At 37.0% G+C, this 1,021,254-nt stretch overlaps 2 protein-coding genes, 1 long non-coding RNA gene, 1 other non-coding gene and 1 pseudogene across 4 annotated transcripts; 3 read left to right on the top strand and 2 right to left on the bottom strand.

Moving 5' to 3' along the window:
• The first annotated feature begins 2,030 nt into the window (after positions 1-2,030).
• On the top strand, positions 2,031-29,627 carry ARL5B (ADP ribosylation factor like GTPase 5B). Its single transcript, XM_004285694.3, has 6 exons — positions 2,031-2,354; positions 14,322-14,382; positions 15,966-16,113; positions 18,995-19,078; positions 20,416-20,567; positions 23,176-29,627. Exons 1-6 carry the CDS (start codon positions 2,306-2,308, stop codon positions 23,222-23,224), a joined length of 543 nt encoding a protein of 180 aa, XP_004285742.1. The 5' UTR covers positions 2,031-2,305; the 3' UTR covers positions 23,225-29,627.
• A 240,508-nt stretch (positions 29,628-270,135) lies between these two features.
• Positions 270,136-270,265, bottom strand: LOC125963742 (small nucleolar RNA SNORA11). Its single transcript, XR_007476137.1, has one exon. It is a non-coding gene; the product is annotated as a small nucleolar RNA SNORA11 (small nucleolar RNA).
• Positions 270,266-293,241: 22,976 nt separating this feature from the next.
• On the top strand, positions 293,242-293,988 carry LOC117198736 (cytochrome c oxidase subunit 2-like; annotated as a pseudogene).
• A 34,369-nt stretch (positions 293,989-328,357) lies between these two features.
• On the top strand, positions 328,358-917,378 carry MALRD1 (MAM and LDL receptor class A domain containing 1). Its single transcript, XM_049705518.1, has 39 exons — positions 328,358-328,491; positions 337,326-337,466; positions 354,894-354,988; positions 355,077-355,238; positions 374,046-374,142; positions 386,847-386,993; positions 390,551-390,717; positions 395,820-395,912; positions 396,678-396,885; positions 405,487-405,636; positions 418,036-418,133; positions 425,978-426,151; positions 434,527-434,647; positions 473,445-473,597; positions 474,484-474,589; positions 475,065-475,432; positions 478,961-479,386; positions 516,302-516,376; positions 531,062-531,238; positions 533,741-533,903; positions 560,949-561,105; positions 564,563-564,673; positions 568,394-568,607; positions 581,525-581,772; positions 585,011-585,302; positions 643,552-643,797; positions 645,379-645,536; positions 702,137-702,320; positions 734,226-734,354; positions 742,805-742,966; positions 765,363-765,520; positions 791,926-792,127; positions 807,410-807,673; positions 816,531-816,656; positions 823,076-823,142; positions 885,720-885,799; positions 885,892-885,988; positions 913,492-913,567; positions 916,166-917,378. Exons 1-39 carry the CDS (start codon positions 328,395-328,397, stop codon positions 916,244-916,246), a joined length of 6,270 nt encoding a protein of 2,089 aa, XP_049561475.1. The 5' UTR covers positions 328,358-328,394; the 3' UTR covers positions 916,247-917,378.
• On the bottom strand, positions 915,773-926,194 carry LOC117198735 (uncharacterized). The gene is made up of 4 exons (XR_004479967.2): positions 926,075-926,194; positions 922,130-922,237; positions 920,890-921,050; positions 915,773-916,058 (listed from the first exon to the last, which is right to left on the bottom strand). It is a non-coding gene; the product is annotated as an uncharacterized LOC117198735 (long non-coding RNA).
• Between the last annotated feature and the right edge of the window lie 95,060 nt (positions 926,195-1,021,254).

Below are 1,021,254 nucleotides of genomic sequence, written 5' to 3'. Positions count from 1 at the left end.
TTTGTGCTGGTTCCCGAAGCCCTGACTCCTGTAGAGCAAAGCAACAGTGGCCAGCTGATGCCTGTAGACTCAGTGAGCTGGGTTCCTTGAGAGGAGCCCTGTTTAGCAAACTCTGATCTTCCCCCCCCCCTCTGGGAACTCACCTCCCTGAAGCTCAAGGAGGGCCCTGTTGGGGCCGATTTTGGCCCTAGTCTCACACCTTCCCATGAGCCATGGGGTAGAGTGACTAAACCCACTCAGCTCACGGCCCCACCCACGAGCTTCCCTCTACCCTATCCTTAATCTTTTCTGAAAATGCTGCTAGCAAACCTTCTCATCCTTTTTCCGGTGGGAGACATTGTCTTTATTATCATTATCAGCCAATAAATCCGTCCTCTGCCCCAGAGAGAGATGCTAAATTTCTCAAAACTATTTGCTATACAAATATCCTTGAAAAGATAGTCCAGAACAAAAAGGTATCAGAAGATAATCAGAAACATGAAAAGACTCATGGAGAATTCTAAAGACACAGTGAACATTCCATGCGTGCACGCAATGTTCTTAGTTAATTGAGTAATAAATTGAATTCAATTCCAGCTGTAGCCAGTTCTTCGAAGTTTTATCTATAGTTTGTAATAGTTCCTTCTGAGGAATATTAGATATACGTAGTTTTTTAAATTTTTTCATTCCCTAGTTGTTTGACTTTTTTTTTCTTGAAACTAGGACTAGAAATGTCCCTTTGAGCCTCTATTTACACAAACACAAAATCATTAAATATAAACTTATATATATAATACATATAATTGGCCCATAAATATACGGGCCAATTCATGGCCGTGAATGTTAATTTTCATAGGCTTAGTACATACTTGCCTTTAGTATCAGAATGTTTAGTATCAGAATGTTGAAGCACACTGCCTTGCCTATAAGTCTTAAAGGGTCTTTGAACCGTAACACTGGGAGGACATCATAAGTCATACACTTTTACTTGTACAGGTAACGATATTGGGGTGTTAAAAGGCCACGCTGCCAGGGTTCAAATCTACCACTTGACTTACGTCCATAGTCTTTTCAATTAATATCTCTCCTTCAACTGGTTTCAGGGGAATTTGTTAGGTTCCATCCTAGTCTGTGAAGCTTTTAAGTTTGTTAAACCCTAACCACGGAAAAGAAAATGGAAAGGAAACTATTACGTAGCAAATTGTCTTATATATATGCAGACTTCTTAGTTAACTGAGTAATAAATTGAATTCAGTTCCAGGTGCAGCCAGTTATTCCAAGAATTTTCTGAAATTAGTTTACAATAGTTCTTACTAAAGAATATTATATATATGCATTTTTAAATTCCCTAGTTGTTCAAATTTTTTCGTTGAAATTTCAGTTTGTTTTGCACTTTGTAGCTTTTTCTTCTATTTTGTTGAACTGGAAAGAGCGATTCCTAGGACTCCATTTTAATTAAAGGAAGTTATTTCCAATCAACACTTCACAAAATACGTTTTCTTATTTTGTGGACTGAGGAATCCAAGAAAATACCGAAAACAGCAAAATTGGGGGACCTTAAGTTAATCACATAGCTGAACTGTGGCTACTGGCATTCCATGGATGGTCTCGCAATCAATTCTATCCAGAACTAAGAATCACGGCAGAACCCCAAGCCTGCTCGCCAGCCTGAACTGGGTGAGAGTTGAGAAAAAACACCCCCCACTTCCGTGCACCAAACGGCGGCTACTCAGAGTAACTGCAGTCTGTCTCCAGGTTTACGGGCCAGGGATGCACCTGCTAGACAGCAGAAACTCAAGAATGGGAACCAGCAACCGCTTCTAAACAGGAGGACGAGATGCTCACCCTGGGAAACTCCGCGATTCCCACGCACACCCCCACCTTCCACCCCTCTGGCAGCTCGGAACTCACCCACCGGAAGTAAAACTGAGGAAACGCCATTTCGAAGAACTGGGCTGACGTAAGCGCGCCGACTTCCGGCCCCGTCCTTCCGGAGATGGGTGGTCCTGGGATCCGGAGGGGAGGCGGAGCGGAGGCGGGGCTTGAGGCTGGTTGAGGCTCTGGTGGGTAGGTGGGTTCAGACCGAAGGGACTACGGGTCGGCGTTGGGCTCAGTGGACTCGAACAAAGGACTCTCGGGCAGGGACTTGGCACGGCGTTTTCTGACGGGCAGCTGAGCGGCCGATCGCGGCTTCTCCGCCAACCAGTGCTGTCGCCGCGTGGTCCCAGTCTGCTTCTCCTTGGTTCCCCACGGCCAGCGCCGCGGTGGGGGGCCCGGCGCAGCGGCACCTGCTGCTGAGGGAACCCCGTGGCCCGCCCAGGTGCTCATGATGGGGCTGATCTTCGCTAAACTGTGGAGCCTCTTCTGTAACCAAGGTGAGAAGGATGGAGCTGCGCAACGGCTCGAATCCGAGGCAGAGGTCTAGCCGCCGAAGGGGACAGCCGAGGGGAGACAGGTTTCTAGGTGGACACAAACGTTCTGAGACTCAGAGAAGTGACTTAATCGAGGAGGTGGGTAGAAACTCACTATTTTAGGCTGGAAGAAGGTGCAACGTGATGGTTGGGAGAAATGGAATGTCAGAAGAGGGGGCATTTGGTGTCCCTGGATCCAAACCAAGAATTTGGGGATTTTAGAGAAGGAAAGCGGAAAGCACCTAATGATACCCGGAGGCACTTGGAGGGCCTTTTCCATCTCTATTAAGCATCCTAAGTCTTGCCCCAGGATAAGTGTCCACCCAGAAAGCAATCAACTTTTTTTTTTTTTTAATTACTAATGATGCTTTGTTTTGCGCCCTGCTCTTTAAGCCAGTGCGCCTTCACGTTCTCTCTGATTTCGCCTGCTTTCCAGGACTCGGGAATGAGTTGTCCTATTGAGATACACCAGTTTCTGGAAATCTTCGTCTTAAACCCTTCATTCCTTTCTTCGATGTTGGAAAACGAAATGCTTTTGGTTCTATGTAGGCTATTGCGTATCCGTAATTAGTCTAGAACTGGTTCTGAGACGTCTAAAAGTTGCAAGTCCAAAGGGCCAAGAAGTTGTAAAACCTGTTCTGAGTCAGAGTGAATGAGATGTGATGGCTTCTGAAGAGAGAAAATACCCAGATAAAAAGGGCCGGGAATAGGTAAAGTTTTAGGCATTCTTTTAACGGAGTGTTTTCTCAGTAACTGAAACCAGTTTTAAAACTCAAATAGTTTCATTTTGCATTTAATACCCGGGCGTAATAAAAGCCAGTGTTTTATGATGATACCAATTTGTTACTGCTAATGCGGTATTTTTTCTTTGGATTTAAGAAGTTATGAACAGAATGAAATGGTTTTAGTCACTTGTTCCGTAGGTCGATAAGAATACTAAAATAGCCTTTTTCAAGGTTACAAGTTAATAAAGATAGATATATGCATACGCATATACACGTATACGCATATACATGTGTGTGTATAAACGAAATTACTGCAGATAGCACTTATCAAGTGATTTCAAAGTGGCCAGAATTTAACTCCATACATTTTTTTCCGTATAGATATTATCCATAAATTTAATACATTTTTTTCAGTAGTTTATATTTTCTAATCCTTGTTACATGAATTTACTATGTAAAGCAGCTTTTTAAGACATGTTTAAAAGTATAAAGATTAATAATCACCTGCTTATCTTTTCCCATAGTTTAAGAAATAAAACATTACCAAAGTCGTTGGTTCTCCCTGTGTAACTTGTCCCATTCCCTTTTCTCTCCTCTCTGTTTTATTACTGTTGTGTATCTTTTTGTTTTTGGTGTTTTTTTTAGGCTTTCTTAATCAGACTAGAAGGGAATGAAGGATGTAGAGGGAAAATTCGGCAGATGATGAAAGACATTCATGGGCTACTTTTGTAGTCACAATTGTTTAGTCCTCTTAAATCCCCAATACTGTTTAGAATTTTTCTTTCCCTTTAACTTCCTTATTGAAAATTTAGAACTACATAGTGGTTATTCTGTCATTTTATTCCCATTTATTCATGCAACTAACATTTAGTCATAGGCCATAACCCAGTCATCAGAGTTAGGCCTAAGAGACGCAAAGGTTAAAATACAGAAAAGTTACATATAACTTGCTCTCAAAGTACTCAAGAATCAGTAAATGATACAGATTGGGGAAAAAAAAGATGTAGCGTGGTAAATTATTTCACAGGTATGTATAAAAGCATGGTGATGGTCAACAAGAAGGAAGTGATTAATTTTTTCTCAGGTGATTCCTGGAAGACTTTACAAAAAAAGGTATACTTGGACTTTAGCGATAAGTAGGTGTTTACAAGGCATGCTATGTTATTCTAGGCAGAAGGACTAATACGCAAATGGGAGAGGAATGAAATAGTTTGGTGCATTGAGGGAAGCTGAAAATAGTTTGGCTGTATTTTAGTTTGCCTGTGGGGGAGTTAGAGGAGATGAGGTTGGAGAGGTAGCTAGGAGAACCAGATCACAGAGGGCCTTGTGTGTAGACTAAGATGTTGAACTGCAAGCCATGGGAGCCGAGCCATTAGAGTTTGGTCATGTATGTTGTTTTAAAGCAGGGGAATAATGTGATCAGATTGATACTAGTCCTGTATTTTTACTTTCTATATGTATCACCTGACAATCTCAGCATTTTCCATTTTTACCACTGTGACACATCTAATCCAGTGATTAGAGTGACACATCTAATCACTCAGTCTTGGTCGCATAGTATGCCCAATGCCCCACCTCAGAGCAGTCAAATCAGAATGGGGTGGAGCGCCGTGGGCATCAATGCTAAGATGACTCAAATGTACAGGCAGAGTTGACTACGGCTTATATTACCTTAAATACTCCTTTCCCTTATCTTTCTTCCAACATTTTTCCCTGTAGTATTTTAGAGCACCAAACATCTTCTTATAAATTTGATACCTTTCTGGGAATAAGTATACTAAAAGCATGTATCCTCTAAATAAAGCTGTTACAAACTACGTTCTTAGTCTCTGTGATTTTGTATTGCTTGATTTTAAGCTAGAAGACTGATTACTTCAATGCACTTATCAATTGAAGGAAATAATTTCAAATCTGATTATCTTTTTAGACATTATTGTATATATCTTTGTGTTTGTTTATGTGTGTTGTACAGGCATACCTCAGAGATATTGTGGGTTCGGTTCCAGACTACCAAAATAAAGCAAATATTGCAATAAAACAAGTCACACAATTTCTTTTGGTTTCCCAGTGTATATAAACGTTATGTTTAGGCTATACTGCAGTCTATTAAATGTGCAATAGCATTATGTCTAAAAAACAATGTACATATCTTAATTTAAAAATACTTTATTGCTAAAAATTGCTAACTATCATCTGATAGCGCAGGGTTGCCACAAACCTTCAATTTGTATAAAACGAAATATCTGCGAAGTGCAATAAAATGAGGTTATGCCTATATAAAATACATACGTGTATATCTATCTTTAGATTCACCTCAGAAGTTGAGCGTTCCTTTTTTTTAAACTTCTTTTTAAACTTTCATAGACCTTGTATTTTTCTGTCAGTTATTTCTTGTTTTATCCAGACTTAAGAATGAATGGAATATGATTTTAATTGTAGTTCATTTTCAGAACCAAAAACAATGACATTTTAACTTAATTTCATTATCTCATCATTTCTTTCTCATTGGTGAATTTCATGGTATCATTTTGAGCACTGATATCCAATTTGTATGTCATCGTTATTGTTCTTCACTTCTGATGGCTTACATCTGATGTCTCCTGTTAGTATTCTGCTCTTAATTCTGTTCTTTTTGCTAGTTTCAAACACACCAAACTTAAACTTACCACTGTCTGCTCCCTGTTTTCCAGAACCCACTTTATTCATACCTTCAAATGGTTCAGACTTCTGATCAAATGTCACTCCTCAGAGAGCCCTTTCCTCGCCTGACCACTCTTACCTCCCCAACATTCAGTCGCTATGTTTTAACCCTTTGTTTTTCTGAGTAACGTTTATCACTACCTGTAATCATATGATAAGTTTATTTGTTTACTTGTTGTCTGTTTCAATAGAAATAAACTTCTTGAGGCATGAACTTTGTCTTATTCGCTGTTGTATCCTCATTACAAAAGCTTTTGTTCAATTTTTTGTTTTGTTTTTCAAACATAAAAAGTTTATATTGAAGTAACACATACATATTCTTTTTTAAAAGTTACATAATGCTAAAGTCTGAAAATGATGTGTGTTCGTCAGATCTCTTTAATCTCTTAACTTTTTTCCCAGCATATACTTCCACATTTCTGGATAATATACGTATGTGGAAATTTTAAACACTGTAATTTTTTTTTTTAAGAATTGAGATATAAATCAACATATAACATTATATTTGTTATCCCAGTATAATATTTTGGCTTAATCCACACTCTATCTTTTCATTTTTGTGACTATAAAGTTTTGTTACTACTGAGCCACAATGTGCTGTAATTATGTTTCCCTTTTTTCTACAGCTTTTTCCCCACTAGAGTAAATAATCATATCTCATTGCCTTAGTTTTCTTTGTACATTTGGCTAAGTCATTTCGTGCCATCCAAAAGCTCTCTGTACAGTTTACACACATCACAACTATCAGATGATTTATCCTTCCTACCCACCCTCTCAGTATTCCATCCTGCTCCAAATTGGACCTGTTTTTCCTCTGTGCCCGCCACACAGCTGTTCTGGACTTGTCCTTGCTATCTATCATTCTAGGAATTTCCTTTGCTTTTCTGTCTTATTAGAACTTAACGTTTTTCTTGCTTTACTCTTACTTTGATGAAGTACATCCTTCAGAAGTTTCCTGAAAAGTTGCCCAAAGTGGTCATTTTTTTGTGTGATTCCAAATATCTGAAGATATATTGGTCTGTCCTCACTTTTGATTTATAATTGGGCTGGATATAGTTAAGTTGAAAACGTTTCTTTCAGAATTTTGAAGGTACTGTCATTGTCCTCCAGCTTCCAGTGTTGTTGTTAAGACCAGTATCATTCTTTTCTGATTTTTTTCCCTCTCTTTGTAGTACATATTAGAATTTTCCATTTATCCCTGGTATTTTTAAATTTGAAAGAGGTGTGCCTTGTTGTGTCTTCATTCATTGGACCTTTTCAACACAAAGTTGCACCTTTTTCCATTGTAGGAATTCTTTCCTTCCTTCATCCCTCCCTCCCTCCCTTCCTTTCTTAAATTTAGGATTTCTTCCTCTACTTTTCTGGAAATATTATTGGTCATATGGCACTAAATTGATTATCAATTATCCTTTTCCATTTTTCTGGCTCTTTTTTTTGGAGTCCTGGGATATTTCCTTTGTCTTCCAATCCTATTGACTATTTTCAGCTATCATAATTCTAATTTATAAAAACTTTTTATTTGCTACATTTTTTTATTCTTGTGGCGTTGCTTCATAATGCTATGTCTTCTAAGTGTCTTAGTTTTTTTGTTTGTTTGTTTCTATTTATTTTTATATTAGCCCTTCACACTGGAAGCTTTCCCCATAGATCTGTTATAAGTAATTCCATGCATGAATATACCACAGTTGTCTATTCATTTGCATCATGATGAGTTATAATATTGTGAAACTGTTAGATTGTTTTCTAAAGTGGTTATACCATTTTTATACTTTCACCAGCAACATTTGAGGCTTCGTTGCCAGTATTTTAATTTTAGCTATTCTGTTGGATGTGTACTGTTATTATCTCATTTTGGTTTTAATTTGCATTTCTGTGATGATTTTTGGGTGTTAAACACTTCTTCATGTGCTAATTGGCCATTTGTGTATCTTCCTTTGCAAAATGTTCAAATCCTTTGCCAGTGTTTTTTTTGGGGGGGGTCAAAAAAGTTATTCTTTATAATTATTTCTATATCCCGGAATTGAGTCTTTTGTCAGATATGTTTTGTGAATATACCCCCATCCCCACCCCCAGCCTGTGGCTTCCCTATTCATTTTATTAATAGCGATTTTTGCTGAGTGGAAGTTTCTGGTTTTGGTGAAGTCTCAATTTCTCTCTATATTATTTTTCTTTAATGGCTGTTACTTTCTGTGTCCTGTTCCTTTCATCTAGAAGCTTTAGCTTTTATGCTTAGGTCTGTGAGCCATCTCAGATTATTTTGAGGTTATGATGTGAATAGGGGTTGGGCTTCATTATTTTTTTACGTGGATATCTGCTTGTCCCAGTATAATTTACTGAAGACTTTTCTTTACCAGTGAATTACTTTGGAGTCTCTGTTGAAACTCAGATGATTCTTATCTCTAGACTTTCTCTTCTCTTGCAGTGACTTCATGGTAAATTTTAAAGGTGGTGTCAGTCCCATTTTTGTTTTGTTAATCTTTTCAGAGAAAAGATTTTAATTTTCTCTGTTTTCTAATTTACTAATTCTTGTTGTTTATTTCCTTCCATCTGCTTACTTTGAGTTTGCTTTACTCCCCTCCCCCCACCTTCTTAAGGGTTAGCTGGGTGTCATTGTTTCTGTTTCTTTTTCCTTTCATATATAAACATCATTGTTTTTGTTTCTTTTTCCTTTCATATATAAACAGCTGGCTGTAAATGTTCCTCTTAAGTACTGCCTTAGCTTTATTCCATAGATTTTAATATATTGTATTTCATTCAGTTGGAAACATTTTAAAAATTGTTTCTTTTTAATTTCTTCTTTGAACTATGGCTTATTTATGAGTGTTGTTATAGTTTCCACATACTTGTTTTTCTTGATAGATTATTTTTGGTTCCAAATTTAATTCCATTGTGGTCAGAAACATGCTCTGTAAGCTTTCCTTTTTTTCTTCCCCCCAAATTTATTGAGACTTTCTATAGTTCATCTAAATGGTCTGTTTTGGTGCATATACCATTTGCGCTTGAAAAGAATGTGCATTCTGCATTTGTCTGCAATGTTCTATAAATGTTTATTAGCTTAAGGTGGTTGTTAATTTTGTTTAGATATTTTATATCTTTATGTGCATCTCTTATAGAGAGCATATGTTGGGATCTTGTTTGTCTAGTGTGAAATTCTCTCCCTTTTAATTGGAATGTTTATCCGATTTATTAGTGTGCTTAGATTTATGGCATGGTGAAATATTAAGGTATACTGTTTTACCATTTGTTTTCTGTTTGTCCCATCTGTGTTTGTTTTGTTATTACTCTATTCTTCCTTTCCCACTTTCTTTTGGGTTGACTGTTAAATTTTTTTAAGAATTCTATTTTAATTTATTTATTGACTTTTTAAGCAATTCCTTTTCACATTATTTTTATGGTTCTTCTAGGGATCACAACATGCGTTCTTACCTTTTTGCAGTCTACTTAGAGTTAATAATGTAACACTTGTAAAGTGTAAGAACCTTGAAACTGTATATGTAATTGCATACTCTCCTCCCTTGTCGTTTATAACCATACAGCTTACATGTTATTTGTATTGTATCTACATATGTTATAAACTGCACAATACAGTGTTATAATTTTTGCCATAGACAATCACATGTTCTTTAAAGTTTTAAGAGAGGGTAAAATTTTCTCTTATATTTACCCACATTACTATTTTTCATGTTTTGAATTTCCATCTTGTGAATTTCCTTTCAAGCGGAAGAACTCTACCATTTTTGTAGTGTGGTTTTGCAGGTAAATGAATTCTCTTAGTTTTCTTTTATCTGAAAATGTCTTTTTTCCCCTTCATTCCTGAAGTGTATTTTTGCTGAAAATAGCATCTTGGGTTGATTTTTTTTTTTTTTTTAACTTCATAGGCCTGTAATTTCTTTATCTGTAAAATATGCAAGGTGGCCCAGGTCAGTAGTTTTGTGCATTTTTGGAGACCTGGGTTCCTCAAAGTTGCCATATAGGTAACACATTTGTTGATGAAGAAGTGGGAGAGAAGGAGTAGATCTCACGTTCTGCAGTCTCTTCTAAGCTATGGTATTTTATGATTCTATAATAAGTATAATATAAGACAGAGTTTTTTATAGCTCTCCTTTTTCTTTCTTTTTGTTCTCTCCAAGAGGCAGACTGCTCCTCGTTGCTGTCCAGGACTTCAGGTCTCAGGTTGTGACATCACATCCTCTGACATTTTACTACCTACCTATTGCAATAATGCAAACTTATTTTCTGTAAATGCAGTATTTCAAATTTTAAGTCACCAGATTTGGCATAGGGCATTTTTATTTGTTTAGTTATATAGTTGTTTACATACTCTGTGTTCACATAGGGCTTGTCCTCATTATATAACAATTTTAGTGCAGGTATTATGTATCTAGAAGGTAGCAATCCCTATTTTATGATATTTGGGTGGCTATCTTATATCTCAAAATTAAAAGTTAGTCATTTTATCATATATTTTAACAATATCCAATTTTAACATGATAAAATAAATGTTAACATATTATTTCACAGTTTATTAACACTGCCAATATTTAGTGCTTCTCTAATGCTTTTCTCATGTGAGTCTGTTTTCATTGTTTGGTATTCTGTACTAAAACTACAAATTCTATTTGTTTGGTATCTGTACTAAAACTACAAACTGAGTTTATAAAAAAAATTTTTTTAATTGGGTAAAGGGAGAAACTTTTTTTTCTTGTTGTTTTTCTTTTACTTATTTTTTTTCAAGTTCCTTTTTCATCATTTTTCTTGTTAGCCATTTAACCTGTATTTGTCTACAAGCAAGTGAGCTTACTAATTTGCTTTGAAGCTTCATCCTGTAAAGGCATGTCTTTATGCCTTCCCTAAAAAAAAAAAAAGAAAAGAAAAGAAAAGTAAAGCCGGCTTTTAAGGAAATCCAAGAGAATAAACACCAAAGCCAAGCCAATAGAGAAACTTATGTGTAAACACTTGGTCAAAATTAAACAAAAGCTCTGTGATGAGCATTCCTTCATTTGATGTAAATAAACTTGCTTTGTGTTGGGCTCTGGAGATGCATCATTAGTAACACTGGAAATACTCTTCTCACACCTTTGTTATGAGGAGAGGTGCAGCTTGGTCTCCTGGAAGAGATTTCTCGTGAAATAAGATGCCCAAAGTGACCATCTCGTGGTGTGCAGACACTTTTAAAACATTTGGATTCCTTATAACTCTGATTCTTATGGTAATGCTTAACCCAAAATTAGTTAGCTATCCACAAATCATCTTAAATTGTACACACCCCATCCCCAACACACACATTCCTACCCCTAAGCATGGTCAGCCTATTACTCTAACATCATATATTTTTTAGTAATGCTGTTGGTAAACATTGGGAAAAAATTAATTTTCTATAATTACATTTGTGAAGTCCATTCTAAATAAAGAATTTAGTATTATCCATGTTATAGTTTGCCCTCTTTAAGGTTAACTGAGAAATAACTGTTTCAGTCCGTCAACTAAATATTTTGTTTTCATGGAGAGTAATTTGAAGAGTTGGAAGTTAAGAATATATGGCTTAGATATACATATTGAGGAGCAGTTGAAGTTGTAAAAGTATACAATTGTATAATTTTCTCCTCATAACTTTAGAAATTTCAATTTTAGTGAAATGGAAATCTCTGCTTCCTGCTCTGTAAATAAATATGATGTTAAAACGTTTCATGTTTTTCTCAGTGGCAGCAATTCACAATTTGACCTTTGGCATAAAGCCTTTCTCACCTTAATTTGAGACTGACTTGAACCATAACTGATATATTTTGAAAGTTTTTTTTAACCTATTAGATAAATACATAATAAAACCATCTTTCCACATCTGCTTTAGTTAATTATGACAGGCAAAGGAAATTGTTTTTATCAAAGCTACTCTATAGGAAATCACTCTGACAGTTACATAGCTTAGTTGATCTTTTGTGTTTCAGTACATAAGATAAGATTTGTATATGGCCTGTTGATTATGCCCAACCAGAAAGACAGCAGTACAGAACAAGCACCCCTGTGTCATGTTTTTCAAGCATGAGGGCCCCCTTTTAAAATCAAGTAATATGCACTACTGTGTGATCATAGTTATGCTTTTGGTATGTATTGATGTGAACATTTGATAGAGCACTGTGATTCAATAATACCTTCAAGAAACTTTATACTTGATTAATCTAGATACCACTTGGGGACATTTAAAACAACATTAATTTTATTTTCAATAACAGGAGAATATGTGTCACTTTCCATATTTTTCTCATTGTTCCTTGAATAGGTAAAACCTTTACTAACATTTGTGAACTGAATGAAGTCTTTGGTCACTGACATACTCAAGTAGCAGCTAAGTACAACAGAGGCATTTGAAAAAAGAAGGAAGAATTACAGTTGTGCATAGAGTACAAATAGCTTTTATTTTGTACTTGGTTTTTTAGTAAATGCTCTTTGAACTTGACTTTACTCTTATTGTATAGATAATGTTAAAGACAATTTTCAAAGAAAAGATTTAAAATAAACTTCTGTTTATTTCATGCTTTTAAGCACTTAGCTGTTCCTTTACTGTTACTTTTTTATATAAACTCAATTTTAACATCAGAAGATAGGTCTCAGTTTACCTGAAGGATAGATATACATACTTCATCATAAGACAGAGTTGAAATTTTGTGTTTTGTCTTAATTCCTAGACTTGCCTATCAATGAGGAGGAAAAGTCACCTTAAAAAACCTGAAGTTAATCAAACATTTGAAACTTTAATGAAATTCATACTCTATCTACATTCAGGGTTTGTCATTCCTGACTTAGTTTAAACGGGGGACCAATCTTTCAAAATGATGCATTATTTATGAGTTTTACCATCACAGGCCTTCAGTACTGTGATCATCATTATAATACAAATGTGAAGCCAGGGGCAGGCACGTTTGAAAATGGCCCTGGTGTTCACTTGAGTTCAACAATGATGGTACTACCTGGTACTATCTTTCCATTCCCTCCTCCCAGCAGGAGTATCTGCACCCAGGTTGAGATTACCTTTATACTAGTGGCTTCCTTCTCAAACCACTGGGACCACATGGTCTCCAGATCGTGGGTGGGTGGAGTTTCCAGCTGTCACCAAAATTTCACCAAAATTTAGAATGTTTGTTCCTCCACTGGTAGGACTGCTCTCATTCTCACACTGTAAGGGACAGAAACAGGGCAACACTTCGATTGGCTCCATTAGAAATTAGGGGATACAAATCAAAAGAGTCAGAAAGAGAGAATGATACTGAGTTATAATAAGCAAACAAGTTTTATTTATTTTTTTACAAAGTAGCTCCTGCCATAGTGAAAACAGCCCTTCCAGAGGACCATGTCATTTGTCCTGCATTAATATAGACAGTGCCTAGAGCATGCAGGTCATGAGAAGATAGAAAGATGGTTTGTCATATAAGAACTTGTCTGTGAACTATGGCTCCTCTTTTTGACTGATGTAATATTGATACTTTAGGAATATCAGCTGATATTTGATTAGATGTATAATCAGAATTTTGATATTCATCAGAGGTTAACAAGAGCAGCAGGGATCTGGTATGAAATGTGTCAGATTCACTACAAATCAGCTGATCATGTGCAGAGGTTCTTATGGTGACTTCCTTGCATACCCTGCCGAGTTTCACTAGTAACTTTTTAAGCATTCTGTCCTGGGGAAAAGGAATCTTCAATATATTCTGTATAGTTTAAAATCTAGAAAAGATGACCTGTGAGTTCTAAGGATGTTTCAAAATATCTACCAAGTAACAGAATAATTAGATGGGCCTTAAAAATCCTTATGAAAGAAATGATACTTTTAGCCGATGGCACCAGAGGAGGGAACTGAAGAGGTTTTTGTTCTATACAAAGAGTGAAAACAGTATCTGCTCAAAAGAGTTATAAAACCCAGATTGAAAAAGTCTTGAAGACTAAGTAATTGCTTATTTGTCTGTAAATTAATGGAAGGAATGAAAACTGGTTGAAATTATGTGTCTTATTATTGACAGGGAAAACTCTTTAGTTTTATGTTTTCAATTGTATTTTAAAGTGAAAAGAAAAAATCTTGGTACATTTAGGTAGGAAAACGTCTGGCTGTAAAAACAACTTGATAAAAAGCTAATGTGATTGGTAGAGAGGGCAAGCAGGTGTGTAAAACACTTTTATTTTTACTTACATTTTAAGTCATAATGTCTCATCAAGTTTAGTATTTGGGTTTTTACCCCCAAATTCAGCAAAAGTGACAAAGTTCTCTTGTGCCTCCCTCTTAGCCATCTCCCTCATTCTTTTATAAGAGATGGATAGAGAACGTCCTAATAGATTGCCTCACTGAAGGCAAGTAGCCTTGACATCATGAAGTTCTCTTTATTTCTGGTATCTTATTCCAGGAGTAAATATCCAGTGAATGATTCTCATTAGAGGGCTAACTAATAATCATTGTTGAAAGCATGTAATTGAAGTGTGCAGCAGTGTTAAATGCTTATGGTTTGCTTTCTTTTTGTAGAACACAAAGTAATTATAGTGGGACTGGATAACGCAGGGAAAACCACCATTCTTTATCAATTGTAAGTATGGGTGTTTATTTAAACAGTTTTTATTATTTTTGTTATTGGAGCTAATTTTGTATCATTAATAAGAATGAGATACCATTATAATATAATGGGAAAACTTAAACACATGGTTTTGTGTTTTACCAAACACAAAATTTATTAAAAAGTGAGTAAGGTAAACTGCCGTATGTTTGCTACAGTCAAAAACACTCATCTTTTTCCAGCCTTGAAAGAAAGAATTAATATTAAACTAAAAATAAATGAAGCACACATTCTAGTGCTGGAAGGAAGGAATAAAGTACATTGTGCTTAGTTCTTCCCCCTCTGAAGTCCATGTAAAATAGACTGATATCGATCTAGGAAGCTATTGCTACTCTCCTGACTAATAGTTCTGGAATTCTTTAACATACCCAGACTTGTCAAATCAAAAGAAATGAAGATCGCCCCTGAAAATACTGCTTTGGTAGCTTGCAACAGGGAGAGGCTTGAGACTTTCAGAGAAATACATTAATACTTTAAGGAAATTTTTTAGCAGCCACTTGTCAGACAACCTCCCATTATCCTTTCAGTGCCAATGAAATGATCCTTGTTAAACAGTGGAAATGGATCTGTGTCCCAGGCATTTAACAAATAATTATGAAATACAGTGCTCCATTGTGTGCTTCTCATCTCTTCCTACCTCATCTTAAGTACATCAGCTGGCAGCTCTCCAGAAGTACTTCACTTAAGCAGTGCTTAATGTTTTTTTCAGCTACTCTGCTAAAAAGCCACAAACTTATGGCTTGTTGTTTCAGAGTTGAATAACTACTCGTTTTTCTTTAAAACATTCATTCATTGGCCATTATGTAATTTAATATGACACAGCCTTTGGACATTAGAAATGAACATTTCAGAAACCTGTCATCATTGTTGAAATAATTTTGCACACAGCTTCAAAAATACATATATTAAACCCAAGGGAGAGTTGCAGACTTCTTCCAACATAGTACTGACATGTTATGGGCAAATATGTATTTGTTGAATTAATTAATGTAGCTTAACCAATGAGTATGATAATACATGTGATATAAGCATCAGTGTTCTAAATAACTTTTCATTTGCCCATAGACTGTAGTTTTCGTTAATAGGCATGCACTGATTTTTATGGTTGAGCTAAGTGTCTTTTCTCACATAGACAGTCTTTAAAATGATAGCCTACTATTCAGTGGTTACTACTTTGCAAGTGTTGATGACACAGTCCCCTGGAAACTTGCTCTTTCAGGATGGGGGATTGGTTCTGCTCTAACCGATAACAGGGCATGGGGTTATTGGCATTTTGGCCACAAAAATGCAAACTCACACCACACAGTTCCTTTCTGTCCAGATCAAGCCTGTAGTTTATTCCATTAAAAGAACAAAAAACTGCCTTTCTTCAGGAGTTGTTCTTTGTCTAGGTATTTGTCTGCACAAATGTTCTCCAAGGTTCTAGTTTTGTTGCTAGTGATTACCATCATTGGTGCAGGTAAGGAAGGTTGATTCGTATAAAAATACAGAGATAAAACTTGCTTCAGGTTCTTAAGATTTACAAAAGAGTTTTTATGGTGTCTGTCTTTTAACAGCTTAATGAATGAAGTGGTTCATACATCTCCAACCATAGGAAGCAATGTTGAAGAAATAGTTGTGAAGAACACTCATTTTCTTATGTGGGATATTGGTGGTCAAGAGTCACTGCGATCATCCTGGAACACGTATTACTCAAACACAGAGGTATACTAAAGTTACTTCCGAATTTGAATGAAAAGAACTAAGGGGTAAACCCAGAAGACAGATAGGCTGTACATAAGGCATAGTGACAGTTCCTTTTTAATAAGATCGTTTTTTGTAAGGAATTTGAGGTTTTCAAATAAAAGAAAAAAGGCAAGTCAGAAGAGTAATGGGAGCTATTATTAGTGGAGTGCTTACTGTTGTCAGGCTCTCTCAATTCATCCTCAGGGCAATACTATAATATCTCCATTGTTGGAGAAAGCAGACACTAAGATAAATTATATAACCTTTCCCAACTTTATAAGAGGCCCTAGTTAGTTAGAGGAGGAATAAAATATTTTAAGCATAATTTAATATAGGATTTTCAAATAACATGAATTGCACATTCAAATTTTTGGTGAGATTATAATTAAAAAGCAGATGATTTGCAAGCCATCCCCCTAGCATTCTTTGTCACTTATTTTCATCATTGGAGTCGACCCGGGGAACAAATCTGGAATATCTTCTATATCTGTTTTTATTTCTTCTCAGATTTTTTTTTTTAAACCATGCAGTGCTATTGAGAGAGGTTTATCTTCAGGAATACTAATGCACAATTGCATCCATAATTTTTCTTTACAAAGAGGTACCAAACCAATTACTTTTTCTATAATGAAACCTCTTAAAATTTGAGGTTTTTTTTTTTTTTTTTTTTGAGGGGGATTGCGGAGGAGGTGGAAGTGTTGACGCAAGGAATTTTTGGTGAATAAGTTGCCTTTTAAAATAAAAAACATGTACTCCTCTAGATTTACATTGTAATAGCCTATGTGTATGTGTGTATATATTCCAGTGCAGTGTATGACTGGTCAAACCAGATGGCATATCATAGATAAGCAGCAGCTGTGGCAGCACTTAATTTTTTTTCTATTTGCGGGGGAGGATAGGTTGGTAAGCTAATATTTATGGTTATAGGTTAGTTTAATATATATTCCTACAGTAAAATAACGTTCTGAAACTAAAATGTGTTAGAGAGTGAGGGAAGAACAACATTTTAGCATAACTGTTGTTATTTTTTCAGAGCTCAGAATTAACCCCAAGTGTGAAAAGACCAGTTATCTTTGGTGAATAGGTCAAAGTTGGTTCTAATTGATCCCTGTATATTGATAGCATTACTAAATGGTAGTTTTTTGAAATTGTCAACACTCTAGAAGATTTCACATGGGTCCAGAAAGACATACATTGTTAGTGATGCCATTTATATGAAATGTTCTTATAAACTATTTCTACAAGAATATCAAAATTACTACAAAGATCCTTTGACCTTTCATGTAGCACACCAGCATGGCACATAGCATTTGCAGTCTTAGATTCCAGGTAGGGATCTTATCTATGTGGTGTTTCTCCAACCACTTTGTTCACCCTACTTATCTCGCTTCTTAAATTCTTTGCATGGAGGCATCATCCAAAAGCTGAAATGTCTCCCTTTTAATACAGCAAGTTACAGTTGTTGACTAATTTCTGACATCTTCCTCTCATTAACTTACAGAGTTACTTCCCCATATTCTGTCTATTCTGACTTTGCCATGTTTCTTATATTTATCCCCTCTATTTTCTTTCCTTGTATCTCTTTCTAAGCCCTTGTTAGTTTATATTCAGGTTACTCTAGTTGTCTCTTTCCCTAATTGTAGTCATTTGAACAGTCTGATTCTACCCTTCCTGTCTGTTTACTCCTCTTCTATAACCCTCAAAACCATTTAATCTCATTTCTTAACTTTTTCTTCTGCATAAAATGTTCAATTTAGGGGCCCTTTCTCATTGTATCTTCTTATTTTTCTTATCAAAGATGCCTTTTTTTTTTTTTTGCGGTACCCGGGCCTCTCACTGTTGTGGCCTCTCCCGTTGCAGAGCAACAGGCTCTGGACACGCAGGCTCAGCAGCCATGGCTCACGGGCCCAGCTGCTTCGTGGCATGTGGGATCTTCCTGGACCGGGGCACGAACCCGTGTCCCCTGCATCGGCAGGCGGACTCTCAACCACTGTGCCATCAGGGAACCCACAAAGATGCTTTATTTTGAATGTGTAACACACCTTTTTTCATTTACACCATTACCAATAGCTTTCTCCTGTTCTCTTTGCGCTCTTCTTTAATTTCACCTGCATCTTCTTTAGAGTATTATTAACACCCAAGTACATATATATATTTCTATTTAGCACATTTTTCTTGCCTTTTTATTGTTGATATTTTATGTAAAAATGTCTTATTCATTAGTTGTTTTAAAAATGTGTCTCTTTTTCTTTGAAATTAACTTCTTTCTAATAGGCAAGAGACTGTCTTAAATAATTATTGTTTGCTTGAATGACTACAGAGTACTTTTTTTTTTTTTTTTTGCGGTATGCGGGGCTCTCACTGTTGTGGCCTCTCCCGTTGTGGAGCACAGGCTCCGGACGCACAGCGCGGCATGTGGGACCCTCCTGGACCGGGGCACGAACCCGCGTCCCCTGCATCGGCAGGAGGACTCCCAACCACTGCGCCACCAGGGAAGCCCACTACAGAGTACTTTTAAGTTTTAGTGAAAGAATAAATTACTGTGACTTTCTTTTTAAAAATTACTTTTTTTACCTGCATTTTAAAATAAATCTTCGTACATATTAGGGCATATTGTATATTCAAACATCACCTTTTCCAGCATGGTTTTTATTTGTTGAAGTTGTGAGTTATTTTTCTTATTAACATTTGGATTTTACTGCTTGATGTGATTCAGTATAATATAAACTTTATGATGAAAAAGCAGTGGACCATTTTATAGTGATGATGTCATAATAGAAAGTACTTCTAGCACTTAGAGTAGTTTTGCAGAAAACTTCAACATCCCATTTAATTTCCTTTCTTTTTACTTGTCTTCTAGTTCATCATTCTTGTGGTTGACAGCATTGACAGGGAACGACTAGCTATTACGAAAGAAGAATTATATAGAATGTTGGCTCACGAGGTAAATTTTGAAAAGCAAACGTAAAACAAATGGAGTAAGGTATCTGTACACTGGTTTAGCTTTTTCACAAAGATTAATGTCCTCTGCTGTTGATTATTTCATCATTAACAAAGTTTTATATATCAAATTGATGAAAGTCATGAGGTCAAAAATTTTTAATACTTTTTCAAACTTAAGAAAACCGAACACATTAATTTGGAGACTAATACCATTACTGAAAATATTTTTCTAGGTTAAAACTACTTAGTCATGCCTTTAAAAGTCTGATAAATTGAGGCAAGAGAAAGGAAAATTTAAGGTCTTTTTCCTCCCTACAGTTTATAATAACTGAAAATTCTTTAGTGAATAATTTGGGATCACTTAATTCTAAATAGTTCATATATATGAAAGACTTAGATAATAAAACACATTCATGCACCCACTAATCAACATAAGATATTAATTATCTTATGAGACCTCTTCAATCTGATATCCTTCCCTTGTTTCTCAGAGAATCCTAAAAGAATTCCACCATCCTAAAAGTAGTGATTATTATTCCTGTGCGTACCTTGATCTTTTTGCTACATTTTTATGTATTTGTCAGTTCTACAGAATATTATATTTCATGTTCATAGAACTTTATATGATGGTATTGTGTCTGTGTGTCTGTGTGTGTGTGTGTGTGTGTGTGTAATCTTTTTGTAACTTGGTTTTGGAGGGTTTTGCACAACACTGTGATTTATCCACGGTAGTATGTACAACTTTAGTTCATTCCTTTTAACAACTACATAGTATTTCACTGTAAGAAGATACCACACTTGATCTGTTCTTCTATTAATGAACATTTAAGTTACTTCTAATGTTTTGATAGTATAAACAATTCTGCAGTGAACATTAATCACTGAACTTAGGTTGTACAAAGACTTTAAGTAGTAAGTATTGCCCAGCCCTTACCTTCAGTACTCTCCTTTAAATTTTGGAGAAATTCTGTAGTATTTGGCAGTGTATACTATACTTGACTATTAGAATAGTGCTCGTATAGTTTTAAGTCATTATTTCAGATTCAGGTTTATTTTACTTTTAGTTTGACCCATTTGGCCCAATAGTAGAAAAATAATTTTTAATATCTAGTTTATATTAATCTGTCTTTGTTAGAGTAAATCATTAAATCATGGTTATTTGAGGTCATTTATTTTTATTTCAACAAAATTTTTATATTACATAGTAGTGCCTGATTATTTTAAAGTAGAAAGATTTCATTATAATTGTTCAGTAGGGCATATTTTATCCTCCTGCTTCATTACTTTAATTTGAATTGTGATATTTCACATATTAGAAATATTTCATGTTGATTGCAGGATTTACGGAAAGCTGCAGTCCTTATCTTCGCCAATAAACAGGATATGAAAGGGTGTATGACAGCAGCTGAAATCTCTAAATACCTCACCCTCAGTTCAATTAAGGATCATCCATGGCACATTCAGTCCTGCTGTGCTTTAACAGGAGAAGGGTAAGTACTCATCAGTGTGAGCGGACGTATGACTTCTTTCAAATTTCTTGCAACTTTTTTAGGCCAACTTTCTTCTTTGAATCCTGTTCCATTTTTGTTTTTAAAGATAGTTTTTATATTGTGTCTCAGGCTTACAAGGTTGGAATAATTTTAGTCAATTACTATTGTTAAATTACAATTTAGCAAAGTTACTGACAAATTTTTTGTAACGTTTCGTGTAAATGGAATGTTTCACCAAAAAAGAGCAAGAACAAACGTTTGAATTAAGTTTTCACAGTCTAGATTTTCAGTTGTTGTTCATTTCTTGCTTTTATCATTCACTAACTGGGAAAAAACTGTAATGTCACCTGAATGAAAGGGAAGCTTCAAAAAAATTTCACGTTTTCTGCAAGGGCTTAATTAAGCCTAAACTCCCAGCTTTCCACAAGAATGCGTCTTCTTTATTATCAGGAGTCATTTTTGGAGGCATGCTTCTAAACAACAAACATTTAAGATAAACGCCATTCTAATGTATTCTTCCTTTCCTAAGAATTTGAGTTTGGACATAGTAGGCCAAGGAGAACCCAGTGTGTTATATATGGTTTACCCAGTTTATTTCTAGGAACTTTTTTTTTTTTCTTTTGCGGTACACGTGCCTCTCACTGTTGTGGCCTCTCCCGTTGCGGAGCACAGGCTCCGGACGCGCAGGCCCAGCGGCCATGGCTCACGGGCCCAGCCGCTCCGTGGCATGTGGGATCTTCCCGGACCGGGACACGAACCCGTGTCCCCTGCATCGGCAGGCGGACTCTCAACCACTGCGCCACCAGGGAAGCCCTCTAGGAACTTATTTATCTTCAAATCAAACTGAGCTTCTTATTATTTCTCATACTAGAAATAGCTTGTAATATAATAGCTGTATGTTGACTTTTTTGATCTGTACTTTTAAGACTAGGCCATAAGCAGTCCATTCTTTAGCATTTAGGAGAGTAGGGTGAAATTCCTGCCGTCTTTCTATAGTGGTTTCAATTTAGTTAATTTTTTTTTCATAAATAAGCATTTATTTATTAATAAATCTTAATATTAAACATAAATACTCAGTGCTAGCTCTGGGTTCTGGATCATCAAAATGAATAAGATATCATCTGTATTCACAGTCTGATGAATTCACAGTCAGATGGTTCAAAAAAGGGAAACATTACAATAGCCAAGACATGGAAACAACCTAAATGTCCATCGACAGATGCATGGACAAAAAGATGTGGTACATAGTACTCAGCCATTAAAAAGAATGGAATAGTACTCAGCCATTAAAAAGAATGAAATAATGCCCTTTGTAGCAACATGGATGGACCTAGAGATTATCATACTAAGAGAAGTAAGTCAGACAGAGAAAGACAAATATCATATGATATCACTAATATGTGGAATCTAAAATACAATACAAATCAACATATCTACAAAACAAAAATAGACTCACAGATATAGAGAACAGACTTATGGCTGCCAAGGTTGGGGGGAGGGAGGGAATGAGAGTTTGGGGTTAGCAGAGGCAAACTAATATATATAGGATGGATATATATAGGATGGATAAACGACAAGGTCCTACTGTATATAGCACAGGGAACTATTATATATTCAATATTCTGTGACAGACCATGGTGGAAAAGAATATGAAAAAATTTATATATATGTATATATCTGGGTCACTTTGCTGTATGGAAGAAAGTAACACAACATTGTAAATCAACTATACTTCAGTAAAATTAAAATTTTAAAAAAAGGGGAGGGGCTTCCCTGGTGGCGCAGTGGTTGAGAGTCTGCCTGCCGATGCAGGGGACACAGGTTCGTGCCCCGGTCCAGGAAGATCCCACGTGCCGCGGAGCATTTAGGCCCGTGAGCCATGGCCGCTGAGCCTGCACGTCTGGAGCCTGTGCTCTGCAACGGGAGAGGCCACAACAGTGAGAGGCCCACATACCGCAAAAAAAAAAAAAAAAGAGGGAATCAAGCCAGACAGAGAATGTCAGTGTAAAAATGTATACTGCGTGCAAATCTTGATGCCTCCATCTTCTGGCCATGGAATGGCTGTAGCTCTTTGCACAAGTTTCCAAGGAGGAGGAACAGGGAGGCGGCATCACATCAGGATCAGCAGAGGCCTGATCTGGGCAAGCTGGCTGCAGCGTGGGAGACCTCCGGCTGGTCATTCAGCCACGCAGCCACCATTTTCTCCCGCATCCATTCACCAAGCCACCAAGCACGCAGTTCGACATCCACCATTCCAGGCACACCTCACCAGTGGGAGCAGAAATCCCCGAACCCCGTGCCCCCAGTTTAGTTAATCTTAAGGGGGTGGGATAGTTATAGTCTTAATGGCAAAACCCCCAAAGCTGTATCTTCAAGATGAGACTAAAGCAGTTTCCCACAATTCTCAACTGATTAGTATCATTTTGTTTAGATAATCTTACACTTAGAAAGTCTACTTATTATAGTGTTACCTGAATGTTGGCAGTTAAACGTATGAATAATTATTGTAGTACCGACTTTTGCGTTAAGACTTAAAAATAATAAGTATACTTTCAATTTTTAAGTATAAAGTTTTTCATTTTGAAAATACTTTTGTCTTTTGTTTCAGGTTATGCCAAGGTCTAGAGTGGATGACCTCCCGGATTGGTGTGAGATAACTTTTTGCTCGAAAGAGACTCTCTATTTATTCTGTGACATGAACATTTTTCCTAGTACCTTTGGCTGCTAAGGCAGCAGCATGTTTAATTTATAACAACACAAACCTCTATGAGCAACACTTGAATCAAGTGCAGCTGAACTGGAACATAAAAGATTTTTTCTTAACTTTTTTTTTTAATGCACTAGTCTTCAGTTGGATGAACATAATGTGTAACTATTTTCAGCAACAGAATTCTTCTGACTGCTTATTCTAATTATTCAACGACTGCCTTGTAAGAAATGTTTATCATATGTTTAATGTTTTCTGAAGTATTGTAATAACTTTAATGACCAGTTCCTTTCATTTCTTGACTGCCCCCTCCCCCCACCAGATAATTACTGGCTTGACAGAGCAGTAGTGGAAATTATCACGTACTGTTTGCAAACTTACCCAGCACTAAATATTTGCTCCCTCTGTAAACTACTTATCTTTTGGGCAGAACTTATTGTAAATGAGAAAGAAATATGCCTAGAAGATATATATTTAAGGGGGAGGATGAAACATCATGAGAACTGCCTTTAAATGAGTTAATTTCCCCCACATTATTGCAAGTCATGGAATAATTTTAAGTTTCTATTAGCATGGAAATTAAGTAGGCTATTTATCTAAAAGAATTAAGTTCACTTTTCTGCCTGCAGCACAGGATTAGTTTTGGTTAAAAACGAATCAAAATAAAATATTTATTTCAAAGCCCAACTTTGATAGTAAATATTTTGAATAAATCTGGTATTTTTAAGAATGTCACATTATTCAATGCATATATAACAATTGGAAGTTACTAAAGCATACCAGCACTAAAATTAAACCAAGACACTTAGAATATATTTTACTATCAATTACAAACAACTTTATTATCAGCAAAAATTTCAACTATTCCATTTGCAAGGGGCACCGCATCTGCTTTGGGCAATAGCTAAAGCAGGAATACAAACAGTTCATTTTATTTCTTAGAATTTGAAATTGTGTCTATTACAGCATTTCTATCACCAGCAGTATATTACTTAAAAAACCATATGGCTTTCCTTGAATTTGTTAGAGGTTGTAGTGTAATAGGCTTGAAACAACTGACATTTGTATAATTATGCCTCATGTTCTAAGATCTTTTGCTGGATAATAGGAAACTGCTGAATTTAATCATGGCTTTTAGAATATTACTATGAGACTCAAGTTTAATACACTAACAACTTAAAAAATTTTTAAATAGTTAAAAACTCATAATCTAGCAAAAGTATACTTATTGGATAGCATTAAAACATTTTCAAGGCAGTCGTCTAATATGAACAATAATCTAAATAGTGCATACCTTAAGAGGGAGGACAGGTATTGTAATTTTGATCCTCTTTATTTCAAATGTGTGATTTTGCTATTATGAAAGGGATAAAACACACGTAGAGAATAATACTTTATTTTTGCAGTATTTTTCTTTCATCTGGGTCAAAAATAGGATTCAGTGTTCATAAGAACATCAGTACCTGTTCAAAAGTGATACTTTAATATTTTTTATCGTAAGTTGGTTTAAATTTTGCTGTTTTCAGTTATACTTGATTTATTCTATTTAGTCTAATTAATTTAGTTGAATGTGGTAGCATTTTTCTGATTTCTGTTTAGTGGTAGCACACCCTGGAACTGGAAATGACCAGAGGAAAGCTTTCTGGGCTTTGGGAAGCAGTTGTTCATTAACCTTGTTCTGAACCTTTTTCTTAGTGATTCTATACCAGGTAGAGGATAAATTTTGTTTTTAATACAATGCATAATCAAGAACATGAGAGAAAAGCAGACATGAATCAATATGGATGCTTTGTGTTGTGTATGTGGTGGTGGGGCAGGAGAAATTATGATAGCACACTTTGCCAGAATTTCTATCTTGGTTGTATAGTTTAGCCATGAATACTGAGGATAATTCTCTGAATTCTGTCCTGAGAAAAATCATATTTAATATTCCTATATTTGTTGTTATTATGAAATCTTTCTTGTATCTAATAAGATTGGCTGGCTCCATTTTCTTCTGTCAAATTATATGGTTATTTTTTTATATTACCGCATCAGCATTATATTGAAAGTGTTAATAGTTGATTGTATTTTGTCAAACTACTAGTATAAACTCAAGTTTTCAATTTGATTTTTAAAATACAATTTATTATTTTATTTTCTAAATCCTTTTTGAAAAACAGTTTGTTGTTTTTGGATTAGATTTATGTTAGCTGTGTGTTGAAGATGAAATCAACATCCAACTAGGTTTTGTGCCAATGATTGGGAAAAATTCAATTAGGAAATTCATGTAAGACTTTTAAAAAGTATTTTATAGGTTCTCATTAGATATTTCCTCTTACAGCAATATGAAAACTGATTACCCTTTACTCCAAGAGAATGTTTTGACTCAAGCACGTATCTAACGCTAAAGCATTGATTCTGACATTTATTGAAAATCAACCAGCTATAAGATATTGTCTGATGAAAAATGTAAATTTGTGATTAGTGCCTTTATTCATATTTTGAGATAAGTTCTCAATTTTGTATTATACCTGTTCTTTAGAAGTCATATTAGCAGGTAATTAATTTAACAATGAAATAGTTCAGCTTTCACCCTCCCTAATCAATCCCTCAATTGCCTAGCGAAGTTTCTAAGTGGTGGAAAGCAGGAGATCCACCCATGTTACTTTCGGGAGGTTATTCTACATTTTGTTTTTAATGTGAAGATGAAGAAACTAAATTTTAACAAACATTTTGTTATAACTAAAATGTAACTGCTACCCTTGTAAGTTCAAGGCATTTTTCTTAATTTTGAACATGTTGCATTCTTCATATTTAAACTCATCTTTCTTATTGAAGCCCATCTGAGAACTCTTTTAGAATTAATAAGCCCTTTTATATGGGAACATACTGCATATTTTGTATTGTTAGTGTAATTTAATTCCTTAAAATTTGAAATAATATATCTATAATCTATTGAATAACACGATTAAATACAAAGTTTTGCTTTTAGGTTCTTTGGTAGTATGCTTAAAGGTATAATTTTATTCTATATTCATTAGAGGAATGATAATAAATTGAAATTTCATTGTTAAAAATCATTTTTGAAATGGATGCTACTTCTGTAGCTGTAGTCATTTTGATTAAGCATAAATTAACTTTCATTACCTATAGCATAAAGAGAAAATAATTATTTTCCTATGGAAACAGTGAGTGATATAGGCAGTGCTGTAAACATTATTCTCTGAAGAGTTATGGGGAGTCACAAGGCAAAGAAAATTTTAAAACAATAAAAGCTTTATTTTTAAAAAAATATTTTTGATGTAGTATCCTAGGACAAATTATAAATGGAATTGTCTCTGACTAGCACTCATTTAATTATTAACTATGTAAAACAATACCAGTAGAAAAAATGTACTGGTATTATACCTAGAATAGATGAATTCCATTGACATTTATCTTTGAAGACCAACTTAATGAGCCTAACTTTTCATCTATGGCTTTGGATCCAAAACATTTCATATCTAGTTCCCTTCTAAAGGATCTTTTATATTTTGTCAGAGTAGAGTCACTTCGAGATACAGCATGATGACTTGTATCCAGTAGAATATTGTGCTGGCTATCTAAAGAAGTAGGTTTGAATCTTAATTTGGCCGTGACCTGTTTTACCTTAGACAATTACTATCGTTCATGGCCTTCCTACTATTTTTCCCATACTGAGGAACTTAAACTAGAGCACCAACACATCTTTTGGCTTTAAAATCCTGAACCTTTATACACTACTACTAAAAACTAAAAAACAAACACAAGAAAACCAAACCAAATGAGGGGAAGACATGTAATATGAAATTACGTTTATTTTTATCTATTATTTGATTCCCACCTCATTATTATTTCATTTAGTATATGAATACAAATAAGAAAACAAAGCATCAACTAGTAACTGCTACTCCACTTACATTGAGCTAATAGTTAATGACAATGCAAATAAGAAAATAAGCCATATTGCTAAGAAGATGATATTTAATCTACTTATAAAACACCAGTGTATATTGGAAATACTCTCTTCTGGAAACTATCTTGCTTGTTTTCCTGGCTTTTACTAACTGGATGCAAGTGGTTAGTTTGTTCAGAGTTTATTGGCTTTAGAGGCTGCCCCAAGCTCCAGTTCTGTTTGACTTTCCAGTAGTGAAAAGGATAGTGCAGTGAGGATGTCAATATTTTACAAATGTCTGTATAAATCTGGAAGTACTTTATATTCAAGGTTAGTTTTTTTCAGTAATGTCTCATCCTTATTCATTTAGCATTATTGTGAAGACTGAAATCTAAAAGCCAGTTTCCCAAAAAGTATTTTTTAAGAGTTTCAGGTAACCAGAGATAAATAGAGGCCAATAAAAATAATCTTTTTTCAGCTACTTTGTTTTAAATTTAAAGTAGAAAAAATATTGTGTTCCACAGACCTAAAATCAGCTTTAAATGTATAAGGTCTAGTGAAATGTTTGGGAAATGTTAATTGGAGATTTAGAGGCATACCTAGAAACAAAAGTCAAAGAACTTGACAGTAAAGATTAATATAAGATAAAAAATCTCCAATAGGAAATTTGAATGAAAACACTGAATTGCCCCCATTCAAGGACTTAAAATTACTAGAAAATTCAGTCTTTTACTATAAAACTGGATGGCCTATATTATTTTTAATGTGACCAAAGGACTGAAGACTGATCAGGTTTCTAGAATTTGGGAGTGTAGTCAGAGAGTGGCACCTTTTGCATTTTTATAAACCAGTAATCTACCTTCTTCCCTAGAAATGGAGAAATAATAAAATGTGCTGTGCATATCTTTTGGAATAGAAAACAAAATTCTAGAAGAATGGAAATGTTCTCTTGCACAAACTTTTAAAATTTTAATTAAAAAATTACCTCAGTTTTCAGTCCATACATAAGGTGCTTTGCTCTAGTCTGTGGGATGTTGTACAATCCCATAAAAATCCCCTTCACCCAACCTGTATTTGAAATATGCAAAATTCACAACTAAGAGAGAGCATTCCTTGGAGATTTTGTTTTCTTTTACTCTTGTTTACCACTAGCAGGGCTAACATGGTGTAGCAAATCCACATACTGTCTTCATTAAAGCACATGGGCAAGTGCATAGTCAATATTTAATCAGTTTAATTAAAATCAAGTAAGGGAAAGGAAAAACTCTAAAATTTGATTGATTTTATTATACTGTGAATATATTTCCATCAGTGTTGGTAAGATATCAAATGACTATCAGTTGGTGTTGGTTATGTTTATAATTTATTTGCATATTTTAGCCCTTTTCATAAGAGACTATAATCATTTTAATCTTCTTACATTTTCCTTCAGGAAATGCAGGGATTCTACAGCCCCTGTTTTGTTCTCTTGGAGTAAACTGTTCAGTGTAGTTAGGAAAACTTTTCATTTTGACTTTTTAAAAGAGTTGAGCTGCTATTTCATTAAAAGTGTGAAATAAAATGACGGTTATGATATTTCCAATTATGTAATAGTTACAAATTTTACCCTATTCATCTATTGTACAGAGCATGGTTAAAAAACTAAAACTAAAAGCAGTTACAGCCTTGCTCTTGCGATTGTTCTATCAGAATATAATGATTATAATTACACATTGCCATCTTAACATAAATTGGTGCTTTAGAGCATTAAAGAGGAAACAGCAGGCCCTATATACTTCTTGCCTCAGAATGTAAAACTACATTAAAGTGTCTATTTATATTTATGTTCATTTCTTAAGGTTTAAATACAAATTATTGTTATCCATCAAGCTTCAGGCTTTCTGCAAACACTGTAACAATATCTTAGCTAATCAGCTTGGTCAAGTGAAGATGGTGTTAATAAGGCCAAAATTATGAATTGGATCTCTCTGGGGGCCCCCTGGTATCGTACAGAGGAAAAAAATGTCTTTCAGAGCCACAAACTGTGCTTCTTAAACCCAACCAAACAACTGAGATGTGTGCTGTTGGTTCAATATATAAGCATTAATAAAATTAAAAGAACAAACAAATTAATGCATTCACATCATCACTTCTTGAAAGTGGTTCAAAGCACGTTCTTCTAATGGTGGGTTGTTGAAAAGACATGTGTTAAATTTTTAATAACTTTATTACTGTCATAAAATGCTTCTATATGTTAAGTTTAGGTTACTGGTACTCATAATTTTTTATTTCTGCAATTATGCTGTAATGAGTTGCTTGCATGCCTACTTACACAAGTGAAAGGATGCTGTTTGCTCTGGAATGTTCATCTTTTAGACAGGTTTTGGCTCATTTGCAGTCATGGTGCAATACAGTGTAACATTCATTTGTTTTCAGTCAACAGTTTTATTTTTGTCATAATAAATAATTACTTTTCCAATATGACGTGAACTGTGTTTTTTTTTTTTAAGATAAAATTTGTTTTAACAATCTTGCTGCAAGTGCTAGAAACTCACCTAGGCAAACAAAGAGAGGAATTTTTATGATTAAGAATGAGATGGGGCTTCCATGATGGCGCAGCGGTTAAGAATCCGCCTGCCAGTGCAGGGGACATGGGTTCGAGCCCTGGTCTGGGAAGAGCCACATGCCATGGAGCAACTAAGCCCATGCGCCACCACTACTGAGCCTGTGCTCTAGAGCCCACGAGCCACAACTACTGAGCCCACGTGCTGCAACTACTGAAGCCCGTGTGCCTAGAGCCCATGCTCCTCAACAAGAGAAGCCACCACAACGAGAAGCCCGTGCACTGCAATGAAGAGTAGCCCCTATGTTCGGTTGGAAGCACAGGTAGCAATCTGAACTCTGTATCAGCATGTGAGGGGGAGTGGGTGTTGAAGGTTTTTGGTACAGCCTGTAAGCTGTGGGATCTGATGCTATATCCAAGTAAATAGTGTCAGAATTGAGTTACATTATAGGACATCAAATCAGTGTCTGCTGAGAAGTGGAGAATTGCTTGGTGGTGTTGGAAAAAAACACAATGGGGTATGTACTCCATTGACTGACAGGTAATTGGGATAATCTACACATTGTACTTAAGTTGTGCTCTTCTTTAAAAAGTTGAGAGGTACTCTAATTTGTGTGGGATAAGCAATTTTCATTATATTCTTTATCTAGATTCCTCTAAAGTAGTGATTTTTAACTCCTTTTTTCAAAAACCTCTTTGAGAATGTGATGAATGATACCTACGTTGAAGAATTACACATATGTACAAAGTTCAAATTTTGTATGGAAGTTTAGGAATTTAAGGTACTTCAACTTACGAGTTATGCTATGCTCTAGGACTTCAGTGGCTGAACATTCCGATTTCTTCTGAGAAACATACCCAAATAAGGTTTCATCCTGCCTGTTTTTTAACAGCTTTATGTCGCTATAGCTAACACATATTAAACTGTACATGTTTAAAGTGTACAATTTTTTTTTTTTGGCTGAGCCACATGGCATGTGGGATGTTATTTCCCCGACCAAGGATTGAACCCGTGCCCTCTGCAGTGGAAGCTTGTAGTCCTAACCATTGCACCGCCAGGGAATTCCTAAAGTGAACAAACTGAAAAGCTTTGGTGTGTATACACCTGTGAAACAATCACCACAATCAAGATAGTAAACATATCCATCATTCCAATTTTCCTAGTGCCCTTTGTAATCCCTCCCTTCAATTCCACTATCTACCTCCAGATAACCATTGAGTTGCTTTCTGTTGCTTTACTTTCATAGAATTGTATATAATCTCTCAGCACCATTATTTTGAGATTTATTCATTTCATTGTATCAATGGTTCATTCCTTTTTATTTCTGAGTAGTATTCCATAGTATAGATGTATCACAATTTGTTTATGTACTCCCTGTTAGTGCACATTTGGGTGGTTTCCAGTTTCTAGCTATTACAAATGAAGCGGCTGGATTGCTAGAATGTTTACATGTGTCTTTGTATAAACATTTACTTTCACTTTTCTTGGGTAAACTAAGAAAATTAGTAGTGGAATGGCTGGGACATATGGTAAGTGTACATTGAACTTTTTAGGAAACTGGCAAACTTTTTCAAAGTGTACTATTTCACATTTCCCACTGTTGGTGCGTAAGGGTCCTAGTTGCTCTACATTTTTACCAACATTTGATCTGGTCACTCTTTGATTTTAGACGTTCTAATTGGTGTCTCGTGGGTTTAATTTGCATTTCTGTAATGACTAATGATGATGAACATCTTTTCAAGTGCTTTTTTGCCATCTTTAGATCTTGGCAAAGTGTTCAAATATTTTGCTCATTTTTTAATTGGATTTTCTTATGATTGAGTTTCAAGAGTTGTTTATTCTGCACAGAAGCCATTATCAGATATATTATTTGCAACCTTCTCCCAGTCTGTGGCTTGCCTTTTCATTCTCTTAATATCTTTTTTTTAACATTCTGCCTATTTTTAACACTACTTCTTAATTTACAGATGACCAAATATAAAAGCATCAATATGTGGATTATGGCTAATCACATGGTTAAATTTACCTAACAGATACCTATATCGCCTCCACATGTAATTTTTATATAGTTCTCTTAATATCCATGCGGTTTTCTAATAGTTAACCCAAGCTGGCTTCGAACATACTTCATAGGAGCAAAATTTTTTGTTTTTCCTTAGCAGGGAAGCCTGATGTCAAAGTATAATTTTAAAAAGTTAAAAACAACGTATGTAATTATATCGTGATCACTTAAAGATTTATTTAAGTCAGGATTAAGGAACCAGAAGGCTCCAAAGCTGATTCAAAGGAGTATAAATCTGAAAAACTTGCAAACTAATTTTCTACACATTACCATCGAACTTTATGGAGTCTGGGGCCTAAGTGATAGTAAGCAGAAGTCAGTTACATCTTCCTCTAGAAAAATCAGATGATCTTTCAGTGGACTTGGTGGACAGTGCCCTAGTATGACTTTGAAAGAGTATGGTAATCTTTTTGCCTTATTTCTAAGTTTTGGATTAATTAAAAAAATTTTTTTTTTCATTTTATTAAAACTCTGGTCCATCAAAATATGGAATACAAAGTGGGTTGCAAAGAAGGGAATCAACCAACCAGAGACAGATCTTTTTTGGCTCCTGAAATCCAATGTAAATACTAACTAGTGCAGAACAGGTTCTCTGACTTACCATTTCAAAGTGCAGGATGGTTCAAACTAGGATGATTATGCAGAGAATCTCCTGCAACCAATAGCTGCTGGGAAATGAAACTAGAGAACTCTGGTCAGTGGTTTGGTTACTAACCTACACTCTCCCAAATTACAATTGAGTCAGAAAGTGGCCAAGTACCAGCACGATAGATTGTTTTGATTCTGGACGTTCCTTTAGCTCACATGAAGTACTGATTCACTCCCCAGAACCTGTGACTATGCTACCTTACATGGTAAAAGGATCTTGAGATGGGGAGATTATCCTGGATGGTTTAGGTAAACCTAAATGTAATTGCCAGGGCCCTTAAAAAAAGGGCCCGGGAGGATCAGGATCAAGAGTAGGAGAGGTAGGGCTTCCCTGGTGGCGCAGTGGTTGAGAGTCCGCCTGCCGATGCAGGGGACACGGGTTCGTGCCCCGGTCCGGGAAGATCCCACATGCCGCGGAAAGGCTGAGCCCGTGAGCCATAGCCACTGAGCCTGCGCGTCCGGAGCCTGTGCTCCGCAACGGGAGAGGCCACAACAGTGAGAGGCCCGGGTACCGCAAAAAAAAAAAAAAAAAAAAAAGAGTAGGAGAGGTGGTGAAGAAAGAAGCAAGATTTTGGAGTGAGGTGAGGAAGGGGCTGGGAGCCCAGGAATGCAGGAGGCCTCTGAGAAAGGCAAGGAAAGCTTGTCCCCTGAAGTCTGCAGAAGGAATGCAGCCCTGCTGGCACCTTGATTTTAGAATACAGTTCTGGAACAAATTTTTCCTGTTTTTAATCACTAAATCTGTGGTGATCAGTTACATCAGCAGGAGGAAACTAAGAGGACCACATCTGCTTTCCCAAACGATTTGAGATCTGTGAACTAGAAGGTCTAGCAGAGGTTTTACTTGGGTGAAGCAGTCAATTTGTGGTTTCCATAGCTCTTACTCACAGAAAAAGCTGTGTAGGTATTACATTGAGGTTTATAAATTTTAAAACCTAATTGCTCCTTACATCTTTAAGTTCAACTGTTTTTTTCTTTCAGTTTTATTGAGATATAATTCACACACAGCACTGTATGTTTAAGGTGTACAGCATAATGACTTACATGTATTGTGGTAATTATTTAATTACCACAGAAAGTTTAGTTAACATTATCTCATACAGATACAAAAAAAAAAAAAAGAAATACCAGTACCCATTTATCTTATAACTGAAAGTTTGTACCTTTTGTCCACTTTTATAAGTTCCACTTATAAATCTTAAGTTCATCTTCTAAATGACTGTTAAAATGGACTAAATTATTTACCTATTAACAGTTATTTTCAAGATTATTATTTATCCCATTATTAAACATAGTTGAATTGTCTTAAATAATTTTAAAATGTACTCTTAAATTATTTGAATATTGTAAATACTTCAAATCTTACTAAACCTCACATATTTAGATAATTCTAGTAAATCTAACATGTATTTAATGTAATAGATCCTCCTTTTCTTAAATATTCACTCAGCAAATTTTCTAATAACTTTTACCTTAAAATCAACAAATCTAACATCAATCATCCATTTATGTATTTTAAGTTAGAATCATAAATTAGTATGTTAGCGTCTCTAATGTAACAAATCTTAAATATTACATCTGTTTTACATACTAAATAGGCATGGAATATTCTTAAACCTAACACGAAAGCATTATACTATGGGTTTGATTTACTTAATCCTTCATATATTCAGTCTTGGTTTAAAAGACCCTTCTCACTGAGAAGACAATTATATAATCCTAAGCAAAGCTGATTTATCATTTCAGTGGGCTGAGATCTCTGACCTGAGATTTTTGTGGGGATTTGGAGACTTGGTGCTGTAGTCATCTAGGAGGATTCTTCTGAAACAGTAGCAAAGGCAACATGAGTTCTACGACAGAGAATCAATGCCCTCCGAATGGGGCTGGTTATTTCATCATTTCTTTCAAATTAATCACTTTATTTTGGTAGATGAGGTATAACTCAAAGTCAGGGTACATCTTAACTCGATAGGAATCATCTAATCTATCTATTGCTTGATTCTATGCTGAATTATTTTCACATGCCATTTAAATTAGAGCCTATTGAATTCTGCCTAACTAGAAAATGAGATTATTTCTGGCACTGGATCCAGTTGCTGAGCCAACAGGAGATGGGAAGTCAAATATAGCCAGTTACTGTGGAACTGGTGGAGAGATGAGATGCAAGCCACAGTATGTAAGAATGTGTTGAGAGGATCCGATAACTGTCATACGTTAACAATGACATCTACTATTTTGAGCATTCCACACACCAGGCCGTATGCTAACCACTCTATTACATTAACTCATTTTTCCACAATAATTTTATGAAGGTAAATGTATTTATTCCTAGTCTGTAATAAGGAAACTGACTCAGAGAGGGAAAGTGACCTGCCCAAAGTCACAAGTTTAGTAAGTGGCAGAGCCAGGATTCAAAAGAGGTATATGCCATTTTAAAGCTGTTAACTATCAATGGAGAAGGTTCTAGAAACTTTAGCTCTGGATTCATTTTCTCCTATCAACAGAATGAAGGGGAAATGAAAGAATTCCCTGTGGATATGCTTTGTCCAGAAAGAAGGTTCAGGAGATGCATAGGCATGATGGAAATCCCTTGTCTAGCCAAGAGAGTTTGGATTCCTGTGGTCAGAAGAGGCTTGGAGAAGGATTTCATGTTCTGTGGATAAATCAGTTGTATGCCTGACTGAGCTAAATAGGGACTCTGGATTCTTCTGCTTCATAACAAAACAAAAAGCAAATGTAAATCAGGTCTTTTCTGTTCCTTCCTCATTAGTGTTATAATTTCCTTTTTTGTGAATTCTTAACTTTAATAAAGTTCATAAAACAATGTGCACAACTTAATAGAATGAACATATGTACCTACATCCTGTCATTGTCCTCTTGATCCATGCAGAATTCCTCCCTGGAAACAAACACCTTCATATGGTCATGGCTACCACTCTCATTCAATGTGTTTAAGACCATCTTCTACCTCCAAAGTTTTCCCAGTGTGGGCTTAGGGCTGTGACTGATCCTCCCCCCAAAGAACCCACAGAGCTCCCCAGTGATTGGTATAAGATATAGGGATAAGGAGAAATCTAACAGGGGAAAGACTTTGATCTCCTATTCGCCCCTTTTATTTCCTGGAGCTTGTGACATGGAGATAACTCAGATCTGAGCTAACGGAGAAAAACAAAGAATCAAAACAATTGACACTGATAAATGTTACTTAATGGGGAAATCCTCAGTAGCAGTGGTTGCCAATGAGTTATGACTTCCAAAGACCCCCACTGGATTCCATCCGCACGTAGACCCCTGCATTTCTAATGAGAGTCCCTTCGTGATATCTTCTGCTAAGAGACAACTTTCGATGCACATCTTTTTGGGAGAAACCAGACACCCCTGCTTTTGAAAGCGGAGGAACAATCTGCGTATATACCCATGAAGGTGAGAATAAAAAGGTTTTATGCTCCAGATTCAAGAAAAGAAGTCTGTCCTTTTGCTACAGTGCCACAGTGCAGGGATGTGCTGCCCGATCCAGGAGCCACTGCTAATGTAGAGCACAATCCCATGGTGCCTCTCTAGCGCCAGGCCCTGCCGTAGTGCAAGCTATTGTCATATTTGTCCCCTAATTGGGCGTGTGCACAGTCTATTCTTGCTTTCTTTCTCTCTGCACTCACTGGATCCAGTGCAATCTTTCAAAAGCACAAATCCGATTATCTAAATCCTCTTCTTGAAACTCTCCAAAGCTTGCTCGTTGTCTGTGATTGGCCTCCTCCTCTCCAGATTATTAGACCCCATGCAGCCTAGGCAGACTCATCTCACACCTGTTTCTCACTGATATTTTACTTCCACCAGAGCATCAAGCTTCCCTCCTACCTCAAGGCCTTTGCAAGTGATGTTTACTCTGCCAGGAATGCACTTTTCTTCCTGCTTTGCTTAGATAACAACTATTTATCTTTTGGATCTCTATTTGAAAGTAACTTCTAGGGCTTCCCTGGTGGCGCAGTGGTTGAGAGTCCTCCTGACGAAGCAGGGGACACGGGTTCGTGCCCCGGTCCAGGAAGATCCCACATGCCGCGGAGCAGCTGGGCCTGTGAGCCATGGCCTCTGAGCCTGCGCGTCCAGAGCCTGTGCTCCGCAACGGGAGAGGCCACAGCAGTGAGAGGCCCGCGTACCGCAAAAAAAAAAAAAAAAAAAGAAAGAAACTTCTATACAGAAATCATACCTGCTCTTCTTCTGGACCAGACCAAGTTCTGTTCCCACTAAATTCTTTCTTTGTCCCCTGTACTTTCATAATTTCATATGGCTCTGATTAATGTTTCATCCCCAGCAGACTGTTAGATTCTAGAGAGCAGGGGCTGTGTTTTTTTTTCACGCGGCATTTCCTGCTCAGTGTCTATCACAATGCTTAGCTTAGTAGGTAAGCGCTAAGTATTTGTTGGATGAATGGATACACGAAATGAAAAACATTGGTTTTAAGAGTAGGCAATGTGCGTTATCATGAAAACTCCACTAATAACTACTGTGTGATCTTAGAGTTATAGAATCTCTTGATCTCAGTTTCTTCTACTGAAAAATGAAGAAATTAAAGTAGATCATGTTTACTGTTGTTTCAGTTATAAAGTTCTCTGAGTACAGGCACACCTTGTTTTCTTGCACTTAGCAATATGAGAAATTGCTGCAGAATTCTGGGATGAATCATTTGGAGAGAGTCAAGTTAGAATATTATCAGAAATATTTGAGATTGCTGATTGAGTCTGATGAGGTCAAACCTGGATGCCCCAGATAACTCTGGTAACCCCCTGGCAGGCACAACGAAGGCTGTGCTCTTTTCCTTATGGTGGCCAGGAATGTGTTCTTAGGGGATGTAGCTGTGGCCTGGGTGCTGCATTTGCAAGTGGCCAACGCCTTGGAGGCCAGATGGGGCCAAGCAAATTTGGTAAAGTGTAAAACCTCAAATTGGTGCATATCTAATCCACAGCGGGTTTTTTAATTGCTTTTAAAAATGTTATTTTCTTCTCTATGGTGAAATCTGATATAATGTCGTAGAGCAAAATACTCCCCTCCACCCTTTTTTAAAACAGAATATCTTTTTTTATTTTAAGCTTTAGGGGCCGTTAAAGACATATTTTCTATGCCATTAGTGTGTGTCCTCTAGATGGCAGAACAGGATTTCATTTTGCACTGTTGAATCCTCTTGGCTATTTAATTGAAGTTTCCTATTGCAGAAAGTTCTTAGTTATTTGGTAACTGAAAGACTCAATATGAGTTTAAAAATTTCTTTTCTTACAGATAACATCTCATCTATCCAAAGTCACAGGAATGAGAGGCAAGGTACATTAATGGAAAATCTGAACAATACATTTTTATTTTTATTACTTAAAAAAAAAATTTATTTATTTAATTAATTTTTGGCTGCATTGGGTCTTCATTGCTGCACAAGGGCTTTCTCTAGTTGTAGCTAGTGGGGGCTACTGTTCCTTGCGGTGCGCGGGCTTTTCATTGCGGTGGCTTCTCTTGTTGCAGAGCACAGCCTCCAGGCGCACAGGCTTCAGTAGTTGTGGCTCATGGACTTAGTTGCTCCAAGGCATGTGGGATCTTCCTGGACCAGGGCTTGAACCTATGTCCCCTGCATTGGCAGGCGGATTCTTAACCACTGCGCCACCAGGGAAGCCCTGAACAATACATTTTTTAAAAGTCCAAAATATTTGATGTTCTCAAGTTGCATGTTATCTTGAATAAATTGCTAATTATCTTGCCAAAATGTAGATCCTGCTCTACCAGCTTTAAAGGATAGATAAGACCTGTTGTTAATCGACATTTATTATTTCGACTTAATGAACATCACTGGAGTCCTTGAAAATTATTCTCTTACTCTCTAGGTTAAAAATGTTGTTACAAATGTAAGGCCAGAAACTATCAAATTCTTAGAGGAAAACATAGGCAGAACACTCTATGACATAAATCACAGCAAGATCCTTTTTGACCCAACTCCTAGAGAAATGGAAATAAAAACAAAAATAAACAAATGGGACCTAATGAAACTTCAAAGCTTTTGCATAGCAAAGGAAACCATAAACAAGACCAAAAGACAACCCTCAGAATGGGAGAGAATATTTGCAAACGAAGCAACTGACAAAGGATTAATCTCCAAAATTTACAAGCAGCTCATGCAGCTCAATAACAGAAAAACAAACAACCCAATCCGAAAATGGGCAGAAGACCTAAATCGACATTTCTCCAAAGAAGATATACAGACTGCCAACAAACACATGAAAGAATGCTCAACTTCATTAATCATTAGAGAAATGCAAATCAAAACTACAATGAGATATCATCTCATACCAGTCAGAATGGCCATCATCAAAAAATCTAGAAACAATAAATGCTGGAGAGGGTGTGGAGAAAAGGGAACCCTCTTGCACTGCTGGTGGGAATGTGAATTGGTACAGCCACTATGGAGAACAGGATGGAGGTTCCTTAAAAAACTACAAATAGCACTACCATATGACCCAGCAATCCCACTACTGGGCATATACCCTGAGAAAACCATAATTCAAAAAGAGTCATGTACCACAGTGTTCATTGCAGCTCTATTTACAATCGCCAGGACAAGGAAGCAACCTAAGTGTCCATTGACAAGTGAATGGATAAAGAAGACGTGGCATATATATGCAATGGAATATTACTCAGCCATAAAAAGAAGCGAATTTGAGTTATTTGTAGTGAGGCAGAGGGACCTAGAGTCTGTCATACAGAGTGAAGTAAGTCAGAAAGAGAAAAAGAAATACCATATGCTAACACATATATATGGAATCTAAAAAAAAAAAGTGGTCATGAAGAACCTAGGGGCAGTATGGGAATAAAGGTGCAGACCTACTAGAGAATGGACTTCAGGACACGGGGAGGGGGAAGGGTAAGCTGGGACAAAGTGAAAGAGAGGCATGGACATATATACACTACCAAACGTAAAATAGATAGCTAGTGGGAAGCAGCCGCATAGCACAGGGAGATCAGCTTGGTGGTTTGTGACCACCTAGAGGGGTGGGATAGGGAGGGTGGGAGGGAGGGAGACGCAAGAGGGAAGAGATATGGGAACATATGTATATGTATAACTGATTCACTTTGTTATAAAGCAGAAACTAGCACACCATTGTAAAGCAACTATACTCCAATAAAGATGTAAAAAAAAAAATGTTGTTACATTTCCCTTTATGTTGCAAATTTGCTCACTGACACATTTTTTCCCCCAAAGAAATTTCAAAACTAAACTTTAGAATAGACCTGGCTTAGTTATTAGGAATTTTGGATGTCACATCCAAAAGATGGAATTTACATAAGGCTCCTTAAGCAATCATCATTTATAAGAGTTTATGATATTATGAAATGTCATCTCTGAGTACAGTTGCCATCAGGGACTATTAGCTTTCCCATCTCTTAATAACCTAGTCCTACCAGGGAATATATCTTCCACAGCAGACACAATAAATACTTATACATATGAGCAGACTTAAATACAAGTCACATTCACAGCTTTGATCTGAAATATCCAAGGTGATGTACTTGAGAGTTCGAGTTTAATCTTTCTTTTACAGAGGATCATCTTTCTGCCACAGAAAGCTTGGATCTCATGTTTCCCAAATGAATATCATTCTTTCTCCACTAATAGGGAGGTAAAGTAATAAAGGCTAATTTCTGGATTTTAGTTTTACATATATTGAGGTCTGCGTTCTATATTTTTTGTTTTAGGTAGTAAAACAGTGCTTTCTCAGTCTCTGATAATTTTGCCCAAGACTGACTAAAATAGGCAAAAATGACACATAAATGTCGTCTAGAGTAATGACAGCTATGGCGTTTAAGAGAGTGTTGCTGAGGATTCTGGGGCCGAGTCTGGCTTTGGGAGGAAAGGACACTATGATTGATGAGCATTTTCTGTCATGTGAAAGAGTAGGGAGGAGGGACAGGAACACAAATTTGCCTTCTCGTCTGGGTTCTGGCTGCATTATCAGAGGGATTTCAAGTTCATTTCTTCAAAGGAATTCAACAATGTGACTGCATGATTAGACTAGCTCCACTAAGAGGTCTTTTTGAGTCCACTCTGCTTATAGTTTAGGCTAGAGATGAACAATTCCAAATTTCTAATCTCCTTATGCTTTTCTGAAGGCTTTGTCAGGCTTCTCACCAATTGCTCGTTTTTGTTTTTTTGTTCTTCCCTGGTTAGCATGCAGGTAGAAGGTATTAGCTGGGAAAAATATCTCATTACACATTTTAAAGACCAGTAGCACTGATTCTTTTCAATTGAGGAATTTGGTCATTCATCTCAGCCACAGATACTTGTTTAAAAACTATTATGCAGCATGGCGCTTTGTCAGGTGAGAGATCCACAGTGCTGGGAAAAAACACCCTTGCCCTTCTGGAGTTTCCTTTTCGATTTGAGTTCCTCTAATATTACTTCACTGAATGGCTCTTCTGTGTCCACTTACTCCACCTATGTGCCAACAGTTATTCTAGGTGCTGTGAACACAGCAGTGACTAAAACAGACAAAGTTTCTGCTTTCCTAAGTCTTTCATTTTAGGGGAAAGAATAAATGAATATACATATGGTATAATATCAGTGATACATGCTATAAAGAAAAACAGGAGAAGGTAACAGGAGTGGAAAACTGGTCAGGGAAGGGCTCTCTGTGGATTTTTTAAATTTAAGCAGAGATATGAATGAAGTGAAGGAGACACCTATGTGAAGATCTATGGGAAGAGTGCAGAGGGGCAGTAAGTACAAGCTGAGGTTCTCTCTGGGTGAGTGCAATGATCACGGAGGGAGCCACATGATCCAATTCTGTTGAGCCCCTAAGGGGAAGCGGTAAGATAACAAATTAGACATGAAGCCAGATATGAACCATGGTAAGGACTTTGGCTTTTATTCCAAGCCTTTTGGGGCATATTGGAGGGTTGTGAACAGGGGAATGGTACATTCTGAATGCTTGGCTCTGAACGGAGACCAATGCTTGGGGTAGTGTTTCCCAATCAGCTTGAGTCTCATAGCAGCAACAACGAGCAAATCCTACCCCCCTGCCCAACCTCATTCCCTCCATCTCAGCTCTGGAGGACATATAGTAGGAACAGGAAATGAATCTTGGTAGTTTTATGCCACTTAAAATTTAAGATTACTTGTTAGTCCATATAACCTACATCCTGATAGGGGCAACAAAGTTCTCTATGAGTGGAAATACCATTTAAGTGTCATTGCTAATAAATTGTCACACTTTCATTCAATTTGGCTAATAGGCCATTTCACTTATCCAAAGATACTGTTACTGACAGAGTCGTTATCAGGTGGGATTTTAAAAACCATCAAGTCCCGTAAGAGAGTTATTAGGAAAGTATAACATAGCACTAGATAGCTGAAGAAAAGCCCTACTTCTTACTTTTTAGATGACTTACAACTTGGATCTACTGCAGTTTTCAAAGATTAAGTCTTCACTATTTCCGTCCTCTTTGGGCCACGTTCAACATCATGACCAGAAAAGAAAGTCACACCCAAGGTTCCAAAACTTAACTGATTCATAGCACTAAAGTGACCCTACTGGCCTAAACTTGAAAAGAAAATATGAAACAAAATATAAGAGCTGAAAAAGGATAACCCCAAATAAGATGGCCTGGAAGAACAGCTGTGGTAAGCAGCCTCCAAGATGGCCCCCCAGTGACCACTGCCTCCTGGCGTTCATGCCTTTGTGTAATGCTCACCCCTGGATCTGGGTTGGACTTAGGGATTCACTTCTAATGAATAGAAAGTGACATATGTGACTGCCCCTTCTGAGACTGGGTTACAAAAGACTGTGGCTTCCATCTTTGGTTGCTCTCACTTGCTCTGCGGGAAAAGCCAGCGCCCGTGTTGTGAGCTGTCCTATGGTGACACAATTAGCAAGGAACTGAGGGAGGCTTCCAGCCCACAGCCAGTGAGGAACTTGGATCCTCAGCCCAACAACCTGAGAGGAACTGAATCCTGCCATTCACCATGTAAGTGACCTGAGAAGCAGACCCTCCTCTAATCAGACCTTCCCAATGTGTCCTCACCCCAGGCGCCAGTGTGACGGCAAGCTCAAGAAAGGTCTTAAGCCAGAGGCACACAGCTAAGCCACATCCAAATTCCTGATCCACAGAAACTGTGAGATAATGAATGTTCGCTGTTTCAAGCTGCTAGGTTTTAAGGTCATTTGTTACGTAGAAATAAACAATACAATACTTTAAGTATATCCTAGCACACAATGCCAAAGAATAAAAATGCAAAGCTGTGGGTTTCTGAGCATATATTTAAAAAGAGTCTGGACTAAATCCAATTATCATAAAGGAAATAGTCCTTTTAGCTGAACCATCAAGACCATGTGTCAAAAAGCAGAATTGCTTGATAAGACCAAACTGTACTGTGGTAGAAACAGTTAACACTCATATCCACATGTTCCCTCTTCATTTCTCATCTTTTCTTACAGTTGGATTCACCATGTTATGAGTTCTGTCCCATGGAATGTAAGTAGAAGTAAACTGTTTTACTTCTGGGTTTATTCCTTCGCCCAGTATTTCAACTAATCTTTAAGCCAGGAGATGGCAAGACTCCAGGATAGAAGAGGCATGTGGCAAGAGGGAGAAATAAACTTGAATTAAGCCACTAAGATTTCAGGTTTTATTTGTTATAGTGTAGCCTATTGCAGATCCTGGTTACTATACCCAGGAATGGCCACAATACAGTTTCTAAGTATTCTGACTGATCTATATGTGGATACAGTTATCACTAGTCCAATTTGTAGGACAGATTGTGTATTTTCGTTTTTCTCCAATTGAGAAGGCTCTTCTCATCCTCCACAATGATCTGGTTACATAGTCCAGAGGGGACTGAGATGCAATCTGTGCCATGGAAATTGATGTCACTTGCATTTCCTGCTCATTTCCATCTAAACTTGACAACTGGTTTACTTGTATATGAAACTTCTGTATTTTTAATATTATTCTGTGTGCTTCTTTGCTTTCCCTTTAGGATATAGTTAAATTCTTGGATCGCTTCAGCTCTTTAGAAGCTGACAAATGGTCAAAGTATCTGCTTTAATAAAGAATTATGTGCTTTAGGGAATTCCCTGGTGGCCTAGTGGTTAGGACTCTGCACTTTCACTGCCAAAGGCACGGGAACTATGTGCTTTAACAAAGAACATTCCTTCCTAGCCTTGATTGGTGTGGAAACAACCCCGTATAAAAGGTTGGGCTTTTGGTTTCACTTTTATCTTTTAGGCCACATTTATACACCTGGGTGTCTAGACGTGGAATGTTCTATGGAGAAAGCCCTATGATATCATGTTTCTAAAAGCAACTGTCTCCTGGTGCCAATTCACAACCACCTGTAAAAGTGCATCAACATGCTTGAATTCATCCATTCATGTTTCATCAACGAATTCAACAAATATTTATCAAGTGCCTAAAATGTGACGGGCCCTATGTGAAGGGTTAGGGATGAAAAGATAAAGAAGACTGGGTCTCAGCCATCATGGACCATATAGGTCACGGGAAAGAGCCACGCTGAAAAACCATTACAAGTATGAAGAGCATTACAGAGGAGGCCTGGGGGCAATAGTGAAAGTGTAAGGGTGTGAGGGAAGGAAACCTGGGTAAGGGGGCGCTGTCTGAGATAATCACTGTGAGGGAGTGATGTTTAAATTGAAATTAAAGGAGAAGTGGAGTTAGCTTTTGGGGGGAGAGCATGGAGTATGTTCCAGGTTGAGAGGAGGACCAGTGTGATGGCTCTGAGGTGAGGAAAAACTGAATTGAGTTAGAGAAACTGAAATAAGACCGGGATGGAGGTAGGCGGATCTTCCAGGGCCTAATACTGCCAACAGCATCTTATCATGGTCAGAGAAGCTTTGCAGAAGAAATAGACTCCTGACTAGAAGTTTCCAAATTCAACAGAGAAAATGAAAGGATTTTTTCCTTTCTGATTCTGACTGCTCTCTTCAATATTGTCCGTGTTCTCGAAAATGAAGTTGATCAAATGCATTCTTTTCTTTTTTGTCGTTTTCAAGTTTCGCTGATTGTATCAATACTTGGCTCAAGCTCCCCATTCCTGGACATTTTATTTACTTAGAAGCATCAGTGACATATTAACACGCTGGGGAAGTTGAGAGGTTAAATGGTCAAGCTTTAAACAGCTGTAGAATAAATTCTGTGGTAAAGATGATGCTTACTTTTCACTGTGAAGGTTAATCAGAGGATTCAAAGTCCTTGTAAAATTCTCACTCTAAAGCCATGTTTGTGTCTCTTCTCTGACCCTCTTTGGAAACTCTCATCCTCAAACTTTAGTCAAAACACAGTCTTTTCCTTTTTCCTGATTTCATTCTGGAAAACAGGAGAGCTACCAAAATGTTCTATTATTCTGTCTGCACTATGTGACTATGTTTGCTAGTGGCCTGGAAATGAATCAACTGGACTGTTTTAGAAAGGATCTCTTTGCAAAAGCAAACCGCAGAATAATACGAGAGTATTTTGTTTGATGACAGTCAGTGATTGGCAAGGCCATGTGGCCTGAAACATAGAGACTGCCAGGTGCCATCCACCAAACCCTGGGTGCCAAGAGTGATTTGCAGAATGACACTGCCTCTCCCTGGGCTCCTCTACATGTCGTGGCGGACACCCTGCGCCGGCAGCTCATTTATCAGGACGCAGTGCCATTCGCATCGATAATGTCTGCAATTAGAGCAGATTAGTCCTGATTGAAAGTGAGCTGTCAAAGGTATCATGTAATCTGAGGAAGAGAAATAACATCTGGAGTCCTGTCATCTCAGTGGAACAGAGTAACGAAAACCTGGGGGAGAGTAAATGTGAGCTTTTGTAAACAAGAAGTTGTGGGGCATTTTCTTTAGAGATCAAATTCCGAATAACTTCGTAGATCTTTAACAATACTGGTTAGCATTTATGGAGTGCCACAGGGATGGTGCTAAATGTTTACAGGTGTGAATTCCAAAACTCACCACAGCCCCGTGAGAGTCATTCTTATTCTCATTTTACATTTGGAGCTTTAGAAACAGGGGATGAATCAATGAATCAACCACCCATACAGGGCCTAAGGATGTGGGGAGGCTGAGGCTGGAGTGACTGACAGTGACACTGGACCCAGGTCTTTTGGTTCTCCACCCATACCTCTTTACCCTGCACCATATTTCCAGTTCACCAACAGAAACCAAGGGGACAGGGACTTTCCTGGCGGCGATCCAGGGGTTAAGACTCTGCGCTTCCACTGCAGGGGGCACGGGTTTGATCCCTGGTCAGGGAACTAAGATCCGGCATGCTGCACAGTGCAGCCAAAAATAAAATAAATAAAAAAATAAAGTCTCTAAAAGAACTGTTCTCAGTATGAAAGAAAGAAAAGGAAGAAAGGAAGGAAGGAAGAAACCAAGGGGAGGAGGACCCTGAAGTTTCATGAAAAATAGCAAGCAAAAGGCTGGCTAAATATAAGAGGACTAGGTGCTCATCTGTATGAGTTTTGACCAAGGATACGTTGGGGAGGAAGAAATTTTCCTCTTATGCTTTTAGCTTCCTCTAGCTGGTCTAAGAATTAAACTGAACTGAGACAGATTAACAGGAGAAAATCAAAGTTTAATAGCTTCTATACATGGGAGAGACCCAGGAAAACTGATTAACTCACCAAAATGGCTGAAACCTTCACCCTTAAGTACCATCTTCAGCTAAAGACAAAGAGGACATTGAGGTAGAGATTTGGGACTTTAATGGGGACGAAGGCAATTGACATGGAAAAGCAAATGTTTGGTAAACAAATGTTTGCTGGGCCTTGCAGAGACAGTGGGACACACAGAGGAATTTTAACAAACAGACTTTGCTAGGTTCCTTTCTGTCTACCACACCTAGTTTATGCTATAGTTATCTATGGTGATAGCTCTAGTCCTGTAATAGGCCCTTAATCTAAATTCTGTAGGCAGCTAAGGGGGAAGGTCAAAGTTTCTTTCTGAGTCTTTTGGGCCTTGTTTGTTTTCAGCTCAAAATAATCCACATGCCAGAGACATTTTGGGGTGGCAAGTTTTGCTTCCCTACAGATGAGATGCTTGGACATCCCCAGATATTTTCTTCTACCTGCTAACTGATGCTTGAAATTCCAAAGCCTTCAGCCTCAGGCTCTAATCTTGTCAAAGTATTTTTTTTCTCCTGTTATAATGCAGGAAGGGTAGATCTTTAAGCTCTAAATCTGTCATGGTATTTGTATAATATGAACAAAAGGCAAGAGATCTAGTTTTCCCAGGAAAAGGGGGCACTGGGAAAGAGTGGAAGAGGCTATAAACAAGAAAGAAAAGGAGGAACACAAAGTAGGAGCATTTATTTAGACTACAATGTGAGTGGTGTGCCCAGAAGTGCCCAACATGGTGGTGGGCAGGGAGTTGGGGCAAAGTGTGTGTGTGTGTGTGTGTGTGTGTGTGTGTGTGTCTGTGTTTGTGTTCAATTGAAGATGACCTGAGGACATATTTTGCTTCCTTGTCAAATACTTCTTATTGCAGTTTTTGAGGCATTTCCATGCTCAACTTTAAAATTTGCCCTACTATTAACACTGGGCTGAATTTAAGAAGTTTCTGAAACCTGAGCTGACCTACATATTCCCTACCGTCAAATAGTCTTAACAACTTCTCCATGTCGTGACCACAGAGAACGTACGTGACATCAATACTCAGCATTATTCCATTTGGTTAAAAAAGGAAAAATATAAACTATCAGCCTCAATAGTTTATGAATATTTTATTGAGATTTGATTAGAATGTGAAAATTTTAAAAATTAGCTTAGCATCAAAGTTATAAAAAAAAATTAATCTTTTAAAAATTGTTCCTACAAGCAACATGCTTTGAATTATTACAAAGCAGAAAAAAACAAGGGCTATGTTAGGGCCAGATGATAGAAAATGAAAGCTACATGTGGTTTTTCTAGGAAGTATTCCCGAAGGGGCCTTGATGGCTGGGTACATGCTTTTGATTAAATTCACTGAGTTTCCTCTGTTGTGGCTACAATTCTGAGCTGGTTACTAAATGTGTCGCTTTCATGGAGATTTGTGTATTAAAAACCACAGAAAGGTGTTCTCTGAATATGTCATATTATATGAATATTTTATAACGTTATGTGAATGTTGACCATTTTGGATATGGATTTTAACGTCAAGATAATTACACCCATTGTACCTAGTGTGGGCATCCAAAGGTTAGCAAGATGGAAACTACATTTCATTCACCAGTTCCTGAAGGTTCCTTCTCCTTGCAGCACGTGTGAAAAGCCCCTTTACTGAACTGTATTTTACTGACAAGTATAGACATTAGAGTCAAACTGCCTGGATTTGAATTCTGGCTCCATCATTCATTAACTGCTCAACTTTGGGCAAATTATTTAACCTCTTTGTGCCATGGTTTGCTTCTCTGTTAGAATGAGAACGATAACAGTGCCTACCTTGTTGAATTGTGACAATTAAATGAGATAATATACACTAATTGCATGGCACATAGTAAGTTTTTAATAAATATTTATTATTACTATTGCCCTTTCTAGTTTTCTTTTCCTAACCCTTCTCCTCAATCTGCTCTCCATCACTCTTGCATCAAACATTTCTTAAAATACCTTATAACATTTACTGTTTGATCTTTAAGTTTCCCTCCAACTATGAGCTTAAGGTTCTAGGATTCTTTTACATGTCAGGCATTGCAATAGGTATGCTGGGAAGTACAAGATGAGTAGTAAGATGTGTTCTCTACTCTCCGATTACAGCCCTGCAAAGGAGGTAGGACAGTCTTAGCTAACTGCTGCATTAGGCAGAATGTGATGTGTTCTTACAAAAGTATAAAATGCATTGGTAATACTGGAAGAGGGAGGAAAGATAAATTTCAATAGGAGAATGAAATAGGATCCAGGAAAGCTTTTCAGCCAGAGTGGACTTTGCAATTAGAACTTGAATGAGGACGTTTTAAGATGACGAAACACGTGAGCAAAGGCATTGAGGCCGGAAAGCAAAGAATGAGTCTGGAGAATTTGAGTAATTCTTTGAAACTGGAACCTATGTAATGATGGTTGGCAATGCAGCCTAGGAATTAGTGATTCCTAGAGAATTAGCATGGCATGCTAAGGACTTTGAAATTTATTTTACTCTTAATGAGAAGCCATCAAAAGTTAAGAACAAGAAGGGGCAAAATAGCTCATTGTTTTTTCTTTCTTTCCGTTCTATTCCCTCTCCTGTTCCTTCTTCATCTTCACCACTGATTAAAGGGTTGCTTTTCGTTAAAGCACTAGGTCAGTCCCACCTAGTCCTTCTCTTTGCCTCACTAGACTTGCCATAACTCTCTGCACAGGGAGCACTGTATCCTCTGTTAAGGTTGTTTACTCTCCTTGGGGATATTAACTTAAATCTACATATTCTCAGTGACAGATGCAAAAAGAACATTCTCGATAATATATATTCTAATGACTTGAGCTTCTTCAATGATTAGTTTTTGAATAAAAACATTGTAGATCAAATTGGCCTTGGGTCAAATGTTGATAATGTAAACTAATTAGTGGATTTTGGTTTATATTAGCATAAAATAGGCATTCTTTTGAAATAGTGCTCCCTTTTTGAGTACTCGCATTACAACTCTATAACAAGCACAAGTTTAAGGTCACTATGTATGGAAAGAAAATTGCATTCTGAATCTACAAAAAACAATGAGATTTTCTGTTTTACAGTTGACCCTTGAACAACACAGGGGTTAGGGGTGCTGACCCCTGCACAGTCAAAAATCCACATATAACTTTTGACTCCCCCTAAACTTAACTACTAACAGCTTACTGTTGACCAGAAGCCTTACCGATAACATTAACAGTCAATTAACACATGTTTTGTATGTTATATGTATAATATACTGTATTCTTACAATAAAATAAGCTAGGAAAAAGAAAATGTTATTAAGAAAATCATATGGAAGATAAATACATTTACAGGACTGTACTGTGTTTATTGATACTGTAAGTTTACCAAGCCTCTTTAAAAGATGAATTCTGTCTGTACCTACATCAATATTGTCTTATATGATACAAAACACTGTAGATGTTGTACATATTACAACACTAGACAAAAAAATTGAAAAGATAATGTGAAAAAGAAATTCATATTTATTTACAGGTATAACGATTCATGCATTGATAACAAAAAGGCAGCAATATGTTTGCTTTATGGTCACCTGGTGTCATTGGTAGGATTGCTTCACTGTAGCTTATACACTAAAGAATGGTTATAAAACTTTTATGGCAGACAGCATTACAGTCATATCATAATACAGTATTGGAAATATCGTTACATTAAAAAAAATCACTTACCTGTGATGATCGGTTGATAAGCAGTTTCTCTAATTATGAGACAGAAGGCATATTGTCTGGTAATGTAATTCTCTGGAGGCATAGTTACAAAACAGTAAAAAACAGACGCATTATTAATTTTATATTAAATATCACTTACTTTATGCCTGTATAAAGATAGACTAGTGTATACCTATATTTTATGCATTCATGACAAACCTTTTTCTTAATGTTTTTGATATTTCTAGGCTACACGGTTAGTCTGCAAACTTTTTCAAATTGTCACAAATCTCCAAAACGTTTTCTAATACATTTATTGAAAAAAATCCGCGTATATGTGGACTCACAATTCAAACCCTTATTTTTCAAGGGTCAACTGTATTTCCATGTAAATTGATTCTTTGGTCAGTATTACAGTTTAGTATAAAAATATAAAATTTCCAAACTCTTGCTTGAGTAGGACTCTATTTAATGCCCCCAAATTTAGCTGTATTCTATTAAAGTAATCAAATAAGGAGACCATTAGACTGAGGTGGCTCTAATACCTTGGGAACCTATGTAAGCAAACAGAAACCTGAGCCAGAGGCAATGCACTCGAATCTAAGGAAAGGAAACTTAGGAACAACCGGTCACAAACAGCCAATTAGGTTTTCCCAAATAAAGCAGCCAAGTACGCTACAGCCAATCAGATAATTTCCTTGCTCTACTTCTGCTCTGTCCTAGAAAAGCCTTTTTCCTAGATTCTATCCATGGAGTGCTCCTAACCGCTTTCTACTTGGCACTGCCTGATTCAAAGGGTTGTTTGCTCAAATAATCTCTTGTAAATTTAATGTACCTCAGTTCTGTCTTCTTGTTTCCTTAGAAAGTATGAACCAGACTTCACCTGCTTCCGTATTTTTCTGCCTCCTCAGCAACTCTCTTAACCTCCCTGGTCTGTTTCCTTGTCTGTACCGGAGTAATTATAAAAGTAGCTACCTCATCGAAATGTGATGATTAAGTAAATTTGATTATTAAGTAAGTTATGTATACTAAGCTTTTTGAATATGCCTGATATAGCAAGCTCTGTGTGCCAGTAAATCTACTACTTTATCAATAAAGATGAAGTTGTTTTCTTTACTTGGTAAATTTTATTCATTCATTACCCCACTTCAATCTTTTTTTAAAAAATATACTTTTTTTTTTAGAGCAGTTTTAGATTTATAGGAATGTTGACCAGAAGCATAGGGAGTTCTCCCAAAACCACCTTCCCACACATGCACAGCCTTCCTGACTACCAGCATACACCACCAATATGATACATACGTTATAATCGATGAACCTACATTGACAGGATTTTTTACGGCAGTGAAACTAGTCTGTATGATACTGTAATAGTGAATACATGTCATTATACACTTGTCTGAACCCTTAGAATATACAACACCAAGAGCTAACCGTAACGCAAGCTATGGACTTTGGGTGATGATGTGTTCATGTAGCTTTATTTTTTTATTTTATTTTTTTGAATTTTATTTTTTTATACAGCAGGTTATTAGTTATCTATTTTATACATATTAGTGTATATATGTCAATCCCAATCTCCCAATTCATCCACCCCCCCTGCTGCACCCCACTTTCCCCGCTTGGTGTCCATATGTTTGTTCTCTACATCTGTGTCTCTATTTCTGCCTTGCAAATTGGTTCATCTGTACCATTTTTCTAGATTCCACATATATGCGTTAATATACAATATTTGCTTTTCTGATTATGACTTACTTCACTCTGTATGACAGCCTCTAGGTCCACACACATCTCTACAAATGACCCAATTTCATTCCTTTTTATGGCTGAGTAATATTCCATTGTATATATGTACCATATCTTCTTTATCCATTCATCTGTCAATGGGCATTTAGGTTGCTTCCCTGTTCTGGCTATTGTAAATAGTGCTGCAATGAACATTGGGGTGCATGTGTCTTTCTGAATTATGGTTTTCTCTGGGTATATGTCCAGTAGTGGAATTGCTGGGTCATATACTAATTCTTTTTTTTTTTTTAACATCTTTATTGGAGTATAATTGCTTTACAATGGTATGTTAGTTTCTGCTGTATAACAAAGTGAATCAGCTATACATATACATATATCCCCGTATCTCCTCCCTCTTGAGCCTCCCTCCCACCCTCCCTATCCCACTCCTCTAGGTGGTCACAAACCACCGAGCTGATCTTGCTGTGCTATGCGGCTGCTTCCCATTAGCTATCTATTTACATTTGGTAGTGTATATATATCCATGCCACTCTCTCACTTCGTCCCAGCTTACCCTTACCCCTCCCCGTGTCCTCAAGTCCATTCTCTACGTCTGCATCTTTATTCCTGTCCTGCCCCTAGGTTCTTCAGAACGATTTTTTTTTTTTTTTAGATTCCATATATATGTGTTAGCATATGGTATTTGTTTTTCTCTTTCTGACATTTCACTCTGTATGACAGTCTCTAGGTCCATCCACCTCACTACAAATAACTCAATTTCATTTCTTTTTATGGCTGAGTAATATTCCATTGTATATATGTGTCACATCTTCTTTATCCATTCATCTGCCGATGGACACTTAGGTTGCTTCCATGTCCTGGCTATTGTAAATAGAGCTGTAATGAACATTGTGGTACATGACTCTTTTTGAATTATGGTTTTCTCAGGGTATGTGCCCAGTAATGGGATTGCTGGGTCGTATGGTAGTTCTATTTTTAGTTTTTTAAGGAACCTCCATACAGTTCTCCATAGTGGCTGTATCAATTTACATTCCCACCAACAGTGCAAGAGGGTTCCCTTTTCTCCACACCCGCTCCAACATTTGTTGTTTGTAGATTTTCTGATGATGCCCATTCTAACTGGTGTGAGGTGATACCTCACTGTAGTTTTGATTTGCATTTCTCTAATGATTAGTGATGTTCAAATTGCCTACATTGGAAATACACTATTTCTTTTATTTTTTCTCTTTTAACATCTTTATTGGAGTAAAGATGCCAGTGTCCTTGTCCCCGAGGTGAGCCACATCCACCCCCTGCCTCTGCAGGAGACCCTCCAACACTAGCAGGCAGGTCTGGTTCAGTCTCCTGTGGCGTCACTGCTCCTTCCCCTGGGTCCTGATGCGCACACTACTTTGTGTGTGCCCTCCAGGAGTGGAGCCTCTGTTTCACCCAGTCCTGTCGAAGTCCTGCAATCAAATCCTGCTAGTCTTCAAAGTCTGATTCTCTGGGAATTCCTCCTCCTGTTGCCGGACCCCCAGGTTGGGAAGCCTGACATGGGGCTCGGAAACTTCACTCCAGTGGGTGGAGTTCTGTGGTATAAGTGTTCTCCAGTTTGTGAGTCATCCACCCAGCGGTTATGGGATTTGATTTTATTGTGATTGTGCCCCTTGTTCCGTCTCATTGCCGCTTCTCCGTTTTCTTTGGATGTGGGGTATCTTTTTGGGTGAGTTCCAGTGTCTTCCTGTCGATGATTGTTCAGCAGTTAGTTGTGATTCCATCGCTCTCTCAAGAAGAAGTGAGTGCACATCCTATTACTCCGCCATCTTGAACCAACCTCCCATGTGGGTTTATTGATTGAAACAGATGTGGGGGATGTTGGCAGCAAGAGAAGCTGGCATGAGTGGGGCAGGGTGTATATGGGAAATCTCTGTACCTTCCTCTCAGTTTTGCTATGAACCTCAAACTGCTCTAAAAATTACAGTCCATTTTTTAAAAATCCTGTATGCCTGACCTATTCATCCTTTCCCTCCCCCTAATCTCTGTCAAGCACTGATCTTTTTACTGTCTTCATAGTTTTGCCTTTTCCTGAATGTCATATAGTTGGAATCATACAGTCTTTTTAGATTGCCTTCTTTCACTTAGTACATCATATACATTTAAGTTTCCTCCATATCTTCTCATGGCTTGACAGCTCATTTCTTTTTAGCACTGAATAACATAGTTAATTGTATGGATGCCCACAGTTTACTAAATCCTTAACCACTTACTGAAGAACACTTGGTTGCTTCCAAGTTTTGGCAATTATGAATAAAGCTGCTATAAACATCTGTGGACTTCCCTGGTGGCACAGCGGTTAAGAATCCACCTGCCAATGCAGGGGACATGGGTTTGAACCCTGGTCCAGGAAGATCCCACATGTCACGGAGCAACTAAGCCCATGCACCGCAACTACTGAGCCTGAGCTCTAGAGCCCATGTGCCACACTACTGAAGCCCGCGCACCTAGAGCCTGTGCTCTGCAAAAAGAGAAACTACCACAACGAGAAGCCCATGCATCACAGTGAAGACCCAATGCAGCCAAAAAATCTAAATAAATGAATAAATAAAAATAAAAACTGCTATAAACATCTGTGTGCAGACTTTTGTGTGGACATAAGTTTTAAACTCATTTGGATAAATACTAAGGGGCACAATTGCTAGACTGTACTGTAAGAGTACGTTCAGTTTTATAAAAACTGTTAAACAGTCTTCCAAAGTGTCTGTGCCACTTTACATTCTCACCAGCAGTGAATAAGAGTTCTTGTTGTCCCATATCCTTGTTAGCATTTAGTGTTGTCAGTGTTTTGGATTTTGGCCATTCTAATAGATCTGTAGTGGTATCTCATTGCTGTTTAATTTGCAATTCCCTAATGATGTAAGATGTTGAGCACCTTTTCATATGATTACTTGTCATCTGCATATCTTCTCTGGTTAGGTGTCTATTCTTTTGCTCATTGTTTAATTAGTTTATTTGCCTTATTGTTGAATTTTAAGGGTTTGTTGTATATTTTGGATAACAGTCCTTTATCAAGTATATCTTATGCAAATATTTCTCTCAGTCTGTGGCTTGTTTTCTCATTCTCCTGACCTAAGTCAATCTTTTAAATTAAAAAAAAAATTTTTAATTAGAAAAACATTAAATTAGAAACTTAAAACAGAGTGACAAGAAACAACATTTGAACAACCAAAGAAGGGTGTGGTGTTTTGGTTTATATTTTTAAATTTTTTGCTGAAAAATACTAAGTGGCTTGATTGCTTTTCTAGTCCTTTTTTTCCTAATTAAAAAATAATTTTTGGCTGCGCTAGCATGTGGTATCTTAGTTCCCCAACCAGGTCCAGGATCGAACCTGCACTCCCTGCCTTGGATGTGTGGAGTCTTAACCACTGGACCCCCAGGGAAGTCCCTGCTTTTCTAGTCTTTTAAAGAACATTTGTATTTTGAAATAATTTTAGATGTGCAGAATTGCAAACTTAGTAGAGTCCAGGTTTACCCTTCCCCCCAGCCTCCCTTAATGTTAACATCTTACATAACATTGATACATAACCACAGCTAAGAAATTAACATCAGAACAACACTTAGCTAAACTGCAGACTGTTAGGATTTGATCAGCTTTTCCACTAATGTCCTTCTTCCATTCCAGGATCCCACAGAGGACATCACATTGCATTATTTGTTACATCTCCTCAGTGTCCAATCTTTTATGGTTTCTCTGTCCCTCCTTGTACTTCATGATTTTAACACTTTTACCTGAGTACCAGTCAGGTGTTTTATAGAATATGTCTCAATTTCTCATGATTAATTGGACTGGGGTTATGGAGTTTTGGGAAGAATACCACAGAGGTAAGGTGACCTTCTGATCTTGACATATTAATGGGGACACGACATCAACATGACTCATACTGTTGATATTAACCTTGATCATTTGGTTAAGGTGGTGTCTGCCAGGTTTCTCTCCTGTAAAGGTACAAAATTTCCCACTCCATGTTCTGTTCATTAGAGGCTAGTCACTAAATCTGGACCCCATTCCACCTCCTGGAACCGTAGTAATTAACAGGCACCACAATAATTAATAAATACTGTGGGGTGATACTTTGAGGCTATGCTAATATCCTGTTTCTCCTTAAAGTTTTGCCTACTAATTTTAGTATCCATCAGTGGAATTTTCCTGCAGCAATAACAACTGTGGCATTCTAATGATGGTTTTCTATTTCTGTCATTTCTGCTACATTTATTTTTGGAATCCTTTTGTAAAAAAAGTTTTGTTCCCATTTATTTATGTATTCAATCATTTACTCATGTCATAGATATTTATTTTATTCTTTGTGTTATCATCTACTACTACTGTTTATTGCTTTGCTCAAATTTTCCCAGCTCTGGGCACTGGGAGATCTTTAAGGTTGTCTCCTGTATCCCGTTCACATGTCCCCATCCTGCCGCATTTTTTTTTTTTTCTAAACTCATCTCGAGTACTTTCTTACACTCTAGCCTCAAAAGATGCCCGTTTTATATTTTCCCTGCCCCACATTCGGAGGACTGGCTAGAAAAAATGTGTATACATATATATGTGTATACATACATACGCACACTCATACACACAAATACAGCAGTGTCTATTTCTACATCTCTTCTCATGTATGTACATATTAAAAGTCATGAGTTGATACCAATAACCCTTATTCCAATTCAACATCTGGGTTCTTTATGGCTTTCCAACTTTCTGTATCTGTAAATTCCTTGTCCGATAGTGAGAAACCTGGCTTCCATTAACCCCGATAGGTTGACTTGTTTGCTCAACCCTCTTCTATGATCCCAATTTCCTGACTGCACTGCTGTCACCCCAGTCCACCACTTCTGCACCTCTTCCCTCAAAGGCCTCAGTGCTGCTAATTCCCCACAGGAAAGGGGAAGGAGGAGAGGAGCCTGCTATTTTGAAGAACCGTGTTTCAACAGACAAGACTCCAGAGAGACCCACACAGCCATCTTGGGATTTAGCCCTGGGGACTGAAAACCACCCAGGCAATGTGTTTTTCCCATGAAGGCTCTGAGGAAAATGTTCGTTATATTTTTTATCTGGAGCCTCAGGTTTTCGCCTGTCAACCTGCCCTAAGACACTTTCACTTATCAAGGCAGGTGCTTCTTCAGAGATCCTGGGAAGAATTTCCTTCAGATCACAATGTAATTCTCACTTGACCCATGGTTCCTAAAGTCATCTCAACGTGGGTAGAAGAAAACCTTTCATCCCCAAGCAGCATCTGAAATGGACACAACCTGCCTCACATTGACCCCTTTATTTGTTTCACCAACTAGCCCAGACCTGCACTTTGACATCCTGATTAGGACCAACTCTGGCATCTGCCTGTTATGCCTTCTCAGCTGCTCCCATCTGCTTGTTATGTCTTCTCAGCTGTAGGTGACATTCCCCCCTACCCCCAAGTAGGAGCCCTGTTGGGGTTGACCATGAGAACAGCCCCTATTGAGCCAGGCCTGGCTTTCCTGCCCAGATGCTCTTCTCTGTCATCAACCCCATGCCAATCCTGGCTCTGAAGGGTGGAGCCTGTGACAGTCTATAGTCACGAATGTAATTTAAAAGTCAAAAGTTAGCTTAGATGAAACAGCCACGGAAGTCTGTTCTCAAGCAAATCAGATCCTGGTAGGGTCAGTAAATTAGCATTTTTCTCTGAGTCAGTTTCGCTTGAACTAATTTAGTGTTCCTTTGCTCACCACCCTTTGTTGGATTTTCTCAAGCTTTTTGTGACTCATTGAAAACACATACTTGTGCCTCTCCTCATACATTACTTAAAGATCAGCATGTCAGCAAATAACTTATTAGCAGAGAGCTAGTGAAATGTAGGGATGACTGACAATTGCTCAATGTCTAGGAAAAACACATTACCAAATAGAGCACGTTGGGAAATGAGTATAGAGGCTTGAAAGCCTTAATGTGCAATTCTAGGTCTGAATGCAGAGTGAATTAATATAAAAATGGAGAGTGTGCCTACTGATTGATGGAAAAAAAATCAGGATATTCCTTTCGTGCAGTATTCATTAAGCACTGACAAAGCCACCGTTTCACCATATTTTGGCTTTTCTTATATGTCATCAGAGACAGAAATTAAATTTTTTTATTTGGGCCTGTTGGATCTGAATGATGAAAATACTAGCAAATTAGCTAAAAAAATTACAGTGCTGTTTGGCATTGTGAGAGCTGAGATTTTAGAAAGGGGATGTGTGGAAAAGGACTGGGTAAGAGGAAGAAGTCATTAAAGTTACAAAGGTAGCACTTTGGGGGAAGATTGAACTGTAAGGAAGAAAAATATGGCAGTGCTTGTTGCACGGTGATTCTCCTCTAGCTGATCCACATTCAAATACTGAGCCTCTTCCATGTGTGGCAATGACAGTGATGGCCATGGCAAGTGACAGAGGTAACCTTCCATGCAGGACATGAGGAGGGCTTTAGAGGTAGGATCTGTGCAGAGTGTGGGGGGCCTCTTCCATCACTATGCTTCTGGAATATTCAGTGATGTCTGCAGTTTCTGTTATTAAAATGACACATATCTTTGCATCATAATTTGCGTTGCTGAATGCTCTTGTTATCAGGACAGAGGAATATCTTAAACATTAATAACCACCAAAATTCTAGTTTACCGGTTTTCCTCCCAGCAGTGAGAAAAACTCACTAAAATAGGATGAGGATGCACTGGGCAGTAGGCAATGATGAAAAAGGTGGGACTACTTCTGCTGAAAGTGGAAGGATGGACAAAAATAAATATACTAAACCTTCCAGAGCAAGAGCTCAACTGTGGCTCTGGAAGATTCTGATATTCAGGGGTGTTGAATGAAAAATAGGTCTTTTATCATATCAGCACATTCTTGCATTTTCTTTTCTTTTCTTTTCACTACTTGCTGTGCCTGCAGTTTCTTCTATTCAAAATGCAATTAATATGACTGAAACAGTAATAGCAGTAGAAACCATTTTACCCAGACTTAGATCCCTGTTCTGCATAAAATTTTGAAATTCCTAAAAGTTTGTATCCAATTATGTAATATTATAAGCAATCTACTGTTATTAAAAGCTTAAAATCTATAGTCAAAACACAACTAAAATATATTATGTATGCTTTATTTCAAATAAGCCAGCTGATAAAAACCTGCAAAGCAGCTATTAACATTAGGTAATTGTCTGCATCTGAAAGTTAAATGCTCCAAGGACCCACAAGGAACACTTGGCTGACAAGGTCATGCAAAAGGTCTTCCTTTTGATTTGATATTCAAAAATATTTCATTAGACAGTAGTGACAATTGAAGTTTTCATCATTATAATGTTTTGATTTGGTGGTGATTTTTGTTGTATGGATCTGTATTGTTACGAGGCCAAGCAAATTCACTTTTCAAAAATTGGGTGAGGAATAATAGTTTCTCCTTAGTACAGAGTAGTTGTGTTTCGTTTTCTCTAATTTCTTGTTTCTACTCTTACCCCAGTAGAGTCTATTTGCATATAACAACTAGAGTAATCTTCTCAATGTAAACAGGATTATGTCACCCTCTGCTTTGACTTTCCATCGGTTTGTATTTAAAATGAGAACTCCCTTACCCTTGCTCTGAAGCTGAAAAGAATGAACCCTTTCCCTCCAAGCTCATCTCATGACAGTTTCCCACTGGCTCTTTCTGATCTCTGTTCTAATCATACAGACCATCTTTCTAGATAAACTGTCTGCTTCAGTCCTGTCTTAGATCTTTGTCATTGCTGTTCACACCGCCTTGAAAGCCCCGCTCCCTGATTTTTGCATGAATGGCTGTTTAGTCAGTCTGCACTCAAATGTCATCTCCCCAGCACGGTCTTCCTTGCTTCCCAAACCTAAGGGTAACTTCGATCCCAGTTAACGGCACGTCACCTGGCCTTTATTTTTATTATTTTTTTTTTTGCGGACGCGGGCCTCTCACTGTTGTGGCCCCTCCCGATGCGGAGCACACGCTCCGGACGCGCAGGCTCAGAGGCCATGGTTCACGGGCCCAGCCGCTCTGCAGCATGTGGGATCTTCCCGGACCGGGGCACGAACCCGTGTCCGCTGCATCGGCAGGTGGACTCTGAACCACTGCGCCACCAGGGAAGCCCTGGCCTTTATTTTTAAATATTATTTTTCATTATCTGAAATTATCCTGTTCAATCCTCTGTTTAACTTTTGTTCTCCCTCCACAAGAAGGTAACCTCCACAGAGAAGGGCCATTGTCTCTCTCCCCACCCTCTACTCCCATACTTCCAGTCTGATAACAGTCTGGAGCTACATAAATATTTCTTGAATGAGTAAATGAATAAATTCTTTCTTCTTTTCTTGGATGGTTAATTGATAAGCCACAGATACTGCACAGTAGTAAAGAAGAGAGTTTGACAATTAGTGTCATCAACTCCTAGGAGATCAGGTTTCTCTGGCTTTTGACCTAAGAGTAGACCTTTGTGTATAGAAAAAACAAATGCTGCTGGTTTATTCAGAGTATAGTCTCTTCAGATTAGTCAATCAGACAATACGAATCACTAATTAAATACAATATAATACAGTACAAATTAAAAAGAAGGCTATGAGGGGAGTTCAAGAGAGGTTGCAGGGTAGACCTGATATATAGATTAACCAAGAGAATCCTTATTCTCAATGTCAAGGTCTCAAGATAGAATGGGAAAGGACACTGACAGAGGGCTTGGCAGTGACTCTTTGATGCTTTCTAGATGTACCAGGAAAACTGCGTTATGTGGGACACATAGCAAGAAAGCCAATCTCTGTGTTCAACCAGCACTTAATCTAGAGTAAGGGAAATTTTTCCACAAAAGAACGCTGGGGAAGCAGTGGCAGAGCAATTCACAGAGGGTTAGAGAGTGAGTCTCTGTGTGTGCAGCCTAGGGGGTAAAACACAGCTAAAATAGATACTAAGGGCCTCCTGAAAGGGTGAAAAAGTTTCTAAAAATAAAGGTGTGTGTAGAGGGAGAAAGAGGCTATCTCAAACTTCCTTAATGATAATTATGGGTGAGAAATGGAATGCTGTGTTCGGGACTGGTTGTAGGGAAATGAAACTCCAGCCACTTTGAACAGTAGTTCATAGTCAAATGTTTTCTGTCCACTGGTCACCTTCTTAAGCCACTAAGCAGACATGGGGAGCATAAAACAGATGCACAATAACCTCCCTGGGCAACTGAACCCATTTCAAAAGCTGTGGGCAAGAGTTTTAACCAGGCGTCCACAGGTGAACTTCAGGAATATGTGAAGTCCTGAAACCACATACACATTTGCAATTATCCCCTTTGTGTCTTTATTTCTAGGGAATTATTTGTAAGTTTTTCTTGCATTCTCAAAGGGATCTGAGATTTTTTAAAAAGCAAGATCCTCTGCTGGATGGCTTTGCCAATGCTACACTTTTTATGAGAAAAATCGCTCAGGTAGTAACAAGCAAGGCGATCCAAGGGGGCAAAATTGGCACTAAAAGCCTTTCTACAGTTTGGTAAAGGTAAAAAAGCCTTTCTACAGTCTAGGAGGGAGCAATCCTGCTACGCAGAAAATAACTATGGCTATCAGCAACTCTGAAAAGCAAGTTCCTGTTGCAGTGTGAATAAGACTGTATATAGACTTTGGCTGATAGACAAGACTCATTGGCTTTGAAAATACTATGGAAAAAGCTATGCTTTGCATCTTCCTGGGGTGTAAAATTTGCTTTTGATTGACACTGTGATGGCAAACAATTTAAAGTAGAGAAGCAAAGACAAAAATGTCATCTTCGTGGGCAGATGCTACTATTAGAAGCTCAAAGTGTGACGGAAGTGCTTTTGAAAATGTGTTATTTCCCTGTGTTCTTTTATGCTACTGTAAGCCCAGGAAAAACAATTTTTTAAATTCTTACCCTTGTTTAAAAAAAGTCATGGATGCTGACACTCACTGTAAGCATAAAAACATTGTGAATATGTATTTTGTGGTAGATAGACAATGGTGTGCTAACAAAAGATGTGGGGGGCCTGTAACTACAATTACTGTTGCAGTTTAGAATGATGGAACAACTACTTTTTGTTAAATACTATTGTCTGAAAACTCACAAGTGTTTATTGGAAATTCTTTCTAAAACGTCCGATGCTTTTTGTCCTGGAGCTTTGGGCTCAACATCTTTGAGTTATTGGGTAGAATGCATTGTTCTAGCTCAACATCACAAGTACCAAGACATTTTTGTGGCTCCTCAAATTCAGTTAGTGAGTTTGGTATTTGCAGATGATGTGTTAATTTTAAAAAATCATTAGGGAGACTTTTATATAAGCACTGACACCTGGGCCTGAACAAGTTCACGTCTCTTAACCCAGGGAGTTGCCTATATCCTGGGAAAATCAGATTTCACAAATATAATGATGTTATCCTTTACTTACCCTGGAAAGATAAGATGGGAAACTAGCACACCCTATTCAATAATAGATAAGAAACACGTACTCTTTTCTTTTCTGAGAGCTATGTAACCTTTGGGTCAATTTGTGTGTTTAGAGAATTTTTCTTTTTGTACTTTGTGGGAATTTAAAAGATATATATATATACACACACCAATGAGTTTATATCAAACAAAATGACCTATTTAAAATAGAAAAAAGAGAACTGGTTCCATTCATCTGACCCAGCAGAAGCTGAAAATCCTCGACCCTGTTCTTTCCTACCAACTATCTCACTCCAGTTGAGTTTCTTTCAATTTCCCTGACACTCCTCCTCGAAGGGGGGCTGAAACCTATCAGCCCCAACACACCTTCAAATGTGCACCCCAGAGGGAGACCTCTTGGGCTATTCACTCCAAGTTACTATCTGATAAGACAGGACTTACATCCAGAAGCCAACTGTCACTCAAACTCTGTCCACTCTGGCCAGCCTTCAGAGTGTCCTAACAAAGGCAGATCTGTCCCCCCTTCCCTGGGGCATGCCACTCCCTGGCTCAGTGCATCTACAGCAAGCCTTTCCTGTGCTCTGATGCTCAATGGCCACTTGGCTTTTGCTGATCTCTAGGTGTCAAGATCTTGTCACCTTCTAGTCCCAAGTGTCTGCATCACCACGTCATTCTCGGCTTCACTTCAGCTACTGATGCCTCCCAGAACCCAGGGAGCATGCAGAATGTGAAAAGTTCAGAAAGGTCGTCATAGAGCCGAATAATCTGATTTCCAAGGACTTTACTTTCTTACTTTCCAGTATTAATTTCTTTGAGGATTTTTGCTATTTTTCTCAAGATCATGTACGGCCAGTGGTGAGACTAATCTGCATCACTCACTTTCCAACAGACTGTAAACGTGAGCAGACATCAAACCTATTGCTTATCAGGGCCAAGGAGAGAAAGAGAGCTGTAGGTATGCATTTACCCGCATGCATACACCACCCATGAGAAATTGGTATCCAGAATTCTAGAATTTTCTAAAAATTGACATATAACATTAGCTACATGCATGCAACATAATGATTTGATATTTGTACATAGTGAAATGATCACCATAATAAGTCTAGGTAACATCCACCGGCACACATAGTTACAATTTTTTTTTATGATGAGAACTTTTAAGATCTACTCTCTTAACAGCCTCAAATATACGATACAATATTACTGACTACAGTCACTATGCTGCACGTTACATCCTCATGACTTATCTAACTGGAAGTTTGTACCTTTTGACCACCTTCACCCATTTCACTCACCCCTCATTCCAGAATTCTAGAATTTAAAGGCCCATTTTGCTTATGCCAAATAATTACTGTATCAGAAAGGTCTAGTTCCTTATTTATTATTATTATTATTATTATTTTTTTTTTGGTACGCGGGCCTCTCACTGTCGTGGCCTCTCCCGTTGCGGAGCACAGGCTCCGGACGCGCAGGCTCAGCAGCCATGGCTCACGGGCCCAGCCGCTCCGCGGCATGTGGGATCTTCCCGGACCGGGGCACGAACCCGTGTCCCCTGCATTGGCAGGCGGACTCTCAACCACTGCGCCACCAGGGAAGCCCTATTATTATTTTTTAATTAAAAAAATTTTTGGCCACGCCACACAGCTTGCAGCATCTTATCTCCCAGACCAGGGATCGAACCTGGGTCACGGCAATGGAAGTGCTGAGTCCTAACCACTGGACCTCCAGGGAATTCCCCCTTTATGTATTTTTTAAAATGAAAATTTCAGTTTAAACCATAATATCTTTAGTCATAACCTTACCTTCTTAGAACATTTTACTCTTAGAAAGCCATTCATTTATACATTACAAATTCAAAAATCCCATGAAATTATGTTGTTAGTTATGACGTTTTGGATAGATTTAGGGGAACTTTGTCAAACCAGAGGTTGCTTTTCTAATACCATTCTCAAGGTGACTAAATTTATATACAGTTTTATATAGGAACTGTTTACCTCATATAGGGACAATGTGGGACAGAAGCCAGCTATCTAGTGACTTGGGTATCTATTTGAATCTGTCTAAATTTAATGTAGCGAATTCAAGAAAAGAAATATTAAGTGATTCAGAATCCATTCAGATATTAAAATTCTAAAATAAAAATAAAAACCTTTACTTAAAAGATCTCAAGACATGAAATCCTATCAGTTATAATTTTCCCAGTGTTGTTAGTGGGAGTAATTTAATCATATTTGGAAGCTGAAGTGACTCTTTCAGGCCAGTAGGGAGTGAATTTTTTTGTAAACTAGAGTTTTGGTGTGTATCTGATCAAGATTTGCTTTCTCTGTGAGGGAACCCTCTGAAAAGTATCTGAACAAACTTCATGGATTTATTGGCTCCCCAAATCTGAAACTTTAATGATGATATTTGGAATCAGTCAGACAAAATTCTCAAAAATAACTGGACTCTCCTTCCATGGTGAGAATGTTGACCTGGAGTTTTGAGTAAACCACGTGGGACAGTGGTCTGGTTGGAGCGCTTCCCTCTCTCTAAGAATTTGCAGGGTATGACGTGTCCTGAGGAACCAGAGAATAGTAATCAGGCTAATATTTATCAATTGTTGTCATTCTGAAGGTTTTTAAGTGAAAAACTCACTAATCTTACAAAGTGATTTATTATTAAGCCATTATAATTTTGTATTTCATAAATGTATAAGCATGCATACTGAAATTCTTTTTAATAGAAAATTAGTGTCTTTTGTCAACTAAGAAATGCAGAAGGCTGCAAACAAGAAAAGAGTTTATATGGGGTCTAATAATCACAGTTTGGGAGACACAGATTTGGGTAAAACCAGAAGACTGTTCTGCGGAAGAGAAAGTCAGGGGCTTATAGGAGCAGAAGTCGCAAGGTTGTTAGAGCTGTCTGGCAAGAATTATGACTGACCTTGATTCAAGAAAGGAAATATTTGTCCTTAGGGTACAGGCTATCACGAGTTATTTTAGGGTAAGCGTTCAATAAATTTCTGGAACATTGGGCACATGTTCTGGATGCCTGCATTAAGACAATAAGTGGTCAAAGTTCAGATTCCATCCAGGCTGAGACGTGTGTAAGCTACACTCTCTCAATGCCTCCTGGCTCCACTTTGGACAGCTCTCTTAGCAATACCGACTCCACTTTTACTTTCCTTTCACACTTTTTAATCAGAAAATTGATGTCATTTATTATACCCAAGTGTCATTCTATTATTCCTTTCTGAGAAGCCCAGAAGTAACCTAATCAAAGAAAAGAGCATCACATTATAAAACGATAAATTTTATGTCTGTTTGATATGAAAGAAACTATGCCGTAAGCAGTAGGAAAAAATAATGCCTTTGTCTTTGAAGCAAAAATTTTAGAAATGATTCCCTTACCCCTAGTAAATTGAAAGATAACATCCCTTGATCAGAAAGAATCACTTCTGGGGGCCACTTTCCCTTTCTTTATCTCAGAGGATTTTTGTGAGGATAAAGTGTGCAAATGTAAAACCGTGTTTTCATTTTTTCAAAAAACTTTTACTGAATACTCATTTTATGAAAGCGTCAAATGGCTAGTCTAATTTATATAATATCTAATCTGTAAAAGCGGTTTACATAACAATGTATTGTGTCTATTTTCTCCCACCTGACATGGTGCCTTTTTTTTTTTTTTTTTTTTTTGCGGTATGCGGGCCTCTCACTGTTGTGGCCTCTCCCGTTGCGGAGCGCAGGCTCCGGACGCGCAGGCTCAATGGCCATGGCTCACGGGGCCAGCCGCTCCGCGACATGTGGGATCTTCCCAGACCGGGGAACGAACCCGTGTCCCCTGCATCGGCAGGCGGACTCTCAACCACTGCGCCACCAGGGAAGCCCATGGTGCCTTTTTAAGTAGTACATACAACCATAGAGAGAAAAAAAGGAGCTAAGGAAGTGCTGACTCTCTTTTTGTCTGTTAACTATGACCCCAGTGTTTTCCATTCCCTTTGCTACCTGTTCCATTCAGTCTTGTCATTAGCCAAGCCCATTAAAAATTCCTGGGAGGAACTTCCCTGGTGGTCCAGTGGTTAAGAATCCGCCTTCCAATGCAGGGGACGCAGGTTCCATCCTGGTCAGTGAACTAAGATCCCACAGGCCGAGGGGCAACTAAGCCCGTGCGCCACAACTACAGAGCCCATGCACTCTGGAGCCCGCGAGCCACAACTGGAGAGAAGCCCTCGAGCCACAACTAGAGAGAAGCCCGCACACCGCAATGAAAGATCCAGTGTGCCGCAACTAAGACCCGAAGCAGCCGAAAAAAAAAAAAAACAATTCCTGGGAAATAAAAATAGAATCTGGGTAATACAACAAAGTCTAACCTTTTTTTCTTTTCCTTTGTGCTTAGTTTCACTTGCTCATAGGGTGCTGTGTGCAGATGCTTTGCATCTAGCACTTCAGACCAGAGTTTATAACATGAAATGGCTGCGCCCAACACTTCAACTTGGCGGGCTGCGTGCCGAAGTGCTTCGCACGACACTCATTTCAAGATGGTGATGATGTGTGTGCAGAGATACTGCACCTGGCACTTCGATCTGGGGTGCCTCTCCCTAATGGACCAAGGTGGTCAGGAGCCAACATGTCTAAGCTTCCCTAGGCCAGAGGCAAGTCCTCTCTAACCTCCTGTGGGTTATTCTGACCGAGGAGGGACTACCTATCTTAAGCACAGGCTGTTTGCAAACTCAAGGGGGACCCCAAGTTATATCAGAGTTCATGCCATTTGGATGCCTCCTATTTTGGATTTTTGAGGAATCCATTAAGAGTTTGGTGCTGGTCCCCAATTTCCCAAACCAGAAATCCTGTATAATACAGCCTAGCCCAATACCTGCTGGGAGATGGAGAAAGCTGGCCCATCAGTAGGTGTCTAAATTACAACACCATTTTATAATTGGGCCTACTATGCCAGAGACAAAATAAATGGATGAAATTCCCCATGTTCAGAGTTTTGTGTCCTTACATCAGAACAAAGGCTTTTAGAAGGGGTGTGGGATCTCCCCCACTGCGGTAATAGTAACACCAGTCCTTGCCGTCCCCTGAGGACTTTCTTGATCTCCTCCCTAACCCTCCTCCTACTGCTCCCTCCCTCCCTCCCTCCTCCCTTTATATAACCCGATTTGGGCCACAGGTCCGAGGCCCCCCCCTCCATACCAGCTCCCTTCCCCAGAGCCCAGACCAGCAAGTATAAGAAATAGGATTAATTACCAGCCAGCGTCCAACAACCTGCCAGGAAAAGCATTCCCCTTGAGGCAGGTCCCCAGTGGAGAAGGATGCCTCATCCAGGTACACATCCCATTTACCACTTCTGATCTATGTAACTGGAAAAGTCATCGTAAGGGGCTGAGGGAAGATCCAGAGGGGTTCCTGTATCTGATTAGGGGCACCTCTCAGACCCATGACCCCGCCTGGGCTGACATGCAGAGCCTCCTCAATGTACGCCTAATAGAGGAAGAAAAGCCACCAAGAGGAAGCCGACAAAGAGAACAGAAACAATGCAGGTCATCCTGTTTTCAGACCAGGAGATCAAGCGGTTTCAGATTAACGAACCCAAACTGGGACCACCAAGACAATGGAGAAGGGGTGGAGACAGGCTGATCAAAATATGATCCCAAAGGGAATCCAGGCAGCTGGAAAGAAACCAGTTGGAATAAGATAAGGGAAGTCAATCGGGAGCCAATAGCAAACCCTTGGGCATTCCTGGAGCACCTCCGGGGGTGCCTCTGAATCTATTCTACTGCTGACCCCGAGTCATTGGAAGGGAATGCAATCCTGAGGTCGTATTTCATTTCCTAAAGCACTTCTGACATTAGGCATAAACTTCAGAAACTAGAAATGGAACCAGATACCACTACCTTTTGCCTGTTGGGTGTTTAATAACCGAGATATAGAGGAGGAAAGGTCAGGGGATCAAAAGGCCTGGAGGCAAACCCACCTCCAAGCTGTTGTCCTCCAGTTTCAACCGGTCAGCATGGGAATCTGGACTAACTGCCCACGGAGATTCTCAACTGTGCTGAGTGACCCCCGGCCCCCACTGAGGGACAGCAAGCCAAGGAAGCTAGGACCCAATCATTACATCATGTGTAAGCAAGAGGGACACTGGAAGGGAGATTGTCCTTGCCACCCCCGAAGGGGGACAGAAACAACAGATCCCGGCCACTACCCTCAAAGGCAGGTGGTCCAAATAGATGAAGAATGGCTGGGCCAGGGACTCCTAAGCAGGCACTCTGAATGACCCCAGAAGAGCCCTGGCTGACACTGGACATAGCGGGAGAGCCTGTCAAATTCTTAGTCTACACTGGTGCCATTACTCCATTCTGAACACCAGATCCTGGCAAACTCGGTCACAAGAGTTGTAAAATTATGCAGCTAACAAGGAAGGCCCAAGAACGGACGTTCATAGAGTCATTAGAATGCAAATTAGATGAATACACACTACCCACCCATCCCTTCCTGTATGTCCCTGAATGCCTTCTACCCCTGATAAGAAGAGATATCACATAAATTGGGGGCTACTATCCACATAATGGGAGACAAGTTGGAGACTGGCATCCCTTTAGATAAAGGGCACAAATGATAATGTTAATGACTGAGGACAAACCTCCCCAGACAGAATAAGTCGATCTCCCCAGAGTAAATCCTGGGGTCTGGGCCCAGGGATGGGTGTGACAAGCTGGAAGAGCCAGTCCCTTGATAGTCCAACTAAAACCCAGACATACATGGCCCAATAGAAAACAGTACCCTATCTGGAGGCCTTGTTGGACATCGCCCCTGTTATACAGGACCTAATTGAGCAGGGCCTTATTAGACCAGGCCAATCAGCCTGTAATACCCCCATTCTCCCCATAAAGATACCCACTGGGGAATACTGGATGGTACAGGACCTCAGGGCAGTAATGAAGCCACCAGGGATATACATCCAGTGGTCCCTAATCCCTACACCCTGCTGGCCACTCTACCATCCACCAGGACCTGATATTCTGTATTAGATTTAAAAGATGCCTTCCTCTGTATTCCATTAGCTTCAGAAATTTTGCTTTTGAGTGGCAGGACTCAAAAGTGCAACAAAAACAACAATGTGGCTGGACAGTCCTGCCCCAAGGGTGGGACAACTCATGGGAACCTCTCTCTGACCTGAAGCTTCTCTTCTGAAAAGCAACAAAAGTGTGACCAGGGAGATTCAGGTCCCGGCAGAGCATGTTCGCCTACAGGCAGAAAACTGAGATACATGCTGTGTTAGGAAAAATTTGACATGTGACCATTAGGCTCTTGCTAATATTTGGGCCACGGATCTTAAATTGCTTGGGGTCCTTTGTCTCTAAATGGTTAGACATCTCTCTTTTCACTGTTCTCTTTAATTCCATTATAGCCTCCCTGGCCTTCTAGCTGTCTCCAACCTTACTAAGCTCATTCCTGGGACAGGGATTTTGCTTTTTCACTTGCTATTTCTTTTAAGATGAAATAAGATGGCTTGTTCCTTCACTTCATATAAATCTCTGTTTCAATGTCATCAGTTTAGAATGACCCAGCTTGACACCTTTTCCAAAATAGCATCTTCTTTCTCCAACCACTTTCTATCCCTCCAGTCTGCTTGAATTTTCTTCAGAGCACATACCAAAAACTAAAATTACTGTAACACACTACCTGGTTACATGTTTGTTGTTTGTCATGTCCACAATTGTATAAGGTCTGGGAGAGCTGTCTGAATCCCCAGCATCTAACACAGAGCCTGGCATGTAATACTGCCAGGAAATATTTGTTGGATAAGTAAGTGATAATTGTTTCCCTTATAGCATTCATCAAATATTACTTTTCTTTTATAATTTTTCTTTGGCCTGGCCTTGTGACCTATTCTCATCTGAAGGCATTGGATCAATCAGTTGGTGTGGTCCATTATAACTTTAATATTAAGATTTCTAGGGGAATTCCCTGGTGGTCCAGTGGTTAGGACTCTGGGCTTTCGTTGCCGAGGCCCGTGTTCAATCCCTGGTTGGGGAACTAGGGTCCCACAAGCCCCGCGGCACAGCCAAAATTAAAAAGAGATTTCTAGAGAACGTACCTGTGATAATTTAGAGTTAATAAGCTGCCAGTTAAGTTCTGCATGCATGAAAATCAGTGCTTCCAATGGCCCAGAGTATAGTAGCTGTTGAAAAGAAATATGAACTTTTTGCAAATTGATAAGAAAATTCTAAAATTCTAATAAAGAACAGTCAAAAATGAGAGACCAATAGACAATCTGAATAGGCCTATATCTATGAAACAAATTACATCAATAATTAATAACCCTCCAAAACAGAAAGTACCAGGGCAACATGGGCCCGCTGGTGAATTCTACCAAACATTTAACAAAGCAATCATACCAGTTATCTGCAAACTCTTTCAGAGGATAGAAGTAGAGGCACGACTTTATAACTTATCCCATAAGGTCAGCATTATCCCAATACTACAATTAGAATAATTTCTGGACCCCTAATGTATACCATGGTGACTATAATTAATAATGAGGTATTATATCCTTGAAATTCACTAGGAGAGTAGACCTCAAGTGTTTTTACCAAACACACAAAAAGGTAACTATGTGAGGTGATAGATGTATTAATTGTCTTGATTGTGGTAATCATTTCACAAAGCATATGTGTACCAAATTATCATATTGTACACCTTAAACATAGCTGGGGAAAATAAAGCTGGGGAAATATAATTGCCTTTAAGAAATATATTTTCCTGTAAATTTTGTTTTATCTTGTGAGTAATTTTCCCTCTCTTTCAACATTTTCTGCATATCATTTATAATATTAAAATTGGATTTAAATATAAAATGTAAAATTACTTTAGAAAGTGGCACCTTTTAGATATTAGTTTTGATATTATATTCTTTTTCCATGGGTATTTCAAGTGTTTTTCAATGATAAGTTATTCATAACACAACCTTTTAAATATAAATACAACAGTTTATAAAATTCAGAGGTTTTGTTGAGGAGGGAGGGATATGTAATTGATACATGAAATGGACAAAGAGGAAAATTTTAAAATATTGATATTATTTTTAAAGTAGAGTGGTGGTGGGATAGATAAATTAGAAGTTTGCGCTTAACAGATACACACTGCTATATATAAAATAGGTAACCAACAAGGAACACTGTATAGCATGGGGAGCTCTACTCAATATGTAGTAATAACCTGCAATGGAAAAGAATGTAAAAAAGAATATATATATATATATATATATATATATATATATATAAACAAAATCACTTTTCTGTACACCTGAAACTAACATAACATTGTAAATCAACTATATTTCAATAAAAACTAAAAAAAAAAAAAAAGGTACGGTGGTGGCTATATTGTGCCTATTTTAGTATTATTCTTTACACTGTATATATAGTACATTTGTATGTATTAAATATTTTATTAAAAAAATTAAAAATATTCTGCCTTTATGTATGCTATTACACCTGCCTTATACAAGTCCCAAAGATGACAACATGCTCCGGCAGAGGCTCATAAAAATACTTAACTATCAGGAATTTGTCAGTTCCTGAACACAATGAAGTCTAAGGTCTATAGTAATATAGTACCTTAAAGTAATATATAGTAATATAGTAGTATCTATATATATAATATAGATATATATAATATATAGTAATATAGTCCCTTAAAGTCCCATTTAAGAATAACATCCCATCCTTAACAACTGTAATAAAAATGAGAGTAGTGAATGCTATCACATGGCGGTATTAAAAATGAAGATTTAAGGGATATTATAAGTGTATTAAAATTTTCTACATGACTGTGAAATATTTTTTAAAAGTTTAAATAAAGTGACCCTCGAGTTTAGCATTGATGTCTGAAGGAGAAATATACTTAAAGAACATGTCAGAACAACAGAAGTCTGAGACATTTTTTTTGTGTGGGAAAAATCCTCATTGCTGTGCAGAAATCTCTAGAAATGTTATACTCTAGGGTTTGGGAAGCAGAGATGAAGCAATAAAAAATAAACTTTCTTTTGGGAGAAACGTGAGGTGAAAACTGATGAAGTAGGACTAGTGAATGCCAAGGTTCAGCTGCATTTTTATCTCACATGCCCACCTGCATTCATATTTGACCAGTTCAGGAGGTAAAATGTGTTTGTCTGTTCATGCCTGGTAGACATTTATCTCCATGGCAAACCCACTCAATGATGAAAGGACAAGAATAGTGCAAACAAGCCATTTCCAAATGTAAATCAGCTTTTCTATTTTGCATAAGGCCCTGTCTGACAACTGACTAGATAATTCTGCTAATTATGTTAATAATTATATGTATTGTCAAAACTCCAGAAGTAGCAAAATTAAAACTACCAGATCAATAAAATAGTATTTAGTAAAACTTTATTGTGCATGTAAGAACAGTTTTCGAACTGGGAGCTTTGAAATTCAAAACTGATATGAAGTTCAGGGGCATGGAGTTACAGAATGGCTTATAAAGTGAAAATGAGGAAGTCCATTAAACTGTACAATGATTGGTTATCACAGTAGGGGTCTCCATATGGCAGGAGACTGGTTAAAAGTGATTATTTTATACCATTTTTAGGATGATGATTTAAGTTTCTTTCATGATTATCAGAGGTATTTGCAAGAAATAATCTAAGTTAAGTTTCACTTATGTTGAAATAAACTAGATTTAGTTTTGCTTATATGGCTTAAATGATTTTGTCTGGTGATTGTCAGAGGCGGGGGTTTGGGGGGGGTGAAATGGGTGAAGGGGCTCAAAAGGTAGAAACTTCCAGTTATAAAATAAATGTCATGAGGTTGTAATATACAGCATGGTGACTATAGTTAATATTGTCTTGCATATTTGAAAGTTGCTAAGAAAGTAGATTGTAAAAGTTGTCATCACAAAGCAAAAAAATTTTTGTAACTACCTATGGTGATGGATGTTAATTAGATTTATTGTGGTGATAATTTTACAATATATACAAATTTTGAATCATTATGTTGTAAACCTGAAACTAATACAATGTTATATGTCAATTATATCTCAGTAAAAATTTTAAAAATATAACTTATCTCTCAAAAAATCAGTAAACCTATTGTGATATCTTAAAAAATCAACCAGGTTTACATATATTACAAATTAATTTCAAGTTAATGAATTATAGGACTGATAAAAAATTTTTGAAAATCACCACTTGGTAACCACCACATTAATAATAATTTCAGGTGGGACTTCCCTGGTGGTCCAGTGGTTAGGACCTCTGTGCTTTCACTGCCATAGCCCTGGAATCAATCCCTGGTGAGGGAACCAAGATCCCGCAAGCCATGTGGTGCGGCAAAAAAAAAAAAAAGGAAAAATAATTTCAGGTAATACTCATCAATGGGTGTTAAAACTAGTGGGTAAAAGTTTAATTAGAAATAGGATTTTACACTGTCTCAAGGTATTCCCTACTCCCCCTCCACTCTCCCATTCCCCCCAAATATTTGTCTGCTCAGAGAATTTCCAAGTCTGATATCTATTTTATATTTAAATGGTATTTAATTACTTACTAATTTATATAACACCATGTTCCACAAATCATAGGAAGCAACTCAATTATGATATTTATATAGTTCTTTATATTGTGTTTTAACCGGTTTCATTCAGTTCTAACAATAAGTCTCTGAGACCAGCATTAACAGCCTATTTTTATAGCTAGAGGAACTGCAGATCACAAAGATTAACGGACCTGCTCAGTTGAGAGGTAGGTATTAACACTGTCTTCTTGTTGGTGGGAAAGTGAAGCTTAGAGCAAAGAAGGAAATTGCTAAAGAAGACATACTTAGTTTGAGGTGTTATTAGGAGGTGGGATTTCAACTCAGATTTACTGACCTTAAAGACTGTCATTAACTGTTGTGGTATATTACCTCCTCAAAATGTTACTTTTCTGATGGTTTTATCCAAAGAAAAGAGTCATTCAGTTGACTCCTATTTCCAAATACCATTTTATTTTAGAACATGGATGCAATTTAGAATTAATTTCAAATTCTTCTGACAATATGAGACAATCCATTTTTATTTCTAAAAGATTGTCCATCCAGGGAATTCTCCTTCTGTTTTCTCCTATAATTTTTACCTAGTAAATTCTAAGAGAAAGTTAACCTTGGTAGGAAAACATTTGTTGTGTAATCTGTGGAGAAACCTAAGTCAGTGTAGTTGATTTTTAAGAAAGATCAAAATAGTGTGTTAACCTTTCCTGTTCATCTTGTGCCCTCAGGAAATATGTTTTCAACCTGACAAAATAGAATCGATTGCCTGTGACTCAATTTCTTTCACCATTAAAGTGCAATTAGTTTACAATTATATTATAGAGGTTAAAATAAGAATATAAGAGTGACAAGGGAAAATTAACACTGGATACTATCTCTTTTTAAATCTGGACTTCATTTACTTGTGAGGATAAGCCCAAGGTTGCTTTGGGAGACATGTTCTGAGAGCTCTTTACCATGCATATAGATTAAGTAAATACTTTAATGAACTGTCTGCTCTTTGCTGAATACTAAAAAGCTATCATATATTACTCTTCTGATGGCTGTCTGTCCTGGTTGCAGGATTTTGAGACTCCAGGGATCAGGTATGAACCTGGTACCATGCAGGTCAGTTTGTCTCCTCCAGGGGTCGCTGGAACCTAGCCTCTCTATACAGTTCTTTCTATGTCTGGGGGTGAGACGTTACACAAACTGCTATGTACCTTCCGTGTTCCAACTGATGTCAGGGATGTCACACTCCTGAAGTGCTTACCTAAGGAGCCCCGTAAGAACCTGAAGCCTGGAGCTTGTGCCAGTCAAGCATTTCTCCACAGCTCAGCTGCCCATGTTATCTATGCAAGAGGCTTCCACGTGGTTACCTGAGACCAGCCGCCGAGATGGCTTGACTTCTCTCTCCTGCAGTAGGTGATGCCGGCTTTATGTTTTCGCATTCTCATTGTGCTGTGGGAACTCCTTTTAGGATGTAAAACTGATCCCCCGCCACCAGCGTGTGTCCTTGAACCATTCTGATGATCCCTAGATGTGGTTGAGAACCTTCTATCTTGCATCAACCCCTCTTCCCTGAAATCTGGTCCTTTTTTTCCTTATATTTCTGGCCAACCACCTCCCTAGGATTCTGTCACCAGATGAGACATAGGTCTTGTCAAAGCTTTTACAACACATAGGTGACAAGCTTTGCACTTACTAATGTATAACATAGACTTCTATAAGTAGTTGTGGAGAATTAAATTGGGAATTTCTATAATAATTAGAGAAAATTAAAAATTAATTATAAAAAATGAAGCATTAAATAATTAAAAATTGGAAATGAACAAAAAATATAGCAGTTAAACTTAAGGGTGACATACAAACTTCCAGTTATAAGATAAATAAGTCCTGGGGAGGTAGTGTACAGCATGGTGACTGTAGCTAAAAATACTGTATTACATATTGAAAGCATACAGTATTGAAATACTGTATTACATATTTGAAAGAGAGTAGATCTTAAAATTTCTCATTACAGGTAAAAAAAAATTGGAACTATATATGGTGATGGATGTTAACCAGACTTATTGCAGTGATCATTTCATAATATACACAAATATTGAATCATTATGTTATACACCTGAAATTAATGTTATATGTCAAATGTAACTCAAAAAAAATAAACTTAAGGGTGACAAAGATAGCATTCAATAAGTATTTCTTTAAAACCAAGTAGTTTAGGTTTATGCCTAGGTACATCGAAACTCTGAATGGCTCACATATAATATTGTCTTGAACTAAGAACGCATTAATAGCATGCAACTTTGGCCTAATGATTGGGAAATGGATACACACTGTGAGAGCCCAGGTGTCAATAAGACCTTCATGAACTTTTGAAGAAGTGTTGTGCTCAGTATTGACTTTGGTTTTGGAATCTAGGGTACAGCTGAATTGCTTAGTGCCCGTGGCTGACTGTCTCATCTGGAGTAATCTGTCTCACAATCTTTGTTAGCCCAACAGATATTTCAATCTCACACATTCGCACCAGATATCTACTCTCTTCTCTTCTTTCTACTGTTTCCTTGAAGAGAAGGGATAGTTCAACAAAATGAGAAATTGAAAACAAAACAGCAAACTTTACTTTCTAAAACAGCCGTGTAGAACTAAGGTTACAGTTTCCTATGAGATAACTTGTCCATATACCAAACTTTGGAACCCTTGTTATATACCCATAAATGGCCTAATTTAGCATTGAAAAATAATAGTTTTTATCTATTCCTCAGTAGAAGGACATGTGAGTTGTTTCCAGTTTTTGGTGATTATGAATAAAGCTGCTATAAACATTTTTATACTGCTTTTAATGTGAATCTAAGTTTTTGTTTCACTTGGATAAATATTGCTGGGTTGTACAGTAAATGTGTATTTAAGTTTAATGGAACTGCCACACTGTTTTCTAAATTGGGTGGGTGTAAATTTTGTATTCCCACTAGGAATTGAGGAGAGTTACATTTGTTCTGCATATTTCTGATCACTTGTTATTGTTAATTTAAAAAATCATAGCCATTCTATAGGTGTTTAGTGGTATTTCCTTATGGTTTTAATTTTCATTTCCCTGATAACTAATGATGTTGAGAATCTTTTCATGTGCTTATTGCCAACCATATATCTTATGTGGTGCAGTAGTTGTTCAAGTCTTTTGCCCATTAAATAATTTTAAAATATTATTGTGTTTTACGAGCCCTTTATATATTCTGCATACAAGTCCTTTGTCAGATATGTTATTTGCAAATATTTCTTCTTACTCCATGCCTTGTCTTTTAAATATCTTAAAAGTGTCTTTCAAGGAGTGGAAGTTCTTTTTTATGTGGTTATAAGTTTTTTAATTGAGGTGTAATTGACATGCAGTATTATATTAGTTTCATGTGTACAATGTGGTGATTCGACATTTATATACATTGTGAAATGATCACCACAGTAAGTCTAGATACCATCTGTCACTATAGAAAGTTAAAACAATATTATTTACTGTGTTCTCCATGCTGTACATTACATCCTGGCTTACCTATCTTAAAACTGGAAGTTTGTACCTCTTGATCCCCTTAGATAGTAGAAGTTCTTAATTTTGAAGTCTAATTCATCAAATTTTTTCCTTTATGAATTGGAATTTTGGTTTCACATATAATGGAGTATAATTCAACAATAAAGGAAACAAACTAACAGATATACATAAAAATGTGGCTGAATCTCCTATACATTAAATTAAGTGAAAGAAGTCAAATTCGAAAGGCTACATACTGTTTGATTCCATTTACTTGATGTTTTGAGAAAGACAAAACTCAAAAGACAAAAAATAGATTAGTAGTTACCAGGGGCTGGGGGTGCAGGGAGAATTCACTACAAAGAGGGAAGGGGAATTTGGGGGTGGTGGTAATGGAACTGTTCTATATCTGACTGTGGTGCAAATTGTGTAACTATATGTGCTTGTCAAAACTCATAGAGCTGTTCACTAAAAAGGGTGGTTTTACTGTGTGTAGATTATGCCTTAATTATTTAAAAAGCAATAGTTTTACTTAGTTGTCCCCTTACTGCAACTCACTTCCTTTAGAAGCCTTCATTATAACAATGGTCAAAAAGTGGAAACAACATAAGTGTCTATCAATGAATAAAAAATATATGGTATATCTATACAACTGAATATTACTCAGACATAAAAAAGAATGAACCACTGATTCACAATACAACATGGATCAACCTCAAAATCATTATGGTAAGTTAAAGCATCCAGATATGAAAATACGTGTTGTATGATTCCATTCATGTAAAAAAGAATAGAAAATGCTATATTAGAAAAAATATATATCAGTAGTTATCAGGTGCTACTGGTGGAGGGTGGGATATACTGCAAAAGGGCTTGAGGAAACTTCTGGGGTGATAGAAATGTTCTGTAGTTTGGTTGTGGCAGTCGTTTTACAGTTGTGCTAATCTATAAAAACCCACTGAGTTGGGTTTTTATTAAATGTATACAGTTCATTTTAAATACATTCTACATCAATAAATGTGATTAATTTTTTAAATTGGGTTTCAAATTCTAACAGCTAATTTTTCTTAGCAGACAGATCTTCCTCGACTTATGATGGGGTTACAACCTGAGAAGCCCATGATAAGTTGAAAATATCCTAAATTGAAGTTCATTTAATATGCCTAATTTACCAAACATCATAGTTTAACCTAGCATCCCTTAATCATGCTCAAACACTTACATTAGCCAAGAGTTGGGCAAAATCATCTAACACAAAACTTACTGAATATCTCATGTAATTTACTGAAAACTCTACTGAAAGTGAAAAAAAGAATGATTGCACAGGTACAGAATGGTTGTCAGTGTATTGCTTGTTCACCCTTGTGACCTCATGACTGAGAGTTGCTGCTCACTGCCACTGCCCAGCATCACAAGGGAGTGTCGTATCACATATCGCTAGCCCAGGGAAAGATTAAAATTCAAAGTATGGTTTCTACTGAATGTGGATTGCTTTCACACCATTGTAAATTCAAAGAATCATAAATCAAATCATCATCGATTGGGAACTCTCTATACATGTAATTCTACTGTCTTTTGGGTTCCATTGTCATAGATGATAATCAGCTGTCAATGTAATTATTAGTAATTATGATTCTCTTTAGGGTAATCTGTCTTTTCTTCCCCCTCTGGTTGTATTAAAGGCTCCCTTTTTCTCTTTGATTTTTGGTAGTTTCACTGTGATGTGGATTTCTCTTTATTCTGCTTGACAGTTGTGAGGCTTTTTGATTCTGTGGTGAGGGGTCTTCCATAAATTTTAGAAAGCTGAAGTCATTATTTCTTCATATATCGTCTTTACTTCATTCTCTTTCTCCTCTCCTTCTATTGAACTCTTTTATTTGGGCATTACTTTTTATTCCTGCACCTTTAAAACCATGGAAACCAAAGCTTAAAATTCCTAAGCTCAGAAACAGGCTTCCTTCAAGGAATAACCTGTTTTAAATTCTTAGTACCTAGCTGGGTTTCTGCCCTCACTTAATTTTTGGCATCTGAATATTCCTTACTTTCCTGCTGGACTTAGGCACTTGAAAAGATTTTAAAATATATTTTACTTATCATTTTAACTTGTTTTGAATTAGACGATCAGTTATGGAACCCAGTCTCTACTGTCAGAAGATGGAACGGCATGGTACAGATGATGCCATTGGAAAAATTTATCATGATATATCCATTAATATTTAAATTCTTGTTTAACAATTATCCCTTAATCACTACATAGCTCAGGGTCTAAAGATGTTTTCACAAGCTGAAAGAGACTTTATAAACACAAAACACATCAGAAAATCATGAAGAAATTTTGCTTTAGTGGTATTGAATAATCTGAGGCCTGCTTCCAATGAGATTGCAATAAAACCAAAGAAGTAAATTGAACAAGAGCTTATATCGCAAAGGGTGCACTGTTTCTTAACAGTTCACATTAGAAATTGTATCTATATTTCAAAATGATCTCAAAATTACACGAAGCAAAATTTGTTAGCTGTGAAGAAGATCTTTTGAGACAGGGCAATATTAAAAGAAAAAGGAACAATTCATTTCTTTTCTCTAGGTTGGTGAAATAATATTTCAGAAATGACAGAACTTATTGATAGAAAGTTTTAACTTTATTATTATTCAACTATGCCAATTTAAACCTGTATTCAATAGAGAAGTTATTCTCAGTATTTTGGAATTTTATACCTAGTCATTTCATAGTCACTTTACTTTATTTTATAGAACCTTTGAATTTCAGATATTGTGGTGGTGTTAATCGTTTGGGCTTCAGTATTCCTAATGTGCATTGGCCACCATGCTACCTTCTGCTTATGTAAGACAATTTTAGCTGTTTCTCAAATCTCCCAGGGGAATAACTGTACTTATAGGTTGTCAAATTGATCACGCACACACATACATAAACATATATATCAATGAAATATGCATTGTTGATTTTTAGCTCTGAAAGATTTATTTAAGCATTTTAATGAACTTATTTAGATGTCTGTGTTATTTTGTTACTGTTATCAATGTCCTAAATATGTTTGTTTGATATATTTTAATGAAGAAAGAGATTTTGAAATTATACCTTATTGTGTATCATTCTGGAGGAGATTCTTATTTTTTTTTTTTTTTTTTTAAATTTCATTTATTTATTTATTTTTGGCTGTGCTGGGTCTTCTTTTCTGTGCGTGGGCTTTCTCTAGTTGCGGCGAGCGGGGGCCACTCTTCATCGCGGTGCGCGGGCCTCTCACTGCCGCGGCCTCTCTTGTTGCGGAGCACAAGCTCCAGACGCGCAGGCTCAGTAGTTGTGGCTCACGGGCCCAGCCGCTCCACAGCATGTGGGATCTTCCCGGACCGGGGCACGAACCCGTGTCCCCTGCATTGGCAGGCAGATGCTCAACCACTGCGCCACCAGGGAAACCCCTTACTTTTTTTGAATAAAACTTTTCTAAGTTGTCACTTCTTGCAATGCACATTAAAGTCTGTTAGTTGTGCATTTATATTTCAGATGCATGATAATTTTATATAAGGCTCTATTTCTGAAAAAAAAGTATTATTTTAATAAGTATTCCTTTATATCTCTAAACAGAAAATAGTATGGAAGACTGAGAGCAGTATTTGATATCATAGAAGGAGGGTAAATTTTGAGATCTGAGTCAAGCTCTGCTGTTCACCAGATATGTAGCCCCAGAAAAACATTGCATCTCTACAAATTTCAAATAGCTCAAATGTAAAATGAGTTGAATATTACCCAGGGTTGTTATTTATATTGATTAAGTAAAATATGTGTGATGACTGCAACACAGGTACTCAAAAAATTAGCTTTTCTATTTTTGGGTCAATTCTGCTCATTAGCTCAAGTTTATTTAATTTGTGGGGCAAGAACTAATGGAGTCTACAACTTATGCTTAAAGCTGTGAAAAAGACTTTATGGTTAGAGCCTTAGTGGCAGTTTTCTAGAGGTTCATGGTAGGAATGGTAATTTGAGTATCTCTCTCCATTCCATTTACTCTCATTGTGTGACAATCAAGGACCAGTTGTGAACAATGAGGAACGCAACCACCTTAGCTGAGAGGAGGCACTCTATCACTTTTTGTCAGAGAAAGTTTTTAGATGAAGGAATGCATCTATTTTTGTATTTTGAAAACCTCTGCCCCTGCAAGATGTCATGTTAGGCACTTACACAATTATGTTAAAATGACAGTTCTTATCTCCAAGAAATTTGGAGACACACAATTGGGACAGATGTTAAACTGAAGGATTCTCAAGAACTTATTATTTTTAGTATTTCTTAAGCCCCACTGAGATAAATGATTTCTATGGAGGATTGTTTGAAGCAACTCATTCTTCTCTGTGAACCAAGCCAGAGCATCAAAGAGCTATGGAGTGGTCCATATTATTTTGGTTTCCTTACAAAATTCCTTTTAAATTTCTCTTGCATATGCCCTCCCATAAATTACATTATAGGATGCATATATTTTTTCATTTATTGTAAGCAGTTGGGAAAGCAGCTGAAGATATCATCTACTGCATCACTGAGTGGCCCTTGTAAGGAAGATCCAAGGCACATATAGGGAATTATAGACTTATTATTCCTTTGTTGGCCATCAGGAAGTTCTAGAATTAATATGTGCCCCAATTTTTATAACTCGAGAACCTATAACATCCATAACTATATACTAATGCTTAGTCTTATAGTTCAGGTTTATCTTATAGTTTTCTGACCTTGTTTTATATTCACTTGTTTATATTGGGTTGGCCAGAAAGTTCAACTGGTTAATGAATATGTTTTTCAATAAAGTTCCTGGTGAAGATGAAAAATGTGTCTTTTATTTTTATTTAAAACCGAATGAAATTTTTGGCCAACCCAATATTTTATTGTATGAAATTAAGCTGTCAGTTTGTCAGTACTCGTCAGTGCTTCATATCCTTTGTGTCTTGGTATATAGGTAAGTAGATAATTCCTCTAAATAATATTTCTCTTATTATCAACTTTCTGGAAATGCTAGTTCACTTTTGTATTAATTCCCTAGGAATATTTTAGTTTAAAATTCAGTGTTGTATTTTCAACATATTGAGGAGAATTAAGGAGAAAGAAAATGGGAAGTGTGCAAAGATTGGAAAGCTTAATAATGGTAGTTATCACAGAAGACAGAGCTATGCATGAAATAATTACTCACGTAAAATTCAAACTATTCTTTATATAATAGTTTCAAATAGCCAGGCTTTTAAGGAAAAAACAGCCTTTTTTTCCTAAATAAAAATACTATACGTCACAAAAAAGACTGTTTATGAGGTTATACGTCATAATGCTTAAAACTGAGTCCTTTGTGCATTCTCAAGCTTCTCTCCCCACCAGAAAGTAACCCCTCCTACCATTTAGATAATAAAAATATGTCTTGCTGCTGGGGATTGGTGAAAGTACCATTAAATTTAAGGATAGCTTTTTAGGTGAATTTCATTTTATCAATTCCCTTAGCATAATTCTGGACTCTTGTGTCCCTCATGCCATTCTTTCATCTTTCCCATTGCTTGAAGCAAATTTACAGTTATTATTTAGAGTTATCCAAAATTTATTAATATTTATTCATTTTTATTGTGTATCAGGTACTGTGCTAAACAGTAAAAAGATGACAAAAATATTCTTAAGTGATGCAGTTAATTACTCTGCCATCTTTGAAACACTTTGTTTTTCATTCTGTCTTGGATCCCTCCTACCTCACTCTCTTTCTTTTCCAATTTACTCCCTGGGATTTCTTATTTCCCTGAGGTTTGAAACTGGAATGTCCCAGAGCTCTGTCCTTAGCCCTTTTCTCCATCTACACAAACAAACTTGGAGATCTATATGGTCTTGTGGTTTAAATATCATATAATAATAATAGTTTTATCTTGTGGTTTAAATATGTGCTATATATTATATGGTTTAAACATCTCAGCCCAGACTTTGCCCCTAAACTTCAGTCTTATGTGTCTAACTGTCTAGACGACATTTGTACTTGGATCTCAAACCTTACATTTCCTCAACTGAGCTCTTGATTCTCCCCCACAGCCTGGTCCTTTCTGTCTTCTCCAGCTCAGAGAGATGTAACTCCACCCTTCTAGTTGCTCAGGCCAAAAATCTTGGGAGTCATCTTTGACTAGTGTTTTAAGCTCCCATCCCCAATACAACCTCTCAGTATTGTATGAAAAAATGGGGTTCATTTTCAAGATATATTAAGGTTCTGACTGCTTCTATCACTGTTACCACTCGATCCAAGCCATCATCATATTTTACTTGGATTATTGCAATAGCCTCCTGTGTTAGTCATGGCATTAACTGCTGTTAACAACTCCCAAATCTCAGTGGCTTAGTGCAACAAATGTTGATTACTTGCTCACATGACAGTGAGTGGGTGAAGGGGTGCTGACCTGCATGGTCATTCAGGGACCCAGGATTTCTCCATCTTTCTCTAGGACACGAAATTCTCCACTGGATTCTCTGCACATGGCAGAGAATGTGGACAATGTGTGAGTTTTCTTGCCAGGCCTGGATGCTGCATCCATCACTTCTGACTGCTTCCTATGGCTGGAAGTCAGTCACATGGTCTTATCTAACTGCAAGAGAAGCTAAGAAATTGCCTTGAATGTGAATACAGGGAGGAAATAAAATTATTTGGTGAGCACACAGCAGTCACAGTGAGCTCGTTAAAATGTAAGAATCAAATTGCTTTATTGCTGTAAATTTTCCAATGGCTTAACTTCTCACTCGGAAAAACAGCTGACTCTGTACAATGGGTTAAGGGGTCCTACATGATCTGGCTACCATTACCTCTTTCACTTTATTTCTATTACTCTTTATTTTCACTCCTCTCCAGTCACTCTGACTTCTTTGATCTACCTCAGGGCTTTTGTACTTGCTATTTCTTCTGCCTCCAGTAAGCTTCCTCTAAATATCTGCGTGGCATTCTGCCTTATCATCTTTGTATCTTGGTTCACATGTTGCTTTCTCAGGGAGTCCGTTCCTGCTCACCCAAATTAAAATTGCAACCATCAACACCAGTACTCCTTACCTTGCTTCTTTGCTTGATTTTCTTTTCATAGCTCTTACCACTTTCTATTGTACTATTTATTTTGTTTCTTCTCTCTCTCTTCAGACTACAATATAAGCTCCATTAGGGTAGGGGTCTCGCTTGCTGTGTTCACTGCTATAACCTCATCTCCAGGAGTAGTGCCTGGCATTTAGTAGGTTCTGAATAATAATTATAATAAATATAATTATGTTAAAAATAATTATGATGATAATAATAATGGTTTGTTGAATGAATGAATTCTCCATTTCCAAGCACTTTAAAATCAAGCTAGGAAGACAGACAGATAACTATATTATCTCACTACAAGACACAGATACCAAGAGTTATGGAAACAAAGAAAACTGATTTATTCTGCCTGGAAGTCTGGAGGCTTCACAATGAGGACAATGTTAGACCTGGGTATTGAAGAATGAATAGGCGTTTTCAGGTTTTAAGGGGCATTCTAGGAAAAAAAATAGCACAAACAAAGGCTTGGAAGCAGGAGTATTGTGACACTTGGAAACAACTGAGGAATCGGAGGGGTCTGGAGTTGGATATGCGTGTGTGTATTTAAAACAGGGATATTAGACTAAAATGTTAGGTTTGTCTAAAAGTGTTTAGTACTGTAACACATTTGGATTTTACTCTGTTGGCAGGGGAGAAACTTGGCAGTCTTTAGTAGAAGTATGATGAATCCAGGTGTGCATGTACGAAAGATAAACTTGGTGAACTGTGTAGGAGACTGAGGGTAAGTGGCAGGGAACTTAGTGAGAGGCTATTCATGACAGAGCAGATGAATAGCTGATCTAAAACATTCATCAAGGGCTCATATGGACAAATCTACTCAGTCACAAGGACAACATCTAAATTGTTTGCCTATCTCTAAATGGCAAGGGAGAGAGGTCTGCGTAAATGTGGTTAACCCTTTAGACCAGAGAGATTGTTAGGAACATTGGCTTTGTTAAACCTAAGCATTCTATACCTCCATCAATGTGAAAACTGCTTCTAATGTTTTTCATGGCCATTACAGCAAGGGTCTCAAAGCCTGAATCTCAAGCATCTTCTTGTGAATGTATTTTGTGAGCGAGAGCAGACGTGGGCGTTTACATTACTAAATGTTGACAAGTTATTTGGTTTTGAATTTGATCCTTGATTCATCAGGCCTACTTGGCCTCTCTCAAGTGAACACCATGATCTGGGAATGATTTATGCTACACTGATTTTATTCCATGCAATAATGTAAAAATTATTATTGAATGCCCACAACATTCACTTTATAAAGTACTACAAGGCATAAAAATACGATTAATACTGAGAGAAAAGCATTCGAGTCACAGAGCCTGTTTATCATTGCCTCAGCCCCATTACAAGTATCCCCATAATAGAGTGCTAGTAAAAACCTGAGGGCCTTGCAAATAACACTTGGAATAGGATTGCTTCTCCGGCACTAAAGCATCTGTGCTTAACTTTTTTTTTTTTTTTTTGCCACGCTGTGTGGCATGTGGGATCTTAGTTTCCCAACCAGGGAATGAACCTGCACCCCCTGCGGTGGAAACGTGGAGTCTTAACCACTGGACCTCCAGGGAAGTCCTATATTAACTTTCTAAATCTGAGCTGAATCATTTCCAAAAGACACTCTTTTTGTTTTTGTTGTCTCTGAATGCTCTAAAATTTAGCAAGTGAAGTTGGATATAATAAGTTGTGTGTGTGTACTTATGTCCTGGCTAAGGCCCAGGACTGATAAGAAGCTAGGCTGCAACTAAGTGAGTACTAAGACCAAGATCATCCATGAGTTTTTAACTGACATAATACATTTATCCCTTTAGAGAGCACAAAATCTGGAAACAACCTTGTTTTGTTTTATAATGATAGATGCTATTTCTTAGTAATGATTTTTCTCTATTCAACATATGTATACATTAATAGTGAAGAAATGTAAAAACCCAGGCTTACTAGGAAACTGCATATATGAAAAATCCTCTAAAGTAAACATCATGATGAATGTTTCAAGTCCTAGCACTTGGAAAATTGGTGATCTAAAGCATCTGAGCCTGGATTGTAATCCCTCTGTGAGTTCATTTCACACTGAGTGGTAGAACTCAATAAAATATACTTGACTAAATTCTGGACGCTGATGGTATTTCATTTTTGTGGGTGTTTTTAGCTTCACTGGACTTAGCCTTGTTCTAGGAGTGTAAATAAGTCTTCTCATATCCTTTTCATTCTTTATATTTCAGCTGCAGCATCCCTTCTCAGCTTCAGTGTCAGCTTCTCATTTTTCCTCCATCTTTCCCAGCACAGGCTAGGTACTCTGAACTAAGACATTTCTTCTGGAATCCTGAACTTAGCTCTTTTCATCATTGCATAATACATGGCTGCAGATATTTCTCTTTTAGATTCATTTTCCTATAATCATTAAATTGAAAAGGCTCTGTATCCTATTGGGTACTTACTTTTGGTTTTATCTGGAAGAAAGCAATATGGTTCTAAAAAGTTAAGCAAAACATGTTTTCAGTTGTTATAAGTGTTCTGAAGAAACAGGAGGGTAGAGGAGACATATCTGCATTATTTTAGTCTAAACAGATAAAAAATGCTCTCCATAGAAAAGTGAACGTGCTTATTCATTTTCTTGTTCATTTGAGGAAAATGCTACAGTTTTATATTTTGCTTTGGGAGGACTTTTGATACTTCCAACGAAATAAGTGGTCATTGGTGTGAGTAGATGATCATTGAGGAGGCTGCTAAATCCCAGTGGGGACGACCCAAGAATCAGCCTGTTTTTTTTTAAATTTCAGATATGTGGAGGTATAACTGACACATAAAATTTTAAGATATTTAAAGTGGTGATTTGATACATGTATACATTGTGAAAGAATTCCCCTATTGAGTTAATGAACACATCCATCATCTTATATATTTCTCTCTCTCGGTGAGAACGTTTAAGTTCTATTTTCTCAGGAGATTTTGATTATACAATACAGTATTATCAACTATTGTCATCATGTTTTATATTAGATCCTCAGATCTTATCCATCTTATAGCTGAAAGTTCATACCCTTTTACCAATCTGTCCCTATTTCCCACCCCCTCTCCCCACCCAGTCCCTGGCAAATACTTTCCTATTCTGTTTCTATGAGTATGACAATTTTTAAGGCTGTTATGTCGAATGAAGAAGGTTGAAGCAAATGAACTGAAAGAGCTCTTTAAAAAAGCAAGTGATTCTGTAGACTAAGTCTTCCCCAGTAGTATTTCAATATCTAACTCTGGCCAAAAAATGTTTTGGTAGAATTTATCAGTATCAGATTTCCATTATCCATAGCTCATCCCAAGTGTTCTAGTCATGAACTGCTATATTAGAACCGTGCCTCGTGTGTTGTAAGTGCTCAATAAAATATTCATTGAATGAATAATTTTGGAAGTGACATTTATTACTTACTGTAAGCTAGGCATCATTCTAAGCATGGGAAATACGGTGGTATATAGCAGTACATGAATAAAACAGTTGGAGTACAGTGGGAATTCTTGTACTTTCCCCAGTGGAATTCATAAGCCATTAAACCATAGTCATCTCCCCCAAAGTGGATGTACTGGACTCTGACACTCCTCACAAAAGTGACATTTTAGAGTGCCTACACTGAGATTATTTTCAGTCAGTGTGGTTTGTAAACTTTTATGGAAACAATCCAACTTAGTCCCTGGCATACTAAGGTACTTAAAGCAAATGAGATCTTTATTTTGTGTCTTAGGTGCTTGTCAGAGAGTCTGGTCTGGATTATACTATTCTTTTCTCTCAAAAGACAGATGAAGACACTTCATGTCTGAGAGTCATCATCTAAGGTTCTTCTCAACTAGTATTTCCACAGGTGGGTTGAGGGTATGCAGAGATACCAAGTCCTTGGTCTCCTGCAGTTGTAGATAGGCTTGTTCAAGGCCATTTGGAGGAACACGTGTGGGTCTGAAAAAGTCTCCAACAATCTGGTCCAACGGATAAGTGTATCATGAATTTTCTGGATTTTCTAATGTAATACCACCAGAAAGTTCGATTGATCCTTTATATGACATTAATTTTCTGTAGAAATTCCCACAAAAAATTACAAAATATGTCCTAAGGTTTTGTTTTTAGAAGATTGTTATTAAAAAAAAAGCCACATGGACTAAATATTTAGCAATATTCATTATGTTGTTAAATATTCTTAATGAAGTTACTGGCAGGAGACTTTCTCTCTCCTGAAAATAAGAAACAAATTGGTAGCACTCATTTTCTTTCTTTTCCATTTCATGAATAATTTTATTATTTTTTGTGGGAAGCCAAATGTTAAGTTTTGTGCTTAACTGATGTATATCAAGAATTTAAAACTGATGTATATCAAGAATTTTAAAATATATTTTCTTCAAATGGCTAGCATTTTTTTTTTTTTTTTTTTGTGGTACGCGGGCTTCTCACTATTGTGGTCTCTCCCGTTGCGTAGCACAGGCTCCGGACGCGCAGGCTCAGCGGCCATGGCTCACGGGTCCAGCCGCTCCGCGGCATGTGGGATCTTCCCGGACCGGGGCACAAACCCGTGTCCCCTGCATCGGCAGGCGGACTCTCAACCACTGAGCCACCAGAGAAGCCCTGGCTAGCATTTTTATAACGGGAGTGTACCCTAAAGATTCCTTTAAAAATATGCTTTAAAGATTGCCATGGAAATGATAGGATTGAGAAAAATACCTATTTGGCTTTTTTTCCCCCTTGGACCTTATAATGAAGCTACAAAACTCTGATATTTGCCAAGGGATAATATAAGAATGGATCTTTTCACATCTTTGAAAATATAAAAGCTGCTTGAAATATTTTCTATCCAAAAACCTTCTCGACTCCACATTTCCTACCAGGTCTTGTCCAATTTCTCTATGTCCTTCACGAGCAAACTTCTTTAAAATGGCAACGAGCACTTTCTGTTTTCTCATTCTCTACAAAACCCCCTCCAGCAGGGCCTTCTTCCTACATCATCCTACAGCTGTTTCTTATCCATGTCCTCCATGTTCCTAAATCCAGGGGTCAACTCCCAGTCCTCACCTTACTGATGCAGCAGCAGCATTTGACATCATCTGTTGGCCCTTCCTCTTTGAAACTGTGTCTGCCCTTGGTCACCAGAATATCATTCCCTTTTTATTTGTACCTACCTTACTGGACTACTGCTTCTCTGTTGTCTTTGTTGGATCCTACTCAGCTCTAAGACCTCAAATACTGGAGTCTCTCAGGGTATTGTTGTTGGATCTTTCCTCTTCTCTGTCTATATTCACTTAACTGACTTATCTCATCTTGACCCAGAGATCTGACTCTCAAATGTTATGTTTTTCCCTTAAGCCCCATATTTCAAATTATCATAAAATCTTGTCAGCTCTACTTTCAAAATATATTCTAATTTTGAGCTATCAATTAAATAATTTTAGTCCAAGCCTCTATCATCTCTCACCTGGACTGTTGCATCAGGTTTGTAATGTGTCTTCCAGCTTCTCCTCTTGCTCTGTGCTCATCCACCCCAGTAACAGCTTACAAATGAACTACCAAGTGCTTACCATGGCAAGTAACATTCTCTATGAAACGGGCTTCACCTGCTTCTCTATCTGCATCTCTGGCCAATCTTGGCCTCACTCACTCGCCTTCAGCCACTCTTGTGGCCCTGCGGCATCTCGATCATGCTAAGTGCCCTCGGCCTTAGCACACAGGGACGCTTCCGCCAGAAGCATTTATGCACTCGCCTCATAGCTCACTCTCACTTCATTCAGGTTTTCTACATATAATGACCCCTGATCCAAGAGTCCTTCCCTGAACCTTTATCAAACATATGAGCCCTGCCAGCATTTTAACTACTATCTTTCCTCTTACCTGCCTTTATTTTCCTTAGAGTACCTATCAACATTAATTACCTATTGATTCAGTTGATTGATCATTGCCTTTCTCCAGTAGAATGTAGGCTCCCTAAAAGTAGGGTTCACCGCTCCCCCCGCCTTATTTTGCATTTATAGTCTCAGTGTTAGAAGAGTACCTGACCTGCAGCAGGTGCTCAATAAATTTTTTTTTCAATGAACGAAGAAATAGTAGATGGTTTTCAGCGTATCGGTATGGAAGTATTTGATTTTATTTAAAATGTATAAAATGCTCGTTGTGGCTCTACAATTGATCAACTCTGACTCTTTACCTCTTTGCTCCTTTACTGAGCTCATACAGGGTAATGGAAGATTCATTCTAAATGGGCTTTGCTAGAAGACTCTCTTCCTGCTTGGAGTTCTACTGGAAAACTGATCCACCGCTATCGAGAAACATGATTTTTGTGAAATTTCCTCTGCAACACCACTGAAGATCTCTCCCACTCCAACAGTGATAGATCAGGGATTGAACAAGATCAGCACCCTTTGGTCACTTCTTCACAAGAGCAGGATTTATTTTCAACTCCATCTAATTATTTTCTGGAACCTTCTTTTGTAGAATCATTACTGTGTTATTTTATGGGAAGATGCTGGGGGTAAACTGCTCTAAAGCAACGATATATTGAAAATGTTTCCTCTGTGGCCAGATTGCCCAAATTTGACTTTGGAGTCAATATTTTTATTGGATATTTAGTGCTTATTAAAATCACTTGCAGCCAAAATAAAATGTCAATCAGAGGCATACATTATACTGCTAGAAATTCAAGATTTCATAGGATTTTTGTGATGTATGGCATGATATGACAGAAATTAAATTGAATATGCCATTTCAAATAAATCCTGAGGATGGAAAAATATAGATAATTTTTAATATTTGCTAAAAATATATTATTCTCTAGCAGTGAACGCCACAGTCAAAATACATAACTAATTTTAAGCTAGACCCCAAACGAGTAAATACATATAAAATTTCAAATGGTGGTATGCACAGTAAAAAACAAACAAATAAAAACTAAAAGAACACTGTAAGCAGACCTGTTTTATATAAGGTGGTCATAGACAATATTCCAAGTCTGAGATATTAGGATCAAGACCTGAAGGGGAGGAGGGAACAGCCTGCAGGTCTGTGGAAGAAGAACTTGCAGGTGAAATAATAGCAAGTGCCAAGGTGCAGAGGTGGAGACATTCTGGGTATTGTCCAGGGAAGCAATGAAGCAGATGTGTTAGGGAAGAGTGAATGGGGTCAGGAGTGGTGTTAGATGAGTTAAGGAGGGTGGTGGGGGTGTAGGTGGTGTAGGACTTTTAGACCACTCTTAGTGTGAGATTAGAATCCAAGACAGGGTTTCCACTGGAGGAGAAATGGGGTCAGGTTTCCTTTAAGGGAATGACTCTGCAGTGAGGAAAACTGACTGTACAAAGAGACAATATAAAATGAGAAGGAAAAAAGGAAAACCAGTTAGCAATCTCTGTACAAAAGAGAGGCAACTTTAGCTTGGAGACAGTAGAGGTGGTCAGATTCAGGATCTATTTAGAAGCTGATAGGTCTTCTGATGGACTGAATGATGTTAAGTGAGAAGACAACCATGACTGAGACTTCTTGCTTGAGCAACTGGTCAGAGGGGATTGCCATTTATTGAGATACAAAACTGTGTGGGAGGAGCCACCTTCTGGTTCATTTTGAGTTCATTTTTGAATATGGTATAAGGTAAGGGACCAATCTTATTCTTTTGTGGATATCCAGTTTTCTCAGCACCATTTGCGGGAAAGACTGTCCTTTCTCCATTGAATGGTCTTGGAAGTCTTGTCGACGCCATTTGACCACATTTATTTCTGGGCTATCTTCTGTGCCACTGGAGTACATGTCTGTCTTTATGCCAGTACCACACTGTTTTGATTACTGTCCCTTTACAGTAAGTTTTGAAATCAGGAAGTGTGAGAACTCCAATTTTGTTCTTCTTTTTCAAAATTGTTGTTTATATGTGCACAACACTGTGTTAAGTTTTATATATATATCTGTATATATAACATTATATCTAACACTGTGTACGTTTAAGGTGTACACTATGATGATCTGATACATGTATATACTGTGAAATGATTACTTCAGTATGGTTAGTTCATATAATTTGATGCTATTTTATTTATTTATTTTTGGTATTATTTATTTTGATCCTTTCAGGATCTTAGTTCCCTGACCAGGGATCAAACCCAGGCCCTGGCAGTGGAAGCTCAGAGTCCTAACCACTAGACCACCTGGGAATTCCCAATGTTATTTTAAATATGAATTGTTTTCTTAATTTCCTTTTGAGGTTGTTCCTTGTTATTAAATAGAAATAAACTAATTTTTGGTGAATCCTTCCCCCCCCGCCATATAGTATCTCCTAATATCCAGTGAAAGTAGTGTTCTGAAGAGCACAGTTTGAAAAATACTGCCCAAAGGGATATCCTAATTTTTATTGTTGTTGCAGAGTCTTTCTTTGAACCTATTTGCTTTTTCACATTATTTGGAGAACTTTCCTTATGTAATTTTTAACATTTATGATGAATCATATTCTTATTTATTTTGAAGGAAAAAACCCTACAGAATTTGAATAATGCCCATAGTCCAATGAAAGTTAATTTATCCATCTGCCAGAACTCCCTATTTCTTTACATTTCACTAATTCAAGGGATGAAGTTCAAATTTAAATTCTGTTGCATGTGAACTATATGACTTTGGACATCCTTCATGATTCTGAGCTTAAGCTTTCTAAACCTGTAAGACAGAGTAACAGCATCAGGCTTATTTTTGTTATAATCAAAAAGTATACATATGTGTATGTCACTTTAGAGAGTGTTTCCGGTTGGGGAATGAAGAATGTGGATTGTATTTAGACTTTGATCTTTATGTTCTAAGTTATGGTATTAAACTTTAAAAAACTTGCTTTATACCCTAAAAAATGAAGACGTATATGCAGATCATATGGTCTAATAATACCATTCATTCATTTCTATTATTTAGGCTTGAGAGTGTTACTACACTTATTAATTTCTCTGATACGGTCTGACAAACTGATGTTTGAAAGCACAAAAGTGAGTGGTACTTTCTGAGGTGGGGGAGTTAGATGAGACATTTCTAAATATGATTTCTAGGAAACAATGTTTGAACAAACTAGTAAGTGAAAAGGAGTCAGGTCCTTGCTTTGTGGTAGCAATATTCCCTTCTCTTCATTATAAAATGCAATCATTTAATTTTATTTATTTATTTTGGCTGCACCACATGGCTTGCAGGATCTTAGTACAGTACCCTGACCGGGGACTGAGCCCGGGACCCCTTCAGCTCAAGTGCAGAGTCCTAACCACTGGACCACCAGGGAATTCCCCACAATCATTTTAATACAGCCCAACATACTGTGTAAGAATAAACTCATTAATAAGGATAAAACACCATTGAAATCATTGACTGAAGAGGCTTTACCTGAGATCTTTTATTTCCCTTATTCAGAATTGTGGAACAGATTTGCCCCCAAAGATTGTAATTATTCTTGTCTCTAATCTCAGTTCTCTGGAGAATTTTAAACTAACTTCTTATCACTAGCCTCAGAGGTGGCACTGCTGTTATCTCCATGGTGATAACGTGCTTTCTGCTACACAGATAGTTGCTGTTATTTCTCAAAGGGCTTACTTCCCAGGCAGGAAAGTCCATTCTAGTGTAAAAGGTTCTAAAGGAGAAATGTCAGCAGTATGTGGTTTCTTATTTCTTAACTCTGGTTGGAGGTAGGAAGAAGAGGAAAGAGATTCTGGTTCCCTGAGAAGTCACTGTTATCAGAGGTGGTGCATGTGTCCAGGTGCCGTCCCTGTGTTTCTGAGGTGCCTGGTGTCCTGCAGGCAGCTCTGTCCCTTGCTCAGGCTCAGTGAGATGGCAGGATTCCATATCATCGCTTCATCCCACCCGCCAAAACCCTCAGTCCCGTAAGGGTCCCCACAGTCGCTTGTCTCTCTGTCAAAACCACAAATGCTCAAGGATCCATTCATCCTTTCCTTCTTTTATTTGTTGACTTACTCACTTGCTCATCAACATGTATGTACTGAGCACAACGTGTAAGGCATTTCTGGGGATACAGAGATGAAAAAAAATTTATGTCTTCAAGGGAATCTCAGTCTATTGAGCTGATACAAAAACAGGTAATTCAACTCCAATATGATTATTGTCAGAGCACAGAGGAAGGATACCTTATCCGTGAGGTGGAGGGAGAAGGTTACACTTGAGATTAAAAGATAAATGCACTTTTTCCAATTTAAGGAGTAAAGTTTGAAATTCCAGGCACAGGGGACATCGCACACGAAAGCACAGGGCCATGGCACCAGGCAGTTCGCTACTGTTGCTGGAGGATGGACGATGCTCCGGCTGTTTACACTGAGTCTCTGCTGCGGGTTGCCAGGCTGCTGGGAATTGAGCCTGATGTCTTAGCAGATGGCAGGGCTGGGCGGTTCCTGTCCAGCTCCACTTTCAGAAAGTGGCCATTATCCTGCCCTTGATTACCTTACATGCATCTCCTGGAGTGATCAGACTTTTTACTATGACTTTCTTGGCCTCTGCCTCACTTGATGATCTGCATGTCTCTTTCAACAACTCACTGAGATAAAATCTTTACCGCTGATGGGGCTAGCTAAGCCTTCTCCCCACATTTGCAGCTGTGCGATTACTCCCTGCAGGCCTCCTGTGAGGCTGCATGTCCTCCTTATCTTCCCATAATGGCCAGTTGGTGGAGAGTCCCCTCTTTCAACTTCCATCTGGGTCTTCACAGGGACAGAAAAAGAGATTGTTCCAGAAATAAGTTATAGTTCAACACTTTTAAGAGAGTAGAGGACATAAAGGAGTATACATGGCCAAGAGGAAAATAAAACAGTAAACAGTAGTAAAGAAGAGAAAATAAACACTAAAAATAGTAGAGTGGTAAAGTCTTTATATTATTGAAATGCATATAATTAAAGTGGTGGCTCCAAAGCCTTCTAGGAAGGGATGTGGCTACATTGGTTGTCTGGACAGAGGGTTAGCAGTTATGGCTTAGAACATGTATTTTACGATAATGGTTTTAAAAACATTCCGTATCTATTAATTCTTTACACAAACCCTCCACCATAAGAGTCCTCAAGTATAAGAATAATTTTGGCTTTATCTGTCATTTACCTTTATGGTACAATCTGATACCCTAGCAAATTAGGGATGTCCTGAAAAGAGCTGCTAAGGGTATGATGTGGGAAGACACTGGGAGGGGCTTGCTGGGAGGAGGAAGTGTTGTGTCAACATCCCTGAGGCTTCAGATTAGAGAGAATGCAGACATTCTTTAGGTGGCTTGCCGGGACTTGTGGAGGTGGAACTTTTCCCCAGCGTTCTGCAGGGGCCAGGGACAAGGCACTGACGGAACCCCAAGGTGCTGGCTTCACAATACACAAACTTCTAATCCATTTGCTCAAATACAATCCAAGTAATGGAAAGAAAAAAAAAAATCAGACAATCTAGTCATTGGACAGCAATAAGTTAAAGTAGTCACAATGTTGCCACTGGAGTCACAGCCTCACACCTTTGACAGGGATTAGTGTAACATTTCTAGGTGAAATCCAGGCCACTGGGAATTCCCTACAGGACACCAAGACAGCTGCTAGGGTTCATAGTCGCCATGTTTGCTCTAATATATTCCTCTTGCTCCAAAGACAAAACTTGGGTAATCACCTAGTGAATTTTATGCAATTTTTCATGAGCTTCCCAGCAGAGTTTCCCCCTCTTTTTTTTTTTTTTTTTTCAGTTACCAGATGCTAATATGCTAATATGATGATGTTGGCTTAGATGGGGATCATAAATATTCAAATCAGTTCCATGAGTGCTTGTTATGTGCCTGGCTGTTGCTCCGATAAAAGATGAGTAAAACACAGTCCTGATCCTCAGAGAAGCAGGCTAATTGTTTGAGAGGAATGCTAAAAATGAGGTATGACGTTGTCTCACATTTATATCAGAATTATACCCTCAAATACTGAAATTCAGGGCAGTGTATGACAAAGGACCCAAATGAGCATCCCAGATAAGGAATTTTAGTATTTATGTATGGGTAGCAGGTCACATTCGCATGGATTCACAGTAATACAGGAAGTATTGGTGAACTAGTTGTGTCAACAAGAACAGAAATGATCAGGAAAAAAAGAAGCTAACAGGTAGCACTTTTTTTTTCTTCTTTTTCTTTTTCTTTCAACTCTGGTTCTGCTCCTCATCCCGTGTTCCCATCTCAATGACACTGCCTGCAGTCACCCAAGCTAAGAAATGAAATCAGCCCCATCTCTCCTTTCCCCACGTCCACTTTAATTCCTATTAATTCTAGTTCAATAATATGCCATATCCCTCCCTCCCCTCTAATCCCTCAAGGCTTCTTTGTGGCCTTGGAACCTTTAACCTGGCTTCCAGGGTCCTTAGTGGTCTGTCTCCTGCCAACGTCCTTGTTTGTTGTCCCTACCTTCCACCCTACAGGACATCTGCTGCTCTAACAAGTCTGGCATGTGGGTTCAGGGGTTCTCTCCATACGTCCTCAACCCCAACTCTCTTGACCTTAAGACCAGCTTAAAAGCCACTTCTGAGAAGAGCCTCTCTCAACTCCAAGATTGCATTGAAGACCTCTCCTATCCAACAACTCCCCCATTAGAGCTCCAATGATAAGGGACTGCACTTGCCTGTGTACTTGTCCCCACTGTGCCATTCACTGGCTGTCACCTGCAGAAATTGAAGTAAAAGAGTTACCTAACTTTGGGATGCTTTGAGGATGAAAATGAGCTAATAATAATGTAGCACTGAAGTTCTTTAACCTCGTGCTAAAGTTTCCACTATTGCTTCTCTCTACTAGACCGAGTTCCATGAGGTTCATGCCGGCTCACTCAAAGCTCTGCAGAATGCACTGCCTGTTGATCACAAATGCGCTAAATTTATGGACCCTTCTAGGTCTGAGGTCAGGAAGACATAACCAAGGGCCAAGCGTGGAATGACTCCACACACACACAAAACCAGTTCCTGCAACACTTTTGGGCTTATAGCCCCACCTGACTCCATGACAATTCACCTAAATCACCTAAGCCTGGGGAGGCCCCCAACTTTCCGCCTAATTCACACCCCACCCACTTCATTCACAGGCACGGGTGGGATGAGGATATAATACTTCATTCACTCTAACACAGGCCGAGGGGATGTAATGAGGGGGAGGTGGGAGCGTTTCCAGGGACCCCAGTAGGGGATCCTCCCTGTCTCCCAGTTCCAGGGCAGCCAGGGCCGCCGTCCCATCCTATCTGAGACGCAGATGGCAGGGCAGGGAGTTGTCCAGGTTAACGCAGGCCCAGGTCGGGATACCAGCGTGCCCCTCCCCAGTTCGCACCCCGCGGAGACAAGAATGGTGGTTCAACTGCACTCACAATCTGGGTAGCGCTCGGCGGCAGTGCCTCCGGCAGGTAGCTTGAAGTCCCGGCCGCAGCCCGCGCAGATACAGAGACGGCGCCGCATGTGCGTGCTACGGTGGCTGACGAAGTGCGAGCTGAGGCGGAAGTGCCGGCGGCACTCGGCACGTGGGTAGGGCTGCTCGCCGGTGTGCGTGCGCGCATGCTCCTCCAGGTTGGAGTGGTGGCCGAAGCCGAGACCACACACAGCGCAGGAGCGAAGCTTCTCGCCCGTGTGCACGCGCCGGTACTTGGCCAGCGCCGAGCTCTGGGCGAAGGGCGTGCTGCAGTCGGCGCATGCGTACGGCCGCTCACCCGTGTGCGTGCGTCGGTGGCGCGCCAGACACGAACTGCCGCCGAAGGCGCGTCTGCAGTCCGGGCACGAGTACGGCTTCTCGCCCCTGTGCACGCGCAGGTGCTGTGCGTAGTTGGAGCTCTGCGCGAAGTGGCGGCCGCAGCGTACGGCTTCTCGCCCGTGGGGCGACGGCGGTGCTGCCGCAGGTTCGAGGCGGCCGAGAAGCGCTTGTCTCATTCAGGGTGTTCGTAAGGCCCCTCGCCTGTATGGGTGCGGCTGTGTTTGGTCTGGGCCGACTTCTGCGAGAAGGGCCGGCCGCGCTCGGTGCACGCAAAGGGCCGCTCGCCCGTGTGTATGCGGGCGTGCTTGGCCATTGTGGAGCGGCGCGACAAGGCACGGCCTCCCAGCACGCATGTAAGTGCGCCGGGTACGCCGACGGGGCTGGCGCCTCGCTCGGGACCTCCTTGTTGTCCATGGGGATGTTGAGTTTCACCACTTAATACTTTTCTTCACCCTCATCCTCCTCACCCTTCACCAGCAGCACCATCTCTTCTTGAATCCCTTCCTCCTCCTCTGTCCGCTGTTCACCGGGCATCTCGGTGTCCAGCCGCAGCTTCGGGCGCTCGCGCTGCCCCAGGCCAGGGCGCCGGGCCCACGTAGCACTTGTGATGTGGCAGACACTTTTCTAAGTTCTCTACTTTGGGGACTTACCTGGTGATTCAGTGGTTAAGACTCCACTTTCCCAATGCAGGGGGCACAGTTTCAATCCCTGGTCGGGGAATTAAGATCCCGCATGCCACATGAGGCAGCCAAACAATAAATAAGTAAAACAAGTTATTTACTTTATTACATTACTCATTTATTCCTTGCAAAAACTCTCTATGGGGTATGTACTATTATAATAATCCATGACAGTAGTCTGTGCTCTTAACTGCTAAATCGCATTGCCTCTCTCTCCAGTGGGTACAAGGCGTGTTTATGAAGAAATTTAGATAGCATTTAGAAATTCTATATTGTATGTGAAGAGAGACAGTGCCATCTCTATCCCGTGGGTAGCATTTAATTGTTTCTTCAACATAGCATATTGTTTGAGTTAAGGATAGATAATATACTTTCAAAATAGAATGATGACAGATAAATTTTAAAATTTTCTTCCTTGATTTGCTTTTAAAAGAGCAGAGATAACGTCAATCTATTTATTCAAATACCTCTAAAATGATAGTTTATATTTTCTAGATATAAATTTTGTATTTTGAGATGTCGATTTATCAGACTTACTATTTGCAATTGTAAACGTAAGTGATTGATTCATACTATATACAGACTCCAAAGGAGGACTTTTCTACATATTAGATTGATTGTAGGTTTTGTAGCAAAACCCACACATTTTCCTTTATACAGTTGGCAATTTGCCGAACAGCTTTTGGGTAACTTACTAATGTGCCAATAACCTGTTTTCAGCTTCACTGTGATGAGTCCTCAGTCCTTATGTCTGAAGACAGAAAAAGACCCATAGAGAAGAATATATCACTTCTCCAGTTCTTAGTATTTAAGTGGTGAATTATACTTCTAAAGAGAGAACAATCTCATATTTGGCATCTGTTATTAAATATGTGGTTTCCATCTTCTTTGGGGGTAAATTTTTAAGTTGTTTCATAAAAATTTTAACACTTTTGTATTAGTAACTAATCAACACTGATAGAAGTGTAGAGCATTTTAATTAATATCATATCTGACTGCACTTGTTCTGAGTTTAATGATGGGAGAGGTAAAATATTAATGACCTCAAAATGAATGTATGAAAACATTTTATTGGTCTTGTCCCAATTATAATTTCTTTTAACTTGGTTTTTAGTTTGAAGCATATTATTTTTTTTCAAATAAGGAAGATACAGCAAGGATATATTTATTTATTTCAACACGGATTGGTTGATTTTAATTTTTAAAGAAGAACAGAAAATGGTCTTATTAATGTGTAATGGAATATGATAGCTCTTATTTTAAATTTTTATTTGAATTTTTCATTTGTTGCATTGAGATGTTTTGGACACGTTGAATATTCCAGTGCAAAGTTTCAAGTTCTTTCTTTGTGGTTATTTGCAAAGAAGGACAAGGATATTAAAGACTCTTGATGAAAGAGGCTGGTCTTTCTGGAAAAAGCCTCTTCATTCAAGGGCTTTTCAAAATTTGCTTTGGGAGTACTGTTTGTCATTTAACTCTTGCTTGTGTTACCTTACTTATACAATCAAATTATTTCATTTCCTTGCAGGGATATGTGTCTTAATATGCCATTTGTAAAAAGATTTAGAATTTCTGGGTGAAAGATTTTAGTGACTCTGTGACATGTAGACAGAACAGACAAAGTGAACTTCAGAATTGCTGGGACATAAAACACCAGACTGATTATTTGTAGAGTCTAAAGCCACTAGAATTATCTGGAGAAAGGAAAAAAAAAAAAAAAAAAGCAACAAAAAGTATGTTTATCTCCAAATGGTATTCGTTGTATATTTACTCAAACAGTGATTTCTATTATTTTAATAGCAGTATTTTCCAGAATAGATAATTTTGTGACATGCAAATAAAAACCATCCCCGATTTATAATAGCAAAAATATAGTTTGATAAGTTGCTATGCAGATTGCTGACTTTCTAGTGATCATAGACCTTAAGATAAGGAATTTAGTTCTCTATGTGCGTAACATTTAAATGTTAACATAATAGAAAGTGCAAAACTTCAGTTATGTCTTTTTTGTCAAGACTGTGTAGCGTTGCATGAATTGTTGAGAAGAACGTGCATGAGAAGGAAGAGCAATAAATGAACATTCAAATATGTACTATTTCTGATTATAGAAATATTGTATTTACAAAACTATATTGTTGGAGGGAGCTTCAAGATGGCGGAAGAGTAAGACGTGGAGATCACTTTCCTCCCCACAAATACATCAGAAATACATCTACACATGGAACAGCTCCTACAGAACACCTACTGAACGCTGGCAGAAGACCTCAGACCTCCCAAAAGGCTAGAAACTCCATACGTACCTGGGTAGGGAAAAGAAAAAACAGAGACAAAAGAATAGGGACAGGACCTTCACCTCGGGGAGGGAGCTATGAAGGAGGAGAGGTTTCCACACACTAGGAAGCCCCTTCGCGGGCGGAGACTGCGGGTGGCGGAGAGGGGAAGCTTTGGAGCCATGTAGGAGAGTGCAGCCACAGGGGTGCGGAGGGCAAAGCGGAGAGATTCCCGCACAGAGGATCAGGGCCGACCGGCAGTCACCAGCCCGAGAGGCTTGCCTGCTCCCCGCCGGGGCGGGCGGGGCTGGGAGCTGAGGCTCGGGCTTCGGAGGTCAGATCCCAGGGAGAGGACTGGGGTTGGCGGCGTGAACACAGCCCTTCAGGGGTTAGTGCACCACGGCTAGTCAGGAGGGAGTCCGGGAAAAGGTCTGGAGCTGCCGAAGAGGCAAGAGACTTTTTCTTGCCTCTTTGTTTCCTGGTGTGCGAGGAGAGGGGATTAAGAGCGCCGCTTAAAGGAGCTCCAGAGACTGGCGCGAGCCACGGCTATCAGCGCGGACCCCAGAGACGGGCATGAGACGCTAAGGCTGCTACTGCCGCCACCAAGAGGCCTGTGTGCAAGCACAGGTCACTATCTGCACGTCCCCTCCCGGGAGCCTGTGCAGCCAGTCTCTGCCAGGGTCCCGTGATCCAGGGACAACTTCCCCGGGAGAACACACGGCGCGCCTCAGGCTGGTGCAACGTCACGCTGGCCTCTGCCGCCGCAGGCCCGCCCCGCGCTCCATGCCCCTCCCTCCCCCCGGCCTGAGTGAGCCAGAGCCCCCGAGTCAGCTGCTCCTTTAACCCCGTCCTGTCTGGGGGGGAACAGACGCCCTCAGGCGACCTACACGCAGAGGCACATCCAGATCCAAAACTGAGCCCCTGGGAGCTGTGCGAACAAATAAGAGAAAGGGAAATCTCTCCCAGAAGCCTCAGAAGTAGCGGATTAAATCCCCACAATCAACTTGATGTACGCTTCATCTGTGGAATACCTGAATAGACAACGAATCATCCCAAATTGAGGAGGTGGACTTTGGGAGCAACGATATATACATATTTTTCCCTTTTTCTCCTTTTGTGAGTGTGTATGTGTATGCTTCTGTATGTGATTTTGTCTGTATAGTTTTGCTTTTACCATTTGTCCTAGGGTTCTGTCTCTCCTTTTTTTTTTTTTTTTTCTTTTCTACAGTTTTTAGCACTTGTTATCATTGGTGGATTTGTTTTTTGGTTCGGTTGCTCTTTTCTTTCTTTTTTTCTTGTTTTTTTATTACTTAAAATATTTTTAATAATTACTTCTTATTTTAATAACTTTATTTTAATTTATTTTATTTTACCTTCTTTTTCTTTCTTTCTTTTTTTCCCCCCTTTTATTCTGAGCCATGTGGATGACAGGCTCTTGGTGCTCCAGCCAGGCATCAGGGCTGTGCCTCTGAGGTGAGAGAGACAAGTTCAGGACAATGGTCCACAAGAGACCTCCCAGCTCCACGTAATATCAAAAGGCGAAAATCTCCCAGAGATCTCCATCTCAAGGCCAAGACCCAGCTCCACTCAACGACCAGCAAACTACAGTGCTGGACACCCTATGCCAAACAAGACAGGAACACAACCCATCCATTAGCAGAGAGGCTGCCTAAAATCATAATAAAGCCACAGAAACCCCAAAACACACCACCAGACGTGGACCTGCCCACCAGAGAGACAAGATCCAGCCTCATCCCCCAGAACACAGGCACTAGTCCCCTCCACCAGGAAGCCTACACAACCCACTGAACCAACCTTACCCACTGGGGACAGACACCAAAAACAACGGGAACTACGAACCTGCAGCCTGTGAAAAGGAGACCCCAAACACAGTAAGTTAAGCAAAATGAGAAGACAGAGAAACACACAGAAGATGAAGGAACAAGGCAAAAACCTAACAGACCTAACAAATGAAGAGGAAATAAGCAGTCTACCTGAAAAAGAATTCAGAATAATGATAGTAAAGATGATCCAAAATCTTGGAAATACAATGGAGAAAATACAAGAAATGTTTAACAAGGAACTAGAAGAACTAAAGAGCAAACAAACAGTGATGAACAACACAATAAATGAAATGAAAAATTCTCTAGATGGGATCAATAGCAGAAAAACTGAGGCAGAAGAACGGATAAGTGACCTGGAAGATAAAATAGTAGAAATAACTACTGCAAAGCAGAATAAAGAAAAAAGAATGAAAAGAATTGAGGACAGTCTCAGAGACCTCTGGCACAACATTAAATGCACCAACATTCGAATTATAGGGGTCCCAGAGGAAGAAGAGAAAAAGAAAGGGACTGAGAAAATATTTGAAGAGATTGTAGTTGAAATCTTCCCTAATATGGGAATGGAAATAGTTAATCAAGTCCAGAAAACAGAGTCCCATACAGGATAAATCCAAGGAGAAACATGCTAAGACACATATTAATCAAACTATCAAAAATTAAATGCAAAGAAAAAATATTAAAAGCAGCAAAGGAAAACAACAAATGACACACAAGGGAATCCCCATAAGGTTAACAGCTGATCTTTCAGCAGAAACTGCAAGCCAGAAGGGAGTGGCAGGACATATATAAAGTGATGAAGGAGAAAAACCTACAACCAAGATAGCTCTACCCAGCAAAGATCTCATTCAGATTTGACAGAGAAAATAAAACCTTTGAAGACAAGCAAAAGCTAAGAGAATTCAGCACCATCAAACCATCTTTACAACAAATGCTAAAGGAACTTCTCTAGGCAGGAAACACAAGAGGAGGAAAAGACCTACAAAAACAAACCCAAAACAATTAAGAAAATGGTAATAGGAGCAGACATATTGATACTTACCTTTAATGTAAAGGGATTAAATGCTCCAACCAAAACACATAGACTGGCTGAATGAATACAAAAACAAGACCCATATATATGCAGTCTACAAGAAACCCACTTCAGACCTAGGGACACATACAGACTGAAAGTGAGGGGATGGAAAAAGATATTCCATGCAAATGGAAATCAAAAGAAATCTGGAGTAGCAATTCTCATATCAGACAAAATAGACATTAAAACAAAGACTATTACAAGAAACAAAGAAGGACACTACATAATGATCAAGGGATCAATCCAAGAAGAAGAGATAAGCATTGTAAATATTTATGCACCCAACATAGGAGCACCTCAATACATAAGGCAAATACTAACAGCCATAAAAGGGGAAATCGACAGTAACACAATCATAGTAGGGGACTTTAACTCCCCACTTTCACCAATGGACAGATCATCCAATATGAAAATAAATAAGGAAACACAAGCTTTAAATGATACATTAAACAAGATGCACTTAATTGATATTTATAGGACATTTCATCCAAAAACAACAAAATACACATTCTTCGCAAGTGCTCATGGAACATTCTCCAAGATAGATAGTATCTTGGGTCACAAATAAAGCCTTGGTAAATTTAAGAAAATTGAAATTGTATCAAGTATCTTACCAACCACAACGCTGTGAGACTAGATATCAATTACAGGAAAAAGTCTGTAAAAAATACAACCACATGGAGTCTAAACAATACACTACTTAATAACCAAGAGATAACTGAAGAAATCAAAGAGGAAATCAAAAAATACCTAGAAACAAATGACAATGAAAACACAATGACCCAAAACCTATGGGATGTGGCAAAAGCAGTTCTAAGAAGGAAGTTTATAGCTATACAACCCTACCTTAAAAAACAAGAAACATCTCAAATAAACAACCTAACCTTGAACTTAAAGCAATTAGAGAAAGAAGAACATAGAAACCCCAAAGTTAGCAGAAGGAAAGAAATCATGAAGATCAGATCAGAAATAAATGAAAAAGAAATGAAGGAAATGATAACAAAGATCAATAAAACTAAAAGCTGGTTCTTTGAGAAGACAAACAAATTGATAAACATTTAAAAAGACTTATCAAGAAAAAATGGGAGAAGACTCAAATCAATAGAATTAGAAATGAAAAAGGAGAGGTAAAAACTGACACTGCAGAAATACAAAGGATCATGAGAGATAACTACAAACAACTATATGCCAGTAAAATGGACAACCTGGAAGAAATGGACAAATTCTTAGAAATGCACAACCTTCCGAGACTGAACCAGGAAGAAATAGAAAATATGAACAGACCAATCACAAGCACTGGAATTGGAATTGTGATTAAAAATCTTCCAACAAACAAAAGTCCAGGACCAGATGGCTTCACAGGCAAATTCTATCAAATATTTAGAGAAGAGCTAACATCTATCCTTCTCAAAGTCTTCCAAAATATAGCAGAGGGAGGAACACTCCCAAACCCATTCTACAAGGCCACCATCAGCCTGATACCAAAACCAGACAAAGATGTCACAAAGAAAGAAAACTACAGGCCAATATCACTGATGAACATAGATGCAAAAATCCTCAACAAAATACTAGCAAACAGAATCCAACAGCACATTAAAAGGATCATACACTATGATCAAGTGGGGTTTATCCCAGGAATGCACGGATTCTTCAATATATGCAAATCAATCAACAAGATACACCATATTAACAAATTGAAGGAGAAAAACCCTATGATCATCTCAATAGATGCAGAGAAAGCTTTTGAAAAAATTCAACACCCATTTTTGATAAAAACCCTGCAGAAAGTAGGCATAGAGGGAACTTTCCTTAACATAATAAAGGCAATATATGACAAACACACAGCCAACATCGTCCTCAATGTGAAAAACTGAAAGCATTTCCACTAAGATCACGAACAAGACAAGGTTGCCCACTCTCACCACTCTTATTCAATATAGTTTTGGAAGTTTTAGCCACAGCAATCAAAGAAGTAAAGGAAATAAAAGGAATCCAAATCGGAAAAGAAGAAGTAAAGTTGTCACTGTTTGCAGATGACATGATACTATACATAGAGAATCTTAAAGATGCTACCAGAAAACTAGTAGAGCTAATCAATGAATTTGGTACAGTAGCAGGATACAAAATTAATGCACAGAAATCTCTTGCATTCCTATACACTAATGATGAAAAATCTGAAAGTGAAATCAAGAAAACACTCCCATTTACCATTGCAACAAAAAGAATAAAATATCTAGGAATAAACCTACCTAAGGAGACAAAAGACCTGTATGCAGAAAATTATAAGACTGATGAAAGAAATTAAAGATGATACAAATGGATGGAGAGATATACCATGTTCTTGGATTGGAAGAATCAACATTGTGAAAATGTATATACTACCCAAAGCAATCTACAGATTCTGTGCAATCCCTATCAAACTACCACTGGCATTTTTCACAGAAGTAGAACAAAAAATTCCACAATTTGTATGGAAGCACAAAAGACCCCGAAGAGCCAAAGCAATCTTTAGAAAGAAAAATGGAGTGGGAGGAATGAGGCTCCCTGACTTCAGACTATACTACAAAGCAACAGTAATCAAGACAGTATGGTACTGGCACAAAAACAGAAATATAGATCAGTGGAACAAGATAGAAAGTCCAGAGATAAACCCACACACATATGGTCACCTTATCTTTGATAAAGGAGGCAGGAATATACAGTGGAGAAAAGGCAGCCTCTTCCATAAGTGGTGCTGAGAAAGCTGGACAGCTACATGTAGAAAAATGAAATTAGAACAATCCCTAACACCATACATAAAAATAAACTCAAAATGGAATAAAGAACTAAATGTAAGGCCAGACACTGTTGAACTCTTAGAGGAAAACACAGGCAGAACACTCTATGACATACATCACAGCAAGATGACCCACCTCCGAGAGAAATGCAAATAAAAATGAAAAGAAACAAATGGGACCTAATGAAACTTAAAAGCTTTTGCACGGCAAAGGAAACCATAAACAAGACCAACAGACAACCCTCAGAATGGGAGAAAATATTTGCAAATGAAGCAACTGACAAAGGATTAATCTCCAAAATTTATAAGCAGCTCATGCAGCTCAATAACAAAAAAAACAAACAACCCAATCCAAAAATGGGCAGAAGACCTAAATAGACATTTCTCCAAAGAAGATATACAGACTGCCAGAAAACACATGAAAGACTGCTCAACATCATTAATCATTAGGGAAATGCAAATCAAAACTACAATGAGGTATCACCTCACATCAGTCGGAATGGCCATCATCAGAAAATCTACAAACAACAAATGCTGGAGAGGGTGTGGAGAAATGGGAACCCTCTTGCACTTTTGGTGGAAATGTAAATGTATACAGCCACTATGGAGAACAGTATTGAGGTTCCTTAAAAAACTACAAATAGAACGACCATATGACCCAGCAATCCCACTACTGGGCATATACCCTGAGAAAACCATAATTCAAAAAGACACATGCACCCCATTTTTCATTGCAGCACTATTTACTTTTTTTTTATTTTTTTATTTTTATTATTTTCTTTTTGCTGTACGCGGGCCTCTCACTGTTGTGGCCTCTCCCGTTGCAGAGCACAGGCTCTGGATGCACAGGCTCAGCGGCCATGGCTCACAGGCCCAGCTGCTCCGCAGCATGTGGAATCTTCCCGGACCGGGGTACGAACCCGTGTCCCCTGCATTGACAGGTGGACTCTCAACCACTGTGCCACCAGGGAAGCCCTGCAGCACTATTTACAATAGCCAGGTCATGGAAGCAACCTAAATGCCCATCGACAGACAAATGGATGAAGAAGTTGTGGTACATATATACAATGGAATATTACTCAGCTATAAAAAGGAATGAAATTGGGTCATTTTAGAGGCTTGGCTGGATCTAGAGACTGTCATACACAGTGAAGTAGGTCAGAAAGTGAAAAACAACTATCGTATATTAACGCATATATGTGGAACCTAGAAAAATGGTACAGATGAACTGGTTTGCAGGGCAGAAATAGAGGCACAGATGTAGAGAACAAACATCTGGACACCAAGTGGGGAAAATGGTGGGGGTTGTGGTGGTGGTGTGATGAACTGAGAGATTGGGATTGACATGTATACACTAATATGTATAAAATGGATATCTAATAAGAACCTGCTGTATAAAAAAATAAAATAAAATTCAAAAAAGTAAAAAGATACAGTGTGTTATAATTTACTTGATGATTCTGTTATTTGTACATTTAGTTTATTTCTACTTGATCCTGTAACAATTTATGTATAATTAACATCTTGGTATATAATCCATCTTGGTATATAATCCATCTTGGTATATAAATCCATCTCATTATTTCCTTAGAGTGATTCCTAGAATTGAAACTACTGGTTTGTTTATTTATTTAATGGTTCCTTGAACAAACATTCTTTGAAAGCCAACTTTCTGCTGTGAAACATTTTTAAGGCTTTTGATACATATTATAAAATTGCTATCCAGTGTGGTCATACCAATTTATTGGTGATTATGCCAAATAAACCTACCTCCTGTTATTTATGCCCTTGTCTAATTCCTTCTATAATGAATAGGCTTGACCTGTGTAAATCAATATTTTATTATAGAAATTTTTTATGGCTGGTCATAAAAGACACTGTGGCATTTACTTTGCTCTCTCTTAAATCCCATGCTCTAGAGGAAGCCAGGTGCCATATCATAAGAACACTTATGCAAGCCCCAAAGAGTGGTACACGTAGCAAGGAACTAAGGCTTCCTGCCAAGAGCCAGCAAGGACCTGAGGCCTCCATCAGCAGCCATAGGTGTGAGCCATCTTGCAAGCAGACCTTCCAGCCCTGTTTCAGCCTTTAGATGACTGCAGTCCTGGCCAGCACTTCGATGGCCACTCATTAGAGCTCCTGCGCCAGGACCACCCAGCTAAGCTACTGCTAGATTCTTGACCCTCAGAAACCAAGTAAGATAATAAATATTTGTTGTTTTAACTTGCTACATTTTGGAATAATTTGTTACACATCAATAGATAAATAATACCCACTCCTACCAGCAGTTGGGATAGAGTCCTTGCTGACATTGTCATTTGTAGGCTAATTTGGCAGATAAAAATCATCTTATTGTTTTATTTGCACATTTTAGTTAATAATTTTCTCATGTTTATTAACCGTTTTTTCCACTTCTAATTTATAGTTATGTCCATCCATTTTGTTTTAATCAGTGTTTCATTTCTTTCCTGGGATTTGAATTTCCATTAAGAACCAATACAACAGCATAAAGATAACAATAAAAACCATAAAGAAGCCTCAGAAATGCATAATTCAAAGATTTTGTTAGATTAACAAAGGTCTAGGTTTGGACAAAAATTAACTCTTATAGGTGCAGTTTGGTATTTCTTCTGGTACCTTCTTTGGTCATCAAAGCAACTGTGTACATTCCAAAAATGCTATAATATTTCCAATCTACACGCTCTTCCTACAATGTGAATTTCACACTCCTTCCATTAATTGGTAGGGTCTATAAACTCTGTCACCTTGAACCTGGGCGGACTTGGGTGTGTAAGTGAGGCTATGTAACTTTTGAGTTAGATCATAGAAAATGTTTCTTTCCAGTTCTCTTTTGATGCTCACCCTTGGAACTTAGCTTCTCTGATACAAGGAAGTCCAAACTAGTCCACTTGAGAGGACACCAGGAAACACCACTCATAGGCTTTTCTGGCCAACAGCCCAGCTGAGATTCTAGTCAACAGCCACCACCAATTGCCAAATATGTAAGTTGAGATGCCTCCAGATAATTCCAGCTCCCAGCCAAAGAGTCATCTCCAATCTTTGAATCTTCCCAGGTGTGCTGCAAACATCTTGGAGCAGAAACAATAAAGTCCACTCTGCCCTGTTCAAATTCCTGACCGACAGAAACTGTGAGTATCATACAATTATTTTATACCTCTAAGTTTTAAGTGCTTTTGTTATGCAGCAATAGTAGCTGGCACAGCAACCATATAAAGAAAGGTAGGTGATTCAGATGGTTTTAATCCTCATTTTGGTGCTGAAGAAATACAAGCAAAGGCAGAGAAGGAAGTGATATTTTCAGGGTCTCCTAATAAGTTAGTGTCAGTACAATAGTGGACTATTTCCACCACTGGATGCTATTTCAAAGTTATAACTAGTGGTAAAAATATAATGGAAACATTTTACACCCAATCATTGACTCAGAAATATTTACTGAGTAGTACTTCTAGGTTCCAGGCACTAGATGAGGTTTTAGGGTTCAATGGTGAGCAGAAAGCAGGCATGGGCTCCACCTACATGATTATAGTCCAGCACAGGAGATATACATTCATCAAATAATCACACAAAACTTAACGACTTGGCACATCAAATGAAGGAAATTGTAACAGTGCTCTGAGAGGAAGAACAAATTAATAGAGATCAGGAAATTTTGAAGAACTGGCAGTTAACTGAAGATGGGTGATTGTATTTAGCTGTACGTAGGTTTTCTTTTTCTCACATTATTTAGTTTTTTATTTGTTTATTCACTTTCCATTAAATTATATACTACTTTAGGCCAGAAAGTGTTTCATTTGAATAACTCCACAGAGCATACTTATGCTCCTACTTACGCTCAGGCTTCTGCAAATGACTTAATGGAACACAATGGATTTAAAAGTAATTTAACCTAAGTTTCCATTTCTGTAATTGTTTCACAATGCTGCTTTTATGTCACTCACCTCCAGGGTTTAGCTGAGGTCTCTGTATCACTTGCACAAAGCTGTTCTGATGAGTATGAGAGTTTGGACCCTGATCTGCAGTGGGGGATTCAAGTGGCTGATGAGTCATGCATTTCTTTGGCAAAATGATGGGTTTTGTTCACTAGTAACATCAGGGCCTCCTGTGCTATGAAGTATGCAGGGACATTTAGTGGTCATGAATTGGTAAACCAGGAATAGTTTATGAAGATTTTCAGAACTTAATTTGTTCTTACTAATAATGTAAGAATGGAAAGAGATGAGTAAGGTCCAAAATCCCAACATTCTCTAAAACTCATTTTATAACTTACAGCCTTATTAGGATTCTCAATACTATATAGCGAAATTTCTATGAATGAGTTGTAACTTTAAAGGAAGACTCCCAGACTTAGAGGGTCTTGTGGCTCACAGGATGGATAGGCAAGGAGGTGGCAGTGGGAATGGAAGGGAACATGAGGCAAAACCCCTGGGCTTTCCGGTTTAGTCAAACACTGATACTCCATCAGGGCTGTAAAGAACAGATGTTCTGAGATGAATATCACTCCAGAATTGCCTTCTGATTTATAGTCTCCTCTCTTTTGGGAGACCTATCAATTGTGGTACTGTGCCTCTCCTAGACTTGCTGAAATACAGTCCCTTTATCTTCTTGTCAAATGCTTTAGCTCTTGAAGGACTGAGCAGTAGTCGAGGTGGACAGAATAATGGCTGGAGATGTGATATAGCGGGGTTGGGGACCAAGAGATGCCCTGAGAGCATATATCCTCTGGCATAGGTTCTGATTTGCACCAGGGACAAATGGATGGTGCAATAGTCTTTCTAATAGCTTGAGTTAAATTAAAGCTGTTTCTTGCATTTGAAGTTAACTTATCTGCTCTGATCAGTTGTATGGCGGGAAAGAAGTACAGTCATATCTGAGACTGAGAAAAGGTTACCTCAGATGTGAGACAAGATTATTGAGCCTTCAGTCCATGGAGATGTCATCTGGGAAGTCTTGGAGCCAAAAGTCTCATAAAAAGAGCATTTCACATTAGATACACTTACTGAAAGGGCTGATTGTTCTATATTCAAGGAAACTAGTAAACAAACAAAATTTGTTTTCCACCTGTTTAATCAGTCAGTGACAATTCTATAGGCATGGTAACAACAAATAGACCTGGTTTACGTCTCTTTAGTCGACTAATAACAAACCATTTCAGTTAAACACGCATCTAAAAGCCAGCCATGAATGACAGCTTCACATTTTGAAAACTGGACAATTGATGGTGGAATCATTCTGATGATCATGCTTCTAAGGGGCTGATGTTAACCCAGTCCCATCTCTGTAACTGAAATAAAACATGTTCACATCAACTCATTCCTGCTAACATAACCAACAAAGCTCTGAAATGAATGCTTCCTTCAAACCCTGTATAAAATCAGCAATTTATTTTGTCCAGTAGGACTGTGCTTGGTCAGCATAGCTCTCCCTTACTTAGCTAAACAATAAATTCAGTTTTTAGTTTCAGATACCAAGATGCTCTTCCTTTGATAGTTTCAAAAGCCGACATGGGATAGAGCATCCCATAGAAATCCAGAAAGGAGATGAATTGGTCTTTCTTGTGCTCCGTCTTGGAGCACAAGAAAGGGACCAGACCTCTGATGCATGGTTATTGAGAGGATCTAGGCTCTTCTGGACTATTTTCCAGGATGTTTGTAAACACAGTGAACATAGAGTAAACATAGTAGACATAGTGTCTTCTGGAATAAAAGGCAGGGTCGTTTGGTATGCTAGGAGGAAGGAGGCAGATCTTTAGAAGAGAGCAGATCAGGTAAGAGAAAACAGGGTGTTGAATTAATGGAGTAACAAGGGAGACAAAGGGGATGCCAGCTGGGCTGATACCTTCCATTTCTCTCTCCAGTGCCTGGACTACAGAGTGTTAGAATCCAGAAGCTGAACAGTTTGGACTGTATCAATGAGTATTTTTACTTTCTGGCTTCTAATTAAGTTCAGACAATGATGTGCCCTGGCTGGACATCAGAGGAATGAAAGAGGATAAGCTCAGGGTATTTATACCTCCTTCAGCCCCACTCCCCAACACCACCACCAGCTCCTTCTGTCAGGGATTGTCATGGTCTTACTGTGACCCAAGGCCATAGCTCTCGTTAGGTAGCCTTCTCCAAGTAGCTTCCTCTCTCCATTAACAATTTTCTACTCTTGTTCACCTTTTAAACCTAGGTGTAGTAACAGGTTCTGCCCCCTCCTTCCACATTATTGCATCTGTATCTTTATTAACCTCTCTTCAAATTGCCCAATTTGAGTGTGTCATCCTAGTTCCTGACAAGACCTAATCAGTCCACTATCGATGCGATGATGCAAAGGCAGAAATGATAAGATTCGGCAACTGACTATGTTGGAGCAGAGGAGGGGAAGAGGCAAAGTCTGTGTTGTTTAACTAGTAAATAGAGGCTATTACAGAGACCAGAAAACCAGGAGAAAGTTGAGAAGAAACTCTGGCAAATAAAGCTTAAGGAAATTGTGTTTGAGGTGCGGGCAGTTAAAATATAAGATTGGTGCTCAGGGCAGAAAGCAGAACTAGAGTTATAAATATATTAATCTATATAAGGAGAATATAGAAGTTATGGGAATGATTGAAAACAACCAAGGAAGACTCTACAGCTAGAACTCAGATAGCCCAGACATAAAGCACGGTCATAACCCAGCAGCATAAGGTATCACCAAGTCTAAGTCAAAGTAATTAAAATATTTACTTGTGTTAGTCAAATGTTATTAAGGAGACCATAAGTAAATAGTAAATGCTTAAAATTTTTTTTCATGGATTATTTCTCCACTGACAATTTTTTCCCCAAGTACATGCACATCATAAAACTTCCTTTCCTCCCATCCCATTTTCCTGACCTCTTTATCACAAAATTCTGAAAAGGGGGTTATAAATGAAAGTAGTGAGAAGAGGTCAGATTTTAGAGATATTCAGAAGGTAGAGCCAATAGAGCATACTAAGAAACGTGACTAAAGGTGTGAGAGAAAGAGATGACTTAGCAGCTTTGGACTGAGAAAACATTCATAAAAGAGAAAAATGTTAAAGAACCAGTGGAGGAACAAAAGAAAATATACATGTCACTTCCATTACAATTTTGACCAGCCCTGATAACTTCCTATTAACTGTAAACATATGTGCATGCATGTGTATATGTGTGTGTGTGTGTGTGTGTGTGTGTAACTGGTGTTAAAGTAGGGGATGGATTGACATCTGTAACTGATACATTATCTATTGACAGGATGAAACTTAAAGTAGCCCTGGAAGAGCCTCATTGGAAGTCAGTATTTTTATCAATCTGTATTCTATGAGAATTACTTCTCTAAGACCTTGAAAAGCCCTTACAAAACTGCATTTTTATATTTCTGTTCTGTTTTAGCATTGGGTGTTTACAGTTCAATTTTTAAAGCTCTCAATGCATATTTATGTATTTTTATTTTATTTTTAGGTGAGTGTTCAATTGACATTCACCTGAACTGCTTCACAGAGGAAATCTCTAGGTGATGCTAAGCAAGAGTAATGATTCAGGCCCCATTCAAGCCAGACTGCAGCAGGATGCTGGTAGAAGTCAGAATACAAAACGATAAGAATGTGGAACCGAGGTAGACTACAGGCATGAAAGGATAGAAGGACTGAGTTTTGTGAATGCATAAATATTAGCTTTAGGACATAATAGCTGTCATTTGCTGTTCCAAAAACATCCCCATATTTATAGTTTTACATTAAATTCACCATCAAGAGTAAAAGTAAGACAGCCTCAAATTTACCTATGTTCACAGATGTGTTAATTTTATAAATGTAGTCATATTTTTTGTGAAACTAAACAGTTTATCTTATATTACAATCAGATATATAAATACTTCTTACATGTTTCTCATCTTTTTTTATCTTCACTTCCTTTGACCCCCAACACTTATGGGGTAAATTTTTTTAAAAAAGTTATATAGAATACTGAGCATATAAAGCCTTTATAATCTGGCATTTGCCTGCTCTTCTACTCTAATCTCCTTCCATGTTTTACTGAGGCAAACTTGGGTCTACTGGCCCAAGCGCAGTAAAGACAATCTACTGACACTGGGTTGTGGCGAAGGAAAGCACAGCATTTATTGCAGGCGCCAAACAAGGAGCATGGATGGCTAATGCTCAAAAGACCTGAACTTCTCGATGGGTTTCACGGAAGGGTTTTTAAAGACAGGGTAAGGGAGAGGCTTGTGGGGTGTGTGATCAGCTCATGGACATTCTTTTGATTGGTTGGTGGTGAGGTAATTGGGAGTTAACATCATCAACCTTCTGGTTCCAACTGGTCTGGGGTTTATGTGCTTATGGTCAGCAGGCAGTTAACTTCTTCCACCTGGTGGGGGTTTCAGTATCTGCAAAATAAAGGGTATGGCTCAGAACATTATCTATAGCCCTTTAGGAGGAACTAAAGGTGTTTGTCTTTGTTTAATGGCTAAATTATTATTATTTTGTCTTGCTAGATGGTTTTTCTTTGTTTCTGCCTTTTCTCACTTCTCTGATTAAATTTGTTCTTTTAAACTTGGGGAAGGCCTAGGTGGCTAAAATTTTTCTACAAACAAGCATCAGGCAGAGGACATGGTGTGTGTGTGTGGTGTGGGTCTGTCCTGGGAAGTCCCTGTAGGGTCCTGCTTGGTTGTACATTCTTACCATCTCCTTCCTCAACATAGACACACACAACAAAATATTAATCATCTTCTGTACATGCTAAGTCTGTTCGTGACTCTGCCCTTGCACATGTAGTCCTGATTTTTCTCTGTTGGGAAAGCCTTCTAGGATGTGCACATATCCTGATCAACTCCTTATACTATAAATGTCAGTTTGAAGAGGGCTTTGAAATAAATCTCTGTTTTCATCCCAGGAAAGGAGTTGATTGTTTCAAGGACTTACTTAGCATCTGAACATCTTCTAGCACTTACCGCAAGGAATTGTAATTATTTTCTTACGTGTCAACAGACTCTTGACAGGAAGAGCTCAGCTCTTATTCTTCTTTGTATTTCTAGTCCCAGAAGCAAAGAAAACTTACAGGAAATGGTTGTTGAATTACTGTAAAAAATTCTTTCCAATTGGTTTATGGTAACCAGTGCATGGCAGCTAGGAAATAATCAATGAATGATATATTGGGTGAAAACCTTCTATTTTTGACTATATTTCCTGAAGTGTAACTGGATTTTTAAAAATTTAATCATAATGGACCAAAATTAAAAAGAATAAATTCCACCTATCTTACTTGACACTTTTCTCAAGACTACAGAAATCACACCCAATTTCAACATTTTTTGGGCAGTATTTGTTAATTATGATTGTTCCATTTGATAGGTTTTCTTAAATTCCATAAATCTAAACAAAGAATGTCTGCTCACAACATCTTTTTCTTGTGTTTTAGTAGAAATGTCCTTTCCTTGAATAGAATCTCAAGTGAAACAGCATTTCCAGTAGAAGAACTTTTCATCCTCTGTTAAGTGTAGGGACTTGTTTGCTCAGCCTGTTTTTCTGAAATGTGTGTTAATGCCTCTCTTCCTCATAGCTGCCATTAACAGGCTTTTAGGACCACTCCAATCAAACTCTAATGAGGCCTTGCTCAGACAAAGGTAAAAGGAAAAAGAAAAAGTGTATACAGATACACACAAACTCTAAAGTGTCTCAGGAAAATAATTAATGTTTACTTCGAGTTTTTCTCTTTGAAGACATTTCTTAAAAACAGATTTGTAGTTCATTAGGAAGACTAATGGGTAACATGTTTGCAAAGAAAAACTCCAGAGGAAAAGCACATTTCTTCCTGAGTTCTTTGTGAATATAAACTCAGAATGTGTAATACAAGGGTTAGATTTATAGTTGAGTTTTTGGGGACTAAAACTCATTTACAGCCGGGATTAATTTATGTCAAGTAAGTTGGGAGTATCTTTAGAAAATGTCAGGAGGGAACTGTTTTTATGAAGGGGTAAGTTTCTAATTGACCCAGAGCCATTCTGACTTTAAAACATCATAGCACAAAGGTCAAAGCTATACCGAAGATCAACGAGCAGACAGTTGGGGTCAGTTTGTTCAAAAGCCCAGGTTTAACCTGTACTCACAGTGGGAAGTTTATAAACCTGGGTTCTGGGTAAAGAGAGTAGTTAGATCAACCAAAATATTATCTCTCGACCCAGAACAGAACACAGAAAACAGCAAGACAAAACCAAGACCAAAAGAAGATGTTTAGCATCTAAACATCTTCTAGCACTTAGCACAAGGAATTGTAAGTATTTTCTTACATGTCAGCAGACTCTTGACATGTGTTCCCTAAAAGAGAATCAACATTTATGGAGGATAATTTATGAAAAATAGCATATTAAAAGAATTGTCTTCTTGCTTTCATTGCCTCTAAATTAAGCCTTTTTTTAAAATGGTTTGCATTGGCAAGCGTGTAATAGAAAGAATTGGGTTATGGTAGTACCAGGGGCCCAGAGTTTTGAGCTAAATGTGCCAAAATTAGTCATATCACCTTGGACGTGACCTCTAGTCTTCAGCTTTTTCCATTTGCAAATTGAGAGAATTTAATTAGATAAACTGGAAAGTCTCTTCTGGCTGAGTGTTATTTAAGAAGGATTTCAGAGGAAGGATGATTATATTTGGAAGCATAGGTCTGCAATGCCCACTGATGCCATATTAGGACATTTCCTACAGCTAAAAGTTTCTGGAAACTTGAAATTAATTACTTGCCACAGATGGTACAACATTCAGTTGATTTCTGGTTTGAGCATGGGAACAGATCTGAAATTGCTCTCTAGGAAATCTTGGCACAACTTGTAAGAATTCTTCCAGCAGGCTTCCCCTGTGGTCATATTTCAAGTCAGGAACTTTACTTCCTATACTAAAGTATCTTTTTATCCTTTCTCCCCCATTTATATGTCCAATATAAAAAGATTTATACAAAAGCTATAACAAAGTTTTTCAAATTTTATTGTGCAAAGAATCACCTGCAGTATTAGTTAGAATGCAGATTCCTGAATTCTACCACTAACAGAGGGATTCTCCAGCTCTGGGATGAGTTTTAAAAAAATGTATTTTTAGAAGCTACCAAGAGGAATGGGCAAACTTATCTTGGAGACCATGTTTCCTCCTACTTTCAACCAGTGTACCTGCCAAACTTTCACTGGGGTCTTCTACCTTGAATCAGAACAATTCCAGCAGTGACCACTGATGTTTGAAAGTGGCAATTCTAGGAGGTGGTTTTCCACAATCACTTGAGAATCATTTGTTCTATGTGTAGATTTCTGATCCCAACTCCAAAATCTAGGGACCAGTATAGGAATTTACATTTTTAAACTGCTCTTGTGTAATTCTTACATATGATTAACTAGGGGAAACACAGGCTTAATGGACTTGTTAATTTCTCAAGATGTTCTGAGGATAATGTGATACTCATCATTCTTCTGTTAGAAGAAATTACCAGAAGTCTGCATATCTTTACAAGATCATTACCGCTATGTCCTTTGCTTTCACTGAGGCTTTGATTGAAAAATAGCCGTATGTTGAATAACAACATTCTTTATTCTTTACTGCTTTAGCATTCACAGCCCATTACATTCTCAATGTTCCTTATATAAAGACCCTTGGGACCAATTTTTCATAACACTCAGATTTAAGAAAAAGTTTGTTTCTTCTGATGAACTGACGTGCTCTCTCCTACCAGACAAGGAGAGGTATATAACAGATCAAAATTTCCTTGTTACTTAGGCTGCTAGGAAGCTCAGGGCAAAGCTTTGAGTTCAGTTTTTATAGCTTTCATCTGTCAGTTTTATGGATGTTAATTGTTATCTTCCATCTTTATAAACTGGCATTTAAATTTATAATAATTATTAAATGTCCATGTATTTGTATTTTTTTTTGTTGTTTTATTGTATTTTATTGTTTAGCCAGCCCAAGTCGTTTCTTGAATTGGAAAGAATGGGTGGACTCAATGAGAATAAGTTACTTTTAAAAGCTGCATTTATTGACTATTCTATATGCTCTGGTGAAATATCTTCTTCCTTTTTCTTTACATCTAAGGCATGGTTTTAATGATTTACAATCTACATTAGGTACTGTGATCATCAGCTGCCTTTCCTAATCTATTGGATTAAGCACTGATAGTTTCCTACATGTCTTGACTGATTTTAATTTTTCCCCTTATTCAGTGTTTCCAAATCTTGCCTAATCATAGAATTACTTGCAAGTGCTTGTTAAAAAAAACAACCCAGTCCCAGGATATTCTCCCCTGTCCCAAGATTCTGATTTAGTAAGTGGATAATATGATAAGGATGCATACTATTTAAGTAGTTGTTTGTCTTATTGATGCTGGACTTAAGGAATGATCAAGCCACACCTTTTGTTCCAAGATAGCTACTAATGTCAAGATTCTGCTATGCTTTCGTTGAAGAATGAAGTACACCTTTCAGACAGGATTGAGACATGATATTATCTACCACCAGTTGGAGTCCTGGCTTCATGAAGAAAATATCTAAGTCAGATTGGTCTTGTTTTCATCAAGTCTTCCTATGAATTAAGAGACCAGTATCTGTGAAGGAACATCCTGTACCTGAATTGAGAAAGAGGTATAAAAATACTATTATAGGGACTTCCCTGGTGGCACAGTGGTTAAGAATTTGCCTGCCAATGCAGGTTCGATCCCTGTTCCGGGAAGGTCCCACATGCCGTGGAGCAACTAAGCCCATGTGCCACAACTACTGAACCTGCGCTCTAGAGCCCGTGAACCACAGCTACTGAGCCTGCGTGCCGCAACTACTGAAGCCCGTGCGCCTAGAGCCCATGCTCCGCAAGAAGAGAAGCCGCCACAATGGGAACCTGCACACCACAACGAAGAGCAGCCCCCGCTCATCGTAACTAAAGAAAGCCCACGCGCAACAACAAAGATCCAACGCAGCCAAAAAACAAACATACTATTATGAGTCAAAAGCAAGGTGAGTTATAAGATGAAAAGGAGGCAAAAGTCAAAGAGATTTATAGCCAATCATTCTTTGATTTATTCAACAACTATTCATTGAAAATTTATGTTATGCTGGGGGCTCTCGACTTTGGGTGCTTCAGTATTACCTTTAGTGCTTTAAAAAGATACAAATGCTTCAACCCAAACTCTTTGCCTGCTGAATGAGTATCTCTTGGGTTGAGTCTGAATGTGTATATAGTCATCCCTCAGTATACACAAGGGATTGGTTCCAGGACGTGCCCCCACCAAGCCCCACCAGTGCCCAAATCCACAGGTGCTTAAGTCCCTTGCATAATATGGCATAGTATTTGTATATAACCTATGTAGATTCCCCTGTATACTTTAAATCATTCTAGATTACTTCTAAAACCTAAGATAGTGTAAATGCTACGTAAATAGCTGTAAATGCAATGTAAATGCTATGTAAGTAGTTGCCAGGATGAGGCAAAATCAAGTTTTGCTTTTTGGAACTTTCTGGATTTTCTTTTCAAATATTTTTGATCTGCCGTTGGTTGAATCCACACATGCAGAACCTGCAGTTATAGAGGGCCCACAGTATTTTGAACAAGTCTGTTTGAGAACCCCTGAAATGGGCACACTCTTGCTGAAAAAGAGTTTATTATCTCATAATATAGACCGGTAATTCTCAATCCTGACTGTGAAACACCTGGGAAACATTTAATGATATAAATCCTTGAATTTCATTGCAATTTTATCAAATCAGAATCTTTTGGAGGTGGGACAAGAAACCTGTATTTAAAAGAAAAATATGAATCGAATCTGATGATTTGGCTAGCTTTGAGAACCAGTCATCTAAATTTCAAGGGACTTTGGAAGAAAGAATTTATGAGACAATTTAATAAAATGATCTTTTGAATAGGCAGTATATCTCAAGCTAACATCTGGGAAGTGGTAGAATTCTAGAGAAATTTTTTTTCTAATTGTAGGTCTGAAGACAGCAGAAACAATCTTCTCTAGTACCTTCAAGTCTTCTCTTTTCATTTTCCTTCCTAACTCCCTGCCTTCCCTTTTTTCATTCATGCTTGGAATCTCTATTACAGAATTTAGTTTACTGAGTTGTATAATTTATCTCAGTAAACCCTAAGATACAATTGTGATTAGGTTTAGGGCAGAATTTCTCAGATCCAATCTTACATTAGATTTACCTGGGGAGCTTAAAAAAAAAGCCTGGACTCCACCTCAGAATAATTAAATCTGGGGCTAGAGTCCTGCTATGTATATTCTTCTGAAAGCTTTCCAGTTGATTCTAATGGTGTTCAGGTTTAAGAATAACTAGTTAGTTCATTTTGTTTGTCACTGATGCCTTCATGTTTTAAAGTTAGGACTGAGATCTTTTGCATTCTGCCTTTTTTTGTTGTTGCTTCTCATATCTTTTTAATGCAAAAGTTTATATTTTATAGGATAGACTTTAATGAGATGGTAAACTGTTTCATGGAGGTAAAAGAGAAAACAATGTGATAAGACATTACTTTGTACCTTGTAACCTGAGCACTTACCACCAAGCTCTGACGTCATCAATGGGGAATAAGGGTATAGTCCCCCAAAAACCAAGATTTGGGATTGTGTCTTGCTATCCATTTTCTTTGTATAATTTTTAGATTCCACGTATAAGTGGTATCATATGATATTTGTCTTTGTCTGCCTGACTTAACTTCACTCAGTATGATAATCTCTAGGTCCATTCATGTTGCTGCAGGTAGCATTATTTCATTCTTTTTTATGGCTGAGTAATATTCCATGGTGTGTGTGTATGTGTATATCTGTAGTGAACTATGCACCTTCCTTAGAGACTGAAGTATTTAGGCCTTAGGCCTTATAACTTCCAGAACGTGACACAGCATATTTCTTTCTTTATTTAAATAAATTATTTATTTATTTATTATCAAAGTAAGGAAAACCTTAGATTGTAATTATTTTCACAAAATCTTTTAAAAATCCATAAATAAGTGTATTTTGAAATACCTGTATAACTAAAGGAAGTAAAATAATGAGATATTACGTTTCCTTCAGAACATTTGTATTTCTGTTTATCACACATTTAGGGAATCTCTACAGGATGCAATAATGGCCATTGGGAATGAATACACAATAGCTTTCTGCCCTCAGGGAGTTCACACTGAATGAATGGAAAAGACATGTTAAGTGATAACATATGTGCAGTCTAGTTGGGAAAATAAAACCAATACACGTGACACAAATATTAGGAAGTTGTTATTTGACCATGGTTGGAGAATTATTACAGAATAATTAAGGGGAAAAGAGAGTGCTGCTCTTTAAAGGGTAATAAGAATTGAGAAGCAATTGGAATAAGCTTTATGCAGAAGGTGGGTCCTGAAAAAGAATGGGACTTGGATAGAGGGGTTGTGGAATAAAAGGCCATGCACGTGTGAGCCCCAGCAGAGCAAAGAGGCCAATGTGGAATGTGGATTAATGTATGTGTAGAGCGATGGGGTATAGCAGACACAGAATAAGTTCTTATAATTTGGAGGGGTGTCCTGAGTCCTTTTGATAAGCTAGTGAAAGCTATGCAATCTTTTCTCCAGAACAATGTATGTGTATACAAATGCAAAACTTTGTATTTTATTTTAGGGATTTACAACTTCTTTCAAGACTAATGGAGGAAATGAAGCAGAAGTAGTTGATTTCAAAATGACTACTGATTTATGAGCAGGGGAGTGAAGTGGTTACACTGGGTTTAAGGATATTTTCCTGCTTTCGGGAAATTTTCCTGGTAGCAGTATGACAAATCATTGGAGCCGGGAAAGAGTTGGAAATAGAGAAATGTAAATATAAAATGAAGATGCCCTGGACTAAAAGGGCAGCTCTAGGAATGGAGATTAAAGCTATAAAAGGAAGATATTGCTCATTAATTAACTGAAGACACATTTTTAAATGGATGAAATGCAATGAGTCATTTTCTGTGTGTGTTTAAATTTTGATGTTTAACGTTCCAAATATTTTAGGAAGCCTTCTGTGATATCAGCAGTTACGTTGTTAGTTATTTTAGAAGCAAGAAGACTTCAGTTGAAGTTTTTAGAAGTAGCTATTGTAAATGAAGGAAAAATAGTGTTTTTCACAGATTAGTTTGTGGGAGATGTAAGAAAGGAGGGTGAAAATAGGATGGTGTTAGTAAATTCTTCAAAGTTGTTGGAATTTGGCAAGAAGGAAGGTTTTGCTTATAATGAGTTCACTAAAAACCTATGGTTTTAAAAAGTTTTCATTTACTAGTTTGTTCATAGCCTCCTTAGGTAACTTGGTTCTTTATAAGAAAACGTGAAATAGAAAATCTAATATGGAAAGGAAATGCACGTGAGAGGAAAAGATGATGAATTTATGCTTTGAGAAAGACAGCTATTACCAGCAGAGGGAGTATGTTAACTGGATTTTCGATAGTGTTAATATTTCTCACAGTTAGCAGTGGCTGAGTAATATGAAAAGGGTAAAAAAGCAAAGTTATAAAAGTGCCTTAAACCCTGGTAAGTAGGATTAATTACATTCCTTCAGGAGAATCTCTGTATTGTGCTTTTATGAAATTGGACATGAGGCTGAAACTGGCAAACTGAAGAAAATGTGATAATAAATGTTGTTTTAGTCATGTTTGCTGTTGTGAAGTTCATAGCTTTCTTTCCCCGCCTTCTGTTGGGATGCAGGAAGAGACGTCTGATTTTTGAGAACTAAGATGTGGTTGTGCAGATGTTCACGTTTTTGACAAAAATATTCTTGTACAACTTTTTTTTTCCTAAGAAGCTTAATTGTGTTAACTTATCTTCCATTTAAATTTTATATACTAGACTTTTATGTGAAAGTTTTGCTTAACTTTACACAATCCTTTTGTAACAAAAGCAAACTGATTTTAGAGCAGGCTGTGTTCATTTTGTATTACCTGCCAAAACTGAATATGTCATAGAACGAGTAAAAATAGCTGTAGTTTAAGCAATCGATTCTTCAAGTTAGTAGTTGCTTCAAGGTAAAAGTTTTTGGTAGTTCTTTTGGTTATTCTGTTTCAACTGTACAGAATTCCTTGAGATGACACAGACATAACCAGTGTTCTTAAAATATTAGCCACAAAGGGAAAATATTACCCTATAATTAAAGGAAGATGAGATTTTCAAATATGTGAAACTCAGTAAATTACATTTTTGTAGGAATTTTAATTTTGTCTCCTCTAAAAAACTGTAAATCTGGTATACATTGTTACTATAGACTAGGTATGCCCAAACCTGTTGGTTAAAAGAACAAAGTTTAATTAAGTTAATAATAACAGCTTAATTAATGGTGGATAGTGTGATCATTCCAGAGAGAAAATAAGACAGTGTACAAGCTTACCTGGAGACTAAATAGATGCAAAATAAATAAGTGAATAAACCAAGTCTAGAGGGTTGGGGACAGGAGAGATGAAAAGACAAGGGCGAGAAAATGGCAGATAAAGCTGGGGTGAAATTAGTATCTAAAAACATAATCTGTCAAGTTTATACATTTACTGAAGTCGTACACAAGTTTGACTGACTTCTTCATAGTAGGAGATAAAAATATATCATTTTCTTCTTTATTAATTAAAAAATTAACAGTTTTATTGAGATAGAACAATACACTTCACACTTGGAAAATATTCAATTTGGTGGTTTTTATTATATTCACAGATGTGTGCACCCGTCACTCAGTTAACTGTGGAACATTTCCGTCACCTCAAATATGTATACCTTGGCTTTTACCTCTCGGTTCTTCAGCCTACCCCCTATCTTCAGCAATAAGAAACCACTAATCTACTTTCTGTCTCTCTAGATCTCCTTATTCTGGATTTTATATGAATGAAATCACATAGTATGTGTTTTTTTGTGACCGGCTTGCCTCACTTAGCATAATGTTTTCAAGGTTTATCTATGCTGTAGAATATAAGCAATACTTCATTTTTGTAATGGCCAAATACTATTTCATTATATGGATATGCTTCTTTTTAAAAAAGCCTTTCCTCCATTGATGAATGGGATTATTTCCGCCTTTTAGCTATCTTGAAAAATGCTGCCCTAAACACTGTGTACAAGTTTCTGTGTGGCATTTGTTTTCACTTCTCCTGAGTATATACCCAAGTGGAGTTGCTGGATCACATGGTAACTCTGTGTTTGATCATTTGAGGAACTGCCAGACTATGTTCCAGAGTAGCTGCCCCATTTTCCATTCCCATTACCAGTTTTTTCATATACTTGCAAATACTTATTACCCTATTTTTTTTTTTTTGGCTGTGCTGGGTCTTCGTTGCTGCGCGGGCTTTCTCTAGTTGCGGCCAGTGGGGGCCACTCTTCGTTGCGGTGCGCAGGCTTCTCTTGTTGCGGAGCATGGGCTCTAAGTGCGTGGGCTCAGTAGTTGTGGCGCACAGGCTTAGTTCTGCGGCATGTGGGATCTTCCCGGACCAGGGCTCGAACATATTCTTCTGCATTGGCAGGCGGATTCTTAACCACTGCGCCACCAGGGAAGCCCCTATTATCTGATTTTTTTTTTATTCTAACCATCACAGTGGATGTGAAGTGGTATCTCACTGTGATTTTGATTTGCATTTCCCTGATGATTAACGATGGTTACTTGCTCTTTAATGATCATAGAATAAAAAGAAATAACTTGCTAAATGTTATACATCCATATTTCTGCTATGTACATGGGCCCAAGAGAATTTTATTTTATGGATCTTCTTGAAGAGGACTCTCTAGGGAATAATCTCCTCTAGAACATTCCTGCAGTCAACATAATAATATGTCTCACAGGGTAAAGAGCAGTTAATAAATGGCTCCATGTCAGAGTTGGGGGATGTGGAACATACAAGAAAGATTCGAATTTAGAACTGTGTTTTATTATCAGGGCCACCTAATGTTTCCTTTAATGATGTTGACTAAGGAGACAGCTATTGCACAAATATACATTTTCTGTGAAGCACATCTAGTGAACAACTGAGGTTCACCTTTATTTGTCATTACAGGTGTGCTAATCTTGCCAAATATAAGTCCACAATTCTATTTACTCTGTTTGCTCTGCTTGAAATTAAAAGGAAACTATTTAGGGCTGCTTTGAAGAGCTCATTCTAAATAATACAATTCCTATTTTTCTTTTCAGGAATCTTTTGTTAGCAGGTTAGCTCTGCAAAGATTATGAATCCTGTCTCCTGCTGAATGTCTGCCCCGTTAGAAACTCAGTTTCACTATGCTTTTATCCACTGTAGATTCTATGTTGATCTTCCCAGATTTCTACAGTTGGGTTGAAAATAATAATAGACAAAAGCCCTGGGAAGGATTCATCCTCTCATGTGATTTTGCTGCTGGGACTCAAACAGGGCTATTTTCCTGTGTCCTTTTCTTAAAACAGAGCAGCAGAGCAGGCTGAAACTATGATATTAAGAACCAAAAAGTTACTCTCTTATTCCCTCAAATTAAACCCTGTGGTGTTGAATTAGCCCCTGGAGATGATTGAATAGGGATACTGCATCTGTTCAAGAATTAGATACTTTACACTTACTAAGACTGCATTTGATTCTATATTATTCCCTTGTCAGAACCTTATAAATCATTTCATAATTTTGAAAGAACTGTAGGAAGTTGTGATAAAACTTGACTATCTCGTTCGCAGCCCTTTGTTACTGACAGTTTCCTCTAGCTTTGGGGATTTAATCTTTTGATGATTTGGTTAATGTGTTCTAGATTCTCTGAGTTTGGCAAAGAGAAGTTAGAATTTAAAAAAAAATCACTAACTGCCCTCTTTGTGAAATTTATGGGTTTCAATTCCTCTACTGTGAATTTTCACCAAGCAGATGAAAAAAATTCAGCAATATACAAAGATGTTGCTAGGCTGCCCCAGCAGATATACAAAATAACCAGGTAAAATTGTTTTGATCCATTATCATATATCAAGCACATAGTTCTATATTCTTTTATCAGTTAACTTTCAACTAGTGGGAGAATTAAATTCAATCAAAATTTGATTCAAATCTGTGAATTTCCTTGGCACTACAGTGAACAAAAAATATGTGGCTTGAGTAAAGAAGCAGAAAGAGGTAAAAACGAAACAAAAAAAAGATTTACTTCCTTAACATTTTATAGTTATCTGGTAACAGGAACTCTATTAATAATAGTGTCACCAATAATAGTAAAAAAAAATGAGCCAACTCGAAGCGTTTCCCAGAAAGTCTCACCGTCCTCGCAGATTTGGTTAAATCTCCTTTGTTGTTCCCTGGCAGCTCACCAGAGCAGAGAAAGGTAAGGAAAGGAGGATTTTCCTGGGCCAAAGTAGCCATTTCCACTGGCTCCGTCCGCTCTAATTTGTCATCATTTAATTACTCCCTATGCCCTCGGTTTGGACCATTGTGAGTTATCAGTACCTGTGTGTGACCAGTGCAGGCAACTTGCGGTTTAATGCTCTGCAATTGCCACCTTGAAATTCTTAATAATTTAATCTTTGAATTTGTGCTAAATAAGTGAATTCTGATGGAGCAATGGAATATGTGGGGGGTGGGGAGGGGCTTGGAGCCTTGTTTCAGGTGGGGGCCGCCTCCTGCCACCTCGGTGCCTCCCAGGACAGACGCTCAGGCACCTGCTCACCTGTCCCTCCCAGCATCCGCCCTGTGGCCTCCACCGGCAGAGGGGCGGGGGCGTGGGCGCGGGATGGCTGGAGTTGGGAAGCACCCTATGCGAGCAGTTGCGGGGCGGGGCTGTGAGGTCTCGGCTCTCCCAGGAGAGTGCAACATTAAACAGCAAGTAAAAAACACCGTGGCTGGTTGAGAGATGGACGGGGAAATGGAGGAGGAATTTTGCCAGTTTTGTGAACAAGAGGTCCCGCATTTTCGTTTCGCACCGGGCCTTGCAAATTATGCAGATGGCTCTGTCTATTACACAGCGATTCTCCCTTCTCACCCTTGCTATCCGTTCTCTTCTTTTGAAACGCGTGGATAGCATAAAAATAACATCATGTTCTCCTTGTTTTTTTTTTCCCTATGCGTCTGAGTGCTTTTACAGGTTTTTCCACTGGTCAGATACACTCCTAAAGCTCAAGGATTTCAATGACACTTTCCTACAAAGGCCATTGTCCTAAGTATGCCAGGGATTAATATCTGTCTGAATGGATTTTTTTTTTAACCTCGAGGTAATCCAAGAACCATGACATAAATGATTTTTGTAATGTTTGTAATGTCCCCATACTTATTTTTGTTATAGTCTGTATCCATTAGCAACATAATTTTACAGTTACAGAGACTTATCTACTTACCTCTAAGGCATGACATAAAGGCTGGTCATTGGTTTTCCTATAGTTTTTTTTTTAATTAATTAATTAATTTTTGGCTGTGTGGGGTCTTCGTTACTGTGCGTGGGCTTTCTCTAGTTGTGGTGGCTTCTCTTGTTGTGGAGCACGGGCTCTAGGTGCACAGGCTTCAGTAGTTGTGGCATACAGGCTCAGTAGTTGTGGCTCACGGGCTCTAGAGCACAAGCTCAGTAGTTGTGGTGCACAGGCTTAGTTGCTCCACAGCATGTGGGATCTTCCTGGACCAGGGCTCGAACCTGTGTCCCCTGCATTGGAAGGCGGATTCTTAATCACTGTGCCACCAGGGAAGTCCTCTTATAGTTTTTTGATTGGAGTGCTTCCCTCAGTAGGGTGGGCAAGTCCCGGGGTAAATTTTGTTTTCAGATACAGAAAGCCACTGAATACTCCTCTCTGGCCCCTGTAAAGTAAAAAATGGTCATGGACCCTTATAGATCACTCAGAAAATACTTTCAGGTATTATCTAGCCCTACATATTGATATGCCATAGGGCAAATTTTTGTAATTGGTAGAATTTGATAACAAGCAAAAGACAAAAAAATATCATATCTTTTAGCAGGAATTTGTAAGGTATAAAACAAAATATGGACGTATTCAAATATGTGGTGATTAAATGAGCATGCTGCAACGTCTCTACAGTCCTGACCACATGATGATATTTAACTTTTATTTACTTCTAAACTCCCATTCACACCCCAAAGCTTCTGCCTCTTATTTACCCCATCTAGTCAGAGTAAAACCTTCATTTCCAAATTTGAAAGTCTTATGGAGGCTGAAGTAAATGGATGTGTGCATAAAATTGTATTTATTTTGGGAGGTGATACTTCACTAATACTAAAGACTGTCCATGGACGGAATTACCATCAAGGAGGAATCAGTCCACGTGCATTGATGCCGAGGGTGGTCTGTTCTCACGTCTACAGCAAAGCATCATGGCCTGCGAAGCTAATTTGATCACCTCTGAAGTCCAAGAGCCAGGTATCAATCCTGGGTTCTGCTGCACATACAGGACTGGATTCACTGGCCAGTGGTCGGTTTAAATGGAAATGAAAACCCTTCCACACTCCATTGGCTCAAAACTGTCTTTTCTGAGCTGTTCTGACATGCTGGCTGCTCCTGTTCTTACGCCATTCCTCTGCCCTCCCTGTCCTTCCTACAGCTACAGTCTTGTCTTTTACTCTGTGATTTAGAGGCATTCTGTGTATTCTGATTTCTATCTGGGCTGAATCTCCTGGACCAGTTCTTCACCTATCTTTAGCAGGCCCTAATCTCTCCCCATGGCTAGGTTATCATTCTTGATGAGACTCCCCACTGTTATTATTTTTTTCATTTTATTGTGGCACTCAGCTTCAAATCCTGATAATTGGGAGCTCAGCATATTGGGGACTAGAAAGGATCATAATTTTTCTGTCTTTCTCATCAAATATTAAGCTCAATTATCTTTCCCCCATCATCAGCAATTATATAGCCTTGTATAAATTTACCCTGACATGGTAGTCATATTGCCCAGCTGAACTTCTGGCAAGTATGAATGTCATTGTCAGAGGTAATTTATGGCACAAATCAGATAGAGAGCCTCCTCAACTAAACTCTCTTTCCCCTTGACTCTCTGGAAGTGTAATTAGAAAACTGTAGAAAGCTGCATGTGAGGACACATGGAAATGTAGTTGCTATATTAAAGGAAAAGAGAATTAACAAACTAAAATGATTATTGCTGACTTCTTTAAAGTGTGTGTGTGTGTGTGTGTGTGTGTGTGTGTGTGTGAAAGAGGTAAAAATCAAGGAGAGTTGGCAAGACCTTATTTTCCTATATAGTTGGGTCAGCTCACTTAAAATTTCTTTCAATAAACAACAGACATCACACATTTGTTAACGATACAACTCAACTCTCTGCAAGGCATTGTGGATACATTGAAAAATAAGACAAAACCTTGTTTTGTTTTCGGTGAACTTTCTTGGGTGAAGACCACTCTGCAGCTTTGAAAATGAGTTAAAAGAGAAGGGACGATACCTTACTTGGGCCATTTGCTATCATCCTTTATGTCTATGTTGTATGGGAAGTTAAACAGTTTTTCTCCTTTTCAGTGTCCAAGCTTGGCAAGGTAATTTACGTAATGTCACTGAAGCCTGAAATAGGCAATCTACTTATTTTCTGCAATCCAAAATAATTAAAGAAAGGGTGGCCTGATGCTTTTTTATGCCCTGTGCTTGAAATATTTGTAGAGAAAAATGGACAGTGGTTTATCCCTAAGATTTTGTCTATTTATCCTAGGAGATCCTGTGCCTTTTGGTATTCAGTGAGTCTGTAGTGTATAAAGAATATTAGGTGTACGGTAAGATGACACAAATGGTGATTTTCAACTTACTAAGCTTGTTAAAGTTAGATGGCATTTAATGAGACCCTGATTCTGAGAAAAAAAACTTGCCCTATGTGTATTATTTTTCATTATAGTTTGTTCAATCTCTGTGCATGTTTTACTGCTTGAAGTTCTTCCTTTTCTCACATATTTAGTGGTATAAGGGGAAGGAATAATAGTCAAAGTAGAAATAATAATCCGTTCCTGTTTCACACCATTCTTTGCATTTTTTAAAGGGAATAATCATGAGCTGTATTTAAAAGCAAAGTGTTCTTTTGAAGAAAGATTGGGTTGAAAAACCATCAGAATAAAACTACATTTTTCTCAAAGAAAATGACTTACTGTTTTCTGCCTTAAAGTTCCCTGAAAAACATTGTCATAGTTTAAAGAAAATAGTAAGTGCAGTCATTCTAATATCTCCTGCAGGTATCTGACATTTACTCTCCAAGCTGTACCCAAATAAACTTTCATTTTTGGATTTAGAATTTTATAATGTTTTTGAAATTTTACCTTTTTATGAGGATTATTCAGAAAGTAAAAATGACAACACAGATAATTAAATCCATTTCCAGGTGAAATATTAAGTATTTCATTCAGGAGGGATTTTAGTTGAATTAAATTGACTCATAATAAAGACTCAGTGCAAATATTGTATTCCCATAGGGAGTACATTTCTGCTGTTAGGAATCACCCTAATATAGACACTTCACAATTCAGAAAAATTTACCTTTCAGTTTTGTGAGGTACATGTCTTAAACTAAAAGCAGAAATAGTGTGGTTTCTCGCCATCTACGTATTTTTACATCTGCATCATCAAACAATAATTATTTGGTGACTTTATTTTCCATCACTAATTGAAGTAAAAATTTACATTTCATTGGGAAGTGAGCTATTAGGATAATTAAAGGATATTTAAATAATTAAAGGATATTTTAATTTTTTTATTATGCATTAGTAATTTTTTTAAAGAGTGGATTTTAGAAAATTCATGTATGAAATATTGGATTGCATAGAAGCTGAAAGTTCCTGTTACCATTTTAAACACACACAAAATATGGTGGCAGAACTATGTCCACATACATTACTAATAATTATGAATAGATATGGGTTTAAATCCATTAACACAATCTCTGAGATTCATTAAAGAAAATGAAACCAAATACTATGTTTCATTCATTCTAAGATGCATATTATTTTCACACTTGTCAACTCTGAAATTCAAAATACCTTATAACATGTCTAGGCAACACTTACGATGTAGTTGCCACTAAAGCAGTGCAACTTGCTTAGTATTCTTCGTGGCATGATTTGGCTATAGCAACCCTTTGATGTTTCAGTTAACAAATCTTTAAGGATCATTTGAAAGAAATCTGAATCTGTGCTGTTTGAAAACCTTCTGTTGACATCTTTAGATAAGATTAAGAAATCACTGACATGAAACCTTGCAGGGTGAATGTCAGCAGCTTGGTAGGAAATTCTGGAGACAAGTTTGATAATCTTTTAATAAATGATGTCTCACCAATCCTCTTGATGGCATAGAGGACAATATCATATGTGAAGAAATTTTGTTATGAGGATATCTTTACCATTCTATTTCTCTTGTCTTTTCCTTTTTTTAAGGCACGCACACAATTGTTATAAATTAACAACCAATTTCTAAGTATTGTGTTTATGAGTTGTTTCAATTAGTGCAAAATTGTAGTTTTAAGTAATAAACGCATTATTTGTTTTTATATATTTATTTGTTTATGTTCATTTGTAATATACATTGTATTTATTATTGTATAGTTATTTATCCATTAATTGACAGAAGTTTTTCTTTCACAGAGGTGAATAACAAAATGGTATACATATAGCCAGCTTACAATTCCCTGGTGACATATGGTATTGAGAATCTTTTCATATGCTTCTTTGACATTTGTCTATTTTCTTCAGGGTGGTATCTGTTCATGTATTTTACCCGCTTTTAAAAATTGGATTCTTTGTTTTCTTATCATTGAGTTTTAAGAGTTCTTTGTGTATTTTTTTGGGGTTTTTTTTGTTTTTTTTTTTCGGTACGCGAGCCTTTCACCGCTGTGGTCTCTCCCGTTGCGGAGCACAGGCTCCGGACGCGCAGGCTCAGAGGCCATGGCTCACGGGCCTAAATGCTCCACGGCATGTGGGATCTTCCCGGACCGGGGCACGAACCCGTGTCCCCTGCATCGGCAGGCGGACTCTCAACCACTGCGCCACCAGGGAAGCCCATGTATTTTTGATACCAGTCCTTTACCAGATATGTATTTTGCAAATAATTTCTCACAGTCTGTGGTTTATCTTTTTATTCTCTTAGTGCTTTCATAGAGCTGAAGTTTTTAATTTTAATAGAGTCTAATTTTTCAATTTTTTCCCCTGGCTAGTGTTTTTGATGTTCTATCTAAAAAAGTCGTTGCCAGCTCAAAGTCACCTAGGCTTTCTTCTATGTTATCTTCTACATAGAAGATAGTATAGTTTTACATTTTATATTTAGATCTATGATCCATTTTGAGTTCACTGTTACGAAAGATGCAAGGTCTGTGTTTAGATTCATTATTTTACATGTCAGTGTCTAGCGTTCCAGGACCATTTGTTGAAAAGACTATCGTTCCTCCAGTGACTTGTCTTTACTTCTTTGTCAAAGATGAGTGGACTCTATGTGTGAGGGTCAGTTTATGGACTCTTTATATGTTCCATTCATCTGTTCTTTTATTCTTTTGCTGATACCCCACTGTCTCAATCACTGTAGTTTCATAGTAAGTCTTGAAGTCAGGTAATGTCAGTCCTCTGACTTTGTTCTTCAATGTTGATATGTTGGCTACTTTGAGTCTTTTGCCTTCCACATAAACTTTAGAATAAGTTTGTCAATAGCTACAAAATAGCTTGCCAGAGTTTTGATTGGGATTGCATTGAATCTATAGATAAAGTTGGGAAGAACTGTTTGCTTAACAATATCAAGCCTTCCTATCCAAGTACATGAAATATCCCTCCATTTATTTAGGTCTTTCTTCTTTGATTTCTTTCATCTGACTTTGGTAGTTTTCCTTATGTAGATCTTGTACATATTTTGTTAGATTTATACCTAAGTATTTCATTGTTTTGTTGGTAATGTAAATGGTACTGTGTTTTTAATTTCAAATAACAGTTGCTCATTGTGTATATAGGGAAGCAATTGATTTTTATATATCAACTTGTGTCTTTTAACCTTGCTGTAATCACCCATTAGTTCCAGGAGTTTTTTGTTGCTTCTTTGGGATTTCCTGCATGTAATCTGTGAACAAAGATAGTTTTATTTCTTCCTTCCCAGTTTGTATACCTTTAATTTCCTCTTCTTGTTTTATTGCATTAGCTATGACTTTCAGTACAATGTTGATTGAATAGGAGAAGTTAGAGTGGACATATTTGCCTTGTATCTGATCTTAGTGAGCAAATATGCAATTTCTCATAATTAAGTATGATGTCAGTTGTAGGTTTTTTTGTTGATTGTCTTTACCAAGTTGAGGAAGTTAATCTCTACTCCTAGTGTACTAGTTAGGGTTTTCCAGAGAAATAGAACCAACAGGATATATATTTACTGTAAGAAATTGACTTGTGATTGTGAGGGTTGGGAAAACTGAAAATCTGTAGGGTAAGCTGGAGACTCAGGGAAGAGTTAATGTTTCAGTCTTGAGTCTAAAAGCAGTCTGGAAGCAGAATAACTTCCTTTCCAGGGGATCTCAGAGCATCTAGACTGAAGTCTGGACAACCAACTGGGTGCCATAGCCTAGCCAACTTGATGCATAAAACTAACAATCACATCTGGTTTGCTGAGAGTTTTTAAAATCATGACTGGATTTTGGACTTTGCCAAATGATTTTTGAGCATTTATTGATATGATCATATGATTTTTCTTCTTTAACCTTTTGACTTGATGGACCACAATAATTGATTTGCAAATGTTGAAGCAGCCGTTTGTATCTATAATAAATTTCACTTGGTTGTGGTATATAATTCTTTTTATAAATTGTTGGATTTTATTCGTTATTTGTTAATATTTTGTCAAGGATTTTTGCATCTGTGTTCATAGGAGATATTGGCCTGTAGTTTTCCTGTCTTGTAATGTCTGTGTCTGATTTGATATTAGGTTAATGCTGGTCTCCGTTAGGCCATGAGTTAGGAACTATTTCATCTGCTTTAGTTTTCTGGAAGAGGTTGTAGAGAATTGTTTTAATTTCTTCCTTCAGTGTTTGGTAGACTTCATGAGTGAACCTATCTGGGAGAGGTGCTTTCTCTTTTAGAAGAATATTAATCATTTATTCAATTTCTTTTATAGATATAGATATATTAAGATTATCTATTTCTTCTTGTGCAAGTTTTGATAAACTGTCTTTCAAGGAATTTGTCAATGTCATCTATCAAATTTGTAGAGATGGATAATATTTCTTTATTATTCTTTGAATGTACATGGGATAAGTAGCAATAGCTCTTCTTTCATTTCTAATATCAGTAATTTTTGTCATCTCTCTTTTTTCTGGCTGGAGGTTTATCAATTTTATTGATCTTTTCAAAGAACCAACTTTTATTTTTCTTTTTGGCCACGCAGCATGCAGGATCTTAGTTCCCTGACCAGGGATCGAACCCGTGCCCCCTGCAGTGGAAGCACAGAGTCTTAATCACTGGACCGCCAGGGAGGTGACGTCAAAGATTTCATTGATCTTCTCTGTTTTCAGTGTCATTGATATCTAATTTTTATTATTTCTTTTCTTCTGCCTACTCTGCATTTAATTTATCCTTCTTTTTCTAGTTTCCTAAGGTGGAAGTTTATATTATTGATTTTAGATCTTTCTTTTTTTCTGATATATGCATTCAATGACATAAATTTCACTCCATGCACTGCTTTCACTGCATCCTACATAATTTGTATTATCTATTTAGTTTTTATTTTTTTCATTGAAGTATAATTGATGTACAATAATATATAAGTTAGAGTTGTATAATACAGTGATTAACAATTTTTAAAGGTTATACTCCATTTATAGTTGCTATGAAATATTGGCTCTATTACCTGTATGGTACGATTATATCTTTGTAGCTTATTTTATACCTAATAGTTTGTAATTCTTAATCCCCTACCCCTATGTTTCCTCCCTCCACCCTCTCCCCACTGGTAACCACTAATTTACTCTCTATATCTGTGATTCTACTTCTTTTTTGTTACCTTCACTAGTTTGTTGTATTGTTTAGATTTCACATGTGAGATCACACAGTATTTATCTTTTCCTGTCTGACTTATTTCACTTAGCATGATACCCTCAAAACCCATCCATGTTGTTGCAAAAATGACACAATTTTATCCTGTTTTATGGCTGAGTAGTGTTCCATTATATATGTGTATGTATGTATACTGCTTCTTCCTTATCCATTTGTCTGCTGATGGGCTTTGGTTGCTTCCATGTCTTGGCAATTGCAAATAATGCTGCTATGAACATTGATGAATCCTATATAATTTGATCTTTTGGATTTTCATCAACCTCAACATCCCCTTTTTCCTTCCACAAAAAGCCTATGTAACTTAGATTTTATTTGTGGATGCAAATCACAAAAAGACAATAAGGCTGAGCAATTGAGAAAAATTTCATTTTAATAAGTTCAATAAGGCTTATAAGTCATGGATCACATCCATAGATCGAGGTTAAAATCATGTTATGCCTTACAATTTTTAAACAGCTACTACTTAACTAAATAGGAATACTCAGGCAAATGATTTGGATTCTCAGTCTCCGTTTGGTTTTGCGGAAATTGTATTTTTAATGTCTTCACAGTTGGTAGATTATTGTCATTCATGTACAAAGCTTTAAAAATCAGCATATAATTATTTGCAGTAATCTTGTCAAACAATATAATGCATCATGAAGTATCCTGTTTCTCATTAGTGTAAATGTTTTATAGCATCTTTGTTTTTTAAAGATGTAAAAACCAATCATCTTTCATGCAGTATAAAAGAAGAACGTATTATTAGGTCAATTCCTCTAATAATTCTACATAAAATATCATTTCTAAGTTTGAGACTTACTTTGGAAAGAGAAATTTCAGTTTTGAATATTTGAGACCAGCACTAGTTAGTGATGTTTTGCTTTAGGTTTGAGGTAAACTAAGTTAGTAAATGTCTCTCATTCCCACCTTTATTTCAGGAAGCTATACTCCCAGCAACAGTCACCTCTGAAGCTGCCTTGATTAGTTATGGTTCTGGACAACCAACTATATAAAATAGACATACAGAAAAGACCAATTTTTTGCTTTTAAGATGACCTTTTCCCTCATGAGTTTCTATAACCTTGTTGGAAAGGAAAACGTGTTCCATGACTCTCTTAGCATCCCTGGCTGGGTCTGAAAACTTAACTGGTAAGGACAGATTAATAGGAAAAAAGCATGCAAATGTATTTAATATAAAATTTACCTGACATGGGAGCCTTCATAAGGAAATGAAGACCCAAAGAAACAGTCAGACCTGTGTATTTTTATGTGAGGTTTGAAGAATCGGTAGTCAGGTAGAAATTTAATAGGTTAAGGAGTATAAGTGTAATAAACTGGAGAAAACTTAGCAAGGCCTGATGTGTTAAGATTATGCTTGGAGTCCCTCTGTCTTTGGAGATAAGGATGCCCTTTTCCTTTGGGTACAGGAAGGCACCTCTCTTGTGAGGGTTTTATGACCTGTTTCGGGTGAGAAGAGTGACAGGAAGGTCAGAGAGCCCTTTCTGCTTCTGCCATTTTCTCAAACTCCTTCGGCTGAAAATATTCAATATGCCAAGGTGCTATATTTTGGGGTAGTAAGCCCCCATATTTTGGTATCTTGAATCCCATCAACCCCTACATTATTTGGGCTTAAGATTTCCCACAGGCTGGTAAAGGCATTTGGAAATGTCACCCTCATGCTTCATTAGGTAGAGAAGTATTTGGAAAGCGATTACAATTAAGTTACTCATTGTTAGAAAGTCCTATGAGATATGGATTTCTACCAAAACACCATGTTCAAAAATGAGAACAGAATGTAGAATGTAGCTGCAGAGGGAGGGCTGGTTGGAAAAGAACAGATTACCTGTACCTTCAATGTCCTGGCTATTCACAACATCTTCCATGAAGGTAGAAAACAGCAAAACTAAATACAATTGTGAAATCACGGAAGCCCACCACATAGGTGAAAACATTCTGAATTTCTGGAGCTCTTTCCTACTCCATATTATGCCCAGTTTACCCTCCAGCCATCATTTTGTCCTCAATTTTGCTAAGTTGCTTTTTCATCTAGTCTGTTATCTTCCTTTCCATGTCTTTCTAATAATTTCAAGTGTCTGTTTATTTTGAACTTTTTCCTTAAAACAAGAAACATACCACTTGTACTTTCCTGGGTAAGTGAGAAAATCTTTTTTTTTTAATCTATATATGTTGGACTTATATTGTGTGATTTCAATGCTTTAAATAGAATAGCATTTAATGACCCAGAATGACACCTTTCTGTTACTCTTCTTATCATCTAAATTGACCCCCTGGAGTCATAGGAAGTACACACCTCCTGAAACTACAGTGAAACAAGAAATGGAAGTTTACTTAATTTTCATGTCCTAACTTTGTTCATTTAACTAATGCTTCCTTAGCTCCACGGATCCTACCTGACTTGAATAAGAAATGAGTGTAGGCATTCACAGCGTGGTGATTTGCCAATCAAGACTGTTGTCTATAGTTAACTTGTCTTCCTGTAACTAGATTGTCTTCCTGTAACTGATTGAATATATAATTTAAAAAAAAGTGAATAGCCCATGAAGATTGCTGAAAGCAGATAGCTTAAAATCATCAGACATGATTGGCTTCTAGTGGTCCCTCTTAATGTAATAATCAAATTGGGTTATCTTCGAATAATCCAGATTTAATGTGCATCGGAATCAACTGGACGGCTTGTTAAAACAGATTGCTGGGTCCCAGTCCTAGAGGTTCTTGTTTTTTTTTTTTTTTTTTGGTTGCACCTCTTGGCATGTGGGATCTTAGTTCCCTGACCAGGGATTGAACCTGTGACTCCTACAGTGGAAGGGAGGAGTCCTAAGCACTGGACTGCCAGGGAATTCCCTCCTAGAGGTTCTGATTCACTGAGTAGGGTGTGGGGCCAGATAACTTGTATATCTAACACATCCCCAGTTGATGCTGATGCTGTTAGTAAGGGACCACACTTTAAGACCCCTGTTCTTAAGTGAATTCATTCCACTCTCTGACCTCCCCCCAATAGGTAATCTATAAAATAATTTGTGCTGTTCTTTTCACGCTTAAGAATGTTGATTGCGTCTTCTCTGAAAGGGTTACCTGAAAATTTACTTTTCCTTTCCTGAGAGTTAGAAGGTAGGCAAGGGTCAGTTTTCTCACTAAGCTAATCATTGAGAATGTCAAATAAAATCATGCCAAACACAGAAGGCATCACTCATGCACAGGAAACTTGCACTTTTATTTCAAATGCCTCTCTATTTTGTGTATCTTTCTGCTTCTCTGTTGCTGACAAATTGATGATCTACTTTAACATAAATAAAATATTTAAAAAAATAAATGTGTCTTAGGACCAGTTTCAACCATGGCTGCTGTAATAGTCCATCTATTATTTAAAAAGCCATATCAGATAACTGAACATTCTCACTTTTATTTCTATATTTTTGACAAAATGTTCAGGGGAAATTCCACTTTTGGCCTTCTGTGGGTGCTTCTTCATTTTCTTAGACCACTGTCTCAGATACTTTCCTGCTATAAAATAACACCAGTCAATTTCGGAAGTGATCACTGCCTCTATCATTGCAAGCCTCTGTTGCCTAGAGGACAGATATCAAACTGGAGTGAAAATGGTGGAGTGAAGTGTGTATATTTATTCTAAAGTGATAAATGTACTCTTCACTTACTGCTGTAGGCTATAGACATCTCTTTTCATATAAAGATAGGAAAATAAATCCAACTTAAAAAGATTTTATTAATCTACTCTTTTACGGTCTAATCTCCACCACCATATAAATTACAATTTATATTGTCAGAGGAACTCTGGAGTTCCTCAGGTGATAATACTTCTTTCCATGTGGAGAAGCTTGAAATAATCACAAGATTAAACTTATTTTTAGGACAAATAAAGTATTTTTTATGTTATCTCAAAATGTTATCTTTCTAATTGACTTGGGGTTAGTTAAATCTAAATGATTAGAAATTTGGTATCATTGTGGGTATATTTTACATAGTTCCCTGTGGCATATTATGCAAATGGCAACAGATCTCTTCCATCTTTATGTACGCCACTTTATATTTTTGACTTTGCCCATTGGTCCCATCAAGAGTTGGAGTCTATTTCACCATTTCTTGACTCAGAACTTGGCCACATGACTTGCTTTGGCCAATGGGGAAAAAATATCATAAGCAGAAGCTTGAAAAATGTTTTGCAATCTGACTTGCTATCTTGTTGCATCTGGAACTCCAAGTACAGCGTGTGAATGAACATAGGATAGCCTCATGGAGAATGAGAGCTTAATGTAGAAAAGAACCAGAGCATCCCAGCTGATATTAAGCTAACCAGCCAGATGTGTGTTAGACCACGTAGACCAGGGATGGGCAAACTATGATCTGTGGGTCGAATCCAACTCACCATCTGCTTTTGTATAGCAGGTATATTACCTTTCAATAAAGTAGTATTGAAACACAGCCATGCTCATTCACTTATATATTGTCTATGGCTGCTTTTGTGCTACAAAACCAGAGTTGAGTAACTACAACAGAGATCACATGGTCTACCAAGTCTTTTACAGAAAAGGTTTCTTTTTTGTGTGTGTGGTACGCGGGCCTCTCACTGTTGTGGCCTCTCCCATTGCGGAGCACAGGCTCCGGACATGCAGGCTCAGCGGCCATGGCTCATGGGCCCAGCCGCTCCACGGCATGTGGGATCTTCCCGGACCAGGGCACGAACCCGTGTCCCCTGCATCGGCAGGCGGACTCTCAACCACTGCGCCACCAGGGAAGCCCCAGAAAAGGTTTTTTGACTCTTGCCCTAAACCGTCCAATCGCAGGCAAGCTGGCCAAGACCAGAAGAACCATCCAGCCAAACCACAAAATCATAAGGAATAATAAATATTTGTTGTTTCAAACCTTCTAGTTTTGGGTGGTTTGTTATGCAGTATAAACTGATACTAACTGAAATTAACTGGTAATTAATTTTATCCCCATCACCGCAATCCCCGTTTTACTTTTATGTTTGTTAGTGATGCCCCTTCTCTGGAGCTTTTAAGCTTGGAGGCTTGGCCCATAAGCTCAATGAATAAAGAGTTGGATCATGTTAGAGATCATTTTGTCCAATCACTTCATTTTACAGACAAGAAAATAAACTCCAGAGAGAGTATTCAAGGCTACACAGATAGCTCTTTGCCAACTAACTGGCAATGGGCCTCTCACTTGTGAAACTCAAATCTTTCTTCCTTTCCAATGATCCTGTGAAAATGCCGTGATTTGATTGCCCCAGGAGGCAATTTAACATTTGTTCAGTCATCCTTAATGCAATTTGCACTTCTTCCATATTGTTTTTCCTAAGGGGGTACTTTGGAACAGGGAATATGGATGTAACAACTTGAGATCACTGGGAATTCTGTCACAAAAATGTTTGAGAGTGGTGTTTAAGAGAAATGATGGTTCATCTCTTATCACATCTGAATGGGTAGTTTGGTCTCATGAAGCAAAAATGTGTAACTTTTTGACTTGTTCATCAGTTTCCCTGAATAATTCTGATAGGCTTCAGTTGGATAAGTTAAGTTGTTTGTTTTTACCTTCTCATAGACTTCTTTTTGTATTGTATGGCAGACACTTGCAATGCAAATTTTTGAAATGCCTTGAAATATTGGTTAAAATAAATAATTCCGTAAAACTACAGTTATTATTTAAGTTTATCTTGTGGGTCTCTACAGACATAAGAGCAAAATAACGATTTTTAGGATACATATAGGCTGGCTCTTGCAAACCTTTGGCAAGATTAATTTTAGAACTGATATTATAGAATTGATAAGGATGATGATAATTTTAAGCTTGGTTTTATTTCGATTCCATATCTAGCTATATTTATTCATGTAAAAACAACTGTCACATGTATTTCTAAAAGACTGGGAATCTAAATGCAAACTCAAAGAAAGTTTTATTGATTGTACTTTTGTGGATGTACGTTAGTATTGCTTCTCTTCTGTGTTAATAAAAAGTCAACATACAGGACTTCCCTGGTGGCGCAGTGGTTGAGAGTCCACCTGCCGATGCAGGGGACATGGGTTCGTGCCCCGGTCCGGGAAGATCCCACATGCTGCGGAGTGGCTGGGCCCATTAGCCATGGCCGCTGAGCCTGCACGTCCGGAGACTGTGCTCCACAATGGGAGAGGCCACTGCAGTGAGAGGCCTGCGTACCGCAAAAAAAAAAAAAAAAAAAAAGAAAAGTCAATATACAGAATCAGTTACACATGTATTATGTATTGACAGTATAATATTTGTTAGGTACATATTACAATGTTATAAAGTAGGTTGGCTATAAGTTCTTACCACTGGGCTTCCCTGGTGGCGCAGTGGTTAAGAGTCCGCCTGCCGATGCAGGGGACACGGGTTCGTGCCCCGGTCTGGGAAGATCCCACATGCCGCGGAGCGGCTGGGCCCATGAGCCATGGCTGCTGAGCCTGCGCGTCCGGAGCCTGTTCCGCAACGGGAGAGGCCACAACAGTGAGAGGCCCGCATACCGCAAAAAAAAAAAAAAAAAAAAGTTCTTGCCACTTAAAATAGGTTATATTAGTCATTTACCTCTCGCTAAGATGAATCACTGTTAATATTTGGTGTTATATTCCATATAGCTTTCTACTAATTTGCATATTTATGTATATGTCTGTATTTTTTAAACATAAACTGTATTTTAATGTACACATTGTGTATCACCTCAATTATTTTACTGACATTTTGGGAGCATAGGTCTCCCTTTTCTTAACATGTAATTTTGTAAAATGGATTATCATGATATATAAAAATTCTTTAATAGACATTTAAGTTATTTTAATTTTTTGTTATAATCAATGCTTTAAGTAATGCTTTTGTACATATTCACTTGTACACTTATTCAAGTATTTCTGAGGGATAAATTTGAAGAATTGAAGTACCTGGATCTATATCTGTGCCCATTTTACATTTTGACTGATTTTGTCAAATGTCCTTCAAAATGGTTGTAACATTGTGTAGTCTTACCAATAGTATCAGAGCATGCAAACATTGGATTTTATTAGTTTTTTCACTCTATACCAAATTGATGGTAAACCTGAATTCCTAAGGTTCTTACTAATTTGATCATAAATGGTGATTGAGATTTGTATTTATTCTTCTATGATTTGCTTATTCATACATCGTAAAGACATTTCTATTTCTTTAAAAAAAAACAAATGCGTAGAAATCCTTTTGTACACTATAATCCTTATTCTCTCATTCATTTTTACTTTGTTAAAGGGAGTTTTCTTATTAAAATTTTCTTAAATTATACAATTTTTTTTGGCTTCTGGGTTTTAGTTTTAAGAAGACTTTTTCTATAAAAACATAGTAAAATTTCCTATATTTTCTTCTAAATTTTGTAGTTTTTGACAATTATGTTTACTAGTAAGACAGAAATTTATTTTTGTGAATTTGTGATATAGTGATCTATCTTTAGTTTTTCAAATGGGTAGTCACATTTTTAAATGCTATTTTTCTCAATTATCTGAAATGTCAACACTATCATATATTAATTATTCTTGTGTGGATAGGTCTGCTTTGCAGTATTTGGTGCCGTTTATCTACTTTACCATTTCTAAGACAATCAGACTCTCTTAGGTACTGAAACTTTTTGTTATTGTTTTGGTATTGGAGTTGGAAGATGAATCACTCTTTCACTATTCTTTTTTATTTCTTTAAGATTTTTATAACTTATTTTGCACATTTAGTTTTTCAGTTAAATTCTAGAATCACTTTGTAAAGTTCCATAAAATTTCTGTTTTAAAATTTGATTAAGATTGCTTTGATTTTATGTATTTATTTAAGGGAATTTAATAGGCTTACAATATTTTTACCTTCACTCCTGAACATGGTATGATTCTCTATGTTTTCAGGTCTTGTCTGTGTCCATGAATAGAGTTTAAATTTAATAGCTTTCTTGATACATCTCTTGTACATCAATTCTCCTGTTAATTCATAGGTATTTTACAGTTTTTGCTGCTATTATAAACTGGATTTTTCTTAAAGTGAAAAATAGTGCTTCAGTCAAAAATTGTTATTTACTTGAACTATCCAACTTCTATATCATATGATATCGTATCGTGGTCTGCAAGTCTCAGAATACATTTTAATATGTAAGTGGCTTTTTGAAACTGTTTAAAAATCAAGAATCCAATATTTTAATTCCTATCATAAAAAAGTTTTGCTTGATAAAACAAACACCACTTGGGCTTCCCTGGTGGCGCAGTGGTTGAGAGTCCGCCTGCCGATGCAGGGGACACGGGTTTGTGCCCCGGTCCGGGAAGATTCCACATGCCGCGGAGCCGCTGGGCCCGTGAGCCATGGCCGCTGAGCCAGCACGTCCGGAGCCTGTGCTCCGCAACAGGAGAGGCCACAACAGTGAGAGGCCCGCGTACCGCAAAAAAAAAAAAACAAACAAAAACAGACAAAAAAACACCACTTAAAACTGCCCATGTTTGTAACTGTCATTTCCTTTTTATTATATCTCCTTGTTCTTAATTTCAGATCTTGTCTGTTTATTGGTGCTCATCAGAGGTCTTGGACCTTCTTTGCTTCTCTCCATTTTTCTGAATTTATTTTTGCCATCCTTGGGGAAAGAGAAACTCATCATATGGAGTACAAAAGTTTTATTGTACTTAAGGACACCTTACTTCTTGGAATATATTATTGTAGCTAAAGAATAAGCACACCAAGAAAGCTTTGACTCAGGTAATCACAGTTCTTCCCATATAGTGTCCTCTTTCAAGTGTGTCACTACCAATGTAGGGTTTAGGGTATCATGTTTGCTGACAGTTGTTTATTTTGTGAAATAAATGATTGTTTATTTCATGTAACAATTTTTTTTGGACAAGTGATATCATTTTAGTTGTTATTACCACTGGGATGGGCAGGGCAAAGGGGAATGGGGCAGGTTGTGGGTTTATGAACTAAGCGTACAGGTCGTGAAGGTGCAGACCCAGAAACAGCCGTGAGGTGGCGCCAGGCTGCACAGGTCGCTCCAGGATGCACGGTCCAGGATGTGTGATCTGGGGCTGGGAGCTGGAATCTGTTAGCAATTCCGGGAGACTCCAGGGCTGGGCCTCTACAGGGCTGGTGGGCTTGGGAACCCCCCTCCCTCAGGCCTCAGCCTCAGCAGGGTTTCTCTCCAGTCCAGGGAGGCCAGCTTTGGGGCCGGGGCCAGGCCTCGGTGGTGCCCATCTGTTTGAGGTACAGTTTGGCTGTCACAGCGGGGATGGCGTCCAGCCCTGCCAACTGGGCAGAAGGTCGGTGACCATCTTTTTCTCACGCTGCCAGGTCCTTTGCAGCAGGGAGGGCCCAAGACCATTGGGTTACGGTGCAAAAACTCCGCGTAATCCTGCGCCAGAGGTTGCAACTGCGGGTGAAGGCCACCTTGACCACTTCCTGGAAGTTGGCATAGATGTTCTGTGCAGGCAAGCTGAGCACTGGACGGAGGCCCTGTGCCCATGGTCCTTGCCATCTCCTAGCCCCTCTAGTAGGTCACCAGCTCCAAACCCATTCTACCTCAGCTTGTTCACCAGCGACGTGTCCTTGCACAGGTCAGTCTTTCAGCCCACGATGATGGGCACCTCCTTACAGAAGTGATTCAGGTACCACCGACTAAAGATGTTGTTAGCGCTGTCTGGGCTAGTGACCTGGAAGTGGAGGTGCAGGATGCTGGCGCCATGGTAGAACAGGGCCGCAGGCCGTCCTGGTTGACTTGTCCTGTAGTCCCTTGTCCTGCTGTGTTCCTTGCCCTGCTGGGTCCTGTTGGGGCAGCAATGTGGAAGAAGTGGGGTAAGGGGAAGTAGAAAAAAATTTTTAATCTTAATGTTTTTCTTTTTTAATTTTGTCAGTTCAATACACTTCCCACGCTGTGGTATATCTAAAATCTTGGGCACAGTTATTCAAAATAATGCTTAGATATTTGAAATCTAGTTTAAAGTCACCTTAAAAACCTGATGACTTCAAGATGGTGGAGGAGTAAGACGTGGAGATCAACTTCCTCCCCACAAATACATCAGAAATACATCTACATGTGGAACAACTACAGAACACCTACCGAATGCTGGCAGAAGACCTCAGACTTCCCAAAAGGCAGGAAACTCCCCATGTACCCAGGTAGGGCAAAAGAAAAAAGAAAAAACAGAGACAAAAGAATAGGGACAGGACCTGCACCTCTGGGAGGGAGCTGTGAAGGAGGAAAAGTTTCCACACCCTAGAAGCTCCTTCACTTGTGGAAAGGGGGTGTGGGCGTGGGGGGGGGAGCTTCAGAGCCACGGAGGAGAGCGCAGCAACAGGGGTGCAGAGGGCAAAGCGGAGAGATTCCCGCACAGAGGATCGGTGCCGACCAGCACTCACCAGCCCGAGAGGCTTGTCTGCTCACCCGCCGGGGTGGGCGGGGGCTGCGAGCTGAGGCTCGGACTTCTGAGGTCAGATCCCAGGGAGAGGACTGGGGTTGGCTGCATGAACACAGCCTGAAGGGGGCTAGTGCACCACAGCTAACCGGGAGGGAGTCCGGAAAAAACTCTGGACCTGCGTAGGAGGCAAGAGACCATTGTTTTGGGGTGTGCAAGGAAAGGGGATTTCTTCCCTGTCTGCTCACAGAAGGCAGAGCGCTGCCTAAACGAGCTCCAGAGATGGGCGTGAGCCGTCGCTATCAGCTCAGACACCAGAGACGGGCATGAGACACTAACACTGCTGCTGCAGCCCCCACGAATCCTGTGTGCAAGCACTGGGCACTGTCCACACCCCCACACACACCCTCTCTGGGAGCCTGTGCAGTCCGCCGCTGTCAAGGTCCTGTGATCCAGGGACAACTTCCCTGGGAGAACACATGGTGCGCCTCAGGCTGTTGCAATATCATGCTGGCCTCTGCCGCCGCAGGCTCGCCCCGCACTCCGTACCCCTCCCTCCCCCCTGGCCTGAGTGAGCCAGAGACCCCGAATCAGCTGCTGCTTTAACCCCGTCCTGTCTGGGCAGGAACAGATGCCCTCAGGCGACCTACACGCTTAGGCGGGGCCAGATCCAAAGCTGAACCCCAGGAGCTGTGCGAACAAAGAAGAGAAAGGGAAATCTCCCCCAGCAGCCTCAGGAGCAGCAGATTAAATCTCCACAGTCAACTTCATGTACCCTGCATCTGTGGAATACCTGAATAGACAACGAATCAACCCAAAATTGAGGAGCAGCTGTAGACTTGGGATTTGCTCTCTGTGACTGACCTGTTTCTTTTTTTTTTAAATTTAATTTTATTTATTTTTTTATACAGCAGGTCCTTTTTAGTCATCAGTTTTATACACATCAGTGTATACATGTCAATCCCAATCGCCCAATTCATCACACTACCACACCCCTCCCCCCTGCCGCTTTCCCCCCTTGGTGTCCATACGTTTGTTCTCTACATCTGTGTCTCTATTTCTGCCCTGCAAACTGGTTCATCTGTACCATTTTTCTAGGTTCCACATATATGCGTTAATATACGATATTTGTTTTTCTCTTTCTGACTTACTTCACTCTGTATGACAGTCTCTAGACTGATTTTTATGTTTATCTTCATATAGTTTTTACCTCTTGTTATCATTGGTGGATTTATTTATTGGTTTGGTTGCTCTTTTTTTTTGATTATTACCTTTTTAAATATTTTTATTTTAATAATTTTTTTACTATAATTTTATCTTTTTAAAAATTTGGTATTATTTTTTCTTTCCTTTTTTCTCCCTTTTCTTCTGACCTGTGTGGCTGACAGGGTCTTGGTGCTCTGGCCTGGTGTCAGGCCTGAGCCTCTGAGGTGGGAGAGCCGAGTTCAGGACATTAGACCACCAGAGAACTCCTGTCCCCACATAATATCAACTGGTGAGAGCTCTCCAAGAGATCTCCATCTCAAGCTAAGACCCAGCTACACCCAACGCCAGCAAGCTCCAGTGCTGGACGCCCCATGCCAAATGACTAGCAAGACAGGAACACAACCCCACCCATTAGCAGAGAGGCTGCCTCAAATCATACTAAGTTCACAAACACACCGAAACACACCAACAGATGCAACCCTGCCCACCAGAGAGACAAAATCCAGTCCCACCCACCAGAACACAGGCACCAGTCCCCTCCACCAGGAAGCCTACACAAGATACTCAACCAACCTTACCCATTGGGGGCAGACACGAAAAATAATGGGAACTACGAACCTGCAGCCTTTGAAAAGGAGACCCCAAACACAGTAAGTTAAGCAAAATGAGAAGACAGAGAAATATGCAGCAGACAAAGGAGCAAGGTAAAAACCCACCAGACCAAACAAATGAAGAGGAAATAGGCAGTCTACCTGAAAAAGAATTCAGAATAATGATAGTAAAGGTGATCCAAAATCTTGGAAATAGAATGGAGAAAATACAAGAAATGTTTAACAAAGACCTAAAGAAAAACTTAAGAGCAAACAAACAGTGATGAACAATACAATAAATGAAATTAAAAATTCTCTAGAAGGGATCAATAGCAGAATAACTGAGGCAGAAGAATAGATAAGTGACCTGGAAGATAAAATTATTGAATAATTATGCAGAGCAGAATAAAGAAAAAAGAATGAAAGGAATTGAAGACAGTCTTAGAGACCTCTGGGACAACATTAAACACACAAACATTCGAATTATAGGGGTCCCAGAAGAAGAAGAGTAAAAGAAAGGGACTGAGAAAATATTTGAAGAGATTATAGTTGAAAACTTCCCTAATATGGGAATGGAAATAGTTAATCAAGTCCAGGAAGCACAGAGTCCCATACAGGATAAATCCAAGGAGAAACACGCCAAGACACATATTAATCAAACCATCAAAAATTAAATGCAAAGAAAAATTATTAAAAGCAGCAAGGGAAGAACAACAGATAACACACAGGGAATCCCCATAAGGTTAACAGCTGATCTTTCAGCAGAAACTCTGCAAGCCAGAAGGGACTGGCAGGACATATTTAAAGTGATGAAGGAGAAAAACCTACAACAAAGATTACTCTACCCAGCAAGGATCTCATTCAGATTTGATGGAGAAATTAAAACCTTTATATACAAGCAAAAGATAAGAGATTTCAGCAGCACCAAACAAGCTTTATAACAAATGCTAAAGGAACGTCTCTAGGCAAGAAACACAAGAGAAGGAAAAGGCCTACAAAAACAAACCCAAAATAATTAAGAAAATGGTAATAGGAGCATACATATTGATACTTACCTTAAATGTAAATGGATTAAATGCTCCAACCAAAACACATAGACTGGCTGAGTGGATACAAAACCAAGATCCATATATATGTTGTCTACAAGAGACCCACTTCAGACCTAGGGACACAAAGAGACTGGAAGTGAGGGGATGGAAAAACATATTCCATGAAAATGGAAATCAGAACAAAGCTGGAGTAGCAATTCTCATATCAGACAAAATAGACTTTAAAATAAAGACTATTACAAGAGTCAAGGAAGGACACTACATAACGATCAAGGGATCAATCCAAGAAGAAAACATAACAATTGTAAATATTTATGCACATAGGAGCACCTCAATATATAAGGCAAATGCTAATAGCCATAAAAGGGCAAATCGACAGTAACACAATCATAGTAGGGGACTTTAACACCCAACTTTCACCAATGGACAGATCATCCAAAATGAAAATAAAAAAGGAAACACAAGCTTTAAAAACACATTAAGCAAGATGGACTTAATCGATATTTATAGGACATTACATCCAAAAACAACAGAATACAGTTTCGGCTCAAGTGCTCATAGAACATTCTCCAGGATAGATCATATCTTGGGTCACAAATAAATCCTTGGTAAATTTAAGAAAATTGAAATCATATCAAGTATCTTTTCTGACCACAACGCTATGAGACTACATATCAATTACAGGGAAAAAAAAGTGTGAAAAATACAAACACATGGAGGGTAAACCATACACTAGTAAATAACCAATAGATCACTGAAGAAATCAAAGAGGAAATCAAAAAATACCTAGAAACAAATGACAATGAAAACACGATGACCCAAAACCTATGGGATGCAGCAAAAGCAGTTCTAAGAGGGAAGTTTATAGCAATACAATCCTACCTCAAGAAACAAGAAATATCTCAAATAAACAACCTAACCTTACACCTAAAGCAATTAGAGAAAGAAGAACAAAAAACCCTCAAAGTTAGCAGAAGGAAAGAAATCATAAAGATCAGATCAAAAATAAATGAAAAAGAAATGAAGGAAACAATAGCAAAGATCAATAAAACTAAAAGCTGGTTCTTTGAGAAGATAAACAAAATTGATAAACCATTAGCCAGACTCATCAAGAAAAAAGGGAGAAGATGCAAATCAATAGAAATAGAAATGAAAAGGGAGAAGTAACAACTGACACTGTAGAAATACAAAGGATCATGAGAGATAACTACAAGCAACTATATGCCAATAAAATGGACAACATGGAAGAAATGGACAAATTCTTAGAAATGCACAACCTTCCGAGACTGAACAAGGAAGAAATAGAAAATATGAACAGACCAATCACTAGCACTGAAATTGAAACTGTGATTAAAATTCTTCCAACAAACAAAAGCCCGGGACCAGATGGCTTCACAGGTGAATTCTAACAAACATTTAGAGAAACGCTAATAACACCTATCCTTCTCAAACTCTTCCAAAATATAGCAGAGGGAGGAACACCCCCAAACTCATTTTACAAGGCCACCATCAGCCTGATACCAAAACCAGACAAAGATGTCACAAAGAAAGAAAACTACAGGCCAATATCACTGATGAACATAGATGCAAAAATCCTCAACAAAATACTAGCAAACAGAATCCAACAGCACATTAAATGGATCATACACCATGATCAAGTGGGGTTTATCCCAGGAATGCATGGATTCTTCAATATAGGCAAATCAAACAATGTGATATGCCATATTAACAAATTGAAGGAGAAAAACCATATGATCATCTCAATAGATGCAGAGAAAGCTTTTGACAATATTCAACACCCATTTATGATAAAAACCCTCTAGAAAGTAGGCATGGAGGTAACTTACCTCAACATAATAGAGGCCATATATGACAAACCCCAACGTCTTTCTCAGTGGTGAAAAACTGAAAGCATTTCCTCTAAAACAGGAACAAGACAAGGTTGTCCACTCTCACCGCTCTTATTCAACATAATTTTGGAAGTTTTAGCCACAGCAGTCAGAGAAGAAAAAGAAATAAAAGGAATTCAAATTGAAAAAGAAGTAAAACTGTCATTGTTTGCAGATGACATGATACTATACATAGAGCATTCTAAAAATGCTACCAGAATACTAGTAGAGCTAATCAATGAATTTGGTAAAGTAGCAGGATACAAAATTAATGCACAGAAATCTCTTACATTTCTATACACTAATGATGAAAAATCTGAAAGAGAAATTAAGCAAACACTCCCATTTGCCATTGCAACAAAAAAAAGAATAAAATACCTAGGAATAAACCTACCTAAGGAGACAAAAGGCCTGTATGCAGAAAACTATAAGGCACTGATGAAAGAAATTAAGGATGATACAAACAGATGGAGAGATATACCATGTTCTTGGATTGGAAGAATCAACATTGTGAAAATGAATATACTACCCAAAGCAATCTACAGATTCAATGCAATCCTTATCAAACTATCAATGGCATTTTTCGCAGAATAAGAACCAAAAAAACTCACAATTTGTATGGAAACACAAAAGTCCCCGGATAGCCAAGGCAATATTGAGAAAGAAAAATGGAGCTGGAGGAATCAGGCTCCATGACTTCAGACTATACTACAAAGCTACAGTAATCAAGACAGTATGTTACTGGCACTTAAACAGAAATATAGATCAACAGAACAGGATAGAAAGCCCAGAGATAAACCCACGCACTTACGGTCACCTTAACTTTGATAAAGGAGGCAAGAATACCAAATGGAGAAAAGACAGCCCCTTCAGTAAGTGGTGCTGGGATAACTGGACAGCTACATGTAAAAGAATGAAATTAAAACACTTTCTAGCACCATACATAAAAATAAACTCCAAATGGATTAAAGACCTAAGTGTAAGGCCAGACGCTATCAAACTCTTAGAGGAAAACATAGGAGGACACTCTATGACATAAATCACAGGAAGATCCTTTTTGACCTACCTCCTAGAGAAATGGAAGTAGAAAGTAAAATAAACAAATGGGACCTAATGAAGCTTCAAAGCTTTTGCACAGCAAAGGAAACCATAAACAAGATGAAAAGACAACTTTCAGAATGGGAGAAAATATTTGCCAACGAAGGAACTGACAAAGGATTAATCTTCAAAATATACAGGCAGCTCATGCAGTTCAATATCAAAAAAACAAACAAGCCAATCCAAAAATGGGCAGAACACCTAAATAGACATTTCTCCGAAGAAGATATACAGATTGCCAACAAACACATGAAAGAATGCTCAACATCACTAATCATTAGAGAAAAGCAAATTAAAACTACAATGAGGTATCACCTCACACAAGTCTGAATGGCCATCATCAAAAAATCTACAAACAATAAATGCTGGAGAGGGTGTGGCGCAAAGGGAACCCTCTTGCACTGTTGGTGGGAATGTAAGTTGATACAGCCTCTATGGAGAACAGTATGGAGGCGCCTTAAAAAACTAAAAATAGCACTACCATATGACCCAGTAATCCCACTAGTGGGCATATACCTTGATAAAACCATGAATCCTAAAGAGTCATGTACCACAATGTTCATTGCAGCTCTATTTACAATAGCCAGGACATGGGAGCAACCTAAGTGTCCATCGACAGATGAATGGATAAAGAAGATGTGGCACATACATACAATGGAATATTACTCTGCTGTAAAAAGAAATTAAATTGAGTTATTTGTAGTGAGGGGGATGAAACTAGAGTCTGTCATACAGAGTGAAGTAAGTCAGAAAGAGAAAAACAAATACCGTATGGTAACACATATATATATGGAATCTAAAAAAAAAAATGGTTCTGATGAATTTAGGGGCAGGACAGGAATAAAGATGCAGAGGTAGAGAATGGGCTTGATAACATGGGGAGTGGGAAGGGTAAGCTGGGCCAAAGTGAGAGAGTAGAATTGACCTATATACACTACCAAATGTAAAATAGATAGCTAGTGGGAAGCAGCTGCATAGCACATGGAGATCAGCTTGGTGCTTTGTGACCACCTCATGGGTGGGTGCCGCGGACCAGCCGGAGAAAGAGGATTTCACCGCCCAGGGTCAGAAGGGAAGGGGTAAGGAACTGAAATAGCACTGACGAATGGGGTCAGAAGGACCAAGACAACTGATGGTTGCAAGGCAAATTTTATTATGCTACAGTTGCAGATTATATAGACTAGAAAAAGGGAAGTTGGTTGCCAGATGGTGGTTTACATCATCTACAGACTGTCTCGGCTTCAAGGTTAACTTCCCTGGGAGAAAACCCATAAGCCCAGAATCATCCAAAATAACCTGCGTGTGCAGGGGGGAGACAGCTTTGCTCGTTTCCATTCTTTCTGATCCCTGGGCCCTGGTGATTTATCTCCCATGGAATGAAACGAGGGGAACAAGTAGGCACAGTTCCTTCGAGCAGCGGCAGCATGCCTGGCATGTCCGCAGCTTGCTCTCAAGGCAGACCGTTTCCCGCAGGTGGGCTAGGGAAGCTGGGAGGGAGACGTAAGAGGGAGGGGATATGGGCATATATGTATATGTATATCTGATTCAGTTTGTTATAAAGCAGAGACTAACAGACCATTGTAAAGCAATTATACTCCAATAAAGATGTTAAAAAAATGTTTGATTTGCCATTTGGCAAAAGAAAAAGAAAACCTCATGACTAAATGGCACAAGGAAAATTAAAACCATTATTTCATAATTTTACCCCAATTTAATATCACTGGAGCTATTATTGGCATTTAGATTTCCTAGGCCTCATATTTATATGTGTATACATATAAAAACCCAATCCTTACTTAAGGGTATAAAAATAAGAAAACATATGTTTTAAAACACTTTATAAATTTAAAGTGCCTTTAATTCCTAATATCAACAGTACATTCTGATATTCTAAGTGTGACAAATTAGAGGCATTGAAAGCATGGATAATGCATTTCCATTTTCAGCCATTAAAGAACACCCACAGTAAAAGGTAATTATTTTCCCTTGATTATGAAACATTAGGTTGTGATGCTGTATGCAGAAATTTTGTTTAATTATAAACAGAAGAGCCTGGGATGACATGGTGACAATGGCTACAAAAGCCAGGTTTAAGTGCTTTCCAAGCTGTGCTTGTTTCATTAATGTGGAACTGTCATTTTTGCTGACTTCTGTTTACTTGCTGAGGAACTGACAAGGGAAAAGTGTCCATCTCTAGTTTCTAATACTAATGTTAATCTAATCTTAAATCCAGCACATCCTTTTCTCTTATATAACAAAGTTATCAGTCAACCCCCCAGTGTCCCTGGCAGAAGGAATAAAAGCATATTTTTTTTAAAAAACATGACACACTTTATATTTCCTCAGTACCCACTATCAGAGCTATCATTTGTTGACCATTTGTGTGCCAGAACATTTACAGACCTCTTCTACGTGCCTCATAACTACAGCATAGGGTAAATTTTGTTAGCCCATTTTAGAGAAATGACTATTTCTTGTAGTTGTGTGTGAAAAATTGTAGAGTGATTTTGAGGCCCTGCGTGCTATCTTCCTGCCGAGAGAATCTACCTTTGCTCCTGGCATGCAGGAAGTTAGAGGGGGAGTACTTCGGGCTCATGTGGGAATGAGTTGATTTGCAGCTGTATTTAAATTTTTTTGAAAACTATTCTATTTCAAGTTGCTCTTATTCCTATAGAACAGTCCCCTGATGAGTGCTAAGTGAAAGCTAGGAGTGTTTACTAGGATCCTCCCCTTGGTGGGATCTCATCTTTATTTTCTTAGTCCACTGAGACCACTGAACTCTCTGTTGAACTCTACTCAGCTTTTTGGCCTCTGAGTTGCTGCCTCTTGGACTTTTCAGCCTCTTGGCCACCACCTGTAAAAAGCCAATGACTGAAGGGAAAATATAATGATGAATTTGGGCCTTGCCTCTTCGTACTTTCCTTTTCTCCGGGATATTGGCTCCTCCTCAAGTCCTTGCTGCCTTGGTAGCACATTGCCTTCAGGTGTTTTGTTTTTTTAAAAAAAATATCTACCCGGGGCTTCCCTGGTGGCACAGTGGTTGAGAGTCCGCCTGCCGATGCAGGGGACACGGGTTCGTGCCCCGGTCCGGGAAGATCCCACATGCTGCGGAGCGGCTGGGCCCGTGAGCCATGGCCGCTGAGCCTGCACGTCTGGAGCCTGTGCTCCGCAACGGGAGAGGCCACAACAGTGAGAGGCCCGCGTATTGCAAAAAAAAAAAAAACCAAAAAAAAAATCTGCCCAGCTTTTCTAGTTGTTTTCAGTAGAGAATGGTCTGACAGCAGCTAGTCCCCCATAGCTGTAAGTAGAAGTCTTTCATGGAGGCTTTGTCTGGAAGCTCATTGATTTTTTTCCTCAAAACAAACTCCAGCGTTTTTGTGGAATCACATTGATTTTTTTGTTGCCCCTGCTCTACCAAAAACAATTCATGATCCACTAAATCTGAAATAATACATTGCTTTCTACAATATTTCTCTTAAGTGGAAAGCTCTGTCCATCTCACAGTTGGTTGACAGGTACCCCATTCCTAATGCTGCTGTAATTACTGTTGTAATAACTAGAAGAGAGATAAACAATAAAGTTAGGGGATGAGAATTCAGGAGATTTCTTTGACTCATATTCTGATTATAATATAGAATATACTGGATGTTTAGTAAAGCATTATAAAATGCAATATTTCAAGCCTATTGTGTGTATAGTGTAAAGGCCAATTAAAACTTTGGGGAAATTATCTCATCAAAATTTGAATTTCATTTACTTTGCTTGATATTAAGTCAAGCCATGAGGCACTAAATAGTACAGTGATGATCAACCATGGCTGTATTAGAATCACCTGGAGAGTTTGAAGAATTAAACTATACTCCAGGTGCCATCCACAGAAATTCTGATTGAGTTGATCTGGGGTGGGACGCAGGTGTCTTCCTACTTTATAGCCCTGATCTGAATCCTACTTAACTAAGTGTTTTCTTCTCTGTAAAATTTTCATCCATATCTCTGGTCTGTTTTTTTGTCTTAATCTGAACTTCCAAGTTTACTATACCCTTATAGTATTAGAACACTTATTTATATGTTAATTTCTTTTCAAATTATCTTACACAGGTCTTGCCTCACCACTAAATTGTCAACTCTTTGATTAGGGATTGTATCTCAAAATTATTTTGTATAACCATGAACCCAGCCTAGTCCCTGGCAAAGAGAAGGTACCTAAAGGTGAAAAAAAAAAGAAAGAGGCAGGATAAGATACCACTCAGAGAAAGCACTACCTTTGCATGAGAAAATAATTGATAAATCATTCATGATGGAATGTGAGAACCTGAAGTTGTTATTAGTAGAAGGATACACCTGAGGCAACCAATAAGCTTGTTAAATATCCTTGCTTTAGAGATGAAGAGAAATCCAGGGGTGAGGACAAAGAAAAGGCTGGATGAGATAGAACCTCAGAGTGGAGAGGTGAGAAAAAAACAGAGGAAAGCAGAGTGTAGCTGAACATAGTAGGTGGCTGGGGAAATTTCAAAGAAAGAACATTATTATGCAATTTTAAGTTGTTTCTCTTCCTGCAATTAAAAAAAATAATAAACTCTGTCTCACCCAAGAAATCATTAGTTTGCTACATAGTGCCTTATTAAACATATTATGACTTATTTAGCTTAGTTTTTTCTTTTTTAAAATAGTGGGAATTGGCCGATTACCATGTATGGTTGTCTCATGGGCCAAAAAAGAATAAAACATAAGGAAGGGCAAGACCAAGGGCAGGATGGACTAATTCAGTGAAGGTCAGGGCTTGGAGTTAGAACTCACCACTTTAAGACCCTGTGTAGAAATTTGGGGAAGGTAATAAGACTTTCACAGATAATACAATGGACGTTCAAGCCAATCTCATTTAAATTTTAAGGTCTTTAAGCTTTAAGATTATAAGATTTAAGATCTTAAGCCATGACAAGGGCTATAGAAAAAAATTGCTCTTTCTTATTTGATGTAAGGAACATGTATATATATATATACCAGTATCTATCTATCTATCTCTCTGTTGAGGACTGCCTAGGTTTAAATAGCAGCTCCACCATGCATTTCCTCTGTGACCTTGAGAAAGTTATTCCACTTATCTCTGCCTCAGATTTCTTAACTGAAAAATAGAGATAATAATAGTCCCAATATCGGAAGGTTATTATGGAGATCAAGTGTGCTGAGACATGTAAATCCCTCAGTCAAGCACCTGGCACATGGCAAGCATGCAAAAATTGTTAACTACTATCAACCTTTTTTCTGCAGTGGTATAGTTCTCCATCTTGCTATGCACCAGTCACCCATGGAGTTTGGGAAAAAGTGTACTTTCTCGGGTTCTACCCCAAACCCATTAATCAGTATTTCTGTAATTGGAGCCTGGGCATATGTGAAAGAAAACCACAGGGATTCTGAAGTGTAGTCAGCTCTGAGAAGCACTTCTAAGACATGTTCTTTGGTAGAAAAATGTGAGGATATGTGAGAATTTCGATCACCTACAGAAATTTTACCACTAGAGACACATAACTCAAGCTACCAAGCCCTAAACCCATTAGCACCAAAGTGAGTAATGTCCAGGTGTCTTTGGCTGTCAACTGCAGATGTGGAAAAGTAGCTGTTGAACACATTTGAGGGTCTGCCTGGAACACATCCTTGAGGGAAAAATGTTTGCCTGTGTATTACCAGGAGGCTCTTATTGAAAGACAATAGCATTTTTCTGTTTTGTCTTGAGAATGAATTCAAGGACTCAGAGAAACCAGTGGCTCCGTGGTTATGAATGTTCACATTAAAATGCAGAACTGTCTTTTCCCTTCAAAGTGAACCCAACTGTTATTGGCGCATTAGGATTTTTGCATTGCAGAAGGCTAGAATGGGAGTAATGATGTCCTGACCCTTGTGACAGATGAGGTGGACCTTTCCAAATAGTTGTGGTTTCCTGGAATCCCTCTTGCCTACCACTGACTACTACAGGTTTGTTATATTTTTGTTGCTCAAACTTATACCTGACCACATGCACATGTTCTTAACTTGTTTGTCAGGTTCTTTAAAGGTTCTTTATTATTGTGATTGCTGGATAATAAAGACTAAACTAGTTGGCTTGCATTCAAGATTCTCCAGTGTGATTCCTCCAGTGCAATTACTTTATTCTTGGTTTAGCCAATTTAGCCTATTTCTGGTGTACCAAACACTCTAAAGATAGAGGTGATTTTTGATATAGTTGTTATAATTAGCCTGGATATGAACATTTGCCAGAAGACTCAGTTCTTTTCTCCTGACCTTCCCTTTACAACCTGAGGATAGGCCAATGATAATTATAAGGAGGCAAAAACTTGTAATAGGGATTCAGGGCGTGATCATATACTCCCAACATCGATCAAATTTTTAATTTGGAGGGAGGCAGAAGACTGCAATGATTAAAAGAAATACTTCAGAGGTAGATTTTTCTTAGAAAATTTGCTTAGCTTCTACCTGATTCTAGCTAGTCCCCATATTTCACGGGCAAGGTAAAAGCCACTGGGCAGTGTGGACTGAAAGGAGTGTTCAGAGCCGAGGAAGAGATATGAATAAAAAACATTTAGGAGAGTGAGGGTGGGCTACTTGAGGGAATAAAACAATGCTGGTTTAAATCATGCTTTTGTCAGTTGTGTATAAAGAAACACTACTTCATGTAATTCTCATTAGATAGTGAAGTAAATTTTGTTGGGAGGGGGTGTTCAAAGAAGTTGAACAATTTGCGTTAAATAAAACAATGGTAGGTAACAGAGCTGGGATTGGCAGATAGATTTAACTCTGAAGTTAACTTCTTTCTACTGGTTTTGGATAAAAGACTAAGAGAAATGATGTGGATCAAAGACTAACTGACAGGCAACATTCTATTTCTCACATAACTGTTGGAGGGACATTACGTCAGCGTTCATCATGGTCAATCATATCAATGTCAATACTTACTTGTGGAGTAAGTATCTATTTAGGGGTGACCATTATTAGCAATGAAAACACACTGGAGTTCTGAGATGATTTTGCTTAATGGTGAAGCTAGATACTTTTAAATATATTTTCAGAACCATTTGAGCAAGTGAAATGAAAAGCTGAAAAAAAATAGAGCTTTATAAATAATAGAAGTCTTGACCTTCTTTAATATTACAGAGCAAATAGCTCTACATTCTAATTATTGGTGGATAATGCTGAATATCTTTGGTGAAGTTAATTAAAGAGTGGCTCTTGAATATTTTGCCTAAAATATCCAGGCCTCACTTTTATGCTGCTAAGTCCTTTAAAAAACACATACTAATAACTGAGAAGAAACACAGTCTAGACTACATTTCTGTTCAGACTCTGCATCCCGGTTCTTCATATTAAGGGGCTGCAGCAGTGCCTATTATTTATGCTGGGAGAGAAGACAGAGGGGTATCCTAAGAGTCAGTATTAGTGCTTTTTGTTCTTTTACATTCTTGTATTAATCTCTTGGGTGAAGTCAATGAGCTATTCTATTTGGGGGACTTTTCATTCTTTTGCTTGTGGGTTTTTTTTCTTTTGTCTAATGCTGTAGTCTTGCACAATTATGCAGAAGATATCAGACTACTTTTTTTTTTTTTTTTTTTTTTTTTGCAGTATGCAGGCCTCTCACTGCCGTGGCCTCTCCCAATGCGGAGCACAGGCTCCGGACGCGTAGGCTCAGCGGCCATGGCTAACGGGCCCAGCCGCTCCGCGGCATGTGGGATCCCCCCAGACCGGGGCACGAACCCGCGTCCCCTGCATCGGCAGGCGGACTCCCAACCACTGCACCACAAGGGAAGCCCACTTATAATTTTTATGGTGGTTGACATGACAAAAGTGCTGTGAATTTTAAAATACATTCAAATAATTTGTAATGTATTAATCACTAAAATCTATTTGAAATGCAATAAGTACATGTGTTAAATACATTATTTGTTCCACCAAAATTCAATGCTTAGTGCTGTGTGGATCCACCAACTTATTATAATACTGCCTTCTAGAATTCAACAGAAATGATCTAGAAAATGCCTTCACAGAGGAGTCAGAGGGAAGGTAAGCAAAACAGCAAAGGGCAGTAGATCTCTCAGGAGAGGATGCTAAGTGTTGGATGGTTTTCAGAAATTTCTAAAACCCCAAATAAGAGACATCTAGCCTCATAATCTAAATTTTTACATTCAGTATGGTAAAGTAAGTGAGGGATGTTCATAATAGACTCAGGTTACTCTGAAGATAAATTTGCCATTTGAATTTTCTAGTCAGCACTATATTAATTTAGAGAGATTATGAGGGGTTACTCTGAAATGTTTAGCCTATTCTTTTGCCACTGATATAGAAACCTCTAAAAGTCTAAAACCAAGTGAAGCCATTTTTAACGAGAGACCACGTTGTATAGAGGTCGGGATTCAGGTACTGACGCATGTTCTAGCTCAGAGGCTTATTAGCTACCTGCCCTTGGTCATTGCATTTGATCTCATTGGTTCTCAATTTCTTTAACTGCAAAAAGGAAATATTAATAGGATTGCTGTGGGGATTAAATAGATTATATTTAATGCACCTAGTACAAGTTTGGCACATTATAGTGCTTATTAAATGATAGCTATTATTATCACTGTCATTATTAAATTCCATCCTTCCTAGATGTAACAATAATTTCTAAAGCAGAAGCTATGATGCCAGAGTTGCACAAGTAAATACTACTAGAAAAAAAAGTCCTTATATTTTCCTGTATGGAAGTGTTTTGCTAATATTTCCAGTAAAACTCTTTAAACAAATCTTTTGGAATATGAATTTGTATTAGGGAGTGGCTCGACATTTAAAAAAAATCAGTTTGAGGGCAGTAGTCCATGTCAAAAGGGGTTTATGTGGAGGCCTTGATGTTTCTGCTGTGGTCAGTATTTAGAGTGAGGGAGGGACTGGCAAGCCACATTGATATTTCAGTGGTTTACATGATGCTTTCTTTGTCATGGATACCACATCCTTACATGTAAAATTGTTGGAGAGAAAGCAGCCTATGCTGCTTATTTTCTCTCTATTATTCTAAAGCTGTTCTCAGTAGAGGGCCTCGTCAAGAAAATAAAAAATATAAAAGGAAGACTAATGATCTCTATCCAGTGATTTTTTTTTTTTTTTTTTTTTTTTTTTGCGGTACGCGGGCCTCTCACTGTTGTGGCCTCTCCCGTTGCGAAGCACAGGCTCCGGACGCGCAGGCTCAGCGGCCATGGCTCACGGGCCCAGCCGCTCCGCGGCATGTGGGATCTTCCCGGACCATGGCACGAACCCGTGTGCCCTGCATCGGCAGGCGGACTCTCAACCGCTGCGCCACCAGGGAAGCCCTATCCAGTGATTTTTAAAATAACAAATCTAGATATATGAGAAGGCAATGGATTTTTATAGGTAGTTCTGATGGTACTTAAACTGAAAAAGATAAATATTTACTTAAAATGAGAGTTCAAAAGAGAAACAGGAATGGAAGGTAAACTAATTGCCAAATAAACAAAGAATTTTTTAGGTAAAACCATGGAGCAATTAATTTATTAAATGAAGACAGCATCTGGAGTGGTGACATTTGTCTTATTATTGCATATTATTCCATATAATGTATGTAAGTGTTGCTGTGTAAAAATATAAAAGTAACCAAAAACGTGTCATTGAACTGCATCCTATTACCTTGAAAAAAGGAAATACCACAAGCTAGAAAACTAGCTCTGTCTTTTTATTTTTGAAGCTTCAGGGTGAATTTTTGACTTTTCTAAGAATTAACATAAATAATTCAGTGACTAGACGTAACCTCGTTTAAAATATTTAAAGTACAAGATTACAAGAGCAACAGCATAAACCCCCCTGAAAACTCACAAAGGTGCTTAATGTCTCTAATTACATTTAAAGAATACAGTGGCTGGGCCTGGGGAATAGCCACTGTGGAAGTCGTTTTACTCACTGATCGACCCATTTGGATAAATAGAAAAACCTGAACCCTTTCTGTGTAGTTGCTTCAGCTGAGGACCCTTGAGGCAATCTCATTTTGCAAGTATCCTCTGAGACTCCAGAAGTGATTTGAGGAGGGAGTAGGTTGAGTGAAGCAGAAATAAAACTCACTTAAAAATATGGGGTCTGTAAAGATGATTTCCTATCTAAGGGTATTTTTATCATAGCGGCTAATTACTACTGCTGTGGACTGAATATTTGTGTCCCCTCTAAATTCATGGATTGAAACCTAATCCCCAGCGGAATGGTGTTTGGAGGTGGGGCCTTGGGCGGTAATTAAGTCATGAGGCTCGGCCCTCACGTGGACTAATGCCCTTATAAAAAGAGGAAGAGAGGCGGGTTCGCTCTTTCTCCCACCATGCATCCGAGATGTGGGGCAGCGTGAGGACCTACGAGGAAGACAGACCTGCCGGAGACCCAGGCCTCCAGCCTCCAGAACTGTGAGACATGAATGTTTGTTGTTTAAGCCCTCCCGTGTGTGGTATTCTGTTATATCAGCCCATACAGGCTAAGACAACTACCAATTTCAACCTGTCCGTACAGAAATATATAAAAACATTTTCTCTACTACACTTTTAAGGGAAACGCCTGTTAACACTGACTTGTTTAAGGAAGTTTATTTATAGTTCTAAACTATTTTCTTTTGAACTTTAGATTTTTTTTGATACTCTAAATTATTGTAGCTTGAGTTGCCTAATGATTTGGGAGTAATTGATAATATTTTAAGGCAGCTCTACCTCATGCAAGCAATTCCAAATTAAATGGCATTAAGAAATCTGTGTCATGGTAAGCTGTTTTGTATCTCAAAGAAGTATTTGTAAACAAATGAGAACATCTGTGTTGTGGGCGAAAGGTGAAATTAGAAAAGCAGAATGTGAGAAATTGATATTGAGGGACTAATTCCCTTATAAAAAACTTGAAAGGGCTTTCCTGGTGGCGCAGTGGTTGAGAGTCCGCCTGCCGATGCAGGGGACATGGGTTCGTTCCCCGGTCCGGGAAGATCCCACATGCCGCGCAGCGGCTGGGCCCGTGAGCCATGGCCGCTGAGCCTGCGCATCCGGAGCCTGTGCTCCGCAGCGGGAGAGGCCACAGCAGTGAGAGGCCCGCGCAAAAAAAAAAAAAAAAAAAAAAAAGAACTCTAAGAAAACCTCTCAAGAAAATAGTATTTTTGGCTGCGTTGGGTCTTCTTTGCTGTGTATGGGCTTTCTCTAGTTGCGGTGAGTGGGGGCCACTCTTCGTTGCAGTGTGGGCTTCTCATTGTGGTGGCTTTGCTTTGTTGCGGAGCACAGGCTCTAGGCACACGGGCTGCAGTAGTTGTGGCACGTGGGCTTAGTAGTTGTGGCTCGTGGGCTTTAGAGCGCAGGCTCAGTAGTTAACGGCACATGGGCTTAGTTGTTCCTCGGCATGTGGGATCTTCCTGGACCAGGGCTCGAACCCATGCCCCCTGCATTGGCAGGCGGATTCTTAACCACTGCGCCACCAGGGAAGCCCCAGCTGATACTTTTTAATGACATTTACCAAATCAGGGTAATGCAAAGAAAACGATTTACTGAGATTCATTTATTTGGAGAGGCACGTGGCAGGTGGGATTGGAGTCAAGGTTTTCACTGAGTCTTGCATTATGATGATTCTAAGAACCTTGAAATATTTTGGCTTTTGAGGGAAGGGGTGGCATATAAAGAAACATGTAGAGGACTATAATAAAGAGTTTAATGGTCAAGTGTTCGCCACCTCCACTGTGGGTGCAGGCATTACACAAGCAAACAAAACAGATAGGATGGGCTAAGTGGAAGGAAAGCCACTGTTGAACATAAAATTGGCTCATGGGTTGTTTCATTTCCTTTAATACAAATTTCAAAGCAGCCAAGTATTTTTGTTTAGGTAGAGCTCTTTGTTTAGATACAGGTCTGATGAGTTAATCGTCTGTTGTAGGAGTTAGCAAACTTTTCCTATAAAGCGTCAGTAGTAAATATGTTTCGTGTAGGGGACCATGTGACCTCCATTGCAGCTACTCAACTTTGATGTGGTAGGATGACACAGCTTTAAACAATATGTAAATGATGAGCATGGTTGTGTCCAATACATCTTTATTTAACAAAACAGGAGGCAGGTGGGATTTGACCCCTGGGTCATAGTTTGCTAACCCTGTGGGCTGATAACACTTTCCTGTGTAAGACTTGAAAATTTGCTTGGTAGAGTTTAAGAGGAGTGATAACAAGCTCTATCTTTGTGACTTCTAAAAACTTTATTATTTTATACTTTAAAAATTCTGTAATAGCTCATCTTGGATATGACCTTTTATGGAAACAAAGCAAATTTTTATAATTTTGTACTTATTTGCCTATATAACCCTGAGACCCATTCCAGACCACAAGCATCTTAAAGGCAGAATGGATTTATTTCACGTCTATATTCTCAGTGCACTGTATAGTGCCCATCACTAAATAGATACTTAATAGACGTCTTAATTGAAGCATCAAGTGTTTAAACATTTCTAGGCTGCTTCAAGTGCAATAAAAATTCTAAAAATCTTGAAACAAGGAAAGGACTCAAGGGTTCCTTATTATACAATAATGAGCCCACCTGTCAATGTTTTGCTTGCCTTTGGAAGCATTTTTATTGCTGCAGTACAAAAAAGTTCCTGACTGAAAGCTTTTACTTAGGGTTTCCATGGAGTCAAAGACATAGACCCGGGTGGGTTTATGTCAGAGGAATATCAAACAGTGTGTGGGGCAGTAGAATCCCATTTGGCGATATCGTAAAGATTCCTCTATCTGTGACCCTGCATGAACAACTTGCAGGGTGAAGCCTGATTCCATTGTCAAATCCTTTTGTGTGAGCAGTAAATATGACCAGGGTGTAGCAGGTTTCCTTTAAGTTCCAGTGGCAGCTGATGGGCAGGAAATGTTGACTGGTAAACTTTACAAGGACAAAGTAAATGCCTCATTCTATGAGAAAGTTTCACGATTATCATTGAATAGAGGGAGGTTGCAGTTATCCTTAATAGCAGTAAAGGATTGCATGAATGAGTGAATCACATACGTAGAGTCATCAAAGTTTTTCTAGTAGTTGAATAGTACAATGAACAAACAATTTGTGGGATGTAATGAAAGGTAATTCTCTCTTTTTTTTTCTCCAATAGTCCCTCCACGTTTATTTGGTGGGTCTGACTTGTCCTCTGCCCTGATTGAAAACCCTGGGAGCCCTTATCTGATGACTCTTAAGAAAGTCCTACCATCCCTTAAGTCTTAAATTTCTAAAATTAAAAATGTCTTGTGTCTTGGATTTGCTTTAACTCATGAAACAAAACTAGATAAAATATATGAAACAATTTTGAAGGCATTGAGCATCAGGCATGGAGAGACAGTGATGACGGACAGAAAACAAATTAGTGTCCTGAAAAAGAGTTGCAAAAGCTTTGTATGAAGAAAGAATCCTTGATCTGCAAGAAGATTATTGCAAGTGTTTAGCAGAGTACTGATGAGCTCATCATGTGAGAAACCAACAAACCTGAGTTGAGGGAAGAAACCATTTGAAGGGATCAGCTGGGGCAGTTATGTGGCAATCAAGGTCGAAATAGTGCCCGTCCCACCAGCTAGACTGGAAAACTTCACAATTATGGAGCCCTGAGTAGAGTACTCAGAGGGTCTTGCCTTAGTAGTGTGGAATAATTATCACAATAAAAGGCAGGGGTTGTAAGATTGGATAAAACTAAGTATACAGATACATGAAAAGATACTTATAGTTAGTGCTTAGGGCAATGCAAATTGTCTCAATGGGATACCACTGGGTATCTAATAGAATGGATAAAATTAGAAAGACTGACTAGCAAATGTTCGCAGAGTGTGAAGGAACTGGAACTCTCATAAACTGCTGATAGGAATGTAAAATATTACAACTACTTTGGAAAACTGGCAGGTTCTTACAGAATTAAAATATACCTGCCATATAACCTGTACATTCTGCTTCTGGCTATTTGCCCAAGAGAAAAGAAGGCATACATCCATACAAAGACTTGTACGTTCACAGCATAGCAGTTTTTTCTGTAATAACCAAAAACTGGAAACAACCCAAATGTCTATAGCTTATGAATGGATAAACAAATCATGGTATATTCATACAGTGGATTACTCAGTAGGAAAATAGAATGAACTCTTATTACACACGACAACACTGATTTGTCTCAAAATTATGTTGAGTGGATGAAGCCAGGTAAAAAATATTATGCACTATATGATTTAATTTATATAAAATTCTCAAAAAATGCAAACTAATCTATAGTGACAGAAGGTAGATCAGCAGTGGCCTGAGGACACAGTGGGGGATTTGGAGGAATGAGAGGGAACAGGAAGTGATGTGCTGGTCCATTGCTTTTCCTTTGAAAGCCCAGCTCTCTGGTATCCCCTCCCTGTGATCTCTGCTCCAGTTCAGAGATGTTGAGGCTGGATTTCGTAGACAAGTCTGAAGCATTATTGCACCTCAAATATCAATAGTATCTCCACTGAGAAACGCTGTTTTTGAGTGTCAGCTGAAACATCTATTTTAATGTCACATTGCAGTCATCTATACAATTAGAAATCAATGCAGACCACACACGTTAAAAAAAAAATTAAAAATCAAGAGAATCTCTTCACAAAGAATTAGTGTTCAGTGTGACTGAAATGTGAATCAAGTGTTTGCAAGCTTTATTCACATCTAGCCCCTTCTCTACTTCCATATGTTGTTTTAGGGGAGTTAGCTTGGACATCTCAAAATAACAGAATTAAAGACATTTAACTGTAATTAAAATTATTACTTAGTTAAAGCCTTTTATTACAATACTTGGTGATAGTTACACAATGGTACTGCCTTGTGATTAGGACCTGCTAGCCCCATAGTACATGTGTGTTATCTAGTTAGGGTGTCTACCTTTTTATTCCTTAAATATCAGATGACTAGAATTCAAGACAATATTTCTATTGGTATGTGGACAGGAAGGTGTAGAGCAGACTCATAAGTACCTCTCTACTTTCATCTAGTCACTTTTCTACCATAAGCCATCCTTTCTATGACACACCTGCCCACCACCCCTAAAACGTTCTTGGAAACTAGGAGTAAGTAGCAAAACTTACCTGGTTTGAGATCTAACTCGTTTCCAACCTGTTCTCCAAAAACGAGGAGCCAAATAATGGAAAGGGTGGAAAAGTATGACTTCCACTTTTGAAATGCTATTTTTCTCTAAGTTTTATGTTTAAAAATTTAGGAAATATTAAAAAAAAATTTTGAACGATTGATACTGTATCTTCAGTAGCACTTTTAACACCTGACCTCTGAACAGAAACTGCTTTAGTTATTTTTTTCATTTCTATAATCTCTGCAGTTTTCTCGCCCAATACACTTTTTGGGGCTTAAAACAATCTCACAAAGTATCGTTTGCATTTTAAGGCTTTCCTTTCTGTTCAGGCAAGGGCCTCCTGATATCTGGGAAATATCACTCTTGCTGTAATTTGGACATGCTGGCCCACCTCCTTGAAGTATGAGGCTTACAGGCATTATATCAGTTTTGTGACTCTCCTCCAGGTTGCAATATGAGATGTTGAGTTTAAATGAAAAAATGTTGATTGGACTTTAGTTACCTTAGAAAAATGCCTTTTTCCCATGTAGTCTCAAAAATAAGAAAGACCAATCTGTGTGCTCTCCGTGCTGTTTCTGTGATTAAACTTCAAGGGAAGTGGTGGGAAGATACGGTTCTCATATCTTTGGATTTCGAATCTGTTCTTGGTCTGTCAGTTACATTGAAATAAAAAAATTTTAAAGCACTGCAAAACCTGAATTTTGAAGCGTTCATCTGTACAGGTGGAACTTGGCCTGGCATATTTTATTATCCAGGTCTGGCAATTTAAAAGGATAATTCTACTTAAAAGGATATGCTTATAAGGTAACTGAACAGTTCCTTATCTTTAGAAGCATTTCTGTAGACATTTAAAACTGATCATTTTGTCTGCAGGTCATAGGCTTAAATTTTTTATATCATTACTAAGAAATCATATTTATACTGCTGGTTTTGGTAAGTGCTATGCTGAGTAATTTAGACAGTAGTGCTGAATCTCACTCTAATAACACTAATTTAGGGAATTTTGTAAAGTATGAAATCTTAAATGAATTATAGAACTGTATTCATAAGAGAGCTAAATTTACTTTAGAGGTGATCAGGACACATTGTGGTTTTTAAAAATTGTTCTGAAATATTACTGTTCACTGTATACAACAAAACATTTCTAAAATATTCTTTTTTAAAATAAAAGTGTTAATTGCAGTACTTGACCAGAAATCATACAATTATGAGTGGTTGGAATATCTTTACAATCTGCCAGAATGTCTTAGCCAACTTTGTCATAGTTTCTACTACATGATTCGTTCATTTGCCAACTCAGATATTTTTGGTTAAAGAAAAAACATAATGTAAACATAATTGTTTCTGTTGCCTTATGAGAGGCACTAAGTTGCATCTCCCATGCCGTAGCTATTTACTACCAATGCAAATTCTTGCATTTTTTTAACCTTAGATAAGGTGTCATTATTTTACAATGCCATGTATAAGGTATTTTTTTTTAAGTTTTTTCCCCCATATAAATGTATATATGTTATGTATTTATTTTTGGCTGCATTGGATCTTTGTTGCTGCACGCGGGCTTTCTCTAGTTGCTGTGCTTGGGCTTCTCATTGTGGTGGCTTCTCTTGTTGCAGAGCACGGGCTCTAGGCGCATGGGCTCAGTAGTTGCGGCTCTCGGGCTCTGGAGTGCAGGCTCAGTAGTTGTGGCACACGGGCTTTGTTGCTCCATGGCATGTGGGATCTTCCCTGACCAGGGCTCGAACCCGTGTCCCCTGCATTTGCAGGTGGATTCTTAGCCACTGTGCCACCAGAGAAGTCCCCATAAGATATTTCTGCAGAATAAAACATATTGGGGATTATGTTGCTTATCTACATTTACCTTTTAAGCTATTACTACAGGAATACAATTTTTTCAATTTATATTTTTAGATATTTCTCCCAGACTTTTTACATGTGCAGAATTTTACTAATGTGTATATTGTAACTGTTTTCTTGTAATGTTCATTTTCATTTTATTTATTTTTTATGACTCCAGTGAACATTGATATTATCCTCAGTAGATATACTTATTTTTTATTCTAAGAAAAATATTGCTGTAGGTAATTTAGAAATAACTTTGGTCCTGCCCTTAGAAGTAAATATAAAAATTATGTATATTATAATAATCTGGTATTAATATTGGACATTTCCATACATGGTAACATATCCTGGGGTGCTGTGGTAAAAACGAATGAATTTGATTTGGTGATGCCTTTCTCTCTTATCATGGTTAACAGTGACATTAACATATTTCTTCTCATTCCTCAAAACTTGGCCTCTCAAGCCCTCAGTTTTAAGCATTTCATTGATGTTCTCCAACCTGTTCCATTCATTTTCTTTGACTCCATGGAGACCTCTAATCCATTGATTTCACCTCTAATCCATTGATTTCACCATTATTTCTAACAATCCTTATTCCCTTTTGTATTCTCTACTACTCAACATAGATTTTATGATCCAACATTATAGTTACTCTCTTGAAATTCTCCAATCCCTTGCCCTTTTCTTCTTGCATGATACTAATCTTGCAAAGCCTAACCTCCCGTTAAACTCTGTTTGACCTCTGTACCTGCTCTGAGCAGTTTATTGTTTCTAGAGCAAATCACATACTCTGTTGATTGATTTCACTTCAATTACCAAAAACTTCAAATAGGAACTCAACTATCCATCAATGCTCCTAGGAGGCTTTTTCTCTTATGCACGCACATACACATGTGTACAAGTACACACGCATGTATGTGAAATGAAGAAATGAATGAAAAGGAGATGTCAGGGAAACTTTCTTTTTTGGCATGTAGAACTAGGTCTTGTAGGGAACACAGGAGGCAAGTTGGGTTGAGGGCAGGATGATGAATACAGTTTTTTATATATTACAAAATCACTGTGACATCTTAGCGATGTCAAATAGGTGCTTATGTAGTTCTGAAATTCAGAGAAGAGTTCTGGGTGAGAAATGTCAACTGAGGGAATACTGGTGAATCTAGGAAGAGAGCATATAATGGTGAAAGAAAGGGGTAGAACTGAGCCTGGCCAGACTATAACCTCTAAAGGCAATGAGTGGTGGATGAACCTGAAAGGTGAGGCCAGAACATGAAGAAGTAACCAGAATAGTGTGATGTCAGGGAAAAGATGGCTTTAGAAAGGAAAGAGGGGACATCAGTGTAGAATGATGTGGAGATGTGAAATAGGATAGTAAAACTCTAAGATTAAAATGTTGTATTACTAACTAATAGGCAGTGAGGTCATGAGTGACCTGAGGTGGAGAGTAGCATTTATGAGTTGTGGCAGCCAACTTAGAATGAGTGTAAGATCGAAAAGACACATGCAGCCCAATGTTCATAGCAGCACTATTTACAATAACCAAGGCGTGGAAGCAACCTAAGTGTCCATCAACAGCTGAATGGATAAAGATGTGTTATATATACACAATGGAATACTACTCAGCTGTAAAAAGAATGAAATAATGCCATTTGCAGCAACATGGAAGGGCCTAGAGATTCTCATACCAAGTGAAGTAAGTCAGAGAAAGACAAGTATCATATGATACTGCTTATATGTGGAATCTTAAAAAAAAAACAAAAAAACACCCAAATGAACTTATTTCCAAAAGAGAAAGAGACTCACAGACATAGAAAACAAACTTATGGTTACCAAAGGGGAAAGGAGGGTGGAGGGAGGGATAAAAGTTAGGAATTTGGGTTTAACGTATATACACTACTATATATAAAATAGATAACCAACAAGGACAATGTATCATTTTCCAGGTGAAAGAAATGAGGCTCAGATAAAATTTTTTGTTTAGATTTTACTACGGTAATATTCAAAGATACACAAGAATAAGGAAAATAGTGTAAAGGAACCCCATGAAATCCAGATTTAAGAATTACTGATACTTGCCAATCTTGTTTCGTTTGTGCTTTCTCTCCTGCATCTCTTCCATGTTTTCCTTTCCTACGGCTCAGAGAATTTAAATGTCTTACCTAAGGCTACACAATTAGCATGCTTTTCAAGCCTCTCTTATGGGTTAAACGCTGGGTGAGTCTTTGGGAGTATAGACACAAAGATTTGGTCCTTTTCAGCATCACCACCACCACCAAGTATTTGATAGATCTGTAATGAATAACTGAATCAGTTCTTATAGAACAACAATCCCATGAGGTTAGTAAGTATTATGCCCATGTCACAGATGTGGAAACTGAGTTACAGAGAGGACAAGTGACTTGTCCCGAGAGTGGTGAAGCTGGTTTCCAGCCCAGATGGTCTGGCTGCAGAACTGGTGCAGTCTGTTAGGGAGAGCAACTCCTAAGTAACTAGAATGACTGGTGATATGACAAAAGGATATAGAAATTACAGCCTGCTAGTCTCACCGGCCAGCCCACCCCTCTCTATCTTTTGATCTCCATCTCCACAAGGAGAGCAAATATTTGTGTGACGGCACCAACATCATTCAGAGCAGTGGCCCATCTGGGTCTCTCTCTCCTGTAGTCTGAGCTGCTAAGTCGGAAAGAAAGCGGAGAAAATTCAGAAATTAGTGGCGGACTTTAGCCTGCTTGTGTTTAAGAGGCTGCTAATCTAATGATGTGTACGATTGAGAATGGTAGTATAAATTGGCAGGGTCAGCCTCTGAAAAGCCTTTTGGGGGAAATGAAACTAGAGGCTTTGTAACTGCCAGGTAGACCTTGTTTCGGACATGCTGAATTCAGATGTGCCAGGCTCTGCCTGAAGCATATCCACCAGATCATCATGTTACTTTAAACTACATAATATCTCAGTCATTAATAAGCATCGTTCTTTGCTCTGGAGTAGAGCAGAGTAAAAAAAATTGCATAAGGAAGATGTTCCTCTTGATCTTTTTTTTTAGTTCCATATGTATATTCAGGATATTACACGACTTACACTCAGATTAATCGCTTATATGGTTAGTAGTGGTTTTCGTGCCTGCTCTAGGGACTTAAATGGTAACTTTGTTACCCCATAATTCAAAGGCAAATGGATAGGGACGCAAACTTGCATACAGCTGTGGTGCTGGTAGGAAGAGGGGAAGGAGAAAAGGAGGGAAAATTGAGTATGTGGTAGTATAAAATTTGTCTCCTTTGTTAAGAAGTGCGATACTCTGAGTCAGACATTGGGTACAAGGAAATCATCACTTATAAGTGAAATTCTTCTCGGGGGGTCAGTTGATGTCAGAATTCGTATCTTTAGGTTTGAGGTCCAGAATTGCGTAATTGCATCATTTTTATTTTGCCTTGGAACTCCTTTCTTAGAAATTCAAGCAAAACCTTCTCATGCCTGAGAACTGAAGGGCAGTTCCCTGGGTTGATGTTGAGAGTGTGCCAGTGGGAAGTTAGGTTGCTTGTGACTGATGAACTGTTTTGGAGAATCATTGTCCTCTAAATTGCTTCCAAGTGTATTTTGTAAAACACAGTGGAAGGTTCTATTTTCTAGATGCTTGGCAAACGGCTGGATATCTAGTGTTCAGCCAGTGAACCCTTTTAGCTCTTCATCAAAACAAAGGCTTGCAAATCCTCATTGAGCTTTTGATGGAAATAAATTGTGACTCTCACCCAGCTCACATTCCTATTAAAAGAAAAGGGGGTGGGGAGGAAAGAAGCCTCTGTCACAATGATTCATTAGAGGCAACCGCCCATAACCCAGTTCATCTAAAGTTCATTAAGTTCCAATTCCCCCAAATGCCAAGTTCCAATAACATTGTAATCCAAGAAGTCAAGGAAATAATTTATCCCAACGGTTTATATACTTGTAAATGCCTTGCTAGGCTTGTGATGTACACTGTTGTGTCTGGCTCATTACTATATTTGACAAGTTTATACATTAACTTTGGGCAATAGGATTTCACACAGTGGAGAGCATACCCATTGACCATGTGTTAGTTTAGCCACACATTGGAATTCTGTGTTTGTGTAATTTCAAGGTGTGGAATCATTGCTTTGAAGAATATTTTACTCTTTTCAAAAACTTTTAGAATTTAGTTTGAAGAACATCATTGTAAATTCTACTCCCTAACTTATATGCATGTTAAAACTATTTTTGAGGGGTATTATGCATTCTTGTGGGGGTAATGAAAATTAGAAGGAACTGTAAAATATTAGCACAGTTGTTTTAGTTTATGCGTAGTTATTAAGAGCATGAAAGTTAAAAAAGGTAAATTTGACTCTGAGAAAAATGGTGAGGATTAATAAACACACTAGGCATATTAATTACCGTGAATATATACATATGTTTGAGTAAAACATCAAATTTGAAAGAAAGCTACTTGCTAAATTTGCATTCATTTTAGATATTGAAATTGTTTTTTGTGACATTGTGTATAGGATCAATTTTTTTGAAGATGAATTTTTCCATATTTATCACTGAATGGGATTATGAATGAGTGAATTATTAAAAATATTGGTTGTTTTGGGGCTTCCCTGGTGGTGCAGTGGTTGAAAGTCCGCCTGCCGATGCAGGGGACATGGGTTCGTGCCCAGGTCCGGGAAGATCCCACATGCCGCAGAGCGGCTGGGCCCGTGAGCCATGGCTGCTGAGCCTGCGCGTCTGGAGCCTGTGCGCTGCAACAGTGAGAGGCCTGCGTCCTGCCAAAAAAAAAAAAAAAAAAAATATATATATATATATATATATATAGGTTGTTTTGAGAGAGAAAAAGAGTGATATTATAGACTATAGGAAGGGAAACATAAATTATCATTTTGACCTAACTGTTGCTAAAATGTGTGATAATCATAAAACAAAGTTACTTAAACAAATGTATATTAAAAATTGTGAGTCAGAGTAAATAGGACATACATTCTATCTTTTACCATCCCTCTTCTGAGGACTATAGGCTGTATTCCTTCCTTTATTTTTATTTTTTAAGCACAGCACATTTCATCTTACTCGGCCCATGTGGGACATCTGTCCAGACCTCCTAGTTACTCTTACAAAGATAAACACTAGATAGTACACGGAACTGACCTTCACCTACTTAACAACAAATATTTGTTCAACAGGTATTATGTTCCAGGCACTGTCCTAGGCATTGAGGATATAATAATGAACAAAACAGGCAAAGTTCTTGACTTCAAGGGGCTTACAGTCTAGTAGGAGAAACCAGATAATAAACCAATAAAAATATAACAATACACCAGTAAGTCAATATATTTCTAGATATAGACATATAAAGACATATTGAGAAAAATAAAGCAGGGTAAGGAAATGTAGGGAAGAGAGATTTACCATTTTTGAGTGATTAAAGGAGGCAATTTTGATAAAGGATCTTTTGACCAGAGATCTATAGAATGTGAGGGAATAAACCACAAAGTTACCTGTTTGGAGGAAGTGTGTTCCGGGCAGAGGAACACACCAGGAGGCTTGGCATGTTTGAAGGTCATCGAAGAAGCCGGTGTAGGGGAGGAACAGGAGGGAACTTGGAAGAGTAGCAGATGGCTGATGATGTGGGACCCTGTGGTTCTTGTAAGGACTTAGGCTTTTATGCTGAGAAAGATGGAGGCCATTGAAGGATTTTGAGCAGAGTGACATCCGATTTATATTTAATAGGATTGCTCTTTTTGCAACGTAGAGATAGAGTATAAGGACACGAGAGATCAGTTAAAAAGCTGCTGCAAGAATGCAGTTGGGAGATAGTGGAAGTGGGAGAGGTGATTGTGGTGGCGTTGGTGAGGGGTGGAGGGTTCTGAATGTATTTGGATGGCAGGAGGATTTGATGATGGATTGGATGTGAGGAGTGAGAGAGATGAACCTAAGACCTATTTTTCTGATTTGCAGAACAGCACACTTTGTCCTATTCCCTTTCTGTCTTGTTGGGGTGGTGGTAGGATGGAGTGGGTGGGCATCGTAGGTGGGGGACTGTTGAAGTTCAGTTTGGCCTTTATGCGGCTTTGTATATGCTGTGCTCATGGGTGTAGTCCCCAAGGTATAGGGTGTTGTCCCCAAGATACAGGTGGTTCCTCCACTGTGGTCATCACGTCAGTTCCCTAGATTGCCATCGCAAAGTACCACAATCTGAACATGTAAAAAAAAAAAATTATTTTCTCAAAGTTCTGGAGAACAGAAGTCTAAAATGAAGGGTCAGCAGGGTCATGCTTCCTCTGAGACTTTAGGTAGAATCCTTCCTGGACTCTTCCCTAGCTTCTGGTGGTGGCTAATAATCCTTGTGTTCCTAGGCTTGTAGATTCATCTCTCCAATCCCTGCGGCCATTGTCACATGGCTGTCTTCCTGTATGTTTATCTTTTCATAAGGACATCAGTCATATTGGATTAGGAGCCCACTCTGCTCCAGTATGATGTCATTTTAACTAATTACCTCTGAAGCTACCCAATTTCCAAATAAAGTCACATCCTGAAGTACAGGGGGCTAATCCTTTAACACATCTTTTTGGGGAAGACAATCCAACCCATAACAGTCATAGAAATGATGAATCCTGCTGGCGTTCACTGCAAACATGAATATCCTATAGCGATTGTAGTAGTTTTTTCTTGACATTTTGGGGGGTTTCCATCTTTCTCCCATAACAGGTTTCTTTTAAGATTGAGAATAAGAGTTTTTAGTATTCTATTCTTTCACCAATACCCTCTCTAAAGGTTGCTAGTGAGATTAGCAGTCACACAGACCCAGAATTTTCTATTCTCCATCTGACATACCACTCTTTGAGATCTTTTGAGTTTGGGGTATACCTATTGCTGCTTTTTATTAATTTCATTAATTTTATGAGGAGGAAATCTGTGGTCCAGCTTAACTCTGCTATCATTACCTAGAAGTTCAATATCAAAATTTGAGCGTTACATTAAATGTGTATTGTAAGTTGTTGTCAAGAGCTGTGAATAGTCTGAGATTTTACTGTACTTGCAGACTGACAAGTCAGCCTAATAGAGTTTCATGGATGCTGGTAGAACAAACCAGCATCCTGGGTCAGAGATAATGCTATTATTCATAGTAGTAACAGAGTATTAGCATTTTTACACCAGTTTCCCAGCCTCCTGTCCTACCAGGTGCTGTGAAGAGAGTCCGAAGATCCCTGCAAACATAGTGGACTGCACTGCAGGAGAGGAACCCTGCAGGGAATATGAATCTTCTGTTTTGGACAGTTGCTCTGGAGAAAGACACTATTTCTGTCTGCCAAGGGAGCAAACCTACTCTTTTGCTCCTGAGGGGGAAGTTATCTGTCTTCCAAGGCTATTTTTTAATCAAATATCCTTGGAAGTCCAGAACAAAGGAGAGTTAGTACCTTGCTTGCAAGGCATTCAGAGATGTAAAGGCCTTGTGGAGAATTGTCTTCCAACAATTGTTATGAGGGGATGTTTTCTCAGAAGCACTTACAGCAATGTTGCTGTATTTTTGAGAAAATGTGATCATGTGCGTGAAGTTTTGCAATGACAATATATTTAAATGCTGGTTTAAAAAAATTCGTACATAGAATAATAGCTCTGTGCCATGTACTGCAGTGTGCATTTCATACATGTTTTTAGAAATGGTATTGTGCGGTAGATAGAGTGGGGCTTTGGAGACAGACAAGAGTAAGTTTTATTGCTAAGTGGGCTGTTTCTTCATCCATGGGAAAATTTTAAAAATCCTCAAAATTTTTTTCGTACTTAATCCAATTTACTCCTTGTAAAAGGTCAGATTGGAGAGGTTTAGTATCTTGCCCAGTGTCATAGTGCTAATAGAAGATAGAGTTGGGATTCAAACCAAGGTCTCTACAACTCCCAATCCTGAATTGTTAACCACTGTGTTATTACAAATCCATGGAGTATCTGGTATAATCCATAATGGGTGTTTTACATCTAGTAGTTAACATTTAAGGGAGAAGCTTCATCACCATATCCTTGAAGAGTGTTCTGAACTACTCTTAGAAGACACAGTTGTGCTAAGGCCAGAGAAATAAAGCTCAGAACATCCCCAGAAAAAACATATGTCATTGCAGTTATTGAAGTTTTTTTTAGAGGGAAATTTGATATAAAAAAGAAATTGTCTTCCATCCAGGCCTGGACATTGTCTATTGGCTGCTGAGATTTTGGCTAGGAAAGCCAGAAACACAAACAGTGATTTAGATTTATATATTCATCTGATTCATCTGGGCCAAAACATTGGGACAGGAGAAGGAAATATTTATTTCATTTTGCTAGGCAGAAGGACAAAAGGTTTTCTGTTTCATTGGCTTGGTGTGGAAGGGAGTCCTGAGCAGTGCTTCCAGTATTTTCGTTGAGTATATAAACAAGATGGATAGTCTGCTTACATTTTCTCCTTTGTGTGCTTGGCTTTCCCAGGTTTGTCTAACCTGTTCCACGTGGTATTGTATTCTTTGATTTTGTTGTTATATATTTACTGAGTGTTAATGATATGCAAGCACTGTAGGAAATACCAGTTAAATAGGGTCCCTTCTCGGTAAATTAAAAGTGGAAACATCACATGATATTTTCTGGAATGGTAGGTGGATATACGTTTTTAAATTTATTTTTTTACAGATGGATCAGTGGATTCTCGAGTTGCATACAATCAGAGCCTATCATCTGACTTTTTTGCTAACCTTTAACATTTAATTTGGCTGGCTATTTTGTTGTTGTTGTTATTGCTGGAGTTGATGCTGTTCTGTTCTCCTTGCTTAATGGTATAATTGGCTGTACTGCCCAGATGTTTGGGTAGAGTGCTGTTGCCAATTATTCATAAATACTACTCTTAAGGCTTAGAAAAGGAACTTTGATATTAAAATGTTTATGTTTGGGACATGCATTTGACTTTTGCATGATGTTTGTTTCCTTTGCCCTGATTAGTGCTGGAATTATCTTTTGAAGAAGGCCAATTAAGTGCAGACCTGCCCTAGAAAATAAATACCTTTCAAACGTTTGCAAAGGGGCACAACTTATCAGCAAAACATCAAAGTATAAGGCTGGAGGATTGTATTTTAATCTTGATGACTTTCCTCATTACATTCTTAATTTGGGGCAAATTTCTTAACCTTTTGGTGACCGTCTTATTTATAACGAGAACACATGAACATCTCTTAAACTGATATATGTAAATATATCTGACATGGCCATAAAATGTATATGTATTTATTTGTTAATTTTAATTCTTTAAAATTTTGTGCAGCGTTTAAGGGGTTACCCAATCATCCCCAAATTTGGTGGCTTGAAACAACAATGTTGCTGCCCCCTTTTTTCTTAATGGCTCTGCAATTTGGGCAGAACTTGCAAGGGGGCAGCTCATCTTTACTGGATATCAGCTGGGGCTGCTTTTATGGAGGTTAGCAGGTCCATTTTTATCCATTTTGCTAGCTCTTGTCTCGTGGCTAGCAAGTTGGTACAGGCCACTGTCTGGGAACTCGTCAGTCCTGTGGACTGGGGTTCTGGTTCCTGTTTACCTGGACCTTTCCATGGGCTGTTTATAGTTCGTCACAGCATGGTGACTGGGTTCCAAGAGCAAGTATGCCAAGAGACAGGAAGTGAAAGCTGCCAGTTTCATAAAACCTGGGCTCAGAAACAGATGCGGTGCTGCTTTTGCTATATTTTTCAAGTTTTCACAGATCTCCAGTTCAAGGGGAGGGAACACAGGTGCTACCTTTCAATGAGAGGAGTGTAAAACAAAGCAAAACAACCACCACATCCTATAGATGGTTCCTGAATTACTGACAGTATATCATGGACCATCGTACATAGCTTTCCCAGTGTTTAACTCTTTTTCCGTATAAAAACATGAATTATCACTTGATGTCCTACATCTGCCTTCACCATTAGAGTTGTTACTGAACTCAGGTTTGACTCATGTCCCCAAAAACCAACTCCAAAGATGCTCAACCGTGACAGCTTTTAAGGGGAAAAAGGGGGAAAGAATCTGTTAGTCATTGAGGCAGAAGATCAGATTCTTCATTTTTCCATTGTGTGCAGACCTGCTGACTTGTGATTTTCCTTTGGATGCTATCTTGCCTGTGTGGTCTGCCTGCAGATTTTCTAAGGGGGAAGCTGGGTGTAGAGTCAGTCATTCTTTAACTACTTAATTCTTTATTCTTAGCCCTTTTAATCCAGGAAAGGAATCAACAGGTTAGGCAAGGCATTGTGTACATTCAGAAGAGCAGAGTCAGGAGTTAAGTTAAAAGTTACCTAGTGATCTCATTTTTATAATTAATGTTTAAGTGGAACAGAAATAGACAAACAGGAAAAAAAGCTGCTTACAAATCCCCACTTATCAGACATCATTCCATTTCTGTGAAATTAGGGGTGAAGAGCAGTCTTCTGTAACTTCTTCATGCTCGCATGGGCATCACATTCTTAGAGTGGAAGATGTCAACCTGGGTCTGTAGCACCTCTTTGCTGACAATTTCAGTTGCCCACTTACATATGTGGGCAGAGCAAGCTACAATTATTTTGATGCCCACAAAGATACAGATTATTATGAGCAATAGTGTTAATCCCATTCTCTTGAGGCCAGTTCTTGGAATTGTGTTAGCCATAGACTCAGTAGTGCTCAAGATGGAGCAACTTAAGTCATGGCTACAGTCTGGTCATCAGTTAGCTTTTTCCCTTTGGTGGGAATTATAGTATCTGTAAGAAGACTCAGGAATGTGCATCAGACACTGAGTCTGTGACCCTATTGTCCTAATCTTTAACGGCTCGAAACTGCTCTTTCTGACTCAGGGGGGCCTGGGAGATTTCAACTTTTCTACAAACAAGAGGCAGGGGATGTGGAGGGGCCTTTGTACCTGGGGGTCCCTGTAGGTTTTCGCTCGGTTTCAGAGTCGTTTATTTCATACATTCATGTAAGAAATTCTAATGGAGCAAATGGAAAAAAAAGACTATAAAACAAGAACACTGCCACCTATTTGTTGCCCCCTATCTCTAAAAGTATTCAAGGCTCTCATAAAATAGGCAATATGACTTGAATTAAGAAAAATAAAACACGTTACTGAGAAATTCTCATTCAATGTGATATCAGTGCATCGGCACAAGGAAAGCTCAAAGCAGAACTAGTGGCCAGTTTTTGATAAATTGTGCTCATACACGTGTATTTATATGACTTTCTCACCTTCCTAATCAATGTCACTAATAAGCGTCTTCAGCAAGAAAGGGCAGGAGTCACAATCGAGGTAGAGGAAACGCGCCACACGTCGGGGCAGAGCGGCCTTTGGGAACGTCAGCTCGGCGTAGAGTAGCAGGATTGTTCTAAGCAGCTCTGGATAGTGAGAGAGAGTTGGAGTAACTGAGCGAAACGAATGGCCTCAAGTCTTTAAAGATGTTCACCGAAGCACAACTTCAAAAGCTTTAGCACAAATATAGCTTTAGAACAGTTGAGATTGGAAGCTACATAAACCTGATATGAAGTAATCTAAAATGGGAAGAGTTTTTTTGGGGGGGAGAAACTATGAGTCAAATAAGAGGGAATTGAAATGAATATGGGGCACTGAAAATACTAGCCAAAGCTAGATCCTGAAGATTCCTCTAAGAGCAAGGGCGTCTCTTCGGGCCCATCACCTTCCAGTAGTTCTGAGGAAGAAGGAGATGGCCATGTGAGAGTAGCTTGTATTCTGGTCACCATCCGTGAAGGGTTTTCTAATTCCTTGACACTTCTCTCTCTGCTCCTGGCAATCAGCACTCACCTGTGATGGCATTTTTGTGTCAGTTACGGTTCATTTGTTTATGTGTGCATTTCCCTCTCTCCATATATGCCATAATACCATAATTCATTGAATGGATACGGATCTTTCTATTCCATAAAGCGGTCCATTCCATTTTGTATCATTCTACTTGCTTTTCATTATTGGCATAAACTACCTCCTTGCTGTCCATGGTAAATTTAAGCCTGCCTTTTGTACCAACAGAAAAATTGTAGAGAAATAACCATCTGTTGAAAGAGTCTTGTGAATCACAAACACACACAGCCACATCCAATAAGGATTTGGGATTATACTTTAAACTAATTGCTTTTGCCATAATATCATGCACAATTATGTTAAGAGTAAATGCATTGATACTTACACTACTAAAATGAAAGACCAAATGAAACTGGTGGTGCTGGACTCTGGTCAGATTATCATAATGTTTTTAAGATATACTTTTATTTGCTTTTCTTAGTGCCTAGTGAGAGAAGTTATTTTTTTTAAATAGTTCATCTGAAGCTTTATTAAATACAGCATATATTTGAAAATGTAATTAAAATGATGTTTAAAAGGGATAAGAAATCAGCAGTGTTGCTCACCTCTTGTGTCTGCCTCCACTCCCCCCTTGTTTATGTCCTCATGACCTACCTTTTTACTCCAGTTGTTGCTGTGGCAATGGTTGTATGGACGTATAACCTGATACAACTTTGTCTCAGCTGATCTAATGTTTCTGCCTCAGGACTATTCTGCTGTGGTTGTGTTGGATTCCATGGGAGTATACACAGCCCCTTGGACCTATGCATACATCTGCAAGGGTGAGAGAATGAACACTTCATGGGGGTAGCCCTTCACGAATGAGCAGAAACCTATAAATGAATACTTCTCTCTTCTGTTCTTCATGTAAACAATTCTGAAGTGAATTCAGCAAGGATAGCAGGACCACCCACAGTTGTGGTCAGCTCAGTAATGCACATTTAGATGGACTTTTCCTCCTCCTACGTGTTTTTATTCCATCACACTCACACCAGATGTGAGGTTTATTTCCCCACATCACCCGATTCTCCCACACCAATTGGGTGTCCTACAATTCAGTTCAGTTCTGACACTAACTACCTCAAGTTTGCACAGACCCCACAGATGAGGGGCTCCGTTCTACAAAAGTGCACCCACTTTAGATGCCAGTTGTAAGACTGGGCCACCTGTCCACTTTGTTATAAAGTTAGGGGGTTCCCACAATCTGACCATTTTGTTATAAACGTAGGGGGTTCCCACAATCCTCCTCAGGTTTGATGATTTGCTAGAATGGCTCAGGGAAATACTTATGTTTACTGGTATATTGTCAACTTAAAAAAAAAAAGCACAGTGAGAGTTGTGGGTTAAGTTTTATTCGGGGCAAAATGAGGACTATAGCCTGGGAGACAGTAGCTCATCAGATAGCTCTAAGAAACTGCTCCAAAGAGTAGGGGGGAAGGTCAGTATATATGTGATTTTGGTGAAGGGGGAGTGTACTCAAGCAGAAGGTTTCTGCTAGTCTCGTGAAGGTTACTGTTAGTCGCGAGGAGCAGACGTCACCATGAAGGATTTTAGTGCTTTTCTAGATATGAGGAGATACAAGAGTTGGGCCCATAAAGTCGGCTCCTGAAAATATCTACCTGAAGACCTGTTCTGCCAGTTTTTCCTAGAGCACAGAGTGCCTCTTTCTGCTCTCCACCCTGAACTCCTTTCCGGGGGTGTTGAAAGTCAGCAGCTGCAGCAGCAACACGATTTAATCCTTGTAGAGGTAGATGGCAATTGCCAATTTGTAGTTGACATAAAGGATATAACTCAGGGTCAGCCAAATGGAAAAGATGCATAGGGCAAGGGGAGAGGAGTGCACAGAACTTCACGCTCCCTCTGTGTGCACCACCCTCCCAGCACCGCAGTGTGTTCACCAACTGGGAGCCCTCTGAAGCTTATTGTTTAGAGGTTTTTAATGGGAGTTTCTTTATATAGGCACGATTGATTAAATCATTGGCCATATGTGATTGAGGTCTATCTCCATTCTCTCTCCGCTCCCTGGAGGTTCTAAGATATGGTTGGTTCCTCTGGCAACCAGCCCCCATCCTGACACTATCTAGGGGCCCACCAGGAGTCACCTCATTAGCATAAGCTCAGGTATGATTGAAAGGGGCTTGTTATGAATAACAAAAGATGCTCCTATCACCCCTATCACCCAGGAACTTCCAGATGTTTTAGAAGTTCTGTCAGGAACTGGGAACAAAGACCAAATATTCATTTCTTATGATCGTACCTTCTGTTTTTATTTTTCCTAGTCTCCCATTTCTGTTTCTTTTGATTACCTTCCAGACTAAAGTAGCTGCATGTAAATTCTTGTCTCAGATTCTGTCTTTTGGGGGAAACTGAGCCAAGATAGCAGAAAAAAGGGCAAAGGCAGGAAGGATCATGTTCTCAGGTATTCCTAAACACAAGAGAACCTTAGTTGTTCACTGGGCTCTCCATCACTGCCTTTGAGATGCTGCTCTTCTTACTTTGTTTTGCAAAATGTGTGCTGCACAGCACTCTATCCAGTCTCCATGGCAATGACATCATGGAGATATTTACAAGTAAGCATGAGTGTATATGAAAAAAAAAACTCGTCAATGACTTGTGCCCTATGAATGTTTTTCATTTGCTCAATTCTAAATTCAAGTACACAAGTCCACCCATAAAAATGGTACTACTGAATATGTAAAATTCATGTGGAATTCACTCTCCATGCTTACAGAATTGAAAAACTAAAACCACAAAATAGAAGCACCACTGTTATGAAAGAGGAAGAAAATATGGGAAGCAAAGAATTCACTACCCCAGCAATGTTTTTAAAAGGGAGAACACATAATGGTTGGAATCTTCGTTGTAACAGCTTAATTGAATTTATGTATAACACAATTAGGTTCTTGGGTTTTCTTCCTAATTTCTTATTTTTGCCTTTGTCTTTTCCTAATAAGATTTGGCTTCATCTTTAAACATTGCTATGTGATCTTTGTCTAGCTCTGGCCTGGTAATAACCACTTTGATAAGATGAATGTATACCAAACAGTAGCCCATTTCACATTAAACACATGCATATGACGAATTTCTTCCTGAAATTTTGGAAGATTTGGCTGAGTTACTAATCTTTTTGGTGTCCTTGAATAACCTAGGTGTCTGAGTGTATATGTTTTAATGAAGAATAACTTAAGTGTATGAAAGTCACTTGCAGAACCTAATAATCAAAGTGCCACTGAGCCATGCAAAAGCTTAGATAAACAAAATGGAATATTGTCGGGAGCCAAAGCAGTGATTCTTACTATCCCACATAAATGTTCTCTTGTCTCTGGGGCCGCAGGGTCTCTCATCGGTCTTTCCTCTATATGTTTGCTTCATTCTTTATCTTCATTAACAGCTCCAGACCTATATGGTCTCCCACCCAAGTGTACAGGAGACACATACTATATCCCAAATACTTTAAGAGACACCATTACTTTATGTATTACTAAGAAAATATATTGTCTATCAAATATGCACAAGCTTCTGTAAGATGCCTTCTGATTTTGTAAGTTATAAAATGTGCAAAAATGTGCATCTTAGCGTCAGTGAAATGTGATACTAGTGTCTAGTGTCTGGACTCTAAATTACTGGATAGAGTGTCAACTAAAAAAGCACAACCTGGGAATTCCCTGGCGGTCCAGTGGTTAGGACTCCAAGCTTCTACTGCAGGGAGCACGGGTTTGATCCCTGGTCAGGGAAGATCACGCATGCCGCATGGTGTGGCCCCCCTCCCCCCCCCCAAAAAAACAAACCTCACAACCTAAAAGTTGAGAATTCTGTTTAATTCCCTATACTTTCTGAGGACTTCAAGCCCAGGAGGCAGCCTCTGGGATAGCTCTGAGGGACTGCTCTGAAGAGGTAAAGGAAGAGCCAGGATATATAGGGGTTTTTACAACAAAAACCAGGTAGTGGGAGCATCAAAAGATTACTGTTAGTTAAAGAAAACCAGATATCTCAAGTTAATGAATTTAACGCTTTTCTATGTATGGGAAGATTAAGAGTCTGGGCTTACTGAAATCATTCCTTTGATATGTATTTTAATTATGTATGGCCAGTCTCCTATTCTTTCCCATCTTGAGTCCCATCAGGCCTCGCTACTGGGGACGGCTGTAGTGGCTTGACGGCTGTAACATCTTTTGTTTACTGATTTGGCAGGCAACATTTTTCATTCACATGAGAGAATCTGAGTGAATCAGGCCAGTCAGAGGATCCTCTGAGGCTCAGGTGTCTACCCCAGCCTTCATCAGCCATGGCAAGAAGGTGCTAAAGGAAAGTTCTCAGGCAAGAGGTGGGGGGTGGCGGGGGGACAAGAATTACAAACGCTGCCTATTGAATATTGTTCCTTAACATTTTCTCGAATTTTACTTTCAATATTTTGGCAACACAAAACATTTCCATACTTACTCTTAGATTTTCTGTTGGTTTTGAATTGCTGTGAAATGAGTTGAAAAGCCATGAAAACAAAAATGAAAAAGTGCATTTGAGAGTTGAAAATTCCATTATGGGCACAGCTATAAATTAAAAATTTTCCATTTTGTTGAGGTTTTAGGTATGACTTAACTTTTTTTTTTTTTTTTTTTTTTTTTTGCATTACGCGGGCCTCTCACTGTTGTGGCCTCTCCCGTTGCGAAGCACAGGCTCTGGACGCGCAGGCTCAGCGGCCATGGCTCACGGGCCCAGCCGCTCCGCGGCATGTGGGATCTTCCCAGACCGGGGCACGAACCCGTGTCCCCTGCATCGGCAGGCGGACTCTCAACCACTGCGCCACCAGGGAAGCCCATGACTTAACTTTTAATGAACTTTTAACTTTGAGATAATTTAGACTTACAGAAGAGTTGCAGAAAAATAGAGTATTTGGATGCCCTTCATTCAGCCTTTTTTTTTGCGGTACGCGGGCCTCTCACTGTTGTGGCCCCTCCCGTTGCGGAGCACAGGCTCCGGACGCGCAGGCTCAGCGGCCATGGCTCACGGGCCTAGCCGCTCCGCGGCACGTGGAATCTTCCTGGACCGGGGCACGAACCCGTGTCCCCTGCATCAGCAGGCGGACCCTCAACCAACTGCACCACCAGGGAAGCCCTCAGCCTTTTCTTATGTCAGTGTTGGGGAAGAAGAAGCTTTCTTCTACCCTTCTGGGTTCTCCTGGATGGTCTAAGAATTAATTTGACATGAGACAGATTCAGAGGAGAAAATCAAAAGTTTAATAACATGTGTACACAGGAGAGACCCAGGAGAACTGAGTAACTTGCCAAAATGGCTGAAATTCTCACCTTGAATGCCATCTTCAGTTCAAGACAAAAGAGGATGTTGGGGGTAATGGTTTGGGACCTCAACAGGGAGGAAGGCAATTTACATAGAGATGGAAAGCAAATATTTGGTAAACAGGTGTTTGCTAGGCCATGCTGAGACAATGGGCAGAGAGAAATTTTAGCAGACTTTGCTAGATCCTTCCCTGTTTACCACACCTAGTTCATATTATACTTGTCTACGGTGAAAGCGCCCTTCCTGGAACAGGTCCTCTACCTACAGTCTTTAGACAGTGAGGGGCAAGGTCAGAGATTTTTCCTGAGTCTTTTAGGCCTTGTTTTCAGCTGGAAATAAAATTCATGCCAAAAAGATACTTCGGGGTGACAAGTTTTGCTCCCCTATGTCAGAATCTATGTAACCACAGAGCAATGATCAAGAGTAAGAAATTGACCAAGTATAATACTATTAACTAGCATATAGAACATATTTGGATTTCACCAGTTTTCTAGTAAAGCCCTATTTCTATTGCCAGGATCCAATCCTGGATTCTGTATCACATTTAATTCTGTGTGTTTTAAGTTCTTCCAATCTGTGCTGGTTCCTCAGTCTTTTCTTGTGTAACTTTGACCAGTGCTCTTCAAAAGTGTGGGTCATGTAGAATGTCGTTCAATCTGGGTTGAGAAGATGATTCTGCATGACTAGAATGTGGTTATGCATAATTGAGAAGGATACCACTGAGGTATCAGAACATAGTATCAGGGGTCTTTAATGTCTATATATTACTAGTGATATTAACCTTGATCACTCGGTTAAGGTGTTTTGTCAGGATTTTCTAATAGACAAGTAACTGTTTTGCCTTTGAAATTACTGAGTATTTTAGGGGAGATGCTTTGAGTCTAATACCCTTTTTTTTAACATCCAGATTTATTCCTATGCTCTTTGATATGCTATCATCCTTTTTCTTCTTTAGTTTCTGACACCAGAAAATGCTCTAGGCTCAATCTTATAATCCCTACCCTTGAAATCAACCAGTCTTCTGAGGACTTGCTCCTTGTGTTGGAGGATGGTATCGATATTTGGAAACCAGGATTTGAGTACTCAGATGTGTTCATTTTTTACTGGTTTCATTGCTTCTAATACCCCTCAGTAAGTAGAACTAGGAAATACACGTATATGTACTAACCCATGTATACACACAACTGCATTTCCCTCTGTCTCTGTCTCTCTATCTTAAAATCATTATGATAATCTGACTACAGTCCAGCACCACCAGTTTCATTCTAAAGGAATTATTACTACAAAACAATTTTTTGGCATTATGTTTGGAAAAGAGTGTGCACAATATTTTTGCTTTGGAATTCATTGAGTCTCCCTTATATTGGAGCCTAATAGTTTATTTTAGTAAATATACTTCATGTACTGGAAAAGAGTGTGTGTTCACTCTTAGATATAGATTCTATATATATGTAATAACGTATTAGTTTATTTAGATATTCCATGTCTCTGAAGTTTTTTTTTTTCTGTTTGATAGTTTCTGAGTGAAATGTATTACAGTGGTTCTCAAAGTGTGGTCCCTGGACCAACAGCATTAATATCACCTGGGAACTTGTTAGAAATGCATATTCTTGGGCCTCACTCAATGAGTTTTATTCTTTTGTAGATGATCAGCTCTTTCTCTCTGAAAGGCTTTTAGAACTTTCTATTTAATGTTCTTAAAACGTACTGTTGTTTTTTATTTGGGTTTTTTCCCTCTCTCATAGTTGGCACTCTGAGCCCTTTTTGAACTGAGTTCTTTCACCCCTCTTTAATTCTGAAACATTTATCTCTATTTCTTATACTTTGCCCCTTCAATATTTTACTTTTCTTCTCATGACTCTTACATCTGTATCTTATGTATTTCCAAATTCCTTAACTTTGAAAAAAATTTTCCACTCTTTATCCTTTCTAGCTATTTTCTCAGTTTCTCAATTTGCTTCCAGCTCTCTAATTTGTTTTTTAATGGATGACCACAATAAAAGCAACAATGATTGAAATCAAACATGAAACACACTCATACTATGTCATAATATTGACATTCAGTCCAGTAATCCTCCACTGTAACAGCTCCTTTACTTTTCAGTGAGAATTGATTTGTATGTCTTTTGCCTCTGAGTCCTTGTGGGATTTTTTTTTTTTATTCAAACAAAGTCACAAAAATTATAATCATCCTCATCAGTTCACTCAGTCCTATGTAATTAATTTTTTTTCATCTTGATCTTTTGTTAGCATGTCTATAAATTCATCAGTTTTCCATTGGCCATCTGTATGTCTTCTTTGGAGAAATGTCTATTTAGGTCTTCTGCCCATTTTTGGATTGGGTTGTTTGTTTCTTTAACATTGAGCTGTTTATGGAAATTAATCCTTTGTCCGTTGATTCGTTTGTGAATATTTTCTCCCATTCTGAGGGTTGTCTTTTCGTCTTGTTTATGGTTTCCTTTGTTGTGCAAAAGCTTTGAAGTTTCATTAGGTCCCATTTGTTTATTTTTGTTTCTATTTCCATTACTCTAGGATGTGGATCAAAAAAAATCTTGCTGTGATTTATGTCAAAGAGTGTTCTTCTGTTTTCCTCTAAGAGTTTTATAGTGTCCGGTCTTACATTTAGGTCTCGAATCCATTTTGAATTTATTTTTGTGTATGGTGTTAGGGAGTGTTCTAATTTCATTCTTTCACATGTAGCTGTCCAGTTTTCCCAGCACTACTTATTGAAGAGACTGTCTTTTCTCCATTGTATATCTTTGCCTCCTTTGTCATAGATTAGTTGACCATAGGTGCGTGGGTTTACCTCTGGGCTTTCTATCTTGTTCCATTGATCTATGTTTCTGTTTTTGTGCCAGTACCATATTGTCTTGATTACTGTAGCTTTGTAGTATAGCCTGAAGTCAGGGAGTCTGATTCCTCCAGCTCTGTTTTTTTCCCTCAAGACTGCTTTGGCTATTCGGGGTCTTTTGTGTTTCCATACAAATTTTAAGATGATTTGTTCTAGTTCTGTAAAAAAATGCCATTGGTAATTTGATAGGGATTGCATTGAATCTGTAGATTGCTTTGGGTAGTATAGTCATTTTCACAATACTGATTCTTCCAATCCAAGAACATGGTATATCTCTCCATCTGTTGGTATCATCTTTAATTTCTTTCAGTGTCTTATAGTTTTCTGCATACAGGTCTTTTGTTTCCCTAGGTAGGTTTATTGCTAGGTATTTTATTCTTTTTGTTGCAATGGTAAATGGGAGTGTTTCCATAATTTCTCTTTCAGATTTTTCATCATTAGTGTATAGGAATACAAGAGATTTCTGTGCATTAATTTTGAATCCTGCAACTTTACCAAGTTCATTGATTAGCTCCATTAGTTTTCTGGTGGCATTTTTAGGATTCTCTATGTATAGTATCATGTCATCTGCAAACAGTGACAGTTTTACTTCTTCTTTTCCAAATTGGATTCCTTTTATTTCTTTTTCTTCTGTGATTTCCGTGGCTAGGACTTCCAAAACTATGTTGAATAATAGTGGTGAGATACGAGTATAGCTACTCCAGCTTTCTTCTGATTTCCATTTGCATGGAATATCTTTTTCCATCCTCTCACTTTCAGTCTGTATGTGTCCCTGGGTCTGAAGTGGGTCTCCTGTAGACAGCATATATATGGGTCTTGTTTTTGTATCCATTCAGCAAGCCTGTGTCTTTTGGTTGGAGCATTTAATCCATTCACGTTTAAGGTAATTATTGATATGTACGTTTCTATGACCATTTTCTTAATTGTTTTGGGTTTGGTTTTGTAGATCCTTTTCTTCTCTTGTGTTTCCCACTTAGAGAAGTTCCTTTAGCATTTGTTGTAGAGCTGGTTTGGTGGTGCTGAATTCTTTTAACTTTTGCTCGTCTGTAAAGCTTTTGATTTCTCCATCAAATCTGAATGAGATCCTTGCCGGGTAGAGTAATCTTGGTTGTAGGTTCTTCCCTTTCATCGCTTTAAGTATATCATGCCACTCCCTTCTGACTTGTAGAGTTTCTGCTGAGAAATCAGCTGTTAACCTTATGGGAGTTCCCTTGTATGTTACGTGTCATTTTTCCCTTGCTGCTTTCAATAATTTCTTTGTCTATAATTTCTTCCAATTTGATTACTATGTGTCTTGGCATGTTTCTCCTTGGGTTTATCCTGTATGAGACTCCCTGCACTTCCTGGACTTGAGTGGCTTATTTCCTTTCCCATGTTTGGGAAGTTTTCAACTATAATCTCTTCAAATATTTTCTGGGGTCCTTTCTCCTCCTTCTGGGACCCTTATAATGCGAATGTTGTTGCGTTTAATGTTGTCCCAGAGGGCTCTTAGGCTGTCTTCATTTCTTTTCATTCTTTTTTTAGTCTGTTCCACAGCAGTGAATTCCGCCATTCTGTCTTCCAGGTCACTTTTCCGTTCTTCTGCCTCAGTTATTCTGCTCTTCGTTCTTTCTAGTGTAGTTTTCATTTCAGTTATTGTGTTGTTCATCTCTGTTTGTTTATTCTTTAATTCTTCTAGGTCTTTGTTAAACATTTCTTGCATCTTCTCGATCTTTGCCTCCATTGTTTTTCCGAGGTCCTGGATCATCTTCACTATCGTTATTCTGAATTCTTTTTCTGGAAGGTTGCCTATCTCCACTTCATTTAGTTGTTTTTCTTGGGTTTCATCTTGTTCCTTTATCTGGTACATAGCCCTCTGCCTTTTCATCTTGTCTCTCTTTCTGTGAATGTGGTTTTTGTTCCACAGGCTGCAGGATTGTAGTTCTTGCTTCTGCCCTCTGGTGGATGAGGCTATCTAAGAGGCTTGATGGGAGGGACTGGTGGTGGGTAGAGCTGGCTGTTGCTCTGGTGGGCAGAGCTCAGTAAAACTTTAATCCACTTGACTGTTGATGGGTGGAGCTGGGTTCCCTCCCTGTTGGTTGTTTGGCCTGAGGCAACCCAACACTGGAGCCTACCTGGGCTCTTTGGTGGGGCTAGTGACAGACTCTGGGAGGGCTCAGGCCAAGGAGTACTTCCCAGAACTTCTGCCAGTGTCCTTGTCCCCACAGTGAGCCACAGCCCCTCCCCCCACCTCTGCAGGAGACCCTCCAACACTAGCAGGTAGGTCTGGTTCATTCTCACCTGGGGTCACTGCTCCTTCCCCTGGGTCCCGATGCACACACTTCTTTGTGTGTGCCCTTCAAGAGTGGAGTCTGTTTCCCCCAGTTCTGTCGAAGTCCTGCAATCAATTCCCACTAGGCTTCAAGGTCTGATTCTCTAGGAATTCGTCCTCCTGTTGCTGGACCCCTAGGTTGGGAAGCCTGACGTGGGGCTCAGAACCTTCACTCCAGTGGGTGGACTTCTGTGGTGTAAGTGTTCCCCAGTCTGTGAGTCACCCACCCAGCAGTTATGGGATTTGATTTTACTGTGATTGTGTCCCTCCAACCGTCTCATTGTGGCTTCTCCTTTGTCTTTGGATGTGGGGTATCTTTTTTTGGTGAGTTCCAGTGTCTTCTCGATGATTGTGCAGCAGCTAGTTGTGATTCTGGTGTTTTCGCAAGAGGAAGTGAGAGCACGTCCTTTTACTCTGCCATCTTGGTTCTGTTTTTTAAAAATAAAAACATTCATCTTATTGCTTAAATTATGTATTGCTTCATTATTTCAAATATAGTAGTTTTCATAGTTATTACACTTGGCCTTTCTTGTGACTACTTTTTCTACCTTCAAATTGTCAATTTTTTGAATATCACTCAGATTTTTCAACTCAATTTCCTGGTCCTCCTGACAGTAATTCTGCTGTAGATTTTATATGTTGCTAATTCATCGGATTTCATTTGAGGTCATCTTAAGCTTCAGTTGTCTAGTTATTTTTGTCTGTGTGGTTATCTGGGGAACCCTCTGGCAATGTGAATTTGAGGATAGCCAAAAACTCAGGATCTTATCGCTGTTATTCTGGGATACTGTTAGGAGAGGGGAGATGAGAGAACACTGGTTATTATTGAGCTCTACGTGGCATAACCACACCCAGAACCACCTTTATTCCTTGACAGAGAAACAGCATTGGGCCATAGAGTCCCCATGTTTTAATCCTCCAGCCCTGGGAGACTTGAACAGAAAGAAGTGGAGGAGGAATGCAGGAGGTCCTACCTGTTTGCATCGACCCCTAACAGGTGTTGTTTGTGCTGTAGCAGGTGTTGTTTGTGCTATTTAGACAGCCCCCTCCCTAACCGGCACCAGAGGCCTGGGCTTTTGCTGCAAATTCCTGAGTGTAGACATAACAGGTGTCCAGGGCAGCACAAGGGAGAGGAAGGGCCTTCCTCCTACAGCTCTCACTCCCCCCACCAGTGTACCCCAATTCGAGACAGCTTGCATTCTTACTGGGAGTTGGTCACATTTGTTTACTTGATTTGGTTTTTTGTTCTGGAATCTGTTTGCTTCCTAATTCTGTATATTCTCCAGGGTTGAGTTTTGGGAAGAGGTATCAGCAGCTCCATGCTACCTTGCCATTTTGGCAGGTCACTTAATTTGCCATGATCTATGAACTGATCACTGCTGGTGGAAGCCGGAGAGCTGCCAGAGCCTGTCCATTTCAGATTCCCATTGACCAGCTCTTTCTGCCCTGAACCGACCCTTCCTAGGGATGTACACTGCACCTACAATAACTTTCCTTCTCTTTCCTTCAGTTCTCAATTTTCTCCTTGTCACCTTCAATCTCAGTAAATGGCCAGGATCTCTGTTTGAGAAAGACAGATGAAACATGAGCTCCCCTGCCCAAGTTCTTATTTATTTCTTCATATTCTTTTCTCATCCCAACCTTCCATCCATTTCTAGAGCTGAGTAGTTATTCCTGAAATAACCTTTCCACTTGTTCTCTGGATCCCATTTTCCCTGGGACAATTATCCATATTCATCTTTTATATTGTTAGCATTATTTTTGTTTTAAAATAATTTTGTTACCGTTTCCTAAAACTATATAGATTTACATAAAAACTTAAATATATAAGATAATATAAATTTTAATAGTAATAATAAAAAACAGATGTAAAATAATTGTCTTAGTTCTTGTTTGCAGGCAGAATAGAGCCCGAGGCAAGAGCTTTCTGTGCTAAGCTTTATGGGGACCGAACAAAGGCGTGTGAGACAGGGAAGAAGGGTGAGCAAACACGAAGCTGTAGGTCACTGATGCTCACAGCTTTCTCAGGGAGCCTAATGCTCATTTGTGCCCTGATGTTCTCAGAGGGGCTCCATGAAGCTATTGTCCAACAAATAGTTTACTGGGGGCAAGAAAAAATAATTTATCGATTGGGTTCTTCCTCTCATTTGTCAAAGTTTATCTTGTCTGAGTGCCAACTTCCTTGCATTTTCTGTCCTCCATCATTGATCGTGTGCCTCAGCAAAAACAGGACGTCCAGGGTGGAAGTTGAGGTGCACAGGGAGGGGTGTGGAGAGGCAGGGGTGACTTGTGCTGAGACACATGAAGGACTAGGAGTTGTCACCTCAGAGGGTTGCTCTGTCTAGACAGCAAGGCAAGGGTGTCCCATGTACTGAACTCCAGCAACAGTATATAATGGGTACAAAGAATATGAGGTGGAATATCCAGGTACTCACCACCCAGATTAAGGAGGAGAATAAAACCAGTAACACTGTGGCTTCCTAGATATCTTTTCTCCATTCAAACCCTCTTCTTCCCCTTCCCAATGAAATCTATTCTGATTTTTGTATTATAATTCCATTGTCAGTTGCATTTTTAAAATACACAGTACATATTCTTAACAATATATTAATTCTGGATCTTGAACCATCTGTAAATTGCATCCTGCTCCGTATTTTTCTGTGATTTGCTTTTGCAATTGTTGAGGAAATGTAGCTAAAGACAAAGTCTCCTACCAACCCAGGAAACCTGTCCACGAAGGCAGAAGAGAAAGAAAACAGTTTTATTATTGGGTAAGCATTAAAGCAGAGTGTGATGTGGATCGCAGGCAAGTGGTGTTATAATTTGGCAAAATAAGTTTACCAAGATTGTTGACTGAGTTTACCTCACATTTATGGTGTATTGTTTGTTCATTTTATTTATCATTAAGTGTAAAAGTCAGGTTTTTAAGTTTTCACTAATCTGATGTATGTAAAATATTCTCAGTTTTAATTTTCATATCCCTGATTAAAAATGAGATTGGGCATATTTTCATTTATAAGGCATTCATATTTCTTCTCTTGCTCATCTTTCAATTGGTGGTTTATCTTTTTCGTTTTGGTTTACAAGACTTGATTATATATTTTGATTTATGCTCTATGAATTGCAAACATACCTTCTAGGTTTGGAACTTGAATTTACATTTTCTTATAAAATAGTTTCTGGTGAAAGACCCTAGTTCTAATGAGTCACGTTTATTTTTCAATCATGATTTATGCTTTTGTGTCTTGTTTAAGAAAGTCATGCTCACAGGGTCCTGAAGATATTCATTTGTATATTTTTTTCTCATTTCTGAATTTTTTCATCTATATTTCCTTTTTAAATTAAAAAAAGTTTTCATATTTAAGTCTCTGATCTTCTAAAAATGATTTTTCTCTGTGGTGTGAATTCCTATTTCTCTTTTTTTATGGGTTTAATCAGTATTCCAACATTGCTGTTTTGTTAATCCATTTTCCATCATCGTTTAAGCTCCTAGTTCATCTCTACTGATCAGCATTGCCTTCCCTGTAATATATCATGTCTCCTTGTATATAAGGGTCAATTTTAGGGCTTTTTATTCCTGAGGGCCCCACTGGGGAGCCACGTGTTCATTGGTGTGACAGGGATAAATTGAAAATTTTTGCATTTCTATTTTTAGTTTGTTTCATTCTGCTATTGATTCTCTCCTTTATCTTTCTTTGGTTTACTCTTTTGTTTTTTTTCCAAATGACTTTTTAAAGAATCTTTTCTGCACCTTTGGTTTTCTGCATTTTTAATAGGAGTGTGATTTTCTATACTTTTAAATCCTGTTTGTGTGTTTTATGTTTTATCATGTCTAGAAAATTCTTAGACGACATTCTTTTTTTTAAACATCTTTATTGGAGTATAATTGCTTTACAATGGTGTGTTAGTTTCTGCTTTATAACAAAGTGAATCAGCTATACACATACATGTATCCCCATATCTCCTCCCTCTTGCATCTCCCTCCCACCCTCTCTATCCTACCCCTCTAGGTGGACACAAAGCACGGAGCTGATCTCCCTGTGCTATGTGGCTGCTTCCCACTAACTATCTGTTTTACATTTGGTAGTGTATATATGTCCATGCCACTCTCTCACTTTGTCCCAGCTTACCCTTCCCACTCCCTGTGTCCTCAAGTCCATTCTCTATGTGCGTAGTAGACGACATTCTTGAGATGGTTTTTAGTCCAATCTCTGTATTCTTTCTGTCTGGAAGAGTGACTCAATATATTTCAAAGTTTCTCATTCTATTTCCTGTATCTCTTAAATTCTCCTATTTAACTGCACTGCATTTGGGTCATTTCTTCAGATTTATTTTGGTTTATTAATTCTCTTTGGTTTTGTTTCATGTGCTGTTGAACTCTTCCCTTGAGTCTTGAACTTCAATGATTATCTTTTTTAGACCTTTTTCTTGGTTCTTTGTCAAATTGGCTTGGTCATTTTTAATAGGGTCTTGATCCTTGGCTATGGTTTGATTCTTTGTTCTTTAAACATTTTATTGCTTGATTTTATCTTCTACGTATTAGATTAGATTCCTCGGGGATCTAAATCTGCTGTCTTTGTTTCTACTGGCTCTCACCCAAGATGACTTGTTTTCATATGTATTTGTTAATTAGTTTGGACTAATATTTGACTGTGGGGAAAATCCTATGGGAGCTAAGTGGAGGATACTTTCCTCCAGAGAGGATTTGTGTGATCATCCTGGGTCCACCTGAATAAATATTTTGGCTTTTACTTCACAGGTCATATGCGTGATATGAAGTCAAGCCCAAGATGCATGTGGTGGCAGGTCCATGGCTAAACTATTTTTACGAGAGACCATTTGTCTTCTTTATTTCTCCCGTAGAACCAAGACTAGGACAGACAGGTTTAGCTCCCTTTGCTGCAGGGCTGAGTTGTCAGGTCATTCTTTCCCTCTGGTTGTTTCTTTGTTGGGGCTGGGGGGGACTTCAGTCCAGTTTCCATCTGCAAAGGTCCTGTCCTCATATCAGCATGGTGGAGCTCTAGACTTCTGTTGTTGGCATTTGTCACCAGAATTTCCAGCTTCATATTCTCTTTATCACTCTATTTTTAGCTTATCATCATTATTTCTTGCTTCTTGGGGATTTTCCCAGACTTTCTTTTTAGAAGAGCAATGCATTTTAAAAATATGATTTTGTAATTTATTAAATATCAATTTTTTAATGCAGTACGTTGGCCTAGCAAGTTCAGAGTATTAATTCCCAAACGGCCAGAAACAAATGTCTGTGTCTTTCCAGAAATATATATGAAACAACATTTCAGTTACTCTGAGCTTCTGGAGAAGAAGGAAATAAAGGAAATAAATAATTGCCTGGCAATGTGGGAAGGTACTTTGCAAATATCTCAACATTTTGGGAGGTGGTACGGCTAAATATCATTAAGAGAAGACATTTTACTGTAACCACAGCTTCTGAAATGCCTGCAGGATAGAAGAGGTTAATTCATTAATTCTGTTCTCTGTGTTAACTGTGAACTGTTGCCCTAAATTACTTTCTAAGGGCTATAGATTACAGTCAAATCTTCATGGAGAGGACTAGATGTATAGAAAATCTCAATTATAGAATCTGTAATAAAATTTTCTTAGCCAAGTCTCTGTTCTAAGATCCTTCTTTCTGACACTATCTACGACATGAATGTTATCTTAGAACTGATAAAATTCAGTATCTGCTGAATAGCCTCACATTTTGAGTGTCCTGACTTAATTTTAATAATGAACCAAGTGATACCACTCCAATAATGAAATTAAAGTGTTTTTTAAAGTAAATCTTATTAAAGATGTAAAACTCAGGGGAAAAAAAATATGTTGAGTTAAATTTCTTGACACTGGAAAATTTAAATGACCTCCTGCCTTTTCAATTCATCCTGAAGACAACTATCATAGTATTAAAGTGCAGATCTCAGTACATGACCCTTCCTTTACTCAAGGAACTTTAATTTCTGTTTCTAACTTCTTGCCAGAAATTTCTATGTGAGTGCTCAATTTACAGTCAAATGATACCTATCTGAACTGAGCTTACTTACCCCCATTAAATCAAGATTTATTGAAGTCTTCCTTTATGTTTTATTCTGCAAGGCAAAGTGAGTCAAAGATGGATTAGCCGTGGTACTTACGGTCCAGGTGACTTTCAGCCCAATGGGGGTGGGTAGGAGGGACAGAAAACATGTTTAAAAAGAATCACATGGTACGGTAAGGGCTAAAGTGGAAATTCATACAAGTGATCCTTTCTCTTTCTCAATTTTCACAGCATTTTATCTTTATCTCTCATGACTTTATTACTTTCACCTTTTAGTAGTTTTCTCCTCTGACTTCTATGACTTCAAACTTTTTGAGGTGCAAAGTATAGATATTACGTTGTGTGCTTTTTAAGACAATTATTTGGGCAGTTTTAGGATTACAGAAAAATTGACGGGGAGGGACAGAGATACCCCATTTACCCCTTCCCCCCCACCCCCCAATCCCAGCTTCCCTCACCACAGTGGTACATTTGTTACCACTGATGAACCTACATCGAAACATCAAAATTACACCAAGTCCATAGTTTACGTTCGTGTTCTTTCTTGATGTTGTACTTTCTTTGAGTTTGGGCAAATATATAATTACATGTATCTACCATTAGAGTATCAAACAGCATATTTTCACTGCCCCGAAAATCCTCTGTGTTCTGCTTATTCAGCCCTCTCTCCCCCATCATCTCTTTTTAAATTCTCTAAACCCCCATCATCTCTTTTTAAATTGTCTAAACCCCATCATCTCTTTTTAAATTCTCTAAACCTCCATCATCTCTTTTTAAATTGTCTAAACCCCATCATCTCTTTTTAAATTCTCTAAACCTCCATCATCTCTTTTTAAATTCTCTAAACCCCCGTCATCTCTTTTTAAATTCTCTAACACCTTTAGCTGAGTGCCTTGCATGGAAAAGTAACAATAACAGAACAACAGCAGTAACACCAGTAACAATGTAAATCACTTCAATAGTGTTAACTGTGTTAGTCTCTGTTCTAGGGTTTTGTATGTATTAACTCATTTAATCCACACAACAACTCTACTGGGCTCTATCACTATCCCCATGCAACGAATGAGGAGACTAAGGCACAAGTTAAGTGAAATAACTTGCTCAGACTCGCTTAGCTAGTAATGCAGAGCCCAGAGCTGGGCTGTAGATAGTCAGTAAATATATTTTGGAAACATAATTAATATCAGGTAGCTGTTTAAAGAAAAACTTAAACACAAAGTCAGAAATTCTACATCTAATACTAATGCATTTTCCTTCGGTGTTCAGGTTACATAATTTGTGGAGACTATAAAACTATATCTGTATTAGAGATTTTATTTATCTGGTGGGAAGCTCCTTAGTAGTGTTTTTGCCCTAAGACATAAAAGATTGACAGTTTTTACCCCCAGCAATTCAAGTTGGATTGTCCTCAAAGGACAGAAACTTCATCAGCATGCTGGACATTTCTTGTGTTCTACATGGAAGCTTCCCCAATTCTCTGAATATAAATAAGCTTTACCTGCAATACGTAACAGCTGACTTTATAACTTACATATTAATGGAATATGCTAAACTGAGAGTCATTTAGAAACCTGAACTTTCTGCCCTCTTCGTCTTTTACCTTCAGGCCCGAAGGTAATCAGAGCTTGTTAGAGTTAGAAGGGGCTTTGGATCATGTGGTCCAACCAACTCCTTTTATGCAGAAGCAAGCTACAGTTCAGAGCAGCTCTGATTCACGTGAGGCCACGCCGTAAGTTAAGAGAGAACAGAAATGAGGACAGTCCTGTTTAGAGATGAGATGGACATGCACAAAACAATCGGAGGCATGTTTGGAGGATAGCATGAGCTTTTACTGTGGGGAAAAGAAATGTACACCATTCTCTGTATTCAAGTAATTTACAGTAGGGAGAAGATAATGCAGGGTGCCCAAGGTACTACATTACAGAGCAGACTGATAGGGTCCACACAGATGATAGAGGCTGGTTTATATGGAATTACAGAGGAATAAGGGGTGCATCGTGGCTGTTGTATTCAGGAAAACGGCTCATTCATTTATTCATTTGATCATTCATTTTTATTTAGCATATGCTCTAAGTCCCACTCTACATGCTGGAGAATCAGTGATGAGCAAGATAGACATGCTTTGTCCTCACAGAGTTTATAAACTTATTGAGATAGATAGGTCTTCATTTATTTCTGCATTGTTAACAATGAAAATTCAGAATAAGCAAAGGCTGTTTATTCAGAGCTTGCTATAGCAAGCCACTGCCATCACTTGAATTGGACAGAGACCCAAAGACAGGCAGAGGAGTGGGAAAACTATAGGAGAGAAAAAGGGAAGGCTTCATATGTGCCCTGATTGAAGGCTGTTGGCAGGGGAAGCTGTAGGCAGGCTAATAAAAGTGGACACCTTATGGGGTTAGCTAGGGGTACATGTTTGGCTTTGTCCAGTTGACTCTACGTTGGAAGTGGGTCAAAAATTAGGGAAGCAGTTATTAACACTGGTCATTTAGGGGCCAGTTTGTTACAGAGGTTATTGTTTGGCTTCCTGGAATGGCTGTTAGAGATTGTAGTCTGACTTCTGACAAGTCTGATTTGTAGAAAATAGGTTGGCTTCCTGGGCTGGTTGCTACAGAGTGTGGGTCAGAGTTCTATTTTTACATGTGACCTAGACACTATTTATTTACTTAGTCTCCACCAAGAAAACAAATGCTCTGAATCATATAAATAAATGCTACAAAAATAAAAAAAACAGGGAAAGGAATAACGTGTGGTCAAAAGGTGAGAAGGATGTTATTTCAGACAGGGTAGTTGGAGGAGGCTTCTCTGAAAGTAACATTTGAGTAGAAATTTGAATGATGTGAATGACAAAGCCATGAGACTTCGGGAGGTAAGTGGAGAAGAATGTTTCTGCTGGAGGACAAAGCAGGTGTAAAGGGTCAGTGGTGGGAAGAGCCTGGAGAGTGTTGAAGACAGTGAGGATTGTTCAGAGAGCTGGGGCTGGGGGATTGGTGTCCTCTAGATCTTACTCTAAGGTCATCAAAAGGCATTGGCAGTGAGATGACTTAATTGCTAAAGGTCAGTTTGGCCACCATGTGAAGAATCGTAGGTATGCAGTCAAATATAGAAGCAGGGAAAACAGTCAGAAAGCTAATGGTGAGAACAAGTTTGAGCAGGATATTTAAGACTGAGCAGAAAGATGGCAAGGGTGTTTCAATGTGAAGGAGTAGTCTGAGCAAACTTGGAGGCAGTAAAATATGACGGGAATGGAGAGGAATTCAGACTGACGGGAGAGCTTGTGTTCTGGGTAAGGGGGTGGCTGAAAAATTGAGACTGTAGTCTAAGGCAAAATTGCACGGAATACAGGTTTTGTTAATTAGGAAATAAGCATCTGTTATGACAATAATGTAACTAAAACTTTGGTTTAGGACATTTTATTTCTTCGTAGTTGTATGATGGGTGAGGGAGGAGGAGATTGTTAGAAGGAACGCTGGTGCTGAAGTTCTCAATAACCTGGGTATGAGACATTCCTGAAATAGAGGAAACAGAGGGAATCAAGGGAAGCAATGTTTTTTGTTTGAAAAATTCCCAAGGTTGAAGAAATAATTCTACCGCATGGGATAAATACCACTTCATGTGTTACAATGCACTGTTGTAGCAAAAACACAGCTCTTAACATCAGCCATTTGAGCTGGGCCATGCATAATTGCAAATAATAGGGAACAATCATAAAGCAATAAGATTCTGAATAATGTAAGACACTCTTTCAGGCAACATTTGGCCTGGAGGATACAATGCCCATGCCTAAAGCTAGAAAGGTCTAAAAAACACATCACCTTGTGCAGAAGAAAATCTGTGGTGGGAGGGATCATGTAGAAGTTAGAGGTGAGTTTCAAAGCACATTTGTTTCCAGGCAGTCTTTTTCTCTGTGCATTTTTAAATAGCTGAATTTGGACTGCAAATAAAATTCCAAGTCATTTTTCACAGGCAATATTAGAACTTTCCTCTGGCTAAAACTCTGGTAAACATAATTTTTAAGCATATTCCTGTCTGTATGTAAACCTTTGCTAATATTTCAGATTATTCCCTTAGGAAATATTACTAGAAGAGAAATGAATGGGTCATTTCTAGTTAGTTTTGTTCCTAACAGCTCTTGCATTATTCTTGAGAATGTAGGAAATTCAAGAGGTGGAGAGTCTTTTATTATTCCTTTCAAATGCAAATGTGAGAAGTTCAGACATGAATTATAGAAGCACATCAATGGCTGGCACAGAATGAAATAATAGTGATCACTGGAGTGACTACGAATTCGTACAAGGGTTTTTACATATTATCTTCTTTAATCCTCAAAGCCTGTCCTATGAGGCAGGTATTTTTATTCTCACGTTGCAAGTGTGGAAACTGAGGGTTAGCCCAAGGTCTTCAAACCTCTACACTTGCCTCCAGAGTCTGTGGTCTTAATCTGCCGACAAACAAAACTAGACAATAACTTGAGTGGGTAGGTACACCCTAGCCATTCGTGGCTAAGGGCTTCATCCTCATGAAGGAATTATTCTCACCTTAAACACTCCTGCCATCTTCCTCCCAGCCTTAAATATTCTGCTGAAACTCTTTCTGTCACATTTTGTTTCCTAACTGTTCTGTTTGCTTCCACCTTGTCCTGTGTTAACCCTAAAACTATAACCACAAGTTTACGTTCACTTAGTTTATAGCTCATTCTCTAGTGTAAGTGCAGTAGTTGTGAAATAATTATTTTGTTGTCATCATAAAATATGTTGAAAAGACCCTGAACAACTAAACATTTTTGGTACAATCTTTACATAACCTTGGCCCCTAGATGTTTCTCCCCACCCTCTTGCTAAAACCCAAATTGTCCACTAACAGCTGCTAAGCTGCCGTCTTACTTCTGGTGCCCTGCCCCATGGTTAACCCAACCTATTTCCCCAAACCTTCTGAGAATTTAAACAACAAACAGTTCTCAGAATAGGGGTTGGGTTTTCTCCTTTCTGAAGGAACAAAAGATTTTCTTTAGATATTTTAAGGACATACTTGTCAACTCAACTGACACGATTGACTTGTTTTAGCCCTAGTTTGGCTAAAACCATGTGGTTGGTGGTCTTATGCCTCCGTAATAATATTAAAACAGCAGTAAAATCACTTACTGAGCAATTACTCAGTGCCAGGCTCTGAGCAGTCTCTGTACACTATTTCTTAGAAGAAATGCATGCGATACACTGAGGATCTTGTTTTGAAAACAGTGAAACTGAAGCTTAAAGAACTCCTGGAGTCACACACATGGTGAGTGTCAGAGCTCAGTTTCTAAGCCACATGTACTTGACTCCAAAGCCTGGATTCCTAACTTCTGCAGAGCCTGTATTTGTCCAGTCAAGACACCCCTTAAAACAACTACAATTTCAAACCGAAGGCATAATTCAGTTATGCTTAATTGTTTGTTATGTAACCAGATGCTTAAATGTATAGTGAAATTTCCTGTTTGGTCAGCAAATTATATTTCAAATGGGTCTTCTGTTGGCTCTACTTACTCTCAGAATGCTTTCATCTGTGTAAAAACAATTGTGACTATAATATCTTTTCACAACTGAAAGGGAAAGAAAGCACTTTACTGGGCCTAAAAGTCCATTAATTTGCACTTCAATTATATTCATACCTTTGGATGAATCCAAACACATCTCTTTTATAGCTTGAAAGCACGAATTTGTTACTTATTTAAATTTTAAGAAAATCGTCAAGATGACTTGACAATACATTTGTCTAAATGACTTTTGGACATTTTTTGTTAGAAGATCATTTCATTGATACTTTCCATAAATGTCTTTATTAAATAATACATGAGCCACTTTTTTTAGCCATTTGTTCGTGCTTTTACTGAGATTGAGCCAAATGACCAGCAAAACCTTAGCTAGTAAAGACAAAACAAAACCCCTCACACCTGTGGGTCCTTGCTGTCAACCGAGTCCTTAATATCTAAAGGGCAGCTTTAAATAATCTGTTGCTACTTTCCAAAGATGATTTGACAGTTTTGTGCCATCTGCCAAGGATGTTGTTTGCTAAGCTTTAGGTTACAAATCCTCTAACTCTCATTTTGTTCAGTCTTTCTGCGTGTTATATTGTTAATACTAAAGTCCAACAGAATGGCCACAATCCTAATTATCTGCTGTGCTGTCATTGTGGGGATGGGTTTGCATCAAAGCTATTAAAGTATTAGCATTTAAAAAGGGCAGGATTTTTTTTCAAAACTTTTTCTTACTTTTTCTTAAGCTTTTTGTTACTGGAGATACTGAATTATACTCGGGTCATAGATAATTCACAAAATATAAATGTTGATAGCATTTTCATACTTTTTAATAAATCAGTACACGGTGAAACCATTTTCTGCACTTTTATAGGAGAATCAGAATGCTTTGTAACCGTTTACAATTGCTTGGAAAGTTGGAATCAGAATGTGTAAGTGGATTTTTTTTCAAGGAAGAGTATATACTCTTATGTTCCTTAATTTTCTTAATTCTAATGGGGAGGAAGGAGAAAGGAAAAAGAGACTGTTACTTGCTCTATTAATGTGGCTTCTCCTACAGAAAATGCTTTTATATAAGCTTATAATAAGCCTAGAGAAAAGGTAAAGTTAGAAAACATATTTAGAATTTTAGGTCAATAACATATTTATCATATGAGGCTGCACACATTTAAAAATGTACTAAGCTCTTTTAAGAATTTTCCTAAGTCCATTCTCTGTTTTATTAAATGGTAAGTTTTCCAAGAATTAATAATACAGCAACATTTCCTGTCAGTGAGAAGACTGAAGAGAGTGGAAGCATTTAAAGCCACGACTACCTCCTAAAATATTAATTTTAATCTTAAATTCGAATTAACGGCATCTGAGGAATTGACTTTTTTTTTTTTTTTTTTTTTTTTGCTGTACACGGGCCTCTCACTGTTGTGGCCTCTCCCGTTGCAGAGCGCAGGCTCAGTGGCCATGGCTCACGGGCCCAGCCGCTTTGCGGCATGTGGGATCTTCCCGGACCGGGGCACGAACCCGCGTCCCCTGCATTGGCAGGTGGACTCCCAACCACTGCGCCACCAGGGAAGCCCCTGACTTATTTTTTTTTAAACCTCTGTCCATGTTGCTGGGCTGGCCATGGCCTGTTTGCTCTCTGATTCCTTCCCAGCCTTTCTCTTGCTTGGCAGTGTAGGGATCAACATCGTCCGGCTGATTTTTTTTTTTTTTCCCCCCAGGTGATGTTGGCTTCCAGTTGGGCCTGGCAAATGGGAGGCTGGAGGGGCAGTGGGCAGGGATTAGATGGCAGTGGGAAGAAAAAGCCAGGGTATCCCCATACTGCTCTCTCCCCTGTGCCCACAATTCATGTGATTCATCCAAATTTTTGTGACTAGCTATAGTTAATTTATTTCATATATATATATATATATACATGTGTACATGTATAATTTCTTACAATAGTTAAGATTCTTTTGACTGCTGTTTGCATGGTATACATTTTTCCATCTTTTTATTTTTTGGCCTTTATGGACCCTTATATTTAAAGTCAATCTCTTGTAAGCAACATACGATTTTTGTTGATTTTAATTCCAGCTTGACAATATTAGTCTTATCCTTGATAAGTTTAGTCGATTTAAATTTATTTTAATTGGTAGTTAGGTTTGGAGTTGTTTTCTATTTGATTCATATTTTTAATGTTCCTTTTATCTTCTCTTTTTGTAGTAAATATTTTTGTTATTTCCCCTGTACTACAAATTATTATACATTCTTTTAATATTCTTTTACTGATTACCATAGAAATGCTACTGTACATCATTGCCTTATTACTAACTAATAAAGAGTATTAATTTTACCATTTCCCTAATATGGATAGAATCTTAGAATCTCTAGCATTTTTTTACCTACTTTCTACCTTTTATTCTTTTGTATTTTTTCTACATATAATTAAAATTTCACAAAATATCACAATTATAGTCAATTATCTGGGTTCATCCTTATTCATATGTATTATTTGCATAGTATTAACATTTATTTATATGTTCATATATATCTAGTATTCATTTATAGTTATTTTTACTGGTAATCTTCATTTTCTCTTGGTTTACACATTTTCTTCTGGAATAATTTTTCTTCTGCCAGAGAAGCCTCATTACTATTAATTTTTTTCATAACTGAAAGGAAGAAAAACTCAGTCATTGGTTGCACATTTCTTTGTTAACCTTTATTTTAAAAAATTATTTTCAATGGATATGGAATTCTAGGTTGAGGGTTATTTTGTCTTAGGCCTCTGGAATTGTCTTTCCATGTCCTTCTTAGTTTTATCATCACTGTTAAGCATTCTGTCATTATTGTTCCTTTGAAGGTATATTTTCCCACATTGTTTACTTTTAAGTTGTATTTGTCTTTGGTTTATTGTGCTTAGGATCTACAGATCTTCTTGAATCTGTGGATTGAAGTCTTATATTAATAAGTTTTGGAGTTAGCTCATGCATTAACTGTTCAAGTATTTTTTTTTCCTGCTCCATTCTTTCCTCTCGTTTTGGTACACCAATTATACATATGATAGATTTTTTGAGCATTTACCATTTGCCTGTTGTACTCTGTTCTTTTATTTTTTTCCCCCATTTCTTTCTCTTCATCTAGTTATTTTTATTGACTTGCTTTACAATTTACTATTCTCATGTTCTGTGTTCAGTCTGTTATTTAATCTATCAATTGAGTTCTTTATTTTATATATTCTGTTTTGCAATTTTCAGTTCTAGATTGTCCATTTGATTCTGTTTTGTAGATTCCAATTTTCTATTAAATTTCTCCATTTTATCTATTTGATCCATATTTTCTTTCTTTAACATATCAGAGTCTTTACTAAGTCTATCGTTTATCTGTCCATTTCTGTTTACCATTTCTTTTTCAATTTCAGTAACATTTTCTTTGCTGTTCTAGTAATTTTTAAGTTATATGTTCACCATTTACATATGTTGGGCATATAAAGAATGGTAGAGATTCCTGATGTTACAAACTTCCGCTAGAGAGGATTCTTTCTTACGTTGTGCAGATAAGAGTGAGAATGTTGTTATCTCAATCCAGTTAAAAATTGAACTGGGTTGAAGCTGAGTTTGAATTTAAGTTACACAGTCTACCTCTGGCTCATCTTTGTTCAAGGATATGGCTCTCCCAGACATCCGGTTTAGAGCCTGGATGGTCTTATTTTTCTTAGGTGTGAAATATTGTTGTAGTTCCAATTCTGTGCTTCAGAGCCAAATCTCCAGGCTCGCACCCTGCATATTTTCAAAATTTGACAGATATTGAAAGAAAAACTTGACAGTGTGCTTGAAGCAAGTTTTTGTTTGCCTAAGCCCTGAGCAACTAAGAATTTCAGTCTCCTTCTAGATTTTGACCTATGTCGTCTTATACCTTATAAGCCTCAAAATTCAGAAAATCTCCTGTTGAATATATGAACTATTGTTTTAGTTCTCAAGTTTTCAATTTGCCACACTATTTCTTTAATTACTCAAATCTTTTCACTTTTTTCCCCATTAGGGGGCTCTGTTCTTAGGCAGACTTGAAACTTGGACAAATCAGACCTTGAGTCTACAAAAGAAATTATTTCATGTTCCATGGGAAAAGTAATCTGATGTTATTAGCTCCCCTGAGAGAATTTCTTCTCTCAGATACTTCTTAGAATTCTCCTTAGAATTTTATTTCATCTAATTCTTTGCTTCCACAGATTCTGAGTACCTTTTTAAAACATGCTTTGAATAATTAATTTTTTACTAGTTGTTGCTGCAGGAGCATTGGCCTGCTGTGAAATACCGATAAACTAAAGTTTGTCTGGATTGGTTATTTTTATTATCCTTCTTCCCCTCTTTGTTGGATTTTTAGTTATATAGTCATTTCTCTATTTTAGTTTTTACCCTACGTATTACAGCATACACTTTTACCTTATTCTTAATGTCTAGACAATGAAAGGTGTTTTAGCTAATTTTGCACAAAAAACCATCACAAAACTTAATGCCCTAATCCAATAATTGATTATTAGTCTCATGTTTCTGTAGAGACTGGACTTACCTGGAGAATTCTCACTTGGATTCTCTTACAGTTCTAGTCAGATGATTACTAGAGCTAGAATCATTGGAATGCTCAACTGGGCTGAGTGTTTTCGATGGTTCACTCACATGGTCAGCAGTTGATGCTGGTTGGGAACTCAGCTGGGGTTGTCGATCAATTAAGTTCTTTCCTATGACGAAAAGTTCTTCTATAGTAAATAGTCTCCAAAGATGTCCTCCTCGGTGAATCATGTCCCCCAGTATTCACAGCATTGTATATTCCCCTACCTTTGAGTCTAGACTAACACTTTGACTCAATTTTTCCAGTAGACTATGGCAAAAATAATGCCATATTGTTACTGAGGCATAGTTGCAAGAAGCCTTGCAGCTTCCATCTGAGTCTCTTGGCGCGTTATCCATGAAGTGCTTATTCTTGGAATTCACTTAGCATGATATGACAAGCTCAAGTTGGGTGGAAGGACCATGGAAGAGCACTCAGGTTGATATTCCCTTCTTAGTTGATTTTGAACTCCAATTTTTGGTCCACTAGCCTCATGAATCTTTGTAAAGCCCTGCTCAGCTACTCTTCCTCTTTTCTGCCTCTTCGAATTAGAAAATATCCCCAGGGGGGAAATAGCCTCAAATGCTAGCTTCATCTCTTTGGATATTCCTCTTTATCCAGGTCTTGGCCATGCAGGTTTTTTTTTTAATGCCTCATTAGCCACTTGTTGCTGATTATAGATCTTTAAAACATTTTATGCAGCTTTCTGGTTTTTCTCTGCAGGAAAGTTTGCATTGTCACTACAGGAACTAAATAAATATAAATTTCACTTATAAGTGAAATGAACCACAGCAACTGCTAAGTGAACTTATTATTCCAGGTATGCTTAGTGTTATTAAATCTGAGTTTTCTGTGATTTTAAACTGTAATCAATTTTTTTTAAAGAAAGCAATTTAAATTGAACAGTGTGTACTTTGACCTTAGTTTAATTTTTATAACGAAGGTGAAACACTTTTCTCCATACCTCATTTTCTTTTTGCAAAAGCATGAACCATTTAGAAGCTTGGTGTGCTATATTCCTCTTCATCTGCATTTATCCTGTCTCTTGTAGTTCTACATCTAAATACAACTTGTAATGTAGAATTAAAAAAAAAAAGGACTTCCCTGGTGGCGCAGTGGTTAAGAATCCACCTGCCAATGTAGGGGACACAGGTTCGAGCCCTGGTCCAGGAAGATCCCACATGCCGCGGAGCAACTAAGCCTGCGTGCCACAACTACTGAGCCTGCATGCCACAACTACTGAGGCTGTGTGCCACAACTACTGAGCATGCGTGCCTAGAGCCCATATTCTGTAACAAGAAGCCACCACAATGAGAAGCCCGTGCACCACAATGAAGAGTAGCACCTGCTTGCTACAACTAGAGAAAGCCCACGTGCAGCTTTCCTATATATTTCTTTAAACTTATAACATTGAACTTCTAACATCTCATTAGGACAATCAGAAGGCTTTTCCTCTGCCTCATTCCAATATCATTAGCCATTCAACAGAATGTACGGACCTTTTATATTGAGTAGAGATAGGACTCTGAGGATGATGATAAAAGAAAAACTGTTTCGATTTTTTCCCCTTGATTTTGTTCTCAAATTCTCTTTTCTTGTAGTTCATACATTTTGATTTTGGGGCTTATGTTGGCAGGGTGACAGATTTTTAATAGCAAAGTCATGTGGAAATATTTCTGATAAAACCTGGAGAACAAATCTTTCCAACACAGCCACTTGCCTACTATGTAGGTTAATTCCTTGAAGCTGTACCGTCTTGATAACTCATTGTACTTTAATACATTGCATTGGAATCCTCTACTTATGTTTCTAAGTCCACTGTGCAAATAAAATCTCCTCAAGGACAGTGACCATTCCTATTCATCTTCTATCCCCAGTACCTAAACACAACTGTCATATAGTCAGTGCTCAATAGATGTACATTGATCTGACCTGATAGGAAGCACAAGCTGCAGTTTTGAGATGAGTTATTGAAAGATTTTTAACAGTTTAGGTCCTGTGGCTCTTAAGTATGAAGAAATAAATATAAATAGCAGAGAGTTTACTTACTTATCTTTTTTCTTTATTTTAATTGAAATATAGTTGATGTACAATTTTGTTAGTTTCAGGTGAGCTACACAGTGATTCGACATTTACATACATTATGAAATGATCACCACCATAAATCTCATAACTGTCTGTCCCCATACCAAGTTCTTAATATATTACTGACCATATTCCTTACACTGTATACCACATTCTGTGGCTTATTTTATAGCTGGAGGTTTATACCTGTTAATCCCATCTACATATTTTACCTCCACCACCACCTGCCCTCCCCTCTGGCAACCCACCAGTTTGTTCTCCTTATCTATGAGTTTGTTTTCATTTTGTTTTGTTTTTCTGTTTTGTTTTTTAGATTCCACGTAAAAGTGAGATCATGAGAGTTTAAATATTTTGCTCAACAATAAGGACAAATCATCTAGTATTTTCTGGTATAAAACAGGGCTTAATTCAATATCAAATGATTGCAATGGTCATTAAGTAAAAGGAAAAAAATGAACATTAAGTTGGCAGGAAAAAAAGCACTCACTGCATTTCTCCACCAATCCTATTGTTTTCTTTTGCTAGATCTCTCCCTACTTTCTCTAATTTCTCTTCTAATCATAGTCATCAACTGACATTATTTGATCCCCACCTAGCACTAAGTGTTAGAAATACAAAATCAGATTATATTTTCAAAGGCATATATTGATCACTTATTTGCCAGATATTACCTTAGGAACTTATGATACAATAGAGACCAGAAGCAGATATTGTCACTACTTTCTTGGAAGAGTTGATAAGGCAATCACTGTATTTGATTGCACAAGTGATGTGTAAATAGAAAACGCAGCCAAATAAGCTTCATAGATTTGAAATAAGTCATTATTGCTGAAGACTGATGGGATTAAGTCTCAATGTAGAAGTAGAACTTGAATAGTGACATGATTTTTAAAAGTTGAAAGATACACTGGTTAGTTAAAATTCTTGGAACTTTGACCAACTTGAAGTCTAGTTTGAAGCATGATCCCATAAAATGACAAATTGATACATTAGACACCAAAACTTAAAATGTTTACTTTTCGAAAGATATTAAGAGAATGAAAAGATTGAGAGAAAATATTTAAAAATAACATGTCTGATAAAGGACCTGTATCCAGAATATATTAAAGAAGTATCAAAACTCAATAATAGAGCAAACAACCTAATTTTAAAAATGGGCTAGCGATTTAAACAAAAGACATACAGATAGAAAATACACACTTGAAAAGATGTTCATCATTTATCTTTAAGGAAATGCAAGCTAAAACTACAATGGATACAACTTAAACACACCTTTTAAAAAGGTTGAGCATATCAAATGCTGGTGAGGAGGGAGAAGAACTGGAATTCTCATACACTGCTGGTAGGAATATGAAATAGTGAGACCTACCGCATGATCCTATCCATTCCCCTCCTGGGTATTCACCCAAGAAGAATTGAAATGTATACCCATACAGAGACTTGCACATAAACATTCATGGAACCTTTATTTGTAATTACCCCAAAGTAGAAAGAACCCAGGTATCTATTGCGGTGTGTCTATGCGATAGAATACTATTCAGTAGTAAAATGAGGTGACCTATTGATACATCAAACAGCATGGATAAATTTCAAATACATTGAGTAAAAGCTAGACAAAAGGAGTTTGTACTCTGTGTTTCCTTTTATATAAAATTCTAGAAAATTCAAATTAATCCATGGTGATGGAAAGCAAGTCAGTTGTTGCCTGGTGTATCATTATTTACTATATAACAGTATCATTAGCAGCTTAAGACAACATCCATTTATTATCTTATGCTTTCTGTGGGTTAAAAGTCTGGGCACAGCTTAACTGGGTCCTCTACAAGGCTGCAATCAAGGTGTTGGCCAGGAATGGGCTCTCATTTGAGGCCAGACTGGGGGAAGGATCAGATTCCAAGTTCATGTAGTTACTGGTTCATTCAGTTCCTTGCAGGCTGCTGAGCCGAAGACATCACTTTCTCTCTGGTTTTGGACTGGAAGCTGCCCCTCAGTTCCTTGCCTCATGGCCCTCTCCATATGGCAGCTCACAAATTGGCAGGTTGTTTCCTCAAGGCTAGCAAGGGAGACATTAGGTGGACATTACAATCTATGTGCACAATCATGTATATCCTATCACCTTGGCTGTATTCTGTTCGTTAGAAACAAGTCACAGGTCTAGCCCACACTCAAGGGGAGGAGATTATGCAAGGGCATGAACAACAGGAGGCCACCTCAGAGTCTGTCCACCACGTTTGGGGATAGGAGGACTGCTGAAATGGGGCTTATATTTACAGAGGGGCAGAGGGAAACTTCTGGAGGTGATGGATATATCACTTTATTGTGGTGATTGTTTCAGGGGTGTACACATATGTCCAAACATCAAATTATATAGTAAAATAGTTTATTGAATAGCAATATATAAAAATCTGTTAAAAAAATTATATTTGCTTATATATCCAGATTCAAACTGAAGCCAAGTAAGGATAAAAAGGTGAGAAAAAACATAAGCATTTCCTTAGTTGCAGACAAGTGAGCCTATGTAATGACCTTGACTGTTCTCTAGATGAAACTGTACTAATGACATTAATGCAGTCAGCTTTCTGTAAAGAAATGCAAAGTATACAAAACATTAGTGCCACTGATACCAATTCACATGTTACAAAAATTATGAGCACTTGTGGTTTCTGTCTTGTAAGCAATAATGAACAATGCAATTTATATGTAGTTTGACTAGCAAGTAAATTCCCCACATAAAGTATGAACAGAATAAAAAAATAACCTGTCACATTTATGAAGCTGGAATTAGAGCTCTTAGAGAAGGTATATTATTTAAATGTCAGAAAGCAAGTTCTTTTTCATTTTATGATAATGAAATTATGAAAATTTGTTTTACAACATGGAAAGCATGGTATAACTTGATAGAAATGTGGGTATTAAAATTGGGTCACTTTTATGTTTACTGCTAATTTTGAAAGTGTATGGGGGAATACATCATCAAAGAAGGAAAGAATGAAAGCACATAGCAGTGTATTGCTTTCTGATGAGAAGAAATACTCACAGGTCAATATAGCCTATTCATGAAAATAGAATCAAAATGATTTCATTCATGATAGGAAAAGTAATTAACAACTGAGTACTGACCCTCTGTTAGGAAAATATGGTAGGCATTGATACTGTGAATTGAGTATTCAATTTTTATGAAATCCTATGAGTTATTTTTTAAAAGGCAGGAATATGGGCCTGACGTCACATTGAATCATCCACGGTGATACTGGATTTCCAATGATGGTCCACTTCATCCCAAGTATTTTGTTTCTTAATATAAAAGGCAGGGTACCATCGTAGTTAGAAGCACAAATTCTGGAGCCATTGTGCATAGATTCAAATTCTGGTTATATGAGCTCTTCCAAGTTATTCTCCTTCTCTGTGCCTTTGTTTGCTGTAAATATCAATAGTATCTGCTTCATAGGATTGTTTGTAAGGGATGAGGAAATTTTTATAAAGGGCCTAGAACAGTGCTTGCTGTATAGTAAACATTCTGTAATTATTTCTTACTTATTACATGCTCTTGAGCATGTGTATTACTTAGGGTTTTCCACAGAAGCAGAACCAATAGGATTTTTTTTTTTTTTTAAAGGAATTGACTCAAACAATTATGGAGGCTGATAAGTCCCAAAGTGCACAGGGTGAATCAGCAAGGCAGAGATCCAGGAGACCTGATGTTTCAGTTTGAGTCCAAAGGTAGTAAGATGCTGATGTCCCATTCTGAAAGGAGTCAGGTAGGTGGACTTCTCTCTTATTCAGCATAAGAATACGGGCAGGCCTATTACTGTTTGTGTTCAGGCTTTCAGTTGATTGGATGAGGCCTACCCACATTAGGGAGGGCAGTCTGCTGCACTTAGTTTACCAATTTAAATGTTAATCTTATCCCCAACACCTGCATAGAAACACCCAGAGTAATATTTTACCAACTATTTGGGTGCCCCATGGTCCATTCAGGTTGACACACAAAATTAATCCGCACAGCATGGAAACCATCAGACATAACATCAACACTATGCATAACTAGTTTCTAGATTCTGTCATATTTTTGATTGAGATTTATTGATGTTTAAATGTTTTATTAAAACATTTCATAGTTAGGTTCACTCCTCTTCATTACTGAATGCTTGATGGTTCCTTGCCTTGTCACAATCATTATGATTTCTCTCCCTTTTGGAGTGAACAATTGACAAGTTATGTTGACTATCACATGACAAGCTGGCTGGTTGCTGTGAAAACAAGTCGGAATATTTGATGAAGTGCCAAATCTTGTGTTTTTTCGTTGATGAAAGACTCACTTATTTTTTACAATTTTGAAGTAATTCAGAAATGTGGGGCCTTGTTGGATCTTAACTACCATTTCAGCAGCAAATGAGACATGAAACAAAAACTTTAAAATAATTACAGTGATATTGATAATACCTGTAATAACATTTACTGTTTGAGTACCTACTATGTATGAAGCAGTGTAACAAGAACTTCACAGCTGTTACTTCTTTAATTCTTACACACACCATGAGTTTGCAAGCATTATCTTATTCATATTTTACAGTCAAGGAAACTGATGGTCAGATATGTTAGGGCAGCAATGGAGCCCGTCTTGGCTTGTACAACTTGAGTGGTTGGACTCATGATACCCTACTATGTCCTTCTGAAGGAAGAGGTGATGCTTCAAAGCGTGGGGCCACTTGGGAGATGGGGTGCTTGCTGCTGGTCTTCTCTTCCAAATGACAGTTACTGGGGAATAACGTCTTAGCTTTAGTGTCTGGTTTATACATTCCCCATCTAGTCACTGTGATCACTCCTCCATGCTACCTTATAGTGACAACAGCTGTTCTTTTTTGTGATTTTTTTTCATCTTTATTGGAGTATAATTGGTTTACAATGTTGTGTTAGTTTCTGCTGTCCAACAAAGTGAATCAGCTATATGTATACATATATCCCATATGCCCTCCCTCTTGCGTCTCCCTCCCACCCTCCCTATCCCATCCCTCCAGGTCGTCACAAAGCACTGAGCTGATCTCCCTGTGCTATGTAGCAGCTTCCCACTAGCCATCCCTTTTACATTTGGTAGTGTATATATGTCGATGCTACGCTCTCATTTCCTCCCAGCTTCCCCTCCCCCGCCATGTTCTAAAGTCTGCATCTTTATTCCTGCCCTGCCACTAGGTTCATCAGTACCGTTTTGTTAGATTCCATATATATGCGTTAGCATGTGGTGTTTTTCTCTTTCTGGCTTATTTCACTCCGTATGACAGACTGTAGGTCCATCCACCTCATTACAAATAACTCAATTTCATTCCTTTTTATGAGCAGCTGTTCTAAAATGCTCTGGATTAATAGAAAACTTGAGGCATAGTAAGGCTAACATATTGGCACACAATGTTCATTAAAAAGATAGTTTATTACTCACAGTTCCTAAGGGGAGAGGGCATGCCATGACCTGAGGGGCCACCTGGGGAAGCATCGGGGTTGGTCATGAGGCCTGCACTGTAGATCTTTGTCTCATTCTCCATTTTCTCCCAGATTAAAACTATTTTTTATATTATATATTGAAACTAATCTCTCTTCTGAGTTCCTCCGATATTCTTCCTCTTTCACTCACTTTCTGTATTCTTTTGGAGATGGTTGCAACTTTCTAAAGAAAAAAAAGAGTTTGCTGGAGACAAAATGTCTTCACTGACGAGGAAAAGAAACTGAGTGAACAAGTGCTCATAAGACACACAAACATCCTTTTAAAAGAGAATGGAGGAAAGAAATTTTGGGAATATTTACAGTTGAAAGTGAAGGCCTGTTAGGTTTGTAAGAAGCAGATGGATTGAACTGAATAGGGTAATTTATGGATTTTAACGTGGCATGAACCTGTGGTGAAAGATTGCTCTACACATCTGTGCAGGCCCAAATGTTGTAATATGTAGGCTGTCAGAAGAACTTTAGGAGAATTTATGGATGGTATCCTGTTTCCATTCTAATGTTAAGTGCATGGCAAAGGTGCTGTGTTTCTGGGTGACCCTGAGGAACAGGATGGAAGTCTTCCTTGGATTGTCAAGGTTCTAGTGGGACAAGTTGGAAAGCATAGAGAACCCATTCCAGATGGACTCCATGTGGATAATGATGTATGACTTAGCTGAAGGAAAGAATTGTTCTGTGTATCCTTCTAGAATTCATGAGGGATTAATTAATCCATAAGAAATATTAAAAGAAGACTTCCTTTTTTGAGTCAGCCTTACTTTCCTGCCCCTTTGATGGTCAAGGCATAGAAATATATTACAAATGGAGCAGTAACAGAAAAGGTATGAATTTGGTGATGGTCCAAGGATATTTCTCAAAGCTCAGGCCCATCAGACCTTGAACAAATCTTTTTCAAATAGATTATGCAGTTGACTTTGGGTCTTACATGGAAGCTAGAGAGATACTAGAAAGTGAAAATTCCATGTATAATCTAATGCAAAACTCACAAATCCCAGTGCACTGTAGAGTTGCCAGACCGGACGTGGAAAGGCCTTTCATTTACTCCAGTATTCCTTGTACACATGACCATGTTATAGGTATATCATGATGGAAAAATGGTTGGAAAGTGCTGATCTGACTTGACTATGAAGTAACTGTGGTCTAGAAGGATAATACTATTTGTTATAGTCACACCGTACCATCGCCTGTTTAGCACAATGATAGATTTATCTCTTCTTATAAGGGTACTTTCAAGGGCAAAGCGTATGTGTTATTCAAAAGGAAAAACCTGAAGATATGGGGTGAGTACATGCGTTTACATGAGTGCACATGAATGAAGCACTAGAAATGATCTTGGCTTTACCGTCAGATTCATCATTGTTTATTTTGTTAATGGGGGGCTCAAAATTCGTACATCAAGGTGGATTTATGGAAATCATTCTGCAGGTGAGCAGTTGAATAGAAAACTACCATCTTTCCTTCCTTCTAATATAAAATATTCTGTTTAGGGGAGTGCATTTTGTAGCACTACTCTCTATATTTAGGTAACTGTAAGCTGAAGATTAAGCATTCTTTCTGGGTCAAGATATCACACAAGATACGTAAATCAAGAATGCTTTGTGTTTTTCCTTTACAGATGGTGCTGAATTGCTATTATTTTCTTTTGTACATTTAATACAACTTTTGGCAGCATTCTTTTATCCATATTTTCTATTTCAGTGACCGAAGTCACTAAATTCTTAGTCCTGTGAGCCAGAAATGTGTGGGTTATCTTTGACATATGCCTCTCTTCCACCTGCCACATTGAATTAGTCCTCAAGTACTTTCAAGTTTCTCTCTATTATTTCTGCCTTAGTTTGCGATCCTGTGGATTATTGCAACAACTTCTTTATTGATTTCTCAAAATCCAAGCCTCCCCTTCCTCTTCTGTCCCTACTCCACATTGCTACCAGAATGTTCTTCCTAAAATGCAAGCTTGCTTTTGTTATTTGTTGTTGTTGTTGCCTGTAAGATGAAGACCAGGTTCCTTAGCACGGTTGTGAGTAAAGTGTTAACAAAACTCTTTTCTCTTCTACATGAGAAATTTATCTTGAATTAAGTGCTTCCTTCCCCCTGAAAACTGGGTAAAGGTAGAATGTCAGCTGTATTACGAGGCAGTATTTCTAATGGTAAAGTCGCCTGTCACTGGGATACTGCATCTCGTCCAGGAGAGTTTTTTCTCTTTTTTTTTTTTTTTTTGCGGTACGCGGTTTTCTCACTGTTGCAGCCTCTCCCGTTGCGGAGCACAGGCTCCGGACGCGCAGGCTCAGCAGCCATGGCTCACGGGCCCAGCTGCTCCGCGGCATGTGGGATCTTCCCGGACCGGGGCACGAACCCGTGTCCCCTGCGTCGGCAGACGGACTCTCAACCACTGCGCCACAAGGGGAGCCCTCGTCCAGGAGAGTTTTGAGTGGAAAACCGTAGCTTTGGGTTCCTCAAGTGTGCTGGTGCTTGTAACTGGACATGTCTCTGGCTCCCTGAAAGCGTTGTCTATAGAACTGTTACAAGAGATGCTGGCTTCTGTGTGGGTCATGGGGCTGCTAAACTGTTGTGACTCCTACACTCACCAATAAGACCTCACTCTGGCACCAGGGTATTGGTTGGGATGGGGCCAAAGAACACTAAACTCTGTAAGGCCATGAGGGCTTCTTCTGAGGAGATATGCCTGATAACTGCCCTGCTGGCATGTCGATGTCCTTCTAAGTTAATCTTATGCCAAGCATAGATGATTACAGTCCTGTGGGCTTGATGGTTTAGCTGAACTCAAAGATCAACAAGAGGGGACATGGCAATGACTTGCCAGTTCCTCTTCCCGCTTTCCGCATTTATCTCCATCCACTCAAATTCATATATTATACAGCAGTTCTTTCTATTTGTAGTTCTCTGAATGTGTTATACTTCATCCTCATATCTTGTTATGTGTTTCTTCTTCCTCCTCCTCTTCCTCTTTTTTCCCTTCTTTCCCTCTGTCCTTGCTTCCTTTTTCTCCTCCAGAATATTATTATCCTGATGAGTTCTACTTCTTTAGGTTTCAACGAAATAAAACCCCTCTTGGATGCATTCTTGAACATCTAGAGTAGGAATTGGATGGTCTGCAGGACGAGTGAGGCATACTCTGTTTTTTGTATGGTCTGATGCTAGGAATGTTTTTTACATTTTGGAATGGTTGGGGAAAAAAAATCCAAAGGAGAATAATATTGTGGCATGTAAATTATATGCAAATCAAATTTCATTGTCCATAAACAAAGTTGTATTGTACAAATAGTGTAACCACACTTATTTGTTTATGTATCATCTATGGCTTTTGAACTCTAGTGGCAGAGTTGAATAGTTGTGGCGGAGACCACATGACTCACAAAGCCTAAAATATTTATTATCTGGCCTTTTTACAGATAAAATTTTCTAATCCCTAGTCTACAGCACTACTGTTCAATAGAAATTTCTGTCGAGGTGGACATGTTTAAATTTGTCCTCTTCCTTATGGTAGCTTCCAGCCTCGTGGCTATTTAAAATTAATAAAAATAAAAAATCAGCCCTTTAGTCTCACCAAGCCACCTGTAGATAGTAGATAGCACTGGTGTAGAGATGTGGCTTTGTTGTGTTGGCTCATTTCATAACACCCTGGACACACATACAGTTAGGTATGCTCTTGCATTTAATATATTGTTTAATGACATGATTTCTTTTTAAACTTTTTTTGGACCCAGAGAGTGAATTTTGGGGAGAAAGTTACTTTCATTTTATTTGACTTTGGATTTGTAGGGCCTATTACAGTACTTGGGAGATGGCAGCACCTCAGTACAAGTTTATCTAACAGCTCTATCTGGTGGTCATGTTTTAAGTATATATATTATACCTCTGTTAAGCTACTTTTTTCAGACTCATTATAAAGGCTTTAGGAATCTACTATAATATGACTACACTTGTCAGAATGACCAACAGGATGTTTATTGCTCTCTGTCAGCCAGGCTTTGTAATAGGCATTACATATTGAGCATCCTAATTTGATTTCTACAAATTGGCAAAGTAAGTTGTTTACTGTAGTCATCATTATATAGCTAGTACTGATTCACTATTCTCACATTATGGTTTCACTTCCCTACCCCTTGGGGATTTTAGATTTTTAAAGGAACATTCTTTAATCCAATTAAGTGATTCTGTAATGCAAAATTTCAGTAATCCAGAATAACGGAAAAGGGATGGTGTTGAGGAACAGAAACATCATCTCTGGTTTTCTTGAAACCTTATCCCATGGGTGATGGTCTGCTTGTGTGCCTCATTGGTGGATTCCAATGGTGTTTAAATGATATAATTCCATTTATTTATACAGTGGGGAAAGGTATCCGAACGGGGGTCAGGACATGTTACTGCAAAATATGGCACCTTGGCATATTGAATATTTTAAGCTGAAGGAATTTGAGAAGATGGCAGAATCAGACCTTCTCTCCGACCCTTCCCTTTATGACCCTGAAACAGGTCATAAAACACTCATGTGAAAGGTGCCCTCTTTACACCCAGAGGAAAAGGAGCATCCTTCTCTCTGAAAACAAAGGGGCACCGAGAATAATCAGAACAAACTGTCCTTGATAAGTTTCTCTCAGTTTACCCATTTTACCTCACACTGTCCTACCTATTGTATTTCTCCATAACTGTCCACTCTTCATCAAACATGGTATAAAAATACACAGCTCTGTTTCTTTGGGTCTTAATTTTCTTAGGAAGCCTCCCATGTCATGTAGGTCTTACGTTAAATGAATTTGTATACTTTTCTCCTGTTAATCTCTTTGCCAATTTAATTTTCAGACCCAGCCAGGGACTCTAAGAGGGTTGAGGAACACTTTTTCCTCCCCTACGTATTGTATTTAATCTCCACAGTTATCTTGTGAGAGCATAACATTTCACACTTTTGCACCGATAAAAATAGAAGTTCAAAAAAAGACTGAGAAAATGAGCAAATTGGGATGAAAAAACTGGATTCCCTAACTGAAAAGCTGTGACATTTGTCTTTGTCCTTTCACACTGCTCTAACAAAATACCACAGACTGGATAGCTTCTAGACATCAGATATGTATTTTTCATACTTCTGGTGGCTGGAAGTCTGAGATCAGGGTGCCAGCATGGTTGAGTGAGGGCCCATGCAGGTTGCATGCAGACTTCTTGTATCTGCATGTGGTGGACCCCATGAACTAGCTCTTTGGGGTATGTTGTATATGAGCATGAATTCCTTCATGAGGGCTCCACCCTTACAACCTAATCACCTCCCAGTGGCCCCACCTCCTAATATCATCACATTGGGCATTAAGATTTTAACATAAATTTTGGAGGGACACAAACTTTCAGACTGTAACAACTTTCTTAATGGAAACTTCTTTAACAGAGATGTTTAAGAATTAGGTGCCCTAGAATGACACATCTCCAAATATTCGAGACAATTCTGGGCTCAAGGAAATGGTGTTTATATCCAGTACGGTGACGAGGTAGGATTTCCCAGGTAGTTCAATAGGATTCTGAGTGTTGCTCTGTCTTGTTTCTCATCTACCACAATTAAGGCCACCATTAAATAACATCAACAACTCTCTCAACCAGGGATCTACCCTTAGGTCTGTTGTCCACCCATTTATCTATGCCTTCCTTGAAGAGGCTCTTTCAAGTTCCTAGATTTTCGAAGTGTTCTGCAAGTCAGATGAAACTCACTAAAATATTTATCAGCTATAGCCTCATGTTCTTTTAACAAATGGGCTAAGAAGAGAAAATACCTCCTTGTGCAAGTTTGCTAGAGCTATGTTTTATTTTAAAGATGCTCTTGAAATTCTGTCAGTAATATGTGAAAATATACTCACTGAGAAGAAAATTTAAATAAAGATTGTATTGTAGTGTAAGCCCTGACAGTTTGGGGGGGGGGTGTTTTGTTTTTTGTTGTTTGCTTTTATAAAGCAGGTGCCTGGCTTAAGCTATGATTGTGAGGCATCCAGTTCATGACTAGGCAGAGAGCTATGTGGCCTCCCCCAATGGAGGTTCCTTTGTTTTAGAGATCTTGGTTGATTTTAATAGCCGACCAGTTGGGCTATTTTTTGTCTTCCTGCATGTTAAATTCCTGCTCTTATATTTTAAATTTCCATAAAGAAAGCCTGCCTACTATATATATACTATACCATCTTCTTTATCCATTCATCCATTGCTAAGCACTTGAGGGTATTATGCTCAGTGAAATAAGTCAGAAAGACATGGCTTTTCTCCGTGTGTCTCGCACATCTCAAGAGGCTAGCTCGGGCATGTTATAATTGTGGAGGCAGTAATCAGAGTTGAAGAAGCATACAAGAGTTTGTCAAGCTTCTGTTTGCATCACATTTGCTATTGTCCCAAAGCGTATCATAAGGCTAAGTGCAGAATTAGTATGGGAACATACAAATAAAGATGTAAGTACTGGGAGATGTGAAAATTGACGTAATTAATATAGTCTACCACAATACAAATGCAGCATGATTTTATTTTATTTTCTTCATCTTTATTGGAGTATAATTGTTTTACAGTGTTTTGTTAGTTTCTGCGGTGCATCAAAGTGAATCAGCTATATGTATACATATATCGCCATATCCCCTCCCTCTTGAGCCTCCCTCCCACCCCTCTAGGTCATCACAAAGCAGTGAGCTGATCTCCTTGTGCTATGCAGCAGCTTCCCAGTAGCCATCCACTTTACATATGGTAGTATATATATGTCAATGCTACTCTCTCACTTGGTCCCAGCTTCCCCTTCTCCCAAGTCCTCAAGTCCGTTCTTTACATCTGTGTCTTTATTCCTGCCCTGCCACTATGTTCATCAGTACTGTTTTTTTAGATTCCATATATATGCATTAGCATGCGGTATTTGTTTTGCTCTTTGTGGCTTACTTCACTCTGTCAGACTCTAGGTCCATACACCTCATTAAAGTGACTCAATTTCATTCCTTTTATGACTGAGTAATATTCCATTGTATATATGTGCCACATCTTCTTTATCCATTCATCTGTCGATAGACACTTAGGTTGCTTCCATGTCCTGGCTATTGTAAATAGTGCTGCAATGAACATTGTGGTACATGTATCTTTTTGAATTATGGTTTTCTCAGGGTATATGCCCAGTAGTGGGATTGCTGGGTCGTATGGTAGTTCTATTTTTAGCTTTTTAAGGAACCTCCATACTGTTCTCCATAGTGGCTGTATCAATTTACATTCCCACCAACTGTGTAACAGGGTTCCCTTTTCTCCACACCCTCTCCAGCATTTATTGTTTGTAGATTTTTTGATGATGACCATTCTGACTGGTGTGAGGTGATACCTCATTGTAGTTTTGATTTGCATTTCTCTAATGATCAGTGATGTTGAGCATCTTTTCATGTGTTTGTTGGCAATCTGTATGTCTTCTTTGGAGAAATGTCTGTTTAGTTCCACCCATTTTTGGATTGGTTTGTTTTTTTGATATTGAGCTGCATGAGCTGCTTGTATATTTTGGAGATTTATCCTTTGTCAGTCAGTTGCTTCATTTGCGGATATTTCCTCCCATTCTGAGGGTTGTCTTTTCATCTTGTTTATGGTTTCCTTTGCTGTGCAAGAGCTTTTAAATTTCATTAGGTCCCATTTGTTTATTTTTGTTTTTATTTCCATTACTCTAGGAGGTGGGTCAAAAAGGATCTTGCTGTGATGTATGTCAGACTGTTCTTCCTATGTTTTCCTACAAGAGTTTTATAGTGTCTGACCTTACATTTATTTAGATCTTTAATCCATTTTGAGTTTATTTTTGGGTATAGTGTTAGGAAGTGTTCTAATTTCATTCTTTTACATGTAGCTGTCCAGTTATCCAAGCACCACTTATTGCAGATGCTGTCTTTTCTCCATTGTATATTCTTGCCTCCTTTGTCAAAGATAAGTTGACCATGTGTGCGTGGGTTTACCTTTGGGCTTTCTATCTTGTTCCATTGATCTATATTTCTGTTTTTGTGCCAGTACCATACTCTCTTGATTACTATAGCTTTGTACTATAGCCTGAGGTTGGGGAACCTGATTCCTCTAAGTCCGTTTTTCTCAGATTGCTTTGGCTATTCGGGGTCTTTTGTGTTTCCATATAAATTGTGAAATTCTTTGTTCTAGTTCTGTGAAATATTCCCTTGGTAATTTGATAGGGATTGCATTGAATTTGTAGATAGCTTTGGATAGTATAGTCATTTTCACGATGTTGATTCTTCCAATCCAAGAACATGGTATATCTCTCCATCTGTTTGTATCGTCTTTGATTTCTTTCATCAGTGTCTTATAGTTTTCTGCATACAGGCCTTTTGCCTCCTTAGGTAGGTTTATTCCTAGGTATTTTATTCTTTTTGTTACAGTGGTAAATGGGAGTGTTTACTTAATTTCTCTTTCTGATTTTTCATAGTTAGTGTATAGGAATGCAAGAGATTTCTATGCATTAATTTTGTGTCCTGCTACTTTATCAAGTTCATTGATTAGCTCTAATAGTTTTCTGGTGGCATCTTTATGATTTTCTATATATAGTATCACTGTCAGTGACAGTTTTCCTTCCTCTTTTCCAGTTTGGATTCCTTTTATTTATTTTTCTTCTCTGATTGCCGTGGCTAAGACTTCCAAAACTATGTTGAATAATAGTGGTGAGAGTGGGCACCCTTGTCTTGTTCCTGATCTTAGAGGAAATGCTTTCAATTTTTCACAATTGAGAATGATGATGTCTGTGGGTTTTTCATATATGGCTTTTATTATGTTGAGGTAGGTTCTCTCTATGCCCACTTTCTGGAGAGTTTTTATCATAAATCGGTGTTGAATTTTGTCAAAAGCATTTTCTACATCTATTGCTTATCATATGGTTTTTCACCTTCAGTTTGTTAATATGGTGTATCACATTGATTGATTTGCATATACTGAAGTATTCTTGCTTTCCTGGGTTAAAACCCACTTGATCATGGTGTATGATCCTTTTAATATGCTGTTGGATTCTGTTTGCTAGTGTTTTGTTGAAGATTTTTGCATCTGTGTTCATCAGTGATATTTGCCTATAGTTTTCTTTTTCTGTGACATCTTTGTCTGGTTTTAGTATCAGGGTGATGGTGGCCTCATAGAATCAGTTTGGGAGAGTTTATTTTGGAAGAGTTTGAGAAGGATAGGTCTTAGCTCTTCTCTAAACGTTTGGTAGAATTTGCCTGTGGTCCTGGGCTTTTGTTTGTTGGAGGATTTTTAATCACAGTTTCAACTTCAGTGCTTGTGATTGGTCTGTTTATATTTTCTATTTCTTTCTGGTTCAGTCTCAGAAAGTTGTGATTTTCTAGGAATTTGTCCATTTCTTCCAGGTTGTCCATTTTATTGGCATATAGTTGCTTGTAGTAGTCTCTCATGGTCCTTTGTGTTACTGTGGTGTCAGTTGTTACTTCTCCGTTTTCATTTCTAATTCTATTGATTTGAGTCTTATTTTCTTGATGAGTCTGGCTAATGGTTTATCAATTTTGTTTATCTTCTCAAAGAAGTATCTTTTAGTTTTATTGATCTTTGCTGTTGTTTCCTTCATTTCTTATTCATTTATTTCTTTTCTGATCTTTATGATTTCTTTCCTTCTGCTGACTTTGGGTTGTTTGTTCTTTCTCTAATTGCTTTAGGTGTAAGTTTAGGTTAGTTGTTTGAGATTTTTCTTGTTTTTTGAGGTAGGATTGTATTGCTATAAACTTCCCTCTTAGAACTGCTTTTGCTGTATCCCAAAGGTTTTTGTTCGTCATGTTTTCATTGTCATTTTTTTCTAGGTATTTTTAAATTTCCTCTTTGATTTCTTCAGTGATCTCTTGGCTGTTAGTAGTGTATTGTTCAGCCTCCATGTGTTTGTATTTTTTTTTTTTTTTACAGCTTTTCCGTGTAATTGATTTCCAGTCTCACAGAGTTGTGGTCAGAAAAGAAGCTTGATATGATTTCAGTTTTTTTAAATTTACCAAGGCTTGATTTGTGACCCAAGATGTGATCTATCCTGGAGAATATTCCATGTGCACTTGAGCTGAAATTGTATTCTGTTGTTTTTGGATGGAATGTCCTATAAATATCAGTTAAGTCCATTTTGTCTAATGTGTCATTTAAAGCTTGTGTTTCCTTATTTATTTTCATTTTGGATGATCTTTCCATTGGTGAAAGTGGGGTGTTAAAGTCCCCTACTATGATTGTGTTACTGTTTTCCCCTTTTATGGCTGTTAGCATTTGCCTTATGTATTGAGGTGCTCCTCTGTTGGGTGCATAGATATTTGTTATATCTTCTTCTTGGATTGATCCCTTGATCATTATGTAGTGTCCTTCTTTGTCTCTTGTAATAGTCTTTATTTTAAAGTCTGTTTTGTCTGATATGAGAATTGCTACTCCAGCTTTCTTTTGTTTTGCATTTGCATGGAATATCTTTTTCCATCCCCTCACTTTGAGTCTGTATGTGTCCGTAGGTCTGAGGTGGGTCTCTTGTAGACAGCATATATATGGGTCTTGTTTTTGTACCCATTGAGCCAGTCTGTGTCTCTTGGTTGGAGCATTTAATCCATTTACATTTAAGGTAATTATCAATATGTACTTATTACTATTTTCTTAATTGTTTTGGGTTTGTTTTTGTAGGTCTTTTCCTCCTCTTGTGTTTCCTGCCTAGAGAAGTTACTTGAGCATTTGATGTAAAGCTGGTTTGATGGTGCTGAATTCTCTTAGCTTTTGCTTGTCTGTAAAGCTTTTGATTTCTCCATCAAATCTGAATGAGGTCCTTGCTGGGTAGAGTAACCTTGATTGTAGGTTTTTCTCTTTCATCACTTTAAATATGTCCTGCCACTCCCTTCTGCCTTGTAGATTTCTGTTGAAAGATCAGCTGTTAACCTTATAGGGGTGCCATTGTATGTTATTTGTTGCTTTTCCCTTGCTGCTTTTAATATTTTTTCTTTGTGTTTAGTTTTTGATAATTTGATTAATGTGTGTCTTGGCGTGTTTCTCCTTGGGTGTGTCCTGTATGAGGCTCTCTGCACTTCCTGGACTTGATTGACTATTTCCTTTCCAGTGTTGGGGACATTTTCGAGTGTAATCTCTTCAAATATTTTCTCAGACCCTGTCTTTTTTCATTCTTCTTCCGGAACACCTATAATTTGAATGTTAGTGTGCTTAATGTTGTCCCAGAGGTCTCTGAGACTGTCCTCCATTCTTTTCATTCTTTTTTCTTTGTTCTGAAGCAGTTATTTCCATCATTGTATCTTCCAGCTCACTTATCCATTCTTCTGCCTCAGTTATTGTGCTCTCGGTTCCTTCTAGAGTATTTTTAATTTCAGTTATTATGTTGTTCATTACTGTGTTTTTGCTCTTTAGTTCTTCTAGGTCCTTGTTAAACATTTCTTGTATTTTCTCTATTCTATTTCCGAGATTTTGGATCATCTTTACTGTCGTTACTCTGAATTCTTTTTTTCAGGTAGTTTGCCTATTTCCTCTTCATTTATTTTTTCTTGTGGGTTTTTATCTTGCTCCATTGCCTGCAAGATATTTCTGTCTTCTCGTTTTGTGTAATTTACAGTATTTGAGGTCTCCTGTCCCTTGGCTTCAGGGTGTAGTAGTTCTTCTTGCTTCTGTTCTCAGTGGTGAGGTTTGTCCAGTGGCTTCCATAGCCTTCCTGATGGGAGAGAATGGTGCCAGCATTCTGGTGGGTAGAGCTGAATCTTTTCCCTCTGATGAGCAGGGCCATGTCAGGTGGTGTGTTTTGGTGTTTCTGTGAGCTTGGTATGAGTTTAGGTAGTCTGTGCTGATGGGTGAGTTTGTGTTCCTGTCTTGTTTGTTGTTTGGTGTGAGATGTCTAGTGCTGGGAGCTCCTGGCATTTGGGTGGAGGCTGGTCTTGAATTCAGATAGAGGCCTCCGTGAGAGCTCTTGCTGATTAATCTTCCTTGGGGCTGGGAATTCTCTAGTGGTCCAGCATCCTGGACTCAGTACTCCCACCCCAGAGCCTCAGGTCCGACTTCTGGTCAAGGAACCAAGACCCCACGAGTCACTTGTCCCTGCAATAAAGGGAATTAAAAAAAAAGAAAAAAAGACACGACTAACAAAATCCCAGAGAAATAGTAAAAAGTAAAATCAAACAAGCAAAAACAGAGACAAGGAAACACGTACACACAGAGAAGAAACAAAAACAGAACCAAAAAATCAGAAAGCAAGAGGACAACCAGACAAAAGAACCCAAGAATGAAATCAAACACTTAAAAAGAAAACTGACCAAAAAACCACTAAACCAGGGCTTCCCTGGTGGCACAGTGGTTGAGAGTCTGCCTGCCAACACAGGGGACATGGGTTCGTGCCCCAGTCCGGGAAGATCCCACATGCCGCGGAGCGGCTGGGCCCGTGAGCCATGGCCGCTGAGCCTGCACGTCCGGAGCCTGTGCTCCACAACGGGAGAGGCCACAACAGTGAGAGGCCCACGTACCGCAAAAAACAACAACAATAACAACAACAACAAAAAACACTAAACCAAAAAATAAAACCAAAGCAGAGTGCCAACTGAAGAATGAAACAAAGCAAACCAACAAAAATGATGCAAAAAGAAAAGGGGGGGAAGAAGACAGTACAACAGAAAAGCAACATAGAAATAGAAATATAAAAACAATAAAATAGAAAATATATTAAAGAAAAAAACCCCAACAAAACCTCAGGGAAATGGTAAAAACAAAATCAAACAAACAGGGAAACACACACACATGCAAAAGAAACAGAAACAGAACCAAATAAAACAAAAACAAGAGAACAAACAGACAGAAGAACTCAAAAATGAAATCAGACAATTAGGATCAAAACTAACAACACATAAACCTGAAACCAAAACCAAAGCAGTGTGCCAACTGAAGGATAAAGCAAGGAAATATGAGAATCTGATAAAAATGATTAAAAAATAACAAAATAAAATAGGGAAGAAACACAGGACAACAGAAAAACAAAGTAGAAATGGAAATGTATAAGAAAGATTAAAGAATATATTAAAGAAAAAAGGGAAAAGAGTACAGCACAACAGAAGAGCAAAGTAAAAATAGAAATATATAAAATAAATAAAAATTTAAAAATGTTATATAACATGAAGATCCCAAAAGACTAAAATAAAAAAATATTAAAACAACAAACAGAAAAAGAAAGAAAACAAAAACCCAGAACCAACAACAGAATAAATGAAAACATAATGAAATTAATGGTAATAATTGTTTCCCTGGGGGTCTCAGCTGAAAGTGTCCTTGCACATGCTGTGAGCCACAGCCCACCTCTGCCTCCCCAAGAGGCTCTCCTCTGCCTTGGGGCTGGTCTCTGGACCTGCTGTGGGTCCTGTGGGGACCACTCTGATCTGGCCCAGTTCCTGCATGTGCTGCCCCCAAAGTCTACAGCTGCCAGAGCTAGACCATTTTCCTTTGTGGGAATACTCATTGTCTACTCAGATATTCCATAGATGCAAGGTCTACCTAGCTGATCATGGGGATTTCATCTGCAGCTCGTACAGCTGATGGAAAGATTCTCTATCTTCTTCCTTAGTCACCCCGTCCCTGGGGTTCAGCTTTGGTTTTATCCCCACTTCAGGACCCACAGGAATCTGGTGCTGAGGCTGCCTTGGAGCTCGTAGGTCTGCCCCAGTGAGGGCAGTGCGCAGGGTGGTATGACTGCTTGGATTGCGGGAACGCTGGCAGCACCAAATGCACAGGGAAGCTGGTGGCCACAGGCGCAAGAGATATGGCCCTAGTGAGGGTCTTTTCTGGCATTCGGAATAAGGCATGTGAGGGCCAGCCCTGGCCTGGCTTTTTCTGGTGCCTGGCAGCAGGTGTGCGAGGGCCATCCTCAGGGGGATTTTTTATTGCTAGGCAGCTGGTGTGCAAGAGCCAGCCCTGAGAGGGCTTCTTTTATCATTCATTGGCAGCGCCGGCATGTGGGGAGAGAGAGGCTACAATAGTGGTTCCACCCGCTGCGTGTGACTCAGCAGTAGTGCCCTGCTTCCATGACAGCCCGGTCTTTCTCTGTAGGCATTCCCTGCTGTGGATTTCCTCCCTCCCATCCCCTCAGTCTGTCTTCCCACAGCCATCGGCAGTTCTCGCTCTGGGCCTGTTTTCCAATCCCCGCACTCCAGCTTCCACCCCCTTTCACACCTGTGAACATACGTCCCAGTCTGGGGTGCATATGGCTGTGGTACAGACCATCTGTATTTCTCACTCTGTCCTGTCTGCCGCCGATCGCCCATCTCATCCTTTTCCGACAACATCAAATGCTTTCCTTCTGTCCCAATCGATTTCCCTATCAGAGAGGGGGTTTTGCCGAATTCGGGAATCTTGCCTCTGCTTCAGCTCCCCTGCCCCAGGGTACAGGTCCCGTCCTGCTTCCTCTCCTCCTCCGTCTCCCTTCTTTTTCCCGTCCTACCCAGTTATGCAGGAATCTTTAGTCCTTTCCAGTGTCCAAGGTCTTCTGCTAGTTTTCAGCTAGTGTTCTGTGAGAATTGTTGCATCTATAGGTGTATTCCTGCTGCATCTGTGGAGAGAGATGAACTCCAAGTCGTCCTCCTCCTCCGCCATCTTGAATCTCCACATGATTTTAATACACTGTGGTCACACCAACATTTATTAATCTGACGCCCATGATGGACATTGAATGCTTCTCCTTTTCACTGTTACAAACATTGTTGTGAAGAACATGTTACTACATATAAATACATTATGGCCACATTTACATTTTAAATAGGAATACATTCCAAGAAAATCTAGAATTTTATTTTTCAATGAAAGGAAAAGAAAGTGTTTATGGTAAGAGACTTTTAATCTAAGTTCAGGAAAAAGGATGCTTCCCGGTTTACTGTTTTCTGCTTTGGGAAGCAACATTTTGTATCCTCAGCTTGAGCTTTTGACTTACTATTGAATCAGTAAAGAGTGAAGGCCATGCTTCTTTCAATTCTTTTGTCTCTATTCATGGTTTAAAATGGGGTCCAATAAGAAGTAGGAGCTAAGGAACTGAGTAACACTTAATGTCAGGTGAACACTGTACTTTTCTATACTTTTCTTTTTCATGTGTTGTTGGTGCCAGAACAACTGGTACCTTGTCTCATTAAATTTTTTTTAAAATTTGGTGTACGTGGTTATGTTCCTCTTGGATCTGCAGGTAGAATCAATTAAGTTACATTGAGACAAATATAATCACTAACAATTCCATATATCTGTTCATGTTCTAACCCCCTAGATGGATCAGTGCCTAGAATGTCGTAGGTGTTTAATACATTTTTTTTTGAGTAATTGTCAAAAACTTGTGTACAACCCATGCTCTAAGGCCTCTGTAAGGGAGATTATATGGTGCGAGAAGCAGAGCTGATATTTGGCATCTGGAAAATCTTGTATTTTAGCTTCTCAGAGACAGTTTTACATAGCATGAGGATTCTCTTTTGCTTCACTATTCATTCAGTGTCTAAGATGCTGGGAATAATAATTCTCCGCCATGATGCAGTTCTATTCAGTCTGAGATACGAGTCCTTAAGGTACAGCATACAGATCACATTAGAAATGGATTTGTAAGAGTCCAGGGCCTTGTCTGGGGTCATGTAATTGAAGACAATTTTCCTGAATGTAATGAGAGCAGCCAAGGCCTAAAAGCTAAGAGTTTAAAAGGAACAGATTTATGTAAGGATGAGAAATGCCAAGCTATTATATGAAGAAAGTAATTTTTCTGTTCTCAAATTGCACTTTCTAAAAGTCAAGGCTCAATTTATTTTACTTATAAATGAATATACCCTTTTGCCCTGCCTCCTCCCTATTTGATTGCAGGGGTTTTGTTCAGAGTAGGAAAAAAAAAAATACAGTGCTCTTGGTTTCCCTTAGAGGAGAAATGATTATATAATCACCAAATTCAATTAAGAATACGGAAAACATCTTTTTAAAATCTGCTCCATTAAGAAGTATGCTTTCATTGCCACTGACAAGAAAAAAATGTAGGCTAAAAGCAAGATAACATTAGCAATCATTTTTTGTCATCCTGGAAAAATAGCTTTAAGAGGTGAAAGCTGATTCTTTCATTAACTATAATGTTACCACTAGCACTGTGTAAGTCAATCTGCTGTATTTGTGCTTCCAAGTGGACAAATACGCTGAATACGTAGAAGGTCTTTTGTCCTATACATTTAGAAGTCTTTAAGAAATAATGGCTTAACCACATTTAGATTCTGTCTTAGAAGGAAAAACATAGAAATATTGTGTAATGTAACCTGTATTTCTCCAAGTCTCATGAGGGTACATGAGGTAGCAGGAGGGTCCAAATGGGATCACTTCAAAAACAATCATCCTTGATTTGCCGACTGTTAACATCACCTACCCACGCACATCCTCAAGAGCTCCACCCGCATTACTTTAGCAACTCCCTGTAAGTGTTTCCAGAGCAGCACAGCACTCACCCTCTTCTCCGGCTGCTGCTGCAGCCTTGTCTCCCTGATGCTGGATGCCTGTGACATTGATCGTCCTTGAGGTGTAGTAATGTAGAGTTAGAAAAATAGTATATGTTAAGTATTCCATTTTTTTATGAACAAGGTCAAATACAAATTGTGCATGACTAGCATTTCTGAAGGAAGGAATTCAGGCTGCCCTGTATTTAACCTAAAATGTGTGAGGGTAAGTGGTGATGGCAATGGTGGTGGTACTTGTAGGAAAAGCTTACAGTACAATATGGTCTGGTGCCATGTTTATGATTATTTTCGTTTTCCAGTTTGGTGAAATTATTACTTTGGAAGTAAGACTGGGTAATTCTTGTTTAGTGATGGCTTTAGTGACTTACAAATTTCATCCTGACATTTTCATAACTTATGTAATTCCAACCATAACAGTCATGCAGTGCAAATTTTGCAATTTATTAAAATTATATGTACATTATAGAGTTAAACCTTTGTAACAACCTCGTGGAAGTACCTCTGTGGGTCATATTTCTAATTAAATTTTTACAAATGAAGAAACTGAGGGTCTGGGAGGTTATTTAACTTGGTCATAGTGGCAAAGGCAAAATCTGAAGCCAGGTTACTTAATTGAAGTGAATACATTTCTTCCTTTACTGTAGTGATTTAAAGAGTTTATTATTTTCTGATAATTTATTAAAACAGTTCTTTGGGGGCTTACCTGGTGGCGCAGTAGTTGAGAGTCCGCCTGCCGATGCAGGGGACACGGGTTCGTGCCCCGGTCTGGGAAGATCCCACATGCTGCGGAGAGGCTGGGCCCGTGAGCCATGGCCGCTGAGGCTGTGCGTCCGGAGCCTGTGCTCTGCAACGGGAGAGGCCAAAACAGTGAAAGGCCCGCGTACCACAAAAAAACAAAACAACAACAACAGAAAAAACAGTTCTTTGGTTAAATTCTTCACATGTGCATACACACATGGGCATTCCATAAGTTCATGTTATGTTATGCATCCTCCTCTATTTTTTTCTGAGCTTCCCGTCTGCCGTTTTTTCCCTCTCCCATCAAATCACTCTGACCCTCCACCTCTAACACAGGTATCCAATGCTAAAGACATCTTCCTATTTTCTTCATGCTTAAATAACCATTTAAAATATACATATACATGAAGATGAATAATAATTACATAATATACACAGTTGTCTGCATTTTACTTTTCTCAATAATGCAGTCTGGAAATCTCTCCTAATTTAAGCTTTATTTCTCATTCATTCTTTTTACTAACTACAGGTTAGATCATGGTTGGGCATACTATAAGTTGTACAGTATTCCCTCCACAATGGGCATTTCAGTTTGTTTGCAATTTTAGCCACTATCAGCAGTGCTGATTTAACATTATTATAATACAAATGTTCTTGTATGGTTGCTGTGTTGAAGGGGTACAATATTCTTAAGTTTAATTGTTGTTGATAGATTGCTTTCCAAAAGGCTTACAATAAGGTAGTAAGAGGCCCTATTTCCATAAAAAGTGTGTCAGAGTACCCTTTCCTTTTCATTATACCTGTAAGAGATGATAACAAATTTTTTTTAGTTTTTGCCAGTCTTACAGGGATAAGATGATATCTCACAGTAACTTTAATTTGCACTTCCCTTACTGCTACTATAGTTGGGCATCTTTTTCTAATCTATCTTATGTCATTTGGATGAAATCTTTTGTGAATGGCCTTCCTGTATCCTTAGCGCATTTTCTACAGGTAGTTTATCTTTTCCTTGGCTATTGGTAAGAAATTACACTATATTATACATTAATCCTTTGTTTGCATTGTGATATTTTCAGAATCTTATCCATCTGTTAGGCTGTGATATCTTCTATCATACAAAATTGTAAAACTTTTAATGCTCAAATAAGTTTATCTTTCATAGCTATTGGGGTTCTATCCATGGTAAAGAATATTTCCTTAGATTCTATATTGTGCAGGGATTTTATTGTTTTATGTCTTATATTTAAGTTTTTTTGTTCTTCTAAAACTTGTTTGTGAGGAAAGAATGAATCTGCTTTAATTTTCTTCCAGATGGAAAGCCAGTTGTTCAGATAGCATTTGTTAAATGTCAGTTTTTCACTGCAATAAAATTCCTCCTTTGTCAAACAGTAACTTCTCAAATACAGTAGATCTATTTCTGAGTTGGGTTTTACAATTCTCTTCCAACAACTATGAAGGCTCTGAGATTTTACCTTACTTCTAAGTTAACAAGAGGGTCTGCCAGTTTTATAGATTCGGGAAGAAAAGTCACGTGAGTCAGAGGCAAAGGACAGTTTATTACTCACAGTAGCAGTAGCCATAGTTCCATAATTCTCCGCCCCCCATTCAGGTTCTCTGAGCCACAGTTCTACAGATTAATGTGGTCAAATCTGGGTACTTTAGCTGCATTATTTGAAGGTTGATAGATTATGATTTCTTTCACTCAGTTCAAGAAATTTGCTAATTTCCACTGTGAATTCTTTGGCTCATATATTATTTAAAGGTGTTGTTTAATTTTCAAATAGTTGGGGTTTCTCATTTTTCTTTCTGTTACTGATTGCTAATTTATAATAATTCCATTGTGGTCAGATAACATACTCTGTTTTATTTAAATGCTTTAAAAATTAGACTCTTTGTGGTTTGGATGTCTTTTTAATATGTTTTTCTTGCCTAGTTGCTCTGGGTCGGATTTCCAGTACTATGCTGAGTAGAAGTGGCTGAGTAGAAGTGGCAAGAGTGAGCAGCCTTGTCTTATTCCTGATGTTAGAGGAAAAGCTTTCAGCTTCTCACCATTGAGTATGATGATGTTAGCTGTGGGTCATACATGGCATTTACTATATTGAAGTATGTTCCTTCTATACCTAATTTATTGATAGTTTTTATCATAAAAGGATGTTGAGTTTTGTCAGATGCTTTTTCTCCATCTGTTGAGATGATTGAATGATCTCTGTCCTTCATTCTGTTAATGTGGTATATCACACTGATTTGTGTATATTGAATCATCCCTGCAACTCGGGGATGAATCCCACTTGACCATGGTGTGTAATCCTTTTAATGTGCTGTTGAATTGTGCTATTAGCTTGTATTTTGTTGAGGATTTTGGAGAAAAAAAACTTTTTACACTGTTGGTAGAACTGTAAATTGGTATAACCATTGTGGAAAACACTATGGAGTTTCCTCAAAAAATTAAAAAGAGAACTACCATATCATCCAGCAATCCACTTCTGGGTATTTATCCAAACGAGCTAAAACCAGTAGCTCCACCCTCATGTTTATTGCAGCAGTATTTACAATAGCCAAGACACAGAAACAGCCTAAGTCTCCTGTAAAGGATAAATGGCTAAAGAAAATGTGGTATGTATATACAATGGAAAATTATTCAGGCTTAAAAAGAAGGAAGTTCTGCCATTTATGACAGCCTGGATGAACCTAGAGGACATTGTGCTAAGTGAAATAAGCTAGACACAGCTTGCACAAGGGTTCCCTTTTCTCCATATCCTTGCCACAATGTGTTACTTCCTACCTTCTTGATAATAGCCATTCTAACAGGTATGAGGAGATATCTCATTGTGAGTTTGATTTGCATTTTCCTGATGATTAGTGATGCTGAGTACTTTTCATGTATCTGTTAACCTTTATGTCTTCTTTGGAAAAAAACGTAAGGTAGATAGCTAGTGGGAAGCAGCCGCATAGCACAGGGAGATCAGCTCGGTGCTTTGTGATCGCCTGGAGGGGTGGGATAGGGAGGGTGGGAGGGAGGGAGGCGCAAGAGGGAGGAGATATGGGAACATATGTATATATATAACTGATTCATTTTGTTGTAAAGCAGAAACTAACACACCACTGTAAAGCAATTATACTCCAATAAAGATGTTAAAAAAAAGGTCTATTCAAATCCTCTGCCCAGTTATTAATCAGATTTTTTTGGTATTGAGTTGTATGAGTTCTTTATTTAATATTTAATATTTTGAATATTAACCCTTTATCAGATATGATTTGCAAATATTTTCTTCCATTCAGAAGATTACCCTTTCCCTTTGTTGATTGTTTCCTTTGCTGTGGAGAGGCTTTTTGTTTTGTTTGCTTTAGTCCCATTTGTTCAATTTTGCTTTTGTTTTCTTTGCTTTTGGTGTCAAATCCAAAAAATCATTGCCAAGACTGATGTCAAGAGTTGACTGCTTGTTTTCTTCCAGGAGATTTATGGTTTTAGGTCTTAAGTTCAAGTCTTTCATCCATTTTGAGTTGTATTTTGTATACAGTGCAAGATAGTGGTCCAGTTTCATTCTTTTGCATGGGGCTTTTCAGTTTTCTCAGCATCATTTATTGAAGAGACTACCTTTTACCCATTGTATATTCTTAGTTCCTTTGTCATAAATTAATGGATCATATATGTGTGGGTTTATTTCTGGACTCTCTCATCTGCTGCATTGATTGGTGTGCCTGTTTTTATGCCAGGACCATACTATTTTTATTACTGTATATTGGTAATATAGGTTGAGATCAGGAAGTGTGATGCCTCCATCTTTGTTCTTCTTTCTGAAGATTGTGTTGCCTATTCAAGGGTTTTTCATGGTTTTATGCAAAGAATTGTTTGTTCTATTTCTGTGAAAGATGCCATTGAAATTTCGATAGAGATGATTTCAGTGATTTTTAAAATACTTTTTTCTCTTTATTCCTTAGATTGGAATATTAAATTTATCTCTCTTCAAGTTTGTTCTAGTCATTTGGAATCTCAAATACGCTATTAAGACTATCCAGCAAAATTTCAATTTTAAATATTGTGAATTTCAATTCTATAATTGCTATTAGGTTTACTATTATAGTTTCCAAATTTATAACATTTTCATCTGTTCATTTGAAAAAAATTTTCGTTACATTTTTGAACATGTTTATCATAGCTACTCTGAATTAGGTGCTAATTCCAACATCACGGTAATCTTAGAGTTGGTTTCTCTTGACTGGTTTTCCTCTTGACTGTGGGACAATTTTTTGTTCTGAATTTTTTTTTTCCTCCAAAGTATCTTATGAATTCCAGGTTCTCAAAAGTATATTTTGGTTGATGTAAATACTAGTTTTACATTATTATTATTTTTTCTAATTTTTAAGAGTTTAAAAAAAATTGAAGTATAGTTGATGTGCAGTATTTAAGTTACAGGTGTACAATGTGGTGATTCAGTTTTTAAAGGTTATATTCCATTTATAGTTATAAAATATTGGTTAGATTCACTGTGTTGTACAATATATCCTTGTAACTTATTTTATAAATAATAGTTTGTATTTCCTAATCCTCTACCCCTATATTGCCCCTCCCCCCCTAACTTCTCCCCACTGGTAACCACTAGTTCTCTCTGTGAGTCTGTTTCTTTTTTGTTATAGTCACTAGCTTGTTGTATTTTTAAATTACATGTATAAGTGATACTGTACAGTATGTCTTTCTCTGTTTAACTTATTTCACTTAGCATAATACTCTCCAAGCCCATCCATCATTCTTTTCATGGCTGAGTAGTATTCTATTGTATATATTACATACCACATGTTTTTATCCATTCATTTTTCATGAACACTTAGGTTGCTTCCATATCTTGGCAATTGTAGATAGTGCTTCTGTGAACATTGGGGTGGATGTATCTCCTTGAATTAGTGTTTTTGGTTTTTTTCAGCTATATGCTCAGGGTACAATTGCTGGGTCAGATGGTAGTTCTATTTTTAGTTTTTTGAGAAACTGCCACCCAGTTCTCCACAGTGGCTGCACCAAGTTACATTCCCACCTACAGTATACAAGTGTTCCCTTTTTTCACATCCTCGTCAACATTCCTTATTTGTGTTCTTTTTGATGATAGCCATTCTGACAAGTGTGAGGTGATACCTTGTTGGAGTTACGATTTGCATTTCCTTGATGATTAGTGATGTTGAGCATCTTTTCATGTGCTTGTTGGCCATCTGTATGTCTTCTATGGAAAAATGTCTATTCAGGTCTTCTGCCCATTTTTTAATAGGGTTTTTGTTTTTTTGATACTGAGTTTTAGAGCTGTTTATATATTTTGGATATTAACCCCTCATCGGTCATGTCATTTGCAAATATATACTCCCATTCAGTAGGTTGTCTTTTTGTTTGGTCAATGGTTTCCCTTACTGTGCAAAAGCTTTTTAAGTTTAATTAGGTCCTGTTTGTTTGTTTTCACTTTTATTTCCTTTGTTTTAGGCAAGATTTAAAATAATTCTATGATTTATGTCAAAGTGTATTCTGCCTATGTTTTCCTCCAGGAGTTTTATGGTTTCTGGTCTTAGGTTTAGGTCTTTAATCCATTTTGAGTTTCTTTTTTTATATGTGTTAGAGAATGTTCTACTTTTGACTATTTTACATGTAGCTGTCCAGTTTTCCCATCACCATTTGTTGATGAGACTGTCTTTACTGTATATTCTTGCCTCCTTTGTCATAGATTAATTGACCATAAGTGCGTGGCATTATTTTTGGGCTGTCTATCCTGTTCTACTGACCTGTGTCTGTTTTTGTGCTGGTATCATACTGTTTTGATTACTGTAGCTTTGTAGTATAGTCTGAAACTAGGGAGCATGATTCCTCTAGGTCTGGTAAGGTTGTTTTGGCTATTTGGGGTCTTTTGTGTTTCCATACATATTTTAAAATTATTTGCTTTAGTTCTGTGAAAAATGCCATTGGTATTTTGATAGGGATTGCATTGAATCTGTAGATTGTCTTAGGTACTGTGGTTATTTTAACAGTATTAATTCTTCCCGTCTGAGAATACGGTATATCTTTCCATCTGTATCATCTTCAATTTCATTCATCAGTGTCTTATAGTTTTTGGAGTACAGGTCTCTTGCCTCCTTAGATAGGTTTATTCCTAGATATCTTATTATTTTTGATGCAGTGGTAAATGGGATTGTTTAATTTGTTTCATATGTTTTTGCCTTTTTTTAAATGTCAAGTATTTTTTGTTGTTGTTGTTGTTCAATGGGCATTACTCTTGATATATTGTTGGGATTGTGGATTTTGTCTTGCACTGTAGAATCTTGGCTTTTGTCCTAGCAGGCATTTTAACATAATTGAATTGCAGCTCCCAGCTCTGTAACCTTTGTGGTGAGCAAGTTGCCGAAATTCCCTCTCAGTTCTTTAAGCGTCCACCTATTTCTTTTACCTGGTGACCTGAAGTCCATGTAGTTCAGGGATCAGAGAAGGATTGGGTTTAGAGTCTATAAATAGATTTAGTCCCCCTCCTTTATAGCTCTCTTCATAGGCAGTTTTCTCTCAGATCTGAGTTCACATTGTACTGAACTGCTCAGGCTGGCAAGTGTCCTCACAGAAAGAGCTGTCTGAACATAAATTTCACACACTGCAGTTACTCTTTCAAAAGTCTTTTCTCCTTCAATTCTGAAAGTTTTGCTCACTTTCTAGTCCCTTAACTTAGAATGATCTTTTTATTCACATTTTGTCTGGAGTTTATAATTGTTATCTATGGGAGAGTTATCCACTCTGCCATTACTGGAAGAAGAATCTGTACTGATTTTTAGTATGCTAAAGTAACCATAAATTAAGGAATCTGTCTTAAGGTATCTTGGGAAAGAAAAGCCAAAAAGCAATTTTGAAGCCACAGATTCTTATTTTTTAAATAAACAATCAATCAATAAATGTTTTCTATTTGCAACTCATCCAGTTCACACTGTGAAATAAATCAATTATAGATACTCTAGCTTGTTGCCTAATGTAGTTTCTCCTAAACACATAGTAAGTACTGTGTGTTTAGAAAAAAAACAAAGGCTGATCAGCTAATTTGTAGCAAAGCTGAACCTTGGGATGAGTACTTGTTTATAAATGGATAGATTTATATGTGGACTTGAAAGTTCATGGGTCAATAAAAACATGTAAAAAAAAGTCAATGGCAACATGGACTTTGGAGCCTTAGGATTAGTGTATGGAAAAATGTTTTGTGTTTTTGAAACTATTTATATGGAAACTGGAAATGAGTATAGGTAAAAGTTACTCGAAACACCTGGTTAAAATGATGAGCTATTTCCTTTCTCATGTCACTGAAGCCAATTACAGTTTGGTAACATTGGATGAATGAAATGGGTTCAAGGTGACCTTTTGCTCTTTTAAATCACATTTTCTTTTTCTTTGCCTTTTTTGCCAAGAAGGCTGTAATTTTTATGAAACGAGTTTTATAATATGTATTTGTTAAAAACAAACTAACCAGAGTCATTATATACTTTTCCTTACTATGAATATATGCTTTTGTAGGTTGTTGAAGAGAAGCAAAAAGAGCAAATCTCAATGTTTTAGGCATATCTGGTAATGAATTTGTATGGGAAATAATAGTCAATTATTAAGAATATTGCATTCTTCTTTTTGAGGTGTCAAAGTGACTAGTTTTATATGTAAAGATAGATTAGAATGAGTACTTTGGAGATGGAACTGTATCATACTCCTTTGTACTCTGGTGTCTAGCACAGTACCTGACTCACAGTAAAAATCAAAAAATATGTTTTCCCAAGTGTTTTTTACTATAAATATATTTTTCAAGCAATGAAGAATAATTTAGATCATTGGATTTTTATCATTTCTATCACTTTACACATTATTTTCATGCCATATAGTCTTTGTATGAACACTTCAATTCTAGATAAATTTCCTCTTTAAACTATCATAATTTATTGGATAAGAAAAACTTTATTCTTGAAGTAAAATATTAAATTTAAAAACTAAGATCTCCTGCTTTGAAAATGAAACAGTTTCAAATTTTAAAATTCAAACATAGCTAAGGAGACCATTGTTTAAAGGGGAAAATGAGGAGGTTTTGAGAATCTTAAGGTGATGGTTGTTCTTTTCTGGTTTTTCTATTTGAAATTCCTAGCTCATAGTGGGAAATCAATAAACGTTGCATTAAACTGATGGAGAGTGAATGCTAAGGTTATTAAAATGTTATTAATGTTTTAATATTAGCTAATAAACTGTCAATGAGAAAAAGTTCATAGAATAAGAGCAATCCATTTCATGTTTGCACACTTCATCAGAATTTTCAAATATAATAACTTTCAGTGACCTACCTAAATATATTTATCCCTCCCCCTTTTTTGTAGAATTTTATTACATATGTTAACTTGTTTAGATTTGCTGTTTGTTTACTGTTTCTGGCAGCTAGTACACAGTATGATGAAGAGTTGTGTGTTTTGCAGTTATTCTGACTGACAAGGATTTTGTTAGAAGGGCTGTGTGTCCGTGAGTGGATACCAACCCAAGACTTATGTTAGGAAAAGACCACCCCAGTGCTCACTGTTTTCTCTTCACCTAATACGTACTGGGACTGTTGATCATGAATATGAAGATAAATTGTCTGTAATATAGCATATTGTGCAATTGCCCTTTATTCCCAACTTTACTCTTTTTTTGACCTTGTGTTTTTCCATTCCTTTTTATGCAACTTCTACGAAATGACAGAATAATCCATAGTTGTAATATTGTTGATATTTTTCTAGTTTCTTTCACATATACCAACTACCCAGATAAATTGAAAATTAAACAGAAGGATCTGTTTCATATTATCAGTCAGTAGTGTCTAGTCAGAGAAAAGAAACCACTTTGGGTATTTTGAGTAGAGAGGGATGTAATGTAGACGTCATTACAATGATGCTGATCGGGCTGGAAGAAGAAAGAGGATGATAAGTGTTACTGTCCCTTTGCTGGAACCCAATATTCCCCCTTGACACCTGTGGCTGTTGAGAACCTCACAGCTGCTGGGGAACCGCTTTCCTCCTCATTTTGAATTTGGAGATAGATTTTTTTGTTTGTTTTAAAACTTTGAGTATGTAGCTCAATAAAAGTGAACTGTATTTAATATGAGTTATTGAGTATAAAACCAAGTTAATGAAAACACTTCTGTTAGTATCGGCTGGTGTAATGCTATGACGGCCCCGTTAGCTTTTGAATTCCTATGTGCAAGGTCCCTATCTTTATTCAGTGTTTGTTGAATTGAGTGAAGGAATTTGTGTTTTGTGTCTTCATAAAGGGTGTGTGAAAGAGGGAATAGCTAGGTAACTAAATTTTATTACCCTTTTTCCTCAGTCTTGGAAAACTGGATTAATTTTTATGCCTCCTATTTGCTTCTAAGAATTTCAGGGAGAAACTGATAGAGTTGATAGGGTTGGGATGTGTCTGCTAGTTCATACTTAAAAGTATAATATTGTACTAGGCATAATAGACTATGTTACTTGAAATTTATGTTTATATATTTGTATTAAACATTTGAATATGAAGGTATAATCGTAGAATTCTAAGTTTCAGAGATTTTGTTGTGGAATGAAAAATTCTAAAGTATTGAATAAATTCTATATAATGAAGGATTTCGAGAGTACAGAAAAATGTAGAGACTAATAGGATGAATATTATTTGCCTATCACTTATTTAGCTTCAGAATTTGGAAAAGATTTTAAACATAAGAAAGCACAGTAAGTAACAATTACATTTTAATGAAATCTTTAAAAATTTGAGTTGATTCTTAAAAGTTATTTCTACCTCCAAGAACTAAAAATCCTATTTCTAAATGAGATATTCCAGAAATTGTACACTTTAGTTATTTTAAGATTTTAATAGGTGCATTAAATATTGTCAGTTCAATCTCTGTCAGTTTTATATTAAAAACTTTATCATCCTATTTTTGGAAAATTACCTCCTTCTGTTCCTCTAGTTTATAGTATATGGCACATGAAAAACTCCATAAAAATGTCTAGACCAAAATCAAAATATGTGAGAACTTGTGCACATAATAAGAATACAGGAATATCATGTATGTTTTGGGCATGTGGCATTATCAAGCATGATCTTGTTTCACAGAATAGTTTACTTGGAATAAAATTATGGATCTATTATTTAAATGAGATAAAGGATTATATGGTTCTCTATGCAGAAAATATTACCTCGTTTCTCTTTATTACCTCATTTGGTTTTAGGTGAAGGATGTCAGATTGTATAATGGGGAAACCTATTCTCATTTTCACCAAGGCTGCCCAAATTTAATACATGTGCTTCAAGCTTCAGTATCCTTCTAAGTAATAATCTGCTATGTCTCTTACTATTTTGTTTGTCACATGTGGGCAAGGGCATTGTGAGACTTAAAATTTTGCTCTGCTCAACTGCCTGTAACAATATTAATTGAAATTATTATAGTTTTCTATGATATTAAAAGTTTTAATTTTCTCCAATTTCTAATGTTTTTTTCAAAATTTTCAGAGTTATGGGAATCATTTGAGGTAGCACCCAAAGACACTCCCATAAAATATTTCTAACAAATAACATAATGAAATAAATACTTAGGTCTAGGCCCGAAAGAGTTTTTTCTTCCAATAAAATCAATTCAAAGTAAATCATTCATTACCTATATTCTTCATGTCTTTGTACACATTTAGAAAAATAAACGGACCGGCCTTATCTAAATGTCTTTTGTATTTTGCATCTATGTGGAATTTACTCAAAAAAAGATTCCTTAAGGCTAATGTAGGATTATATTTTACTTATCCCCTTCCCAAATAGCGTGTACACACACACACACGCACACACACATCACATCTTGTCAGGTAGTCCACACTTATTTTACCCAAAGGAAAAATAAAGTAATAATAGTGGTGCAGTGCAGGGGAAAAAATAAAAGGGTCAGCTTTAACAGGCGTGCCCTTTCTGGGAATAAAAATAGCAGGAGGGTTTCAAATAATTCTTAAGAGGAGTAGAATGGCAATTTACTTAATACCACGTTAAGATGAAGATTTAAAATTTATACTTCTTAGAAGGACATGATTTGATTCTCCACGTTTAATAAGGCCACCACTTGCCTGGAAATGCATGCGGGAAACAAAATGGCTGCTGTTGAAGAATTACCTTGATCAAATCAACCAAATAGTATTTAAATGTTTACTGCCATACTAGGCACTCAGAAATGCAAAATAAGATGAATAATTTAATTATGAGGATGAGAAATTAAACTACAAAATAATGATTTTTTAGGGAGTATAGGGTAGATATGATTGGGAGCCCTGGTTTTTAACTTGAGGGATAAGCCCTATTAGGTTAGGCAGTGGGTAGAGTTTCAGACACACAGGTGAAGAAGATACATAGGCGTGCAAGTGAGTGTTAGGTGTGTAGGTAGGACCTGGGTAAGAAGGCCTGATGACACTCAAGCCCTTAGCATTACTTTAGACCTGATTTATTTGAAAAGTTCAGCCCTAGAGATAAAGGTTGACTAATGGGGCAGGGTTTGATTTACCTACCGATAAGGAAGACAAGCTGTTGTCCAGAAAACTTTTTTTTTTTAACATCTTCATTGGAGTATAATTGCTTTACAATGGTGTGTTAGTTTCTGCTTTATAACAAAGTGAATCAGTTATACATATACATATGTTCCCATATCTCTTCCCTCTTGTGTCTCCCTCCCTATAAGAAAACTTATAGTGAAAAATTATCAGAACCGTGGTCCTTATAAGGCAAGGGAAAGATGCTGAAACTGCACAGGAGACTGGTGATGTTTATGAGGACATATTTACGCAGTGAGAAAACATTCAAGTATTTGTAAAGGCCCCCTTTTGATTAACTAATCAATCTATATGGTGTAGTAAACTCTGAGACAAAACCATTAAAAGAAAGTTAAACACTTTCAAAGATGTTTCCTGGTTTGTTGTTGTTTGACAAGACATAAGGAAAACCTGCAGCTTTTCTCCTCTGCTAGAAATTTGATAAAGACCTGCTTTTTATTTGCAGTGCTGGGGCATTTCTCCATTTTTTCCTTCTCCTAAGTCTTCTGCCTTGAGCTCAGATTTCCTTTAATGTAAGAGCAGAAGTGCTTCTACGTAATAGAATCCAATTCTTTGGTTTCCTGTGATAAGTCTTTATTTTAAAATGACTGTAATGCAATGGATTTTGTTCCTTCTCTATCTTGCATATTTTTGACCCTTTTCTTTTGAAACCCCAACTAATTATTTTACTTTCTTTTGACTATGCCTGATACAAAGAAAAAAAAATAGGAAGCTAAAACTCAGTGATCTCAAGGTGGGATTTGGGTGGGTGGGGGTAAATTATTTGAAATCAATGGGAAACTTTTCGTTTTTGATGTGAACATTTGGGGACATCTGGTAAATGGGGAATATGTGTTGGGCAAGTCGCTTGATCTCTGAGGGCCTTGTCATTTGAGAAGGTGGGACTACATGACTTGTGACTTAACCTTTCAATCATTCCATAGGGACATAACATGTCCTACTGAAAAGTCATACTGGGTTTTTATCAGCCTTTGCACGTAAATTCCTGGCACCCAGCATAGTACTCTGCAAATAGTTAAGTACTCATTCATACAAGGAATGAATGGCATGGATTTTTCTGGTGTAATTGACTCCAGTTGGAAAGTCATATGGTACATAGTATTATCTGTAAGCATTAGCAGTACCTCTGTTTCTACCTGATATGTTTTCATTATCTTCCTTGTTTATTTCCTTCCTCAAACTATCAATGCCTCGTTATGTTACTGATTCCAAGAAATTTGGAAAAAACTGAGAAAAGTCTCACTTTTAAAATTTGATAGTAAATCTAACAAGTAAAATTAATTATAGCTGAAAGGATTTTCACCACATCTCTCAAATTTACCATTAAACTGTAACCAGGAAAGGTAAAGTGTAAAACCAGCAGAGATTGTTCAGAGGAGTTATATGCTAGTGAAAATAGGAAATTTTAATAGAAATGGTTTTGCACACTTTGGTGATTGTTATAATTGGAGATCCTGAATTTAAAGTGGGATGAAAATGTTCAGTGACAAGACATTTTGATAGCTTTCTGAATGAAAACATCCAGGTACTTTGTAGTTTTAATTCTTTTGAATGCTTCATCTCTGTTAGCTGTCCTGATCTAATTTATTTCTTTATATAGTGTCAATGTAAAAAATCTGATCTAAAAATTTTTTAAGTTAAACATGTGGCTCTTTGTAAAGTTTTCATTTACATTAGTATTTAGCAGCATGGCATTACAATTGTATTTTGAGCAATGAAATAGCTTCACATTTTCATTAATTGAGAAAGAATGGGAAAAATCAGAGCGTGACCATGACATGGCACACTCTTGCCAGATACTAGTAGTGTCTTATGTATGAAAGGCTTTACACATTTCGTTAAAATGTTCATAAAACGTTTTCTAAGTGTGCAGCATAGCCTCTTAAGTAATTCCTTGAATGTTAGCCACACTAATTCTACTTCAATAAATTAATTTTTTTAAAAAGATGAAAAAACCAGGCAAAATTGTGGTCAAAGATTTTTGCCACATCACTGTTTCAAGATACGAATAAATAGGTAGAAACTGTTACCTGAAAACTGCATTCACCTATTGGTGGTCCTTGAACCAGAAAGCACAACCAAGGCAAAGAGCAGGAGAATGAAGGATTTATTACTTGCAGCAAGAGAACACCAGGGATCTTTCCCAAAGCTATGTCTCCCCAGTCTGCAAACTTGGAAGTTTTAAGCTAAGGGTTCATGCATATTCATGAAGGGGCCTGGGTGGTGGACAGATTCCAAGCTTTAGTTGATTGAAGTCAGGAGGGTCAGAAAAAGTCAACATCATCATCCCTTAGGTGCCAGTTGATCTGGTAGTTGAGCCTCAGGCTAATCTTCACCATTGAAACAGAACTGGGGCTCTTTACAACTGATACTTTATCTTTGCTATTGTTACTTCTCTTTCCTGATAACAGTTTGTTTCTGTTAAGATCACTAATTGTTCCCTTAAGATCACTAATTCCTGAGACCTTTTCACGGACAGTCATTGCAGCCAGGCTTAGATTATAAAATGGCTTAGGTCAAAAATGGCTTCTCTTATGTCAGGAAAGTGTGCCTGGTTCTTTCTCTGGGGACCCCCTACCCTATCTGCTTATAATACTACTTATACGTGAAGATACAATTAAATATTCAGCAATAGAAAAAGAATAACCTATTACATTCATAAAATAAAATTTATAAAAACTGACATTTTTGCACAATTTTTACTTGGTGAAACACATCTTACACACATAGTAAAACACGGTGTGATGTTAAATGGAAAAAGCAGAATAGAGGAATGAATATATGGCGTGACCTATTTATAAGTAGAACAGAATATATTAATTGGAAGTAGAAAAAAATCAGAGTAGTTGGCCCTGGGGGATATTATTAAAGGTGATTTTAATGTTACTCTTTATAGCTTACGCAGTTCCTACAATTATTTTGTTTTTACTCCTTTAGTATTTTGTAATATACTTTATTTTTTAGAGCATTTTAAAAAACATTTGTGTTCAGGTTTTTGTGTGGGCATAAGTTTTTAATTCATTTGAGTAAATACCTAGGAGGGCAATTGATTATTTTTATTAAGGAAATCTAATTTATCAGTTTTTTTCTTTCATGAATCATGCTTTTGTTATCCTATCTAAAAAGTCATCACCAAACTCAAGGTCATGCAGATTTTCATACTATGCTATCTTCTAGAAGTTTTATTTTGTATTTTACATTTAGGTCTATGACCCATTTTTGACTTAATTTTCGTGAAAGGTTTAAAATCTCTTTCTAGATACTTTAAAAAAAAACTTTAAGTATACTTGATTTACAATGTTACATTCATTTCAGGTGTACAGCATAATGATTTAATATTTTTATAGATTATACTTCATTTAATGTTATTGTCAAATATTGTTTTATACATAACATCTTTGTCTATTTTATAGTAGCTTAATACCTCTTAATTCTTCGTAGATTTTTTTGGCATGTGGATGTCCAGTTGTTCCAACACTATTTGTTATAAAGACTCCTTTTTCCATCGCATTGTCTTTGCTCCTTTGTCAAAGATCAGTTGACTACATTTGCGTATATCTGTTTCTGGGCTATTCTGATCTGTTGGCCTATTTGTCTGTTTTTCTGGCTCTGCCACACTGTCTTGATTATTGTAGATCTATAGTAAGTCTTGATGTCAGGCAGAGCCTGTCCTCTGACTTTGTTTTCTGCTTCAGTCTTGAACTTCCATTTGCGATCTTAGCACATGAATCGGTGTTCTTTAAATTCCCCATCTGATAATTCCAAAATCTCTGCCATATCTAAGTCTGCTTCTCATGCTTGCTTTATGTCTTCAGTATGTGTTTATTTTTAGCATTATCATAATATTTTGTGAAAAGGTAGACGTGATGAACTGGGTAAAAGATCAGGTAAACAGGCCTTTAGTTTGAGGTTTTATGTTTACCTGGCTAGAAGTTAGGCTGTGTTTACTCTTTGCTGTAGCTGGAGGTCTCAGAGGCTAAAATGTCCTCTGGTGGCCTTGTTATTGTCTCCTCTGTCATCTTTGGGTTTCTCTAGAAAATTCTCAAACAGGGTCTGAGATTTCTAGTTCTTGGAGCTGTAATTACCTGCTATCATACCGGTGTCTGATTGTGTTTCTGGACTGTAAACTTGTCCAAATGCTTCTCAGCCATCCATACCCCTCACACCCTCCTAGGAGAGATAGGAAGGCTAGAGGGGGCTGGAGTTGGTTAGGTTGTGGTGGAACCTACATTAATTAGTATCTGGTAAAATAGTTTTCCTTGAAGGCAGGTCTTTGTCGAGGAGAACAGAACCCTCTGAGAGTATTTCAAAGTGGTTACTTTTTCCCTATCCCTGCTGGAAATTTGTGAGGCTTTTTCACCAGTCTTTACCCTAAGAACCTGATAGGGCTCCTAGAGGTCAACTCATGAAAGTGGTGGAGGTGGGGAATCTCCCTAAGGCTGGGTTCTCAGGAAGTTTTATCTCTCAATCTTGTCCCTGCTCATTTTGCAACAATTCATTAATTACCCTTTAAGTTTTCCTACCAGTTACTGGCTCCTAGGATGGTTCTTGCTCCTGGTATACTGTGATCATCTGTGTTTGCCTCTATCTCCAGTTTTGGGGGTGACCTTCTGTTGTGTAACCTCAATTGATGATTTCACATATATATAAAGTCAGTAGTCAGATAATTTTCAAAGGCTTTTATAAAAGTGTTCCCAGTGTGTATTGATGAGCCAGACTCATCAAGAAAGACAGGGAGAGGACACAAAATCAATAGAATTAGAAATGAAGAAGGAGAAATCACAACTGACTCCACAGAAATACAGAGGATTATAAGAGACTACTACAAACAACTATATGCCAATAAAATGGACAACCACGAAGAAGTGGAAAAATTCTTGGAAAGGTACAATTTTCCAAGACTGAACCAGAAAGAATTAGAAAATATACACAGACCTATCACATATAATGAAATTGAAACCGTAATTAAAAATCTCCCAACAAACAAAAGTCCGGGACCAAATGGCTTCACAGGCGAATTCTATCAAACATTTAGAGAAGAGCCTAACACCCATCCTTCTCAAACTCTTCAAAAAAATTGCACAGGAAGGAACACTCCCAAATTCATTCTACGAAGCCACCATCACCCTGATACCAAAACCAGAAAAAGATATCACAGAAAAAGAAAATTACAGACCAATATCACTGATGAACATAGATGCAAAAATCCTGAAAAAAATACTAACAAACAGAATCCAACAGCACATTAAAAGGATCATACACCATGATCAAGTGGGATTTACCCCAGGGATGCAAGGATTCTTTAATATATGCAAATCAATCAATGTGATACACCACATTAACAAATTAAGGAATAAAAACCATATGATCATCTCAATAGATGCAGAAAAAGCTTTTGACAAAATTCAACACCCATTTATGATAAAAACTCTCCAAAAAATGGGCATAGAGAGAACCTACCTCAACATAATAAAGGCCACATAGGAAAAGCCCACAGCAAGCATCGTACTCAATGGTGAAAAACTGAAAGCATTTCCACTAAGATCAGGAAGAAGACAAGGATATCCACTCTCGACACTATTATTCAACATAGTTTTGAAAGTCTTAGCCATGGCAATCAGAGAAGAAAAAGAAATAAAAAGAATACAAATTGGAAAAGGAGAAGTAAAACTGTCACTGTTTGCCGATGACATGATACTATACATAGAAAATCCTAAAGATGCTACCAGAAAACTACTGGAACTAATCAATGAATTTGGTAAGGTTGCAGGATACAAAATAAATGCACAGGGATCTCTGGCATTCCTATACACCAACAATGAAAAATCAGAAAGAGAAATTAAGGAGACATTCCCATTTATCATTACAACAAAGAGAATAAAATGCCTAGGAATAAACCTGCCTAAGGAGGTGAAAGACTTGTACTCAGCAAACTATAAAACACTGATATAAGAAATCAAAGATGACATAAACAGGTGGAGAAATATACCATGTTCTTGGATTGGAAGAATCAGTATTGTGAAAATGACTACTATCCAAAGCAGTCTACAGGTTCAGTGCAATCCCTATCAAACTACCAGTGGCATTCTTTACAGAATTAGACCAGAAATTTTTATAATTTGTGTGGAAACACAAACGACCCTGAATAGCCAAAGCAATCTTGAGAAAGAAAAACGGAGTTGGAGGGATCAGGCTCTCTGACTTCAAACTATACCACAAAGCTACAGTAATCAAGACAGTATGGTACTGGCACAAAAAGTACAGGATAGAATGCCCAGAGATAAACCCACGCCCATATGGGCACCTAATTTATGATAAAGGAGGCAAGAACATACAATGGAGGAAAAACAGCCTCTTCAATAAGTGGTGCTGGGAAAACTGGACAGCTACATGTAAAAGAATGAAATTAGAACACTATCTAACACCATACACAAAAATAAAATGGATTAAAGACCTAAATGTAAGGCCAGACACTAGAAAACTCTTAAGGAAAACATAGGCAGAACACTCTATGACATAAATCACACCAAGATCCTTTATGACCCACCTCCTAGAGTAATGGAAATAAAAACAAAAATAAACAAATGGGATGTAATTAAACTTAAAAGTTTTGCACAGCAAAGGAAACCATAAACAGGACAAAAAGACAATACTCAGAATGGGAGAAAATACTTGCAAATGAAACAACAGACAAAGGATTAATCTCCAAAGTATACAAACAGCTCATGGAGCGCAATACCAAAAAAAAAATCCAGTTAAAAAATGGGCAGAAGACCTAAATAGACATTTCACCAAGGAAGACATACAGATGGGCAAGAGGCACATGAAAAGATGCTCAACATTGCTAATTATTAGAGAAATGCAAATCAAAACTACAATGAGGTATCACCTCATGCCTGTCAGAATGGCCATCATCAAAAAATCTAGAAATAGTAAATGCTGGAAAGGGTTTGGTGAAAAGGGAATCCTCCTGCACTGTTGGTGGGAATGTAAATTGATACAACCACCATGGAAAACAGTATGGAGATTCCTTAAAAAACTAAAAATAGAACTACCATATGACCCAGCAATCCCACTACTGGACATATACCCTGAGAAATTCAAGAGGAGACACGTACCACAATGTTCATTGCAGCACTATTTACAATAGCCAGGACATGGAAACAACCTAAATGTCCATCGACAGATGAATGGATAAAGAAGATGTGGCACATATATACAATGGAATATTACTCAGACTTAAAAAAAAATGAAATTGAGTTATTTGTACTGAGGTGGATGCACCTAGAGTCTGTCATACAGAGTGAAGTAATTCAGAAAGAGAAAAACAAATACCATATGCTAATGCATATATATGGACTCTAAAAAAAAAAAAAAAAAAATGGTACTGATGGACCCAGTTGCAGGGCAGGAATAAAGAGGTAGACCTAGACAATGGAATTGAGGAAGGGGGTGGGAGGGCGAAGCTGGGTCGAAGTGAGAGTAGCATCGACATATGTACATTACTGAATGCAAAATAGTTGGCTGGTGGGAAGCAGCAGCATAGCACAGGGAGATCAGCTCTGTGCTTTGCTTGCGATGACCTGGAGGGGTGGGATGGGGAGGATGGGAGGAAGGTGCAAGAGGGAGGGGATATGGGGACATCTGTATGCATCTGGCTGATTCGCTTCATTGTGCAACAGAAACTAACACAGTATTGTGAAGCAAGTATCCTCCAATAAAGATCTGTTTAAAAAAAAAAAAACTATCGTGAAGAAATCCCTCCTCTTCACTTAAACAATACATCTTCTAGAATCATCTCATTTTTAATCTAGTATTTTAACCAAATCATTATCTGTGTTCCCTAAGAACAAAGCAGTAATTTTGTTATTCAGAACCCTTGTGATATTATTTTTGAGATTTTTTCACTATGGTAAGATACAACTAACATAAAAATGACTCTCCAACATTTTTCAGCATACAGTTTAGTGGCATTAAGTATATTCACAATGTATGATTTCAACTTTAAGGAGTTTTGGAAAAGGCAAAACTGTGGAGACAGTAAAAAGATCAGTGATTACTAGGGGTTGGGGGTGTGAATAAGGGTTGGGCATGAATAAGCAGAGCACAGGATTTTTGGGGGCTGAGAAAACACTCCATATGATGTTATAAAGATGGATACATGTCATCATACAAATGTCCAAACTCGTAGAATGTACCATACCACGTGTGAACTGTAATGTAAACTGTGGATTCTGGGGGATTATGATGTGTAAATGTAGGCTCATCGATTGTAACAAATGCAGCACCTGGTGGGAAATGGTGTTAGTTGGGGGGAGGCTGCGGATGTGTGGGGGCAGGGAGAGTGTGGGAAATCCCTGTACCTTCCCTTGAATCTTGCTGTGAAGTTAAACTAGTCTGAACAAGTCTTAGAAAGAAACAAAAAATTTAAACATTTTATACTACAGTTACTATTATACTACATAGATGAATATTTCTAAGCAACATGATTTCATAAGCTTTTGTATATATCATCTAGTCGTTTAAACATCATTTAAGATTAATGCTTAATATCCCGTTTGATGTATGGTCTAAGGTATCTAACATATATAAAGCACCTATGTGCCAGGTACATTTCTAAGTACTTTATATTTACTATTTTTATTTTTGACTTAAATAATTATAGTGGGGACTTCCCTGCTGGTCCAGTGGTTAAGACTTCGCCTTCCAATGCAGTGGGTGTGGGTTTGATCCTTGGCTGGGGAGCTGAGGTTCCACTTGCCTCGCGGCCAAAAAACCAAAATATAAAACAGAAGCAGTACTGTAACAAATTCAATAAAGTTTAAAAATGGTCCACAGCAAAAAAATCTTTAAAAAATTACATAGTAAAAGTGCCTTTTTTTGGTATACAGTTCTAGGAGTTTTGACACATGTATAGATTCATGTAACTACCACCACAGTCAGGATATGCAGCAGTTTCATTATTCCCCACCCGCCAAAACAACCTTTTGCTACCCCTCAGTGGTCAGATTTTCCTTCTGCCCTTTATTCCTGGCAACCACTGAACTTAGTTTTGTCTTTTGTAGAGCAACATATGTATAAAATTATATGGTACATAACCTTTTGAGACTGGTTTCTTTCACTCATCTTAATGCCTTTGATAATCATGCAATTTGTTGTATGTATTGATAGTGTACATCTTTTTATTGTTGGGTAGTATTCTGTTGTATGGCTGTACCACAGTTATTTTTTTCCATTCATCAGTTGAAGGACATTTATGTTTCCAGTTTGGAGAGGGATTATAAAAATGTTTTTATAAACATTCACATCTTTTTTTTTTTTTTTTTGCAAAATAGTTTTTCCTTTCTCTAGGAGTGAGATTTCAATTATCATATGACCCAGCAGTTTATATATTGTAAGAAGCTGCCAGAGTTTCCCAGAGTGGCTGCATCATTTTGCATTCCCACCAGCAAAGCATCAGAGTTCTGGTAGTTCTGCATCATTGCCAGAATTTAGTATTAAATGTCATTTTAGTTATTCTCATAGGTGTGGAGTTATTCTAATAGGTGTGGAGTAGTAGCTCATCATGATTTGCGTATACTTAATGACTAATGAGGTTAAAACATCATTTCATGGGCTTATCTGCCATCTTTACATTCTCTTTGCATTTTACACTAATTAGCTCATATAATTCCCACAACAATCTCATGAGGCTATGAGGTAGGTAATATTGTTATCCCCATTTCACAGACAGGGAAACAGACACAGGAGAAGTTAAGTAATTTGCCTGCAGTCTACAGTTACACAGCCAGAAGGTGGCAGAACCAAGATTCATACTCAGGTCTCTATAAATGGACATTTAAGCTGTTTAAGCTATAAATATTTCCAAGAAGTAGGTTTGGGGCATGAAACGTTTTATGTATGAGATTAGTTACTTAGGATTTTTCCTAGAGGTGAATTCAGTGGATCAAAGGGTAAGAAAACATTTTATAAATGTCTGTTGGTAGTATGAAATTGTTTTTCAAAACGGCTATATAAATTTATACCACTCAGCAATCTATAAGTTTACTTGTTCCATTTTTTCTGGCTGTGCAGTGACCCCTGGGCTTGCTTGAAGTCCTCCTAGTCTAGGTAGCTTCTTATTCTGCCTCCTTAATATGCCTGTAAATACAATAACTGTGAAGAAGAGTGAAGGAGCTTCTCTTTTTCTTTTATGCTGTTAATTTAGAATTATTTATGAGATACTAAATAGACTTTACATAAAAGTAAGTCTTTTTATACATAATTAGGTGGGCTAGGCAGTCACATGTAAGTCATCTTTAGAAAGGTACCATGAAAGAGGTCCTGCTTACCCATCAAAACATAGTTTTCCTACTGACGTAACAAAGTGTTCTACCCTGTGTGATCTGTAATTCCAATTAGCGGAGTCCAGAATTGCAGAGATGTAAGACATTATTAAAAAGTTTATTTTGTTGGCTAATTTTTCTTAAATGGGGGGAAGAAAAGAGAACTTTCCCAGAAGGGATGAGATTTAATTGTATTTGACTGCAGATTCTCAGCCACTAATACGGAAACTCTGGGGAGCCAGCTGAGGAGGTGGAACCCCCAGGCTTCAGGCCCAAGGATGACTGTGCAGAGGGCCAGGACTTGGGTCAGAGGACAGCCACCTTCTGAGCAGTATGCCCCAAGCCACACGATACTACATTACCATCGAAAAAACATTGTACGGATCCGATCTTTAGATTTTAAAACTAAATTTCATTTTCCTCATTTTATTAAATTATCCTATATTCTTCCTCCTGGTAATGCAAGCTATTAATTTTATCCAGTGGGTTCAATTGGTAGACTTGTAAGATCCTTACTGTCCCACTCCAGTCTTTCAATGGTTAACTTTCCTGATCCATAGATCTTAATTACTTTCAATGTTTTTCCTTGAGTATTTCCAATTTTGTCTTTTATATTTATTTGTATTGTGTACAAAGCAGTTTCAAACACTTTTGTTGGTTTAGAAGGTGTATTGCACTCCAGAAATGTACCCTATGGATATATTTTTAAAGTAAAATCTATTTGTGTGGAGTGGTTTATTGCAAATTATTTTTAATACAACAATTTTGAAAAGATTAAACTAGGGATAAAGGGAAACAGTTATAGAAATTGTTAAATCAACTTGATGGATTATTTGAAGGCAACATGAAATTCTATGTAAGCCATCATAACTATAAAACTGTGTGAATATGGATGAGAAAACTGTGTGAATATGGATGAGAATATTCAGAGGCAGACAAAAAATGTACAAGTGTTAGTTTGGTTGTACTAAGGGTCATCATTGTGTATTCTTAATTGGTTTAAGGTTGAAATAGTTAAATGGTTTGAAAAAAGGAAAGATATGGTTTGTTGAGATATGACCTTAATCCTCCAGGACCTCAGTTTATAATTTAGTAGCAGGAAGATAATACACGTGTGCATAGAAAGATAACTGAAACTCTAAGATTTCATATGATAAGAGTTCAATGAATACCCTGGACAATAAGAATTTTAGTTCTAGCATTTTTCTTCCTTGCTGACATTTCCATCTCATGAGGTATTGGAGAGGTGGTCAATTCAGATTCCATCAGATGCAGAAAAGTATTCCATAAAGAATAACATCCCTAATGCATGACTCCTTCATTTCCAGCTCATTTATTTCCCATCTACAAATCCATTTGATGCTTCTCTTACACAGTGAATGATTTTCCAATTTAAACCATATTCACTGATATTTTTCTTTTTGTTTTATCGTAAAGAGGAATATTCTTTTGGATAAGACAAGGTTCATTGCTAATTAAATTAAAATATTCCACTTAATTCTTGTGAAGTTTACATTTGCATAGGGAATTGAGGACATTGTAATTCAGTTCATCCTATTTCTGAATAATTGTAAGTAAAATGTTTTTGAGGAAGTATGATTTTAATCACTTTAGAGAGGGCTAATTTTCAAGTCTGCCCTTGATGCAAAGGTTGGTATCTTATGACTGCATATGGTTAGACAAGAGGCTAATGGATCAAGATTGTAGCCGGTTTCCATATGGCCAAGTTAGGTCTGGAAATATGCTGGTAGACTGTGTCCTGTCCTAAGGACCTTACCAATATTATAGGTTGAATTGTGTGCCCCCCAAATCCATATGTTGAACCCATAGTCCCCAATGTATTTGGAGATAAGGCTTTGGGAGATAATTTGGTTTAGATGAGGTCATGAGGGTGGGTCTTCATGATGGGATTAAGGCCCTTATAAGAAGAGATACCAGAGAGCTTGCTGTCTCCCAGACATGTAAGACACATGGGAAGTTGGCCATCTACACGCCAGGAATGAGAAACCAACCATGCTTGCACCTTCATCTTGGACTTCTGGCCTCCAGAACTGTGAGATGATAAATTTCTGTTGTTTCAGCCACCCAATCTATATATTTTGTTGTGGCAGCCTAAGTTAAAGCACCACTTCTTGCCTAAAGGTCAGGTTCAATAACCATCTTCTGCACCTTGTCTGAGAAATTTCTCTGAAGCATCCAAAGGCAGTTCAGTCTGCAGTCTGAGAAGTGCCAAGAAATTAACCAGTGCTCTCTCAACCCTCAAAGCGCTCAACCGCTGGCTGGTGGTGTCTGACTCCCGGCCTCTGGATAATGACTCTGAGGGTGTGTTCTGCATCATTTATCATCCACATTGGTAGCTGGCTTTGTGATGGAGCTGTTTTTGGCTGCCTTCCCTTTGCTGCTATATCCTCACTCCTTTATAGGAATTTCCTGCACCTCTCAAACTACTGGTACTTGAATACTTGCTCAAGGTCTACTTCTGTGGGAACACAAGACATGCTGAAACCTTCTCTTGGCCACTTGATAAAAGGCTGTGGCTGGTTACCATGGGGAAATTGCAGGAGTCTGGAAACAAACACGTGAGCAGCATCATTGTTGGAAAAAGATTTAAACACAGGATTAAGCTCTAATCCTTGGTGGGTTAACAGTATCTTTATTCTTTTTTCTTCTTGCCCAGAACACCTAGGCAACACACGCATGGTTGTATTGAATGTGCCTGTATTTACAGTGAATATTTTATTTTTCTGCTGGGTCATATAACAGCCTCTCCTATATAAGAGATTTCATTCAAGCAGGGGCAGGCCTTATTCAGTCATCGTGCCGTAAGGGATGCTGCTTATTTGGTTGGTTTACTCTGGGTGCTATAATCTTAACTGCACTTGTTCATTGGAGGTGCTTTTAGAGGACATACTGACCCAGTCGGGTAGTTGTTGAAATATTCAAATAATTCCCTGTTCCTCCTAAGTAGCTTTCTTCCCCTGCTTTCTCCCTCCAAGCTGTCGAGACCCTCCTGAATATTCTCACCCTACGGATCTGACAACTGAAGTGTTGATGCCTGCACACCACTTTAAATTTCAGGACTACATTTAGGACAAATTAAGAAAAAAAAATGGTGTTCTTAATGTAAGAATTTAAAAAACATCCTTAGAATGAATCCACTCAATGAAATAAGTGCTATTTATTTTTACTTATCAATTAGCTTATTACCGACTGGCTAAAACATGAATATATATACATATGTATGAATGTATACACAATTATGTATATATATTTTGTGTATGTATATTATATACATATGCATATACATGTAATCACAAATATTTAACACATTCATAACTAGTGAGTATGCAGTATTATTCCCATTTCTGTAGTCTGATCCTGGGCCATCATCCTCTGATCTTCCTATTTATACCATATTGTCCCTTTTTTTGGTCAACTCTTAATACGTGTACAGGAAAGCTTAGATTTAGCTTATCGAGTCTGGGCACCTAGCAGGATAGTGGGGTGGCCCCACTAGGAAACAGTACTAATCTGAGCTCAGGGTCTCTGCAGGTTGCTAAGAATCAGCTAACGGTGTCTCCTCCATTCTGTTGTCTTGTGACTATCTTAGCAAAGATGGTCCATAAGAAGATTCCTCATTAAAGTTCCTGAGAAATACCTGTAGCCTGTTATCCTGGGAATGGGTTTCTATCCACTGTGGAGTTTAGTCTGATCTTTGTGAACTTGCTGATCTGTGCTGTGCCGTGGGAGGAGTTTATAGGATTTGGACAAGAAAAGAGCAACTTCTGGACTTGACAATAACCTGGAAAAAGTCTTGTCTGGCACAAAGAACTTATGACACTTCTTTTGTGTTAATAGAAAATACTTGCTGTAGTGGCCTCTCAGTTTTCACGGTTTAATTGTATCAAGTCCACTGTGTGTATGTTGTACTTTCAAATGCATCATCTTCTTTAATTTCCCCAACATCAGTGTGAATTAGGATGTTGGAAATTCTACATCTTACATTTACAGATGAGGAAATTGAAGTTCAAGTTTTTGTGGTCTGTATTTCGTTCACCAGTATAAATGGCCAGATTAATAATGGCAAGAACAACAGCTTGAATGCTGTGTAAGAGCTTTGCTTTCTCGAGTCTCCTGGCATAAATGCAAACTCCTGAAGTTATGGCCGTACGTAGGCAATTTGTCTGAAAAATGATGCTCAAAGATAAAGATTTTAGAAATGATTGGTAGTTTGTAAATGTGATTTTAAAGATGCTGCTGGTAATTCAGCATCTGTTTCAGTTCTAATTACATGCTTCTGGCTGTCTTCATTTCTCTTTATTTTAACCTCTTCATCGTGCTACTTTTTTTTCTTGGTATTGATTTTCCTCTTTACTTTTGCACTTGTCTTAGGCAGGATCGTATACTTAGAGCTTTTTGTTTTTTGGATTACTAGAAAGCCATTGAATGACCACAGTCCTCTTCCCCACTTGTACTTTGTTTCTGTGAAGTACACTGAAAACATTTTGAATTCATGGGGAAGATTTTTGGAGGTGGTGACCATACCTTACTCAATTTGAACGTCCTGGGGTATCTAACATGGTGTCATATGGGCATTGGGTACCTGCTTGTTGAATGAATGCTTAAAGGAGAGGAGAATAAGACCAATAATAAGAGTTTATATCCTTTTAATAAAAGGAGAAAAAGTACAGGAGTGACAATTTTAAAATGATGGAAAATTCATAAAAATTTGTTTATCATTATTGGGTTGTACATAAAATATTAAGTCAAAATAAATTTAGGTTGATGTGACAAAATATATCAGCTTATATTCTATATAGAAAACGAAATACAATTTTTACGTACTCATGAGTGTAGTTATTGATGCACTCAAAAATGAACTATCTCTATGTGCCAGCCATTGTGATGGGTACTGTGGGTAGAAATAGATATGGCTTCTGTTTTCCTAGCTTATGGACTAGGATATAAAGAGAATAAATACCATCTGTGTGATATATAGGATTCTTTTGATTGTAAGCAGAACAAATGGAAAATCAACATGGTGGCAATAAAAGTGGTAGATGTGGGTAGGAATTTTTGGCACATAACTGAAAAGTGGAGGTTATTTTTCAGACCTTCTAGGACCACTGGACTGCTGCTCTCCATTTCCCAGCTTTGCTCACTTTGGGTAGTTTATCAGACAGGCTTTCTCTATGTCTTAGCTGAGATGACTCTGTACTGCAGGTTTACATGGTCCTTAGCACCAGTGATCTCAGAAGCAGATAAATATTCCTTTCTCTCTTGTCCCAGCTCAGATGGCTTCTTATTGGACTGGCAATTACTATGGCTTGGAAGGATGGGTTATCCATGCCTGTGTTTGGAGCAGGTGATAGTTTATCCCCACACAAAACATTTAAATTTTGTTCTTCGTGATGAAAAGTGTTTATATTTGAGAAGAAGGAAGGAGGGATGATAGGCAGACAAAAATAATATTATAATATATAGTATTTACTATATTATACTATAAATTCTAGTATATAAATACTATATTCACTATAAATACTGGTGAAAATATACAAATTATTTATTTGAAGAAATAGAATACAACTGTATAAAATCAAGTCAATGCACAGGCTGGGCCCGTGAGCCATGTCTGCTGAGCCTGTGCATCCGGAGCCTGTGCTCTGCAACAGGAGAGGCCACAATGGTGAGAGGCCCACATACCCCCCCCCAAAAAAAAAAAAAGCATTAAATAAGCCTCAGAAAATGGGGAGGTCTGCCAAATTCAGGAATGAGAAGACTTAATATCATTAATAATTCAGTTTTTCCCAATCTGCTTATAGAGTCCATGCAGGGCCAATAAATATCGCAACAGAGTTATTCATGGAGCTGGACAAACTAATTTTCTTGTTTATAAGGAAGAACAAAGGGTCAAAAGTCAAAACACTCCAAAAAAAAAATTACTTGCATTACCCTGTATCAAGATTCTTTGGAGCTATAGTTATTATGACCTTGTGGTGTTAGTGCATAGGTAGACACATTGAATAATGAAAAAGGATAGAACGACTAGAAATAGACCATGCGTACTTGGCACTTGATATTTGGCAGAGGTGACAAAACAGATTTATAGTGGAGATACTATTTCATAAATGAGATTGGGAAAATGGGTTAACTGTATGAAAACATAAAATTGGATCCTTCCATTGCACCATACTAAACATTCAACCCCTAATGGATTGAAGACATAAATATGAAAAGTAAAGATTTAAAACTTTTAGGAGAAAATACAAGGAAATGCCCTGTTGTCTTTAGCATTAGAAAGGCTTTCTTAAGACAAACAAGTCAACTAGCAGAGAAATTATAGATATATTTGTTACATTAAAATTAAGAACTTCTTTTTACTAAAAACACCTTGAAGAGCCTGAAAAGGGGAGGCTACCACCTAGGAAGAGATATTTATGTTACAAATACCTGACAAAGTACTAGTAACCAGATTATTTAATTAACTGCTACTAATCATTAAGAACACAAAACAGCACAGCATAAAAATGGGTAAAATTGTTCTCGCCTCAGCAGCCCATATACTAAAAATGGGTAGAATATATGAATAAATATTTGACAGGAGAAACTCATACTGGCAGTAATTGAGAAGGCTGACAATTGCCAGTGTGAGAGAGATGGATTAGCTGAAACCTTTATACATTGCTGGTAGCTTATATGCTGTTAGTAAAACTACTTAAAAACATTGGCCATTCTCTTTTAATCCCTTACCCTATAATGCAGCAATGCCAATCCTAGCTATATATTCAAGAGAAAATTTTACTCACATGCTCCAAGAAAAATAAAAAATAATGTTCCTATTCTTAACAGCAAAAAATTGGGGGGAAAAATCTAATTTTTTATCAAAGAGTGATAAATTATGCAATGTTCCCACTATAGAATACTTCAACTATGAATAACAGCATAGATAATATTTGTTGTATAGTTTTGAAATAAAAAACCAAGTCCCAGAAGACTTGGATATAAAGCTGGATATAAAGTTCAAAAACAGGAAACACTAAGCAACATACTGTTTGGCATCTATAGAGGGATTAGCATTAATTTAGATTAGTTGTTATCTCCAGGAGGGGTTTAAAGGGAGAGAAAGAGAGATGGGATAGAAGAGGAGCTTGTAGGTAGATTTAAGTTATTGTTAATTTACTAGTTCTTAGTTTGAGTTGTAAATTAAAATTGGTCGTTATATTTTTTAAATTGACTAAATGTAAGGCCATGCATAGGTTGATAATGACCAATAACCAAGGATTAATTAAATCCAGTGTTGGATTTTGGTTGCACAGCTGAAAAGATGATAAAGTCATTCACAGGGAAGCCGGAAAGAAGACCAGATTGAAAAATAAAAGACCTGTATTGAATTTTAATGTGTCTAGTTCCTTATCACTAAGGAAATGGTTGTGGTATCGTTTAATCAGAGTGACTAAGATAATTTTTGCAGTGTTCCTTTTCTTTCTGTTTCTTCATGGTACACATTGTCTTATTTCTTTTTTTTCTTTATTATGATGTACACTATTTCATTCAGGACCCATATCACTAACTTTGTTCATACATATTTTATTTGTGAGGTGATCTCTACATATGGAAGAGGGTCCCAGACTGAACTAATGCTAGCCTATAAATGATCCTCAGACGTGTCTGAAAACTAATAGGGAATGTGTGTTAAAATCCTACTTGCCTGAGGGACTGAGATGCTTCCTTACGAACTGTTCAAAAGGCAGAGCAAGTTAGGCAGAAAATCTTGACCTGCCACAAATTAGAGCAGTTGTCATGTGTGGGGTGATACTAAATACATCGTGGTGTCTGTTACTTGAATCTCGCTTCTGTGATTTATATGTGTGTTTTAGGGAATGGGAAATCTGAAAATCTTTTATAAAAGAGGAAGTCTATGTTAAGGAAACAGAATGGTTTGAGTTGATATATAAGTATTCTGGTACAAATTCATAGAAATACTGGATACAATACAGTACAGTACAATATACTTTTTAAATATTATCAAGTTCAAGAAACAAGGTAGGGGAGGCATTTCCAGATGCAAAAGACAAAAATGAAAGGAATAGTTGCAAATTATAGTTGATGTTAAAACGATCCATGAGGCATTAGACCTGGATGTTGACCTTTGGGGAAGGAGGTTCTAATTTTAACCAGAATATGGGGACAGGGCTTATAGCCCTGGTTCTGCACTGAGTGGAGAGCTGCAACAAGTTTTATTTGTGTGAAGTTGGATTCTTGGAAGTGTTTTCTGGTCAGTGAGCTAGAGTAGAAAAACTAAGGACCATGGCTAAGTAGTGATATGTCAGATGCTCAGTAAAAAGAAAGTTAGAAAATTTCCATCAGAGAAGTCAAACATCAAGATACGGAAGTGAGATCTGACTTTACACAATATACTTGCTGTGTGAGATCCAAGCTAAACTGTAAACATAAACATTAGTCCAGAGGTGGAAAAATATCAAAATCTTCAGAAAAATAAGGGGAAAACATTGTATATATGGACATATGCATGAAGTAGAGCACACTGGACTCTCACAATAAAAACCTTGCATTAAAGGTTATCTCACAATTAAAAAATTATAAAACTTACAAGGAAGGGAACCATCAGAAGGTAAAGTCAACAGATAAAATAAGGGGAGAATTGATGCTCTCAAGATTATAAATAAATTTCTAAGAATACAACATGTTTGAAATTCTTCAAGCAGTAAAAAATAAATTGTAACTATAGTGAAGAGCACAACACGATGAAGAAAGAATAGACAGTATTGTTATTGTTATAAGTATCAACCAGAACATCTAGAAATGAAAAATATGTTCATTATAATTAACAACCTGACAAAGTCTGAAATTAACAATCTGATGGTTTTAGAGAATATTAGACAATGCTGTAGAGAGAATTGGTAAATTAGAAGATATAGCTAAGGGATTCAGAATAGACTCCAGAAAGACAAAGAAATGAAAAAATATGAAAGATTTAAAAGTATAAATGTTGTATATAGATCACCAAATACAATCAATTAAAAGTCTACAAGGAGAAAATAGAGACTAAGAGAGAGACAGATTTAGTAAGAGATAATTGGTAGAAATTGTCTCGAATGAACAAGAATCTAAACTGAAGACACTTACTGATTCTTAAATAGAATAAATAAAACATCCTACCTAGATACATTGCAATAGAACACTAGGCATATGAGAAAACTTAAAAGCAATCAGAGAAAAGACAATTATTTTTAAAATGACAAATATATCAAAAACAGACTTTTAACTCTAGAATCTCCCAACAGGAACAATATCTTTGGAAGTTGGAAACTAAAACTCAAAACCTTTTAATTACAGATAATTGCCAGAAGTGCTGATAAAGACTGCACTTCAATAAGCAGGACCTTGAACCCAGAAGTAAGTGGGGTTCAAGAAGCAATCATGTGTAAGGAGAACTGGTATTTACCAGTTCAGTATATCAGTAATTCTATATAACTATTGACTACAACAAAAGGCAGTAAGAATTACCCCAACAATAACAATAAATATAGTGATAACTAATTTTGAGATTAAATATTTTAAAAATAAATCACTGAGATAAATAAAAATATGTATACTAACTTAAATAGTATGCAATCAGGTCAGGATGTTATGAAGGGAAAAACCAGTGGGAAAATAACATTCAATACTGTATGGTTGCAAGCAATAAAATCATTTACGCTAGTAAAACAGAAGATGCCATCAAAAATTATAAAGAAAATGAGAAATTACAGGTAAAGAGTTTTAGGAATGAAAATGACTCACAAACACTCTGAAGATTTCAGAAACAATGAGAAAATATCATGGATAGCTTTTTTTTCTCACAAATTTGAAGACAGATGAAATCGGGCGCCTCATTGCGGTGGCTTCTCTTGTTGCGGAGCATGGGCTCTAGGCGCACGGGCTTCAGTAGTTGTGGCATGTGGGCTCAGTAGTTGTGACTCACGAACTCTAGAGTGCAGGCTCAGTAGTTGTGGCACATGGGCTTAGTTGCTCCATGGCATGTGGCATCTTCCTGGACCAGGGCTCGAACCCGTGTCCCCTGCATTGGCAGGCAGATTTTTAACCACTGCACCACCAGGGAATCCCCCAACATCTTTTTAAAATAAAATTTAAATTGATATTTAGAAATTTACTCGTAAAGAACATGCTGATACAAACTTATGTAAACTTCAATTTAAAAAAACTTACACATTTAAAGGGCTATTACTATCTTGAAAAAATTATGACAAGTTGACTTACAAATTTAATAAGCTAACAGTTACTGTTTTTATGTGCCAGATAGTTTTCTAAATGCTTTACATAGATTAACTCATTACCATCCTCAAATCCTAAATCAAATATTAGTGAACATAATTCAGCAATATATTAGAAGAATACATGATGACCAAATAGAATTATCTCAAAAAATTAAGAATGATTTAACTTTAACATTAGATAATCTATCAGTATGGTGTTCTACATTAATATAAGAAGGGAGAAAATCATGTAATCTATAGATACAGATCATTGATAAAAATTATTTTTCGGCCCCCTCTACAGTTTGGTATGGCCACATTCTGGGTAATAGCTTATAATCATCTGGGATCCTTTCCTGGAAACAGCAGATTCATGTCTTTCTCCTTCTCTTCTTTGGTCCTTCCTCCATCCTACTCTTTGGATGTTGCCATCTTGGACTGTGAGATTGAGACCAGCTATGACAGTCAACAGCATAAAGGAAGCTGGGTCTCCAGACACCCTGGAACAGTGTTTGTCTAATAATTTTTTGATCACAGATGATTAAATAATTGCTCAATAGGTTCTGGGAAATTTGTGATTTTCACATTGTATACACTGAAAGGAAAAATCAGAAGGGTTAACACCTAAGAAATGTACCTACTGAGCCATGGTTTTACTCTGTGCTGAAGCCAGTTACTCTGAGAGACAGATGTTTCTGTCTTTGTGATATTATACCTTCAACTTGGAGGACTTTTATGTAGAGATAATATAGACTAGCATACGTTCTTATTTCAAATTTATTTGACTTCCTTAATGCAACCATTGATATCTAAAATAATAATTTCCATAATAATTCTCAAGATTGAATTTTCAACAGCAAAGAGAGCAATTTGTTTCCCCAAATAGTAAAACATGAAAACAGAACATCCAAGTTTAATAACTGGTAAACTGCAACTTAGATTAAAAACCACCGACAGACTGATTACTGTAAATTGAAAGTCACTATCAGTGTTGTTTTTGATTCTTTTATAACACTAACTCAACCCTTATCCTCATCTTGATCTTCCCTGTGGTTATAATTAGTGCTGTGGATTTATTAGGCCAAGGTTCAGACACAAGAAACAAAGATAAAGCAACATATATTTGAACTTTGATCTGCTGCTGCTTCTTGGTGATAAAATCTTAGTTTTACTAAGTGGTGAGTGAAATGACACCAGGCAAAAAAATAGCATGTGTCAGTGGGAAGGAGAAATGATAAAAGAAAGCTATTAAGAAACAGTCAAGAGCTATCCAGAAAATTCAAGAAATTGTTAACACCATTTCAGCCAAAGAATTCTTTCTTTGCATCTATTAAGGCTAATATTTCAGAGTATAATCCAGACTGTACACAAAGTAACTATTTTAATCTCTTACAAATAAATGGTTTGGTAAAAAGGAATGGTAGTTTGAAATTATAGGTTACTTTTTTTTTTTTTTTTTTTATTGCGGTACGTGGGCCTCTCACTGTTGTGGCCTCTCCCGTTGTGGAGCACAGGCTCCAGATGCGCAGGCTCAGCGGCCATGGCTCACGGGCCTAGCCGCTCCGCAGCATGTAGGATCCTCCTGGACTGGGGCACGAACCCGTGTCCCCTGCATCGGCAGGCGGACTCTCAACCACTGTGCCACCGGGGAAGCCCTATAGGTTACTTTTTACTGAAAATTAAGATATTATTTTCTTCCTTTTCCCCCTGTATCCCTAATTAGCACAGGCAATTGGAAAAGAGTTATAGCAGGTGTTAAGGTGATTTTGGGGACTCAATGTAAAGGTTCTAATAGTTTTGTGACACTTCCTGGTCCTCAAATATAAAGTTAAGGAAAAATATATTTATTATGGAGAGGATTGAAATACCTCAGAGTTTTTACTTGGCCTTATATTTCTAGTTTCAGATATCTATTGATTCTGTTTTCAGTCTAGATTTAGAAGAAAGAAGTAGTATTGCAGAAGCTCCTCCCAAATAAGCTTTCAATTCCAGCTTAGTTTTTAATCTGTAAATGCCATATCATGCAAATCTCATTTTAACCTCAAGCACCCAGAAGCTGCCACTTATAGAACACTAAAAATTTCAACAAATGTCCAGTTTGTAGCATGAAATGAGCTATTAATACAGAAATAGCAAATGGCATGTGAAAAGCTGGAGTAAGATAATGTGTCATGCATTAACAAATAGGGTAATATACATTTTTCTAGTGCCTCAAAATGGAAATGGAATATGAAATAATGAGAAATAAAACATGTTTTGTTCAGCCTTAAAAAATAGAGTGGAATGACTAAAATGACTATGAAACCTTTGAGAGAAATAAGTTTACAACAAATAAAATACTGGCCTAAAAATAAAAATAACTAAAAAAAAAAAAAAGAAAATACTAATCTATATAGCTGAGAATAAAACAAGGACTTTGTAAGATGTTAAAGGACTCAAAAAGTCATGGATAGGAAATAAAATAAATCCTCATTATTCACAGATATCATATTTGCAAATTTTCCTACTTGCCAAAGATTATTTGTAACCCCCAAATTAATACTTACTATGCACTTGTCGTCATTTGTGGAAATGCAGAGTGGTGAAATATTTGAGTTGGCTGAAGCTCATGTTCTCAACTGAAGCTGAACAGGTGATGTTCTTCCTTTTTGGTTCAGCTGTCAAACTGTAAAGAAAACAAAACAATAAAAACACTTTTCATGGTCTATTTAGTACCAAGTCTTAATGTCACTAGTGGTCAGGGAAGTGCAAATGAAAACCACACCTGTTAGGATGACTGGGTGGAAATGCAAAATGGTACCACTGCTATGCAAAATGATATGGAGTTATCATTTTGCACATTTTTGTGCTTTTTTTTCTTTTCTTTAAACATCTTTATTGGAGTATAATTGCTTTACAGTGGTGTGTTACTTTCTGCTGTATAACAAAGTGAATCAGCTATACATATATATACATCCCCATATCTCCTCCCTCTTGTGTCTCCCTCCCACCCTCCCTATCCCCCCCCCCAAATGGACACAAAGCACGAGCTGATCTCCCTGTGCTATGCGGCTGCTTCCCAAGAGCTATCTATTTTACATTTGGTAGTATATATAAGTCCATGCCACTCTCCACTTTGTCCCAGCTTACCCTTCCCCCTCTCTGTGTCCTCAAGTCCATTCTGTACCTCTGTGTCTTTATTCCTGTCCTGCCCGTAGGTTCTTCAGAATGATGTTTTTTTTTTAGATTCCTTATATATGTGTTAGCATACGGTATTTATTTTTCTCTTTCTGACTTACTTCATTCTGTGTGACAGACTCTAGGTCCATCCACATCACTACAAATAACTCAATTTCGTTTCTTTTTATGGCTGAATAATACTCCATTGAATATATGTGCCCCATCTTCATTATCCATTCATCTGTCTATGGGCACTTAGGTTGCTTCCATGGCCTGGTTATTATAAATAGAGCTGCAGTGAACATTGTGGTACATGACCCTTTTTGAATTATGGTTTTCTCGGGGTATACGCCCAGTAGTGGGGTTGCTCGGTCGTATGGTAGTTCTATTTTTAGTTCTTTAAGGAAGCTCCATCCTGTTCTCCATAGTGGTTGTATCAATTTACATTCCCACCAACAGTGCAAGAGGGTTCCCTTTTCTCCACACCCTCTCCAGCATTTATTGTTTGTAGATTATTTGATGATGGCCATTCTGACTGGTGTGAGGTGATACCTCATTGTAGTTTTGATTTGCATTTCTCTAATGATTAGTGATGTTGAGCATTCTTTCATGTATTTGTTGGCAATCTGTATATCTTCTTTGGAGAAATGTGTATTTAGGTCTTCTGCCCATTTTTGGATTGGGTTGTTTGTTTTTTAGATATTGAGCTGCATGAGCTGCTTATATATTTTGGAGATTAATCCTTTGTCAATTGCTTCGTTTGCAAGTATTTTCTCCCATTCTCAGGGTTGTCTTTATGTCTTTTTTATGGTTTCCTTTGCTGTGCAAAAGCTTTGAAGTTTCATTAGGTCCCATTTGTTTGTTTTTGTTTTTATTTCCATTTCTCTAGGAGGTGGATCAAAAAGGATATTGCTGTGATTTATGTCATGGAGTGTTCTGCCTATGTTTTCCTCTAAGAGTTCTATAGTGTCTGGCCTTACATTTAGGTCTTTAATCCATTTTGAGTTTCTTTTTGTGTCTGGTGTTAGGGAGTGTTCTAATTTAATTCTCTTACATGTAGCTGTCCAGTTTTCCCAGCACCACTTACTGAAGAGACTGTCTTTTCTCCATTGTATATCCTTGCCTCCTTTATCAATGATAAGGTGACCATATGTGCGTGGGTTTATCTCTGGGCTTTCTATCCTGTTCCATTGATCTATATTTCTGTTTTTGTGCCAGTACCATACTGGGTTGATGACTGTAGCTTTGCAATATAGTCTGAAGTCAGGGAGCCTGATTTCTCCAGCTCTGTTTTTCTTTCTCAAGATTGCTTTTGCTATTCGGGGTCTTTTGTGTTTCCATACAAATTGTGAAATTTTTTGTTCTAGTTCTGTGAAAAATGCCATTGGTAGTTTGATAGGGATTGCATTGAATCTGTAGATTGCTTTGGGTAGTAGAGTCATTTTCACAATGTTGATTCTTCCAATCCAGCATCATGGTATATCTCTCCATCTGTTTGTATCATCTTTAATTTCTTTCATCAGTGTCTTTTAGTTTTCTGCATAGTGGTCTTTTGTCTCCTTAGGTAGGTTTATTCCTAGGTATTTTATTCTTTTGTTGCAGTGGTAAATGGGAGTGTTTCCTTAATTTCTCTTTCAGATTTTTCATTGTTATTGTATAGGAATGCAAGAGATTTCTGTGTATTAACTTTGTATCCCGCTACTTTACCAAATTCATTGATTAGCTCTAGTAGTTTTCTGGTAGCATCTTTAGGACTCTCTATGTATAGTATCATGTCATCTGCAAACAGTGACAATTTTACTTCCTCTTTTCTGATTTGGATTCCTTTTATTTCTTTTTCTTCTCTGATTGCTGTGGCAAAAACTTCCAAAATTATGTTGAATAATAATGGTGAGAGCGGGCAACCTTGTCTTGTTCCTTATCTTAGAGGAAATGATTTCAGTTTTTCACCATTAAGAATGATGTTGGCTGTGTAGTTGTCATATATGGCCTATATTATGTTGATGTAAGTTCCCTCTATACCTACTTTCTAGAAAGTTTTTATCATAAATAGGTGTTGAATTTTGTAAAAAGCTTTTTCTGCATCTATTGATATGATTATGTGATTTTTCTCCTTCAGTTTGTTAATATGGTTTTTCTCCTTCAATTTGTTAATATGGTGTATCCCATTGACTGATTTGCATATATTGAATAATGCTTACACTCCTTGGATAAACCCCACTTGATCATGGTGTATGATCCTTTTAATGTGCTGTTGGGTTCTGTTTGCTAGTATTTTGTTGAGGTTTTTTGCATCTATATTCATCAATGATATTGGTCTGTAATTTTCTTTTTTTGTAGTATCTTTGGTTTTGGTATCAGGGTGATGGTGGTCTCATAGAATGAGTTTGGGAGTGTTCCTTCCTGTGCCATTTTTGGGAAGAGTTTGAGAAGGATGGGTGTTAGCGCTTCTCTAAATGTTTGGTAGAATTCACCTGTGAAGCCATCTGGTCCTGGGCTTTTGTTAGTTGGAAGATTTTTTTTTTTTTTTTTTTTTTTTAATTTTTAATTTGTGCTTTTATTTGCCAGTATAACTACAGTAACCTGCAAACTTTTTTATTCTAAAAAGCACATTTTACATTACAGTCCAACAGACACATATATAATGTGTATACATATATAAAAGTGAAACAAAGGTTTTGCCAAAAAGTCTACCCTGAGTGTTAATTCTATTTAAGACTTTTTTTTTAAACTAAGGCTGAACTGCACTGACATCATAATCACCAAAGTCCCTAGTTCATCTTAGGGTTCGCTTTATGAAGTGAATAGTGTTGCACGTTCTATGGTGGGTTTCGACGATAGTATGATGACATAAAATCATTATAGTGTCATACACAGTATTTTCACCGCTCATAAAAACTTCTGTATTCTATGTATTCATCTTCCCTCCCCTGCAAACTCCTGGCAACCACTGATCTTTTTATTGTCTCCATTGTTTTGCCTTTTCCAGAATGGCATATACACGGAATCTATTTTTCTTTTTTCCTTGAAGAGAGGGGTTCAAAGTCTTTATGCCTATAACCACTCATGGCCCAGCCACACGTGGACCGCACAGGCTCCAGGTGGCAAACTCCCCCACTGAATACTGTAGCTTTCCTTCCAGTACTGAGGCCTGTCCCACTGGTCCTGCCCAGCAGCCACGTGCAGGTGAAGGGGGGATATGTGTTGGGTATCTGTTCATAGGAAGGCCACAAGTTTTGTGCCCCTTGTCACAATGAACCCTGATTCCTGTCGGGTGTGTTGTAAACAGACGAGCCATTTCTTCAGACTCCCTGCTCTGAGCACACCCCTAGTTGGAAGATTTTTAATCACAGTTTCAATTTCATTACTTGTGATTGGTCTGTTCATATTTTCTGTTTCTTCCTGGTTCAGTCTTGGAAGGTTATACCTTTCTAAGAATTTGTCCATTTCTTCCATGTTGTCCATTTTATTGGCATGTAGTTGCTTGTATTAGTCTCTTAGGATGCTTTGTATTTCTGCAGTGTCAGTTGTTACTCCCCTTTTTCATCTCTAATTCTACTGATTTTAGTCTTCCCGTTTTTTTCTTGATGAGTCTGGCTAATGAATTATCAATTTTGTTTATCTTCTCAGAGAAACAGCTTTTAGGTAATTGATCTTTGCTATTGTTTCCTTCATTTCTTTTTCATTTATTTCTCCTCTGATCTTGATGATTCCTTTCCTTCTGCTAACTCTGGGGTTTTTTTGTTCTTTCTCTAATTGCTTTAGGTGTAAGGTTAAGTTGTTTATTTGAGGTGTTTCTTATTTCTCGAGGTAGGAGTGTATTGCTGTAAACTTCCCTCTTAGAACTGCTTTTGCCGCATCCTATAGGTTTTGGTTGTCGTGTTTTTGCTGTCATTTCTTTCTAATTATTTTTTGATTTCCTCTTTGATTTCTTCAGTGATCTCTTGGTTATTTAGTAGTGTATCCATTAGCCTCCATGTGTTTGTGTTTTTTACAGATATTTCCCTGTAACTGATATCTAGTCTCATAGCATTGTGGTCGGAAAAGTTACTTGATACGCTTTCAATTTTCTTAACTTTACCAAGGCTTGATTTATGATCCAAGATATGATCCATCCTGGAGAATGTTCCATGAACACTTGAGAAGAATGTGTAATCTGTGGTTTTTGGATGGAATGTCCTATAAATACCAATTAAGTCCATCTTGTTTTATGTATCATTTAAGGCTTGTGTTTCCTTATTTACTTTCATTTTGGATGATCTGTCCATTGGTGAATGTGGCGTGTTGAAGTCCCCTACTACGATTGTGTTACTGTCAATTTCCCCTTTTATGGCTGTTAGCATTTTCCTTATGTATGGAGGTGCTCCTGTGTTGGTGCATAAATAGTTACAACTGTTATATCTTCTTCTTGGATTGACCCCTTGATCATTGCATAGTGTCCTTCTTTGTCTCTTGTAATAGTCTTTATTGTAAAGTCTATTTTGTCTGATATGAGAATTGCTACTCCAGCTTTCTTTTGAGTTCCATTTGCATGGAATATCTTTTTCCATCCCCTCACTTTCAGCCTGTATGTGTCTGTAGGTCTGAAGTGGGTGTCTTGTAGACAGCATATATATGGGTCTTGTTTTTGTATCCATTCAGCCAGTCTATGTCTTTTGGTTGGAGCATTTAATCCATTGACATTTAAAGTAGTTATATATGTTCCTATTACCATTTTCTTAATTGTTCTGTGTTTGTTTTTGTAGGTCTTTTTCTCCCCTGTGTTTCCTGCCTAGAGAAGTTCCTTTAGCATTTGTTGTAGAACTGGGTTAGTGGTGCTGAAATCTCTTAGCTTTTGCTTATCTGTAAAGGTTTTACTTTTTCCTTTGAATCTGAATGATATCCTAGCTGCATAGAGTAGTCTTTGTTTTAGGTTTTTCCGTTTCATCACTTTAAATATGTCCTTCCACTCTCTTCTGGCCTGCAGAGTTTCTGCTGAAAGATCAGTTGTTAACCTCATGGGGATTCCCTTGTATGTTAATTGTTGCTTTTCCCTTGCTGCTTTTAATATTTTTTCGTTGTATTTAATTTTTGATAGTTTGTTTAATGTGTGTCTTGTGTGTTTCTCCTTGGATTCGTCCTGTATGGGACTCTCTGTGCTTCCTGTACTTGATTGACTACTTCCTTAACCATATTAGGGAAGTTTTCAGCTATAATCTCTCCAAATATTTTCTCAGTCCCTTTTTTTTCTCTTCTTCTGGGACCCCTATATTTCGAATGTTGGTGCGATTAATGTTCTCCCAGAAGTCTCAAAGCTTGTCCTCAATTCTTTTCATTCTTTTTTATTTATTGTGCTCTGTTGTAGTTATTTCCACTATTTTATCTTCCAGGTCACTTATCCGTTTTTCTGCCTCAGTTATTCTGCATTGATTCCTTCTAGAGAACTTTTAATTTCATTTATTGTGTTGTTCATCATTGTTTGTTTGCTCTTTAGTTCTTCTCAGTTCTTGTTAAACATTTCTTGTATTTTCTCCATTCTGTTTCCAAGATTTTGGATCATCTTTACTATCATTACTGTGAATTATTTTTCAGGTAGACACCTATTTCCTCTTCATTTGTTTGGGTTGTGGGTTTTTACCTTGCTCCTTCATCTGCTATGTATTTCTCTGTCTTCTCATTTTGCTTAACTTACTTTGCTTGGGGTCTCTGTTTCATAGGCTGCAGGTTCATAATTCCCATCATTTGTGGTGTCTGCTCCCAGTGGGTAAGGTTTGTTCAGTGGGTTGTGTAGGCTTCCTGGTGGAGGGGACTGGTGCCTGTGTTCTGGTGGATGAGGCTGGATCTTGTCTTTCTGGTGGACAGGACCATGTCCAGTGGTGTGTTTTGGGGTGTCTGTGAACTTGTTATCATTTTAGGCAGCCTCTCTGCTAATTGGTGGGTTTGTTTTCCTGTCTTCCTAGTTGTTTTGCATGGGGCATCCAGTACTGGAGCTTGCTGGCCGTTGGGTGGAGTTGGGTCTTAGCTTCAGAAAGAGCTCTCTGAGAGAGCTTTTGCTGTTTGATATTACGTGCGGCCAGGATGTCTCTGGTGGACCAGTGTCCTGACCTTGGGTCTCCCACTTCAGAGGCTCAGGCCTGATACCCGGCCAGAGCACCAAGACCCTGTCAGCCACACGGCTCAGAAGAAAAGGGAGAAAAAAGAAAGAAAATAAATAATTAAAATAAAATAATGTTATTAAAATAGAAAAGAATTATTAAAAAATAAAAGATAAAAAAGTAATAATAAAAAGAAAGAGAGAAAGAAAGAAGAGAGCAAGCAGGCCAAAATACCAGTCCTCCAATGATAGCAAGCACTAAAAACTATACTAAAAAAAAAAGAAAAACAACAAATCGCCCCAAATGAACAGTCAGAACACTAGGACAAATGGCAAAAGCAAAGCTTTTTGCAAGTCCGAGGTCTTCTGTCAGCATTCAGTAGGTGTTTTGTAGGAGTTGTTCCACAAGTAGATGTAGTTTTGATGTATTTGTGGGGAGTAAGGTGATCTCCACCTCTTACTCCTCTGCCCTCTTGAAAGCACCCTTCATGATCCGGACCCTCTCCTAGAGGTCTTGGATAGAGTGAGTTCCATTTTTGTGCTTTTTGTTGATGACTTCATTGTTTAAAATTGGCCCCAAGGATAGTGCTGAAGTACTGCCTACTATGCACAAGTGCAAGAAGGCAGTGGTGTGTCTTATGGACAAAACACCTGTGTTAGATAAGTTTCTTTCAGGCATGAGTTCTAGTGTTAATGAATCAACTTTTAGCTGTGAGTTCAGTGTAATGAATCAACAATATATGTAACAACAGTATGTATACATACAGAATTTTTCCTTGACTTATGGAGCGAGTTGGAAGTTATATTTAGGGAGAAAAAGAATGAAGATCCGATGGGGACTTTAATGACTTTTGATTTTGCCATTGGGTATTTATTTTTCTCTGGAGAGAATACACCTGTTATCTTCTGGAGAACCTATGTTCCTCTCTACCTAGAAAAAAAATCGAACTATGCTTTCCGTTACACTCAGTACCTTTACGTCTGGTCACCAAATGTGTGCATTTTTTTCTCACATCAGCCAATTTTTAATACCAGCTGGGTGTCCTACAATTCAATTCATTTCTGATACTACCTACTGGAATTCGTGTCAAATCCCTCAAGGTAAGGGCTTTGAAGTCTCAGGTTGTCACCTGTACTTCTGACCAATTTGCTATAGACTGGAGGTCTTGGGAACCTTGGGTTTGTTAATTTACTAGAGCAGCTCATAGAACTCAAGGAAATACTTATAGTTTACCAGTTTATTATAATAAAGGATACAGATGAAGAGCCATATGAAGAGATGCCTAAGCTAAGGTCTGAAAAGGTCCTGAACATGGGAACTTTGGGAACTTCTGTCCCCAAGAAGTTGGGGTGTGCCACCTCCTGGCAAGTGGATTTGTTTCTTAACCTGACAGCTCTCCGAACTCCATACTTTTAGGATTTTTATGGAGGCTTCATTATATAGGCATCATCAATTTTTAACTCAATTTCTTGCTCCTCTCCCCACTCTAGAAATGGGGGTAGGCCTGAAAGTTCCAAGCTTCAAATCATGGCTTGATCTCTGATGACCAGCCCCTTTCCAAGAATCCACCGAGAGTCACCTCATTGGAACAAAAGATGCTTCTAACACCAAGGAAGTATCAAGAGATTTAGGAGCCCTGTGTCACATACTCCTGTCACTCAGGAAATTTCAAGGGTTTTAGGAGCTCTGTGTTAGGAAATTAGGAAACGGAATCAAAGACAAATATTAATAGGAACCTGGGGCAGAGACTAGGTGCTCAAGTAGTAGACCTTTAACTCAGTCTTGGCCCCTCTGAACACCACATTTCACTGGCCAAAGGGATTGATTTAATGATGGACTTGAAACCACATCAGAGCCAAGAACATGTCTGCTGGGACTGTTGGAGGAGAGACGCGTGTGCTTTCATTGTTCCATTTAGCTCCCTGTAGTCAAGAATGGCTGTCTTAGCCAAGGATAAAATCTGAGAATGAAGCCAATCCAGGGAAAGACGGATCGGAGAGAAGGAAACTGAGTCCTGTGACAGTGCTTCACATTCTGGATTGGACTTTTCAGCCGTCTTAGCAATAGCTTCCTTTTTTAAATGAAAAATACTAATTTTATTCAGATTTTTAAATTTCACAACTGAGAGTACTGATAGCTACAGATACCCAACTATTGACAGTCCCAAATTTCAGAGCTGATGAATGCTTTAGCATCAAATCTCACATGTTGCCTTGCTTAGCATAATATAGATGGAAGTGGGCAGTGATTTATTTTTGAAGGAGGAATGTACTAGGAATCCTTCCTAACCTGCGGAGAGTTTGTGGTTGGCCCTATAAAGGCCCACTAAACATAGAATAGTACCAAGGAGGTGCTCAAATCCTACTTCAGTATTAGCTTATACATTTTTCCCGTTGTTCGAATTTCTGTTTAAGACTGAAAATATTTTAAATACGATACAACACTTTTCACCTTGGCTTAGAATATTTTGACAACAAATATACATCAGAGGCAGTTCCATTGTGTTTTAAAAATGCTTTTCTATTTTGAAAGAAAAAACGCTGACTTCTCCATTCATTAAGTTAAAATAGGTTGAATTAGCCGTAAACAATACGGCAAAAATCAAATGATCATGTCTGTAATACTGCGTTAGTTGTCTCAGTGGGAAGGTTCAGATGCAACGGCTCTTGAGTTCTAAGATGCTTTGTATAAGAAAGTTGAAGCTTGTGTACTGTAAAAGATTTCGTGCGTAACTATACCAAATTGGTTCTGCATTTTTACCTTTAGTTTCTGTTAGCAGAATGTGATATAGCATTCAGTAACCTTCCTAGTAGGGCCTATACTGTATATTTGGGTTACCAATCAAGGTGATTGAATCAATACATCTAGGTCTTATCTGATAAAGTTGACAAGCAGACCTGTGCCTTTGAGAGACATTTTGTAAATTTGACCTTTAATGTGAAAAAGCAAATTGTGCTTCTTTGGTTTTGGAATTTACCTTGTCATAAACCCGTCAGGGCTCTCTCTATCACATTAGTCTTAGCACAAAATTCGTTTTCAAAAATATATAAATTCAAAAAAACCAGGGCTTCCCTGGTGGCTCAGTGGTTGAGAGTCCGCCTGCCGATGCAGGGGACACGGGTGCGTGCCCCGGTCCGGGAGGATCCCACATGCCGCGGAGCGGCTGGGCCCGTGAGCCATGGCCGCTGAGCCTGCGCGTCCGGAGCCTGTGCTCCGCAACGGGAGAGGCCACAACAGTGAGAGGCCCGTGTACAGCAGAAAAAAAAAAAAAAAACCAAAAATGTCTTTAAAGTCATTTGGAAAATATGGGCAAGTGCAGAAAATGGGAACTACTTGGTATCCCAATAAGCCATCCCTTCCTTTAAAGATCATTCTACCGTGAAATTCACATTCATTAGCTTTTAAGGATATGCTGTTTCTTAAAGGTGGGAGTGGAGAGATGAAGATTAGCTACATTACATCAATAATAATCTAAAGGTGATGCCTGGATGAGTCTCGAAAACAATGTATTAACTCAGTAAATGTGAACTCTAGAAAAGAGCTCAAAAAATGAATTCAATGCTCTGTTTCTTTACACATTCATAATTCTTCTCCACCAGTGGAATGGAATAAATTGTCTATGGACACATAGACTCATAGAATAAACAACAGAATTGGGAGAGAACATAGAAATAATTTGGTCCAGCTTCTCATTTTAGAGACAGGAAATTAAGCTCATTTAAAATAAAATGAAAACCTTGGAAAGAATTTTAAGCATTTAAATTGTTTTCCTTATTTTCTTTTATTTAAATTAAAAAATTTAATCAAAGAAATAGCTGGTCGTAATTTAAAAGTCAAGTAGTACCATAAGGATTATAATATTAAAAAGCAGTTCCCTGTCCCAACCCTCTGATAATATTGTTAATATAATAATATTGATAGTATGTAAATATTGTTGACAAGTGAACTACATTGCATCAATAATAATGTTTGCTATGATGTACAGTTTTTTCCTTGGAAGATACTTTTTTTTGGCTTTTGACTTAGTTTTGGACCAAACTGTAAAACTCCTCTCAATATAATCAACCTTTTTGAGAAAGGTTGCTTTGGTAGCAAATCTTTATTCTCCCCATACTTTTAATTGAGTGTTTAGTGTTAACGAAGAATTCTAGGTTAAAAATTTGTACTTCATAATTCCAGAGCACTGATACAATTGTTTTACCTTCTAGGGTTCTGGTTGAAAAGTCTCATGACATTCCGGCTCTCAATCCTTTGTGTATATATATACTTTTTTTTCTTCTGAAGACTTGTGGGACCTTTTAATAGCTATGGTATTCTGAAAATTCATTTTTTCTTTTTTAGTTAAAAATTATCTCTGGAATTACTGTATGTGTGTGTGTGTGTTTTGTGTAATGAGAATTTTTAAGATTTATTCTCTTACCAACTTTCAAGTATAAAATACAAGGTTGTTAACTATTGTCACCATGCTGTACAATAGATCCCCAGAAATTACGCATCTTATAACTGGGAGTTTGTACCTTTTGACCACTTTATCCCATACCCCCACTCTTGGCAAGCAATAATCTAGTGTCTGTTTTTATGTGTTTGGTTTTTTAGATTCCATGTTTAAGTGAGATCACAAATTGAATTGTTCTGTAATCATTCTGTCTGAATTATTTCACTTAGCATAATGCCCTTCAGTTTCATCCATGCTGATGCAAATAGCAGGATTTCCTTTATTCTAATGGCTGAATAATAGTCCATTGTGTGTGTGTGTGTGTGTGTATCTTTATCAATTACCCATCTATGGACACTTAGGTTGTTTCCATGCCTTGGCTATTATAAATAATGCTACATGGGGAATACAGATGTCTCTTAGAGATAGTATTTTCATTTCCTTTTGACAAATACCCAGAGGTGGGATTGCTAAATCATGATATAGTTATATTTTTACCTTTCTGAGGAATATCCACACTGTTTTCTCTAATGGCTGCAACAATTTACATGAAGGACAACTTTTCCAGAAAAATATAATTCTTCATTGAGTTTTTTTTCTTTTATTTTAAATACATCTTCCCACCATCTCCTGGCCTACAAAGTTACTGCTGAGAAACCACTGATCATCTTATGGGGGCCCACCTTGTATGTGACAAGTCAGTTTTCTCTTGCTGCCTTCAGAATTTTGTTTGGTTTTGACTTTTGAATATCTAATTATAATGTGTGTCAGTGTAGATCTCTTCTGGTTCAAACTATTTGTGGTCTTTTGAGCCTCATGGATCTGAGTGTTCATTTTTCTCTACAAGTTTGGGAAATTTTCATCCATTATTTATTTAAATAGATTCTCTGTCCCTTTCTCTTCCTGTTCTTTTTTCCAGGATTCCCATAATAAGTGTATCGTTGTTTCCCATCAATCCCATAGGTTTTTTCACTCTTCTTATCTTTTTCTTTTTTTAAAAAAAAATTTTTTTTTCCTTTGCTCCTGTGGATAATTTCAAATGATCTGTCTTCAAGTTTACTGGCTCTTTCTTCTTTGTTGAGTCTGTTGTTGAAATTCTTCAGTTCAGCCACTGTGTTATTCATCTCTAGGGTTTTTTTTTTTTTTTTTATGGTTTCTATTTCTTTGTCTAAACTGTTATTTTTTTCATGCATTGTTTTTCTAATTTTCTTTAGTTGTCTGTGTGTTCTTGTAGTTCCCTGAACTTCTTTAAGAGAATTATTCTGAATTCTTTTTCAGTTTATAGATCTTTATTTCTTTAGGGTCTGTTATTAGGGCTTTATTAGTTACCTTCAGTGGTGTAATGTTTGCCTGATTTTCATAATACTTATATCTTTGCACTGGTGTTTGCATTTTAGTAAGTGGTCTTTTTTCCCCAGACTTTATGGGTTCATTTCAGCAGGGACGTACTCTCACCATTAACTCAGCTTGGGGTACTGTTGTTTCGTCTGGTAGCATCTGTGGGCAGGTGAGTCTTGCTGTTTGGGTACTTAGTTGGGCAAGGCCACAGCCTGTGATTTGATTTCGGGGGGTGGGGGAGGGAGTGCTGCTCTGTAGTCGGGTGGGCCTGCTGGCTGGGCTGTGTTTTCAAGTAGGTCTACTGGGTGGGCTTCCTGGTTGGGCAGGGCTGCTGGCTATGTTCCGCAGTCAGGCGGGCTCTGCAATCACCTCTGGTCAGACAGGGCTGCAGGCTGTGTTCTCTGGCAAGGTGTTGCCAGTGGTTGGATTCCGCAACTGGGCAGGGCTGTGGGCCATGCTCCACATTTGCTCTTGGGTGGGTGGGGCCTTAGGCTGTGCTCCCTGCATGGATGTTTACACTGGCTGGACTGCACATGCAGGCAGGGTTTTTTGTTTGTTTTGTTTTTTTGTTTGTTTTTTGGCCACACAGCATGTGGGATCTTAGTTCCCCAACCAGGGATTGAACCTGCATCCCCTGCATTGGAAGTGTGGGTTCTTAACCACTAGACTGCCAGGGAGGTCCCTGCAGGCAGGCTTATATGCCAGGCTTCATGGTTAGATGGGACATCAGGCTGTGCCCCAAAGTTGGGCAGGGCTCCAGGCTGGGCTTTACGATCAGACAGGCCATTGGTTGTGTTCTGCCTTTGGTTAAGGTCACTGGTCTGGCTCTCTGGTTGGGGAGGGCCTTCAAGTGGACCCCACAGTTGAGTGGGTCTGGATGTTCAGCAGGCAGGCAGGGCTGTATGCTGGGCTCCACTGCTTGGAGAGATTGTAGGCTGGGTTCTGCGTGTGGGTGGTACCATTGCCACTGTGTGCTCAGAATGAAAACAACATGGGGAAGATCCGCATTGGACATGCAACAGAAGTGAGAAATGATCCTGTATTGTTGTAATCCACGGAGGTCTTGGGGTAGTCTGTTGCCATTGTGTAACTTAATAAAAGCTGAGTGATGCAGAGTTCTGTTTTATTGTCTAGATGTAGTCCGGAAGGATGACCTTTTTTATTTTCATAAATGTTAGTTCCTTTTTAAAAGTAGAAGCTAAATATTTTTGATTGAATAAACACTTTGTAAAGTGAGTATATCATTTTTAATGAATTTGGTTCTAAATGAAAGAAAACTATCTCAAATTGGCCTAGACTGTGGGTGTGGGGAGAGTTCATGGTTCACATACCAGGAAAGTACAAAAGTGAAAGGGCCTTTGACGCTGGTTTGACACAGTGGCTCATTGAGTTCATCTAGGGTCAAGTTCATGTATACCTCTCCAGTCTGACGTTGACAATGTCAGCTTTATTCTCATTTTTTCTCATTTAGGTAATGATGCTGCCTGTCATTGCCAGGGATACATGCTTTCTTGTCAATGCTAGAAAAAGAGAAAGACTCATCTAGAAGGTCTCTCACAGAGTGGCTAAACATCTTTCTTAGAATCCACAGTAAACTTCTTACATGTTAGTGACAGGAAGTGAGTCACTCATCCATTTCTGAACTAATAACTATAACCTGTTAACCCTAACCTCAGATATGGATTGAACATCTTGAACCAGGTATGGAGGTACGGTTAGACCATTCCTAAAAACAACAGGAAGGGAGTTGGCCCAAAGAAAGTTATATATGCAGGACAAAATTACAATGAACACTATTCATGAACACAGCTTTTTCATCAATTCCTCTACGTAAATACGTGATACATTGTGCCAGATGATTTGTGTTTCTGATTTTTTGCTGAATATTCGTGTGCATTTAGTGTCACCCAAGAGAAGTAGTAATTGAAAAGTTGCGATCCGGCAAGCACACAGCCTGTTTCACAGGGCCACTAGATGCATCCAGTCCAGTTTTGCAAATTATCACCTGACCAGGTCCTTAACACACTTAACATAGTCACATGTGCCAAATCTTTGATGTCTTTCCAGATTTTATGCTATTATACTCTCTCCCCCTCTCTCTCTCCCTGCCTGTCTTTGATATGTAGATATAGCTATATAATTTATTTATATCCATATGTGTGTATGTTTGTTTATAGTCTGTTAACCTTTGTGTAACTTCTTCCTTTTTTTTTTCATAAGCACTAATTCATCTTGTTGTTTTCTGAAAATATCTTCAGGCTTATTTAAGATTCATTTCATAGCATATTATAGTCCTGAAAAAGTTGTTTAACATATAACCTCAAAATGAATAATCTTCATAATTTTAGTGGAACATTCTTGATTTTACCTTCTTCCATTAAATATAGCAACAGTAATATAAACATTGGGCTTATTTTAGTAGTATTTTCTAGTAACTCCTAATGGGTGTTTGAAGCATAATACCAATTTAACCATGAAAATCCATTTAAAACCTTGATTTTTTTCTTATTTATCTAATTCTCAGAGATGGTCTAAAGATTTTGCTGAGATGCCATTTCACTTGAATAATTTATAATTAATGTGTTTTTTTCTGGTTGTGCTAGATGATTGATCATTTATTTCATGTTTGGGTGTTTTATATTTCAAAATAGAATTTTAATGGGCATTAAATCAATTAGGATACATTTGGCAATCATTGCAGATTAACCATATGTGAAAGTCTAAACTTTTTTATTTTGATAAATGTGCACTGGTAAATACAATACTGAGAATTGCTGAGATTCTCATTAAAATGAGGGAAAACATTACAGTGAAAAATTTCCTACTCTGTTATATAAAGTAGGCCCTTTAATGCACCCTAGATTTTGAAAACTTCCTGTTTGGTAACAACAAAAGAATTATAAAACATTAGTTTCCTAGTGAAAATGCCTATGCAATACTTAAAGTAAATCAATCTGTAATGAATATTTGCATTTTAAATAAAATGTACTTTTTTTTTTTGTAAGGGAGTTCCATTTAATTTTCTAATCACAACACTATAAACTTCTTCAGTTGACTTTTTTCCTCTTTTCACCTCTTACTTAGTTCACAGTGAATCCATCAGGAAGATGCCTAGGGGAAATCAAAGATAGTGAAACCCTACTACCAAGCTCAATAGCAAAGAGAGGAAGAATAGTGGTTCAAGTGCTTGGCTACAAATGAAGTTTTTGAGTGACGCAGTCATATATTTTTTTGATATTAATTGGGACCAAAGCCAGGGTGACTAAAAAGAGGCATTTGTCTACAGTGGGGAATAGGGGACTTGCCCTGTTGTCTGAAATTCTTTTATTAGAGTTTTATCCCAGGAAGAGAGAGAAGAGAGAGTGTATATATCTTAAAGATATAATGGGAAAAGCAATTACTTTTGATCAGGCAGAACTCAATTTTAATCTCTGTTGCACCTCTGAGTAGTCCTGTAATCTCTGGGAAAATTATCTCACCAATTGAAGACCAAGCTTCACCATTGGAATAGATATTTAATTCACTGGCTAGTGGGGAGAATAATGTTAAATCAGTTAATATGTGCGTAAATGATCAGGCATGATGGCTACCACATGGTAGGGGTTGAGCAAGTGCCTGGGTCCTGGCTTATCTTCCTTCTTTATTCATTCTTTCTCTCCTCTCTTTCCCCCACAGAAGGAAGTGAGAGGTCCTATAAATTAACGTAACCACTATTTTAAAAAAAATTTTATTTTATATTGGAGCATAGTTGATTAGCAATGTTGTGATAGTTTCAGGGGTACAGCAAAGTGATTCAGTTATACATATACGTGTATCTATTCTTTTTCAAATTCTTTTCCCATTTAAAAGTGTAACCACTTACGGCGTAGTTGAGGACTGGCTTACAGTGGAACAGCTCTTTCTAAAATGCACAGTGAAACATGGAAGATGTCTAATTTCTTACACATTAGGCTTCTCCCGTCACAAGATGGTTTTTTTTTTTTTTGTTTTTGTTTTTTTAACATCTTTATTGGGGTATAATTGCTTTACAATGGTGTGTTAGTTTCTGCTTTATAACAAAGTGAATCAGTCATACATAAACATATGTTCCCATATCTCTTCCCTGTTGCGTCTCCCTCCCTCCCACCCTCCCCATCCCACCCCTCCAGGCTGTCACAAAGCACCGAGCCAATATCCCTGTGCCATGCGGCTGCTTCCCACTAGCTATCTACCTTACTGCGTTTGTTAGTGTGTATATGCCCATGACTCTCTCTCGCCCTGTCACAGCTCACCCTTCCCCCTCCCCATAACCTCAAGTCCGTTCTCTAAGAGGTCTGCGTCTTTATTCCTGCTTTACCCCTAGGTTCTTCATGACATTTTTTTCTTAAATTCCATATATATGTGTTAGCATACGGTATTTGTCTTTTTCTTTCTGACTTACTTCACTCTGTATGACAGACTCTAGGTCTATCCACCTCATTACAAATAGCTCAATTTCGTTTCTTTTTATGGCTGAGTAATATTCCATTGTATATATGTGCCACATCTTCTTTATCCATTCATCCGATGACGGGCACTTAGGTTGTTTCCATCTCCGGGCTATTGTAAATAGAGCTGCAATGAACATTTTGGTACATGACTCTTTTTGAATTTTGGTTTTCTCAGGGTATATGCCCAGTAGTGGGATTGCTGGGTCATATGGTAGTTCTATTTGTAGTTTTTTAAGGAACCTCCATACTGTTCTCCATAGTGGCTGAACCAATTCACATTCCCACCAGCAGTGCAAGAGTGTTCCCTTTTCTCCACATCCTCTCCAGCATTTATTGTTTCTAGATTTTTTGGTGATGGCCATTCTGACTGGTGTGAGATGATATCTCATTGTAGTTTTGATTTGCATTTCTCTAATGATTAATGATGTTGAGCATTCTTTCATGTGTTTGTTGGCAGTCTGTATATCTTCTTTGGAGAAATGTCTATTTAGGTCTTCTGCCCATTTTTGGATTGGGTTGTTTGTTTTCTTGTTATTGAGCTGCATGAGCTGCTTGTAAATTTTGGAGATTGATCCTTTGTCGGTTGCTTCATTTGCAAATATTTTCTCCCATTCTGAGGCTTGTCTTTTGGTCTTGTTTATGGTTTCCTTTGCTGTGCAAAAGCTTTGAAGTTTCATTAGGTCCCATTTGTTTATTTTTGTTTTTATTTCCATTACTCTAGGAGGTGGGTCAGAAAGGATCTTGCTTTGATTTATGTCATAGAGTGTTCTGCCTATGTTTTCCTCTAAGAGTTTGATAGTTTCTGGCCTTACATTTAGGTCTTTAATCCATTTTGAGCTTATTTTTGTGTATGGTGTTAGGGAGTGATCTAATCTCATACTTTTACATGTACCTGTCCAGTTTTCCCAGCACCACTTATTGAAGAGGCTGTCCTTTCTCCATTGTACATTACTGCCACCTTTATCAAAGATAAGGTGTCCATATGTGCATGGGTTTATCTCTGGGCTTTCTATCCTGTTCCATTGATCTATCTTTCTGTTTTTGTGCCAGTACCATACCGTCTTGATGACTGTAGCTCTGTAGTATAGTCTGAAGTCAGGGAGCCTGATTCCTCCAGTTCCTTCTTTCGTTCTCAAGATTGCTTTGGCTATTCGGGGTCTTTTGTGTTTCCATACAAATTGTGAAATTTTTTGTTCTAGTTCTGTGAAAAATGCCAGTGGTAGTTTGATAGGGATTGCATTGAATCTATAGATTGCTTTGGGTAGTAGAGTCATTTTCACAATGTTGATTCTTCCAATCCAAGAACATGGTATATCTCTCCATCTATTTATATCATCTTTAATTTCTTTCATCAGTGTCTTATAATTTTCTGCATACAGGTCTTTTGTCTCCTTAGGTAGGTTTATTCCTAGATATTTTATTCTTTTTGTTGCAATGGTAAATGGGAGTGTTTTCTTGATTTCACTTTCAGATTTTTCATCATTAGTATATAGGAATGCCAGAGATTTCTGTGCATTAATTTTGTATCCTGCCACTTTACCAAATTCATTGATTAGCTCTAGTAGTTTTTCTGGTAGCATCTTTAGGGTTCTCTATGTATAGGATCATGTCATCTGCAAACAGTGACAGCTTTACTTCTTCTTTTCCAATTTGGATTCCTTTTATTTCCTTTTCTTCTCTGATTGCTGTGGCTAAAACTTCCAAAACAATGTTGAATAATAGTGGTGAGAGTGGGCAACCTTGTCTTGTTCCTGATCTTAGTGGAAATGCTTTCAGTTTTTCACCATTGAGGATGATGTTTGCTGTGGGCTTGTCATATATGGCCTTTATTATGTTGAGGAAAGTTCCCTCTATGCCTACTTTCTGGAGGGTTTTTATCATAAATGGGTGTTGAATTTTGTCAAAAGCTTTCTCTGCATCTATTGAGATGATCATATGGTTTTTCTCCTTCAATTTGTTAATATGGTTTATCACATTGATAGATTTGCGTATATTGAAGAATCCTTGCATTCCTGGAATAAACCCCACTTGATCATGGTGTATGATCCTTTTAATGTGCTGTTGGATTCTGTTTGCTAGTATTTTGTTGAGGATTTTTGCATCTATGTTCATCAGTGATATTGGCCTGTAGTTTTCTTTCTTTGTGACATCCTTGTCTGGTTTTGGTATCAAGGTGATGGTGGCCTCGTAGAAGGAGTTAGGGAGTGTTCCTCCGTCTGCTATATTTTGGAAGAGTTTGAGAAGGATAGGTGTTAGCTCTTCTCTAAATGTTTGATAGAATTCGCCTGTGAAGCCATCTGGTCCTGGGCTTTTCTTTGTTGGAAGATTTTTAATCACAGTTTCAATTTCAGTGCTTGTGATTGGTCTGTTCATATTTTCTATTTCTTCCTGATTCAGTCTTGGCAGGTTGTGCATTTCTAAGAATTTGTCCATTTCTTCCAGATTGTCCATTTTATTGGCATAGAGTTGCTTGTAGTAATCTCTCATGATCTCTTTTATCTCTGCAGTGTCAGTTGTTACCTCTCCTTTTTCATTTCTAATTCTATTGATTTGAGTCTTCTCCCTTTTTTTCTTGATGAGTCTGGCTAGTGGTTTATCTATTTTGTTTATCTTCTCAAAGAACCAGCTTTTAGTTTTATTGATCTTTGCTATTGTTTCCTTCATTTCTTTTTCATTTATTTCTGATCTGATTTTTATGATTTCTTTCCTTCTGCTAGCTTTGGGGTTTTTTTGTTCTTCTTTCTCTAATTGCTTGAGGTGCAAGGTTAGGTTGTTTATTCGAGATGTTTCCTGCTTCTTAAGGTGGGCTTGTATTGCTATAAGCTTCCCCCTTAGAACTGCTTTTGCTGCATCCCACAGGTTTTGGGTCGTTGTGTCTCCATTGTCATTTGTTTGTAGGTATTTTTTGATTTCCTCTTTGATTTCTTCAGTGATCTCTTCATTATTAAGTAGTGTATTGTTTAGCCTCCATGTGTTTGTATTTTTTACAGATCTTTTCCTGTAATTGATATCTAGTCTCATGGCGTTGTGGTCAGAAAAGATACTTGATACAATTTCAATTTTCTTAAATTTACCAAGGCTTGATTTGTGACCTAAGATATGATCTATCCTGGAGAATGTTCCATGAGCACTTGAGAAAAATGTGTATTCTGTTGTTTTTGGATGGAGTGTCCTATAAATATCAATTAAGTCCATCTTGTTTAATGTATCATTTAAAGCTTGTGTTTCCTTATTTATTTTCATTTTGGATGATCTGTCCATGGGTGAAAGTGGGGTGTTTAAGTCCCCTACTATGAATGTGTTACTGTCGATTTCCCCTTTTATGGCTGTTAGTATTTGCCTTATGTATTGAGGTGCTCCTATGTTGGGGGCATAAATATTTACAATTGTTATATCTTCTTCTTGGATCGATCCCTTGATCATTATGTAGTGTCCTTCTTTGTCTCTTTTAATAGTCCTTATTTTAAAGTCTATTTTGTCTGATATGAGAATTGCTACTCCAGCTTTCTTTTGGCTTCCATTTGCATGGAATATCTTTTTCCATCCCCTTACTTTCAGTCTGTATGTGTCTCTAGGTCTGAAGTGGGTCTCTTGTAGACAGCATATATAAGGGTCTTGTTTTTGTATCCATTCAGCTAATCTGTGTCTTTTGGTGGGAGCATTTAGTCCATTTACATTTAAGGTAATTATCGATATGTATGTTCCTATTCCCATTTTCTAAATTGTTTTGGGTTCGTTATTATAGGTCTTTTCCTTCTCTTGTGTTTCTTGCCTAGAGAAGATCCTTTAGCGTTTGTTGTAAAGCTGGTTTGGTGGTGCTGAACTCTCTCAGCTTTTGCTTATCTGTAAAGGTTTTAATTTCTCCATCAAATCTGAATGAGATCCTTGCTGGGTAGAGTAGTCTTGGCTGCATGTTTTTCTCCTTCATCACTTTCAGTATGTCCTGCCACTCCCTTCTGGCTTGTAGGGTTTCTGCTGAGAGATCAGCTGTTAACCTTATGGGGATTCCCTTATGTGTTATTTGTTGTTTTTCCCTTGCTGCTTTTAATATGCTTTCTTTGTATTTAATTTTTGACAGTTTGATTAATATGTGTCTTGGCGTATTTCTCCTTGTATTTATCTTGTATGGGACTCTCTGTGCTTCCTGGACTTGATCAACTATTTCCTTTCCCATATTAGGGAAGTTTTCAACTATAATCTCTTCAAATATTTTCTCAGTCCCTTTCTTTTTCTCTTCTTCTTCTGGAACCCCTATAATTCGAATGTTGGTGCGTTTAATGTTGTCCCAGAGGTCTCTGAGACTGTCCTCAGTTCTTTTCATTCTTTTTTCTTTATTCTGCTCTGCAGTAGTTATTTCCACTATTTTATCTTCCAGGTCACTTATCCGTTCTTCTGCCTCAGTTATTCTGCTATTGATCCCATCTAGAGTACTTTTAATTTCATTTATTGTGTTGTTCATCATAGCTTGTTTCATCTTTAGTTCTTCTAGGTCCTTGTTAACTGATTCTTGCATTTTGTCCAATCTATTGTCCATTCTATCTCCAAGATTTCGGATCAACCTTACTATCATTATTCTGAATTCTCTTTCAGGTAGACTGCCTATTTCCTCTTCATTTGTTAGGTCTGGTGCATTTTTATCTTGCTCCTTTATCTGCTGTGTGTTTTTCTGTCTTCTCATTTTGCTTATCTTACTGTGTTTGGGGTCTCCTTTTTGCAGGCTGCAGGTTTGTAGTTCCTTCTGTTTTTGATGTCTGTCTCCAGTCGCTAAGGTTGGTTCAGTGGGTTGTGTAGGCTTCCTGGTGGAGGGGGCTAGTGCCTGTGTTGTGGTGGATGAGGCTGGATCTTGTCTCTCTAGTGGGCAGGTTCACGTCTGGTGGTGTGTTTGGGGGTGTCTGTGGCCTTATTATGATTTTAGGAAGCCTCTCTGCTAATGGGTGGGGTTGTGTTCCTGTTTTGCTAGTTGTTTGGCATAGGTTTTCCAGCACTGTGGCTTGCTGGTCGTTGAGTGAAGCTGGGTGCTGGTGTTAAGATGGAGGTCTCTGGGAGATTTTCGCCGTTTGATATTATGTGGAGCTGGGAGGTCTCTTGTTGATCAGTGTCCTGAAGTTGGCTGTCCTACCTCAGAGGCAGAGCCCTGCCTCCTGGCTGGAGCACCAAAAGCTTTTCATCCACAGGCTCAGGATAAAAGGGAGAAAAAGTAGAGGGAATTAGTAGAAGTATGAGGAAAGAAAGAAGGAAAGGAGGGTAGGAAGGAAGGAAGAAAGAAAGAAAGAAGCAAAGAAGGAAAGAAGGCAAGAAGGAAAGAAAGGAGGGAGGGAGGGAGGGAGGAAGGAAGGAAGGAGGGAAAGAAGGAAAAAAGACAGAAAGAAAGAAGATACAGTAAAAATAAAATAAAGTATAATAAAGTTATTGAATTAAAAACTTCTTATTTAGGAAAAAAAAAAAAAAAGGGACGGAAAGAACCTTAGGACAAATGTTGGAAGCAAAGCTATACAGACAAAATCTTACACAGAAGCATACACATACACCCTCACTAAAAGAGGTAAATGGGGAAAAATCCTAAATCTTGCTGTCAGAGACCACCTCCTCAATTTGGGATGATTCGTTGTCTAAAGGAGGGAAGGAAGGACGGAAAGAAAGAAAGAAAGAACGAAGGTAAAGTATAATAAGGTTATTAAAATTAATTATTAAGAAAAAAAATTAAAAAAAAAACATGGACGGATAGAACCCTAGGACAAATGGTGGAAGCAAGGCTATACAGACAAGATCTCACACAGAAGCATACACATACACATTCACAAAAAGAGGAAAGGGGAAAAAATCATAGATCTTGCTCCTAAAGTCCACTTCCTTAATTTGGGATGATTGGTTGTCTATTCAGGTATTCCACAGATGCAGGTACATCAAGTTGATTGTGGAGCTTTAATCCGCTGCTTCTGAGGCTGCTGGGAGAGATTTCCCTTTCTCTTCTTTGTTCTCACAGCTCCCAGGGCTAAGCTTTGGATTTGGCCCTGCCACTGCGTGTAGATCGCTGGAGGGCGTCTGTTTTTTGCTCAGACAGGATGGGGTTAAAAGAGCCGCTGATTGGGGGCTCTGGCGCACTCAGGCCGGCGGGGACGGAGGGGCACAGAGTGCGGGGCGGGCCTGCGGTGGCAAAGGCCGGCGTGACTTTGCACCAGCCTGAGGCGCGCTGTGCGCTCTCCCGGGGAAGCTGTCCCTGGATCGCGGGAACCCGGCAGTGGCGGGCTGCACAGGCTCCGCGGAAGAGGGGTGTGGAGAGTGACCTGTGCTCGCACACAGGCCCCTCGGTGGCGGCAGCGGCAGCCTTAACGTCTCCCGCCCGCCTCTGGGGTCCGCGCTTTTAGCCGCGGCTCGCGCCCGTCTCTGGATTCCGCGCTTTCAGCAGCGGCTCGCGCCCGTCTCTGGATTCCGCGCTTTCAGCCGCGGCTCGCGCCCGTCTCTGGATTCCGCGCTTTCAGCCGCGCCTCGCGCCCGTCTCTGGATTCCGCGCTTTCAGCCGCGGCTCGCGCTCGTCTCTGGGGTCCGCGCTTTCAGCCGCGGCTCGCGCCCGTCTCTGGGGTTCGCGCTTTTAGCCGCGGCTCGCGCCCGTCTCTGGAGTTCCTTCAAGCAGCGTTCTTAAACCCCTCTCCTCACGCCCCAGGAAACAAAGAGGGAAGGAAAAGTCTCCTGCCTCTTCTGCAGGTGCAGGCTTTTCCCCGGACTCCCTCCCGGCTAGCTGTGGTGCACTAACCCCTTCAGGCTATGTTCAAGCCGCCAACCCCAGTCCTCTCCCTGCGCTCCGGCCTCAGCTCGCAGCCCCGCCCGCCCCGGCGGGTGAGCAGACAAGCCTCTCGGGCTGGTGAGTGCCGGTCGGCACCGATCCTCTGTGCGGGAATCTCCCCGCTTTGCCCTCCGCACCCGTTGCTGTGCACTCCTCCGCGGCTTCGAAGCTCCCCCCTCCGCCTCCCACAGTCTCCGCCCGCGAAGGGGCTTCCTAGAGTGTGGAAACTTTTCCTCCTTCACAGCTCCCTCCCACTGGTGCAGGTGCCGTCCCTATTCTTTTGTCTCTGTTTTTTCTTTTGCCCTACCCAGGTACGTGGGGAGTTTCTTGCCTTTTGGGAGGTCTGAGGTCTTCTGCCAGCCTTCAGTAGGTGTTCTGTAGGAGTTGTTCCACGTGTAGATGTATTTCTGGTGTATCTGTGGGGAGGAAGGTGATCTCCGCGTCTTACTCTTCCGCCATCTTCCGCCTTCCACAAGATGGTTTTAAGAATTAGGCAAATGATGACACACAAACCCTAACGTGCTATACAAGGAGAAAGCACTTTGAAGTCAGAAACATCTGAATTCATATGTGACTAGTCCTAGAGTCATGGTAAAACTCTTTATCTTCTCTGGGTTCTGGTTTTCTCTGCTTGAAATTGTAGTAAAAAAACGAGTGTGAGATTATAGGTGTGAATTTGTGCAGCAGAGAGTTTGGCATGTAGGAGGCTCTCGGTATCTTGGGGTCCCAGGATCACCAATAAAGTGGAGCTGGTTGAACTGTGTCAAATATTAATCCAGTAACTGTCAGCTGAAAGAATTAAAAAGCTGGCTGTGTGTAGGTCCCGCTTGGCGTAGCCCTGAGTTACAGTTGTCACTGATAATTGCTTAACAGCTCAGTTAGCGTGGCAGCAAGTTGTTGCTTTCAGACGGCTTGTATATTTGGGAAGAGACTTCAAATCATTCCAGAGAATGTACCTGAATTTCAATTAATTCTAAAAGGAGTCTCAAGCACTTTGATGACCTTGGTTTTAAACTTTTATTCAAGTTATTTGATGTAACCTGCTCTCTGTTAAAATAGTTTATATGGGACCTAATGAATCATCTTGACAGTCAAAACACACAGTGGCAACTGTATTACATGTTCCATCAGTCAGGAGAGCAATAAGAGTTTATTGCTGCACTTAAAAATATCTAATGCTAGACATAACCACTAAATTAGCTTCAAATGTTTTAAATTCAGGGTGTATGAAATACGATTGGCCATGCTTAAAAAACTTAGCTGCTGCCAGCAACTGATACATAAATTTATCAGTGGGAACCAAGCTTGGGGATTATAGGTGAGGTGGTTAAAATATGCATATAGAAAGGATATTAGCAATGGCTGTGAAATCAGCTCTGACCATGATGTGGCCTGTTGAGGGGTAGGGCCTGTCGTAGGAACTACTACCTCCCTCTCCTTCCAGTAGCTAAATTTTCAATATCTCTCTTGAATAGTTATGCTTTGGAGAATGAACTTGTGGCAGAGACCACAATTGCTTCAGACTTTACACGATTATTCCCATAGATGCCTTGTTTGTGGTTTCCAAGATGTAAGGGTGGCTCTTTCAACTGAGGTATATTCTCAGTCCTACCCTGATAGGACCTGCATTTAGGAGTCAGAATCTAGGGGAATGGAATGAAAAAAAAAAATTTTTTTTTAATCCATCTGCTTCTGTTCATTAAAGTACTGAGCAGGGATTCTCAAAATGGAGGTGTATCAGCATCACCTTGTTACAGTGGATTGCTGGACCTCATCTCCAGAGATTAGGCTAGGGCTTGGGAATTTTATTTTCATAAATTTCCAGGTGAGACTAAGAGTGCTAGGATAGGGATCACATTTTGAGAACCCCTGGTACAGAGGAAGTGCTTCAGGTGGGATTACTTTGTGTAACAAATAATAGAACACCTGACTGAAGATGATTTAACAATAGAAAGCATTATCTTGCATAATCAGAAATCCAGAAATAGAGAGTCCCTGAGTGTGTTCAGTGGCACGAAGGTCAGCCACACCCTTTCCATCCTCTGTAACATCCTCGCTGTGTTCGTTATGTCTTCCTCATATCACTGGGCGTGGTTTCCACCTATCCCTGGACAGCTTCGGTAGCTCCAAGCATTAGGAGCCAGTCCAACAGCATTCAGAAGCAAGACAATGGAGGGATAGATATTTTTAGTATCTCCAGTGGGAACCCTCATCCAAAGAGGAGGAAGGGGGGGATTGAAATGACAGCTGATAATTAACTAACAACCATCAGAGGTAAACTTGCAAGATGTTAGGAAAAGGTCCTCTAGCTTTTGTTTTCCACAAGATATTTGAAATGACACAAAAACACTGATTGCTTATATCATCCTGGTGATTCCCTCCCTCCCTGCCTACCTGCCTTTCTTTCTTTTGGGTTTTCTATTTCTCTGAATTCTATCGGGTTCTTGGGCTTTATTGTATGAGCTCATCATATGTTCACAGTGGGTATAGACGTTGACACACGGGCATACTTTCCATCAGCCACTATAATCATTGCTATCCCCACAGGGGTAAAAGTCTTTAGTTGACTAGCAACATTTCACGGGGGCAATATTAAGTGATCCCCCACCCCAATATGAGCTTTAGGCTTCATCTTCCTTTTCACAGTAGGTGGTCTAACTGGCATCGTTCTAGCCAATGCATCACTAGACATTGTTCTTCATGATAGCTACTACGTAGTTGCTCACTTTCACTGTGTACTTTCAATAGGAGCTGTCTTCGCCATCGTAGGAGGGTTTGTCCACTGATTTCCGCTATTCTCGGGATATACACTTAACATGAGCAAAAATCCACTTTATAATCATATTCGTAGGTGTAAACCTAACATTCTTCCCACAAAATTTCTTAGGCTTATCCGGCATACCTTGACGATACTCTGACTACCCAGACGCCTAAACAACATGAAATACTATCTCATCAATAGGCTCATTTATCTCACTGACAGCAGTTATACTAATAGTCTTCATTATCTGAGAAGCATTTACATCTAAACGAGAAGTAGTATCAGTAGACTACACTTCCACAAACCTTGAGTGGCTAAATGGATGTCCTCCACCATATCACACAGTTGAAGAGCCAGCATACGTCAGCCCAAAATGATCAAGAAAGGAAGGAATCGAACCCTCTCCAGTCGGTTTCAAGCCAACATCATAACCACTATGTATTTCTTTATAAACGAGATATTAGTAAAACCTTATATAACTTTGTCAAAGCTAAGTTACAAGTGAAAATCCTGTATATCTCCATGGCATATCCCTTTCAACTAGGCTTCCAAGATGCAACATCACCCATTATAGAAGAACTCCTACACTTCCATGATCATACATTAATGATTGTTTTCCTAATTAGCTCCCTAGTCCTCTACATCATCGCCCTAATACTTACAACTAAACTAACACATACCAGTACAATAGACGCCCAAGAGGTAGAGACCATTTGAACCATCCTTCCAGCATCATTTTAATTCTAATTGCCTTACCCTCCCTACGAATCCTCTACATGATAGATGAAATTAATAACCCTTCTCTCACTGTAAAAACAATGGGTCACCAATGATACTGAAGCTACGAATACACTGACTACGAAGACCTAAATTTCGACTCTTGCATAATCCCAACATCAGACCTAAAACCAGGAGAACTACGGCTACTAGAGGTGGACAACCGAGTAGTCTTACCCATAGAGATAACAGTCTGAATACTAGTCTCCTCCGAAGACGCGCTACACTCATGGGCTGTACCTTCCCTAGGCCTAAAAACAGATGCAGTCCCTAGACGCCTAAACCAAACAACCTTAATATCAACACGACCAGGCTTATTTTATGGGCAGTGTTCAGAAATCTGTGGCTCAAATCATAGTTTTGTACCAATTGTCCTCGAACTAGTACTTTGAAAAATGGTCTGTATCCATACTATAATCTCATTAAGAAGCTAAAGTAGCGTTAACCTTTTAAAATTGAGAGCCAAAGCTCCCCTTAATGACATGCCACAACTAGATACATCAACATGATTCCTTACTGTCCTATCCATATTCCTAACCCTCTTCACAATATTCCAATACACTCTTGTTTCCACCATCTCTTGTTGTTTCCATTTAACTTCCTTCTTCCTATGCACTAGGAATCTAAAATTGTATTTTGGACAATAAATGACTACAGTCTGAAATTTGAGAGTCACGTGGCTTCACATTCCACAGAACAGAGTTGGATTTCCTTTCTCCCTCACGCCATTCTAAATTTGCCACCTTCACCCTCTTTGGAAAGAAGCTTTTGGACAAGACATAAGAAAAATTTGGACTGCCTTGAAGAGTTCCTCTCTTAAGAGCTGAAAAAAACCCTATAACCTGTGAGATCTGATGTTGAGCCTTTAGGGAGAACCATGACAGATGTTTAAAACCCCCAGGATTCCACCTTGACCTCCTAGGATGGAGTGCATCCCCAGATCTACTCTTTCTACAGTCTTCCCCATTTCCATAAAAGGAAGTTCCATCTTTATATTTGGGAGTCGTTCTTGATTTCAGAAATAAAGCTGCACAGCTTGGCAGCTTTCACTGAAGAATGTGCCCGGGATCTGACGCAACTTGCATAACTCAGACACTGTGGTACAAACCAACATCCTCAGATCTAGTTTCTGCCTCATCTGGATGTTCTCCCTGCTCCCACCTTGGCCTTCTTAAATTTATTCCCAACGCAGGAGCCAGAACGTTTCTATTAAAATGTAAATAAAATCACATCACTACTCTGTTTAAAACCCTTCAATGGCTTCTCATCTCATTACAATTAAGAGCCCAAGTTTTGGGACTTCCCTGGTGGCGCAGTGGTTAGGAATCTGCCTGCCAACGCCAGGGACACAGGTTCGAGCCCTGGTCCAGGAAGATCCCACATGCCGTGGAGAAACAAAGTCCATGCACCGCATCTACTGAGCCTGTGCTCTAGAGCCCGCGAGCCACAACTACTGAGCCCACACCCCTAGAGCCCATGCACACAACAAGAGAAGCCACCACAATGAGAAGCTCGAGCACCGCATCAAAGAGTAGCCCCTGCTTGCATCAACTAGAGAAAGCTCACGCGCAGCAACGAAGACCCAACACAGCCAAAGAAAAAAAGAGCCGGTTTTTACACTGGCCTACAAGGTTCCTTAATGACCTGTTCCCCTCCCCACTTTGTTGCCCCTTGAACATGCCAGGTATACTCCCACTTTGGGATATTTGCCTGTTTTGTTCCCTCTCGTGATCGATTTCTTCCTCATATATCACCATTTCAGTGAGTCCTTCATCACTCTATTTATTATGAAATTACATCCCTGGCCCTTGTCACTCATGATTTCCCCTCTCTGTCCACTTTTCCTTTAAAGCACTTATGACCACCTGTTATACTTCATCTTTAACTTATTTATTGTTTATTTACTGTTTTATTTTTTAAATCTTCCTCCACTAGAATGTGACCTCCATGACAGTAGCAATGTTTGTTGTATTAATTGCTCTATCATCAAAACTGAGAACACCTAGCACATAAACACAAAGCAATGTTTGTTGAATGAATGATGGCTATACAATAATTTAAAATTAATATCATAGTAAATATCAGACATATACAAAGTAAAGACTAGTATAATGAACCCCTTGTACCAATCATCCAACTTCAACAGTTGCCATCATTCTACCATTCTTATATCATTTAGCCTATTTATCCCATGCTTGATAATTCAGTGGGGACACAATTCTTTTTTGGGGGGGAGAGGGTAAAATTATATATATTGAAATGCATAAATCTTATCTGTATGATTTTTGACAAATATATATACCTTAGTATACCATGTCTTTATCGTGATATGAAACATTTCATCTGCCCAGAAAGTTCACTCGTGTGCCTTCCAAGGCAATCTACTTTTGCCACCATCCCTGTTCCTCCTAACCCAGGCAATGATTGTTCTCATTTTTTTTCACCTTATTTTGGTTTCGTCTGTTCTAGAACTTCATCTCTAAATTGAACCGTACGTTAGGGATTCTTCATTTTTTCCTGCTTTCACTCAGAACAATGTAAGATTCATTCGTGTTTTTACATGTGTTAATGCTAATTAGTTCCTCATCATGTTGTAGTGTTGCATCGTATGAACATACGGCAATTTGTCATTTCATTCTCCCAGTAACGGATATTTGCCATTGTTTTATGTGGTCTATCTAGCTGAATGTTTCATGTGCAATTGAAATGAGTTGGTTTTGGCTATGGTTCAAAAGCTGCTATATACATTCTTTAAGTCTTTTTTTTTTTTTTTCTGGACATATATTTTCACTTCTCTTGGATAAATGCTTAAGAATGGAGCTTTTAGGCTAAAGTGTTGGTGTATGTTTTTTTGTGTAACAAATGCTAAGCATATCTACAAAGTAGTTGTACCACTTTATGTTTCCATTCGTGATGCTTTATGGGTTTAATTTGCATTTCCCTGATGGTAAATGATATTGAGCATTTTTTGATGTGCTTACTGTTGATTTGTCAAAAAAAATTTCTTACATATTCTGAATACAAGACTGTGGTCAGCTACATGTTTTGTGAATATTTTCTCCCAGTCTGTGATTTGCTGTTAGTTTTCTCAATGATGTCTCTTGATGAGCAATTTTTAAGTTTGAGAAAGCCTAATTTTTCTTTTTTTTTCTCTTGTGATTATTTATTTCTGCTTTCCAAGAAATCTTTGCTTAAATCTGCAAAGATTTTTTTCTATGTTTTCTTTTAAAAGTGTTATAGTTTTATCTTTTACATTTAGGACTCTGCTACATTTCAGAATAATTTTTGTATATGGTGTGAAATAGGGGTGGAGGTTATTTACTCATTTTTCCATTTGGACGTCCAGTTGTCTCAGTACTGTTGGTTGAAAAGATTTTTCTTTCCCACTCAATTGCTTTGACACCTTTGTCAAATATTGATTAACATGTAACTGTGAGTCTGTTTCTGGACTCTATTTTCTACCTGTATTCCAAGCTCAAACTGATTACTGTTGCTTTATGGTAAATCTTTTAGTCAGACAACATACGTTTTACAATTTTGTTTTTCTTTTGCAGGACTGTTTTGTATATTCTAGGTCCTTTGTATTTCCATATGAATTTTAGAAATAGATGATCAATTCCTGTAAAAATACCTTGCTGGGATTATGACTGGAGTTTTATGGCTCAGCATGTGGTCTCTTTAGCTGAATGTTCACGTGCTTTTGAAAAGAAATATATCCTATAGTTTTAGGGTATAGTGTCTATAAATGTCAATAAGATCAAGCTGGTTGATAGCCTAGTAATTCTGTCAGTTGCTGAGAAGGGATACAAGACTATCCAACTCTGATATTGTTAGATTTATCATTTGCCTTTTAATTTTGTTAGTTTTTGCTTCTTGTAGTTTGAAGCTTTGTAGTTAGGTGCACACACATTACAAGTGTTATATCTTCATGATGTATTAACTAACTCTTTTTCATGATGAAAAGTCTTTTATTTTTGATACTGCTTGTCTTGATGTCTGTTTCGTCCAGTGTTAATATAACCCATGATAAATCTTTTTTTCCTCCCTTTCATTTCTATTAAAGTGCATCTTTTAAAGACATATTATAGGGCCCTGATTTTTTTTATCTAGCCTGACAATCTTTGCCTTTTTGGTGAAAAGTTCAGCTCATTTAAAATGAACATAATTGTTATGGTTGGATTTGAATCTACCACTTTATTAACTTTCTTTTTTCTTCCTTTGCTTCCTTTGTCCTACTTTCTTTAGGGCAAACCAAATATTTGAAAAATATTCTATTTTGATAATTATGTTGACATTTTAGGTCTTCCCCTTTGAAAACATTTTAGTGGTACTCTAGAATTTGCAATTTGCATCTTTAATAAAAATCTACTTAGAGTTAATATTGTATTAGTCCATGCAAAGTACAGGAATCTTCCATCAATGTAATACTGCTTGCCTCTCTGTCCCTTGTGCCATTGCACCATATACTTACAATTACATACATTTATAAACTTCATAATACAGTGTTATAATTTTTGTTTTAAACTATTATATAACACAAAGAAATGAGCATTTTGTGATTGATTATATTTTGTGGTGGATTGAACATGGCCACAAATATTTACTTTTGCTACTACTTCTGTTGAAGTGTGGAGTATAATTTCCAATCCTCTTGACTTGGGGCTGACTTTAATGCTACATCAATAAAATACAGTGGAAGTTATGTTATTCTCTCAATGATAGCTCATAAAAAGCCTTGCAGCTTCAGTTTGTGTTTCTTAGAACATTTCCCCTTATAACTCAGCCACCATGCTGTGACTAGCTCAAGCTATATGGAGAAATCTCAGGTAAGCTTCTAGGCAGCAGCCATGGTGTGAGTCATCTAAAGTTGTGTCTTTAGATGACTCTAGCCTCAGCCATCCTCTGGCTGAAACCACATGAGAGATCACAAGTAAGTATTGCCCAACTGATCTCAATTAATATACAGGACCATGGTAGAGAATAATACATTTTTATATTAAGCTACTAACGTCTGGGATGGTTTGTTAGGCTGTTATAGAAAATGTAGTCATATTCTTATCATTTCTTCCACCAATTATCACCTGGTGTCATTTGCTTTCAGCCTGAGGAATTTCTGTTAGTATTTCTAGGGAAGCCTATCTGTTAGTGCTGAATTTTTACATTTTATTAATAATCTGAAATGTGTGTGTTTCACCCTAATTTTTGAATAGTCTTACTGGAGGTAGAATTCTGGGTTGACTGTTTTCTTTTTCCCTCGGTGCTTAAACATTGTTGTTCCATTGTCGTTTAGCCTCTTCTGTTGTTAATGAGAAGTTAGCAGTAATTTTTAAAGTAATTTTTCTCATGCTACTTCAGGAATATTTCTTTTGATTTTAGCATTTGATTATGATGTGTCTAATTGTGCTTTCTATGTATTTATCCTGCTTGGGACTTGGTGAGTTTCTTGGTTTTAGAAGCTGACATTTTTTATCAAATTTATGGAATCGTTCGCCATTATTTTTTGTTTTGGAAGTTTCTATTCACATATCCTCAAGCTCAGAGATTCTTTCCTCAGTCATGTCCTGTTTACTAATAAGCCTATTAAAGGCATTTACAAAGTTTTATTATGGTGTTTTTGATTTCTACCCGTTCATTGTGATTCTTTCTTAGAATCTCTATCACTTTGCTTACATTTTCCATCTTCTCTTGCAGTTTTAGTTTTTCCATTAGAGCTCTTAGCATATTAATCATAGTTGTCTTAAATGTATAATCTGATTATTCTAACATTCATGCTGTATCTGACTCTGGTTTTGATACTTGCTCAGTCTCTTCCAGCTGTGTTTTCTGCCTTGTAGTGTGCCTTGTAATTATTTCCTGATAGCCAGATTTGATGTACTGGATAAGATGAACTGCAGTAAATAAGCTGTTAGTAATGTGGTGGTAAGGTATGGGAGTAGGGGAAGTGTCATAGAGTCCTATGATTAGGGCTTGGTCTTTTAGTGACCCTGTGCCTCTGGAATGAACTTTACAAGTGCCTCTTAGCTTTTTTTTTCCCCCCCATTAAGTGGTATAGGATGGCTAAAGGGGACTGGAGTTGGGTATTTTCCCTTCCCCTCAGGTTGGTTTGGCTCTGATAAACGCCCAATACATTAAAATAGTTTCTAATAAAATAGTTTCTCTTGAGGTCAGACCTTGTTAAGTTCGGAATGCTCTGACATATTTCAAAATTGTCCCTTTTTCCTTCCCACTACCTGAGGCCCAAGGGGATTTTTCTCTCATCTTCACTGTGAGAACTTAGTAGAGCTCCAGGAGGTAAAACTCAAAATAGTGTGAGCCCCTGGCTCCCCTTAACTGTCTCCCCTTGGAGTTTTTAACTCTTAGACTTGTCCATACTGAGCCTTTAGAAATTTCAGAATGAGGGAGGGGGGGGTAGGCCAGGACTAGATTGGTAAGAATTTAGAGTTTATTCCAAGTATGATTGGACACCCTTGGAAGGTTTAAATCAAGGGTGATTGGATCTGATTTACTATTTTAAAAGGTTTTTCTGGCCAACTTATGGAGACAGGAAAGTGGTGTGGTAGGTAGGCCAAATGTAGAAGTTGGGGGACCAGCTAGGGGGCTGTTACAGTCATTCACGTGAGGGCTGATGTGGTCTGAGAGTAAGTTATGCAGCTAGTTTCCAGTCTTGAAAACAGCCTAGATGTTCCCTGAAGCAGAAGGGACAAGATTTAGACTATTCAGTCTAGGCTATTGCCCTCTGAGGGCAATAGATCATTGATTCTCCAATCTAAGCCCCTGAATAAATACTGCATGCCAGAAAGCAATGCCTTTATATTTAGCTTTGTTTTCATCACCTCTCTTGTCCAGCCAGAAGAATTGTCACTTCCTAAACTTCTATCCTATTTCTCAGTTCTGTACTTTTACACATGACATTTCTTCCCGTTTAAAATTTATTTTCTTTATTCATTTAAACATTTGTTCATGAGATCTTATACAAATGCTACTGAGGACACTTTTTTCTTCCTCTCACTTCTAATGCAATTTGATTATATTTTTCAAGGTGTATGCTCTATGGTTGTTTATACCATGATTGCTAGTTCCTATTGTCAAGTATTATGAATAATCTGAGAATTTATCCTAATTGCTTGCTAAAAAGTTAGCAATTCACAATCTCATGGGTTCTGGCAGAAGACATGAGACTTCTGAGTCAAAGGACTTTGATATTTATGGCATAGCAGGCAGCGTGAGCTTTGTTCAGTTGGTTCTTCCTGCTCCCTGAGTCCCATGGGAGTAACACAGAGAAGCCCAGGTGGATGCTTTGTACCACAGTAGAGGAACCCCATACTTAGGGAGTAGTTTACAGTGGGCTCCAAATAAGTCTTGTAGACTCTCTCTCTGAAAGGAGACATATTTTTATACTGGACAGTCAAGAAACTTGCCCTCTGTTCTTTCTGTCTTCCAAGCCTGTTCACTCTACAGACAGCCTTGAAACAAAAAGCAGTTGGTGCCCCTGCTCAGAAGATGTGCAGAATCATGAGAGACCAATAGGGAATTTTCTTTCGATATCATTAGTGTAAGGACGAAGCTTTGTATATGCTATTATGGACTGAATGTTTGTGTCTCCCCTAAAATAGATACACTGAAATTCTAACCCCCAATGTGATACTATTAGGAGGTGGGGTGTTGAGAGGTAACTAGGGCATGAGGGTGGAGCTCTTATGCATGGGGTTTGTGCCTTCTGAAAAGAGACACGATAGAATTTAGAGCTTGCTCCTTCTCTCTGCTCTCTGCCGTGTGAGGACCCAGCAAGCAGACATCCATCTGCAAACCAAGAAGAGGGCCTTTGCCAAGAATGTGAGCATGCTGGCACCCTGATCTCTGACTTCCAGCCTCCCAAACTGTGAAAAGTAAACGTCTGTTGTTTAAGCCACCCAGTCTATGGTATTTTGTTACAGCATCCCAAACTGACTTAGACATGTGCTGATGTCACCTATATCCCTAGCCCAGTGCCTATACACGTAGTGGCTCAAGAAATATGAGTTGAGTAAATAAAAAACCCGATTATACGGCCTCTCGCAGCTGTCTACATCTACCTAAATCCTAGCATTATGGATTCATAACAAATTAGTATATTTATTTTTTTAAAAAAACATTGTCTTTTAAATTTTGTTTAAGAGCTATAATGCTGTCAGTTCAACTCATTTTGAGACCCATAGATTGTGGGGAAACAAATCAACTTTTCAGGTATTTACTAAAATGTTACAGATTTAAAGCTGTGTGATACACAACTGAGAGTTTGACCTTAATCAGAATTGAAGAATTCTTGGAAGAGGCAGCTCAGGAAAAGTTTCTTGGCTAAGGGTAAACATGTCAGCAGAGGGAGAGAATTGTTAAACTAGACAGCAAGCGGGTTCAGTTGTTCAAAAAGAGAAACACCAAATTCTCAGCTACGTAGCCTCAGCAGCGGGGGAAGCTATGAAGCCTTGCCCTGCATTGTCTTTGAGGGGAGCAGTACTAGTGTTTTTTGTTTTTGTTTTTTTCCCCTCAGGGTAATTCTCTGTGGTGAGGCATTGCTCATTGCGTTTCAGGACATCTAGCATCCCTCACTCTCAGGCCTTAGGTGCCAGCAGAACTCTGCAGGTACTGCTCAGTGTGTCCATTCTGCTCATGGTGCACATTCATCAAAAAATACCCCATAGCCGAGAGACAATAAAACAAAAAGATATGCCCCAAGGGGGTGGTTTTTCAAGAGCTACTGGGTGAGATGTAACGATCTCACACTAACATACTGTGTGTCAAGATCAAGATAAATTCTAATGCTCTATGGGGACAGCTACCCAAATTGTGGACACTGGCTTCCTGGATAGAATATTATTTCCCTTGTGGTGACCCCTATAGATACTATTAAGATTCTACATAGATGCCAACTTCCCAAGAAACTGTTGAATTCTCTTTATCTGATATATGCATTCTTAATCCAACAGCGGTCAGTCATTTGTTCAAAAAGTTCATTGAGCCACTACTACGTGCCAGATACTGTTTCTGCATAAGGACATTGGCTAAGAAAATGCCTTTGGTTTTATAAAGTTTACGTTATCTTAGGAGGAGAGAGATAAGAAAAGTATGCAATTAAAGTGGGTGATTTCATGTGGTCACAAGTCCTTGAATCCTGGGCTGAGATAGAGCCATAGGAGGGAGGAAGGAAGGAGAGGCTCTCTTAGGCTCAGGGAAGTTGAGGCAAGTCCTGGGGGTGGGTAATTAAATGGAGATCTGAAAGGTGATAAGAGGTGGGGTGAGATGATAAGAGCTGGTGAGAGTGTGTTCCAGAGGGAGGGAGGAGCAAAAATGCTGAAGAGAGAAATGAGTATGTTTTTTATACTAATTAATCATTTGGCATGTAATTAGGTATTGTCTTGTGAAATCAAATTCATATTTTATGGCAAGACAAGAAAAATTTAAACATAAAATATTGTCTCTGCCCTTTGGCCTCCTCTCTCCCCTCTACTGTGCATTGTGTATCTGCTTTATGCATCAACCAAACCTTCCCCAGTCGGCAGAAATACCTGCTTAACCAGAAAGAGCAACCGCCTCCTAGCAGCAACGAGGCAACTCCTTAAAAGATAACATTGCTTCATGATCTTCTAGGCTGAAGACGGTTAGATCTGGATTGTATGAACTGTCAATAACGCATCATTTAATACACAGCCCTCTACTTCAAAAACCTTCTATAACTATGTCTTGACTTCTAATGAATGGAACAGGTCTTGGAGCTTTCTGAGATGCTCTTCCCAGGTTATAATCCTCAAATTTTTCTTGAATAGAATTTCCCATTTCTCTTCTAGATCAACTGATTAATTTTTCTTCGACAGTCTCATGACATCTTTTGTTATCATAATGGTGATGGTTATCACTTTTTGAACTTTTTACAGGGACTTCACGTTTATTAACTCACTGAATCCTTACAACAGTTCTATTAGGTCAATATGATTATTAATTTAGAGAGGTGACAACTCTGTCTTGGAGAGGTTTAGCCACTTGAAGAATTTAGATTCAAAACCAGGTCGCTTTATTCAGTTCTGCCTGTTTCTGATACTGTTTTGTGGTTTTATTCTGCCTTCCTAGGTAGATTTTGAATTTTATAAAAAATGATGTTTTAGTTGGCTTGGGCTACCATAACAAAATACCTGAGTAGCTTAACCCAGGTATTTTGGGTAGCTTAACCGACAAATGAATTTTCTCACAGTTCTGGAGGCTGGAAGTCCAAGAACAAGATGGTGGCTGATTTGATTCCTGGTGAGAACCCTCCTTCTGGCTGGCAGCCTTCTCAGTGTTCTCCCATGGTGGGAGAGACCTCTTGTCTCTCTCTATTCCTTTTCTTTTCAGGACATTAATCTCATCGTGTGGGCTCTACCTTCATGATCTCATTTAAACCTAATGAACCCCCAAAGACCCCACCTCCACATACCATCACATTGAGATTAGGGCTTCAAAACACAAATTTTGGGGGGACACATTTTATCCATAGCAGATGGGAAGAATGTGTTGTATATATTGGATATGCTCTAAAATTCTCATCAACAAATACTGAGTTAATATTACTTAGAATGAAAATTAGTACGTTTTGCCCAGATAATTCCTACCTGTTTTCCAGGTTTCAGTTTAGCTGCTAGTTTTCCAGGAAGCCTGGGTTAGCTGTCATAGTACCTTACTTATCCATTAGTGTTTTGTCATCTGTCCCCTTTGACTTTGTAAGGTCCCTGAAAACCATCACCATAACGTTCCTAGTGTGTGTGGTGGTGCAGTATCTGGTATACAGTAGCTGTTCAATAATTGTTCAGTTAAACTGATCGATCCTCTGTGATCCTTGGCAAATTGAAAGCTCTCTGAACCTTAGTTTCCTCATCTGTAAGGTGTAATCTACTTCATTCAGTTAAGAGAGTTCGATGAACTGATGGATATGAAAACATTGTTGTCTCTTTTTCCCCCCTTTGCCTCCTTGTCTACCATTTATTTATTCTCTTTTAAAGCTCTTCACTTTACTTGCGACATACCTTATGATTTAGCTATCTGAAAAGGTTAAGCAAATGGTGACAGGTGATTTCAAAATGGATCTATATTTCTAGAATAGTAGCTGTAATTCTTTAAATGCCAAGGCTAAAACAGCACAATGATTGTTTCATCTGAAGGTGATATTTATCACACTGAAGATATAGGCAATAGATTTTTCTGTATCTGGTGTAAAATGTTGACGATAGCACAGCATTAAGTTCTCTGATATGCCTAAGTTCAATTAGTGATAGGTTAAATATATAGTTAGGGTAACAGTAATTTTCAAGCAGAAAATTAGGTCACACTATCTGAAAAGCATAAGCATATTTATCAAAAGAGTGGGATTAAATAGTTGAAATCGTAACTATTCTGGAAAATCTAACGAGGTATGAACAGATGAGCATGCGTCTTGCTGATTTTAAGGTACAGCATTACTTCCATTCCATGGGTTATTTATTTCCCAAAAGCTCCTTGAAGTTAATGACAGTTATCTATAATTATAGATATAAGTGATATAGATATAAATATATTTTACATGAAAGATAGGACATATAAGGAATACATGGTCATTGTATTTTAATTTGTTATTAATTTTATTTTTATCAAAGTAATGTATGCGCTTAATGTTAAAACGCCAAGCTTACCCTCAATAACAAGTCTGCCTCCCTAACCCCATTCAACCCCATTCAACTTAGTCTCTTTCTGCAAAGGCAATAACCTTTAACTCCCTGCTGTTTCTTCTGGCATTTACACCCATGTTTTAAAACAACATGCAAATGTTGTGATTTCTTTATTATTATTATTTATTTATTTAGGCTGTGGCTGGCCTTAGTTGTGACATGCAGGATCTTTAGTTGCAGCATGTGGACTTCTTAGTTGCAAGATGCATGCAGGTTCTAGTTCCCTGACCAGGGATCGAACCCGGGCCCCCTGCAGTGGGAGCACTGAATCTTACCCACTAGACCACCAGGGAAGTCCCGTGATTTCTTCTTCTTTTTTTTTTTTTTAATTTTTATTTATTTATTTATTTATTATTTTTGGCTGTGTTGGGTCTTGGTTTCTGTGCGAGGGCTTTCTCTAGTTGCGGCGAGTGGGGTCCACTCTTCATCACGGTGCACGGGCCTCTCACTGTCGCGGCCTCTCTTGTTGTGGAGCACAGGCTCCAGACACGCAGGCTCAGTAGTTGTGTCTCACAGGTCTAGTTGCTCCATGGCATGTGGGATCTTCCCACACCAGGGCTCGAACCCGTGTCCCCTGCATTGGCAGGCAGATTCTCAACCACTGTGCCACCAAGGAAGCCCCCTGTGATTTCTTAATTATTAATGTTTAGACTTTATTTGCTTCCTTTTATGGTGATTGACAGTATGCCTCTCTTAGACCATCTTACTCATTTACCACCAACACCATCATCTTGATGAGTTGTATTATAGTTTTTATTTATGCCAATAGTCAGTGCATATTATTATTATTCACAGTGCATACCATTATTATTATGATTTGAACACTGTTGATGGTCTTCTTTCTGGCACAGGCTTTTGTCTTTTTTTCCTGGAATTAATGTCGGTCTCTGTCTCTTTGTCTCTCATCTCTCTCTTCCTTTTTCATTCATTTGCTTAGTTTTCTTTTTACATATCTTTTCCCACCAAATACTCAATAGACCAATAATTTTCAAAATATTCAAACACATCAATTAACCCACAACTTCCTTTTTGTTTCCCCTGGAAAATAAATGTCCTGCTCTAGCCGTTCACCCCTGCTCCCACCTCAACCGACGGCTCTAGGTGTGCTGCCAGCTCTCATCCTGGAGCTTTCCACTGTCTAGCCCCAGGGTTAGAAATGCTATTTCTTGAATCCAGTGTCTTCCTCTCTTGGTTTTCTACCTCGTTTTGCTATGACACATTCTACTGTAGCTTCCTAAGGAAAAGAGCATCCATGATAAATTTTCTTCAGTCCTTGTGATTTTTGAAATCTCTTTATTTTAAACTTATAACTTGATGGACAGTTTGACTGGGCTCAAAATTCTAGGTTGAAAGTAATTTTCCCTCAAAATGTTAACATTATAAATTCATTGCTTTCACATCCCCATTGTTGCTGTTGAGAAGTTCAGTGCCATGTTGATCCTTTGTAAGTAACATTTTTTTCTTACTTGAATATGTAGCCAAATAAAATTTTATGTATATATCTATGTACATATATCATGTATATATAAACTTTTCATTTTGAAATAACTTTTAAATCACAGAAAAGTTACAAAAATAACACACATAATTCTTGTATATCGCTCACCCAGATTCCCTGATTTCTTTAATTCTTAATCATTCACTCTTTGTTTTCCCTGCTCTCTTTTTGGATTATTTATTAGTGGGATATTGGATACCCTAGGTCAATGCCCAAACCTTATTTTCTCTCCCATTTTCATGTTCTGGTGTTTATCATTTTCTTTCTGATAGATTTTCTTTTTTACTTTCTATCACCTCTATTATTTTATTTCAGTTAGTTAAATTTTTAAATTCCAAGAGTTTTTCCTTCTGATTTTTTCTATTCTCTAGCATTTTGTTCTTGTTACTAGATGTACTATCTTAATATCTTATTTCTCTGATATTTTTTGTATCTTCTGTCCCTATGTTACTAGCTACTTCTAAAAAGCTAGTTTGAGTTGATCTCTCTCTTTCAAGTCAGAGACTGTATCAGTTAGGATCCTAGTAGATAATAATATTTGGAAGATATTATTACCATACTTAGGAAGATCTGTTTGCAGGGTTTAGGGTAAATAAGAGATGGTGAAAAGCAGAGGTTTACAGCAGCAAAGAGCTGTTAATGTCCCTGGACCTAAAGGGCTATGGAAGGAGAAATTGTTGGGACCTGAAGAGAGCACTAGTTATAGCTGCAGCTCGGGGAGAGGGTTGCCTGAATGAGGCTACTAAAAAAATCATTATTATATTGCTTACTAAATAATATTATATTGTCTAATAAGGGAATGTTGCTACTGATAACCTTTAGCCCCACAGAGAGGGAGATATGACTCTGCCCTGCCATCTCTGGCTGGTGCCTCCCATTCACCTAATCCACATAGGAGGCAGAATTCAGGAGCCTGGGTATAGTCTCTAGGGCTTGGCCTCCTGGGTCACACTGCAGGGTAGAGATGGGAGGGGGTGGCTCTGAGAGACAAAGGGAGAATATCTAGCACTGAGCCTCCTTAAAATATTAGGGATCCTTTGCTATGCACTCATTTGTGAATGATGCTGTATAATTTGAGACTCTAGGATTTCTTAGAGGCTGATCTTTGGTCTTCTCTATGATGAACGGAGGGAGAAAGGACTAGAATTGAGGACAGGACCTGATGGTGCTGGGTTAGGGAGAGATCTGAGAGTCTAAGATTTGTATACCAGCTTTTAATAAAGTCCTAATTTTCATTCCTGCAACTCAGCTCTGCTTTCCAAATCATCAGTGCCTCTAGTGGCTGAAATTCTCAGGATTTCTGTGAGACACACAGCTTTTTAACCCTCCTCTTCTCTGCCAACTCCTTTACAATTTCTCTGTCTACTTTCCATCTTTCAAAATTTGTTGATCTCGTTTCTGCTATCATCTCCTTTCCTAATATCTCTGTATTTATATCTTTTTGTCTTTTGTCCTTATATCAGTTAGCTCAGGGATCAGAGAGACCATCTGCCATGTGTGATGAAAATTCTTAGATATTTTTATAAGTTGACTCATGGAGAATATAAATTTCATAAATGGACTCAGAATTGAATGAAGTAAGCGGTGATTAATAACAATTTCATCTACTAAATGTTTATGTCTAGAAATTCATGGATCTGAACACTATAGTACAATGAAAAATACTGTTTCCTAGTTACCATATAGGTGACTAGTGTTTTGGTCACTTTTTTGTCATTTAAAACAAGGAATGTTATTACTGTTTTTAACGTGGAGTCATATACCTGGCAGGGCTATATGTATATCCATCACTTCTTGTTCTGCTCATTCTATGACAAAAGTGCTCATACCCTGAAATTGCAAAGCATGAGAGGGAAAAAAGCAAAGGGGATGGATTGTCCACCCTTCAATGATCGAGAGTTGGCTGCACCAGATGCTGCCTAAAGAAATCTGCCCAGTGTCTGTTTTATTTATTTATTTTATTTATTTATTTATTTTTTGCGGTACGCGGGCCTCTCACTGTTGTGGCCTCTCCCGTTGCGGAGCACAGGCTCCGGACGCGCAGGCTCCGCGGCCATGGCTCACGGGCCCAGCCGCTCCGCGGCATGTGGGATCTTCCCGGACCGGGGCACGAACCTGTGTCCCCTGCATCGGCAGGCGGACGCTCAACCACTGCGCCACCAGGGAAGCCCCAGTGTCTGTTTTAATCAAACATATTTATAAGTCAGTCCTTTACATTTGTAGTTTAACAATGAATTATTTGCATTTAACTGGCAGCAGATGGTGTGTGATTATTGCCTTCCTAATAAAAAAAAAAGCCTGTCAGTACTTGTTAAATATGGATTAAGCCAAGGGTTACTGAAACTGCTTGGGTTTTCATGAATACAGTTAATTCAACTTGAATTTGGCAATTAAAATGTGTAGAAATCACATAAATTATATATGCGTTATGCATCTTGGCACCTCAGCTTCAAAATGAAGTAGTTGGGTAGTGAATTCCTCTTGGAGATAAAACTTATTTTTGCTATTTTAAGTTAGAAAATAAAATTGTCCCTGTGTAAACATGGGCGGTAGTTTGCATACTTTAAAGTTCATTATGCTTGTGAGATGTTCTCCAGCACGGAGTCCAGGGAGACTGTGCAGCCTGTTCATCTGCCCGGCATTCTCACTGGTTTAAAGGAAGGCAGCTCGGAGGTACTGCAAACAGTCTCACTTACCACCCAAGCAGCAGAGTGAATGTACATGATATTTTCAACTCTTCAGAAATTGTGATCACATTTTTTTAAAAAGGTAAATTATTATCCCGCAGGTGTATAAGCCTGTTCAGAAGAGTTGAGGTTCCTTTAAACAATTGACTCTTTGGGTCGAAACTGGAGTAACTGCAGTATCATATAAAGTTTTCGGGATAGGATGAGTGTTTGATTCAGTGGAACCTATTGCATTATGTATTGATAGAAAACAACGCAAGTCATTTGGTCTCAAGCTTGAGGTTTCTGTGTGTGGTATGTACATACATTTTTTTATGAGAGTTGACTTTTTAGAGGGTTGGTTTGGTTGTTATTGTTTTCAGGGTTTTTGCCTCTCAGGGCTTTGCCTCATCTTTCATCTTCATGATATTTTTCTGGGAAATCTGTTTCAGGCATGGCACAGGGATGGTCCCTACTGAAGCTCCCTTTGCTCCCTCCAGGCCTCAGTTGATCTTTCTGCTCAGTGGATCCAACACTTTCCTTTCAGCTCATGAGAGCTCATCACTCATTTTTCTCCTGACCGGCTTAGATGCCTCTTTCTTCGATTTAGAAAAATACCTTTTCCAGTGATTTTTTTAAAAGAAAGTTTTTAGAAGGGGTGTGTGTGTGTGTGTGTGTGTGTGTGTGTGTGTATGTATGTATGTGTCCTGAGATTCTAGAATAGAATAGGAATAGACATAGAAAAAAGGTATGGGAAGGCTGTGAAGGTAGACGTATGTTGACATCTGAAGGAACTTTCCAATAAAGCAGGACAAAAATTCCACCGTCTGTTAGGGTTTGGGTCCCTCATCTAAAGTCAGTCTGACACAAGTTAGGGAACACAATAGGTTGAACTGTATACAGATCTGTAGAAAATCAGCAATTGAATATCAGTAATTTTATATGACACAACATGATATTTTAAAGTTTTTGTTTTTTCAATTAGAATTAACAGGACTTGGTAACTTGTTGCATTCGGTGGTGAAAGAGGAAGGAGTTAAGTGACTTTGATAAATGTTGATCTTTGGTGTTTATCTTGAATTTAAATTCATGGTCATTAACATCAGGATAGATAATAGCTGTCGTATAAAACTTTGTTTCAGGCACATTTCTATGCTATTTATCTCCATCTGTCTATCCATCTATCCATCCATCCAATCAGTGAATCTTCTATTCTATGAGAAAGTATTATTATTATTTCTGATTTATGGAGCAGGAAAGGGAGGCTTAGAGAGAGAGCTTAGCTAACTTGCCCAGATCACATAGCTGAAAGGTGCTGGAGGCTGGGTTCTCATTCAAGCTCTCTGACTCCAGAATCTTGGCCCAGATGCCGCACGTCATCCCCCAGTGGGCTCTGAATGCTGCCCCCGTCACATACTTGTCCCTGGTGCATTCCTTCTCCCCTCCTCTCCTGTAGGACTATTTTATACATCTCCTTTCTCCTCGAACCTCCAGTATCTCCTCTCCTCCACACATTCTCAGCTCATGACTTTGTTTCTCCACCACTGTTAATTCCCCATCCTCCTAAATCTGCATCCATATATATACTCTGCCTCACCTCTAGAGGATCAACTGTCCCAGCAGCTCCTCTCCTAGGTAGTAGAGCATATCCCCTTTACTCAGCGATATTCCTGTAGCAACTTTCTCCTCTTTTGTATTGTTAATTTGTCCCTTTCTTCTGGGTTAGTCTCATAAGCATACAAACCAGTTTTCATTTCTCTTCTTAAAAAGAGAAACTCTTTTTATCTCACATCTTCTTGTCAGTTACTCTCCCACTCCTATCCCCACTGTGACAAAACTCTTGGAAAGAGTTACCTATAATCAATTCTCCAAATTCCTCTCCTCCCATTCAGTCCTGAGCTCTGAGTAGGCTCTGGTCTGCTGCTCTTGACAGTCACTAACAAGCTTCACATTGTTGCAGTACCCATCTGTCCATCTTTTCTTAGTTGATCTCTCAGCTGCATTTGACATAGATGATCACTCTCTCCTCTTGAATTCCATCTTCAGTTTAGTTTCCGGAATGCCAGACTGTCATGGCTTTCATCCTACATTCCCAACTGTTGCCTCTCTGCCACTTTTGTTCCTTATCTTTCTGACCTCGAATTGCTGGAGTGGAATAGCATTCAGAGTTTTTCTTTTCACTACCTTGGTGCTCTCATCTGCATCATGGTTTTCAATATTGTTTGCATCAGCTTTTCTTGGGCAGCATTTCAGAGACTCTCTTTTGTTTCAGCTCTTCATTGCCTTCAAACTGCACCCCTGTACCTTTTGTTTCTTGCCTCCTGCATGCCATAGATTGTTGGTGTTCTCTGAAAATTCATATGTTGAAACCAAATCTCCAAGATTTGGGACATGATTTGGTCAAAGTGAATGCAATCAGAGACTTCACTTTTTTTATTGTTTTTTTTTTTTTTTTCCGGTATGCGGGCCTCTCACTGTTGTGGCCTCTCCCGTTGCGGAGCACAGGCTCCGGACGCGCAGGCTCAGCAGCCATGGCTCACGGGTGCAGCCGCTCCGTGGCATGTGGGATCTTCCCGGACCGGGGCACGAACCCGTGTCCCCTGCATCGGCAGGCGGCCTCTCAACCACTGCGCCACCAGGGAAGCCCCGAGACCTCACTTTTATAGAGACCTCAGATTGCTTCGTCCCCACTTCCTTCATGTGAAGACATGGAGAAGAAAGGCTGTCTATGAACAAGGAAACGAGTCCTCCCCAGACACTCAGTATGCTGGTGCTTTCATCTTGGACTTCCCGGTCTCCAGAACTATGAGGAATAAAGTCCTATTGTTTATAAGCCACCCAATCTATGGTATTTTGTTACAGAAGTCCAAGCGGACTAAGACACCACAAGAGGCTTTTTGGTTCATGCCACCTGGAGACCTCTGCGCCTGTGCAACCCATCCCTACTTGTGCAGCCCGGAGTTTACACCACTGGGACATGAGATCCAGTGGGTAAATTCTCTCCTCTTTCACACTTTTCGGCTCTCCTGTCATAGTCGGTTTTGCTGTTCCATCCCCTGCTGCTTTAGTTTTCATCACTACTTCACAGCTCTCCAAAGAAAGGCAGTGAGCAATGAATATCATTTACATTTTCCTCTAAGTACTCCAAATATAGCCTTGACAAAAATATATCTTTTCATTAGATTACAGAATTGTCTGCAACAATCATATTCTACAATCTTGTTTCAGGCTGGATGCTCTCTATTCAACGCTAATTTACTGCGTTAAATTACACTTACTATATAACTGTATACCTTTGGATTGTTTCATAAGCAATTTCCCTGCGTTTCTACAACATACCCACACATCATAAATGATCATTTTTCCTTTCCTAATTTTGCTTCCTACTTACTAGTGGAGCAATGATAGTTGTCTTGCCTTCTGTATAGGTACTATTCCAACTTCTTATTGATGGTTTGATGTTATGTTTAGTTTAGTTAGTGAATCTTTCTAATTTCTCTCTTAGTCCTGCTTGCTTTTGTTAATCATCTGCCTTAAACGTACCTTCTACTGTCTTGCAGCAAGTGTCTCTGACTCATGCTTTCTCACTTCAAACCCATACCATCCACATCTTCTATTCTCTGGCTGGATTTTATTCAGCTGTAATTCTAAGAACTCTGAACACAAACAGGCCTTTAAAAGGTTGAAGCAAAAGTAGTTCAAGAGAGAATAGAATGGTGAATAGAATGAGAAATACCAGACGTGTCCTTGTTTACCACTGAAGAGCAAAAAAAGAAAAAAAAATCATTCTCTATTATTCACTTGGACATCTTCCTGTTCTTGCAAGTTTTTTTTTTTAATTTTTTTATTTTATTTTTGGCTGCGTTGGGTCTTCATTGCTCCACGCGGGCTTTCTCTAGTTGCAGGGAGTGGGGGCTACTCTTCGTTGTGGTGCGCAGGCTTCTCATGGTGGTGGCTTCTCTTGTTGCAGAGCCTGGGCTCTAGGCACGCAGGCTCAGTAGTTGTGGCACACGGGCTCTAGTGCACACGGGCTCAGTAGTTGCAGCACATGGGCTTAGTTGCTCCATGGCATGTGGGATCTTCCCGGAGCAGGGCTCGAACCCGTGTCCCCTGCATTGGCAGGCGGATTCTTAACCACTGCGCCACCAGGGAAGCCCTGCAAGTTTTTGAAGGACCCTTCTATGAAGTTTTTTAATAATTACAAGCAGCCTTTCCCATGGCTCCCTCCCTCCCACCCTTACCTCTGCACTCTTGCCAAAGAACAAAGGGTAAAGGGCAAGTACAAAAGCAAACGTCATAGATGTTAAAAATAAAAAAATAAATTTTTTTAAAAAAGCAAATGTCAAGGAACCGTGCATCACTAAGATTTAATCACATTTGGCATATTCCATGTCTGATTTATTTGTGTAGCTTCTGTCTTTAAGCCTTCAATGCCAGGTCTTCTGTATGTCACGTGGAGTGATAAGAGTTTTGGTCACTTGTTAGATAACATAATATGGTCCAAGTTCTACTTCTTTTTCTAAACACAGACACATGAATACCCAGTGAATTTGTTTTCTTTATTTATGATCATGTATTTCCTGAACTGAACTGGTCACCTTAACATCTGAATGTCCATCACTGTTGTGATGTTGTCAAGCTGTTAATGACTTACTACTTTAATCTTCCAATATGTTGGTTTCTAATCCTTCTCTCTGTAATGATTATTATTTGTTGTCACTCTTCTCTAGCTGTCTTTGTCAAGGGTTGGCTTCTCAAACATTACAACAAAAGCTTTTGATAAGACAAATATTCAATAACTGTTCAGTGGAAGGATAGAGTTGTACTAGAGGCCTACATATATGGTTTAAGTACAAAAATTAAATTGTGAGAAGACTGGAGTGAGATTCTTCTAAATCATATAGAATATCTTTGTGAAGATTTGTAAACCTATATGAATTTTATTTTAAATAGAATTCCTTTTCCTAAACAGGGTTTCAGTGTTGCCAAGTTTAGGGATTTCATATACCCATCAGCTTTCTTTGGTATAGATTTTTACCTGGGAATATCTATCATACTAAAACAGTGTTCTTGCCTGTGTACCATTCACAGTCTGATACAGAATTAAATAAATGAGGTAAACTCAGATCAAATAATATTGTGGATGGCTACCTTCTCCAGTTATTCCACCTTACCAAATCCTACCCTTATGCAAATACGCTGTTCCCATTGTGGGAAATACGGCGAGGCTTCCCGTCAAGCTTGCTTGTTGGTTCAGCATGAGATCCTGAAGTTTACACTTGGACCTCAAGCAGTCTAGTTTCTCCTCTTCTGAGATCTATGCGCCAGTGAAGTGCTTGCTGGTTGCTCAGCTCAAGCTGTGTGCTCACCATCCTGCTCATGGAAAGTACCCTTGGTAGAAAGAGGGGCCCCATTTCCTTCATCTTTCATTTACTACTTGATATTTCTTAGATATTCTCTACCATACTGCTCTATCAGAGAATCACTTTTAATTTCCAATAGAAACAGTTTTTTTTTGCAACTGTGCAACTAGAGTTCCTATGAATTTCCAGCAAGACTGTGAGACCACTATTGATATTCTCATTATAGCTTAATGAAAAGTTATCTTACACAAACCATTTTTAAGTACCCTTATGTTAAAATCCGCAAGGTAAGTTTCTGGTTTGGTTATAATTTTTAGAAAATATGTCTTTAATAATAAAGTTTTCTTAAAGCTAGTTGAATAGAGAGTAATCAGAAGAGATTCATTTCAAAATATGCCCTTTCCCTTAAATTTGAAATCAATGTTTTATCTTCTTAAAATCAAAATCAATATTAAATACAATGAAAGAAGAGTCCAGTGGGGCCACAAGGCTATGTTAGACAGCCTGGCTACTACGGCATTGTATTTCAGTAAACTCAACTGCAAGCTGGGGACCTGAACCCACATGCCCCTGAATCTCGCAAGGTCACTTTTCAGTGGGATGGACTTTGAACGTGGGGTTGGTGGTCGATTGAGATCATCACCTGCCTCCACCTGCTGTCAAGACTTTGGCTGAGAAGAAGTTTAACCTTGTGCTCATAGATACCTTGAAAGAGATACTCTAATATTTGTGGGAAATCTAACCTCTTTACACCCTCACTTCTGCACAGTTAGCTCTCTATAGAGTTGTATTTATTTTATGGCAGAAGCCAGTAATAACAAACACCCACCCCACTGTGGAGGAAAGCAATAGAACCCCACAGTCTGAGAGATCATACAGTTTTGATTACGCCAGGGTCTCTGGATGGCTCTTCTTCAACTAAGACTGTAGTCATCACACTATATACCCAAGTCCTGTGGGAACAAAATTGTCGGCAAAACATTCTCAAGTCTTAAAGGCAAAAATTATATGTTTAGTTTCGGGGGGAAAAAGGCCATTATAGCACAAAACTTTCTCTAAGGTGATGTCATTAGCTTTGTTATAATGTCTAAACAGTGAAGGGATGGTTTCTGGAAAATTTTCTGTGCTCTAGACCCAGATTCTTGCTATCCAAGCTCCCTTCTCGTTTCTCTACGAGGTATTAGAAGACTTTTCCTGCTCCTGCATCTCCCAGCCCTTTATTCGTCATGAGGATCGCCCCTCCTACTGCCTCATTAGTATCTTGTCTTCCATTTGAGCATCTGCTCTTAGACCTGCGTAACAAGAATGGTCTAGGAGAGAAGGTGGTAAGATGGGGTTTGGGGACTGGTGCACTCATGACCTTGTGAGTAAAACGGACACCACTCAGAATGGTATGTGGGGCAAAATAATTCCTGACACAAGGTGACAGCCCAACTGCTAATGATTTTACCAGTAGTGACCTGGGAAATAAATGCCCTCGAGGATGCAACGATTAGGTTATTTGAAATCAAAGCTTTCAAAGACAGCAGAGTTGGCTGGTTACTGCTAAGTGGTATTAGTGCCCTGCAGAGGGATGATGAGAAACTGCAGGTCCTTAGGAAGCAGTTCAAGGCTCAGAGTGAGAGCTGGCAGGCCTGCTATTCTCAGGTCAGGCCCTGGCTGGGAAAACCTTAGACCCTGAAATGTGAAACTAAAACATCCACGTGAATGCCCCGAACCCTCAGAACCTATCGGTGGTGCGGTATCGTCAAGCGGTGAGGGAAGGTTGACCTTCTGTTGACCTCTCTCTCCACTCTGGTGTCATGGGGAGTGGGGTGGGATCCTGGTTGTGGGTGTAACGGGCTGGCTGGGAGCCCCTCTCGGTAGGTGTACTGGCTGTCCCCGCCCCAAGCTGGCAGTGCTATGACATTCACGAAAAGAGTGGCTAGCTGCTAGAATTAACATAAATTTCTGCACACACTGAGGATCTGTACTTTAAACACATTTAATGCACTTTCGTCTCTGAAATCCTGAGATGATGCATCCTTTCTCCCAGGATGGGTAGAACAGCTGGAAGGCATGGGGAACGGGTGTTAACCTTCTTACTGATGTGGAAGTAAACAAAGACCACCCAAATGAGAACACACAGAGGCTCTTTATTCCCAGCTTGGTCTAGCAAGAGAGTTAGTCGCCATCATTTGCACAGACTCAAAGGCAGGCAGGGAAGTAGGGAAGTTTTATAATGAAAAAAAGGGCTTCAGGTGTGGCCTCATTGGATGTTGTTGTCATGGGGAAACTGGAGGGGGTCTAATGAATAACACGTGAGGCATGTTATCTGATTGGTTTGGGGACCGTGTTTGACTCTTTGGTTGATCTTGAGTTGGAAGCAGGGGCATAAAAGGAGAGAAGCTGGCAGTTATAGAGCAAGTCCTAACCATTCTGTGCCAGTTGCTGCAGTGGTTGTGGTGTAGTTTCCTGGCCTGGTTGCCACAGAAGTGGTAGGTCAAGTTCTATCATCCCATGTGATCTGGCCACTGTCTATTTTTCTACTCAGTCTCTCACCAGGGCGGCTCCAACAGCTGCATCTTGGCACATTCTCTTGTATTTGGTGCTCCTTTCCCCACATGCTACCCCATTCTCTTTCCCCGCCCTCTCCGAAATCTTTCCTTTGGGGGGCTGGGGGAAAGTAGGAGAGGGTCCTCCAAGGGCCAGCGCTTCCCCCATGCTACAAGATGCTGCAGAGATCTCTCCTCGAAGGCAACAGATGCCCTCCTTAGGAGCTGTCCCTGTCTCCTCTCCTTGGCTGCCAGACCCATAACTAGAGTTAAATCCCAGCATAACCTGGCCTTGGATAGGCTGGGCTTGATAACAAAGGAAAGAAATTATACACTCTAGAAGTTGTAGGAATCAGTCATACATGCCATACCGTGCAGAGCCTAAGGAGAGCCCCAGGACTGGATTTTGAAGGTTCTGGAATGTTGGCCTGAATCAGCAGTACTTCAAGGACTTGGGAGAACTTTTTCACAACACAGGATTTTAAACCCTAGCAAAGAGTCCAGGGGGTGGGGTGAACTCATTTCTCGGGTGATGCTTACAAGCCTGGAGAAAGTGACGGACAAAGGCAACCAAAGTAGATGTGCCCGAGTTTCCGGGGCAGAGAATATTGCTGAGACAGACACGCTAGAGGGGTGGGGGGAGCCCAGAGGGCACATCACTGACCAAGACCATGAGGAATGTGCTGATGAAAGGGTCACCACCAGCACCACGTTCAGTGGTGACTCTCCTTTGCAGTCCAGACCTTTTGATAAGATACGTGGTCACAGAATGTGGCTCATTCTTATCCAAGGGAATGGTGGGGCCCTGAAATAATAGAGACCAGGTAGCAGGATCTAACTGCCAGAAGCCAAGAGTCTGTAACTGAGGTTCCATAATGATCCTCAAGGTCAGAGGGGCAGCTGAACGGCCTTGACCTGCAGGAAGTTGTGGATATGGTTATTAGAGCTTGGCATCGGAAGGGGGAACACAGATGGGCAGCCAATGAGGGCGTTGCTTCACATCTGCCAGCAGAAAAGGGAGAAATGGAGGTGCAGAAGGTTGATGGTTGGCAGCCCAATAAAAATCATGATCTCTTGCTCAGTTCCTGGACTCAGCCTAATTTTTTTATATTAATAGACTTTACTTTATAAAAAAATTTTAGTTTATAGACTTTACTTTTTAGAGCAGTTTTAGGGTTACCAAGAATTGCTCTTTTCACAGGAAGTACAGAGAATTTGGCATAACCCCTCTCCCCTGCTTCACCCCCACAGGTTCTCCTATTATTAGCATCTTGCATTAGTGTGGTATGTTTGTTAGAACTGATGAACCAATATTGCCATTATTATTCACTAAGGTCCATGGTTTACATTAGGGTTCACTCTGTGTTGTGCAGGACTGGGTTTTAACAAATGCATAACGTCAGGTATCCACTTTCACAGTGTCATATAGGATACTTTCAACACCCTAAAAATTCTGTGCCCCATTAATTTCTTCCTTCCTTGGAACCCTAGCAACTACTTATCTTTTCACTTTCTCTATAGTTGTTTTTTTAAATTACTTTGAATCTTTATTTTTTAATTTTTTAAGCATCTTTATTAGAGTATAATTGCCCTACACTGGTGTGTTAGTTTTTGCTTTATAACAAAGTGAATCAGCCATATATATACATATATCCCCATATCTCCTCCCTCTTGCGTCTCCCTCCCACCCTCTCTATCCCACTCCTCTATAGTTTTGCCTTTTCTGAAATGTCATACAGTTGGAATCAAATCTTACTTCTTTTACTTAGAGTATTTAATTTCCTCCATGTCTTTTCATAGCTCATTTCTTCTTATCGCTAAATACTGTTCCATTGTATAGATGTACTACAATTTGTTTATCAGCTCAGCTGTTGAATGACTTCTTCATATTTTCCAGTTTTTGGTGATTATAAATAAAGTGTTATAAATAACTTGTGTGGACCCAGTTTTCAAAAAATTTGGTTAAATACCAAGGAGTGTGATTGCAGAATCGTAAGGTGGAGTGTGTTTAGTTTTGTAAGGAGCTGCCAAACTGTCTTCCACAGTGGCTGCGCCGTTCTGCACTCCCACCAGCAGCGGGTGAGAGTTCCTAGTTTTTTTGGATTTTAGCCATTTTAATAGATGTGTAGTATTATATCATTGTTTTAACTCACAGTGACCTGCACACGTTTTATGTTGAGCATCGTTTCATATGCTTATTTGCCATCTGTATATCTTCTTAGGTGAGGTAACTATTCATACCCTTCCCTCATTAAAATTTTTTCCCCAGATTAATAGAGATACAGTTGATGTATAACACTGTGTAAGTTTAAGGTATCAAACATGTTGATTTGATGCATTTATATATTGAAAAATGATTGCCACCATGGAATTAGCTAACACCTCTGTTATGTCATATAATTACCATTTCTTTTTTTGTGATGAGAACATTTAAGAGCTATCCTCTTAGCAATTTTCAGGTATTATTAATACAGTATTATTAAGTATAATTGCCATTCTGTACATCATATCCCCAGAATTTATTCATCTTTTAAGTCAAACTTTGTATGCTTTGACCAACATCTCCTCATTTCCCCCTTCTCCAGTCCCTGGTAGTCGCCCTTCTATTCTCCATTTCTATGAGTTCAGCATTTTTGGATTCCATATACAAGTGATATACACGATTTGTCTTTCTCTGTCTGGCTCACTGCACGTAATGCCCTCAGGGTCCATCTATGTTGTCCCAAATGGCGCCATTTTCTTCTTTCTCATGGCTGAACAATACTCCATTGTATACGTGCACCACATCTTCTTTATCCACTTATCTGTTGACAGACACTTAGGTTGTTTCCATATCTTGACTGCTGTGAATAACGCTCCAATCACTATGGGTGTGCAGATATGTCTTTGATACCTGGTTTACATTTCCTTTGGATATACATCCAGAAGTGGGATTACTAGATCATATGGTAGTTTTAATTTTTTGAGGAAACTACATACTGCTTTCTAGAGAGGCTGTAACAGTTTACATTTCCAACAGTGCACAAGAGTTCCCTTTTTTCTACATCTTCACCCACAATTTTCTCTTGTCTTTTGATGACAGCCATTCTAACAGGTGTGAGGTGATATCTCATTGTGATTTGGATTTGCATTTCCCAGGTAATGTTGAACACCTTTTCATGTACCTTTTGACCATTTATATGTCTTCTCGGGATAAATGTTTATTTGATTCTTCTGCCCTTTTTTTTTTTTTTTTTTTTTTTTTTTTTGCGGTATGCGGGCCTCTCACTGCTGTGGCCTCTCCCGTTGCGGAGCACAGGCTCCGGACGCGCAGGCCCAGCGGCCATGGCTCACGGGCCCAGCCGCTCCGCGGCATGTCGGATCTTCCCGGACCGGGGCACGAACCCGTGTCCCCTGCATTGGCAGGCGGACTCTCAACCACTGCGCCACCAGGGAAGCCCCTGCCCATTTTTTAAATTGGATTATTTGTGGGGGGTTTTGTTATTGAGCTGTGTGAGTTTTTAAAAAAAATATATTTTGGATATTAGCCTTTTATCTGATATGTGATTTGCAAATATTTTCTCCCACTCCATAGGTTGCCTTTTCATTTTGTTGTTGGTTTCCTTTGCTTTGCAGAAGGTTTTTAGTTTGATATAGTCCCACTTGTTTAGTTTTGCTTTTGCAGCCTTTGTTTTTGGTGTCAAATCCAAAAACAAACAAAAAATTGCCAAGACCAACATCCAGAAGCTTACTCCCTGTGCTTTTTTCTATGAGTTTTATGGTTTCCGGTCTTGGATTAAAGGCTATAATCCATTTTTCTTTTGTCCATTTTTGAATTAGATTTTTTTTAGTTGTTGAGTTTTCAGAGTTCTTTGTTATATTGGATTACAAGTCTTTTATCAGATAAATGTTTTGCAAAGATTTTCTCTCAGTCTGTGGCTTGTCTTTTCATTCACTTAACAGAATTTCAGAGACATATTTTTAATTTTAATAAAATCAAACACCCATTTTTTTTCTTTTATGTATAGTGCTTTGGGTGTTATATCTAAAAAGTCATTGCTAAACCCAAGGTCACCTAGATTTTCCCCAATGTTATTTTCTAGAATTTATAGTTAAACTTCTTACGTTTAGGTTTATAATCTATTTTGAGTTAATTTTCATGAAAGTTCTAAAGTCCATGTTTATATTAATTTTTTTGCATGTGGTTGTCCAGTTTTTCCAACACATTTGTTGTAAAGGTTATTCTTTCTCCATTGAATTGCCTCTGCTCCTTTGTCAGAAACCAACTTACTGTATTTGTGTGGATTTATTTCCAGACTCTCCATTCTGTTCCATTGATTAATTTGTCTATTCTTTTACCAGTACTACATTGTTTTGATTACTGTAGCTTTATACTAACTTGAGAAGTCAGGTGGTGTATTCACACTGTTGTGAAGTCTTCCAATGTTGTTGTTCTTCAGTATTGTGTTGGTTATTGTGGGTCTTTGCCTTTCCATATGAACTTTAGAATTACTTTGCGGATATTCATAAAATAGCTTGGTGGAATTTTGATTAGAATTGTGTTGAATCCATACATCAAGTTGGGAAGAGCTGTTAACAACATTAAGACTTCCTATCCATAAACATGGGATATCTCTCTATATAGATTTTCTATGATTTTTTAATCAAAATTTTATAGGTTTCTTTATACTACTCTTGTACATATGTTTTTAGATTTATATCTATACGTTTCATTTTTTGGGTGCTAATAAAAGTAGTTCTGTGTTTTTAATTTCAAATGCTAATTGTTTTTTTCTGGTATATAGGAAATCAATTAACTTTGTATATTAACCTTGCATCCTGCAACCTTACTTCAACCACTTATTAGTTTCAGGGGTTTTTTATGTGTGATTTTTATAAGATTTTCTACATGTAAAATTATGTCACCTGTGAACAAAGGCAGTTTTATTTCTTCCTTCCCAATCAGTATATCTTTTCTTTTCTTTTTTTGTCTTACTGCATTAGCTAGGTCTTCCAGTGTGATATGGAATAGGAAGAGAGGACATCCTTGCCTTGTTTCTAATCTTAGGGAGAAAACACCTAGTTTCTCACCATTAAGTATGATGTTAGCTATAGGTTTTTGGTAGATGTTCTTTATCAAGTTGATAATTTCTTTATTTTCCTAGTTTTCTGAGAGTTTTTATTATAATTAATGTTGGATTTTGTCCAATGCTTTTACTACATCAGTTGATATGATCATATAACTTCTTTAGACTCTTGATGTGATGGATTCTATTAATTGATTTTTGAATATTGAACTGATTTTACATACCTGGAATAAATTCCACCTGGTAATATATACAGTGACATATAATTATTTTTATACATTTTTGGATTTAATTCTCTAGTAGTTCGTTGAGGATTTTTATATCTATGTTCATGAGAGATTGGTTTGTAACTTTTCTTTCTTTTACTGTCTTTGTCTGATTTTGGTAATAGGGTAATGCTATCCTCACAGAATAAGTTAGGAAGCATTCCCTCTGCTTCTGTTTTCTAGAAGAGATTGTAGAGAATTGGAATAATTGAAAGGACTACTTCTTTTATCAAGGGAAGGTGGAGGGGGGAGGGGTAAGGGATTCAAAGTACTTGCAGTCATTGCAGTCATCTGAATCCTCAGAGTGCAGGACTTTCTTCACTTCTGGAAAAGTTTTATTTCAAATACTGCCTCTCCATTCTTTTTTTAAAATCTCCCCTGTAAGTTTCATTTAGTCATATTTTGGACCCTACCATGCTATGTTCCACAGTCTTAAACTATATTGTAAAATGTGTGCGTACATCTCTATGGTACATTTTGTACATTTAAAAAATACCTGTCTTCCAATTCACTAAATTCTTTATTCATTTGTTTATTTTCTTCCTACTTATACCATCTACTTTTCTTTCATTCTCAGTGATTATATTCTTCCTGGTCACTTTAACAAAAGCATGGCTAGTCTCTTCTTCCTAGAGCTTATTTTAAAAATTTAATCTTTTTAACACTTGATACATAATTATTTTGTATTCACGATGACATACTGCCAATATATGACATTATCAGGTATGTAATTGTACCTTTGCTTATTTTTTGTGCTGGCCCTGAGTCATAGAGTCTTGTTTGTCATTTGCTGGTTAATTTTTCGCTGTGAGCTCTTATTTGGATGGTCATAATCTATGGGAATCCTTATTGAAGGTGCCAGGAATTTTTTTCCTAGCATACTCTTCCTCTGGCTTTCTGTAGTGATAGCACTTCTATTTCCCTATCTTTTGTAAATAGAAATCTTTTAATGACCTTTCTCAGTTCATCTTTCAAGATTAGGGTTCTGGGTCACTTTAATCTGCAATAGAGCTTCAGTATTTACTCACCCCTTCTTCTTGCATCTCATACTTTCTTTCAATGATTATTCCATATTAATTCTGGAATTTTCCTTAAAATATTCTTTAGGACAGTCATTCAATAATAAACTCTGTTGCATTGGCTATGTCTCCTTCTATCTCCCTTTCAACTCCTGGGAATTTGCTCTGCATTTTGTAGGCTCAGGGCTCATTTATATATTTTATTTTATTTTATTTTAATTTTTGTGGTACATGGGCCTCTCACTGTTGTGGCCTCTCCCGTTGCGGAGCACAGGCTCCGGATGCGCAGGCTCAGCGGCCATGGCTCACGGGCCCAGCCGCTCTGCGGCATGTGGGATCTTCCCAGACCAGGGCACGAACCCGTGTCCCCTGCATCGGCAGGCGGACTCTCAACCACTGTGCCACCAGGGAAGCCCCTCATTTATATATTTTAAAGCATTTTATATCTCACTCCATCCAGCATCTACCTTCTTTGTAGCTTGAGAGTTGGCTTATTTTTTTTATAGAAAACATAATCCACTCTTTTTAAGACCAAAGTAGAAGCAGTGTGTGTACATTTTTTATAAATGTCGTATATGCACTTCCCAGGTTGTAAATCCTTGTAAGTTAGGTGTATTGTCTTATCTTTCATTGTATCTCTCCTATCTCCCTACACCCAAAATCTAGTGTAAAGTAGGTGCTCAATCTTCTAAAAAAGATAAAACAGTATGTCATTTCTTTTTAAAATGAATTTGCTCTGTCACTTTGCCTCTTGGAAGTCTCATCCAGAAGCAGTATAATTCAATTAAAATTATATAGTCAAGCTCCATCATTTGTGATCTTGGACAACTGAGTAATATTTTTTTTAAAGTAGAAGTAGGGAACAATGCAATATGTTCTGGACATAATGAGACAATATGTATGATGCCCGCAGCCCAGTGTTACAACACTGGATCTCTCAGACGTGTTAGCTTTCCTCAATAAACTAGATAAAAAAAACTCTGGTTGCTACCAGTTTATTTTTTTGCCCCTTTTGGTATATGTAGAGAAAAAGTGATAGAGAAATTATCAGTTGAATATAATTTTATCTTTTGGCAACAAAATATAAATTTACTTTATAAACTATTATACTACTGGATTGTACTGATTTACCTTAGGTGCCACCATTCCAGTTCATTTCTTGTCTAAATGATGAATGGCACTTGAAACAGTATAATGTTTTTTTTTTTTTTTTGCGGTACGCGGGCCTCTCACTGTTGTGGCCTCTCCCGTTGCGGAGCACAGGCTCAGCGGCCATGGCTCACGGGCGCAGCCGCTCCACGGCATGTGGGATCTTCCCAGACCGGGGCACAAACCCGTGTCCCCTGCATCGGCAGGCGGACTCTCAACCACTGCGCCACCAGGGAAGCCCGAGTAATGTTATTTTTAGTAGGTGGTAACAGTTAATAAAGGAGTTTCCCAGCTGAAACTAGGCAGTAAACAGCTATGACAGCAATGAAATATGTGATTTTTTTTTTTTCTAAATGGAAAATAGTGAACGTATAAAATGTTACGGGACCTAAATTCAGAATCCGGATGTAAAACTGAAATGTTTCTGTGTTTGCGTGCCTTTTTACACTCTTCTGCTTCATCTTTCTCTTCCTTCTTCTTAACTTTTTCTCATTTTTACTCTCTTCCTTCCTTCCTTCCGTCCTTCCTTAAAAAGGAAAACCTGGAATGAGCTTTGATATGATGCATTCCTTATTTATTCAGTGTAGGGGGATGGTGTAGTGCATTGCCAATGAAACACAAATTGCATTTTCAAAATCTAAAGGGCCTTTAAAAATAGCATGAGATTTAGAAATAGAAAAGCCACATTGAACACAAGAAATGTATATCTTATTTTTTCTTTTTGGATAAATATCTCTTATTTCAGTGAGACAGCAAATTTGGGCCCTTTCTCTATATATCTTTTATGTAATGGCATTTAAAAATTTCACATCTTGGGCTTCCCTGGTGGCGCACTGGTTGAGAGTCCACCTGCCGATGCAGGGGACCACGGGTTCGTGCCCCCGTCCGGGAAGATCCCACATGCCACGGAGCGGCTGGGCCCGTGAGCCATGGCCGCTGAGCCTGTGCGTCCGGAACCTGTGCTCCGCAGCGGGAGAGGCCGCAACGGTGAGAGGCCCGCGTACCACAAAAAAAAAAAAAAAAAAAAAAATTCACATCTTGCATTTATTTACATGTGCCTAGCAAAAATTGAAATGATGGTAAGCCCTGATAAAATACATTCAATAAGGAATTACTTATTGAGCAACATCTATCTGCCAGGAACTTTGCTAGTAACTGGGGATACAATAGTGAGAAAGTCACAATCCAGCTCCAATCTTACAGACTAATGGAGGAATCACTGAAGTAAGCCTGCAATGACCACATCAGCCCCAGAAGTGCTAAGATCAGTGAGAACAGAAGGCTGTGAGAGAACCCAGGAATGAAATTTAACTCAGCCTGAGAAAATAAGCCAGGATACTTTAGCAGTAGTCCTTGAAGCTGGAAACTAAAGAATAATTAGTATTCACCTGGTGCTTGGGGTGGGAAAGGGATCTCAGATCAGGAGTCTAGAGGTGGCATGTTCAGAAAACTGCTAGTGTAATAACTGAGTAAGATCTTGACTGAGAACACAGAGGAAGATGTAATCAGCAGTGAACTGCGGAAGGTGAGCTGTGTTTGCAAGCCGTGCTAGGAAATATGGCGCTTCCGGAAATATGTAGGCGTGGCTTTATGCTTCAGAACGATCACTCTGCCTGAAGAATGGGAAACGAGTTTTGGGTAGTGGAAACATCTGGTTCAGGGTATTGCTGAGTTGAGAATTGATGGAGTCTTGACATATACAGAATGTGTGAGACTTGATGATTGATGGATAAAACGGGTAAGGGTAGTCCAGGACCAACATATAGGTTCCTGGCTTGGCGAGATGGACAGAAGAAGGCGCCATTCACTGAAATACAGAATAGGGGAGTAAAGACAGACTGGTTGGTTGGGTGGGGGGAAGGAAGATGAAATTAGTTTTTGATTCAAGTAGACAAGTCAATTAGGCTATGTGTTGTGTGTGTGTGTGCTGGAAGAACACTTAAGATATTGGTTTGAGTAACATGTCATATCAGGACTTCAGATATAGATTGGGGAGATAACAACGTATAGATATTACTTGAAATTATGAGCATGAAGAGAAAACCTAGAAAAATGTATAATCTGAGCAGAGAGGAGGACTAATGTGGAACTATAAGGAGAGTCAACATTTAAGAGATACACAAAGAGAGAAGTAGGCAATGTGTTTCTTAGAATTCATTTACAAAGCAGAGAGGTAAGGAGAATAAATATTTCTGAAATTGGAATGGAGCACAGAGCAATGAAATGCTAAATTGTGTGGAGTGGTCAATTGTAATTGGGCAAATTATGGATTTTCCTCCTAGAATTCTGAATGCTCATATCTTAGAATATTGTTTTTACTGAGTCATTTTTCTTAGAATGTTTGGAAAATCTGCTTTCTTTGTATCTTCTTTAAAAGCACAGAAGCGTTTTCTGTCCCTGATCTATGGTTCTTTCCACCCTGCGTTCTCCAGTCTCTTCTTAAAGTCTTGGTGTCTCCGTCTCTTGCAGTTATAGTGCAGAAATTAAAAGAAGATAGTTGAATAGAACTTCAAGATGCCTCTAAGAAATCAAGTATAAAGGAATATTTTGAATATTTAACTCCATATAATTTCTATAATTATTCACCTTCATAAAATGTTATTATTTATAATATAAAGTTCAGGTGTTCTGAACTTTAGTGTACTGTTCATTCTGAATGTGGATCCTGAAATTGTATGTTTCACTTGTAAAAGCACATGAAGATGAATTGACATGAAAATCCGTGTGCTGCAGAGGAAGAAACACTGCACTCGGTAGCAGGATATTTGAATTCCAGTTTCTAATACCAAATTACTGTGTTTCCTCATAAGTATCCCTTAACTTTCTTGGGTCCAAGTAATGTGATTTGGAAAATAATGATCCCCGATGTCCCTTCAGTTTTTAAAATCCTGTGGTTTTCAGTTTATCTAAGCAAGCAATGCAAAGTTTCCATTCAGTGATAGAGGACAAGCATTTCATTCTCATGAAACAATTCTAATAATTGGGCCTGAAGTATTTGAATGAGTTTTAGTGACAGTAATGTTCTAAATTACATGAACATGATTAAGCATAGGAATTAATATAGAACCTTTTTATGTTACTTATAACTTTATTGTAATTTTCCTCCCATTTGTGTGCCTGCCCTTTAGTAGTTAATGCTATGTCCTGAAAGAAAAATTTATCATAAGGGCTTAAATTGTTTAAACATGGTATACATAGGGCAATAAACATCTGTGCTTAGCTAGATAGAGAAATGGTGCAATTGTTCAAGTTAAATATTTTCTAAAGACACTCCCCTGGAAGAGTAAATGAACTGCCTTGGACTCATTTGTTAAGAGTTGCGGATAGTTACTAGCAGTTTCAGTCATAAGAGGCAAATCTGGAAATCAAAAAATAGAGAAAAGAGAAAGAATGTTTTTAATTATGAACCCACCCGTTACAACGGCCTGATCTCTAAGAAGACCTATCAAACAGTGCTCCTCTGCCTGGCCAGAATGTTAGCTTTCCTGAAGAATGAAGCTTTTGGTATCCTTTGGATTTCCTGCGTTTTCACCTCTGTACTGGTTCAGCACGGAATGGAAGCCTTTCAGTGTGACAATGGGGTCTCCTTGCCTCCTGACAATGTGTGTGACTTCACAGATCAGTGTGGCGACATGAGCGATGAACAACAATGTAAGTTCCCTTCCTCTCCCTCCTCCAAGTCCTGTCCACCTTTAGTCCAGAGGCTGCTGAGCCGCCTGGGAAGGCTAAGACACCTGGCCCTGCACGGATCCCATTTATATGCGCTTAGAGTCAGTCAGAAACTAAAATACTCTTTTTAAGAAAGAGACAGATCCACAAATAAAAATAACTCTAATTAAATGGTATCAAATTGCTAAGATTCTAACTAAATGGGATGTATTTTGAATCAGTTTTACCGATTATAAAGAAGGAGTGAAATGTAGAAAGGTAGCTTTTAATGGTATATCAGTGAAACAAGATTTGAAAGAAGCTTGTGACTGCAGTTTTAAAATGCTGTGATGGAAATTATGAGCTTAAGTTTGAGTTCAGTATGGGAATATTTGAAATGAAGTTTAGGTTGGGTGAGAAGATTTTATTTTTGCTTATAGGACAGTACCACCAAGTGAGTTGGTACCTCTCATACACAGAGCATAAATGACTTATATCCTTTGATTCTAAGGCAGAGGAAAGAGTGCAAGCATCAGAGAGTGCAGGGCCTAGACTTGCATCCTGGGTAAACCATCTACTAATTGTGTGATTTTGAACCTCCAGTTTATTATAAGAGGTCATAAAGTGAGATAAACTGATCTCACTGGCAGGAAAATACTCCAGGTATAACATTAATAAAAGTTCACCAAGGGAAGATATGGGTAGAGACATGCATGTTTCTGTAGTTTCTATTATCAGTATCACATCCCGAAAGAAGACTGCATTTCATCAATGGAACTAGCGCCCTTCCTACAGTCACCTTTCATAAAAAACATTATCATACAATTAAATAAGTTCATTCATGTTGATTTTTAGTAACTATTGAGTCAATAATTTAGAGGTACTAAGTCTAGTATTTTAGAGCAATATGCTCAAATGTATTTTCTACTTTTTATTCAGATACTATATTAATTAGTGTTTACAGAATTCTTCATTTTTTTCTCCTACGTAAGGTTCTACATGTTTGATTTTACCATTGTTGGAATTCTATTCAAATATTCAGTCGTTATTACTTTAAAACAAGAGGAGTGATTACTGAATAATTTCTTCTCTTTAGAAGGAAACAGGTGGAAGATTTTTCTCCCATAGTTTGGGAATTGTGATCGTGCTGTTTGACTGCACTTTGTGTTTAACAATTCCTAAGACGGGGATTCATTTTATATTTGTCCCATTTCCCCAGAGACGCTACATGTGGATGTGCTGTCCTTTCTCTGGCCTGTCTGGGGAAAGCCCTTGCTGTTCTTTGGTGAGCAGCTAAGATGAACCACTCGGTTGGTTTGACAAGAAATGCAAAGTCCCTTCCACCACTAATCCCTCTGAAGCTTCCTTTCTGCGTGGTTGCTGTGATGACATGCGTAGTCCTGCTTCAGGGAAAAGGTTAATGCGAAAGAAGGGGAAGCCGCCCAGTGGGCGAGGTCTCAGCTACATGCAAGATACTAACAAGCCCAGCCTTAGAGGAGAGTGAAGGAACAGATTTGTCGAATAAACAAATTTCATTTTAAATGTTACACTGGGAGGTCACCTTTTGGCTTTTTCACTTTTCATTTCTGAGAAGTTTCCACTTTGGTATTTTATTTAAAATGGGATAACCTGTAGACAAAATTGAGAATCACTTTAAAGCGTGAGTTTCTTTTGTACACCCACTAGGGGGAAAATATTGTGGAGGAATAATGATGGCCAAGCAGTTTTTCTCTTGAAAATTTGTGATGCTAAAATTATAGACAGGATTTTTTGTTCTTACTGAAGCTGACTTTATAATGATGTTTCAGTAGTCACATTTCGGGAAAAAAATTAATCTGTGACCCTCTTTAAAGTACAAATGGTGTGAGCTTTAAAGAAATAGATTAATATGTTGACTTTTAAAATGAAATTGGCATAGTTGAAGTTGAAATTTGGATGCAACTGATAATAGTGTTTTTGAAAATTTTTTTATTTTACATGATGGACCTGTTTTTCAGAATACTTGAACCTATTATTTTAACTCGGTATTTTTTAAAGATATTAGATTTAAAAAGACTAAATCTTCACAATGAAACAAATTCTATTTATACACAATATTGAACACAATAAATCGTGAGCAAGAAAAATAATTTTTAGGTGTAACAACTATTTGGTTCTAATGTTGACAAGAATCTCTCTTTATTAGAATTTATTAATATCCTGAGACAGGGAAGTACATGTTGTGGTACTGATCTGGGTATTTTTAAAAAATTATGTTTCTAGTGTTGCAATGTCTGCTTCTACGCAGAACCCCATTGCCTGGTCTTCCTCATTCTATTAAGCACAGCAATAATTTAGTTTCTCTTCTAGTAATTGTTCAGAATTATTTGATATATAAAGACTTTACTCTGTTTTAGTTTTACTCAACAGTAAAACAGTAATATTACCTATGTTGCTATTCAGATTCGAGTCAACCATAAGACTATAAACTGTACTGTTGATACAGTGTTACAATGTTGAGATATATCCCCTGCAGTGGGTTCCTACCACTGGAATATTACCAGAAAATACTCCAGTATTTTCTCAAATTACTCCAGTAATTAGATAATTACTGTAGCATACCTGAAGTTAGTATTAACATTAACTGTTCTATACATTTACTTTTAGAGCTAAAATTACTGTGACTCAAAATGGAAAAATATATTCAGTTAAATAATTTCTCCCCTACGTACATGTCTTGCTTAAGAACATTTCCATTTGGTCTATTTTTAATACTTTGATGAAATATATCAAAGTTTTGAAGTATTACCTAACTTCTTTTGCAAACTTTTTTGGATTTAGGAATAATAATTTTTTCAAAAGGTCTTTACTTCATATAAATCTAAATTTGTATGTGAAATGTGTGAAAATTACATTAGAGGTGCATTCTGAGGTGCATTAGAGGTGGTAGTGTTTAATCAGATGATAGTAAGTACATTGTTTCTTCAGTAGGATGACATAAATGTCAACTACTTTTAAAAGTAGTTGTAGAAGTTCATTAACATACTTGAAGATAAGCATTAATAGAGTGAAATGTGAGATTTCATGTGCAATATTTATCTTACCACTACATTGGATGCAAAATGTTTTAAACATATTTTTTATTAATCAACTAAAACTCCTATTCATCATAGCAAAATGTCTCAGTTTGGGCTATTATAACAAATTCTGTGAAATTTACTAATCTTGAAACAGTGTTATAGTTAAAATATGGTTTGGAAATCTTTTTCTCATGTGACAATGATGGTATCTATGTCAAATTCTTGCCAAAGATGTGCTCAATGGCTTGAGATTAAAGGCAACTATATGACAAGATTCCAACTTAAGTAATATTAGATAATTCTGGTGTGAGCTATGGAAGTTGTAATTCCATATGCTATCGCATACCTTTCGGATTTACAGTTTTTCCTGTTTTTGTTTCAATGAAACTAATAAAATTAGTTCAGTGTGAAAGATAAACATTTCCCAGATAAAAATTAATTAATGGTTTCACATTGCCAGGCCAAATAATAGCACTCTTTCATGGAAATCTACTTTTGAGAATAAATTTTACTTTCATTTAATTGGACTATTTTGAATTTATTTCATCCTTTGCAGGAACTGGCCATTAATTTTTACATTAAATGAGAGTAAGGGAGGTAATTCTTTGTACAAATGTTATTATATGCTATCTACATGAAGGAAATCATTTTCTAAACAGTAAAATGTATGTAAAATTTTGTAACTATGTAATAAATAGCTTTCCTCAAGAAGGGAAGGAGATAAAAGCACTTAACAATCTTGGAATAGAAAGAAATTACCTTAACACACAAATGGCTGTATATGAAAAACCCACAACTAATGTCGTACTCAATGATGACAGACTGAAAGCCCTCTTTCATCACTTCTGTCAACATAGTACTGGAAGTCTAAGCCAGAGCAATTAGATAAGAAAAAGAAATAAAAGCAATTCAGATTGGAAATGAACAAGTCACATTATCTCTGTTCACAGAAAATGGGATCCTAAATGTAGAAAACTCCGAAAGTCTATGAAAAGAATGTCAGAACAAAGAAACAAATTAAGCAAAGTTGCAGGATTCAAAATCAACGCACAAAAATCAGTTGCATTTCTGTGCACTAACGAACAATCTAAAAAGGAAATAAAACAAAGTCCATTCATAATAGCCTCAAACAATATAAAATACTCAGGACTAAACATAACGAAGGTTATGAAAACAAAAAATTGTTGCTGGAAGAAATTAAAGAAGACGCAAATAAATGGAAAGACACCTCATGTTCATGGATTGGAAGAATTAATATTGTTTAGATGTCAGTAGTACCCAAAGTGATCTATAGATTCAAAGTAATCCCTCTCAAAATCCCAAGAATATTTTCTGCAGAAATAGTAAAATTCATCCTAGAATGCATATGGAATCTTAAGGGACCCTAAATATCCAAAACAATCTTGAAAAAGAACCATCTTATAGCCCTCACACTTAATGATTTCAAAACTTACTACAAAGCTACAGTAATTAAGAATATGGAATTGGCATAAAGACAGACACATAGACCAATGAAATACAATAGAGAGCCTAGAAATTAGCTGTCTCATAGATGGTCAGATGATTTTTGACAAGGGTGCCAAGACCATTCCATGGGGAAAGAATAGTCTTTTCAACAGTGTGGTAAAAACTGGACATCTGTATGCAAAAAGATTAAACTTGGACCCCTACCTTACAGCATATCCAAAATTTACTCAAAATAGGTTAAAGACCTAAATGTAAGAGCTAGAACTATAAAACTCTTAGAATAAAACACAGGGGAAAAGCCTCATAACATTGGATTTGGCAATGATTTTTTGGCAATCACAGGCCACAAAGAAAAACTAAATAAATTACAGCTCATCAAAATGAAAAACTTTTGTGTATCAAAGGACACTATCAGAATGAGAAGTCAATCCATGGAATGGAAGAAAATGTTTTCAAACTATATATCTAAGACATTGACATGAAGAATAAATAAAGAACTCGTACAATTCAACAACAAAAAACAAGCAATGAACAAAGGACCTGAATGGACACTTCTCTAGAGAAGATATCCAGATGTCCAATAAGCACATGAAAAGATGTTCAATATCATTGATCATTTGGAAAATGCAAGTCAAAACCACAATGAGATACCACCTCACATCTATTGGGATGGCTATTATAAACAAACAAACAAAACCCAAGAAAATAACAAGTATTGGCAAAGATGTTGAGAAATTGGAACACTTGTGCATTGGTGGTGGGAATGTAAAGCCTTTTTGCTTCTGTGGAAATGGTATGGCAATTCCATTCAATATTAGAAATAGAATTACTGTATAATACAGCCATTCAAATCTGGAGACATATCAAAAAGAAATGAAAAAAGGGACTCCAACAGATTTTTGTACACCCATGTTGATAACAACCTTATTCCCAAAAGCCAAAAAGTGGAAGCAACCCAAGTATCCTCCAGCAGGTGAATGCATAAATAAAATATGGTAGATACGTAAGTGGAATATTATTCAGCTTTAAAAGGAAGGAGATTCTGACACATGCTACAACATGGCTGAACCTTGAGGACAATTATACTAAGTGAAATAAACCAATCACAAAAGGACAAATATTGCACAATTCCACTTATATGAGGTACCTGGAGTAGTCAAATTTTTAGACAGAAAGTGGAATGGTGGTTCCGAGGGGCTGAGGGGAGGGAGGAATGAAAAGTTTCAGCTGGGGAAAATGAAAGAGTTGTGGACTTGGATGGTAGTGATGGTTGCATATCAATGTGAATTACTGTTTTTATCACAGAACTATATACGTGAAATGGTTAAAATGATGCATTTTATATTTTGGCACAGTTTTCCAAGAAAAGCAGGATTTAACATTAGGAAAGTCTACAACTGTGCCTCATAGAACTTTCAGGAGGAAAAGAAACATGCATTATTAATATAGGCCCAGGCAAAATTGTGAAATAAATGGCTTGCTTTTAATACCTTCTACCTCTCCTTTTTAGAGTTCTCCTAACTCTTACAGTTTCCCTGTCTTCTAAGAACTTTATATTGTGATGATCTACTCATACTAAGTTAATCCCGAGTTCTGCATCAATTTCTTCACCACTACCACTATTAAAATTTTTTTCTATTCCTTACCATTTTCTCAGAAGCATGCCCTATGTTAACTATCACTTGAGGATATAGTTTAATATTTTTCTCCACTTACGGTGTTAATGATTGAATCCATGAATGGCTCTGCAGTAAAATTTTAATGAGAGAATCTGGCATGGTGGAAGCCAATTCAGAAGATAATTGGGTCTTCCAAGCAACCTCAAAGCACAACATGGAGGTACCCTCTCTTTTTCACTGCAGTATGCTGGACCTGTGGGATCACAAAATTAAAAACAAAATGATGAGTTGCTCAAGTTCAAAAAGCCGAGGAACATAGATTCTCCTAAGTTCCTGCCTCCCATTCCTCCCGTTCCGTATGTTGTCCAACTGCAGCATTGCTGTGGTAGCACGAAAATCTCCACGCAGACACACTTTAGTATAGTAAGTACTATCAGATTTGAATGTAGATGTGTGGGATATGAGATTATAAAAGGCAAATCAACCACAATTCAGGAAAAATTGTTCAAATGGTTTAAAATACACAATTCTCTACTGGGAGGAAAATGAATACTTAGAAAATTTTCTGATGCATTTTTGAATAATCTGGCAGTTATGAGAAGTTCATGATTGCTTTTTTAATAACAATTAGTTGAAAAATGTATGCTCATTAGATTCATTTTGTAACAAAAGGAACCCCTGTTGAGACTATTCAGAAATAAAAATGTTTCATTTAGCTATTTTTCTAGTTCTAACACTTCCAGAATACATCATTATTATCCTTGTTTATTAAAGAGAACAAAGAACATTGGAAACAGACATCAACTAAGTAATTGTAATGCAAGGTAATTTCTTGGTATTTAAAAACTGTTTGACACCTATGTGAGTGTGTGTGTACATTTCATACACATAATTGCTGAAATATGGTGATAAAAAATAGTTTAGAATATTTTGTAATCACAAGTAGATCATTGGAAAAAATGCTGGGACTAAAAGAGACTTGAAAACATACATACTTATGAAGATACACATGCATAACTAGTTGAATGACATGCACATTCATATACAAATAACTATAATTTAGTTCATTTTCTGTTTAACCAGCTTCCCTGGACCACTAGGGGTCCATGAGGTAATGATTGGGATATTCTGGATATTCTAAATATTTCAGAGGCCTTAAGGCAATTGTAAATTTAAGCACGGTATGATTCACAGACTAATCAAGTTTCTCAGCTTTTAGATAGAATGACGTGAATTCTGCCTGGAAATACTGGTTTCCTCAGTACTAGAAACTCTGACAGGCCTCTAATTCTAGAGGTAAAAGTAGGTTAGTGGCTTAACAATGAGACCTTGGAACAGAGCTTTAAGAATTCAGGGTCTGGAGTCAAAATAGACCTGGTTCCAATCTTGGCCCCAACGTTCACTGGCTGCCTGCTTCGTAAGGTTTTTTTGCGGAGTAAATAAACTACCGCACTTAGAATGCCTAGCACTGATCTCCCTCAGTAAATCGTGGCCATGAAGATACCTGTTAACATTACAGAATACAGCTGCTTTGTAAAATCTTTCAAAATAAGGAATCTAGGACTGAAAATAATAAAATAGACCATTGGTAATAAAGCAGGTTTAGATAATGTTTAAAAGTGTAGTTTCTAATTCAGCTTTCAGTACTCACATGGATGTTCTCAAGGATATGCACCAGATGTATTATTACTAAGTAATATTCTTCCGAAATGTGACTAAAAATTATGTTTTTGTGACTGGGTTGCCAGGCACTGTCTATCTATTAATCAGAATAACCACTGTGGCTAATGCAACCAGTTAGCACAAGAACAAGCTTGTCAAAGGAACATCTCCAGTTACTAAGAGCTACAACCCAGGGACGGTATAGTTGCCATTGAATTAATCTGTTTTTTTAGAGAGTGACATTTACAGATGGTGGATAATGGAATAAAGCCCTCCTTGGGGGGTTATTGTGAGCAACCAAGTGTCCAGATCTTTCTCCCTCTCCCAAGCCTCTTGGATCACTTATACCAAGAGAAAAAGAAAAGAAAAGGAAAAAGCCAGGAAATGCCTTGTTGTGATTAAAAACACCAGGGATTTCAAGAACACTGAGATTCAACAGGGAGGTGCTATGCTTAATTCCAGGGTTCCGTCGCAGCCACAATGGCTGAATTTGTATCAGAGGGTCCTCTCTGAAATGGTCTGCCCAAACCTGAAATTCTGATATGGCTGGAACATTAAGGTGGATGTGAAGATGTAACCTTAATAATAATGCCTCATATTTTGTGGTGCCTAAGAGTTGTATGTATATATATATTATGTCATAAGATTGTCACAGCAGTCATTTGAGGGAGAAGGGGCAGCATGCCATTATTTCAATTTCATAGGTGAAGAAAATGGCTTGGTGTGGTTAAGTGGTTTAGCAAGGCCCTCAGTTAATAAGAGACAAAATCAAGATTAGGTCCTCAGTCTTCTGACCTCATGAGTGGCATTCTTTCTGTATGACCACACTGGTTTTTAATATGTGGCGATTTATTTGAATGTCATATGCAAAAAAGCTTTGCATTGATGAAGTAGACTTAAATTGTGAGAAATGATCCTGATGTTAATCTCTTTGTAATTTGTTCCTAAGCTTTCTTTTTCACCTATTGTTTTATTTCTTAAAAAGCTACATGTGGGGTTGTGAAAGTGGATTTCTTTTTTCTCCCATTAGGCTCAAACTATGAAAGATGTGATTTTGAGGATGGACTCTGTAGTATGATGCAAGATCAGAGTCTGCGACTTGGCTGGGCAAAGAGGAGTGGGATAACTGGCCCATCACCTCCATTTCATGACCACAACGGTGATATGTCTGGTAAGTGCTTTGAACTTTTTTTTTTTTTTTGTCAAGTGGTTGGTAAGGACGGTAGAATCAGAGCTGATGGTTCGATATTAAGGATGATAATGTCTAATTTTATACATTCTTTAACTATATTCAAGATATTTATGATTCTAAAATGTCATATTAGATACTTATAATTGGGTTCCTGGGACCTCAAAGGTCTATCTAGATAATAATTGGGATTTTCTAGCTATTTTGACTCTGTAAGGAAACTATGAAATTTAAACATAGTACTCCATAGATTAATTTGTCAAATATCTTTGCTTTTGTTTAGACTGATTTTAGCTTTCTCTAGTAATACTTGAATTCTTCGGCTGACTAGAAAGCTCTGATGGGAGTTCTGGAGCCAAACATTTATTCATTTCTTTATTTGTTAACTAATGAAGTTCATTCACTTGCCATTTTATACCAGGTGATTAAGATATTTTAGTAAAGCAAAAACTGACTTCTGTGCCTGCCTTCACCTGATGGCCTTACACATGGTATGAAAAGAGGTAATCTTTTGCCTGGCATAACTAATTGAAGGCTGGTGATTTTTTAATAAAATTTATACTTTTCTCAAATAAATACAACTAAATGTTAAATATGAGTATTCCCTAGAGACAATTTAAAGTGATTAGATGTTAGTGGTTTGGAAATGTTTACATAAATACTATGCATGTGGTTAGAATGCTGGTGCTGTCACTAGCTATATAATCTTGAACAATTTACTTTGTTAAACCTTGGTTTTCTCAACTCTAAAATCTATCATAAGATAGGATTTGAGAGCTAAGTAAGATATTGTAAGTAGAGCTTGTCATAAAATACCTGATAAAAGTTGATGTTTAGTACATTTCTGAATAATTTTGGTGTTCCTAATTTTAACTCTTATGTAAGTAAAATGGAGTTTATTGTCCTTGGCTTTGATGACAAAAATAAGTTTTAAAAAAGAGTGTTTAACAATTGTTAGGAATAAGCCAACTTTATCACTAAAAATAAAAACGGGGGGAGCCAGACTTCACAAACAGGACCGACTCACTGCAATTACATGAAACATTTATTATGGATACAGTTGTGTTAGATGGTGATATTAAATCTGGTTCCCAAATTTTAGCCATTGTAATTCCATTTCCCTTTTAGAACCTCCTCACTGTTTTTTCCTTTTACTTAGAGGAAGATTTTTCACAGTATACAGTTACCTTAGTCTCCATCATGGGCAGCATACTTGATATTTTCTTTTTATGTTATATGTGGCTCTGAATCTCTTCTTCTTGCCACCTCGTCTTGAAGTTAGACAACATCAGGGTCTCCACCTCTCTTCTTTTCTCCTCCATTTCCTCCCTCTTTCTTTCTTCCTTCTCTTTTCTTATTTTGCCATTTGATAGCCTAGTAAAGAGATAAAATGGGATCAGTTCACATCAAAATTGAAATGTTATATAGGCAGACACTATCTTAGCTATATCGCTTGGTTTAATTTAAGATCTCTGGAGTCAGACTGGTTGTGTTTGAACACTGGCCCTGCTAACCTGCTAGCTGTGTGGTCTCAGTTTCCTCATCTGTAAAATGGAAATAATAATAATACTATAAGCCTCATAGGGAAGGAGGGGCAAAATGTTGCCTAGCATAATAATTGAAGGCTAGTGGTTTTAATAATAGTGATGCATCTCTTATAACTACAATTAAATGTTAGAATATGAGTATTTCCCTAGAGACTGCTTTAAATAAGCAAATGTTTTGCCTTCAGATATAAGGTGCTTGAAAATGTATATGGAAAAAGTAGTCATGCTGGAATCTTGTCTCCATTCAACAATCCTTATTTCATGAGTAGTAATAAAATTTTTGATTAACTTACACTTGAAATAATTTGTCAGTGCTCCAGATTAATATCTTTCATCATGTAATCAATGCCTTGAGAAGTTTTCAGAGCTAAGTTTGAAAATCTATTAGAACATTAAAAACATCACTGTGTCAATATTTGAAGTCTACTAAAGCTTGAGGCAAAGTGATTAAGATGTAGTATTGATTTTTAAAAGTGTATAACATTGTAATTAGATAAAATAGTATCATTATACAAATTGAAATATATCTTTGCAATGATAGTAAAACTTTTTTTAAAGAATGGAATATAATAGTTTTTCTTATAAGAATATAAAAGTTTTTCTTATAACATAAAATATGAGTTTTTCTTCATTCTTATAAAATAGTTTTAAATAATTCTAGAATTCAGCTCATGGTAAAGGTGATACGTGAGGTTTTTAAAATATATAGTTCTCTGTAAACCTAAACTGTATAGGTTATCAAAGATAAAAAAACATTATTTGAAAAGTTAATATTTCCTTTTATACCACAGATTATTTTTCTTATTTGGGTATTTAAAATTAGGTTTAAATGGGATTATGAGAACTTTTGTTATTTTAACCAATTGCTAAATTGGGTCTAAAACCCATATATTATATTATGAAACACACACACTATTAAACAGCATCCAGTCTTTTTATTTTGTTCTAGGGAGGTATGATGATCATAGTCTAGGACTGGAGGTCCTTTGCTATCCTCCACAGACACACCTGCAGGACCCATTTCTGCGGCATTTCTTTGGTCACGTGGGATTGTTGGGCAGCACATAATAGCTTTGAAAGTTTCATCTACATTGTGTTTCTTAATTTATGGCCATATTAGCTCTATTTTGCCTAGTAAGCTATGAACAGGATCTATGAACTCACTTATTTTTTTATTTGTATGTTCCCCCAACAAGAGTTTATTATAAAAATTTTCAAGAATGTGAAAAAGTTTGAAAAAACTTACTGTGACTAACCATATACCTACCACTTAGGTTATATAATTAAAATTACTATTCTATGTTTGTTTTATCAATATCTATCCATCCACCCAACCCTTTCTCCATCCATCAATCTGTCATATTTTCTATGCATTCAGAGAAAGTTGCAGGAATAACTTTACCGCAAATACGGCAACATGGTATCATTAACTAGACACAGAGATCAACAAACCATGTCCTGTGGGTCATTTTCCTATTTTTGTAAATACAGTTCTAGTGGAACACAGCCATGCCCATTCATTCACAAATTGTCTGTGGCTGCTTTTGTACTACAGTCTTGGAGTTGAGTGGTTGTGACAGTGACCGTATGTCGACAAAGCCTAAACTATTTGGTCCCTTAAGAAAAAGTTTGTCCTTGTGCTGGAGTTAGGTATTCATTACAGTTCTTTTTTTTTCCCTTTGAAGTAAAACTTACGTTATATGAAAACACCAGTTTAAGTGTATCAATACTATTGGATAAGTTCTGACAAATGCATTCACCTGTGCAACTCAAACCCCTAACAAAATGTGAAACATTACTGTCATACCAGAGAGTCCCCTCAGGTCCCTTCCTAGTCAATCCTTGCTCCCATCCTCTGCTCTCAAAATAATCACTGCTTTAATCCCTTTTCCTCCTCCGTAGATTAGTTTTGCCTATTCTAGAACTTCATTTAAATGAACTTGTGCATTGTATGCCCTTTTGTGTAAGACTTTTCTCACTTTGCTCTCAGATTCATCCAGGTTGTAGCACGTAACATGAGTTCTTTCCTTTTTATTGCTGAGCAGTTTGCAATTGAATAAGTTTATTCGTCAGATCTCCTATTGATGGACACCTGTGTTTTTTTCCTGTTTTGGGCTATTATAAATACAACTGCTATGAATATTTTTGTACAAGTCATTGTGAATATATGTTTTTAACTCTCTTTGGTAAATACCTAGAACTGAAATGCTGCGCCAGTGGATGTTTACTTTTATGAGGACTGCCAGAGCTTTTTCTAGGGTAGCTGTACAATTTCACACTCCTACCAACAATCTATGAGACTTCTTGTTGTTCTGCACCTTTGTTAATATTTTCTATTTAGTGGTTTCATTTTGATCATTCTGCTAGGTATGTGGTGGTATCTCACCGCGGTTTGAATTTGAATTTTCCTGATGACTGTTGATATTGGTCTCTTTTGCATGAGCTTATTGGCTATTAATATATCTTCTTTTGTAAATTTTCTGCTCACATATTTTGCTTAATTTTTATTGGGCTACTTGTTTTTTATGAATGAGTTGTAATTTTTAAAATAGGCTCTAATTTTGGAGTACATTCACGGCAAAATTGAATAGACCTCACAGGTTTCCTGTACACCCCATGCTCCCACATACACACAGCCTCCCCCCACTACAAAACTTCCTCACCAGAGTGGTACATATGTTACAATCAATGAACCTACATGGACACATAATTTTCACGCAACGTCCGTAGTTTATATTAGGGTTCACTCTTGGCGTTGTACACTCTATGGATTTGGACAAATGTATAATGACGTGTATTGATATGCATTTAAGTTTCATCCATGTCTTTTCATGGCTTGATAGATCATTTCTTTTTAGTGGTGAATAATATTCCACTGTCTGGATGTACCGTAGTTTACCCATTCACCTGCTGAAGGGCATCTTGGTTGTTTCCACATTTTGGCAATTATGAATAAAGCTACCATAAACATCCAGCCGCTGGTTTTTGTGTGCACGTAAGTTTTCAACTCCTCTGTATAAATACCAAGGAACATGACTGCTTGATTCTATGGTGAGGGTATGCTTAGTTTTATAAGAAACTGCCGGTCTTCTAAAGTGGCTGTACCATTTTGCATTCCCATCAGCAATGGATGAGAGTTCCTTGTACCAGTTTTTATATATCTTGGCTTCCCATTCTTTCTAAGATTTATGCTTACAAATATTTTCTCCAAGTCTGTGGAATGTATATTAATCTTCTTATTGATATTTTTAATGAGAAGTCTTTAATTTTATGAAATCCATTTTTTCTATTTTTACTGTGTCAAATTTGTTGGCATGAAGTTGTTAAGAGTCAGTTATCCTTTCAGTGTCTGTAGAATGTATAGCAACAACCCCCCTTATTCCTGCTGTTGATTATTTGTGTTTTATCTCCTCTCTTCTTCTCTTCTACCTAGGATTTTCCTTTTATTTATTTTTCTTTTTTTTCTTATTTCCTGAAGTGGAAATTTTGGTTCACCAGTTTTGATATATATTATTCAGTTAAAACATTTTCTAATTTCCTTTGTAACTTATTCTTTGGTCCATGGATTATTTAGAAGTGTGTTGTTGAATTTCCAAATATTATGTTTGTGGGGTTTTGACATATTATTATTGACTTCTAATTTTAATTACCTTTTGGTTAATACATTCTTTTATTTCAATCTTTTAAAATATTTTGAGACTTAGTTTATGATACAGCATATAATCTATCTTGGTGAAAATACCAGGTGAATTAGAAAAGAATGTGTATTCTGCAATTATTGGGTATAGGGGTCTATAACTATCATTTAGGTTAAGGTGATAAAATAGTGTGCAAGTCATCTGTCTTTTCTTATGTTGTTTTTACGATATATTTTTTCCTATTTTGTTTTCAACCTGTCTGTGTCTTTATACTTAAAGTGTGTCTCTGGGAGACAGCATATAGTTGAATCTTGCTTTTGTATCCATTATGATAATTCATTTCATTGGAATGTTTAATCCATTTAATTTAATGTAATAATTGGTATTGTTAGATTTAGCTCAACATTTTATTGTTTGTCTTCTGTTTGAACATTCTGTTTTTGATCCTTCTGGTCTCCTTCTCTGCCTTCTTTGGGATTATTTGAATATTTTTAAAAATCCTTTTTTAATTGGCTTTTTAGATGTATGTCTTAACATTTAATTTTGTAGTAACTCTAGGGATTATGGCATATACTCTTAACTCTTTATAGTATACTTAAAATTGATATTGTAAAATATACTTACTATGTAGAAAATTTAGAAAAGCATAGGTCATTTATCCCTTTCTCATTGTCCTTTACTTTATAGTGATCCCATGTATTACGTCTATAATCTATAATACGTAAGTTATAAATCTTACAAGTCAATGCTATTTTTCTTTAAATATTATTAAAAATAAATTAAGAGAAAAATATTCTTTTATCATATACATTACTTGCAATAATCTCCATTTCTTCTGAGTTTGTCTCTAGTATCATTTCTCTTCAGCATAAAGAATTTCCTTTAGTATTTCTTGTAGTCCAGTCCTGCTGATGATAAATTGTTAGTTTTCCTTTACTGAAAATGTCTTTATTTTCCCTTTATTCTTGAAATATATTCTCATTAGATATAGAATTGTTTCATGCACATGTTTTTCTTTTAGTGCTTTAAAGATATTATTTCCCTGTCTTCTGGCCTCCCTATTCCCTGATGTGACATTCACAGTTATTAAAATGATTGTTTTGCTATATTTAATATAGCTTTGTTTTTCTTAGTGCTATCAAGATATTTTATGTTGGTTTTAATCAATTGGCTATAATGTGCTTAGGCATGAGATTTTTAAAAGTCCTAATCAGGTTAAATAAGCTTCATGAATTTTAAATTACTTTTCCACCAGTTTTGGAAAGTGTTCTCCCCTTATTTATTCAGATATATTTTTCCATCTCATTCTTTCTCTTCTCTCCTTCTTGGACTTCAATCATCATGATGTTAGACAACATCTAACACATTGTTTTTGAGGGTCTTATATAGTTTGATTGTTTTCTCTTTTTTCACATTGAACAATTTCAATTGATTTATTTTCAAGTTCTGTGATTTTTTTCTGTGTCATCTTTAATATGCTTATAAGCCTATCTAATGATCTTTTAAAAATATCAGATATTATATAAAAATTTTCATTTAATTGCTTTTAAATTGTGTTAATTTCTCTACTAAGATCTCTTATCCTTTCATGCATTATGAGTGTATTGTCCTTCACTGAGCATCAGTATAATTGTAATTTAAAAATCCTTGTCTCCTTCAGCTCAGAATTGACCTCTGTTGACTGTCTTTTCCCATGGCATGGTTGTATTTTCCTGGTCCTTTTTCTGTCAAATAATTTTGGATCATATCTATGACATTATAAATTTACTACTGTAGAGTCTCTGTTATATTTATTGAGAGTATTTATGATTGATTTCGTTTAAGTAGATGATTAGCTTGCTTAGACTCAAATTGAGAATTCTGTTTTGTAGTTTAGATATCAATTCAGTAGTTCAAATATCAATTCAGCTCTTTTAGCTTTAGTTACTAGAAGTGTTCCCTGCACATGCATGCTTCAGTTTTAGGTGGAGATTTGGGTAGAGTTTATTCATAGAACATGGGTCACCCCTTTTTAAGGCTCTTTTCTTTCTAGAATTCTGCCCTTTATTTATGGCGGACCTGCATGTCCTTGGCTTCTTTACCTGATTCTTCAGGCTAAGGAAATAGCAACCTTTCTATCAGTGTTTTAGCTGCAGTGGTAGCTTAACCTCAGGCCAAAGCTTTTAGGTTTTTCTTGTTTTTTTAATATAAGCATTATATTCATCACTGGTTTTTCTAACACCAGGATGTCCTAAACTGATCTATGCTGCCCTTTCTGAAGGGCACTAGGAACCATAATCTATTTCTCAATACTTGGCAGGCTGTGTTAATTTAGACAGTGACTTAGATTCTTTTATTAATAAGAAACAGCAAAAGACAAAAAATAGAAAAGAGTCTCATATTCTTACTCTCTAGATCAAGTTTTTATAGCCTTTATAGTCTTAATATCCATTTATTTTGATGTTAGTGAAAAAGTAATGTTTATTTATTTTATATATTTAAAAACTTTTTATTGGGCAAATATATTATTCCACACATTGTGTATGTGTAGCTATAATAGTGAACAAGAACACAGATCTTGTCCCCAGTGAAGCTGCAATTTAGTAATGGAGACATTAACCTGAACATTAATGTTCTATTCCAGGGATCTGCATATTTTTTTTTAAAGGGCCAGATAGTAAATAATTTTGACTTTTTAGGGTATACAGTCTGTGTCCCAAGTACTCAACTCTGCCACTATACTGTGAAAGTTGCCATAAACAATACTTAAAGATAAAGCATGGCTATATTATAATAAAACTTTACTGATGGACACTGGAATTTATAATTCATATAACTTTCACATGTCATAAAATACTATTCTTTTGAATTTTTTTTAACCATTTAAAAGTGTAAAAACCCTTAGCTCTCAGGCCATGCAAAATCAGGTGGAAGGTGAGATTTGTCTGCAGGTCATAGTTTGCTGTCCCTTAGTCTGTTCAATAAACATTAATTGAGCATTTTTGCATCTGACAGTATGCAATGGGGATACATAAGTAAAGGATAAAATTCCTCCACTAACAGATAAGTTATAATCTTAATTTTAGTGGTCAGTATTCAATTCCTTTTTGTAGCAAACATCGGTGAAGCTTACTTTGATCTATACTCTGATTTTGCAAAGAAATCAGCTTCATTACACTGTTATTTAAACATTCATGTGAATTTTCAATTATGGAGGAGATTTTATTACAGTAGTTAACCCTGTTTCTTATAATAAAAATAAAAATAAGAATTATGTTCATTAAGTGGGTATACAGTGTATTTTTCCACTTGTTGCATTTTTAATATTGTAGTTACACTAGTTTAAAAGTAAAAATTAATTAAAGATGAAAAATTTATTATGTTTATGAAATACAATTTTATATGTTGGTATCAATTGTTAATTTCAGTTCAAAAGCTCTTATTAAGCCCAGTGTGTGTAAGGCATCATGATAAAGGCTGTGAATGTTATAAAGATTTTTAAGATACATGTTGCATATTAGAGTGTTTATGATCTCTTTGGAAAGCATTCTCAAGAATAACCCAGTTAATTTTAATACAGGGAGAAATTAGAAAAGTACTATAATATTAGTCTGAGCAGATTGCTCTGTGGCTATAGGCAAATTCTGACACTGGAAAGGAAAAGGGCATTTGAGAAAGGACTTGAAAGATGAATGATATTTCAATGGACAAGGAAGTGAAAGAAATATTTCAAACTGAAAGAACCCCATAAGGACCGTATAGAGTTACTTGGTGTGCCCAGGCAATGATATAGCAGTCTGCTATGGCTAGAGAGTACGGTCTCTGGAAATGAAGATTAGGCCAAAAGTGTATTCGGGAATGTCAGGAATTATGTCACCCAAAGGTTACAGATTTTGCTCATCAGTACCATTTCCTTCCCTCTTTTCCCATCTCTACCCAAACTCCTTCACAGCTGACAGTCCTATTACCAATAATTACCAATACTGTCCAAGCAGGCAGTGGAAATGAGAGGGTTGATGGATAATGCAACTCCTCAGCCACACCACATAATTAATTTCAAAGGCATACACATTTGGTACTTCGTAATTCCTTCTGCCTCAAGTAGTGTTTTGCAGAGAGCTTCCGTTTTTGTTTTTCTTTCCCACAAATTCTTTGATTGCCAAGTTCATGATATCAGGGTTCTTGATGTGTGCCTGCATGTGTGCATTTAAAATAAGCTACATGAGGTTTATATAATTCTTCTATAAACGTGATGCTTATTTTTTATTGGATAATATATTTGTTTATTTCCTCATTCCTTTTATTTCAAATTCAGGTAATATATCAGTCAGGGAAGCATAATTGACAACCCAGATGATTATTTGAATTAACTGATATGACGTCAATGAAATTACTCCACATAAATTAGTAGTAAACCTATCTTAAAGTAAATGATATTATTTCACTAATTAGAGCCACAAAATAATATGTGCTACAATTTCTCTGTAGACATAGAACTTTTTCCTTTATATCATTTGCTTTCCTTTTGGCAGAAATTTTATCTTTACAGGCAGGTGACTTATTTGTTAAATTTATATGAGTATTAATTCAAATTAATTCCGCCTCATACTGAATCCATACTGAACAGAAATACATAAAATAAATGTATATTGAAATAAATATGATACAAATTTCAAAGAATGTACCTTTTGAATCATAGCCAAATGGTCAGTAGACTGAGATTCTGCCAAATGAAAGTGGGCAGGGACTTTTACCAATTAAAGTGGTTGGAAAGGACTCAGAAGATTTTAGTTCTCTGCAAATGAAGTCTCGCAATTCTGATGATTAGTTATGCTGATTCAGTGTCCTACAACCGAATCAGTAAAGGGAGAACTCGTAGGAACATAACTACTTTAGGCCTCATAGATTTTGGTCAGTACCTTATAACATAGCAAATGGAACAAGGGAACCAAATTAGTGGCTACTGATTGTAGTAGGCAGAATTCTAAAGATGTCCCCCCCAAGATTCTCATCCCCTGGTTATTCAAACACTAATCTAGGTACTTCTGTCAAAGGACTTTGCGGTTGTAATTAAAGTTACCAATTAGCTGATCTTAACATGGGAAGATTATCATCGACTGTTCAAATGGGCTGATGTAATTGCATGGTTCCTTAGGACCTTCTATGTACAAGACCATGTCATTTGCAAACAGAGTTTTACTTTGTTTCCTTTCTGGCTGCCTTTTATTTCATTTCCTTGTCTAATTGCCCACCTAGAAACTTCGGTGCAATGTTGAATGGAATTGGTGATAGCAGATATCCTTATTTCCATTAGTGGAAAACTTTTTAAACTTTTACCATCAGGTTTGATGTTAGCTGAGGGTTTTTTGTAGATGTCATTTATCAAGTAAGCATGTTCACGTCTCTAATATATGAAGTGTTTTTTATCCCAGTAAAGTGTTAGACTTTGTCATATGTGTTTTCTGCATCTATTGAGATGATCATGTCATTTTGGGCCTTTATTTATATGGTGGTGGTGTTTTGTTTTTTGGTTTTTTTTTGCGGTACGCGGGCCTCTCACTGCCGCGGCCTCTCCCGTTGCTGAGCACAGGCTCTGCACGCACAGGCTCAGCGGCCATGGCTCACGGGCCCAGCCGCTCCGCGGCATGTGGGATCTTGGCAGACCGGGGCACGAACCCGTGTCCCCTGCATCGGCAGGCGGACTCTCAACCACTGCGCCACCAGGGAAGCCCTATATGGTGTTTTATAGTGATTAGTTTTCATATAGTGATTGGTTTTCATATGTTGAACCAAATTTGCATTCCTGGGGTAAATTCCGCTTGGTCATGGTGAATAATCCTTTTTGTATCTTTATGTCTTGCTTGATGAGGCTTTCCAGTATTTTGTTTAGTATTTTTACATGTATGTTAATCAGGGATATTGATCTATAATTTTCTTTTTTTTTGATATGTTTGTGACATGTTTGCCAGGTTTTGGTATCAAGGAAATAATGGCCGCACAGAATGGATTGGGAAGTCTTTCCTCTTATAATTTGTGCAAGAGTTAGTGAAGTTAGTGTTAATTCTCTAAATGTTTTATAGAATTCACTAGTTCATCCGTCTGTGACTGAGAATTTCTTTGTGGGGAGCTTTTTGGTTACTGATTCATTCTTTTGTTATCTATTCAGATTTTCTATCTCTACTAGAGTCAGTTTAGGTCCTGAATCAGTTTTTGTGTCTTGCTAGGATTTTTTTCATATTATCAAGGTTATCTAATTTGTTAGCCTGCATTTGTTGATAATGTTTCCTTATAATTCTTTTTATTTCTATAAAGTTGGTAGTTCTGACCCTTGTTTCACTATTCATTCAGTAAATTGAGTTGTCTTTTTTTTTTTTAATTGGTCAGGCTAGTGAAAGATTTGTCAATTTTGTTGATCTTTCCAAAAAACAACTTTTGGTTTACTTAATTTTATTCTATTGGTTGTCTATTCTCTATTTGATTTGTTTATGCTCTAATATTTACTATTTTCTTCTACTACTTGCTTTGGGTTTAGTTTGCTCTTCTTCCAGCTTTGTAAGGTGCAAGTTTAGATTGTTGATTTTAAAACTTTTTTTTTAAATTTAGTAATTTATAGCTATAAATTTATTTCTAAGCACAAATTTAACTGCATCTCATGCATTTTGATATATTGTATTTTCACAATGCTTCAAAATGCATGAGAGGCAGTTAAATTAGTTATTCATCTCAAGTATTTTCTAATTTCTCTTCTGATTTTCACCTTTGACCCATTAGGAGTGTGTTATTTAATTTCTACATATTTGCAAATTTCCTTAATTTCTTTCTGTTTCTGTTTTTCTTTCTTTCTTTCTGTTCTTGACTCAAATCACTCCATTGTAGCTGTAGAACATACTTGTATGATTAACATCCTCTTAAATGTATGGAGACTTGTTTTGTGGCCTAAAATAAGGTCTTTCCTGGAGAACATTTTGTGTACATAATAGAAGCATATGCATTTTGCTGCTGTTGGATAGAGGATTCCATATGTGTCTGTTAGGTCTAACTGGTTTATAGTGTTGCTCAAGTCTTCTGTACCCGTACTGATCTTCTGTCTAATTGTTCTATTCATTCTGAAAAATGGGGTGTTGAAGTTTCCAACTATTATTGTTGAATTCTCTGTTTTCACTTTGATTCTATTAGTTTTTGTTTCTTATATTTTGGGGCTCTGTTTTTAGGTGCATATATATTTATAATTGTTATTTGATGGGTTGATTCTTTTTTCATTATAAATTGTTCTTTTATGTCTCTAATAACATTTTTATTGTGCATTAAAATATGTTTTATGAATTTCCAGCTCTCTTTTAGTTGTTTGTATATTTTTTATATTTCTTTATTTTCAACCCTTTAATTTGTAGTTGAATTGTTGGCTTATGTCTTTATACAATATATCAACCTCAGACTTTTGATTGATAAGATAGGATTTACACCTGCTATCTGCTATTTGTTTTGTCTATGTCTTTCTTGTTACTCTGTTCCTCCATTACTGTTTTCTTCTCTGTTACATATATATTTTCTATATGTATTATATATTGTATGTATATATATAATATTTTGAATTAGTTTACTGGATTCTTTATAGTGATTACAATAATCGATGCTGGATTAGTACAATTTAATTGCAATAGTATTTAAGAAATTTGTCCTACCTAGCTCTATTCTCCCCACCTTTATGCTGCTATTGCCACAAATAGCATCTTAATATATTGTGTGCCCATCAACACTGAATTTTGAGTTTTATCAAATATAACAATCAATTATGGTGATTAGTTATTGATTTTATAATTTATATCTCTTTACTGATAGTCTCTACTTTGTAAGATATCATTCTCATGGTTTCTTAGTTCTTTAGACATGGTTTCCTTTAGATCTTTGAAATATTTTAAATATCTGATTTAAAGTCTTTTTTTCGGTAGGTCCAGCATCTGGGCTTTCTCAGAGACACTTTTGTTTGATTGTTTTTTTCCTTTGTATGAGTCACATTTTTTTGTTTCTTTGCATTTCTCACAATTTCTTTTGAAACACGGACATCTACAACAATATAATGTGGCAAGTGTGGAAATCCTTTTCCCTCAATTTTACAGTTTGTTGTGGTTTGTTGTATTTGTTGTTTTTACTTTAGTGACTTTCCTGGAATAATTCTGTAAAGTCTTTATTCCTGTCATGTGTGTCCATTGAATTCTCTGCTTGGTCAGCCAAGTGGTCAGCTGTAAAGAGAGTTTCTTAAATGCCTGGAACCAATAAATTTCCCAGTATTCGTTGAGGGACTCTATTGTGGTGTATCTTCAACACTTACCTAGGCAGTTGATATCTCTGTCTTATTCTTCACTTCCTGCCTTAAGAGAGCTTCAAAGTCAGCCAGAGATGAGAGCTTAGGGCCTTTTCAGGTCTTTCCAGAGCATGTGTACAGCCCTATGCATGCACGTGTCTCTATAGGTTTGCAGGAAGATGTTGGAGCATTTCAAAGCTCCTATGCAACATTTCAGTTTTGCTTTAAGCTTTTGGTTAGTCTATTGTTGACCCCATATGTTATGTACTGCACCAAGCAACAGTAAAGTTAAAACACTTGCCAGTAATTGTTTTCAACACATGCCTACTGTAAAGAGTCTATTTGCACTGGGCAATCTCAGACAGCCTTATAAGTGGTGTCTTTCAGGAAACACCAGACATATCAAATAATGATAATTATTTAATAATTATTTGGTAATGAGGCTTGAAAGAGTGTTAACTCTATTCTGCTCATTTCTGTGGTTGCCATGCTGCCCCAGGAGTGTGGGCTGCCATTTTTTATAGTTGCTGTGGAGCTGGAGAGCGGTAGGAATAGGGCCAAGTGAAAAAGAAAAAGAAAAGAACCCCCCCCCTAAAATTTACTGTTTTTACTGAGATTCAGTTATTTATTGAATAAAAGGTCTCCAGTTTGCTGTAAGCTTTACTGTGGCCATTTTTGCCAATATTTTCATTGTTTTTATTGAGGAGAAAAATTTCAGAGGTCTTTACATTGACATTTTTATTAATATCACTCTCATTTTTATTGCTTATTTTATGATTCCCTAAAGTGATCCACCTAGCCCTTTATCACTGAAGCAGACCTAAAGGTACATGGCAGCATTTATTTACACAGTGCTAGCAATTATAGGGAATTACTATTTGAGGGTATCCTTTGATACAGTTTTAACAAATATTATGTGCTTATGTCAAACTTGTTAGTCTAATGAACAGGAATGAGGCAAACCTTATGATTCAACAGAAATGGAATTTAATAAACAGAAATTACCAACTTGAAGGAGTTTGTATCTGAGACTGTTATTTAACCTCTGTTATCTGAACTGAGCCATATTTCTGTCACAAATGAACACACTTTTCCTGTTCCAAAAGTTTTGACATTTTAACCTTTGCTTCAGGCCTTGGATCTTGTCACAATGATCCATTCCTGCAGCCTGATTTTTTTTTTTTGATGTTATCTTACTGTTAAAATACTCAGTTTTTCGAGTTCCTTTGAGCCCATTGGTTACTCTACAGCATGCAATAGGATTTCTGTTTCTCCTGCTTGCATTCATTCCCATTAATCACTTAGAACTTGGGAAATGGAAGAAAGGCAAGACTGCCTATCAGTAGTTGAAGAAAGTGAGACTGAAAATTCTACCTTATCTTTTCTAAGGATCAAGGTTGGGGTAATTCACTGCCCAAAGTTATTGAATTAGCCCTCAAAACTTGATTCATGGTTTTTTGTTGCTTTCATATTTTATATACTTCTGGGGTTTTACTCCTACATGTACCCAGCTACTAAGAAGAAAAAGCCCTTTAACATAAACATTTAAGATTATAAATGGAGGGCTTCCCTGGTGGTGCAGTGGTTGAGAGTCCGCCTGCCGACGCGGGGGACATGGGTTCGTGCCCCGGTCCGGGAAGATCCCACATGCTGCGGAGCGCCTGGGCCCGTGAGCCGTGGCCGCTGAGCCTGCACGTCCGGAGCCTGTGCTCCGCAATGGGAGAGGCCACAACAGTGAGAGGCCCGCATACCGGGAAAAAAAAAAAAAAAAAAAATTGCAGTCATCCTGTCTTATTTTGTAATTTTAATAATTCTTATTTTGTAGCTTTAATAATTAACGACTTCATCACAAGGTGGTTTTAAATCTGTTTCGAAGATAGGCTATGAAGTTGCTTTTATTGATGCAGGAATAAAATGGGAATTTATGAATCATATGAACAAAGTGAAATGAATATGGTAGAGATTAATAGGAGACATGTGATGAGAATGGTGGTGTGTGGTATGATGTTACTAGGCTCCCTCAAGGACTGAAAGGGGTGTGTGGAGATAATACTGAATACCTTTTTTTTTTTTTATTAGCTTTGTAAGTCTCTTCTTGGTGCTTCGAGCCAGCAGTAGGAGAGGATATCAGATGAGGGAATAGGCATGTGGGAAAAACTTATGCTGCCAAGGATCTGCTTCTTTGTTTTATACTTGTAGACCCGATAACTAAAGTCCTAGGGAAAGCAAGATAACTTTCTATAAGATGATGTTCTCTAAGGAACATCTCCAACTGTGAATTAAAGAACTTCTGTACTCATAGGGAGCAAGGTAAAATTGAGTGTGCATTTGAAAGAACGCTATTGTCACTAAATTGGAATTAAAAAAATAATAAAAAACAAAAAAACAAGTATTGTTATTGGGTGCATTTTGAATACTTTTTTACCCCATGAAAAGAAATCTTATTACTAGAACAAAGGCTAAAGGATCTCAAGTTGTTTCTGAATTTAAAACTTTACTTTTTATGATAACCTGAAGGTTGACCTCATTTAATTTTTGACAAAATACAGAATAATTTACAGTGTCATAAAATGTACCAGATGACATAGTTTGTATTTATAAAACACCTAGCTTAAATATTCATATAATTTATTATTTTATTGAAAATGCTGTTCTATTATTTAATAGCTTAATGTATCAGTCTGAGTTTTAGGACCAAACTTTCAAAAATAAATATGGTTAATTTAAGTGATTTCCTTGACAAATGAAAATAATTTTTACTGTATGTATCACAAGTGCTTTTTAGTAGCTGAATATTTATAAACAGTAATTGAAGGCCTGTTGAATACTATTACCATTTGTATTGCAAATAATTGGATTTAAACTGCAAACAATAAATCCATATGGCTTATTATGCTCGTTTGATTATTCACTTGCTTAGCATTTGATTTCCCTGCCGAATATGAAGCAAGAGCAAAATAATGGTTGTCCACTTGTATCACCATGATACCAGCTCTTCATCGAAATTATGTTTATAAAATTATTCCAGGTAGTACATTCTGAGAACAGTTTTCTGTTATTGCAGGGACTTCAGTTATGCTTATGACTATGTTATATGCAATCATTAATGTTCTTCTTTTCTGCTTCATTAGGGTACAGTTTGGGAATAGCTATAGGGAAGAAGAGGTTTCTTAGGTTTCATAATTTTACTATTGATTCTCTCAATGATGTGACAATTAAATTTGATTTCCAAGACAGCTTTCAAATACCACTGAATAATTTGGGTAGGTATGCCATCATTAACATCATCAACATCATTTTTTCATTCTTTTTGACAAATAGTGGCATACCAAATAGATGAGCAGGAAACAGTGGTTCCCGCATTACACACTATAACCTTGTCAAGCATTGCAAAAAAATCTATGAAAGCCCAGGGAATGTTCCACATTTATTTTATAGGCTTCTAAATAGTAAGTTGACCGGCATGGTCTGTACTGCAGCATACAGAAGAGTATCGGGACTCAGTATCGTTTTCCATAATCCTGGCAAAAGCTGGGACTATTTGATCCAATTCTTTCCGGAGGAAAATGCAACAAAATAGGATCTCTTTTGAATTCTTCATTGAATTACTTATTTTGGTGGGCAGTCCCAGTGTAATGTTTTCCCTGGATATCATCTTTGCTGGGTTATAACTTTCTAAGTTATGAGATGAATTTGGTCATGGACTACAGCCCATAACAGTGTTTTAGGGAGTACACTCACAATTAGTTATTTTACTGGGGAATATATTGAAGTAACAATATCAGCCAGACCATTTGCAAAGATAAATGGTACAGTTAAATATTTCATTCTTTAAAAATATATTGACCCAAAGTGGATATAGGCCTGAATTATTGCCTGGTGTATTAAATAAGTTTACCAGTGGTGGCTCTGCATCTAACACACTGACCCTTGTTTTTAACAGCTCACTTCCTCTCATTGGTCTCGAACGTGGATTCTCCTTCCTCAAACTTACGAAGCAGAGTTTTTCTTTCCACAGATAACCAACAGGGTTGTCAGGTATTTGAAAGCACACAGCATTTGAATTACTTTCCACATTTGGGAACTTCTTTATTATAATTATTTGGACATTCATTATTTTTCACAGATTACATTTTATTACTTCTCCAGCCAGATGAATGGCAAATTAACAGTTGGCTTTCAAACTACCTGTGGTGGTCCTACAAGGCATTTATGGCAAAGCACGGCTGGGCTCCACAATCAGTGGGAGAGGCATGTCCTCAAAATCCAGAGCCCCCAGAGATTTCAGGTATGCACGTTGTATTTTCTGTGTTTGAAGGAAAAATGATAAAGTATAGATGTTTTGCACCAGGTGAATTAAAAGCAGGATGATTAATCATCCCAGTTGTCTGAGGAATTTGCCAGAACTTCAAGTGCTGGAACCAAACAGTCAGAAAATTGGGATGGCCAGTCACCCTAAAAGACAATTTTAAAAAGTTTTAAATTTATGTATCAAAACTAAGGTTGTTATGTATTAACATATATTGATATATAAGTAAAACATGACCTTCTAATACTCTTCCTAATTTCTTGAATCCCTCCACTTTCCTTAAAAGCTCTCACTCGGGCTTCCCTGGTGGCACAGTGGTTGAGAGTCCGCCTGCCGATGCAGGGGACCGCGGGTTCATGCCCCGGTCTGGGAGGATCCCACATGCCGCGGAGCCATGGCTGCTGAGCCTGCGCGTCCGGAGCCTGTGCTCTGCAACGGGAGAGGCCACAACAGTGAGAGGCCCACGTAACGCAAAAAAAAAAAAAAAAAAAAAAAGCTCTCACTCTTCCAATCTTCTCTTTCTTTTCATTTCTTAAGAATCACTTCCCTTCCAAAGTTTTCTCATGCTTTTGATAGAATGGGACTATCTTAGGTAATGAGGAAATAGACAGGTTGATTTAAATACTAATTCCAAATGCTGTTGAAGTGGAATCATTGTCATATTCATTTCATGGTGAAAGTCAAATTATTCAATACAGCCTTCATTTTCCAAAATAAATTTGAGAATTAAAGCCAATGCAAGCCTATAAAAGACAAACTTATTTATGCAGCCTAATAAAACTTATGGATGGTGGAAATTATAATCCAATAATTATTATGGGAGTTCTTGGAAGAGAATTGCCCACTTTAACATTTTGGAGAGCCAAGCGGAATTTTCCAGTAAAAATGGGATCCTACAGCATTTTATTCTGAACGAATTTGCTTTTTTTAAAAATTTTAAATCTTTATTGGAGTGTAATTGCTTTACAATGGTGTGTTAGTTTCTGCTGTATAACAAAGTGAATCAGCTATACATATACATATACCGCCACATACCCTACCTCTTGCGTCTCCCTCCCCACTTCCCTATCCCACCCCTCTAGGTGGTCACAAAGCACCGAGCTGATCTCCCTGTGCTATGTGGATGCTTTCCACTAGCTATCTATTTTACATTTAGTAGTGTATATATGTCCATGCCACTCTCTCACTTTGTCCCAACTTCCCCTTCCCTGTGTCCTCAAGTCCATTGTCTACATCTGCGTCTTTATTCCTGTCCTGCCCTAAGTTCGTCAGAACCATTTTTGTTTTTTTTTTTTAGATGCCATATATATGTGTTAGAATGCGACAATTGTTTTTCTCTTTCTTACTTCACTCTGTATGACAGTCTCTAAGTCCATCTACCTCACTACAAATAACTCAATTTCGTTTCTTTTTATGGCTGAGAATATTCCATTGTATATATATGCCACATCTTCTTTATCCATTCATCTGTTGATGGACACTTAGGTTGCTTCCATGTCCTGGCTGTTATACATAGAGCATTCTGGTACATGACTCTTTTTGAATTATGGTTTTCTCAGGGTATATGCCCAGGAGTGGGATTGCTGGATCATATGGTAGTTCTATTTTTAGGTTTTAAAGGAACCTCCTTAGTATTCTCCATAGTGGCTGTATCAATTTACATACCAACCAGCAGTGCAAGAGGGTTCCCTTTTCTCCAAACCCTCTCCAGCATTTATTGTTTGTAGATTTGTTTATGATGGCCATTCTGACAGGGATGAGGTGATACCTCATTGAGGTTTTGATTTGCATTTCTCTAATGATTAGTGATGTTGAGCATTCTTTCATGTGTTTGTTGCCAATCTGTATATCTTTCTTAGAGAAATGTCTATTTAGGTCTTCTGCCCATTTTTGTATTGGGTTGTTTGTTTCTTTAATATTGAGCTGCATGAGCTGTTTATATATTTTGGAGATTAATCCTTTGTCCGTTGATTCGTTTGCAAATATTTTCTCCCATTCTGAGGGTTGTCTTTTCCTCTTGTTTATGGTTTGCTTTGCTGTGCAAAAGCTTTGAAGTTTCATTATGTCCCATTTTTAAATTTTTGTTTTTATTTCCATTACTCTAAGAGGTGGATCAAAAAAGATCTTGCTGTGAATTATGTCAAATAGCGTTCTTCCTATGCTTTCCTCTAAGAGTTTTATAGTGTCTGGTTTTACATTTAGGTCTCAAATCCATTTTGAGTTTATTTTTGTGTATGGTGTTAGGGAGTGTTCTAATTTCATTCTTTTACATGTAGCTGTCCAGTTTTCTCAGCACCACTTATTGAAGAGACTGTCTTTTCTCCATTGTATATCCTGCCTCCTTTGTCATAGATTAGTTGACCATAGGTGTGTGGGTTTATCTCTGGGCTTTCTATCTTGTTCCATTGATCTATGTTTCTGTTTTTGTACCAGTACCATATTGTCTTGATTACTGCAGCTTTGTAGTATAGTCTGAAGTCAGGGAGTCTGATTCCTCCCACTCCGTTTTTTGCCCTCAAGACTGTTTTGGCTATTCAGGGTTTTTGTGTCTCCATACAAATTTTAAGATGATTTGTTCTAGTTCCATAAAAAGTGCCATTGGTAATTTGATAGGGATTGCATTGAATCTGTAGATTGCTTTGGGTAGTATAGTCATTTTCACAATATTGATTGTTCCAGTCCAAGAACATGGTATATCTCTCCATCTGTTGGTATCATCTTTAATTTCTTTCATCAGTTATAGTTTTCTGCATACAGGTCTTTTGTCTCCCTAGGTAGGTTTATTCCTAGGTATTTTATTCTTTTCGTTGCAGTGGTAAATGGGAGTGTTCCCATGATTTCTCTTTCAGATTTTTCATCATTAGTGTATAGGAATGCAAGAGATTTCTGTGCATTAATTTTGTATCCTGCAACTTTACCAAATTCATTGATTAGCTCTAGTAGTTTTCTGGTGGCATTTTTAGGATTCTCTATGTATGGTATCATGGCATCTACAAACAGTGACTGTTTTACTTCTTCTTTTCCAATTTGTATTTCTTTTATTTCTTCTCTGATTGCCATGGCTAGGACTTCCAAAACTATGTTGAATAATAGTGGTGAGAGTGGACATCCTTGTCTTATTCCTGATCTTAGAGAAAATTCTTTCTGTTATTCACCATTGAGAATGATGTTTGCTGTTGTTTTGTCGTATATGGCCTTTATTATGTTGAGGTAGTTTCCCTCTATGCCCACTTTCTGGAGAGTTTTTATCATAAATGGGTGTTGAATTTTGTCAAAAGATTTTTCTGCATCTATTGAGATGATCATATGGTTTTTATTCTTCAATTTGTTAATATGGTGTATCACATTGATTGATTTGGATATATTGAAGAATCCTTGCATCCCTGTGATAAATCCCATTTGATCGTGGTGTATGATCCTTTTAATGTGTTGTTGGATTCTGTTTGCTAGTATTGTTTTGAGGAATTTTGCATCTATATTCATCAGTGATATTGGTTGGTAATTTTCTTTTTTTGTAGTATCTTTGTCTGGTTTTGGTATCAGGGTGATGGTGGCCTCGTAGAATGAGTTTGGGAGTGTTCCTTCCTCTGCAATTTCTTAGAAGAGTTTGAGAAGGATGGGTGTTAACTCTTCTCTAAATGTTTGATAGAAGTCACCTGTGAAGCCATCTGGTCCTGGATTTTTGTTTGTTGGAAGATTTTTAATTGCAGTTTCAATTTCATTACTTGTGATTGGTCTGTTCATATTTTCTGTTTCTTCCTGGTTCAGTCTTGGAAGGTTATACCTTTCTAAGAAGTTGTCCATTTCTTCCAGGTTGTCCATTCTATTGGCATAGAGTTGCTTGTAGTAGTCTCTTAGGATGCTTTGTATTTCTGTGGTGTCTGTTGTAACTTCTCCTTTTTCATTTCTAATTTTATTGATTTGAGTCCTCTCCCTCTTTTTCTTGATGAGTCTGGCTAATGGTTTATCAATTTTGGTTATCTTCTCAAAGAACCAGCTTTTAGTTTTATTGATCTCTGCTATTGTTTTCTTTGTTTCTATTTCATTTATTTCTGCTCTGATCTTGGTTTCTTCGCTTCTGCTAACTTTGGGTTTTGTTTGTTCTTCTTTCTCTAGTTCCTTTAGGTGTAAGGTTAGATTGTTTATTTGAGATTTTTTTTTGTTTCTTGAGGTAGGCTTGTATAGCTATAAACTTCTCTCTTAGAACTGCTTTTGCTGCATCCCATAGGTTTTGGATCATTGTGTTTTCATTGTCATTTGTCTCTAGGTAGTTTTTGATTTCCTCTTTGATTTCTTCAGTGATCTCTTGGTTATTTAGTAATGTATTGTTGAGCCTCCACGTGTTTGTGTTTTTTACGTTTTTTTCCCTGTAATTCATTTCTAATCTCATAGTGTTGTGGTCAGAAAAGATGCTTGATATGATTTCGGTTTTCTTAAACTTACTGAGGCTTGATTTGTGACCCAAGATGTGATCTATACTGGAGAATGATCCGTGTGCACTTGAGAAGAAAGTGTAATCTGCTTTTTCTGGCTGGAGTGTCCTATAAATACCAATTAAATCTATCTGTTCTATTGTGTCATTTATAGCTTCTCTTTCCTTATTTATTTTCATTTTGGAAGTTCTGTCCATTGGTGTAAATGAGGTGTTAAAGTCCCCTAATACGATTGTGTTACTGTCGATTTCCCCTTTTATGGCTGTTAGCATTTGCCCTATGTATTGAGGTGCTCCTATGTTGGGTGCATAAATATTTACAATTGTTATATCTTCTACTTGGATTGATCCCTTGATCATTATGTTGTGTGCTTGTCTCTTGTAATAGTCTTTATTTTAAAGTCTATTTTATCTGATATGGGAATTGCTACTCCAGCTTTCTTCTGATTTCCATTTGCATGGACTATCTTTCTCCACCCCTCACTTTCAGTCTGTATGTGTCCTAGGTCCGAAGTGGGTCTCTTGTAGACCGCATATATACAGGTTTTGTTTTTGTATCTATTCAGCCAGTCTGTGTCTTTTGGTTGGAGCATTTAATCCATTTAAATTTAAGGTAGTTATCGATATGTATGTTCCTATTACCATTTTCTTAATTATTTTGGGTTAGTTATCGTAGGTCTTGTCCTTCTGTTGTGTTTGCTGCCTTGAGAAGTCCCTTTAGTATTTGTTGTAAAGCTGGTATGGTGGTGCTGAATTCTCTTAGCTTTTGCTTGTCTTTAAGCTTTTGATTTCTCCATCGAATCTGAATGAGATCCTTGCTGGGTAGAGTAATCTTTGTTGTAGATTTTTCTCTTTCATCACTTTAAATATGTCGTGCCACTCGCCTCTGGCTTGCAGAGTTTCTGCTGAAAGATCAGCTGTTACCCTCATGGGATTCCCTTATATGTTATTTGTTGCTTTTAGTTTAGTGCTTTTAATATTTTTTCCTTGTATTTAGTTTTTGATAATTTGATTAATATATGTCTTGGCATGTTTTTCTTTGGATTTATCCTGTATGGGACTCTCTGTGCTTCCTTGACTTGATTGACAATCCTTACCCATGCTAGGGAAGTTTTCAACTATAATCTCTTCAAATATCTTCTCAGTCCCTTCGTTCTTCTTCTGGGACCCCTATAATTCGAATGTTGGTGCATTTAGTGTTGTCCCAGAGGTCTCTGAGGCTGTCCTCAATTCTTTTAATTCTTTTTTCTTTATTCTGCTCTGTGATAGTTATTTCCACTATTTTATCTTCCATGTCACTTATTTGTTCTTCTGCCTCAGTTATTTTGCTATTGATTTCTTCTAGAGAATTTTTAGTTTCATTTATTGTGTTGTTCACCATTGTTTGTTTGCTCTTTGGTTCTTCTAGGTCCTTGTTAAACGTTTCTTTTATTTTCTCCAATCTATTTCCAAGATTTAGATCACCTTTACTATCATTACTCTGAATTGTTTTTCATTTAGACTACCTATTTCCTCTTCATTTATTTTGTCTGGTGGGTTTTTACCTTGCTTCTTCATGTGCTGTGTAGTTCTCTGTCTTCTCATTTTGCTTAACTTACTGTGTTTGGGGTCTTCTTTTTGCAGGCTGCAGGTTCGTTTTTCCTGTTGTTTTTGGTGCCTTCCCCCACTGGGTAATGTTGGTTCAGTGGGTTTTGTAGGCTTCCTGATGGAGGGGACTGGTGCCTGTGTTCTGATGGATGAGGCTGGATCTTGTCTTTCTGGTGGGCAGGTCCACGTCTGGTGGTGTGTTTTGGGGTGTCTGTGAACTTATTATGATTTTAGGCAGCCTCTCTGCTAATCGGTGTGTTTGTGTTCCTGTCTTGCTCGTTATTTGACATAGGTGGTCCAGCACTGTAGCTTGCTGGTTGTTGAGTGGAGCTGGGTTTTCACATTGAGACAGAGATCTCTGAGAGAGCTTTTGTCATTTGATATTACATGTGGCCGGGAGGTCTCTGGTGGACCAGTGTCCTGAAGTTGGCTCTCCCACCTGAGAGGCTCAGGCCTGACCCCCAGCCGGAGCACCAAGGCCCTGTCAGCCACACAGCTCAGAAGAAAAGGGAGAAAAAGAAAGAAAGGAAGAAAGGAAGAAAAATAAAATAAAATACAGTTATTAAAATAAAATATAAAAAATATATTATTAAAAATAAAAATTTAAAAGAAATAAAAAGAAAGAAAGAAGAGAGCAGCCAAACTAAAAACAAATCCACCAATGATAAGAAGCGCTAAAAACTATACTAAAAAAACAAAAAAAACACAAAAAACGGACAGACACATCCCCAGGATAAATGGTAAAAGCAAAGCTATACAGACAAAATCACACAAAGAAGCATCCACATACATACAAAAGGGGAAAAAAGGAAAAATACATATATATGAAAAGAGAGCAACCAAATCAGTAAACATACCAGTGATAATAAACTCTAAATACTAAACTAAGATGAACATAAAACCAGACACAATTAGATGCAGAAAGCAAACCGCAAGTCAGCAGTTGCTCCCAAAGCCCATCAGCTCAATTTTGGGGTGATTCGTTGTCTATTCAGTGATTCCACAGATGCAGGTACTTCAATTTGATTGTGGAGATTTAATCCACTGCTCCTGGGGCTGCACAGAGAGATTTCTCTTTCTCTTCTTTTTTCGCACAGCTCCTGGGGTTCAGCTTTGGATTTGGACCCGCCTCTTTCTGTAGGTCACCTGAGGGCTTCTGTTCCCACCCAGACATTGCGGGGTTAAAATAGCAGCTGATTCGGGGGCTCTGGTTCACTCAGGCCAGGGGCAGGGAGTGTACGGAATGCAGGGCGAGCCTATGGTGGCAGAGGCTGGCGTGATGTTGCAATAGGCTGAGGCATGCTGTGTGTCCTCCTGGGGAAGTTGTACCTGGATCACGGGACCTTGGCAGTGGCAGGTTGCACAGCCTCCCGGGAGGGGAGGTGTGGATAGTGACCTGTGCTTGCACACAGGCTTCTTGGTGGCTGCAGCAGTAGCCTCAGCATTTCATGTCTGTCTCTGGTGTCCGCGCTGATAGCTGTGACTCGTGCCCATCTCTGGAGCTCATTTAGGCGGTGCTCTGAATCCCCTCTCCTCGCACACCCTGGAACAATGGTCTCTTGCCCCTTAGGCAGGTCCAGACTTTTCTTGGACTGCCTCCTGGGTAGGTAGTCTTGGACTACCTCCCGGGTAGCTGTGGCACACTAGCTCCCTTCCGGCTGTGTTCTCGCAGCCAACGCCAGTCCTATTCCTGGAATCTGATCTCCGAAGCCCGAGCCTCAGCTCCCAGCCCCCGCCTGCCCCGGTGGGTGAGCAGAGAAGCCCCTGAGGCTGGTGAGTGCTGGTCAGCAGCGATCCTCTGTGCGAGAATGTCTTCACTTTGCCCTCTGCACACCTGTTGCTGTGCTCTCCTCCATGGCTCCGAAGATTCCCCCCTGCCCAACCCTCATCTCCTCCAGTGAAGGGGCTTCCTAGTGTGTGGAAACTTTTCCTCCTTCCCAGCTCCCTCCCAGAGATGCAGGTCCCATCCCTGTTCTTTTGTCTCTGTTCTTTTCATTTTTCTTTTGCCCTACCCAGCTACGTAGGGAGTTTCTTGCCTTTTGGGAGCCTGAGGTCTTCTGCCAGTGTTCAGTACGTGTTCTGTAGGAGCTGTTCCTCGTGTAGATGTATTTTTGATGTATTTGTGGGGAGGCAGGTGATCTCCATGTCCTACTCCTCTGCCATCTTGAAGCTAACTCTCCAAATTTGCTTTTTAAACCTGGTTTGTGAGCCAAATTAACCCAAGTAGGTTTCTTTTAGCATCTATTATTAGAATAGTATAATATTTTATAATTTTGATACGGAATAGAAAATCATTTGATATTTGATGGATTTAGCGCTTGCCTGAATATAGAGATTGAATCGGATTGAATTTTGAGTGGCGCAGAGGGAAGATGGGAGAATGAGCAGGACCTCTAGTATAAAAATTGAATTATAAACTCTAAGAATGGCACGTTTTCTTAATTGATCTGTCATAAAATCACTGAAGTTTGGAATTTTCAGGGTTTTGTAGAACTAAATGGGGTTCCAAAGAAGATGAAAGAAAATCACTTAGTAGGCAGTTAAGTGACTCCTAGGTGATAGGACTTAAGGAGAACAGAACTGTGTAGTGGGAAACATAATTCTGTCATTTGAGGCATTGTACTCTCTTGAAATCCAGTATTATTGGTGTATATGGGGGTGGGAGGTGGTATTTTAAGCCATCAGGCATTTAAGTCCTCCTGTGAGGGATTGATCAGGCATGGGGCTGAGACACCCTGTGTCCCTGCCTTTAGTGGCGAATGCTGTGCAGAATGAGAACCCCAGCCACCAATAATGCATCCAATTTGTTGTGGATGTTCAGGTGTCATTAATTACTATAGAGAAGTTTCTAGTTTATTTCTTATGATTTTGTTTTACATCCCTGTGTGTCTCTCTTTTTTCAGTAACAACAAGAGCAACAAAACAGAGCCAAGGGTGCCTTTGAAGGGACTGAGTCACACTGACTAGATGATGAAGGAGGAGCTTGCTAAAGTCCCTCTGCATACTTGTCTAAACTTTAAGGACTGAGATGGGACTCTTGTCTGTGTATAAACTTTATCAGTATTTGTACATCTTTTCCAACTTTGAAACAGAGTGGATGGTAAAAGAGTCTTAAGCTGTCTTTGTCACGCATTGTGCCTTCTTATATTTAACGGTCTCTGTCTTTCAGTCAAGGTCTTTGTTAGTAGTACAACGGAGATTTGATGCTGGGCAGAGGAGAAACTTGCTGCTTGTAGGTTAAACCTTTTAAAATAACTCCTTTGCTTTTCTCAGCTGTTCATTCCCAAGTAGCATATACTATGGGTGTTGATGATTAAATATGTGTAGTAGATAAACGTAAAACTTCAAATTCCCAAATATATTATCTCCAGGGCATTTCAGCTTCAGCAGAGGCAGCGAGGTTATCCACCTGCACACTTGAAGATGCAGCAGTATCTTCAACCAAAGCAGATGCACGTGTAGCATATTAATTGGTTTCTCAAAATACTTTATTGCTGACATGAAAACAGTGCTTCTACCTTAAAGGCTTTGTAAAACATTAGGAAACCCTATGACTCTCTTGGAATCCTTTGGCTACACCAGTCTTTAAGATTGCAGGTATGTTTTAGTTCTGTCCTGTCAGCAAGTGAACAGATGTTCATTTGCTTTTGTTGAGCTGGGCCACAGAGATGTGCTGTGCTTGGAATATTGTCTGCCACCATGTAGTAGCTCTTTCCTAAAAAGCTTAAGCAAGAGGCTTATTTGAGGCCATTTTGTAATCAGCGTCTCCAGGCAATATCTGCTGCCTCATCAATTTACAGCCCTCCGAGAATTATTCTGTGTTTTGCAATTTCTCCTCCATTCTGCCTTCTGATAGTTTTAAAGCCGTTTATGCTTCCTTTAGAAGTACCCAAATAGTAGATTTATCCCAGCTGGACCCTGGCTTAGCATGGGTTTCTGAGAAAGCCTCTGGATCTGGCTCCTGTGTGTGGGCTTTGCCACCTTCATCTGTAAAGGACTAGGTCCATTTCTTAATAAACCTGAATCATATGTTAATTTCTGAGAGAATAAACAAGGAATGGTGTTTACACATTTAGTCCACAAAGATGGCAGTATTTCAGAAAGTTTCTGCAGATGTTTAAGGAATAGCACCTAGCATTGATTGATCACTTACTATGTGTAAAGCACTGCATTTGGTCCTTCATGTATATTATCTTACTGACCCTTCACGGCAGTCCTCTGAACTATAATTTACCCCACTGTTCACATTTGTATTATGAGCTTTAGAGAATGAAATAACCTACCAAATACAAAATTAGAACATAGGATAGTTTGATTTCAGATATCATTTGATAGTTTGATTTCAGATCTCAGTCATTTAGTCACTGAGCCGTGATAATTTTGTATCATGTTAAAGCAGTATAAGGATTTATAAAATATAGGAAAAAAATTCCACGCTCTAGATTTGGTCAGATCTAATGTGACTCATTAAATATTCTTTTGTCTGCTGTGTTAGATGAAACATTACTATGCGTTGCGTGGTGCTGATTAACTGCAATCACATTTCTCAAAATTGCAGATATAAGCAATTAATTTTACTATTTTCTTCAAATATTCATAGAAGCAAAGAATATAGGCTAAATGTACAGCAAAAATTCAGTCTCAAATTCAAGTGAAAAATTCCCTCATCCATGTTTTTTTCTGGCTCTTGAAGGGAGCTCACCTATTGGTTTTATGGGTAGGAAGGAATGAATACTATGTTACTAATTATATCACCGACTATGGTTTTCAAATTGAATGTCTGGATCCTTGAGAAGTCAGTGCCTGAATTTTAAAAAGATACTGAAGCATTTTTAATATGCTACTATCTACTTGTTATTTCTTCGATATTCCATTTAGAAATGCCAGAGAGTTCTCACCACTCTCCTATTCAGAAACAATAGGCTTTATTAATATGAACAAAAGATGTTACTACTAATAATAAACTATTAACTTAATGTTACTCTCAAACTTTTCAAAATCATAATATGAGAGACATTTTATCTTTTAATTCAAGAATACTTACGGTGTGAACACATGATGGAGAAAAGATTACTGTCATCTTTTTGTGTTTCACGTGTTTACTTGAGAAATAATATTGAATGTGTACTACTAATTAAGAAAACTTTCACACGGTAAATATTACTACAAGGGTTTCTGTTCGTGTAGTTACTAGTGTAATCCAAGTGAATTTATGTCCATTATTCACCTACCATCAAAGTTTCCTTTGAGATTTAAATCAAGTGTTCTGAACCCTAAGCTTTACTTCAAAAGCCATCTTCTCTTAAAATGTTTGATGTGAAAGGAATTTGTCTCATGTTTGTTGTTTGTTTATTTTATTATTTTTTAAAACATCTTTATTGGAGTATAATTGCTTTACAGTGGTGTGTTAGTTTCTGCTTTATAACAAAGTGAATCAGCTATACATATACATATATCCCTGTATCTCCTCCCTCCCATCCTCCCTATCCCACTGCTGTAGGTGGTCACAAAGCACCGAGCTGATCTCCCTGTGCTATGCAGCTGCTTCGCACTAGCTATCTATCTTACATTTGGTAGTGTATATATGTCCATGCCACTCTCTCACTTCGTCCCAGCTTACCCTTCCCCCTCCCCGTGTCTTCAAGTCCATTCTCTATGTCTGCGTCTTTATTCCTGTCCTGCCCCTAGGCCCTTCAGAACCATTTTTTTTTTTTTAGATTCCAAATATATGTATTAGCATGCAATATTTGTTTTTCTGACTTACTTCACTCTGTAAGATGGACACTAGGTCCATCTACCTCACCACAAATAAATCAATTTTGTTTCTTTAATGGCTGAGTAATATTCCATTGTATGTATGTGCCACATCTTCTTTATCCATTCATCAGTTGATGGACACGTAGTTTGCTTCCATGTCCTGGCTATTGTAAATAGAGCTGCAATGAACATTTTTGGTACATGCCTCTTTTTGAATTATGGTTTTCTCAGGGTATATGCCCAGTAGTGAGATTGCTGGGTCATATGGTATTTCTATTTTTAGTTTTTAAAGGACTTTCCATACAGTTCTCCATAGTGGCTGTATCAATTTACATTCCCACCAGCAGTTCAAGAGGGTTCCCTTTTCTCCACACCCTCTCCAGCATTTATTGTTTCTAGATTTTTTAATGATGCCCATTCTGACTGGTGTGAGGTGATACCTCATTGTAGGTTTGATTTGCATTTCTCTAATGATTAATGATGGTGAGCATCCTTTCATGTGTTTGTTGGCAATCTGTATATCTTCTTTGGAGAAATGTCTATTTAGGTCTGCCCATTTTTGGACTGGATTGTTTTTTAGATATTGAGCTGCATGAGCTGCTTATATATTTTGGAGATTAATCCTTTGTCAGTTGCTTCATTTGCAAATATTTTCTCCCATTCTGAGGGTTGTCTTTTTGTCTTGTTTATGGTTTCCTTTGCTGTGCAAAAGCTTTTACGTTTAATTAGGTCCCATTTGTTTATTTTTGTTTTTATTTCCTTTTCTCTAGGAGGTGGGTCAAGAAGGATCTTGCAGTGATTTATGTCATAGACTGGTCTGTCTATGTTTTCCTCTAAGAGTTTTCTAGTGTCTGGCCTTACATTTAGGTCTTTAATCCATTTTGAATTTATTTTTATGTACGGTGTTAGGGAGTGTTCTAATTTCATTCTTTTACGTGTAGCTGTCCAGTTTTCCCAGCACCAGTTATTAAAAAGGCTGCCTTTTCTCCATTTTATATTCTTGCCTCCTTTATCATGAATAAGGTGATCATATGTGCATGAGTTTACCTGTGGGCTTTCTATCCTGTTCCATTGATCTATATTTCTGTTTTTGTGCCAGTACCATACTGTCTTGATAACTGTAGTTGTGTAGCATAGTCTGAAGTCCAGGAGCCTGATTCCTCCAGCTCTGTTTTTCTTTCTCAAGATTTCTTTGGCTATTTGGGGTCTTTTGTGTTTCCATACAAATTTTAAGATATTTTGTCTTAGTTCCATGAAAAATGCCATTGGTAGTTTGATAGGGATTGCATTGAATCGGTAGATTGCTTTGGGTAGTATAGTCATTTTCACGCTGTTGATTCTTCCAGTCCAAGATCATGGTATATCTCTCCATCTATTTGTATCATCTTTAATTTCTTTCATCAGTGTCTTATAGTTTTCTGAATACTGGTCTTTTGTCTCCTTAGGTAGGTTTATTCCTAAGTATTTTGTTCTTTTTATTGCAATGGTAAATGTGAGTGTTTCCTTAATTTCACTTTCAGATTTTTCATCATTAATGTATAGGAATGCAAGAGATTTCTGTGCATTAATTTTGCATCCTGCTACTTTACCAAATTCATTGAGTAGCTCTAGTAGTTTTCTGGTAGCATCTTTAGGATTTTCTATGTATAGTATCATGTCATTTGCAAACAGTGGCAGATTTACTTCTTCTTTTCCTATTTGTATTCCTTTTATTTCTTTTTCTTCTCTGATTGCTGTGGCTAAAACTTCCAAAACTATTTTGAATAATAGTGGTGAGAGTGGACAACCTTGTCTTGTTCCTTATCTTAGAGGAAATGCTTTGAGTTTTTCACCATTGAGAATGAAGTTGGCTGTGGGCTTTTCATATATGGACTTTATTATGTTGAGGTAAGTTCCCTCTATAACTACTTTGGGTAAGGTTTTTATCATAAATGGTTGTTGAATTTTGTTGAAAGCTTTTTTTTCATCTGTTGAGATGATCATATGGTTTTTCTCCTTCAATTTGTTTATATGGTGTATCACATTGATTGATTTGCATATATTGAAGAATCCTTGCATTCCTGGGATAAATCCCACTTGATCATTGTGTATGATCCTTTTAATGTGTTGTTGGATTCTGTTTCATAGTATTTTGTTGAGGATTTTTGCATCTATGTTCATGAGTGCTATTGGCCTGTAGTTTTCTTTCCTTGTGACATCATTGTCTTTCTTTTTGACATCTTTGTGACATCTTTGTTTTGGTATCAGGGTGATGGTGGCCTCATAGAATGAGTTGGGGCGTGTTCCTCCCTCTGCTGTATTTTGCAAGAGCTTGAGAAGAATAGGTGTAAGCTCTTCTCTAAATGTTTGATAGAATTCACCTGTGAAACCATTTGGTCTTGGGCTTTTGTTTGTTGGAAGATTTTGAATCATAGTTTCAATTTCAGTGTTTGTGATTGGTCTGTTTATATTTTCTGTTTCTTCCTGGTTCAGTCTCGGGAGATTGTGCTTTTCTAAGAATTTGTCCATTTCCTCCAGGTTGTCCATTTTATTGGCATATTGTTGTAGTAATCTCTCATGATCCTTTGTATTTCTGCATTGTCAATTGTTGCTTCTCCTTTTTCATTTCTAATTCTATTGATTTGAGTCTTCTACCTTTTTTTCTTGATGAGTCTGGCTAATGGTTTATCAATTTTGTTTATCTTCTCAAAGAACCATCTTTTAGTTTTACTGATATTTTCTATTGTTTCCTTCATTTCTTTTTCATTTATTTCTGATCTCTTCTTTATGATTTCTTCTGCTACCTTCGAGGTTTTTTTGTTCTTCTTTCTCTAATTGCTTTAGGTGTAAGTTTAGGTTGTTTACTTGAGATGTTTCTTGTTTCTTGAGGTAGGATTGTATTGCTGTAAAATTCGCTCTTAGAATTGCTTTTGCTGCATCCCATAGGTTTTGGATCATCGTGTTTTCATTGTCATTTGTCTGTAGGTATTTTTTGATTTCCTCTTTGATTTTTTCAGTGATCTCTTGGTTATTTAGTAGTGTATTGTTTAGCCTTCATGTGTTTGTATTTTTTTTTTTTTTACAGATTTTTTCCTGTAATTGATATCAAGTCTCATAGTGTTGTGGTCGGAAAAGATACTTGATACGATTTCAATTTTCTTAAATTTACCAAGGCTTGACGTGGGACCTAAGATATGATCTGTACCGGAGAATGTTCCATGAGCGCTTGAGTAGAAAGTGTATTCTGTTGTTTTTGGATGGAATGTCCTATAAATATCAATGAAGTCCATCTTGTTTAATGTATCATTTAAAGTTTGTGTTTCCTTATTTATTTTCATTTTGGATGATCTGTCCATTGGTGAAAGTGTGGTGTTAAAGTCCCCTACTACGATTGTGTTACTGTCAATTTCCCCTTTTATAGCTGTTAGCATTTGCCTTATGTATGGAGGTGCTCCTATGTTGGGTGCATAAATATTTACAATTATTATATCTTCTTCTTGGATTGGTCCCTTGATCATTATGTGTGTGCTTCTTTGTCTCTTGTAATAGTCTCTATTTTAAAGTCTATTTTGTCTAATATGAGAATTGCTACTCCAGCTTTCTTCTGATTTCCATTTGCATGGAATATCTTTCTCCACTCCTCACTTTCAGTCTGTATGTGTCCTAGGTCAGAAGTAGGTTTCTTGTCGACCGCATATATGCAGGTTTTGTTTTTGTATCCATTCAGCCAGTTTATGTCTTTTGGTTGGAGCATTTAATCTATTTACATTTAATGTAGTTATCAATATGTATGTTCCTATTACCATTTTCTTAATTATTTTGGGTTAGTTATTGTAGGTCTTGTCCTTCTGTTGTGTTTCCTGCCTTGAGAAGTTCCTTTAGCATTTGTTGTAAAGCTGGTATGGTGGTGCTGAATTCTCTTAGCTTTTGCTTGTCATTAAGTTTTTGATTTCTCCATCGAATCTGAATGAGATCCTTGCTGGGTAGAGTAATCTTTGTTGTAGTTTTTTCCCTTTCATCACTTTAAATATGTCCTGCCACTCCCTTCTGGCTTGCAGAGTTTCTGCTGAAAGATCAGCTGTTAACCTTATGGAGATTCCCTTGTATGTTATTTGGTGCTTTTTCCTTGCTGCCTTTAATATTTTTTCTTTGTATTATTTTTTTGATAGTTTGATTAATATGTGTCTTGGTGTGTTGCTGCTTGGATTTATTCTGTATGGAACTCTCTGCACTTCCTGGACTTGATTGACTATTTTCTTACCCATATTAGGGAATTTTCAACTATAATCTCTTCAAATTTTTTTTCAGTCCGTTTCTTTTTCTGTTCTTCTTCTTGAACCCCTATAATTCGAATGTTGGTGCCTTTAATGTTGTCCCAGAGGTCTCTGTGTCTCATGTTTATTTTTGCATTGGTGCAGGCCATACCTGACTTTTGTGATGTTGCCAAACTCCTAACTCCATTATCTGTGTTGTGATCTGCTTTTATTTTGCTACTTTGCTATTCTTTGTTTTTTTGGGCCATGCCCCACGGCATGGGGGATCTTAGTTTCCTGACCCAGGGATCAAACCCTTGCCCCCTGCAGTGGAAACACAGAGTCCTAACCACTGGACCACCAGGAAGTTCCCTTTTCTTTTCTTTATTTCACCTAACACAGAAAAGTGAGGTGGGGATGTTTGGAAAACCTTGTTTGCCAAAGTTTTGGAGAAAACAAAGAATGTTAATTGCTTTTCTTAGAAACATAACTACCATATTACAAACATAGCTTCTGAATATAGGGCCTCTCTTTGTAGAAAATTATCATGGGGTTCCACTTTCTTTAACTCATTCAACCTATCCCTCTTTGCAGGATCCCAACCAAAATCCCTGGTAAATCTTTTTGTTAAATACGTTTAACTGGTGTATCTCATTGTGCCTGGTGGGTCTTCTGTTTCATAGCCACACAGGTCCATTAGTAATTTCCCTACAGTTAGAGAAATTGTTCTTTACCTAAGGAAAACGTTTCCTCTTTCTGTACCAGTGGGCTCAAAAGGCAGCCGATTTTCATATTAACATTTCTTCAGTTGAATCGAATAAATACATATTGCAAACTCTGGTGAGGAGAGGGTTGAAGTTAAGAAGGTAATTTAAAATCTACTTCATTAGATCAGGTGTGAAGATATACAAGTGGCAACAGGGATGGAAAGGAGGGGGTGTTAATAAATCCTGACTGATTGGACATGTGACTGGAGGAAAAAGTCATTCCAAAGGCCATTTTAGAGTTTTGAGCACTGAAGTTTTGAGCAGTCTTCTGAAGTTTTGAGTGTCAGGGGAGAGGTCCTAGTTGAGGAGAAAGAACGTTATGAATCAGAAGTGACTTCATGTCATCGGAGTGAAAATATCCAGCAGGCTATGGAGATGTGGGAGGAGCGCTCAAGAGAGAGGTTGACATTCCTGATGTAAATTTGTCATCAGCCTGGGTGACAGTTAAAGCCCTGAGGATGAATGGGTTTTCAGGAAGGGTGTAGAGGAAAAAAGAAGAGACTGGTGATTAGTTAAGACTTATTTCCACTTCTCTCTTTAAATGTGGCTGCTACAGGTATATGCTTAATTTGGCAAGAACTAGGGAATATATCTGTGTGAGAAAGCTTTCAAGAAGAATAAAGTTAATCTGTAGAGAATAGATTTTTTTTAATTGGTAAACACTATTCATCCAATAGCTTAAATATTTTAATAACTATGTTATAATAATAGCTAACACTAATGCCAACTATAGGCCAAGTGCAATTGTACATGTAATAACTCATTAATCCTTACATAAACCTTATCATATAGGTAATAACTTATTATTTTTATCAGTACCTTTTTACAAAGAAAACTGAGGCACAGAGATATTAAGTACCTTCTCCAAGGTCTTCTTGCTATGAAGTGGTGTATCTGGGATCTGAATTCAAGGAGTCTGGTTCCAAATATACACTTTAGTCACTGTGCTATATTCTCATATGAAACTACCCCTATGTAACAAAATTTGATAGACCTTTCCCAGCATGGTCCTGACTTATAATTAGTCACATGGTTATTCTATTTTATGTGAAGAGGAGATGGCTTTCTGAGGGCTATATATTGATGGTTTACTGGACACATTATGGATGTTTCTTATATTTTTAATATAGTAGATAGCGTCTGGTTCAAAAGAAATGTATTAGTACATCTTGTACAGAAACAAAAGAGAATGCAGCACAGAAAAATGCAGACCATCTGTTAAGCTAAGAAGCAGTGTGATGTTTTGGCGTAATAAAATGTTTATATTATGAACAAGGCTGAGCAGTGCACACAAGTTTAATGCATCCATGAATTAAGCCTCACACATCATTGGTATTCATTAGTGAAAGTGGGATAATACTTTCCACCAACACACCAATTTTCTATTGATTTAAGTAATTAGGATTACTTGATCTTTCCAAGTTTCTCAGATTCATTATACCAGAGAATTTCCTGGTGGAGACTGGGCTGGCTTCACATCACAATATAACATTCAGTCATTTTAACAATAAGTCGCTGAACAATGATTTCCAGTCAGTGTCCCAAGCTGCGTCTAGATAATGGCAGAAAATGTGTGGGAGGATACCACAAGGACATCCAAGGCAGGACTGTGAGTAAAATTCAGAGAACCAGAGGTGGAAGTGAAGCACAGATGAAAAATGCCAAGAATCAAGAGTTCAAGATGGAGCATGGGTCCAAGAACTGGTAAATACTAAATAGTATGAATGCATAGGAACCAAACTTAGGAGATGATATGGGGCAGAAACCAGGTGACTGTTGCTTCATTTCACAAACATGTTACCTAACCTAGACATGTGAGATAGAGATGACTGTACATTTTCTTGTTCTTCAAAATGTACGTTTAGATCTCTTTCCACTTGGAATTGGTATGGTCACCCAAGTGCTTCTAGGAAGTGACATGTTTCTTATTTGTAGGCTCTGTGCTATAAGACTGTCAGGTAATCATGTTCCTTGCTCTTTGTTTTTGTTTTATTTCATTTTTCTTATCCAGGTTGTTTTTGAAGGCCAGATGATTTCAACTCATGAACAGGATGAAGTCATAGCTATTGATGATATATCCTTCAGCTCAGGCTGCTTGCCTGCAAATGGTAAGAACTTTTCCTTATTTTGATCCTTATTGTATAATAAATGCAGTGCAGTTTAACTATTGTATAATGACTTTGATCTGCTCTTTATTTTTACTTAATGCTTTAGAGTGAGCTATTTCCCATTGTTCTAATACACTGTGTAACAATGACTAGATTTGTGCTAGAGGTGAAGGCAGGGTATTTTTCACTGCTGAGGCTATGAAGAGCTGAAGGGTGTAATTTAGTCTCAGATTTGGAACCTTGTAGCCATGTTTACACTGTTTAGTTAAATCTTACTCAGCGAACTCTATGCCTTCTAGGAGATCGGGAGAAAACTGGCCTCCATAGACTTGAAATTATCTTCTTGGAGAATCAATTTGACTATGCCACTGAAAGACACAAATAGAGAAATATATTAATTATAATCTATTTTCTATTTAGACTGAAACAACTAGATCAATAAACCACACAGATCTAAAAAGTCATCCATAGCGGTCCCTTGATTATATTAACTGTATAATATTCAATTCACCAGTCACATTGTTCTCAATAGAAATGTTCAATGTTTAAAATATAAATTGGTAATGATAAAATTAACTTAGTCTAATAAGCAATAACTATACATATTCAGATATATATTATAGATATTTGATAGATATTTTTCCTTTTGAAATTTTATTATGATATAGTAGAATAAAGATAGCTATTTTGTAGAGAGGATTCCCAGTTCTAATTTTGTACAAAGATATGGTAGTCGTGGTAAAAAATATTCCAGTAACAGAAGAGATGGATTGGTCTCCCTAAGAGAAATCAAGGAAACTTGATAACGGGTATTGCGCTTTGATGTTTAAAAAGCACTCCTGCTGTTATGATAAGAGCTTACAGGTATGTGTCTTTTGCCTCTCAAACCAAGATAAGGTTTTACAGGAGCTGATGACAGCACCTTCTAAACACTGGAACACATAAAGGTCTCTTTCATCTTTGTACTGTCAGTTCTCAGTATATGTTAGTAAGAAATCATGATAGGATAAATTGAAACATAGGTAAATTGAAATGGAGAACTTTAAAGGAACAGACTATAACCTCCACCCATTCCTAGAAGTAAATAATTTAAGTATAAACATCAGTGCCTTTTCACTAAAAGAAGATAATATTTATTAGATTTATCAGAAGAGAATCAATATGCCAGTGTAGACTACATTGTTAACTCCAGACAAAGTATGATCTGCCATTCAAATGTCCCCTAATAATTCCTCTTCTCTTACTGTGCATGGTGGTTCCTGAGGCCAGAGCACAGCCTGCTTATGCTTGAGTTTTAATGAGACACCTAGTCCCTGACCCTGATCACTTCAGCAGGGTCTTTATATATTCTCAGTTTTATAGTTGCTGCAGAAATTGAGGTCTGCCAAACAAAATGATCCCTAATAGTTCTATTTATTGCCCAGTCTGGCTGATCACCCTCAAAGGAGAATAAAACAGTGAAATCAGCTATTGGCTGGACTTTCTGAACCATCAGGAAGTTAGGAACTGGCTGTTGCCCTTGAAACTTTGTTTACATTACAGATTTACACAGGAGAATGCTTGGGCTGTGCTTGGGACTTGAGATCGCTTGTAATAGGACTCTGCTATCATTTCAGACATGAACTTACTCTTCATCTTTGGCTCTGGGAACCAAAGCCATTTCCCTAATTACCCATGATCCATACACTGGGACAGAGGCTGGTGTAGATGGGCTATAATAATTACTCAGAAGACGAATGCCAGATTTTTAGTAAGCACTTAAAAGAACTCCTTAAAATCACTATAGAATTTTTTTTAAAAAAGCAATAGTAGTGGGAGTGAGAGCATCAGAAAGTTGGACATTCAAGGAAAAGTTGTGGTCACATAGAAAAATATTGGAGTCTACAATTTCTAAGAATAGTTCTAGATAGTGTTATCACCGTATTGTTTTGAGTTGGTGTAGAAATAAAGTTTACTGAAGATGAGACATGAACTTTAAAGCTAAATTATTGGGCAGGCCTTTTACATGGATATTGAAGTTATACAAGGTTACAAGGAAAGGGCCTAGAGAAGACGACTTTGAAATCCAAGACTGAAGTCTTTAGTGAATATGGACATCAGATCTCCTGCATGGATGACACAGGGCTATAAGTTGGATGTCATGGGCCAAGATGTTTTTACAACATGGAAGAATGAATCATTGTATAGAAGCAACATTGGGGATTTAGAAGGATGACAATTTTAATTTTAGGCCTTTTGTTTTATGGGGCGTTGGAAAAGAAGGTCTCCCCTTGGGAAAGCTACAAAGGAAGTGGTCTCTTTTTGGGGAAAGCCAGGACTCAGGTAAGGTCACAGAGTGTTCTTTGACTCTTTGAAGGTGAGAGTGCAGGGGTTTTGTTTTTTGTTTTTCAAATAGAAGGAGGAAAACACAGCAGCGTGAGGATTAATAATGGAGAGAAAGGATAAAGCATTATGGGATAGGACTGGCACTTGGATGGACTTCTATTTTGTAGAATAGAGAGGTGAGAATGTGAGAGGTGGTAAAGTTACGTAGCATTAAACTTTCAAATGAGACTCTGCAGTCAAGTTCAGGCACTATCATGATAGACTGCACCTAGTTAACCATCAGAATCACATAGAAGAGCGATAGATTCTGGGATTCACTCCAGACCTGATAGATGGGAATCACTGAGGATGGAGCCTACATTTAAAGTAATGTTCTCAGGAAATTTTTGTGAAGTCAGGCAATCCTAGGTTTAAGAACAGAACTAACCTTTTGGGATCCACAAGACCTAGTCTCGTGTTGATTAGTGCACTTGGCCGTGACTGCCCTGGAGCAGGGTTCTGGATGACTAGAGTCTGTGGTTTCAGTCCCATGCGGTCCTGGTGGTGACAGTCAAGGTAGGGGAAGCAGGCAGATACAACCTAACATCTTCTGGACATTTCCATCAGAAAATCCTACTCCAATGGACAATAGGGTTGGGTATGCATTTGGAAGCAAGAAAGCAGAAAAGATTGCTTAGATGACTTAATAGAGGATATAGACAGTCATGGCATAGGTTCTTCAACTCTGATACTGCTAAATTCAAGGACTAACAGACTTCCTTTGTATTTCCCTCATGCTTGTCATCTTATGCTCATAGAATAACCTCTCACATTCAGGGCAGGAAGAAGGAAGGAACGGGAAGTGACGTAGTTTCGGACATGTCATTCATCGGCTAGGTGATGTTCAGGCAGACAACCTTAGTTGCTAGGGAGACTAAGAAAACTGAAGGTTTAGATTTGGCCTCTGTAATAAAGGCAGGCAAGGGGAACAGGTTTATAAGTCGAGGGTGCAAATATATTTGCTACAGAAATTCAACATCAGTATGTTTAGAATTAAATTCCAATCTTCTTTCAAATTCTGTTCCTTCTCCTGCGTTCCCTGTTTTAGTTGTTGACATCTGTTTGGTCTCACTCAGGAGCCAAGGAGTTGTCCTTAAATCCTTCTTTCCTTTTCTCACCTCCACATTAATTTGGTTAAAAACGTTATTGAGGGAATGTCCTTATATTTCTCAAATTGTCTCCACTTATTTATTCATTATTATTTATCCAACTCTGATTTTGTTTGCCCCATTTTTTTTCTCTTGGATTGTTAAAAATTCCGGTTTCAGTCTATTTCACTCCCCTGTTCACTACTCCCTGCTATCCACCAGATTGTACTTTCTAACATCCAAATGTGACCAAGCTCTATTTTGTTTAAATCCATCAGTAAGTCTCATTGCCTTCAGAATGGAATTGAAATTTTTTTGTCATGACATAAGCTCACCAGGATCCTGCTCTTAGGCACCAGCCCAACTTCTTCCTTCTTAATTTCCCCAAGAATTCCCATATTCTGGCCAAAAAGAACTACCTGTGAATCCAGCAACACAGTGTTATCTCATTCTTGGGTATCTTTTCAAACCTTGCTCCCTCTTCTTATTTCATGAAAAAAATTTTTGGCCTGTTCTGCTACTAGATATCCTTCCAGACTGAGTCAATGTCTCTTTTCTGAGAAGCCTTCTCTTACAGAAAATCCCCCCCCACTCCCACTCCCTGTACAAACACACACACACACACACACACACACACACACACACACACACACACAGAGTGTATTAATTTATCTCTACAACTAAATGCTGAGTTTCTTGAGGGCAAAGTTAGTAGTGTCTTACTCATTTGTGGATCCCGAGTGCAGAGCAAGTACTTAATAAATAATTGATTGAATAAAGAATATGTGCAATTATCTAAACATCAAGTATTTGGGATTTTGTGTGAATTCTTCTTCTTTCTTTTAAGCTACAGCACCATTCTATAAAAATCAGGTTTAAATAAAATATCATGGGAATATGTTTAAAGCAGTACTTACGCTTATGCTAAGAAATATTATATTATTTTTAGGTTTTTGTTTTAGTATCAAAAATAAAGATATGTCTTCAAACTATATAATGTGATTTTTTATCTAGGATGAATTAATCTGGGCCAAGCATTTGCCATATTTTAGTAGAAACATAGTGTTTTTGTCATTTTATAGCCGAAATATAGTACTTGGAAATGAATACTGCTTGGAAGTGAATGCTGTAATATGTCTTTTGGGGGTTATTGTGGTTATAAAAATGGTTCTAAGATACATAGGTTTTCTGACAAGACTTCTTTATTTTCTTATTTCTTCAAACCAGTGTGCTTTCAAAAATTTGTTCTAATTTTTTTTTTTGTTTTGAGAGTAGGGAGCAATTCTATTACTGTGTTTTTATTTTCTGTGTTCTTATGCTTTGATGTCTGGGGTCTTGCTGACCCTGGAGGGACTGTCTCTTCCAGGGTGAGCCAATTCCTAGAGACGGTAAAACAGCTCACCTTACAGTGTATGTTTCAAATGCAAACCGACCAATCCAGAGCACCCACCCCAGCCACTTTAGGCTTTCACACTCTGGGTCACTATGTACCTGCCCTAATCACCCCAGGGTCAGTGCATGTTTTCTAAGACCACCATAAAAACATACCACAGACTGGGTGGCTTAAGCAACAGAAATTCATTTTCTCATGATTCTGGAGGCTGCAAGTCCAAGATCAAGGTGTCACCAAGTTTGCTTTCTTTGGAGTCTTCTTTCCTTGCCTGGGGATGACTGTCTTCTCTCTGGATCTTCACAGTCTTCTCTCTGTGTGTGTCGATGTCCTAAATGCCTCTTCTTATAAGGACACCGATCATATTGGATTAGAACCCACCAATATGACCTCATTTTACCTTAATTACCTCTGTATACCTCCAAATATGGTCACATTCTGAGGTGCTGAGGGTTTGGACTTCAACATATGAATTGGGAGTGGCGGGTACAGTTCAGCCCATAAGAGCAAGGTACTAAACAACTAGGGACAACCCTGACTGAATAAATGAAATATTGATGGATTTGCAGATCATGGCTCTATGTTTGTCAAATCTCCTGGAAATAAATACCCAAAAGTATAATTTTACTGTATATAATTTTTAAAAAAGAAATAGTAGCTCTTTACAATTGGAAAAGTTCTGATGATGAGTAATCCACCATATAGATTATTAAGTGTAGTATTATCTTTAGGGAAGAAACATAACTGATTCTCTCTACTTACTCTTTTCTATAGAAATACAGCTCTCTTTATAAAAGCGCTAGATATAGGTATTTTCGTGGTTTCTGAATATTTTCAAGATGAAAAATAAAACTAAATTCTTTTTATAATATTAAAGAAATCTTTCAGAGTATTCCCACACTTTCAAACAGTATCTTTCTAATTACTGCCCTTCCCAAGATATGAGTATTCACTGTACATTTATTGAAAGGAAGACCTGTTCAGACTTTATCAAAGTCTAAAAAGACCCAGGTTTGTGACTGTGACTAAATAAGAATGTGCTTAATCACTGATTCTTAAATAACATTGCTTCTTGAGCAAATTACTGTATATTTTTATAAAGATTGCATGTTAGGGCTCATAATCAAATATCATGAATATTCTGTGAATATTTTTAGGTTGGTTTGCCAGGACTTTGCCTTAGTCTCATTTTAAAACATTCCAAATACACAAATTATTCCTTAATGAGAACCTGAATAATGCTTATATATTATCCAGTTAAATAAGCATTATTTAACTAGTTACCTTTTTTATCTTATTAACTTCTAGCTACCTTTTAAGATCTAATGACTATTCACTGAAATTCATTGATGTTTTAAGAAAACTGATAAAGAAATTGTCAAAAGCCCCTGGAGTCAAAAGTGGATGTCAGTTATAACTTTTGCTGCAATGGCCTTGAGGCTTGGACTTCATTCTCTTCCATCTGAGTTATGTGGCCAATTTCACATAACCTGTTTGTACAAGATAAGATTTGAAGGATGGCAGGCTCTACACATGTGTCTTCATTGGTATAGAGACTTTGAAATTGTTGGCAAAGCTTCATCCTGCCGATTGTACATCATTGATGGAGAATTTTAAAATGCCAAACGTAATTTTCTACTGCTGGATTGTGGTGCAATATAAAAATGAAAAAGAGAGGGTGTGGGGAGGGAGAGAAAATGAATATGAATATATTAAATAGCTTTGAGCTATTTAAATAGCTAAATGACATCTTTAAATAGCTTTGAGCTCTGAAATAGAATGCACTAAAATAAAAAGCTGTCCAGGAGATTAGTTGATTGACAACTTATTAACCCCCATCATATCATTGTTTTTGTGCTTGCAAATTCCAATTTGGGGGACTAAAGGTAGTAGAAGTGGTTGATATTGGTGGAAGATATTTAATAGCAACTGATACAAGCTGAATTTTAAATTCCATGCAGTTTATAATTGACTATTTTGCTATTTTTATTTACAGTACTTTTGCGGTTATTGTATAAATAGTGAAAAATTAAAGATAATATACAACATTTAATTGAACAATGGCAAACATTTAATTATGCAGCTCCAGGGGCTGAAGATTTGTAGCTATTATACAAATCTACAAAAATTACAGTTTTAATTGTTTCATGGTAATTGTTATTGTGCAATCTTAGTTTCATTTATTGCCCACACTCCCTTAATTGCATATGCAGTTTTATTTTCAGTGGATCTTATGTTCAAGAAGCTTTGCATATTCATCATTTGTTAGCTTCCATTATGAGAAACCAGATTATGGATGTTATTCGTAAATCATTTTCACAACCAATCGCTTCAATTTTATTTCCAATACAGATGTGAACAATTTATATAGAGTCTGTGCTGTTGTAAAAGATTTCATTGAATTGGTCTTAGGTCACTTATTCATTCATTCATTCAACAAGTATATATTGAACATCTGTGTTATGTCAAGAATTTTTCTAGACATGAGGGAGAGGCAGTGAAAAAACAAATGGTAATCCCTGAGTTTATGGAATTTATATTTTAGTCATAAAGAGAAAGAAGCTAAGCAAGTAAATAGAAAAATGTACTTTATGTCAAGTGGTGTTATGTGCTATGGGTACAATAAACCAGAAAACTGAGATAAGGGTGCCACAGGCAAGGGGGAGATAAGTTTTAAATAGAGTGGTCAGGCATGGTCACGTGAAGAACATATTTTCTGAGCAAAAAAAAAAAAAAAAAAGTTGAGAGATCAAGCCATGTGTATATTGGAAGGAAGCCACATGTCAAGGCGAAGGTTCTGAAGCAAGAGTAAGCCTGGTTTGTAAGAGGAGGCTCATGGAAAGGACTTCTGCATGCATTTCGTGTAGGATAGAAGCCCGTGTGATGATTTTGAGCAGAGGAGACATGATCTGACTTGCTGCTTGATTTAGCTTTAATATGTTCTTCTTGTCCTTCTTTCTGTAAATGGATAGTTAAATTATAGGAGTTGAGGTCAATCATTTTTCATTCCTAAAGGAAACTTTTATAATTACTAATTTCCTTCTAAGTACTGTTTTAGCTGTATGACACAAATTTTAGTAAGTTATATTTTCATTCAGATCAAACAAAATACTTGGTTATCTCAAAGTTTTATTTAAACGTGTGATATTTCATTACCGAATAAATGTGGATTTCCCAGATGTGTAGTTTAATTTTGTTTTAGTTTGAGGATATTGAAAGATAATAGTGGGGCAAGGGCAGTGACAAGGAGGCAAAATAAGAAGTTTTATCTATAATCCAGAAAGAATGATGTTCCCTTAACTGAGAATTGGTAGCAGTAGTGAGTACCTCGATGTAGTGAGATTCCGGATGTGTTTTATAGATCAAGCAAAGATTTGCTGATGGGTGGCATGTCTGATGAAAGTAAGAGACGTATCATACATGACTCTACTCTTTTTACCTGAACTAGAAGGATGGAGTTGTCATGGACTGAGATGAGAAAAATGTGGGAGGAGAAAGTTTGGGCCGAGAAAATCAGAAAATATGCCTAGTTCCAGACATATTTCTTTTGAGATGCATGTTGGTTATCCAGGTGAAGTGGCCAAGTCGGGAACAGGCTATGTCAGAGTCCAGTCAAAGGTCTGGACCTAAGTTATAGTTTTATGAGTTATTGGCATTGGAAATGTTTTAAAGGCATGAGACTAGGTGATATTAACAAGATTGTGAGAAGAGACGAGATCCAAGGCTAATGTCACCTTGTGTAACATCGACGAGATGAGGGAAAACCGGCCAAGGAGACGAGAATAAACGCTAGTCATTCAAGACGAAAACCAGGAGAAAATTATGTACCAGGATCCGGTGAAGAAAACATTTCAAGTAAAAGGGAGTGATCAACTATATCAATATTACTGATATGTCAGGTATGTTGGGAAGGAAAAATTAAATATTGTAGGTTAACAATGGAGAGGTCAACTTTGATATATGTAGTTTTAGTGCAGTGGTTAAGGGTTAAAAAAAAAAAAAAAGAATAGAGTTTTGATATATGTTACACCAACATGAATAAACCTTGACAACATCTGAGAAGTAAAAAGTCAAACACAAGGGCTTCCCTGGTGGCGCAGTGGTTGAGAGTCCACCTGCCGATGCAGGGGACACGGGTTCGTGCCCCGGTCCGGGAAGATCCCACATGCCGCAGAGCAGCTGGGCCCGTGAGCCATGGCCGCTGAGCCTGCGCATCCGGAGCCTGTGCTCCGCAGCGGGAGAGGCCACAACAGTGAGAGGCCTGCATACCGCAAAAAAAAGTGAAACACAAGAAGCTATATAATGTGTGAATCCATTTTATAAAATGTGCGGAATAGGCAGAGTCATCAGAAAGCAGATCAGAGGTTGCCAGAGGCTGAGGAGGGGGAGAGAATGGGAGTGATTGCTCACGGGTACAGGGTTTTATTTTGGAGTGATGGAAGTGTTTTGGAATTAGATAACGGTGATAATTGCATGACACTGAGAATGTATAAAAGCCACCAAATTGTGTACTTTTAAATGGTTAAAGTGGTGAATTTTAGGTTATATGAATTTTAACTTCATTTTTAAAAAATTGAAAAAAAAACCCTCATTGAAACAGATGCAAGAGAGAATGGGGGGAGAAGAAGTGGTGTTGGAATCAGTGAGAATAGGCAGAACTTGGAGAAGTTAGTTGGAGGGAGTTGGAGGTTTAATTTTCTTAAGATGGGTGAAATTGTGGCCTCTTGTATACTGAAGGGAAAGAAAGCATGTGGGATGTAAAAGAGGGGAGGAAATTGCTGGAATGATTGCAGAATAGGGGAGAGGAGATGCATTTCCGGGGTAAATGAAAGGAGTGGACCTAGAGAGGAGAAGGACTGGTTGATCAGAGTTAAGAAGAGGAAAGGCATGTGGGTGGCGGTGCAGGTGGTGGGGCTTGTGAGGTTTTCTTCTGGTTTCTCTTTTTCCCAATGAAACATAAAGCAAGATGATTAGCTCAGGGGGAGGAGGAGTTGGAGATTTAAGGAGTGGGTAGAGGGTTTTGAACAGTTGTCTAGAAATGGAAGAAAAGGAAAGAATTAGGAAGATGTAGCGGGATGGCCCCAGTGCAATGAAGTGAGTAGTCAGGGATATGAAGTCGTTTCAGTCAGCTTGGTGTTGACCCATCACTCCCGTTCATCTGCACGGATGCAGGTGGAGCGCGTCGCGTGGGTCTCAGCCTATTCACAGTGATGCTATCTGCCAGGAATCTCAGGCGCTCACCTGGGCCCAGATTACATGTCGTGAGTCCCCACGGACATTTCCCAGACCAGAGCTAGTGTTGTGATGTTGTGGCTAGTCCAGCCCTTGCGGTTCTTATGATTACGAGACACACCCCTGCAACAACCATCAGGGAACTTTGGAAAAACAAGGTTTGCTTCTTACAGGTTCTGGAGGGTACCCAGCACATCCAGGGGCCATACAGCGAGGTTGTGGGGAGAGAGAGTAAACCTAGGGTTCTGCCTTTGTTGGGGTCGAGGGTGGGGTGCCTAGGGTTTCCCGGTTTTACTTTTTATGGTTGAATTTAAAACATACAAGTGGGAATTAAAGTGCAGTAAGGGAAAAGCTGGGTCACTCGAGTGCTCAGTTATCTAGGTCACCAAGGGCTTTTGAAAAGGGGAACTTCATGGGTGGGACGCACTGGCTCTTTATCCAGTGTGTAGGGGGCAATGTGTTTATTAGAGATGGATGTCTTTGAAATGGATGCCTCAGCAATCAAAAGGTTGATGTCAGGCACTTACATTACAATCAAGAAAGCTAATTGTCAGGCACTTACACTACATGAAGGATTGTACTTGTCAGAGTTTTTGTCCTGAGTTTGTGGAAGCATGAGGAGAGCCAGCAGATGACTATTTTCTAACACCAGTAAGAAAAGAAATGAGGACATGAGAGAGGATGAAAGGAATTGCAAAACTGGAGGACCATTAGCTTTGTAGGTCCTGATGCTGTCAAAAATTTTTTTACAGTAGAGATACTAGAGGGAGTGAGTGGAAAGATAGGGGTGATGGTTGGGGAGTGGGCCCCTCATAATTAAGATAGAGGAAGTGTTATCACCATTAGTTACGATCATATTCAGCCGAGTGCTGGCAGAAGTGGCTTTACATCAGCAGTTCTCCTTCATGAGCATCAGTAAGAAAAATAGAGAAATTGAAGGGCAAGATGAATGTGAACATTGAAGTGACAAAGAGTGACATTGAGCCAACGGGTAAAGTAATCAGGGATTGAGGGGTAGGGCTCCAGTGTCTGTAGATGACTGTAACAAGATGTCAAAAGATTCAAAGCTCAGATATTTAGGAAGGTGAGAAACCTCCATACTGTTCTCCATAGTGGCTGTACCCATTTACATTCCCACCAACACTGCAAGAGGGTTCCCTTTTCTCCACATCCTCGCCAACATTTGGTATTTGTGTTCTTTCTGATGATAGCCATTCTGACTGTATAAGATGATGTCTCATTGCAGTTTTGATTTGCATTTCCCTGATAATTAGTGATATTGAGCATTTTTTCATGTGCCTGTTGGCCATCTGCATTTCTTCTTTAAAAAAAATGTCTATCCGGTTCTTCTGTCCATTTTTTAATCAGGTTGTTTGTTTTTTTGATGTTGAGTTGTATGAGCTTTTTATATATTTTGGATATTAACCCTTTATCAGTCATCATTTGCAAATATTTTTTCCCATTCAGTAGGTTTTCTTTTCATTTTGTCCGTTTCCTTTGCTTTGCAAAAACTTTTAAGTTTAATTAGATCCCATTTGTTTATTTTTGCTTTTATTTCCTTTAAGAGATGGATCCAAAAATATATTGCTGCGATTTATGTCAGAGTGTTCCGCCTATGTTTTCCTCTAAGAGTTTTACAGAGATCTGATTAAAATCCAGAAGCACTGGCATGGCTGTTTTTTTCTCTCTCTCTCCTCTCTCTGAATCGATCTCTCTTTGTCTGTGTAATGAGTCTCCCTAAGGCATGATGCTGCCATAGAGAGGAGTTGGGTTGAGCATGCTCTGTAGAACAAATATTAACATTTTAAGAAATACATGATCCTTTCTAGCGACACCTGCATCTCACTTCTTGCCAATCTTACAGATGAAATTTTACCATGTCAAGAAACATCGAATACTAAGATGGAACAATGCCATCCAGATGCAAGTCTCTGCAGATTTGATTCTACAGATGAAGGATTGAGGTGTAAGTGTTAAGATGAGATGTCTGCCTGCCTTGTCAGTGTGTAGGCTGTCCATGAGTCTCAGAAGTCTAACAGGAATATCAGACCACTAGTAGGGATACTCACTTGACAAACTCTGTTGCCGTCTATGTCTTAGTTTTAGCAGGAGTATCATTGGGGTTTTAGCTGAAGTGTTATTGCAAGTCTGTTGTTTATTCAAAAAGTAAAAGACAGTAAATATGTCAATTTAAGATAATGTTGTTTTGTAAAACAATTACATTAAAGATCTTGGAATTATATACAATGTTTCTTTAAAATTTCAACGTGATTGTGAATAGTAAATTATTTCAGTTAACTGAATTCCATAAAGTAGGTAAGGTCAGATATTATGCCATTTAAAAAACCACAGTGGAAGCAGTGGTACAAGAAAAAGAAATCTCTTCATTTTTTTTTTTTTTTTGGCAGCAGTGGTTCTCATTCGGAGGATGCCCATCTGGATCAAATGAAGAACTTTTAAAAAGTAGAGGGCACTCTAAGACTTACTGAATCAGAATTTCCAGATATGAATTTGTGTGTGTGTGTGTGTGTGTGTGTGTGTTTAAGCCTTGATTGCAACTATACCCATTGTTAAGCAGCCACTCTAGTAGACTGTGATAGTCCACTGACATCTTTTTCTCCTCTCTTTAGTGTGTCAGGCCTGTGGATTTGATTTTGACATGTGTGACTGGGTGTCAGAAACATCTGCTGGGCAAACTTCCTGGATGCGCACAAAAGCAAGAGAAATTTCTGTGTTAGAATCTCCACCTCAGCAGCATCAAAGCAGTGATGATGAAGGTAGCAAATAAAAAATCATATGGATTATGCTTCCTTTTTAACTTTTTTTAGTGGTTTCTCTAGAGTTTGTGAAATACATTTACGACTAATCCAAGTCTACGTTCAAATAACTCTGTACTTCCTCATGGGTAGTGCAAGCCCATTATAATAAATACTCCTAAGTCTTCCCTCCTTTCCCTCGTATTATTGCTGTCATTCATTTCATTTCATTTCATTATCAAATACATTAGGACTATTACTGTTTTGAACAAACTTATTTTTTTCATTAACTAAGCAAGTTGAAAATAAAATGTTTCATTTTACTTTCATTTATTCCTTCTCTGATACTATTCCTTTCTTTATGTAGATCTGAGTTTCTGACCTGTATCATTTTCCTTCTCACTGAAGAATGCCTTTTAGCATTACTTGCAAGTCTACTGGCCACAAAATCCCTCAATTTTTATTTGTCTGAGAAAGTCTTTATTTGTATTTCATTTTTGAAGGATAATTTTTGCTGGACATAGAATGCTAGGTTGAGTTTTTTTCTTCTTCTAATATTTTAAATATTTTACTCCACTCTCTTCTTGCTTACGTGGTTCGCAAGAGAAGTCTGATCCAATTCTTATCTGTGTTCCTCTATAGGTAAGATTTTTTTCTTCCTGGAATATTTCAAGGTTTCCGCTTGTCTTTGATTGCAGTTTTGAATATAGTAATGTGCTTAGGTGTAGTTTCTTGGATATTTATCCTGCTTGGTGTTTCCTGAGCTTCCAGGATCTCTGGTTTGTCTGACATTAATTTGGATGAAAATTCTCAGTCACTGTTACTTCAAATATTGATTCTCTTCCTTTCTGTCTTTCTTCTTCTCATATTTCCATTACGCGTATGTTGCACCTTTTGTAGTTTTCCCAGAGTTCTTAGATAGAATCACTCCTTTCTTCACTGTTATTATTATTTTTTCCTGTTTGCTTTTCAGTTTTGGAAGTTTCTATTGACATATCCTTAAGCTCAGAGATTCATTCCTCAGCTGAGTCAAGTCTGCTAATGAGCCCTTTGAAGGCATTTTTCATTTCTGTTATACTGTTTTTTACCCCTAGCATTTTTTGATTCTTCCCTAGAATTTCCAACTCTCTGCCTACATTATCTTTTTTGCATGTTTTCTACTTTTTCCACTGGAACTCTTAACTTATTTATCCCAGTCTGATAATTCCAGCATCCTTGCCAGGTCTGGGTCTGGTTCTGGTTCTGGTTCTGATGTCTCTTCTTTCTCTTCAAACTATATATTTTTTTGCCTTTTAGTATGCCCTGTAATTTTTGTGTGTGTGAAAGCCAGGCATAATGTACTGCATAAAAGGAATTAAGGTAGATAGGTATTTAATGTGAGCTTTTATGTTTATCCAGCTAGAGTTTAGGCTCTGTTTACTGTTGGCTGTAGCCGTTAATGTCTGAGACTAAAATTTCATGTAGTGTTCTTGTTCTGGTCCCACTGTTGTCTTCGGGTTTCTCTAAAGATATCTTCTGTAATAAGGTCTGAGACCCGCAGTTCTTTTGGTAATATTTCCTTGTTATCATACAGGACCACTTTTGATGTGGTGATAAGTTGTGAGGGGAAGGGAAGCATCCTATAGTCCTATGAATGGATCTCAGTCTTTGATCCAGTGGGGGCTGGATCTGGGTATTCTGCTCCTGTCGTGTGGAAGGTTAGAACCTGCTGGATTTGATATCTCACTTCTCCCAGTTAGGATCTCCAGTCGGTTAGCTGGTCGTAAAGCTTCTCTTGAGTGAAAGCCTTATTAAGGATAACAGGAGAGTCCAGGTATATTTCAAAATGACTACTTTTCCTCTCCCCCAGCTGTAGGCACAAGAGGATTTTTCTCTGATTCTTACTGTGAGAACCTGGTAGGGCTCCTGAAGGTAAAACTCACAAAAGAGTGGGGTCCTCCCTAAGATGGGACTGCCTGGAGTTTTTAACTCGCAAATGTTTTCACACTGAGCCTCCAGCAGTTCATCGATCACAATCTAGTTTTTTCCACCCCTGTACTTTCCCATACAATTTTGGGATTCTGCTCTTGAAAGTTGTGATTCTCTGTATCTGCTTACCTCACCAATTCTTGCACAATGGTTTGTACCATGACCTCAGTTTTCCTAGGGGTCTAAGAAGAGTTGTTGATTTTCAGTTTGTTCATATATTTTCTTGCTAAGTGGACAGGAATAACAACTTCCAAGCTTCTTACATGGTGGTCCAGAAACTGGAAATTTTGCAGGCTTTTTTTCAATTAGATTTGTTCTCTTTCTAAACCCACCTTACTCTTTCCTGCTCTTCTACTTTGTTCCTACCTCCTTGTTCAGCAATTTTATCGTGGTATTACTCAGCAACCCAGAACCTTATCTGAGTAACAATCCTGGTTTAGGGTTTCATACTTGATGGTAATGCTTGGAGTTTTGCACGTACTGTCACTTAGCCATAGCCCACAACAGTGAGGGTAAGTATCTTTCCCACCTCAGTTTACGAGAATGATTTCCAGACCTAATCTTTGACCTCATAGAGAGAATTTGACTCTGTCCATCCAGGATTTTGCAACATTTAAATTAGTCAAAATTCTAGCTACTACAGCCTGCTTCTGGTCCCAACATCCAAGAGTTCTGTGGTTTCAGCCCTGCTCATCACTTGGCATATCTATTTTTCCCTTATCTTTTGAGATGTTTTATCTTGTTTAATCTGTCTCTGCTTTTGTAAAAATGTGTTATTTTATTTATCATTTCCTTACATATAGGTCAGAGGAAAAGTATTAACTTATTATATACTAGTTTGATTAAAGGCTAACATGTCTAGTAAATAAATTTCACTGAATTTAAGTTCAAAGTTTTTAGATGTTGCAGGAATATTTGCTCTCTTACAAAGAAATAAAACATTTGAAAGACTTTATCTTTGAAAATTGAAGTTATGAAACATAGAAATATCTTTGTATCTCTGTATTGTATATATTATTGAGTTCAAAAGCAATCCAAATTGGTTTTAAGAATCAGATGGAAAAAATTGATTGACAGTATTTTTATGTACTATACAATCCATATGTGTAGTTTAGTAGGACTGTAAGTATATGATGCTTCCATGTAGTTTGGTAAGAAAGAGGGCAGTTTAAATTATATTCCCTTAAACGATAAAAGTTTTTCTGTGAAGAATAGAAAAAATAATCAAAAGGGAAAATAATTTTGGGAAGAAAGATGAGGAATTTTTGATTAAAGAAAGATTGCATTGTTATATTCAAAAGAATGATCATTTGGTGGCACAGAGATTTTTATATCAGTAGATTTCTTTTTATAAGAATATTGAATTTTCATATTGAAGGTATTGTCAAACTCTGATTTTAGGAATTAGGAGGCGATTACAATGCATTTTAGAAATCAAATATGGAAACGAAAATCTGTAATTTGTAGTTGATGCAATCTTTTAAAAACATCGTATTTTAAATAAAATATTTGTGTTTCAAGCTTGATTTGGAAAAGTAATACAATAATTTTGTTCAAACAGAAAGCAGCTAATTTTTTCTAAGTTGCGTTTTTTCCCCTTTATTTTTCAGGTTACTATATATGGGTAGGGGCTAAGCATGCTTCTTCTCTTAACCATTTAGGCAGCAGGGCTTATCTAAATAGCTCTGTGTGTCACTGCTTGGGCAAGAGCTGTCATCTTCAATTCTATTACTCTATGGAAAACAGTGTTCTGAGAGTAGGACTGTATAATAAAAAGGTGAGAAGAAACTTGCATTAATTTCAAATTCATTGAATAAATGAAATTTCTATTCTTGGCAACTTTTGTTTCCATTTCTCAGTTGCATGTAGGCTATTCCTTATCTTGACTTTATTTGGGATACCTTTAACTTTTTTTTATTTTTTATTTTTTTGCTTCTGAGGGGGAATTTGTTTTTTTCTTTTCCATTATGGTTTATTGCAGGATATTGAATGTAGTTCCCTGTGCTATACAATAACACAAATGTTGTTTAATTGGTATACGTTTAAAAAGAAGTATTAAGAAGCTGGTTTAGGAGATATTGTCATGTACACTGTGGTAGTTTGCAAAATATTTCATAAAATTGGTAAAATTCATGAAAATATATTAAACACTATGGTGTAATAATATATTTGGGATTCTGTATTATTAACTCTATACTGAAGCTCTGATGTGATCTGTTCTGGATTTTTGATCTCTGTATACTTAAAGCTGTAAATATGATGGAAGCAAATTACTTGTTCTGGTACAGTAGATACAGTTTTAAAAGATTGGTAATTGCTGATTAAATACAGCCAAATGAGTCATATAAATTTAAAAAAAATGGTGTGCTGGGCAGAGTGAAAGTTGTAGTGGTAATGCTAGTGAATAAACAAATCCATGTCTTTTTTTTTTTTTTAAACTAACTAACTGAAAACAATTCTCTACAATTGGGAAAACACTTGAGACACTTTAAGAACTTCTATTGTGAAGAAGAATTTATTTATAGGTAGGAGTAAAAAAACCATAGGGGTATACAGCAGTTATTCTACAAATGGGAAGCATTTGACAATAATTGCAGGAATTCTGACATTGGAAAAGAAAGACAGTAAAAGTATCCAAGCAAGTTATTTCCTTGGGCTCAGTATGCTTTGGATAAATCCAGCTGAAACTTCTGCATGACATCAGCCAGATTGATTATTCAACAAAAGTTTGTCATCTGTACTTAACAAGTGCCACTAACCATCTGTCAACAGCGTTTTCTTCTATTCTTTTCTGAAGTTTGCAGTGACTTCATAATTAATCCTCAAGTATCAGACTGCTTATTACCAAGATACTTGAACATTCAAGAGACATTCCCCTTTTCTTCTGAGTTCTATCATATCATCTCTCCCTTTTCCTTTTGTGTTGTTTTCGTCATATCCAGTCTTTTTTCTTCTACTTCTCTTTTCCAGACTTCTAAAGCATGAAGTTGAATGACTACTCTCATCAGATGGCCTAATACATTGTCCTTTGTTACCCGGATGAGACACAATTTGTAGCATTTTGTAACATTTTTTTTTTGTAGCAATATTTGGCAGTCCACTGCCCTAGAATCTATTTGATATATTTCATTCAATTTGACATGGTGTGGGGTGGGTGGAGAGACAGAAACCTCTCCCTGCCCTTTGTGTAATACTCCAAACTTTCCAGATAATTGGGAGAAATTTTACAAAAAAAAAGAGGTTAAACTTTAACCGTATATGTTATGCCATTCAAGCTTTAAGCACCTTTTAGTTATTATCACCTGTACCATGTAAACCAAGCCCATTGAGCTTTCATGCAATTTGAAATTTTCTGTAATTTCCAAATCCTTCTTCACAAAGGCATAAAAAAAAAGTCTGGAATAATTTTGTTGAGCTTATATTATACTTAAAGATGCTTTAAAAATATACGGTCCTACAATAGTGTTTTTCACATGGTGGGTAATCAATAGTCATTAGATTTTGAATGAGTCACTGTCCTAAGTTTGAGTAGAAACTTGTTATCTATCTTCTAATACTAAGGATTATTTTAATCTACCCTGAACATCAGTGATGGGTTTTAAGTTTCAGTGTGTGGATATGGAGTTTTGAATTATTGAAAGTGAGCAATATCATTCCTCTGCTGGCTCTGGGGTTGCACAAGAAAAAAGTGCAAACAAATTGGCTTCAGATACCACCTCATATAATGAGAATAGACTTACCAAGATTCCATCTCCCACATTATAGGAAAAGAAGAAGTTAATTATGGAGAACTGACCTAATGTGCTAATCAGAACCAATTGGTGGGGGTACATCTTAGAGAGTGTTGACTGATGTTTGATCCATTAGTTTACCCAGAATTCTGCAAGGCAGTGTCCAGTCTTTTCTGACACTGTTTGCTGTGCTCTATACACGTAAAACGTTGGTCACCAATGCAAACTGCATCAAAGCACATTTAAATGACAAGTTGATGTTTTATCACAAAGTTAAAAGGACTTCAAACCTATCATTTAAAAAATTAGCTCTTGATGAAAATGATCATTTACATATTCCATGAATAGAATAACGAAAATAACCCTTAGAACGAAATGTGCTGATGAACCAAGAAATATCTGGTGAGAATGCTGAGGGTAATTTTCTTTATTTTCAGAGTACTTTAGAACTTGAGGAATAGAAAATAGGTGAAAGACAAGTTAACTAAAAAGTTGAAACTTTTCAAGTCAGCTTCAGTGTGTAGCAGTTCTAGTTTGTACCATCGAACTATTCTTAGGATTAAGTCTCTGTCCATCATCTATAAGAAAATAATCATAGCAATGGCCTATCTTTTATCCTGAGGACAGCTGCCATGTCAGTGAGCCAAGGATAGTGGGGGTGTCCAGCTTGTGGTGCCTTTTACATATTTTAAAATTCCCATTGGCAAATAAATAGCAGGAACACATAGTTGGGACAGGAAAGAAAATGCCTTAGAAAATATCTTTTCTTGTATGATACAGATTTTAAAGCTATAATAAGCTCTCCTTGAAGGAAGGTTTTTGCCACAGTACATGGTCCTATCACCACATGCAATCAAAAGGAGTTAAAAAAAAATAACCTTGAATTTGATACCTTGATTTTTTTCATTGAAAGGGGGAAGGATAAGCTGATCTCTAAGAGATCTAGTGATAAATATTTTTCTTGAAAGGTAAAATGGCATTATTGATCCTGGTCTAGGGGAATAAAGACATTTAAATAATTTTGATTGATTTTAGGATAATAGAAAATTAGAACATCCCTTGAAAGGCTTTTCGGAACTGAGGGTTTCTTTTTTACATTGACACCTGTTGAAAGTAACTAGATAAGAGTCTGAGAGTAAGGACAAAAATAAAATAAAAGCTGATTTCATTTAGTTGAGGTAAATCCTTTTTCCTTTTCATTGCTTGTGTTGTCAGATAGGAAAATGTGTTAAAAAAATTCTGGATTTCATACACAATATACCATTAACTTCTTGTGTGAAAAACCATTTAAGTTTAGAAAGAACTCTGCTCAGCTTTCTGAAAAAAAGGTAAATGCATTCTTCTTCAAGTAGAATGGGGGAATCAGTTAGGCACTGTGAAGAAAGAGCACAATAGCTGTAAATTATCCTCATAAAATTAAAGTGAGGGGACATGGTGAATGCAGCTTGCCAAGTAGTGTCACTAACAGCATCTGTGGAGAATGTCGTGTCTCGATGCTAAATAATTGAAGTTGCATTAGAAATTATTGAAAGAAAGATTTGCTGTATTTATCAACTTTTTATAACTTCACTTCATTGTGATGTGACCTGGAAGCTATCAGCCGAAAATGTGTCCCCCATGTATGTTTCATTGTCTTGTGGAAGTCTTAACCATTGATATGAATAAGTAATGGAATGAAGTATATTTTAATTGGTTTCGACTATCTTCTGAAATACTTAAGACTTGGAAATTGGAGTAGATAACAAAGGGCAAAGGACTAAGTTAAAAATAGATTCATTTTTAGAAAATCTTAAGTATGAATGAAATAAGTGAAACCAAATGAGGAAATGAAGGCTAACGACAGTCTGAAAAATTATGAGTGTCATGTGTCATGTGAATTACAACTAGATGTCACCTTTCAGTGCTGTTCCCTATCTCTCAGAAGGAGAACACAGAGGTAGTCTCAGAGCTCAACCTGAGACATATTTATGCCACTGTCTGCATTTTCACCATAGTTCATTATACATATATTTCACTAAATCTAAGGAAGAATAGGATTATTTCAGAACATAAAAGCACAGTCATAAATCATAAAGTCCACTACCATAGGCAAAATTGTGGAGTACATTATAGACTTTTATCGAATATCTGACCTCATAGTATATAGTAACATAATTTTGGATACACCTTGCAACCTAGAAAATGATCACCATACAAATGCATGACATAGCATGCTTTAGAAGACATGAAAAGGTCTTTGACTGAGTGACTGGAGAGTCAAATAGAAGTATAATCTCCAGAAAACAAGTGTATTACTTGGAACTTGGAATGAATTCTTCCATAGGAAAAAATATGTAAGATGAGATTGTACAGAAAATATGTCTGATAACAATTTTTTAACTTTCATGTTAAATATTTGCCTGCCATTTTTTCTTTCCTGTTATCATGGCAATATTGCAAAATGAAGTAATGTCAGTGGGATTAAGATATAAATAGCTGGTTTATTAGTTGCTATTTAGAATTTTATTTTTTGAAGTGCAGTACTTTATTCAAGATTCCGTTCGAATTTTTGTTCTGTCCTTACTCTCCATCATAAAAAAAGAATAGGCAGCTGTACTATGTAGACATGCTTTATTTCCTTATTTTTAAAAACAATAATTTTTATAGAGCAGTTTTAGATTCACAGCAAAATCAAGAGGAAGGTACAGAGATTTCCCTTATACCCCCTGTCCCCGCACATGCTTAGCCTCACCCATTATCAGCATCCTCCACCAGAGTGGTACACATGTTACAATTGATGAATCAACATTGACATGTTATTATCACCTGAAGTCTCTAGTTTACATTAGGGTTCACTCTTGGTGTTGCACATTCTATGGGTTTGGACAAATGTATAATGAATGACATGTATCCATCATTATAATATCATAAAGAGTATTTTCAATGCCCTAAAAATCCTTTGTGCTCTATCTTTTCATCCCTTCCCCTCTCCTTTTCTTCATTTTTCTTTTAAAATGTTATATAACTTTTTAACCAATACTTTAGATTTCTTAGTACTTAATATCCTACAGGTAGGGTAAAATCTACTGAAATGTAATTAAGAGAGCACATATATAACTATGGGAATAGAATTTGGGGAATGAGTGATGTCTTTTTCTTTGGATCAAAGGAAGAAGAAATATTTTGGACATACAACATATCAACTCGCAGAAAATGGGTGAAAGCGGATGTGTTAATACCAGAAGGACTGAAGACATTTCAGGTATAAAAGGGAAAAACAAGTATTTTTTATCATGAGTTTAATTTTTAGCTTTGTAGTTATGAATTTATCACCCATTGCTTAATTTAAATTAGCATTGAAATTAGGGATGTAGTCTTGTATATCTGGGGAGAGCAATTACTTTTCATTGTACCTAGCCCTACTCAGGTCAAATCTTTTTTTTTTTTTGCCGTACGCGGGCCTCTCACTGTTGTGGCCTCTCCCGTTGCGGAGCACAGGCTCCGGACGCGTAGGCTCCTGCATCGGCAGGTGGACTCTCAACCACTGTGCCACCAGGGAAGCCCTAAATTTATTCTTTTAAATATTCTCTTCTATTGTGTATCTTACTGTCTGCCTGACATTTCCCTTCATGCATTGCAATAACTAAGTTTAGTAGTTAAAAAAACAAATGCAGTTATAGCTCTAGTATAAGTAGTGTTAACACTTATTCTTTTCCTTGAATATTAAAGTAAGCAGGCTGTGAAGATGACCAAACAACAAGTTTGCAGTCAGGGACGTTGTCGGTGGTTAAATGGGATGCTTTCGTCAGATCATGGGTCGTTTCTCAGAGGCCTCAGTGGATCTAATGTGCCCATCAGTCTTATGTGTGTGGGTCAAGCTGATCAAATAGGAACTTTATTCTTAGTTGTATTTGCTTGCTCTTTAAACAGGCATTTTTCTTAATAATTCTTTAATCTCTGTTATTTGTTTTTGGGTCTTTTTGAAGAGATTGTAAGCTCACAAATTGTTCTTTGTTTTTCCCTGAAGATTATTTTTGAAGGGACTGTTTTGAGCCAGAAAGGTTTTATTGGGCTAGACGAGCTCTGGGTCTACGCCTGTGCACAGGCCCCATCCAGACAGCTTTGCTCTGCAGATGAATTCACTTGTGCCAGCGGCCAGTGCATCGCCCAGGAATTGGTCTGTGACTCTCAGCAGGACTGTTCTGATGAGAGTGATGAGGATCCAGCGACTTGCTGTAAGTAAATTAATGGTTTACTCATATGCTCACATTCATGACTATGCTTGGATTTAAGAGTCTTTGTCTTGAGCAGGTACATTTAATTTGTATGAAGTAAGATGAATGTACATTCTCATTCTGAAGCCATCACTACTCTTCCTCGTGGGCATCTCTATCTTACATCTCTATGATGTTTTGGTGCTTTTTGCTAACACTTGAAATCTCTCTGCTTGTTCAACAAATGAATAGTTGTGATTAGTTGTGTGTGTTTGTGTGTGTGTGTGTGTTGATGAAAGAGGAAAATGGATGGGAGAGGGAACCTATTTGTACTCTTCTCTTTGGAGACATATATTATGGATTGCTAACCTTTATTAAATGTAGGGCTTTTTCCATTCTGACCAATCATGTAGGAAGCTGTGGGGAAAGGGTAAAGAGGAGAAGGGCTGCCATGGCCTTCCAGACAACCATGGTGACATAGAAGTCATGTCAGCCATGGTTGGTATTCATGACTAGGCAAAAAAGCCCAACAACTTCATTTCACACCGTTTATGGAGAGTCTTTGATAGGAGTAATGATGAGAAATTCCATTACTATTCAAACCTAGTTGTATGAGAAAGGAAATATAATGTAATTTACAACCTACGTGATGGTTCTCATATGAGGTAACTTAGCAACTAAGATACTTGTGTCTCTTTAGAAATGAATTAAAACTAAATGCATCCAATTTTTATGTCACAAACAAGAGGGTTTTTTAATTATTAAAAATTTGACACTTATTTTGCTGCAGTGTTTTATTTTAGTGATATATTTTGTTGAGCAAAAGAAAAGTATGGCAGTAAGATAAATGTCACTTTTTTAATGAAAATGCTTCTGCTGATGGGCAAGTAAGCATTTTATTAACAGCAGTGGACTGGGGTGTAGAAAAGGGAAGATGGGAAAGCAAGCGAGAAATCCTCTGCCTGTTTGTAAGCAGGAATTCAATTAATTCCTCAGACACCTGGTCTTAACCATAGATTGAAGCAAAATAATCTCCTTACCAGTATGATCTCTGTGGATATTTTCGGTGCTCTCTTTTTGTTCATTAAAAAATATGAGGACCATTCATTTTCTCCAATGTGAGTGTCACATTCCTCTTTATGCTTCATTTAAATGCTTTTTAACAGACAATTTGGTTCATTTCTTTTGGAGAAATTTCACCTTTCTAATGGTTTGTATTATTCTCAATTCCAATAACTGAAAGTAAATATATTTCTTATCTTTTCAATTTTACATGTGGAAACTTAGCTTCTTCTCTCCTTTTTTTCCTCTGGTGAAGGCTTTCCTTTAATTGGTTTTCTTAATCGAATTCCACCTAGAGTATTGGTAGATACTTTAGCATTTGATTTTGGACATATTTTCCCATTTCTCCTCCTTTATTGAAGTTTTATTGATTACTTATCTGGCATTTTCCCCATAGAGTATATCTTGATACCATCCTGCCATTTCCTTTGTGTGAATTCAGGGACAGATGGCTGTGCTTATCAACAGATAGTGTTACTTCTTAGTCTGATAAGTATTCCAAATAATGTAAGCTCATTTGGCCAAAGAAAACCTGTCATGCTTGCTTGAGATCAACCTTATGTAAGGGATATGACCAAAAAAAAAAGGTAGCCATGTTACATATTACAAAATATCCATATACTTTGATGTCAGCATGAGTATTTCATGTAAATATTTGTACAATCATTTTTGCTTTGAGGAAATTATTTATATAGTAATTGAATTATTAGAATTGATATAACGTTACACTATTTTCTGCACTAAAGTGTTTAACATATTGTGCATATATACACATGCATACATATGTTATTACAAATTAAGAGGCTTTCCTTTGAAAGTTAAAGCCACTTTGAAACATTTCCCACATGCTTTTAAATTTCTATTTTACAAATTTGAATTCGTTATACAAATTTTTCTTAAAAATAGAATTTTAAAGTTCATGAAGCACAAGGAAAGTGCTTTTATATCTTCTTTGTATCCCAGTATAGGATGAATCTCCAGAGTGCTGTAGCTCATAGATATAGTTTGAATACACCAGGAGTACTGGAGACTCGGTAAATATTAACTCATGAATATTGTCAGTTGGTATCTGTAGTCAGTGTGATTTTTGCAAAAGGCACATTCACTCAGGTGTTCTTTCTTTACCAAGTTCCTCTTACTTTTGTACTGTTTTGACAAATGTAGTTGATTGAGCCTGTAGCCTAGTGCCTTTTCAAAAGCGGTTAATGGTAAAGGGGAAATGGGTTTTGCTAGAGTTTGCTATTATAGCGTTACTTCCTTGACCAGCAGTATCAGCGGCAGCATCTGAGAGTTCCTTTGAAATGCAGAACTTGAGGATATAACCCAGCCTTACAGAATCCGGAGTTTCATTTTAACAATGTCCCAGGTGATTCACCTGCATATTAAAGTTTGAGAACCACTGTGCCTAAAAGACTTCAGAATTGAAGAGATGGCTGAGAGAGAAAACAGGTGGCAATAAAAAAAAAAAAGTAGTCTTAAGAGGCAAATTGGAGGCCTTTCATGATAGAAACAAAACTCCCAGTACTTCACTAATCCCTAAGGGCATTATTCCAAACAATACATTTTAAAATAGTTTTATTAAGGTATAATTATTGTATGAAAATCGGCACAAAATCAATGTATACAGTTTGATAAGTTTGGACATATGCATACACCTGTGAAACTGTCACCACATCCTTCACCTCCAAAGTTTTCCTTGTCCTCCCCTGCCCTCCCCCCACCTCTTTTGTAGTCAGAACACTTGACGCAAGATTTATCTTCTTAACTAGATGGGGCTATGCATGTGGGTGCCCTGGAGGCCAAGGTGCTGGACGGTTGCATGTACCGGGTTGCGCCCCCGCCAGGATCCTTACCCCTATCCGCTGGCAGCCAAAGCCAAGGGCGCGGCTGGGCAGGGCCGCTGGCGGCACCCGAGCCGGCGCTACCCTCCCACTTCCTCTGCACAACCTCGTGGTCTTTCCGGGGCTGCGGTGAGCTGAGGGCCGCCGAGTGTTTCCACATCTCCCAGCGGGCAAGGTTCACGGACCACCTGCCGCAGGTGAGGCCCCGCCTCACCCTGCAGTCAGCAGCCTCGATGGGCCCTTGCAGGTGAACACGCGCCACGACATCTCGGTGCAGCCCTCGCTGGGACGGTGCATGGGGCTATGCAGACCCGCGACCCCCTGCCCCTGTGATCCCGGACCTGAGGGTGCGGGTGCAGGCAGCTCGGCCTCCCCCGCAGGGCACCCAGGTTGGGGGCCTCCCCAAGCAGGGCATCCCGGTGCCCCGGGACGCGTGCGCTTCCCGCGCTGTCCCGAGTCCTTGCATCCCGCCGCATCACCTTCCTTGAAGGGGCCGAGAGGGCGAGCGGAGCTGGTGGCACCGGAGGGAGAGGGAGGGCCACCATCTCTGACACCCCGAGGCAGGAGAGGTGTCGCCGAGGAAGGCGCCCCAATGGCCGTGGTCCCTAGAGGAGGGCGTGGCCCAGGCCACGGTGTGGGTGATCTGGGAGCCGCGGGAGGCCTGGGGAGGCGTTCTCCCAGGAGCCTGAAGCAGCCGCCTCCGGTGGGGAGGCCCCAGACAGCGTGACCTTGACCGAGGCGAGCTGGCCGCTGCGGGAACAGGTGGTGGCTAGAGCCGGGAGCCAGCGAGGAGCGCGGCGGGCGTTTCCAGTTCTTAGAGCTGGAAGAAGGCTGTGATTACTGCAAGGATGGGAAAGTGGAGGTGCGAGGTGTGAACCCCGCGCTCACGAGGTTTACTTCAAGCAGTTTTGTAGGACTTGTCCGAAGTCATCTAACCCTTACCGAGTGGAGGATGTCACCTGTCAAAGTTCTAAACAGTCTAGACGCTCTTGTCCAGTAAAACTTTGCCAATTCCACCCTAAAAGGCTCCATCCTCACGATTGGTGCAGGAGATGCGCAGGAAACGCCTGTCCTCCACAGCACCTTCAGCTTCAAATACATCGTTCACATGAACATAAAAAAGGCCCTGCTGAACCGGTGTTAGTGGCAGACAAGTGAGCTTTCTTTCTGCTTCTCCCTTCTCAAAATACTTCACAAAAGGCTGTATTTTTGACAAGCATTAAGTATTGCAAAAGTATTTTAAAAGCACTAAGTATTGCAAAACAATTGACAAAAGTGCATGATACAGTATTGTTGACTATAGACATTACCTTGCATAACTGAAACTTTATACCGACTGAATAACATATGCGTGTGAGTATTTTAGGTGCCTCATGTAAGCGGAATCGTTATGCTAAGTGAAATAAGCTAGTCACAGAAGGACAAATACTGCGCGATTCCAAACAATAGATTTTTGATCGTTATTAACATGATCCTGTATAAAATAGGGACATTTAAGAATAAAATAAATATGCAATATATTCTTAAAACATTTCTAATATAACGTGTGCCAGCCATATCTAAAGGTATACACTGACTAGCTGAACAACTTACAAAGAAAATATACCCAATGCTTACATGTAGACACACGCTGCAAGGTGGCTGACCCTGGAAGACATGCTAAGTGAAGTAGGCAAGTCACAGTAGGACACATGTTGTATAAATCTTCTTACCTAGAGGGATCAAATTCATAGAAATGGGAAGCACAATGGTGGTTGCCGGGGTGAGGGGAAGAGAAAAATGGGGGCTAAGTGTTTAATGGGTATGGAGTTTGGATTTGGGAGGATGGAAAAGTTCTGGAGATTCATGATGGTGTTGGGTGTACAGCAGTGTGAAGGTGCTTAGTGCCACTCAACTGTACACTTAAAAATGGTTAAAAAGGTAATTTTTATATTAAGTATATTTTACCACAATAAAATTTTGAATATATATATATATATATATATATCTAATTTTCAATCATAACATACAGAAAAAGACTGTATGTTCCAAAAAGGATGGCAGGATTGACAGATGTGTGTTTAACTCAAAACCGTTTGGACAATTCCATGGGGAAAAAAGCTTTTAATTGAATAAATAGGAGTTGTTAGAGCATTTAACCTGCTAATATAAATTGTTACACTTCAAAGGAGATGTTGGTACAATATTCAAGTGAAAGAAGCTTAAACCAAGAATCCAGTGCAATGCATTTAATCTTTACCGCGATACTGTCTCTGGATGTCTTCCATATTTTGAAAAATAAATATTGAATACTAACAATACTTCCTGAGGGTAAGGGAAATACATGTATATTTAGTGGAGAAAAGATCCTTGTAGGTTCTCAATAAATATTAACAAAATGTTTATATATTGTAATCATATTAAAGCCTAATATACGCTTATTGAATGGAGCATTCCCATGCAAACTTTTTTCTTACGTAATAGAGAACTGATTTACTTCCAAACTGGAGAGTTCATAAATATTTTAATTTTCACGATCCAGAATTTTCCTCAGCCGCCACAATGAAATTCTTTTTCTTCTGCTAATATGCTCCAGTGGTTAAATATGCAAGACAAAGCATTGTCATAATTTAAAAATATTACTCTAACTGATGAACTCAGTGAAATTTCACTAAAATTATGAACTGTGGCATATCTCATCTTCTGATTAGAGATGGTGAAATGTGTTTCGTAGTCACAGAAATTTAAATAAAAGCAACCACATAATCAAAATCACTGTTTGTAATGAATACATTTTGTTTATATGAATACATGATTTTTTAGATTTTGTAAACATTTAACGTTTAACACATGTGGTTTCATAAGACATTTATTAGCTGCCAGAATGTGTTTGGCCTTCCTGGTTTTCTTCAGATATTTATAACTTCACCTTAAATATTTTGAATTATGTAGGGGAAATATTAATGGAAGAACTTCAACTTTGGTTTGAAGCTTGACTTGTATTTTATAGTGCAGTTAAGTTCTAGAATATATAGCTTTAAAACAAGTCCTTTGAAGTGTACTGGAACGAATGTCTTTGGTAAAAACATCTGAGAAGTTCACCAAGATTTTTACAGAGGTGATTGCACGATTGTGCTTTCATATATCTTTATAGTGATGGATTTTAAAAATTAATTTTCATTTTTCAAAGGACAGTGGTGTTTAGTGTTCTGTGGAAAGTGCAGTGATTGACATTTTAACTGATAAAACATCCAGGTAATGAAAGAAATGGTTTGAACTTTTCTCCTAAAGCCAAATTTCAACATTTATTCAATCCAAAGTTACTTCGTCTTGAAATCTTCTTTACATTTTTGCAGTTGAGTGACACAGGCACAGATGTGAAGAGTCTGCGGAAGGGTTTGGTGATGCTTGGGTGACTTTCCATTTCCACACTCACTGGTCTTATAGCTATTTCACACCATTGCATATAACAATAAGATTGTTATCTGCATGGACTTGCTTCCTTTGTGAATTAATATATAATTTATTGCCCCAATAGGGCAGTATTGAATTTATTGCCCAAACAGAGTCACTTGAGAGGAAAGAGGAGAGGTATTATTATCCTTGGACAACAGGTGTAAACTGGGACAATCCTGGGCCAACCCAGATGGAAGATTTTCTATTTCAAGGATGTGTGTGTTTAGGAATTGAGTGTACCCGTGGTGGGGGAGGTGGAAGGATTCCTTGACCAAGTTCACGACCAAGAATTTGCAACTTGTAAGCACATTTCACGGGTCAAGTATATATTTCAAATCTTGTCTATTTCTACATTCTACCAACTGACTTAGAAGAGCTGGGAGGTAGCTTAGCAGGTGGCAAAGTTCACAGAGGACCAAAGAATAGACCAGAGGATTTTCTGGATGCCCAGGAAGACAGTCACAGCTAGGTCATAGGTTCTTAAGACTGTCACAGAACAGAAGAGGCTCTCCTTGGAGCATTCACTTTTTATCAGTAACAGTAGCTTATCAACTCTGTAGCCAGAGCTGTGAAAAGAAACATCCAGAAGCAATAGATTTCCAGCCAAGTACTATGTGGGTGAACAGCATCTCCTTGTCATGTTGATTCACCATGAGGTGATGTGCAACGTTTTTTCATTATTACATGATAGTTAATTTACTTGTTTTTATTTTTGGGGAAATATATTTAAGGGGAAAATAATATTTGCTTGTAAAGAAAAATATCTTTCATTATATATCCGTTATATGACTGTCGAAACAAGCATAGCTCTAAGATCTATACGTTGAATTTACACGTAGAGAAAATTTAAGTGGCCCTGTCACTTACAAAGTGCACTTCAGTGTTTTAAGAGTTGACACGTTAGTGATGAAATATCTGGTCGTGAAACCAGGCCTCCATTTTTATAGAAATTTGAAAATCCTTTGATTATTAAGATATAGTGGGCTTATTCAATATTGCTTATAAAATTGCTCACATTATTTAAAACTGAAAATAATGGTTAAGAGCAAGCATACAGTGAAGCAGTCTTTTAAATTTTGAGACAGAGTCCCAGGTGCAGGGAGGCTTCAAAGTATAAGCTTTGGTGTCAAACAGCTCAAAGCCTGGACATTCCATTTACTAAAACTTACCATAGGTGAGTTGCTTAGTGCTAAAATTTCAAAAAGAAAATCTTTCGGGGATAATTATGCTTGCTGTGTAGGGTATTTGTGAAAACAAATGGCAATATATGCAAAATACTTGACACATACTTGGAGCTCAGTGAGAACACATCTATTATTACTTTTATTAAAGATAATAGAATTGTGATGTTAGGGAGCTTGTCAAAACTTTAGGTGTTTTCCGACCAAGAATTATTTTGTCCTCCCATCTGTTATGAAAATGTGTCTGCATAAAGAGAAATACCTGGAAATACGTTTTAAATTAATTGTATTAATTTATCCCCCAAACTAAGATAGGCTGATACTATGATTCTTATTTCAGGAAAAGAAGATTTAAACACATAAAAGCTAATTTCCTGAAAGCACAAATCAAGCTGTTAGAACTTCTGGTGTATGGCCCAGCCCGCTGAAACTTTTGTTTTTTCCTCACTAATTTGGTGAAAAAGCTAGGAAAGGTGCTTAGGAAGCTTACCCCAAATCCCGACTTTCTCTAGAAGTTGTGCTTTGTGATAAAGGTAGGAACTTAAGTATTTTTCAACTTTTTAGTTGTGTATTAAGAAGGGGAAACAAAGCAAAGTTCAAAATATCTAATTTACCTGCAATGCAAAGTGGCTAGGGATTGTTCTATTTTTTTGAGAAGCTCTTAAAGTAGCTTAATAGAATGAATTCTAAGGTGCTGACCTCAAGCTCTTCAGGTGTCTAGAATTAATTTAAATACCATCCTTTCAAATTTTTTTTAACCATCTCGGCAGGTGAATCTTTTTCATCTTGGCAGGTGAATTGGTTACTCTCTGAAAAGCTGTAGAGTTTCACCCTGTCTCATTAAATGCAATGGAGATGGCCAACCAGGGTGGAATGTGCCAGGCTTGGAAACAGAAGAGTATAGAGGGGCAATGCCTCACACAGCACATGGAACACTTTGTGAGGTTGGAAAAAGTAAAACTATTCTGATGATCGGGAAACATTCTTTACGAAGTGGAGTGACAGTTCTGACTGCCTAAGTTCATTGGCTAACATAGAGTCAGTGTTTCCCTGCTTGCTCCCCCTTCATTTCTCCTTACCAGTTTTCTTTTTGTGCATAACAGCAAATCATGTCAGGTGTGGCTTTGAGTCTGGTTTCTGTGGCTGGGAGCCATTTCTCACAGAAGAAGATTCACACTGGGAATTCGTGAAAAGGTTGACGAGTGTAGACCACCATCTTCCTGATGCTGAGAACACAACAAACACAAATCATGGTAGGACATTTTCCTCTTTTCTTTTTCCTTCCCCCCCAAAATTGTTGTCTTTCTTTCCTGTTGTGAATGATGATACTATGTGTTTTCACTTCTATCTATAGACTTTATAAATGCAACTCTGGTTTGTCTTGCTTTAAATTGTCCTGATCAACTTAATAAGTTGTGCTTAATTGAGTTTCCTGAAAGGAGCATTGTTTTAATAACAAAACTTTTCGTTACACTTTTTAAAAGGTTGGATTGAAGGCATGAAGAGGGGAAAAGTCTTCTGGTAATTTTCTCTAGTTGTCATGAATCATGTACAGTAGGGTTGTCTTCTTTTTAGAGCAATCCAAATTTCATAAAACAGAAAGAAAAATAGTTTAATCCTTTTTCTAAGAACAGAGAGTTAGCACTATCTTTAAAATAAATCTACAAATACTTGAATGCAATGTAATCACTCTTATGGCTTCTTTGTAATAAACAATCTTACTTCTTCCACATATATACTTTTAATCAGCAGTACAATTTTTACATTTCCCCTTAAAATAGAGCAACCATAACTGCATATGGCATTCCAGTAAGGGTTTGTGAAGCTCCAAGGAAAACACAAGGTTTTGTTCTATTTTTGTTTTGTTTGGATAACATTACAAAGGTACATTAGTATCATATTAACTTTATAATAAGGCAACTGTACTGTAGATCCTCTTTAAGCTTGTATAACCCCACTGGACATTATTATATTTGTTTCTCCTTTGAGATTTCCAAAGAAGTATGTGAAAACTAACAGTATTGACTGTGTCTTCAACCACTGGAAATTGGGGTTGGGGAGGATGTTAGGGGATGGAAGGGAGACTTTGGCTATCCATCCGTTATCTAAAACTGTAAATGCAGCTTATTATTTAACAGTGGAGTGAGATCTTAATTGTTGCTTTTGTGCCAATGAGTCTCATTTTTCCCTTAAGATTCTGTGACAGATTGGATTAAATTTAAAGTTTATGATAGGAAGGAGACTGTTAATTATTAGAACTATATGTATTAATAGTACGTTTCCTCCAAGCTCATATAATGATTTTTTTTTTCCTTTCTCAAACCAGTTATTGAGTATATATCATATTACTAGAGTTGGGTGTAAACAGATGGAAGGATATTTGGGTTGTTTCTAAATTTTGGTGATTATGAATATTCTATAAAATTTGCCTACAGGTTTTGTCTGGATATAAGTTTTCACTTAACTTGAGCACTCTTTCCAATTCCTATGTATAATTAACGTTTCCACTCTGGTTAGTGAAAAGACCCTACTATTTCTGGCCCTTTGGGACCTTGAGGCAATGCTTCAACTGCCCCTTTTAGAAGGTTTTCCTCCAGCCTCAGGTAGTTTCCTTATATCCATGCCCTGGTCAGTACTCAGGTGGAAATTTGGGGGGAGCTCTCTGGAGCTCTCTCTCTTTGCAGCTCTCCCCTCCTGGAACTGTGCTTTATGAACTGTAGCCACTTGAGTCTCCCCGGGGTGCCATCTTTTCAACTTGAGGAGACCACACTCCTCCTGGCTTCCCCTCCCTGAACGGCAGCTGGAAACGCGGTTTAGGCAGTAAGCTGGGGAAATTGTATGGCTTAGTTCATTTGTTTCCCCTCTTAGAGATCATTATCCTGTGGTTCTACATTCCCATTGCCCTACATTTGAAAACTATTATTTAGTATATATTGTTTTGATTTCTTTGCTACTGTTAGACAGAAGGCTAAATCTGGTCCCTGATACCCAACCTTGCCTGGAAACAGAAAAAGCCTAATTCTTTGTGTTTTTTTGCTTTATTTCTTTGGTCTGGATATGCCATAATATATCTACCCATACTCGTATTGAGTGACAATATTATGACAATGCTGCAAAATCGGTACTTGTATGCATTTTCTTATATGGGGAGCTTTTATTCTATGCAGTAAAGGACTAAAAGTGAGACTCCTATATTTTTACCAAAAGATATGTACTTCCCCATCAAATTTTAATACTTAAAATTCCAGCAGCAAAAAGGAGTGCTTTTTTCTATTTGCCTACCATCAATAGACATTATATTCTCTTAATTTTTAAAAAACTTATGGGCATAAAATGATTTTTTGTGTGTAACCTTGATTTGTCTTTCACTGAAAAATGATTTTTCAAATGTTTCTAATTTTTCAATTTATTTAGATCTTTAATTTTGCTAAATATTTGAAGCTTTCAGTGCATAGATTTAAAAAATATTTTGCTAATATTTTCTTAGGTTTTTAATATTTTTGCAGCTACTGTGTCACATTTTAAAAACTTAATTTTTTTGGTTGCTGTATATATAAGTACAATTATATTTTAAAATACTGACCTTGTATTCAATGACCTTGTTAATTTTTTTATTTTTACTTTTTTTTGCGGTATGCGGGCCTCTCACTGTTGTGGCCTCTCCCATTGCGGAGCACAGGCTACGGACGCGCAGGCTCAGCGGCCATGGCTCACGGGCCCAGCCGCTCCGCGGCATGTGGGATCTTCCCGGACCGGGGCACGAACCCGTGTCCCCCACATCGGCAGGCGGACTCTCAACCCTTGTGCCACCAGGGAAGCCCAACTTTTTTTATTATAGTTAAGAATTTATAAATGTTTCAAATTTTCTGGGTTCAAAATTACTTTGTCTTCAAATAATGACAATTTTACTTCCTTCTTTCTAAATCTTAAGCCTTCTGTTTTCTTTTTGGTTTTATAGCCCTAGATAGGACTTCTGGAAAAATGTTAAATAGAGCTTGTGATAGCTGCTGTACTTGTCTTGTTCCTATTTAGGGGAAAAGCTGTCAGTAATTCAGCCTTGAATGCTATAGTTCCTAAAAGGTTGTTTTGTTTCAGATAAAGGTGTTTCCAAGCATAGCACAAGGAGATCAGCTCAGTGCTTTGTGTCCACCTAGAGGGGTGGGATAGGGAGGCTGGGAGGGAGACACAAGAGGGAGGAGATATGGGCATATATGTATATGTATAGCTGATTCACTTTGTTATACAGCCGAAACTAACACACCATTGTAAAGCAATTATACTCCAATAAAGATGCTAAAAGAAAAAAAAAAGATGTTTCTTTCTATTCATAGTCTGTTAAGTTTATGTATATATATATACACACACACACACATATATATGTAAGCATGTTAAAACTTTTCACGTGCTTTTTTCAGCATATGTTGTGATAATCGTATGATCGTGATATTATCCTTTTTGTTTCTAATAAAATGAATGATTTTTCAAATATTAAACCATTTTTGCATTCCTGATCCAAACCTCCTTTCACTGGTTTTATTTATGATTTCTTTCTTCCTTCTTAATGGTAATATTTGTGATTTTTTTACCTAAATTCATTATAAAGTCATTATAAATGTTCTCGCAGCATGTAAGGAATCCCTTCCAGGCAATTGTAGTAAGGGGGTGCATCCTTTCCAAAAGGTAAGGTTGAGGCTGGCCTGGAAAGCTTAACGTGGGGAGACTGACACCTACATTCTTTTTTTTTAAACTTTTGAACTTTATTTAATTTATTTTTATATACAGCAGGTTCTTATTAGTCATCAATTTTATACATATCAGTATATGTATGAATTTTATACATATCAATTTTATACATATCAGTATACATGTCAATCCCAATCGCCCAATTCATCACACCACCATCCCTACCCACCGTGGCTTTCCCCCCTTGGTGTCCATACGTTTGTTCTCTACATCTGTGTCTCAAATTCTGCCCTGCCAACCAGTTCATCTGTACCATTTTTCTAGGTTCCACATACATGCGTTAATATACAATATTTGTTTTTCTCTTTCTGACTTACTTCACTCTGTATGACAGTCTCTAGATCCCTCCACGTCTCAACAAATGACCCAATTTCGTTCCTTTTTATGGCTGAGTAATATTCCATTGTATATATGTGCCACATCTTCTTTATCCATTCGTCTGTCGATGGGCATTTAGGTTGCTTTCATGACCTGGCTATTGCAAATAGTGCTGCAGTGAACATTGGGGTGCATGCGTCTTTTTGAATTACGGTTTTCTGTGGGTATATGCCCAGTAGTGGGATTGCTGGATCATATGATAATTCTATTTTTAGTTTTTTAAGGAACCTCCATACTGTTCTCCATAGTGGCTGTATCAATTTACATTCCCACCAACAGTGCAAGAGGGTTCCCTTTTCTTCACACCCTCTGCAGCATTTGTTGTTTGTAGATTTTCTGATGATGCCCATTCTAACTGGTATGAGGTTTTACCTCATTGTAGTATTGATTTGCATTTCTCTAATAATTAGTGATGTTGAGCAGCTTTTCATGTGCTTTTTGGCCATCTGTATGTCTTCTTTGGAGAAATGTCTATTTAGGTCTTCTGCCCATTTTTGGATTGGGTTGTTTGTTTCTTTAATATTGAGCTGCATGAGCTGTTTATATATTTTGCAGATTAATCCTTTGTCCGTTGATTTGTTTGCAAATATTTTCTCCCATTCTGAAGATTGTCTTTTCATCTTGTTTATGGTTTCCTTTGCTGTGCAAACGCTTTGAAGTTTCATTAGGTCCCATTTGTTTATTTTTATTTCCATTACTCTAGGAGGTGGATCAAAAACAATCTTGTTGTGATTTATGTCAAAGAGTGTTCTTCCTATGTTTTCCCCTAAGAGTTTTATAGTGTCTGGTCTCACACTTAGGTCTTGAATCCATTTTGAGTTTATTTTTGTGTATGGTGTTAGAGAGTGTTCTAATTTCATTTTTTTACATGTAGCTGTCCAGTTTTCCCAGCACCACTTATTGAAGAGACTGTTTTTTCTCCGTTGTATATCCTTGCCTCCTTTGTCATAGATTAGTTGACCATAGGTGCGTGGGTTTATCTCTGGACTTTCTATCTTGTTCCATTGATCTGTGTTTCTCTTTTTGTATAAGTACCATATTGTCTTGATTACTGTAGCTTTGTAGTATAGCCTGAAGTCAGGGAGTCTGATTCCTCCCACTCCGTTTTTTTCCCTCAAGACTGCTTTGGCTATTCAGGGTCTTTTGTGGCTCCATACAAATTTTGAGATGATTTGTTCTAGTTCTGTAAAAAATGCCATTGGTAATTTGATAGGGATTGCACTGAATCTGTAAATTGCTTTGGGTAGTATAGTCATTTTCACAATATTGATTCTTCCAGTCCAGGAACATGGTATATCTCTCCATCTGTTGGTATCATCTTTAATTTCTTTCATCAGTGTCTTATAGTTTTCTGCATACAGGTCTTTTGTCTCCCTAGGTAGGTTTATTCCTAGGTATTTTATTGTTTTTGTTGCAATGGTAAATGGGAGTGTTTCCTTAATTTCTCTTTCAGATTTTTCATCATTAATGTATAGGAATGCAAGAGATTTCTGTGCATTAATTTTGTATCCTGCAACTTTACCAAATTCATTGATTAGCTCCATTAGTTTTCTGGTGGCATTTTTAGGATTCTCTATGTATGGTATCATGTCATCTGCAAACAGTGAAGGTTTTACTTCTTCCTTTCCAATTTGTATTCCTTTTATTTCTTTCTTCTCTGATTGCCATGGCTAGGACTTCCAAAACTATGTTGAATAATAGTGGTGAGAGTGAACTTCCTTGTCTTGTTCCTGATCTTAGAGGAAATGCTTTCAGTTTTTCACCACTGAGAATGATGTTTGCTGTCGTTTTGTCGTATATGGCCTTTATTGTGTTGAGGTAGGTTCCCTCTATGCCCACTTTCTGGAGAGTTTTTATCAGAAATGGGTGTTAAATTTTGTCAAAGGCTTTTGCTGCATCTATTGAGATGATCATATGGTTTTCGTTCTTCAATTTGTTAATATGGTGTATCACATTGATTGATATGCGTATATTGAAGAATCCTTGCATCCCTGGAATAAATCCCACTTCATCATGATGTATGATCCTTTTAATGTGTTGTTGCATTCTGTTTGCTAGTATTTTGTTGAGGATTTTAACATCTATATTCATTAGTGATATTGGTCTGTAATTTTCTTTTTTTGTAGTATCTTTGTCTGGTTTTGGTATCAGGGTAATGGTGGCCTCATAGAATGAGTTTGGGAGTGTTCCTTCCTCTTCAATTTTTTGGAAGAGTTTGAGAAGGATGGGTGTTAGCTCTTCTCTAAATAGAATTCACCTGTAAAGATCTGGTCCTGGACTTTTGTTTGTTTCAGGATTTTTAATCGCAGTTTCAATTTTATTTCTTGTGATTTGTTCATATTTTCTGGTTCTTCCAGGTTCAGTCTTGGAAGGTTATACCTTTCTAAGAATTTGTCCATTTCGTCCAGGTTGTCCATTTTATTGGCATAGAGTTGCTTGTAGTAGTCTCTTAGGATGCTTTGTATTTCTGCGGTGTCTGTTGTAACTTCTCCTTTTTCATTTCTAATTTTATTGATTTGAGTCCTCTTCCTCTTTTTCTTGATGAGTCTGGCTAATGGTTTATCAATTTTGTTTATCTTCTCAAAGAACCAGCTTTTAGTTTTATTGATCTCTGCTATTATTTTCTTTGTTTCTATTTCATTTATTTCTCCTCTGATCTTTATGATTTCTTTCCTTCTGCTAACTTTGGGTTTTGTTTTTTCTTGTTTCTCCAGTTCCTTTAGGTGTAAGGTTAGATTGTTTATTTGAGATTTTTTTTGTTTCTTGATGTAGGCTTGTATAGCTATAAACTTCTCTCTTAGAACTGCTTTTGCTGCATCCCATAGGTTTTGGATCATTGTATTTTCGCTGTCATTTGTCTCTAGGTATTTTTTGATTTCCTCCTCGATTTCTTCAGTGTTCTCTTGGTTATTTTGTAACGTATTGTGTAGCCTCCATGTGTTTGTGTTTTTTTATGTTTTTTTCCCAGTAATTCATTTCTGATCTCATAGTGTTGTGGTCAGAAAAGATGCTTGATATGATTTCAATTTTCTTAAATTTACTGAGGCTTGATTTGTCACCCAAGATGTGATCTATCCTGGAGAATGTTCTGTGTGCACTTGAAAAGAAAGCTGTTTTTGGATGGAATGTCCTATAAATATCAATTAAATGTATCTGGTCTATTGTGTAATTTAAAGTTTCTGTTTCCTTATTTAGTTTCATTTTAGATGATCTGTCCATTGGTGTAAGTGAGGTGTTAAAGTCCCCCACTATTATTGTGTTACTGTCTATTTCCTCTTTTATAGCTGTTAGCAGTTGCCTTATGTATTGAGGTGCTCCTATGTTGGGTGCATATATATTTATAATTGTTACATCTTCTTCTTGGATTGATCCCTTGATCATTATCTAGTGTCCTTCCTTGTCTCTTGTAACATTCTTTATTTTAAAGTGTATTTTATCTGATATGAGTATTGCTACTCCAGCTTTCTTCTGATTTCCATTTGCATGGAATATCTTTTTCCATCCCCTCACTTTCAGTCTGTATGTGTCCCTAGGTCTAAAGTGGATCTCCTGTAGACAGCATATATATGGGTCTTGTTTTTGTATCCATTCAGCAAGCCTGTGTCTTTTGGTTGGAGCATTTAATCCATTCACGTTTAAGGTAATTATCGATATGTATGTTCCTATTACCATTTTCTTAATTTTGGGGGGTTTGTTTTTGTAGGTCCTTTTCTTCTCTTGTGTTTCCCACTTAAAGAAGTTCCTTTAGCATTTGTTGTAGATCTGGTTTGGTGGTGCTGAATTCTCTTAGCTTTTGCTTGTCTGTAAAACTTTTGATTTCTCCACCAAATCTGAATGAGATCCTTGCCAGGTAGAGTAATCTTGGTTTTAGGTTCTTCCCTTTCATCACTTTAAGTAAATCATGCCACTCCCTTCTGGCTTCTAGAGTTTCTGCTGAGAAATCAGCTGTTAACCTTATGGGAGTTCCCTTGTATGTTATGTGTCGTTTTTCCCTTGCTGCTTTCAATAATTTTTCTTTGTCTTTAATTTTTGCCAATTTGATTACTGTGTGTCTCGGAATGTTTCTCCTTGGGTTTATCCTGTATGGGACTCGCTGTGCTTCCTGGACTTGGGTGGCTATTTCCTTTTCTATGTTAGGGCAGTTTTTGACTATAATCTCTTCAAATATTTTCTCTGGTCCTTTCTCTGTTTCTTCTCCTTCTGGGACCCCTATAATGTAAATGTTGTTGCATTTCATGTTGTCCCAGAGGTCTCTTAGGCTGTCTTCATTTCTTTTCATTCTTTTTTCTTTAGTCTGTTCCACAGCAGTGAATTTCACCATTCTGTCTTCCAGGTCACTTATCCGTTCTTCTGCCTCAGTTATTCAGCTATTCATTCCTTCTAGTTTAGTTTTCATTTCAGTAATTGTATTGTTCATCTCTGTTTGTTTGTTCTTTAATTCTTCTAGGTCTTTGTTAAACATTTCTTGCATCTTCTCGATCTTTGCCTCCATTGTTTTTCCGAGGTCCTGGATCATCTTCACTGTCATTATTCTGAATTCTTTTTCTGGAAGGTTGCCTATCTCCACTTCATTTAGTTATTTTTCTGGGGTTTTATCTTGTTCCTTCATCTGGCATATAGCCCTCTGCCTTTGCATCTTGTCTCTCTTTCTGTGAATGTGGTTTTTGTTCCACAGGCTGCAGGATTGTAGTTCTTCTTGCTTCTGCTGTCTGCCCTCTGGTGGATGAAGCTATCTAAGTGGCTTGTGTAAGTTTCCTGAGGGGAGGGACTGGTGGTAGGTAGAGCTGACTGTTGCTCTGATGGGCAGAGCTCAGTAAAACTTTAATCCGCTTGACTGCTGATGGGTGGGGCTGGGTTCCCTCCCTGTTGGTTGTTTGGCCTGAGGCAACCCAACACTGGAGCCTACCTGGGCTCTTTGGTGGGGCTAATGGCAGACTCTGGGAGGGCTCTTGCCAAGGAGTACTTCCCAGAACTTCTGCTGCCAGTGTCCTTGTCCCCATGGTGAGCCACAGCCACCCCCTGCCTCTGCAGGAGACCTTCCAAAACTAGCAGGTAGGTCTGGTTCAGTCTCCTTTGGGGTCACTGCTCCTTCCCCTGGGTCCCAGTGCACACACTGCTTTGTGTGTGCCCTCCAAGAGTGGAGTATCTGTTTTCCCCAGTCCTGTCAAAGTCCTGCAATCAAATCCCGCTAGCCTTCAAAGTCTGATTCTCTAGGAATTCTTCCTCCTGTTTCCGGACCCCCAGGTTGGGAAGCCTGATGTGGGGCTCAGAACCTTCACTCCAGTGGGTGGACTTCTGTGGTATAAGTGTTCTCCAGTCTGTGAATCACCCACCCAGCAGTTATGGGATTTGATTTTACTGTGATTGCACCCCTCCTGCCGTCTCATTGCGGTTTCTCCTTTGTCTTTGGATGTGGGGTATCTTTTTTGGAGAGTTCCAGTGTCTTCCTGTCGATGATTGTCTAGCAGCTATTTGTGATTCAGGTGTTCTCACAAGAAGGAGTGAGAGCATGTCCTTCTACTCCGCCATCTTGGTTCCTCCTCACTATACACCTGGTAGTGCAGTGGACAAGAATCCACCTGCCAATGCAGGGGACACGGGTTCAATCCCTGGTCCAGGAAGATCCCACATGCAGCGGAGCAACCAAGCCACGTCCACTGAGCCTGTGCTCTAGAGCCCGTGTGACAACTACTGAAGCCTGTGCACCCAGAGCCCATGCTCCGCTACAAGAGAAGCCAATGCAACAAGAAGGCCGCACACTGCAACGAAGAGCAGCCCCTGCCCGCCACAACTAAAGAAAGCCTGCGCACAGCAACGAAGACCCAACACAGCCAAAAATCACCCCTCCATTCTTTATTTTTATACTGTGCTGGTTAGCTAGCTCTTCTGGGGTATATGGGTGTACAAGAGTTTTACAATGAACAGTTCAGATTAACAGAAACACTTTCTTTGGCATATTGTAATTCCACGGGTCTCTTAAGTCAGTGTATTCTGTGGAGCAGGCTTGCAAGAAAATAAATCCAGAGACGTATTCCTAGAAGTACATGGGTCTGGGGTCAGAGTTCAGTGTCTTTAGGCCTAACCTGCATATATAAACTTTAAGTCAGTATTATCTGTTTTTCAAATATTTGGTTAAAATTCTCTCAGGATTGCTTTTAGCTTCCACATCAGTTTTTACTAACATAATATTTTCATAATATCATCTTTCCATCTAATAACATGTTATCTCTTTTCATTTAATCAGAAGGCTTATAGTTTTCCATGGAGTTTTATAATGTTCTTCATATAAGTCCTGTCCCATTCTTGTTAAATTTATTCCTACATATTTTGTATTATTGTTGTTAACTGTGAGTAGAATATTTCTTACCATTCTAAATCCCGTGTCTTACTGCTAAAATAAATAAAAATGACTTAAAAGTATTTCTCTGTTTCTATTTACCTTACTAAATTCTCTTATTAATACTTGTCTTTATTAAAAGATAGAATCTGTTGGGGTTTCTATTTTCACAATTATATTATTGGCAGTACATGTGGAACTCTCTCTGTTTTTCTATTGTGTTTACTAGAAATTTTATTCTCTTGACTTCCACATTTACTAGATTTATAAGATAATCCTAGTCCAAGATAATTAATATTATCTCATATTTCCTCTAATTACTAATGGTGACACAATTCTCCAGGTAGTTTCTCATTTTAATTAAAATAGTTTTGCTGTTTACCATTGAAAATGTTATTTATTTTGAGGTTGGTCATTAATCTTTATTAAGTGTTTTTTAAAAATATTTTATTGAGGTTATTTGGAATGGCTGACTGTTTTTCATAGTCTTTTCAATATTTGTTGATATGAATCTATGATTTTACTCTTTAATTTGTTGATCTAATTGACTGTTGATATGTCTGTTAAATCAAACCTCTATTTTTGGAAAGCTCACTTGTCAGGATACATTATTTTTTGATAAGAATTTCAGGTGCAATTGAAACATTTTAATTTGAATTTTGTATGTATGATCATGAGTGATATTGCTTTATTTTTATTCTGTTTTCATCATTCTTAACATTAGAGATATCTGGCATCATAAAATGAGTCAGGGAGCTCTCCATATTTTTCTAAGACCTGAGATATATGCAAGTCATGTGTAAGTATTTATTCTTTAAAAATTAAATAAAATTAAATAAAATTAAATAAAATTCAGCTGTAGGGCCATATGTTCTGTTAGATTTTTTTCCTATCACTTTTCCAGTTACTTTTGTGGCATAATCAATTTGTTCAAACCGTTTGCTTCTTTTAGATTTTGGAGTTTTAGAGTTTATATGTTTCATCCTTCATTAACTGCTTGTTTGAAATCATCCATATTGTTTTAAATGACCAGGGGAGTAAGATCTTTGAATGTATGTTAATTTTTAGAATTTTAATTTATGTTTTGACAATATTCAGTTGAGTTTTACTTGAACCTCAGGTAAAGGATTTTTAAACTGGTTTAATTTTTCAAAATCATCTTTTCCTACTCTACTCTTTTATAGGGGAAATAGAGAATTTAATGAGCTCATATATACTGTTTCTGTTACTCTTAGTTTGGATTTTGGGAACAGTGATCTTTATCCTTCCCAATTGGCTTTGAGATTTAACACCCATATAAACTGGGTTCTATTTTTCCCACTCAGAGACCACACTGCTGACTTGCAACCTTGGTTGTTTGGTTAAACATGTGGTGGTATCTGTAAAGTAATATGTTTTAATTCTGAAGTCCTTTTCATTCTGCGCAGTCAGCATTGATCTGTGTCTAAGAAAATCACCTTCTGAATGTGTTTTTTTCATCAAAATAGTTGGCTTTACAAGTTGCCCATCACTCTGTGATTATCAAAGGGCAGGATCAGGACTTGACATTGTTTAGCATAACCTTCCTTGTAAATTTTCAATATTCAATGAAGGTACCCCTGACAGCCGTTCAGAATGTGTGATCCTTTGAGTTGCTAAGAGATGTTATCCCCCCCGTACATTTGCCATGAGCACATCCACTGTAGTTAAAATCTAGAAGCAGTTATTTTGTTAACACTAGATTAGATCTTTAATTAAGCTTTCATCCCCACTAGCACAGACAGCAGTGTCAAACATGTAAGCCCCAGGAGAAACCAAACTCATTCTATAGGCTCGTATCCTTCAGTACATTGTGAAGAAACTTACAAGCAAATGTCTCATGGGAATTTTGTAAGGGTATGTTGAATATCTAATTGTAAACTTAGAAGCTTCATTTAATTTGATTTCTAACTATGACGTGAGTTAAGCCAATAAACATATTTGTTGAGAGGATTTAGATCAAGAGCTTGTTTTTCATCAGTTGGGTTTTATTTTAGATTTAATGTTATCCATATGAAAGCACTTTTTGGTTATCTACAGAGCTTAACAGTAAAGAAGTAAAAATGTAATTTTCTTTATCTGATTGACAGTTGAATGTGTGCACGTTAGCGCAAAGAACGACTAAATGTCCAATAGTAGAATTTGTATCCATATGGCTTTACGTTTGTTTTTGCAGGATCGTTTATTTATTTGGGGGCACATCGATCACCTGCAGTGGCCAAGCTTGGGAGTCCTGTTCTTACAAAATCACTCAATGCCTCTACCCCGTGTCAGGTACCCAATTATTGGAATTTCCATTGGCCATTCTTTAGTTGTAAACTGTTAAGCTTGGGTTACTCTAGCTAGTAAAGGCTGGCTGTGTTTTACTAATATTTTCACAATAAACTGAGAGATTTATATGAGCTATTTCAACATGAAATGTCATTTCGTTCCAAAAGACATTTGCAGTATATAACTTACACCCTTCTTTTGGGGGGCCTATTCAAAACTATTTCTGTCATTTTGCATTCTTTCCATGTAGTCTTTCAATAATTTAAAGCTGTGGATACAGGTTGCCCAAACTGCTTGTTATCTTGGCCAACAGTGTTAGTTGAGGAAAATAAAAGCAGTTCAACAAGTTCTACTGAAAGAAAAATGAAAGGATGAATAAAGAAAGATAAATATATGCAGAAAAAATAATTACATTTCCAAAATTTTATTTTTTCAGTTAGTCCTTCTGGTGCCAGGTAAACACAGACCAAGGGATAAAATGCTCAGGTCATTTCCACAGCACAACAGAGAAGAAAGAAGAGGGACTTTTGGAGGCAGGTGGACCTAGTTCCAACTGGTTCCAATCTCAGTTCTGCCACAAATGATATGCTTCCTTTGAGACTCAGTGTCCACACTGGAAGCATAGTGTTAGCCTGCCTTCTTCACATGGTTGTGAGAATTCAAACGTGATTAAGTAAAGCACCTGGAAAAGTATTTGGCAGGTATTAGGTGTTCAATAAACATAATCCCTTTACTTTCCGTAACATGAATGCCTATTAGATGCTTCTGTTCAGCTTGCCTTGCTTTCCATCCTTTTGAGAGTTCTGACATGTCCCTAAGCCTTTAGGATTTCAGGTTTTTTTTTTTCTTGGTTATCAGAAAATAATGAAGGGATCAATAGTGCCACGCACTAAATTCATCACCTAGAAGTGCAGGGTTACAGCACTAACACAGGCATTCCTGATGATAAATTACAGATCATCAGACCTTTATAATTAAAGTATAAATTTCATTATACCTTCAGCTTGATATAATTCTCAATGAGAGTGTCCAGAACTCTTAATAGGTTGTCCTCATTATTTTTCCCCTTTGGTTTTTGCTGCCCATTTCTCTGTGGGAATTTGGATTAAAACAACTGCCTGGACTCCACTTCCACCTCACCCAGATGGACTCTAGAGTCTCCCACCTTTGGTTTATTTTAATTAAATCTTATGTGGTAGATGTACGCTTTTCTTTTTCTTTCTTTCTTTCTTTTTTTTTTTTTTTTTTTGAGAACTCCTGAAGCATTTAGTTGCTCTTTACAAGTACTTTACAGGCTTACTGAACTTTAATTTAAGGTCATATACCAAAGCAATGCAATTGCTGTTGTTAAATTCGTTAACGACACTGGATAAAAAAGAATAGAATTTGTCAATTCTCCCTCTTACAGAAATGTGAACACTAACACTAAGAGCTTATTAAAAATTCTGAGACTCACTGAGAAATCAAAGAGTTTTCTTCTTTTTAAAGATGATCTACATTTCCCATTGTTGTATGTGGGTAGCCATTAATTTGTGGTAGTAGGGATTGACCCACAATTGATGGTTGTTTCTACTTGAGGACATTTTTCTCTATTGTGGCTTAAATTTGGAGCTTACCTGTGGGAGCTGTTGGGGTGGAGCCTCAGTGAAAGCAGTGGACAATTTAGACACTTGGTGGTTTATCTCTCAGAACCAAGTCCTCAACCTTCCAAGGCCTTGGATATACTGATTTAGAGGTTTGCCTTGGTTTGTGGAAAAGTAAGAGTATTATAGACTGCCAAAGAGGTATTTGTTTTTTCCCTTTTATCTGCCTCTGCTTGAATGTTGGTAATCTTTGAGTTAGAGGGAGGGATATTTGGATTACTTTATAGTACTTTCCAGCGTAGAATTACTATTAGATTGTTAGAGGTTATTTATAGTCTGAGATACACATGGCCAAAGTGCTCTCCCATAGGAGTATTCTAAGCATATACTATTACTGTTTTATAAGTTTGTGGTAATGTGGGATTCTTTCTTTCATGAAAGTTACAAAATAAGCTAACAAACCAAATTCTTATCTTCTTGAGTAATCAGAAAATCCAGCCGATCTTCCTACTTGGAACATATTGATTGATAATAGTTGTATTCATGGAATAGTGAATGTTCTTTATTATATTTATGGTAAAGTGGGGCAGTGAAACAACCAGAGTTGGGCACTTTGATATGATTAAAGCCTTCATTATATGGAATTACATTTTTTTCTCTACATAATCATACCAGGCTAACAGAGTTAAGAATATTTGTTTGAAAGGACTTTAAAGGAATATGAAGCTTTCTTTTGAGTCTTTTTTTTCTAACAGCAGCCTTTTAGGGTCATTTTGCATGAATTACTCTGTACTTTATGTGTAGCCAACACATGGCATCAACATGCAGAATTGTTCCTGTAAGTACTCATTGTTCAAGATGTGGACTTTTATTTAAAAGCTTCAAAAGCTCCTTTGGTCACTGGTGGAAATTTGGCATTTTTCCTTGGAGTAACCAGGAGATAGGACAAAGAGAACATGTGGGAGCCAGAAGCTAGTATTTCTTATTGCTGTCGAAATACTGTTCTTTTTTTTTTAACTTTTTCTTTTTTTAATTAATTTATTTTATTTTTTATTTTGGGCTGCGTTGGGTCTTCGTTGCTGCGCACGGGCTTTCTCTAGTTGCGGCGAGTGGAGGCTACTCTTTGTTGCGATGCTCGGGCTTTTCATTGCGGTGGCATCTCTTGTTGTGGAGCATGGGCTCTAGGCGCACGAGTTTCAGTAGTTGTGGCACGTGGGCTCAGTAGTTGTGGTTCACGGGCTCTAGAGCGCAGGCTCAGCAGCTGTGGTGCATGGGCTTAGCTGCTCGGTGGCATGTGGGATCCTCCTGGACCCAGGGCACGAACCCATGTCCCCTGCATTGGCAGGCAGATTCTTAACCACTGCGCCACCAGGGAAGCCCTGTTACTGTTTTTAATAATTTAGGAAATGTAAAATCTGAAGGAGATTTATGTGGATATTAATATTTTCTCACTCTCATATTTGAGTTACTGTATAAGAGACATATCTCACTTTTAGGACTTCATAATTAAATATAGCAGGACTGATAACATGAAGCTTCCACTTTCAATGCCATTTTGTGTGTTTGTCTTTTGTTTTTTTTTGTATTCCCCAACTCATTTTGCTATTCTAATCCTCTTTAATCAAAAAATTCATACAATTAAAAAGAAGTGAATAGAGATACCAGGAAAAAGACAGATGAAACAAAAAATAGGTTGGCTCCAAAAATAAAGTTTACGAGGCCCAGGCTACATTTTTGCATCTAAGTTTTCCAGCAGCCGATGCAGAGAGAGACATGTGAGAACTCATTTGGTTCATATTCAAGGAAGTAAAAAACAAAACAAAAATAGTTCTTCTGAGACTTCTCCCCTGATTGCACACATACCAGTGTACATGTTCTTTCTCTGATTCAGTGCACACCTATTGCTTCCCTACTCCGTGCTCATCATAGCCCTCAATGTTGGGAATATACTAGGGACAATGTAAACACGTTTGCCATAACAAAGTATAGAATTTAGTGAGGCATACTGATAGCAGTTCAGTGTGAAGTGCTACAGAGAGTGATAAAAATATAAAATACATATAATATATAATATGTAAGTATAATATATAATGTAACAATATATAAATTAAACATAAATATAATATATAACATACACATATATACGTATAAACCATATATATAAGTGATAACCCATTTATAACAACTCTCTCAATGAGTTTGAAAAGGCCGTGTCTTGTAATGTTCCCCAAGTAGAGTTACGAGCTCATAGCAAAGAGAAATTTAGAAAAAAAAGTAATATACAGTGGGGCTTGGAATGGTGCACTCATGATCTGTTCTCTGATTGTTTTGTTTACTCCAAGGATAGTATTAGAGCATGAGATAGATTCTAGAGGAAGCAATGGTTTATTGGGGAAAGGTTGAGCAGATATTCTCCCCAGTTGTACATTGTCAAAACACATGAAGATTAATCATTTAGATGAGAAAAACAGATTATATTTTATTGAAGATTGCAGACTTTTACTTAAGCTTGTTCAGATAAAAAGAGGCAAAAACATGATTATGAATAGGAATCATAAGAATCACTATGGTAATGATGAGGGGTGTGTGTGTGTGACAGAGAGAGATGAATGATCCCCCCTACACTGACTTAATTCCACTTGAGTTTTGAGGAGTTACAGATATCTTGTTTCTTTTCCTTTTTTTTTTTAAACTTTTTTTGTGTTTTACTCTTTTTATTATCCTAGAAGATATAACAGGTGTAGCAAATACCAGACAGGGGTCGACATGAAGCAGAGAAGGCAGAGGTAGCTGAGAATTTGGAGAATAACTGAGAAAAGACATGAAGATCTGACCAAAAACCTCCCTAATAGGGAAGCAAGTGGAACAAAGACCATAGGAAAGTTGAGGAAAAAGGCAGAAAATTTGAAGAGTTCCAACTGGAGACAGACCAAAATAAAATGAAACAGAAAAGAGAAATAAAGAAGACATTATTTTGAACTTCTAAATAATGTCCTGTTAATGTCCTTTGCAGAATTTAGTGTCAGAGATTTACTAATTAGTAATTACTACTTGTTCCTAATTACATTCTTTTGTAGAACTGGCCATTCCTCTGGGAATATCACAGGGCACTGTAGAAACCAAACAACAAGATTAGTTATTCACCTACACTTGGTAACTAGTAGTATAAGTCACCTGATATGGTGTCCTTTCTTTTTATAGTAAAATGAATGATTCAGTGTGTGTGTGTGTGTCTGTGTCTTTTGGTGGCACCAAGTGGCATGTGGGATCTTAGTTCCCCAACCAGAGATGGAACCCATGCCTGCTACAGTGGAAGCGTGGATCTCACTGTTGTGGCCTCTCCCGTTGCGGAGCACAGGCTCCGGACGCTCAGGCTCAGCGGCCATGGCTCACGGGCCCAGCCGCTCCACGGCATGTGGGATCTTCCCAGACTGGGGCACGAACCCGTGTCCCCTGCATCGGCAGGCGGACTTTCAACCACTGCGCCACCAGGGAAGCCCAGAAGCATGGAGTCTTAAACGCTAGACCTCCAGGGATGTCCCAGATTCAATATTTCTAAAAATATACAAATAATATAAAATCAGAGAATACAATTAAAAACAGTAAAGTAATTTGAACTTCATTTCTTTTCTTTCCAATTTGCAATTAAAGGAACTGCTTTGTTGGAAGTTATTTAACCACAGGAAATTTTCTTGAATAAAATGATTCACGGTCTTGCATAGTCACCCTATACATACAACCCAAGTTGTGCATATATATACAACTTAGTGAAAACCGAGGAGAAATAAAAGCAAGCCTTTAATATTAACATTTTATATAACTGCTTTTTAATGAATCAGGCATGAATCAAGACAGTAATTTCCTTTAAAATGAAAAGTAGTAAATAAATTTTAAATGGTTGGCATAATTTTAACATACAGCTCTTTTTAATAGAATTTTCTGTGATGGACATTTTCCTCTGCTATGTCCACTATGGAAGTCACTAGCTACAAATAGCTATTGAGCACTTAAAATGTGATGAGTGTAACCAAGAAAGTGACTTTTTCATTTTGTTTAATTCATTTACATGTAAATAGCCACACTGTTTTCATACCTTTGTCATTATACTCATTATACTTAATTGTTCCTTTTCTTTTCACTCTCTCCCATAAAACTCTGAGGTCCTTAAGGACACTTAATTCCTTGCACATTTTGTAACACAGAGCAGGTCTCTCTTTCTGTCTCTCTTTGAAGGTTTATAGACGTTTGCTTTAGCAAGAATGCTGATAGCTCCACTCCAACGTCCTTCTTTTCTTCAATACCTATTAACTGAATACCTACTGAATACAAAGTGCCTTGATATGTTCTAAGAGGAATTCACAGCATACATTGTGCTTTTGAGTTTAAGACTCAGTGTTCCACTACTAGTGTGTATCACAGTGAGAGCCACGGATGTTGGCTAAGTTCCTATCGAAAATCACAGCTGTATTTATAAATTTTGTTCAGTCATTTTACCCTTACCAATATTAAATTTGAAAAGACTCTGGAAAGTTTCTTGGTCTATACCAAACTAAAGAATTCTCCTTAAATCTCTACAATGCTATTTCTGTTTTAAATTAAATATAAAATTTAAATTAAATATAAAATTTAAATTAAATATAAGTTCTAAGCTCTTATCTTATTGAATATAGATCCCATTGGTATTTACTCTTAATGCACTATTAAAATAACTTCGCACTGGTAATGTACTGAGTGACAATATGACAGCTTGAAATTCTGATGGGGCTTGCACAGCTCTTGTGCAACTAGGTTTAAAGCTCCATTTTGCATATTTACAAGCTTGGAACATGCTGAAACTACAGCAGGGATCTAAAGTTTAATTGTGGTTGAGGAACAAACATCCTCCCTTTCCATAGAATTTAATCAAACACTTCTGTTTGACTTTACATTTCTTGCTTAAAGGCCTGAGTGTAGGTGAGCTTGGTAGTAAAATCTAATATGAAATGAACAATCAGAAAGAATGCTTGGATCAGTTGGTGGCAATTCAGTAGACATTGAAAGAAAAATGTGTACCACGTTGGAACAGAGAATGCTTGATGTTGTGAACAATTTTTTAAAAGAGCATTAAAAATTTTTTTTCAACTTTCATCTCCACTGAAATTGGTACCAACAGTGAAATAAATGGGATAATAAATAAATAATATATGTAATAACATCTGTCCACATAAAAAAATAAAAGCCCAATGACAAAGGAAGATAACCAAAAATTTAAAATGTAGTGAAACTGAAAAGGAGTCACTTTGAGTCCAAAGAGAGTGATTTCATTTCTCAGGGACCTCATCTCTGAATGCTACTGTGTTTTCCTTTGAAATCTGCAGCATTAGAACTCTCTATGGCATAATGAGAAGAAGAAAAAATTGCTGTGTGTCTGAACTTGCTTTAGTGGGGTTTTTTTGGTCATATTTTGTATTGTGTCATCCAACCACTGAGGCAATTAATTTTCACCTTGCACAGAGCCAAGTATTTAGTAAATGCTCAATAAGTATTTGCTGAATAAACGATAGTGCTGAATTCCACATTATAGCTACTGCTGTCGGCACCTTAAAATACTCCTCTGTGTTTTCTCCACTACCTAGTTAACCTGTCAGTCCTTTAGATTATGTCATCACTGGTGGTGAGTAGGAACCAAACTGATCAAGTCAGGGCTCCCTGGCCTCAAAAAGAACATTTTCTAGTTGGATTAAATTATTGATGAACAGTATTATATAATCTCCCAAGTTTTTTGATAATGTCACAATGGAGAAGGAATTAATGAAAAGTATTCATAGCAGTTTTCTCTTACCTGAGAAATCAGTTTTTGAGATAACTTTTTCTTGGATTGAGACATCAAGGAGAATGAATAGTAATACATGGTTTTGTAATTTTTGAGTCAGATATAGAACGTGTATCTCCCCAGATTCATAAGAAGCAATAGTGAAGGTTCTGTAAAACTTCCATGACGGTGTGGACAAATATATGTCCTCAGACTTGTCTGAGCAGGGTGCTAGTGTCCCATTTCTTTAGATATCTCTATGGCATGTGTTAAAAATATCAGTTAATGTAGCTACCTTGAGCCTTTTTTTTAAGGAGGAAATACAAAGGCTGGCAGAAGATGTACTTAGCATTTTCTGGGTCTGCATGTTTGGAGGAGAATTAAGAAGTAGTTTGGGATACTTTTAACTATAGAAGAGCTACTGGACACAGGTAAATGGAATATTTATATCATTCAAACACATTTTTCACCAGGTGCGGTTTTGGTATCGTTTGTCTCAGCATTCACATCTCTCGGTTTTTACAAGAACATCACTGGATGGGGATTTGCAGAAGCAAGGTGATCTCATCAGAGTCTCCAAATCTCAGTGGAGACAAGCAAAAATCGATCTCTTTGCGAAGGCTGGAGAATCTACTCTGCCTTTTCAGGTAAGCACGTAAGAAATTAATACAACTGAGCCGAAGATGCTTATTTAATGCTGATCTTTCCAGATAATAATATAATACATATATCCCATAAATGTATTTGATGTTAATAAAGCAGACATTCACAATCAGGGATGAGAAGGGAGGTTATCCTGATTAATTGCTAAAGACTTACTTGTGGAAGCGTAGCAAAAATGGAGATAAGAATTGAATAGGATGGCAGAGAGAAGAGTAATTTAACAGGAAAATATTTGTTTTCTTAAGTGAGGATGGTGGATTATATGAGGTAGTGAAAAAAATCTGGGCTGCACTCATATTTTAATCCTATTGCCTTATTTTCTGCTGCCCACTAATACTGAGAATTTTATCACTTTTATGTCATTTACTTGGTTAATAATGAAAGAAGGAAACTGTAGCTTATCAGATGGGTGCAGCAGCTTCCACCCTCCTGGACATGACTCCCTTCTAGATGATGTTTGCAAAGAGCTAGTTTAGAGACTAGATTAGATGGTGGAACATAGTGGAACACTCACTGCCTTAGGAGTCACATAGTCTGAGTTCCCATCTCTGCTCACTCCATGTGTTGTTAAGTGATTGTGTACATTACATCTTTGAGCTTCAAATTTTCCAATCTGTGAAAACCACAGTGATAATAAAAGCAATGCTTGAGAGGAATCTGAATGAAAGAGAATGTAGCTAAAATGGTAGCTATGAACATGAGCTCTGGAGCCTGGGGTTCAAACCCAGGTGTCCAGTCAGAGGGAAGTTGCTTAATCCTTCCGTGCTTCTGATTCTTCCTCTGTAAATGGGGTTGGGGAAGTAAGAACATTGTTGGGGTGTTAGGAGCCTCTGAAAAATAACACACCTCATCTGGTACTCATTTCCAAACTGAGGTAAATATAGAAATCCAACAGAGAGAGCACAAGATATTTTGGAGAAGATGTATTTAAAATAATACCTGACCTCAGAACACACAGCTCCACCCAGAGAACAGCAGACTGCTAGAGAATACAGGACTCATCCTTTGGGGAAAACCTTGTTACCGTGAGTGATTATGATGGGTGAGTGTTGTTTTATGGGTTGGAATACATGCCCCCCTCTGGTGGAGGATGTTGATAATGGAGGAGACTATGGACGCCTGGGGGCAGGAGGTGTGTGGGAACCCTCTGTACCTTCCTCTCAGTTGTGCAACGAACCTAAAACTGCTCGAAAAGTCTTAGTAAAAAAAAACAAAAGACAAAACCCAGAATGTCCTTTGTTAGAACTGGCTATTTGAGAAATATTATGAGTTGAAACTTGTGCCCTTCTCTCTTGGCCTCGTTAACCTACCATCGTTATTGAAGAGTTTCGGCACTGGGTATTTTTTTTTTCCTGTTTAATATTTCTTCTTTTGGGATTTTTGTCTTGCTTTGTTTTGAGGTGCAAATTGAGACTGCTCTTTATTATCTGGGGGCATATTAACTAGTTTTTAAACTGACCAGTGGGTTGATGGAATTTTGTGACTTGGTGTCCACAGATTGGTGATGTTTTCTGTCTTCACCCCCTCCGTGCTGGATCAGCACCACGTGTTGGCTTTTCTCTCACCTACCTGGGGGCTCCCAGTCGGCACCAATCAGCCTCTTCTTCTTCTTCTTCTTTTTTTTTAATGTATTTTTGTGGCCGTACCATGCGGCATGTGGGATCTCAGTTCCCCGACCAGGGATCGAACCTGTGCCCCCTGCATTGGAAGGGCGGAGTCTTAACCACTGGACTGCCAGGGAATTCCCAGCCTCTGCTTAATGGTGCTGGCTTTTTGAGGGGAGTGAATTGTCCTGGGTTCTTGCTAAGCAGCCGTGTTTAATTCAGCCCGAGAAGGTAAGGATTTTAGCATGCACCTCTGTTCCTTCCTATGTAATCTTGTTACTTGGCCGAAGTACAGGCTTGTTTTAGAAACTACAGTTCAGTGAAAAGAAAAATAAGAACTGTTCTCTCAGATGTCACTATTCAGAAGGCCATTACAAGTCCACAGTCTCTAATCAGCAATTTGGAAAATTAAAATTTGGAAAGCAATAAGCTTTTGAAAAACAAATTTAGAGGCAAGATTTCTCCTGACCTGAACCAGCGTTAGGCAGTTCATTTAGTGATGTGTTGGATGATAAAGTGCTGCCCCCAGTCTCCCTGAGGGTATCAAGTAATATACATGATACATTTTAGATGAACATCCTCAACTCTGAACTATTCAGATTTCAAAACCCAGCTGGACTCAAAGACTTCGGTGAAGGAATTTGGACCCTGTGTTAACATTCTGGTATGAATAAGTCCAGATTTTATACACATACACACGCACACAAGATACATAAGTACACACAGTCACACACAGATACATATACATGGTTTTATTTAATACATTAATATTACTTAGATATATTATTAAATCTTTCAAACAAATAGAAAATAGGCAAATACCCATGTATTCACACCTCAGAATGAACTAATATGAACATTTTGTTTGCTTATAATGTTGATAGGTTTGCTTCTAAAGATGCAGCTTTTGTCCTCTTTGTACCCTTTTCTATTCCATTTCTTGTCCTTTACAGGAAAAAAAAAATTCTAATATGTTGTTTTTAACCTGATTTTTCTAAGTCTATTTTCAAAACTATGGAAATATGCATGAGGAGTCTAGCTAGGTTCAGTTCTACTTCATTCTTTTATCAATAGCAAATGGAAAAGATGTTATACCTACAAATAGTCAATCTAGCTTTTAAATATTCAAATATTTAAAGTTTATCTTCTTGGAAACAAGCTCCTTTGGCACTTTAAATTTAGTGGACTGAATTATTTAAGGGTGACCTTAGTCATCGCCTGGTCATCAGTTCAATGTGACTAAACTCTGAACATGTATTTATATGGCGTCATCCTATATAAACATTGGAAAGGAGAAAGGCATAGGACTATATGACCTCTCAGTTGGTTCTCTTGTAGCCATGAAATTCAGATTCAGTGTGGTCCTTTTATGTCTCTTGTACACATCACAATAGAATGCAAATTGCTCTGAGTTCCTTAGGAAATCAGCACCCCTGGTTAGGTAGGGCTTTCATTTTTCATAGTGGAAAAGGATTAGGCTTACTGTTTATTTTGTAAGAACAGCAGATTAACAACATTTCAGTATTCTCTCCATTTTCTGTGCAGTTTTTATTGGAAGAATGTAAATCAAGTAGTTAATAGAATTTTTTCAATCTGTTTTAACTGGGCCTACTCATTTTATATGTTCAGTGTTTTACACAAATATTTAATTTACAATTTCTTTCCTAACTGTTCTTCTTAATTTCATATCTAGAGGTAGTACTTTTTCTGAATACTGTCCATTGATTTCCAGTTGATCTACTGTCTTTGAGTTTGCTACTAAAACATAATTGTGTCATATTTCAGATTTCATTTTAAAATGACCCTTTTGTGAAATTTTCCACAGTGATTGATACCATGTTCGCTCTTGATCAGAGTCAATGGGATAAATCAATAACAATTTCCTGATATTATTTGAAGATTCAGTGAAGGGTGAGATTTATAATGCAAAGTAAAAGCTGGTCTAGTCTCTGTAATGTTGCTCTGTCCTCAGCCTTCTTAACCTAGGGCTTCAGTCAATCTTGTTTTGCCAGGTAGCTCTGTTCTGCAGTATCTGCTAAAGACCAGTTATCTCTTTATTTCATGATAGTGCTATAGTACAGCATAGTCACCCATGGCTCAGGTCACACATTTTTCGTACTAGATATGTGACCTTCAACCAATAACTTCAACTCTCTAAGCTTCTGTTTCCTTTGCTTTAAAATGTGGAAGAAAATAACATCATCTTCACAGTGTTAAAATAAGTGGACGTGCCTGGCATGCAGTAAGCTCTAAATAAAAGCTTGCTGTTGATCTTATTTTTAATACCACCATCATTCATCAAAAATTACTATAGTCGAATTTTTCTTTACTGCATCTTACTATATTCCTATTGTCTCCATTTCCTCTTAGATTCATATTTATTCACTCTCATTATTCTTTTTTAAAGCAAGATATCAAAGAACCAAAATTTAAATATGCTAGTTGAGTATTTCTCTGGAAAAGTTTCTTTCTGTTTTGCAGATCTAAAAAGTAATCACTTGATTATAGACAATATTTACACGTTGCTGTGCTTCCTGAAAGAAAAACAAGAAGTGATTCTGTTCACTCAGGGAGTAATATAATATAATTGGATAAGACAAAAATCAGCAAGATCCTAAAAAATAGTTTTAGAAGGAAAGATATTTACATATAATTTGAAATTTTAACCCTCAAATTACCTTGAGAAACGTATAAAATGAGGTTTTCACTCTGCCTTTGTCAATGATTGAAACATTTCTTGTGAGCAACCTCTGGCTCACATACCAATTATTACATGATACTGTAGTTCCCAAAGGGAACTGCCTTTGGTGACAAATCAAACGATCAGCTTGGTTAAAGCAAGTAATACAAAATAGGAACAGTGAAGATGATTTTGGAATAATCAGGTGATATTATTTACAGATATGAGATACATTTTTTTTAAAGGAAGTAACATTATTCTCTGTTTAAAGTTGGAAAATTTTAATTAATGGTCAAATTATAATCGTTCATTACATGGTCCTGAATTTAATTATGTAGAAGTAAGCAAGCAGACATGTACATGTCCTAATATCATCTTTATTTTACTCTGGGAGTTTTTTTTTTTTTTTTTTTTTTTTTGCGGTACGTGGGCCTCTCACTGTTGTGGCCTCTCCCGTTGCGGAGCACAGGCTCCGGACGCACAGGGCTCAGCGGCCATGGCTCACGGGCCCAGCCGCTCCGCGGCATGCGGGACCCTCCCGGACCGGGGCACGAACCCGCGTCCCCTGCATCGGCAGGCGGACTCCCAACCACTGCGCCACCAGGGAAGCCCTGGGAGTTGTTTTATACTTACATTTTAATATGAAGATGTAAAAGAACCTAGTGGGTTTCTTCGGACAAAATGATGTAACCATATTTTAAAGACCTATCCCATCATTCAGCTCATCCCAGGGCGCACCCACTCCATTCAAAGAATAGGAGCATGTACCTCTCCTGGGACACAGAAGTGCCCCAAACAAACATTCTGTCTTTTTCCAGCTTTCCTTTGAGTAGTGTAGTCCTTCAAATATGGTGGTCATAACTACCTGTCTAATGAGTTTGAAGAATTAAACATCTGTATTTTAATTGACTTCAGTGTAGGACATACTAGAATAATGAATAAAAAAAATTCTTCCAAATTAAAGCTGTCCAAAAACATTACAATAACTTAATGATGTTCAGCATAATTTATTTCTCACAATGCTTGTATACATTTCATCAAAATCCTTCTTTAAAATCTACTACTATTTTCTGCCTCTTGTATGAAGGCCAAATTTCTTGGCTAAGACTCTACAGAAACCAGCTCTAATCAGAATTTTAAAAATCATATACATCTCATTGTAAAGTGTCAAAAGTTTCAGATTAAGAAATAGTCCCTCCTGAGCATCTTTACCTTCCATCATAGTCTGTATCTTCAGGTAACTATAACACTAGTTTATTTTTAGGTCTAGACCTTTTCTACTTAATTAATATGTATGTATGTACCACATATATCTAGAAATCTGAACCATGTGTATTTTTGGCCTAAGTAGTACCATACTATAATTTTTTTCTGTAATTTAATTTTTACTCAGAAACTTATGTTGAAGGTCTTTCCGTATGAGCATACAGAGATAGTTTTTTTTTAACTGGCTCAGTAGTCCATGATCTATATCACCATTTATTGATTCACATTTGAGTTGTTCTGATTCATTTGCTATCAAAACCGACATTAAAGCAAACATTCCTGCCCAAGGTCTTCATATGTGTGCCTATGAGTGTCTCTCTAAGGTAAACCCTGAGGATGGGCTTAATTTTTGTAGTCTGTGCTATTTATCTTTTTTTTTTTTTTTTGCGGTACACGGGCCTCTCACCATTGTGGCCTCTCCCACTGCGGAGCACAGGCTCCGGACGCACAGGCTCAGCGGCCATGGCTCATGGGCCCAGCCGCTCCGCGGCATGTGGGATCTTCCAGGACCAGGGCACAAACCCCTGTCCCCTGCATCAGCAGGCAGACTCTCAACCACTGCGCCACCAGGGAAGCCCTATTTATCTTTTTAATAGATGTCATCAAATTGCTGTCCACTTGGGCTGCACCAATTCAGGCAGTCAGTCCTCTTCTCTTAACAAATATTTAGGCAATAATTCATTTAGGCAAAAAATCCTATACTCCTACCATAGGGGAGGAAATAGTCTTTCTTGACCCTATTAGGGTACCTGACTGGGTCTCAAAATTAAACTGATAAAGCAGATTAACAGGAGAAAAGTATATAAAATTATTTAATGTTAGTTTTACTTGACATGGGGGCCTTCATAAGGAAATGAAGACCTGAAGAAATAGTTAAACCTGAGGGTTTTTGTGAGAGGTTTGATGAAGAGTGAATAGGTGTAGAAAGGTACGATAGGGCAAAGAGTATGAGCCGAGTGTAATAAATAAACTGGGGAACTTAGCTAGGCCTGTTTGTTCAGCTTCTCTGTGTCCTTTTGTCTTCAGAGATAAGGATATCTCTGGCATAGGGAGGGCTCCTCTCACGTGAGGGTTTGATCTGCTTTAGAGGAAAGGTCAAAAAGTCCATCCTGCACATACCATTTCTCAAGTTCCTTTGGCTAGAAACATTCCATATGCTGCATAGGTGCCCTCTTTTGGGACAGCATGTCCTAAACCCCATCATCCTACAATGCCCAAAGTTTTCTAAATATACTCTACATGTTCACATGTCCTTTTTTTTCTTGTTATGTTACCAGTTTTTCATGGTAACAGAATCTTAGGCAACCATTAAAACTGAAGTTTAATATTACCTCTTTGCTAAATCTTTTTTTTTTTCAAACTCTATCTCATATTCTTGACAGAAATAATGAAGTGCTTTTCTTTGATTTTTAGTATCCTGTATTTCTCTCTTATATAGTACTTACGGTATAGCTTAGTTGTTAATGTATCATATCAAGTAAATTGTAAGATCTTTGAGACCAGCAATCCTCCCTGATTACATGGAGATGCACTTACTAGCCATGTCCTGGTCTAGTGGTCCTGCTATGCATCCTTAAGGCTCTGGACATAAATTCATCCTTCCTTCTTCCCTCCCTCCCTCCCTCCCTCCCTCCCTCCCTCCCTCCCTTCCCTTTCTTCCTCCCTCCCTCCCTCCCTCCCTCCCTCCCTCCCTCCCTTCCTCCCTTCCTCCCTTCCTTCCTTCCTTCCTTCCTTCCTTCCTTCCTTCCTTCCTTCCTTCCTTCCTTTCTTTCTTTTTCTTTCTTTTATGGTGGAGTAACAACATAATAATGTGAGTGATTAACAAGAAAGAAAACAAATTATACCAGTCATTATTTAGAATATTAGAATAAATTAAACTTAAATAGATGCCTCCAAGTGCTTTAGCATATGAGTGTTATTAACCACTGTATGTGGTCATTTACCTCACTAAGTAGGTTTCCATATATGTATATATAATATATATAAGTATTTAAATATTCTGATATAGAAATGAGTTGTTGCCTTCAGCCAACCTGTTATAAACGAATTCATATTTCAATTAAACTGAGTTGTAAACCACACAGTTGATTACCCCAAAGAGCTCATTTTAAATGCTTATGACTTAATGGCTCCAATGGGAAGGCAGCCTTCAGTCATGATGAATGTTACAACTTCTAATTGAAACAAGGTTACCTAAGATATTAGGATTACCTAAGATATTAGAGTTACCTAAGGTGCTGTCAAAGGAGTTATGACTTTATAAATTCCTCATTTGAATGTTCTGGTCAAACAATTTTCTAAAATTAGTTTGGAAGTTTGGGACAGATGCAGATGAGCTTCTCTACACCAAAAAGTATGTTTGTAATAAATTTACTTTTGTTAAAAAATGGTTAAAGAAGACAATTTAGGTGGTACAAGCAAGGTTTATTCAGTACTTCATGAAGCAGACAGTCTCTATTTGGAGAACTGTAAAATGGGTGGAAGGCAGGAAGCTTTATAGGGTAAAGAATAAAGAATGAGAAAGAGTAAAACAGAAAATATCGCATTGACTGGGGCCGTATAGTCAACCTTGTTTAGGGTGAGAAGGAACAAGGAAATACAGAGCCCAGAGTTGGCTTGAAGTTGGGGGACTGACTGCCGAATATACTCTGTTTCTGGTCAAGGGGAGCATTAAAGGGGCATGGAAGTTACCTAAGTTTTGGTTTGCTGTCATGGCATCCAGGGCAGGAATGGCTCCATTTTGGGCCTAGAAAGTTATTTCAAGACTTTTATAGTATACTTTTAATAATTTATCTTTCTGTAATTATAGTTAATTTTAGAAGCTACTGTTTTATCATCACATGCTACCGTTGCTCTAGATGACATCAGTGTATCCCAGGAATGTGAAATTTCATATAAGACACTTCCAAGTACTAGCGTTCAAAGCAAAGGTAAGTTTTTTTCTTGTGGTTGCTGCAGTTTTGAACATTAAAATAATTAGTTTTCCTTGATATCAAAATATAAAATATATTAGAATCCTTCAATAATATAGTTCACTAATGCCTAATACCAAGATGTGGATTATATCACATGTCCCTGAAAACTAAAACATATTTTTTTACCTTTTAAAATATATTTTTACCTTTTTAAAAGAATATGTTATATCACAGTCTAGGCCTTAGGCTCCCTTCTAATAACATTCTACATTTGTGGCTAAAATTGTCACATACAGATTTTTTTTTAATTATAAAAGTTATGAATTTAAAATATTTTGCATGTTTTAAAACACTGCTATAAAAATTCAATTGTATTTTAATTTTGTTTGACACTTCAAGTGAATATGTAATTAACTTCATGTTTCACAATCACTCAGGAGTTCAAAAACATTATCATGGTTGAAAAACTGACTTAAGGCCAATGAAAAATTTCAAACTTGACCCTAAAATTCTGTGTTTAAATTCAAAACATAATATTTTCAAGAAACAGATGGAGTTCGGCTAATTCTTTGACTAAATATTTTGTAGAGAATTTCAGTTAAGAGACAGGTATATTGTCATAAAAATGGATCCCAAATAGTAGAATAGGCATTTTTGAAAATCTAACCGTAGTTTAGGTTCTGAGAGTGCATTGAAATGGTATACATTGTGCCTGCAGTTACTTTGTTATTTTAACACTAACTGATGTTTCTTTCTGACCACCCCTACAGTCAGGTCTCAGTTAACAAATAGAAATAAATATTAAAAATGTTGCCTGAAAACTGAAACACTTCATTTTTCTTACTCTCCATCCAAGAAAAATAACTGCATGTGGACATCAGGCATGTCATACATTCTGAAGTTATGTTTCCTTAAACAACATATTTAGTGAGAGGAAAAACTGCATTCTTAACAGGAGCTAAATGCACTCACTAATCAAGGATGATATAGGAGAATCAGTTCTGGATTGAGATCCGGGTTAAAGAGTTTTTAAAAGTCCTTTATTAAAGATATCTTTCATTGGTAAGGCTGTATATTCTATGTCCTAACTCTGTATTGTGTTAACATGCATTTACATTACTCAGAATATGTGTCCTGAATTTATAATAAACCTTTCTAAGCTCTGTGTGTGTGAGTTGTTTTGATGGACATTAAAGAATGTAAAGCAGCAGATTTAATGATTAATGAGTTTTGGAGGGTTAACCAGAATTACTTCTTTCTGTTAATTAATTAAACATTTTTATTCTTCTAATCATATACTGTATCACCAGAATTGGAATAGTAGGAAGGCGTTAGAGTTGACATTGAGGAGAATGTATTTGGAAGCAGAAGTGTGGTTAAATGTTTTAAATTATCACTAAAATTAACCTTAGCAGAAGGCTCTGAGAATACTCCATCTCACATACAGAGAATTCTTTTCATAAATTAACTCAAAACTCATTTATGTGTGCTTCAATCTGAACACCAGCTCAGTTGGTTAGAGCATAATTCTCATTAGGCCAAACTTACATGAATTATTCCTGAAAGACCAATGATTTTACACAAAGGAAAAGAAACTTTCTCACCGTTTTTGTAAATTTATCCAGTAGGCAATTATAGGATCTCCTTCACTGAATTTAGTATTATTGCCAGCCAGGAGTTTAGGGACAGGAGTGGAAGGGGACTTATCACGTCCCACTGATAGGGACTTATGTTATATTAATGGCCAGAGGTTTATTGAGATCCTCCTGTGCTTGCCATTTTTAGCATATTTAAAAACTAGTGTTCGTGAAACAATTATGCATCCCATTTATGTTGGAGGAAAAAAGATGTTTTATTCTCTCGATCTCTTAATTTTGAAGCTGGATTTGGGCCACGTGACGATGCAGGCTGTATTTCATCCAGCAAGCTCTCTGATTTTACATCTGACTGCCCAGATGGAGCAGATGAAGCCAGTTGTGGTGAGTGAAAGTCCTGAGTGACTGGACTAAGATTTGTGTGTGCATAATTACTCTCTGAACGTAAAGTACATGCTACTTAAGTGAGTGTTGTTTAATTAAGAATGTTTTTTTATTTGTTATTAAATTTTAAAAATATTTTTATTGAGGTATAATTGATGTATAACATTATATTGGTTTCAGACATACAACATAATGATCTGATATTTGTATATAATGCAAAATAACCATGAAAATAAGTCTAGTTAGCACCCATCACCATACATAGTTACAAATTGTTTTCTTATGATAAGAACTTTTAAAATTTACTCTCTTAACTTTCAAATATGCAATACAATATTATTAATTATAGTTGCCATGCTATAAATTATATCCTCATGACTTAACTTGCTTATTTTATAACTAGAATACACCTTTGTACCTTTTGACCCCCTTCACCCATTTTGCCCCCTATGCCCTAATTCCCTGCCTCTGGCAATCACCAGTCTGTCCTCTGAACTAGGACCTTGGTTTTATTTTTATTTATTTATGTATTTTGTTAGTTTGTTTGTTTTTTAGATTCCACATGTAAGTGAAATCATATGGTATTTGTCTTCCTCTGTCAGACTTATTTCACTTAGCATAATACCCTCAAGGTCCATCTGTGCTGTCACAAATTGAAAGATTCTCTTCTGTTTTACGGCTGACTATTATTCCATTGTGTATATGTACCACTTTTTCTTGGTTATTGTAAATAATGCTGCAGTGAACATGGGGGTGCATATATCCTTTCGAGTTAGTGTTTTTGTTTTCTTCAGATAAATTCCCATCTTTTGTGTTCCAAGGACTCAATTCTGGTGTAGGGAGGGGTGTTCCCCACACCAGATAGTGCTCAGGACATCAGTTGGGTGTCCTACTATTTAACTCAGTTCTGACACTATCTACCTAGAGATGCCATCAAGTTCTACAGGTAAAGGTTCAGTCCTACAAGGCTGCCTCCCCTCTTCTTCCACTTACTTCGGATGATGGTCTAAAGCCCAGGTTGTTACTGTTCTTCTGATTGACTGGCTATAAGTCAGAGGTTCCCAAGACTCCTTCCTTGGGTTTGATTAATTTGCTAGGGCAGCTCACAGAACTCAGAGAAACATTTTACTTACTAGATCACCCATTTATTGTAAAAGAATATAGCTCAGAAACAGTTAGCTGGAAGAGAAACATAGGGCAAAGTATGGGGAAAGGACGAGGAGCTTCCTTGTCCTCTCCAGGTGCTACTCTCCCAGCACCACGTTCACCAACCCAGAAACTCTCCAGGCTCTGTCCTTTGGGTTTTCATGGAGTCTTCATTTCACAGGTATGATTGATTAAATCATTGGCCATTGATTCAACCTCCAGCCCATCTCCTCTCCCCAGAAGTCAGGGGTAGGACTGAAAGTTCCAACCCTCTAATCATATAGTTGGCTCCATTGGCAACCAACCTCCATCTTTAGATACTGTCCAAAGTCGCCCCATTAGCATAACAAAAGACAACTTTGTCACATGTAACACCTCGGAAATTTCAAGGGTTTTAGGAAGTCTGGGCCAGAAACGGATGAAACTGTTTGATGTAATCCCACTTATTTTTGCTTTGGTTGACTCAGCTTTTGCTGTCAAATCCAAAAATCATTGCCAAGACTGATGTCAAGGAGCTTCTTACCTATGTTTTCTTGTAGAATTTTTATGGTTTCAGGTCTTATGTTCAAGTCGTTAATCCCTTTCAAGTTAATTTAATTTTTGTGTATGGTGTAAGATAGTGGCCCACTTTCATTTTATTTGCATGTGCTGTGCAGTGTTCCCAACACCATTTATTGAAGAGACTATCCTTTCCCCATTGTATATTCTTGCCTCCTTTATTGAAAATTAATTGATCATATATGGGTGGGTTTACTTCTGGGCTCTCCACTCTGTTCCATTCATCTATGTTTGTTTTTATGCCAATGACATACTGTTTTAATTACTATAGCTTTGTAATATAGTTTGAAATCAGGGTGCAAGATGCCTCCATGTTTGTTCTTCTTTCTCAAGATTGCTTTGGATATTTGGGGTCTTTTGTGGTTCCATAAAAATTTTAGGATAGTTCTATTTTTTGTGAAAAATACCCCTGGAATTTTGACAGGGATTGCATTAAATCTGTGCATTGCCTGGGGTAGTATGGGCATTATAACAATATTCTTACAATCCATGAGCATGGAATATTGTTCCATTTATTTGTGTCTTCTTCCATTTCTTTCATCAATGTCTTATAGTTTTTAGTGCCCAGGGTTTTCACCTCCTTGGTTAAATTGATTTCTAGATGTTTTGTGTTTTTTTGATGCAATTATAAGTGGTATTCATTTCTTAATTTATCTCTCATACTTCATTATTGATGTATAGAAAGGCAATAGATTTTTGTATATTGCTTTTGTATCCTGCAACTTTACTAATTCATTGATTGGTTCTAGCAGTTTTATTGGGAATCTTTAGGGTTTTCTATATATAAAATCATGTTATCCGCAAATAGTGATAGTTTTACTTCTTTGTTTCTGATTTTGATGCTCTTTTATTTTATTTTAATTTTATTTTTCTTGCCTAAATGTTGTGGCTAGAACTTCCAATACTGTGTTAAATAAAAATGATGAGAGTGGGCATCCTCATCCTGTGCTTGATCTTAGAGGAAAAACTTTCAGCTTTTCATCATTGATTGTGATGTTGGTTGTGGGCTTGTCATATGTGGCCTTTATTATGTTGAGATACATTCTCTTAATACCCACTTTGTTGAACGTTTTTGTCATAAATGGATGTTGAATTTTGTCAAGTGCTTTTTCTGCATCTATTGATATGATACGATTTTTATCCTTCATTTTGTTAATATGATATATCACATTCACTAATGTTGAATTATCCTTGCATCCCTGAAATGAACCACTCTTGATGATAGTGTATGATTCTTTTAAGGTGCTCTTGAATTTGATTTGCTAATATTTTATTGAGGTGTTTGATGAACATCTCTGTTCATCAGGAATATTAGCCTGTAATTTTTCATCTTGTGGCATCCTCTTATGGTTTTGGTATCAGAGTAAGGTTGGCCTTGAAAATGTGTTTGGAAGTGTTCTTCCATTTTTTGAAGAGTTTAAGGATTGGTATTATTTCTTCTTCAAATGTTTGGTAGAAAAAAAATTTTTGGTAGAATTCATCAGTGAGGTCTTCTGGTCCTGGACTTTTGTTTGTTGGGAGGTTTTTGATTATTGATTCACTCTCCCTACTCATAGCTGTCTATTTATATTTTCTATTTCTTCATAATTCAGTCTTGTCAGGTTGTGTGTTTCTAGGAATTTATCTATTCTAGGTTTTCCAATTTATCGGTGTATAATTGTTCTAGTAGTCTCTTATGAGTCTTTGTATTTCTGTGTTATCAGTTGTAATGTCCCCTCTTTTATTTCTGATTTTATTTATTTGAGTCCTCCCTTTTTCTTTGTTAGTCTAGCTAACAATTTGTCAATTTTGTTTATGTTTTCAAAGAAATAGCTCTTAGTTTCATCGATCTTTTCTATTGCCTTTTAATCTCTATATCATTTATTTCAACTCTGATCTTTGTTATTTCCTTCCTTTCACTAGCTTTGGGCTATGTTCTTTTTCTAGTTCCTTGAATTGTAAAGTTAGGTCATTTGAGGTTTTTCTTGTTTCTTGAGATAGGCATTTATCCCTATGAATTTCCCTCTTAGAACTTTTGTCTCATCCCAAAAGTTTGGTATGTTGTAGTTCCATATATATTTGTCTTAAGAAATTTTTGGATTTCTCTTTTGATGTATTCTTTGACCATTGGTTGTTTAGTAGCATATTTTTAACCTCCACATAGTTGTGGTTTTTTCCAGTTTTTTCTTGTAATTGATTTCTAGTTTCATACCATTGTGGTTAGAAAAGATGCTTGATATGATTTTACCCTTCTTACATTTATTAAGACTTGTCTTGTGGCCTAACATATAATCTGTCCTGGAGAATGTTGCATGTGCACTTGAGAAGAGTGTGTGTTCTGTTGCTTTTGGATGGAATGTTTCATATATATCTATATATCTGTTAAGTCCATCTGGTCCAACATGTCCAAATATTTCCTTTTTGATTTTCTGTCTGGATTATCTATCCATTGATAAAAATGGGGGTACTAAAGTCCTCTACAATTATTGTATTGCTGTCTATTTCTCCTTTTAGGTCTGTTAATATATTTTTATATATGTAGGAGGAACTATATTGGATGCATAAATATTTACAAACATTATAGCCACTTGTTGGTTTGACCCTTTTATCATTATGTCATGCCCTTCTTTTGTCTCTTATTACAGTCTTTGTTTTAAGGTCTATTGTGTCTGATATCACTTATCTCCAAAGCTTAACTCTTTCAGTTTGTATATCTGAAGTGAGTCTCTCATGGGTAGCATTGTAGATGGGTCTTCTTTTTTATCCATTCAGCTACTCTGTGCCTTTTGATTGGAGAATTTAGTCTATTTACATGTAAAGTAATTATTGATAGGTAGGTGCTTGTTGCCATTAAGTTAATTGTTTCCTGGCCATTTTGTAGCTCCTCCATTCCTTTTATTTTCTCTTGCTCTTTTCCTTTTTGATTTGATGATTTTCTGTAGTGATATGCTTAGTTCCTTTTTCTTTATCTTTTGTGTATCTACTATAGGTTTCTGCTTTGTGGTTGCCATGAGGTTTACATGTAACAACTTACATTTATTAAGTCTATTTTAAGATGATAACAACTTAAATTTGAATGCATTCTAAAGCTCTATATTTTCACTCTTCTCAACCCTCATGTTTCTTGTTTTTGATGTCACATTTTACATCTTTTTATCTTATGTGTCTCTTAACTAATTATTGTTGTTACAGTTTTTTTTTACTACTTCTTTCTTGCAACTTTTATACTATCTTTAATAGTGATTAAACCACCATCTTTACAAGAGTAGACTGTACCAATTTTACTGTGTGTTTATCTTTACCAGTGAGATTTATACTTTCATTTGGTTTCCTGTTACTAATTAGCATCCTTTCTTTTCAGCTTAAAGAAGTCCCTTTAACATTTCTTGTAATGACAGTTTAATGATGATGAATTTCTTTAGCTCTTGCTAGAAAACTGTTTATCTCTTTTTCAATTCTGAAGGATAACTTTGCCAAGTAGAGTATTAATTGGAAGTTTCTTTCAGCCCTTTGAATATATTGTGTCACTCTCTTCTGGCTTGCAAAATTTCTGCTGAAATATATGCTTATTGCCTTGTGGAGGTTCCCTTGTATTTAACAAGTTATTTTTCTCTTGCTGCTTTAAAATTCTCTCCATGTCTTTAACTTTTGACATTTAAATTTATAATAGTCTTGGTGTGGGTCTCTTTGGGTTCATCTTCTTTGGAACCCTTTGGGATTCCTGAATCTGGACATTTCCTTCCCAAATTAGGGTAGTTTTCAGCTTATTCTTCAGGTGAGTTTTTGGCCCCCTTTTCTCTCTCTTCTCCTTCTGGGACCTCTATAATGCACATGTCAGCCTGCTTGATGTTGTCCCATAAGTCCTATAAACTAACTTCACTTTTTAAAAATTCTTTTTTCTGCTTTGATTGGGAGAGTTCCACTGCATTGTCTTTGATTTCACTGATCCTTTCTATTGCTCTTGAACTCTGCGTGTGTGTTTTCAGTTTAATTATTGCATTCTTCAGCTATGGGACTTCTGTTTGGTACTTTCTTATATTTTCTGCCTCTTTGTGGAAGTTCTCACTATGTTTATCCATTTTCCTCCTGAGTTTGGTGAACATCTTTATGACCATTACATGGAACTCTTTAAGAGATGAGTCGCTTAACTCCATTTCATTAAGGACTTTTTCTGAGGTTTTATCTTGCTCTTTCTCTTGGAACATATTCATCCATTTCTTCATTTTTCTTGTCTCTCTATGTTGGCTTCTATGCATTGGATAAAACAGCTACCTCTCCCAGTCTTGAAGAAGTAGCCTCGTGTAGAACTAACCTAGCTCTTGGGTTATCTCTGAAACATCTGTGATTGTCCAAGTAGCCTATTTTACTTTCAGTGGCTCCCAGTAGTTGAGGGTGTGCTAAGTCCTGTCAATGTCCCAAAGCAGAAGCTCTCAGTCAGCGCCTAGATTCAGGCTGATTGGAAGCTGGACTCTCAGGCAGCCAGACCTCCAGGCAGCAACTTGTAAAGTATGCAAATATATACATTTCTGTGAGATTGCAAGCCTAAGTCCTCCTGGCCCCCATAGCCAGACCATCTAGGGGTGTCCTCTCTGAGGCAGTTGAAAAAATCAGGATGCCAGATGAGTTTCTTGTAGGGAGACACCATGTGACCTGGAGCAAGGCAGAAGGAGACTGCAAAGATGGTGTCCACTGACCTCCATCCCTGGAATGCACATTGGTAGGCCCTTAGAAGTGTGCCACACCAGAAGCCTGCCCCTCAGACCAAAGGTCTGGGACAAGCAAATAGGCCTCTTTCACAGAAATATTGGGGGTGTATTCTGGTTTGCACAGGGCCCTGGGGGTGGTAGCCTGCCAAGCTCTGTCTCTCCATTGCTTACAGTCTAACAGGACCTGGGAATAAAAACCCTACTGACCACCAGAGCTCGGCAATCCAGGGCTGTCCTCTGGACGGCAGCCACAAAAACCAGGACACCAGACACTGTGCAGTTCCTCTCTGGGAGATACTGGCATTCTGGAATCAGAGGGAGGACATGAGGATATTGCCCACCCTCTGAGGTCTCTTACATGTTTGTGTGATCAGAAGCCTGCCCTTCAGGCCACAGCTATGAAGATAAGCTAATATGTTTTTTTCATAGAAAGACTGGGTATTTCTGTTGTCTCCTGGGGGTGGTAGATAATTAAGAACTTTTTCTCTGTTGGTTACAGTCTTGTGGATCCCCCTAGCATAAGCCCTGCTGGTGACATAAGCCAGTGACAGGTGACTTAGAGGTGTTCCCTGGGCATCAGGCACAGAACTGGGGAGGGTGCAAGCCATTTCCAAGAGGTACAGCTGGATGTAGTTGGATGTAGTTGGATGGAGACAGAGAGCTATGCAAAGATGGCATCTGCCAGCCTCCATTCCTGGGGAGTTCCCCAGCAGTCCCCGGATGTGTGTTAAAGTAAACGTGTGCCCTTTAGGCTGACACTTTTTAGATAAGCATATAAGCCTCTTTCACGTAAAGGTAGGCACCTCTCCATAAGCTGCTTCTGCACTGGTCCATAGGGTGAGTCTGAGACAGTGAGCCCGAGACTGTGAGCCCTTTAGGAGCCATTTCTCAGTTCACTATAATCTTTGTGTCTGCTGGATGTGAGCCCCATTGTTTTTCAAAGTTGGGTGTTTGGGGGGATTTTTCTCAGGTGCAGGTCTTAAAAGTTGGGGTACCTGATGTCACGGTTCCAGTCTTTCACTCCCTGGGGAGAAGCTCTGTGTTTTGAGTTTCCTCCTGATTGTGAATTGCTGTGCTTGGTGTCAGGTTTAGGGCAAGACTGTGTCTCAGCCTCTCCTACCGGCTTTTTAGTGGATTTTTTCTCATTTGCACAACGTGTAAGAGTCTCTCACCTAGGCTTTAGTTTTGTTTTCTTTGTTTTTTCAGGAGAAAATTGCTCCATATGTAGCTGTAGATTCATTGTGTCTGTGGAAGGACGTAAGTTCAGGATCTTCCTATGTCACCATCTTGTATTAGAACCCAAGTAGGAATTTCTTAAAATATTTCCTGTTTTTCTTACTATATCAGAAGAGTTATCTATTGAAATATCTGCCTGGGATTTACAGTTGTAAGCCTGTCCCTGATATACATTAAGACTGTTACCAAATGTACATGGTGTAAGAACTTTATCTGTATAAACTCTTTTAATCATCAAAACAAATCGAATAATTCAACCCTCATATTACCCTCATTTTACAGACTTTCATATCAGTTAGTGTTCATTCAGGAGACAGAAACCGCCCTATTAATTTGAACAGAGAAAATGTAATATGAAGAATTATTACCTTTTGAGACATGGTTAACTGCAAAAAGAACTAAAAGAACAGTAGAGAAGAAAAGAATTAACAAACGTAGGGAGCAGCTACTGCCTCTAGGATTGCGACAGAGAATTAAGGAAAGGATACATCTGGAGGAGGGGTGGCCTCCACATCCCAACACTGAGAATTAAACTTTACTGGAGAGGGTGTGACTGGAACCCTCTGGAAGGTGGAGAAATTTGCCGGATGATGTGGGCTAGACTTGGTTAACAATTTAGTGTCCAAGGAAGAAATTATCCACCAGGATGCCTGCAAAACTCACTGAAGGGTGACTGTAACTGGGTTGCTTTATATTGCTGGCAGTCATGGTCCAAGAACAGCAAGAAAACATACACTGGAACCAAAAAGAGAAGCTCCTTCCTCTGCTATGCTTTGTGGCATCCTGTACTCTTTACTAACGAAGCCAAACATTGTGTGAGCTATTCAAAAGAGAAATGTTTGCACCGTCCAGCTCCAGATCTCAAATCAGGGCAGAGAGGGTAGATTTGGAGCTGAGACACAGTACATTTAGAGCTGGCACACGTGCCTAATGTTGTGTAGTTCATAATTGGTGGAACCCCATCTTACATCTGGTTAATCTGCCCCCAGAACACATTCTTAACCACACATTATGCAACCTTTCTGTCCTTTCAAGGTCATCATTAAATTGAAAATGATACTTGCCTGAAATGAAAAGTTGCTTCCTTGATCAGTTTGAGCAATAGGGAATTTGAAGCCAGTGAAAGATTTCACTTTTGGAGGAGAAATCATGCTCTTAGGCCCCTAGAATGTCAAATGGTAATTTAGTAATTCTGTCTGGAAGTTTGAAAGGATTAATGTCCTTTAAAAAAAAACAAAACCTTAATCTTTTCCCTTTAGTAATTACTTTATCACATTACATTTCATAAATCTGAAATGTACTAAATTGCCTTCATTTCCTATAGTGTGTTTCAGGGACTTAAAATATTGTTTTATAGACACAAAAAGAAGATGGAGATCACTGTTTGGCAACGGACCCATGATCGTGGTGAACTGAGTTAAAAAAAAAAATAACAAATGAACTCCAGATCTCTAGAATCTTATGCTGGGAATCCGTTTATTCATAGAAATGCTAATTCTTCATCCCATTTTTGTGAATTCATACATTAAAGATTCCAGCAGTGAGTTGGGATGAGGTAAAGGCACAGTAAAGAATTTAGAGGAGTAAAAGCAGGAGTCTTTTGTCTTCTTTACAGCAAAAAAGGAGAGAAGTAAGCACAGTGATTTTAGGCTGAGAGTCTAGCATCGAACTAACCCACTTGTCAATTTCCCCATAGAAAACTTAATTGCTTGGAAGAAACACGGGTTTTCTGTAAGGAGAAAAAGACAATACCGGTCTCAGGATTTCTACTCATAAACATAAATCCTCTTTAAAAGGAACCTTGCTACTCTAGAGTTTCATATATTAGTATTTTAATGCAATTTATTCTAATTTTCTCATTTTCACAACTATCTCTAACCCAATTTGAGCTCTCTTTCGTTACAATAAGACTGATTATGCCTTACCTCAAAAGAGTTGTTAAACTTACTATGATTTAGGTTTTCTGTGCCTCTGAAATATCTTCAGACTAAGATACCAAGTGTAAGTTTTAACCAATTTTGGTAAAAGAAATAGTTTATCATATAGATGAGAAAGACAAAAAATTTTAAAACAACTCTGTGTTGTAAAGTTATTTTAATATTCCCAAACATCATTTTCTGAGCATCGTAATTTATTTCGGTCTAAAAATTGGTTAGTCTGAAATGCATATGCTTTTTTCCTAAAAATAGATCTACACAATTTCTCATTTTCTACTTTTCTCTCTGCTCACAGGAAAAACCACATACATCAATACTTAGTATTTGAATTCAGTGAAGTCTAAGCAAAGGCAGGTTGAGCAGTATAGGAAGAAGGAGTGATTTATCATTTTTCTCATTTGCTTTTTCAAACTTAAATACTGTTTGTATATTTTTCCAAAACTACTGTGTCTGCTCAATATACAAATGTATGTATTAAACACTGGCATTTCCACAGCTGACAGTAAGGTAGAGGCGAAGTGATTTTATGTGCTGACGCTTTGGAGGCTATCTCCATGTATTTTTTACTAATTCATTACCTTCCAATAGTAATTGTTATATTCTTCATTGCGTCTTACAAATTTCTTTCATCACATAAGTGCATCGGGAGAAAGCTTGAATTTTTTTATAGCTATGTTTCTTCTGCTCTGTATTTGTTGAGAATGTGTGTGTGTTTGTGTCTGTGTGTGTGTGTGAGAGAGAGAGATCTAATTAGGGCTATGTTTTTACTGCCTATTTTCTTAAAAAAAAAAATGTTTTTGAGAAGGTATTTTTTGGTGAGATTGAACATATTTAAATTTAATTATAGAATTAAAGGCTTCCTGAAATGCACCTCTCTGTATAACCATAAATTGCTTTTTATTTTAATAAAAGATAGGAAAATAAGCTGCTATTTTCTATTTTCTACCTTATGCTGTTTTCCATAGGCCTAACTTCCAGGGGAAAAAAGTGTCTCAAAATAAACCTAAATTTGCTAATTATTTAGCATTTTGCTTTTTCATTAAATGCACATCAGTGTGCCCATTCTTGTAGAAAGAAGGCTATCTTGCTATTTTTTCTTTGTGAACTGGATTCTCTTTCTCTTCTTCATATTGTCCTCAACAATTTAGATACTGTTTGCCAGTCCAAAAAAATAAAAAACTCCCTAGACAGGGGTAATTGTAAGACTGGAATGGGAAGTTTGTTCTGGTGAAGGCTCATCATTTCTGTGACATAAAACTGAGAAGTGGAGAAAAAGTCCATTCATTCCCATTTGTGGAGCCATTGATCACTGAGGGGAAAAAAAAATAGAAATGATTTTTGTAGACAAGTAAAATCTGGTAAATAATCCATGATATTTTGATCAATCTTTGCTGTAGATAATTATGTTGTTTGAGAAATCAGGACGGTAGAGGGAAAATAATAAAATAGTCAATAAAGTAGATCATAAATTCTCTCAGTTGAAAACTCTATTGAGAATAAAAATCTATGTATTTAATAAGAAAGTCTTTTTCTATGATGATTTAAGATTAAATTTCAATACATTACATTATTAACAGTATCTGTGGAAAGGTTTTGTGTGTGTTATTACTTTGAGCTCATTTGGATTTTATTTGTCAGCAAGGTCATTGTTCTTCTTCATTTTGAAAATTATAAACTAGAAGTATAAGTGGCATTTCTGTTTTGCTTGTATACCCAAACTACTTCAGTCCTCTTTTCTTTCACACCTGCTACTCTTGTCCCTTTCGATTCTGTTTTCAGGTTAGTGATGTTTGTGATGACAAGTATGAGACTTAATGATCCTCTCCTGTTCAACACCAGGTTTTCTTAGCAATCCTGTCTCCTTGCCTTGTAGAACTTTACCACTGTGGATAGTGAGATTTACATTTCCTTCCAGGGTTTATATAAACCCCTATCTTTGGGGTTAGATTTAAAAACAGACTGAAAGATTGTATGATAATGATATTCAATATAAATACTGTCACACACTTACAAAGCACTTATTTTGTACCTGGCATTATTGGAAATGCATTTATATGTCTTAGCTAATTTATAGATAAGAAAAGCAAGGCACACAGAGAATGAATGTCACGGCTCTTCCTGCGGTCACGGTCACACAGTTAGTTCAATAGAGATAGAGGTAGGAGTGGAAAATGGACCTCAGGTTGATTTTCATTTTGCCTACTGAGTCTTCCAGGGCAATTCAATTTGTAAAGTTCTCAAAGAATGTAAACCTCTTCACCCCCATGGGCATTTACAAGAAAGGCTTTAAAATAGGCTAGTATTTCCATTGACTTTATATTTTAAGAGTGTTTGAGCATTTCTCACACTTTGTTAGTTTTGTATGGTAGACGCAGAAAGGAGGTTTTACTTTAGGGAAAAACAATCTAGTGAGAGAATCTAAACATAAAAGAAGCCATGATAATCTATTGCCAGTCAAATCTAGTTAATAATAATATTGATAATAATAAACAACTACTTAACACCTGCTGAAAGAAATGTGTGCAGAGGATGAAAAGATGTTAGTATATTTGCTCTGCTGTGAGTAGTTTAAATTTAGATGAAAATAGGCATAAAAATGTAACTACTAGAAAAAGCTGGTTTTGTTCCATAGACAGTAAGGATGGACTAGGATAGGCATGGATGAGATTCTGGGAAGAGGAGCTTGAGGGGAAGGTTTAATGAAAAGTTTGCGAATAAACATTTTTCTTTTTTTTGCTTGTTTTTGAATTTTATTTTATTATTTTTTTATACAGCAGTTTCTCATAGTTATCTATATTATACATATTAGTGTATATATGTCAATCCCAGCTTCAGCTGGACATTCCATAAGGCACAGGGGAAGTTGGCTAGAAGCACAGTTTGCAACGGCAGAATCAAATTGTTGCTAAAAGTAAAGAGGAAAGTTAGCTAGAAAAGTTTTTACCTGGGGCATTAGTGTTGTATCACTGGGGTAGAGGAGTGGGTGCTTTGGGAGAGTGTCTGGAGAGAGAAGATAATAATAGGAAGCGGGTGTTGTATAACACTTGCTGTCCTCGGGGTTAGTTCATTCATTCAATAAATATCAAGCACTATACTGACTCTACAGCTGTTTACAGAGTGAGCAAGACATAATGTAGTTCCTGCCTTCCTAGAGATTACAATCTAGTGGGGAGAACTACATTACACTAATATAGCTGGAATTCCAATTCTAATGAGAAGTATGTAAAAGTTATAGAGTGGCCTATGAAAGTTATAGATTGACTCTTTGGCCCTAGTGTGAAGATATCAGGGTTTTTTTTTTTTAGTACATTAACCTTTTTTTAAAATAAAGATAATCTTTAGAGCAATTTTAGGTTAACAGCAAAATTGAGGGGAAGGTACAGAGATTCTCTATATGACCCCTGCCTCGACACATGTATAGCTCCTGCTAGTAACAGCATCACCCACCAGAGTGGGATATTTCTTACAATTGGGGAACCTACATTGATGCATCATAATCACGCAAAGTCCATAGTGTACCTCATGGTTCACTCTTGGTGTTGTGTATTCTATGAGTTTGGACAAATGTATAAACACACATATCCATCATTGAGGTATCATACAGAGTATTTTCACTGCCCTAAAAATCCTTTGTGCTCTGCCTCTTCATCCCTTACCTGCTCCCAACTGCTGGCATCCACTCATCTTTTCATTGTCCCCATAGTATTTATTGACTTTTCTGTAATGTCATGTAGTTGGAATCATACACTGTATAGACATTTCAGATTGGCTTCTTTCACTTAGTCATATGCATTTAAGGTTTCTCCATGTCTTTTTTTTAATTAATTTTTATTGGAGTATAGTTGCTTTACAATGTTGTGTTAGTTTCTCCATGTCTTTTCATGGCTTTTAGGTGCATTACTTTTTAGTGCTGAATAATATTCCATTGTCCAGTACTCCATATGAGAAAAGCTGCTGTAAACATCTATATGCAGGTTTTTGTGTGGACGTAAGTTTTCAGTTCCTTTTGGGTAAATACCAAGGGACATGATTGCTGGATTATATGTAAGATTATGTTTAGTTTTGTAAGAAACTGCCACACTGTCTTCCAAAGTGGCTGCACCATTTCGCATTCCCAGCAGCAATGAACGAGAGTTCCTGTTGCTCCACATCCTTGCCAGCATTTGGTTGTCAGTGTTCCCGATTTTGATCATTCTAATAGGTTGCAGTGGTATATCATTGTTTTAATTTGCATTTCCTTGATGATGTACAAATGTGAAGCATATTTTCATATGCTTATTTGCCATCTGTATAACTTCTTTGGTGAGGTGTCTTCAAGTCTTTGGACTGTTTTTTAATCAGGTAGTTTATTTTCTTATTGTTGAGTATTAAGATTTTATTGTTTATTTGGGCTAAGAGTCCTTTACCAGATGTGTCTTTTATAAATATTTTCTCCCAGTCTGTGGTTTGTGTCTCATTCTTTTCTTGACATTGTCTTTTTAATTTTTAATTGAACTATAGTTGACTTATGGTATTACATTAGTTTCAGGTGTACAACATAGTGATTCTATATTTGTATAGATTATACACCAAAGTTATATATTCCCTGTGCTGTACATTACATCCCTGTGACTTATAAGTCAGACAGAGAAAGACAAATACTGTATGTTGACATTGTCTTTTGCAGAGTAAAAATTTTAATTTTAGTGAAGTCCTACTTATTATTTCTTTCATGGATTATGCTTTGGTGTTGTATCTTAAAAAGTCATCACCATACCCAAGGTCATTTAGGTTTTCTCCTATGTTATCTTCTAGGAGTTTTATAGTTTCACATTTTATATTTAGGACTGTGATCCGTTTTAAGTTAGTTTTTGTGAAGGGTGTAAGGTCTGTGTCTAGATTTATTATTTTTGCACATGGATATCCAGTTGTTCCAGCATCCTTTGTTGAAAAGACTGTTTTTCTTCATTGTATTATCTTCTCCTTTGTCAAGCTCAATCAACTATATTTATGTGCGTTGCATTAACTTTTAAAGGGAAGTAATAGAAAGAATTTGAATAGCTAGGTGAAAGTGAATAGTAGATTCCAAACAGAAAAACTAGGCTGTGACAAGGCATTAAAATGTGTGAGGAGGAAAGTAGTTTTGATTTATTAAAGAAACTGAAGTAATAAAGGTAGCTTGAGCATAAGGGCAGGAGAAGCACAGAGATTCTTGGGAATTAGCCTAATGTTAAAGATTTTGGGCATTATACTAAATAATAGGGAAACAATGTAAGGATTTTTAAGCAGTTGCAAGATCAAGTTTGAATTTTTAAGGCCTTTAAATTTTTATACTCTGGGGGTAGTATGTAGCATGAATTGAAGGGGAGAGTATGAAAGTAATGGTTTCAGCTGGAAGAATTTAAGAGTAAATATGAGAGATTATCATAGACTGAACTGACATGTAGAGATATGTCATAATAAAAATTTATGAGGTAGAATAAAGAAACACTTGATTGGGGCTTCCCTGGTGGCGCAGTGGTTGAGAGTCCACCTGCCGATGCAGGGGACACGGGTTCGTGCCCTGGTCCGGGAAGATCCCACATGCTGCGGGGCGGCTGGGCCCGTGAGCCATGGCCGCTGAGCCTGCGCGTCCGGAGCCTGTGCTCCACAACGGGAGAGGCCACAGCAGTGAGAGGCCCGCGTACCGCAAAAAAAAAACAAAACACTTGATTGAATTTTGGAAGAAAGGGAAAAGGGTATTTTAAGTAATTCTTACCAGTTTTTATCTGGAGTCACAGAATATAGAGTGAGAGGGGGAAGTAGGGTTGAGGGAGGAGATCATTATTGTCCGTAGTTTGGACAGTTCTGGCACTAACAAGAGGGGAGTGAGTTGGAGAAATAATTATTGGATTCTTTTTATTGACATGATAGTTATTGAAGCTTTGATATTGGATGAAGTTTACCAGGGAGAGAGAGTGGACTAAGAGCCAGTATGTTAAACTAAAACTCTGGAAATGGTGACGCCACTTGAAGTTTTCCATTCCAGATGAAGTATGATACTTAATTGCTTCTCCTTCGAGAGGCAATTAAATACAAATATAATTAAGAAAAATAAAAGGTCAAGTAGAACTTAAAGAGAAACACACAATTAGGGAACTATGCCAAAAGAGAAACCCAGTGAAAATAAATTAGGAGTGATGGGCTGATAAGTAGGCTTGTATTGGGGTACCAACTAAGTAGTCTAACTCTGTAATAAGATCAAGAATTGGGGGGAAAATAAGAAATGAGAAAAAATGTAGTTTTGGAAAAAGGAAGGTCAGTAATGCTTTTAACAAGTGCGTTTTGAGTGCCTACTATGTTCCAGGCATACGGATCCCACAGTAAGTAAAACTGACAGACATCCCTCTCCTCTGGGAGCTTGCTTCCTAGTAAGGTAGACACTGACACTATGATAAATGAGTAAAGTGCATAATATTTTGGAAGGGGATATATGTTATAAAAAAAAAATAAAGCAGTGTGAAGGCAATAAAGTAATGATAGAGGGAGGGACCTGGCAATTTTAAATAGGGTTTCCACAGTAGCTCTCAAGGACAAGGTGATTTAAAGCAGACTTAAGAAGGTAAGGGAAATAAGCCTGGAAAATATCTCAGGGAAAAGTTTTTCAGGCAGAAAGAAATAACTAAGGGATTGAGATAGGAGGGAACCTGGTGAGTCTGAGCAATAGCAAATGATCTATGTGGCTGGAGGAGAGTGATTATAAGAAAAAAGTAATAGGACATGAGGTCGGAGAGATAAGCAAACCATCTAGAGCTGTGGTTCTCAACCTTGGCGACATTTGAGAAGTACCTGGAGAGCTTCTAAAGCTGTAATTGCCATGGCCAGTTACATTGCAAGCACTATAGGTGGAACCCAGGCATTAATAATTTTAAAGCTCCCCATGTGATTTTTAACATACAACTAAGTTTGAGTGCCATTCAGCTAAGACCTTACAGGTCAGTGTAAGGACACTGGCTTTAAATGAGTGAGAGGGAACCATTGTGGCACTTTGAAGAGAGGACTTATGGGATCTGACTTAACAGAATCACTATGCTTTCTATATTGAGAACAGACAGGAGGGTATTATTGCCCATCAATCAAAGAACACCAGTAAAACGCCTAACAAAGCTGTGTTTACTGATACTTGCTGAACAAGGAAAATGGCTTACCACGGAGACCTGTGGGGCATCTCAGCAAGAGTGTTAGGAGGAACTTATTACTGGGTTTAGGCTTGTGTTGTGTAATTTGTGGGAGGGTTCAAGGGAGCAAGAATTCCCTCTGGATTGGGTGTTTTCAAGAAACAGGATAATTCTGTGATTGCATACCTAAATAAATTTTATTTGGGAGGTGAGAGAAATAGAACAAACATGGTAATTGGTGAGGATGCAGCAGTCACTCATGTCAGCCAGGTGAATAGGATATTTGAGCAATGTTTGAATTTGCACAGTACTCTTCCTGTACTCAGACATGTTACAGAGTGGTCCTCTTTTTATCTTCTTTTTTCTCAATCTACAGAACGTCTTTGGTTCGTGGTATGTGAAAATCTTTTTGTTCAGCAGAAGAGCAATGTAGCCCTCCTGTCATTTCCAGATTCTAGCAACACCAAGGTCTAGCCGAAAGTGCCAGGCAAACCGCCATCTGATGGCCATCAGGAGCAAGGCTGGAAGCAGGGGGACCAGTTAGAATATTCTAAAAACTGAGGGAAGAAATCATGGTAAATTGAATCAGGGTGAAGCAGTGGAGGCAGTAGGCAGATTCTGGATGTATTTTGAAAGTAGGTAGAAGTAAAAGGATTTGTTAATTGTATATGGGGGAAGGAAGGAAGAGTGGAGTTAAAGAGGACTCCAACGTCTTTGCCTGTAGAAACTAGAAGAGTGGTGTTGCCATTTCTGACCCAGGAAATCTAGAACATGTTTGAGATGCCAATTAGATATCCAGGTGAAGCTGTCTAATAGAGAGTTAGGTATATGAGTCTGGAGTTCAAAGGAGAGGTTCAGGATAGATTACAGCTGGTAAGACATCGACATATAGATGGCATTTAAAGCCTGAGCTAGAAGAGTTTCTTAAACTAGTGAAGATAAAAGAGGTAAAGATCTAGAAGTCAGAGTAAAAGGAAAAACCAGTTGAGAAGATAGAGAAGGAGCAACCAGAGAAGAAGGAGGAAAACTTGGAGTATTTACTGTCTTGGAAGCCAAGTATACAATGTTTTAAGAAGGTGGAAAACATGGTTAACTGTCAAATATTGCTGATAGAAAATGAGAACTGAGAATTGACTTCGGATATAACAGTATGAGGTAATTGTGGACCTTGATAAGATGGGTAAAAAGCCTGATTGGGGGGAGCTCAATAGAAAATTGGAGGAAAGGATAACTTTTGACAACCTCATTCTAAGACTTTTTAAAGGAAGATTGAGAAATGAGGGTAGCTGTTATATGAAATGGGGTCAAGAGAGCTTAACGACAAGTTTATAAAGGCTTATAGAGAAAATACAGTAGAAGAGGGACAATGTGTGATTACAGAAGGCGGGGGTGTGTTTCTGGAGAGATGCTATTGAATAAACAAGAGAAGATGGAATCTAGTGCACAAGTGGAGAACGGCCTTGGCCAAGAGCCTGGGCACTTCATCTAGGGTAACAGAAAGAAGTTGGAATCTATGGAGACAGATGGTAGAAGATGGGGAGATGTGGTGGTGATAATTGTGGAAGTTTTATTTCAGAAACTGTAGGAATAATGATGAATAGATACCACTGAGTAGTAGCAAAACTCTGATAATGAAAAAGAAAACATTTTTGTTGTCACTGGGTTCATAAGTCCTAATTTGGATCTTCCATCTCTAGAGTCCTTAAGGGAAGAGGCGTCAATAGGCTATTGTAAATATTTCAAAAAGACAGGGGAAGACTGTACAGTTACCTGTATTAATTTTTTAAAGAATTTTCAAGAACCTAAATTTATTTTCTTTGAGTTATATTTAGAAATAAATATATGTTAAGTCAGGCTCATCAGAGTCTCTAAGGGACACCCATAATTATGTTTGAATTGTGAAAGTTCATTAATGAATCAATGAAATTAATAATAATAATCATTACTGTGCTTATATTCATAAGAAGAGTGTTAGTGCTCTGGTAACATGTAATGCATTGTTACCAGACTTACAAGATGGACTAGGTAAGACAGAAGTAGGATAATCAAGACTTTGTTAGAGAGATGAAGAATCAAGTTGGAAAACGTTAAATGGAAATAATGCTACGACCTGCCAGACTGCAAACCAGTAGGGGAGAGGGGCATGACTTATAGATTCCTTTTATTCCCAGGCCCTATTTTCAGGCCTAGAATGTAGTTGATATTCAGTCAGTAATTATTATGATAGTGTCTGGATTTATGTTCTCAAATTTCTGGGTAACCACCAAGCATGGAAGATGGTGTGGCTAGAAAGAAAATAGGAAACTGTAAGTGACTGTGATGTGGACCGTTAACATACGGTTGTTATATTTGCTTTATTGTGCACCTGACATTGTTTTAATCCTCACTAGATTCCCCCCCTTGGACTAGATTGGATTTAGCATGGAGTAATGGGGAGTCTACTTCGTCAAGGAGATATATAAGAGAGGGATAATTGAAATTAAAATTACTGTACAAAGTGATAGTGTAAGAATCTGGTGTGAATGTTGTCCTGTGAAACACAGCGAAGGACTTACTAGTTGGGAGTTGAGAAGAGTATGGTTGGGAACTGAGTAAAGAAGAAAATGTGAAGCAGGAAATTATTACGGTAGCAAACAGGAGGCCTAGGAGAGCCACAGAATGGCCAGATTCTCAGTGATTTTAAAAGGGTTGCTATGACTTCAGTACTCGACAAGATTATTGAGTAGAGGTCAAGGGATCAGGAACTCTCTTCTAGACTCATTCTGCCTCTCCCTGAGTGATTCTACCTATGTCTACTTTTTTTCCTGTCTCAATTCACTACTTCCCTAGGCAATTACATGAGCTTGGCTTCTAAGATGTCTTACAAATCATCCCTTCTTCCTCAGCACCAACACCCCATCCACCAGTGTGATTTTCTCCAAATACTCAGTCTTTTTAACTTGAGGATTTAGGAAAGAGATGGCCTCTCTTATTGCCCATATTTGAAAACTAATAATCATATCTACCATTTTTGGACTTACATATTGTGAGAGTGCACTGGATGCTGTCATATATCATTGTCTTTTATCTGAGGTTGGTGCTGTTGTCACTTTACATATGAGGAAATGGAAGTTCAGAGAGATTAACAACTAAAATCACAAATCTAGTAAATAGGAAGGATAAAATTCCACCTTGGCTTCTCTGCTTCTAAAGCTCATGCTATATCTATCCATGACAATACATATACAGAGCAGATGTCTGGAACACCATTTTAGGAGTGAAAACATCTTTCGTGCTCAAAAGACCACTTTAAGTTCCATTATAAAGAGAATATTCTCTGTGTTTAGTTTTCAGTTTAAAAGAAAAAGCAAACTTCAAATTTTTCTCATCACCTGTTTTCAGTTAATCATATACATACATTTTAGAAGCCGCTATTCATACTGCTGGTATCTGAGCCATTAATATTCTTCAAGAAAACCATTTTAGTAAGAGAAGAAGGTTTTGAGATGACATTATTTTAAAATTTTTAATTTTATTACCATCTTTAGATTATTGTGTCTATGGGTATTTTTAATGTGCATGTTTCCTTTTGAATTTTAGTTTACTACTGAAATTTTTAGTCAATTATGAAAAACATTCTCTTATTCTTTTTTTACACATAGTTTTGTTTATTTACTTATTTAAAATAAATTCTTTGTTTATATAATTTTTAAAGGTTTAAAATTTTTAATTTTTATACAATTTTAAAAGGTTACTTTCTATTTATATTTATCACAAATATTGGCTATATTCCCATGTTGTACAATACATCCTTAAGACTATCTTACACCTAACAGTTAGTACCTCCCATTCCCCCATCCCTATATTGCCCCTCCCCCCTTCCCTCTCCCCACTGGTAGCCACTAGTTCATTCTCTATATCTGTGAGTCAGTTTCTTTTTTGTTATCTTCACTAGTTTGCTGTGTTTTTTAGATTCCACAGATAAGTGATATGCTACAGTATTTGTCTTCCTCTGTGTGACTTATTTCACTTAGCGTAAAGGCCTCAAAGTCCATACATGTTGCTGCAGATGGCAAAATTTCGTTCTTTTTTATGGCTGAGTAATATTCAATTTGTGTGTGTGTGTGTGTATACACACACACACACACACACACAAACTACAAACATACTATATATGCACCACAACTTCATTCATCTGTTGATGGACACTTAGGTTGTTTTCATGTCTTGGCAATTGTAAATAATGCTGCTGAGAACATTGAGGTGCATGTATCTTTTTTAAAAAAATATCTTTATTGGAGTATAATTGCTTAACAGTGTTGTGTTAGTTTCTGCTGTATAACAAAGTGAATTAGCTATATGCATACGTATATCCCCATATCCCCTCCCTCTTGCGTCTCCCTCTCACACCCCTTATCCCACCCCTCTAAGTGGTCACAAAGCACTGAGCTGATCTCCCTGTGCCATGCAGCTGCTTCCCACTAGCTAGTTATTTTTTGGTAGTGTATATATGTCAATGCTACTCTCTTACTTCGTCCCAGTTTACCCTTCCCCCTCCCCGTGTCCTCAAGTCCATTCTCTATATCTGTGTCTTTATTCCTTTCCTGCCCCTAGGTTCATCAGAACCATTCTTTTCTTTTAGATTCCATATATATGTGTTAGCATACAGCATTTGCTTTTCAATTTCTGACTTCCTTTGCTCTGTATGACAGACTCTAGGTCCATCCACCTCACTACAAATAACTCAATTTTGTTTTTATGGCTGAGTAATACTCTATTGTATATACGTGCCACACTTCTTTATCCATTCATCTGTCAATGGACACTTAGGTTGCTTCCATGTCTTGGCTATTGTAATTAGTGCTGCAATGAACATTGTTGTACATGACTCTTTTTGAATTATGGTTTTCTCAGGGTATATGCCCAGTAGTGGAATGGCTGGATCATATGGTAGTTGAATTTTTAGATTTTTAAGGGGCCTTCATACTGTTCTCCATAGTGGCTGTATCAATTTACATTTCCACCAACAGTGCAAGAGGGTTCCCTTTTCTCCACACCCTCTCCAGCATTTATTGTTTGTAGATTTTTTGATGATGGTGATTCTGACTGGTGTGAGGTGATACCTCATTGCAGATTTGATTTGCATTTCTCTAATGATTAGTGATGTTTAGCATCTTTTCATGTGTTTGTTGGCAATCTGTATATCCTCTTTGGAGAAATGTCTATTTAGGTCTTCTGTCCATTTTTGGACTGGGTTGTTTGTGTTTTTGATATTGAGCTGAATGAGCTGCTTATATATTTTGAAGATTAATCCTTTGTCAGTAGCTTCGTTTGCAAATATTTTCTCCCATTCTCAGGGTTGTCTTTTCATCTTGTTCATGGTTTCCTTTGCTGTGCAAAAGGTTTTAAGTTTCATTAGGTCCCATATGTTTATTTTTGGTTTTATTTCCATTTCTCTAGGAGGTGGCTCAAAAAGGATCTTGCTGTGATTTATGTCATAGAGTGTTCTGTCTATTTTTTCCTCTAATATTTTTATAGTGTCTGACCTTAATTTAGGTCTTTAATCCATTTTGAGTTTATTGTTGTGTATGGTGTTAGGAAGCATTCTAGTTTCATTCTTTTGCATGTAGCTGTCCAGTTCTCCCAGCACCACTTATTGAAGAGGCTGTCTTTTCTCCATTGTATATTCTTGCCTCCTTTATCAAAGATAAGGTGACCATAGGTGAGTGGGTTTCTCTCTGGGCTTTCTATCCTGTTCCGTTGATCTATATTTCTGTTTCTGTGCCAGTACCATACTGTGTTGATTACTGTAGCTTTATAGTATAGTCTGAAGTCCAGGAGACTGATTCCTCCAGCTCCGTTTCTCTTTCTCAAGATTGTTTTGGCTCTTCGGGGTCTTTTGTGTTTCCATACAAATTGTGCAGTCTTTTGTTCTAGTTCTGTGAAAAATGCCATTGTTAGTTTGATAGGGATTGCATTGATTCTGTAGATTACTTTGGGTAGTATAGTCATTTTCACAATGTTGATTCTTCCAATCCAAGAACATGGAATATCTCTCATCTGTTCGTATATCTTTAATTTCTTTCATCAGTGTCTTGCAGTTTTCTGCATACTGGCCTTTTGTCTCCTTAGGTAGGTTTATTCCTAGGTATTTTATTCTTTTTGTTGCAGTAGTAAATGGGAGCATTTATTAATTTCTCTTTCAGATTTTTCATCATTAGTGTATAGAAATGCAAGAGATTTCTGTGCATTCATTTTGTATCCTGCTACTCTACCAGATTCATTGATTAGCTCTAGTAGTTTTCTGGTAGCATCCTTAGGATTCTCTACGTATAGTATCATGTCATCTGCAAACAATGACAGTTTTCCTTCTTTTCTAACTTGGATTCCTTTTATTTCTTTTTCTTCTCTGATTGCTGTGGCTAAAACTTCCAAAACTATGTTGAATAATAGTGGTGAGGGTGGGCAACCTTGTCTTATTCCTGATATTAGAGGAAATGGTTTCAGTTTTTCACTGTTGAGAATGATGTTAGCTGTGGGTTTGTCATATATAGCCTTTATTATGTTGAGGTAGGTTCCCTCTATGCCTACTTTCTGGAGAGTTTTTATCATAAATCGGTGTTGAATTTTGTCAAAAGCTTTTTCTGCATGTATTGAGATGATCATATGGCTTTTATCCTTCAATTTGTTAATTTGGTGTATCACATTGATGGATTTGAGTATATTGAAAAATCCTTGCATTCCTGGGATAAACCCCACTTGATCATGGTGTATGATCCTTTTAATGTGCTCTTGGATTCTGTTTACTAATAGTTTGTTGAGGATTTTGCATCTATGTTCATCAGAGATATTAGCCTGTAGTTTTCTTTTTTTGTGACATCTTTGTCTTGTTTTGGTATCAGGGTGATGGTGGCCTTGTAGAATGAGTTTTGGGAGAGTTCCTCCCTCTGCTATATTTTGGAAGAGTTTGAGAAGGATAGGTGTTAGCTCTTCTCTAAATGTTTGATAGAATTTGCCTGTAAAGCCATCTGGTCCTGGACTTTTGTTTGTTGGAAGATTTTTAATCACAGTTTCAATTTTACTGCTTGTGATTGGTCTGTTTATATTTTCTGTTTCTTCCTGGTTCAGTCTCAGAAGGTTGTGCATTTCTAAGAATTTGTCCATTTCTTCCAGGTTGTCTGTTTTATTGGCATATAGTTGCTTGTAGTAATGTCTCATGATCGTTTATATTTCTGCAGTGTCAGTTGTTACTTCTTTTTTATTTCTAATTCTGTTGATTTGAGTCTTCTCCCTTTTTGTCTCTATGAGTCTGGCTAATGGTTTATCAATTTTGTTTATCTTCTCAAAGAACCAGCTTTTAGTTTTATTGATCTTTGTTATCATTCCCTTCGTTTCTTTTTCATTTATTTCTGATCTGATCTTTATGATTTCTTTCCTTCTGCTAACTTTGCGTTTCTTTGGTTCTTCTTTCTCTAATTGCTTTAAGTGTAAGGTTAGGTTGTTTACTTGAGATTTTTCTTTTTACTTGAGGTAGGATTATATTGCATTAAACTTCCCTCTTAGAACTGCTTTTGCTGCATCCCATAGATCTTGGGCCATCGTGTTTTCATTGTCACTTGTTTCTAGGTATTTTTTGATTTCCTCTTTGATTTCTTCAGTGATCTCTTGGTTATTTGGTAGCATATTGTTTAGCCTCCATGTGTTTTTATTTTTTACAGAGTTTTTCCTGTAATTGATATCTAGTCTTATAGCGTTGTGGTCGGAAAAGATACTTGATACCATTTCAATTTTCTTAAATTTACCAAGGCTTATTTTGTGACCCTAGATATGGTCTATCCTGGAGAATGTTCCGTGTGCACTTGAGAAGAAAGTGTATTCTGTTGTTTTTGGATGGAATGTCCTATAATTATTGATTAAGTCCATCTTGTTTAATGTATCATTTAAAGCTTGTGTTTCCTTATTTATTTTCATTTTGGATGATCTGTCCATTGGTGTAAGTGTGGTGTTAAAGTCCCCTACTATATCTCTATTACTGTCGATTTCCTCTTTTATGGCTGTTAGCATTTGTCTTATGTATTGAGGTGCTCCTATGTGGGGTACATAAATATTTACAATTGTTATACCTTCTTCTTGGATTGATACCTTGATCATTATGTAGTATCCTTTGTCTCTTGTAAAGTCTATTTTGTCTGATATGAGAATTGCTACTCCAGCTTTCTTTTGATTTCCATTTGCATGGAATATCTTTTTCCATCCCCTCACTTTCAGTCTGTATGCGTCCCTAGGTCTGAAGTGGGTCTCTTGTAGACAGCATATATATGGGTCTTGTTTTTGTATCTATTCGACCAGTCTATGTCTTTTGGTTGGAGCATTTAATCTTTTTACATTTAAGGTAATTATTGATATGTATGTTCCTGTGACCATTTTCTTAATTGTTTTGTGTTTGTAGGTCTTTTCCTTCTCTTGTATTTCCTGCCTAGAAAAATTCCTTTAGCATTTGTTGTAAGGCTGGTGGTGCTGAATTATCTTAGCTTTTGCTTGTCTCTAAAGATTTTAATTTTTCCTTTGAATCTGAATGATATCCTTGCTAGGTAAGAGCAGTCTTGGTTGTAGGTTTTTCCCTTTCATCACTTTAAATATGTCCTGCCACTCCCTTCTGGCTTGCAGATTTTCTGCTGAAAGATCAGCTGTTAACCTTATGGGGATTCCCTTGTATGTTATTTGTTGCTTTTCCCATGCTGCTTTTAATATTTTTTCTTTGTATTTAATTTTTGATAGTTTGATTAATATGTGTCTCAGCATGTTTCTCTTTGGGTTTATCCTGTGTGGTACTCTCTGTGCTTCCTGGATTTCATTGATTATTTCCTTTCTCATGTTAGGGAAGTTTTCGACTATAATCTCTTCAAATATTTTCTCAGACCCTTTCTTTTTGTCTTCTTCTTCTGGGACCCCTATGATTCAAATGTTGGTGTGTTTCATGTTGTCCTAGAAATCACTGAGACTGTCCTCAGTTCTTTTCATTCTTTTTCTTTATTCTGCTCCTTGGCAGTTATTTCCACCTTTTTATCTTCCAGCTCACTTATCCCTTCTTCTGCCTCAGTTATTCTCTTATTGATTCCTTCTAGTGTATTTTTAATTTCAGTAATTGTATTGTTCATCACTGTTTGTTTGTTCTTTAGTTCTTCTAGATTCTTTTTAAATATTTCTTATATTTTCTCCATTCTGTTTCCAAGATTTTGGATCATCTTTACCCTCATTGTTGTGAATTCTTTTTCAGGTAGCTTGCCTATTTCATCTTCATTTATTTGGTCTTGTAGCTTTTTACCTTGCTTCTTCATCTGTAACAAATTTTTCTGTCATTTCATTGTTTATTTTTTTGATGGGTGGTCTGTATTCCTGTCTTACTGGTTGTTTGGCCTGAGATGTACAGCAGTGGAGTTTGCAGACGGTTGGATAGAGCTGGGTCTTTGTGCTGAGATGAAGACCTCTGGGAGGCCTCACTCCTATTGATATTCCCTGGGGTCTGAGGTTCTCTGTTAGTCCAGCAGTTTGGACTCGGAGCTCTCACCTCAGGAGCTTGGGTCTTACCTCCAGCCTGGGAACCAAGATCCCACAGCTGGTCACTGGGGGTTCCTCCCATCCTCTTAGGTGTCCGTGGTCCCCCACCAGTGCCTGGTAGGTGCCCTAGTTGTGAGGAGACGTGAATTCTGTGTCGTCCTAGTGCGCCGTCTTGACTCCCCCTCATTCTCTTATTCTTAACTCTCTTTAAAACTTGAACAAGGTTAACCGAATCTTAGATTAGGATAACCATGTGTTAGAATAGCTCTGCCTTAAGTAATAATTCAAGAATATCACAAGGCCTTCCCATTTCAGAAATATAAACAAAGAGAACTCCCTACCTTTTGCTGAATAAGAGCAGAGATTCTGCTTCATCACATTTACGTGGAAAAATGTCCAGTAACCTCTTGTTTTGTACCTGCTACCACAGAACAAGAATAAACCATGGCACAGGCATGTAATAAACTCATTACGTTCATCTCCCTAACCTGAACTTTCTAGGAACAATTTTTGAGATAATAATCACCTTAAATGTATACTGCAGTAATATAAATGAACAGAAAATACGGTTTGTAAAAGGTCTTACTGTTCTTTGCCTAAGATAGGCAGAAATTAATGAATTTTTTTAAATGGTTTATTCTTTTTCTGTCCTGTTAGATTTTTATTCATATCTTCTTTGTGTAGTTAATATGTTTCTTTCCTCTGACTAACCTAATGATTTCAAATGTTTTGTACTTTTTGGGAAGAGCCCAGTCATCTGTGGAGTTAATAAGCTCGGGTTATTTCATTAAAATTCATAGAGACCTTTCATTACCCAAGATATCCTGTTCTTCAGTCACTTCTGAGTCACTTATATTATTATTTTTTCCATTTTTAAGATGCAAGTCAAGTCTTACTAATATTTTCCTATCTGTATCACTTCTTAATGGTGCCTTGTTATTCCTTGATTTTGTATGCTTACCTTATAAGTTATTTTATTCCTACATCCCGTTCCCTTGTTAAAATTATAATTTTTATTATGTGGTGGAATACTGTTGGCCTTTCAGAATTCGTTGTGGGACTGAGTGCGTTTTTAAGGATTTCTCAACCTCATGGATAAATGAAGTAGTACCTCTTGGAGCTCTAGCTTCGGGAGAGACCTCAAATTGAAAAACATATTGACATTAATAATTCACTGACTTTAAAAGAATCCTAAATTGCTCAAATTTAGCTTTTTCTGGCTCTTCCAACTTTTTTCACTCTTTTCCTTTCCCAAACAAAAATGAAAGACCATTTATAACTAAGTTTGACTATGTATCCATTTTGACCTAATATCTTATGAATGTATTTAATAGCAATTACTATTTTGGATATAGAGAACCCATTATAACACCTGTTAATAAAATATTTTAGAATCTATATAAATACAAAAATTTATTAACTATTAACATAATATGCACAAAGTAGAGTGGAAAGTTACTAAATGAATATTTTGTATTATGTATTTGTGTATCACATATAGATCAATTTACACCTTATGTACACATCTAGACACATATATTTTCTTTATTTCATAATAAACAATTTGACATCGGGAAAAATAACTCTTCCCCATTCCACAATATTATATAATTCTACCAGAGCATTATGCACCCATAATTACTCTACACATATTTTAATACAGTAGTCCCCCTTTATCAGCATTTTCACTTTCTGTGGTTTCAGTTACCTGTGGTCAACTGCAGTCTGAAAGTATTAAATGGATAATTCCAGAAATAAACCGTTCATAAGTTTTGAATTGCACACTGTTCTGAACAGCATGATGAAATCTCCCACCGTCCTGCCATGGACGTGAATCATCCCTTTGTTCACTGTATTCCACCCTTTAGTCACTTAGTATCATCTCAGTTATCTGGTCAACTGTCATGGTATTACAGTGCTTTTGTTCAACTAACTCTTATTTGACTTAATGATGGCCCCAAAACACAAGAGTAGTACTTCTGGCAATCTGGATTATGCCAAAGAGAAGCTGTAAATTGTTTCCTTTAAGTGAAAAGGTGAAAGTTCTTGACTTAATAAGGGAAGAAAAAAAGTGTATGCAGATATGCTAAGATCTACAATAAGAATGAATCTTCTATGTGTGAAACTGTGAAGAAGTAAAAAAATTAGTTCTAGTTTACTGTTGCATCTCAAACTACAAAAGTCATGGCCACAATGCATGATAAGTGCTTGATGGAAAGGCATTAAATTTGTACAGTAAGATATGTTGAGAGAGAGAGACCATATTCACATAACTTTATTACAGTATATTGTTATAATTCTTCTATATAGTTATTATTCTTACTGTGCCTAACTGATAAACTTTATTTTCGGTATGTATGTGTAGCACAAAACATAGTAAATATATGTAGGGTTTGGTACTCTCTGCTGGTTTCAGGCAACCGCTGGGGGTCTTGGAACATATCCCCCATGGATAAGGCGGGACTACTGTATCTACTATTATTATATAAAATTTGTTCTAAAGTACTATTTTAAAAAATGGAAATTAAAAATGCTAGAACTTCTATTTCCAGTTATGGTGGATTGAGTCATTCGGGACACCCTCTAACTGAGAACAACTAGAAAATCTAAACAAAACGATTTTAAAAAATCTACTTGAATTCATTGAAGATGTAAAAAGGAAGGGACAAATTAGGTGACCAAGTAAGAATAATGACCTTGATAGCTGAACCTGGTATTTAACACCACTTTCATATGCCAACATAGAACAAGTAGTTGAGAATCTGAGTATAGCACTTTGGAAATCTTATAGCACTTTGGAAATTGGAGTCCAGGCTTAGTATAGATATGGATTGGTATACTCCACAGAATTTTATCTGTAATACCTAAAAGTCTGAATCCAAGAGGTCTGTGTGAGCTAGAAGTTATTGTTCCTCACAGGATCTCAAACCCAGCCCCAAATACTCTCGATCCCTGAAGTTAGTTTGATGTAATCCTCAAGTATTATTTACTCTATGTGCCCGCAGAAACAAACATAAATCTTACCGAAGGACGATAACATCTTAGACCCCAGATTATTTTACTTTTTGTTATATACATTGTCAAGCACTTAGACACACAGGAGATGAGGCCACAGGAAAGAAAATAAAGTACAACAGTTAAAACCGAAACCAAAGAAAAAGCCCTCCAGGTAAAGCAGTTATATCCTTCATCCCCTCATGCACTCACTTCCTTTCTTACGCAGTTTAAACTCCATGGTCTAATCTTGTAATGACTGCCATACACTGACCTTTAACTGCCTTGGTGTCTTCTGGTATATCATAGTCACTAAAGCACAAACTGTTTAAATGTGGCTTTCAACCCTCTCAGAGCCAGAATCTGCATAGCGGAGTGTGGCTGGAGAAGAAAACAAAACAGTGTTATCTGTTCTCACTTTAAATAGACGTTCACAACCCTAGATGGAATCTCGTACTCCCTAGGGATCACATTATGTTTCCCCACTCCATTCCCTCTGCCCCCTCCCCCTCTTCTCAATGAATAACATTTTTCTCCTGTCTTCTCCAACATCTGTCTTACTTCCCTTTCCCTAGCTTGAGCTGATGCCTTTACAACCTATTTCACTGAGAAAATAGGAACACCCAGAAAAGGACTTTCATGAGCTCCAGTATCCCTTCTACCCACCTTAAACTCTTTTCTCCTTTACCCTGAATAACACGCTCCTTCTAATGGTCAGCTCTTTCTCTTGTAAGTAGAATCCATCTCTGTTTGCCTGTTCAGCAACCTTGCTCCAGCGATTTTCCCTGTCTACCAGATCTTTTCTATCAGCATAAAAACATATTTTTGTTTCTCACGTTTTAAAATCTTCTCTTGATCCCACTTCCTCCTCAGCTATCACATCATTTTTGCCCCTTTGCAAAGTATAAACCTCAAAAGAATTAATTGTATTTTACTGTCTTCAACTTTTCTGATTTCTTTTTACCAATCGGGGCCTTGCTGTCACTATTCAAAATAAACTGTTCTCATCAAAGTTAGCAGTGATCTAGATTCAGTGGTCTATTCTCATTGTTCATCTGACCCGTCAGCAGCACTTGACAGAGATAATATGACCCGCTTCCTTACAACACTTACTTGCCTTGGATTCCATGACACCAGGAAGCACTCTTCTGATCTGAACTCCAGACTTGTATATCCAGCTCTCTACTTGACATGATCTCTTGAATACCTAATAGGAATCTCAACTCTAGTATTTCCGAAACTGTAGTATTTCCTCTTCCTCTACTTCCCCCGCAAACCTGCTTATTCACAGCCTTCTCCACTTCATAAAATGGTACCTCCATTGTTTCAGGTCAAAGACTTTGAGATCATATTGATTCATTTCTCTTTCTCACACTCCATATCTCATGTCAGTTAATCCTATGATGTCTACCTTCAAAATACATCCAGGGTTTCCCTGGTGGCGCAGTGGTTGAGAGTCTGCCTGCCGAGGCAGGGGACACGGGTTCGTGCCCCGGTCCGGGAGGATCCCACATGCTGCGGAGTGGCTGGGCCCGTGAGCCATGGCCGCTGAGCCTGCGCAACGCGAGAGGCCGCAACAGTGAGAGGCCCGCGTACCGCAAAAAAAAAAAAAAAAAAAAAAAACATCCAGAACGCCTCACTCATCCTTATTTTCATTGCAACCACTCTGGCCCAGACCATTATCAGATCTGGATTTTTGTACTATCTTCCTGCTTCTTTTCTTGCCCACCCGACCCACTCTGTCTCCTCTGAATACAGCAGCCACCGTGATCAGGTCAAGTAAGATTTTGTCACTTCTCTGCTTAAAACATCTCAATTTTTCTTCAATCTGACTCAAAATTAAAGCCAAAAAATTAAAGTAACCTCTCTGATTTTATCTCCATGAGGACAGATTTTTTTTTCTGGTTTCTTCTGCTCCCCCCCCCCCGCCCCACTGCTTTTTTTCACTGCTGTGTTCTTAGGCTCTATACCTGTGCCAAACATATAGCATGTACTCAATAAATGTTTGTCAGATGAATGAAGAATGAATGAATGAGTACATGGTAGTTATTATGCTATTACAATTGCCTATTTGCTTATAAATTTCCCATGCTAGATTTTAAGCTTCTTAATGGTGGGTACTATACATATCAAGTTTAATGTAGTTTGTGTTGACAACTGTGAAGGGTCTGAAACTTTACCCTAGTTATAAGCTAACAAGTTATCTGCCATAGTTTTATGGTTGTCAGGAGGGGTGAGACTCCTGGGTCAGAGACAAAGGACTTTATTACTAATAGTATAACAAACAGCATAATAAGCATCTTGCTTGCCTTGTTTCCTCTTGCTTTCTGAGTCCCAGGGCAACACAGAGGGGCCCAGGTGGATGTACATATAAAGTGGGTTGGCGTTACAGGTAAGAAAGCCTGAGCTTCTGGAATCCAAATCTTTTATAGTGGGATTCAAACAAAATGTCTGACCTTTGCTTTAGAGGAAAACATTATCTTTATTATATTATATTGGATAAGAACTTGCCCTCTGGTAGACAGAATCACTCTCTCTATTCTTCATGATTATTTGCTGTTTAAACATCCTTGAAAAGATGTTTGGAACAAATAGACAGTTTATGACTCAGCTTATAACACATGCAGAAATATGAGAGACCTATGGGGAATTGTCTTCCAACAGTTTCTTTATTGGTCAGATCACAGGAGACCCTGAAAATCATATGTAGAATGATGTAATTAATCATTCTTATTTCAAATGCAGTAGTTTTGAATGCCAAATGTTATTTAGTTATTTATGCTTTAGTATTCTTTAAAATATCTCATTATTGCTATTTATTTTTATAGACTTTTTAAATTTCATGGCACTTTTGCAAGTATTCCCTTACTATTATGTTTTAAATAACTAATGAATATTAACTATTGATGAAGTCTAGAGTTCAGTTACTTCAACCTTATCGTATTTCCAAACATATGACCATTTGAATGAATGGAAAAGCCTGAAGCTCAAAGCAATATAATTAGTAGAGAACATGTTTTAAAATAGGATATATAGTATTAATGCATTTGACGTTTGTAGTAACCTCTGCTTAATCAAACAGAGTACAACCTCAGTGAACTGAAGCCAACATACTGGAATACTCAATTAACTTTTGTCCTTCATGGAACTTTTAGGAAGGTCAAAAGGCTAGAGGAAAAAAAAAGCTTAAAATAAACAGGGAGAGCCAATCTAGTGGACTTTTATATAGTTTAGAATCTGCTTCCAGAGCATATCCTGTGGTTATGCATGTTTAGATTTTATATGATCTTGCATTAAAAACACATAGTACGTGCCTGGCATATAAGAATTGTCCAAAAATTGTTAGATATAATTATTATTACTTTTTAAACTACTAGAAACAGTATAATTTTTTTAAGAGCACAGGCTTTGACATCAAAGGTCTGGGAAGGAATTGTGTCAGCAGTAATGAGCCCTGAGAAATTATATGTTACTCTTCTTTCAGCCTTATGTTTCCCAGCTCTAAAATGGGGACAATATTCTTATGTATATTTCAGGAGGAATAAATAAGATAACATACGTATTGAATGCATGTCTTCCACACTGCATTTGTGCCTTTGCTGTTCTCTGTAATCCACAGTGGTAGGCTCCAGTTTTCTAACTTTTTACAATTACCACCTGCATGTTTAGCCTTTCTTGATTTTTTTTTTTTTTTTTTTTGCTGTATGTGGGCCTCTCGCTGTTGTGGCCTCCCCCATTGCGGAGCACAGTCTCCGGACGCGCAGGCTCAGCGGCCACGGCTCACGGGCCCAGCAGCTCCGCGGCACGTGGGATCTCCCCGGACCGGGGCACGAACTCGTGTCCCCTTCATCGGCAGGTGGACTCTCAACCACTGCGCCACCAGGGAAGCCCATTTAGCCATTTTTTCCCCCCTAAACTTGGTCATCTTTTGCCGGTGTGGCTAAGACCAAAGGGAGTTTGAAGTTCAACCACATGTGTCAGGACATATTTCGTCCTATAAATTTTGTGTTTTCTTTAGAGCACTTATATTAAATAGTAGTTAACTATTAAGACATTTTAAAGAGTAGTTTCAGGTTCAGAGAAAAATTGAGAAAAATGCACCAAGTTTTCTCATATACCCCACACCCCCAGACATCCATAGCCTCCTCCATTATCAACATCTCCCACCAGACTGGGACGTTTGTTTACAATTGACAAACCTACACTGATACATCATAATCACTCAAAGTCAATTGTTTACATTAGGGTTCACCCTTGGTGGTGTACTTTCTATAGGTTTGGACAAATGTATAATGACAGCTATCATTATGGCGTCATATAGAGTCTTTTCACATAAAAAATCCTTTGTGCTCCAACTCTTCCTCCTTCCCATCACCCTCAGCTGCTGGCAACCACTGACTTTTTTTTTTATCTTTATAGCTTTGTGTTTTCCATAATTTCAAATAGTTGGAATCATACAATATGTAGCCTTTTTAGATTGGCCACTTAGTAATATGCATTTAAGGTTGCTCCATGTCTTTTCATGGCTTGATAGCTCACTTCTTTTTAACACTGAATAATATTTCACTGTCTGGATGTACCACAGTTTATTCAACCATTCACCAACAGAAGGACATCTTTGTTGCTTCCAAGTTTTGTCAGTTGTGAATAAGGCAGCTCTAAACATCTGTGTGCAGAGTTTTGTATGGACATAAGTTTTCAACTCCTTTGGGTGAATACCAATAAGTACTCTTCTATACATTTTTAAGTCTTTATGTGAGGCCCAAATTGTCAGCCAGATTTCACCTTTGTATACTTCATGTTTATTCCTTACACATGAACCTCGGTAGGAATCATCCCCAACCGTCAAAGAAGTTCTAAAACAGTGAATCTGAAATGAGACAGCGTCTGATTCTGTTGTTCCCCCCCCCCCCCACAAGTTTTCTTGGCTCTTACAGAAATTCATCTTCTTTTCCCTCAGTGAAAAGCTCTAAAAATGACAGGGATAGTGTAGGGTGATGGACCTATTTGTTAGTCTACCAAATACCCCCTAGCACGCTTTCCCCAGGGACAGAGACTATAATAATACTGACATAACTAGTAGAAGCCACAGGGTAATTTTACTCAAAAAATTAAAAGCTGCTAGAGTTACTAGCCTTTGTATCCATAGCCATAGAATAGACAAGCAAAATTTTTGGAAATTCTGTGTCAGTAGACAACCTGTATTGAATGTAACGGCCCCTAGCACAAAGCTTGGTACACAATAAACCTCGAATAAATGGTAACTGCAGTTGTTACTGCAAAATGTCGATTCTGATGATGATGATGGTAATTGAGGAAGTCCATGATGTTGGTCTAGAAAACAGCGAAGAATCCTTCAACCTCAATTATTAAAACTTACCCAGGATATTGTATTTCTCAGTAAAAGATTACATATTTTTCCAAAAACTGTTCTAATGAGGTGTATATTTGATTCCTGGCTAAGAAGAAGGTTAATTTCATCTGATTATTACATCTCTGATTAATCAAGGTGAGGTTTTAAATGTGTATAGAAATCTAAATATATAGGAACAAAGTATACTAGAAAGGCACATTTGAATTTTAACAGCATAATCATCTCTTAAAAATCACTATCTTTGAAGAGCCTTATCTAAGAGAACTACAGAATTGCTGCAATAGTTTCTTAAATTTTACTACTATTTGAATATTCATTTATTTCCACAGCAATATCTCCTGAGATAGCAGATGATAAGTTTTCCTTTCCAGGGGTCTATGTGGGATAGATATATAGTAGCAATAACTTGTTTTCTTTCTCTATTTGCATAACAAAAACTCCTGGATCCTATTTTTTCGGATTGTCTGAAATAGGAATCAAAAGTATTTGCTTCCCCTGGGATTGAAATAGCATCTACATACTGGAATCTATATATATTTATGGGTTATTTATATTTGTAGAGATGGCTGTTGAAAATACAAAGAGTTAAATATTCTTAGCATTTATTCCTAACTTATCATTGTTGTTTTTCACTTTTGAGTAGCATTTAATTTTGCTTCACCACAGATTTCTAAACTTGAGAAATCTTTATTCTAGGTATAGCAGTCGTCTCTCCATTTTGCTGATTTCTATTTGTCTCTATTGAAATATAGTTATCTCTTGCTTATTAAAGTTGATGCAACATTCTTAAAGTATTTATTTTAAAATGTATTCATACATTCTCATTGACTTTTGGTAAAATTTGAAAGTATTCTGCTGGCCATATTTTGGACCAGGAGACCTGATAGAAAACAAATATTTTCTGAGATCACATATTTCCTAGAAACTTAAAAAAAATCAATAGTGTTTATGATGTTACTACTCAACTCACATTCTTCCCCATGTGGCAGGAAGCATTTTCAAAATTAAGCATGATTTATCATTAGGTAAAAATGCCTTTACAGTTTAACATTTTTTAATCTCACTGAGTGATTTACTTTATACTTTTATCTTCTAAATTTATTGTTTACTTCCTAAGTTATTTTTTTAAGGGAAGATCTATATAGTTTATTACTATATCCTTGGATAAAAATATCCAATGGCCAAGGGTCCCAGTGTAGTAATCATCAATGGGGGCAAATCTTATTTTGCACTGGAGTCTGTAGTAACACCTGAATATCCACAGTAAACAAATTCAGATTATGCCTTTCTGGTTTATCCCTTTTCCAATCTAATGACAATTAAAAGTTATTGTCAACAGTTGCAGAAAGAATATTAGACTAGGAGTTAGAATATTTGGATTTCAATCAGTCTCTACAACTTTCTAACTATATGACCTTGGTTAAGTTAAAAACTTCCCTAAACCTTCCTTTCTTCCTCTGTAAAGCAGCAATAATAATAATACCTTCTCCCAAGAGCTATTGTAAAAGCTAGATTTATATAAAACCTTCAGTACAGGGCCTATTACATTAGGTATTCACCACATATTAGCTATAATTTGACACTGCTATTATTATAACTTCGCATTCTTTCCCTTTCTCTCTCTTTTCTTCTTTTCCTCCTCCAGAATGTCTTTGTGTAACTTAACTATTTCTCTTCATATTTACTTGAGAAATAGGTCAAATTATTCTGCCTTCTGCCAATTAGGTGATGTATTCAATGTTTTGGGAAATAGTAAGCTCTACAAAAATTAGAGGTGAACATTCATATTAAATATAATGGATCTGAACTTTTCAAACATTAAATTTTTTAGAAGTAGCTTTTCATGGTTTAGTGTAAAATACTCTATAGGAACAATGAAGTCTTCCAGATGATGTAATAGCAGCAGAGAAACTAACATGAGTATCAAAATAAATTAGTCAGACCTTGGCAATTCTGTAAGCAATATGGCTGAATGATGCTGTTTATTAGAAAGAATATTTGGAAAATATTCTTAAATTGATAATTTTGCCTTATCAATTTCCATTATGAAAAGCACAATTCTGAGTTTTAGGGAGGATCAGATAGGATCCTTTTTTTCATCAAGTGTGGCTTTAATGTACTTAGGGAAGAGTAACAAGGTGATTTCCAAGGGTAGAAGGGTTGTCTACCCTTCTTAAAGTGTGTGATCACCTTGGAGAGTCAACCTAAAAGCTACGTTTTTGTTCTTCAGTTTCTGAATGTGACTTTGAAGCAAATAGCTGTGGTTGGTTTGAAGCAGCTAGTGAGGATGATTTTGACTGGACCTGGAGCTCTAGAAGTAACCTCTCTGCTGATTTTGAGCGACAGGCTCCACCTTGGGATCACACTCACAACACATCTCAAGGTAAGAAGCATGCACAGTGTCTCTGTACCTACAGACTTTCCCCAGCTTATGGTGGTTTGACCTAATGATTTGTCAACTTTATGATGGTGTGAAAGGAGATGCGTGTTCAGTAGAAACTGTGCTTCACATTTTGAAATTTGACCTTTCTCCGGGCTAGCAATATACTTGTGATACTCCCTCCTGATGCTGGGCAGAGGCAGAACCACTGCTCCCAGTCAGCCACGCAATCCCCATGGTGGACAGTTGATACACTGACAACCGTTCTGTTTTTCACTGTCAGTACAGCATTCAATAAATTACATGAGATATTCAACACTTTAGTATAAAATAGGCTCTGAGATGATTTTGCCCAACTGTGGGCTAATGTAGCTTTTCTGAGCTTGGTTAAGGTAGGCTCGGCTAAGCTGTGATGTTCAGTAGGTCAGGTGTATTAAATGCATTTTGGACTTTGATATTTTCAATTTATGATGGGTTTATCAGACGTAACTTCATCTTAAGTCAAGGAAGATCTGTAGTTCAGTTTACCTTTGCTCGGGTCTGAAAAGAGAAAGAGAAGAAGTAAAGTTCTGTGTTACTACAACAAATAGTAGGATAGTTGAATATTGTCGATTATACTTATGTTGTCAACGTAGAACCACTCCTTTATGGGTGTTGGAGATAGAATATAGATATATTTTGGCTGAATTAACTGAAATTACCAGTTGTTTTTGGCATAATTTTGACCTAGCTCTAGATAATAGTTTAATATTTATAAGAGTAAATTTGACTAACAGTCACTTTTATTGATATTAATTGTTGTATAGTCTTCAGTGTAGGGTTTACAGACAGATGTCTCATTTTAGAATTTAGTAGGTTAAACTAATGGTTTCTTTTTGTATCCCAATAGGGCACTTTATGTTCATTCTGAAGAAAAGCAACAGCTTATCACAAATTGCTAAACTTCAGAGCCCAACTTTCGGCCAGACAGGACCTGGATGCACACTTTCCTTCTGGTAAATACTAAAAAAAAATGGTCAGCTACTCTAGCAGCCCGGCGGTTCCAGGCATACTCCTGCATTTACTAGATATTGTAATTTGTCCTGTAATCTGGCTTTGCTTTAAAAATAGCTATTGCGTTAGATCCGCACAATTCGCATTTTACTTAGGAGCATATTATCAGTATTTGTTATGTTCTTACTTAAGATGAAAGGGACTCTCCCTCCAACAATGGATTATAATTTAATTAACACTGCCTCCTGTGTTCTGGACTAAACTCCTTGAGAAAGGTTCATGGGGTCCTGAGAGCCAGAATATGCACCTCGGCAGAGAAGCTCTTGCAAACAGGTGGCCACAATTACTGCAATAATAACTAAAGGCATCTATTATTACAACTCATTTTTAATTGACCGTTAACTGAGTGGAAGAGTCTAAAAGTTAAATATTTAGTCTATTGCATAAATCATTTCCATTTCTTTTGTTCTCTTTCAGGTTTTATAACTATGGCCTATCAGTGGGAGCAGCTGAGTTACAGCTACACATGGAAAATTCCAGTGACTCCACAGTACTCTGGAGAGTATTATATAACCAGGGCAACCAGTGGTCCCAGGCGACTGTTCAGCTTGGACGCCTTACTCAGCCCTTCTATTTGTCACTACATAAAGTCAGCCTTGGTGTTTATGATGGGGTCTCGGCTATCGATGATGTCAGATTTGAAAATTGTATTCGTCCACTCCCTTCGAAGAGCTGCAAAGGGCCAGATCGTTTCTGGTGTCTACACACGAAGGCTTGCATAACAAAGCTTCAGTTATGTGATCTGGTGGATGATTGTGGTGATAATACTGATGAGGTCAACTGTGGTAAGTGCTTTTCTTTCTGTTCCCTCTGACTCATTTTGATGGTGGTGATCTTGATTGGTTCACTGTTTTCTAGTCAGTCAAGATAAAGGCCCTAAGCATTGTTCCAAAGTCAATGAATGTTATGTGTGATTAATTAATTAGTCAAGCCATCAGTATTTATTATGTATATTTATGAATTGGATACTAGAGAGATAGTGATGAGGACAGTTATACAGAGTCCCTGACCTCAGGGAGCTTACAGTCTAATTGAGGAGGTAGATATTTACATATTTAAAAAATAAATGTAAAATGACAGTTTTGACAGGAGTTTCAAATGGGGGTGCTGTGGCTTTCTATAATTATGGCATTGGACTTTCTAGAGGTGGTGACTTAGCTGAGATCTGAAAAATAATAAGTAAATACATGTATGCAAAGCCCTGATAGATGACTGCATGGGCAGCTGCGAGATACCCAGTATGGTTGGAGTAAGGCAATAAGGGGAAACAGGATGCAACATAAGGATGGACATGGATGCCAGATTAGCAGATCTTTGTGGACCATCTTAAGGAAGTTTTCCCTCATCTGAAGGTTTTTAAGAAGGAAGGTAATATAATAAAATTGGCAGATTTAAAAATGTCACTGTGGATACAATGTAATGAATGGATTAGAGGACAGTAGGTTCAGGAGATTTACTAGGAGGCCGTTGGCAGTAGTTCCCCTGAGAGGGCTGGCAGCCTCTATAACAGTGACAAGTGGTGGAGATGGATGGACTAAAGTTGGAGGAGGGATATTTAGTAGGGACGTTTAAAAATCTTCTGGCTATAGGGAGCGGAGAGTGAGGTGTCAAAGATAAGCCCCGAGCTTCTGGTTTAAATTACCAAAAAGGTTATCATACCTGATGATTATGTATATCTTGCAATTTAATAAACCTGGTTCCTGGTAGTGCCTAGTGCATTTGGTCCTGAAAATGAGTCAGAGGCTAAGAGACGTTTTTCTTTTTTAATTACCAACATCAGTCAGAGAAAGTTTGCATCTTTCGTTACCCAGAAATAGCAACAATTCTTTAAATTCAAGTTATGTGCCTATTAAATTGGGAGGCTTACCATAAACCAAAGTAAAGCCATCAAATGCTTGGTACATCATAGGAAACATTACATTGAGAAATTTCCATATAAATCATTGTAGAGAGTTTTGCACATATGTGGTGTTTAATACAGTCAGGCACATTAAAGTCAGAATTACCATGCCGCTCGTTACACAGCTAATACCTTTAGTGCATATAAATAAAATTGATGATTTCGACAATGGCTGTTATAAGAAGTGTTGCTTGTCCTAAAGGTAATTTATTTTTGCAAATTTAGAAAGCCTTTTCATCTTTTTCATGTACTTCAAATCCCACTTCTTAAAAAACGTTGATCTGTTACTGAAAATAAGCAAATTATCCTTCAAACTTCTCAGCATTAACTGAGTAGAATGGGATTATCAAAATACTTCTTGTGACTAAGTATCAATGAAAGGAACTGGTAGTGACTGTCAGTTTCTCTCGCAGCCTTCCATCTAGACATAGTAAATTTTTTAAATGGAGACTTCCTTTTTACTTTTTTTTTTTTTTTTTTTTTTTTGGCTGCGCCACGCGGCACACAAGATCTCAGTTACCCGACCAAGGATCGAACCACACCCCATGCAGTGGAAGAGCATAGTCTTAACCACTGGACAGCCAGGGAAGTCCCCAGACCTAGTAATTTATTAACAGAATGCGTTAGACATCCAGAAATTGATGCTCTATTTTCTAAAGTATGTTTAGAACGTGGTCTTTCATTTAAGGGTGGAGCCACGTGCCTTCCCTTTTGAAATAAAGATTGAGCATGCAGTCAGTATGAAGAAGTTGGCTTTAGTGCCAATTTTATGTCAAAAACCTCAGTAGCTTGACATCCCCCTTCCTCTGCACAACCCAAGACTGACACCTGCAGGGGACCTGTGGGGTCCAGTTCACGTCCCAGCTGCGTTGATTAGTCACAAGTGAGGAAACATCAAAAGAAAGCTCATCTCCCATTTGCCATTTACTCACTTGATTCCCCTCATTAGGTTTAAGCTCCTGTTCTGTGGTTTTCAGAGACAGATGATTTGTTCTTGCCTGGCTGCATTTATTCACATATCCTTTTATTTATTGTTTCAGAATATCTGTTCACTTTGGTGCCAAGTGCCGTTATAAGATGAATGGGTAAAGGCCTGCTGACGTTTGTCTTTCAAAAATATTAACTTATGTAAATGAAGCTAAAATGTGGAACTCCTCCTTAATTTTAAATCCTGTCCCTTCTGCCCAAATACTCTCAAATGTATTTGTATACATTTGTATACAAATACAGTATTTGTATATTCTATCCCATTTATTCTAAACAAGTACTTGGTGTCGACAAAATCATCACATCTTGAAAAATGCATACATTCCTATATCCTACAAATGTAGGTAGAGTATTCAGTTGATAAGGGACTGGTCAATTCTTTAAAAGTGCTTTGAATTCTTCTACTGACCGAAGGGAGTTAGAAGTTTAAAAGCACCAGCTCAAAGGAGCCACAATCCAGTGAGAAGAAAAGATTACCACTGAGGAGACACAGCTAAGAAATGGCAAAATAGGCATAATAATAAGCATAAATAGAGACAGAGGGGTGAGAGGTTTAGGGCACGATGGTAAATTGGTGCATGCCAAGGGGAAAGGCAGTTGGGGACGAACAGGAAGTTATTTTAATCTGGGAAGAGTGAAGCTTGAAAGATAGAGAAGTTTAGATTTAAGCCGAGATTAAATGAGTCAATATTAAAGGATTCTCAATAGAGAAAAAAATGATAAACTACCATTTAAAGATGGTCATTCTTTTACAAGTGTGGAGGGATGCTTGAAACTGGGGCAGGATGGAACCAGAGAGAAGAATTTGATTTCCAAGTGAGGTCTGGAAAATACCTGCATCAGAATCATCTTGGGTGCTTGTTAAAAATAGGGATTACCATGCACCCCAGGGGATGCTGAAAGATAGAGATCTGTTAAGTTATGACTCTTGTTAGCCCTGCATGTTAGAATCACCAAGTGAGCTAGTAAAGTATCCTGATGTTTGGCTACACCATTTGAACTAATTAAATCAACATGTCTGGAGGTGAATTCTGAGCTTTAATTTTTTTTTTTTAATGTTCACTGGTGATTGGAACATTCAGCTGAAGTTGAAATCCACTGAGCCAGAAGTTTGTTGGAGCAAGCCAGCCATGGGGTAGTGATCATTTGCATAGAGTTATGGTACTAACAGCGGGCAAGGGATGGGTAGAAAAGGCATTTGGGAAATAATGGCCAAAGTAATTCCACCTTCTGGCTATAAAATATTATTATTTGATGTATTAGCTAGGATTTAGTTACTCTTTTAAACGTTTTGCTTTAATGTTGCATTAAAAAAATGAAAGTGGTTTACCTTGGCAGGAGCAAAGTATCAACTATTGATAGTATTCCCATTCATAGTTATTTTTGTCCTTGATTATCTTTTGATTTTATTTCATGCCAATTTCAGTACCTGAACTTCAATGTGACTTTGAAAATGGAATTTGTAACTGGGAACAAGATACAGAAGATGATTTTGATTGGACCTGGAACCAGGGTCCAACGTCAACACTTAATACAGGGCCGATGAAGGATAACACTTTGGGCACAGCTAAAGGACACTATCTCTACATAGAATCTTCTGAACCACAGGTTTTCCAACACCGAGCTGCGTTACTCAGCCCGATCATCAATGCCACTGATGTAGTGGGCTGCACCTTCCGCTTTTATTACCACATGTTTGGAAAGCACATTTACAAGCTGGCCATCTACCAGCGAATCTGGAACAACACAAGAGGACAGCTGCTATGGGAAATATTTGGGAATCAAGGCAACATTTGGATAAGGAAACACCTCAACATTTTCAGCAGGAGGCCTTTTCAGGTATGGATAATGGGCTTCACAAGCTGTATTGGAAATGAGTCAGGATGTCTAAGGAATATGAAAGATCACTATATTCTTGAATTAAAAGTAAGTGAAATTTGATCAGTTCCTTTGACACATATTTGTCATGTAATGAAGAGTGTACCAAAGCTCGTTAGGTTGCTTTCCTCCTTGAATACCCACAATAATGTGTGATTAAAGTCTCTAAAGCTGGACACATGGCATTGGACACAGCTGCAGGTTCCTCCAGTTTTAAGTAATTGTTGTGCTGAAATGAAAAACTTGGAGGAAAAGAGTTTCACACAATCTTTTGTCTTCTCCAAAAGGTTCAGACTCTCAAATGTGTTATTTTGAATCTATCATTTGACTTTCTCACATTTTCGTAGGTAAGCAAAAAACATCCAGGAAGAGTGCAGGCTTTGTTGGAAAAGCTATTCTGGGGCAGAACCAGAGTCTGAATCTAGGTTTCGTACTCCTGGTGGAATATTCTTTACTCTAAATCTTACCTACCTTCTCCTGAAAGTCAGACTTGCAATAGAAAGTTCAAATGCTTATGTGGCTTTTACAGTTTTGTGAAGGACTTTTGCATATATTATCTATTTGATTCAGCAATTCCTTGAAGTGGGTAAGTCAGAGATCCTTTTTGCCAATTTTATAGATATAAAGGAAAAAACTCAGGTTGTTGTTTATCCCTGGCCAAATAGATGGTAAGCAGGAAAACAAGGACTTGGACGAGAACCCACAAGTGTCTAGTTAATTCATGTTCTTTCTGCTTCCAATATATCATACAGCCTGTAACATGTAGGAACGTTGAATATTGTTTTCTCCTTTTGGCCAAATAGATCTACATATGATATATTGGAAGAAACGTCTTACTTTTACTGGCTAAACTTTTTTTTTTTGCATTACCCTAATTGAAAGCACTGTCTTTAAATGAATGTCTCGAGTTAACAGTTTTGTAGCCAAGAACTTAGCTCCAGGCCAGCTGGTACATCAGTGCCATCATAGATGTACATTGTACGTGCTCAGCAGAGAACACATTGGGATTGGTGATTTGTCCGGATAGACATAAGCGGAAATCATGAGAACTAATCTGCCACGTGTAGAGTGATATCTTGCAGTTCAGCCACAATGGTAAGATGCATGTAATAGTGTGAAATGAAACTGAAGAGGGATCTTTGACTTTTATTTAATAATGGCTTATCCACTTCAAATTAATTCTTAGTCTAATCAGGTCAACTGTAATTTGGGCTTAACTAGTATTTAATGGATAAACTCTACTTATGATATTTAGTCAAGCATTGGTTTCCAGAAGAAAATCAGCTTGACACGGGAGTCAGTTGACCATGGAACTAACCAAGGAATCCTTTGGTTGTGAATCTAAAACATAAATATTGAGGTTTGAAACCCATCCTGGCTTACACAGAATGCTCTATTTGATTTTATCCAAGGGTTTTTTGCTTTGTTTTGTTTTGTTTTTTTAACGGTACGCGGGCCTCTCACTGTTGTGGCCTCTCCCGTTGCGGAGCACAGGCTCCGGACGCACAGGCTCAGCGGCCATGGCTCACGGGCACAGCCACTCCGTGGCATGTGGGATCTTTCTGGACCGGGGCACGGACCCGCGGCCCCAGCATCGTCAGACGGACTCTCTCAACCACTGCGCCACCGGGGAAGCCCCCAAGGGTTCTTTTTTTTTTTTTTTTTTTTAATGAATTTTAGGTATGAAAAGATGAAATCAGAGATTCTGCATGCTGTGTAGATGATTTGTTTAAGATAGTTAAGGACTGGGTCCAATTTAAGCAACAGGATGTGTTTGTTCATTGGGTAATGGATATGCATAGCTTCTGTTCCAGTGAGCAAGGGCAGCAACAACCAGCATTTTCATTAACTGTGATACTGCAGGTGAAATTACCTGGTATCATGCCCAGCAGATAACAGGTACTCATTAAATATTTGTTTAAAAGAAAAATTCAAAGATTTTTCAGGATCATTCATTTAAAATGAAACACGTAGGATAGGACCAGATTGTACAGCAGGTATAGGAACTGTTTGGCTTATTATTGTCAGTGGAAATAACAGCCACTGCTTTTATGTGTGGCATGGCCAGCAAGTCACTGCATATAAAACTTCAGGTCAAACTTCTAATTTTTATTATGAGCTTTATTGAGATATAATTGATATGTTATAAACTATACATATTGAAAGTTTTGAAACCATCACCACAATCAAGATAATTCAGATATAAATGGACTGCATTGCTAAAACTTTCCTGATATCCCTTTGTAATACCTCCTTCTGGCCCTCACTTCCATCCCTGATAACCACTGAACTTCCTCTCAGTATACGTCAACGTACACTCCCCACACTTTTATACTATAAGTGAAATAGTACAGTATGTACTTTTTTTCTGATGTATTTCATTCAGTGTAATTATTTTGAGATTCATTCTTATTATAGAATATATCAATACTTCATTTTCTGTTGCTGAATAGTATTCCATTATATGGATACAGCACAGCTTCTCCATTTACCTATTGATCAGAATATGGGTTGCTTGTAGTTTGGGCTATTATAAGTAAATCTGCTGTGAATATTTGTGTGTAAGTATTTATATGAACATCTGCTTTCATTTCTCTTGGGTAAATACCCAGGAGTGGAATGGCTGGATCATATAGAAGGAGTATGTTTAACTTTTTAAGAAACTCTTCCTCTGTTTTTCAAAGTATACCATTTTTTTTAACATCTTTATTAGAGTATAATTGCTTGACAATGGCATGTTAGTTTATGCTTTATAAAAAAGTAAATCAGTTATACATATACATATGTCCCCATATCTCTTCCCTCTTGCGTCTCCCTCCCTCCCACCCTCCCTATCCCATCCCTCTAGGTGGTCACAACAAAGTGTACCATTTTTGATTCCCAGCAAAATATGAGAGTTCCAGTTCCTCCACGTCCTAGTTAATATTTGTTATTATCAGTCTTCTTAATTTTAACCATTCCAAGTGTACAGTGGTTATCTCATTGGGGTATTGATTGCATTGGCCTAAGCATTAATTATGTTGAACATATTTTTATGTGCTTATTTGCCAAACGAATGTCTAGTTTCAATTGTCTGTTCAAATCTTCTGCCCTCTTTTTAAATTGGGTTTTTTTGTTATTATTGACTTGTGAGCTTTTAAAATATTTTCAGGATGCAAACCTTTTATCAGTTATATAAGAATTACAAGTATTTTCTCCTAGTTTGTAGCTTGTCTTTTCATTCTTTTAAGAGATTTTTTTGAAGAGCATATTCTTTTGAATTTTGGTGAAGTCCAGCTTACCAATATGTTATCCTATGTATCAAGCTTTTGGGTTGTATCTAAGAAAGCTTTAACTAACTCAGAGTCCCCAGAACTTTCTCCTCCTCTCTCTCCTGTCCTTTAGAAACATCAATTACACATGAATTAAGCTGCTCGAAGTTGTCTCACATTAACAAAATGAAGACTAAAAGTTATACAGTCATCTCAATACTTGCAGGTAGAGCATTTGACAAAATTCAGCAATTTTTTTCTTATTAAAAATCTCTCAACAAATTAGGTACAGAAGGAATATACTTCAACATAATAAATATGGTAGGTCCACAGATAACATTAACTCAGTCATGAAAAGCTGAAAGCTTTTCTTCTAAAATCAGAAACAAGACAATGAGAGGCTCACTCTCACCATTTCTATCCAAGGAGTACTGGAAGTCCTAGCCAGAGCAATTAGGCAATAAAAATGAATTAAATGCATTCAAATCAGGAAGGAAGTAGTAAAACTGTCTGTGTTTTCAGATGACATGATCTTGTATATAGAAACCTCTAAACACTCCACCAAAGAACTTTTAGAACTAATCAATGAATTTAATATAGTTGTATGATAGTAAATCAACATACAAAAATTAGTTTCATTTCTGTGCAAACAGTGAATGATCTGAAAACAAAATTAAGAAAACAATCCAATTTACAATATCATCAAAAAGAATAAAATATTTAGGAATAAATTTAACCAAAGAGGTGAAAGATCTGTACACTGAGAACTATGAGACATTATTGAAAGAATTTGTAAGACTAGTAAATTGATAGATGTCCTATTTTCATGATTTGGAAGCATTAATATTGTTAAAGTATTCATACTACCCAAAGGGATCTATAGATTCAGTGCAATCTCTCTTGACATTCATTTTTTTATGGAATTAGGAAAACAATCCTAAAATTTGTACAAAATCCCAAAAGACCCTGAATAGTCAAAGCAGTCTTCAGAAAGAGGAACAAAGCTGGAGTCATCACTGTTCCTGATTTGAAACTGTAGTACACAGTACTTATATTCAAAACATTTTGTTTCTGGCATAAAAACATACACATAGAGAACCCAGAACAGAGAACCTAGAAGTGGACCCAAACATATAGTCAACTAATCTTTTTTAAGGGTTCCAAGAATACATGGGGAAAGGATAGTCTCTCTTTAGTAAATGGTACTGGGAAACCTGAAAAATATATTATCTTGAATGTTTTGATTTTCAAATTCAATATGTAACAACTCAAAGATTAATAATTCCAGTGATTCCTTGGGTAAACTGTTTTTCCAATAAGATCACAATTTAGTAAACTAATAATTTTGACTCTCCAAATGCTACCCTGGTGGTCTGAAAAATGTGTTTATTTATGTGCCATGGAGAATGATAGATTGATTCCAAAAGGCTAATTTTCAAAATATATGAATGTTGTGAAATTGTACCTATTTTCCCTACGTGTTTCCTAAATATATTTTAGAGGACACTTCCAGATTTTCATAATACAGAAAAAATAATTATGCTGTAATAGCCTTATGTAGGAGAATAATGGCATGGAAGCTACCTAAATGTCCATCGACAGACGAATGAATAAAGAAGATGGGAGATATATATATATATATATATATATATATATATATATATATATATATAAAATGGAATATTAGCCATAAAAAAGAATGAAGTAATGCTATTTGCAGCAACATGGATGGACCTAGAAGTTATCATACTAAGTGAAGTAAGCCAGAGGGAGACAAATATATGATACTGCTTATATGTGGTATCTAAAAAAAGAAGATACAAATGAACTTATGTACAAAATAGAAATAGACCCACAGACATAAAAACAAACTTATGGTTACCAAAGGGGAAAGGGGGAGTAAATTAGGAATTGGGATTAACATGCACACTACATATAAAATAGATAACTAACAAGGACCTACTGTATAGCACAGGAAACTATACCCAATATTTTATAATAACCTATCAGGGAAAAGAATCTAGAAAAGAATCTATATATACATATTTATATGTATAACTGAATTACTTTGCTGTACACCTGAAACTAACACAACATTGCAAATCAGCTATACTTCAATTAAAGAAAGACTTCCTTCAGTTTTTTAAAACATTATTTAGAATGTCTTAGAACTCCCTGCTAATTCATTTCCCCAGCATGCATTTTGGATAGGAGACATCTCTCTTTTTTCTGAGTTTATACCATCATCAGGAAATTTCCATGAAAAATCAATACATCAGAACTTGCTAATAGAGCACCCTGTTTGCAGGGTCATATTCGCATGTCAGCAAGGAAAAATATTTGAGCCATGCTCAGTTGTAGAGGTTGCTGAATGAAACTGAGAAAGAAGGGACACTTTATGACAACTATTTTGAAGAAAACTCAAATGATAGCTTCTAAAGAGGTTTCAACTCTTATGATACTGATCATACTCCTGCCCTGCTGAAAGGACAATTGCTAACAAAGGGAACACAATGAGATTCTTCATCATTTCTGCTCTCACCTACACATCACATTTTACTGACACTTAAATGAGGGTCTAGGTACATAATGAGAAGTAACTGTTTCACACCAATACCTATTATCTGATGTTTTCAGCAGCCTTTATTGGTGGTGCACCATATCAGAATCATAAAATACTCCATTTTGAATTATTTAACAATAAAGTCAGCTCCAGCACTTTCTCAATGAGTATTTGACCGAGTTGTACTCTTGAACCTCCAGTATTAAGAATTTATTACTTCACGGGGTTTTTCCATCCTACCTTTGGACACACTGACAGAAAATATTTTCTTATTCAGAATTGAAATCTGTCTCCCTTTTGCTTTTCTCTTGGAGGATTGAGTTTCTTGGCATGGATTCAGTGTCAGCAGCAGTCACTGATAAGTGTTGCAAAAAACCTTGTTTAATGCAACTTATTAATTCTTTGGCACCACAGGAACCAGTATTTACAAGCTTCTGCTTACTTTTTCCTGACATGACCTCGTTTTCTGAAGTATATCTTTGTGTATGAGGTAGGCCCTCAGGAGGAGAGGACATGGGCTTTCAAAGAAAATATTCTTTGGCCAGACCTCTTAATGCCACAGAACTTTCTGACTAAATCTGAAAGAATTGTGTAGTGTTCTGGTAACATCTTTCAGTAATAAAGAGATTTTTCCCTGATGGATTTTGTGAAAAGATTTTAGAAATCTTATTCATAATCATAATTTACTTTTTCACATGTGGGATATACCTTTAAATCCTAGGTGATGCATCATTTTTCAGTACTTCTAGGGAACATGTTTCATAAGTTACGTTGCAAATAAAATAGGACCATATTAATAATGTTAAGTTGATCCCACTTTTTGGGAAATTATATACAGAAATGCTAAAAGTATAAATTATTTATGCAGCCTCATGTAACATTTTTCTTCCAAGTGTGTAGAGTTTGCTAGAATTTGCATTGAAAGGTTTTGAATAGAATCTGCTGGCTTGAAGCCTGTGGAAGCAATACTCATAGGTCTGTTGCTTACTGAACAGCATACTAAATCTTATTTTACAATCTTAAGTTTCTCATGGGCTATGTTCTTCCACTGAATTCAAACATAACCATAGCTTTGTGTGTCAGCTCTTCAGCACATCCTGATACAAAGTGATGAGCTTGGTTTCTGGTGTGAAGAATGCGTGAGTAGAGAAGGGAAGAAAAGTTTAGGTAAGGAGGATTACAAGAATGCAAGGTTCAGAAAGCAAGTCTAATTTCTTAATAAATCCATTATTTAAATCTTACTCATTATGACTTAGGTAATACTAAATGGCATCTAATATTTTTGACCCTCCAAAATTACAGTAGAATATTAATATGGGTCATTAAACATTAGAAATATACTTTATATATATTATTAATATATATTATGGGTCATTTAGAAAGTGATAGAAATTAATACATGCTATAGTAGTATCCAAAATATTTATATAATCCATGCTGAAAAGAAACAGAGGAAGAGAAAGACAGACTTGGGTTTTTGGGTTTAACTTTTTAAAATTGCTGATCGGTTGGTAAAAGAAAAAAAAAAAAAGAGAAAAATGGTAATTATGAATGTTTTAATTCCAGTGTGTCTTATCCCTTTTCAGTCTATGGCCTATTTGAAACTTCGTGTAACTATGCTTTGGTTTGTTTTTGTCTCTGGTTTGGTTTCTTTTTGTCCCTGGTGTTGCATATATGAGCCATTTGGGTCCTTTCTACTCATGCATACTTCCAATTCCTCCCTTCTGGAGAAAACATAGACGGTGTGTGTGTGTGTGTGTGTGTGTGTGTGTGTGTGTGTGTGTGTGTGTGTGTGTGTGTGTGTGTGTGTGTGTGTGTGTGTGTGTGTGTGTGTGTGTGTGTGTGTGTGTGTGTGTGTGTGTGTGTGTGTGTGTGTGTGTGTGTGTGTGTGTAGGGGGGGTGTCGCCGTGTCTGATTTTGCAAATTTTGCCATAGCGAGGCTGTACGGATGAGGGGCTCTGAATGGGGTTGAAATCTCAGTTGTGAGGTTTATTTGCCATTTTGGAATTTGCGCAAAAGTGCTGGCTATGCTAACAGCTGCCATGCTGGTCTCTTTTCGAGAAAGTTTTAAACTACACTTGTGTGAAGCTGCAATATAAGGAAAAGTGCATTCAATTATCAGGGCAGAATTATTTTGCTAAAAACTATTCTCTAGGTAGCATACTGGATATGTGTCTTCTTATTCAGACAGTGTCTGTGTATTAATCTGGATAAACAAAAGCAACAGTTTATTCCCCTCTGATGTGTCGTTCACTCTCTAGGAATAAACTCTATGAAATGTCTTTCAAACGTGTTTTTCTCTGCTGATACAAACTTATTTTAATCATGTGTAACATTTCAAAATTGCCTTTTCTTTGCAACTGTTTCTTTTTTTGATTTTTTTTTAACAGTATAACATATTGAACCAAATAGTTTTGCTTACTTATATTAATGATGCATGATTTTGGCTTTTATCTTCAGTAAAAAATCAATGTGTCAGCTCTGGCCAAGAAAAAGGTGTGGGACCTCTTTGTAGTTCTTTGTCAGGTGATTGCTTTACCTTGATTTATGCCTTTAAACTTTTTCGCATTCATCAGAAAATACGGTGTCGGTATCTGTGAGAGCAAAGCGATATATACCAATTTATGCTCTAAGTGCAGCCTCCTTCCAGAAGTGTTTATAGAATGTATCAGCTCACAACAGATTAGGGACGCAATGCCTTCTTCCTTCTTAAACACGTCAGATTGATGATTTTGGTTCAATCCAAATTTTTATATTAAAATTTTTAGTAAAGTGTTCCTTTATTCTAGTGCTGCCCAGAATTTCGGTGTCTGAAAAGAAACTCAGTGTTCTTGGTCTTCGCAAAATTACCCCCTCTTTTATCAGGCCTGCCGTTTCGAACTGCTCTAGGCGTGTACAAAAATTATTTTCAAAGCAGCATTGTCAGCTATGGCCAAACTGAAATCTGATTGTAAACTTTTTTTTTTTTTTTTTTTTTTGCGTTACGCGGGCCTCTCACTGCTGCGGCCTCTCCCGCTGCGGAGCACAGGCTCCGGACGCGCAGGCCCAGTGGCCATGGCTCACGGGCCCAGCCGCTCCGCGGCATGTAGGATCCTCCAGGACCGGGGCATGAACCCGCGTCCCCTGCATCGGCAGGCGGACTCCCAACCACTGCGCCACCAGGGAAGCCCTGATTGTAAACTTTTGAAAGCTAATTTCTTGAAATAGAATTCAAGAAATCATCTTCCAAGTAACTTTTTTTTTTTTTTTTTTTTACCCAAACACCCATTCTGGTTTGCTTTGCCATGTCATTATTTGTGTTGGAAACACAATATTTCATTGTTACCATCTTGAACTTTTTACTGAACTTAATAATGATTAGGCCCATTTTGCACTTGTGCAGAAGGTCTTCTTTACATTTTATGATATAAAGCCTTCTGCCAAGGGGAGAAAAAAAAAACATGAATAAATGTAATTCTTAAAAACGTTTAAGGTTAAAGATGTTTACTGATCCCTGAACCAGTCTCCAGGAGGATTAAGGGTGGAGAACGAAGATGGAGAAAAATTGTAAAAATGGTGAAAAATAGAAGTCAGTCCCCATAATCCCAAACTTATGATCTATTGAGGAATTCTGTGAAGTTCCTAAAGCCTTTACGCTGAATATCTGACAAAGGACTTTTTTCTTCCCAGTTTCTCTGTGAGTTGCTGTCTATGGAAATTTTATTTGCATTTGGAAACTTTGAAATTTTCGGGACATTTGAGAGGTTTGTAGAGACTATGATATTTGAAATGAGGACTATTCTGGAAAATCTGGAACGTGTGTCCTTGTATATAAATACATCCTTATCAGGTATAGGCTGTTTGCATACTTCTGTGTCTCCATGCACATATGTATATGGGCAAATGCATATAAATATATTTTCTATTATTAGCAGGATTACTATGGCTTTCATTTGTATGTATCATAACTATGATCATCCTTTTAACTGCAGGGCCCCGCTTATTGCTTCAATCAGTACAGAGCAGTCCTTCGCCCACTGTGTTCCTGGCTGTAACTTCATCTTAATTATAACACAGTCAAAAGCAATTAAAATATACTAGGAAGTGTCCAAAAAGCTAGGGGGCACCCAGGCTCTATCTTAGGATAAGGCTGTATTTTTCTTTATCAAATACGTTGTGTAACTACTTGTTTTGACCTCCAGGACTCTATTGCCCCTCCTATGTTGTTGTCCCTGACTTTCAGATCTTTGATTTGCTTACATTTTAAGATTTATTTTTGCTACTTTCTTGGCTTCTCTGCTCTCATAGGTAGTGGCAGCTTCCTCTATAACTCTTGGCATTATCTTTGCTCAGATAACTGCTAATGATCGAGGTAGGTGTATTACGTGTCATTCTATCTAAGTCAACTTTATGCATTTGGAACTACAATTCCTAGTGTTATTCTTACATTGCAAATTATAGTGCTATACTGCTGCCACAATTTATGCGGTGCTGGAGAACTTTACATTGACTTGGAACTACTATTTGGTGTAAAATGAGCTAATTTTAGTTTGCGTTTTCAGTAGCTCAGATTTAAGTGGTATTTTTGGTACAATAAATTTAACTTTTACTCTGTTATAAAGTGAATTCAGGCTATTGAAGAAGATGTAATATGGACTTTAGAGTAAAATTGCTTAAGTTCAAATCCTGGCTCTGTCATTTATTAGCTGTGTAGCCTTAGGAAATCTGTGTAACCTCTCTGTGCCACAGTTTCTTCACCTGTAATCAGGTATAATACTAGTACTACCTTGTATAGTTTTTTTGAAGATTACATATATTCATATATACATATATAAGACACTTAGAAAAGAGCTAGGCATACGGTAATTACCCAATGTTAGCAACAACAACAGCTTTAATGTAATAATAATAAATATAATAGGAGTTATTAAGTTTAAAAATAAAAACTGAAGTGTGTCACTGAACTAGAATAACATTATATGATCTTTTTCTCCTTTCTAAATGGTTGAGGAGATAAAAGCCTTTTCCTCTATCTTTGTGCCTAATTCTTCTAAATAAATAAAGAAAGGCATTTCTCCCCTCCTGGTAGCCAGTGCAGACTACCTGTTCTTTCTCTTATCTTGTAATATAATGATAGAAAGTCAAGGTAAAAATAGTACTGAATAATAGTTATGGGGGTCATAATGACAGAGTCTACTGAAATTTAAAGGATAATAAAGGAGTATTATGAAGCACTTTCTGCCAATAAATTGGACTACTTAGATGAAATGAACACAAATTACCAAAACTGACTCAGGAAGAAATAAGAAACTCAAAGAGCCCTGTCTCAGTTAAAGAAGTTTAATACACATTTAAAGCTTCATGTAAGGAAAACTCCAGGCACAGATATATTCACTGGTTAATTATATCAAAGTCTTTCAAAAAATAAAAAAAAGAGGAGGAAACATTTCCCGAAGCCAGTATTATCCTCATACCAAAATCAGAAATGTCACAAGAGAAGAAAATGACAGATCAGTATCTGTTATGAATTTAGATTTGACGTTCTTAACACAATTTTAGCAAATTAATTTCACCAATATTAACAAAAGGATAATATATCGTGACCAAATGGGATTTATCTCAGTAATGCTTCCTTGGGTTCCATTTCATTAATTAGCTTTAGCAAAAAGTGACTCCTTTCAGGACTTTCCCAGCCTCTCTAGGTGTGGTGTTTTCATGGTCCCGACTGGTGTCTATTCTAATAATTATGGCCTTATCTTTGTCTTTCATGCCTCTAGCTTGACTTGCATTATGGCGGGTAATCCAGATTTATCCTCTGGATCAGTAGTTTCCACCTGCATCAAAGCAGGTCTTTTTCTCTCCCCCTCAATACTGCCTACATTTTTTTGTCCTCACATAACAAAAAATAAAAATAAAAACCCAGCTTTTGTCTGTAGTTCCCACATGTCATTCACTTTGTTGTAAATATCTAGATCCAACCTTTATTTTATTTTTTTGATTAAGTTTATTACTTAAGGTGTATAATACAAACTGCTTATTATAGCCATATGTATATGCAAAATAAGAAGGATAAAATGTAAATCTGATAATTTTCAAAAAAACTTGGCATGATATTCTCAAGATGATGGTGTCCTGTAGAATAAAATTGTTCATGCATAAATTAATTTTCATTAAATAGTTGTTAACAACTGTACAGAAAAGTTTAAGCATTTACATTAAGGTTAGGATCAGGAAATTGAGCTTGATATCTACTATTACTTAATAATACTATGCATATTTAATAATATTAATACTATTTTAACTATATTATTAAACATTGTTATTATTTTTTAAATTTTTATTGGGGTATCGTTGATGTACAGTGTTGTGTTAGTTTCAGGTGTACAGCAATGTGAATCTATTACCCATATACATATATCCACTCTTTTAAAAATTCTTTTCCTGTATAGGCCATTACTAATAAGGACCTACTGTATAGCATAGGGAACTCTACACAGTACTCTGTAACAGATCCAACCTTTATAGTCACTATTCACAAAATTTCCTGACATACTCGCAGGACTGCTACTGCCCACTGACAGAAGGTCTGCCTATATTCAGTCCAAAGGTGGTGGCATCTGTGAATGCTGCCAAGGTGTAGGACGCTGAGCATCTTGATCAGTCTGAGTCCTGGGAAGGGGGAGAGAATCAGCTTCTCTTTTTCCCTAACTCCGTATACCTCCATGTTATATTAATAATGATTGCTCTCTAGAGGTTCCTAAACAAAAGAAAACAAAAGCAAAATGTAGCAAAAGGCAAATGTTCAAACAGACTTTGAGTGTTAATATATAGATTTTAATTTAACTTTTCAGTATCTGTCACCGAACAGAATAGATGAGTAGTTTTGATTCACTGGCCATGAATTAGCTCTGTCCACACAAAGTTTCTCAGGACCGAAGTGCTCCTCCCCGAGCTGCTGGGACTGCGGGCAGCTAATGCCTCTCAGCTGATTCTCTCTCTAGAAATTGCATTCAAGAGAGTTGACTTGCCAAGGGGATGCCTCCCCTTGAAGACAGCCCGTATCTGCAGTATGGTCAATGCGGGCCTAAAAGCTCAGTACTCTTGCCTCAATGTAGGATGACTCTGAAGGACTGTCCCAGTTCCTGGGCTCCCTGTTGGGCTGGCTGAGGCCTCTCTTGTGACTGCATCACAGCTCAACTGCTCCCTCCACTCGGGCCTTCCTCCCTGACTCCCCTCCAGCTGTTGTTTCCACGTGAGTTCCCCAGGAAAATTTCTGTACCCAAATCTCTGTCTCATATCTGTTTTAAAGGGAATCTGCCCTGAGACCTATTTCCATGAGTTCTGGCCATAACCCTAATTAGTCACAGAAGCCCAGAGCCAAATCGTGGAGCTTCTCCATTTCTACCAAAGCTTTACCCATGTAGATATAAAACAAAATAATTAACCATGGCTAATATTAACTTAACATTCTATGTGCCAGGTGCTGTGTTTTGTATATTATCTTTTTATAATCTCCCCAAAACACTAAGGGGAGGGTTCTATTCTTTCCGGGAGAAAATAGGATTGTTCAGTAAAATGTAAACATTAGAAGTAGGGTGAAGGACATAAGGGGACTTTTTGTGTTATTTTTGCATCTTTTCTGTAAGTCTAAAATGAAGTCAAAATAAAGGAATTTGAAGACATTGAGTAGTAGAACCAGGTTTTTAAGATTGCAGTGTGGCTCCAGTTCACGTTCTTAAATACTAACATAAATTGCCTTTAAAGCAAAAGTTCTCTTGGACTCAAACCAGAGCAAAGTGACATGATTGTGTGCCTTTTTGCACAGAGTGAAATGGGTGTTTACAGACAACAGGTAGCTAAAATATTCTGTTATGGATAAAAGTTTTATATAAATTATCAGTCTAATATTAGCCCTTAGATTATAGTTACCTGAAAAACAGGGATGGATTTCTTGTAATTTTTGCTGTATCAGCCAGAATTAAAAGCACATATGCAAGCATGAAGGTGAATTTCAGTGAATACAGTCTTGTCAATATCCAAAATGAATGAATATGTGACTCCCACTCTCTTTCCTCTTGCTTTTTCATTGTTATAAGGATAGAGTTAAATGGTTCAGGCAGTCTGCTTGTCCCCCTGCAGTTTTAGTTAGTAGCACCTTATCTTTAACACTTTGTCATCTTTAAGCTGCTGCTTATTTTTCCTCACAGACCCCAGTTCTGTGAGGATGAAGAAGAATCATTCGAATAAGACCATTCTATTAAAAAAAACTCTCCAAGAAACTAAAAGAATTTAGCTAGAAACAAATATTCTTCCTACTTCTTTCCAGCATGGTGACCCTTTGTATTTTCATCACGTGTTAGGATGAAAAATTGATTATAGTTAATATGAAGCATAGTCTAATGTAATGAAAAACGAGATTGTAACGAAAAATGAGAATAACTTGAAAGTCAGTTTGCTTCAAATTGAAGCTTTGGATTAAGATGAATCAGCTTATATTCCATCATGTTTACAAAGAATTTATCTTATTTTTTTCAATTTGTTCCCTTTTCAGGGATAAAATACCTTTGTTAGAGCTTTTCCTGTTAGATTACCCTATTAGGTATGTTCAGTTATTTTGAGATGGTTTTTATATGGAATTTTCTCGTTTTGTTTTTAATAGATATACATATTAGTTATGCTGTTATGCTGAGTTTGATATATTTTGCTGTACATGTAAGACAAGTATAATTTCCCAACTTTAATTTTTAAAACTACTGGGGAAACAATGTGTTAAAATGGAAATAACCTCAAACCAGGAATTAAAATACCTGGATTCTAAAGACTAAATTTTCCATTAAGGGACCTAGTGACTTTATGGATGTTACTTAATCTTCTAATTACCTAATTTCTCATCAGAATAATGAAATAATCTCTAAGTTGTTTCTAATTATAAAATTCTATAAATTCCACTTTTTCACAATTGACTGAACTCTATAATTCTTCTTGCATGTTATGAGAGTCACAAAAATCCTTCTTAAGAAACTAAAATTTAGTTTTATCATATATTAAAAAAGCTTTCCTAAACTTTTATTAAGCTACCATGAATTTCAATTATTTTTGAGCCCCTAAAGCGCATTTAAGATCATAGTTTATGTTTTTACTTTCAGATAATTCAAATTCTACTGATAGCAACAGCTCTACTATTGTATATTTTAGAGATGACCATTCGTTCCTCTCTCTCTTTTTTATTATATACTGAAAGTAAATAATGAAATAATTTCCTGATAGAAATGGAACATAAACAGCAGAATGAACTTTCTAGTATAATCTCCTTCTGTAAAATTTAACTTTTTTTCTAAAGTGCTCGTTCATGTCTGTTGATGTATCATTTGTTCACTGCTATCAAGCCCTCCATTGCCCTAGGCCCTGTGCCACTTGGTGTCGATACAGACACAAATAGTAGATGGTCATCGTCCTCATGGAGCATACATTCTAAAGGGGACAAAGTGAGAAACTCCAGCAAATAATTACAATAAAAATGATTTTTTTTAAAAGACATCTGACCCGGGTATGGTGATATCCAGGAAGGTGTTGTATGACTTAGGTCTTACAGTGTCTATAGGCAATAGCCCATGTTGGGGCTGGGGGTCAGGAGTAAGGAGTCACAGGAACCTATGCAGATACACACAGACGAGAAGCAGCATGCTGCTGTGAAGAACCGCTGTGCTGATGTATAATTCATGGTGCATAACGTTTGAGGCAGAGAAAGGTAGACAGAAGCCAGGTCAGGGAATGACTCATTTGTCATGGTCACGAATGAGTACATTGACCTAGATCTGATGCGCACCACTGAGGTTTTAATCAGTTAAGTGGAACAATCCTAAGTGACTTCTAGATACATCACTCTGTTAGTGATGTTTGAAGAACATGTTTGAAGTAGGGCTTACCATTAAAAAACTGATAATAAAATTAAAAAAAAATATATATATATATATACAGTTTAGTTTAGGTAGGAGGCAACCGGGGCCTAAGCTAGGAATATAAGCTAGTACAGATGGAATGAAAAGGATTCAAGAAATATTTAGAAAGTAATGCCACTGAGGCTTGCATGTGTGGTGTGAATGATGGGGAGTAATCAAAAGTCATTCATGATTCTGGTGGGAACAACAACAAGAGCCATCTGTTGAAATATAGAACAGAGGGTGAAAGAGAGGGAGTTTTAGGGAGAAAGATGAGTTGTTTAAAGACATTTTAAAACTTTGAGGGACGTCAAAGTAGAAAGGCTCAGCCAGTGGTTGGGGGAAAAAAGAAAAACAGTCTGAAGTTTAGGGAAGTATGGATTGAAGGGAGGTTTGGGATAATCAACATATCAGTAGTGGTTGAAAATAGAGGATTGATTCGTCCAGGGAGGGTGTTTAAAGTGGGAAAACCAAAGAGCAGAATTAGGTGACTCATCATTGTACTTAAATAGTACTTAATGTATGGACATATTCTTGAAAGATGCACATCTGCATCTCTTATAATACAAAGGAAAACATTTCCCAGTTCCCACTTAAGGACACCTGGGCACCACTTCTCACTCTCTCAGCCCCACCTTTTACTTTAGCTCCTGCTGTAACAGTTCTGTGCAGGCTTCCACCTCAGGCTTGGACCACTTGGTACAGGTGTGATAGGACAACACTTGCCTGGGCCTGCCCACAACCCACGGGCTTCTGTCACTTAAGAGGTGGGATATTCCTGCAGGTGCAGCCCCGAAGTGTGGGGAAGTTCATGCCCTGGGGGCTCACCCATGACCAGTAGGGGATGAAGCCCTTCCCTCCTCCCAGATTGATGGTTCTTAGACTATTCCATAGAGCTCCTCAAAAGGCCCATTAGGTTGCATCACAGTGATAGCCAAGTTGATAAGTCATCCTTATAAGCAGCCTTGCTTCCTTCCATGTTTCACTCTGCCCCTCATTCTTTTTCCTGTTAACTTCTCAACATATGTCCTTTCAGTATTTAACCTTATATTAGGTAAAATACATTGATATTCTATTTATATCTCCAAAACCTAGACTCCTGCCTCTAAAACCACCAAAAGCACATAAAATGGAAGGTTACTATATAGAAAATCTGGCTTTACAGGTTAAGCTATAATTTTCAAAAATACTTTAAAATCTTATCACGGTTATGCCTTTCCTTTTTGTAATCTTCACCTAAAAGAAGGGCTCATCCAAGGTTATACCTAAGAGTAGAGTACATAAAATATATTTTGCATTTCAAAAGTTTATCTAAGACTTTTAAAATTGAGAGCATCTACAAATATTCCTAACACAGTTTTTTTCTGGTTTTGGATCTAAATTGAACACACAACTTTTTAACTTTGATAGAAAGGAAATAAGTTTTCGAAAAAAGGCAAGTTCAAAACAGTTTAGCCTAAATTATTCAGGATTAAGTGATTTAAGATATTTTTAAATTATTTACTTAAAAAATGAAAGGCTGTGAAAGGACCATTCGATTGTTATTGATTCTGACAGTCAAAACAGTTTTACTCTATACCAGGGGTTTGCAAACTTTTCTCGTCAAGAGCAAGGTAGTAAATAGTTTAGGCACCATGAGCCATAGAGTTGCTCTACTCAACAGAGTCATGGTAGAATAAAGGCAACTTAGAGACTTAAAAAAAAATTGAGAGAAAAAAAATTGGTATGGCTGTGTTCCAATTGAGAAAACAAACTTTTTTTTTTAAATGAAGCTTCCAATTAAAGAAAAAAAACTTGATGACTTTGTTGAACCCTGATCTTTACAATATGCCATTATGGATTCCGCAAGATCATTATAGTCTTTCAATATTATAATAGAAATAGGATTATTGTTGTTGTTGATCTTAGAAATTGTATGTCATCCTCAGACATGATTCTTTGTTTTGTTTTTGTTTTTCTCATGTTGCCACATTACCAATGACCAGTTTGAACATAACTTTTGAATATTTCCAAGCATTAAGATTTGTTTAAAAGGCTGCATAATTAGAAAACACTTTCAGGCCTTTTTTCTCTTACCCTGTAGACAGATCACACTGATTATTAACTGAAAGGTATATTGGGAATTGTATCAACTCTTCCCAATCATCTAGGTTTAGGAATACATACTAAAAACAAGCTTGGAATACAAATGGTCTTCTGCCGACTCAGAAGGCTAGGATGCGAAGTAATGGTTTTCTGATGAGGTGAAAACAAAATATATGTTTTCCGAAGGCTTAATAGAAGAGGCTGAAAAGAGGTCACTCACACAAGGATGGAGGAGATGCAAAAGAGCATGAAAGTGAGGGTTTGGCAGGGCAACCTTATTTTTAACTCTCAGATTCTTATGAATTATATGGAAGTGAATGTCCTATCCTCAAATTACGCCAAAGGAAACACTTTTAATAATCTGTATGGTATGACTTTCCATTCTCCTATCTAAAACTCTGTCCAAAACTGTCTAGTTTTTAAAGAATAGTCTCTAACCCAAGGTTTAAGATGTTAGATGATATTGATTTTTGTATTACCACATCACACCATGACGTTTGTACACATGACTTACTACATTTATTCCTCTATTCACTGCTTCCTCAGGTGCCTTACCTTCCCTTGCTTACTTAGATAATTTTATGTAAAATTAATTTTTAAGAGATTAGTGAGAGGTGAAACTTTGGTTTCCATGGGATTCAGAATTAGGAGGGCTTCAGGGCTCATGACTTTTGTTTTTAAAGGCCGTTGCTTACTTTCATTTTCTACAGAACCAGCAGATATGTCAACGTGCAATTCAGAAAGCAAACTGTTTTATATGTATATTTAGATTTTAGATTTACTTTGAGACTTAATTATTGCAAAGTTCATCTACCTACCAGAAAAAAAAGTAGACTAATGGTTTTGTGTCTTGGTCTCTTTAACACCTGTTGAAAACGTTCTGTCCTTGGGTGTGTTAAGAACAAGGACAGCTGTCCCTGTCCTGTGCATACCTGTCTGTACCTCCTGCAGAGGCCCCACTGAACCAGGACAGTGAGGACAGGGCAGTGAGGATGGTATCTCAACTGATTTTCATTGCATTAGGGTAACTGTTGATTTCTATCCGTGAACTTGCAGCATTGCCCAGCATACCTTTTAAAATCCTGGAGATGAGAAGCAGGTTTAAATGAAGTCTGTACTAAGTGGCTTGCATATTGTGCTAGTTTTAATATTCTTTCAACATTGAAATATTGCTGTTAAAGGAGGCTTATATTCTGCATAAGCCTGAGTGCTGAGAGCTCACTGTGAGATGCGGTATTATTTTTAGGTATAGCAGAGGTGATGGTAGACACCTAGAGGAATAGATTCTTAGGAAGTAGAAAGAGGGGGCGTATCAAAATTGAAAATAATTTTCTCTCAAGGCTTCAGTTGATACACAGGAGGCTACAAGATAAAACTAAAGATCTCCAGAGTTTAGGAAAAAGACAGCAAACTTTTCCTTTTGAGAAACAAATCTGTGCGTAATGACGTTCTCCTGGTAGCACTGAGTAGACAGAATCTGGTTTAAGACGCATTCATATACTATGTCTTATCTCAGTTATTAGGTAGAATACTTTTTATCTCTAAAGCGTGTGTGTGTGTGTGTGTGTGTGTGTGTGTGTGTGTGTAAAGTGTCTAAGTTATCTAGCGAGGGATTTTATTTCTCTAGGAATCCACTTTATCCTTTCAAACACAACATTAAGATTAGACTAGTAGTTCTCAAATGTTCCTAATTATCAGAACCACCTGGAGCATTTAAAAAAAAATACAGATTCTCAATCTTTACATGTACTATATCAGAAGCCCCAGAGGAGAGTCCTAAGAACCTGCATTTTTAATAAAAACCCTTGGTGATTCTGATGGTAAGACAAGTTTAGGAAATATTAAATGATGTCTAAATTAGGTGTCACAGTTATTTCATGTCTGAATTTATTTTAAAAATACCTGGAGATGTCCTGTAAGTGTGACTATTCATTCAAGCTTATCTCTTAAATGGCATCAAGAGGCCTATTTTCTCTCTTAAACTGTATTTAAAAACACCAACTTAAATGTAGTTAATAGAAGATAGCTGAATTATAATAAATTATGATGTTTTACACTTCTAGCACAAGCTTTGCTTACTGGTGAAGGTTTTATCAGTTTTTAATTCTGCCAAAGGACACTCTCCCTTTCTATCTGATAGACAACTGACTGTGTTAGCTTTGCTGATACTGTCTCTTCACAATATTCCACACTGCCTTCCCTCTACTGTCTATTCACCAAACATGCTTCTGATCTTGATTTTGTTCAAGATTTCCTCTCCTGATGACCTTAATTTGATGACCTTAATTTGGTGACCAGCTGGCATAGATAGACACATTTCTAGTTATGTTTTTATCTTACATTAATAAAGTGGCATTTTTAGTTTATTTTCAGTTTCTGGAGAAACTGCCTGGGTCACTGAAGACCAGACCCAAGGTGACTGTGTCAGGAAGCAGACACTGAGAGAAGGCTGGCTTGAGACACTAGTGCATGTTTTCTTCTGCTGCAGAATGGCTCAGTATGAAGGAGAAAACCCCGGTAGGAAATCGATCTGGGATTTCTGACCCAGTGCCCTAGAGTCAGTTCTGGTTTGAGGTACTGCTGGAGACTAACTCATCCTCTTAAAAAGAAACCCGGGGACAGAGACTGGACACCAGAGGGCAAGAACGAAAAAGAAAACTTAGGCTTAGCTCCTGTCAGATGTAGACGAGGTGACTGAGTGTGGATATTTTCCTCAGGCAGAACTGGGATGAAAGCTGTCCTGCTGAGCCATCAGAGGGTGCAAAGAGAGAGCTTTTGAGAATACGTTCCCTGTTTTCAAGGGGAAGTGATACACTAATTTGTCAGAAATTGATATTTGATTTTTATTCTTGTTTGTACAAAAAATGCAATGCTTTATGAGTTTAGAAAAAAAGTGAGCAAAATCATCAGAAGTGAGGGATGTTCTCTATCACTTAGTTTCATGTGAAGATGTGGCTTTGTATCAGTGATGTGTGTGTTTGTTTTGCTTTTGACCAACGTTGGGAATCCTATTATACAAATGTGTGTAGTGAGAAGGGCTGCTACCCCATTTGGTGAACATTTTTATGAACAATATAGGGCAAAATTTTGAGTACTCACACACACACACGCACAAGAAAATTGAATTTGCCCGGCCAGACTAGATAACGCACCCAATCTCACAGACTCAAGATCCAGAAAGTTCTTCCTACACATAGATCGACGTATAAAGATTTTTTACATAGAAAAGCTGAAGAGCTTTCACATTGAAAGCGTAGTTTTTGTGCTAGCTGCCACATCTTCTCAAACTGAGAAAAAAAATTTAAACTTAAGAAATTAATGACCCTTAGCATGATAGAAAATTTAATAGCTTCATTAAAATATTCTCTTAATATTTTTATGGTAAGAAATAATACAACTTAATAAAGATATTTCTTAAATATTCAAGCATAACTTGGGTTACAAGGACTTCCCAGGGTGTAAGACACTATGTAGATTTTGCTTTAGATTTCTATAATTAAAATAATCCACTTTCCAAGCAGTTAGGGAGTGATATTTAGTTACTATGTTAAAGAGTTTGCAACACTTATGGATATTCCTGTATGCTGTTCTTGTAATTCTGCGGTTCAGTAATAAGGTCTGTTATATACTTTAGCCTTATCCTAAGCACAAATATCTGTAAAATTATGGATTTTTATGAGCTAGATATTTCCCCCCTAAACTACATTATAATGCTCATTGTGTTAAAGTTAACAATCAAAATACACTCAAACACCATTTTACTATCCCCCATGGGGATACTTACATTCCCCCCTGTAAGTAATAAGAAAGATAACTATAAAATCAGATTTTTATTTCAAGAAGTCAAATTTGAAGAACAATTAGAAAATGCACATGTATCTGACAATAGCAAATACTTAAAAGATAAATCTCAAATGACATATCATAACTTTTTAAAGAAAAAATGTTATTAAAAGCACTGGTTTCAAAAGCAGTTATTTTAACTAATGTGATACTTTTAAAAATCTAAAATGAAAAAAGTGTTTGCTTTGGAAGAATATTTATATGGGACATTCTCATCTATGCTAAGACTTTGAAATACAAATGACATAATGAGTATTAATGTGCCACAAAAACTTAGTGTCACACATATAGAAGATATTTTATTATTAATATTATTACAGTGCAAATTAGTAGATGTTACATATTTGTAATCAGGATTCATTATTATCTAAATACAAAGAACTACCTGAATTGGTCTTGTATTATTTGCATAGCTTCCCCCATTGTTTAACTCCTATCATTACTATCAGATTAGTAAAAAAGTTTAGAAGCCTAATAAAAGTAGAAGGAAAAATGAAAAGTGAAAATTTGATTAAAGCATTTGGGATTTTTAAACCAGTCAAGAATGAGACTTTTTAAAAAAAATGTTTTGGACATTATTTTACCAACTGAGCATATCTGTAGACTATGGGTGAATTAAACTTTCTGGGTCTCATTTATTCAAACAGAAAATAAAGGTTTTGGATTCTAAATGCTCTGTAAGGGCCCATTCTACACGTAAATTTAAATAATTTAAAAGATCTTTTAAAATGTTGCATAAGTGTGCATATAATTGATATAGCTATCAAATGTGTATAGATAGCTTAGAAGAAATCCTCCAATAAATAAACTTTGTATTATTCCAGATAGAAAGTTATGCTTGAGAATAGCTGGAAGTTGAAGGGAAGAAGGGTCTGGAAATGTAGAAGTAAATTTAGGAAAAAGAGGAAAGAAGTTAGCAAAACCATATAAATACAAGTAGACACTGAGTTGGAATCCAGGAAGAGGGCTGTGTAAAGAAGAGAAAGACACAGGGAGTTGTAAAAGAAAAAAGAATCAGGATTTGTCAACAGTTTAGGTGTATCATATGAAATACTGGGACAAATCAGTATATGTTGCACCTTTTTGTCTCTCTAATAATCATTTGCCATTTGAAATGTGGGCAGTGAAGTATGACATCAAGAGTAACATCTATAGTTTTAGTTGAAATGAGAAGTTTTGTTTTTCCGTAACACAGTCAAGTGCTCACCACGCACTCAGGGTGCTGGGTGCCATGTGTACAGCTTTTTGTGTCCCTCAGTGAGCTTCATGTTGCTTGTCCTTAAAATCTCCAAGAAGAGACAGACATTGAAATGCACACATACCGATATAATTAAAAATTGTGAGAAGTTTTTAAAGGAAAATACCTTCAGCTTGAGTGATTAAGGAAGGTTTTTCTGAGGAAGTAATATCTAAATTGAGACTTGAAATGGGATTTTTAATTCACACTCATCATTGGGTGGCTATTATGAGATGCAGAACTAGAACAAAGGACAGATGTGTATTATCATTTGGGTTTAAAATGTGTGATCTGATTTTCTCACTTTGGGTCGAGATCAGTTTTAAGAAGCACCTGCATAGAGGTGGAGGTAAATTTGGAGCTTCCTTTCATGAGGACAATGAGGGGCACGTGATTATTTTTATAAAAAGCCTTACTGTATATTAAAATAATACATTGCAGTTCCACTCCTTTTCCTCTAAATATTATTTTTAATGATGTGGAGGGTAGAAAAAATGAGTGTTAACTGAAGAAAGAGAACCTTTAGGAATTTTAGTACAGTGTTTCTTAAATGAGAATTTAATTTTGGCACATGTGAACCAACCACTCGGAAAGTATTACATTCTATTCTATTAAAATCCTATTGGAAGAGCTTCAAGATGGCGAAAGAGTAAGACATGGAGATCACCTTCCTCCCCACAAATACATCAGAAATACATCTACATGTGGAACAACTCCTGCAGAACACCTACTGAACGCTGGCAAAAGACCTCAGACATCCCCAAAGGCAAGAAACTCCCCATGTACCCAGGTAGGGCAAAAGAAAAAAGAAAAAACAGAGACAAAAGTATAGGGATGGGACCCCCACCAGTGGGAGGGAGCTGTGAAGGAGGAAAGGTTTCCACACACTAGAAGCCCCTTCGCGGGCGGAGACTGTGGGTGGCGGAGGGGGAAGCTTCGGAGCTGCGGAGGAGAGTGCAGCCACAGGGCTGCGGAGGGCAAAGTGGAGAGATTCCCGCACAGAGGGTCGGTGCCAACCGGCACTCACCAGCCCGAGAGGCTTGTCTGCTCACCCGCCGGGGCGGGCGGGGCTGGGAGCTGAGGCTCGGGCTTCGGAGGTCAGATCCCAGGGAGAGGACTGGGGTTGGCGGCGTGAACACAGCCTGAAGGGGGCTAGTGCGCCACAGCTAGTCGGGAGGGAGTCCGGGAAAAGGTCTGGAGCTGCCGTAGAGGCAAGAGACTTTTTCTTCCCTCTTTGTTTCCTGGTGCGCGAGGAGAGAGGGGATTCAGAGTGCCGCCTAAAGGAGCTCCAGAGACGGGCGCGAGCCGCGGCTATCAGCACGGACCCCAGAGATGGGCATGAGACGCTAAGGCCTCTGCTGCAGCCACCAAGAAGCCCGTGTGCGAGCACAGGTCACTATCCATGCCGCCCCTCCCGGGAGCCTGTACAGCCCGCCACTGCGAGGGCCCCTCCCTCCCCCCCGGCCTGAGTGAGCCAGAGCCCCGGAATCAGCTGCTCCTTTAACCTCGTCCTGTCTGAGTGGGAACAGACGCCCTCAGGCGACCTACACGCAGAGGCAGGTCCAAATCCAAAGCTGAGCCCCAGGAGCTGTGCGAACAAAGAAGAGAAAGGGAAATCTCTCCCAGCAGCCTCAGGAGCAGCGGATTAAAGCTCCACAATGAACTTTATGGACCCTGCATCTGTGGAATACCTGAATAGACAATGAATCATCGCAAATTGAGGAGGTGGAATTTGGGAGCAACGATATATATTTTTTCCCCCTTTTTCTCTTTTGGGGTGTGTGTGTGTGTGTGTGTGTGTGTGTGCGCTTCTGTGTGTGATTTGGTCTGTATAGCTTTGCTTTTACCATTTGTCCTAGGGTTCTGTCCGTTTTTTTTTTTTTAATTAAAAATTTTTTTTTCTTAATAATTATCTATTTTTTTCTTTGGTACGTGGGCCTCTCACTGTTGCGTCCTCTGCTGTTGCGGAGTGCAGGCTCAGTGGCCATGGCTCACGGGCCTACCTGCTCAGCGGCATGTGGGATCTTCCTGGACCGGGGCACGAACCTGTGTCCCCTGCATCGGCAGGTGGGCTCTCAACCACTGCGCCACCAGGGAAGTCCAATAATTATCTTTTATTTTTAATAACTTGATTTGATTTGATTTGATTTGATCTTCTTTTTTTCTTTCTTTTTGTTCTCCCTTTTATTCTGAGCTGTGTGGAGGACAGGCTCTTGGTGCTCCAGCGAGGCATCAGGGCTGTGCCACTGAGGTGGGAGAGCCAAGTTCAGGACACTAGTCCACAAGAGACCTCCCAGCTCCACGTAATATCAAATGGCAAAAATCTCCCAGAGATCTCTATCTCAATGCCAAGACCCAGCTCCACTCAGCGACCAGCAAGATACAGTGCTGGACACCCTATGCCAAGCAACTCAGAAGACAGGAACACAAACCCATCCATTAGCACAGAGGCTGCCAAAAATCATAATAAGGCCACAGACATCCCAAAACACACCACCAGACATGGACCTGCCCACCAGAAAGACAAGATCCAGCCTCATCCACCAGAACACATGCACTAGTCCCCTCTACCAGGAAGCCTACACAACCCATTGAACCAACCTTAGCCACTGGGGACAGACACCAAAAATAACGGGAGCTATGAACGTACAGCCTGTGAAAAGGGCACCCCTAACACAGTAAGGTAAGCAAAATGAGAAGACAGAGCAGCACACAGCAGATGAAGGAGCAAGGCAAAAACCCACCAGACCTAACAAATGAAGAGGAAATAGGCAGTCTACCTGAAAAAGAATTCAGAATAATGATAGTAAAGATGATCCAAAATCTTGGAAATAGAATGGAGAGAATACAAGAAACGTTTAACAAGGAACTAGAAGAACTAAAGAGCAAACAAACAGTGATGAACAACACAATAAATGAAATTAAAAGCTCTCTAGAAGGAATCAATTCAGAATAACTGAGGCAGAAGAACGGATAAGTGACCTGGAAGATAAAATAGTGGAAATAACTACTGCAAAGCAGAATAAAGAAAAAAGAATGAAAAGAATTGAGGACAGTCTCAGAGACCTCTGGGACAACATTAAATGCACCAACATTCAATTATAGGGGTCCCAGAAGAAGAAGAGAAAAAGGGATTGAGAAAATATTTGAAGAGATTATAGTTGAAAACTTCCCTAATATGGGAAAGGAAATAGTTAAGTCCAGGAAGCACAGAGAGTCCCATACAGGATAAATCAAAGGAGACACATGCCAAGATACATATTAATCAAACTGTAAAAAATTAAAAACAAAGTACAAATATTAAAAGCAGCAAGGGAAAAAAAACAACACATATGGGAATCCCCATAAGGTTAACAACTGATCTTTCAGCAGAAAATCTGCTAGCCAGAAGGGAGTGGCAGGGCGTATTTAAAATGATGAAGGAGAAAAACCTACAACCAAGATTACTCTACCCAGCAAGGATCTCATTCAGATTTGATGGAGAAATTAAGACCTTTACAGACAAGCAAAAGCTAAGAGAATGCAGCACCACCAAACCAGCTTTATAACAAATGCTAAGGGAACATCCCTAGGCAGGAAACAGAAAGAAAAGACCTACAATAATAAACCCAAAACAAGTAAGAAAATGGTAATAGGAATGTACATATTGATAATTACCTTAAATGTAAATGGATTAAATGCTCCAAGCAAAAGACATAGACTGGCTGAATGGATACGAAACCAAACCCGTATATATGCTGTCTACAAGAGACCCACTTCAGACCTAGGGAAACATACAGACTGAAGGTGAGGGGATGGAAAAAGATATTACATGCAAATGGAAATCAAAAGAAAGCTGGAGTAGTAATTCTCATATCAGACAAAATAGACTTTAAAACAAAGACTATTACAAGAGACAAGGAAGGACACTACATAATGATCAGGTGATCAATCCAAGAAGAAGATATAACAATTGTAAATATCTATGCACCCAACATAGGAGCACCTCAATACATAAGGCAAATACTAACAGCCATAAAAGGGGAAATTGACAGTAACACAATCATAGTACGGGACTTTAACACCCTGCTTTCACCAATGGACAGATCATCCAAAATGAAAATAAATAAGGAAACACAGGCTTTAAATGATACATTAAACAAGATGGACTTCATTGATATTTATAGGACATTCCATCCAAAAACAACAGAATACACTTTCTTCTCAAGTGCTCACGGAACATTCTCGAGGATAAATCATATCTCAGGTCACAAATCAAGCATTGGTAAATTTAAGAAAATTGAAATCATATCAAGTATATTTTCTGACCACAATGCTATGAGACTAGATAACAACTACCGGAAAAAATCTGTAAGAAATACAAACACATTCAGGCTAAACAACACACTACTTAATAACCAAGAAATCATTGAAGAAATCAACGAGGAAATCAAAAAATACCTAGAAACAAATGACAATGAAAGCACAATGATCCAAAACCTATGGGACGTTCTAAAAGCAGTTCTAAGAGGGACGTTTATAGCATTACAATCCTACCTTAAAAAAACAAGAAACATCTCAAATAAACAACCGAACCTTGCATCTAAAACAATTAGAGAAAGAAGAACAAAAACACCCCAAAAGTTAGCAGAAGGAAAGAAATCATAAAGATCAGATCAGAAATAAAAAAGAAATGAAGGAAACGATAGCAAAGATCAATAAAACTAAAAGGTAGTTCTTTGAGATGATAAAATTGATAAACCATTAGCCAGACTTTTAAAAAAAATGGAGAAGACTCAGATGAATAGAATTAGAAATGAAAAAGGAGAAGTAACTGACACTGCAGAAATACAAAGGATCATGAGAGATTACTACAAGCAACTCTATGCCAATAAAATGGACAACCTGAAAGAAATGGACAAATTCTTAGAAAGGCACAACCTTCCGAGACTGAAGCAGGAAGAAATAGAAAATATGAACAGACCAGTGACAAGCACTGAAATTGAAACTGTGATTAAAAATCTTCCAACAAACAAAAACCTAGGACCAGATGGCTTCACAGACGAATTCTATCAAACATTTAGAGAAGAGCTAACACCTATCCTTCTCAAACTCTTCCAAAATGTAGCAGAGGGAGGAACACTCGCAAACTCATTCTACGAGGCCACCATCACCCTGATACCAAAACCAGACAAAGATGTCACAAAGAAAGAAAACTACAGGCCAATATCACTGATGAACATAGATGCAAAAATCCTCAACAAAATACTAGCAAACAGAATCTAACAGCACATTAAAAGGATCATACACTGTGATCAAGTGGGACTTATCTCAGGAATGCAAGGATTCTTCAATATACGCAAATCAATCAACATAATACACCATATTAACAAACTGAAGGAGAAAAACCGTATGATCATCTCAATAGATGCAGAGAAAGCTTTCAACAAAATTCAACACCCATTTATGGTAAAATCCCTCCAGAAAGCAGGCATAGAGGGAACTTTCCTCAATATAATAAAGGCCATATATGACAAACCCACAGCCAACATTGTCCTCAGTGTTTAAAAGCTGAAACCATTTCCACTCAGATCAGGAGCAAGGCAAGGTTGCCTAGTCACACCACTATTATTCAACATGTTTTGGAAGTTTTAGCCACAGCAATTTGAGAATAAAAAGAAATAAAAGGAATCCAAATTAGAAAAGAAGTAAAGCTGTCACTGTTTGCAGATGACATGATACTATATATAGATAATTCGAAAGATGCTACCAGAAAGCTACTAGAGCTAATCAATGAATTTGGTAAAATAGCAGGATATAAAATTAATACACAGAAATCTCTTGCATTCCTATACACTAATGATGAAAAATCTGAAAGTGAAATGAAGAAAACACTCCCATTTACCATTGCAACAAAAAGAATAAAATATCTAGGAATAAACCTACGTAAGGAGACAAAAGACCTGTATGCAGAAAATTATAAGACACTGATGATCGAAATTAAAGATGATACAAATGGATGGAGAGATATACCATGTTCTTGGACTGGAAGAATCAACATTTTGAAAATGACTGTACTACCCAAAGCAATCTACAGATTCAATGCAATCCCTATCAAACTACCACTGGCATTTTTCATGGAACTAGAACAAAAAATTTCACAATTTGTATGGAAACACAAAAGACCTCGAATAGCCAAAGCAATCTTGAGAAAGAAAAATGGAGCTATAGGAATCAGGCTCCCTGTCTTCAGACTATACTACAAAGCTACAGTAATCAAGGCAGTATGGCACTGGCACAAAAATAGAAATATAGATCAATGGAACAGGATAGAAGGCCCAGAGATAAACCCATGCACATATAGTCACCTTATCTTTGATAAAGGAGGCACGAATATACACTGGAGAAAGGACAGCCTCTTCAATAAGTGGTGCGGGGAAAACTGGATAACTACACGTAGAAGAATGAAATTAGGACACTCCCTAACACCATACACAAAAATAAATTCAAAATGGATTAAAGACCTAAATGTAAAGCCAGACACCATCAAACTCTTAGAGGAAAACATAGGCAGAACACTCTATGATATAAATCACAGCACGATCCTTTTTGACCCACATTCTAGTGAAATGGAAATAAGAACAAAAATAAACAAATGGGACCTAATGAAACTTAAAAGCTTTTGCACAGCAAAAGAAACCATAAACAAGACAAAAAGACAACCCTCAGAATGGGAGGAAATATTTGCAAATGAAGCAACTGACAAAGGATTAATCTCCGAAATGTACAAGCAACATATGCAGCTCAATATCAAAAAAAAAAAAAAAAACCCAATCGAAAAATGGGCAGAAGACCTAAATAGACATTTCTCCAAAGAAGATATATAGATTGCCAACAAACACGTGAAAGAATGCTCAACATCATTAATCATTAGAGAAATGCAAATCAAAACTACAATGAGATATCATCTCACACCAGTCAGAATGGCCATCATCAAAAAATTTACAAACAATAAATGCTGGAGAGGGTGTGGAGAAAAGGGAACCCTCTTGCACTGTTGGTGGGAATTTAAATTGATACAGCCACTATGGAAAGCAGTATGGAGGTTCCTTAAAAAACTAAAAATAGAACTACCATATGACCCAGCAATCCCACTACTGGGCATATACCCTGAGAAGACCATAATTCAAAAAGAGTCATGTACCAAAAATGTTTATTGCAACTCTATTTACAATAGCCAGGACATGGAAGCAACCTAAGTGTCCATCAACAGATGAATGTATAAAGATGTGGCACATATATACAATGGAGTATTACTCATCCATGAAAAGAACGAAACTGTTATTTATAGTGAAGTGGATGGACCTACAGGCTGTCATACAAAGTGAAGTAAGTCAGAAAGAGAAGAACTAATACCATATACTACTACATGTATATGGAATCTAAAAAAAAGAAAGAAAAGAAAATGGTCAGAAAAACCTAGGGGCAAGATGGGAATAAAGATGCAGACCTACTAGAGAATGGACTTGAGGATACGGGGAGGGGGAAGGGTAAGTTGGGCCGAAGTGAGAGAGTGGCATGGACATATATACACTACCAAACGTAAAATAGATAGCTAGTGGGAAGCAGCCGCATAGCACAGGGAGATCAGCTCAGTGCTTTGTGACCACCTAGAGAGGTGGGATAGGGAGGGTGGGAGGGAGGGAGATGCAAGAGGGAAGAAATATGGGGACATATGTGTATGTATAACTGATTCACTTTGTTATAAAGCAGAAAGTAACACACCATTGTAAAGCAATTATACTCTAATAAAGAAGTTAAAAAAATCCTATTATACCATATTGCATCATTTTAAAATAAGAAAAACACAGTTTTCCAAACTTTTAAGTCAGTAATTTTAAACGTGCATCCCTTTTCTCTCTCTAATATTGATCAGGCTTTTTTCAATTAAATGTATCTTTGTAACCTCCAATCAGATAGGTTCCGTATAAATTCTTAGAACTAGGGAAATTGAGAACTATTTATTTGTCTTCATCACATAATAGATGAGATGTGAAATGGGTTATGTGCTATATGAGTCCTTGGAAGATGCTTTAAAATAACATGTGAGTCTGTAGAGTTTCACGTAGCAAATTAATTTCAAATTGATCAACATTTATCCCTTTTTTTTTTTTTTAACATTTATCCCTTTTAAAATCCACTTAGGCAAGTTCCACAAAGGCACTGTGAAGAATTAGAGGGGGAAAAACTCACCCAAATTTTGGCCCTTCCTGTACATCTAAAATGGCTTAGAGAAAAAAGTAGCAGACATAATCTTTGTGACTTGCCAACCCTTTAAAACCGTGGAAAGCAAATCAATCTAATATGACCTGAATAACTCAGAGATAATTTTTTTAGGTTTCTTTCATTCAAGATGAATAACAAAATTCTGTCTAAATAAAGAAACCTGAATGAAATTTTCAGTGACCTTATTTCTTCAACCACATCCTTCCCTCCTTGATTTTTTTTTTCCTTTTTTTAAATCTCTACTCTCGGACTTCCCTGGTGGTGCAGTGGATAAGAATCTGCCTGCCAATGTAGGGGACAATGGTTCGATCCCTGGTCTGGGAAGATCCCACATGCCGTGGAGCAACTAAGCCCATGCGCCACAACTACTGAGCCTGTGCTCTTAATCCTGCTCTCTAGAGCCTGCGTGCTGCAAATACTGAGCCCGCATACCTCGAGCCCATGCTCTGCAACAAGAGAAGCCACCGCATTGAGAAGCCTGTGCACCGCAACAAAGAGTAGCCCCCACTTGCCGCAACTAGAGAAAAGCCCACGTGCAGCAATGAAGACCCAACGCAGCCAAAAATAAATAAATAAATTTATTAAAAAAAAAAAACAATCTCTACTCTTAATATAGCAGAAGCTCTGATGGGAAAAGATCTTGTCGGTGGAAAAGGACCTGGGCTAACAGCAGCTGAGTGGCCATCTCTGAGAGACTCTGACAAGTTACACTCATTCAGTTCAGAATAGTATAAAATGAGGTATAAGAGGAAAGGAGGCTGAATTTAGATAAACGTTTCAATTTACACATACATGAAGGGATCATCATACTCCTACAAATTAAATATATCAGCCATGTAGCACTGTCCAGCTTCCCCATTGGGAGACGGTTCTCCATGCATTTCTTGTGTCCTGCATTATTCAGCTTCTGAGCAAAGGATGTATTGCATGGAGTCTACCCTGAGACATTTGCTTACATTCTGGAGTAATTTACCTACCTACTGCCCCTCCCCTTCCTTCCCTCTTGCTTCACCTCCTCCTTTTCCTCCTCCCTCTCCCTCAGATGTGCCAGCAGCCTATAACAGCTAGAAATTCCTAATGTTGGGGTTCTTCTTCTATGGTGCAACCCATTACTCATGCAGGGAAACATCTGGCACTTATGTTTCCCTGTGGGAAGTGGGGAACCAGTGGAAGATATTTCTCTGGCTGATGAGTTTTGCTATCTCTGTAAATCAAGGATCTTGTGTCTTCTGTAAGTAAATGTATATGAAACAGTGGCAGGCTGACGTTACCGTGCGAGTAGGGTAAAGTCTCAGACCCTTCATGGTTTCTGACCTAACTAGTATGCAAAAGGAATTGCAAACCCAAGTGCCCCTGGAAGCAAGGGTTGTGAATTAAGAGAAGCAGTTCAGGTGTAAAATAATTAATGGCAACTGACACTCCGCCTTAGAGTTAGGTGTGATAGGGAGTAATGGGGATTGTGGCAACTACAGGCAGTGTCTTCTTGTGAAATATCCTACTCTAAAAGTACTTGGCAAACTATTCTACTTGAAAGCACTGTTTGCGTTAAACTAAACTCATGGGAATTGGGTCATCACCATTTAGTCTCTTCTGTCGTTGATGGTGAGAAACTCCAGACTTCTTTCCTGCTTGGTAACCAAGGAAACAGTTGGCACAATACCAAAGTAGACACTCAAAGAAAAAAAATTCTTAGCAATCCATATATTGTAAAGCCTGGCATTAGCGAAGAAGAAATACAGTATTTTTTTTCCAGATATATACCCAGGAATGGAATTGCTGGGTCATATGGTAGTTCTATTTTTAGTTTTTTGAGAAACCTCCATACTGTTTCCCACAGTGACTGCACCAATTTACTTTCCCACAAACAGTGTAGGACGGTTCCCTTTTCATTGCGTCCTCACCAGCATTTATTTGTGTTCTTTTTGATGATAGCCATTCTAACAGGTATGAGGTGATATCTCCTTGTGGTTTCGATTTGCATTTTCCTCATGCTTAGTGATGTTGAGCATCTTTTCATGTGCCTTTTGGCCATCTGCATTTCCTCTTTGAAAAATTCAGTTCTTCTGCCCATTTTTTAATTGGGTTATTTGTTTTACTGTTGTTGAGTTGTATGAGCTGTTTATATACATTGGATATTAACCCGTGATAGGTCACATCATTTACAAATATTTTCTCCCATTCAGTAGGCTGTCTTTTCATTTTGTCCGTGGTTTCCTTTGCTTTCAAAAGCTTTTAAGTTTAATTAGGTCCCATTTGTTTATTTTTTATTGTCTTTGTTTTAGGAGACAGATCCAAAAAAAATATTGCTACGATTTTTTGTCAAAGAGTGTTCTGCCTATATTTTCCTCTAGGAGTTTTATGGTTTCTGGTCTTAGATTTAGGTCCTTAATCCATTTTGAGTTTATATAGGGAGTTAGAGAATGTCGTGAGTTCATTCTTTTATATGTAGCTCTCCAGTTTTCCAGTACCACTTACTGAAGAAACTGTCTTTACCTCTTTTGTCATAGATTAATTGACCATAAGTGCATGGGTTTATCTCTGCCAAACCATTTTCCAGAGTGGCCGTACCATTTTGGATTCCCATCAGTAATGCATTGGAGTTCCAGTTGCTCCACATAGGATACATGCTTTTTATACATTTTAAACAACAATTCCTTTCTTTCAAGTCTTTCTGAAGATGTGTTATATTAAAAATTGGTATATTATGCTGGAATTTCATATTTTTTTCCAAACACAGGTTGGTAAAACTAGATGGCAGGCTGAGTCAATTCCATTTTTCTTTCTTATGAGTTAATAGAGACTATTTTATTTATAAGTGTGTATATATATGTGTGTGTTAATTATATATATGTTAGGAAATCGAAGATATTTTGGTAAAAATTATGATTAAATTCTGTCTTACATATGTATGATAATAGTTTTCATATCATTTAAATATTTTGATGAATAATTCAAAGTTTCCTAAATATAGAAAAAAAAATCTGTTAAGTCTTTAGACTTTTATTTATATTATAGTCTTTGGTTATATTAGAACTAATATTTCCAAGGTAGTTGACAAGGCCACTCCATCTTTATTTGGAGCATGCACCAGCCCATGAGAAGAACAACTTAGAATAGCTGGATTACTTTAGAAAACTTCCACGGCAGTAGTAGTTCTAATGTAAGTAGAATTGGCCTCTGCAGATAATGCAGGTCATTCAGACCAAACTGGAATTTTCAGTTGCCCTTTAAGTCATTCAGTAAGGTGCTAATGAAACTTAAGAGTAAAATTTGGCGTCCCTAATGTCTAGAGTGGCAATACTGCCTCACATACAATAACATTAGTGTTTTAATACCCTTCCATTTATTGGAAAAACACCAAAAATGAAAGTGGATTTTCCAGAAGAGACACACTTGGGTTTGCTCTTTTTTTGTGACTAGTTTCTTAGGGTAATTTGCAAAACTTTTTGCAAGGCTAAATTAAATACAGGGCAGAAGTAAAATTGAACTTCAGCATTCATAACTTTTTCTCAAGATGTGATATGTTATCAGGTAGGCTTTTTTTTAATGGCTGGCTTAATTAAATATTCAAAAGAGGCTGAGATTGCAGTTATATATGTAAATTGACATTTTTTTAGTATCTCAGCTTTGAAATTATTGTTCACTCTTTCTCAAGAATGCTACCATTTAGAGACTAGAAAATTGAAGATATTTTGGTTAAAAAATTGTAATTAAATTGTGTCTTAGAGCAAGACCCAACTGTCACTGCCTTGGATTATTTCCGTGTCTTCCCTTTGGCAATGAATGCTAGTAGAAGCAATATCAAAATGCTTATCATGTAATATGAAGTAAACTCCAATACAAATACTCCTTGTGCAGACAACATCCACTCAGAAATGCTGCTCACCTGGTGTAGACCATAAATGAGAAAATTTGTAACTTTCACAAATGGCTAATTCTTTAACTTGTGACCATATAAAGACAACAAAAGGAATGCTTTGGAACAGTTAAGTCCACCTACACGCTCAAATGGAGCTATGTATGTGTATATATCCCTAAAGTTAGCTTACAGATATTTATATGTACAGGTATGCTTTTCATAGACTTGAGATTCTTTTATATCAATTTTCTATCCCTTCTCATGAATAAACTAAGATAATCATGAGCAGTGTAGTCACGTTGGTAGTGTTTATTTTTATTTATCCTAGTTTTTCCTTTTTCTTGCATCTTCTGAGCTTTTTATTACCATGTCCTGTATTGTATTGGGATAGACAAATATTTATCCAAAGAATGTATTTGTAATTAATTAGTGTATTAGTTATTAATCAGTCCTTGCTTACACCTTTTCCCTATTGTTCACCCAACTGCAGTCTTTTTTCCCTATAAAACAGAAGATACTTTATTACGGTATGTTCTGCCAAATTCTGACTGCTGGCTTTTTGTTTATTAGAATGATTGTATGATTTTGTACTGAGTATTCTTTTTGTGTTTTTGTTTTCTCTGCTTATTTCTTTTAATCATGCTGGTGGTGAAAAGGAGGGTGCATTTTATATTTGCGGTGACCCATTTTAAAGCAGTAGGAGACTTCCTGTTCCCCAGGCAGTATTAGGTGAACTATATTTGCCCATTAATTAAATGAATAAACCTTTTCCAAATGGAGTCATTTCCTCAGTGACAAATAAAGGAGAAAATTCTGGTAGTTCTCAAGAAAACCTAGAAAGTTGGTGGAAGATGTCAAGAGGCTTAAGGTCAGTAATTTGACCTTTTAATTATCTTCTTTAATTAGGAATAAATAATGTATGAAACAACTTTTAATGGAGGATAGAATTTGAAAAATGAAATAAAATTTGAACTTCCACATATAGCATTTGTGAGGAAAAATGAAACAGAAACATATATTCATGTAATAGTGGAAAAAAGGAATGTGTTTTTTAAGTTTGAGCTTGCTTAATGTCCTTCATTATTGAATTATAGCAGGATTCCTAGTAAGTATGCAGCATATTTGCATGAGTGTTAAAATAATTCATCATGATTAATTCTATCATAGTAAGTCTCAGCCCTAATCACAATCTGCCATATACTATAGTGGTTTGTCAGTATTTCACATTTTACTGGAGTTTCAGTGGAACTGCAGCTCCTGTAAGCACCGATGTCATCTGAGTTCACTGTGATTAGTGAGGTTCTGAAGGAGATCTAATAACGATTAGCCAGTTCCATAAAATGTTACAGAATAAGGTCGACGGGAGAAAAATTTTAAAGCTCTTCAAAATGTGCATTGTAGGGAGTACCTCTGGCAACAAATTTGGTTTCTTGAAGGATGAAGAGGTTTAACCTTGGAAACAGCTGAACTGCTGGGGCAACGGTGGGAAAAGGTTCCGTAATTTGCCTTCAGATACTTAAAGGCTCAGAAGAAAGCAGGACCAGTCTGGAATTAATGGTTGAAAGTTAAAAGGAAGTAGATATCAATCTGATATGCTGAAATTTCAAAAAATCAATACTCACCAGAAACAGAATGGGCTTCATGGATTTAATGGGCCCAGTATGGTGTGGAGCTTCCTATTACTGGAAGTATTCAGGTAGAGACAAGATACCTACTTATGGAGACTTTTGCAAACTATGTTTTTAATGGCTCAGAAGAGAGTTTTCTTTAGGTAAATTCTGAATTCCTTTTCAACCATGAGTTTCTAGAAATTAATTTCCTTCACAGTATTAACAAATTTCTTATATTGTTCTTAGATTTCAGTGGAAGCTTCAGTGGGAGATGGCTTCACTGGAGACATTGCAATTGATGATTTGTCATTTATGGACTGCACCCTCTACCCTGGTAAGGAAGGATATTTTAGTATATGAGTTTTTTCAAACCTGTTTACTTGAAACAACTGCCAAGGAAATCAATATTTCATTTCCAGAAATATTCAAAAATACTCTCAGTTCTATTCTATTCTACTAATATATTAACCCTGGAAAAGGTTGTGAATCTTTTCTAGTAATTAGTCTAAAATCTTTGCAAACATAGTAAAGAGGTTTGAATCAGTTGTGTTTGTGTCTTATCATATGCAAAATATTAGGAAATCGTGTCTGAAGTTAAACTGCAATTCCATCATATTTGGGGGGTTATAAGAACAGAATTGGTTGCCTTATAATCACATTGTTTTGGAGACTTTAATAACCTCTCAGGTACCTTCAGTGATGTTTTACTCTCGGACTGCACTTTAAATATTCCTGAGGATTGTTGCCAGTCATTTCCCTTCCAAGTTATGGACTTCTTTCCATTAAAAATCTAATACATATCTTCCAGATTTATATCTCCATCCTCAACCTTTCACCTGAACTCCTGACTTAGATGCTAACCACCTACTCAACATCCAAACTTAGATGTACTAGACATCTCAACGATAACTAGGGAAAATAACCTAAAACAAACACACCCCAGGGGAAACTCATTCTAGGCAGTGCATAATGATCTAAAAGGGCTGAAATTCAAACTCCTGGGACTGAGGTTGTAGACTCTTTTAATTGCATGACAAGAGAAAGCACAGTCTCCTTCCTAGAGTGATCAGAGGCTGGATAATTTAAAAATCAATCACAATAATCCATGTGGAGAGCACTTTCAAGTGCTGAAAACTTAACCTGCAGCCCTGGTCCACCACAGTGTAGCGTTATTGGTCAGAGGAGTACCAGCCTCTCCCCAGACATAATCAGAGGGCTGGATTCCAGTTCTTTCTGCTGTAGCTAATGTCATACCTCTGATTCTCCACCTCATCATTCTGGCAGGATTAATTACCATTCTCTGTGCAGTGGTTTCTGTGAAACTCTGCAGAAAGCCAAATGCTTCTCTGGAAAGCCAGCAGAAGGGAACCAGAATTCAACAAGTTTACCTTTATCCCTCAGTGTCTAAAAGTAGATTCTTGATGACCCATTGCTCCCTCAATCCGATCATTCTTGCACGCCTCCCTGTCTCAGTAGATGATAGTTTATCTCCAGTTGCTTCTTCTTCATCAACAAATCTGATGAGCCACTACCTTCACATATATCCAGAGTCTACTGCTTCTCGTTGCTCTTGATACTCTCCCCTTGGTCCAAGCCACTGTCGTCTCTATACAGATTATTGTGGTTGCTTTGTAAATGATCTGTCTGCTTCTACCCTTGAACCACATAATCTCTTCTCAAAACAGCAGCCAGAATGATCCTTTTCAAACTTACATAAGCTCATGTTACCCTATCATGAGTCTTCCTATGACATCCCATCTCATTCAGAACAAAAGCCAAACTTCTTCCAATAACTTCCAAGGAATAAATGACCGGCCCTCTCATACGGCTCTGACTTTACTTTCTGCCAATGTGCCTCTAATTGATGTCTCTCAACTACAAGACCTCTTGGCTGGTCCTTGAGCACTCCAACCCATTCATGCCTCGGGGCTTTTATACCTGCTATTCTCTCTTCCTGGAATGTACTTCCCTCAGATATCCCCTTCACCCCCTTACTTCTTTCTGATCTCTGTTGGAAAATTTCTCTAGTGAAACCTGCTCTCAATCTGTCTGTCTGTCTCTCTCTCTCTCTTTCACACACACACACACACACACACCTCTTCTTATCTCCTTACCTGACATTTTCTGTCTCCTTCCCCTGTTTTATCCACAACACGCATCCCCTTATAGTCAAATTTTATTTCCGCCATAATGTTAGTGGCATGAGAGCAGGGATTTTATCTGATCAGTGCCATACCTTCAGTAGCATAAACAGTATCTGACACATAGTAATACTCGATAAACATCTGTTGGATAGGTGGGTGGATAGGTGGAGAGATGTTTATATCTTTTTAAGTGTTTATATATTTTAATTTATTATTATTAAAATGTTAATTACTTCTATATGTAAGACACTATGTTGTATGTCAGCTTCTGCTGACAGCCAAATCTCAGTGGCTTACAATCACAAGCATTTATTTCTTACTCTTAAGTGTGTGGTTTGGCGTAGAAGAATAGCAGCATGTAATTCTTGTTCATAGCTCTGTATAATTCTATGTAGTTCAATTTATGTATCTCTGTTCTGTGGGTCCTGTCTATATGCGACCCAGGCTGATGGACCAAGTCCCTGTCTGACACATTCTGTTTTTAAGTCAGAGGGTTGGAAAAAGAAAGCATACTTAAAGCTTTTATTAGGGCATCATGTGTCTTCATTTCCATTGGTCAGAGCAAGTCAAGTGACCAAGCCCGACAATGGCTCAGGGAAGTATTTGCCACAGACAGGGAACTTGGCAGGGGCTGAGAATACAGAAAGTCCTTAGAAGGGAGGGAGCTGATAAATGGTTACATTAATACCATATATCACTCTGTGTATCATCTCACATAATCCTATTTTCTTTTAAGAGTACAAAACAGTGCCTGGTCCATCACAGGTGAAGAGATCTTGAATGTTGAATAGGATGGATGCCTTTGTTATCCCAAGTTTAGGGAGCAAACTGAGAAGGAGCTAACCAGCCCAAGGCTCTCTAGCTATAAAGTGGCAGAGTACAATGTCTGCTTCTTTGGATCATAATGTTTATCACTATTATTATATTGTTCATCAAATACATTAACCACCCAAGGAAGAAAAAGCAATTTCCATTTTATGGGTGTGAAAAACTAAACTTAAAGGGCATCGGTGACCTGGGTAAGAATGCACAATTGAGGGTAGGAATGAGATTTTTCACCTAAGGGGTCTGATTTCAGGGCCAAATCGCCTCCCAGTCTTAGCTTAGGGAGAATGACTGTGACCCCAGTGGCAGAGGGGAACAAAAAAGAATACGGAAAGGGAACACAAGTCATTGTTGCTACTGTTGCTGCTTTAATTATCCTGCTACATGCATTCTGGGGCTGATGTTTCCAAGGTAGAGGGAAAAGAGCTGCCAGAAACAAGGGCAGAGATGTGAAATATCAGTTACACACCATTAGTCCCAATTTTCTGCTTTAAGTTTTGGAAGAAAAATATGGAATTTTAAAGACTGAACTGCATGGTTTTCATGTTGGCTTCATAGCAAAAGAAACTCAGGGCAGAAACCACAAAGCCTGCTGAAGCCATAGGTTTCATAAAGGAAGCTGATGTGATCTTACCATAAGATGAAAACGAAAATAAAGATTAGGTTTTTAATAGAAATATTGCTCTTGATTATCAGTCAGTGTTTTGTCATGACATCATGTTAGCTGAGGTGGGATCAGTCCGCGTAGGTTCACTTACAGACATTGATTTGCTTTCAACATGAACATTATCTACAGCATGTTTCCTCCTTGATTAACAAAACAAAACAAATAAAAAACTAAAAAAAAACACAAACTATCGACCTCATGTCCAAAGAGCAGATTTGTAACCTGTAATTTTATTTTATACTAAAAGTGACTAAAAAGGAGGAGATTATTTCATTTTTACCTATTTCCTCAAAATCAACTTCTCTTTCCCCTACGTCTCCCTTGTTCCTTTTGATGACCTCAGTATCCTTGAGCAACCCAGGGTTGAAATACTATAGTCGTCTTTGGCTTTCCCCTTAAACTTTTAAGTTTCCCCTTAAACTCCAAAATATTTCTCACATCTGTTCTACTTTTTCCATTACCTCTGCCATGACCTTGGTTCAAAACGCTGTTGACTCGAATGACTGAGCTTCTTAACTGCAAACTTTTATTAATTTTCCTCAATAGTTTTTATGCCATAAACTTAGTTTCTTTTCACTTTGTCCTAGACCATCATTACTTGTTCCTCTAGGTTAGGTTGTCTCTCATTTTCTAACTTCTAGTTGTTTCTAACAATTTTCAAATCCCTTCTCAATAATGGATCGTATCTCCTTTGTTTTAATACTTTGATGATATAGATTATCATTTTAAATCTAATTCAGGAGGAAAATAGAGAAACAGCTGTTTATGCAAGATTAATTACATTTCTAGGGAAAGTAGACAATCTTAACCATGCAATAGAATCCTATGATTCTTTGCATCGGTGTGTGATGATGTTGTCTGTTCCCAGAGTAGATAATGATGTGGAATAATGGCAAAGTTAAATAGCTTTCCCTTCACCTTGAATTAGACCTTCAGAGTAGATTTAGGAAGAACTGTTGCCAGACATTCAGATTTTAAAATATTATCCCAAAGGAAGTATCTGTTTTGCATTATTCCTTCCATCTTCCATCAGAAAAGCAAGGAGTGTGTGTCTTTTAGCAGAATACATGCAACAGGAGTTTTCTTTCTTGTGTCCAAGATTATTGGTGAGATAGCTGGGTTATTTGGAAAAATAAATCTGTGACGACATAGCATCACAACACACTGTTTGCAAACTGAAAAAAAATACCTACTCACTTTTCATCAAAGTTAAAGTTTCAGAATCCAGCATGTGTATTAGATTTATTAGTTACTAGAACTACTAATTATTAGAATGAGTATCACTGTCCAAGGAATTAGTGTTTTTCTTTTCCCAGGAAAGTTGTTACTAAGTCAGTGACATATCTTGCAACTGATGATACCTTAAAATTGTGAAAGTATGGTAACTCTTTAGAGAATGCTTAACAATTTTTATGATGTTCCTCCCCTACCCACTGAATGGTTTTTTGTTGTTGTTATTGCTAAACTGGCTGAGTTGATTGAATTTTTGACATCCCTCCTCCTTCACCTCAATATCTCACCAGCTTTATTTGTGCTTGATCAAGTCTCCCTTCCTTCTGCAAAGAGTGATGTTTGTTTCAGTGGCAAAATGTGTGAGTTCTTTTGTGTTCATTTTTCAGATATCATCTGCAAGTTTTTTGGTTTTTTTTTTTTTTTTGCGGTACGCGGGCCTCTCACTGCTGTGGCCTCTCCCGTTGCGGAGCACAGGCTCTGGACGTGCAGGCTCAGCAGCCATGGCTCACGGGCCCAGCCGCTCCACAGCATGTGGGATCTTCCCGGACCGGGGCACGAACCCACGTCCCCTGCATCGGCAGGCAGACTCTCAACCACTGCGCCACCAGGGAAGCCCCACCTGCAGCTTTTTACCTTCTAATACTAAGCTTTGGTGTATCCATTACATTTTTATCAGGATAGTAAATTAAATGAAAGCATTTTGCTTTGAGGTCCTCTTTTATCCATATTTTTCAGAAGGAAATATAGCCTCTGAAGAAAATTTTAGAAATGTTGGAAATATTTGCAGTTCAGTAGAACACTTCAAGGCAAAAATGAAGAAATTTGAGACTCAGTGATTGTAATCTAAAATATTCTGGTTTTATTGTCTTTGGTGTAGTGTCGTAAAGTGATTGAGCATATACCTAGGGAAAAATTTTGCCCGAAGCCTATGGTCCATGCAACTTAGTATTTTATTTATAAGATCTTATGAAAAACCCAAATGAACTTTTTGGCCAACCCAATAAGTTTCCAGAAAATAAAATTCGACAAATAACTGGTTTAACCTATTTTAAATTTAAAACTTTAAAATTTTGTCATCTTTTAATTGAAGGAAATGTTAAATACCGTAAGTGGAGAAAGCTGTTGAAATACTTAAATTTTAGCTTGAAAATTGTCCAACTGCTAGTTAAGTTTATTTTTAGTCACTTTCAAAGATAGTAGAATGTCTTTAAATATGGAAAATATCTTGTGCTACCTGGAAAATTTTATTGAATCCATGTGGTAGAGCAAAAATATTTCAAAAAAGAGCTGATTTGCTACTGGAGAAAGAAAAAAAAAGAGACAGTGCATCATATGAGGCAAAGAGCTGTGTCACAATTGTTAATAAATCATATCCAAAGAGTAGCTATGTTTCAGTAAAACCTACTATCCTAGGAAGTAGACCTAGCACAGACACTTTAGTATGATTATGCTAAGTATAGTCGTTTCAGCTTGTGGTTGTAACCCCAGGTTATTATGTTAAGTGCAATAGGAAAAATAGGAAACACTTTTCTTCTGGTGCTGTAGATATTTAAAATTTTTAATTTTTCTGAAGATTGATTATGTTTAAACCTCAAGTAGACTTCTGGATTTTTAAATTAAATGTATTAACATCAGAAGTCACAAGAAAAACATACGCATTGTTACTTGGAGATAAAGAACAACCATGCGTATTAGTCAAGTAATTCACACAGTTGTGATATGTCTAAAGCTGGCAATAATTTCAAGGGCTTAGGATGTTAAAATTTTTACTTGTTTAATTACCAGTGTGGGAATAGCTGTCGGGAGGGAAGTCTAGTATAAAAGAAGTTGGAAAATCTATTTTTACCAGAAAGATTATACTAGGGTAGCATGAAGTATATCATATTTGTTACAAGGAATTCACAGAGCAAGGGATTAGAACATTGAGTCCATCTGGAGCCCGAGTCATCTAGGGTGACAGCTGTGCAGGTGAGTTGGTTTCCCTTTGGCTTAGGGATGTGGAAGAAAATCAGATCAAACCAGACTAATCTCTGCTTCTTGGTGTTCAGTTATTTGCATTTCACCTTTCAATTTTGTCTCATCTGCAAAGCTTTTAGTGTTTTTTTTATTTTAAGAGCATTAACTCTACCATTGCTACCAACTTCAGCATTTCTAAACAATCATAGGTTTAAAAAAAATCACAAGTTTTGCTATGGAGTGAATGTTCCAATTTTCATATGTTGAAACCTTAACCCCCAATGTGATGGTACTTGGAGGTGGGGCCTTTGGAAGGTAATTTGGGTTGTTGAAGTTGATGCCCTCATGATGGGATTAGTGCTTTTATAAGAAGAGGAAAAGATGTGAGGTCTCTCTCTCTCTGCATGCATATACCAAGGGAGGCCATGTAAGGACATAACCTGGAATAGAGCCCTCAGACCCTAGCCACGTTGGTACCCTGATATTGGACTTTCAGCCTCTAGAACTGTGAGAAATAAATTGTTGTTTAAGCCCCTCAGTCTGTGGGATTATATTATGGCAGCCCAGACTGACTAAGATGGGCTTATTGTTCTCGGTATGTTTTACTATTAAGGTTGTTCACAATTTATATATATATATATTTTTTTTTTGCGGTACACGGGCCTCTCACCTGAGTTAAGAGCAGCATTCTTTAATAAGAAATACTGCTCTGAGTCATAGCAAAGTAAAACAAACTGACTTCGTGTTCCTTACATGAAAGTATAAACCAACTGTGAGGGTCAGAGATGTGTCAGGAGGCTTGCAGTCCTTGCCATGCCTCAGGCTCCACATGATGTCTTGGTCTAACCATGTGTCTGGGCTCTGTTTTACTTCTACATGGAATCAGTGGCAACTCCATCTTTCCAGTTATACCACCATTTCCAGAATTGCACTTTGGAGTAAGAAACACTTTCTTCCAATAATTCTTTTGGTGCTCTCAAATACAAACATATTACACTTATCTTTTAAGATTCACTAATTCTGGTAGAATAAAAAAGAGTAATGAGGAAAGGACAAAGAATTTTAAGGTTTTCCTATTTCTTTTTTAGAGTAGTGATATTTTTACCTACCTGGGATCCAGGTCATTTTACCTGGATCATTTCTGAGAGAGAAAATGAGTTGTCTCTATTTTTCCTGAATATAGACTCATCTACCTCTTTTTTCTAAGATAGCCATGCATGTCTATGATTTCTTCTTAAGTGAGGGACTGTTTCCTAGTATAAATTGAAACCAGGCCTAAAGATGCAGTTAAGACTACTGATTTTAATAATGTGGCAGACCAGATGATCTGAAAACTGTAACACTACATATACCTAGAAATGTCAAATGTAACATGCATTTTTTTTAAATGTTAAGCTGAGGTTACAAAAGAGAAATGCCCACATGAGAGAAATAGAAAAATAGAACATAAAGCATAATGTGATTGCCAGAGTTAGGGAGTAAAGAGAATATAGGATGGATGAGAGGCAGGAAAAGGGGAGAGGAGGGCCAAAAGGGGTATATCATCCCTGGGTGGAGGTACCAGTGGGGTTCAACTCAAAGTTAATCTAGAAACAACTAGATTAACAACTAATTAACAACTAGTTAATCTAGAAACAACTCAAAGTTAATCTAGAAGGACTCTTCTACAAACTAGATGATAAAGGATTCTCACATAAAAATCAAGCACAAAAAATTGTGGTTGCCAACCTCCAAAATAGCCCCCAGTAATCCCCACCTCTTGGTATTCATGATCTGTGGACCAGGCCCCTCCCATAATGAGTAGGACTGACCTGGGTAACTAATGACCCATGTGGCAATGACTGGGTGTGATTTCCAAAGCTAGGCTTCTGCTGTCTTCCTTTGGATCACTCACTCTGGGGGAAGTCAGACACCATGTCTGAAGGATACACAAGCAGCCCTTTGGAGAAAGCCCAGGAACTGAGACCTCCTGCCAACAGTAGCCTAACTTCCCAGGCATGAGCCCCCTTGGAAAGCAGGTCTTCCATCCCCGGTCAAGCCTTCAGATGACTGCAGCCTTGGCTGACATCTTGACAGTAATCTTACGAGACCCTGAATTAGAACCCACCAAGCTAAGCCTCTTCTGTGTTTCAGACTTACATAAGTTGTGTGAGATTATAAGTGTTTATTAGTTTAAAATTCTAAGGTTTGTGGAAATTTGTTATGCAAAAAATAGAAAACTAATAAATAATTTAAAATATTAAAGGACTCTAAGCCATAAGAAAATAGCATGATGTCCAAAAAAAAAAAAAAAACCCAGAAAATTTTGAAAGAAGTAGCAAATTGGCCATCGTGAAGTGAGAAATAAAATCAATGAAATAAAAATCCCAGCAGATGAATTAAATAGCTGAATCAATGCTGTGATTAGTCTTCTGGAGAATAACTATGAGGAAATTTCAGGGAGCAGCAGAGAGAGATAGAAAAGGAAAATGGAAGGGATAGATTTACTTGAAGGATAGATCATAAAAGCTAATGGAGTTCCAGAGAGAGAATAAAGAAAATGGAGGAGAAGCAATTTTCAAAGATATAATGGCTAAGAATTAATATAAGATTTAAGAAGCCTATTCAACCTCATGCAAAATATTAGAATAAATCCAGGTCTAGGCTTATGGAAATGAATTAGAAAAAAATAAATGAAAGGGAAGATTATGGTAAAAATAGCCAGAGATTAAAATACAGTTAAAAAAGAACTGCAATCAGATTAATAGATGACTTCACAATAGCAAGAATGGAAGTAGGAAGACAGTTGAAATTATTTTCAAAGTTCTGAGAAAAAATAACAGTCTAGAGCAAAGGAAAATTCTTTCAGGAATGAGGGTGAAAATAGGCACTCAGAGCATGACATCCAAAAACAAACAAAAAATGATTTCACTGCACCAGACTCCTACCAAATGAACTATGTAAATGTGAACATTTAAAGGAGACAGAATGAGCTCAACAAGGGCTGAGATGCAAAAGGGAAGAGACAGCAAAGAGAATGGCAAACGTGCGGGTAATTCTAGATATACCAGTGGATGATGAGCATGTGGTATGACCAGAATGTTTACACACTACTGAGAAGTATAGAAATTGATACAATTACTTTTGAAAGCAGTTTGGCATTATCTAGTAAATTTAGATGTGCATCCTCTGTGACCAAGCGATTCCACATGTAGGTACCTCAGGAGAAATGTACAAAGAAACAAAACCTCAGAGTCAACTCAAAAACCACTGATGGTAGAATGGCTATATAACATATGTTACATATTCATATAGTGAAACATTATACAGCAGTCAACACAGCTAAACTGCAAGAACACACATTAGTTTGGATGGATGAATGTACAATGTTCAGAAAAAAATCAAGTTGCAGATTATATAGAGAGTGGAGTCCATTCATCTAAAGTTTGAATCTAAACAACATTTTATTTATTTAAAAAGGACCTACATGGTGCTCCATGTATATGGTCACTATTCTAAGAATTTCACAATAAGTTATTTAGTCACATAAGCTAATAAGTAAGCACTGTAAGACGTTATTTGGTATATATGCAAATGAAGAAAATGTAAACACAAATGAAAGCAAAGAAATAAAACACAAATTTCAGTGTACTGTGAACCAGGAGAGATGCCAATGAGGGGATGGAGTCAGCGGGGAAACACTGGAGGGTTCAAAACTGTTTGTGAATTTCATTTCCATAAACTGGAAGGCAAATATATGGCTATTCTTCTTCTTCTTTAAACCAGGCACATATTTTATGTTCATTCTTATATATGTATAATATATTTCATAATAAAATATAAAATGATAAATGAGAGAAGTTTGAGTTGCACCAATAGACTAATAGATCAAAAAGTGGCCATTCATGTGAAAAAAAATTGTATTTAGATTCTCATCACAGATAATAGATAACAGTAGAGCCCAGAGGGAGGAAAGATCTAAATATGAAAAATAAAACTATCAAAATTTCATGGAAATTATAGAAAACATATTTATGATATTAGAATAGGGAAGATTACTTTTAGTGAAATTTTAAAGCACAAACCATAAAGGCAATGATTGATATATTAAAATTAGAGTTTTTTTATTCTGAAAGACACCATAGAAAATGGCAAGACTAGATTAGGAGAGCGTATTTGTCACTTAGACAAATGATTGAGGATTAGTATGGAGAATATGGGATTAATTTAAACCTGTAAATTAATAAGAAAAAGACAATGGGTTTAGTAGAGAAAAAGAGCAGGGTATGTGAATAGTTAGTCAAAAACGAGAGTAAGATACTTGTGTGGCCCCTAAAAAAAAGTCTCAATAATTAGGGAAATACAAGTTAGAATATCAAGGAATTATTATTTCAGACCTGTTACCCTGGCAAACATTAAAAAAAATCTGATGATGCCAAGTGTTGGCTGGAATATGAGAAATGCACACGTTTCTGGGTGGAAGTGGGTAAACCACCTTTGAAAACAACTACTTAAGTTGACTGATTACATACCCTATAACTTTGAAATTTCATTTCAAGGTACCTTGCCTTGGAAATACTCTGGCATATGTTTGCAAAGAGAAATGTACAAAGACATCCATTGTAGCGCACTTTATAGATATTGTTACTGTCCTGCTTGAGAAGAGATATACCAGCTACAGACTATTCATACAATAAATATTTGACTCCAGGTATTCATTTAATTGAATACCCTAACCAGTTAAATGAATGAATTGATTCTCTATGTAACAATAGAGATAAATCTGAAAAATATGTTTGGAGTCAAGATTGCAAATTCAAAAGAAATATGAATATTATTTATGTAAAATTTTCTAAGACACAAAATAGTGTATATTTTAAATGGAACATGTATGTTTGAGATAAGGACACAAAAACATGCATGAAGACTCACTATATTCAGGATGTTAATTCTTCCTAACTTGATCTATAGAGTTAATGTAATCTCAATCAAAATCCCAGCAAATTATTTTGTGAATATAGAAAAACTAATTCTGAAGTGTGTATTGAGAGGCAAAAGACCCAGAATATCCAACACAATATTGAAGGAGAACGAAGTTGGAGGACTGACACTACCCAACTTCAAGACTTATTATAAAGCTACAGTAATCAAGACAGTGTGGTATTGGTGAAAAAACAGAGAACTGTATCATTGGAAGAGCATAGAGAGCCAGAAATCTACCCATGTAAATATAGTCAACTAATCTTTGACAAAGGAGTAAAGGCAATTCAATGGGAAAAAGATGGTCTTTTCCAAAACTGGTGCTGGAACTAGACATCCATGTGGGAAAAAAAAAAAAAAGAATCTAGACACAGACTTTATATCCTTCGCAAAAGTGAACTCAGAGTGGATTGTAGACCTAAATCTAAAATGCAAAACTATAAAATTCCTAAGATAACATAGGAGAAAATCTAGATGACTTTGGTTATAGTGATGACTTTTTAGATACTACACCAAAGACAATCATTTAAAGAAATAATTGATAAATTATGCTTGATTAAAATTGAAAACTTCTCTGTGAACGACATTTTTAAGGGATGGAGAAGACAGTTCACAGACTGGGAGAAGACCTATCTGATGAAGGAGTTATCCAACATATACAAGGAACACTGTAAGCTCAACAGTGAGAAAATCAACAGATTAAGAAACAGGCAAAAGATCTGAGCAGACATCTCACCACAGCAGATACATCGATGTCAAATGAGTATATGAAAAGATGCCCAGTCAACCAAGATGTCCTTCAGTAGGAGATTAATAAACTGTGGTATATCCAGACAATGGATATACTATTCAGTGCTGGATTAATATCCAGACAATGAATACTATTCAGTGCTGGAAAGAAACGTACTATTAAGCCATTGAAAAGACTTGGAGTAAACTTAAATACATATTAATAAGTGGAAGAAACCAACATGAAAAGCCTACATACTGTATGATTCTAATTATATAACATTCTGGAAAACACTATGGGGACAGTAAAAGGATTAATATTTGCCAGGGATTGGGGGCAGGGACGGACAGAAAAGCAGAGCCTAGAGGTTTTTTAGTGTAGTGAAACTATTCTGTATGACACGCTAATGGGGGAAGCCTGTCATTATACATTTATTAAAACCCACAGAATGTAAAACACCAACAGTGAACGCTAATGTAAACTGTGGAAAAGCAACAATGGATTGTTGAGTTTGCAAGGAGAGCCTGCACATGCATACCTGGTCTCTTAGTTTCCTCTTTTTGTGGAGAGAGTTAGCTGAAGGAAGCCTGAGATGTGCTCAGCTCTTCCTTGCTGTAGTTCACAATGGTCAGCTTCTGTATAGAAATTTCCAGCACAGGTTATAACTTAGTCTGTGTTTCACACTCTGAAAGATTACCTGCCTACAGATACAGGCTATTTTTTTCCAGCATCAACTTCATCTGTAAAAAGGTTGATATTTTGATCTACTAGCTGCCCTACGCGTCAGTCTTAGTTCTTAATTGCTTCAAAGCCTGAGCTAAGAAATAAAGTACTATTTATTGGACTCTCCTCAAGTTCCCCAAAGCACCCACATCCCCAGTCATCTAGACACTGGATGTGTAATATTGCTCAGGTCTTTTCTGTCCCCTGCAAAACATCTCTGCTTTGGTTTATTAGTTGCCTGGAAGCTCAGCTGTTCTCTCTTCCCCATGTCAGAGCCACCAGCAAATCATTCTCCACGCTAATGCCTGATAAGTATTTCTTGAAGTGGAAACTTTGTATCTTGGTGTTTCTCCACAGCTTTTTATATTTACTTCAAAATCCTGGTTGGTCCCACTTAGCTCTCTGTGACCTGATAACCCTCTCCTCTCAAGTCCCGTATCTGATGACTCCATCAGATGCATTCTTACCATATCCCAAGATAGTCTTCTTGTCAAACTCTCACAGTATTCCAGAAAACAACAGGAAAATACATTCCTCTGTCTTCACATGAATCTTTTCTCCTTGCCTCAAAAGACCTTGTACCCTTCTTTATCTACCCAGCAACAAATCATCCTTTAAAACTAAAAAGTGTATATGTATAACTGCATCGCTTTGCTTTACACCTGAAAATAATACAACATTGTTAATCAACTATACTCCAATATAAAATAAAAAGTTAAAAAAAAATGAAAACTAAAAACTTAGTTTAAACATCACCATGCCAGGAAGTCTTCCCCATCTGATACAGAATTTTCCTGTGTTCTCTTAATATACTGTACAATCTTAACCTTTGTTCATCTATTCATTCACTCACTCTGTCATCCATCCATCCTTCTATCCCTTCTACCATCCTTCCATCCCTCCTTCATCCTTCCATCCATCTGTATATGTATTCACTCACTTCACAATGATAGTGTACCCACCACATACCATGGTCTGAGGATGTGAATACAGGAGTTAAGGGATAGGTGTCATTTTTGCCTCCATCATGTTAAAATCTCTATCCTAAACTTATCCCATGGAACTGTAATGAAAGAATTTCCTGACTGCCTTATCCACTAGTCTGTAAACTCTTTTATGGCAGTGACAGCATGTTTGGCTTTAAATCCACTACATCTACCATGTATATGACACAGAGATGTTATTAATAAGTGCTTATTGGATAGCTTACTGTCTAAATTAATCAACTTCTATAAATTTCTTCTAAACTCTGTAATATCAGAAATTATAGCTTATTTAAATATTTCTGGGTGAATACTTTTGGTTTGGGTCTATCTTGCAACCTTGAATCCCAACTGTGTGGGGATATCTGAAACAAAGAGGAGATGTTAAGTTCGTTGTAGCAGTGGAAGAACAAAGTTTATTCACCTAGTGAACTAGAAGGTTTAACCTGACCTTGACTCTGGTTCCTAACGCCAGCACCTGGGATTCACTTTTTCCTGCTGATCTTCCAAGCCCTGTTCTTGAGCCTCTCATTTGTTCAGTGAGCTCTGAAGAGCTTTTCAATAATTTCCATCTGCACCTTCACTTATTTTTATAATCAAAGATATCTAAAGTTATTTGCCATTACTAAAGCCATGAACCCCAACTTATATGCTTACATAAAGAAGTTCAGCAGATTAGCAAATACTATCAAATATTCTTTATAATGTTGAGTGTGAAGCATACTTAATAAAGTTTATTGTGTGAAATCTTTAAAGAAATGGAAAAATCTACAAAATGATACTTGTCTATTATTTCAAGGTAATTTGCCAGTGAACCTTCCAACTCCACCAGAAGCTTCAGTTCCAGTAAACTTACCTCCACACAACTGTACCGACAATGAATTTGTTTGCTGGTCTGATGGTCAATGTGTTGAAAATATCCAGAAATGTGATTTTAGATATGACTGCCCTGACAAATCAGATGAATCATCCTGCGGTACGTGAATTCCCAAATTTTGCATTAAATATAGCCATAAAACTGATAAGAAAATACTAGTGTTATCTCAAGTAGCGTGGCATAATGTCCTAGTTAGAAAATTTCAACCTGGCTTAAAGCAGTTTCTTAACATAAAGACTATTTGTATAGAAAATGATAGAAGAATCAGCATACATTCTTGTATCATGTCCAACAAGAGGTGTCTTTAAATTAATATTTAAATTCAAAATACTTGTTTTCATGGACTTAGCTTGATTCCAGAGCTATCATTTATCATTTTTATTCATCCCCCTTTTTGTCTCTGCTTGTCACAATCACTAAATAGAAATGTTTAGGGAAGAAGCATAATACCCTCAAATTAGATGAATCTGCTCAAATTTTACCATTGTCAAAATGCACACATAAAATGAATACTATGTCAAATGTGCAGAGTTAATAAGAAAACCAATCCTAATACGTGTGGACACTTCAACGGCTAGGTACTGTTGAAAGATGGTTTTCATTTATTGACACTTGCCAATCTATGGCTTCTCCTGAATGGATCAAGGCAAATTATTTAATTTAGAAGTGGACTTCTCAGTCAAAGATACAAACTGAGAGGAGAAAAATTAATCTGTGTCTGAATGGGCAAAACATAGGATCAGAAGGAATAAACACTTGTGATTTTTTTCCCCTTCCTTGCTCTTTATTAAGTTGTATGTGAATTTACCATAATATTGATCAAGTGTCTTGATAATACTGACGGTTTAGAACATACAGATAATATAGCGTATAGTGAAATTCTAATTTATCTTATGTCAGCCTCGTCAAGGAATTCTAAAACTTGAAAAATACAAATACACAATAAACTAATCCAGGCCAAAAAACCTCATAAAATCAAAGCTAATTCACTCTGTGAATAAGATGGGACAGTAATTAACTCGAGTTGGTCAGAAAGATGTACTGTGCATCACAGATGTAAGATGATATAATGGACGATGCTGTGGTATTCAGACTCCCTCACGGGAAGACACTAAAATCCTCTTCTGATCACACATAAGTCGACTTTGTAAAAGTTTTCACAAAATCTAATTAATTACACCTAGTGAGCATCTTTAGTAAATACTGACTTTCTTCTTAGTTCAACTTTGAAATTTTAGTAATGCCATTTATGATTGGATGGGAAGTTTTGATAAGTTCTGTAAATGTCCTGAATGAATGTCTACTATTAAATTATTAAAATCATGGGGATATTTATTTATTTTGATTAAACATGAATTATTACCATTTAGTTCTGAACAAATTGTGTCTTGCCTTCGCCATGTCTTTGTAAAATGAACTATTGTGATAAGTCGGCTTGTCATCTACAGTCATATTTTGTAATTTTTTCATTGTGATAAGAATACAATATAAGATCTACCCTCTTAATAAATTTTTAAGTGTACAATACAGTATTGTTGACTGTAGGTACAATGTTGTACAGCAGATCTTAGCTTGCCTGAAACTCTATGTCCTCTAATTTTTAAAATATCTACAATTTTTAAAATCTTGTTTAATAATATGAACAGGAGTCTATTGAATTCTAAATCTCTTCACAAAATAAGTATAATTATATGATCAATATTAACATCAGAGATTAAATAACACACCTGAATGTCGTGATTAAAATCACTTTTTTTGATGGAGTTTTCCTTCTCAAATTTTATGTTAAATTGTGAATTTTATGTTAAATCGTGAATCCAGGTAGCACAATCCATAGTAGTGGTAGCCTATGCTGTCACCGTTTATGCCATTTAAAACCTGGAGTACACACCAGGCTTTCCATTGTATACACAAGACCTCATTGAGTTGAATCTTTTCTTTTATTCAAGAAGTAGAGGATTTAAGACAGACAGACACATGAACACATCAGAGAGAGGAGGAGAGAGAGAAGGAGAGAAAAAGAAACATTTGTTTTCACACACAACTTATATATTTAAAAAATCACTGGACTTTTAATTTTGTTTGATAGTAGAATACAGTCATTACAAGAATATTGAAAACTTTCAAGGAAAGAGGTTCAATCTAAAAGCTGTTGTAAATCTTATAGCTTTGAATTTAAGTAATTTGGAATTTGGGATTTAGCTTTGCGATAATACTGTGAAAAAAGAACAGACTTATCAGAACTTGGAGGTCATATAAGCAATGTAAGTGTTGTGTCAGAACAGAGTGGCATTTCTTAAATTGCTGCTTTCAGAGCGAATTAAAATGTCACTTCTTTATGAAAGCAGAATCTTCAGTATGTGCATTTATTTCCATATTTCAGTTAATATAGATATTTGAATATAATACACCTAGATTTCTTTAAAACTTTTCTAGTGATTATGTAAACAATTTGCCTAATTCTTTCAGTTATGCTTAAAAGTTAGATTATAATTTAAAGAAACCCCAAGAGTAAGAAAGTGCTGATGCAGATGGAAATCGCCATTTATTAATACATTTATTGTGATTAGCTCATCTTATCTCTGTCCCATCCTATTCAAGCTATGGAAGTTTGCAGCTTTGAAAAAGGAAGCCTGTGTAAATGGTACCAGCCAATCTCAGAAAAATTAATTCAAGATTCAAACACATTCAGGTGGGGACTTGGTAATGGAACCAGTATTCATCATGGGGAGGAAAATCACAGGCCGTCAGTGGATCATACAACGTAAGTGAACACGCATTTGGAACATGTCTGTTAGGGACTATTTGTTAAGCAGTTCCCAAATTCCTGCCACACCACCTTACCCTAAGTTAATGCTCTTGTAAAGATGAAGGTTTAAGTGAGAGCATAAGTGAGCTAAGTGTACTCTTTCTTACAAAATTAAAAAAAAAAATTTAAAAAATAGTAAATGCTCTTATAAAAGTCATAGAAACCAGAGAAAAGCATGAGTAAATAAAGAAAAATTATTTGTAATATCACCACTCATCGAAAAGCACTGTTAATATGTTGTTTTAGAATTATCTATTCATTCCTTCCCCTCCAAATTTCTTTTCTCCTTTTCTTCCTTTTTCAGCTGCTCCTCCAACACCTTGCCCCTTTCCCTCTTCTTCCAGTCTTTGCTCTTTATCATCATTTATTTTGGTCTTTTCTTTCGAGGTTTAATAACTCATACCTTCCCCCCGTTTTGTTGTCCACAAATATATTGTGCTCACTTCCTACAAGATCCCATTCTTCCTCTTTCCTTTTATTGATTTCAAGGAAATGTTACTGAAGACAACAAAGGAATCCCCATTTATATTACAGAGAATCTTTTCCAAACCTTTATGCCTTCACACTTCTCCTCAGTTAAAGCTTCATGACCCCCAGTTCCTAGGTTGCTGCTTCAAAGAAAACTAAAGGTATATCCACTGTCCAGTCCATCATTGCCCTGGCCAATTTGACCTTGTACTCAAGGGGACCACGGTATCTTAAATGTACAATGATTTTTCTTTCCCTGGGCTGACTTTTTCACCCTGGTTTTCTGAGCTCCCTTTTGTTCTATTAAAATGGTTCCAGTTTTACCATCATTTTATTTAAACGTCTGCAGCCAGGATGCCCAAAGTAATAGAGTAGTAGATATTCATACTGCTTTGTTTTGATCACATTTGACAGTTGGCAAGTAATTTTTGAAATTTCAGGATACAAAATTTCCTTGGGCTGCTTCTGACGTAAAAAAGCACAGGGTAATTTCAGAAAGTTTCTGTGGCTCGTGCAAATAAGCCATACTTCATTAATAAACTGTATTTCTGTAAGGAAAAAGGCAGACTAGAATCTCACTTCTAGGAGGTAAAAGTATAGACAGAAACATGGCAGCATATAAGCAAAGGAATATAATCGGCTTTTAACTTGTCTCTGACCCTCACCCTCTGCCTCCAATAGACTGCAAATTCCTTGAGGAATTTCAAGGACTGTGATTCCCACTTATTGCATTATTTCTAAGGCTCATTATGTATTAAGTCCCAGTAATTATTTGTTGAGTGAGTTAGTTGATGATTAGGATCAATATATTTTTGCTTTAGAATTAAAGGCTACAAGGCACAAAATTAAATATATTTTAAATAGGAATACTTAATAATCAGATAATGATGAATGGATGTGCTCTACATGACAAAATCCTGGAGAAGGGGGCAGTTCCTAAACTTCTATCTTCTCTAGTTTTCCTCTCCCCTTCTCTCTAGGTCCTTTCTTCAGCCAAGGAAGGTCTGACATTTTTTACTTTGTGAAACAGTTCTTATATATCATTTATTCTACTCTATGGCTTATAGTAGAACTCCAAGCTCAGTTTGTCCAAATTATGGGTTGCTTTTTTTTTATATATTTAAAGGGGAGATTTTCCATTTAGAAAATGCTTTTCTCTCTCAGGTATCTGGCTCTAGAGATTTAAAGCCAGGTTTTTAGACTACTGTGTCTGAAACAGTTTTCAAGACCAGTTTTGAAAATCAAAAAGCTCAACACCAGTTCTTTCTTTCTCTTTACTTTCTATGATTCCACTTCACCCTAAGTAAAGATTGCTTCTGGCTTGGGTTGGTAAGGAATATTCATAAGCAAGTGCAAAAGAAAAAAAAATCACATTACTGTATTTCAAGATATTCTCTCACTTCATACACCTAATGAAGCAGTAAAACATCTAGAAGAGTCATGGTGGGGTAGGAATATGCAGGGAAGTTTTCATTGTGCAGATGAGTCTTCAGTAAGGTCTCAGCTTTTACCATTTCATTTCCATGATGAAAAACAAGTAAAGTCATAGTCTAAGCCACAATCTCTTGTTTTGTGTTCACACTTTAATGGACTATTCTTTGTACCTGAGGATCTAAAGTGCACTCTGGGTCTAAATTAAGGGTTGCATCTTTATTTTTTACTTGTTTGTTTGTGGGAGAGTAACACCATTCCATACAGCTGGTGCATTCAGCATTTGTATATGAATTAGAAATAGTCATCTCTTCTTCTAGGGCTTCTTCTGTGTGGCCATGGTCTTAACACGGGGCATGGTGAGTGGATTCTCCCTTCATCCCGCTCAGCAGGGACCAACTAAGGGCACCTGGCATGATTTTTTTCCCTAGAACTGGAATCTAAATATTTATTTAGAAATAAATATTGTTCTTAACTACAACCAGAGAAAAAATAAAGTAAAATCCCTTCAATGTAAATATCATCAGTTGCAATTTGCATGTTCTTTTGAGATTGGAGTTGGATGAAATTTGTTTCCTCTAACTTATGCAGTGAGAGGGAATATTTAATAGAAAATTTCTTTTCTTGGTATTTTGGGAAAAGCACCCTAATCTAGTTAAACAACAACAACAACAACACACGCACACACACCACAGAAGAAAAATGAGTATATATCCATTCATGCTCCAGGAACTACTAGGAAACTTGGCAAAAAACATTAATCTTACTAAGCTGAGAATTGTTTAAAAAAATTATTTGCTTATCATTGAATCAAGGTATTTGGATTACCTAGCATCTGAGCTTTGTAGCTAATTCAAATTTAAATATGTTTAGAACATTGAAGATTTGGAAGTGTTGTGTAATGATTCCTCACGGTTTGTAATTTCATAAGATCTCAGAATCCTGTACTCTGACCTCCATAATCAGTTCAATAAGCCAAGGCAGTTTTGTTTTGTTTTGTTTGCGGTACGCGGGCCTCTCACTGTTGTGGCCTCTCCCGTCGCGGGGCACGGGCTCAGGACGCGCAGGCTCAGCGGCCATTGCTCACGGGCCCAGCCGCTCCGCGGCATGTGGGATCCTCCCGGACCGGACCGAGGCACGAACCTGTGTCCCCTGCATTGGCAGGCGAACTCTCAACCACTGCGCCACCAGGGAAGCCACAAGGCAGTTTTACATTAGTACGCAAATTGGTAAATTAGCTTGTAGCTAAATACCATAAATTTTATGATCATTTTTTACTCATAGGAAAACCTTTTTTTCACCCAACTTCCTTTTCACAGCTGGAAGCCAAGGAGCAACATTTTGAGCCCTTGGCCCTCAAATCCATTTTATTTGACTGCAGTAAATGCCCATCTATTGGTTAAATAAGGTTTAATGTTAAGATCTTTTAGGAGTCTTAAATCATTCCCTCAAGCAAGATTAAGCTCTTCCTATTTATTGTTCATATGGAAGCACACCTAGTAGAGTACGTATGCATATTCTGGGTCTGTAGTTTCTAACTGTGCTCACAGAAGCTTCAGGGAAGTTTCTTAAAGTGTGGATCAAGTACCTCCGAAAATGTTTGTGGTTTATTAATATTTAAATATGTAATACATTTAAAAGCAGATTCTGACACTTGAACCAGAATCTTGGGAATAGAGCTGGGGCTCTGTATTTGTAGTGTAACTCCTAGGTGGTTCTAGAACCTCATTCTTAGGGGCCCTCCATAACAGAAAGTGGGGAGGGTATTGCTAAAAGACAGAGGGTGGCTTTCTTATCAACTAATTCCAATTTTGATCAGAGCAGACTCATTTTCCTCTAAATCCAGTGACTAATTAAAAAAAAGTAGTACAAAATATTTCAGGAAAAAACAATAAAAAATATTCTAAGATGATTTTTCTTAAAAATAAAATTTGTGTGTTATAAAGTAACATATAATTGAGAAATCATTTGGGAGAAAACTCTACCCTGTGTTAATCTAAAAGGCATGTGGGCTTCTCTGGTGGCGCAGTGGTTGAGAACCCGCCTACCAGTGTAGGGGACACGGATTCAAGCCCTGGTCTGGGAAGATCCCACATGCGGCGGAGCAACTAGGCCCGTGTGCCACAACTACTGAGCCTGCACTCTAGAGCCTGCGAGCCACAACTACTGAGCCCGTGTGCCACAACTACTGAAGCCCACGTGCCTAGAGCCCGTGCTCCGCAACAAGAGAAGCCACCGCAACGAGAAGCCCGTGCACCGCAACGAAGAGTAGCCCCTGCTCGCCACAACTAGGGAAAGCCTGCGCGCAGCAATGAAGACCCAACGCAGCCAAAAATAAATAAATAAATATATTAAAAATAAATAAATAAAAGATATGTAACTCAAGACACCCTCTATGCTGCCTCTTTCACTGTAAAACACCCAGCCATTTCTCTCAAATCTTTTTGCCTATGTGTTCTCTTCTCTACCTCTAAAAAATGATCTCAGTCTTTCTTTTGGATCAAAACCAAGCATACCAATTTTATTATCATCTGGAAAAAAACAGATATTTTTAAATATTTTGCATTTTTAGGTTTGCTTACAGATTGTTGAGAAACTATTTGAATACGAGCCATCTCATTCAAAATGCGGACTAGATGGAACACAATTTTGTGCTGCTTGTTTATGAAGTAGAAGTACTTTTTCTTAGATTTTTCTTTCCATTTCACAACACTGATCATGGTCTTTCAGGTGGAAATGAGTTATAGTCCCCACTGCTGCAGATACACCTACATTCCTATCTATATTATGCATTTGTACAGGCTTGACATCATTATAAACTAAAAGCCACATAAATAATGCAAGTTGTTTCTGTGACATAACTGTGCATATCATAATGTATCTAAGTGCTAGATATAAATGTGGATAAAGCTTCAGTAAAACTGAAAATATTTGAATGTTTTCTGCTCTGCAACAGTAACAATTTTCAAAGCTTTAGTCTCAGACATTAAATGCCAGAATTACTGCTTTCTCGGAGCCTTCTCTGGTAAGCCAATTTTTAATAGGCCAATTTAGATGCCTTAACACTCTCCCAATATAATTTCGAAAAGATCCAGTTTTATAAATCCAGAGTAATGGTTAAATACCAGGCTTTAGAAACAGTTTTGCTAAAATAAAAATAAAAATACAAACAGGCAAAATAAAAATTAACCGTAGTAATTTTCTCTTAAGTGTTTTAGTACTGGTGGGAAATAGCATTTCCGGCAGTGTTTTCACAGGACTGAATATAAAGCATAATTGCACCTCTAAAACACAGGAAAAATTGCTTTTATTTTAGACTGACCTTGAGTTAAGCACCTATTCTTTATTTTTGCATACATATCAGTAATTTGTTTTAAATCACTTTAATTTTATTTCAGTGTATTTTAGCTTGATAATAATTTAAAAAATTAACTACAGTAACTTGAAAACATGGAATTTAAGAGAAATCTATGCTGAAAATACTTGTAAACCGTACCTAAAATAATATATATACAGAGGTTAGGTAATATATATTTGCTGTACATGGTAAGGTTTTAAGACTATATTCATAATACAGTGTATGATTTATGTTATGTTACCAAAGATCACTGTTTAATAATAAAATAACTTTTATATCATGGTTACAATTGCATTCCGAAATTAAAAATTCATTTTCATTATATAATTTTTTTTTTTTTTTTTTTTTTTTTTTTGCGGTACGCGGGCCTCTCACTGTTGTGGCCTCTCCCGTTGCGGAGCACAGGCTCAGGCTCAGCAGCCATGGCTCACGGGCCCAGCCGCTCCGCGTCATATGGTATCTTCCCAGACCGGGGCACGAACCCGTGTCCGCTGCATCTGCAGGCGGACTCTCAACCACTGCGCCACCAGGGAAGCCCTCATTATATAATTTTTGAATGTGCCTTCCCTTTAACCACGTTAAGATTAAGTAAATTTATTTGCATCCCAACTCCTGCACAAAATTGTTATAGTTATACAAAATGTGGAGGAAAAAATATGTTTTCTCAACTAAGTAAAGATAAATTAGATTTAATTCTTATATTAAGACAAGGACTTGAAAATATAAACATACTATATCACATATGAACCATTTATGTATATATATATGATATATATATGTGATATATGTGATATATATATATCACATATGAACCAACATCAATATGATCTAATGACATTTGTATATGCAGATACACCAAATACTCAAAGATCCTTATGGTCTGGAGGAGAAGTAGCCTTGACTAGGCACACAATTAATTCTTACATTAGTCATGCATTTCCTGAGCATCTGGTCTGTGAGAATAGTAAGCTTAATCAGACATGAAACCAGCATACGCATGAATAGATGTGTAATGCCCAGCAGAAAGAGAGGCCCACGGTGGACACTCAGGTCTGTGGGTCTATCTTGGTTGTGTCTTTGTATTGAATAATACCTGAAAAGACTCTCCAACTGAATTTTAGTGGCTAATATAAATGAACTAAAATAATACTATGGATAAAGACCATTTACTTATTATTCTAAGAATTTGACATTTTTATTGTTACAAAAATACTTTTTTCCACAAATGAAGAAATGTATTTTTACTGTAGGAAAATATTTAAATATAGATAAGAAAGGGAAGTAATGTTAACAACTATAATCTTGCCACTATGATAAAAGCACTATGCATATATACATATATATTTAGCAAAAAATAGGTTCTATCAATCACATTTTTTAATATGCTTTTAATTTCATTTACAATCTATAAGCAATTATTTACCAATACTTTTTTTTAATGGGGCAGTAGTTTTCCATTAATAGGATGTACCATAATTCACTAATTTAATTCCTCACTATTTGATTTCTGAGTTCCTTTTGATTATACACAGATTTAATCAATCTGCACTGAACACTATGCAGCTTTACACACATTGTAGATTATATCCTGAGAGTACAGAGTAGAATTTTTATATTTGTTGTTATTTATACGTTAAAACATTTGATTTATATTTTGTGCTACTTTGCAAAATGTACCATTTTTGAAAGCAGTGCATGATGGTGTCTGTTTTTCTGTATGCTTGCCAAACACTTGAATGTTTAATTTTTTTTTTGTATTTTCCAATTTAATAGGTTAAAGTAGCAGCTAATTGTATTTTTTCATTTCTTTAATACAAAGAGAGGGTAACCTCTTTTTTTTCTTTGTACCTCGTCCAAGTTTATTTCTGTGTGTGTGTTTCCTGTTTGTGCTCTTTCCTTGGTTTTCAGTTTGCAGTGCTTGCTTTTTTCTTACTGATTTATAAGATCTTTTAAAGCAATGAGGTGATTTTTTATCTGTTACGAATGTTGTAGAGATTTTCCCCAATTTTTTATTGGCCTTTTGTTACTGTTTATCATATTTTTGACATCTTACAATTCTTAGGATGTACATAGTTATTTCTCCCAACTGTGTGAAGGGGTTTTGTTGACATGAACTAGAGAGAAACAGTATTTCTATAAAGTAAAGACCTTATATGTCTTTCCTGGACCACAAGCTCAGGAGGGCAGAGGTAATGCCATTTTGCTTATCATTGATGATGAGTGATTGCCTCTTTAGGGTACCAGAGAAGAATTTTCTGCTATGTTGTAACACATTCCACCCACAATACACTATGAATTACTATCAAGCATAAGGGGAGGAGGATGATTCTCTAAAAGGGAATAGAAAAATTCACAAAAATAAAGGAAAAAATGCAAACAAGTTATCACTCTAGAGAAAGTAACAGTAACTTGCTTCTGATGTCGGCATCATATCTTTGATGGCAGTGGAAAGCAGTGTGAAAAAGTATTATGTGCAGAATATGTCTAGAAAATAACATTATAAATCCCCAAAGCAATGTCATTATATTAAGGTTTAAGGGCACTGAGTATTGATATCAAAATTAAGTCAAATGAGAACCTTGACCAGAAGTTGATGGTGGTAGTGGAGAGCATATTTTGCTGTGATCAAGATGCCAGGAAGGAAATAGTATCATTTAAACTTCAGAATATTTGTTAAGAAAACTGTATTTGCAAGTAGAGGATACAAGTGGTTGAGATGTAATGAGAGAAAGTTTTTCTGTTTAGAGTTGTAATTTATTTCAGTAATATTCTTCATGGCTATTGTTACTTTCCAAATATTTAACATTAATTCCATCAATTGAGTTTTCTGCATGTATACATCTGGGTTTATTTTCCTTTTTCCACTAGGTTGTAAGTCTCATTAGAATCCAGTCATCTTAGTATTTTCCCTTTTCCTAAATACAAGCAATCAGTAAAGTGCTTTTGTGCTTGCTTTGACAGCACATATACTAAAAAAAAAAAGTAGAGTGCTTTGAAGATGCTTCTTTTGAGTTTATAAAATGCCTTCCTATTTAGCTAAATTCATCTCTCACTGTAATCTGTATTTGAACTTCTTAGGTAATTTTATTCTAAAGGAAACATTTCTTCACCTGAACCAGCTTGATTTAGTTCTACTTTCAATTTGACATTTTGAACTTCATTGTAAACATTATTAACTTAGTTTAACGTTTTCAGTCACAGAGGATTACCATAAAAGTGGGTTTTTAAATTTCTGTCTATTTAAAAGAAATTTACTGAATTGAATTTAAACTTTAAGTTTTGAGATAATAAAATAAATGGAACAAGAGTTACCAAAGTCTACATAAGGCTTTAGAATTAAAAAATTTATTTTTTTATTGTCTCTATTATCTCCTACATTTGTTGTGTGTTCATTCAATAGACACAGAGATACAAGTAAGGGAAGACAGTGCATTTTCTTTATGGTGTGAAGGTTTTTGCTTAAATGTGATGCCTGTGTGTGCATATTGAAAAAGATATTTATTTGCAAGGTGATATGACTTTAAGGTAGCCACTCAAATATCTCTGACATTAGGAACATAAATTGTTCCTGAGAGTTTATATGATACTTAAATTCAACCGTAAACTATAAGCAAAGGTAGTTTTTATTTAGTAATCCTATCTGGCACAGCCTTTCTCCAAAGAATTATTTACATTGAGGTTACAAAGTCTATCTTTTAGAAATCACAGACATAATGAAATTCAAAACATAGTTCCTTAATCTCATGGTTTGAGTAAAACTCAGTAAATTTGCTGTTTGGAACTAATTTTCTTCAAGTTCATCGTAACATTACTATCCAAGAAGTGTAGTTTTGCCTGAGTTATCAGGTGGAGCAGATCAACTAAAAATAGTTTATTAAAAATAGTTTACAAAAAATGTTTGTTTTATTTCTGTTCTGTACTAATGGCCAAATAACCAAAGGACGAAAGGTTGAGATATGACAAGAATATATAATAACTATTATCTTTTCATGCCCAAATAAATGAATATATCTCTTCGCAGATTGACTCCACGGTGCTTATTTTAAAAGTATCTACAAAAAATACCTTACATATATTTATTAAAAAACTTGCATAGTTTTATACATAATAGGTACTAATGCCAATATGCTCACCAATTCATCGATAATGTATTGGCTAATGGAAGGATGTTATATGAGTTCAATTATATCTTCTTTAAATCATTTTTTCTCCAGAAACTTCAGGTGATTTATTTATGATTAATAAACTTTAAATAGAAATAAAAATTATATCTAATTTATACTTAAAATCTACCTTTGATTTGCCTATTTCAAAGAATAATACCTAAACAGTTAAGTGGAGGCTGTTAATGAAAAGGGAAAAATGCCAAGTTTATAAATGTATAAATTCTGATATTTAATAGGCCTGTGTTCCCCAGCATGTCCTCTTTGACTACACAAAACTAACGGGGAGGTCTGACAAATGAGCAGTGGTAGCTTTCATATAGTGAAGCATCTTAGAAGTGAAAGCAGTACTAATTGAGTGTTTATTATGTGATAGGCATTAGGTGGATGCCTTTCATACATAATCCACATTAAGTCCTCCCAGTGAACTTTGCAGGCTTGTATAATTATCCCTGTTTACACGTCAGCAAACCAAGGTTTAAAGATGTTAAACAGCTTGCCTTTGTGCACACTATTTAGTAAGCTTGGGAACTGGAACCTTTGAATCCAAATCACAGATGCTCAAATCTGTGCTCTTAAACACTATCCCACATCTTGGGAATATCTCCTTCTTAAAAACCAAACATTTTTAAGATTTCTGACTTGATTATTTTTTAAACGTCTTTATTGGAACATAATTGCTTTACAATGTTGTGTTAGTTTCTGCTGTATAACAAAGTGAATATATGTATACCTATATCCCCATATCCCCTCCCTCTTGCATCTCCCTCCCACCCTCCCTATCCCACCCCTCTAGGTGGTTCTGACCTGATTTGATTGCAGTTTTATGCCACAGGAGATGGAGAAACAGAAAACTGGTACTCCATAAATAATTCTGAAGAAAAAGGAAGGGAAGATAGGTGAAGTGTTAGTGACAGTAACCTGGAGAGAAAACAATAATAAGAAATGTCCAGTGCCCAAATCCATTCTTGCCTTCTTTTGTTCTTAATGTACAAAACACAAATTTTGTTGGTGTGAGGCAATCTTACTCTACTTTGCTGGGGATTGTTTTAGTCCAGAGGTTCTCAAGCACGCATCAGAATCACCTGGAGAGCTTATTAAAACACAGGAATCTTGGGCTCACTCCAGAATTTCTGATTAAGTAGGTCTGAGGTCGACCCTAATATTACATTTTTAAGTTCCCAGGTGATGCTGGTGCTGCTGGTCTGGCAGCCACACTTTGAAGACCCATTTGTTTAGTCAAGCTCCAGTTCTCAAGATTGGCAGCACATTGGACTTAACCTGGAGACACTGTTAAATATACCAATAACCCAAAACATAACCTCCGGGGATTATTTTTTTTTTGCCCTGGTACTCATACATGAATGGCTCCAAAAATGCGTTTCTAACTTTGCTTATTTTTTTTACCTTTATCAACTTTCTGTCATGAGAAAGGTAGACCATCAAGAGTGTGTGTATGTTCCCTGTGACTGTAAGAAATCACTGATGCCAAAGTTTAATACAATCACATTGACTTCGCATTTTCTTGAGGCTCTGAATTACTTTACTATTTATACTTCCCTGTTCATATTGACTCACAGAAAGAATGAAAATTTTAATCTAGTATTAGTGATTCTATAAAACTTACAGAATGCATTTTGTGATCCAGTTTTACATGTGGCTCCATTTAGTGTCTGAATCCTTATTTTCTTTTGTTCTTACCTCATATGTATATACGAGGTAAGAACAAAATATATATATTTGTGTATATGTATCTTTTAGTTTATGATGTTATACCATATCACGTATTTTTGTAAATAGCAGTACATTTTGAGAACAAGGTGAGAGTTAACAATAATAATAAAAATTAAGTTAAGGAGGTGTAAGTAATATTAATGATCTCACTAAAATGCACTAGTTCTGTGAACTTTGTTTTTTGTTTTTCTTTTGCGGTACGCGGGCCTCTCACTGTTGTGGACTCTCCCGTTGCGGAGCACAGGCTCCGGACGTGCAGGCTCAGGAGCCATGGCTCACGGGCCTAGCCTCTCCACGGCATGTGGGATCTTCCCGGACCGGGGCACGAACCCGTGTCTCCTGCATCGGCAGGCGGACTCTCAACCACTGCGCCACCAGGGAAGCCCTGAACTTTGTTTTAACTGGAATAATTTATTATTGACATAACTATTTTCATTTTTATAAAGTAATTCCATTTTCCTCATTATTACTATTCAGCATAAAATAATTAGAGTTCTTAAAATTCTATAATCATAAGATTAAAAGAACAAGTATATATACATGATGTTTTCTTTAGACAACTAAAAATATTTAGATATTTCATTTGTGGCCTAACAGTACAAATAATACATTCTGGGATAATGTTTGGGTCAGATTCCAGATTTTAAAAACTGTATCATCATTGTTTTTTTTCAGATTTGTCTCTATATATCTAGTCAAATTTTTATGACTGTAATGACATCATACACAGCTTCATAAATGTGTAAACTATATTCATAACATCATTTATATTCCCTAAGAGGTGTTACTTCTGAAGACACATTATAATGCAATTTAAGAGATATTTTTGCATACCAGTTATGAGAAATACTTTATGCAAGTAATAGAAGGAGATGTAAGGATTTTAAAATCTAGGAGATAAGAGAAATTTTAAAAATTAAATATCATTTAAAACAGAATACAAGGATCATAAAGAAGGTACAGTGTTATTTGGGTGCAGAGGAAGGAGGGTTGATAGTACACAAAGAAAAAAAAAGTGTTACGAGAAGTAATTTTTGAGCTGGCTTTAAAGAGCTGCACAGAAATTCACCAGGAAAAGATAAAGTAGCAGTTATACCCATCATGGAGCCGTAATAAATGTTAGTTTTCTCTTTGTCATTAACTTTTGTCAATTTGATTAATATGTGTCTCGAAGTGTTCCTCCTTCGGTTTATCCTGCCTGGGACTCTCTGCGCTTCCTGGATTTGAGTGAGTGTTTCCTTTCCCATGTTAGGGAAGTTTTCAGTTTATTGTCTCTTCAAATATTTTCTCAGACCCTTTTTCTCTCTCTCATCCTTCTGGGACCTCTATAATGTGAATGTCAGTGAGTTTAATGTTGTTCCAGAGGTTTCTTAGACTGTTCTCATTTTTTTTTTTTTTACATCTTTATTGGAGAATAATTGCTTTACAATGGTGTGTTAATTTCTGCTTTATAATAAAGTGAATCAGTTAGACATATACATATATCCCCATATCTCTTCTCTCTTGAGTCTCCCTCCCTCCCACCCTTCCTATTCCACCCCTCTAGGTGGTCACAAAGCACCGAGCTGATCTCCCTGTGCTATGCGGCTGCTTCCCACTAGCTATCTATTTTACGTTCGGTAGTGTATATATGTCCATGCCACTCTCTCACTTTGTCACAGCTTACCCTTCCCCCACCCCATATCCTCAAGTCCATCCTCTAGCAGGTCTGTGTCTTTATTCCCGTCTTACCCCTAGGTTCTTCATGACATTTTTTTTTCTTAGATTCCATATATATATGTGAGCATACGGTATTTGTCTTTCTCTTTCTGACTTACTTCACTCTGTATGACAGACTCTAGGTCCATCCACCTCACTACAAATAACTCAATTTTGTTTCCTTTTATGGCTGAGTAATATTCCATTGTATATATGTGCCACATTTTCTTTATCCACTCATCCGATGATGGACACTTAGGTTGCTTCCATCTCCTGGCTATTGTAAATAGAGCTGCAGTGAACATTTTGGGACATGACTCTTTTTGAATTATGGTTTTCTCAGGGTATATGCCCAGTAGTAGGATTGCTGGGTCATATGGTAGTTCTATTTGTAGTTTTTTAAGGAAGCTCCATACTGTTCTCCATAGTGGCTGTACTAATTCACATTCCCACCAGCAGTGCAAAAGTGTTCCCTTTTCTCCACACCCTCTCCAGCATTTATTGTTTCTAGATTTTTTGATGGCCATTCTGACTGGTGTGAGATGATATCTCATTGTAGTTTTGATTTGCGTTTCTCTAATGATTAATGAGGTTGAGCATTCTTTCATGTGTTTGTTGGCAATCTGTATATCTTCTTTGGAGAAATGTCTATTTAGGTCTTCTGCCCATTTTTGGATTGGGTTGTTTGTTTTTCTGTTATTGAGCTGCATGAGCTACAGTAATCAAGACAGTATGGTACTGGCACAGAAACAGAAATATAGATCAATGGAACAGGATAGAAAGCCCAGAGGTAAACCCATGCACATATGGTCACCTTATCTTTGATAAAGGAGGCAGGAATGTACAGTGGAGAAAAGACAGCCTCTTCAATAAGTGGTGCTGAGAAAACGGGACAGGTACATGTAAAAGTATGAGATTAGAACACTCCCTAACACCATACCCAAAAATAAGCTCAAAATGGATTAAAGACCTAAATGTAAGGCCAGAAACTATCAAATTCTTAGAGCAAAACATAGGCAGAACACTCTATGACATAAATCACAGCAATATCCTTTTTGACCCACCTCCTAGAGAAATGGAAATAAAAACAAAAGTAAACAAATGGGACCTAATGAAACTTCAGAGCTTTTGCACAGCAAAGGAAACCATAAACAAGACCAAAAGACAACCCTCAGAATGGCAGAAAATATTTGCAGATGAAGCAACTGACAAAGGATTAATCTCCAAAATTTATAAGCAGCTCATGTCCTCATTTCTTTACATTTTCCTTTATTCTGTTCTGCAGCAGTGATTTCCACCATCTGTCTTCCAGCTCACTTATTCTTTCTTCTGACTCATTTATTGTGCTATTGATTCCTTCTAGTGTATTTTTCATTTCAGTTACTGTATTGTTCATCTCTGTTATTTAAAGCTTTTATCTCTTTATTAAACATTTTTTGTATCCTCTCGGTCTGAGCCTCCATTCATTTTTCGAGATCTTGGATCATCTTTACTATCATTACTCTGAATTCTTTTTCAGGTAGCCTACCCACCTCCTCTTCACTTTGTGTCTCCCTGCCACAACCATGATGAGGCAGAGAGGGAAGGGGATGGGTTTGTGGGAATAAATACCCTGAATGCTCTTTCCTTCCACCCTACAGTCTTCTGCCGGTGTCTTACACCAGCCAATTCTAATTGGAAGTTAGAAGCTAATGGAACCTGGGTGATTCATTGTATAGCAGTCTTCAGAGTTGGGGCTATTCTGCAATAGTAGAGTGATAAAACAGACAGTTAATGAAGGGAAAGGTGTGCTTGGATTTGCTCTTCTAAAATTATTGGTAACAGTGACTGACTGGAGTAGCATGTCACTTTGTGCTTGATAGCTTTTCCATTGTTGAAATACTCTAAGTGATGAGTAAGGAGTGAAATTAGGAAGGACAAAAAAGAGGAATGGCTATATAATTTGATGTAATACATGTATCACATGAATGCAGTACAGTTGGATTAATTGGAAATGTAAGGCAAAAAACAAAGAGCTGCTAACGAGCACTGTTAGTTTTTAACTTGGAAGCCAGGGTTGGCAGAAGTCCAACCCAAGGTTGGACTTCCTGTGGGAACAGAAAAAGATACCTGATTTTGTTTTTGAGTTCTTTAGCAAATATCCAAGTCGATGTTCTTCATCGCCTCAGCTTGGTATTGTAATTTTTTTGTTGTTTCCAACTTTATTGAGATAAAACTGACATATAACATTGTGTAAGCTTAGGTTGTACAATGTAATGATTCTACATATGTATACATATTGCAAAATGATTACCAGAGTAAGGTTAGTTAATACATCCATCATTAAGATGTTTTCTTGTCTGACTCAGGCTCCTTATTTTGGTCTCATCATCAACAGCCCACTCTTCCGTTCATCCAGCAAATCTATTTATTCTCTAAATGTGACTCTCTGTCATGCCATGGTACTTTCATTCGACTATCTCCTAACCATCCTTTCAATCTTAGTTGAAAGTCAGTTTTTCTGGGAAACTTTCACTGATCCCTCTCTCCAGTCAAATCCAAATAGTTCTTCTTTGGGCATTAGCTGTAGTACAGCACGTGTCCCAGAATACCACCAATGTTAATTTACTTGTCTAACTCCTTCATGATACTGTAAGTATCTCAAGGAAAAGGGTGCTGACAATTTGACTGTTTTATAACACCTACCGTAGTGCTGGTCTCATACCAAGTGACTGTGAGAAAAGAGGAGTGATGAAAAGATAAGACAACACAGTTGAAACATTTAATATTTGGACCAATGTAGGAGTCCTTAAAAGATAAAGTGAAGCTGAAAGCAAAGCCAGAGGAGATTGGTGGCAATAATAAAATTTTGAGGATAAAATTAGTTCTCTTTTCTAAGCTGCTATAGATAGAATTATAGTGCTTTTATGGATTATTTCCTGATCTGTTATGTTTTTAACTCATACGCATGGATATATTACTTTTATTAACTTTGGATGTATTTTACATGAGATGTATGCAGTTTCTTGTAAAAGAGAAGAAAGACACAGAAAAATATCTTGACCTAGAATTTCTTTGGGGAAATCACTAAGTTTAAAATAAAATTTTCTCATATTCTCTTTAAAGTGGGATCTAAATTTCCTGCCAGGGATTAGTTTTCAGTCTCTTTTAAGTTAAATACAAAGTTTTCTAACCAAACACAGTTATACTGTTGGTTAGGATGTCATGAACTCAAAATAGTATTCTGGGAAAGCTTTTAGTGAGTTAATTAGAAAACGTAGGTTTTAAAAATTAAATGATTTTTATTTTATTTACTATTAAATTATTTTTTAATTTAAATATTAAATTCAGTAATTCAGTTTTTATCAACAAAATTTCTGAAACATAAATATGGACACCCAGTAGTTCTAATCAATAGAATTGGTGTATTTCAAAGTCCGGTGTAAAATGAAAGGACATGAGAGGCTTTTTATAGAGTGGAAGAATCTGCTCCAGAATTATCCTGGACTAGACCCATTCACTATTCATGTGCCATTCAAAAAAGATTTCCCTCTTAACAGCACTTAACTGTCATAGCTTGTACCATTTCTGTTTCATTACTAGCATTGCCTTAGTATAGATTCCAGTTGTGACATTCTGTATTCACGTTATTAGAAAAACAGAATCAGCCACAAAACACTGTGGTAGTGTTTGTTTACATTTTCAAATGCTTCTAACATGATCTCCATCTTTTATATATTCAGAATTTAGATTGCCCTTTCCATCACAGACCAGTGATACTATAAATAACTGATAACAGCAGTTGCTGATGAGCAATGCTGTAGAATAATGTACAGGTCAAAGAATGATAATTCATGACCATCCTTAACAAAGTATACAGGTGTTAAAATACTGATGTTGAACTCTGGTGGCAGCTCACAGAGAAGAAATGGCACAACATGAATCCCCTTTGATAACTGTGATTGTAAGGAGGTTAAGAACCAGAACCAAATCATCTCTCTCTACAAATGCACAAATCTGAGGGTCAGCTTTCTGTGTGTAACACAGGACAGCAGGTAGTGTCAGACATCATAGCTGTTTCTTACTCATGCTTTATTACTAATTTAATCTGTAGTACAGTGTGGCGTTTTAGAAAACAATGGTGCAAAGGGAGAAGTGTTTAATCTCAAGGCATCATAGCTTTAATCATCTTGAAAAGTATTCAAATACAGAAATCATTTAAATTTTGAGCATAGGACAGCTCACTTTTTTTCAGACCCTGGTAATGTTGAAGGAGTCAGAATATGACTGGAAAACCTGACTCATTTGCATACTTGTGATTTTCATTTACATCTGACAAGCCTATTACCTGTTAACGTAGACTGCTTGTACATAGATTTTATCCCCTTGACGTTAGCAGGCTTATACTGATTTTAGATTATGGAATAAGCCAAACTGCTTTTCAAAGGAAGATTTTCCAAGCAGTTGTTATCTCTCCATTACAGATATTACTTTTTTGAGACAGAGTGCTATACATCTGCTTACTCTCATTTCTCCTTTGACTTTCAATTCCTATATTCCTACAACTAAACTAACTAGCCAACAGATAGGAAAGGAAGCTGGAATATAGCTGGGCTTCTCAATCTTTTTCATGACATGGAACCTATAGAAAATGATAATACTGGTAATATCCACTGGGTAAATGAGAGATTTGAGGGCATACTTATATATATGATACTTAAGATAAAAAGTCTTTATGTTTTCTTTATATAATTATGGTAAGAGAAATAAAGCAAAGTATTGGAAGATATTAAACATTGGATTTGAATAGAGCTAATGCTTTTTCTCTCCTGAAAGGTGATAAGATCTTTAATTTGCTTCCTATTAAAATAAATCTTTAAAAAATTTTTTATTATGATAAAATATATGTAACATAAAATTTTACATATATAACAAGCATTTCTTCCTCCACGTTCTTGACAACATTTATTTTTTGTTTTGTTTTGTTTTACAATAGCCAAGATAATGGGTGTGAACTCATATCACATTGCGGTTTTGATTTGCATCTCCCTAATGCTAGTGACATTGACCGTCTTTCTATGTGCTTATTGGTAATTTGCATATCTGTTAAGTTCTTTTGCTCACTTTGAATTGGGTTTTTTTGCTTTCTTGTTGTTGAGTTGTAGGAGTTCTTTATATATTCTGGATATTAATCTCTTATCAGACTATGATTTGCAAATATTTTCTCAGATTCTGTGTGTTGACTTTTCACTCTGTTGATAGTGTTCATTGATGCACAACATCTTTAATTTCGATGTAGTTCAGTTTATCTATTTTTTCTTTTGTTGCCTTTGCTTTTGGGGTCATATCCAAGAAATAGCTGCCATATTCAATGTCATGAGGCTTTTCCCCTGGCTTTGTTCTGAGAGTTTTATAGCTCTTCTGTTTGGGGTTGTGATTTAGTCTGAGTTAATATTTGTGTATGATATAAGGTAAAGGTCCAACTTCATTATTTTGCAAATGCGTATCTTACTGTTCTTTTGCCTGCTGTTTCTGTTCATCCTTGATAAAGGGGTGTTGAAGTCTCTAACAACGATAGTGGATTCATTTATTTCTGTTTGCTGTTTTATTAGTTTTTGCCTCACTTTGACACTCTGTTGTTAGGCTCAGATATGTTGAGGATTGTTATGTCTTCTTGAACTATTGAACTTTTTGTCATTATGTAATACCTTCTTTATCCCTGATAACTTTCTTTACTTTGAAGTCTGTTTTGTCTGGAGCAAATAGAGTTTTCATTCACAATTACATGTGAGTAAATTCTTGCATAAATATGAGTCATTTCTTATAACTCTGATGCGTTTTTTAATTTTAAAATTTTTTAAAAATTCTCAAAAATTTAAATTATTCTAACTTGTTTTGAAAGCTAGGTCAAAAAATTTTATTAAAAGGTATTTAGTGATTCTCAAACACAAGTCATTAGTATTTTTTATTTACTCAGCTGACAAATGCTTATTGAGTACTTACCATGTGCCAGACTATTTTTGGTGTTGTTCAAATACATTAGGGATCCATGAGTTAAAAAAAAAAAAAAAGACTATAATGGCTACAGTTCTTGTCTACAGAACTCCTGAAGGACTATTTACATCAAACTGTGTGTGTGTGTGTGTGTGTCTGTGTGTGTGTGTGTGTGTGTGTTTGTTTAAATGGAACCCTTGAGTTGTGCCCTGTGTTTCTCAAACACACTCGACTAAGAATTTCAACCCATAATTCTCCCAACCATTTTCTCCTCCTCCCCCTCCCCCTCCTCCTCCTCCTCTTTCTTCCTCTTCTTCCTCTTCCTCTTCTTCCTCTTCCTCCTCTTCTTATTCTCCTTCTCCTTCTCCTCCTTCTCCTTCTCCTCCTTCTCCTCCTTCTCCTTCTTGTTCTCCTTGCCCTTCTTGTTCTCCTTGCCCTTCTTCTTCTCCTTCTCCTCTCTTCCTCTCTTTCTTCTTCCTCATTTCTCCTTCCTTCCTCCTCCTCTTCTTCTTCTTCTCCTTCTCCTTCTACTATTAGAACATAGGAGCTGTTTCCTACACATTACGTAATGGAAAATGAGGTATTGTAATAACAAATGTCAAAAAATTCTTTAATCTTATAGTTATTTTCCCCACAGTGTTTATTGTAGCAAGGATAATAAAGCTTGAATAGCTGTTTTTCTACATATTCCTTTTGGATTAGCATCTTGATTTAACAACTTGGAATTGTAAATACTCTTAACTGTTAGTGTCAGTGGTTTTGAGCAGTGGGTCTCAAAATTTAGCATGCAGCAGAATAACCTGAAACGATTTTTTTTTTTTTTTTTTGCGGTATGCGGACCTCTCACTGTTGTGGCCTCTCCCGTTGCAGAGCACAGGCTCCGGACGCGCAGGCTCAGCGGCCATGGCTCACGAGCCTAGCCGCCCCGCGGCATGTGGGATCTTCCCGAACCGGGGCACGAACCCGTGTCCCCTGCATCGGCAGGCAGACTCTCAACCACTGTGCCACCAGGAAAGCCCCTGAAACAATTTTTAAACAGATTGCTGAGCCCTACCCCAGAGTTCCTGATTCAGTAGGTCTGAGATAGGGCCCAAGAATTGGCACTTTAAATAAGTTTCCAGGTGATGCTGATGCTGCTGGTCCAGATACCATCCTTAGAGGACAACTAGTGTAGAGTATAAAATATGGGGAGACGAATCTAACTCTAGTCCTGACTTCGGTATTTACCAAGGGAATTACCATTGGCACATTGTTTAATTTTAGATATCTCATGTATGAAATGGTAATGTATAATCCTACCTTCTTAGGTTTGTTGCAAGTATCAAATAATAAACTATTATTTAATACTCCCTAGTTTAAAGGTGTACTAATTTAAAGACTGATTCTAAAAATTCCCATATTTTATACATTGTAGAAGCTAGTGTTTCTTTGACCTGAAATCTATTTAACAAAGAATATACATATTTTAGTGAGCCTTCTGAATTCCTGTTTTGGAATTAGATCATAAATAAATATAACTACATTGTGTAATTTCTTAGAGTTTTAAATTTATCAGTTGTTTTTTTTTTAAATGTGTTTCTTTTTGCCTCACAAAGAGCTATTCTCCAGTGGATGTTGTACAATATTGGAACAAGAACCATAGGTGCTCCTAATTAGTTGACTGTAATACCTTTGTTATTGAATTTGGATTGGTAAAACAGGTGGTTATATAAAATTTCAACAAATGCTTTTTCTTCATTTTTGGTTTCATAAGACTAGGAAAGAGAAATCCAAAAGCTGCTAAAATTGTAAATCCTTTTTCAAAATTGAGATGCAAATTGTATGTGTAAAGGAGAATTTTGTTATAGAAAAGCAAGAAATATCTCCTGCTTATTTAGCAACATATTCAGGAAATATTTATTAAGCACCAATTGAGTTTAAGCCATTTTATAAGGTATTCTAGATACTTTAATAAGTAAGTTAAAATATGTGCCTTGGTATATTTATGATCTAGTGGGGCATATAACTTCATATTCAATGAATTAAAATCTAATATGAAAAATGCATCTAAAAAGTTATGTATAGGGCTTCCCTGGTGGCGCAGTGGTTGAGAGTCCGCCTGCCGATGCAGGGGACACGGGTTCGTGCCCTGGTCCGGGAGGATCCCACATGCCGCGGAGCGGCTGGGCCCATGAACCATGGCCGCTGAGCCTGCGCATCCGGAGCCTGTGCTCCGCAACGGGAGAGGCCACAACGATGAGAGGCCCGCGTACCGCAAAAAAAAATAAAATAAAATAAAATAAAATAAAAATAAAAAGTTATGTATAAAATGCTATGGAATTCTTAAGTGAGGGGGTGATTTTGAATCAGGGGATTTTGAGTGTAGGAATTTAAGAAGGCTTGGAAATGAGAGTGTACTTGAGATATGTTGTGGAAGGTAAATCAAATTAGTATAGGGGAAAGACCAAGAGTAGAGGTTATATGTGTGCTCAGGAGAAAGACCAGTGTAAGGGAGACAGAGAAAATAAAGTACATGATGTATCCAAGTAACTGCATGAACACATACGATGGGTATAAATCTCAGTGTCTGAGTAAAGTAATATATGAAAGATGAAGCTGGATATTAGTATAGAAAGTTATTTCTCAGATCCTGATGAATTGAGAATTTTATCCATAGAATGGTGGTGAACAAATTATGGCCTGTGGGCCAATTCTGGTCTGATGCCTGTTTTTGTTAATATCGTTGTATGGGGAACATGGCTATAATCATTCATTTAAGCAGTCCATAGATGCTTTTATGCCACAAAGACAGAGCTGATAATTGTAACAAAGACCGTATGGCCCACAAAGCCTAAAATATTTATCGTATGGCCTTTACAGAAAAATATTCTCTGATCCCTGTTATATACCAATTCAGTATGAAAGACCACTCTGGGTGATCTCGGAGAAGACAGCAGTGAGTGGTCCTGAAGGGAGATCTTAGTTTCCTGCCCAGGAATTGAACCTGGGTAGCCTGGATGAAAACCAGGAATCCTAGCCACTAGACCACCAGGGGCTAGGGGCTAGAAGCAAAGTGGCCCTAGCTCTTTCCCCTATTTGAAAGCAAGAATGTTTAAGGAGGCAAAAACTGTAAAAACAGGTACAAAGTTTATTGTTGGAGACACAGCATAACATGTGGGAGAGCACACAGACAAACAGTTTGTTTATTTAAGACAGCAGCAAGGCAGAAATACACATCCAGAGAGAAAGGGTATGGTGTCCTCTCTAAGAAGGAGAACAGTAAGTCAGAAGCAAAGCAGGGATACGCACCTGGAGGGGACTGGGGGCATCCTGAATGAAGAGTGCTGGAAAGACATGATTTAATTCACTTACACAGGACAGTCCTTCCAGGTCTTTGTTTACCTTTGGCCAATTTTCTCGTGTTTTTTCACACCTGAATGTTTCCAGGACCGTCCCCAACATGCGTGCTCAACTTTTTGCTAAGATTGATCCCACCACAGAGGCCTGTGGGTGCACGTGCACACATATTATGGGGTGGTGCCCCCCTCCCTTTTTGACCCCCAAGAAGCCTTCCTGCACATGTGCAGAGGGAAGTCTTCCTTGACCTCAGGAGTGGGCACCTTATCTCTTTACCTCAGCAGAGCTCAGCTTCTGCCACTAGCTTTGTCCTTGGAGTTCCTGGGTGAGAACAAAGCTTCAATTTTACTCCACTTGACAAGCACCAGCTGGGCCCATCTATCTCCCCCCTCCTGTGGACTGTTAGTTACAAATACATAACGATATAAAAGAGCTTGCACCGGAATGCAAATTAATTCACTGCTTCAATTATCAAGAAAGTCTCACTATGAAAAAAAGTGTCCGCTGATCTGACAGTGTGTGTAATGAACTGATGTGTATTTTACTGTGGCTTCTTATTTACTTGCAGTCCAGGAACATACGGTTTAGTTCAAGGATCTCACTTTGAGTCAGTAAAGGTGTGTTGAAGATTTCTAGCAGGATGGTAGGATCAGATGTGTATTATAAAGGACCAATAAGGTCAAATAGAAACTTTTTTGTTTGTTTGTCTCTTCTGCAATACTCCAACAGAGTCTAGAGGGTGTGTGTGGAATTTTGGAGTCCGACAGAGCCGGTTTCAAACCTTGGTTGGTGGGGTGGGAGGATGGAGGGGAAGCATGCCTTGACATTCAAGAAGGAATGTTCCTTTTTCCTTAATTTATATTCTAAAAATCCCACATAAGAACTCTGAGTGTTCCGTCTTATTTAAGAAGCTCCAGCAGTTGGTGGGTCAGACCGTGGAGTTGGTGGGAGGGGTGGGGAGCAGTTGCACATAGCAAGGTTGGTGCACCACAGACACGAGGGTAATATGGTGGAAACCCCTAGGAGGACTGTACTGTTGAACAGTTTGTATTTTCTGTTTCTCATGAAAGTAATCAAGTTCATGACAACTTTCAGTAGCTCATATCCCATCAGGTATGTTATAACAGCCTACATCATCATAATCAGTCACAGGCTATATCTCAACCCAAAGGATAAGCCTGAAGAATATGTCCCTTATACTGTACAAGTATTAAAGGTCAATTGACCTAACTCAAGAATATTTTTATTTGTCCAAGAAGGGTATTTTTTCTTATTAATTTAATTAGGGTGAATACCCAGGAGATTCTCAAATAAGGGGGAAAAATGTCAATTTTTAAATTGCTTAATTTGCTTAATATTAAGACTTTAGAAACTGATTATCCTATGAGGCTTAGGCAGCGTTCTTTAAAATAGCTTGGAATATAAATCAGATCTCTTTTAATAAGTGACTTTTTAATGACTTATACATCATCGCCTGGGATCTTTATTTTCGCAACACCTGAGTGTAAAGCACTGCTTTCTTTAAACCTTTACTACTGTGTGGTTTATGATGTGTTTTGTTAGGAAAGGTATATTTCTATAAAACATCCTCCTTCCAGCCCTGTTTGAGAAATGACAATTTGAAGGCTGGTAGAGAGATGCTGATACTTTACGAGTGACAGCACTGTTAGGTGTGATCATTACTGCTGTATTCATCCCAGGAGGGCAGTTGATTTCCTTTGCAGGTACATGCTCAGATAATCTCATCTCAGACATAGGCAAGTGTTCGTATAATTCTTCATTTTTCCATTAGGAATCAGGCATACATCATGTGTCCCCAATTAATGCATAAAAGACTGGCGACCGAATGATATACTTTTACACTAGTACGGTGTTTGTGGGGCAGTGTAAAAACACAAATGTAGTTTTGTTATTTGCATTTTTCAAATTGATCTCCTGGCATGTCTCCCTTTTTTCGTTTTCCTTGCAGTTGAAATATATATATATTTCAAGGATATATAATTATAAAGAATTGTTTCAATAATTTATTTTAAATTTATCATTGTGACTGAATTTTCTCAAGTTATGCTGTATTGAGGAAATTAAACATTAACATTTTTCATCGTGTAGTTCCTGGGAAATTAGTACAGGGACCTCCAGTTGAAGAACCATTGAGTAGATGCTTTTATCATTACTAGAATTGTGACTTTTAGTCACTTAATTCTTCCATGGTCTCTAACATTGTTCTGTCTTTTTATGTTTTTTTCTCCCCCAGCCTGGAATATATTATGATCAACTTTTCCTGTGTAATTTTATCTGACTCTACAGTTCTGTCACTCCATTGGTCTATTTATTTCCACATGTGCTGTACTGATTTTAAACTACCTTGTGTATTTTGTTTATCAAGTACTTTTGGAGAGTCTACTGTGAACCAGGCACTGTGTAGGAAAGAAAATAGCCATGGCCCCCAAACAAAGATAAGAACATATTAGCATTTGGGGACATTTCATTCTGTTCTTCCTTGTATGTATGTAGTTATATAATATGTATGTATAAAGATATACACACACTACAAACACACAGGCATTGTTGAACGTCTGGCATAGTGCATGACATATAGTAGATAGTAAGTGTAACATTCGTTAAATGGGATGCAAATGTTTTCTCCCATTCACTGGTTGGCCTTGATCATCATATTGGTATCTCTGATAAACTGAAATCCTTAATTGGAATACAGTCCTATTTTTTGTATTTCCCCTTATGGATAGTAATCCTTATATATTATTAAAAATTAATTCTCAGTCTCATATCATGAAGATATTGTTATGTATCTTAGGCAAGCTTTGTTGTTTTACCTTTCACATTTCAGGTACATTCTACCTGCAGTTTATTATTTTTGAATGCTGTGAAATAGGGGTCAAGGTTTGTTTTTTCCCCACAAGGCTACCTAATTTATTCAATCCACATTGAAAAGATTGTCCTTTCCTTCACAGCTCTGAAGAGCTAAGCTTTTCATAAATCAGGTGTATAAATATATGTAGAATTTTCAGGACTCTTTTATCCATTTCTCTGGCCCATTTTTCCATCTTTACTTCAATACCACCCTGTCTTGATTATTCTACGATTATAATGAATCAGTATCTGATAGAGTAAATTGTCTAACTTTGTTCTCCTTTGTGATAAAATTGGCTATTCTTAGTCCTTTGGATTTCCATATTAAGCTTAGAATCAGTTTGTCAATTTTGGGGAAAATATATCTACTAAAATTATGCTGGATCACAGTGAATCTGTGAACCAATGAAGAATTCATGTATTCATCTTTGTTCTCAGCATCTGTGGGGTCCTGGGATATTAAACAGACACAAGGAACAAAGCTGGAACTTTTTATTCATTGGCACACAATTCAGACAAATTAATATAAAAATCCTAGCTCTTCAAAGCAGTCTTAATTCATACCCTGTGTAGTTCACAGGGCACTGAATTCTTTATTAGCAGCAACTAATGACATAAACATAACCACAAATCACAACTACCATTTATTAAATATGTAAGATGGGCCAGTACTGGGATAGAAAGTCCACTTATTTTATTTCTAACTCCTAGTAGTAACATGGAGCTATCCTGTTTTATAAATGAAGAAACCAATAGGTTCAGAGAGGTTGAATAACCTGCCTAATGTTGCCCGTCTAGTAAGTGCTGAGGTCAGAGGCCAGCCCTGCCATGTCTTTTGCCCACAGCACATTCCCAGTGCCTTGGACAAGTAACACTGGAAAGACTGACTCAATAAATACATGGTGACTGAATGAATACCTCTTGCTTTCTCTCCATCTATTTTCTATTAATGATTCATGTCTTTCCTCAAAAAAAAAAAAGATAAAACTTTCAAAATGGTTTTAATAAGTAGCAAGTTTAAACTCCATGGTACTAGTGTCACATGTGGTGAAAAAGTGGTGTGAAATAGAATTAATCAAAGAGATTAAAGAGTGCCAGAATGTCCGAATTTTGAGGAATCACTTCCTTATTTAATATTTCAAAAATAGCATGTCTTTAATGTTTTATTATCTCTTTTTTGAATTGGTAATTAAAGTGGGGGCATAAACTCTATCCCTTATGGCAAAATTACATTGATATTTAAGTGTTTCCATCATTATTTTCCCTCTCTGGTTTGGAACTAGGGGGAAAAAAAGACACACTTTAAAAATTATCTACCCACTTAAGCCAGATGATGGAGAGACTTGAGTCCTGATAACAGTGTTTGTGCCCCTGGATCCAACTGTGCCTGAAGCTAGTGTATCCCCTGTACTTTTCAGTTGTGTGAACTAATAAATACCCTTCTTTACTTAAAACGACATTAAAAGGTTATCTACCTGCTTATTAAAATATGTTTAAGTAAAACTTACCTAAATTAATAGATAAAATAAATTTGAACCTGAAAGCCTTTTAGACCAGTGAATAGAACTCCAAGACAGTTTCCTTTCTCTTTTTCATACTTTAATTATTTATATTTTTGTTCTTTTTATGCCTCTTCTAAATGTATTCAATGCTTCAATGTCTCATTTTACCCACATAAAAAAACTCTACAAAACTGATCAGAGTATCAGCAGTATTATTATAAAACAATCAACCAAGTTATTACATATTAGACCTAATGATTTCAACCTTTACCATAATTTTTGTACATTGTACCAATGGACACATGGATTCAAAATCAAAATAGTAGAATTATTTATGCATCACCATTGTTCTAAAAACATTGTTATACTTTTAGGAGAAATTTTAGAACAATAAAATATGGTTAATGACAAACTGTATTTTATGACTTTCTTTTTTTACCTGATAAATGCATCATTCTTTCCCCAGAAATACCGCAGATGGCTGGTACCTGTATGCTGATAGCTCAAATGGAAAGTTTGGTGACATGGCTGACATTCTTACTCCTGTTATTTCACGCATGGGACCAAAATGTACCCTGGTATTCTGGACTCATATGAATGGTGCCACAGTTGGTTCTCTCCAGGTACTGCTTAGGCAATTGCATTTTCTGAATTTCTTCTACAAAAATTCATATTGTATAATTCAGTGTTATTAAAATATGTAGTCTGCTAATAAATGTAAATGGACAGTTATCAACACTTCACTGGTTTGAAAACAGTATGATTGAAAAAAAGCTTTAGTAGAATTGGACCTGAATGGCTAATAGGATTTCTTTAAACTATTCTATTTATGATTATGGTCTTTATTCTGAGGTTGCAGCTTCTGTGTAATACTGTTTTACCCTTGAAATATGTCATATAGGTTTCAGTATCAATATTCTGAGAATAACACAATCAAATGAATATATACATTTTGGTGATATTCGGATGTGCCTTCTTGCTGTCTTTGATATAGTGGTGCTACATTCTCCAATATTCTCTTTCAAATTGTTTTTTTGTAAAAAAAGAAATTAAATTGTTTCATACTCACAAAAGGTTGCAAGAATCTCACAGAAAACTGCATTCTACCTTTCACTCAAGAGATTCTGGTTTTTTGCCCATTGTCCCAATAACATCTTTTATAGGAAAAATTGAGTTGAATATAGAATTACTTATCACACTCCATTGTTATTTCTTTCTAGTGTCTTTATTTTTTATAAATTTAATTATTTTTATTTTATTTTTGGCTGCGTTGGGTCTTCGTTGTTGCACGCGGGCTTTCTCTAGTTGTGGCAAGCAGCGGGGCTACTCTTCGTTATGGTGCACAGGCTTCTCATTGCAGTGGCTTCTTGTTGTGGGGCACAGGCTCTAGGCACGCAGGCTTCAGTCGTGTGGCACGTGGGCTCAGTAGTTGTGGCTCGCAGGCTCTAGAGCTCAGGCTCAGTAGTTGTGGCACATGGGCTTAGTTGCTCCGTGGCATGTGGGATCTTCCTGGACCAAGGATGGAACCCGTGTCCCCTGCATTGGCAGGTGGATTCTCAACCACCACACCACCAGGGAAGTCCCTAGTGTCTTTAAAACTGAAGTAATTCCTTCATTTCCCTTAAACTTTATGATCTTGATATTTTTAAAGGTTATAATCCAGTCTTTTTGTGAAACATCCTTCAAATTGGATTTGTTCAATGTTAAGCATGTTTTTCCCTGTAATATCACCAATATCGTATTATTTTTATTGTATCCCATTGGTTAGTACATGATGTCTGTTGGTCTCAGTACTTTTGTTCCCTTTGTTATCAATAAATACTTTGTGATGAGATATTTTGAGAGTATGTAAAATCCTGATCTCAACTCAATTATACCCACTAATGTTTGCTTCCTTTAGTATTTTTTGCCACATTAATTTTACTATGATGATTGCCTATTTGTGTCTAACTCCATTATTCTGTCTACATTTGTAGGTTGGTTTTCTCTTGTTAGAAAAATTCTCCATTTATTGATTTATATCAGTGTGGACTCATAGATTCCTATTTTATCCAATTTGTTGTCAACACTATTACTATTTATTGGTTCTTACATTGTCCCAGATTCAGTTATAGGAGACCCTTTAAACTGACTTCTATGTCTCTTTGACAAGTCCAATCATTCTTTGATCATTTCCTTTCTTTCTGGCCAAGAAGATGTTCCAGACTCATCTTTTTGTTATCCTGTTCCATCCCTGGAGGTAACTATTTTTCCAGGGGGTCCTGGTTTCTTTTAGATGACCAAGTTATACAGACAAAACAGAAAGAGGTTCTGCAATTTTAATGCAGATCCCCTAGATCCTGTCTTCCCCTATTAGACATGCCTTATATAATAGATAAGGTTTGTAAGTATATGTATAGACACATCATTTACACGGAGAAGCCAACTCAATTTTGAAGCATCTCCGTTTATACTCTGTTTCATAGCTTATGTGACATTTTCCAAGAAGCCATGTCTGAAAAATAAATCCCCAGATTTCAGAATTGTTTACATGAGCAGTTTTAGACCAGGGATATCTCGCTAAAAGCAGCCACAGATAAGGTCTCTCCCCCTGTCAAATAGCATTAATTTGTTTTCCAAAAAGTCTATGTTTAGTATATTTGCAAAGAGATTACACTTGGGCTGCCTGCTTTATTTTTCCCCAATAAATAGAAGTAGACTGCAGATCAGCTGCTTAACCACTTCTTTCCTAGTAGCTTGATGTAATTTTAATATTAGGTATTTTTTTTTATTTTTTAACTGTCTTCTTCTACGATTTTCCTGGCCATATTAAATATTATTTTCCTCCCCAAATTAGATAAACATATTTTAAAAATGCTGTTACTTTTTTTCATTTGGAAACATGTTAAATTTATAAAGTAATTTTGGAAGAATAGTTTTATTTATTATAGGTGAGACTTCTCACCAAAAACAGTTTAAGAGTAAACTTGTTTGTGTATATGTATGTGTGCATGTTTAATAACCTGAAAGCATCCAAGTAGTCTTGTGGATTGATGTGACAATTTACCATTTGTGTCTCATTGAGTTTTTAAAAATGGTTTTAGACAAAACAATCAATACAGCTAACTACAGGGTTTGCATCAGAAAAATGAGAATTACTTACCAGGTATATTTTGTGGTTGAGATTAATTATCTGAAATAGGCTTTCATTTTTTCAGAATAAGATTTTGTGTTAGTAGATGAAAAATTATAAAACAACCTTAAAATTTTATAAGTAGTTAATTATAAAATAATTAAAATGGTAATACATATGATCCTTATTTTGTGCACAGCTGAGTAAAATAACATTAAATGTTGCATTACTATGTTGCATGAACACAGTTAAATACATCATCTAAGTACATCATCTAATACATCTAATACATCATCTATTAAATACATCATCTAAGTCAGTTATTTTAAAATGTGGAACTCTACTGCTCTTCCCTATTTAATTACTTTCTTCATGGCTCATTTTGTGTCATTCTAAAAGAAGAGCCATGATAATTTGTTTGCTGAGATGATTCTCAATTTCCCTTTAGAATGAGGGTCCATTTGTTGGGTGGGGAGCTCTTGCTGGCTTAGATGAGTAGGTGCCCACTCACATCACCCGTATGTGCTGTTGGAATTAAATGGACTCCCATTGTAACATCACCATCCCCACTGAACCTAATGTCATTCTCAAAACTGTGTCTAGTAAACAATTCTGTGCTTTTCATGTGACTACAGGAATATTATTTAATATTGAGACTTCCAATTGTTCTTGCTGTCAGATTTTTAAAAACTAAGGTAGTTAAGAGTTCTTAATCAAATGGTGCCAGGTAACTTCAGACTTGACTGACAGATATTCATGCACAACTTTATTACACAAAGCTCATGAGGTACCCTGGTGACACAGTGCTGTTCTAGAAAACAAAGACATCTAATGAAAGATGTCTGAGCTTTTCTCTCAGGGATTCATGTTGATATTAAAATGAAAAAAAATTACTGGGAGAATTCTATATGTTTAGAATTTGTCAAGGTAAAATATTTCAACACTTCTTACTTGACTTATCTCTGCAGGTACTCAGCAAGATAGACAATGTTACTTCTAAACTGTGGGCTCAAAGCGGACAGCAAGGTGCACAGTGGAAAAAAATAGAGGTGTTTTTAGGCGTTCATTCGCATATACAGGTTTGTAATCCAGGTATTTAGGTGATGATTGAGTTTTGTTGATTCTTTAATTTTAATTTATTTCCTCTACCCCTTGTCTTCTTGTCTCTCTTTCCCTTTCTGATGTGCTGTATGAACGCTCACCACTCCATACAGCATTTTCCATAAGGAATTTGCGGTTCTGAAATACCCTAATGTTTTTTCCCAAAGAGGCAACCATTTTTCTAGGAACATCTCATTTTAGTGACAACCATCTCCTGCCTCCACGATCAGGCTCCTACATATTAAGAACACCTCCCACTATTTTGCAAATGTATTCTCAGAGACTGCAGAGTAATTACATTAGTTTATTTCAAACCCAATTAAAGAGACCTTTGAAAGCACACTATATTGTTGAACCTTATTAGAGAAAATAGATTTACTTGACTGAAAAATATTTTCAAAGGCACAAAATTGGGTGATGCTGTATTTGTCTTCATGTAGATTACAATAATATTAGGAGGATAAGACCCAAAAATAAAGGGAAAGAACAAGTAATACATAGAATAAAAGGTTTAAACTGAAAGTAATTATATGCCAAGATATTTAGTGTGAATTTTATTTTTTTATGGATTATCAGGAAAACAGGAGCTCCATGGATGTGTGTGTTTTTTGCTTTTGGAGTTTTTGCTTGTTTTGTTTTGTTTTGTTTTTGACAGAAGGGGTGTTTATTGGAAGGTAAAACTTAGCTATTAAGATTTAAGATTAGATAAGGGAGAGTGGGAATCCAGAGCCATTTATGTCAGAGAACATTGTTTCTTAGTCATAACTGCACAGGGCTTAATTCCTTGAATCTAGAGCCACTTATCTATAGGTACAAGCTATAATATCTTTGCTAATTATACAGAGGACTAGAAATGCAATATGTAGCAAGAGTAACCGAATCAGCTGTGAATATTCAGTAACTGTATCTACAATCACATGCCATATCTGATAGATCAGCCCCTTTCAACTCCACTGGAAGCACAGGCTAGATACAGCTGTTTAAAGGCATTGATACAACATTATCCCCAATTTCTTAGAACGTTAGCTATAATAAATCCCATATATTTTTGACCTCTTGCTGGGACCCAGTTTTCTTATGGGTCATTTGTAGATAATTTAGGAAATGGATAAGAAGTAAGTTCAACCTGAAGAAGAAAAGACCAGACAGCAGTTTAGTGGCCTTGCACAGTATGAAATTTATCATTAAGAGGATTCCACCTGTTTAACCTCCAAGACCTTTTAACTGAGGCAAGAAGAATCATCCGCAAGAACATGCAGAAGGCTGTGCTGCTGCCAGGCATCGGCTTCCACTTCAGGCAGTGAATTCTTAACTAGTCTGCGCAAGTAGAATATTTGCATGGTAAAATCATGTTCAAAGCAACATTAAGGGCTTCCCTGGTGGTGCAGTGGTTGAGAGTTTGCCTGCCGATGCAGGGGACATGGGTTCGTGCCCCGGTCCGGAAGGATCCCACATGCCACGGAGCGGCTAGGCCCGTGAGCCATGGCCGCTGAGCCTGCGCGTCCGGAGCCTGTGCTCTGCAACGGGAGAGGCCACAACAGTGAGAGGCCCGCGTACCGCAAAAAACAAAACAAAACAAACAAAAACAAACAAACAAAAAAAAACATTAAGAGGGATTTAAGCAGAGGAATCAATTATTGATTTAGTCTTTCTGAAATTTAATTTTTCACATTGAAATTTGAAGAGAAATACGCCCATGTTGTTTGAATCTTAAAATGAAATATTAATGGTTTCTGAATATTTGATGTTTAACGTGATTCATTCATTCCTTCAGTAAAAACATATCAAGAACCTACTATGTGCAAGCACCTTACTATGCACTGGAGAAATAGTAGTGAGACACACATACTATCCATGCTTCTTCCATTTGTACAGTATCAGTCCCTTTAGCCTCAGAAACATGAGTGCCTTTAACCCTTGAGTAAAAGTATACAGCATTGGGTAGTTTTCACAGTTATATTTGGGAACCCCCAATTTAAACATAGCATTTAATTATAATAATTTTCATAACTAGAGCAATCACATACCTGGCACTTACTAAGTGCCAAGTTCTGTTCTATGAACAAAAAATTCACTCCTGTAACTGTATGAGGTACATACCTTTATTACCTGCATTTTATAGATTAGGCACAGAAATACCTAGAACTTGGATAACTTGCCCTACTTATATAACTACAATGGCAGTGATACGCTTTAAACACAGGCAGGTCATCTACAAGTCCATAATACAAATGCTATGATCTATTGCTTCCTAAATTTTACAAAATGATTGACCCAGCTTTTATTTTACCAGAAAAAAATATATCATAATTGCTCTTGAAAAAAAGTTTAATCACATTCAGTATTAAAGTCTATGGAATCTTAACCAACATCGTGTGGCATTGTATTATCTGATTTCTTAATCACAGAGCATTGTCTCACAGATTTAAATTAAATGTTCAGATATATCCAGATAATACAGTACCTTTTTCAATTTGTGTATCCATGTTTTTCTTGGGCTCAATTTTCTTATAAAAGAGTTACAGTCATTATTCTTTCTAGTTTCACCTCGTCTTAATCACATCCAAGCTCTTAATCTATCTTACAAATTTATTTTTCTTTTCTAGCACATCTTCTCTGAAGAAAACAAATGTATGCCTTTTATGTAAATTTGATACATGAATTTATATAAAAATTGTACATTTATTTGCTTTTTTATAATAATGTGAAAGGCATGATCTTCAGTTATTCTATTCTCTCATCTTAAAAGGAAAACAACTAGGTTTTCATACAATAGTATAAAAGCATAACACATCTTAAGGAAAAGCTACTTCTTTCAAGAAAAGTAATTGATTAGATTTGGTAAAAAGATGTTTGGGAGTTTGATGACAATAACTATTTTGTATAAAAATCATGGAGGTAAATAGGTATTTCTTGTTAATGCATCTCTAATTGTCCTAAATTTACTTTAAAATATATGAATATTTCTTATGCTAACACACAAATACATATTTAACTTGCAGACAAATTCAATAGAAGCTGTCTGAATTAGTTTCACTTTGAAAACTTTAGTGAGTCCTGTGACTAATTTTCATCAGTTCTATCAAAGTCTGTAGAAGTGGGATCTCACGGTCCAGCAGTGGCACACAGGAGGATTTCATTCGTCACATACATTAATCAAAGGCACATCACAATCATTTCAAGTCCAAAGATGCGGCCAATTAAAAAAATTCATAGTTTTGAGGTTCGACATATTTTCGATTTCAAATAGTTGAGTTGAACAGATCAGAGGAATGGCAAGAAGTGGATGAAATAAAGTAAAAGATATGCTTGCATCTTCTGTCTCTTGGTGCATTCCGTCACCTGGTTGACCTCCTGCTTCCATGTGTGATGAGGCTGTCAGAAGTGAGCAGGTTTTGTTTTGGGTCTGCGAGTTGCAGAGGCTGCAGTGGTAGGTGACTCCTGCCAGTTTCTTAGGCCCTGTATCCTAAAAATCTAGACAAGAGACAATGGTGTTGCCACTCCCACATCCTTACCTGTTGAGTGTGGTAGAGATCTTCGATATCCCTCAAACTTCCTGGGTCAGTTTCATCGTAGGGATTACGGGGTCATTTTTATCAGATTCAAGCCCTTATGTTCTGTACTGTATTTACTGTTTGCCCCAAGTTTTGGATTCCTGATGGACGAGTCAACTGATATTGGCTTTATTTTTTTTAAAGGTTGTCTTCAGGGCAAAACGTGGTATCAGTTACATAGGAGATGTAGCAGTGGATGATATTTCCTTTCAAGATTGTGCCCCCCTACTTAGCACAGACAGAACGTGTACGGCTCAAGAATTCACATGCGCTAACAAGCACTGCATTGCCAGGGACAAGCTGTGTGATTTTGTGAACGATTGTGCTGATAATTCAGATGAGACTCCTTTCATCTGTGGTGAGTGGAAGTGTTCTGTCTCCTTACTTTTGCCTTTGTCTCCCACAACCTTCCTCTGTGCAATGGGTTCATTGATGAAAAATACAGAGTATATATAACTCAGCAGCCAAGGCAGGGAAGGTGATTTAACCATTTAAATACATTCCTTTCTCCCTCTCAGTACTTAATTTAGAACCGAAAGTCATTTAAAACTAATCAATGGCTTTCTGTTTGTATGTGAAGAATTGGAGATTAACTGGAAAACAGGTGTCTTCAAAGACAAACGGTATGCAAACAAGTATTTTCCATATGAAATAAATTTTTGGAAAGAAGGCAAGCAAAACGTCCATAAACGGCAATTCATGTAAGGTTGACAAGCCTTTGTGCTTTGACGGATTTCAGGGAGTTGTCATTCCCTTGGGTCGATTACGAGCTGGGATAAGTGGCTAAAAAAACAAAAAATCAATATCCAGATAATGTATAAAATAGACAGCGTGATCTCCTAAGGGAAACACATATCAGCTGTGTAATATTGTTACAAGAGATCAACTCATAATAAATGACACCTATTAAAATATCCTTAGCTAAATGGGCCATATGTGCTCATTCAGGGAAGTCTGTAAAATCATGGAACACAGTGCATGGTTGCCTCATTTCACTGCAAATGAAGTGAATGCAAATTGTCAGAATTAAGGTTGACAAATTATTCCACTATTACCAATAATAATTTCTGAGCTAGCGTACTACAGTTTGATCTCTTTTTTTGCCTCTTGAAACCAAATCTGGAATCACAAGAACAACGTCAGTATATTAAGAGCTCACATTTACATAGAACTTTTAACTTTCAAAGCCCTTCTATCTACCGATCTCCACTTGATCTTCACAGAAACCAACGGGTAAGTGGGACAGATATTATTAGTGCATTCCATGGTTAAAGCTGCTGAACAAGAGTGGCTAAGATTTGGTCAAATTTCATAAAACTGGTACTGACAGAGTTGATCCTAGTTTCCAGGTACTTTGATTTATGATTCACTGCTTTGCCCAAGTCACCATACCACTTCTGTGTACAACTGAATCTTTGGAAAACCAAAAAAGTTGTGGATGTAGAAATCCTGTGTATATCCAATAACTATTTGTTTCTTCAAGTGTGGATTATATCTTATAATATCAATTATTATTATTATATGAACCAAGCAAAACTGTTTGGCTAATCTTGTATTCTGTATTAATTTTTACCTTTATCTTATGAATATTTTTGCTGCGTTTTTAGTTATTTTCTGCATCAAATGCTTTTACAGTTTCTTCATTGCCATTTTCATTTGAGTATCTCAAATATCTATTAGCTAATCAGTCGAACAGAACAGATACTATGCTTTTGAATTTTATTTGTCATGTTGCCAACTTATCTCTTTCCCAAGATACGATTTAATGCAATGTTTTCAGTGTTTAAAGTATTTTATTTCTGGCTAAGTTTTCCTTGAACTCTTTGTATTTAGATAATAACTTTGCAAATATTTCTAGGAATCCTCTATCTGTGTTTGGGAGGGTATACTGATATACTAAGAGGGTCAGAGAAATGTACTGAAATTTATTGTCTTGGTAGTTCTTTTGTATGGAAAATAAAGACAAAAGTAATTACAAGCCCTTGGAGGGAAAGTTTTATCAGAAGGTGCTTTCTGGTGAACTGATTGCCAAATCACTGTAACATTTGAATGGGGCTGTGATATCAGTAATACTGGAGCAAGAGAGATGAATTAGTTCCAGATATTATATAAGAAGAAGAAAATTTTTTCAGCTCCTTAGAACAAATAAACAACCAAAAAGTTGGAACAAACCTTAAAAGTAACCCACATTTTGATATTGGTTCTTATTACATGAATATAATCTCTTTTTATATAACACTGCTTATTTTATTATGTATTTAAAAATTCAATTGTATTCCTACGTTAATGGTTTTAAATGTTTTAATTATAGAGTGGCTAGAACCTGCTATATGAAATATGAGTGCTGTTATTTTTCCTGCGTATACTATAAACTTTGATTCTTAATTAGACCCAGAAGAATAGGAAGAAAAACTTAAAAAAAAAAATCACCATAGCAACTGATCTCAGAAGTTTGGCTGACAACCAACCAAGAATTTAGGCTTAGGTTTCATGATCTTTGGAACTTGTGTGAGGTTTTTTTGGTTTGTTTTGGGTTGTTGTTTTTTTTGTGAGAAGTCTAAGTAAAGACTGAACATGTATCACAACTCTAAAAAAACGTCTAAAATATCATTTGGTATAAATACACCACGTAGGAATAGAAGAAAGAATGAAACTGCTGAGCTCTTTGTAAAGGCATAGACTATCTCTGACAAAGGAAAAGAAAATAATCCTTTATAAAACAAAAGTACCTGTGTCTTTAATTTTCTGTAGACCAATATAGGCTCAGAAAGCAAGATTTGGAAGAAAGATTAACTGGTTTCTTTTTTTGCTTTATAATATAAATATATCTAAAATATAGGACATAGTCAAAAAGAAAGTGATTGGTGTATCTGAGAAATCTGAAATCTTAGTTGAACATATTTTGCCATTGGTACAGAGGCTCCTTTGGCAAACAATCATATTTTTGTTTCTCTGTACTTTCCAATTAGCATATTTATTGGTGATACACAAGAGTATCTCAGGCATGCTCAAAATAATTTAATTCTGCACTGTGATTAGTAAGGATGCAGGATATTTGACCAGAATAATTAGTAAGTAATCTGAACCTAATGGGCACATGTAATACTGTATTTCCCAACTGCAGACATCTATTTCAAGTACACACAGAATATATGTTATTAAGCACTAAGCAAACTTCAATAATTTTAAATGGATTAAAGTGACATGGATTACATCTTTTGAATTAGGCTGGAAATCAGTTGTAAGACAAAAGCTAGAAAATTCCCTGTTAGTTAGAAGACACATTTGATAACCCATCTCCCCACCAAAAAAATTACAGTAAAATTAGAAAATGTTTTAAATAAATAATAATAATAATAGTGCATTAAAAAATCTGTGGTATTTAGTTAAGAAAATGCTTAGTGAAAAATTTATATACTTAAATCCTTACCAAAGAAAATAATTAGCTAATAATACAAATTAATAGAATAGAACACAAATGTCAGAGAGAGAGGATTTGGAAAGACTGATAACATTTTCAAGATGCTGTCAAGAATGATCAAGAGAAATCGAGAAGACAAAATATCGAATTAATTTAACATATATTTACTGAAAAGGTATATGTCAAGCAGTGTTTGAGACATCTAGTGTACATCCATAAATGAAACAGACAAAAATCATATTACCCATTCCCCTGTGTTAAACAGAAAATATTCTCTCTTCCTCTACACACACACACACACACACACACACACACACACAATATCCATGTGTGTGTGTATGTATATTACAGAGTTTGTCAGAAGTTGATCAGTGATACATTTTCTATGAGAAAATATAGAGTAAATTAAAGGAGATGAAAAATGGAGAGAGAGAAAATAGCAATATTAGGGAGCTTGATGAGGATAGGCCTGATGAAAGATATTTAAACAATTTTTTTTCATTTTACTTATTTATTCCCCCCCCCCAGTTTTACTGAGATATGATTAACATACAGCCCTGTATAAGTTTAAGGTATACATCATTGTGACTTATTTATATTGCGAAATGATTACCACAGTAAGTTTAGTGGTAATCCATTGACATCCATTTTCTCATATAGGTGCAAAAAAATAAAAAGAGGAAAAAAATGTTTTTTCCCTTGAAATGAGGACTCTTAGGATCTAATCTCTTTCAAATATACCATACAACAGTGCTAACTATAGTCATCGTGTTGTACATTACAGCCCTAGTACTTATTTATCTTGTAACTGGAAGTGTGTACCTTTGGACTCCCTTCATCTAATTCCCCCTCCTGGGCAGATTCTTGAAGGAGATCTGGGACTTAGCCAATACTTGTTGTTTTCTTTTCTTTTCTTTTCTTTTTTTTTTAAATTATAGCCATCTTAGTGTGTATGAAGTAGAATCTCATTGTGGTTTTGATTTGTCCTTCCCTAATGACTACAACGTTAATCATCTTTTCTTGTGCTTATTGGCCATTTGTGTATGTTCTTTGGAGAACTGTCAAAGTACTTTGTGCTTTTTTTTACAGAATTGTGTGTTTTTTATTGTAGAGTTGTAAGAGTTATTTATATATTCTGGATATTAAGCCCTTATCATATGTATGATTTGCAAATATCTTCTCTCATTCTGGAGGCTGTCTTTTAAATTTTTCAATAGAATGTATTTTTTAAAGGAGTTGTAGGTTCATAGCAAAACTTAATCCCCATACATGCACAGCCCGCCCCCCCAGACTATCATGTCCCCCACCAGAGTGGTGATTTGTTCCACGGGAGATGTCATTATCACCACAGTCCATAGTTTACGTTAGGGTTCCCTCTTGGTGAAAGAGCACGTGATTAACAATAAATCAAACTCTTATACTCAGTTACTTATAGTAACCTTGCTAAAGTCATTACAAATATTTTTAAACACATTTTTTCCTATTGGATGAATGTTTCTAAAAATATCATGTTTTAATGTTACATCAATGTGCAATTTAACACTGCTGAAAAGTTATCTAAACTCAGTTACTCAAATCTTGGTCTAGAGACAAACAGCATTTTTGTCAGAAGTCAGGCCCTACCCCAGACTTAATCATAAACTGCATTTTAACAAGTATATGTGCACTAAAATTTGAGAGGCACTCATCTAAACAATACAAACATTTGAAAAAGTTTTCTGGTGAGAAGGAAGAGCTATTATTTTATTCTTTGTTTCCTTATTGACATATACAAATATATCCGGATTTTAATGGGGCAATAATTAGCTTTTTAAATATTAAAAATGATTCTGTGTATATTTTCTTAATGAATTTAATTGAACCATTTATAGTTAAGTCAAGATTTAATGCCTACGTGTGTATTTAATTGCCTGATATAATTTATTGGCGATTTTAAGAAGTTTTAAAGAATGAACGTTCATGTATTTATTCAGCAAATATTTACTGAGCATCTACTATGTGCGAGGGTTCTAGTTACTAAGAATAATGCTGTGAACAGTACAGACAAATTTCCTGCTCTCATGGAGCTTGCTTTACGTTTGGTGGTAGTGGAAGGGGACACAGACAAAACAGAGTAAGTAAAATAACACAGCATATTTCATAATGACAAGTGCTCTGGCAAAAAGTAAAATAGGGAAAAGTGAGAAAGAAGATGCTTGGAGTGGTGGTTATAGTTTTAAATAGGGCCATCAGAAAAGTTCTCACTGAGAAATTGACATTTAAGTAAAGATGGACGGGGATATGGGGATATATGCATACATATAGCTGATTCACTTTGTTATACAGCAGAAACTAACACAACATTGTAAAGCAATTATACTCCAATAAAGATGTTAAAAAACAAACAAAAAAGATGGAACAAATAATGGATTTGAGCCAAGTGATATTTGATGTATTTGAATGAATTTTTTAAAAATTCAAAAACATTTAAAAAGTCAGCAATAATTAAAACACGGTCCTTTCTGTATTATCACCACATCACTAACAATTTCCTTTGATTTCTATGAATGTATAACTGTAATTCCACTAAATAGTTATCCTTCAGGACATATTTGAGTTGACTCATTTACATCCTGACTACCCTTTCTCATTTGTTATAGCAGAATTCTCTCTGTTTCAAGTAAACTGATGAATTTTGGGGGGAGAAGGGGCTATTGTTTGATGCTATGATATATATATGACTTTTTACTCACAGCAAGGTTATATTATAGCTGTTACTTCTACACCATATCCAGTGCTCCATCTAAAACTTTTTAGCATATCAGAATTTGTGCTCAGTTGTGGCAAAAAATGAATTTAAAGGTGTAGAGTGCCTCTGTGGGACTCTACTGGCACCAGTGTACACCATCCTGACCTAGCCTTGCATACTGGACATTTATTTATTTGGTTAAACATTGGGCATCTGTAATATAAGTGACCCTGGAGCAAAAACAAAGAAAAATAAGATATTACCTGAAGAATTGTGGAGCTTCTTGTCTAGCTAGAGAAATAGGTACATAAACATTCACCTTGCGAATGGGAGTTAGAATAAGTACAAAGCACTTTTGGATGGGTGAGGGAAAAGTAATTTAGTTAGGGTATTTAAATACTAATTCCAACATGGATTTTTACATCACCTTGAAAACAGCTAGTGTATTTTCAGAGACTTTATTAATCATGCACTATGAATAGCTTTTGTTTTCTTTGGGAGATTATGTTCAAAAGTAGGTCAGGTATCATAAGGTTAATAAACCAGGCTTCCTGTGAAGGATCTGCTGTCCTAAGCTTCAGGAATTCATTATTTGCAGGCTGTAGCCTAGTGACTGAGGTTTAGAAAGCTTTCACTGTCTTTCCAAGATTATCAACACTGATCCCTTTCTCATGAACTCAGTGTTGTAAAGTGACACGCATTAGGGTAATATTTTCAGAATCATGAAATCAGGTAGTCATCACTGAAGAAAAAATTATGACAATTTTTGAAAACCTGGTATTATAAATAGGATTTTTCCAAATTACCCAGAAACTCTTGTTTTTACATGGAATTAAGTATACTCCTTATAGAACAATTGTTCTGTGAAACAGTTTGGAAAGTATTATTTACAGAATTTATTATTACTTCATAGAATAAGGCAATACAAAGGAAATCACTGTATCACAATTTCCTGATGATGTCACCGAATAATAATTGGCACATGACATTAATTTTTTGAATTTTGAAATAATTGTGGGTTCATAGGAAGTTACAAAGATAGTACAGAGAAATTCTGTGTACCCTTCATATAGCTTCCCTCAGTGGTTACATTTTATAGTATAGTATAATATCAAAACCAGGAAACAATATGGTTCAATATGTGTGTATAGTTCTATGGCATTTTATTATATGTGAAAACTCGTGTAATCATCACACTACAGTCAAATATTCTGTCTCCACCAAAATCTCCCCTGAGCTATTCCTTTATAATTACATTTATTCTCACCATCCCTAACCTTGGGAAACCACTATTTTGTTCTCCATCCCTATAGTTCGTAATATTGAGAAAGTTATATAAATATGTAAATGCAGTTTGTGACCTTTTGAGACTGTCTTTTTTTCATTCAGCATAATCTCCTTGAGAGCCATCCAAGTTGATGTGTGTGTAAATCATTTGTTCCTTTTTATTGCTGACTCATGTTCCATGGCATGGATGTAACAGACCATAGTACTATTTTCCAGAGCGGTTATGCCATTTTACGTTACCACCAACAATGTGTGAGAGATCCAGTTTGTCCACATCCTTGTGAGCATTTGGTATTGTAACTATTTTATCTTTATTATTGCTCTTCTTATAAGTATAGGTTAATATCTCGTCAGGGTCTTAATTTGCGTTTTTCCCGATAGCTAGTGGTGTTGAACATCTTATCATGTGTTTCTTTGTTATCTGTATATCCTCTTTGGTGAAATGTTTCTTCATGTCTTCTGCCCATTTTCTAATCAGAAGTTTTCAAACTGTTGAGTTTTGAGAGTTCTTCATATATTATAGATATAAGTCCTTCGGCAGATGTGTCAGTGGCAAATGTTCTCTCATAGGATTTAGAGTATCTTTACATTCTCTTTACAGGGATTATCTTTACATTCTCTTTACAATTTTGATGAAGTCCAGTTTATTGATCTTTCCTTTTAGGGATCATGCTTTTGATATCACGGTCAAAAACACTTCACTGAGGTCTAGGTCCCAGATTTTCTTCTATTTTTCCTTCTAAAAGTTGCATAGTATTATATTTAAGCGTATGCTCCATTTTGTTAATTTTTGTATAAGTTGTGAGGTTTGGGTCATTTTTTTTTTTTTTTTTTTTTTGTCAATAGTTATCCAGTTGCTTCATCACCATTAACAAAGCTGTCCTCCCTTCATTTAACTGCATCTGCATCTTTGTCAAATGTTAGTTGGTTGTGCTTGTGTGAAGCTGTTTTGGGTTCTGTTCCATTGATCCAAGTGTCTGTTCCTTCATCAGTACCACACAGTCTTGAAAATTAAAGCTTTATAATAAATCTTAAAATTAGGTAGAGAGAGTCCTTCTAGTTTATTTTTCTTTTTCAACTATATAGCCTTAGTTATTCAGGTTCCTTTGGCTTTGCTTTCACTTTAAAAAAAAATCATCGCTATATCTACCAAAAAAGTGATGTAATTTTGACAAGAATTTTATTAAATACATATATCAGTTTGGGAGAAATAACATCTTTAATAGGATGTCTTCCAATCCATGAGCAGTTTGTCTCCCCATTGTTTAGACTTTGATTTCTTTTCACCTGTGTTTTGTAGTTTTTGGCTTACAAGTCCTGTACATATTTTATAAGATTTACACCTAAGTATTTCATTTTTTAAGGGATTATAAATGATATTATATTTTAAATTTTGGTTTCTACATATTCAATGATGATATATAAAAACACAATTAATTATATATGTAGATCATGTGTCCTGCAACCTTGCTGAGTCATGTATTCTCAAATTTTTATAATACATTCCTTAGGTTTTCTATGTTGACAGCCATGTCATATGAAAATTGGGACAGTTTTATGTCTTCCTTTCTGATCTGTGTGCCTTAAAGTTTTGGTAGAAATCTCCAATGAGACTATCGGAGCCTGGATATTTCTTTTTCAGGAATTTTAAAATTATGAGTTCCATTTCCTTAAAAGTTATAAAGCTGCTCAAATCATTTTGTGTTCGTTCTTTGCAAGGAATAGGTCCATTTCATAGAAGTTGTCAATTTAGTGCATTAGAGTTATTAATAGTAATCTTATATCATCCTTTTAATATCCATAGGGTCTATGATATCCCGTTTCATTCCTGTCATAGGTAATCTGTGTTTTCTCTTTTCTTTGACATTCATTTGAGACTGAAAATACTAATTCATTAAGAAGAAAAATCTAGAAATAGATATAGCTACTAACCTTTTTATAAATACAATATAAACAACTTGTCAAAATATGATATAAAGTTCAAGTTATTGAACCATAAAATCAAAGAATCATAGAGTTAGAGAGAAAAAAAGAAGTTACTCCATGCTCTTTGAAACAGGGATCTAACACTAAGACTTCTGTGAAGGATTCACTTTTACTCAGTTACAGTTGATCGTAAATTTTTTATCTATATCCTAGCACTTATCACAGTCTATTAATATATGAGAGAACTCCACTAAGACATGTTTATTGATGAATCACATCTACTGAATTGCTGTTGATTGAATTGGTAACTGAGTCACCAACCAATCAAAGAATCATTTCTATAACTTCTCTGATCTGGCAGACAATGGAGGTGGGAAAGGAAAAATAACCTGATTGCTGTTTGAACACTTTCATAGGAGAGAATACTCTGTCTCACATAAAAAGCCTTTTCAACTGTCAGGCACCCCTTGATATAATGATTTTCCTAATATTGAATCTACATTTCCATCTTTTTTCAGTATGAGTTTTTGATGATAATATTTCTTACTACTTGTAGTTCTTCATAATAATACAACTTTAAGATTTAGAAACAGGTGCCATTGATTCTGCACGTTTTTTCACATTCCCCTTTCTCATGTTCATAGTTAGGATGTCAATATATATATTCTTAGAATCCTTTAGTAGTATTTTATATGCACAGTTCAAGGCCTCTATTATCTAGTATCCCTCTCATTGGATGGTTTAAATTCTCAAAGTTTCCCATAAACATGGGAATTAAATATTCATCAAATACCACAGTACTCTAATTATGAGTAAATTATCACAATGTTGTGTCATTTTTTTGCATAAGATAACATTCACACATCTTAAGAATTTTAATACTTTAGTTTTTATTTTTTTAGTTAGCCTTGTGTTGATTATATCTATGAAGAATGAATAGGGAGTTGCTTAAATAAAGAATAGTAAAGAAGGTTCCAGATGATAGGAATTGCAAAGGGTGGTAGCAAAGATCCACTGCGCCACCAGGGAAGCCCCAGCCAATATTTTATAATAACTATAAATGGAGTATAACTTAAAAATTGTGAATCACTATATTTTACACCTATACACTCTTTTACAGAAACTATATATCAATTTAAAAAATAAATAAAAATTTTATATGAAATGAATAAATGAATAGAATGATATCTTTTAAAAATTTGATGGTAAGATCTTAAAAGGCATTAGATTGTGTTCTTTCAAAATTATGTCTGTTTTAAATGAAACATTTTTATACTTATAAAGATATTGATCGATGGAAAAATTATAGCATTTGGAAAGGGAGAAACTGGTTTGATTGATGATACAGCTGTAGACAAAGGGATCATTTTCTTCCTGACGGCACACCTGTCTGGCACGGGCATTAATTGCTCCATGAAATGCCAGGAATTGGAATCTGCACAGAAGACTATTTGCTACTTGTCTCGCATGGCACCTGTGGGAAATAGTAGAAAATGAAGTTATAAGTTGCTCCCTCTTACCATAGTGATGTGTAATTCAAACCACTTAGGCCCTGCTTGCTGTGTTTTCCTCCACTGGTATTTTAGAATTAAACTTTCCAAGGAAATATATCTTCAAAACTATAGTAAATATCAAAAGCAAAAATATGGTTTACACTATAGAGATTCATATAGCAGTATTTGTATGATTTTTTTTTTAACAAATCTGTTTTTCAGCAACACACACCATTTCCTTATACAAATGGCCTTTCTAGATGCTGGTCTGTATGGAAATCTGGTCCTCATGGGCTGCTAAGTTTTCCAACATAAGGGCAACTGAATTAGTTACTTCATTTTATATTCTTAACCAAGATAAGAGTTCAGATTATAAACAAGGTGGTGAGTTGGGGTTCATTATTATTTTAGTGAGATTTACTTCCCAGTCCTTTGAGAGGATACTTAGGAGAACTTTAGCATTCTGAACTAAAAGAGCCTGTAGGAATTACAGTCTATTTTAGGACAGAGTAAATTTTCAAAAGAAGTTTCAAATGTAATTTAAAAACTGAATTAACAATTGAATAGAAAATAGGACCCAACTACATGTTGTCTACAAAAAACCCACTTTGAATATAAAGATATTTATAGGTTAAAGGTAAACGTATGCAGAAATATATACCATGCTTACATGAATCGAAAGAAAGCAGGAATAGCTATTTTAATTTCAGACAGAACAGACTTCAAAGCAATGAACATTATCAGGGATAAATAAGGGCATTACACAACAGTAAAGAGGTCACTTTTCTAAGAAGACATGACAATCCCTAACGTGTATGTACCTAACAACAGAATGTCAACCTGTGTGACATAAAAAACTTCTAGAACTGCAAAGAAAAGAGATGAATCCACTATCATAGTTGGAGATTTTTCACACCCCTCTATCAGAAATGGATAGATCCAGCAAGCAGAAAATCAATAAGGACATAGTTGGACTTAGAATTCTTACTATCCTGGAAATGGAAGAAAAACTTAAGCAATGTTAATAATAAAATATTTTTAAAATACCTGGGAGATAGTTGATATTTAATGTAACTCAACATATTTAATTTCTGCAACTTATTATAATAAATTAAATCATTAGTTTTAACCTTTTCTGTTTCACAATTTTCTTATCTCTAAAATAAGTCTATGTTTTAAAAAATAATTACAATGATTAATAACTTTTGCTTTAGGAAGTATTTCCCAGCTAAACTGTGTTGCAGAATAATAAACGTCCTAAATTGCCTACCAAGATCTGAGAAGCAAAGATGAGAAGAGAGAAGAAATAAATTACATTGACCAAATAGGTGTTTGCAGGAGGAAATGTGTGTAATGCTGGAATATTTTCTCATGGATTTTGACACAGGGACCAGACTATTGAAGAAATAAACTTAAATGAGCCATGGAAATAGCTGTGTGTAACAAACTATTCTATTCTAATGTTGCTGTCAGGATAATATTGTAAGGTCTCTAAATTACATGATGTGGCAGGATTACTGCAATTTTTTCAATTTTTTTAATTGAAGTATTGATGATTTACAATGTTGTGTTAATTACTGCTGTACAGCAAAGTGATTCCATTATACATATATATACATTCTTTTTTATATTCTTTTCCATTATAGTTTATCACAGGATATTGAATATAGTTCTCTGTGCTATAGAGTAGGACCTTGTTTATCCATTCTATATATAAAAGCTACATAAGGGCTTCCCTGGTGGCGCAGTGGTTGAGAGTCTGCCTGCCGATGCAGGGAACACGGGTTCGTGCCCCGGTCCAGGAAGATCCCGCATGCCATGGAGCAGCTAGGCCCGTGAGCCATGGCCGCTGAGCCTGCGCGTCCGGAGCCTGTGCTCTGCAACAGGAGAGGCCACAACAGGGAGAGGCCCGCGTACCGCAAAAAAAAAAAAAAAAAAAGCTACATAAGATTACTGTATTTTTTTTCTTTTTTAAAAGTTCATTTATTTATTCAGCAAATTGAGCAATTATTTGCCAGGCACTGGGAATATAACAACAAAACTGAGCAAATTCTCTCCTTCATAACACATGCATTCTGATGAGTGAGGAGTGGGGGAAGACAAAAAATAAGTCGGTAAAACATATAATGTGTTAGAAAAGTGCCCAAAATAAAACCAAACAGTGAAGCAGGACAGAGTTGAGGATAGGAGATTTTACGTACACTGATAAATGAGGACCCACTGAGAAGGTGATGCTCAAATACAGATCTGATAGAAGTGAGTGGACAGGCCATTTGCGAAAGGATCCAGGCAGAGAGAGTAGCAAGTTCAAAGACCCTGAAACATGAGTGTGTTTACTAAGATTACTGTAATTTGTGATTGCATGCTTTATCTACTAATTTCCTTTTTCTCTCCACCATAAATTGGAAAATGTTTTCCAGGTACCTCCAGTGGCTGCTGTGATTTTGAGTTTGATCTTTGTGCCTGGGAGCAGGAACAGGATGATGACTTTGACTGGAATCTGAAGGCCAGCGGCATCCCTGCCTCAGGCACACAGCCGGCTGCTGATCACACCTTGCGAAATTCATCTGGTCATTACATCTTTATAAAGAGCTTGTTCCCGCAGCAGCCCATGAGAGCAGCCAGAATTTCAAGCCCAGTCATAAGCAGAAGAAGCAAAAACTGCAAGGTATGGGGAAAAAACCAGAAATATTATGAACAACTTCTGATGGAGTTAAGTACAGAAAATGAAACGGCCAGCACCAGACCAACAAATGAGTTTGAACGTATTCAACTTGGAATATGTGAGGGAGGTAGAAAGTGAAGTAAGGGTGAAAGGGAAGGACCATTAGAGCTGTTGGAAGAATTTATCCTGTGGATAAGTTCCATAGATAAGGAATTTTGGAAACCATTGGAAAATGTCATGCTTATTATCCATAACCACGGGTAGAACAAAAGAAGTGAAATATCAGTTGTGTCCACTCAGGGGACTTGGTACTTATTGGAATTATGGGAATTTCACCATAAGAAAGAGAATTAGACAATGAAAAATAGTATAAAGTTAAATATTTCCAAGAACTAATATGCGTCATAGTTGGCACCATGATCAAATGGTTGAAGATGTCTTCATGGAAAAGGAAAGACTGAAATTGACCCTTTAAAAAGTAGAATTTCTAGGGGCAGGAATAAAAAATGGTTTGGCCATTATGCTGTGGAAATTTGAAGAAAACATAAGAGTGTTTAAAGTATAAATAGAGTTGTATGGATCTTCATATGATGACTATGCATTTGCAAGGACCTTCACTATTTATTGTTTGCATGATTGTCTATTTTTATTCCCCAAAGGATTTGAGTCAGCTAGGCTAGGGGCTAAAGTTATCTTTACATATAAATTAAGCACTCAGAGATGACTTCACAGAATCTTGCTTGTAAGAGATTAATGCGTGAATAAATTTGCCATTTATTTATATTTACAGCAAGAAATGCAATCTCCATAAGCTCTGAACACATGTATTCTGACTGGTGTATTCCCCAATGTCTGAACACTGAAAGGAAAACAAATGATATTCAGAAAGTTGCTAGCCAATCAAAGAATCAGGCTGGGAGACAATAACATGATTTAAACCTTTATTATCTTCAAATTGTAATATTCTTGTGTACCTGTCTCCTCAATAGACAGCCCTAACCTCAGAAGGGGACATATTAAATCTTTGCTCGAAGGCTCCCCAGCTGTACCTGTACTTATCACAGATGTTTGTTCCTCTGTTTTATACTGACCATCCTTTACATCCTACCATTTCCCCAGTCTTAAGACATGTTAAACCTTTAGTTTGTGTTAGGAGCTTTCCTGTGTCATCTTAAATTGATTTCATAGTTTAATTCTCAGGGAATAATCACATATCTCTTCTCTCTTCAGGCAAATTTCATAGATTTTCTGCAAGAAAGTGACACTCTCAGAGTTTTAAAGATGTAAATCAGTCAGCAGTCCAGAATGGATGTAATGAATCATACACAATTATATTAAACTTTATTTAATTAGTTTGGCAAATATTGAGTTTTAGAAAAGCAAAATAGTCAAACTGAAATTGTATATATTTCATGTTTAATTTTTAATCAGCTTTTAAGACTAGAACTAATTTACAAATTTCAGAATATGGGTATATAGATTTATAGATATAGACTCAACATATATAAAATCTGGTATGCTGGGGTTTATTTTCAAGAAAATATTGAGTAATTTGAAAGACATCAAAAACAGACTCCTTAGCTTTTCTTTTCAGACTTCCTCTAAGAATGTTCAAAGGATTTTTTTTTTCATACTGTAGTTACTAAGGATCTCATTCATCTCTGTTTTTCCCTGGTCCCAGCACTATAGTTCCCACTGTTTTAAACACCTGTGTGAGAATAATGAAGTATGCCTAGGAGAAATGTCAAAAAATTAATGATGAATGGTTCATTTTATGAATATTTATGATATAGATTGAATACAAAGAAGTAAGGAAAGGTCATGCTGGGAATGATTGGGTCTCTCATATATAAACATTTGTTTATCAGGTAAGCAGAGTGACCTTCCATAATTTCATGAAAATCCTTTCTGTCGCTTGACCTTGTGGAAAACTTCAGGGAGAAAAAATCAAATTGGAGATTTTTCTTCCTTTTGAGGGATGGGTGGGAGGCAGGAAGGGATGCAGACATAGATTGATGAGGGTAGAGATCAAAACTCTGAGTAACTGAAATTTCCAGTGAAAATGCCTCCTTAGAAGAATTTAATACTTAAGAGATTTTTATTCACTCATGTTGCCCTGTGATTAGGTCCTCCCCAAACAAGCCAAAGTGGTCATAGAGCTCATGTTTTCCAACAGTAATGGATTAATCAATAGAAGAAACATTTTTGGATCATAGAATAATACCTGAAATTCAGGTATTATTCATCAGCTAGGAAATTTGCATAGAGTTATTTACATGGCTTAGCTCTTCTTGGTGCTCTTTGAAGTATGCATTGCATATGTTGTCTAATCACATTCTTTACCCTTTAAACACATTCATTTTTCTTTCTCTAGAATATAATATCCGTGAGTGCTAGTCTTTCCAAAATGTGATTTTCCTGTGTGAAGATCACCCACCATTACTCTTTTCCCTCATTCATAAAAAAGACAAGACAAAAGCTTAAAAACACTCTCAGTCCCTGTTGTTCCTAACTCATATTCTTCCTCCTAGAATGTCCCCTGACTTTCTCCATCTGCGTAACAATCACTAAAAATCTGGTAAACTACATCTTTGAAACATTGAAATGTTAATCCCTGGAAATACTTACATTAATTTTTACTTGGGGGTACAACTCTCAAGTCTGCTCTTCTAAAGCGTTTCAAGTAAAATTTAGAAATCGCTATTCTGGTGGTTTTGCTATGTATAGTACAGCCCTGAGGAGCTTGTAGAACTGAAAATGTGTTTCAAGTGCAAGGATGTGGTAGAATAAGCAATAAAGTACTCTGCTATTTTGAAGAAAATGATTTAAGTTTCATGAGATTAGAAATGATTTTCTTTAGTACCTGATATTTCTTAATCATGAAAAGTCTTTCTATATAATACATCACTTTTTAATGATATTTTTATTCCTTTGACAGTGGATCTTAAGAGTTTGTGGAGGAATCCTACTTTTATAAGTCACAGAAAGGAAGTGAACTCTGCTCATTTTTCAACTAAGTTTCTATTTGATCCTTATTGTACTATTTTCCATGTTTTGCAACATATGATTTAAGGCTGGCCTAACTTCATTCATTGGTAGAGCACTCACAGAGCAGTAGAACATACAGATCTAATTTTCCTTCAGGAATCTGTTAAGAAAGGAGAGGACAATATGATATAACTGAAAATAAGATGAAATTAATTGTACTAATTATATATACTATTCTGATTCTTGGTTACAGATAATTTTTCATTATCACATGTATGGACATGGCATTGGAGCGCTCACTTTGATCCAGGTGTCAGTCTCAAACCAAACGAAGGTCCTACTTAACCTCACTGTAGAACAAGGCAATTTCTGGCAGCGGGAAGAATTATCCCTGTCTGGTGATGAGGACTTCCAACTCAAATTTGAAGGCAGAGTTGGGAAAGGCCACCATGGAGATATTGCACTGGATGACATTGTGCTTACAAAGAACTGTCTATCATTCCATCACTCCATGAAAGAAGAACTCACAGTGCCTCTTCCAGCAGGTACATTTTAATTTGTTTCTGTGGTGCTTTTGCAGAGTGGTAGGTGGGAAGGAAGGAAATGGAAAAGAAGTGACATAAACACCTAGTAAATCATTGTTTTCATAAAGAAAAATCTTTTTGAACCTAAAATGTTATCTTTCAAGGCTTTACTCATAAACTTGTCTTCCAACATTTCTCCAAGCTTTGGTATATTTACCCGTTCCCCAGTTCCTAGTTTAGTCAATTTCTTCTTAGATCAATAAACTAAGACTCCTTTGTTTTCAGTCTGATTCATAATTCAGTCCTTAGTAAATATTGATTCACTCTTAATACAATATAAGAACATCAAGAACAGACTTACTCAATTTTAATTAGATGTTACTGTGATTATGTTATTTACTTTATTCTTTTTAGACCAATACTTTATTCCTTTGAATGTTGAGTTTATATATTTAAATAGTTTAGATGATTGAATATGTCCATCCATTCACCTAAAAATTTAGGGGTAATTTGTCTAAATAATTAGATTATTGGTAGATGTCCAATATTATACATACAGTGACAATATTGTAAGAAGTGGAAATAGCAAGTAGCATTAATTCATATAAAATATTAGAGGATGAGATGAAAATGCAGTATATAGTGTTACAATGACAAAAGAACAAATTTGGGGACTTCCCTGGAGGTCCAGTGGTTAAGACTCTGCACTCTCAATGTAGGGGCCATGGGTTCGATCCCTCGCCTGGGAACTAAGCTCCCACATGCTGCATGGTGTGGCAAAAAACAAATTTTATCAGTTGATAATATGGCATATATTAATATTTAAGCCATGAGTTTGGAGTAGAAAATAAAAGTGCCATTCATTTTGTATATAAATTATATCTTGTAACTAACAAAAACAGAAGTGCTTTAAGAAGAATGACCTAATTTGTTTGTACTGATTTTTAACATGGTGGGTGGAATGGGGAACACTGCCATTTCTGCCATAACTTCCTCATACATTTTAAAGGGAGTGTTTTAATTTGGTTAAGAGTAGGTTTCTAGATAAATATTTTCCCATTGACACATAGTTAAGCCAGGCTCCTTGCCTGATGTTGCCAGCATTATATGGAATAGTACAGAGGAAAAGAAACATTTCAAGACTCTGTTGAGGGGTAAGTATACTTATGTGAATTTAATGTAAAAGAATTTCAGATACCTCAGACTAATCTACTTTCTTTTTCTTTTTTAACATCTTTATTGGAGTATAATTGCTGTACAATGTTGTGTTAGTTTCTGCTGTATAACAAAGTGAATCAGTTATATGCAAATGTATATCCTCATATCCCCTCCCTTTTGAGTCTCCCTCCCACCCTCCTTATCCCACCCCTCTAGGTGGTCACAAAGCACCGAACTGATCTCCCTGTGCTATGCAGCTGCTTCCCACTAGTTATCTATTTTACATTTGGTAATGTATAAAGGTCATTGTATAATGTACAAATTTATATACATGTATAAATGTAATGTATAAATTTATAAATGTATAAATGTTGCTCTTTCACTTCGTACCAGCTTACCTTCCCCCACCCCGTGTCCTCAAGTCCAGTCTCCGTATCTGTGTCTTTATTCCAGAACTGCCCCTGGGTTCATCAGAACCATTTTTTAAAACTCCATATATATGTGTTAGCATACAGTATTTGTTTTTCTCTTTCTGAGTTACTTCACTCTGTATGACAGACTCTAGGTCCATCCGCATGGCTACAAATAACTCAATTTAATTTCTTTTTATGGCTGAGTAATATTCCATTGTATATATGTGCCACATCTTCTTTATCCATTCATCTGTCGATGGACACCTAGGTTGCTTCCATGTCCTGGCTATTGTAAATAGAGCTGCAATGAACATTGTGGTACATGACACTTTTTGAATTATGGTTTTCTCAGGGTATATGCCCAGTAGTGGGATGGCTGGGTCATATGGTAGCTCTATTTTTAGTTTTTAAGGAATTTCCTTACTGTTCTCTGTAGCGGCTGTATCAATTTACATTCCCACCAACAGTGCAAGAGGGTTCCCTTCTCTTCACACCCTCTCCTGCCTTTACTGTTTGTAGATATTTTGATGATGGCCATTCTGACTGGTGTGAGGTGATACCTTGTTGTAGTATTGATTTGCATTTCTCTAATGATTAATGATGTTGAGCATTCTTTCATGTATTTGTTGGCAGTCTGTATATCTTCTTTGGAGAAATGTCTCTTTAGGTGTTCTGCCCATTTTTGGATTGGGTTGTTTGTTTCTTGATATTGAGCTACATGAGCTCCTTGTGAATTTTGGAGATTAATCCTTTGTCAGTTGCTTCATTTGCCAATATTTTCTCCCATTCTGAGGGTTGTCTTTTCATCTTGTTTATGGTTTCCTTTGCTGTGCAAAAGCTTTTAAGTTTCATTAGGTCCCATTTGTTTATTTTTGTATTTATTTCTATTTCTCTAGGATGTGGGTCGAAAAGGATCTTGCTGTGATTTATGTCATGGAGTGTTCTGCTTATGTTTTCCTCTAAGAGTTTGATAGTGTATGGCCTTACATTTAGGTCTTTAATCCATTTTGAGTTTATTTTTGTGTATGGTGTTAGGAAGTGTTCTAATTTCATTCTTTTACATGTAGCTGTCCAGTTTTCCCAGTACCACTTATTGAAGAGGCTTTCTTTTCTCCATTGTATATACTCTTGCCTCCTTTATCAAAGATAAGGTGACCATATGTGCATGGGTTTATCTCTGGGCTTTCTATCCTATTCCACTGATCTATATTTCTGTTTTTGTGCCAGTACCATACTGTCTTGATTACTGTAGCTTTGTAGTAGAGCTTGAAGTCAAGGAGGCTGATACCTCCAGCTCCATTTTTCTTTTTCAAGATTGCTTTGGCTATTAGGGGTCTTTTGTGTTTCCATACAAATTGTGAAAGATTTTGTTCTATTTCTGTGAAAAATGCCATTGGTAGTTTGATAGCGATTGTGCTGAATCTGTAGATTGCTTTGGGTAGTATAGTCATTTTCATAGTGTTGATTCTGCCAATCCAAGAACATGGTATATCTCTCCATCTGTTTGTATCATCTTTAATTTCTTTCATCAGTGTCTTATAGTTTTCTGTATACATACAGGTCTTTTTTCTCCTTAAGTAGGTTTACTCCTAGGTATTTTACTCTTTTTGTTGCAGTGGTAAATGGGAGCGTTTACTTAATTTCTGTTTCAGATTTTTCATCATTAGTGTATAGGAATGCAAGAGATTTCTGTGCATTAATTTTGTATCCTGCTACTCTACCAAATTCATTGATTAGCTCTAGTAGTTTTCTGGTGGTGTCTTTAGGATTCTCTATGTATAGTATCATATCATCTGCAAACACTGACAGTATAACTTCTTTTCCAATTTGGATTCCTTTTATTTCTTTTTCTCTTCTGATTGTTGTTGCTAAAACTTGCAAAACTATGGTGAATAATAGTGTTGAGAGCGGGCAATCTTGTCTTGTTTCTGATCTTAGAGGAAATGACTTCGGTTTTTCACCATTGCGAATGATGTTGGCTGTGGGTTTGTCATATATGGCCTTTATTATGTTGAGGTAAGTTCCCTCTATGCCTACTTTCTAGAAACTTTTTATCGTAAACGGGTGTTGATCTTTGTCGAAAGCTTTTTCTGCATCTATTGAGATTATCATATGGTTTTTAGCCTTCTATTTGTTAATATAGTATATCGCATTCATTGATTTGAGTATATTGAAGAATCCTTGCATTCCTGGGATAAGCCCACTTGATCATGGTGTATGATCCTTTTAATGTGCTGTTGGATTCTCCTTGCTAGTATTTTGTTGAGGATTTTTGCATCTATGTTCTTCAGTGATATTGGCCTGTAGTTTTCTTTCATTGTGACATCTTAGTCTGGTTTTGGTATCAGAGTGATGGTTGCCTCATAGAATGAGTTTGGGTGTGTTCCTCCCTCTGCTATATATTGGAAGAGTTTGAGAAGGAGAGGTGTTAACTCTTCTCTAAATGTTTGATAGAATTTGCATGTGAAGCCATCTGGTCCTGGGCTTTTGTTTGTTGGAAGATTTTTAATTACAGTTTCCATTTCAGTGCTTGTGATTGGTCTGTTCATATTTTCTATTTCTTCCTGGTTCCATATCGGAAGGTTGTGCATTTCTAAGAATTTGTCCATTTCTTCCAGGTTGTCCATTTTATTGGCATATAGTTGCTTGTAGTAATCTCTCACGATCCTTTGTATTTCTGCCGTGTCAATTGTTACTTCTCCTTTTTCATTTCTAATTCTGTTGATTTGAGTCTTCTCCCTTTTTGTCTTGATGAGTCTGGCTAATGTTTTATCAATTTTGTTTATCATCTCAAAAAACCAGCGTTTAGTTTTATTGATCTTTGCTGTCATTTGCTTCATTTCTTTTTCATTTATTTCTGATCTGACCTTTATGGTTTCTTTCCTTCTGCTAACTTTGCGGTTTTTTGTTCTTCTTCTTCTAATTGCTTTAGGTTTAAGGTTAGGTTGGTTTTTTGAGATGTTTTTTACTTGAGGTAGGATTGTATTGCATTAAACTTCCCTCTTAGAACTGCTTTTGCTGCATCCCATAGGTTTTAGGCCATCGTGTTTTCATTGTCTTTTGTCTCTAGGTATTTTTTGATTTCCTCATTGATTTCTTCAGTGATCTTTTGGTTATTTAGTAGTGTATTGTTTAGCCTCCATGTGCTTGTATTTTTCCAGATTTTATCCTGTAATTGATATCTAGTCTCATAGCATTGTGGTCAGAAAAGATACTTGATATGATTCCAATTTTCTTAAATTTACCAAGGCTTCATTTGTGACCCAAGATATGATCTATCCTGGAGAATGTTCCATGAGCACTTGAGAAGAATGTGTATTCTGTTGTTTTTTGGATGGAATGTCCTATAAATATCAATTAAGTCCATCTTGTTTAATGTGTCATTTAAAGCTTGTGTTTCCTTATTTATTTTCATTTTGGATGACCTGTCCATTGGTGAAAGTGGGATGTTAAAGTCCCCTACTATATCTGTGTTACTGTCAATTTCCTCTTTTATGGCTGTTAGCATTTGTCTTATGTATTGAGGTGCCCCTATGTTGGGTGCATAAATATTTACAGTTGTTATATCATCTTCTTGGATTGATCCCTTGATCATTATGTAGTGTCCTTCTTTGTCTCTTGTAAAGTCTATTTTGTCTGATATGAGAATTGCTACTCCAGCTTTCTTTTGATTTCCATTTGCATGGATAATCTTTTTCCATCCCTTCACTTTCAGTCTTTTTGTGTCCCTAGGTCTGAAGTGCATCTCTTGCAGACAGCACATATATGGGTTTGCTTTTGTATCCATTCAGTCAGTCTGTGTCTTTTGGTTGGAGCATTTAATCCATTTACATTTAAGGTAATTATCAATATCTATGTTCTATTACCGTTTTCTTAATTGTTTTGTGTTTGTTTTTGTAGGTCTGTTCCTTCCCTTGTGTTTCCTGCCTAGAGAAGTTCCTTTAGCATTTGTTATAAAGGTGGTTTGGTGGTGCTGAATTATCTTAACTTTTGCTTGTCTCTAAAGGTTTTAATTTCTCCATCGAATCTGAATGAGATCCTTGCTGGGTAGAGTAACCTTGGTTGTAGGTTTTTCCCTTTCATCACTTTAAATATGTCCTGCCACTCCCTTCTGTCTTGCAGAGTTTCTGCTGAAAGTTCAGTTGTTAATCTTATGGGGATTCCCTTGTATGTTATTTGTTGCTTTTCCCTTGCTGCCTTTAGTATTTTTTCTTTGTGTTTAATTTTTGATAGTTTGATTAATATGTGTCTTGGCATGTTTCTCTTTGGATTTATCCTATATGCGATTCTCTGTGCTTCCTGGACTTGATTCACTATTTCCTTTCTTCCCATGTTAGGGAAGTTTTCAACTATAATCTCTTCAAATATTTTCTCATACCCTTTCTTTTTCTCTTCTCCTTCTGGACCATATAATTTGAATATTGGTTCATTTAATGTTGTCCCATATGTCTCTGAGACTGTCCTCAATTCTTTTCATTCTTTTTTATTTATTGTGCTCTGTGGTAGTTATTTCCACTATTTTATCTTCCAGGTCACTTATCTGTTCTTCTTCCTCATTTATTCTGCTATTGATTTCTTCTAGAGTATTTTTAATTTCAGCAGCTGTGTTGTTCATCACTGTTTGTTCTTTAGTTCTTCTAGATCTTTTTTAAATGTTTCTTTTATTTTCTCCATTCTATTTCTGCAATTTTGGATCGTCTTTACTATCATTACTCTCAATTCTTTTTCAGGTAGGTTGCCTATTTCTTCTTCATTTATTTGGTTTTGTAGATTTTTACCTTGCTCCTTCTTCTGTAACATATTATTTTGTCTCTTTTTTTTTTTCCTTTGATGGGTGATGCTGTATTCCTCTCTTACTTGTTGTTTGGCCTGAGACGTCCAGCACTGGAGTTTGCAGGCAGTTGGATAGAGCCTGTTCTTGGTGCTGAGATGAGGACCTCCAGGAGGCCTCACTCTGATTAATATTCCCTTGGGTCTGAGTTTCTCTTTTAGTCCAGCATTTTGGACTCACAGCTCCCACCATAGGTGTTCCGGTCCAGCCTCTGGCCTGGGAACCAAAATCCTGCAAGCTGTGTGGCACAGTAAAAAAAAAAAAAAAAAACAATGAAGGAGAAAGAAAAAAAGGAGCAGTACAATATCAAAGAATAAAAAATAAAATAAAATTAGATAAAAAATATATTAGGAAAAATAACACTGTAATGGAAATAACTGCAACAAGGTACAATAAATCCACAACAGAAAATATAAAAAATTTTTAAAAATTTCAAAAAAGGGGGTGGGTAATAAGCCAAAAGGACAGACAATAACGAAGTATAAAGAATAAAACAAAATAGAAAAATAAAAGATTTATTAGGAAAAATAAAAATATAAAAGAATCAATAAGAATGAATCTACAAGGTAAAACAGAACTCCAATCTAAAAGAGGGGAAAAAAAAATTAAAAAACCCTTGGCTGTGGGGGCGGAGTTTAAGTGGGGCTGGAACTTAGGCAGGGGCATGGTTTAGGGTGGGGCGGGACCTAGGCAGGTGGGGGAGCGACGTTCAAGTATGTGGCGGGTCCTCTGCTTAGTACCTATATAGAAGGGGAGAGGCAGCATGTCGAAAGGAGTACCTCTGGAGTGTGGAGTTCTGGAGTTTGGAGATAAGGTGCTGGGTGAGGGTATGTGGGTGGGGTTTAGGCCCAGTGCATTGGAGGGGATCTCCAAGTGTAGAGGTGGGGCCCTAGGTGGGGGTGTAGGGTCAGGGCTTGGACTCTACGTGGCAGGAGGGAGGCTCCGAGGGCAGAGGTTTAGGCCCAGGAACCCAACAGGCTCCCCGGTGCCTAAGTGGACAAGGAAAGCACTGGCCGTGTTCCCTTCTGTTCCTTTGCGCCCCTCCCCCACCGTCTCCACCAGGGTCTCCCCGTCACCCTTCTACCTCTAACCGTGGGTGAGTTCCGCTGGGTGTAGGAACTCCTACCCTCCCTTGCTGCCCCTCAAGCGTGCTGATCCCAGAGGTCCGGCCTTTACTTTTACTCCCCACTTCCCTCCCTCCCACTCCCTCAGGACCTGCGTGGCTGGAGGGGGCCTCAGTGGGCAGAGGATCAGTCCCGGGATCTCAGCAGGTTCCTGGGGGCCCAAGTGGGCAGGGGAACCTGGCCATGCTCTCTTTTGATCCTCTGCTCTCCCAGCGGTTCCCCAATTTCCCCCTTTGGGCATGGGATCCCTTCCTCTCCCCCAGCCACCCCTCAGGGGCACCTGCCTCCACTTTTCCTCCCCCTTCACTCCCCCCATACCCCACATCCTACCTGGTCACTGGGGCTTCCTCCTGTCCCCTTAGGTGTCCGTGGTCCCCCACTGGTGCCTGGTAGGTGCCCTAGTTGTGAGGAGATGTGAATTCCGCATCCTCCTAGTGTGCCAACTTGACTCCACCCCTAATCTATTTTCTTGAGAAAACCTTCACCTTTCATTCTGTGTAGGAGGTTTGTTGGCAGCTATGCTAGCTCTTGTACAGGTCTGGCCTTTTAAATAAGAAATTTTTGATCATAATAAAAAGTAATCTCATAGCATCCAAGTAGTGAGGGAGCAAAAGTTTTATGTTGAACCACATTAAACTTTAGCGAACAATTACTAAGTGGGATGTCAGAGGAACAAACCAATCTCATTGGGAATTTAAAATTTTTAAATCTGTGAAATCTGGAATAAAGTTTCTTAAAAAAAGCTTCCAAAAGGAAAATTTAAAAATATATACAAAGTGGTATAAATTATATATTAATTATAAAATTAAGGGCATATATTGCTAGAGTAATTTGTATATCCTTTTGCTATTTTAGGTGTTTATTAAAAATTTTGATGAATAGAAAATAAGAGAATCTCTGCTCTTAAGAATATCTCAACATGGTAATGGAGAATGGGAAAAACATCTCAAATAACTCTAATATTAGGTTGGATATAATAAAGTGCCAGGAAAAATATATAAAACTTTATGAGGATGTAAAGAAGATAAAACATCCAGTGGAGGGAGCTAATTTGAGACTTCTGCACAGGATGGGCAGGAGTTTGAAAACACACTTGGAGCTCATAGAAGGGAAACTCTTTGCGGCACAGGGAGACCAAGTGTGAGCACAGTCGGACCATATAATGAATGAGGTGGGGAGAGCACTGTGGGCAGGCCCTAAGGCACAAGGCAGAGCAGAGATTGTGTCATGCAAACCTTGGAGGTGGATGTGGGCGGGTAGTTTGACTGAAGCAGGACCTTGTGTAGAAGTATCTCAGATAATTTCCTTTATAAAGCTAAACTGGGTTTGAAATGGGAACTACACTGGGACCACCTTGAATATCAATTTTTTCCCTCAAAATGAACATACACTGAAAGGATATTGAATGGTCTTAGAAAACAAGCATACAAAAAAGAATGAAAGAATACAAAGTGAGCCCAAAAGAGATACAGTATTCATTCATAGGAGGTATGATAACTGGTAGGGATGGCTGCAGTAGAAAGAATCTAAGCCAAAAAAAAACAAAAACAAAAAAACAATGAACTGAAAAAACCAATTGCCATTATTTATATTATCAGGAGCGTTCTGAAAATTGAGGTGAAATAATTTAATGTTTTCATAGCTATCTCAGCTGTGACGCTTACATTCAAATGCAGCAAATAAAAAAAATGCTTATGGAGTTAACATTCCTAAAAACTACTCTACGTACCTTTATGTACCTCCAGAAATTCAAAGTATATGCCTTTCTCTTGGTAGAAGTGAAAAGCTAAGCATTTTCAGACTCAAACTGTGAAATGATTCAGAAGAACTATGACTGCATCGTGAGTTCAGAGGACTCTTTTTGGAGTCTTTGACATTTTAAAGGAAGGCAGTATGTATGTGTACATATATGTATATAAGTGTATATATGTATACACTTGTGTATGTAAGTATATATGTATTTAAATATACCTGGCGGGGTATCCTGAACAAATAAAAAGGAAAAGCCAAACTGATTTTTATTGATCTTAATGAAAGTTGGTGGAAGAGAATTCAGGAATAACACCGACGTTTAGCAGAAGTATAATACAAGCCGCAAATGTAAGCCACATGTGTAATTTTACATTTGCTAGTATTTATGTTTAAAAAAAGTGAAGTTAATTTTTAGAATATATTTGCATTAACTCAGTATACCCAAAATATTATCATTTTAACACAAAAGCAATGTAAGATAATAATGAGTTATTTTATATTCTTGTTTTCATATTAAGTCTTTAAATCCAGTGTGCATTTTATACCTGCAGCCCATCTCAATTTGGACTAGCCACATTTTGATTGTTCAGTAGCCTCTCGTGGCTAGTGGCTACCCCAGTGGACAGCACAGGAGGTGAAGTGAATACTGTAGGGCACTTTCATGTCTGTCCCTGACAATGGGGTTCCATTAGTCAGGGTAAAATTTGTGAATTCTCAAGAATTGCAGTTGTATTCTTATTTGAATAGAAGCAAAAAAATATACTCCCAGGCTAAATGGGAAAGCACAGGTACCATGTTCTAGTGGACTAGGTACTAATTTCAGACTTTCTTCTTACTAGCTATATGTTGTACAACTTCTCTGAGACTCAATTTCCTCATCTATAAAGCAGAGAGGACCTATTTCTTAGGTTCTTAGACTCTTAAAAATAAAAAGAGGTAATCACCTACATAATTTACCTAGTCTCATGTCTGGTATACGGTAGGCATTTATTCAATAAGAATCATATCATTTTACATTATCCTATACTTTGGGCATCTTTACCAGTATTCCTTAGACAGAGTAGGCATTTGAGTGTAAGCCTCCATTATTTGCATTTTATTAAGGATATATTTCTACCATTTGTGTTAGCAAAATTTTCTTTCTTGCAGAGATCACAAACATATAATTATTTTATATTACATTGTAATCACTCAATCTTATCATTTATTGAAAACATCTCTAATTCAGTATTTTTGATTTGTCGTGACTGATGTGTGTGTATCTTTGAAATGTTTAATGTTTCTCAGTTTCTCATTACTGCAAAAACACTTAACTTGGGACTTTCACAGATTAAAGAAGGCTAAATGGCATTGTGTTCCACAAGCAGTGGCTACATCCATTAAACTTTTGGAAGTGACTTTAATTCATGCACACTTTTCACCTGTATTCATGTACGTAGGCTAACAACATCGTCAAGGACAGGTTAAAATAGAAAAGACAAGAGGAGGCAAAACATATATATTTAGGAAGATGCAATTGAACTGAATCTGGAATCAGTGATTCTAATCAGTCAAATAAGACCCAGAGTTTTTTTAGCAAAAGTAATTTTAAGTTATTATTGAGTCTCGAGAAGTTACATGTAAGAGCGTATTTTGATGGCAATTTTGTTAATTGCTAAATGATGATGGATAAAAATAATTGTTTAAAGAATTTTAATAAGAAAAAGATAACCAAGATTCCTCTCCTAAATGTCCATATGCAGATTCAGCCACTATCGTATTCTCTGTGTTATTGGCAGATATTTAATAAAAAGTTTCAGTATAATAAGGACAGGGATGAAGTCTTACTTCGTGTGGGACATGTGCATGTGTATTTTAAATCCCCATAGTAATTTCCAAATGTGAGTTATACAGCAATTATATTTTGGGATATAACATGGGAATCAACTTTTGTTTAAGAAAATGTATGTAAGGCAATGGGGGCTGAATGGATTAGCTTCTCTTTGAGGTCAAGGATTTCCCTGAAATACTTGGCAGTAATTTATTCATTTATCCATTCTACTGATGAGAATGCTGACATAGCAACTCAGAGTCCTGAGTTAGGGAAATCTGGCTGACTGTACTCAGCTTTATAATTTAGTGAACCCTGTACACAATGTTTAGTGCAAAGTGCATGTGTTTGAGGTTTAAAGAGATGAATTTGGACTTTTGTACTGCTTACTGCCCATGAAATGTCACCTGATCTACTAACCTCTCTCTTGTCTCTTACCTATTTATCTATATTTCTTATCTATAAAAATGGGGCTATTGGAATCTATTTCTGAGTGATTTGAAAGATAATTGAGATCATGTATAGTATGTTTTAAACAACCATTGGCATACAGTCAGTGTTTAGTAAATGTTATCTCCCTTTTTTCAGCAAGTCCTCTTCCCTGCTGAAGAGATTATGTAATTAAAGTGTGCATAAGTTGAAATTTCTTAAAAGCATGTTGTATACTTGCTAGTTTTCCTTCATCATGTTCCATTCATTGCTTAAAGCAGAGGTTCAGACCTCCTCTGCCCCTCCTATTCCCTTCAAAGAATTTACTCACAAAAGAGCTGGCTTCGAAGACGTAGATTTAAAAAATAATTAAAGAGCTCTTATCTCACTGAAGGATTCACTACTAAGTTTGTTCATGTAAACATGTAATGTTAGTCTAAGGAAGACTCAAAACACCAGCTAATCAAAATGATAGACATCACTGGCTTGAAAGAATTTATGGCTTTTATAAATGTAGGGATAAACATAATACCTTTATTGGTGTTCCTCTGTGTTTCATTTGCATTTTTAGAACTTAGTTGGGGTTAGATGGGTAGATGTGTCATACATTATAATTTTTCACACTTAAATAATGGGAAATTGGCTATGGATATAACATTTCAAAACAGAACGTCTGAATTTTAGAAATACATTACTAACGGTATGTAGGAAGGAGCTATACTTGAAGTTTTCAAGGGGACATGATGGGAGATACGTTTGGACAGCACTTGGACTTGTGAGGGTTCAGATTTGAATTGGCAGAAATGGACTGGGACTTATAAAGTCTGAAAGCTGTATTTCTTTTGTGCTGCCTACGTCTGTTGAAAAAATACTCATCTTGTGTTCATGGATGTAATAATAATAGCCTAAGTAATTCTAGAGCCTCTCCTTTCTCCTTTAGTACAATACATTTTTTTTTTCTGGAATCCTTCTGCTTTTTTATATATTTGTCCCAAGGAGAACTAAAATTTCCTCACTATGGTAGCAGGGTGCCTGCTCAGCCTTCCTCTTTCTTATGTCCGAAATCTCTCTATTGCTAGTGATAACTATAGTTTATAAATTGTCCTTCTTCTAATTTCAGATATAATAGAACAGATATTATATAAAGTTCTCTACAATTTGTATAAAGAACATTCCTGAAAATGCTAGGCAACATTTTTAGAGTATTTAAAATTAGCTATGGTTTTATTTATTGTTTTATTTTTAAGATTCCACATATAAGTGATGTCACACAGTATTTGTCTTTCTCTATCTGACTCATTTCACTTAGCATAATGCCCTCCAAGTCCATCCATGCCATTGTAAATGGCAAAATTTCATCTTGTTATGTCTCTGTGTGTGTGTGTGTATTTAAAAAATAAAACAAACTAGTGAATCTAACAAAAAAGAAGAAGACTCACAGACATAGAGAAAAAACTAGTGGTTATCAGTGGGGAGAGGTTAGGGGGAAGGGGCAAGATAGGGATGGGGATTAAGAGGTACAAACTACTATTTTTAAAATAAATAAGCTACAAGGATATATTGTACAACACAGAAAATATAGCCAATATCTTATAATTACTATAAATAGAATATAAGCTTTAAAACTTGTGAATCGCTATGTTGTACACCTGAAATTTATGTAATATTGTACATCAAATATACCTCAGTAAAGAAAAGAAAAAAATAATAAAATTAATTTTGATAAGCTGTTTTATAAATATTTGTCCAGCAGTCTCTCCCTCATTACTTATGAGGGAGAAGCTGCTGAATAAGATTTAAATAAGTGACATCATCATGTCTTATTTACAAATCTTAGAATGTTTTAGTATAAAGTCGTAATAATAAAGTGTTAATAATGTTGCATATTGTTAATTATAATTCATATTAGTTAATATTGGCATAATATCAATTTTTAAATTCTCTTTATTTGGTAAGCAACTAATGAATTTTTATTAAAGTTTATTCTTTCATATAGCTTTACTACAGTAGGATGATTATACAAGTTAACTATATAAAAGTAAGTTCTTCTGTCTAAACAAGGTGTCATTTTTTAATGAGTCACCCAAGCCTGAAGCTGTGGTAGTCTGCTGTTTGTTCTGAAATACCCATTTTTTTTCTTGTAGTATGTAAGATATACCTATATTTAGATAGGCACATGGCTGAACATTTCACTGCTGCAATAAATGGAAAAACATGTTATTTCCGTAGGTTGAAATATTCAATAATGTATTATAATTTATGGTAAGGGTATTTAATATTTTTTATGCTTTTGAAAATTATAATTTTTGTAAGTGATATCTTTAAATTTTTGTTTTCTTTTTGCTGCTGTAATATAGAAAAGCAATTGATTTTTAAAATATTAACCTTGTATATGGTAAGGATAAACACATATATTTAGGTAATCTTTAATTTTCCTCAGTAATGTTTTATAGTTTTTATGGAAGGAGCATTATTATATAATATTTTAAATGCTAAAGGCAAATGATTTTCAAAACTAGTCTCTTAATATTTCATTTTCTCTTTGTTTTTGTTACTGGTATATGCAAATATAATTGCCTTTTATATGTTGACCTTATACTCTTATCAACCCATCTTTAATTCGGAAAAAAAACCCCTTTATTTCTCAGTTTTCCTTTCAGTGGGTATAGACCATGTGACTAAATTTTAGCCAGTGAAATCTGAACAGATACTACATGCACCCTATAGGTTGTACAATTAAAAAGAAGAGACATTCCCTCCATTTTCCATCTCTTCTCCCCACAGGCTGGAATATGGTTGTGATCTTAGTTCATGAGGTTGAGTAATTGCCTCTTTAGCACCCAACAAATAGAAGGAGTCTGGTCTCCCAAACACCAAAGAGCTAGGACATCCACCCATGGTTGTTCAGCTCACCCTAGTAAGTGAGAGGGGAAAAAACTCTCACTTTGTCACTGTCATCTTGTGGTTTGGAACAGCAGCCAAAATGTATTTCTTAATAAAGGAACTTATTATTTTCAGTTGTTACATGATATGTAATTATGATGTTTATTTGGATGTTGGCTTGTCCCTAGTTACTCTTAGAAGGTCTCTAATTTTCCACCTGTCACCAAGAACAATGTTCTGTGATCTCTGTATCGGCAGTTGGTCTCTTGGGGAGTCAATTACGGGAGTCACTCCTGTGGGAACTCACTGTACATCGCTTCTCCAACTCTTTCAACAGTTTTTTAGATATGTAAGTCTCTCTGTGAAATTACTTTCTGTTTAAAATATTTAGAGTGATTTGTATTATCTGCTTTTAAATGCTGACTGATCTCAGCATTTGGTACCAAACGTTTGATTTTATTGTTTGGATCACTTGTGTTTGTATGAATTTTCTAAACGTGCCATTCTGATTCTAATGATAGAACTTCTTCCCAGACAGTGTGCCAAATGTCACTTAAAAAACCTTGCTTGCCAGCTTTGATTTCAACCCTCTGTTATAATCCTGCAATCTGTTAAGTCAAACTCTGTGTCTGATTTTTGCCTACATCAACCTCGTGCCTACAGGCAAAAAGAAATCCCTTTAGGGCCATCGCAGCAACATCCTGAATCTCTGACCAAGCCTTAAACCAAGAACTGAAAGTTCTGAGCCAGTAATTTCTTTTTATAAACTCTCTGGCTATAAACTCCAGTGTAGCTAGCTCACTCCAGTAATGCCTGAATTTCTTATGCGTTGCACATTGTCCTACGGAAACTACCACTTGGATTTGTACAGTTTCGCTTTTAATGAACACTGCTTTCTAGGTAACTACAGGTAATATTTAAATGATAACTGAGGTGAGTGGAGTGCTAGTAATAACTTTCTTCTAATGGTAACAGAACCTCACTTCTTCTGAATCTAATCAGATCATGTAAATAATACAGATAAAAACAGACAATGAAAATTTAATGTAATGAGGTTATTTGAGCAAAGACTTGAAGGAGGCTTGGGTATTAGCCAATCGATTATCAAAGGGCATTCCAAGAATAGGAAGGCGAATCTCCCCAAGGCAGGGCATGCCTGACATGTATAAAAAGAGGCCAGTGTAGCTGGAGAGGATTCAGAGTGGAAGTGGTGAAATAGGAGATCAGAGACACAATGGAGAGGTAGGTTTTGTGGGTTATTATAAGGACTTTGGCTTTTACTCTGAATGAAATGAAGAGCCATGCAACATTTTAAAAGGAGTGACATGATCTGACTTCCATTTAGAAAGGATAACTTTGGCTGTAGACTGTAGTTTGGAGGATCACCAGCCTTGAAAATATAGTGAGTTTCTTTACAAATTGAATCATAGGGCATGATAGAAAAGATTGGGAAGGGAAACAGAAAGAAAAAAAAAGCATGGGAGAAGGAAGGAAAACCCAGTGTTTGTATGAGAGAATAAGAAATGACTGGGACCTGGAAATCACTTCTTTTTGGTTAAAGTGTTAGGATCATAATGAAAGTCAAGCATGGAATTATCTAAAGACAGTGTCCTGTGAACTTTGAACTGGTAATGCCTTACACTGTATTTGTTGAATAACTACTGAAATGATTTAAATTTTAGTACCTGATATACTAGCTTGTAATGATTATCTCATTTCCTGTTAAATGATTGGTAATGGTGATATTGTTACATAATTCTCAATAATATGCTTTTGTATCTTAGATATGTTCCTTTACATTTACAATTTGGTTCTTAGGAACTCTAAAACAAAACACTACATTTGCATTCTCTTAAATAATATATGTTTGTGTTTCTCATAAACTTGATCCTTACTGAAATATTTATATTATAAGCAAACTTAGAAATTACAATGTTGTTGGCATTATCTTGGTTATCAAGCTAAAATTAAACTGTTTTTACTGTTTGAGCCCCCGAAGTACATTCTAGTTAAATGAAAACCAAGAAAGGTTGTATGATAAGCTATTTTAATGGTTGAATGTAAGTGAAACAACATAGATTACATTTCTCTTGGAAGAAAAATATGATCGTGTGAAATCAAATACATTTTATGTCCCAATGAACTTAATATGTTGGAAAATTTCAGCTTCATTTGAAATGTCAATTGGCTCTACTCTACTAATGTAGTAGAGGAGGGATATGCAGTTTAATTTTTAACTATATCATTGTTCCAAGAACATGTCCTTTATTCAATTTAGGATTTTTTTCTACATAAATTATTTCTGTTACTTTGTGGAAAGAATATTGGGAATTAGAATATCTGGTGCTATTATTTTAACTGATATTTGACCTTATTCTTGCACATTGTCTGCTCTAACAGACATATGGATAGATAATCAAAATAAAATTATCTATTCCAAATGTCATTTAAAAGCCCCAAATTGCTGATATCAAATTTTGTGTCAAGATATACATATTCTTTCTTTGAAATCTTCTTACCTAAAAAGATTTTAGTAAAGGAAAAAGGCGTAAAATTTTTAGATCCAGTTTTCTTCCTTATTTGTTCCTATTTGGATCTCTGATTTTCCTTCTGAAATTATCTCCTTGCTCCTTGAACTATATCTAGAAGATGCTTTGGTGACCATCTTTCGATAGTAAATTCTAATTAGATTAAATGTTTTAATTTCAACATAAATGTTTGAAAGGTAGTTGCACTGGGTATCCAGATTTAATTTGGCCATTGTTTTCTTTTAGATATTTTTTTAGTTTTAATTTTTATTGTGGTAAAAAAATATGTAACATAAAATTTACCATTTTAACTATTTTTAAGTGTATGGTTGTATGGCGTTAAGTACATTCACGTTGTGTAATCATCACTGCATCCATCTCCAGGACTGTTTATCATCCCAAACGGAAATGCTATAACCATAATACAATACCTCCCCATTTACCAGTGCTCCCAGACCCTGGTAACCACCATTTTCCTTCCTATCTCTAAGAATTCGATTGCTCTAGCTACCTGATGTAGGTGGAATCATACAATATTTTAAAATATTATTTTTGAAACCTACTCTATATAGGAATCCAATAGTAAAGTACTGGCACAAGTAACTCTATTCCAACTACTTATTTAATTGTATTATGATTAACATACAATATTATATTAGTTTCAGGTGTACAATGAAACTAATGTAATTCAATATTTTTATACATTATTAAATGATTACCACATTGTCTAGTTACCATCTGTCACTATGCAAAGTTGTTAACACTATTATTGACTATATTCCCTATGCTGTGCATTACATCACCATAACTTACTTATTTTATGGCTGGAAGTTTGTATGTCTTAATCCCCTTCACCTATTTCACCCTTCGACCCAACCTACTCCCCTCTGGCAACCACCAATTTGTTCTCTATGATTCTGTTTCTGTTTTTATTTGTTTGTTCATTTCCTTTGGTTTTTTAGATTCCACATATAAGTAAAATCATACAGTATTTGTTTTTCTCTGTCTTACTTATTTTACTTAATACCCTCCAGGTCCATCCATGTTGCTACAAATGGCAATATTTCATTTTGTTTTTTTTTAACGGCTGAGTCATATTCACAATCACTTTTTTAAAAAAAGAAGCTTTATTATTTTACTTTATTTCATTTCATTTCACTTCATTTTATTTTTTGGCCACATCATGCAGCTTGTGGGATCTTAGATCCCCAACCAGGGATTGAACCCAGGTCCTCAGCAGTGAGAGTGTGGAGTCCTAACCACTGGACTGCCGGGGAATTCCCTTATTCACAATTTCTTTATCCATTCATCTATTGATAGGTTGCTTCTATATTTTGGCTATTGCATGTACATGTAGTGCTGCAATAAATAAAGGGGTACATATATCTTTTTGAATTAGTGTTTTTGTTTTCTTCATATAAATGCACAGAAATGGAATTTCTGGATTCTTTGATAGTTCTATTTTTAAATTTTTAGGGATCTCCATACTGTTTTACACAGTGGCTGCACCAGTCTACATTCTCACCAACTGTGCAAAAGGCTTCTGTTTTCTTCACTTCCTCACCAACACTTGTTGTTTCTTGCCTTTTTGATAATAGCCATTCTGACTGGTGTGAAGTGATAGCTTGTGTTTTCTAACTGCATTTCCCTGATGATGAGTGATATTGAGCATGTTTTCATGTGCCTGTTGGCCATCTGCATGCTTCTTTGGAAAAATGTCTATTCAGCTTCTCTGCCCATTTTTTAATTGGTTTCTTTGTTTTTGATTTTTATACTGAGTTGTATGAGTTCTTTATATGTTTTGGCTATCAACCCTTTATCCAATATATCATTTGCAGATATCCTCTCCTATTCAGTAGGTGGCATTTTGTTGTTGTTGGTGGTGGTGGTGGTGGTTTCCTTTGCTGTGCAAAAGCTTTTTAGTTTGATGTAATCCCATTTGTTTATTTTTGCTTTTCTTTCCTTTGCCTAAGGAATCAGATCCGACAAAAACATTGCTAAGACCAAGGTCTAAGAGATTACTGCCAATGTTTTCTTCTATGAGTTTTACAATTTAAGGTGTTCTATTCAAGTTTTTAATCCATTTTGAGTTTATTTTTATATGTAGTGTAAGGAAGTGGTACAGTGTTATTCTTTTGCATTTAGCTCTCCAGTTTTCCCATCACCATTTTTTGAAGAGACTCTCCTTTCACCATTGTATATTCTTGCTTCCTTTGGTATAGATTAATTGACCATATGAGCATGGGCTTATTTCTGGGCTCTCTCTCCTGTTTCATTGATCTATGTGTCTGTTTTTGTGCTAGAACCACACAGGTTTGATTACTAGAGTTTTGTAGTATAGTTTCAAGTCTGGTGTTGTGATACCTCCACCTTTGTTTTACTTTATCAAGATTGCTTTGATTATTCAGGGTCTTTTGTTGTTCTATACAAATTTTAGGTTTATTTTTTCTAGTTCTTTGAAAAATCTCATTGGTATTTTGATAGGGGTTGCACTGAATCTGTAGATTGCTTTGGATAGTATGGACATTTTAACAATATTGATACTTCCAATCCATGAGCACTGTATATGTTTCCATTTATTTGTGTCATCTTCAATTTCTTTCCTGTGTTATAGTTTCCATAGTACGGATCTTTCCTAGGTATTTTATTCTTTTTGATGCAATTATAAATGGGATTTTTTCCCATCTCTTTTGATATATCATTATTAATATATAGAAATGCAACAAATTTCTGGATATTAATTAATTTTGTATTCTACAACTTTACTGAATTCATTTATTAGTTCTAATAGTTTTTTGCTGGAGTGTTTGGGGTTTACTACGTATGGTATGTCATCTGTAAATAGTGACAGTTTTACTTCTTTCCAGTTTGGATGCCTTTTTTTCTTTTCTTGCCTAATTGCTGTGGCTAGAACTTCCAATACTATGTTGAATAAAAGTGCTCAAGAGTGGGCATCCTTGTGTTGTTTCTGATTTTAGATGAAAGCTTTCTGCTTTTCAGTACTGAGTGTGAGGTTAATTGTGGGTTTGTCATATATGGCCTTTATTGTGTTGATGTACGTTCCCTCTATACCCACTTTGCTCAGAGTTTTTATCATAAATGAATGTTGAATTTTGTCAAAAGTTTTTTCTGTGTCTACTGAGATAATCATATGATTTCTATCCTTTGTTTTGTTAATGTGATAACATTAATGTGTATCATGTTGATTGATTCATGGTTGTTAAACCATGCTTTGTAGTTTAATTGTATCGATCTTGTCCACTTACAAAAAATTCTCCAAAAAATATCTCTAACTTTTAAATGTTTTAGTGCTATTGTTATTGGTAATGTTTTATTTTATCTTATTTTACAAGGTTCATTGCTAATTTATGAAACTATAATTAATTTTTGTGTGATAAATTTATATCTTTGCAGAATTGACATATTCTAATAGTAGCCTTTTCATAAGTTTTTTATAACTTCAAATCATGGAACATGTGATAAAACACAGTGTTACTCTTTCTTTCCAAACTTCAAGCTTTTGTTTATTTTTCTTGCTGGCTAGAATATCCAGTACAATATCTAGAATAAGTGGTGGTCAGATACATTTTGCCTTGTTTCTGATTTTAGCAGGGAGCGTTCTTTCTTCCATTAAGTATGATGTTACCTGTGCATTCTTAATGTACAGCTTTATCTAAAGTTGAAAGACGTTTCCTCCTATTCCTAATCTTCTAAGACATTTAATCATGATTGGGTATTAAATTTTGTCAAATGTTCTTTTTGAATCTGTGAAGAATAAAATCACATAATATTTGTCCTTTATTATCTAACTGCAGATATTACCTTAATTGATTTTCAAATCTTGAGTAAGCCTTGTATTCTTAGAATTAAACCCACTTGATTAGAATGTATTATCCTTTCTACATATTGCTACATTTTAGCTGATAACGTTTTTGAGTATCTTTGCATTTATATTAATGAAAAGGATTGCTTTGTAACTTCCTTTTTTGGTAATTTTTTTATAGTGACTTCATCTTTCATAGCATATATATCATATATATTTATAGATTTACTTTGTTATTTCCTCTCACAGAAATTTAAGTTGCATTTTTTAAATTCCTTTAAAAGCATATTTTAAGTTGCCCCCGTTTTGTTTTTGTTTTTTGTTCTTTTTTTTTACTGCCTGTCACATAGTAGGAGATCAGTAATTATTTCCTAAATAGATTGACAAGAAAGCCAAGGGGAACTCCCACAGATATGGGCATGCAGGAGGTCCACAAGGCAGTCAACTAAGATTAGGTCAGGAGGCATAAATTGCAATAGCAATATCTTCCAGAAAACATACAAGTGGACAATTACTTCATAGATTTGACTCTGTTTAGAGGAATTTTATATCTAATTTATATATTCAAGTGAAAGAAAAATAGGAAATAGTTAAGTACAGGAAAAAATAATAATTGTTTAAGAACTTTACTGTATTATAAATGTAAATATACGTATGTGATTAAGTCAAGAACAATATTTGTATAGTTATAATAATATGAACATATATTCATATATGCACAATATAAGTATGAATTTAACAAAAAAATTATAACAATTCATGAATATATGTGGAAAGAGAATATATGTGTTGGGGAAGGGAGTAGCATGACTTATATCCTTATTCCCCATAGGACAGAAGCAATAGAGTATGCCTAAAATTGAAAAATCAAGAATTAACATTATAAATATCTTATTTAGACACATCAGAAAATACCAAACAAAATAGAAAAGAGTTAAAAATGAATGTATGCAAAGTAAGGCAATATAGTGAGTGTGGAACGAGACATGGGTTACTTGAAATAGTCTTCAACTTTTAAAACTCCATTTATGTATCATTTTAATAAAAATTACAAGTAATTTAAAGGAAATTTTATCAGGATAAGAGAGGTTATGTATGATGAATAGATAAGACTGTTCTAGTTATTTAAAAAATCATTAGGTTTCTCAAGACTGGAATTACCATCAAACCATGTATTTTTAATTGTGATTATAGTCTTCATAGATAATCTATAGTAAGACCATTGATGTTGATAAAAGGAGTGTGCTTGTGAATTAAAGTCCCCTGGCCAAATGCTTATCCTCAAGTAGACTTTTACAGATTAAAATTCTTTAAAAAGGTGAATTTACACTTTTGTGGAAAAAAATAAGCCATTGCTGAAATTTATGTTGTTTCAATAGACAGAAAAGAAAGACAGAAGTTGATCTCAGTTTTTTCCAGGAAATCTACTTCTTGCATTTTAGTATATTCTAAACACACACCAAAAATGAATGACAAGGTAAACTGTAAGGGAAAACATCTCTATAACACTTTTTAAGGAAATGACTTCTAAGTTTCTTCACACTTTAATATGCATTGTTCCTCACTTTGAATTAATTGTCCTTGGATCTATAGGCTGGACATTATTTACAATGTTTTTCTAAAAATTATGAATGTCAGTTGGCCAAGAATCTTTGGCAGTTTTCACACGGTTTTGTGCCTCTGACCCAGACTCTAGAGTGAAAATATAGGTCAGCATGGAAACTGAAAAATTGGAATTTTCTGTTGGTTAGATTTGCACTGAATATACAAGAACACGCATTTATGAATTCAAAACAATTTCTTACTAGGTTGTTTCTCCCTCACATTGGATAATGCAAAAGCAATTGAACTGAATGAATTGCAGTTCTTTACTGCTCACTTAGCATAAATTATTGTTTGTACAGGAAGTTGTTTGAGAAGCTATTTGTGAAGGGACTTTAATTTTGGCATCTTTATTGCCTTTCCAAAGAAAGATTACTTAAATATGTGCATGCGTTAGCTACTTTTTAAATGTTTTCAATGACTTAGACTGCATTTATAAACACACAGTACTATTTCTTTCAATGCTTTAGTTACTTAGACTGCATGCATGGTACAATAAAATAGTGATGCAGAAATCCATTTTCTTATAATACAGAGAACATTTTAATATACTGGAAATTATATTGCATAATCTTGCCAGTGTATACAGCTCAGATTTCAATTTATATTAATACTATAGCCTATTACAGATAAAATAAAAATTTCAGTGTATACTAAGGGGGGGGAAGCAGGAGGGTAGTGGTGGCATGAATTGGGAGATTGGGATTGACATATATATGCACTAATATGTATAAAATAGATAACTAATAACCTGCTGTGTAGCACAGGAAACTCCACTGTACAGTAAAAACTAACACAACATTGTAAAACAACTATATGCCAATAAAAAAATAATAATAATAAAATAAAAAGCACTCAGTTGAGGTGACAGAGGAGTTCAAAAAAAAATTTCAGTGTAATATTCTTCATGATAAATGTTCACATTAAAGATTTGAGAATTAGTATAAATCCCAGCAGCACAAATGGTACAGGCTGTTTTCTTCAAGGTGTCACAAGTCTAGTTAGTATATTTTCTGAAGCTCTATGTACATTTTTAGAGGAAGTTACATATTCTAATGTTGCATCTTATTTTATAATTGATTTGAGGAAGCACTTAAATGATATTTATATTGAAGTATATATGCACATACATGTATGATGAGATTTGCTTATTAGATATATCACTCCAGCAATAGTGTGGCGACCAGATTAGGATGAGCAATAAAGACTGTTACAGTCATCACAGTATAATTTTCAAAAGTTAAAACATAACTCTCATGGAAATAGAAAAGAAATAAATGTCAAAATTATTTAACCAGTAAATTAATGAGTGAACTCACCAAGATCTTAAAATGAATTCAAACAGCATTTGAGGAACCAAAAAAAAAAAAAAAAAAAATTGTTTTGGTTAGAGACAAATTTGGTTAATTTCCTAAAGGACAAAAATCTAGAGAACTTTTTTTTTTTTGGTTTTTGGTGAGGTTTTTTTTGGTCAGAAATTATTTGTATCTCTACTGACCACAAGCCTACAAGTTACTATGTAGTTTCCTAGAGTCTGTCCATCAATAGTAAATAGCAAAGCCAAAAATGATACATGCTCCTAAAAAATCAAATAATCTTTGGGTGGGCTTATTAGTGTCCCAGTATGATACTGAAAGGACGTACAGTCCTCTTTTGTGTTTTATTCCCAAGTATTGGATAATTTTCCCTAATGCAATAGGCCAGAGAGTAATTGATTGTTGCCCACTATGGTGAGAAATGGATTAAAGAGATATTTAGGTTGTAGAAGCAACTGGACATGGAGATTGGTAGAATCTGGGATATAATCAAGACAAAGCTTGGGTTTCTGGCATAAGAAACATAGTAGTCTGTATTTTACTTTTACTAAAAGGGAGAATAGGTAGAATTTATGTGAGTGAGGAACCCATTAATTACACATGTTTATAATCCAGAGAAATCTCTAGGTTTTCCATAACAGTGACCCCAGAAATCTGGAGGCATTTTGATAACTAGATGGGAGTAGTCTTGGTTACATCATAATAGACACATACCCTCCCCAACAGAATGATGTGAGGAGAGAAGGAGGAGAAAAAACATGAGTAACTATAACAGCAACATTGCTAGAAAATTTACCTTTACTAGTCCTTACAAATACACTGGTAGGTTACAGTTTACCAAAGACATTTTCCTGAGTGTTAAACAGATTAAGAGAGCTAAGACAGAGGCAAAACCACAATTCCCCTCCTAGCATATTCTACAAAAAACCTTTGCTAATTCCACTACCTTTGTGATGGTCATGTACGTTTGGCTTCTTGCTGACAGACATGCTTTGTATGTAAGACGCAAGATGCAATAGGAAGTTGCAAAATTTTTTTTTGAAAACATTAAACAATTTGGTAAACGTTGACCTTTAACAATTGACAGAAGCATACACACACTTACAAAACAATGTTTTTGTATGGGTTATTTGCCTAACAAAGGCATGCCAAGCTGAAAGGACAGAAAAAATTGACAGGAGGCCTGAAATGAAGGCCACGAGAATAAGCTGAAAACAGCCAACGCTTAATACAAAACATAAACATGAGGCAGCCAAATTTTATAGCTATTTTCTTTTATTTTTCATGACTAACCTTTCAGTGAGGCCATCAAGCAAACATTTTGTGTCCATGTGCTATGTAGCATGACCGTTCCAATGTAGTCATAGGCTTCAATCTCATAACAGGAATGGAAGATTAAAAAAACTGTCAGAAATATTTACAGCTGAATGTAAATAAGACATTATAGAGACAAGCAATTCTTGTAATCCTCCAGACACTAGAGAAATCCAGTTTTACAATAGAGTATTCTGTATTTTTAACCACTGTGCTTAACATTGTTCTGGACAAACAGACCTAAGTTAATGTTTGTTGCAGGGATGATAGAATAAGCTCAATAGCATAAAGTTACTCTTAGCTGGTTCCTCTTCTTACTAAGTTCAATGAACGTGGGAGTATTGTCACAATTTAAAGTTAAAACTTCTTTTGTCAGACAAATGTGTATAAATATAAAAATACAGTGTATCTTAAAATGGAAAGTAAAGAAAAATGGGCACAAAATAAAGCTAAGGGCATTGGATATAAAGATGTAAAGATAAGCATTCTGCTATAGGTGCAAAAGCAAGAACTGATTAATGTGCTAAGATCTTAAAGACAGCATACAAAGTGAGACACAGAAGAAAAAAACATGACACATAAGTAGTATCTGGTTAGTTCCTTTATGTTTGAATTTTTGTTAGGGATCATTGTGCTTAGTAGAAGTAGGTATTTCTAATTCTTGTAAGCTAATCTTACTGGGAAGTGGATAGAGGAGCTAAGAAGCCTTGGGTGCATTGGTATATGTAGACAAGCCAAGGTGGATTGTATGGGCCAGATATTTTTACACATAATTCTTTTGAAAAGTAATATTCAAGTTTATGTTAATGATGGTGGTATTGAAATAGGATGGAGAGGCAAGAAGCATGATACATTTTTTTCCCTCACCAAGGAAAGTCTTTACTTTTGAAGAATCCTTTGTTTAAGTGGTATTTAGTGGTAACTAAATGTTAGTGTCCATTGGCATCTCTTTTAATTATATGTAAAAATTCTACTGATCTAAGGCTTAACATGTTTAACACACATCCAACATGTTCCTTAACACATTTGATGTCCTAAAGAGAGACATATTGGTAGTTCAGTTCAGTGTTATGTAAAGGAAGAAGAAATATGATATTCATATTTTCAATTAAGATAAGAGCACATTAAAGATTTCTACAGTTGATAGTATGGATGTGATTCAATAATAATGGTGTAGAGCATCTTGAACAAATTTATTTTTTGTTTGTTTGTTTTAAGATGATTTCCAATGTGTTTATATAATAGTTTGACAAGGCATCTTCAAGATGTTGAAATCAAGCAATAGTGATATTCAATCTATTATTTATTATGCATACTAGAATACCAAGCCAATTTAGATAGGCATCTATTGCTAGATCCCTACAAGTTTATAGCATCTTTAGTCAAAGTGGCTACTATCTGGAGACCATAGCGTTAACGGTAAATAAGGCCCATTTTAATCATATTTTCTAGAGGAACAAAGAGAGCATATTGTACCTCAAGCAGAATGTAACTGAACTCTTAAACTCAATAACAAAAAGAATATATAATATAATCAATGAAATATTCATTGACAAGTACCTATACAAACACTTCTGTGGTTGACTTTGATATAAACAAAATAACTTTATACACTGGTCTTCAAGGGACTTGCAGAAACGTTGGAAAGACAAGTCCTAATATGAAAATAAGTAGAGAAGAATTAGGTACAAAATGGTATAGCACGATTACTATGTTTTAAATTAGTAGGTCTAAAAAATTATAAAGGAAGACTTCTTCAGATGCTCTTGCCATGGGCCCTATAATATGAATAGTGGCCGGGGGCGAGTAGGAATCTGCATGAGCATTGGAAACTGGGTACAGGCAGCATGTCCAGACCAGACTTGCTGAGGAATTTCTTCTCAGTGTACTTCGGAGAGGAACATCTGGAGAAAAGGATAGCTCATCCCATGCTCTGCACATGTGAACAAAAACAACTTCTATAGGACATCAGTGGAAGAGACTCCAGAAGAAGCCAGGTGGCAGCTGCTAATTCCTATAAGCAGTTGCCGGAATGGAGGAGGCAATGGGGGTATTTAAGGACACTTGGGGATGGAGACACAAGAGGCTGTACACTTCTGCTCATAATTAATTGGGACAATTGTGCCAGGTCAAAATATAGGGCCGCCAATAATTTCTGTTACCATGTCAAACAGGGGGTGGCAGGAGACCCAAACAACAAACAAAACAAAAATCCTCTAGCACAGACATGAAGCTCTCAGCTAGAAAACCTCAAAAATAGTGCTTTTTCCTGCTCTCCTGCTGACACTTAGTCACCACCTAAGGTTGCTTGATCATTCATTAAAAATCAAGCAGGGACCCATGAAATTTCCGAATCGATCACAACACCCAATACTGAGCATCCCTGTACTTCCCTCAATAAGAATTAGAAGATGGCCAAAAAACGATCAGCTTTTTACTATGTGCCTGTCTCTGAGATAAACATTCTCTCATTTGATCTTGGTATAAACTCCGTGAGGTAGGTAGTGTTAAGTAATCTTGGAGAGATGAATTAAATCTCCCAAGGGTACACACTGTAAGGATGTGTGAAAAAGAGTCCACCACTCAGAATGATTACATAGCACTAAGGAATCAAAAGAGTGGACCCTGGCAGCCCCCTATCCATAACCCCTTATCCTTACGACTTCAGAGTATGCAACCCGGCTTCCAAATGCCAGAACTTGCATTGCTTTGCTTGTGAGCATCCTCTGACCACAGAAGCCAAATATTGGATTGGCCAGAAAGTTCATTCGGTTAGTGAATACGTGCAATAAAGTTCTTTGTGAAAATGAAAAATGTGTCTTTTATAGTTACTTAAAACTGAACGAATTTATTGGCCGACCCAATAGGTCAGGTAAGTAGTACCAGGAAATCAATGCCTGGCTGCCCAGCAGGCTGAGCCCATGAGTGATGTGAGCAGGTGTATAAATACCCTGTTTTCTTGCCTGCATATGGTGTAGGGGGGCAAATATCTAAAACATGCTCTAAACTTGCCCCCATATTCTTGAGTGGAAGTAACCTCTTATCCATAGTCGCAAATAGCTTGATTATCCATCTTACTTGCTTGCCTATCTTTCCTTTTTATTTCTCTACTCACTTAGTAGTGTTTTCTTTACCTCTCAAATAATTATCTCAATTAAACTACTCCAGTGCAAATCCTTGTCTCGAGTCACCTTCTGGAAGAACACAAACCATCACATTGTTTTATAACAAAATTTTTGAGAGAAACAATGATTTTGTAAAAGTTCTGAGCAAAATTTAGGGGAGTATTTAATCAGTTAAACCATTTGATGAAGGGGCTATCCTTTTCCCATTGTGTATTCTTGGCACTCACGTTGAAGATCAGTTGAACACATATGCCTGAGTTATATCTGGGCTGTCCATTGTGTTCCTTCAGTCTATATGTTTGTCTTTATGCCAGTACCATGCTGTTTTTATTACTGGAACTTTGCAATATATTTTGAAATCAAAAAATATGTAGCCATCAACTTTGCTTCTCTTTATCAGCATTCACTCAGCTATTCAGAGGCTTTTGTGATTCTATTTGAATTTTAGGACTGATTTTTTTGTGACAAATGACATTGGGATTTTGATAAGTATTTCACTGAATCTGTAGATTGCTTTTTGTGGTAATTTTAACAATCTTAATTCTTCCAATCCATGAACAAGGGATATCTTTCCATTTATTTGTATCTTTTAAAATTTCCTTCATGAATGTTTTATAATTCAGTGTACAAGTCTGTCACTTCCTTGGTTAAGTTTATTTCTAAGTATTTAATTCTTTTTGATGTTATTGTAAATGAGATTATTTCTTAATTTCCTTTTCAGGTAGTTTGTTGTTAGAGTATAAAAACACAACTAAATTTTTTTTTACTTTGTGTCCTGCTAATTTACTGAATTTGTTTGTTAATTCTAACAGTTTTTAATGGAGTCTTTAAGGTTTTCTAAACATGAGATCATACCATCTGAAAACAGAGATGTACTATGTTGGATAGAAAGCAGGTTTCCTCTCCTTGTTCCTGATCTTAAAGGAAAAGCTTTCAGTTTTTCACCATTGAGTATGATGTTAGCTGGGGGCTTGTCATATACACCCTATATTATGTTGAAGTATCTTTCTTCTATATCTAACTTGTTGAGAGCTTTTATTATGAACGGATTTTGAATTTTGTCAAATGATTTTTTTCCTCTGAGATGATTATGTGATTTTTATCCTCTATTTTATTAATGCAGGATAGCATATTAATTTAAACCATCAGTTGCTTTGCAGGGATAAACTCCACTTGTTCATTGTGTGTGATCCTTTTAATGTGCTGCTGAAATTGATATAATAGTATTTTTGTTGAGGATTTTTGCATATATATTTATCAACCACGTTAGCCTGTAGTTTTATTCTTTTAGTGTCTTTGTCTGGTTTTGGTATCAGGGTAATGCTGACCTTAAAATTAGTTTGGAAATGTTCCTCCTATTCAACTTTTGGGAAGAGTTTGAGAGGGATTGGTGATACTTTTTCTTTAAGTATTTAGTAGAATTCACCAGTGAAGTGATCTGGTTCTTAGCTTTTGTTTGTTGGGAGGTTTTCAACTGAATCCTCACCAGTAATTGCTCTGTTCAGATTTTCTATTTCCTCATCATTTAGTCTTGGTAGGTTGTGTGTTTCTAGGAGTTTATTAACTTCTAGATTATCTTGGTTGGCGTATAATTGTTCATAGCAGTTTCTTATGATCCTTTGTATTTCTGTGACGTTTGTTATAATGTCTTCTCTTTTCATTTCAGATTTTGTCTTCTTTCTTTTTTCTTTGTCAGACTAAGACTTTGTCAACTTTGCTTATCTTTAAAAAAAACCTCTTAGTTTCTTTGATCCTTTCTATTTTCTTCCTAGTCTCAATTTCATTTATTTCTACTCTAATACCTCTGCTTATTTTGGGGCTCAATTTGTTCTTCTTTTTCTGGTTCCTTGAGGTGTAAAGTTAGGTTGTTTGAATTATTTGGTCTTTCTAATGTAGCCATCTGTCACTCTAAATTCCCTCTTGGTACTACTTTTGCTGTAGCTCAAATTTTGTTATGTTATGTTTTCATTTTTCTTGAGATATTTCCTAGTTTCTTTTTTTATTTCTTTTTTGACCCATTGGTTGTTCAAGAATATGTTAAATTTCACATATCTGTGAATTTTCTGGTTTTCCTTCTTTTTGTTCCTTCACCTGGATAATTTTAAATGACTTCTGTCTGAGTTTGCTGATTCTTCTGCTTGATCAAGTCTACTGCTGAAGCTCTCTATTGAATTTTTCAGTACATTATTCTATTCTTCAGCTCCAGAAATTCTGTTTGGTTCCTTTGAAGAAATGGTCACCTCTCCCAATCTTATAGTCTAGTTTCAACAGGAAAAGACCTTCAACAGTGAGCCCAGCTAGAGAGTCTAGGAGCTTCTCAAAATTTTTCTATGGATTGTGTTTTCTGGACTTGTGAGTATAAATTCCTAAATAGAAAGATGTGCTGGTTTCTTTTTTCACAAGATACCATAATCTCTTGCACCTTCTCATGTCTTACTGCTGTAGTGTGGGCTCTCCCTCCTCACTTGTGGAGAACCTTGAGTTCTGTACCTTCTCCCTATGTTTCAAGGCTGTGCTGGGCATGGTAAGCTACCAGTCCCTTTTCCTTTGTTTTTATTTGGCCCCACTAAACCACGCTAGTTCCATCAGCATTTCAGGTGAGGTGAGATAGAAACCAGTCCCTTGCACTGTGCACTGAAAGGATGGGGTGTTGGAAGCATACTCCACTCCTTTCCCTTCTGCCTGGGGAGAAGCCTAAGGTTGTGCACCTTTTCCCAGTCTTGCAGAGCCATGGTGGATACAGTAAGATTTCCAGCCCTTTATTTTAGCTGCTCCAACACATCCAAACTATGCCAATTCCCTCAGCACTCCAGGTGAGGCAAGACAGAAACTCGTCCCTAGGTCAGTGCACTGAAAGGGCAGGATGTTGGAGATAAGCTCCACTCTTTCCCTACATCCATAAGCCACAAGGTGTGCACCTTCTCCCAATCTTACAGTCATGCTGGCAGCGGTAAGCTGCCAGCACCATTTATTTGTTCTTAGCAGCCTCCAGACATCAAAACTATGCCAGTTTTATCAATGCTATGTGTGAGGTGAGATAGAAACCCATCCCTCAGGCAGTGCAGGGAAAGGCTAGGACATTGGATGCACACTCCACTCTCTCTTTCCCTCAAGAAGGACATTGAAGGCTAATGCAATCTCTCTTGGTACTGAGCTGTGCCAGTTGTGGGGAGGGGCTGATGCAGGTGAAGTGAAATTGCTCTGCTATCCATTGCAATGTGGCTGTTGTCAGTTTTGTGCTTGCCTGGAGTACTGTAACTACTTACCTGGCTTCTAGAATTCTCATAAAGGTATTTTGGTTCATATGTCATTATCAAATTGGTGTTTCTGTGGGTGAGAAGGGCTAGGACTCCCTATTCTGCCATCTTGCTGATGCCACTCTCAAGACCAGACTCTTTAAATGAAAGAAACAATGAGATACTCAATAAAGTTATATTTTCAATGTCCATTATGCAATCAAAACTTACTAGATATGATTAAAAAAAGCCAAAAAAGGAACAATAACAAGAAAAATTAATCAATAGAAACAGACTCAAAAAAGACAGAGATAATAGAATTACTAGTAGAGAAGGAAATGAAGACATTAGTTATAAATATAATCAAAATTTTAAAGAAAAACATGAACATAATGAGGAAAAATGGAAGATACATAGAAAAAAATAGATGGAATTTATAGAGATGAAAATAATACTAAATAAAAATTCAGTAGGTAGGATTAACAGAAGGTTAGACACGACAGAAAATAAAGATCAGTGAACTTGAAGACAGAGCAATAGGAATAATCCAAATTAAAGCAGAGAAAGAGAAAAAGGTTGAAAAATAAATAAACAGAGCTTTAGTGACCTGCAATACATTATCAACTGAATTAAAATACAGGTAGTTTGAACCCTGGAATGAAGCAGAGGGTAGGAAATAATTTGAAAAAATGTCTACAACACCCACATATTTGGTGAATTCTGTATACCCACTGATTCAAGAATCTTGGTGGATACCAAGTAGGTCACATAAAAAGAAAGCCACTAAGACATAAGTAAAAAAATGCTGAAACAAAACCAAGAAAGGATTGTAAAAGCCATCAAAATGAAACTGAAACTTTTTTAAAAGCTGAGAGAATTCTTCACACACCCTAGACACACTACAGAATTGTTTGTGGGATTTCCACAAGTGGAAGGAAATAATATCATCTAGATATCTTCAGATCTAAACAAGAAATAAAGAACACCAGAAATACTAAATATGTGTATAACTATTGCATATTTTTCCTCGTTAAAAAGACTTTAAGATATAATTGACTGTTTAAGAGAATGATATCTACAATGAATTGTGGGATTTAACAAAAACAACAATAAAGTAGTAAAATATGTGGAACACAAGCACAAGGGAGGGCGTGGATAATAAAGCATACTTTTGTAAGATTCTTATATTTGAACAGAGATAATATTAGTTGAGAGTAGACTCTTAGTATAAGTTAAAGGTACATAATTTTAAACCAAAATAAAAAATATAGTAAAGTAATAAGTCAATAGAGGTGATAAAGTGAATTATTAAAAAATACTCAAAAGAAACTTAAAAAAGAGGAAGAAAAGGAAATTAAGGACATAATGCAAGAAAGAAAATGCAAAATAATACTTGTATAATAAAAAAAATACAAAATAGAAGCTAAGGAAAGTGTGAGAAAGACAGGCAAGAAAGATTCCATGGGGCAAATAGAAAACAATTAATAATAAGGGAGATTTAAGTACAATCGTCAATTATTTTAAAAACCTTAAACAATCAAAAAGCGGGTATTGGGTTAAAAAGCAAGATCCAACTACATGCTGCTGCAAGAAACTCACTTTAAAAACAAAGAAACAGGGCTTCCTTGGTGGCGCAGTGGTTAAGAATCCGCCTGTCATTGCAGGGGACACGGGTTCGAGCCCTGGTCTGGGAAGTTCCCACATGTAGTGGAGCAACTAAGCCCGTGCACCACAACTATTGAGCCTGTGCTCTAGAGCCCACGAGCCACAACTACTGAGCCTGCCTGCACCCAGAGCCTGTGCTCTGCAATAAGAGAAGCCACCGCAATGAGAAGCCTGCACACCCCACAAAGAGTAGCCCCCACTCGCCGCAACTAGAGAAAACCTGCACGCAGCAATGAAGACCCAACTCAGCCAAAAATAAAAAAAATAAATATGCAAATAATTTTTTTTAAAAAGGTAAACAATATTTAAATCTCAAAAAGGGATAGAAAATGATATAGCATGAAAATACTAATAATAAGAAAGCTGGAGTGGCTATAATAATTTCACACAAAATATATTTCCAAACAAGAAATATTACCAGCTGTAAAAAGGGAAATTGTATAACCACAAAAGGATCAGCTAATAAGAAAAGGATACATTCCTAAAAGAGTATGCACTCAACAGCAAAATACATGGAAAACTGAGAGAACTGAAAGGAGAAATGGAAAAATTACAATTGTACTAGGAAATTTTAGTATTCTGTTCTCAGTAATTGAAAGAACAAAAGATATAAATCAGTAAAGACGTTGAAGACTTATAAAACATTATCAACCATTTTGTCATAATTCACAGTTATGGGACCCTTCACCCAGTGTGGCTGGAAGAATTGTAATGGTGCCCTTCCATGCCCACCAAAATTCCTGTTCCATGTTTGTTCAGTCAACCACTAATCCAGGTGTTTTACCTGTGTGATGAAAGTCTCCAGTCAGTTTATCCCTTGAGCTTGACTCAGGTGAGCCCTTTAAAAGCAGAGCATTCTCTCTGGGTGGTAGGTAGAAGTTATTGTTGATTTTGAGAATGAAGTGCAGGTCACTTGTAGGGGCGGAACAGCAGTCCCTGGGTGACAACCAGCAAGAAAACTGGGATCTCACACCTACGGTTTCAAGTAACTGGACTCTGCCAATAACCTGAATGACCTTCCAAGAATATTTTCCCCAAAGTCTTCAGATAAGAGCCGAGCCCAGCCCAACCAACACCTTGACTTCAGCCTTGTGAGACCTTAAGCAGAGAACCCAGTATAGCCTGTCCAGACTTCTAACAACCAGAACTTTGAGCTAAATGTGTGTTGTGTAAGCTGTCAAATTTGTGGAAATCTGTAACATGAGAATAGAAAACTTACATGCAATTGTAGAAGAAACACTGATTTCAAGGGCGCATGGAACATTTGGCAAGATGTTGAACCCTAAATCTAGTCGCAGTAAATTTAAATGAATGGAAATCGTACAGAGCATGTTCTGTAAGCACAATGGAACTTAATTAGCATTAATATTGTCATATCTGGAATATTCCAAATACACAAAATTGTCATACTCTTCTAAATAAATCAGTTTTCAACGAAGACATCACAAGAGAAACTCAAAAACATTTTGAACTGAATTGACATGAAAATACTGCCTATCAAAATGATTTCAGTAGGTGCCACTCTCGTGCATCTCTCAGTCAGTTTTAAACGTGTCCATTTTACCTATATTCTCCCAATTCCAATCTCTTCTAAAAATGTTTCCTGAGTCCTTTGTACACTCTGTTGTTGGGAGTGAGAGCACTTTCCTTTGCTGTCCTGTCAAGTGAGTGCACAGCCCAGAGACCAGTAACACTAAAGGAATAGGAAGTAAATGAATTGCTCCACTCTGACTTTATGTACCATGGAGAATACTCAAGAGCTCTTTTTTACAAACTAGCCACAGAGTAGTTTGTCTTATATACTAAAACCAGCGTATGAGGCTACCAGATAAATACCTGCTTGAGGTTATGCTGCCATTCATTTCCTTCTCTACAAGAACCCTTAAATGGTGGGCAAGTTTATAGAGGAGAAATATTTAGTGAGTACATAACGGGAAATAGAATTAAGCCTCATGTGCCTGGAGAGCTAGGAACCATAAAACACACCAAACACCAGAGCCTTAACTGCAAAAGTCACAGAAATAAGGAAGACTACAGTTAATGAGGATGTGGTTGTGTACCATGTCATTGTTACTCTTGGTTGTTAATATCATTTATTTCAGCAATAAGGAGCTAAGAATAAGTTTGTTTTTTTAAATAAACTCATCACCCCTCTTCCCTTTTCCCTCTTCCATCCTGCCCTCTTGTCCTCTCTTTAAATAATACCTGCTTGCTATGGATAGTAAAACTGGAAGCATGACCTTTACCCACTTGGGAATTTGCATTGAAAGAACATCAAAATAAATCATAAGATTTCCTCAGCTGTCTTTGCTAATTTAATGAAAATCATAGCTCTCCAAGTGGTTTTCTATGTATCTACTGCACTACTTAAAATATTTTGTGATAGTTTGACTAGTAGTCATTGTGTTTCATCTTATTCATTTTCTACGTGTATTCTGACTACTCCAAGACCAACAAGCAATTCTCATCAAAATTGTGAATATTCTTAGGACCAGGTTGCAGTTCAACTTAAGAATTTAGAGTGCCTACAATATGCGAGACACATGTGAGCTGTAACTGCTATCAAATTCCTCATATACAATCCTAGAGATGGAATGTTGGTTTTAGATGATACATCAAAAATACTTTGTATTTACTCAGTCCCCATTTTGATTGTGTATCAGATGGTTTTTTTTTACTGATGCCTTTGTAGTCATGAAACGTGGTGGGTATCGCTTAAGGTAATAGGAACAAGAGGCTCAGGTGATGAGTATGTTTAAGTTGTTGTCTTATGAAGTAAATGTGAGAAAGGGACAAAGGAGGTTCCTTTCTGGGTTTTGTTTATATTTCCTGTTTCTCAGTGTCAAGAAAGGAGTTGAGGTTGGGCTTTAGGAAGGAGGGAGTCAAATAAGCACATTTCACATATGCAGTGATTGGTTATCCCCTTGGGCAAAGGAACAAACTCATATATTCTTATACTAATGTTTGTGCTAACTTTGTATCCTTTGCTAAAAAGCAGTCCCTTAAATCAACGAAAAAATTAGGACTTTTTTCAAGTTTATAGATGTGTATTTGTATTGGCTTTACTTTGCCATCTCAAAGTTTATCAACTTTATTACAATATATAGTATTAAAATCCAGAAAAGTAGAGTTTAGCATAGCATGCATCATGTGATAATAGTTGACTCCATTTTGCCACTGCTTCTGCAAATAACAACTACTCCTTAGTTTTCATCTATTGTTGGGAGAGAAAGTACCATCAGCACTACTCATGTCCTTGTTCAGTGTGCCAACGTGTGCCTTGATGTTGAGCAGTCTCTGTAGCTAGTCACAAAGGCAGTTAAGTAGGTCAAGTGACCAGAGGGTGACTATATATAGTATGACTGGTTCCTCCATGGGGGAGAGGAACTGCCTTGTTTGCTGCTTGTTCCAAAAAGAGTTGAGCCTGAGGTCTTAGGTGCCTCCGAGGTAGCACGTGTAGAGCCATGACTGGATGTCAGGGTGACTGTGTAATACTGAGATGCTGACCTATAATTAGAGAAAAGGAAGGGAAATCCAGGACCACTTTAGACAATAGACTGCAGAGCTGTTTGAGCCTTTGCTGGTGCCTCTCTGAGAAGATGAGAAAGGTTATGTTCTTAGAGGGTGAATGGCAGCACCTGGGTCATCTCACATATGACCTCATGCTACAAGCCACAATGATACAGTTGGGGACAGAATCCGCCCCACAACAAAGCTTGCTACTTTGGATTTCTCTTTCTATGACTATATTATAACTAACACAGGGATACTTCTCCAAGGCCAGTAAAATTTTATATGATCCCGTGGAGGATGTTAGTCAAAGCTGCTTCATTCTGCCTATATAATTTGATAGAATGACAGCCCTGATCATGAGTCCCTCACACAGAGAATAACTGATAAATTTTAAGATCTGCTCCAACCACCCTACTCCCCAATGTGAAGGGCTCCACTAAATTTGTCGTAGGTACCAGGAGACCCTATGTAGGAGGCTGTGATCATTTTTGTTGTTGAACTTACTACATTCGTGTGCCCAACATACCGTGAGGCCAAACACACCAAAATGTCAGATTTTGGAGCCGAGAAAGTTTTATTTCAGGGCCAAGCAAGGAGAGCAGAGCAGCTCGTGCTCAAAAGACCCGAACTCCTGGATGGGTTTCAGAGAAGCAATTTTAATGGCAAGGTGAGAGAATGGAGTCGCAAGGTATGTGATCAGCTTGTACACAGTTTTCTGATTTGTTGATGGTGAGGTAATAGGGCAGTGACACAGGAGTCAACATTATCAACCCTCAGGCTTTGGTAGGTCTAACAGCTATGTGCTCATGGTCATCAAGTAGTTAACTCCTGTTTGCTGGGGGTTTTAGCATCTGTAAAACAACACAGGAAATGTGCATCAGATACTGTTATCTGGGTACTTCAGGGAGGAGCTAAAGATTCTGTGACTGCCGTATGGCTGATTTACTGTTTAAATTCTTACCAGTTCTCCTGGCCCAACTGCTACTTTTGTCACTACATGTTCACATCCTTTCAATCATTAATTCTTGAACCAGGCTTTTGTGATTACAGCTTTCTACAAACAAGAGGCAGGCAGAGGACACGGAGGAAGGGGTCTGTCACAGAAGGCCCCATAGGATCCTGGTTGGTTATATTTTGAGCAAAAAGATGCCCAGAATCAAGATAGACCGTCCCCTAAGCCAGCAAAATCTGTAATCCAAGCCAATCAGGCAATTGTGCAACTGGTTGAAACAGAAGGTGCCTCTACAGGACCAAACTCTTCCATAGAGATGAATCTTCCTATACTGGAGAAACTAAGGCAAGGTTGTGGCCCTTAGAACAAATTACTCCTTTAGCTCCTCCACTATCTGACCCTAGGTCCCAATATCCTGATTTGACAGCTTTTAAGGAAAAGGGAGATCAAGGGTGGGCCTCAGGTTTCCCATCTCCAGGTGAAACAGAAGACCCTACATCCCAGTGAAGGTACAACAGGGTACAGGCAAAAAAGTGATGGATACAAACGTTTATGTTATTTGAATATCATGTTCTCTTGAAAGGTGAGAGCCAGGCATTAATTTGGCTGGATTTGGAAATGAAATAGAATCAGTAAGGGCAGTAACTGCAGCCACTTGGGGAAGATGATTCAGATGTTTGTTTTCTTCCACCGTGGATGCCTCTGAAAGTATAATTGGCAGTGATGTTTTACCTGCTCATCAAGTCCAGGTGGGACTTAGCTGACTGCAAAGAGCATCTTGTTGGGAGGCAGTAGTGGGACCAGTGCCTAACAGACCACCAGATAGGCTTCCCACGTTATATTAAAAACAATACAGCATTCCAGGGGGAGAAGAGGAGACCACAGCTTTCATTAATGACTTCAAGACGGCAGAGCTCCTTTGCTGAAAGATGCAGTATCTCAAAATATCAACCCTGTGTGCCCAGTGAAAAGTGTACCGTTGACTGTTACCAGTTGAATTTAGTGTGGCTAAGGTAGCCCTAGCTTTACAGACATTGTGACTATAACTGAAGCAAATGTACAACTGACAGTATCTGTTATGCCACCAGGGCCGTTGCTCATGCCTTTGTCTTGATCCCTTTGGTACCAGAGCAAGATCAATTTGACCTCACCTGGTTAGGCCTCCAAAACATAATTAATATGCTAACAGAGCTTGAATTCACCTATTTTATTTTAAGTGAAGCAGGCAAGCAACAAGAGCGTTTGAATTCACCAGTGGATGGACTGAGACATAGAACAAACAGCCCTCTCCCTTACAGGTTAATTGGCTCTGTTATGTAGATGGTATAATGATGATAGGCCTCAAAAAGAATAAGTGACAATGGCTTTAGAGTGGACACTAACTCACAGGAGACCCCAGAAATGACTCATTAGTACTGGTGAAGTATTAGGGACCCATCACCCAATGTTGGAAGACAGTTTTCCACGCTCGTCTTGCATTTCTGCACATTTCTGTTCTTAGTTTTGAACCATCTTTATATGGATGTTTGTATAATAAACGGCCTTGGAAAATACAAGCATTGTCTCCCCCCAAAGCAAAGTTCAGGTTTGCTAAAAGCCTTGGAATGTCAAGTTTCTCTTTCTGAAGCAAAGGGCAGGCATGCTTACTGCCCATCATCAAGATTCAGGTTCTTTATGCTCAGAGTTTCTCTCTTGTAATACAGCCCTTTACTTGTGCAGGTGCTGTATATTCTTCTTCACATCATCCTGTGGAAATTGAGATTCAGAGAACTAACACATGCGAAAGTGATGATACTCTGTCTGCTTCTATTACTGTGAATGATAAACTGTCCATCTCTGATCCAGGAGTCTTCTGTTTTCTAATAAGTAGTATCCATTAAAACAATGACAGGCTTACTTATTAGCTTGCAATTCAGGTAAAATCTCAGACCCTTCACAATTCTTGACGTACAGGTCAAATTGTGAGAAACAATATAAGCTGAGGCTCAGAGATTGATCCCTAAGATGGGAAAGAATAAATGTACTTGTCCTGTGTCCCCCTCTACCAGCAAAAAGAAAGTCCAGCACCAAGTCAACTGTTTGGGTATTAGAAACAATGTTTGCCTCATCTAAGGATTTTGTACAAGTTGACCAGAAAATGTGCCAGCTTTTTAGCTGGGGTCTTGAGCGGCACACAGCGCTAGAGACAGTGGAACAGGCTGTCTCAGCATCATTCCTCTTGGGGCCTAAATTCCCCAGGACCCCCTCTGAACTACAGGTGTCTGTTACTGATAACTAAACTGATTTCAGCCTCTGGCAATTGGAGGCAGCTTCTGCCTGGATGTTCTCTTTAGGTACTGGACTCAGTGCCTCTCTGTAGGTCTACCCAATACATTCATTCAAGAAATAGACACCGGTCTGCTGATGGGAACTTTTGGAGACCAAGTACCTTTCAGAGGATTTCCAGGTAACACTGTGTCCAGATATTCCCATACCAGCTTGGGGGGCCATTCAGGTGCTAACCATGGAGTTGGAAAGGTTCAACCATCTTCTCTTATGAGATGGAGATGGTATACCCAAGAGACACCCCCATCTGGTTCTGCACTTGTGTCTTCCTTAGGTAAAAATGTCACAGGCACATCCTTAGAACCTTTAGCTCCCCCTCGATCAGTAACAGAGGAAGCCTTGACTACCTTGGCACCCCGGTAGTCCTTCCAGGAATTTCTCACGTATGCGTGGACTTGGTTTATCAATGGCTTGGCCAAACTGAAAGCTGATAATGTCCACTGGGTGGCAGCAGCCATCCAGCCCCAATAACTACTTTAAAAGACTCTTGCCTTGGACCAGATATAGGCAAACAAGTCTTTATTGTTTATGTTTCGTGTATGAATGTCTTATTCTACTAGGAAGACTTTAAGCTCATAGAAGGTAGGGATCATAGCTTAAATTGTACGTTTCCTGCCAGGTCCAACGCGAATTGGACCCCAATTCAAGATATATATTTTAAAAGAATTTATCATTTATTATAGCTGAATTTAAACTTAATCTTAAAATTTTTTAAGAATATTTTTATTTTATATTTTGCCTCAGTGTATTTGCAACATATAATCTAGTTTATTTGCATCCTGGTTTGGTTTTTCTAAAAACCATCCTAAGGCCCACAACAATTCCCTTTGATTCAAAGAATCCTATTAGGCTAAATGATCTCTATTTATAATTCTGTCTCCAGTAATTATTATTATACTTGGTTCTTCGTTATTCTTAATATTATTAGTCTTATGAGACTTAATGTAACCAGAAATTACTGTAGGCATATACTCACAGGAATAGCTTTACATGATTTTATGTCCAGTTTCAGTCCTCTGAATCGGTGCTTCCTTGGGAATTAAGCTGGACCAGGGGAGGCTCTCCCTGGTTAATTTCCCATTATACTTTGAAAAGTGGGTACTGTCTGGCAGGTGCTTTTTAAGATTCTGCATTAAAGTTCACCATCAGACTCTGAACCACAGGTAGCAATGCTATATAGTGGGAAGAATATTGGACTTGATTTTTTTTAAATGAGTTTTAGCCCTTTGTCAACTCAGAGTTAAAAATAGAACCTTAAGTAAGTCCCTTCACCTCTCTGCATCAGCTTCCTCATATGTTAAGTATCAAATGAAAGAGACTAACTAATTGAAACCTAACTAGTCTCACTGCCTCCAGTCACTGCCAGTTTCAATTCATCGGTCAGTTTAAAAAGATTAAACTTTCTAGAACAATACTCTGACCACATCACTCTCTGCTGAGAATTACTGAATAGCTTTCCTATGCTAAAAGTTAAAGTTCAGACTTCTTAGATGGGTATTCCACTTTGGTTCTATTCAACATATGTTTATTGAGTGGACAGTGTATATATGAAAGTGTTCTAGGCTCTAGTGATGCAAAGATAAATATCATAGGCCTCTTGCTCTTCTCTAAGGAGCTTAGGGTTTAGTAGAAGAGGCATCCTTGTAAATGAATAATGACTTTTAAAAGTCCTGCTGTGTGCTTTAGTATTATGATAAACATCAGGGTTATAAGGGTCACCCCCAAATAAATAAATAATAAAGTAATAGTGATAATGATAACAGCCATCATTTGTTGATAGTCTGCCATGTATGGTGTACCAGGGCACTGTTTGGCACTTTAGATGCATTTTTGTGTGTGTGTAAGATTATCTTCCTTTTACAAATGATATAACTCAATGAAAACATGACTTACCCAAAAGCGTATGAATAAAAGTGAGATTCAGACTCATATTTGCCTAATTACGACATCCATGTCCCACTGTATTAGTTTTATATGGTTGCCATAACGAAATACCACGAGTTTAGTGGCTTTAAAAGAAAACAAATTTATTATCTTACAGCTGTTTAGGTCAGAAGTCTGGCAAGGGTCCCACTGAGTGAAAAATCACAGTGTCTTTAGGGATGTACTCCTGCCAGAGGCTCTAGGATAGAATCTGCCTCTTTGCTCATTCATGTCTTTGATGGAATTCAGTTCCTTGTGGTTGTAGGGCTGAGGTCCCCATTTCCTAGCTGGCTATCAGTTGCAGGTCATACCCAGCTTTTCGAGGCCACCCGCATTCCCTGGCTAGTGGCCCTCTTGCTGCATCTTCAAAGCTGGTAATAGTGGGTCAAGTCCCTCTCATCATTTGACTCTTTTCTGCCTCTTCTTCAGTTTTTGTACTTCACTCTTCTGCCTTCCTCTTTTGATTTTAAGGACTTATGTGATGTGATCAGGCCCACCTGGATAATCCAGGATAATATTCCCATCCCAAGATCCTTACTTTAATCACATTTGCCAAAATCACACCTTCCCCCCACCCCTACCCCCCACACACAAAGTAACATATTCACAGGTACTAGAGATTTGGGCCGGAACATTATGATGAGTCATTGTTCAGACTACCACACCCAGTTTCTTTCTTTACATTTTTTTCCTAAAGAATGAGGGATTTGGTAAAGTGGGATTAGTTTGATCTAATGGAATAGTAGCCTTTTAATAGAGAGAGAAATATATACTTAAAACTAGGAAGAACATGATCAAGGACTCAGGGACATAAAGGTCCATGTGTGTTTAGAGGAATGGACAGATATCTGGTTGAATGAAAAGGTGATGGTATAGTGAGGATTTGAAATAATGATGCTAGAAGATGGGCTGGGACTGGCATGTGAATGTCTTTGAATGATGTGCTCAGGAGTTTAGACTAAATCCCATTAAAGAAGAGGAGTGAAGAAATGTTTTGACCACCAAGCAGACAGCTGAGAATCCTATATGATCATATCTCTCCTAATTCCATACATGAATTTTGGAGTGAGAGGACACAGATTTTTAGTTCTGGCTCCAGTATTGACTAGTTTACTCTCTACATGATTGCTCTTAAGGTTCGATGCAGGATAAGTACCGTCATACACATGTGTACATGCATGTACGTGCGTATACACTTCTACAGGTACATACACACATGAAAGTGCTTTGTAAATTATAAATGGTTTAAAAATATTAGTTTGGATCTCAAACAAGGTTGATTTAATTCTTATCCACAAGCATGCTGTGAATCATACTTCTCATTATTCATACCACTTGCTGATTGCTGGAAAGGCATTTTCTGTTCTCTGTGTTTCTTCCATGAATCCTACTCTTCCTTTTAAGGTTGTTAAGTACCGCACTCCTCTGTGGAGCCATCGCTGGTGACCCCAGTGCTACGTCTCCTGGTGTCACTGATCTTTCATAGAATTCACTTATGCCATTCAATTCTCCCATCATATATTGATTTGTATTCTCAGTGAACCTTTAGTTTAACTGTGTAGTTAAATTGTTTAACTGTTGTTATTTATAAACTCTATTTAATTGTTGTTATTTATAAACTCTATTAGGACAGAGGTGTCGTCTTTTGCTTCTTGTTGTTTGTTAGTTTTTCTATTTGGCCTAGGATTTTATGTAATGAGCTATAATGAAAAAGAACACACACATCAGTGTTAGATCCATCTGGGTCTAAATCCCAGCTCTGCCACATACCAATAATGTGAATTTGCACAAGTTAATTAATATTGGTGTAAAATCAAGATAATATTTATTTTTCAGTGTTGTGAGAATTAGGGATAATATGTATAAAATGTCCAGCTTTGGTTGGCATTCAATTAATTTTAGTTATGATAATGAAAGTGATGACTATTAAATGGTGTTTTCATTTTTTTTAACCAAAGCATGTGTTCACCTAAATTTGGTTTTATATAGTTATTTAAGTAGTGATCCATTTTTTCCAAAACATCTTACAATCATTTATTTATATTTCAAAACAGCCTTGTAAATGAAGTCAGTTTTAACAACAATTTTAGTAATGGAAAATTTTGTACAGGAAAGTTAAAGGAAGTGATTAAGACCAGACTTTGAATCACTAAGGTCTATGAATTGACCTAAATGTGATGACTTTAGCTGCTATGCTTAGTTAACTATTAGCAATTAGCCTTCTCTCACCAAAACTGGAATTCATAGTCCTAAAACTATCTGGCATTTACATATATTCATCAAAATTTTTTGGCCTCTCGATTTTGCAGCAGACAACCTGAAAAAAATCTAGATTTTTTTCCCATTGATTCTTTGCCTGTTACTTAAGTTTTTTCTTGTATTTTTCAAACGCTTCAGGAGGAAATTATTTGTTTACCTTTGATTAGCTTCATTACTTAAATTGTTTCAGCCTTCATTCCATCTCTCAACCTATCCCACACAATGTATGACTCTTCCCCCTTCTCTTTTTAAATACATCATATATATGGTTACTTCTCAGTAAATTTCAAGGAAGATTCAGCATTATCATTCTCCAGAGAGAACACTTGAAAACAGCAGATAGTCAATATTTGCCAATGCGTGCTATGCCATGATAATATGTCTTGGTGGATTTATAGTCTTTGAAGCCATTTACACCTCCCTCAAGCTCAATTTTCTCATCTATACAAAGGAATCCTGGTCTCTAATCTCCCTGGGAATTGAGATGAGGGTAATATGAGATAATACATGTTAATGTTCTATAAAAATAAGGTATTTATGTTATTATCTAATATGATATTAATTTCTCTTTTTTTGCAAATAATAATGGAATAGGAGTTTATTCTGCCTCAGATTTTACTCAAAACCCCCACGTGAATAAATGCTGAAATCATTCAGCCAGATTTTCATACCAAAAACCTAAAAGCAGTTCTTGACCTCTCCCATGCTGGTTATCCACCTTTAATCTATCAGAAATTTCTGTGGCTCTGTCTTTAAAATGTTTCCCGATTTCAGCCAGTTTTCCCCATCAACGCTGCTACCCTTCTAATGCCAATGATAACAACTCACATGTGTTGATTACTCATTTGTTCCAGGCGCTGCTTATTTAATACTCTTATTCCTGCTAGTCTGAACCTACTTCATCCCTAACTATAATAGCCTCCTAATGGGTCTCCTTTTAGGTAGTCATGCTACTCTTTCCATGTTCCAGTCAAGGATTTTTTTTTAAATACTTGTTTCCGGGTGGCATTAATTATAGGCAAAAGCTGCCAATGCCTTCCCATCTCAGAGTAAAGCCAAGGTCCTTACTGTGAACACAGAGCCCTCCTCCTGGCCCCGTCTAAATCCCCTCCCACAGCTCAGAACCATGCTCATTAGGATCTAGCCATATGGCCTTCTTGACGACCCTCCATGACTCTAAGCTCTTTCCCACCATAGGACCTTGAACTTGTGATTCCCTCAGCCAACTTGCATGGCTTTCTCCTTCACTCTATTCATGTTCTCTACTTAAGTATTATTTCTTTAAAGATGACAACAAAGGACCACCCCCTCTTCCACTCCATTTACTATCATTCTCTCTATGTGTGTGTTCCGTCATTGTCTTTCTTCTCCAGTGGAGGAGAAACACCATAAGGACAAACACTCACTTCCCCACTGCTATACTCCCTGTGCCAAAGCAACGTGCCTGGTACAGAGGAGGTGATTGTTAATTCTTTGTTGTATAAAGGAATAAATGGAACAATGCATGAAGACTCTTGTGATACTTTCGGTCTTAGTGTAAGCTTGTTATAAAGATTAATTCCCTTAGCTCCTTAGCTTTAGCTTACTTCTTCTTCTTTTTTATTTTCTTAATATGTATATACTTTACAATAATGAAGACCCATGAGAGAAATTTCTTTACAACCTTGTGTGAGGGAATGCTGTGGTTCTCCTAAGCAAATATTGTGACTTTAATCTTACAGATACTGATTTTTTAATAATTCCTTATGCCTCCCTTTTGTAATACTCTCCGAGTGCTGCTCTTGTAGCCCAATTATTATAACTCTGCAGGATGATTTTTGTGTTGTAAGCTTGTAACTAGATTCATTGTACTAGTTTCTCTTTATCTTCCGATTCCATCAGTTCACCCATTTGGCCACTTCAATTCTTACTGAAAAGAAATAAAATATTAAAATACTAATAGACTGTACCTATAGCAACCTCTGAGATTCTGTTTATTCATTCTTTGTCATGTGTATCAACTCAACAGGCTTTAAAGTAATAGACAAAATGACTTGCCCTCAATACAAGAGGCTGGCGTTGGCCGGATGAAATATTTGGTGATCCTAACCATTTTAGCTCCTTGATTTGTTTATTCTTACATTTTGTTGGAAAATTCTCCAACCAATCTGGAAGCAGTGCACTCAGGGCTCTCATGTTGATGATTGTTGCTGCCCATTCAGTGTTAATCAAGGGGCTTTGGATATTCTCTCTCTTGTCATCCCCACACAAAGGAATGGAACAGTCATACTATTCCCATTATGCTCTTGAGAGTCATTGGTGACACAGCAACCAAACTTCACGGCTCAAGTGGACATCTGAGATTAGGGCTTTTAGCCTTTCTCTGGAGCATATTGGATTGGAGTGGGTTAATCAGATGAGGTATTTGGTAATATGAGATACATTGTCTAGTCCAACACTGTAATAGATGTTCAGTGGACCAGACGGGTGATTTTGTTGGTGACGTGATTTATGCACAGCAAACACCTGCCACAGAGCCAGACAGAATTAAATATTTGACAATTCGATCATCAGCCATTACAACCTGTTATTAATATGGTACTATTTTGTTTTGTACATGTGTGATAAATTTAGGAAAATTTTTCAGACACATATGTATGTATATGTTATATATATTGCAAGGTTGATTTTACAACATTGGAAATTGTACTTTAGCCTTCTTATCCTCAATTGCCACATTTGAAAATGGAGATAACATTTCTTACAATGTTGTTATGAATATTAGAGATAATATTCATAAAATCCTTAGCGCAAAGCACAGCATATAGGAGGTGATTAATAAATAGTAGTTATCATTATGATTAATTTTACCATTCACTTTAAAATTGCTCTTCAGTCATTTTAACCATATTTTAATATATGCATATTCATGTATGTAATACTTTCATATGTACATACACAAAATATACACGCATGTATATATGTAATATGTGTGAATTGTGCAACACATATGTAACATATATACACATGCACACAGGTACATACACACAAATACTGAAAACTAGTTTTACCCGAGTTAGATGGTATATATTTTAAGGAAAGGGAGCCTATATTTTAATCCTGTTTTAAAAGGATTTTGCACTCTACTCACTATGAATGATGTATACTAAGTCAAAAATACATAAACCAAAACAAATTCAAACATAATATACTGCACAAATGGGAGTAGCATTTAGGCACACAAATACCGTGGATTTGTTTTGCTTCCTATTAATAGAATTTAGCTTAGATGGTCTGTTTTATTTTCCCCTTTGAATTAGATGATTGTCTCAGTTTCATTACATAGAATTTTTATTAACCAGGTCAGCAGTGTTTACAAATGGAAATTGCTTTGCTATAGGATCAAATTGTATAAAGGTAGTATTAAATTGGGATTGTGACTATAATGAATTCTATCTATAGACATAATAGGTAAATCTTTGCTTAAAGTATTAAAAAATGTATATTTTGAACAAACTGAATAGCTACTGTCACTTTCCAAAACAAAAGGAAAAAAAACCAGAAATGTTTATTTTCATCACAGCAGATAGGTCCAAGGTGATTGACTCTGTATAATAGCCTCAGTCTTGGTATCTCAAAGTTCATCAATCCAAACACAGCCCTATCCCTGTCATCCTTGTCCAACAACCAGAATATCAACTCATCTTCCAGTCAACCATCTCCTAGGAGGCTCTCACTCACGCACTATATTCCCTCCTCCTTGCTTTATTCAGTTCGTTCATACTCACTCATTCATTTTTTTGTTCAGCCAGCAAACGTATAGTGAGTCCTTTGAAATACGTGCCAGTTTCTATCCCCTGTGGACCCTACTGACTAGCAGTGGAAAAAGTCGTAATGCAAATAACCATGCAGACAAGTATAACACGATGTTATTAAAGTCCTTTGAAGAGGAGCTGCCTGTTATGTTAAGAGGTTATAGTAGACAGATTTGAACAACCAAGACTTCCTGCAGGAAGTAGAGACTGAGCTGAAATCTGCAAGATTTTCAAAGAGAGAGTTCAGGAGGCAGGTGGTCCAGCATGTATAAAGTGTCTGTGGCTGGCGGGGCTGGAAGAAGGCCAGTAGGTTTGTGGTGGGGAGTTGAGGGGGAGAGCATGATCAGAGAGAAGGCTGGAAAGGTGAGTAGCGAACAGACTTTGAGTTGATTCTCCATCAACTTAGCAAATCTGGTCTTTTCCCTAACTGTGATAGGTACCCATGAAAAGCTTTCAAGCAGGGTGGTGATCCAATGTGCATTTTGAAAACATCACTGGACTTGCAACGTGGGATATGAATTTCAGGAGGACCAGAATAGATGCAGAGCAATCAATTAGGAAGCTATTTCATTAGTCAAGGAGAGAGATGAGTATCCCTTGAGAGAAGTGGATGATTTAAGAGATATTTAGAAGGTAAAATGAGAAACTGTTAGTGACTGATTGAATATGGGAAATGAGGGAGAAACGGATCAAGGGGGTCTACTGAATTTCTCCCAGGTTCTCTTTTATCACTACTCACTTTCCCTTTTTGCTCTGCCGCTCCGCGGCATGTGGGATCTTCCCGGACCGGGACACGAACCTGTGTCCCCTGCATCGGTAGGCGGACTCTCAACCACTGCGCCACCAGGGAAGCCCTTGCTCTACCTTTTGCAACTCATAAACTACCCTATATTTAGTATAGATCTTAGATATTTTCACAGGGCATTTCATTCCTTATATCTCCGTTTGAAAACTGAAATTTGGTTCTCCCTTAATTTCAACATTTCTTCCATAGCCATCTGGAGTGGAGGGTTCAGTCTTCCAATTCCCATAAACCGTGGTGTCCAGAAAATTGTCAACATTCTTGCCACTCATTTCAGGTTAATACTCCTCAAAGGAGCTTCAGCCTTTGGATTTCCCAATTATAGTATAACTTTACTACTTCAACCCTTTCTTTAACCTGGGATAAGGCCCTGGTGTGTTCAGGCCTTTGTTCTAGCCTATTTCTTTTTAAAGTAAAACAAATATTTATTTCATTACACACACACACGGTATAACCAAAAAGGGGCATAGATAAAAAAAAAATCATTTTCTTCTGACTTCAGTCTTTATGTTTCTAATTCCAGAGGAATTGTTTATTGCTTATGTATCTTTCCAGAGATGTTCAATAAATACACGGGCACATGTGTATGTTGTGCCTGTGTATGTATTCCTCTTTTTCACTTTAAAAATCTTGTTCATTTGTAGCCAAAGTAAATTTCAGGTGCATCAAAGGTTTAAAATCTTTTAAAAAAATGAATCATATAACATATAGTAATCGTATAACACTAGAAAACCTATGGAAGATTTTTATTTAATGTTGGATTGTCAAAAACCATTCAAGGAAGGATTGAAAGATTCAACTGCATAAAAGTCCAAAATATAATTTTCCTAAAGTGATTTTTATCTTGAGATTTAGCCCTAGGTCGTACTTGTGGCTCTAGCTCTGTGTTACGGCAGCAGCTCCATTTGCGATGTCTTACATAAAAATAATTCTCTGTAAATATGCAAAGCCTCTATTAGGTACACTGAAAGAAAACAAAGGATTATTATAGTTTACATTTCCTGACAGCAAAAATAATCCACTGGACTGTCTTCATGTCCCTTTTCTGATAGTTGAATTTAAGACTTCAGAAAATGATGGTGCTTAATGATTAAACTCATTACCTTACTAAATATGATACACTCAAAACTCAAGGTATGCAAATTGTTCACCACCAAGACATTAGAAATTTTCTCCAAGTCAGAATTATTAAGAAACATTTATCTTAATAAATATCTTCCTTTGTATTTCTTATTTGTGTGCTCTTCTAATAGAAATTTCTTATTTGTGTGCTCTTCTAATAGAAACATTTATCTTAATAAATATCTTCCTTTGTATTTCTTATTTGTGTGCTCTTCTAATAGAATTAGGTGAATGTTAGCATGTAATGTCAGCCTAACATTTCTCCGATGTAAAGTATTAAAAATGAGTAATTAAGAAGTTGAGAAATAAACTGTTCTTTCTGCAAATATCTTTTTGAATGAACATGAGTGGTAACTTTGTTAGTATAAATTTTGTCACGCTGAGCAAGACAGTTAGAAAGTGCCCTTTGAGTATTTGGATTGCTTTTATTTGCAATGAAGAAGGTGGAGGCTGCAGGCACAATATTTTGGCTAATAGGCAGTTTGTTGCCAGTTGAGGGCTGAGCCTGTGGCTAGTAAGCATTGCCCAGGAAACATGCAAGTATGGAATGCTGCTGTTCTAAACTAAAGCCTCAGCAGTACTGCAGTCACAGTCCGTTGGAATCACGTTAGTTCCTTCTCCTTAAACCCTGGAGGCTTCTTTTCTGTTTAGACTTCCTTCCATGCTTTCCTCTTTTTCTTAATGCAAATCATGAATCCTCTACCTGTTTTGTTTTGTTTTGTCAATTCTTTAAGGCTAACATGATCTATTTTATGGAATTTCTTTCCACGTATTCTCTCCTTCATGCTAATATTAAAGGAGATCCCACAGCAACTTGGTATTTTCAAGTTTTTGCTGCAAGTTACTCTGGGAAAATATCAAGATGCTTAAAAAATAACAAATAGGAAGGGCTTTCACATGTTTCAGCATCTCCCAGAGCACCTGGTCTGCCATGTTTACCTACTGCAAAGACCATAGCCAGAAGGGTTTTATTTTCTATCCTCATATCACCTAGAAGGCTTTGCTGCTCCACTGAACTCTCTTGCCACATAAATAGAATTACAAAGTGAGAAAAAGAAATGCAGCCCCTGACATTCAGGACCCGGCCTGGAACTGTCAGCTAGGCCTTGGGGTTGCTACGAGCTGGTGTTTCTCCTGTTTAATGTAACCAATTTCACAGGGTGTCAGCATCAGACAAAGCCATTCTGGTACCATGATGGAGCAAGATGAAAACAAGATCACTCTGTGACTGTGCTTGAACAGAGACAAAAACATGGACATTGTTTCAGCAAAAAGTATGACCAAACATTCTGCTATCTTTACTCATATGAATGAAACCTGTTCCTAACCAATTATAACTTTAGCCTATTCTAGTCTTCCCTTTGTTATATAAGAATTATTAAGATACCTGCTTCCTGACAGCACCCAGTTATCCCTGCTTCCTGACAGCACCCAATCTGGAGCAAAACTCCACTTTCTTGGAGCCTCCCCAAAATAACTTAACCAAAGCCCTCATCCTATAATAAGTCATTTCTAATGCTCTCTTACTGAGCTGCCTTGTGGGTCCCGAGGGTATTTGTGCTCCATCACTACAATGAGTAATAAACCCAACTTACTTTCAGCTATAGATGTGTGCCTTGTAGTCCTTTGCTGGAGGGCAGTGGTACCAGAGAGAGAATGGGGCAAGACTGTACAGTATGTGTGGGCCACTTCGAGGACTGAGGTTTTTACTCTGAGTGAGATGGGGTGCCATTGGAAGATTTTACTTTTTTAACTTTCAAAAGTTTATATTTTAAAAATTTTTGTAGTAGTTTCCAATTGAGAGAGACATTGCAAGAACTATACAGAGAACTCAAACATATACTACATACAGATTCACAGATTATTATCAGTTTGCCCATTCGTTTTATATATAAACTTATTTTCTTCTGAGTCATTTCAGAGTAAATTGCAGACATCATCACGTCCTTTTACCTCTAAATAATTCATAGTCTGTTTTCTAAAATAGAGGACAGTCATTTAATGTATGATTAAATCCGAAAATTTAATATTTATACAATATTATTATCCAATTTATAGCCCTCATTCAGACTTTACCAATTGCCCCAAAAATATCCTTTATGTAATTTTTGCTTTTTACCTGAATCATAGATGAACACATTGAGCATATCTATGATAACTGCTTTAACTTCTTTGAAAATTCTGTCATTTCTGTCATGTCTATTTTTGCTTCTGTTGACTAATTGTTTCAGGATCCACTCAAGGATCATGCATTACATTTAGTTTTTATGTAGCTCTAGATTTCTTTACTCTAAACAGTTACTCAGCCTTTCTTTGTCTTTTTTGACATTGATATCTTTGAGAAGTATAGGCCTTTTATTTTGTAGAATATCCCTCAATTCGTGTTTTTTGATTTCTCCTCATAATTAGATTCAGTTTATGCATTTTTGGGTGAAAATGACTTGTCAGCTTTTTTGGAAATTAGTTGATCATATATTTGTGAGTCTATTTCTGAACTGTACATCCAGATCCACTAAGCAATCTGTCGGTACATAAGTCAGTACCATACAGTGTTAATTTTTATAGCTTTACAGTGTATATAGAAAGCAGGTACTGTAAATCTGCCAACTTTTTAGCTAATGTAGCTGCTTTGCATTTCCATACACATTTTAGAATCATTTTGTTAATTTATACAAAATCCTACTGAAATTTTGATTGGGGTTATATTGAAATTATAGTTAAATTTGGAGAGAATTGAGTTCTTAACAATATTGAGTTTTATAATCCATAAAACGGATACGTATCTCCATCTATTCAGGGTCTCTTTTCCTGTCAATATTTTGTAGTTATCAGTGTAAAGGCCGGGCATGTATTTTGTTAAATTTATCCCTAGAATTTCATGTTCGGGGATGCCATTTTAAAGGATTTTTTTAACATTTCAGATTCCAGTTACTTATTTCTAGCATATGGAAATGTAATTTATTTTTGTATAGTGATGACATGTAACCTTGCTAAACTTACTTGCTGGTACAAATAGCTTATTTGTTTCACAGGGTGTCAGCATCAGACAAAGCCATTCTGGTACCATGATGGAGCAAGATGAACACATTGAGCACATTTATGATAGCTGCTTTAACTTCTTTGATAATTGCATCATCTCTGTTTTATCTATATTTGCTTCTATTGACTGATTTTTCTCCTGGGTTTAGATCACATTTTCCTACTTCCTCATATGCTCTTAATTTTTAATTTGATGCTGGACATTGTGAATTCTATGTTGCTAAGTGCTGAAGTTTGGTAAATTCCTTTAAGAAGCATTGAACTTTGTTCTAGAGACACTTAAGTTGCTTACAGTTCTTTATGGTCCATTTAAGTCTTATTTTTAAGTCTTTGAAAAGACAGGTTTAAGATAGAAGTCAGCAAATTTCTACAGTCAATTTTTTTTTTTTAACTTAAAGGAAACTTTATTTAGTATTCTTTTTAAAGCAGTCTAGTTTAAAAACAAGTTGAGGGACTTCCCTGGTTGCACAGTGGATGACTCTGCACTCGTACTGCAGGGGGCCCAGGTTCAATCCCTTGTCAGGGAACTAGATCCCACATGCATGCAACTAAGAGTTCGCATGCCACAACTAAGGAGCCCACGTGTTGCAACTAAGGAGCTGGTGAGCCGCAACTTAGGAGTCCTGGAGCCACAACTAAGGAGCCTGCCTGCTGCAACTAAGACTCAGTGCAACCAAATAAATAAATAAATATTAAAAGAAAAAAAGATGAATAAGAACCTAATGTATAACATGGTGACTATAGCTGATAACACTGTGTTGTATAATTAAAATTAATTTGCTAAGAGTTGAACTTAAGTATTCTTTCAAAAAATAAAAAAATTTAAAATAACAATAAATAAATAAAAACAAGTTGAGGTTAAGAAAACAGTATCTTCAGAGAGTGAATATGTTCAGCTGTGCAGGTCATATGGTCCTGACTGAAACTACTCAACTACCATTTCAATGTGAAAATAACCATAGATAATATCAATATATAAACAAGTGGGCATGGCTAAGTCCCAATAAAATGTTATTTACTTAAACAAGTGGTAGACCAGATTTGGTCCTGAGACTATAGTTCCAATCCATGGTCTAGAGACTACTTCCTGCTAGAGTCTCTTTGCTTGTTACTAAATTGTACCCTTTCTGGATTTCCTACTGAATGCCCTGTTTATTTGCCAAGGACTCTCCACTCTGGCTGGCAGTAACTCAAAGATATCTGGTCTTCTGTAAATTCCGGTAATTTTTCAGCTTGTATCTCCTAGTTATTGTTTTCTTAGAAGTTGTTCTCTGTCTCTCTTCGTGGATTTTACCCAGCAAACATGAAAATTAGAATTCAGCAAAGCCTTAAGCGTATCTCTGGATCTCCTTAGCTACATACTTCCTGTTTCTCCACCACCCTGCCTTGCAAATTCTATCTGTCTGAGACACTGTCTTCTCAACTCACTGCAACCTCACTTTCTGCTGGGCTGACCATTTTGGAGCTACAGTCTAGAAAGTTCCTCCAAGAAGAAGTCTGGCATGATCCTGTATAGGATTTGCCTTTTTTTCCCTTTCTCTAAGAGATCACAATCCTGTGCTTTCTGTTGTGCAGTGTCTGCGAACACTTGTTTCATAGATTTTTCCCAGGCTTCTAGTTGTTTATGGCTGGAGGGTAATTTCATACCTTCTTACTCTTTCTTTCTACGTGTGCTAAGAGCCAGAGTCCTCTCATTACTTATTTTGATGTTGAAATTATTTCTGACCAGTAGTTCAACCTTTCATCATAATGATGTAATTTTTGGAGAACTTCATTAATTTTTGACACACACAACACAAAAATTCCCAGGCTCATCTTGGACTTTCTTTTCCTTAGCCCCAGACAGACCATTTTCCCAAGAAGACCTAGTTCCTTGTAATGGGGAATAGTATTTAAATAACATAGAGTTTGGGGCAGAGAAGTAACATTCAATTTATTTCAAATATCACCATGTAAATATTTTTGTAAATATTTGTAATATTTTTATTGATGTATAGTTGATGCATAATGTGTTAATTTCTGCTGTACAGCAAAGTGATTCAGTTACATGTATATATATATATACACACACACATTCTTTTTTATATTCTTTTCCATTATGGTTTATCATAGGATATTGAATGTGCTATACAATAGGACTTTGTTTTTTATCCATTCTATATATAATAGCTTATATCTGTTAACCTCAGCATGGTTCTTTATTGTTTAATGGACCATACAGGGCAAGGGTAGGGTGCAGAGATCAGGAAGGAAAGCACTGCAATGCAAAAAAATCACAAAAAAATGATAGTGGCTTGAACCAAAATAGTAACAGTAGAGGTAATGAGAGATATTCTAACGGTAGGATTGACAATTGACAGAATTCGCTGAAAGATTACATGTGAGTTATGAGATAAAATGTTGTATATATTATTATTACAGCTCCTAGAACTTGGGGCCATCCTCAATTACAAGATGGTCCATCATCCAAAATTTGGTTCAGATATCAAGACTGATGACAGCACATACACACCAAGATGGTTTGAAAATGTCTGTTACTCACATAGTGAGGCTTTCTAGGAAATCAAGGTAGCTCCTAGGCATGTCCAAAAGTAGTTTTACAGAACGAGGAAAGAAAACTGGGATAGAGTTTGATGGTGGTTGGGTGGTGGGACCTGGCTGAGGATTCCTGTGCACAGGTAGGGGCTTGCATAGTTTGAATCTTCTACCAACAGGGGGAGCACCTGGACTTTCTTACCAGCTTTCCCAGATGTGGAACACAATGTGGAACAAAGTCATACATCAAAAAGTGGAGTCAGACTCTACCATACAGAGCTCCTTACAAGATATTTTTTCTCTGAATAACTGGAGTTGCCATTAATACAGATGAGAAAGACTGTTCAGTGAGAAAGTTTGGAGGGGAAGAATCAGAGTTTGAATTTAAGCATATTAAGTTTCAGATGTCTCTAAGGTTTACACGGGAGGTTTTTAACTTTTATAATTTGTTCTTTCTTACAAAATTAAACTGCCTCTCAACAGGGTCACTGCCTAATTGAAACAATATTTTTTTCTGTAAAAATGAACACAGTTTCATAAGAGCCTTAATATCAGAATCATTTAAAGGTATACACCCTACTTTCAAGTAGCTGATTTCTTTGGACAAAACAACAGGCATGGAAAATAATTTAGAAATAGGTAAATAACATTAGTTGATAACTTCCCTTGATGTTTACCAAAAGTGCTTTTTGTTATTTTATGAATAGAATGCATTAAAGCAGTGAAATTTTCTTTATTAACATAGAGGGCTTTCTGTTCAAAATTAATCTTGGGTAATATTCAAATTACTATATTTTTAAATTATGCAGGTATTTATGTTTTAGATCGATAAAACTTAATCACTGTGACTATCTTAAAATACTAGCTATATTGATTGTGGAATATATCAGGCTCTATGTTTCCATTTAGAAACACATCCACATTATTTTCTTGTGTGTTTTAAAAGAATTAGATTTTAGCTTGATTCACTTGCTTTGGAGAAAAGCATCTTTAAAACCAGTAAATTTGTTTTTACTCCCCAAACAAATTGGAATTGACAGAATCAATATAAATATCAATTGTGTAACATCAAATGATCTAGTAATTTCTCAGGTTCTCAACAGATCCATGAGAGATACTGCATCTAGTAGTCAACACCACCATTTCTGTCCCTCGGTGGTCTTGTGTTTGCGATAGTTGACCTATCACTGCGCTTCAAGTCAATGGATTTTTAAAAAATAATTCTGAAGACAACAGACCTGGGTCCAAATTGCATTTCTGCTCTTGAAAAATCAGCAAGTCATTTAACATCTATAATCCTCAGTTTTCTCATCTATAAATGAGAGGGTTAATGTAAGTGATCTCCATTTCCATTAAAGCTCAAAAATGCTTTAATGTTACAATTCTGAGTCAAGCTCTGTAATTGAAACATCAAAGGTATTTTGTCTTACCCTCCAATCTGCTAGCTGAACTGGGCACCTAAATAAAAATAGTTTAATCCCACACTGCAAGAAAAGAAAATGGTAGCAATTAACCCAGACAAGAAAGTTTTGTTAGAGACAGAATGCATGGTTGAAACTTATTTTCAAAGGCTTTGCGAGTGTAAAGGCCATTTAATTAGGCAATCTTGAGTGTGCAGTCCAAGAAGAGTTTAGCACACAAAATGGCTAGGAGGCTTCAGAACACCAGCCTCCTCCCCAGTGGTTTCTGCATGGCCTTCCACTCCTCTCCTGCCACTTCTTCTCTCTTAGCCATCTATTTTCTAAAATGTGAGACCGATCCAGAACATAAAAGCTTTTCTATGAGATTTTATCAGCAGGAGTTTCCAATTCCCAGAACACCTTCCATTAAATTCCTGAATCACTTCCTACCTCTAATGCACACCAATCCTCAATCTTCAGACACTCTGCCTCAGGCCATGGAAGCTACCATCTAAAAATGAAGTAGAAAGTGGTATTACCAGCTCCCCTAACTGGCAGACAAGGAAGATGGGAAGGAAAAAACTTTCAGATACTATAGTGTCACAAAGCAAATGTGAAGCTGATGTCCCAAGCTGGATCTCGGAACAGCTTTTCCTGCTGAAATATTTTCACCCGTGGTGGTGATGTTCTATTGTAATATTGGAGCAGGACAATAATAGTACCTTGACTGTGCATATCGAACTGGTTTATCATTTCCAAAACACTTTTGCTCATTCATTTATTTAACTAATATTTACTGATTGCCTATGAAGGGCCAGGCACTGTTCTAGGCACTGGTGATATAAACAAGTCTCTCTAATTAGCTTAACTTGTCTAGTTTTTACTGTTTTTCTTTCTCTTTAGATCATCAAGTGTATGATCCAAGTGGCATAACTGAGAAGTACCAGAATCAGTTTGAGCTCAGCTGTTCAAAAGCATTGCTCTTTATCTTAAACTCTGTGGAAAGGTCTTTATGGTTGACATTGCTTTGTCGGGAAATTGCTCCTAAAATTCCAAACAACTGACAAATAAATGTTTTGGAGGAAAAAAAATCTGTTGGAAAGTTGGATATCACTTGTATATTCATGTCCCTGCTTCTGAGGAAGTATCATATATATTTGGCTTCTGATAAATGTTGGAGTGCAAGGATGCTGATGGAATGTACTTTCAAATACCCTGTAATATATAAACTCTTATTACCCTAAAGATTTTGTTTCAGGATAAAAAATGGAAAGCCTCACTTTGGCTTTTATATTTTTTGAGTATAGCTTACAGGAAGTGCTGTATTTGGGGAGGACTGGGATACTTTCCTAGACCAATAAATTGATGCTTAATTTTTTTTTTTTTTTTTCCATTTTGAATGATGCTTGTGAGTGATCTATAGACCAGAACCTAGAGGGGATTAGGAGAGAGAGAGGTAGGGGTCAGACGTCCCAAACTCCTAAGGACACTGTGTTTCTTTACATTTTCAAGGGAATCTACTCTTACTACCTTTTAAGCTCACTAATGTGTTAGGAGTGTTTCCTCATCCTTTCTTTGTTTGTTTTCTGTTTTTTAGGTTACTGTCCATATGGTTATCGGGAATGTCAGAATGGCAAATGTTATAAACCGGAGCAAAGCTGTAATTTTGTAGACGACTGTGGAGATTATACTGATGAAAATGACTGCGGTAGCTCCTGTACTTTTGAAAAAGGCTGGTGTGGTTGGCAAAACTCTTTGGCTGAAAACTTTGATTGGGTTTTGGGGGTTGGCTCTCCTCAAAGCCTAAGACCTCCCAGAGACCACACACTTGGAAATGAAAATGGTAAGTTATTAGGTTGTTCCAGTCACTCTAATCGCATCCACAGTGAGCATCACGTTATCTTCCCTGAGAGCATCTGGAGAGACCACCGTGGTGCCAGGGCAACTAAGTCAAACGTTTAACAAGTGTATTTGTCTCCTGGGGCTGCATAACAGACTGCCACAGACTGGGTGGTGTAAACAGCAGACGTTTATTGTCTCACAGTTTTGGAGCCTAGAAATCTGAAATCAAGGTGTCAGTAGGGCTAGTTCCTTTTGAGGTCCTTGAAGGAGAATCATCTGTTCCATGCCTCTCACCTAGCTTCTGGTAGCTTCAGTCACTACTTGGCTTGTAGGTGGTACTCTCCTTCTGTCTTTGCATTGTCTTCCCTCTATGCATGTCCATCTCTGTGTCTAAATTTCCCCTTTTTATTATAACAGTCTTACTAGACTAGGGCCCACCCTCATGACTTTATTTTAACTCGATCATCAGCACAGACCCTATTTCCTAACAAGGTCACAGTCACAGGGACTGGAATTAGGACTTTCACATCTTTGGGGGGACACCATTTAACATATAACAGTGAGTAATTAAAATTGAATATTACTTTGATAATTGTAGATAGATGATAATATATGCTGCTGTCAGGTACCTTTCCTAAATGACACATACTTGTCATCAGTAACCGTGAATTCTGCCACTCATTTGATCATTAGAGAGTCATTTAACTTTTCAGATTCTCAAACTTCTCATCTGTCCGATGGAGATAATAGAATTTTCCCTGTGTGCCAAACAGGGATTGTCAAGATCAAATGAGATGATCTGTATGAAGGGGAAAGCAGTTAGAAAGCTGTAGAGACGTGCAGTCGTAGCTCTAAGATCATCTATGTGAAGGGTGCTAGGTATGGCTCGCTTTTACAGTGAGCTGAGGTCAGGTCTCAGATTCATTGGTCAAGGGGCAAAAGACATTAGGAGAATAAAGAAGGCATCCTGAATTCCTGGATGCTACAGAGTAGGAAATATTGACATTTCACAGGCCTGGGATAAAACAAAGCTCTCCAAGCCAGACCAACCATGACAAAGAAAGGTAGGTGTAAGTTTCATTCAAACACTCAGCTATACATACATAAAATGTTTTGGATATTTGGATACACAAGCAGAAAACTCAATATCTTTCCTCGTGTGTTGTATATTAAAATCCTCAGCCTTTCCTTTATGTACTCAACAGATGACTGAACTCTTGAAAGTATGTCATATCCCTCTATTTGTATTTCATAGACAGTCTTTGCATTGTTTTACAATAACTGGAGAGTTTGGGGAGTCCATGAAATAATTCCTATAACTATCTCGTTGAGTCCATGGCATAAATACCCTGTCAGGTCAGTTAATCTGCATACCGTGAAGTACTTTGCTAAAACAGAGACAGTTGGATATTGCTCTGTCAGTGAGCCAGAGGCAACGCTACTAGATTTCCTTTCTCTTTCAAGCAGAAATACCTTTGGCAGTTCAGATCCTAGAAATGTAATTAAAAACCCGAAGATGGAAAAGCTAACATAATCCCCTCGATGTCAGTTTTGCGTTATCTGAATCCCATCTTGTTCCCAGGGCACTTCTTGTATCTGGAGGCTACTCCGGTGGGCCTTCGGGGCGAAGAAGCGCACCTCAAGAGTGGTCTGTGGCAAGAAACCAGCGCTGCCTGCACCATGAGCTTCTGGTATTTTATATCCACAAAAGCCACAGGGTCCATTCAGGTCCTCATTAAGGTAGGATCTTCTCCTGCAATGCCTCTGAGCTTAGTGAAGTTTCTTAGAGACAGCACATGGCCAAAAGGAGATTATCCCAACTTTGCTTACCTGGCCCTGGGAAGCCTCCTCCCATCAGAGGGAGCTGCTACTTGTGGTTCAGATGCTCTGTGGAGTTTGGTAAACTGGGCGTGGGAACCAGCTTTGAGCCCAGCGTTGTACCCTGTGGTTATGATTGAATCCCAGAGACTCCTTTTACGGTAACAATTAGTCTAAGACACACAAGTTTAGGTATTTCTTTCCCAGTCCTTCTCAGTAAAAGAAACTAGATTATTTGTACATCCGAAAGGACAGCAGCTATCCATTTAAACTCATGTATGAGCAATCATTAAGGGAATTAATATTAGACATTCTGGTTCTAAGCACACACCGTGCAAAGGACAGAACCGATCAGGAGAATGAGGAAGGTATGATTACATTGAACTGCTTATTAACTATGACACAGTAATGCATTTTCTTACTGTGGGTTAATTAGATGTCTCTGTCAGGGCTTTAATTTCATTTAACAGAGTGACAGTGTTCAGGGACCAAAATACCAAAGTATACATTAATATTAATGAGACATGGTTCATATACCTTTACTCTTTGGCAAGTTACAACAGCAGCAAAAAGGAGATAAGTGTGTGTGTGCGTGTGTATGTGTGTGTGCACACGTGTGTTCATTTCAAGAATCTCGTTAGAATTCCAAGAAAGCTTACTCTAAAACCATGCTCTAGAGGCCATTGCTGTTTTATTACACACTGGGCTTCAGTGAAGCGCCCTGACACTGATAGAAAATGCCTGACCAGAATACCAAAGGCCTCATATATGTGAATAGCTAATGCTGCATAGTTCATGTTTTATCTAAAACCTGAGTTAACTTTATGTTTTAGGACTCTTCCATAATAATGCAGAAAAGCCTGCCTAATAAAATACATGCAGCAGTACCACAGTGATTTATTCTTATATTTAAATATGAAAACTTACTGAAATGTATGTAAGGCTTCAAGTTCTTGTAAGAGTATTTTGCCAGTACTCTATTGAATGGGATACTGGATTATATGGTCTGTACTGCTCAATAACAAAAATTCAGCTGAGTAAATTTAAAGATCAAATTGCTTTATTGAACGATTTATGAATTGGACAGCATCCCATGTAGCAAATAAATAGAAAGGAGCCCTGCCAAGTTGTGGAAAAGGAAAGGTTTTTAAAGGCAGAAAGGGGGCAGGAAAAGGAAATTACTAGCAAAACATGCATTGCTTCAGGGAAGGTTGCACTTCTGAGGAGGATGGAAGGGTTCTGTTGGGCAGATTACTTTCCTAGTGCTGACTGGTTATGACTACAGTCCTGAAGCAACTTGAAACTGCAGTTAGGTTAAGTGTTAAGTGTTAGTTTCCTGTCATGGGGCTTAGCACAAGTGACTCCATTTTGAGCCTCTTTTCTCTTTTTTCAACAGTACCATGTGAAGGACTTGGTACACTGGATTTTGCTTTTATTATTTGTTTCACTCGTATTTACATTTCTCCTCTCTTATAGTATATTAGTATAAAATGTAAAATTAAACTAGTTTGAGATATAAGTCTTCCTATCAAGTCACGTTGAGCTCCCGTGTTTCCTCCAGTTGATTCCTATGGACATTTAACAGCATCTTTAGAGACCCGTTTTCCTACCGTATTAAAAAAAAAATATATATATATATATATATATGCCTATTATTCAGTGACATTTATTACAAAGGAGAGAAATCTTTCATAATATATATTGATTTTATATTCATGAATTTTAGGTCAATTGTTTCATTTTTGGTAATTAACAATACCTATTTCTGATCATCATTACAAAGTACTTCTTAGGCTTCTCTCTGTGTGGAACCATGCTGGATTTTTACCTTGCTCATTAGTTGGAAATTGTCCTAGCCAGATGGCAAGCACAGTAGGGTCAGGGATGCTACCTTTTCTTTCTTTCTTTATTCCTCATCTTTTAAAATGTTCCCAATCTATACATATGTTGCCCCTGGCCCAGTTTCCTCTGCCTTTCCTCAGGAATGCCTCCTTCTGTGTTCCCCTCTTCCCTCCATACCAAGGCCGGCACAATCTGGTAGATTCAGCCTTTCACAAAACATTCCTTGACCGCTTTTGCCCACCATGATTATTCCTTTTTTTCTGAGTGTCCCTCACAACTCCAGAAATTCTTCCTGCTCACTGGCTGTTCATTTATATTTATTCTATTTCAATAGATACATTATAAAATATTTAAGGCAAAGGCTTGAGGCTTTAGTCCTTATGTCTCTCAGCTCTTCAGAGAAGGGACTGCTGGGTAAAGGGATTGCAAGAGGGGAGTAGTTCCCTCCCAGAGCCCAGTGCTGGGCTCAGGACACCCCTTGTTTGAGTTAATCCTTGTGCAGGAATGGCTGTTATGCACGACATTAAAGTCTAATCTGGAGAATCTGAAATCTAGGTCTGAAATATATACATGCAATCAGATGCAAAAGGCATGTAACCACTGACCAATAATTTAATGACAATCTAGTTTTAAAGGGCAGTATCGATTACAGATCACAACCAGAATAATACATACTGAGAGTTACATTTACCCACACACACTATTTCATGTAATTCTTAGCACAACCCTCTGAGGTAAATAAAGTGGGCCCCATTTTACTAAAGAGGGTCCCATAGAAAGAACCTAACCACCCTATGGCCACATAGCCTGTCAGTGACAGATGGGAGTTTGAATCCAGGTATGTTTACATCCCAAACTTATGTGTTCACCCCTCACCCTTATCCCCAGTGTTCCTCACTGATAATACTGAGTTTTCTACTCTTCATAATGAAATAGAGATTCTGTTTTACTGAGATCTATATTCATTGCACAGAATCATTTTTTAAGGGGAAAAATGAATAATAATTCCTATAATGGATATGTGTGATTCTTAAACTATCCTGTTATAAAGGAGTGAATTCAGGGAAACCCCAGCAAGGCAAAGCTACTGCTTTAGGAAACACTCAGTGAAGAGCAGTACTATTTTACATATTGTCTATATTACATTTTCCTTCTATATTTCCTGCTTTCAGTCACGTGAAGACTTTTCACTAAAGAGATGTAATTAAATCAAATGTAATCTTTGAGTCTTAAAGTGATTGGTGAATTCTGAGAAGATGGAAAGAGCATCTTATTGAGAAATTAACCTTAATTTTTTTCTTTCCTTGAAGTCTGCTTCAGTTATAAATGTAAAGCACACACAATAAAATGAAGTAGCTACAGTTTTTCAAGAGAAATTACTTTTTTAAAACAATAGTTTGCTTTTTTTTTTTTTTAATGAGAACAAAGAGTCTACCAGGTAGAAGGATTATTAGCTATCCCTCACTGCTTGGACCAAGCCACTTTGTAAGTGGGATTTAGTCCATGGGAATTGCTTGTGATCCCTGCCATTCCACTGTGTTCATTTAATGGGTGAGTCAGTCAAAACTCAGATGGGCTAAGTAGGAAGTCCAAGGTTATAAGTAAGTGGATGAGCTAGGACTTGAACTCAGGTATTATAAAAATTAAGATTAGAATGTTACACAATCTGATTTCTTTCTAGGAGAGAAGATTGAAAGTTGATCATCTAAATTAAAATACATGGGTCATATCTTTTTCTGAATGTAGTAATAATTCATTTTTAAAATAGTATGTTTGTTCTTGATAACATCTGTCATTTTTACCTACCATTTAACTCATTTACATTCAGTATTAAATTTTGCATTACATTTAAATGTATTACTTTTCAAACCATCTAAGATTTAAAACAAAATATGAAACAAATGTTCAGGGGTAGAGTAAGAGTTCTACATAAAAATTAACTTGTTTTTACAATTACATTTAATTTTACACATTTTTCTGGTCACTTGTTTCTGATGGGGTTAATTAATTATGAGTAATATGTCGATTTTGATATGCTAAAAAGAATTTTTGGGGAATTTTAAAATCTACTTGTGCTTGATAAAGTGTTTTCATAGGTAAAAAGTCTATCTAGTCTCATCACGAAACAGAAGACCTTTGCATCTTTTCAACTAGCCATGTGACTAAAATGCAGAAACACCTGCTACCTGAAGGGCATTATTGTGTTTTAGAAATACTCCATCTTTGATAAACTGTTGATATTTTAATCAAGATGACTGCGTGCTGTAGGGAATTTGAATCTATTTGACTGAAGGCATTCAGGACTATCCATTATGCCATCATGATAGAAAACATAATATATTCAAGCCAGAAGTGGAGAAAAATAATGTATTTCAGGAGAGCCCTCCTGATTATAGCAACCTAGTTATGATGCAAGAACGTAATTAAATTAGCTTATTGCTTTATCTTGCTTAGCGATTCAGAGAATTTTAGAGCTGGTGGGGTCCTTCGAAATATGTTTAAACTCTTCATTTTGCAGATGAAGGAATTAAGATTATGAGGTTGTATTTCTTGTCCCAGCTCATACGGTATTTTAAGAAAAAAGTTAAGATGTAAATCCAATTTTTCTGACTTCTAATTCAGAGCTCTTACATACTTCCTGGAAATTCTATCTAAAAATCATATTCAATATGGAAATACAGATTTTGTTCAATAGGCAGTGGAAAATGTCAGATCAACAAAGGAAAGGCCAGATTCCTTTGCCTACTTAGAAGCCTGGAAGTTCTGGTTCTGTTTTACCCTCAACCTAGCAAACAATGAGCATCAGTTGGGTTTAAGAGTCAACTGGAAAAAGTGGGTATTCTCCATCCATCCTAACCCACCACTACCCTGTCCCCGGCACACACACTCACCACAGAAGGTTTACAACTAATTGCTAATACTAACGTGCCTAAGGGTATGTCAGACAGATTTTTATATTTACGCATCTTTTGATCTCTTCGGCCTACTGAATATCTGATGCTATTTTAGTCACATTGTTGGGATTTTATTCATTATTTCAGAGTAAAGGATGTAGAGAATATGGGTAGAGAGGATACATGGAAGCTGGATAGAGAAAATCGATTTTTCAAAGACTGTCACGTGCATTGGGGGCTGTAAATCCATTAAACTAAACTTTAGTACCAGAACTTTATTTGCTTTTCTGGCATTGTTTCAGCACATTAACAATTCAATCTGCGTAGATTGGGCGCTACTATATTAGTGACCTTGACCAAATCAAGGGAGAAAAGTTGATCTTTGCATTTCAAGCTATAGCCTTGCAAGAGATCAACACACCCAGAGTTTTATTAATTAGTTCCCACAAGAGCACAGTGCCATGATTTATGTAAAATAAATGTTCCTTAGAGAACATGGCAATGTTTATTCCAGGTTTATTTCTGACCAAGTGAGATTTTTCTAAACTTCGCACTTCTCACTTCTTCCTTTACCTCCTAGTGCTGCCCACTATGACTCACAGGCAGCCAGTGGAGTCCCTTCTATTAAGATTTCTATTAAGATGCTAACAACTTAAATTGATCCCAGAGTTTTACTTTTCAAGAGACTCATATGGTCAGCTCTAAAGATTGTTCTCACTACTATTACTGCTGTTTCACTTCCCTTTCTGTTCCCACTACTGCTACTGCTCTTGTGACAAGCCTCTAGTTATTGACTGATTTCTTTTTATTAATTGAAGTATAGTTGACTTACAGTGTTAAATAAGTTTCAGGTGTACAACAGAGTGATTCAATATTTTTATAGGTTATACTCCATTAAAAGCTATTATAAAATATTGGTTATTTTCACTATGCTGTACATTTCATCCACGTATCTCATTTATTTTATGCCTGGTACTTTGTGTGTGTGTGTGTGTGTGTGTGTGTGTGTGTGTGTGTGTGTGTGTGTGTGTGTGTGTGTGTGTGGTATGCGGGCCTCTCACTGCTGTGACCTCTCCCGTTGCGGAGCACAGGCTCCGGACGCGCAGGCTCAGGGGCCATGGCTCACGGGCCCAGCCGCTCCGCGGCATATGGGATCTTCCCGGACCGGGGCACGAACCCGCGTCCCCTGCATTGGCAGGCAGACTCTCAACCACTGCGCCACCAGGGAAGCCCTGCCTGGTACTTTTTACCTCTTAATTCCTTCTTCTATCTTGCCCCTCTCCCCACCCCTCTCCCCACTGGTAACCACCAGTTTGTTGTCTGTATCTATGAGTCTGTTTTTGTTTTGTTATGTTCATTCATTTTGTTTTATTTTTCAGGTTCCACATATAAGTGAAAACATACAGTATTTGTCTTTCTCTAACTTATTTCACGTAGGATAATATTCTCTATGTCCGTCCATGTTGTTGCAAACGGCAAAATTTCATTTATTAATGGCTGAGTAATATTCCTTTATATATATGTATGTATGTATATGTGTATATATATATGTATGTATATGTGTATATATATATATGTATGTATATGTGTATATATATGTATGTATATGTGTATATATATATGTATGTATATGTGTATATATATATGTATGTATATGTGTGTATATATATGTATGTATATGTGTATATATATGTATGTATATGTGTGTATATATATGTATGTATATGTGTATATACATACATATATATATATACACACACACACACACACACCACATCTTCTTTATCCATTCATCTGTCGATTGACACTTAGGTTACTTCCATATCGTGGCCAATTTCTTTTTTCTATACAATGTGCTAAGTCTTTTTTTACACATAGTAATTCACTTAATCTTCAGAGTAAATCTGTAAGGTGGTTATTTTGTCCTAACTTAACAGACCATGAAATTGAGACCCAGGTCACATAAATAATAAGTGGTGTCCTCAGGATTAAAGCCAATTCTAACTCCAAAATCCATGCTCTAAACCACTGCACTCAACTTCTGCTGTTAGATTTTAAAACATTCTCATACCCAGGAGGCAAATATATTACTGTTCATCAAAGTTTTCCAGTGGCTCTGAGATCATACAAATTAGAGATTTCCATCTCTGCATATTAATAAATCCACAGGCCTGTCCCCACACATGTTAGAGAGGGGAGGGGATTACTTTGTGTTTAGCAGCTTCTGTAGTTTTATTTGTTTGTTTTTTAACAGCTTGTGAACATCTAGTAATAATAACCGTATTTATCTAAATCACTCTACCTCATATCTAAATAAAATAAAATAAAAACAAATTCTAAAATAAAATTCTAAAAAAAAATTCTAAAAAATTCTAAAAATTCTAAAATTCTAAAATAAAAATTTCAAAATCATGTTCAATAGTTACACTTTAATGTTGGTGAAGAAAGAATGAATTGGAAGCAATGTAACTTGATTTTTATAAGAACAAAACTAGCTAGATGAAAGCTCTTAATTTTTATTCAAACACGAAATCTTTAAAACTTGCAACCATCTATTCTTTCAGAATCTTCCCCTCTCTCTCTCTCTTTCTCTCTGCCTTCTAGTATGATCAAACTTGATAACTGTTTTTCCCTCTTCGAAAACTGAGACGTCTAAATTAAAAGCAGAAATCTTCAAGATCAGGGGCTCTTAATCAATAGTCTGTGTATGTGTTTGTGTGTGTTACAGACCTCTTTGGCAGTCTGATGAACTTCTGCCTTATTTCTCAGCATACTGTTATAAATGCATAAAATACTAGAATTACAAAGAAACAAGTTAAATTAATACTAATTATTAAAATATTTTTTAAATCCAAAATGGTGACTTAGTAAACTTGTGTTAAATGACAAAATCTAGCAGAGGATGAGATAACTGCTACTATTTCAAAGGGTGATATAAGCATAAGTGATATTTTTGAGATAATCATGGCACTTTAAAGTGATATTAAAATATTTGTTATTATTATTGGTGAGAAAGTCACAGGTACTATTAATACTTATGATTTGTTGCCTGTATTCACGATTGAAGAAAATACCAAATTTTAGTTGAAGTTAGTAAAAATAAAGATGTATTTCCCTCATCCATGTTCCAACCCTCTTGAAAACCAATATTCTGTATATAAGGGGTCTTGAGAATTTTTTATTTTGTAAGGGTATCTACCTTATATGTTCAGTGTTAACATTTATAATCAAATACCTTATCTGAGTAGGAACTTTCTGCATGGAAAAGCAACTCCAGTTCCCAATAATTGAAACATAAAGGCATTGAAACATAAACATAAAATGAAGATAACATTCAATCTGAACCAAGTTCAGAGCAGGGTAGTTTTAAATGGGCTTAGGTGCTGCCACAGCAAAGAGCTGTTTCAGTCGCTGGTTATCAGGCTCACCGCCAGGTAGAGTCAGCAACTTCCAAACTGACTGCTGATGGATTAAAATATTGCGAGATTTGTCACCCAGATTCAGGAGTGTCTTTTCAAATGTCGTTAAGTAGTCACGCTATTGACTTTCTGTGTAATATAAGATCTGGGAGAAGAAAGGGAAGAAAAACAATATTGTAACTTACCTCATTTTTAAATCTAACTTTAATTTTTAAATTAATTTTAAGGTATAATTGGCCAGTAGCTTCACTTGCTTACTCCTTATCTGCCGACAGAAACTTCATAGGTGCGATTGTTGTATATGGACTGCCCTATGTAGGAATCCCGAGGGCAGGTTAATTTCCTTTCAACTTTTGCTTACTTCCCGATAATATTTGCATCTTAACTGTTTAAAACCAATTTACCATGGCAAAACATTCCTTTTCATTTTATTTCATTTGGGGGAGTGAGGACAGTGCCTGAAAAATTAAAATAGTCTTCAGCACATGAGAGTAACTCTTTCTGGAACTCATAAGTTCTCATCAATTAATTTTTAACGCCTGCTCAGTTAATTTCCTTTGGAGTTTGCAACACGCGTTTCTACTAAAATTGGTTAGAATTGCTTATCTGTGGGCTGACTGCTGTAACTGAATCACACGCCTGACTCAGAGGCTGCTACAAGGTTGGTGATATGTTTTACCAATTATAGATCACAGAATTGGAGTAGAGAAAAACCCCTTGTACATTCACCCTTGTATGTATTATCAAACTGAACGTGAAAATCCGAATAATGTTGGCAATCTTATCTCTATAAGAGATGAATAGGTAGCACATTCCTATCTGTAATCTCTGGTGAATTTTAGTTACAACAAATGTTTAAAACCTATTTTTAACAATGAAGAAATATTTAATTTACTTTTTCCAGATTGGTGCATCTCTCCACGTCTTCTAAAGAAGTCAGGAATATTTTCTAATAATCTGTAAATTGTGCCAACAAAGCAGTGTAGCAAATTCTGCTGTGATCCTACCTCTGTGGATCCCATTATGTGAGAGATGTAAATAAAGGAAAGCTGGGCAGTTTGGATGTACTGTGTACTAACTTAGACTGTTTACTGCTAATTAACAATATTCCTAGTTTAGGACTACAACTTTTCTTTGCAAGCTCAATCCCAACTCTTTTCACCCCTTGCTTCCATTCATGCATTCAAATCAATCTTCCGTGAACTTCTACTGAATATACATGCCTTGCGCTCATGGAGCTTGTGTGTTTAGAGTGGACTTAACTGTTGGCAAAAAGCAGCAGTGTGGTACTCAGTCTATCAGAAACAGTTGGAGCTCTCCCACCAAAACTGAATGTTCTTTGATATTTAATTACCCTCTTTTGAAGTTGTCCTCTTTCTGAGAGGATGACTTATGACTTGCTGTGCCATATTCCTGGAACAGGAAGCTCTCTGAGGTCCACAGGGTGGGTCCTAGATGAGTGGTATGTGTTCCCATACCACTGAGTCTATGTCTCATGACCCCACCACACTGCATCTTGACTGTCTATGTGTAGAGCTCTATTGTCTGATGGCTAGGGAGCTTTCATGGTACAGAGACTGTATCTGCCTTGTTTCCTGTCTTATCTGTAGCATGTAGCATAGGGCCTCGTGTATAACGTATAATAGGTGTTTGAAATGAATGAGTGAACGTACAGGATTTCCATATATAATTAAATGCCGACTATAGAGAACAAACCATCCAATATTCTAGGAATTCAAAAGCTATTAAAATATTTGTGGAATGAAAGTGTTTAGAGGAAATAAGAGAAATTTGAACTGGATCTTGAAAGATAAGAAGAATTTGGATAAATAGAGGAAAGAAGGGAGAATATTTCAAATGAAAGAATGCATAAAGGTAGAGAAGTCTAAGATGTATTCAGTGGATCCTGAATTTACCAATTATCAGGTAGTGATTAAAGATATAATATTAATGATAATAATAAAGTAAGCATTTATTTGACCCTTTAAAGTTTATAGCATACATTTGTTTATCTGGTACTATGAATTTATTTTTCTTATTTAATACAGTATTGCTTACATTTACTGTTTTTGTCATTTTCAGTCATTTCTGACTTTTTATTATCTTTAACTTTATAACCATATTTATTGAGTAACCTGTAATACATTTATATTTAATAATGTTCCAAATTATAAATGCAGATTAGCAATTTGTATAAACACTAGTCATAACGTTAATCAAATTTAAAATAATCCCAAACTGCTTTTTGGACAGCAGAAGAAAATCAATTGAAAAATCAAATTCTTAAAGATTATTTTTAATGAACTTAACTTTAACTTCTGCTTGAATGAGAAAACACTTTTCAGCTTAGCTGCTAGATATTCATTCAAGCGTTGTTGACATTATTTTCTTTTCAGCAATTGACATGATGGGTTGAATAGCTTTTGTAGATTTAAATAAAAAATATATAAATTCTTCATTTAGTTCTTATAGCCCAAGTTATACACAAAATCACTTAGGCTTAAACATAAACAGCATTGACAGAACAGTCAATGGCAGCCAATAGGCCCACAGTGGTTACTTCTCATGATACGACCATAAGATTGAACAAACAATCAAGAGAAGGTTCTCCAGTCAGAACCATCTATTCACCAGCATTTTGTAGCCCTCGTCTTGCATACATTTTATGTAATTTTCCATATCAGTGCTGCTCATGTGATATTAAAAAACCCCAACAAGATTAATTAAATACTGAAGAATAAGATTTTTCTGGGTAACATTGAACTTCGGAAGGCCACACACCATTACAATGTCTAAGATTTTACTCCCCAAGAACTAATTTTTAACCCCATTAAAAAATGTATGTTATACCCTCCTACATGCCTCTCTGCAAGTCCCATTTGTGGTGTTCTGGGAACCCTCCTTCTCTTGTGAGGGACATCATTCTGCATCGTTTGTAAGGGCAAGCTTTCCAACTTTTAACACCATTGCTAAACTTAATTTTTCCCTTAAAATATTTCTCATCCAGTAAATAGTGCCACATGTTATCCATTCACATTTATCTTCTATGCTCTTATCCATGCCTTTTCATTATCCATAACTTTTAAAAATCTATGACTTTTTCTACATTCTTCTGGCCCTTGTCACTTTCTACCACTATCTTGAAGGTAGGATACAAGTACTATTTATTTTTGTTTCCTCCATAATAAATAGTTCGTTTTAGGCACATAAAGTACCTGTTAGAATAAATAAGACAGATTTCCAATATCTCAGTGAACTTAAATATAAACAAGGAGAACAATATGTAAGTATATAGTAAAAGGAATTTACAAAATGGAAGATCTGGGGGAATATTTGGGGTGGGACATAAAGATGGAATTGTCTATGCAGTCTAGACTGAGTCTTTATTCTTTACAAAACCACTACCTTTGTGGTCCTAATTTAAAACCCTGTATCATCTTGTGGTTGATGTCATTCTCTCAAGAATGGGAAAATAGAAAATAGAAAGAAAATAGAAAATAGAAAATAGAAAGATAAGCATGGACTTCACTGAATTACTGTTCTTTTTATGAATTAGACCATTTATTTATGGATTTACTTTATGGATCAAGAATTTAACATTTTATTTCCTGTATCATATAGTCATATATTAAGACTTTAACATGCACATTTCCATGACTGAGTCACTGAAGACTGTTGAGGATTACAGATACAGATCAATATTATTTTCAATTCAAGATGTGCCATTTACTACATCCTACAGATGGTCATTGTACGTTGCTTTGTCCTCTTTTATGCTAACCTCCTGGTGGCAAGAGAGCATATACTTCTTCAGTATTACGAGCTGAGGGATCATTATTCTGAGTGTTAACAATTGAAGTGACATAGAGACTTGAGGTCAAAGGGAAGGGTGAAATAATATTTTCTGTGAATTTATGGATTTCTTTTCATCAGCATTCATGAGCCCTAAGGACTTTTAGCAGTCATATTTTTAATGAGTTAACTTGACTCTTTTTGACTTCACTGGGGTCATGCAGCAAATAAAATCTCACCAAAGTTAGAGATGCATATGGCTTCTGAATTACGGCAGAATGGTGAGAAAATTATTTAGTTTAGAGGAGGACTCAATTTTGAAGGGGGGGATATTTAAATTATTTTTGAGAAAAGTTATGTTAGGATGAAAATAATAACTTTCTTAGCTTCATTAAAATTGGAGCTAATTTTTCTTTGTAGTCAAAAAACATACAGAAACACACATATGGGAACATACATATATTGAAAAGCAGAAAATAATACTTCAAATGGCACTAAACAAGCTAAGTTTTTGCCAAGCAATTTTTTTCTTTTTAAAGTTTTTTTTTTCCTAAAGATGTCTAAACAGAAGATAAATTAAGAAAAAGAAATAGTCAAAATTAAAGGACATTTTTTTCTTTTTCATTTTCTTTCGACATTTGAGCACAAAATATGATGGGGACATATAGTTGAATTTTTTTTTTTTGCAATTTACTTTGTTTACTTAGATGAGGAAAGATTGTGAATAGTTTTATTTTTACAGATATACAGTTAGTAGTTATTTTATAGTGCATTTATGCTTTTTTATTACTACTCTATCCACACAGCAATAAACATCATTTGCAAAAACTCATACAATATTTCAGATACCTCAGTACTTGAAAAATATTTTTATACTTGATAAAATGGTTAAAGGCACACTGTTGATCTGGAGCTCCAGATAATTTTTTTCCAGATAATGTATTTGTAGCTAAGATGTGGTATTTTCTATTTCACATTAGAAGTTTCTGAGATATCCTGCTTTCTTGAAAATCTCCCATTTTTTTCCTCCAAACTTTCTAGCCCCGAACATATAGTATTTTTCTGAGTAGCTTAGATACTATTAAATTTCTAAGAAAGTTTTATAAATGCAAGCATAGTTGGACAGTGACCTAGAGCCAAATAAATGGCAGTGCATGGTTTTGAATGACTGATGGATGACTATAGGTTCACTTTGTTTTCCTAGGTCTCTGGGGGGAAGTGATAGCTCCGTATTATATTTTTTGCACACACATAACGTGTATTAACTTCTTTTAAGTCAGCACTTTTGAAAAGTTCTGTTAAATTTAGAAACTTCCAAGTGAATCACTAGGATCAGAATCATTATACAAGGCACAATACTCAATTCATCCATCTGTACCGTCTCATGTATGATAATTGCTTTGAAAATACATGAAATTCTATACACAGAGAAGAGAAAGAAACTTACTAATTTTTTCCTTGTAATGGCCTATGAATATATCTATGTGAATAAAAAGTCTATGTATGTATTCATGAAAATAATTAGCATTTTATTCAGTAGGAATTTCATAATGACAACAAAAAAATCTTGCAAAAGTTTAATTTCTGAGAAGAGACTGGAAATGAGGCATTGGTAGTCTTTTGCATGTATTGACATTACTTTAATTTTCTTAATATTTCTGAATTTGGTAAGAATATTTAAAACATCTTCCTTGGGACTTCCTTGGTGGTCGAGTGGTTAAGACTTCGCCTTCCAAAGCCAGAGGTGCAGGTTTGATCCCTGATTGGGGAGCTAAGATCCCACATGCCTCGTGGCCAAGAAACCAAAACATATAAAAACAGAAGCAATACTGTAATAAATTCAATAAAGACTTTAAAAATGGTCCACATCAAAAAAATCTTTAAAAAAAAATCTTCCTTGCTGTATCTGAAGAAGGAAGTAAGAACTACAAGTAGAATGTAGAAGGAGATGCGTGAACAAAATCATTACTTTTATGGAAATTTATGTTCATAAGAAGGGCCATCTCCCCTTTGAAGGGTAACCATTATCTAATATTTTTGAGCTTATTTTTATATCCCCCAGTGAATTGCTTACCAGGAAGCTGCTTCTCAGCATTGTGTACTTTTACCTGAAACTCTCAACAATGTTTTCAGCCATTGATTATTCTGTTCTAGTTTCTGTCTGGGACTCTGAGACCCCTGACTTGATGCTCTGCTACAATTACCTTGCTGTTTTCACTAAACATAGAAAACCATATTCCCCTTTGATCTTATCCATTCATTGAAAACAAAACCACCAACACAAGACTTAGGTGTATGTCATAGATTTTACAGAAGGGTTGGATCTAATGAGTATTTTGGAAAGTAAGAAGGGAAACAAAATTAGTTCTCAGTCTTACTCCTTTGCTTCAGTTTTTTTTTCTTTTTTTTTTTTGCTTCAGTTTTGACCTTCCTTTGAGCCTTTCAAGGAATCACATGATCTGTCCCTCCAATGCATAGGGAGATGCCAGTTTCAGATAACACCACTCCTAAACATAGCAGTTGTTCTTGACTTTGGATGCATTTTTTCCCCTTTTTGCCAGAGTGATAAAAGACACCACAACTTATATCAGCTCATCTCCCAAGGTGTGAGGTATTTAACTGACAGAATTTCATAGTGGGCTTCAGGATATGTCAGAAGATTACTGGACATGTAGCCAGAGAGACAGACTTAGATTTGAATCCCAGATGTGCCACTTATTACTCATGACCTTGGGTAAATCACTTTGCATCTATGAGCCACCATATATATATATATATATATATATATGTATATGTATAAAATGATGGTCATAATATGAGGTAAAGCAGGTTTAGGATCATCAAACCCAAATAATAATAGGTGAGAGTGTGCTTTGGAAACTATAAAGCATTTAACAAGTTTCAGGTCATTTTTTTCTATTAATTCCTAATGAAAAGTGAGCTTAGGAAAGGGAGAAAAAGTAAAATTTAGAACATATACTTTTGTTCTTTTGTTAAAAATAAACTGTATGAATATATATATCATCCAAAAATGTGTTCTGTCACTTGTCTAAACAGGAGTTTTCATATTATTTCCGTTTAAGTGTCCTTCTCTTTGATGCCAGAATTCATTACCTGTGTTTATTTTCACACATTGTCTGTTTGGATGCATAGAACTTTGTGCCTGTGTTCACTGATAGCTGAGCCATGATGAGATTCCATCAGGCGTTAAGCTTAGAGCACAGGCTGCTATTGTTTGCTTCCCATAACGTGGCTAAGGATGTCTGTCATTTAGGAGATAATGTTTAGAAAAGCAGAATGTTGTCATGAGGTGGGTTATTCATGACAGATACATACCTAGGTAAAACTAAGATATTCGTTGTTTTGTTTTGTTTTTTTAATTTCATGTCATTGTAGTTTGAATTGATAAGCGTAGGTTTTTAATTAATTTATTTATTTTTGCTGTGTTGGGTCTTCATTTCTGTGCGAGGGCTTTCTCTAGTTGCGTCAAGCAGGGGCCACTCTTCATTGCGGTGCGCGGGCCTCTCACTATCACGGCCTCTCTTGTTGCGGAGCACAGGCTCCAGACGCGCAGGCTCAGTAGTTGCGGCTCACGGGCCTAGTTGCTCTGCGGCATGTGGGATCCTCCCAGACCAGGGCTCGAACCCGTGTCTCCTGCATTAGCAGGCAGATTCTCAACCACTGCACCACCAGGGAAGCCCCAAGATATTCATTTTTAAAGTAAAGGAAGGGCATTGAGATATGCCAACATAGTCCATTAGAAAAACATTATTCCCCATCTCCCACATGACAGATGTTCAAATAATCACCATATCTCACAGATAGAAGTGTGTTAACATGATGTAGTGCCATAGACAACTCATTCAGTAGTTCTGTACGGAGGAAAAATCCAATGCCCACACTTTGTTATCAGAGTACCGCTTCTCCAATAAAGCACTGAATATGAGGAGGATAATCTAATAATTAATATGATTTTAGATTTTTTTTTAGTTTTCTATGTATAACCCTTGTGTCCACCTTCTTTCTCCAAATAAATGTACAACTTTTCTTCCTATTTTAAATGAGGTGGGATCTCTCTTAGCTGATGAAGGCTAACTCCTCCACCTCTGGTCTTGATTGTACCCCCATCCATTCTAAAACCTGGCTGGACATAAGCCTGGATTAAGTTTCAAGCTTTAAGATCCAGAATCTGTACTTTAAACCAACTTACCCTATTTCCTCTATAAAGAAAGAATTCCTGCAGATTGGTAAAGCATAGCCAATGGGCAAAAGACATAAGTAGGTATTCCCCCTAAGAGAAGGTACAGACGGCCACTAAACATATGAAGAGATGCTCCCCCACTGTAGTAATCAGGATAATGCAAATCAAAACACAAGCAGCTAGTATCTGTATGCAATTGCTGAGTAGAAATTTAAAAGGCAATACCAAGTGTTGCCAAGAAAGTAGAACAAGCAATGAAATGTTTGTATATTCTCGGTAGGAGAGTAAATTGGTATAACAATTTTGGAAAATAACTGCAATAGTAAGTAAAATTGAGATGGCATATATCCCATTATCCAGCTCTGTTTCTTGTTTGTATATTCTCTAGAGAAATAATTGCTTGTGTGTCCAAGAGTCATGAAAAGAATTCAAAGCAGAGAGTTTATAAAAGCTCTAAGCTAGGACTGACCCAAATGTCAGTCAATAGAAGAATGACTGAATATGACTATTCCCATAGCACAAAAGGAAAAGCAAATATCAAATTTTCACACATGCTCTTCTTTCAGCACGTTCTAGTTCCCATCTTTGCTCCTTCACTTCAGTTTTGACCCTCCTTTGAGTCTTTTCAAGGAATCACACATATTCTGTCCTCCTAATGCATATATAGACTCCATCAAATAACGTGTGGTATGTTCAAACAATGAAAATCATGCATTAGTGAAATACATTAACAGACAAAATAAATAATTTAATTAGGTAACGGGCAAAAGACATGAAGAGACATTTCACTAAAGAGACTATAATAGATGACAAAAAAATTATGAAAGGGTTGTCAACATTATTAGCTATTAGGGAAATACAAGTTAAATCCACAATGAAATATCACTACATACCTATCAGAATGGTTAAAATAAAAATAAATAAATAAGTGTCAACACCAAAGGCTAAGAAGGATATAGAGACACTGGGTCACTCATATGTCCCTGAAGAGACTACAGAATGGTACAGCCACTCTGGAAAACAGTTTGGAAGTTTCTTAAACAAATTTAAAAAATAATAAACATGCAACTACCATATGATCTAGTCATTAAACTCCCAGGTGTTCCTTCCTGAGAAAGGAAGAGTTATGTTCCCACAAAAACTTGTACACAAATGTTTATAGCAGCATTATTTGTCATAGCCAAAAACTAGAAATAAGCCATATGTCCTTCAGTGGGTGGGTGGATAAATGAACTGTGGTATATCCGTGGATACTGACTCAGTGATAAAAGAACATATTATTGATATATGCAAGAACCTGCATCTATCTCCAGAGAATTATGCTGACTGAAAGAAGATAACCCCCAAAGTTTGTAGACCACATGATTCCATTTATATAACATTTTTGAAATGAATTTATTAAAAAATGAACAGATTCATACTTGCTAAGAGTTAAGGAGGGGATGGAGGTGGGAGAGAAGTGGGTGCAGCTACAAGAGGACAGTGAGGGATAGGAGTGATCCTTGTGGTGACAGAAGGTTGTGTACCAATGTCAGCATCCTGGTGATGATACTGTACTAGAGTTTTACAAGATGTTTTCACTGGGGCAACTGAGCAAAGGGTATCTCTGTATTATTTCTTAAAACTGTATGTGAATCTACAATTATCTCAGAATAAGAGGTTTAATTTAAAATAATCGTTAAATGTTAGATTCAAATCCAAATGGTGATTTGTTTCATTTTATATACAGCTAAACTTTCTCTGCAATTTATACAATGTGAAGGTATTTCCATCTTCTTAATCATGACATTATATTTAGCTCTGTGGAATCTGTAGGTCATTATATTACCACAAATGGACACTGTAATAATCTTAGTTTATGGTGTTCCAGATTTTGGTTAATTGGTAGCTTGCTCTGTGTCTGTTATAAGCCATGTTCTGAAATTAATACACAGATAATATTTGTGGCTACTTACAGTTCAACTTTACTCTTATTTTAGCAATCCTTATTTTCCAATGTATTATTTTCACACACTTTGCTTTTCATATTGCCTATATTATCCCATGTTGGGTTTTAGATTTTAGCTGATAGTATGGTAAATGTTTCTTTTTAATTAATTAGTTTTTTTATTGCAGTACAGTTGATTAACAATGTTGTGTTAGATTCAGGTGTACAGCAAAGTGATTCAGCTACATATATGTATGCATATATGTATTCTTTTTCAGATTCTTTTCCCATACAGGTTATTACAGAATATTGAGTATAGTTCCCTGTGCTATGTAATAGGTCTTTGTTGATTATCTATTTTATATATAGTAGAGTATATGTGTTACTTCCAAGTTCCTAATTTATCCCTCCCCACCACCTTTTCCCTTTGGTAACCATACATTTGTTTTCTTTGTCTGAGTCTGCTTCTGTTTTGTAAATAAGTTCATTTGTATCATTTTTTTTTAGATCCCACATGTAAGTGATATCATATGATATTTGTCTTTCTCTGACTTCACTTAGTATGATAATCTCTAGGTCCATCCATGTTGCTGCAAATGGCATTATTTCATTTGTTTCTTTTTTATGACTGAGTAATATTCCATCGTGTGTATGTATTACATCTTCTTTATCTATTCATCCGTCGACGGACATTTAGGTTGCTTCCATGTCTTGGCTATTGTAAATAGTGCTGCAATGAACATTAAGGTGCATTTATCTTTTCAAATTATGGTTTTCTCTGGATATATGCCCAGGAGTGGGATTGCAGGATCATATGATAGTTCTATTTTTAGTTTTTTAAAGGAACCTCCATACTGTTTTCCACAGTGGCTGCACCAATTTACATTCCCACCAACAGTGTAGGAGGGTTCATTTTTCTCCACACCCTCTCCAGCATTTATTATTTGTAGACTTTTTGATGGTGGCCATTCTGACTGTTATGAGATGATACCTCATTGTAGTTTTGATTTTCATTTCTCTAAAAAATTAGTAATGTTGGGTAAATAGTTTTTGATACCAAGTTTAGTTTATATTTTTTTAAACCTCATTTCAAATCACTCTAAATGAACCTTGAAGCAGTCCTTGTGAATGTGAAGTCTAGGAAACAGACACTCTTCTCACTACTTTAAAATTTGCATTTGGGATGAAGCTGTAGTCAGGCATTTCAAATCAAAAGAATTGCATAGTACAAGCCTGGCTCTTGACCTCTGGAAATCTAAATTAAATCTCTCAGCTAAGTGCGAACATTGTACACTTCAGGAAATAGCCTTGGTGGTAAAAGCAGGGAGAGCGGAGAGTGGAAATAGAAGTTAGTGAACTGTCTTCCGTCCTTTCCCTCCCTTTCCCTTCCTTCCTTCCTTCCTTCCTTCCTTCCTTCCTTCCTTCCTTCCTTCCTTCCTTCCTTCCTCCCTCCCTCCCTCCCTCCCTCCCTCCCTCCCTCCCTCCCTCCCTCCCTCCCTCCCTTCCTTCCTTCCTTCCTTCCTTCCCTCCAGTGTTTAGTGAGGACCTGTTTTAAACCAGCCATAGCTGGCAATAAATGTTACATGATAGCAGCAAATTGATCATTAATTTATTATTCTAAGAATTCCATTTAGCTTGTGTGATAGCTCAGAGGTTACAGACCTGAACACCCACTCTATCAAAAATTGAACTTTGGTAAAAGAACATTAAAGAAAGAACCTTCTTGGTGTCAGTGTTTCCTAGCAACATAGTCTCTCTTGATGTTATTTGACCATAAAGGTTTTTTTCCAGGTTAGTTTCATTAACTGTCTCTCAATTGGATGTTTTTGGTAAATGTGCTACAATTTGATTTTCAGGAAAGTATTGTCAATGAGTACATGATTTAGTATGGTATGATGGTGGACAGTTTTGGGGTTGAAAGAAGTTGAATATTGGGTCACCCTCTTAGGCAACAGTGAGTGGAAGAAGGATGTTTTTAAAGTACACTGCAGCAATTGTCTACCATGATGTAGGGACCAGCCCTGATTGTATCAAATTCAGAGTTATAGGGAGATATTGTTTAGACTCCATCATCTTACCCTTTTCAGCTAAGATGTGAAGATCATAATTTAAAATATTTAGGTTTGTGAATAGATAATTCTGAAAACTGGTAGCTGCAGCAGCTGCTAGCATTTACCTAGGGTTCTCTAATACCAGTATTATCCAAACCCCACCTAACAGGTAATAGGCATAAATGTGTGCTTAATGGAGTAATGAATGGTAACTATTCTTATTCTCTTCCTATTAACTAAGCACCTTTTTAACTAAATGCATTATCTCATTTATTCTTTACACTAACTCGATGAAAAGGGTGTTACTGTAATACTCTTCTTAAGATGGGTTAACTACATTACAGAGTACTCATTAACTTGCTAAATTGAGGAAGAGGTTGAGCTGGAGTGTACATCTAGACAGTCCAGCTTGAGGACTCAAGCTCTTAACCATCACATGAGGCTGTCTCTCAGTTTGTAGGATGTAGAGATTTATGAATTCCACACACAGCCTTCACTCAACAACTAGCAGGCAGACAACCAAGAGACACTAAGTACTTTCCTAGGCTTCTCTAAGCATAACAGTGATTTGGAGTTTGGTATGAGAAAATTTTGCTATTTAATTATAAAACTATATTAAAGAATTTGAAAGAAAGTATGTGCTCTGTGGGAGAACGGTACACACACGTTCTCAGATCTCTTTACTTCATATTGATCATTGTGTAAGTAAATTGCATAATATCTGACTGTCTTAGAAAAAGCTTAGAATGGAATCCACTCTTTTAAAGAAGGGCAAGTGGGTTTGGGTTCACATAAATTACCCTGCATAAATTGAATCAATAATTAATAAAAACAGTACTAGAAAAACTCTGTCAACCAGCAAAGAAAAGCAAAGAAAAGCAACAGGGAAGTTTGCCATTTTTCAGGAGTCTTGTGTGGGGCTAAAACGTCTCCGAAATAACTTGAAAACCCCAATTTGTAAAATGCTTCAATGAGAAATCCCAATGTATACTACCTGCATGATGGAGACATGCTAAGCTAAGAAATTAGCATTAAAATAAATGTAGGACAACTGGAACCTGTAGGGTTGAACTTAAAGCCCCATAGGGACACATTCAGAATCTAAACACACAACCTAATGAAATGAACTCACAAATCAATGTAGGAAAATGAGCCATGAGGAGGATGGGTCAGCCACTAGAAAGTCAGAGAATTATCATGTTCTTTTTACCAATAAAAATAGTAATCTCTTGCCATTTTTCCCATGAAAATCCTACTCATTGTTGAGGGAAATCCATGATTTGTGTATTATCTATTCTCTCTCATAGTAATGTTAAGTATAGGTACTTAATGCATTGAGTAAATTAAAAGTTATTACTATGTAGATCAAAGATTTCATTTTACAGGGAAAAAATGTCATTCTTGTATGATGTATTTTAGAAGATAATTTTATTCCTATAAATTGAACTCCTATAGATGGATTGAAACCTTTGGGAAAAAAAGTGATAATAAACATCAATTTTGGAGTACGTTCTATGTGCAGGCACACCATATATCAATACACGATGTACTATAATTCCCTTAAAAGTATTATGAAACAGTTATCCATGTTACAAATGAGGAACGTAAGCTCAAAATTTTTAAGTCTCTCTGACTTCATAGCCCATGATAACGATGAACTACTACTAGATAGTTTTGAAATTTGGGGCCTATTAATAATTTTACACTGACATTTTGTAAAATGGCTTTAACTTTTTATTGTTTCGCAACACTACAGATTTAGGTCTGAGACACTGATAGATTTATGTTCTCAGAGAAAGCACAAAAAAAATACTTCAATAATAATTCTCAGTTACTATGCTTGCCCTGGGCTTCTTTTGCCAATTTCCTGCTTTCTATTAGATTGCTTTTGAGAGATTCTCTTGTTTGCAATTTTTGACCTGTGCTTTGAAAATTACATGTTAAATATCTGTTTATTTAGTGGACACAATTTAATTTGACTATTTCTCTTTTAATCATGAAAAATATAAGAATGTTAGGAAACATTAATGTATATCCCCACCCTTCTCCACCCATCTACCAGATTATTTTTCTCTATTTTCTCCTTGTTTTTCTACCCCCACTACATAGCCAGCAAGTTTTTTTTTTTAAATAGTATGTTTACCAGTTTCTTTCCCCATCATTGCTCCTAACTCCTTCCCTCTGAGTTCAATTTCCTTTTAAATGTGGTACATCGTTTAGTAGTTTTTTTCAGTGAAGGTCTCCTAGTTCTAGACCATGCAGAGTTTTGTATGATGGCATACTGTGTTCAGTAATTAGACTCCTGGATAAATTATCTCTACTCCTTTTCCAGAAGGTTATTGCATCGTTAACACATGGGATGCACTATAAGGGGGGAAAGAGTAAAATCCATTCAGGTGTAATTTAAAACTGTCATAAAGAAATAATTGATAAACCATTTTGTCACAAATAGGATGGAAACCATAGGGTACATTTTTGAAAACGCATTGTCAACTAAGTGGTTTGTGAATTGAAATTGGGAAGCCAGGTAAAGAGAGGTATAACAATCCTAACTTTTAGTGTGAGTGATTAGGGTAAAAAATTATAAGTAGGAAGAATAGAGAAATCAGGAAGATCAACCTAGTGTGGGGGACGAAGCTGGTGAATTAGTGTTAGGTTGTGTTTTAGTGTTTACATGACACACAGCTTGCAATTTGAATTATGTACGTGTGGCCAAAAGATGTTGGAGTTGGAAGTGAAAATTTGGTAATTACTCTCAGAAATATATTAAAGTTCTGGGAAAGGATGTAATGATTACATTTCAGTATATAGGGCAAGTGTAAGGACTTAATGATAGCTATTGATAATCAGTATTGTAACCAGCATCCTCTGAGTCACCTCTTCCCCCCAAGAATTCTGTAGGCTAGCAATTTTGTTTCTTTCTTTTTTTTTTTGCGGTACGCGGGACTCTCACTGTTGTGGCCTCTCCCGTTGCAGAGCACAGGCTCCGGACGCGCAGGTTCAGCGGCCATGGCTCATGGGCTCAGCCGCTCCGCGGCATGTGGGATCTTCCCAGACCGGGGCACGAACCCGTGTCCCCTCCATCGGCAGGCGGACTCTCAACCACTGCGCCACCAGGGAAGCCCTAGCAATTTTTTTGAACAATCGGGGTGTTACGAAATTGCTTGGAAAACTTATACATGGCATAGTTTTCTACATAAATATGAAAAATGCAGGGAGTATCTTTGTGCACTATAATACTTTACTACAGGCCAAATACTTCAGACCTCATATTGTCCTTAGGCAGCCTCAAATGTGTGAATGATTTATTTTCCAAAATATCATCAGTAAATCCACTGGTTGGGACTTGCAACACATTTTTCTGTAGAAACAATATTGTAAATCATGGTTTGTTTCAGAAACTAGTCTATAAAACCCTATTGAAACCATAATATGGCTCTACATCTGAAATTAAAATAATAGGTATAGGGCTTCCCTGGTGGCGCAGTGGTTGAGAGTCCGCCTGCCGATGCAGGGGACACGGGTTCGTGTCCCGGTCCGGGAAGATCCCACATGCCACGGAGAGGCTGGGCCCGTGAGCCATGGCTTCTGAGCCTGCGCGTCCGGAGCCTGTGCTCCGCAACGGGAGAGGCCACAATGGTGAGAGGCCCGCGTACCGCAAAATAGTAATAATAATAGGTAGAGAAAACATCTTTTTTTCTTTTAAATGCCAAAAATATAATTAATGCCAAAAATATAATTAAGCACATGGGGCAGTCAGAATAATCTTTGGTGGATACAATGATTTTTAAATGTGTTGAGTTAGAGATAACTAAACCAAGTGGAAAACATGCCCTGAATAAGATGAGTTTTTAGATTTACTTTATATACATATATATACATCTTTATTGGAGTATAATTGCTTCACAATGCTGTGCTAAGTTTCTGTTGTACAACAAAGTGAATCAGCCATATGCATACATATATCCCCATATCCCCTCCCTCCTGAGCCTCTCTCCAACTCTCTCTATCTCACCCCTCTAAGTTGTTGCAAAGTGCCGAGCTGATCTCCCTGTGCTATGCTGCTGCTTCCCACTAGCTATCTGTTTTACATGTGGTAGTGTATATATGTCATTACTACTCTTACTTCACCTCAGCTTCCCCTTCCCCATCCCGTGTCCTAACACCATACACAGAAATAAACTCCAAACGGATTAAAGACCTAAATGTAAGGCCAGACACTATACAACTCTTAGAGGAAAACATAGGAAAAACACTCTTTGACATAAACCACAGCAAGATATTTTTTGACCCACCTCCTGGATTAATGAAAATAACAACAAAAATAAACAAATGAGACCTAATTAAACTTAAAAGCTTTTGCACAGCAAAGGAAACCATAAACAAGACGAAAAGACAACCCTCAGAATGGGAGAAAACATTTGCACATGAAACAACGGACAAAAGATTAATCTCCAAAATGTACAAACTCATGGGGCTCAGTATCAAAAAAACAAACAACTCAATTTAAAAATGGGCAGAAGACCTAAATAGACATTTCACCAAAGAAGACATACAGATGACCAAGAGGCACATGAAAAGATGCTCAACATCACTAATTATTAGATTTACTTTTGAATGTTGACATGTGAGGAAAATTAAATTTATTTGGGGAGTGATAAAGTAGATGGAGAGATGTGGAGACTAAAGGGAACTCATGAGCAATCTCAAAGTCCTTGAATGTTTATTGTACTTTTCTGTTTATTTAATTGTATTTCAACACTTTTCATTTTTTTCCGCTTGGTATTCGTATATTGCCCACACCAACAATTAGGTTCATTTTATTTATTTGAATTTTAATTGAAGGAAACATTTTTATTTGAAAACACCAAACGTTTCTAACTAACCGCCTCCCCTAATCCTTCATAATTAAAAATTCCTTCTTTATTCTCCCTTGGATTGATTTTCTCTACCTTACTTTTCTGTATTTTCCTTAAGTTTTTTTTATTTTCTCCCTCAGTGGTAGATCCTTCCTGACACATCAGTATTCTCATTTTTCATTTACGTATTCTTTGTTTGTTTTATTTTGTGTCTCTGGCCAGACCTCAGTTTTTAGCCGGAAGATTCTGAGCTGAGTCCCAGGTCTTCACACGGTGTCCCTCCCTGAGGCAGGTAACCCTCTAGAAGAAACTCAGACTGCTGGCACTTTCCAGTCCCATGTTGAGGTTCCTCCACCCCAGAGGTTTAAACTAAACCATAGGACCTAAGCCGTTACGGAGATTCTAGAGACATGCTCTAAGGAATTGGTCATGGGACACTATGGACTCTTACCAAAAATAGCATCATATCTTCAAAACCAAAGAAGTAGATTGGAATGAGAAGGAGAATTCTAAATCAGGTATTGTGGGCATGAAGGGTGGTTCACGAGTCTTTTGAGTCAAAGAGCTAAAATTAATAGATGCCCACCAGGAAACGGGCAGGGTATGGGGAACTTGGGTGGGCGTGATAAGAACCTCAACAGCCACCCACATACTGCCAGCCAGCTAAACACATATCCTAATACGACACAGCCGTAAGAGGATTCTTCTGTTTGGGCATTGATCATACCTTCAGATCTGTATAAGATTTGTATTCATTTAAATGAAGGTTGGTTAAATAAACTTTTCAAAAAAAATAATGATATTGGGATTCCCCTTCTGAGTTATTAGGTAAAATCAATAATTCAAAGATATAATCCCTCTAATTGAGAATCTATTAAAGATGATTTGTATTTTCATAAATAATGTATTATTACACTGTCTTCAGGCTAATTAAGTTAATTAGCATATTTAAACATGATAAATGGCAATCAAAATGCCATTTCTACATGTAGACCAGACAAGGAAGCAGGATTTTTTTTTTAATAGGACATACACAAATTACCAGACCATGTTAATGGTAGGGTATTTTTTGTTTTAATTAAGAAATAGATCCTAGAGAATGGATAATTTCTGTAGGCTTTCACAGAAGTATTTATTAAAAATATCCTAGTTTAGTTTTCATGTTTTATGGGGATAGTTTAAGAATTTTAAGAAGCGGAAAAACCCTGGCTATGTAATACTGCCAATAGGAAAGGGTGTGCTCATGGTCTTTGTGATCTCTGGACAATAAACTTTGTTTGGAAGTAGTGAGGGACTTTCGTCTATTTTGTTCGCAGATGGATCCCAAGCATCAGGAATTGGGCTTGATAAAGAGAGGTACTCAAATATTCACTTACTAAATGAAAGGGGGTTTTTAAGGAAAAACGATGTAATCTAAGTAAGGGAAGTTTTGTGGCTTGTTTCTGGCTGTAAACAAACTATATGTTTCTAAGATAGCACTGGTTATAGTCAACGAATTTGCCTAAGGAAACGAGACAGGAGTCACAATGTCTTTACAACCTAGTCTCAGAAGTCACACACTGTCATTTCCACAATTACCCATGGTTACATAGGCCAGCACTCTTCAGTGTGAGAGGGGGCTACACAAAGGTCTGTCAGGCTCGAACTCAGGAAATACAAGAGGATGGAGAGTGGGGTCATTTTGGAGGCTGGCTGCCACAGGGACATCCTGATATCCACTCCCAGCTTAAACGTCATTGATGTAAATGCTAAGCGTTCTCATTTGCTCATATAAATTCAGCAGTTCCTCATTCCCAGCTGGAAAAAAAAAAAAAATTCAAACCTGTAAAGCTCGCATATTACTCTGAGCCGTTGGCACTGACCAACTGTGACATCCCTACTCATACAGTTCCTCCCCAGTTAGCATCTGCGTCTGATCTGGATTGTAACCCTCCTTCCTTCTGTACTTGCTCCCACGATGCTGCTCTTTCTTCTGTTTGCAGTCTCACCCTCTCGCTGCATCATCCAGTCAGCTTTTTCAATCTTTGAAAACTCCTTTATCTGTGCAATTTCTCGCTTTAGTTACCACCTCTTCACTTGGCTTTTCCCTTCACAGTAAAACTTCTTAAGAAGTTGTTATTCTTGCTCTCATTTCTTCAGCTTATATTCACTCCTCAGCCAACTCGTATTCACCTTCCCAAAACTCCACTAAATCTTCTCTTGGAAAGGTTACCAGTTTCATCTCACCAAAGCCAATTAGCACTTTTCTAGGCCCAAATTGCTTGGCAGTTCAGCAGTATTTGACATCTGTGGCCATCCTTGCTCAGAAACACTTTCTTTTCCTTGTCTTAGCTTATGGGATACTGTACCTTCATGGTTATACTCTAACTTCTCCATCTTTTCCTCTTCATATCTTTTCCTAACTCTTCTTCCAGGATCTTTGCCTCCTTATTCTCATTATTCAAGTCTCCTTATGTTATCTTGTTCTTCATATAGCTTTAAATGTTGACTGTTTTGTTCCTTGTCTCACATCAAATGACTTAATGAATTGAATTTCCAATAAGTTTAACATACACAAATTAAACTTTGATTTTGGTGCATGCTTTTAAGTTCCCTGATTTTATAATAGCTTCATGTGTATATGACTTATGTTTCCCAGAGTGGTTGTAAATAGAGTTTCAAAAATGCATTTTACACTTCTATATCTGTTATGACACATAACACAATGAGAGGGAACTATTTGGTGCTTAATACCCATTGAAATCGAATAATATATCAATATGACAGGACAAGTATACCCTATAAAATAAAGGCTATCTCAATTCTAGGCAGTGAACCAAATTTACTTCTAAGTGAAGTTGTTAATTAACCTTACTGTAATAATTCACATGAGCACAAATATCTAACACTGTAACTTAAGTAAGCATACATAACGCATCTAAATGGATAGAATATGCTTTAAGAAATATCCTTAGATGAATACAAGATGCTTTTTCTAGACTGACATCATTCATTTTTGTGTATGATTTGTATAGTTGCTGAGTGCTGTTTTTACTCATTCCTTTACCACAGTGTAGAGTGTAGAGATCTCAATTCAGAGTGGCTGTATATAGGTACAGATATAAAATGTATATGTAATATATATAATTTATATCTAATATATAGTGTACATACATCATACATGTGTGTATATGTTAGATATATGTATATACGTAATGTAACATGTATTATGTTACATATCACATCATGTAAATATGTGATGTAGTGGAAATACCATTTCCTTATCTTTCAACAAATAGTTACTGAGTACCTGTAGTGTGCGTGGCACTGGGGTTACAAGAGCAAACACATGCATAGACCCCCCTGCACTATGGATTCACTTCTCTTAAGGCAAACATACTAACCTATGAAAGGTCTTGACAACTTTCTCTGTATTCATGAACTCCTGTGAATTCATCATAAAGAATGCAAAATCTTAGTATAAATGTAGATCTCCAAAAATAACTGTGTGCTGATAAGCTATTGTTATATTTGAGCTTAGGAGATAGATATATTCAGCTAGCCATCTAGTAACCTAGGTAGCTAAATGACATAGAAAGATGGCTAGGTAGATGGATAAAATACACACCACTCGCCCCACCTCACTGCCACACACACGTAGCATTGCTTTCAAACATAAATGCCATGGTTTAGAAGATTCTAAACTAAAAATAGTTAAAGGTTATATTTTTTAGCCTAATACACTACTTCTAGGTATGACTTTGGGAATATAAATATACATTTTTTTTTCTTACATAGAGGAGAAGACATCTTCTCTGTGTGACTCTGAAATAAACTTTTGCTTGTGTTTAATGTATAGAATAAGGCAAGTCCTCATTTTGTAGGAATTTCAATAATCAGAATTGTATCTGTTACTTTCACTGCCCTTTATTAAGTGGAAGAATACAAGTTTTAATATTCATTGTTATCTTTTCCTGTCACCATAGACATTTCTGATGGCTCTGTCTGCGTGTGTGTGTGTGTGTGTGTGTGTGTGTGTGTGTTAAACCTAGAATTTGTTATACACTATGTTCCAGAAACTCTGCTAATAAGAGGCAGCATTTGAACCCTGGCTCTCTAATGCATTCTGGTGCTAAGCACTGACATTATAATCCTGGCTTTGGAGATGTGTAAAGAAACTCACTAACTTAAATAGGGAATAATAAGTAATACCGAATTCACCTGAAGTCATTGTAGGACAAGACAGGCAATCGTAAAAGAGAGTACTTTTAATTCTTGATTGGAGGCCACAGTGAAATGAGTACAAGATATTACAGACACCAAAGTCCTATAATTACTGTTTCCCTGGGTAATTACTCCAGAAGTAGAGAATGTTTAAAAGCTTTGCACACTGATGAGTATAAGAAAGAAACACATTTTATGACTGCAAATCTGACCAAATGCAGCAATGATTAATTACTGCTCTAGTTAAAATATCCTGTATAATCCACTAAAATTAATATAGCTAAAAATACCATTTATGCTTTTCCTACTATCAGAGTGCCAGCTTGTCAGTAAGAAAGAATATTTTGGTAATTCATCCTATCCATCTCTAGTCTTCAATGACAGATTATTATGGCATTTTTTTTTTTGGACCAGGACAGGGTTAAAACCCTTAACTTGAAAGACATGTCCAGCGTTTGGCTTAGAGACAGGGATTTCAAAGACCAGAGCCAAGGTTAGAGTGCTCGTGCCAAGAAGAAGGGTGGAAGGAGCATATGACTGGACCCATCTGTAGCAAACTGCCTTTGATGATGCGACAAAAAATAATGAAAACACAGCAAAGAACAGTGAATGATTCCAGTCATGAACAAGATCCTCTGGAAGACCGATAAAGATACTAGTGCAGAAAACATAACATTTCTTCCAGGAAGAAATTTTGAAAAGGAAAATCCACTTCTTTAACTTTTAAAGTCTCATGGCTTCTCTGTGGGCTCTGTCACATTTACATTCTCTCCTAACCTCATGTTGGCACTAATAATATTCATTAAAATTGACGGTGAGGCCCTGAGATGGAATGTCACTCTGCAATATCTTTGCAATTTTATGATCAATAAAATACCCTTATTCCAGAACATAGTAATCAATGTATGAGAAATGAATTTCAGACAAAACAATAATAATAGTATTAGCAAGATAAATATCTTTTAGATGTTAAAAACGCCATATGCAAAAAATAAACACAGCAACACATAGGATAGCTACAATTTTTGGAGAAGTCATGAAACGAAAGCTTGAAGGCTTATGAGCCAGCCTGCTAGAAAGAATTTAAGAATGACAGATAATTATTACCCCATAATATCTGTGCATAGTGTAGTAATTACTTTCTGGCTCCAAAGCTACAGGTTCAGAGTGAAATGTACCAAATGAGAATTGCATTTTTTTATACCTAGTGATGAGATGTAGCATATTCTGGATGTATGGTTTATTGGAACAATGTAAAACAGTTAATGCATTATATAATCTTCTAAGCCAGATTTCACTTTCCCTCTAGATTGCTTTCCTGAAGTTTATTCATCTGGATTTCCATTTTCCTTTCCATGTGGGAAGTTTATGAAGACTCACTAATTGGGCTGGACATTTCTAAAATGCAAAGTGCAGAATAATGCTAGCATTTTCATTCTTCACTCGTGTGCTCCAAAAAGGCCCCCAGGAGAAGTAGTTTGGGTCTGCACTCACTTTCTGTCCCACTTTTGGGCAATTCCATCACTAATCAGGCTATGCTCCTACTGGTCGTGTTTGTAACTAATCCACTCCTGAGAGTGGAGCCCATAATGAGATTCTTGAGACCGTGCAGTGCTCGCTCTGCACTCATGGCTGCCTGGGCCATGCTGTCAGGTTGGAAGATGCCCCTTAGAATGGAAAGACTGAGATTTGACCAAAAAAAGTACTCATTCCAACTGAAGAAGTTTTGTGAAGCCTAATAATTGCTGTATGAGGTTCAGCTAAATCTGGCTTAGAATATTTTATAAAGTTGTAATTGTTTATACTCTTCCAACAAAGCACAGATATAGATATTGTGTATTCTCACCATTTTATAGTAAAATGAAATTTACTTAGTTTTACTAAGTAAAACTGTTTCTTCGGGAGATAAAAATTTACTACTACTCTAAGCACAAATATCATAATAATTATTTTTGTTATCTTTAAGGTAGTTTAACTCAAATGATCATGATTTAGGAGTAATAGGGTTTCAAGTTAATATGATACTAAAATCACAAAAAAATGACCCTACAATGAAGTCCTCTATGCAAATGGTGATGCTAAGGTTTAAACTAAGTGCAGTAAGCATTGAGTCATTCTGCCTGCAAGAAGTACAGTACATGTGGCACTTTGAGTGTCCATGGAAGAATATCAGAGTATTGAGGGACTCTAGTGGCAGGTCATCAGGCTTTTAGAGAGATGAGACAACTAACCTTGGTGTCAGTAGTGAAAGGAGGAGAAATCAGGGGTTGAGGCCTGGGGTGGAAGGCTGTGTGTTCCTTCCGCACGTGATGCGAAGAGCCTAGCTATTAACAAGGCTGAAAAAGCCTTGCAGCTTCATGTCACCCTGAAGCACTTCCTTCTGTCATTCATGGGGGCCAGGATGCAATCAGCATAAGGACGACCATTCTAACAATGAACACAGTTTGACATAGGAACAGGATGAAAAGTAAGCGTGAAATGAGATGATTATGTCATGTGAATCATTTATGTTGGGCATTCATCTAACAGGGATGACATAAAAATATGGATGAAACCAATCACAGAAGAGACTGATGTACAGCCAAAAGAAAACAAGAAAAGCAATTTGTTTAGAATATACAGTCAGTTACATCAATTGAGCCAAGAGTTGGGAAATCTAGCTCATATTTCTGGAATGATGACAATTGTTCCTTAATGTAATCTTAACTGATTTCAACTCAAATAAAACTAAAAAAAAAGACATCACTGACTGTCCTACACAGAAACATACATTATCATGAGGTTTGCCTCTTTACTTGGGACACTTCAAAAACCAGAGCTCAAGTCACTTTCAGTGCCACAATTAAAATATTACAGAAAGGTATTTGCTGCTTTTGTGAAATGGACAGTTCACCATAATCCACTTTTGTACTCAGAGACTGCCCCAATTGTGTTGGCTTTAAGTATTAACATTTGCTTTAAAAATCACATTAGTTCTTGCTCTCTGAGTCTTGAAATGGCCTTTATCCAAAAGTGATAAAATTCTGAGCTGAGTTTGCTTGGCAGCCAATACCAGCCACCAGATCAACATCAGGTACCAGAGAAGTCTGGGTCTCTAAAAGGATGGCTCATTAAAACTGAATGTCAAGAGATTCAAAGAAATACAATTTGAAACATAATGCAACAAAGGGTAAGAGGATAGGATTGGAACGGGGTGGGGGGGGACCACTTTTCCAAAAAGCGTAGGAATGGTTGACCTGAATGATTTTCACCTCTGTCTTCTTACATATTGTAGTTGTATATTTAATCACATCATTAAAAAAAAATGATTGGGGGCTATTTCCTCCCTATCTTTTCATCTGCCAGAGGGGCTTTGCAAGACAGTGGTGAGCTGCCCTTAAACAGCTAATGACAATGTGAAGTAAACACCAGCCCTTTCAATTAGTCTTTAAAAATCAGTCTTGCCCCCCCCCCCACAACAGGCAGTAGAGTTGACAGGTGCGGAATTTGCCTCTGTGCCATCTTGCTGTTGGCTGCTATCCATGCCATAGTTGGAATCTGAATCTTGAACTTTCTGAGGAGAGCATCTGAGCTTCAGAGTTCCTATCAGCTGAAAAATAAATAAATAAGAAATTAGAGGACCCTCGAGATGGCAGAGGAGTAAGACGTGGAGATCACCTTCCTCCCCACAGATACACCAGAAATACATCTACACGTGGAACGGCTCCTACAGAACACCTACTGAATGCTGGCAGAAGACCTCAGACTTTCCAGAAGACAAGAAACTCCCCACATACCTGGGTAGGGAAAAGAAAAAAAGAATAAACAGAGACAAAAGGATAGGGACGGACCTGCACCAGTGGGAGGGTGCTGTGAAAGAGGAAAGGTTTCCACACACTAGGAAGCCCGTTCGTGGGCAGAGACTGCTGGTGGCAGAGGGGGGAAGCTTCGGGGCCGTGGAGTAGAGCGCAACAACGGGGTGCGGGGGGCAAAGCGGAGAGATTCCCGCACAGGGGATCAGGGCCGACCGGCACTCACCAGTCCGAGAGGCTTGTCTGCTCACCCGCCGGGCAGGTGGGGGCTGAGAGCTAAGGCTCAGGCTTCAGAGGTCAGATCCCAGGGAGAGGACTGGGGTTGGCTGCATGAACACAGCCTGAAGGGTGCTAGTGTGCCACAGCTAGCCGGGAGGGAGTCCAGGGAAAAGTCTGGAACTGCCTAAGAGGCAAGAGAACATTGTTTCCTGGTGCGCGAGGAGCGGGGATTAAGAGTGCTGCTAAAGGAGCTCCAGAGACAGGTGTGAGCTGCAGCTATCAGTGCGGACCCCAGAGACGGGCATGAGATGCTAAGGCTGCTGCTGCAGCCACCAAGAGGCCTGTGTTCAAGCACAGGTCACTATCCACACCTCCCCTCCCAGGAGCCTGTGCAGCCCACCACTGCCAGGGTCCCGTGATCCAGGGACAACTTCCCTGGGAGAACGCACGGTGCGCCTCAGGCTGGTGCAATGTCATGCCGCCTCTGCCGCCGCAGGCTCGCCCCACATCCGTACCCCTCCCTCCCCCTGGCCTGAGTGAGCCAGAGCCCCCTAATCAGCTGCTCCTTTAACCGTCTCCTGTCTGGGCGAAGAAGAGACGCCAGAGGGTGACCTACATGCAGAGGCAGGGCCAAATCCAAAGCTGAACTCCAGGAGCTGTGCAAACAGAGAGAAAGGGAATTTTCTCCGTGCAGCCTCAGAAGCAGCAGATTAAATCCCCACAGTCAACTTGATGTAGCCTGCGTCTGTGGAATACCTGAATAGACAACGAATCATACCAAAACTGAGGAGGTGGACTTTGGGAGCAACTGTAGACTTAGGGTTTGCTGTATGCGACTGACTAGCTTCTGATTTATATGTTTATCTTAGTTTAGTTTTTGGCGCATGTTATCATTGGTGGATTTGTTTATTAGTTTGGTTGCTTTCTTTTTTTATTACTTAATTTTAATAATTATTTAAATTTTTTTATTTTAATAACTTTATTTTATTTTTCTTTCTTTCTTCTTTTTGTTCTCCCCTTTCTTCTGAGCTGTGAGCTGTGTGGCTGACAGGGCCTTGGTGCTCCAGCTGGGTGTCAGGCTAAGCCTCTGAGGTGGGAGAGCCAAGTTCAGGACACTGGACTACCAGAGACTTCCTAGCCCCACACACTATCAATTGACTACAGCACTCACAGAGATCTCTGTCTCAGTGCTAAGACTGAGGTCCAGTCAATGACCAGCAAGCTCCAGTGCTGAACATCCCATGCCAAATGACTAGCAAGGCAGGAACACAACCCCACCCATTAGCAGAGAGGCTGCCTAAAATCATATTAAGTTCATAGACACACCAAAATACACCACCAGACGCGATCCTGCCCACCAGAAAGAAAAGATCCAACTTCATCCACCAGAACACAGGCACTAGTCCCCTCCACCAGGATGCCTACACAACCCACTGAACCAACTTTACCCACTGGGGGCAGACACCAAAAACAACGGGAACTACGAACCTCTGGCCTGCAAAAAGGGGACCCCAAACACAGTGAGTTAAGCAAAATGAGAAGACAGAGAAATATGCAGCAGATGAAGGAGCAAGGTAAAAACCCACCAGACCAAACAAATGAAGAGGAAATAGGCAGTCTACCTGGAAAAGAATTCAGAGTAATGATAGCAAAGATGATCCAAAAGCCTGGAAATAGAATGGAGAAAATACAAGAAACGTTTAAAAAGGACCTGGAAGAACTAAACAGCAAACAAACAATGATGAACAACACAATAAATGAAATTTACATTTCTCTAGAAGGAATCAATGGCAGAATAACTGAGGTACAAGAACGGATAGTGACCTGGAAGATAAAATAGTGGAAATAACAAGCACAGAGCAGAATAAAGAAAAAAGAATGAAAAGAGTTGAGGACAGTCTAGGAGACCTCTGAGACAACATTAAATGCAACGACATTTGAAATATAGCCGTCCCAGAAGAAGAAGAGAAAAAGAAACAGACTGAGAAAATATTTGAAAAAATTATAGTTGAGAACTTCCCTAATATGGGAAAGGAAATAGTCAATCAAGTCCAGGAAGCACAGAGAATCGCATACAGGATAAATCCAAGGAGAAACACGCCAAGACACATTAATCAAACTATCAAAAATTAAATACAAAGAAAAAATATTAAAAGCAGCAAGGGAAAGGAAACAAATAACATACAAGGGAATCCCCATAAGGTTAACAGCTGATCTTTCAGCAGAAACTCTGCAAGCCAGAAGAGAGTGGCAGGACATATTTAAAGTGATGAAAGGGAAAAACCTACAATCAAGGTTACTCTACGCAGCAAGGATCTCATTCAGATTCGACGGAGAAATCAAAAGCTTTACAGACAAGCAAAAGTTAAGAGAATTCAGCACCACCAAACCAGCTTTACAACAAGTGCTAAAGGAACTTCTCTAGGCAGGAAACACAAGAGAAGGTAAAGACCTACAAAAACAAACATGAAACAATTAAGAAAATGGTAATAAGAACATACATGTAATTAATTACCTTAAATGTAAATGGATTAAATCCTCCAACCAGAAGACATACACTGGCTGAATAATACAAAAACAAGACCCGTATATATGCTGTCTATAAGAGACCCACTTCAGACCTAGGGATGCATAAAGACTGAAAGTGAAGGGATGGAAAAAGATATTCCATGCAAAGGGAAATCAAAAGAAAGCTGGAGTAGCAATTCTCATATCATACAAAATAGACTTTAAATTAAGACTATTACAAGAGACAAAGAAGAACACTACATAATGATCAAGGGGTCAATCCAAGAAGAAGATATAACAACTGTAAATATTTATGCACCCAACAGAGGAGCACCTCAATATATACAGCAAATGCTAGCAGCCATAAAAGGGGAAAACGCGAATAACACAATAATTGTAGGGGACTTTAACACCGACTTTCACCAATGGACAGATCATCCAAAATGAAAATAACTAAGGAAACACAAGCTTTAAATGATACATTAAACAAGATGTTCTTAATTGATATCTATAGGACATTCCATCCAAAACCAACAGAATACACTTTCTTCTCAAGTGCTCATGGAACATTCTCCAGGATAGATCATATCTTGAGTCACAAATCAAGCATTGGTAAACTTAAGCAAACTGAAATCATATCACGTAGTTTTTCCAACCACAACGCTATGACACTAGATGTCAATTACAGGAAAAACACTATAAAAAAATATAAACCAAATGGAGGCTAACAATATGCTACTAAATAACCAAGAGATCACTGAAGAAATCAAAGAGGAAATCAAAAAATACCTAGAAACAAATGACAATGAAAACACAACAGCCCAAAACCTATGGGATGCAGCAAAAGCAGTTCTAAGAGGGAAGTTTATAGCAATACAATCCTACCTCAAGAAACAAGAAAAATCTCAAGTAGACAACCTAACCTTACACCTAAAGCAATTAGAGAAAGAAGAACAACAAAAAACCCCAAAGTTAGCAGAAGGAAAGAAATCATAAAGATCAGATCAGAAATAAATGAAAAAGAAATGAAGGAAACGATAGCAATGATCAATAAAACTAAAAGCTTGTTCTTTGAGAAGATAAACAAAATTGATAAACCATTAGCCAGACTCATCAAGAAAAAGAGATTTGAGAAGACTCAAATCAATAGAATTAGAAATGAAGTAACAACTGACACTGCAGAAATGCAAAGAATCATGAGAGATTACTACAAGCAACTATATGCCAGTAAAATGGACAACCTGGAAGAAATGGACAAATTCTTAGAAAAGCACAACCTTCCAAGACTGAACGAGGAAGAAATAGAAAATATAAACAGACCAATCACAAGCACTGAAATTGAGGCTGTGATTAAAAATCTTCCAACAAACCAAAGCCCAGGACCAGATGGCTTCACATGCAAATTCTATCAAACATTAGAGAGGAGCTAACACTTATCTTTCTCAAACTCTTCCAAAATATAGCAGAGGGAGGAACACTCCCAAACTCTTTCTACGAGGCCACCATCACCCTGATACCAAAACCAGACTAAGATGTCACAGAAAAGGAAAACTACAGGTCAGTATCACTGATGAACATCGATGCAAAAATCCTCAACAAAATACTAGCAAACAGAATCCAGCATCACATTAAAAGGATCATACACCATGATCAAGTGGGGTTTATCCCAGGAAGGCAAGGATTCTTCAATATATGCCAATCAACCATTACAATACACCATATTAACAAATTGAAGGTGAAAAACAATATGATAATCTCAACAGATGCAGAAAAAGCTTCTGACAAAATTCCATACCAATTTGTGATAAAAACTCTCCAGAAAGTAGGCATAGAGGGAGCTTACCTCAACATAAGAAAGGCAATATATGACAAAACCACAGCCAACATCATTCTCAATGGTGAAAAGCTGAAACCATTTCCACTAAGATCAGGAAAAAGACAAGGTTGCCCACTCTCACCACTGTTATTCAACATAGTTTTGGAAGTCCTAGCTACAGCAATCAGAGAAGAAAAAGAAATAAAAGGAATCCAAATCAGAAAAGAAGTAAAACTGTCACTATTTGCAGATGACATGATACTATACATAGAGAATCCTAAAGATGCTACCAGAAAACTACTAGAGCTAATCAATGAATTTGGTAAAGTAGCAGAATACAGAATTAATGTACAGAAATCTTTTGCATGTCTTCACACTAATGATGAAAATCTGAAATAAATTAAGGAAACACTCCCTTTTACCATTGCAACAGAAAGAATAAATTACCTAGGAATAAACCTACCTAAGGAGACAAAAGACCTGTATGCAGAAAACTATAAGACACTGATGAAAGAAATTAAAGATGATACCAACAGATGGAGAGATATACCATGTTCTTGGATTGGAAGAATCAACAATGTGAACATGACTATATTACCCAAAGCAATCTACAGATTCAATGCAATCCCTATCAATCTACCAATAGCATTTTTCATAGAACTAGAACAAAATATTGCACAATTTGTATGGAAACACAAAAGACCCTAAACAGCCAAAGCAATCTTCAAGAATAGAAACTGAGCTGGAGGAATCAGGCTCCTGAACTTCGGACTATACTACAAAGCTACAGTAATCAAGATAGTATGGTACTGGCACAAAAACAGAAATATAGATCAATGGAACAGGATAGAAAGGCAAGAGATAAACCCATGCACGTATGGTTACCTTTTCATTGATAAAGGAGGCAGGAGTATACAATGGAGAAAAGACAGCCTCTTCAATAAGTGGTGCTGGGAAAACTGGACAGCTACATGTAAAAGAATGAAATTAGAACCCTCCCTAATACCATACACAAAAATAAACTCAAAATGGATTAAAGACCTAAATATAAGGCCAGACACTATAAAACTCTTAGAGGAAAACATAGGCGGAACACTCTATGACATAAATCACAGCAAGATCCTTTTTGACCCACCCCCTAGCGAAATGGAAATAAAAACAAAAATAAACAAATGGGACCTAATGAACCTTACAAGCTTTTGCACAGCAAAGGAAACCATAAACAAGATGAAAAGACACCCGTCAGAATGGCAGAGCATATTTGCAAACAAAGCAACTGACAAAACATTAATCTCTAAAATATAGAAGCAGTGTATGCAGCTCAATATCAAAGAAACACACAACCCAATCCAAAAATGGTCAGAAGTCCTAAACAGACATTTCTCCAAAGAAGATATACAGATTGCCAACAAACACATGAAAAGATGCTCAACATCACTATCTTTAGAGAAACGCAAATCAAAACTACAATGAGGTATCACCTCACACTGGTCAGAATGGCCATCATCAAAAAATCTACAAACAATAAATGCTGGAGTGGGTGTGGAGGGAAGGGAACCCTCTTGCGCTATTGGTGGGAATGTAAATTGATACAGCAACTATGGAGAACACTATGGGGGTTCCTTAAAAAACTAAAAATAGAACTACCATATGACCCAGCCCTCCCACTTCTGGGCATATACCCTGAGAAAACCGTAATTCTAAAAGAGTCATGTACCACAATGTTCATTGCAGCACTATTTACAGTAGCCAGGACATGGAAGCAACCTAAGTGTCCATCGACAGATGAATGGATAAAGAAGATGTGGCACATATATACAATGGAATATTACTCAGCCTTAAAAAGAAATGAAATTGAGTTATTTGTAGTGAGGTGGATGGACGTAGAGTGTGTCATACAGAGTGAAGTACGTCAGAAAGAGAAAAACAAATACCATATGCTAACACATATATATGGAATCTAGGGGGGAAAAAAGGTTCTGAAGAACCTAGGGGCAGGACAGGAATAAGATGCAGACGTAGAAAATGGACTTGAGAACACGGGGAGGGGGAAGGGTAAGCTGGGATGAAGTGAGAGAATGGCATTGACATGTATACACTACCAAATGTAAAATAGATAGCTAGTGGGAAGCAGTCGCATAGCACAGGGAGATCAACTAGGTGCTTTGTGACCACAGAGAGGGATGGGGTAGGGAGGGTGGGAGGGAGACTCAAGAGAGAGGGGATATGGAGATATATGTATATGTATAGGTGATTCACTTTGTTATACAGCAGCAACTAACACAACAATGTAAAGCAATTATACCCCAATCAAGATGTCAAGAAAAAAATCAGTCTTTTCCTTATTCTTAGCCTAATAGTAGAGGTTTGGCTGTTTATTTTGATTTTTACCTCAGTTTTTACTTCACCTGTTATTCATGATTTCTTCCTTCTTCCCTTTATTGTTAGTGCCTCCCCCTGTGGAAAGAAAGAATGGCTTCTAGTGACTCTCAAGAAATAGTAGCATTGAATAAGTTATGGTAGATATACATATGTGTGTGTATATATACTCAGTATGGTGTTATGTGTATGTACATGTATATGTATACATACGTATCTACATGTGTTTATATATATATATATTTTTAAACTAGAGGTTGACAAGTGTGGAATCAGAAAAAGGGTGTGATTGTTGTTGGTGGGTTGTTGTGAACTGCAAGGGTGAATCAAAAAATGAATGATTCTGGGCTTCCCTGGTGGCGCAGTGGTTGAGAGTCCGCCTGCCAATGCAGGGGACACGGGTTCGTGCCCGGTCCGGGAAGATCCCACATGCCGCAGAGCGGCTGGGCCCATGAGCCATGGCCACTGGGCCTGTGCGTCCGGAGCCTGTGCTCCGCAACGGGAGAGGCCACAGCAGTGAAAGGCCCGTGTACTGCAAAAAAAAAAAAAAAAAAAAAAGAATGATTCTGCGCCTTTTCTGTCTATTGTGTAAGAAGTGCTCCATACATTGTCCTGAGTTGCTTAGAACTGGAGAGGGAAATAAGAGGGAAAAGACCTTCAGTGGGTATTTGGCTCTACTTCTTGAGAGGACAGATGGATTTTATGTGGAGACTCTGTGGTCCTGGGCATTGTGGAGTGGGATGATTGCAGAGAAACTGTTTGTCCTTAGAGTCTCCTTTGAGCCACAAGCTACCAGCCCATTCATTAGTCTCCCCTCCCCACCAAATCCTAGGGCACTAATCTAATTCTTGAGTATGAAGATGTATATATATATTTTTTTTTCTTATTTTTATTTTTCTTCATCTCACTCCCAAAACGTCTCACTGGAAATAAATAGGGTGAGAGATGTTACTGTTTAAACAATTATGATTTATATTTTAAAAATATATTTTTAATTTACTATAGATCTTAATAATAAAATATTCATGTATGAACATATATTGGTAAAATGTGAATGTCTTCTATGTCAGACATTGTGTTAGATGCTTCAAGCACTTGATCTCCAGTCCTTACAAAAGACTGCAAGGTTAATATGATAGTTTTCAGATGAGGAAAATGGGGCTTGTAGTGGTTGAAAAAGATACCTAATTAGTACAGATCTGGGTTATTTCCATTATACTCCATTGTGCTCAGAATAAAGTAAGTACAGATAAGTCAAGTTTGAAAATAGTGAGAGATTTTAATTCATTTATCACTTACCATGTGGTTTAAGGGATAGGAAATACCTAGAGAAAGCAACACTGTCCTCCCATCGAAACGTCATTCTTGGAAGTTGTGACATTGTTTACTGCTAAGCCCACAAGCAGTTTTGGAATACTTCTTTTCATAGATGAGAGGAAATTCTAGCCCCTCAAATCTATGGATAGAACTTTATGTTTTTTTCATCCTTTTAAATATGTTCTCCCTTTTCTAATTACCCCCCTCTTTTAGATCGTGTGTGTGTTTGCAGCTTCTTTTTACTAACAGGTGTGACTACGAGGAATATCTGCGGCCAACGTCTAGGTCAGTGTACTAGGATTTGCCCAATTTTTACCACATGAGTTTTCCCTTAACCACGTTTTTATCACTTAGTTTCATCTTGTTATACTCTAGTATCCCCACCTTTCATCCTTGGAACAAGGACATGAATAAATAAATGCGATAATTATTTCTTATTGTCCTTAGTAAACGTCTTACCATTTATTGCTGAGTAATTAATCCGCCATTCATAGGCATTTGGGTCTCGGTACTATTGTCTGAGGCTTCAAGGGACATGCACAGCTCTTTATATTAAACCTTAATGAGCATGTCTCTCATATTTTTTATATGCATAATAAATTGAAAGGCTAAACCAAATTAAACTTTCATTTTTTAGTTCTTACCCTGGCATTTCAGCAGTTAAAATGTCCAGATAATAAATTATAGACTGAGTGTTGTTATTACCTTTTATTTATTTATTTTTTTGTGTGGTACGCGGGCCTCTCACTGTTGTGACCTCTCCCGTTGCAGACCACAGGCTCAGTGGCCATGGCTCACGGGCCTAGCTGCTCCGTGGCATGTGGGATCTTCCCGGACCAGGGCACAAACCCGTGTCCCCTGCATCGGCAGGCGGACTCTCAACCACTGCGCCACCAGGGAAGCCCTGTTATTACCTTTTTAAAGAGAAATATTCCATTTGGCTTCGCAGAGGCTTAAACCATACGGCATTAGGCCTCTTGTTAGCGTGGCTTTCCTGTTCCAGGTAGCAGGTGGTGGCATGAGCATTAGATTCAGACAAGTCTGAGTCCAACCTCTGCTCTATCCTTACATTTCTTGGTATGTGTTCTCAGTCTCAAGAGTCCTAAGTACTCTGAGCCTCAGTTTTCTTATTTATAAAATGGATTCATAATAGGTACTTTTCAGGATTGTTATGAGCATCATAGAGACTGTACCTAAGACCCCAGTGTAATTGTAGCTCCTATATTAGTATTATTATAATTTATATGCAGTACATACGCGTGAAAGCCAAAGAGGATCAGTTATTTTATGATTTATTGAGCATCTTCTATATAAGACAAATTGTACTAGGCATCTTTGATAGAGGAACACAGAGAAATAAGACATGGAATTTCCCATGAATGAGTTCATCCCCAAAAGATACATATGTATACTACATAGACCCATACACATACATGTGCAAGATGGCCACATATCAAATCACATACAATAACTTCCTGAACTAGAAACATCAGGAGCTCACCACCTGTCGAGAAGCTCCAACCAGTGTCAACTGTTCTAGGTCAATGTCCCCCCCTTGTGGACAGAATAAAGAACAGTTTGACCTAATAGCACTTTCCATTACTACCTTCATGTCTTCTTCAGGTAGGGAGAGAGAACCTTTGGGAGATGAAGTGCTGGTGATTAGGAGGTGAGTGGATGGACAGTCTCTAAAAATTTTACCTACTTTTCACTACATGCTACATTTTTTGTTAATTTCCTCAAAGGTATTCCTTCTTTATAAAGCACAAGCAATATGTTTACCTGCTTCCAGCAACACCTTGGAAAACATTTCTTTACTTGAAATTGCTCTAATTCTGAATTCTTTAACTCTGAAATACTAATCTCTGAATACTACCTTTTGTTACTTTATTTCTCAAATTACTAATCATTATCTTCTATCTCATGGTGACCCCCAATCCTCCTTATTCTCTTAATCTCTGCCTCTTCTTTGTCATGGTCACAGCCATCATCCCCATCGTAAGAGCTATCATTTCCCGTGTGGTAGATGATCTTCAAAATCCTTTACATATACTTTACATACTCTTTTAATCATCACAGCCCTATGAATTAGATGCTACCGGTTCACACACTACCCTACCTATAAATTCAAAATATAAAAAGCTCTGAAATTTTTTAAAAAACGTTTTAACTCACTCAACATGAAAACCTGATACAAACTGACATGAGGCTATTGGTAGTCTTTATTTATCCCATTGAATGTAAATAGTCATATATTTTACTTCCAAAGTATTCATATATTTTATTAGAGAATTGATAGTATAAACTTTCTGGATATACACCTAAAATATAGTATGTGAACCATAATATCTGCCCAAATTTTGAAAAATTCTGAATTAAAAAATCTCATTTTTTGTCATAGAGGTTTGAAATAAAGGGTTGTGAATGAGTTTTGCTGTCATCTCCATTTCACAGCTAAGGAAACAGAGGCTGGAATAAATTGAGTGATTGCCCAAAGTCACCCACTAGTAAGTGACACAGCTAAGATTCAGAGTCACTCTGTATGAAAAGGCTGATTTCTAAGCATGTGCCTTCTTCTGACAAATGCTGTAGCCCTAAGTTTTCTCAGCTCTGCTTTACACACTTTACATCCACATTTTCCACAATCTTTATCTGATTTCTAGTTTTTGCTTTTGGACTACTGAGAAAGCTGTGTATTATATCAGTTCCATTAGGAATTTGATTTCCAATTTCAACTAGATCTTCAGTGCAGCCCCATATGTCTCCCATTCATTCCATAGAAATATCTACTCTTAGAGCCCTCAGCCTTTGCTCCCCACATTTCATACCTTCTTGATGACACCTGCCCTATCCCAGTCTACTTATATATTGCATCCATTTCTTTCCTCCATCGCTCCAGGATTAATTGCCATGAATCCATCCTGCCCAGGGTCTTCAGCTCTTTCTACTAAAGAGCAGATCTTTCTAAAGCAGATCTGGTCAGGTTACTCCCTTATTTAAAAATTGTAGGGAATTCCCTGGTGGTCCAGTTGTTGGGATTTGGCACTCTCACTGCTGGGCCCCAGGTTTGATCCCTAGTTAGGAGAACTTTAAAAAAAAAAATTTTAGGTGGCTTTCCATTGGCTATAGGATTGAGCTCTTAAACCCTCACAAAGGAATTAAAGACACTTTCCATTGTATGGTCTTGGTCTCTATGTCTGAGTCTTACATCCTCAGTCTTTAACATACTTTTGATATTCTAACCATATCAGACTATTCAGGGTTCCCCAAATATTCCAGTACTTCCATATCCCACTGTCTGCAGTCATGTGATTTTCTTTACTTGGAATGTCCTCATATACTTTATGTACTTGGTGATATTCTGTTCGGTTTCAAAGCCCAGTTCAAATGCTATACTCTTTATCACACCTTCCTAATTTCACACAGGTCCTTCAGTTTACTGAAACCCCACCAAAGTACTATATTATTTTTCTGTAATATAATAGGATTTGCTCACATTCAAGTTAAATAGTTGCATGGTGGTTTTGTTTCCATTTATTTGTGAGTCCCTTAAATCATAACAGCTTCTTACTTTTCTTCTTGACACCCGTGTCAATTAATGGCTTATACAAGAACCTAATAATAATTGACTTAAATTAAAATTCAACATTCATGTGAATCATAGCTATTCATTTCTTTCATTACTTGCAATAGGGAATATTAAAATGTAGTGAGCAAGTTAAACATGTCTGCTTTGAGATTATTTAAAACAAGCTGAATATTAGGTTGTGTTTCTATCATTATAACATTTTATCAGCAAATAGAAGGGTGTCTAACCTAGACTTGATACTCAGTATACGGGTTAAGTAAGTAGAAAAATGATAAATTCATTTTATCATGTTGGGGTTCTAATCTGTAATTAATAAACCTTTGTTTATCCTACTTAATTCCTATCCCGTGTGAATTGATGACTAGACTTATTCTTTTGTTATTAATTTAATTCTCATACTAATATTATCTTTTCATCTTTATGCTCAGATTTTAGGTTTGTAATCCTTTATTCAATTTACTTTTTATTTCGTTAATATATTTTCAGAGTAAAAGTGTGGATATATTTGACTTTGTTAAATACCAAACAGCATTCCTGTTTTGGTGAATCCAATGATTTATGCAAGTCAGACATTCTCATTCTTTATACACACATAATATATATTTTTCTGGGTAGTAATACCTTTATACCTATAATTTGTGCCTACTATTTACTATTTTAAATTGGGAATTTTATTTTTTAAGTACTCTACTGAAAGACCATTATTCACATTGTATAAACACTGTATACCAGTGTCCCTTTTGGAAGAAAACTTTGCACAAGGATCTTACCTTGAGGTTTGTCATTGCTCTGTACACATTTGCTGTTTCACACACATATGTTTGTTTTATTCTCTCTCTCATTATTCCCCACCCCTGGAGGAAGACAGTGAGCTGAGTTATGTCCAATAATTTTGTCATAAAATGCTGTTCTGTTTGCATCGAGTGGTTATCAGCCCTCATGAATGGCAGCATGCCATACAATCATTCATGACTGACATTCTGTTCCAGACCTTGCTGCCACCTCTTATTATTCTTCCTGCCAGATGCTTCCTAAATACTCCTCATTTTTTATTTTTTCCCATTATTCTTCTATGTTCAGCCATATGAATGTTTTTCTCCTTCAGGAACCAAAGGTAGTGTGAAAGACAGTAGAAACAAGCCATCAACCACTAAGTAGGAAATCACCTTGAATATCATAGATTGGGAAGTTTTATTGGGTTAGCGAGCCCTTTCTTTAAAGTGAGTAAAGACCTCGCAAGACTCATTCTGAATGTAACTTTGTCAGAACAATCAGCTCCACAGCCTATTTCTTATTATAAATAATTCTTACTCCTTTTTGTGTCAACTAAGATTTAAAACAATTACAGTTTATGTCTGAGGAAATTACCTCTATGAATATAGTAACTCACTGTTTAGAGAACATACCTGTTAGTGGATTTTTAAATGTTTGTTATGACAAGGTATTCAATTTAAACACATTAAAACTAGTTTTTACCTATATCAGAGAAAGAATCGGAAATCCAGTAGAATTTTTATAAAGAAGGCTATTTTCAGCCAGGACTAACAGTTCCACGCAACATCTTAATTCCCCAGTTTGAATTAAGTATGTATTCATTGATTAAACAAATGCTTTTATAGTGCCTACACGGTGCCAAAGGCATGGGAGATGCAGAGGTTAATAAGATGGAGAAAGCTTTTGTCCTCATGGACTTTAACTTGTAGTGGTGAAGACAGACAATGAAGAATTATTGAAATAATTAAAACACGAGATGATACTGGAAAATGAGAGGTAAAAGTGCCATAAACATTAAAGCAGGGTGATGCCATATGCGTGAGAATGGAACCCGCCCTGAAGGTCCTGGGAAGGCTTCTCCAAGGTGACATTTGAAGGGAAAAATATAATCACTCATACTGGGAAATATATATATCAAATTTGTGTATGTGTATGAATGAAAGAGAAACTAAACTTTCCATCTTGTACAGCGTAAATGATGTTATGATTCTGTAGTTGGAAACCCTGGAAAACAGAAAGATTGGAATGGTAAGAAAAAAAAAAAACAAAACAACAGTGATTGTAAGAAATTATACAACTGCAGCTTTATTGATCTCTGTGCTTTGCATTAAACTGCCTACATTGCCTAAGACCCCCATATTGGTTGCCTAAAATTTTAAAGAAAATTATCAAGAAATTAATGTTTTAAATTTAAAGGAGCATTATTCTAGGAAAACATGAGGACATACTGTTTAAAATGTTTTCAGCGAATGTACGTCTAAAACCACACGTGTCTGTTCAGTGAGCATATTAGTCAAAACTTCAAAATCATTCTGTCAGAGCAGAAAACCTCCTGTAAGCACAAGAGCCACTGACCACAGATTTTACTCCCAGAAAAATAGCTGTTTGCAAGATATTTCTGTGGAAGAGATTTGATGCACATTTAAAATAGCCTGTACTTGATTTCATTCTATTTTTGAAAATTCAAAATAGGATTAAACTATATATAAACTTTAAATATTTGAAAATGTTTGGCGGTTTAAAGACTATAAATTTCTAGTATTTACTTTTTCAAATACTTAATATTTAGATGATTTAAATAATTATCAATATTTATCTGCTAGATACAGATATACTAAATTCTAATCACTCCTTTCCATTTCTTAAAAGATATTTAAAAAATATTTTATTATGGCAATGAAGTGTTTTAGTACCATGTGGCATCATTAATCAATATTTTAGTCTTATCTAGAGGCAGAAGACAAAATTTGGTTGCTATACCAGTGATTAGGACCAAACATGTATTAAATGACTTTGGTTCAGAATGATTCCTGTACGACATTGCATCTTTTTTATGTGCTTAATGTTTTGTGAGCATTATGTTTATTTAAAAGTATTTTAAATTTTTTAAAAGTTGATGAAATTTCAAAAAAATTAATAGCAAAAATAATTCATGAACATGCCAAACACAAAAAGAAAGTTTTATTTAAGTGGAATATTTGGAAGCTGTGCTCTATTATCTTAAAAATGAGTAGAGATCAAATAGCTCTTATAGTTCTTACTTTTTCTGATTTTCTCAAATTTGACTTGATAATTTTTAGTTACTCGTGGAAATTACACTATATATTTTTATATAGATGTATACATTTATATATTTTAAAATGACATTTATTTAAATGTTTTATTTTAGAATAGTTTTAGATTCATGTAATTGTTTCAAAGATTGCCCAGAGAGTTCCTGTATACCCCACACCCAAGTTCCCCCTATTATTAATATCTTACATTATTAAGATGACACGTTTGTCACAATTAATGAACCAGTGTAATACATTATTAGTGACTGAAGTCCATACTTCATTCAGATCTTCTATTTTTCCTTAATATCATTTTTCTGTTGCAATAGACATGAGTCTTAGCCTCAATGACCTTGTTTCATACATTTGTAATACATTTATATAGTTTGGTCACATTTTGCCTTCCTTCCTGGGATATTGCAACCTCCTAAAGATGTTTTTTTAATTGCATACATTAAGGTTACTTTCTTACTGTAAAATTCTGTGGGTTTTGACAAATGCTCGGTGTCTTACATTTACCATTATAATGCTCTACAGAAAAGTTTCACGGCCTTAAAAAATCCCCCGTGCTTTACTATTCAATTCCCTTCACACACCCTGAATCACTGGCGGCCACTGATATGTTTACCATCTCTTAGTTCTGGCTTTTCCAGAATGTCATGACAATTTTCATGGCAGTGGTATTCTAGAGGAGTATATCAGAGTGAATATAATGGTCCTTCTAACATTAGAGGTGCTATGAATATTGGCAAAGGGAGTGTGACTTGTTCTAGACCTTTCCACAGCAGGAATAAATGACAAGCCCCTCAAAAGGACAAGAACACAGTTTTTATGCTTTTACCTTTGTAGTTAACACAGATCTGTTGGCTTAGGTGTAGGTTCTAGGATCACCATTTTTGTTTAGCCTTTGTTTTCTTTTGCTTCTGCTTTGTTTTCCTCAGAAGCCTGAAAATTTTGTTCCACTGTTTTCTATACTTAGTATTTTAGTTGAGAGGACCCTGATTACCAATATAATTCTCATTTTTTGTAAGTCAACTACTTCCTATTTCTGGAAGTTTGAGACATTTTCTTTTAAACTCTGAGTTTAGAGATTTCACCAGGAAGTACCTTGATCTTAAAACCTTGAGCTGTTTTCCTATCTCAGAAATTTCGTTTATGGTGCTTTCTGATTATTGCTCCTCCAAAATCTATTCTCTCTTTTTTCCTGGAACTCTTGCATTCAAATGTGGACTTTCTAAATCTACTCACATCTCTTATCTTTTCACTCATAATGTTTAATTCTTTTTATTTTTGCATTTAGCATTTTTGCATTTGTTAATAATAAATATTATTACAATATAATACCAACAACTAATGTAGGTTCTCTGTTAACATTACTTATTTTAATCCTCACAGCAATGCTGTGAGGTAAACACATTTACTCTCCATTTTATAGGTGAAATAACTGCTAGTAGGGGCAGAGCTCAGGTTTCAACCTGACTGTCTGACTTCAGAGCCTGGAGGCACATCAGTAGGACGCATACTGTATTTTGAGATAATAATTCCATTTCATCTTTCATATCTCATATCTGGCTTCTAGAAGTTTCAATCCTAGTTCAGTTTTTTTCTGAAATCAATTATTTTTTAATATCCCTCAATCCTTCATGTTCTCAAATTACCCATTCCAACTACTTCTTAAACTTCCTTAAGATTTCTGGTAGTTTCTTTTTAAAAAAAAAAAACAAACTATTTTTTAAAGAACAATTTTAGGTTTACAACAAATGAGATTTCCCATCTACTCCCTGTCTCCCTCATGATCAACATCACTCACCAAAATGGTACATTTTTTTTTTTACTAAGTATATTAAACCTACTTGGATACGTCATCGTCACCCAAAGTCCATTACTTTTGGGTTCACTCTTGGTGTTGTACATTCTATGGGTATGGACAAAAGTATATAGTGGTATATGTAATACCATGCTGAGTATTTTCACTGTCCTAAAAATCCTATGTGCTTTGTCTCTTCATCTCTTCTCCCCCTCCCCCTGGTGACCACTGATCCTTTTACTGTCTGCATGATTTTGCCTTTCCTACAATAGTTGAAATCATATAGTATGTAGCTTTTCCAGATTGGCATTTTTCACTTAGTAATATGCATTTACGTTTCCTCCATGGCTTGATGGCTCATTTCGTTTTAGCACTGAAAAAAAAATCCCATTGTAAGAATGCACCACAGTTTATTTATCCATTCACCTACTGAAGGACATCTTGGTTTCTTCTGAGTTTTGACGATTCTGAATAAAGTTGCTATAAACATCCATGTGCAAGTTTTTGTATGGAAATAAGTTTGCAATCTTTGGATAAATACCCAGGAGTGAGATTGCTGGATCATATGATAAGAGTATGACTAGTTTTGTAAGAAGCTGCCAAAATGTCTTCCAAAGAAGCTCTACTATTTGGCTTTTGGCATTTCCACTAGCAATCTGAGAATTCCTGTTGCTGTACTTCCTTACCAACGTTTGGTGTTGTCAGTGATCTGGATTTTGGCCTTTCTCATCTGTGCAGTAGTATATCATTACTGTTTCAATTTGCTTTTCTCTAATGACATATAATGTGGGGCATCCTTTTATATGTGTATTTGCTATATCATCTTTGGTGGGGTATCTGTTAAGGTCTTCGCCCTATTTTTAAATCAGGTTGTTTGTTTTATTTTTGAGTTTTAGGCATTTTTGTGTATTTTGGATAACAGTCTTTCTCAGAAATATTTTTTACAAATATTTTCCCCCAGTTTGTGGCTTGTCTCTAATTCTTTTGATTTTACCTTTCACAGGCTAGAAGTTTCTAATTTTAATGAACTCCAGTTTAACAATTATTTTTTTCATAGATCATGTCCTTTGTGTTTTGTTGTATCTTAAAAGGCATCATTATCCAAGAAATTAGAACATTCTCTAGCACCATATACAAAAATAGACTCAAAATAGATTAAAGACCTAAATGCAAGACCGAATACTATAAAACTAGAGGAAAACTAGGCAGAACACTCTTTGACATAAATCACAGCAATATTTTTTTGGATCCGTCTCCTAGAATAATGAAAATAAAAACAAAAATAAACAAATGGGACCGAATTAAACTTAAAAGCTTTTGCCCAGCAGAGGAAACCTTGCACAAAGCCTTTTAAAACTCTGATTCCATCTGTTTTTAAAATTCTGCTTTAGATGTTATATGTTGTTCAGTTTATTCTCATCCTCTAGTAGATATTTGGCCTCTTAGAGTCCAGTTACTTTGGCCTGTGAACTCTTGCATCTATAGTAATGTGAGGTGCTCTCCGGTGATTTAGGAAAAAGCAGAATACCAGCCCTTTGCCTGTGTCCATCCAGGTGAATTTAAGGAAATGTGAATGAAGGGTGAGCCTTACAGCAGAGAGACCTAAGTACCACAAAACAACTATTGATCACTTCCATTAGTTTCCACTGGGCAGCATCTCTTCTCCTATCATCATTTGAACCTTTAAATATTGGAAGCAGAAGTGTAGGTGGCAAACTCTGTAGATTGTAATTCACATCTCTAAGAATTTTAAGGGGAATTGTGTAGGAAGAGTGGACTTATCACCTCTTCATTTGAGCAAGGTTTTTAACTGCTTTGAAACCTCACAGATATTACAGCCTGAAGTTGAATTACTGTTTTCTGAAGAGTCTGGCAATCTGTTCCAAGCAAGGAGGAAGGAAAACATGACCATACAGGAGCTCTCGACTACAACCTACACTCTTACTGCTATTTTCAGCCACCTTCTTCCCCAGACTGCTGCAAACCACCACCATCACCACCCCCACTATTCGACACCCGTGTTCAAAACAACGTATAGCCTTCCCAGGTGTTTCTCAGTTTTTGTCTCTTTCTTTCTTTCTTCCTTCTTTTCTTCCTTGCTCCCTCCTTACCTCCCTCCCTCCCTCTCTCCCTTCCTTCCCTCCTTCCTTCCTTCCCCCCCTTTCTTTTCCTTTTACTGTTCCCTAAATCCATCCTTCCCAATAGATTCCGTAGTTTTTCAGGACTGATAGTGGGTGATGGAGCCACCAGCCATGGTTAGCTCACCATCCTGACAATATGATTGTTTCTTTGTATTATCAGTAGTCAGAAAACAGAAATGGAGAAGTATCACCATTATAACACACACTGTAATATATCTAGAGATAAATTTATAATAAGTGTTCAGCTATTTATATTAAAGACTCTAAAATTTTAGTTAGTAGCATGAAAAGAGACCGTTAAACAAGTTGAAACATAAATGATATCTCAGGGTAAAATAATTCGATATTTAAATATTTCAGTTATGCATTAAATTATTCCAAGATTCATTTGGGAGAGTGAATGTATGAGAAAACCAAAAGAATAAAAAAAAATTTTGAGGATAAAATTGTGACCTATTAAATTTTAATGTTAAGGTTTAACCAACTCAAGTGTAGAAAGCTTAACCCCCTTTACATGTCTTTATTCTCACCCACTTATAATATTTATGTCTTAATTATTTCCTTTATATACATTTAGAATCATATTAGACAGTATTTTAATTTTTTCTTAACCAATCAAACATAACTTAGAAATTAAAGAGGATAAGGAAATTTTATTGTATTTACTAATATCTTTGCTATTTTTTCTTCCTTCCTGGTGTTCCAAGATTTCTTTTTTTTATCATTTTCTTTCTGTTTAAAATGTTCCTTTAGCCATTCATTTAGGGTAGGTCTAAAGGTGATGTATTCTTTTAGTTTTCCTTCATTTAAAAAAAAAAAAACTTGGGAGGAGAGGTCTTGGGGCCCTTGGGGCATGATATAGGTGAAAGTCTAGGCTGTCTGGTCAGCCTTTGCTATTGGGAGTGGGGGTCAGATAGTAATTTTTCTATGGTATTTGGCTGTTGTAGAGCTATTATTATCTAAATATTTTCATTCTCGCTGGACTTCCCCTTTCCTGGTCCCTTGGCTAAAGAAAGTAGTCTGCTCATGTTTCATTTCCAGGTTGTCAGATTTTCTTGTCAATTTTGGAATATATGATGCAAAAGGAAAAGCTAGGAAACACCACCTTGTGCTCCCTTGAGTCCCAAGGTCCCTAGCTAATCTGCCTTCTCTCCACTTTTCAGAGTCTTCTTCTGTTTATACATAATTATATATGATCTCTGGGGGTTTTAGTTGTTCATAGCAGGAGGAGTATAGAAAAGGAAGTCCACTCAAATCTTCCCAGAAGAAGAAAATCTAGTGGCTTAATAAGTATGACATTGATGGAGGAATAGAAATCAGAAATTCACCTAGAAACTGTAGAAACGGGTTCAAAATATGTTAAAGGTGTCAGTGGAGGAAAGAGTTTTGATCAATTGGTTTTGGAAATATTGGTTCATAATTTGGGGATAATTTATATCTTTACCTCAAACATATGAAACAAATTCCAAGTGGCTATACTCCATTAATACATATCTATAACTTGAAGTGGCTCTATCTTTTTAGCATTTCTTACTGCCTTTCTTTACATAACCCAAAGGGAATGAGACTGGCATAAAGCAGGAAGACAAGCATGTTGCCAAAACAAATATGCAATACATAAGGTAAATCATCGATATGCATAATACTTTCGGGAAATAAATTCAAAGTTGTGTAAAATGTTGAATTGTAAGAAGAAAGTATTTTTTCAATTTCTATAACGTAACCATTATCGTATTAGTGTCTATTTTTTACAGTTATTAGTGTGTTTACTCACTTTTCAAATGTTTACTGCCTTGGGTTCTTGAATGTAACAACCACATGAACGCCATAAATGTATCCTTGGGCAGTAGCAAAGTCATGATTGGAATTGAGAGATTTTTCTCTTAAAGTATTTAGAAAGAATTGTTATCAGAATTTTAACTAAATAAAGCAACAGTGTGTGCAGAACAACAATTGGGGGAATGGATATATAACCACTTCTTTAAAAGTTGCTCTGTTTTATGTTTCTATAGTAATTTTATGGTAATTTATGTAATTTATGACTCACCTCTATTAAATGATTACCATCACAGGGTAGGCTTCCTCTCTTTTCACCTTCTTATTCCTGGTGTCTAATGTAGTATATGGCAACTGTGTGTGCATCAAATATTTGATGAATAAGTGATGAAAAGGACTGGCTGGATAAGTCAATAAATAAATCAATCTCCATTGTACATTTGGATTAATACTTTTGATAATTGTGGGAATATGATTTGGTATGTTATATCCAGAGTTGAATGAGAGCAAATATGTTAGAATGATATATTATAATAACCCATCATTAGGTTGATCCATGGTTGGTTTTCTTAAAGACTTAACCCTCATTTTTTTCCTACCACATAAAATGACAATGAGTATATTATTTAAATCTCATTTATTAGAAAGCCAGGTGTCAGAGTTAAGAAATGGTTTGTATTTTATTGGTTAAAGTGATCACACAACCTTCTTTGTTGAAAACCCTTTTGGGGATTGGCATAGTGTATGAGTTGCTGAAACCGACTAATAGGAAAAAGTAGCAAAGTGAATTAAGTTTGTTAATTAAAACAGATTTTATCTATGCCTGTTATATTGCTAAGTGTTAGATGCCCTCTACTTTAATCTTTAATTTAACTAATAATTCCTTTGGTTCCAAATCACTAAGACATCACTGGCAGTCAAAGACTAATGCTGAAAAAGCTTCTCTTCCTTAGTCATTAAACAGATACGAAATTCCATTAATAAGGTGTGACTTTCCCATCCCCTTCAATGAAGAAGCTACGTGTGTCTCTGGGTGTAAAAACGTGTTTGTTGTTTTGGGGAGGATGTTGAAAGCTCTGTCTATGCACTGTTAGTTGTTTTGCAAAGTTAGTTTTAGAGTAACTGATACAGAGTTCTACTTTCTCTCTGTTATTCTACAGAAGAGCTGCTTGATTGATCTGTCTCTCCTTTAACAGAACAAGGTGTCAGTCACATTTATTAACATTAGTTCCCCTAAAGCATGGATCTATGAATATGTAACTCTTTTAGATCCCCTCTTCAAGCATTTCTCTTTTTTCTTTAGTGTACATTTTTTTAAAAATCCGTAAATTATGTATATCACAGTTGTGTGCTATAAAGCAGTTGGAACATCTTGCTTGCTTTTCTAGATGCCGTTCCATTAAATATTCTCTTCTATTCCACTGTTTTGATTATAAGCTTCAGTGACAAAGTTTACTTGTGAATTCATCATGAAAACACAATACTAGACCCTGAAATATTAATTTTGGGGGCGTAACCATAAACATAATTCTATATATTTTTTTCTCTTTCTTTCCTATATATCCATCGTCATGATGTGTTAACCTCTAATTCCCGATAAGGACTATGCCCAGAATAGCAGAGAGCAACATATACAGTCTAAGCCTTGTCCTTGTGCTCGACTGACTTATATTCTGGTTTACTCTTGGTCTCATTTTTTTGTGTCATTAGGGTTATGCTACATGTCATGTCATACCATGTCATGTCACGTTATACCAGGATTGTTCATATATTAGGATATTGTACTGCTAGCAGACCAACCTTACACATTCAGAGTGTTACTGACCCAGGTTCTTGCACTCTTTAATCAATAGAAATTGAGAAGAGGTCAGACAAGAAATTCAGGCAAGGCTTTATTGGGACTCATGCTACAGCACAAGCGAGTGAAAACGAGTGCCAGGTTCCCTTGCTCGCTCCCTGAGGCGGGGGGTGGGGGGGTGGGGGAGGGGGTCCCTTAAATGGCGTGAGGGTATGGGGTCGGGCTGGAGGAATGGCTTAGGTGGTCTGCCCACCCCCTTGGTGGTGCTGTGTGCAGGAATCATGCACAGTCCCCTGCTTTTGCTCCTTGCACCTCAGAAGTGGCAGTTGGGTTTCAGTCGTTTTGTATCTTACTGTTCATAATTTGCCCCAACTGTGCATGCATGCGTCCCTTATAGTTTCTTTGTATTCTGTTGCTGAAGGAAACTTTTGTCTCAAGAGGAGATATTTAAATAATTTTTCTTAGAAAATTAATTTTTCCTTTACCATTGAGTAATTTGGTATAAAATAATTATTGTTGGTGCTCATATAATCATTATAGTAGAATTTTATAAATATCCAAAATCATATAATAGAATTTTTGAAATCTGGTCCTAGAAATGATCACTTTCCCTCTGTGCTCCATTCACTTCACAATTTCTTATCATATCCATCAGGGATATGTGATTTCTCCCACATATGCCTCCTCTTATCTCTCTTTTCTCTTTCCTTATGTAAGTTATTTAAGCTCTGTAAAGGAAGGTGCAATACCAATGATTCAAGAACGTGAGTAGAAAGTTGGTGGGAAGGGTACCTAGAGCTGTAAACCCAGGGCACCTGTAAACTGTTCAGATTCCATCAAATATCCATTGAGAATTTTGTGGGCAAGCAAGGAGAAGTGGATTTAACTGAGTAGGCCGCTTTCTAATAATGTCGTCTCTGAAAATAGCGAAACAAGTTTACTGCTAATCTTGCTAGTATTGCTTTGGGGAATACCTAGTAGATTAATGAGCTTCTGTTTTAATGAGGTAAAATATATCATGAATATTATCAGTTTTTTTAATCAGTTTTCATTGATCAAATGCTTCTGTTCTAAATAATTGTTGTTGTGTTTTTTTCCTTCTTTTGTGTTTAATCATCTGCCTAATGCAAACTTCTCTACCTTCAGACAGAGAAAGGACTGTCAAAAGTATGGCAAGGAAGTAAGCAGAACTCTGGTGATCATTGGCAAAAGGCTGTCATCCTTCTAGGAAAGTTAAGGAATTTTGAAGTCATATTTCAAGGTATCAGAACAAGGGATCTGGGAGGAGGAGCTGCAATTGACGACATTGAATTTGAAAACTGCACGACTGGTAAGTTTCTGGAAAGCACTGCCATTTGGAAGCACATTTATAATCTAGCCATTTTATCTTTGCTTCATATTTATAAAATGTTCTGCAGTTACGTATTTTGTACATACGTAAAAATCAATCGAAAGAGATAATTTCATAATGGTTGGACTTAGCTACATGTTAGGAGATAATAGTTTCTCCATCCTTTAATTACACAAGTAATTCCTCTCTTCCTTCTGCATCATCCCCTTTCTAACATGCAGCAGTGTTGTCCTTTGAATTAATTTTCAACAAAATTTAAAATGTAAGCCTAATACTCACATACATTTATGTAATTTAATTAATTTTAAATGAATCAGTAAAAAGGGTTAGAAAGCTGGAAGTTAGTGGATATATAAGAAATACATGCAACCAAGTATAATTCTAGCAGAACTTAAATTGAGAGCTCTGCTGAAGGGATTTAAAATGCTACCCTAAAAAAAAAAAAAAAAAATGCTACCCTAGCAAGTGAATAGTAACTTGAAAAAATATGCTATCACTTATCATGCTTCTAAATGTGAAGTATAATTACACTTAGATTTTCTTTACAAAACTACAGAAAATGTCAAAAATAATTATAAATACATTGGTACAGTTTCACAGCTGGCACAGTTGCTTTCTGAGGAGTCATTCTATCTGATTTCCAAAATAGTACAGTGTGATATATCCTGCCCATGAAAGATATGCCTTCTGTGGTGTCTTACACTGATTCACTTAGAGGCAAGCCCCTGGGACTCAAGAGCTAAACCTGAATGCTGTTTAATTCTGTTGCTGCTTTCATATTAAAATATCACTACACCAAGGCAGTGCAAAAATGTGACTTTGGTTTTTGGTGCTGTTAAAGCATTTGCTCTCTTTATGACCAGGGCTGGTGAAAAGGATTCTGCTTAGGAGTCAGTCTTTCGGAGTTTGAGTCTCTCCCACACACCCCACCATGTTTCCAGCAAAGACAGCTGATACTCAGCTACATACATACACACACATATACATAGGTACATACATATTACATAAAATCAGAATTCATGCACCCTAGGTGAGCACAGGGGTCACAGAGCTCCAGGTCTCTATGTCAAGCAAAAGACAGGGTTTGGGCTTGGAGATGTTTAGGAGAGGGTTCCTGGACCACAGAAAAGGGGATCTGAAAATATAATCATGAAAAGGTATCTTAGAACATGCTTTTTAAACTCTTTTCTAGTAACTTATTAAACAGGAGAGATTCTTTTCCTCTCAAGGGAAGCAGAATGATTCTTGGATGGGCCGATTCAGGACAGAAGAAAAATGAGAGCTATTATCCCAGCTCTGCCAAGTTTCATGTAGAAATGTGGACTATTTCTTTCCCTTCTTCTCTTAAAGTCCTGTGAAAATTTACATGATTATAACTCATTTCGTTCAAGTTGATCAAACATTCACCGTACTGACTAATACTTTAATGTCTTATACATTTAGTGATATACTACTTTAAGGCTTTCTTTGTTATAAATAAAAAGGCAAATTTTGGTTAATCGTAGTGAATATGGTCAACTATATGTCGAATATATTTTAGGAAGAAGTAACCATTTTTTAAATAGCCAGCCTGCTACAAATAATGAGGATTTTCAGATTATGTTTTAGTTAAGATAGGAAAAGAAAGTATTTTGCAAAAGTTTAAAAGACTATGTTTGGAACTAAAAAACAATGATTTTTTTTGTCCCCCTAGTTTTTATATGCCACTAAAATAGCAGTGCTGTGAAAAATGAGTAAAAAGAAAGCAAATTAGAGCATAAGTTACCCTATGTTGTTTTCTAGTATTGCCAACTTGGAAGAGAATGGTATCTGACAAAACAGCTAATAATAATAATAATAGTGGTTAGGAACAAGGTGTCCAGTCAGACTACCTGGACGTGGACTCTGGCTCTGCCACCGACTAGCTTGGGTGAGTTTCTTCATTTCACTTTGCCTCAGTTTCTTCATCAATAAAATGGGGTTGATAAAAATAGCACTTCCATCATAGATTTCTGTGAATGTTAAATATGTTGATATATGAGAAGTGCTTAGAATAGTCTTGGCACATAGTAAAATTTATGTATTCCATTTTATTGTTATATTCCATCATCATTATTAACTATGCCATATTTTCAAGTGGTGCTTTATTGTCCCATATTAGGAAACCAGCTTCAAATCATATGCAAACCGGTCACCATAAAATCTATCATGGAATTGTTGCTGTTCCCCATTCGAGATGAAGAACTTTAAAAATGACAGTGTTTATTTCTCTGTCACATCCTGCCAATCACAATAGAGCACATACTGTATGATACCATTTATATGAAATGCCCAGGATAGCAGATGTAGAGACAGAAGTAGATTAGTGGTTACTTAAGGCTGAAGAGCATGGGGTAGGGAGTGACTGCTAATGAATATGGGGTTTCTTTATGGGGTGATGAAAATATTCTAAATTTTTATTGTGATTGTAATACAATTTCATAAATATACTAAACCCATTAAATTATAAACTTTATATGGGTGAACTTAGTGGTATGTAAATTATACTTCAATTTTTAAAAAGTATTTTAAATAATTTTTTTAAAGTCAAAGCCTAGTTAACAAAGCCTATAAGCTATGGAAAGCATATGCAACAAAATTAAGTGAAAATACATCCCTATAAAACCCAGTATAAACAGGATCTCTATGCTGTTTATGTCTATAAGAGAGAAGCCAGGAGAATCATGAAAGGCCCAACAGATATTCACTGGAAAAATGCAGTCACGTGGTTTGAGAATGACAGGTAAAACCGGGAGGGGTTTCATCCACTTTTAGAATAAGTGGGTCCAAGGGGTCTGTGGTTAGGTCTGTGGGGCTAGAGCAGTCTAGACCCCATGAAAACTCAAATGGATCCATCAGGATTCCTTTCTAGGACAGTAGCCCGCATTCAAAAACAAAACAAAAAATGAACAAACAAATAAAAACATCCCTGGGAGTAGAATCAAAATTGAATAGACTAAATACAGATGAAGGATAGTGAGGACCCACATCAAAGAGTTGGAGGGGAATAGAGCCAGAAAATTTCAAAAAGCAAATCATATTTTTATAGATTTATATAGAATCTATAGACTTATAATCCTTTTTAGGGTCCTAACAGACCACCTCTGAAATTTTTTCTTGGACTTTCTGACAACTCTGTAATCTTTGCATATTGTTTTAGACTTCAGAGTAATGCAGAACAAAGTTTTGAATTGATTAAGAGTGAAAGTGGAGAAGGTAGAGGATATAGATGAGATATATATTTGATGGTTATCTACCTTACCTGCAAATAAGAAAGCTACTTGAGCTTCATATTTATTTTTTACTTTCCATTCAAAAACACATAACTCAGTTTATTAGATAATATTTAGTACATGGCCAACATAAAGCTAGATATATGCTTTTTTATTTCTTTGCATTCTGAACACATCATGGTGCTATCTTCAATTTACTATCAAATTTATTGTATTTTTCTAAAAAGAAAAATAAAATAAAAGAATAGGCATATCTTTGTCCTGTCCAAAGATACATTAAGAAGCGTATCTCCTTTTTGGAAGCAAGTAGCTTATTCATTTTTAAAAGTGACATTATGAATTCAGTATTTCCTCTTTTTAAATTCAAGTTGATTTAAAGATGATTTGTACAAAAATCTTATAAAATGCAACCACCAATTCTATGGAATAGAAAAGTAGAAAGAAAATTCATATAGAGAGGAAAGGAATATTCCATCACTGTAATTTATAAAAGTGCCAATTCTAAATTTAAATGGTTACTCATGTTCAATCAACATTAGTTATTAAGTGCAATCATTTATTACATACAACCATCCAGCTGATACTTATTGAGTCTACTATTAATACTAAATAGCATTTATGTCAGCTTTGCAACAAGACCATTAGGTGCAAATCCTGGTTTACCCACTTGCTACCTGCTCCATGGTTTTAGGTAAATTATGTAATCTTCCTTTGTCTTATTTTTCTCAGCCGGAAAATGGTAAGAATACTGCTTCCACCTCATAGAACTCTCACAAGGATTAAGTCATTTACTTTATACGAAGTACTTTGAAGAATGCATGGTGTACAGAAAGCACTGAATATTTTTGGCTAAAATATAGATGGACAACATTGGCAAAAAACTTGACATTGTTCTAGGCACAACGCCTTTAAACATATCAACGTTTAAAAGCTTGTTCTGTTCCGTTCACATGTCCAGCAAGCCTTTATCGCTTGGCTAGTCTGCAGAAAACTCTGCGCAATGAACTGTGTGCACCTCCTCGGAGCAGGGCTGAAATGCCTGTGTCACACAGCGTTTGGCTTTCCTGATTTTTCCATTTCCACTTTCACTGCCCCTTTCTTGACGCCCGGCATTTCCTCCTCTTCCCCGTGTGCCTCTCCCCCGCCACCATGCCTCCTGCTGCCAGGACTGCTCTGTGAACAGTCTTCAAGACACTGGTAAACCCAGGACCTCAGGGTGGGAGCCGATAACATTATAAGACGTTGCCTTTTCCACTGAAAAATCTAGAAGATCCAACTGAATGATGACCAGTTTTCCATTGGGGGAAAAGGAAGAAATAATTCAGGGACCAGCAAATGCTTCCAGAAGTCAATAAAATCTTCTAAGTAGACAGTAGCACAGTAGCTACTCTGTCTGTCTCTAAATTCATACAGAGCAAAGCACATCATGTTCCCCAGATAATCCTAAATGTGAAAGGAAAGAAATACCTTGGGGATAAAGTCAGAGAAGACAGAATCATTATAATTTCAGATGTTTAGTACATTGTCTTCACACATAACTTGAAAAGACTTTCCTTTTTATTGTAACCCCTTAAAAACTGTATGTATGACTTCTAAGTGTACTGTCAGCAGTAATAGATTTGGAGTGAAAAATAGTGGCTTGATGATAATGATTTCAGTGCAGCATCACTCTGAATTAAACTGAACTTGGGAGATCACAAAGCAGTGATTGCTCTATACAGAGTTCACAAATACATAAATCTATGCACAGAACCCTGTAGAGTGACTTCAAAACTTAGCTTCTTCACTTAGTTTAGATGAAAAGCTGTATTTCTTCTCTACACGTGAGTGTTCCAAGTGCTGCATTTAGGTGTCCCACAATTTTCTTTTAAAGTAAATGTGTGTCAGAAGAGAAAAAAGAAAGGAAGATGATAGTCAGTAGAAAAAATAAATATCTCACCCTAATGAAGTAATTAAAAGTGACTTTTATTTTTAATAACTAATGGCTAGATAATATGTAGTACGTATAATGTAAGGGTACCTAAATGATGGATGAATGGGTGGATGGATGGATGGATAGATAGATGGACAAATAGATGGGCAGACAGATGGATTAATAGAAAACATTTATTCAAATCTTGTTATATGTGTGAAAATTCAGAACAGAGCCTTCATTGAGCTACATTCTGCCGGCAGATGCAGACAGTAAGCAAAGTAATGTGTAATACTGTGTCAGGTAGTACTAGGTGCTGTGAATGATATAGGGAGAAAGTGAGGGAGGATTATCACCCTGATTAGTCAGAAACAGTCTCTGAAAGTTACAGTTGAGCAAAGGCTTAAATGTACTAAGAGGCAACCACGCAAATGCCCTGAATAAAGCACTCCAGGTCTCAGGACCAGCAAGGCAGACTTCCTAGGAGGGAGCGTTTTGCTGAAGCAGAAGAAAGTAAGGGTGGGGAGATGGCAGGGGGCCTCATCATGCAGAACTTTGTCATCAGAAACACCTGCTCTGTACTAGCGATCATCTCACAGCACAGAGGGTAAGCAAGCAGACTCTGGAGTCAGCCTTCCTGTCTCTGCCACTTAGCTGCTGTGTGACCTTGAATAAGTGCTTATCAGCTCTTTACCTCAGTTTCTTTATGGCGGTAAAAATCGAACCTACCTTACAGGGTAATTGTGAGGATTTAACAAGTTAATATACGCCAAGAGCTTTGAACAGTAACTCTCTTCGTAGTAACTACTCAGTAAATGTTAGACATGATTATCATTGAAATTCTCACTATCATGTTTAATTTAATCTTCATTACAACTCTGGGAAATTGAGGGATCCAGAGGTTACACTAAACAATACCAGCCAGCTTGATTTCTTTACTGATGCTTAATGGCACAGAAACAGCCATATTTAGCCGTAACAGCATAGAATACTACTAAAATCATGATGAATACTGTGGCGTAAAAGCAATCAGACAACACCTGCCACATCTAGTTTGCCAGTACTTTCAAATGCTCTTGAAAGAAAACAGGCGATATCAGACATATCACTTGTACTCCTAACAATGATGTGTTTTAGTAACACTAGTTGAAATATTTTAAACGTGGTAAATCCTGTTTTTTAAAAATTTAATGTTCAGCCAGTCTTCATTGTTACATACTTGTTTTATTTTGGATTCAGAAAGTTTTTCAGTAAGAGGAGGGAGGGAAAATATAACAGACTTTATGAACGAATGTTATAGGACTTATGAGATCCAGTTCACAGCAGTTTCTTTCTGATTATATGTAACTATTTTTGTTCTAGGTTTGCTTATACACCTTTTGTACATAAGGCTAAAAATTTCTGCCAAGCATTGATGTAATTTGTTAAATATATTCTGTATGTCAGAGCCAATTCGTATCTTTAAATTAAACCTGATACTTTCTGTGAAACTTTATCTGTTGGCTGGTGAAATGCCCAGTGGTTCTCAAATAGTCCTGAAAAAGACTATGAAAAAGTAGACTTTACTTGAAGTAACTACATTTCTGCAAATATCTTTTCTTGATTAACAAAAAGTATCAAAGTCATGCTTAAAGGTATTTCATTATAATAAATATATATCCTGATTATATTCCTCTCCCAACTTACATATCAGTATCAATAAGATATCCATCCATACATAAATGCATCTTTACTAAGTATATACCGTTTATTATGCAGAAATTAAGCATTTTGACTTTTCAGTCAAAGAAAGGTAACTAATTTTTATTGATTCAAAAGTTTAATTCTTGGGCTTCCCTGGTGGCGCAGTGGTTGAGAGTCCGCCTGCCGATGCAGGGGACGCGGGTTCGTGCCCCGGTCCAGGAAGATCCCACATGCCGCGGAGCGGCTGGGCCCGGGAGCCATGGCTGCTGAGAGCGTCCGGAGCCTGTGCTCCGCAACGGGAGAGGCCACAACAGTAAGAGGCCCACGTACCACAAAAACAAAACAAAACCAAAAAAAAAAAGTTTAATTCTTTATCTAAAGGGAAGAATGGTGATCTCAATTCACTGATTTACAAAAAAATTACTACAAAATTTTTAAACCTACCATTGTACGTTATAGAGATATTTACTGTTTTCAAAATATCCATTTTCTTCCCTGTGTGTCCCAGACCCTTTCAGGTAGGTGGATCTGTGTAAAAAAGCTCTGGCCAGAGTGCTGTGAGGAAGTGAGGTGTGTCACTTCCAGGTTGAAGCATTTCCAAGCTGATGTACAACCCACCTGGTCTCCCTTCTGCTGCTGTGGTAGAGGACACCGCATTTTCCAGGTGATGTGTCTGCATCTGCCTGGTCCCCTTGAGTCTGTAGAGGAAAGTCCCTCTGCCAACTTGTTTTAGACATATATAGCAAATGACCCAAAAAATGGTGTTTTTGAGATATGGAGATTACTTTTTAAGTGTCTTATAATCTAGTCAGATCTAACTAACACACCATGCAATTTCCTACCTTAAATAGAAGAATATTATTTACAGTTAGGGCTATGATATAAAAAATATATGTACCCTTCAGTTTCTAATACTCCAAATATGTTAAGAAAGAACATCTAACAGCATCCCTGGCTCCAGTCTTATGGGGAAAATAGTCAGAAAATGAAGTCCACACTAAGCAAAATTCAAAACCAATAAGTAGAGAGAGTCCTTGTGGCATCAACCCTCTCCTTCCGGTCATTGACAGCTGTAGCCCTCACTTTGCTTTACTGCTTGAATTGATTTGAGCCAGGCCTCAGGGGAGAGACTTCCTTGTCGTGGTCAACCAACAACATTGCTCTTCATTAAGCCTGAGAGCCAAGTTATTTGCTTCTCATAAAATCAGGGAATAGATTCTTATTCCTGGTTCCATGACCATATTTTAGACAATAGAACTAAGTAATTGAGTTTATGATATCTTTAATCGCTATTTTTAACTAAAAAATCAAAACCATGAATGGATCTAATTAATGTTGTGTTTAAGGCAATCATTATTATATACCTAGAAAATATCAGATATTACTTTATCTTTCAATAATCTCGATAAAATTAGCATTTCAATGTCAAAAGGTCTACATTTAAAGATGTAACTGTAATCATATCATAGTGATAAACGGAATATTATAATTAATGTGATTATACTAGATTATAATCAAGCACAATGATATAACTTGGCTCGCTCATAATATTAAGAAAATATAATTACTTGAACATACGTTTTAGTAAGCCTTACATAGCCCTTGAAATGTCCCTAGGTTCAAATGAAGGCTACTGTAAAGCTGAATCCTAACATTATCCTCTATTCATGCAATTTCTAAGTAGAATTTGTTTCAGTTACAATGAACATTTCCCCACTTAATATCTAGGTCGGTAAGACCATTACATAGAAAATTTGTGACAATATGGCATTTCAATTTTTACTGAATTATGTTTTATTAATTATTTTCTAATCAAAATGAATATTAATGTTTATCAATGAGACTTCCATTTTACACTGATATAGATATACTTTTTTCATTACACTATTGAAAGATAAACTCTTCAGTCCTGAAACAAATGTGTGTATATATATATATATATATATATATATATATATATATATATATATATAGGATATACAAGCTACAGGTGGTACTCAAAATAAGTAGATGTGGAACTCAATAAATTTATATCCAGGTGGTTCAAACATAAATAGGTTTCAACTAAATCCACAGGTATTTATACATGCACAAATATTAGGCCAGGGCCAGAAACCAATTTTTTGTCTATTTGATGAAACACACACACACATACCTATACACAGAGGCATGCATGAGTTTCTAAAAAGTCTCCTATTTTGAATGATCACATAAAAGGGCTTATGGGAAAACAGGATTAGGTCAAACCACTATAAGCATAGATAACTGAGTTATATAGCACTAGCATAAACAAAAGCAACCATAATAAAAATACAGGCACAGTTTAAAGCATGTTAAAATCCTAATAAATAGAGGAACTTTTCAGCAAATGTGCTACTTTACCTAAAAAGGTGGGTAGGGTACGATGCAAGGAATCTTGATGAAAGGGTGGTATAAAAAAGAGTTTAAGACTGTTGAATTATGGAGACATGGGAAGAGTGACAAAAGACCAGGAAAAATTTTTAAAAACATACAACAAATAAGCATTTCCAAGAGAGCATGTGGAGAAACAGAGAAAAGAAAGACGGGGTGAGGTGCGTACTCAACAGCCCGTCATTCTGTGGCTCTCCGGCTCAGCTGTGTTAGTGTCCTTCCCTCTCATCTGCTACGCCTTGGAGGCACAAGACATTACTGTAGAGGGAAGAATCATGCAGGCATCGACACAAATTCTGTGTTGTATTGACTTAATTCCTTTGCTGATTAGTTGCATACAAACTTCACTGTTTTACAGACTTGCGTAGCATACGTGAACTTCAAGACAATAGAAGGAAACTAATATATTTTGAACACCTACCATTGTGGGTGACATCATGAAACTAGACCCAGCACATCTCTTTTAAGAAGGGAATAAAGATGTTTAATACAGAAGGGGTTCTTGAGGGATTTGAGCAAAATGAGTCACACAAATTGTTTGGAAAGTTGCCTCAGAGGAACTGGGAAATACAGTTTTAAACTGTTGACTAAAAGGTCAGGAAGGAGCTCAGCAAAAAAAAAAAAAAAGTGTGGTTTGGATTTCTTTCCACTCATTTACTTTTTGGCCTTTCAGTCTTTATACATCCTCATGATCATTTCTGGGAAACCTCTAGTTTAATCATATCTAGTTTAATTGCCAGTAGCGTCAAACATAAAGAGTTTATTTAAGGGTATGACGAACCTCAGGAAACCCGAGCTCAGGAGCGCATTCAACTTCAGGAAGGTTCTAAAACCAGGGATTGAAAAGAGGGAACTTGAGCTGTGATCTTTCTGTGCCTCTTGTCTCTTTTAACTGCTTCCCTCTGCACATCTGTTTCGGGCCCTTCTCTGTGGAACCAGCTTTCTATGCTTCACCATACATAGGCAGAAAATGTGACTACACTGCAGGATTCAAGAGCCTCAAAACGCTGTTGCAAAAACCCAGTAGTTATATTTCTAAATTCTCTGGTAGGTGATTACAATTGACCTATCTTGAGTCAAACAGCCATCTTCAGACTAGTTAACTAGTCTGATGTCAGGGATATGTACCAACATGCCTACCGAGCTCCCACCTTGGTGACCATATGGATGAGCGGATGAGAGGGAGTCATCAGATGAAGGGAGTGGGGTAAACAAGTCCCCTCTAGACTCACTGAACACGTATTCTTAGAATAGTATTCATTCAACAAGTACAATACCTCCACAAATAAGTATACAGATGAGTTGGTTATTCCAATAGATGGCTGGTCTAATGGAGTAGGTAAAAAGTAATAAATTGTGCTAGAGTATTGCAATAGAAATAGAGAGGGGAAGATGGCTGAATGAACTAGTGGGGGGAGACTCTAGCTCAGGATGGATGCCTGTCAGGCTCCCAGCTGGCAGGAAAAAAATAAGCTAGGAGAAAACAGCAAAGGGCACACACCAACTGTCCTTTAAAAGGTTTCCTTGAAGCTGTTGCACGTCAATTCCACCTATAACTAATTAGCCAAAATTTTGTTGCATGGTCAAACTGGAAGGAAATCTATGAAATGTGTTTATTCAAAACTAAGGATGAGGAAGGAAATGAACATTTGTTTAGAGAGTGACTAGCCGACCACCAGTTCCTACTAGGTAATATCCCAGCCTAAGGGTATACGAAATTATGACTTTAATATATATTGTCAATAAGAATGATTATTAAGGGCTTCCCTGGTGGCGCAGTGGTTGAGAGTCCACCTGTCGATGCGGGGGACACGGGTTCATGCCCCGGTCTGGGAAGATCCCACATGCTGCGAGCGGCTGGGCCCGTGAGCCATGGCCGCTGAGCCTGCGCGTCCGGAGCCTGTGCTCCGCAACGGGAGGGGCCGCAGCAGTGAGAGGCCCAAGTACGGCAAAAAAAAAAAAAAAAAAAAAAAAAAAGAATGATTATTAAAATGTAAATTTCCACTGGCAACCCTTCATCCACTGTTTTTGCTGTTTCTCCACATGCCACCCGTTAAGGTTGGTTATTGCTTTGTTCTCCTCAGCCTTTGTCCATGTTCGCCTGTCTCCATGATTCAACACCTTGAACCTTTCTTAAACCCCCATCTCTTCCATCAAGATTGCTTTCCCTTTTTAGTTTAGATAAATTAATTTATCTATTTCTTTAAATCCTGCTCAACATTGGTTTTCATTCGATTTCTGCAAGGAGTTTTTTTTCTAATTTAGTAGATGAAATGATATAGCATTTTAATTTACATATGTGGTTAATAATGCAGTTAAATCTCTTTCTAAACCAGTAAGCCTGTTGTTGGTCATTCACATTTCATCTTTTGAGAACTGCCCATTCATTTCCTCGTCAAAAATTTCTGTTGAGCTGGTTGCTGCTTGTATTGATTTGGACATGCTTTTTCTTCACTAATTATATAAACATTCTTTTATAAGATATATTTTAAGTATGCTTCTCTTGCTTTTTATTGTCCTTTGATATTGTTTATGGTACTTTTGATGAAGACATCCTCATCCAATTTATTTAATCTAATTTAATCAAGATTTTACTTTATAAGTTTGCTTTGTTGTTTAGCTTAAGAAACACCCTCAGATTAAATACTCTTCATGTTTCTTTCTGTTTTCCATCTTTACATTTTGGTGCTTATATTTAAATGTTCTTGAACCATAATACTTCATCACCACATATATTTTTATTAACTTTAATTATGCTTTATATTTTTGGTTATTCCTTCTTCCCAAGTGTTCTACCAAAAAGAAAAGTCACTGTAAGATTGTTTGTTTGTTTGTTTGTTTGCTTTTTCCTTTGCAACATGCTGGTACATTTTACTTTCCTAGTATTGTAATCTACTCTTTTCTTTTTTAATCTGTTGTACTTTGCACTGAGGGAACACCCTACATTCATTTCAGGTTTTTAGTTCTTAGTGGTTAATTAGAATTCTCTTAATTGTCCCAATCTAATGGAAATTAAAACGTGGAATTAGGTGATTATCCTGATTATCAAAGACTCATGGGAATTCATTTGGAAGGGTGATGCTTTCATTTTCTTAATTGCTTTAAATATAAGCATAGCCCAAAGTATTAAAAGGGTCTTTTAATCTATAAAAAGCTAAATGTGTTGGTTGAACTAATAAAAAAAGAAAATAAAAATATGAAAGTATTAATTAATAATTTTATTATTCATTAATTGATTTTTTACTCTTGTTAATATATTTCTAGGTCATTTTAGTGTGTTATTTTATGCCTAGATATATTTTTATGGGTTGAATCATTGAAAGTTATCTCATATATTAAACATTATAAACACATTGAAATGAAATTTAGTGGAACACAGCTTTCTTTGAGCATTGGATGCAATTGCCCAATACGTTATGCAGTGTCTGAAAGAGATCATGAGAACGTAACATATGCTCAGTAAAGCATATGGAGGCCTTCAAAAAGGCATAAAGCAGCCCCAGTGTTTAGATGATCTGAAAAATTCAGAATCTCCAACTTTCCTGGACTGGTCAACCTCTTTCTCTCTCTCTCTCTCTTTTCCCCCACTCTTTCTTTTTTTCTTTTTCTTTCTTTTTTTTTTAACCATGTTTACTTTCTATTGTGAAATGCATCAGTGTTTGTGGCCCTTAACTCTGGCCTCACACCAAAATCTCTTGGGGAGCTTAAAAGAATCTCTCTTCCCAGGCCCCATTCCAGACCGATTAAATCATTATCTCTGGATGTGAGTTCCAGGCATCCATAATTTTTAAAGCTTCAGATAATTCTAATGTGCAGCCAGCTGTATGAGCCCTTATTATACATATAAAAGTGTATTTTAAATGTGTACTTTTAGCTTAATATTAAAATAAAATGATTCCCCCAAGTTACTCTACAGAAATTATGCATATTACCTGTACTTCAGAAATCCTTATATGCACTTCTCCAATCATATATTTTTCCACCAGAGGAAATCATTACCCTGCCTTTTATGATAATCATCTTCTTGAATTTAATTTTAGTTTTGGCATAACTATATTCCTAAATCATTATTTAATTTTGTCCAGTTTCATACTTTATGTAAATAGTCATACCGTAAAATTGTATGTATTTTTGGTGACTTGTTTCTTTTTTAGCTAAAGTTTTTTTGAGATTCTTCACTATGCATGAAACTGTGACTCATTCATTACCTCAATTTTATGTATTTATGAATGAATATTCCTAGAATAAGAAAGAATTTAGTTCTATTTCTAATTTTTGCTTTTACTGAAATAAGTGCAAAGAAACCATATTCACATAAGATTGTGATGTTTGTTAAGACTGAATTTTGTTACAGCATCGTCCTTCAAGTGCTTGAACTGGATTGCCAAAAATATAAATCAAAAATCACAATATTTTATAATCAAAAATTATGTTTTGATCTAGCATCTGAAAACTAAGTCACTGTTCAAATTTTTGGAAGCGACGAGTTAGAAACCACTTGACTTATAAAAGCATTTTTTACAATATAGTCAGTAGAATTATTCATTCTCTCAATTTCTGGGAATAATATCCAAGAATGATTTACCTAACAAGACTTAAAAAGACACTATTAGTAATCCTTTTTCCTCTTCCATTTAGTGGCTCCTTTTTTAACATAATATACTCAAAGATATGAGAAATTTGAAACAAATAATATACCTTTGTCAATTATTTGTGATAAAGTAAGTTTATTCACCACATGATTCAAGCATACTTTACATGTTACTAAACAACCAGTGGGTCACTGAAAAAATCAAAGAGGAAATTAAAAAAAAAACAAAACTGGAGACAAATGAAAATGGAAACACAACAATCCAGGATCTATGAGACACAGCAAAAGCAGTTCCAGGAAGGACATTTATAACAATACAGACCTACCTCAAGAAACAAGAAAATTCTCAAGTAAACAATCTAACCATACATCTAAGAGAACTAGAAAAAGAAGAATATACAGAACCTAAAGTTAGTAGAAATAATAGAGATCAGAAATAGATGAAATAGGAACTAAAAAAAAAAAAAAAGATCAATGAAACTAACAGCTGGTTCTTTGAAAAGATAAATAAAATTGTTAAATCTTTAGCCAGACTCATCGAGAAAAAAGAAAGAGCACCCAAATTAATAAAATCAGAAATGGGGACTTCCCTGGTGGAGCAGTGTTTAAGAATCCACCTGCCAATGCAGGGGACATGGGTTCCAGCCCTGGTCTGGGAAGATCCCACATGCTGCGGAGCATCTAAGCCCATGTGCCACAGCTACTGAGCCTGCATGCCACAACTACTGAAGCCCGCGCGCCTAGAGCCCAAGCCCTGCAACAAGAGCAGCCACTGCAATGAGAAGCCTGCACACCGCAGAGTAGCCCCCACTTACCACTACTAGAGAAAGCCCACACGCAGCAATGAAGACCCAAAAGAGCCAAAAATAAATAAATAAATTTATTTATTTAAATAAATAAATAAAATAAAATCAGAAATGAAAGAGAAGTTACAACCAGCACCATAGAAATACAAATGATCGTAAGAGAGTACTATGAACAATTAAACTCCAATGAAATGGACAACCTAGAAGAAATGGATAAATTCCTTAAAACATACAGTCTCCCAAGACTGAATCAGGAAGAAAAAGGAAATATGCATAGGTCAGTTACCAGTAATAAAGTTGAATCAGTAATAAAAAACAACAACAACAAAAGTACATGAAAAGATGGCTTCACAGGTGAATTCTACCAAACTTTTAAGAAGACATAACACCTTTTCTTCTCAAACTATTCCAAAAAAAAAATTGAAGAGGAAGGAATGCTTTCAAACTCATTTTAAGAAACCAGTATCACCCTGATACCAAAGCCAGACAAAGACATCACACAAAAAGAAAATTACAGTCTAGTATCACTGATTAATATAGACACAAAAATCCTCAACAAAATATTAGCAAACTGAATTCAGCAACACAGTAAAAGGATTATACACCATGATCAAGTGGGATTCGTTCCAGTGATGCCAGGATGGTTCAGTATCACAAGTCAAGCAATGTGATACACCACATTAACAAATAAAGGGAAAAAAAGTCATACGATCATCTCAATAGGTACAGAAAAACTTTAGACAAAATTCAAAACAGTTCTCATTTTCAAACCAGCGGGTTTTCATCATAATAAGCCTGAGTATATTTTTTAAATTTACATAAGTGTGTAAATACACATCCTCACAACAGCTGTCCCACTTCTAGATGCAATAATTGCTGGATATTAATTTATCCCTTATTCCTTATATATCTCTTTTAAAAATATGAAAGTTTAATATCCTAATATCCAATAGTATTTGCCATTTTAATGGCAATATCCTATATTCTATGTAAATCAAGGTTAAATGTTTTTGGCAATCCAAAGCTTGTTTGTCAGTAAAAATGTTCCCAAATTTAAGCAGAGGATAAAGTCAGGCTCTGTCATGACACCTGCTCCTAGAACAGTGCCTATCAGTAGACAATCAGCAAATATTTTTAATTTTTAAAAACATTGTGGCAATATACACAGAACATAAAATTGACCAGCTTAATCCTTTTTAAGTGTACAATTCAGTAACATTAAGTATATTTACATTGTTGTACAGCCATCACCAACGTCCATCTAAGAAATCTTTTCATCTTGCAAAACTGAAACTCTGTACCCATTAAACAGTAACTCCCCATTTTCCCCTGCCCTCAGCCCCTGGCAAGCACCATTCTACCTTCTTTCTCTGTGAATTTGACTACTCAATTTTCCTTATACAAGTGGACTCATAAGAGTATTTGTTCTTTTGTTACTGGCTTACTTTGCTTAGCATAATATCCTCAGAGTTCATCCATGTTGTACCATATATCAGAATTTTCCTCCTTTTTAAGGCTGAGTAATATTCCATTATATGTATATACCACTTTTTGTTTATCCATTCATCTGTCAGTAGACACTTGGGCGATTTCCCTGGCGGTCCAGTGGCTAAGACTTTGCCTTCTAATGCAGGGGGTGCAGGTTTGATCCCTGGTCAGAGAGCTAAGATCCCACATGCCTCGCGGCCAAAAAAAAACAAAACATAAAGCAGAAGCAACATTGTAACAGATTTAATAAAGATTTTAAAAGTGGTCCACATACAAAAAATCTTTAAAAGAAAAAGATAGACACTTGGTTTGCTTCCACCTTTTGGCTATAGTGAATAATGCCGCTATGAACATGGGTGTGCAAATATCTGTTCTTGTTCCTGCTTTCAGTTGTTTTATGTATATGTTCAGAAGTGGAGTTGCTGGATCATATTGTAATTCTCTTTTTAATTTTTTGAGGGCCAACTCAATATTATTTATGGTGACTACACTATTTTACATTCCTGCCAACACTACACAAACATTCCAGTTTCTCCACATTCTCACCAAAACTTGTTATTTTCTGGAGTTTTTTGTCTTTGGGGTTATAAAAAATATAGTAGCCATCCTAATGGGTGTAAAGTCACACCTCATTTTGGTTTTGATTTGCATTTCCTTCTTTTGCATTAGTGATGGTGAGTATCTTTTCAAGTGCTTCTTGGCCATTTGTATATCTTTTTTGGAGGAATATCTTTCAAGTCCTGTGTCCATGTTATTTGGTGTTTTTGCTGTTGAATTTTAAGCAAATACTTTAAAAAAGAGTAAAGGAATGAATATGAGCAATAAGGGCACCCTTCTGCTTAGTCATTGAGCAGCTATATCAGAAAAAATAAACAGATGTAAATACAAATATATAAACATTTATAAAAATACCTTATTCCCAATGTAAGTCCAAATATACTTGTGCAAAAGTGTCTAAATTTCAACAAGTTCTTCTTCGCTTGTTGTAATCTCAGTAGTAACATACCTTTCTTTGCTCTAAGGCATAGCATTATTTTAATCTATCATGTTTTTTTTTTTTTTTTTGTGGTACCCGGGCCTCTCACTGTTGTGGCCTCTCCCATTGCGGAGCACAGGCTCCGGACGCGCAGGCTCCGCGGCCATGGCTCACGGGCCCAGCCGCTCCACTGCATGTGGGATCTTCCCGGACCGGGGCACGAACCCGGTTCCCCTGCATCGGCAGGCGGACTCTCAGCCGCTGTGCCACCAGGGAAGCCCCTCTATCATGATTTTTGATGCACTCTGTTGAACAATGGCTTCTGCCATCACATTCATTCATGAAACACAGTGATGTCATTACAGGGAATCAACTTTCTGATATGCTGAAATGAACATTTAACGTCTGGCTATTAACAGTACGTCAGTCATTTTTCTATGGATGTGCATGTTTCCCTAGCTTCCACTGTGAGCAATGCTAGTTTGTATCAAACTTTCATACTTCGATGGGAGCTTAAACATATCAAAGTTATTTATGTTTGTACTTATATATTCAGATTTATTAATTTTAAAATATAGCTTTATTTTTAGTTATGAATGCATTGTTAGTAAATAGCATTGTATTATAAAATTGTTTCATGCTAATATTTTTTCCCTTCAATCTCATGAAACTCCATCAGGCTGAAACATTCTTTGAAAATAGGGAATAAAAGAAGTGAGACTTTAAATGAGCTAAACATTATCATGTTTCTACTATCACAACTTGCCCATGTATACTTTTGAATGTCAAATAGAGGGAAAGATGCAAAGCTCTATCTTCTATAAAGTGTGGAGTGTGGTTGTGAAAGAGTGTGTAAAGTAGAACCAAGATGATCATAGGTGCATTCTTGGCACATCAATTTCAGGAAGCTTCATATTTGGAAATGAAGATCTAGAAATTGATTTCCTTAAAACTGTATGCCTTTATCTCCCTTGCAACAATTTTTATGTACTCTCTGGTGCACCCATAACTTAGCCTGAAGACTGCTAATACATGATAGGTCCATTCTTTCCCTTCTGATGTACATGCCAAGTCTGCCAAAAATCAAATATCTAAACACATGGGGTTCAATTCTAGGTCTTCTTTTACGTTCTCTGGTCTATGAGTCTATCTCTGCTATTCCACACCTCTTCTTTATTATAATGTTTAAATAAGTTTTGTTACCTGAAGTATATAGTCTCTTGATTTTGATTTTCTTTTTCAGGAGTGTCTTGGCTCCTGTTAGCCTTTTGTTATTCTGTATAAATTCTAGATTCAGGATATATACATACATATATATAGAGAGAGAGAGGGGTGGGGGAGGGAGATCTATAGGTATATATCTATAGAGATGGATAGATAGACAGATAGAGAGATAGATATTCAGGTGATTCATGTATATCTATATCTCCACCACTTCTGAGAGGCAGGTTTCTTTCTCATTTACTCTAAAGCTGCAAATATAAACCCTGTTGATTCCAGTTTTGTGTGGGAACCTCCAATAAATCTCCTGCCCTGGGTAGTCCTTAGCCCGTGAAGTTATCTCCAGATTTCAATATAAATTCCAGTTGGCTGAATTCATTTCATTTCTGACTTTGAAGAATCTTGCATTTGAAAATGTATTTCAGTATTTTATTACTGAATTGTAGATTGTAGATATTTTCTCTCAGTTGGCCTTAATTCCGTGACTAAAATCTCATACTGCCAAAAAAAGGAAGTGAAAAAAAGATTTTCTATCAATATTATTTAAAATACTTTAAAATGTAAAATACATTACTAACACAAAGGTATTTTGCAGTGTTTTATAATGTATTTTATGGAAAATTATATCATTTTTTAATGTTTAGCTAGTTAAAATGTACATCTTTTCTCAAGATGTCATGTCCTGCTTTATTATTTTGGACATAATGTACTATTTGGTGAGTTTATCTTTAAAATAACTTATGCAACATATTAAGCAATTTAAATATTATGTTGAATTTGACAGTGGATCAAGTGAGCTTCCAGGTGTTTCTAGTCTAAGGATTATCTCATATTCCAAGAAATCCTGTATTTTTAAATACTTTTAAACATTTTCAAATTTCCTTAAAAGCATGGGATATGCAATTTAAATTATATTCTTTCAGCACCATTTTGATTGGAAAAGCAATAGCTTAGAGGTTTTATAACATGATGGACATTGGAATCATTAGCTCAGTTTGAATTTTAACTTCACTGTTTCTCAGGTGTGTGACCTGGGACAAGTTACTTCACCACTCTATGCCTTTTTTATACAATTGAATTATTATGGAAATCTATTGATTTAATCCTTGCAAAGTGATTAAACCAGTACCCAATCCATTGTAAGTGAAAAATTAATATCTCTTAATACTGATAGCATTTCCTAACACTATTTAGAAATAGTGTAAAATGTTATTAATGATTCCTCAAAGAAGCGTTTTGTTGTATAGAGAATGCTGACCTAGGATGACTAGAAAAATAATTAGAACTTTTAATATCTCTAAATCAATGACAGTTTTACCAACTTTATATGCTTTACCTTCACTAAATCTTGGTTTTTTTACATATAAATTTATTTATTTACTTATTTATTTTTATTTTTGTCTGCGTTGGGTCTTCGTTGCTGCACGCGAGCTTTCTCTAGTTGCAGCGAGCAGAGGCTACTCTTCGTTGCAGTGCGCAGGCTTCTCATTGCAGTGGCTTCTCTTGTTGCGGAGCACAGGCTCTGGGCATGCAGGTTTCAGTAGTTGTGGCATGCAGGCTCAGTAGTTGTGGTGCACGGGCTTAGTTGCTCCGCAGCATGTGGGATCTTTCCGGACCAGGGCTCGAACCTGTGTCCCTTGCATTGGCAGGCGGATTCTTAACCACTGCGCCACCAGGGAAGTCCTTTCACTAAATCTTATAAGAACCCACTTTATAGATAAAGAAACTAAGGTTCTGAGAGGGCAGGTTCTCAAGAATCAAGAAAAAATTTGGAAAAAGTAACATTAAATAACTAATTACTAAATGTCAAGCATGTACTGAAAACTTTGCATACATGATCTCATTTAATGTTCATACACCTCTGTTATTCATGTTGGAACTTCAGTATCTCCATTCATCAGATGAGGAATCTGAGCCTCAGAGATTAATTAATTCAGCCAAAGGACACAACTGGTAGAGATATTACTCAGGGAGATTTTAAGATTTTGTTTAAAAATATCATAAAGTTTCTTTGTTGTGGCTAAACTCTTTGTAAACAATTAAAAAGTGCATCAAAATATTTTTCTTTAGTCCACAGTAAACTTATTAAATTCTGAAGATTTGAATGAAATATTATGTCAAAAATACAGTGCAAACTAAATTTTTATACATCTCACATATATGGCGGAGTTCAAAGGAAAGGGTCAAAGATAATATTATGTGGTGATTAGACTTATGTGTATTCATTTTATGCAGAAAAACATAACTTGATCACAGTTTGATGCTGGAATTTGCATGTAAATTGAAAATTATTTAACAGTGTCCTGCAGTGACCTTACTATACAAATAATAGAAAAGACAAACTAATTCAGAAGTCTGAATCAGATAGCTCAGCACTTCAAAATCTCTTATTCTTCATTAAAACTCATGAATGGTATCAATATCAATGAGGTTCTAGAATCTTATATTTTTAGGAGGCTGTATATTTCCTTGAAGTGGTATTGTTTTCCTTTATTACACATATCATTGATTATGGTTGCAGCACTCCTAAAGTGCGACCAAGATAGGGTAATAATAGATGCAGTTAACAGTTTATATCCTTTTTTAGTGCATGTACTAGAAACCAATTTTACCAATCAAATAAATAGAGGTCATTTTTTCTAAAGATTCTGGGATGGATCAGAGAATTGAAGAAACAGTGGTGTAAGCCATCCTTGAAAAGAATAAGCTCCAAGGACTGAAGTGACAGGGGCTCGTGGGAAGTTGCTCCAGTGAAGTGCCCATTAGACACCTGTGCCCCCCAGAACTGCTATTTCTGTGTGTCTTGGTACAACATTCAATCCCAAATGCAATAATCCTGTTGGCTTATCTTTAATCAGTTATCTCTCCTTTGATCAATCAGCTATGTAATACCACACTGAGATTCTGGGTGATGAACATTAGCCGGCTCTTTTCTGTTCTTCCTCAGGCCCCACCCCACCCCATTTGGCAAGGAGTCTGTTGAGAGCTAAAGGGACATGCCCACTTAGAGCCTATGTTCCCGGTTCTAAATCTCAGATTACTCTGATCATGAAGCTCCAAGCTGGCTTCAGGGGTCTTTCCTCACCTCTTCCCCAGTTCTGTCTTCTCATGGAGGGACTGCACTGCTGGTATGCACACCCTGAGCTGCAAGGTTAGCTACAAGATGACTATGGAGATGAAGATGGGATTGTACCTACAGACTGGGGTGTCCACAGCAGATCCTGTGCACGTTAAAGGTGGACCTATTGCCATAGCCTGCGTCATCACCTTGAACCAGGAAGCTCATTCACCTTGTGTTTATTTTGAACATCAGTCTATAACATATTTTATAAGACCCTAACTATTCATGTTTTATATCCATGTGATATATTCTCACACATTAAACACAGATGATTCATAATCTGCTCTTGGGGGGTATGTACACTTCAGAAATATGTCTCTACATTTCAACACACACTTCCATATTCTCCATCTCATTAAACTAAGTTTTTTGCCTAATTATTTTTAGGTATTTTGTATGTAAAAATGTTAGTGTTTTGGTTTTTTCCAGTTATTCCCACATTTTATTTATATAGGATCAATGCTGGTAAATTCTTGGGCTTTATGCAACTCTTGATTTCTTCATTCTAGTGGAAGTATAGATATTGGAGTGGGGCAGCCTATAGCTGAGACATTCTACATGAGTAACTTTTAACTCTTTAATGCCCAACACTTTTTTTTTTTTTTTTTTTTGCGGTACGCGGGCCTCTCACTGTTGTGGCCTCTCCCGTTGCGGAGTACAGTCTCCGGATGCACAGGCTCAGTGGCCATGGCTCACGGGCCTAGCCGCTCCGCGGCATGTGGGATCTTCCCGGACCGGGGCACGAACCCGTGTCCCCTGCATCAGCAGGCAGACTCTCAACCACTGCGCCACCACGGAAGCCCAATGCGCAACAATTTTAATGGAATTTTCATCTTACATTTTAGCTCATAAGAGAAATGTGCTTTTGGGTGGCTGAAAATAATAATCTTAGATTACTTCTTACAGCATTTTTGTACTTGCATTTATATTTTTAAAAAACGACCAGAGAATTTCTAGTGAATTAACTAAGAAAGTGTCTTTGAGATAGTATTCAAAACCCCTAGAACTTTAGAGTGGAAAGACTTTAGGCATCCAGAGTGTTTGAATGATTTCATTCCAGCTTACTTGGAGGTTTGACACTGTGGGAACAGAAATACAGCTCATTGCCTCTCAATTTAATGATTATTCTGTCACTCCATAGTAGGTGTAGGAGAACAAGAAGCAAACACACATGATAATTACTGACTTGGGTAGTAAGATGTGTAAAAATAGTTGTTTTCAATTTGGTCAAAATGAATCAACTATTTATTATAAAACATATTTAAATAAGCGTGTATCCCTACTATGTATTAATATTTCGAGCAAATCCGCAAGTACTTCCGTATAATTTCTATGCAAAAGTTACCTGAGCAAAGGAAAACAAATAGTATTTTGAGACAAAGCTAAATAAGCAATTGCATTTGCCTTCTGTGCCATTTTCTATCAGATATATATGACATTGGTGCTTTGATATGCACATTTCCTCTTGCACCTCATCTCCAGTGGAATGGAGATAAAATTGAGCAAAGTGTGTACTCCCCTCTTAATACAGCAATTAGAAATTTTTAATTAGGTCTAAACAGATGACATATTCCATCCATTATGGGTCTTCTTCAAGCTAGAGTTGGAATCCAGCATGTAGACAGACATCCTTAATAAAGGGCCACTTGTGAATGATGATTACGATTTCCTTGGGTGAGTTTTTTTCTTTCCTTACAATTTTATGTCTCACACCAAAGTCGTCTTCCTCACAAAGAGTATTTATTGTCTCAATACTCCAGGTTCCTGTGCCTCACTTCTCTTTAGATTATCTTTGCTTTGTCTCATGTCATCACACACCATCGGCCTACTTCTCTGTGTAGAAACCAATAAATTGCATCATTACCTGTGCTTATATAGACTATCAAGCTCACAGTATATATTACTAAGAAATTATCTTAGGCAGTGACAGTAGTTATCCTACAGCCTATTTATCCTCTAAACAGTTTTCAAGAGTTGACAGTTTTCTTGTAACCATTTTTAAGTGTGAAGTTCTATAGGAATGATTTTGCCCAATATAGTTTAAATTCATTAAATGTAATTCTTAGTCCTTAGTACTCATAGCATGTTTAGAATTCATTTTATGTTTAATTAACCACCTATTCTGATTGTAGTGGTACAGTCCAGGCAATTTTACAAATTTAAACACAGTTCAGCAAATGTTACTTAATCACCAAAAGGTCCCTGGGATCTTTGCTATGTATTAGGGATGTAGTAATGAGTACAATATAGTTCCTTCCTTTGATTCTTTCCTTTTTTTTCCAGAAGAAACATGTCTAGTTTTCTGTTGTATAGTGGATAAATCCAACAGGAAATATATCAGTGTACTGTATTTCAATACCACGTGCTATAATTGATATTATCCAGAGCACGAGCAGAGCTGGATGGATAAATGGGACTTTGAAAGAGTAACACTTAACTTATGGCTTATGGGATTGGATATTTGAGCAGGATGAGAGGAGGAATGGGGTTTATTGGTTAAGAGTAAAGGCTGGGCTTCCCTGGTGGCGCAGTGGTTGAGGGTCCGCCTGCCGATGCAGGGGATGCGGGTTCGTGTCCCGGTCCGGGAGGATCCCACGTGCCGCGGAGTGGCTGGGCCCGTGAGCCATGGCCGCTGAGCCTGCGCGTCCGGAGCCTGTGCTCCGCAATGGGAGAGGCCACCGCAGTGAGAGGCCCACGTACCGCAAAAAAAAAAAAAAAAAAAGAGTAAAGGCTGTAGTCAAAGCATGAATTCTGGCTTTGCTATGATGTAGTTGTGTGACCTACAATAATTTTAATAAGACAAAATATTATAGTACCTGCTTCGTGGAGCTATCTTCGGAATTAAATGAGTTTATATATGTAACGTGCTTAAACAGGATGAGACATGCAATCCAGTCTCCTTAAGAGTCAGAGCCACCATATTCATCAACAGAATCATCCTCATTGCATACCAGTTGTAGTAGGGGAGGCTACAGCTAGATCACAGTTCAAGTTCATTTCTTATTCAGCTTGCAGTAGTTAGCAAGTGAACAGATTAGGGGGACCACTCTTCTCATGCATTTATTCAGGGACCCAGGCAGATCTTTAGTCTCTGACCTTCAAAGTCCACCCTAGTGAACATCACATTGTTTCTATCCAACGGAGAGAGGAAAAGAACGTGACGAGCTGTGCGTGGAAGTTTGTGTGGCTTTGCCTGGAAGTGGCGAGTATCAATTCCACTCACACTCCACTGGCTAGAACTCACCCTTGTGGCCCCACCTGGTTGCATATGGTGTTGAGAAGTCAAGTGCCTGGCTGAGCAGCTGCTACCCAGCAACAACTGTCTGCTGTAGAAATTTGAAGGTATATGTTGTAAACAGCCAGCCATCTCCACCCCACGGATGAGACAGGATGAAGGCGTAAAAACAAGAGTAAGGACCAAAGTGGGTGAGAAAAGATGTTATGCTTCTGTGGACCATCCACAGATGAGGATTGTGAGGTTTAGTGTGAGTCAAGAAGTAGAGGAAGATAAAGTAGGAGGCAAAAAGAGAGAAGAAAGTGCGTTTTTTGGTCACGTTTAGTGTGTCTGATATGTTATAGAGAAGTCCAGCGGGAAATGTATCCTAAGCGACTAAACTCAGGAAAAGGGACAGATTAGGTTGTAGATATCAGGTCATCAACCCCCAGATGTCAGGTAAAATCATGACAGTAAATATGATGCCCAAAGAAAAACATAGGGTCACAATTTGCTGCATTGGCATTGAAGGCCTGGACTGGAAAAAGAACCAAGAGAGAAAAGGAAGGTTAAGCTGTGATGGAGTAGTAGGAATACGGTGGCCAGGAGCTAAAGGAGTTGAGGGTCACAGAAAGGAAGACATTTTTGGTATATCAGATGCAGAAGTAAAATCCAGAATGGAAAGGGTCAACATTTCTTTTAAAATGGTAGTTAGGAAATTACCAGAAAACGAAGCAAGGGTTCTTTTAATGGCGCATTAGGACCTGAAAAGAGATGAGGGATGGATGAGGACTTTTGAATCACTAACCCACTAAAAATGCTTCTTCAAGCTGAAAAGCATACTGGTCATTGTCAAATACATCACTTCTGAATTTTGTTGTTGATTTTGCTTTATTTTCTTATTATTTCCTTTTCCTTCATTGTAAACCTTCTAAAAAGGATTTTTGTCTAAACCTTTAAATTAATGATTTAGAAAACTAGATATTTAAAATATATCCATATCTAAAAAAAGCTAAAGATAAAAATCTGAGTTGCATGTCTGAAAAGAGAGGTTGACGTATATAATTTTCTTTCAAACAAGTATAGAATCAGTTTATAAAGTCACCATTTTGCTTAAAAAGCTGAAAAGTTGATCTTTAAGATATTTTCCACTTCGTATACACCTTGCCTCTGTGTAGCACAAGTGGATTTGCATTTTTTATATTTTCCTAAGCTCTTGCTATCCTCTAAGACATGGTCCAGTAACTCTGATAACACTTCGATAATTTTGGCACAAACTGAACTTTGCTGTCACTGAGCTCACGGAGGTTACACATTCAGATGTGTTGCTCTCAGTTGTCTGATATGTGCAGTGACCTTCTTGAAACCTAGTAATCTTTCTAACATAAGATAGATTTAAACGCTCACCCTGAATAGAAAATATGAAAGGTGTTTATTGTTATTTTCTGGACATTTAAAACTCCTGGTCATGAGATATGTAGTCATCAGCAGTGTTGAGATTTCCTTTGATTTGCAAACTTGTCCCGATCCTATTTCTAGAACAAGAGAGCCGTCAGGTGAAATAGGCAGTTCATCTGTGAAGGAAGATTTCAGGTGTGTGATCTTTCCCAAAATATTTTTTTCTTGAGCCTATTTCGCCCTTTTTTTTTTTTTTTTACCCAAGTGTTATTCTTCAGATAACATTGAGTCTTCCGTATTTGCAACATGTGGCCAAACGTACTTGATAAGGAAACTGAAATGAATGGGGTTTTATAAAGGACCTGCTTCTTCTCAGTTGAGCGGTCTGGCCTCTTTTTCTAATTGGCTACATGACAAGCTGAGATGATATGCATTTTGAAAGGTCAGCGGTGAATAAATATATTAAATATTTATTAACACACCAGTGCAAACTAGGGCTACATTTTGTTGTCCTCTGACAGCAAGCCATTAAATATCTTCCATTACAGCACTAAACAGCCTGTTTTACACATAAGTTTTCACTACCGGATTATAAATTCTTTGTTGATAAGTACTATCCACCATGGTGTCTGACAACTGTTCAATATATGTTTCTAGGATGAATAAGTAAAGATACTAAATGGATGATGTCACTAGATTTAAAGGTATAGTACTTTGTATGAGAGAGTGATTACCATTGTTTTCGTTTAGAGATTGATAGTAAATGAGTTACCTAAGGTTACAGAGCTTTCATGAGAATGGAGGTTCAGATCAATACATTGGCCACACATATTTTGACTTTCCACTAGCAATCAATATTTACTGTCCAGTATTACCAGCTTTAACTAGAGGGAAATTTTTACTTAGAATGATAAAACTTTTGAAGCATACCTACAATAAAAGCTATCCAAAGATGATTTATTAACAAGTTAAAACAGATAAATGACAAGGAAAATGTATATATTAACAAACAAAAAGAAACTATGTTTATGAAAAAGTTCTCTCTTCTAGCCACTACAAATATATCTTTATGTTTCTGTTTCAATGAATGCACTCAAATGTTCATATATGTTTACCTTCATAGGAACACAAGGTAAAGAAAATGATATATGCCAATTTCAGAGGGTTTCTTTTTATAATAAGGAGCATGATTTGGAGAAAATTGTTTTATGGGACTTTCTTGAGATTATTTTTAGAATTCATGATATAAGGTTTTAAGTTTTTAAATATTAAATTTATATTGAAAATTAGACTACAGAAAAATTAACAAAATCATATCATAGGATGTGCTTTCCACTCACTACAAACATATAAAAATATCTTTAAAAAGCACTTGTTAATACTCCAAACTGAAATTTGAAAAAGAAAAGGAAATATACCAGTTCCAGAACCAAAGAGGGGACTCAAACATAGACCATAGATGAAAGCTAACTTCCCAGGGGCTTAAAGGACTTGGGAACCTGGACATAGAAAATGGTATCTGGAGACTGGAAGTTTTAACCCTATATCAGAATAGGAGAGCTAGACATGTACCCTTGCATAAAGCCTGGTCCTTTCCAGAGAAAGCCCAAAGAAATTTGTTGTCTGTCCAGGAAGTTGGAAAAAATTAAAGAAAAATAAATGAACAGAACAGGAGCTACCAGCATGAAACCAAAACCCTAAAACTTGTGCCATACCACACGTAGGATAGTACATGCTGTGAGAATGAGAACTCAAAAATAACACATTAATATTAAAATTTCTAGAACCACTGAAACTTCAAGGATAATGCATGAAGCCAGTGTAAATTTATGCTGTTGGGACCACATGCTATTGGGATCATAATACAGAAAAAGGAAAGCATAAAATAAAATAGGCAGGATACTAAATAAAATAATTAAATTTTACTTCCAGAAATTATAACTGAAAATAAATATCAATGGAAAAGTTAAACAAACAGATTAGAGTCACAGTTGAAGGATAAATCATCAAATAAGCATGAGCTTCCTCACCAAAATGCAACACAGCAAGGTAAAGAGAAAAAAAATATGAACAGAAATTGAGACATTGAAGGTAGAATAAGTGAATCTAACACTTCTAATAGCAGCCGCATAGCACAGGGAGATCAGCTCAGTGCTTTGTGACCACCTAGAGGGGTGGGATAGGGAGGGTGGGACAGAGGGAGATGCAAGAGGGAAGAGAGATGGGAACATATGTATATGCATAACTGATTTACTTTGTTATAAAGCAGAAACTAGCACACCATTGTAAAGCAATTATACTCCAATAAAGATGTAAAAAAAAAAAAAAGAAAGTTCCAGAAATAGAAAACAGAGACTTAGGGAAAGATAGTACTTGAAGAAATAAAATTGATCATTTTCTGTAATTGAAAAATGGCATGACTCCTCAAGTTATCATAGCATAGAAATAATGACACCCCAGTAGCAGGGGGCAACCTAGTACCCAGATTTTGGTTTCCGACAGCATTCTCCAATAAAAGGAACCAGGGCTGCTTGGAGAAATGGCTGATGGCTGATTCTAGGACTGGGCTGGGAAAAATACAAGGTAAGGCTGAAGCAACTTATGGTGTTAGAACAGAAAGCAGTGTGCAAAAAAAAAAAAAAGGCTACATTGATGGTAGCATGTCAAAGGGACATAGAAGCCAACTGAAAGAGCTCCCCTTTGCCAATTTGAGCAATAAAAAAATAAAGTAGCATTGTATTATGACTCAAATTGTAAAATAAATATCCTTGAGTCCATATTGATATAAATTACTAAATAAATATATAAATGGGAGGGAAAAGACCAATCTCCCATATGTAAGAACACTAATTTATGTAGATTCTCTACCCTCAAGGAGGGAAGCATAGATCTCCTCTCCACTATGTGGTCTGCACACAGTGACTTCCTTCCAAAGAAATATTGTATTTACAGGGATAGAAAAAAGAAAGTAACTTTAATGTGGAGAAATATGACAAGAACTACATCAGCCAGGTAGACAGGGTCAACATGAACAGTGACAAGTTGTGTCATAGTATGTGCCCTGGTCATGACGTGATAAAATAACACTTTACTTCTGTAGTCTTCCTCCCCTACACCCATAATCCTACCTAAATTATAAGGGGGGAAAATCAAATTCTAATAGAAATCCTACAAAATACTTGACCAGTACTGTCCAAAGTGTAAAAGTTATCAAAGACAAGGAAAATCTGAGAAACTGTCACAGTGAAGAGAAGCCTAAGGAGACATGACATGGTCATGGTTATTCAGTCTCCTTCAGCCTAAGGAGCCTGAATAACATGGTCTTCAGTGAGGGGGAGTCTGGCCATTGCCATCACGTCTTTTATGTCCTTCATGTGGTAATATTCTGCATGAGAAATAAAGGTGCCAAAAATGTGTGCCCACGTGAAATTTACTGTCTGAAATCCCAGAGCATACTGAATATCATCACTTGAAGGAGATGATAAAACAAGTGTGTATCCACAAACATAATCTGTAGAATGATTATATCTAATTCTATGTAATGAATCCTGTGCACAAAGCTGTTTTAGTCCAAATACAAATTTATACGGGCAAGAATTTCTTTACTGTAAATTCTATTTCAAAGGAGAATAATGTGAGTTTTCAATGGACGTCACTTTAACTTTGGGGACAGTGTATTCAAATCCACAGTGGATTAGTCCTATATGTTCCTCGTGCTTTTAGTGGATTAAGTATTCGATTCTTACGGCTACATTATTTTGCAGACATTTTCTTCTTCCTAGGATTTTTCCATTTATCATGTTTTAGTTTTAGGTCTTTTGAACTCTGTCAACCTTTATTTTCTAAGCTAAAATAAATATTTAGTCTGTTTCATGTGCCATATTCTGCCAGCAAGTCATCTTCAACTCGCTCTTATGAGCACCAATGCTCTTTCCATTCTCATATCATTAACTATAGTATATGTGAGATTATCTTTCATTTCATGTATTTGTTGACCAGGTTAATAGGTACTGCCTTTATCATTTTGGCTAAATGAAGAAATTGAAAATGGCTAAACACATGCAAGACATTCTCATTAAAATAATGTTCCTCTTCTATTTACCATGCTGTTTTTGCTAACAGCAGTCTGACTGACTATATTCTTGTCTTAAAGAAGATCTACTTTTCTTAGAATTGCAGTCTCTTTTTATTTTTAATCCGTGCAACCCATATACCATAGATACTCTGGTTTATGCTCAGTTTACTATATTTCAAAGCATTGACTTGATTCCTCTTCATGTTTTTTCTATTCTATGTTGTTAAGGTAATAAGCCTCATTTAGAGATGGAGTCTATTTCAGTCATTTTTTTTTAAACTAAAGAACCAATTATTTAGATTATAAGTCAAAACCCATATCCTCTGTGGAGTAATTTTATGACTCCACAGCCTGTGGCATAGAAAAATAATCTCCAATGCATAGACTTGCATACTAAACAATGTCCACATAGTTCTCTGGGTTAACTGTCAATTCTCACTAGTGTTAATTAAAATTATGTGGCAAAGTTTCTAAATCACTCAAAGAACACGACCTTTCATTCTTCACCTTACTGATACCCACGATCTAATAAATATTGGCTGTTCTTTTAGATGCCTCCTCTCAATCTTCGTATTGGGACTACATTTTACTGGTAAATTATTTCTGGAAATTATTGAGGTTTTAGCTATTGTATTATGGGGATGACTACGGAAAGACTCTGGAAATGCACTTTTATGAAATCTGTAGAGTTTTACTATTTTCCTTCATGAAAATACTCCCTAACCTTGAGTAACCTACCCCCACCGCAGACACCCTATCCTGAACCCATACTAATCGATGTAACAAGGAATTGCTGAGCTTTATTTAATTTGTTGAATTTGATAAAGATAGTTTCAGACCTTTAATGTATATCACTTTGAAGCTATAAAATATTATCATTAGACTTCATATCAGTTGAAATGATATGCCAACATGTGAATTGCTTTGAAAATTCTACGTCAATTTGCTTTTCTAAGCCCCCTTTAGATGAAACCATTATGCCTTCAGTTATTATAACCAGCATTTATAAAGCACAAATTGTATATTAGGTGCTGTGTTAGGCCCAGGAAAACACAGCAAAAACTCCTGTGTCGAAGGAGCTTAGAGTCTGGGAGGACAGCCAGAAGTGTAAACAGCTCTTATACAAGGTGGTAAGCATTTAATATAGGAATAAAAGTATCCTTAGGCAGCATGAAATAGGGAGTGTCTGACCAGAGGCTTGGATGGCAAAGAGAAAGGCAAGACAAGGGTAGAGAGAGAGGTTGTTTCCTTGAGTCCTAAGGTTGAACAGACCACCAAGACCACAAGAGGGAATGAATGGTCAGTACAGGTAAAGGAAGCAGCATTTGTGAACATGTGGTAAAATGCAGACCAAGTGGCATATTTGTGAAGCCCTCAGTCCTAGGATATAATTTACTTGCAGGTGCTTAAGAGAAGAGTTGCAGAAAATGAGCCTGGAAAACTAAGCTGGAGCCAAAAACCAAAACATTTTTAATGCCTTGATTGGGAGTTTGGGTTTATGTAATAGACGATGGTCAGCCCTTGACTGGTTAAAAGATATTTTGGAAGTACAATCTATGTTACTTGCTGAACAGTTCCAGGTGGGACTGAGAGATGGGGAGTTGTCTACAAGTCTACCTTGGACAACAATTAAAATCTTTAACTTATCTAATAGTGTGGGAACTAAAAGGAGTATTCAAATTTGATGAAAGTGTTACCAAATGATGTTTGTGTTTGTTATTTTGTTTTCCCCACAGTGGGAGAGACTTCTGAGATTTGCCCAGAAGCCACTGATTTCTTGTGCCACAACAAGAAGTGTATTGCATCCCACCTGGTCTGTGATTATCACCCAGACTGCTCTGATAGGTCTGATGAAGCTCACTGTGGTAAGTGTATTTGTCTGTTCTGATGCTGCCAGTTCAGCACAGATTTTCACTTTGTTAGCAGAGTAACTTATTGGCATTGATGACTGAGAAGAAATGTTCTTCTCATGCATCAGAGTAGATTTAGAATAGACAAAACATTTTTCCAACTTCTCTATGCAAATATTTAAATGGCAGCCCTTCCATCCTTTTTACCCCCAGACTAAAAACTGCAACAAATCTATAGCAAATCATGTCACAAAAATTTCCCATCATGTCATTATATAGAACTGTGTGCAGAGAGTCAGGGTTAAAATTGTCAGAAACTGAACTAGCAGAGCCTACATTTCTTCATCAGTTCTCATGACTGATTCCATTCCTTTTTCCCCAAAAAATGACTGATTTTATAGGTGAGGTGAAAAAAGAACACTTCGAATAAATACTAGTTTAATGATTAATTTTAATAATTACATTGCCCTGGAAAAAGAGGAATACAAGAACCACTTTGGTTTTTTTATTCAAACTTTAATTCAAATGATTTTTAAATTCATGTATAAAGCCAAGTGTGTAATTTTAAAATATGAACACATATTTAAATCCAAAGAATTTTTTTTCATATATCTTATTGGTGAGCATTCATATGGAATCTTGATACCATACTGGCTGCCTGTTGCCGTTAATGTTTGCAGCGTAACAAACTACCCTAAAAGTCAGTGGCCTAAACAAGTTTCATTTTGCTTGCAATTTTGTGGATCATTCATTCAGGAAGGAATCGGCTAGGCAGCTTGTCTCTGATCCACATGGCTCAGACTGGTACAGCTGGACGTGGAGGATCACTTCCAAGATGCCTTTATCCCCTACATGTTCGGCACATGTGTACTCTTTGGTTTCTCTGTCTGGATCAACATGGAATCAACCTCCAGGGCAATCCCTGTGGCTTGGGCTATCGCGGGTTAGTCAGACATCTTACATGGGATTGGCTTTTACCATGTGTCGACTGTAAAAGAATGCACAACCTCAAAGTTAAGAAGTATGAGAACTTCAGCCCAGGAGGCAGCCTCTCAGATCCCTCTGAGGAACTGCTCCCAAGAGGTAGAGGGGGAGACAGGATATACAGGAGTTTTGGGAGCCCAAACATCAAAAGATTACTGTTAATTAAAGAAAACCAGATAGCTCAAGTTAAGGAATTTAGTGCTTTTCTGTGTTTGGGAAGATGCAAGAGACTGTGTTCAGTGAAGTCATTCCTTTGCTACACACCTTAGCTATCTAGGGCCAGCATCCTGGTTTTTCCCATCATAAATCCCCTCAGGGTGCACCTTGCCGGGGTGGGGGAGGGGGCTGCAGTGGCTGAGGGCTTGATGGCGGGCATCCTGTTGTTTCTACCCTGAGTTCCCTCAGGGCGCACCATTAGGGGGTGGGAGGGGCGGGCAGTGGCTGATGGCTACAATGTCCTTTGTTTACTGACGTGGCATGCAACATTCTTCATTCACAGAAAGTTCCAAGAGCCTGAGGAAAAATAGCAAAGAGTTTGTATGACTTAGCCTCAGAAGTTCCAGAATGTCCCTCCTGGCTCTTCCTAATGGTTATTCAAATAACAAAGTCTAGCCTAGATTCAAATAGAGGAAGGGAATAGACTCCATTTCTCAGTGGGAAAATATCACACATGCACAGGGAAGGCTTACTACACAAGGCACATTTAAATGTTTATTTTTAGCTCAGTGTTATTTTTATTCCTCGGGATGTTTACTTCTGAAGTGTTCATTTCTCTTTCTTGCATTCGCTATTTTTTTTAATTGTGGTAAAGTATACATAAAATATACATAACATAAAATTTACTATTCTAACCTTTTTAACTGTACAGCTCAGTGGCATTAAGCATATTGGCATCGTTGTGCAGCCAACACCACAGCTTCACACTTATGCCAGCTTGCGTAAGTGTCATCGGAAAGGTTTTTCCCTTAGAGGGCGTCCAGAACCCATATCCAGAACTTTTTTTATCTTGAAAAATTGAAACTCTACCAATTAAACAATAACGCTCTATTCTCCCCACCCCCAGCCCCTGACAACCACCATTCTACTTTCTGTCTATGCATTTGACAACTCTAGGTGCCTCATGTAAGTGGGATCACAGTGTTTGTCTTTTTGTGACTAGCTTATTTTACTTAGCATAGTATCCTCAACATTCATCCCATCTTTTAATTTTAAGTCAGACAAAGAAGAAAGTGAAAATGATTGGCACTTTTTTAAACTGTATTTTGAATACTACAGTATTGTAATCTTAATTTCACAAAATATTTCCTTTATAATATATATATTCTCAAATGAAATTTATAATACATTAAATAATACTTTCTAGTGTTATTTCTAGCTTCTTTTAAGTGCACCAAAAATATATATATTTTTTATATTGACTGTTAGGAATTGATTTCAATGGAGTTCTAAAACAATGCTCTGAAGCATTTTGAAATCACCATTTTCCCCACAAGACATAACAAATAGAGCATTTAATAATCACCAGCAAAACATTAAAAACTTGGCCAGATTTATGAAGGCTCTAAAGAAAAAATAATTTGAATATGATGGCATTGACATACATAATCCAGTGGGGTGAGAAGGACAGCTATCACATGCATATAGAAAACTTATTACAGACAGTAAATACCTTCCTCTCATGTAAAAATGTACATATATTGAAAAGTTTATATAAAAATTATACTCTTGTGTTTATTCCTATTCCTAGTAGGGCTAGGAACAACTTTCTAAACATTGGGTATATAAAAATGAACAAGACATTGTGTTAGGCTTCAGAAATTCACTTTCTACTGTGGGAAAAAAAAACCTAGAGGGAAAAATGCATTAAATATAATGTTCTTTGCTTTTTGAAAAGGTAGTTAGTAAATGAAAAGATTCCTGATTATTTTTTAAGTGTAACAAGTGCTATCAGGAATAAGGTTATCACAGCTTATGTGGGGAGTACATATGAAGAAAAATGTGTGTGTGTGTGTATGTACATCTGTATATGAAATATAAAAATAGACCTAAAAACATCAGAAAGGGTTACAGGTGTTTTGGTTTTTCAAATGTGAATGCTGCCCATGTTCTTTTTGCTTCACTCATTTTTCTTCTCAGAGTACCTTATATGATTCTTATTTTTTTCCCACAGCTATTTGAGGTATTGATATAAAACACACAAAGGCAGTTTTGATGATCAGAAACTGAAGTCAGTTACATATCCATGTCTGTTAGTGTTACCCATGACTCTGATGGACAACTGCAAGAAGTATTTGAATTTATTAAAATAAAAGCAATATGTTGACAAATGAAATAGTCACTTTTCTTAAAACTTCTTGATAGATTTTGTTCACCTCCAAAAGGAACATTGCACAGCACACAGAGATATACGGGTGACTTATTGATGCTGCAAATTGACTCCATCAATATTTTATATGATGGTCTTTGGGAAATATTGGAGGCATCAGGGCTGGATTCCTGCAGGCAGAGGATCTATCGTGGATAATGGAATAAATTACAACATTTTCAAAGTCACCTTTGGAGAAATATAAGGAAACAATTGACCTTTGGGTTATTAAACTGAAGTCTTCATTTTGACTTTGACCATCATTTGTTGGGCAATTATTTAAATTTTCAGAGGCTCAATTTCCTTATCTATATAGTACATATAATAACATACAGAGTGCTTTGAGAATTAAATGAAATAATATAAAGAATATATTTGTTCAGTCTTTCAGGATTAATGTTAGCTTCTTCCATGCCATTATTTTTATATTCTCTTGAAGTTTGTCCGTCATTGTGAATGCCTTATTTACATGTCCTTTATACTTATCAGACAATAAATGCAGCTATTCCTCATGACTGAATTCTTACCTTAGGTTATGAGCAAAGATAAAATCTTCTTTTGCATTGCTACCTCTTGTTGCAAAAATGCATGGTTGGTAACAAATAAGATCAATTCTTTTTAAAAGAAACAGTTAAGTTAGAAAATATGCTCTTTTTTTCATGGAGGAAATTATTACCTAAAACACATAGTAAGCGTGCCTTGTATTCTAGGCTAGGGATGCGCAGAATGGGATGGGTACTTTCTCTCCTGCATCTTACAGTGATAAACATCATTAGTCAGTCATGTCACTCTTCCCCACTGTACCCAGATTCTCCAAAATCCTTCTCAGTGCAGCTTTCCAAAAAGGCATTTCACAATGAGGAGAAACTGTTTAATAGTTCTATGTTATATATCATGGTATGGCAAAATAAGGTTGCTATGTGGATGTGAGAATTAAAAATAATTCATTATGGAGCCCTCTCTTTAATATAACTGAGTTGATTAATATTTATACTGACCTACAACAATATGGCTGAATATTGTACCAGTGGAAAAGTGCCAGTCGTTTAAAACAATGTTAGTAATACTTTGAATCCATTCAAGGGATCATAATAAAGATCACAATTTGGAAAATATTTTTCCTAAAGCAATAGCCATTTTGAAAATATTGATACATATTAATCATCAAGAAATATTAATATTACAAAGTCTTCATATCATCTATCATTCAGTAATTAGTATGGAATCACGGCTTATATAATGCAGTTCAATAATAATACCTGATCCCATGGAAATGTTTACAGTAGTTCAATAGTAAACAACAATTAAGGTGGCAGTGCAAAATAAAAAAGTCATAAGTTGCCAAACGAATAGTCATAACTATGATTACTGTTATAAAACACACACACAGACCCTGAGAACTGACATGATCTGGAAAGAGAAAGATAGTACAGAAGTTGGACATTCAAGAAAGAGTATTATTTGCTAGATGGAATGGAGAAGATACATTAATTAATACACTTGTAACAGAAATTCCAACCTTGACAGGTGTAGACATCATAGCAGTCCCTGCTTGTTGCCTATCCATTTCTTTTTGTTCGTTAGAAACAGAACTGCAGTTTGATCCAGGGCAACATTATGACCAGCCTCAGGTACCATCTCCTCCAAACTTCTTTGTAGCCGCCCGTGAGCACTCGCCCGCCAGTGAGATACATGTGGGAATTTGGGGACGGTATCCCTTTCAAAAAGAAAAAGCACCAGAATAGGAAAACGCTTTTTTCTTCTTTCCTCTTCCCATTCCTTTCAATGCCTTGAATATTTGGATTTTTCAACGCTGGAAGGTGCAGCATCATCTTGCAACCATGAATGAGCATGAGGATGGCAAGATGACAGAAAGGAAAGATGAAAAATATGTGCTTCACAACTACACATTTGAACCACAGTCACAGTGCCAACCTTAAACTGACACCTTCCTGACGTATTGTTAATTGAGATGAATGAATAGTAGCTGTTTAAGCTACTATTATTTGGGTTTTCAGTTACTTGAAACTAAATGCATCTCTAAGTGATACAGACAATAAAGAAAATGTATTATCTCAAATAGCAAGAAGTCCAAAAGCAAGGGAGCTCTAGAGTTGGTTAATTTAGTAACTTTTGTCATCAAGCATATAGAACTATATGCCCTCCTTCATTCTTTATGTTCTGCCATCTTCAGATAATGGATTTTCTTATAAAGTCAGCTCCCCATAGAATCTCTTTAGTCCCAAGCACATCTTTGCAATGATATCCTGAGAAAGGACAAATAGGTTTTCTTCCTTTTGATTTATTTTTAAGAATAAAGAAACCTTTTCCTAGGTGTCTTTTCCCTAGTAAGTCTCATTGTCTAGAAAAGCATCCCAAGACTATCTTAAACCACTCAAGACAAGGGAAGTTTGAACAGCGCATCATGATTGCTTAGATAAACCATGAGCCGCCTCTGGTGTTACAGGGGGCCGTTTCACTCTTCAAACAAATATCTGAGTGAAAGAAGGTGAATTCCTAGATAAAACTGCAGTTCTGTCCTGAACAAGAGAGGGAAGGAAGGACTGACAAATGAGCATCGAATTGCTAGAGAACATGTGCCAAAAAAGAGAGAGAGAGAGAAGTACTTCAACATAAAAGTTGAAAGAAGTCAGTTTTATTCAAAAGAAATTTTTCTGAAAGATTTCATTGAAGTAGAGGCAGTTTTGGAGACAAGACAGATTTCAGCCTGAAAAAGCATTGCATCAACAGAAAGGTTATCGTATTCAAGGCTAGAGGTTTTGAGGGCATTTTCAAATAATGTGAACACCTGAATATTTCGAGCAAGGGAAATAACATGAGAGCAGTCTTGAAGATTAATAATGTGGTTTGGGTGTATAAGGTTGATAGGATGAAGGCTACACTAAAGAAAGAGGCTCTTAACATAAACCAGGGGCTTGAACCAATGGAGCTGGAACAGGAACTATAGAGCTGCAAAGAAAGGAATGAACTAAACAGGTTCTCAAAGGGAGAATCTATAGCTGTTGGTGATAGATTAGATATGAAAATAAAGAATGCAGAATCAAAGATAACTTCATAGTTTGAATCTTTAGAAAGAGAGAGAAGATTCATGCTATGAAATTAATCAATATTCTCAGAGAGAAGAACCCATTTGGAGGGGTAAATGATGAGTTCATTTTAGGCTTGTTGGTTTTGAGATGATAATTGCATATTCCAAGTGGAATGTTCAACAAACATTTGTAGATAAACACCTGCATTTCATTGTAGCTGTAGATTTGTAGGTCATCTGCACAAAAGTATGAAAGGCTATGGGAAAGAATGAGTGAAGATACATAGAGTGAGACTTTTTTTTAATTATGTAATTTTTTAACAAGAGGGGCACCCCAGCTAACTCTGCAATATAAGAAAGGAATTAATAGAGAATGTGTGATTGAAAGATGTGGAAAAGTTGTATAACTTTGAAATAAATGCAGCTGTGGAATGCTAATAACAGTGTTTGGTAAGCAGTTGAGATCATAAACCAAGGTTAACCCTAGAAAAGGGAAAAGTAAAAGTGATATAATTTGAGTTAAGGAGGCTGAAATGTAAGAGAATGAATCCTGATTGTGTAGATATCTTTAGAGTCAATGGTAAAGTCATATATTAAATACGGTGGAAGAGGAAGGACAAGAGTGGTCACAGAGAACAGAAAAAGAATAATTATTGTAGGGGCTATGTGCCTGGGAGTCAGTTACACAGAAATACTATAGAACCTGTGTGTGACATCATTCTAACAAACACACAATGGCTGTCTTGTTTGTAACATTGGAAGATTCCACATGTTTGCGGTTGTGTTAACTAAACACCTGGAGAACCACATTCCTCACTTTTATCCATATTATATAAGCATGGTATAAACTTATGTATAAGCATGGCATAAAAAGGATATACAGAGCCCATAAATAAGTATATAAAAACCAATGGAGCATAAGTCATGTAGAATGAATGAAAGAAATGTATATAATTAAAAACGATTCTAGTTTTTAGGGATAAGATGCAATCATGCCAGAGAAGTAAAATGCTGAGATTTTATGAAAATACTCTTAGAGATCCAGAAAATTTTCTATAAAAATATTAAAGCTTTGTTTTGCCAAATGTTTGGCATCCATTTTAACAGCAAGTTTTTCCTTGCTGACAAAGTTTCTATATATGCTAATAATAGTTTTATGTTAAGAAAAAGTTATGAACAAGAAACCATCTGGAGAAGAAACGTTAAAAATAATACAAACTTCATCTTTCTAAAAAAAAAAAGTCAATGACAATCTCAGTTGATTCATACTGATTAAACCATCCAATAATTCATTCTGTCTCTATAACACAGTTTTTACAGTGAATGCTCAAAAATAATAACTGCTATGCAAAAAGAAAATTAAAGAAAAATGAAAGCAGTATCAGGGTATTATGAAGGCACTTTTCACAGATGACTAGGTAGTAGACAATCAGTTATCTAGTAATTTTTCTCATTGTGAACAACTTAGTTTTTTGATGAGTTATGAATCAATACTTTTAGAAGAGAACTTCTTTCATTATTTAGTGAGAAATAATTTAGTGACTGGCTCTGAAATGTTGTACGTGGGTGATGGGTATGGAATGCTGAGAGGGTCTGCATCCTATATGGTTTACTACTTCTACCAAAGGCACCTTTTCTCTAGTTAAATGACTTTTCCTCTGTAATGGTCTATGCTGTTCAAACACCAGAGTGGACAGAGGGAAGGAGTTAAACATCCAGACAACTGGAGATACTGATTTATTTGACCTGAATAATCCAAATTATCATAATGTTTTGTACATTGTTCATGTGTAGATACAGTTTTATCTATCATCTAAAATGTTATTAGTCAATCCATGTAAATCCTTAATGGCTAAATGACAGTGTTCACGCACTGCTTCTAGACCCTGTGATAAAAAAAGTTTCGGTGTACAACTGATATTTCCAATGAGTGCAAATACCCTGGTTCTTTAAATTTTTAAATAAACAGAGTATGCAAATACTAATTTTAAATCATCGCAAATGTAGTATAATATCAAGTGTGACATACATTTCTACAGCATTCCATTAATATTTTTGTTTCCTTAGGCCAGTATACAAGCACGACGGGAAGCTGCAATTTTGAAATAACTTCAGGAAGCTGGACCACAGCTTGCAGTCTTACTCAAGACTCTCAAGATGACTTGGATTGGGCCATTGGCAGCAGAATTCCTACTGAAGCACTGAGTCCAGACCTCGATCACACACCAGGTAAATGCAGTAGAGATAGTCAGGCCATGTAGTTCACTGGGCTGGAAATTTGCTTTAACTATTTGAGTGAATGTCAGAGCACCTTCCTTATGTCTTTGTGGGGGTAGAGCTCAATAGCCTTTATGAAAAGAGAGTTAGTTCCTTCCGTTTAACCCCTGAATTATTTAATAGACCTAGAACTGATATTGCCACAACAAGGAAATCAATGACTCTATTTAAAAGACTCACAGATTTTATTTACCCTACCCTAAAGGTGGCCTTAAAGTCCCCAATTGGGGCAGGGACAAGTAGGGAACATTCAGATTAATGCATGCAGTAGACAAAGGTATATAGTTGGCATGCTGCCACGATGATCGCTAGCCTACCACCAATTTCATTCCAGACCCTCTGAAGTACAGGGGCAGAGATTTAAAAGGTAAGTGGTGATAAAAAGAATGAGCATCAGCAAACTCTGAACAAGTTTTGCTTCCTGCCTGTGACATGAGATCAATGTAATCTTAAATGGTTTTCCAATTAATAGAGTCAGAGTAGAAGGAAGCTTGTATTCTTGTTTACTTTTACCCTGAAATCTTGACTGATACTCAACACTTTTCTTAGGAATCTAACTTTCTTAGGAATTAAAAATAACTTTTTTCAGTGATAACTTTTCTTAGGGACAAAACTTTTCTTAGGGATAAAATATCATGATGTTCAATTACAGCATAGATGTTCATTCTTATTTTAAAGCTGTTTCCTAATTCAGCTTCAGATTGAATATTTCTATTCCTTTCGACCTGTCAAGTTGTATTTTTTCTGCCTTTCATCAAGTGTTTTTTCCTTAAAAAAAAAAAAATGAGATTAGTATACACCATGTTATAGGTTAATGGAACAGGACAGAGAATCAAGACACTTAGGTAAGTAATTAGGAGGATTTAGTATATAACAAAGGCCAATTCAGTGGGAAGAAGTTGTATTACTTAATATGATGCTGGCATAGCTGGTTGTCCACCTGGAAGGAAATGAAATTAAATTCCAGTTTTTCTTCTATATATTTCATATACAACATATATTCCAGATGGATTAAAGATGTAGATCTAACAAATTAAAATAATAAAACTCTTACCAAGAAAACATAGGGTAAACTATGTATAATTTAAAGGCAGTATCAAACTTCCAAAAGCCTAGATATAAAATTATAGCTATGATCTAAATATTTCATAAACAAAATCAACAGGCATATAATAGATTTGAAGTTTTTTTCTTTACATATTACAGGTAGACTGTATATACAGATAACTCTCACAAACTTATTAGAAATGGCAATTTTAACAACCAGGAAAGATTTGCCTAGCCAGTTCACAGATGATCAAATTCAAATAATCAACAAATATATTAAATGATGCTCAAGTTCACAACTCATCAGAAAAATGCAAATTAAAATAATCAGATGGGAAGAGATTTTCAAAAGCCACTTACAGATGATTGAGAGATGGAGTGGGGGGAGCAGAAGGATACTCATTAATCGTTATGGGAAATTTTCTGTTTTGGAAAGCATTCTGGCCACATAGAAATACAAGGACCAAGACATAAGTACACGTGTGTAAGGATATTTACATCAGCATTGTTTGCAGTTGAAAGAAATGAGAAATAAAATGAACATGCATCATTCATACAATCATTTATTCATTCCTTTCTTCTTTTATTGATTCATTTATTAAGTGTCAGGCACTGTTCTAGGTCCTGGGGATACATTAGTGAATAAAACAGACAAAATTCACTGCCACAGTGGAGTTCACATTCTAGACGGAGGGAAACAATAATAAATAAACATAATAAGTAAATAAGTTATATGGCCTGTTAGAAGTAGAGGAAAGAAAGAATAGAGGAAGTAGGATCGGGAAGGCCAGGGGATGGGTTGGGGGAGGATGGCAATTTAAATAAGCTGGTCAGAATAGGCTGCACTGAGAAAATGCCATTCGAAAAATGACTTGACGGAAGTGAGAGAGTGATACAGGTAGGTACCTAAGGAAAGAGTGTTCCAGCCCCAGGGACCACCAGTGCCAAACACCCTGAGATCAGAGTGTGCCTGGTGGGTGACTCAGCCTGGACACTAGTGATGTTCTGGGTAATCTAATTAATTGTTGTGCGGCTGCCCTGTGCACTGTGTGATGCTTGGCAGTATCCGTGGCCTCTACCCACTTGATACCAGCATCACTCCTCTCCCGGGTGCTGACAACTCAAAATGTCTTCAGAAATTGACAACTATCCCCAAGGGGCCAAAATTAAGAACCTAGAGGAACAGCCAACATAACTGGTTACATCCACAACACACAGTATCACGCAGCCACTAAAAAGAGAGTTTAGTGCCATACAGCTGATTTGCAGGGATTTCCAAAAGATATTCTAAAAGGAGTAAAGCAACATGCAAAATGATTATATGGTGTGATCTAATATGTCTAAAACAAACAATGACTGCCCCCCCATCTGTGCATATGTATAGCTCCATACCTAGATATTTCCAGAATAACTACATGAACGTGGAAAAGAGGATGAAAAAGGATACATACTCGTTTATTTACATGAATCACTTGGATGGGTGATAAGGTTGGAGTAGAGGAGAGGAGGAATAAATGCAAAAAGAAAAAGAAAATAATTGAAACCAGGAAGCACACCTCAAAAGAAACTCTAACGTACATGATGGTAGCACATTTATGTGTGTGGAAAATGTGGTGGATAGTTTCAAGTTTTACTCCTTAAAAAGCCTGAACTATTGTATTTCACTCTTTTAATATTTATTTTTTCTTCAGTATTTCTTTTCATCAATTTTACATTACTGAGTAATACATCTTTTTCTAAAATTTTAAAAATATAAATAACCAGAAAAAAGAAAACCCCAGTTGTTCCAGTAGAGTAATATAACCACCTTTAAGCTTCGTATTTGTGTATCCTGTCATTCTTCCTTAATGCACATATTGGCCAATAAAAAGAAAGTTTCTACTTGATTTAGTAATTTAAAAAACATAGTGCGAACAAGTTTATGTTATGAAATATGTTTAGCAACATAGTTTTTATTATATCATAGTATTCTACTTGTTGGATATACCATAATTTATAAAATTATCTATTGGTAAATTCTTAAATTATTTCGTAATATTAAACATCACAGTAATCAATATACATTTAGATGGAACTTTTTTTACTTTTCTGATAGTTCCTGAGGATAAATATTAGTTTCTGTTCCTTGAGAAACTGTAAGAAATAAACCAATATTTATTTCCTACTAAGATCCAGACAGTAACATCTAGATAACAAATACTGGCGGGTTCTTTTGATAACATCTGCAGCAATCTTTGCAATCTTTCCTTCTCCTAAGACAATATTTGAAAATTACCGAGCATGTCTGCTTGTATAATACTACTAATGGGACAAAAAGTATTGTAGGCTCAGTTTAAGAAAAAGTAGAAGTATAATCGATGGACATGAGAAAGTTTCCACACATTGTCCCAAAAGACGAGTATAAGTAATCTATGGATACCTTTTAATGCAACAATTAAGGACTATTAATAGTTGTGTTTATTTTCTTTTTTTGAACTTTTATAGCTTGTGTGAGTTCATTAAAGACCACATGAAAAGTTTTCCATCTGGTTATTTATGCAATATGGTATACAAGTAATGTCATCCACAGATAAGGAAAACTAATCATTCTGACAGAATCCTTTATTATCCTCCCTGCTAATCACTACACAAGACAGTATATTTTTGCAGAGTGCTCTTTTCAAAGCACTCTGATTATATCATCCTGGCTACACCACTATGGCTCACTAAACTTGTTTAGACATCACTGAGACAATGGGCTGCTAAATAGATTATAAGGACATTAATTAATGTTGACCTTCTGGGAAAAACAAAATTCTTTATGAGAAGGCCAGCAGATTCAAAGAGCCTACAGTCTGTTTCTAAGCATCACAACATCGTTGTTAATTAGAGCTGCATTTATGTATCTTTTCACTTATTGTTACCAAGATGAAGCATTAGATACATAAGGAGGACATTTTCAATGCCCATCGCAGGCCTGTTTATGAGTCTTTTTGGAGCCATTGCCAAAGTTGTAGAGAGAAACTTCAAGCATTAATCCACTCTCCAGTCTGCACATGAATAAATAGTGTTTGGGCTTAGTATATACGGGATTTAATGGCAAGAATGACATTTGCGTGACATGAATTAACAGAGGTAAAATTCAAAAGGCTGCTGTCTCTTTTTTATTCCCTTCCCTCATAACTTTATTTTCTTTTTAATGTTATAATAAGTTAACCATCTGCAGAATTAGATTGTAAACTCTGGTAGGGCAGAAGTCACATCTTTTGCTATGTTTATATTCTCTCCAGCATTTAAACTTGAGTAGCACTTGATGAATACTTGTGTAGGCCTCATGTGACCTGGATCTATCTCCTTCTGTATTTATTGCAAATATTTTGGATTAATTAAGGCAACGTATATTTCCTGAGTGCCTACTAAACACCACACACAATGTGTTGGGAACTGAATTAAGTAAATGTTTGGAAGGTAACTGGAATGGAATATGCTGCCTGATATAACCCACATGCTTACTGTTGTGCAATTCTGTGTTCACAGCCCAAGGTCAAAAAGTACCTGCAAACAATCTTAGTGACACTAATGCTCTAATGTGTATGACAGCAGTTTAAAGTATTAAGTGTTCAACAGACAGAACTTACTTGGTACTTGGTTGACAGAGCCCTGCAGGCTAACGGGTGATAACTGTACTTCCTATTGGGCAGACAGGACAGATGTTATTATTCCTACATTAGAGATGAGGAACCAGAGAAGTTAAAGGTCTTCTCTGAGCCTGTATACTGAGTGACCAAGCCAGAAATGAACCCCTGGTGTCTGAAGCCTCATCCAAGCCCGTTCCCAGAACATCAGTATCTTCCTTCATCCTTATACAGCTCTGTCTGAATCTCCTTAACATCCATATTTGGGACCACTTACCTTCTATTCCTTCTAGGTTTATATCAGCATCTCACCCTGGTCTCTGATAGAGTAGGGAGGGTGGAGGCTTGGTCAGGGATATTGTGTGTTATACACAAAAGCCAGCCCTCGATCACATGTTTATCAGACCACTCACTTTGATCATGTCCACACACACTCATGCACACATACATACACATACAGAAGGAGATAATAACTGTACTGTAACACATTTTTAAAAATTCCAATCCTTGGACCAGAAATGTTTGAGGTATTCCAGAAGGGAATAAAAGAAAGCTGATGGGATCAGAATGAATGGAGTAAAGACAGCAGAAATCCCATCCTAGGGAAACATGGTTCACTATAGATCTTCCCAAGGAAGCTACACAAATATTCTAAGATTAAAATCAAAAGCACTGTCCTGGACGGAATTGTGTCCCCCCCCAATTCAGATGTTGAGGCCCTAACCCCCAATGTGACTGCATTTGGAGAAAGGGCCTTTAAAGAGGTTTTAATGTCAAGTGAGGTCATAAATTTGGGGCCTTCATCCAGTAGAACTTGTGCCCTTGCAAAAAGAGGAAGAGACCCCAGGAGGCACCTACACAGCGTAAAGCCCCTGTGAGAACCCACAGTGAAGGTGGCCGTTTGCAAGCAAGGAGAGAGGCCTCAGGAGAAACCAACCCTGCCAGCACCTTGATTTTGGACTTTGAGCCTCTAGAACTGTGAGAAAATAACTTTCTATTGTTTAAGCACCCAGTCTGTGGTATTTTGTTATGTCAGCCCGAGCTTATACAAATACCGAGAAATGTTATGAAGAATTGTTGAGGGTAATTGACTGAGGAACAGTGCTCAGAACACCTGGCTGAGCTGGGAACCTGGCCCCACCCTTCATGTTTCCCTGCCAGGACCAGGGTTTCAAACACAACTGCTCACAGAAGTAGCTTTTTCTCCCAGGATAAAATCAGACTACTGTCATCTAAAGAAAACTGGGCATCTGCCTGCCTGGGAAAGGATTATCATGAGATAATTAGATCCTGAAAAAAGAGGCAGGGTCATACATGGGGCTGCATAGGATCAACACTATAGGTTTGCAGGAGGAAGTAAAGAAAGATAACTCTGTCCAAGAATAAAAAATTGGAGTGTTGCAGTTTGCATGCCTGCCGACCCCTTGGTCTCACAACCAAGGACAGTGGTTCTCAATCTTGGCTGAATATTAGAATCAGCTGGAGAGTTTAAACAACGTACTAATATCTGGATCCCCCCACAAAGATTCTGACTTAATTGGTCAGTGTTGTGGCCTGGGCAGCAAGATTTTTAAGAACTCCCCATAAGTTTCTAATGTGTATCCAAGGTTGAGAACTACTGCCCCATAGGGACGTCTGTGTGGCTACATGCCCAACCCACCTGTCCAGCACCTTCTCTTCATTCTTCCAATCAAAGGAGAGCTCGGTGGGGAAACAGCTCTGTATAACAGCAGTGGAAATTCTTTCCTGTTACCTGTATACTAAGCAACAAAGGCCTTCATTCAAAAGTTGAAATGAAATAATGCCATTTGCAGCAACATGGATGGACCTAGACATTGTCATACTGAGTGAAGTAAGTCAGGCAGAGAAAGACAAATATCATATGATATCACTTATATGTGGAATCTAAAAAAAGGCTACAAATGAATTTATCTACAAAACAGAAATAGAGTTACAGATGTAGAAAATAAACTTATGGTTACCGGCGGTAAGGGGTGGGGATAAATTAGAAGATCGGGATTGACACATACACACTACTATATATTAAATAGATAACTAATAAAGACCTACTGTATAGCACAAGGAACCCTACTCAATACTCCGTAATGGCCTATATGGGAAAAGAATCTAAAAAAGAATGGATATATGTATATGTATTAACAGATTCACTTTGCTGTATACCTGAAACTACCTCAACATTGTAAATCAGCTATACTCCAATAAAAATTTAAGAAAAAAACAAAAAGTTGAAATGGATAACCAAGAATTACCAGGCATTTAAAGAAAACCAATGTCATGAAAGAGAAAGATAAGGACATGAAAAGAGAACAGTTATCCCTGGAGGAAATAGATAACTCGGTGTAGTAGACGTTTGTCGTATGTTCTCATCGCTCTTTAGAAAGCTACTGCTCTGTTTGTTTACTGTTGAGCCTTTAGAGTCCTGTATCACCCAACTTGTCATGTGCTTAGGATGAAAACTGCCAATCAGATGCCCATGTGGAAGGCTTTGATTTGAAAACAAACAGCAATTACCCTCTTCCATTTATTGCAGCATGCTATAGGAGTATAATCATTTCTATGGGCGACATTATATAAAAAGTTGGGAATATATATATATTCCCATGTATACATATATGTTCCAATAAATATACTTATATCTGTATTAACATATAAAATATGCTTCCTACTGACTAAATATTTAATTATAGTAAGGAAGTATAGTTCATCTTTAAATGTGATATAATAGTTATGAAAAAAGAGTTCTAATCTTGTAGAAATATATACTGAAGTATATAAAGATGATGTAATTTGATATTTAGGGTTACTTTCAAGTAATCTAGTGGTATTGAGGATGTGGGTGGTAATATAGAGGAAACAAGACTGATCATGGGTTGAAATTGTTGAAGCTGGGTTTTGGGTAGATGGGATTTCATTATACTGTTTTTTATACTTCAGTATAAATTTGCAATTTCCCAAAATAAAGATGTTTTAAAAAATAGTTCCCCAAAAATATGAATGCAACTTAAGTGAAAAAGCCTTGGCAATATGACATCTAGCATGAAATAAGAACTGGATATTCAGAAAACACTAAGGGATTTGTACACAAGGTAGAAATGAAGACATGAAAACAATAATAAAAATAATCTCTTCACTAGATTTTCAAATGATACTCAGAGAATCGAAGTATATGATTTGTAAATATCTACTTCTTTTATTTTATCTGATCCTTAAACAATACACTGGAATTTATTATGATACCGGTTCACAGCAAATTTCTGCTTAAAATGGAAATTTTTTGGATACTTCAAGGGAAGTTAATTACTAACCTACTACTACTGTACATACTACTACTCTTCGTCGTCATCATCACATTAAAGTCTGAGAAGAGGGTTAAAGGAAAACAGCTCGGATTTGTGTGATGCTTCAGCCACCCCTTTAAAAACGCATGTGACTAAATGGAAGAGTTTCTACAGGTGCGTGATGCACAAATAAAATGAATTACGTTGGCATGGTGAAAAAATGTTTTTTCAGTCATTCATTCAGTCAACAAATAGTCGTTGAGCCCATTTTTTGCTAGCTGCTGTTCTAGTTATTTGGAATATATATTGAATAAATCAAAAAAGGATCTCTGCTGTCATGTGGCTGACACTGTAGCAGAGGGGAATAGAAAATCAATATCAAGCATTATAAATAAAAAGCTTGTATAGTTTCTGGGAAGTTAATTACTAGCAGGAAAATAAGGAAAAGTGGAGCCTTCAAAGAAGGATCAACCAGGAACCAGGAACCAGTGGAGAGTAGCCTAGGAGCTACAAGGGTGGGAAGGTGCTAAAAGTTAAAGACATTTTTCTGTGTAGCCACTAGAATGAGGGTGCCTGCATTGCTGTTTCCTAAAGGGCTGTGGATGGATGTTGAATAGTTGTTGTTCTTATCTTCACGAAAATCCAGACAAAAGGATTTTTTTTTTCAAAAAATATAAGGAGAAAATTCTGAGGGATTTAGAAAAAGAGAACTAACATATGTTAAATGTTTCCCAAGAGTCAGAAACAGTAAAAGATTTGCATCTGTTATCTTATTTAATCCTTTTAATACATTGTGATGTAGAGGATACTAAATTCTTAGAAAGGTTAAAAAACTTGACCAAGCCACAAGGGTAAGTGGGCAGGGGGATTGGAATATTGAACTCTCTGACTAAAAGGCTTTCTTTTATAGCCTACACTGTCTGATATGATAGCCACCAGTGACACGGAACTGTTGAATCCTTGAAATATGGCTGGTTCAAATTGAGATGTGCTTTAAGTGTAAAACACACACTGCATTTCGAAGATAGAGTACAAAAGAAAATAGAATTTTAAAAATATCTCATTAATAATTGGTGCATTGATTATATGTTGAAATGATAGCATTTGGGGAACATGGGGTTAAATAAAATGTATTACTAAGGATTAACCTATTTCCTTTTACTTTTTTAAATGTGTTGCTAAAAATTCTAAAACCACATGTGACTCACTGTTTCTGTTGGACAGTTCTGTTCTGTATTACATTGCATACATAGAGAAGGCTTTCTTGTCTCTCAAGTGGAAAAAAACCACTTGAATTGACTAAAGAGGTACTGAAAAGTATCCCTATCTGGATATCTTCGAAGATGGGCAATCTCTTGCTTATGAATTCACACACTTGCCACTAGAAACTGCAAAAATTATCTATATTTAACTTCAAGTCTACTTTAAGCAAAAGGTACTTTGAAAAAAAAAGAACATATAAAAAGTAAAGTGGGGTGATTATCTTCATAATATTATATTATGTATATTACATCCTAATAATTAAACCTTATCATGCAGTTTTTCTTGTGATATCAGTAGTCTCTATGTTAAAAAATACTGCTTTCTGTATTTCTGTATTATTGCCCAGATATGGTGGTTCCTTGTTCCATAACTTTCAAAGAGAAAAAACAATGTCTTTATTTCCATATTTTCTTTCATTTGTCTTCTATATGTTTTTTTTCCCCTAATATGTAGTTAAGGTTCAAAGTCGATAGTCTATTTTTTTTATGAAATTACAGAGTTGGGAAATACCAGTTAGACAAGAGTTATGACTGTGTGATAACATCCCTATGATGACAGGTCTTGTCTACATAACTCACTATACAAAACGATCCCAGATCTGTATGTATACGTTGTGTATTAATTCTTATAGGACCTACATTTTCAAGTAATCACCTTAAATTTTTTTGGTTTTTTGTTTTTTTTTTTTTTTTTTTCGGTACGCGGGCCTCTCACTGTTGTGGCCTCTCCCATTGCGGAACACAGGTTCCGGACGCGCAGGCTCAGCAGCCATGGCTCACGGGCCCAGCTGCTCCGCGGCATGTGGGATCCTCCCGGCCCAGGGCACGAACCCATGTCCCCTGCATCGGCAGGCGGACTCTCAACCATTGCGCCACCAGGGAAGCCCTTAAATTTTTTTCTTAAGTACTATATAATGCAATAATTTTTGTTGGTAGAATGATGCTTTCCTTATGATATTTAGTTGTTTCACAACTAGACAGCCATATTCTGAAGCTTCTTGAATAGGAAGAACTTTGTCTTACTACAGAATTGAGTTGAAAATAGTGGCAATCACTGCATCATGAATCTCAAACACCACCACCGCTACAGCCATCACCACAACTATGATCATCAGCATGGCCAGCGCGGCCACCTGGGCCTTTACTGGTCATATAAATTGATTTCCTTTGGATCCTCTGCTTTAACAATGAATTAGACAGCATTATCCCCATAATTGGATCTGGTATCATGTGGGATCTCTGAATTTATCTCAGATTCTTTTGAAAGCTTTCTCTGTTCTACTTAGTTTTAGAGCTGTTTCTTTGACTTGGCCTAGACAGGTCCCTTTATGTTTAGCGTAACTACAAAATACGTAGTTATTCTAACTTTCTTTCATTGTCAATATTTTTTCTTTATGCTCAAGTTATGCATTATAGAATGTATGTAAATTATGAATATTAGTATTTTTTTCTCATTTCCTGCTATTTGTACCTCCTTTTTCTTTCCCCTTTACTTTTCTCCTGTGTTGCCCCCAAAACATATAAGCATTAGGTAAAAGGAGACATAGGATATTAGGATAAAATGAGTAATAATAAATAGCATAACATATTTTTCTGACTTTATTATAACTTTTGGTAACCTTTAATATCATCTTGTAAAAGTAGTTTGGCTCTGATATTTTCTAAATATGTATTAATTCAGTAATTATATACTTTAGAATGAAAGTACTAAAGAGTCTACTTTCATACAGTACAGATGAAGAGAGGTTTTTTATTGTTATCATTTATTTCTTTTTACTACTAAAAATTGGTAATTGTTAAATGTAACTAAATAGAACAAGTCTTGTCAAAAATTGTGTCTATGTAGCTGGTGAGTGCCGATCACCAGGTCCCTGGCTTTCTGCTGGCTTTCTTGTTTAATCCTCACAATACCTTGAAGTTTTACAGCAGAGGAAATGGGTGCACAGAGAGAATAAATAACTTGCCCCCAGCCACACAGAAGACACTTGTGGAATCCAGCACTGGGACCCACGTCTCTCTAAAGCAAAAGCCTACATTTGTAACCCTTAGTCTCTAAGGCTTAACATGACATTCTCAAAACTTACTGAAATGGAAAATGTGATGATCAGATAAGTGAAGAATACTCAGTAGTTTCTCTTCTAAAACACAAAAATGTTGGAAGATGGCATTTTATCAGTATAAAATAGCTCAAAGCAAACAAGTATTTTTTTCTATATTTCTTATTTACTCTAGTTGCCATTTTCTTACCACAGTTCGGTATCATTTCTACTCTCTTTGTCTTGTGTTACTTTTTAGAACTACAAACATTCCACTCCAGATATACAGCAATGCCAAGGGAAAAAAACAGGAGACGTTTTTGGCTGATAAATCTCAGAATGTGTCTTGCAGGTTTAGATTTCTCTAAACCATTGCAGAAAGGCAATGAATGACACCCATCATTTGTTTGTCAACCAGAGTTAGAATAAAGGCAATTCTCTTTCTCACTTCATCTTCATGAAGTGAGAAAACAAGGGTAGTTCTCTTCATGAAGTGAGTGGTTAAGCCAGGGTTATTCCTCTTTTCCTTATTTTACTCAGAGACAAAGGGTAAACTTGACTTTGGTGATGTTTAGACAGCAAGAACAAGCCCAGATCATCTTTAAGTCCTCTACGTGTCTTAAGCTCTCATGATCTGACAGTGATTTCCATTTTGTTGGCAAAAAGCAATGCTGGCGTCAAACCTTGAACCACTACCAATCATCCACACGTACCATTTGTGTTTTATTTATGTATTTTATTTATGGCTGCATTGGGTCTGTTGCTGTGCGTGGGCTTTCTCTAATTGCGGCGAGCGGAGCTACTCTTCATTGTGGTGCGTGGGCTTCTCTTGTTGCGAAGCACGGCTCTAGGCGCGCGGGCTTCAGTAGTTGTGGCACGTGGGCTCTAGAGCACAAGCTTAGTAGTTGTGGCGCACGGGCTTAGTTGTTCTGCGGCATGTGGGATCTTCCCAGACCAGGGCTCGAACCTGTGTCCCCTTCATTGGCAGGCAGATTCTTAACCATGGCACCACCAGGGAAGTCCCCACATGTACCATTTGAATCAATACCCCAACCAATTTATATCACGTTTTTCTGCCTCTGGGGAGAAACAAAATCTTAATTTCTGTTTTTCTTTTCTTTGTCTTAGTTTTGTCTGTGTTCACTTAAAATACTTCCAGGAATACTTAATAACTGTTTCAGGTAGGACCCAGATGATGCTTTCTTTTTTTTGAAATGCCAGGAGGTATTATCATCTGTGAGACATGGTGTTCAGTGAAAAGCATGTGAATGAAGCAATTCTTTTAGAATCCTGTAGGGCAAGATTAAACCCTGAATAAATAATCTGAACATCTTTCAGGTTAGTTATCATTTTACAAGTATCCAGGAATCATAGTTTCTCTAAAAGGAATTTACTAAATGCATATTTATTTACTGACTTTCTTTCTCAATAAAATAATGAACCATTAAGCTTATCCCTTTCTATCTTCTCAGAACCTTGCCTCCTTGTATTTACTTCCTTTTTTGTGTGTCCTTAAATTGCCTCTTTATCACTACTTTGTGCCCTCAAGCATCACAATTCTCTTACCTTAAAAAACAAACAAAATGAAATACCTAACTACCTAACCTTAACTTTGTTTCCCATCTAAGTATTATTGTTTTTTATTGTTTTAATCTCCAATTACCATTCCCACACATTGTTTGTATCCCCTACCTCACTACACACATCTTCTTTGACTCTCTACAATCTGTCTTCTGCAAAAAATATTATTTCTTCAGCATATAATTATTGGTCACTGACTTTTGGTCACCGATGTAAAACTGTAGAGATAATTGTTTATCAGATACATTCCTGACCCTCATGGAGCTTGTATTCTGTCTGTCTTTGAGGACTTTATTGATTTCATAATCATAATGACCTGATTCTTCTAATGCTGCATTTGATCAATCCACACCTTCTTGAAGTGTTCGTCTGTGTTTTCAGTACAGAGGACTGTGATTTTTCCCCTAATGTTATATTCATATTTTGTGCTTTTTCTTTCTCCTTCTAAGACCTAATTGTGAGTCTCACCCAATATTCTGACTTTGACCTTTTTATGTCTTTTTCTACATATTTTGCTTACTTAGAGGTTTTATTCTCTCAGTGCTCAAAATTTGCTCATTCCTGCATTTATGTAGCCCTTATTTCCACAACGTCGTCCCATATTTTCAATTGCCAGTATCTCCAAGTCTCATATTCAGACTCATACTTACCTTCCTTTAAGAAAGAATCTCCCATAAAATAAATGAAATTGAGTTATTTGTAGTGAGGTAGATGGACCTAGAGTCTGTCATACAGAGTGAAGTAAGTCAGAAAGAGAAAAACAAATACCGTATGCAAACATATATATGGAATCTAAAAAAAAGAAATGGTTCTGAAGAACCTAGGGGCAGGACAGGAATAAAGACTCAGACGTAGAGAATGGACTTGAGGACACGGGGAGGGGGAAGGGGAAGCTGGGACGAAGTAAGAGAGTGGCATGGACATATATACACTACCAAATGTAAAATAGATAGCTAGTGGGAAGCAGCTGCACAGCACAGGGAGATCAGGTCATTGCTTTGTGACCACTTACAGGGATGGGATAGGGAGGGTGGGAGGGAGACACAAGAGGGAGGAGATATGGGGATATATGTATATGTATAGCTGATTCACTTTGTTATAGAGCAGAAACTAACACACCGTTGTAAAGCAATTATACTCCAATAAAGATGTTTAAAAAAAAAAAAAGAAAGAAAGAATTTCCTCCTGATTTTATTATTTCGGTTATTGACATTATCATCAACACAGTTAATTCTCTCTGAATTGCAAATTGTCACCTCTTCATTCTCAACTTATATCCTTTACTTTCTTTGCGTCTCCACCTCTGTCATCTTAGTTAACTCCTGGGCTATTGCACATGTCAAGGCAACTCATCTCCATGCAAATATTCTCCTAAACCAGGCCACTCTTCACACTGATGCAGGGTTAATATCCCTAAATAATGACGCCTGGTCTCCAAGTCATCAGAAGCTCTTCATTGCCTTTTCATTGGCTTTAAAGTCTTCCTATGTTCTTTCCCAAATTGCATTTCTGATTTCATCTGTTATTCTTCTATAAACTGTGTTCTTGTCCCTCAAACATGCTTTGGGTATTATAAATGTCAACTTTGGGCCATATCATTTTTTTAGTGTGACCTGTAATTTTGTGTCAATGGTGAACATGATGAATTGGTTTGAAGGAATCAAGGTAAGCAGGCCTGTAGTATAAGGTTTTTTGTTTATCTGGCTAGGAGTAAGGTTGTGTTTACTAGTTACTGCAGCTGTAGATGACAGAAGGTAAAGTTTCCTCTGGTGTCCTTGTTTTTGTCTCTCTTGTATCTTCATGTTCCAAACTTCTTAAATAAGGTCTGAGAGATGATGCTCTTTCAGTACAGTTCCCTGTTAGTATGTAGGAGCCCTATGGATGTGATGATGGGGTGGACAGGTGCTGAGTGTAAGGTCAGGGGAATGGAAGCTTTCTACAATCCTATGGTTTGAGTTCAGTCTTCTAGTGAGTCTGCGTCCTTTCACTGTGACTACTCTCACCCTACCTGACCCCACCCCAGACCCCTTAGGTGAGATAGGAAATCTAGAATTTGCCAAGAAAATTAGGCACACTTCCAACTGGCTACTTTTTCCCCTCTCCCTGTAAGAAGCAGAGGAGATTTTTCTCTCCAGTCTTCACCGTGAGAACTTGGTAGGGCTCCTGGAGGTAACATTGTTGGGGTGCCCCTAAGACTGGTCCCGCTAGGGTTCATTACACTCCAGCTTTCCCACACTGAGCCTCCAGCAATTTGTTAATTACAGTTTACCTTTTCCTCACCCAGTACAGGCTCCAGCCACCATTCCTTTCCCCAAGTTTCTGCTTTGCTAAGTTGTCACTGTCTATATCTGCCTGTTGTCTCTTCAGTTTTGGGGCGGCAGTTTCCCCTGTGATCTCTATTCTCTGAAGGATCTAAGAAGAGTTTTTTGAGTTTTTGTTGCTGTGAAGATGAAACTGATGCTTTCGAAGCTCCTTACATGCTGGACTGGAAACCAGAAGTCTTCCCCCACTTTTTTTTTTTAGAATAATCTTTTCCCACTCCTATACAACCTTCTTTGCCTACTTCATCTCCACTGTATTCTTTAATATACTAATATAATCTACTATCTTTTATGAAGTCTTTCTATATCCACCAAATTTAAGCCATCTTTTATCTGTTGAACTGCATAGCAGTTATGATCTACATCAATACTTGGTATTATATGCTCACAGTAACCCCAATGAGCTGTATATCATTATTATTATCATCTCCATTTGATAGATGATGAATATGAGAGACAGTGGGAATTTAGTGTTTCACCCAAAGTCATAAAGCTCACGAGTATCAGAGTTTGGATTAGAACCCAGCTAGTCTGACCCAGAGCTTATCTACTAAATAGTACATATTGTTAGCTTTTTTTCTTAGAGTCTTTTGGGTATGTTTCATATTTTCCCAGTCATAACTTGTCCATCTCCCTAACATCCAAATGCAAGACACAGTGTCTTCTATATAATAGTTATCCAATCAGTAACTTGTGATTGATTATTTAATCAATTATTAAATGATTATTTCCACTGCTAAAATCATATTTATATCTATTCTTTAAATTTTTCATGAGAGTAACAATAATTTGCAGCTGTGTTTCAAGCACTTAACATGTAGTGTATTGTTTAATCTTTACTGCAACCCCATGAGGTTAAAATGTCTACTATAATTATCTTATTGCTTCTGAGTCCTGGAGAATTTAAATAGGCTGCCCAAAGTCACATACTTAATAAGTGGAAGAGTCAGGATGTGAATCAAAGCCTCCAGTACCTGCAGACTTAACTAGTGGAAAATCCAGCCCACAGTTTCTGCTATTTATTTATTAAAAGAATATGATAATCCTGTTTTCTGTTTCCATAAAAATAAATATTCTCTTCTTATTTGCTTTCCATACAATGGATCAAACAAAATCAAAGTTCTTACCATATCTCACTTACCTAAAGAAAAGGGTTTATGATTTATATTTTTATTTTACTTTTTAATCTCAACTTGGCAAATGAAATCATTACAGAAATGCTGTTAAGCCAGTAATGTTTCCAAAGGCATCTTGACAAGAAAAGACAACTAAAGATGTTGTTCAGTGTTCTTTTAGTATAAGGATTAAGAACTACAGAGTCCTTTGAAATTCCTAGACTTATAGAAAGAACCAGCCAATTCCATTCATATTTCATCTTCGTGTGACTGAGACATTCTTGCTTCTGAGCAAATTAGAGGCTTTCAAAATAAGATGAATCTACCCTGTGTTGGCCTGTCACAACTAGAAGCTTCACTTTTATATCAGAACATTGCATACTGAGGGGAAAAACTTGCAGCACCAAATTTGATAATCGTAAATAGTACTGAAATGAGACATTCAGCTGAAAAACATGTTTTAAAAAATAGGTAATAATGACTCTCAAGAGAATAATGTCTGTAGAATAAACTGTTGTAAAGGGTAAAAATAAAGAAATGCCAAATCTATTCATTACACAGCTCTACAAAAAGCAAATAGAAGTGATATAATGACAGACAATGTCTATCAAATACCATGAGAAAATTTCATTTGACTTGAGAGGCGCTGTATCTGTGGTTGCCATTTTGACAACTTTGAGGAAACTTTTGTTCTCTGAGTATGTTTACATTTCACAGGCTGTAAAACTTGCAGATGCAAATAGACGGCACCTTGAAAATCTGGGGGCGGGGGGGGGGGAATGAAAGTAAAAAAAGAGATTGAGGGCATTTCAACTGATAGTCATTATGCACCCTTCTATTTTAGAGTGAGAGACAGGTAGAAATTTTAGAGAATGTAGAGCCCAGCTAAGTAAGTCTGACTCTGAGGAAGGGAGAATTTGCTATCTTGAGAGACATATTGCATCACATTTAAAAAAAAAACATTAGGCAGCTTTATTTTATGAGCAAGAAAAAAAAAAAGATGAAAATTGCCTACAATTTAAAACAGGGAATGAATTCAGATCACTTGAAGTGGGAAATTGTCTTTTATGATTTGACCCTAGGGCAAACGAGTATGATTCTGCTGAGGGCACTGGAGCTTTAAAAATACAGCTTTCTTTTAAAAGTATTAACTGTCTATTTTAAAAAGACATGTCAAATTTATTACCTTATGGCATAATAACTCAATGAAACATTTTTGAAAACTCAAGATTGTAGCTAATAACATCTAAAAGACAAATTAGAATCTTTACTCTCTACAGACACCAAAGTTAAAAAAGAATGTCCATGAAGCATGGTGATGGATTCTGAATGTGGCTAATATATTTTGGCCTCTAATGTCAAGAAACAGTAGTGATTTGAACAAAGTACACTTCGATGCTGAATTTGCCCTATTTGACACTAAGTCAATTTTTGAAAACATGTCCAATTCTTTAAAGTTTTTAAGGTAAAAAATTGAACATTAATGAGAAATTTCTATCCAGTTCTTATTTTAACTAAGATGTGAAATATAAAAGCTATACCCTAAGAATCTTAAGAACTTGTAATCATTACACATGTACAAGCAAAATTGAAGTATTAATCTGAAAATTTACAGAAAATATCAGGAGGCAGAAAGTATGGGGAGAGGTGAAAATCAGACAATTAGTGAATGCCTATGTTCTAGAGTATTACATCTAGTAGTGTTTAATTAAAGTATGATAGATTTTACAAACTTAATTGAATGCATACTGTCTAATATATGAGTTAAGTAACATTTTAAATGCCCAGTAGAAAGCTGTGAAACAGTCCAAAATCAAACCAACAAACAAAAAATTCCGCTTCTGTAGAAATCTGTCCCACGAGTGAATGTTGTTGATCATTCCATATAGTTACATTTACATAAAGCTGGTTTAATGATTTATCATTAAATTCTAACTATGTTGTGGCAGCTGAGACTTTTCAGTTTTATTATCTGCTTTAACAAGTTCTGAACTTTGTGTGGGAGGCTAGATTCCCCTTGACCTTCCCCAAGGATTTTGCTAGATAGAAATAGGTAATTTACCTATAAATAGGTAATTCTCAATGAAGCAACTAAAAGTTTATAAATGTTTGAAAGTGGGTCTAGTCTGAGCTTGCTAGATAAAGAATGAGTCTATTTCTGAAAATATAATTCAATGTAAGGTTTTATAATTTTGTGATACAGTACATAGTTCCTGGATAATTCATAAATTTCTATTAATAATTTTAAGAGGCTAAGCAACTTTTCACCTTGATGATTCTCCAGAAAAAATATGACATTGCAACAAGTCTATTCCACTTACAAAGTCAGACTTACAGATGCTTGAGTTCTAGAATTTAAAATCCCCAAAGACCAAATTTGCAATGGTGGCTTCTAAATTGCCATGCACGGTCTTGCAATCTTAAATTTTTTAAAACTTTACATTTACACGCACTAATACATCACACAGGAATTGACTTTCTAATTTTTGTGTTTGACTGTGGGATTTTGTAAGACCAAAATTGAATATGCAAATCAGAAGAGGCCAGGAGAGGTGTGCTTTGGAAACTCACCCCGAGTCCCCTAACTAATAATTGGAATTGCTAACTTTAATGTTACGCCGCATATAACATTGTTTGTCTTGTACTGAAATAAGTATACTGCAGTGAAATGATGGATAATTATCATCCCCAGTGAACTATAGTTTTTTTGCTGTTTTTTTTCTACACTGAGTTCCAGGATATAGCCCTAAAATACAAACATCAGATTGTCCCACGTTCTTTTCAGTGATGTATCTTTGCTAAACTGCTTTTCAGTAGTCGCTGTAAGAAAAAGTAAGTACTGGGGAAGATAAATGTGAAATAGGGAATGAAGGTGAGGGTTTTCGATCTGATTTCAAGGTTTAAGAATGTGTGCCCAGTAGGCACACATTCCAATAGAAAGTAACTGTGGCTAATTAAGAATGAAATAATCTGTTTTCAGTTTGTATGTTTTAGTTTTTAAATGCCTGTAATATTGTTGGAATACCAATAAGCATTAAGTTCTTTGGACTTAAATACTTAATAAACAAAACTGCAGTATTGCTCCCCACCTGGGCTGCTGTGAAAAAGGTATTGGGAGAATTCCTAACTTTGTAAAGATTAAATTTGTGTCAGTGAACACAATTACTTTTTTCCCACTGCCTTAAACATTTGACCTTCAGCATCAGGTTAGCTGTAAAGCATAGAATGAAATATATTTGCTGTCTGAATTAAACATAATCTGCTTTTGAGTTAGAAATTCATCAGTCTCATTATGTATGCCATACTATTTAAGAGCTGAGCTACTAAATGTGGAATAGTTTCATACAAACATAGTTAACATTAATTTACCTTATTTGGAACTAGATCAAGCCTATTTCTTTACATCCAGTATAGGTTGAATAGATTCCATATTTTCAATAAAGTCTTAACTATATAAAAAAGTAATTATTATAGCTAATTGTATTATATTTCCTCATTCAGGGTAATGTTTTGAAGCATGTTCCATAAAGTGTAGTCTAAATGTACTGGAAGTCATCAAGAGTGTAAAAAGTAATAAGATGAAGGAAAACTTAGATGATCTTGTTTAATCAAAATAGCATGGGTTTACAAGGGCGGAAGGTGACGGGGGTGGTGGTGGTGGTGGTGTGATGAATTGGGCGATTGGGATTGACATATATACACTAATATGTATAAAATAGGTAACTAGTAAGAACCTGCTGTATAAAAAATAAATTAATTAATTTAAAAAATAACATGGGTTTAAAGAATGCATGTTCTTAATGAATAAGCCATGGTTCTTGGTAGGTTTGACAGATGGAGTGTAGGTGTATCTTGGTTGTGCATGCCACATATATGTCTTCATTTTCCAAACAAGAAAACAAACAAGTGACATCCTTGCAAAGAAATGTGAAAGAAAACTTAGAAAACTATTTCATTGCTGAATTAAAAGTGTGTACAATTTTCCTAATCCAGTATTTGCTAGTACATAAAATATATTTCATAGGACAATGAAGATAGAAGGCTGTTCACTGATGCAATAGAGAGACTTTTCAAATTATTTCCACTACCATTCTTTTATATTGAGGAAAATCTTGCTATAATAATTCACATGTCATGTTCCTTGGTTATTTTTCTTGATTAAGATTTTTTTCTTTATTTTGCCAGACATTATAAGGGTTCTTAGCAAAGAGAAATATTTTCAGTAAGGAACATTTTTTAAAAAATAGATACAAGTCACTTTCAGTTTCTCATCTGTCATGTAAGTCATTTGGAAGTCATTATTCCCATCCGCATAACAAGACAAAAAGCTGAATAAACTAAAAGTCAACAACTCTTCCTGATCTGTTAGAGAATTGAGGTCAAAGGCAAACCACTGCCTCCAAACTGGAGACAAACAGGAGAAACAGAATCACAGCTTCCTGGAGCAGAAGCTCACGAAGAGAAACCTCTGCAGGAATCAGAACTGGGGTAGGAAATCCTAAACTATAACTGATGAATTGTTGCAGGCTCAATGTGCACACATTTGAGAGATTAAAAAATCCCAGGGGATTCAGTGTTAGGGGGCTCCACACTTGTGTAAGCTTTAACTTCAGTAGTCCTGCCATTTCTCACAGTGAAGATAGAGAGACCTCCTCTCTGCTTTGAGCTGGTGGAAGGGAAAAGTAGCCATTTTGAAATTTACCCAGAACAGTGTGTTCTTAATAACAAGACCTGCCCTCAAGAGAGAACACCAGTAAGTATTGGCTATTGCAATAGCTAAATCCAAATCACTGATAACACCAAATGTGGATGAGAATGAGAAGAAACAGGAACTCTCATTCATTGCTGATGGAACTGCAAAATGGGACAGCCAACTTTGGAAGACAGGTTGTCAGTTTCATACAAAACTAAACATAGTCTTACTATTAGATCCAGCTGTTGTGTACCTTGGCATACTCACAAATGAATTGAAAACTTCTGTCTACACAAAAGCTTAACACACTGATGCTTACACAAGCTTTATTCATATTTGCTAAAGCTTAGAAGAAACCAAGATGTTCTTCATAGGTGAATGGAGAAGCAAACTGTGGTACATCCATACAAGGGAATGTTATTCAGTGATAAAAATAAATGAGCTATCAAGCCACAGAAAGACATGGAAGAACCTTAAATGATACATATTGCTAACTGAAAGAAGCTAATCTAAAAAGGCTATGTACTGCATGATTCCAACTGTATGACATTCTGGAAAAGGCATACTGTTAACTCACAATTTATGATTTAAGAACATATATCTCAGTAACAATAATAAATACCACAGGAAAAAAATACTTTTAATTAGAAAATATGTTAATAACCTTAGTTTAGAACTACAAATAAATATTTAACATAAGAAAGTATATATATATTTTTTTCATTCTCCCCCAATAAACGCCACGGAGGGAATAATGACTATGATGAATTTTGATGATGTCGGCAGAAAAATCAAATCCAATTGTGTTTAAATGGAGAGTTCTTTCACATACTAATGCAGTTGAGAAGAACAGAAATTATCTATTGCTCAGAAAAATAACGTGGTGACTTTAAGAATTACATTTCACTTTGCAGTTCTTGCCTACCATTCACTGTTACTTTGGTCAGTGTGGGAATCTGAACAACCAAAAATGAGATACAATATCAGTCAGCCCCAGCAGCCTCTGAACCTGCTCTACATGCAGCACACAAAATATTTTATGTACTTGAAACTGACAGACAGGTTTGAGCAAACTAGGAGAAAAGGAATACACTTTCAGAGTCAACACAACTATTTGATCACTTTATGCACAAGTCGCATACCAAGGTGAATTTTATGAATCACATAATCATAGTGACACTCTTTTTAATATTGGTTCAAAGAATTAAATATTATTAATATATAACTGAGAAAAGAAAATGAGTTGTGTTTAATTTTCTGTGTGTGTGTGTGTGTGTGTGTGTTTGGGGAAAAATGAAATCCGTACTCGATTTAAATATATTCTGCCTCATGCTATAAAACATATTTCACTAAATAAAAAATATATTCATCTGTTACAAGGTAGTGGCCAGCACTTCCTGTATGTCAACTCATCTGGCCCCAAAGAAGGATACACTGCAAGAATCACTACTTCTCAATGCTTCCCAGCAAGCCTCGGAATGTGTATTGTTCGGTTCTGGTTCTACATGGTCGATCCCAGGAGCATGGGAGTATTAAAGGTACAAAAGGAAGATAGAGATTTGTCTTTCACTGAAATATTCAGAGCATGTGTTTAAACATTTTTTTTTTTTTTGGTAGTCAGACAGCACCCATCCTGATTCTATTAACTTCTCATTTCTTTCTGGGGCCATGGGACTTTGGCAAGCAGTGCTGTCATTCATCTTAATCTCATTCAAGATTTATGTCATTCACTGCTGCCACCTGAACTCAATTATGGTTCATGCTATTTAAAAGATTATCTAGAGATAAAAGATTATGGGCAGATTCTACGTATATCTTCTAATAACAACTTAGATAGGGACAATGAAGAAATATGATGAGAGGGATAATAATGGAGAGAATTTTCTTCCACAGAGTAAAAGCGAAGCACACTTAAGATTATAAGTATATATCAGCTCACGCTAAAAACAACATACCTGCTTCATTTTTAACTAATTTAATATAAGAATCTGCACCAAATGCAAATGTCTTTAAAGAAACAAGTTGCTGCATTTATACTTCTTATTGCATGAGAGATCAATGAATGAGCTTTTCATTCATTAGGAACCAATTTTGAAATCTTAATTTCTAATTAAAAGATTGTATATCAGAGCACAACATGTAGTGTTATTGCTTTGAAATTATACAGTCATTTATTATTGGCATAAATACAATTTGGAATTTTTGTCTTTATCTCAAACATTGTCCCTTATAAGTAATAACAGCTATTATTAAGTGATTCCTATCTTTCTGGCTGTTCATTTTAACTTTATATGTGTTATCCGTTTTAATTCTCACATTCACCTGATGAGGTAGTATCCTTTTCCCAAATTTTTAGTAAAGAAACTGAAACTCAAAGTGACTTAGTAATTTTTCCATGATTACACAACTAGCCAAATATCTGATTTCAGAGGTCTGACATCCTTTATCCAGCATTGTTTCTCAGATTTTCTGCGGTATTCAGAGATGTCTAAGGAAAAACATGAGGGAAAGAAAGAATAAACGGCCTTATCAATTCTAGCCATTGATAGGAAGGAGAGCTCTTATCAGGTAAAACTAAAAACATGCAAAGAAAGTGGAGGAGTTATATGGATTCTATTTAAATGTCCATTTTCCTAAAGAGAAGCCAGTAAAAACAACAGAAAAAGAGATTCATTTTTAACAGTTTCAATACATGTGAGTCTATGTAGATCATGAGAAAAGTTTGCTTTTTTTTTTTCATTGTTTTTACATACAGTATGTGAATATTCAGTAGATTAGCCTTTTGCTTATGCTAAATTTTGTCCAGGGTAATTTATAACTACCGATCTTAAAAAAGACTCTCTAACATGTTGTTTTTACCGACATTTTAAAACATCGATGCTGCAATTGAAGAGGACACTAGTCAATGGTTATTGTTACACACGGAAGCAAATAAGAAATGGAAAGGCCAATGAACCATTCAACGGAATGCACGCAGATTCCAGTCACTTTCTAACAAAATGTTGCTTCCTCAGTTCAAAAACAGTGTCCGTATGTCCTTTAGCTCTTCACCAGCTGGTCATTCAGTGCTGTAGACTGAATGTTTTTGTCTCCCAAAATTCAAACGTTGAAGTCGAACTAAGACAGTCAACTAGTTCAGTTACCTAGTTAAACAGCCCACTGCTTTAATCCGTGCTTCCACAAATAACTTTTGAAATGGAAACGTTGGCCTCAAGTCTTGATTTCTGATAGCTTGCTTTTGGTGAGTACAGGTTTTTCTAACTGGAGGCCAGCAGTTAAGTGTAGCAATGCTTTTATACTCTGGGCTGCCTTCATAGAGGTCTACTGGAAAGAACAGTGGAGGCCAATGGTAGTCAGGTTGACACCCAGGTTTTGTAGAGGAACTGCCCTACCCTACTCCAGATTGTCTTGGTAGGTTTGACTGTCACCATGGCTTTCTTTTTTTTACCGCCTCCGTAGATGACCCAAGTGGGGTCAATGATAGTCATTTACAGTATTTGATGCAATGTTTATAAGAGGCTTTCTCTTTCTTCTGTGTTGCAAGTCACAAGGAAGTAGGCTAAATCTGGGGCTATTGAAAGCCATCTTTCCCAATATGGGGAGAGAGATTGTGTGAGAAAGAAGCTAGCACACAGAGAGACATAGGACCAAAAAAGCAAAGGAGGAAACAGAATTGTGCCTGTTTTGTTTAAATCCTGGAGCCTGCTTTACCTGAGCCAGTAAAATTCTATTTGTTACTTGCTATTGAAAAATTCCTAACTATGACAGGCACCCAAGGAGAAACTGTTTTCATAATGTATCCTTATGTCTCTGACTGATCACAGTTCCTGTGGCAGGTCTCTTTCTCAACTATTGCTTTTAATCTTGAATTATTCCCAGACTGAAAAACTTCCCGAGTATGCCGTATTTTTATATGTGAGTGAATCAGTTAAGTGGAAACCCATTCTTTTTACCCTTTAAATCAAGGCTTTCCAGCAACATGCTGTTTGTTCACATGCAAGTTTATTCTTTCTTTTAATCTCTAATTTGGGTATAACGGTGTCACATTTTACAACATTTTCTACAGTGGGGTTTTTCAACTGATGTGTTTCATTTGAAAGAACCTGTAGTTACAGCGTTGGCAAGTCTGATGGACAGATAGCTTCTTACAAAAGGTCTGAGAACCCAACTTTGTGCATGTATTTTCTAAATTAACCAGAAGTCCAACTAATATTATCTGGATTTGTGGTGAGGAAGAACCTCCTCTTTTTCATATTAAAAAGAAATTTTTAAAGAATAAAATAAATGATAATGTCCACTGAGGGCATGGATGTGGAGAAATAGATAGTCATTGCTATCAATATGCAATTATAAAGAGCATTTTGGAAATTAAAAGCTTTATAATTTTTATACTACCTACCAAAACATTCTACATCTATAAATATTTATAAATAAAGATAGATATGCATGCTGTTTTATTTATAAGGTTCTTCATCTCACTGTTGTTTATAGTAGGAAATATTTGAAACCACCTGTATGTCAAATATTAAGAATTGGTGAAATATAGTACATTCACTCTTACAATGAAATACTATGGAGAAATTAATTCTATGAATGAATAATTAATGATAAAGAGAAGTATTTATGATTCATTAATAACCAAAGTAACCAAATTAACAAATATGTATTTTAAAATGCCATATAAAAATATATCTAGTTTTGTATATGTTAACATATGAATATCTATATTAATTTAATAAATATCTGTATCTGTGTGTGTGTGTGTGTATATATATATATATATATGAAAAATATATGGAAGGATAGACACTAAAATGGTAAAAGTAATTACCTCTAGATGGTGAAATGAAAAGATTTTTTTCATTACTTTTACTCTTATTTATTTTATAATTTTTCTACATTAAACATGTATTACCTTTCTAATGAGAAAAATATATATTTCTAAAGGGTCTTCATGTTTGAAAAGGTTGAAACACACTGCTCTAGGATATGCCATAAATAGGTGACTTCTTGAGTTAATAAATAGCAAATATAATTCTGGAGCATATGGTAGATTATAACTGTGCTAATCTGAAACTATTTCTTACACTGATTACATAAATCCTTTAGAAAGGATATGACAAAGAAAATACCTACAGTGAAGTTTCATGATAGAGCATCTATGAGGCCATAAAAATAACAAGGTATTCCTAAAAGAGATTTCAAATTGCAGATTGTGAGAGAATGCTTTCTTGTCAGCACAAATTTTATGAAATTGTATTAAGTGCTATGTATTCCTTGCCCTTCTGTGCTCTGTTCTGTATCCCAGAGAGCTACACTTTCCCGAGTCCTTTGCTGTCTGCATTCCTGAATAAGTTTGGCCAACGGAAGGTACTGGCCAAAGATCTGAGGGCAGGAAGAGGAGACAAGCCTTCCTCCTCTCTCTGTCTCTCTCCCTCTCCTTCTCTCTGTCTCTCTGTCTCTCTCTCTCTCTCTCTGTCTCTATATCTATATCTCTGTCTCTGTCTCTGTCTCTCTGGCTGAGTTTCTGCTGCATCTCATCTGTGACTCAGTTCCCCTAGAGAGTCCCTGCTTCCCTGGCTCTGGCTCCCACCAAGGATGCCTGCCAAATGCCATCTTCTTTCAGCAACTTAGCTTCACTACTCCCTCCCTTTGACCCTCTAGTTTTCGGGTTGGAGACATCTTCCTGTACATACTAATCTAGAGGTTGCCTCATAATTTCCTTGGTAGTTTCTCATATCTTCCATAAACTTGGTACCCATTCCCTATATTAAAGGTCCTCTATTTGAAATATGTTAGTTTATATTTTCTAACTCAGCCCTGTCTAAGTGCCCACCCCAATGAAAACACAAATCTTTTGAAGACATTAACTGATAAAACAATGAAAAATTTTGAGTGAGCTTCATTCAGTATAAACTTGTCCTCCTTACATTAACTTATTAAAAACTTACTGTTTAATGGGGGGGGGGGGGGACAGAAAACAAATTTAAGAAACACAAATAGGAAAACTTCAATTTGTGATACAATACTCTGGAGCAAAGTAAACTGTTTTCTGTTATAAATAATTACTCATGGTCTGCTGAGAGAGTTATTTTATATTGAATGGTAAGAAAGTCTCTCTGAAAAATACGAAGTTTGAATTTAGATTTGAAAAACCAGAAAGATCCATTCTTGTGAATAACTGAAGTAAGAATGTTCTAGGCAGAGGAAACAAGCTAATGGAAAAGCTCAAAAGTGGGAGGTATCTGAAGGCCAGTATAGCTGGCACAAAATAAGCAAGAGAGCGAGAGACGCTAAGAGATAGGTAGGAGCCAGCTCCTTCAGGGCCTTGTAAGGATGGTAAAGAGATTAGATTTTATTGTAAGAATCATGGGAAGTCATTGGAGAGTCTCTTAGCTTAGCCTGCTATAACAAATTAACATGGACTAGATCGCTCAAACAACAGAAGTTTATGTCTCACAGTTCTGGAGGTTGAGGAGTTCAAGATCAAGGTATGGGCCAATTTGGATCCTGTTGTGAACCCTCTCCCTGCCTTTTCACTGTGTGCTCACCTGTCAGAAGGAGATCATCTCTCTGTGTCTCTTCTTATAAGGACACTAATCTCATTCACAGGGACCTCACCCTCATGAGCTAATAACCTCCCAAAGACCCTACCTCCCAAAACCAAAAGATTGGGAATGAGGGCTTCAACATATGAATTTGAGGAGACTCATTAAGTCCATAGCAGAGAGTTTAAAATCGAGGGATAATAACACCTCATTTGAAAATTTAGAAGATCTGTCTGGCTGCCGAGGGGGAAAAGGACAGGACCTGGGGGTAAGAGGAGGCCAGAAAGTGGAAGTGAAACAGGGAGACAAGTTAGAAGATGATTTCCAGGGGTCTCCGGCAGAGAAGATATAGCTTGGTTTAAAGTGGAGTATAAGGATAAATTGGAAAACAATTGCTACAAATAATGAACATGACTTAGATCTTCACTGGCATATTAAGATTATTTTCTAAATAAAGCACACTTTAATTGTATTAGTGTATTAGTGAAGGACATCATATAAAGCTAGGGCAGTCAAAGAAGACATACAGTTGATGAGATCAAAGTGAAATTCAATTATGACGTCCCTATTACTTTTTAGGGTAAAAAGCCAAACAATTCAGTTTTATCCCAGCCTGTAAAGTAGAGTGCTGCATGATGGAGGAAATGTTTTACGGGAACTGGAAAGCCTGGTAGTATAATAAGTGAATAATATTCAGGATAGTGAATGAATAATATTCAGAATAATAAGATATTTATACAGGCATCAGTATCCCTTGATTCACAGGCTCACCAATTATGCAACAATGCTAATACATACTTTATCTTCTAGGTCAGTTTCTTTCTATCTTTCAATTACCTACCTACCTATTAAATTAAAAGCACTCTTTAAAATGGTTCTGGTCTCTTTCTGATTCACATTGCCAAAAGAGCCCTAAGTGAAACCCAATTAATTTCCCATGAGATTATTTAGTTTCAGTAGTTCATCTTTCTAGCTTCTGGCTTGTTCTGATATTTAATGCTAGCTCAGGTGAGTTATTTAATATCTATGGAAAGAGGTAAAGTTTGACACAGGACAAGAGAATGTCTCTGCAAATGACTAATATCCTTTGATTACTCCCGACTCATTTTTTAAAGATACAAAAAGGAAGTGAACTTTTATAATTAATACTTTTTGTAATTTATAGAAATTTCTAATTGCTCAGGGGGGAAAAAACGAACTATTTCCTAAAACTTCTTTCAGTGTTAACAGATGGGTTAATATATCTAAATGGGCTTCTAGAAGGCTATTGTTCATATATCAGAACAGTTAGCCACCAGCTTGAAGTGATCTTTATTTTAAAGTTGAGTTTTAGAGCTACATGATTTCTGCTAAAACCTGTGGAATTTAGCATGTAAATGTTCCATTCGGGAAGCCATTATTGAGGTGGCCGCATGCTTGTGAATTCTGCTTTGTTTTGTTTTAATGTGATATTTAGGAAGATAGTAAGATCAGAGAAAAAAAAGAAAAAAGCCGAGAATAATATCGGAGGGTTACTGTATGCCATCCACTGAAGTCGTTTACATGTATTGATTGATCTAATCTTCACACCTTCCGTGAGGCAAGTAATGACATTACCTACATTTTAACAGATGAGGAAAATGAGATACAGAAAGCTTCAGGAACTTGTTCAAGGTCACAGAGCTATTTACGAAATGGCTCCAGCATATGCTTTTAATTACTATGCTTACTGCCTCTCAGAACTAGATGGGGTTTTTATGGCGTATTTTATTTTCCATATTTTATTATTCAAAATCATCTTTTATTTCCTACCAATAGTTACTGAAATCTGGTTCTTTAAAAGGTGCTTTGCATATTTCCGGTTCTACATATTGTAGTTTTCAGTATAAATTTGATTTGAATTACAAATGTAGCAAAAAACAAAAAAAATTGGTGTAACAGTTATTTAAATCGTCCTCCTAAATGTGTAGTGTGTGTAAGGTGGTGTGGGAGATGCTTTCGGTGTTTCTTTTTCCTATAATTGCCTGTGTGACAAACCATTTAATCCTTCTGTGCTGCTGCTTTTGATGATTAACTTGTGAATGAGCCGTTCACCACGGATAAGAGCTACCAGACTACATCCTCTTTGTCAAACTGATCCAGGCCTCCTCTGGTCAGTTTCGGAGTCCTCTTGGGTTTGTCATTAGAACTATAGCTGTCCTTTTAGAAGAGTTGGACCTTTCAGGGGCCCATTTTCTAGGATAAATGCAGGAGGAACTTCTGTTTATTCCCTGTGATGTTTCCAGGCACATGACCTTCAGAACGGGAAGTTTAGCAGAGAAGGAAAAGAGTCTCACTTCAATTCAGCCTTGTTTCTTAAATGCAGGATGGCCTTGGGCCCTCTGGGGGATGGTGCAGAGGCACAGTGCACCAGCGAGGGCCAGGTACTGTGAGATATTCTGGAAAGGACTTCTGATACATCAATCAGCAACTACCCTTATCACTATATATGATAATATAATCAGAAATAATTAAATAACGAATCAATGAAATATTGTGTATGAACAGTTTCTAGTTAACAAAGGAAATGCATTTTAGATTCACATTCATTTAATCAGGGCACTGGGTTACCACTTAGTGCAATGAAGTAATAATTTACAAGATGGTAACCTGTGTTAATGACCTGCCCCAAAGGTTCTGGTTATTACCATGAGATGTTATGTTACCACATAGATGAGGACCTGGCCCATTTCTTAATTATCACTAGTGCTCTAGAGATTCTTCCAGTGATACGTTGAGTAAAAAGAGAAAGGAGGGGGCTTCCCTGGTGGCGCAGTGGTTGAGAGTCCACCTGCCGATGCAGGGTACACGGGGTTATGCCCCGGTCCGGGAAGATCCCACATGCTGCGGAGCGGCTGGGCCCATGAGCCATGGCCGCTGAGCCTGCGCGTCCGGAGCCTGTGCTCCGCAACGGGAGAGGCCACAACAGTGAGAGGCCCGCGTACCGCAAAAAAAAAAAAAAAAAAAAGAGAGAGAGAAAGGAGGAAAATGTTAAGTTTCGAAAAGGAAAAAATATATTTAAAAAAGTTGAATACGTACTTGTATTCATATAGAAATATATATACAAAATTAAATAGGTACTAGTTTGTATGGCATATGCTTCAGACAATTTACACGTCAGATTATTTTGTTTAATCCTTTTCTTTATTATTAGTGCTTAATTTAACAATGCATTTTTTATGATGTTACGTTATTGTGAAAGTTGTTGAGAGGCACTATCAGTATTCGGTCAATAATTTTATTCCTTTTTTATATGCATTTTAACTGTCCCAGACTAACCAGTTCCCTCTCATTCCTGTCACATGCTAAACCTCATGGTCATTATTTCCACAGGTGGTGGTACACTGCTTATCAAGGGCAGCTTTTGAGAACAACATTCGATAGTGCTTAAAAGCAGAAACAATAATATATGCAGATATCTCCAGGCATAAAAGGTTGGAAGTGTGAGTAGGAGTCACTGAGCTTACTTAGCACATTTCTGCCCTCTAAACAGACTTGTCGAAGCTCGAGATTATACCCTACATTTGAGCATTTCATACTAATTTAGCATAAACATAGCTAGTAATGTACTAAGGCAGTAATTCTCAACGTGTCTCACACACTGCTGTGTTGCAGTCATTTTTAAGATGTGACACAGGGAATACGCAAGAACAGTAGTTAAAATGAACCCAAGTACTTTTTAGTGATTTCCTCCCTTTTTTGAGTATAGATTCAAGATTCTCCCTGTATTATATCAGTGTGATGTATTTAATCTGACAGGTCTTATTGAATAGAAGAGAAGAAATGTAAGGTTGTATCTGATGTGTCAGGCATTTTGTCAAGCAGTTTGCATGACCCTCAGGACCATGTGATGAGGGACACCGAGGAGAGTGCGTCAAACACAACATATCATCCATCACATAGTGAGAATCATGAGCTTATGTTAACAACTTAGCAAAGGTGGGCACACAGACCTTGACAGCAAAGATACTTGGATAGGACAGGTAGAGGAAACGATGCTGACATGTGCTGTGTATCTTTTATTGTAGATAGTAGACATATAAGCCTCAGGATGGTAAAAAAAAACGCTGCTGCAAGTTTCTATTAAAGTATAAATTATCAGGCTGGGATGGCACTACATGAAATGCAAAGGGTGACACTCAGAAGGAGCTAATCGAATATGACCTTCAAATTAGACTTTCCCTTTAGAGTATAATAAAAGCAGGAAAAGAAAAGTGACCTCACGTTGAAGAGTTATGCTGCTAAAAATTAAAATCAAGTTACCGCTTTAGGACAGAGACATGGGAATTTGCAAAAGAAGGTATTTCTTACCCCTGCCTACAAGCAGGCTAGGTGCAAAGTCACCTTGAGAAAGAACCAAAACTCAGCTTCGCGTAGAAGTCTGGGTCCCAAGCTGAATATTGCTTCTTAAAAAAAAACAAAAAAAACCCCAAAAAAAACATTTAACAGATTCATAGTTAAAGCAACTTTTCTTCTACGTTTTTATTTTGTGAAATCTGTCAGTCTCTATTTTCTTTATAGATTTTGGCCTTAATACTTTGCTTAGGAAGCCCTTTCCTGTCATAAAATAAAATATTCTCATTTTTTTAAGTTATCTCATAATTTTGACTTTTTAGATTTAACTAATTCATCCACTTATAATTGATTTTGCATATGTATGGTGAGAAGTTAGAAATTCATGATTTTCTTTCCAAATAGGAAGCTCGTTCTTCCAACATCACTGATTCAGTACTGTGTCCTCCCCGTTGATTTGACATGCTTTCATAACACGTTAAGTTCATATATGCATTTGTAAACTTTCTACAGATGTATGAAAGAATGATTGTTTCTTCATTGGATGCAAAGATAGATGCACAGAGAGATGATAGAAACACAGAGATAAATTAAATCATAATCCTCTACATCCTTACTCACTATTATCTACTTAATTTGTCAATTTAGGGAAAAAAGGTATTTTAAGTTCCTCCAGTATAAAGTCTCAGTTTGTCTTTCTGTTCTTATTGGTCTCAGCACTTATATTTCAAAGCCATATGGTTGAATGCATGAAGATTCAAGACAGTTATAGGTGCTCAAGGAATTATAACTTTTATCAATATTAATTACCTCCTTTATATTTTCCTGAAATCTTATTTTGTCTGTTAATAATATGGACATTCTTACCACTTAAAAAATAAATGCCCTGGACATATATACACTACCAAATGTAAAATAGATAGCTAGTGGGAAGCAGCCGCATAGCTGAGGGAAATCAGCTCCGTGCTTTGTGACCACCTAGAGGGGTGGGATAGGGAGGGTGGGAGGGAGATGCAAGAGGGAGGAGATATGGGGTTATATGTATATGTATAGCTGATTCACTTTGTTATAAAGCAGAAACTAGCACACCATTGTAAAGCAATTATACTCCAATAAAGATGTTAAAAAAATTAAAAAATAAAAATAAATGCCTTAACATCTTACTCATCCCTTTATTTTTAACAATCCCATGACTCTTGACTTTAGTTATGTCAATTATAAACAGCATATGGCTGGATTATTTTTTCCGTAATCTGAGCTTCCGTTTTTTTTAATAAATCGATTCAGTCCTTTCACATATGTACAAAACGTTTTTCGTGTGTGTTTTCTATTAGTCTTTTTCTTGTTTCATTATCTCCCCCTTTACCTCTGCCTTTAATTAGAGTGATTGTATTTCCTTTATTCCTCCTTATTCCCAGTGTTTGTAAGTTTTAATTGCTGTATCTTTTTTCTAAAGTGGCCATTTAATTTTTAGTAAATCTATTCAAAATATTTATCCATTTTTATTGAAAATTAATTGCATACTTCTAACCTATCCACCCCTCAAATTAAAGAAGACCTTTGGCAAAATTTTACTGACCTGGCTCATCCTCCGAAACAACTCTATGACTTACTAAAGTTTGTTGGAACATTAGAGTCATGGTGTAAATAATTCATCTACTCCCCTGGTAGTCGTATTCTTTAAAATGCCTTAGACCTCACCGGTATATAATTATCAAGTAAGACTATATGTTTTACAGTTACCTTTGCTCACTACTCTTTATTAATTCCTCTGCAGTCCGCTATATTGGATTCTTTTTGTTTGATATGTATATCAGTTTGCTCAGGGCTGCCATAACAAAATATCACAAAGTGGGCAGCTTAAACAGGAGACATTTATTTTCTCACAGTTCTGGAAGCTGGTGGTCCAAGATCAAGGAGTCGGCGGTTTTGATTTCTTCTGAGTCCTCTTTCCTTTGCTTGCAGATGTTTGCTTTCTCACCATGTCCTGGTCTTTCCTCTACGTGGGTGCATTTTTCATATCTCCTCCAATGTACAAATTTCCTCTTCTTATGAGGACACCAGCAAGATTGGATTAGGGTACACCTTAAGGGCCTCCTTTTAATTTAATTACCTCTTTAAAAGCTCTATCTCTAAATACAGTCACATTTTAAAGTACTGGGGTTTAGGGTTCAACATATGAACTTTGGAGGGTCACATGCAGCCCATAGCACGTTTTATTCATAGGTATTTCAGAAACAGTGCATGGCTGGTAAGCTTTTTGAGTTCCTGATTGGCTGAAAGAAACATATCATGGATCCATACTGGAAAGATAGTTTGGGTATGAACTTCTAGGTTCAAAATTATTTTTCCTTAAGTAGTTGAAGGCACTCCTGCCTTGTATTCTAATGTCCAGTGTCTATCTGCCATGTAGAAGACAGCTGTCTGACTGATTATTTCTCCTCCAGGATTTTCACACGTCCTACTTTTCTCGCAGGAAGTGGGTAAAATATTCTTTTAATCCTTGGAGTTGATAAATTCTCCTGGGAATTTGATGGGCTCTCATCATTTCTCACCTCCGGGAGGCTTTCATCTGTAATTTATTTAATTATTTCCTTCTAAAGACATCTATTAGACTGACGTGGAAACGTCTGGATCTATCCTTGCTATCCCCTACCATATATTCTCAAAGTTTTCATCTCTTGGTCCTCTGACACTGTGGTCTTGGGAGGATCACTTGGTTCAGTTTTCCAGTTCACTTTGTGAAATTTAATCTGTATCGATTCTGCTATGCCGTTCATCTCTGGGGGCTTTACTTCAGCAATCATTTCGTTAATTTCCAAGAACTCTGAATGCTTCTTTTTCATATTAGTTTGTTCTATTTTATAGATATGATGGACACTTGAATCTCTCAAGGGAATTAATTACAGTTCTTTATATATTTCCCCATTTATCCTATTAGCAGTTGTTCTCATGGTGTTCAGTACTGGTCTCAATTTAATTCCTGTCTTTCAGAATTTTCCTCAACTGTCAGGTTACTTACTATTGGTTTTCTATTCCTATATGTGGATGCGTCTAGATTGGATAATATTACCATGTGTATTTTATTGTATCAGACCAAGTAAGAAATTTTCTTTTCCTAGCAGTGAATATGCATTCTAATTCAAGATCTCCAGTTTTATTGCTCTGGTGTAAAGAAGGAGATGCATTTTCTAGTGGACTTACATTTCTGATGTACTGCTGGCTTGTTTATTTGTCGAGGAAAGTACAAGTACTTTGTGGCAGTCACAAGGCCACCACCTCACTTCTTTGGTCTCAGTGCCCTTTCGTGAAAACTCCCGTGTCAGATCTCCCACGCCAGCAGTATTTATCCACCTGTGTGTCCTAGGTATGAATGCCTGCATCAGTAACTCCTAACATATGGACTGATCTGGCTTTTTATGGAGTCCTTTGATTAATTATGAGCTAGTGACACATGCATAGCTTCTTCTCTATGCTGTCCACGTCTTAGAGTTATTCCAGAATTCCACTGCGAACAGTCACTTTTTTGTTGGTCTTTTTTTCACCTGTAGCTGTTTGCAAGTTCCTCAGTTTTGTTTATGTAATTTCAACCAACAGTTTCCATTTGGTTTAAAACTTTCAGAAAGTCCTTACTATTTTTGTATGTTGGTAGATGTGCTCCTAAGTTTCCTGTGCTTCTGTGGATTTCTTTCAGTATTTTTCCTGTCTTTGCAGTGGAACATTCTTGAGGTGTATAAGTAAACATATGTTTTTAGTTAGCCATCAGAACCAGGAACCACTTTTCCAAATATTTACAATTCTGCAGAATACACTAAAAAAAGTAAACTCCCTTTTTTTTTCTGTTTGTTGTTTTACAGTCTAAAATTTCCTTCATTTTGAGAGATGTTTTGAAGGCATTTTGAAGGTAGTCTGTACAGTGATTAGTTGGGAGAAAAAACATGGAGGTATCAGGCTAACACTGAATGCTACACAGGTCATTCTACTATTGAGAAATATTTGGTTGGTGCTTTATGTCTGATTACTCCTAAATAGTCTGTCTCTTTCAAAGAATGTTAAGTTAATGTTGTAGAGCTAAATACAAGTCAGCCACTTCAATTTCCACATGCATAGTAGCTGTAATTTTTCTCAGCTCTTCTTCTTCTGATACAGCCAGTGATGTTTTTTTGCAAACTAGTGATGTTCAGGAAAGGCAATCAACTGGAAACCTATGTCCTAGACCCAGCTTTCTAAGTTGCTAATGACTAGAAACTTACAGAGTTTCTAAAGCTCTCTGGTTCTCATTCCCCTTATTTACAAGCACCCTAGTGATGCATTTGTAAAAAATCTGAAAAATCTGAAATTGTGCCCTGAAATCATTTTTTTTAAATCCCGTGAATGTGTCAGCTCGTTATGGTGAAATTGCCTAGTTAACTTTCTTATTAACATGACTCATCCTACTATATTAACCCTTTTTTTCTGAATGGATGATATATGATATGTAATAGCAAGCTCTTAAATAATAATAAAAAGGAAATGTATTTAGTCTTGATACTTTATAGACATTATTTTAATTTAAACCTAATAACAGACATATCAGGAAGATATCAGTATTTCTTCCATTTAACAAAAGAGAAGTCAAAGCTTGAAAAGGTTACATAATTTAGCCTAAGACATCCAGTTAGTATTGGCAGAGCCAGGATTAGAATCTGGGTCCTAGCCCCTGACCATAACACTGTTCAGCCTTCTTATTTATAGGGAGGTAAAACCCTGAAGGAAAGTTATATGCTTTTTAAATATGATAGAGGAACCAGAAATTCCTCCTTTTACCACAAATATTCACCAGCCAATCTGGCTGGTCCTTTATAGTTTGAACAGGGTTTTCATGTCAGTGAACTCATTTAATTTGCTCTGAGATGTTACAGAACAAACTGGATTCCCTTTTTCCCATCTCCAATGAGAAAGGCAAAGAAAAAAAGAGTGATCTATTTCCTCAGCCTTTAGGGACAGAGCTGAAATGTAGATGGTTCTGCAGTTCAAATTCTGACGTTCTAAGGTTTTTTGGTTTTTTTTAAATCATCCATTCTCCTACTTACCTATGGTGTATTTTTAAATTTTAAGACACCATAGCTTATTTATAACTCACTGACTGCCTAACCCGGAAAGAAAATTGTGGTGATGTTTTAGTGCGAACAAGGAACTATTTGTAAGAAATAGCGATTAGGTTATTGCTAGCTCTCACGGCAGTACCTGAATAATCCTGATTTTTATAAGTAGATACGTTTTCTTTATCAGATAAAATGATGAATTTGCCAAAGTAGAACTTGTGCAGTGAGAAACAATGAGAATGCTACTTCTGCTTTGACCACTGGTCAGCGAGTTACTTGGTCTCTAGGCCCTGTAAAGTTTTTGACTAGATGATCTCCAAGATCCTGTCCAACTCCAAAGTTCTTAAATCTTTAGCTTTTTCATTCTTTCATTTCTTTAGCAAATGTTTACTGAGCCCCTATTATGTACCTGGCAGTGTTCAAGGCATACATAAATAAACAAAACAGACAACTCCCTGCTCCCGTAGAATTTATGTCATAATGGGGAAACTCCCATTAAACAGCAGGAAATGAGATCAGTGCGTAAGCTGAGTACTCTTTTTCAAGACTCTGTGACAAAGTAAAGCAGTGTAAGAGGATTGGTCGGGCTGGGTACGGGCAGAGTGAGCCGCTTTAAGGGTGTAAGCTTAGAGCAAACGCTTGAAGGAGGTGAGGCTGTGAGCCATGCAGATACAGCGCCCGGAGTGGGAGAACAGACAGAGAGAAAAAAACAGTACAAAGACCCAAGTCAGGAGTGTTCATGGGGTTTAGGCAGATGGGCAAGGGAGTCTTGTGGCTAGAGCACAGGGAAGGAGGAGAGAGTAAGGAGACACAGAGGAAGGGGAATGGGGAGAGGTCTTGAAAAAACTTTCATACCATTGGAAGGACATTTTTATTACCTTTGTTGTGAGACCCAGTTCTAGAAAGTTGCTGTTAGTGAGTTCTTAAGCGCCTCCTTTGATAGCTTAATATACCTGGTACTTTGATAGTTCTTGCCTGTGATCAGGCAAAGGAGCTTGGTCTTAAAGAGGGAGTTGGGAAAAGGAGCTGACATTGGCAAGCTTAGAGGCGATGTGCCACTTGACTTTTTTAAATGTCCAAAATTGGAAATAGAAAGTGTGATGGAAAGAGGGTAGGGAGGAAAGAGAGGGTGAGTAAATGTGTTTAGAAGACCAAGTGACCATTTGAATAATTGCTTTAATTGGCATTGAAATGGATGAGGCAATTGTTTTTTTCCAACAGAATAGGAAATTGAGTGAATCAAAGCAAATCAGGAAAATTCCACACTAGCTCGGTCATTCTCTACTGTGAATATTTTGGGTTTTTAAAAATATTCTTTAGATTCATAGACTTTATTTCTTTTAGCAGTTTTAGGTTTACAGAAAAATTGAGCAGAATGCCCAGACGGTTCCTGTATACAGTACCCACTCTCATTACCCCCAGCTCCAAGTTTTCGCTATTATTACCATCTTGCATTACTCTAGTATATTACAGTCGATGAGCCAGTATTAGCTCTTTATTATTAACTAAAGTCCATAGTCTACATTAAGGTTCACTCTTCATGCTGTACATTCCATGGGTTTTCACAAATGTATAATGATGTGTACCCACAGTTTCATACAGAATAGTTTCACTGCCCTAAAATTCCCCTGGGCTCAATCTATTCATCCTTCCCTACCTCTGCCACACTTCTGGTAACCATTGATCATTTTTTACTGTGTCCACAGTTTTATCTTTTCCAGAAATTCATATAGTTAAAATCATACAGTCTGTAGCCCTTTTAGATTGGCTTCTTTCACTTAGAGATATGCATTTATCCATGTCTTTTTTGTGGCTTGATAGCTCACTTCTGTTTTTATCACTGAATAAGATTCCAGTGTATGGATGTACCAAAGTTTAACTATTCATCTGTTGAAAACCCTGTTGGTTGCTTCCAAGTTTTGACAATTATAAATAAAGGTGCGATACACATTAATATGGAGGGTTTTAAGTGGATATAAGTTTTCAAATCCTTTGGGTAAATATCAGGGAGTGCAGTTGCTGAATCATGTGGTAAGGATGTGTGTAGTTTTGTGAGAAACTGCCAGATTGTGTTCTAGAGTGGCTGTACCAGTTTGCATTTCCACCATCAATGACAAAGAGTTCCATTTGCTCCTTGAGAAAATTTGGTATTTTCAGTGATTTGGATTTTAGCCATTCTAGTATGTGTTATAATTGTTTTAATTTGTATTTCTCTGATGACGTATGACGTTGAACATTTTATCCTATGCCTATTTGCCACCTGTATTGCTTCTTTAGTGAGGTGTCTGTTGGACATGTTGTGTATTTTTAAATTGGGTTGTTTGTTTTCTTATTTTTGAGCTTTAAAAGTACTTTGTATATTTTGTAATAGTCCTTTATCAGATATGTGTTTTAAGATATTTTCTCCAATCTCTGGGTCATCTTTTCATACCTATAACAGTGTCTTTCACAGAGCAGAAGCTTTTAATTTCATTGAGGTGCAATTACCAATTTTTTCATTCATGGTTCATGATTTTGGTTTTCTATCTAAAAAGCCATTGCAAAACTCAAGATCACCTGTAGTTTCTTTTATGTTATCTTCTAGATGTTTTATAGTTTGCAGTTGACATCTAGGTCTGTGAACCATTTCGAGTTAATTTTGGTGAAACATGGACACTCTGAATCTAGATTCACTTTTTTGCATGTGGATCTAGTTGTTCTAATACCATTCGTTGAAAACACTAACCTTCCTCATTGAATTGCCTTTGTTCCTTTGCCAAAGATCAGTTGACCATATTTATGTGGGTCTGTTTTTGGGCTCTATAGTCAGTTCCTTTGATCAATTTGTCTATTCTTTCACCAGTACCACACTGTCTTAATTAATGTACCTCTGTAGAAAGTCTTGCAGTCAGGTAGTGTCACTCCTCTGACTTTGTTCTTCTCCTTCAATATTGTGTTGGCTATTCTAAGTATTTTAACTTTCCTTATAAACTTTAGAAAGAATTTGTCAATAGCCCTGAAATAACTTGCTGAGATTTTGGCTGGGATTGAATTCAATCTATACATCAAGTAGGGAAGAACTTACATCTGGACAATGTTGAGTCTTCCTCATGGAATATCATCCATTTACTTAGATAGTTTTTTCATCAGTTTTGTAGTGTTCTTCATATAGACCATGTACTTTATTGTTACATTTTTACGTTTATATTTCTTTTTTCAGTGCTAATATAAATGGTATTATGTTTTTAATTTCAAATCCAACTGTTCATTGCTGGAATATAAGAAAATAATTGACTTTTGTACATTAACCTTGTATCCTACAACCTTGCTATAATTGCTTATTAGTTTCAGGAGTTTTTTCATTGTTGTTGCATCTTTGAAATTTTCTACATAGACAGTCATGTCACTTGCAAACAGAAGCATTTTTATTTCTTTATAATCAGTATACCTCTTATTTCCTTTTCTTCTCTTACTGCATTATGTCAGTTTTCCAGTACAATGTTTAATAGAAGCAGTGAAAGCAGACATCCTTCTTTGTTCCTGACCTGAACAGGAAAGTTTCCAGTTTCTCACCATATACAGGCAAAAGTGATTTAAAGAACTCCAATTTCAGACACATATTGAAAAAAATATATATTTAACTTTAAATATATTGAAAAAGAAGCTTATAAGTATCTAAGTTGGATAGCACAAATTAACTACTATGGTAAGACTGTAAGACTGAGCTAAGATTTTTCTGCTATACGTGAAACAATGCCTGGTACTTAGCCAAAACTCAATAAATATTTATTAACTGAATGAATGAAATGGTAAATGAATGTGTGATGACAATGAAAAACAGGACTCAGAACATAAAACATCTATGTTCTTCATTAAAAAATAAAAACTGGTGACATAAAAATAAGAATGAGATTAGCTATAGGTTTTTTGTAGGATATTCTTTACAAGTTGAGGAAGTTCCCCTCTATTCCTAGCTTCTTAAGAGTTGTTATCATGAATGGATGTTAAAATTTGTCATATGATTTCTCTGCATCTATTGATAAAATTATATGATTTTTCTTCTTTAGCTTGCTGATACGATAGATTACATTAATCAATTTTCTAATGTTTACCAACTTAACATACCTGAAATAAATTCTACCTCATGGTTGTGTATAATTCATTTATACATTTTTGGATTCATTCTGCTAATATTTTGTAGAGGATTTTTGCATTTATGTTCATGGAAGATATTGGCCTATAGTTTTCCTTTCTAGTAGTCTCTTTGTCTGATTTTGGTATTAGGGTAAAGCTGGTCTCATAGAATGAATTTGGAAATGTTTCCTCTGCTTCTATTTTCTGGATACAACTGTAGAGAGTTGATACCATTTCTTCCTTAAAATTTTGGTAGAATTCACCATCAAACCCATCTGGATTTATTGCTTTCTCTTTTGGAATGTTTATTAATGATTGATTCAATTTCATTAATAGATAAAGGCCTATTCACATTATCTGCTTTTCTTGTGTGAGTTTTCATAGATGTGCTTTTCAAGGAATTGATCAATTTCATCTAGATTATCAAATTTCTGGGCATGGAGTTGTTAATAATTAATAACCCTTTATTATTCTTTCAGGGGATCAATGATGATGGCTACTCTTTCATTTTGGATATTTATATTTGTATCTTCTCTCTTTTTTTCCTTAGGTAACCTAGCTAGAAGTTTATCAGTTTTATTGTTCCCTTCCAAGGACCAGTTTAAATTATTGATTTTAGATCTTTCTTAATTTCTACTTTATGAATTTAATTCTGTGAAATTTCCCTGTAAACATGGCTTCACTATCCCACAAACTTTGATTATATTTCCATTTTCATTTGGTTTGAAATACTTTTAGTTTTTCTTGTGACTCCTTCTTTAACCCATGTTTTATTGAGAAGCGTGTTGTATAATCTCAAAAGTATTTGGCCTTTTTCTTCAGCTATTTTCCTGTTACTTATTCCTAGTTAAACTCCACTGTGATCTGAAAGGATACATTGTATGATTCTATTCTTTTAAATTTGCTATAGTGTGTTTTATGACCCAGATGTCTTCAATCTTGGTGAGTGTTCCCTATGAGTCTGAGAAGAATGTGTATTCTGCTGTTTCTGGATGACGTAGTCTACCAATGAATTAGATCTGGTTGATTGATGTTATTCAGTTCAACTATGCCCTTACTGATTTAATGCCTCCTGCTCTGTCAGTTACTTATAGAGGGATGTTGAAGTCTTCAACTGTAAGAGTGGATTCATCTACTTCTCCTTGCAGTTGTACCACTTTTCGAGTTGTACCGTCTCAAGTATTTGATGTTCTGTTGTTGGGTGCATACACATTCGGGATTGTTGTCTTCTTAGAGAATTGACCGCTTTCTCATTGTGTAATGCCCTCTTCATCCATAATAGTTTTCTTTCTCCGAAGTCTGTTTTGCCCAAAATTAATATAGCTTTTCCAGCTTTCTGTTCATTAGTATTAGCATGGTATATCTTTCTCCATCCTTTTAATTCTAATCTACCCGTGTCTTTATATTTAACTTAAGTTTCTTATAGACAATACATAGTTAAGGCTTGTTTTTTAATCTACTCTGACAATCTCTGTCTTTTAATTGGTATATTTAGAAAACAGACATTTAAAGTGATTATTGATAGTTGAGTCAATACCTAGCATATCTGTTACTGTTTTACGTTTGTTATCTTTGTTCTTTTTGTGTGCATGTGTCTTATACTCTTTTTTGCTTCCTTTGTTTTAAATAAGCATTTTTTGAGTCCTTTTTTCTCTTCTCTTAGCATGTCTTCTTTTTAAAGCCTTTTTATTATTTGCCCATGAGTTTGCAACATGCATTTACTAATAATCCAAGTCCACTTTCAAATAACACTATACCACTTCATGAGTAGTGCAAGTACACAGTATTCTCAATTCCTCCCTCCCTTCTCTTACAATGTGCTGCCATACATTTCACTTGCCCAAAAGCTAAAATCACTGAATACATTCTTGTTATTATTATTTTGACTAAACTATTATCTGTTATATCAATTAATAATAAGAAAAGTAAAATATTTTATTTACCTTTATTTATCCTTCTCTAACACTGTTCTTTTTTTTATGTAATCTGATTTTCTGACCATATCATTTTCCTTTTCTCTAAGGAACTTCTTTTAACTTTACTTGCAAGACAGATCTACTAGCAAAAAGTTTCCTCAATTTTTATTTGTCTGAGAAAATCTTTCTTTCTCCTTTATTTTGAAGGATAATTTTGCTGGATATGGAATTCCAGGTTGGAGTTTTTCTTTCGTCACTCTAAATATTTTGTTTCACTGTCTTCTTGTTGGCATGTTTTCTGAAGAGAAGTCTGATGTCATTCTTATCCTTGCTGCTCTATAAGTTGTTTTCTCCCCCTGGCTTCTTTCATTAGATAGATTCTCTCTAACCTTTGATTCCCTGAAGTTTGAATATCATGTGCCTCAGTGTAGATAAATTTTAGTGCTGGTATTTATCATGTTGATGTTCTCAGATCTTCCAGAATCCATGGTTTGTTGTCTATCATTAAGTTTGGGAAAATATCATTTATTATCACTTTAAATATTTTTTCTGTTCTTTCTTTCTTCTCCTACTGGTATTCACATTATGCATGTTATACCTTTTATAACCATCCCACAATTCTTGGATAGTCTGTTCCATTCTTTTGTTTGTTTGTTTTTTGCATTTCAGATTTGGAATTGTCTATTGATGTATTTTCAAGCTCACTGATTCTTTCCTCTGCTGTGTCCAGTCTGTTGATGAGCCCATCAGAAGCATGCTTCATTTCTGTTAGAGTGTTTTTTTTTTAATTTCTAGCATTTCCTTTTGATTCTTTCTTAGAGTTTCCAGTTCTCTGCTTACATTGTCCATCTGTTCTTCCATGTTGTCCACTTTTTCCATTAGAGCCCTTAGCTTATTAATCATACTTGTATTAAATTTCCTGTCTGATAATTTCAACATCTCCACCATACCTAAATCTGGTTCTGATGCTTAGTCTGTGCCTTGACAGCCTAACATGATATACTGGGTAAAAATTAGGCCTTTATTATGGGTTTTATGTTCATCTGGCTAGAGGTTATGCTGTGTTTGCTGTTTGCTCTAGCTGTAGGATCAGGGCTCTAATTTTCCCTTTTGTCCTTGTTTTTGTCTCCTCTGCTGTCTTTGGGTTTCCAGAGACATTTCTTCCTAAATAAGGTCTACAATGTACTGTTCTTAAAGTTGAATTCCTGTATTATTACATAGAAGCCCTACATATATGTTGCTAAGTTGTGGGGTGAGAGAAAGCTCTCTGTAGGGCTACAATTAGGTCTCAGTCTTTTAGTGAGTCCTTTACTACCCCTGGGTTTTATTCTTTATAATTTCCCCTCAGATTTTTACTTTTTTCACTCCTTAGGTAATACAGGAAGACTAGAGGGAGCTGAATTGGTAATTTCCCCCTGCATGGAAAACTACCAGGCGCTGGAGTTGGGTATTTTCTTTTCCCCAATTCGGTTAGGCTCTGATGAACCTAGTCAGTTAAGCTCTTTTTAAATAATTTGTCTTGCGGGTAGGCCTTGCTGAGAAGAACAGAATGCTCTAGGTATATTTCTGGGTATATTTTCCCCTCCTCCTGCCAAAAAATTGAGGGAAATTTTTCTGTGATTTTTCCCTGTGAGGACCTGATAGGACTCCTGGAGGTCTAACTCACAAAAGTTTGGACATCCTCCCCACTGACCCCTGCCACCCAAGATTTTTTAACTTTCAAACTTGTCCACAGTGAGTCTCCAGCAATTCATCAACTACAGTTTAGGCTTTTCGACCTCATTACTGGTCCCCACAGGGGTTTCTGTCCCTTGGTTTCTGTTTTAGTAAGTTGTGATTCTCAGCATCTGCCTGTCTCTCTCTCCAATTTTGGAGGCAGCAGTTATGATTGCTCTGTGACCTCAATTCACTGAAGAATTTAAGAAGAGTTGTTGATTTTCAGTTTATTCAGCTTTTCTCTTGTCATGAAGACTAGAGTAACAATTTCAAGCTCCTTACATTGCTGTCCTGGAGACTAGAGGTCTGTGCTGTACACATGTAATGAATTGTTTAACCTCTCTCTACCCCAGATTTCTAACCCAGATCTGTAAAGGGAAGTTAATAGTCTTACCCTACATCTACACATGTGGCAGTGTTCATATAACATAACATATGTGAATGTTCTAAATTTTATTAATATGGGCAATATTATTGTTATTTCTATCCTTTATTAAATGAATATAAAGCCTATAAACTCCCTTTTGAGGGAAATTTCCCTTTTCATTACTTTTGATTATTTTCTTTCCTCTCATATAAAATTTGAGTGTTTTCAAATGAAACCATGAGAAATTGTGCACTTCTAAGGATTAAGCACAGTTCAGTTCATTGCTTTGCCCTATCAGTAGTGATTAAAGAGCAGACACCTAGCAGAACAGCTGAGAGTTAACTGAGGGCCAAGTAAAGCCAAGGTTTCCTCTCACTGATGCATTTTACACCCTAACTTTAATGAGCTAAGTATGTGATGAAATGGATAAATGTTTCCATTATCCAAAAGTGTCCATTCAGAGTCTCTAAATCAGCACTGGGACCTGCCTTCAGTGTTTCAGGAACCTGGAGACTGACTAGTTGCAGGAGAGGAACTTTAGGAAAAGCTACTGGTCGAGTTCTTTTAATTCTTTATCTGGACAACCTAGATACATAGATATTGTTGAGGAAGCTGGTCTCTAAGAGCCATATAATTTCTTCTGGAATTTAATCATCATCACCCATATTTTCTATTACCTGTTGCTGAGTGTTCTCCTCCAGAGGAATGTTCATTCTAAACAAATGCTGAGGAGTTGCTTTCTCAAATCCTTGACATAAATTTAACTGGTTAATGTTATAATATTTGTATTTAAATGGTATAATATTATTTTATTCTGACTATCTATGTTTTTCATTTAGCAAGTTCTCTTTAAGTTTTTCCTACCCTACATTATAAGCTTGGATTATAATATCACCTTTGAATATAATATAAACTTGATTATAATATCAATACATAAACTTCATTATATCTTTATATATTATTTGAATACATTTTGCTTTTATAATAAAAATCATGGTAACAATGGTTGTTTTACAGTATATAATGTTAACAATTATTATATTAATGGTGAGTGTTCAACCAAAATGTAGAATATCAAAGAAGTAACCAGATTATTTATCTAGCAGTTGATTTTTATAAAGCTATTTCAAATAATGTTATTATTGCAACATGAATTGCTTTTCAGTAAAATTTGTGTATTAAAATACAAAATTAGAAACAAACGAATTTAGAATTAATTAGCTTTGAATACATTAGCCACTTTAATTTTTCAAAGTGATAGTTGTTTAGGGCTTCCCTGGTGGCACAGTGGTTGAGAGTCCACCTGCCGATGCAGGGGACACGGGTTCGTGCCCCGGTCCGGGAGGATCCCACATGCCGCTTAGCGGCTGGGCCCGTGAGCCATGGCCGCTGAGCCTGCGCGTCCGGAGCCTGCGCTCCGCAACGGGAGAGGCCACAACAGTGAGAGGCCCGCGTACCGCAAAAAAAAAAGTGATAGTTGTTTAAAAGTTTAAAATACTTTGCTGAGCATTATCATATACATACACACAAAAAAAGTCTCAGGAGACAGTGAGTATTATTTCTGTTGAAAGGCAAAAAATACATACCATAATTTTAGTCTTTAGTGGGTGGCCCATTGGCCATAAATAAAATCCAGCATTAAAAGGAGTCCATAAATGATTCTTCTAGTTTTTCCATTGGCCATTGTGGCTACAAAAATCACTTTACATGACATGCAGCTGTTCAATTTAATACACTGGTGGTTCCATAAATACATATTACTATTGAAACAACTAATGAATTTGTCAAAAAGTTTTGTTGAAATTAAGTAGTGAGTTAGTAAACTGAACCAGAATTAATTTGGACTGTAGTAGGATGAAATAATGGGATAAAAATAGGTTGACATATATTGGAGAGTTAATGCTCATGATGAGAGGGTACAAGAGGGATGGCCAGGAGATGTCATGGTGGGGTTTTGAGAAGTAGAGTAAAAGGAGAATGGAAGGAAAGGGAATCTGTCAAGAGCATGTAGGATCGATTGAAGATTAAAAAGACTGAAAGCAGAGAATAAAATGAAGTGTTAAAACAATAAAAATGATACATTAATAAATAAAACAAACGCATGCTAGAGTTTTGGATAAAACCAGAAAAGGTTGTGTTATATTTTCATGAAATTTGGTTTTCTGAGATGATTTTCCTAGAAAAAGAGTTATAAAATAAATAAAATAAAGCTATTTCTTTTTAAATCTCTGTGATGTAATCCAGGATTAATGCAAAAGGAGGGCTCAACTTAGTTTGATTTTGTAGCGTTGTCCTGTTATCAAGGTCAGTCAGAAGCTTCATACATATTTCTTTTTAACTTTTAAAAATGGGGAAAATTTGTATGAATTTGAAAACTAAGTATTCACTAAATCTTGGAGCTGAAGACTCTTTGGAGTGAGTGTTTGCTTATGTGTGAAACAGAAAACAGTCAACTGACCCGAATTCCTTTCATATTGAATCTTAGCTTATTTTATTTTTCAAGAAATCAAATATGAAAGGTAATTTTTACTTAAGAACTGTCTGCTTTTCCAAAATGTTGGTGTTAAAGTCTCACTTTTCAGGTTTCCAAGCTTCAGGCAAGTTTTTCTTTTCTTTTTTTTTTTTTTTTCGTCTGTCATCTTGATTTATTTTTGGTATTATGTTTAATGTCCATTAAGAGTTGGATTTCTGACTTGACCTTAGACTTTTTGTAGTAGTGCACATTGGCAGTATGCTTAATTTCTGGTCTGAATTATTTAGTGGTTTTTGGTAAGACTCCTAGAATGTCAATATAATATCATGTGTAACAGAATGAGTGATATTGTCCTCTCCTTCTAATAGTATAAATTTTGGATAGATTTTTATAGGATAAATTATCTGTAGATAAATTTTGACACTAAGAAAAAAGTGAGGAAGTAAGATTTTTCAGTAAAGGGAAATGTCATTGAAGAAAAAGAATATTGCAATAGAAGAAAATTACTATCCATGAGTATTCTTTACTCTGAATCTTATTTTTCCCGTGTAAAAGAAAGGATTGTATAAGTGATTGCTGAAGTACCTTAAAAGTACATTATATATGTATATATTATACATATGTATAGCAACTAAGGAAATGGTAATCATAAAATTTTGGTGCAAAAAGTGTAGGAAAGTATCTTTTCAACTTTATTTTTTGTTGTTTAAATAGATTTTTTTTGAAGAGCGCTAGGAAATGTCTGTTTTTGTTTTGTTCTGAATTGTTTTTATTGTTTAAAAAAAGATCAGAACTTGTCATGGTGGTTGGTTTCAAAACAAGCTCTATTTCTATTTCTCTTCCTTTTGAATCTGTTAGTCCTTATACTTTAAAAAGTCCAGAATATTGACGTTAGTTAATTCAGATAGATTTTCTGTCTGTCAAAATGTTAAATATTTTCCACAGATTGGTTCCTGAAATGACTTCTTTACTCTCATATTCATTTACTATGAGGATTTTCTACAGTAACACACCTTAGTCGAGATGGATGAAGTTTTTTTAAGTGGTGAAAAATTCTAGTTGTACACCTCCGCCAGCTTTTTAGATACTTGAGATAGTTACAGTTTGGGGCCATGTCTAATTTGGTACACGGAAATCGATATGTCAAAACTAAACAAAGGTCTAACTCACCAAAGGAAATATAACATCCATAGTCTCACTTTATAACCACACCTTGCCTGAGTATAAGCTGGATCTTGCCCACTATGTTATAGAACAGAGTGTACATCAAGGATGATTAAAAGTATTATTATTGATCTGTCGCATTACTAGATTCCATTCTTTCAACAACAACCTGGATGCCCATATGCCTCTAACATCCAAACAATGAAGAGTTGATTTTTCTCTGTTTGTTTCTTTTTCTTCCCCATTTTTAGGTGTATACTGTTGAGGAATCTGGACTAAGCATCCTGGTGTGGTCAGTGATTGGCAATAAAAGAACCGGTTGGATGTATGGACATGTACCTCTCTCCAGTAACAGTCCATTTAAGGTGGCATTTGAAGCTGATCTGAGCGGAAAAGAGAACATCTTTATTGCCCTTGATGACATCTCCTTTACCCCAGAATGTATATTTGGAGGTAAGCCATCCCTTCAGAAAATGGAATGTTCAAGGATTGTCTTAAATATCTGAATATAGAAGAATGGGGAATTTCTGAGGCATTGCACTTCTTTTCACGTCCAGTCCTACTCATACATTGTAGAAAGAACAGTATGTACTGTTGGAGGTAAAGTTTTTCTCCCCATGAAACTTTATCATGAAATTTTCATATCCTCTAGGCAACAGAATAGCTTAGACTAAAATTCTTTAAGAAACCCAGAGAAAATTTAGTTCCATCAGTATAGCTTTATTGTCTACTTTCTTTATTTCCAAAGGTTCACAACAACTGCACGAGGTAAAGATTCCTCTGTTCACCTGTCATCTTCCAGACTGTCTTTTCCATCCATATTAGCTTTTCCCTTTCCCTGGGCCATTTCCCTTCTGTTTCTACACTACAATCTAGAACTCTGATTCTATTGCATAAAGAAAAAAAAATCTTGTCAGTAACTCCTTTTCTTAGAAATCATCCCCTTAACTGAAATCTGAATTTCTAATGTTTAAGATGCTTCCACTTAAGTAGCTATTTGCTCTCTTATAAATTCTTCACGTTATCAACATTAGAGAGTAGGGTCATTGCCTTTCAGACTATTCCATGCCTCTTTCAAAATTCTGTTCTTACAGCCTTTATTCAAACTTTTCTTCTCTTTTAAAGCCACACATCTGGGTTCTTTTTCTCATGGTTTTCCACTGGATTCTAAATCCTGGGCAATCTCAACCTCCAGGTGAATCAAACTGTGTGAAACATTGGCCTCTTAAATTCTAGTAACTGTCATAAATATTTTTCCTCATTAACCAACTCCCATAGTTATATTCTGAACTTTATCATCCCCTCTGAAAATTTAGGGTTAAAAAATATAATATAATCATTATGTCTTCTACTTTTTGAAAACTATAATCATTATGTCTTCTACATTTATGTCTTCTACTCCTCCTAAACCTGTTTTCCAATGTAAGTAATAAGAAAAAATACAACTCTAGATTTGCAATGTTTCCTGTTTTTTTCCATAAAACAAGCTTTTTAAACTTTTCCCCTAATGGTCTCAGATTTAATGATCTAACACCTCAATTCCATTCTTAATCAAGCACTTTGAATTCTGTCCTCTTTTTTTCATTTTAACATAAATTTGGGTCCTAATTATGTTCCAGGAACTCTGCTAAGTACTTTGCAAGTATTAACACATTTATTTATCAGACCATCCCTGTAGAATAGATACAAGTATCTAGCTCATGTTCCGTATAATGGCTTTATCAGTCTTTGAAATTGACTTACAGTAGCCGTAGCCATTTGCATTTTCCAAACTGCTACTGGTCATACTCATTGGGACCACTAAAAAGGTCAACTTATCACGTTAGCTGGACTCCCAACAGTCCCAGATGCAGGTTTAGGACGATTTCCTGGCGCTACTTTTCTACAACAATCCTCAAATCCTCATCTCTTCCTTGAACTTTCTTCACTCTGCCAATGTTCTTATATCCTTTGAACAGAAAATAGAGCCCGTTTATAATGAACTTCCTTAATTTTCTCTTCCCTTCCTCCAAATGTGCCTGTAACTGCAACCAAATTATTTTTGTCACCATTCGTCTCAGGAAAAAATCCCTTGAAAAATCCTGCTGAGAAATCTGCTGATAGCCTCATGGAGGTTCTTTTGTATGTGGCAAGTTACTTTGCTCTTGCTGCTTTCAAAATTCTTTCTTTTCTTTGACTCTTAATGATTTAATTATAATGTGTATCTGGGTAGACTTCTTTGAGTTGATCCTGTTTGGGCACTTTTTTTTTTTTTCCCGTACGTGGGACTTTCACCGCTGAGGCCTCTCCCGTTGCGGAGCACAGGCTCCGGACGCGCAGGCTCAGCGGCCATGGCTCACGGGTGCAGCCGCTCCATGGCATGTGGGATCTTCCCGGACCGGGGCACGAACCCGTGTCCCCTGCATCGGCAGGCGGACTCTCAACCACTGCGCCACCAGGGAAGCCCTGTTTGGGCACTTTTGAGCTTCATGAGTCTGGATTTATATATCCTTTCCAAGATTTAGGATGTTTTTGGCCATTATTTCTCTAGGTAAACTTTCTGCCTTTTTCTCTTTCTGTCTTGTTCTCTGGGAATCACATGATGTGGGATTCAAGCCAGGTCACGAGGCCGCCTCAGGGACCATGGTCAGATTGAAGCCAGCAGGCCTGTGACTGGGAGTACACACAGGGCTCCTCCTGGTTGCTGAGGGAGCAGGAACTGAACCGTGGCAGAGCAGGGTTGCAACTAGCCACAGGACAGCTCCAGGGTCCACAGCCAGGACTGACGTCAGCGGGCCTGCTTCCAGGGGCACAAATGTGTGTAGGCAGGACTAACTCCTGGAATGCAGTAGAGCAGGGCTGGAACTGGGTCATAGGACTGCTGCAGGACCTTCAGTCAAGTCCAAGGTCAGGCGGCCTCTTAATGGGGCACAGACAGGCATGGGTCCTCCCCCACCTCTGGGCATGTTGGGCTGGTTGTGGAAGTGTGGCCAAGCACGGCTGTAGCTGAGTCCACTGGGAAATGGGGCTACTTTGGATCTGTACTCAGGACCACTTTCAGTGAACCTGCCACCAGAGCATAGGCCTCCCTTCTCCAAGCAGCTCTCCCTGGTCTTGGGCTTCACCAGAGTTTCACAACTCCTGCCAGGATAGCCTAAAGCTCCCACGAAGGCACTTTTGTCCATGGGTGACTGCTAGTTTGTTGTTTGGGGTTGGAGGGATGTGAGCTAGGGACCTCCTATTCTACCATCTTTCTGATGTCACTCTCCTCACATGGAATTTTTAAAGATTTTTTAAAAAGAAAAAAATAGCAATTATATATTTATGCCTCCAAAACGTTTGGTAAAAATGGTCTTCGAAGTGTTAGCACTTAGCAAGGAAAACTTCATTTCCTAGTAATACTGTATAAAGGAAGCATTATTGTCACATAAAATTTAAAACTGATCAAATTTCAATGAAGTTCTCTCCAAATATTCTATTTTTATTGAATGAAAATGCCCAGGATGGACACAGTTTTCCAATGGAATAGAGTTGTAAAAAAATGTTAAAATTCAGATGGTACAGGGCCTTCTACAATGAATATTTGTTGAACGAAGCAAGAGAAAGATTAGATAAATGTTTCCAGTATTCATCTATGTGTGTCCTTCTTCATTCAGCTCTCAGAGAATGTGAAAAATTCTCTACCATCAAAACTAATGAATACTTGATGCTTCCATCTTTCCTTAATTAGCTCAGTCTCGATTCAAGTGAACTAAGCAAGCTAAATTAACTTAGATAATATTCTCCAAATCTATAATAAGACATCCAGATTTTTACATTTAGCATATTACATTTTCTGATGTCCAGATTAACATCCTAAGATTAAAAACAGCATCCTAAGATTAAAAACTCTCAACTTCATTTCAACCTCATGTTAGGTTTTTTGGTTGTTTTGACCATTCTCCCCACACACCCTCAATAAGATGCACTCTCCCATAATATGAAGGGATGTAGAACTGCAGCATTTGTCACCAAAAGTTACCTGTAGTTTTCTTTCCATTTAGAAGATTGCCCTATAATGGCGACCCCTCCCCTACCCCACAGATCTTTGGTTTCTGTGTTATTACTTCTCTGTCCTTCCTTTAATTACTTCAGGTTTCCCAGGGAAACATTTTCTGAATGGAGACATCCTTGATGCAATAAAGCATCCCCAGCAATTCTGAGTTGGCAGAGAAATGCATTTATTTTCATAGAGTCTGGTTTTTTTAACCATGTGAGTTTCCAGGGTGGAAGGTGTTTTCTATTTTTGTTCTATAATTTGAAACAAGAAGGAACACATTTTTCTCCCTGGTGAAGAAACATTTTACAGGGCTGGTAGGACATTGCTGCCTTTAAAACTATACAAGACATTGTACAGTATTTGAAGCAACAGTGAGTGAGAAAATGTAGCATACTTGAAGATATGGTGCATATCTACAGAATTTTTTTCAGGAGTCTAATAAGGGGGAAAATACCAGTAGACACAGCTGGAAGGGGAATGATAGGTAGGAAGCAGATTATTTTGGTGTTCTGGGTTGAATAGTGTCCTCCTCCAAATCCATGGCCTTCCCACGTCCTCAAAATGTGAGCTTATTTGGAAGTAAGGTCTTTGCAGATGTAATTAAGATGCGAGTTAAGAGGAGGTCATACTGGAGTAAGGTTGGCCCTTAATATAATATGACTGGTGTCGTTCTAAGGAGAGGAGAAGGGACACAGCAACAGACACACAGGAAGAATATCATGTGATGAAGGAGGCAGAGATTGAAGTGATGCATCTCTGAGTAAAGGCATGACAAGGATGGCCAGGAAAACCAGAAGCTAAGAGGAAGGAATGGACTGGGTTCTCCCCTAGAGCCTTCAGAGATAGTGTGTCTCTGTGAGCACCTTGAATTTCAGACTTCTGGCCTATGGCACTGTGAGAGAATAAATGTCTATCATTTTAAGCCATCCAGTTTTTGGTACTTTGTTAGGGCATCCCTAGGAAACGAGTACAACTGGGAACACTGATGTCTACTTTATAACCAAGAACTGGGTTCAAATTGTCATTAAAACACTTACTACCCACTTGACCCCATTTTTCTTATCCATGAAACGATTATCATCAAGATTTAGGAAATGTGCCTTTCCTGAAAAGAGTTGCAGTAACTAATTTTTTTAAAAATTTTTATTGGAGTGTAGTTGATTAACAGTGTTGTGTTAGCTTCAGGTGTACAGCAAAGTGAATCAGTTATACATATACATATATCCACTCTTTTTTTTTTTTTTAGATTCTCTTCCCACACAGACCATTATAGAGTATTGAGTAGAGTTCCCTGTGCTATACAGCAGGTTCTTGTTAGTAATCTATTTTGTATATAGTAGTGTGTATATGCCAATCCCAATCTCCCAATTTATCCCTCCCCCCACTTATCCCCTGATAGCCATAAGTTTGTTTTCTACATCCATGACTTGACTTCTGTTTCGTAAAGCATTAACTATTTCAGGCAAAAAAAAACCTAAGAATAATTCTGCAACATCTTGTCTTCTGCTAATTAACATTCCTAAATGAAATGTACTGAGTCTGATGCCCCATTATTTAAATACACAGCAAATAACAAGGGATGCTGCTGTGGATTTTAAATCTAAGAAGACTCCAGTTTTAGGGATTCACTTTATGAACAAACTTTCCAACTAGATTTTTTTGTTAAATTGAAATAAAATGATCTTCAGGAAGTGAATGCAAAGAAAAGAAATATTATCCTAGGGCATCCTTTTTTAAATTGACTTGGTAAGTATAAAATGAGAGTAACTAGCAAGGTGCCAGACAAATAATGAAATTCATAAGGCATTCAAGGGGAATAAGCAGCCACAAGTTCTCCTTGTTCTATTATCACTGCTAAACGACAGTGGCTCTCACGTCATTCTGGAATAGAGATTTTCCTTCTTGTTTCACATCTCTGAATTTGAGCAGCAAGTATTACTCTGGAGCATTTCCAGGACAGGTCTATTCTCTTGAATGCAAATTATTTAAAGATGGAGACATTTGTCTGTTTTCATCATCTTCATCATTTATATCATCTTCAGTGATGTATTCTGCATGCCTAGCAGAGTCCTGTTGTATAGGAGCTACTCAATAAACATGTCCTATGAATAAAGAAATATGTCAGATGAGTAGATGAATAAGTAAAAGTCATCAACTGAATTTATCGACATATGGTACCTCCTTTCACTACCACCAATGAACTCTGCCTCCAGTCTTATTTTCAAACACTTGTTTGGGAGGTAAGAGAGACAGAGACAGAGACAAAGAGAGACACAGAGAGAATCCAATAGATTCTGTGTGGCTATATTGAGTGATAGAAAGATGACAACTATACTAAAAATTTAGAGACATGAGTCTAAATCATGACTGTATCACTAAATACTTGTATAATTTTAAGAAACTAATTTAAACTCCTTAGACCATGCTTTGTCATCAGGGAAATGATATAGACAATCTCTTAAGTCCCTTTCAGGTCTATCGTTTTATGATCATATGGGACTTGGTTTGTAAAAGAGGATTAGGAAGGCATAGAGAATGACATACAAAAGAAGAGAGTCCAGAGAGAATGAGGAGGGAGTTCAAAGGGATCTAGGGTTATGGCAGAAATGTCATTGCAGGAAGACACAGAAGACTTCTTGCTACTTGCTGTATTTGTGAACTTGAGTAAGTCTGCCCTTCATTTAGTCAAAGTTGAGAATCTACTGTGTGCTGCCCTGGATTTAGATTGGAAGGACATATGTGCCTATAATATTATCGCCAGCTCTCCAGGAATTTACAAACTAAGGACATATTGGGATAATGATGCATACGTGGAAGCCTAAAATATTATAAAGTGCATTTGAAACTCTCTCAGCTCTAAAACTATAGTTCTAAGATGATTTCATTTGACTTGAAGGCAGCATCAAGTATATGGAAGTAACTTATTGAGCCATCAATGAATATTCATAAGAAATATTCAGTGGTGTGTTGGTAGACTAGCTCTCAAGGGGGAAAAAAATCCCTGATGTGTAGCATTTCCCTATTTCCTTGGTGAAATACCCCAGCATGGTTAATTTCAGGTTGCCAGTATGACCTCACTGAAGGTGTATTTGAGAAGAAAAGCACACAGTCAGCTTTGGTGAAGCAGTACAACAGGCTGCCATACACACACGTCAGAGGAAGGAGCCTCAGGGTTAATGATGCTCCTTTCCTCCCAGCTAGACAGAGGAGTGAAAACTATGGCTGTGGTCCAGGGCAAAGAATGAGCATATTTACTTCTCATAATGGATGAAGAGTTTGCTAATGAAAACTTATCTCATAATAAGGATATTTGTACCATTTGTATGAGTTTATATTTTTTTAAAAAGCCTCAAAAACCTCTTGTTTATGAACCATAAAGAGATGTCATCAAGTTTTTAGTGCCTTTATCCTTTTCTCAATATCCACTTTGAAACCAGAGATTCTGCCTTCTTTTTTCCCCCTCAGTTCCATTTTACAGGTCAAACTCTACTTCAAGGCCTTCTTATTACTCATCGGAATCCCTGTTATGGCTGCATAACAGACCTATCTAATTTACACACACACGTAACTACCGGCTTAATCTTCTAGTCCCTACTATAGTGTAAGTTCCAGAAAAGTAGACCTTGCATTTTTCTTATTCACCACGATAACAAAAAGAATTTTTTATTGCAAGCAACAGAACCTGACTCGGGCTCACTTAAAGGCAGAAAATAAGCTTATTGAAAGAATATTGATTGCTCCAAAAATTAAATGTAAAACTAAGAATCTAAGACAGAAAAATAAGTGGGAAGTGAGTAAGACTGAGTAAACCAGAGGTTGAAACTACCTAAGTCCACTGCCTGTGAATACTTCCTTCAGAGCTGGGCTATCTACTTTCCTGCCACCGTTATGAGTAATCTCTAATCGTCCCTTTGTCACTCCCTTAAAATTAAAGGAGCTGGTTGGAAGCATACTGTTGACCAAGCCCAAATCATATGTCTACACTTCAGAGTCTTGTAAGTTACACTTTCATTTCTAATTTCCACATCAGCCACCTCTGGCTGACGACCATTCCTCTTCTTTTTTAAAAAATCATAATCGAGCTTGAATATTCTGCAACCATCTGGACCAATTTACAAAGCTGACGAGAAACAATAAATTTTCTATCTATACTCCAATGGTGAGAGATGAAATAAAACTGAGACTAATCAAAATACATAAATTCATACAAGTTGTAAAGAAGAAAAATGCTTAGAGGCTGTCAATTGCCTACTGAATATGTTTCTTATCCTTTGTCGCAGCTCCTGTCTTATCTCTCTGATTCTGGTTATGAAATGATCCCTTAAAATAAGACCTCTTGCCTTTCTCTAGTCATGTCCCATATTCTGTCCTCTCATCTCATTGACTTTAATCTTACTGTTCTCAGGCTGGAGATGCCCTGCCCTTTATCTCCTCTTGTGTAAATCCTTTTTCACTTTCAAGGGCAGAGCAAAAGCCACCTTCTTCATGAATTTATCCTTAATATCCCCAGCAGGAAACCAAACTCTGTTCCAGATTGTTAAGGCCTTAAGTTTGCAGCTCTCCTGTGATATATCTTACATGGTATTTTGTGATATGTGTAGCTTGTTTTCTGTCATTTTCAGTTCCTCTCCATTGAAAAATCTCCATTGTCATTATCTTGTCTTTTAAAGAAAATTTTAGTGAGTATGAGTATCTTTAACTTTAGGTTGATTGATAAAAATATAAATTTGAAATAAGTGTATGATATAGAGTAGATATCCATTTTATATCAGAAGAGATATAGCACTGTAGATAAATGATTTAGAACATGGTTTTAACGCATGGGTCATTTTCATAATTTTGATTCAGTTAGTGATTCATGGGCCTAATTTTTAAACAAATAGTGATGAATGTACAAAAAGCTGAATGAAATTGATTATCAGTCGATCCTGATTCACTTATCGGCTTATAGAATATTATTAGGTTTTAAATCTATTATTGCAGTCAGAGTCCATGAAGTCCTCCCAGTTTGTCAAATGATGGGATAATTCCCCTTTATTCCTGGAAGGGACACTAGATTAGAAGGAAAAAACACAAAAACTGGAAAATGGCATTAAAAGCTAATACCAAGCAGGCTTATGGGAGTAAGATCTGGATTCCCTCTTAACTACATCTGGTGGAGCTTGTCTGTTACACTGTGAGGTGGTTCTTATTGGGTTTCCTGCTGATCTTCAGGCTGGAAGGAATTTTATTGAATTAGGGGGAAGAAATCTAAATGACAACCATGGAAAAATCAGTCCCAGTAGGAACCACACTCCATTAGCCTGGGTTTGACAAGTTCCTCATATTGAATGTGAAGATAAACCACAGTTCACTGTCCCAACACTGTCTTAAAGGTGAATGCTTTTATATGAACAATGACGTTTACCACAGAATCATATATATTTATGTATCCATAGTATATAAATATATATGTATATTTAAAATAAAATATGGTATGGTGAGTTAGTCATTTGTCTACCATATAGTCATTTTTGAAAATTATCATAACCTTTGCTGACTCTTTTCTTTTTACTTGGAAATATTCAGCGGGCCAGTGTTTTACCAGACCAAGTGTGTCTGAGGGATTCTGGGAGTTTTTCAATAGCCAAGGTCAATCTGGGCCTGTTTTGTTCTCTTGGACTATTAATGTTTACTTCTATTATGGGTTTCCTGATTCCCTGGAACACATATGTTGTTATCTGGAAAACATTCAGACTTTATGAAAACAAGCTTGTTTGTTTGTTGCCTTAAGAAATAAAATAAGAAAGTGACACTGCTTCACTAAAAAAATCTGTTTTAAGAAAAGTTTTTTTTTTTTTCATTGAAAACAAGTGACTTCAACAGAATGACCAGTTTTTCTGAGAGCATCTTATTGGCATATGAGAACATTTTACCTAGAGAAGACCAGTCACTCTTTGTGGAAATAGTTGGAAATGGGAAAATAGAAAACAAAGAACAAGTTTGTTGGCTTAACAAAGAGTAAATAAATAGGTTTATATGTATGAGTTATCATTTTCACTAATATAAACTTGGTCAAAATAGAAAGCATGAGTTTAGAGAAATAACCAGTTTTTGATAAAAAGGGGTCTAAAGGAATGACAGGCCCATGGTTGGTCTTCTCTGCCCGATGGAGCAGATGATTGATCAATTAGGAGGTCAGTTCAGGTGCTGAAACATCCAGATCTTGCATTTTGCCCTTTCTGCTCTTTCTGATTACAATGTAATTAAGGTAATGTTAGTTGGGTATGCCTCATGTAGGGTTTCATATGGGGCAACATTCATAACCCAACACACATTAAAGTGATCATTTTTTTATCTTCTCAATAAATCAATTTTTGTTTATTATTAAGCAATGAATGAACTACTATTTCTAGTAGTTCTTTTTGACTTCAAGTGTATTTTCCTTTTTTTTCAATTTTTATTGGGGTATAGTTGTGTTAGTTTCAGCTATACAGCTGTACATTTTAAATTATTTTATTAGAAAGGCAGAAATTAGTCTTAAAATTATGTGGTTTTAAAAGTAAAACTAATTCAATCATGTAGAACACTCCAAACTTTAGGTAAAGCTACTTATTCATATTCCTCAGAAGTTAATATGAAGTTAAACATAGTTGTATGTATTTGTGTTTAGTGCCAATGCCCTGTTAACTGGAAGTTATGGGGTATCACAGCCACTTTCTCTAGTTTCTCTTTCATCGAGGCAGTTGAGACAATACAGCTGGGAGATCTCTGAGAGACCACCACGTCTAACTCCTGAGTGGTCTTCTCTACTGCCCACCTCGATATCTCCATCTCAGTACCTGCCTCTCTCTCCTTTCACCTGCCTGAGACATGTAAAACAGGTGTCCCCAAAGTGTACTTGAAATTCGGCAATATTCCCTCACAGACAATTGCCTCAGACTCTTAGATTTCCTTCAATTGTGTATATTTGTGGTGTGTGATGAAGAGACAGCTTCCCACTCTCCATCTCAAGCCTTCTACACTGAGACAAAGATGTAATCTTAGACGCCAAAACACCCACTCATGATATCTGTAAGTGAAAACCTTCCCACTCACAGGAACGACAACGGCGTTCTCCTTCCTGCCCCATCCCAGGCGGCAAAGAGTACAATACAGTCATAATTGAAATAGTCATGATTTCCTCTGCAATTTTAGGCTTTATTGGGAGAATATAGGTGAGGCTGAGTCAGGAGTTAGGTCATTGAATAACCACAGGGCAGTGGACCTTAATCTGGTAAGGACAGCGGACCACCCTGTGAGGCATTGGAGAACCAGTTTTGAACAGGATTCTTCCTTTAGGAAATGTATTTTGGAAGCAGTGTGAAGCAGGAATTAAAAAGGGGAATTATTTAATAATATTGGCCCTAAAGTAGAAGTTAAGAGTTTAACATTTGGGGAATTCTTTGACTATTAAATAAAGTTCAGTTAATATGGAATAGAGCTGTCAGTGAACAATAGCATTAAATTAGGTCAAGTACATAACTTGGCCCAACATTGCATATAAAAGAGGCCATACCAGCACAGATATGTCAGACCAGGAAATATAGTGTAGGACCATCTGGAGATGATAAAAGAGGAATGTATCTCTTATCCTCTGGGGTCTCTCTGGGTTCCAGGCCTCATGACAAGAAAGAAATGACCAGCAACTGCTCTAACATTTCATATTTTTGTATATGTTTCCACATTCATGTATGTTTTAGATTATTTGAGGTTATATGAAGGCAGAAAATTCTTCCTTTATGCAATTTCAGACATTTGCAGTGGTATCACTATTCATAGTTAGGAAGGAATTCACTATCATTGTGGCAAATATTGATGCTGAGTAACAATGATAACTCTTTGGGGGCCTCTTAATATGTTCTGCTTCTTCAGCTCTTGATTTTCCCTAGCACGGAAAATATATTCTTGATTTTCTTTCGTGTCTGGAGCCTCTGTGTGTTGGGGGAGAGAGCGAGCTCCATCACAGCTTCATGTTGCAGGTAACCCAACATCCACTGCCCTGTGTCTCTCCTCCACCCTTTCCATCACTACTGAAGAGCTTGGGCTAGAATGTAGATTCTGAGGGATATTGGTGTTGAGATTCATACACACACACATTTTATTTTTTAAAACAGTTTTCAGTTCACAGCAAAATTAGGTGTAAATTACAGAGTGTGGGTACACCTGCCTCCCCCATAATCAACCTTCCAGCACCATAATGTTATGTTTGTTACAGCTGACTAATCAACATTGACACATCCCTGTCACCCAAAGCCCATAGTTTACATTAGCTTTCACTCTTGGTATTATAATTTCTGTTAGTTTTGACAAATGTGTAATGGCATGTCTTAATCTGTTCAGAATGCTGTAACGGAATATCATAGATTTGGATGCCTACAAATATTTCTTTCTCATAGTTTTGGAGGCTAAGAAGTCCAAGACGAATATGCTGGCAGATTTGGTGTCTGGTGCAAAACTATTTCCTCAACAGTGCCTTCTTGCTGGGTCCTCACAAAGTGGAAAGGGCAAGGGCCAGTTTTAATAAGAGCACTAATTGCATTCCTGAGGGCTCCACTCTCATGACCTAATCAGCTCCCAAAACCCCACCTCCAAATGTCATCACATTGGGAATTATGTCTCAACATACGAAATTTGGGGGGGATGTAAACATTCAGTCTGTGCCATGGCATGCATCCACCATTACAGAGCCATAAAGAAGAGTTTTACAGCTCTAAAAGTCCCCCCTTGTTCCTCCCTTCCTTTCTACCATCTCTGGGTAACCAACGACCATTTTACAATATCCACTGTTTGCCTTTTCCAGAATATCATATAGCTGGAGTCAGACAATATGTAGGCTTTTAAGATTGACTGTTTTCACTTAGTAATATGCATTTAAGGTGGTGCTAATGTTTTTCAGGTTATAAAAGAGAACAATTAATATCGTTCATTTTTCATAGAATTATATGAGAAAGACATTAACTGTCTTAATTAGGTAACTCCATGGCTGATACCCAAGAATAAACACGTTAATATTAAAATTTTAGGGAAACCTTCTTAACTTCTCAAAGAGGGTATGCAGTAGAAGGCATTCAGTTCAGAAGATATACATAGTACCTCTTCCAAGAGTATTCATTTTATTTGAATTCCTGGAGGAAGTCTTTTATAGTGAAAAAGCTTGAATGTCCTATGTCGTAGAATGTAGAATTTTCATCAGATAAAACAAGAGACTTAAAAGAAATGTTGAGCTTATGGAGAACTACTTCTGGCTAAGGGTCTACCTAGACTCCCTTTAGGGGTGCAAGTTCAAGTTCCTCTTGCAACAAAAGTATTTCCACGGAAAATTTGAGAAGTGATTCGACAGTGTGGGGAGGGCGTTTAATTTAAAACAAGATGCATTTTGATGGTGGGATAGTATCTTAGGTTCCCAGGGAAGTGAACTCTGAGGCCCTGATTCCTATGCAAAAGGTTTATTGGAAATTCTCCCAGGAACAACCCCTGTGAAGTGAAGGAAGCAGGGCTGGGCAGAGGGACGGTTGAACTCTGATACAGGTGCCATAGGGGGTCTCACGCTGATGCCATGGGGAGCCCGGGAGCTGCACTGGTCCCAAACTGATGCATAGGGGCTGGACCATCTTATCCCCAATTCGCCAATGAAGGGAGCCGATCCTGGGAGGCTGTGTGACTTTAGAGGGAAAATCCTAGAGGTAGACTCAGCTGTGAGCTGTCATCTGGTAACCTCCCAGCAGCTGGGGGCCTGAGGGCCTTGATAGAAAACTCTGGACAATTCAAGACAGAATCCACTACAGACAATAAAGCCCACCAGTTTTCTTGTAAAGAAGGACCTAGAACAAGTGAGTTTGAATATCTTTTGATATAAATGATTCTAGAATTTAACAGAATTGCTGCCTCCAAATAAAAGAGAGAACTTTACTTTGCATATCTGATGTAAGCAAAAATATAATGGAACACACACATGCAACTCATTTTGAATAAGGTGAGAAACTTGTCTTGAAATAGAGAAAATTATTCCCTTTTGTTGTTATTCCCAACAAAAGGTCGGTACCTTAGCTTAGCTAAGTAATAGGTGTATTACTAAGGTTGGTTCTAGATTTTTGTCACATGCAAAACGTTTATTCAGCCTTTTCAACCTACAGTTGAGGTTCAACCTTGAGGTGAGTGTATAAAGATGAAAGTTTAGTCCATGAAATATTTGAGAAAGAAATGAAAGTAAGGATGTCTGTCCTGTCTTCAATGTGAGATTAATAAAAAGAATGAAGAGAAACTATTTGACCATGGTTAAATAGTTAAATATCAAAAGATATATATATGTTATACATATAAATTTATAAAAATTGAAATCCAATTTACTTTCTAAGTTTGAATTCAGAACGTTTCCATTGGAACACTGCAATTGTATGCACTGCTATGACTTAGGTAGTTAAATAAGAACATGACACAAACGTCTCAAAGTCATACATTTATCCCTCTCCCACTTAAATATGCTTATTTCCATGAACAAAGATTGTCTTATATACATGACTTTCATCACAGAGTTTGAATTTAAATATATTCTAGATATGTCACCACTACTGAGTGAGTGGTAAGGGAGAGTAACTTTTAAATTTCATTTCTAAAATGAATTCACACCACCACCCTTATGTATAAAACAAATCATTCTTATATTACCCATAAATAATAGTAGTTTTAAAATGTAAAAAACACAAAATAAGGTGTTCCTGAACTGGTCCCCACTACTTTCGATTTTCTTTTCCCTTAAAATACTGATGAGCCCGTCAACATCTGTCCCAGAGACGATACGAAGTATAAGAACTGTTCCACTAATAACGTTCCAGCAAATTAGTGCAATCCTGTATGTTCACAGATATCCCCTGACCTCTAGAAACAGCAGCAAGTCAACACTCTTTGCTCATGCTTTAAGTGTTGACTTAAACCATTGCTATGGAACAGTTTCACATGATAAAAGCTCATTAAATTTACATCATGTCTTTGGATGCTAAAAATTTGTGAGCCTCAGTATCCTCATCTATAAAATGGGTTGGTTAGGTGTGAATTACATTATCTTCAAGATTCTCACTAGTGTAATATCTTAGCTTAAACTGTGATTGCATCTGCACTTTAGATATGGCTACACATATCTGCACTTTTTAGACCTTTGAAATGTGATCATGACTCAAGGGCAAAGAGCAGTGTGACAAAACCATAGCAGACCTCAGTTCTGTGACTCAGTCCTCCCCAAGTTCTCAGGAGCCAAATTCCCCTAGCTAAGGCCACTAAGAAACAGTTACTAAACTGTATACTGATATAATGACATAATGCCAATTTACTTAAATTTTAAAATCGTGATTGCAACTTTTCAAAGTGCCTAACTTACTGTATAAAGGTATCTTTACTCCTCAAGGAAAATCTGATGGTCAAATTTAAGAGCATGAATCAAAATTTCTTCTTTAATTTGAAAGTGTCATTTTTTCACAGGAACGATGCCCTTTATATAAATGTTTCTGAGGTTAAGATAAGGTGTATTCTCTAATCATGTTGGCCTGTTTTGTTAGAGTTCATATTACTCCTAATAGAAAATTGATTTACTTAAATTAGCTAAATGTTTCATGTTTATGCGAGAATGAGAGTATCCTATAATGTTTCAACACTAGACAGAGAGATAACTCCCCTAATGTGAAAATGACTGGCTCTCTTTTTAGGTCCTGTCTCAATACAGCCGTCACCGTGTGAAGCTGATCAGTTTTCTTGTGTCTACACACTCCAGTGTGTGCCCCTCTCGGGGAAATGTAATGGACAGGAAGACTGCCTAGATGGATCTGATGAAATGGATTGTTCTCTCAGCCCCCCTCCTCAGCTCTGTGGTCAAATGAAGTTCCAGTGCTCTACCAACGAGTGTATCCCATCCCTCCTGCTATGTGATGGAGTGCCTGACTGTCACCTTAATGAAGACGAATCCGGCTGCTGTGAGTTATTTTCATTCACTCAGTGTGCCTGGGGAGAAATGCTGTTTGGAAATGATAGAGAGAGCGCGACAGATAAAGCAAAGTTCTCTAGAGTGTTACCATGATCGTATCAGAAGTAACATAGTTGTTTGTGTTATATTGCTAAACAAAGCATATTGTCCTTGCTTAGCGTTTCTGGAAACATTTTGTTTGTAGTCACACTAATCTCTGTTAAATGTGTGTGATTTCCTTTTTTATTTACAACTGGGTCATTCATGTAGGGGATGCTCTTATGTATCCATTATCTTTTTAACAAATGTTTGTGGGAATGGATTGAAGACATGTAATTATAATTTCTTCCCACCGTAAATGTTCATGAAGATGGCTCGAGCAAATGGGCAAATATCCATTGTAGTGAATAGATGTAGCTAGGGGAAGGACCTGGACCTGGGTAGATGTTACGTCATTAGAGTTAATGCAGGTGGGGGTCCGCCTGCCAGTGCGGGGGACGCGGGTTCGGGCCCTGGTCCGGGAGGGTCCCGCATGCCGCAGAGCGGCTTGGCCCATGCGCCGTGGCTTCTGAGCCTGTGCTCTGGAGCCCGCCAGCCACGGCTGCGGAGCCTGCGTGCCACAGCTGCTGGGGCCGGTGCGCCTGGAGCCCGTGCTCCACGGCAGGGGGGTTCTCCGCGGTCGGGGGCGCCGTCGCGCAGTGGTGGAGACCCAGCGCAGCCAAAGATTAAAAAAAAAAAAAACTGGAAAGAGTTAATGTAGAAGTAAATCTGTGGGACATTAGGGTTGACCTTATCCTTATCACTAACAACCTGTACAATCTGGGCAACATTATTTGAGTCAGTCTTACCATCCATGTAATACCTAACTTACAGGGCTGTGCAGATTTGAGAGAATGAGTGTAAAATTCCCAGTCCTGCGTCCGTCAACTTCTGTCTTTATTATGATTAGCCTATGTCAGATAGGGAAGGAAGAGTGTTAATTAAGTAATTATACAAATTGCACAAATTTTTAAGGTGAGTGCATAATCGTGATGGAGCCAAAGCATCACTAACATTTTATTTAATTCCTTGTTTGCTTGGTTTCACATTATAACATGCTGTATTTGGGCTGCAATGATAGAGGTCCATAAGCCCTATGTTAGTGGCCACTTTTTTGTGGGGGGGAGCAGTAAAGTTTGGAAGGTAACTGTAAGAGGGGGATATTGGGAGAAATAGAAGGGTATTTCAGTGCCCTGTTTTTTGTGGGCATCCAGAATTATGATAACTACTGGAAAAGATGTGAAGATGAATAAAGGAAAAGGAAGATGACTTTTGGATTTTTGAAGGTTTTTGCCTTAAATCAGTGAATTTCTTTTGCTGGTTTAGGTTTGGAGATTGGCTTTCTATCTCCCTGTTATTTCCTACATGTATATTCTTTCTATAATAAAGCCAATTTGTGAGGTCTTATAATATTTTCTTAGGAGCAAGTTAAACAAATGGAGGTGAATGAGGAAGAGGAAGCCAAGTTACTTATCCCTGTTCCCATCAAGGCTCTAATGGAATTTGGCTGGTAGACATCAGATTAAGTTCAATATAGTCATATGGTATTTGACTTCAAATAACAATGCTATTTAAAGAGAAGCTTAGGAAGGTACTGTATCCTTATACTTTTAGACATATGTTGGAAAATTGGTGTTCGATGAGATAGTAATATATGAAATTCTGCTTCTAAGGGGAAATAAGTCCACATTAGGAATAGACAGCATTGTAAAAGAATTGCTTCTCTCCATGTCCAAAATATTTATTGAGTTGGGACTCTGTAGGGAAAATTGCATGAAAATAAACCATGGACAAAATGCTAGAGCAAAATTACAGAATAAAAGCATCTGATGGTGACAATTTACCAAACAATTGAAAGCATAACGGTTTTTTCCCCTCCTTCTGGGCTCACCTGTTTATTTAGAATGGTATTTTATAAACTCTCCTTCCTTCCTTCCTTCCTTCCTTCATCACAAATCTTCATTAAGGATGTAATTTATGCCACATGTTGTATTGGACATTGGCAATCCAGATGGACATGACATGGTACAAGCTCAGGTTGTTAGATACATTACATATTAGTGAAGGAGATTAGTGATAGTTGGAATACCATGTGATAAGTTCTGTGACAGAGATAAAAACAGTGTTTTTGAATAACATAGGGTACTCCCTAACTATGGTGCTAGGGAGTCTATAAATTTTAATAAGAAAAATGATTGCAGAGCCAATTTTGGAAAGACAGGTAGTCATTAGGCAAGTAGAGATGCTTGATTCCAGTGGAGAATGTTCCAAGAATAGAGAAAAAGTTGTTTGATTGAAACATATTTCATATAACTAGAGTAGAGTTTGTGGTACAGGGACTTTTGCAGAAATAGGTTGGGAGAGATAAGCAGGGACTAGGTCTTAAAGAGTCCACCCCATCATGCCAGGAAGAAGTGTTTAAGTAGTACATGGAATGGATTGCAGTGAGAATGGGGGACTGGTTAGGAGATGTTACAGTGGGAATATAGAGGGATTGAGTAGATTAATGGCATGAGGTAAGATTATGAATAGATTTAAGAGACATTCAAGTGAAGAGGAAGAGAAAGTAATCAAAACTAGTTTCCAAGTTTCTGATGTGGGCAACAAGACGGCTAATCAGCCATTCCTTGAGCTGGGAAAAATAGGAGGAGAAGGACCTCTTAGGGTAAGAATGTGGCTTCATTTTTAAACATGTTGTATTTATGGTATCTGTGGCACATCCATGTGAAACGTTCAGGATGTGTTTATAAATGGATGTCTGGAGCTCAGGAATCAGCTAAAGGAAGATATATAAAGATACATAGCTATCAGCATACGATGATTCAAGCTGCAGATATAGATGAGATAATGGAGAGAGGAAAAAGGTAAGGTGGCAGGCAGAATCCTAAGGAACACGTAAAGGACTGTTAAGAAAAACCAAACATCGAAAGACACGGAGATGTGGTCATAGACATAGGAGGGCAACCAAAAGAGAGTGATGATCTTCAATTAAAGGTAGAAAGCCTACGTATCAGAGAGTATTCAAAGGTTCAAACGTTTCTGAGAGATCATGTAAGATTAGGACTAAAAAATACAGACTGGGAAAAAGCACGAATGGTTGTTGGTGGTCTTGGAGCAGAATTGTGATGTCAGTCTCTTGTGGAGAAGATGGGAAATGGCAGAGGGAAACCGGCTACAGAAAACTTCAAGAAGTTGGCATTTCGAGTGGGGTCTAGGATAAAATAAGAGGTTTGGTTCTTTCGTTTGTTGGTTTTGTGAGGCTTGCACATAGTTAAATGTTGTAGGAATAGAATTCTGAGAAGTTTGCAATTTTATGCTGGAAAATCGATAGCAATTGATATTTGAAAGCCTTTTATTCTTGCAAAAATACATGTTTAGTGATCAGAATGCTCAAACAAAGCATGTGATAAGTCCAAATTTTAAAATAATTTATATTTAATGTTGTCTTTCCACTGGAAACGTGTTTTTTTATACACTGAAGTGATACTTTACCAAAAATATTTCCTTTCCCTAAAATAAATGGGAAAATAAGTATGGTTTAATTATATAGGAAAATAACACAAAACCAGGAACATTCTTCTCATTGATGTTCCTCTGATAGCAATCTATTCACCAAGAAGATTTTGATTTCATCAGATGTATCGGTCAATATCCTAACAAGAAATAGATGGCACGTTGATATTGTATAATTTGAGATTGTTTTAATAAAGGGATTATTTATTAAGGAAATAATATGCATAGGGAAACCATAAGGAATAGTAACAGCGGGGCCTTTTATCATCCAAAGAACAAAGGATGTGAGAGGAGGGAACAGTTGCCTGAATCTAGAGTCAAGGAGAGCTACCTGATAAAAGGAGTGGCATTTGGTTATGGAGCCGCTAACCAGTGGTAATCTCACAGTCTCTTCTCTCTGCATCAACGTCTTGCTGGTGCCACCTATCAACCAAACCCAACCAAAGCTAGAAGGCAAAGAAGCGCGTTGATGTATCCTTAGAGTTCAACCTCCCAGGGCTCAGAGCAGGGAGAGAAGATGGAGAATGGCTCAGGAGAGGCACATTATCCATCACTAATAGAGAGAATGGGGAAAACAGATGGAGAGGTGCATAGTTTTCCTACTATCTAACTTTATGTTCCAATAGTAGTCAATACGTCTTATCAAGTGGAGCGTCACTTCTGAAGATTGGGAATGGATCATGCTCCTAAGACTTGTGGATCAGCCTTGATCATCCACAGTTTTATTATTGGACTTTCAGTTTGTTAGCTAGGATCTCAGCATCCTTTGGTGCTTCTCCATCACACTGTAAAGATCATCCTCTGCATCTTCTAACCAGAGTGTTCCTCAGTTTACTCAACATTAAAATCATAGAGATTAAGTCTTTTTTACAGAGGTATTGGAGAATTAAATGAATTAATATGGTAAAGTACACAATACAAATGTAATACATTGTTATCCTTTCCACTTTAAATTATATTTATAGTTTTATTTAAATTATTTAAGCTGCTAAGATATTTCAATAAGAGTAGTGATTGGTTTTAGTTCAGGGATAGAACACATATCCATCCTGCTCCGTGCCACGTGGGTGTCTGCCTTGAAGGGCTTGTAGCCTTTATTCCCATGGCCAAGATCATGGTTTCTTTGCTGTTAGAAACCTTAATCTGCTACATACATGAGTTTCATTTTAGTAGTAAATGGATATACACCCATAGTCATACATGCCTTACTTTTGTGTATATTTCTTATGCAGCAACTATAATCTTCAAAAGGGATTTTGCTTTATGGAAGTAACTCCGATGAGCCATTCACGAATTGTTTATCTTTAATGTATCATCTACCTGAGTGAATGAGCTAAAAGCCATAACATTCTCTGTGTTACTTAGTTTATTTCGATTAGAAAGAGTATGAACCTCTAGGATGATGACAGATTGAAATAAGTATTTTTATAGACATTAAACCATAATGTTTGAAAGAGAATGTGGCAAAAGTAGGTATTGTCCAGGGCAACATTTTGAAACCTGAACTTCCTATAAATTTTATTTATAACTTATTTGGACTAATTTTGGAAAATGTTTTTGTTGTGTATGTGTTAATAATGGAGGATAAAAAGAAACTAATGATTCCATTTGCTTTGCTGCATTCAGTCCTTTGCTGTATAGGTGTCAATAAGTATTAATTGCATACATAATTTATTTTCAACCCACTTTTTTTTTTTTTCTTTTTTTGCGATACGCGGGCCTCTCACTGTTGTGGCCTCTCCCGTTGCGGAGCACAGGCTCTGGACGCGCAGGCTCAGCGGCCATGGCTCACGGGCCCAGCCGCTCCGCGGCATGTGGGATCTTCCCGGACCGGGGCACGAACCCGTGTCCCCTGCATCGGCAGGCGGACTCTCAACCACTGCGCCACCAGGGAAGCCCTCAACCCACTTTTAAAAGGAAATTAATAAATACTAACTTTAACGTTATACCATTAAAATGCCACAGAAACTAAGATTTTAGTTTCAAATTTCATAAAGTGAAAGGCCAATTTTTAACTATCTAAACTAAACTTTCGATAAAAATGAAAAAGTAAAACTTTCTACAAATGAAACCATTTATTTTCTTATATACTTTTTATGTGTTTCAATGCTGTTTGGGCCATAGTTGAGTATTTATACCGCTTACAAGTTAGAACTCTTCATTGTACAGTCAACTTGAAAATAAGTTCTCAGTCACACTGGAAATTAGGTTAAGGATTGGATTAGTATTTCTGAGAGAAGAAGGGTCCAAAATAATGCTTTACAAGTAGGTGAGTATCTCTCATCTTTGTATACAAATTTCAACACATTATATTGTTTAAAATCATAAAACTATTATCTTGTATGGTCCCTCAGCTCCTTGCAATGAAAAACAATGATAAGAAAATATGTATACATACACATACACGGATATATTGAGGCATGTATATATTCACACATTCATTTTTTACAAACATCTCTTCATCTAATAGGAGTTGGAAAATTATTCTATTTTTTAGTTTACTTGGTTTGGAATATTATTTATCTTGTTGATGTATTACATATCCTAAATTATGTCACCCTTTGGAAAAGCTTAAAGATCATCTCTTCTCCTGGCACCTTAGCCATTTCTACAATCCGGTTTCAGTCTCATTTTTTAGATTTGTCTGTCCTACCTCTTCACACAAACTCCCCAGTCCAAGGCAAACTGCTTTTACTCACTGTTCTAGTATCAAACTTATTGATTCCCAATCTGTAGACTTGATTCCCACTCTACTAAATGGCTATTCTCTGGAAACATTAAAATTTAAAACATATCTCAAGACTCTATTCTTACTTTCACCCTTTACAGACTTCCCTATGCTAAAGGAATCTCCTATTTTTATCATACTTATCTATACCAATGCTTTTCTAAGTCTGGCTGTATGACATTTCTCTTATTATTATTTTGAACCATTAATCATTCTTATATTGTTATCTTGCTTTTGTTGCTGTATATGTTTTGGTTACTGTTTTTAAAAATTTCTCTCCGGCACTCACCAGTGGAAGTGCTAAGCATAATGTCTTACTTATAGTGACACCTCAATAATATTTATTGGTGTGAATTAATGTTCTAGCAGGAAGAATTGCTCAATGAGGAGTAACACTTTAATTTTTCAGACCCAGCACTTTTAGTCAATGGAAATACATACTCTTTTTTAAAAATTTTTTATTGGAGTATAGCTGATTTACAATGTTGTGTTAGTTTCAGGTGTACAGCAAAGTGAATCAGTTATACATATACATATATCCACTCTTTTTTTAGATTCTTTTCCCATATAGGTCACTACAGAGTATTGAGTAGAGTTCCCTGTGCTATACAGTAGGTTCTTATTGGTTACCTGTTTTATATATAGTAGTGTGTATATGTCATCCCAATCTCCCAGTTTATCCCTCTCCCTCCTTATCCTCTGGTAACCATAAGTTTGTTTTCTATATCTGTCACTCTACTTCTGTTTTGTAAATAAGTTCATTTATATCCTTTTTTAAGATTCCACATATAAGCGATATCATATGATATTTGGCTTTCTGTGTCTGACTTACTTCACTCAGTATGACAATCTCTAGGTCCATCCACATTGCTGCAAATGGCATTGTTTTGGTCTTTTTTACGACTGAGTAATATTCCACTGTATATATGTACCACATCTTTATCCATTCTTCTGTTGATGGACATTTAGTTTGTTTTCATGTCCTGGGTATTGTAAATAGTGCTGCAATGTACATCGGGGTGCCTTAAAAAACATTTTTATGTTCCACTTGACAATAAATTTTGATAGGCGGTTCTCAAACTGAACTTTGTCAGTAACCTATGATAACTCAAATAAACAACTCCTTCCAGCCCATAAATATACTTTAAAAAAAGAAAAATTTGTGACCGAACTGACAAAATCTGTGCAAGACCCATGCATGGGGATATTTACTCCTGAGTCTTCTAAACTATCAATTTAGCTTGAGAAATTTGAACTTAATTGTCTTTATTCTAGTGGAAGTAACTTTCCAGATAAATCCTTTTTAAATTTTTGGCAATAGGTTTGGGTTAAAATATTCAAATAAGATATTGTATATGAAACCATTAAGTGCATCAGAGAGAAGCAGAGCTATTCTTGTTGAACTTGGGGTAAGTGCCAGAAAGCCCTGGCTCTTCACTGCTGCCTTCCACATATCTCTGCAGAAACCCAGGGCTCAAAGGAACAGGAATAGGAATGCAGCTTAGATCAATATCATTATTATTTAGTGCTTTTGAAATCGATCCAGAAATCCTGACAAGATGGTGCAGTAGGTTCATTCTTTGACACTTTCCCTCTACTCCAAGCACATAACAATGCTAGATAGAAGAAATGACCCTAAAAAGGCTCAGGGACATGATTAATACAGGGCTGGAACAAAACTGGAATAGAACCAAGCCTGCTGGTTTGCAGGTTCTGAAGCAAACAGGAGACTGGAAATGCATGATGGTGGCCTGGAATGAAGGGTTCTGGTTTAGCCCTAACTCGTAAAAGGAGTGTAGAACAGTCCACTGCCTTACAGGAAGTTATAATCCTGGAAAGACTAGAGAGCAAGAGGAAGGAACACAAGAAAACAGTTACAGGACTAAGGGTAGCATCCAAGAGAGGTCAAGTACTTTGCAGAAATAGATTGCCATTGAAATGTCAGTATCATTGATGGGTTCATTGATAAGGACAATTTTCTGAAACAACCAAAGTCCTATGCACAAGATGTATGCTTGTCCCTTGAAATCAAGCCAACAAGAGACTCTGAAATTCGTAAAATACCTACATCATGCACTGGCAATGCTATAAAGGCACATACTCATATTACCTTGGGCTGCAGTGATCTGCATCACTACCCAGATCTAACAGATACCCAGTGACTACCCATGACTTATAACCCAGTTGGAAATGGATGAACATTCAAACAAATTACAATCTCTGTTAGTTCAGTTGCACATAATATAGAGATGTTAGGGGAGCAACAGAAGTACAAAGAGATCTGCCTTGCTATTAAAGTTGACTCTAGTCTAAAATCAGTTTGGACTATATAGTACATACAATGCATTTTATACACACATACACGAATAATACGACATAATGCACAACTGGGAGATGATTCTATTGACAAACTTTTTGTGAAGAAATTTTTAATTTCATAAATTGAAGTTTCCTTCACCAAGAACGCTAATATATAGTTTAAATGTAGGGCTAGCAAAATGAGGGGTAAAACAATAAACTGTCTTATTATTTTATTAGAAGAAATTTGTTTTTTAAAAACGGTGATAATTATTGTTCTTTTTTTCAGCCAATGAAAATTGTTCTGATGGAGCTTTGATGTGTGCCTCTTCTAACAGCTGCATCCCAGTGCACAAGCGCTGTGATGGTTCTGCCGACTGCATGGATTTCCAGCCTGATGAGTCCAGCTGCTTAGGTACTGTATATCCATTAAAATATTCTTTGTAATATAAGCCAGTAACTTAACCTGCACACAATAAAAATATTAAAACTTGAAATTCTAAATAATATCAAGCATGGAATAATTGAATTACTATTATTGGTTTGGGGGCAGGAAGAATGTTAACATTAATTTGCTACATTTATAAAAAATGTACAAGTATATAATATAATGAATTCATGTGTACTCTACATAAACCATGTTCATGAAATAAAAATCAAACCATTTTAATATAATATAACTTAACATCATTAGCATTTAATAATCTCTTCTATGCAAATTGCTGCTTTCTATAATAGGGAAACCCCTACACAATCTAATATGTTATTAATTTTTTTAAATTGTAATTTTTCTCACTTCTTCATAAGAGCTCCCTATTTGTGTGATCTAGTCATGCTTAAAAGTCAATTTATTTAACTTCAGACTAACTTTTAAACATTTTTCTTTCTTCTGACCCTAGAACATTTATAAGATCTGATAATGTGTTTTTGTGATTATACTTTTATCAAAACTGCTTTAATAGTCTCTAATGTATTATAGTCCATTGTTAACATCTCTCCTGAGTAATTGAATTTTTATTTCGTGCAGGACATATATAAAATAAAAGATAGTTAGGGGCAATGTAAATGTCACAACTAAACAATAATATAAATTGGTGATAAAAGATGTATTCAATCGTATTTTCTAAATAAATTGGGGATATTTCATATCAAAAGTAGGAAAGAATATATTTTTGTATCTTTCAAGATAGAAGAATGTTATAAGTGACAAAAGCATGATAATTCAAATAAAATCACAGTGCAAAAAATATCTTTTTTTATGCTACTAAAAATGAGTACTTGTGCAGCACTGAGTTTTATGAGCACAAAGGGAAATCAAGAAGGGCACAAATCTGATTCCATAAAATACGTGAAGATGAATGCTCTTTGGCATTACTTCTCTACTATGCATGCTTATACATCAGATTAGATACCCGAAAGGAAATTCTGTTACTCTCTTCAGAGTAAGAAAGATATTAATGAGATAATTCCATTCTTTGAAACTATTAAGACACAGCACTTATGTCCAGTACCCAAATGTATTTACATAAAAATGAGATTTTCTTCAGGATAGACCTATATGAGAACAAATATATTGTAACATGTTACAGTTCATTGTCTGCTTTGACATGTTCTATATTTAAAAATACAAAGAAACAGAAAACAGAAGACCTGTCATTCATCCTGCGTGATAGACAACCTATAGGTAATAATATAGAACACATTTTTGTTGTCCATCATTTCTGTCACTCACCAATTCATTTAGTTCATTTACAAAGTATAGGTCATATTGCCACAGCTATTGGGTTAAAATGAAATAAAGAACTAGTGAAACAGTTCTCAGAAATAAGATCCGTATTACATTATGCATTCTCTTATTTATATTTTCTATGCTTTTTAGTTTGTCAATCAAATATGATAAAGTCACTGTTTTTATGAAAACCTTTAAGTCTCATCCATGCTGTGCCCATGCACATTCCACCTTCCTCTCTCTTTTCAAGCATCATATTCTTTTAAGGTCAGCATTTCATAGACATTTATGAGGCCAGTCCTTACAGCATCCAGTAATTCTCCCAGTGGTCACACAACAGATGGTGAGCATCTGGTCTCCCCTCACCTCAAGGTTTAAGTCATTAACAAAAACCTCAAGCTCAGGCATTGCATGAGTGTTGCAGGTTAAGTATATTTCAGTGAGTCCTATCTATTCCCAAATTACATTAAAAAGGCATATTATTTGCAACTTTTGGTTGCTTAGGCAACAGCAAATTATTGAACAGGATACATCCGAGTTAATGTAAATTCAAAGTCTTTTTCCAGTCATTTGCAGTAGTAGAGGTTAATAAAGGTTATGTTAAGGTGATACTGTAATTATGATAATCACCTGTTTGAAGGAGAATTAGGGAAAGGCACTAAAAATATACAATTATAGGTTGAGATATTATTAACTTAATATATGAATAATAACAATATAGCTTAACAAAGTTTCAGAAGTTTTTGAAAACCAAACCAAAACATAACACAAAACTTCTCATACAAGTACTGAGAAGCTACTTCAAGTTTCTGAAACATGGTTAATCCCTCCTGCAGTTCTTGTGCTGAGATTTCAAGATAAAGAAACAGTCCGTGCCCACTAGGAATTTGGTTTGCTGCACAAGCTTCTGGTGAACTCTTATAATCCATAGAGCTCCTGAAACTACATGTCGCTTATTGTGTATATATATATTTAATCCATGACAAAGCATAAATACCATACAATTCAAAAGGGTTCTTGATCCCATAATATCAAGAAACACAAGGGGTGATAGAAATTCTGAACTGAATAATTGACATTTTTATTCTAACAGGCTTTAGAATTAGAGGACCAGAATTTAGTTGAATATCTGGTGCTCCCTTGCTATTAACTTGAGCACATTACATTATTGACCAGTTTCTTCCTCTGTAAAAAAAAAAAAAAAAAAATAGGGTAAGTATGGGATATACCACATAATGTTGTGAGGAATAAATGAAGTAACACCAGTAAAACTCTTGGGACAGTCTCTGACATAGAGTAAGTCTTCAGTAACCAGTAGTGGTTATGGTGATCATGATGATAGAAGAGGGAAAATAAAAGAAAAAGAAGAATTTGGAGAGAGAACAGTGGTAATAGAAATTAGGTTTCATGGCAAACTCAAAGAACCTCCAAATACAGAGAGATGGATGAGAACAATCATTTAATACTTTATGCATACGATTCACTAGTGTAAAATTGTTATAAATAAATTTAATTTTATCCTCCCAACAGTCCTATAAAAAAGGTCATCCTCACTTTAAACATGATGAACCTTATACCTAAAATACCTAGCCCAACGACAACACATAACTCATTAACTAAACCAAGTATCACAGAGGGAAAAACCAGAACTCACATGATTATCAGTCTTCCCAACAGTCCATCATGGAATAGCCATCACTTCCCTAGTCTCCATGCAATTTAGAAGGGAAAAAAAATATATATATATATATATGTTTGTGTGTGTGCCTAACTGCAAATTATTTAGATTTAAGCTCAAAAGTTACTTTTGTTTTTATACTGATCACTTGTCCAGCTTATATGTGTTTTTCTGCTCGTCCAAAGTAACACACCAGAGTGGGATTGAATGTAACTCCTTTACAGAATGATATTTCCACGTAGTTAACTGTGAGTCCTATTGGCTTCCAGACACATGGTCATAATAACCAATTCAAGAGGGTACAAGGCAGTGAGACAATAATAGTGCTAATTCTAATATTACACTTATGGATTTCTAGGTCCCAACTATTATCTACTAAAAATATTTAGTCTCTTCATTACTACCTAGTGTACCCATGTCTTTCCCCATTTCATCTGCTCTCTGCTACAAATTGTTTTGAGTAGATTAAAGATGAAAATACTTGTACTGTGTCTTCCCATCTTCTGGATAAAGAACCTGGGTCTAAGGCAGAAACTTAGAAAAACTTCTCGCAGAGATAATCTACAAATCTTCTGTCCACCCAAACACCAGGATTCACTCTTTATTGCAGCCAATGCCTGTGTTGTTTCCACTGTGCTCCACTATCTCGTGCAAGAAAATACATATTTAGATTCCCACAGAATCATTCTGATGTAAAGCAGGCATCAAAGCAAATTTTAATGACCCCAGAAAAAAATGTGCAGCTGTGTATATTTTGATGTTGTGCAGTATCAGACACTCTACTGATTTTTTGCTAAAATACAACTCTTATTTGAGGAAGATTAAAATTGTACCTAAGGCCCAAAATAACCATAAAATGGTTTCTCTAACAAGGTATGTATCTATTTATGCTTTATCATATTGATGGGCTATTTTTAGTCAGACCAGCTAATTTCTTGTTTATGAAGGAAGTTTCACATTTGCTCTGTTCAGCTGAGTCTGCCCCCGAAGCCTCAGGGGTGTAGCTCTTTACACTCATCTCCAGCACTGCACTTCCTTCTTACAGTTAAATGGGAAGATTTGAGGAAGGCAAGATGGGAGATATACCCCTGGGAAAGCAAAACACTGAAAACTTTTGAAGCAAACAAGATACCAAATACATGGTATATTTCAAGTTTTTTCCCAAAATGCACCCTCCCTCCTTCCCTATTTTCCTCTTTTCTAATGCCTCTTGTATCCCCTTCTGAACATTCAGAGACTGGCATGACAATCTGACTCTCTCGAGACGCCCTATCCTCCCACGTTTTCCTTCAATGAATATTGCCTACATAATGTTTCTATTTCTCCTCTTTACTTTCCTACTATGCCTCACGATCATCATTCTTCCCCTACCCAAGTAAATGGCTTCTCTCTGTGTGTTAATATTTCATCTTGGCTTCAGACCTACAAATCCTGCCCACTGAATACTTCCACTCGAATGTCCCTTAGGCACCTACAACACGGCATCTTTCCCTTTAAAATCTTCCTTTTCCCATAAATCCCCCAACTCAAGGAATCAAGCCATCAATTAACCAGGAGCCCAGTCAGATATCTGAACATCATCCTTGACTTTCCCAAATAATCACCAAGATGTTTCAATCCCAACATTTAAATATGTTATAAATTCCCACAACTGTGAATGCTTCCACCCCATCCCTTTCGTTCAGGCATTCCTGGATTTGCTACAAAAGACTTAACTGTGTTCTCAGATTTTACTCTTGGACCTTCTGTTGACTGTAAACTCTGTAGCCAGAATTATCTTTCTAAAGCACAAAGCATACTACTTCCCTTCTTAAAATCCTGGTCTCCTAGGATAAACTTTAAACTCCTCACTGAACCCAGATGATCTGGCCCCTGTGTGTCTCTGACCTTCTCTCATACTTACTATACTTCATATTGCCAACAATCCAACCAGGCTGAACTTCCCTCAGTTTGTCAAGTACACCACACTGTCTTCTCATGCCTGTGTCCCTATGCTTACCTTTACACACAGGTACACACACACACACACACACACACACACACACACACACACACACACACACACACACACATGCACGCACACCTGCCCAAGTAAAAGTTTTTCTGGAAAGCTTTTCCGTATTCCCCAAATTTGACTTATGTGCTCTCTTGGTGTTCCCATTACCCTTGTTACATTCATCCCAAATTAGACTACTTTTAATACTGTATTTTAATCCCCTCGTCACTTTTTTGCATCCTCCATGAAGGTGGAAGTTCAGTGAGAGCAGAGACTGTGCCTATATCATTTTTAGATCAGCATTTCTTAAACACATACTATGAGCCTAGTGTTCTAACATTCTCAACAACCCTGTGAGATAGGAACTGTTTTTTAACCCTGTTTAACAGAGAGAAACCTGAGGCACAGAGAGATTAGTTACCTTACTCGGTATTACACAGCTAATAAATTAAGCTGAAATTTCAACTCAGGTGGTCTGGCTCCAGTGCCCGCCGCCTTAACAGCTGTGTAAGCTTCCTGTATTATTTATCATTCCATATCCAGTGCCTAGCCGAGTGCCAGACATTGAACAGGGACTCAGAATAGATGTGTTGAATTACAAACTAAAGGCAGTGTAGGTTTCCATCAAGTATTAGAGTTATGGTAGCCCAACCGGGGAAGAATGGTCTCCTACAAGAGAGGAGGTGTTAAAAAAGCCAAGAAGAGTAACTAGGGGATTAAGTAAGGAAATTGACAGGTCTTAATGGATCAGGATTTTGTAGTGACAGTACAAGGAGACGGTGTAAAGGAAAGAGTTGAAATCACTAATCACTTCTACAACCGTGACTATGTGAAAGTATTTAGCTTCTTTTTAACCTATAAACAAACCACCTTTGAAAATAAATGTTCATGCTAACCTAGAACTCAGGAATGATACGAGCAGCAAAATAAGCAGGGCCAGGGCATCGAGGATCCATTTGAGCTGTGCTGACATCTGTCACGGACCCACGTGGAGCTAGGACAAGAGCGTGCCCACAAGTGACATCTTATCAAAATGACAGTCACACATGCAAAGCATTTATCCGCCGTGGTACAGTGACAGCAGTGTGGAGCTGAAGAAATGTTTCAGTAAAGAAAACATTTCAGGGTAATCGCAAATATGTCATGCAGACATTCTAAATAAGTAGATTGTACCTAATCCACGGGAGAAAAAAAGTCTCTTGTGGTCAAGCTCTGCGCATGTAAAGAGAATGAACACGTCCAGGACAGCAGGCGGCATCGAACAAATTTGGGGGGTACAGGAAAGTAACCTGAAAGAATTCTGTGCTTTTAGCAACTAGAAGCAATTTACTCTCCGTGATTAGATTTAATGCAACGACTAACAGTAATACGTTCTCCTTCTTCCTAGTAATATTTATAATTAACTGTGGGTTTTCGGATGCTTCGTTTTAGAGTGTCCAAGAGGTTACTGCAGAAATGGTGGGACTTGTGTAGTGGAGAAAAACGGTCCTGTGTGTCGGTAAGAACCATTGCCTTTTTTTTTTTTTTTTAACATGTATTGTTGTCGTTTTATTTTTCTTGAGGCTGATCTAATGAATGAACATGTGGTTATTAAGGTAAAAATAGTGGATAATGACACCATTTACACTTACCTGTCTGAATAAGAGAAAGGAAGATGTGAGTGTATTTTAGAAAAATATCAGTTATTTCACATGATTTTATGTCTCTCAACATTTTATATTGTATGGGACAGATGGCTTTAATAGTACTCATTATTCCTTTTTTTAATATTTATGTAAGGTTATAAAATGTTTTTTATGGGTATCATCCTATTTCAGATGAACTTAGTGTCTGTATTTCCTATCTCCCTTTTTATTTCAAATTCCATATTTTTCTTTTCTAACAAGACAAGGACAAAATTAATTCATAAATAGAAGCTTTTTCCGGTTTTTTCAGTGGATGCTTATGAGTAGCTAAGGTTAAGGTACAGATAAGGAACATACTTGCATACTTAAAGCAAAAATAAACAAAAACAGTCCTTGATTTCTTCTGGGAATTATTTATACTGCATATCAAAGACGACTTGATTTTTTTTTTCACTCACTCTTTAGGAAATTGTGCAAACTGTTTCATAAATTCTAAAGGAAATGATGCATATTCCATTATATTTGTGTTTATGACTTGTTAGTCTAACAGACCGATGGATATATTACCTTGCTTAGTAGAGAAATGGTTTCAGGTTGATACTCAAGTCATAACAAAGCACGCAGAAGTATCTGGAAAAAAAACTGATTAATAGTTGTTTACATTCTTATATCCTTCTGAGTCAACACTCGTATTTTAGGAAAAGTTGTTTATCCCTAAAAAATGCAAAAACCTCTACCAAGTAAAACAACAACAAAAAATTTTATGATGAAATATAACACTGTTTTAACATTGTTGAAATGGAAATATTAATGGGTTTCTCAAAGTATTTGGCTCTCAAATGCACTACATAATTTATCTCACAACATCTTAGCAAAATTATACTTTTCCCTGTATCGGTTTCCATGGAAATTAACTTACCACAAACTATAACTTGATGGAAATACAGAATAAGTAATATTAATTTCTAAAAATCTCCTGGAAGAAATTGAGAATGATGGCGTAAATGTTTATTAAGCATCAACTGAGTGGGTCATGTTCTTTGGTGTCAGCTGTTTACAGTAAGGACATTTGAATTTTTGTCTTCTCTAACCCTGATGGTTAGACAGGAAAGCTCCCCGCTGTAGTTAGTCTCAGCTGAGCAAGCAAAGAGTTTTGCGTTCTTGGCAACATCCTCATGTACTTAAATAAACTTTAAAAATTGAAATCCAGATGGTGATGTTCGAAACTTCTTTCTCTCAACTGAGAAAACTCTAATGTGGGGAGGAGATGTGACAGGAGGATTGACAGAGAGAAGGACCAAAGAAAGGAAATTAATGCAGCAAAATGTATAAAGGAATTCACTAACCAGAAAGCTAATGAAGTATTTTAATATGTTACTTTTGATAGTAAATAATACTTTGCAAATAGCTAAATAACTGTAATTACCATCAAAATAACTGTCTGGACTGAGTGCTTTCTGCTATGTAGGGGTGAAAAAAAGAGACTTTTGAATATTTTTTTCATAGTATAATATGGTAGTCTCTTCATTCAAATTTTTATTTCTTTAAATTGTGAACTGCAAAAGTGATACATGTGTATTGCAATAAAATTTTTTAAAAGCATAAAATAGTGTATGAGGCAAAAAGTAGAAATCCCAACACCTAAATCCTACTCTTGAGTAGTATATGGCTTATATCCATGTGGCTTTCCTTTCACAAACATGCACACACAAGCGCACATTTATTTCTTACTGAAATTTGAATTACACTTTGCAGTATACTTTGTGCTGTGTTTTTTTTAATCTCTTCATGAAATATCATGCTGTTCTTCCATGTCAGTAAACATGACTCTAGATCCACTACTTACCAGCTGTCTAATATTGGGTAAATCCCTCAATCTGACTGTGTTTCTGCTTCTTCTTTGGTAAGATGGAGAAAATAACAGCACTTACCTCATAGAGCAGTTATGAGATTTAAAGGGGTTAATATATGTAAGACATTCTGCACAGAGCCTGACACATAAAAGACATTACAGGAATGCTAGCCATCAGTATTACTATGCCACTGTTTTATGCTGTGTAGTATATAGTATTTAATATATGGGCTTGTCATCATTTAATTAACCCCATTAATCCTACTACAGATTATTTGGTTCTTTTTTTTTTTTAGTAAATTTATTTTATTTATTTATTTTTTGGCTGCCTTGGGTCCTCGTTGCTGTGTGCGGGCTTTCTCTAGTTGTAGCGAGCAGGGGCTACTCTTCGTTGCGGTGCGCGGGCTTCTCACTGCGTTGGCTTCTCTTGTTGTGGAGCACAGGCTGTAGGCTCGTGGGCTTCGTAGTTGCAGCATGCAGGCTCCGTAGTTGTGGCTCGCGGGCTCTAGAGTGCAGGCTCAGTAGTTGCGGCTCACGGGCTTAGTCACTCTGCGGCATGTGGGATCTTCACAGACCAGGGATGGAACCCATGTCCCCTGCATTGGCAGGGGGATTCTTAACCACTGTGCCACCAGGGAAGTCCTGGTCATTTGGTTCTTGAATATTTTGTTTCACAGTATCTTGCAATACCCATCCTTTGACTTATCCTTGCACAATTCCTTACTTTAAGCATAATGTGTCTTAATGAAATGCCAAATAATGATTAAATTATTTCTAATTGCACTTAGTGTCAGATTCATTTCCAATTAAATTTAGTGTCCAGTTCATTTGTCACATACAGGTACTCATTTTTGGATTTAAGGTTAAGTGAAGACAGCTTTAGAATATAGTTTTAGAGTAACTATAGGGCACTGTGGAAAGGTTTTGGCTTTATGTCAAGCCCTATTCTCTTATTCCCAAGAGTGGGAATTCATTGTCTTTGTCACCCAAAGAAGTAAGGACAGAAGGCCAAAGCCTACCTCTCATCCAGGCCATTGTGAATACAAGAATTTCATGGTTTCCTGAGGAAGCCTCTCACAAAAACCTTTGGATTTCCTCTTGAAATCTAAGGTTTTATCTATAATCCAGAGGAAAGAGAATGTAAAAGGTCATTTGTGTTGCTGGGAGCTTGTAATTATCCACAGGAGTAGAAACTACTAGGTGAACCATGGTTTTCCATTACTTGAGAAACATTAACAACTTGGCATGTTTGAGGGCTGAAGACACAAACCGTGAGCTGAAAGAGGTAAATTATTCCTCACTTAAGGAGGCTCGATCATTATTTCAATTATACCAATATGTTTATTAGAAAAATAGAGTGAGCTATGTAATATAAATTCCAAATTAATATGGAGGACAGGAAAGAAGTTACAAGAAAGAAAAGAAAATAAGTTAGCCAGGCTAAAAGAGAGACATAGGAAGCAGCATCAGATTTAAAATACATATATAATTATATACATATATAGGATTTTACTATATATATATTTATTTCATATATATTCTTATTACATAAACATTTTATATTATATTTCATGCATAATTTCATTTTAAACAAGAAATATACCTAGAAGAAGGACTGAAACAAAAGGTAAGAAAAAATGATTTGGCTAATAAAAATAAAAATACACAGTAATGACCTTATTAATATCAAAAACCCCACAGAATTATAGTATAAGCACATTTTTTAAAGGCTATATCGTTTTTAAAAGGCTATATCATTTTAAGTGAAAATGATACACTCTAAAAAGTCACAACAGGCAAAACTCTCTGTGTATCAAATGACATAGTAACAAAATACAGAAAGCAAAAATTCCTAGATATCCAAAAGAAATAAAAAATAGACGGCTGACAAAAAAAAAAATACCTTTTGGAAATTTTAAATACCATTTCTAGGAAACCCTTATATTAGAAAGGCACTTTAACCTGGGATTTAAAAGGCAATAAAAATGGTAATTTCTCATTTCTTACCTTCTCTACATGGGAGTATTTGAGAGTGAATTACCCTTTTTCTTTACCTGATTTGGGGGATATCACTGGCCATCACTCTCACTGTTCTTTACTTGTTCCTTCCCTTTCCTGCAATATTGTAGTACTCCAATCCTCAGTGCTTGAAATTCTTCTCTTTTCTTCCTACCCTCACTTACTATATGATCTCATCTAAGCTTGGGTTAATTTATTGGCTTTGAATACAATCTATCAGCAGCCCAAACCTATTCCACTAAATTCCACATTCTTAAATTCAGTCCCCAAAAAGACACCAGATCACATCTGGATATCTAATAGGCATCACAAATTTAACATGTCCAAAAAGATCTTTTGCCTTGACAGATGGTCTTCTCCTCTTTCTCCAAGCTTTGCACACACTGTTCCCTCTGCCGAGAGTTTTCTTTTTCTACCCTATTTTCCCAAAGGATGCCTTTTAATGCTTAAGATCCAATATAAATGGCATTTTCTCTGGGAATCCTTTCCCATACCAACCAGGAAGAATGGCTTATTGCTCCTTCTGGGCTCCGCTATTGCTTCCCTCATTATGTTTTTTTACAAGTGTTTGTTTTACGAAATTACCTATTTAAAACCTGCCCTACCTATCCTATTAAGAAATATATTTCCAATGCAATTTTATTTTGTATGACTATCAAAATTTGTTTTTCCCAATTTTTACTAGTTCTATATGTAAGGATAAACTCTTAGATAGTTATGCTCACTGAAAATTTAAAAAAATAATCTATAATATGAAGGATAAAAATCAGTTGGAAAGGGAAATCAAAATAGTAGTTTAAGGAGGAAAAGGAACTATTAAAAATTCTAAATATTAAAGGCAAATGTCTTCATGTATTTTTTGTTGGAAGATGATGTGTATCCAATCACTATGGTATTTACATTTCAGTGTCTACATTTGAGCGGTCTAAGAGTTTTATTTATAGTAGCCTGGAGAGTGCATCTTTTGCAATTTCTTAAAGATGAAAAAAATTTAACTTTGACTTAAAATTAAAGGGACTACAAAGTTTTTTCAAAAACTCTTTTAGGGTGTGTGGGCAAACATTTTGAAGACCATTGTCTTCAAAAGGTATGTTTTCCATACCTTTTCATGACTAGTACCAAATTCATACCTGACATTGTAAGAACCATTTGAATGATATATTGAATGAAGGATGAACAAATGAATACAAATAGAAAGTTCTGAAGTTTCAAGGAAAAAATATCAATACTTTTAAATATGTTCTTAAATTATTGATATGAGCATATGACCTCACCATAACCGAAACTATCAACCACAGAGGAACTATTGGGTACTTTCTATGTGTGCTGCAAGGAGTATTGGGTTGGCCAAAAAGTTCATTTGGGTTTTTCCATAACATCTTATGGAGAAACCCAAACTAATCTTTAGGCCAACCCAATATATTGAGTGAGCCTATGATGTGCTCATTATACTAAAATGAAATTACTCTACAGTTTGTAGGACAGCATGGATACCAAAAAAGAAAAATGTCACCCATTAAAGAAACTCTGGGAATTGTACAATGACAGAAGAGGGTGCTCTTACACTAGGAATCTTGTAAACTACCTCATTACAGCCCTAGGCTTGAAATGAAGAATAAATGCAATTTCCATCTCTACAAAACCACTGTTTAAAATAAAATTTAGCTTATGAACACTCTCCTTCCTCCACCAAAAAAAGAAAGAAAGAGAAAAAGGAAGAAAGAAGGAAAGAAAGAAAGAAAGAAAGATGAAGCAAAAAAGAAAATACTCTAAGATCCCAACTCCAAAGTAAATTAAATATTGTCAGAAAAAACATTTAGGGATATTGGAAAAAACTCTTAATTGAGAAATTCAAAGTCTAAGTACAAATGGACAACAAAACAGTAAGAATCGAATAAGAATCAATGGAACTCAGGAAAAAAATTAAATAAAAAAGAAAGAAAGACTAAATTACAGTTCTCCCAAGGGAGAACATATTCAAACTAAATTTATTAAGGAATTGTGAACAAAGGTGGGGAAATAACCAAGGGAATGAAAATGAGATAAAGTAAAAAGAATCAAAGAGAAAGTATTTGAAGTGGAAGACAAAGAATATGGATGTACAGTTGACCCTTGTACAACATGGATTTGAACTGCACACAACTTATATGCAGATTATAAGTCCACTTACATGCAGATTTTTTCCAAAAAATATGCACTACAGTACAACACGTTTCATGAATGCTTGGATCTGAGGATGTGGAACTTCAAATACAGAGGGCTGACCATAAAGTTATGCATGGATTTCCAACTGTGCAGGAGTTGGAGCTCTTAAACCCCAAGTTGTTCAAAGATCAACTGCAGTTTGAGTCCCTAAAAAGGAAAAACAAAACAATGGAACAGAATTAATATTTAAAACTATAATCCAAGAAAACTTTCAGCAATGAAAGAAAACCTGAATTTACATAATGAAAGGGTCAACAGTTACCTGGGAAATTTGACACAAACCTAGCAACTCCAAGATATATCCTAGTAAAAATATTAAGCTCTAAACCAAAGAAAAATATCCTCATGACCTCTAGGGAAAAAGACCAAATAATAAGGAAAAGGGATTAGTCAAGCATTAGACTTCTGAAAGCAGAGAGCCAAAGAAATCTATTACGATTTTCTCCAGGGTTTTAAAAAAAAGTCTTAAGGCTTTTCAAAAAAAGCATTAAGGAAAATATGAATTGATATCCAATTGATGCTTCCTTGAAATTATAAAAAATAAATTCTTTATTCCTAAATCAGCATCTTAATAGAGAATCACAAAAGGCATTTCCATGAAGATGTTAAGGAACAAGGCACATATGACCACTATCTTCATTGATATTTAACATTTTTATGAGAGATAGTAGTCAATACAATTTGACCAAAAACAAAACAAGAGAAAAAAACAAAAAAGGAAGCATAAAAATTAGGAAAGAAGTTAAATTATCATGATAGTGTACCTGAAAAACCTTAGAAAATAATCATAAATATTAATTCAAAAGTTAAAATCAATTCAATAAGTTTGGAGGATATAAAATTAGCATTCAGAAATCAATAGTCTGTATACACAAAACTGGAGGAAAAAGTGGAAAAGGAAACCCTACTCACAACAAAAACAAAAAGATAAAATATTTAGGAATAAATTTAAAAAATAAAAGCAAACCTGTATGATTAAAAACAATCCCAAAAGTCTTAAACAAGTAGAAAGACATTTTCCTTTTCTGGGTAGCTGACGCAACATCTTAAGGACCTTGGTTCTCCCTCGGTTAATCTATAAATTTAACACAATCCCTACAAAAATACCCACAAATTGGGGTAAACAATTTGGTACTAAAGTTCCCATGGAAAAATACACATGGAATTAACTGGTTAAACACTGAAAAAGACAAGCTACTAGAGGCTGAGTAGCCCTAGAATAAACAGAATTAAGTCCTTATTATTAAAGCAGTGTGGTACAGGAACTTGAATAGGCATTATAGACATTTCAGACTAACAGAATAGAGTAAAAATTCTAGAAATATATCCAATTGCACATGAAAATTTAGTAAATGGTAAAGATGGCATCTTAAGTCACTGAACAGGATAGACTTTCAAGCAGTGTTGGAGCAACTAGTTAGCTATTTGGAAAAAGATAAAAATTAGAACCACACCTCACGCCATACACACATAAAAATAAACTTCAGGTAGATCAGAATTCAAAATGAAATTATACATACTAGGGTGAATTTAAGACCATTTACATACATGGTGAATTCCTCTATAATCTGGATGTAAGAATAAAGCTTTTTTCAATGACTCAAGTCCAAATGCAATCAAATATAATAGTGATAAATTTGACTACATAAATTTTGGTTAGAAAGAATCTTTTGCATGGCACAAAATATACAATATGCAACATCAAAAGACAGCTGGCAATCTGAGAGAAAATACTTGTATTATATATCTCAGAAAAATGAAAATATCCGTAATACTTAATGAGCTGTTTTAAAATATGGGGAAGTCCAAACATCACATTAAGAAAATGGACAATGATTAGTTTAAAAATATGTAAAATTATGCTTAAACCTATGAAAATAATTCAACTTCATTCATGAGATAAAGACAAATTAAAACCATACTAAGCTGCTATTCCCCACCTCTCTGATGAGCAACGTATTCTGTTGGTAAGGATATAAAGAAACAAGCACTTGGCTAGTAGAAATGCAAATTGGTATAATTTTTATGGTATAAAAATTGGTAGATATTTTTATGGTAAATTGGTATAATTTTGTTTTCGGCAGCATCTAAAAAAACTACATATTCATTTACTTTTTGAACCTAACGATTCCACTTCTAGAATTTATACTGTTGGTACAATTCCAGCACTATGAGAATAATGTCCACAAGGTTACTTGCTGTAAGCATTTTTATAATTTCAAAATATTGGAAACAACCTAAATGCCCACATATAGGAGAGTGGCTGAATAATGTATGGTACATCCACACAACAGAGTACAATTGGAATGTGGAACAGTTAAGGAGTGTCCATTCTACCAGGTGTGGGGCAGGTGTTGCCTGGGGCAGGCTAAAGGAAAATGAAAATATGTAGTCATAGTTGCTAGAACCATCCTATGGCTTTTCTTTCATTTGACGCAAATGTTAAAAATCTGAGGTATGCTACTGGCTTACATCAGGCACCTCTTAAGTGTTTGACATGCCTTTGGCCTTCACATAAACCTACAGAGCAGATGATACGGTGTCTAATTTGGCAGGTAAGGAGATGAGACCGTGAAATTAAGTAATTTTACCAAAGACAAAGAGCAAGAAAGGCGGTGGAGTTCAGGTTTAAACCTCAGTCTTCTGGCCAGCGTCTGTACTCCTAAGTTATGAACCATCGTGGTATTTTGCCTCTTTGGGGATTTGACTAGGTGGCTTGTGATTCTATGATTGCAAGATTCAATGAGTATAGATTTGAATCAAATGCCTGAAGAAATTCTAGAACGAAGCTTTACTTGCATTTGGCTGTTTTCTGTTCTTTAGCATGCTGTGCACTTCTAGTATTCTTATGAGTGTTCGTGTTGTTCCTTTTTGCCCATATTACTCTTTCTCACCTTGACTACCTGAAAAACTCCAGATTTATCTTTTAGGTCCCAACTTGTGTAGAACGTCCTCTCTATTTTCCTGAACCAACACATATGAGTCATATCCTGTATGTAGTATACAAAAGAGGACAGGGATATGACCCTAAAACCAAGTAAACCTGGGTTTGGGTATGAACTCCATCCACCATTTACTAACTCCATAACTTTGAATAAATTACCTAACCTTTTTATAAGGAGGAGGGGAAAATGAACATTTGCTAAGAAACCAACATTCTCTGCCGTGATGGAGCTGTGAATTGAAAAGAGCTTTTGTACTGCTGAAATGTATAATTCATAATCATTTTATTGACTTAAGAACCCTTTTTAAAATGTATCTAAGTGGGAAGCACTAGTAATCCGTTTGCCAGTTTCTTATTTAACATTGTTGAAATCATCTCCATAGCAACCAACAATAGTTCTTTACTGGTGGAACACAGAACAAATGATCAAAATTTAACGTCATGGCCTCTGTTATGTTTTTCAAACATAGCACTCAAGTGCTAAGGACTAACAAATATATTTATATAACACTTGAATGTTCTGTAAATGAAAATTATTTCAAAGTTTCAAGAAGTCAATTTAAAGAGGAGGGCATTTAGATATCTTCTGTGTAGTAAGCTTAAGAGGTCATGTGGTTGTAGTTTTTTCATATCCAACACATGGAAGAAACAATTTTATGGGAAAATATAAATTACCAAAATTGGCCCAAGCAGAGGTATTAAAGTTGAGTAGCTTAAGTGACACAGTAGAAATTTTAAAAGGCAAAGATGTAGTCCCTCTCTTCCAATTGTGTATCTATTTCAAAAAACTGAAAGTATCTGCCCTTAAATCCAGGAATAAGAAAAAAAGGATCTGCTGCCACTGAGATTATTCCATTTGCTCAAGAGGTTTTAAGCAAAGGAATAAGGAAAAAGAAGTAAGAGTGAGACATATTGAAAAAGAAGAAAGACAAATATTATTGCAGATTTTCACAGACTAGGAAATTCAAGCAAATTAACTGTGACACTATTAGAATGATAAAAAGGGTTCAGCAAGGTAGATGGATACAAGGTAAATATGCAACACTAAGTAAATTTCCTTTTCATCAGTAGGAAAAATAATTGAGAAAGATAATTAGAAAAGAGCTCCATTCTGAACTAGCTGTGTTATAATATATGCAGGCCTACACTTAACTGTAAATGTTTAAGACCCACATAAAGAAAACTGAAGGTACAAATGAAGGACACTCAAAGACCTGATCAAATGGATAAGAAGGAAGCAAATGAACTTACTTTCTGGAATTAACCATATTCAGTAGTGTACAAATGACAGTTAACAGAGGACATTTTTAGTGTCTTAGATTTTTATTTATTTTTGAAATAGACCAGTGGGTCTTAATGTTCACCAGAAAAATAAATATAATATTTAAAGACAAAATTAAGGATTGGTATTTGCTGTACTTCATAGTAAAGCTTGTCATAAAGTCATGGTAATAAATATTGTGGAGCTGGGACAGAAAGAGACAAATAGACTGTTGGAACAGGTACAGAGTCTACTAATAGGTTGATGTAGCTATGTGAAATTAATGTAAAATAGGTGGCATTTCAAGTTGATGAGAGTGGATGGGTTGAACTACGTAATAATTGGTGTTAGGACAGTTGGTTAGCCATTTATTTAAAATATAAATTGTTATTGACATTATACCCAGGGAATTAATCCCAGATTTATGAAAGGTATAAATAGGGAAAACTTACAAAAATTCTTAGAGAAAATATACAGTAAGGGAATAGCTTAAAATCTTGATGAATAGAGGTCATTTATAAGCTTACTAGGCGGCCATAAAAGAAAAGATGAATAGCTTTGGAAATTTGACCACATGGATGGTTCCTAAACAAAAATAAAACTGCAGTAATGGTGAAAGACACCATAACCAAAATGTTTTAAAAACACAGTTACAGGCCACAAGAAAGATATACTGTATATACTATAAATGGGGATTAGCTATAATATGTAGTGTTCCCTCAAAGCAATAAAAATTATACAATAAATGATAGACAAAGATTATTCACAAAAGAAGGAATATCAATGGTCAACACATATCTAAAATAATTCAACCCTCTTTATGGGGCTTCCCTGGTGGCGCAGTGGTTGAGAGTCCGCCTGCCGATGCAGGGGACACGGGTTCTTGCCCCGGTCCGGGAGGATGCCACATGCCGCAGAGCGGCTGGGCCCGTGAGCCATGGCCGCTGAGCCTGCGCGTCCAGAGCCTGTGCTCCACAACGGGAGAGGCCACAACAGTGAGAGGCCTGCATACCGAAAAGAAAAAAAAAAAAAAAAAATTCAACCCTGTTTAATAAATAAGTGCAAAGTTAAACCTTTGAAACCTTGGTTTAACCCATCAAAGTGACAAAAAAAAGTTTAGTAATATCTACTATTTGTGAGAATGTAGAAACATTGACCCTCTTTTACACAGATTATGGGAATATAACCCGTATATTTAGGAAACTAAACATACAACATTAAGGCAAAGAAACTTGTAGGAAAGACAAAGTGGCAAAATCCATTCAAGAATTTAATATTCATACTCTTAAACTCAGCCAACCTCAATCCTAGGAATCTAGCCTACCGTCATATTAACAAGAAATATGCAGATAAATGTGTTGATTTTGATATTGTGCAGTACTATTCTGAAAACAAATTTAAATGTAGGATACTATGTAACAATTTTTTTAATGGAAATATAAATCCTGACATAGGAATGTGTGTTGTTAGGTGAAATGTGCAAATTCCAAAATAATATGCGTACTAAAATACTATGCAGGGGACAGAAAGTATGTGAAAATGCAAAACAAGTGTAACAGCATACACATCAAAGTATTCAGAGTTGTCAATGACCTGTCTAGAGCCTGGCTTTGGAGGAAAGGGCAGTTTCATATTTTAGTTTCTGCATTTGTATTTTAACAAGAACTGCTTTAGTAGCTTAGAAATGCATTTTTCCAAAAAGATCTTAAAAACGGTTACAATATTTAAAAAATAACAACACCTCTTACAGTAAAAGGCAGGGCCAGCTGGCTGCTTTCAGCAGCGGCTCTGAGATGAAATGTGCCCGTCCCTCGGTTTTCCTCCCCTGTTGTCAGAAAGCATTACACACTTTGTGCCTCGTGCAGAGTCAGACAAGCCAGGAATGCGATTGAAGATGAAGCAAATAACCTCTCTCCCCAAGCCTCCCTCCCCGCCTCACTCCCAGAGTTGGATTCTCCTCCGCTCACATATGCCCAGAGAGTCATGAAAATCAAAAGCACGGTAATACCTAATTTTCCTTCTCTGACCCTTTCCCAGAAAGGAAGCCTCGTGATGTGTTGGTACACTTAATTGTCCAGTTGTTTTTAGACTTTCCATGCCAGCCCTAAGCTTTCACAGCCGAAAACGGCATTGCTTTGACAATCTGATGCAAGTGCCTCTTGAATGACCTGTGGACTCATCCAGGGAGGACATCCTCCAAGGAAGGACATGGCCCAGATTTCATACACTGGCTGTTGCTGACAGGGGTTTGTGATCCAGATATTTTCCAAAGTCTCTGGTATGACCTGACTGTTAAGTAGATATTTCTCTTCTCCTGGAAGAAAAGTGGTGGGTTATTTCTGGGGCAGGATCTAATGCCAACGGACTGGCTTTAAAAGAGAGAACAAGAGATAGCTGTCTATATTGTGAAGATCAGGAACTTGGAAAAGCTCAGTACTTCACCAATCCTAAAATAGCTGCATAGGAAAATGTTTCCTCTTAATCGACACAGTTTTTACTTTATCACTTTTCCTAGCGTATGCACAATTGAACTTTAATGGGATAGTCATTGATTGGAAATGACATGTTTTCTTTCTTCACCGTGCGTGATGAGTGAGTGTGTGTGTGTGTGTGTGTGTGTGTGTGTGTGTGTGTGTGTTTCCAATGCAGTCTATTGAATGGGAGATAAAGAGCCCAGCAGAGGTGCTCAGAGACCTGAGCTTCGAAGAATGCTGACAAAAAGTCATTCCTCAGACTGAATTTCACAATTTCCCAAACCAGACTCCCTAGTGGCACTGGAACTACAGGCCATCCAGTTCTGCCCTGATCCTACATAGCTTTTCTTCCTGCTCAGCCAGCATGAGTTAAACTATGTCAGAGTAGAATCTTTTGTGGTGTTGCTAGGTGGCTGATCTCTGCCTTACAGAAGCGAAATCTAGCAAATGAGGTAGAACTTTTTGAACTTCTCCCTCTTCATAGTGAAATGTTGACACATCAAAGTAGTTCAATGCATTTTAATTTTGAAACTCCCGTGGGACTTTTCTCATCCTCTGAAAGTCCTCGTTTATGTTTGCCATTGCCTTAATCTGCTGTCCATCTGTAACTCCGAGATGTACGGCATCCCTTTGTATTCTTCAGAGAAAGACTTTGTTTATTTTCCTTATTTTCGCCAGGAGGAAGAAGGAGGTAACGGAACTTGTTTATGTCTCTAAGTTTAGGATTAAATTATCACTACTCATTATCAGTGGCTAGATTTTATATAAGCCTATAGGTAAGTCTATAGGTCCATCTTATCCTTCTGTTTACTATGTATTGATACGTAAAAACTTGTGAGAGTCAGATATATGAAAACTAGAAAAAGTAATACACAATACGGAACAAATAATTTTATGGAAAGTATGATAGTGTCGGTAGATGTTCTTGCCTTTTCATTCTCTGTGGGCAATGACTGACCACACAAATACACTGGAGTAAATACCACAGGAGTAGCAAGAAAAAAAGATAAAAGAGAGAACAGGCATTTTGGTGTTAGAGAGAAATGTATCCCTTTTGAATTTATTGCTTGGGGATCCAGAATGAAGACATAGAAGATCCCTTCACAGCAAAACCTTCGTTTTAGTGTCACCACTATCTGACAATGTAGAGGACTAAAGTGGCATGCTTTGTGAATATACATGGGGAATTCTAATTTTGGAATAAGAATATTTTCTAATAATTGCTTCATTTTGTAGATAAAACTGAAAAACACTATTCTCTTGTTAAGAGTGTCAGAATGAGAATGTCTTTAGTTTCAATTAAGACTTCAGTAAAGGAAACAAGGCTTTACACATATTATTCTTTTCCATTTTGTTGGAATTTAAAATATTACAAGAATTTTCTCTGTAGCAATGTAAGTTATAATGCATTGTCTTTTCCTATTGGTTATGGAGGGACACAAGCTCTCTATAAAAAAAGGTATATGTTGATAGATGATATATAATATATTCTTTCTATGGTATATTTTTCACTAGGATAAATCACCCTGGGGAACAAATATATATCCATATTGACAAGTATTTTGCTGTTTTTAAAATTTATTTTTATGGTAAAACATCACAGTACATAACTTAGTCATTTATTCAGTGTCAAGTATGTGAAATATTGTGAGGTGTAAGAGAAGAAAGAGTGGACTTATAATTAGAAGATCTGCCTTGACTACATTTAATAATTATATAGCAGTATTAGTCAGAAGTCTATCAGAAAAGACAATTCACTCCAGATGGCTAAAATAACAAAACTTTCAAGAATATTTACTTTAATGAAGGTATAGGCAAGGTTAAGAAATGACAAGTGATGTTGAGACTCCAAGAGACTAGCAACAGTAGAAAGGCTACATTGAGGGAACAAGGAGTAGGTCCTAGATACCCAGTTCCTGGTGACAGCTGGAACTGTGGGGAGGGGGCTTTGTAGGAGGAGTGGGAGTTGGAGAAGCAACTGCCTTGGCAGAGAAGCTGGAGGAAACAGATAAAACATATGCAAATTCTCTCCTCTCCCGCCCTTCAAACTCCAACTTCTGTCTCCCCTTGGCTAAACCTAACAGAAAGCCAACCAGGGACCATAGATAAGGAAGTAACCCATAGTGGTTCTTATCCCAGGCCACAGATAAGGGCGTAGAAGGGAGTGACCTGTAGAATGACCTCGGTAAATCTTTTAACCTGTCTCTATCATAGTGTAATAGGGGAGAAACTTTTGTAGTATTCTATTACAAGCTAATTACTAAAGGAATGTTGCCTATAAGCTTAAATTATACATAATGGCCCATCTCTGGGAACCCTGACTCCCAGGTAATGAGCATTAAGCTAAAATACCTTTGCTTAGCTGACCAGGCCCGCCTGTGAATGACTGCAGGGAGAAGGAAATGAACACATCCCCTCTGGAGGCTGATGGGAAGCAGGAAGTGTTTGAGGGGAGTCCCTTTTAGCATAAAAGGAGCCTGAGTTCTAATTCAGGCAAGATGGTTCTTTCGAGCACGAGCCCACTGTTTTTTCGGTTTGCTGGCTTTCCAAATAAAGTCATTATTCCTTGCCCCGACAACTCATCTCTCGATTATTGGCCTGTCATGCAGCAAGCAGTACGAGCTTAGACTCAGCAACAATAGTATATGTATCAATTAGAAAGCCCATCCAGTTTCTACTGATACCGATCTGACTACAGTGACTTAAAAACCTAAGGAAAAAAAAAATTTTTTAATAATAAAAATTCTGGAGATAAATAACTACTGGCATTGTTTCACTTCTTCAAAGATGCCAAAAGCAAATCTACAATTCTTCTGACCTTACATCCTGGGCCTGGTCCTCCATCATGAGCCCTTTCCAGACAACTCAAAAACAGATAGGACAGACGGGGAAAAGAGGCTTAACCAGAAGCCCCACCTAACAATTTCCACATCTGTCTCATTTTCCAAAGAAATGACCTGTGACAAGATATTCAGTGGCAGTTTAGATTAAGGGGTAAAGGTCAGTAAGACTATCAAGTTGTTAAGATATTGTGATTCTTTTAGACACCTTGTGCAACAGTGAGGCTATTAAAATTGTTGAGAGGGGAATTTTGAAGGAGTGGATTTATGAAGATTTCTTGGCTATGCTGAGTCCCACTCCATCCCTCAAGGCAAAGCACAGTGAAATTGGCTTCAAAGAGACCTCTTGGAGAGCACTGATACGTTTCCTATCATTTAAGAGCTCACAGACTGGAGTTTGTCATGCACATGAGATACCTACAGGTGGTTGGTAGTGACTGTTGTCCTACAGTGTCAGGGCAGAGTGAAGCAGTAGAGGGGACATAGGAAAACAGCTGCATTCCTCCTCTTACAAGTAAGTCAAAAGTATACAAATCCTGGAGACAGAATGTTCTACTCATGTTAGTAATGTCAGCCTAGTGGTTCTAAAAGTGGTTTCCTCAAGGTGGTTTTGCCAGAAGGTGAGGGAACCCCAAAGAGAAAGGACTCCAAAACAGCCTTCTGAAAAATCCAGATTCTTTCAACACTTGCCAGGCCCAGAGAACTGGAGGAACAACTCAAGGAAGAATATACTTTATCTGTTTTCCCCTGGCCTTCCCCAGACTCCCAGGCCAGGTGGACCAGAAGCAGCTGGGAGAGGAGCAGCTGAGGGAGAAAGAAAATGCCAGCTCACCTTTTCTCCAATGGGGCAGCCCTCTTAAAGCTGGCCCCTGCTAAGGGAGGGAAAGAAACACAAGTTTAAGTTTGGGCTTTTGGTTATTACATAAGATTAAGCATTCAAATCACCAAAACAAGGTACTGAAAGTGACCATCACATTATTGATTTACCTAAAGTGAGCAGGAAAGTCATGAGGGCTACTGGAATTTTTATTCATCTGTACTAGATTTAAAGACCATGGAAGACAAAACGGATTTTATTTTTATTATATTCCAAAAGCCATGCTTGTGCAATACACAGGTTTACTAGTTTTCAGTTGGGCATTTTTCAGGGTTTTGTTTGTTTGTTTGTTTGCTTTAGAATGAGGAGAGAACAGATATGGTGCCCAGAAGTTTCTTCCGTAGAACTCATATGCAGATTGAACAGGATGAACTAGACTCAGGGTCCTCAAATATGACTGCACAGGTATGAGAAATAGTATGCTATTAAAAGGCAAGTAAACTATAAAAATTTAGTAAGAAGAGTTTGGTTCCAGAGACTTATTTGGTGAGAGCCAAATAAAAAGTACCAAAAATGGGCAAAATTGACTGGACATTTAACTCCTGAAGAAGAATCAGTACCAGAAGTACTTCCAGTTTGGTGGTAGAAATACTTCCATTTCAATACATGAAATGAGATATGAAAGCAAGATTCTACACTCATGAAATTAGGATAAAAGAAAATTGCAATTGTGGTTTTGATCTGCACCTTTTATAAAGCTGAATGCCTATCACAGTAAAGAGCACAGATTGCCTTGCACCTAGTACTTGGGCCAAGCCACCTATGGGAGCAAGAGCTACAAATTTGAGAGCTCTGGTATCATGACAGCACAGGAGCCTTGAAACAATAAGACTTGATAGGAGAATGAAAGGCAACCTAAGAAAGGTAACCTAAAACCACTACACAGGGGAGAATCATGAGAGAGAACTCCAATTCATGATGAGCTCACCAAATAATACTCTAAGGCAGTAAGAAAACCTAATGATAAGAGAGAGAGTAAGGAAAATCAACAATTTGGAAATAAACTCCTGGTGAAATAAAAAGAAAAAAGCAATTTAAAATAAATTTTAAATAGGTATGTTAAAGAGCCTCAAAAACCTAAAGGAAGAAGTATGACCCGCAAAAAAGCAAAATAATTTTTTTCAAGTAAAAAGGCAACTATGATTCAACAAAAAATGAACTGAAAACTACTCATGGAAATTTCAAATAAAATCCAATTCTAAGTTGAACACAGTTGAAGAGAGAATAAGTAAATTGGAAGATATTATTAACAAATTAACTCAATACAACACAGAAAAACAACAAAATTAAAGATATGAAAGGATAGTTGTGATATATGGAGGATAGATTGATGAGCTTCAGTATACACCACTATGATTTCTAGAAACATAGAAAACTAGAATATTAGAAAAGCAATATTGAAAGAATGAAAATGCTAAGAATATTTTTGATTTGAGTAAAATTATGACTTCAAATTTAGCACATGAAGTACTACACAATATGAAAAACAAAACAAAAAAACAAAATCCACTCCTTAATGAGTAATAGAAAAATTGCAGGATATCAGGGGAAAGAGAATGGTTTATTGATAAAAGCATTTGGAAGAAAAGATACAAAGTACTTATAAATCTTTAGCAATTAAATCGACCATGGATTTCTCTCAAGACTAAGGATGCCAAATGACAACAGAGGGAAAATGCCAAGGGAACATAACAGTCAAACTAGAATTTCATGCCTAGTAAACTCTTTAAAATAAGGCATGAGTGAAAAAAAGACATTGTCAGTCATACGAAGATCAGGAATATTTATTACCCATAGACTTTCCAATAAAAGAAACAATTCCTTGGTGAGTACTTAAACAAAGAGAAAACTTTATCCCAAAGGGAAAGTATAGATGCACAAAACAATGGTGATTAAGGAAGTTGGTAAACCCTTCTATAAATGTATTAACTATTAACTCTAAAAATAATACTGTTTTTAAAAGTCAGAACTAAAATTTGGAAAGGAATAACATTAAAGAGGAAAGAGAGAGTTCAGAAGGTAGTTATATGGACTAAATTCTTTTTTCATTTCAGAAGATAAACATTCCAAATTACTTTAGGATTTTCTTGAGAAATATTAGTTATGAATATATTTTTTCATAGTTTTATTGTGGTAAATATACATAACATAAAATTTAACCAATTTTTAGGTGTAGAGTTAAATAGTATTAAGTATATTCACATTGTTGTGCAACCATCACTACCATCCATCTGCAGAGCACTTTTCATCTTATAAAACTGAAATTCTGTACCCATTAAACAATAACTCCCATTCTAACCCCATCCCTTGGCAACCTCCATTCTACTTTCTGTCTCTTATATATTTGACTACTCTAGGTGCCTTATATAAGTGGAATCATATCGTAGTTGTCCACTGGCTTATTTCACTTAGCATAATGCCCTCAAAGTTCGTCTATGTTGTAACATGGTCTCAATTCCCTTCATTTTTAAAGCTGAATAATATCCCATTATATGGATATACCTACCACATTTTGTTTATCCATTCGTCCATCAATGGACCCTTGGGTTGCTTATACCTTTTGGCTGTTGTGAATAACACTGCTCTTAACATGGGTATACAAATATCTGTTAGAGTTCCTGCTTTCAAACTATGAATATATTTTAAAATATGAAGATAACCAGCAAAGAATAAAAATAAAATGTGTACTTCCATGGAAAAGAGAGAAGAAAATAAATGGCAGTCTTATGAACCAACAAAAACCAACAGAAACCATAAGAAAATAAAAGCAATACTAAACAGGAAGCACAAAATAAAATAATAAAAATATTGAAACAACAGTAATCACAGTACATTTAAACAGATGAAAATTGACTATTTAATGGTATCTATTATTGGTTTAAAAAATATCCAATTACATGCTGCTTAAGGGGATATATACAAAAAGTTTGAAGAGAAAAAGGGGGGATGTAAAACATACCCAGGAAAAAAAATAATAAAAATAAAGCTGCTATAGAAGTAAACTAAATAAAAATGAGGCAAAAAATTAGAATAGGAATGAAAAGGAAAAAAAGTATTATATAGGAATAAAGGTGTATAAAAGAATAATTCCTCATGAACCTAAATGCACATAACAAGACCGCATCAAAATACGTAATAGCAAAAATTGACCAAGTTACAAGGAAACTTCATTTCCATGATTGAATTAATTTTTTAGAGCATGAGGTTACTATGTTGCATTGTTAATACCTTTTTAAAAATACATAAAATTGAGATTTATCTCAAAAAATTAAATTTTCAAAAATGACTTATGAAGAAACAAAAATAATCACCTTAGATAAATCAAATAAACAAAAAGTATTCCTATCAAGTGGCCATTGAAACCAGACAAGTTTTTTCTTTCCTCTTTTAATGTGAAATATATCATATATTTAGAAAATTGAAGAAAACATATGTTAATTTAAAAAACAATTACAAAGCAAATTCCCATATCTGATGGTTTTTAAAATGAGCTTTACCAAATCTTCATGGAAAAATTATCCCTATTTTATACTGATGATTTCAGAAAAATAAAAGGAAATAGAAAAACCATCCTATTTACTTTATGAGACTTAGGATAATATTGATACCAATGATAAGGACAAATCAAAGGAAGTGTCGAGCACGTTTACTTCTAAAGGCAAAGGCAAAAATCAAAAGTGAAATACTCAAACTGAATTTATCAATTGTTACTAGATAAAGTAACTTATTCCTAGTGAGGTTCAGGAGATTGCCACTGTGCTAGTGAATGACAAAACTGGATATCGGGTCTACCTGGTTCCAGAACCAGAGTCAAAGGGGAGTCATTGATGGTTTATAACACGTTAGTCATATGGTCAAAGTTCTGTTTTAGGAAGGTTAATGTCCCATTTTATTTACAGAAATAAGAAATGAATCAGCAAACATACCAGCCACATGCTGGGGTGGGCACGTGGGGTTAAGTCACAATACTAGTATGCCAAGATGTAATCTCCAAAACAAATTAGAGATCACTTTCCCAGAGAGGAACCACTCAGTACTAGAAAGACAACATCACATAACAGATCAAAGAATTCAGGAGAGAAGGCAAAAGTTTTAGTCCTAAAGATCAACAAAAGGAATGCCAAGGATATTTAAAGCTAAATGTTTAAACAAAGGCAGTGAATAAGGTCACTTTTTTTCCCCTATTGATTTCTCTCCATGAACTATGAAAACATGTGAAGTGTGTTAAAGGCACAGGACAAAAAGTTAGGTGGGGATGAAAGTGGAGAGAATGCTTAAAGAGACTGAAATTAATCATAAAAGTTACAGACACACCATTCACCTAAAAGTAAAGTGATACTGCATTAAGGGAGTAGCAGAAAATTAATTTTGGAAAAGACATTTTAGAACTTACTAATTAATTAAATATGAGAGATAGATGATAAAGAAGAAGGAAGAATGAAAGATTACCCTAACCCTTTTTAACAACTTGGAAAGTGGTGGTACTGTAAACAGGAACCTGAGAGTCTAGAAGAGTTGTTTTCAAGAGAAGAGACCTACTTACTATTCTATTAAATCTTCAGAAAGTATATTTCCAGCTACTTCAGGAATGTGAACCAACCAATCCTCACCAGAACTAGGGTTTGTTTGCAATTATTATGGCATTTTTTTTAGCCTTTGCTCTTAGATTCCAATGAGGTCACCTCCCACAAAAGATTGTCTGTGGAAGCTGAGTGTTTGGCAAGTGTCCTAGAGAAGGAAGCCCAGACTCAAACCATAAGAGACATGTCAGCAAACAGTTTAACTTCCTTTTTGTCATGTGGGTGACCAGAGTAACAGGAAGGCTAGGGTTTTTTTCTTCTTAATTGAAGCCTCATGAAAACTAAATTCTTAAACTTTGCTTTATCTGAGGGGAAACAAAACAAAAAAAAAGAAATAGCTCAGAGCTCCATAAGGTATACAACTATACAGAAAGTAAAAGTTAGGATGTCGAAGTGAGGAATGATCCAGAAGTTCAAACATAGAAACAAATACAGTGTCAAAAATGTGTAGTGTTATTCTCCTTTAAAAAATTATATAGCAGAGAAAAACATTTAATCTTGATACTGCGCTTTTATTTTAGAAAAAACGTCCATCGCATCACCAAATAGAGTTCAATCCTACATAGATGGATGAAACTCATCTGCTTATTTGTCTGCAGGATGCTGGCAGGATGTAGTCATCTTTACACGGCCTTGAATAGAAAAATGGCTGAAATGAAGTAGTTCAAATTCAACAGGCACATCTCTTTCATCCCCACAAGAACCCTGTAAAATAACTCTCTGCCCACCACACATGGAGCTTCCCATACCCTTTAAAGCAACTTTTCCCCAGCTCACACCATACGTTTGGGAAATACTCAAAAATAAGTAAATAAATAACACTTCAAAATCGAGTTTGACCCTCCACAGTATACCTGAAAGGGTCACTGAGGTCTCAGTGTTCCATTCCTTGAGTGCACAGGAACCTGAGCATACATCTCTAGTCTTCCACCGTAAAATCAGTGTGAGAAATGACAGATACAAATTATTTCGTTGGCAGAAGGCATTAAATAAGAGAGTATGAATATACAACAATCGAACATTAATATTTTCTCTGATCATATTTGCAATGTATACACCTCTGGCCAGCAGCTAACCACTGTATTACTTTCAGAATACAGATGATTTGTATGTTTTTAGCTTAGCAGGGTAGGATATAGTTTGAGTCACCATTAAATAAACCTCAGAGTTGCTATTGCCCTAAAGAGTCAATGTGTGGTTTTGTGTCTATATATCACATGTATCAGAATATATAGGATGTTTTTTAGGAGTGATGGTAGTAGAGATGGAGGTGATTTTCACAGTAGAGCTGGGCAAATTAAATGAAACTAGCGCAAGTTGCCTCCCCTCCCCTCAACTTGAAAGTATTGCAGTAATTCCCCCATTGAGTATGATGCCCACCAGGGGGTACTGCTTCATTGTGTCCTACTCCTCAGCTGCTATTTCCTGAAGTCCTGTTGCAGTATCCAAGGGTGTCTCCAATCCTGAGAAAGAAGAAGGAGAAAAAGACAGTCTGTTTTAATTTTTTAAATAGATAAACATCTATGGGGTCTTTCAAAAACCACAATTGAAACTTAACACTCAACATATTATTAATGTTCCTTTCTATCCTAACCATATTCTATACTTAAAATATTCTGATACTTTATGGATTCTCATAACACTAGACTATTTTGGAAAATGTGGTATCCAACAGCATCTAATTCTAATTTGTATCTCTCTGGGTCACTGTTACTCTGTGGTTAAAAAGTTCCTGTCATTTTGTTTCTTGAACTTATCTAGTTTCCCCCTTTCCCCTTTCTACACAATCCAGAAATAACTGTATTCATGGTATTACACAGCAAAAGAGCTGAGATGTGGAAATTCTATAATAATTTTTTGTTTTTCATATGAAAAGAAAAAAAGATGAAGAAGGAATTTGTCAGAATAATGGAGTTTTGTCTTTGAAAAAAAAATTACTGCTATGTGGTTTTCATTTTATTTTCACATCCAACTAGAAATCATTTAGGAATTGCTTTCTACTCATATTATTATCATCTTAATGCCATCTGTGTTTTTTATCTTGGACATTCATTTTTACTAATGGTCCCAAAGGAAGATAAAAATAGGTTTAAATAAGAGAAAAAAAGAGAAAATGATCAGGTTTAAACATCCCAAAGGTATGTTTAATGTAGTATAAATCCTATGATGGTGGGTTATATTTTTATATGATAGCATATATAGTATGATGAATCTTATAAACAGCAAGTAATACATAAGGACATTCTAGAATTAACATTCAAAATCTTATTATTAGATAAAATGGTTAAAGTGAGTAATGAATACCACTAAAGATATTAAAAATAAACTATATGTATTGGAGTACCAAGCAATAATTATATGTACACCCATTGCTTTTTGATCATCAGACAAAGGCTTTACATTCACAAGGAAACGTGAATTCTGAAATACAGAAAGGAAATGGCAGTGGATAATACTTTATAAAAGAGTATGGTCCTTACAAGCAAAGACATCATCTTAAGACATTAATAGTTTTGTTTTACTTTTTGACCAAATGTTTTTTTCCCCAGTACAGTATTAGACTTTGTTTAGAACTTTTGTTTGTGGTGCTCTAATTCTCCATTACAGATTACATATAGGATCCAACAGACAAATTATGGAAAAAGTAAGACCCTTAAGGAATGATAGAAACCATTTGTTATATTCTTGGAGTGAAAATACTTTGTTAGGAGAGAATGAGCATTGCAGCTATCTTACAATCTAATGTGAGTTTGCCTGTCTCTTATGCAAGCTCCTCAGTTGATTTTTAATGCCTGATACAAAATTTTATTACAAGTATATATACAAAATATTTCCCCACCACTAGACATGACTTCCTCTGAGTTAAATTGTAAATTCAACATATATTAAATGACCCAAGTAGTATTACAGTCCATACATCTAAACCCTGTCCTTTTGTTACTGATAATAACAAGTAAGCCCATAATGGTAGGAACTAGAGATTATCTTTGAGTGAATAAAGGTTAATGCATACTTTTCCTTAAAATTAAAACTAATCTTCATCATTTGTGGCACAGTTTTAAGGTATTTTTGAATGATATATGTCAAACTCAACCCCAAACTAAATTTTTTGAAACTTTACCACATTGTTTTTAAGGGTTAGGCCAGCAAAACAATGTTTTTGTTTGTATATTTATGCATCTCCCTATATTGGCTTGAATCATTGTAGAAACAGGATAACAGACTATTTCAGAAAATCTATTGGACTGTCTTAGTGGCTAATCGTATCGCTCTTCTGTGAAGGTATATTGAACTCTGTGATGTTCAGAGTTAGCAAAATGGACACATTTTTGACTGGGGCTTGGTGCCTCTTCTTTTGAAATCCACTTAGAGGTATAGAAATTACTTATAAAGGGCTAACCTAAGCAACCAAACATATTGAGGGTTTTTTTATTATTATTATTTAAAACTCTACCCACCTACATTGTTACTTCCAATTTTTCAGTAAAAGTAAAAAAAAGAAAAAAAAACAAAGCTAAAATAAACAATATAAAAACAAGCTAGACATTTATTGAATAGAATGGCAGGGGGAAAAGATCAAAATAATCAGTACTGTAAATACACATATAATCCAACTGAACAAACCTATCTCTAAGGCTAGGTGCAGTAGTCTGAGTAATTTAGAAAGAGCTAAGAACAAAAAATATATAATCTGCACAGAAATCCTCAAGTTCAATTTAGGCAACGTTCCTATGAGAAGATCTGGGCCTTTTAAAATTTGAAGTCCTAGGTTAGATGCCTCAAGTTTGAGAGTCTAGAGTGGAAGAACTAAGGATAATTGGCTCCCATGTATTAGTCAGCAAGGGGATATGGCTGTGAGGTTAGCGGGAGCTTTCAAGGAGTGGTCTCAGAGTTATGCAAACAAAGCCATTGCCATTGCCTCCAGAAAGCTGTCTCTTCAGGGTCTCACTGAACTTGATTCATACTGTGACTTAGGAGCTGTAAGAATTTTGTAGTTAGTTTGAACATAGCTTCTTATCATCTCCTTGTGGGTAATGGTCAAGTCTAGTTTGCCTTTGCATTTCTTTTGTATATTCTCTCCTTTGTAGGAAAAATTTTGCATACCAACTAGTATGGTAATTATTAGTCATTTGGGTAAGATAAAATGATGTAAGTTTGTGTGAATAAGACTGTGCATATTATTTCTTCAGTTAACCAAAACTGTACTTGATTAAATTGTCCAATAAATGTAACATACTTTTTAATGTAATCTCATATGAATTCTGTTAATAGAGGGGGAAAATCAGCACCCATTCTTCTTATTTTGGCCCCTGACTCCACTAACAGATCAAATTAAATGTTTGACGTCAGGATTTTTTGAAAAGAGGCGTATTTATTAGTATGCAGTGTCAAGACCAGGAATACTGCATACTCTGTCCCCTCGCTGCAGCACATATTCCATTTGCCCCCATATCTATTCATCACTCTCTGTTCCCACGCTCTGTTCCAGGGATGCCGACCTTCCTGGACTGTGTCAACAGGCTCCCTTGCCCTTTGGCTTCTAATTGAATTCAGCTGTGGGGATGCACTGGTAGAGATCAGAGAGCAGAAGGAGAATGATATTATTTTCCTGGACCCCTACCTCCTGGGTTGTTGCAGGCTGGCTGTACCTTCTAAGACATAGCTTCTGACCAGGAACCCTCCTCTGCTACAGTTCTGTTTCTGAGCTCAGGAAAGAGCCCTCTCCTCTGGTTCCTTCAGCTTCCTACTGTTAATTGTCCTGATATACAGCTCTATCCCTGCAGCTTTGCCTTAGGCTTGCCTTCATTTTTGTAAGATATCCCTTTACTAAACCCTCTTCAGTGAACTGAAAGGACTATGTCATCTGTTTTCTGCCAAAACCCTAACCGAACACTTCCCTTCCCAAATCTTGATTTTAAAGGGGAAGAAGACTCAAAGGTAGTCTTCTCCTACAGTGCTCTGTAGGCTTATAGATCCTGGAAGTACACGAACCAGGGATCCTGTGGGATACTATCTTCTGAGCTCATTTTAGGTAAGTGATCTAATAAAGAAACCCCATTGTTATTCATTTGAAAGAGACAAGGTTTAGGAGATGCTCACCATAACTGCCTATCAATCTGCTTTGTGGAAGGGAACTTACCCTTCCAATTGCTCTGCTTGTGGGCATCAGAGATGGACTAGGGAAAGCAGTTCATTCAACTGGATCATGTGCAGTGATGGGGGGGCGGGTGGCTGTATGTAAATATATGACCTTTATGTTTATAGGCAAGACAGCATCTGATTCTATGTAATAAAACAGAGTTCTTAAGTGAGGATCACCTTAAAAATTAGCATTTAGCAAGATCTTATCTCGTGACAAGAGCTCAGGACATGACCAAAACAGTTGTGTTAGTGGATACGTATTATCATTTAATAATATAAACGGCATCACTTTTGAATACTATGGGTCAGGTACCACTGTCTCATTTAATTTTAAAAATAGAAAGACCATGAGGGTGTTGTTTTCAGATGATGAATGTGAGGATCGAACACATTTAGTATCTTCCCTGAAGTCATGCAGCTAACAAGCAACAGAAAGTAAACCCATTCTGACTATAAATAATATTCTCCTAACCCTTAACCCTTATAATTAGCCTTCTGGTGCATACGTAGAAAAGCAACCATTTATAAAGCTAAACGTTGTCTTTGGGGATAAGTAAAAACTGTATTTTGATAACGATATATAAATAATTATCTTGTACTGATTATAACTTGGAATAAAGTATGTATCAGTTCTAATTGAAGGACATCATCAGATAATTGTCTTCCTTTTTTCTTGTTTAACGGTGCCATTATATCTTGTAAAATCTTAAACAGTGATCTCTGAATTCAGTATATTAAAAAATGGGTAGGGAGCAAATTATTTTCTTAGCTCCTAAACAGTACATTAAATGGTGTATCTTTTTTCCTACAAAAACAAATTCTGGTTTTCCTTTATTGGCATTTTCTTTGTTGACTAAAATGCAAATTTTGTAGCTCATGTAAACAAGGAAAAGCAAAGTTTTGCTAAGTTATATTATGGATCCAGTTTTCACCAATTTTCTTTTCTTTTCTTCTTAAAAGATGACACTGTTTCTTCTTTTGTTTATTTTCTCTGAGACACATCCAAAGGTTAGCATTTCCTTTTTCAGCAGTTCATTAGGGAGGCTGCTGGCATGTGGCTGCTGGCTGGGATTATTAATAGGAAAACTCATTCCACATCTCGGCTACTACATTGTTTCCAACTTTTGGTTAACCAATGACCCAAAATATTTGTAAAATATAAAATATTTTAGGTTTAAAGTAGGTTTTAAAGCTTCCCTCTGTTATTTTCTCAGCTACAGAGCTGAGTACTGTTTTTGTCTGTGTCCCTGGCACTCAGGGCACTGTTGGCACATGCATACTTTAAAAAAATAATAAAGCAAATGATAACACATTTTTTTCATAAAGCCATTGGTTTGTTGAATGGGGTTACCTATGTACCGCCTTTCACTTGTCCTGGTTCAGGAGTAAAAAAAGGACAGAAGTGTGTGCTGCTTTATTGTTTAAGACATAAAATGTGCTGGATATATATGTAGTTCTTTTTTTAATTTATTTTATTTTATTTGGCTGAGCTGGGTCTTAGTTGCGGCACGCAGAATCTTCGTTGCAGCATACGGGATCTTTAGTTGCAGTGTGCGGGATCCTCAGTTGTGGCATGCAAACTCTTAGTTGTAGCATGTGGGATTTAGTTCCCTGACCAGGGAATGAACATTGGCCCCCTGCATTGGGAGTGTGGAGTCCCAGCCACTGGACCACCAGGGAAGTCCCATATATGTAGTTCTTAACAGAAAACTTATAAGAACCGTGCTGAGCACTGAGTGATAAAAGACCTATAAGAAATACTGGGCAGACAGAGGAAAGGCACAGAGAAGATTTTTAAAAGCTGGATAAGGTTTGAAAAATGTCCTCAGGTGACCTAGAGGTAAGTGTTCCTCAAATTCTTCATCAAAAAAGCCCTAGTAGCAGAAAGAAACAAAAGCATACCCCTGGAGAAGCTTGGGAGTACAGCCTGTCGAAGCTTACTGCAGATGTGACATTTTCTGATAGTCTCCTGCTTTATCTTTAAAAAGTTAGCAAACTTTGAGATGCATGCATGGTATATCTCTATTTCCATATATACAATAATGTTTTTCAAGATTCTTTTAGTGTAATTGATGCCCATAAAATTAGGTATAGCATTTCTATCATGTTTTGTGTTTTCCTTAGCACACCACTATTATATCAACCTGTTTGAATAAAACCAACCTAAAGAAGTTTCACATGCCCATTCTCCTTAGGAGTACATGACAATTTAACTTTCCATAGGAAAGTCACTATTATGGATTGGCTGTACCTGAGCAGGGATGTATAGGTAAGTAAGGTGACCATATAATGTATTCTCATAACTGGAACATGTTGGAATGTGAAAGTGGGCGCAATTTAAGCAGGATAAATTAGCTAAGACTGTTCCAGGTAAATCAGGTCTGAACTGTCTTTACTCACAACACTTCTGACACCAGCTGTTGTATTTTCCTGACACCAACCACTTCTCCAACTCTCAGGAGACCAACTGTGTGTCCAACAATTCAATTCAATTCTAATACCATCTACCTGGAATTAGCACCAGATCCTACAAGTTAAAGGGCTCAGTCCCACAAGACAGCCCCCACTCCAGGTACCAGTCACAAGTGCTGGGCCTCCCATACTTCTGACCAACCAGCTATAAATTGGGGCTTCCCACAATGTCCTCCTCAAATTCAGTCATTTCTCACAGCAGTTCACAGAACTCGGGAAACCGCTTTACTTACTGTAACCAGTTTATTACAAAGGATACCTCTCAGGAGCAGCCAAATGGAATGCATGTCTTGGACAAGGTGTGGGAGAAGGACATGGAGTTTCCACCTCTCTCTGGGCATGCCACCCTTGCAACACCTCCATATGTTCACCAACCTGGAAGCTCTCCAAACGCCATCATTTAGGGGTTTTTATCGAGGTTCTAAGACATAGGCATGGTTGATTAAATCATTAGCCATTGGAGTTTGAACTCAAATCTGCAGCTCCTCTCCCCTCCCTGAGGTCCAGGGGTAGGGCTGAAAGTTCCAACCATCTAATCCAGTGGTTGGTTCCTCTGGCAACTACACCATATGCTGACGCTATCTAGGGGCCCACCAGGAGTCACCTCATTAGCATAAACTCAGATGTGGTCAAAAGGAGTTGTTATGAATATCAAAAGATGCTCCTGTCAACCCTGTTACTAAGGCAACTCCAAAGGTTTTAGAAACTCTGTGTCAGAAACTAAGGACAAAGACCAAAATATATATTTCTTACTGTATCACACCAGGACATAGAGTAATCTAATTTATATATGGAAATTCAAAGTAAATTGGGCAACTGGTAAAGCAAGAGGATTTAGCCCGGGATATAGATATCTTATGTATCAAAAATACTGCAGAAATATACTAAATAGAATATTTTAATCAACAATATAAAATATTAGGACTTTTGCTTCTAGCTATTATGGAGCAACTGATACCAGCCTAGCCATCTCATTGTAAACAACGACAAAACTGGGTAAGATACATGATGCAGATATTTTCAAACATGGGACTAATAGACAGCACAAGTCCGCAAACCCTGAGAGAACGGACACTCATGAGGCAAGGCTCACAATTTCATAGGCTCTCTGCCTGGACATAATTTCCCAACTGTGGCACAGAAAGCAGGAGTTTCAGCAGAGCATGATGATTAGGGCAACTGAGGCTACTGGAATTTGCAAAGCAAGGCACCAGTTAGAAGGAAGCTATGAAGATGAGAGGTCTGGAAGTCTGTGAAGGTTGGGCTCTACATGCACAGTGTGAAACTACTCAAGGATTACCAGAGAACAACTGTTATGAGGCCAAAAATGGAAAAAAATTCTAGAAGTCAAGGGTGGGGTGTTGGGAGTCCAATTCAGTCACAGTGGAAAGACCTCATTAACACCTTGTTAACACCACTGTTATTCATCTGAGATACATAAAATCAGGCATGAGATAAAGCCTCCTTTTAGGATTAAGGACCTCATCTCAGAATAAGGCCTAATCTAAACCATCCCAAGAGGGCCTAAAACCAAACCTTGACAAATGTGCCAAGGAGAGAAAGTTGAAGGTTGAGTCATGCCAAGTTAGAGGAGCTTGGGGAACTCCTTAGGTTTCCTACAGATCAACCATAACACATAACACAGCTTAAAATCAAGACAGCGAAGGCTTCCCTGGTGGTGCAGTGGTTGAGAGTCCGCCTGCTGATGCAGGGGACACGGGTTCATGCCCCAGTCCGGGAAGATCCCACATGCCGCGGAGCGGCTGGGCCCGTGAGCCATGGCCGCTGAGCCTGCGCATCCGGAGCCTGTGCTCCGCGACGGGAGAGGCCACAACAGTGAGAGGCCCGCATACCACAAACAAAAAAAAAAAAAAAAAAAATCAAGACAATGAGTTTCAAGGTAATCAATTAATAACTGAACTGTCTACTAGGAAAAAAAAAGCAAACAATACTCTTCAGAGGGAGATGACCAGAGTCTCATCAATATATAATCAGCAACATCCAGTATACAGATATGCAGAGATGAAGAAAAAGGTAACTCACAATCAAGGGAAACGTTAGTCAGCAGAAACCAACCCCCAAATACTCCATTTAACAAAGACTTTTGCATTTAACAAAGACTTTAATGCAGCTATTATAAATAGGTTCAAGGAATTAAAGGAAAATATGGTCTTAATTTGTAAGCAGACATGGCATCTCAGTAGAGAATATAAAAAAGAACAGAATGGAAATTATAGAATGTAAAAGTCCAATATCTGGAATAAAACATTCCCTGGATAAGGTTAAGAGATTAGAGGTGGCATAAGAAAGATTCAGTCACCTGGAGTATAGAAATTATCCTATCTGAAAAATGTGGAGAAAAAAAGATTGACAAATAAATTGAACAGAACCTTAGGGATGTGTTAAATAGTATAACATATGAAATTATCTAACAGATTTATAATAAGAGCCCCAGAAAAAGAGCATGAGAATTGTCCATAAAAATATTTAGGACATAAGGCAAAAAAAATTGCCAAATTTAGTGAAAACCATCAACTTATAGATTTAAGAAACTCAGAAAACCCCAAGCAAGATGCATATGAAGAAGCCCACATTTAAACACATTATAGTAAAACTGCTGAAAATTAAACTTAAAGAGAAAAATCTTAAAAGCTGCTAGAGAAAAAAAAGTATGCATTATATACAGAGAAACAAAGAAACAAATGAAGGTTGACTTCCTGGCAGAAGCAACAGAAGCAGTAAGACAGTGGACCAAAATATAAAGTAATGAAAGACAAAGAAACAGTTCAGTAAAAATATCCTTCAAAACAAAGGTGAAATACAATATATTGTCAGATAAACAAAAACTAAGAAAATCTGTCATCAGCAGCTATGTACTATAAGAAATGCAAAAGAATATCATTCAGGCTGAAGAGAAATAATATGAGGTGGAAACTTGCATCTATGGGGAAAAAATAAGAGCATTAGGAGTGGCAACTAAGTAGTATATATAAAAGACAAAGTTCCCCCCCCCCTCATTTTTCTTTAAAAGACAACTGACTGCTTAAAGCAAAACAGTAAGGTTATAAGTTAGGAAATAAGAGATCTACAGTGAGGTAAATAACAATAGCAAAAGGACCAGGTGAGGCAGGTAAACGGAGTTGTGAGTTTATTACATTTGTGAAATGGAAATAGGAAATTTAATTGAGAAGTGGACGTTGAAGTATCCCTAATTAGAAATTGATAAGTTAAGGATGAATATTTGTAGCCCTAAGCAGCTACTAAAACAATTTTTTTAAGATATAGCTAAAAAGTCAATAGTAGAACTAAAATGGACTACCAAAAAATATTCAATTAATTCAGAGAAGGCAAAAGTAGGGATGAAGCATTAAAAGAACCAAAAACAAAACAAAAAGAAGAAACAAATGGGAAACAAATAACATTCTCAATAGTCACATTAAATTACATTAAATGGGGCTTCCCTGGTGGCACAGTGGTTGAGAGTCTGCCTGCCAATGCAGGGGACGTGGGTTCAAGCCCTGGTCCGGAAGGATCCCACATGCCGCGGAGCAGCTGGGCCCATGTGCCATGGTTGCTGAGCCTGCACTCTGGATCCCGCATGCCGCAACTGCTGAGACCTGTGCACCTGGAGCCCGTGTTCTGCAACAGGAGAGACCACCGCAGTGAGTGGCCCCCACTAACCACAACTAAGGAGGGCCTGCACACAGCAGCGAAGACCCAATGCAGCCAAAAATAAATTAATTAATTAATTTTAAAATTACATTAAATGTAAATGGACTAAGCATTCAAATTAGAAGGAAGATTCTCAGATTGGGTGGAAAATCAAGACCCAACTGTATCCTGTCTACAAGTGATACTCAGTAATTTAAAAGAGACAAATAGGTTGAAAGTAACAGAATTGGAAAGGATGTACTATACAGACAGAATGAGAAAGCTTGGTTCTATTAATATCAGATAAAATAGACTTCAAGACAAAAAATACTATAATAAAGAAACACATTTATAATGATAAGAGGGGGATTAACTAAGAAGATTTAATTATCTAAATACATGTACAACTAATACAGAGCTTCAGAATTCACGAAGCCAACAGTGGCTAAACTAAAGTGAGAAATAGATAAATTCACACTCCGTAAATGATAGAACAAGTTGATAAAAGTTTAATAAGTATAAAGATTATCTGAACTACACTATCAACCGACTTAACCTAAATGATATTTATAGAATGCTATACCCAACAACTGCAGAACAGACATTTGGAACCTATACTAAGTTAAAAATTCGAGATGGACTAGATAATAACAACAAGTAAAATGCTCAACAGACTGAAAAGTCAACAACTCTTTTTGGAGCTTAAAAGACGGGAGGACAAGGCAAACTGATGCTCCCAAGATTACAGAGACAGGCAAATACAGGCAGTCGAGGTTTACCAAGCAGAAATCACAAGCAGAAACCACTGCAGGAACCAGTGCTGGGGTAGGAAAGCCTGAACTTTAATTGACAGATTGTCAGAGACTCAGTGCGGACAGGTCTGAGAGTTGAAAACTCCAGAGGGACTCAGTCATAGGGAGCCCCCACAATACTGTGAGATTTATCTCCAGGAGCTCAACAAGTTTCCCACAGTAAATATCAGAGAAAAATCCACACATGCTTCCAGCAGAGGGAGGGGAAAAGGAACTATTTTGAATACTTCAGAGCACTCAGTCCTTCTTAATAAAGCCTGCCCTCAGGGGAAAAACTCCAGCCAGTTCTAGCTATCCTGTCTTACCTGGGGGAGGGAAAAAAAAAAACCTGAAAAACACTTGTGAAGTTCACAGTCCAGAGGTATAGATTCACTAAAAGACTGAGACCTAATCATAGACCTATAGAATGCTTCCCATTCCCCCACACCTTACTACCACATTACTAAAGGCTCATTTATCGCAGTTCCTTTTACCATGTATTATGCCTGGCTATCAACAAAAAAATTACGAGGCATACCAAAAGGCAAAAAACACAATTTGAAGAGACCTAGCAAGCATCAGAGCCAGAAATGGCAGAGATGTTGGAATTATCACACTAGGAATTTAAAACAACTATGATTAATGTGCTAATTGCTCTAATGCATAAAGCAAACAATACGCAAGAAGAGACGGGCAATGTAAGTAGAGCGATGGAAATTCTAAGAAAGAACCAAAAGAAATGCTAGAAAAAATAAAAACAACACTGTAACAGAAGTGGAGAATGCCTCTGATGGACTCATTAGTAGACTGGAAACTGCTGAGGAAAGAATCTCTGAGCTAGAATATATATCATTAGCATCCTCAAAAACCAAAAAGCAAAGAGGACAGACTCAGAAAAAACAGAACAGAATATCCAAGGACTATGTGACAACTACAAAAGGTGTACCATAGGCATAATGGGAATTCTCAAATACTCAAAGAAAGGCACAGAAGAAACATTTGAAAAAAACAAATGGCTGAGAATTTCCTAAAATTAATGCCAGACACCAAACCATAGATCCAGGAAGCTCAGAGAACCCTAAGCACAATAGATGCCCCCAGAAATACACCTAGGCATATCACTTTCAAACTACAGAAAATCAAAGATAAACAATTCTGAAAGAAGTCAGGGGAAAAAAAAAACACTTTACTTATAGAGGAGCAAAGATAAGAATTACATCTGACTTCTCAGAAATCACACAAGTAAGAAGAGAGTGGAATGAAATCGAGTGTTGAGAGAAAAAAATCACCAACCTAGAATTCTGGGTCCCATGAATTTATTCTTCAAAAGTGAAGGAGAAAGAATGACTTTCTCAGACAAACAAAAATTGAGGGAATTTGTTTCCAGAAGACATGCCTTATAACAAATGTTAAAAGTCCTTTAGAGAGAAGGAAAATAATATATGTTAGAAACTAGGGTCTTACACAAAATAAGGAACAGCATCAAAGGAGGAATAAGTGAAACTAAAATAAAAACTTTTATTTTTCTTATTCTTAATCTAACAGATGACAGCTGAAAATAATAGCAACAATATATTTGATTATATATGTTTATATATAAGTGAAATAGATAACAGCAATGATACAAGGGACAGGAAAGAGAATTAGGCTTATTTTGTTATTAAAAGATACTCACACTACTCGTGAAGTTACCACTTAGTGTTATTCGAAAGTGGACTTGGGGGCTTCCCTGGTGGTGCAGTAGTTGAGAGTCCACCTGCCGATGCAGGGGACACGGTTTCGTGCCCCGGTCTGGGAAGATCCCACATGCCGCGGAGCGGCTGGGCCCGTGAGCCATGGCCACTGAGCCTGCGCGTCCGGAGCCTGTGCTCCGCAACGGGAGAGGCCACAACTGTGAGAGGCCCGCGTACCGCAAAAAAAAAAAAAAGTGGACTTGGATTAACTGTAAATATATACTGCCAACTGTAGGGCAACCACTAAAAAGAATTTAAAAAGAGTATAACCAATATGCTAAGAAAGGAGAGAAAACGCAGTTATTTAAATGTTTAATTAAAAAGGCAGAAGCATAGAAGAAAAAATAGAGCAACAAAGAATAAGGGCAACAAATAGAAAACAGTAACAAATATGGTAGATATTATTCCAATACTATCAATAATCACTTTGAACATGAATGGTCTATATGCACCAATTAAAAGATAGAGATTGTCAGAGTGGATCAAAAACAAGACCCAACTCTATGTTTTCTACAAGAAACCCACTTTAAATATAAAAACACATATATATAAAAAGTAAATGAATAGAGAAGAGCATACCATGCTAGCACTAATCAAGAGAAAGCAGGAGTAGCTATGTTAATTTCTGACACAACAGACTTCATTCAGAGCAAGGAGAATTATCAGGGATAAAGAAAGGAATTTCATATTGATAAAGGGGTGAATTCTCCAAGAAGACATAACAATCCTTAATGTATTATGCACCTAACAATAGAGTGTTAAAATACATGAAGCAAAAACTGATTGAGCTGCAAGGAGAAACAGGTAAATCCATTATTATAGTTGGAGACTTCAATACCCCTCTATCAGAAATGGACAGATATAGCAAGAGGAAAATCAGAAGGACATAGTTGAACTCAACTAGATCTAAATGACATTTATAGACTACTTCATCCAACAATAGCAGAACACATTCTTCTCAAGCTCACATGGAACATTCAACAATAGATCACATTCTGGGTCATAAAACACACCTTCAATTTGAAAGAACAGAAATCAGTAACAGAAAGATAACTGGAAAATCCCAAAATACATGGACAGTAAACAATGTGCTTCTAAATAACACATGGGTCAAAGAAGGAAACTCAAGGGAAATTGGAAAGTATTTTGAACTAAATGAAAACAAAAATATAACATCAAAATTTGCGGGATGCAGTGAAAGCAGTGCTTAGAGAGAGAATTATAGCATTGAATGAATATATTAGAAAAGAGGAAGATCTGAAATTAATAATCTGTTTCTATCTTAGAAAACTAAAAAGAAGAGCAAATTAAAACCAAAGTAAGTAGAAGGAAAGAAATAATAAGAATTAGAGCAGAAATTAATGAATTTGAAAACAGAACAATAGAGAAAATCAATGAAAAGACTGCTCTTTGCAAAGATGCATAAAACCCACAATCCTCTAGTCAGGCTAATTAAAGTTAAGGTTTAATTTACTTTTCTATTTTTAAAAAAATGAACAATATAAGTAGATGGTGCATATCTGTGCATTCCTAGTTATATTCTGGAAACATATTCTGTTGGTTTATTGCCAACAGGGATTTTGTCATAGCTCTTTCTAAATAGTGAGACTTCCATTTAGAGTAAACACTCTTATTATTAATGCTGCATTAAGAGTGACAAGAATCCTTTCTACATGAGTTTTTTTAAAATACAGTTCTGATAATATAGGTTTTTATTTTCAGAGAGCAGACCCATTTTTGCTTTCCTGAAGGTTATCCATATCATTTAGATGGTATGATTTTTTTTTTTAGAGTTTTTCAGTGCCAGGCATTTTGCTGGGCACTTTTTATGCATTATCTCAATTTATTCTCAAAACTCCTCTGTGGAGTAATACTATAGATATCCTCATTTTATGGATGAGAACGTTGAAAGAAGTCACAACATTAGCAGCAAACAAAGCCAGGATTTGACATCTTAGCTGCCATGGAAACTGGCAAAGCAAAAGTCTGGAGTGTTCAATTTCTATAAGGGGATGTGGGATGTGCACTGTGCCTCTCACTTCTTATATGAAGTGCCTTTGAGACGAATCTTGAAAATTAAATAGATGTTTACTAAACAGGCAAGGAGTTACATATTCCGAGAAGAAGGGAGCAAATGTGTAAAGACATATTTCCTCAATGTGCTGATCAAGTACGTGGCCCACGCGAGAAAGGCGTGGGAGCTAAACTTCTAAAGGCAGACAGTATGCAGATCACAAAGGTTCCTGTGTGCCACATAGGAGGGTAAGCCTGGGAGAAATGGGAAGGGACATTCTTGGATCTGAATGTTATACAAATCCCTACGCACAATAGGGGTTGCTCTGGGAATAGAGTGTGTGTCAGTGGTACATGAAAGCAAGAAGGATCAATTAGGAGGCCACTGAATCAAACTCAGATGAGGAAAGATGAGGGCCTGGGTGAAGGCTATGGCTGTGAGAACAAACAGGAAGCTACAAAAATAAAACCATGTAAAAGAGAAATCAGCGAGACTTGAAAACTGATCAGATATAGGGATGAGTGAAAATGAATAGCTTAAGATAACACTCAGGGGACTTCCCTGGCAGTCCAGTGGTTAAGATTCCACACTTCCACTGCAGGGAGCACAGGTTCGATCCCTGGTTGGGGAACTAAGATCCCACATGCCTGTGGTGTGGCCAAAAAAAAAAAAAGATAACACTCAGATTTTAGAACTAGGATGCAAGGAATAAGAGTCTCTGAACTAAGAAAGACAAGTGCATTAGAAGGTTTTGCAGGATGTTGTTGAATTCCACCTTGGATATACTGATTCTGAAGCACCTGTGGAATATCTACATGGAGGTATCCTCTAGGAATTCAGTATGAGCATCTGGGACTTAGATGAGATTCTTGATCAGAAGCGGTGTGGTGTGATGGCCGGGGATGGAGCTCTTGGACAAACTGTCTTTGGTTTGAGTTATCACTCTAGTAATTAAAAAATGTTACCACTCTACTAATTGTCTAGGTGTATGACCTAGGCAAGTTACCTACCCTCTCTGAACCTCAGTTTTTCAATTATAAAATGAGAATAATTTCTACCTCTAGGGTTCATATATATAAAGAACAGGATAATGTGTATCAATCATGATGTGCAGGTAGTTCTCAACACTTAGAACTAGAGGTTTTAATTTTGGAATCATCAGTACATAAACACAAAGGATGGGCAGAATGCAGAAAAGAATATAAGGAAGAATCTGAGTAAGGACCATATCTGGGAGAGTTGATGTCATGAAGTCCTAGGGAGGATTCAACCAGAGAATCTTAGAGAATTTCAACCAGTGTCGTCTGAACTGTCAAATGGTGAAGAGCCCAGTAAGATAAAGCCTAGAAATCGTCCACTTGTGAACAACTAGAATGCTACCAGCCACCTTATGCAGAGCAGGCTCCGTGAATTGGGAAGGTACATGAGATATAGACCTGACAAGTGTTTCAAAAATAAAACAGATGGGGTAAATATTAGAAGCTAATGACATTTCTTAAAAATGAAAATTGCTTTCAGTTTAAAAATGCAAAGAATCCTCTGATCCCTAGCAAGAACAAACCTAAACAATTACTAAAGATGATTTTTCCTCCAAGTTGCATTTTTCTGTAGGTTTAAAAATGGGGAAGAAAAACTAGCAGAGAAGAATCCTTGGGAAAGAGTTTAAAGTTCATTTGCCCTCCTCTATTCACGGTTACCTTTGTTAATTTCTTTTCTTTTTCTTTGTACTTTAAGAAGACTTTGTTCTTCTTTACCTCTATGTGGATAATTCAAAGGCAACTTCTGAACAGTCTGTCTAAACTTCAGAATAATATCTAGGTTGTTCTTTGGTGGTTCATTATGATCCATTTTAACACAGTTTTTCCATTAATAATAAAAAACTTTTGAATTCCACAGCATTGCTTGTGGCTCCTAATTATCATTATGAATATATATGCAAATGTATGCAGGATAAAGTTTTCAGTTGTCTAAAGACTTTAGCTAGTTTCGTTTGCTGTGGCACCCTTGGATATTCTAGAAATTACGAACGTCATTCCCTTAAACCCAGGTGCCTCTCAATTCACCGATATACCAGCTAACCATGAAGATAAATGTGGCTTTTTTTCACCATTACAGCTCTCACAGTCCAGGGTTTAATTAGCTAATTAATTAATTAATTAACTTTATAATGAATGAAACAGGATAATAGAAATACAGAGAAAGACTTGTATAGATTATAGAGAGGAACCTAAAATATCATATAGGTCTTTTCTCCTTCCTCTATTTTTTTTTTTTGAATCCTTGATGGAGAGAGATTTGAACATGTCTTTGTTGCTGAGAAATGATCCTTGATTCCAACAGTCACCCAGATGGGTAAATCCAAGCGGAACTATAATCGCACGTTAACAGTTTAATGAATATTTTTGTTAACAATGAGCAGGGTTATCATGGATATACTGAGTGGCTTCCTGACATGTACAGCATTAAGAATAGGCAGCCGTAGACTTTACAACATTATATTGTCTTCTGTGCGGCAGATGAATTTGTGATTTCCTCAAAATGACAAAATGATTTATCACCTCCCATATGCACTGCCATCTATCTGGCAGGAGTAATGTCTCCACTAGCCTGCTCCCTCCGGTGGGAAGAAACAATTTTGTTGGATAAAAAACTAAACCAAGATTAAGAAAAGGGAAAAAAATTTCATCAAAAAATGGGGAGTTTTTTTTTAATGCATCTTATTAGCAAGATGTGTAGCATAACACATCTCACCAAACACAGTCATCATTCAAGCCTGTAAGTGAAGGCCTGTTTCATGTTATTCGTGCTTTGCTGATTTATATGGTAAGCACCAGGGTAAACAGATATAAAGGCTGTCTTTGGCTGGGACAAATGACCATTATCCATATTTCTACATAGATGAACCCAAAAGGAGAATCATATTAAATAGTGGGGTTTCTTGTTCTCACTATATTTTGGAAAGGAAACCTTTGTTGTAATAAATGGCTACATTTGTATGTTTTCACTTACTCCCAATTGCAAACAAATAACTTTCAGATGAATCTAAAATTCAACGTTCTTAAAGTAAAAAGAGGTTAGGGAACAAAGTTCCCTGTCGTTGAATACAGTAAAAGAGAAAATGAGGCAGGATGAAAATTGAAGCTGAAAATATCCTCATACAGAGAGGAAATCAGGAAGTGACTATCAAGAGAATTAGATGCAAGAAAGAAATGTAAAAGATAGACACAGCAGTGTGTGCTGGGCCTGAGGGCTTGAATATTTATGGACTGTTTCAGCTTCCTGCCCCACCTGCTACACGAAAGTCTTATGAAGATTTGAGGTATTTGGCTTTGGTAGAACGTAAAGAACTGCAACTTTTTTCCTGTTTATTTAACAGAAAGGAATCAGTCCTTCTCCGCTGGTAGTAACTTTACAATAATCACAGAATTTATGTGACTCTAAAGACTCATTTTAAAGAACAAAGAACATGACGTAGTTGGCCAATATTTTGCCCTGTTGTGTGGGATAAAAATTACAAATAGTGGGAATTTGTAGACAGAATAATGCCGCAAAAGTTACAGAAACTGCACCTGAGCTCAAAAAGAAACATATGCCTCAGTTTGGGGATGTGTTGTTACAGTTCTGCCTCAGTCTTCTGGTCAAATTAATTCTAAAAATGAAATGCAAATTGAAGAATTTTTTAATTTCTGCAGTAAGACTTGGAAGGGTCTGTTTCTAGGATTTTGACCTTTGTATGCAGGAAGAGGGAAGTGATTTTATAAACCATTTATGGCCTTGATTTCTCCATATATTTACTACTCTGAGCCTGACTTTCTTCAATGTAACTATTGATGATTTGAAGATACACTTGATATCACAGAACCTACAGATCCCAAGAAGGCATGTGCGTTTGTGGAGATAAGACAATAGTTTTATCCACAATTATTCCCATTATACCTAACTGCAATAAAATGATTGCTCTGTGAGATATATCTAGACATATGTCATACCCATTGCTGAAAATAACACCAGTAGGATAAGGCAATTTTTTAAGGTAGGTAGTGACTCTGGTAGGAAGACCTATTCCCACCTTTCTGATTTCCCTTCTTACAGTTTTCCACACACCTCTGCTCCACTAGAGGGCCACTTACCTTAATTGTGTGTGAACTTGATTTGAGACAGTACGGTGTCATTAAGTGTATAGAATTTAAGGTTCAGGGTGTCTGAGTTGATATCCTGACTCTGATACTAGCTGGCTGCAGGAGTTTGGACAAGTTAATTACTCTCTCTTCACTATTTTCATGTGTAAATTGCAGATTGTTACAGAACCTACCTCATCATGTAGGTATAAAGGTTAACTAGGCTAATACTGATAGAACATCTGAAACAATGCCAAGTACATAGGTAGTGCTGGATTCTTGCAGCTATTATAATTATTTGGTAGATTGGCACTAAGAAAAACTCTGTCCTTTAACAGAGCTTATCAAAAATCAGAGTATCTGATGTCTTGACCTAAATATTAAACCTAATATATATTGGAGTGTCTAAGCATCCCAGGTCATTTTTACATTTAATTATGCTAACCATTTATCATCTCATATTTGAAAAAAAAATCTATAATAGATCAACTCTTTTGGAATGCTTTATTTGGTATTGTCCACAATGGCCAATATATAGCTTCTATAGTTAATATTTTTGAGACAATAATGAAACGGATTCACCTAAAGTTCCAATTTACTATTCTATAAATAAATGTTTTTCTTTATTAAATAGAATTTAAAGTACTATTAATGGCCAATTTCTTCTTGCTGAATTGCCACCATTCATTCTCTGTATTCCTTTAGCTCTTGTGACCTAGGGAACTCTGGCAGTATTTCACAGATGAACTTTGTTTTTTCTGTCTGACTCAAAACTAACCTCCAGCCTCATGCATTTGTTTATCTGCAACCTCCATGTAATCTTACAAAAGCTTCCCAAATAGATAGAAAATTGGCATTCTAGGAAATGTTTCTAAGCTATATACCTGCGTTATGTGTAGCATGATGATTTTACAGCAGACAACAATGTATTCATTAGGGCTGTCCATCAGATTGCCCAGTACTGTTCTTGACCTTGTCCTCATGAACCATTTTCCTTTGGGATGCTTCTTTGTATGACATCCTCAATCTTTTTCACTCAGTTGGTTTTCCTCACTCTGCTTACAAACACTTGGAGTTCTATTCTATTGTGAACTATCTCTTCAGACTTTTTTTAATTTATAGGATCTAAGAGAATAGTTGCTGCTGAATCAATATATAATACTAGTATAGATATGGATCAAACAATGTTTGGCCAAAATGGTTAGTGATGTTTTTGTGTATCTCCTACCTTCCATCACCAAATTTCTCCATTTGTACATTCAACCTGCTATCCTCATTCCCTCCCAATCTTTTCATACCTTTACGCTGTGTCTTTTGGTGTGCTGGCACAGTTGTTCAACCACCCTTGATCATCTAATCCAATCTTTTTTCTCTTTAACCTGTCTTCAACTTTTGCTTTGTTGATTGATTTGGCCTTTGCACTAATCGGATTTTTATTTTTCATTGAATTCATTCCCTTCCTCCACATCCTAACAATGTGCATTCTCCCACACAATCCTCAGACCTTTGCTTTTCTCTTTCTTGAGAGTGCAGAGCTCAGGGTGGCTTCTCCAGAAAACCCAATGAAAGCATTTTCCAGTGTCCACATCCGGGACCTCTGGACTGGTGGTCCAGATACCTAGTCAAGGCGAAGCCCCCCCAAGCCCCACCTTGGTGATTGAAATACCTAGTCATTTCAGTCACCAAGAAATGACTGCAAGGACAAATGGAGAGCTGTTTTTGTTTGTTTCCTTTAGAAATAAAGCAATTAAGAGAGAGGAATCAATATTACAGATTACATACACATTTATTCAACAATCGGTTAAATATACCACTACTTTCAAAATGTACACGTCACGAATCATTAAAAACCTTCATGATCCCCCTCCCTAAGAGTTTAGGTGACACTTGTCTTCTGCTATTATTGCTTGTGAGACTTCTATAAACACTCATTTCTCCATCTTTAAAATGGGATGACAGTGTTTGTCTTGACTGCTTCATAGGGCTATTTTGAGAACTGGACAAAATAATGCAGATAGAGATCTTGATACTGAGAGTCAAGAGTTGTGGGCTCTGATGGCTGCAGTCCCAACTGGGTCATTTCTACGCAGTTAATTCACTTCTCTGATCTCCAGTTTCCTTATATATAAATGGGAACGGGGACAGCAACTTGGACCAGAAGAGCAATAACGGCCCTTTCAGTGCAGATTTTACCGCCCTCTCCTATTTACCCACCGTGGTACTCGGCACAGCCTCTAATTTCATACCAGTTATTTTTCACTGTCATGTTGACCACACAACATGTGAAAAAACTCTACATGTCTCTTGGTAGTTTACCTGTATAAGTAATCATATTGCTGCACTGCTTTGTAAGAGGAATGCCATTAAAAACAATCATGATTTTTTTAAAGAACAAATGAAAAATCAGTTGAGCTAACTCTGGAAGACAAATGGTTTGACATCTTGTGTTTTAATCGGCAAAGCAGAAAACTCCCTGTTTCCTGAACTGACTATAACAACGACTCGTCTGTGTATTTTCCTAGTTTTTACTCTGTAGCCTTCAGTGTCATGTTAGGATAGGGAGCTCTTTCCTGCCTATTTCAGTCTTTTGATATTTGCTCTGCTAGTCATTTGATTAACTTTTCATCAATATGTCAGTTGCTTTAGCCTTTATATTTCTAATAATTAGCCCTGCACACTGCATATATTAGGAGTTCAATAAAATATTGAGCTCAATAAATAAAATATTGAGCTAACAGTCATAGAATGCTTAATATGTATCAAGTACAATTATAAGCACTTTGACATATATTAAGTGAATTAAGCCCTAAGGTATAGTTGTTATTATGTTTACGTATTTTACAGATGAGGAAACTGAAGCACAAATTAAGTAATTATCTTTATCTTCTACATACTGGATGAGATTCTCAAATTTATTTTCTTTATCAATAAACTATTTTTTGAAATGCCTATTTCTATATTCATTACTTCCAACATATAGTTTAATTTTAATTTTTTAACTCTTTTGTTTTAAATTTCCACATACTCTTCCTTATCTTATTCCTGTTCATATTTATTTCATTTTCGTCTCTCTCCACCACTTGTCTGCTTCATAGAAGCCATTTCTTCTTACAGTAGATCATTCTCTGGATCTTTAGGATAATGTTCCTTTCACCTTTTCCTAACATAATATTTAAGGTGGCATATTTATTTTTCCTTGTGGACTGAGGTCAGTAAACAGAGTATATCAGGCGCCCACGTCCCCACTCCCCTTCTGCCTGGGTGATATGAAGCCCATCTCCAATCAAATGGGGGAGTTTGGTGATGGGCACAAGCCATCCCGTTTTCAGCTCTCCTTCATGGTGCTAACTGGCCCTTGGATCTGCCGACTTGATGAATGTGTTGCTGACTTGATGCTGAATTGTTTAAGATACAATGCACAGCATAGCCTGAGCTATGGGAGGATTTTCTACCTAATTCCATAGTCACCTTCTGTGACTTGAGCTGTGAGGGCTTTATCTCACAGGACATAATGTGCCCCAAAATCAGTATCTTTGGGTCATGGTACTTTCTGGGGGTTCCCTCCACTGAAAAGACATAGAGAGGTGAAAGCACACCTTGGCAGTAATAAAATGACTCCTTGTTCTCCGTTAGGCACAGACTAAGCTTACAATTAAAGTCTGCTTACACAAGATGTCGAAGCTTGGGTATGTTTGTTGTAATCTGCCTGAATTGTTATTTGAAGAAATTTCTCCCAGTCTCTGGCAAAAGGGGGACTATCAATTTTAGTTTGGGATTTCTGAGTTTTCTTCTTTTAGGGGGTCATCAGAGATATCCATACAAGGAGCTATAAGCATTCAGCCTAGTTTAATTGAGAATGTGTGCACTGAGTGGCCACAAAGCGCCTCTTGTCCCAGGCTGCAGATAAAGCGGTGAACGAGACAGTCATTACTGCGGCCGTCTTGGGCCTTGGAGGCTGGGAGGGAAAAGATGCTCTTAACTAGTTATTACATGTTCGTGATGAGGGTATGAAAATGGAAGAAGAGGATACCAGGTGTATTTACCGAAGTCAGGTATCATTTCAAAATGCCCAAATTATTTTATAAGCTACCTTCCCCTTTCTCCATTTGAAAAAAACTGTTCTGTTTTTTCTTTGGTTTGCTTTGCTTTTGAGAGTTCACAGTAATTGTAATCACTTGAAAGCATCAAATATTTTCTCCCATAAGCTCCCAATCAAACAAAATAGCATGCTATGAAAATAGTGGCATTAATTCTAGAAGGTTTTTCTACTTCCCTATGTTTTCCTAAAAAAGGAAACTAATTAGCTACAGTGATCATAGTTCTTTAAAGGACTGTTTTACAATTGGACTTTCTTGTTAAACTATCTTTCTTCAGGTTCTTTTGTTTCCTTGTGGGAGGAGGTGGTAGATAACATCAGTTATTCCAATGCCATCATTCCTAACACACTAACAATTTTTCTTTGGTAGACAGGAAACCAAATGACAGATTGATATTAACAACAATGTACTCACAGAGAGCAAACCAAGGGAGACAGCCTCACTTTCTATTGTGAGAAACAGTGCATATACCGCTGTGGCACCATGGCTGACAACACAATGGACAAAATAGCTGCTCAGATAGAAAATTTGAGGTTTTGAATTAACTTTCCAACCTACAGATGGATTCAATGTAACACCCATTCCTTCATTATTTCCTTTAAAAAAAATGTATCTTAAAAATGTAGCATCTGTTAATACAATCACAGACTACTTTAATATGAAAGAGTATAATTAGCACATACTAAGTCCTAGGAAGAAAAAAATAATTGGGCAAGGTTTTGTCATATATTTTTGCTAGATATTGACTAGGTACTATTCAATACCAGCACTATATTGTATTTATAATTGAATACATGTAGATTAACATTATTTAAAGGCTTGAATGGAATTTTAAGGACCTTTAAGATGAAAGTATTCATTGAGTCTACCTAACCTGCTCTTTGCTGGAGACTGAAAAAGAACACCAAGTACATTTCAGAGCAGCAGTACTTTGCAGGAACAAAAAAGCAAAAAGATAAATAATCCTTTTATTCATCACTTGTTATAGAACAAAATCAAACATTATTGTTGAGTTTATATAGCATCATTCTTTTTGAAGAATTCAAAATATTTTCCGACTCTGGAAACAATTATATATTCACAGCATTTGTTTTCTTTTTTTGTGTATGTGGTACGCGGGCCTCTCACTCTCGCGGCCTCTCCCGTTGCGGAGCACAGGCTCCGGACGCTCTCAGCGGCCATGGCTCACGGGCCCAGCCGCTCCGCGGCATGTGGGATCTTCCCGGACCGGGGCATAAACCCGTGTCCCCTGCATCGGCAGGCGGAGTCTCAACCACTGCACCACCAAAGAAGCCCCCCCCTTTTTTTTTTAAAGACTCTTTTTTTTCTTTTGATGTGGACCATTTTTAAAGTTTTTATTGCATTTGTTACAATACTGCTTCTGTTTTATGGTTTTGTTTTGGTTTTTTTTTTTTTTTTGGCCCTGAGACATGTGGGATCTTAGCTCCCTGACCAGGGATCAAACCCACACCCCCTGCATTGGAAAGTGAAGACTCCACCACTGGACCACCAGGGAAGTCCCTTTACAGCATTTCTGAGATTTAAAAAGTATACTGTGAGTATCTGCAGACAAAGGTTTTGAGAGTTTAAATGATTTACTCAAGGTCATCCAGTTATCCAAGGAAAGAGAAAAGTCGGGGTTTTTAATTTCCAACTGCTCAGCTTTTAGCACTGTTTTGTACAGACCTGTATAAAACTTAGTAAAACATGATTCATGATTATGGTTCATCAAGGTGAAGCTTTGCCTGTCACTGAAGTCACCTTCACAAAAGTAGTGAGAGTAAAGAAAGTGAGTCAAAATTACTCTGAAAACTCTCCGTGATAGCCCTTAATTTGCAGGTAAGTGGCTGAGGAGATGGCTGGGTTGCTCTAGAGAAAGTCAAGGTGAAAACCCTCAAGAGAAAAGGCCTTTCTCCATCTTCCATGGCGTGTTAGCCCACAGAAGAGGAGTATGATCATGGCTGGGCTCTGTGGGCCCGAGAGCAGGAAGGACTTTTTTTTTTTTTTTTTTTTGGTTTGTTTTTTTTTTTTTTTTAGAGGTACGTGGGCCTCTCACTGTTGTGGCCTCTCCCGTTGCGGAGCACAGGCTCCGGACGCACAGGCTCAGCGGCCATGGCTCACGGGCCCAGCCGCTCCGCGGCATGTGGGATCTTCCCGGACCGGGGCACGAACCCGTGTCCCCTGCATCGGCAGGCGGACTCTCAACCACTGCGCCACCAGGGAAGCCCAGGAAGGACTTTTAATGGGATCTCAGAGGAGGATGCCGATGATGAGTCTAATTTGGAAATCATTGGCTTTAAGTGTTAATTGAGTTTCAGGATGGAAGTGTCATAGCCTTCCTGTATCTCAAAGCAAACTGGTTTATTAATCTAAAGTTTTTATATAATAACTTTTTTTTAAGTAAGCACACATCTAAATAAGAGAAAAGATTCAATGCACAGTGTTGTATAGTTTTGAAGATTTTTCTTTTTTTCTTTCATATAAAAGAGTAGTATTTTAATGTATTTATTATAGAAAAAATTTTAAATTGAGAAGTACATCAAACAGAAAACCTCAGAAATAATCAAAATTAATAGGTTGATGTACCTTTGCTTTAAAAATTAAGATTATGGACTTCCCTGGTGGCGCAGTGGTTAAGAATCCACCTGCCAATGCAGGGGACATGGGTTCAATCCCCGGTCCGGGAAGATCCCACACCCAGAGGAGCAACTAAACCCGTGAGCCACAACTGCCGAGCCTGTGCTCTAGAGCCTGAAAGCCACAACTACTGAGCCCTCGTGCCACAGCTACTGAAGCCCACACGCCTAGAGCCCATGCTCTGCAACAAGAGAAGCCACCGCAATGAGAAGCCCGCACACTGCAACAAAGAGTAGCCCCTGCTCTCCGCAACTAGAGAAAGCCCGCGTGCAGCAACAAAGACCCAAGGCAGCCAAAAATAAATAAATAAAATAAATAAATTTATTCCAAAAAAAAGATGCAGTTTAAAAAAAAAAAGATTACACTGTGTACTATCAGAACTCTTCCTTTTGTACTTTACATCTTATAAACTTATTTTTGCATTTCATTTCAAAAGTTATTTTAAAATAATATTAATTATTCACATATCATTGAGCATTAGCCTTAATTCAAAGGCCATTACCTAGAGTCTTGGGAGATAAACAGGCACCTATTTAGGGTTGATTGTGTTAATTCTTTTCCTCCTGCAAGACATCGCATCCTCTTAAACTACTGAGCTACCCTGAGCCCTACTAAAACTCAGGCATTTCGGGCCTTAGCTTAAACGTTAGTATTTCTACATTTTTCTTCCTAGGTCATTTATTATGGCCAAGGATTTTCAATCTCATTTTGTAAGATATATTTGCTAACCTAACTCAGTCCCCCACCTCTGTCCATTTTCCCAGACTCTTTCCTTCTGTCCCCCGGTCTCTAGATGTACAGTCAGCAAAATGTCCCGTAGCCTCAACAACTTCACCTCCTGGCCACCACGAAAAACAGGCTGTGCCTTGAGAGCTCTGCCCTCTGCCTGTGCTGTTTGCCGCTCCTCGTTGTTGCTAGCATCTGCCTTCCCACCTTTGATCGTGGCTTTCAGCTGTGTGGGTTGCCAGTCCTGTAATCATTCTTAGTGGCCTAAGGGTCAGTGAGTTTATCTTCAGAATACTCTCGGTCCTTTCAATTCTCTGCCTTCTCCCCATTTAGCTTTCCTTCTACACTTGCAGATCTCTTCCTTCTTATGGGCATATCCTGGACATTGTCACCACCGACAGCTTCATTATTTAGATTTCAAATAACACTGTTTCTGACTAATACTTCCAGACTACATAATCTACCTAATATATTCACTACAGTATTCTTTGTTCTTATTTAGATTCCCAAACCATTGACTCCAAACTAGGTTTTACATTCTTCCTCATCTCCCTTGTGTCTTTACTTGCATTCTTACCAAAGTTAAATCCTATGGTCCATTATTAAAAGTATTCTCTTGGTAATATTGTCAACTCCTTTTCACCATTTCTCTCTGAATTATTTACTGGGAAAAACTCCACTTCTAAATGTACCTAACTGCCTGTCCTTTCTGTGAATACACCAGGGCAGCTAAATGTAGAGGAAGAAAATTATCAAAGCTAGTAGGTCATGCATATATATTTACCCCCATCTCTTTTTTTTTTTTTTTTTGCGGTACGCAGGCCTCTCACTGTTGTGGGCTCTCCCATTGCGGAGCACAGGCTCCGGACGCGCAGGCTCAGCGGCCATGGCTCATGGGCCCAGCTGCTCCGTGGCACGTGGGATCTTCCTGGACCGGGGCACGAACCCGTGTCCCCTGCATCGGTAGGCAGACTCTCAACCACTGCGCCACCAGGGAAGCCCTACCCCTATCTCTTTTCCAGACTCACCAAAATAACAACAACAAAGAATAAAAGCCGTATAAATCCACAAGGATGAGGCAGTGATGAATGGGCAACAAAAGATCATTTTAAAAGGGAAACATAGGTGAAGGATGACTTATCTGAGTGCAACAGGCTGAGGCCTAAGCACCTGCAGAAGGGGCTTCCAATGAGGCATGAGTGCATTCACCCCATAGACACCCAACAGGGCCCGACAGTTGGAGGACTGAGTACCTCAATGGCAGAATGGAGCACTACGTTGGAAAATAACTTGTTGAAAGCCCGTAAGGAGTTGTTAGATATCCAAGCCCCAGCTGTACCCACCCATTCAGGAGATGTATTCTCTGGAGAAATTGTGTCACTCTGGATGCAAGAAGAGTAGGTTCAGCAGAGAACAGCCATGAGCTGCTGCTTCAAGAATTGTCAGTTTGCATTTTTAATGATGAAAACCTTGTTTTTCTTTTCCTTTTCCTTTTCCTTCACAGCCCCCCAAACTCCGGCAGTTAACTTTATATCTTCCCCATGCCAAACTTCCACCACCACCACACAGTGAAAGACTGAAGTCTCGCTCAGTTGAGAGGCTAAATGACACCAGAATAAAGACGTACAAATTCTGTAATAGGGCAGTGGCAAGAAAGGGAGGCTTGTTGCCTTAAAATGTAGCCCATTAGTCAACCAGTTCAGCCCATGCCAGAGACCCAGTGATCATCTTTTCAGGGCTTTACTCTTAGCACCTAGAAAGCTAAGAATAACCAAATGTAGAGGAAAATGCTAATATAAAAGACAGATAAAACTATTAAATCAAAAGATTCAAGTAGAAAAATGGAATTCATATGAAACAGAAACAGTGTGAGAAATCTAAAGAAAAATGTTTAATTCTGTTTAATGTGCTCAGAGAGTTAGGAAATATATTATACCCAGTGTCTATAAAAAATAAACAGAGAAAAAAGAGCCTAAAGAAATCTAAAGTATCTGTCAGAATTTTAAAACATTAATAAAAATGTTGGCAGATAAAGGCAGAGAATTCTCCTAAAAAATAGAATATAAAGACAACATATGTGATAAAAAATAAGAAAATTTAAGGATCAATTCAGAAGGTTAGTATCTAAAAAGTAAGAGCTTCAGAAAGAAAGAACAGAGAAAATAAAGTAGGAAGAGAATTGTGAAAGAAATAATGCAAAAACTTCCCCAGACTGATGAAGTGTCAGGTACAGTGAGTGAAAAAAGAACCCTACAAAGACTGTCCATGGGGGAAGTTCAGAAAACCTGGGAATGACAACACTCTCCATGAATGTAACAGTTCACATACAAAGAATGAGGAATAATCCGAGAAACACTGGAAACTAGAAGAGAATGGAGGGAAGACAATACATCTTCTGGCTTATTTATTAGATAACATGATTTTCAAAACTGAGTTCCAAACTAAAAATTGAATATGAGTGTTGTATTTCAAATAAAAGATCTCAAAAAATGAACATCCCAGGCTTCCCTGGTGGCGCAGTGGTTGGGAGTCCGCCTGCCGATGCAGGGGACACGGGTTTGAGCCCCGGTCCAGGAAGATCCCACATGCCACGGAGCGGCTGGGCCCGTGATCCATGGCCACTGAGCCTGCGCGTCCGGAGCCTGTGCTCCGCAACGGGAGAGGCCACAACAGTGAGAGGCCCGCGTACCGGAAAAAAGAAAAAAAAAATGAACATCCCACCTAGTCTGTGCCCTAACAAAATGAAGGAGGAAACCGAGGAAGAGGAGGAAATGGGATCCAGGACACTGGGGTGATGTTCAAGAGAAGTCCCAGAAAAGTCCCTGGAAAGCAGGTCTAGAGAGTAAGCAGTCCAGGTTGGCCCAAAGAATCAACCCAAAGGGGATTCGGAAGTCTCCAAAAGAAATAGTGTCTTAATAGTCTGTCTGATATTTTAATCTAGTGGAAAATTGTATTAAGAAGTTGTTGGAGAGTTTAAGAATCAGCCATAAAGCCTAGAAAACTTAGCAAATTAAAATAAATTGGATAATTAGCTCCAGGAAAAAAGCAAAAAATCAAAAAAAGTAAACGGATGGTTAATTTTCGTACACTATTGGCTCAGCAGTTAACAGCAATATTTATGTAGTAATAATATTATAAACTCTGAATATGGATTTAATTGTATGGAATGGTGGAGGGAGGGCTCTAAGAGGCAGTGAGTAAGGAGCTGCTGGTTTTATAACACAATGAAATTTTTAGCTATAACAATAAAATAGATAAATCAAAACCACCACATATGTGTATCATTAATAAAAATAGAGGTTCACACTAGAAGAAACAGTTAAGGAGATTGAAAATATTTGTCTTAGAAGCTTAAGACTTTTAGTGCAACTTGAGTTTTTGAACCATATGCATGCAATACTGTAATGAAAATATAAATATAACAAAGTCCCCCGGATCTCACACACACACACACACACACACACACACACACACACTAACCCTAACTATAACCCTGTTTGAGGTCATATTTATGACCTCAAATGAGCACTCAACACTGCTTGAACATGCTGTTATATGTTTCTAGATTGAGTGCTTTTTGAGTCAGAAATTACTCCAGTTTCATGCATTTTCCTCTCTTCCTCAAGCCCCCCACCCCAAAGTACCATCACTGCCAATTAATTACCCTCAAATTTCTTTATAAGATTTGTTAGCAGAGAACTCCCAAGTCTTTCCATCAGCAAATGACCCATTCTTATCCATATCCTATCTCAGAAAAGACCCTGTTCCCCATGGGCTCTGGAGCCCATTCCTTCTCGCACCCCAAGAATTTCATCACCCCCTCTCTCTTTATCAGACAGCAACCTCTCCATATCTACTGAATTATCAACAAACATGCTCTCTAGCTATACCTTTAAAATAAAGAAGACAACACAGCCCTCACTTGTTCCCACTTGCTATTCCAGCTCCCAATAAATCCATCTTATCCTCTTCAAAGTGTTGTCCACGCTCAGTGTCTCCAACTTGGTCCTTCCATTGGCACTGCAACCTCTCTAATTCCACCATAAATGTAGTTACTGATGTATTTGCTTATTGTCTTTCTCTACACCCCCCTCCCTCAATAAAATGTACAGTTTGTGAGGGCAGGACTTTGGCTTTTATGCTGCTATCCCAACACTTTGGGCATAGCACCTGGCCCTCAATAAATATCTTCAAACAAATGAATTAAGTATCAAATCTTTGTTTCAAAACAACACAATGATTTTTAAAAAGATGTTTTAGTGCATAATATATGGTACACAATATTGGACATACAGCATGACAATTACTTGAATACTTTTAAAAATACATTTGATTTAATACAAATATGCAATGCAAATCAAATGAAAAGACATAATTATTTTGCACTAATCTATGTTTATATTATATATATAAATATAACATCCTACAAAAATAGTTAAATATTTAGTAACATAATCACAACCAATACATGCTACATGTCAGTTCTAATTGCTTAAAAATGCCATTTTTAGTGCATGTTTATTTCCTTGCAAATGTAGTAAGGTGCTCAGAAATCATTTAAACTATATATATATATATTTTTTTAATTTAACGGGAAATGCTTATTGCTCTGTAGATGGGGTGTCACAAAATCGTCTAATATCGGGATTTATTGTAACAGAAACTGCTGAAACCTAAGGAGAGATGAGGCAACGTCTCTTTGGTAAAGATCCGTCGGCATCACCAGCTTGTTCTTGCCCTGACTTTTTCTTTTTTCCAATTTCTTTCTCCTGCTATGTACCTAGAGTATCCCAAGCCAGGTGGTTAACGACCTATTATCCTTAAAATTTATGAGATTTTCACAAGGTGAAATAGCCTCTAACAGAGTCATTTTTCTTCCGTTGCCAGCTGCACCACCCTATTCTTATTCAGAGAGTCCACCCACAGAGGTGGTCACCCAGAGCTCCATCCTCACCAGGTGTTACACATGAAGGACCATCATTCTTCATTATGTCTAAGGGTGTGAAGTTTTAAGAGATCATCACATACTCTAACAACAAAGATATATAAACAATGGAAATATATGTGTTTGTGTAATCATTTTTTTCTGTATTGTATTTGGGGACTTTTGCACATCTTTGAGTGAGATCGATCTGTGATTTTGTGGGTGTGCTTGATTTATGTAGCAGAGACAGGTAACTTTATGGAACAAATTAGTTAACCTTTCTTTTTCATATGTTTAGAAAGGAATTAGAAGGGAATTAGAAATCTTATAAATTTTATAAATTTCTAATTTCAAATCTTATAAAGAAATTTGAGGGTAAGTAATTGGCAGAGATAATTAGCTAGGAATTATCTGTTTATTAAACATTTGAGAGAATTCACCAGTAAATTGATCTAAACCAGGAAATATGTTAGGAGATTTTTCATTAATAACAAAACGGTTCTATTGTTATTATCCATTTTCTATGTTTAGAAGAGCTTATATAACATGAGGATTATTTATTCATTAACAACTTGAGAAAATTTATCAGTATAGTGATTTAGAGATAGAAATTCTATTGAAAGGAATCTGTGGATAATTTAGAACAATAGGTTCTTCTACTATTTTTACTTCTCTCTCACAGGGTCCTCTGCTTCTTGTACAGATGGATTTGCCTTTTACCCATGAGTTAAAAAATCTTACAGCACAATGTACTCTTATATTCAGATTGTTGGTAATTTATGTAGGATTTTGGCATCTATAAGTGACATTGCTCCCAGGTTTTCTTCTGTGCATAATATTTTTTGAGGTTCTGTTACCAGACAAGCGTTAGATCTCTGAAGTAAATTGGGTAGCTTTTTATTCTCTGAAACGGCACATAAAGCATGAGAATTACCTTTTCTAGAAACTTGGAGAGAACAAAGCAGCCGAATAGCCTGGTCTTGAAGCAGTTTTTAAGGCTTTTTCAGTATCATATGTGTTATTGAACTACTCTAGATTTCTACTGCTTACATTAATTATATAATTTATAGTATCCTTGCAAAATCATTCATTTCGTTGAGGTTTTCAAGTTTCTGTTTATAGAGCTTAGTATATAAATATGTATGTATATACATATAATACATAAATTTATTTTATATACATTATATATAATCTATATATATTTACATATTAACATTTACACTTACAAATATATGTTAAATATACATACATGTATAATATATACGCTTGTGTGTGCATGTGTGCATGAAATTTGAATAGTAACAAGTGCAATGAAGAAAAATCATTAGGGTAAGCAGGTTGCTAGGAAGGGATGGGGAAGGGATGATGGCAGTGATGTATTTTAGATAAACTTGCTGATTAAGGCCTCTCTGAGAAGGTGTAATTTGAGTCAAGATCACAATTCCATGGAAGTTCAAGCTATTCCAAGATTTGGGCACACTACTTAACTGTCAGGAAAAGCAGAAAACAGGAAGTCCCCGAGGCAAGAACAAGCTTAGTGTGTTTAGGGAAGAGCATTACCAGACAACATGTGGTCTAATAGATTACGATGCACCTAGAACAAGGCCTAGCATACAGAAGGTGTTCAGTAATTACTCACTGAGCAAAGAGTGCAGGGTTTAGACTTTTTTCTCAGTGGACTGGAAAGTCATTAGAAGATTCTTTGTTTTGTACTGAGCAAGTAGAGGGCCTTGTTACTTCACCAAAAGGTCAAAGTGTGTCCTGAACACCCGTGGATTCTCACCCTGGGCTTTGTGAGTACTCTGGTTAGTGGACGTTCCTTCCAGAGGCTGACAATTCAGTGTTTGTTCTTTCTAATGTTCAGCCTTACCATCTTGTGTGTTTTCGTATGTACTTCAGGGCACATATATTCAATGAAGGAGAGAAAACAAGAAGAAAGACTTGCTGGAATTAAGTCACAATCTATGTTTTAAAGGAAAATTCTTTCACACTTCATAGGATGACAGGAGAAAAAGTTCAGAAACCTAGTTCTTGCTAGTGTACGCTCCACAGCAAAAACGTGATGCCTTTATCATCTTTATCTTAGAACAAGACTGGTTTCTATTGACTTGCAGCCATTTTCAGTTGCCCAGTTTGTGAATTATTTAATTTCTTTGCTATTCTTTCCCCCTTCCATCCAACTCCAGGGAAATAATGCTTCATAACAGTTGAGAAAAAAAGCAGACGTGAGAAGCTCAAAACATCAATTTTGGGAGTTTTCTGGGGGTTTTTTAGTGTCACATCAGCTATCTGTATGAGCAAAAGGGGAAAAGAAGGACAATTTTTATCTGCTTTATTTCTTCTCTGAAGTAGTTAAAGTTGTTTCTATTGTAATAATTTGAAATAACATGAATGTGCCTCCTCCCTACCTTTGCAATTCTGTGCAACTTGACTACCAATCCAAGTGGACATTGCAGTAAAAGCCACACAGGAGCCTGTGATTTGTATTTTCAAGTAATCATCCCCTAAGGACAAAATCTGATCATATATACGCTGCTTTTTTGTTAGGAAATGGAATATAGTAAGAATTTTATAAATATTCATATGGTGCGATGACAAGAGCATAGGTGCAGCAGTTTCGAGAACCCGAATTGTAGCCCCATTAGGGGCTACCTCAATTGTCCCCCTCACCTTCTGCTGGCACAGGCTCAGCCTAGGGATCAGAAAGCGCTCGGTCTGAGCTGATGCTTTCATGCAAAGTTGGGACGGCACTACTTTCTCCCCCTTGGAGTACTTCCGATGGGTAGAAACCACAGAGGATGGGGCGGGGCGGGGTGGGGGGTAGAAATGTTCATCACAGGCAGCGAGCATCCTAAACACCTGCTCTTCCTTCCCCTCCCTGTATAACTGGCTCAAGAGCCTCCAGGCATATTCAGATGTAAAAATGCTTTTTAAATGGCATAATTAATAAGTCATGAAAATAGAAGCTGTGGCAATGTCTTTTCACCACTCCCTAAGTCTTACTGTTGCTCAGGCAGGGATGGAGACAGGGCAGTTGTCAGATGCCAGCTCCCTGGAGGGCCAGTATCTTAGGTCAGGGAATGGTCAGGACCATGATTTACACCAGAAAGCAAGAGGCTGGGTATCAAAGAGCCTGACATAGATAACACTTTACAGTTAGCAATGTACTTTCACATGCATTGTTTTATTTAATTCTCCTACACATCTTGTTAGGTGAGTTGTAATTCTTACTGTTTATAAATAGGAAACTGAAGTGATTTGACTCTCCTAAAGCCACATAGCTAGAAAGTGGCAGAGTCTAGCCTGAAACCCAGGTGCCCTGACTCACATTACTTACTCTTTTCCCAGCTCTACATCTGCCTCCCCTACACCTAGATGTTTCCAGGGTAAAGCTTAATGTGATAAATGGGAGTTTTCAGACCATGAGGATCACGAATATCTCCACTGTTTCTCTCCTAACATACAAAAATTGCGAGGTTGACTGCTATTATAAACAACTATATTCCAACTTTAGGAAGACCATGGGAAGCAAAACCATGTAGTGAACAGAGTGCCACGCGAGAGCCAAAGAGATGTAGTTTAAAGTCTAGTTCAGAGTGTACCTCTGGTGACTTACTGCTCAACCACTCTGGGCCTTTATTTCCTCAACTATGAAATGGGGAAATAACTCTTATCTTGTAACATTAGTGTTCCACAAGTAATACATTAAAGCATTTAGAATATTGTTTAGCACACAGCAGGTGTTCAATTCAATCTCTATGGGGCTTAGTATATTGTAGTTTTCTGAAGCATGAATGTCATTGTAGGATGCTATTGGTTTCTATAAATGATATTCATGGGCTTCCCTGGTGGCGCAGTGGTTGAGAGTCTGCCTGCCGATGCAGGGGACACGGGTTTGAGCCCTGGTCCGCGAAGATCCCACATACTGCGGAGCGGCTGGGCCCGTGAGCCATGGCCGCTGAGCCTGCGCGTCCGGAGCCTGTGCTCCGCAACGGGAGAGGCCACAACAGTGAGAGGCCCGCGTACCGCAAAAAAAAAAAAAAAGATATTTATGATTTTAATAATCATAACGTGTTGCTGTAAACATGCCTAATAAAAAGAAAAACAAGTCTACTGCTCTAATGCTAAATCTAATCTGGACTATATTCAAAATGCATGTTCCTTCTGAAGGGATTTTCCTTCTACAGACATAAAAAACTATAAAATTAGAGTAAGTATGGATGAAAAAATATACTGCAGTAAAGAATTGGGAAATCTAGAGGTTAGTTTAGCATCGCATTAATAATCTGAACATAATTCAAACATATCTCTCGAGATCCCATCAGTCATAGATGATTTCTATATATTTAGATGACCATTTTTCCCTGAAACATGGTTGTACAATACATACATAAATGTGTAATGCTTTGGAATAAATATAACTTAATATATCAGCTGTTCCATTCATGTCTAGTTGAGATTGCACATTTTTTCACTTTCTGGCTCTGGAAAAATAGATTCTTGAAGCTATTTTTTTTTTTTTTTTTTTTGCGGTACACGGGCCTCTCACTGCTGTGGCCTCTCCCGTCGCGGAGCAAAGGCTCAGGACGCGCAGGCCCAGCGGCCATGGCCCACGGGCCCAGCTGCTCCACAGCACGTGGGATCCTCCCGGACCGGGGACAAACCCGTGTCCCCTGCCTCGGCAGGCGGACCCTCAAACACTGCGCCACCAGGGAAGCCCAAAGCTATTTTTTTCATTTTCTTCTTTAGCACCTTTCCTTACCTTTCTTATACTTCATATATTTTATTTTCTGCTTTGTCTCTTATTTATTTTTAAATGTGTTTTTTATCTCCCAAGTCTATGCTCCTATAAATTCTCAAGCATGTCTTGCCCATCTTTTTTATATCTAGCAGACTACCTTGTACATAGTAGACATTCAATAAATATTTTATGAATAAGGGATTATTGATTTAATGAGGAGAACTTCAGGGATCAAAATGAAAGAGTAGGAAAACTGGTTTTGTATGTGTGCTCATAATAGAAGACTAAACTCAAACTGGCTCAAACAAATAAAGAATTTATTGACTCATGTATCTAAAAAGTCTAAACCCAGAGCAGGCTTGAAACAGGAATGGACTGGAAAGTTTTCAATGCCATTAAGGTTGTTCCTCCATTTCTCCATGATTTCCTAGGCTTGTCTTCCTGTTGTTTTATCCTCAGGCTTGCTTTTGTAGCAAAATTGTAGCTTCACAGGGCTATACTCTCCCTTTTTCACATCAGAGTTGGGCAGAGGATATTTCTTACCACAAATATCCATCAATATGTACCCACTGGTGACAAAATTCTTACTGGACAAACTTATGTCCATGTCTCTCTATGAACCAATCACTGTTGATTTTAGGAATGCATTGGACAGGGTCCTGAGGTAAAAGGCTACACCAAGGAAAATGAGATTAACTCTAGAGGTCAGGTTGTGGTTCCCTCCCAACCAAACCATAGACATGCTTATGATTTGGTGGAGGGAAGGGAAGGAGTGTGGGTGGTTAAATGAATCTGGGGGATAATTAAGTGGTAGTGTGAACTTCCACCATTCTAAAAATAAGGCTAAAATTCTCCAGTGTTATACTTACACCCATCAGGTATATGAAATAAGTGATAAAACACACAGCCTCAGATTAGCTCAGAATAAATCAAATTTTCCTCAAAAGCTTTTTCTTATGGGTGCTTTCTGAATAAAAACAAGTCATTTTCTTCCCTTTTGTCAAGTTATCAGTTAATTTTTTTTCATTAAACCGATTCTTATGACTCATTATGAAAAAGAAGACCTCCAACATAATTTCATCACATCTAACATTTCTTTCTTCTTGACATTAAAACAAAACAAACATGCATTCTAATTTAGACTGAGGTATCCTAGTCTTTAGCACAAATATTATAAAATGTTTATCGTTCTTATGGATCCTTTTGGATTGCACAATAGGTGGAATCACCATTGCATTCGATCTTGTTTAATCATAAAATAGCTAAAACATTACCTAAAAAGGGCTATCTAGTCCTTAATTGTCAAGCAAATAAGGTGACTCTCATTGCCACATTCTTTTAGGGACCTCACTCTTGGCACCGATTATGCGGCACTCCCCACACCCACCGGACTTTAACAGCCACCCAGCTTTCACACAGCTGTGCCTGGAATGGCCACTGGGACTGGTCTCCTCTGGTTGGCTGGCGTCCGCTTAGCCAAAGCACACCCAGTTCTTCCCAATATCTCATCCACTTACCCTATCTGATTTCTCCCCACAAAAGCCTTCGCCCTTCACCCCCAACAACTATAATATTACCCAACACGCTACTACTAAAAACAACGATCTTTGCATTATCTCTTCAGGAAAAGTCAGTCTCTTATTTTTCCTTTGGTATGCTAATATTGCTGATTTGCTAAGGAGAAATAAATAGTTGAGTGAAATATCTACGCTTCCCTACCAAGATTGCCTGTGAAAAGTAATAAGAAGATGACTAGCCTTTTCTTTTTAAAACGTCTTAATGATCTTTAATAGAGATCTGTGGTCACCTTGGAGGAGATGAGTCCCCCAAACTGTAGAGCAGACAGGACAGGATGCTCAATTTTCACTTCTAGCTTGCAGTCCTCAGGGAGATGGGACCAGAGAAATTCCTTTCACTGCCATTGCTCAAAGCGAAAGGAACTTCAGCATGCCAATTCTAGCATACCATCACTACAGGTCTCCGTGTTCCAAGACAAGAATTGAGGACCCACCCCATTCAGGAAGATTTTAAGGGAGTCCAGGCAAAATGTGAAGGACTTACATGCAGATTCACATTGCCAACCTGAGAACTGATAAGGAATACATATTACAGTTTATGAGAATAAAAAACAAATACTCCAATCTTAAACATTCTAATTTATTTTAATTTGAATGTCAGAGGCATCAAAAACAATCAAATTATCTTAAATTTCTACTTTTTAAAGAGTATTTACTAAGGAAAGAAGGCATTCTTATGGGCCTCCTTGAACCACTAAGCTTTTTTTTTTTTTAATCAAAGAACAAAGGGAAGGGAGAACAGAAAGTTTAGTTGGTTAACGAATGAGATCTCGTGTTAATCTTATTTTATTTTACTATTTTACATATTTATTGGAGTATAATTGCTTTACAGTGGTGTGTTTCTGCTTCATAACAAAGTGAATCAGTTATACATATACATATGTTCCCATATCTCTTCCCTCTTACGTCTCCCTCCTCCCACCCTCCCAATCCCACCCCTCTAGGTGGTCACTAAGCACCGACCTGATCTCCCTGTGCTATGCGGCTGCTTCCCACTAGCTATCTATTTTACGTTTGGTAGTGTATATATGTCCGTGCCACTCTCTCACTTTGTCACAGCTTACCCTTCCCCCTCCCCATATCCTCAAGTCCATTCTCTAGTAGGTCTCTCTCTTTATTCCTGTCCTACCCTTAGGTTCTTCATGACATTTTTTTTTCTTAAATTCCATATATATGTGTTAGAATATGGTATTTGTCTTTCTCTTTCTGACTTAACTTCACTCTGTATGACAGACTCTAGGTCCATCCACCTCATTACAAATAGCTCAATTTCATTTCTTTTTATGGATGAGTAATATTCCATTGTATATATGTGCCACATTTTCTTTATCCATTCATCTGTCGATGGACACTTAGGTTGTTTCCATCTCCTGGCTATTGTAAATAGAGCTGCAATGAACATTTTGGTACATGACTTTTTGAATTATGGTTTTCTCAGGGTATATGCCCGGTAGAGGATTGTTGGGTCATATGGTAGTTCTATTTGTAGTTTTTTAAGGAACCTCCATACTGTTCTCCATAGTAGCTGTACCAATTCACATTCCCACCAGCAGTGCAAGAGTGTTCCCTTTTCTCCACACCCTCTCCAGCATTTATTGTTTCTAGAATTTTTGATGATGGCCATTCTGACTGGTGTGAGATGATATCTCATTGTCGCTTTGATTTGCATTTCTCTAATGATTAATGATGTTGAGCATTCTTTCATGCGTTTGTTGGCAGTCTGTATATCTTCTTTGGAGACACTAAGCTTTTTATATTTAGAGAAGCTATTTCTTTTTTGAAGAAATTGCTATTGGTCATTCAGATTTTCAAATTCAAAAGAGAGACTGAGAAAAAAATATATTAACTGTGTGCCGAAGAAGCATTGCTTCTAACACACCACTTTTAAGCACACACATTCAAAAGCTAGTTTTTAATCCTGTTTTATAGCATGTACCATGAATTTGGCAGGAAATTCAACCAAACCCTTGTTAACTTGTATCCTGTTATTTCTGGTAAACAAGAATGTATATACCTAAGCTTTCACACTCATACGCAAACACACTCCACCAGAGAAATTCTGGCACATTCACTGCTTAGAAATAAACCTCGTCTCCCTTTGAGGCACAAACTAGTCTCCAATTCTGAACTTTCTGAAGGCCATCCATATCAGAGGACATGTGCCTAGTGTTACAAGTTTCATCACGTATGTCACTAAATATAGCAGAGGTAGTGAAATCCTCTAGGACTGATGGTATATCCAATTTGATCCTTAACCTGATTCCAAATCCATGAACTTGAAGGATCATCCCCTTGTAACGAGAAATAAAAATACTCTCTGATTTATATTTATGTTAATCTATAATTTGAATATTCTCTATTGGTATCTGAAAGAACTGAAATCCATTCACTGTTGAAAAATGTGTAGCTTTTGAGTTTGAGACAAATGAAAAAGTAAAGTAATATTGGACACTGGTGAAAAGTGAAGTCAATTTTTGAAAGCAAGAAATTAGCCTTGTTCTCACCTTATAGATAAAGAAATCAAGTCCCCACCTTACAGATAAAGTTAAGAAGGGAATAAATATTTTAAAAAATCATCTTACACAATAATGTGAAAATAATACAATTTAATTATCTTTTTGCTTTGGTTTAACATTTTTGGTTTCGTATCAAAGTTACCCACATTCCTGGTATCTCATTGTTTATTGACATTCATCATTTTATTCCATGACAATACTGCTAACATATGTTTCTACTTCTTTTTTTGCCAACTATTACATTTTATCTCATTTCCAGATGTGGACAAGGATGGAAGGGAAATCGTTGCCATGTCAAGGTTAACCCTCCCATTGCTGATTTCACGGACACTCAGAACAGTAGGTTACATTGTGACCACAGTCACTTGAGTTTTGGAGTCTCTAATATTTTTCACTGAATATTTACATTTTTCATTGGTTTGAAATTCCAGATATATGGACCCTCCTGGGTATTGGATTCGCTTTCCTGACGACTCATATAACAGTAGCGGTCTTGTGTTTTCTTGCCAAGAGAAAAGTACCAGTAAGGTAAGTGATGCCTTTGATTGCTGTGGCAGACCAATTTTCTGAAACATTTCATTTGCTATATTTTCCTTTCATCCCATATTACATACTGGTAACTTTAGTTTTCCATACTTTATGGATTTATTTTTCTGAGTAGAAAGCAAGAGCTACTTAATGATAATCACTCTTGTTTTAAATAAAAAGCATTAAGTTTACTTTTCCAATTCTGTTAGGAACATTTTTGATGACCCCAGAAAACAGAATCTGACATTCTCCCCAAATTAAAAAGGCATGAGGGGCTGGATGTCCCACTTTCAGGTAGTGCCCGGGGAAGGCAGCACAACTGCCAAAGGGATCCTTTCTTGACTTGCTTAGGGAGGCTGGCTCTAAGCACCAGTGTTCCAGACCAAGACTCCCATGTTCTAGGCAACATACAGAACAGAGGCCAAGAGCTGCTGCAGCTGGAGGACCTCTGTGGGCTGGGCTCATGCATAACTAAGACCTCACAACCTACAGTGCCTTTCAGGACCCTGGGGCTTCCTACCCAATACCCATCTTCCCATCTCCTGTGTGGGAAACACATCACCCCAATAATGAAAGCGATTGACTTTCCCATAAACTGAACAAGGTAAGGGCTCAGAATAAGATTTAATGAAATTTTTTAATGGATCTTTATTGGAGTATAACTGCTTCACAATACTGTGTTAGTTTCTGTTGTACAACAAAATGAATCAGCCATATGCATACATATATCCCCATATCCCCTCCCTCTCGAGCCTCCCTCCCACCCTCCCTATCCCACGTCTCTAGGTCATTGCAAAGCACCGAGCTGATCTCCCTGTGCTATGCTGCTGCTTCCCACTAGCTATCTATTTTACATTTGGTAGTGTATATATGTCCATGCCTCTCTCTCACTTCATCCCAGCTTACCCTTCCCCCTCCCTGTGTCCTCAAGTCTATTCTCTACATCTGCGTCTTTATTCCTGTCCTGCCCCTAGGTTCATCAGTACCATTTTTTTTCTTTTCTTTTTTTTTTTTTAGATTCCATATATATGTGTTAGCATACGGTATTTGTTTTTCTCCTACTGACTTACTTCACTCTGTATTGCAGACTCTAGATCCATCCACCTCACTACAAATAACTCAATTTCATTTCTTTTTATGGCTGAGTAATATTCCATTGTATATATGTGCCACATCTTCTTTATCCATTCATCTGTCGATGGACACTTAGGTTGCTTCCATGTCCTGGATATTGGAAATAGTGCTGCAGTGAACATTGTGGTACATGACTCTTTTTGAATTATGGTTTTCTCAGGGTATATGCCCAGTAGTGGTATTGCTGGGTCATATGGTAGTTCTATTTTTAGTTGTTTAAGGAAACTCCATACTGTTCTCCATAGTCCTTGTGTCAATTTACATTCCCACCAACAGTGCAGGAGGGTTCCTTTTCACCCCACCCTTTCCAGTATTTATGGTTTCTAGATTTTTTGATGATGGCCATTCTGACTGGTGTGAGGTGATACCTCATTGTAGTTTTGATTTGCATTTCTCTAATAATTAGTGATGTTGAGCATCTTTTCATGTGCATGTTGGCCATCTGTATGTCTTCTTTGGTGAAATGTCTATTTAGGTCTTCCGCCCATTTTTTAATTGAATTGTTTTTTTGATATTGAGCTCCATGAGCTCTTTGTATATTTTGGAGATTAATCCTTTGTCCATTGTTTCATTTGCAAATATTTTCTCCCACTCTGAGGGTTGTCTTTTCATCTTGTTTATGGTTTCCTTTTCTGTGCAAAAGCTTTGAAGTTTCATTAGGTCCCATTTGTTTATTTTTGTTTTTATTTCCATTACTCTAGGAGGTGGGTCAAAAAAGATCTTGCTGTGGTTTATGTCAAAGAGTGTTTTACCTATGTTTTCCTCTAAGAGTTTTATAGTGTCTGGTCTTACATTAAGTCTTTAATCCATTTGGAGTTTATTTTTGTGTATGGTGTTAGGTAGTGTTCTAATTTCATTCTTTTACATGTAGCTGTCCAGTTTTCCCAGCACCACTTATTGAAGAGACTGTTTTTTCTCCATTGTATGTTCTTACCTCCTTTAAATGAATCATCTCTTGCACACCTGAGTTTGTGGTCAGAGATTTAGATTTGCTGCAAATCTCTGTGTCATAGAGCACTGGATAACTGCATTTTCATTGGTGCCAACTTGTATGTGCCTCCCACTTGAATTCTCCTCAGATGTCCAGTCTGCAATCATGTTAATTAGCAGACACCAATCTTGATATCATCAATTAAGGCAAATTTATTATAAAATGATAGTGTTTGTTAGAAAAAAACATACGACATTTTAATCCATTACTATTAAGAAGATCTTACCCAACTATTAATTCTTTTTTTAATTTATTTTTGGCTGCATTGGGTCTTCGTTACTGCACGTGGGCTTTCTCTAGTTGTGGTGAGCAGTGGCTACTCTTTGTTGTGGTATGTGGGCTTCTCATTGCAGTGACTTCTCTTGTTGTGGAGCCCAGGCCCTAGAATGCATGGGCTTCAATAGTTGCTGTGCATGGGCTCAGTAGTTGTGGCCCACGGGCTCTATAGAGCAGGCTCAGTAGTTGTGGCACACTGGGCTTAGTTGTGCCACGGCACATGAGATCTTCCAGGACCAGGGATTGAACCCGTGTCCCCTGCATTAAAAGGCGGATTCTTAACCACTGCGCCACCAGGGAAGTCCCCTATTAATTCTTTAGTTGTTTCTTATGTGCCTAAAATATGTCAGACAATGTGGATACAAATATGAATGAAAATCAGTCTGGACTTAACGTAGTGGGGAAAAACAGAAACAAAGCTACTAAGTGAAATACTGGTTTTGTGCTAGGAAATACATGTATTAGTCAGCGTTCTCCAGAGAAACAGAAAGATAAGATAGATAGATAGATAGATAGAAAGAAAGATAGCTAGCTAGCTAGATATCCTATTGTTTCTCTCTTTCTCTCTGTGTATATATATATCTTTAAATATCAAATACATAATATATATTTAATGTATAAACATAACATATTATACAATATATATCATTAATATATTGGTAATTATTATATAACTATTGTTATATTACTATATTGTCTTATCATGTTTAAATATATCAGTATATAATATATAATATATAAAGATATCTCAAATTAACATATATCTCTATATAAAGAATTAGATATTCATATATTACATTTATGTAATATCAGTTACATAAGTTATATTTATTAATATTAATGAAATATTTTAATTGTATTAATAAGAAAATTAATAATGTAATATGTTAAGAGAGAGGGATTTATTTCAAGGAATTTGCTCCTGTAATAGTGGGGACTGGCAAGCATGAAACTTGCAGCGGAAATTCAAGTAAGGGTTGATGGTGCAGGCTTGAGTCCAAAGTCTGCCAGACAAGCTATCCGACTGGAAACACAGGTAGGATTTTCTGCTGCCGTCTTGAGGCAGAATTCTTTCTTCTTCAAGAAATCTCGGTCTTTACTCATACAGCCTTCAAATAAGTGAACGAGGCCCACCCCCATTATGGAGGGTAACCTGCTTAAAGTTTGCTGACTGTAAATGCTAATCACATCTGCAAATTCCTTCTCAGCAACATCTAGACTAGTGTTTGAGCAAACAGCTGAGCTCCATAGCCTAGCCAGGTAGACATATAAAATTAATCATTGCAGTATATAAATAAGTTGTCATATTAACCCAACCAGTGGGAGTCCTCAGAAACAACCCTAAATTTCACACCTTCTTCAGATTCCTGTTGGACAGCCTGTACTGTCAGGGCTATGGAGAGACCTCTCAGGCAGACATTGGTGGTACCACAGCCCAGCCCGACAGAGCCACCTCTCCTTTCTCTCCTCCATTTCTGTCATTCTTCTGTAATTTTATACCTTCACTTCCTCTTTGCTCCTCACTGCTGACTTACCGCCCTGTCCTCTTCTCTCTCACTAGTACCTTCTCTTCTGATTTCCAAAATCTAAAGACAGTGGTTTTATTCCCTATAACTCCCCCAAACAAATATCACTCAAAACAGTGATATTTGTATCTCTCTTGTAAGTGATCTCCTGAATTGTTCACTGCACACCCTGCCCCAGAGGCCACAGTGAGGAAGCTCCTACTTCGGACCTGCCTCGGCCCAAAGGTGGGGAAGACCCAGCCCAGAGCTACCACGATCCCTCTGCCAGTCCTTTGGATTGGGGGAGGCTTACCCTGAGGCCTCAGAGACTTCCCAAAGATTTGTGGCACAAATAGTTTCAAGGGAGTCAATTTACAGAAGCTCAAACTTCATAGATTCTCTTCTAAGAAGGGTGCATTTGGCCCCAGGGCATTGCCTCTCCTGTTTCTTCTTTCCCAGATGTCCTCATTACCTTACACTTATCCTGAAACTTACCGAAAAGAGATTCCTGTAGCAAAAGAGATTTGAGATAAGCAATATTGAAAGGGAAACAGGAGATAAATCTTTGCCAAATTTATCTTCTCAGTTTCCCAATTTTTCTCTGTCTCTCGTCCTCTTTCTCTCCTTTCCCACTTAGAATTTGAAATCATGATTTTTTTTTTAATTGAGGTATGTTGTTTTACAACGTCGTGTTAGTTTCTGGTGTACAGCAAAGTGATGCAGTTATATGTGTATATTACATATATTCTTCTTCGGATTACTTTCCATTATAGGTTTTTACAAGGTATCAAATATAGTTCCCTGTGCCATACAGTAGTGCAGTAGTACAGTACAGTATTTTATATACAGTAGTGTGTATCTGTTAATCCCCAACTCCTAATTTATCCCTTCCCCCCACCCTTTCCCCTTTGGTTTATTTTCTATGTCTGTGAGTCTCTTTCTGTTTTCTAAATAAGTCCATTTGTACCATTTTCTTTTAGATTCCCTGGGACACATTTTAACATATGCATCTGAGTTTAACAATGAAGTCAGTCTTTTTCTGAAAATTGTTTGATTTGGTTGATTGGATAGTTAGCAGGACTGGCTTTGTCATTTAGATGAGATGGCAGGCAAATTCCATAATTTTAAAAAACTCAATATAAAATATTTCAGAAATTATATTCTTTGCAGCCACTAAACTTATAAAAATTTTAGATATTAACATGAAAATGTACAAGGAGATGCATATTTTTCTAAATTATTTTAGGGAAAACTCAAGTGGCAGAGTTCAAAGACCACTGCACCAAGTTTAATTTTCCACCATCTGCCCCCTCCACATACACCCTACCCTTGGGAAAAGTCTCACCATTTCCCCAAAGTGCATGGCTTTTCACACCCTCTGCCTGGCAGAGCTATACAAACTGATGTATTTTCGATGCTAAGCAAAAATATCCTGGCATCCCTTCAGGGTTAGTCACTGAGTTGTCAGAATGTTATCCTAAAGAAGACAGTTATAGCTCCATTATGTAGTGTTACTACTAAACTATTTCCATATTAACCAGTTCGTATCTTTACATCCCCAGTTTCTAGCATTGTATGAATAACCGATACCCGATACACGCCCATTTAAGGCTATCTATACTTTATTGAACATTATCCATACTTCTGACCATCACCAAAAACATTGCTTGTGTCTACTAATTACTTATAAATTAAAATGTTGCACATTAACTTTTAAAAAATGTCTTTTTGCATGAAATCTTTTAAGCCCTAAAGCAAGTTAGAATGCTTGGCCAAGAGATGGCTAAATGTTAACAGTGACTCACCTTGAAAATAATACCAAAACCTTGAGATAGGCAGGAATTTATGTGAGCAGGAAATTCATCATCCTCTCTAAATAAACCTTAACCTTAAGATTTTTCACTGGATTTTATAAAAAGAATCTGTAGCATAAGAGGCCCTTCAGTGACTTGAAAGAAACATTTTTGTATTAATTTCTTAAAAACACAGGATGGAGCACTGCATGCTCAGACAATGCTAAGCACAGCAACGAGACTCTGAAAGTTGTTTTTAGGGATGCAGTTCCTGGATTTTATTATACATTCTCTGACCTTTCTGTTAGCTACTTGCCATTGACTGTATTAGTGAGGACACTCTGATTGCAGGGGAAGAAAGCATCTCAAGCACCTTAATCAAAATAAAGAATTTAGTGTAACAATGCACATGTCTTCCAGAGCACAAGGGTAGGAATAAAGAGATCAGACCTCAGGAAGGCCTGGACCCGGCAGTGTTCTTCATCTGCCTCTCATCTCTGCTGCTTTTTGCTTTACTCTTGGTGGTTCTCTCTCTGAAAACACACTTCCTTTACTCTCTGTCTATATAACAAAAAGGTGTTGACTAGAGAATGGACGTTTGTTACTCATTATGTCCCCAGATCTGTGGAGAGACTATATCTTTGTTTTTACGTCTCCATTCCATATTCCAAAGGATAACCCTCTGATTAGCCCACTTGGGTCAAGATCCCATTTCTGGTCAAATCAACTGTGGGTGAGCTATGGGGCAGGATCAATAGTACAAACATGGCTGCTGTGGGGGGGGGGGGGTGTCATCATGAAAGGTCTCTGAAAGGTATCCACTACACCTGTCCCCATGGTCCAAAATCCACCAAATTTTTACTCATGACACTTTAGAGGAAGCAACAAATGTAGCAGTCTTCTAGAGCTGTTTGCGGTTCATACAAAGTAAATGTGACAATCCAGCCTACACCTAGAAATCTAGATTAAAGGATACAAATAAATAGTGGACTCTTGGGGCTTCCCTGGTGGCGCAGTGGTTGAGAGTCCCCCTGCCGATGCAGGGGACACGGGTTCGTGCCCCGGTCCGGGAAGATCCCACATGCCGCGGAGCGGCTGGGCCCGCGAGCCATGGCCGCTGAGCCTGCGTGTCCGGAGCCTGTGCTCTGCAACAGTGAGAGGCCCACGTACCGCAAAAAAAAAAAAAAAAAAATACTGGACTATTTATTCTTAATTTGCTGAAGCCACGTAACACCCCCAGCTTTCCTATTTTGGACTATGTCGTCTTTGCCTGGGGGAAAATATGCAATAAATTGCTGTTTATTATGCTGCATTGTGGCACTTACTCCTAAAGAATTGTGTTAATTTAATAAATACACTAACAAACGTTAAAAATGAACAAACCTATTTCATTCAGTTATGCTGAGAAATAAGATATGTCTATGTCTTTTCTAGAAATTTTCTAAATAATTTCATGGGATTGTGTGTATGTGCAACAGTAAAAAGATTGCTGATTAGGAAATTATAAGACCTGAATGTGATCTTGGGAATGCCTCATTATTCAATGCCACAAACATGTGCTAGCCTTGAGAAAGCTCAAAGGTATATAAGATTATCATCTTATATGCTTTCTGACTCATAACTCCATTATAATATGTATTTGACTATGGCATGTGTAACGGTAGAAATGTAAAACAAAACACTTTGGGGGTAAAATGGAAGGAAAGAAGGATCAAAAGAATGATTGTTGTGGTGGCACGGTGGTTGAGAGTCCGCCTGCCGATGCAGGGGACATGGGTTCGTGCCCCGGTCCGGGAAGATCCCACATGCCACGGAGCGGCTGGGCCCGTGAGCCATGGCCGCTGAGCTTGCGCGTCCGGAGCCTGTGCTCCGCAGCGGGAGAGGCCACAACAGTGAGAGGCCCGCGTACAGCAAAAAAAAAAAAAAAAAAAGAATGATTGTTGTTTATAATTCTGATAAGAAAGAAGGTTATTAGGATCCCAAAAGCTATACCAGCTGCCCATGAGGATTACAGATGTTCTTGTTTGAGATTTATGAATAAGTGGCCCTGACTTCCAAATAAAATATCTATCTCTATAATATTATTCTTTCTCCCAGACCCTTTCCCACTGCTGACACCCTGTATGATAATGTGGCTCTTTGGAGGCAGAAGTTTTACTTCTCTTCCAGTGTGAGATCCTGGCATAGACCTAACCTGGGCCCAGCGATGGGTATTTATTCTTAGTCAAAATCAAAACCTTACTTACTCTATGCCTCAAGGCATTCAGCTGCTCTTGCAGCTAGAATGTCACCAGTGAGCCTGTCCTTGGTCCCTGAAATGAATACTTAGTCTTGGCAAACTGGAATTCCACTAGCGGCAATGACCAAGGTCGTCTCATAACGCTTGCGAACCTTTGCTCTCTCCATATGTGCATTTGCCCTCAAGAAGTACAGCTGTTAAGATCCACGAATCGAACTCCTCAGTCTCAGTCCTTTGTGCAAACATTGGCCATGCTCCGCCAAACCCTGCTAAATGTTTACTTTGAGCTAGAAAAGCCAAATGGAGGGCAGGGTTTTGAAATCTTCCCCTTAAAAATGGGATTGGACCATGTGTGATAATGATGATTTCTCCTCTTCCTCCTCCTTCTTTTTCTTCTCTCTTTTTTTTTTCAATAAGAATCTTATGCAGCCTGTTCTTTTATACTTTTCCCTTCATCCTCACCTTTGTTTGTTTGTTTTTTTAAATCCTGAAATGGTAGAACAGGCCCATAAAAGAGGCCTCAAAGGAAAAAGAGTTTTGTCCAAAACTGGTCACATCTCTGCTCCTCTCAGAAAAGTCCCATTCCCTACCCTGTGGCTGGGAATTTCATGAAGTCAGAACTCCTCTTATCCAGAGTAGAGTGAGTAGTGCACCGGGGCAAGCCTTGGCATATCACGTAGAGGTGATATATTCTGGGGAGCCAGCAATTCAGATGGATGAAGAGGACTGCACAGGGAAGGTAGCAATCGCATAAAGACTTGAAGGATGGAGAAGCCAGGCAGAGATGAAGAAAGAGGGTTCCTGAAAATAAAAGAGAATGTGGAAACTTATGGTTTTCAAATTGACTGACATAGCTATAGAATGGGGGTGGGAGAACTAATTAGATTACACTTAGAAAAGTATATGGTAGACAGGTGGTTAAAAGTTTTGAATGCCTATTTTAAGGAGATTTCAACTTATTTTTAAAAATTGGGCTAAGTGCTGGCTATCTTCTGTCTGTCCCCCAAGTCCACCCTCTACACTTCTCACTAAACAGGATGGAGAGGGTAGAAGGTGGATCTGGAGACCTGACCTCTATGCACTGCATTAACGGGCTGAATTTATATTCATCTGAATTCATATGTTTGGCCAAAGTGGAGCACCTTGAGGGAGGAAAGAGAGAGGGGGCTGGGTATTCATAACCCTGGCTCCTGTCTGCAGCATGGTTCCAGCTGACTGCTGGCAGTGGCAGGTCCATGAGGAGCCCCTATGCATTCCACAGCTGTACCCTTCTCAGTCTGCCTCCTTCCAGCCTAGGGTGGTAACAGGCGTGATGTCATTGGCCCAGCCTCCTGCACCATTGCTACTGGTTTCTTTATATTCTGGCCAAACCTTTGCAAACTGTCACTTGATCAAACACTCCTCAAATTTCCTGGTTTGAGTATGTCAGCTATTTCCTGCTAGGGCCTTAACTGATGCAAGCCAGGGAAGTGTTTTAAGAATGTAAGAAGACTGACAAGATCATATCTATGGTTAAAAAAAGAATGCAGAGCGTGAGAACAGATTAGGAAAAGATTAAGAAAGCGATCTGCAGTCTAGAGACATAAGCCTGTTTGAGAGGTTAGATGAGAGACAGTGAGAACTTGAACTTGAGCAGTGGTGACTGACCTAACATAGGACGTGAGGAAAAAACAGGGGTCAAAGTTGATCCGAGGATGTTATATCTAGGCAACTGCACAGTTGGTAATGCCACTAACAGAGATCCAAAAATCCAGGAAGAAAAACAGGCTGGGCAACAGGGAAGAAAACTATTTTGATATTCTGTATTTTCTTATACATAAAATGAGGAAGTTGAACTAAATTTTTCCCAAATGTCTGTCATGTATATAGGCCACCTCCACAATTTAGGGCATGACTATATATTATGTTTACTATTCTTTTTATTTATTTACTTATCTTTAAATAGACTAGAGTTTGGTCTTTTGGGCCCTGAGTATTCCCTGGTTGTGATGTAACTGCATTAAGCCTTTCAGCTATTAGGGTGCCTTTTATCTGACTGAGTAGTATCCTACCTTTATTTATTTATTTATTTATTTATTTTGCGGTACACGGGCCTCTCACTGCCGTGGCCTCTCCCGTTGTGGAGCACAGGCTCCGGAAGCGCAGGCCCAGCGGCCATGGCTCACGAGCCCAGCTGCTCCACAGCATGTGGGATCTTCCCGGACCGGGGCACGAACCCATGTCCCCTGCATCGGCAGGCGGACTCTCAACCATTGCGCCACCAGGGAAGCCCCTAGCTTTATCTTAGCATTACAATTCCCTGAGAGAATTAATGCCTATTTTTAAAAAATTTTAAAGTATCTAACTTACGATATTAAACCAGGCACTTGGCAAATCTTTCTGTATGGTGGTCTTGACCACGCAGCTGACTGATGGTTAAGAACAGCAATATCTGGGACTCGGTTATAATTCTATCCACTGATAAAATCTTTGGGAAGCAGAGACATCAGTGACTGTTTACTCTGCTCCTTGCCTAACACACAGTGTGCATTTCATAAGTAACATGTAGGGCAGATGAAAAATAAGATGGCTGGGATCTGTAGATTTGCAGTAATACATCAAAGTCTTGGAATTCAGGCTCTATGGGCTAATTATGCCCAAGACATTGAATGCGTGATGCCAGCTGCCATCTTTCCAGACTCTAATGGCCAAGAAGAACTTGTTGGTCAAAGGAAGATAGAACAAATTTTCAGAACTGCTAGGCTTACTTCTTCCTTTGCCATAAAAATAAAACATAAAAAGGGAAAACTTTCACAAAGGCTAACCACAGAAGTGTCATCTGCGAATTTTCCCAGGTCATGTTGGACAAAAAGTAAGCACTCCTACCTCTGAACTTCCAAAGTACTTTGTTCTCAGCCTTGTTTTTCCCTTGTCACGTTGACTTTTGGTTTGATATATCCCATAACAGATCGTGAGCCTCTTAGTGGTAGGGTCCTTGTCCTATTTATATTGATATTCCTTAGAAATTCATCGTAGTAAATATCTGTTAAATCAAACGTCTCAGCCTGTTTCCAGTAGGATGTTTGAGCCCAAATGAACATTTTATATTCCAAGAAATATTTTACTTGGCCTCAATGCTCCAGGATTTATTCCTACTATAAAACTCTCAGATGACTCTTAAAGTTAGGATATCATTGTTCGGTATTCTTGAAGAATTTCAATCTAACTTGATTGACCTTCATGCCATTCTATAGAAGCTGAAAGCAAATCAAGGAAGCCCAAATGAGCCCTACATGTATGACCCTTAGCAAAATCATTATCGGGGTCCATGATGGGCTACAAAATCAGCCCATAGTCAGAAGCTTACATCCTAGAATATTAATGAAGGACATTAGAGAATACCAAAACCCTACAAGTACGAACATTCATAATGTATGGAAGAAACTGAGCATCAAAACACCTGGGCATTTCAGGGAGGCAGGAAATTCAATTTACTTTAAAAAGTGATGATATTCACTCCTCTCAATATCGTCCTCACACTATACCATTTAATTTGGATATCTGTATGTGTGACAGATTTCACCCTGGCATCTGACAATCTAATCTAATCAGTCTAACTGGTAATCTAATTACCAGTTTTATTTATAAGGATATTATTACTCTCATTCTACTTTCTTTCATGAGTACATAGATTAACTCTTAAAGTAATATTCATATTTATCAAATGAACAAAATTAGAAATTTCACATGAATTTCAAAATGATTTGCTGTTTTTACTAAATAAGTAGTAGCTCTTTAAATAACCAGTTCCCTGGTCATTTATGATATTATTTGACTATGCAAAATCAGCTTACATGCAATGTGTCAGGAATATAAGTCTGGAATAATGCAAGCTTCGTTGGTGTGTACGTGTGTGTGTTGTCACTGCAAACTCTCCCAAGTTGTTTCAAATCTATTGTCATTGGATACAGACTCCAAGTAGTCTAAGAAATAAATTCTGTGTAAAAAATATAAAGAGCACTTTACTGTATAATAGCCCCATATTCTAATTATTTGATCTGAAGATAGCTATTTTGCCATTTTAATACAGGTGACTATTTGGCAGAAATAGTCCCCAGGGCAGGATTCAAGGTCCTTTTCAGCGTCTTCTCTCTGTTCACTATAAATCTTACATTAGCAGGAAGACAGCATTTCAGTCCTGAAATATTTCAATGTTGCATGTGTTTCCTCATATCCACGCAATCAGAGTAGAAGAATGTGTTGTAGGAAATCAGAGTTGCTCCTTGAAAGAAGTAACCTGTTTAAATGAGGAAGGACAGGAGGCAGTAAAGAAAAGTGAGGTGTGTGCTGTTAGCAAATCATTTAGCTCTGCTATGGCATGTAGCAAATACATTTAGTTCCTTTTGCTGGAGAATCAGAATTCTAAATGTTGTTCTTTATTAATGTTACTAGAGGGTAGGGAATTTCAAAGAGGGGAAGATGGGATCAGCTTCATAATTTTTCTTCACTAACTGCTTTGCCATCCTCCTGACAGACTCTTTTCTGCTTTCAAATTATGTTTCACACAATTTCTCCTTAAAAGCATCCTCAGGGACACTCTTACAAGTTCAACAATCTGTTTACTGTGTTGGAATTTCTAGTTCACTAATGAATCAAAGGACAGAATGACAAGAGAACTTGAAAGACCAGCTTATTTTTGTCTTTGTAAAAAGAAACACATATATCAGAAACTCTCAGCAATTCATTTATGTACTTGTTGGCAAACATTTATTAAGCATCTGTTATGTGCTGGGCACTGTGCTAGTCGCTGGGAATAGAGAAGTAAATGATAATTTACACTCTGGTGGAGACAGCATATAGAAAAGCAAATAATGTCAATTCTTCAACAAGCATATATGAAACACATGCAGTTGCTTCCTACAAAGGTCTGGAGAAACACAGGTAAAAGAGAGGCCAAGTCTCTTTCAAAGGTGTAAATAATATGGTGGGGAAATTGAAGAAGCATTTAGTGAGTATACGCTGCATCACTCAAGTCTGAATTCATGGATTGAAATCCCCAAGATGAAAATGAGGAAGAGCAGACAGAACAGCTTGTGTCAAAGCACAAGCTATAATGGAGAATGGTGTGGTTAGTGTGAATAAAACACAGGTCAGGTAAGGAAAAATGATAGGAAATTTACTGAGAACAACAGGGATAGACTGTTTTTAAGAAATCTACATAGCAGATTGTGCTCGTGTACTTATAATTTCTCTTTATGTTTTAAAAATAAGTTGTTCTAAAATAACTACAAGAAAATGCAATTTTATTGCTTTTTTCAAAGTTTAAGTATTATAAGCTGAACTAATTCATAGACCCAAGAGAGTTTTAAGTAAATGTATTAATAAATCCAAAATAGGGTATATTTAAAGGAATTTGTAGGTATTTGTAAGTCATAATGAAAGAAGTAAGTTTTTCTAGATAGATTGTCATATCGTGTTGTCAGCTTTAGATTGTCTAAAATGATTTAGAAAGAAGCAAGTTGCTAGGTGATTGCTGAGGGAAATCATGAAGACTGATAATTAACTTCAGCATTGCAATCAGTTTCAATCAAACAGATTATGTGTCTATGGGAATTCAATGAGAAAATTAGAGGGAGTTTTCATATAGAGCAATTTACATGAAAAAATATTTCATTCTGATCGAAGAAAGTTATATAGTACTTGGCCCTTTCCAACTGTGGGACTTTGAGGTATCACACTCATTCAAAGAGAAAGGAAGAGAAAATATTTTCAGAAGAGGTAGCTAGCAAAATGTTAGCCAGGCAAATGTGTATTTACTCAAATTTGAACACCAGTGTTAGCAGAACAGAGACAGCAAAACTATGTGTGATGAAGGACCAGCTGTGTTTTGCTTCGTTTTGTTTTCAATCCATCACATACCAATGCTTTTGTAAGAAGTATTGGAAAAGTGAAATGAAAAGACACACAAAATACTAGTCTAAATTTCTTATTCCGAGCCTCAACAGACATACATTTACTCTGTCTGAACACCTATTACTATTATTACTACCTATTACTATTATTTACTCTTTCTAAACACCTGTCCTCAATCTTTGTATTTATCTCATCACGGAACGATAAACAGAATAAGACCATAACCGCACATAAATCACACTCTGAGTAGCTCTGCGGTAGAGTACATGGCACATATTTGGGACTCAAGTAACGTTTCTGAGATAAATTGGAAAATAAAGATTTTATCTCTGCCCATAGGAAGTTAACATTCAAGTGGGAGAGACATGAATGTAAATAGATAAATGCAACTAAATTCATTTTTCTAGACAGATTCTTACATAGCGTTGTCAACTTTAAATTGTCAAAAGATTTAGAAAGAAGCCAGTCGCTAGGTGATTACTAGGGAAAATCACAAAGACTGATAATTAACTTCAATACTGCAATCGGTTTTTAAGCAAAGAGATTACGTGTCTAAGGGAATTCAATAAGGAAATTAGAGTGAGTTTTCATATGGAGCAATTTACAGGGAAAAATATTTCATTCCAATTAACAAAAATACCATATATCCTGATAGTAAAATGCACACTGCACCGTGGAGTACAAAGAAGAGGAACGGTTTATCTGGCTCCAGAGCTGGCAAAGGCTCTGGCCAATGAGGAGGGTATTTAAGAGCAAAAACAGGTATTATGACCTACTTAAACCCCCTAAGAAGTGCAGCAGGGATGGCAGGTAGACGTTGAGAAGAAATGCTAAAGAGAGAGGAGGCAGGAACGATTGCGGTAGGGATCTTACCTTTCAGGCAAATGATTTACAAGGAGCCAGGGCAGGGTGGGGGCGAGGAGCTCTTGCAGGGGAAACACCTCATGGTCTTTTCCAAATTGTAAAATCACCACCCCACTCCCAAGATTCTGATACACAGCAGCCTAATGAATAGAACTTGGAAAGTACAGCAAAGTGCCAGAAAAGAATTAAAAATGACATTGAATGTCACCACCCAGAGATAGAGACTGTTACCATTTTGATGTGTCTTCTTCCAAACTTTTATCAATGTGCACACATGTACATGCACCTTTCTTCTTGAAAGTCTGTGTTCTACTGTGCATCCGGTTCATGTTAGGTGGTTGTGAATGTGCTAGAAGTCGGTGGAGACTGCCCTCCCATTGGCAACATGGGGTCTCCTTAGGGTTAAGCTACAGGAACCTGGGTCAGCTTTATTCATACTAATTGCTTCCATGTTCCTGGGCATGTTCCCATGTAAGCACTCTGCCACAGCAAGATCGTATTAAACAGGGACATGTTTTGTGGTTAGTGATATTTATTTCCTGCCTCAAAAGAGTAGGAGAAAAACATGGCAGCTGCTGTATCATGTGAATGAGTTTAGCAAGCTTTGGCGTCCCAGTGGTTTGGTTTTGTGACCCCGGATGATTAATCCTTTCCTCTCCCTTTTGGGGCATTTCTGGTTATATTTCCAAACCCAATTCTTTCTGAACTTTTTCACCCAAAACATCTGGTTCAGCTTCTTCCTTAAAGACTGGGAAATGAAAACTTGAGCTCATGGACATCCCCCCTAAATTATCCCTGCTTTTTCAAGTTGACTTGCTTCTTTTCTTTCTTTCTGTCCCGTGTTACAGATTGTTTGTTGTAATTCTTTTTTTTTTTTTTAAATGTCATCATCTTGCCAAAGATAGAGACCATTATATAGGTGAATATTTTTGTTTACTACTCCTCATGATGTCTTCCCTTTTTTCTTTAGCGGTGGTCAGGTAATACAATATTTTACAGGAGTATACATTCAGTGAGAAAAGGATGATTTATAGACTCAGTTTATTCTTTCTTATAATGCTTGATGATGTGCAGTTTTATTCTATCTATAGATTCTTTTTTTTAACTGTCCTTTTTATTTTAAACTTTTAATTTAATTATAAGTGGCACACAGTATTATATTAGTGTCAGGGGTAAAACACACCTGATTTGATAATTTTACACATTAATATATGATCTCCACAATAAGCCTAGTTACCACCTGTCACCATTCAAAGTGAGTACAATAGTCTTTTTTTTTCTTTTTTAACATCTTTACTGGAGTATAATTGCTTTACAATGTTATGTTTGTCTCTGCTGTTTAACAAAGTGAATCAGCTATATGCATACGTATACCCCTATATCCACTCCCTCTTGCATCTCCCTCCCACCCTCCCTATCCCACCCCTCTAGGTGGTCACAAAGCACTGAGCTGATCTCTCTGTGCTATGCAGCTGCTTCCCAATAGCTATCTATTTTACATTTGGTAGTGTTTATTTGTCAATGCTACTCTCTCACTTCATCCCAGCTTACCCTTACCCCTCCCTGTGTCCTTAAGTCCATTCTCTATGTCTGCATCTTTATTCCTGTCCTGCCTCTAGGATCTTCAGAACCATTTTTTTTTTTAGATTCCATATATATGTGTTAGCATACGGTATTTGTGTTTCTCTTTCTGACTTACTTCACTCTGTATGACAGACTCTAGGTCCATCCACCTCACTACAAATAACTCAATTTTGTTTCTTTTTATGGCTGAGTAATATTCCATTGTATATATATGCCACATCTTCTTTATCCATTCATCTGTCGATGAACATTTAGGTTGCTTCCATGTCCTGGCTATTGTAAATAGTGCTTCAATGAACGTTGTGATACATGTCTCTTTTTGAAGTATGGTTTTCTCAGGGTATATGCCCAGTAGTGGGATTGCTGTGTCATATGGTAGTTCTATTTTTAGTTTTTTATGGAACCTCCATACTGTTCTCCATAGTGGCTGTATCAATTTACACTCCCACCAACAGTGCAATAGAGTTCCCTTTTATCCACACCCTCTCCAGCATTTATTGTTTGTAGACTTTTTGATGATGGCCATTCTGGCCAGTGTGAGGTGATACCTCATTGTAGTTTTGATTTGCATTTCTCTAATGGTTAGTGATGTTGAGCATCCTTTCATGTGTTTGTTGGCAATCTGTATCTTCTTTGGAGAAATGTCTATTTAGGTCTTCCACCCGTTTTTGGATTGGGTTGCTTGTTTTTTTGATATTGAGCTGCATGAGCTGCTTGTATATTTTGGAGATTAATCCTTTGTCAGTTGCAAATATTTTCTCCCATTCTGAGGGTTGTCTTTTCATCTTGTTTATGGTTTCCTTTGCTGTGCAAAAGATTTGAAGTTTCTTTCGGTCCCATTTGTTTATTTTTGCTTTTATTTCCATTTCTATAGGAGGTGGGTCAAAAAGGATCTTGTTGTGATTTATGTCATACAGTGTTCTGCCTATGTTTTCCTCTATGAGTTTTATAATGTCTGGCCTTACATTTAGGTCTTTAATCCATTTTGAGTTTGTTTTTGTGTATGGTGTTAGGGAGTGTTCTAATTTCATTCTTTTACATGTACCTGTCCAGTTTTCCCAGCACCGCTTATTGAAGAGGCTGTCTTTTCTCCATTGTATATTCTTGCCTCCTTTATCAAAGATAAGGTGACCATATGTGTGTGGGTTTATCTCTGGGCTTTCTATCCTATTCCATTGATCTATAATTCTGTTTTTGTGCCAGTACCATACTGTCTTGATTACATAGCTTTGTAGTATAGTCTGAAGTCAGGGAGCCTGATTCCTCCAGCTCTGTTTTTCTTTCTCAAGATTGCTTTGGCTATTCGGGGTCTTTTGTGTTTCCATACAAATTGTAAAATATTTTGTTCTAGTTCTGTGAAAATTGCCATTGGTAGTTTGATAGGGATTGCATTGAATCTGTAGATTGCTTTGGGTAGTATAGTCATTTTCACAATGTTGATTCTTCCAATCCAAGAACGTGGTATATCCCTCCATCTGTTTGTGTCATCTTTAATTTCTTTCATCAGTGTCTTATAGTTTTCTGCATACAGGTCTTTTGTCTCCTTAGGTAGGTTTATTCTAGGTGTTTTATTCTTTTTGTTGCAGTGGTAAATGGGAGTGTTTCCTTAATTTCTCTTTCAGATTTTTTGTCGTTAGTGTTTAGGAATGCAAGAGCTTTCTGTGCATTAATTTTGTATGCTGCTACTTTACCAAATTCATTGATTAGCTCTAGTAGTTTTCTGGTAGCATCTTTAGGATTCTCTATGTAAAGTATCATGTCATCTGCAAACAGTGACAGTTTTACTATCTATAGATTCTTATAACAGATTTAATGTGCCACACTATAATTACACACTACAAATTGTAATCTTGGTGCTGGCTTTTTTATGATAAACACAACCATATTAAAATGCCCCTCATTGGAATTCCCTGGCCGTCCAGTCATTAGGTCTCCTTCCTCTTACTGCCAAGGGCTGGGTTCCATCCCTGGTCGAGGAAGTAAGACCCAACATGCTGCACAGTGCAGCCAAAATAAAATGTTCCCCAAATCTAATTCTCTAACACACTGTTGTGCTTCAAGTGTTCCATTTAATCCCTCCCGCTTCTTGCTACCACCCTCTCCTAGATAGTTTCACTGAGACACATTTTGGCATAGTCTCAGTCTGATATTTTGCAAGATATTTGTTGAAACAACTTCATGAAACCCATTGCTGGTCTTCCTAAAATAATGTGGGCACTTGTTACCTTGTTAGCCTAGAGTATAGTGACAGGATGCATACCATAAGTCTTCTCTCCTGAGTTGGTAAAGATGTGCTTCTAAGCAACTGTTTTTTTCTTTGTTTTTTGAAAGTGTGACCTATGTGATTGATTCTTTTGTCCTGCTTAAATTTGAATTGGAGAATCTTAAAGCCAAATTTGTATCCTACATTAAGTAAGTAAATAGACTCACCATACCCATGTCATATACTGTCCCCATCTCTTTCCCTCTGGCTCAACTCTATTTTCCAGTTCTAAGAATCCATTTCTCCACTTCCTATCTGTTTCTCATTTGTCTTTTTTTTAAAATTTATTTATTTTTGGCTGTATTGCTTCTTCACTGCTGCGTGTGGGCTTTCTCTAATTGCGGCAAGTGGGGGCTACTCTTCGGTTGCGGTACCCAGGCTTCTTATTGCAGTGGCTTCTCTTGTTGCAGAGTGCGGGCTCTAGAATTCAGGCTTAGTAGTTGTGGTGCACAGGCTTAGTTGCTCCACAGCATGTAGGATCTTCCCAGACCAGGGCTCGAACCCATGTCCCCTGCATTGGCAGGTGGATTCTTAACCACTGCATCACCAGGGAAGTCCCTTCTCATTTGGCTTATATTCTTCTATTATGCTTATCTTTGCAAACTGCCATAAAGTTGCTCTCATTACAAAAAGGACAAAGTAGTGTCTAAATTAAAAAATGTGTGATACCTCTCCTTAAAAACGGTCTATTCAGACAGGCTAAAATTTGAATTGGAAACAGTCAGAGACCAGGTGTAAAATAAAACTTGTCTAAGGTTTTGAGAAAAGAAAGATGATGTATGTGAATCGTGTGGCACCGATAATTGCACAGGAAATGCAGTGCACCAATCTCCTCCTATTACTACAAGTTAAAAATGAACAAGCCAAAAAAAAAAAAAAACCTCATTTTTATAGGTTCTAAGATCAGGAAGCAAAAATAAGAGCATTACTCATTAATTTTTATAATGAGGTAGAGAAAAAAAATTATTAGTACCCTAAGAAACAAACATTTCTAAAAAGATCTCTTCTTGACAGAAATATGTTTAATGAACATTAAAAATAGATATGAGTAAAAGTGGGGACCAGAAATATTTTATTTTCATTAGGATTTTATAATGTATTTTCCCTTTATCTGAAAGATTAGCACACTCAGAAAGACTTCATAGAAAGTCTTAGGACTGGAAACATTTGGAAAAACCTAATTGAAGAGTTTAAAATGACATAGGTGGAAATGAGTAGAATTGAGATTTACTTCTCTGAGACACTCCAGATTCACCATTAATCTGGCTAAGCAAAATTTAATATAATAGGCATGACTCCCAGAATAAATGAATTCCATTTCCACCAGTGAAATGATTGTATTTCATAATTTAGATGGACCCTTTTTTAAAAAAATATGTCACATGTACTTTTATGGTTAGAAAACATTTTTCCCCGGCAATAACAAATCAAATACTTCATAGCCTGAAAACTCACATCAACCCCTGATATTTATACATACATATTTCATACCTCTTATTTTTCAGAGAATATGAGATATAAGGGACACAGACCTTTATTTTTCAAATATTGTAAAATGAGTTATTTGTACCAAATTAATTTTTCTCCAATAATATGACTTTTTCAGTTCCCATGTAATGAAATAGATAGAAGGACCATCCCTATTCTCTTATACTCTACTCATCCTCAGGAAAGCCCCCAGGCTGCTCCTCTGAGCTGGCACTTAACCAGCTGAAAAAAAAAAAAAAAAATGAAAGAGACAGAGGTCAAAAGTAGGCTCCTGGCCCACTTAAAGTCTTGGGCTCAGTGGAACAGAAATCTAAATACAAATGTGACTCCATGGTAACAGTAGTAAAAATGAATGTCTTTTCTCTCTGAGTATTGATGAAGTATATTGCTGGGAGTAGGCATGGAATAACAGAGTAGAGAGCTGGTTAGTGGCTTTTTTTCCATCATTAAGCCTTCGGACTATGTGCATTCATTAAGTTATTCTTTCTATAAACATTCAGTTGATTCCTGCCGCACTAGGTACTGTATTAGGTGCTGAGATAGAGAGAAGAGTAAACCAGACAAGGTCCTTATCCTCCAGAGGACTTATAATCTAGTGGGGGAAGAACCTCATTTGCTCCATCTGTAAAAAAGGCATAAACAAGATGATTGCAAAGGTCCTTGCTAGCTCTAAGTAAATAAATTTATTTTAAAAAATTAAAAGTACTACAGTGAGTATTATTACTAATTTTGCCACTTCCTTATTTTTTTTCCTTTATCCCAATGTCCTTTCATTGGTCCCAAGTTTGGGGGTCAGGAGAAACAAGTAGGAAGTTTAAAAGAAGATATAAATGACCAAAGGAGAGAATAAGAAAAGAAGGTAAAAGAATAGCACTGGACAGTTAGTGGGCATCTACTTGTGGTAGGCATTTTATAAACGTAATTTAATCTAAGTGACAGAAATCTAGCAAGCTGCCACCCTCCAAAAGAAATTCTAGAGGCAGGAACAAATAATGATCAACTTTGTAAGTATAGGACCTAACACAATGTTTGTTAGATAATATGTGTCCTAGAAATGTTGGATAAATTTAAACAAACATGAAAGATGATAAATAACATAATCAGCATTCTAACATTTCACCACCTTAAGGAGTGAGTCACCACATTATAGACATCATTTTCCTTCAGGCCCTTAACTCAGGACAGTTATTTCTTGGATCTTAGAATGTTCTTCAGCATTTAGAAACAAATATAGAAATCATTTCTTTAATGGAAGCATGAGAGCAAATTCCTCCACGCACACATGCACAGCAAATATCTTTTGGTAAATAAATTATCGTGTTTATCTCTGCAAACCACCTAGATAGCTGCATTAGGATTGCCCAATTTCAGAAAGTGTTGTTCTTCATACTTTTTAGTAGACAGGTTTTTACAGTAGAGTTTTATAATGCCATCCACCTGGGTGTAACAGGAATCATCATGCATGGCCATCTCAAATAGCATTCCACCTTACTTTTATAATTTGTGCTAAAGTTTTGAGCTCATGGCCTTTTTTTTTTTTTTTTTTTGCGGTACGCAGGCCTCTCACTGTTGTGGCCTCTCCCGTTGCCAGAGCACAGGCTCCGGACATGCAGGCTCAGCGGCCATGGCTCACGGGCCTAGCCGCTCCGCGGCATGTGGGATCTTCCCAGACCGGGCCACGAACCCAAGTCCCCTGCATTGGCAGGCCAACTCTCAATCACTGCACCACCAGGGAAGCCCTTCTAAGCCTATTTTTAAATATGAATACATTGTGACAGATTTACTCCCATGAGATGGTAGTGGGGACTACCACTAGGTGTTTGGTGGATTTGACTAAGAAGTGTGAGTAGTTTCTCAGACACACGAAATGACATACCAGTAAATTGGAGAAAAACATGTCTGTTCTTAACAGAAAGAAAGTAAACCACTGATTGATAACCAAAAGCAACAATTAATTTAGTAAGTAAAATTAATAAGAAGACACACTCAGTAAGACAAATTATAAAAGTTGATTAAAATTATTAATTAATGAACTTACAATATGTGTAAATTGATGTTTATTTTGAAGTATAGACTTGTCAATGAAAACAATTCAGGCATTGTCTTGTCATTCTTTCCTTGTAACCCTCCTGATAGCCATTCTTCAACATGCAGGGTGACACCTATGCTCACTGTCACCTTGTTTTTCTTTCAACCTAGATAAAGGTTTATTCACTTATCCAGTCTAAAGGTTTCACATTAAGTGACAATCAGACTCTACCCAAAACTGTCCAAATGTTGCCATAATAATTTGCCTCATACGCTAGCATTACAATTTTGTTTCATATTAATGAAGGTTTTATAGTTCCACTAAGCTAGAGATAAATGTGTTTACCAATAAGAAACCTTAACCAGAGCAATTAGACAAGAAAAAGACAAAAAAAGCCATGCAAATTAGAAAGGAATAAATAAATCTATTACAAATGACATGATCATGTATATACAGAAAATCTCAAAGAATCCACCAAAAAGCTACTAGAGCTAATAAATGAATTCAGCAAAGTTGCAATATACAAAATCAACACACAAAAATCAGGTGTGCTCCTAAATACCAGCAATAAACAATCAGAAAAAAAAATTAAGAATGCAATCACTTTTGAGAATAGCATCTAAAAGGATAAAATACCTGGGAATAAATTTAACCAGAGAGGTGAAAGGTTTCTACACTTAAAATTACAAAGCATTACTGAAAAAAATTAAAGAAAACCTAAATAATGGAAAGACATTTCCAGTTTATGGATAGGAAGACAATATTGTCACAATGTCAGTACTGCCCAAAGCAATCTACAGATTCAACACAGTGCCAATTAAAACTCCAACAGCCTTTTCTGCAGAAATGGAAAATTGATCCTCAAATTCATATGGAATTTCAAGGGCACCAACAAGCCAAAGCAGTCTTGTTAAAGGATCAAGTTGGAGGGCTCACACTTCCTGATTCCAAAACTTACCACAAAGCCACAGCAAACAAAACAATATGGTATTGGCATATGAATATACATAGAGACTAATGGGTTATAATTAAGAATCCAAATATAAACCCATACATCTATGACCAGTTGATTTTTGACAAGTCCATTCAATAAGGAAAGAACAGTCTCTTCAGTAGGTGTTGCTGGGACAACTGGATTTCTACATGCAAAAGAATGAAATTGGACCCCTACCTCATATCACACACAAAAATTAACTCAAAACAGGTCAAAGACTTCAATATAAGAGCTAAAACCATAAAACATTTAGAAAAAATCATAGGAGTAAATCTTTATAACCTGGGATTTGGCAATGCATTCTTATATATGACACCAAAAGTATAAGAAACAAAAGAAAAAAATAAATAAATTGGACTTCATCAAAAACTTTCATGCATCAAAGGGTATTAAGAAAGTGAAAAAGCCTACAGAATGGGAATATTTGAAATCATATATATGATAAGAGTTTAATATACAGAATATATAAAAACTCCTACAACTCATCAAATCGACAGACAACCCAATTTAAAAAAAGAAGCATACTTGAACAGACATTTCTTCAAAGAAGATATACAAATGGCCAATAACCATATGAAAAGATGCTCAACATCATTAGTCATTAGGGAAATGTGAATCAAATCTATAATTAGATACCACTTCCCACCTTTTGGGATGGCAATAATAGTAATAATAAAATAGAAAATAGCAAGCGTTGGTGAAGATGTGGAGAAATAGAAACCTGCATATACATTATTTGTGGAAATGTAAAATGGTACAACAGCTATGGAAGACAGTTCGGTGCCACCTCATAACCTAAAACAGAATTACCATATGACCCAGCAATTCCATTCCTAGTTATATACCCAAAGGAGTTGAAATGGGGCCCAGATACTTATACGCCAATGTTCAAAGCAGCATTATTCACAATAGTCAAAAGGTGGAAACATCTCAAGTGTCCATCATCAGATGAATGAATAAACAAAATGTAGCATATGCATACAATGGAATACTATTCAGCCATAAAAATTATTGAAGTTCTTATACATGCTACAATATGGATCAACCTTGAAAACATTATGCTAAGTGAAATGTCAGACAAAAGGATAAATATTGTATTATTCCACTCATATGAAGTACCTAGACTAGGTAAATTCATAGAGACATAAAGTAAGTTAGAGGTTACCAGGGGCTGGAGGAAGAGGAGAACAGTTTTTATTGTTTAATGGCTATAGAATTTCCATTTCTACTGATGCAAATGTTTTAGAAATAGGTAGTGGTAATGGTTGCACAACACTGTGAATGCCACTGAATTGTACACTTTTAAAAAGTGGGTAAAATGGAAAATTTTGTTATATATATTTTACAAAGTTTTTTTAAATTAATAAAATTCATTTTATTAAAAAACTTTGAATTATATTCTTTAAATGGGTGAAGTGTATGGTGTGTGAAAGTCATGTTTACTGGATGCAACATAGATGAAGTTTTGTTTTGTTTTTCTTCATTGCCCATCTACAGTGATTTCAGATATCCATTGTAAATACTTTCATGTTTTTAATCAACACTAAAACAATTTTGTTAGTTAATAAGCTATGAAGTCAATTCCTTTAGAGGTGTTCATATGCTCACTAAATTTAAATTGGAAACTTGCATCAGAAACATTTTCTCTGTTTAGCCCCCTCACAGTGCCACCCTATACAGTGCCTGCACATATTGGATGTAGCCAGAGCTTAATAATAATTTAAGTGAATTCATCACAAGTTAGGGGAGGAAAACTCATGTGATCCATGCAGCTTCCTTTCCTCTACTCTAAGCTTCTAAGTCAATGTCTTGCTGATTCCTAGAGGTTGCCCCATTCTTTGAAACCTCAGCTCTTAAAGAGCTGTCTGCTCAATGACAGATACAGTAAGTTAAACAAGCATTTTTTATCCTAATGCAGACTATCATTGCACCATACAGTGTTAGAAAACTTCATAGTCAAACATTTTGTTTTCCTCATATCAGGATCCATCATTTTAAGTAAAATTGTGTTTTACTTAAACAAATTACGCTTGAATGTATATAATTGATGAAGGTAGAAAATTATATCATAGAACTTGAAATGGTAAATATATGGAGTTGACATTTAAAATTTTTCTTAATGGAAGTATCTATGGGCAGTGGGTAATATTTTACCTTTTAAATAGGAAAGACATTAAGAATTAAGCCCAACCATTCAGAGATTTCCAATGTTGGGAGACATACACTTGATCTGGGAAAAATAAAAGTTTGAGATTACTAATAAACATAAGTTGAAGTAAACAAATTTGCTCACCTTCCACTACTCATACTGTGACCCTTTCTTGTTTTATTACAACTCCATATCCTGACACTTATGTATCACCCTTCTTTCTTTATAGTCACCCAATCCCCAAAGGCTGGCCACTTTATTTTAATAGAAAATTATTTAAGACTTAAAATCCTTCAGAAGAAAAGTAGCTTCAATAGCTGAATTAATAGGGTTGGAAAATTGATCAATTTACTTGACTTCTGCCTGCCAATATTGGTTTAGGTCATCTGGGGTCTCAGCAGTTCAAAGCCAAAAATAAGCACCTCATATCAAAATCTTTTGTGTTGCATGTACCTCAATTCTATCCAACTGACAGCCGAGCCTGTCCCTCCAGTTCCTGGTTGCCTGCCGAGCCTTTGGACCATCTGTCCTGTCTAGTCTTTGTGGTTTGGGTTTCCTCCTGTTTCCTGATTTCATGCCTGATTTCAGCCAAGAATAATTTTTCTGAGCTGTCGGTGTTTGGGGCTGTCCCATCTTTACCTAGTGCCTAATTTCCATTTTGTTCTAATCCTCCCTCCCTGCATGTTGTTTCTCCTGTACCAGCCTTTGCTTTCACATTTTGACATATTTCAAAACACCACTTCACTTCCCACCTAGTCTGTTTTGCGAGCAGCACTGTCTAGGCTCTTGCTCTAACTATGCCAATTATTGAGCTTACTGCTCTGAGAACTTAACATTGACTAGTCTTGGAGAGAGAAAAGGCAAAGAATCAAGCACCACTCATTCAATTTAATTAGAGCAACTCATAAGTTTTCAATTAGTGGTTAAGGAATTAACTTGTTGCCTCACCGTTTAAGAGTGTATGATTTTTTTTCACAAAATAACTCACAAAAATGGCTGCTGTGGCCCTCTTCATCAATAACCAAAACGTAGATGCAATGAAGGTGAACTGGTTAAGCTATTGAATATTGAAGCCAATTACATGGAAACAGCGGAGGTCAGGAAGCTTAGAAGACACTGAATCCACAGGGAGAATGTATTGTCAGTCAAACACAATTACCCTGATTATGCTATTGCGCTCATTAACACTGTTATTTTTTAGAAGAGGACCATGTGGTTTGGTAGATGAAATAAGAGGTCATACCTCTGACAGTTTCTTTTCAAAGAGTAAATCAGTAAGACTTCCTCTTTATTATCTTTTCTTTTAGGATTTAAGGGTACATTATTGACAAACATTTATTGTCATTATACTCTGATTGGGCAAAAATAGTCATGCATTATATATTTTTTCTTCCTGGTTGCCTCCTCAAGACACTGGCAATCATCCTGGAATCGGTCTTCCATTCTCCACTATGTGTATGTGTACGTGTACGTGTGTGTGTGTGTGTGTGTGTGTGTGTGTGCGTGTGCGCGTGTGTGCGCGCATATTGGGGATTTTCCTTATATCTTCAATAGGGTGTATTTAGTTATCTGGTTATATTTATTTTTTTCCTGTGATGAGTATTTTTTCTTCATCATTTGTGACCAGCTATAGCAGGGCTACTTGTCTTCCGATAAGTCTATTGACTCTTAAGTAACTGAAGTATAAAAAGGAAATGATCATTTAGGAGCTCAGTTAATCAGAGTAAATTATGCAGATCTAGACCAGTATGTCAGATTACCAAGGACATGCCTCTTTATGATCCATGAAAGGAAATAGTAACATAAAGATCTCTTCAAAATGCTCATATTTAAATTTGCTGTTTAAAATGTTAAATACTATGACAGGCACTACATACAAATCTTTATGACAGACACTGTCATAAAGGATGTGGTGGGTTTGGCAACTCTTGAAGTCGATGGGACTTCAAGGTGGCCTTTCCTTATAACCAATTCAACTTTATATAACATTGTTCTTTCTAATCTTGTACACCTTGGTATTATTTGAATAATATTTAAGCAATCAATTTTAAGAACAACTTTTTTTATGTGCTTGGGTTTTTTTGGATTTAAATATTCAGAGGTCAAATTACATTTGCTTTCAAGAATGTGTTTGCCGTGGTATCCTGCAAAAAAGTCTTTACTTATGGAAATACATTCATAAAAATAAGTACACTGGCTAGATAATGTGTCTCCCAAAGATTTCTATCAGATAATAGCCTGAAAATGTCGTGTGGTGCGTTTTAATACTTACTTTTCTTTTTGTGGCCCTGGGTGCTTTAAGGAAAACTAAAAGAAGTATTAATTGTGCATTTGTTAATCCAATTTATGGGAACTGGAGCAACCCAGAGAAAACAGAGGTAAGTGGTAATGAACTGTATTGTTTCAGAACGGGGAACAAGCCTGCACACGTGCACACATACACATACACACACACACAGTGTTGTCTGGACATGTTCCCATATCATGGTTAAAAGATGTGTTTTAGTGGAATTATTTCTCCACTAAAGAGATGGGATGGGAAGGAGTTTCAGTCTCTCTAAATATGCAATGAGAATTTTCCATTTCAGGATGGTTTCAATCTGCTTGTAGAATCAGTTCACTGTTAAATGGCTTTGTGGTCACTGTTCATACCCAAATAGAGTTGACAAATCTGGAAAATATCAGTTTAACCCACAAAGTATTAGTCATCTACTCACAGTAACTCTTCATTGACTGTTCTTCATATTTTATTCCCAAACACAAAAGGGAGAATAGCGTTCTATGCTCTCTTTCAATTCAGGTGTGGGCTGTGAGGATTGTTACCTGATAACTTAGAAAGAGAAAGGAGAAAGGAAAAGTGTGTTACATCTTTCTTGGCCTCTTTTTAGGGCTACTCCTTATCAGTGCAATATGAAGTAGGCTAGAGAGAAAATGGCAAGTATAATAAAATCTCTCTCACCCCTTTCTTAAATAGGTAATATGAGCATCCATCTGGGTATAAAACAGGATTAGCCATAACACATCACTTCTTCTGTATGAAAGCTTCCTTACATCTGATTTTAGAAATATTGTATCAAATTCATTCTCTTGTGAAAGTGAGCACGTAGAAAACCAACTTTCATTTTCTCCTATTATTTTTTTAATGAAAATCCTCTATAAAACAGTTGTTACTGTTGCTGAAACCAAGCAGCAAAGGTTTCAGATCAGGTGGTTTCTAGTATTTTTGAGTGATGTGGTTGAAGTCTAACACAACCCTTGACTTTTTTATTTCTGTTACCTGATAACTTAAAAAGAGGAAAGGAGAAATTAAGGGCATTGCATCTTCAATAATGATGTCATATACACTTTTAGTACTGTTTTGTTAGGAATGAAAGGAAGAAGGAAGATATTTCCCAGAACACAGAATTAATTTGGATGATTTGCCAAGTCAGTCAAGTCGTAGAATAAAAATGAAAATGTAGGGCTTCCCTGGTGGCACAGTGGTTGAGAGTCCGCCTGCCGTTGCAGGGGACGCGGGTTCGTGCCCCGGGCTGGGAAGATCCCACATGCAGCGGAGCAGCTGGGCCCGTGAGCCATGGCCGCTGAGCCTGCGCGTCCCGAGCCTGTGCTACGCAACGGGAGAGGCCACAACAGTGAGAGGCCCACGTACCACAAAAAAAAAAAAAAAAAAAGAAAAGAAAATGTAGCCCTACTTAATGGATAATAAACAAATAAATAAATGAATATTTAAGAAACAAAATGTAATACATCTTCTTGACAAAGTAGGAAGGTGTAATATAAACCTATTTTCATTTTTACTAAAGAAAAGAAAACTTAATCTTTTTAGTCTTTAGAATAGTTTAACTTTTAGTATCTGAAAGTTACAAATGATGTAAGGAATTAAAATGTGTTTTAAATTTGACATTTTTATATTTATCATTCCTCTTTCATGTTTTTTTCTTCCGATTAAGAATGGCTAAGAAATCCTGTCATAGCTCTAGACTTTTGTTGCTATTTTGATTTCTGTTGTTTCAGAAACAAATGACTTTGTATTAATTAAACTAAGTGCACCTTCCCTGACATTGTAACAGAGAAATAGACTTCCCCGAAAATACTCTTATGAACATTCTTAGAGAAAATTCTCATATTCTGAAATAGAAATTGAGAGAATAGTATAATGAAAACCACATACCCATGAGCCAACGTCAACAATTATCAACCTGTGGTCATTCTTGTTTCAGCTCTACTGCCACCTATTCCCTTCACCCACCAGAATGGTGGTGATATTTTTTTAAATAGACTTAATTTTCTTTAGAGCAGTTTTAGGTTCAGGGCAGAACCTAAAACTTTCCATATACTCCCTGCCCCCACCCATGCATAGCCTCCCCCATTATCAACATCCACCACCAGAGGGGTAGATTTCTTACAATTGATGAACTTACACTGATATGTCATTATCACCCAGAGTCCATAGTTTACATTATGGTTCACTCTTGGTGTCAACCAGAGTGTTTTTAAGCAAATTCCAGATATCATTTAATTCTACCTGTACAGACTTCAGTTGTACCAGGATAAGAACATAAAAAAATATATAACCACAGTAACACGCTTAAACATTTAATAATAATTCCTTGACACAATCAAATATTCAATCAGTGTTCAACCTACCCCAATTGTCTCATAAGTAAGTAGGGGGTTTTGTACTTTGTTATTGTTGCTATATTTTTAAAATCATGATCCATATAAGGTATATGCAGAGGTGAGGATGAGGCAGTGACTCCTATGCCACTAGAGGACGCTGGGCATACACCAAGACTAGGCTTGCGTCAGTGGTTCAGGCGGTGTGGACTGGAGGTGCTGAAGTAGGAGCTGGTGATGCTCTAGTTATTACTGCAATGAAAATCCATTAAAAATTCACCTCAATCTGCATGATCTGGAAAGAAGTCTCTTATTTTAACGCCCAAAATCATAACTTTTTTCAATGTGTTTTTCTTTAGAGTTCTATGTACTCCTTCTCAAATCCATTATATGACACAACATCAGGAAGCCTGGAGACTGAATCTAATCATCTCAAATAGTACCATCAAGATCAAGTATGCTTGGGACTTCCCTGGTGGTCCAGTGGTTAAGACTCTGAGCTTCCATTGCAGGGGGCGCGGGTTTGATCCCTGGTTGGGGAACCAAGATCCCACGTGCTACATGGTGTGGCAAGAAAAAGAAAAACCAACCAACCAGCCAACAAACAAAAAAAAGATCAAGTATGATCTTGTATTCCAGTCCGTGAAATCTGATAGAAACTCATGCAATAGTAAAAATAGGAGGGATTCAGAATACTACTCTAATTATTACATTTACAAATAAATTGTCTTATGGAATATATTGAATGTTTTCATGGAATCTGAATCAGAACCTTATCTTCATTATATATATGAATAGTTTGATAAAATGTTCCACTTAAGTTTCTTGTTTTCCTTTCATTTTTTTAAAGGATGAATCAAATTGTTTCAGATCCTGAATATAAAGAAGTTTTAAGATGCTTATTTAGATGCCATTGACCTTAGAAACAAAGTTGAACTGACTTAGTATACAAACTAACTAGCAGGAATGGGTGGACAAATCATAGTAATCCTAACAACATAACCATGAGTAAAATTTATTTCTGCATTTTGGAAAAAAATGTGATAAATTATCATCCTAAACTTCCTTTCATTCAAATAATCATTTAACATCTATCTTTACATAGATATAAAAATATTGCTAAAATATATGTCAAGAAGCTTTGTTGTTCTGAACGTAATAGAGAGCCCAGAAATAAACCCACACACTTTTGGTCAATTAATCAACAACAAAGGAAGCAAAAATATACAATGAAGAAAAGACATTCTCTTCAGTAAGTGGTTCTGGGAAAACTGGACAGCTACATGTAAAAGAATGGAGTTAGAACATTTTCTCACACCATCGACAGAAATAAACTCAAAATGGATTAAAGAACTACATGTAAGACCTGAAACCATAAAACTTCTAGAAGAAAATGTAGGCAGAGCACTCTACATAAACTGTAGCAATATTTTTTGGATCTATCTCCTAAGGCAAAAGGAACAAAAAGCAAAAGTAAACAAATGGGTCCTAATTAAACTTAACTTTTGCACAGCAAAGGAAACCATTCACACAACGAAAAGACAACTTACTGAATGGGAAAAAATATTTTCAAATGACATGACCAATAAGGGGTTAATATCCATATCCAAAATATATAAACAGCTCATACCACTCAATATCAAAAAAATAACCCAATTAAAAAATGGGCAGAAGACCTGAATAGACATTTTCCCAAAGAAGATATACAGATGGCCAACAGGCACACGAAAGGATGCTCAACATCACTAATCATTAGAGAAATGCAAAGCAAAACCACAATGAGGTATCACCTCATGCGGGTCAGAATGGCCATCATCAAAAATTCTACAAACAATAAATGCTGGAGAGGGTGTGCAGAAACGGGAGCCCTCTTGCATGTTGGTGGGAATGTAAATTGATACAGCCACTATGGAGAACAGTATGGAAGTTCATTAAAAAACTAAAAATAGAACTACCATATGACCCAGCAATACCACTACTGGGCATATACTCTGAGAAAACCATAATTCAAAAAGAGACATGTACACAATGTTCATCGCAGCACTATTTGCAATAGCCAGGACTGGAAGCAACCTAAGTGTCCATCGACAGATGAATGGATAAAGAAGATGTGGCACATACATACAATGGAAAATTACTCAGCCATAAAAAGGAACGAAATTGAGTTATTTGTAGTGAGGTGCATGGACCTAGAGTCTGTCATACAGAGTGAAGCAAGTCAGAAAGAGAAAAACAAATACTGCATGCTAACATATATATATGGAATCTAAAAAAAAAAAAAAGGTTCTGATGAACCTAAGGGCAGGACAGAAATAAAGACTCAGACGTAGAGAATGGACTTGAAGACACAGGGAGAGGGAAGGGTAGGCTGGGACGAAGTGAGAGAGTAGCAGCATTGATGTATATACACTACCAAATGTAAAATAGATAGCTAGTGGGAAGGGGTGCGATAGGGAGGGTGGGAGCGAGATGCAAGAAGGAGGGGATATGGGGATATATGTATACATATAGCTGATTCACTTTGTTATACAACAGAAACTAACACAAGACTGTAAAGCAATTATACTCCAATAAATTTGTTAAAAACTAAACAAATATAATCAAGATCTTTGCCTAACTTCTTAAAGAAGCAGTGATTTAAAATTCAGGTATGGTTTTAGTAAAGACCTCAAAGCTAATGCATGAAAAATGTAGAGAAGGTGCAAAAAAGATAATAAAAATGATTATCCAACTTAAATTGACTTGTTTCATAGGAATATTGAGGGAATTCATAACATATGTAGCTCCTGATTGAGATTAATGACAGAAAATCTACAGAGCCTAAAAATTAAGATACTCTTAAAAGTGTTCAAAATTTTCTTCGGGAGCAAGTTAAATGTGCTCTAAAATATTTAAGTCAAATATTTGTGAGGTCTTATAAATACATATGGCAATTCTATGAAACTAAAAGAATAAAATTGATTTTTCTTATCCAATAAGTAGAAGAGGTAGATGCTTATGTTGTTTTAATAATTTAATGTAAGATTTAGAAAAAATTTAATTTTTTTGCATATTTCTTCCTCTGAAAACTTTTTGATATAAGTCCAAATTTGCACCATTGTGATTTTTAAAATAGGCAAAGGAAGAAGAAAAATAGAGGAAGGGACAACAGGAAGTATACGGAGTCCACAAATTATATAACTCAGCTTTAAATTGTAAAAACATCTCAGATTTCACAATGGACAGAGAATCTATTGAAAACAATTTTTTTTTTTAAGCTGGTGGATGTCAGGAGAACAGATACTAATGAGTAGTGCTGACAGATTCTTAGGACTTTGCACAAATATTTAAGACAATATCTTATTGCTAACTGGATTCACGTGACCAACCTGCTCTTTCCCAAAATATACTTTAAGCATATTAATAACAATAGCAACATTAATAACAAGCTAATAAGTACTAATTATCTGCCAAATACTGTTCTAAGTAGTTTATGTATTTTAACTCACATACATGGAAATAATGTGCTGTATAGTATGTTAGCCACATGTGGATATTTAATATGAAATTTAAATTAGCTAAAATTAAATAAACTCTTAAAGCGCATTTCTTTAGTTGTACTAGCCACATTCCAAGTGCTCAGTAACCACATGTGGCTTGTGGCCACTGTATTGCACAACACAGAGAACATTTCCATCATCACATAAAGTTTTCTCCGAGAGCACTGGCTTAGAAGAATATTGAAATATTTTCCTGTGAATAGCACAGCAGTAATCTCTATAAATCTAATAAGCACTAAAAATATCTCCCAGTATGTATATTTTAACTAGAATCAGCCAAATTTTAGCATAGTAATGTTATAAATAAGACAAACCATGTTTAGCTGTAAGCAAACTAGCAAACATATGTGATAAAGAAGCATATTTTAATAGTGCTTTCTTGGTATATAAATATAACATATCATTCTGTTATACCCATATCATCTTTGCCTACTTTTTTCTACATTTAGATGGCATTTTGAAAGAATTGTGTAAAAATTTGCTTTTCCCTTTTCATCTTCATGGCTGTCAATCATTTTTCACATTTATCACACCAAGAACTGAAGATTCATGACTCCTTTAAATAATAACCGCCTTGTATTTTGCATTTAAGGGCATGTACTTTAGGTAAACCAACTACTATATTCATGGCAATGTCTTTCGCAATAAGTAGTCTTAAACTTTATTCTTAAAAATAAAAACCAGGGAACATCCATAAAAGGACTCTGAATTTTTTTCCAAAAAGCCTTTTAAAAACTAAGATTTCAAGTATATATTTCACTGTCTGAACAATGACAGCTTTGTGAGTCTTAGAAGTAGTTATTCTGCTTTTCTTTGTATCAACTTGCAGAATGCCTGGGATTTCTTTGCTATTGTATCTAGAAAATCAGTTCAAGGGTTAATGTCTAAAATAAGTAACATCAAATTCAAGACCTTGCTCTTTAAATAATTAGAAGTGAAAAGACACCACTTTCTACAAGCACCCACTTTGTGAAATTTCAGTGAAACTGGTTGCATGCCATATCTTGAATTAAAGAACTCATTAACTATGAATCAAAGTATGCATGCAAATAAATAAAAGAATGAATGAATGACTATGATACTTAAAGATCCACTTAAAAATTCACATGATACATGTCATTAAACATTCTGAGCGAGTAAAGAACAGTCTCTTCTCTAGAATGTGGAAGCAATAATAAAGAGCTTTTTATTCTTCTAATTTTTAAAATGTTTATTTATTTAGGCCTGGTTCTTGCCCCTTTCAAGACTTCTTCAGAGTTTTTTAATATTTTCCCAGAGTTGTGTTACTAAGAAATCAGCTGAGGAAATTAGCACAATTATCTGCAGTCAGTATATAATTTGGGGCCAATAAAAGAAATGCCAGCGTAAGAGATCAGGAATAAGAAACCTTGTTTCTCTATCAAGCTTTTTATTTTATTTTTTTAATAACAGACAATTAGTCTATCACTAACCATAAACTAATGGCTAAAGAAAAAAATTAGTCACTGTGGGATAACTATATTGTCATTAATTTGTTCAACAAATATCTGTAAAGAAATATTTACAGTGAAAGAAGTGAGACAAGGCAGTGAGACAGTGAGAGGAGAGGTAAGTAACAAACACTCTATATTATGTGGATTCATCCCATCTGGGACTTCTATCCTCCCCTCGATGCTGATCTCATAACTCTTCTTTATATTGTTAGCACCCAAGTTTCTTCAAATATCTAAGGTAAGAAATTAATAAAATAGAAAACATATAAAATGAAGTGGATCAATAAAACTGTGTTGTTTCTTTAAAAAGAGTAATAACCCCCTGATGAAACTTTGGGGAAATAAAGCATAAAATGAAAAAGCTCTTAGGAAACAAATCAAAGAAAAAAGATAATGTACAAATAGCCAATGTCAGAAATGGAAATGATAAAATCATTACAGATCCTAGAAATAGGAGGGTAATGACAGTATTGTAAAAAAAAAAAAAAAGACAAAAGAACTTTACAACCAAAAATATAAAAATATCAAACTCTAGAGGAAATAAACAAATTCCTGGAAAATTACAAATTTCTAAAAAAACCTTAAGAAATAGAAGACCTAAGTAATCTTATACCAGTTAAAGTAATTGATCCATACTTAATCTTCCTTCAGAAACTCTAGGTTCATAAGATCCACTAGCAAATATTATAATACTTTAAAAAAATAAATAGGGCTTCCCTGGTGGCGCAGTGGTTGAGAGTCCGCCTGCCGATGCAGGGGACATGGGTTCGTGCCCCGGTCCAGGAAGATCCCACATGCCGTGGAGCGCCTGGGCCCGTGAGCCTTGGCTGCTGGGCCTGAGCGTCCGGAGCCTGTGCTCCGCAACGGGAGAGGCCACAACGGTGAGAGGCCCACGTACTGCAAAAAAAAAAAAAAAAGTAAATAATGCCAGACATAAACACTTCAAGAGAACAGGAAAAGAGATAATGCTTCCTGACACATTTTATGAGGACAGCAAAATTTCGATACAAGCTCTGACAAAGACATCACAATAAAGGAAAATTTTAGGTCAATGTTACTCATAAAAACATGTGAAGTACTAAATGTATATTTTTTATTATGAATATATTACTGTTTTCATATTTATTCCACAAATCTAAGTTTAACTTTAAAAATCAATCATTAACAGAATGAGAAAAAAAGCACATGATCATTTTAATATATGCATAAAAAGCATTTGGTCACTACAACATCGTTCATAATAAAAAATATCTTAGAAGACTAAAAAGAGAATTTTTCTAATGTGATAAAAAGTGGCTACAAAAATACTCACAGCTATACTTAATGGTGGAATGTTGATTTCAATTTGGTATTAGGAATGAGCCAAAAATGGCCACTAATACCACTTCTTTTAAAATAGTTGAACTTTTTACTGGTGATCCTAGTGAGAAAATAAGACATAAAAAAAGAAAAAAATATATATATAAGTATTGGAAAAGAACAAATACATTGTCATTATAGATAGTATAACAAGTTTGTTAGATACAAGAATAATATATAATGCTCAATTGAATATATATCTTGAAGAAACATAAAACAAATTATTTTAAATGAAACTATCATAATAAATTTAAAATAAATACATTGGAATAATAAATCTTACAAAAGACATATATGGCCTAAAATATTGAGAGATATTAAAATAGGCCTATAAATAGATACAATATTTGATTTTTCCAAATTAATCTGTAAAGTCAATAAAATCCCCATCAAATTCCTGTCAGATGGTTAAGACCTGAGAAGCTGGCTCAAATTTATATGGAAACACAGTGGGCCAAATTTAGCCAGGAAACTCTGAAAGAATATGGTCTGAGGAGTTCTTTACTGTATATCATATACAAAGTTAGAATAATTAGTGCATTGTGGTGTTGGCATAAAGATAACCAAATCGACCAATGACACAGAATAGAGATCCCAGAAACAAATACTATATACATGGGTACCTGACCTACCCATGTGGCATTGTGGAACAGTGCAAAAAGGAGGACATTTTCAATGATAAGCTTAAACTTCTGTTTCAATTTAGAAAAATAAGGGCAATCTGACTCCCACTATAAACTTTACATGAAAATCATCTCTAGGTGGATTTTACTGTATATGTAAAGGTAAAAGGCACAACAATTAACCTCCCAGGCTGACCTAGAATATAGAAAAATGTGATTATTATCTCCAAGAAGGGAAGGACTTCTTAACCAAAAAATTAACCATAATTAATCAATAAATTGGATGACATTATATTTAGAAACTTCTGCTCAACAAAATTGAGACAGTGAAGAATGAAACACAATGTGTGAGAAGTTATTTGCAACCTGTAAGCCCAAAAAAGAACTTATATGTCTAATATGTTTTAAAACATTATAAATCAAAAAAAAAAAGAAAAAGAAAAATTGACAAGCCACTTGAATAGGAAATCTACAAAAGAAGATGAGTCAATAAACATATGAATAAATCCTTAACCTTATAAATCGTCAGGCAAATCCAAACTAAATGTGCCAGTAGGTAACACTAGATGTTAGGCTAATATATATTGCTATATGCAAGATAGAATGACTGAAATTTTAAAAGACTGACAATACCAAATGTTGCTGTTGCGGACTGAATATCTGTGCCCCTCTCCCGCAATTTAGTATGAGGTCATGAGTGTGGGGCCCTTGTGATGGGATTAGTGACTTTTTAAGACAAGAAACCTGAGAGCTTGCCTGCTGTCTCTCCTCCCTTAAGCATACAAAGAAGAGATCACGTGAGCACGAAGTAAAATGGTGGCTGCCTACAAGCTAAGAGACGAGGCCTCAGAATGAAACCTGCCTTGCTGGCACCTTGATCTTGGACTACTCAGCTTTCAGAAATAAATCTTTATTGTTTAAGCCACCCAATCTATGGTATTTCGTTATGACAGCCTGAGTTAACTAAGACAGTGAGCAAATACCAAGGATGCTGCCTATACAAAGTATACAATGACAAGGAAATGAAGCAACTGAACCCTTCATACTTGCTGGGGATGGTGTAAATTTGTTTGTAATTATCTACTAAGGCTGAGCATATGCATACCCCATAACCCAGCAATTCACCCTCTTCAGGAATTGCATACATATGTGAATCCAATAAATATATGCATCCAATAAAATGTGCAATCAACAAAATTGCATACATATGTGCATTAAGAAATGATGATTCTTGCATTATTTGTAATAGGGAAAATTCCAAATATCTGTCCATTGTATATACATATATTAAATAAAGTGTAGCCTATTAATACGCTAAAAAAATATATAACAATGAAAGTGAACAAACTATAGGTATTTGCAACAACAGTGATGAATCACACAAGCATAATGTTGAGTAAAATAGGGTAGATGCAAAAATATCATACATATTAGGAACAGTATTTAGGTGTGAAAGTCCAGAAGGTAAAACCATGAAAGAAAACATGAAAGGAGATATGCAATATTGGCAATGCCCTACTCTTTTTGACTTAGGTGCTGTAACACAAGTATGATCTTTGTGATAGTTCATGAACTATGCATTTTTAAATGTTTTTGAGATATAATTCACATACCATAAAATTTACTATTTTAAATCGTAAAATTCAAAGGTCTTTAGTATATTCAACTACTATGCATTCATCATCGTTCACTAATTCCAGAATATTTCTATCACCGCCCCCTCAAAAGAAACTGTATGCTTTTTAGCAGTCAATTCCCAGCTCCTCAAATCCCCTGGCAGTCACTTATCTACTTTCAGTCTCTGCAGATTTGACCTGGATACTTAATAGAAATGGAATCATACAATATGTGACTTTTTTATGTCTGACTTCTTTTCACATAGAATAATGTTTTCAAGATTATCCATCATGTAGCATGTATAAGTACTTCTTTACTTTTCATTTTTGAATTATATTCCATTGAATGGATATACCACATTTTTTAAATCTATTCCTCAATTGATGGACATCAGGATTGTTTCCACTTTTTGGCTTTTCTGAGTAGAACTGCTATGAACATTCATGGACAAGTTTTTATGTGAACATATGATTTCAGCTCTCTTTTGTATATACCAAAGAGTGAAATTGTGGATCATAAATTAACTCTATGTTTACTTTTTCAGGTACAGCCAAACTGTTTTCTATAATTGCTGCATCATTTTACACTTCTACCAGCAATGTTTAGGGTCCCAGTATCTCCACATTTTCACAAAGATTTGTTATTGTCCATATATTTTTTATAGCTACCCTAGTTTTTATGAAGAGGTATCTTATGGTTTTGATTTGGATTTCCTTAATAACTAATAATGTTGGGCATCTTTTTATGTGCTTACTGGCCATTGTATATCTTCTTTTTTTTTTTTCTCCTCTGGTTGTTTGTGACCTAGGTGAAATAAGTCAGAGAAAGACAAATACTGTATGATCTCACTTATATGTGGAATCTAAAAACAAAATAAAACAAAACAAAAATGAACTTATAGATACAGAGAACAGTTTGATGGTTGCCAGAGGCTGGGGTGGGAGGTAGGGGAAATAGGTAAAAGTGGTCAAAAGGCACAAACTTCCAGTTATAAGTAAGTTCTGAGGATATAATGTACAGCATGGTGAGTATAGTTAATAACACTGTATTGCATATTTGAAAGGTGCTAAGAGAGTAGATCTTAAAAGTTCTCATCACAAGAAGAAAAACTAACTATATGTGGTGACAGATGCTAACTAAACTTATTGTGGTTAGCATTTCACAGTACACACACACACAGCAAATCATTATGTAATACACTTTAATACAATGTCTTATGTCAATTATATTTTAATAAAAGTGTAAAAAATATAATTATTATAAAAAAGTAATTTGTATTAGTGAATTTGAAAACCTGGATAAAATTAATAATTTTCTAGGGAAATGCCAATTATAAAAATTGATTCAAGAGATCACAAATAGCAAATAGCAAAGAAAAATATAATTTTGACTCATGTTAGTTATAAAAATTGATACCAAAGTCCTGGATTAAATTTTACCAACTCTCAGGCAGGCTAATTGATTTTTTTCTGATGGGAATTAGTCTATTAAGCAATATCCCTGTGTCTTGCTAAAGTTAGTCAGGGTAGGTTTCTGTTGCTAACAACCAAAGAAAACCAACTGAAGCATAAATTGGGGCTTGCCTTAGTCAACTTGAGCTGCTGTAACAAAAAATATTTTAGACTGGGTGGCTTAAACAACAAAAATTTATTTCTTACAGTTCTAGAGTCTGGGAAATCCAAGATCAAGGTGCCAGCAATGTAGGTTTCATTCTGAGCTCTCTTCTCTTAAATTATAGGCAGCTGCCTTCTGTGTGCTCACACAACCTCTTCCTTGTGTTAGGGCAGAGACAAGGAGAAATAAACTCTCCTTGTGCCTCTTCTTTTCCAGGCATTAATCCTATCATGAGGCCCCACCCTCATGACCTCATCTTAACCTAATTACTTTCGCAAAGCCTTATCTCCAAATACCATCACATTGTGGTTAGTGCTTTGACATGTGAATTTTGGAGAATACAAACTTTCAGTCCATAACAGTGCTGTTACATGGGACCCGCAATGGTATTTTGTTACATTTTTCATAGATCATAGGTGTGGGAAACATATCAAGAATTGGCTGAGAAAATAATAGAATAAGAATGTAAAGTTCAGATCTTAATTTAGACAGTGACCTGTGATTGTAGAGCAAGAATGGATTACAAAATCTATTCCTTCAGCTTTCTAGTAATTCCTTCATTCCTTTTTACAGATACATTCTGTTTATTGTCCACTATTAGGGATTAATCATATCAATGAAAAGTTGTTTTAATAAAAATATCATTAAAGTAATGTAGAAATATTATTTTTATAGATTTTCAGAAAGCATTCTGTGATATGAGATCAGACTGTAAGAGCAGGATGGTTAACTTTTAGAAACTTCAGTTTTAGAAACTTTTAAAAATGAAAACTCATAGAAAGTTAATTAACACTGAGTGAAAATTTTGAAATTCTTTAAAATAAGTCATGAAGAATCACAAAAAATATTTATTTGCCAAATTTTTCATAGATTTGATCTAGTAGAACACAAGTCCTCTTAACTTTGCCAAATTGTATTTGTTCCCAATGAACACAATTCCACTTAACTCTGACTTTCCTAATAAACATTTCATGGTTAAGATTAGGAAATATATTATTACTCAGATATCAATTTACACGGCCTTACTTTTATTTCAGATGTAAATATTTTAAGTACTGAATTGTGTTAAACTTGGAAACAAGATAAATAAAATAAAGGTCTCAACATTATTCATTATTAATCTTCATATGGCAACAATTTTCAAGAAGTGGAGGGTATTCAGTGCTAAATTAAAGCAGACTTATGATAGAACTCGACATTATAATGACATTAGTATCAAGGATGATAATAATTTATGTGTGTCCACAATTTAGTAATGATTTCCCAGTGTACTAAGTAGGAAATGTATTCATTTAAATGAGATTAATTCTGTCCAGGTAGGTAAGTAGCATACTCAGGCCCATGAATAATTCTATCCTGTGTCTGTACATAAGTGTTCCATTGTATGGAGAGAAAGGAAACGTCCTCACGTCCAGACAACATGCAATTCAATAGGGAGATTTGCAATGATGGAACAAACAAACTATTGATGCAAGTTAGGCTCTTAAGAACAATGTAGAGATAGAGGTAGATGTAGATAGCTATAGATACAAATACAGATGGGTGTATATAGATGTGTGTGTGTGTATATATATATACATATATATATAGAGAGAGAGAGAGAGAGAGAGAGAGAGAGAGAGAGAGAGGGAGGTCATATCATTCTGGTTTGTGTCAAATCATAAGATTGAGGCCTTAATCCTTTCTTTTGCTACCTTCTCTACTTTATCCAAGTCTAGACAACTTTTCCATGGCCATCATGGAAAGAAGTCACCTCTCCACACCTGCCCAGCTGAGCCAAGACAGGGAGTGTTTCTAGTGGTCAAATTCTTAGTGACCTCCTCTAAGGTCACTAAGGTCCTCTAAGGTCCTCTAAGGTGGTGACCTCCTCTAAGGTCACTAAGGTCCTCTAAGGTCCTCTAAGGTGGTGACCTCCTCTCTGTCGGCACAGTTCTTGGGTTCAGGGGGCTCTGTTCCTCAAGAGAACCCACTGCAACAGACTGAAGGCAGATCTTCCCCTCCGTGTAAAAAACATTAGGGAACTTACAGAGAAGCTATAAACTTAAAATCGGTTGACTTACATTTTTAATAATGTGTGTATCAGAAAATTTATGGGTTTTTTGTAGTGCCTATAAAACTATAAAAATCCCCCTAGTTTTTAATACATTTTTACATCTTTCTACAAAACGAATCCCCTGGGAAATATTTATTAGAAAAAGACTTTGGAATTTCACTTTTTGAAGCACATTCCATGAAGTACAGCATAATCAGATATATTATATTGTAAAATTAAGTAGAGTAAAATATTGAACATTACCAATTAAAATTATAAATGTTAGCAGGAGAAAATGGTGCAAAGTATCCAGTGCCCTAAGTATAAAGACAAGACAAATTATGCCTGTACCAGGTAGGATTTTCATGATCTAGAGATTTCTGGAAACGAATTTCACAAGAGTGCTAGACACTTTGCTCTATTGGGATACCTATTGGGCAGATACCCATTTGAAGCTCCCTGAAGCATTTGCATTTCTCCATACTTAAGGTGCTTGCCAGATATAAATATGAAAATAGATCATTTCTAATTCAAAGGAGTGCCAGTTCCATGCTTGGCATTATACATTCCAATGCTTGGTCATTTAGCATTGCCACCGCAATTAAAACCAATTCTTTGAAACTGGATTACTCATTTGATGTGCCTTACATTAACCGCAGCACCACCTACCATACTGAAAATACATGTCCAAAAGAGAGAGGATATCTTTCCCAGGAAAGCCTGCCTCAGAATGATTATTTCTAGCTGATGTTACAGAAAAAGCTTCGACAATAGGCACATATCAATTCCGCACAATTCAGCTTGTCCTTCTATGATTGATGCATAATGGTTACTATTGTAGCTGTTCCAAACACTCTTGTTCCTCTTCGTCACTCTTTATCATACCATGACTTGAAAGACAATGAGCATGATGCTGCTTTTGAAAAGCTTTGATCTACTGCAGCATCTAGAAGCAGAACTGAAAAGAAAGAAAGGGGGATGGGAATTTCAGAAAACTAGCCCAGTGGCTGCTCGTTCTGATGCAGAGCATAAACCATTAGCAACCCAAAGATTAGAATGAATGTAGTTCAATTAATGCAAGAAAACGGCCAGTGCTTGATGTGTTTCTGTCAATCATATTACAGCAATAACTATAATTTGGAAGTTGAAAAAATAGGAAGGCTTATATTAGGATTAAAACTCAAGTTTTTGTTTTGTTTTGTTTTTTTGGACTGGAATGTGTTTTATGGCAACTGAAAATACAAATATTCTATTTTCCCTATGCTTTTGGATCCAAAATATCAGCATAAATGAAAATGAAGTAAAACGTATTAGGAACAAATAAACAATGTTATTTCCAATAAAAGCTCTACATTTAAAATTCCTCTTATTGCCTTGGGCTCTTCACACTGTCTGGTATATTTTGAAACATTATACCCTGGAAGGTGGTTTTATAATGCAAGTTTATTATTTTTCCTACCATGGTGAAGCAATAGAAAGTGGAACATTTCATCTTATTGCTTGTTGCTTAGAATAAAATACTTTTAAACTTCCACTACTGTGTTCCATAGTGCTGAAAGTATATATAGAACAAAATATTGTCTACCTTGTCCTTGTCTTTACTATATTAATCCCAGTTATTTTATATTTGTATTTGTAAAGAGAAAAAAGATACAAGTTTACTGACTTTAGGATTAAACACTTAAAATATATTTGTTCTTTCAATTTACAGCAAAAGCTTTATAAAAAGAGAGCCTCAGTCTTCATTAATTAAAAAGATTTTTTTAAAGTATAGCACTTTTTATTCTAGAGATTTCCTGTATTATATAGGTAAATTATTATATTATTTTTGTGATTGCTGTAGAGTTTAGAATGTACGTCAACCTTGAAATATAATTTCATGTATAGTGTAAGAACCCTACAATAGTATTTATTCTTTCATTCCCTCCCTCTTAATGCTATATGCTGTTTTTGTCATAATTTTTACATCTATATATGTCAAAACTACACAATGCACTGTTAATTCTTCTGCATTATCTTTTAAAGCAACTAAAACTATGAAAAAAAGCTACTGTAAATTACCGTTATTTTTACCCTTTCCACTCCACTATTTCTCTAGGTAGGTCTCAATTTCCATCCCATATCATATTTCTCTGTCTAAATAACTTTCTATAACATTCCTTTTAACACAGGCCTGATGGTCATAAGTTCTCTCAGCTTTTGATTCCCTGAAAAAGTCTCTATTTTACATTCACTTTTTTAACGATATTTTTGCTGAGTATCAAAGTCTGTGATGAGAGATTTTTCTATCATTACTTTGAAGAAGAGTGAAGGTGCCATTCCATATTCTTCTAGGCTGTATAGTTTCTAATGAAAAGAGCGGTGACATTATTATCTTTGTTCCTCTCTATGTAATGTACTTTTTTATTTGTTTTTTCTGTTTGCTTTCCAGATTTTTCTTTTTCTTTTTTTTTTACATCTTTATTGGAGTATAATTGCTTTCCAATGGTGTGTTAGTTTCTGCTTTATAACGAAGTGAATCAGTTATACATATACATATGTTCCCATATCTCTTCACTCTTGCGTCTCCCTCCCTCCCACCCTCCCTATCCCAGCCCTCTAGGTGGTCACAAAGCACTGAGCTGATCTCCCTCTGCTATGCGGCTGCTTCCCACTAGCTATCTATTTTACGTCTGGTAGTGAATAAATGTCCATGCCACTCTCTCGCTGTGTCACACCTTACCCTTCCCCCTCCCCATATCCTCAAGTCCATTCTCTAGTAGGTCTGTGTCTTTATTCCTGTCTTACCCCTGGGTTCTTCATGACATTTTTTTTTCTTAAATTCCATATATATGTGTTAGCATACGGTATTTATCTTTCTCTTTCTGACTTACTTCACTCTGTATGACAGACTGTAGGTCCATCCACCTCATTACAAATAGCTCAATTTCATTTCTTTTTATGGATGAGTAATATTCCATTGTATATATGTGCCACATCTTCTTTATCCATTCAGCCAATGATGGACACTTAGGTTGTTGCCATCTCCTGGGTATTGTAAATGGAGCTGCAATGAACATTTTGGTACATGACTCTTTTTGAATTATGGTTTTCTCAGGGTATATTCCCGGTAGTGGGATTGCTGCATCATGTGGTAGTTCTATTTGTAGTTTTTTAAGAAACATCCATACTGATCTCCATAGTGGCTGTACCAATTCACATTCCGACCAGCAGTGGAAGAGTGTTCCCTTTTCTTCACACCATCTCCAGCATTTATTTTTTCTAGATTTTTTGATGGTGGCCATTCTGACTGGTGTGAGATGATATCTCATTGTAGTTTTGATTTGCATTTCTCTAATGATTAATGATGCTGAGCATTCTTTCTGTGTTTTTTGGCAGTCTGTCTATCTTCTTTGGAGAAATGTCTATTTAGGTCTTCTGCCCATTTTTGGATTGGGTTGTTTGTTTGTTTGTTATTGAGCTGCATGAGCTTCTTGTAAATTTTGGACATTAATCCTTTGTCAGTTGCTTCATTTGCAAATACTTTCTCCCATTCTGAGGGTTGTCTTTTGGTCTTGTTTATGGTTTCCTTTACTGTGCAAAAGCTTTGAAGTTTCATTAGGTCCCATTTGTTTATTTTTGTTTTTATTTCCATTTCTCTAGGAGGTGGGTCAAAAAGGATCTTGATGTGATTTATGTCATAGAGTGTTCTGCCTATGCTTTCCTCTAAGAGTTTGATAGTTTCTGGCCTTACATTTAGGTCTTTAATCCATTTTGAGCTTATTTTTGTGTATGGTGTTAGAGAGTGATCTAATCTCATACTTTTATATGTACCTGTCCAGTTTTCCCAGCACCACTTATTGAAGAGGCTGTCCTTTCTCCACTGTACATTCCTACCTCCTTTATCAAAGATAAGGTGACCATATGTGCGTGGGTTTATCTCTGGGCTTTCTATCTTGTTATATTGATCTATCTTTCTGTTTTTGTGCCAGTACCATACTGTCTTGATTACTGTAGCTTTGTAGTATAGTCTGAAGTCAGGGAGCCTGTTTCCTCCAGCTCCGTTTTTCATTCTCAAGATTGCTTTGGCTATTCGGGGTGTTTTGTCTTTCCGTACAAATTGTGAAATTTTTTTTCTAGTTCTGTGAAAAATACCAGTGGTAGTTTGACAGGGATTGCATTGAATCTGTAGATTGCTTTGGGTAGTTGAGTCATCTTCACAATGTTGATTCTTCCAACCCAAGAACATGGTATATCTCTCCATCTATTTGTATCATCTTTAATTTCTTTCATCAGTGTCTTATAATTTTCTGCATACAGGTCTTTTGTCTCCTTAGGTAGGTTTATTCCTAGATATTTTATTCTTTTTGTTGCAATGGTAAGTGGGAGTGTTTTCTTGATTTCAGTTTCAGATTTTTCATCATTAGTGTATAGGAATGCCAGAGATTTCTCTGCATTAATTTTGTATCCTGCTACTTTACCAAATTCATTGATTAGCTCTAGTAGTTTTCTGGTAGCATCTTTAGGAATCTCTATATGTATAATATCATGTCATCTGCAAACAGTGACAGCTTTACTTCTTCGTTTCCAATTTGGATTCCTTTTATTTCCTTTTCTTCTCTGATTGCTGAGGCTAAAACTTCCAAAACTATGTTGAATAAGAGTGGTGAGAGTGGGCAACCTTGTCTTCTCCCTGATCTTAGTGGAAATGCTTTCAGTTTTTCACCATTGAGGACGATGTTGGCTGTGGGTTTGTCATATATGGCCTTTATTATGTTGAGGAAAGTTCCCTCTATGCCTACTTTCTGCAGGGTTTTTATCATAAATGTGTGTTGAATTTTGTTGAAAGCCTTCTCTGCATCTATTGAGACGATCATATGGTTTTTCTCCTTCAGTTTGTTAATATGGTTTATCACATTGATTGACTTGTGTATATTGAAGAATCCTTGCATTCCTGGAATAAACCCCACTTGATCATGGTGTGTGATCCGTTTAATGTGCTGTTGGATTCTGTTTGCTAGTATTTTGTTGAGGATTTTTGCATCTATGTTCATCAGTGATATTGGCCTGTAGGTTTCTTTCTTTGTGACATCTTTGTCTGGTTTTCGTATCAGGGTGATAGTGGCCTCGTAGAATGAGTTTGGGAGTGTTCCTCCCTCTGCTATATTTTGGAAGAGTTTGAGAAGGATAGGTGTTAGCTCTTCTCTAAATGTTTGATAGAATTTGCCTGTGAAGCCATCTGGTCCTGGGCTTTTGTTTGTTGAAAGATTTTTAATCACAGTTTCAATTTCAGTGCTTGTGATTGGTCTGTTCATATTATCTATTTCTTGCTGATTCAGTCTTGGCAGGTTGTGCATTTCGAAGAATTTGTCCATTTCTTCCAGGTTATCCATTTTATTGGCATAGAGTTGCTTGTAGTAATCTCTCATGATCTTTTGTATTTCTGCAGTGTCAGTTGTTACTTCTCCTTTTTCATTTCTAATTCTATTGATCTGAGTCTTCTCCCTTTTATTCTTTTTTTTTTTTGCGGTACGCGGGCCTCTCACTGCTGTGGCCTCCCCCGCTGCGGAGCACAGGCTCCGGACGCGCGCAGGCTCAGCGGCCATGGCTCACGGGACCAGCCACTCCGCGGCATGTGGGATCCTCCCAGACCGGGGCACGAACCCGTGTCTCCCACATCAGCAGGCGAACTCCCAACCACTGCGCCACCAGGGAAGCCCCTCCCTTTTATTCTTGATGAGTCTGGCTAATGGTTTATCAATTTTGTTTATCTTCTCAAAGAACCAGCTTTTAGTTTTATTGATCTTTGCTATCGTTTCCTTCATTTCTTTTTCATTTATTTCTGATCTGATCTTTATGATTTCTTTCTTTCTGCTAACTTTGGGGGTTTTTTTGTTCTTCTTTCTCTAGTTCCTTTAGGTGCAAGGTTAGGTTGTTTTTTCGAGATGTTTCCTGTTTCTTAAGGTAGGATTGTATTGCTATAAACTTCCCTCTTAGAACTGCTTTTGCTGCATCCCATAGGTTTTGGGTCGTCGTGTCTCCATTGTCATTTGTTTCTAGGTATTTTTTGATTTCCTCTTTGATTTCTTCAGTGGTCATTTCGTTATTAAGTAGTGTATTGTTTAGCCTCCATGTGTCTGTATTTTTTACAGATCTTTTCCTGTAATTGATATGTAGTCTTATAGCGTTGTGGTCGGAAATGTTACTTGATACAATTTCAATTTTCTTAAATTTAACAAGGCTTGATTTGTGACCCAAGATGTGATCTATCCTAGAGAATGTTCCATGAGCACTTTAGAAAAATGTGTATTCTATTTTTTTTGGATGGAATGTCGTATAAATATCAATTAAGTCCATCTTGTTTAATGTATCATTTAAAGCTTGTGTTTCCTTATTTATTTTCGTTTTGGATGATCTGTCCATTGGTGAAAGTGGGGTGTTAAACTCCCCTACTATGAATGTGTTACTGTCCATTTCCCCTTTTATGGCTGTTAGTATTTGCCTTATGTATTGAGGTGCTCCTATGTTGGGTGCATAAATATTTACACTTGTTATATCTTCTTCTTGGATTGATCCCTTGATCATTATGTAGTGTACTTCTTTGTCTCCTCTTTATTTGTCTTTATGTTAAAGTCTATTTTGTCTGATATGAGAATTGCTACTCCAGCTTTCTTTTGGTTTCCATTTGCATGGAATATCTTTTTCCATCCCCTTACTTTCAGTCTGTATGTGTCTCTAGGTCTGAAGTGGACAGCATATATATGGGTCTTGTTTTTGTATCCATTCAGCCAGTCTGTTTGTTTTGGTGGGAGCATTTAATCCATTTACATTTAAGGTACTTATCGATATGTATGTTCCTATTACCATTTTCTTAATTGTTTTGGGTTCGTTATTGTAGGTCTTTCCCTTCTCTTGTGTTTCTTGCCTAGAGAAGTTCCTTTAGCATTTGTTGTAAAGCTGGTTTGGTGGTGCTGAACTCTCTCAGCTTTTGCTTGTTTGTAAACGTTTTAATTTCTCCATCAAATCTGAATGAGATCCTTGCTGGGTAGAGTAATCTTGGTTGTAGGTTTTTCTCCTTCATCACTTTAAATATGTCCTGCCAGTCCCTTCTGGCTTGCAGAGTTTTGGCTGAAAGATCAGCTGTTAACCTTATGGGGATTCCCTTGTGTGTTATTTGTTGTTTTTCCTTTGCTGCTTTTAATATGTTTTCTTTGTATTTAATTTTTGACAGTTTGATTAATATGTGTCTTGGTGTGTTTCTCCTTGGATTTATCCTGTATGGGACTCTCTGTGCTTCCTGGACTTGATTAACTATTTCCTTTCCCATATTAGGGAAGTTTTCAACTATAATCTCTTCAAATATTTTCTCAGTCCCTTTCTTTTTCTCTTCTTCTTCTGGAACCCCTATAATTCGAACGTTGTTGCCTTTAATGTTGTCCCAGATGTCTCTGAGACTGTCCTCAGTTCTTTTCATTCTTTTTTCTTTATTCTGCTCTGCAGTAGTTATTTCCACTATTTTATCTTCCAGGTCACTTATCCGTGCTTCTGCCTCAGTTATTCTGCTATTGATCCCATCTAGAGTATTTTTAATTTTATTTATTGTGTTGTTCATCGTTGTTTGTTTCATCTTTAGTTCTTCTAGGTCCTTGTTAAATGTTTCTTGCATTTTGTCTATTCTATTTCCAAGATTTTGGATCATCTTTACTGTTGTTATTCTGAATTCTTTTTCAGGTAGACTGCCTATTTTCTCTTCATTTTTTAGGAATGGTGGGTTTTTATCTTGCTCCTTCATCTGCTGTGTGTTTTTCTGTCTTCTTATTTTGCTTATTTTACTGTGTTGGGGTCTCCTTTTTGCAGGCTGCAGGTTCGTAGTTCCCGTTGTTTTTGGTGTCTGTCCCAGTGGCTAAAGTTGTTCAGTGGGTTGTGTAGGCTTCCTGGTGGAGGGGACTAGTGCCTGTGTTCTGGTGGAGAAGGCTGGATCTTGTCTTTCTGGTGGGCAGGTCTATGTCTGGTGGTGTGTTTTGGGGTGTCTGTGGACTTATTATGATTTTAGGCAGCCTCTCTGCTAATGGGTGGGGTTGTGTTCCTGTCTTGCTAGTTGTTTGTCATAGGGTGTCCAGCACTGTAGCTTGCTGGTCGTTGAGTGAAACTGGGTGCTGGTTTTGAGATGGAGATCTGTGGGAGGTTTTTGCTGTTTGATATTATGTGGAGCTGGGAGGTCCCTTGTGGACCAGTGTCCTGAAGTTGGCTCTCCCACCTCAGAGGCACAGCACTGACTCCTGGCTGCAGCACCAAGAACTTTCATCCACACAGCTCATAATAAAAGGGAGAAAAATTAGAAAGAAAGAAAGCAGAAAGAAAGAAAGAAGGGAGGGAGGGAGGAAAGAAGGAAAGAAAGAAAGAAAGAAGATAAAAGAAAGTAAGATAAAATAAAGTTATTAAAATAAAAAATAATTAAGAAAAAACAATTTTTTTAAGAAAAAAACAAACAAAAAAAAAACCAGACGGATAGAACCCTAGGACAAATGGTGAAAGCAAAGCTATATGGACAAAATCTCACACAGAAGCATACACATATACACTCACAAAAAGAGGAAAAGGGGAAAAAATCATAAATCTTGCTCTCAAAGTCCACCTCCTCAATTTGGGATGATTCGTTGTCTATTCATGTATTGCACAGATGCAGGGTATATCAAGTTGATTGTGGAACTTTAATCCACTGCTTCTGAGGCTGCTGGGAGAGATTTCCTTTTCTCTTCTTTGTTCACACAGTTCCCGGGGCTCAGCTTTGGATTTGGCCCTGCCTCTGCCTGTAGGTCACCCGGAGGTTGTCTGTTCTTCGCTCAGACAGGACGCGGTTAAAGGAGCAGCTGCTTCGAGGACTCTGGCTCACTCAGGCCAGGGGGAGGAGGGGTGTGGATCCGGGGCGAGCCTGCGGTGGCAGAGGCTGGCGTGACGTTGCACCAGCCTGAGGTGCACCGTGCGTTCTCCCGGGGAAGTTGTCCCTGGATCCCAGGATCCTGGCAGTGGCGGGCTGCACAGGCTCCCTGGAAGGAGGGTGTGGATAGTGACCTGTGCTTGCACACAGGTTTCCTGGTGGCAGCAGCAGCAGCCTTAGCGTCTCATGCCTGTCTCTGGGGTCCACGCTCTTAGCTGCAGCTCGCACCCATCTCTGGTGCTCCTTTAAACAGCGCTCTTAATCCCCTCTCCTCCCGCACCAGGAAACAAAGAGGGAAGAAAAAGTCTCTTGCCTCTTTGGCAGGTCCAGACTTTTCCCCAGACTCCTTGCCGGTTAGCCGTGGCGCACTAGCCCTCTTCAGGCTGTGTTCACGTCGCCAACCCCAGTCCTCTCCCTGAACTGCGACCGAAGCCCGAACCTCAGCTCCTAGCCCCGCCCACCCCAGTGGGTGAGCAGACAAGCCTCGGGCTGGTGAGTGCCGGTGGGCACCGATCCTCTGTGCGAGAATCTCTCCACTTTGCCCTCCACACCCCTGTTGCTGCGCGTCCTCAGCAGCTCCGAAGCTTTCCCCCTCCGCCACCCGCAGTCTCCTCCCGTGAAGAGGCTTCCTAGTGTGTGGGAACTTTTCCTCCTTCACAGCTCCCTCCCACTGGTGCAGGTCCCATCCCTATTCTTTTGTCTCTGTTTATTCTTCTTTTGCCCTACCCAGGTACGTGGGGAGTTTCTTGCCTTTTGGGAGGTCTGAGGTCTTCTGCCAGCGTTCAGTAGGTGTTCTGTAGGAGTTGTTCCACGTGTAGATGTATTTCTGGTGTATCTGTGGGGAGGAAGGTGATCTCTGCATGTTACTCTTCTGGCATCTTCCCGATTCCCCCCAGATTTTTCTTTTTATCATTGAGTTTTAGCTGTTTGACTCTAATGTGTGTAGGTGTGTTTTGGGGAATTTATCCTTTTAGAGATTCTTTGGGATTCATGGATCTGTGGCGTTTTTTTTCATAAATTTTGAAAAATTTTCTGGCCATTATCTCTTTGTTCTCTTATTCTATCTCATCCTTTCTCTCTTCTTTCGAGATTCAAATTTCATGTATGTTAGGCCATTTGATATTGTCCTGAAGTTCTTGGGTGCTCTGTTCTGTTGTGAGTTATTTTTTTCCCCCAGTTTTTATCTGAGTTTCTCTTTGGATAATTTCTATTGATGTACCTGCAAATTTAGTTTTCTCAGCTGTGTTTGGTCTGCTGATGATACCATTAAAGGAATTCTCCATCTCTGACATTGTATGCTTTATTTTTAGTATTCTCATTTGAGATTTAAAATAGTTTCTTTCAGCCTGCTGAATCTTGCATCTGTTCATACATGTTTTCAACTTTTCTGGCAAGATTTATATTAATTATAGTTATTTTAAATTCTCTTATTAGATTATTCTAACATGTCGGTCATTTTGAAATTGGATCTTCTGATTACCTCAATTATGGATTGGCTTTTCTTGCTTTTTTGTCTGATAATTTTGCATTGAATGCTGGATATCATATGTAGAATAGCAGAGACTAAAGGAAATAGTATTTATGCCTGAAAATGAGCATACCTCTTCGTTTGTCATGCTTCTATTGTGTGGGGTTGTTATTCTAATCACGACTTGGCTTGTTTTGGGTTTTGTTGCTGCTCTCCTAACCTTTTCCCACAGACTTCAAACACATATAGCAGTTGGTTATCATTACCTCATGCTTAGAATGGGAACAAAGGTGCCAGAAGTTCTTTCTCCTTATTCTTGGTCCACCTTCATGATCAACAATATCGGCATGATTTACAAATATCTTCTGCCATCTTGGCTGTTGTCTTTTTCATTTTCTAGATGGTGCCCTTAGAAGCACAAAAGTTTTAATTTTCATGAAGTTCAATTTATTTATTTTTTGTCTTGTTGCTCCTGCTTTTGGAGCAGTCATATCTGAGAAACCACTGCGAAATCCAAGGCCATTAACATTACCTCTATGTTTTCTTCTAAGACTTTTATAGCTTTAGCTTTTACATTTAGACTAATCCATTTTGTGTAAATTATTGTATATGGTGTGAGGAAGGGGACCAAATTCATTCTTTTGCAAATGGATATCCAGTTGTCTTAGCCATTTTTATTGAAAAGGTGATTGTTTTCCCATTGAATGGTGTTGGCACCCTTGTTGAAAAGTAGTTGACCATATATAGGTTTATAAACCTATAAATCATAGGTTTATATCTGAACTCTGAATTCTATTCTACTGATCTATATGTCTATCCTTGGTCCAATACCACACTGTGTTGGTTACTCAAACTTTGCAGTAACTTCTGAAATAGGGAAGAATGCATCTTCTAACTTTAGTATTCTGTTTCAAAATTATTTTGGCTATTCTGGGTGACTTGAAATTCCATATGAATTTTGGAGTCAGCTTGTTAATTTCTATAAAGAAGTCAGCTGCAATTTTTATGAGGATTGTGTTGCATCTGTAGATAAGTTTGGGAAGTATTGCCATCATAAAATATTAAGTATTCTGATTTATGAACAAGGAAGTTTTCCAATTATTACATCTTCTTTATTTTACTATTGCTTTGTAATTTTCAGAGTATAAGATTTATATTTCTTTTATTAAATTCCTTCCTAAGTATTTAATTCTTTCTGACACTATCATGAAAAGATTTTTTAAATTTCATTTTTGGATTGTTCATTGCAAGTTAATATAAATAAAATTGATGTTCGTATATTGATAATGTATCCTGCAAACTTAACTGAACTTGTTTATTGTAATTGTTTCTTTCAGTTCACTTGTTTGTCTTGTTATTTATTAGTTCTAATTCTTTTTAGTGAATTCATTAGGATTTTCTATACATAAGGTTATGTCATCTACAAATAGAGATAGTTTTACTTCTTCCTCTCCAATCTGGATGACTTTTATTTCTTTTGCCTGACTAGTTGCCCTTACTAAAACCTCCAGTACAATGTTGAATAGAAACAGTGAGGAAGGATATTTTTATGTTTTTCTGATCTTAGGGGATATCCAGCTTTTTATCAGTGACTATGATATTAGCTGTGATTTTTCAATAGATGCCCTTTGTCAAGTTGAGAATGATCCCTTCTATTCCTAATTTGTTGAGTGTCTTTATTATCAAAAGGTATTAGATCCTGTCAAATGTATTTCTGGCACCTAATGAGATGACTATGTGACTTTTATTTTTTACTACATTGATGTAATGTATTATTTTCAAATGTTGAACCTACCTTGCATTCCTGGGATAAATCCCATTTGGTCATGGTGTATAATTCATTTTTTATGTTGCTGGATTTGGTTTACTAGTATTTTGTTGAGGGTTTTTGAACCTATGTTCATAAGAGATACTGGTCTGTATTTTTCTTTTCTTATAATGTTTTTGTCTGATTTTGATATCAGGGTAATACTGAACTCATACAAAGAGTTGGGAAATGTTTTCTCCTCTTCTAATTTTTAGAAGAATTTGTGAATAACTGTTTTCCATTTTTCTTTAAATGTGTGGTAGAATTTAGTGGCAAAGCCATCTGAGTCTGGGCTTTTTTGTTGGATTTTTAAGTAAACTATTTCCTCAGTCTCTTTATGTTATAGGGTCCAGTCAGATTGCCTTTTATTTTCTGGAGTCAATTTCAGTAGTTCATACATTTTTAAAATATTGTCCATTTCATCTAAATTATCTAATTTGTTGGCATACAAGTGTATATAGTATTCTCTTTAAATCCTTTTTATTTCTATAAGGCAATAGTAGTGTCTCCTCTTTCACTTCTGATTCTAGTAACTTGAGTCTTCTCTCTTTTTTTCTTGGTCAATCTAGCTAAAGATTTGTCAATTTTATTGATCTTTTCAAAGAACCAGCTTTTGGTTTTCATTGATTATTCTCTATTGTTTGTCTATTCCCTATTTCATTCATTTCTGCTCTATTCTTTATTATTTCTGCTTGCTTTCGGTTTAGTTTGCTTTTCTTTTTCAGTGTCTAAAGGTGAAAGTTTAGGCTATTGATTTGCAATCTTTTTTCCTATTATAGGCATTTACTACTATAAATTTACCTCTAAGCACTGCTTTAGTCCCATCCAATAAGTTTCAGTACATTGTCTTCATTTTTATGTATATCAAAATATGTTCTTATTTCCTTTTTGATTTCTTCTCTGACCCATTGTTTATTTAGGAGTGTGTTGTTTAATTTCCAAATATTTATGAGTTCCCCAATTTTTCCTGCTACTGATTTCTAATTTCATTCCATGTGGCCAAAGAACATACTTTGTATTATTTCTGTTCTTTTAAAGTTATTGAGGTTTATTTTATAGCCTAGTATATGTTCTATCCTGGAGAACTGCCCACGTACACTTGAGAAGAATGTATATTCTGTGTTATTTGGGAGTGTTCTATAAATGTCTGTTAGGTCTAGTTGGTCTATAGCGTGGTTCAAAGCTTCTGTTTATTTGCTGATCTTCTGTCTAGTTTTTCTATCCATTATTTAAAATCAGATATTCAAGTTTCAGATGATTATTGTTGAATTGCCTATTTCTCCCTTAATTTCTGTCATTATTGCTTCATGTATTTTAGTGAAGTGTCATTGAGTGCATATATAATCATTATATGTTCCTGATGGATTGACCCTTTCATCAGTATAAAACATCCCTCTTTATCTCTAGTATCATCTTTTATTTTAAAGTCTATTATGCTTGATATCAGTATAGCCACTCCAGCTTTTTTGTGGTTGCTGTTTGTTTGATACATCTTTTTTATCTTTTCTCTTTCAATATGTTTGCATTTTTGAATATTCAATGTGGCAGTTTTTAAAATCAAATCTGAAAATTCCTACCTTTTAATTGGAGAGTTTAATTCATTTGCATTTAATGTAATTACTAGTATGATAGATTTACATCTGCCATTTTTGTTTGTTTTTTATATATCTCACCTCTTTTTTCTTCTTCTATTCCTCCTTTATGACTTTTTTTAAACATTAAGTGAATATTTTCAAATGTAGCAATTTTAAGTTCTCTAACGATTTTTTTTTTCACTACATTTTTTAGTTGGTTGTTTTTCTAGCAGTTGCTCAGGGCTCACCATATATATCTAAATACTACTCCTATATAGCTCTGCTCTCTTTCCCTTTTTTGAGGTACTATTTTTATGCTTATTATATCTGTTAATATTACAGACCCAACAATACATTGCTACAATTATTACTCTACAAACTAGTCATTTCCTTAGCCCAAAACACTGTTTCTCCCACTCACCTCCTTTGTGCTGTTACTGGCACATTTCTTTATGTTATAAGCCCAAGATTACATTATGCACATATTTTATACAATTGCTTTTGAAATCATTTAAGATAAGAGAAAAAATATGTATATCTATTGTCTTTTACAACTACATACTTATGTTCTCTGGTACTCTTTGTTTTTTCTCATGTATTCAAATTACCACCTAGAATCACTGGCTTTTGGCTTGAAGAATTACCTTTAGTATTTCTTAGAAGGTAGGTTTACCAGAAACAGATCCTCTCAGTTTTTGTTTATTTGGTAAAGTCTTTATTTGGACTTCATTTTTGAAAGATAGATTTTCTGGATATAGAATTCTTGGTTGACAGTTTTTTTCTTTGAGTACTTTGAATATGTTATGCCATTGCACTTTGGTCTCCCTTGTTTCTACCATAAAGTCTGTTTTTAATCTCATTGGGGTTCCTTTTTAAGTAGCAAGTAGTTTTTCTCTTGCTACTTTCAAGATTTTCTCCTCGTCTTCAACTTTCATCATTTTTACTATGACATGTCTGTTTGTGGCTCTCTTTGGGTTTATCCTTCTTGGTGTTCATTGACCCTCTTAAATGTGTATAATATTGTTTTTCAATAAAGTTGGGGAGTTTTCATCCATTATTATTAAATTTTTTTGCATATATTTTTCTGCTCCTTTCTCTCTCTCGTCTCATTCTGGTACTTCCACTACATGTTTGTTGGTATATTTAATAGCCTCCCACATTTCTCTGATGCTTTCATCATTTTTCTTCATTTGTTTTTTGTTCTTCAGCTTGCATAACTTTTATTGACCTATATTCTAGTTTCCTTATTCTTTCTTCTGCCAGTTGAGCAAATCTAATATTGAGCCCCTCCAGTGAATGTTCTAATTACTGTACTTTGCAATTTCATAATTTCCATTTGCTTTTTTTATAATTTCTATCTCTATTTTTATTATATAGTTTATGTGGCATACCTTGTTTTACTTCTTTAATCATGGTTTCATTTAGTTCTGTGAACATGTCTGTAATGGCTACTTTATAGTCTTTTACTGATATATTTGATATTTGATCTCTCTCATATGCAACTTCTGTTACCTGAATATTTTTCCAGTGTATGGGTTATATTTTCCTGTTTCTTTACATGTCTCACAATTTTTTTTTGTTGGAAACTGGACATTTTATATAATATATTGTAGCAACTTTCAGTACTACCTTATTATTATTATTTATTTGTCTAGTAACTGATTGGTTCATTTCACTGAAGTTGATTTCCCCCCACCTTCAGTGTCAGCCTCTGATGTTGTTCCTCGGGGTGGTATAACTTTGGGTATGCCCACAACACACTGGGATGACAGTGGCACTGGTAGGATTCTTTTCATCTCTTTTCCCTGACTACCCCTAACTATTAAATTATTACTAATTACCAGCTGATTGCTCTATCATTTTAAAATAATGCCTTGGGGCATTATTAAACGAATCTGATAAAATGTGGCCCCTTTGAAGGACTAGTTTCTGATATGAACAGCTGGGTTTTTGTTCTGAAACAGAGGACTCAACCCAGCTGTATTATTCCCTACTTCTCTCCTTCAAATTATCTGACCTACAGTTTAGCCTGAAGCTGGAATCTTCTCCCAATTGCCTTCACCACAACCCGCACTCTTTTTGAGAGTGCCTTTAGGCTAGAATTTCTTCACTCTGTTGCAAATGAAGGCAATTCCTTGGAAATAAATTAGTAATGATTTGTTTTTTTGGCCTGTTTCTCCCCCCAGGCAAAATCTCTGAGCCAGTGTTCTGGAGTTAGGGCTGGGGACAATTGTAATCTTCTGAATGACATCCTGCTCTAGAAACCCAGAGTTCAGTGGGTGGGGTCCTCTGGCCTTCCTCTTCTAGTGTGAAACCACCACTTTGTCAGGGCAAGAGAGATCAGAGCCCCATTTAAGCATGCTGCACCAAGGTAGAGTCTCTGTTCCATGAATGGGGCTGGACAGAAGAAGATAGAGAACTTAAAAAAAGACTTAATAAAGGTGATAGCAAGAGCTAAGTCTGAAGAATGAAAAAGTGTTTTTAAAGCAAGAAGAACTGGGAAAGTACAGTAAGGTAAAAGCCAGAACAAAAGTGCAGAAATAGAAAACACTGTATAATTTCTGGGAGAGTGGAATGAGTGTGAGGCATGAAATACACGATACAGAGGCAGGAAATAAGACCAGAAACATAAGTCAAGGCAAATTAATAAAGGACATTGTGTCTTGATAAGGAGTTTGGATTCTAGCCTATATCGGCCAGAATACCCATGGTGGTTATTTTAGCAAGGAAGTGGCATAACCACACTTTTTCGAAAATTATTATTTTAGGAAAATAACTCTGGTTTCAGTGTGGTAGATGGTTTTGGATAGGGCAGTGAGACCAATGTAAAAGCTGTCATATGTACCAACAATTATTTGGATTTGGAGTAAAAACATGGCTCTGTAGATAGAAATTTTTTAAGACTCACTTCTATGGTATAATTGGCAAGTTCATGATTATTAGGCTACAGTAGGTTAGGGAAGCGAAGGAATGTAAAATGACCCTTGGCTTCTGACTTGGGAAGCTAAGTAGATATTGATATAATTAACTAAATTAGGAATGCAAGAGAAAGAAACTGATCTGGGAAAGAAAATAATGAGTTTAGATTTAAACATGTTAAATTGAGTAACCTAGATATCCCAGTGATTACAGTAGGTAATATGGGTCTCCAGCTCCAGGACAATGTGAAGATGAAAACAGAAAATTTACATACTGGTTTTCTTAAACAAGTTATTTAAATTTCATTTTTAGAATGCAGATAATACTAGTTACCTCATAAAGTTTGTAGTGGGCAATTAAATGAGATATACACAGTGCCTCAATAAATGACAGCTCTGTTGCTATTTATTTTTGAAGTTATTTGGATTAACAGAAATGAATTAAATCATCCAGAGGGAGTACATAATGTATTTGAAGTTAAGTCCAAAGAAGTGTTTCAAGGTACATCTTTTGTGGGTTAGTAAAATACTTCAACTTCAGGTTAAGTTTGATACTTTGGATAGCAGATCAAGAGAAAATCTAGAGCTTAAAAGTTGTGTAATTTTGCACTTTTCAAAGTGCCTTCCTATGTAGTATCAAACTGAAAAAAGTCATCCTTTGAAGCAGATATTATCATCTCAACTTTATAAGGCTTATGACTTACCTGCCTAAGATCAGCCACAAAGAATAGTTATGAAACTGATCTTGCAAGCCTGGCTTCTGACTCTCCGCCTACATCTCTCCCACATCAAATCTGCCACTCAGTGGCTCGACATTCATCCTCTTACTGTGGAACTTGCCCTGGACCTCAATAAAATAGCTCTGTGAAATACTGTATTTGGAAGGCAGCCCTGATAAACAAGCTTTTTGATCTTGAAAGCACATCAGTAGTTTATCACCCCTGTTAAGAAAAGAAATCTCCAAGAGGGAGACAAAGGTTCATAAACAACAACCAAATTAAGCTGTCAAGTGCACAATTCAATTAAATATTTTAGAGATATAGGTGATGTTGATTTTTTTCAGAGTCAGTGTTGAAATTCTGATGCTGTTACAGCATTAAAGCAATCAAAATTTTAAAAGGTTACTGTTATCTCTAAAAATTTAGCCATACGTATTCAGTGCTGTCTTGAATAATAGTTACCCTTGGGTTTCCCTGGTGGCGCAGTGGTTGAGAGTCCGCCTGCTGTTGCAGGGAACACGGGTTCGTGCCCCAGTCCGGGAAGATCCCACATGCCGCGGAGTGGCTAGGCCTGTGAGCCATGGCCGCTGGGCCTGCGCATCCGGAGCCTGTGCTCCACGATGGGAGAGGCCACAACAGTGAGAGGCCCGTGTACCGCAAAAAAAAAAAAAAAAAAAGTTACCCTTACAGAAAAACACACATCTTGTTAACTCTATGCCATATGATAAAGTTTAAAATGAAGCAAAAAAAAAAAAAAAATGCTATAAGACTTTTTGTTTTTACCCTTTTATCCGTTCAACACTAAATTTTTTTCTTAGGTTTAAAAGATTGGTACTCCTGTTATATGAAGAAAGTTAAGCACAGGAACAGTATTTTGTTACCAAGTATATGATACAACATTTCTTGAAAACCTCTTTTAGTGGCATTCGTTACCATGTGAACAGTCAGTTTCATCATCTGTAAAATGCAGTTTATGTTTTACATGAGTTAATAGTGGCATTTGGCAGTTTCCTGTCTTTCAGGAACCTCAACTGCTAATTTTGCTATTATAAGAACAATTTCTCCTCAAGCTCGTTTCTTTTTCACTTTCATCTTCCGTGGCACAGGATGATGGGAACTTAATTCTGTCAGGCACATAACAGCTCCAGTCCATGGAAAATAACAGCAATAGATCTGAGATTCATCTAAAAGGTATAATTATGCATTAAATGATCCAGTTTATGTTGGACATCTGCAGCATATCATTGTAATTAATCAAGAATGGGTAAGTGTAAAAATATTAAGTATGAGGATAAGCGTGCTCTGTCTCTTGGTTTTTTTTCCCTTCCACTAAAAGAGAAAACAAACCTCCTGGAAGTATCAATAAATTAAGAAAAGTTTTATATAAAATAAAAGCTTGAGTCTTCAGAGTTGTCATAAAAATAACCTTCAGGAAAATTGATTCTAGCTAAAACCTTTGTTGATAGGTCCAAAATGGAAAGAGTAAAGAGGAAAAAAAAATTATGATGGATAGAAGAAACAGAAAAAGAAAATGGAGGCAAAGAGCATTTGGGGGAGATTTCAGGCTAGCTGTCATCCTTTGAGGAAAAGTTAAATGGTCAAATATGATTCTAACATTCTGTGTCTACCCAGTCCTAGGAAAAACTATTAGGTTTTCAAAAAGATATGGGGAAAACACTCCAATATAAGTCCGAAGATTATGTGCATTTTATGATAAGCATACTTGCCCCCCCCCCAAAAGTATAATTGTAACGGTAGAATTTCAGATGCTCTGACATCTGCACAGAAAAGGAATTTAAATCAGTAAACAACTATGGGACCTACCTGCGCTGTTCCTGATACTGGGAATACAGAGCTGAGTAATTCCTGGTCCCTGAATCCAGGCAGTATGTTAAAGCACACCAACCAACCAACAAACCAGCAAACAATCAAAAACTATAATAAACTACTAATAATATGAACAAATTATCATCAGGGCATAGAGAAACAAGTGCTTAGCTCTTCAGCCTAGAGGAAGCAGAAATGCAGAATAATAAACAGCCTCTCAAAAAGTTGCACTTAAGCTGGCATTTGACAGTTGAATAGTTGTCTCCAGGTAGGCCTGGGGAAGAGGTTCTCTGTAAATTCTAGATACTCTTTGAAGTACTTAATGTCATATCAAACACTTTTAAAATGTGACCATATCAGACACTAAAGTGTACTTTATAATTTATACATAATCATATGAGTTGGATTGTATTTGAAGATGCTGTAAGGCCACACTTTGTAGACAACAAATGAAATGTTTATTAATTCAATTTTGTGATTATTTTTTCTTATATTTAGTATAATATATTTTTCCCATTGACATTTTCTTAGACTCTTGGGAAACGCATAGTCTCCAAGCACTGTTCCTGTGGCGCCTAATGGAAAATGATGCCTAAGGAGAAGGCATACAAGCCACAGGATTCAGTTTGAACAGAGGCTCTGGAAAGATGTCTATTTGAGTCGGAAAGCCTCTCCAATAGTAAGATCACTGATTAACCCTTTATACATGAACTCATTTCCACACTTGGAGAAGCCATTCTCTCTACCCTGTGGTCAGATGTCATAAGCAAAGTGCATCAGTAAGGGTTCACTCTGAGAATTTATTTTCCTATTGACTCTGTGATTGTGGATGAGCCCCTTAGCCTCCTGAGCCTTTTTTCCCCATTCATCAAATAAAGATAGTACTATAGCACTATAAATGTAATGTATTTGAATTTTCATATGGAAGACTTTCTAGAGATGTGAGGCATTATAGCAGGCACAATAACCAACCCAGTGCTTTTTATCTAGCACTCTTCTTCGACCTTAGAAATGGCAAAAGTTCTTAAAATATTTTCTTCACTAGAAAAACAATATGTAATAAGATGATGAAAAGGACTCTTCTTTAAGAAAGCATTGAAACAGAGCTTTTCTAAAACAGAAAACACTTGGAAAATGTTGATTTTTGTGAACTGTAATATGCAGAATCATGCCTGACTGATGTATGGATGCTCTTGCCTTTGAACACTTTTTTTTTTCCCCAGCAAGGTCTCCTTTTATTCATTGGGGTGGGTTTTTGAAATGCGGTGCAATTTACAGCCGAAGGGGTCAGGAAAGCAAGCCTGCGGTGCAGAAAAGCGCAAGAGGCTTGTATAACTTCCCCGCCTGATGGGCACCCTCATCTCACCTGTGGCCACACCTGCTGGCCTGGAAGGGGCCAAGTGGACCTTAGAATGAGATCTGGGTACCTGCTCCGTCGGAAGCTCACGACCACGTCCTTCTGCCCTCCTTATGTACAACGGTGTGCAAAAATATCTGAAAATATCTTCACACAGGGTCACAAAATAGGCTCTGCTTGGCATCGTTTGGCCTAAGAAGCGTTCTAGCCACGCAGGAAGGGTCATGCAGCTTCCGTCCTTCCAAACGCCGGGGCATCACCAGCTGCCTCTGCACCTGCCAGTCCGGCCTTCTCACGGCGTCTCTTCCGCTGCCTTCCTCAGGAGTCCAGACGCCAGCGACCTGAGCTGGGTACCTCGAAGCCATGCATATCCGGGCTCTTCAGCGCACTTTCTCCACTCGGAGCACAGCTGGGCTTGGCAGCGGAAGGAGACTGGCGTCAGAGGCTGCAAGCGGCGTCAGAGGCTGCAAGCGGCGTCAGAGGCTGCAAGCGGCGTCAGAGGCTGCAAGCGGCGTCAGAGGCTGCAAGCAGCGAAGAGCGCCAGGGAGAGGCGTGAGCCCCTAGCCTCGAGGCGGAGGTGGAGCCGGAAGTAGCCCGCGCCCCGCGTCCGCCCTGCCAGCCAAGATGGCGGCCAGCGGCATAAAAAGGTGGAAGTGGTCCTGGTCGCAGCAGAGCGTCTGCTCCTTTGTGCGAGGCCCTGGGGCCTTCCAACCGTCTGTGAGGGGCTGGGCCACTTCTCCGCCACAAACACCGTGTGGCAGAGCTCCAGTAGCTGGTGGTGGACGAGGAGAACCACCTTTCTGAACAGCTCTCGGGCACTGGGCCCAGTGGGCCGGTGCAGCCTGCGGAAACCGCAAGCTCTCTCCCTTTGCTCCGTCCCGGCAGAGCCGTAGAAGGACCCGTCTCTTGGTGCGTCCAAGGCCTGGATGCCGGTTGAGAGGAGCAGGCCACCCCTTGAAGTCACCTGCGCGTACTGGGGTGGCCTGAGGCTCTTGGCCTCCAGTACCATGGAAAAGGCAGGGCTGCCGGAGCAGTCGCTCTTCCTCATGGACGCAGGGACCCTCGTGTCTTCAAAGCCTGACGCCCATGGTCCTAGAAGCCTGAGCCGTAGCCGGTTGCCCACGCACGTCCCTCTTCTCCTCCAGGTCCCCTCTGGCTGCGACGAGTCCCTAGCACCGCACCGGCTCCTCCACCTGCGTCCGGACACCAGTTAAGTATCCAAAGCGGTAAGTTATTGCGATACATTGAGCTCATGCACCAGCCTTCATAGTTGAAGCTGAGGCGTTGGGTTGGTGCTCTTTGCTTAAAGGGTGATGGCCCTAGGGTTGAGGTGTTTCCCGTGGGGAAAGATGGCCGATGTTGTTAACGTGGCAGATTAGTGAATATTTAAAAACATGCTAAGAACAAATTTTAAAAATGCATATGCTAAATATTTTATGGAAGAAGTCCACAATTGAAGTTTCGTGTCTAATTTACACAGATTTAACCAGCAACTTGTGCTACTACTCTTACATAACTCCATTCTAATAATTCTACAGAGATTGGAGAACAATTTCTTTTAAATTTCCAGTTATGTTGTTATTGTTGCTGTTATTAGGTATTATTGATTGATTGACTGCTTGATTGATTGTTAAGGGTCTATACTTATGTGCTTCAAAGACCAAAGAGCATTTGAAAGATAAACAGTGAGAAGCCCTCTCCCGTCTCTGTCCATTTGCCAGGTCTGCACCCCTCTCTCCCATGTCCCCAGCCCCCCCACTCCACCCCCTCCTTCCACACACACACACAAGTAGGCACCATTATTAATGCTGACCTTAAACACCTTGGTTAAATAATTAGAATTTAAACATTTAGTCACTTGTAGGAGAAAACTAGTGGACATTTTTGTCAGTTGAGAGAATATAATTATAGAAGAAAAGTTCTCGAGAAGCGAGGAAGGAAAGGGATGTAGGGAACAAGCAGAAGGACCATGTCTCCATTAGAATCTATTTCCTTTAACAAATTCTTCCCTGAGAAGGAGCTATTGCAGTTAGCCTTGTGTGTGCCTGCAGCTGTAGTTTTTGTTTTTTCAAGGAAAATCCAAAAACACTGAAAATTGATGGGATTGGGTTATGCCTTGCGAAATTCATGATACAAAATTTTCTCACAGGATGTAATGTCAGAATTCTCTCACCACCTTTTTCTTTTGTAGATGAGGGAAAAGGAGCTCATAGATATCTATGAGACTTTTGTTCGTTTCCTTCTAATCAGTGGATATTTTGAAACAGTTGTATGATAAGTTTGGTCACCTCTATAAACTAGGAATAATCAACATAATTTAAATATTCTGCATTGGCAAGTATAAAAATGTATTTGTGTAGTGTAGTTAACTGTTATGTATCAAGACAGATTCAATATTAATAGGTCAAGGTAAATATTTTTAGGTTTCTTTGGGATAAAGTACATATAAATTGCAACATTCTTCAGTTATCAGAAAGACCTATTTAAATTTTTTTATTGACTGAGCTATTCTTCGTTTCAAAACCAGTGGGTTTTTTGTTTTTGTTGTTGAAGTGTAGTTGATTTACAATGTTGTGTTAGTTTCTGGTGTACAGTGAAGTGATTCAGATATATATAGATATGTATCTGAATATATATATGTATTCTTTTTCATCTTCTTTTCCATTATGGTTTATTACAGGATATTGAATATAGTTCCTTGTGGTATACAGTAGAACACTGTTGTTTATCTATTTTATATATAGTAGTTTGTATTTGCTAATCTCATACTCCTAATTTATCCCTCCCCCACCCCCTTTTCCCTTTGGTAACCATAAATTTGTTTTCTGAGTCTGTTTCTGTTTCAAGAATAAGTTCATTTTTGAGAATAAGTTCATTTGTGTCATATTTTAGATTCCACATGTAAGTGATATCATATGGTATTTGTCTTTCTCTTTCTGACTTACTTCACTTAGTATGATAATCTCTAGATCCATCCATGTTGCTGCAAATGGCATTATTTCATTCTTTTTTATGGCCGAGTAGTATTCCATTGTGTATATATACCAAATCTTCTTTATGCATTCATCTGCTGATGGACATTTAGGTTGCTTCCATGTCTTGCCTATTGTAAATAGTGCTGCTATGAACATTGGGGTGAATGTATCTTTTCAAATTAGTTTTTTTAATCTTTTGCGGATATATGCCCAGGAGTGGGATTGCAGGATCATATGGTAGCTCTAATTTTAGTTTTTTAAGGAACCTCTCTACTGTTTTCCATAGTGGCTGCACCAAGTTACATTCCCACCAACAGTGTAGGAGGATCCCCTTTTCTCCACACCCTCTCCAGCATTTCAAACCAGTGTTTCTTTTTTTAATTGTTATTTATTTATTGAGATGTATAATGACATGAACCAGATGGATACACAGAAATAATTAACTTTCATCAAATTTTGGCACATGTGAATGAGGAGATATGCCTTGAAATTTGAGAAGGCAGAAACTTTATGAAGTATCACTTCAAAGTTTGCATCATAAAAGAGGAAATAGATTCAAAAAATAAACGTATTCTTACAGAGCCATTATGTCCCACAAGTGAAAATTATATATGTGTTGGAACATAAATATCCAAGGTCTATTACATATAAGGTCATTTCACTCTTTTAGAGACCTCCCCTAGAGGAAATGCAAGAGGTCAGATTCAGAGCACCATGTTTTGTTATGTACACCTTATTTTATTTTGTTGAAGTATAGTTGGTATAGTTGATTTACAGTGTTAATTGCTGCTGTGCAGCAGAGTGACTTAGTTGTACATACATACATTTTTCTTCATATTCTTTTCCATTATGGTTTATCACAGGATGTTGAATATAGTTCCCTGTGGTATAAAGTAGGACCTTGTTGTTTCATGCATTTTATATATACTAGTTTGCATCTGCTAATCCCAAATTTCCAATCCATCCCTCTCTTACCCCCTCCCCCTTGGCAACCACTAGTCTATTCTCTATGTCCCTGATTCTGTTTCTGTTTCATAGATAGGTTCATTTGTGTCATATTTTAGATTCCACATATAAGTGATATCATATGGTATTTGTCTTTCTCTTTCTGACGGACTTCACATAGTATGATAATCTCTAGATCCATCCATGTTGCTGCAAATGGCACTATTTCATTCTTTTTTATGGCTGTGTAGTATTTCATTGTATATGTGTATATACCACATCTTCTTTATCCATTCATCTGTTGATGGACATTTAGGTTGTTTCCCTGTCTTGGCTATTGTGAATAGTACTGCTGTGAACATAGGGGTGCATGTATCTTTTTGAACTGCAGTTTTGTCTGTATATATGCCCAGGAGTGGGATTGCTGGATCATATGGTAATTCTATTTTTAGTTTTCTCAGGAATGTACATACTGTTTTCCACAGTAGCTGCACCAGCTACATTCCTACTAGCAGTGCAGGAATGTTCCCTTTCCTCCACACCCACTTCAGCATTTCAAATCAGTGATTCTTATTCCAGCCAGAACGCATTTATTGTTCGTATCTGACCCAGCTCCTACTGTGGAGCCTAGCACGTAGTAGGTGCCAAATGAACATTTGTTGATTGGCAGACTAATAATATTTTACAAAATTATTATTAGTTATTTTTCATTTGATATTGAGTATTGTCCAGTACTTTAAGATGGTTTATTAATATATAAAGCTAGCATTTTTTTACTGTATGAAAAAATGCAGATTGGAAAATGTTATGAAAGCTGATTTTTCAGTTTTATATTCTATTAAATACATACTACAATTAGAAAATTACAAAAATAAACAATTAATAGCATTGCCAGAATGATTTTATCCCACAGAGCACTGCATGTTTCTTAGTTTGAGATTTTTCATACAAAAGAAAAGTGGAGAATGGATGAATCATAGTCAAACTGCAATACATTTCCCCAAACCTACCTTGTGCTAACTCTCAATAAAACTTCCTCTTCATGTTATCACATCCAGTCTTTACCACCCACAAATGCTCTGCCAAGTTACTGATAGAACTCCCTATCCTGTCTTCATGGCCGTCCAGTGCCTACTCTGTCTTCAGTATCCAGGTGAGGTCCTCCCTCCTCCTGGAAGCCTTCCCTGCAACACTCAGCCTGCAGTGAACTCTTTCCTCTGAACTCGTATAGGAGCAATAACACTCGTCACACACTTAACATTCTTTGTATTTTTACATTATTGGCTAAATTTCCTGTGTATATGTTTGACCATTCTAGTTAGGCTGATTTTAAGGGTAGATACAACCACAGAGGTATGACAATTCGGTCCTGTTGTAAGAAAGTAGAAACTGAAGCCCACCAGGAGGCATTAAGCAAATGGCCCAAGTTCATAGCTTTACTGCATACCTAGACAGTACAGGTTTTGCATACCTTTGTGTCCACATCAATGCTAAGCATGGTGCCTCGTGTATAATACATTTTGAGTTTTTTGTTTTGTTTTGTTGTAAACTTGATGTAGAACATCCATCCCACTACAGATTTTAAGAATATTTGCTCAGGGATTTGGGAGAGAGATGTTTGTGTGAATGTTCTTTCATATGGTGAACAAATACTTGTTTTTTTTCAAGGCTGTTTGACAACAGTCTGTTCACATATTTGACAGTCTCACCACAACAGACTCCTCTGGCTAAACAAGTTCTGTGTTGATACAGACAGAAAAGGGGTGGGGTGGGGGGGGAAGCTTAGAAAATTGAGTTAATTTACAATTTGTAAAGAAAGATAAAGGTGTATTGTTTTTACCCCATGCCTACCCTCTCAACCCCACTCAGGAAAAAGCTGGATATATGTGTGTGTGTGTGTATGTATATGTGTGTATATACATACACACACATATATATATATATTCAAAACTGACATGGATCAGTGCCTACAAAAGAACCTGGAAGTATATGGGAAGCAGGGAGGAGGAGGAGGGGGTCCTGGCAAAGAAGAGTTCATTGTTGTACAATGAGGTCATTTATTTGAATCTGTATCCAAAAAGGTGTTTCCTTTTAAATATTCACGAGATGTTCTGTCATTATGAGCCCAAAGGGGAGACCTTTATCAGATGCTGGGTGAGAACCAGGACTTCCGCCCTTCACCTTCCATTGGTTGTGAGTCCTTTTGGTAACATATAACCAAGGAGAGTATTGTGTCCTAAGTGCTTGAAAACAAATCACCCCAATTCCCTGTTTTCACTACGTTTAGTCAAAGTCAAACTTCATTAAGTCTGCACACCTTGCAGTTTCCCTCTTGAGGCGGTATTTTTCCCTACCATGAGTCCTTACCCTGAAATCTTTGGCAGAAGTTGCATAGTAGAGTCAGAAACTCAAGCAGTTAGTGAGGTTGGCCTTACGTCCCTTAGCTACCCATGAAAGGCTTGAGGCATCTGCCATCACCTAGGGGTAGGGGGTGGGGAGTTGCTCACAGAGGAGATGGCGTAAGTTTGACAAAATATTGTTAAAATTCCTTAAAGTTGTTAGTGGGAAGCAAGACTGACTATGTGGCCAGGTTGTCCTCCACTGGCCTCACCTGGGTCCTCTGTCCCATTGCTCACTCATCATCATACATCTCTCACACCACCTGGCCTCAAGGTGTTACCTCTCAGCCTCACAGTGTTTTTCTCTCCTTTTATGTGGATAGTGGTTAGAGACGTCTCACTGAGGTTTCCTATATCTTTTCTCACTGTGCACAAGAAAGAGTTGGGATGGCCTTACTGCTAGTAGAATATCTCCTTTAAAGACCAGGAAATCATGGGAAGACCTTTCTGGATACTGATTCTTTCTTCCGCAATCAGCCCCCACAGCAGCCCTGGTTTCCAGGATGTGTTTTGATTTCTTAAATCTATTTAATTATGACTGACTGTCCTTCTTTCTTTCTTTTTTTTTTTTTTTTTTTTTTTGCTGTACGCGGGCCTCTCACTGTTGTGGCCTCTCCCGTTGTGGAGCACAGGCTCATCGGCCATGGCTCACGGGCCCAGCCGCTCCGCGGCATGTGGGATCTTCCCGGACCGGGGCACGAACCCGTGTCCCCTGCATCGGCAGGCGGACTCTCAACCACTGTGCCACCAGGGAAGCCCTGTCCTTCTTTCTTAGAACAAAGTTCGTAAGTCTTTGAGCTGTTCCTGCTCTTTGGGTTACACAGTAATAGTAATGAAAATAATGATGGTAATTAACACTTATTGAGGACTTTCTAGGTGCTAGATAACATGTATTAACTCATTAACCCCTGTATTAGGGTTCTCCAGGTATATATCTCCTATTGGTTTTGTTTCATATTATGAGGAATTTGATCATGCAGTTGTGATCGCTAAGAAGCCCCATGATTTGCTGTCTGCAAGCTAGAGACCCAGACCCAGTGTGAAGACCTGAGAAATAGGGGCACTGATGGTATAAATCCCAGTTCAAGGCCAGAAGAAGAAATGTGATGTCCCAGCTAGAGTAGCGAGGCAGTGGAAGATGAATTCCCCCATCCTCCTCCTTTTGTTCTATTCAGGCCCTCAGTGGGTTGGATGATGCCCACCCCTGTTGGGGAGGACCATCTACTTTACTGAGTCTGCCAATCCAAATGCTAATCTCATCCCGAGATATCCTCACAGCATACCCAGAAATAATGTTTAATCTTGGCACCCTGTGGCAAATCAAGTTGACACATAAACCATCACAATCCCTATAGATCTCTGAGGTAGATACATTATTTCCTCTTCACAGTTAATGGTTTTGCAGGCCAGAGTGGTTGAACAGCTGGCCCAAAGTCATAGCTTATAAATGGTGGAGGCAGAATTCATACTCAGTCTGGCTCTAGAACTTGTGTTCTGAACTGTGAGGCTTAGTTGCCTCTCGAGATGTGTGTTCCATTATAATACTGACAATGATAAATGGCAATATAGATACCCATCAATAGGACATGTGCTTTGAGCTGTTTTTCAGTGAGTTTAATGGTTGCACTGAGCTAAATCCTTTACAAAGCTGGTTCCTCTGAATAGGAGCATACTCGTGGAGGTGGCTCCCTGGAGCTGGAAGAGTGGTCTGTAGCTATGGAGCATTTGGGATTTTGTTGTTGTTGTTATTGCTGTTAAATCTCAGGCAATTATTTATTAATAGCCTCTTTAGGACGTTTGAATGTTTATAGAGTATTGTTGCAGTCTGAGTCTGCTTCAAAGTATAATTGAAGGTTCAGATGATTTCCTTCCTTCTCAACCTTGTCATAATGAAGAGTATCCACTCTTTACCTGCAAATAGAAAACCTGAAATTTAATTGTTATTTATTACGGGAAAGGAGAACATAAAAGCGCAAATTTGTTTTTTTTCCTTTTCCCTTTGAAATCCATCTTCTTTCTTTACTGTGGAGACAAAAGATTAGAGAACTCTTTTTTTCATGTGCAATACTTCCTGTCCTTAATATTTCATAAATTTGAAATGTCCTGAATTTTTATGGCTCAGTAGTTCTTAAGTGTTTTTCTGTTTATTTTTCTGAGAGCATTTAGAAGAAGGAAATATTTTAACTCTCCATTTGTTATGTTGTAACAGTTCCTAAGCATTCCAGTTTATTCATTAGAACCTCTTGTTAGTGTGAAGCTGGAAGCCTTATTATTTTAGGGACATTTTTAAGCTTTCTTATTTTTCTCTCCTGGCACCTTCTAAAACTTCCAGAGCTAACTTTAACATTGCATTCCTGAAATTCAGTGAAAGTCATTTAGGACTTCCTTATCCCCACTAGAAGCCAATTTAGTGACCAGATGTACGTTTTCATTCCCATTACCTAATTTATTTGTAATCGTCAGGGAAAAAGATAATGTGAATAAGAAAATTTCCTGGGAATTCTCTGGTGGGCCAGTGGTTAGGACTCTGTACCTCCACTGCAGGAGCATGGGTTCCATCCCTGGTCGGGGAACTAAGATTCTGCAAGCTGTGTGGTGTGGCCAAAAAAAAAATTCCAGAAATTATTAATTTACTAATTTTAAATATTTAAAAATTTAAAAAGTATAGAGGTGTATATGGTTGACAAACATTTCCTTGCTTTCAAAAGGATCTGTGAAGCATAAGCGAACCACTTTTGGTTTCTTGGTTTCAGTAGAGATATATTATGGAGTGCTGAACTAATATAACAGCTATGATCTCATTTATAAGGCTTCTCCCTCTCATCTTAAATTCAACAAAACTTAGTCAACAAACATTTAATGCAAACCTATAATATTTAACCCTATTCTCAGTTGCTAAGATTGCAGAAATGAATAAGACCACCTATGTAAACAGCACTCAGATTAAAATAAAATGTCACCAGCCCTCCAGAAACCTCCCTCATAGTTTCTCATGATTCTCCCAATCATTACTCCTCCCTTCTTCTTGAAGGTTAACTACTCTTTTTATGTCTCACACCATATGTTAGTGTACTTTTGAAAAATGAATAGTAAGTATGTATTCTCTTGTGTCTTGCTTTTTGTTCAGCATTGATTTTGTGAAACTCATTCATTTTGTTGCATTTTACTACAGTTTTCATTATTGTCAAGTATTGGCTCTATGGGTATTCTGAAAATTATCCATTCTACTGTTCATGGACAGTTTGGTCTGTTTCTAGTTTGGACAGTTTGGAGTTGTATGAATAATGTTGCAATGAACATTCTTGGACATTCCTCTGGGTAAACAATGCATATATATGCATTTTTGCTAGGTATGCACCTAAGAATGGAAGCATGCATGAGGATATATGAATGCTTACCTTTAATACAAACTGCCAATGAATTTTCCAAAGTTTCTGTATCAATTTATTATTCCACCAGCGTGACAGATTCTTTTGTTCCAGATCTTTTCCAACATTTGGAATTGTCATTTTTAAATTGCAGTCATTCTATTGTGTACCTCATGTGGTTTTTACTTGCATATTCTTCCTGTTTAATCACGTCAAGACCTTTTCTTATAATTTTTGGTCATTTAGTTAAACTCTTGTGAAATTCTTAATCAGATTTCTTGCTAATTTTTCTGTTGGGTTGTCAAACTTCTCAGTTTGTAAAAATTATTTGAATATTCTTCATTACAAACTCATTGTTAGATATACCTGTTGCATATACTTTCTCCACTCTCTTATGCTCTTAGTAATCTTTTGATGAACAAAAATCTCTAGTTTTAATGTGGTCCTCTTTCTTTTTTATGGCTAGCAAGTTTTGCCTCTAATTTAAGAAATATATTTGTACTCTGATGTCATGAAGATTTTTGATGTTACCTTCTAGATCCTTGATTGTTTTAACTTTTACATTTAGTTCTCAAACCCACCATTCTATTTTTTGTGAGCTGGGTTAGGTAGGAGCTAAGTTTCATTTGTACTTTCCAATTGGCCTGTACATTTATTGACAAAACCATCTTCTTCCCACAGCACTGCAGTGTTACTTTTATCATCAGTTACTAAATTGTGGCTTCATGTAACAGCATTGATAAACCTCAGAAAAATACAATTAAGCCAAAAAAATGAAGTTGCAGAATAACATAAAGACTGAATTCATTTAAACATAGTAAAACTTGCTATGAACACATTATAAATAGTAACTTTTGGGGGGCCACAGCTTTAATGAAGCTATTAAGTGAAGGTAGTAATAACACTTGGGAAAGGGGTTAACTCTTAGCAAGGAGGGGAAAGGCTAGTATAAGGGGCTCAGAGGTGATTTGAAAGGCATTTGTAAGTGTTCATTTCGTTATGATTATTTTCATATATTACAAATACTTAATATTTTTGTATCTAGTCAGTTTTTAAGAAAAATTTAAATGGTGATTGGCAAATTACCCAAGGGCAACCAAACAGTTTTAGTTTCAGCTTGTCCCTCTTTAACACCTCTTCATTATCTACCCTTTAGGATTCTCCTTAGTTTCTTGTAGCTTAGCTACCTATTTAAGACGGTGTTTGTTGTACTTTGTCCAGTATTTCTGAGTTTTCTGTTGGGAGGCTTTCCAGGATATGTATTTTTCCGCATTGCAGGAAACTAAAGCCCTCCCATGTACTCTTTCTACATTGAATTCAATTCTCTACTGAATGCATTCAGTACAATTGACAACTCCCTATATCTTAGTATATTTTCCTTCCTTTGCATCTATGAAACCACAGTCTTTGAAGTTTCTTACTACCTCACTGGACTCCTTTTCTCAGCCTTATTCTCTAGCTCCTTCTCTTGTGCAGATACCTAAATCTGGGTGTCCTAGGGTTCAGGACTGGGCCCTTTTCTATCTATATAACCTTTATCAGTCCCATAGCTTTAACTCAACAGTAGCTCCCAGATGTATATCTCCAGTGCTGGTCTCTCATTTTAGGACAAGATTTCTATATTCAGTTGTTTATTTGACATGTCCATTTGGATGTCTAATAGACACCTCAACTTAGTGTTTCACAAATAGTTCTTCATTTTTCACCCCTCTCCTCAAGCCAGTTGGTATCAGTGGAGATTGAATTTAGCTGCAAATAAAAGAAACTATCAATATAATGACTTTAAAATATAATTTTTTTCTCTTTTTCATATGAGAGGGCTGAAGGTCTTCATTCAAAGCTGTTATGAAGCCTCCTTGGTCATCACACTGTCTTGGCAGGTGCCCCCATCTTTCAAATCATTTCAGTATCCATAGTGGTCTTGGGACACCGCCATCATGTTCAGGTTTCAGGAGGAAGATGGGAAAGATAAAAGAGTGAAAAGGGAACAACACTTAGCTTGAAATCAACTTTCCAGAAATCTCACATGTTATTTCCAATTATATTTTGTTGGCCAGAACCCAGCCAATGGGCACACACCTAGCTGCAAGGAAAAGAAGGCAAAAATAGTTTTAGCTGGATCCATTTCCATCTTTAATATAAACTCTGAATGTTGTTACCAAAGAAGGAGGAGAGAAGTGGAACTGTGTGGCAGGTAGAGGGATCTTCCACACTATTTCTTCTTCCGTTCTTGCCATCTAAGTAAACAGAACTATTGTCTACCTAGTGATTCAGATAAAAATCCTAGGGTCATTCTTGATTCCTCCCCACATCTAATCTATCAGCCAGTCTTCTTAGTTTTGTTTCCAAAGTACATCTTGAACCTATCACCTTCTCTCCCTTTCCTCTGCTACCCCTTTAATATAAGCCATCATCATCTCCTGGGTAGATGTATTATTGCAGTGAACTCCCTATCAGGTCTCTTTTCTTCCAGTTTTCATCACCCATTCTCTTTACAGCAACCAGTGTGCCAGTGTGGTTTGCTTTGGTTTTGCCTTTGTTTTTTTGCTTTTTCTTCAATAAAGCCACATCGGCTTCCTACATAAGAGTTTTCAGTGGCTTCCTATGTACATAAAGACTCAGCTTCTTAACAGTGGCCTGCATGAGCACCTGCATGTACCATCTCACCCTTTGCTTACCTTTTCCAGCAACAAAAGCTTCATGCATATCAAGTTCTTGCCATTTCAGAACTTTTGTGCCACAGCATGCTCCTTCCAGCAGTTTTGAATTTTGTTTGTTGTCTGTCGCTGGAACATAGGCTCTGTAAAGTCAGGAGGAGCTTGTCAGAACTTTTAAGCCATGTTACCCACACCTGGAGCAAGACCTACCTAAGTCCTGGTGGTGTTCAATATTGTTGAATGGACAACTATGTCTTATTTGTGAGGCTATATGAAAATTTTATTTCTTATTATGGCTTATACTATATTCTAGATATTCTGAATATTCCACAACAAACATGAATTCCTTTTGAATGTTAAAACGGTTTATTTTAGTGACATTAAATAATTTATAGTGTATAATTTCTAATGTATAATTATTAAGTCTGAAGTTAACTATTAGTTAAACTTACTAATATTTTAGAGCAGCACTTATAATATGTAAGATGTGGGCTAGGAACATCAGGTAATGAACAAATCAGGCACTCGTAACCTCAAGAAGCTTACAATTCAGAAATGGAAACTAAGAAATAGGCAATTTATATTCTAAACCACACTTCAGCAAGTACTAACAAAGATACATAAATCAGATGTGAGTTATTACTATATATTGCCCCACCCTCAACTGGTGCAGGTAGCATACCTGTACTGTATAAACATGGCCTCTCATGCAGCTGTTATATAGACAAATTCAAGTTGTTGCTTGTTCTTACAGCAAAAAGTTTCTTCCATACTGATTCACATTTTTATTACTTATTCCAAAAGCAAAACAAAAAGAACAAGAAACAAAACAAATAATAAAAAGTACCACTCCCTGAAGCAAGTTTCTGAGTGTACTTGACATTGCTATGCAGGTATTAGGAAAGTTTTTTTTCAGGACTTGGCCTACCTTAGAGATGCTACTTAGCTTACTTCAGAAAAACTGAGCAGTGTACTCTGAGTGTGCTGATTAATCTGCTTTTTTATTGGATAACAGCCTCAGGGAAAGGCACCATTAGAAAATCAAAGTAGAAAAACTTTAACGCCTCCAAAGAGCTCTAGAGATAAGCTATAAGTGAATTAAAAAAGGAAATATTAATAACCTTAGTTTATCTTAAAGAATAAATGCCTCATGACATTAAGAGATGTTCAGTAAGCTGTTTATAAGAACTAAGACTAATATAGCAAGCATTGTAAAATATAGTAATGTTATGGTGCTGTTTAAAGTTCAGTTTGATGATTCCTTTATCTTTTATTTTCCTAATTCTTGAGGTATTCATAGTTATAGTTTTATTAATATGAGACATCCTCAGAATTCTAAATATAAACTACTTAATTATTATTATTACTACTATAGATACCATTTATTGTGCAGTGTACTCTGCAAAGATTGAGAGATTTAATATGTTATTTTTCCTATATTCTTTTAAAGCCTAAACATGGCTGGATTCATCTTAAGTATTTAATACATATTTGTTTATTTTACTGTAATGTTGAGAAAACACTGTATTGGGAATTATAAATAAAATATTACTCTTAACTTTGTCACTTGCTAAATGGAATACCTTGGCTGGTTTTTCATAGACTACATAATTGCTAAGGTTTCCCCAAGCTGAAAATCCTATAGTTTTCTTTCTTTCTCTCCTAGCTTCCCTTTCTCTCTTTCTTGTTCTATCTCATTCTTTCTCTCGTCTTTCTGTATCTTCCTTTTTCCCTTCCTTCCTTCCTTTTTGGGTCAATGAATACACTTGCCCAGTTTTAGGTATAGTCATCAACAAGCGTTTGTTGAATGCCTACTGATAAAATACCAGCTGTTGTTCCACTTACTGGAATTCTGCAGTTAAGATAAGAACAGTCAATGAACAACCGAGTCTTTGCATTCTCATGGAGCTCAGAGTTTGTCTTCCTCGAGGGAAGACTCTGCCTGATTCATTCATATGTTCTTCCATGGTGTATAGAAGAGAGCATTTACTCTGTTGATGCTTTAAGGGAAAAGCTAATGAATGTAGAACAGAAAGAAAGAGTGAAATGAACTTTTGACCCCTTCAGGTTTGAAAAGGCAATTCTGTCCTTGATGAAGTGTAATTAAGGAAACACTGGATGGCCTCAGAGAGTTTGAACCAAGGAGACAAAAATGTAGGTAATTAAAGGCATTTCTGTTCATGTGTTCATCTTCCATAGCAGTTTAATTTTCACAAACTATCCACCAGTGTCCCTAAAAACCCTTCACTACTCAGAATTTAGCCCTTTATGATTAGCTGACAGACATTTCAAGCTGTCACAAAAAAGGAACTCTTTCAGGCTGTAGTTAAATTTCAGTAACATCACCATTTATGTGTACTAGTTTTTGTAATTATTTTAATATCCTACTACATTTTGTCTTTATCCTTTTATGAAAAATATGAAAACTGGAAAACAACTCAGAGGGCAAGAAGTATGACTTATAAGCCTACTCTATTTTAAATAACATTGGAAAATGTTTGAAAAAATTATATTGTAACCAGATTCTCACTAGATTTAAGCAAGTATACTATGTATTTGACTGTCAAAATAAAACAAAAAACCAAATTTAAGAACGTGTATGGAATGTTGGAATTTCATCATTGACGATTAGGTCTAACAAAAAAAGACAGCTTTTTTATTCTTCAGACTCTAAGAGAAACTTCCTGTATTTGCCTAATATTTGACTGCTGTACATGAGACTTTAACACGTTATCAGAAATGCATTAAGTGTTAAAGTGTACCCACAAATGGGGGTGTCTGGTAGCCAGTTGGTGGTGGTTTTCCCACTCCTCACCAAAAGCATCCTTCCCCTTCATTTTTCCTTTTCTCTTTTCTTCTTCTATCACCTTTATTGTTCCTATGTGCATTTCCTGTGCTTCTGCGTTAGGCCTGTTAGTGACACTTAAAGGGACCTGCAAGCATTGCAGACCTCATGATAGAGCTAGAGAAGCTAGAATGGGTTGACTTCTATGAATTTTAAATATTTGGAATTTTTGGCACCTGTGGACTTTTCCTCTTTTTTTAAAATAATGTTTCTGAGAGTTTGAGGAGACTTGTTAACCTTAGAAATGCTTGACTGGCACAGCATGGCTTAGTGGAAAACGTGTATGTGTACGAACATTGTATTAAAAGCTTGGCTCTATCATTAATTAGCTACATAACCCTGAACTAGTTACTTATATACTTAGAAAGTCAGTTTTTTCATTTATAAAATGTGTATTAAAATATTGATCACTTGATATTATTGTGAAGATTAGGTATAGACATATATAAAGCATGTGTATATAGTAGACATTCAATAAATGGTGTTATTGTCATGAGGATTAATTACAGTAATTATTTGTTCTAGTATATTGGAGTAAATTACTTTTATATTTAAAACATGGATACAATTTAATGAAAGATACCACATTCACATTAAATTCACATTAAATGTCCACAATAAAATGGACAACCTGGAAGAAATGGACAAACTCTTAGAAAGGTACAATCTCCCAAGACTGAACCAGGATGAAATAGAAAATATGAACAGACCAATCACAAGTATTGAAATTGTGATTTAAAAACTCCCAACAAACTAAAGTCCAGGACCAGATGGCTTCACAGGCAAATTCTATCAAACATTTAGAGAAGAGTTAACACCTATACTTCTGAAACTATTCCCAAAAAATCTGGAGAGGGAGGAACATTCCCAAATTCATTCTATGAGGCTACCATCATTCTGGTACCAAAGCCAAACAAAGATACCACACAAAAAAAATTATAGGCTGAGATTACTGCTGAATATAGACGAAAAAATCCTCAACAAGATACCAGCAAACCTAATCTAACAATGCATTGAAAGGAAATACACCATGAACACATAGGATTTTTCCCATGGACACAAGGATTTTTCAATATCCACAAATCAGTGTGATACACCACATCAACAAACTGAAGAATAAAAACCATATGATTGTATCAACAGATGCAGAAAAAAGGCTTTTGACAAAATTCCACGGCCATTTATGATAAAAGCTCCCCAGAAAGTGGGCATAGAGGGAACATACCTCAACATAATAAGGGCCATATATGATAAACCTACAGCTAACATCATACTCAACAGTGAAAAGCTGAAAGCGTTTCCTCTAACATCAGGAAAAAGACAAGGATGTCCACTCTCACCATTATTCAACATAGTTTTGGAAGTCCTATCTATGGCAGTCAGAGAAGAAAAAGAATTACAAGGAATCAAAATTGGAAAAGAAGTAAAACTGTCACTGTTTGCAGATGACATGACATTATACATAAAAAATCCTAAAGATGCTACCAGAAAACTACTAGAGCTCATCAATGAATTTGGTAAATTTGCAGGATACAAAATTAATACATGGAAATCTGTTGCATTTTTGTACATTAACAATAAAAGATCAGAAAGAGAAATTAAAGAAACAATCTCCTTTACCATTGCATCAAAAAGAATAAAATATCTAGGAATAAACCTACCTAAGGAGGTAAAAGACCTATACATTGAAAACTATAAGATACTAATGAAAGAAATCAAAGATGACAGAAACAGATGGAAAGATATAGCATGTTTGATTAGAAGAATCAATATTGTCAAAATAACTATACTTTCCAAGGCAATCTACAGGTTCAATGCAATCCCTATCCAATTACTAATGGAATTTTTCACAGAACTGGAACAAAAAATATTAAAATTTGTATGGAGAAACAAAAGACCCCAAATAGCCAAAGCGATCTTGAGAAAGAAAATTGGAGCTAGAGGAATCAGGCTCCCTGACTTCAGACTATGCTACAAAGCTACATTCATCAAAATAGTATGGTACTGTCACAGAAACAGAAATAGAGATCAATGGAACAGGATAGAAAACCCAGAAATAAACCCAAGCACCTGTAGTCAATTAATTTATGACAAATGAGGCAACACTATACAATGGAGAAAAGACAGTCTCTGCAATAAATGGTGCTGGGAAAACTGGACAGCTACATGTAAAAGAATGAAATTAGAACATTCTTTAACACCATACACAAAAATAAACTCAAAGAGGGTTAAAGACCTAACTGTAAGACCTGACACTCTAAAAACCTTATAGGAGGGCTTCCCTAGTGGCGCAGTGGTTGAGAGTCCACCTGCCGATGCAGGGGACACGGGTTCGTGCCCCGGTCTGGGAAGATCCCACATGCCACGGAGCGGCTGGGCCTGTGAGCCATGGCCGCTGAGCCTGCACGTCCGGAGCCTGTGCTCCGCAACAGGAGAGGCCACAACAGTGAGAGACCCGCGTACCGCAAAAATAATAATAATAAAATAAAATCTTATAGGAAAACAGAGGCATAATGCTCTTTGATATAAATCTCAGGAATATGTTTTTTGATCTGTCTCCTAGAGTAGTGGAAATAAAAACAAAAATAAATAAACGAATGGGACCTAAGTAAACTCAAAAGCTTTAGCACCGCAAAGGGAACCATAGAAAGACAGCCCACAGAATGGGAGAACATACTTGCAAGTGAAGCAGCTGACAAGGGATTATTCTCCAAAATCTACAAACAGCTCATGTAGCTCAACATCAAAAAAACAGACAAACCAGTCAAAAAATGGGCAGAAGATCTAAATAGATGTTTCTCCAAAAAAGGCAAAAAGGATGCTCAGCATCACTAATTAGAGAAATGCAAATCGAAGTACAATGAGATATCACCTCACACCAGTCAGAATGGCCATCATCTCAAAGTCTACAAACAATAAATGCTGGAGAAGTTGTGGAGAAAAGGGAGCCCTCCTACACTGTTGGTGGGAATGTAAATTGGTACAGCCCCTATGGAGAACAGTATCAACATTCCTTAAAAAACTAAAAATAGAGCTATGATATTATCCAGGAGTCCCACTCCTGGGCATATATTCAGAGCAAACCATGGTTTGAAATGATTCATGCACCCCAGTATTCACTGCAGCTCTATGTACAATAGCCAAGACATGGAAGCAACCTAAATGTCTTACAGATGAATGGATAAAGAAGATGTGGTACGTATATACAGTGGATTAATACTCAGCCATTAAAAAGAATGAAATAATGCCATTTGCAGCAATGTGGATGGGCCTGGAGATAACCATATTAAGTGAAATATGTCAGACAGAGAAAGGTACACATCGTATGATATAACTTATATGTGGAATCTAAAATATGACACAAATGAACCTATCTGTGAAACAGACTCACAGACTTAGAAAACAAACTTATGTTTACCAAAGGGGAAAGGTGGGGGTGGGGACAAATAAATTGGGAGTTTGTGATTGACATGTACACACTACTATATTTAAAACAGATAACCAGCAAGGGCCTACTATATAGCTCAGGGAACTCTGCTCAATATTCTGTAATAACCTAAATGAGAAACAAATTTTTAAAAGAACAGATACATGTATATGTATACATGAATCACTTCACTATTCAGCTAACACAATGTTGTTAATCAACTACAATATAAATTTTTTTAAAAAATTAAAATAAAAAATTTACAAAAAAAGAAACACAAGCATAATACAAAAGAATACCATCAAACTGTAAAAGGAAAAACAAAAGGAATAAACACAGAAGAATTATAGAATCAACTGGAGAAGAAGGTTTAAAATGGCAACAACTACGTACTTATCAATAATTACTTTAAATGTCGGTATACTAAATGCTCTGATTAAAAGACACAGAGTGGTAGAATGGATAATAAAAGAAGAACGTACAGCATGCTGCCTACAAGAAACTCGCTTTAGGGCAAAGACACACAGATTGAAAGTGAGAAGATGAAAAAAGTATTTCATGCAAATGGAGATGGCAAGAAAGATGGTTTAGTGATACTTATATCAGATAAAATAGACTTTAAAACAACATCTATAAACAAAGACAAAGAAGTCCACTATATAATGATAAAGGAATCAATACAAGAGAACAGTACACTTGTTAACATATATGCACCCAATATAAGAGGACCTAAATATATAAAACAAATGCTGATCAAAGGGAGAGACTGACAGGAATACAATAATAGTAGGAAACTTTCATGCCCCACTGACACCAATGGACAGATCTTCTAGTCAGAAAACCAATAAGGCAAAAGAGATCCTAAATGACACAGTAGAACGGTTGGACTTAATTGATATCTACAAGACACTACATCCAAAAAAAATACATTCTTTTCAAGCACGCATAGAACATTCTCTAGTATAGACCCCATACTGGGTGACAAAACAAGCCTCAATATATTTAGGATAGAAATTATTTCAAATATCTTTCCTGATCACAATGGTATGAAATTAGAAATCAGACACAGAAATAAAAATGAGAAAAAACAATCAAATGGAGACAAAACCACATGCTACTAAAAAACCAATGGGTCAATGATGAAGTCAAAGAAGAAATCAGAAAATACCTCTAGAAGAACGACAATGAATACACAACCTTACAACATCTATGGAATGCAGCAAAAGCAGTTCTAAGAAGGAAGTTCATAGCAATACAGATATTTCTCAAGAGAAAAAAATCTCAAATTTTTCCTACCACCTAAAGGAATTATGAACCCAAAGTAAGCAGGAGGAAGGAAGTAAAGATCAAAGAGGAAATAAATAGGTATTAAAAAGAAATAGAAAAGATCAATAAGATGAAGAGCTTTTTTTTTTTTTTTTTGCGGTACACGGGCCTCTCACTGTTGTGGCCTCTCCCGTTGTGGAGCACAGGCTCCGGATGCACAGGCTCAGCAGCCATGGCTCACGGGCCCAGCCGCTCCGCGTCATGTGGGATCTTCCCGGACCGGGGCACGAACTCACGTCCCCTGCATCAGCAGGCGGACTCTCAACCACTGCGCCACCAGGGAAGCCCCAGAGCTGGTTTTTTGAAACAAAATCAACAAACCTCTAGCCAAGCTCACCAAGAAGGAAAGAGAGAGGACCCAAATAAAATAAGAAATTAAAGAGGAGAAATAACAACCAATATCACAGAAATACTAAAAATCATAAGATAATACCATGAACAATTACATGCCAACAAATTGGAGTACCTAGAAGAAACAGAAGTTTCTAGAAACATATAGCCTGCCAAAATTGAGTCAAGAAGAAATAATAATTTGAACAGACTGGTCACTAATAGTGAAATAGAATCTGTAATTTAAAAAAAAAAACAACTCCCCACAAATGAAAGTCCAGAACTGTATGGCTTCACTGGGGAATTCTATCAAACATACAAAGAAGAACTTATAGCTATCTGTCTCAAACTATTTCAAAAAGCTGAAGCAGAGGGAACACTCCTAAAGTCACCATATGAAGCCACCATCACCCTGATACCAAAACCAAAGACACTACAAAAAAGAAAATTACAGTCCAACATATTTGATGAATAAAGAAGCAAAAATCCTCAACAAAATTTTAGCAAACTTACTCCAACAATACATAAAACGAATTATACACCATGGTGAAGTTGGATTCATTACAGGGTTGCAAGGATGTTTCAGCATACATAAATCAATTGATGTGGTACACCACATTAACAAGAAAAGACAAAAACCACATGATCATCTGAATAGTTGTGAAAAAAGCATTTGATAACATTCAATATCCATTCAAGATAAAAACTCCCACTGAAGTGGTAACATATCTCAACATAATAAAAGCCATTTATGAAAAACTCACAGCCAACATAATACTCAAGGGTGAAAAGCTGAAAGCCTTCCCACTAAATTCTGGAACAAGATAAGGATGCCCACTGTCACCACTTCTATTCAACACAGTATTGGCATTTTTAGCCACAGCAAGCACGCAAGATATTAAAGGTATCCAAGTTGAGAGGAGAGAGATAAAATTGTCATTATATACAGATGACATGGTACTCTGTATAGAAAACCCTAAAGATTTCACACAAAACTATTAGAACTAATAAATGAATTCAGCAAGGTAGCAGGGCACAAGATTAATATTCAGAAATCATGCATTTCTTTATACTAACCAATATTAGAAAGTAAAAAATATATATACCATTTAAAATTGCATCAAAAAAATAAAATACCAGGCATCCCTGGTGGCGCACTGGTTGAGAGTCCGCCTGCCAATGCAGGGGACATGGGTTCGTGCCCTGGTCCAGGAAGATCCCACATGCCGCGGAGCGGCTGGGCCCGTGAACCATGGCCGCTGAGGCTGCACGTCCGGAGCCTGCGCTCTGCAATGGGAGAGGCCACAACTTGTGTGAGAGGCCCACGTACCTCAAAAAAAAAAAGCCAGGAATAAATCTAACAAAGGAGGTTAGAGACCTCTATGATGAGAACTATAAAACACTGATAAAGGTAACTGAAGGTGATTCAAAGAAATGGGAAGATAGCTCATGCTCTTTGATTAGAAGTATTAATATTGTTAAAATAGTCATACTATCAAAAGCAGTCTTCAAATTTAATGTGGTCTCTGTCAAATTACCTGTGACACTTTTCATAGAACTACAAAAAATAATTCCAAAATTTATATGGAATCACAAAAGACCCATAACTGCCAAAGCAATCCTGAGGAAAAAGAACAAAGCTAGAGGCATTACCCTCCCAGACTTCAGACAATACTACAAAGCTACAGTGATCAGAACAGCATCATATTGGCACAAAAACAGACATACAGATCAATGGAACAGAATAGAGAGCTCAGAAATAAACCCAGACAACTATGGTCCATAAATCTTAAACAAAGGAGACAAAAGTATACAATGAAGAAAAGACAGTGTCTTCAGCAAGTGGATTGGAAAAGCTGAACAGCCTCATGTACATCAATGAAATTAGAACACTCCCTCCCACTATATACAAAAATAAATGTAAAGTGGTGTATAGACTTAAAAGTAAGACATGACACCATAAAACTCTTAGAAGAGAACATAGGCAAAACATTCTCTGACATAAATTGTAGCAATATTTTCTTAGATCAGTCTCCCAAGGCAAAAGAAATAAAAGCAAAAATGGAACCTAATCAAACTTAAAAGCTTTTGCACAATTGACATATACACACTACCAAATGTAAAATAGCCAGTGGGAAGCAACTGTGTGGCACAGGGAGATCAGCTCAGTGCCTTGCAACCACCTAGAGGGGTGGGATAAGGAGGGTGGGAGGGAGATGCAAGAGGGAGGGCATATGGGGATATACATAAACACCATAAACATAAACTATAGCTGATTCACTTTGTTATACAGCAGAAACTAACAACACTGTAAAGCAATTATACTCCAATAAGGATCTTTAAAAAAAAAAAAAAGCTTTTGCACAGCAAAGGAAGCCATCAACAAAACAAAGAGAAAACCTGTGGATTAGTTGAAAGTATTTTCAAATGATACAAACAACAGGTGTTAATTTCCAAAATATACAAGCAGCTCATACAACTTCATATGAAAGAAACAAACAACCCAATCAAACAATGGGCATAACACCTAAATAGACATTTCTGTAAAGAAGACATACAGATGGCCAACAGGCACATGAAAAGATGCTCAACGTTGGTAATTATTAGATAAGTGAAAATCAAAACCATAATGAGGTATTATCTCACACTGGTCAGAATGACTGTCATCAAAAAGTCTACAAATAATAAATAATGGAGAGGGTGTGGAGAAAAGGGAACCCTCCTACACTGTTGGTAGGAATGTAAATTGGTGCAACCACTATGGAAAACAGTATGGTGGTTGCTTAAAAACTAATAATAGAGCTGCCATATGATACAGCAATCTCACTCCTGGGCATATATCCAGAAAAGATGAAAACTCCAAGTCAGAAAGATACATGCACCCCATTGTTCACAGCACTATTTACAGTAACCAAGACATGGAAGCGACTTAAGTGTCCATCAAGAGACACATGGATAAAGAAGATGTGGTATGTATACTCAATGGAATACTACTTAGCCATGAAAAAGAATAAAATAATGCCATTTGCAGCAATATGGATGGACCTATAGAATATCCTGCTAAATGAAGTCAGTCAGAGAAAGGTAATTATGTGATACCACTTATATGTGAATTTAAAAAAATACAAATTAATCTATTTACAAAATAGAAACAGACTCACAGATATAGAAAACAAAATAAGAGTTACCAAAGGGGAAAGGGGAGGTGGGAGGGATAAATTATGAGTATGGGATTAACAGATATACACTACTATATGTAAAATAGATATGCAACAAGGATTTACTGTATAACAAGTAACAATATTCAGTATCTTATAATAAACCTATAACAGAAAACAATTTGGAAAAATTATATATAACTGAATCACTTAGCTGTACACCTGAAACTAACACAATATTGTAAATCAAGTATACTTTAATTTTTTAAAAACCCTTATTTTTTTTAAAGCTAAAAGCACAATTGGCTTTCTCCCCAAATTTTTATCTGATCCTTAATAAAGTGTTAATCCCTAAATTTTCAACAATGAGAATCTTGGGTATTGGTGACAGATACTAAGACAGTGAGTAAGTCAATCAAAAAATCTACAAGCAGTAAGTGTTGGGGGCTTCCCTGGTGGTGCAGTAGTTGAGAGTCCACCTGCCGATGCAGGGGACACGGGTTCGTGCCCCGGTCCGGGAAGATCCCACATGCCGCGGAGTGGCTGGGCCCGTGAGCCATGGCCGCTGAGCCTGAGTGTCCAGAGCCTGTGCTCCACAATGGGAGAGGCCATAACAGTGAGAGGCCCGTGTACCGCAAAAAAAAAAAAAAAAAAAAAAAAAAAGTGTTGGAAAGGGTGTGGAGAAAAGGGAATCCTCCTACACTGCTGGTGGGAATGAAAATTGATATAGCCACTATGGAGAACAGTGGGGGGGTTCCTTAAAAAACTAAAAATAGAACCACCATATGACCCAGCAGTCCCACTCCTGGGTATATATCCAGAGAAAAGCATAATTCAAAAAGATACATGCACCCCAGTGTTCATTGCAGCACTATTTACAATAGCCAGGACATGGAAGCAACCTAAATGTCCATTAACAGGGGAATGGATAAAGAAGATGTGGTACATACCTACAATGGAATATTACTTAGCCATAAAAAAGAATAAAATAATGCCATTTACAGCAACATGGATGGACCAAGAGATTCTCATACTGAGTGAAGTAAGACACAGAAAGACAAATATATGATATTGATTATATGTGGAATCTAAAAAAAAGGGTATAAATGTATTTATTTACAGGATAGGAGTCACGGATGTAGAAAACAAACTAATGGTTACCAAGGGATAAGGTGGGGGAGGGACAAATTGGGAGACTGGGACTGACACATAAACACTACTACATGTAAAATAGATAACTAGTAAGGACCTACTGTATAGCCCAGGGAGCTCTACTCAATACTCTGCAATGGCCTATATGGGAAAAGAATCTTTAAAAAAAAAAGGGTTTATGTAAAACATTCATTTTTCTGTATAGCAGAAACTAACACAACATTGTGAATCACCTGTACTCCAATAAAAATTTTTTTAAATATTAAAATAAAAAAACTTTTAAAAATGGAAATATAAAAGAAAAAGTTAATTGTTATAGATCTTTACTTTAAAAAAGATAATGAACAAGATTTATAGATTTTCTTATAACACAGATACCAAAATGGTACTAAGTCATGACTATCCTCATTATCTTTAGTTAGTGAAACAAGAAAACTCCCAAGAATGAGAGAAATTCAGAGAACTTACACCTGAAAATGAAGCAACAATCAGTGCTGAATGTCTGTTTCTTTTCACTTATCTAACACTGTAAAGGCCTTTAAATAATTCCAGGGAGCACACAGAGTAGCCATTAAAACTATCAAAAACCAACAGCCAAGAGAAGAACGTGAATCATTTTGTTTCTTTAATATACTTATTGCTTTTAATACGTTTCCTTTCTTCCTCCCAAAATCACTTTTTCCTCCTCTATCCTATATAGTAACTTCTTTTGTCAGAATCTCAAAACTTTTCACTCTTTTTATCCTTCCTCATGATTCTTTTCATTTGTAGTCTGTTGACTGTACACTGTAAGATATAAGGACAACTTATGAATGTGCTGAGCTTAGTACCAACATAATTAAACAAATATATGAGTTCTGAAAAGCAAATCATGGGCATGGAACTGTTGGGTCTTTTCGTTTTTGGCTGCATTGGGGGTCTTCGTTGCTGTGCGCAGGCTTTCTCTAGTTGTGGTGAGTGGGGACTACTCTTCGTTGTGGTGCACAGGCTTCTCATTGCGGTGGCTTCTCTTGTTGTGGAACATGGGCTGCAGGTGTGCACATTTCAGTAGTTGTGGTGCATGGGCTTAGTTGCTCCATGGCATGTGGGATTTTCCCAGACCCCAACAGGGAAGCCCCCTGTTGGTCTTTTGAAAAGCAATGTGTATGTAGAATAAAGTTCACATTTTCTGCTAGGGTTTCTGTCATAAAGGTGATGGGTTAGGTCTTCAGTAATAGATAGGATAAGAAATGAAGATGTAATAAGGAGTTGGCTGTATATTTTGGGTAAAGTTAATGACATGAGCAAATAGAGACAGAAAGAATACAGGTTTTAGCATGCAGAGTAAGTCATCGACTTTCAAGGCTACTGAAAGAAGAGGTAAAAAGTTGGACAATACTGAGGATAGCTTTGAATGATATTCCAAGGAGGCTGAACCCTAGTGAAGGTTTCTGAGAGGGAAAGAGCATAACATTTCCAAGAAATTATTCTGGCAACTGAGTGAATAAGAAGCAATGTAGACAGAAGTGTGGTTTACTAGTAATTATAAAAAATCCAGACCCAATACACTACTTAATAATGAAGTGATCACTGAGGAAATCAAAGAGGAAATCAAAAAATACCTAGAAACAAAGGATAACAGAGACATGATGACCCAAAACCTATGGGATGCAGCAAAAGCAGTTCTAAGAGGGAAGTTTATAGCAATACAAGCCCATCTTAAGAAACAGGAAACATCTCGAATAAACAACATAACCTTGCACCTAAAGCAATTAGAGAAAGAAGAACAAAAAACCCCCAAAGTTAGCAGAAGGAAAGAAATCATAAAAATCAGATCAGAAATAAATGAAAAAGAAATGATGGAAACAATAGCAAAGATCAATAAAACTAAAAGCTGGTTCTTTGAGAAGATAAACAAAATAGATAAACCATTAGCCAGACTCATCAAGAAAAAAAGGGAGAAAACTCAAATCAGTAGAATTAGAAATGAAAGAAGTAACAACTGACACTGCAGAAATACAAAAGATCATAAGAGATTACTACAAGCAACTCTATGCCAATAAAATGGACAACCTGGAAGAAATGGACAAATTCTTAGAAATGCACAACTTGCCAAGACTGAATCAGGAAGAAATAGAAAATATAAACAGACCAATCACAAGCACTGAAATTGAAACCGTGATTAAAAATCTTCCAACAAACAAAAGCCCAGGACCAGATGGCTTCACAGGCGAATTCTATCAAACATTTAGAGAAGAGCTAACACCTATCCTTCTCAAACTCTTCCAAAATATAGCAGAGGGAGGAACACTCCCAAATTCATTCCACAAGGCCACCATCACCTTGATACGAAAACCAGAAAAGGATGTCACAAAGAAAGAAAACTACAGGCCAATATCACTGATGAACATAGATGCAAAAATCCTCAACAAAATACTAGCAAACAGAATCCAACAGCACATTAAAAGGATCATACCGGGCTTCCCTGGTGGCACGGTGGTTGAGAGTCCGCCTGCCGATGCAGGGGACATGGGTTCATGCCCCGGTCCGGGAGGATCCCACATGCCACGGACCGGCTGGGCCCGTGAGCCATGGCTGCTGAACCTGTGCGTCTGGAGCCTGTGCTCTGCAATGGGAGAGGCCCCAGCAGTGAGAGGCCCGCGTACCACAAAAAAAAAAAAAAAAAAAAGGATCATACACCATGATCAAGTGGGGTTTATTCCAGGAATGCAAGGATTCTTCAATATACACAAGTCAATCAATGTGATAAACCATATTAACAAATTGAAGGAGAAAAACCATATGATCATCTCAATAGATGCAGAGAAAGCTTTTGACAAAATTCAACACCCACTTATGATAAAAACCCTGCAGAAAGTAGGCATAGAGGGAACTTTCCTCAACATAATAAAGGCCATATATGACAAACCCACAGCTAGTATCATCCTCAATGGTAAAAAACTGAAAGCATTTCCACTATGATCAGGAACAAGACAAGGTTGTCCACTCTCACCACTCTTATTCAATATAGTTTTGGAAGTTTTAGCTACAGCAATCAGAGAAGAAAAGGAAATAAAAGGAGTCCAAATCAGAAAAGAAGAAGTAAAGCTGTCACTGTTTGCAGATGACAGGATACTATACATAGAGAATCCTAAAGATGCTACCAGAAAACTACTAGAGCTAATCAATGAATTTGGTAAAGTAGCAGAATACAAAATTCATGCACAGAAATCTCTGGCATTCCTATACACCAATGATGAAAAATCTGAAAGGGAAATCAAGAAAACACTCCCACTTACCATTGCAACAAAAAGAATAAAATATCTAGGAATAAACCTACCTAAGGAGACAAAAGACCTGTATGCAGAAAATTATAAGACACTGATGAAAGAAATTAAAGATGATACAAATAGATGGAGAGATATACCACGTTCTTGGATTGGAAGAATCAACAGTGTGAAAATGACTCTACTACCCAAAGCAATCTACAGATTCAATGCAATCCCTATCAAACTACCACTGGCATTTTTCACAGAACTAGAAGAAAAAATTTCACAATTTGTATGGAAACACAAAAGACCCCGAATAGCCAAAGCAATCTTGAGAATGAAAAACGGAGCTGGAGGAATCAGGCTCCCTGACTTCAGACTATACTACAAAGCTACAGTAATTAAGACAGTATGGTACTGGCACAAAAACAGAAATATAGATCAATGGAACAGGATAGAAAGCCCAGAGATAAACCCACGCACATATGGTCACCTTATCTTTGATAAAGGAGGCAGGAATGTACAGTGGAGAAAGGACAGCCTCTTCCATAAGTGGTGCTGGGAAAACTGGACAGGTACATGTAAAAGTATGAGATTAGATCACTCCCTAACACCATACACAAAAATAAGCTCAAAATGGATTAAAGACCTAAATGTAAGGTCAGAAACTATCAAACTCTTAGAGGAAAACATAGGCAGAACACTATGACATAAATCACAGCAAGATCCTTTTTGAGCCACCTCCTAGAGAAATGGAAATAAAAACAAACAAAAACAAATGGGACCTAATGAAACTTCAAAGCTTTTGCACAGCAAAGGAAACCATAAACAAGACCAAAAGACAACCCTCAGAATGGGAGAAAATATTTGCAGATGAAGCAACTGACAAAGGATTAATTTCCAAAATTTACAAGCAGCTCATGCAGCTCAATAACAAAAAACAACCCAATCCAAAAATGGGCAGAAGACCTAAATAGACATTTCTCCAAAGAAGATATACAGACTGCCAACAAACACATGAAAGATTGCTCAACATCATTAATCATTAGAGAAGTGCAAATCAAAACTACAATGAGGTATCGTCTCACACCAGTCAGAATGGCCATCATCAAAAAATCTAGAAACAATAAAAGCTGGAGAGGGTGTGGAGAAAAGGGAACACTCCTGCACTGCTGGTGGGAATGTGAATTGGTACAGCCACTATGGAGAACAGTATGGAGGTTCCTTAAAAAACTAAAAAAAGAACTACCATATGACCCAGCAATCCCACTACTGGGCATATACCCTGAGAAAACCATAATTCAAAAAGAGTCATGTCCCAGAATGTTCATTGCAGCTCTATTTACGATAGCCCAGAGATGGAGACAACCTAAGTGCCCATCATCGGATGAATGGATAAAGAAGATGTGGCACATATATACAATGGAATATTACTCAGCCATAAAAAGAAATGAAATTGAGCTATTTGTAATGAGGTGGATAGACCTAGAGTCTGGCCTACAGAGTGAAGTATGTCACAAAGCGAAAGACAAATACCGTATGCTAACACGTGTATATGGAATTTAAGAAGAAAAAAAATGTCATGAAAAACCTAGGGGTAAGACAGGAATAAAGACACAGACCTACTGGAGAACGGAGTTGAGGATATGGGGAGGGGGAAGGGTGAGCTGTGACAAAGCGTGAGAGAGGCATGGACATATACACACTACCAAATGTAAGGTAGATAGCTAGTGGGAATCAGCCGCATAGCACAGGGATATCAGCTCGGTGCTTTATGACCGCCTGGAGAGGTGGGATACGGAGGGTGGGAGGGAGGGAGACGCAAGAGTGAAGAGATATGGGAACATATGTATATGTATAACTGATTCACTTTGTTATAAAGCAGAAAGTAACACAGCATTGTAAAGCAATTATACCCCAATAAAGATGTGAAAAAAAATTCCAGGCCCAAGATTGTAAGTGCCTGAAATATGAAATTTTTAAATTGGGGAACAAAATAGAGGTAGAATGGAAACAAGAAGAAATAAAATATATGAGGTCGGAACACAAAAACTTCTCAAACTAGGGCCTCATCGAATGGTACTGGTGTTAATAGAAATAGTGAAGTCAGAAGGAGCAGTTTAGGGGTGAGGAAAGGGAGATAAGTACAGTGTGAGGTGTACTGATGTTGAGATATCAACAGAATAACCAGGTAGAACTGTAAATCTTGGGAGAATTATGGTAAAAAGATGATCTAAACATATTTTCCTATGTGGTGAACAAGAGTTTCATAGAGCCAGTGTGGTTTTTTCTTCATTGTGAAAATCACAGTAACGGTGACGGTGAGGCAAGAAATAAGCGGGGGTATTGATATCCAACTTAAAAAGTTAAGCAAAGACTTAACATTAAGCTACGAAATTCTTAACACTAGCGGTAGAAGGATTTGTGAATACCTTTAACTTAAAACATCTGTATTGTCACATAGGGAAACAATAGACATTTGGGGTATCCTTAAAACAAGGCCAGCTCAAAATTGGCACTCAATAAATATTTGTTGAATAAATGCATATCCATGATTTTTTAAGGTCTATTTGTTGATGGAAGGGGAGAAAACAGAATTTCATGGCCCCCTATTTTCTTTTTTTTTTAATTGTGGTAAAATATACATAATATAAAAGTTACCACTTTATCATAAATGTACAATTCTGTGGCATTAATTATGGTCACTGTGTTGTGCAATCATCACTAGTTCCATAACATTTTCATCACCCAAAACAAACTGTACTGACCACTTAACTCCCCATTTTCTCCTCTGCAGCCCCTGGTCACCTCTAATCTACCTCCATTTCTATAGATTTACCTATTCTGGACATTTCATATCAATGGAATCATACAACCAAATAAGTTTTTTTAAATAGTGTTAAGAACACTTAACATGACTCTATCTTCTTAACAGATTTCAAGTGTACAGTACATTATTGTTGACCATAGGAACAATGTTTTACAGCAGATTTCTATAGCTTATTCATCTTATTACTTAACTGAAACTTTACTCCTGTTGGTTAATATCTCCCCATTTCTCCATTCCCCGAGCCCCTGGTAACCACCATTCTAGTCTTTGGTTTTATGAGTTGGACTGTTTCAGAGAATCATGCAATACTTGTCTTTATGTGTCACATGGCCTACTATTTTCTAAGGAGAGGTAATATGGAAGAAAAAGTTGGGGAGAGAACATTTTAGTTACACTTAAGCTGAGGAGACTTATATAAGCACTTAATATATTTTATCTCCAGTTGCTTTAGAGTTTACAACACGCCACCAGATTGTCATTTTTACAACCTCTCTGTGAGGTTGGGCAGGAATTACTATATGCATATCAAAGATGAAGTGATGCTCCGAGGTACTGGGCAGCTTGCTCTGAACATATGTTACAATTAGGTCTTTTGGTTGAAACTAGAAACAGAAGAAACAGAAGAAAGGAACACACATACACATCACTATCAGCTATTTAGAGGTATTAGTAAATACTTCTTCAAAAGTATGTGGAGTTTAACATTTCTGTCTTCAAGCAAGACACAGTTTTCATGTAAACCTTTAAAATATTGCTACATAAAAAAGTATAAATTTACCGAATCAGTAGTTAATTGTACTGTAATAACATTTGTGTTATTGAGTTGGGAGTATAACCAGAAGTTATCTACACCTGAAAATACTAAAATTGTAGTTGATGATGAAGCGAGCTAGAGTTTACTAACATTTCAAAAATATAAATAAATGTCTTCCCAGATCTTATTTTTATGAAGTCCTCCAAATAATGAAAAAAATTATTAGTAGATTGTCAAGAGCAAAAAATCATAAAATAATGGATGCCTTTTGAAATATTACATCATTTTCAAATGGTTGATTAACCTTTGAGGAGAAATTGGACTTGCATATATTTTTCTCACAAAATGTGAAGGAAAGTCTTGGTGGATGTTTTAAAACACCAAAAGGACATGATTGGTCATGGTACCCATATAGTTGAAATTTTAAAAATACTGTGTTTTAAAATGTTTACATTTGTTGGGACTTCCCTGGTGGTCCAGTGGCTAAGGCTCCACACTCCCAATTCAGGGAGGCCAGGTTTGTGAGGGAACTATATCCCACATGCTGCAACTTAGAGTTTGCATGCCACAGCTAAAGTTCCTGCATGCTGCAACTAAAGATCCCACTTGCCACAACTAAAGATTCTGCATGCCGCAACTAAAGATCCCACACATGGCAACGAAGATCCCATGTGTTGCAACTAAGACCTGGCGCAGCCAAATAAATAAATATATATTTTTAAATGTTTACACTTGTAAATTGCGATAAAATATTCATTGTAATAGAAAAAAGTAAAATGGTGTGGGATAGTACATTAAATTATCTAGTTAATCTCATCTTTGGGAAGCCTGATAATCGAGGTCATTAAGTTCCATATCAACCATTTGGCGTGTTTTGACCCTGAATTCTCTGATTAAAAAAAAAAGTTTGGGATGATGCAGCATCAGCATGTTTACTCTAAAATTTAAGAGTATTTTATACATAGAAAGAAAATGGTAAAGTGTAAAGCAAAGATTAAAATTTTTGCTTACAAATAACTGATTCCCCTGCTTTGCTTAATTTCTGAAGATAGTAGTGTGGTGTCCTGCAAAATAAATTGAAAAATCTCAGCCAGAACTCTCCTGATAGGGTTTCCTTGGTGGTGCAGTGGTTAAGAATCTGCCTGCCAGTGCAGGGGATACGGATTCGAGCCCTGGGCCGGGAAGATCCCACATGCTGAGGAGCAACTAAGCCTGTGCGCCACAACTACTGAGCCTGTGCTCTAGAGCCCACGAGCCACAACTACCGAGCCTGCATGCCACAACTACTGAAGCCCGTGCACCTAGAGCCCGTGCTCCACAACAGGAGAGGCCACCACAATGAGAGGCCCACACACCGCAATAAAGAGTAGCCCCCCTCACTGCAACTAGAGAAAGTCCACATGCAGCAACGAAGACCCAACACAGCCAAAAATAAAATAAAATAAACAAAAAAAACCTCTCCTGATAATTGTGTCAGGATTCCATGTAACATACTGAAGGATGCATTTAAGACAAAGGTTTATGCTCAATGCAGCTTAAAAATGACAGTCAACAAGAAAATAATTTTTGAAAAAGGCTAGGTTTGAGTCAGTTCTATCTGAATATGTGCATATATGTTATATGTATATTTGTAAAATGATAGAATGTTTAAAGAGACATTCTCATTTCCCACTGGTTTATTCTGTGACCCTTAAAACAAATTCCCATGTTTTGTTTTGTTTGTTTCTCGGCACCCACAATTAACAACTACATCCATTGGAATTAATTTCCCAAACATCAGTGAAACAATACCCAGTAATTGGGACAGAAGTATAGGAGTGGTAAGGATGGGGATGATGTGTAAAGAAAGCAAGGCTAATTAATAATTTCCAGTCTTACTACTTCTCATCTAGTGTTTTCTTCTGTCTCATCAACATGGGGACTTGGGTGTAGTAGATTTTGATAGACCAGAGAACTTGAAAGCAAGTTCCAATAAAGGAGATACTCCGTCAAATTTACTGATATGATCTTAGTACCTAGGATGTAATTTGGCACATAGTAGGATCTTATTAGTCACTTGTTCATTAGCTGTTTTTTTGAGTGATTTCTATTTGCCATGCATTTTTCAAGGAAGTGAAAATGTATCATTAAGCAAAACATGTAAGATTCCTTGTTCTTTGGAATCTATATTTCAGTAGGGGGTGAGAAAATACAAGCATAATCAATAAAGCATTTAGAATACTAAAAGGTGATATGCTATGTAAAATTAACGAGGCTGAGTAAGAAGAATTTGGAACATAGAAATGATGGAACAGTTGAGATTTTAAATGGAGTGCATAAGGTAGGGCTCAATGAGGTGATATATGAGCAAAGACTTGAATAAATGTGGATATGAGACACATGAATATCTGGGAGAAGACTATTCCAGGCAGAGGTAACTGCAAGTGAAAAGGTCCTGAGGTGGTAACACGACTAGTGTTATGAAGGAACATTAAGAGGCCAGCGTAGCATACAATCTGATTTATGTTTTGAACACATCACTCTGGTTGCTGTGCTGAGAGTAGATGGGGGCAAGGATAGAAGCAGGGAGGCCTGTGACAAGACTATGGAAATTAACCAGGTAAGAAATGATAGTGGTTTAGATCAGACTGTGAAAGCAGTGAGAAGTATGCCTATCTACCCATTCATTTTACAAATCATAATTGATGGTGTTTTGTGTCAGGCATTATTTCTTTTTTTTTGGCCATGCTGTGCAGCTTGTGGGATCTCAGTTCTTGGACCAGTGATGTAACCTGGGCCACAAAAGCCCGGAATCCTAACCACTAGGCTACCAGGAACTCCCCACTTCTGAACACTTTAAATATTCACATACCTTTATTTGCTTAAGTAATGTGGTAGCTGGATAATGGTCCCCCAAAGATATCTATATCCCAGTCCCTAGACCTGTGAATATGTTACTTTATATGGTAAAAGAGACTTTGCAGATGTGATTAATTTAATCATGTGGGGATGAGTAAATTCCACTGGATTATTCTGGAGGGTATGGTGTAATCACAGGGGTCTTTAAAAGAGGGTGTCAGAGGGTCAGAGTCAGTGGTAGAAAGATGTGAAGATGGAAACAAAAGGTTGGAGTGACGTGAGGAAAAAGCCAAGAACCACTGAATGTAGAAACCTCCACAAGCTGAAAAATGCAAGGAAAAACAATCTCCCAGAAGAAATACAGCCCTACCAACATATTGATTTTTCACATTTAGACCCATTTTAGATTTCTGACCTCCACAACTGTAAGATAATAAATCTAAGTTTGTGGTCATTTCTTACAGCAGCAATAAGAAACTAATAGGGAACATAAGATGTCCAAATAAATATATAGCAATCACATGACTCTACTATAATTTATTTAACCATTCCTATATTGTTCAAATTTTAGATTGTTGCCAGTTTTTTCTTGTTATAAATAATGCTGAAGAGAATATCCTTATGGATAAATCTTGGAATGCACTTCTGATAATTTTCATAGGTTTGGATATGGAATGACTGCTGTAGTGATTACTGTCTCTGTACTTTAAAATATAAAAATCAGAGACTGCATTCACACACCAAGATTTACTTTATAAACACCAGTGTTTTATGTAATAAAATAAATAAAATACAATTGGTAGAGGTTAAGTACCCTTTAATCTCCTTTGCCATCCTGCTTCCCCAGCCCTATCTCTTCCAAGACAAAGACTGACAAATAGGGAATGACTCACGAACATGTGAACCCTCATTGCACTTTAGCTGTGTTAATCTTCTCTGTGCTGTTCCAATTTTAGTATACATATTGACCAAGCAAGCACCAGAGTATACTTTTAATCTTAAAAAAAAATTTGAGACATAACCAAGGTTGTAAGTTATTCTTTGTTTATGTCAACAACACAGACTAAAAAAATATGAATCTTCATAGAAAGGAAAAGTCAAATACAAGCATTAAGAGAAAGAATAATACATAACAATTTATTCAAAAGGAATAGAATACACAGTCTTCAAGTGCACATGGAACATTCTCCAGGGTAGATCATATATTAGGCAACAAAACAAGTCTTAACAAATTTAAGAATATTGAAATCACATCAGCCAGGAGATCTGACCAAGATGGCAGAGTAGAAAGACCTTAAGCTCACTTCCTCTCACAAACACCAAAATCACAACTATCTTCAGAATAACCATCAATGAAAAAGACCAGAACCTACCATAGAAGACCTGCCACTAAAGACATAAAGAAGGAACCACAATGAGCCATGTAGGAGAGGCAGACTTCTGATATAGTCAAGTTCATACCCCTGGGGCAGGGGTGACCCACAAACTGGTGAATAATTATACTGCAGAATTTCTTCCACAGTAGTGAGAGTCTTGAGCCCCATGTCAGGCTCCCCAACCCCAGAGGTCCTGCACTGGAAAGACATGAACCCAGAGCATTTGGCTCTAAAGACCAGTGGGCTTCTTTCCAGAGCCCCACAAGACTGGGGAAATAGAGTCTTCTCTCTTAAAGAGCACACACAAAATCTCACATGCTGACACCCAAGAGCAAAAGCAGTAATTTGATAGTAACATGGGCCAGACCTGCCTGCTGATCTTGTAGTCTCCTGGAGAGATGAGGGTTGGTTGCAGCTCACCCTGGGGACTTAGATACTGGAGGCAGCTATTCTTGAGAGCTTCTACTCTGGATGCTGGTGCTGGCAGGTACCATTGTGGAATCCTCCCTTTAGCTCATTAGTACCAAAGCCTGGACCCACCCAATAGCCTATAGGCACCACTGCTGGGGTGCCTTAGGCCAGGCTACTAACTGGGTGGGCATAGCCTCAGGCCAAGCGACTAGTAGATAGGCTGCCTAAAAATCTCCTGAGCCCCTTGCCACCTCTAGACAGGCCTCTAGACACAGCCCTGCCCAACAGAGGTCCCAGGACCCAACTTCACCCACCAATGGGAAGACACCAGCCTCAGAAACCCCTGGGCCCCTGCCCTCCACTCCAGGAAGCCTGCTCTAGGCTCTGAACCAGCCTCACCCATTAGGGGGTAGACACCAGATTCGAGGGAACGATAATCTTGCATCCTGGGAACTCAATCTGTCCAGATGCTGTTCTGAGACCAGCTGAGCCCTCGCCCTGCCCACAAGAAGGCCAGCAGATGCTTCAGGACACCCCAGACTCTCTACCCAACTGTGTCAGGAAACTTGCTCCCCCCACCCCACCCAGCAGTGACCTGACACCAGCTCTGAGGTCCCTGGGTTCTGCAGTCAGACTCCAGGACCCACCTCTCCCTGCCAGTAGTCCAGCACTAAGCCCAGAACATAACTTCACCCACCAGTGAGCGGAGAACAGTCCTGGGGTCCTCTGGATCCTGACTCTGCCCTCTGGTAAGCCAGCATAAGTCCCAGGGCCCCTGGGGTTCCCTAGTTAGCTGCAATGTCACCTAGTCCTGCCAACCAGAAGATGGCAGCCTCTGCAAAAGGCAGGGTCTGGCAACCAACCAGATCGGGGGCCAAACAGACCTGCCAGATTACCCACACACTCAGCCCACCACAACAGAAGGACCCATGGAGCCCTCATAGGGGTAATCCCTAGAGCATATAGCTTGGGTGACGAGAGGGGTGTGCTCTGCAGGGACACACATGATGTTTCCTACAAAAGGCCACTTCTCCAAGGTTAGGAAACATAACCTACCAGATACATAAAAATAATAGCAACTTAGTCAAAATGAGGCTACAGAGGAATATATTCCAGACAAAGGAACAAGATAAAACCCTAGAAGAAAAACTAAGTGAAGTGGAGACAGGCAGTCTACCAAAGAAGGAGTTCAGGTTAGTGGTCATAAAGATGATCAAAGAACTTGGGAGAAGAATGGATGCACAGAGAGAAGTTTTTAACAGAGTTAGAAAGTATAAAGAACAACCAACCAGAGAGCTAGAATACAATAAGCAAAATGAAAGATACACTAGAAGGAATCAGCAGTAGATAAGTGAAACAGAGAAAGCTAGAAGACAGAGTAGTGGAAATCAGTGATGCTGAACAGAAGAAAAAAAAAGGAATGAGGACAGTTAGCTGTTTGGCACGACACCAAGTGCAGTAATACTCACATTATAGTGGTCCCAAAAGGAGAAGAGTTGGGGGGGTGGGCTGAGAACATAATTGAAGACATAGTAGCTAGAAACTTCCCTAAACTGGGAAAAGCAGCAGTCATCCAAGTCCGGGAAGCACAGAGAGTTTCATAAAGTATTAACCCAAAGAACACACCAAGACACACTATAATTAAAATGACAAAAAATTAAAGATAAAGGGAGAATATTAAAAGCAGCAAGGGAAAAGCAACAAATAACATACAAGGGACTCCCATAAAGTTATCAGCTGACTTTTCAGCAGAAACCGTGCAGGCCAGCAGGGAGTGGCATGATATATTTAAAGCAATGAAATAGAAAAGCCTACAACCAAGAATACCCTACCCAGCAAGGCTCTCATTCAGACTGAAGGACAAATCAAAAGCTTTACAGGCAAGCAAAAGCTAAAAGACTTCAAGCCACCAAACAAGCTTCACAACAAATGTTAAAGAAACCTCTCTAAGGGGAAAAAAAAGGAGACTTGATCCTCCCCCAAGGGTTAACATGGGAGCTAAAGAGACCTTCTGCTGCATAAAGCAGGTTCGACCCGGAAACAAAATCTTTTAAAAAATTACACTCTGCAGGGGCGGGACGAGTTGATGTGTCGGGAAGACTGGATGGCTTCACAGGTTGCTAAGCGACGTGGCAGGAGAGCACACTCATACACGGGCTGCTGTGGTGTACCTGAGGGATCCGTTCAGGCAGCTCTTAGGTTGAGGGGACCTAGTCAGCATGCCACATTCTCCTGGGTCTTTATTCCTTAGCCAGGGGACCCTTGCCGTGGTAGTGTCCAGTGACAAGGTGAGGGGTTTGCAGGGACAACCTCTCAGAGGTGGCCAGGGGTCATGCATCTTTCCCACTCTGGAGGCAGGATCAGAGGTGGAGAAAAGATGGCAGAGTAGAAGGACAACCATTGACAAAAGAAAGCTGGAACCTACTAAAAAAGATATCCTACATCCAAAAACAGAGGGGAAGCCACAGTGAGACAGTAGGAGGGGCACAACTGTGATAAAATCAAATGCCATATCTGCTGGATGGGCAGCACACAAACTGTAAAATAATTATATCACAGAAGTCCTTCACAGGAGTGAAAGTTTTGAGCACAACATCAGGCTCCCTGGCCCGGAATTCAGCACAACCAGACCAGCTTTGCAACAAATGCTAAAGGAACTTATCTAGGTGGAAAAGAAAAGACCACAAATAGAAACAAGAAAATTACTAATGGAAAAGGCAAAATTTACAGTAAAGATAGGAAATTATCCCCACACAAATGTGATATCAAAACCAGCAATCCGGGGCTTCCCTGGTGGCGCAGTGGTTGAGAGTCCGCCTGCCGATGCAGGGGACACAGGTTCGTGCCCCGGTCCGGGAGGATCCCATATGCCGCGGACGGCTGGGCCCATGAGTCATGGCCGCTGAGCCTGCACATCCGGAGCCTGTGCTCCGCAACGGGAGAGGCCCGCGTACCGCAAAGAAAAAAAAAACCCAAAACCCAGCAATCCTGAGGAGAATACAAATGCAGGATATTGGAAATGCATTTGAAATTAAAAGGCCAGCAACTTAAAACAACCTTGTATATATATATATATATAGACTATTATATCAAAATCTCATGGTAACTGCAAACTGAAAATCTACACTAGATACACACACACACACACACACACACAAAAGAAAAAGGAATCCAGGGCTTCCCTGGTGGCGCAGTGGTTGAGAGTCCGCCTGCTGATGCAGGGGGCATGGGTTCGTGCCCCGGTCCGGGAAGATCCCACATGCCGCGGAGCAGTTGGGCCCGTGAGCCATGGCCGCTGAGCCTGCACGTCCGGAGCCTGTGCTCTGCAACGGGAGAGGCCACAACAGTGAGAGGCCCGTGTACCGCAAAAAAAAAAAAGCCAAACACAACACTAAATAAAGTTAGTCATCAAATTACAAGAGAACAAAACAGGAAGGGAAGGAAAAAGACCTACAAAAACAAATCCAAAAGAATGAACAAAATGGCAACAAGAACATACATATCAATAATTACCTTAAATGTAAATGGATTAAATGCTTCAACCAAAAGGCAGACTGGCTGAATGGATAAAAAAACAAGATCCATATATATGTTGTCTTCAAAAGACCCACTTCAAACCTAGGGAGACATACAGACTGAAAGTGAGGGGATGGAAAAAGGTATTCCATGCAAATGGCAATCAGAAGAAAGCTGGAGGAGCAATACTCATATCAGGCAATATAGACTTTAAAGACTCTTACAAGAGACAAAAACGGACAGTACATAATGATCAAGTGATCAATCCAAGAAGAAGATATAACAATTGTAAATATATATGCACCCAGCATAGGAGCACCTCAATATATAAGGCAAATGCTAACAGCCATTAAAGGAGAAATCGACAGTAACACAGTAATAGTGGGGGACTTTAACACCCCACTTACATCAATGGACAGATTATCCAGACAGAAAATCAATAAGGAAACACAGGCCTTAAATGACACATTAGACCAGATGGACTTAACTGATATTTATAGAGCATTCAATCTGAAGGCAGAATACACATTCTTCTCAAGTGCACATGGAACATTTTCCAGGATTGATCATATGCTGGGCCACAAAGTGAGCCTCACTAAATTTAAGAAAATTGAAATCATATAAAGCATCTTTTCTGACCACAATACTATGAGATAAGAAATCAACCTCAAGAAAAAAAAAACTGTAAAAGAAAAAAACAGACATGTGGAGGCTAAACAATATGGTACTAAACAACCAATGGATCACTGAAGAAATCAAAGAGGAAATAAAAAAAATTTACTTAGAGAAAAATGAAAAGGAAAACAGGGCTTCCCTGGTGGCGCAGTGGTTGAGAGTCCGCCTGCCGATGCAGGGGACACGGGTTTGTGACCCAGTCTGGGAAGATCCCACATGCCACAGAGCGGCTGGGCCTGTGAGCCACGGCAGCTGAGCCTGTGCGTCTGGAGCCTGTGCTCCACAACAGGAGAGGCCACAACAGTGAGAGGCCCACGTACTGCAAAAAAAAAAAACAAAAACAAAAACAAAAAACAAAAACAGAACGAAAACAGAATGATGAAAAACCTATGGGTTTCAGCAAAACATTTTTAAGAGGGAAGTGTATAGCAATACAAGCTTACCTCAGGAAACAAGAAAAACCTCAAACAACCTAACCTTACACCTAAAGCAACTACAGAAAGAACAAACAAAATCCAAAGATAGTATTGATAGAAGGTAAGAAATCATAATGATCAGAGTAGAAATAAACTAGAAACTAAAACATATGAAAAGATCAATGAAACTAAAAGCTGTTTCTTTGAAAAGAAATAAAATTGATAAACCTATACCAAGACTCATGAAGACAAAGGAGTGCCCCAAACAATAAAATTAGAAATGAAAAGGGAAAGTTACAGCTGACACCACAGAAATGCAAAAGATCCTGAGACTACTATGAAAAACTATATGCCAAGAAAATGGACAACCTAGAAGAAATGGACAAATTCTTACAAATGTATACTCTCCTAAGACTAAACCAGGAAAAAATAGAATATATGAGACCAATGACCAGTAATGAAATTGAATCATTAATTTAAAAACACCCAACAAACAAAAGTCCAGGACCAGATAGCTTCACAGGTGAATTCTACCAAACATTTAGAGAAGAGTTACCACCTGTCCTTCTGAAACTATTCCTAAAAATTGCAGAGGAAGGAACACTTGTGTACTCATTCTGTGAGGCCAGCATCACTCTAATGCCAAATTAGACAAAGATATTTAAAAAAAAAAAAGGAAAGAAAATCACAGACCAATATCAGTGATAAACGTAGGTGCAGAAATCTTCAACAAAATATTAGCAAACCAGATCCAACAATACATTAAAAGGATCATACACCCTAATCAAGTGGGATTTATCCCAGGGATGCAAGGATTTTTCAATATTTGCAATTAGTCAATGTAATACACCATATTAACAAAATGAAGAATAAAAATCACATAATTATCTCATTAGATGCAGAAACCATTTTTGACAAAATACAATATCAGTTTATGATGAAAACCCTCCAGAAAGTGGCCATAGAGGGAACATTACTTAACATAATTAAGGCCATATAAGATAAACCCACAGCTAACATCATACTCAGCAGTGAAAAGCTGAAAGCATTTCCTCTAACATCAGGAACAAGAGAAGGATGCCCACTCACCACTTTTATTCAACACAGTATTGTGAGTCCTGGCCACAGCAGTCATACAAGAAAAATAAATTAAAGAATCCAAATTGGAAAGCAAGAAGTAAAACTGTCACTGTTTGCAGATGACATGATTCTGTACATAGAAAATTACAAAGACTCCACCAGAAAACTACTAGAGCTCATCAATGTATTCAGTAAAGTTGCAGGATACAAAATTACTATACAGATCCTGTTGCATTTCTATACAGTAACAATGAACTGTCAGAAAGAGGAATCAAGGAAACAGTCCCATTTACCATCCCATCAAAAAGAATAAGATACCTAGGAATAAACCTACCTAAGGAAGTAAATGATCTGTACTCTGAAAACTGTAAGAAACTGATGAAAGAAATTGAAGATGACACAAACAGAAGGAAAGGTATACCATGTTCTTGGATTGGAAGAATTAATATTGTTAAGATGACCACAATACCGAGGCAATCTACAGATTCAGTGCAATCCCTATCAAAATATCAATGGCACTTTTCACGGAACTAGAATAAATAATTTTAAAATTTGTATGGAAATACAAAAGAACTTGAATAGCCAAAACAATATTGAGAAAGAAGAACAGAGCTTTAGGAGTCACATTCCCTGACTTCAGAGTTCACTGCAAAGTTACAGTAATCAAAAACAGTATGGTTCTGGCACAAAAACAGATACATAGATCAATGGAACAGAATTAAGAGCCTAGAAATAAACCCATGCACTTAGCATCAATTAATATATGACAAAGAAGGCAAGAATATACAATGAAGGAAACACAGTCTCTTCAATAAGTGACACTGGGTAAACTGGACTGCTACATTTAAAAGAATGAAATTAGAATAATCTCTAACACCATATACAAAATTAAACTCAAAATGGATTAAAGACCTAAAGGTAAGATTGGAAACAATAAAACTCCTAGAAGAGAACATAGGGAAAACACTGTTTGACAGAAATCCTAGCAATATTTTTTTGGATCTCTCTCTTAAGGTAAAAGAATAAAAAGCAAAAATAAACAAATGGGACCTATTTAAACTTAAAGATTTTGCACAGCAAAGGAAACCACTGATACAATGAAAAGACAACCTACTGAATGGCAGAAAACATTTGCAAATGATATAAGGGGTTAATATTTTAAATATATAAACTCATAGAACTCCACATTAAAAAAAAAAAAACACTTAAAAAATGGGCAGAAGATCTCCATAGGCATTTCTCCAAAGAGGACTTGCAGATGGCCAGCAGGCACATGAAAAGGTGCTGAAGATTACTAATCATCAGGGAAATGCAAATAAAAAGCACAACGAGATATCACTCTCACCTATCAGAATGGATATCCTCAAAAAGAACACAGAGGACTTCCCTGGTGGCTTAGTGGTTAAGAATCTGCCTGCCAATGCAGGGGACACGGGTTCGAGACCTGGTCTGGGAAGATCCCACATGCTGCAGAGCAATTAAGCCTGTGTGCCACAACTATTGAGCCTGTGCTCTAGAGCCTGCGAGCCCTAACTACAGAGCCCATGTGCCACAACTACTGAACCTCACGCACCTAGAGCCAATGCTCCACAACAAGAGAAGCCATCGCAATGAGAAGCAAGTGCACTATAATGAAGAGTAGCCCCCCTGCTCACTGCAACTGGAGAAAGCCCACAGGCAGCAATGAAGACCCAAGGCAGCCAAAAAGTAAATAAATAAATTTATATATTAAAAAAAAAAGAACACAGAAATGCTGCCAAGGATGTGGAGAAAAGGGAACTCTGGTCTGCTGTTGCTGGGAATGTAAATTTGTGCACCCACTGTTAAAAATAGTCTGGAGTCTTCTCAAAAACCTGAAAGTAGAACCACCCTATGACCCAGCAATTTCATTCCTGGGTATATATCTGAAAATAGTAACTTGAAAAGATACGTCTACCCCACTGTTCATAGCAGCATTATTTACAATTGCCAGGATACATAAGCAATCTAAGTGTCCATCAACAGGTGAATGTATAAAGAAGTTGCAGTATGTATATACAATGGAATACTACTCAGCCATACAAAGAATGAAAATTTGCCATTTGCAATAACATGGATGGATTTGGAGTGCATCATGCTAAGTGAAATAAGTCAGAGAATGTCAAATACTGTATGATATCACTTAAATGTAGAATCTAAAAAATACAGACTAGTGAATATAACAAAAAAGAAGCAGACTCCCAGACATATAGAACAAACTAGTGGTTATTGGTGGGGAGAGGGAAGGGGGTGGGATAAGATAGAGGTAGGGGATTAACAAGTATAAAGTATTATGTATAAAATGAGCTACAAGGATATATTGTGAAACACGGGGAATATAGCCAATATTTTATAAGAACTATAAATGTAGTATAACCTTTGAAAATTGTGAATCACTATATTGTACACCTGTTAACTTATACAATATTGTACACCAACTGTACTTAAGTGAAAAAGAGAAATCATATCAAGTGTCTTTTCTGAACACAATGGTATGAAACTAGAAATCAATTATAAAAAGAAAAGTGTAAAATTCACAAATATGTGAAGTGTAAGCAACATGTTACTGAACAATGGTTCAATGAAGAAATCAAAAGCAAAATCAAAATATTCCATTAGACAAAAGGAAATGTAAATATACCATACAAAAGCTTGTGGGATGCAGCAAAAACAATTCTAAGATGGAATCAATGCTTACCACAAGAAAAAAGAAAAATCTCAATTTAACTTTACACTTCAAGGAACTAGAGAAATAATTATAAATAAAGTTCTAGTAGAAGTATGGAAATAAAAGGTTGGAGCAGAAATAGTAAAAAGACAATCGAAAAGATCCATCAAACCAAAAGCTTGTTCTTTGAAAGGATACATAAAATTGACAGACCTTTAGCTTGACTTATTAAGAAATCAAGAGAGAGGACTCAAAATCAGAAATGAAACAGGAGATATTACAACTGATCCACAGAAATACAAATGATCATAAGAGACTATGAATAATTATATTACAACAAATTGGATAACCTAAAATAAATGGATTAATTCCTAAAGACATAACAGACTTCAAAGACTAAATCAGGAAGAAATAGAAAATCTCAATAGACTGATTATTAGTGAAGAGATTGAATCAGTAATTTTAAAACTTCCTAGAAAAACCAGGCAACTTCACTAGCAAATTCTACCAAATATTAACAGAAGAATTAATACCAATCCATTTCAAACTCGTCCAAAACATAGAAGAGGAGGAAACACTTTCCAACTCATTTTATGAGATCAGCATTAGCCTGGTACCAAAACCAGAGGATACCACAAGAGAAGAAAATTACAGGCCAATACCCCTAATAAACACAGATGCAAACATTCTCAATAAAACATTAGCAAGCCAAATTCAGCAGTACGTTAAAACAATAAAACACTGTGATCAAGTGGAATTTATTACAATAATGCAAGGATGGTTCACTATTTGCAAAAATTAATGTGATACATGACATTAACAAAAGATAAAAATCATATGATTATCTTGATGAATGCAGAAAAATCATCTGATAAAATTAAACATGTATTTATGATAAAAATTCATATCAAAGTGGGTGAGGCTTCCCTGGTGGCGCAGTGGTTGAGAGTCCGCCTGCTGATGTAGAGGACGCGGGTTTGTGCCCCGGTCCGGGAAGATCTCAAATGCCGTGGAGCGGCTGGGCCCGTGAGCCATGGCCGCTGAGCCTGTGCGTCTGGAGCCTGTGCTCCACAACGGGAGAGGCCACAGCAGTGAGAGGCCCGTGTACTGCAAAAAAAAAAAAAAAAAAAAAAAAAAAAAAGACAGTGGGTGAAGAGGGAATGTGCCTCAACATAATAAAGACCATATATGACAAGCCCACAGCTAACATCATACTCAGTGGGAAATGCTAACCACAATTCCTCTAAGATCAGGAACAAGACTAGTATGCCCACTTTTGCCACTTTTATTCAACATAATATTGGTAGTCCTAGCCAGAGCAATTAGACAAGAAATAAAAGGCATCCAAATTAGGAAGGAAGGAGTAAAACTATGCAGATGATATAGTACTATATAACCCAAATCCTAAGGAGTCCACCTAAAATCTGGTAAAGGATTTCACTAAGGCTACAGAATGAAAAATCAACATACAGAAATCTATTGTATTTCTGTATGCTAATAGCAGAAAGAGACTGCTATCAGAAAAAGAAATTAAGAAAACAGTCTGATTTACCATTTCATAACATAAATAAGATACCTATGAATAAATTTTACCAAGGCAGTGAAAGACCTATACACTGAAAACTTCTAAGACATTGACAAAAGAAATTGAAGAAGAAACATTAAGTAGACATTTTGTGCTTGTGGATTGGAAGAATTAATATTGTTAAAATATCCATACTACCCAAAGCAATCAACAGATTCAGTACAGTCCCTATTAAAATTCCTATGGCATTTTTCATAGAAATAGCAAAAACAATTCTCTAATTTGTATGGAACCACAAAAGGTCCTGAAAAGCCAAAGCAGTCTTTACAAAGAAGAGGGATTGTGATCCCTGATTTCAAACTGTATTACAGCTGGAGGCATTGTGCTCCCTGATTTCAAACTGTATTACAAAGCTATGGTAATCAGAACAGTATGCTTTTGGCATACAAACAGACACATTGATCAGTGGAACAGAATAGAAAGCTCATGAAATAAACTCACATGTATATCGTCAATTATGACAAATTACCAGAGAATATACAATGGGGAAAGGACAGTCTCTTTAATAAATGGTTTTGGAAAGACTGTACAGTCACATGTAAAAGAATGAAATTGGACCACTATCTTACACCACACACAAAAATTAAATGGATTGAACGTATGACCTGAAACCAAACTTTTAGAAGGAAATATAGGCAGTAAGCTCATTAACATCAATCTTGGCAGTCATTTTCTGGATTTGACATTAAAAGATATAATAAAGAAGTTGGAGTACATCAAACAAAAGCTACCACATAGCAAAGAAACCATCAAGAGATGAAAAGATAACCTGTGGAATGGGAGAAAATATTTTCAAATCATGTCAAATAAAGGGTTAATATCCAAACTATATAAATAGCTTACACAACTCAAGAGCAAAAAATACCCCAAACAATTCAGTTAAAAATGGGCAGAGGATCTGAATAGACATTTTTCCAAAGAAGACATACAGATGTCCCACAGATACATGAAAAGATGTTCAACATCACTAATCAGGGAAATGCAGATCAACATGGCAATGATATAACTGCACACTTGTTAGAATGGTTATTATCAAATAGAGAAAAAATAACAAGTGTTGGCAAGGATATAGAGAAAAGGGAACCCCTGTGCACTGTTGGTAGGAATGTAAATTGGTACAGCCTCTATGGAAAACAGTATGGAGGTTCCTGAAAAAAATAAAAACAGAACTAGCATATGATCCAGAAACTCCATGTCTGAATCTTTATCCAAAGAAAATGAAGCACTAAAAAAGATACATGCACCCCCATGTTCATTACAGCATTAATTACAGTAGCCAAAATATAGGAAACGTATGTGTCCGTTGATATATGAAAGGATAAAGAAAAATACACACACACACACACACACACACACACACAGGAATATTATTCAGCAATAAAAAAGAATGAAATCTTGATGTTTGTGACAACATGCATGGATATTGAGAGCATTATGCTAAGTGCGATAAGTCAGATCAGACAGAGAAAGCCAAATACCATAGGATTTCACTTATATGTAGAATCTAAAAAAGAAATCAACTAGCCAAGTTCATCAATACAGATAATATGTTTGTGGTTGCCATAGGCAGAGGGTCATGGTTGGGTAAAATGGATGAAGGGAATCATAAAATACAAACTTCCAGTTAAAAGTAAATAAGATATGGTGATGTAATGTACAGCATGGTGACTGTACTTATTAATATCGTTTTGCATTATTCGAAAGTCGGTAGGAGAGTAAATCTTAAAAATTCTTGGGACCTTCAAGATGGCGGAGGAGTGAGACATGGAGATCACCTTCCTCCCCACAAATACATCAGAAATACATCTGCATGTAGAACAACTCCTACAGAACACCTACTGAATGCTGGCAGAAGACCTCAGACCTCTCAAAAGGCAAGAAACTCCCTACGTACCTGGGTAGGGCAAAAGAAAAAAGAAAAAACAGAGATGAAAGAATAGGGACGGGACCTGTACCAATGGGAGGGAGCTGTGAAGGAGGAAAGGTTTCCACACACTAGGAAGCCCCTTCACTGGCAGAGATGGGGGTGGTGGTGGGAAGTTTTGGAGCCACGAAGGAGAGCACAACAACAGGGATGCAGAGGGCAATGCGGAGAGATTCCCGCACAGAGGACTGGTGCCGACCAGCACTCACTAGCCCGAGAGGCTTGTCTGGTCACCTGCGAGGGAAGGTGGGGGCTGGGAGCTGAGGCTCGAGCTCCGGAGGTCAGAACCCAGGGAGAGGACTGGGGTTGGCTGCATGAACACAGCCTGAAGGGGGCTAGTGCGCCACAGCTAACCGGGAGGGAGTCCAGGAAAAAGTTTGGAACTTCCTAAGAGGCAAGAAACTATTGTCTCGGGGTGCACGAGGAGAGGGAGTTGAGAGCACTGCCTAAACGAGCTCCAGAGACGGGCACAAGCCACGGCTATTAGGGCGGACACCAAAGACGGGCGTGAAATGCCAAGGCTGCTGCTGCAGCCACCAAGAAACCTGTGTGCAAGCACAGGGCACTATCCACACCTCCCCCCACCCCCGGGAGCCTGTGCAACCAGCCACTGCCAGGGTCCCGTGATCCAGGCACAACTTACCCAGGAGAACACATGGCATGCCTCAGGCAGTTGCAATGTCACGCTGGCCTCTGCCACTGCAGGCTTGCCCCATACTCTGTTTCCCTCCCTCCCCCATGGCCTGAGTGAGCCAGAGCCCCCTAATCAGCTGCTACTTTAACCCTGTCCTGTCTGAGCGAAGAACAGACGCCCTCAGGTGACCTACAGGCAGAGGCGGCTCCATATCCAAAGCTGAACCCCGGGAGCTGTGCGAACAAAGAAGAGAAAGGGAAATCTCTCCCAGCAGCCTCAGGAGCCGCGGATTAAATCTCCACAATCAACTTGATGTATGCTGCAACTGCAGAATACCTGAATAGACAGTGAATCATCCCAAAATTGAAGTGGTGGACTTCGGGAGCAACGAGATATGTATATATATACATATATGTATGTGTATATATATATATATGTTTTCCTTTTTCTTTTTCTGAGTGTGTATGTGTATGCTTCTTTGTGTGATTTTGTCTGTATAGCTTTGCTTTTACCATTTGCCCAAGAGTTCTATCTGTCCGTTTTTGGTGGATTTTTTTTTTTTTTTTTTTTGGTTTGGCTGCTCTCATTTTTTTTTATTTTTGATAATTATATTTTATTCAATAACTTTTATTTATTTATTTATTTATTCTCCCTTTTCTTCTGAGCTGTGTGGCGGACAGGGTCTTGGTGCTCCGGACGGGTGTCAGGCCTGTGCCTCTGAGGTGGGAGAGCCAAGTTCAGGACATTTGTCCACAAGAGACATCCCAGCCCCACGTAACATTAAACAGTGAAAGCTCTCCCAGAGATGTCCATCTCAATGCTAAGACTCAGATCCACTCAAAAACCAGCAAGCTACAGTGCTGGACACCTTATGCCAAAGAACTAATAAGACAGGAACACAACCCCACCCATTAGCAGAGAGGCTGCCTAAAATTATAATAAGGTCACAGACACCCCAAAACACACCACTGGGCGTGGTCCTGCCCACCAGAAAGACAAGATCCAGCCTCATCCCCCAGAACACAGGCACCAGTCCCGTCCACCAGGAAGCCTACACAACCCCTTGAACCAACCTTTCCCACTGGGGGCAGACACCAAAAACAATGGGAACTACGAACCTGCAGCCTGTGAAAAGGAAACCCCAAACAAGGAAAGTTAAGCAAAATGAGAAGACAGAGAAGAAACACACAGCAGAGGAAGGAGCAAGGTAAAAACCCACCACACCAAACAAATGAAGAGGAAATAGGCAGTCTACCTGAAAAAGAATTCAGAGTACTGATAGTAAAGATGATCCAAAATCTTGGAAATAGAATGGAGAAAATACAAGAAACGTTTAACAAAGACCTAGAAGAACGAAAGAGCAAACAAACAATGATGAACAACACAATAAATGAAACTTAAAATTCTGTAGAAGGAATCAATAGCAGAATAACTGAGGCAGAAGAACGGATAAGTGACCTGGAAGATAAAAGAGTGGAAATAGCTACTGCAGAGCAGAATAAAGAAAGAAGAGTGAAACGAATTGAGGGCAGTCTCAGAGACCTCTGGGACAATATTAAACGCACCAACATTCGAATTATAGGGGTCTCAGAAGAAGAAGAGAAAAAGACAAGGAATGAGAAAATATTTGAACAGATTATAGTTGAAAACTTCCCTAATATGAGAAAGGAAATAGCTAATAGCTAATCAAGTCCAGGAAACACAGAGAGTCCTATACAGGATAAATCCAAGGAGAAACATGCCAAGACACATATTAATCAAACTATCAAAAATTAAATACAAAGAAAAAATATTAAAAGCAGCAAGGGAAAAACAACAAATAACACACAAGGGAATCCCCATAAGGTTAACAGCTGATCTTTCATCAGAAACACTGCAAGCCAGAAGGGAGTGGAAGGACATATTTAAAGTGATGAAAGGGAAAAATCTACAATCAAGGTTACTCTACCCAGCAAGGATCTCATACAGATTCGATGGAAAAATCAAAAGGTTTACAGACAAGCAAAAGCTAAGAGAATTCAGCACCACCAAACCAGCTTTACAACAAATGCTAAAGGAACTTCTCTAGGCAGGAAACACAAGAGGAGGAAAAGACCTACAATAACAAACCCAAAACAATTAAGAAAATGGTAATGGAAACATACATATCGATAATTACCTTAAATGTGAATGAATTAATGCTCCAACCAAAAGACACAGGCTCACTGAGTGGATACAAAAACATGACCCATATATATGCTGTCTACAAAAGACCCACTTCAGACCTAGAGACACATACAGACTGAAAGTGAGGGGATGGAAAAAGAGATACCATGCAAATGGAAATCAAAAGAAAGCTGGAGTAGCAATTCTCATATCAGACAAAATAGACTTTAAAATAAAGACTATTATAAGAGACAAAGAAGGACACTACATAATGAGCAAGGGATCAATCCAAGAAGAATATATAACAATTATAAATATTTATGCACCCAACATAGGAGCACCTCAATACATAAGGCAAATGCTAACAGCCATAAAAGGGGAAATCAACAGTAACACAATCATAGTAGGGGCCTTTAACACCCCACTTTCACCAATGGACAGATCATACAAAACGAAAATAAATAAGGAAACACAAGCTTTCAATGATACATTAAACAAGATGGACTTAATTGATATTTATAGGACATTCCTTTCAAAAACAGCAGATTACACTTTCTTCTAAAGTGCCCATGGAACATTCCCCAGGATAGATCATATCTTGGGTCACAAATCAAGGCTTGCTAAATTTAAGAAAACGGAAATTGTATCAAGTATCTTTGCCAACCACAATGCTATGAGACTAGATATCAATTGTAGGAAAAAATCTGTAAAAAATACAAATACATGGTGGATAAACAATACACTACTAAATAACCAAGAGATCAGTGAAGAAATCAAAGAGGAAATCAAAAAATACCTAGAAACAAATGACAATGGAAACACGACGACCCAAAACCTATGGGATGCAGCAAAAGCAGGTCTAAGAGGGAAATTTATAGCAATACAATCCTACCTCAAGAAACAAGAAACATCTCAAATAAACAACCTAATCTTACACCTAAAGCAATTAGAGAAAGAAGAAGAAAAACCCAAAGTTAGAAGGAAAGAAATCATAAAGGTTAGAAGTAAATGAAAAAGAAATGAAGAAAACAGTAGCAAAGATCAATAAAACGAAAAGCTGGTTCTTTGAGAAGATAAACAAAATTGATAAACCATTAGCCAGACTCATCAAGAAGAAAAGGGAGAAGACTCAAATCAACAGAATTAGAAATGAAAAAGGAGAAGTCACAACTGACACTGCAGAAATACAAAGGATCATGAGAGATTACAAGTAACTCTATGTCAATAAAATGGATAATCTGGAAGAAATGGATAAATTCCTAGAAAAGCACAACCTTCCAAGACTGAACCATGAAGAAATAGAAAATATAAGCAGACCAATCACAAGCACAGAAATTGAGACTGTGATTAAAAATCTTCCAACAAAGGAAAGCCCAGGACCAGATGGCTTCACAGGTGAATTCTATCAAACATTTAGAGAAGAGCTAACACCTATCCTTCTCAAACTCTTCCGAAATATTGCAGAGAGAGGAAGACTCCCAAAGTCAGTCTACGAGGCCACCATCACCCTGATACCAAAACCAGACAAAAATGTCACGAAGGAAAACTACAGGCCAATATCACTGATGAACATAGATGCAAATATTCTCAACAAAATACTAGCAAACAGAATCCAACAGCACATTAAAAGGATCATACACCATATCAAGTGTGGTTTACCTGAGGAATGCAAGGATTTTTCAATATACGCAAATCAATGTAATACACCATATTAACAAATTGAAGGAGAAAATCCATATGATCATCTCCATAGATGCAGAAAAAGCTTTCGACAGAATTCAACACCCATTTATGATAAAAATCCTACAGAAAGTAGGCATAGAGGGAACTTTCCTCAACATAATAAAGGCCATATATGACAAACCCACAGCCAACATTGTCCCTCAATGGTGAAAAACTGAAACCATTTCCACTAAGATCAGGAACAAGACAAGGTTGCCCACTCTCACCACTACTCTTCAACATAGTTTTGGAAGTTTTAGCCACAGCAGTCAGAGAAGAAAAAGAAATAAAAAGAATCCAAATCGTAAAAGAAGAAGTAAAGCTGTCACTGTTTGCAGATGACATGATACTATACATAGAGAATCCTAAAGATGCTACCAGAAAACTACTAGAGCTAATCAATGAATTTGGTAAAGTAGCAGAATACAAAATTCATGCACAGAAATCTCTGGCATTCCTATACACCAATGATGAAAAATCTGAAAGGGAAATGAAGGAAATACTCCCATTTAACATTGCAACAAAAAGAATAAAATATCTAGGAATAAACTACCTAAGGAGACAAAAGACCTGTATGCAGAAAACTATAAGACACTGATGAAAGAAATTAAAGGTGATAGAAACAGACAGAGAGATATACCATGTTCTTGGGTTGGAAGAATCAACATTGTGAAAATGACTATACTACCCATAGCAATCTACAGACTCAGTGCAATCCCTATCAAACTACCAAAGGCATTTTTCACAGAACTAGAACAAAAGAATTTCACAATTTGTATGGAAACACAAAAGACACCAAATAGCCAAAGCAATCTTGAGAATGAAAAACAGAGCTGGAGGAATCAGGCTCCCTGACTTCAGACTATACTACAATGCTACAGTAATCAAGACAGTATGGTGCTGGCACAAAATCAGAAATATAGATCAATGGAACAGGATAGAAAGCCCAGAGATAAACCCATGCACATATGGTCACCTTATCTTTGATAAAGGAGGCAAGAATATACAATGGAGAAAAGACATTCTCTTCCATAAGTGGTGCTGGGAAAACTGGACAGGTACATGTAAAAGTATGAGATTAGATCACTCCCTAACACCATACACAAAAATAAGCTCAAAATGGATTAAAGACCTAAATGTAAGGTCAGAAACTATCAAACTCTTAGAGGAAAACATAGGCAGAACACTCTATGACATAAATCACAGCAAGATCCTTTTGACCCACCTCCTAGAGAAATGGAAATAAAAACAAAAGTAAACAAATGGGACCTAATGAAACTTCAAAGCTTTTGCATAGTAAAGGAAACCATAAACTAGGCGAAAAGACAACCCTCAGAATGGGAGAAAATATTTGCAAATGAAGCAAGTGACAAAGGACTAATCTCCAAAATTTACAAGCAGCTCATGCAGCTCAATATCAAAACAAACAACCCAATCCAAAAATGGGCAGAAGACCTAAATACACATTTCTCCAAAGAAGATATACAGACAGCCAACAAACATATGAAAGAATGCTCAACCTCACTAATCATTAAAGAAATGCAAATCAAAACTACTATGAGGTATCCCCTCATATCATTCAGACTGGCCATCATCAGAAAATCTAAAAACAATAAATGCTGGAGAGGGTGTGGAGAAAAGGGAACCCTCCTGCACGGTTGGTGGGAATGTAAATTGATACAGCCACTATGGAGAACAGTATGGAGGTTCCTTAAAAAACTAAAAATAGAACTACCGTACGACCCAGCAATCCCACTGTTAGGCATATACTCTGAGAAAACCATAATTTAAAAAGAATCATGTACCACAGTGTTCATTGCAGCTCTATTTACAATAGTCAGGACTTGGAAGCAACCTAAGTGTCTACTGACAGATAAATGGATAAAGAAGATGTGGCACATATATACAATGGAATATTACTCAGCCATAAAAAGAAACGAAATTGAGTTATTTTTATTGAGGTGGATGGACGTAGAGTGTTTCATATGGAGTGAAGTAAATCAGAAAGAAAAACAAATACCATATGCTAACATATATATATGGAATCTAAAAATTTAAAAAAAAAGATGGTTCTGATGAGCCTAGGGGCAGGACAAGAATAAAGATGCAGACGTAGAGAATGGACTTGAGGACATGGGGAGGGGGAAGGGTAAGCTGGGACGAAGTGAGAGAGTGGCATGGACATATATACACTACCAAATGTAAAAGATAGCTAGTGGGAAGCAGCCACATAGCACAGGGAGATCAGCTCGGTGCTTTGTGACCACCTAGAAGGGTGAGATAGGGAGGGTGGGAGGGGGACACAAGAGGGAGGAGATATGGGGATATATGTATATGTATAGCTGATTCACTTTGTTATAAAGCAGAAGCTAACACACCATTGTAAAGCAATTGTACTCCAATAAAGATGTTTAAAAAAAATTATTTTCAAAAGAAAAAAATCTTTATGTATGGTGATGGATATTAACTAGAGTTTTTTGTGGTGATCATTTCACAATCTATGCAAATAATTGAATCATTATGTCATCCAATTGAAATTAATATAATGTATGTAAATTATACCTCAATTAAAAAATACATTTAAAAAGAATCATGAAGGTGGAGTTAATGAACTGATTATAGTCTTTTCTACATATGCATTTATTTTATCTCACAAACTATTAAACATATGGAATCTCCAAATTATGCACTTATAAGCCATTTCTAGGTTGTCACCATTTCTAAATTATCTAGATTGACCCATGTCGTGAAATGGAAAGAAAAGGGTATTGTTTCTTTTACTGTAATTCTACTGTTTTACTAGAGTGTCACAGTGGCAACTTTCCAATCTAGTTTTGAGAATAGATCCCTTTGTCAAGCTTGGTCATAATTTGGGCAAATCCTCTACTTAAGCAGAACGTAACTCAGTTATGAGTATAAAGATTCATTCCTGTTTGTAGGATATCAAAAATCCAGAAGTTTGACATAATAGACTCACCGAATAAAAACTTTCAACTATAAAATTTTGTCAAGGTCTGTAACTTTTTAATACCTTTTACATTCTAGTTTGCATATATGACACTATCAGTTTTCATTGAAACAGTCATTTTGATTTTTTTGGAAGCACAATTGTTTTACTCTGGGCAATCCTAATATTTCCACACAAATTTTTAGATAATATAATTTATGTAAGAACCACAAGGTATAAATTATTGCCATTGAAAAGGCAGTAATTTTGAATTCCTATAATGTATTTTAGATAAGCAAAAGTCTGTAAGGCTAAACAGTAGTATTTGTGCAATACTAGAAACAAAATGTTTTATTTCTTACATCTCACAAGAAAACTTGTTCTATCTTCTCAGATAAAGCTACAAACATGGTTTATTAATTTCAATAATAATTTTTGTGTAGAAATGAGCAATAAATAGATGTCTGTCTGTAGAATACACACACAATGAGAGGTGGTATTGGTAATTAAAGGGCTAATTTTCCCAGATAGAAATTCTCTTTAAAATAGTAAAAACATGTGAAAAATGAACTGCCCCATATATTTTAAACTTATTCTGATCAATGAAACAAAGAGAGGAGTTCTCACAAATCTCTCTAAAAGGCCCTGTAAGTGCAACTTGTTTTAGAATCAAAAGGATTTAAGCTCTGATTATTAACTCATAACCAAGGAGGAACTATTTAATGAGACGGGCTTGTCCTCAACTTGATTACTACTTTTAAATTTTGTTTTTTTTTTTTTTTTTTTTTTTGCGGTACGCGGGCCTCTCTCTGTTGGGGCCTCTCCCGTTGCGGAGCACAAGCTCCAGACGCGCAGGCTCAGCAGCCATGGCTCACGGGCCCAGCCGCACCGTGGCATGTGGGATCTTCCCGGACCGGGGCTCGAACCCTGCATCGGCAGGCGGACTCTCAACCACTGCGCCACCAGGGAAGCCCTCTAAATTCTGAATTACAACCTCATTGTGTAAACTGATTTAATCATAGAGGAATGTGCTTTATAATTTTTAATTAATACATCTTACTTTCTAATCTCATAAAACTGCAGAAATTTACATGTTAGAGAAGACTTTTTAAAAAAGCATGTATTGGGGCTTCCCTGGTGGCGCAGTGGTTGAGAGTCTGCCTGCCGATGCAGGGGACACGGGTTCGTGCCCCGGTCCGGGAAGATCCCACATGCTGTGGAGCGGCTGGGCCTGTGAGCCATGGCCGCTGGGCCTGCGTGTCCGGAGCCTGTGCTCCGCAACGGGAGAGGCCACAACAAAGAGAGGCCCGCGTACTGCAAAAAAAAAAAAAAAAAAAAAAAAAGCATGTATTATTTTGTAGAGGTTTACTTCCTTTTAATTTTGCTGTCACCATGAAAAATTGAGAGATAGTAAAAATAAAATGCATTTATACATACATGTATGATGAAACGTCTCTGTCATTCCTTTACTCTAGGACAGTGTTCTTAAAGTATGGTGTTAGGATGACTTGAGCCGTTTAATCACCTAAATTTGTTTCCCACGTCCCACCCCAACTCAGACTCACTGAGTGAGAATCACCAGGCAGGGGTGTGGATCAGAAATGCATACAAAACAAGCATAGTTGGTGATCCTGATGGAGATAGTTCAAGGAGTGGCCCCGCTTTAGGGGCTATTGTCACATCTAAGATGTGTTCTATCCAGCTTCTTTAAAGTACACTTTAATGTCAGATATGCACATCTATTGTATATTTGGTGAGACTTCTTTTTAAATTGATGATTGGTAATTTGTGGGACTTCCCATAATGATGGCAATAATTATGGATTTTTAAATATCACTAAGTCTAATTCTTGCTTTGATAGTAGCCCAAAGTTACTCAAATGTTGATTTGAACACACACTTGAGTGACAACACTGGATTAGTCATTATACAACACTAATATTTTCTGCTTCATTTCATGTCCTCCATAACATAAAAATCTCACTTCTCATGAAGATTGTTAAGACCCCTGCCAGTGTGTGCCCTCTGCACTTCAGCTCCAGTTAAGGATCATGAACTTTTTTATATTCCCATTAGCTGAGAAGATGTTATTTTTTGTAGTTTGTGTTTTAACAGGTAGACTTTTGTTTCCCACATAAAAAACTATAACATCAATTTTTTCTACACAGCCTCCTTTTCCCCAAACATCCCTCACAGCCCTGCAAGAAATATGAACACGCTCATTCTGTTGAGAATCACATTTCTGTTAAGTACCATCATGTTTCAAATGAAAGTTCAGATACTGATTCAGGTTGCCATTATTAATCTATGACCCAACTTAACAGCTTTTCAAGATTGACTCCACAAGTCATGAGGCTAGTTCATGATGCTAGGACTCTGGGTTATCACTTGAAATGAAGAAAGATCATCATGTGGTTGTTAACTCCATGACTGTCATTTGATGATGTTTTCTCTATCTCTCTGTCCTCTCTCTGGAATCATTCTTTGGTGGTGTCTATTTCTGCACAAAATGGAAAGTTTAATTGGTCTTTTCAGGATCAATGCAAAACATTTTGTAGCTCATTAAAGAAAAAGTAGCTAATGATCATCTAAATCTAATACATTAGAAAACTTGTACTTCTAGGTGTCACCGGATTTAGGGGTTATGGAATATTTTCAAGCTATATATTGACAATATAGGGGTAAGATTTCTTCTTTGGAGAAGATGCTCATTTAATTGAAGGTCCCAAGTAGATATAGAAATCCAGAGACATGAAAAGCATGAAGGATAAGAAATAGAAAAATGAACTGAAACTAAAATGAAAACTAAAATGCTATTAGAAAATTTAATATAAGAAAGTAACAGTAATATTTTCAAAGTGACATATTGGGAAGAGAAAGTAGCAAATAGCTAAAACTACTGAGGCAGTACCAAAAAGTCAATAAGGAGAAAAATCTTCCTAAAAATGATGGATGATTTAATCAGGACAACTAGAATTAAATCAGAAGGAGAGAATGCACACAGGTAGTAAAATATGTCAGACCAAATTCTGTAGAGCTAGGAAAAAATGGATTATTGGATTCTTTAATAATAAATGAAATTCTCTAAGTATCAAAAGAAACTAATAGACTTTTCCAGTTATGTACAAAAGGCATTCATTAACAATAGCACATTAGCATTTATTAAAGTTTTTTTGATGTTCTAGAAGATTCTAAAGCATTCATTTGCTTTTTAATACAAATTATCCTGTGATTTCTGTCATTTTAAGTGGGTCACAGAATACCTAAATTTGAATGTTCCTTCACTTTTCTGCAGAATTTCAATAAATATTGTGTATTTCAATGAATCAACCACAATTAAATACTGATGTTCTACCACAAAAGTACAATGGCAACAAAATTATATATATCTGGAAGTTCCTTACTCTGGCAAACTCAACAGGCATATGCAGGAAATCTAAAAGTGGACAGTATGACTTGAAGATTACTTTAGTTGCTCTTGTAATTTATGTCTTATTATTAGCAACACAATATTATCCCATTTATTTCCATGTTATGTCCTTTGCACTTTAATTAATAGGATATTTTTAGGTATGCATTTAATATGTAATGATAATGATTATGTTTCTTTCGACAATCTTTTTCTGAAATAAATACACTTTCAGAATTATGAACTAAAGTTAGACTGTCCTGGCAACTTATTGTGATATGTTATAAGGAATGTTAATACCATAATATGTTTGCTATAGGAATATTTGTTTGAGGGTTAAAATTTTAAATGGCAGAGTTGGTCCTTTGTAACACGGGATATTTGCATCTTCCTCTCTTTAAAGATGCTGGCTAGAGCCACTTGGTTTTAAAACACTGTGAAAGGAGTCATATCCAACTTGATCATACCATTTCCATCAACTCTTTGAAAGCTACTTTAAACTTCTTTTCCATTAAAATGAGGATTGCCCATCAGATTACTCTGAACTAGCTTCCTATGTATTTGTCTACTGATCCCTCTAATATAATAGAATTTTTACAGTATTTAACAAGCAACAGAAATAGTCTTTAAAAATTTGAGTCCAGATCTGCCGAGGGTTCATGTGAAGTGAATATGATCTCCTGAATTTGGGGTTTATTCTGACCAAAAAAGGGGCACAGTTAAGAATCCCTGAGATGACTGTGGTTGACATTAGCCTGTTTATGTGTGCGTGTGGAAACTTGCTGGAGCCATCAAGTTTCATTTGACTGTACAGCTGAGTTTTCACCACACCCTTTCACTTCTCAAGCTTTTGCATCACACTGCATGAGCAATCCTGCCTCTTGTATATGTTGATTTTAATCATCCACATCCCATGTGAGGGTTGGACTTCATTCCTTAGTAAAGGTGGTTGTACTTGTGGTAACCTATTAACTATTCTCAAATTTAAATAGTACATTATCTGTAATTGTGTTATTAATTTTTCCTCCTAGCAGTAATGTGTTTAGAGTTGATTCACTATATGGTATTTTCTTATGGGAGAAGAAAAAAGAAACTAGAAATGAAAATACAATTTCTAGTTAGAAAAAAAAAGTAATATTTAAGGAGGCAAAGGAGACCTTAAGGGGCAAGCCAGATTTCCAGGGAAATTCTGAAACAAGTGACAGCGAAGCCTATGTTAGAATAAAGGCTAAAAGTAGACTAACAGGATACAAAACATGCTTATTGCAAACAACCAGTGCCATAAAAATCAGTGCCATAAAGGACATATTACCTTCGGTATGTGTTATGAATCTTAATGTGAATAGAGATTTTCATACAGTATATTAACATGAAAAAAAAATCAGGTAAAAGTTAAATTTCATGCAGCATTTGGGTTTTTTTTTTTTTTTTGCGGTACACGGGCCTCTCACTGTTGTGGCCTCTCCCGTTGCGGAGCACAGGCTCGGGATGCGCAGGCTCAGCGGCCATGGCTCACAGGCCCAGCCGCTCCATGGCATGTGGGATCTTCCTGGACCGGGGCACGAACCCGTGTCCCCTGCATCGGCAGGTGGACCCTCAACCACTGCGCCACCAGGGAAGCCCAGTATACCACAGTTTTTTACAAAAGGAGGTTAGAGACCTTGAAACATTTGGGAGTCCATTTGGGATCTTAGTGTCACTTCAGGGACACGGTGAAATCGAGCTAGAAAGGATGTTGAGAAGCACAAAATAGTGGGCTAAGATCAATACCAATTAGCAGTAAAATAGTTGTTATCTAATGTAATTGATCATTTTAATGACTCATTTTAGTCAACATTTGCATATAAAGACATTTAAGGAAAATTCTACTTTTAAGAAATGCAGAATATTATACTGCATTCTTTCTGTTTACTTGTTAAGACTGAACAGACATGAATCAGTTGAAACAGATTTGTTTACAAAGAACTTCAGAAAAAGACAAGTGAGAAAATAAGTTCAGTCGAATTATATGCTGAGATTCCTAACAAGTCAACTTCCATTGTACGTTGTTTATTTCTATTTTAAAGATTAAAAGTGAATAACTCGTTAGTTAAAAATTATACAAAGGGGCACTGAGGAATAGATGACAAAGCTGTTTTAGGTAGGAGCAAGCTTCATGAGGTTAATGAGTTTAAATATATGAATACTTTATGCTGACATGTTAAATTTTTAAAAGTGAAATGTGTTAAAAGTGAGAGAACCAGTATATTTTGTAAGTCTCTTAAACTTCTTAAAATATACAAATGTTACTGTTCTCTTCTACATTTTCAAAGAATTAAATTAGATATTTTAAACTTTACATATTTTTCTTCCTGTGATTCTCTAATTCTTTCAGATTTATTACCCTCCTAATCCCCAAAGTTTTCAGACTGTTTTTAAAAAAGCAGGGGTGGATGTCAGCAAAAATAGTAGAGGAAGGACCTCTGAACATTTGTTCTTCCATAAAAGCAATTGGCAAAATTATCAGAAAAATCTTTTCAGAATTCTGGAAATTAAACAAAGGCTTGCAGCAACCCAAGGAGTATTAATGCAAGAAAAATGGTTGACTCTCAAGAACAGTGAGCTTTTGGGCATTTTATCATGTTCTAGCCCTATGCTGCTCTCCAGCTCAGTTGTAGCTGTAATAGGTAACATTCTGCATTCCTGGTGCAGAATGGCATCTACAGTAGTGAGCGAGTAGAACTGGATCTCTTTCAAAGCCTTATTTCCAAAGTATGGTCATTATTTTACCTGTCTGAAGGGTCCCTGGAAGACCCACTTTCAAGGCTGACTTGGAACACACCCTATACTAAAAGCCTTCTTCCTTACGTTGCAGTGAAAACAATTAGTCAAGTGCTTTATCTTTGCAGCTGCCTGGGAAGATTGATAACTATTGGGGAACACAGATTAACCAAAAATCTTAAGGAAAACCTGAAGAATGAGATGCCTATAGTGGCTCTTCAAAACTCGGACATATATTGCTGGGAATCTAGAAGGCCACATGCATGTGTAGAGCTATGTGCCTGCTGGGGAAAGACCTTAGAAGACTACAGTGCCTCATCTTTGGCTGACCATAAGGCCATGGTCAGCAGAAAGTGGGAACTTACAGTGGAGGTGAAAATTAATCTGGCTGAACGTTGAAAGCATACAACATACACACAAGCCCCTCAGCAAAGACAGAAAATTCAGTTCCAGTCCTTTAAGGAAACCTGATCAGCAACTGTGAGGCCAACCAAGTAGAGACTTAAGTGGCCACATGTGACAAAGAATACAGATTTCACATTAGTACAGGAAAATCACTAAACAAACAGCAGTGGCTATAGAAAACAGCAACAACAAACCCTGGGTAGAGGATATCATCTGATTTACAGAGTTGTCACATTATTTGAAATGTTCAGTTTGCAAAAAAAGAAGTTTGCCAAGAAGCAGAAAAGAATAGCCCACGCATGGGGAAAAAGCAATCAATAGAAACAATCAGAGGAAGTGCAGGGTGTTTCACTAGATGAAAACAAAACTTTAAATCAGCTGTTTTAAGTAATGTTCAAAAGAGCTAAAGGAAACTGCCCCAATGAGTTTTTATGAATTATGAAATGGTATCTCAAATAGAAAATGTCGATTAGGAAATAGAAATTATAAAAAGGAACCAAATAAAAATTCTGGAGATGAAAAGTATAATAACCGCTTGAAAAATTTACTAGATGGGTTCACCAAACAATTCTCAGTAAATTTTAAAATATTGAAATCTTCTTCTGAACACAGTGGTATGAATCACTAATTAGCGATCAAGATAGCTTTCCACAAGGAATAACCCAGATCCAAATGACTTCACTGGCGAGTTCTACCAAATGTTTAAAGAATACGAATTCTTCAAATTGTTCAAAAAAAATATAAGAGGGAATACTTCCTAACTTAATGAGGCTAGTTTTATCCCGATACCAAAATTAGACAAAAGACAATATCACAAGAAATACAGATCAGTATCTCTTAGCAGTATGGTTGCTATAATTCTCCAAAAATATTAGAAAATTGAATTCAGAAGCTTAGTAAAAGGAGTATATCCCATTACCAAGTGGAATTTATATCATAACCGCAAGGTTTGTTCATCAATATACTATACCAATAGAATAAAGGGAACAAATGCACACTCATATTGGTAGATGTAGAAAAAGGAATTTGACCCAACATCCCTTCATGATAAAAAAACTCAATCCAGGGCTTCCCTGGTGGCGCAGTGGTTGAGAGTCCACCTGCCGATGCAGGGGACACGGGTTCGTGCCCCGGTCCGGGAGGATCCCGCATGCCGCGAAGCGGCTGGGCCCGTGAGCCGTGGCCGCTGAGCCTGCGTGTCCGGAGCCTGTGCTCCGCAACGGGAGAGGCCACAACAGTGAGAGGCCCGCGTACCACAAAAAAAAAAAAAAAAAAAAAAAAAAAACTCAATCCAGGAACAGAAGGTACCTTGCTCAACCTGATAAAGGGCATCAATGATAAACTGACAACTAACATTACACTTAATGATGAAAGAACTAAAGCTTTCCCTCTAAGAACAAGACAAGACATCCACTCTCAACACTTCTATTCAACATTGTACCGGAGGTTCTAGTCAGGGTAATCAGGCAAAAAAAAAAAAAAAAGGCCAGTCATATTCAAAATAAAGATGTTGAACTATATTTGCAGATAACATGATCTTACATATAGAAAACTATAGAACCCATACATATTAAGAAACTATTAGAATTAATGAGTTCAGTAAGGTTGCAGAATACATAACTAATAAGCAAAAAATCATTTGTGTTTCTCTATACCAGTTGTTACTGGCTGAATTGTATGCCCTCCAAATTCATATGTTGAAGCCCTAATAAATAGTACCTCAGAATGTTACTGTTATTTGGAGATCAGTTCTTTAAAGAGGATATATTAAAGTGAGGCTGTTAGTGTAGGCACTAATCCAATCTGACTGGTGTCCTTAATAAGAGAAAATTTGGACATAAAGAGAGACTTCAGGGATGCACTCACAGAGAGCCAAGATTATGTGAGGACACTTAGAGAAGGTAGCTATACGCAAACCAACGAGAGCGGCCTCAGAAGAAACCAAACCTGCTGACACTTTGATCAGTTTCCAAAACTAAGAAAATTTATGTTTAAGCTACTCAGCATGTGATATTGTTTTGGCAGCCACAGCAAATTAATATGCTAGCCATGAACAATTCAGAAGTGAAATTTTAAAATTCCACTTATAATAGCATAAAAAACACTTAGGAATATATGTAACAAAAGTAGTACAAGGATAGTATACTGAAAACTACCATTTTGAAAGAAATTAAAGACCTAGATAAATGGAAAGACATTGCATTTAAATGGATTGCAAGGTTTTCAAGATTTCTTATTGTTAAGATGGCAGAAGTCTCCAAGTTAATCTACAGAGCAAATTTAATCCCTGTCAAAATTCCAACTACTATTTTTGCCCAGTAACCAAAATAGCTTGCTACTGGCAAGGATACACATATAGATCAATGTGATAGAATTAAGAGTCCAGATATAAACCAGTCTATGGCCTTGATTTTCAACAATGATGCGAAGTTCATTCAGTGAGAAAATAATTTTGTCCACAATGGCTGAGACAACTGTATATCCACATACAAAAGAATAATTTTGGTCCCCTTCCTCACACTGAATACAAATATTTAAACAAGATGAATTGGAAACCTAAAAAGAATTAAGAGCTAAAACTATAAAACTCTTAAAACAGGGGTGTAAATCTTTGTGACCTTAAATTAGGCACGGGTTTTTTATATATGGTACCTAAAGCAGAAACAAAGAAATATATTTAAATTGTATTTAATCAGAATTTTTAAAAGATGTGCATGAAAAGACTACCAAGAAAGTAAAAAGGCAATGCATACAATGGCAGAAAATGTTTGCAATTCATATATCTGACAAGAGCTAGTGTTCAGAATATATGAACATTTACATCTCAATAATGAAAAAAACAACCCAGTTAAAAAGGAGCAAAGGGGGCTTCCCTGGTGGCGCAGTGGTTGAGAGTCCGCCTGCCGATGCAGGGGACACGGGTTTGTGCCCCGGTCCAGGAAGATCCCACATGCCGCAGAGCGGCTGGGCCCGTGAGCCATGGCCACTGAGCCTGCCCGTCCGGAGCCTGTGCTCTGCAACGGGAGAGGCCACAACAATGAGAGGCCCGCGTACCGCAAAAAAAAAAAAAAAAAGGGGGGAGCAAAGGGTTTGGATAGGCAGTTCTCCAGAGAAGATACACAAATGCCCAGTAAGCACCTGAAAAAATGTTCAATATCAATAGTCAGCAGGGAAATATAAATCAGAACCACAATGTGATACCACTTCACACCAACCAGGATAGCTATAATTTTTTTAAATGGGAAATAACAAATGTCAGTGAAGATGAGAAGAAATTGGGCCCCTCATACATTAACAAGAACGCAAAAAAGGTGTAGCCATTATGGAAGACAGTTTGTCATTTCCTCACAGAGTTAAATAGAGTCACTGTATCATCCATGTATCCACATATATTGTGCAAGTTGTACATGATGTTCATAGCATCATTATTCATAATAGCCCCAATGTGGGAACAACTCAAATGTCCATCAACTGCTGAATATATAAAATGTAGTATATATCCATTCAATGGAATATTATTCGGCAATAAAAAGGAATACAGTACTGATACATGCTACAGCATGGATGAACCTTGAAAACATGGTAAATGAAAGAAGTCAGACCCAAAGTCACATGTCATATGATTCTTTTCATGTGAGGGATCCAGAATAGGCAATTCCTAGAGACAGAAAGTAGATTAGTGGTTGCCAGGGTCTGTGGGGGAGGGGAATGGGGAGTAACTGCTAACGGGTGTGAGGATTTTTGGGGTGATGAAAATGGTTCTGGAATTAGATGGTCCTATGAGTATACTAAAATCCACTGAATTGTATGCTTTAAACAAGTGAGTCTAGCGCTATGTCAATTATATATCAATAAAAAATTCATATGGTGAAGATGAAGAGGAAATCTAGAGAAAAAGAAAAGATGAATGCAAGGTGAGGGAAGGAAATGCAGTAGAAGCCATCAGGGTTGAATATTAGTCACGTGGTGACATGTGGTGCAGAGCACTTCAGCAGTTAACACAAGGCCCATGATCTGTGCTAGGAATAATAGTCTCCACTAGGGGCTCCGCAGAAGCACAGCTTCTGTGAAACGTATTTCCTGTGGTTAAGACTTTTTTTTTTTTTTTGCGGTACGCGGGCCTCTCACTGTTGTGGCCTCTCCCGTTGCGGAGCACAGGCTCCGGATGCGCAGGCCCAGCAGCCACGGCTCACGGGCCCAGCCGCTCCGCGGCATGTGGGATCTTCCCGGACCGGGGCACGAACCCGCGTCCCCCTGCATCGGCAGGCGGACTCTCAACCACTGCGCCACCAGGGAAACTCGGTGCAGACATTTTTTCATCAGTTCAGAAAAATCTCGGTTGACAATGTCCACAGCAACCAGCATTTTCAGAACTTTTCCGAGTGTTCCACATTAGGTATTGTGCAGCATATTCCTTAATACATTTCATTTATTAATTCACTAAGTGCTTGCTGAGTACTTGCCTATTTTCCTTTTTAGCAAAATGCAGGAGTTGAATTTATCTTTGAGTATAATTGAGGAATAAGGTCTATGTTTGTAGTATACATTGTTGCTACATGAAAAGAAATGTCAGGTAATGCCCTTACCCTTTTCAGGTGTTGCTAGGCTGCACCCTGCAGGCCTGTACACCTTGTAGTTGCCCAGCCCCGAGACTGAAGAAAGAGCCTGAAAATGGCAACAGAGAACGATACTGGATAGGGGATTTTGCACGTCTGAAACAAAGGGTCCTGGAGCAATACCCCACCGTGTACAGCAGACAGGAAAGGGCAGCCATCTTCACTACTCAGGGAAGGAGGAGGCTACCATTTATGGGGGGAATTGACATCAGGTTTGTTCATCAGTTACCAGGGAAACCAGCAGCCTGGGCATGTCCTTTACGGCCCCTCAGGTTAATGAACATCACAAGGGCAGATGTTTCTCTTTAATAAACTAGCAGGCGGAGCCGTTCTGGCCTAAGGATTAGAACAATCACTAGCTGGGGGAGAGGGCAAGCAAGTTCGTATAAGTAGAGTGTAGGTGAAGTAGGGACTGGTCGACGAGGGGGATGGAGAAAAAGCAAGAGAACAGCCATCTTGAGTAGCTTGAGCATGCACTCCACCCTACATACCCCACACCACCTTTACCGTCTTGGTCCACCCCCTTCCACAGTATACCTAGGTCAGGTGTGTAGAGGTGCACTGCAACCAAATACCACAGAGACAACACAGACAGAGTCTAAGCGGTGGGCAAACTTTGGAGCCAGTCACTTACTGGCTCAATTTTTCATGGACGTCCACAGGAGGACGACAACGGCATGTTGCCATAGACCCTGCAATCAAATTCATTTGGCAGTGAGGCCATCGTTGTTACCTAGCCCACGAACAGATTCCCTCCACTTAGATGAGAGATGAAATGTAAGGTATTTAACAGGCACAATACAGGGATCATGACCATTAAGCAAAATACAAGCAGTAACAGCATTCTGAGATAATACCGTACGTACCTGTGGTTTTTGTCGTGGCCTGCAGTGCCACACCACCTGTCCACACCCAGTCTGCACAGTTGATGTCAAATACTGGAGAGGCGGAGTAACAGACCACAGGTTAAAATAATGGTGCTTTTCTGCATTATGGGGCCCGGATTAATTACCTTAGTCTTAGGCGGGGCCGGGTCGAAGACAGGTGAGATCTGTAAGTCCCTAATTCTATTCCCCACACAGGGCAGCAAATCCAAACTACTGAGGACTTACTTGCCAGTCCCAGGGCCATTTTATAATGTGTTTCTCGGGGGGTAGATTCTGTGGAAAGGGCAAAAGTGAGTCATTGTCCTGACCTATAATCGGCAGCGGTCCTTTGGTGGTCACCAGTTGAACTCGGATGGTGTTGACTAGTTGTTTCTGGACTAACGTGGCATAGGCACTGGGATGATTGCTCCTGGAATGTTTGGTTATAGATTTCGCATCTCAATTGTTGTTTAAGTAGTCCTTTCATCCTTTCAGTTAGCCCAGCAGCAGTGGAGTTGTAGGGCAGGTGGAAATGCCAGCATATGTCATTTTTAGAGGCCCATTCCTGAACTTTTCGGTGGGTAAAGTGGGTTCCTTGGTCACTATCAGTGTCGACGGGAGTCCTGTATGTCATGCACAGCTCTCCTAGACCCTGAATAGTGGGTTTTTGCATTGCTCGATGACTTACGTAGGCCTTTTATAATGTTTTCCACCTGTTGTAATGCATTGTAGACTGCATATAGCTGTTCGGTCACACTGTATCGTTGCTCTGATCGTGGCCATAGCTATGACCAAAAAAGGGTAGTCTTATCATTTTGCCATTGTCACAGGCCCCAGCCAAACCTGGGTAACTGGCCATGTCTAATTTACAAGTCTGTTCCTGAGTTATTATCCCTAAAACCTGTGTCTGTAATTGTTTAGGGGCGGTGGGTCAGGGGTATGCCTGTATTTTGTAGATAATCCAGGTCCTTGTGTTCTGTCTGTATTCACCAGCCATCCCTATGCAGCCAAGATGAACCACGAGCACGGGGCTGCCACTCTTAAACTTGAAAGAGATTCTGAGGTTAACAGGCTATTATCAACATAAATGGAAGAGAAAGATATCTCTCATGGTAGACAGCTGCCACGGGGCACGTCCACACTAGTGGATGGCCACCTCGGGATTACCTCTCACAACTTTGGGGCCCCACATGCTAGTGGACAGCCACCCCAGGACTAACTCCACAAGTGTCCATTCCCTGTTCTTATTTCCCAACATCTCAGTGCTCATGGGAGTTTCCCTGGTGCCCTGAGTTGCTCACCAACTGTTGTGCTGCACTCTGCAGGCCTGCAAGCCTTGTATTGTAGTTGCACAGCCTGGACACTGAAGAAAGAGCCTTGAGACAGTGACAGAGATCAGTAATATTGGATAGGGGATCTTACCTGTCTGAAATAGAGGGTCCTGTTGCAATGCCCCACACGTACGTCAGACAAGCCACAGCAGCCATCTTCACTGCTTGGGAAAGAAGGAGGCTTCCATTTATAGGGGGAATTGATGTCAGATTGGCTCATCAGTTACCAGGGAAACCAGCTGGGGCGTGTCCCTCACAGCCCCTCAGGTTAACAACCGTCATGAGGGCAGATGTTTCCTTTTAATAAAATAGTAGGTGGAGCCAAAGGATTAGAACAATCACTAGCTGCGGCAGGGGGGCAAGTACTGTTCACCTGAGTAGGTGAAGCAGGGACTGGTTGAGCGGGGATGTACAAAGAGCAAGAGAAGAGCCATACTGAGCGGCCTGATCATACAGGAGTGTACAGTTCCATGTTAAGAATTTGTTTTTACTATTTTGAGCTGCACATTTTTTGTACTTTGCTATTTACCGGTCAAAAAAACTTTAGCTTATTAAGATTCAGAAAGAAGACAGTATAAACATGTATGCTATTTTAATGCAATATGTTATTTCATTAGGAAAGAGGCAAATATAATTATATTTTAATTTCATCTAAATAGTAAATGTACTATTGATATGAGGATAAAAGGCATTAAGTATTCTTGCATGCTAAATGTCCCTGTAAACAGAGTGATATTAGCTGTTATGTAATTTTTTTAATGCTTATTTCATTCAAAACACTCTATTCATAAAATTTTTACTTAAGATTATGAAAGAGCAAAAGGCTGAAATATCCATCAATAGTATAATGAAATCTTGGTTGATTCTGAAAGCAGAAGTCAGCCAAGATGAAGGAATGAGTCTTGTAATTGAGTACCAGAGGTAAAAAAAAATAGCCCTATTAAATGAGGAAGAGGAAATGCCTTAGACCTAGAGGAAAAGGTCATAATATTAGATTAGGACTGAATAAAAGCAGTCCACTACTAGCAATTTCCCTTTACTTGACAGCAATTATAGAAAGTTTTAACAAATTCTATTAAAATGGACAAAAACTATTTCCTAAAATAACAGTAGATTACAGTAAATACTAAGTACTCCACAGCCTGTATTACATCTCAGTTTTTTCAAAATGAGCATGATGGTTTCTTGAGTATCCTGTTAGCCAAGTTTCAATTTGGGAGAGATGATAGAGTTGGAGGTGGGATGAGGTGGGTAATTGTAATTACCTTTATGCAGGTAGTATTGCACTTGGAATGGGTAGAAATGCCTTTGAAGGTTGGTGTACATAAGGGGTTGCAAACAGGTTTGAAATCTGTGCAGACTTTAGCTCAGGTGCTAATGTCAGCCCAAAGTTCTCTGTTGGTGAAAATGATTCTGATATACAATCTTAAGATGGTAAAGGAGGGTGTTCAGTGAATTCCAGACCTTTGTCATGGACAAGGAACTCAAGTGCTGCTCCTTTGTGATTCCTGATTCATTTGTTCCTTGAGAGGTTAGCTAAAATTAAGCCAGTGAGTAAAAAACAAACAAAAAGCCCCCAGCGATTCAGTTGTTACAACTATAGTAAATGGAAACAAAGCTCACTCATTATAACTCTTCTCTTTAGTCAGATGGAAGATGAAACTTTTTCCACAGAGACATCTTAATTTCTCTCTATGAAAGTGAAATAGATTATTCTGTGGTGAAACATATATGGCAAACTTAGATCATTTAGGCCACAAAGTATACTACTTTTAATTAGCCAGGATTTTATATGAGTAATGAACCTTCCATTTCACTCTGAACATACCATCCTACATACATTTTAGTTGTTACTTGCTATAATGTAAAGGAAAAATCATTTTTTTTTACAAATAATTACTGGCTGACATTTAAGGCAATGTACCAAAGCCTAACTTTATTTTGTTCTTTCTTACTTAGTTCTGAGCACTAAATCATCGTGCATGATTGATTCTTGCTTACCTGCATCTTCTCCCATACTAAAGTATTTTCTATGTGGACAGCTCTTCAGAATAAGATTAAGATATGAGTAAAATGAAACAGGACCAGTGAGAGAGACAAAATACATAAAAGCCTCTTCAGACTTACTCTGAATTACCACTTGACTCCCTTTCAATTTTTGGCATCAAATTTCCACTTGAGGTATAAAGCTTCAATCAGGAGGGCAAAGCATTGCTGACAACAAACAAGAAAATAAACACTGCTAATTTGCACATATAATAATGAAGGAAAAAAGAAAGAAAATGATACCAGGGAGAGGCAGGGACTTGTTTCTTCTCAGAGAAACGGGAAACACCCGTTTTTCTACTGTGAAAGGGGAGGTACATATTCCAGACCAAAGAAGAGATGCTTTCTTGAAATGGCTCCTCCCGGGTCCCCATAATTTTGCATATAAATGGGAAATGGAGCTGTACTGAACGTTTTAGGAAGCTTTCTGCAAGGATTCGTGAAGTAAGTGAGGTCAGTAGGGACACAGACAAAAAAAATCGACGTTAATTAAATCACAATAAGATTTTGATAGGAAGATTCATTTTTCCAACTTACTGTTAAATAGATAAGTGTCTCAGGTACTCAACTTTGGATGTAATGTTACATAGAACTTAACTCTTGGTTGAGCATAAGTAAAAGAACCAGGTTTTCTAAGTAAGGTGAGGAGGGAGAAATCAACTGGTTGGGGAAAAGCTCAGGAGAGAGGAAGTAGCATTAAAAAGTGTGTATCCATGACGAGTTTATATATTCCAAAATAAATAGCAAATTGAGTACTGGATTGAGGAAAACATGCTACACTTCCTGTTTCTCTTCTGCTCACCAGCTAAGGAACCATGAGAAAGGCATTCTTTCGGCATCAAACTGGCAAGAGTAGTTTGATTATCTGGACCCACTTCCAGTGGGTATTGAGACAAAGTTAAGGTGGTATTGATGGCACCCATAAATTTTTTAGAGCATGGAAAAGACTGGACAAGAATAGACTAACAGGACCTTTTGCTCTTAGAACACTGAAGCAGATTCTCCAATGGATTTAGGACACCCTCTCTCTTCCTTTCCCTCTCTTCTCTTTAATTTAAGAAGCATAAAGTCATGTACTTCGTGCCAGGCACTGTTCTCAGTTCTTTAATTATTCAGTGTTAACTCATTTAATCCAATACAACAACCTTATAAGGGCATAACTACAGTTCTCCCCTGATGGATGGGGAACTGAGGCACTAATAAGAATATTGCTCAAAGCCATATAGCTATTTCGTGGGGGAGGTGGAATTCTAGCCCAGTCTGGTTCTAGAAGCTGTACTTTTTTAACCAATATGCTGTTTTCCTTCCTTTCTTTGTATTTACCCCTTTAAAATAAGGTTAACTCTGCGAAATAAGGTGTAAACTTACTGAAAGGGCTGGAAAGGGTTAACGCTGAAGCACTTCCGCGAGCTGAAAAAACAAAAACAAACCAGCCAGCGAAAGCCTGTTAAAGCCCCCGTAGGAAATTCAGTGGGCCTCCTGTTTCCTTAAACTCTCGCTTTCGCTCCCGCTGACACTTTACAAAGCCGCAGCGGCGGGTCCAAGCTGCGGCGCGCCACCTTCCTCCACCCGCCCGGCGGGCCGGGGGTCCGAAGGGGCTTCGCAGGGTCAGTAAGCAATACGGGCTCAGGTTTGCTTTCTTCACACCCCAGCCGCCGCCGCCGCACACGCCCTCCCGGGAATGGCGAACTGTAATTAACCCTGTAGCGCCCAGGAAGACCCCACCGGCGGCGAGCGCCCGCAGGGTCGGCCGCTGGGCCGCGATTTCCCGCAGGCGGACGCGAAGGCGGCCCAGGGCCAGGTG

The sequence above is a fragment of the Orcinus orca genome, chromosome 2 (assembly GCF_937001465.1).
Source record: "Orcinus orca chromosome 2, mOrcOrc1.1, whole genome shotgun sequence".
In the NCBI taxonomy this organism is placed as follows: Eukaryota; Metazoa; Chordata; class Mammalia; order Artiodactyla; family Delphinidae; genus Orcinus; species Orcinus orca.
The sequence above is the reverse complement of the archived record's forward strand: the minus strand, read 5'-3'. Positions and strand labels throughout refer to the sequence as shown.

Bases quoted from the DNA above. Each gene is read 5' to 3' on its own strand.
- ARL5B (XM_004285694.3), top strand. From the start codon at position 2,306: ATGATGGGGCTGATCTTCGCTAAACTGTGGAGCCTCTTCTGTAACCAA. The intron at 16,114-18,994 runs GTATACTAAAGT...CTTGTCTTCTAG, and splicing joins CGTATTACTCAAACACAGAG to TTCATCATTCTTGTGGTTGA. The intron at 19,079-20,415 runs GTAAATTTTGAA...TGTTGATTGCAG, and splicing joins ATAGAATGTTGGCTCACGAG to GATTTACGGAAAGCTGCAGT.
- MALRD1 (XM_049705518.1), top strand. From the start codon at position 328,395: ATGGAAGCCTTTCAGTGTGACAATGGGGTCTCCTTGCCTCCTGACAAT. The intron at 374,143-386,846 runs GTAAGAACTTTT...TCCTCTCTTTAG, and splicing joins AGGCTGCTTGCCTGCAAATG to TGTGTCAGGCCTGTGGATTT. The intron at 885,800-885,891 runs GTAGGTTACATT...TTGAAATTCCAG, and splicing joins TTTCACGGACACTCAGAACA to ATATATGGACCCTCCTGGGT.